This window comes from Tamandua tetradactyla, chromosome 9 (genome assembly GCF_023851605.1).
Source record: "Tamandua tetradactyla isolate mTamTet1 chromosome 9, mTamTet1.pri, whole genome shotgun sequence".
Lineage (NCBI taxonomy): Eukaryota > Metazoa > Chordata > Mammalia > Pilosa > Myrmecophagidae > Tamandua > Tamandua tetradactyla.
This window is the reverse complement of record NC_135335.1, coordinates 80,902,405-81,958,304: the sequence shown is the minus strand read 5'-3', so window position 1 is coordinate 81,958,304 and position 1,055,900 is coordinate 80,902,405. Positions and strand designations below refer to the sequence as shown.

Below are 1,055,900 nucleotides of genomic sequence, written 5' to 3'. Positions count from 1 at the left end.
CCTTTCTGTAGAGTTTTAATGCTTAAGCCAAGGTAACCAATGAGTTTTTAAGTGTCCTGAATTTTGATCTACTCCAGAGCCCCACTCCTCAGCACCCCCCACCCCACCTTCATTCTAAAGAAATTTTCTAAATTTCACTCTAGAAGGTAACTATGAAAGGTGAATAGTTAAGGATAGAAAAAAAGCAGGGAATTCCATCTCTTCTGGTCTGCATTTTAACCCTTCCCTGAGCCAGAAGTCAGAAATGATACCATAAAAACTGTATCCAGGTTATACCTGTGACTTACTTGGTCCAAACACTGTTTTAAGCAACTGAATGAATTTTGAAAAAAATATAAAGATTTCACATGAAAAAAATTTGACTTCCCTTGATAAATTGGAAGCTCTTATAACAGTTTGTTACCTACATGGTAACGATTAGCTACAGCTGAGAGTAGTGATAAATTTCAGACAGCACCTATGGTAAACAAAATTCATCACAGCCCCTGCCACTCCCTGTTTGCTTATCAACTGACTCAACAGGCATTCAATTTTACGACATCCCAGACCCTGAACATTTAACCTATGTAAATTTTACAACTTTAGTGCACAACCATGTCTGTTAAAATGATGCACAGGCAACATCTAAAGTTATCTTCAGTTCCAAAATTCTTCAACTCTGATCATGTATTTCTCTACATTTGATGTCACCACACTTGACATCCCTTCATTGTTTCAAAAGAAGGAAAGGAGCCCTAAACTTTAAGCACACTACAGCCTTAAGTGAATCCTATATTTCAGGTCAGAGGCCAAGACCACTCTTGTCCTGAAAATATTACAATAACATTAGAGCAGACTGCCTGCCTACCTGTCTGCTCTTTGGACTGAGGACTAAAGAAAAGAGGTAGAAGAAAGAGGTTTTGAGAGTTGAAAACAGAAGCTAAAGAAAAGTAAGAGGCATGCTTAATTCTATGAGGTGTAATTTTTTTTTTTAATGTGAAAGTTATAGAAAACCTCCAATAGCTCCACATGCCTGAGGATAAATTTCAGAATCTTTCATGACACTCAGAGCCAGGTAAACTGTAGCTCCAACCTGTCCTTCTAGCCTACCCAGTCACTCCCTGTTCTATAATCTCCAGTGCAACCTCCAGAGCAAAGTTCTTGTTCTTACCTCTCATGTATTTGCACATCCTGTTCCCTCTCTGAGGTCAGTCTCAGAGGCTTACACTGGGTGTTCCTTTTCTGACCAAAAATGACAGAACCTTTCCTTTGGGATGGGGGAAGATACATCAGCCTGGTGATACAAGAAGATAAAGAAAAAAGTAGAGCAGAGAGACTTCTAAAATTAATCGATTGCCTCTCTGACGTTATGTCATTCCAAAAAGAGTTTCTCAGAGCAGGAAATATGAACTGTTATTTTCTCTCCAGTTTATGTTGTCTCAAGTGAAAATGAGAAAATAAATTGATTCTCTTCCCTCCATTTCTGGGTGTGCCCCTAATTCAGCTGAGCCATAAAACTTCTTTTTGGGACTTATTAAACATGTGTAAGATATTCATAAAGTCAGATTTTCTTGTATGGTTATTTGCTGCCTCAGAATCTGTCCCAAGACCAGGTGAATGAATGGTGAATAGACTCCAGTGTTCTGGAAATACATAGGGAAATTGTTGATGATTAACAACGCTCAATCAGAAAAGTTACTCTGTAAAAAATACTGAGATGTTTCTTTGCAGCTTAACAATTTCTATTCCTTATATTCTCATTTGCTTTTGGACAAAAAAAAGATTTATATTTTATATTTCACTTATTACATTTTAACCTTGGGACAGATGACTATTTCAAATGTAAAACAGTGGGCCTTTCACAATCTCTTTTCTTTTACACTTACCTGAACAATAAGCCTTTTCAGGTTTTCAGTGATGGGAATGGCTAGCCAAGCTCAAAACAAGCCTGACTACACTTTGCGCCAAGATCAGCTATTCCAGCAGTGAGGCATGCCTGACCTGTTGTGATTTGAGAAAGCTCTCCTGGCCCTTAAGACAAGAACAGCCTCCTCCTCTCTAAGATAATTAGGCTCGAAACACCAGTGCCTCTCCACTGTGAAAAGAGGTGCCCTCCAAATAATCTTAAACAGATTTTCAAACCAGATTCAGCTCTGAACAAAACTTGGTAGAGAAAATTCTCTCAGTGCCTTTTTCCTTCAAATTAAGAAAATAAATATCCTGGATGCCAGATCCCATTTTTCCCTAAGCAACTCAACAGTACCAGAAATTCTAAATCTAACCTTAATGATTTGATTCTAGTCAAAAAAACAAGGAATAACATTTTTGTGTATTTTATGATGATATGTATAGCATTAAGTTGTGCCTCAAAAGCTTGAGACATTAATAAGCATTTTTCATTCCTCTTTCCTGAAGATCATCCCTGAATCAGATGCCAAATCTTATTTCTGTTTTCCTGGAGTGAGTCAAGAAAAATCTGAAATGGAGAGCCAACCAAAGTAACAGATTTTTCTGCTTACTGCCCTCCCACCATACACATTGTGAAAAGTATACACATAACACCAGGTACTGAAGTCTCTGAGTTGGAAGTCTAAGCTTGGGAGAGAAAGAAGAGAATGAAAAACTGATAGTGGCCATGTACTTTTCCCTTTGTCCCACAGTTTTCCTATGATTGGGAGATCTGAGACAAGAGTGGGCCAAAACTCCTTATGGGAGTTTTGGAGTGTGGTAACTGTGCTGATGTTCCCCTACATGAGGTATAGAGAGAAGAAAACCAGTAGCATTTCTGGGTGCTAGAGAGCTTGCAAAAGCCCCTTGATTCTTTTTTTGTCTCCCAAGGGGTTTGAATGTGATCCACAAGTTGTCTTTGGCCCTCAGGTGAGGACATAAAGGTAATTAGAGGAAAGAGCCAAGAGACTATTGGGAGACTAGCAGAAGAAATGGGTAGGTATATCCAAGGATACAGAATAGACTGTTCAAGGAGTGAGGGAAAATTTCTTGGCATCTTTGAAGAATTACCATGTTATTAAACAAAGGCCATGGATTCTTTTGTCCGACGTGCTAAATAACCAATTCCTGAGATATTGGGGTTTCAAAGACAGTGTTTACATCTAGGTGCATAGTAGGAGAGCCGATGGCCTAGCAGCCCAAAATCTGTCTCCTTGAGTTTAGGGGGCTCAAGGTTTTAAGGATTTTAGCAAGGGGAGATGAGATCATTTTGGATAGCAAGTTCAAAGCACAAAAGAGACAGTGTGCTAGCGAGCTTGGCCTAGATGGAGGCTTAGCAAGGTGTGGGGTTCAGTTCATCCTCCAGAGCAGTTAATAAATAGCCAGGAACAGTACAGAACAACTGCTGGGACCACGTCAGTGACTGCACACACAGCATACCCCAGTCTCAACCAGCTGCGAGCACCCCCCGAACTGTGAGTTCCCAAGCCATGGTGGCTGACACCCCTCCCCCACAGGCTGCTTCCAAGATGGGAAAGGAAAGGGACTTTACCAGCAGCAGGGGCTGAGTGCAACCAAACTCCAGTTGTGGAATTAATTAACAAATTCTGACTACTAAAAATAGGCCCCCCCTCACCTCAGCTGAACCTCGAGTAAAAGTGGAGGTCGCTGTTGCTGGTATTTCCCCCACACAGAACGTTCAGGGCTGATGGAAAAAGAAAAAAAAGGTTTTTTTGGATTTGAAAAGGTCTGGGCCCTGAAGGAAAGGAGGGGGCACATAGGACCTGGAATACACAGAGCAACGTACCAACTTAAGCTCTTGGTTGGCAAACCCAAGGAATGAGGGACCTGCTCTGAAAAGGATTTTTCTCTTTGGTTTTGGTGGCTGTTTCTACGGCTTGACTGCTCTTTGGATACAGCTGCAAGGCTTCTCAGGCTCCACTGCCCCAGGCATAGGCAGAGTTAAGCTTGTTTGTTTGTCTGGAGCCCCTACCTTCCCCAGAACAGGGGTGGGGCCCAGCTCAGGTGGAATCCCTCCCTCAAGGAGTTCAGCCCCAGGGTCTGAAAAAGTGAAGCGATTAAAACCAGACTACAACTTCTCCTCTGTCTCCATCATGTCCCCAGTGGGGAGTCTGCTGCAGGTAAAGGCACTGCATCACCTTATGCTGGTTGGACCTGCAGGAAGACAAGTGCCACATACTAGGCAGGATAGGAAAAATGGAGAGCCCAGAGTCTTCATAGGAAAACCTTTCAATCTGCTGGGTCTCACCCTCAGGGAAAAGTGACACAGGTGACTCTTTCCTTCTGACAGGAGGCCAATTTGGTCTGGGAAAATCTGGCTGGGGTCTATAATACTTAAGGAGACTGCCCTAAGGGCGGGGGGAGAGGGACTCCATACAGGCAGGACGAGAAACAAGAAAACAAGAACTGAAAAATTCTGATCTGTTAAACAAAACCTAAGCTAGAGGTCCAGAATAACCTGAACTGAATGTCAAAGAATGGATATACAACAAAGTCATCCAGCAAGAAAATCCTAGGTAAAAAAAGTGAAAACAACCTCCAGAATAAACTTTAAGATAATTAAATGTCTAGACGCCAGTAAAAAATAACGAATCATACTGGAAAATTAAAGATATGGCCAGTCAAAGGAACAAACCAACAATTCAAATGAGATACAGGAGTTGAAACAATTAATTCAGAATGTTTGAACAGACATGGAAAACTTCATCAAAAATCAAATCAGTGAATTGAGGGAGGATATAAAGAAGGCAAGGAATGAACAAAAAGAAGAAATCGAAAGTCTGAAAAAACAAATCACAAAACTTATGGGAATGAAAGGCAAAGTAGAAGAGACTAAAAAAACAATGGAAACCTACAATATCAGATTTCAAAAGGCAGAAGATAGGATTAGTGAACTGGAGTGAACTCCTCAAAATTAAGCACTTTTGTCCATCAAAGAACTTCATCAAGAAAGTAAAAAGACAGCCTACACAATGGAAGACAATATTTGGAAATGATATATCAGATAAAGGTCTAGTATCCAAAATATACAAAGAGATTATTCAACTCAACAACGAAAAGACAGCCAACTTAATTACAAAATGGGCAAAAGACTTGAACAGACACTTCTCAGAAGAGGAAATACAAATAGCCAAAAGGCACATGAAGACATGCTCAACTTCCCTGGCTATTAGAGAAATGCAAATCAAAACCACAATGAGATATCATCTCACACCCACCAGTATGGCCATTATCAATAAAACAGAAAACGACAAGTGCTGGAGAGGATGTGGAGAAAGAGGCATACTTATCCACTGTTGGTGGGAATGTCAAATGGTACAACCACTGTGGAAGGCAGTTTGGTGGTTCCTCAGGAAGCTAAGTATAGACTTGCCATATGACCCAGCAATACCACTGTTAGGTATCTACTCAGAGGACATGAGGGCAAAGACACAAACAGACATTTGCACACCAGTGTTTATAGCAGCATTATTTACAATTGCCAAGAAATGGAAACAGTCCAAATGTCCATCAACAGACGAGTGGCTAAACAAGCTATGGTATATACATACGATGGAATATTATGCAGCTGTAAGACAGAATAAAGTTATGAAGTATGTAACAACATGGATGGACCTTATGGACATTGTGCTTAGTGTGATTGGCCAGAAACAAAAGGACAGATACTGTATGGTCTCACTGATATGAACTAACATTAATGAATGAACTTGGAGAATTTCAGTTAAGAACAGAGGTCATCAGGAGATAGAAACAGGGTAGATATTGGGTAGTTGGAATTGAAGGGATACAGGTTGTCCAACGGGCATGATTGTAAAAATTCAGAAATAGATAGCATGATACTACCTAACTTTAATACAAAAATGTTAGAACACTAAATAAAGCTGAATGTGAGAATGATAGAGGGAGGAGGACTGGGGGCACAAAGGAAATCAGAAGGAAAGATATACGATAAAGACTGAGATAGTATAATCTAGGAATGCCTAGAGTGTATAATGATAAATGTACAAATTTTAAAATGTTTTGCATGAGGAAGAACAAAGGAATGTCAATAATGCAGGGTGTTGAAACATAGATGGTAATTAATATTTTAAAACTTAAACTTGTATGTGAGACAAAGCAAAAAATGTTTATTTGGTACAAAATTTATATTTTGACTACTGCATTTCCTATTATAACTTATGTGGACAGCTTAACTGAACACCATAAGTACATGGAACCTTGAATAGGGCATGAGATTTTGTAGGTTTGTCCAGAGTGATGCCTCGATAAATTCCAGAAGGATTTGAACAAGTGAATAAAAAGTATTTGCAAAGTCCCCTTGGAGGAATGGTGATAAAGGGGGAAAATTAAACTTCCCCAAGTGGAGAATTCTTGATATTCTCACAAGCAGTGGGGACAACCAAAGCAATAGGCTGAGCCCCAATCTTCTTTTTTTTTTTTTTAGTTTTTTTAAATTTATTTAAAAATAAAGAAACAAAATAAAACAACATACATAATCAGTGTTCTAGTTTGCTAGCTGCCAGAATGCAATATACCAGAAACAGAATGGCTTTCTAAAAGGGGAATTTAATGAGTTGCTAGTTTACAGTTCTAAGGCCAAGAAAACGTCCCAATTAAAACAAGTCTATAGAAATGTCCAGTCAAAAGCTTCCATCCAGGGAAAGATACCTTGGTTCTAGAAGGCCAGTAAAGTTCAGAGTTTCTCTCTCTAGTCAGAAGGCACATGGTGAACACAGTCAGCGTTCCTCTCACATCTGGAACGGCACATGGCAAACACAGCATCGTCTGCTAGCTTCACCTCCTGGCTTCCGGTTTCATGAAGTTCCCCGGGAGGCATTTTCCTTCTTCATCTCCAAAGGTCGCTGGCTGGTGGACTCTCTGCTTCATAGTGCTGCAGCATTCTCTGCTCTCTCTGAATCTCATTCTCCAAAATATTTCTCCTTTTATAGGACTCCAATAAACCAATCAAGATCCACCCAAATGGGTGGAGACATGTCATCCCTTAATCCAGTTTAACAACCACTCTTGACTAAATCACATCATCCAGGGAGATGATCTCATTACATTTCAAACATACAGTATTGAATAGAGATTATTCTACCTTTATGAAATGGGATTTATATCAAAACATAGCTTTTCATAGGGGGCACACTTCCTTTCAAACCAGCACAATCAGTAATGCACAATATCATCACTTAGTTGCATATTCATCATTTCTTAGAACATTTGCATTAATTCAGAAAGAGAAATGAAAACGCAATAGAACTCCTGCTCCGGCGGCTCTCCAACCACCACCATGCCCTCTTCCGCCTTCACCGGCTCCTCCGCCACCGGCCTCGACAGCCTTGCCACCCTCACCTTTCCTCCTCCAGAACAGCTACTGGGGGAGTGGAGACAATACAGAGCAGCTCCCGGAGCCACGACGGAGAGCAAAGGGATGGCGTACCCCATCCTGGAACGGCTTACTGTCTGGGAGAACCAGCTCCGGTGAGATCACCGAGGGGCGCGGGCTTTCCTGGGCGGGACGGCAAGAGGCCGGAGTCCTTCCCTTCCTCCTTCCCAGGCCAGCTGGCAGAATTGGGCAGGCGGTCCCCTTCGGCCGTGACGGCTGGCGCCCCCACCACGCGAGCCCCCCCGGACCAACTGAGAGAGTTGGGTCAGAAATCACCAGACTGCGGAGAACGGTGACCGGGGAGTCCCTTCCAAACACGTGACTCCCCGGTCCGGCTGGGAACAGTGCACTCTCCCGGGCTGCGACAGCTGGCACCCTCCCACCAGGCTTGGTGCCCCGGGCTGACAAGGAAATTCGGTCGGGCGCTCTTCCGTGCTGCGGCGGCCAGGGACCCTCCCCGCGTTTGGAACCCCGGGCCGGCTGGTACTCTTCCAAGACGCTTCGGCTGCCAAACCTCCCCTACGGCGAGAGTTTTCCAGAGTTAAAGGACCCACAGCAACTTTCACTGGTGGAACCCGTAGACAAATGTGTGCCACGAGCGCCACCTACTGGGCAGGATAACAAAAACAGAACCCAGAGATTTCACAGAAAAATCTTTCAACCTGTGGGGTCCAACACCCAGGGAAATCTGACTAAATGCCCAGACGCCAGCAGAAGATAATGGATCACGCTCAGAAAATTGAAAATATGGCCCAGTCAAAGGAACAAACCAATAGTTCAAATGAGATACAGGAGCTGAAACAACTAATGCTGAATATATGAACAGAAATGGAAAACCTCTTCAAAAACGAAATCGATAAATTGAGGGAGGACATGAAGAAGACATGGGCTGATCAAAAAGAAGAAATAGAAAAACTGAAAAAACAAATCACAGAGCTTATGGAAGTGAAGGATAAAGTAGAAAAGATGGAAAAAACAATGGATACCTACAATGACAGATTTAAAGAGACAGAAGATAGAATTAGTGATTTGGAGGATGGAACATCTGAACTCCAAAAAGAAACAGAAACTATCCAGAAAAGAATGGAAAAATTTGAACAGGGTATAAGGGAACTCAAGGACAATGTGAACTGCACAAATATATGTGTTGTGGGTGTCCCAGAAGGAGAAGAGAAGGGAAAAGGAGGAGAAAAACTAATGGAAGAAATTATCACTGAAAATTTCCCAACTCTTATGAAAGACCTAAAATTACAGATCCAAGAAGTGCAGCGTACCCCAAAGAGAATAGACCCAAATAGGCATTCCCCAAGACACTTACTAGTTAGAATGTCAGAGGTCAAAGAGAAAGAGAGGATCATGAAAGCAGCGAGAGAGAAGCAATCCATCACATACAAGGGAAACCCAATAAGACTATGTGTAGATTTCTCAGCAGAAACCATGGAAGCTAGAAGACAGTGGGATGATATATTTAAGTTACTAAAAGAGAAAAACTGCCAACCAAGACTCCTATATCCAGCAAAATTGTCCTTCAAAAATGAGGGAGAAATTAAAACATTCTCAGACAAAAAGTCACTGAGATAATTTGTGACCAAGAGACCACCTCTGCAAGAAATACTAAAGGGAGCACTAGAGTCAGAACCAAAAAGACAGAAGAGAGAGGTATGGAGAAGAGTGTAGAAAGAAGGAAAGTCAGATATGATATATATATAATACAAAAGGCAAAATGGCAGAGGAAAATATTATCCAAACAGTAATAACACTAAATGTTAATGGATTGAATTCCCCAATCAAAAGACATAGATTGGCAGAATGGATTAAAAAACAGGATCCTTCTATATGCTGTCTACAGGAAACACATCTTAGACCCAAAGATAAACATAGGTTGAAAGTGAAAGGTTGGGAAAAGATATTTCATGCAAATAACAACCAGAAAATAGCAGGAGTGGCTATACTAATATCCAACAAGTTAGACTTCAAATGTAAAACAGTTAAAAGAGACAAAGAAGGACACTATATACTAATAAAAGGAACAATTAAACAAGAAGACATAACAATCATAAATATTTACGCACCGAATCAGAATGCCCCAAAATACGTGAGGAATACACTGCAAACACTGAAAAGGGAAATAGACTCATATACCATAATAGTTGGAGACTTCAACTCACCACTCTCATCAATGGACAGAACATCTAGACAGAGGATCAATAAAGAAATAGAGAATCTGAATATTACTATAAATGAGCTAGACTTAACAGACATTTATAGGACATTACATCCCACAACAGCAGGATACACCTTTTTCTCAAGTGCTCATGGATCATTCTCAAAGATAGACCATATGCTGGGTCACAAAGCAAGTCTTAACAAATTTAAAAAGATTGAAATCATACACAACACTTTCTCGGATCATAAAGGAATGAAGCTGGAAATCAATAATAGACGGAGTGCCAGAAAATTCACAAATACATGGAGGCTCAACAACACACTCTTAAACAACAAGTGGGTCAAAGAAGAAATTGCAAGAGAAATTAGTAAATACCTAGAGGCGAATGAAAATGAAAACACAACATATCAAAATTTATGGGACGCAGCAAAGGCAGTGCTAAGAAGGAAATTTATTGCCCTAAATGCCTATATCAGAAAAGAAGAAAAGGCAAAAATGCAGGAATTAACTGTCCACTTGGAAGAACTGGAGAAAGAACAGCAAACTAACCCCAAAGCAAGCAAAAGGAAAGAAATAACAAAGATTAGAGCAAAAATAAATGAAATTGAAAACATGAAAACAATAGAGAAAATCAATAAGACCAGAAGTTGGTTCTATGAGAAAATCAATAAGATTGATGGGCCCTTAGCAAGACTGACAAAAAGAAGAAGAGAGAGGATGCAAATAAATAAGATCAGAAATGGAAGAGGAGACATAACTACTGACCTCACAGAAATAAAGGAGGTAATAACAGGATACTATGAACAACTTTACGCTAATAAATACAACAATTTAGATGAAATGGACGGGTTCCTGGAAAGACATGAACAACCAACTTTGACTCAAGAAGAAATAGATGACCTCAACAAACCAATCACAAGTAAAGAGATTGAATTAGTCATTCAAAAGCTCCCTAAAAAGAAAAGTCCAGGACCAGATGGCTTCACATGTGAATTCTATCAAACATTCCAGAAAGAATTAGTACCAACTCTCCTCAAACTCTTCAAAATAATTGAAGTGGAGGGAAAACTACCTAATTCATTCTATGAAGCCAACATCACCCTCATACCAAAACCAGGCAAAGATATTACAGAAAAAGAAAACTACAGACCAATCTCTCTAATGAATATAGATGCAAAAATCCTCAATAAAATTCTAGCAAATCATATCCAACAACACATTAAAAGAATTATACATCATGACCAAGTAGGATTCATCCCAGGTATGCAAGGATGGTTCAACATAAGATAATCAATTAATGTAATACACCACATCAACAAATCAAAGCAGAAAAATCACATGATCATCTCAATTGATGCAGAGAAGGCATTTGACAAGATTCAACATCCTTTCCTGTTGAAAACACTTCAAAAGATAGGAATACAAGGGAACTTCCTTAAAATGATAAAGGGAATATATGAAAAACCCACAGCTAATATCATCCTCAATGGGGAAAAATTGAAAACTTTCCCCCTAAGATCAGGAACAAGACAAGGATGTCCACTATCACCACTATTATTCAACACTGTGTTGGAAGTTCTAGCCAAAGCAATTAGACAAGAAAAAGAAAAACAAGGCATCAAAATTGGAAAGGAAGAAGTAAAACTATCACTGTTTGCAGGCGATATGATACTATACGTAGAAAACCCAGAAAAATCCACAACAAAATTACTAGAGCTAATAAATGAGTACAGCAAAGTAGCAGGTTACAAGATCAACACTCAAAAATCTGTAGCATTTCTATACACTAGTAATGAACAAGCTGAGGGGGAAATCAAGAAACGAATCCCATTTACAATCGCAACTAAAAGAATAAAATACCTAGGAATAAATTTAACCAAAGAGACAAAAAACCTATATAAAGAAAACTACAAAAAACTGCTAAAAGAATTCACAGAAGACCTAAATAGATGGAAGGGCATACCGTGTTCATGGATTGGAAGACTAAATATAATTAAGATGTCAATCCTACCTAAACTGATCTACAGATTCAATGCAATACCAATCAAAATCCCAACAACTTATTTTTCAGAATTAGAAAAACCAATAAGCAAATTTATCTGGAAGGGCAGGGTGTCCCGAATTGCTAAAAACATCTTGAGGAAAAAAAACGAAGCTGGAGGTCTTGCGCTGCCTGACTTTAAGGCATATTATGAAGCCACAGTGGTCAAAACAGCATGGTACTGGCATAAAGATAGATATATCGACCAATGGAATCGAATAGAGTGCTCAGATATAGACCCTCTCATCTATGGACATTTGATCTTTGATAAGGCAGTCAAGCCAACTCACCTGGGACAGAACAGTCTCTTCAATAAATGGTGCCTAGAGAACTGGATATCCATATGTAAAAGAATGAAAGAAGACCCGTATCTCACACCTTATACAAAAGTTAACTCAAAATGGATCAAAGATGTAAACAATAGGTCTAAGACCATAAAACAGTTAGAGGAAAATGTAGGGAGATATCTTATGAATCTTACAACTGGAGGCGATTTTATGGACCTTAAACCTAAAGCAAGAGCACTGAAGAAAGAAATAAATAAATGGGAGCTCCTCAAAATTAAACACTTTTGTGCATCAAAGAACTTCATCAAGAAAGTAGAAAGACAGCCTACACAATGGGAGACAATATTTGGAAATGACATATCAGATAAAGGTCTAGTATCCAGAATTTATAAAGAGATTGTTCAACTCAACAACAAAAAGACAGCCAACCCAATTACAAAATGGGAAAAAGACTTGAACAGATACCTATCAGAAGAGGAAATACAAATGGCCAAAAGGCACATGAAGAGATGCTCAATGTCCCTGGCCATTAGAGAAATGCAAATCAAAACCACAATGAGATATCATCTCAACCCACCAGAATGGCCATTATCAACAAAACAGAAAATGACAAGTGCTGGAGAGGATGCGGAGAAAGAGGCACACTTATCCACTGTTGGTGGGAATGTCAAAGGGTGCAACCACTGTGGAAGGCAGTTTGGCGGTTCCTCAAAAAGCTGAATATAGAATTGCCATACGACCCAGCAATACCATTGCTAGGTATCTACTCAAAGGACTTAAAGGCAAAGACACAAACGGACATTTGCACACCAATGTTTATAGCAGCGTTATTTACAATTGCAAAGAGATGGAAACAGCCAAAATGTCCATCAACAGAAGAATGGCTAAACAAACTGTGGTATATACATACGATGGAATATTATGCAGCTGTATTAGTTAGGGTTCTCTAGAGAAACAGAATCAACAGGGAACACTTGCAAATATAAAATTTATGAAAGTGTCTCATGTGACCGTAGGAACGCAGAGTCCAAAATCCACAGGGCAGGCTGTGAAGCCAATGACTCCAATGGATGGCCTGGATGAACTCCACAGGAGAGGCTCACCAGCCAAAGCAGGAATGCAACCTGTCTCCTCTGAGTCCTCCTTAAAAGGCTTCCCATGATTGGATTTAGCATCACTAATTGCAGAAGACACTCCCCTTTCGCTGATTACAAATGGAATCAGCTGTGGATGCAGCTGACACGTAATCATGACCTAATCCTATGAAATGTCCTCATTGCAACAGACAGGCCAGCGCTTGCCCAATCAGATGAACAGGTACCACAACTTGGCCAAGTTGACACCTGTCCCTAACCATGACAGTCCACCTCTTGTCAACTTGGCACATATATATATATATATCACCTTAGACCATACTTAATTTCCAAATGAAAACAAATAAGCACACATTTTTTCTTTTACCTGACAATACTCAACTGTCCTGCATATAACTGGAAACACATTAAATCTCTCCAGAATAGCGTGCAAATCCTTGGGCAACCATTCGTTCTTAAACTTGATATCTTACAACTTAAATAGTATAACACAAACAAAACAGCATTACAGTCCTCGTTTCTGTAGCTGATCACGTGGTCGAAGTTCATATTTATCACTACCTTCTTCCACTACCCATTCCATGTTCCCTTTCCCCTCAGCAAGCACTTCAGCTGGCTGTGGTTCTTTGCCTGGTGGTGTGACCCAAACCTTCATTCCTGAAGTCTCAGAGCCATTAGTGGTCCTGCCTGGATTGTGTTGTTGCAGTTTTCCATTGATTTTAATCACAGGGCATGGTAGTACTAATAGACGCCCCAGGGGATCTCCTATATTCCAAGAAAACTCTTCTTTACCTCCATTATGTAGTTGCAGTCCTACTTCCTTCTGATAGTCAGGGTCAATTACCCCAGACAATAATGTAATCCCCTTCTTGGTGTGTTGATCCAGAGGCATAAGTAGCCCAAAGTGGCCAGGTGGCAATCTTAACTTCCAGTTCAGTGGTATCACTGTTGTTTCTCCTGGAGAAAGCACACCCCGTTTTGGAACTAAAACCTGTAGACCAGCAGAACTCAGGGTAGCAGGGACAGGAAGCAAAAATTTTCCTAGTGGATCACTAGGAGTAATAGTGAGTGGCACCACACCCATTTCCACCCCTTGGTTCCTGGACCCATGGATCCTGGCTATAGGAGAAACAGCACCATACAGCGGACGCTGATTCAGAGCATACACAGCTTCCTGGAGAACATTACCCCAGCCTTTCAAGTTTTTGCCACCTAGTTGGCACCGTAATTGAGTTTTCAAAAGGCCATTCCACCGTTCTATCAATCCAGCTGCTTCTGGATGATGGGGAACATGGTAAGACCAGAGAATTCCATGAGCATGTGCCCATTCCTGCACTTCATTTGCTGTGAAGTGTGTTCCTTGATCCGAAGCAATGCTATGTGGAATACCATGGCGATGGATAAGGCATTCTGTAAGCCCACGGATAGTAGTTTTGGCAGAAGCATTGCATGCAGGGAAAGCAAACCCATATCCAGAGTATGTGTCTATTCCAGTTAGAACAAATCGCTGCCCCTTCCATGAAGGGAGTGGTCCAATGTAATCAACCTGCCACCATGTAGCTGGCTGGTCACCTCGGGGAATGGTGCCATATCGGGGGCTGAGTGTGGGTCTCTGCTGCTGGCAGATTGGGCACTCAGCAGTGGCTGTAGCCAAGTCAGCCTTGGTGAATGGAAGTGCATGTTGCTGAGCCCATGCATAACCTCCATCCCTACCACCATGACCACTTTGTTCATGAGCCCATTGGGCAATAACAGGAGTTGCTGGGGAAAGAGGCTGACTGGTATCCATAGAACGGGTCATCTTATCCACTTGATTATTAAAATCTTCCTCTGCTGAAGTCACCCTCTGGTGTGCATTCACATGGGACACAAATATCTTCATGTTTTTAGCCCACTCAGAAAGGTCTATCCACATACTTCTTCCCCAGACCTCTTTGTCACCAATTTTCCAATTATGGTCTTTCCAAGTCCCTGACCATCCAGCCAAACCATTAGCAACAGCCCATGAGTCAGTATACAAACGCACCTCTGGCCAGTTTTCCTTCCAAGCAAAATGAACCACCAGGTGCACTGCTCGAAGTTCTGCCCACTGGGAGGATTTCCCCTTACCACTGTCCTTCAAGGACACCCCAGAAAGGGGTTGTAATGCTGCAGCTGTCCACTTTCGGGTGGTACCTGCATACCGTGCTGAACCATCTGTAAACCAGGCCCGAGTTTTCTCTTCCTCAGTCAATTCACTGTAAGGAACTCCCCAAGAGGCCATAGCTCTGGTCTGGGAAAGAGAAGGTAATGTGGCAGCAGGAGCGGAAACCATGGGCATTTGTGCCACTTCTTCATGTAACTTACTTGTGCCTTCAGGACCTGCTCTGGCTCTATCTCATATATACCATTTCCACTTTACACTAGAGTGCTGCTGTGCACGCCCAACTTTATGGCTTGGTGGGTCAGACAACACCCAACTCATGATAGGCATGGTAATTTGGTGGCCCATGGTTAAGCGTTCAGTCTCTACTAAGGCCCAGTAGCAGGCCAAAAGCTGTTTCTCAAAAGGAGAGTAGTTATCTGCAGCAGATGGTAAGGCTTTGCTCCAAAATCCTAAGGAGCTGCGTTGTGATTCTCCTATAGGGGCCTGCCAAAGGCTCCAGACAGCATCTCTATTTGCCACTGACACTTCCAGCACCATTGGATCTGCTGGATCATACGGCCCAAGTGGCAGAGCAGCTTGCACAGCAGCCTGGACCTGTTGCAGAGCCTCCTCTTGTTCAGGTCCCCACTCAAAATTAGCAGCTTTTCTGGCCACTCGATAAATGGGCCGGAGTAGCACACCCAAATGAGGAATATGTTGTTGCCAAAATCCAAAAAGACCAACTAGGCGTTGTGCCTCTTTTTTGGTTGTGGGAGGGGCCAGATGCAGCAATTTATCCTTCACCTTAGAAGGGATATCTCGACATGCCCCACACCACTGGACACCTAGAAATTTTACTGAGGTGGAAGGCCCCTGTATTTTTGTTGGATTTATCTCCCATCCTCTGACACGCAAATGCCTTACCAGTAAATCTAGAGTAGTTGCTACTTCTTGCTCACTAGGTCCAATCAACATGATATCATCAATATAATGGACCAGCGTGATGTCTTGTGGGAGGGAGAAACGATCAAGGTCTCTGTGAACAAGATTATGACATAGGGCTGGAGAGTTGATATACCCCTGAGGTAGGACAGTGAAAGTATATTGCTGACCTTGCCAGCTGAAAGCAAACTGTTTCTGGTGGTCCTTACTAATAGCTGTTGAGAAAAAAGCATTTGCCAGATCAATGGCTACATACCAGGTACCAGGGGATGTATTGATTTGCTCAAGCAATGATACTACATCTGGAACAGCAGCTGCAATTGGAGTTACCACCTGGTTGAGTTTACGATAATCCACTGTCATTCTCCAAGACCCATCTGTTTTCTGCACAGGCCAAATAGGAGAGTTGAACGGGGATGTGGTGGGAATCACCACCCCTGCATCTTTCAAGTCCTTAAGAGTGGCAGTAATCTCTGCAATCCCTCCAGGAATATGGTATTGCTTTTGATTTACTATTTTGCTTGGTAGGGGCAGTTCTAGTGGCTTCCACTTGGCCTTTCCCACCATAATAGCCCTCACTGCACGAGTTAGAGAACCAATGTGGGGATTCTGCCAGTTGCTCAGTATGTCTTTGCCAATTATACATTCCGGAACTGGGGAAATAACTACAGGATGGGTCCGGGGGCCCACTGGACCCACTGTGAGACGGACCTGAGCTAAAACTCCATTGATCACCTGGCCTCCATAAGCCCCCACTCTGACTGGTGGTCCAGAGTGATGTTTTGGGTCCCTTGGAATTAATGTCACTTCTGAACCAGTGTCTAATAATCCCCAAAATATCTGATCATTTCCTTTTCCCCAATGCACAGTTACCCTGGTAAAAGGCCGTCGGTCTCCTTGGGGAAGACTTAGAGGAAGGTTAACAGTATAAATTTGTGGCAGTGTAACAGGTTTCTCCCCCATAGGGACCTGGCCTCCCCTTCATGCAAGGGGCTCAGGGTCTGTAAACTGTTTCAAGTCTGGAAATTGATTAAGGGGCTGTGACTCTGTGTTTTTGTAATTCAGGTTAGACTTCTGTTCCCTTGACCTAGAACTCTTTTGTTTATACAGCTCCAACAAGAATTTAGTAGATTGCCCTTCTATTGTATTTCTAGGCACCCCATGATTTACTAGCCAATGCCACAAATCTCTGCATGTCATATAATTTTGATGCCTCCTTTGAGTTTGTTGTCCGTTATACCCGCGTCTACCCTGTCTTTGGTGATTAAGTGCTGCCACCTGGCTTCTGCCAACTCGGGATCCTGTCATCCCCATTGTGTTTAAGGATTCCAGCTCAGTGACAGCAGTTCCTACAGTAATATCTGACCTACAGAGAAGTGCAACCACAGAGCTCTTGAGGGATGATGGTGCTAGTCTCACAAACTTATTTCTCACTGTTCTGGTAAAAGGTGCATCCTCTGGACATTCCTGGGGTGTAAGAGCAGGCTTTGCATGATAAATCTACTCTAACATCCCAATCTCTCTAAGCCTCTGGATCCCCTCATCTACATTATACCAGGGCAGTTCTGGCATTTCAACCTCAGGTAATGTTGGCCACCTTTTGATCCATGTTTCAACCAACCACCAAAACAAGCTGTTAACACCTTTTCTAACTGCTCTAGCTATAACATTGAATGCAGAATCTCTGCTTAGTGGGCCCATATCAATAAATTCAGCCTGATCCAGCCTTATATTCCTCCCACCATTATCCCACACTCTTAAAATCCATTGCCACACATATTCCCCTGATTTCTGTCTGTATAAATTGGAAAACTCACACAGTTCTTTTGGAGTATAACGTACCTCCTCATGTGTGATACTTTGTACCTCACCTTTAGGGGCCTGTTGGGACTTTAGTCTAGTTATAGGTCTAGAAGAAATGAGGGGTGGTGGGGGTGGGTCATGAAAAGAATTAGAAATATCTTCCAAGCCATTTGCTTCAGGGCTTTCATTTGCAGTTTCATCTGGTGAAACAGGATTAATAACTCTAGGGCTAATCCCTTCAGGAGGAGGTTGGGTGGCCAATTCCTCAAGGCAGGCTGGAGGTGGGGCGGCTATGTCCTCAGGGCAGACTATTACAGGGTTATCTAAAGAAGGCTCAGCATGGTCTAGGGTTTCAATCTCACCCCCAACATCATTATCAATCCATATGTCACCATCCCATTTTTCAGGGTCCCACTCCTTTCCAATCAATGCCCTCACTTTAACGGCAGACACCATGCAAGACTGAGATTTCAGTTTACTTTGTAAAGTTGCTACTCTAACAATAAGATTCTGAGTCTGATTTTCAGAGATCTCAAGTCTACGGCTACAGGAAATAAAATTTTCCTTCAGGATACTCATAGAAACCTCTACATCTTTCAGATGGCACTTAAGCTTCTTGTTTGAAGCCTTAAGCCCATCCCTTTCACCCTTTAATGTAGACAGTGTATCTAACAACAACCAACCAACATCTCTATAACTCTTATTTCTACAAAACTCTGTAAAGGTGTCAAAAACATTATCCCCCAGAGTCTGGCTTCGTACAAGTGAAGCATTAGGAGAATCGAATGATGATATTTTGACTATCTCCTTTGCCAACTCAGTCCACGGATTGGGAGTGTCATTCTGATTATGGGAATCAGAGTCCTTAGTGTCTCTGAGCCCAGTCAGAGTAGAAAACCACTCATAAAAACCCATTTTTAAGATTCTGTTCCTTAAGAACCACTCCTGGTACCAAGATGTATTAGTTAGGGTTCTCTAGAGAAACAGAATCAACAGGGAACACTTGCAAATATAAAATTTATGAAAGTGTCTCATGTGACCGTAGGAACGCAGAGTCCAAAATCCACAGGGCAGGCTGTGAAGCCGATGACTCCAATGGATGGCCTGGATGAACTCCACAGGAGAGGCTCACCAGCCAAAGCAGGAATGCAACCTGTCTCCTCTGAGTCCTCCTTAAAAGGCTTCCCATGATTGGATTTAGCATCACTAATTGCAGAAGACACTCCCCTTTCGCTGATTACAAATGGAATCAGCTGTGGATGCAGCTGACACGTAATCATGACCTAATCCTATGAAATGTCCTCATTGCAACAGACAGGCCAGCGCTTGCCCAATCAGATGAACAGGTACCACAACTTGGCCAAGTTGACACCTGTCCCTAACCATGACAGCAGCTTTAAGACAAGATAAACTTATGAAGCATGTAATAACATGGATGGACCTAGAGAATATTATGCTGAGTGAGTCCAGCCAAAAACTAAAGGACAAATACTGTATGGTCCCACTGATGTGAACGGACATTCGAGAATAAACTTGAAATATGTCATTGGTAACAAAGTCCAGCAGGAGTTAGAAACAGGGTAAGACAATGGGTAATTGAAGCTGAAGGGATACAGACTGTGCAACAGGACTAGATACAAAAACTCAAAAATGGACAGCACAATAATACCTAATTGTAAAGTAATCACGTTAAAACACTGAATGAAGCTGCATCTGAGCTATAGGGTTTTTTTTTGCTTTTTTTTTTTTTTTTTTTACTATTATTACTACTTTTATTTCTTTTCTCTATATTAACATTTTATATCTTTTTCTGTTGTGTTGCTAGTTCCTCTAAACCGATGCAAGTGTACTAAGAAACGATGATCATGCATCTATGTGATGATGTTAAGAATTACTGAGTGCATATGTAGAATGGTATGATTTCTAAATGTTGTGTTAATTTCTTTTTTTTTTCTTTCCGTTAAAAGAAAAAAATAATAATAATAATAAATAAAATAGATCCCAATGTCTTCCTCCCCCTCCCCACTTACTGGTGATGAGTAAAAAAATATGGATTAAAAAAAATAAATAATAGGGGGGAAAAAGGGTAAATTAAATTGGGTAGATGGAAATACTAATGGTCAGTGAGGGGGAAGAGTAAGGGGTATGGGATATATCAGTTTTTTTCTTTTTATTTCTTTTTCTGGAGTGATGCAAATGTTTAGAAAAAATGATCATGGAGATGAATACACTGCTATGTGATGATATTGTCGGCCATTCAATTTACACCATGTCCGTAATGTATGTGTGTGAAGATTTCTCAATAAAAATATTAAAAAAAAAAAAGGCAATAGAAAAAGAAATAAAACGAACACAGGAAAGAAAAAAAAGATTATACCTACCATACCCCTTACCCTTCGCTTTCATTGATCACTAGCATTTCAAACTAAATTTATTTTAGCATTTGTTCCCCTATTATTTATTTTTATTCCATATGTTCTACTCCTTTGTTGACAAGGTAGATAAAAGGAGCATTAGACACAAGGTATTCACAATCACACAGTAACATTGTGACAGCTGTATCATTATTCAATCATCCTCAAGAAACATGGCTACTGGAACACAGCTCTACATTTTCAGGCATTTCCCTCCAGTCTCTCCATTACATCTTAAATAACAAGGTGATATCTATTTAATTCAAGAATTACCTCCAGGATAACCTCTCGACTCCCAGGAGTGTGGACCTTCCTGGCAACATGGGACAGAGATCCTAGAATGAGCTGAGACTCAGCATCAAGGGATTGAGAAAACCTTCTCGACCAAAAGGGGGAAGAGTGAAATGAGACAAAGTGTCAATGGCTGAGAGATTCCAAAGAGTCAGAGGTTATCCTGGAGGTTATTCTTAGGCATTAAGTAGATATCACCTTGTTATCCAAGATGTAATGGAGAGGCTGGAGGGAACTGCCTGAAAACGTAGAGCTGTGTTTCAGTAGCCATGTTTCTTAAGGATGATTGAATAGTGATACAGCCGTCACAATGCGACTGTGTGATTGTGAAAACCTTGTGTCTGATGCTCCTTTTATCTACCTTGTCAACAAAGGAGTAGAACATATCGCATAAAAATAAATAATAGGGGGAACAAATGCTAAAATAAATTTAGTTTAAATGCAAGTGATCAATGAGAGCAAGGGGTAAGGGGTATGGTAGGTATAATCTTTTTTTTTTCTTTCCTGTGTTTGTTTTATTTCTTTTTCTGTTGTCTTTTTATTTCTTTTTCTGAATTGATGCAAACATTCTAAGAAATGATGAGTATGCAACTAGGTGATGATATTGTGAATTACTGATTATGTATGTTGTTTTATTTTGTTTATTTTTTTAATTAATAAATTAAAAAAAAAATTAGGCCTAAGAGTCACCCCCAAGAGAACTTCTTTTGTTACTCAGATGTGGCCTCTCTCTCTCAGCCAACACGACAAGCAAACTCACTGCCCTCCCCTTCTCTATGTGGGACATGAGTCTCACCAGTGTGGACCTTCCTGGCAACATGGGACAGAAATCCTAGAATGAGCTGGAACTCAGCACCAAGGATTTAGAAAACCTTCTCTACTGAAAAGGGAAGAGAGAAATGAGTCAAAGTGTCAATGGCCGAGAGATTCCAAACAGAGTCGAGGGGTTATCCTGGAGGTTATTCTTATGCATTAAATAGATATCACCTTTTTAGTTAAGACCTAACAGAGAGGCTGAAGGGGAAGTGCCTGAAAATGTAGAGCTGTATTCCAGTAGCCATGTTTTTTGAAGATGATTGTATAATGATATAGCTTTCGCAATGTGACTGTGTGATTGTGAAAACCTTGTGTCTGATGCTTCTTTTTTCTACCTTATGGACAGATGAGTAAAACATATGGATTAAAAGTAAATAAATAATAGGGGGAACAAATGTTAAAATAAATTTAGTAGATTGAAATGCTAGTGATCAATGAAAGGGAGGGGTAAGGGGCATGGTACGCATGAATTTTTTTCTGTTTTCTTTTTATTTCTTTTTCTGAATTGATGTAAGTGTTCTAAGAAATGATCATGATGATGAATATACAACTATGTGTTAAAAAAAGAATGTTCATATTGTATCTTTATTGGTTTTATTAATAAAAATTAAAAGAAAAAAAGACAGTGTTATCATCATTTCAGTAGGAGAACATAAGCTGAAAAGAGAGGAGGCAGATCTATCATTTCAATACTAAAGGTGTAAGCCAAAAGGATGGGAGACAACTTATCTTTCAATGAGTCTGGCCAATAGGATTAAACAAATGTCAGGGACTGAAACTAGTTAATGGCTGACTTCAAATTCTCCATTAGCATTAGGGCCTTTGCCTTACAAGAAAATGACCAGATAAAAGGAGTAGCAGCTCTTAACAGTCATAAAAGCACAAGGTAAGAGCTTTTACAATCATTTCAGAGAACAGGGTAGCTCAGCTATAGTTTAGAGAGTCCAAGTATTTCTCTCTGTCTAATATACCAGCAACACAAGCAGCCCAGGTAGGAAAAGTGGGTGCCTTCCCCTACCTCTTCTCAGACCTGGCTGGGACTTTGTGTACTCCTAGACTGTTCAATTCACCCCAGAGAGGATGGGGAAGAAAATATGAAGGGAGCTCTAAAATAGACTGTGGCCAGTTTATACATCCTGAATTGACAAACATCACTGCATAAAAAATAAAGCTCAACTATAACTAGATTAAACTGCCTGTGTAATCCACACCTCTGGCTTAGAATCATTGTTCAAAGATCAGATTGTGTTGAAGAAATAAATCCCAGGTGAGCACTGATTAGCAGTGTGATCTTGGGCAAGTTGTTTGATTTCTTTGGGCCTTGTAGCCTCCTCTTCAAAGTAAATGTTGATTCTGAGGTGTTTTCCAGCTCTAGGAGTGTAGTTTTCAGCTTCTTCTGGGGCCCCAATTTAGAGTTTTTAATCATGTTTTATGCAGTTGTGGAGCCAATAAATGTGCCCAGGAGGGACCTGGTATAGGGGGATAGGTGGGGGATGGGCCCATCCTTCTTCCTTATCCTCTTCCCTTTTATCATGTGCCCCAGCTGAATGGGAGAATGATTCTCTAGCCTCTGCTGAGAATACCTTTCTTCTGCACCACTATTTTTTTTTAATTTTTAAAAAAATATATAACAACAAACAAACAAAAACATTCTAAACATATGATCATTCCGTCCTACATATATAATCAGTAATTCACAATATCATCACATAGTTGCATATTCATCATCATGATCATTTCTTAGAACATTTGCATCAGTTCAGAAACAGAAATAAAAAGACAACAGAAAAAAAATTCATACATGCCATACCCCTTACCCCTCCCTTTCATTGATCACTAGCATTTCAATCTACTAAATTCATTTTAACATTTGTTCCCCCTTTACTTATTTTTATTCCGTATGTTTTACTCGTCTGTTGATAAGGTAGATAAAAGGAGCATCAGACACAAGGTTTTCACAATCACACAGTCACATTATGAAAGCTTTATCATTATACAATCATCTTCAAGAAACATGGCTACTGGAACACAGCTCTACATTTTCAGGCGGTTCCCTCTAGCCTCTCCATTTCATCTTTTTTATTTTTTTATATTTTGCACCTTGCATCTTGACTAACAAGGTGATATCTATTTAATGCGCAAGAATAACCTCCAAGATAACCTCTCGACTCTGTTTGAAATCTCTCACTTTATTTTGTCTCATTTCACTCTTCCCCCTTTTGGTTGTCCGCACCACTTTTTAAATCGTCCTGTAGAGGGCACAATTTCACTCTTCCTGAGGCTTCCACGGGTCATGAATATTCACTTTTTCAGTAACTACTTGTGCAACTACTGAAGGCTTTTCCATTTGATAGTTCATTCAAAGCATTGAGGTTAGTACTGTAGGGAATATCAAGAAGCACAAGAGGGGTCTCTGACCTTAAGAAGCTCCTGGTAAGGCTGTGGGGAAGAAGACAAAGACATGGGCCTAAGACTATTCAAGTTAATAGGCCAAAGCAGCACAGAGATACTAAGTGCTTAGGCATTCAGAAAAGGTCAAGATGATTTCCAACATAGCTAGATAAGGGAGATTTTAAAGAGGTGGTGACATTGAAACTTTACCTTAATGGATGGAATGCCAAGACAAGCAGAGACAGAAAATGTTAAGATCTTGTTAACATCCCTTGTTTTAAATTAAAATTTAATTTATCATTGGGTACATAATTTTCACAGTTCAAAATTAAAAGATAAAATGGGTGTACATTGCAACATTTTCTTTCAACCTGTCCCCAAATCCTCCCCTTTCTAAAAACAACTAATGCTGTAGCCTCCTTTGTAGCTATCTGAAGATATTCTATGCAAATACAGAACTAGGTACATATAGTCTTTTTTCCTACTCCTTCTTCTAATACTTCTAACACTTTACTCAGATGCAAACGTATTGAATTCCTACTATATGTTATACACTTAATAGATAAAGATAACTTCAAATGACTCAAAAGAGGAGGAAATGCAAATGAGTAGGCTTCAACTATCTGTCAGAGTAAGATGTTTCCTCCACCTTTCAGCTATCTATGGGAAGAAATGGGACTGCCTTTGGTCTGGAAGTGTTTTTATGAGAGCTAAGATGTGTTTCTCTTTATAATTCTCAAAGAAAGCTTGTGGTAAATTTAGGAGAAATGAATGATCTTAAACTATTTTATGTAAATAGAAATATTTCGAAGTCCAGGGAGGGGCTATGATCTGTGTTTATTGATAAGCAGAAAATTATACGACCGCCACTGAAATGAAATTTTTCTATCAGGAGATGGAAAAGGAGATTGACGTACACCCCAAAGATCAAGCACAAATATGCTGGTAGCTAGAGAACCGCATGAGCAAGATGGAACATATTTCAGCTTATTATCTGTTCTCATTCTCTTACTGCTCCTTAAAAAAACAAACAAACAAAAAAAACAGGTTGTCATGACTTGAGTCAAAACTGCCTTTGAAATTAGCTGTCCTTTCAGTTTTGACAAATATTTCCCCCTTGTTGCCATAGTTTTCTGGGATCGTAGGAATCCACTGGTAGAAGCAAGTTTCCAGAATCACCACATTGCAAACCAACTTGACAGCAAATGAAAATGGATGCTGAAGGACTGGATAAACTAATTATTATTCTGCAAAAGGGTTTGAAGGAAGGGAAATTTGATGTGAAGGAGTAGAAATAAAAAGCCAGTATTACAAGTCCAAGAATTGGGCCAGAAGTTAAAAACAAAGAAAAACCCTCCCAGCTAATTACTGATAGAAGTTCACTTTGCTTCTATTTCTGAAATGGGGTGAGTGATGCCCTGCTTTGCGGATTGTATTGAGGATCAAATGATAGCCATCGCCTATTTAGTTCTTTCTGCATCCTTGGCATGTTCTAAGTGTTTTTCCTGGATCAATTTATTTAATCTTCACAACAATCTCCCAACCAATAGGAAGTAGTTGTTATCCTCAATTTAAGGAGAGACACCAAGACTGAAGTAGTTTGTCCAGGTCACAAAGATAATCACGGGCATAGTCAGAGGCCGGCTGTATTGGGATTGGGGCAGGGCGTATCGGGGTCCACGGAGCAGGAGCTCGAGGACCTACCTAGGGCAGGCATGTAGGTACTGGACGGTGATACCGTGTATAAGCCAAGGTTCTAACCACCCCGTGCATATTTCGAAGTCCCATCAAACTTACAAAACACAAGTTATTTTTGTGCGAAGTTATTAAGAACTTCAAGACAAACATCGCAGAGCACTAAACCCCAAACCCTTCTGCATGCCGGGCCCTTAATCCCAAACCCTTCTGAGTGCGGGCCCTGCTCTCTAGTCGCATGCCGGAGAAGCTAGTCCTGGCGACAGATGGGCTCAGAATACCTCCCCGCCCCTGACCCACTCCTTACCCACATTAACATGCTCGTTCTCACGCATGATCTGGGAAATGAAAAGTACTTTGAAAAGTGAGAAAGGAAAAATGTAAAATCCTGACTTGTCATTACACTCTGAAAAGTAAAAACTGCTGTGAAATATGAGGCACTATTCTTAGTCCTGATAACTTAATTCTTTAACACCGCCATAAGGAGTAACTTTTTTTAAGAAACCTTACTTGGACTTCCCAGATATAATTGACCACTCCTCCTTTGTGTTGCCTCTTAGTTTGTATTATTATGCTATTAGGGACTTGGGCTTTGGATTCAGATAAACCGGGGTTAGTATCCAAGCTCTAGTTTTGAGATCTGGTCAAATTACTTAAATCTGGAAGCCTCAGTTTTCTCACTTAAAAATGGGGATATTGAAATTGGCTTCAAATGATGGCAATCTGGCTGGAAACGAGACTACCTGACTTTTCGTGAAACTATGCTTACAAAAAGAAGCATATTAGTTTCCACCTAGATTTTGTTTATCTGAGGGGGTTTGGTGGTTGGTGGGTCGACCGCTCGTAGAGATTAAGAGGGTAATGGTGAGATTAATGATTAATACAGTGCCTGAGAAAAAATTAACGGCAGGTGTTTGTTATTCGTTTTTTCCGCTAGACTGAATTTCTTGAGAGCTGGATCCTGTCTTACTTATCCGCGTCCAACATAATACTTGACGCCAAATGTGGAATTTAAACGAACTTTTATTTTGTAATCTTGACTGAAAATGAGGGTTTTGTCAGTGTTTTCATGACCAAAAGATAAAGAGAAGATAAAGATAAAAAGAAGATAAAGTCTCAGAGTAGATAAAAGAAGTCTCTTAAGAGCTTTGCTATTCTACCTGTTAGAAGCACAAACAATAAACCGTGGAAAAATGAAGTGGACAATTCCTTCTATGATCAAACACGCAAACTTGTTCCTTGGCTCGTTGGATTTGTCTAATTTTTGTCTCCATTGAAAGCAATAAAGCGTAAATATAACTAAGTGAGTTTGGAACTCATCAGGTAAAACAATGAGATTCAATACACCGTACTTTTGGATGTTCGATACCAAAGCGGCAAGCTAAGCGAAGACTGCAATGAGCCGCTTGCCCTCAACAACTTAGTGACAACACAGTGAATCATTGGACGACGGCAACTTCCTCGGCACCCAATCACCTGGAAGTACCAAAGACAACGCCCTCTGGATTGGTCAGCGAAAACGTCTCTTCAGAGTCATTCAAAAAGGGGCTTGGCTGGAAAGGCCTTCTGGCCAATTAGAGAACGCATGGGGGCGGGATTTGACGCTAGGGGTTGGAGTAGAGCGACCTTCGAAGGAGGATCTGCGCCCGCCAGACACACAGTGTCGAGGGAAGGGGCGTGGCCTCCGGCTTCGGGCTCTGTGGGCAGGCGCACGGAGTGGGTGGGGCCCAAGGGCCTGGGCGGGGTGAGTGGTGTCAGCGGCGGAGCCGGATACGGGCGGCGCCGCGGTCGCCGCGGCCCTGGGGATGGGCGGAGTCCCAGCCGCTAGTGCTGGTGGCTGCCGCCGCTACCGTGTCTCCTCCCGAGGGTCGCTGCTTCCCAGGCAAAAGCGGAATGCTGGGGAAAGGGGTAGCCGTCGGCGGCGGCGGCACCAAGGCGCCCAAGCCTTCCTTCGTGTCGTACGTGCGTCCGGAGGTGAGGGGGCGCCGCGCGGGCGGGGCGTCTGGCCCGAGGGGCCGCGGTTTAGGGGCGCGGGGAACCCCTTCCCAGGAACGCGGAGGCCCGCTGCGCTTCCTGCCGGCCGGCGGGAGGAAAGCCCTGGTGGGGTGAGACTCTCAGGACGCCTTGAGGCCTCCCCACCTGGCGGAAATGGAGACCTCCGCCGCGGGCAGGCAGGTGTCCGAACGCAGGGCTCGCCTCTCTGGCCACCGGGTGGGGGGCTCGAGCCGGGGAAGTTGTTGCGGCCTGGGACGACCCGGCTACTGTGGAAAGGACGGGCGTTCTCGTTTCCGCTGGAAGGGAAGGGAAGGGAAGGGCAGGCTGGGTGGTCCGGACTCCCCTGTGGGCCTGTCCAGAGGCTCTTGCCCAGGTGGCTCTGCCTTGCGCTTGTCATTTCTTAGTGACTTTTTCGAGCTCGCGTGTCCTGGCTGCCCGCTTTCAAGAGTGCGATTTGATGCGGCTGACGGAATACGGTGCACCTACTCCCGCCACTCATCAGTTTTGCAGGGAGAAGCTGTGGGGCTGTCCCAGCCTAGGCCAGTCTCTGCTCTCCCTATGATTCTGTGTCGCTTCTTTCCCTTTCATTTCACCCCCTCACCATCAGTCACCCTTTCCCTTTTTCTTGCTTATGCTTCAAATAGCTTCCTCCTGGAATTTTACTGTCAAGAAGTTCATTCATTCAGAAAATATATTTTAAGCTCTTACCATGTGCCAATCACTGTTAACTTGGTATGAACAAAACAAAGATCCCTGCTGTTCTCGAGTTTTATTGAGTGGGAGAGGAGGAACAGAGGAAACAGTAGATAGGCAGGTAAATTATAATGGCCTATTAGTTGGTGATAGGTACAGCTGAAAGAAAGCATCCTTTTCCTCATTGCAGAGGTGACATTTGAGTGAAGATTTGAAGGAAGTTGAGAGATATGAGGGAAAACTAGTCCAGGTAGAGGGAACAGCCAAGGCAAAGGCCAGGGGTAGGAATGTGGCTGAGAGGTTGGAGGAGACCATGAGGCAGAGTGGCAGAGGCTGGGTGGACAACGAAGTCATAAAAGAGGAGTTTGGAGAGGTCATACCTAGTAGACCATGCCAAAGGCTTCTTGAGCAATAGCTCCTTACCCAAATGCTTAATTAGATGCTCTCATTTTGGATTTATGAAGACTTTTTCAGCTTCTCTCTCAAGCACTTTAATTAGCAATGTGCAAAAGCACTACTAAATTCCTTGTTTCTGAGTGTCTTCTATTTCAGTAAAGCAGATGCCGGCAGGCTACAGAAGAGAGGCTTTGGTCAGAGGCTGCTTTTGTAAGACCTCTTGGGGCCTGAAGCCTTTGCATATTTTTCTTCAAATTCAAGACTCTCCAGTGGAGAGTATCCTTGTTTCAAGGGTTTTATTTTCGAACAAAAACCACTTACTATGTTAACACTTGATATGGAGTCAGGGTCATCTTAAATTTTCAGTAGGCCTCCCTTATGATATCACATTTAAGTAATGTGATCAGTTTCTCTGTCCCTTCTTTTGATTGAGCCATAGTTGAAAGGCAGCTGATCTTTAACCTTTCTTTTTCGTGAGATTAAACTTCAAATGGAAAGTCTTCTGAGATATGGCCAGAGTTCAGGAATGTCCAAATTCTTCATCTACCAAGTGCACATGTTGAAATTAGACATATTTTCCTTCTTTGTCCACAGTGCCTGATATATTTCCTTTGAGGGGTAATCAGGGAAGGGGGTTGTTCAACCTAAGATTAAGCCTGAAGTGGTCACATTTTTTCAGATACTTATAGTTGGCAGTTTTGTTTTCTTGCATTAAAGTGATGCTGTGTAGACACTATGCTTCTTTCTTGTAGTCTGCCTCTAAAAATGTTTTGTAATAGAGCAAAACGATCTGACCTAAATTGAGGATTCTTTAAACAGATTAGGTTGGGGGGGGTGAGAAAGCAAATTATTTTTATGTACCTAGCTTTTGCTAACAATAGGGTTGCATCTTTTTTTCTTTATCACATTGTCTGAAATGCAGCACTGAAATGTGCCTTTTGTGCCTCTCAAGAGAACTGATCTGGTAACCTCTTTTGGCCCACCCACTAAAATGAACCCCTCAGAACCTATTTTTCTGAAGACATTCATTCTACTGCCTCTACTCTCTTTTCCCCCAGATTGCCGTTATCTTTTCTGCCTTCAGAGTGTCTTGCTATCACTTATTTCTTTGTACACTCTTTACCTTTGCACACTTCTGCTTTGAAATCACAGTTTCTCAGATGCTGGTCGATCCCTGAGGTGCCAGAACAACCTTTGTGCCTTACAATGATACCTGGCCCTGATAATGAACTCAGAAAGTTCAACTGCAATTACCTTCAGTATGCCAGAGTCTGCCTAGAGTCAGCACTTTGTGTTAAAAAACAGAAGTGCTAAACTAAATAAAGGATTTGAAAATCATGCTTTTAAACACTCTGGGCTTTTTTCCCCCTTGTGATTAGAAAGAATTGGCATTGGGAAGACTAAAATGAGGGATAGTCTTTAATTCCAACTTGTAAAATTGGAACTTTGCCAGCATAATTTGGGCTCTTGAGTCATTGATTTTCCTAAATCAGTGAATGTGAAAGTTAAAACTCTGAACCATATATAATTTAGAACCTTTGGTCGTGTTTTGTAAACTCAGCTCTTCTCTAATATTGTTACAAATTGGTAAAGCAGGTAAGTGGGAAGCTGATGGCTCAGGAAACTGAGATGAACAGGGAAGGAGAGATCTGGGACCATCTTGATCATGCCTGATGACTGGTAGTAAAAACATCTTGGCCTCCCCCCCTCACCCCCATCCCAACTTAGCTGCATGCACAGGGTGCAAAAGACATTGGTGCCTCTGTGCTGCAGAACTGTTGGCTATTGAACTCAGAGTGACATTTGGTTAAAATTTGGGTGCTAGTTCCATCTTTCTTGTTAAATAAAACTGTGTGAAATATTATTTCAGAATCTGTGCCTTCATTGTAGCAAAATAATAAAATACACATACCAAAAATTTTTTAAATTATAAACTTAATTTGGGATGTATTCTATCAGATATGTGTGTCCTATCAGATATATATATATATATATATATATATCTGATAGGACACACGTATATATATATATATATTTGTTTACCAAAATGGGAATAAATTGCTGATCATATTATTTTATAATCTGCCTTTTTTACCAAAAATGTATATTGTAAACAGCGTTCCATGTCAATTGCTAACCTACAACATCATTTTAAATTAGACCCTTGTTCCTCAGCAGAAATACATGGTGTGATGGGGAGAGGTTAGGTAGCACAAAGAACCAAAGATGTTGGTGTGATTTTTAAATCGCTTTTTGTGTGCTGAATGATAGTTCTGATTCTTCAAGATTGTCAGTTCCCTGCCCAGTTGCCTTGAAATTGTAAGCACTGGTTTGACAGTTTATTGTGGTTTACAATGCTTAGTGATTGTACCTCGACACTTGTAAATAAAGGACCCTTGGGTGGTCCTAAGAAAAAGTTCTGGTTAACTACAAGTCCATTTTATTGTGATAAGGCAATTGAACTAAAACTTCAGGGTTTCTTCTGTTCTTGGAAATTTATATCAGGAAAAATTTAGCTTTTTTTGTTTGTTTGTTTGTTTGTTTTGTTTTGTTTTGTTTGGCATGGGCAGGCACCAGGAATCGAACCCGGGTCTCTGGCATAGCAGATGAGAACTCTGCCTGCTGAGCCACTGTGGCCCGCCCAAAATTTAGCTTCTCAGGTGGGTGTCATACTTGCCAGTTTTTGGGTTGTATTCCAAATATGGCTAAAATGTACTTTCTAAGAGCAGAGTCAAGTCAGTAGTTGACTGGAATTTATTAATACTTATCAATTATGTCTTTGTGGATTTTTAGATTTAGAAGATTATTGAAAGATAATCTATTATGCTACTGTCCCCTTTTTATTATACGTATGTGGAAGCTGAGGGCTTACAAGTTTAACTATGCTTCTCAGGGGCACATAGTTATTACAGGACAAGGATAAATGGCTAAGCCAGGCCCACAGGAGCTCAGGAAAGGTTTTATATTGACTTGGGAAGAAAAGGCTAGAAGAGAGAGAAAGATTGAGAAGGGTCAAAAAAAAAAGTACGTAGGGCCAATTAATGTGGTTTTTCTTTTCATTTATGCAAAGGAGTGCATTCTAGTGCCTACTCTTCGTTTAAGGCCTTTGTGTGGGTTAAGTGAATTTATGATCCTTTCCCAGAGATATGATTGGGGTATATAAATAGTAAAAAATAATAATTACTGACATTTATTAGATACTTCTTTGTGACAGAATCTGTGCTAATAATTTTGTCATCCTCTCAATAATCCTAAGAGATAGATGCTATTATTGTTCCCCTTTTTGTTGTTTTTTTTAGATGTGGAATCTGAGAGAAGTTAAGTAACTTGTCCAGGGTCACACTAGTAGGGGTTGGTGCCAGGATTTAAATCAGAACAGTTGACTCCATTACTTATTCTTTTATTCTTATATTTATGGGTACAAAGAATAGTGTTAGTAAACCATGCTTACAGTAACAATTGGTGTTTGCATACTAGAGTGTGTTCTGTATTAGCAGACTGTTTATTGACTTTTGTTAGGTTACCAATCACGTGACTGCTTTGAGCAGACACAGAGGGACCCTTTGGATGTTTTTAGTCTCTAGAGGCATTGCTTTCCAAAGATACAGTCATTCCTACAGCAGATATTTTCTCAGCACCTGCTATATACCCTCTTTTAGGTGTAGGGGATACGTCTGTCTACCAAACAAATGAATTTTTGAGCTTACATTTTAGTGAAACACTACTTTATTGGACCATTAGCTTTGATTACTTTGGTGGACAGATGAAAGAAAGAGATCCATATATCCTAAAACACCTCCTGCCCCAGTCCTATAAATAAAAATACCTTTGAATCAAAGGAGAGGGTGTAGTTATAACAGAGAAGATAGGATTTAACAAATGAGTATGACTGCTGAATCATTATACTGATATTTCTTTTAGTCTTCAGTGTCTTGGAGCAGCCAAGGAAAAACCTAAAATTATGAAACCGCATCCCATACCAAGCACTGAAATCTGTTCTATAATTAGTTGTTATAGTATGCTTTGAAATTCATTGCTTTTTTGTATATATATTATTTTTCACATAAAAAATTTAAAAAAATTTTTAAAAGTAACTTTAAAAGCAAAGTCTAGAACCCATAACTTTTTCTCCCTCCAGACTTTTTTAAGGCAAAATTTTCCCTTTGTCCTTGGAGATCATTGATAGTGATTTAACAGACCATCAAAGGACACTAAAAGTTCTTCACAAAATGATCACTTTCTTAGCTGTGGCTTTAGCCTGGTAATCTGTCCAAAGCTTCCGCTTTTTTCTTCCTACATGTGCTTCCTGTGGCATCTCCCTGGGTCATTTCCAAAACTACACAACTTCTGCAGCTGGAGATCAAAAGGTGTCATGAGGCTATGTCAAGGAACTCTTCCTACAGCCTGATCAAACAGCAGCCACATGGCCAGCAACCATCTTAGAGCCAGATGTTATTCTGTACCCGACTCTGTTGCCAGTGTTAAAATCAGAAACTCAGGCTATAGGAACCTGTACTTAGAAGTTTAAAGTTCTAGATCCTTCTCTGAACATCATCAACAGGGTGCAGGATGTTCTTGGAATATTTCCACATTAAACCATCATGTGTGACAATGTGCTTTAGAGAGAATTAGATTTTCAGGGACCAAAATTTTTAAAAAATCATTTAAAAATGTAGACCTTATTTTATGATTAAGACAATGTAATAAAATTGCAGAATTTGTGAGTTAGAAAAATATTTTCCTTAATTATGCTTCCCTAACTAAAGCAATTATGTTCATTTTTGTGAATGTTCTTCTAGGCTTTGTTAATGTGCATGTATCTTAAAGGTTTCCAATTATAATGTGTATATAAAATATATAATTTCAATGTGGTTGTCATGTTTGAAGATGATACTGCTGATCCATAGTGGAAGAGCATGTACTTTGACTTGTTTTTTTCAACAGAAAACCACTCTCAGTTTCCCATCAGGTTACCCTGGGATTTCTGGTGTGTTCTACTGAGACGACCAGGAGGGCAGTGGGTTTTCAGCCTTTTATAAGAGAATATGCAGGTTCAGAAAGCCCAGACCTTGGCTTTGTCAGAGTTAACCCATGGTAGCCAGCCGAAAGACTTAAATCAGTTGTGTGAGATTTAACAGTCAACAGAGATATGGGTAGGTGAAGTTTTGATCAAACACATGCTCAGCAACCTTTATAAAGCAGAGTTGTCCGAGTTCAACACCCTGAGTGTGTTTACTCTTACTGAAGCAATTTTTATGGTGAATGGGACCCATGTAAAAATGTCTTCTAAATCTTCAGAATGAATAGTTTTAAATAAACATCTTGAAATACGGTGAGAGGTAGGATTGAACTGGAATAATTCTTAAAACTCGTAATCTGTAGATTTGGGAGTATTAAGAGGGAGATAAAAATGGAGGGACTCTAGGAGGGACATGGAAAGACTGCATTGCCTTACCCCTCGTTTATTCCCCTCTGTGTACCTCACATATCACACCTCTAAAGAGAGCAAAAACTAAGGAGTGGTGATGAGTAACGTCAGTTCCTCTAAGCCTCGGTTGTATAGACCTGAAAAATGGAAATGGTAATAATAACACCTGTTTTATGTGATGGTATATATGAACAGTTATGAATGTTAAATGTGATTGTGCAAGTACTTAGCAGGATACTTCTCATAGACTTCAATAGATGTGGACTGTCATTCTTGTTAGATTTAGCAAGTTGTTGGTCAGAGCTACTTGGATGCTTTCAGAGAGTGCTTGATCTTTAATCTAAGAGTACAGGAGTCTCTCTCAGCTAAGATACTAATAAAAGTGGAGAAATTTTTTGGTTTTTTTTTGTTTATGTGTTTGTTTGTTTTGGTGCTTGTTGCCATGGTATAGTACCAGGAAAGTTCACTGTGTAGTAACTCTTTCTTAGAATATTTTTCACTGTCTCTTAAAGTTTCTTTTCCTTTTTTCTTCATTCCTTTATACATTTAATATAATCAAACTATATTAAAATTCCAACCTAATGAGAACACTTAGCAGTTGACTTTTTTCATTATTAACATTTGGCCTTGTTCCATATTGTGGACTTATTTTTCCTCTTCTCTCTTTCCTAATTTCTAAGGGTCTTTTTTCGTATATGTGAAAAACAACATAGATGCAAAAAAGCAATAAATTTCAAAGCACACTGCAGCAGTTAGTTATAGAACAGATTTCAAAGTTTGGTATGGGTTACAGATCCAGAATTTTAGGTTTTTCCTTCTAGCTACTTCAAGACACTGGAGACAAAGATTTATCAGTATAATGATTCAGCAGTCATAACTCATTTGTTAAATCCTATCTTTGTTATAATTCCATCTTTGCCTTTAATCTTTCTCTCATTCTTTAGGGGTATTTGAGCTATGTCCATTCTAACTTTTTCCTGTTGGAAAGGGCTGTTGATAATATGGGATAGGGGGATGGAACTGGTTGACGTTCTGGAAAGGCTGGCCCCTCTGTATTTTAGGACTTATCTGGCCTAGGAACCCGTCTGGAGGTTGTAGGTTTCTGGAAAGTAATCATAGTGCATGGAACCTTTGTAGAATCTCAGATAAAGCCCTAAATGTTCTTTAGGGTTAGCAGGAATGGTTTTGATTGAGGTTTGGCAAACTATGATAAATGAATAGCAGTATCTAGCTGAAGTTTGCATAAAAGTAGCCTCCAGAGTAGCCTCTTGACTCTATTTGAACTCTCTCAGCCACTGATACCTTATTTGTTGCAATTCTTTTTCCCCTTTTGGTCAGGAAGGTATTGTCAGTCTCACCGTGCCAGGGCTAGGCTCATCCCTGGGAGTCATATTCCGAGTTGCCAGGGAGACTTTTATTCCTGGATGTCATGTCCCACATGAGGTGGGGGGTGGGTAATGATTTTACTTACACAGTTGGCTTAGAGAGAGAGGGAGGCCACATCTGAGTGGCGAAAGAGATTTTAAGGCCAAATTTTATCCATTTGTCACATCCATTCAGTGATTCACTTAAGATATATGAGTAAAACCAAATTACCTTTGAGAGTAATAACTATTTATTTATTTCAAAGGCAGTTGCAAGACCATGTAGTTTTTTTTTTTTTATAACACAAGAGCAGTTTATTTCTGCTTTCAAGGAGGCAATGCACCTCAGCACCTCCACTAATTACAATAATTTTATATGTTCCTAATGACCTGTATTAAACATTTACCACTGACTTTTCAGGCAGAACAGTTCGGCTCAATACTGAATCTTGGGAATGTTTTCCTAGATGTCAAATGATTTTTAAAAAATACAAAATATATTATGCTTTTTGATGGATTGAAAAATAGAGGTAAAGTTCTAGTAATAAAGCAAATAGCATATTAACTTTGTTTACACTGATAAAAGTAATTTGATTTTCGTTTCACAGAATTTAACATCTGTTAATGAAGAGTGAATTTCTGTATTTGAGATGAAGACTCCTTGTACATAGTGACTGTCTTAGCAGGAAATTATTTTTAAGGCATCCTTTATGTCCTTGTTTCTAAGACTGTATATAAAGGGGTTCAGCATGGGAGTGACCACTGTGTACATCACGGAAACTTTTACACTTGCTCTAGTGGTTTTTTTTAAATTTATTTATTAATTAAAAAAATAAAGAAACAAAATAAAACAACATACGTAATCAGTAATTCACAATATCATCACTTGCATCATTTCTTAGAACATTTGCATTAATTTAGAAAAAGAAGTAAAAAGACAATAGAAAAAGAAATAAAATGAACACAGGAAAAAAAAAAAGATTATACCTACCATATCCCTTACCCCTCGCTTTCATTGATCACTAGCATTTAAACTAAATTTATTTTAACATTAGTTCCCCCTATTATTTATTTTTATTCCATATGTTCTACTCCTTTGTTGACAAGGTAGATAAAAGGAGCATCAGACACAAGGTTTTCACAGTCATACAGTCACATTGTGATAGCTGTATCATTATTCAGTCGTCCTCAAGAAACATGGCTACTGAAACACAGCTGTGCATTTTCAGGCAGTTCCCTACAGCCTCTCCATTACATCTTGAATAACAAGATGATATCTACTTGATACGTAAGAATAACCTCCAGGACTTCCGGGTCAAATGGCGACTTAACAACGTGCGTGTTTTAGTTCGTCCTCCAGAACAACTACTAAATAACCAGAAACAGTACAGAACAGCTCCTGGGACCACAGCAGTGACCAGACACACAGCGTACCCCAATCTGGACCAGCTGGACCGGCTGTGAGCACCCCCCAGAACCATGAGTTCCCAAAGCTGCGGCAGCCAGCGCCCCTCCCCTACAGGCCGCTTCCCAGAGGGGAAAGGAAAGGACTTTACCAGCAGCAGGGACTGGGCACAATCAAACGCCAATTGTGGAACTAATTAACAAATTCTGACTACTAAAAATAGGCCCCCAGCTTAGGTGAACCTGATCAAAGCGGAGGTTGCTCATTTTTGCCCCAGTACCAAGGGGGCAGGACTGACAGAAAAAGGGGGGAAAAAAAGAAGGAAACAGAGGTTTTTGTGGTTGTGTATCTACAAAGGCTTGACTGCCTCTGGATACAGAGGCAGGACTTTTCAGGCTGCAACTGCCCCAGGCATAGGCAGAAGTGAGCTCTTTTGGGGGCTTATCTGGAGCTTGTGCCTTTGCCAGGGGAGGGGTAAAGTCCCACCCAGGTGGAATCCCTCCATCAAGGAATTCAGACACCAGAGCTTGGTAATTTGAAGCCATTAAAACCAGCCTTCAACCTCTCCTCTGTCTCCACCACGCCCCCAGCAGGGAGAGTCTGCCAAAGTTAAAGGTACCGCATCATCTTATGCTGGTGGGACCTGCAGTCAGACAAGCACCACATACAGGGCAGGATAAGAAAAACAGAGTCCAGAGACTTCACAGGAAAGTCTTTCAACCTGCTGGGTCTCACCCTCAGGGAAAACCGACGCAGGTGACTCTTTCCTCCTCATGGGAGGCCAGTTTGGTCTGGGAAAATCTGGCTGGGGTCTATAAAATCTAAGTAGACCCTCCTAAGTGTGTGGGGGGGAAAGGCACCACACAAGCAGGGCAAGAAACAAGAAAACAAGAACTGAAAAATTCTCCTCTGTTAAACAAAACTTAAGCTAAAGGTCCAGATAAAGCTGAACGAATGTCAAAGAACAGATAGACAACAAATTCATCCAGCAAGAAAACCCTAGATAAAAGAAGTGAAAGCAATCTCCAGAATAAACTAATTAAGGTAATTAAATGCCTATATGCCAGCAAAAAGTAACAAATCACACTAGGAAAATTGAAGATATGGCCCAGTCAAAGGAACAAACCAACAATTCAAATGACATACAGGAGCTGAAACAATTAATTCCGAATGTACGAACAGACATGGAAAACCTCATCAAAAACCAAATCAGTGAATTGAGGGAGGATATAAAGAAGGCAAGGAAAGAACAAAAAGAAGAAACTGAAAGTCTGAAAAAACAAATCACAGAACTTATGGGAATGAAAGACACAGTAGAAGAGATGAAAGAAACAATTGAAACCTACAATGGTAGATTTCGAGAGACAGAACATAGGATTTCTGAACTGGAAGACGGAACATCTGAAATCCGACAAGAAACAGAAACTATAGGGAAAAAAATGGAAAAATATGAGCAGGGACTCAGGGAATTGAAAGACAATATGAAGCGCACGAATATACGTGTTGTGAGTGTCCCAGAAGGAGAAGAGAAGGGAAAAGGAGGAGAAAAACTAATGGAGGAAATTATCACTGAAAATTTCCCAACTCTTAGGAAAAGACTTAAAATTACAGATCCAAGAAGTGCAGCGTACCCCAAAGAGAATAGATCCAAACAGACATACTCCAAGACATTTACCAATCAGAATGTCAGAGGTCAAAGAGAAAGAGAGGATCTTGAAAGCAGCAAGGGAAAAGCAATCCATCACATAACAAGGGAAGCCCAATAAGACTGTGCTCAGATCTCTCAGCAGAAACCATGGAGGCGAGAAGACAGTGGGATAATATATTTAAATTATTAAAAGAGAAAAACTGCCAACCAAGAATTCTATATCCAGCAAAACTGTCCTTCAAAAATGAGGGAGAAATTAAAACATTTTCAGACAAAAATCACTGAGAGAATATGTGACCAAGAGACCAGCTCTGCAAGAAATACTAAAGGGAACGCTAGAGACAGATATGAAGACAGAAGAGAGAGGTGTGGAGAAGAGTGTAGAAAGGAAGACTATGAGTAAAGTTAAAAAGAAGGAAAATTAGATATGACATATAAAATCCAGAAGGCAAAATAGTAGAAGAAAGTACTACCCATGCAGTAATAACACTGAATGTTAATGGATTAAACTCTCCAATCAAAAGACAGTCTGGCAGAATGGGTTAAAAAGCAGGACCCATCTATATGCTGCCTCTACTCAAAGGACACAAGGCCAAGGACACAAATGGACATTTACACACCAATGTTTATAGCAACATTATTAACAATTACCGAGATGGAAACAGCCTAAATATCCATCAACAGACAGTTGGCTAAACAAACTGTGACATTTACATAAGATGGAATATTACGCAGCCGTAAGACGGAATAAAGTTATGAAGTATGTAACAACATGAATGGACCTTAAGGACATTATGCTGAGTGTGATTAGCCAGAAACAAAAGGACAAATACTGTATGGTCTCACTGATATGAACTGACATTAGTGAATAAACTTGGAATATTTCCTTGGTAACAGAGACCATCAGGAGATAGAAATAGGGTGAGATATTGGGTAATTGGAGCTGAAGGTATACGGATTGTGCAACAGGACTGAATATAAAAACTCAGAAATGGACAGCGCAATACTACCTAACTGTAATGTAATTATGTTAAAACACTGAATGAAGCTGCATATGAGAATGATAGAGAAGGGCTGGGGACATAAATGAAATCAGAAAGAAAGATAGATGGTAAAGATCGAAATGGTATAATCTAAGAATGCCTAGAGTGTATAATAATAGTGAAATGTACAGTGTACAAATCTTGAAAATGTTTTGCATGAGGAAGAACAAAGGAATGTCATTATTGCAGGGTGCTGAAAATAGATGATAATTAATACCTTAAAATATCACCTTATGTGTGAGACTAAAGCAAAAAATGTTTGTTACAAAATTTATATTTTGACTAGAGCATTTCCTAATATAACTCATGTAGATAGCTTGATTGAATGTCATAAGTACTTGGAATCTCAGGTAGGACATGAGATTTTGTTGGTTTGTCCAGAGTGATGCCCCGATGAATCCCAGAGTGATTTGATCAGTGACTGGAAAAGTATTTGCAAGCCCCCTTCGGGGAATGGTGAGAATGGGGAGAAATTCAACTTCCCCAAGTTGAATTCTTGATACTCTCACAAGCAGTGTGGACAACCAAAGCTATAGGCTGAGCCCCCAGGCTTGGGGTTTGTTCATATGAAACTTAACCCCACAAAAGATAGGTCAAGTCGACTTAAAATTTCGGCCTAAGAATCACCCCCAAGAGAGCCTCTTTTGTTGCTCAGATGTGGCCTCTCTCTCCAGCCAACATGACGAGCAGTCTCAGCACCCTCCCCTTCTCTGCGTGGGACATGACTCCCAGGGGTGTGGACCTTCCTGGCAATGTGGGACAGAGGTCCTGGAATGAGCTGAGACTCAGCATCAAGGGACTGAGAAAAACCCTAGAATGAGCTGAGAATTAACATCAAGGGATTGAGAGAACCTTCTCAACCAAAGGGGGAAGAGTGAAATGAGACAGTGTGTCAATGGCTGAGAGATTCCAAACAGAGTTGAGAGGTTATCTTGGAGGTTATTCTTACGCATTAAGTAGTTATCACCTTGTTGTTCAAGATGTAGTGGAGAGGCTGGAGGGAACTGCCTGAAAATGTAGAGCTGTGTTCCAGTAGCCATGTTTCTTGATGATTGAACAATGATATAGCTTTCACAATGAGACTCTGTGAATGTGGAAACTTTATGTCTGATGCTCCTTTTAGCTACTATATCAACAGAAGAGTAGAACATATGGAATAAAAATAAATAATAGGGGGAACAAATGTTAAAATAAATTTAGTTTGAAATGCTAGTGGTAAATGAAAGCGAGGGGTAAGGGGTATGGTATGTATAATCTTTTTTTTTATCTGTTACCATTTTATTTCTTTTTTCTATTGTCTTTTTATATCTTTTCTAAATCGATGCAAATGTTGTAAGAAATGATGAATAAGCAACTATGTGATGATATTAAGAATTACTGATTGTATATATAGAATGGAATGATATATTTTAATGTTTTGTATGTTAATTTTTTTAATTAATAAAAAAAGTTAAAAAAAAAAAAAAAGAATAACCTCCAGGATAACCTATCGACTCTGTTTGGAATCTCTCAGCCATTGACACTTTGTCTCATTTCCCTCTTCCCCCTTTTGGTAGAGAAAGTTTTCTCAGTCCCTTGATGCTGAGTCTCAGCTCATTCCAGGACCTCTGTCCCACGTTGCCAGGAAGGTCCACACCCCTGGGAGTCATGTCCCATGCAGAGAGGGGGAGGGTGGTGAGACTGTTCGTCGTGTTTGCTGGAGAGAGGGGCCACATCTGAGCAACAAAAGAGGCTCTCTTGGGGGTGACTCTTAGGCCTAAATTTTAAGTCGACTTGACCTATCCTTTGTGGGGTTAAGTTTCATATGAACAAATCCCAAAGGACCATGTAGTTTTGATTTCATATTTAAATTCCTTCATTTTCCTAAAATATGTTGTCTTGCCTTTTTTTTTTAAATAGAAAATAGAATTTATTTTCATTTAAGGTTGAACACAAATAAATGTTCCAGATTGTCATTGCTTCTTTATTTTGTGCTCTTGTTAATGATTTCTTGTAGACCAGGCTGGTGAGCAGCTTTTCGGAGGAGACATTCTAAGCCTTCATTTGCTTTTGGGCAAGGGAGTGGGCCAAAAGAGAGAATCTTTTGTGCAAGGCAAGGGAAGCTCTGGCCACAGTGGTGAACTATTTTGAAGTCTGCCTTTTCCCATGTAATAGATTGCCAACCGCTGTTTTAGACAATATGGTCCTCAGCTGCCGGGAGTTTTTGTTTTGCTAAGAGAATTTAAAAATACCCAAGAATGACTTGAAGGAAATGAGCCCATTATGGGAGACAAAAATCATCACTGTGTTCCTACCTTTTCTCCAGGCACAAAATTGAATTCCTGTTTTGCTTTAATCCCTTGAGAACAACTTTACAATGTCTTTTGCTGAGGAGAAGTAATGATTCCCTTTTGCTCCCTCACCTCTTGGTCTTCCCCACGAATATGTACCACCTATCCACAAAAACCACTGAGTCTAATCTGTCCATGATGTTCGAGATCTTATTACATAAAAAAGGGAATTGGGGCTCTGATCTTCGGGATGAATTGTTTGGCATCAGGAAGTATCTTCATTTTTTCCTCCCAGAGGTTTCTGGGCTGGGTTACATGTTTGTTCTTCATACCTTTTCTTTTTACCTTAAATATGGTCTGCTGCCCTTCTGTTTCTCATTCCATGCTGCCTACCTACCTATTCTCTGATTGTCCCTTTCCCCGGTTTACTCAGCTTAGTGTTGCTTTGTTTCAGTTTTACTTGCCTCATCTAGAGAAGAGAAGCAGCAACTTTTTTGTTTGTTTTAATATGGCCACTGTCTGCTCATGCTCTGTGAATGTCTGCTAGGTTGGTAAGGTGGTCCATGGACTTGGGAGGGTCACATTCTCTTGGGGAGATGGCATAGTTCTAATAGGGGTGCTGCCTCTTTATGAGAGGGATTTGTAGAGAATACTCTTGGAGCACAGAGAAAGGCCCACTGGAGAATATGGGCAGCATCTGAGCTCATTTGAAGGCTGTGTAGGAATTTTTTTTCCAAAATAATTTTATTGACAGATCTCCACACATATATTCCATACATGGTGCACAATCAATCAATAGTTCACACTATCATCACATAGTTGTGTATTCATCACCATGATCATTATTTAGAACATTTGCATCACTCCAGAAAAAAATATAAAAAGAAAAAACTCATACATCCCATGCCCCTTACCCCTCCCTCTCATTGTCCACTAGTATTTCCATCTATTGCATTTGTCTCCCTTATTATTTACTTTCATTTATCCATATTTTTTTTACTTCTCTGTCCATACTCTGGCAAAAGGAGCATCAGACACAAGATTTTCACAATCACACAGTCACATGGTAAAAGTTATATTGTTATACAATCATCTTAAAGAGTCAAGGCTACTGGAACACAGTTCAACAATTTCAGGTACTAGCCACTCCAATACACCATAAACTAAAAAAGGGATGCCCATTTAATTTTTAAGAATAATCTCCAGGACGACCTCTTGACTCTGAAATCTCTCAGCTACTAAAACTGTATTTTGTCTCATTTCTCTTCTCCCCCTTTTCATCAAAAAGGCTTTCTCAATCCCATAATACTGGGTCTCAGTTCATCCTAAGAGTCTTGTTCTGTGTTGCCAGGGAGATTTACACCCCCTGGGAGTCATGTCCCATATAGAAGGGAAGGCAGTGATTTCACCTGCTGAGTTTGCTTAGAGAGGCCACATCTGAGCAACAGAGAGGTTCTTTGCGGGTGACTCAGGCATAATCTTAAGGAGGCTTACCTTCTACTTTGCAGGAATATGTTTCTGAAGAGTGAACCCCAAAATCAAGGAATATCAGATGGGGAACTTTAATATTTCCTCTTTTCTCCCCAGTCCCCCAAGGGGACTATGCAAATACTTTTTTATTCTCTGCCCAAATTAGTCTGGGATGTATTGGGGTTTCACACTAACCTACAATTCAACAATATCTCATGCCCTATTCAAGATCCCACATAATTATGGAGTCCAAATAATTCGACCATATAAGTTAATTTTGGAAATCCACCACCTAAAATATAAATTTTGCACCAAATAAACATCTTTTCCTTTGATCCCATACAGGAGTTTAAGTTTTAAAATATGAACTATATCATCCTTTACCCTGTATTCTGATTTACCATAGACCTAACTAGATCAAGTTCATTCATATCTCTTATCAAAGTCCGATCACTTTCTCAACTTTTTAAACAGTTGCTGTAAGGGATAATGCTGACTTTCATAGCTTCAGAGCTCCAGCTCCTAGTCTCAGGTGTCACATAAATACCTGCAATTTTGAGGAATGACCCGGTTATATACAAAGAGCTCAGTTTCTCAGAATTTAGAAATAACAGTTATAACTCCAGAGCGGATATAACTGCTAAGAGCTTACAATCTAGGACCCTTTACAATAGGCCCCAACCTGATAACCCATGCTCTCAACTCAGTTCACTGAGTTTTTATATTATAGTTAGTTCATGTGAATAAAGCATGTCTTTTTTATTTCTGACATTTCATTCAACATACTGTCCTCAAGATTCATTCACCTAGTTGTGTGCCCCTCAACTTTTTTTCTTGCGATTCCTCTGTAGTTCATTGTATCTATACACCATAGTTGCCCCTTTCATTCTTGCATTGTTGTACCCTTAGGCTACCTCCATCCCTTGTGAAAACACTACTGCTATAACCACCAATGTGCAAGTGTCCATTCATGTCCCCACCCTCATTTTCTCTCTCTCTCTCTATATATATCTATCAACGGGGTTGCAGGATCTTATGGTAACCCCAACCCTAACCTCCTGTTGAACCACCACACTATCCCCCAGAGGGGCAGCGCCTCTCAGCCCTCTGTGTGTAGGGCTTTGAAGCATCAGCATTTATGTGGGATTTGGTGTGGAGAGGAGAGGGGGATAATGTAGCAGATAAGCTTTCATGGGCATGAAAGGTTCATATGCATGTTGGGACTGTGTAGTAGGAGAATCTGCCTTTGTTCCTTATATAAGGCATGTGTATGGATGGGTGGGTGAGAATGAGATAAGTCTTGGGAATTAGAATCCAAAGGACACTGCTAAGGCATACAGGATTATTTCCAAAATTCTTTAAGAAATTCCTCTCTTTTCTGACATACTGCTTTACCATTAGGTCAGGTCGGCCATTGGAGAGCTTGTAGGCACCTTGTCATTTGTCCCTGGTTCCATTTGCCTTCATCATACTTCAAGGCTTTTAACTCCGCTCCAGCTAACCTGGCGTTTCAATAGCAGTTCTGGAGAAGGTGGTTGAAGGGGAGGCTTGAAGGCAATGCCATGTGTTTGTGTGGCTACTGTTATTTACCTCAGTTAGCTCAATTTATAATATGTAAGACTATGACAGCCCCACAACTGCCACCTGACACCTTTCTTCTTGGTACTTGTACACACCCCAGTGCTGCGCTCTTTACTTTGAATATAATGTGGTGGCTAAGAGCATGACTTTGAAATCAGACAGAGCTCTCCTCTTTGCTAGATGTGTGAATTTGGACTGGATATTTAACTTTTCTGAGGCTCAATTTTGTATCTGTGAAATGGGAATAATAATAACATAGTAGTACCTAGCCCATAAGGTTGCTGTTAGTCTTAAGTAAGGCAGTCCATGGAAAGCTGTTAACATAATACCTGGCATGTAGTAAGTACTTATTAAATGTTAATGGTTGTGGTCGCTATTCTCTTCACTACCCCAGAAGCTGTATGTGTGTGTTTGTGTATGTGTGTGTGTGTGTGTATTCATCTTTAGACCACCAGTGTGGGTCTTAATGGTGACAGAGACTTGACCTGTGTTCTCTTCCAGCATTGTTCTTCCCTTTCATTTCCTGAGAGTTGTGTCTGGAGCGAGGGGTGCTGTCCCTCTTGTAGGACTACGCCATCCTTCACTGTCTACTCAGATGGTCCCCCATCCTGCAGGGTTTTTTTTGTGTGTGTGTGTGCTATATGCCCGGGGTCACATTTCATTCTGTTTCCATGTGAGTATCCTGTTATTGCAGTACCATTTGTTGAATTTTTGTTTTTTTCTTTGCATGTTTCTTTGTTTTAGGAAAGTGAGTAGGCCAAGAATCAAATCCAAGTCTCCTGCATGGCAGGCGAGAATTCTACCACTGAACTACCCTTGCAACTCCCTCCTACCCCCAACCCGCACCGCCCTGCAGTTTTCTCTTTTCAGTGAGTTACATGGATTTCCTTTGTGTCCTTCTGTAACAGTGACTTCCCTTTAGTTGAGGCTTTTAGAAGGACTTGAGGTTTGGGCAATGTGTTAGGCCCAGGCCCAGTAACCCCAGTTCAGCTTGGCTTCCCTCCTTTATGCAGTCTTCCTAGCTTCTGCCAGCAGCATCCCTCTTTCCCCAGTCACATACTCCACACTAGTCATAGTTCCCAGGGTGTCTTTAGTGCGGCCTCTTTTCGTTTCCATTGCCACCTTCCCTATCCAGCATTTTCTCTTGTGTGTGGGAACAATTACCTCTTAACTGGCCTCTCCACCTATACCACCAGACCACACCTCCCAGGATAATTCTGCACACCATGACCAGTCTCCTTTCTCTAAAGCTTCATTATGTCCTTTTCCTATTGAAAAGCCTTCCACTCTCCCTACTCCTTCCTCTAATCCAAATCGTGTCAAACTCCTAAGGCTCACCTAGATCCTACCTGTTTCTGTATTTTGTTGAAAAAGCGTTACCCTGGAATTGAGAGGCCCAGGTTCTGGCTGTTTCTTTTCTGTGTGACCTTGAGTGAGCCTCTTTACCTCCTTGGTACTCATTTTATTTAAAGAAACAGCTGAATTAGTGAGTGTTTTCAAACACATTTTATCTCAAGGAACTTTTTTTTTTTTAAAGCAGTCGCTCTTGTGCGGATCTTTTTCAAAATGTACTTTTCTAATCTTGTATTAGAGAGTCATATATGCCCTAGGAATGGGGAAGGGTGTTGGTGTGGCTTGAGGAGGGGGCATCTGCAGTAAGAATCTACTTTCTTTTTTTTCCCCAAACTTTCATGTAACTGTGATCTTTTCTCCCATCCCCTGTTGAGAACTGGTATTTTAAATGAAGTCGTAGAGAGAACCCAAAAAGAGAGAGAGGAGAAAAAAGAAGAGAAAGGGTGTGAGGACCACAGTTTAAAAGGCACCCATCGAGGCACTCTCTAAAGGCCCTTGCCGTGTCAACCTCTTGGCATTTACAAGTCTTTCCTCGTAACAGGTATTCTCCTTTTCTTTTTGTCCACAAAATAGGTTGTCTGTGGCTGTGGGTTCTTGGTGATGCAGTTGAGCATTTATTTTACACCTCTTTTTTATATAATCTCTATGTATATGTGAATCTTGTTTTCTCCAACAGAATTGTAAGCTGCTGATCTCATGAGCAACACACCTGGCACAGTGCTGGCCACTCAGCAGGGTCTTGTGGCTGTCGAGTTAGTCTCAGAGAGGGCTGCCTGGACCTGGACGATGTAAAGCCTTACTTCATAAATGAGCACACCCTCTTGGTTGGATGTAGCTCACATGTGAAAATAATGAGAACCAAGCCAGTTAAGTGTTTGGTAGGTCCTAGCTATTGGTTCTTTTTTTTTAATTGAGAAATCTTCACATATATACAGTCCATATATGGTGTATAATGAGTGGCTCACAATATCATCACAATTGTGTGTTCATCATCATGATCATTTTTAGAAATTTGCATCACTCCAGAAAAAAAGAAAAAAATTCATATATCCCATACCCATTACCCCTCCCTCTCACTGACCACCAGTATTTCAGTCTACCTAACTTTTTACCCTTTATCCTCCCCGTTATTTATTTTTTTATCCTTTTTTTTTTATTCACCTGTCCATACCCTTCATTATTATTATTTAGTCATAAAAAGGAATGAAGTTCTGGTACTTGCTGCAATGTGAAGACATGAGGTTTAGTAAAGTAAACCAGACACAAAAGGACAGATATTTTTTATCTGTGTGTATGACTTCTCTCTCTCTCTCTCTCTTTTTTTTCGCATGGGCAGGCACTGGGAATTGAACCCAGGTCTCTGGCATGGCAGGTGAGACTTCTGCCGCTGAGCCACCATCACACCACCCTGTATGACTTCTCTTACTTGAAATAACAAGACTATGCAAATTAATAGAGACAGAAAATAGATTACAGCTTACCAGGGGCAGGGGTGGTAAGGTTGGAGGAATGGAGAATTAATGCTTAATGGGTACAGAATCTCTGTTTAGAAGGTGATGGAAAAGTTTTGGTAATAGATGGTGGTAATGATAGCTCAAAACTGTAAATGTAATTGATACCACTGAGTTGTATACTGTTAAGTGCTTTAAAATGGGAAATTTTGTTATGTATATGTTACCACAATAAAAACTGTTCAAAAAGCTGAAGAAAAAAAAAAAGAGAGAGGCTATTAGCATAAACCGTTTGTACCAAGTTGGAAACAAAAAGAATAACTCCTGTGTCTCTGGCTTGGCCATCTCCTCTCTGGCTTGGTTAAGCCATCCACTGAACCAGAGTCCTGAAGAGGATGAACAGGTTTGGTGAGGGGTAGGTAGGAAGTAATGAGTCCTGTTTTTGAAATGTGAATTTGAGGGACCTGAAGGACGGTTCTAGTACTGCTGGCTAGGATGCTGTTTAAGTGTCCAGGTGTGGAGCTCTGAAGGGAAAAGCGATTGTGGGATTGTTAGCATATATTGTTGAAGCAGTGTGAGTGGGAAAGCTCACCCAGGGAGTACAGGTTTTGTAAGGAGGGAAGACCCTGCCTAGAAAGAAGACTGGAGGAATAATGGCCAAAGAGAGTATTGGTCCTTTTGCCTGGAACTGATTTCTGCTAATTTTCAGGTCTCAGCATAGATGTTATTTCTTAAGGAAGCAGTCCTTTGACCCTTCGTGAATATTGTTAGGTATTTCTGCTGTGTTTCCATCATACCCTGTATTTTCTCCGGTGTGACACTTAGTGTGCTTCTTTATTATTGTTTGTAATTTTATTTAAATTTATTAATTATTTATTTTATTATTGAGTCCCATATTATTCTGGGAAGGTAGGAGCCGTGCATTGTGTTCATTCCTGTATTTGCCAAATCTACTCGGATCTTGGAATAAACTAGGTGCAGAAGAAATGATAATTCAATAAATGAAAGTGTGTGAAAGCTGAAGAGGAAACAGCGTCAAAGTGGAGATGTGGTCAGCAGGGAGAGTCAGGTTGTATTGTAGTTAAGAGCATGACTTTAGTCAGGCAAATGGGGCTTGAATCCCATTTCACTTAACCTTGCTTGGTCTTGTTTTTCTCATCCCTAAAATGAAATAATAATGGCAGTTAACAGTTAAGAGGATTAAATGAGCTATGCATAGACATCTAGTTTTTATTTCTCTTATTATTTAGTGTTATTTTTATTTGTCTGTCTAAATTGGACGAGGGCAAAAGTTAATTCTTATTCATCTTTTATTCCCAGCAACAGAATTTAGAATCTTCTGGAGCTGTTTGTTGAAATGAATTGGTATATATTAGAGATTAATTGTCTTGCAACTTTGAGTAGCCAGATATGCAATTTGAATGTTGACTCTGAGGTTTCACTCTGCAGGCTCATTGGAGCCTGTGATTTGGGCCACTCCTCAGAAACAAAGTTCTGAGAAGAGATCAGGATTGACAATGTTTTTGGTGCTGAGCCAGCTTTATGATGTGAGTCCCAGTGGGTGTGTCTCCTTTGGGCTATTAAATTTGCTCAAGAATGGGTGGCGATTCTCACATCTGTATTTTCATAGACACTGGCTGACTGGGAGTGCTTCCTGGCTCAGCAAACATGAAAGTTCTTAGATGATGTGGGGTCAGTGGTAGCTGCGGGTCCTGGGAATCCTTAATACTCATGGTGGGACCCAGAACAAATGCAGCTGCTTTGTTCTGTGATGTAAAACTTGTAGAAATTGAAAGATTTATTGTTAGGCCCTGTATTAGCCAGGGTCTCTAGAAAAACAGAACAAACAGGAGATACATATATACATATACATGTACATTTATAATGTAAACATTATGAGATTCGTTTTAGGAATTGGCTCACATGACTGTGTTTGAGCAAGTTGAATTTTGTAGGGCAGGCTGTAAGCTGGGAGCTCTGGTGAAAGTTTTCGATGAATTCCCTAGGAGAAGCTGGCTGGGTGAGGTAGAGATGGAATTTTTCATTCTGTTTGCTAAAATTATCAGCTCTTTAAAGGTCTCCAGTTGATTAGATGAGACATCTCTCATTGTTGAGGTGGTCTCCTTAGTTGATTGTAAATGTAATCAGCCATAGATGCAGTCAATTGGTGATTTTTTTGGCTGTGTTTTGTTTTTTGGAGGTGCATGTGCCAGGAGTAGAACCCGAGTCTCCCACATGGGAGGCAGGCATTCTACCATTGAATTGCCCATGCACCCTGATGATTTTAAATCCACAAAATATCCTCAGAGTAACAATAAGGCCAGTGCTTACGCACATTGAGAATACATCATAATCAGGAGTAGGATGCACATGTGGGAATTTCATCCTGACCTGTGACCCACATAAAGATCCATATCCAGGACTTGGCACATCCAGACGTGGGTACTCCTGAGCTCCTGTTAATACCTACTTCTGCTCTCCTCTGTTCAACTATGTTCAGTCTCCTGGGATCCACATGCATTGATCTTATAACTATTTTACCTTTCTCATTTAATACTGAAATACTGTCCCCATGTTTTTTAGTTCTTTTCCTTGTAGAGTTCAAAAGAACTATTGTAGGGCGGGCCACCGTGGCTCAGCAGGTAAGAACGCTTGCCTGGAATGCCAGAGGACCCGGGTTTGATTCCCAGTGCCTGCCCATGTATTAAAAAAAAAAAAAAATTGTAAAAAAAAAAAAAAAAAGAACTATTGTAAAATATAGGGATAAAGGAACTATAAGGCATTGCCAACAAACCCTCTCCCCACAATGCAAACAAATAACTTTTGAAAAACAAATGGAAAGAAAAAATTGAATTAAGAAATTTTTTGATGATATATTTTCCTTTCGATTTCTTTACTCTGGCATATTAGAATCCTCTAGGTTATTTCTCCTTTCAGGATGGTATGTGTTTTGATTTGTGGAGGGTTATAGTTGTACTTTTTTTTCTGAGTTGAGTATTGAACACTATGTTGTTTAAGAATTTGATAATGTATATTTATGATTTTAAAGTGTTAATCAGAGAAAAGTTAGATATTAGTGATCATTCCAGTGCCCAAATGTTTATGAAGGTTTTTATTCTTAATTTGTTACTACTCTCAGCAACTTAATCCACTTTCAATAAAATCAGCAGGTGAGATAACTGTTCTTTTGTGCAGCATGCTTTACCTCAGATATTGTATTTTCTTATGAAAGCCATTAGTCTGTTCTTTTTTGTTTTGAAATGGGTTCAAAGTACTTTCTAACACAAAAATTAAGACCCAAAATGACCAGACCTAAGTCATTGTAGTATTCTAGGTAAAAAATATTATTGATAGAAAAATGCCATTTATTTTTCCATGGCTTTAGATATTCTTATAGGAGTCAAATTCTTTTTTTTATTTTTTATTTATTTTTTAATTTTATTAATAAAAAAAATTATAAGAAACAAACATTCCCAACACATACACTCAGCAATTCACAATATGATCACATAGTTGCATATTCATCATCATAATCATTTCCCAGAACATTAGCATCAATTCAGAAAAAGAAATAAAAAGACAACAGAAAAAATGTAACAAACAGAAAAAAAAAAGATTTTACAGGCCATACTCCTTACTAATCCCTTTCATTGATCACTAGCATTTCAAACTAAATCTATTTTAACATTTGTTCCCCCTATTATTTATTTTTATTCCATATGTTCCTCTCATCTGTTGACAAGGTAGATAAAAGGAGCATCAGACACAAGGTTATCACAATCACACAGTCACATTGTGAAAGCTATATCATTATACAATCATCATCAAGAAACATGGCTACTGGAACACAGCTCTACATTTTCATGCAGTTCCCTCCAGCCTCTCCATTACATCTTAGATAACAAGGTGATATCTACTTAATGCATAAGGATAACCTCTCTACTCTGTTTGGAATCTCTCAGCCATTGACACTTTGTCTCATTTCACTGTTCCCCCTTTTGGTTGAGAAGGTTTTCTCAATCCCTTGATGCTGGGTCTCAGCTCATTCTAGAGTTTTTCTCAATCCCTTGATGCTGAATCTCAGCTCATTCTGGGATTTCTGTCCCACGCTGCCAGGAAGGGGTAGGGTGGTGAGTCTGCTTGCTGTGTTGGCTGGAGAGAGAGGCCACATCTGAGCAACAAAAGAGGTTCTCTTGGGGGTGACTCTTAGGCTTAATTTTAAGTAGACTTGACCTATCCCCTGTGGGGTTAAGTTTCATATGAACAAACCCCAAGACTAGGGGCTCAGCCTATAGCCTTGGTAGTCCACACTGCTTGTGAGAATATCAAGAATTCAACTTGGGGAAGTTGAGTTTTCCCCTGTTCTCACCATTCCCCGAAGGGGACTTTGCAAATACTTTTCCACTCACTGATCAAATCACTCTGGGATTCATCAGGGCATCACCTGGACAAACCAACAAAATCTCATGTCCTATACAAAGTTCCATGTACTTAAGGTGTTCAATCAACTATCTACGTAAGTTGTATTAGGAGATGCACTAGTGAAAGTACAGATTTGTACCAATAAACATTTTTTGCTTTAGCCTCACACATTAGTTGAAATTTTAAAATATTAAGTACCATCTGTTTTCAGCACACTGCAGTAATGACATTCTTTTGTTCTTCCTCATGCAAAAACATTTTTTAAATTTGTACATTTAGTCACTATCATTATACACTCTAGGCATTCCTAGATTACACCATCTCAATCTTTTTTTTTTTTTTTTTTAACATGGCCAGGCACTGGAAATCGAACCCAGGATCTCTGGCTTGGCAGGCAAGTATTCTTGCCTGCTGAGCCACCGTGGCCCGCCATCTCAATCTTTATCATCTATCTTTCTTTGTGATTTCATTTATGCCCCAGCCCTCCTCTATCATTCTCATATGCAGCTTCATTCAGTGTTTTAACATAATTACATTACAGTTAGGTAGTATTGCGCTGTCCATTTCTGAGTTTTTATATTCAGTCCTGTTGCACAATCCGTATACCTTCAGCTCCAATTACCCAATATCTCACCCATTTCTATCTCCTGATGGTCTCTGTTACCAAGGAAATATTCCAAGTTTATTCACTAATGTCAGTTCATATCAGTGAGACCATACAGTATTTGTCCTTTTGTTTCTGGCTAATCACACTCAGCATAATGTCCTTAAGGTCCATTCATGTTGTTACATACTTCATAACTTTATTCCGTCTTACGGCTGCATAATATTCCATCTTATGTAAATGTCACAGTTTGTTTAGCCAACTGTCTGTTGATGGATATTTAGGCTGTTTCCATCTCGGTAATTGTTAATAATGTTGCTATAAACATTGGTGTGTAAATGTCCATTTGTGTCCTTGGCCTTGTGTCCTTTGAGTAGAGGCAGCATATAGATGGGTCCTGCTTTTTAATCCATTCTGCCAGACTATGTCTTTTGATTGGAGAGTTTAATCCATTAACATTCAGTGTTATTACTGCATGGGTAGTACTTTCTTCTACTATTTTGCCTTCTGGATTTTATATGCCATATCTAATTTTCCTTCTTTTTAACTTTACTCATAGTCTTCCTTTCTACGCTCTTCTCCACACCTCTCTCTTCTGTCTTCGTATCTGTGTCTAGTGTTCCCTTTAGTATTTCTTGCAGAGCTGGTCTCTTGGTCACATATTCTCTCAGTGATTTTTGTCTGAAAATGTTTTAATTTCTCCCTCATTTTTGAAGGACAGTTTTGCTGGATATAGAATTCTTGGTTGGCAGTTTTTCTCTTTTAATAATTTAAATATATTATCCCACTGTCTTCTCGCCTCCATGGTTTCTGCTGAGAGATCTGAGCACAGTCTTATTGGGCTTCCCTTGTTATGTGATGGATTGCTTTTCCCTTGCTGCTTTCAAGATCCTCTCTTTCTCTTTTTTTTTTTCCTTTTTTTTTTTATTAATTAAAAAAAGAATTAACAAAACAATTAGAAATCATTCCAATCTACATGTACAATCAGTAATTCTTAATAACATCACATAGTTGCATATTCATCATTTCTTAGTACATTTGCATCGATTTAGAAAAAGAAATAAAAAGACAACAGAATAAGAATTAAAACAATAATAGAAAGAAAAAAAAACAAAAACAAAAAACCTATACCTCACATGCAGCTTCATTCAGTGCCTGGTTTTGGTATGAGGGTGATGTTGGCTTCATAGAATGAATTAGGTAGTTTTCCCTCCACTTCGATTTTTTTGAAGAGTTTGAAGAGAATTGGTACTAATTCTTTCTGGAACGTTTGGTAGAATTCACATGTGAAGCCATCTGGTCCTGGACTTTTCTTTTTAGGAAGCTTTTGAATGACTAATTCAATTTCTTTACTTGTGATTGGTTTGTTGAGGTCATCTATGTCTTCTTGAGTCAAAGTTGGTTGTTCATGTCTTTCCAGGAACCCGTCCATTTCCTCTAAATTGTTGTATTTATTAGTGTAAAGTTGTTCATAGTATCCTGTTATTACCTCCTTTATTTCTGTGAGGTCAGTAGTTATGTCTCCTCTTCCATTTCTGATCTTATTTATTTGCATCCTCTCTCTTCTTTTTTTTGTCAATCTTGATAGGGGCCCATCAATCTTATTGATTTTCTCATAGAACCAACTTCTGGTCTTATTGATTTTCTCTACTGTTTTCATATTTTCAATTTCATTTATTTCTGCTCTGATCTTTGTTATTTCTTTCCTTTTGCTTGCTTTGGGGTTAGTTTGCTGTTCTTTCTCCAGTTCTTCCAAGTGGACAGTTAATTCCTGCATTTTTGCCTTTTCTTCTTTTCTGATATAGGCATTTAGGGCAATAAATTTCCCTCTTAGCACTGCCTTTGCTGCATCCCATAAGTTTTGATATGTTGTGTTTTCATTTTCATTTGCCTCGAGGTATTTACTAATTTCTCTTGCAATTTCTTCTTTGACCCACTCGTTGTTTAAGAGTGTGTTGTTGAGCCTCCAGGTATTTGTGAATTTTCTGGCATTCTGCCTATTATTGATTTCCAACTTCATTCCTTTATGATCCGAGAAAGTGTTGTGTATGATTTCAATCTTTTTAAATTTGTTAAGACTTGCTTTGTGACCCAGCATATGGTCTATCTTTGAGAATGATCCATGAGCACTTGAGAAAAAGGTGTATCCTGCTGTTGTGGGATGTAATGTCCTATAAATGTCTGTTAAGTCTAGCTCATTTATGGTAATATTCAGATTCTCTATTTCTTTATTGATCCTCTGTCTAGATGTTCTGTCCATTGATGAGAGTGGGGAATTGAAGTCTCCAACTATTATGGTATTTGTGTCTATTTCCCTTTTCAGTGTTTGCAGTGTATTCCTCACGTATTTTGGGGCATTCTGGTTCGGTGCATAAATATTTATGATTGTTATGTCTTCTTGTTTAATTGTTCCTTTTATTAGTATATAGTGTCCTTCTTTGTCTCTTTTAACTGTTTTACATTTGAAGTCTAACTTGTTGGATATTAGTATAGCCACTCCTGCTATTTTCTGGTTGTTATTTGCATGAAATATCTTTTCCCAACCTTTCACTTTCAACCTATGTTTATCTTTGGGTCTAAGATGTGTTTCCTGTAGACAGCATATAGAAGGATCCTGTTTTTTAATCCATTCTGCCAATCTATGTCTTTTGATTGGGGAATTCAGTCCATTAACATTTAGTGTTATTACTGTTTGGATAATATTTTCCTCTGCCATTTTGCCTTTTGTATTATATATATATCATATCTGACTTTCCTTCTTTCTACACTCTTCTCCATACCTCTCTCTTCTGTCTTTTTGGTTCTGACTCTAGTGCTCCCTTTAGTATTTCTTGCAGAGCTGGTCTCTTGGTCACAAATTCTCTCAGTGACATTTTGTCTGAGAATGTTTTAATTTCTCCCTCATTTTTGAAGGACAATTTTGCTGGATATAGGAGTCTTGGTTGGCAGTTTTTCTCTTTTAGTAATTTAAATATATCATCCCACTGTCTTCTAGCCTCCATGGTTTCTGCTGAGAAATCTACACATAGTCTTATTGGGTTTCCCTTGTATGTGATGGATTGTTTTTCTCTTGCTGCTTTCAAGATCCTCTCTTTCTCTTTGACCTCTGACATTCTAATTAGTAAGTGTCTTGGAGAATGCCTATTTGGGTCTAATCTCTTTGGGGTGCGCTGCACTTCTTGGATCTGTAATTTTAGGTCTTTCATAAGAGTTGGGAAATTTTCAGTGAAAATTTCTTCCATTAGTTTTTCTCCTCCTTTTCCCTTCTCTTCTCCTTCTGGGACACCCACAACATGTATATTTGTGCGGTTCATATTGTCCTTGAGTTCCCTGATACCCTGTTCAAATTTTTCCATTCTTTTCCCGATAGTTTCTGTTTCTTTTTGGAATTCAGATGTCCCATCCTCCAAATCACTAATTCTATCTTCTGTCTCTTTGAATCTATCGTTGTAGGTATCCATTGTTTTTTCTATCTTTTCTACTTTGTCCTTCACTTCCATAAGTTCTGTGATTTGCTTTTTCAGTTTTTCTATTTCTTCTTTATGTTCAGCCCATGTCTTCTTCATGTCCTCCCTCAATTTATCGATTTCATTTTTGAAGAGGTTTTCCATTTCTGTTCGTATATTTAGCATTAGTTGTCTCAGCTCCTGTATCTCATTTGAACTATTGGTTTGTTCCTTTGACTGGGCCATATTTTCAATTATTTGAGCGTGATCCGTTATCTTCTGTTGGCGTCTGCGCATTTAGACAGATTTCCCTGGGTATTGGATCCAAACGTTTGGAAGATTTTTCTGTGAAATCTCTGGGTTCTGTTTTTCTTATCCTGCCCAGTAGGTGGCGCTCGTGGCACACGTTTGTCTGCGGGTCCCACCAGTAAAAAGTGCTGTGGGACCTTAAACTTTGGAAAACTCTCGCCGTCCTGGGGGTTCGCTAGCCAAAGCGGCTTGAGCCGGCCCGGGGTCCGAACGCAGGGAGGGTTGCTGGTCGCCACAGCCAGGGAAAGAGCCCGTCCGAATTTCCTAGTCGGCCCTGGGCAACAAGCGTGGCGGGAGGGCGCCAGCGGCAGCGGCCCGCCCGAGAGAGTGCACGTTCCCCGGGAGTCACGGGTTTGGAAGGGGCCTCCCGCACCCGTCACCGTTCTCCGCGGCCTGGGGGTTTCCGATCCAATTTTCTCAGTTGGTCCGGGGGCTGCGCGTGGTGTGGGCGCCAGCCGCCTTGGTTTCAGGGGACCACCTCTCCAGTTCTCCCAGCCGGCCCGGGAAGGGGGAAGGGAGTAACTCCGGCCGCTTGCCACCCCGCCCGGTAAGGCCCGCGCGCCTCGGCGATCTCACCCGAGCTGCTTCTCTCAGCCAGCCAGCCGTTCCAGGATGGGGTACGCTGTCTTTTTTATCTCTGTTGTGGCTTTGGGCGCTTTCTGTATCGTTTCTACTCCCCTAGTAGGTGTCCTGGAGAAGAAACTAAGATCCGCGCGTCTTACTAAGCCGCCATCTTCCAGGAAGTCTCCTCTCTTTCTCTTTGACCTCTGACATTCTGATTGGTAAATGTCTTGGAGTATGTCTGTTTGGATCTATTCTCTTTGGGGTACGCTGCACTTCTTGGATCTGTAATTTTAAGTCTTTCCTAAGAGTTGGGAAATTTTCAGTGATAATTTCCTCCATTAGTTTTTCTCCTCCTTTTCCCTTCTCTTCTCCTTCTGGGACACTCACAACACGTATATTCGTGCGCTTCATATTGTCTTTCAATTCCCTGAGTCCCTGCTCATATTTTTCCATTTTTTTCCTACAGTTTCTGTTTCTTGTCGGATTTCAGATGTTCCGTCCTCCAGTTCAGAAATCCTATGTTCTGTCTCTCGAAATCTACCATTGTAGGTTTCCATTGTTTTTTTCATCTCTTCTACTGTGTCTTTCATTCCCATAAGTTCTGTGATTTGTTTTTTCAGACTTTCAGTTTCTTCTTTTTGTTCTTTCCTTGCCTTCTTTATATCCTCCCTCAATTCACTGATTTGGTTTTTGATGAGGTTTTCCATGTCTGTTCGTACATTCGGAATTAATTGTTTCAGCTCCTGTATGTCATTTGAATTGTTGGTTTGTTCCTTTGACTGGGCCATATCTTCAATTTTCCTAGTGTGATTTGTTACTTTTTGCTGGCATATAGGCATTTAATTACCTTAATTAGTTTATTCTGGACATTGCTTTCACTTCTTTTATCTAGGGTTTTCTTGCTGGATGAATTTGTTGTCTATCTGTTCTTTGACATTCGTTCAGCTTTATCTGGACCTTTAGCTTAAGTTTTGTTTAACAGAGGAGAATTTTTCAGTTCTTGTTTTCTTGTTTCTTGCCCTGCTTGTGTGGTGCCTTTCCCCCCCACACACTTAGGAGGGTCTACTTAGATTTTATAGACCCCAGCCAGATTTTCCCAGACCAAACTGGCCTCCCATGAGGAGGAAAGAGTCACCTGCGCCGGTTTTCCCTGAGGGTGAGACCCAGCAGGTTGAAAGACTTTCCTGTGAAGTCTCTGGACTCTGTTTTTCTTATCCTGCCCTGTATGTGGTGCTTGTCTGACTGCAGGTCCCACCAGCATAAGATGATGCGGTACCTTTAACTTTGGCAGACTCTCCCTGCTGGGGGCGTGGTGGAGACAGAGGAGAGGTTGAAGGCTGGTTTTAATGGCTTCAAATTACCAAGCTCTGGTGTCTGAATTCCTTGATGGAGGGATTCCACCTGGGTGGGACTTTACCCCTCCCCTGGCAAAGGCACAAGCTCCAGATAAGCCCCCAAAAGAGCTCACTTCTGCCTATGCCTGGGGCAGTTGCAGCCTGAAAAGTCCTGCCTCTGTATCCAGAGGCAGTCAAGCCTTTGTAGATACACAACCACAAAAACCTCTGTTTCCTTCTTTTTTTCCCCCCTTTTTCTGTCAGTCCTGCCCCCTTGGTACTGGGGCAAAAATGAGCAACCTCCGCTTTGATCAGGTTCACCTAAGCTGGGGGCCTATTTTTAGTAGTCAGAATTTGTTAATTAGTTCCACAATTGGCGTTTGATTGTGCCCAGTCCCTGCTGCTGGTAAAGTCCTTTCCTTTCCCCTCTGGGAAGCGGCCTGTAGGGGAGGGGCGCTGGCTGCCGCAGCTTTGGGAACTCATGGTTCTGGGGGGTGCTCACAGCCGGTCCAGCTGGTCCAGACTGGGGTACGCTGTGTGTCTGATCACTGTTGTGGCCCCAGGAGCTATTCTGTACTGTTTCTGGTTATTTAGTGGTTGTTCTGGAGGACGAACTAAAACATGCACGTTGTTAAGCCACCATCTTGACCCAGAAGTGTTGAAGGAGTCAAATTCTTAAGAGTTTAGAACCATTTGGAGTGTTACTAATTTCAAGAGTTTATGATCCCACAGCAGAAAGGATTGAGGCCCCCTGAGTAAAGTCAACATAGCCTAATGTGGAAAACAATATTGGGAAAGAAATGGAAATTATTGTTTTCATGTGATAGAATCTTAAGTACTTGCAACTCTTAAAAAGTATATTTGAGTTCTGTGTTTACTCATCAAAAGAACAGAGGACAAAAGAAAGAAAGGAAATCAAGAAGCAGCACAGATACTGCAACGTCCAGTAATTATAACAATTCCCATTTACTGATTACATGTTTTATCTCTTAAGCCCTCATGTGTCCGTTTTACATAGGAGGAAACAAGCTCAATTAGATGAAATGGTATGCCCACATGTGTAGTTATCAGAGCTGGGATTTGGACTGTGGCCTCAAGTCTGTATTATTTCTATTTTTAGTATATAAACACAGAGAAGTTTGAAATGACTTGGGGAGAGACAAATTTAACTCAATACTATGCTATGTTAAAAATATGTTTCTACTTAGAAAAGTAACTTTGGTTTTGAGATATAGGTGGATTTCCACCCAATATGTAGATGCAAATACATTTTTTGCCCTCAATTCCCTATTTCAGTGGAAAAATTGTCAAATATCCATTTTAGAGAAGTAGGCCAACTTTGGGTGGAATACAATGTCTGTGTGGTATCCTTTTAGCACTTTGGTGCCAAACACAATTTAAACAAGTTGTTTTGGGGCACCTTTAGTTTGTTGCCTTTTGCAGTTTGCCCCTTTGACTGCATGAGATTAAACCGAGAACAACAATTTCAGTTTTTGGCTTAATGCTATGATAAGCAGTGAAGGGTTGATGAGAACATGTATAAGCATTTTCATTATAAACGGACTCCCACCCTCTTCCATCCTTTTCAAGGTCAGTGGTCTTTCTGGCTGGTCCATTTGCTGCCTTCCCTCTGAGGTACCCTAGGACCGTCATACTTTGGAGAAGTATGAACCGGATAAGAATATGAACCGGATAAGAAACCATATAATTTACTTTTTTAGAATCAATGGGACAGAAACGACCAGACTACTTTTCAGCCTCTCAGCAGATTCTCAGGAGTGCGTTTTAACTTTTAGGGTACATTTGTCCTGTATGTGGCACATCTTTGTGCAGTGAAGTATAATTCCTTCAGGACATTTTTCTGTCTAATTTGTTGTAATTGTGATGTTTGTTAGAACTCTAGTACACACAATAATGAACATGGGCTCTGGATTTAAACGAGGCTTGAACTAGATTCTTATTAATTTACTTCCTGTAAAATTTTAGGCAAGTGACTGAACCTTTTTAATCCTCAGTTTTTTCATCTGTAAAATAGAGATGATACAAGAGTTAGAGTTGTGAGGATTAAATGAGACACTAATGCAGAATACTTATCTGGCATATAATAGAAACTTAATAAATGTTAGCTATTACTATCATTATGGTTAAAAGATGCGGTTTAGGTGAAAGATGACTCTGAAAAGCAAATTGTGGGGGAGTTTGATTACCACACTTAAACTCGGATGCATCTGTTTTTACTGCTCAGAAACCTTTTTGACTTATAATTTCGGAGTATTCCAGATGGGTGGAGTTGATGCATGATCTGTGCTTTGGATGAATAAGGTATCGTTATAATTTGTTTAGTGGCATTGAAGCAGGACCTCGCATACATTTGATGGTTAGATTCCTTTTTCTTAGACGCTAACTTTTTAGCAGTGTATGTTTTATTGTGTTATTCTGAACTCTCTTCTTCCCTGTCTGCAGTGCTGAGGGAAATGTGAATAGTGATAATTGTAGCAAGAAGTTGAACACCTTTGGGAACGTTGGTGGTTTTGCTGTTATCCCCCTTCAATGTTGCAATTACCACATGATAAAGTACTGACTTCTGGATAACTTAGTTACTTTGTAGGTTTTCCCTTTTCTCTTATCAGATCCAGTTTTGGTCATCAGCTTGGTGCCAGCATCAAAACATTTAATGTTATTGTAGTGAAGAAGAGTTAAGTTCTTTTAAAATGAAAAAATGCGTACTCCTCATTGGGGACATTTGGCAAATATGAAGATGAGTGGGGTAGGTCCCAGCCTATTTCTTTTTTTTTTTTTCCAGGAAATGCTCTAATAGATTGATGTTATCCCTCTGAGAATATGTTTACATGTTATCACTGAGTGATTCTGAATGGAGAATATGGGCCCACAAGAGCCTTTCTTTTCAGTTTTCAGTGAGAGAAAGCCCTGAAGGACCCTGCCTCCTCTCTGGACACAAGTAACCATACTCACTCCCATGTCATTATTTAGACCATGTAAAGGCTTTCTTAAGCATTATCTCATGAGGCAGGCAATATAGATTTTTTTTTTTTATTGAGAAATATCCACACACATACAGTCCGACCATATTATACAATCAGTGGCTCACAGTATCATCACATAGTTGTGTAGTCTTCACCATGATCATTTTTAGATCATTTGCATCACTCCAGAAAAAGAAATAAACAGAAAAAAAAAAGAACTCATACATCCCATATTCCTTACCTCTTACTGACCCCCAGTATTTCAATCTACCCAATATCTACCCATTTATCTCCCCCTATTATTTATTTTTACTCATCTGTCCATACCCTGGATAAAAGAAACATCAGATACAAGGTTTTCACACAGTCACATTGTAAAAGCTATATAATTATACAGTCTTCTTCAAGAATCAAGATTATTGGAACATAGTTCAGCAGTTTCAGGTACTTCCTCTATCTAGCCACTTCAGTATACCTTAACTAAAAAGATACCTTTATAATGCATAAAAATAACCTCCTGGATGACCTCCCAACTCTGTTTGAAATCTCTTGGCCACTGAGACTTGATTTTACCTCACTTCTCTCTTCCTCTTTTTAGTCAAGAAGGCTCTTTCTATCTAAGTCACCTTGGCAGGTGAATCACTGCCCTCCCCACTACATGGGACTTGACTCTCGGGGGTGTAACTCTCCCTGGCAACATGGGATTTGACTCTTGGGGATGAACCAGGACCTGGCGTCATGGGGAATGAGAAGACAATGTAGATCTTTTTTTTTTTTTTTTTTTAACTTTTTTTATTGTATAGTATAACATATATACAAAGCAAAGAAATAAAAAAAAATAGTTGTTTTTTTTTTTATAGTTTTCAAAGCACTCTTCAACAAGTGGTTACAGGGCAGATCCCAAAGCTTGTCATGGGCCACCATACGATCCTCTTATATTTTTCCTTCTAGCTACTCCAGAATATAGGAGGCTTGAGGGCTTAAATATTTTTATATCATCATAATCAACTTTTTTCCCTTCTTTTTTTGTGAAAAATAACCTATATACAAAAAAGCTATAAATTTCAAAGCACAGCACCAATTAGTTGTCGAACATATTCAGACTTTGACATGGGTTACAATTTCACAATCTTAGGCTTTTACTTCTAACTATTCTAAATACTGGAGACTAAAAGAGATTTCAATTTAATGATTCAGCATGCATGTTCATTTGTTAAATCCTATCTTCTATATATAATTCCACCATCACCTTTGATCTTTCCATACCTCTCATTGGGATTGTTGGGGCTTTGGCAATTCTAAATTTTTGATATTGGAAGGGTCTGTCACTAATGTGGGATAGGGAGATGGAACTGTCTCATGTTCTGGAGAGGCTGGGCTAGGTTTCAGAACTTATCTGGACCAGGGACCCATCTAGAGGTTGTAGGTTTCTGGAAAGTTAGTCTAGTGCATGGAGCCCTTGTGGAATCTTATATATTACCCTAGGTGTTCTTTAGGATTTGCTGGAATGGTTCTGGTTTGGGGGGGGTAATATAGATCTTAACTCCTTTTTTTAGGTGGGGACACTGGAGGTCCAGGATACTTTCTCAAGATCCTCCTGATATCCCTGTAGGCTATGACCCACCTGGTTCTTAACTTAGTCCTGTACTTTTTCCCCCAGAAAGAAGTTTATTGGAGATAGTAAGTACTATGTGTTTAATTCACTCTCCTGCTTAAAATTCTTCCGTTCCTCATTGCCCACAAAATCCTTTAGGCTGTGGCCTAGCCCATCTCTCCCCAGCCCTATTTCTTACCTGTCATGCAGAATAATTTTCTTCCATGTCTTTGTACCTTCTCTTTTCTTTCTTCTTCTCTGGTTGTCCACCTGTTGAACTCCTTCATGTTCTTTAAGAGTCACTTTCCTAGACAGACTTGCTTGAGCCGTCTTGCCACCCCTTCCCCCCATTCATCCCCTACAGAGTTAGGTGTCCTTCTTTTGTGCTCCCATAGTATCTTTCTTATAGCGAGCATTTTATTATATTATGATTGTAAAAATGTGTTGGTATTGTCTGTTCTCCCACTGGATCATGAGCTCTTTGTTTATCTTTGTGTCCCCGGTAGCTAGCATTTTAAAAATTCTTTTATCTTTGTCTCTTATAAATATCCTTCCTCCTCCTTTCTGTATATAAACTATAGAACTAATTTTAGAAACCTAGTCTCTTGCATACACCACACACACACATATACACAAACATACATATACATAGAGAGAGTTATATATATATATATATGACTTAATTTGGAATGACACAGCTAAGATGCTGTGAGGTTTTGAGAGTTTTTTGTTTGTGTGTTTTTATTTATTTTTTCTGTTTGTTTTAAGATTGGAGAAAGGACAACAGATCCATATGCTGATGGGACTGAGTGGGTGGGTAGGTGAGTGAGTTAACACAGGTACAAGATCAAATGAGGTTTGAGGGTTTTTTGAATTTTAAGTTAGAGAAGTTGTGAGTTTACTGAACAATAATGCATAAAATATGAAATTCCCATATACCACTCTATTATTGACACCTTCCATTGGTGTACATTTGTTACAGTTGATGAAAGCACATTTTATAATTGTGCTATTAACTATAGTCCGTGGTTTGACCTATGATTCATTGATTATGTAGTGTAGTTCCACGGATATATATTTTTAATTCTATTGTCATAAATACAACCTAACATTTCCCCCTTTTAACCACATTCAGATGTGTACTTCACTGCTGTTAATTATATTCAGTGTTGTGCTACCATCACCACCATCTTTACCAAAATGTTTCCGTCATTCCAGATAGGAACCCTTAATTTCCAATTCCCTATCCCTGTCCTTTCCCCTAGTAACTTAAATTCTAGATTCTGACTCTATGAGTTTACTTATTCTAATTCTTTCTTACCAGTGAGATATGTTTTAGTTTTAAGTCTGTTTCTGTTTTACCATGTATGTAAGGGACTGGGGGAGGTATGTGCTTCTACACCAGGAGAGGCCATGCAGGTGAATTTAGTGGCAACCGCCAAAGAAAGCCGTTCAGAAATGTTTTCATCAGCTGGATAATGGCAGATTCCTCTGAGGTTTTGCATTTTGAAGGCCTCATGTCCTTACCCCATCTAAAACCCATATACTTGAGGTGGTAGTGCTCCTTCTGGACTGTAATGTGACTCTTCTCTATGAATCTTAACTGGTGAGATGGTGGCTATGACAGTGGTTTCTGTTCCTGTGGCCATGATTATGTTGTTCATAGAGATGTTGGGTGACATGATTCTAGTCTTCTGTGTTTTATCTCGTGATGCAGTTGACCTAAGTCAATACCCTTGGTGACAATGAACAGAAACCTGTTCTAGCTAACTCATGCCAGCAAGAGAATGTATAATAATGATAAAGATACAGGTGTAGCTCATAGAGCTATGGGTGGTAGATGTGGTTGGCTTTCACAAAGGCCGGGAAAGCTCATGGGAGTCCAGGTCGTGATTGTGTATTTGGGGTTGGACTTTTATCTCTGAACATCTGCTTCATGTACCTTATTCTCAGCAGAGAATATGCTGCTGAGAAGTGCAGAATGCTTTTCTGTATTTGTGGCTGAATTTAAAAATCTTTAGTTTAAGCAGCTAGCTTGATTAGTGTCTCTTAGCTCTTCAGCCACATTAATTGGAGAGATGAAATGATTCGTGGGACTGCTATCTCTTCTCCCTCCTTGCAGTTGGCTGGGGAGGGGGTGATTTACTCCAGAAAGTTGGGAGAGCAAGAAGCGATTTTGCGTAGGATAGAATCCTGAAAGATATCTCTTGATTGGTTTTTTTATGGAATGTAAAGAAAGAATTTCACTAACCATTTCAAGAATTAATGGTAGGTAGTTTTGGAAAATGTAGTTTCTTCATCCTCAGGTGACATTTCTGATATGCTGATGTAACAATAGGCTAGCCTTCTTTGAACTGGCCCCAGTGTTTGAACTGAATTCCAAACATCGGTCAAGATGATTCTATAGTTGTCTAACAGTTGATTATGTTTCATGAATAGCTTTGCTCTCCCTCTGAGAGAGATGATAGAACTCCGCAAAAGTAATTGTGTTTCCACACCCACTCTTGGGGCTGTTTATGCCCACCTTCTGGGCTGCTCACACCTACCACCCACCCCTGGGCGCATTCATACCCCCAGGGTCAACTCAGGCCCACCAGGCGGAGGCTCACACTCCAGCTTCCCCAGCCACCACCCTTCCTCATTATTAGTGAAACCAGTTTCTGTGGTGGGGGAGGGAGTATTTGTGCTTCAATTTTCTTCTTTGCCAATGAAAAATAATGAAAACAAACAATGAGAATTTCTAAATTACCAAAACACTCATAGTATTTACATAATCAAGAGCATTCTCTGCCTTGCTTAAACCCGAGTGCATTGGAATAACCTGGGGAACGTTTTACAAAACACATAGGTTCAGCCCCATCCCACTGATTCCATAGATTCGCCTCTAATTCTGTAGATTTATGGTGGTTTACTTAACAAGTTCACGAGCTGATTTTTATAACCCTAGAATTTTTGAGAACCACTGCCTCACAGGGCCTTGATTTGTTGGCGTTCCTTGAGGTGGAACTTCTAGTCATCTCCTAGGTAGACCATGCTCAAAATAGGTTTTCTGAAGAAGCCTGATATTCTTTGCCTCATGATTGGCTAGTTAGTACCTCCTGCCTCAGTTGTACCCAAGTTTCTTCTAATGCCATACATATTTCGGTCTGAATTAACAGATTCAAAAAATACAGAGCCATCTATATTTGCTGGTCTTTTTTGTTTTTAACCTTTGGAATTTATTTTGTTGACAAAATTGGTTGATGTCTGGCAGAATTTTTCACAATTGGGGTTTTACTGATTGTATCTCCAAGATGTCACTTAACAGGTGTCCCTGTCTCAGTGTTTCGAATAAATTGGTAGTTTGATATAGAAATCAAGCAGATTGAGCTTATTTTGGCAAGAACACTTCATATATGTGTGGTAGACTTCATTAGGTCCACAATGCTTCTTTTGTTGTCATATTAACAGCTGTTTATGATAATTACCTTGTCCATTAATTCATTAAGGATTGGTAATTATTTTTGAATATCTGATCAACACTGAACCCAAATATGAGCACTGGAAGATGTTTTCAGAGAAAACCAGTGACTCAGAACCTGGTCTAGATCCCATTGTAGAAGTGATTGCTCTCTGTGGGACTGGCTGGTGTTAGATGCCCTTGAATGGGCAGAGAATTTTCACAGCTGTCTCCACTCAACTCTGGTGTGCTGCAGAGTTGATGGATCAGTATTATATCAGTACATTCATATTTTCCTGTTCTTGCCTTCAAGCCCATTTTCTTTCAAGAACATACAAATTTCTTTTTGCTTCTGACCCTTGTTCTCACTGGAAAAAGAGGGGAATCATTTGGTGGAATGTCTTGTATTTCTGACTCTGTTTCACTTGCCTTCCTTTACTATGCTACGCCTCAACTTGTTACCCTTGGCTTGGGGCACTAATAGTTATCAACCTAAATAGTTTAATATATTGAATATCCCCTAACTTGTGATTTTCTGTCTTCTTTTAATTGAAAACACTTAAAAAAAAAACTATCATTGGCAAATAAACAAAAAATGCTTATGTGGTGTATAATATTTTACTGTGTATTCTGAAAGTATGGCTTTATGATATTCATTGTGAGCCCTTAAACAAAGAAAAATATTACCCTTTGTTCTTCTCTTCTAGGAAATTCACATAAACGAAAAGGAAATAACAGAAAAGGAAGTTGTTCTTCACTTGTTGCCAGGTAACAGTCATGTTAGCGTCTTAGCTCATGTACAACTCAAAGCCAGTGATAAATGACCTCATCCCTAATGTTGCTATATGTAAACTCTTTTGTTTTCATCTAGAGTATGCAACAGGAATGAGTTGGACAGAAATATCAAAGTCTTTAGTTTAATAACTACACACCTGGGTGTGGATATTACAACATCTACAAAGAATTTGCTTGTCCTTTTCCCATTAAACTGATGAATTGCCTACCTTTTTCACAAGCAAATGAGATTTATTTCAGGTTTCCTTACTTGACCCTGTCCAACAGTCAGGCCCCAGATCAGGAAAATCCCAATTCCCTGCCAAATTCTACACCCCATACTTTCTTCTACTGTCCATGCCTGCATCTCCCCTTGAATAATGCAGCTGCCTGGGCATCCCAGGGCAAGCCTTGGTTGGGTGGTCTTACCCTTCAGTCCATCTGAACACAAGTCCAGGCATGTTGGTATTTACCAACCATGGGGCTACCAGGGCTTTTACTAGTGATTATTATAAAGGAATCTGGATCAGTTGGATATTTTTGGAGTGGAGGAGAATGTAGCCTGACTGTATAGGGGGATATCCTATGCAGCAAATTCAGTTCTTCTCCTAACTTCTTTTTTCCAGTCAAAAATAGTTTTTTTCGTAAGTCTTTCTGGGGGAAAAAATAGATGAGAGAGGGGTAGAGGCCTCACTCTGGTTCTTTTTTATTTTATTCAGTTTATTTGGGGAATAAGACAAGATTTATTCAGATTTTGACTGATATACCTTATTTGGTTAAAAATCTTAGAATCTTGTAATTTTTTTTTTTTTTTGTATGGGCAGGCATCGCGAATCGAACCTGGGTCTCCAGCATGGCAGGCAAGAACTCTGCCTGCTGAGCCACTGTGGCCCACCTTGGAATCTTATAAATTTTTTAAAAATGTTTTTGATTTCAAAGGTTTTTTTTCCTATAATTATGGCCTAAACTTTGATAAACCTATTGTTTTTCCTTGTCTTTGCATTATAGATTCTGAAATTAACTTTTTTTAAAGTGTTTTTTTATTGTGAAATATAACGTATATACAAAAAAAAGCAATGATTTTTAAAGTACATTTTAACAAGTAGTTACAGAACAGATTTCAAAGTTTGGTATGGGTTACCATTTTACATTTTCAGGTTTTTCCTTCCAGCTGCTCCAAAACACTGGAAGCTAAAAGAAATAGTTTAGTGATTCAGCAGTCATGCTTGTTTATTATATCCTGTCTTCTCCAGTTATGACTCCTTTTCCTTTGATCCTACTCCCAGTCTATACGTATCTTTGGGTTATGCCCATTCTAACTTTTTCACATTGAAAAGGGGTGTCAACAATATAGGATAGGGAGATGGAATTAGTTGCTATTCTTAGAGAGGCTGGTTCCTCTGGGTTTCAGGACTTATCTCATCTAGGAACCATCTAGAGGTTATAATTTTCAGGGAAGTAAACTTAGTACGTGAAACTTTTGTAGAATCTCAGTTAAAGCCCTAGATAACATTTTTTTTTAGTTCACTGTTATACACATTCTACCATCACCTGGAGTACCTAATGGTCTCTGTTAGGCGTGCAGCTAGGAACACACAGTTACCTTTTCTGAGGCTGAGTTTGCTAGACTAAGATCTTTTCCAACTCCCAAATCCCATCATTCTAGACTCTGTCTTAGATACAAGTTGATAAATATGCCACAGCATGGTATGCTTGCAGAGAGTCTCATCAGGGAATGTTGTACTACTACTGCCTGCTAATTCCTGGTTTCCAGTGTCCATGACCACAGAATAGAGCCTGCCTGGTCTTGAGAGGAGTCTCACTATTGGGAGGTTTTTGTTTGTTTGTTTGTTTGTTTTTGTATGCTGTATGGCGGGGATCACATTTCATTCTTTGTCCATGTGAGTATCCTGTTATTGTAAAACCATTTGTTGAATTTTTGTTTGTTTTGTTTGTTTGTTTGTGTTTTGGGAAGTGCAGGGGCTGGGAATCGAATGCAGGTCTCCCATATGGCAAGTGAGAATTCTACCACTGAGCTACCTTTGTACCTTACGATTGGGAGTTTAAAGCAGAGGAAGCCCTACTCACGTGTTTTACCTGGAACGTACCTGAGACGTTTTCTGGGACTATTTTTAAACACTAATGAGATTCTGACTTCATTGTTTTTTTCAAACTGTGGTCTCTGTAGAGGCTGACCTAGTGACTGAGCCATATTCTGGTATTTCCTTAGTGTTTCAACCAGAGGTAACTAACCTCTTGAAAAAGAAAAAAAAAAAATCCAGAATATGTTTTTCTTGCTAGTCTTAGTGTCTGAAACTCTTCTTTGTTTTCGTATTAAAGATGGACTAAATGAATTTTGAGCCAAAAAGTAAATTTAAAAGTCATTGATGGAGCTATCCAGAGGGAGGTTCCAAGGAACAGGGAAGATGGTTATCTTTTAAAGAAGAAATTTTCATCTCTTTTTCGTTGCAGAGTATTTACATTTAGTTTTTTCATTTCCTCCACATCTTTCTCTTTTTCCTGCCCTCATCCAGACATATAGTACTCGTGAGCTGCTTTGCTTCTAGAGAGCACAGTATTTACCTATTCCCAAATCTTAATCTTTTTTGACTGTAAAGAGAAGTACTTTCTGCCTCCAGGAAATGCAGCTTCTCACGTGGTCTGGTGCCTTTAGATAGAGCAGGAAAAGTGACAAATTGAGAGGAAATACTCTCAACTAAGAAAAGGAGGAAATCTTTTTTCCACAAACCTCTGACCTCCTTTTTCCTCTCATCCTTTTCTCTGGAGCCAAAGTGATTATCGTCATGCTGCTGAAGATTATAGCACCTCTTGTGTCTGAGGAAGCTGCTTGAAAATCCTATAGCCAGGGAGACAACCCTACTCTAATTTAGCAATTACAGAATTAGAAATGGCATCCTTACAGGAAAGGGCTCTTGGAGTCTGTGGTATAAAATCTACTGGCAAGCGTTTCTGTTTTTGTCCACTTTGGGTATTGCTTCTATGGAATGTCTCATTGGATCAAAGTAATAAAACTGTTAAGATCTGTGCTTAAATGATTGTATAATGATATAGCTTTCACCATGTGACGGTGTAATTGTGAAAACCTTGTGTCTGATGCTCCTTTTATCTAGCTTATCGACAGACGAGTAAAACATAAGGAATAAAAATAAATAATAGGGGGAACAAATGTTAAAATAAATTTAGTAGATTGAAATGCTAGTAATCAATGAAAGGGAGGGGTAAGGGGTATGGTATGCATGAATTTTTTTCTGTTTTCTTTTTATATCTTTTTGTGAATTGATGTAAATGTTCTAAGAAATCATGATGATGAATATACAACTATGGGATGGTATTGTGAATTACTGATTATATATGTAGAATGGAATGATCATATGTTAAGAATGTTTGCATTTTTTTGTTGTTATATTTTTAAAAATAAATAAATAAATAAAGGAGAGGATCATTTGGTAGCCCATGACAAACTCTGGGATCTATCCTGTAACCAGTTTTTGAAGAGTACATTGAAAACTATTGCTTTTTTATTTCTTTGCTTTGTATATATGTTATACTATACAATAAAAAAAAGTTTAAAAAAAAAAGATCTGTGCTTAAAAGTGTAGCTGACTCCTATGTTCTGAAGCAGCTAGAAGAAAAAATCTGATGATGGTATGGTAGCCCATGACAAACTCTAGAATCTGTCCTGTAACTACTTGTTGAAGAGTGCTTTGAAAACTATTGCTTTTTTCTTTCTTTGCTTTGTATATATGTTATATTATATAATAAAAAAAAGTTAAAAAAAACCTTATATTTTATTGTATTACACAATTTAAAAAAGTAAAAAAACAAACAAACTGTACCACCTATCTGGAAACTTACCGTATTCTCAGTGAGAAGTTAAAGAAAAATGCCCTATGTGAAGATATATCTAAGCTCTTGTGATTTTGCTTACAGATGGTTCTCACTCTGCTTCATCTTCTCTTCTATGTTTTGTAGACTTACCTTACTGTAAAATGTGAAGTCCTCTAGTACAGCGTTGTATTGTGTGTTTGTCCTTATGTATATAGACCTTATGTATATAGAAAGCTTTATATGTGTATTCTCTGTATACTGTGTATTCTCTGAGGATTGTAAGGAATACTTGTCTTTGTCTCGATCAGGAGAACAGCTGCTTTGTGAAGCCAGCACAGTACTGAAATATATCCAGGAAGATTCAGGGCAGCATGGGATCTACGGGAAACTTGTCTGCACAGACTTCAAGATTGCTTTCTTGAGCGATGATGAACCTGCATTGGATAATGGTGTATGTATGACCTGCATTTGACTTTTAAGGACAAACAGTACAATTGTGTCTTCCATTGTCTTTCTTCCCAGCTTCTCAATTACTCTTCACCCTCCATGCACATAAACACAAAGGGCAAAAGTCCTTCTTACCATTGGCCCTGCTCCCAGCCCCTCACAATCTCCTTGCAGTAGTAGGACCATTTTAAAATTTCCTGTCTATAGCTCATGTCCTCATGCTAGCTTGCATTGACCTCATAGGTGAGTACTGTCAACGTTTTATTTTATTCTATATTTCGGTATAATATATGTTATTCATTGGAACAATACCTCCCCAAATATACAGTTCTCCATATTTTATACCTAGCTCTTCCTCAAATTCAGGAATTGAGTTAAATAATGAAACTGGTGCTGAATGCAGCCTTAAACTTGGGTTTATTTATTTTATTCTGAACCTAGTAATATTGAACTTGTAGGACTTAATTTCTGCTTATAAAGATAAGCAGTCAAGTAAGGACTAGAAGAACACTGTACATGAATGGAAATCCAGCCATGGCATTTATTAAGTACCTACTGTCTGCAAAGTAGATGCTAAGGCTTTGGTTACACACATTGGGAACTTGTAGGGAAGCAAGAATGGGTGAAGATTGGTGAGATGGCCATTCCAGTGAATGGAAGGGAGATTTTTTTTTTAATGTTTTTTTTGTTGTGAAATATAACATATAAACAAAGAAAAAAGCATTAAATTTTCAAAGCACAGTTCAACAAGCAATTACAGAACAGATCCCAGAGTTTGTTGTGGGCTACTATTCCACCATCTCGGATTTTTCCTTCCAGCTGCTCCCAAACACTGGAAATCTAGAAGAAATATTAATATAGTGACTCGATAGTCATATTTGTCTACCAAATCCTGTTCTCTATGTTATACCTCCTCTTTCTCCTTTGAACCCTCTAACAGTCTATAGGGATCTTTGGGCAATGCCTGTTCTCACTTTTTCAAGTTGAGAAGGGTATTGACACTAAAGGATAGGGGGATTTAATTATTGATAATCTTGCAGAAGCTGGTCCCTCTGGGCCTTGGGATTCACCTGACCCAGGAACCCTCTGGGAATTATAGGCTTCAGGAAAGCAAACTTAGTGCATGAAACCCTCATAGAGTTTCAGTTCAAGCCCTAGATGTTCTCAAGAGTCAATCGGTGTGATGCCGGTTGGGGTTGTGGAAAGCATGACACTCAGCACTATCTAACTGAAGCTTACATAAGAGCAGCCTCTAGAATAGCCTCTCAACTCCATTTATTCTCTCTTGGCCACTGATACCTTATTTTATTATTTTATTATACCTCTTTACCCACCCACCCACCCCCCCTTGCTCTGGAAGGCATTGTCGATCCTGCGGTGCCAGGACCAGACTCATCCCTGGGAGCCACGTCCCACACTGCACTATGGGCACTCCTGAATGTCATGTCGCATACAGGGAGGTGGGCAATGACTTCCTTGCAGCACTGGGCCTAGAGAGAGGGAGTCCACATCTGAGCAACAAAGAGGTTTACTGGAAGGAATTCCTTGGCTTCACCGTGGGCATTCTTAGCTTCTCCCCCACAGGAACAAGCTTATAAGGGCAAGCCTCAAAATCAAGGGCCTAGCCCATTTTCTTGGGAGTCCTCAGTGGTTGAGAGTGTATCCGGGGCTTCCCAAATGGGAAAGTTCAACACTGTACATGAGTAGAAGCCCAGTCATGGCACGTCTTGGTTCTAGTGTATCAACCATCTTCAACCACCCTTGCTTTTAAAAAATAAAAATAAGAATTGATTTTTAATTGTTAAAAGATACATAACATAAAAATTGCTTTAATCATTCTAAGCAAACAATTATCTGACGTTAAGTACATTGACAGTACTGTGTGACTCACACTGTATTTTCAGACCATTTTCATCATCCCAAACTAACTCATACTCATTTAACAGTAGCTCCCCATTCCCCTCCCTGTCCACCCTGGTAACCACTGTTCTGCTTTCTGTTTATATGAATTTGCTTGTTCTAAGTGTTTCAAATAAGAGAAATCATACAATATTTGTCTTTCTGTATCAGCCTTATTCCACTCAAATGATGCCTTCATAGTTTATCTATGTTATAGCATGTACTAGAACTTCACTTCCTTTTTATGACTGAATAATATTCCATTGTGTGGATATACCACATTTTGTTTATCCATTTATCTGTTGAGGCACATTTGGCTTACTTCCACCTTTTGGCTATTGTGAATAAAACTGCTGTGAACATCGTTGTACAGATATCCATCCAAGTCCCTCCTTTCAACTTTTGGGATACTTACCTAGGAGTGGAATTGCTGGGTCATGTGGTAATTCTATGTTTAACTTTCTAAGTAAGAGCCAAACTGTTTTCCACAATAGCTGTATCATCTTACATTTCCACCAACAATGTAAGAGTATACTTGTTTCTCCATGTTCTACATATTTGCCAACACTGTTATTTTCATTTTTTTAAATAATAGTCATCCTAGTGGTTGTGAAGAAGTATCTCATTGTAGTTTTGATTTTCATTTCTTTAATGGCTAATGATGTCAAGCATCTTTTCATGTGCTTTTTGGTTATTTGTATATCTTCTTTGGGAAATGTCTAGTCATATGCTTAGCCCATTTTTTAATTGGGTTGTTTTTCTTTTTGTTTTTGAGTTACAGATATTCCTCCTGTATTCCAGATATTAAACCCTTATCAGATATGTATGTTTCCAAATATCTTCTCCCATTCTGTAGGTTCTTTTCACTTTCTTGGTTAAATTCTTTGATGTATAAAAGTTTTGATTTTGAGAAAGTTCTGTTTATCAATTTCTTTCTTTTGTTGCTCATCTTGGGGTAAAGTATAAGAAACTATTGCCCAACACAAGGTCCTGAAAATGCTTTCCTGCTTGCAATTTTGTTTCTTACTGTGTCAGATTAGGTAATATATATGTTTGTAGGAATTTGCCCATTTTATCTAGGTTTTCTGATTTACTAGAATATACCCTCTTTATAGTACCCTCTTATATTCCTCGTAATTTCTGTAAGGTCAGTAGGGACATCCCAACTTTCATTCCTGATTTTAGTTGTTTGTGTCCTCTCTCAGTATTTTCCTTTGTCAGTCTGGCTAAATGTTTGTTGATTTTATTGATCTTTTCAGTGAACCAACTTTTGGCTTTGCTGATTCTCACCATTGTTTTTCTTTCTCTATTTCATTTATCTTTGCATTTCCTAATCTTTACTATTTCCTTCTTTCTACTAACACTAGGTTCAGTTTGCTTTTCTTTTGTATCTTTGAGTAAGAAGTTAGCTTATTGGTTTGTGATCTTTCTTATTTTTTAATGTAGGCATTTAGAGCTGTAAATTTCCCTCTAAGCACTTGCCTTCCCTGTATCCCATAATTTTTGGTATATTATGTTTTTTTCTTCCATCTCAAGATATTTCCTAGTTCCTCTTACAATTTTTTCTTTAACCCATTGGTTGTTTAATAGTGTTTTGTTTAATTTCAACATATCTATAAATTTTCCAGTTTTCCTTCTGTTATTGATTTCTAGCTTTGTTCCATCGTAATCTGAGAAGATATTTTGAATAATTGCAATATTTTTAAATTTATTAGGATTTGATTTGTGGACCATAATATATGGTCCATCCTGGAAAATGTTCCATATGCACTTGAGAAGAATGTGTATCCTATTGTTCAGTATAGCATTCTATGTATTTCCATTAGGTCTAATTGGTTAATAGTGTTGCTATTGATCTTTTGTTTAGAAGTTCTGTCAGTTATTGAAAGTATTGAAGTCTCCAATTATTATTGTAGAACAACCAATTTCTCCTTTAAATTTTGTCAATTTTTGCCTCATGTATTTTACGTCAGTTTTAGGTACATATTTATTTATAACTGTTGTATCATCTTGCTAGGTTGAACCTTTTATCAGTATACATGATATTCTTCTGTCTATTATCTTTTTTACTGAAAGTCTATTTTGTTTGATAATAATATAAGCACTCTGGCTCTCTTTTGGTTACTGTTCTCATGGTATATCCTTTTCCACCCCTTTACTTTCAATGTCTTTGTATTTTTGTACCTAACATGAGAGTCTCTTGTGGATAGCATGAGATAGATTATAATTTTCATCCAGTCTATTATTCTCAGCCTTTTTTTTTAGAATTTATTTATTAATTTAAAAAAAATTAAGAACAAACAAAAACATTAACATATAATTCTGTTCTACATGTATATTCAGTAATTCTCAATATCATCACATTGTTGCATATTCATCATTTCTTAGAACATTTGCATCAATTCAGAAAAAGAAATAAAAGACAACAGAAAAAGAAATAAAACAGTAACAGAAAAGAAAAGATTATACATACCATACCCCTTACTCCTCACCCTCATTGATCACTAGCATTTCAAACTCAATTTATTTTAACATTTGTTCCCCCTATTATTTATTTTTATTCCATATGTTCTACTCGTTTGTTGACAAGGTAGATAAAAGGAGCATCAGACACAAGGTTTTCACAATCACACAGTCACATTGTGAAAGCTATATCATCATCAAGAAACATGGCTACTGGAACACAGCTCTACATTTTCAGGCTGTTCCCTCCAGCCTCTCCACTACATCTTGAATAACAAGATGATATCTACTTAATGAATAAGAATAACCTCCAGGACAACCTCTCGACTCTGTTTGGAATCTCTCAGCCATTGACAGTTTGTCTCTTTTCACTCTTCCCCCTCTTGGTCGTATTCTGGGCCTTTTAATAGGGGAGTTTAATTCATTTATATTTAAGGTAATAACTGAGAAGGAAAGATTTCCTTTGCCTATTATCTTTCTGTTTTCTGTATGTCTTATGTTTCTGTATGTCTCAGTTACTCTATTTCTGCTTTTCTTTTTGTATTTAATTCCTTTTTTATAATGTGTCATTTAGATTCCCTTCTTCTATCCTTCTCCCTGTATTTTTTAGTCATTTGCTTAGTGGTTGTCTTTGTAATTATAATGAACATCTTAAACTAATAACAAACTAGTTCAGTTAGTTTCAGTAGTATACATCTCTCTACTCCTCTCTAGCTTTGTCTATTCTCTTTTATATTCTTTTTGTCTCAGATTACGTCTTTATACATTGTATGCCCAGTAACGTAAGTTTTTTAAGTTTTTTTTCTTTTTATTCATTTGCCTATTAAGTTATATGGGAAGAAAAAGGCAGTTACAAACCAAAAATACAGTAATGCACAATTTTACATTTACATATGTAGTTACCTTTACCAATGTTCTTTCTTTCTTTCTTTTTTTCATGGGCAGACTCTGGGAATCGAACCCAGGTTTCCAGCTCGGCAGGCAAGAATTCTTGCCACTGAGCCACCATCATACCACCCTATTTATTTTTATAATTTCTGATTACTGTCTGGTGTCCATTTTTTTCAGCCTGAAGGACTCCCTTTAGTGTTTCTTATAAGGCAAGTCTTAATGGTAATGAACTCTTTAAGCTATTGTATATCTGTATATGTCTTAATTTCTCCTTCATTTTTGAAAGATAATTTTTCTATATAGAGAATTGTTGGTTGTCAGGTGTTTTCCCTTTAAGGACTTTAAATATGCCATTCCACTGTCCCCTTATCTCCATGGTTTCTGGTGAGAAATCTGCTGTTAATCTTATTGGGGATTCCTTGTATGGCACAATTTGCTTCTCCATTGCTACTTTCAAATCTGTTCTTTGTCTTTGGATTTAACAATTTCTTTATAACGTGTCTTGATATGGAGATCTACTTGAAGGTTCATTATCTTCCTGGATGCTTATGTTCATGTCTTTCATCAGATTTGGGAAATTTTTGGCTGCTATTTCTTCACCTCCTTTTTCTGCCTCTTCTGCTCTCTCTTGTTTTCTGAAATTGATGTTGATGTGTATATTGGTATACTTGATAGTGTCCCACAAGTCAGCCCTGTTCACTTTTCTTCATTCACTTTCTTTCTGCTCCTCCTCTGGATAATTTTAGTTGTCTTCAAGTTCGTTGATTATTTTTTTCCTGCCTGTTCTAATCTACAGTTGAATCTGCCTGAGTTTTTCATTTCAATTACTGTAGTTTACAGCTCCAAATTTTCTGTTTGGTTCCTTTATATAATTTCCATCTCTTGATTTTATTCAATGTTGTATTAATTTCCTTTAGTTCTTTGTATATGGATTCCTTTAGCTCATCAAACATATTTAAGACAGTTGACTTAAAGTCTTTGACTAATAATTCCAACATTATTCTTGAGAAATGGTTTCTGGCAGATTCTTATTTTTCCTGTGACTGAGCCATACTTTCCTGCTTCTTTGTATTCTTACCTTTTTTTGTTGTTGTTGTTGTTGAAAACTGAATATTTGGTATTATAACTCTGGAAATCTAATTTTCCCACTCCCTGGTATTGCTAGTTTTTGTCCTTGTTGTTGTTATTGTTGAAGACTACAGCTGTCAATTTGTGACTTCTCCAAACTATTTGTGTTCACAAACAGGGAATGGAACAGGGGAAAAGAGACAAAGAAAAAGTAAGTGCTGCCTCTTTAAGACTCTCCCACTTTTGCCTGAAGAGGACTTGGAAGAGTGGCAGCCCTCAGAGCCAGCCTCCCCAGTGATCCGAAGTAGCTGATCAAAAGAAGTGATCAGTGATCAGACCACATTCTCCAGTTATTTTGAGGACTAGGTTCTTATAGTTCACCCTGGCACCAGCAAGCTACGCCAGGCCCCAGGGGAAGGAGGTTGAGGAGTGCAGCCACTGCATGGAGGGTAAAATTCACTGATCTTGACCACAACTTGCCAACTTCTTTGTCCAGCTCTTCTCTGGATTCTGTGTTCCATAGGACTCTAGAGTTTCAAAACAGTTGATTCAGACAGTTTCTGTGAGTTCAGTATTTGTTTTAATGGCGGGATTGATTTCCTGGCAGTTCCTACTCTGCTCTCTTCCCACAGTCCTCTCTACCCTTGCTTCTTAAACAGCAGCACCACTGCCATCTAAGTTTGTGTCTTCTGTGCTGCTGTCCACTGTAGGGGCTTGGTCCATAGTCCTGTTCAAAGGCAGCATTTACCAAAAGCTTGAATCACCCAATGTTTTCTTTCTAAAGCTGGCTTCAGGTAGCTCTGTTGATCACTTATTTGCATTTATTTGAATATTAACCTGCATCTTATTTCCCAGTACATCTCTGACTGATTGTTTGTACAGAGTAGGTTTGCTAGGGAGCAGCCCAGAAATGGCATGTTTTGCGTGGATTTGAAAATTGATTGCTCACAAGTTCATCTCTCATACATCATCTACCTTCTTTGGGGGGTGTTCTAATTTGGTAGCTGCCAGAATGCAATAAACCAGAAACGGAATGGCTTTTAACAAGGGAAATTTAATGAGTTGCTAGATTACAGTTCTAAGGCCAAGAAAATGTCCCAATTAAAATAAGTCTATAGAAATGTCCAATTTAAGGCATCTGAGGAAAGATACCTTGGTTCAAGAAGGCCAATGACGTTCAGCGTTTCTCTCTCAGCCTAAGTTGCACATGGTGAACATGGCGGCATCTGTTGGCTTTCACGTGGCTCTACCGAAAAAGGAACTCTCTCTAAAATGTTTCCTCTTTTAAAGGATTCCAGCAAGCAACTCCACCTTCACTGGGTGGGGAGACACACCTCCATGGAAATCATCTAATCAAAAGTTACCACCCACAATTGAGTGGGTCACATCTTCATGGAAACAAAATGCTCCCACTCAGCAATATTGAATGAAGATCAAAGGGCATGGCTTTTCTGGGGTCCACCACAGATTCAGACCATCACTTGGGGGGGGGGGGAATTATTTTTCCCCATTTTTTTTTAATGCGCAAGTAGAGAATGATAAACAAGTAGAATGATAAACAAGTAGATTGTTCTACTTGTAAACATCTGATGACATAGAAAGAAATTACAGCTTTTTTTTTTTTTAATCTTTTAGGAAACTCAGTTTAAGAATAAGGTTATAGGAGAAAATGACATTACACTCCACTGTGTTGATCAGATATATGGAGGTAAGTATCTGTTTTCCTTTGGCTGTTGCTAGCATTTGGAAGTTTAGCTGATAGTGATGATAATTTTTTTTTTCAATTTTAGAACACTTTATTACTCCAGAAAATAAATAAAATTAAAAAGGAAAATCCAAATCCTCCCATACCCCTTATCCTCCCTTATTATTTTTTTATTAATTTTTAAATTTAAAAAAATATATAACAAGAAAGAAACACAAACATTCTTAACATATGATCATTCTGTTCTACATATATAATCAGTAATTCACAATATGATCACATAGTTGCATATTCATCATCATGATGAACATTATAAACATTAGAACATTTGCAGATGATAATATTTTTATGGCCTGTTTTAGTTTGTTAAAGCTGTTAGAATGCAGTATACCAGAAATGGATTGACTTTTGAAAAGGGAATTTTGTAAGTTTACAGTTTACAGTTACAAGTTTGCAATTCTAAGGGTAGGAAAATGTTCAGACTAAGTCATCTAGGGAAAGATACCCTGACTCAAGAAAGGGCTGTTGATGTTTGAGGTTCCTCTGTCCACTGGGAAGGCACATGGCTAGCTTTCTCGCCAGACCAGTTCTGGCTTTACTGGGGCCGTTTTTTCCTGCCTCTCCAGAGGTCTGGCTGTGTGGGCTCTGGAGCGTTTTCCAAGATGGTTCCCTTTTTTTTTTTTTTTTTTTTAATTTATTTAATTAAAAAATTAAGAAACAAAATAAAACATCAACATACATAATCAGTAATTCACAATATCATCACTTAGTTGCATGTTCATCATTTCTTAGAACATTTGCATTAATTCAGAAAAAGAAATAAAAAGAGGATGGTTCCCTTTTAAAGGACTCTAGTAAGCGATCCCACCTTGAATGGGTAGAAGCACATCTCTATGGACACCATGTAATCAAAAGGTCCCACTCCATTGGGTGGGTTATATCTCTGTGGAAACAACTTAATCAAAAAGATCTAGTGGGCAGTCATGGTGGCTCAGCAGGCAGAGCTTTCAACTGCCATGCCGGACACCCGCGTTCAATTCCTGGTGCTTGCCCATGCAAAAAAATAAAAAAGATCCCAGCCAGCATTATTGAATCAGGATTAAAGAGTAAACATGGCTCTTTTGGGGTACACAACAGTTTCACACCAGCACATGGCCTTCATAGTTTACTAAAATTATTTTCACATACATTACCTTGTTTAAATCAAATTTATGAATGAGAACATTGAGAAATGAAATGACTTGTTTGCAGTCACTTAGCTGAAGGAACTCACATTTGGAACCTGTTCTTTCTAATACTCCATAATGCCATTATGTGTTAGATGTTGATTATACTTTTATATCAGTGTTAGCTATGTGTATAGATTTCACTTTAAAAGCTGATCTGATTAAGGTCTGTTGTTTTACAACAGGATGTCTTTTCTGCTGACTAAATAAATCTCTCCTGCCATGCCTTTCTTCCACTTCTCTTTTTTTGTACTTAGGACTTTTTCGGAAAACCATTCAGTAGCCATTTATGATGTTCTCAGTACTGGTAGGGGCTGAGTAGTTCCAAACTCATAGAGACAAAGAAGCACAAGGAGGGGCCCTAGCCCTAAGCTCAGGTGTTTACTGTCCAAAGAAAGCATGTTCCTGATGCTCTCCGTTCCATCTTTTGTAATCTCTGCTTCAGGTTGATGGAGTCGGTCTTGCCAACAAAGACCAGTCAGTTTCAGTCTTGTGCTTACTCCAAAAAAATGAAGAGCTCTGACTACTTTGAGAGCGCCAGGGCCCCTGCTGGGTAGGAGAGGGCTCCTACTGACAGTTACATAGAAGTAGATGATGGTATCTTTCCTCTTACTTTTGAGAAGTACCCTTAGAAGTTAAGAGTCAACTTTGTTTCTTTACCAGTAACTTGTTTTATACCATAATTTCACTTCCTGATTTCATTGTTGAACTGTAGTGTTTGATGAGAAAAAAAAAACTCTCTTTGGACAACTGAAGAAATATCCTGAGAAACTCATTATCCACTGCAAAGACCTTCGAGTATTCCACTTTTGTCTGAGGTACACAAAGGAAGAGGAAGTCAAAAGGGTAACTAGTTGCATGTGTTTTTAGGTTTTATTTCCCATCCATTTTTTCCCACTCAGCCTAGTTTCTACTTACGTTACCCAAAAATTGAAGGGAACCTTTCATTCTGTAAATTTAAAATTTGTTAAAATCCCATATGCTTTGATTAGAATATGGATTAATTTGATAAGACATGTCTGTGTATTGTCTTAATACATGCTATTATTGCTCCTTCATTTTATAATATTTTTATTCCTGGAGCCTCTAAAGGGTCAAAGATAGAAAACCAGAGTCAGGGGGCGTTAGGGAAAAGAAAAAATGGGGTAAATAGAAGTAACCCTCTTTCCCTACCTCTGACAGCCTTCCCCAAATTCTATGAATAAATGAGTTTGCATCTGGAAATAGTGGTTATGTGTGGAAGGAGGCAATATACAAGTCAGATGAGCAAAGCTGAATCGGTGCTTTTGGAGATTAAGTGAACTTTATATCTGGTGCTAAAGCAAATTGACGTCTATAACTGGGTGAACTCAGAAAGTGGCTTTACCAATTTGATGTTCGTTATAACTTCCAAGATTTCTCTTTTCAAGATATTGAATGTCTCAAATTTGCTACTTCATGGCAAATATATCAGAAGAAACCTAGCAAGAGGCCATTTCATGTATATTGTCTTTGGCCACAGTGAGTTATGCATACTTAGAAGTAATCCCTTAATTTTCTCTCAGATAGTAAAGTAGTTCAGCTAGCATTCTAAACATAGCTCTGGTAATTCTAAGCAGAAAAAAAGGTGGTACAGATATGGAAAAATCCCTAAGAAGTCAGAAACTTCATTTTACAAAACAGTTTCAGTCATATATCCAAACATATTTCTATTGGGAACTTCAAACAAAGAGCACAAGAGATTTATTTCTATTTGTAATCTTCTGGAAAAAGATCTTAAAGGTCATAACAAGTGGATCAGAATAGCTAAGTATCTTGGTTATTGATATTGGCTGTAAATCTTTGATATGTCATATTTTTGGAATATCTGACTTAATATGGCACTTAAAATTTTTAACACCTTGTTGCTAAGAAATCATACTATGTTTAAAAAATGTTCCCCAGAAATCGAAATGTGTTTGAAAATCTGACAAAAATGATTAGGAGTCTCTTGATTTAGCAGTCTTCCAAGAGATAACTTCATAGATACAGAATCAGCAGGAGTTGACCTTTTGTCCACAAGAAACACATTGGCATGCCATAAATAACAGGCAACTTGACTCTGCTCTTGTATCTGTTGAAAGCATAACTATATCAAGTCTTCAGGGCTTAATTAATAACTTTATCTTGGTTGTTTCTTTTCTAGATTGTCAGTGGCATAATTCATCATACCCAAGCTCCTAAATTGCTTAAACGTTTGTTTCTGTTTTCCTATGCAACTGCTGTACAAAACAGTATAGGTAAGTGTCTTCTGAGTTTTAATTTGAGAGTAGGCAGGACCCCTCCAATTCCTACCTGAACCTAGTGGGAGAAAACCCATTCATGGGTTGTTTTGTTCCCCTCTCCTCTAGCAATTGATCACATCTAGCTTGGATTATTCACTCAGAAGGTTTCTGTTCTTTTTTCCTATGACCTTTGTTGTTTTACAGCTGTTCTTTAGGTTTGTTTGTTTGTTTGCTCTTATGAGGGCTTGGAGTTTTTGTTTGTTTAGTTGCTTCTTATTTAAAGATAAAATCAATATACCTGAGATGTCAGACTAGAGTAACAAAATTTAGACAAGTTCAAAATGACCCTATTTGTCCCTGGTTTATTTTTTCTACTTAAATACACTTGGTTTCATTTCATAAGACACTAGAGAATGTCTTGTATTCTAAAAAGTTTTTAAACAATCAGAGCATGCTTTATAGTAATTACTGGGATTGGGTAGGTGGGATAGAACAATTATACTTAAGAAAGCACATCGGAAAACTGGTTTGCTGAGAAGAAACGTAAGGTTCCAAATGTTTTCCATTCAGTTCCCTGAAAAATGGGAAAACTCTTAAGAAAGCTTGGTCAGCTGCATTAGCTATTAATAATACCGAGCAGTGTACAGTGTGTTCACAGGTATTTGTCTTCTTCCTTCTCTAGTCCTCTACCCTGGTTGGTTGTCCTTTTATTGTGTTTACATGCTCTGTCAATTACTCTTAACATTAATCTGGTGTTTAATGACCCTGTGTGCCAAGTGCCTTTTGTCAGGGCATTGCCATGTTAATTTAAAAGCATATATAGGGCTTTCTTGAAACATAGAATTGCTTTTCACTAATCCCTCAATTTTATGAAAATTTACTAAATTCTTGCTGTGGACCAGCACTTTGGGAATGTGGAAGTGAACAAGACTAAATCCTTACCTTCAAAGAACATAAAGTCAAATAAGAATGGCAGCTGAATGAAATGTCTTCTGATGAAAGGGGCTATGGGAGCAGAAAGGAGGAGGTGCCGAACCATGCTGGGGAGGAAAGGCTGTCAGAGAGAGAAAGCTGTGCCTAAACTGATGGTGGAAGGATGTGGGCATATCTGGTAGATAGAAAGGAATATATTAGAGGAAATGGCCTGTGCTAAGATATAGGTATCTCCAAAAACTTATTGTATTTTGGAAACTGTCTGATTTAATAGAAAAGCTGAGTTCAAATTCTTGCCCAAGTGCTTCATAGTTTTGTGACACAACTCCTTATGGGTTCCATTTTCTCATTTTTAAAGCAGCTGTGTTAATGTTTACCTTGAAAGGCTGTGAGGGTTATATCTTACACGGCATATAGGGTGTAGTTATTAAATGATGGTTGCTATTAGTAGTCTAGTATGGTCATGCAACAGGCTGCATGAAGAGATATCATAAGGGTGAGACCAGAGAGGTAAGTAGGGCTATATAAGGAAAGTCCTTTTGCCACACTAAGGTGATGGCGTTAGTGAAAGGGTAAGAGTCAAAGCACTTTATAAAATGGCTGTGAGGTCAGTAAAAAGCAGTTTCCATAAGGGGAAAGAAATGACCCAGGGCCATAGCTAACAAAGTGAGGGAAAAAGAGAAAAGATACATTCAAGATTTAGGAGGTAAAATTGATGGAACTTTATAATTGAGAAAGGGATGGTGTTGCCATGTGTTACTTTTGTGGTTTTGAAAAAATATTTTATAAAAATATTAAGGAGAGTGTAAGGATTTCTTTTTTTGTTTGTTTGTTCATTGGGTTGATGGTAGTACCATTTATTCATGGAATATTAGAAAGAGAAACTTTGGGAGCAGGGAGAAGGTACAGGATTCCGTTTTGAACATTTGAGGTATTTGAGATATTCAGATGTCTAATTAGATTGGGCCAAGAAAGAAAGATTTTGAAGTATCCAGTGTATAGATAGCATTGCAGTTATTCTATAATGTAGAAATTGCAGCTATAAAAAGTCAGTTTAAGGTTATAATTTTCGTTATTAGTCATCTCTCTTCCTTTTCCCTTCCTTATTAGGGTGAAATGGGATCTTTGAAATGTCTAAAGAGTTAATTAAACCAGAAGAAACAGCAAATAATCTATGCATTTCTTGGGTTAAGCCTGGTAACCAACCTCTACCAATAGTAATCAGAAATTTAGCATTTAATGTAATTGTCATGAAAGAGTATGTAGGCTGAGAGGGAACACACATTTCAGTGCAGGCAGAAAAAGAGAACCCTGAGAAGATGGGTTTAGAGAGGTAGGATAAAAACCAGGATAGAACAGAAAGAGGTTCAAGGAAGAGGAGATTCAACTGAGCCACAGTCTACAAAGTAAATAAAATAATAATTTAATGGAGACCCTTGGATTTGGCAATTAGGACGTAATTTATGACTTCAGTGAACTGGGAGTCTGATGGGAGGTGAATCAGATTGAAGTAAATGGAAATTAAAGAAGTAGAAGCAGCTAACATAGACTCTGTTTTTGAGAAGTTTGGTTGTGGGAGAAAAAATGGAAGGAGGAGGCAGTAGCCAGAAGCGGGTCGCTAATGCAGGCCTTGATGTCCTAATTTATAAGATAAGGGTTTGGGCTAGAGTATTCCAGAGGTTCGATCCAACCGTAAAAATTTGTGATCAACTTCAGTAAGCTTTTGTTACAGAATGGGGGTATTTCAGTTAATAGAGAATATAACTGCACATTATTCAGGATGGATTATTTTCAGAGAATTACATTAACATAAAAATAACATAGGGCGGGCCATGGTGGCTCAATGACAGAGTTCTCGCCTGCCATGCTGGAGATGCGGATTCAATTCCTGGTGCCTGCCCATGCGAAAAAATAAAAAAATAACAACAAATTAGGCTGAGTATAAGACTTGTTTCTTAATTAGTAAATTCATCTTTGTGAATGACTGAAATCTTTTTACTTTAGTAGGGTGAAATGAGATTTTTGAAATTTTTAAAGCGTTAATTAAATCAGAAGAAACAACAAATAATCTCTTATTTCTGTAAATCTCTTATTATTTGTTGTGTGTTCAGTTGCTCATTAACTGGCTGCTGGCTTACCGCTTTTTGCAATATGAGATTTACAAATATTATTTCTTTGTTGATTATTTATATAAACTTTTAGGGGGTTTCACATTTGAGAAATTATACTCTATCTTTAAGAATTCTTCCTTTTCTTTGTATCCTGCTTCTTGGTGTGTAGAACTGCTTCTTGACTTGCTAACATATGTTGATCAGCATGTCAAAACTCTTACCTTGCTTGACCCTGGCACTTTCATTACTTTGTGGTGGCTTTTTGTGCCTAAAGGCCGAGGATATATAGCATCTTTTATTCTATTTTAATTCCATCCTTCATCTCTTCTTCCAACACCCCCCCCCCCCTTTTTGTTTTCTTGAGAAGTAAAGGTAAGAACTGATAAATCTTAACTGACCAGTTAGTTTTTTCAAATAAGGGTTTTTAGAGGAGGATGCATTGCAATCCTGACATCTTCTTTAATCATTCCCTGGCTTAATAATTCACAAATGTGTTTGGCCACAAGGTCTTAAAGTGTTTATGAAATGGCATTTTAGGGAAAGACCTGCCTTTATTCCTAAGGAAATGTTTTTTACTGTGGTTGAAATTGGATGTTATTATTTATGTCCACTGGGAAACTTTCTTTGTGTGTGTGTATTTAGGACTCTATGGAAATTTCATTTATAGTTCCCTGGTTTTGAATTCCAGTTCTGACATTGACTAGCTCTGTAACCTTGGGTAAGTTACTTAATATTTCTGTGCCACACCTGTAAAATGGAGAAAGCGATATTCTGCCAACCCTAAGGGTTGTAAGAATTGGGTTGATAAAATCTAATACACTTAGAACAGTGCCTAGCCATAATAAATGCTATATAAGCATTAACTATTATTATTATAGTTATTATTCTTATTATTTGTGCTGTGACCTAGTTTTATTAAAAGGAGCAGGTGGGAATTTTATCGAACACCTTGTTTTTCCAGAGTGCTTAAGTTTTTTAGATTTCCAAAGGCTTGAACTAACTGGGTTGTAAATTAGTTTGTGTAAATATATGAGATTATTTTAGTGCATACCACTCCCAGCAGGCAGTGCTGTGGCTTGGGAGACAACCAAGGACAAGTCTGCTGAACCACAGCCTAGTGCCTATTTCCTCCTGGTAGGTAGTGGCAGGGTAGGGGCAGGAGCACCCGTCACCATAATGTGTGTTTTGGCTACCAGCCCTGACCCTCACCAGGGCTCTCCAATTTGTTTGTGGCTTTCAGAAACCAGGTGTCACACTGGAAAGTCCCTTTGTTGGCAGTGCATCTTCACATTAAAGGAGGACTTACATTCTAGAACCTGACTTGCTATTCAAATGAGTTTGCCATCTTATGCACATATTGGTAGAGCTAAAAATATTTTATTATTTTAACATTTGTGCCAAGCCTGTCTCTAAGTGATTCTCAGAATCTTTTCTGTGTTATATGAATTATCTCATGGTCAGATGACTAAAAATGGAGCTATAAATTGCTTTTGCAAGGAGAAGAACAAGAACAACTTCTTTCCTACAATATAAAAAGACAGAGCCTCGGTGTGATTTTGGATTAATTAATGAAAAAAATGGAACAAGGTTAGGAATAAGCAGTGTATTCATTTTACTTGGATAAAAATGAGTGTTCCTGAAGGAAATTAGGGCCTGAGAATCCACTTTCGCATAATTGAAATACCAGTGCTTCATGAAAATATTTTATTTTATTTTTAATTTGTTTTGTTAGCCACAGATCCCAAGAACCATGCTGTAATGTTTGACACACTTAAAGACTGGTGTTGGGAATTAGAGCGGACCAAAGGCAATGTGAAGTACAAGGCAGTGGGCATCAATGAAGACTATACAGTCTGTGAAAGGTAAGCAAGAGAAAGCTTTCAGTATGGTTGCTTTAAAAAAAAATACCAACTTTATTGAGATATATTTACTTGCCATACAACTCATCCATTTAAAGTGTATAGTGTTTCTTAGTATATTCTCAGGATTTTGCAGCCATCTCCACAGTCAATTTTAAAATATTTTTATCATCCCAAAAAGAAATCCCATACCCACTGGCAGTCACTCCCCATTTTCCTACTACCCTCAAGCTCTAAGCAGTTGCTAATTTGTTTTCTTTCTCTATAGATTTGTCTGTTCTGGGGAATCATGTAATATATAATCTTTTACCATTGGCTTCTTTTACGTAGCCTAATGTTTTCAGGATTCATTCATGTCAGAGCATGTATCAAAGCTTCATTTTTTTTTATTGCCAAATAGTATCCCATCGTATGGAGATAACTACATTTTATTTGTCCTCTCATCAGTTCATGGACATTTGGAGTGATTTTACTTTTTGCCTATTATGGATAATGCTCCTGTGAACATTTGTGGACAAATTTTTTAAGTGGATATATGTTTTCATATATATGTACAAGAGGAATCTTGTACATATAACCTAGGATTGGAGTTACTGGGTCATATGGTAATTCTATTTTTAACCATTTGAGGAACTGCAAGACTACTTTTCATAGCAGGTGCATTATTTGACATTTCCACAGTAATGTATGAGGATTCCAATTTCTCCACATAAGGACTGTTTTTTCTTCATATGGCTTTGATCTATAATCTAGTGTCCTTTCCTTTCAACGTGAAGAACTCCCATAGCATTTCTTATACAGCTGATCTCGTGTTGATGAGGTTGCTCAGCTTTTGTTTATCTGAATATGTGTTAATCTGTCCCTTGTTGTTTTTTGTTTGTTTTTTGGTTTGTTTTAAACATAACAACATACAAACACAAACATTCTTACCATAAGATCATTCCATTCTTGGTATATAAACAGTAACTCGATATCATCACATAATTGTATATTCATCACCACAATCACCTCTCATAGCATTTGTATCAATCCAGAAAAAGAAATAAAAAGAAAAAAGAAAAAAATTCCTGTCCTTTATATTTGAAAGACAGTTTTGTTGATATATAATTCTTGGTGGGCTGTTTTTCCTTTTCAGCACTTTAGATCCGTCATCCGTTGCCTTCTTGTCTCCATGGTTTCTGTTGAGAAACCCATATTTAATTGTATTAGGACTCCATTATATATGACATTTTGCTTCTCTCTCGGCTTTCAGATTCTCTTTATCTTTGGCATTTGATAGTTTGATTGTGATATGTCTTGGTGTGGGTCTTTTGAGTTTATTGTATTTGTAGTTCACTGAGCTTCTTAGATATGTACACTCATATCTTTTGTTAAATTTGGAAGTTTATTTCTTTGAGTATTCTTTCTGCCCCTTTCTCTCTTTCTTCTCCTTCTGGGATTCCCACCATGTATGCTTGATGAGTCTCAAAGGTTTCTTAGCCTCTGTTTACTTTTCTTCATTCTTTTTTCTTTCTCTTCTTTGAATTGAATGATTTCAATAGTCTTATCTTCAAGCTCACTATTATTTTTTCTGCTAGCCCCAACCTGCTGTTGACTCTCTTTAGTGAATTTTAAATTTCAATTATTGCAGTCTTCAACTCTGTTGGTTTCTATATTTTTTTTAAGATTTCTGTATTTTTATTGATATTCTTTTTGGTTCATCTGTAATTTTCCTGATATTCATTAGTTCTTTGCCCATGTTTCACTTTAGTTCTTTAGGACCACTTTTTTGAAGTCTTTGTCTGGTATGTCCCATGTCTGGTCCTCCTTGTTGATGGTTTCTAATGCTTTTTCCTGCTCCTTTGCATGGGCCATCATTTCCTGTTTCTTTATATTTTGTGACCTTTGTTGCAACCTGGAATTTTTTTTGGGGGGGGGGGTGCATTCTCTGGAAATCGAACCCAGGTCTCCACATGAAAGGTGGGCATTCTAACCACTGAACTACCCGTGTACCCCAACCTGGACATTTTTATATTCTAATGTGTTATTTCTGGAATAGAAACACTGAGGTATCTGTTTTTTAAGCTTGGATCCAGCTAGTGTTATGACAGAACATTCCTTGAATGCCAAGAGCTAACAAAAAGCAAAAAATATGGTGAGGGATTGGGGGTGGAAGGAGAAAACACCTTTCCAAGTTTTTGTCAATTGGGCTGTGCGGGTACTTTCTTTCGGACCTAGCTATCATAACATTAAGTTTAGAGAACAGCCCAAGGCAAAAGCTTGGGGTCTTCCCTAGTCTCTTTTGCACACGTGTCTTGTCCTAGGATGTGTGTGCAACTTTAAGAATTCCTCATTGATAGGGATCCAAATATTCCCTTTTCCCCAGGAAAGCACAGTTTCTCATGGTCCTGAGCACCACACCGTATGACTCGCCACCAGCAATCCCCCATCCCAGGCTGCCATGCCTTGACTATTCTCCCACAGTGCCTATAGGAGAGCTCTTTGAGCTGCCTCTAGCACAGGGCAAGCTCTGGCACTGCATGCCTACGATGAGTATTCTGTTTCAGTATTTCAAGCTGCTATCAGAAAGGTTAGTACAGACATACATGCTCCCAGTATGTGCATTGAAAGTTACCCTGCACCCTCTGGAACCAGAACCAGGTACCTGCACTGGGCCACCTTGGTGCTGAGGCAGTGTGGGGATGGGGGAGGAGCCAGCAAGGGAGCTACCACGAGATCCTATCTTTTCTTTTTAACTTTTTTTATTGTGAAAAATAATGTTTATACAAAAAAAGCAGTAAACCTCCAAGTACATTTTAACAAGTAGTTACATAACAGATTTTAAAATTTGGCATGGGTTATACTTCCATGATTTTTCAGTTTTTCTTCTCCAAGACCCTGGAGACTAAAAGGAATATCAATATATGGATTCAGCAGTCATATTCATTTGTTAAATCCTATCTTATCTATTATACTCTTCCTTCTTTTTCGTGAAAAATAATATATATACAGAAAAGCAGTAAGTTTCAAAGTACATTGTAACAATTAGTTATAGAACAGATTTCACAGTTTGGTATGGGTTGCAATTCCTTGGTGTTAGTTTTTTACATGAAGCTCTCACTGAATAGATGATCTTTGAGCAAAGACTCGACAGAACTGAAAGATCATCAGAAGATACGTGGGGGAAGAGCATTCCACGTAGAGGAAACAGTAAGGGCAAAGGCCCTGGGGTGTAATCTTGCCTGGTTTGTGTGAAGAACAGTGAGGAACCCAGGACCTAGAAAGGGGCAAGCAAAGGAAAGAGTAGTAGGAAATGAGGGAGGGGCTGGATGGTGATGAGCCTGGAAGCATTCCTAAGAATGTAGTCTCTGGCTCTGAGTACAGTGAGGAGTTTGAGGAGAGGCGTGATGTGATTTGACCTAAATTTTTAAAGTATGACTCTACATAACCCATCTTTAGAAACTCGAATCTTATCATTTTGGAACATATTACTGATGACCCTCCTAACAGTTTCATGTTCCTGAAGAGCCTCTTCAGCACATCAATTTTGATTCAGGTCAATCATGAACATTGACAGATTAGCTCTCCTCTCACAAGGGTGAGCTGGGATGACAGTGGGGAGGAGCCTCTAGGGCAAGTGTCATATCATTCACTCAGTCATCCTACCCTATCACTTCATTGTCAGCTCCACCCAGCTCCTCTCAGTCATAAAGCTCAGAGGGGAAAACAGGCTTATGCTCAGAAAGAGGTTAGAAATCCCTACTCCAAAGGAGTGATCATTTTTAAGGTGGTGTTCAGGTGAAGATAAGACATTCCCATTTCCAGAATTTGAAAGAAAGAAAGAAAAAACCCTGCCACAACTGATTAAATGAGTTGGCGTTTGCATAAGTCTTAACAACTCAAAAATACAGCCAGTAGAGACAGTAGTGGGAAAAACTGTTCATTCATGGTAAATGGGGAGAATGCCCCAGCCATACACTCCCTCTTTGCTTTTCTGTTCTGTGGGGTGATACTGGAAAAGTTGTGCTTTATTTCTCACCTGAATTAATTTAACTGCCTAAATGGTCCCCTTTGCATCCATTTCCTACATAGAAGGGAGAGTGAGTATTTTTCCAGGTGCATCTAATCACGCTGCCCCCTCCTTCAGAGGCCACCCGCTGTCCTTTATAGACAAAAACCCATAAAAGCACTACAAGGCCCTTTATGGTTTGGCTCCTGCTTAACTCTCCAACTTACGTCACACCCCTCTAGCCATACTGACCTCTCCTTACTATAGGCTTTGCTTGGGCTGTCTCCTGTCTGGGTACTACCTTTTGCCTCTAGCTGCACATGTGTAGTTAACGCCACCTCAGCTGTCAGACCTCCACTCAGGTATTTCTTTCTTAGGGAACTTTCCCAAGACTACATCAGGTTTCCTTGTGATGAGCTTTCATTGGTACTGTAGTCTTCTCTTTAGAGCACTTTCCTGCATTTGTGAGTTTTATTTTTCTTTGTATCATCATTTGGCTAATGTTTGTTTCCCCAGTATGTCACCGCTGTGATACCAAGGACACACTGTCTGATTTTCTCATTGTTATAACCTCAGTTCCATACACAGTGCCTGGCCTGTAATAGGTGTTCAGCAAATAAGAAAGAGAATGAATAAATTATTAAATAGCTAATGGGTTAGTAGTTAGAGAGAATCTAAATCAGGTTGGATGAGAATAAGAAACTTTGCATCTACTTCACTTTCCTCCAAGGTCAGAACTTGGAGGATCCATTACTTTTACTTTTTTTTTTTTTTTTTTAATAAATTCTCCTCCTGAAAAGCATTTGCTCTCATCCTACCTCCCTGTGAAGGTATAGAAAATTATGTAGCCTGTAGGATTTATTTCACAAAGAGGGGCCTGTGAATTGATGCTGGCACAGGAACACATATTGCTACTCTGACGTTAAAGCACTAGGGGTTCTATCACCCTCATTAAGGTTGTGCCTGAGTGGATCATGCAGCTTTTCATGAATAAAGTCATCCTGCATTTGGAGAGGTGGTTTACTTTGTCTTGTAAACTCATCCTAATGACTACTTTCCAAGGAGTTAGGAATGACTGCTTGTCTTATTTGGGAGTGTGCCAGTTTGAAAGGATTATGTACCCTAGAAAAGTCATGTTTTAATCCTGATCCATCTTGTAGAGGCAGCCATTTCTTTTAATTCCTATTCAGCACTGTAGGGTGGAAACTTGATTAGATTATCTCCACTTAGATGTGACACACCCAACTGTGGGTATTGACCTTTGATTAGAGGGAGATGTGACTCCACCCATTCCAGGTGGGTCTTGATTAGTTTACTGGAATCCTTTAAAAGAGCAAACATTTTGGAAAAAGCTTCAGAGCCAGTAGAACCACGAGAGCCCACTCAGCCAGATACCTTTTTAGATGAAGAAGGAAAATGTCCCTGGGGGAGCTTCATGAAACAAGAAGCCTGGAGAGAAAGCTAGCAGATGTTGCCATGTTCATCATGTGCCTTTCTAGTTGAGGGAGAAGAACGTCATCGGCCTTATTGAACCAAGGTATCTTTCCCTGGATGCCTTAGATTGGACATTTCTGTAGCCTTGCTTTAATTTGGATATTTTCACAACCTTAGAACATGTAAACTAGTAACTTAATAGATTCCCATTTTTAAAAGCCATTCTGTGTCTGGGATATTGCATTCCAGTAGGTTGCAAACTAGAACAGGGGGTCTCACAAAAGAGATTTTGCAGAATTCACTTCAAGTTCATTGGGACGAGAGAATACATCTTAAACATCCCTTATTGGCTGTACTCCTCTTCATCTCTGTACAACCCTCTCTCTTGAGTGACTGGATGGTAAATACATTTGGTTCTGAAAATTGTTTTCTGTGAGAAACTATTTATAAGAAAAAATTACCTGGCTAACATTGTAAAATATCCAACCTCACTAGTAAGCGAAGACATGCGAATTAAAAATAAATGAAGCCCTACCCCCAGTTTTATAGAATGGGTCACTTTGGGAAAGGAGCTGAGAATCTAGTTTAAACAACTCCACGGGTGATTCTTAAAGGTTGAGTAACAGTGGTCTACTTGCAAGTTATCATCTGCAGAACTCTTCTCAAAGTTTAATGTGTATGTAAATCACCTGGGTATCTTATTAAAGTGCAGATATCGATTGATATGTTGCAACTGATCAATATATTTCTCAAATGTCTTAATCTATAGATTCCCTCACCATCTTTTTTTTGCAATTTATTTGAAAAAAAAAAAGCAGGCCATTTGTCTGAGTTTCTCATGGTCTAGATTTTGATGATCACATCCCCATGATGGTGTTAACTAGTCACTCCATCTCCTGTGAATTGATTAGATCTAATAACTTGACTAAATTTGTGTTTTAATCTTTCCAGTTCTGAAAATCATCTTTCCCATGACCTGATACTTACTAGATATACTTCAATATGTAACATGCATACAAACACCATCTGATTATTTTCCATTTAGTTCTAACACCATAGGCATCTTATTTCTTGTGAGGCTATAAGCTCTTAGAAAGATGTTTACAAACCCAACTCTTAGATGGGTTTCTTACTGTTAGAAACCTGTGTGTGGGCAGGCCACTGTGACTCAGCAGGCAGAGTTCTCTCCTGCCATGCTAGAGACCCAGGTTCGATTCCTGATGCCTGCCCATGCAAAAAAAAAGCGTAATGAAAGAAACCTGTGTGTATTGATTAGAGAAAGAGATGATGCCCTCATATAGGTTTACCTTGTTTAATTGAGCTTCCCAGATATTGTGTTTTTTACAAATTGAAGGTTTGTGGCAGCCCTACATTGAGCAAGTCTGTTGTTGCTGTTTTTTCCAACAGCTTGTGCTCACTTCATATCTCTTTCACATTTTAATTAAGGTATGTGCATTGTTTTTTAGATATAAGGGTATTGCACACTTAATAGTTTATAGTATAGCATAAACATAACTTCTGTATGTTCTGGAAACCAGAAAATTCATGCAACTTGCTTTATTATAACATTTGCATTATTGTGGTGGTCTAGAACCAAACCCGCAATATCTCTGTGGTAGTTAGATTCAGTTGTCAACTTGGCCAGGTGAAGGCACCTAGTTCTGTTGCTGTGGACATGAGCCAATGGTAGGTGAATCTCATCTATTGTTGCTAATTACATCTGCAGTCGGCTAGGAGGCGTGACTGCTGCATGAGTGACATTTGACTTAATTGGCTGGTGCTTAAATGAGAGAACGCAATGTAGCACAGTCTAAGCAGCTCAGCCCAGGCCTTTGGAGATACAGAAATAATTCACCCCAGGGAAAGTTGTTGGAACCCAGGGGCCTGGAGAGAAGACCAGTAGAGACCATCTCTGCCTTCCATGTAAGAAAGAACCTCAGTGGAAAGTTAGCTGCCTTTCCTCTGAAGAACCAACAAAATAAATCCCCTTTTATTAAAAGCCAATGCATCTCTGGTGTGTTGCATGCCGGCAGCTAGCAAACTAGAACAGATTTGGTACTGGAGAGTGGGGTGCTGCTGCGGTTTGTAAATACCAGATATGTTGGAACAGTTTTTGGATGGCTAAAGGGAAGATTTTGGAGGAACCATGAAGAGAATGATGGAGAAGTCCTGGAGGGTTTGAAGAGACTGTTGGTGTAAATGGAACTACTACCAATCTTGACAAAGGAGGACACAAAAGGGAGAGATTGGAGTTTGCAGAGTGAGAACCATGGAAGCTCGGGTCTGAAGCCAAGAAACCTCGGCCAAGAGAGTGGACCCACCCATATACATGGAGAGGGTGAGTTTACCCTGAAGGGCGAGGATGAGTCTCCCCTCTCATTGCAGTGGAAGAGTTGTGCGGCCTCGGGCCTTGGAAAAGGCTTAGCACGCTCCTTGGGGGACTGGGAGAGCCTGGCTGCCACCATGTGGAGGGGTTGAGTGTGTGCCCCAGAAATGGCAGAGAGCCCAGGGGTGGCCCTGATGCCTGGAAAGAGTGGAGCCCAGAGGTGGTCTCCTTGATGTTCCCCGAGGTTGATTTGGAAAGAGGCTGGCCACTGCATAGGCCCTTGGAAGGGGTGGGACTGCCACTTTCTAAAGCTGAAGGATAAATGACTTTCAGACTTTGAAATCCCATGGCACCTGCCCTGCAGGTTTTACATCTGTGTTTCTTTCAATTTCTCCCTATGGAAATGAAAATCTGTATCCTGTGAATATCCTTCTTTGCATATTGGCACTGGACTTGTTTTGAGATTCACAGGTCCACAGCCAGAAGAGAATATTTTGCACCTGTTTAAGGTGATGTGTGTAGTTGCCAAGTTGACAAGGGGTGGACATGTGGTAGTTAGATTCAGTTGTCAACTTGGCCAGTTGAAGGCACCTAGTTCTGTTGCTGTGGACATGAGCCAATGGTAGGTGAATCTCATCTGTTGCTAATTACATCTGCAGTCGGCTAGGAGGCATGTCTGCTGCAATGAGTGATGTTTGACTTAATTGGCTGGTGCTTAAATGAGAGAACGCAATGTAGCACAGTCTAAGCAGCTCGGCATTCCTCATCTCAGCATTAGCAGCTCAGCCCAGGCCTTTGGAGATGCAGAAAGAAGTCACCCTGGGGAAAGTTGTTGGAACCCAGGGGCCTGGAGAGAAGACCAGCAGAGACCATCTTGTGCCTTCCACGTAAGAAAGAACCTCAGTGGAAAGTTAGCTACCTTTCCTCTGAAGAACCAACAAAATAAATCCCCTTTTATTAAAAGCCAATCCGTCTCTGGTGTGTTGCATGCCGGCAGCTAGCAAACTAGAACAATCTCCAATATTGATCTTTGCAGCTCTGAAAACCTAATTTCCCATGTCCGCCTACCAATAGGTTAAATGTCTGGGCAGCAGTCATCAAAATTATTTGTTTTCATATTAATTTGAGTGAAAGCAACACAAGTACTTATATTGTTGTTGTTCTAGTTTGTTAATTCCAAGAATGCAATATACCAGAAACAGAATGGCTTTTAAAAAGGAGTATTTCGTAAGTTGCTAGTTCACAGTTTTTAGCCCATGGAAATATCCCAATTAAGGCAAGTCTATTGAAATGTCTAATCTAATGCATCCAGGGTAAGATACCTTGGTTCCAGAAGGCCGATAACATTCAGAGTTTCTCTCTCAGCTGGAAGGGCACATGGCTATGTCTTCTAGTTTCTGCTCCAGGACCCTTGCTTCATGAAGCTCCCTGGGAGGCAGTTTCCTTCTTCATTTCCAAGGGTCGCAGGCTGATGGACTCTGTGGTTCTCTCATCCTTCTGTCATGGTTCTGCAGCCCTTTCCTCAAAAGGAACGCTCTCCAAAATGTCTCCTCTTTTATAGCATTCCAAATCAAGACCCACATAAAATGGGTGGACACATGTCTCCATCTAATCAAGGTCAATACCCACACTTGATTGAGTCACATTTCCGAGGAGATAACCTAATCAAGTTTCTAACCTATAGTACTGAATAGGGATTAGAAGAAACTGTTGTTCCTACAAGATTGATTAGGATTAAAATATGGCTTTTGTAGGTACATAAATCCTTTCAAACCGGCATAGTTGCTATGTGATGACAAAGCTCACGCCCCCAGTTTGAAATTCATATGCTTTTAGATTTCATGTGTTCCAACCCCCTCATTTTATGGTTAAGTAAACAGACTTTGACAGATATGTAACTTACATAATTTTACGCAGAAGTTAGGGCATAGGTAGTATTTCAACTCACATTTTCCAACTGATTTGGCTAGGGTACTTTGCACGAGCTAGGAACTATAATTCATCTGAGCTGTTTCTTCCTAATAAGGGTATATGGTCTTCATCCTAACACTTTGTTTGGCTTCCTTGCACTCATTGAAGTTGAGATTTCATATTTAATAAATTAACTCTAGTATTTAAAGTTGATATATATGTATATAATAGAATATTATTCAGTTGTTAAAAGGAAATTCTGATATATACAACAACTTGGGTGGCTCTTGAAGACATCATGTAATAAGCAGACACAAAAGGCCAATAGGCCAAATATTGTATGATCTCACTGATCTGAAATAATTGCAATAAGCAAATTCATAGAAACTAAAATCCAGGTTTCCAGCGGCTTGGGTGGGGGCATGGAATGGAGAGTTAATGCTTAAATTGTAGAAAGTTTCTGTTAGAGGTGTTGAAAAAGTTTTGGTAGTGGATGATGATGATTGTGTTAGTCAGGGTTCTGTAGACAAACAGAGGCAACAGCAGAGACCTGTAAATATGAGATTTATAAAGGTGTCTCACACAATCATGGGAATGGAAGAGTCCTAAATCTGTAGGGCGGGCTGTGAAGCTGGCGGCTCCAATGAAGGGTCTGGATGAACTCCACTGGAGAGGCTTGCTGGCTGAAGAAGCAGTGAAACTGATAGGATTACCTTATTGGTGGTAGGGGTGTCTTAGTTGTTTGCAGATATAATCAGCCACAGATGAAATCAACTGACTGATGACTTAATACACTAGCCTTCCAGTTTATCAACCAGCCATGAAATATCTTTGCAGCAACAAAGTCAGAACAGTGCTTTCCTAACCAGACAACTGGGCGTAGTCATTTGGACAAGTTGACACCAGAACCTAACCATCACAGTGATGGTAACACAACATTGTGAATGTAATGAACAGTACTGAGATATGTATCTGAATGGGATTAACGGGGGAAATGTTAGGTTGTATATATGATAATAGAGTAAAAATTAAAAACAGGAAGCCATAGGACTCTACAATGCATACAGTGAACCCTAAAGTAAACTATAGACTGTAGTTAATGGTACTGTTATAAAAATGTTCTTTTATCAATTGCATCAAATTTACCACATTAATGCAAGTTGTTAATAATAGGGTGGTGTTTCAGTTTTCTAATGCTGCCAGAATGCAATATACCAGAAATGGGTTTGCTTCTATAAAGGGTATTTTTATTAAGTTGCAAGTGTAGAGTTCTAAGGCCAAATAGTATCTCAACTGAAGCATCTAGAGAAAGATACTATTCTAGTTTGCTAGCTGCCTGATTGCAATATACCAGAAACAAATGGCTTTTGAAAATGGGGAATTTAATAAGTTGCTAATGTACAGTTCTAAGGCCAAGAAAGTGTCCCGATTAAACAGGTCCATAGAAATGTCCAGTCACAGGCATTCAGGGAAAGATATCTGGATTCAAGAAGGCTGATAAAAGTTCAGGGTTTCTCTCTCAAGTGAGAAGGCACATGGCAAACACGGTCAGGGTTTCTCTCTTGGCTGGAAGGGCACATGGTGAACATGGTGTCATCTTCCAGCTTTCTCTCCTGGCTTCCTGTTTCATGAAGCTCCCCGGGAGGCATTTTCCTTTATCTCCAAAGATCGCTGGCTGGTGGTTCTGCTTCATGGTGTTACAGCATTTTCTGTTCTCTCCGAATCGCTCATTTTCCAAAATGTTTCCTCTTTTATAGGACTTCAGAAATGAATCAAGACCCACCCAGATGGGTGGAGACGCATCTCCCCTAATTCATCTTAGCAACCACTCTTGATTAGGTTACATCTCCAGGGAGATCTAATTACATACAGTATTGAACAGCAATTATTCTGCCTTTACGAAATGGGATTTAGATTAAAACATGGCTTTTCTAGGGGACAAAAATCCTTTCAAACCACCACAGATACCTTGACTCAAAAATGTATCCTTGAGTCAAGGAAACATTTTGGAGAAAGCTCAGAGCTTTTGAAAGGCTTATTCCCAGCTGCGATTTCTCTATCACGTGGGAAGGCACATGGCTGGCATCTTCTTGTCCTCATTCCTGGTTCTGTTGCTTCCAGCTTCTGATTCCAGTGGCTTCCTCTCTAAGCGTCTGTGGCCCTTCACTTAGCAGCTCCAGGACAACACCCTGGACTTCACCTCTTAGCTTAGGATCTCCCAGGTCTGGAGAATTCTTCTCTTCTGGCTTCTGGCTTGCTTAGCATCTCATGGGAAGACACTTGGCTTCATCTGCCAGTCTCTACATCTCCAGATGTCCACATCTCTGTCGGCACTGAGCTTTCTCCAGAATGTTTCCTCTTTTAAAGGACTGTAGTAACTAAATCAGAACTTACCTTGAATGGGTGGAGTCACATCTCCATCTAATCAAAAAGTCACACCCACAATTGGGTGTGTCACATTTCCATGGAAACAATTCAGTCAAAATTTTCCACCTTATAATACTCAATTAGGACTAAAGAACATGGCTTTTCTGGAGTACACAACAGTTTCAAACAGGCACATTCTATGCTCTAGAACCTAAAAAGACATATTCTTTCCATATAAAAAATATATTTATTCCATCACAATATCACAAGACACTTAAACTATTTCAGTAACAGTACAAATATAATACCAAGTGAAAAAACAGCACAAAATCTCATCAAAGTCAATTACAGGCATAGTCTGTCCTAAGGCAGAATTCTCCTCTGACTGCTGACCAGTGAAACTGAGAACAAGTTATCTGCTTCCAGTATACAAAGGAAGGACAGTCATAGGATTCTTGTTCCCATTGCCACAGGGAGAAATTGAAAGGAAAACAGGGGTCACCAGACCCAAACAGTTCCAAGAACCTGCAGATAAAATTCCATTAGATTTCAAAGTCTGAGAGTCATTTATAGAATAACTTTTCCTCCTCTCTGAAGGTTTGCACATCAGCCCTGTTCTTTCCAAACACTGGGATAAGGGTTGCAAGTTTGGGGTGCACTGAGGGACCACCTTTATCTTGGCTCCACTCTCTCCAAGCATCAGGAAAGCACCCAGGATCTCTGTTATCTCTGGGTCACACATTCAACCCCTCCAGCACAAGTGGGCAATCTTCAGGCTCATCTCAATTCCTGGATTATGTGCTCTACCCTCTTTAAGGCCTGGGGCACCAAAACTCTTTCTGAACATTGAGGCAGAAGGCCCACCTTGTGCTTCCTAGCAGACTCACCTTGTCCACATGGACGATTGGGCCTGCTCTCCTGGCTCAAGTTTTCTTAGGTTCCATGGTTCTGTCTTTGAAGTCATTTTTTCCTTCAGTCTGTCCCTCTTCTGACCCTTTTAGTCCAGCCTGTCAGTGGTTCCATCATCCCACTTGCAAGAAACTTGTTGGTTTTCCATGCAGTATACAGGAATTATAGCCATCAAACAAGAGTACTTTCCACAGATTCTTTCTGGATAACTCCATCTCCAGTTCTTGCTTGCCCTATAATGGCTGACTGCTTCCATGTTTGCTTAAATCCTCACATGGAGCCCTATTCTCTGGAGTCTGCCTTTCAGGAATCCCAAAATTTTCCACACAATCTTCTTTTTCTGGATTTTTTTTTGTTTTGTACCTAGGAGTTCAGTTCTCAGCTCATCTCTTTCCTATTGCATCTTACTGTAAGCTGCAAGGATCATTTAGGCTACATTTTTCATATTTCATTTGGAAATTTTTTCAGCTAAGTATCCTAGCCCATCACTTTCAAATTCTACCTCCCATCCGTCACCATGATAAATTTTGCCAAATTCTCTGCCACTTTCAAACAAGGTTCTCCTCCTTTGCAGTTTGCAACAGCACATGCATTATTTCTGTCTAAAGCTGCATGATAAGTATTTTTAGAGTCCACATTTCTATAGTCTCTTCAAAGCAGTCCTCACTTTTCCTATTCACCTCTTCACAATTCTTCCATAGTCTTCCCTTTATCCATGTAGAAAGCTGTTCCAACATGCTTGATATTTTCAAAGTGCAGCACCCCAATCCTGGTGTGAAAATCTGTTTCAGTTTGCTAATGCTGCCAAAACGCAATATACCAAAAATGGGTTTGCTTTTTTAAAAGGGATTATTATTGCAAGTTTATTGTTCTAAGGCCATAAAAATGTCCAAACTAAGGCCTCCAGAGAAAGATACCTTGACTCAAGAAAGGCCAATTCCTGTCTAGGGTTTCTCTGTCACATGGGAAGGCACATGGCTGGCATCTGCTAGTCCTTGTTCCCGCTTCTGTTGCTTCCAGCTTCTGATTCCAGTGGCTTCCTCTCTAAGTGTCTGTGAGCCTATACTTAGCTGCTCCAGGACCACAACGTGGGGTTCATCTCTTAGTTTAGGATCTACTACGACCTAAACTAAGATATTTCTTCTCTTCTGGTTTCTGGATTCTGGCTTGCTTAGCATCTCATGGAAAGGCACATGGCCACGTCTGCTGGACTCTGCATCTCCAAACATCTGTGTCTAGGTGTCTGCTCTCTGTCAGCATTCTAAGTATTTCTAAATGTCTGTGTCTCTGTCAACTCTGAACTTTCTCCAAAATGTTTCCTCTTATAAAGGACTCCAGTAAACTAACCAAGACCCGCTTCAATGGGCAGTCACATCTCCATTTAATCAAAAGGTCACACTCACAATTGCGTGTGTCACATTGCCATGGAAAAAATTCAATCAAATATTTCCACTTTACAAGATTAAGTTAGGGTTAAAGAACACATGGCTTTTCTGGGGTACGCAACAGTTTCCAACCAGTGCTGGTGGTATAAAAAAACTGTATTTTCTGCATGGTTTTTCTGTAAGCCTACAACTTCTCTAATTGAAAAAAAAAAAAAGTTAATGGCCTTTCTTTCTTCTAGGTTGCCAGCGTACTTTGTTGTCCCCATCCCTCTTCCTGAAGAGGATATTCCACGCTTTCATGGTCATGGTGTACCAGTAAGTGCAGATGGATTGCCTGAATGGCAATGAATTGCTTATTGGCCCATCCTGGCAAAATTATCTTATTTAAAGCCATTTGGCTTTGGTTTGTCCGCAGTTCAAGAGTGATTCAGAAGTATCCTAGGGTGTGGGAGATCCAGTTCAATTCCCTGACCATGCACTTCCCAAACAAAAAAATAAGCAAACAAACGAAAAGCCAAAGCAAAAGTTTAACAAATGGTGCTGCAATAAGGATACTCACATGGAAAAAGAATGAAATATGACCCCCACCATACAGCATACAAAAAAAAAGTGGGGGGGGGGGGGGTGGCAGTAGGATTTAAAAGTATTCCATGTACTCCCTAGAGGTAGTGCTAGAAACTTTTAAGTGGGAGGCACCCTGGGACAGGGAGACATCTTTAAAAAGTTGTCTTGTAAGCTTTAAAATGTTATGGATCTGTCAAGCATTGAAAGCCTTATTTATTTAACACCTAAAACATGTTGAAGCTGAGCCAACTACTGTTAACATAGTAGGTTTTAAAATTCTTTTGGACCCATAGTATTAATCTTGGTAGGGGCATAATTGTATTTTCTCCCAAATACAACATGGAGTGCTTGCTTAGTTTTCACGGAATAGAATGGGAAGGGAGTCATCTTTAATGTGTCATTGATCAAAGAAAGCCTGATTCTGGTAGTTATTCCAGTTTCTAACTGGTGGTTGGGAGTTGCCAAGCCTGCATGGAATTTAGTAAGGAATGAGAACTACAAATAAATGCTGTGCTGTGCACATGGCTGGTTCACCAAAAAAGTTCACTCCCTACAGGAGGAGAAATGTTTTAGCAAGTATCTATCCCCAAAAGCCAAGTAATGATCACGTACCTTGCAGTGAACCAGAGATGCTCTGCCTGGCCTCAGAGGCAGCTTCTCTTTGGCACCAGCCTGTTTGTGCCATTTGGGAATATGGGCATAGTATTGCCAGATGGTCTGATTTTTCAGGAGAAGCCAGAAATAAAAATTTTATGTGAATTTTCCTGATTTTTAAATGTGTGCAGATGATTCAGTTGCTTTTAAAAAATGTGTCTTTTGGGTTACATTTGGCTTATGTCTTGCCAGTTTGCAAACTTTGATTTAGAGCAGTAATTCTCAAACTTTTTGGTCCCAAGATTCTTTTACACTCTTAAAAATTATTATTATTTTTTAAATAATGTTTATTTATTTAAGAATATGGAACACTTCATGAATTTACATGTCATCCTTATGCAGGGGCCATGCTCATATTCTCCGTAATGTTCCAACTTTAGTATATGTGCTGCCGAAGTGAGCACTCTTAAAAATTATTGAGGATCTCAAAGAACTTTTGTTTATGTGGGTTGTATCTTGATATTTTCCATATTAAAAAATAAAACTGGAAAAATGTTAATTATTTATTTGAGCTATAAAACTCATTACATGTTAGCATAAATAACATATTTATATGAAAGTTATATTTCTTAAAACAAAAAAATAGAATAGTAAAATAGTTTTACGTTTTTGAAAATAGAAGGCAGCTGGATTCTCCTATCTGCTCTTGCATTGAGTCCAGTGCAGTATGTTGGGGTTTGATTGAATTATATGAAGATAATCCAGCCTCATACAGGTATATAGTTAAAAAGGGGAGGAATAATTAAAAGATTTTTCAAATAATTGTGACAGTTGTTCTTTGATGATATACCAAATTATGTCTTAATATTATTATGAAAATAGTTTTGACCTCTCAAACAACCTGATAGAGTCTTGGGATCCCACAGGGGTCTTTAAACCACACTTTGAGAATCACAATTTTAGTTCTTGAGAATCTAAAATGGCCTTTCAAAGATGAATCTGGGAAAAGAGAATATGCTCTGTGGGAAGAAACAAAGGTATGTGGGAATAAGCTGCTTCTCCATCCCTTCATTGTATGAAGTTTAGCTACTCTGTGTTCTAGTTAAGCCTCGGGGCTAAGAGGTAGAAAATGTTCTGGTAAGACCTGAGAGAGGAGTCAGCAATATGACTTTGATCGAAACCATAGGAAGCTGTTCTAAACTTTATTAGATCTGCCCTAATTATATGTTCTAAAACTGATTAGTGGAGTTTGTGTGAATTGACAGCAGTAAAGCAGTACACAAATGGAATTTACACATTTATCCAGGAAACAGAGAGCAATCTCTCTCTCTCTCTGATGTGAGATTTTATTTGAATAGAGCATTAAGATCTCCAAAATGATCTTAATCAAATTAAACAGTAATTTATTTTATATGTGAGGCTGATAAAATTTTTATGTACCTTAACCTAGAAAATCCAGTCATTTCAAATGTTCTTTTGAAATGATCAGTATTGAAAACATGTAGTACTCTAACCTTTTGCTTTTTATTTTGTTTTTGTTTAAGGCAAGTTTTCTCAGCCTCGGCACTATTAATATTTTGGGCTGGATAATTCTTTGTTGTGCAGGGATGTCCTCACATTATAGGATGCTTGGTAGTATTAATGGCCTCTCTTGCTCACTGTCAGTAGTTCCCACTAACTCCCCTCTGTAACCTACCCCTGGACAACCAAACAGTTCTCCATACATTGCCATATGTCTCCTGAGGAACAAAGTCCCATAGGATGAGAACCCCTGGTGATCTAGATTAGTGGTCTCTTGTTTAGGATATGTCTCATCAGACTCTTAAGCAGACAACTAAGTTTCAGAAGAGTAAATAAGTCTGTTTTCTGGCTACATCCTTACCATGTCTGTCTCTCACTCCTATTGAACCTACTCATATTTACAGGTAAGATACACTATATTTTATTAAAACAGATATTAAAAGATATACAAAAATGTAAAACAATGTCACTTTTCTCACCAATTTGGGGGGAACTAGCTTATATATATTAACAGGCAATTGGTTTATTGTTATTTGTGAATGAATTACTATTTTTTGTTTTTCAATTTTAATTTCCAATATGGTAAATATGGATAGATATAGCCACTTAATACAAGTTCTTTGTAGTCGTAAGTTAATTTTATTTTTATTTTTTTAACTGTATGATATATATATGCAAAGCAAAGAAATAAAAAAGCAATAGTCTTCAAAGCACTCTTTGACAAGTAGTTACAGGACAGATCCCAGGGTTTGTCATGGGCTACTATACAGTCATCTCAGATTTTTCCTTCTAGCTGCTCCAAAACATAAGAGGTTGGAAGGAATAAATATTTTTTATCATCACAACAGACTTTTTTTCTTTTTTGTGAAAAATAATATATATACAAAAAAGTAATAAATTTCAAAACACAGCACAACAATTAGTTGTAGAATAGATTTCAGAGTTTGGTGTGGGTTACAGTTCCACAATTTTAGGTTTTTACTTCTAGCTGCTCTAAGATACTGGAGATTAAAGGAAACATCAATTTAATGATTCAGCAATCATATTTGTTTGTTAAACCCTACCTTCTCTGTATAACTCCACCATGACCCTTGATCATTCTGTCCCACTCTTTAGGAGTATTTGGGCTATGACCATTCTAACTTTTTCTGTTGGAAGTGGCTGTCAGTAATACAGGGTACGGAGATGGAACTAACTGATGTTCTGGAGAGGCTGGGCCCTCTAGGTTTTAGGAATTATCTGGTCCAGGGACCATCTGGAGGTTATAGGTTTCTAGAAGGTTACCCTAGCGCGTGGAACCTTTGTAGACTCATATATTGCCCTGGGTGTTCTTTAGGATTGGCTGGAATGGTTTTGGTTGGGATTTGGCAAGTTATGATAGGTAGCAATGTCTAACTGAAGCTTGTGTTAAAGTGACCTCCAGAGTAGCCTCTTGACTCTATTTGAACTCTCTCAGCCACTGATAAATTATTTGTAGCACTTCTTTTTCCCCTTTTGGTCAGGATGGAATTATTGATCCTATGGTGCCAGGGCTGGACTCATCTCTGGGAGTCATTTCCCACGCCATCAGGGGCCTAGATTGTAAATTCTTACAGCAGGCACATTTAGTCTGAAGTGGTAATTATTATTTCTGGATTTTGAGAGGCTGTTTTATATGTGTATAACCTAGTATTTAGAGATAAGAATGAAGCCAGTCAGGTCTGGATTAAGGTAATTCAGAACACAGGAGTGAGGGAGACATTGTCTGTGTTTTAGATTTGCACCTACTCTTTGAGACCAAAGGAAGAAAGGTTTATTTTATTTATTTATTTATTTATTTTTATTAATTTAAAAAAATTAACTAACAACATTTAGAAATCATTCCATTCTACATATGCAATCAGTAATTCTTAATATCATCACATAAATGTATGATCATCATTTCTTAGTACATTTGTATCGATTTAGAAAAAGAAATAGCAAGACAACAGAAAAAGAAATAAAATGATAATATAGAGAAAAAATAAAAATAAAAAATGCAAAAAATATATATAAAAACAAACAAACAAAAAACTATAGCTCAGATGCAGCTTCATTCAGTGTTTTAACATAATTACATTACAATTAGGTAGTATTGTGCTGTCCATTTTTGAGTTTCTGTATCTAGTCCTGTTGCACAGTCTGTATCCCTAGAAAGGTTTATTTTGTGTGGAACATAAATTTTCTGTAGCACATAATCTAACTCATCCTGTCTGGATAGCTCATGTGAACAACTGAAACACAGGGACCCCAGAATAAGAATGAAGGCCTTTAATCCTGTATAGCTTAATGTAATGCCTACATACATCCTCAGTGATTTTTAGGAGTGTAAAGGTCTCCTAAGACCAAAAAGTTCGAGAATCACTGATCTACAAGATTGGTATATATCATTTATCTCAGAAACTGGCATATAATAAGCACTAAAATAAATAGTAGCTAGTTAATATGTAGTAGAAGCATAGGGGAGTGATGGGAGCTAAAGTTGAGAAGCGTTTGGTGCCACATTATGAAGGGCCTTTAGTGCCATTCATAGGATTTTTTTTTAATTGTGATGAAATACACATAACAAAATTTACCATTAGTGACGTTCTGTCCATTCACACTGTTCTGGCACCATGACCACTATCTAGTTCCAGAACATGTTCATATCTTTGTGCTTTTTTATCCTGACTTCACCTACTCTGTTCTTTTCTGTCTTCACTTATTCCTCCTCAGTGAAGACCTGAGTAATGTGTAACATTGGTCACACACTGCTGCCATTTTACAGTGTTTGGCGTCGACCCTCTCTTGTTCCCCTACCCTGAGTATTTCTTATTTTGCTCTGGGGCTAATGAACATTGCTGCAGGTTATTCAGATCAGCTAACAGACTGTGCTGAATGGGATCCATGAAAACCCTGTGCTTCCTTGCTTTTGCTCAGCAGTCTTTTGTTTTGATTTCTTTTAGTTCCTTGTATCATTCTTCTGGCTGGGGGAGGTGGGGGGTAAGAGGCTGGTGTAAACACTTTTCATTCTCTTTAACTTCGTAATTCCATTCTTAACTTTTACTCTCATGAGATGACTTTTCCCCTACTTTAGTGGGACCTAGGACAAGGACATGAACTCCTTTAGCTTCCTTCTTCTCCACCTCCTATTGTTTCTTTCTATGTACCTGTTTCCTTCCTACTAAATCTGAACTTTTGCCTGGGCTCTAGATTAACTACTATCCTAATAATGCTATTGCTTTCTTGTCATCACTGTCTAGGTTACCAGCACTAAAACCAAGTCAAAAGGTATGCTGGTATGGTATGTAGGTCTGACTATACCTAGATCTATTTTTTGTTTGTTTTGTTTTTGTTTTTAAAGACTAAATCAGTCTTTTTCATTGTGGCTAAGTATTTTCTGGCTTATACAGTTGAATATATCCAGACATTTCTTTTGAAGGTTACAGAGTTCCCTGTATAAATTTAAGTGCTAAGCTTACCCATCCCTTTCTGAGTTACATATATTATGCCTAGAAAATCTTTATTCCCCTCTGCAGATATGGTGTTGGTCCTGTCACAATGGATGTGCTCTTTTGAAAATGTCAGCGCTACCTAAAGAACAGGATGATGGCAATTTACAAATCCAAAAAAGTTTCTTGGATGGGTCAGTACTAGTTCTATACATTGTTATTATTTAATTCAGTTCTTCTCTTTTTCCAGGAATCCAAGAACAGTTCTTAATGGCATGTCTATTTGTTTACCTGCTGATAGCTTAGTGCTAGAAGAGTACAATTTATGTTATCATTTATAGTGACTAATTATAGAGGTCATTTTAAATTACTTTGCAAAGAGTATAACATAATTGTTAAGGATTATACTATTCAAGTGAATATCTTTTAGAGAAGCATGTTGAACTGTTTTGGGGTGAAGTAACATGATGTCTGTAATGATAACAGCTGTCAAATCTAGGTCATGTACTTTTTTTCTAGTTTACTACATGTTTGAAAATTTTCAAAATAAAAAGTTTTTTAAAAAATGGATGAATTAAAAACAAAAAAAGGAGTAGACTCTGGAGTTGTACTGCCTTGGTTCAAATTGTGACTGTTTCAGTTTATGAGCTTCAAATCTTGGACCAGGTCATTAAGCTCTATGGACCTCCATTGCCACATCTGTCAGCTGATAATAGCAATCTTGGAATAGTACCTCCTTGGTGAGGAGTAAATGAAAGAATACCTACAGAGCTCATAACACAGGTCTTGGCACATGGTTAGCACCCAGAAAAAAGTGCTATTTTGAATTGATGTTCACTCTCTAATTTCTTGTTACTTTTTTTTGTTTGTTTGTTTTGGTTTTTTATATATATTTTTTGTATTTTTTATTTTAATTTTTTTCTCTGTTATCATTTTATTTCTTTTTCTGTTGTCTTGCTATTTCTTTTTCTAAATCGATGCAAATGTACTAAGAAATGATGATCATACATCTATGTGATGATATTAAGAATTCTTGTTACTTTTTGATACCTAGAATTTACAAGACCATTCACAGGCCACCCTATGAAATTGTGAAAACTGAAGACCTATCAAGCAACTTCCTATCCCTGCAGGAAATCCAGACTGCATACTCTAAATTTAAGCAGCTATTTCTGATAGGTGAGAAGAATGCTGAGCAAAAACTTTCTGGTCAGTGGGGAAAGACATGCCACATGGATCAGGTGAAATTTGGTGCCTTTTTCCAGGATTCCTTAGGGTGGTACACAGGTGCTTCCTTCTGTTTGGAGTAGGTGGTCCAGTTGCTCAGGGCAGCTGCCATTTCAGCTCTGTTTCCTCCACTCTCGTGCCCACTGCTCTTCTTCTGGTGGTAGTGAACATACAGAGCCACCCCTCATCTTCTTTCCTTTTCCCTGTATTCCAGTTGCCCAGTGGTGAGCATTTTGGTTTCTTCCTTTAAAAGTTGTTGAATCATACAATACCTGTATTCACTGGCTTGCATATTTATATATGATTTATAAAGTGATTTATAAAGCCTGAATGATCTCATTGTTTTCCTTAAGTAGCTGAGTAAGTGGATTTTTTCCCCAAGTGGAAATATCTTACATTTTGTCTCTGATTGCACGTGTATACTTTTTACAGTGTAAAAAATTCAATTGCTCAGAAATGTACCAAAGTAGAAAATGGAAGATGCCTATCCTAGCCATCCTCATTTCCCTGCCCAGGCTGCCCACTATCAACAATTTAGAACTTAAATCATGTGTTATCATGTTCATTCACCTGTTGGGTCTTTTCATTCTTGAATGAATCTTTACCCTCTAAGATTTGTCCCAATTATACCTTTTCCTAACTTAGACCTTTTATCTCCTAGCAAACCCTAACTAATTTAGGGTCCGTTCATTCATTCATTCAGCTTGCATCTGTTGAATTTCCATTGTATACACTATGCTAAGCAATGGTGATAAAGATGAATAAGACACCAAAAGCTCATACTCTTGCAGGGAAACAGAAGTGCATGTCTCTGACTAAAACACATTAGGATGAGTTTTATAAAGTAGATTCATAAGAAGTCAGGACCTGGAAGGAGAGAGTAGTGAGTTTCACTAGTTCTGTGAACTGTTATTCTACAGTTTGTTTTGTATTTTTATTATCCAGAATTTGCAGTGATGTCTACCTTTTATTAATGTGAGTAACTTTTAAATGTATTAGACTTCTATAAAATTCAAGGTTCTTTATTTTATAAGGTATGGAGGGGGGAATTGTATAGTGGTATTCAGGGTATGTATACATGTGTATTTAAGAGTTCTCACCCTTAGGCTTCCATGGTATCAGGTTGTATCCTGTTGCATTTTCCACTTTTAGGAAAAGCAGTCTAGATAATGATGATTTCTGTGTAAAACATGTTATTCTCTCTGTTGAATTACAAGGTGGACCATGGCTTTGTATGCGTATCGTAGGGCATTTCCCATTGTGAGCAATAAAGATCAATTTTGATAATCACACCCTTCTTAGGGGTATTCTGTTCACAACCATTCAGCTGAAGTTTTGTAATGCTCTTTACTTAAAATGGAAATTTTTGCTTAGATTCTGCAGTTTAAGTCTAGGAGCCTTAATATGAACAATACAGGTTTTTGTGGGAGGTGTATTGTAAACAGTCACCTGACTTCCTTACTCTCTTTTTTTTTTCAGATAATAGTTCCGAATTTTGGGACACAGATATAAAATGGTTTTCTCTGTTGGAAAGTAGCAGCTGGCTTGACATAATCAGGTATTTCAAGCCATCTGTTTCCCATGAATTTTGCAATTTTCTAATTTAGAGTAGTAAAGCAAATTGACAAAGAATTGAGCTATTTATTATTTCCTAGTTAAATAATTTTAGTTCATATACTCTATTTAGGGTTCAGTAGGATTTTACCTTGTTATTTATTATTTCTTTGCATATTTGATAAGAATTTACAAATGTGCTACCTGCTTGCAAACAGATCTATTCTAAAGTCTGGGAATTGAAAGACAACAAAAAAGGGGGCATGACAATCCAAAATTATAATTGAGGCAGCAGAGCTAGCCTCTAGAGAGAAAATATAGGTATGGAGTGGGAGGAATACTGAGTTTTCATTGAATACCTTTGAATTTTGAGTTTTATACATACATTATACACTTAAATTTTGTTTTAAAATCATGATTCATGTCAGTCATTTTGTTTTTGGAGTTAGATTGGATTCCCAGAGAACAGAATTAGATTCCCTTTTCTACTTCATATTTTAAAAGCTCTTCTCTGTTGCACTTAAGTAGAGGATATGGCAAAGGAAGGTACAAAACAGAAATGATAATCAGAGGTGAGAAAATAGCTCTGAATCTAGGTATGTTTGAGGAAAGACAGGATTCTTCCTCTCACCCTAGCATGAAATCCTCCAGCCACTCAACAGGCCTGCTGCATGTTCTGTGACTTGAACATGTAATCGCATTCAGTGATAAATGTCATAAAGGATAAAAACCCTTTGTACGATGGGTAGAGAAAGGTGAGCATCATTAACCTGATGAACAGTTGGGGGGGGGGGTTAGGGTGACTAGGGAGAAGGAGAGGCACAATGTAGGCAGAGAATAGCACATGCAGTGACCTCTAGATATAAGTTGGGGACAAATCAAAATTGCAACTATGGCAGCAGTTTCAAAATGAAACTGAAAGGCCTTTTAGTCTATCTAGAGAGAGACAGAAGAAAGGCCTTTTAGTCATTTGGGATCTTTTCAGCCACATTGACACATATGGCAAGTCACCTTGAATAAAGTACTATGGGCCTACTTGACTAGACATGGCACTTAGGAATCTTACCAGAGCTTATCCACAGACTCAGGTATGAGTTTTCAATGTGAATTTCTAGTTTAGAAATCACATAGGCGCAATTTGCATCAATTTTGAGATTCTCTTCTGAAAATTTCATCTGAAACAATGTAAATGGTAATTTGTTTCTTTTCTGGAGTATTTTAGTGTGAAAAATAAATGAAATATGAAACTGAAGATCAATTCAGAATATCTCTAAACTACTAATTGTTTCTGGTATCGGGTTCAAGAATTAATGCTGCTTTCTTTTCTCTTCCTATTTAGACGCTGTCTAAAAAAAGCAATAGAGGTTACAGAATACCTTGAAGCACAGAACATGAATGTTCTTCTTGTAGGTAATATATTTAAAGCACAAAGAATGTTTCCCATTTGCCTTCACTTGAAGATCAGTTTTTGTATGTACAGGTTTATGTACTTGGAATTATCTTACAAAAGGAGTGAGCTGGTATTCTTTTCTACCCTGACCTTAGAATCCTTATTTTAAAGTTTACAGTTTAAAAATAAATTCTTGCACTTGGTACTTGGCAGATCTTTTGGCAGCCCAAGAAGAAATTGTTAATCTTTACCAAAGCTCAAATTTCCTGATGGTTTGGATTTTGTCTTATATTAACTCAACTTGGTTAAAGTTAAACATTTTTTATTATCTCTTTTATATAAAGAGAACAATGAATGGTTTAATTATCTGTATATTTTTATGTTTGACAACTTTGTACATTTGCCATAGAAACTGGTGGTATTCGTGAGGACAGTGACTTAAAGATTCAGAATGTATAAAAGCCTGTGTCAATAGCAATGCAATTAAAGATTGTTGCTGTAGTTGGTTAGCTCTAAGCTAAAATTTTATCTACTCTTCAGCATATTTTTACGTTTCTTAAAACTCCACTCTATAAATTAAGTAGACTTACAGTTTTATAGCCTGAAGCTTTATAATTTCTCTGATGCTCTCTGTGACTGTTGGGATTTAGGTTCTAAGGACAAACTGGAAAATGTGTCTGCTTGGACTTCTGTATCATCTGATACTGCTTCACTGACTTAGATTTCACAAATTTATTGAGCATCTACCATGTACAGAATCTTAAATTTCTGCCTTCTGAAGTTGGCTTAAGTGTGCTATTGAAAAAGACCTTACCAAAAATAACAGAGCAGAACATTATTTGAGTTCTGAGTAACTGGTGAAAATGAGGGATAAAGAGTGGGGGACTGAGAAATGGAAGTCCCTACTAAAGCCAAACTGCATTAATCACACTTTCATGAAATGAAATCTGCATCTTTGGCTGATGTAACTGAGACGTCACTCCTAGATGGACTGCTGAGTTGTCTCTCATCGGAAATTTTATTTTCTAGCCCCTTTTTCTGTTACCTACAGGTGTACTATTCATACCCATCAGATGCAAAAAGAGAAAATTCCCTTAAAAGTGGAACTTGTTTTGAAAACTGATAGCACTAGAAAGACAAAAATAAAAATACATTTCTTTTAAATTTATGTCGTTCCCATAGTTTAAGCTTATATCTTAGAGGGGAAAAAGAAGTACAAGCCTAAGACTGAACTTGTAATGCCACTGATTACAAGGGTCAGAGTGAAGGGTTTTTACAGTAGAAGCGCCTCCTTAGCTAGAATTCTTTCTTAAGTTTCTCTGCCACCAATAATACTAGCACTGTCATCCTCACAGATGTTTTTAAGTACAACTGTGTGGCCTTATTTTTGTAAAGAGGAAAAGCAGGGGGATGTGGACCCTGCCATTTGGATCTTAAAAATCTAAGACAAATGCAGGTAGGCTGATGTACATTTTTATTTGCTGCCTGTCATGAATGTTGAACAAGTATATGAATGGAATTTTCCTTGAATAGGTTTCATAAAGTGGACTTCAGGATAGTAAGTGGAAGTGTAGACCAAGAAGGAATTTTTTGCCTAGGCTAGGCAATGAGAAACAACGTCATGCTCTGCCCCTCAAACAGAAAAAGAAAGATCCTTGGAGCTGAGAAAAGGAGATACATTGGTGCAGTCCAGAAGTACTCAATTTTCTCCAAAGCAGAGTTAGTAGAAGGGTTAGGAGCCAGGGATAAGGAGCTCCAAAGGGGAAGAGTGGCCTGAGCCTTGGAACAGTGAGGTCAGTGATGGACAACTTAACACAGCAGGACAGAAGGTGATTTAGACTGGGTCTGTGGAGCAGGGTGGTTCTCATATGTATGCTTATGCTCGTGGTGTAGCACGTCTGGACGCTCACATGCTAAAAGTAGATTTGCAGTGCTACGTTTATCCCTTTAGTAAGCAAATACCCTTTCAGTACCAGAATATGCTATAACCCGTACTAGACAGGCTAGAAGCAGTTGTTGCTTTGTCTGAAAACATGGCCACCTTTGATTGGCCCTTGCCTTTAAGGAATGAGAGCTTGACCTAAGGAATGAAAGCTTGACCGTTACAGCAGATTTGGTGTCAAGAGGCCTACTACTATTAACTAGGTGAGTGAGAGTGAGTTTGCAGCTTTTTAACACCTGTGCTCTCATTCCTCTTTGCACTGCTACTGGGGCCCCTCCCAGAGGAGAATGCTTCCGACCTCTGCTGTGTCCTTTCCTCTCTGGTGCAAGTGATGATGGACACACACTGTAGAACCAGGTTTGGTTTCCAGAGCCTCGTCCAAAAGGAGTGGATCATGGGTGGGCACTGTTTCTTGGATCGCTGCAACCATCTCCGACAGAGTGACAAAGAAGAGGTGAGTCTCTTGACTCCAGACTGTTTTAATCATGGGATGAGCTACTCAATATCTCATTTAATTCCTGCCCAGATGTAGGATTATTGCTCACCAAGTGTGTGCTTCCTTTCTTTCAGCTTCCCCATGTGGAGAATTCCTTAAAAAAAAAGAAAAACTGAAACAAAGTGCATGCTTCACAGACTTGTTAGGAAAACTGTAATTGGTTCATTGTATGATGACTTCATGACTGAACAATATTGAAACCCTTCAGAGGAAAGGAATATTAATTACCAAGTGTGTTTAAAGTCTTCTCTTCTAAAAGAATTCATAAAAATTGTATACAATAACATATAAAGCTGTCTTCTGAGGGAAATAATACTGATTTGTAAAATTTAAATAAAAATTCAGTAGTAAGAGAGATTCTTAAAATTTCTAAGTTGATCTTTGCAAAAAAATGGATATGGAAAATGCAAGTTTCCTACAAAAAAATATAATACATAATAAAGTAAATTTCCTTGTACATAAACATTTTCAAAATTAAGCACATGATTATGTTAACTCCATCCATTATCAGGGCCTTAGCTATAATGTATATGAGACTATGTACCGCAGCCTCCTTTGCCTCCTGGCTCTGTAAATTGGAGCCCTCTGAATTCAGACACAGGAGAGTTAAGTGTTTTGGTTCCGTTAGTGAAAATGAATCCCCAAAATTGCGGTTTACTTGTCTAGGTTATAGCTGTACCAACTCCCTGGGTTGCATTATTGATGATTTTGGAAATAAAAATGAAAACAGGTCAGTTTTCTTTGAATCACCTGCACTGCTAATGTGTGATAGTAATGGAACCCACCTTTTTCTTACTCCAGGTAATAAGCATGTCTGTCTGCAGTGCAGAACAGCTTGATACAGCATGCAAATGTGTTCGAGGTACTAGTTACTAGAAATGCAATATACTAGAAATGGAATGGCTTTTAAAAAGGGGAATTTATTAAGTTGCAAGTTTACAGTTCTAAGGCTGTGAAAATGTCCCAGTTAAAACAAGTCTATAGAAATGTCCAAATTAAGGCACTAACAACAGGTTACTTTCATTCAAGGAAGGCCAATAAAGTTCAGGGTTTCTCTCTCAGCTAGAAAGGTATGTGGCGACCATGGCACCATCTGCTAACTTTCTCTCCAGGCTTCTTATTTCATGAAGCTCCTCTAGGGGCGTTTTCCTTCTTCATCCCCAGAGGTCTCTGGCTGTGTGGGCTCTTGTGGTTCTTGTGGCTCTCATCACTCTCTCTCCAAAATGCTTCCTCTTTTAAAGGATTCCAGTAAACTAATCAGGGCCTACCTGGAATGGGTGGAGTCACAATTCCATCTAATCAAATGTTGATACCCACAATTGGGTGAGCCACATCTCCATGGAGATAATCTAATCAAGTTACCACCCAGCAATGATGAATGTGGATTAAAGGACATGGCTTTTCTGGGGTACACCACAGATTCAAACTGGCACAAATGGGGACAGAGAGAGCCATAGTTCTTACCCTAGGGCTTAGCATGTTCCTGGGGAGACATGGGCAACTCTCGCTAGGCTAGTCCTGGTAGTTTCTTGCCGGCCTTGCCTGCACTGGTGTGTGACCCTTCAAATTAGATGGAAATCAATGTCTTTCAGTCTTCGGTGGACTTTACTTTTCAGAGAAACTAATTTGAAAGGTCAGTGGGATTCAGATTTCATGATAAGCAGAGAGAGCTGCTGCTGTGTGGTGGTGGTGAAGAATGTGTTTTGTATTTCTTGAGGAAAGGGGACTGGTGTGCATGATGTCTAATGGGGAAAGATTCAAAGAGAAGATCTGCCCTTCACCCAGCCCTTGGGTAATTCACTCATACTTGCTGAGCCTATTTCCCTGGGGTGTAAAATCAAGTTGCTGTATAGACATTTCTTCTTAGCATCTGAACATCAACGTATTTGAGTTGTTTGGTTTATTTTTTTTTAATATGCTTAAAACATTTTTTAGTGAAATACATATACAAAAAAGCAATAAATTTCAAAGTACATTATAACAAATAGTTATAGGACAGATTTGATATGGGATATAGTTCCACAATTTCAGGTTTCTCCTTTTAGCAGCTCCAAGACACAGGAGATTAAAGGAAATATCAGTGTAATGATTTCAGCATTTATACTTATTTGTTAATTCCTGTCTTCTCTGTTGTTATAACTCTTCCTTCTCCTTTGATCTTTCTCCCAATCTTTAGGTGTATTTGACCTATGTCCTTTCTAACTTTTTCATGTTAGAAAGGGGTTTTGACAATATGGGATAGGGGGATGGAACTATTTAATGCTCTTGGAGAGTTTGGCCCCTCTGGGTTTCAGGATCTATATGGCCTAGGAACCATGTGGAGGTTATGGATTTCTAGAAAGTAGTCTTAGTGCATGAAACTTGTAGAATCTCAGTTAGAGCCTTAGGTGTTCTTTAGAGTTAACAGAAACGGTGTTGCTTGTGGTTTGGCAAACTGGCAGTTAGCAATATCTAGCTGAAGCTTCTGTAAGAGTAGTTTTCAGAATAGTCTCTCGACTCTATTTGAACTCTGTTAGCCGCTGCAACCTTTTTTTGTTGCATTTCTTTTCCCCCTTTTGGTCAGGAAGGCATTGTCAATCCCATGGTACCAGGGCCAGGCTCTTTCCTGGGAGTTATGTCCCACATTGCCAGAGAAACTTACACCCCTGGATGTTATATCTCACATAATGGGAAGGATAATGATTTTCCTTGCAGAAATAGGCTTAGAGGCTGTATCTGAGCAACAAAAGAGGTTTTCTGGAAGTAACTCTTAGGCATAAGTGTGGTAGGCTTAGCTTCTCTGCTACAGAAATAAGTTTTATAAGAGCAAGCCTTACAATCAAGGGCTTGATTTCTCTTATGGTACAAAGGAGAAAATATAAAACTCCCCCACCTGAGAGAGTATTGATATTCTTACAAGCAGTGGGGCCAACCAAGTCAATAGGCCAAGCCCTCAATCTTGGGACTTGCCCCATGAAACTTATTCCTGCAAATGGGAAACTAAGCTATAATTATGCCTAATCAATCCCAGAGACCCCCCCCCCCCTTTCTTTACTGCTTTTAATTTGATTTGCTTTATTCAATGAGTTCTAAAATTTTTTCTAATAACTTTTTAAAATATACTTTCATTTTTGCCATCTCGTAAAACTAATATGGTCTTCATAGAGAACTCATGGGAAACTAAAAAACATATTAAAAAAGAAAATCACCGATCAGCCTATCCATCAGAGACAGAAATGCAGTTGACATCTTTACCTGTTGCTCCCTAATATTTTCCTGGTTCTAATATTACATAGTTGAGATCACACTATAGATGCGTTTTCTTTTTTAACTTTTTTTTATGGTAAAATATAACATATATACAAAGCAAAAAAAGAAAAAAAACAGTAGTTTTCAAAGCACCCCAGAGACCCTCTTTTGTTGCTCAGTTAAGGCCTCTCTCTAAGCAAACTCAACAGGTACTCACTGCCCTCCCTGCTACTTGTGACATGACTCCCTGGGATGTAAATCTCCCTGGCAACGTGGGACATGACTCCTGGGGATGAACTGGGACCCCATATCATGGGATTGAGAAAGCCTTCTTGACCAAAAGGGGGAAGAGAGAAATAAGACAAAGTAAAGTTTCAGTGCCAGAGAGATTTCAAACAGAGTCAAGGGGTTATTCTTGAGGTTATTCTTACACATTATATAGAAATCCTTTTTTAGTTTATGGTGTCTTGGAGTGACTAGAGGTAAATAGCTGAAGCTGTTGAATTGTATTTCACTAGCCTTGATTTTTGAAGATGATTATATCACTGTATAGCTTTTACAGTGTTACTGTGTGATCGTGAAAACCTTTTGGCTTATGCTTCCTTTGTCAAGGGTATGGACAGATGAATTAAAAAATAAGGACAAAAATAACTAAGTAATAGGGTGACAGATAATGGGTTAAAAAGGGTGGGGTAGATTGCAATACTAGTCGTCAGTGAGAGGGAGGGGTAAGAGGTATGGGATGTTTGGGATTTATCTTTATTTCTTTCTCTACCCAATTTATTTTACCCTTTGTCCCCCCTATTATATATTTATTTATTTCTATCTATATTCTTATTCATCTGTCCATACCCTGGATATAAGGAGCATCAGACACAAGGTTCTCACAATCACACAATCACATTGTAAACGTTATATCTTTATACACTCGCCTTCATGAATCAAGGCTACTAGAACACAGTTCAATTGCTTCAGATACTTCCCTCTAGTCATTCCAATACACCATAAACTAAAGAGGGATATCTGTATAATGCATAAGAATAACCTCCAGGATAACCTCTCGACTCTGTTTGAAATCTCTCAGGCACTGAAAACTTTACTTTGTCTCATTTCTCTCTTCCTCCTTTTGGTCAAGAAGGCTTTCTCAGTCTCTTAATCCCAGGCTTTCTCTCCCACATTGCCAGGGAGATTTAAATCCCTGGTAGTCATGTCCCACATAGGAGGAAAGACAGTAAGTTCACATGCTGAGTTGGCTTAGAGAGAGAGAGAGAGGCCACATCTGAGCAACAAAAGAGGTTCTCTGGGGATGACTCTTAGGCATAATTATAAGTAGGCTTAGCATATCCTTTGCAGGATAAGTTGCATGGGACAAACCCCAACATTAAGGGCTTGGCCTATTGATTTGGTTGTCCCCACTGCTTGTGAGAGTATTAGAGATTCTCCAAATGGGGAACTTGAATATTTCCTCCTTTTGCCCCGTTCCCCCAAGGGGACTTTGCAAATACTTCTTTATTCACTGCCCAAGTCACTCTGGGATTTACTGGGGCATCACACTAACCTGGACAAACCAATAAAATCTCACCCCCTAGTCAAGATTTCATGTACTTATAATGTCCAACTTAACTGAACATACAAGTTAAATTAGGAAATGCACTACCAAAAATATAAATTTTGCACCAAATAAACATCTCTCCCTTTAGTATCACCCAGAAATTGACATTTTAAAATATGGACAATATACTTTACCCAGTCTTCTAGTACACCTTAGTCCTATCCAGATCAGCTTTATTCATATCTCTAGTTGAAGTCTGGTCTCTTTCTCAACTTTTTAAACAGTTGCTATGTGGAGTTCTGCTCACTTTCATAGCTTCAGAGCTCTAACTCCGAGTCTCAGGTACCACATTAAGTGCCCAAAATTTCTGGGAAAGACCATGTTATATACAATCAGCTCAGTATCTCAAAATTTAGAATTAACAGTTACACCTCCTGGATATATGTGACTGCTGTAAGAGCTTACAATCTAGGACCTTTACAATAAGCCCTAACCTGATAACCCCTGCTCTCGACTTTAGTTCACCGAATTTTTTTTTTTTTTTTTTTTTGGCTTTTAACAAGGGGAATTTAATAAGTTGCAAGTTTACAGTTCTAAGGGCGAGAAAATATCCCAATTAAAACAAGTCTATAGAAATGTCCAATCAAAGGCATCCAGGGAAAGATACCTTGGTTCAAGATGGCCGATGAAGTTCAGGGTTTCTCTCTCAAGTGAGATGGCACATGGCGAACACAGTCAGGGCTTCTCTCTCAGCTGGAAGGGCACATGGCGAATATGGTGTCATCTGCTAGCTTTGTCTCCTGGCTTCCTGTTTCATGAAGCTCCCCGGAAGGCATTTTCCTTCTTCATCTCCAAAGGTCGCTGGCTGGTGGACTCTCTGCTTCATGGTGCTGCAGCATTCTCTGCTCTCTCTCAATCTCTCTGAATCTAGTTCACCGAATTTTTATATTATAGTTAGTCCATATGATTGAGACATGATAATATTTATCTTTTTTCCCTGATATTTCAGTCAACATACAACTCTTAAGGTTTCTTCACCTAGTTGTATGCCTCACAACTTCATTCCTTCTTGTGGCCACCCAGTAGTCCATTGCATGTATACACCATTGTTCCCTTTTCCATTCCTTAATTGTTGTACCCGTAGGCCCCCTCCATTCATTGTGGATCAGGGACACTGCTGCCATAAACACCAGTGTTGCAAGTGTCCATTCATGTCTCCACACTCAGTTCCTCCAGGTATATAATGAGCAGTGGGGTTTCAGGATCATATGGCAACCCCACCCCTAGCCTCCTGTGGAACCACCACACTGCTCTCCAATGGGCTTCACCTCTCATTTCCCTACCAACAGTGAGTAGGAACATCTCTTTCTCTGCATTTTCTCCAGCATTTCTCTCTGTTCATTTTTAAACAGTTTTATTCACATATTATACAAGCCAGACTAAGTGTATAGACATGTGTAGGGCAGTAACTCTTTTTTATTTTATTTTATTTTTTTAGGGCAGTAACTCTTGATTAGATTATCTCCACAGAGATGCGGTGTGCCCTTTTGATGGTGCTGTGACTCCACCCATTCAGGGTGGGGCTTGATTAGTTTACTAGAGTATTTTAAAAAGGGGAAACATTTTGGAGAAATTTCAGATGCACATGCTTGGAGAACAGTTGCTTCAGAGCTGGCAGGGACATAGATGTGTGGGTATATAGACACAGGCAGAGCCCAGCAAATGTAGCCATGTACCTTCCTATGAGATGCTATGAAAGCCAGCCCTGGAAAAGCAAATTGAAAAATCCCCACAGGAACAGAGGCTGAAAGCAATGGAGCCCAGGAGCAAGGGACCAGCAGACACCAGCCACATGCCTTCCCAGCTGACAGAGGTGTTTCAGATAGCATCAGCTTTCCTTGAGTGAAGGTAACCAGTTGTTGGTGTCTTAATTTGGACATTTTCACAAGCCTTAGAACTGTAAACTTGCAACTTACTAAATTCCCTTTATAAAAGCCATTCCATTTCTGGTATATTGCATTCCAGCAGCTTTAGCAAACTAATACAGTGAATACACAACTATGTGATGATAAAAATAATTGCATGTGGTAATGAACCATGTGATGATACTGGGAGCCTTCGATTGTATGTTTTGGATGGATTGTATACTTTGTGACTATATCTCAGTAAAATTACATTAAAAGAGAGAGAGATTTAAGGGTGTAGGAGTTACTTGGGAGTCCTTCATGTTTCAGAGAGTATCAGGCGTTTTCCCAGTGGGAAAGTTTAATAATTCCATATTTCCCTCCAATCCCTTAAAGGACTTTGGCACTGCTTTTTAATTATCTATCCAGCATACTCTGCAATATATCCAAGTATTACATTCAGCTATGCAGAATTATAAGCCCTCATTCCCATTCTGGGCTCCATATGTTTAAGTTGTTTAAATGGGCTATCCAGACAGGTTGTGTTAGATTATGTGCTACAGAAAATTTGGGTTTTGTACAAAATAAAGCTCTCTTCCTTTGGTCTCATACAGTAGGTGAAGTTCATTATTATCCTTTACCCCATATTCTGATTTACCTTACTTCTTACTAGATCAGCTTCCTTCTTATTTCTAATTGAAGCCTGAGCTTTTTTTTCGGTCTCTTTAACAATTGTTGTATATAGCAGTGCTGACTTTCAGAGCTGTAGAACTCTAACTCTGAATCTAAGGTTTCATACAGGTATCCAGAATTCCAGGGAAATACCAGGTTACATGTGTATAACACTGCATCTCAAAATCTAGAAATAACATTTACAGTTCCAGACTAAATATGACTGCTATAAGAGCTTACTCTCTCTCTATGTATATATATACAAACATACATACATATATATATATATATATATTTTTTTTTTCCATCAAGCAACTTATTTTTCTGTGCTTGTGTGAAACAACAATGACTTATCTGAAAGGCTCTTCACTAGAACCAATGATCACCAAAGCCCTCAAGTATAGACATGGGCAGATGGCCATCTTCTGACTCTCAAAAAGAAAGAAAGACAATAATATTGAAGTTAGGATTTATATTCCTCAGGAAACAGTACTCAGTAAACTGAAGAAATTGTGAAAGAGGAAATACAGAGTTAAAATGCAGAAGCTAAGAAACTGATTTCCAGGAACAATTCAGCAGGGAAGTCTTTCTGGGGCCTGGTGTTTGCTGGTTGAAAGAGGTATCAGAAATACTTGCTCCAGGGTACAGGTGGTCTTTGAGATCACTTCAGAAGTCCATCTGTTGGCCGAGGTCCTTCTCATCATTGCTGCATTCTAAAATGGAGAGTGAAGCTCCAGAGGAAAAGCCCAAAGCTCTCAACTTTTTGATGACTGATTACATCTCTTTACTTGTGATTAAATATTTGAGATCTTCTATTTCTTCTTGAGTCATTGTAGCTTGTTCATGTGTTTCTAGGAATTTGTCCATTTCATCTAAGTTGTTTAGTTTGTTGGCATATAGTTGTTCATAGTATTCTCTTAATGATTTTTTTTTAATTCTTCAAGAACCTTTGTAACAACCTCCCTCTCATTTCTGATTCTGTTTATTTGCATCCTCTGTCTTTTTTTCTTTGTCAGCATAGCTAGGGATACATCAACTTTATTGATTGTCTCAAGGAATCAACTTCTGGTTTTATTGATTCTCTCTATTGTTTATTCATTGTTGTTCTCCATTTCATTTAATTCTGCTTTAATCTATGTTTTTTCTCTTCTGTTTGCTTTGGGGTTAGTTTACTGTTCTTTCTTCACTTCTCTGGGTGAGAGTTAACTCCTCAATTTTTGCTCTTTCTTCTTTTTTAATATGTACATTTCAGGCAATAAATTTCCCTCTCAGCACTGCCTTTGCCACATCGCATAAATTCTGATATGTTGTATTCTCATTTTCATTCCTCTCCAGATATCTTGCCAGTTTGTCCAGCAGTTTCTTCTTTGATCCACTCATTGTTTAAGAGTGTGTTTTTAATCTCCATATATTTGTGAAAGTTCTGGTTCTTTGGTAGTTATTGATTTCCAGCTTCATTCCATTGTGATCAGAGAGACTGCTTTAAATAATTCGAGTCTTTTTAAAATTTATTAAGAACTGTTTTGCTCCCCAGCAAATGATCTATCCTGGAGAATGTTCCATGAGCACTAGGGAAGAGTATACATCCTGGTGTTTTGGAGTGTAACGATCTATACATGTCTGTTAGGTCTAATTCATTTATCACATTTTCTCTCTTTCCTAATTGATCCTCCATCTGATTGTTCTTTCTATAAAAGAGAATGGTGTATTGAAGTCTCCCACTATTATTGTTGAAATATATTGGAGCTTTAAAGGAAAACTGGGTGATCTGATTTGTGATATAATTGAAGAGGCACTGGACTTTGATTCAGGTGTTGGATTTCCAACTCTCTCAGGCTTATGAACTGCATATGAGAGGCCAGCCTCTTAGTGTCTCTAATCTGTTTCCTCATTTGTAGAAAGCCTTAATATTGCCTGTCTTACACAGTTGACAGGATCACTGGGGAATCAAGGAGAAACTGGAGCTGGAGGGGAGGGGCGTGCAGAGGAGATAAACACTTTATAAGAAATCTATGTCTACTAATAAAGAACTTATCCCTGGGTAGCTAATAAAGAGGTCCAGAAATTAAACTTGTGCAAAAATGTTTGCAACTCATTTTGATTCTACCTTCTCTGCCATCCTTTTTCTCTTCTAAACCCTCACTTGGGGAGGTGTAGTCCGGTCCCCATGCTAACCTCTGTTCAGGACCAATTCCTGACTTTAATTAATAAATGGATAGGCAGTAGGATGGAGTTCTCCTCACCACACATAACTTTCTATAGACAAAATTCAAAATAACAGTCATGACTGAACAAAGTTTTTTGAACACAAGTCTGTTAATGAGAAGAACAGAATTTTATGTGTGTGTATGCCTGTATGTGGTAAGATTTTGTTTAATTAACATTCAAAGTTTGTGTTTCCTATAATCAAAATTGATGGTAAACACTCATCTGTTAATGCTGATCTGTTTTGAGATATTACATATGACATCAGTTGAGCATATTCATTGCTTGGAATGGGATGGAGTTTTGACTGGCCAATACAATACCTTGCTTCCCAGAGAATATGCTCAGAAGTGGTAATTCTACGGCTGTTTAGATGACTAACCCCAGAACTCGGAACAGTTTACACTGAGCTCTGCCTGCTAAGTAACGTGTATCTTATTTTCATATAGGTTCCTGTGTTCCTGCTTTTCTTAGATTGTGTGTGGCAACTGGTGCACCAGTATCCCCCCGCATTTGAATTCACAGAGACTTACCTGACTGTTTTGTCAGATAGCCTGTACATACCTATTTTTAGCACCTTCTTCTTCAATTCACCTCATCAAAAAGATACTAACATGGTAAGAATCCCTCTCTGAAACCTGCATATAAAAGAAGTTCCCTCTCAAGTAGGTTGTAATAATATTGATGATAAAAATGATACTTGATTAGCACTGACTACATGCCAGTCACTGCTGTAAGTACTTTCCAGGTATTACTATTTAATCTTCACAGCACCCTATTGAGCATGTATTATTATTATCCCTGAGGAAACTGAGGCACAGATAGGATAAGTAACTTGCCCAGGCCACATAGCTAGTCAGTATTAGAGCTGGGAGCAAGTGTTGAAGCTGGGAACTTAAGCAAAATTAAAAATTATAAGACAGCTCATACCGTTGGCCTTCTCTGTTTACTCTATCCCTTGAGTTACTATGTAAAGAGAATGGAGAAGAGGCAGAGCAAAGAAGCTAGGCTTTTGTTTCCATTTTTAACCTCATTAGTCTCTCCTGAGGCTGTACTAAATCTCACTGGTTTAGACCAGCCTTCTGCTAGCCTTGACCTTCCAGTAGGAATTTTACCAAACTCCACAGTGAAGTGGGAAATATTGAACTTGGGCTTCTGAGTCAGGCAGCCCTGTTTTAGATGCCGACCCTGCCACTTATGGGCTCTGTGACCTCAGACAGCTCATTCCACTTTAGGTCCCTCAGCTTCCTCAAATGTAAAACTGGAAAAATATTACCTACTTCACAGGCAGTTGTGAAGCACCCAGCACAGTGGCTGGCATATGATCCACCAGAAAATAAGCATACTTTTTCCCTCCCACCTGCCCCACCTAAAGCCTTTAGTGAACAGCTGCTGACAACCACAGCCTTTAAAATTGAAATGCCAGTGAATGTTGTCTCAGGGCAGGGTGCCCTTCGTTGTGCTGTCTTTCAGAACTAAGTGTTTGCTTTGCCCTGGCCCTCCCTAGAAGCCATCGTGACCTGTGCTTGTTTTGGCAGGGTAGGGAAAACCAGGATACACAAAGCAAGCCTTTGAATCGGCTCACCGTGTGGGACTGGTCTGTACAGTTTGAACCCAAAGCCCAGACGTTGCTCAAAAACCCTCTTTATGTGGAAAAGCCAAAACTGGACAAAGGCCAGCGAAAAGGAATGCGTTTCAAGGTAAGATGTCCATGTAGCTAACTCCCCCTTCATCTTTACAGAGACACCCATGTATGTAAGGATAAAGTCACATATGGAGTAAGTGTGTCAATGTATGATTTGACTTTTTGAAACCATCTGCAGAGTCGAAATTTTCAACTGAAAAATTCACAGGGTGCATAAGAATTCTTTGCTTTTGGCAAATCAGCCTCTTATCTTGTCTTGATGAGACATGGCCATTTGCTTCATGTCACTGAAGATGCCAAAATAGTCATGCTGACTGAGACTGTGCATCTTACCCTTGCTTGTGTATATGGTTAGTAGACTGAAAGGAATTGATTGTATGGATTTTATACATTATACAAACGTTCATGTTATTAAATAGCAAGATTCTTCTTAATTAGATGTACCCATCAATCAGGGGTCAACAAACTTTTCTGTAAAGACCATACAGTCTCTGTCACAGCTCCTTTACTCTATAGTTACAGCACAAAAGAGGCAGCAGGTTAGAATTAACCTACCAGCTATAGTTTACTTATTTGTGCTATAAATAACAACAAAGAATTATTTAAGTTTGCCCTCAGATGTTTGTTCCTGATTTTACCAGTTACAAAACCCCAAACTTCTTTAAATGATACATTTGAATAGCATTTCTTAGTTCTGTCTTCTGGCCCATAATTTCTTCCCCACAGACCCCACAAAGAGGAGAGAGTAGTGGAGGTAAACTCCACGTCACTGTGTTTTGCTATCTTTACCAACTTGCTTTATTTCTGATCCTGTCTGGTCTTGAAGAGTTCAGGGAGCCTGACCATTTCAGATGTGGGAATTAGTTCCATTTTAAGGAGGATTGGGGACCTCAGTGAGCCAAAGCCAAAACTGCGAGCTGCTAAATACCTTAGAATTACCACTTTGCTCTTTCAAAGAGCCTCAGGCCCACGGCAGATGTTTCCTTTTCTAGTTCAACTTCTCTTTCTGCCGGCTACACCAGAATTTCCCGGAGCTCTGAATAGCTTGTCCAGAGATGCAGCGAGTTGTGCCCCCTGGTGGCTGTAAACACGTATCTCATGATAGCTAGGTGAGGATCCCAAAACTATCTTGTGCCAGGGTGGCTAGGGACCTCAGGGCAGCTAGACCTAACACCCTTTTTATAGGCGAGGAAGCTGAAGCTCCACTTTCTAAGACTGGATTTCATTTTTCTCCCCAGACCCAGTTTTTCAAAGTGCACTTCATCCTTGTAGATAGGGGCAGATGACCTAGAGCATTGTGGGAGATGTTTGAGTCTAAGGTTTAGAGTATCTAAGATACTGTACTCGATAAAGCAGAGTTGGGCCTGGGGCAAGTAGGAATTATTTTCTGAGACTCAGAGAAGTTGATACAGAACCTGGCATCCAGTGTGCACTCAGTGATGTTTGATTTCCATCTGCATGCCCTGGTCCTCCTGCCCTGCCTGACTCAGTGTGGCCACTATGGAGAGGAGAGGCCGGCCGGCTCCAGGTCTTCTGAGAAGGAGAGTGAAAAATCATTATCTCTATAGTTGTGGTGTTAGGAATGATTTTCCTTTCTTCTTCATACTTCGTTAATCTCTTTTCCGTAGCAAAATATTTCCTTTATAATGAAACACCCCCCCCCCCTCTTTTAAAAAAAAACCACTGGCAGAAATATGTTAGAGAATTATAGGACTAGCTTGAAAATAAATTTTAATCTGTTTTTAGTTTGAATGAGCAACTTAGGAGCAAAAGAATTGCAGAAAAACAGGTTTGTCTCTTTTTACTTTCTTCTCTGGGTACTGGGGAACTCTTCTGAACTCTGATCCTTTCCCCCATCTTCACAGTCCTTTTACAGTGCAGCCTTGCTTTTGCTGCAAAAAGAATTACTGGGGTTAGGGAGTGGGAGCGGGGACTTGAATGCTCATACATTTCTACTGTATGCAGTTGGTCAAACAAGGATGTCTGACTACCCTAGTGGGTTCCTCACATTCTTTTTGCTTCCACCTACCTCTGCTTTCTTTGGCCCCTGAAATTTTTATGACTGAGGCTTATACTTGCATCAGGTGCCTGATAACCTAGCCTACACGTTGTTATTTCACTAAAGTGATAGGATCTTCAGGTAGTCATCACTACTCTGCTTAGGTGTTCAGACTGCTATTCAAGCCAATGGCCATAAAATTCTGCTAAAAAGAAACATTTTACGCCCTTCAAAAAATGAACAGGTATCACCTCCAAACTCCCCTAAACCATCCACCTATCTGAAGTTAAACTTGTCTTTCAAGAGTCCTTGTGTACGTTTCTACTTCTATGAGGGGAAGTAGTGAATTAAAAGCTTTACTTCACATCATCCCTCAGCTTTGAGCACAGCTTCCATTTGCACCTGGTTTCACCAGTCTGGTTATGAAGACAGGGTACATCTAATATTTGCATCAGATGAGTAAATAAGAAAATGTCCTCTCTGTATGTTTTAGCATCTTAATGAATTTGCATTGACTTAGCAATTCTGATATCTCTTGACACTTGTTAAAACAGGGTTATGCCCCTTTTTTTGATGTTAACAACTATAACTGCGCCTCTTAAATTAACCAGAGATTTTTTGTTTTTCTCTCAAAGCATCAACGACAACTTTCTTTGCCACTCACCCAGTCTAAATCATCTCCTAAAAGAGGGTTTTTCAGGGAAGAAACAGATCATTTAATTAAAAATCTTCTAGGCAAGAGAATAAGCAAACTTATTAATTCTTCGGATGAGCTGCAAGACAACTTTCGAGAGTTCTATGACAGCTGGCACAGCAAACCTACTGACTACCATGGTTTGTTGTTGCCTCACATAGAGGGGCCAGAAATCAAAGTCTGGGCCCAGCGGTACTTGCGTTGGATTCCAGAAGCCCAGATCCTAGGCGGTGGCAGAGTGGCCACTATGAGCAAACTCTTAGAAATGATGGAGGAAGTTCAGAGCTTACAAGAGAAAATAGATGAGGGACACCACAGGCAAGTGGTCCTCCAGGCAGAGGCCCCCGCCCTGCTAAGGAATTCTGCCCGCCTGTCCTCTTTGTTCCCTTTTGCTTTGCTCCAGCGGCATTCCTCTAAGCCTGTCTTACCTACTAGCGGTTGGAAAGCTTTGGGAGATGAAGAAGACTTGGCCAAACGAGAAGATGAGTTTGTGGATCTAGGAGATGTGTGACTTGTTTTTACAGTTATTGTGAAAAAAGAATGATGAAGATTGGGAAATGAATCAGACACATTTGATCTCTGGAGTAGCGTGCAGCGCTGAAGCTTGGTGTTGGCGGTGTCATTAACCCAGTGCTGCGTTGGAGTAAACCTGGGCCTTCAAGGAAGGAGCTGGTTCTCATTTCTTTTTTTCATGGTCATGAAAGACTATGCAATTAAAACCATATCTCTAGTATTATTAATTGAAAGGAACTACTACTTGACCAAAATAGGATTGTAACTATTTTCTAGTGATGCGTAAGTATTATACAGAACCTGCAGTGGCTGGTATACTACTAGAAAGGACTTTGGTAAAATATTCTTCGACTTGATACTTTCTTCAGATCCTTTCTGTGCCATGGTAATTTATCCAGTCCTTGGGAGTAGTAAGTTTCTCTATTACCCATCTCAATTTAGAGCAAGTTCAGCTTTATGTAATATTTGTATAGTGATTTAAGAGTCAAATAGAGGTATCAACATGTAAAGTACCATTTAAGCAAATTGTTTTTCCTTTCTATGTCTTCTTGCCTGTAGAAAAGCTGGGATAATTTCACCTGTATACCTCATCTTAACGTTTCAGACCACCCTTCCTCCTTCATAAAGTGTATCAGTTTGTGTGGGGGGGGGTGGACTAGCCAACCACACTGCTCTTCTTTATGAAAGGACAGCTCTAGGACCTTCCTCTGCCTGCTCTACCTGCCACCATCCCTCCCAGCCATCCTTGCCTTGGTGTACATAATCCCAGTTTCTTGCTGCTAAACCCATTGGTTAAACTGGGGGAAACGCTTCAGTTTCTTTTCTATAGAAGCTTCTGTTCTTCTGGAGTCTCTCAGTATTTGAAACTAATTGCTCTCCCTTTTTCTAGCAGATGCCAAGGCCCAATCATTTGCATTTGTGGTCCTTTATAGGAACCCCTCAGATGGTTTACTTACATTGTCTGTTACTTTTACAGACTAATAGGGTAGGATCATTTTTGAATGTGGCTTTCATAGGAAAGCAGTTAAAAGTATAAACATTAGAAGTGATGATTATCATATAATACCTCAGTGATTTAAAAAGCCATAGAAGAAACTTGATTATGCCTGATAAGCTTCTTGGATCTGCTGTCAAAATGATATATATATATATTTTTTTTTTTAAGCAGGAAATTCACTTTGTAACAACCAGTTTTTTCATTCTTAATGGAATCCTGTACATCCCATGAGGGGAGGGAGAAAAGATTTCATGTTAGAATGTTTCAAATGGAGTATTTGCCTTTTATATGCCTTTGGTCTCCCTTATAGATCCCAGGTTGAATATTAAATGTTTAGAAAATTTTTCAGTTGCTCAAAGGCAATAAGAAATCTTGAAATGATTGACAAAGTGGAGTTTCTGTTTGCACTGAACTGTCTTTTGTACAGTAAATTGTTCTGCTGTTCTCCTCACTCAGTGTTAACATGCAAGCCAGGTTGGTCTGTCCAGATGGCAGATGTTGAGGGGAGGGCAAGTGGCATACATTTGGGGGCCAAACACATGTCAAGTCTTGGTTGCCTTAAGAGTCTTACTAGTGAGGTTGGTGTTAGGCTTGCAATAGGGATTTTAAAAAATAACTAGTGTTCTAGCTACCTTCCACATGCATACTATGGGCCTTCTTAACTAGCACCGATCTCCACTTCCCTGCCCCATTGCCTCCCAAATATACTATGGAGCTGACTATTTTTGTCACCATATTATAGCAAGAATCAGTCTTAGGATCTTAGTAATTTTCGTTCCAGAAATGCTTGATGTTATGCTTTACACTCTACAAAGTATGGTTTAAAGGCACAAGGTCATGGCTGTTGTCACAGCAGTTGAATGTGCATTGAAATATTTTTCTATGATTTTTAAAAAATTACAGTAGAAAAGTAAGCTGTTGTAACATGTAAGGTCATGACAATTTATGTATTTATATTTGAAGTCAGATTTCTATAACTTGTATTTGTGTACAGAAGCCTTACTTGGTTTATATATTGTGAAATTTTTATTCAAGATTGAGATGTGGGTTATGTTTAACGGTCAAGGCTGAAATGAGACTTTAAATGCTGCACTGTGCAAGTTTGGAAATGTACATTAATTTACTGTATATAATATCTTGTTTGTTTATACCTCTAAGTTTTTACACTGAAGATAAACTAGCTTTAATTAAATTCAGACTTTCTTTTTTTATTATTATTAAGGAAATAAGCTCTTGAACTAAATCTGTATAAATGTGCTTTTTATTTTCTGGATGTACAATGAAAGTTTATACTCATATGTCACTGCATCATATCTGACTGCAGAAATTAAAGCACAATTTGAAAGCATTACTGTTTATTTGGCATTTGCTATAGCGCATGGAATAATTACTTACATTCATTCAGGAAGTATTTCTAAGCACGTACTAGGTGCCAAGCAGTGCTCCCGGAGCCAGAGATGCAGCGGTGAGTAGGTTAAGGCTCTACTGTCATGGAGTTGGCATTCCAGTGTGTGCATATGAAAGGATTTGGTGGAGGTGAAGGGGGACCAATAAACAAACACGTATAGTTTCAGGTAGTAGTACAGTGCTATGGAGAAAGGTAAAATAGGGCGGGAGGCCCCATAGTGTGTCTAAAGGAAAAGAGTTTTTAAAATCCCAGAAATTAAATGTTGCTGCCTGCATTTATAAGGATATATAAAACTAGAATTCTATTATTTTATTGTTTGAAGAGATTTGACTTCATTTAAACCATGAGAGATGGAAAAGCCTTCATTTTCCTCCCAGAGAGGATAAGTGAACTAGCACGATGAGGTAGTTTAAGATAATTTTTCTAACTATTTTGTTTAACACTTTTAGATTGAGAACTACTGTTGTTTGAACTTTTTTACTCTGCAGAGCTTTCTCTTTCCCTCGGGACAGAAGAAGGCTCCCACTCCTCCACTTGTGACTCCCATCCTTTCCTGCCTGGCCAGGCCCACCTTCGATTGTCTAGAAAGCCAGTTCTGAGACATCCCTGGAGCTACTGAGCCCTCATTGCCACCGTGTTATTCTCAGATACTTTAGTTTTGTGATACTATTATTAAGTTCCCAGGTAGTAGCTATGAACCTGTAGTTTAGCAGCTTCCATTCTTATTTCCCACATTTGTTCAGCTGTTGAACTTTTTTTGTGTACTCACCTATCTCTCACTCTCGATTTTGCTTGTTCCTAAGTTTTCCAGGTGAGAGTAGGGGTGAACCGTGGGATTCATGGGGAGTAAAGAGTGAGGCATTTTCCATCTATTATGAAATGGAGTGAGGAGTTCTGCTGAGAACAGACTCCTGGCTCCCCCCGTGTGCCTCATGTCACCTCCTTTGAGTCCTTGAAGGGAACTGGGGGCAGAGGAAGCCTGTTTTCTGAGCACCTCCTCTGGTTGTGGTTAAAATTGCTCAATAGGAGTATGGTCTTCTTAGCTGTGGTCATGTCCTGCTGTGGCTCTGGAGCATCTGTAAAGCTGTCCCTGGGGCAGGACACGTTGGGGCTGATCACTCAAGGATCCCTCTGTCTTGCTGCAGGTACAGGGTCTGTAGTGACTCACGGCCCTCCACAAAGGCCCTTCCAGTGACACCCTCCGCAACACAGTAGGTCTGCACATGTGCACCCACAATACCACCCTTAAAAACATGAGGACGCAATGTGCCGTGGATTCCAGTAAAACCAGGATGTGTCCAAGTGCTTACACATCAGTATGTCGATAACCAGGTCAATCAAGGGTAATACAAAATAAATGTTTTAAATATTATTTATATATTGAAGGGGGAAGTAATGTGTTCGAGTATGATGGTTTTGTTTTTAAAAAATACGAATATTTTGACCTATTTTGTGCTTAGGCCCAGGTTCTCTTTTTTTAATCCTCTTTTTTTAACTGTCTGCCTTTAGCAGTTAAAGGATGTGACGTGTATAATCATATGAAAATACACACAGTAAGCTTTTGGCCATTTTATTTTAACGTTGTAGTTTTGCTAGCCAGTCCAGTTTTGCTAAGGAGTTCCTTTTTTAAAAAGTTAGATTTGAATATTGCTTTTATGAAATACAGTGTAGCCCTGAATCTTTTTTGTGAACTCCTGAATGAGGGACTTTTAACATTCTTCGCTGTCTACACTTAAAAGGGCATAAGTGTACATCTGTCTTCGGTAGGGAAGGAATGCAGTTCACCAACATAATCCCTTCATTGACCCTGAGCAACCCTAGCTTGGAATGCTACTGTTGTAGCCTTAAGAAGAGTATTAAAAACAGCCTATCCCCCAAACTAATCAGTAGAGGTTGCCTACAGGGTAAGGAGGGCCTGGAATGGACTGGAAATAGCTATGAGGGAATGTTCTATGTCTTGATAAGAATTTGGGTTATACAAGGATTTTTCAAAGCACAGTGAATGTGTATTTAAGATTTGTGTGTTTATATTTAAATTTTTACATTGTATTGGGGTTCTCTAGGGAAACAGAACCAACAGGAGAGATCTGTAAATATTATGAGATTGTATAAATATAGCTTCAAACGACTGTGGGGATGCACAAGTCCAAATTCCATAGTGTAGGCTGTAAGCTGGGAACCCCATGAAGGTTTTTGGTGGATTCCCCAGGAGAAGCTGGTTGACTGAAGTAGAGATGGAAATTCTCTCTTCTGACAGCTGAAATTACCACTCCTTTTCAAGCCTTCAGCTGATTGGATGAAATGTCTCTCATTGTTGAAGGCAATCTCCTCAGTTGATTGTAGAGGTAACCAGCCATAGATGCAGTCAACTCACTGATGATTTAAGTCAAGGAACTGTCCTCACGGTAACAATCAGGCCAGTGCTTACTTTACTGGACAACTGGACACCGTCACCTGGCCAAGGTGACACATGAACCTAACTATCACGTACATTAAAAGGGAAAAAAACTAATTAATATTGAACTCTAGGTAATGGTACTCCCACTCACTTATTGACGGGGAAGCGTACTGATGTCTGCAATTAACTTTGAACAACACCAGAAATAAGATGGATTAAACAGTGGGTTAAGGGATGGAGATGGCTAGAGATATGATAAAAGTACAGCGAAATGTCAGCAGTGTGATCTAGAAACGGGCATATAGGAATACAGATATTTAGATAAGATCCTTTCAGCTTTGCTGTATATTTCAGACTTTTCATAATAAAATGGAAAAATGTTTAAGTAAATCCTTTAAGAATTAATTACAAACTTAGAGTTAATAAGAAAAAAAGTATATAGGAGTTTATTCCACCTTCATGGGAGAAAGCAAGCCTGTTCTTATCAAGCTTATCCTGGAGTATATTCTAGTCTTGACCACCAGAAGGATATGGTAGAACATGGAGAAGGTACTAATATGTTCATGTTGTTTCTCTTTCCCCCAACCCCTCTTTTTCCATTCTCATTTTCTCTCTGAATCACTTCCTGTTGTCTGGGCCATTAAAATAAATAATATTATAATTTTTTCTGCTTTTGGCCTCTTCTCTCTTCCTATGTAGCTCATAAGTGGCTGCAAGATGAATCTTCCTAAAGTAGTCATGTCATTTTCTGTCTCCAAAACCTTTAATGGATGTATCCATTAGAACTCTGGGTTGCAATAACTTAAGCCGAAAGAGGATTTTTTTTCCTTTTTTTTTTTTTTTGATAGGGGATCAGGGATGCTTAGTACTCAAAGGCGATGAAGTCTTTTCTCAGCTTTCCCATCTTTCCAGTTGACACAATCTGACAAAAACTGCCACAACAACTCTGTTTTCAAAAAACCAATTGAAGCTGGAATCTTGATCCTCCTTCCAAATTCCTGGTTCCTGGGGAAAGGGAGGCTGGTCCAGCCAGGAAAGGGGCAGGGTCGTTTTTGGTTTATTTTCAATGTAAGTTTGTGCTTTTTTTTTAAATTCCAATTTTATGGAGATATATATTCACATACCATATGATCATCCAAAGTATACAATCAGTGGTTCACAGTGTCATCATATGGCTGTGCATTCATCATCACAATTGATTTTTGAACTTTTTCATTACTCAAAAAAAATAAAAATAAGAATAAAAGTTAAAAAAGAACACCCAAAATGCCCCATCCCTCCCTGTTATTTACTTTTTGTCCTTTTTTTTTCTTATTCATCTGTCCATACACTGGACAAAAGGAGTGTCAGTCACAAGATTTTTAGTCATATGGTCAGTTGCGCCTTCAAAGCTCTCTAGGGCGGGCCACGATGACTCAGCAGGCAGAGTTCTCACTTGCCATGCTGGAGACCCGGGTTCGATCCCAGTGTCTGCCCATGTGAAAAAAAAAAAAAAAGTAAAAAAGCTCTCTAGTGGTGTATTGGAGTGGCTAGGGGGAAGTACCTGAAACTGTTGCACTGTATTCCAGTAGCTTTAATTCTTAGAGATGATTATATAACTGTATAGCTTTTACAAGGTGACCGACCGTATGATTGTGAAAACCTTGTGTCTGATTCTCTTTTTTATTAGGGTATGGACAGATAAGTAAAAATTAAGGATAAAAATAAACGGGGGGGGGGATAAGGGATAAAAATTGTGGTGATGAGAGGCATGGGTAAGGGCTTTAGGATGTATGGGATTTTTTTCTTTTTTCTATTTCTTTTTCTGGAGTGATACAAATATTCAAAAATAATCATGGTGATGAATACACAGCTATGTGATGATATTGTGAGCCATTGATTATATAGTATGTAGGGACTGTATGTGCATAAAGATTTCTCAAAAATATTTTTTTAAAAAAGTCTCAGTCCCACAATGCCAGGGCCAGACTCATCCAGGAGTCATGTCCCATATTGCCAGGGTGATTTACATTCCTGGAAGTCAGGTCTCACGTAGGAGGGAGGGCAGTGAGTTCACCTGTGGAGTTTGTTTAGAGAAAGAAGCCACATCTGAGTAACAAAAGAGGTTCTCTGGGGGTGACTCAGACATACACATAAGTAAGCTTAGCTTCACCTTTGCAGGAATAATTCATAAGAGCAAACCCCAAGGTCAAGGGCCTAGCCCATCAAATTGGCAGCCCTAATGACTGTGAGACTATCAGGTCTTCCCCAAATGGGGAAGTTTACTATTTCCACCTTTTTCCCTAGTCCCTAAAGGGGACTTTGCAGATACTCTTTACTCTTCTAGGGGCAGGGTCTTAATGTAGGATCAGGGCTGCCCTCTTTAACTTTGAATAGGTTCACAGTACAAAGACTTTTTGAGAGCTACTATTCACTAATTACGGCATTGCCAACTTACTCTCAGATTCTCAAATTTTTTCCAGTATGAATATCATATTCCTGTATTTTCCTAAATTAACCTGGTATTGGCTCCTGTTTTTGCTTCCCAGTTGGCTATAATAAATATCACATAATTAATTGGCTTAACAGGAATTTATCAGCTCAGGTTTCAAAAGGTACAAGGCTTGCTTCCTCTCAGGGTCAGTATCTTCTGGATGGCTGGCATTCTTTGGGATTCTTTGGCTTTTCCCTCACATGGCAATGCCATGGCAGCATCTTCTCCTTTCTCTTTTGGGTTCCATTGACTTCCAGCTTCTGACTGCCCCGTGTGGCTTCCTTTTCCATGTCCAGTTTCTTTTGCCTATAAGGACTTCAGCCATACAGGATTAAGGCCCACCCTCATTCAGTTAGATATTAACTAATAACATATTCAAAGGTCCTGTTTACAAAGGGTTCACACCCACAGGACCAGGGGTTGGGATCTGAACATGCCTTTTGTGAGAGGTATGATCAAATCCCCAATAGTCCTTGTTTTAGTCTGCCAAAGCTGCCAGAATACAACACTCCAGAGATTGGCTTTTAATAAAAGGGGATTTATTTAGTTTAAAAATTATAGTTCTTCAGAGGAAAGGCAGTTAACTTTTGTCTGAGGTTCTCTCTTACATGGGAAGGCACAGGGCAATGTCTGCTGGCCTTTTCTCCCGGTTTCTGGGTTACAACAGCTTCCCCTTGGGTGATTCCTTTCTGCATCTCCAAAATTCTGGGCTGAGCTGCTTGGGCTGTGCTGTGTTGAGCTCTATTCTTACTTTTCTCGTTTAAACCTCCAGCTAAGTAGACATCACTCATTGGGATGGCATTCCCCTTAGCAGACTGTAGATGTAATCAGCCTAGATGAATTTCACATGCTAACAATACACGTCCACAGCAAAGAACTAGTCACCATCACCTGACCAAGTTGACACCTGAACCTAACTACCACAGCCCCCATCAAAGGAGCTCTCTGGAACCAGAGCACCTGAGTCTGAACTCCTGCTTTGTAACTACAAACTGTGGGACCCTCACTCTGTTTCCTCATCTGTAAATGACAGTATTCACAGAACCCACCTCACTTGAGGATTGAAGGTAAGTTTCAAGTGCCTATCACATAGTAAATGCTCAACAAATGTTAGATATTGTTTGTGTGGTAATTTAAATATTTCACACAAACAGAGGGACTTATGTGTGTATGTGTGTAAAGTAGCTTTAATCTGCATCCCAGGAGTTGTTAGCAAGCCTTTGAAGTAACCTATACAAAAGAAGTTCTAAAGGTGGCTATAAAGCACTTTAAATGTTTTCAAAATCTACCCCAGAAGGTTGTTCAGTGGCACATGGGATGTTAAAAATCATTTTTCAGTGGTGAAATGAGAGTATATGTGAGGTAAGTGATTGGCTAAAAATAATGCAGAAGCCCCAACCTGATATCTGAAAGGCATAAGACTCTAGCAAGCCCAGCAGCATGGACACTTTGGAGCAGAGCACAAGGTCTAAAAATATTTACTGGGTCTGCAATCTCCCTGCATCTATCTTGGAAGTAAAACTTTCAAGCAAGGTATTTGTTGGAACACCAAGGACAGAAGAGGGCTTCCCCCAAACAATAAAAACAGGACATATGGTTTTTCTGTAGCACTAATAAATGTTCATACATTTGGTAAATTTGGTCCAAGTCTCGTTTTCATTGTGAATACCACCTGCTAAGGAGGTTGTGGTAAAGGTAAGAGGGAGCTAAAGCCTCCTCCTATCTCCAACTTGCAGATGCTAATGGTATTTACCAAAAGAACCTCAGAATTGCTGAATGGCCAAATTGACTTAGGTCAATTCACGATATCCCTCCAGATTTACTGGAAGTCCAAACATGGTTCTCTTCTGAGGGCCTCCTCTCATTTCTTGGAGTTGGATGGGAGCCCTAGAGTACATGAAGTCTGCCTCTGGCCTTCAGTCCACCATGGCTGCCACTCTAGGGACTCCTTGTTCAAGGCATATCTCTCTTAATTTGGATTCTTCTAGAAGCTGAGACAAAGATTTGGGTGCAAGTAGTTTGTTTATTTGGGAAGTGAGCCCAGGAAGCACAGTGAAGAAGTGGGGAACTGAGACAGGATAGAGAGAAAATAAAAGAGTGCATTAATAGACAGATTATGGCTGTGGCAGGGCTCAAACTTCCTGGGCATTCTCTGTGAGACCATGTGGAACATTCCTCAAATTATCCCAGTGGAGAGTGAGGAAGTTAGCGTTTGATACCCAACTCTATCTTCGGTGATTGAGAGTTGCTCCTGAGAACCTATTGGTGTGTGCAGAGACTGCCTGGGTATTTAAGCAGGTCACCATCTGCAATGGTCTGCAAATTCCATTGGAAGATGGGGCGTCCTTCCTTCCATGACAAGCTTGGGTCCAGGGATCTATGCCAAAGTCTCTGAGCCAGGACACCCAGCTCACTTGGTCCGGCCTAGCTGAGCACACCATGTAGCCATCCCCCAGCCAGGCTCAATCTTTGAACAGGAAGTAATGCCAAAATGTTGTAGGTGTTCTACCTAGTCTCAGGAAATGGCTTCAAAGTTTTGGGGGTTAAGCCTCTCTTCCCTTCCTCTCAATGGAGAAAAACTAGCATTTCTTTTGCTTTTTATAAATGAATTGGTTAGAGTCACAAGACTTATCACCAACAGGCTTACAGGGAAAAAGCTGTAGGTCTTGATATATTCTACCAGTGAAAATTCAGCCACTTATATATTAAGTTACAAAATAGTCAGTGAAAGATAATAAGTTAACTAACTACTACAAAGTTGGTGGGTAAAATCAACCACTTATGACAAGCATAATTTATAACTGAAAGTTTTCTACAACAAACAAATGCAGCTTTTATTTTATTATATTATTATAATATATAATCCAATGGCTTTCAATTGGGAGTGATTTTGCCCTCCAAGGGATATTTGTGTCAATGGCTGGAGACATTTATCACTGTCACAACTGGGGATGGGGTGGAGTGGTGGTGCTATTGGCATCTAGTGAATAGAGAGGCCAAGGATGTTGTTAAACATCCTACAAAGCACAGGACAGCTCCCACAACAAAGAATCATCTGGTCCCAAATGTCAACAGTGCTAAAATTGAGAAACCCTGCTATATACTTTCATTCATGATCTCTATATTACAAGTCAAATCCTTTAAAAGTTTTGAAAATTACAGAAAAGTGCTTTCCCTTTTGTAGTTAGCAGACATAAGACTGAAATATATTTATGATAATATGATATAAAATATAAGTACAAACATGGCCTAGATTTTATAATAACTGGTGTGCAAATATTAATTTTTTCTCTATTCATTTAAAAGTTGTATTAGTCTGTTTAATTGCCAGAATGCGATATACCAAAACTGGAACGGCTTTTAAAAGGGGGATGTTTTTTCCATCTAAAAATTGTCAAATTTATGGAGACTTGAACTTAGTATCCCCTTGATATACTTTTTAAAAAAAATATATAACAGACACAAACATTTTTAACATATAATCATTCCATTCAAATATATAATCAGTAATTCATAGTATCATCACATAGTTGCATATTCATCATCATGATAATTTCTTAGAACATTTGCATCAATTCAGAAAAAGAAAAAAAACAACAGAAAAAAATTCATACATACCATACCCTGAAAAGGGGATTTAATAAGTTATTTTTACCATTCTAAGGCTGAGAGACTGTCCAAATTAAGACACCAAAAAGATATTACCTTCAAACAAAGGAATGTCAGTATTGAAAATAGAAGGTCATTCAGATTTTAAAACTTCAATTTCTATGTGAGACTAAAGCAGAAAATGTTCATTTGGTACAAAATTTATATTTTGACTAGTGCATTTCCTAATATAACTTATAGGGACAGGTTAATTAAGCACCATAAATACATGGAACCTTGAATAGGGCATGAGATTTTGTAGGTTTGTCCAGTGTGATGCCCCGATAAATCCCAGAGTGATTTGAACAGTGAATAAAGAAGTATTTGCAAAGTTCCCTTGGGGGAATGGCGAGAAAGGGGAATATTTCAACTTCCCTATTTGGAGAAGGCCTGATATTCTCACAAGCAGTGAGGACAACCAAATCAATAGGCTGAGCCCACGATCTTGGGGTTTGTTCATATGAAACTTATCCCCCCAAATGATAGGCTAAGCCTACTTAAAATTAGCCCTGAGAGTCACCCCAGAGAACCTCTTTTGTTGCTCAGATGTGGCCTCTCTCTCTCAGCCAACGTGGCAAACAAATTCACTGCCCTTCCTCTCTGTATGTGGGACATGACTCCCAGAGGTGTAAACTCTCCCTGGTAATGTGGGACAGAAATCCTAGGATGAGCTGGGATTCAGCATCAAGGGATTGAGGAAAACCTTGACCAAAAGGGGGAAGAGAGAATGAGACAAAGTGTCAGTGGCTAAAGAGAGTTCAAAGAGTCAAAGAGGTTATCCTGGAGGTCATCCTTATGCATTTTATAGATATCCTCTTTTTAGTGTAAGGTGTAATGGAGAGGCTAGAGGGAAGTGCCTGAAACTGAAGAGCTGTGTTCCAGTAGCCATGTTTCTTGAAGGTGATTGTGTAAGAGCTTTTGTAATGTGACTGTGTGATTGTGAAAACCTTGTGTCTAATGCTCCTTTTATCTATGATATGGACAGATGAGTAAAATATGTGGATTAAAAATAAATAAGTAATGGGGGAACAAATGTTAAAAATAATTAATAATAATAGATGGATACCTGGGGGAAAATGTACCTATTGCAAACTATGGACTATAATTAACAGAAATATTTTAATATTCTTTCATTAACAGTTAACAAATGTAACACACCAATATTATGGGTCAATAGGTGGGGGTGATGAGGGGTATCGGAGGCTTTGGGTTTCATTTTTCATTTTTATTTCCTTTCTGTAGTAATGAAAATGTTCCAAAATTGATCATGGGGATGTATGTACAACTATGTAATGATATTGTGAGCCAGTGATTGTATGCTTCAGATGGTTTGTATAGTGTGTGAATGTATCTCAATAAAACTATTAAAACAACAACAAGATATATATGCCTGAATGTGTAGCACAAGAATGTGGAATAATTAATGGCCACCAATGGATCATAGTTAAAAAAAAAAAAGTATGCCCATACTAGGTAATACTTTGCAGCCCTTAAAAAGAATAATGCAAAATAAATAAATAATAGGGGGGGATAAAGGGTAAAGAAATCGGTAGATGGAAATACTAGTGCTCAATGAGAGAGAAGGGTGTGGGGTATGGTATGAGTTTTTTCCTTTATTTCTTTTTCTGGAGTGATGCAAATGTTCTAAACATGATCGTGGTGATGAATACACAGCTATGTGATGATATTTTGAGCCGTTGATTGTACACCATGTATGGAATGTATCTGTGTGAAAATTTCTCAATAAAAATATTTTTTTAAAAAAGTGGTTACCGGGACTTCCTGGAAGATGGCGGCTTAGTAAGACGCGCGGATCTTAGTTTCTTCTCCAGGACACCTACTAGGGGAGTAGAAATGATACAGAAAGCACCCAAAGCCACAACAGAGATAAAAAAGACAGCGTACCCCATCCTGGAACGGCTGGCTGGCTGAGAGAAGCAGCTCGGGTGAGATCGCCGAGGCGCGCGGGCCTTACCGGGTGGGGTGGCAAGCGGCCGGAGTTACTCCCTTCCCCCTTCCCGGGCCAGCTGGGAGAATTGGAGAGGTGGTCCCCTGAAACCAAGGCGGCTGGCGCCCACACCACGTGCAGCCCCCGGACCAACTGAGAGAATTGGATCGGAAACCCCCAGGCCGCGGAGAACGGTGACGGGTGCGGGAGGCCCCTTCCAAACCCGTGACTCCCGGAGAACGTACACTCTCTTGGGCGGGCCACTGCCGCTGGCGCCCTCCCGCCACGCTTGTTGCCCAGGGCCGACTAGGAAATTCGGACGGGCTCTTTCCCTGGCTGCGGCGACCAGCAACCCTCCGTGCGTTCGGACCCCGGGCCGGCTCAAGCCGCTTCGGCTAGCGAACCCCCAGGACGGCGAGAGTTTTCCAAAGTTTAAGGTCCCACAGCACCTTTTACTGGTGGGACCCACAGACAAACGTGTGCCACGAGCGCCACCTACTGGGCAGGATAAGAAAAACAGAGCCCAGAGATTTCACAGAAAAATCTTCCAAACTTTTGGATCCAATACCCAGGGAAATCTGTCTAAATGCGCAGACGCCAACAGAAGATAACGGATCACGCTCAAATAATTGAAAATATGGCCCAGTCAAAGGAACAAACCAATAGTTCAAATGAGATACAGGAGCTGAGACAACTAATGCTAAATATACGAACAGAAATGGAAAACCTCTTCAAAAACGAAATCGATAAATTGAGGGAGGACATGAAGAAGACATGGGCTGAACATAAAGAAGAAATAGAAAAACTGAAAAAGCAAATCACAGAACTTATGGAAGTGAAGGACAAAGTAGAAAAGATAGAAAAAACAATGGATACCTACAATGATAGATTCAAAGAGACAGAAGATAGAATTAGTGATTTGGAGGATGGAACATCTGAATTCCAAAAAGAAACAGAAACTATCGGGAAAAGAATGGAAAAATTTGAACAGGGTATCAGGGAACTCAAGGACAATATGAACCGCACAAATATACGTGTTGTGGGTGTCCCAGAAGGAGAAGAGAAGGGAAAAGGAGGAGAAAAACTAATGGAAGAAATTTTCACTGAAAATTTCCCAACTCTTATGAAAGACCTAAAATTACAGATCCAAGAAGTGCAGCGCACCCCAAAGAGATTAGACCCAAATAGGCGTTCTCCAAGACACTTACTAATTAGAATGTCAGAGGTCAAAGAGAAAGAGATGATCTTGAAAGCAGCAAGAGAAAAACAATCCATCACATACAAGGGAAACCCAATAAGACTATGTGTAGATTTCTCAGCAGAAACCATGGAGGCTAGAAGACAGTGGGATGATATATTTAAATTACTAAAAGAGAAAAACTGCCAACCAAGACTCCTATATCCAGCAAAATTGTCCTTCAAAAATGAGGGAGAAATTAAAACATTCTCAGACAAAAAGTCACTGAGAGAATTTGTGACCAAGAGACCAGCTCTGCAAGATATACTAAAGGGAGCACTAGAGTCAGAACCAAAAAGACAGAAGAGAGAGGTATGGAGAAGAGTGTAGAAAGAAGGAAAGTCAGATATGATATATATATAATACAAAAGGCAAAATGGCAGAGGAAAATATTATCCAAAAGTAATAACACTAAATGTTAATGGACTGAATTCCCCAATCAAAAGACATAGATTGGCAGAATGGATTAAAAAACAGGATCCTTCTATATGCTGTCTACAGGAAACACATCTTAGACCCAAAGATAAACATAGGTTGAAAGTGAAAGGTTGGGAAAAGATATTTCATGCAAATAACAACCAGAAAAGAGCAGGAGTGGCTATACTAATATCCAACAAGTTAGACTTCAAATGTAAAACAGTTAAAAGAGACAAAGAAGGACACTATATACTAATAAAAGGAACAATTAAACAAGAAGACATAACAATCATAAATATTTATGCACCGAACCAGAATGCCCCAAAATACGTGAGGAATACACTGTAAACACTGAAAAGGGAAATAGACACAAATACCATAATAGTTGGAGACTTCAATTCCCCACTCTCATCAATGGACAGAACATCTAGACAGAGGATCAATAAAGAAATAGAGAATCTGAATATTACTATAAATGAGCTAGACTTAACAGACATTTATAGGACATTACATCCCACAACAGCAGGATACACCTTTTTCTCAAGTGCTCATGGATCATTCTCAAAGATAGACCATATGCTGGGTCACAAAGCAAGTCTTAACAAGTTTAAAAAGATTGAAATCATACACAACACTTTCTCGGATCATAAAGGAATGAAGTTGGAAATCAATAATAGGCAGAATGCCAGAAAATTCACAAATACCTGGAGGCTCAACAACACACTCTTAAACAACGAGTGGGTCAAAGAAGAAATTGCAAGAGAAATTAGTAAATACCTCGAGGCAAATGAAAATGAAAACACAACATATCAAAACTTATGGGATGCAGCAAAGGCAGTGCTAAGAGGGAAATTTATTGCCCTAAATGCCTATATCAGAAAAGAAGAAAAGGCAAAAATGCAGGAATTAACTGTTCAATTGGAAGAACTGGAGAAAGAACAGCAAACTAATCCCAAAGCAAGCAAAAGGAAAGAAATAAAAAAGATCAGAGCAGAAATAAATGAAATTGAAAATATGAAAACAGGAGAGAAAATCAATAAGACCAGAAGTTGGTTCTATGAGAAAATCAATAAGATTGATGGGCCCCTATCAAGATTGACAAAAAGAAGAAGAGAGAGGATGCAAATAAATAAGATCAGAAATGGAAGAGGAGACATAACTACTGACCTCACAGAAATAAAGGAGGTAATAACAGGATACTATGAACAACTTTACGCTAATAAATACAACAATTTAGAGGAAATGGACGGGTTCCTGGAAAGACATGAACAACCAACTTTGACTCAAGAAGACATAGATGACCTCAACAAACCAATCACAAGTAAAGAAATTGAATTAGTCATTCAAAAGCTTCCTAAAAAGAAAAGTCCAGGACCAGATGGCTTCACATGTGAATTCTACCAAACGTTCCAGAAAGAATTAGTACCAATTCTCTTCAAACTCTTCAAAAAAATCGAAGTGGAGGGAAAACTACCTAATTCATTCTATGAAGCCAACATCACCCTCATACCAAAACCAGGAAAAGATATTACAAAAAAAGAAAACTACAGACCAATCTCTCTAATGAATACAGATGCAAAAATCCTCAATAAAATTCTAGCAAATCGTATCCAACAACACATTAAAAGAATTATACATCATGACCAAGTCGGATTCATCCCAGGTATGCAAGCATGGTTCAACATAAGAAAATCAATTAATGTAATACACCATATCAACAAATCAAAGCAGAAAAATCACATGATCATCTCAATTGATGCAGAGAAGGCATTCGACAAGATTCAACATCCTTTCCTGTTGAAAACACTTCAAAAGATAGGAATACAAGGGAACTTCCTTAAAATGATAGAGGGAATATATGAAAAACCCACAGCTAATATCATCCTCAATGGGGAAAAATTGAAAACTTTCCCCCTAAGATCAGGAACAAGACAAGGATGTCCACTATCACCACTATTATTCAACATTGTGTTGGAGGTTCTAGCCAGAGCAATTAGACAAGAAAAAGAAATACAAGGCATCAAAATTGGAAAGGAAGAAGTAAAACTATCACTGTTTGCAGATGATATGATACTTTATGTTGAAAACCCGGAAAAATCCACAACAAAACTACTAGAGCTAATAAATGAGTACAGCAAAGTAGCAGGTTACAAGATCAACATTCAAAAATCTGTAGCATTTCTATACACTAGTAATGAACAAGCTGAGGGGGAAATCAAGAAACGAATCCCATTTACAATTGCAACTAAAAGAATAAAATACCTAGGAATAAATTTAACTAAAGAGACAAAAAACCTATATAAAGAAAACTACAAAAAACTGCTAAAAGAAATCACAGAAGACCTAAATAGATGGAAGGGCATACCGTGTTCATGGATTGGAAGACTAAATATAGTTAAGATGTCAATCCTACCTAAATTGATTTACAGATTCAATGCAATACCAATCAAAATCCCAACAACTTATTTTTTCAGAAATAGAAAAACCAATAAGCAAATTTATCTGGAAGGGCAGGGTGCCCCGAATTGCTAAAAACATCTTGAGGAAAAAAAACGAAGCTGGAGGTCTCACGATGCCTGACTTTAAGGCATATTATGAAGCCACAGTGGTCAAAACAGCATGGTATTGGCATAAAGATAGATATATCAACCAATGGAATCGAATAGAGTGCTCAGATATAGACCCTCTCATCTATGGACATTTGATCTTTGATAAGGCAGTCAAGCCAACTCACCTGGGACAGAGCAGTCTCTTCAATAAATGGTGCCTAGAGAACTGGATATCCATATGCAAAAGAATGAAAGAAGACCCATCTCTCACACCCTATACAAAAGTTAACTCAAAATGGATCAAAGATCTAAACATTAGGTCTAAGACCATAAAACAGTTAGAGGAAAATGTAGGGAGATATCTTATGGATCTTACAACTGGAGGCGGTTTTATGGACCTTAAACCTAAAGCAAGAGCACTGAAGAAGGAAATAAATAAATGGGAACTCCTCAAAATTAAACACTTTTGTGCATGAAAGAACTTCATCAAGAAAGTAGAAAGACAGCCTTCACAATGGGAGACAATATTTGGAAATGATATATCAGATAAAGGTCTAGTATCCAGAATTTATAAAGAGATTGTTCATCTCAACAACAAAAAGACAGCCAACCCAATTACAAAATGGGAAAAAGACTTGAACAGACACCTCTCAGAAGAGGAAATACGGATGACCAAGAGGCACATGAAGAGATGCTCAATGTCCCTGGCCATTAGAGAAATGCAAATCAAAACCACAATGAGATATCATCTCACACCCACCAGAATGGCCATTATCAACAAAACAGAAAATGACAAGTGCTGGAGAGGATGCGGAGAAAGAGGCACACTTATCCACTGTTGGTGGGAATGTCAAAGGGTGCAACCACTGTGGAAGGCAGTTTGGCGGTTCCTCAAAAAGCTGAATATAGAATTGCCATACGACCCAGCAATACCATTGCTAGGTATCTACTCAAAGGACTTAAGGGCAAAGACACAAACGGACATTTGCACACCAATGTTTATAACAGCGTTATTTACAATTGCAAAGAGATGGAAACAGCCAAAATCTCCATCAACAGAAGAGTGGCTAAACAAACTGTGGTATATACATACGATGGAATATTGTGCAGCTTTAAGACAAGATAAACTTATGAACCATGTAATAACATGGATGGACCTAGAGAATATTATGCTGAGTGAATCCAGCCAAAAACTAAAGGACAAATACTGTATGGTCCCACTGATGTGAACGGACATTCGAGAATAAACTTGAAATATGTCATTGGTAACAGAGTTCAGCAGGAGTTAGAAACAGGGTAAGACAATGGGTAATTGAAGCTGAAGGGATACAGACTGTGCAACAGGACTAGATACAAAAACTCAAAAATGGACAGCACAATAATACCTAATTGTAAAGTAATCATGTTAAAACACTGAATGAAGCTGCATCTGAGCTATAGGTTTTTGTTTTGTTTTGTTTTGTTTTGTTTTGATTTTACTATTATTACTTTTATTTTTTTCTCTATATTAACATTCTATATCTTTTTCGGTTATGTTGCTAGTTCTTCTAAACCAATGCAAATGTACTAAGAAATGATGATCATGCATCTATGTGATGATGTTAAGAATTAATGATTGCATATGTAGAATGGTATGATCTCTAAATGTTGGGTTAATTTCTTTTTTTCCGTTAATTAAAAAAAAAAAAAAAAAAAAAGAGAAGGGATAATTGGAGCTGAAGGGATACAGACTGTACAACGGGACTGGATATAAAAACTCAGAAATGGACAGCACAATACTACCCAATTGTAATGCAATTATGTTAAAACACTGAATGAAGCTGCATGTGAGGTATAGGTTTTTTGTTTTTGTTTTTTTTGTTTTTTTTTCTTTCTATTATTGTTTTAATTCTTATTCTGTTGTCTTTTTATTTCTTTTTCTAAATCGATGCAAATGTACTAAGAAATGATGAATATGCAACTATGTGATGTTATTAAGAATTACTGATTGTACATGTAGATTGGAATGATTTCTAATTGTTTTGTTAATTCTTTTTTTAATTAATAAAAAAAAAAGAAAAAAAAAAGTGGTTACCTTCACTCAAGAAAGGCCAATGCCTTCCAGAACACCTCTGTCAGCTGGGAAGGCATATGGCTGAGATCTGCTGGTCCCTTGCCCCAGGGCTCCTTTGCTTTCAGTCTTTGTTCCTGTGGGGGTGCCTCACTTTGCTTCTCCAGGCCTGGCTTTCATTTCTTGGCTTCCCTCGGCTCTCTCCAGGTTCTTGCTTGCTTAACATCTCATGGGAAGGCACACAGCAACATCTGAGCTCCAAGCATCTCCAAACATCTGTGGTTCTGTTCTCTGAAGCCACTGTTCTCCACGTGTCTGCATCTGTTCTCTCTGTTGGCTCTGAGGTTTCTGTCTTTTCTGGCTCTCTCCAAAATGTTTTCTCCTATAAAGGACTCCAGTAAACTAGTTAAGACCCACCTGGAATGGGTGGAGTCACATCTCCATCTAATCAAAATGGCATACCCGCAATTGGGTGTGCCACATCCCTATGGACATAATCTAATCAAAAGTTTCCACCCCACAGTATTGAATCAGGATTAAAACCTGGCTTTTTGGGATACATAATACTTTCAAACTGGCACAAAAGATACAATGGCTAGCTCATCTTTCTAAAGCAGCTTTGTTGAAAAATAATCTCTAACCAAGGCAGCATTATAAAATATGATACTTACTTTTCTACTTCTACAATTTTCAAATTTGTCTCCTTCCTCTTCCCCTATGGGACAGTAACAGCTCCCAAACCTGGGCCTAGGGTGTGCAGCTATGAACAAGAGGAAACTATTTACCACCCCCCACCCGCACTCCCCGCTTTAGTTTAAGCTGTCAGAAGGCAATATATCCGAAATGGAATGGTTTTTAAAACGGAATTTATTAAGTTGAAAGTTTATAGTTATAGACCATGAAAATGTCCAAATTAAGGTACCAGCAAAAGGTTACTGAAAGGTTTAGGAGGCGAAAGCGTGAGAAAGATGGATGGTAGACCGGGAAATTTAAAGCGGGTGGGTTTATTTCTACGCTCCCGGGCTGAGCTCACCAAATCCAAGCTGGAGGGACATGAGTCAGCGCCTGGGTGACGGTGTGGGCAGTTTTTAAGCAAAGGGGTCAGGTGATGTCCAGACATGGTGGTTCTCCGGAAGTCAGGTGTCCAGAAGGGGCGGTTCCAGAAGCCATGTTGGGAGGGGCGACACAGCCTCCGCAGCTCCAGTTGCAGTGCCCTTCCCTGTTCCCCCGACCTAACAGTTACCTTCACTGAAGAAAGGCTGATGCTTTCTGGGATACCTCTGTCAGCTGGGAAGGCACATGGCTGGCATCTTCTGGTCCTTGTTCCCTGTTCTGTTGCTTCCAGCTTCTGATGCCAGTGGTTTCCTCTCTAAGTGTCTGAGGGCCTTCACTTAGCTCCTCCAGGACACAACTTTGGGCTCTGGGTTGCTTAGCATCTCATGGGAAGGCACATAGTGACATTTGCTGGGCTCTGATCCTGTCTAGGCATCTGCTCTCTGTTGGCACACCAAGCATCTTCAAACATCCGTGTTTCTGTCTCATCTGAGGTTTCTCCTAAATGTTTCCCCTTTTAAAGTACTCTAGTAAACTAATCAAGACCACCCTGAATGGGTGGAGTCAAATCATCTAATCAAAAGGTCACACCCACAATTGGGTATAGCACCTCTCCATGGAAACAGTCCAATCAGAGTTTAAACTCTAAACAATAGGTCTGGCTCTGCAAGATTGGATGAGGATTAGAACATGGCTTTTCTGCGGCACATAATAGTTTCAAATTATTTACACACACACACCCCCAAACGTTAAAACACAAAAGTTTAGCTGGCCATAGAGATGAGGACTGAGAAAGGGAAAATTTAGCTGATCTTTCTTTAGCGTCTCCTGCAAGAGAGAAAACAAAAGAGAAATTAAGACTCCTATGGAGGGGTTCCCAGCAGGCTACCGAGGTCTAGGGCAGCATCGGCAGATCTGTGCAGGGGCTCTGGGCTGAGTGCCGTGAGCTGGATGCTGGGGAATGAGGGCCTGGGGATGCTTGAAGTATGGTCCCTGCTAACATGAAATGTCAGAGGCTTCCTTATCCCCTGAGACATGACAATATTGAAATTAGGTCAATTTCACACTGTCCTCCAAGTGTTCAAGCAAAAAGATAGGTCTCTCACTTTAAATCAAAAGCTAGAAATGAGTTAGCTCAGTGAGGAAGGCATGTCAAAAACTGAGAGAGGCCAAAAGCTAGGCCTCTTGCACCAATTAGCCAAATTGTGAATGCAAAGGAAAAGTTTTTGAAGGAAATAATGCTGCTCCAGTCCACATGCTAATGATAAGAACGTGAAACAATCTTATTGCTGATATGGAGAAAGTTTTAGTGGTCTGGATAGAAGATCAAACCAGCTACAAAATTCTCTTAAACCGGAGGGGCCAAGATGGCGGCTTAGCAATGTGCACATTTTAGTTCGTCCAACAGAACAACTACTAAATAACCAGAAACAGTACAGAACAGCTCCCAGAGCCACAATAGTGACCGGACACACACAGCGTACCCCAGTCTGGACCAGCTGGACCGGCTGTGAGTCTCCGGAACCGTGAGTTCCTCATGCTGCGGCAGCCGGCGCCCCTCCCCCACAGACAGCTTCCTGGAGGGAAAGGAAAGAGACTCTAACAGCAGGGACTGAGTCCAACCAAACACCAATTGTGGCATCAATAAGCAAATAATGACTACTAAAAATAGGCCCCCAGCTCAGGCAAAACTGGTCAAGGCGGAGGTCACTTATTGGGCTAACTGAAAAAGAGGAAAGGGGATGAAACAGGTTTTTGTGGCTGTTTCTACGGAGGCTTGGCTGCCTCTGGATTCAGTGGTGGGACTACTCGGGCTGCAACTGCCCCAGGAATAGGCAGAAAAGGACTGCTTTCAGGGCTATCTCCCACGTGTGCCTTCCCCAGGGGAGGGGTGAAGCCCAACTTAGGTGGAATCCCTCTCTCAAGGAATTCAGACCCCAGGGCTTGGCAATTTGAAGCCATTAAAACCAGTCTACAACCTCTCCTCTGTCTCCACCATGCCCCCAGCAGGGAGAGCCTTCCAAAGTTAAAGGAGCCACAACATCTTTTGCTGGTGGGACCCGCAGACAGACAAGCGCCACATACTGGGCAGGATAAGAAAAACAGCCCAGAGACTTCACAGGAAAGTCTTTCAACCTGCTGGGTCTCACCCTCAGGGAAAACTGATGCAGGTGACTCCTTCCCCCGATAGGAGGCCAGCCGGGAAAACCCGGCTGGAGTCTGTAATACCTACGTAGACCCTCCTAAGGGTGGGGAGGGAAAAGGCACCTTACAAGCAGGACAAGAAACAAGAAAACAAGAACTGAAAAATTACCCTCTGTTAAACAAAACTTAAGCTAGAGGCCCAGAAAAAGGTGAACTGAAGGTCAAAGAACAGATAGACAACAAACTCATCTAGCAAGAAAATCCTAGGTAAGATAAGTGAAAGCAATCTCCAGAATAAACTAATTAAGGTAATTAAATGTCTAGACGCCAGAAAAAAATAACAAATCACACCAGGAAAATTGAAGATATGGCCCAGTCAAAGGAACAAACCAATAGTTCAAATGAGATACAGGAGCTGAAACAATTAATTCAGAATATACGAACAGAAATGGAAAACCTCATCAAAAACCAAATCAATGAATTGAGGGAGGACATGAAGAAGGCAAGGAATGAACAAAAAGAAGAAATGGAAAGTCCGAAAAAACAAATCACAGAACTTATGGGAATGAAAGATACAGTAGAAGAGATGAAAAAAACAATGGAAACCTACAATGGTAGATTTCAAGAGACAGAGGTTAAGATTAGTGAACTGGAGGATGGAACATCTGAAATCCAAAAGGAAACAGAAACTATAGGGAAAAGAATGGAAAAATTTGAGCAGGGACTCAGGGAATTGAATGATAATATGAAGCGCACAAATATATGTGTTGTGGGTGTCCTGGAAGGAGAAGAGAAGGGAAAAGGAGGAGAAAAACTAATGGAAGAAATTATCACTGAAATTTCCCAACTCTTACGAAAGACTTAAAATTACAGATCCAAGAAGTGCAGTGCACCCCAAAGAGAATAGATCCAAATAGACGTTCTCCAAGACACTTACTAGTCAGAATGTCAGAGGTCAAAGAGAAAGAGAGGATCTTGAAAGCAGCAAGAGAAAAGCAATCCATCACATACAAGGGAAACCCAATAAGACTATGTGTAGATTTCTCAGCAGAAACCATGGAGGCTAGAAGACAGTGGGATGATATATTTAAATTACTAAAAGAAAAAAACTGCCAACCAAGAATTCTATATTCAGCAAAATTGTCCTTCAAAAATGAGGGAGAAATTAAAACATTTTCAGAAAAAAGTCACTGAGAGAATTTGTGACCAAGAGACCAGCTCTGCAAGAAATACTAAAGGGAGCACTAGAGACAGATACGAAAAGACAGAAGAGAGAGGTGTGGAGAAGAGTGTAGAAAGAAGGGAAATTTAGATATGACATATAAAATACAAAAGGCAAAATGGTAGAGGAAAGTACTACCCAAACAGTAATAACACTAAATGTTAATGGACTGAACTCCCCAATCAAAAGACATAGACTGGGAGAATGGATTAAAAAACAGGATCCTTCTATATGCGATGTACAGGAAACACATCTTAGACCCAAAGATAAACATAGGTTGAAAGTGAAAGGTTGGGAAAAGATATTCCATGCAAATAACAACCAGAAAAGAGCAGGAGTCGCTATACTAATATCCAACAAATTAGACTTCAAATGTAAAACAGTTAAAAGAGACAAAGAAGGATACTATCTACTAATAAAAGGAACAATTCGACAAGAAGACATAGCAATCATAAATATTTATGCACCGAACCAGAATGCCCCAAAATACATGAGGCAAACACTGCAAATATTGAAAAGGGAAATAGACACATCTACCATAATAGTTGGAGACTTCAATTCCCCATCTCATCAATGGACAGAACATCTAGACAGAGGATCAATAAAGAAACAGAGAATTTGAATAATACAATAAATGAGCTAGACTTAACAGACATTTATAGGACATTACACCCCACAACAGCAGGATACACCTTTTTCTCAAGTGCTCCTGGATCATCCTCAAAGATAGACCATATGCTAGGTCACAAAGCAAGTCTCAACAAATTTAAAAAGATTGAAATCACACACAACACTTTCTCAGATCATAAAGGAATGAAGTTGGAAATCAATAATAGGCAGAGTGCCAGAAAATTCACAAATACGTGGAGGCTCAACAACACACTCTTAAACAACCAGTGGGTCAAGGAAGAAATTACAAGAGAAATCAGTAAATATCTTGAGGCAAATGAAAATGAAAACACAACATACCAAAACTTATGGGACGCAGCAAAGGCAGTGCTAAGTGGGAAATTTATTGCCCTAAATGCCTATATCAGAAAAGAAGAAAGGGCAAAAATTCGGGAATTAACTGTCCACTTTGAAGAACTGGAGAAAGAACAGCAAACTAATCCCAAAGCAAGCAAAAGGAAAGAAATAACAAAGATTAGAGCAGAAATAAATGAAATTGAGAACATGAAAACAATAGAGAAATCAATAAGACCAGAAGTTGGTTCTATGAGAAAATCAATAAGATTGATGGGCCCTTATCAAGATTGACAAAAAGAAGAAGAGAGAGGATGCAAATAAATAAGATCAGAAATGGAAGAGGGGACATAACCACTGGCCTCACAGAAATAAAGGAGGTAACAACAGGATACTATGAACAACTCTATGCTAATAAATACAATAATGTAGATGAAATGAACAAGTTCCTAGAAAGGCATGAAGAACCAACTTTGACTCAAGAAAAACAGATGACCTCAACAGACCAATCACAAGTAAAGAAATTGAATCAGTCATTCAAAAGCTTCCCAAAAATAAATGTCCAGGACCAGATGGCTTCACATGTGAATTCTACCAAACATTCCAGAAAGAATTAGTACCAACCCTGCTCAAACTCTTCAAAAAAATTGAAGTGGTGGGAAAGCTACCTAATTCATTCTATGAAGCCAACATCACCCTCATACCAAAATCAGGAAAAGATATTACAAAAAAAGAAAACTACAGACCAATCTCTCTAATGAATATAGATGCAAAAATCCTCAACAAAATTCTAGCAAATTGAATCCAGCAACACATTAAAAGAATTATACATCATGACCAAGTCGGATTCATCCCAGGTATGCAAGCATGGTTCAACATAAGAAAATCAATTAATGTAATACACCATATCAACAAATCAAAGCACAAAAATCACATGATCATCTCAATTGATGCAGAGAAGGCATTTGACAAGATTCAACATCCTTTCCTGTTGAAAATACTTCAAAGGATAGGAATACAAGGGAACTTCCTTAAAATGATAAAGGGAATACATGAAAAACCCACAGCTAATATCATCCTCAATGGGGAAAAACTGAAAACTTTCCCCCTAAGATCAGGAACAATACAAGGATGTCCACTATCACCACTGTTATTCAACATTGTGTTGGAAGTTCTAGCCAGAGCAATTAGGCAAGAAAAAGAAATACAAGGCATCAAAATTGGAAAGGAAGAAGTAAAACTATCACTGTTTGCAGACGATATGATACTATACGTCGAAAACCCTGAAAAATCCACAGCAAAACTGCTAGAGCTAATAAACGAGTACAGCAAAGTGGCAGGTTACAAGATCAACATTCAAAAATCTGTAGTGTTTCTATACACTAGTAATGAACAAGCTGAGGGGGAAATCAAGAAACGAATTCCATTTACAATCGCAACTAAAAGAATAAAATACTTAGGAATAAATTTAACTAAAGAGACAAAAGACCTATACAAAGAAAACTACAAGAAACTGTTAAAAGAAATCACAGAAGACCTAAATAGATGGAAGGGCATACCATGTTCATGGATTGGAAGACTAAATATAGTTAAGATGTCAATTCTACCTAAATTGATTTACAGATTCAATGCAATACCAATCAAAATCCCAACAACTTACTTTTCAGAAATAGAAAAACCAATAGGCAAATTTATCTGGAAGGGCAGCGTGCCCCAATTGTTAAAAGTATCTTGAGGAAAAAAAAACGAAGCTGGAGGTCTCACACTGCCTGACTTTAAGGCATATTATGAAGCCACAGTGGTCAAAACAGCATGGTACTGGCATAAAGATAGATATATTGACCAATGGAATCGAATAGAGTGCTCAGATATAGACCCTCTCATCTATGGACATTTGATCTTTGATAAGGCAGTCAAGCCAACTCATTTGGGACAGAACAGTCTCTTCAATAAATGGTGCCTAAAGAACTGGATATCCATATGCAAAAGAATGAAAGAGGACCTATATCTCACACCTTACACAAAATTTAACTCAAAATGGATCAAAGATCTAAACATTAGGTCTAAGACCATAAAACAGTTAGAGGAAAATGTAGGGAGATATCTTATGAATCTTATAATTGGAGGTGGTTTTATGGATCTTACACCTAAAGCAAGAGCACTGAAGAAAGAAAGAAAGAAATGGGAGAAAATTAAACACTTTTGTGCATCAAAGAACTTCATCAAGATAGTAGAAAGACAGCCTACACAATGGGAGGCAATATTTGGAAACGACATATCAGATAAAGGTCTAGTATCCAGAATTTATAAAGCGATTGTTCAACTCTACAACAAAAAGACAGCCAATCCAATTACAAAATGGGAAAAAGACTTGAACAGACACTTCTCAGAAGAGGAAATACAAATGGCCAAAAGGCACATAAAGAGATGCTCAACATCCCTGGCCATTAGAGAAATGCAAATCAAAACCACAATGAGATATCATCTCACACCCACCAGAATGGCCATTATCAACAAAACAGAAAATGACAAGTGCTGGAGAGGATGTGGAGAAAGAGGCACACTTATCCACTGTTGGTGGGAATGTCAAATGGTGCAACCACTGTGGAAGGCAGTTTGGCGGTTCCTCAAAAAGATGAATATAGAATTGCCATATGACCCAGCAATACCATTGCTAGGTATCTACTCAGAGAACTTAAGGGCAAAGACACAAATGGACATTTGCACACCAATGTTTATAGCAGCATTATTTACAATTGCAAGGAGATGGAAACAGCCAAAATGTCCATCAACAGATGAGTGGCTAAACAAACTGTGGTATATACATACATACGATGGAATATTATGCAGCTCTAAGACAGAATAAACTTATGAAGCATGTAACAACATGGATGGACCTTGAGAACATTATGCTGAGTGAGACTAGCCAAAAACTAAAGGACAAATACTGTATGGTCTCACTGATATAAACTGACATTAGTGAATAAACTTGGAATATGTAATTGGTAACAGAGACCATCAGGAGATAGAAATAGGGTAAGATAGTGGGTAACTGGAGCTGAAGGGATACAGACTGTGCAACAGGACTGGATACAAAAACTCAGAAATGGACAGCACAATACTACCTAACTGTAATGTAATTATGTTAAAACACTGAATGAGCTGCATGTGAGAATGATAGAGGGAGGAGGGCTGGGGACATAAATGAAATCAGAAAGAAAGACAGATGTTAAAGATCGAGATGGTACAATCTAGGAATGCCTAGAGTGTATATTAATAGTGAAATGTACAATGTACAAATTTTAACAATGTTTTTGCATGAGGAAGAGCAAAGAAATGTCATTATTGCAGGGTGCTGAAAATAGATGATAATTAATACTTTAAAATGTCACCTTATGTGTGAGACTAAAGCAAAAAATGTTTATTTGTTACAAAATTTATATTTTGACTAGAGTATTTCCTAATATAACTCATGTAGATAGTTGGATTGAATGTCACAAGTACTTGGAATCTCAGGTAGCACATGAGATTTTGTTGGTTTGTCCAGAGTGATCCCCCGATGAATCCCAGAATGATTTGATCAGTGACTGGAAACGTATTTGCAAGCCCCCTTCGGGGAATGGTGAGAGTGGGGAGAAATTCAACTTCCCCAAGTTGAATTCTTGATACTCTCACAAGCAGTGTGGACAACCAAAGCTATAGGCTGAGCCCCCAGTCTTGGGGTTTGTTCACATGAAACTTAACCCCACAAAAGATAGGTCAAGTCTACTTAAAATTTAGGTCTAAGAGTCACCCCCAAGAGATCCTCTTTTGTTGCTCAGATGTGGCCTCTCTCTCCAGCCAACACAACGAGCAGTCTCACCACCCTCCCCCTCTCTGCATGGGACATGACTCCCAGGGGTGTGGACCTTCCTGGCCACATGGGACAGAAATCCTGGAATGAGCTGAGACTCAGCATCAAGGGACTGAGAAAAACGCTAGAATGAGCTGAGACTCAGAATCAAGGGATTGAGAAAAACTTCTCAATCTAAAGGGGGAAGAGTGAAATGAGACAAAATAAAACATCAATGGCTGAGAGATTCCAAACAGAGTCTAGAGGTTATCCTGGAGGTTATTCTTACGCATTAAGTAGATAATACCTTGTTGTTCAAGATGTAGTGGAGAACCTGGAGGGAATTGCCTGAAAATGTAGTGCTGTGTTCCAGTAGCCATGTTTCTTGATGATGATTGAACAATGATATAGCTTTCACAATGAGACTCTGTGAATGTGAAAACCTTATGTCTGATGCTCCCTTTAGCTACTATATCAACAGAAGAGTAGAACATATGGAATAAAAATAAATAATAGGGGGAACAAATGTTAAAATATATTTAGTTTGAAATGCTAGTGGTAAATGAAAGCGAGAGGTAAGGGGTATGGTATGTATAGTCTTTTTTTTTTCTCTATTATCATTTTATTTCTTTTTCTGTTGTCTTTTCCTAAATCGATGCAAATGTACTAAGAAATGATGAATATGCAACTATGTGATGATATTAAGAATTACTGATTGTATGTGTAGAATGGAATGATATCTAAATGTTTTGTTTGTTAATTTGTTTAATTAATAAAAAAAAAGTTTAAAAAAAAAAAGAATTCTCTTAAACCAAAGACTAATCCAGACCAAGGCCCTAACTCTCTTCAATTCTATGAAGGCTGAGACAGGTGAGGAAGTGGCAGCAGAAAAGTTGGAAGCTAGCAAATGTTGGTTCATGAGATTTGAGGAAAGAAGCTGTCTCTGTAACATCAAATTGCAAGGTGAGGCAATAAGTGCTGATGGAGAAGCTGCAGTAAGTTATCCAGAATATCTAGCTAAGATATGGCATATTTTATTGTCTGATTTTTAAAAATTGTGACAGCCACCCCAACCTTCAGCAACCACAACCCTGATCATTAGGTAGCCATCAACATTGAGGCAAGCCCCTCCACCAGCAATAAGATTACGACTCAGTGAAAGCTCCGATGATGGTTAGTATTTTTTATCAATAAAGTATTTTTAAATTAAGGTTAAAGTAAAAAGTCTGGCTTTGAAATTTTCATGGAGGAGCACATCATTTCAATCCTGAATCTGGTTAAATGTTTTCATTGGTTTATTAATGTATTACAGAGATTGTGGTTTGGACTGCTAAAATGAGTGAAAGTATTGGAAACCACCTATTTTAGCAGAGGCGCTTAGAAAATATTTTCATCCTTCCTCTTCTAATAATGATTTTTTTCCCATAGGTTTTCACCAACCTGTGAATCCAGCAGCATGAATTTTCTTATACAGGCAGCCGTAGTGTTGTATTTCTGATGCAAGTACTTCACACAAGGCTGAATTCTTGCTTTTTGGTCTAAGTATTGGATTAACAACAATGGCAAAAAAGCAAAATGTTATTAAATACCAAAATACTTCTTCGTATAAAAATACCTCAAAAAAAAAATCCCTATGAATGTTCCATGAGAGGACTTCATAAACAAGACACGGAGAATGGAAATGGAGCCTGCGCTCATGATACCCCTATCCAAACTCTTAACACAAGATGTTATCATACTGTAATATGTAGCTGCCAACTCGGAATAACGGCTAAAGGGTCATCACAGTAGGTCTTTGCTATTAGGAAACATCTTGTTCATTTTATAAGGAGTTCTAGAATATCTATGTACACGGAGTGGACCACGGTGAACTTAACACTGAGCTGTATACTGTCAGGGGGAAAAAGAGGCAGGGGCTGGCCTTTTCCTGCTGGCTATAGGGTCTCTGTCACAAATACTCAGCCCTGCCACTATAGCGTGAAATATGCTATAGTGAAATACACAGCACGGTTGTGTTCCAATAAAACTTTATTTAGAAAAACAGGCATTAGGCTGCATCTAGTCCATGGGTATAATTTGCTGACCCCTGCTCTGGTTTAACCAATTTTATGAGTAAGGCAGGGAAGAGAAATATTTGATTTCATGTTGTCAAATGTATCTTGTGGCAGATGATTTTTTTGGGGGGGAAGGGAGGTTTCCTTTATATTTAGGTTTTGAATCCATATGGATTCCACTTTATATATGCTAAGTAGAAATCTTATTTTTTCTTTATACTGAGCCAGTTTTCTCAGAATCATCTCCTGAACCATCAGTCTGTGATACAGTGAATTATTAGTCTCAATTTCCAACTCCCCTTTTATTCTACACCCATACCCTTGTGGTAGGCAGAGTTCAGATCTCTGGCTCTTGACCTTGGACTTGGGCTTGTGATTTGGCAAATAAGGTAATAAAGGACAGCACAGGCAGAGGCTTGAATAGTGCATGGCAGTTAGCTTGCCCTCTCTTGCTTCTGAATGAGAAAAATATGCCCTGGTAGCCACTAGTCCAAGGAGGATGAGACACATATGGAGCAGACCTGGATCCAACCCATAGTTTGGGCCAAGCCCTGTCTAGCCCAAGCTATATCAGCTAAACCCCAACTACTGCACAGATGCATTAGTAAGAAATAATTTTTGTTTTCCACTGTGTCTTGGGGTGGTTTGTTACTCAGCATTATTGTGAAATAGCTGACTGACACCCCATCCTTTTCTGCATTGATTTGCTGCCTGTTCCTTAATGTCTCACCAACATTTTGCTGCTACTCTAGACATTGTTGCTGTTTCTTTTGCTATCACTGCAGTTGCCAGAAAGATGCTATTTTGCATTTTATAATCTTTTCTGTGGATAGTCTTAGAACAAGTGTCCTAAGGATTGAGCCAGTGGGCATTTTTCTTTGCATTTTCTACATTTGTTTGGTTTTTTGAATTATAAAATTAATACATGCTTGTGTAACAAATGAAACATTATAAAAATGCAGGAAGAAAAGCTAACAATTTCTCCCTGTGCACTCTACCCCCTCATCCCTCTCTCCTAGAGTGACCAACACTCACAGTCTGCAGGCATCCTTCTATACCCTTCTTGCTCATACAAAAGTGTGCAAGAATACTTACACTAGTGTAGAGGTTTAATTTGCTTTTACTGAAACAGCATCATACTATTCACTCTACTCTGCGACTTGTTTCTTTTTTTCTTAATTTCCTGTGGACATAGCTACAGGTCAGTAGATAGAGTTCAAACTCATTATTTCAAAATGTATTTGTGCATAGTGCATAAACAAATTTTCACGAATAGGATCACATTATATAGGCTGCAGGGTTTCTTTTTTTTTTTTTTGCATAGTCTTCATTTGTTCTTTGTTTCTTGCCTTCTCTTTCCCCTTTGCGGCATATTAATCTGGTATGTAGTCTTTTATATTTTTTCCACACAGATATAATTACATACACTAAACATATAAATATCAGGTTGGATGAATGTGAAACAGCAGAGACCACTTTTTACTAAAAAAAAAAAAATGACACTTTCATATGGTTCAAACTAAACATGAGAATTATGTACACCCACATCTTTTCATCTTGCTTTTCTCACTCAGTATTGCCGCACGGAGATTCTTCCGCATCATGTGGTAGAGCTCTAATCTGTTTTACGTGACTGTGCAGAGGCTATCAAACAGGCCTTGTAGCAGTCTCTTCAGGCCCATTTCTCATGAATTCTTTCAGCTCTCTCCTACCTCATGATAAGTTCCCTGTTTTCTCCTCAGTTCCAAATGTGGGCCTGCCTGTGTTTTCCCTCCTTATAAAGGGGCACTGTTTCTGTCTCTTCAAAGTCTGGGAGTCATTTTTAAATCCCCTTTCTTTTCTCCTAGGAAGTTTAATTTCATCTGCCTCAAGGCCTCAGGTTATCTGGCCTGATTTCCCAGAATTCTTGCAGATTTGGTCTATACTGTCCCTTGCTTCATAGGAAATGGCAAAATTAACTGGATGATTATATGATTCAACACTTAATGTAAAGTTGAAAATCTTAAACACATTTATCAAATAAAGATACCATGTTTGCACATCATCATGATCATCATCATGATCATTTTTCAAAAATTTGCATTGCTTCAGAAAAAGAAAGAAAAAGGCAAAAGAAAAAACCCATGCATCCCATACCATTTACCTCTCCCTCTTGTTGATCACTAGTATTTGCACAATGTTTTCAATTCACAGAGTACTTCTACATTCATCATCAGATTTCAAGAACCCCTTCAGCCTTGGAAACTCAAAATATTATCAGATGTGCAGCACTGGCGCCCAGATCCTCCAAACTACAGAACACTAGGAAAAGACTGCAAGAACTCAAGAAAGAAATGTTCTGTGATTTCTTTTAAAGAGGTGGTTAAAAGCCAAGAATTTTATTAAACAACTTTTTTATAGTAGGTGGTAAGAAAAATGTAAGACTCACCATTTCCTGCCTTCTGCATAACCAGTTGGATGTATAGTTCTAGTGTGTGAGCAGATTCAAAAATTGTTGGCTTTCTTTGCAATAATTTAGCTCATGCTAGGGAATAAGGGCTCAGTGTGTACTAGGCACAAGGGGAATTTATCCTGGACTGATTCAGGCAGAAAGGAGCCAACTTGCCAAAACAAAGAGCAGCTTAGACACGTTAATTCCAGCATGGGGACTCCTCTGGCTGCTTGGCTCAGAACTACAGTTTTGTGGCTGTTGTCGAAGATCCACGTTTTGGGGGCACCCCTCTCCTTAGAGCAAGATATTCACTGACTTGTAGAGTAAGCAAACTGGGTAGAAGGAAGATTTCCTACAGCTGTACGTCCTTTTCTTTCTTTCTTCCTGCTTTCCTTCTTTTCCGTCCTTCCTTCCTTCCTTTCTTCCTTTTTCTTTTTGTGGTTTATAGAAACAATCATACATAAAATAAAATGCAGGATTCTCATTACTACCCTAGTAGTAGCACCTTGTATTGTGTGTTCCATTTATTACAATTGATGATAGCACATTTTTATAACTATACTAATAACAATAGTTCATGGTTTAACTTAGGGTTCATGTTTGTGTAGTATACTTCCAAAGATTTTTAAAAATATTTTATTCTCTTACCATATGTGCTGGTTTGAAACTATTATGTACCGCAGAAAAGCCATGTTTTCTTTCATTCTGATTCAATATTGTAGAGTGGAAACCTCTGATTAGATTGTTTCCATGGAGATTAACCCACCCGATTGTGGGTGTGGCCTTTTGATTAGGTGGACATGTGACTCTATTCAAGGTGGGTCTTGATTAGTTTACTGGAGTCCTTTAAAAGGGGAAACATTTAGGAGAAACTTCAGAGACAGATTCTTGGAGCACAGTTGCTTCAGAACCAATATGAGACCAAGATGTTTGAATATGCAGAAAGAAAATGCCCCTGGGAAGCTGTTTGAAACTAGAAGCCAAATACCACAGCAGATGCCTGCCTTCCCAGCTGACAGATGTTCTGGATCCAAGGTATCTTTCTCTGGTTACCCCATCCCCTGGTAACCTATATTTTAGATTCTGACTCTATGACTTCTTATTGTAATTATATCAAATCAGTGAGGTCATACAATATGTGTCCTTTGTGCATGGCTTATTTTACTCCTCATGATGTCTTCAAGGTTCATGCATATCACATGTATCAGAACTTCATTCCTTTTTATGGCTGAGTAATATTACACAGTATGTATATACCACATTTTGTTTATCTATTCCTTTGTTGAGGATGCTTGGATTGCTTTCATCTTTTGGAAATTGTGAATAATGCTGCCGTGAACATCATTGGACAAATATCTGTTCGAGTTCATGCTTTCAATTCTTTAGGGTATATACCTCGTAGTTGGATTGCTGGGTCATATGGTAACTCTATACTTAGCTTTATGAGGAACTGCCAATCCCATAAAGAGGGATTTCTTTATGTATTCTGGATATTAAACCTTTATTGGATATGTGGTTTCCAAATATTTTTTCCCATTGCATAGGTTGTTGTTTTACTTTCATCATAGTCTTTTGAGGCACAAAAGTTTTCAATTTTGATCAAAACCCATTTTATTAGTCAGGGTTCTCTAAGGAAACATAACCAACAGGAGATATCTGTAAATAGTATAAAATTTTATAGAAGTGTGTCACAACTGTGAGAATACATGAGTTCAAATTCCTTAGGGTAGGCTGCAAGTTGGCACTCCAATGAAGGTCCTCGATGAATTTCCCAGGAGAGGCTGGCTGGCTGAAATAGATATGAAAGTTCTCTCTTCTGGTTGCTGAATCAATAAGTTAAATGCCTTCAACTGATTATATTAAATGTCTCTCTATGTGGAAGACATTCCCCCTTAGCCAATTGCAGATATAATCAGCCATAGGTGCAAAAAACATACTGATAGTTTAAGTCCATGAAATGTCCTCCCAGCAACATATATACTATTGGTTCCTTGACAAGTCAACTGGATATCATCACCTGGCCAAGATGATATACAAACCTAACAATCACAGTCCATATCTTTTCAACTTGGCAGCTATATAAATCACTTTAAACCATGCTTAATCTCTAAATAAAAAATAATAACACATATTTTTTACCTAACAATACTCAACTGTCCTGCATATAACCAGAAATGCACTCCAGAACAGGGTTCAATTCCTTGGGTAATATTCACTTTTAAACTTGATATCCTATAGCTTAAATACTATAACATGAATAATATGACTTATATCATATGGTAAGGGGATAAGATAGAGAAGAAAACAAAGGCATTTGCTTTATATACAAACATACTCAAAACAAGGACAAAATATTCATACCATTACAGTTTTCATTTCTGTAACTGGTCAAGTGGTCAGAGTTCATATTTATCACTAACTTCTTCCACTACCCATTCCATGCTCCCTTTACCCTCAGCAAGCATCTCAGCTAGCCAAGGTTCTTTGCCTGGTGGAGTTTCTGGGTCATTGCCTTAAGTTTCTGGGTAATTGCCTACCTGGATTAGGTTGTTGCAGTTTTCCATTGACTTTAATCACAAGGCATGGTGGTACTAAGAGATACCTAGGGGATCTCCTGCATTCCAGGAAAACTCTTCTGTGCCTCCATTGTGCACTTGCTCTCCTATTTGCCCTTGAGAGTCAGGATCAATCACCCCAGCCAGTACAGTAATCCCCTTTCTTGCCTGTTGGTTCAGTGGCATGAGATGCCCAAAGTGACCAGGTGGCAGTAAAGTTCCTTAACTTCCAGTTTAATGGAATCATTGTTGTGTCTCCTAGTTGGAGCAGTCTTCCTTTTGGAACTAAGACCTGTTGACCAGCAGAGCTTAAGGTTTTAGGGACAGGAAGCAAAAATTCTTCTGGTGGATCACTAGGGGTGATAGTGAGTAGTGCCATTCCCATTTCCACCCCTTTATTCCTGGGCCCGTGAATGCTAGTTATGATAGAAACAGCACCATAGAGTGGAGGCTGATTCAGAGCATACACAGCCTCCTGGAGAACACTGTCCCAGCCCTGCAAGGTATTGCCAACTAGTTGGTACTGTAATTGAGTCTTCAAAAGGTTATTTGACCATTCTATCAACCCAGCTGCCTCTGGATGATGAGGAACATGGTAAGACCAGAGAATTCCATGAGCATGTGCCTGTTCCTACACTTCATTTGCTGTGAAGTGGGTTCCTTGATTAGAAGCAATGCTGTCTGGAATATCATGACGGAAGATAAGGCATTCCATAACTCCATGAATGGTAGTTTTGACAGGTCTGCAAGGAAGGCAAACCCATATCCAGAATACATGTCTATGCCAGTTAAATTGATGCCCCTTCTAAGATGGAAGTGGTCCAGTGTAATCAACCTGCCCCCAAGTAGCAGGCTAATCACTTTGGGGAATGGTGCCATATTGGGGACTGAGTGTGGGTCTTTGCTGCTGGCAGATTGGGCAATCAACAGTGGCTATAGCCAAGTGGGTTTTGGTGAATGGAAGTCCATGTTGCTGAGTCCATGCAAAACCTCCATCCCTACCATGTCCATTTTGTTCATGAGCCTATTGGGCAATGACAGGAGTTGCTGGGAAAAAGGCTGATTGGTATCCACAGAATGGGTCATCTTATCCACTTGATTATTAAAATCTTTCTCTACAGAAGTCATCCTCTGATGAGCATTCACATAGGACACAAATATCATCATGTTTTTTGCCCTCCCAGAAAGGTCTATCTGCATAACTCTTCCCCAGACCTTTTTGACACCAATCTTCCACTCATGCTCCTTCCAACTCACTGAACATCCAGCCACATCAGTAGCAGCAGCACATGAATCACTATGCTAACGCACCTCCTGCTAGTTCTCCTTCCAAGCAAAATGAACAGCCATGTGCACTGCTCAAAGTTCTGCCCACTGGGAGAATTTCCCCTCATCACTCTTTTTCAGGGACATCCCAGAAAGGGGCTGCAGTGCAGCAGCTCTCTACTTTTGGGTATTACCTGCACATTGTGCAGAACCATCTGTAAATTAGGCCTGAATTTTCTCTTCCTCAGTCGGAGTTCCTTACAGTCAGTTAACTGAAACAGCTCAACAGTTTCAGGTACTTCCCTCCAGCCACTCCAATACACCACAAACTAAAAAGGGATATCTATATAATGCATAAGAATAACCTCCAGGATAAACTTTCAACTCTGTTTGAAATCTCTCAGTCACTGAAACTTTATTTTGTCTCATTTCTCTCTTTTCCTCTTTGGTCAAGAAGGCTTTCTAAATTCCATGAGGCTGGGAATCGCAGCTCAGCCCTGGAAGTCTTGTCTCATGTTGCCACACAGATTTACACCCCTGGGAGTCATGTCCCATGTAGGAGGAAAGGCAATGAGTTCACCTGCCAAGTTGGTTTAGAGAGAAAGGCCTCATCTGAGCAAAAAGAGAATTTCTGGGGGTGACTCTTAGTAATAATTATAAGAAGGCTTAGCTTTTCCTTTGCAGGAATAAGTTTCATCAGCATGAAGCCCAAGGTTGAGGGCTCAGCCTATTGAGTTGTTTTTCCCCACTTCTTGTGAGAATATCAGAAATTCCCAAGATGGGGAAGTTTAATATTTCCTCCTTTTTCTCCAGTCCCCCCCAGGGGACTTTTCAAATAATTTTTTATTGTTTGCCCAAATTACTCTAGGATGTATCAGGGCATCACATGAACCTGTACAAACCAACAAGATCTCATGCCCTATGCAAGATTCCATGTAATTATTATGTTCGAATAAATTGACCATACAAGTTAACTTGTGCTCCCCAAAATATAAATTTTGCACCAAATAAACATCCTTCCTTTGATCTCACACAGAAGTTGAAGTTTTAAAATAATCAATCTCATGCTTTATCCTGTATTCTGATTTACCTTAGTCCTATTCAGATCTGCTTCATTTGTATCTCTAGTCAAAGTCTGATTACTTTTTCAACTTTTTTAACAGTTCCTTTATTGGGTAATCCTGACTTTCGTAGCTTCAGAATTCTAAGTCTTAGGTGTCACATAATTACCCAAAGTTCCAGAAAATCACCAGGTTACACACAAATAGCTGAGCATCTCAAATTTAGAAATAACAGTTACAACTCTGGTATAGGTGTGACTGCCATAAGAGCTTACAATCCAGGAACCTTTACAATTGGTCCTGTGCTGATTTGAAAATATTATCTACCCCAGAAAAACTATGTTTAAACTTGGTTCAATTCTGTGGGGGCAGCCATTTCTTTTAATCCTCATTCAACACTGTAGGGTAGAAATTTTTTATTAGATTATCTCTATGAAGCTGTGACATGCCCAGTGTGGGTGTGACCATTTGATTAGATGGGAGTGTGACTCTACCCATTCAAGTTGGGTCTTGATTAGTTTACTGGAATCCTTTAAAAAAGGAAACATTTTGGAGAGAGCCAGAAATGACAAAAATGACAGCCAAAAGAACCTTTAGAGAAGAGTTGACACAGATGCTGACACTTGGAGAATACAGACATGTATGTTTAGAGATTCTTGGAGCCCAGCAGATATCATCATGAGATGTTAAGAAAACCAGAACCTGGAGAGAGCCAAGGGAAGCTGAGAAATGAAAACCAGCCCTGGAGTAGCAAAGTGAATGTAGAAAAGCCATGTTTTAATCCTGATTCAATCTTGTGGACACAGCTGTTTGTTCTAATCCTGATTCAATACTGTAGGTTGGACTCTTATGATTAGAATTCCTCCATGGAAATGTGACACACTCAATTGTGGGTGTGACCTTTGACTAGATGGAGGTGTGACTCCACCTATTCCAGGTGGGTCTTGATTAGTTTACTGGAATCCTTTAAGAAAGGAAACATTTTGAAGAGATCCAGAAACAACAGAAGCGACAGAGCCAACAGAGAGAGAGCCAACAGAAACTTTAGGGTCAACAGACAGACCAGGGACACAAATGTTTGAAGATGCTTGGAGCCCAGCAGACATTGTCATGTGCCTCCTCACAAGATGTTAAGCCAGCTAGAACCTGGAGAAAGCCATGGGAAGCCAAGAGATGAAAGCCAGCCCCAGAGAAGCAAAGTGAGGGACCCCCATAGGAACAAAGGCTGAAAGCAATGGAGCCCAGGAGCAAAGGACCAGCAGATTCCAGCCACATGACTTCCCGGCTGACAGAGGTGTTCCTGATCCATTGGCCTTTCTGAAGTGAAGTTAACCTTTTTTTGGTGCCTTAATTTGGACACTTTCACTTCCTTAGATCTGTAAACTTGTAACATTTAATTCCCTTTCTAAAGGCTGTTCCTGTTCGGTATATTGCATTCTGGAAGGTTACAAATGAATACAGGCCCCAATCTGATAACTCATGCTCTTGATTTCAATTCTCCAGAATTGTCATATTATAGTTAGTCTATATGGGTGAGGCATGATAATATTTGTTTTTTTGTTTCAGACATTTCATTCAAAATACTGTCCTCAAGTTTCCTACACCTAGTTGCATGCCTCACAATTTCATTCCTTCTTGCAGCCACTCAGTGGTCTGTTTTATGTATACACCACAGTTCGCCCTTCTATTCCTCAGTTGATGTACCCTTAGGCCACCTCCATCCATTGCAAGTAGAGAACACTTACCCTGTAAACACCAGTATGCAAATGTCCATTTGAGTTTCCAGAAAGTCTCTTTTTGAGGCACTCTTTCCATTCTGGTAGCTGGCCTATGAGGCTTATTTTAATTAGAGTCATCCTATGGGCTAGAGAGTAATACACCCTAGCATTGTAACTTAGTGTCTAATTTTGACTTAGTTAATACACATTGAAGGAGTTCATGCAAGAGGAGTTGAAATTTAGACCATTAGGCTTCAGATTTATTATCAGATTATGAAAGACTGCCTTTGCTGTTTGGGAAGAGAGCAATCTGTGGAGATTAAAAGTACAGTTTTATTAATGGAGATGATAAGAAGGAAAATGCCTTTTAACTCTGAGGATCTAACTTAGCACTATTCAGGGCAGTTGTGGCTCCCAGTCCTCTCTCTCCATCACTGCTGGCTTCCCCTAACCTCTGTCAAACCATCTATTCTTCCTGCCTTCTCCTGTCTTATCCATAGCCAGCTCCTGCACATGTGCTCTGGATGCCATCAACTCTTATCCCCTCAGGAACATTTTGGTCTCTAGTGTCTTCTCTACTGAGAATTTCTTGCCCATGAGTATTTAAATGTGCCCTGGTCTAGCCTATCTCAGTACAACTGGACATATTCCTTGATCCTATAGTCCCCCTCATGCTACTGTTCTCCACCCCCACTTTCAGTCCTCCACCATCCGGCCAAACTTCTTGAAACAGTCACCTTCCCTTAGGTTTTCCCCATCCCACCTCACACTCATTTTTCAGTCTGCTGCAAACATCTGAGCCATCACCCCAAGGCTTGGTGAGTTCCATGACACTAAATCTAAGGGATACTACTCAGTTCTCATTGTGTCTATCAGTTATGATTGTGCATGGCTGCATGCCAGCCAGGAAGAAGGGGAGAATGGAAACTGGGAGGAATACTGTCAATGTTTGCCATATCTGGCTTGTCCCCTCAAGGTTCAGTACTGTGGGCCATTTCTTTCTTCTTGAAAGCGTCTCTTCTCTTGCCCTCAATAATTTTATACTTTCCCAGTTTTCTTCCTACCTCTTTAGCTGCTCCACCTGTGTCTCTTTGGCAGCTCTTCTTTCCACCCCCTCCTTTATTCCCCTTTTCTTCCCATTTTAAACCCCTTCCTGGGTGATGTTACTCATTCCTGTGACTTTAATTACCATATGGACACAAATGAAGCCCAAACACTTATCTCCTGCCTTGGCCTATACATCAGGACTTGAATGTGTACAAAAATAAAAACAAACAAAAACTCAACATGTCCAAAATTGAACTCATTTCCTAGCCTCAAACTTGCTTCTCCTTCAGAATTGTCTTAATAAAATGTCTGTTACATTTGTTGTCCAAGCTAGAATCTGGGAGTTGTTTTTAATAACTTATTTCCCTTCATTCCATAACTCTAATTAACCTCCAAGGTCCATTTCTCTCCATCCCTACCATTACCACTCTGGTCCTAACATAGATGATCACCTGGACTCCTCTATCAGCTTCTGCTCTGATCTCATACCTCACTGTTCTTTGTCTCAAAATCTGCTCCCTAGTGTGCAGCCAGAATCTTCTAGAATGCCAGTCAGATCATGTTGCTTCCATACCAATAATTATTAAGACCTTATCACTGCCTTTAGGATAAAGATACAAATCCTTAACCCATTTTCCAGGGCCCTTCATGACCTGGCTCCCGCCTAACTCCACGTGATAAAAGCCTTGATTAGAAAAGGCTTGAGGAAGGTCTCAAGGATAGACACTATTTGAGTGTTTTAAAAAGTAGCCCATGCTATAAAGAGATTGTTCAACTCAACAACAAAAAGACAGACAACCCAATTACAAAATGGGCAAAAGATGTGAACAGACACTTCTCAGAAGAGGAAATACAAATGGCCAAAAGGCACATGAAAAGATGTTCAACTTCCCTGGCTATTAGGGAAATGCAAATCAAAACCACAATGAGATATTAGCTCACACCCACCAGAATGGCCATAATCAATAAAACAGAAAACAACAAGTGCTAGAGAGGATGCAGAGAAAGAGGCACAATTATCCACTGATGGTGGGAATGTCAAATGGTACAACCGCTGTGGAAGGCAGTTTGACGGTTCCTCAGGAAGCTAAGTATAGAATTGCCATATGATCCAGCAATACCATTGCAAGGTATCTACTCAGAGGACAGGAGGGCAAGAACACAAACGGACATTTGCACACCAATGTTTATAGCAGCATTATTTACAATTGCCAAGAGATGGAAAAGCCCAAATGTCCAGCAACAGAAAAGTGGCTAAGCGAGCTGTGGTATATACTACGATGGAATATTATGCAGCTGTAAGACAGAATAAAGTCATGAAGCATGTAACAACATAGATGGACCTTAAGGACATTATGCTGAGTGAGATTAGCCAGAAACAAAAGGACAAATACTGTATGGTCTCACTGATATGAACTGACATTAGCGAATGAACTTGGAGAATTTCAGTTGGTAACAGACCATCGGGAGATAGAAATGGGGTAGATATTGGGTAATTGGAGCTGAAGGGATACAGATTGTGCAACAGGACTGATTGTAAAAATTCAGAAATGGATACCACAATACTACCTAACTGTAATACAATAATGTTAGAATACTGAATGAAGCTGAATGTGAAAATGATAGAGGGAGGAGGCCTGGGGGCAAAAATGAAATCAGAGGGAAAGATAGACAATAAAGACTGAGATGGTATAATTTAGGAATGCCTAGAGTGTACAATGATAGTGACTAAATGTGCAAATTTGAAAATGTTTCTGCATGAGGAAGAACAAGGAATGTCAATAATGCAGGGTGTTGAAAATAGATGGTAATTAATATTTTAAAACTTTAATATATGTGTGAGACAAACAAAAAATGTTTATTTGGTACAAAATTTATATTTTAACTAGTGCATTTCCTAATACAACTTCTGTGGACAGTTTAATCGAACACCATAATACTTGGAACCTTGCGTAGGGCATGAAATTTTGAAGGTTTGTCCAGAGTGATGCCCAGATAAATCCTAGAGTGATTTGAACAGTGAACAGGGAAATATTTGCAGATTCCCCTTGGTGGAATGGTGAGAAAGGGGGAAAATTCAACTTCCCCAAGTGGAGAATTCTTGATATTCTCACAGGCAGTGCAGACAACCAAAGCAATAGGCCAAACCTCCAATCTTGGGGTTTGTTCATATGAAACTTAATCCTGCAAAGGAAAGGCTAGGCCCACTTAAAATTAGGCCCAAGAGTTACCCCCAAGAGAACCTCTTCTGTTGCTCAGATGTGGTCTCTCTCGGCCGACACAGCAAGCAAACTCACTGCCCTCCCCCTCTCTATGTGGGACATGACTCCCAGTGGTGTGGACCTTCCTGGCAATGTGGGACAGAAATCCTAGAATGAGCTGGAACTCAGCACCAAGGGATTGAGAAAATCTTCTCGACCAAAAGGAGGAAGAGTGAAATGAGACAAAATAAAGTGTCAGTGGCTGAGAGATTCCAAACAGAGTCAAGAGGTTGTCCTGGAGGTTATTCTTACAAGTTAAATAGACATCACCTTGTTAATCAAGTTGTAATGGAGAGGCTGGAGGGAACTGCCTGAAAATGTGGAGCTGTGCTCTGGTGGCCATGTTTCTTGAAGTTAATTGTATGATGAGATGGCTGTCACAGTGTTATTGTGTGGTTGTGAGAGCCTTGTGTCTGATGCTCCTTTTGTCTACCTTATCGCTGGACAAGTAAAACATATGGATTAAAAATAAATAATAGGGGGAACAAATGTTAAAATAAATTTAGTAGATTGAAATGCTGGTGATCGGTGAAGGGGAGGGGTAAGGGGTGTGATATGTATGAACTTTTTCTATTTTCTTTGTATTGCTTTTCCTGAATTGATGCAGATATTCTAGGAAATGGGCATGATAATGATATACAACTATGTGATGATAGTGTGAGTTATTGATTATATAGCAAGAACGGAATGATCATATGATAAGAATGTTTGTGGTTGTATATGGTTATGTATCATAAATAAAAAAATAATTAATTAAAAAAGAAAGGGAGGGGTAAGGGGTATGGTATATATGAATTTTTTCCGGTTGTCTTATTTGTTTTTCTGAATTGATGCAAATGTTCCAAGAAATGATCATGATGAAGAATATGCAACTATGTGATGATATTGTGAATCACTGACTATATATGTAGAATGGAATGATCATATGTTAAGAATGTTTGTGTTTCTTTGCTGTCATATTTAAAAAATTTTTTTAATTAATAAAAAAATTTTTTAATTAATAAAAATTTTTTTTAATTAATAAAAAAATTTTTTAAAAAGGATGCTGGATTTTGTCAAATGTTTTCTCAGCATCAATCAATATGATCATGTGACTTTTTTCCTTTCAATCTGTTAATGTGCTGTATTACATTGATTGATTTTCTTATGTTGAACCACCCTTGCATTCCTGATATGAATCCCCTACATGGTTGCGATGTATAATTCTTTTAATGTGGCCTTGGATATGATTTGCTAGTATTTTGTTAAGAATTTCACATCTATGGTCATTAGGGAGATTGGGCTGTAGTTTCCTTTTCTTGTATTGTCTTGACCCAGTTTTGGTATTAGAGTGAAGTTAGCTTCATAAAATGAGTTAGGTAGCAGTCCTTTTTTCCTCAATTTTTTGGAAGAGTTTGAGCAGGATTGACATTACTTCTTTTTGAAATGTTTGATAAAATTCTCCTGTGAAGCTGTCTGGTCCTGGGCTTTTCTTTGTGGGAAGATTTTTAATGACTGATTGAATCTCTTTACTTGTGATTGGTTTGTTGATATCTTCTACTTCTCAATTCAGTATGGGTAATTCATATATTTCTAGGAACTTTTCCATTTCATCCAAGTTGTCTTGTTTGTTGGCATATAGTTGTTCATAATATTCTCTTTTGATTTTTTTAAGAGAATATTTCCTATATGATACGTGGTAATGAACTCCCCTTCTCATTTCTGATTTTGTTTAAGTCCTCTCTCTTTTTTCTTCATTAGTCTAGCTAGGGGACATCAATTTTATTGATTTTCTCAAAGAACCAACTTTTAATTTTGTTGATTTTTATGTTGTTTTATTTTGGTCCAGTTTGTTTATTTCTGCTGTGGAAGTCAGTTTGGTGATTCCTAAGAAAACTAAATATTGCATTGTCCTATGACCCAGCAATACCAATACTAGATATATATCCAGAAGATTTGAGGGCAGTGACACAAACAGACATTCACACACTGATGTTCATAGTTGCACTATTCACAATTGCCAAGAGACTGAAAGCCCCCAAACCGTCCCAAACCATTGAAACCTCCCCAAACCTTGTACAATTCTGGCCCCCAAACAAACTCTTAGTTAATGATGGGAATCACAGGGTCATAAAGATTGTTAACCATTTGCCCAAATACGAATTTTAGGTATGTGACAGCAAACCAGGAGGTATCTATCTCCTCTTCTAGCTGCTTCCTAAAACCTTCTAAAACAAAGAAAACACCTGCCTGGCACCCAAAGACCACCATGGAAACCTACACAAAGAAAACACCTAGTATTCAAAGGTTACTGTAGAAACCTGCTGCCTACAAGACTTCCTATAAAGGGAGTTAAACCCAACCCACTCAGTGTAGGTCCCTCCCTTGGACATGTCTGTATTAACTCTTTAATGTGTACTCTCCCTCCTTCTCTTTAATAAACTTTATTACTTATCCCTATTGGCCCTCTTGTCTCTAAATTCTTTTAGTTTCAAGACTAACAAACTTGGATTGTGACTCAACTGGCACCATTGCCAGCCAGTTACAATTGTACCAGTTACAATGCCAAAGCTAAATGTCAATATGCAGGGGTTATGGCAGAGGGGTATGGGATTCATTATAGAAGAAATGGAAATGTCCTCATAAGGACTGCAGTGGTGAAGACATGGCTATGTGATTATACCAGGAGCCATTTATTTTTACTTACATTGGATTGTATGATGTATGGATAAAACTGTTTTAAAATGAATAGTGAGATACAAGTGCCAGAGAAAATGTGGAGAGAGATTTGTACCTAGTCACTGTTGGCAGGATGTAGAATGGTGTAGCTCTGCTGGAGGGCAGTGTGGTAGCTCCATAGGAGGCTACGGGTTTGGTTGCCTTATGATTCTGCAACCCTGTATTTAAATGTATACTAGGAGTAACTGAGGGCAGGGACAGGAATGGACATTTGCACAGAGGTGTTTATGGCAGTAGTGTTCCCATTTTACAATGGATGGAGGTGGCCTAAGGGCGCATCGACTGTGGAACAGAAGAGGAAAACTGTGGTGTATACCTACCATGGACTATTGAGCACCTTCAAGAAGGAATGAAGTTGTGAGGCATGCCAGGCCAATGAACCTTGAGGACAGTATATTGAATGAGGTAAGCCAGAAACAAAAGACAAATATTATAATGCCTCAGTAACATGGACTAACTGCAACGTGCAAACTCTAAAAGAATTGAATTCGAGAACATACATTATCAGGTGAAGGCTTATTGTGAAGTCTCCTAGATTGTAAGAATCATAGATTGTACAGCATCACATCTGTTCCAGAGTTGTAACTGTTATTTCTAAATTCTGAGATGTTGTGTACTTTGTGTATAATCTGGTTGTTTCCTACAACTTCAGGTATTTGTGGGACACCTGAGACTCACTGCTAGAACTCTGCAACCAGAAAAGTCAGCATTGCCCCATACAGCAACTGTTAAAAACAATGAAAAAGTGATCAGACTTCAACTAGAGATATGAATGAAGCTGATCTGGGTATGATTAAGGTAAATCAGACTACAGGGTAAAGGATGATATTGACTGTATTTTTTTTTTAAAGAAACATAATCGCATACAAATACATTCTTACCATATGACCATTCCATTCTTTATATAGAGTCAATAACTCACAATATCATCACATAGTTGTATATTCATTATCATGATCATTTCTTACGAACATTTGCATCAATTCAGAAAAAGAAAAAAAATAGAAAAAAATTCATACATACTATACCCCTTACCCCTCCCTTTCATTGATCACTAGCATTTCAATCTACTAATTTATTTTAATATTTGTTCCCCCATTATTTATTTATTTTTTAAATACCAAGAAACCCCAAACAAACACAAACATTCTTAACTTTTGATCATTCCATTCTACATATATAATCAGTAATTCACAATATCATCACATAGTTGCATATTCATCATCATGATCATTTCTTGGAACATTCACATCTATTCAGAAAAAGAAAAACAAAACAGAAAAAAATTCATACATACCATATCCCCCACCACTTCCCCTCACCAATCACCAGCATTTCACTCTAAATTTATTTTAACATTTGTTCCTCCTATTATTCATCTTTATTCCATATGTTTTACTCATCTACTGATAAGGTAAATAAAAGGAGCATCAGACACAAGGTTTTCACAATCACACAGTCACATTATGAAAGCTATATCATTATACAATCAATCATCTTCAAGAAGCATGGCTACTGAAACACAGCTCCACATTTTCAGGCATTTTCCTCCAGCCTCTCCACTACATCTTGACTAACAAGGTTATATCTATTTAATGCGTAAGAATAACCTCCAGGATAACCTCTCGACTCTGTTTGGAATCTCTCAGCCATTGACACTTTATTTTGTCTCCTTTCATCCTTCCCCCTTTTGGTCCAGAAGGTTTTCTCAATCCCCTGATGCTGAGTCTCAGCTCATTCTAGGGGTTTTCTCAATCCCCTTGATGCTGAGTCTTAGCTCATTCCAGGATTTCTGTCCCACGTTGCCAGGAAGGACCACACCTCTGGGAGTCAAGTCCCACACAGACAGTGGGAGGGTAATGAGTTTGTTTGTTGTGTTGACTGGAGAGAGAGGCCACATCTGAGCAAAAAAGAGGTTCTCCTGGGAGTGACTCTTAGGCCTAATTTTAAGTAGGCTTGATCTATCCTTTGTGGGGTTAAGTTTCACATGAACAAACCCCAAGATTGGGGGTTCAGCCTATAGCTTTGGTTGTTTGCACTGCTTGTGAGAATATCAAGAATTCAACTTGGGGAAGTTGAATTTTTCCCCTTTCTCACCATTCCCCGAAGGGGACTTTGCAAATACTTTTTTATTCACTGTTCAAATCACTCTGGGATTTATCGGGGCATCACTCTGAACAAACCAAGAAAATCTCATGTCCCACTCAAGGTTCCATGTACTTATGGTGTTCAATTAAGCTGTCTAGGTAAGTTATATTAGGAAATGCACTAGTCAAAATATAAATTTTGCACCAAATAAACATTTTTTGCTTTAGTCTCACACATAAGGTAAAATTTTAAAATATTAATTACCATCTATTTTCGGCACCCTGCAGTAATGACATTCCTTTGTTCTTCCTCATGCAAAAACATTTTTAAAATTTGTACATTTAGTAATTATCATTATACACTCTAGGCATTCCTAGATTATACCATCTCAATCTTTATCGTCTTTCTTTCTGATTTCATTTGTGCCCCCAGCCCTCCTCCCTCTATCATTCTCACATTCAGCTTCATTCAGTGTTTTAACATAATTGTATTACAGTTAGGTAGTATTATGCTGTCCATTTCTGAGTTTTTACATTCAGTCCTGTTGCACAATCTGTATCCCTTCAGCTCTAATTACCCAATCTTGCACTATTTCTACCTCCTGATGGTCTCTGTTACCAATGAAATTCTCCAAGTTTATTCACTAATGTCAGTTCATATCAGTGAGACCATACAGTATTTGGATATTGATTGAATTTTAAAACTTCAACATCTGTGTGAGACCAAAAGAAGAGTGGTTTATTTGGTGCAAAAATTCATATTTTCAATATCACGCTATCCAGTTTAACTTGTATGGTCAGCTTCTTTGAACATCATAATTACATGGAACCATGAATAGGGAGTGAGAACTTGTTGATTTGTACAGGTTGGTTTGACACTTTGATATATCCCAGAGTAATCTTGGCAGAAGATTAAAAAGTATTTACATAGTCCCCTTGAGGGACTGAGGGAAAAGGTAGAAATATTAAATTTCCTCACTTGGAGAAGACCTGATACTCTTGCAAGCATTGACGACTGCCAATTTGATGAGCCAGGGCTTAGATCTTGGGGCTTGCTCTTTTGAAATTTATTCATGCAAAGGAGAAGCTAAGCCTACTTACAATTATGCCTAAGAGTCAACTCCAGAGACCCTTTTTTTTTTTGGCTCATATGTGGCCTCTCTCTCTCTTAGCCAACTCTGTAGGAGAACTCACTGCCCTTCTCGCTACGTTGGACATGACTCCCAGAGCTGTAAATCTCCCTGGCAGCTTGTGACATGACCTTGGGGATGAGCCAGGACCTGGCATTGAGGGATTGAGAAAGACTTCTTGACCAACAGCATGAAGAGAAATGAAATAAAATAAAGTTTCAATGGCTGAGAGATTTCAAAGAGTGTTGAGAGGTCATTCTGGCATCATTCTTATGCAGAATACAGATAAACCTTTTCAGTTTTTGGTATATTGGAGTAACTAGAGGGAAATACCTGAAACTGTTGAACTGTGTCTTAATTTGTTAAGCCTGCTAGAATGCAATATACCAGAATTTATTGTTACAAGTTTACAGTTCTAGGGCCATATAATGTCCAAACTAAGGCATACAGATAAACATACCTTGACTCAAGAAAGGGCCAATCATGTTCAGGTTTCTTTGTCAGCTGGGAATGCACTTGGTGATGCTTGCTAGCTTTCTCTCCAGGCTTCTGATTTCAAATGCCTTTCCCTGGGGACGTTTTCTTTCTTCATCTCCAAATTTCTCTGTATGTGTCAGCTTTGAAGCTTTTTCCAAAATGGTTCCCTCTAAAAGACTCTAGTAAGCAACCCTACCTTAAATGAGTGGAGAAACATCTCCATGGAAACCACCTAATCAAAAGGTCCTACCCACAACTGAGTGGGCCGCATCACCATGGAAACAACTTAATAAAAAAGATCCCACCCTACAATATTAAATCAGGATTAAAAAGTATGGCTTTTCTGGGGTACACATTGGTCTCAAACCAGCACAAACTGTAATCTAATAGCCTTGATTCTGAAGATTATTAAATAACTATACAGCTTTTAAGATGTGACCATGTGACTTTGAAAACCTTGTGACTAACACTCCCTTTATCCAGTGTATGGAAAGGTAAGAAAAAAAAGTTAAATAATAGGGGAGAAGGAAGTTTATTGGAGGTTTGGGTGTTCTTTTTTACTTTTATTTTTGATCTTATTTTAATTTTTTTGGAATAATGAAAATGTTCAAAAATCAATTGTGATGATGAATGCATAACTATATGATAATCTTGTTAGCTGCTGACTGTACAGTTTGGATGATTAAATGGTAAGTAAATATATATCCAATAAAATTGCACTAAAAAAACTAACTGGATTCTTGAATCCACTGTGAACACACTGTGCTTCGTTGGGCTTTTGAAAACAAAAATCTGACAATATCACACACACACACACACACACACACATAACATACGTACACACTTCTCCCTTCCTTATACAGAGGTTTTAAAGGTATCCTTTTAAAAAGGATACTTTTAAAAGTACCTTCCCTTTTTGTTTTCGGATAAAGACTAAAATCTTATAATAGCTGTATTAGTCAGGGTTCTCTAGAAAAACAGAACCATCAGGAGATATGCAACTCTGGGAATAGAAGAGTCCAAAATCCATAGGGCAGGCTGTGAAGCTGGCAGCTCCAATGAAAGGTCTGGATGATCTACATAGAAGAGGCTCACTGGCTGAAGAAGTAGTGAAAAAGTCTTTCTTCTCCCTTAAAAGCCTTCAACGGATTGGATTATGTCATTCATGGGAGGCACGTCTTAGTTGACTGCAGATGTAATCAGCAACAGATGCAGTCAGCTGACTGATGATTTAATACACCAGCCTTCCAGTTTATCAACAAGCCATGAAATATCTTTGCAGCAATGGTCAAGTCAGTGCTTGCCTGACCAGACAACTGAGCATCATCACTTGGCCAAGGTGACACCAGAACCTAATTCTCACAGCACTGCATGATTTAACCCTTATCTGTAACTACTGTAATGCTGACTTTCATAACTTCAGTGCTCTGAGTCTCACTTGTCACATATATACCCGAAGTTCCAGAGAACAACCAAGTTATACACAAATAGCTCAGTATCTCAGAATTTAGAAATTACAACTCCTGAATAGAGCTTACAATCTAGGACTCTTTACAATAGGCCCCCACCTGATAACCTATGCTCTTGACTTCAATTCTCCAAGTTTGTGTATTACAGTTGGTCCATATGAGTGAGGTATGATACTATTTGTCTTTTTGTTTCTGACATTTCATTCAAAAGAGTGTCCTTAAGTTTCATTCACCTAGTTGCACACCTCACAACTCCATTCCATCTGTACGGCCTTTCATGACCTAGTCCAGGAGTCATGCACAGACTTTTGTGTTATATTCTGTTCATTTCTAGGAACTCAAGTCTGGTCCCCACTCAAGGGGAGGAGAATTCCACTCCATCTTTTTTTGTTTTTAACATATTTTATTATGAAATATAACATACATGTATACAAACACACATATATATATATAGCAATAAATTTTAAAGTACATTGAATCAAGTAGTTACAGAACAGATTTCAGAGTTTGGTATGGGTTACTGTTCCACAATTTCACACTTTCCCCTTTAGCTGCTCCAAACACTGGAGACTAAACTAAATATCAATATAGCAGTCATACTCAATTCGCTAAATCCTATCTTCTCTGTTATAACTCCTTCTTTGCCTTTGATCCTTCTCCCAATCTTTAGGGGTATTAGGCTCTCCTCAATGTGTTTCATGTTGGAAAAGGGTGTTGATAAGGGATGGGGGAGAGACGTAGTTGATGTTGTTGAAGAGGCTGGCACCTCTGGGTTTCAGGACTTATGTGGCTTAGGAACACATCTGGAGGCTGTAGGTTTCTGGAAAGTAATCTTAGTACCTCAAACTTTTGTAGAACCTCAGATGGAGCCCTAGGTGTTCTTTAGGATTAACAGGAATGATTTTGATTGGGTTTGCCAAACCACGGTAATTAGTAATATCTAGCTAAAGCTTGCTCCACTCCACCTTTTGAAGGGTGCAGTATCAAAGAACTAACTGAACTATTTTAACACTACCACAGAAGGAGTCACTGGGTGAAAAGGGGCAGGAAGAGGAGGGAGATTTTCATTATACATTCCTAAACTCTTTGAACTGTGTAAATATATTAATTAGTCAAATAATTAATTGATGCCATAACTATAAAAGCACCCAGTATTTTAAGCCATTTGGGAAAGAACTGGAGCAAAGATGAATGAAAAAGAGAGCTCAAGAGAATGTGAATGGGAGAAATTGGCTGAGATGATACTGACCTTTGCAAAAGGGTGTGTATACTTTGTGCACATCCTGCTCCCCAGGAGGAAGAGATTTAGCATTCTCACCTGGCAGGGTAAAGGGTGATAATGAGTTCTGGATAATGGGTTTGTGGTGGGGGAAGCACCATGCAGCCAGCAATTCCTATAGGCCTGTTTATCATTCAGGGGGGACCATTATCGTGTAAGTCCTTTTACAACAACAGTTTCATTTAAACCATTTTCTAGCCACAGCCTACGGGCATTGTTTATCTTAAATAAAACTGGATGGTATATAATGTCGTTTCTGGATACTGTTTTACTTACAAGTGTCACCTTTTTACCCCTCAAACACCCTCCCCGCCCACGCTTCCAAGTTTGACATCTATTCTTTAACATAATTGGCGCAAACTGTCAAGCATGCCAAGAGGATTTAACCAAGTAATTAAACTGAAAGATTCAATGTGTAGAAAGACGTGGCATGAAACCCAACGGGTTTATTGTCTCTATAAAAGGATCGTTAAGGTCGAGTGTATTAACGCGGTACTAAATGTACTCATTGCGCCCTGGTCACTACACAGCACACGTCGGTAAGCAAGGAAAAGTTTAACAAAGAAAACTATTCAATTTGTCCTAACCTCTCTTTTCATACAGTGATGCGCCTAAAAACACTAAAAGTCCACCTTAAAACCATTTGTGCACAGTAGCTTCTTTTGGAGGATCAGTAAATCTGGGCGGAGAGCGCGGCCTCTCCTTAACCCTTAGACCGCGCGCTTAGTCCTTCCTTGGTCTTGGGCGGGGGTGGGGGTGGGGGTGGGGGTGGGGGTGGGGGCGGGGGTGGGGGACGGGCGGTTCCGGGACTGAAGCTCTAGCCCTGCCACCCCGGCGGGGGATCCAACTCGGAAGACTGTGTTCTCCGGAGTTCTAGAAACACAACTCGAGTCTGGCTGAGCAGTGTCCACCCTCGCTTGCCCCGATTGTGGGGACGCCTTGCCCGTCTTCCGGCCCCAGCCAGGAATGGTGAGGGGCTAAGGAGGAGGCGGGCGGAGGGAGGACGCGTTACCGGTAGGGCGCGGCAGGCCCGGGGGCAAAGGAACGCCACGGAAAAGGAGAGCGCGCGCCGACAGCCCGAGGCCGAGCAGCCGGGAGAGGGCAGGTCCCAGTCTTCTCCCGTCGTGGGGTCCCGCCCGCCGCTTCCGGCGCTCTCAGGCCCGCCCCGCGCCGCCGACACTGCCACATACTCCGGTGACGTCAGCCGATGCCGCCATATTGGGCAGGCGCCGCCGCCGCCGCCGCCTCCTCCGCCTCGGAACTCAGGCTGCCTCGGGGGCTGGGGCCGCAGGAAGGAAGGAGCCCTTCTCCCCACCTACCAACGACACTCGTCCCGTCCGCTCCCGCCGCAGCGCGTCTCCCCATGACTGCTCCCGGCTCCGCTGCCGACGGACGTCGCCCCAGTGCTCGTTTATAACGCGGAAGGCCGGTCGGGGGCTGAGGGAGGAGGAGCAGGAGGAGGAGGGAACCCCGGTCGGTCCCTCGTCCTTCTCGGCTCGGCGCTGTGGCCGGAGCCATGACCTCGCTGACCCAGCGCAGCTCGGGCCTGGTGCAGCGGCGCACCGAGGCCTCCCGCAACGCCGCCGACAAGGAGCGGGCGGCGGGCGGCGGCGGCGGCAGCGGCGAAGACGACGCGCAGAGCCGCCGCGATGAGCAGGACGACGACGACAAGGGCGACTCCAAGGAAACGCGTCTGACCCTGATGGAGGAGGTGCTCCTGCTGGGCCTCAAGGACCGAGAGGTGCGGGCACGGCGGGGCGGGCAGAGGGCGGCCGGTGGCCCGCGGGGTCCGGGCACCAGGTGGGAGGCTCAGCTCGAGCTCCGTGCTTCTGCCGGGTGAGCTGCCAGCTCGGCTCCAGCCAGCATCAGACTTGCACCTGGAGTGTTGGAGTTAGTAACTGCTCCCCCCCCAATCCCCCAGCCTGGCTCGGCGCTTTCCCGGCCTCCTCGTGCAGATGCCTTGGATTTTCCCTTCCGCCTTTCACAGTCACTTCTGCGATTTCAACAGCAGTTTGTATTTCTGTCTCGCTTTTTTCCCGCGTGTTCAACCCGTGCAGACCCCAAGATGTTAGAATGAAATACCTGGTACCACCAGCGTCCGGACCTCGTGGGTTTTGCAGGTTTGACGGCCCGGGAGGGGTCCGTGGATTTGCTCTCTGGGGTATTATTATTTTTTTAATCAAGGAGTAGTGTTTGGAATTATGAAAATTTTGGTGATATCGTAATTGGGAAAGTATTTTTTTTTACGTGGGCAGGCACCGGGAATCGAACCCGGGTCCTTTGGCATGGCAGGCGAGCATTCTTGCCTGCTGAGCCACCGTGGCCCGCCCGAAAGTTATTTTTTTGAGTAAAGTTAAAATCAAGCAAAATTCTCATGGATCCTGAAAAATAACTTTCTATTTGAACTTGCATTAGTTGTGAGATTACTTTTAGTGGAGCTTTTATCAATTGACTGGTCTCAAGGAAGGCTTACCGTTTTAAGGAAGGGCCTTTTCGGGGAGTGTTTGAAATGGTAGGTTTGTAATTTGATGAAAGGCCTCAATTCCTTAGGTAGGTTAAATTGCGAAAGATAGTTCTTCTTACCTTACAATAAAATGATTATCATCACCCCAGTTATTGCACCCCTCTGCGCTGCAAGAAAAAAAAAAAGCTACAGTTTACACTTATTCACCTCTTAGATTCAACAGTTAATATTTTACTGTATTTGCTTTATCCGATCTTTGTTCTTCCAGCTACAAAATGATTTTTAAAGACAAATACACCCGTTTTCAGACGTTGAATGAATATTCCATAAATTAGTAATGGTGAGGTGGTCCCAGGAGCTTGTGGAAAGTTGAGAATGTGGAGCACGTTTTGAGAGTCAAACTCAGAAGTATCTGTTTTGTTCTCTTTTATTTTTAAGAAAGTTTTCCGAGTTCACCGTAGGTGGGCACAGAATTTCAGCATTGTAAGAAGCTTCCTATTTCATTGAAACTTCTTAGATATTGATGTTGTGGTATATATTTGGAAATCTCATGAATTGAAATAGTTTTCCTTGATGAAAATGTCCAGAACATTCGTAGTATCTTGGTATCCCATTCGCCCAGGTGTTTCATCACTTTGAAAAAAGTTGGTATATTTCAGTCCTTCTGACTGTGAAAGGGATCCAGTACCTGTTTAATTACTGAGTCTTGATGATAGAAGGGAGACAGTATATGAAATTCCTCTTTTGTTCTGTGAATGAAAGCGCAAACGAGAACTACAGTGATCTTCTGATGTGATATTAGAAAGTATTTAACTTACCTTTTTAGGTGTCACAATTTGGAATCTTGGTGATCAACATTTTTCTATGTCTTTATTTTTTTCCTTTGGGACAAAACTTCACTGTAGAAGTTTTTGAAAATACAAAACAAAAGAACACAAGTCGCCCATATTCCTGAGCAGTATTTTTGGTTTATAATTTTTGACACTTTTCTGTGTGGATCCATCTTGTGTGTGTGTAAAACTAAAACTTAAAGCAAAAACTAGCTTTTGAGATCTGAGTCACGTAAGTAGAAATTATGATAAGAAAATACCTTTTTTTTTTAAAAAAAAAGATGAGTTGTGTTTGTGTCAGGAGTCACTATATGTTGCACGTCCTGGCTAAGTTCCAGAGTCTAGATAATTCTGAACATTTCTTGCTGATTTACAACCACAGTATGGAATTATTTTTTTTCTTCTTATACAGGCAAGCCCAGGGAGTGGGGACTTTGTTGAGATTTTGTATTGCTTTAGATTTTAGTTTCAGGAATTTGCCTTTTATTTTTTCCTTTCGTCACATCTTTACATACTCATATCAAGTCCTATCAACCCATCATCTATTCATGTGTTTTTCTCCTCGGGAAGATTTCCCCCCATGTTTTTAACTTGTAACTGGGAGTTGTTCTCTTACCTAGTGTGTAGGCTTTTATGCTTGTTAGTATTAAATACTAATTTACTAAATTTTATACTAAAAAGTTCCAAACTTTAGCCATAATATATAACTTAGTAAACTCACTGCTTTAACTTTATTTTAACTTAGCATCCACCCATGTAGTATCTGGGCACTTTTAAGATACTTAAAAGTTAAACCTTAAGGATAGGCAGGTCATTAATGTTGGACAAGTTTTGTATATGTGGGAGTTGACCTTATCTGAAATGAAGACAAGTAAACGTTTTAAGAGGAGTTATGTAATGGCAAAATTAATTTTACTTTGACGTTTTAAAAAGCTGACACTTATCAATTTATTTTTTTTTTGCTTTTAAAAATATATATATTTGAAGAATAATAAACTTACTAAAAAGTGTGCATTATCCTAAGTGTGATGAATTTTCACAAGCTGTGCACACCCATTTAACCAGCACCTAGAGTAAAAGACACCATGGCCAGCTCTCCAGAGGCCTTACTTGAATTACTTTCTAGTCACTACCTGTTCTTCAAGTGGAACCCTTGGCCTGACTTAGAATCACCGTAGATTAATTTTGCCCGTTTTTGTATACTTTCTTTTGTGTTTGGCATTTGCTCAAATTGTGAGATCTTCCATATCATTTTTTTTTATGTTGTGAGGTGGTTATTTACTTATTCTCACTGTCTATCAATTTACTTTTAACACATTTATAATCTATAATATTTTAAAAATTACTTTGATTTTATCTTGAATCAAGTTAAAAACTTTTTTCTCCTCTTTTACTGAACAGAAGGCTCAGTTTGCCAATAAGTAGATCACCAGCTTTCAGATTACCTATTGGGGTAATTGTGATTGATTTTTAAAAATTTAAGTAGCATATCAGATTTTTACCAATCATTTCCTTTCTGGCTTGTATAAAACACAGAAACTTGAGCCTTTCGTTATTCTGATCTCAGTTGGAGTGAAAAATTGATGACATAGGGTATCAGTAGATGATAATGAAAAGGATAGTAGGTTTAAACTTGAATTCACCTTCTGAATAATTGGAATGATTTCTGTAATCTCTCCTGTGTTTGAAGAGAAGGGACAGCAGAAATGCCAGGTATTTTCCTTTCCCCAACTATTCGTTTTTAACAAAGATGTTTCCACTAGTCAGAGCATTTTTAGATTGCTTCATTGAGAATTACCTTAAATAACTGACATTTACTTTTGAAAATTTTCATTGGTGTCAAGTCCTGGTCCTTTAAGGTTGGGTTTGATTATTTTAAATGACCAGGTAGAATTTAGAATATGTCTGGTGGAATAGCAAAAATGCTAAGAGACTTTGTCTGAGGTGTAGCCTTTGTTTTACAGATTATTTAAGCTTTCTGAGTCTCAAGAGTTCTCATGTGAAAATGGAGAAATAGTCTTCCCACATGGTTGTTCTGTCTGTGTGTTGGAGAAATTTGTTGTTTTGCTCTCCACCATCACTCCGCTTGTTTTGTCTTGGTTTTAGGGAGTTCAGCCTCAGGGTGCCCTGTTGCAGCATCTCCTTCCCTCTTGAAGTGCAGTCAGGCTTAGACTTTTCCACTCAGGTGATTTGAAAGAGTCACAGACTGTGGTGATTTTGAAGACCTATTCAGAGTGGTGTAGTATGTGGACCAGACTGTTTTTGACATGGCTCTTTGTGCTTCTTTCTCTCTAGACTGCTGGCTTGGTCTTTCTCCATCCTCATTTTCCAGATGCCTTTCAATTTTGTAAACCTCAAGAGTCTTCCAATAAAGTTCCTTTTTTTAAAAGATGGCTAGAGTCAATTTCTATGGTTTTTTTATTAAAAATTTTTTTTTTGCATGGGCAGGCACCTAGAATGAACCTGGGTCTCTGGCATGATAGGTGAGAACTCTGCCTGCTGAGCCATCGTGGCCTGCCCTCTAATGGTTTTAATGCTTGCAGTCAAGATCCTGTATTTTGAAAAATGAGTAGATGCTCCAAGCCAGCTAATACACACTTAGGGTAAGCAGTTATTTTTAACTAAAATGATGGAGTTGATTTTGTGTGACTTTTAAACTGGTTCCAAAGATCATTCCCAAAGGTGTATTTCATTTTTGGAATAAGGATCCCAAGGTTACTACTAAGAAATGCAATACTTATCAGGATCTTTAACTTAAAAAAAATTTCTTTACTTTCTGCATTTGCATTGATATACACTCTCTCTGCATATCAAATCTATAAATGAGGAATTCATTCAACATTTATTCAGCGTTTCAAGATGTGCTAAGATTTAAAGTGTAATAAAGACTTCTGAGTTTTGAAAGAATGTCATGAGTTATTTTGTAATACAAATATTGCCTTTATATATATATATATATATTTGCTTATTTATTTATTTATATATATTTTAAACATGGGCAGACACCGGGAATCGAACCCAGGTCTCCGGCATGGCAGATGAGAACTCTGCCACTGAGCCACCATTGCCTGCGCTCCCTTCATATACTTTTTTTTTTGTGGGCAGGGCCATGCTCCTCTGAAGGCTCTAGGGAAGAATCCTCCCTTGCCTCTTTTTAATTTTTTATTAATTAAAAAAGATTACAAGAAACACAAACATTCCCAGCACATACACTCAGCAATTCACAATATCATCACATAGTTGCATATTCATCATCATAATCGTTTCTCAGAACATTAGCTTCAATTCAGAAAAAGAAATAAAAAGACAACAGAAAAATATAACAAACAGAAAAAAAAAATTTTACATGCCATACCCCTTATTGATCCCTTTCATTGATCACTAGCATTTCAAACTAAATTCATTTTAACATTTGTTCCCCCTATTATTTATTTTTATTCCATATGTTCCTCTCATCTGTTGGCAAGGTAGATAAAAGGAGCATGAGACACAGGGTTTTCACAATCACACAGTCACATTGTGAAAGCTATATCATTATACAATCATCATCAAGAAACATGGCTACTGGAACACAGCTCTACATTTTCAGTCGGTTCCCTCCAGCTTGTCCATTACATCTTGGATAACAAGGTGATATCTACTTAATGCATAAGAATAACCTCCAGGATAACCTCTCGACTCTGTTTGGAATCTCGCATTCATTGACACTTTGTCTCATTTCCCTCTTCCCCCTTTTGGTCAAGAAGGTTTTCTCAATCCCTTGATGCTGGGTCTCAGCTCATTCTAGAGTTTTTCTGAATCCCTTGATGCTGAATCTCAGCTCATTCTGGGATTTCTGTCCCACGCTGACAGGAAGATCCACACACCCTGGTAGTCATGTCCCACGTAGAGAGGGAGAGGGTGGTGAGTCTGCTTGCTGTGTTGGCTGGAGAGAGAGGCCACATCTGAGCAACAAAAGAGGTTCTCTTGGGGCTGACTCTTAGGCTTGATTTTAAGTAGGCTTGACCTGTCCCCTGTGGGGTTAAGTTTCATATGAACAAACCCCAAGACTGGGGGCTCAGCCTATAGCCATGGTTGTCCACACTGCTTGTGAGAATATCAAGAATTCAACTTGGGGAAGTTGAGTTTTCCTCCATTCTCACCATTCTCTGAAGGGGACTTTGCAAATACTTTTCCACTCACTGATCAAATCACTCTGGGATTCATCAGGGCATCACCTGGACAAACCAACAAAATCTCATGTCCTATACAAAGTTCCATGTACTTAAGGTGTTCAATCAACTATCTACGTAAGTTGTATTAGGAGATGCACTAGTGAAAGTACAGATTTGTACCAAATAAACATTTTTTGCTTTAGCCTCACACATTAGTTGAAATTTTAAAATATTAAGTACCATCTGTTTTCAGCACACTGCAGTAATGACATTCTTTTGTTCTTCCTCATGCAAAAACATTTTTTAAATTTGTACATTTAGTCACTATCATTATACACTCTAGGCATTCCTAGATTACACCATCTCAATCTTTTTTTTTTTTTTTTAACATGGCCAGGCACTGGAAATCGAACCCGGGATCTCTGGCATGGCAGGCAAGTATTCTTGCCTGCTGAGCCACCGTGGCCCGCCATCTCAATCTTTATCATCTATCTTTCTTTGTGATTTCATTTATGCCCCAGCCCTCCTCTATCATTCTCATATGCAGCTTCATTCAGTGTTTTAACATAATTACATTACAGTTAGGTAATATTGTGCTGTCCATTTCTGAGTTTTTATATTCAGTCCTGTTGCACAATCCGTATACCTTCAGCTCCAATTACCCAATATCTCACCCTATTTCTATCTCCTGATGGTCTCTGTTACCAAGGAAATATTCCAAGTTTATTCACTAATGTCAGTTCATATCAGTGAGACCATACAGTATTTGTCCTTTTGTTTCTGGCTAATCACACTCAGCATAATGTCCTTAAGGTCCATTCATGTTGTTACATACTTCATAACTTTATTCCGTCTTACGGCTGCGTAATATTCCATCTTATGTAAATGTCACAGTTTGTTTAGCCAACTGTCTGTTGATGGATATTTAGGCTGTTTATATCTCGGTAATTGTTAATAATGTTGCTATAAACATTGGTGTGTAAATGTCCATTTGTGTCCTTGGCCTTGTGTCCTTTGAGTAGAGGCAGCATATAGATGGGTCCTGCTTTTTAACCCATTCTGCCAGACTATGTCTTTTGATTGGAGAGTTTAATCCATTAACATTCAGTGTTATTACTGCATGGGTAGTACTTTCTTCTACTATTTTGCCTTCTGCATTTTATATGTCATATCTAATTTTCCTTCTTTTTACCTTTACTCACAGTCTTCCTTTCTACACTCTTCTCCACACCTCTCCTGTTTTGTATCTGTCTCTCATGTTCCCTTTAGGATTTCTTGCAGAGCTGGTCTCTTGATCACAAATTCTCTCAGTGATTTTTTGTCTGCAAATGTTTTAATTTCTCCCTCATTTTTTTTCTTTTTTTATTAATTAAAGAAAAAAAAGAAATTAACACATTTAGAAATCATTCGATTCTACATATGCAATCAGTAATTCTTTATTTTATTTTATTATTATTTTTTTATTAACGGAAAAAAAGAAATTAACCCAACATTTAGAAATCATTCCATTCTACATATGCAATCAGTAATTCTTAACATCATCACATAGATGCATGATCATCATTTCTTAGTACATTTGCATCGATTTAGGAAAAGAACTAGCAAAACAACAGAAAAAGATATAGAATGTTAATATAGAGAAAACAATAAAAATAATAATAATAGTACAAAAAAAAGACAAACAAACAAACAGACAGACAAAAAAAAAACCTGTAGCTCAGATGCAGCTTCATTCAGTGTTTTAACATGATTACTTTGCAATTAGGTATTATTGTGCTGTCCATTTTTGAGTTTTTGTATCTAGTCCTGTTGCACAGTCTGTATCCCTTCAGCTCCAATTACCCATTATCTTACCCTGTTTCTAACTCCTGCTGGACTCTGTTACCAATGACATATTCCAAGTTTATTCGCGAATGTTGGTTCACATCAGTGGGACCATATAGTATTTGTCCTTTAGTTTTTGGCTAGACTCACTCAGCATAATGTTCTCTAGGTCCATCCATGTTATTACATGCTTCATAAGTTTATCCTGTCTTACAGCTGCATAATATTCCATTTTATGTATATACCACAGTTTGTTTAGCCACTCTTCTGTTGATGGAGATTTCGGCTGTTTCCATCTCTTTGCAATTGTAAATAACGCTGCTATAAACATTGGTGTGCAAATGTCCGTTTGTGTCTTTGCCCTTAAGTCCTTTGAGTAGATTCCCAGCAATGGTATTGCTGGGTCGTATGGCAATTCTATATTCAGCTTTTTGAGGAACCGCCAAACTGCTTTCCACAGTGGTTGCACCATTTGACATTCCCACCAACAGTGGATAAGTGTGCCTCTTTCTCTGCATCCTCTCCAGCACTTGTCATTTTCTGTTTTGTTGATAATGGCCATTCTGGTGGGTGTGAGATGATATCTCATTGTGGTTTTGATTTGCATTTCTCTAATGGCCAGGGACATTGAGCATCTCTTCATGTGCCTTTTGGCCATTTGTATTTCCTCTTCTGAGAAGTGTCTGTTCAAGTCTTTTTCCCATTTTGTAATTGGGTTGGCTGTCTTTTTGTTGATGAGTTGGACAATCTCTTTATAAATTCTGGATACTAGACCTTTATCTGATATGTCATTTCCAAATATTGTCTCCCATTGTGTAGGCTGTCTTTCTACTTTCTTGATGAAGTTGTTTGATGTACAGAAGTGTTTAATTTTGAGGAGCTCCCATTTATTTATTTCCTTCTTCAGTGCTCTTGCTTTAGGTTTAAGGTCCATAAAACCGCCTCGAATTGTAAGTTTCATAAGATATCTCCCTACATTTTCCTCTAACTGTTTTATGATCTTAGACCTAATGTTTAGATCTTTGATCCATTTTGAGTTAACTTTTGTATAGGGAGTGAGATACGGGTCCTCTTTCATTCTTTTGCTTATGGATATCCAGTTCTCTAGGCACCATTTATTGAAGAGACTGTTCTGTCCCAGGTGAGTTGGCTTGATTGCCTTATCAAAGATCAAATGTCCATAGATGAGAGGGTCTATATCTGAGCACTCTATTTGATTCCATTCGTCGATATATCTATCTTTATGCCAATACCATGCTGTTTTGACCACTGTGGCTTCATAATATGCCTTAAAGTCAGGCAGTGTGAGACCTCCAGCTTCGTTTTTTTTCCTCAAGATGTTTTTAGCAATTCGGGGCACTCTGCCCTTCCAGATAAATTTGCTTATTGGTTTTTTTATTTCTGAAAAATAAGTTGTTGGGATTTTGATTGGTATTGCATTGAATCTGTAGATCAATTTAGGTAGGATTGACATCTTAACTATATTTAGTCTTCCAATCCGTGGACATGGTATGCCCTTCCATCTATTTAGGTCTTCTGTGATTTCTTTTAGCAGTTTTTTGTAGTTTTCTTTATATAGGTTTTTTGTCTCTTTAGTTAAATTTATTCCTAGGTATTTTATTCTTTTAGTTGCAATTGTAAATGGGATTTGTTTCTTGATTTCCCCTTCAGCTTGTTCATTACTAGTGTATAGAAATGCTACAGATTTTTGAATGTTGATCTTGTAACCTGCTACTTTGCTGTACTCATTTGTTAGCTGTAGTAGTTTTGTTGTGGATTTTTCCGGGTTTTCGATGTATAGTATCATATCGTCTGCAAACAGTGATAGTTTTACTTCTTCCTTTCCAATTTTGATGCCTTGTATTTCTTTTTTTTGTCTAATTGCTCTGGCTAGAACCTCCAACACAGTGTTGAATAATAGTGGTGATAGTGGACATCCTTGTCTTCTTCCTGATCTTAGGGGGAAAGTTTTCAATTTTTTCCCATTGAGGATGATATTAGCTGTGGGTTTTTCATATATTCCCTCTATCATTTTAAGGAAGTTCCCTTGTATTCCTGTCTTTTGAAGTGTTTTCAACAGGAAAGGATGTTGAATCTTGTCAAATGCCTTCTCTGCATCAATTGAGATGATCATGTGATTTTTCTGCTTTGATTTGTTGATATGGTGTATTACATTAATTGATTTTCTTATGTTGAACCATCCTTGCATACCTGGGATGAATCCTACTTGGTCATGATGTATAATTCTTTTAATGTGTTGTTGGATACGATTTGCTAGAATTTTATTGAGGATTTTTGCATCTATGTTCATTAGAGAGATTGGTCTGTGTTTTCTTTTTTTGTAATATCTTTGCCTGGTTTTGGTATGAGGGTGATGTTGGCTTCATAGAATGAATTAGGTAGTTTTCCCTCCACTTCGATTTTTTTGAAGAGTTTGAGGAGAGTTGGTACTAATTCTTTCTGGAATGTTTGATAGAATTCACATGTGAAGCCGTCTGGTCCTGGACTTTTCTTTTTAGGAAGCTTTTGAATGACTGATTCAATTTCTTTACTTGTGATTGGTTTGTTGAGGTCATCTATTTCTTCTTGAGTCAAAGTTGGTTGTTCATGTCTTTCCAGGGTCTATTCTCTTTGGAGTGCGCTGCACTTCTTGGATCTGTAATTTTAGGTCTTTCATAAGAGTTGGGAAATTTTCAGTGATAGTTTCTCCCATTAGTTTTTCTCCTCCTTTTCTCTTCTCTTCCCCTTCTGGGACACCCACAGCCCGTATATTTGTGTGCTTCATATTGTCCTTGAGTTCCCTGATCCCATGTTCAAATTTTTCCATTCTTTTCCCTATATTTCTGTTTCTCTTTGAAATTCTGATGTTCTATCCTGCAGTTCACTAATTCTAGCTTCTGTCTCTTTAAATCTACCATTGTAGGTATCCATTGTTTTTTCCATCTTTTCTACTTTGTCCTTCACTACCATAAGTTCTGTGATTTGATTTTTTCCGTTTTTTTATTTCTTCTTTTTTTTCACCCCATGTCTTCTTCATGTCCTCCCTCAATTTATCGATTTCGTTTTTCAAGGTTTTCCATTTCTGTTCGTATATTCAGCATTAGTTGTCTCAACTCCTGTGTCTCATTTGAACTATTGGTTTGTTACTTGACTGGGCCATTTCTTCAGTTTTCCAAGCGTGATCCGTTATCTTCTGCTGGTGTCTGGGCATTTAATCAGATTTCCCTGGGTGTGGGACCCAGCAGGTTGATAGATTTTTCTGTGAAATCTCTGAGTTCTGTTTTTCTTATCCTGCCCAGTAGGTGGCGCTTGTGGAGCTCGTCTGTCTGCGGGTCCCACGTAAAAGATGCTGTGGCTCTTTTAACTTTGGAAAACTCTCGCTGTAGAGGAGGGTCGCCAGCCGAAGCGGCTTGGGGGAGTGCCAATCCGAATCTGCCAGCCGGCCCGGGAATCCGCGCGTGAGGAGGGTCACCGGCCTCCGAGCCTTAGGGGAGTGCCTGTCCAAATTTCCCAGCCGGCCCGAGGCGCCAAGCGTGGTGGGGGGGCGCCGGCCGCCGCCGCTAGGGAAAGTATCCACCATTGCCATCCGGACCAGGAAGCCACGTGTTTGGAAAGGACCCTGGTCGCCAGTCTCCACGGCTTGGGGAATCTCCAATCCAATTCTCCCAGCTGGCCCGGGGGGGGGTGCCGTGCATTGGGGTGGGGGCGCCAGCTGCCACGACTTGAGGGGATCGCCTGTCCAATTCTCCCAGCTGGCCCAGAAACTCCCTCATTTTTGAAGGACAATTTTGCTGGATATAGAATTCTTGGTTGGCAGTTTTTCTCTTTTAATAATTTAAATATATTATCCCACTGTCTTCTCGCTTCCATGGTTTCTGTTGAGAGATCTGCGCATAGTCTTACTGGGCTTCCCTTGTATGTGATGGATTGCTTTTCTCTTGCTGCTTTCAAGATCCTCTCTTTCTCTTTGACCTCTGACATTCTGATTAGTAAATGTCTTGGAGTATGTCTATTTGGATCTATTCTCTTTGGGGTACGCTGTACTTCTTGGATCTGTAATTTTAAGTCTTTCCTAAGAGTTGGGAGATTTTCAGTGATAATTTCCTCTATTAGTATTTCTCCTCCTTTTCCCTTCTCTTCTCTTTCTGGGACACCCACAACACGTATATTTGTGCTGCGCTTTATATTGTCTTTCAATTCCCTGAGTGCTTGCTCATATTTTTCCATTTTTTTCCCAAGAGTTTCTCTTTCTTGTCAGATTTCAGATGTTCCGTCCTCCAGTTCAGAAATCCTATGTTCTGTCTTTCGAAATCTACCATTGTAGGTTTCAATTGTTTTTTTCATGTCTTCTACTGTGTCTTTCATTTCCATAGGTTCTGTGATTTGTTTTTTCAGACTTTCAGTTTCTTCTTTTTGTTCTTTCCTTGCCTTCTTTATATCCTCCCTCAATTCATTGATTTGGTTTTTGATGAGGTTTTCCATGTCTGTTTGTACATTCTGAATTAATTGTTACAGCTCCTGTATGTCATTTGAATTGTTGGTGTGTTCCTTTGACTGAGCCATATCTTCAATTTTCCTAGTGTGATTTTTTATTTTTTGCTGGAGTCTAATCATTTAATTACCTTAATTAGTTTATTCTGGAGATTGCTTTCACTTCCTGTATCTGGGGTGTTCCTGCTGGATGAATTTGTTGTCTACCTGTTCTTTGACATTCCGTTCAGCTTTATCTGAACCTTTAGCTTAAGTTTTGTTTAACAGAGGAGAATTTTTCAGTTCTTGTTTTCTTGTTTCTTGCCCTCCTTTTGTGGTGCCTGCCCCCCCCCACACACACACTTAGGAGGGTCTACTTAGATATTATAGACCCCAGCCAGATTTTCCCAGACCAAACTGGCCTCCTATCAGAAGGAAAGAGTCACCTGTGTCGGTTTTCCCTGAATGTGAGACCCAGCAGGTTGAAAGACTTTCCTGTGAAGTCTCTGGACTCTGTTTTTCTTATCCTGCCCTGTATGTGGTGCTTGTCTGACTGCAGGTCCCACTAGCATAAGATGATGCGGTACCTTTAACTTTGGCAGACTCTCCCTGCTGGGGGCATGGTGGAGACAGAGGAGAGGTTGAAGGCTGGTTTTAATGGCTTCAAATTACCAAGCCCTGGTGTCTGAATTCCTTAATGGAGGGATTCCACCTGGATGGGGCTTCCCCCCTCCCCTGGGGAAGGCACAGGCCCCAGATAACCCCCCAAAAGAGCTCACGTCTGCCTATGCCTGGGGCAGTTGCAGCCTGAAAAGTCCTGCCTCTGTATCCAGAGGCAGTCAAGCCTTTGTAGATACACTGCCACAAAAATCTCTGTTTCCTTCTTTTTTTTTTCCCCCCTTTTTCTGTCAGTCTTGCCCCCTTGGCGCCGGGGTAAAAATGAGCAGCCTCCGCTTTGATCAGGTTCACCTAAGCTGGGGGCCTAGTTTTAGTAGTCAGAATTTGTTAATTAGTTCCAGAATTGGCATTTGATTGTGCCCAGTCCCTGCTGCTGGTAAAGTCCTTTCCTTTCCCCTCTGGGAGCGGCCTGTGTGGGACGGGCGCTGGCCACTGCAGCCTTGGGAATTCTCGGTTCTGTGGGGTGCTCTCAGCGGGTCCACTAGTCCAGACTGGGATATGCTGTGTGTCTGGTCACTGATGTGGCCCCAGAAGCTGTTCTGTACTGTTTCTGGTTATTTAGTAGTTGTTCTGGAGAACGAACTAAAATGTGCACGTTGTTAAGCTGCCATCTTGACCCGGAAGTTCGAGCCCTTCATATTTTTTGATGTTTGAATTTTTGTCTTACTTTTTTTCGGATGCTTTTAATACATGAGTATGAGATACGTAGTATCTCAAAAATTAGTTTTTGAAATTCACTGACCTGTTTTGATTATATCAGTGAAATTAGATTTTATGCTGTTGAAATGATTTTTTAGTGCTTCCTGGTTCTTTCACAGTGTGGCCACAATATTCACTGACTAATCTTTTAAGCACTACACATATTTGATATTTGTTCATTTGAGACTGAAAGGCCCTCTGTGCATTACTTGAGCTTTTAAGAATTATCCCTTGAAATTATTTTGATCAGATTTTGGAATATTCTGGGAGTTTTTCTGATATTTGAAGAAATAAACTATTATAGTTTCAGCTTATATGTAATTTTCTAAAAACCCTAAATGCATCATGCATACCCCATTATGCCATGTCAAACTTTTGGCCTATTTCTACTTTCTGTCCATGTATACTTTCTCTCCTTTCATCAAATAATTTTTCTACTGCTATTAATCTGAATAAATAGATCTTTCAAAGTGTCCTATAGTCCTTAGTTAGTGGAATTTTTTTTTCATGTTGTAAGTTTCCTTTTGAAGCAGCAACACAGACACTGCACTTTTCCCCATTTCTTCCACTTAGTTAATGATGAGTGCCAAAGGAGGAAGATTGGCTTCATTTTTTTAAAAGTTTAATTTAATTTAATTTAATTTTTGCATGGGCAGGCACCGGAAATCGAACCCAGGTCTCCAGCATGGCAGGTGAGAACTCTGCCACTGAGCCACCATTGCTCGGCCAAGATTGGCTTCATTGTTTTTTTTTTAATTTTTTGTATTAATTTTAAATTAAAAAAAAAATGACAACAAGGAAACAAACATTCTTAACATATAATCATTCCATTCTACATATATAATCAGTCATTCACAATATCATCACATAGTTGCATATTCATCATCATCATGATCATTTCTTAGAACATTTGCATCAATTCAGAAAAGAAAGAAAAAGACAACACAACAGAAAAAGAAATAAAACGAAAACAGAGAAAAAAATTATACATACCATACCCCTTACCCCTCCCTTTCATTTACCACTAGCATTTCAAACTAAATTTATTTCAACATTGTTCCCCCTTTTATTTAATTTTATTCCATATGTTCTACTCATCTGATGACAAGGTAGGTAAAAGGAGCATCCGACATAAGGTTTTCACAGTCACACAGTCACATTGTGGAAACTATATCATTATACAGTCATCATCAAGAAACATAACTACTGGAACACAGCTGTACATTTTCAGACAGTTCCCTCCAGCCTCTCCATTACATCTTGAATAACAAGGTGATATCTACTTAATGCGTAAGAACAAGCTCCAGGATAACCTCTTGACTCTGTTTGGAACCTCTCAGCCATTGACAGTTTGTCTCATTTCACTCTTCCCCGTTTTGGTCAAGAAGGTTTTCTCAATCCCTTGATGCTGGGTCTCAGCTCATTCTAGAGTTTTTCTCAATCCCTTGATACTGAATCTCAGCTCATTCTGGGATTTCTGTCCCACGCTGACAGGAAGATCCACACCCCCTGGTAGTCATGTCCCACGTAGACGGGGGAGGTGGTGAGTCTGCTTGCTGTGTTGGCTGGAGAGAGAGGCCACAGCTGAGTAAAGAAAGAGGTTCTCTTGGGGGTGACTCTTAGGCCTAATTTAAGTAGGCTTGACCTATCCTTTTTGGAGTTAAGTTTCATATGAACAAACCCCACGACTGGGGGCTCAGGATTGGCCTCATTTTGAAATAAATGTTTATGATGTTAGATTTCTTACTAATTAAAGCTTGAAAGACTAACCTGTTTATATAGCCATGTTATCAATTAAATTTTGAGGTTTTAATTTAGGGGCTAGTAAAGGTATAATTTAGAAAATAGACTGTAGCTCTTGTTAGTTGCATGGTATTAACAATTAACATTAAGGTACATGCATTACCAATACAGATGTTTCTGGCAGTATTTTTAAGCTTAAAAACTTACATTTTAAATTGAAAAAATAAACTCATTTAAACTTAACTACGTTGTGTTTAACTAAATATTCCTTTAGTGGAGAAATTCTTAAATTGGTGTTAAGATGGGGTTTGGAAACAGAATACTAAAATTTTGCATAATTTTGCGTGCGTGAGTATTGTATATGTGAATTTTCCTGGGGAAAGAGTACATGACTTTCATCAGATACTGAAAGCATTTAGTGGAGTAGAAAAGGTTAAGAATTACTGAACTTATCTGTTTAAGTGTTTTTTTCCTAGTTTCTTGAACCTTTTCTTGCGTTTTTTCTTCTTTTTCCAGGTTTTAGGGTTGCAGTGAATTGAATTTTGAGCTTTTTGAGATTTGTGTAGTATAAAGTAGACATTTTTGTAGCCAGTTCTAGAGGTTCTGCTCTTACTAAATCGTCTTTTAAAGTGGTGTAACTACACTGTGTAGGATTCTAGCAATTACCATCCATTTGTCAACCCTTTATTCAGTACGTTCTCTGTATTATGGCCTTGACTAGTTATGAATTGCTAGGGAGGGGTCTCCATCTTCATAACTCACTGTTTCAATTTTAGTTTTATGAGTCAAAACTCATGTAGTAGATTTTAAAACTGAATTATGTTTTTGGTGTTTTTTTAAACTTTTTATTGTATAGTATAACTTACATTCAAAGCAAAGAAATAAAAAAGCAATACTTTTCAAAGCACTCTTCAGAAAGTGGTTATAGGACAGAACCCAGAGTTTTTCATGGACTACTGTACAATCCTCTCATTTTTTTTCCTTCTAGATGCTCCAGAATTTAGGAGGCTAGCGGGTTTAAATACTTTTTATCATCACCATTGACTTTTTTTCCTCCTTTTTTTGTGAGCAATAACATATATACAGAAAAGCTATGAATTTCCAAGCATAGCACCACAGTTATTTGTAGAACATATTTCAGACTTTGACACAGGTTGCAATTACACAATTTTAGGGTTTTGCTTCTAGCTGCTCTAAGAGATATCAATTTAATGATTCAGCATTCATATTCATTTGTTAAGTCCTATCTTCTATGTATAATTCCACCATCACCTTTGATTTTTCACTACTTCTCATTGGGGTTGTTTGGGCTATGGCAGTTCTAAATTTTTGATATTGGAAGGGTCTGTCTCTAATATGTGGTAGTGAGAGGAAAGTATCTGATGTTCTAGGGAGGCTGGGCTAGGTTTCAGGACTTATTTGGACCAAGAACCTATCTGAAGGTTGTAGGTTTCTGGCAAGTTACTCTAGTGCCTGGAACCTTTGTTGAATCTTATTAATTGCCCTAGGTGTTCTTTAGAATTGGATGGAATGGTCCTGGTTGGGGGTTGGCAGGTTATGATAGGTAGCAAGGTCTACTTGAAGCTTGCGTAAGAGCTACCTCTGGAGTAGCCTCTCGACTCTATATGAACTCTCTTGCCACTGATACTTTATTAATTCCACATCTTTTCCCCTGTTTGGTCAGGATAGAATTGTTGATCCCGTGGTGCCAGGTCTGGATTCATCCCTGGAAGTCCTCTCCCATGTCACCAGGGAGACTTAAATTATGTTTTGATATTGCATGTTCTTGGGGCCTGGCATGTAGCTACCACTCAGTAAATATTAAATAAATCATGCATTCCCAGCAAGGGCAGTGCCATCCCCAAGGGAGTGAAGTTGGGTCTGGGAGTGTGAAAAAACTCTTACTTTGTATATGTATAAAGCATAGACATACATATAGTACCTAAATAGATGTATAGTGTATCTGCAGAATTAAAATTTCATGGAGGGGATTTGATTAGAAAACAAAAAAGCGCCTAAAAAGCTCCCTAAGAAAGTGATGGTAAAAAAAGGGTTGAGAAACATGGAAATAAATTAATATTGAAAGTTTGCTCTTAGCTGAGGTTTAGAAATCTTTTTCTCTGGTAAGAATTTTTATTGTAATAAAATTTGGCTTGTTTAGTAATAGGGGGAACAGTCTTAGCATACTGAACTAGAGGAACTTATGAGTTAAATTTTTTTATGTGTTAAATTTTAAGGTAAAGTTATACCTTCTAGTTGCTAATGTGTAGGTAAACTTATTTTTTAAGACAATTTTCAAAGCATTTTTTTATTGTGAAAAGAAACACGTAGAAAAGTGTTAAATTTCAAAGAACAGTTTAACAGATAGTTTTAGAGCAAATTTCAAAGTATAGTATGGGTTGCAGTTCCACAATTTCAGGTATTTCCTTCTGGTTGTTTCAATACACTAGAATCTAAAAAGAAATACCTATATAATGATTCAGTAGTCATAATCATTTGTTTAATCCTAATGTCTCTGTTACAACTCCTCCCTCTCATTTGATCATTCTCTTAATTTTCAAGGATATTGGGCAGTAACCATTCAAACTTCTTCATGCTGAAAAGAGGTGTTGACATCCTGAGGTAGGGGAATGTAACTGGTTAATGTTTTGGGAAGGACCAGTACCTCTAAGTTTCAGGACTTTTCTGGTGTGGGAACGATCTGGAGGTTTTAAGTTTCTGAAAAAGAAACTTAAGTAAAGCTTTTTTATAGAATCTTAGATAGAGCCCTGGGTTTTCTTTAGGATTTCTGGAATACTGTTCGTTGGGTTTTGTAATATCTGGCTTAAGCTTACATAGAGTAACTTCCAGAATGACCTCTCAGTTCTATTTGAAATCTTTTAGCCACTGAAACGTTATTTTGTTACGTTTCTTTTTCCCCTTTTGGTCAAGAAGACATTCTCAATCCCATGTTACCAGGCAGGGTCAACCCTGGGAGTCATGTCCCACATTGCCAGGGAGACTTACATTCTTGAAAGTCATGTCATACATTGGTGGGGTGCGGGGAGGGAGGGAGGATAATGAATTTATTTTAGAGTTTGGCTTGAGAGAGAGAGAGACCACTGAGCAACAAAAGAGGTTCTTTGGGGGTGACTCTTCAGCGTATTTATAAGTAGGCTTAGCTTCACCATTACAGAGATGTTTCATAAGGGCTGCCTCAAGATTGAGAGTTTGGCTTATTAGGTTGGGAGTCCCAGTGCTTGAGAAAATAACAGGAATTTTCCAGGTGGGGAAGTTTAACACTTCCATATTTTTTCTCCAGTCCCTTAGGGGACTTTGCAAATACTTTTTATCTGTCCAAATACACTGGACTATTTCAGGGTGTTACATTAACCTGTACAGAATCATTAGCTCTCATTTCCTGTTCTAGTCTCCATGTATTTAGGTTGTTTAAATAAACTGGCCAGGCAGGTTAAGTTAGATAGTGTACTACAGAAAATTTAAATTTGGGGTAAAATTAACATCTTTTCCTTTGGTCTGTCACAGAAATTGAAGTTTTAAAATACAGACAATATTATCCATTACCCTGTATTGTGATTTACCTTAGTCCCAACCAGATCAGCTTTGTTCATAGCTCTAATTGAAGTCTGATCTCTTTTTCATTTTCTTTAACAGTTGCTATATGTAGTAAAGCTGACTTTCAGAGCCGCAGAACTCTAACTCTGGGTCTTAGGTGTCACACAGGTACCCACAGATTCATGGAACTACGAAGTTATACACAAAGAGCATAGCATCTCAGAATTTAGAACTAAGTACTCAGGAATAAATATGACTGCTGTAAGAGCTTACAGTCTAGGCCCTACTTTTCTTACAGGCATTTTCTAAATGAGACCATACAGTAATATCCTTTTGGCTTATTTTGCTCAACAGAATGTCCTCATGGTTCCTTCACCTCGTTGCATGCCTCACATTTCCTTTCTGTAGCTGCACAGTATTCCATTGTATGTATACATAACAGCTTGCTGTAGGTAAACGTTTTTCTTTTCCCACCCACTGTCCTGCAGAATAGATTAGAAATTATCAGACTATATATGTTGCTAATGGTTATTTTTGCCCTAGTTTCATTTTCTAGTTTCAGTTTTGTAAATGCAAATGCTAAACAGTTTTGTATTGCATTAAAAAATTAACTCTGAAATAACAAGCATTTAATCTAAATTTCATTTCACTCACTGAATTGAGTTTGTCATTTAATTTTGTCTTTTTTTATAAAATGTAAATATAAAATGGAATCAGAGTTCGTTTAGTATTAACATATTCAGTTTAATCCAGCTAGTCAACACCTATGTACCAGTTCCTAGGCCTCGTGCAGGGGTCCAATGAAAAAAAATTGCTACCCTCAAGGAACATTCAGTATGCAAAGGAGTCAGATTTACAAACAATTTCAATAAAATAAATTATGATTTTAATGGAAGTACATATGAAGTGCAGTAAACCTATAATGGAGGATCCTTTGGAACAGAACTTTATGTTTTTAACTCCTACCTTGCCCTTGACTAATTAGAAGAACCATCATAAAGGTTTTGAATTCTTAGACTCTCAGTTACCCCCTGAGTAAAATGGGACCTATTACTGTTGTCTGTCCTCTAACCTAGTTGTAGGGATCCAGTGAGATGGCATATATGCAAGTGCTTTGAAAACTTCAAGGTGCTGAACAAATGAAAATGGAGAAGTGAATTAAAACTTATAGTGGTCTTCATAAGTATTAATATTAGCACAATTTTAATTATTTTTTGATCCTCTTGTACTTTATTCACTCTTTAACCACTAGGATTGTTAAACATTTGTTCTAGTTTGCTAGCTGCCAGAATGCAGCACACCAGGAATGGAATGGCTTTTTAAAAAGGGAAATTTACTAAGTAACAAGTTTACAGTTCTAAGGCCATGAAAATGTCCCGATTAGAGGAAGTCTGTAGAAATGTCCAATCTAAGGCTTCCAGGGAAAGATAACTTCATTCAAGAAGGACAATGAAGTTCAGGATTTCTCGCTCAGCTGGAAAGTCATGTGGCAAACACGGCATCTGCTAACTTAATCTCCAGGCTCCCTGCTTTATGAACCTCCCTGGGAGGTGTTTTCCTTTTTCATCTCCAAAAGTTGCTGGCTGGTAGATTCTGTGCTTTGTGGTTCTGCGGCGTTCTCAGGCTTTCTCCAAAATACTTCTTTTACAGGCTCCCAGTAAACTAATCAAGACTCGCTTAGAATGGGTGGAGACATGTCTCCATCTAATCAAGTTCAATACCCACAGTTGATGGAGTTACATCTCCATGTACATAACCTCATCAAGTTTCCAGCTTATATAGGAGAAATGGTTTCTCCCACAAAATTGATTAGGATTAAAACATGGCTTTTCTAGGGTACGTAAATCTTTTCAAACCAGCACAAAGTTGTACTTCAGTGCAGTTGCTTGTCTATGCCTTTGACTTAAACTTCTGACCTTTTTTTGGAGGGAAGAAGATCGAATTCCCTGGCCAACTGGGTTTGAAAATCTGGAAAGCTAAAATACCACTTCATTTTTTAGACTAAGCCTAGAGTCTTCTTCAAACAATTTCTGTGTGATATTTTCCATGATTCCTCTTCTCTAGATTTGGCTAACTCTCCAAGATAATAGGAGCTGCCATACCTCCGGTTTTAGATTGTAGAAGCTGCCAGAATGCAGTATACAAAAATGGAATGGCTTTTAAAAGGGGGAATTTACTAAGTTTCAAGTTTAAAGTTCTAAGGCTGTGAAAATGTTCAGATTAAGGTAAGGCTATAAAAATGTCCAAACCAAGGCATCCAGGCAAAGATACCTTGGTTCAAGAAGGCAGTGACGTTTGGGATTTCTCTCTCAGCTGGCAGGGCACATAGAGACGTCTGCTAGCTTTCTCTCTTCTTCAACAGCTTCTGGGAGTGTTTTCTTTAGGCATCTCCAAAGGTCTGACTATAAAGGCTCTCTTGGTTCTAAAGCTTTTTCCAAAATGGTTCCATCTTGAAGGGCTCCACTAAGGAACCTCAACTTGAATGGGTGGAGACATCTCCATGGAAGTCATCTAATCAAAAGTTACCACCCATATCACCATGGAAACTGTAAAAAAGATCCTACCCAAAAGGATAATATGGCTTATATTTTCAAACTTCAGCCAAAGGGAGAGATGTTTATTTGGTGCAAAATTTATATTTTCAGTAACGCATTATCTAATTTAATTTAACTTGTATGGTCAGTTTACTTGAACACCATAAGTACATGTTATCTTAAATAGGGGTGAGATTGTGTTGGTTTGTCCAGGTTAGTGTGATGCCCTGATAGATCCCGGGGTAATTTGGGCAGAGAATTAAAAAGTATTTGCATCGTCCATTTGGGATACTGGGGAGAAAGTTTATTTCCATCTACCCAATTTATCTTATTCTTTGTCCCCCCTGTTATTTATTCTTTATCCATATTTTTTTACTCTTCTATCCATATCCTGGATAAAAGAAGCAACAAACACAAGGTTTTCACAATCACACAGTCAAAAAATATAGTAGAAATTCAGTCATATTCATTTGTTTCTTTTCCCTCATGATGAACTTTATTTTAAAAAATTTTTATTGTAGTAACAGATTTACAACTCAGAATTTACTATTTTATCCACTTTTAAGTGTGCAATTCATTGATGTTAATGACATCTGCAATATTGGGTCCCATCACCAACATCCATTACCTAAACTTTTCCATCACCTCAAATGGAAACGCTGTACCATTTAGGTAATAAATTCCCATTGACCCGTGGTAACCTGTAGTCTACTTTCGATCTTGATGAATTTGCTTATGTTAGGTATTTTATATGAGTTAGTTATACAATATTTGTCTTTCTGAAACTGGCTTACTTCACTCAACATGATGTCTCATGTATTTTTTTCTTTTAATTTTAATGCAATTTTATTGATATATATTATGATTCACATACCATGTAATCATTCTAAGTGTACAATCAGTGATTCACAGTATCATATAGCTTGGTATTCATCATCACAATCGATTTTTTTGTTATTTGTGAAAAACATATACAAAAAAGCAATAAATTCAGCGTATCGCAACAATTAGTTGTAGAATAGATTTCAGGTTTGGTATGGGTTACAATTCTTTAATTTTAGGTTTTTACTCCTAGCTGTTCCAAGACACTGCTGGAGACTAAAAGAAATATCAGTATAATGATTCAGAATCCTACTCATTTGTTAAACCCTATGTTGTCTGTGTAACTCAATCATCTCCTATGATCTTTTCCCCACTCTTTAAGGGTATTTGGGATATGCCCAATCTAACTTTTTCATATTGAAAGGGGCTGTTGATAATATGGGATGGGGGGATAGAAAACTAGTTGATGTTCTGGAGAGGCTGGGCCCTCTGTATTTTAGGACTTATCTAGTCTAGGAACCCATCTGGAGGTTATAGGTTTCTGGAAAGTAATCCTAGTGTATGGAACCTTTGTGGAATCTCATATAAATCCCTAGGTGTCTTTTTTTTTTTTTTGAGGGATGGTTCTTTTATTTTCTATCACTGATTTTACCAGCAAATCCCCAAAACCCAAACTTACATCAAATAATTTAAACAGAAGTGGCATTTCTTCATATGAAATGCGAAATGCACATTCACATACTTATGTCTACATATATGTTTCCTTTACAAAGCTTCAAAGCTTGTATTACCAGCATGCAAACCTCTTCTTCCATGGAAATTCTTTTTTTTAATTTTAAAATTTTTTATTAATTTTAAATTTAAAAATATGACAACAAAGAAACACAAACATTCTTAACATATAATCATTTCGCTCTACATATATAATCATTAATTCACAGTATCATCACATAGTTGCTTATTCATCATCTTGATCATTTCTTAGAACATTTGCATCAATTCAGAAAAAGAAATAAAAGATAACATAAAGAAATAAAATGAAAACAGAAAAAAAAATTATACATACCATACCCCTTGCTTTCATTGATCACTAGCATTTCAAACTAAATTTATTTTAGCATTTGTTCCCCTTATTATTTATTTTTATTCCATATGTTCTACTCCTTTGTTGACAAGGTAGATAAAAGGAGCATCAGACACAAGGTTTTCACAATCACACAGTCACATTGTGAAAGCTATATCATAATACAGTCATCATCAAGAAACATGGCTATTGTATCATAGCTCTACATTTTCAGGCAGTTCCCTCCAGCTGCTCCATTACATATTGAATAACAAGGTGATATCTATTTAATGCATAAGAATAACCTCCAGGATAGCCTCTCGACTCTGGAATTTCTCAGCCATTGACACTGTCTCATTTCACTCTTCCCTCTTTTGGTTGAGAAAGTTTTCTCAATCCCTTGATGCTGAGTCTCACCTCACTCTAGGGTTTTTCTCAGTTCCTTCATGCTGAGTCTCCGCTCATTCTAGGATTTCTGTCCCATGTCGTCAGGAAGGTCCACACTCCTGGGAGTCACGTCCCATGTAGACAGGGGGAAGGTGATGAGTTTACTTGTTGTGTTGGCTGGAGAGAGAGGCCACATCTGAGCAACAAAAGAGACTCTCTTGGGAGTGACTCTTATGCTTAATTTTAAGTAGGCTTGACCTATGCTTTGTGGGGTTAAGTTTCATATGAACAAACCCCAAGACTTGGGGCTCAGCCTATAGCTTTGGTTGTCTACACTGCTTGTGAGAATATCAAGAATTCAACTAGGGGGGGTTGAATTTTCCCCATGTTCTCACCATTCCCCGAAGGGGACTTTACAGATACTTTTCCACTCACTGATCGAATCACTCTGGGATTCATCAGGGCATCACTCTGGACAAAACAACAAAATCTCATGTCGTACTCAAATTTCCATGTACTTACGTTGTTCCGCCAACTATCTACATAAGTTATATTAGGACATGCACTAGTCAAAATATAAATTTTGTACCAAATAAACATTTTTTGCTTTAGTCTCACACATAAGTTGAAATTTTAAGATATTAATTACCATCAGTTTTCAGCACCCTGCAGTAATGATATTCCTTTGTTCTTCCTCATGCAAAAACATTTTTTTAAATTTGTACATTTAGTCACTATCATTATACACTCTAGGCATTCCTAGATTATACCATCTCAATCTTTATCATCTGTTTTTCTTTGTGATTTCATTTATGCCTCCAGCCCTCCTCTCTCTATCATTCTCATATTCAGCTTCTTTCAGTGTTTTAATATAATTGTATTACAGTTAGGTAGTATTGTGCTGTCCATTTCTGAGTTTTTATATTCAGTCCTGTTGCACAATCTGTATTCCTTCAGCTCCAATTACCCTATTTCTGTCTCCTGATCGTCTCTCTCAACAACGAAATATTCCAAGTTTGTTCACTAAGGTCAGTTCATATCAGTGAGACCATACAGTATTTGTCCTTTTGTTTCTGGCTAATCACACTCAGCATAATGTCCTTAAGGTCCATCCATGTTGTTACATACTTCATAACTTTATTCTGTCTTACAGGTGCATAATATTCTGTTGTATGCATATGCCACAGTTTGTTTAGCCACCCGTATGTTGATGAACATTTTGGCTGTTTCCATCTCTTGGAAATTGTAAATAATGCTGCTATAAACATTGGTGTGCAAATGTCCATTTGTGTCCTTGCCCTCGTGCCCTTTGAGTAGAGACAACATGTAGATGGGTCCTGTTTTTTAATTCATTCTGCCAGTCTATGTCTTTTGATTGGGGAGTTTAATCCGTTGGCATTTAGTGTTAATATTGCGCGGGTAGTACTTTCTTCTACTATTTTGCTTTCTGGATTTTATATGGCATATCTAATTTTCCTTCTTTTTACCTTTACTCATAGTCTTCCTTTGTACACTCTTCTCCACTCCTCTCTTGCCTGTCTTTTCGTATCTGTCTCTAGTGCTCCCTTTAGTATTTCTTGCAGAGCTGGTCTCTTGGTCACAAATTCTCTCAGTGATTTTTTTGTCTGAAAATGTTTTAATTTCTCCTTCATTTTTGAAGGACAGTTTTGCTGGATATAGAATTCTTGGTTGGTAGTTTTTCTGTTTTAATAATTTAAATATATCATCCCACTGTCTTGCCTCCATGGTTTCTGCTGAGAAATCTATGCATAGTCTTATTGGGCTTCCCTTGTATGTGATGGATTGCTTTTCTCTTGCTGCTTTCAAGATCCTCTCTTTTTCTTTGACCTCTGACATACTGATTAGTAAATGTCTTGGAGTATGTCTGTTTGGATCTATTCTCTTTGGAGTACGCTGCACTTCTTGGATCTGTAATTTTAAGTCTTTCCTAAGAGTTGGGAAATTTTCAGTGATAATTTCCTCCATTAGTTTTTCTCCTCCTTTTCCCTTCTCTTCTCTTTCTGGAACACCCACAACACTTATATTCATGCGCTTCATATTGTCTTTCAATTCCCTGAGTCCCTGCTTATATTTTTCCATTTTTTTCCTACAGTTTCTGTTTCTTGTCGGATTTCAGATGTTCCGTCCTCCAGTTCAGAAAACCTATGTTCTGTCTCTCGAAATCTACCATTGTAGGTTTCCATTGTTTTTTTCATCTCTTCTACTGTGTCTTTCATTCCCATAAGTTCTGTGATTTGTTTTTTCAGACTTTCAGTTTCCTCTTTTTGTTCTTTCCTTGCCTTCTTTATATCCTCCCTCAATTCATTGATTTGGTTTTTGATGAGGTTTTCCATGTCTGTTTGTACATTCGAAATTAATTGTTTCAGCTCCTGTATGTCATTTGAATTGTTGGTTTGTTCCTTTGACTGGGCCATATCTTCAGTTTTCCTAGTGTGATTTGTTATTTTTTGCTGGCATCTAGGCATTTAGTTACCTTAATTAGTTTATTCTGGAGATTGCTTTCACTTCTTTTATCTAGGGTTTTCTTGCTGGATGAATTTGTTGTCTATCTGTTCTTTGACATTCCATTCAGCTTTATCTGGACCTTTAGTTTAAGTTTTGTTTAACAGAGGAGAATTTTTCAGTTCTTGTTTTTTTGTTTCTTGCCCTGCTTGTATGGTACCTTTTTCCCTCCACACTTAGGAGGGTCTACTTAGGTACTATAGACCCCAGCCAGATTTTCTCAGACCAAACTGGCCTCCCATCAGGAGGAAAGAGTCACCTGCGTCGGTTTTCTCTGAGGGTGAGACCCAGCATGTTTAAAGACTTTCCTGTGAAGTCTCTGGACTCTGTTTTTCGTATCCTGCCCAGTATGTGGTGCTTGTCTGCCTGCGGGTCCCACCAGCATAAGATGATGTGGTACCTTTGTGGTACCTTAACTTTGGCAGACTCTCCCTGCTGGGGGTGTGGTGGAGACAGAGGAGAGGTTGTAGGCTGGCTTTAATGGCCTCACATTACCAAGCCCTGGGGTCTGAATTCCCCGAGGGAGGGACTCCTCCTGAGCTGGGCTTCCCCCGTCCACTGGGGAAGGCAAAGGCTCCAGACAAGCTCTCAACCTTGTTTCTGCCTATCTCTGAGGCATCTGCAGCCCGAGAAGTCCTGCCACTGAATCCAGAGGCAGTCAAGCCTTTGTAGAAACAAAGCTACAAAAACCTCTGTTTCCTTTTTTTTTTTTTTCTTTTTCCGTCAGCCCTGCCCCCTCGGCTCCGGGACAAAAATCAGCAACCACTGCTTTGACCAGGTTCACCTGAGCTGAGGGCCTATTTCCAGCAGCCAGAACTTGTTAATTAATTCCACAATTGGCATTTGGTTGTGCTCAGCCCCTGCTGCTGGTAAAGTCGCTTTCCTTTCCCCTCTGGGAAGCAGCCTGTGGGGGAGGGGCGCAGGCCTGCGCGGCTTGGGGAACTCATGGTTCTGGGGGGGCTCGCAGCCGATCCAGCTGGTCCAGACTGGGGTACGCTGTGTGTCTGGTCACTGACGTGGCCCAGGAGCTGTTCTGTCCTGTTTCTGGTTATTTAGTATTTTTTTCTGGAGGATGAACTAAAATGTGCACATTGTTAAGCCGCCATCTTGGCCGGAAGTACGTGGTCTCCATGGAAATTCTTAATACTGACTAAGAATGTTTGAAATACTTAGAGACATATTTCTAGAAAACTGGACACTCTTTTCTTGACTTTTTCTTCACAGAAATAAGTAGTTCCATTTTGGGAATTTCCAGAAGTGTCTTCCCTACAGGCACAATCTCAGTTCCTTGTTTTATGTAAGTCCCCAAGAGTTGTTCTTTCTGTGTCTCTGTATTATGAATGTGATCCTTTCCAGCATGGCCCAGATGTTTATCCCCAGGCCAAGATGTCACCTTTTCCTGTGTAATGTCTGTCCAACACTTCAGGACCTTGTAGGAATCTGATCCACATGCTGTGGAAAGGTAGCATTTGTTTACACTAACATGTTCTTCTGGATTCTGCCCAGAGGCTGAACAAACTTAAACCCAAATCAAGTCACTTTCAGTGTGGGTTTCAAGTCATTGGTATCCAACCTGCTTTGAGAAGTCATCAGGCTTGAGATCTTGGTGGATGCCTCCGTTTAAAATCTCTCAGCCACAGAAACTTTATCTCATTTCTCTTTTGGTTAAGAAGCCTTTCTGAATCCGTTGATGCCGGGTCCCACTCATCCTGGATTTCTGACCCATGTTGCCAGGGAGATTTATACTGTTATGTTATGTCCCATGTAGTGGGGGAGGGCAGTGAGTTGACTTGCCGCATTGGCTTACAGAGAGAGGCCACATCTGAGCAACAAAAGAAGTTCTCTGGGGGGTGGGAGAGTGACTCTTAAGCCCATTTTTTAGTAGGCTTAGCCTATCCTTTGCAGGAGTGAGTTTCATAGGGTGAACCCCAAGATTGAGGGCTTGGTCTGTTGATTTGATGGTCTCCACTGCTTGTCAGAATAGCAGAAATTCTCAAAATGGGACATTGAATATATCCTCCTTTCTCCCCAGTGCCTCAAGTGGACCTTGCAAATACTTCTTCATTCACTGCTCAGATTACCCTGGGATATATCAGGGCATCATACTAATGTGGGCAAACCAACAAAGTCTCACACCCTGGTCAAGATTCCATGTACTTATGATGTTCAGCTAAACTTACCATAGAAGTTAAGTTAGGAAATGTGTTACACAAAATACAAATTTTGCAGCAAATAAACATCTCGTCCTTTGGTTTCACATAGAAATTAAAGTTTGAAAATATGGGCCACAACAGCTTTTACCCTGTATTCTGATCTACCCCAGTCCTATCCAGATCAGGTTCGTTCATGTCTCTAGTCAAAGTCTGCTTACTTTTTCAACTTTTTATTTTTTAGACTGTTCCTGTATGAGGTAGTGCTGACTTTCAGAGCTTCAGAGCACTAATTCTGAGTCTCAAGTGTCACATAAATACGCAATGTTTCTGGCAACATTCAGCTTATAAACAAACAGCTCAGTATCTCAGAATTTAGAAATAACAGTTACAACTCGTGAATATATGTGACTGCTGTAAGAGCTTATAATCTAGGACCTTTTACCGTAGGCCCTGATCTGATAACACATGTTCTCGAATTCAGTTCACTGAGTTTATAAGTTGGTCCATATGAGTGAGGATTGATAATGTTTGTATTTTTGTTTCTGACATTTCATTCAACATACAGTCCTTATAGTTCATTCACCTAGTTGCATGCCTCACACTTCATTCCATCTTGTAATCCATTGTGTATATGCCCCATAGTTCCCCTTTCCATTCCTCAGTCGTTGTACCCTTAGGCTGCCTCCATCCGTTGTGGATTGTGAACACTGCCGCCATAGAAACGAGTGTGCAAATGTCTATTCATGTCACCAGATTTAGTTCCTCCAGGTATATACTGAGCAGTGGGCTTTCAGGATTATATGGCAACCCTACCCCTAGCCTCCTATGGAACCACCACACTGCCCTCCAAGGAGCTGCACCAGAGTAGTCTCTTGACTCTGAACTCTCTCAGTCACTGATACCTTATTTGTTACAATTCTTTTCCCCCTTTTCGTCAGGAAGACATTGCCAATTCCAGGGTGCCAGGGCCCAGGCTTGTCCCTGTAAATCATCTCTAATTGCTAGGAAGACTTTCACCCCTGGATGTCATGTCCAACATGGGGGGAGGGTAATGATTTCACTTGCAGAGTTGGGCTTAGAGAGAGACAGGCCGCATTTGTGCAACAGAAGAGGTCCTCTAGAAGTAACTGTTAGGTAAAACTATTGACAAAGCTTCTGTGCTGCATAAATAAGCTTCAGAAGAGCAGGCCTCAAGATCAAGGGCTTGGCCTTTTGACTTCAAAGTCCCTAATGTTTGAGATGGTATCTGGGATTTCCCCAGTGGTAAAGTTTCATAGTTCCATATTTTTTCTCCAGGACTTTTCTAGTACTTTTTAATTATCTGCTCAACATACCCTGGGATATATCCAGGCATTGCATTAAGCTATACAGAATTAAAAGCCTTCATTCCTCTTCTGGACTCCCTGTGTTTGGCTTGTTTAAATGATCTGTCGAGACAGGTTGAATTAGATTAAATGCTACGGAAAATTTAGCTTCTGGACAAAATGAATCTCTTTTCCTTTGTTCTCACAGAATAGGTGAAGTTCTAAAATACTTGCAATGTCATCCTTACCCTTGTGTTCTTATTTACTTTAGTCCTGACCTGATTGCCTTAGTTCTTATCTCTAACTGAAGCCTGATCTTTTTTTCAGTTTCTTTAACAGTTGTATGTGGAAATACTGACCATCAGAACTGCGGAACTCCTTTTCTGAGTCTCAGGTGTAACATAGGTACACAAAGTTCCAGGGAAGTACCAGGTTATACAATAATAGCACAGTCTCTCAGAATCTAGAAATAACAATTATTGCTCCAGACTAAATGTGACTGCTATAAGAGCCCCACTTTTTAAATAGATATTTTCTAAATGAGACCATACAATATTTGCTCTTTTGTTTCTGGCTTATTTTGCAAAACGTAATGTCCCACAGTTTCATTCACAATGTTGCCTGCCTCACAGCTTTGTTCTTTTCTGTAGTAGTGCAATGTTCAATCATATGTATAGACCACCATTAGCCATTCTCCTGCCCAGTCCTTCTAATCTTTAGCCACCTGCATCCATTGGGCATCATGTATGTGCTGGTTTAAAAGGAAGTATGCCCCCTAAGAAAAGCCATGTTTTAATATAAATCCCATTTCATAAAGGTAGAATAATCCCTATGCAATACTGTATATTTGAAACTGTAATGAGATCATCTCCCTGGTTGATGTGATTTAGTTAAGAATGGTTGTTAAACTGGATTACGGGATGACATGTCTCCAGCCATTTGAGTGGGTTTTGATTAGTTTCTGAAGTCCTATAAAAGAGGAAACATTTTGGAGAATGAGAGATTCAGAGAGATTCAGAGACAGCAACACTACAAGCAGAGAGTCCACCAGCCAGCGACCTTTAGAGATGAAGAAGGAAGATGCCTCCCGGGGAGCTTCATGATATAGGAAGCCAGGAGAGAAAGCTAGCAGATGGCGCCATGGTCGCCATTTGCCCTTCCAGCTGAGAGAGAAGCCCTGACTGTGTTCGCCATGTGCCTTCTCACTTGAGAAAGAAACCCTGAACTTCATCGGCCATCTTGAACCAAGGTATCTTTCCCTGGATGCCTCTGATTGGACATTTCTATAGACTTGTTTTAATTGGGACATTTTCTCGGCCTTAGAACTGTAAACTAGCAACTCATTAAATTACCTCTTATTAAAAGCCATTCCGTCTCTGGTATATTGCATTCCGGCAGCTAGCAAACTAGAACAGATTTTGGTACTGGAGAGTGGGGTGCTGCTGCTGCAGTTCGCAAATACCAAATATGTTGGAACAGCTTTTTAAATGGATAAAGGGAAGATTTTGGAAGAGTTGGGAGAAGCTTGATAGAGAAGGCCTACAATACTCTGAAGAGACTGTTGGTAGAAATGTGGACTCTAAAGACACTTCTGATGAGGCCTTAGACAGAAATGAGGTCTGTGTTACTGTAGACTGGAAGGAAAGTGAGCCTTATTTTAAAATGGCAGATAATCTGGCAAAATTGACTAGTGGTTTTGGCTGGAAGGTAGATTTTAAAAGCCATGAACTTGGATATTTAGCAGAAGAGATTTCCAAATTAAGTGTCGAAAGTGCAGCCTGGTTTCTCCTCACAGCTTATAGTGAAGTGCGAAAGGAAAGAAATAAGCTGAGAACTGAACTCTTGAGTAAAAAGAAACCAGAAATTGAGGTGCTGGAAAATTCTGGGCCTACAGAAAGGGAGACTCCAGAGTATAGTGCCCAGTGTGTGGATTTAACCAAATGTGGAACCAGTCAGCCATTTCAGAGAGTCAGGATCGGACATGAAATTATCCAGGAAGGATTTGTGGAAACTCCTTATGTCTGATGGGCATAATCCAAGGCTACTGCATAGAAAGCCGACGAGAGTGCTGTGGGACCTGTATAAACAGAGCTGCTGCCAGTCTGGACTGAGGGGTTCAGAGAAGGGACACATTTGAGGAAAAATAACTTCAGAGGCAAAACCATGGAAGCTGAGGTCTGAAGTCAAGAAGCCTTGGGCCAGGAGAGCAGACCCACCCAAGCCCATGGAGAGGGTGAATTTGCCCCAAAGGCAGAGAATGGGCCTTCCACCTCGTTGCAGTGGAAGAGTCATGCCACCTCAGGCCTTGGAGAAGGTGAAGCACATTCCTTGGGGTTTGGGGGGAGCCTGGCTGCCACCACATGGAGGGGTTGAGCGTGTGCCCCGGAGATGGCAGAGAGCCCGGGTGCGGCCCCAATGCTTGGAGAGGGTGGAGCCGAGAGAAAGGTGGTCTCCCCAATATCCCCCAAGGTTGCATTCAGAGAGAGGCAGGCGTAGGCATTTGGAAAGGGTGGGACTGTCACTTTCTAAAGCCCAAAGGATAAATGAGTCTCAGACTTTGAAATCTAATGGACTTTGCCATGCGGGTTTTCGAAACTGTATGGGTCCAGTGACCCCTGTGTTCCTTTCTCCCTATGGAAATGTGTCTATGTATCCTATGAATGTTCCTCCTTTGTATGCTGGCAGCAAATAACTTGTTATGAGTTTTCAAAGGTCCAGAGCAAATGGAGAGAATTTTGCCTTAGGACAGACCATGCCTGTAACTGACTTGATGAGATTTTATACTGTCTTTAATTTTGTACTTTATTTAGTATTGCTACTGAAAGGTTTAAGGTTTCTGATGTTGTTATGAAACTAATGTATTTTGTATATGGAAAAAACATGTCTTTTTTAGGGGCCAGAGGGTGGAATGTGCTGGTTTAAAAGGAAGTATGCCCCCTAAGAAAAGCCATGTTTTAATATAAATCCCATTTCATAAAGGTAGAATAATCCCTATGCAATACTGTATATTTGAAACTGTAATGAGATCATCTCCCTGGTTGATGTGATTTAGTTAAGAATGGTTGTTAAACTGGATTACAGGATGACATGTCTCCAGCCATTTGAGTGGGTTTTGATTAGTTTCTGAAGTCCTATAAAAGAGGAAACATTTTGGAGAATGAGAGATTCAGAGAGATTCAGAGACAGCAACACTACAAGCAGAGAGTCCACCAGCCAGCGACCTTTAGAGATGAAGAAGGAAGATGCCTCCCGGGGAGCTTCATGATATAGGAAGCCAGGAGAGAAAGCTAGCAGATGGCGCCATGGTCGCCATTTGCCCTTCCAGCTGAGAGAGAAGCCCTGACTGTGTTCGCCATGTGCCTTCTCACTTGAGAAAGAAACCCTGAACTTCATCGGCCATCTTGAACCAAGGTATCTTTCCCTGGATGCCTCTGATTGGACATTTCTATAGACTTGTTTTAATTGGGACATTTTCTCGGCCTTAGAACTGTAAACTAGCAACTCATTAAATTACCTCTTATTAAAAGCCATTCCGTCTCTGGTATATTGCATTCCGGCAGCTAGCAAACTAGAACAATGTATAATGTCTAAAGTCAACAGTCCATCAACAGTCTTAATTTTAGACAATTTTCATTACTTCCAAGAGAAAAATCACCAAGAAACATATCTCCACCAAGTAGAAAATCCAAATCTCCCTTTAACTCTTGTCCCCCCCCCCCCCCCCATTATTTACCCGGGTATTGCTGTGTTACTGTTGACGTCTTCCTGTAAAGCACAGCCCATAACATGTAATAGTAGTTTTCCCCCAACACCTGGAACTTACACATTTTTTGTACAAGATTCATACCTTTGAAGTAGTTCATGTAAGAATTTATATTTGTAATGCTAATCATATTGGTAGTGCTGAAATATAATTACTCTGTACAACCTCTTTCAATCATGTTTGCCTTCAATATGCCAGCATTATTATAGACCCCCCAGTGAACTACCTTCACTTTTTAATCTATTCACTTACGTTAAAGTTCAACCTCATTAGCTAACTGTTTACCCATCTCTAGCCTCTGTGTATCTCCAGGTCTCCTATATTCTGTATCATAAGCCTCTGAGTTTATCTTTGCCATGGTAATACAAGTGAAGTATGTATTCTTTTGTTTCTGGCTTATCTCATTCAGCATTTTGTCCTCAGGTTCATCCATATTGTTATATGCTTCAGGATGTCATTTTGTCTTCCTACTGCATAATGTTCCATTGTTATGTATATGCCACAATTTTTTAATCTACTTTTTATGGGCTCTTGGATTGTTTCCATCCTTTGGCGATTGTGAATAATGCTGCTATGAACATTGGTGTGCTATGAACATTGGTGTGACACATTCTGTTTGTGTCACTGCTTTCAGCTCTTCTGGGTATAAACCGAGTAGTGGTATTGTCGGGTCCAGGGCAACTGGATAATTAGTTTCCTAAGGAACTGCCACACTGTCTTCCATAGCTGCACGTACATACCAGCGGTGCATAAGTGCCCCAATTTCTCCACATCCTCTCCAATTTTTATCGTTTCCTGTTTAATAGCAGCCATTCTTATAGGTGTGTGGTATCTCATTGTAGTCTTGATCTGCATTTCCCTTGTAGCTAATGAGAATGAGCTCTCTTCATGTGCTTTTTAGCCATCTATATTTGTTCTTTGGAAAAGTTCTTTGGAAGTAAAATAAACTACAATATCTTTAGCCCATTTTATAATTGGGTTGTTTTCTTTTGTGGTTGAGGTATATTTATGTATACACCTTTATGTATACACAATTTCAAATGTTTACGCGATGTGTGATTTCCAAATATTTTCTCCCATCGAGTTGGCTGCCTTTTTACCTTTTTGACAAAGTCTTTTGAGGCACAAAAGCATTTGATTTTGAGGAGTTTCCTTTTATCTATTTTTTCTTTCATTGCTTGGGTACAGTTTAGGAAGTTGCCTCCTATTACTAGGTCTTGAAGATGTTTCCTTATATTTTATTCTATGAATTTTATGGTACTGGTTCTTATATTTAGGTCTTTGATCCACTTTGAGTCCTCTTTCATTCTTTTGGCTATTGATATCCAGTTCTTCCATGCCCATTTATTGAAAAGACTATTTTGTCCCAGTTCAGTGGATTTGGGGGCCTTGTGGAAGGTCAGTTTACCATAGATTTGGTGGTTTGTTTCCATGCTCTCGATTTGATTATGTTGGTTACTACTTGTATCTTTGTGCCAGTACCACGCTGTTTGACCACTCTGGCTTTTAAAGAAACTTTGAGATCAGAAAGTGTTAATTGTCCCACTTCATTCTTCTTTTTTAGGATTTTTTTTTAAGGATTCGAGGTGTCTTTCCCTTCCAAACGAATTTGGTAACTAGCTTTTCCTGGTCTTCAAAATAGGTTGTTGGAATTTTGATTGGTATTGTATTGAATCTGTAGATCAATTTGGGTAGAATTGACATCGTAACTACATTTCACCTTCCTTACCACGAGCAGGGAATATCTTTCCACCTATTTTGATTTCTTTTAGCAAACTTATGTAGTTTTCTGTGTACAGATTCTTTGCATCCCTAGTTTGGTTTATTCCTAGAAACTTGATTCTTTTAGTTGCTCTTTTGAATGTTATTTTTTCCTTAATTTACTCCTCAGTTAGGTCATTGCCTGTGTATAGAAGCATCACTTATTTTTGCAGGTGAATCCTGTAACCCACCACCTTGTTGAATTTATTTATTACCTCAAGAAGCTTTGTTGTAGGGCAGGCCATCGTGGCTCAGCAGGTAAGAGTGCTTGCCTGCCATGCCCGAGGACCCGGGTTCGATTCCTGGTGCATGCCCATGTTAAAAAAAAAAAAAAAGAAGAAGCTTTGTTGTAGATTCCTCAGGATTTCCCAAGTATAGTGTCATGTCATCTGCAAATAGTGAAAGTTTTACTTCTTTTCCGATTTGAATGCCTTTTATTTTTTTCCTGCCTGATTGCTCTAGCTAGAACTTCTAATACAATGTTGAATAATTGTGGTGACAGAGTATATCCTAGTCTCATTCCCAATCTTAGGGGAAGGCCATTTAGTCTCTCACCATTGAGTTCCATGCTAGCTTTGGGGTTTTCATATATGCGCTTTATTAGATTGAGGATTTGATTCCTACCTTTTGAAGTGTTGTTATCAAAAAGGATTTTGAATTTTTCAAATGCCTTTTCAGCATCAATGGAGATGATCATGTGATTTTTCTCTTTTGATTTGTTAAAGTGCTGTATTACATTGATTCATTTTCTTGTGTTGAACTACCCTTGTATTCCTGGTACAAACCCTACTTGGTTGTGGTGAATAATTATTGCGATGTGTCATTGGGTTCGATTTGCTAGTATTTTGTTGAGAATTTTCCCATCTATATTCATTAGGGAGATTGGCCTGTAGTTTTCCTTTCTTATAGCGTCCTTACCCAGATTTGCTATTAGATTGATGTTAGCTTCGTGAAATGAGTTAGGTAGTGTTCCTTTTTCCTCAATTTTTTTTTGAAAACTTTAAACGGAATTGGTATTGGTTCTTTTTGAAATATTTGCTAAAATTCCCCTGTGAAACCATTTGGCCCTGGGCTTTTCTTTATAGGAAGATTTGTGATGACTGATTGGATCTCATCTATTTTTCTCAAGTCAGTGCAGCTTGTCTGTGTGTTTCTAGGAATTTATTCATCTAAGTTTTCTTATTGGTATATAGTTGTTTGTAGTATCCTCTTACGTTTTTTAAAATTTCTTCAGGGTTTTTGGTAATGATTCCTCTCTCATTTCTGATTTTTATTATTTGCATCCTCTCTCTTTTTTTTTCTTTGTCAGCCTAGCTAGGGGTTCATCAAATTTATTGATTTTCTCAAAGAATCAACTTTTGGTTTTATTGATTCTTTCTATTCTTTTGTTCTCCAATTCACTTAATTCTGCTTTAATCTTTTTTCTCTTCCATTTTCTTTGGGGTTGGTTTGTTGTTCTTTTGCTAGTTCCTCCAGATGAGCAATAAAGTCTTGATTTTTGCTCTTTCTTCTTTTTAATATAGGCATTTTGGGCAATAAATTTTCCCTCTCAGCACTACCTTTGCTGTGTCCCATAAGTTCTAATATGTTCTGGTTTCATTTTCATTTGTCTCCAGCTAGTTACTGATTTCTCTAGCAATTTCTTCTTTGACCCACTGGTTGTTTAAGAGCGTGTTATTTAATTTCCGTATATTTGTGAAAGTCTGGTTCTTTGGTGGTTATAGAAATTACAGCTTCATTCCATTGTGATCACAGAAAGTTCTTTGAATAGTTTCATTGTTTTTAAATTTATAAAGACCTGTTTTGTGCCCCAGCATATGATCTATTCTGGATAATATTCCATGAGCCCTAGAAATGAATGTATATACTAGGGTTTGGGCTGTAACAATCTATATATGTCTGTTAGGTCTAATTCATTTATCAAATTAAGTTCTCTGTTTTCTTATTGATCCTCTGCCTGGTTGTTCTATATGGTGTATTGAATCCTCCCACTATTATTGTTGAATTACTGATAATTAGTATAGCTACTCCTCTCTTTTGGTTACAGCTTCCATGGGACATCTTTTTCCATCCTTTCACTTTCAGTCTATTTGTATCCTTGGTTTAAAAATGAGTCTCTTGTAAGCAGCCTAGAGCTGGATCATATTTCTTAATCCATTCTGCCAGTCTGTATCTTTTAATTGATGAGTTCAGTCTGTTGACATTCAAAGTTATTACTGTTAAGGGTATTTATAGACTCTACCGTCTTATCCTTTGGATTTTATTTCTCAGATCTATGTATTCTTTTCTCTCTTTTTCTTTTTATCCTTTAAGTTACCCCTACTGGTCCTCTTCAGTTCTCTGCCCTCCTCTAGACTCCCCTGTGTGACATTTTTTTTTTCAGCCTCAGAACTTTAGTATTTCCTGTAGGGAGTATTTCCTGTAGGAAAATACTAAATGGTCTCTTGTTGGCAGAGTTTCTCAGCGTTTGTTTGTCTGTGAAAATTTTAATTTCTTCCTCACTGTTGAAGGGCTGTTTGGCTGGATACAGAATTCTTGGCTCGAAGTCTTTCTCTTTCAGGATCTTAAATATATCATACTAGTGCTTTCTCACTTCCATGGTGCCTGCTGAGTAGTCTGAACTCAAGTCTCATGAGGTTTCCCTCATATATGGTAGATCTCTTTTCTGCTTTCAGGATTTGCTGCTGCTTTTCAGTATCTGACAGACTGATTAGTATGTGGCTTTATTCTCTTTGGGGTTTGTTGGGCTTCTTTGACTACTTATTTGTCTTCTGTAACGGATGGGAAGTTTCCCCCATTATCTTCTCAGCTAATCTTCTTAGCCCTTTACTCATCTCTACTTTTGGGCCATTGATGAGTCGTATATTTGTGCACTTCATTTTGACCATCATTTTCCTGAGATCCAATTGAAATTTTTTTTTTGTATGTTGTGTGGCAGGGATTACATTTCATTATTTTTTCCACATGAGTATCCCATTATTGCAGCACTATTTGAACTTTTTTTTATGTTTGTTTGTTTGCTTGTTTGTTTTGTTTTTGGAAGTGTATCGGCTGGGAATTAAACTTGGGTCCCCTGCATGGCAGGCGAGAATTCTGCCACTGAACTACCCTTGCATCCCCCAATTCTGATTTTTCAATCTTTTTTGCCAATTGTGGTTTTTTTGTGTGTTTGAAATCAATTGTCCTGTCCTCTAGTTCGCTTATCTTTCTTCTGCCTCTTCAGGTTTGCTGTTGTTGTCTCTAGTTTTTGATTTTGGTCTACAGCATCTTTAATCTTTAAACTTACATACTAGTTTCAGAGAACACAAGATGAGTCTTCTGTGACAATGCTGTTTTGCACTAAAAAAAGGCGTAGAAGTGTATGGAGCCAAACTGTCTCTCAGTTCGCAAAACTGATATCTGCTACTTTTCAATTTATTCTTTTAAATTCTTTATGCTGTTCTGTTGTCTTCTTGATCTCCTTTATGTCATTAGCCAGTCTGTTGAATTTATTTAATAGAGTTGCATAAACATCTTTGATTAGTTGTTCTAAAGTCTGTGTCTCCTCCGGTGCTTTTATCTGGTCGTTAGGTTGGGCTATATTTGTCTGCATCTTTATATGCTTTATGATTTTCTCCTGTCCTTGAGGCATGCAATTATCTTGATAGGGTTACTTTGGAAGTTGATTTCCTTCAGTATTCTAAAGTTTTGTATTTGCAGGATGGGTATGGGGCAGAACACAGGGTTGTAGTGGCAGGTTGTTGTGTGCTGGTCTGGGGGTGGGGTGGGGTGTGGGTGTGCACAGGTTGTGGGGTGTGGGTAGGTGGGTGGGGATGGGGTGATGGTGGGTGGCATTGGTTGAGGGTGGAGTACCAGGTGTGGGTGGAGGTGGGGAGGTGAGGTGTGTAGCAGAGATATGCAGGTGAGTGCCTGCAAGGATGTGGGGGCAGGTGAAGGGTGGGGTGAGGTTGTGTGTGTGGTGAGGCGAGGTTTCAGGAGTCCCCAGGGATCTGGTAGTGAGGGTGCTTGAAGTGCTGGGAGTTGGGGCTTGGGTGCGTGATGTGCCAGGGCAGGGAGGATGGGTTGTGGGGAGTCGGTGGTGAGGCTGGGCTTGGGTGGGTGTGGTGTGGGGGTAGGTTGCAGGTCATGGTGGGGCAGCACAGTGTGGCATTCATGAGTGTGGCAGGCTCAAGGAATTCGGCTTGGCTTACTTCCTAGTCCCTGTCTCCCTATGCTCTGGCCTCTATTTGTAAAGGGATGGTCTTCAATTCTCTGTGTCTCTGTTCCTCAGCTTTTTCAACCAGGTCTCCCCTGTGTGGTGTAGAAGACACTCTGAGGTCACTTGCACCGTGGAATCACTCTCCAGGCCATTTTTCTGTTACTTCTCATGCTGTTCCTTGGAGCAGGGGTGAACTCGGTCTATCCTATTCCACCATTTACTTGCAGATGAGTTTAAAGCTGATTGGAAATTGGTTTGGGGATTAAATTTCATTTGATTGTCAAAACTAACTTTTAGATGTCTTCTATGGGATTTTAAGTTAAAAGTAGACAATTGTTTTTAACATACATTGTAAAATACATACATTTTATCACAAACTGATATATTTAGAAATCATTATTCATAAGCTTTGAACCCCTCGTATTCTGTCCACCCATCCATCCATCCACACATCTCTTCTTCCCCACACTTGTGCTCAAATAATTGAAGGTCTTGTATGAGCAGGCAGTGTCTGGAGTGCTGGGCACCGAGCTACAAAATATAGTTCTATTCTGTAGTCTCTGTTCTTTTCCATGGTGAAAGAAGAAAATGAAAGAAATCCGAAAGAGTAAAAAGAAAGCTGTAAGTTTTTAAAAATGAAATTATATGTTAAAAAAATATTCTTCTGCCCAAGAGATTAGTTAGAACCCTTGGAGGAAAGCTCAGGCATCTCCTGCAATCCTATAAAGTCTATTCACTTCACTGTCTTGTTTCCATTCCTCTTACGGGTTCCTCTTTGGTTGGTCTGGGTTGTAAGTGCCCTTAGGGAATTCAGTGAAGAGGATCCAGTAACCAGTTTATTTATATCTAACCTTGTTGTAAAAAGGGTTTTTGGTTTTTCAGTAGGCAGTTGCATATTTAGGTTTGATGCTCAGGAGAGATGTCTGGACTTGGGATGCAGATTTAGGGGTCACATCTTTCATCTAAAATTGTTCCTGCACTCCATCTCTGAGTTCATTCTCCTCTAGCCATACAGTTGCTTAGGTCACACTTTATAGTCTTCTCTTTCATTCACCATCCACATCTAATAAAGAACTAATAAATCTATAGGTTCTCTAAAGTAAGTTTTTGAATTTGTTTTTTCCTCTCCATTTTATCGTCATTGCTTTAGTTCAGTCCTCACTTGCTTGCTCCTGGATTGGTTCTCCGTGGTGGCCATTTCAAATTTCACCACTTTCTAAAAGTCTCTTGTTTTACTCCTTCATTAATGTGAACCTATTGTTCTACTTTGCTAGCTGCCGGAATGCAACACACCAGAGACAGATTGGCTTTTAATAAAAGGGGATTTATTTTGTTGGTTCTTCAGAGGAAGGCAGCTAACTTTCCACTGAGGTTCTTTCTTACGTGGAAGGCACAGGATGGTCTCTGCTGGTCTTCTCTCCAGGCCCCTGGGTTCCAACAGCTTTCCCCGGGGTGACATCTTTCTGCATCTCCAAAAGCCTGGGCTGAGCTGCAAGTGCTGAGATGAGGAATGCCAAGCTGCTTAGGCTGTGCTACGTTGCAATCGCTCATTTAAGCACCAGCCAATTAAGTCAAACGTCAGTCATTGCAGCAGGAACGCCTCCTAGCCGACTGCAGATCTAATTAGCAACAGATGAGAGTCACCTACCATTGGCTCATGTCCACAGCAACAAAACTAGGTGTCTTCACCTGGCCAATGTAGCACAGCCTAAGCAGCGCGGAATTCTTCGTCTAAGCACTTGCAGCTCAGCCCAGGCCTTTGGAGATGCATAAAGAAGTCACCTGGGGGAAGGTTGTTGGAACCCAGGGGCCTGGAGAGAAGGCCAGCAGAGACCATCCTGTGCCTTCCCATGTAAGAAAGAACCTTAGTGGAAAGTTAGCTGCCTTTCCTCTGAAGAACTAATGAAATAAATCCCCTTTTATTAAAAGCCAATCCGTTTCTGGTGTGTTGCATTCCGGTAGCTAGCTAACTAGAACAGTGACTTAATTCTTATTTGGAGGAGTACAGACCAGTTATTTGGCAGAATGCCCCTAATTTGGATTTATCTGATCTATAAATGTTTTTAATGTGTATTTTAACATATGTGTTTTCTATCTTTGTAAGATTGGGGAATGTCTGGATTTCATTTACTTCTAGTTGAGTGAGATCAATCAGAATATGCCACTTGAATTTAAAGTGGTGTTTGATTAATGATAAGTCCTAATTTGTTCCCTGACAAGTGGATTAAATGGGTTAATTAGACTGCTACTGATTCCTAGTAAGCAGCAGCTTAATTGTCATAATCACAGCAATTTTCTAATAGCAAGTAAATGTTAAGTGCATGCAAATATGAATTTCTTAGCGATGCATTTTATTTCTTGGCCTATGATGAGTCCATTATATTTTCTATACTTGAACTAAAGAGAGAAGACCTTTGTCAGATATTACTGATTTAATATTTTAAATCCAACATTTCATTAAATTCCATTTGGTTTTACCTTCTTGGAGGTTATTTATTTGCAAGAACAGAAATCCCCTCAAACTACTCAAAGTGAAAGGAGATACAGGTGAATTTTAAGGAAGTAAGGTTCTGGAGTGCAGCCCAACTGCATGATGATCCTATTGGTATGAAGCTGTCTATTTCCTCTGTGTGCCTGTCTGTGTATATCTTGGTCTGCCGTCTATCACGTTGCACCGTCTTTCATTTCTACTCTGCATGTCTCATTTTCCATTCTGTTACTGTCATTCTCTGCTTGCATTTGTACAAAATGGCCAGTAACTTCTGAATCTAGTAACTAGTTACAGCTCCAGTGCCCATACCCATCTGACTCAGTTGCTCTGTGCCACGTTTGCATTCTTTGATTTGCTCATCTGGTGTCAGGTTATTCAAATCCTCCCCCAGTTATTTGGCACCAGGTGCAGCCACCTTGTCTTCTGAAAGACATGGGCAAGTTCTCTAAAAAGGGGGTGTGAGTCAAAAGTGGCATCGCTGGTACAGCTTTTGGATTGAGTTTGGTAGTAAACTCAAATGTTTTGGTAACCTGCTAATTTTGCTGAGGAAGGTCTATTTATAAAGCCATTTAAAAAATATCAGTCACACCAGAGTTTAACATTATATAAGACACTGTTTTGTGTTTCAGTCATTTCGTTTTGAAATATCTTGTACATGAAAACAAATATGGATATTTATGAAAATGATTTTGTATACCTTAAAAATATTTGACTAGTAATTGAAAAACTGATTTGATGTAGTTTTGTAAAAGATTTGAAATGTTCAGTTGTTGCAAATGGTTTGCAGATACCTTTTGTTATAGGCCTCTGTTGCACAATCCGTATCCCTTCAGCTCCAATTATCCAATATCTCACCTTATTTCTATCTCCTGATGGTCTCTGTTACCAACGACATATTCCAAGTTTATTCACTAATGTCAGTTCATATCAGTGAGACCATACAGTATTTGTCCTTTTGTTTCTGGCTAATCACACTCAGCATAATGTCCTTAAGGTCCATTCATGTTGTTACATGCTTCATAACTTTATTCTGTCTTACAGCTGCATAATATTCCATCTTATGTAAATGTCACAGTTTGTTTAATCAGCTGTCTGTTGATGGACATTTTGGCTGTTTCTATCTCTTGGTAATTGTAAATAATGCTGCTGTAAACATTGGTGTGTAAATGTCCATTTGTGTCCTTGGTGTGTAAATGTCCATTTGTGTCCTTGGCCTCGTGTCCTTTGAGTAGAGACAGCATATAGATGGGTCCTGTTTTTTAATCCATTCTGCCAGACTATGTCTTCTGATTGGAGAGTTTAATCCATTGACATTCAGTGTTATTTTGCATGGGTAGTACTTTCTTCTACTATTTTGCCTTCTGGATTTTATATGTCATATCTAATTTTCCTTCTTTTTACCTTTACTCATAGTCTTCCTTTCTACACTCTTCTCCACACCTCTCTCTTCTGTTTCGTATCTGTCTCTAGTGTTCCCTTTAGTATTTCTTGCAGAGCTGGTCTCTTGGTCACAAATTCTCTCAGTGATTTTTTGTCTGAAAATGTTTTAATTTCTCCCTCATTTTTGAAGGACAGTTTTGCTGGATATAGAATTCTTGGTTGGCAGTTTTTCTTTTTTAATAATTTAAATATATTATCCCACTGTCTTCTCGCCTCCATGGTTTCTGCTGAGAGATCTGTGCATAGTCTTATTGGGCTTCCCTTGTATATGATGGATGCTTTTCTTTTGCTGCTTTCAAGATTCTCTCTTTCTCTTTGACCTCTGACATTCTGATTATTAAATGTCTTGGAGTATGTCTATTTGGATCTATTCCCTTTGGGGTACGCTGCACTTCTTGGATCTGTAATTTTATGTTTTTCATAAGAGTTGGGGGATTTTCAGTGATAATTTCCTCCATTAGTATTTCTCCTCCTTTTCCCTTCTCTTCTCCTTCTGGGACACCCACAACACATATATTCATGCGCTTCATATTGTCTTTCAATTCCCTGAGTCCCTGCTCATATTTTTCCATTTTTTTCCTACAGTTTCTGTTTCTTGTCGGATTTCAGATGTTCCGTCCTCCAGTTCAGAAAACCTATGTTCTGTCTCTCGAAATCTACCATTGTAGGTTTCCATTGTTTTTTTCATCTCTTCTACTGTGTCTTTCATTCTCATAAGTTCTGTGATTTGTTTTTTCAGACTTTCAATTTCTTCTTTTTGTTCTTTCCTTGCCTTCTTTATATCCTCCCTCAATTCATTGATTTGGTTTTTGATGAGGTTTTCCATGTCTGTTCGTACATTCGGAATTAATTGTTTCAACTCCTGTATGTCATTTGAATTGTTGGTTTGTTCCTTTGACTGGGCCATATCTTCAATTTTCCTAGTGTGATTTGTTATTTTTTGCTGGCGTCTAGTCATTTAATTACCTTAATTAGTTTTCTGGAGATTGTTTTCACTTCTTTTATCTAGGGTTTTCTTGCTGGATGAATTTGTTGTCTATCTGTTCTTTGACATTCGTTCAGCTTTATCTGGACCTTTAGCTTAAGTTTTGTTTAACAGAGGAGAGATTTTCAGTTCTTGCTTTCTTGTTTCTTGCCCTGTTTGTGTGGTGCCTTTCCCCCACACATACTTAGGAGGATCTACTTAGATATTATAGACCCCAGTCAGATTTTCCCAGACCAAACTGGCCTCCTATCAGGAGGAAAGAGTCACCTGTGTCGGTTTTCCCTGAATGTGAGACCCAGCAGGTTGAAAGACTTTCCTGTGAAGTCTCTGGACTCTGTTTTTCTTATCCTGCCCTGTGTGTGCCGCTTGTCTGACTGCAGGTCCCACCAGCATAAGATGATGCGGTATCTTTAACTTTGGCAGACTCTCCCTGCTGGGGGCGTGGTGGAGACAGAGGAGAGGTTGTAGGCTGGTTTTAATGGCTTCAAATTACCAAGCCCTGGTGTCTGAATTCCTTGATGGAGGGATTCCACCTGGGTGGGACTTTACCCCTCCCCTGGCAAAGGCACAGGCTCCAGATAAGCCCCCAAAAGAGCTCACTTCTGCCTATGCCTGGGGCAGTTGCAGCCTGAAAAGTCCTGCCTCTGTATCCAGAGGCAGTCAAGCCTTTGTAGATACACAGCCACTAAAACCTCTGTTTCCTTCTTTTTCTCCCTCCCTTTTTCTGTCAGTCCTGCCCCCTTGGTACTGGGGCAAAAATGAGCAACCTCCGCTTTGATCAGGTTCACCTAAGCTGGGGGCCTATTTTTAGTAGCTAGAATTTGTTAATTAGTTCCAGAATTGGCGTTTGATTGTGCCCAGTCCCTGCTGCTGGTAAAGTCCTTTCGTTTCCCCTCTGGAAAGCGGCCTGTGGGGGAGGGGCGCTGGCTGCTGCAGCTTTGGGAACCCACAGTTCAGGGGGGTGCTCGCAGCAGGTCCAGCTGGTCCAGACTTGGGTACGCTGTGTGTTCGGTCACTGTCGTGATTCCGGGAGCTGTTCTGTACTGTTTCTGGTTATTTAGTAGTTGTTCTGGAGGATGAACTAAAATGCACACATTGTTAAGCCGCCATCTTGACCTGGAAGTCATTTTTTATTTTTTTAATGATTTTTTATTAAAGAAAAAAATTACAAATAGAAACGCAAACATCCTTAATATATACTCATTCCGTTCCACATATATAATAAGTAATTCAAAATGTCATCACATAGTTAGAGCCTCTGGTTTTAAAATTTGTTAGTTGTCACCACTTGTAAAATAAAAAATTTAACATAAAAATGAACTTAATAGTCTCTTTTGAGAAATCAGAGGCTTTGTGAACACTAGGCCCATATTGTTCACATAGCAGCAGTTGATTAGAGCTAGGTTAGATGAGCAGTCCAGTCTCTAGTTTGCTACAGCCCTTCTTTGGCTCCCTTTACCCAGTCATGTTCTCTGCTTGTACATTGTAAATATTTGTGTTTGCAACCCTCAACCCATTTTAATTGTATGTATTTGTCATTGAACAAGAAATTACTATTTGTTCAGAAGTTGTTTTATCTTCTCAACAGTAGGAGGATACTGTTGTAGTATTTTAGGTTCACCATTTTACATAAGAAACTGAGGCCCAGTAAATTATTACATAGTAAGTGACAGAGCTGGTGTTGATTTGAATTGCCAGGTGTTTGTAGTTTCAAAGTCTGCGCTCTTGATGGCTGTTCTGTACTGCCTCTCAGTTTTGGTTCATTCTGTGGTCCTTAGATATTTTTCACTGGAGGCTTTTAGTACTTCTGGTATTTTGCCTTCTTTTTTAAAAACCATGTTGCTTATTACCTTATGAGTCTGAATAACTTTAGTCTTTTCCCAGATGATTTCCTTGTCTTCAGTTTTCTTTCCCTAATATACCCAGAAAAGACTTAAGAAAGTAAGTTACCATAATAGCCAAATATTACTGCTGCTAATACTTAATTTCCAATCTTCTTTAGAAAATGATACTTTAGTGTATGTGTGTGTGTGTTTGGTAATATATTTATCTTTTGAAATAATCATACCAGGATTTTTTTATTGATTAAAAAAATTAAACAAAACATTAAAATATCATTCCATTCTACATATACAATCAGTAATTCTTAATATCATCACATAGTTGCATATTCATCATTTCTTAGTACATTTGCATCAATTCAGAAAAAGAAATAAAAAGACAACAGAAAAAGAAATAAAACGATAATAGAGAAAAAAAAGATTATACATACCATACCCCTTACCCCTCGCTTTCATTTACCACTAGCATTTCAAACTAAATTTATTTTAACATTTGTTCCCCCTATTATTTATTTTTATTCAATATGTTCTACTCTTCTGTTGATATAGTAGCTAAAAGGAGCATCAGACACAAGGCTTTCACATTCACAGAGTCTCATTGTGAAAGCTATATCACTGTTCAATCATCATCAAGAAACATGGCTACTGGAATACAGCACTACATTTTCAGGCAGTTCCCTCCAGCCTCTCCACTACATCTTAAACAACAAGGTGATATCTACTTAATGCGTAAGAATAACCTCCAGGATAACCTCTCGACTCTGTTTGGAATCTCTCAGCCATTGACGTTCTATTTTGTCTCATTTCACTCTTCCCCCTTTTGATTGAGAAGGTTTTCTCAATCCCTTGATTCTGAGTCTCAGCTCATTCTAGCGTTTTTCTCAGTCCCTTGATGCTGAGTCTCAGCTCATTCCAGGACCTCTGTCCCACGTTGCCAGGAAGGTCCACACCCCTGGGAGTCATGTCCCATCCAGAGAGGGGGAGGGTGGTGAGACTGTTCGTCGTGTTGGCTGGAGAGAGGGGCCACATCTGAGCAACAAAAGAGGCTCTCTTGGGGGTAACTCTTAGGCCGAAATTTTAAGTAGACTTGACCTATCCTTTGTGGGGTTAAGTTTCATGTGAACAAACCCCAAGACTGGGGGCTCAGCCTATAGCTTTGGTTGTCCACACTGCTTGTGAGAGTATCAAGAATTCAACTTGGGGAAGTTGAATTTCTCCCCATTCTCACCATTCCCCGAAGGGGGCTTACAAATACTTTTCCAGTCACTGATCAAATCATTCTGGGATTCATCGGGGGATCACTCTGGACAAACCAACAAAATCTCATGTGCTACCTGAGATTCCAAGTACTTGTGACATTCAATCCAACTATCTACATGAGTTATATTAGGAAATGCTCTAGTCAAAATATAAATTTTGTAACAAACATTTTTTTAACTTTTTTTATTAATTAAAAAAATTAACAAAACATTAAGATATCATTCCATTCTACATATACAATCAGTAATTCTTAATATCATCACATCGTTGCATATTCATCAACAAATAAACATTTTTTGCTTTAGTCTCACACATAAGGTGACATTTTAAAGTATTAATTATCATCTATTTTCAGCACCCTACAATAATGACATTCCTTTGTTCTTCTTCATGCAAAAACATTTTTAAAATTTGTACATTGTACATTTCACTATTATTATAAACTCTAGGCATTCCTGGATTGTACCATCTCGATCTATTACATCTATCTTTCTTTCTGATTCATTTATGTCCCCAGCCCTCCTCCCTCTATCATTCTCACATGCAGCTCCATTCAGTGTTTTAACATAATTACATTACAATTAGGTAGTATTGTGCTGTCCATTTCTGAGTTTTTGTATGCAGTCCTGTTGCACAATCTGTATCCCTTCAGCTCCAGTTACCCACTATCTTACCCTATTTCTATCTCCTGATGGTCTCAGTTACCAACGACATATTCCAAGTTTATTCACTAATGTCAGTTTATATCAGTGAGACCATACAGTATTTGTCCTTTAGTTTTTGGCTAGTCTCACTCAGCATAATGTTCTCAAGGTCCATCCATGTTGTTACATACTTCAAAAGTTTATTCTGTCTTAAAGTGCATAATATTCCATCATATGTATATACCACAGTTTGTTCAGCCACTCATCTGTTGATGGACATTTTGGCTGTTTCCATCTCTTTGCAGTTGTAAATAATGCTGCTATAAATATTGGTGTGCAAGTGTCCGTTTGTGTCTTTGCCCTTAAGTCCTCTGAGTAGATACCCAGCAATGGGATTCCTGGGTCATATGGCAATTCTATATTCAGCTTTTTGAGGAACCGCCAAACTGCCTTCCACATCCCACGTTGTTGGGTGACACTCCCACCAACAGTGAATAAGTGTGCCTCTTTCTCCGTATCCTCTCCAGCACTTGTCATTTTCTGTTTTGTTAATAATGGCCATCCTGGTGGGTGTGAGATGATATCTCATTGTGCTTTTGATTTGCATTTCTCTAATGGCCAGGGACATTGAGCATCTCTTCATGTGCCTTTTGGCCATTTGTATTTCCTCTTCTGAGAGTGTCTGTTCAAGTCTTTTTCCCATTTTGTAATTGCGTTGGCTGTCTTTTTGTTGTTGAGTTGAACAATCTCTTTATATATTCTGGATACTAGACCTTTATCTGATATGTCGTTTCCAAATATTGTCTCCCATTGTGTAGGCTGTTTTTTACTTTCTTCATGAACTTCTTTGATGCACAAAAGTGTTTAATTTTGAGGAGCTCCCATTTCTTTCTTTCTTTCTTCAGTGCTCTTGCTTTAGGTGTAAGGTCCATAAAACCGCCTCCAATTATAAGATTCATAAGATATCTCCCTACATTTTCCTCTAACTGTTTTATGGTCTTAGACCTAATGTTTAGATCTTTGATCCATTTTGAGTTAACTTTTGTATAGGGTGTGAGATACGGGTTCTCTTTCATTCTTTTGCATATGGATATCCAGTTCTCTAGGCACCATTTATTGAAGAGACTGTTCTGTCCCAGGTGAGTTGGCTTGACTGCCTTATCAAAGATCAAATGTCCATAGATGAGAGGGTCTATATCTGAGCAGTCTGTTCGATTCCATTGGTCAATATATCTATCTTTATGCCAGTACCATGCTGTTTTGACCACTGTGGCTTCATAATATGCCTTAAAGTCAGGCAGTGTGAGACCTCTAGCTTCGTTTTTTTTTCCCTCAAGATACTTTTAGCAATTCGGGGCACTCTGCCCTTCCAGATAAATTTGCCTATTGGTTTTTCTATTTCTGAAAAGTGAGTTGTTGGGATTTTGATTGATATTGTGTTGAATCTGTAAATCAATTTAGGTAGAATTGACATCTTAACTATATTTAGTCTTCCAATCCATGAACACAGTATGCCCTTCCACGTATTTAGGTCATCTGTGATTTCTTTTAACAGTTTCTTGTTTTCTTTGTATAGGTGTTTTGTCTCTTTAGTTAAATTTATTCCTAAGTATTTTATTCTTTTAGTTGCGATTGTAAATGGAATTCGTTTCTTGATTTCCCCCTCAGCTTGTTCATTGCTAGTGTATAGAAACACTACAGATTTTTGAATGTTGATCTTGTAACCTGCCACTTTGCTGTACTCGTTTATTAGCTCTAGTAGTTTCGCTGTGGATTTTTCAGGGTTTTCGACGTATGGTATCATATCGTCTGCAAACAGTGATAGTTTTACTTCTTCCTTTCCGATTTTGATGCCTTGTATTTGTTTTTCTTGCCTTATTGCTCTGGCTAGAACTTCCAACACGATGTTGAATAACAGTGGTGATAGTGGACATCCTTGTATTGTTGCTGATCTTAGGTGGAAAGTTTTCAGTTTTTCCCCATTGAGGATGATATTAGCTGTGGGTTTTTCATATATTCCCTTTACCATTTTAAGGAAGTTCCCTTGTATTCCTATCCTTTGAAGTGTTTTCAACAGGAAAGGATGTTGAATCTTGTCACATGCCTTCTCTGCATCAATTGAGATGATCATGTGATTTTTCTGCTTTGATTTGTTGATATGGTGTATTACATTAATTGATTTTCTTATGTTGAACCATGCTTGCATACCTGGGATGAATCCTACTTGGTCATGATGTATAATTCTTTTAATGTGTTACTGGATTCTATTTGCTAGAATTTTGTTGAGGATTTTTGCATCTATATTCATTAGAGAGATTGGTCTGTAGTTTTCTTTTTTTGTAATATCTTTTCCTGATTTTGGTATGAGGGTGATGTTGGCTTCATAGAATGAATTAGGTAGCTTTCCCATACCAGGATTTTGAACACTGATTTCCACAGAATTGTAACAGTCTGTGGATAATTAAAGTGACCTGTGAATAAAAGCATTTCAAGAACAAGTAAGTTTTTGGAAATGCTGAATTTATTTAGCTGTTCCTGTTTTGTTGACTTTTCTTTATTTCCATTATTTCATTATGATAAATATTGTGTTGATCAGTGTATTTGAATATAAATCTTTGTGCACTCTACATAAATCTTCCTACCTAAAGGTCCGTATACTAGATTTTTAGAAGTGTGTCAAAGAATCTGAACATTTTAAAAAGTTCTGCATACATACAGACTTATTTATATAATTTCAATGTAAGATACTTTTTATGTACTATTTTGTACCTGCTTTTTGAATGTCGAATATGTATCATGGGCACTTTCACATATTGTAAATGTTCGTAGAAAACATGAAGAAAAATCTTAAAATGGTTATTGTATATCTTATAATATTTACACAATATATTTGTATTATATTTTATTGTGGGTGGACAGTCTTTTGAGTTCTTTCTTAAACAACAAAAGGCTTCTATTAAGCACATCTTAAGATCATCAGTGACTCTTAATACCAACGACAAGAACTCTTCTTAATGTTTGCAGTTTTAAGGGCTCCAGGAACCAGTAACCTTTTCCCCATCCACGTTGAGCCATTGTTGAGAAAAAAGGGAACCAGGAAGATGGAGAAGGAGATAGTGGTCTTACCACACTGCACATCAGCTGGATTGAAAGTTGTGGTTTAGATGTGCAGCAACATCAGGTTTTTTTTTTTTTTTTAACATGGGAATTGAATCCGGGTCCTCTGGCATCACAGGCAAGCATTCCTGCCTGCTGAGCCACCGTGGTCCACCCAACATCAGGTTTCTTGAAGTCCTTACCTCCTAAATGTGGATCTTGGAATTGAAATTTAGAAATCGAAGGAGTCTGATGTGTCAGTTGCTGGAGAGTACTTATAGCTTAGTTCTAAATATTCTGATCCAGTCATGCCACCAGTCCATCCAATTTCCAGTTTGTGGTGGTAGGATCTTGGAACTGCCTGATAACAGAAAGAGTATATCTCCATAGCGTATCTCCTGCATCATTGCCTCATTTGTTATTGTACCGTCATCCTTTCTACACGGCTCCTTGCCAAGTAGAAAGTATGACATATTATATGAAAGAGGGTAGTTTAACCCAGTTTAGGTTACACAGCTCCCTCTTGAGTTCTAGTGTTAAAAGTTGGCGGATTGTCTGTGTCTGACCTTGGAGACTCCCCAACAACCAATGATTGATGGAAGCAGGACTCTGTGGTCAACTTAGATGGTGCTGCAGTGGGAAAGTCTGTCTCTCTGATAATTATTAATATCTCTGATTATTAATGTTGATACTTAGCAAAAGGCAAGTAGAATTGCTTTGAATTCATTTCAGGGTGCTCTGATTTTCTGTCTCTTCTGTTCTGTTTCCCAGTTTTATTGGTGACCTGTGAGCTACGTATAATAGAACATTTAAATGTGCCTTTTTAAGATTTTCTGTCATTACAGCTCACCATTGCAAAATATTAGGTCTCAGTAGTGTCTCATATTCTTGCATGTTGCCTTCTCTTTTAGACTGTCTGCTTTGAATCTATTGAAGTTATGTTTCTCAGGATCCTCTAGGGTACTATATAACTAAGAGACTCTAGATGTCTCCTCTCTCCCATCTTTGTATTTTAGAACATAGGAACTGATTTCTTGTCATAATCTTTATCTTCTAGGGTTCCAGAAATGTCCTCTTGTGGTTTCTGGCTCCATCAAGACATACTTGTTCTTTCTACAATGGGTAGGCAACATCCTTGAGGTGCTGGTATTCCCTAGGTCAACTGCTGCTTCTTCATCAGCAAGTTGATTGTCTGACCTGTGGCCCTCTCTTAGTGTCACCCTAAAATTAGAGCATTAATACCCTATCCTTGGATTAAATTACAGCATGAAGATTGGTTGGTAGGATCTCAAACCCATTTGAGGATTTGAAGTGATTATTGGCTTCCAAGTATGAGAGCTGTGTAATACCATGAATTACATAGTCAGAATTGGTTATAATTTTTATCACTGCTTCTTCTTTACTCCCTCACAATATAGTTGCAATCTTATAAGTTACTTGATACTGCCAGATACTTACTAACTAGTCTTCCCTATGTATTTTAACAAGTTTTGTTAAATGTGACCCGCTTGCTCTGCTTCATAGATATGGTATAAGATTTTTTTTTATTATTATTAATGGAAAGAAAGAAAAAAAAAAGAAATTAACACAACATTTAGAAATCATACCGTTCTACATATGCACTCAGTAATTCTTAACATCATCACATAGATGCATGATCATCGTTTCTTAGTACATTTGCATCGGTTTAGAGGAACTAGCAGCACAACAGAAAAAGATATAAAATGTTAATATAGAGAAAAATAAAAGTAGTAATAATAGTAAAAAACAAACAAACAAAAAAACCCTATAGCTCAGATGCAGCTTCATTCAGTGTTTTAACATGATTACTTTACAATTAGGTATTATTGTGCTGTCCATTTTTGAGTTTTTGTATCTAGTCCTGTTGCACAGTCTGTATCCCTTCCGCTCCAATTACCCATTGTCTTACCCTGTTTCTAACTCCTGCTGGACTCTGTTACCAATGACATATTTCAAGTTTATTCTCGAATGTCCGTTCACATCAGTGGGACCATACAGTATTTGTCCTTTAGTTTTTGGCTGGACTCACTCAGCATAATATTCTCTAGGTCCATCCATGTTATTACATGCTTCATAAGTTTATCTTGTCTTAAAGCTGCATAATATTCCATCGTATGTATATACCACAGTTTATTTAGCCATTCTTCTGTTGATGGACATTTTGGCTGTTTCCATCTCTTTGCAATTGTAAATAACGCTGCTATAAACATTGGTGTGCAAATGTCCGTTTGTGTCTTTACCCTTAAGTCCTTTGAGTAGATACCTAGCAATGGTATTGCTGGGTCGTATGGCAATTCTATATTCAGCTTTTTGAGGAACCGCCAAACTGCCTTCCACAGTGGTTGCACCATTTGACATTCCCACCAACAGTGGATAAGTGTGCCTCTTTCTCCGCATCCTCTCCAGCACTTGTCATTTTCTGTTTTGTTGATAATGGCCATTCTGGTGGGTGTGAGATGATATCTCATTGTGGTTTTGATTTGCATTTCTCTAATGGCCAGGGACATTGAGCATCTCTTCATGTGCCTCTTGGTCATCTGTATTTCCTCTTCTGGTAGGTGTCTGTTCAAGTCTTTTTCCCATTTTGTAATTGGGTTGGCTGTCTTTTTGTTGTTGAGTTGAACAATCTCTTTATAAGTTCTGGATACTGGACCTTTATCTGATATGTCATTTCCAAATATTATCTCCCATTGTGTAGGCTGTCTTTCTACTTTCTTGATGAAGTTCTTTGATGCACAAAAGTGTTTAATTTTGAGGAGCTCCCATTTCTTTCTTTATTTCTTCAGTGCTCTTGCTTTAGGTTTAAGGTCCATAAAACCACCTCCAGTTTTAAGATTCATAAGATATCTCCCTACATTTTCCTCTAACTGTTTTATGGTCTTAGACCTAATGTTTAGATCTTTGATCCATTTTGAGTTAACTTTTGTATAGGGTGTGAGATACGGGTTCTCTTTCATTCTTTTGCATATGGATATCCAGTTCTCTAGGCACCATTTATTGAAGAGACTGTTCTGTCCCAGGTGAGTTGGCTTGACTGCCTTATCGATATGGTATAAGATTTTGCTATGGCACAAGGTGCCATCTATTTTTAAATGTATCCCAGTTTCAGAGATATTAAACTTTAAAAGTGTATGATTTGGAGTTGGTAAAATATAGTATCAAGGTTAGCACTAGATAGAAATGAAAAGATTAAAGGTCTCCTCGACACTTCACAAGGCCAGAGATGGTACTGCTGCTTCCATCTCAGATAGTTCCCTTGCTAGCTGGTGACCTGTCTCTGTATTGTGGCAGGAATTTACTGCAGAACATTGTTGGCCTAGATCATGACCAGATTCACTTGGTTCTTCTCTGATCTGCTTTTCTTCTAAGAAACTTCATTCTTAAGTGTGGCATTGCTATATGTGATTTTGTTATAGTCTGTTTTCATTTTTATTCAGCCCTATCATTTTAGTGCCTCCCTTTTCTTCCCTACATATCTGGTGAATTCCTGATCATGGTCTTAAGGATCTTGACAGGAGGTCGTCAACCTACTGGACTATTCTCTTGCTTGCTATTTCTTTGATGTTTTCCTTCATTTATCGTTGGATGATTCCTGGTGAGTCCCAGAAACTCTGGTACAAAGCTACCTATGCAATATTTCTACTTTCCCCTATGAATTCAATTCTGTACCAACATAAGTCTTTTCATGATAATGACTAAAAGCTATTTACTAAATGTAGCTGTTCAAAGTTTGTTATTAAATACCTCTGATATCTTAAGGGGTTGATTGCTTTAGGGGTTAGAGATTGCTAACATCTCTGGGTATACTGGGAGCAGTTAAAGTAGTAGAGACATGTTTAGTTCTCTGATGTCAAATGTATGCTTCCAAGTACTGTTCAGCTTGAAATTCCAGGATTCAGAGACAGGGCATAGTCCTGTCCACTTCTGTTATTGCTTTGTGAGATATAGTATGTTGGTGACAGTTGGCAGAAATTATTCTGGGAGTTCTTATTTATGTGTCCAAACTAGTTGAAGCCAGACATCTGTATATTTTATTTCATTTCCTAAATGGGTTTAGTTTTCATGGATACACCAGCCATGGATTTTACCTAACCTACATAAATTATCAGTCTTATTTGTCACTGTATTAACCGCAAATCTCTGGTCATCTTATTTGTCAGATCCTTAATGCTTATTAAAGTTAAAAGGATTCCCTCAAATCCAGTCAGTGCCTGCTTCCTCTGCTTCATATTTAATCAACTTCTTTAAATTGATATTTTTGTTTTTTCCTTTATAGCTCCTGAACCTGAATCCTCATTTTCACAAAGCCTTCATTAACAGGAATGGTATGCCTTATAATTCCTTGTATCAGTAATGACGTTCCATGGACACTGATGGTCATTCATCTTCTGAAGTATAGGTTGACCATTTGACCTGGTCAAGTACCAAGGCTGACCTTGGAAAAGTACCAGAACTGAGGGTTCCCTCCCTAACCCTGAGCCCTCTGTTCTTCTTGGCCTACTCATCCTCCTATGAAGATTATGCTACCCTGTTCTGAGTCTTAACCAGTTATAAACTTTTGCTATCTCATGAGAGCTGGATACTTAAATCAGTAGCTGGTAACTCTGCTGGTGAAGTTTATGGCTTTTATTTGGGTAACTTCAGTTATTTGTATTCCAAAGAGTGTCCTGATTCCATTTATGAAACTTGGCTCACTTCGGTATCCACAGAGCTCTAAATATCTATCAGTCTAATTCTTTCTGTTTTTTCCACCTTGGGCATTGCCCCAGGCTTTCTCTTGGGCTCACCTGATAGTTTTATTCTTTGTTATTCCAAATTTTAGACTTACTTTCTGTTTGTGGGCCCAGCATCTGCTTTTCTAATACAGTCTTCCAAAATTAACCTTGTGATTGTATCCTAAACAGTGATGAGTTGATCATATACAAATTTTCCTCGAGGTGAAGTTGGTCAACATTGATTTTTTTCTGAGTTTCTTGCCCACGTATGCTAATAATTAACCACTATAACCTGAGGTTAACTGAGTGTTCTCTGATCCTTGCAACCTGAAAAAGTATAATAAACACATAGCTTTAATAAAGATTGTGTAATGATGTATTTCTGAATCTCTGGCTTTAAAGTTATTAGCTGTTTTTTCTTCATAGAAGGGTATGATAAAAATAAAATGAGTTAGTGAAAATCTAGATGAGTAGTATATACTGATTGTATTTTTTCTGTATTTTATTTAAAATTATTTGTTTTTGACTCTGAATTCAAAGTAAGTTAGCTGTCTTCTTTTCTTTTTAAATAGGGTTACACATCATTTTGGAATGACTGTATATCATCTGGATTGCGTGGCTGTATGTTAATTGAATTAGCATTGAGAGGAAGGTTACAACTAGAGGCTTGTGGAATGAGACGTAAAAGTCTTTTAACAAGAAAGGTAAGAGGAGTGCTTAATAACATCTTTTTCAAAGAGTTTGTGCTGCTAAAAATGAAGAATGTTTCTCCTAACAGATTTCATAAATTGAAGGGGGAGTTGATTTTAAAAGTCAGTCTTTACTGAATAGTTTTTGCATATCATTTTTGCATTCTTGGTTTTCTGGTTCTTTGTACATGTAATGAATAATTAATTCACTGTTAGCATCACTGGACAGTTTCATTTGCTGCTTCTGAAAGCTATCATTTTGAAAGAACTGTCATAACTTTTTAAAAAAAATTCAAGTGTTTTTGTACATTTTAACTACCCATAGCCTATTTATGTTCTCAGCAGAATATGAAATTTATCAGATATCTGCCTTCTCCACTGTAAAAATCTGTGTAGGTAATTTCTGCTATGATAAAATAGAGGTTTTTAGAATTTTTAACTTTGGCCACAATCGCAAATTTAAGACTGATTCTCTTCTGGTCTGTCATTGTGTTTCTTGGGAACATAGTGTTTCAAAATGTTTTTTTCTTTAATACAGTCCTAATGAAATTCAAAAATATTTATGTTGTTTAACTGCACATTTTTTGATGGATATGTTCCCGAGATTAAATTACTCTGTAGGAAAGAAGGTCAGTGTTGTATTCTTGAAAATAATATACAGAGTAAACATGCATATTAGAAAATATTCTACATGGTATTCTTCTAATTGCAAACTTTATTGTGAAATATTCACATACCATATAATCCTTCCAAAATACAGTGTCTGACAGTGTCACAATCATCACACTTATTTTGAGTCATTTTCAAAATGACTCCAAACAGAAAAGTAATGAGTAGACATAAAAAAGAAAACTCAAAACACCTTATACCCCTTGTCCCGCGCCCCCCACCCCTATTATTGACCCCTAGTATTGGTGTGGCACATTTTATTACTATTGTATGAAAGACTAATAAGGTATTACTATTAACTATAGTCTGTAGATTGCAGTAGGCACTTTTCCCTTCTATACCATTCTATTGTTAATTCTTTGTACAAATGTTTGTATTAGTTCATGAAATAATTTATTTTTATTTCTAGTGTTAATCATAAGCAATGTCTACTACAAGGTTCACTGTGTTATGTAATCCCGTATTTTACTCTAACTTTCCTTCTGATAACACACATGACTAAACAACCCCTTTCACCTAAACTCACCTACAATTCAGCACTAGATTTATAATCCCAATAACAAATTACCCTCACATCTATCCATTTCCAAACATTTAAGTTCAACCTCATTAAAAATTTTGTACCTAATAGGCAACTGTTCCCTTCTCTATCCTTATTCTAGAGTCTCTTGGTAACCTGTATACTAAGTTTTATGACTATGTGCATGGGATTTTAAAATTAAGTTTAGCCTAGTTATTGAAAGTCAAGTGAGCTTGGCATGAGATTAGTTAAAAAGTTATTTTTAGATAACTGTATATAAAGCAAAATATGATTTTTCATTTACATAATTATGGAGGAGAAAATCTTAGAAGCTGACATTTTAGTTATTAATGAAATTTGCTGCTAACGGTAGGAAATAATTTTGTGTTAATGTTGTGGTACCTAACCTAAAGTAAAAAGCTTTTGATACTAGTTCTTTTTTTTTTTTAAAGCTTTTTTATTGTATAATTTATTGTATAATATAACATATATACAAAGCAAAGAAATAATATGTATGGTATAACATAACATATATATAAAAGCAGATATCATACAAAGACGAAGATCAGAAAGGCACCAGACATTAACAACAACTCCTTTATACCAGAAGAAATTAGAGAAATGCCTTCAAAATTCTTTGGAAAAACAATTTTAAGTCTAATATTCTATTCCCATCCAAGCCACCACATACAAGCAAAGTACAAGAACATTTTCAGACATGATATCAAAACATTTTCCCTTCACAAGGGTGAAAGGAAAAATAAGATCCAGAAAATAGTAGGTTCAGAGAAGTAAAAATATGACCAGGTTGACAGATGTGTAGTAGGAACAAGAGCAAAACCAATCCATATTGAAGCACAAGGGAATTTTAGTGGAGCTGTCTGATATATTGTGTGTATTTATATACATCTGATATATATACAAAAAAAGACTTTTTTGTTAAGCCTTTGAGTACAATTTTGATTTTGTAACTATTACATATATATTAATTTAATAAAATCAATAATTATTTTTAAAGTAACTTGAATCGTATTGGAGTATTTTTCTGAAAGACTCATCAACTACCTAGTTAAGATCATATATATTTGCAGACCATGCAGGCAGGGAATGTCTCTCTTAATCACCACTGTATTCTCAAGGTCTAGCCAATGCACGGTACATGTAAGAACTCAGTAAATTTATGATGAATGAATAAATAAATAGAAAGAACAAACAACTGATTTTGTTGTTCACCCACACAAAACTGGTGTAATTTATAAGTTCCCACAAAAAGCAGTAGTTTTCAAAGCATTCTTCAACCAGTAGTTATAGGACAGATTGTCTATTTCCCACCAGTATTTTTATGGTTTTAGTTTTTAAATATTTTTTTTCAGTGTTTTAACATAATTGTATTACAGTTAGGTAGTATTGTGCTGTCCATTTCTGAGTTTTTATATTCAGTCCTGTTGTACAATCCATATCCCTTCAGCTCCAATTACCCAGTATCTTACCCTAGTTCTATCTCCTGATGGTCTCTGTTACCAAGGAAATATTCCAAGTTTATTCACTAATGTCAGTTCATATCAGTGAGACCATACAGTATTTGTCCTTTTGTTTCTGGCTAATCACACTCAGCATAATGTCCTTAAGGTCCATTCATGTTGTTACATACTTCATAACTTTATTCTGTCTTACAGCTGCATAATATTCCATCTTATGTAAATGTCACAGTTTGTTTAGTCAGCTGTCTGTTGATGGACATTTTGGCTGTTTCTGTCTCTTGGTAATTGTTAACAATGCTCCAGATAAGCCCCCAAAAGAGTTCACTTCTGCCTATGCCTGGGGCAGTTGCAGCCTGAAAAGTCCTGCCTCTGTATCCAAAGGCAGTCAAGCCTTTGTAGATACACAGCCACAAAAACCTCTGTTTCCTTCTTTTTTTCCCCCCTTTTTCTGTCAGTCCTGGCCCCTTGGTGCTGGGGCAAAAATGAGCAACCTTCGCTTTGATCAGGTTCACCTAAGCTGGGGGCCTATTTTTAGTAGTCAGAATTTGTTAATTAGTTCCACAGTTGGCGTTTGATTGTGCTCAGTCCCTGCTGCTGGTAAAGTCCTTTCCTTTCCCCTCTGGGAAGCAGCCTGTGGGGGAGGGGCGCTGGCTCCCACAGCTTTGGGAACCCACGGTTCTTGGGGGTGCTCGCAGCTGGTCCAGACTGGGGTACGCTGTGCGTCCGGTCACTGTCATGACTCCAGGAGCTGTTCTGTACTGTTTCTGGTTATTTAGTAGTTGTTTTGGAGGATGAACTAAAATGTGCATGTTGTTAAGCCGCCATCTTGACCCAGAAGTCGCCTTGATTCTTCAGTTTTTAAATATTTTAACACTTTATTTGGTGTATATAGTGAAACTGAGAGGAGCAGCCAATCTTACTTAAGTTTTTGCACCCTGTTGGATTAATTTAAATAAATAATGTTATTCCTCCCTGGAAGCTTTTTGTTTTGTCTGTGGTGTTCTGAAATTTTACAATATGCTTTGAGGTGGGTAATTTTTAATGCATTATGCTTGGGCCTTTCAGTCTGAAACTGTGTATTTTTTGGTTTTGGAAATTTTCTTATATTTTCTGCCCTCCAGAAAGTTGAAAGTGGATCTCTTAGCTATTCTTATCTTCTAATACTGTGCATTTTTTATTGTGGCTCCAAGTTTTCTGCTAATGGTGGCAGTTTAAAAAAAAGACCAAAAAAGTGTTACCCTAAAATTTTAAGAATAATTGTCTATTTCCCACCAGTATTCTTATGGTTTTAGTTTTTAAATATTTGGCTGTCAGGTTTTTGATTTCCAGGAGCCCTTTTTCATGTTTTTCCATGTTGTTTGTTTGTTTTTTGTTTTTGTTTAAAACCACAAAAATGTATTCTCTCACAGTTTTGGAGACCAGAAGTCCAAAATCTGGAAGTTACCAGGGTCGGTTCCTTCTGGGTTCTGGGGGAGAATCTGTTACATACCTCTCTCCTAGCTTTTGATGGTTGCCAGCAATCCTTGGTGTTCAGTTGGATTAATTTAAGTAAATAATATTGAACTTCTGGATTAAATACTCCAAATTTTAGCAGAGAAAGGAACTATAGTGAGCATAAACTGTTCTAGTATCTTGATTTATTAATCATTGCATAAAAATTTTATTTTCAATCATGATTGTAATTGATTTGTTAGGTTAAATATTGGATTTCCTTAATATTGAATTAATTAAAAATGTGAACTTTGATGCTGCACGAACACTTTTGGGCCGTAAGCCTAATGAATTTTTTACGTAATCATTTTTTATTTTCATTTAGTGAGATTAAGTTGGAAAATCAGTGAGTCATTTCATTCTTATTGCTTTCATTTCAGGTGATCTGTAAGTCAGATGCTCCAACAGGGGATGTTCTTCTTGATGAAGCTCTAAAACATGTTAAGGAGACTCAGCCTCCAGAAACAGTCCAGAACTGGATTGAATTACTTAGCGGTAAGCCTCTGTATATAAACTAAAAACTGGATTTTGTTTAAAAAGATCTTATAATAGTTTACAATCCTTTTGAAAGGCACCTATAAAAAATAATCAGAAGCTTGTTTAGTTATTTAGGCAAACTTTGAAGTTATCAGTCACTGAGTGGAAAAAATAATGGTTTTTAAAAATTTATCTCCTTGAATAACACTGAGCAGATACCATCATTCTTCATCAAAACTACCTTATGCTTTGTTTTTTTGTCAGTCATGATACACTGGATTAGGCTGTGGTTTTAAACAACCTCAAGACATTGGCTTTGAAAACAATAGGTTATTTCTCACTTATGCTATAAGTCAGTCACAGGTCATGTCATTCTTATTTTTTTTTATTTTTTATTTTTTTATTAATTAAAGAAAAAAGAGAAATTAACCCAACATTTAGAAATCATTCCATTCTACATATGCATTCAGTAATTCTTAACATCATCACATAGATGCATGATCATCATTTCTTAGTACATTTGCATTGATTTAGGAAAAGAACTAGCAAAACAACAGAAAAAAATATAGAGAAAAAATAAAAATAATAATAATAGTAAAAAAAAAGAAAAGGAAAAAGAAAAAAAAAGACAAACAGACAGACAAAAAAAAACCCTATAGCTCAGATGCAGCTTCATTCAGTATTTTAACATGATTACTTTACAATTAGGTATTATTGTGCTGTCCATTTTTGAGTTTTTGTATCTAGTCCTGTTGCACAGTCTGTATCCCTTCAGCTCCAATTACCCATTATCTTACCCTGTTTCTAACTCCTGCTGGACTCATATTCCAAGTTTATTCTTGAATGTCGGTTCACATCAGTGGGACCATACAGTATTTGTCCTTTAGTTTATGGCTAGACTCACTCAGCATAATGTTCTCTAGGTCCATCCATGTTATTACATGCTTCATAAGTTTATCCTGTCTTAAAGCTGCATAATATTCCATTGTATGTATATACCACAGTTTGTTTAGCCACTCGTCTGTTGATGGACATTTTGGCTGTTTCCATCTCTTTGCAATTGTAAATAACGCTGCTATAAACATTGGTGTGCAAATGTCTGTTTGTGTCTTTGCCCTTAAGGCCTTTGAGTAGATACCCAGCAATGGTATTGCTGGGTCGTATGGCAATTCTATATTCAGCTTTTTGAGGAACCGCCAAACTGCCTTCCACAGTGGTTGCACCATTTGACATTCCCACCAACAGTGGATAAGTGTGCCTCTTTCTCTGCATCCTCTCCAGCACTTGTCATTTTCTGTTTTGTTGATAATGGCCATTCTGGTGGGTGTGAGATGATATCTCATTGTGGTTTTGATTTGCGTTTCTCTAATGGCCAGGGACATTGAGCATCTCTTCATGTGCCTTTTGGCCATTTGTATTTCCTCTTCTGAGAGTGTCTGTTCAAGTCTTTTTCCCATTTTGTAATTGGGTTGGCTGTCTTTTTGTTGTTGAGTTGAACAATCTCTTTATAAATTCTGGATACTAGACCTTTATCTGATATGTCATTTCCAAATATTATCTCCCATTGTGTAGGCTGTCTTCCCATTTTCTTCTTAAGATCCTTATCTCTTTAGCTGTATTTTCCTTCATCTCCTTGAATTGATTCAGGAGATTTGTTTGAACATCTTTGATTTGTTGCTCCAAATTCTATCTCTCCCCTGAGGTTTTAATTTGTTCATTTGGAAGATATTTTACTGTTTCTTAGTATGGCTTATAATTTTTTGCTGATGTCTAAGTGTCTGATTATCTTGATGAGTTTACTCTGAATGTAAGTTTCTCTTTTGCCTAGGGGTATATAGTTGATTGTATTTATGTTAAGTCTCTTCTTTGATACTAGTTCAGTTGTTTTAGACTTTTAGAATAGCCTTTGTTTAATTGATCTCGTTTTTTCAGCTCTTCGTCTGATTGTTGCTGTAGATATGCAGTACAGTTTTCAAGATTATACTATTTGTATAGTTGTTTCACTCCCAGGAGAAAATTTCGTTTTCTCTGTTCCTTCTCTGGAAATCTTGATCTGTTTTATTATTTTACATCTAGTTTTTAAATTTTTTTTTTTTTAATCATTCCTTTTGTTGTCTCCAGCTGCTTTTGCCTGGTGGTCAATTCTTGGAGGGAGGTTACCCTGGACAAGTCTTTCCCAAATCAGTATTTCACAGCCAAAACAGGGCCAGGGATTCATGAAAGGGTTGCAGACCAGCTCCCAGCGGGGAGGGGTCAGGAAAGATGCCAGAAGCCTTTTTGATGGCTCTCCGAAGCTGTGCCTTCTTGGCCTGTTTAGCAGATGGTACCCTTCAGCAAATTGTTCCTCATGACCCTGTGGAGGCACTGTGCCTTTAAACCTCTACCACCTCTGCCCCTGTTGGGGCCAGGGTAGAAATAGTTGTCAGGCACAGGTCAAAACAGTAGCTCAGAGCCAGGACCCAGTGACCCGAATTTGCTTATTAAAAGCTGTGCTCACTGCTCGGCTCTGTACCTGTTCTTGTGGAAGATGATTTTTATGCCTCTTTCTAACAGTAGCAGCTAGTCAGGGACTGGATCCCTTGGTGGCCTGCCGGGAGAGTGGGGATGGGTATCTGCAGGCAGTGTGGGGAAAGAGCTACTCACAGTACTCTCCTGCAGTTTATCAGCCTCTTCCTCCTGTTCTTCTCTGGTTGCTGTACAGTGGTGTTTTGGCCTCTGGAGCTCCAGAACAGGTACTTCAGACAGTTCCTGCGTTTTTACTAGCTGCTCTAGAGGAAGAAGTGAGTCTTGGAGCTCCCTTCTTTGCCATCTGCAACAGAAGTCCCCATGTTCCACATTTATTAATGTAACTTACTGAACTTGGTTCTCAACTTGAGCTGCCATTCCACTGTTTTCACCTAAACAGTGAAAAGATGGCTGAAGCCTATTAGCTTTACTCAGAAGTATTTAAATACAGTGGGGATTTTATAAAATAGTGTCCATTTGAATTAGGGAATTGGCTAAAATGCAAGGCTATACTTAGCAAGTTTTTTTTTCTTTAAAAAAAAAAAATATCCAGGGATATTGCCAGAACATTATCTGTTGCACTTCAGTAACTTGTTCCTGAGTATATTGGGAACAAACCTCCTTTCAGCACAAAAGAAAAGGTATCCATATTGAGAGAAGAAGAGAAGGACATTTCTTTTTTCTTTTTTTTTGGTACATTTCTTTTAAATTAAGAAAACATCTGCTTCCCACCCAGCAAAAACACCAATAAGATAGGAGGTGGCCAATTGTTAAATTTTTAGTTGATTCCAGAAAATAAATTATTGCGCTAATTGTGACATGGGTACTAGGAAACTTTGAAAAGAAATGCTTCTGGACTGAACGAATATTAAGTTCTATTTGGGAAAAATTACAGTTATATATTTCTACAATTTGATAACAGATTAGAGTTTAACAAAATGTTTTTCTGAAAGTGCATTAGTGGGAATGTAAAATAGTGCAACCACTGTAGAAAACAGTTTGGTAGCTCCTCAAAAAGTTACATATAGAATTATCATATGACCCTGAAATCCCACTCCTAGGTATATATCCAAAGACGTTTAATACAGGGACTCAAACAGATACTTATCCACCAATTCAGAATAGTCATAAAATGGAAGCAGCCCATTTGTCCATCAGCAAATGAATGGATGAATAAACATACACAATGAAATATTTGGCTGTAAGAAGAGAAATGAAGTTCTGATTCATGCTGTAACATGAATAAACCTTGAAAATGTTATACTGAGTGAAATAAGCAAGGTACATAAGGACAAATACTCTATGATTACTTCCATGAGATATCCAGAATATGCAAATTCCTAGAGAAAAAAAGTAGATTAGACCCTACTAGGGGGAAAGGGAAGTTGTTGCTGTAAAGTATAAGTAAGTTTTGGGTGTTCTTGGAGCTCAGAGAAATCATTGGAAGCTTTAGTTACAGGAGAAAATAGAGCTTTGATTAGACCTCTGGAGGTTGCAAATTAGAAAGAAGGAAGTGTCCCTGCATAGAGGGATTAGAGGTAGTGTTGAAATTGGTGGATTTATCAGTACACAGCTAGTTCTATGCACATGTATTAGCTAGGGTTCTCTAGAGAAACAATCATCAGGAGATATCTGTAGATATAAAATTTATAAAAGTGTCTCATGTAACCATGGGAATGTAGAGTCCAAGTTCTGTGGGGCAGGCTGCAAGCTGGTAACCCTGATAAAATTCCTCAGAGAACTCTCAGTAGAGGTTGGCTGGACAGCTGTGGGAATGGAAGAGTCCTAAATTGATAGGGCAAGCTGTGAAGCTGATGACTCCAATGAAGGTTCTGGACAAACTCCACAGGTGAAGCTCACCAGCTGAAACAAAAAGAGAGACCATCTCTTCTGAATCCTCTTTAAAAGCCTTCCAGTGATAAGCATCACTCTTTGCAGAAGACATGCCCCTTAGCTGATTACAAATGGAATCAGCTGTGATACAGCCAGTGTAATCATGATTTAAGTCCAAGAAATGTCCTCATAGCAACAGACAGGCCAGCACTTGCCTCATCAGGCAACTGAGCACCACCATCCTGGCCAAGTTGACAAATGAATCTGACCATGACAGCATGCTACTAATTTTTCAAGCTGTGTACTGTATTATATTGTTGAGAGATATATGCAGACATGGTAAAATTGTATATAAAGAAAAGCAAGGGAATGATTGACATGAGTCAGTCTGGAACGAGTTTCACAAGTCAGTCTAGTGATTACTTCTGAGGCAGAGAAGGCCCATAGGAGGAGGCTGCCAAGGTACTGTTAAGAGTTTCTTCTTGATATAAGAGACATACCCAGGAGTTCATTTTATTATTATTTGCTTTGTGTATATATACCTGTAAGCACTTCATGCATTTTAAAATTCTTTATATATTTCATAATTAAGGGAAAAAAATATGTGCATGTATCTGTGTCAAAGACAATACATAAAATATTTAAAGACTAGTGTTGTAAACAAGTAGTTTCTGCTTGTCTGAAGTCTTCAGGCATGTAGTTGGTCAGTTTGGTCACAAGATGTCACCAGATTGTCAAATTTATGAACACTGCTGCTTTCAGTTTTGGGATATCATGAAGTTAAGGAAGCTAATTTTATTTCCAGTGTAATTATATCAGTTTCACTCTGTCTTTCTCCACTGAAATGATTGTTGGACTGTGGACATATATAACCTTTGAAGCAATTTTACTTGGTATATATTTCTCACAATTTTCTTTGCAAAAAATTTGCAGATTTACATTTTAAATTTGGTGAATAATTTTAGGGATTGATATAAAATAGTATGTATCACAATAGCGCCTCTTTGTTTAAAAAAAACAATAGTTTTATTGAGATATCTTCACACACTGCAAAGTCCATCCAACATATACAATCAGTTTCTCACAGTATCATCACATAGTTGTATAATTGTCACCATGATAATTTTTAGAACATTTGCATTGCTTCAGAAAAAGAAATAAAACATGCATTCCATACTCCTTACCCCTCCCTCTCCTTGGCCACTAATATTGCAGTCTATGCAGTTTTTTATCCTTATCCCTCCTCTCAATGAATTTATTTTTTGTCTTATTTTTTTACTCTTCTATCCATACCCTGGATAATGGGAGCATCAGCCACAGGAGTTTCACAATTGCATGGTCACATTTTAAAAACTATGTAGTTAATCTAGGATTTCAAGTGCTATTCATTCATCAAATCTTTATTACAAAGTAATTAGAAGGTATTCAATATTCTGCTAAAACTGAAGCAGCTAAATCTTTAGTAGCTAGTATAGGTTAAACCTTTGTTGGTTTTGCTCTTTACTCATCCACCTACCCTCCTCCCGTCCCAATTTATAAAGGTGTCTTAAGTATGCTAAACCCAGGGGTAACTTTATTCTCCAGACATAGCGTAACATTGGCTATTTTAAAAACTGAGAGGCAGAAATTTCAGGATAACAAGACCTTTGCACCATTTAAGAGTTATTCTATCGTACTTTTTTTCTGTACTACAAATAGCATTAAACAACATTTGGAAATAACATACACCATGTCAGCCTCCACTTATGAGATTTCTTCATTTTTTCAAATCTCTGAGGAAATCTGAATTTTTCTTTTTTTTTTTTTGTTGGCATGAGCATGGAAGAGTTTGCCGCCATCTAAGGAATTGCTATAAAAGATGATGGTTAAGATTCCTTTTTTTTTTTTTAATTTTTTTTAAACATAACAACATAAAGACACAAACATTCTTACCATATGATCATTCCATTCTTGCTATATAATCAGTAACTTAGAATATCATCACTTAGTTGTACCATCATCATGATCATTTCTTAGAACATTTGCATCAATTCAGAAAAAGAAATAAAAAGAAAAAAATTTTCATATGTACCAAACCCCTTACCCCTCCCTTTCATTGATCACTAGCATTTCAATCTACTAAATGTATTTTAACATTTGTTCTCCCTATTTTTTATTTTTTTAAATCCATATGTTTTACTCATCCATCCATAATGTAGATAAAAGGATCATCAGACAAAAGGTTTTCACAGCCACACAGTCATGTTGCAAAAGCCATATCATTATACCATTGTCTTCAAGAAACATGGCTACCGGAACACAGCTCTACATTTTCAGGCACTTCCCTCCAGTTTTTCCATTATACCTTAACTAAAAAGATGATATCTATATAATGTGTAAGAATAACCTCTCGACTCTGTTTGAAATCTCTCAGCCATTGATACTTTCTTTTGTCTCATTTCGCTCTTCCCCCTTTTGGTCGAGAAGGTTTTCTCAATTCCTTGATGCTGAGTCCCAGCTCATTCTAAGATTTGTCCCATGTTGCCAGGGCAATTTATACTCCTGGAAGTCATGTCCCACGTAGAGAGGGGGAGGGCAGTGAGTTTGCTTGTTGTGTGGCTGAGAGAGAAAGGCCACACCTGAGCAACAAAAGAGATTCTCTGGGGGTGATTCTTAGGCCTAATTTTAAGTAGGCTTGGCCTGTCCTTTGCAGGGATAAGTTTCATATGAACAAACCCCAAGATTGAGGGCTTGGCCTATTGCTTTTGTTGTCCCCACTGCTTGTGAGAATATCAGGCATTCTCCACATGGGGGAGTTGAATTTCCCTCCTTTCTCACCATCCCTCCAAGGGGATTTTGCAAATACTTTTTTATTCACTGTTCAAATCACTCGGGGATTTATTGGAGCATCACTCTGGACAAACCTATAAAAATCTCATGCTCTACTCAAGGTTCCATGTACTTATGGTGTTCAGTTAAACTGTCCACATAAATTATATTAGGAAATGCACTAGTCAAAATATAAATTTTGTACTGAATAAATATTTTTTGCTTTAGTCTATAAAGTTTTAACACACATGGAAGCTCCACCCATTCTACATTTTTCTGTAAACCTACAACTCCTCTAAATAAGAAAAAAAAAAGGGGGGGCGGTGAGACAAGGGAGAAAGGGAGAGGTAGGAAGAGCAAGAGGAAGACCAAGGAAGGCAGGCAGGCAGGGTGGAAGGCAAAAAGGGAGGAACGGAAAAGCAAGGGAGCAGGCAAGGCAAAATTAAGTCTGTTAAACATCAAACTGCAATGAGAGGGAAAAAAAAGGTTTTCCATATTACATTCTAGTAGATGGTACTGTCTTAAAGTATATTACTTTTCAGTTGACTGTAGATACAATTATTTTATCATTTGACTTTAACAATACTAAAGAATATGGGGTCATGATTAGACCCTGATTAGAAATCTCGATGAAATATAATGAAACTACTTTTTCAGATACTGGTCAACAGACAAGCCCCATACTGAGACCTCTTTAGGAAGACAAAGTGACACTAAGATTGCTAAAGCTTACTGTCTGGAGGCTTGTCTAGGGTGCATAGCAGCAGGGAAGATCCCAAGTGGGACACAGCAGTCGCACTGTATTGAAAGGGCAGAAATCAGGATTCAGAGAGGGTTAAGGCAGCTGGAACATTCAAGCCAGTACTGGAGAAGGAGGAGCTATGCAGAGAAATAGGACTGAAAATCTGCATGGTGTCCCCTTGAGTCTTGTTGAAATCTAAGCTGTACATGTTAGGGTGAGAAACTCTGCGAGGCCAGAAAAAGAACCATAAGGTCCTTTATGCATAATTCTGAGCATTCCACACAGAGCTGGGAAACATAAATGCCAACTAGCTGGAGCAGAAGGCCTTCACTGAACACCCAGGCCATTCAGAAGGGACCTCCAGAGGGATCCTTAGTAGTAGAGCTAAACTAATCCTAGAATAAAAGTTATTCTAGATCTTTCCTAACAAAGTTAATCTACGAGAAACTTACTACCAAAAGCAAAGTTCAATACTCTTGCAGAAAGACAACAAAATTCAACACTCAGTAACACAATATTCAGTGTGTGCGGTATCCCATAAAAAATAACTAGACATACTAAAGAAGGAGGAAAATGACCCAAAACCAAGGGAAAAGAAAATCAGTAAATAATAGCCAACCAAAACAGAACCAAAAATGATAGAAATGATGTAATGAGCAGATAAGGACTTTTAAAACAGCTAATATAAACGTGAATAAATCATTTAAAAGAGAAAATGAAGGCTACTTTTAAAGAAAGAATAAACGAATGAAACCACCATCTTGTATTTTATGGGAACTTGGAAACACTTTCATCAAATAACAAAGAGTTCAGAATTTATATTATCAAGCACCTTGTATTATTAGTAATTAAAATCATTTAATGCATTTAAAGAGAATATAACTTTCAAATAGAATGGCTTGGCAAGTCAACTTTCACAAAGGAAAAAAAATTTCATGGCATTTTATTTCCTTGCTTAACTTCAAAAAGGAAAAGAACTAAATTTTATTCGGGACTATGTTAATTTTAAACATAATAGTTCCAAAGATTCTGGAGTTAACAGACAAGCCCATACCTGTATGTTAATCAGTACCAATTACTTCATGAGTCAATACAGCATAACAGGTATGAGAGCAGCCTCTGGAGCCAGTGCTCAAGTTTGAATCCCAACTTGATCATTTCTTAGCTGTGCAACCTTGGGCAAAGTTACTTAATCTCTCTAATCCTCCATTTCTTCATCAGTAAAATGAGGATAGCTCATAGAGTTAAGGATTTAATAAGTTAGTGCATGTGAATTTCTTAAAACAGATCCTGGTACAGAATAAGCTATTAAATACATATTACTATTTACCCATGTGTAGACAGCAAAAAGAATTTGCAAATTTATAGTAGTCTAGGAATCATATTAGGCACCAAAAAATGTAAAGATAAATAAAGCGTATTTATAGCTGCAGGAATTAAAAATCAAGTGCAGAAAACAAGACTTATAATATCTGTACCAGATACAATGAATGTGAATAGGGCCAAATGAACAATATGAACAGAGAGCCCCGAGGACAAAAAATGACTTGGATTTAATGTTAAAGGATATTTCTAGGAAAGTAACAGGGGAAGAAATTTTCCAGGTAACTTGTGAAATCTAGTAGGATTCAACATCCTGTGAAATGAAGAGGAAGCCTGTATTCTAGGCAGAAGAGACAACAAAGTGAATGAATATGCAGTGATTGTATGCAGAATATGAGCATCAGAGTGTAGCAATATAGCTTCTTTCAGAGGTGCATGACTGCTGTTTTGTTGTTGTTTTGGTGCCAACAAATGTCTCTCTAATAAATGCCTGCCAGCTGCACCTTTGTTTTTTTTGTGTGTGTGTGTCAGTTTGGGTTTTGTTCTTTGTTTTCTAAGGTTACTGGCAAGTAGTAGACAGCCTAAGACCTAGGCTTGGATTAGACAAATTGAATTTTTGATACTCATAATTGACTTTACAACATAAAACAATAAACAATGAACAAATTTAAGCAAAAGCTTCTAAAACACTCTAGTTCAACTCTAAAATAAGTATATTAACTATTTAACTATGTATACAATAAATAATTACTTAGTTATGCATGATCTAACCTGTTATTTTGGCCTTTGGGAATAATAGTCAAGATTTTAGATAAATCTCAAAATTCTATATGTATTTTTCCTTTCCCTGTCTTCTATTAATAGTATGAGAGTCTGTCAGAGATACTAGTTGTTCTATGTCTTCCCTATCCTAGAAATACATCTGAAGTAGATTTAAGGTTTTATTTTATTTTTCTGAATGTGAAGTTTTAAAAGAGGAAAAATCAATGTAATCATCAAAACTACCCTTATCATACTCTCGAGTATTCTGTGTATTCTCATCTGACGATAGAACAGGACTGTTTGTCCCAAACACAAAATGGGATGGTAGAACAATTAATGTATTAATTGTATAATGTATTGATGTGCCAATATGTCAAATATAAAGGACAAGGCGAGTTCTGAAAGCTGTAAAAAGAAAAGCAACATGTTATATACAAGGTTTTGTGCCAGTTTGAAAGGATTATACACCCTAGAAAAGCCATGTTTTAATCCTAATCCATTTTGTGGAGGCAGCCATTTCTTTTAATCCCTAGTCAGCACTGCAGGTTGGAAACTTGATTAGACACATCCAATTGTGGGTGTTAACCTTTGATTAGAGGGAGATATGACTCCACCCTTCCAGGTAGGCCTTGATTAGTATACTGGAATCCTTTAAAAGAGGAAGCATTTTTGGAAAAAGCTTCAGAGCCATAGAACCATGAGAGCCCACACATCCATACATCTTTGGAGATGAAGAAGGAATATGCCCCTGGGGGGACCTTCATGAAAGAAGAAGCCTGGAGTTTAGAAAGCTAGCAGATATCACCATGTTCACCATGTGCCTTAAGAGAGAAGAGAGAAACCCTGAACATCATCAGCCTTCTTGAACCAAGGTAACTTTCCCTGGATGCCTTAGATTGGACATTTCTATAGCCTTACTTTAATTTGGAAGTTTTCATGGCTGTAGAACTGTAAACTTGCAACTTAATAAATTACCCTTTTTGAAAGCCATTCCATTTCTGGTATATCGCATTCCAGCAGCTTTCAAACTAGAACAGAGTCCAAGTTAGATTGAGTACCAATTACTCATCTGAAACTACAGAGGCAAGAATGCCATGGGTTAAAGTATTTAAAGTACTGAAAGAAAACAATTGCAATCCCCCAAATGAAAATAAAGGTGTGTGTGTGTGTGTGTGTGTGCGCGTGTGCTCATATGCACGTGCACACTGGTGGTTCAGTGGTAGAATGCTCACCTGCCACCCAGGAGACCCAGGTTCAATTCCCAGCCCAAGCACTCAAAGCAAAACAAAACAAAAACAATTACCAACCAAGAATTTTATATCCAGCAAGACTTTCTTTCAAAGATGAGTGAAACGGGTGGGCCGTGGTGGCTCAGTGGCAGAGTTCTCACCTGCCGTGCTGGAGTCCTGGGTTTGAGTCCCAGTGCCTACCCCCCCCCCCCCACACACAAAATGAGTGAGAGATTAAGACATTCCCAGATAAACAAAAGTTGAGGGAGTTCATCCCCACTAGACCTGCCCTACATGCATTGCTAAAGGGAGTTCTTCACTGTGAAAGGAAAGGAAACTAGATAGCAGCTCAAAGTGGCATAAAGAAATAAAGATCTCTGGTAAAAGTAACCATTTAGGTAATTATAAATGTCAGTACTATTGTATTATATTTTTTTGGTATGTCACTCCACTTCGTACTTCCTACAGGTGCTAAAATATAAATGCATAAAAGTAATGATAAATCTATACTTTGGGACATAGAAATACAATTTGTAACAAGTACCAAAAGGAGCGGAAGGGATAGAAGCACATAGGAATAGTGTAAGTGTATGTTATTTTAGTCAAGTTGGTATAAAATCAAATTTGGGTTACATATTTAGGATGTTAGATTTAACCCCCCATGGTAACTACAAGAAATATATATGAAAATATATACAGAGAGAAATGAAAAGAAATTAAACTTAGTACAATTAAAAAATCAAATATGAAAGTAGGTATTAATGGCAGACTTGAGGGATAAAAAAGGCAAAAACTAAATATAGCAAAATGGCAAAATTAAGTCCTGCATTATTAGAGTGATTTTAAATGTAAGTGTATTAAACTCTGCAGTCAAAAGGCAGAGATTGGCAGAATGGGGGCGGGGGAGGGGGAGCAAATGTCTGTTATCTACAAGAGATGCTCTTTAAATTAAAAAACATGAGTACGTTGAAAGTGAACAGATATAAAAAGTACATATATTAGGGTTCTCTAGAGAAACAGAATCAACAGGGAACACTTGCAAATATGAAATTTATAAAAGTGTCTCACGTGACCGTGGGAATGCAGAATCCAAAATCCGCAGAGCAGACTGTGAAGCTGACGATTCTGATGGAGGGTCTGGATGAACTCCACAGAAGAGGCTCACCAGCCAAAGCAGGAAGAGAGCTTGTCTCTTCTGAATCCTCCTTAAAAGGCTTCCAGTGATTAGATAGAGCATCACTCATTGCAGAAGACACTCCCCCTGGCCGATTACAAATGGAATCAGCTGTGGATGCAGCTGATGTGATCATGATCTAATTCTATGAAATGTCTTCATTGCAACAGACAGGCCAGCACTTGCCCAAGACAAACAGGTACCACCACTTGGCCAAGTTGACACATGAACCTGACCATGACAGTACACCATGCAAATAGTAACCACAAGAGAGATGGGGGTATACAAAAGAGAGTTGGGGTAGCTGTACCCCTATTAGCTATACTAGTATCGTACAAAATAGACTTTAAGTAAAAAACTGTTATGAGGGACAGATAGTCATTATATACTTGCAACAACAGTAATTCTAAAAGGTGTAAAATTATAAATGTATGTGCCTACCAGCAAGGTCCACATATATGACACAAATAGTGACAGATTTAAAGAGAGAAATTGATAGTTCTACAGAAATAGTAGAAGACTTTAGTACTCCTCTTTTCATAATGGATAGAACATCTTGAGGGAAGATCAATAAGGAAATATAAGACTTGAATGGTACTCTAAACCAACTAGGTCTAACAGATACATATAGCAACAGAATACACATTCTTTTTGATATCTTAGGTTATATAAAACAATTCCCAATAAATTTCAAAAAGTGGAAATCGTACAGTGTATTCTCTCTGACCACAGTGAAACTGATTTAGAAATAACAAAGGGAGAAAAGGAAAATTCACAAATATATGTTATACAATGTACTCTTAACCAATGGATTAAAGAAGATATAAGGGAAATTAGTAAATATCTTGAGGCAAATGAAAATTAAAATACAACACACCAAAACATAGAGCATGCAACAAAGGCAGTGCTGAGAGAAATTTACAGCTGTAAATGCTTACTTGGAGAAACAGATTTCAAATCAGAGATCTAACCTCAAAATAGGAAGAAATGGACTATGTCAGTTTGAAAATATTATGTACCCCCAAAAAGCCAAGTTTTAATCTGATTCAATCTTGTGGATAGAAGCATTTGATTAGATTATCTCTGTAGGGGTGTGTCGCCCAATTGTGGGTGTGAGCTGTGACTGAATGGAGATGTGACCCCACCCATTCCAGGTAGGTCTTGATTTGTTTATTGGAATTCTTTAAAAGAGGAAACATTTTGGGGAGAGTCAGAAATATCAGAGCCAACAGAAACTTCAGAGCAGAGCTGACACAGTTGTCAACACACAGAGAACAGAGACATGCTTGGAGCCCAGATGATGTCAGTGTTAGATGTTAAGCAAGCCAGAACCTGGAGAGAGCCAAGGGAAGCCAAGAGATGAAAGCCAGCTCTGGAGAAGCAAAATGAGGAACCCTACAGGAAGAGAGGCTAAAGAGACCAGCAGATTCCAGCCACCTGACTTCCCAGCCTTCCTTTAATTAAGGTATCCTTCCCAAGATGCCTTAGTTTGGACATTTTTATAGGCTTGGAACTGTAAATCTGTAACTTAACTAGACTCCCTTTATAAAAGCCATTCCAATTCGGAAATACTGCATTCTGACAGTTTGCAAACTAATAACTGGACCAACAAAAAAAAAAAAAGGAGGGAGAATGCAAGTGACTAAAATCAGAAATGGAAGGGACCATTACAAATGACTCCACTGGAATAAAAAGGGTCATAAAAGGATACTAAGAACAAATGTATACCAAATTAGATAAACTAAATGAAATGGACAAATTCCTAGAAACACATAAACTACCCACATTGAGTCAAGAATAAACAGATCTATTTCCAGATGGTTTCACAGGGAAATTTTACCAACTTTTCAGAAATAATTAGCGAGTTCTGCTTAAACTCTTCCAAAATATTGAATAGGAGCAAACACTCCTTAATTCATTCTGTAAGACCAACATCACCCTCACACCAAAGCCAGAAAAAGATACCACAAGAAAATTAACAGCCAGTATCTCTTATGAAGATGGGTGCAAAATCTCCAAAAAAATATTAGCAAACCAAATCCAACATACATTAAAAGACTTATACGCCTTCAATTCCCAGTGCCTGCCCATGAAAAAAAAAAAAAGAGGCTTATACACTACGATCAACTTGGACTTATATCAGATATACGAGGGTTGTTAAACATGAGAAAATCAATTAATGTAAATATGCTATGCTGATAGAATGAAGGAAAACATCCAAATGAGTATCTCTGTTGATGCAGAAAAGGCATTTGACAAAATCCATCGCCTCTGTCCCTTCTTGATTAAAAAAAAAATGTGCTTAGAAAACTAGGAATAGAAGGAAACTTCCTCAACATAATAAAGGACATATAGGAGAAATCCACAGCTGACATCATAATTAAAGGTGAAAGACTGAAAACTTTCCCTCTAAGGTGTGTACAAGACAGGATACCAACTGTTACCACCTTTAAGCAACATATTACTAGAAGTTCTAGCCTGAGCAATGAGGCAAGAAAACGAAATAAAAGGCATCCAGATTGGAAAGGAAAAAGTAAAACTTTCCCTGTTTTCAAATGACATGATCTTATATGCAGAATATCCTGAAAAATAGACCACAAAGCTCCTAGAGCTAATAAATGAATTCAGAGTACAAGAGCAACATGCAAAGATCGTAAATGTTTATACACATAAGCAATGAATAATGGAAGAAGAAATCAAGAAAAAAATTCCATTCACAATAGTGACCAAAAGAACCAAGTGTCTAGAAATAAATCTAACCAAGGATGTAAATGACTCATACACAGAAAACTACAAAACATTGCTGAAAGAAATGAAAGAACTAAATAAATGGGAGGACATTCCATATCCTTAGACTGGAAGACTAAATATTGTGAAAGTGTCAATTCTACCCAAAGTGATTTACAGATTGAACACAGTTCGTATCGAAATTCCAACAACCTTTTTAGCAGAGATGGAAAAGCCTACATTTAAATTTATATGGAAGACTACAAGGCTCTGAATACTCAAAGCTGTCTTATAAAAAAATGAAGTTGGAGGGCTCACACTTCCTAATCCTAAAACTTACTAGAAAACAACAGTAATCAAAACAGCATGGTGCTAACCCAAGGACAGACATATAGACCAATAGAATTGTAAAGTATTCAAAAATCAACCTTCACAAGGAGTTGTAACAAAGATAGAATAAAACAAGTCGCTATGACTACTGAATCATTATATTGATATTTCTTTTTTGTCTCCATGTCATGGAGCAGCTAGAAAGAATCGCCTGAAATTGTGGAACTGTAACCCATACCTTACTTTGAATTTTGTTCTGAAACTACTTGTTAAAGTGTACACTGAAATTTATAGTTCTTTGTATATATATTTCACAATTTAAAAAAAATCAACCTTCACATTTATGGTCAACTGATACTTGTCATTGGGCAGTGGACACTATATTGGAAAAAAAAAAATAGTCTTCTCGACACAAGGTCCCAGAAAAACTGAACTTCCTTAAAAAGACACCCTACCTCATACCATATATAAAAATCACCTCAGAATGGATCAAAGACCTAAATACAAGAGCCAAGACTATAAACCCCCTAGAAGAAAATGTAAGGAAGCATCTTCAAAACCTTGTGTTATGTGAGGTGTGCAATTAGGTGAATGAACATTGATGACAATATGTTGAAGGAAGTATCAGAAACAAAAACAAATATTAACTTAGGTGTCAAAAAATCTTGTGTTCCATATAACAACTGAAGGTGAACATGATTGAAAGGGGTCATATAGACCCGTGTCCCACTGATTTATAGTACAAATACAAATAAGTTCTTGAGTGAACTATTGCAAATGTATGAACATTGTACAAAGAGTGTATAAGTTCAGGGTATGGGGGAAAACTGCTATTGTATGCTGTGGGCTGTGCTTAACAGGAAAACATCAGCAGTACCACAGCAACACCAGGGATCAATTACGGGAGGAGAGGAAGGAGTTAAGTGGAGATTTGGTTTTCTATATATGATCAGGGTATGTTTACTAGTTATCTTTCTCTTGGAAACAACGAAATTAGCTAAAATTGAGAGTGTTGATGGACTGTTGACTTTAGACATTATACATGATGCCCAGTGAATGGAGGTAGCTGAAGAATGCACTGACTGAGAAGAAGATTGGCAAACAGTGGTGTACACATATGATCAAATGTTGTGCTGCTACAAAAGGAAAGAAGTTGTGAGGAATACAGTGTTGTGAATGAAAATTTGGTTCACTTGGTGAGGCAAAATAAGCCAGAAACAAAAGAGCGGATGTGTGGTCTCGTAAAGAAAACAGAGCCTAGACTGTAAGCTCTTAAAGTAGTCACATTTAGTCTGGAGCGGTAATTGTTATTTCTGGATTTTGAGAGGTTGTTTTATGTATTTGTACCCTGATACTTAGTGATAAGAATGAAACCAATCAAGTTGAGATTAAGGTAATTCAGAACACAGGGTTAAGGAAGACATTATCTATATTTTAGAATCTCATCTATTCTTTGAGACCAAAGGAAGCAAGGTTTATTTTGTCCAGAACCTAAATTTTCTGTAGCACATAATCAAACTCAACCTGTCTGAATAGATCATTTAAACAATCCAAACATGGGGACCCCAGAATAAGAATGAGGGCTGTTAATCCTGTACAGTTTAACATAATGCCTGGGTAAATTCTAGAGTATATTAAGCAGATAATTAAAAAGTATTGGCAAAGATCCTTGAGAGTTGGAAGAAAAAATATGAAACTATTAAGCTTTACCACTGGAGAAACCCCTGCTACTGTGTCAAATATTAGGGATAATCAAATCAATAGGCCAAGTACTTCATCTTGAGGCTTGCTCATGTGAAGCTTATGTATGTACTGGAGAAGCTTGCAGACCTATAGGTATGCCTAAGAGTTACTTCTGGGGGACCTATTTCGTTGCTCAGATGTGGCCTCACTCTCTAAGCCCAACTCTGCAAGTGAAATCATTGCCCTCCCCACTACCTTGGGACATGATATCAAGAGGTAAAAGTCTCCCTGGTGGCGTGGAAGATGACTCCCAGGGATGGTCTGGCTCTGGCACAGTGGGATCAATAATTCCATCCTGACCAAAAGTGGAAAAAGAAGGATAATTAATAAAGTATCAGTGGCTGAGTTGAGAGGCTACTCTGGAGGTCACTCTTACACAAACTTCAGTTAGATATTGCTACCTATCATAACTTGCCATACCCCAACCAAAACCATTCCAGCCAATCCTAGAGAACACATAGGGCAACATGTAAGATTCTACAAAGGATCCATGCACTAGTGTAACTTTCCAGAAACCTACAACCTCCAGATGGGTCACTGGCCCAGATAAGTCCTGCAACCTGGAGGGGCAGCCTGTCCAGAACACCAGCTAGTTCCATCTCCCTACCCCATATTATCAACAGCCCCTCATGAAAAGGTTAGAATGGGCATAGCCCAAATACTTCTAAAGATTGGGAGAAAGGTCAAAGGAGAAGGTAGAACTATAGCAGAGAAGGTAGGATTTAACAAATGAATATGACTGCTGAATCATTATATTGATATTTCTTTTAGTCTCCAGTATCTTAAAACAGAAGTAAAAACCTAAAATTATGGAATTATAATCCATACCAAACTCTGAAATCTGTTCTACAACTAATTGTTGTGCTGTGCTTTGAAATGTATTGCTTTTTTGTAGATATCTTATTTTGCACACTCAAAAAAGGTGATGATAAAGTATTCCTTCTAGCTTCCAATGTTCTGGAGCATCTAGAAGGAAAAATCTGAGATGATGGTACAGTAGCCTCTGAAAAACTCTGGAATCTGTCCTGTAACTGCTTGTTGAAGAGTGCTTTGAAAACTATTGCTTTTTTTTCTTTCTTTGCTTTATATAGGTTATAAAATACATGTTATATTATATATATATATATTATACAATAAAAAAGTTAAAAAAAAGTTTTCCCTGTTAATATTTTGCATTTGTGTGGCCTTTGTTACAGTTGATGAAACAATATTATTATAATTATGTTATTACCCATAGTTCATGGTTTACATTAGGCTTCACTCTGTGTTGTACAGGTCTATGGATTTTTTTTTCTTTTCATTCTTCTCGTAACATTCATACAACCTATAATCTCCCATTCAACTGTTTTCAAGCATACAATTAAGTGGTGTTAATTAATTATATTCCATTGGCTGCTTTTTGATAGCAGCTGGAGAGAGGCCAGAACTGTGGCTTAATATTTGGCCTATTTCCACATTAGATTGAAGTTGACTGTGGTTTGAAGACTGCTTTCAGTTTAGTCTTTTTATTGACTGTTATTCCTGAAAATGTGCCAGGTGCTTAGAATTGAAAGGTCCAGCCCTTGAGAATAGAGTGCCTGGTCTAGTCAGGGAGGAAAACATAATTTGGTCTTCTTCTATTTTTCTGGGAACAAAAGTCAATTTTTCCTTTCATTTTAACAATAGCATAATTTTACAAAATTAGTAGATAATACCTATCACACTTAACTAACTTTGGAAATCTTTTGTTTAGGTGAGACATGGAATCCATTAAAATTGCATTATCAATTAAGAAATGTACGGGAACGATTAGCTAAGAACCTGGTGGAAAAGGGTGTATTGACAACAGAGAAACAGAACTTCCTCCTTTTTGACATGACGACACACCCCCTCACCAACAACAACATCAAGCAGCGCCTCATCAAGAAGGTACAAGAAGCTGTTCTTGATAAATGGGTGAATGACCCTCACCGCATGGACAAGCGCTTGCTGGCCCTCATATACCTAGCCCACGCCTCGGACGTCCTGGAGAACGCTTTTGCACCTCTTCTGGACGAGCAGTATGATTTAGCCACCAAGAGAGTGCGGCAGCTTCTCGATTTAGACCCTGAGGTGGAATGTCTGAAGGCCAACACCAGTGAGGTTCTCTGGGCAGTGGTGGCAGCATTCACCAAGTAGCTGCTCAGAATGAAGGGATCTCTTTTCTCTCATGTAAACCAGTTGTTTTTTTTTTCTATTGACTTCTGGTTTTCTGCGATTTGTACTTTACCACACTATAATTGGCTTTTGTTTTATGAAAACGGTGGGTGGCTTTTTCTTTTTTGTGTATGTATGCAGGATTCTGCTGGTACAAGAGGCCTTCCTGTTTCTCTTTTTAAAATGTTTTACTGCCATATTGGCATTCCATTCCCTCGTGCACTCAAGTGGCTTACCATTCTCTCTGTTACCTGTTTTGGGTTTGTGGTATGCTTTGACTTTCAGAGTACATCCAGTCTCCTCATATGCACATCTTTTGGATTACCTTAGCTTGAGTTTTCCCACATGTGCATGTTCATCTAGCGTTCTGCATACAATTCAGACAAATCACAAAAAGGCCTTTAACTCACCAAAGGTAAATATCTATATCTATTAGGACATTTATACTAGACCTCAGTTGAAATGTATACTTAGCAAAATTATTTTTAAATTGAAACAGCACAGTAAATACTTAATATAAAATGCCCCTTGGATTTTGCTTCCCATGTAAATCTGTTGTATTATTACACTTGTTATAATTTTAACTATTAAATCATAAAGGTCCAGTTGTTTCAGAAAGCCAGTTTGGGATGGGCTGCATTCCAGTTATGCTGTATATAGTTTGGATTATATATGAATTGCCCCTTCTTCTGGCCACCCTGCCCCCATCTTAGTATTTTGCAAGATTTAAGTAGTTATACACCTGGTGCCCCTAACTTGCTTCAGTCATTGTCCTTTGATGGCAAAATAAACCTCATCATTGAAGGAGAGAGAAAAGGTGTGTCTAATTTTTCCTGGAATTTTTTTTGAGCTGTGTTGCTCATGGTACTCTTGGCCTATGCATTTTCCTTTTTGGATTTTTTTTGGGGGTGGAGGGGATTGGAGGTAGGCAGTGTGTCATAACTTCTTTTATAATTTCAATGGGGAAGAGGCTTGTGACCAGTACTAATCTTGAGTACAGATTTTTTTTCTTTTTCTGTCCACAGAAAATTGTCTGCTCTTAAATGTCATTTATCTACTTACATTTTCTTGGGGGAAAAAAATCAATTGTCAGTCCTAGCAGATGTTGCATGTAAATTGTTAGCAAGTAATGACTCCAACTCAGATGATTAAGATTTTTGTAACAGGAAGTTCTGCTGTTTTAATTTTTATATACAATTATGATAATTAGCACATTATAAGAATATAAACTTTTGCTTTTAAAATTTATTTTTATTTCTTTATCACTGTTTATCATTCAGCCATTGGTTTCATAATGTAAATACTATACATTGAACAAATTAAATGTCAAATTTTTTATTACCATAGTTCATGTTAATAGCGGGGCTTTCAGGTGTTTTAGAGATTTTTTTGGTTAACATTCAATGCAAAAGTACAAGATGGTGTATAGCTGTAGAGTTAAATTTTAAAGGATTCCCTAATATGTATACTATCTTTTTATCTGAAACAATAAATAAACTATGATCTTGAAAGTGCCTGAATCAGAGCAAGCATGTCATTTGTATTTTTGCGTTCTTAGTTTTCTTTCAAATAGAGTTTTACTTAGCCTTAGTATAACATGGTAATATTTTAATGTAGGGGTTGGCAAACTTTTTCTTAAAGGGCCAGCTAGTAAATCTTTTGGACTTTGTGGGCCACATATGGGTCTCTGTTGCAACTACTCAACTCTGTTGAATGAAAGCTGTCATGGAAGATATAAGTGAATGGGCATGGCTGGGTTCTAGTAAAACTTTATTTACAAAAACAAGCAGCTGGCCACAGGCCATAGTTTGCCAACCTCTATTTTAATGGCTGGAAAAAGTTAGATTGTCCTTTAAACTAACCTCCTAATCTTCAGAAGTAACACTGCTGGTGTTAAGTGTAGAACATAATAATTTGAAATTTTTCCTGTAAAATGAATACTGGAAACTGACATCAGTATACTGAAGTTTCTTATCAGGTGAAGACAGTTTTTCTCTTGAAAAGATTTTATAAGTGAGGTGTAATAGATGTTTTTCTAAGGTATTCTTTCTTTGATCAGCAATACCTGTATTCCCAAACAGACGGAATTAAGGGCCTGAGCTTCCTCAAGTATTTACTTCAAAGCAAAGTAGACACTCACCTGCACCTGTGTGAAGCTCTAACGTTTCTGTATCCAGAAGAAAGGAAAAGTAGTAAAACCCATGGGAGCTGGGTAAAGGGAACAGGTATTATCTAGAATACCTTCTCCTATAAAATGCAGCTATTTGCAAACAGGAATGGTGTGCTTCCGAGGAAATTTTTCTTATGCCATCTTGGTTAAAAGACTTCAGATCCAAATATCAGGTAGTGAATTTTAATATAACTTATAACTATTGTGCAGAGAATTAGTAGTTGCTTCTTTTTGGGTTTTCCAAATGTTTAATTTCTGAGTATTCCTTAAAATAACCTATGTTATTGGAGAAGGAAAGGAAATTTAGTGAATGCTTGCTCTGTACCTAGTTTGCTATTTTATATCTCATTTTGACCACCCCTCAAAATGTCGATTTCTGTCATCATTTAATGAAGAACTAGGCTCTAAGAGGACGATTTGCCCAGTCTTGCATCATCTTGTAAGTTTTTGTGTTGGAATTCAAACTCAAGTCTGAATTCCAGCATTTCACATGATTTCTCAGTTTTAAGTGGCTGTTTAAATACCACATGTTTCCCAGGGCCATTATATCTTAGGGTTCTTCTAGACCTTCCAGCAATTCTTAACTTTACATGTATTCTATTTTTGTTAAAAGATGTCAAGGCATAAGCAGCAGCTTAAGGTGTAACCATTTAAGACGTGCTTTTGTGTTCTTTCTTCCAGATTGGTTATGAAGTATTTTCTTTTCTTCCAACTCGGGCAATAAGAGCAGATTCTTTTCTCAACCAAAGCAGTTATCTTCCTTGATGTGAGTCTAGGGCATATTTTGAAGAAAATTGTCCTCATGTTACTCAAGCTCAGTTACTGAAGTATTACGTTGGAGTGAGGTTTCACTTGATACGTGTATAAAACAGACATCTTGATTTGATTAGAAAAGTAATAGAAGTTTGTAAATTGAGATAAATATATCCCAGGAAGTAAAAGTCTATGTACTATTTCCCCTTACCTGCTTGTCTAATTGTTGATTAATACATATTTTTCCATATACAGATATATTCGTGTTTATGTGTGTGTATGTCTATACACCTATCCCTTGCTTTATAAATAAACCTATTTGCTTTCTGAATTTGGGTAAGTCTGCATACCAAGGAATTCATCCTTGGTTTGGCTCCTGAGTTGGTATAATGAGAGTTCAGGTTGTAGGGAATTCCTCTAATTTTGAATCATACTGTTGCACAATTTTCTTTTTTCTCTGAATGTATCTTGGGAACATTTTAGGGAAATTTGGAGAGATTCCCTTCTTTACATACCCCAGTTGTCAGTCAGATTTCTTACTGATCTTTGAATGTTTTTTTCCCTTTTTTCTTTTTTAAAAGCATTATTTATTGTGTTAATGATATCTCTAGTTTAATCTTCTTTGCCAAAATTATTTAATTTTCTTCCCTGAGTTCTAATATTCCATGTCTGAGTTTTCCTAAGTTCAGTTTGTGTATTCATATATTTATATTCATTTATATAAACATACTATTTTCTTGATATGTTTTTGCTCATTTTATTGCATGTAGTGATTTATTCTGCCTCTATGCTCTTTTTTTTTCTCTAAATGACTTTATAAGGGGTTTGACCTGAATTTTCATTTGTTGTTCATTTTTACATGAAATTGGTTTTCCAGTTTCATGTAAAGAGAGATGTGGGTTAGGATGGTTTTTTGGACCTCCTCTTCTGTTTTAGTGGAGTGTTTAGATACATGGTTTTTTGTTTTTTTTTTTTTTTACATGGGCAGGCACTGGGAATCGAACCTGGGTTTCTAGCATGGCAGGTGAGAATTCTGCCACTGAGCTACTGTTGCACCACCCTAGAAATATAGTTTGCTTTTGAGATCTCTTGGTCTGCTTCCCTCCCTCATATTTAATTTGGACCTTTTTTGTCTCTATTTCTCTTCTTGTCCTGCTCAATTTGGATTCTATTCCCAGTAGTTTCTGCTCAGTGTAGTGCATTGGCGGATCAGTTTGGAGCATCCATAGACTGCATTGCCCCTTTAGTCTTTATCACAGATTTTACACAATTGTCTTCTATCTGAGGGTGGAAATCCTCAGAGTTGTAGCTGCTGCCATCCAGTTGGCCCTCTGAACTCTCTTGTGAATACCTGTTGGAGTCTTAGGGCCATCAAACACCCTGTCTTCCCTTGCACAGATCCTGATAACTAATTGGTCTTGTTACTGATTTGTCCCCACCCACTTGTATATTTTGTTATCTAGCTTTTTTGTAAATGTTAATCATGGTTTTTCTATATAAGTTGCCATGTGTATGTGTGTGTTTGGGCAGGATGGGGTTAAACATGGGAAGATTAGAAAACTATTCTACTGTTCTTGCCATATTGTCTGACTCCCCTGGACTAGTCCCCGGTAGTTTTTAAAATTTGTATGTAGTTTGATTAAATTATGAATCTGCTGCTTTATAAAAGCTTCTGAATTTAGTGTCATCCTTAGAATATAGTCTTACTCACTTTATGATTAAAATAATAAATTTCACTTTTTCTTCTTAACATTTTCTTCTTTTTTTCCTTGCTTTTAAATCTTTGATGCCTCAAGAATTTCTGTTGTCATGGATTTTGTTGCAAGGGATCCAGTTTCTTTTTTCCTAAAATACTAGTCAATTTTTCCAGTTTTCATGGTTTTGCTTCTTATTTTTACCTCTTTTAATAATTTTGTCTTATCATGTTGGTTTGTTATCTTCTGAACGTTATTTAACAATAATAGTGAGCAGCCTTTGTGTGTGTGTGTGTGTGTGTGTGTGTGTGTGTGTGTTCCTGACTTTAATGAAAACATTTCTGGAGTTCCTCCATTGAAACAGGATGCAGGGGTATTTCAGTGGTAGAATTCTCTTCTACCAGCTGGGAGACCCGGGTACGATTCCTGGCCCATGTACTTCTGCCTCAAAAAAAAACAAAACAAAAATCAACCATTGGTGCTGCAGTGATGGGATAGTCACATGGAAAATGAAATGTGACCCCCACCATACAGCATACAAAAAAACAAACAAACATGATGCAGGCTTGAGACAAGTGTCTGTTGACATCTTTAACAGGATAATTTTGTTGTTGTTCAATTAATATAATGCACTGTGTCTATAGATATATTAATTTCAAACCATTCATGTGTTTCTGGAATTAACTCAGTTGGTCATATGTTTTCTTTCTTGTACTACTGGATTCTACTATTTAATTAGGATTTTAATTTTATTTATAAATTTACTTTTCCATTCTTAGCATTTTCAAATTCATCTTCAATGTTACTTTTCTTAGTTCTGTAGATCCATATTAAACTCATTTAGTTTTATCTCTTCTTTGTTCTTGTGTTTCTTAGAAATCACATTCTCATTAAGTATGAAAGTTGGTATTTATTTATAATTTTCTTTTGACCAAGGTAGTCTTCCAAATTATATTTTTCTGCTTTTTGCTTATTAGGTTTCCCTTTTCCTTTCCCTTCTCCCTTTCTCATCCCTTTCCTAGTTTTGTATTAATAAGTAGGACCCTTCTGCATTTGATTGTTAAATGAGGAAGGTGGAGAGGTTCCATCAGAGAGGTTCCATCTAAGAGGCCATTTGCCCAAAATTGGTCAGTAGTGGATGGATTTCCTTTGTAGTTCTCTGCGTTTCAGCATTGTTCAGTTCACTCCTTAAGATGAGAGAGGGAAAGTTGTGTATAAGTTGATGTTAATCTCTGTTCAGATACTCATCTGCTTTGGGGGTTCAGGAGGGGACTTTGTGGGGTAGTGGTTGCTGAGGTCTTTGCTGGGTGGAGGATGAGCTGGATAGCTCTCTCTCCCCAAATTAGGTAAGCCCTTCATGGAAGGATCCAGTCTGGAGGGAGGCTCCCCTCAGATCACACTATTTCTTGCCTTTGATTCCTCTGACCTGCCTGACTTCGCCATCAGGTGCCTGGGAAATTAAAACAATTCCTTTCCTCAGTCTCACCTTTCCCACCAAACTGAGAAATGGAAATGGCTCCAAATCTGGGTGCTTCCTAATAGTTCTGGGTTCTGTCTTCTGTAATATCCTGTCTCCAGTTAAGGGATTTGGAGGGGTTCTTCAGAACTCCTGTCTCATACAACTTTTGCTTTACTTCATGTGCAGAGAATTGTATTCCATTTTATTCTTCTCCAGTAGTTATTTTTAAGTTTTATGGTTCACAGTATGTAGTTTTCAAAATTCATAGGATGGGTTTGTGATTATTTCCATATTGTATTAATAAGTTTTCCTTTTTTTATTTGTTTATTTCAGCGGGCGTCAGGGAGGGGAGTTATGCCATCAAACGTAGCCTCTCCCATAAAAGCTCTACTGAGATAGGGATGGGACAGGCCAATAAGCTTCCTGTGTTATTTGTGATATATGTGAAAAAGCAGGTAGACTATCTGGTACAGCCGGAGAAATTCTCTGATATAGAGTGGGACCAAAGTTATAAAACAGTTTTCATAGGAGGCAGACATTCCTACGTAAAGAAAACATGAAGAATAGTGGGTAGAATGCTGACTAGCAGAGGGAAGAAAGGTGGGTCTACAGAGACAGACCAACAAACAGCATAGGAGTCCTCGCAAACTGCAGTGGAGATGCCACAGTTCCTCCAGTCTCTGAGGCCTGCTCACTTTCTGGGTTCCATTCATGAGTTTCTGTGGGATTCCATCTTGCCATCTTCTTTGGGCAACCCTAGGTTAGTTTCTGCATCTTAAAACCAAAAGAACCTAAAGAAATGCTTTCTGTGCCTTTTAGTAAACAAGAACCCAGATCATTCCAAGTGAGAGGATGAAGGCAGGTGGGTAGAGATTTTGGAAAAAAAAAAAAGAAAGAAAGAAATCTAGTTATTGTGAAGAATGAGAGAAAAAAACCAACAAGGAAACAATTGCCAGGGTCATTGAGCTTGGAAACCATGAATTTAGACAGGATCATCCCCTGTGTGGTTGTGGGATTTTTCTCTAGGGATAGAGGTGCAGAAACCAAGACAACAACTAGCTGAGTGGATTGTGGATTGGCTAAGACAGGACAGTGGGGTCAAGGAACTGATCCTATGGGCTTGAATAGGGAGTGCTGTATTCTATAATGGGGTCCATTCTGAGTTGAGAAGGGGATGAAAGGTGAGGTTTTGATGGGGAGAGAATTGACCGTTGTCAAAGGATTAGAGGGTGCTTATTGAAATTGAAGACAGGTCATAGAAGACTAAGATCAGACGCTCTGGAGGTTATGGTCAAAGAGGGGCTAAATTGACTTCACTTGCCTTTATATTCTTTACCCAGTTAAGTAACAGTCAGATAATAATAAACACTTCTTATCTTGATAATTTAAAAGGTTATTCTCTATTTATAGATGTAGAAACAATTTTAAAAAGCAAGTACTAAGCAGAGTATTTATTTTTTAAAATTACTTAAAAAAAGACTGTTTACAGAGATGTGGATTTACATAACCTGGCGACATTTTAAAAATGTACAGGCTATTTCATATTATTGCACTTACTCTTTAATAATATATAAGGCATTTTACTTTACATAAATAAAGAATAATGTATAATACCATACAACAAGTGTGGTGCCAGTTAAGTCAACCATAAAGTTAAATGAGATGTGAATGGGAGGATGGAAATGAAAACCAACCTACTTCAACCTTCACGGAATATTCTTGCAACTACGATTAACATGTTATAACACATATTTACCCTCATAGCTTATTGTGAATGGCTGACCAAAAACCCCAAAAACAATGCAAGGTTTAGCAGGACAATACCACTAGTATTCACTTCAGGAAGTGTGGGAATTTATTAGACTAATTAGAGAAATACTAGCCATGCCTTGAACATTGAAGACAAATAAATAGGGTGAATTTGAAGACAGTTTTTGGGTCAGACACTTTAGCTTTTTGCTTCTTCCCTTAAATTCCGTTAGCCAGGGAACACTTCTGAGAAGATCTAGTAGAAATGGCTGATGACTTTAACATAGTTTATTAAGGAAAAGGTCTGCTCTCTACTATTCATTTATGCGGACTCCCAGAGGAGACCTTTTCTGTTGCTCCACATTGCTCTAGAAATCCCTGGCTTTTCACATATCAGTGTGCATTTTTTAATTTGAGGCACAGCTATAAGAGTGGAGGCAAGAAATAGTTTTCAGTGTTGACTTCAAATAGTCTTTTATCATTTAGGCAAGAAAGCAGAAACCAAAAAACTGACCCCAGCGACTTAAAAAACAAACAAAATCTAGCATGCGCCTTGCACTGACTTCCTATAGTATCCTACCTGTAATCTTAGTGAAAAGTAGAAACTAAATTAATCAGGTCTTTCTTGCTAGCTCCTGTACTACCCTGTTATAAAATGAGAAATCTGGGCTCAGGTAAGCCAGATACTTCATGTTCATCTGATGGGCCTCTCCAGGTCATGTTCATCTGAGGGGCCTCTCTGGGTTTAGTGAGATCGGTCACTTGCAAAGTGGTATACAAAGGGTGACAGCTAAAGCACCTCCATGTCCAGGGGTAATGACTTCTGAGTGCTTTTTTTTGAATCAAATCTCAATAAAACCTTAGCAGCATTGTGTGCAGGTATGATGAATGCAGCATATCCCTGACATTTATCAGTTAGCCTGTGTCACCCAAGGATTTGGGTTGTAACCACATAATTCTACTTTACCTTGAAGGAATGACTATTTACTTTGGTAAATGAAGCTGATGAGGATTTGAAGTTTAAGAAAAGAAGGTACAGCACAAGGCCAGTTTTGTGAACAAAATTGATGTTCAGCACATTTGATGAACAGCACTTCAAATGGAAATGGCTGCTACAAAGCCTGTGCTTTGGAGAAGGAGGAGTACCAGGACAAGTATCACAGCAGTCTTGAGCAGGGAAAAGTTTTTGGCAAAAGGAAGAACTTGCAAAAGCAGTAAAACAAAAACTTTAGTCATTGCAGAGCTGTGTCATTATACCCAGAGCAAGAAATGAGACCTAGTACTTAGAAACATTACATTTCTTAAGCATTTTGGGAAAGGAGGAAAAAACCAACCAAACAAAATAAGTTTGGATTATTATTTTATATTAAGGATTATTTTAAGCCCTGCTATTTGGGTTGCAAAGATAATGCTTATGTTTATAAATTCAAGGGTACTAAAAAGATATCTGAATTCTAAAAATTTAGTTTAAATTAGTGGTTGAAATGTATAAAATACAGAAATGGAAATCCATTGATTGTGATTTTTGCTAACTTGTGTAGGCTAGCCTTGAATTCACTCACTAAAGACAAGCTAGCAAACTAGATACAAGGTGCTGTTAGATCTGGGACTTTCTACTTGTTCTGAGCTAGGAAATTCATGACTGCTATTCTGTGAAACAGCTTTCTGATGTACATTTTTAGAGACAGAAAATGGCCCACACTTCATGGTGATCAGTAACTCCACTGATTTGAGCTCTGCATTGTACATTCAGCATTATACTCACTGGAAAAATTACTTTCTGCTTTTGCTTTTTTCATTTTTGGAAAATTCCTGAGCTCAACCCCACACTTAGGTCATAATTCATTTTCTCTTTTTTTTTTTTGTCTCATTTTCTTTACAGGGTAATGTATACGAACTTGCAACTCCTTCTTCCATTGAATGTGCCTAAAAGCATTCTGTTATGCACTTACAAAATTATATAATACTGTTGTCCTTTTAGTTGTGACATCTGTAGTGCCCCTTGGACCTTGCTAAGCTCCCTAATCACCAGGATTGGGCATGTAGGGAGAGGCAGCAAGAGGGTCGCAAAGGTCCTGCTCATTGTTTCAAATGAAAAAGGGAAAGTCACAGCTTGCCCTCCCGTGAGCAAACAGAAAGGCTGGGGACAATCACCACAACAAGATGGACCTTCCCAGCCTCAGTGATCCAGGAGGATGGCTTCCAGAGTTCAGCTTGATTGCTGCTGCGCACACAATGTGTCAGGCTTCATGTAAAAGTAAAAACTTGGAGATTTTTATAATTCTGCCTACACCAATGTTTCTCAGTTGCTTCAGGATTCAATACTGAAAGAAGTAACTCTGATTTGCTAAAGTAAGAAGGGAAGTTGAGAAAACCAGTCTTGTTTAAAAATGTAACAAGCATTAATGCTTGTTTCATGAAGAATTTCTGTGTTTTCTAATTACTAATTGTACAGGTCCCTCTGGGACCGACTTCATGATATTCCAGGCATCAAAGTGCATGAGCCCAACCAGGGGTTTTCCATTAATGGCAAGGATTTCATCCCCAGCTTCTATTGTTCCAGCTTGTTCTGCTGCACCACCTGTGAGAATATAGAGTAAGTGCTTGTCACTTGTTTCGCATTCAAAATAAATTTCAAGTAATTTGAAAATGTTAAATGAGAAATCTCTGAACTGTATGCTTACATTTTCAGGAGAGAAAAATACTCCTTAAGCAAGACACAAAAAGAACATACTCATAAACTGGACTGAATTAAAAATAATGTGGTAAGTAAGCCCTTCTTCCACCTTCTGTGCTCCTTCCCAAACAATCATAAGATAAAATAAGCAACTGACTAGGGGGGCAAGTATTTTCAATGTATTTAATCAACAAAAGGTTACTATCCAGGCTAAAGAACTAAAAACCAATAATAATAATATAAAATAACTAAAGAGAAAATTGGGTAAAGGAAACTAGCTAAACTCCAAATGGCCAAAAGATACGGGAAAGCAGGCTCAAACTTATAATTAACAAGATACTCGCTGATATATCCAAGTTCTGAGAATCGGATATTATATACTTATCAATGGCAGTGAAGGTTACTTAATTGATTACTTACATACAAAATTAATATGTTTCTACATTATGGTAAATTTGTGTAGTAGCATATTTATGATCTTTGATAAAAACAAATAAACCTTCCTCCACTTACTTGAACACCTAAAACAAATCACACTGAAGAAGAAATGCATGCTGGCTTTGAAGGGCTCTTCATGGAAAAAAATGACATTAAAAGAGAAAAATTCCAAAGTATGAAAATAAGAATTTTCTCGTTACTCTTAATTAGACCTCTGAAATACTGAATGGGCAGATTTACTTCATCTTAAGTTTCTAAAGTCACATTTAAGATAAATATTTGATATTCATATAGGTAATTATAGTTGATTATAAAAACTGATAATAAAAATACAGTTTGGAGAAATGGTAAATCAGAATCCATCTCACCCAGAGACAAAAATATTTTATGTTAGTGATAAAGGCAGTACTGTTAGAGGAGAGATGAACTTTCACCAATATCAGCTCTATAGTGGTAGTAAAGCGAATGATTTAGTCCTAGTCATTGCTAACCCATGATACATATTTTTGAAAGTACCATAGCACTGTTGTTTGACATAACCAATTGTACTTGTGTCAACATGTGCCCATTGTCTTGCCTGGGGTACATGGTCGTTTTTTAGGAATATTAACTACAGGCCCTAAGCAGGTACAGGAACCAAAGGATTTTATGAATGCTGATGTGGTCTAAGGACATGGAGAGCCTTGTTCACCAAAAGAGAAGTCAGTGTGTTAATGGGAAGGAAGCAGGCGGGCAATCAGATTTGGTCTCAAGTCAAGTTACAAATTTCTCTAGACCTCAGTTTTCTCATCTGCAAATAGTAATATTAACATCTGTCTTATCTCATTAGGTTGTTAATGAGCTCAAAGGAAATGAAGCAGATGAAAGTCCTTAATGAACATTCAGTGTTGGTCAGACCAAAGGTGGTACCAGCTTCTGGATTTAATTCACTTGAGAGAGAAATGAACTCTTGTTTAAATCACTTTCACTTTAGGTTTTCTTACTACATGTAACCAAACTGAATCCTAACTGATTTAATCAGATGTCCCTTTATTGAGATTCTCTTATATGCCCTTTAGAAAGCTTTTATGCTTTTTCCCCAAAAGGGGATGCATAGCTTTTGTTTGACATATTCTTAGGTACCTTACAATTGCTATTATGCATTATCATCACATAGGGCAGAATCTACATTTGACTTTTTTTTTTCTTCAATACAACACTACATTTTTGAGCTGTTCCCTGTTAACATAGCTAGATCTAATTTTCTTCTTTAATTGCTATTTAGCTTTCGTTTTTATGAATATATTTTATTTTTCTGCTTCAGAAAGAAATTTATATTGTTTTATAGCTTCCTAAATTTTAGCAAGCACTGCCATATTTCTCCACCAAAAAGAAGAAACAATGTATACTTCCACTACATCCTTGCCAAAATGTTATATTATTAGCTGTTCTATTTTTTTTTCAAGTCTGGTGGATAAGAAAATATGATTTCTAATAGTTATCATAATTTGCCCCTATAACTAATATATGTTTGAGTATCTTTTCCTGTGTTTCTTGGTGATTTAGGTTCCAACTCAGGTCAATTGTCTATTCATTTTCTCTTTCCCTTTTTAATTTTTCTTACTAATTGTAGTTCTTCATATATTATGGACATTATCCTTTTATTGATTAAATACATTGCAAATACCTTTTAGCCACTTATTTTTATTATGAATTTTTTTGCCATACAGAAGTTAAACATGTTAATGTTTTTTTCTTTCATGAAATGTGTTTTTGTGTCTTGTTTAAGAAATCTTCCTTCTGTATTTCTTAAAATAGTTATTGTTAAAAAACAGAAAATACTATTGATTTCTGTATCTTGATTATGAATCCAGCAACCTCTGTGAACCATTTATATTGGTTTGACATTTGTTTCTTTTAGATTCTTTTCAATCAGGAAGAACATAAAATTTGCCAATAATGACAAATTTTATCCCTATATTTCCCAACTTTTCTTCTTACTGACTTATTGTATTGCTGAACTTTATAATAAAATGGTGAAAAGACAGACTTTTTAAAAGCAGCTCATAAAAATGCCTGTATTTGTGATCGTGTTCTAACCTTGCCTGGATGGTTGCTGTTGCCCAGAGGAGGTTACAAAAACTAGTTACTACTTTTTTATAGATAAAAGTCCCTAACTTTCAAGAAAGCTTTAGGGAGATATGATATTTAATTCATTTATTATTTGAAGAAACTTTTCTCTACCTACACAAGAAATCAGCATTGCTATATCGCATTCTGCTGCTTGAGCTATAAGACATGTGAAAATAAGATGACTTGTACTCATTCAATTTGAAAGTGTGAAATCTAGTACAAAGAAACTAGATTCATTAGTTTCCAAAAAGAGTGACTGGAGGGACCTACTAGATGATATTGAGAAATACTAGAATGCCTTTTCACAAGAATAAAGCAGCACACCTGCATACAAGAGCATCTCAAGTGCCAGTCTCCAGAACAGGCGCTTCTTTCTCCTTTTCTACTTTTTCAGTAGTTCTTATGAATTTCTGGCCAGATGACATAGACAGAAGCCTAGAAGTTACCTAGGACTCTCTCTATGCTGGAGATGGGTCTGGAGGATGCTCACATCTCTTGGGGTTCCTTCTTCACTTTAGAGGTGCAGTTACTGTGGAATTCCCAAGCCCAGCTTCCCCAGCCCATCTCAGCCTGGGCTGAGTTTTAGGTGGCTTCAGATTCTGGCCTTTTGGCTTGCAGGGGCCAGATACCTTTTCAGGCTGTGCACTTGTTGGCCTGCTGAGGCTGCTGGATACCCTGTGATTGACTGGTGGCAGCAACCCCAGCTCCCCTCACTGTGTTTGTCTTACAGTATCTCCATTTTGCTGTCATTTCCTGAGCAATAGTTTAGCTCGATGTTTTAGGCTGACACATACTTCCCGTCAGTCCTTTGCTTTCTGCCCTTCACGGTGGATATGGATTGCTGCTGCCAATCTGACTGTAGTGCTTTTATGAGTAATCCGAGAATTTTCTGTTAGCTTTTCAGATTTATTCTTTATATTCTGAAATTTTACTGTGAAATATTAACATTTGAATTTTTATAAAATCCATCTTGTTTTGCCCTTGATGAATTTTTTCAATCTAAGTATTCTTGTGTTTTTTTTTTTTTTTGTTCTGGAACATTTTTAGTCAAGATTTCCTTCTGAAATGCCTCAAAATATCTTCTATATCTTATCACTTTTTTGTATTTCTCATCTCTTTATCCTTCTGTGTTGCAAATTATATGGTTTCTTCTGTTCCATCTCAAGTTTTATAAATTCTCTGTCTATACGGGTATAGCCTATTTTAAAATTGTAATTTTATTAATTTTATTTATTTAGTATGTATTTGGCTCCATTCTTTTTTTAAACTTTTTTTATTGTATAATATAACATATATACATTCATTTTTCACTGCTAACATGTGTCTATATTTTAACATACCTGCCTTTCCATTTTAAATAACCTCTTGGTCTTGTTTCAATGATAATATTCCTGCCTGTATTTTTAAAATAGGTTCTCCTGTTTATTGGTCTGCTGGCCGTCTCATAGCAATCAATTTCCTTACATACTTTGTAATCTTTGCTTGAGAGTTTATTATGAAAGCTTTCTCCTGAGAGTGTTCTTACTGTCAGTTGTTTCATGCTTGATTTAGCTAGGCTGTCCGTATTCTATGGTTTTGTCAGGTTGCGTTTGTGGTTCTCTCTTTACCCAGGAAGCAGGATTCTGGACCACACTCAGCAGAGGCCTGGCTTCTGATTTAGGCCTGGCCTCTGCTAGGCCCACGAGCCTTCTGTTCTGGCCGCCACCCCGAGCTGTTAGGCCTGTGCAGTTCACTGGCTGAGAGCATATCCCAGCCTTCCACATCACGTGTGCCTGGTTCCAGTCTCCTGCAAACACAGCGGGTGCTTTTCAGCCCCTGCTCCTGGGTGGGCACTGAAGCCCTGGCCTCCACTGCTCAGTTCTCATCCTGTTTTCCTCTGGACCACAGGGTTGCAGAACCCGGTTTACCACGAGGCACTGCATTTCCATTTTTGTTCCATGTTTTTTTTTTTTAATTTATTTTGTTTAGCACAGCTACATATTAAAAAAAATTTTTTTCCTATCAATACTGTTTTCCTGGAGTGGGGAGGTTTATGAATTATAATGTAATTGTAGAAAAATATCACAAGGTCATTGACTAGTTCTTAAAAAAAAATTAAAATCTTTACCCAAGAAGAATTGACTTAATTACTTGCTGACCTTCTTATTCTATTATACTCTCAAACTTTGAAGGAGTTCTTATCCATTCATAAGTATAATTATATATGCTGATATTGTTAGTACAGTTTTATTGCTAATGTAATTATTGACTCAGGAAATGAATCAGAGATTTTTGGGAATGGGCCAAGATTATAAAATGAATCATCAAGTTCACGAAGAGATCTTAAATCTACCAATAGTTAAATGTCTACTACTGCCATCTTACTTTATTGCAGTCTTAGTATTTGCAACCTTAAGTCAATAAGATATTGCTTGATAATAAATACCTCTGATTGGCAGTTCTGATAGGATTGCTCAGCATGGTATGTTCACATCAATAATAATTAAAAACACAGAGTTAGGGGAGTACAATATAGAGGTTAGGGGCCTGGGTTCAAGCCCAGTTCTGTCAGCTGTGTGACTTTAGTCACTTAACAACTCCCCTGTCGCTTTCGCCTTTTGGAAAATAAGGATAGTAATAGTACCTATCTACCTGGTAGACTTGTCATGTGGACAGCACAAGTTAATGCACGTGAAACACTCAGAAATGAACTGACATGGGATTAAACCCTATGTCACAAAGTATTAAACACACCTTAAGGTTTAGATTTTTCTAAACAAATTTGATTCCCAAACAAAAGATACTGGTATTTCACTGAGACCTATACAGAAAGAAAATGGATAATAAAAAGCTGAGTGAGTTTTCTGGAACATTACCTTTGTACACTCTTTTGATAAGCAGAGGCCCATCTCCAGACACAGAAGATTTTCCTCCATCCAGACTTAACCCCAATCCAGCAGAGGTCTTCAGCACTTCCACACACAGAGCATCACGTGCAGCTGTGCTTCTTCCTGCAGCAATGGCATTTGTAAAGTGACAGGCTTACACAGCGCCTCTCCTGTCCAAGCCCCTCCCTACTGCCCCCCAGTGGGCTCTCTCGTGCACCAGAGACTGCCTGGCACCATCAAGTCCCACCGAGTGTGAAGTACTTATAACAATATTTGAGGTCAGCATTCAAGTTGGTCCCAAATTTAGAGCTGCCCTCCTGGCTATGTTCCTGCTGTACTCGCACCCTCTTCTTTGCTGGACATTTTCTGTGAGAGTGGAGAATGATTTTATGAACAAACAGATGTCACCAAAGGATCAACTGCTCTTTTCAAGTCCCACACAACAGACGGTGCACATCCCAGTAAGGTCTGAAGCCACACTCAGGGCTTACAGAAATTCCATTTCCTGTAAATCCTGGCTACCGACTACAGCAGTGGCACAGAATAGTACTGAAAACCTGTAACACCCAAACGCCATGCCTTGCATGAAACTGCAATAATTGATTCTGAAGCTCCCTGGGAACATCCCCACAAAATCTACCCTCCCCTTTCCCGCTACTCATACCCCTGTGAGAGTTAACCCTGTGTCTGGTTATGTCTGTCTTTATTATACATTAGCTGCCTTCATTGCCATCTCCTTGCTTCACTGTGGGGGGAAACATTTCCATGGTGATGCTTGCTTCATAGCAATGAACTTGCACCCACTTTATGTGCTAGGCTGAGCTAGCATCAATCTCAGGGGTCTGAAAGGGATTGTAAACTTGCCTTTTATTTCATTTGCTTATGTGCTGTATCAGTGAAGGATGTTAGAGTTTAGTAGACAGGGGCATTTAGTTGGTTGGGAGGCAGGGGTGGGACCACAAACAAACTGCCCACTGTATGCATTCATTACGGCTTAGGCCAATCTAGCATCATTGCCATGGAACACAAAGGCCAGTCTGTTTTCATGGTTTAAAGAAGGCCGTTCCATATGGTCTGAATGAAAGTTAATAACACTGATAGCAGCTTGATTTTCCAGTTGATGGTTTTACTTGCTGTTAAACAGGAAAATGGGCTTATTACAGCTCTTGACTCTGCATATTGGAATCATCTGGAAGCATAAAAAAGATTGATGCCTGGGCCTCTCCTCTGCCCCCTCCAAAGAGATTATGATTTCCTTGATCTGGACATTAGAATTTTTTTTTTTACTAAGTTACATTCACACATTGTACACACCATCACACATCATACACACCATCTGAAGTATAGGATTGCTGGCTCACAGTATCGTCATAGTTGTGCATAGATCCCCATGACCGATTTTAGAACATTTTCATTATTCTAGAAAAGGCATTAGGATTTTTAAAAGCTTCCCAGGTATGTATGTGTGTGAAGATTTATCGGTAAAAGTATTAAAAAAAAAGAAGCTTCCCAGGAGCCTCTAATGTGCATCCTACTACATCAAGTTCCAAGTTGGATTCTCTCAATGTATGTTAAGGAATAACTGCATAAAATCAACTAAGATGCTGAAGTGGGAGATTTAGGGACTGTGAATATAAAGAAATAAATGTAAGCCCTCAAGGTACTTACAGCTGGATAACTTCAGGGTCTGGTTCAAACCAGATACCCTGAAGGTGCCACAGGAATATTTAATGATTATAAATGATCATATCCGAATTCAAGTTTTAAAAACTCTGTGTCTAGTGGTTCCTTCTGCCAGGTAGATTAACTTTCCAGGATCCCACTGAATATACATCGTCCAATTCAGACAATGCTGGGGCAAAGGTGAGCATGTTAAGGTCTGATAACTAATGGGTTTTCCCAAATTGGAAAGTGCTTCAGCTCTCCAGTGAAAGCAAGAGAGCAGAACAGAAGCAGGATGACAGTGCTGAGGCATCCTGGCAAGAAGCGTGTCTCATTTGTTCTGTGCAATCAGTGCCATTTTCAGCAAAGCGGTCACAATGAAGGCAAATTTAGTAGAGGGGAATTTAGCTACTCTTGACTTTAGCAGGGAGGAATCTTCAGAAGAAACAAAGGACCCTTTCCAGAAGGCAACCTGAGCTTCTGTATACTCTCGCTCCTTTGTTCTCTGGACTCAAGAGAGACTAAACTATTTAACTTTGAGGTAGAAAGGATACTATGGAAATCTGACGTACTTAACTAAGGGCAACAATCAGCTTGCTTCAGAAATAGAAACACTATTTTTTCTATTACTAAATACTCAGTTTTGGGCCTCTGAGTATGAAGGGTCCATAGAAAATCTGGTTCTGAATCTCTTTGGTGAAGTTCTGAAGCCCTTGGTGAAGTTGGTTAAGGCTATGGCTTCTGTGTTTAAACACAAAAACACTTTACCCCCTCATTTCCTTATGTTCTTCTAAAACAGGAAAGAATACGAAACTTGAGGTTGCCTGAGGATAAATCTCAGTTCTGAAATTTCTTCAGTATTGACTCCCCCATCACAAGATTTCTTGCTTTTCTCAGCAGCCACTTAACTTTTCACAGAAGCATGTAAATCATAAAAAGGGGCTTCCTTTTTAAGATATTTTGAGAAGCTGTTAAGCAGTCATTTAAAAACCTCAATAGTTTGGCTTTAACTACTGAGAGAAAATTATCACGTGTAATTGCTTTTGTAAGAAGCATTCATAAACACTGTAATTCACCATATTTAATTTTTCTGACCTAGAAGCTAGTAGTTATTTTTCAATGTTCAACCAGAATCTACTCTTAACCTGCCAGCTACTCTCCCCCACTTTTTTTTGCACTAATATCTTACCAAACCCAGGTTCCAGGGTGGTGTCCTCTCTGGACCCCATCCCATTGGCTGTGGGAGGCTCCTGCTTCGTGGAGAGCCTGGACTGGTCACTTCCTTTCTTGATGACCACGAGACCATCTTTATGCCACTGGGCCTGGTGTAGAACCTTCAGGACATCCCCATGGGCTACGCCCGCCAACGAGGCACCATTGACTGACAGGAGGAAATCACCTCGGTTCATGGTCCCTTCCTGAGAAGCTGCCCCCTGAGAAAACACCCTGTGGACCTGGGACAAGGAGTGGAAAAGGGAACGAAAGCCAAATCCATTTGTAACTTCCCATAAAAGCAAAAGAATAACTGCAAATCTTTATTAAAGGCTTTCTAATGTCAAGTTTTCCAAATCATCCAAATACTTAGTTTATCATAAACATATTAAACCACTTGTAATTCAAATGTCACTGCCTGCATATGGCCACATTTTTATTCAACAGCTTCTTATTAGCGTCTAGCAGTGCCTAGCACTCCAAGGGCCAGAGGAATATAAAGATGATTAAGACCTCATCTCTGGAGTCCAAAGAAAGTGGCCTCCTTAATGATTTTAAAAGCTTTTCAGGGATGTAAAATGTTAAGTTACTGTTCTTAAGAAAGAATTAATTTTATAAGCAAATGTAAGTTTTATCAGTTGATTCTAATGTTTTTCTAGTGCTTAAACAAATAAAATATTTAAGCAAATTATAGGATTTAGACAACTGTATTGGTTTCTAATAGGTCACCCAGGCTATCAGGTCATGCCAACTGTTTTAAAAATGCCTGTCTTTATCAATGAGAAGACTATGTACTTCTTTCCCACTTTTCCCTTTTTATTTTTGATAGCAGGGCATCATGAGTCTTTAAAAGACGTGATTCTCACGGACTTGAATTTTGTCCTGCTCACATCTGAGCCTGCTTAAAAAATGACTTTTCTGACAGTATGTTGACATTGTCACTTACCATGATTGATTTTGCCTCCACATCTGTCCCTCCTGCCACACTGAATCCCAGACCTGAGCCTTCTTTTTTATTCAAGACTATGAAGCAAACATCTTCTTTATTCTAGTGAAAAGAAATAGAAAAATATATATTCCTTGTACTGGGAGAAAGGTAATTATGATGTCAATCCTACTGTGGTACTGGGGTGCTTTTCACCACTAATCTGCAGTGATTCCTCATAAGCTTTGACAGAAACATTGGAGGAGCCCCATTTCAACCATCCTGTGTCCCTTCTGGGTGGTGCTTAAATGGTAAGTTTGTAGGGTCCATCCTATAGCTATAGCTATAGCACCTGAGGCATGGAGAAGGCACACTTGTGCCAGAACAGGGACAGGGGACAATTCAGAATTCTCAAGTCTTCAAGCTATTCTAGGCAACAGATCATGTCTTTCTAAATCTGGTCATAGCACATAATTTATACCATACAGGGAATTATCTTATTCTTGAATTCTACAATTTAACAAAGTCAGTTTTATCACCAGCAAAGAGAGAAATGTCAAGAGGCAGGATGAGAGCACAGTGAATGCTATGTATTCCATACCCTAACCTGAGGTGGTCAGTTCATAGAACTTCAGAAGCAATTAAACTGGTTGTCAACTCACCGAAACTAAAAGATCCTTAATAGTGTCCTATGGTTAAGTAACAAAGGAATGCGTATGTTTTAAGCATTAATCAAAAGATACCTCAGAATAAAAGACTTTGAAATAACAAACTGTGCAAATTCTGAATTTTTACTCCTTTTACCCACACACTAGATATGACTAAGCAACATTTTAAAGATCAGCGTTGCTAGGCTTCACATGAAGTGATTTATAATCCACCTCTTTAGTGTTTCTCAAATACAGCAACAGAAGAAGAATGTAGTAACAACTCTAAAGGCTGATTTGATGAGAGAAGTGAAAATGTTGAAAGAGGACCACCCCTGTAATGTAAGCCAAATACTCTATTAGTATGCTGGGGAGAGAACCCACCTATTTAAAATTAAAGTGTTTAGTCCTAATAGTAAGTCAGGAGGATTAATACTAAGCAGTTTTACTCTCTAAGGCCTCCATATACTGATAGACGTGGTTTTGCTCTATTACGATGTCCTGCAGATCTCTTGGGGTCGTGATTTTGACTTCATGGACAACTGCAGTCATATATATGTTTGGATACTGTTCAGTAGAGCGAAAAATGACTAGGCTTTCAAAACTAAAATAGGAACATCCAGTCTGGTAAATGATTTTTGTGCAGCTTCTTAGAGATATCACTTGATACAAAAAATATGAGTACTTCTCAGATATTTAAATGCTCTATTGGGACAAAGAAACAATATTTGAAAATGAAACTCTACTGGATTCCAGGATTACATTATCACCAAATTTTTAACTTATTCCAATGAATTTTTTTGTTGTTGTATTTGAGGATATAAGTACCCTAAAAGCTGGCCACATTTTGCTGCTCTGAGAAACTTAGCATAGCACTGGGGAAGCTGGCTCAACCATCAAGAGTTCTCCAAACAGTCACAGATCAGGTCTGGGCATGTTCAAGTCAGAAGATCAGGGTTGTTTTCTGCCTTTTCCTCATTTCACACAGCATCCCCAGAAAGCCTCAGGAAATGTTTTTTGTACAGTTCCATTTTTATGACTTATACATCATATACCTTGGAGATGGCAAGGCAGGAAAATTCTGGTCTTTAGATGGCAAACTAAGGACATTTCTGCTCACTGCTACTCTGAAATCAACTGAAGACCATACAAAAATAAGAAGGAGAAGGAAAGCTGCATTCTGGTGAAAATAAGAATGATGCTTCACACCAAACCATGATGCCTGCCTGTGGCAGTGATTATCAAACCATGGTGAGGATGAGGGAGGCTCCAAAAATTGTTCCCAGGGCAGCTCTCCAGCATGCTTTCCACAGTCTCCACTTGGCTTATGGTTCCTGATGTGTATCTTTCTGAAGATGGCTGGGATTTTTTTTGTTTTCTCTTTTTCAGTTATATCCAATACCGCTAGATGTTTGGAGCAAGGAGGGCCTAACAAAGCCTGATCCCACCCTGTTGCCTTGGCTGGAAATCCCAGAGTAACTTTTTCACGAGAAGTGCTTATGTAGAATGAAGACAGTTCGGAAGCGGAAGGGAGATGATGGAATATTCCCTTTTACCGAATGTGAAAAATGCTTGATGTTTCAGAGTCTCCTCTTTACTGCACAGACCCAAAGCACTGGGCTGAGAAAACAGAAGGGAATGAACTCTAAAGGGATAGGTCTACTCCATTCCACACTACCTCCTCTGCATCCTGGCTAACTCTTCAGTAGATGCCAAGGCTGCTCTTTTGCTGTGAAATGGAGCAAATGTATTACACTCAGGTAACAGTGGAATTTCTGGAACAGTGCTCTCGGAGTACATTAATGATCCATATAGTGGACTGAAGAAGAATAAAATAATGAAGACTTCTGATAGAGGTAGACATATGGATAAATATAATGCTACTAAAAACTAGCCAGATAATTAATTGGTCTTGACAACTAAGTGACATACAGTAAGTTATCACTAAAGAAAAACTGTTCAAATTTGCTTTTTTCTTTCAAAAGAAAATACCCATTTATTAACATTCAATTCTATATGGATAGTCTTCCGAAATTAATGCTGTTGTTCAGAGACAGTTTCTAGATGTGAACAGAGGGTTTTTGTTACTGTGCTTTGTCACATTCAGCCTATTTAGGCCTATTTGCAGTTTCTAATTGGCTTCTTTGTCTTGTACTGCAGGCTTCAGATGCCAGGGTAGGGATACACAGATCCTAACTCTTAGTTCACCAGCAGATGGAGCCCTGGACTTTGCAGTTTACATTCTCACTTGGGTGGATGCGAACAACTCCAAGGTGCTAAGTTCTGCTTTGGCAGACAAACTCCAAATGTGGGAAGAGGAAAGGGAGGGTAACTAAATGCTACTGGGAAACTAAAACAGCAGCTGAACCTATCTGGCACCTAAAAATTCAAGGCATAGCTTCTGAAGCAAGCGACAAGCTAGGGAGACAAATCAAGTTAGATGTAAAACTTTGGCAACAGCTGGGTACCAACCTGCAGCAGTTTCAGCTTCAAAATGGGAAAACCTTAGAGAGCAAAGCATGGATTACCTGGGAACCCAAGAACCCAAACCAGTCGTTATCCATCAGATTTTCTTGGTATATGCAATTCTTGCAAGGTCATTCTCCTAGAGTAGGGTGTGTCAATCTAAGATGAGGGCACAGAAAGACGAAACTGGGGTATGCTGATCTTTTTATAAGTTTGTACCACAGCAGTCTTTTCTGGGGATTGTGGAGAAGGAAAGAAAGAAAATTTATGTGTGGGTTCTCTCAATCCATTTAATTCACCAAGATTACATATGAGCCTATAGAGCATGCCAGCCCCAGTTATAGGCATCTCACCTTAGAAGAAGCTGGAAGGATAAGAGTAGGTGACTGAAGAGAATCACACTCAGCATGTTTTGAGAATAACTTAAAATCATTTTGTGTGTGCGTGCACACACACACATTCCATTATGTAATAGAACAGATGCTTTAAAAATATATACTGAGGCATGAATTAATTTTCTGCTTTTTGTATTTTGGGTTCTATTAATATACTTCTTAATGCCTATAAAATAGCAAATGCTTTCTATTTGCTCACATAAATTTGCTACCAGAAGAGTTAAGAGTTAAGAGATGGGTGACTCTTCCCCCAAGAGAGCCTCTTTTGTTGCTCAGATGTGGCCTCTCTCTCCAGCCAATATGATGAGCAGTCTCACCACCCTCCCCCTCTCTGCGTGGGACATGACTCCCAGGGGTGTGGACCTTCCTGGCAATGTGGGACAGAGGTCCTGGAATGAGCTGAGACTCAGCATCAAGGGACTGAGAAAAACCCTAGAATGAGATGAGAATTAACATCAGGAGGCTGAGAGAACCTTCTCGACCAAAAGGGGGAAAAGTAAAATGAGACAAAGTGTCAATGGCTGAGAGATTCCAAACAGAGTCGAGAGGTTATCCTGGGGGTTATTCTTACACATTAAGTAGATATCACCTTGTTGTTCAAGATGTAGTGGAGAGGCTGGAGGGAATTGCCTGAAAATGTAGTGCTGTGTTCCAGTAGCCATGTTTCTTGATGATGATTGAACAATGATATATAGCTTTCACAATGAGACTCTGTGAATGTGAAAACCTTATGTCTGATGCTCCTTTTAGCTACTATATCAACAGAAGAGTAGAACATATGGAATAAAAATAAATAATAGGGGGAACAAATGTTAAAATAAATTCAGTTTGAAATAGTGGTAAATGAAAGCGAGGGGTAAGGGGTATGGTACGTATAGTTTTTTTTTTCTCTATTATCATTTTATTTCTTTTTCTGTTGTCTTTTTATTTCTTTTTCTAAATCGATGCAAATGTACTAAGAAATGATGAATATGCAACTATGTGATGATATTAAGAAACACTGATTATATATGTAGAATGGAATGATTTCTAAAAAAAAAAAAAAGAGATGGGTGACTCTTATTTGCAAGCTATTTATCTATGCTAAACTATCCAAAACACATTTGGGTACTATGCTGAAAACCAGTGAGAGAGAGGCAAGGAAAAAAAATTTTCTTAAAAATGGACAGCATTATTAGCTGAGCCAAGATGGCATTTTAGTGAGGTGTGGAATTTAGTTCGTCCTCCAGAGCAGCTAGTAAATAGCCAGGAAAAGTACAGAACAACCGCTGGGGCCACAACAGTGACCGCACACACAGCAAACACTAGTCTGGATGAGCCTGACCAGCTGCGATGCCACCCAGAACCGTGAGTACCCCAAGCTGCGGAGGTTGGTGCCCCTCCCCCACAGGCTACTTTCCAGAGGGGAAAGAAGAGAGATTTTACTAGCAGCAGGGGCTGCACACAACCAAGCTCCAATTGTGGAATTAATTGACAAATTCTGACTACTAAAAATAGGCTCCCAGCTCAGCTGAAGCTTGAGTAAAAGTTGAGATTGCTGGGTTTTGCCCCAGTGCATAGGTGGCAGGGCTGACAGAAAAAAAAAGAAAAAAAAAAAAAAGAAAAAAAAGACAGGTTTTTTTGGATGGGACAGCACAAAATACTTGAAAGGGTCTGGGCCCTGAAGTAAAAGAGGGAGCACAGAGGAGTGGATATACACAAAGCAATGGAGCAACTTAAGCTCTTAGTTGGCAAACCCAAGGAATGGGCATCCTGCTCTGAAAAGGATTTTTTTTCCTTTTCTTTTTTGTGGCTGTGTTTCTATGGCTTGACTGCTCTTTGGATACAGTTGCAGGGCTTCTCAGGCTCCAACTGCCCCAGGCAAGGGCAGAATTAAGCTTGTCTAAGAGTTTGTCTGGAGGCTGTACCTTCCCCAGGAGAGGGTGGAGCCCAGCTCAGGTGGATTCCCTCCCTCAAGGAATTCAGACCCCAGGGTATGGAAAAGTGAAGCAATTAAATCCAGTGAGACAGAGCCATCTGTCTCAACCATGACCCCAGCAGGGAGAGTCTGCTGAAGTTAAAGGTTCCACATTACCTTATGCTGGTGGGACCCACAGGCAGACAAGCAACACTTACTGGGCAGGATAGGAAAAACAGAGTCTAGAACAACTGCTGGGGCCACAACAGTGACCGGTCACACAGCAAACACCATAGGAAAGTCTCTCAGTCTGCTCGGTCTCACCCTCAGGAAAAACTGATGCAGGTGACTCTTTCCTCCTGAGAGGAGGCCAGTTTGGTCTGGGAAAATCTGACTGGGGTCTATAATACCTAAGTAGACCCACCCAAGGGAAAAAACAGCACCATATTGCAGGGCAAGAAACAAGAAAACAAGAACTGAAAACTTCTGATCTGTTAAAGCCTAAGCTAAAAGTGTAGAATAAGCTGAACTGAATTTCAAAGAACAGATAGAAAACAAAGTCATCCAGCAAGGAAATCCTAGGTAAAAAAAGTGAAAACAATCTCCAGAATAAACTAATTAAGGAAAATAAAAGCATAGATGCCAGCAAAAAGTAACAACTCATACTAGGAAAATTGAAGATATGGTCCAGTCAAAGGAACAAACCAACAATTCAAATGGGATACAGGAGTTGAAACAGTTAATTGAGAATGTTTGAACAGACATGGAAAACCTCATCAAAAATCAAACCAATGAATTGAGGGAGGATATAAAGAAGGCAAGGAACAAATGAAAAAGAAGAAATCAAAACTCTGAAAAAACAAATCACAGAACTTATGGGAATGAAAGGAACACTAGAAGAGATAAGAAAAAACAATGGAGGGTGCACAGGTGGCCTTTCATGTGGGAGACCCGGGTTCAATTCTCAGACCATGCACCCCTCAAAAAAACCAAAAAATAATGGAAACCTACAATGTTAGATTTCAAGAGGCAGAAGACAGGATTAGTGAACTGAAGGGTGGGACATCTGAAATCTGACAAGCAAAAGAAAATATAGGGAAAAGACTGGAAAAATATGAGCAGGGACTCAGGGAATTGAATGACAACATGAAGCACACAAATAAATGTGTTGTGGGTATCCCAGAAGGAGAAGAGAAAGGAAAAGGAGGAGAAAAACTAATGAAGGAAATTACCACTGAAAATTTCCCAACTCTTATGAAAGACTTAAAATTACAGAAGTGCAGCATACCCCAAACAGAATAGATCTAAATAGACATACTCCAAGATACTTACTAATCAGAATGTCAGATGCCAAAGAGAAAGAGAGAATTTTGAAAGCAGCAAGAAAAAAGCATTCCAACACATTCAAGGGAAGTCAATAAGACTATGTAAGCTTCTTAGCAGAAACCATGGAGGCAAGAAGACAGTGGGATGATATTTAAGATACTAAATGAGAAAAACTTCCCACCAAGAATTCTATATCCAGCAAAACTGTCCTTCAAAAATGAGGGGGAAATTAAACATTTTCAAACAAAAACTCACCGAGAGAATATGTGACCAAGAGACCAGCTCTGCAAGAAATACTACAAGGAGCACTAGAGACAGATAGGAAAAGACAGGAGAGAGAAGTATAGAGAAGAGTGTAGAAATGAGGACTATCAGTAAAGGTAAAAAGAAGAAAAATTAGATATGACATATAAAATCGAAAAGACAAAATGGTAAAAGAAAGTACTGCCCTTACAGTAACAGCACTAAATGTCTATGAATTAAACTCCCCAATCAAAAGACATAGACTGGCAGAATGGATTACAAAACAGGACCCATCTATATTCTGTCTACAGGAAATGCATCTTAGACCCAAGGATAAACAAAGGTTGAAAGTGAAAGTTTGGGAAAATAACAATCAGAAAAGAGCAGGAGTAGCTATACTACTATCTAACAAATTAGACTTCAAATGTAAAACAATTAAAAGAGACAAAGAAGGACACTATGTATTAATAAAAGGAAAATTCAAAAGGAAGACATAACAATCATAAATATTTATGCACAGAACCAGAGTGCTCCAAAATATATGACGCAAACAGTGAAAACACTGAAAAGGGAAATAGACACATCTACCATAATAGTTGGAGACTTCAACTCCCCATTCTCATCAATGGACAGAACATCTAGAAGAGGATCAATAAAGAAACAGAGAATTTGAATAAAACAATAAATGAACTAGACTTAACAGACAAAAAGAAGAGAGAGGTTGCAAATAAATAAAACCAGAAATGGAAGAGGAGACTTAACCACTGGTCCCAAAGGCATAAAGGAGGCAATGATAGGATAACTACAAACAACTTTATGCTAATAAACTAGACAATGTAGATGAAATGGACAACTTACTAGAAAGGCATGAACAATGAACAATGACTTGGGAAGAAATAGATGACCTCAACAAACCAATCACAAGTGAAGAAATTGAATTAGTCATTAAGAGGCTCCCCAAAAAGAAAAACCCAGGACTAGATGGCTTCACATGTGAATTCTACAAAATATTCAAGAAAGAATTAGTACCAATCCTGCTCAAACTCTTCAAAAAAATTGAAGAGGATGGAAGGCTACCTGACTCTTTCTATGAAGTCAACATCACCCTCATACCAAAGCCATACAAAGATACTGCAAGAAAAGAAAGTTAGAGACCAATCTCTCTAATGAATATAGATGCAAAAATCCTCAACAAAATTCTTGCAAATCGAATCCAGGAGCACATTAAAAGAATTATACACCATGACCAAGTGGGATTGATTCCAGGTACACAAGGATGGTTTAATGTAAGTAAATCAATTAATGTAACACACTATATCAACAAATCAAAGTGAAAACACATGATCATCTCAATTGATGCAGAAAAGGCATTTGAGAAAATTCAACATCTTTCCTTGTTGAAAACACTTCAAAGGATAGGAATAGAAGGGAACTTCCTCAACATGATAAAGGGAATATATGAAAAACCCACAGCTAACCTCATCCTCAATGGGGAAAAACTGAAAACCTTCCCCCAAAGATCAGGAACAAGACAAGGATGTCCACTATCAACACTGTTATTCAACATTGTGTTGGAAGTTCTACCCAGAGCAATTAGAGAAGAAAAAAAAATACAAGGCATCAGAATTGGAAAGGAAGATGTAAAATTCTCACTGTTTGCAGATATGATACTATATGTCGAAAACCCCCCAAAATCCACAGCTAAACTATGAGAGCTAACAAATGAGTACAGCAAAGTGGTAGGTTACAAGATCAACACTCAAAAATTGGTACTGTCTCTATACATGAATAATGAACAAACTGAGGGGGAAATCAAGACAACATTTAGAAACAATATATCAGATAAGGGTCTAGTATCCAGAATATATAAAGAGATTGTTCAACTCAACAACAAAAAGACAAACAACCCAATTACAAAATGGGCAAAAGACATGAACAGACAATTCTCAGAAGAGGAAATACAAATAGCCAGAAGGCACATGAAAAGATTCTCAACTTCCCTGGCTATTAGGGAAATGCAAATCAAAACTACAATATTAGGGAAATGCAAATCGAAATCACACCCACCAGAATGGCCATTATCAATCAAACAAAAAATGACAAGTTCTGGAGAGGATGTGGAGAAAGAGGCACACCTATTCACTGTTGGTGGGAATGTCAAATGGTACAACTACTTAGTGGAATGGTTTGGCTGTTTCTCAGGAAGCTAAGTATAGAACTGCCATATGATCCGGGAATATCATTGCTAGGTATCTACTAAGAGGACAGGAGGGCAAGGAAACAAAGGGACATTTGCACACCAGTGTTTACAGCAGCATTATTTACAACTGCCAAGAGATGGAAACAGCCAATTGTCTACCCACAGAGGAGTGGCTAAAGAAGCTGTGGTATATAAATACAATGGAATATTATGCAGCTGTAAGACAGAATAAAGTTCTGAGGTATGTAACAACATGGATGGACTTTGAGGACATTATGCTGAGTGAGATTAGCCAGAAACAAAAGGACAAATACTGTATGGTCTCACTGATATTTGCTAACATTAGTGAATGAACTTGGAGAATTTCAGTTAAGAATGGAGACCATCAAGAAGTAGGGTAGATAATGGGTAACTGGGGTTACAGATTGTGTAAGAGGATTGATTGCAAAAATTCAGAAATGGATAGCACAGTACTACCTAACTAATACAATAATGTTAGAACACTGAATGAAGCTGAATGTGAGAATGATAGAGGGAGTAGAGCTGGGGGCACAAAGGAAATCAGTAGGAAAGACAGACGATAAAGACTGAGATGATATAATCCAGGAATGCCTAGAGTATACAATGATAGTGACTAAATATAGAAATTAAAAAATGTGCATGAGGAAGAACAAAGGAATGTCAGTATTGCAGGGTGTTGAAAATAGATGGTAATTCATATTTTAAAACTTAAACTAATGTGTGAGACTAAAGCAGAAAAAGTTTATTTGGTACAAAATTTATATTTTGACTAGTGCATTTCCTAATATAACTTATATGAACAGTTTAACTGAACACCATAAGTACATGGAACCTTGAGTAGGGCATGAGATTGTCAGTTTGTCCAGAGTGATGCCCCGATAAATCCCAGAGTGATTTGAACAGTGAATAAAAAAGTATTTGCAATGTCCCCTTGGGGGAATGGCGAGAAAGGGGGAAAATTCAACTTCCCCATGTGGAGAATTCCTGATATTCTCATAAGCAGTGGGGACAACCAAAGCAATAGGCCAAGCCCTCAATTTTGGGGTTTGTTCATATGAAACTTACCCCACAAAGGATAGACTAAGTCTACTTAAAATGAGGCCTAAGAGTCATCCCCAGAGAACCTCTTGTTTCTCAGATGTGGTCTCTCTCTCTCAGCCAACACGATAAGCAAACTCACTGCTCTCCCCCTCTCTACATGGGACATGACTCCCAGGGGTGTGGACCTTCCTGGCAACATGGGACAGAAATGCTAGAATGAGGTGGGACTCAGTGTCAAGGGATTGAGAAAACCTTCTCGACCAAAAGGGGGAAGAGAGAAATGAGACAAAATAAAGTGTCAATGGCTGAGAGATTTCAATCAGAGTCGAGAGGTTATCCTGGAGGTTATTCTTACACATTATATAGATATCACCTTTTTAGTTAAGGTATATTGGAGAGGCTGGAGAGAAGTCCCTGAAAATGTAGAGCTGTGTTCCAGTAGCCATGTTTCTTATTGGTGATTTTATAATGATATAGCTTTATCACACAGTAATGTGACTGTGTGACTGTGAACACCTTGTGTATGATGCTCCTTTAATCTACAGTATGTACAGATGTGTAAAACATAAGGATTAAAAATAAATAATGGGGGGAACAAGTGTTAAAATAAATTTAGTAGATGGAAATACTAGGAGTCAATGAGAGGGAGGGGAAAGGGGTATGGTATATATGAGTTTTTTTCTTATTTCTTTTTCTGAATTGGTACAAATGTTCTAAGAAATGATCATGGTGATGAATATACAACTATGTGATGATATTGTAAGTTACTGAATATATACCAAGAATGGAATGCTCATATGTTAAGAATGTTCATGTTTGTATATCGTTATGCTTAAAAAAAAAAGAAAAAAAAAACGGACAGCATAAGGTGGGGCGATGGTGGCTCAGTGGCAGAATTCTTGCCTGCCACTCCAGAGACCTGGGTTCGATTCCTGGTGCCTGCCCGTGAAAAAAGAAAAAAGAAGAAAAAAACTGAAAAATGGACAGCATAAAGTGTATACATTAAAACTATGTAGGAAGGAGGGGATGAAGGAAAGAGAGAGGGAGGAGGGTGAGGAGGAAGGGAGGGAGGGAGAGATGAGTGGAAGAACCAGGTGCTTTACTCAAAGACAAATCCTGCAGAACCTCAATTATACTTTCCTCTAGATGCAATCCCAATTAACTTAGCTATGGGCTTGCTTCCTTGATATAAGACACATAATGTGGAAAGTGGACAATATCTCAAGTCCACCCACCCACTCACTCACCAATAAACTAATCATCCAGCCAGCCAGCAGTTTGGGGTCTCCTGGGCCTAAGACTACTCCGTGATCGAAGCTCAAAGCAATGACTTATGTTCTTAAAGCAGTTCCTGAATCATCAAGAACAGGCCATATTCCAGTAGTGGGTGCTAGTTAAGGAAATATAGGATGTCTTTTAGGAAGCATTTCATTCAAAATGGTTGGAATAAAAAGAAAAAATGTGTTTGTATGTTCAGCAATAAGCATCATACCCCAGTCCCCTTGTTCAGCACAGCGGACCAATCTTGAGATATCCTTGGGTTTTCTGTGTTTCACTTACCTCAGATTGTGCTTTCGCTTCCTGAATGAGAGTTAGGACGGTAGATTTTGACCCCACTGATGATAAAATGGACTGTAATCTTTGCTGGTCTCCTGCTGAGACTAGAAGTTGATCCAAACTAAATAATACAAATATATTTGAAGAGCATTAAAAAAAAGCCACCAAAACAAATTCTCCATTTATAAGGATGCATTCAACATGATCTCCTTTCTACTATATTGCAGCAATTTTCTGATTTTCATGCTCTCTTTTGGTTATAACTCCCATTCCAAACTACTTGAAGAACCTGAATGCTGAACAGGAATTTTTTCATTGCCAATTGCAATGGGAATTGCTACGGATTCATGGATTCCTCCAAGATGTTAGGGGACCAATGAAGAAGTTTAACAGAAAATTTCAGACATACTGAATATATTCAACATATAGGCTCAAGTTTGAACTATGTGAAAATATGTCAGAAATTTCCTCTGTTTAACTCCAGTCACCTACAAAGGCCCTTGGGGACACCCTTTCCTTTTCCCCCATCTCTCTCATGTTGCTTTTGCTTGAATGCCACATCCTGTATAGTTCTCTACTCAGAGCAACGTTCTGGCAAACACTTTTTCCCTGCAGGTACTTTATTTTTCCACTAATGATATTTAAAACAAAGGGTTGGTTAAAGGCAATATGATATTCTGGAGTGGTTCCTGGAATAAAAAAACAGACACTAGTGGAATTTTTCAGTGAAATCTGAAGAAAATCTGAAGATTAGTGTTGTTTAAATGATAATTTCTTAGTTTTGAGAAATGGGCCATGGTTATGTAAGATGCGAATATGTGGGAAAGCTGGGAGAGGGGTATGTGGGAACTTTCCTGTAAATCTGATATTATTTTAAAATAAAATAACTTGTTTTTTAAAAAAGGGGGAGAGATATATACACCTATCAGAATGGCTAAAACCCCAAACGCTGACAGCATGAGCACTGACAAAGATGTGCAACCATGCAGCTCTCATTTTTTTTTTTTTCACATGGGCAGGCACTGGGAATTGAACCCGGGTCCTCTGGCATGGCAGGCAAGCATTCTTGCCTGCTGAGCCACTGTGGCCCGCCCCATGCAGCTCTCATTTGGTGCTGGGGGGAGTACAAAGTGGTGCAGCCACTTTGGAAAACCACTAAGCAGTTTCTTATGACGTTAAACACAGGCTTTCCACAGGATCCAACAACTGCACTCCTAAGCATTTACCTAAAGGAACTGAAAGCTTATGTCCTCACAAAAACCTGCATATAAACGTTTACAGCCGCTTTATTCATATTGCCTAAAATCGGAAGCAACCACCGCCCTTCAGTAGGTGAATGGATACACAAGCTGCGGTACATGTGTGCAATGTGTTATTAGTCCACTAGAAATCAGCTATCAAGGCACCAAAGGACATGGAGGAACCTTAAATGTGTGCTGCTAAGGGAAAAGAAGCCAGTCTGAAAATGTTACATACTGCCTGAGTCCAACAATGTGGTATTATAGAACAGGCAAATCTATAGACTATAGACATTAGAAAGATCAGTGGTGGCCAAGGGTTCAAGGGGAAAGGGAGAGGGATGCATAGGTGGAGTACAGGGCAGTTTTAGGGCAGTGGAACTATTCTGAATGCTGCTTGTAATGGTGGATACATGACATTATGCATTTGTTAAAACCCATGGGACTGTACAACCCGAACAGTGAGGCTTAATGTAAATTATAGACTTACTCATATTGTATCACTATGGGTTCATCATTTGCAACAAATGTCCCACTGATGCAAGATGTGTGGGAATATATAGGAACTTAATGTACTTTGTGTGATTTTTCTGTAAACCTAAAACTGCACTAAAAATAAATTTTATTATATAAACAAAAATTGAAACAGGGGAACAGGAACAGATACTTACTTAACTGACCAGCTTTTTCCAGAGGGCAGATCATGGGTTGTTGCTTCCGCTTCACTGACTGAGCCAGATGCCCCAGGCTCACTGGCTTTAGGGCTACTTCCTCCTGGACAGGCTGTGTTTTCACCCTTGGCAAGATACGAAAGGGCAGCAGATCCACCGACACCTGACAGGCCTCCAGCAGGGGAGCCGAGCACCCTCCTGGGGACGATTTCCAGCTCAGTTTTGAAAAGCACAGTGGTCGGCTCTGCTGAGTAGTCCTCGCTGCAGAGCTTGTCGAGGTCGGGCATGCTCAAGGCTCGTAGTTCCTGCAGCTTCGAGCGGGACAGAGGTGAGGGCTGGGCATGGCGCACCGAAGACTTGTTCCTCTTAACAGGAGACGCTGGGGTCACTGTGGAGATAGGGATTCCCGAAGGACCAGTTGATATCTTTGGGTCCGAATCAGTGTCCTTGCTGGTTTCCACCAGATTCAGTCTGGAGACCGTCAGTGTTGTGCTGGAAGGGGACTTGGTCATCTGGGGGACGAGGGTGCCAGCTTCATTTTGGCTTTCGCTGCAGGAGCTCAGGCTTCGTCGCAAGGACCTGGCCGTGTCATTGGGGTGGCTGAGGCTCCCTGAGGGGATGCTGCCCGACGAGCGTCTCCCAAAGGGAGGCTTGGTACTTACTGACAGAGAAGGAAGAGCACTGGGCTTGGCTGCAGGCCGGTCAGAGTTGGCCAGGTTCTCAAAGGACTTGATCCTCTGCTTTACTGAGAAGAATGAGGTAGATTCATGGGGCCAGTTCTGCTCATAGTAGTAATGTTTTCTGGCAACTTTGATTTTGTCTGTGACTGGGCAGCTCGTGTCCTGGACTGAAAGGGCATCTCTTTCATCTGTTGTTGGGAGGTTTCTCAACGTCTCAGGCAGGGGCTTTACACTGCATACGCCCTGCCCATTAACCAGGCCAAGCGGGCTGCCATCGGAGACCTTTGACTCAAGGAAGCCTGTCCCAAGGAGCTGCCTGTCCCGGTGAGATGGGCCGTGGCAGGAATGAGTCTCCCGTCCAAAATGGCTGGAGAACTGGGCTGGCATGGAGTAGGTCCTGGTTGCTGGCCTCGGTATGAAGTAGGGATGGTCATCCACTGAGGTGCCCATGGGGATGGCATCCTTGGGCATCCCTTGGCATTCTGACTTTGGGCTTGTTTGTCTCCCAGAGGCCTCTGATGTGTTAGCAGGCAGCAGAAGGGAAGAGCAGGAAGCCGGTTTCACCACAATGAGAGATGGCTGCATCTCCTGCTCAACCTGGGAGGCACGAGCAGTGAGTAAGGATGGAAAATTAGGGGATGATTCCACCGGCTGGTGGCAGAGTCTAGTTTCATTCTTCTCCTGACTGTTGCTATGGATCAAGAAAACTCCCTGCCCTTCCCCTTCAGCTGGCTTGTCACTGCATGCATTCTGTTGCATCCTTTCAGAAACAACTTCAACTGCGTTCAGCTGGTTTGTTCTTTCTAGGGTATTGCCAACAGTCATTTTACCTTCTCTTCCGCCGGTCACGTGGGGTTGGGCTGCTTCTGCTGCTGAATCCGTTTGGCCAGACATGCAGAGCTCATGCTGTCTGGGAGGTTGAATCTCACGCCTATTCCCTGCTATGGACAGGATGCCATCTGTTGTGGCCAGCCCACCTGACCCCGAGGCAGCAGGAGCTGCTTTGCTTTCCAGTCCACATTTAGGAGATTTGGGGGTGAGCAGGCAACTTCTATGGGGTTCTGTTGGGACAGTCGTGAGGAACCTACTACACACACCCTGCTCAGGGAGAGTCTTGGAGGAGGTCAGGGGCAAGGTGACTGTTTGGATGCTTGTGTCTGAGGCTGAGGGCTTCAACAACCCAGAGACAGCCAGCGACGTCTTGCTCTCCAGCACACATTTGGGAGACCTGGGGGTGGCTGTGGCATTTTTGTCTGATTCCTCATGGACAGCTATGTGGAACCGATGTGAGGTTACCTTAGAAAGCATTTTGTGGGAGTTCTGGGGTGAAATAAAGGGTTTCCTACTGTCTGTCCCACCAGCCTTAATAGTAATAGCAGCAGGAGCCTCAGAACTGACTTTGCTTTTACTTTTAATGCTGAGTCTCTTCAGTTTGGGACCAGATTTGGGCTTTGGACAGTTGTTTAAAAGTGTTTCTACCGAACTTTTTTTTGGTGGGTCTTTATTTTCAAGATTTATTTTCAGTGGAGGAGGGCTATCTGGCACAGCAACCCCCTTTTTGTGGCTTGAGTTCAATGTCTGAATTTTGGCATCAGGACTTCTGACTGGCATTGTGGATTGTTCTTTTTCAGTTTTGCTCTGCAAATGCGTACTACCTTGGTTATTTTTATTTATTTCTTTAAACCAGGCCATGATGGGCCTCCTGGAGATCATTTTTGGTTTCTGTAGCAAGTCATCCATGCCCTGACTTTCAGAGATGTCTAAGTTTGCCAAAACAGATTCTCCATTCTTAGGGGCATCCACACGTAAGGGGGACTTCTTTTCAGTTGTGTTAAGTTTTGTTTCCTGTTTAACATTTGAGGTTTCATCGTCTATTAGGTCATGTCCTGAACCGTTCACCATGTTAGTAGAGCAGAGAGCGAGTGGCCGGTGGTGGAAATGTCTGGTGACTTTAGAAGGCTGACTGTTGTACATGACGGAGCCGGTGCTGGCAACTTCTGTAGATTCTTCTCCATACGAGGGCCTATGGCCCTGATAAATATGATTCAAGTGCTCCTGAGAGCTTCCATCAAAGAGTGAAAACAGCTGGGAAGTGTTCGGGATGGAAGGGTCTAAGGCCCTGCCATGGGGATTTCCTGCCGATCCATTTGGGGCACTCTGCCTTGACGGCAGAACTTTGGCTGAAGCCGGGCTGGGCGCAGGCTGGGCGGGCGAGTGGGCAGACGTGGAGGGTAGGTGGGAGTGACCATTTGTGGAGCAAATCTCAATTTGCTCCTCCTCGGACTCCGTGGACTCTTCCTTGTGAGATGACCTCCGAGCACGAGGTGGTGACCAGCTGACCCTGGCGGAAGCACGCGAGGCTTCGGCGAGCGACTCAGGGTCAGAAGACGAGTCCTCGGCATCGCCGTACATGGATGAGAGAGACGGCTCGGTGCTGTCTCCCGGGCCCGACAAGGACGTGCTGTCCTCGTGGAAACTGCTAAAATTTCTAGAGTAGTTGCTCAGAAAGTTCTTGTTCATAGTAAAATGTTTATCAGGATTAATTGAATCCAAAACTGAAGGCTGGGAGGCCCACTGTGGGGGAGGGGGTGACCCGGCGGCCCCCGCCCTCCTTGGGGAGGGGCTCCGCGCCCGGGTGACCGGCGCAGCTCGGCAGGCGCTCCCACCGCCGGCTCCTGCTGGGGTCTGACCCTGCGCGCTGCCCTCCTGAGTCACGGGGCCCCCTTTCTGCCATGACTGCGCGCTTGCTTCAGAAGCACCCAGCTCCTCGATGAACCTGTCGATGTCAGTCACAGGGCTCTCTCTACCCTCCGCTGGACAGCGGGGCGCCACGGCTTCGCCACACACCTCCTTGGTCTTGTCGGTGGACGGCAAGGGAGGGCCAGCCTGCGGGGACCCCTCAGACGCGGAATCTGTTCCCCTGAGCACAGCGGACCCCCTGGACTTCTTGCCTGAGGGCAGCAGACTCCCTAGAGGTACGTGGATTTCTGTTGTTTCCAGACCCTTGCTGCAGTTACCTTGAGCTGCTTGTCCCTTCTCCTGGGAAGGGACGGGATTTTGAACTAGGATGGCACTAGCTCGAGGCACTCCCTCTGTGTCGGGGTGAGCTGCCTTCCTGGTGCTGGCGGGTGAGCTGGCTTCTGAGGCTGCCTGAGTCTTGCTGAAGTCAGGAGGAACTGCTGCCTTCTTCCCTGGGGCCACGCTGCGGTTGGGGGTGCGTCTAAGGTGACACCTGCCATCAGGTTCAGAATCAGTGGCCTTGGGTGACGCTGGTTTGCTGGAGGCCACAGGCAGACTGGCTTCCCCTGCTGCTACTGAGGTCCCACTTGGGTCAAGATGTACGGCCGCCTTCTTCCCTGTGGATGTGAGAAGGTCTGGGGAGCTGTCGAGACCTGTGTTGAGAATTTAAACAAAAGTTAGGGTGATGGGGAGATAAAGGAGAAAAAAATATAAAATTTCTAAATTAAAAAAAAAAAGGGAAAATAAGTAACCTTAAGTTTTTTCTGTTTCAGAAAGACATGCTGCAGCCTAAACGTAGGCCTTCTCTTTCTGTTTTTGCATCTCTACAATTACAGGGTACCCACTTCTAACAAATGCCACCTGCAGCAGACACTCTCAATAACTCAACCTAGCTGGCAGAGTGAATGCATGTTTTTTGCACTCTCTCTCTCTTTTGGTTATTTTTAAGGATGAAGGACACCAGAACTCCTTAGCTTGGGTTTGTTTACACCACCTGCTCCCTGATGGAAAAAGCCCCAGGAGGGCTGCTGTTCTATTTGATTCCTTGGCCTTCCCCTTTAAAAAAAAATACTTTTTTAAAAAATTGTATAATATAACAATACAATATATAACAAAGAAAGAAAAACCAATAAATTTCAAAGCATACTTCAACAAATAGTTACAGAACAGATTCCAGAATTTGTCATAGGCTTCCATTCCATTATCTCAGATGTCTCCTTCTAGCTGCCTTTGGCCCTCCTTTTGGCTCTGCAGAGACCCCACCTCTTTCTCGGGCCCAGCACCGGGCCCATCACATGTGGGTTTGCCCCTCATAGTAGGTTTAGCATCATGCTGTGGGTTGGGGGTGCAGAGCCGTGTAAGGCAATCCAAGCATGGGGCCTCAAGGGGAGGAGGCTAACTCAGGAAAACATACAAATGCTCCCCACGGAATATAAACCTATCCTGAGTTTAGTTCTGTGCTGACAGAGTTCAGGAAATGGGAGGATCCCCTAGGCCAGAGGTCAGGGTGTGGTACTTGAGAAAGGTTCAGGAGGGTGAGGTTGGCCAGAGAGTGATGAGAAGGATGGTGAGGAAGAAACTGGAATGTAAGCAGAGCAGCGAGAAAGCATGAAATCTCAGCGGTGGCAGAGAAAGATGATGCCTGGCAGGGGCCAGCGGAGATAAAGTCATCCATGAGATGGGTTCCCAGGGCCACTCTGTCCTTCAGGGGCCTCAGGACGTCCTGGGTAGTCACCAGCTAATCTGTCCACCTCTGGCAGACAGCATCTAGGAACAGGGAACAAGCACTGGCATAAAAAAGAACATAGGATTAGCTCTTTTCTTAGGAGCTCCACTGGTTGAATAGAGTGCCCTCAAAATTCACGTCCACAAGGCACCTCAGATTGTGAACTTATTTGGTAATAGGTCTTTGCTGATGTAATCAGTTAAGATAAGGCCACACTGGATTAGGCCTTAAATCCAAAATGACGGGTGTTCTTATAACAGGGAAATGTGGACAGCCAGGGAAGCAGGTCATGTGGGGATGGAGGCAGAGAGTGGAGTGGTGATGCCACAAGCCAGGGAACATCTGAGCCACCAAGAGCTGGAAGAGGCCAGGAAGATCCTCTGCTAGAGACTTCGGAGGGGGCAGAGCCATCCAAACACTTTGATTTTGGACTTCTAACCTCTAGAACTGTGAAAGAACACATTTCTGTTGTTTTAACGGTAATTGGATATGGCAGCCCACGGAAGCAAGTATAGGAGCTATGGGTCTGAGGCTGGAGAAAAAAGTATCAGCCACAATGTAGCTCTTGGTTTGAGAAGTGTGTCTAAGCCAAAGTTATATTCACACCATATTCCCCAAACAAAATCATCTTAACTGCATATACATTTTCCCCCCTGAAGTTCTTATGTTAAAAAAATTGAGACTTGACTTCTGGGTCAAGATGGCGGCTTAACAACGTGCGCATTTTAGTTCGTCCTCCAGAACAACTACTAAATAACCAGAAACAGTACAGAACAGCTCCTGGAGCCACGGTAGTGACCGGACACACAGCGTACCCCAGTCTGGACCAGCTGGGCCCGCTGCGAGCACCCCCCAGAACCGTGAGTTCCCAAACCTGCGGCGGCCAACACCCCTCCCCCACAGGCCACTTCCCAGAGGGGAAAGGAAAGGACTTTACCAGCAGCAGGGACTGGGCACAATCAAACGCCAACTGTGGAACTAATTAACAAATTCTGACTATTAAAAATAGGCCCCCAGCCTAGGTGAACCTGATCAAAGCGGAGGTTGCTCATTTTTGCCCCGGCACCAAGGGGGCAGGACTGACAGAAAAAGGGGGAAAAAAATTAGAAGGAAACAGAGGTTTTTGTGGCTGTGTATCTACAAAGGCTTGACTGCCTCTGGATACAGTGGCAGGACATTTCAGGCTGCAACTGCCCCAGGCATAGGCAGAAGTGAGCTCTTTTGGGGGCTTATCTGGAGCTTGTGCCTTCCCCAGGGGAGGGGGGAAGCCCCACCCAGGTGGAATCCCTCCATCAAGGAATTCAGACACCAGGGCTTGGTAATTTGAAGCCATTAAAACCAGCCTACAACCTCTCCTCTGTCTCCACCATGCCCCCAGCAAGGAGAGTCTGCCAAAGTTAAAGGTACCCCATCATCTTGTGCTGGTGGGACCTGCAGGCAGACAAGCACCACATACTGGGCAGGATAAGAAAAACAGAGTCCAGAGACTTCACAGGAAAGTCTTTCGACCTGCTGGGTCTCACCCTCAGGGAAAACCGATGCAGGTGACTCTTTCCTCCCGATAGGAGGCCAGTTTGGTGTGAGAAAATCTGGCTGGGGTCTATAATATCTAAGTAGACCCTCCTAGTGTGTGTGGGGGAAAGGCACCACACAAGCAGGGCAAGACACAAGAAAACAAGAACTGAAAAATTCTCCTCTGTTAAACAAAACTTAAGTTAAATGTCCAGATAAAGCTGAACGGAATGTCAAAGAACAGATAGACAATAAATTCATCCAGCAAGAAAACCCTAGATAAAAGAAGTGAAAACAATCTCCAGAATAAACTAATTAAGGTAATTAAATGACTAGACACCAGCAAAAAATAACAAATCACACTAGGAAAACTGAAGATATGGCCCAGTCAAAGGAACAAATCAACAATTCAAATGACATACAGGAGCTGAAACAATTAATTCCGAATGTACGAACAGACATGGAAAACCTCATCAAAAATAAAATCAATGAATTGAGGGAGGATATAAAGAAGGCAAAGAAAGAACAAAAAGAAGAAACTGAAAGTCTGAAAAAACAAATCACAAAACTTATGGGAATGAAAGACACAGTACAAGAGATGAAAAAAACAATGGAAACCTACAATGGTAGATTTCGAGAGACAGAACATAGGATTTCTGAACTGGAGGATGGAACATCTGAAACCCGACAAGAAACAGAAACTGTAGGGAAAAAATGGAAAAATATGAGCAGGGACTCAGGGAATTGAAAGACAATATGAAGCGCACGAATATACGTGTTGTGAGTGTCCCAGAAGGAGAAGAGAAGGGAAAAGGAGGAGAAAAACTAATGGAGGAAATTATCACTGAAAATTTCCCAACTCTTAGGAAAGACTTAAAATTACAGATCCAAGAAGTGACGCGTACCCCAAAGAGAATAGATCCAAATAGACATACTCCAAGACATTTAATAATCAGAATGTCAGAGGTCAAAGAGAAAGAGAGGATCTTGAAAGCAGCAAGGGAAAAGCAATCCATCACATACAAGGGAAGCCCAATAAGACTACGCGCAGATCTCTCAGCAGAAACCATGGAGGTGAGAAGACAGTGGGATAATATATTTAAATTATTAAAAGAGAAAAACTGCCAACCAAGAATTCTATATCCAGCAAAATTGTCCTTCAAAAATGAGGGAGAAATTAAAACATTTTCAGACAAAAAATCACTGAGAGAATTTGTGACCAAGAGACCAGCTCTGCAAGAAATACTAAAGGGAACACTAGACACAGATAGGAAGACAGAAGAGAGAGGTGTGGAGAAGAGTGTAGAAAGGAAGACTATGAGTAAAGGTAAAAAGAAGGAAAATTAGATATGACGTATAAAATTGCATCAACAGACAGTTGGCTAAACAAACTGTGACATTTACATAAGATGGAATATTATGCAGCTGTAAGACAGAATAAAGTTATGAAGTATGTAACAAATGAATGGACCTTAAGGACATTATGCTGAGTGGGATTAGCCAGAAACAAAAGGACAAATAGTGTATGGTCTCACTGATATGAACTGACATTCGTGAATAAACTTGGAATATTTCCTTGGTAACAGAGACCATCAGGAGATAGAATAGGGTAAGATATTGGGTAATTGGAGTTGAAGGGATACAGATTGTGCAACAGGACTGAATATAAAAACTCAGAAATAGACAGCACAATATTACCTAACTGTAATACAATTATGTTAAAACACTGAATGAAGCTACATATGAGAATGATAGAGGGAGGAGGGCTGGGGCATAAATGAAATCACAAAGAAAGATAGATGATAAAGATTGAGATGGTGTAATCTAGGAATGCCTAGAGTGTATAATGATGTGACTAAATGTACAAATTTTAAAATGTTTTTGCATGAGGAAGAACAAAAGAATGTCATTATTGCAGTGTGCTGAAAATAGATGGTACTTAATAGTTTAAAATTTCAACTAATGTGTGAGACTAAAGCAAAAAATGTTTATTTGGTACAAATTTATACTTTGACTAGTGCATTTCCTAATATAACCTATGTAGATAGTTTATTGAACACCTTAAGTACCTGGAACTTTGTATAGGACATGAGATTTTGTTGGTTTGTCCAGGTCATACCCTGATGAATCCCAGAGTGATTTGATCAGTGAGTGGGAAAGTATTTGCAAAGTCCCCTTCAGGGAATGGTGAAAACGGGGGAAAACTCAACTTCCCCAAGTTGAATTCTTGATATTCTCACAAGCAGTATGGACAACCAAGGCTATAGGCTGAGCCCCCAGTCTTGGGGTTTGTTCATATGAAACTTAACCCCACAGGAGATAGGTCAAGCCTACTTAAAATTAAGCCTAGGAGTCACCCCCAAGAGAACCTCTTTTGTTGCTCAGATGTGGCCTCTCTCTCCAGCCAACACAGCAAGCAGACTCACCACCCTCCCCCTCTCTACGTGGGACATGACTACCAGGGGTGTGGATCTTCCTGGCAGCGTGGGACAGAAATCCCAGAATGAGCTGAGATTCAGCATCAAGGGATTGAGAAACCCTTCTCGACCAAAAGAGGGAAGAGTGAAATGAGACAAAGTGTCAATGGCTGAGAGATTCCAAACAGAGTCGAGAGGTTATCCTGGAGGTTATTCTTATGCATTAAGTAGATATCACCTTGTTATTCAAGATGTAATTGAGAGGCTGGAGGGAACTGTCTGAAAATGTAGAGCTGTGTTCCAGTAGCCATGTTTCTTGATGATGATTGTATAATGATATAGCTTTCACAGTGTGACTGTGTGATTGTGAAAACCTTGTGTCTGATGCTTCTTTTATCTACCTTGTCAACAGATGAGAGGAACATATGGAATAAAAATAAATAATAGGGGGAACAAATGTTAAAATAGATTTAGTTTGAAATGCTAGTGATCAATGAAAGGGAGAGGTAAGGGGTATGGCCTGTAAAAATTTTTTTTTTTCTGTTTGATATATTTTTCTGTTGTCTTTTTATTTCTTTTTCTGAATTGATGCTAATGTTCTGAGAAATGATTATGATGATGAATATGCAACTATGTGATGATATTGTGAATTGCTGAGTGTATGTGTTGGGAATGTTTGTTTCTTGTAATTTTTTTAATTAATAAAAAATTTTTTTAAAAATTGAGACTTAATTATTAGGACTTAGCACTGTGCTAAGAGTCTTTCTAATCATTAAGGATTTACCCCTTTCATGCATGTAATCTTCCTAATGACAGCATGAAGTAGGTCCCCTGACCCTCTGCATTGGAACAGTGAGGAATCAAGGCACAGAGTGGTAAGCCATGAGTCCAAGGTTGCCATGTCCACAGGTGGGAGCATCAGGTTCACCCCAGGAAGCCACCCCCCCAGCCCAGCTGTTCTCTAAACCTTGACCACATCACCTGGCAATAAGTGGGTTGGAGTCATCAAGGCACACGCAGAGACCCAGCCCCCGGCAGAAGGCCAGGGACAGACCAGGGCCCAAACCCATGTGTTCCTGTCCTGGATCCCTGAGGAACATACCAACACTGCTCAACCTTTCTTCAACTCCCTCTGGTGTGGCTTTCCTGCTTCCACTCTAAATATGGGGAAAGAGTGGTATCTCAGTAGGCCAGGCTGCTATGACAAATACTACACAACCCACAATGGGTTGGATTAAACAATGGAATTTATTGGCACCCAGTTTTAGAAGTCCAAAATCAAGTTATTGGCAAGGCTTGCTTTCTCCCCAAAGATCAGTGGCCTGGTGCCAGTTACTGGCATTCCTTGGGGTTCCTTGGCTTGTATTTTTGTCTCCTGTCCTGTGGCGAGGGCCTTGCTTTCTGATTTTTGTGGCTTCCACGTTCGTTTTATATGGCATCCTGTAATCCAGGTTAAGGCTCATCTCACTTCAGTTCCCATAACTCAACTAAAAATGACATCCTCAAAAGGTTCTACCTATACTGCATTCATACTCACAGGGACAGGTTAAGATCAAGAACACGTGCTTGTTTGGGTATGTAATTCAACCTGTCACAAGTAGCAAACAGGCAAAAGGAGGTGATTTAGATCGAGGGGCCAAGATGGTGGCTTAATGAGGTTTGGGATTTAATTTGTCCTCCAGAGCACTTAGTAAACAGCAAGGAACAGTACAGAACAATTGCTGGGGCCACATCAGTGACTGCACACACAGGGTACCCCAGTCTGGACCAGCTGCAAGCCCACCCAGAACCGTGAGCTCCCCAAGCCATGGCAGCCAGCGCCCCTCTCCAACAGGCTGCTTCCCAGAGGGGAAAGGAAAGGGACTTTACCAGCAGCAGGGGCTGAGTGCAACCAAACTCCAATTGTGGAAATAATCCACAAATTCTGAGTATAAAAAATACGCCCCCAGCTCAGATAAACCTCGAGTAAAAGCAGAGGTTGCTGGGTTTTGCCCTGGCAAAGAGAGGGCAGGGCTGACGGAATAAGAAAAAAGAAAAAAACCAGGATTTTTTGAATCTGAAAAGGTCTGGGCCCTGAAGGAAAGGAGGGGGCACACAGGACCTGGAGATACACAGAGCAATGTACCAACTTAAGCTCTTGATTGGTAAACCCAAGGAATGGAGGTCCTGCTCTGAAAAGGATTTTTCTTTTTCTTATTTTTGAGCTATGTTTTTACAGTTTGACTATTCTTTAGATACATATACAAGGTTTCTCAGGCTCCAACTGCCCCAGGCGTAGGCAGAATTGAGCTTGTCTGAGTGTCTGTCTGGAGCCTGTGCCTTCCCCAGTAGAGGGGTGGGGCCCAGCTCAGGTGGAATCCCTCCATCAAGGAATTCAGACATCATGGTCTAGAAAATGAAGTGATTAAAGCCAGCCTACAATCTCTCCTCTATCTCAACCACACCCCCAGCAGAGAGAGTTTGCTGCAGTTAAAGGCACCGCTGGTGGGACCCACAGGCAGAAAAGCGCCACATACTGGACAGGATAGGAAAAACACAGGGTCCAGAGACTTCACAGGAAAGTCTTTCAACCTGCTGGGTCTCACCCTCAGGGAAAACTGAGGCAGGTAACTCTTTCCTCCTGAGAAGAGGCCAGTTTGGTCTGGGAAAATCTGGTTGGGGTCTATAACACCTAAGTAGATCCTCCAAAGGGAGGGAAAAGGCACCATACTGGCAGGGCAGGAACTGAAAAATTCCGATCTTTTAAACAAAACCTAAGCTAGAGGTCCAGAATAAGGTGAACTGAATGTCAAAGAAAAGACAGACAACAAAGTCATACAGCAAGAAAATCCTAGGTTAAAAAATAGTGAAAACAATCTCCAGAATAAACTAATTAAGGTAATTAAATGCCCTAGACACCAGCAAAAAAATAATGAATCATACTAGGAAAATTGAAGATATGGCCCAGTCAAAGGAACAAACCAACAATTCAAATGAGATACAGGAGTTGAAACAATTAATTCAGAATGTTTGAACAGACATGGAAAACCTCATCAAAAATCAAATCAGTCAATTGAGGGAGGATATAAAGAAGACAAGGAATGAACAAAAAGAAGAAACTGAAAGTCTGAAAAAACAAATCACACAACTTACTGGAATGAAAGGCACAGTACAAGAGATGAAAAAAACAATGGAAACCTACGATGTCAGATTTCAAGAGGCAGAAGATAGGATTAGTGAACTGGAGGACAGGACATCTGAAATCCGACAAGAAAAAGAAAATATAGGGAAAAGAATGGAAAAATATGAGCAGGGACTCAGGGAACTGAATGATAACATGAAGCGCACAAATATACGTGTTGTGGGTATCCCAGAAGGAGAAGAGAAGGGGAAAGGAGGAGAAAAACTAATGGAGGAAATTACCACTGAAAATTTCCCAACTCTTTTTTTTTTTTATGAAAGACATAAAATTACAGATCCAAGAAGTGCAGCATACCCCAAAGAGAATAGATCCAAATAGACATACTCCAAACACTTACTAATCAGCATGCCAGATGTCAAAGAGAAAGAGAGAATCTTGAAAGCAGCAAGAGAAAAGCAATCCATCACATACAAGGGAAGCCAATAAGACTATGCATAGATTTCTCAGCAGAAACCATGGAGGCAAGAAGACAGTGGGATGATATTTAAGATACTAAATGAGAAAAACTGCCAACCAAGAATTCTATATCCAGCAAAATTGTCCTTCAAAAATGAGGGGGAAATTAAAACATTTTCAGGCAAAAACTCACCGAGAGAATTTGTGACCAAGAGATGGGCTCTGCAAGAAATACTAAAGGGAGTACTAGAGACAGATAGGAAAAGAAAGGAGAGAGAGGTGTGGAGAAGCGTGTAGAAATGAGGACTATCAGTAAAGGTAAAAAGAAGAAAAATTAGATATGACATATAAAATCCAAAAGGCAAAATGGGAGAAGAAAGTACTGCCCATACAGTAATAACACTAAATGTTAATGGATTAAACTCAAAAGACATAGATTGGCAGAATGGATTACAAAACAGGACCCATCTATATTCTGTATACAGGAAATACATCTTAGACCGAAGGATAAACAAAGGTTGAAAATGAAAGGTTGGGAAAAGATATTTCATGCAAATAACAATCAGAAAAGAGCAGGAGTAGCTATACTACTATCCAACAAATTAGACTTCAAATGTAAAACAGTTAAAAAAGACAAAGGAGGACACTATGTATTAATAAAAGGAACAATTCAACAAGAAGACATAACAACCATAAATATTTATGCACAGAGCCAGAGTTCTCCAAAACACATGACGCAAACAGTGAAAACACTGAAAAGAGAAATAAACACATCTACCATAATTGTTGGAGACTTCAACTCCCCACTCTCATCAATGGACAGAACATCTAGACAGAGGATCAGTAAAGAAACAGAGAAGTTGAATAATACAATACAAGAGCTAGAGTTAACAGACAATTATAGAACATTACACTCTACAACAGCAGGATATACCTTTTTCTCAACTGCTCATGAATCATACTCAAGGATAGACCATATGCTGGGTCACAAAGCAAGTCTCAATAAATTTAAAAAGACTGAAATCATACAAAACACTTTCTCAGATCATAAAGGAATGAAGTTGGAAATCAATAATAGGCAGAGGGCCAGAAATTTTACAAATATATGGAGACTCAACAACATACTCTTAAATAACCAGTGGGTCAAGGAAGAAATTACAAGAGAAATCAGTAAATATCTCGAGGCAAGTGAAAATGAAAACACAACATATCAAAATTTATGGGATGCAGCAGAGGAAGTGTGAAGAGGGAAATTTATTGCCCTAAATGCCTATATCAAAAAAAGAAGAAAGAGCAAAAATTGAGGAGTTAATTGTCTACTTGGAAGAACTAGAGAAAGAATAGCAAACTAATCCCAAAGCAAGCACAAGGAAAGAAATAATGAAGATTAGAGCAGAAATAAATGAAATTGAGAACATGAAAACAATCTAGAAATTCAGCAAAACCAGAAGTTGGTTCTTTGAGAAAATCAGTAAGATTGATGGACCCTTAACAAGACTGACAAAAAGAAGAAGAGAGAGGATTCAAATAAATAAGATCAGAAATGGAAGAGAAGACATAGCCACTGATCCCTAGAAATGAAGGAAGGAATGAGAGGTTACTATGAACAACTTTATGCTAATAAACTAGACAATGTAGATGAAATGGACAACTTCCTAGAAAGGCATGAACAACCAACTTTGACTCGAAAAGAAATAGACGACCTCAACAAATCAATCACAAGTAAAGAAATTGAATCAGTCATTAAGAAGCCCCCCCAGAACGAAAAGTCCAGGACCAGATGGCTTCACCTGTGAATTCAACAAAACATTCAAGAAAGAATTAGTACCAATCCTACTCAAACTCTTCAGAGAAATTGAAGAGGAGGGAAAGCTACCTAACTCATTCTATGAAGCCAACAACACCTTCATGCCAAATTCAGACAAAGATACTACAAAAAAATAAAACTACAGACCAATATCTCTAATGAAGATAGATGCAAAAATCCTCAACAAAATTCTTGCAAATCGAATTCAGGAGCACATTAAAAGAATTATACACCAGGACCAAGTAGGATTCATCCCAGGTATGCAAGGATGGTTCAACATAAGAAAATCAATTAATGTAATACACCATATCAACAAATCAAAGCAGAAAAATCACATGATCATCTCAATTGATGCAGAGAAGGCATTTGACAAGATTCAACATCCTTTCCTGTTGAAAACATTTCAAAGGATAGCAATAGAAGGGAACTTCCTCAACATGATAAAAGGAATATATGAAAAACGCACAACTAACATCATCCTCAGTGGGGGAAAACTGAAAAATTTCCCCCTAAGATCAGGAACAAGACAAGGATGTCCTCTATCACCACTGTTATTCAATATTGTGTTGGAAGTTCTAGCCAGAGCAATTAGACAAGAAAAAGAAATGCAAGGCATTCAAATTGCAAAGGAAGAAGTAAAACTCTCACTGTTTGCAGATGCATGATACTATGTCGAAACCCCGAAAAATCCACAGCAAAACTACTAGAGCTAATGAATGAGTACAGCAGGTTACAAGATAACACTCAAAAATCTGTAGTGCATCTATACATTAGTAATGAACAATCTGAGGGGGAAATCAAGAAAAATGTTCCATTTACAATTGCACCCAAAAGAATAAAATATTTAGGAATAAATTTAACTAAAGAGACAAAAGATCTATACAATGAAAACTATAAGAAATTGTTAAAAGAAATCACAGAAGACCTAAATAAATGGAAGGGCATACTGTGTTCATGGATTGGAAGACTAAATATGGTTAAGATGTCAATTCTACCTCAACTGATTGACAGATTCAATGCAATACCAATTAAAATCCCAACAACTTACTTTTCAGAAACAGAAAAACCAATAACCAAATTGATCTGGGAGGGTAGTTTGCCCTGAATAGCTAAAAGTATCCTGAGAAAGAAAAATGAAGTTGGAGGTCTCACGCTACCTGACTTTAAGGTGTATTACGAAGCTACGGTGGTCAAAACAGCATGATACTGGCATAAAGATAGATATATACTGACCAATGGAATAGAATAGACTGTTCAGATATGGACCCTCTCATCTATGAACAACTGATTTTTGATAGGGCAGTCAAGCCAACTCACCTGGGACAGAACAGTCTCTTCAATAAATGGTGACTGGAGAACTGGATATCCACATGCTAAAGAATGAAAGAGGATCCGTATCTCATACCTTATATAAAAATTAACTCAAAATGGATCAAAGACCTAAACACTAGATCTAAGACCATAAAGCTGTAAGAAGAAAATGTAGAGAAATATAAATAGGAGGCTGATTCCTAGACCTTATACCCAAAGCACGAGCATTGAAGAAAGAAAGAAAGAAATGAGAACTCCTCAAAATTAAACACTTTTGCGCATCAAAGAACTTTGTCAAGAAAGTACAAAGGGAGCCTACATAATGGGAGACAATATTTGGAAATGATACATCAGATAAAGGTCTAGTATCCAGAATATATAAAGAGATTGTTCAACTCAACAACAAAAAGACTACCCAATTACAAAATGGGCAAAAGACTTGAACCGACACTTCCCAGAAGAGGAAATACAAATGGCCAAAAGGCACATGAAAAGATGTTTAACTTCCCTGGCTATTAGGGAAATGCAAATCAAAACCACAATGAGATGTCATCTCACACCCACCAGAATGGCCATTATCAATGAAGCAGAATGACAAGTGCTGGAGAGGACGTGGAGAAAGAGCCACACTTATCCACTGTTGGTGGGAATGTTAAATGGTACAAGTGCTGTGGAAGGCAGTTTGGCGGTTCCTCAGAAAGCTAAGTATAGAATTGCCATATGACCTGGCAATACCATTGCTAGGTATCTACTCAGAGGACAGGAGGGCAAGGACACAAATGGACATTTGCACACCAATGTTTGTAGCAGCATTATTTACAATTGCCAAGAGATGGAAACAGTCAAAATGTCCATAAACAGATGAGTGGCTAAACAAGCTGAAGTATATACAAATGATGGAATATTATGCAGCTGTAAGACAGAAGAAAGTTATGAAGTATGTAACAACATGGATGGACCTTAAGGATATTATGCTGAGTAAGATTAGCCAGAGACAAAAGGATAGATACTGTATGGTCTCACTGATATGAACTAACATTAATGAATGAAGTTGGAGAATTTCAGTTAAGAACAAAGACAAACAGGAGATAGAAATAGGGTAGATATTGGGTAATTGGAACTGAAGGGATACAGATTGTGCAACAGGACTGACTGTAAAAATTCAGAAATGGATAGCACAATACTACCTAACTTTACTACAACAGTGTTAGAACACTAAACGAAGCTGAATGTGAGAATGATAGAGGCAGGAGACCTTGGGGGACAAAGGAAATCAGAAGATTTCTGATAAAGATTGAGATGGTATAATCCAGGAATGCTTAGAGTATATGATGGTGACTAAATGTAGAAATTTAAAAATGTTTTTTGCATGAGGAAGAACAAAGGAATATCAATACTGCAGGGTGTTGAAAATAGATGTCAATTAATATTTTAAAATTTTAACTTATGTGTGAGACTAAAGCAAAAAAGGTTTATTTGGTACAAAATTTATATTTTGACTAGTGCAGTTCCTAATATAACTTATGTGAACAGCTTAATTGAACACCATAAGTACATGGAACCTAGGGTAGGGCATGAGATTTTGTAAGTTTGTCCAGAGTGATGCCCCAATAAATCCCAGAGTCATTTGAACAGTGAATAAAAAACTATTTACAATGTCCCCTTGGGGGAATGGCGAGAAAGGGGGAAAACTCAGCTTCCCGAAGTGGAGAATTCTTGATATTCTCACAAGCACTGGGGACAACCAAAGCAATAGCTGAGCCTCCAATCTTGGGGTTTGTTCATATGAAACTTAACCCCGCAAAGGATAGGCTAAGCCTACTTAAAATGAGGCCTAAGAGTCACCCCCCAAGAGAACCTCTTTTGTTCCTCAGATGTGGTTTCTCTCTCTCAGCCAACATGACAAGCAAATTCACCACCCTCCCCCTCTCTACGTGGGACATGACTCCCAGGGGTGTGAACGTTCCTGGAGATGTGGGACAGAAATCCTAGAATGAGCTGGGACTCAGCATCAAGGGACTGAGAAAACCTACTCGACCAAAAGGGGGAAGAGCAAAATGAGACTAAATAAAGTGTCAGTGGCTGAGAGAATCCAAACAGAGTCGAGAGGTTATCCTGGAGGTTATTCTTATGCATTAAATAGATATCACCTTTTTAGTTAAGGTGTAATGGAGAGGCTGGAGGGAAATGCCTGAAAATGTAGAGCTGTGTTCCAGTAGCTATGTTTCTTGAAGATGATTGTATAATGATATAGCTTTCGCAATGTGACTATGTGATTGTGAAAACCTTGTGTCTGATGCTCCTTTTATCTACCTTGTCAACAGACAAGTGAAACATATGGATTAAAAATAAATAATAAGGGGAACAAATGTTAAAAAATAAATTTAGTAGATTGAAATGCTAGTGATCAATGAAAGGGAGGGGTAAGGCGTATGGTATGTATGAATTTTTTTGTTTTCTTTTTCTGAATTGACAAATGTTCTAAGTGATGATCATGATGATGAGTATACAACTATGTGATGATATTGCGAATTACCATTTATATATGTAGAATGGAATGATCATATGGTAAGAATGTTTGTGTTTGTCATGTTTAAAAAAATTTAAAAATTAATAAAAAATGCATTTAAAAAAAAAGGAGGTGATCTAAAGGCTCTTTTCACAAAATTGTTTAAGTGGGTAGCAGCCCAAATGCCTAATAACGGAAACAACGCTGAGTCACGTTATGGCAGGTCCAGGTGGTGGAATGCCGGGCGGTCAGCACACATGATGTCACTGGTTTGGGGGATGAATGCCGGGCGGTCAGCACACATGATGTCACTGGTTTGGGGGATGTGGGAGGGAATCTGTGCAGCTCCCTAACTGGAGTGGTTATAGGTCGGCTGCCATGGACGTGCTCAGGGCTTAGGTGGCCCGCCAGGGCCCGGCCGATGGGCCCCCAAGCTTAGTGAGCAGCCTTACGAGCAAGCTGGCTTACCCCAGCGGGCTGCTCAGTTAGTATTTTCCAGGGAGGCATGAGATAAAAAAAGATTGGTAGGCACCGGTGACCACTGTAAAGTCTTTTTCTTTATTTTTATAGTAAAAAAGAAAAAGAAGCCTAGGACTGTGACTGAGATATTTATTTTATACACACTCATGTATACATACAAGATTGAAAGGAGATATATCGAGAATCTTAACAGAGGCGTCCTCTGAGGTTTAGTAATTTTTATTTAACTCTTCCCCCTCAATTGTTGTTGCTTAAGTTTCTATAATAAACATGCATTCTTTTCATAATGACGTTACTTTAAAAATTAGTGGCAAAGGATAGGTCTAAATCTTCCCCTCTGTTTCAGGGCAGTTTTCACAACAGCCTTTGAAAGTTCTTTCAACTGCCACCACCTCTTTTTCCTGATTTCTAAGAACCAACCACTGGTTGGAAGCGGGAATAAACCCAAGGCTCATAACCCGAGGAGAAGTCCAGAGAGGGACAGAGAGGCGCAGAGATGCGGCAGGAGGTGTCGAAACAGAGGCACATGCAGCAGGGAGGGCAGTTCTATGGGAGCTGCAGGTAGGGGTGCCAAATGTCCATCTACACTGAATATAAGAGAATTTTTACATACAAACACGTTTAGTTAAGGTCCAAACCCTCACCCTCACTATTCAGAAAGACTTGCCTGCCTAGAATAACAATTTCTCAAATGGTGAAAAAGCAAAGAATTTTCTGCACTAGTCACAAATCAAGAAGATGTTTGGCTTCAGTAGAAGAACACATACAAATTCCCGACTGCTTCCCCAAATTCCAAACTGATTATGGGTTCCAAGAAAACTTCCAGTGAACTATTATGCCAAAAGTGCAGTTTTCAAATGTGTTAAGAAGGTTTCTGATGCAGCATTATTTTGAAAGGTGACATCCTTGGCTGCCTCCCTGTAACTTCAGCTCCCACAAATAAAACTTGTAAGTTACTTTGCAATTAAGTTCAATTGCTGATAACATTTGCCTAAGAACTGTTCAGCAGGTGACTCTCAACCTGAAAAACTTAGAAGAGAAACTACAGTAACATCATCATCCATCAAGGACCAAAGACATCAAAGAAAAGGCTTTAGGGACTTTTTTTTTTTTAAGTGAATAACCATCAAAGAATGGGGGTTCTGGGGCTCCAAAATTTTCATTTACAGGGCAGAGCTTACAAGTGAGGCTGTGTCACTTCTTTCTATCAGGAGAAAACTGAGACAGTTCTCGGGGCAAAAAACTGCTCAGGGCAAAGAACTGCAGGCTGCAATAGAAGGAGTGCCAAAACAGCAAGGAAGGTTGACACCTGGGAATCACGATGATTATAAGTCACTGAGAAAAGCTCCCTGCCTCCAAAAAAATTGCATGTTTACAATCCAAATTTTCAATAAAATTCTTCACCATAGGAAAGCTAAGTTACTAAATTCAGCCAGTTGTTTAAAAATCACATTTTACCATATTATTCTGGAAAATTACAAGATAAATCTTGATATGGTTTCTGTTTCTGTGTTATGCAATTTCCCATCAATACTTACGTTTAATTTTTCAATACTAATTTTTTCCCCTTTCTGACAGTTCTGATTGTCATTTCTCAGTGCATTCATTTGATCTTATGTAAGCAATTAGTGTTGAGATTTTGAAGGGCAGGAAATCTTTGCCTTTCATTATTTGTCTCATTCACTGTGGTACTTGTCACAAAATGGACAAATGGTATCAGCCAACTGAAAATGGATGCCCTCAACATGGAATGAAAACTATGCGTTTGGGTATAATGATCTATAAAGCTGTTAAATGCAGGTAGCTTCTTTAAAAAAAACAAAAACAACTTTTAATTTTGAAATAATGTCAAACTTCCAGAATAGTTGCAAAGATAATATAAAACTCGTATAGAGAACTACAACATGCCCACCCCCAGATGCCTAGATCCACCAGCATATAACGTTTTGCCACTTCTTTCCTTCTGTCTGTCTGTCCATCCACCCATCCATCCATCTTCTAAACATTTCAGAGTAGGTTGTGTACATCATGATCCTTGAGCACTTGCTGCTTCCCTGAGTATTTCCTAAGAATCAGGATATTCACTTACGTAACCAGCTTTACGTACAGTTAGCAAGCTCAGGAAATTTAACACATACAAAGCTTGCAGGTAGCTCTAATACTAATTTATGTAAGAATTTCTTTTTCTCTAAAGCTCTCCACTTGTAAAATTTTTATTAAGATAACTTCTGCCCGCCTTATCTTTAGGTTTAAGCAACAAAATAATCTTACCAGTCACAGTTTGTTGCTCCCGCAGCGCTGCAGTTCCTGGCAGGCTCTCCCCAGGGAGGCTGGCTGCCCCGTGGGACACAGCACTGGCTGGCTCACCATCTGCAGGGACACGTCCACCCCCAGTGGTCACCTTTCCCGGACATTCCTGGTACAAAGACAACCACAAGTCACTTCGATTAGCTTGCAGGTCTTACGCATCATTAGACAACGTAATACACGGTGTTGAGCTGGTTTTGGAAAATTCAAAGGTCTGTGGACCAGGAGCCAGAAGATTCTGGATTCAAGGTCCACTGGAAATTACAACATTTGTCTCAACTTCAGGTTTTGCAGCTTTAAAATGGGGATGACAAGATTTGCCCTGTTATTAAAACAACATGCAGCACACAGGAGGCTATATAAATATAAGGTCTAATTATTATATTATACAGAAATATCCAAGACAGTAAAAACCAACTCCTTAGTCTGCTAGGTGAGGGAGAGAACTAAACTGGGGAAATGAAATCAACATTTAATATTTCAGAATTTCCTTCTAGCCCAGTGAAATTATTTTTTTTCCTTTCTTCTAATACCCACCATAAATTAAAAAAAAAAACAAACTTGCTAAGAAGTCAAGTCAGATCTATTTGAAATTTACCCTCTGCATTAATAAGTCATCAAGTAACCTCAAGGTGGCAGTAGAAGAAAGGTGCATGAGGGAGAGTATCTTTCAGTTTTTCTTGTAAAAAAGTCATTTAGAAAAATGTCAATTACTGACTGAGGGAAACCTATATAGGATTTAAGTTAGTTAATTTTCATTTTTACTAGTAAGGTATAAAGGTAATATAAAAACAGCAGAAGACAACCCATTTACCAAAAGAGAAAGGCTTTTTTTTTTTAGCTTCCCATATCTGAGAATACATACTTTAAGGTAATGCATTCTATTTTTTTTCTCATGCATAAATACAATCAAGTTCTGGGACTAAAGTTTTTGTGAGAAAAATTAAATATCATGTATAAAAAAATTTTAAATGTAGCTCAAAATTTCTTATTGAGGAATATTCATCCACAATTATAAAAGCTCTTATTAGATATAAATTATAATGAATAAAAATTCTGATTTGGCTTTATATCATTATCTAAAACTTGATAATAATAGCTTCTAAAGGAAAGAATTTACCCATTGGTTGAACACTAAATTTTAAAACATATATAATAGAGAAAATAATATGATTTTTGAGGAAGAAGAAAGAAGATACGTGTTTCAACTTTTTAAAAAAGGTTAAAAAAACCCCAAATCTTCTGTCTAGTAAAGCATAGTACTGTATGACTTTAAATGTGTCGGGTCTGTTTACATGTATGTTTATATAAACCATTTGAACACGCATCTTTATAAATACGGTCTTATAAATGATTTAGGATTTTAGTTCAGAGAGAAATTTTTTACTTGGGGAGATTGGAAACAATGTTAATTTCTCTTACTCAGTCCTTACTTAATTGGAGATAAAGTGAAACTTTTTAAAAAAAAGAGCAATTTGATAATTTTTGCATATTCTAACATCTTTGTAAGCAATTAGTAGCCTAAATAATAATAATTTGTGTTTAATGTGGTACATTATGAGTTTCAAAGTGAATGCATACCCATTATTCCATGTGGTAGTCACTAGTAGCAATAATTAAATATAACCATGGTAGAAAATGTGCAAAAATAAAGAACACTCACAATCTGTTGGCTAGAGAGAATCACTGTTAATGTGTATTGGATGATTACTACAAGTCAGGGAAGTCATCAGGGCAGAGAGGACCTTGCATATTTTAGAGCCCAGAGAGGTTCCATAACTTGCCCAAAGTTGCTAATCAACTAGGACAGTGGAGGAGCCAGTCCCGGCCCCAGAGTTTTAATTTACTGACATCCATCATGAGCCATAGGCCTGTAGACAGGTAAAAGATGGATTATTCATTTAGGCTGAATAATCTAATGGCTCCATACCTAGGAATTTCACCCCAACAACCTGCTGAGATATTGATAGGCTCCCAACAGTCAATGTATTTAAATGAACGAAACTGTTGAAAGATAACACTCAGATCTTTATCCCTTCCTTCAGGCAGATTACCCAGCGTTTTACACCCAGTCCATATTAATTCACACAATCTTCATTTAGATGCAAAGTAACTAAAGATAAAGTTAGTTACCCTCTGCACAGTTCCACCAGGCCGAAGACTAGGGATGGTCACTTTTAAGGAAGTTGCCAGGATTTTCCAGTCCAGACCACATGACTCGCTGGCTCTGTCGTTCAGGTTTACTGTCCCTGAGCCACTGGGCCTGACCTCGGCCTCGGGCTTCGTGCAGTGTGGGCTGCTTCTGGCCAACGGTTTGTGCCTGGACCCCAGGTTTTCATTCTTCTGCTGGGGGGAACTGGGACCCTCTGTGCTCATCAGATTCTTGGTGCCAGCATTGCCTTTGTATTCCAATTTGGGTGAAATCCTTGATGCCGATGGTTGTTTCTTCTCCGAGAAGCCAGGGCCACTCTTGGGGGCCTCCACAGCATCCAGCAGGTTGGCTGCGTGGGAAGGAGTGTCCACCAGGTCCCCTGGGGCACTCTCCTCTAAGTTCAGTGAGCTCCCAAGGAGAGCCACTGAGGTGGTCTTGCTGACCTGTGTGTTCTGGTGTGGCTCCTCTTGGTTGCTGGTTTCTGGGACCTTGGAAGAGGCCGTTAAGACGTGCTTAGAGTCATCCTCTGCCTGAGGCCTGCTGGAACCTGAGAGGATCCCAGGGAGTGAAATGCAGTCCCCTTCTCCATCGAACTCTTCCTCATCACTGGCATCGTAGCAGCCCACCCGTCCCTGACGGAGGAGAGGGTTTCGGAGGTCCTGGGGGCTTCCGGGGAGGCTGGTTTGTCTGGCGACTGCCACCTGCTTGTGGAAGAGCCCAGAGGCCCGGTGGCTTCCGAGAGACACAAGGCTCTTGGCCCTGGCTTTTCCTCGTTCCTTGTGAGCTGGTGGGAAGGGAAAAGGGAGCAAAGGTGGGGAAAGAAAAGTCAAATGAAATTGAGTGCCTCATCTGGCCTTAGTTTATGATCCATCTCGTTACTACGTAAGAATTTCCAACTTTACAAATGCCAGGTACAACTTCTGGCCAGGCTTAAAGGATTGGACTTCTTGAGATCCCACAAGGTGGATAGCCCGCCTCCCTCTCCTCCTTTCCTCCTGGCCTCCCTTGTGTGCGAATTGCACACTATTCATTTAGGCTCAAGTAACCATTAGAAAGTCAGTTAACCTCTCCACCTTACCGCCTGGCCAGAAACCAGGGATGGTCACTTTTAAGGAAGCAGCCTAGATTGCTAACCCCAAACTATAGATTGCTTATCTAACTTAAATGTGGGCTGCCTAGAGACAGAAACCTATCATTCTTCCACTGGGTGTTCCTCTAAATGCTGCATCTGGGCACTCCTCTTTCCACGGCCAGCCCCTCACACCTAGGCCTTCTCAGCCACAGGATGCTCTTCCTTCACCTGCAAAAAGGGGCACTGGGTTAACTGGCAGGTCAGCACCTAGTCCTCACTGAAGCCTGAGCTGTGCCCTTCTCAAAGATAATGGATATAAACCCCACCTAGCAAGGGAATCAAAACCTGTGCTGTTCTCTCTTTCCATGCCCAACTCTGCAAGTGAACTCATTACCCTCCCCTCCACGTGGGACGACTTCCAGAGACGAGACTGGCCCTGGAATTGTGGGATTGAGAAAGCCTTCCTGATCAGAAGTGGGAAAGGAAGGGAATAAAATAAGGTCTCGGTGGCTAAGAAATCTCAGATAGAGCCGAGAGGCTCTTCTGGAGGTTACTTTTATGCAAGCTTCAGCTAGATATTGCTAACTGTCACTATATGCCCAGCCCTAGCCAACAGTATTCCTGAAAACCCTAAAGAATACCCAGGGTGCTATCTGAGGTTCTATAAAAGTTTCACTCACAAAATCTAAAAACTTCCAGGTTTTTCCTATGCCAGAAAAGGCCAGAAACCCAGAGGTATCAGTCTCTCCAAGAATATCTACTAGCTGCATCCCCCTTTCCCATAAGGTCAACACCCCTTTCCAACATGAAGAAGTTAGAAAAGCATTGCCCAAATATCCCTGAAAATTGGGAGAAGGATCAATGAGAGGGAGGAGGTATAAGTGAGAAGATAGGATTTAAGAAATGATCATGACTACTGAATTACTATATTGCTATTTCTTGTTAGTTTCTGGTATATTAGAACAGCTAGAAGGAAAATACCTTAAACTGAGGAATTATAACCCATACCATTCTTTGAAATTTGCTTTATAACTACTAGTTAAATTATACTTGAAAATTTACCACTTTTTTGCTTATATATATATTTCCCAATAAAAAAAAGTTAAAAAAAAAATGGGCTGCTCTGTGTTCTCTATCTTGCCAACTCTAGTAAAAAATTACATGTGCTTCCACTTTGAAATGTTTCTACCGGAGAACAGTGGAAGCTCATCGACTCTGCTCCAAATGAGAGCCAGCGTGGTCATTCTCTGACTCACTGAATACATGGAGATTTTTATTGTTCAGACATTAGAAATAAAAAGAAGGAAATCACAGCAGCGGAAGCCTGAGAAATCAGCACGGTTCCCACGAGATTATTATCTCATAGTATCTTGAACAGATATTCAAAGGGATGAAAAAAATCATTTGGATAACATCTGTCTCTTAGACTTCTGCAACTTTCACTTATTGCCTTATAGAAAGAATTAAGTTAAGACCTAGTGAGGGAACGACCTGAAATTTGGCAGGGATTCCCCTAAATCATGGGTCCATCAATTAGTCTTGATGCCATACAATTTGAGACTTAGGTTTGTAAACTGTATGTCAAGGGGTTCCACCAGCTTCCTCTAACACCTGTTTATAGACGGCACACCCTGCCCGTTTACTCCATAACCCAGTGGCCAGTTATTACCGGCAGCCACATTTCCCAAGAAAGAATTCTACATTGAGTCAGGGTAGAAAGACAGCTTCTACCTAACCAGAGGCATGGCTTGCAGGTCTCTTTTTTATACTATTAAGTACTCTGATGTTTAAGCTAACACAGCTTCCGTGTGGAGTCAAAACCAGGAATTCCTCCCTGGCATGCAGAGCCCAGGGTCCTCTGGCGCTCTCCTACTTACTGGAGGTGCTGCGGGGCAGGCTACCCTCCTCGGAGGTGCTGCAGCCACTCCCTGGGTGGTCCTCATCCTCAGAGCCAGCCACCACGAAGTCTGCCAAGGGGCCCGGGACATCTTGGGAAAAGTACTGGGAGAGTTCAGATTCGGAAATGAGGGAGTCCTGTTGAAAGAAGATAATGTTGGATCGTTGAAAAAGGTGCACCCAGAGGGGATTATCTTTAACAGTAATTACTGCCTATTTTCCCCAGAGGACATGGCTCTAATCTGTGGTCATTGGAGATGGCTGTGATAGTAAAGACCCCATCCGTTTACGTTAGGACAGCTAATGAATGAATTAATGAATGAAAAAGTGACTGTTGGGCCCTCAAGGTTTTAGAGATTTTGGGAGTAGCCAAAATTTGGGGGATGTTCAGCCACAGCAACAGTCTATCAAACATCCCAGGAAAAACATTGCAGTGGTGGGGTGGAGTGTATAGGAAATCAGTGAAGTTCAAAGATGGTTCAGCCTACTGATGAAGCAAAAAAGAAAATGGGGGAGTTTGAATCATGTACCCTGATCCACTGGGGTTTAGCAAGAACCCAGCTGAGAACTGCACAGGCTGCTGTAAGCTGTGGGTCCCAAGGAAGTCATGGGGGGGGGGGAGGGGGGAGTGGGACATTATGTGGAGCAGTCTGAAAACAAAGGAGTATTTTTTTCAACCTGCAGTTCAATTATTTTATTTTGTTGCTCCATTCTTTTCCTGGATGAATGCTCAGTAAATGAAACACACATCTGTAAGCCTGTTCTCATATTAGCATTGTTGCTGTTTCCTGTATAAAGTGACAAAATGACTCATAGGCAGAAATACAGGCCGGACCCTCAGGCTCCAGGAATCAGCTGGCGGGGCAATAAGTACACCTTGACTTACCTTTTTTGCAAGAGAGGGACTCTTCAAGGGGGTACCTGTTGGGGGGGAAATTCATCATATTGTCAGAGACAATGAGTCTCTAATCACAAGAGGCTTAACTAGAAGAGGAGCCAAACATTAAACATAACTCCCTTGGCTTGGGTGGCATGGATGGATGGCGTGCGCAGTTTTAGACATGCAAACAGCCCACCCAGGGACCCAACCCCATCCCACCCCATTCCCAAAATTCTGCAAATCCTAACTCAGATGCTACCACCTCCATGATGATCCAAGTTGGAAGTAAAACGTTCAGAGTTTCACAGTTTCTTTATATTCCCCTTATATCAGTTTCCATACATGTAGCATAATTTGATTATAGGTGGATGTGTCTCATCTCCCTTTCTCAATTATTTAAATTCCTATACCGCAGAACAGTTCACTAGCCTGGGTTTTGCCCCACAGTGCCCAGGGTCACACCAAGTATCAAATAAGTTTTCGGTGTCATTTGCTGAGTGGATTGAAAGATGAATGAACAAATGAATGCCATCCAAGAAGCTCATGGAAGAACTGGGAGAGAGCTGATGATCTATTTTAGTTTTTAACTGAAGGATGCAAAAGCTCAGCATTTAGATTTTAAGTTATATGTTATGAGCAAACCGACCTTGGGCATGAAGATTATGGCTTAATAAAATCTTTTTTATAGACGATGGAGTAGAAATGTTGGGATTGTGAGAGCACAGCATTCAGGCAGGTCAGGATAATGAACTGGTCGAATAAAGAGTCTATTATGGCTGTTCCCACTCTAAATATATTAATTATGGATGCAAATAATCAGGGTATTTAATGGCTGCCAAAAAAATCCTATGCCTCCCTTTTCCTGTGACAACCAATAACTCATGTCTTAGTTCCTTTACCTCCTGAACATCAGTCTTAACAGGCAAATCTCAAGCTCAGAAATGTTTGAAGAGTCCCTCGAGGTTCCTATGCTACAGGAAACAGTTTTAAAATTTGATGCAATGGTTCACAGATTAAATTCATTAGAAATTCTTACTACCTCAATCCTTCTCTGCCCAAACTTTTCCACTTGAGAAGGAGGGAAATCATGAGATTTTTGCAGCCTCTCTTGCCATCTTCAAGTTGAAACTTTTTAACTCATGTAAAGAATCCAGGTTTTTAGGAGGACAATACTCTGACAAACAACTGATGTTTGGTATCCCTTTGTTTTCACCTCTAACATTTCAGAGGAATCATGTGAAACACATGAAATGTGCTAATTCATTTTTGGAAAGTATTTTAAAGTAGTATACGAAGCATGCATGATTAAATCCTTAATGAAGCACCATAATTAACTGCAGAAATCAAAAGTAGTAGCTTAGAGGAAGCATAGAATCTCTTTGACAGCTACTTTAGCCCAAACTGGTAATTACAAAGAATACAATAACATTACACTGAGGAACGTCCCATGGGGGAACTGAGTGAGAATCTCTTCTGAATGTTGCATGAAAATGTGCAAATACAGTACCTAAACCAGGAGAGGAACTGGCCTCTTTGCTCTCCTGATGAGTGCTGCGTGCTATCACTTCATCCATCTCCTGCTCAGAAACCTGATTTTCAGGAGAAAACACAAATTAGATGGTTTTATTTGTTTATTCCCTCCAATAAAAGCAGTCAGGATCAGAGTCAGATGTGGAGTTCAAATGAAAGAACAAAACATGGGGTCAAAGATTATGGCTATCTTTGGAAGCAATAGCTCAGGGCATGTAAGACGCATAGCTGAGTTAGTGGATTGCTTCAAACAACGTATAGATAACAGGACCTTTACCTGGTTGCTGAGTTCATTAAGCAATGCATTCAGGTGCTAAATTTACCAGCGGTAACATGGCTGACAGCTACCTCCCTCTAAAAGGCTTGCTTCTAATTTTTAAACTTTAACACACATAGACCTACAGAAAAGGTGCAAGATAGTTGACAAATAGGATACCCTTCACCTAGATTTTAACATCTTGTCACATTTATATGCATGCTAAACCATTTGGGAGTAAGTTGCAGACCTCAGGGACTCTTCACCCCGAAATATTTTAACATGTATTTCCTAAGAACAAGGACATTTTCTTAAATAACTGGGTACTATTATGAAATTCAGGGAATTTAACATTGATACAAAAGGATTGTCTAATTTACATTTCATAGCCAAATTTAGCCAACTGCCCCGATACTGCTCCTTATGTGTTACTACTCAAAGCGCGCCTGGAGACTGGAGCTGGTTCACTCGATGTTTAATGCCAGCCTGTGATAAGGAATTTCCTCCAGAATGCAAATCAACACACGGCTTCCTTCATCAACAATGCCTTGTTATAACAGTGTGCTTAGTGCTATGACTGCTTCACATTCTGGTACAAGCTCCATATCTTCTTGTGGACCATGGTAGACTGTCAGGGACCAACTTCTTTCCAGACTAATACTTCATAGCAATTGTTTTTTTCACAATCTAGAATTTAATCCAGGATCTAGTTTTCATGTGGGTTTAATCCAAAACAATTCCTTGGCCTTTCTTTGTCTTCCATGACACTGATATTCTGGAAGCATTTGGACCAATCCAAACCCTTAATTAGGATTTGTCTGCTAAGTTTCCTCATGCTTAGGTGCAGGTTATGCATTTTTTTAGGGGAGGGGGAAGTAGTGTGGTGAGAAAAGCTACATAATCGCTTTCTTCTCAGTGCACAGGGGCATTCTGGGTCTTATTATTGGTAATAACTTTGGCCTCCTGATTAGAGTAGAGTTTGCTGGATTTCTCTACTGGATTTTTTCTTTCTTTCTTTCTGTTTTTTTTTTTTTTTATCATTAGTGAATAATCTCTGGGTAGATAATTTGAGACTATATATCTGCTCCTATTATATTTTTACCCAGTGAGTCATTACTATGAAGTTTTCAAAAGAGTGATTTTGTAAATCAACTTTCTTTCTATGTTTATTGGTATTATAGTAGATTCACAGATTTTTTTTCAATGTGTTATCTATGACTGTCATTAATTTTGGAAAGATTTTAAAAGTCTGGTATATCCTGAAATATAAGGTATTTTAAAAGACAATTAGATGCAGCTGCTGTGGAAAAACAGTTTAGCATTTCCTCAGAAAATAAAACATAGAACTACCATAATGTCCAGCAACTCCCCTTCCACGTACATACCCAATCGTTTACAATGGCTGAAAGGTGGAAGGACCCACAAGTCCATTACCTGGTAAATTGATAAATGAAATGTGGTATGTACACACAATGGGATATTATTCAATCGTAAAAAGGAATGAAGTTTTTTTTTCTTCTGTTTAGGAATGAAGTCTTGAAATTTTGATACATGCTATATGCAGATGAATCTTGAAGACATTGAGGCAAATAAACCAGATACAAGGAGACGAACGTTTTATGATTTCACTTATGTGAAATACCTAGAATAAGCAAGTTCATGAAACAAAGAAGATTATAGGTTAGCAGGGGCTGGGATGGGGGGTAATTACTTAATGGATACTGAGTTTTTGTTTGGGGTGATGAAAAAGTTTTGGTAATGGATAGTGACAATAATGGCACAATATTCTGAACGTAAAAGATGTCATCAAGCTGTGCACATAAAAGTGGTTACAATGGGACATTTTCTGTTGTACATGTTACTACAATAAAGATAAAAAAAGGCAACTAACAAACTTTTTTTTTTATTTACGGAAAGAAAAAAAAGAAATTAACACAACATTTAGAAATCATACCATTCTACATATGCACTCAGTAATTCTTAACATCATCACATAGATGCATGATCATCGTTTCTTAGTACATTTGCATCGGTTTAGAGGAACTAGCAACACAACAGAAAAAGATATAAAATGTTAATATAGAGAAAAGAAATAAAAGTAGTAATAATAGTAAAACAAACAAACAAACAAACAAAAAAAACACAAAAAAAACCCTATAGCTCAGATGCAGCTTCATTCAGTGTTTTAACATGATTAATTTACAATTAGGTATTATTGTGCTGTCCATTTTTGAGTTTTTGTATCTAGTCCTGTTGCACAGTCTGTATCCCTTCAGCTCCAATTACCCATTATCTTACCCTGTTTCTAACTCCTGCTGGACTCTGTTACCAATGACATATTTCAAGTTTATTCTCGAATGTCCGTTCACATCAGTGGGACCATACAGTATTTGTCCTTTAGTTTTTGGCTAGACTCACTCAGCATAATGTTCTCTAGGTCCATCCATGTTATTACATGTTTCATAAGTTTATCTTGTCTTAAAGCTGCATAATATTCCATCGTACGTATCTACCACAGTTTGTTCAGCCATTCTTCTGTTGATGGACATTTTGGCTGTTTCCATCTCTTTGCAATTGTAAATAACGCTGCTATAAACATTGGTGTGCAAATGTCCGTTTGTGTCTTTGCCCTTAAGTCCTTTGAGTACATACCTAGCAATGGTATTGCTGGGTCGTATGGCAATTCTATATTCAGCTTTTTGAGGAACCGCCAAACTGCCTTCCACAGTGGTTGCACTATTTGACATTCCCACCAACAGTGGATAAGTGTGCCTCTTTCTCCGCATCCTCTCCAGCTAACAAACTTTTATAGAGTTTGTTTTTAAAGGCAAGAAGATTTTCAACTTAGAATGGTCATTTCATGAAGTAAAAGAACATTCAGCACAAATATCTGAATGACAAGTACAGCAATTTGTCTTAATAATTAAATAGTTTTATATGGAATTCAGCATATTTTAATTTAAAAGATAAATCATCATTGTATTATCACCTTTATATAATACCTTCTAATAGGCTCCACAGGAAAAAAAACAGGTAACACGCATATACAGACATATACACATACATACCTACAAACAGCATAGGATCATTTTGTAGGAATGAGCCAGAAAAAATAGTTTAAATAATGGCGACTTATTTTCTTGATACGGTCCTTGCAATATTTGCAGGGTTTTTTTTTTTTTTTTTTTTTTGAGTAGGGAAAAAATGATTGGGGTTTGGAATGAGTGAAAGATTTCCTGGATAACTTTAATCATGCTGAAAGGTCCAGTATCAATTCTTAAATGGACCTCTGTTACTTTTTTCTACTTAAGATAAGCTAGAAGCTGCCACCTGAGCAGGTCCACGGCATAGATCTGGAGGTCTCTGTCTGGACCTGGACAGCTCGATTATCCCAGCAGAGCAGCCACTGCTCTGGTCATTATGAAAAACGAAAGAAAAGAAAATGTTTGTGGTATTTATCTTGGAACAGGATGAAAACAAAGGAAGCACTTACACTCAGTATCAAAATGTACTAGTGGCTTGAAATGCTGGGGTAAGTGGTACCAAAATACATTGAATGCAAAACGGACTCTTGGGCAAAAGAAAAATATAGTATGATATCACAGTGAAGAAGACCATGTTTCCGTAGGCAGAAACATGAAATCCAAAAGAATACAAATAACCAACCCCCACCCCCACCCCACCACATACTAAAATTTGCTATGGCTTGACATATCTCCAATACCACCACAGACGACCATTTCCCTTGATGCTCATGAATCAACCTGTCTGTTCAATGGGCTCACGGCCTACCAGTCCATCAGGATTATTATGTTTTGCACTGAAATACCATTTTGAAATTTGGTGGGATTGGCAAATTAGACAGTCACGTTGGGGCTGAGATGACCTATGTTATGCTGGAAAGGATTCTGAAGTCAGGCGTGCCTTGGAGCGGATGGTTACAAACTACTGAGAATTCAATTTTCTATCCTGTTGCTGAGGAATGCATTAGGTCAACCACAGATTCCTAGGCTGTTTAATGAGGTGAAAGGAGGTGATGCAGGTGGTGGAATTCAAATGGGGACCTTGAGGAAGTTACTGGGAACTGCCGCTGCTGGGACTGTAGGGTAAAGTGACCTGAGGAAGTCCATGGCAACAGTAGTGGAATAAAGTAGAACAGATTCAAAGGGAAGGTGCCAGGACTATGGAATAGAAAGGAGAAAAATGGGAAGTGACGAGAAGGAAAAAAGTGGAAAAAGGTAGAAGACAGGGCTGGATTTTATATTCATATTTATTCAAGAAATTTTTAGGTAAGACTTTTTTTAGAATAAAGGTAGATAAGATAAAGCAACCTTAAAAAAGTGTAGCAGAGTTGACTCTGAGCCAGTCAAATGGTGATCTTTGTCCATGCATGGTAGTTAACATCCCATCCCCAGATAGAGGCATGGAGTTAGAGCTCCATCACACTTACTTGTACTAAAGAGAACCAGTGCAACAAACAAACATCACTGAGACACTAAAAATGATGCTGTAAAGCTAATATACTAAAGAAACCTCAGGCTTGACACATAGGTAGACCTACAAGGTCTCTTGGCAGAGACTGTTGACTCTTAAAATGGTGTCCAAGTCCATTAAGCACAGCAGCCTGTGCTTGATGGACCATTTAGGATATAATCAAATAATACAAAGGGCGAGGCCATATTATAGGCATGGGTCAGAGCTAATGTTCTTAATGAGCTCTTGCATTATTAAAAGAAAAGGGTTAAATTTTGTTGAATACAACCTTGTTACCTTTAGAAATAAATGTAAAAAACGATTATTTTATTTAAGAAACGCTTCTCCTCCCTACCCAGCCCTGCATCCCTTCCCTACCCCTCTATACAGCTGTAGACAAACGAATCTAAAAAGAATTTTTCCTCAAGTACTTAAAACAACCCAAAATACTACTTGAAGTGGGTTGAAGACACTCAGTTGCACTTACTTAAGTGTCTATGGTTAGCTTAAAAAAAAATAGAAAGCAACTGCATAAATACAGAAGAGATATGATACCCATCAAGGCCAATGATTTAGGGGTTAACATGAGTATGGATCAATAGTGTGATACTGATGCTGAAGAAAAATCAATGGGCTCTTAGGCCTTAAATACAGAACTATTCCACTCAGGTCAAAAACAGTCTTGGGCAGGACACCAGCCAGTCAGAGGCCACTGTACACATGGTCCACCGTCTACTGTCCATCTCACACCCTAATGAAACAGCTCTTAATTTTTGGGCCAAGAATGACAGAGAATTTGCGTTATAACAAGCTACTGAAACTGTCGAGAAATAAATGCAGATACATCCTCAAACTTGTACATGAAGTGCCCATAAGGATTTATGGACTTCAAGTTAAACCCCGCCCTATGTTAGATTGTAGGTTCTTTTTTTTTTTTTTTTTTTTAATTTTTTTTATTAATCAAAAAAAAGAAAAGAAATTAACACAACATTTAGAAATCATTCCATTCTACACATGCACTCAGTAATTCTTAGTATCATCACATAGATGTATGATCATCATTTCTTAGTACATTTGCATCGATTTAGGAAAAGAACTAGCAAAACAGCAGAAAAAGATATAGAATGTTAATATAGAGAAGAGAATTAAAATAATAATACTAATAAAAATATATATATATAAAAAAGGAAAAAGAAAAAAAAACAAAAACAAAAGATACAAACAAACAAACAAAAAACTATATCTCAGGTGCAGCTTCATTCAGTGTTCCAACATAGTTACATTACACTTAGGTATTATTGTGCTGTCCATTTTTGAGTTTTTGTATCTAGTCCTGTTGCACAGTCTGTATCCCTTCAGCTCCAATTACCCATTATCTTACCCTGTTTCTAACTCCTGCTGGTCTCTGTTACCAATGATATATTCCAAGCTGATTCTCGAATGTCGGTTCACATCAGTGGGACCATACAGTATTTGTCCTTTAGTTTTTGGCTAGATTCACTCAGCATAATGTTCTCTAGGTCCATCCATGTTATTACATGCTTCATAAGTTTAGTCTGTCTTAAAGCTGCATAATATTCCATCGTAGGTATACGCCACAGTTTGTTTAGCCACTCGTCTGTTGATGGACATTTTGGCTGTTTCCATCTCTTTGCAATTGTAGATAATGCTGCTATAAACACTGGTGTGCAAATGTCGGTCTGTGTCTTTGCCCTTAAGTCCTTTGAGTAGATACCTAGCAGTGGTATTGCTGGGTCGTAATCCATTCTGCCATTCTATGTCTTTAGATTGGGAAATTCAGTCCATTAACTTTTAGTGTTATTACTGTTTGGATAATATTTTCCTCTACCATTTTGGCTTTTGTATTATATATATCATATCTGATTTTCCTTCTTTCTACACTTTACTCCATATCTCTCTCTTCTGTCTTTTCGTATCTGACTCTAGTGCTCCCTTTAGTATTTCTTGCAGAGCTGGTCTCTTGGTCACAAATTCTCTCAGTGACTTTTTGTCTATAAATGTTTTAATTTCTCCTTCATTTTTGAAGGACAATTTTGCTGGATATAGAAGTCTTGGTTGGCAGTTTTTCTCTTTTAGTAATTTAAATATATCATCCCACTGTCTTCTAGCTTCCATGGTTTCTGCTGAGAAATCTACACATAGTCTTATTGGGTTTCCCTTGTATGTGACAGATTGATTTTCTCTTGCTGCTTTCAAGATCCTCTCTTTCTCTTTGACCTCTGACATTCTAACTAGTAAGTGTCTTGGAGAATGCCTATTTGGGTCTAATCTCTTTGGGGTGCGCTGCACTTCTTGGATCTGTAATTTTAGGTCTTTCATAAGAATTGGGAAATTTTCAGTGATAATTTCTTCCATTAGTTTTTCTCCTCCTTTTCCCTTCTCTTCTCCTTCTGGGACACCCACAACACGTACATTTGTGCGCTTCATATTGTCATTCAGTTCCCTGATCCCCTGCTCAAGTTTTTCTATTCTTTTCCCTATAGTTTCTGTTTCTTTTTGGAATTCAGATGTTCCATCCTCCAGTTCACTAATTGTAGCTTCTGTCTCTTTAGATCTACCATTGTAGGTATCCATTGTTTTTTCCATTTTTTCTTTTGTCCTTCACTCCCATAAGTTCTGTGATTTGTTTTTTCAGATTTTCTATTTCTTCTTTTTGTTCAGCCCATGTCTTCTTCATGTCCTCCCTCAATTTATTGATTTGGTTTTTGAAGAGTTTTTCCATTTCTGTTCGTATATTCAGTATTAGTTGTCTCAGCTCCTGTATCTCATTTGAATTATTGGTTTGTTCCTTTGACTGGGCCATATCTTCAATTTTCCGAGTGTCATCCATTATTTTCTGCTGGTGTCTGGGCATTTGATCAGATTTCCCTGGGTGTGGGACCCGGCTGGTTGAAAGGTTTTTCTGTGAAATCTCTGGGCTCTGTTTTTCTTTTCCTGCCCAGTAGGTGGCGCTCGTGGCGCTTGTCTGTCTGCGGGTCCCACCAGTAAAAGGTGCTGTGGCTCCTTTAACTTGCCAATCCAAATCTCGCAGTCGGCCCGGGAAACCGCGCGTGGAGGGGGGGGTCGCTGGCCGCCGCAGCTTGGGGGAGTGCCGGTCCAAATTGCCCAGCTGGCCCGAGACGCCAAGCGTGGTGGGAGGGCCCCGCTATCCAACGTTCCCAGTCAGACTGGGGAGCCACGTGCGTGGAGGGGACCCCAGTCGCCAGCCGCCCCGGCCGGGAAAACACGCGCCCCTCGGGTATCTCACCGCAGCGGATTCTCCCTGCCCGTTCAGCTGTTCCAGAATGGGGTACGTTGTCTTTTTGGTCTCTGTCGTGGCTCCGGGAGCTGTTTCGTATTGTTTCTGTTTCTTTAGTTGCTTTTCTGGAGGAGGAACTAAGACCCGCGCGTCTTACTAAGCCGCCATCTTCTCCGGAAAGCCTACATTACCTTTTTCTGCCTCAGTCTCTTCATTTGTAAAATGTAGATTATGATAGTACTGTATAGAGTTGTTGTGAAGCCTGTCCTTTTGTTAGTTTCATGATCCAACCTCTCCCTCAGCACTGGTTCCCTTATCTATTAAACTTGCCAGAGTTGCTATGTTAATTATCTCCCCGTATCCTTGACTTAGCATAATATGGCCTGCAGCCTTTCTGCTCTCTTTGCCATTTGTTAATTCAAAACCCCCACTGAAGAGTCTTCATGATCACAGTGATATGCCCACCACCTGGCTCAAAAACATCCCGGCTGCGTTTTCTGCGAGGAGCCTTGCGGGCCACCGTCCTCCTCCAGTTCCTCTTCAGGCTATTCCCAGGTGGCTATGGCGGTGGCAGCTTGCGATGTTGGGCTTCAAAAGAAAAGCTGTAATCGATTTAACCTCTACTGTGGGGATGTCAGGTTGGGGTTGGCAGCGGTGGCAGCGCTACTCCTTCAAGAGGGCTGCTTTCTCTCCAGGGAAGGAGGTCACCGCCGGTAGATTGTAGGTTCTTTGAGTAGGGGTACATTCTACTGCATTTGGTTGTCCTGGCACCTGGGGCATTGCCTGACGCCCAGTGGATTTTCAATAAATGTTCAGGGAATGAATTTGATTTAGGTTAAGGGTTGACTGACAGTCTGGATTACAAAGGCCAGAGGGACACAGGAAAGAACAATTCTGTTCCACTGTTTTGTTTTCACAAAATAATTTTAATAATTGCAGGTAAACTATGTGCTATAAAAAAAGTATAAAACTTAGAGTCAGAATTCCAGTTTCCAAATATATGATAAATCAAATGCAAACCCTGTTTCCTTTAGAAATAAATGTAAAAATTCTCTAACAAGGATTATTTTATTTTTGCAAACACTTACCTTCCTCACCCACCCTTGCATCCCTTCCCCACCCCTGGAACCACCAATCTGCCTTTTATCTCTGTGAATTTGTAAATGATTAATGTTTTTAAGGTACTTTCATGTCGCAGCATGTCTCATGGCTTCAATTTTTCTTATGGCCAAATAACATTCCACTGTGTGTATGTATTACATTTTGTTTATTCACTCATTTGTTGATGGACACTTGGGTTGTTTTCAGCTTTCGGCTACATATTATGCTGCTATAAGTATTGGTGTAAAAGCTCTGTTTGTGACCCTTTCACTCTCTTTGGGTACATACCTAGAATTGGGATTCTAGGTAATATAGCAATTCTATATTTAACTTTTTGAGGAGAAAAGTGCTTTCCACCTGGCTGCATCATTTCACATACCTATCTACAATGCACTAGAGTTCCAATTTCTCCACATTCTCTATAATACTTGTTTTCCACTCTTTAAAATAATAGCCTTGTGGGTATGAAGTAAAATCTTGTTTTAATTTGCGTTTCCCTAATGGCTAATAATATTGAGCATCTTTTCATGTATATATTGTCTGTTTGTATATCTTCTTTGGAGAAACATCTATTTAAGTCCTCTGTCCATTTTTAAATTGGGTTGTCTTTCTATTATTGAACTTGTAAGAGTTCTTTATATATTCTGGACATTAAACCTTATCTGACATATGGTTTCTAACTACTTCTTCCCATTCTGTGGGATGTCTTTTCACTGTCTTGATAATTTTCTTTGATGCACAAAGTTTTAATTTTTTTTTTTGCATGGGCAGGCACCGGAAATCGAACCTGGGTCTCCAGCATGGCAGGCGAGAACTCTACCTGCTGAGCCACGATGGCCTGCCCCAAAAGTTTTAATTTTGATGAAATCAAATTTATCTGTTTTTCTTTTGTTGCTTATGCTTTGGTCTCATCCAAAAGAATCCATCACTGAATCCAAAGTCTTGAAGATTTTCCCCTATGATATCTTTTAAGAGTTTTGTAATTTTAGTTCTCACATTTAGGTCCTTGGCCCATTTTGTATTGATTTTTATAAATGGTATGAGGTAGGGGGTCTAACTTCATTCTTCTTTATGTGAATATCCAGTTTTCCCAATACCATTTGTTGAAGAGACTAGTCTTTCTTCACTGCATGTACTAAACATCCTCGTCAAAACCAGCTGGACATAGATATGTGGGTCTATTTCTGAACTTTCAATTCTGTTCCACTGATCTAATTGTAAATCTTGTGCCAGTACCACACTGTTTTGATTACCATTACTCTTGAAAATCAGGAATTGATTTTTGAAACCTGTTCTTTCTCAAGATTGTTTTGGTTAGTCAAGATTATTTTGCAGTTCCTGAGGATCAGGTTTTCCATTTCTGCAAAAAAGGTTGTTGGAATTTTAATAGAGACTGCACTGAATTTGTATATTGCCAAGGGTAATATTGACACATTGTGGTAGGGGGCAGTCCTAGTGTGGTCAGCTGCTTTTCCCTGGGACCCACAAATACATCCTGTGTTCAGGACCAGGCGTGTCAGCCAGTGGGATAAAACACAATCCTCTAGTAGATAAAGGGACTGCCGGTACATTCCTCCCCCTATTGTCCTGAGCATATGTAAATATTAACTGAAGAAAGTTTGGCGAGCATGTTTTATGACATCCAGCTCAAACCATACTGGTATATCTGTCCTTGACAGAGAGGGAGTGGGGTTCCCCCACTACAGAGGAACACAAGAGAGGGGTGCTGTGCATAGAACACCTCCTTGCATCTACCACAGACTGAGACACACAGGCTACAGGAAACGGTGCCCACTAGTGAAGGTGACCTTTTTCTATCTCTTCTCTACGTGAGTAAAACATCTTTTCATCGGCGCCTGTGTGACTGGCAACCCTGTATCGAAGAGGTCTGACTTCTCTTTAAGTATCACTTTCTGACAGACATATATTAACGACTCTTCCATCCATGAACATGGATGTCTTGCCAGTTATTTAGGTCTTCTTTAATTTCTTTCAGCATGCTTTGCAGTTTTCAGTACACAAGTCTTTTGTTCCATGGGTGAGCTGCTAACATTAGACTTAAAATATATTTCCTTCTCCCTACCAACTAAAACATGTTACAAAAGAAGGTCCTTTAATGGTTCATCTCACCAGGAGACTCTCTAAGTATCTACACAACCAGAAAATGAGATAAGCTGCAGTGATTTTGTATGTCCAATTGGGTCAAGATCACATGTGCATGTATATAGTGATTCTTCTTTCCCGTGGGGGTGCCCAAATTAGACAAATCAATAAAGGAGCCCCCACTTTTAGAATGTATCTTTAGTGTAACAAACAAATCCAGTGTTTAGAGGAAGTGAACACACCTGAATGTTATGGCTTGGAAAATTTAAATGTGTATTTATGCTGTTTAGGTAGATTTAGAACATTTGTTTGAGGAGTCAATAGAAAAGATCCTAGCATGAATTAAAAAATTAGTCTTGAGAATTTGGTCCATTAGACAGAAAAAGAGGATGCTCTACAATATTGAACAGTTTTAACAAATAACTTCTCCATTATAGTTTTTTGAAATGCTGGGTTTTATTTTCCCTCAACATTGATAGATGCAAAATTCACAGGATAACATTTACAAATAAGCAATTGGTTTGCAAAGCCAAGTTTTTCCTTATTTCCATTTATCTGAATTTGCTAGAGATAGTCACTTGAGAGGATAAATAGGTTTTTTTTTTTTTTTTGGATCAACAGTTTAATGACCATTGAGGAAGAAATTTTCCTTCTCAAATCTGAAGACATTTATTTTGCCTTTAAGTGTGTCTGAGGAATTTAGCACTTCACAAATTCTATGGTGATGCAAAGGTCATTAAGTGAAATAAGCAAATTCTCCAGGTTTAATTTAAATTTTAAATTCTCATCTTCCCAACTATAAGAATTTTTCATAATGTTTCAATCTTTCTTATTTCATACTTGAAAGAAATCAATTTAAAATTCACTGAACCCGTTTTAAAAATTAACTACTTCATATCAAACATATATGAATTTCCAATATGTGGGCAAACAAAAGATCATGGTAAAAAAAAAAGATTCCTTACCTTAAAACTGTAAGAGACATACAGATCATCTAGACCATCCAACGTTTTCCTGATGCAGAATGCCAGAGGTTGGGTATCTCACCAGAGATCCAACAGTTAGATGGTGGTTAGTCAGAGCCCAGCACTCCTATCTTCCCCACACCCAATTTTAAATTCAACGATAAAGTTGACAAAATAGGCTTCTCATTTTGTAAGGCTGGGAAGTTGAAGAAGTCTAGGGTCAATGACTTGTTTCCCATGTGTATCAATTTATTTGGCCATTTTGTGGTCCCAGGTTGAGTAAGCTATCTCACCAAAGAGTATGTGTGGTCACAGGAGTGTGTAGGAGGGACCAGTGCAAATCTTTTACTGCTACTGGACAGATAACCAAGTCATCTCCCTGGAAGAACAATTTGAAACGCCTCACCTTTGGATTAGGGTGACGGCCGATGACAAGGCGAACGGGTCCTGGTGGACATTTGCTCAAGATGGCATGGACTTTGCTTAAAGCAGCATGGCGAACGTTGACTGAGTTCACTTCCAGGATTTGATCTCCACGGCTAGTTAAGGCAACAGAACCAACAGTAACAGCTTTTTAAAAGATTTCCTCCTGGGAAAGGTTTATAATATGAATTTTTTTCCTGAATAGTTTAAAGAAGTAAATGACATCCTTTCATCTTTGTGTACATGTGAAAAAGCAACACATTCACATCAGATTTCAGATAATTTCAAGTTAGATTTTGAAATTGCAAAGGCCATGATGTGTATTGTACTGGCATTTTCAGAAACAGTAAAGTTAGACAAAATTGATAATTAGGGCAGCAATGAAGGGTACCATTTCTTGAACACATATTACATGCCAGGCACTATACTAAGCAATTTACATAACAATGCTTTGAATAGTTATTATTATTCCCATTTTGTAGATAAGGCCACAGACTCAGAGAGGTCCCATTCAGATGTCACACGCTGTTGAACTCAGATCTGACTCTTGATCTTCATGGATAGTCCCTCAGCCACCACCATTTTCTTTCTTCTTACCATCTTGAAATGATTATTGGAATATAACTTAAGGAAGAAACATCTGAAGCTCAAAGGTTACCCAAGAATTCATAAAAATGTTTCAAATTTGAACAAATGAGAAGTTGGGGACAAGTTGCCCATTCTGACTTCAAATTATAGGGAGAGAACTCAGTGTTGGAGAACAAAGACTCTTTATATGGGGTTTGAAGAATGTTCATTTGGCAGGCACCAGACATATGGAATCATTCAAGAAAAAACATCATCTTGGGATGTCATTAAAGGATTTTTTTCCTTGGGTTCTAAAAGTATATTTTCTTTAATGTACTTTGGATGATTTGCTAATTTTTTTTTCCAATGGAAATTTGCTCTGATGATTAACTAAAAATGTAATATAATCTATTAACAGAGTCCCCAAATGGCAAGCTCAAGGAATGGCATTTTGACAATTCTTCAACCACCCAAGGACATAGACGCTTACAGGGGAGAAATGTGATACTGTTTGCACAGGGTACTTTGTGCAATACGTGTATATTCTTGTGAAGTTCTGGTGGGCACAGACCCATTGCAATTACTGTATAAATAGAACATCTATACATCTGTTATATAATCAGCATACCCATACATCTCTTTAATGCCACAACCCAATAATCTGGATTGAGAAATCAGACACCCAGTGATTTCAAACAGTAGGCATCTAGGTATCACTACTTTGAGAAACCCCTGCTCAAAAATTAGTGAAAACAACAGGAAAACTTCAAGAAATAAAACTTAATAAGAATAGCTTCCCATTTAAAGGCATCATATCAGAACTCTTTTGAGCCTAATGATGCTGAGTACTTCCCAATATCACATATAAATTTTACATAAATGAATATAAAAATGGAAGAAAATATTTAGGCAATCATAAGATATTCGAGTAGAGCCGTATTTTGTCAACTTTCTGAAACCTAGCTTCTCAGCCCAAATAGAAGAAGTAGATAGGCTTGGGAGTGCTACAGTAACAAGATCCACGGTTGTGTAATTCACCCAAATTTCACGTATATTAAGTTGTCATATGGATTGCTACTAATTTGTAATTCTGGCTGTTATTGTAAATAGTACAAAAATTTAGAATTCCATTAAAAAAAAACACCAAACAAAGATTTAGAATTTCACAAAGGACTGTAACAGAGCAGGTATTTTAACATGTGCACATCCCCATAATCACAAGCACACCAGAACCCTGGACCATCAGGCTTACATACCTCAGGTTGCTCTCCATCTTGGCCACTGATCCTGGGGCGAGGCTGTGAATGTAGATACCTGGAGGACTGTTTTCTAGAGCCAGGCAGCAGGCTCCAATGCCTAGTCCAACTCTTGGCTCTGTGAGAGGCATCATTTAAAGAAAACAGAACCAATAATTGCACAATAACCGGAACACAAGTATAAGTAATTTGGAACCACATTAAATTTCTTCAGACCAATAACCACTTATTTTTTGAGCAGACTCAGAATGTAAATCCTGCTCTTCTCTGTCAACCCTGCCATTGTTGGTTCATATAGTAAGTCACTGCTGACCCACGGGCACCAAGGCGTTGTGGATTACCCAACGTCCACTCCCTGCTCTGACTATAAAGCCTCCTCAAATCTGGTTTTGGAGACAGGTAGAGTATTGCATTCTAATTCTGGAAATACAACTTTAGGCTTTCTTTTACCACTCTTTTTAACAACTAATCTTTTGGTTATTTAGTTGCTCATTAACATTTCTATAGTAGGGAGGGAAGAGGAGGAAACGAAGATGGAAAAAAAATCCAGTAAAACTTGGTATTTACTCATGACTGTTAGTTACTGATGTTAACTGTATTCTCAATTTGTATTCATATCCAAAAGGTAACTATAAATGTTTTGTTCAGTCATCTTTAAAATTTTATGTTAGCCTTAGAATTAAACTATTCAGTGATGTTTTTAACCGAAGACATTTGGTGTCTGTATTGAGAAATCAGACAGCCAGTGATTTTAAACAGTAGGCATCTACATATCACTACTTTGAGAAATCACTGCTCAAAAATTAGTAAAAACAACAGGAAAAGTTCAAGAGATAAAACTTAATAAGAATGGCTTCCCATTTAAAGGCATCATATCAGAACTCTTTTGAGTCTAATGATGCTGAACCATTATGAGTACTTCCCAATATCACATATGAATTCTACATAAATGAATATAAAAGTGGAAGACATTTGGGGAGAGTTTAACTTTGTGCTACTAGTAATTTCTGTTTCCTTTTGTAAAATGACTAAAATCTCTACTTTTGATCTGACTGTCCATTTAGAGAACCCATATACCGATAGAAGAGTCTTCCAAAAGAACAATTCCTAGAGAAATTCTTTTAAAACTAACCCCCCAAACAGATTACATGCTTACACAAACTAGAACAAATGCATGTCACTATCACAAGGAGTTAACAATAGGGTGGTATATAAGAAAAAATACAACTAATGAAACTATGGACTACAGCTAACAGTAATATTGTAATATTCTTTCATCAAGTGTAACAAAGGTACTATATTAATACTAAATGTCAATAATAGGGGGGTAGGAGGGGTGTGGGATTTTTTTCTTTTTGAGCTAATACTGTCTCAAATGGATTGTAGTGATGAATGCACAACTCTGCGATTATACCAAGAGCCAATGATTATACACTTCGGATGGACTGTATGGCATGTGACTAAAATTGTTTATAAAAAGAGAAGGTCACTAAAAGAAAAAAAAAAGATTGCAAGTTGTTATTTAAGAGACTGCAACGAAAGTGAGGACTGGCTAATCTCACCTTTGTTGAGTGTCACTTCCATGACAATCCTGTCCTTGGGCCCAGGGGCTTTCCGACCCAGGGATGAAGAGCTGCCTTCGTCGGAGCCTGCCATCGAGGTTCCCCCACTGGCGTTGAAGTTCGGGGAGCTGGATCTGCTCATGTGTGTGGGTGTGGAGCATGGGGTGAGGCTTGGGCTCAGTAATTTTGTGCGCACCGTTAAGACAAATAATCCACTCCGTATTTGCTGAGAAAACAAGAGAAGAGGACTAAAATATTCAGACTGTTCTACCAAAGAGTGAAAAATATCTCATCAAACCAAAACCAGAATAAAGGGGGAAAAAAAGAATAAAGTAGATCAATAAGAATGCTATTACCTTAAAAGTGTGAATGGCTTCTTGAAAAGTCAAGCCCTTTATTGGTATTCCGTTTACATCTAGGATTTCATCTCCTGTGACCAAACACAAGAATTACATTAACATCAGTTAACGTACTAGTATTGCTTGGTCAGTAGTAGAACAGGATACCGTGTGGTCCCTAATTTACTACTCTGTATAATGACTTCTGTCATTCCAATCCACTTTCATTAGGTTAGCTCCCAGCAATGTCATCAAAATGAAAGAATTAATGACAATTCATATTCATTAGCAGCAATTCTGTATCTCAATTTTTAATTAAAACTAGTATGAGAAGCATTAAGACCTTAGGCTGTAGTCATTGCCAAGTTTGATACTAGATGCTGTACACTTGGAGAACAAACAACAAAACCGAGTGCCAAGGCTTTCTTCATAGTCATTGTTTAAAAACTCAAAACCCATTGGCAATGAAGCATGAACACACACAGTATTCGAGAAGTCACTCTTATATTTGCACAAAGACAAGCTGTCCTGGCCTGGAACATCACCATGTATATAGAAAATGGTTTCAAAGAGACAAAAGATTTGCTGAGAGTTTGTTGAGGAATGGCAGCCCCACCTCCAGTTTACAGTCGAGAAGTTTCTGCACATTGATTCTGTACCTCGTATTCCGTCATTAAGCTGGAAAATCACTACATGCTTTTATCTAAGAGATTCTTATAGGGTAATGTCAAATTTCTCTATCTAATCTAGCTTTATCCATCCATCCATTCTGGACTCATCTTCAACTCTGAGAAGGTATAGTTAGGTCATTTCTCAAACTGTTGATAGTATCTGCTGGGCCTAGAGAAGAACTTGAATATTCTGCTGATTTATCAGAGCTCATTTCTGATTTGTACTCTGATGACAGTCTGTGTTTTGGAAAGTAGTTAATCAGAAACAGTACAAAGATGTCCCAAAGAGAAGAACAGATGAAATTTACATAGTAGTGCAGTACAGAAGAGATGAACCCTGTAGATGAGTGACAAAAATGTACCATGCATTTGTTCTGTGACTTTTTTTTTCATAACTTCTTTTATTATACAGTATAACATATATACAAAGCAAAGAAAAAAAAAAGGAATAGTTTTCAAAGCGCTCTTCAACAAGTAGTTACACGACAGATCCCAGAGTTTGTCATGGGCTACCATACGAACTTCTCACATTTTCCCTTCTAGCTGTGCCAGAATATAGGAGGCTAGAGGGCTTAAATATTTTTTATCATCACAGTCGACTTTTTTTCCTTCTTTTCTTGTGAAATATAACATATATACAAAAAAGCTATAAATTTCAAAGCACAGCACCCATAATTAGTCGTAGAACATATTTCAGAGTTTGACATGGGTTTCAATTTCACAATTTTAGGTTTTTACTTCCAGCTGCTCTAAAATACTGGAGACTAAAAGAGATATCCATTTAATGATTCAGCATTCATGTTCATCTGTTAGGTCCTATATTCTCTGTATAACTCCACCATCACTTTCAATCTTTCCATCCCTTTCTTTAGGGGTATTTGGGCTATGGTGATTCTAAATTTTTCAAATTGGAAGGGTCTGTCACTAATATGGAGTTGGGAGATGGAACTATCTGATGTTCTGGAGAGGCTGGGCTAGGTTTCAGGATTTATCTGGACTAGGGACCCATCTGGAGGTTGTAGGTGTCTAGAAAGTTACTCTAGTGCATGGAACCCTTGTGGAATCTTATACATTGCCCTAGGTGTTCTTTAGGATTGGCTAGAATGGTCCTGGTTGGGGGTTGGCAGGTTATGATAGGTAGCAAGGTCTAACTGAAGCCTGCATAAGAGCAACCTCCAGAGTAGCTTCTTGACTCTATTTGAACTCTCTCTGCCACTGAAACTTTATTAATTACACTTCTTTCCCCCATTTTGGTCTGGATGGAATTGTTGATTCCGTGGTGCCAGGTCTGGATTCAACCCTGGGAGTCCTCTTCCATGTTGCCAAGAAGACTTTCACTTCTGGATGTCTATGACTTCTCTTCAACGCAATTATAGAAGTAGTGAAATAAGTGAAATAATCTATGTTTAAAAATCACCTGGCATGGACAGTTACTCAACAAGGTGAGGAAGTTTATATTTTTGGTTTTTTTATGTCCACATAGGAAAGGATAGAAATGTTCAAATGATTGCACATGCTCTTAAAAGTTTATAGAGGATTCTTTTTAGACATATAATTTAATAGGTTGAAAATCCACTCCATTGACACGCATTTCTTAGAAATGAACACATATGATAAAACAGGATTTAGGAAAATTGAGTGCTGTTAATCTTTCCTAACCTTGATTTTTTTCTGTTTTTCTCTGATCTACCAGCAGTGCAGGATGAATCTCAATCAAGTGAACACATGGCACATCCATTATAAAAAGGATCTGCTTGAATTTTACATTGTTCTGAAACTAGACACAAATAACACCTGGGAGTCAACCCTACTACTAAGAGAGAAAAATAAATACTCTACCATTGGAGCTGTAAGTCCAGTCCCATCTTATCAGTAGCATACAGATTTCTACAGTTCCCTCTGCCTAAAAAGGGGAACTCCACTTCCTTCTTTAAAAAAAAGCAAGTTTAACACACCACCACCTACAGTTTGGGCCAGCTGAACTGAACTGTGATAGCATTTTTGAAGCTAACTAGAAAAATTCTGATTTAATCTTTCATGAAGGAAGCATATTAAGGGAGGTTAAAATAAAATCAGGAGTCATGTTTTGGTGAATGGCATTTAAAATATATTCAGAAGTTGGTGATGATTTTGCTTTATAAATACAGAGTCTTCATCCAGACAAATATTTCATTGCAAATAGACACAGCAATTCCATTTTTGAAAATCCCTTAAATGATGTAGGAAGATGTATTATCATATAAAGGTCTGTCTGGTTGGGATATGCCCACTACCCATGGTTTAAAAAGATTTTCTCAATTGGGCCACAGTGCCTCAGCAGGCGGAGTTCTCACTTGCCATGCTGGAGAACCGGGTTCAATTCCCAGTGTTTGCCCATGCAAAAAATATATATATATCTATATATTTTTTCTCTTCAGTAAAAGCAACTACTGTTTCAGTACATAAAGGAAAGTTTGACCTACTGAAATTTTATTTTCTTGAGTATTATGATATGTTCCAGAATGAGGAATGAGTTCAGATTCTCCTGTATTTAAGTAGGTAGCAGTAGTAAGGTGAAAGGTAACCTGAACTTAGATCAGAAAATTTGGGTTTGAATTCTACTTTTGCCCTTATTTATTGCACCCTTATTTACTAAGGGTGGGACAGCCAGTCACTTAACATTTCTGAGTGTCAGTTTCCTTGTTTGTACAATAATCTCCTCAAAATGCCTACTTGAAAGGCATGTCATGAGATTAATGAAATAATTTAAATATGTGGAAGTGCTTTGTAAATATTAAAAAATATATAAGGCAATTTTAGCATTTAAAGATTTTAATTTATCATGTCTAATTGGGTACCTCAATCTTGCTTTAAATTATATTCAAAAGCAACTGACTACTTTATATTTATGCGTGGCAAAATAGAAGGTACTGTGGAGCATACAAAAGATGTTCATTTGGGAATAAAACTATGTGGCAGTTTCTTTCTTTCTTTTTTTTTCACATGGGCAGGCACCAGGAATCAAACATGGTAGTACTTTTAACAAGATATTAAACATCGACTAATGGTGAAATATTCTACTTCCTGAGGCAAGAATGTACCGCAAACTCTCAAAATTTGTATTCATCATTATGAATCAAAAGGACAATAGGTACTAAAAGAGCCTAATAAAAATAGGAAGCTATTTTTCATTTATTATCTCATTTAATCCTCACAGTTCTTCAAGGTAGGTATTAATATTCTAAGTTTACAACTAAAGAGACTGAAACTCAGGTTATATCAATTGTCCAAGGACCCAATGTGGTAAGGTCAGTTCCAAGCCAGGATTTCTCAAGTCCCAAACCCTTGGCATTTGTACTGTGCTATGCATGTCACATCTTGCAAAGGGACAAATTCTCATGGAATTGAAGTTCACTGTCATTTACTGAGCACCACCAAGAGGCTTTCTCCTACCTTCTTTAAGTCTTCCATCCTCTGCAGCTGATCCATTTGGGAAAATGGTCTTGACAAAAATCCCCATCTGTCCTCGAATGCAGTCTCGACCTCCAGCAATGCTAAAGCCAAGGCCCTGCACCCCAAAGCAGATGGAGATCCAGGTTGACAGTTTTGCATTTTACCTCGGGTAGCTTTCCACTCCAGCATTTAACTGAAGGTGTCCCTTCCAACCAGGCTTGCAATTATGCTAATCAAGCAGCTATAAATCCAAGCGTACCTTTCCTTCCCCATTCCCCTTCCCAGATCTATTTGCATCGCAATGGTCATGCATTATATTAAAGGGAGAAAGTCTTAAGTGGAAACATATGAAATTGCCAATATTCAATAATTACTGACCTCCCAAACTGTCGATTTCATATGGAGCAACTAAATAGCTGATGAGAGTCATTTCACACTATACAGGTACAGCTTTTGTTTTATTCTTTCACTTCCATCTTTCCATTTGTATGATGTTAAAGTGGATATTTTGATATTGTAGAGTATCAGGTTTTAGTATCATTATTTTTGTGATCATGACAATGCTATGAAATTCATTTAAAAGCATGACAGGGGTTTTCCCTGGTGCTGCAGGTTTTGCTTTTCTTACAAAAGAGTTAAAAATTGGAGGCGTTAATTCCACCCTCTTTTAGGTCACAGCAGCCAGGGGCTAGTGGTTTCTTCCCTCCCAAGAGCAAAGAGGGCAGGACATTCTCACACTCTGAGACCGACAGGACAGAATGCCAGGGAATGCACTCAACTGTATACAGAGGTAACTTAATCTATCCCTCTTTAAATTTTGATCTTATTTCATATAAAACCAACAACAATAAAAAGTAACCTTTTTTTTAAAATTTTTTTAAAAATATGCTCATGTTCTCCTGGAGGGCAAAAACAGCCTACAGAAAACACCTCACCTTTCCTTTTTCTTTGTACAGCCCAATGATGGAGATGACAGATGGCCGAATGAGTCTCCAGGGCGATTCCACCTGGGTAGTACTCAAGGAGCGGGTAGACTTCTTCACGATGTGGTATTCCTAAAAGCAGCACACAGCTAAGTCAGAGACATTCTCATTTATCCTGCCGTGGCCCCTGGCATAAAAATAAATACAGCCAGACCCGAAAATCTCAGTTATCTTTTTTTTGTTGGATGGTCATTTCCCCGCCGCTTCCCCTCTCCCAGTGGCTTAAAGAAAGCTTACTATAAATAACAGTGTAGATTAGACACCGCAACAGATTGTCATGCCTTCTTTCTCCACATAAAGGACTGCTTGGAACCTCAAACACCTTGTGTTTCTCTTTCCTCAACCACATTCCATAGATCTTGCTTCTTGCTTTTTGGAACTGAGTCAGGAATGAAAAAACCACAAGGCCTTGGAGATGCAGGACGACCATCCGTGACTGGGTTCTCCTTGGGAAGCCATTCCCACCCCCATCTTCATGTCATAGTCATGGTTAGAAAGTATCACCATTTTAAGTTTATATCACTCATTCAAAAATTCAGCAAGCCCTTGCTTTGTATAAAGCTCAAACCACAAATCCAGACAACTATTAGTCCACATTAAACATCTTGCCGAGAATCTGCAACAGCTTCAGTTCTAATCTCTCACTACTTGGAAAATAAAACATTTTTCCATAAGCCACACCCTTCCTTCCTGGCACATGGCAGCTCAAATTGCAATCTCTTCTTTCTGCCCATCCCACAATGCACACAGGTATAAGCAGGGAACCTTATTTGCAAATAAACAAGTGATACATTTAATCTTACTACTAAAGCATTTCTCCAATCTAGCACCTTGTTATTTTTCTTAGAATAATAAATTCCTTAAATGATGCAGATATTCTAGCATAAGCAAAAAAAAAAAATCACTTCATGTTTAACAGGAGATATCAAAACATTTTTTTTAATCCTTAATGTGTGCATGTTATGTTCAAAGGCAGAAAGGAGATGCCTGCCAATGATGTTTCTATGTTCCTAGCAATTTAGAACAACTATGCTTTGTAATTTTACACAGTATCTTCCAGGATTGTTGGACTCCCAGACTGATTCATTAAAAAAATGATGTGGGCTTGGCAAGGTTATTCCCTTTTTTACTGAAACCATAATGGAGGTTGCTAGAATAGCCCATGGGTGTTCAATCCTAGAGAGTAGAGGTTCATGCTTGGACTTTTTAGAGAGCTTTCTCTGATTACCAAACTCCAGCATCGCTTCATTCCATTTCCCCTTTGGCAACCAACTGGAATCAAAGGCCTGTACGCTTCCTTTGTCCCTTTGCCCACACTTTCCAGGCCCATGCTATACGATAGGGTAGCCATGTCCACCTGTGTCCATCTGAACTTAATTTGAAATGAATTGAAATTAAAATAGAAAATGCAGTCTTCATTCAGTCTAGCCACTTCTCAAGTGCTCAATAGACCTATGTCACTAGTGATGACCTTACTGGACTGCATGATTCTAGAGCACTTCCATTACTGTAGAAAGGTTCTGTTGGATAGAGTCCCTCTAAATAATAGTTTTGTATGGAGGTGGAGAGTACAAGGGGAAAAAATTAGAAAGCTTGGGAGAAAACAAAAAAGGAAATAAAAAGAGAAGACACAAGATAATGGACAATTTGAAAAGGGAAAAACTCTTCTGCATAATTTTCTTCTCTAGTCTATGCTTCCTGGTTCAAGAAGCTGGCTAGAAATTAATGTTTATATATGGTCAGGTTTCCTTGGCAGGTAGTTTAAGAAATCACCCTCGTAACATTAGACGTCTGTGGCTGCCATGGTGGCGAAACCCTCTCTTTGTTCCCACTAAACTGCCTGACCACATGCTCTCCTAGGACTCTTTAATCACCATTGGACTCTGCTGGATCCTTCTCAGCGGGTCTTAGACCTGTCTCTAGTCACAGGTTAGCCTCACTTTAACCATGTCTCAGGCAAGTTTTTTCCCCATGTTTTTCCTAATGCCCCACTCCCCTAGATTAACTTTGAGTGAAGTCAACACAAAACAGCCTGATCTGCAAACCCTGTCTCTGACACTGGCACACTGGTCAGGTCGAGAGTGTTAGAAGCAACACAGATAGGTAAATATGACCATATAACCAATCACAGGCATGATATGATTCTGGCACATCAACTTGAGCAAAATACTTAATCTCCCTGAGATAGTTTTCCTAACTGTGACATGGTTAAAATGCACTAAAAGTGAGGGCCTGACTCAGATGACCTGAGGTCCTCAAGAACTCCACAATCTCCATTACTTGTAGGGATCTTGCTGCCACACCCGCCTCCTCCAACTCTGCTTCCAAAGTATGTCTAGGCACAGCATGTCATCGGCCTCTGGGCTCAAAGAAAATGCTACAAGTTCCCCAGAGATTGACACTGTCCAATTGGTCCTGACTTGAGGATAATGTAGTTTAGGAGGAGACTCCATGCACAGCTATGATGCCCAGGGCTCTGATGAGCACATGGCCTGGAAAAGCAAAATAACCACCGGATATACTTGCCTCTGCAGTCCCTGCTGACCGTGGCTGTTTGAGTCATGACTGGGTAACTGATAAGACCCCAGGTACAGCACAGACACACACACCCCTCCCTTGCTCTCCCCCCACCCCACACATACCCATCTAGCCAGTTGTGAGGCCGACACATGATGCTCCCACTAAACCAACTACGGTGGTTCAACCACAGACGGGGAGACGCCATTGTCTCCTGGCAACCGAATGCCATTTTCAGTTCCAAAACACACAGGAGGAGGGGGATTAAGATGTTGGGATCCAATAATAGATGTTTTCCCCATTATTTTTAACTACTAGGCGGACTTCCTTCTAGCTTCACTAGATAGACGTCACTCAGTACCCTCTCTCTCTCTCAGACGTCCTAACCCCAAATAGTCCCAGCCCATGGAGATGGGCAGTTCCTCACAGCATGGAAGCTCCTGTTGGTCTTTGAAGGAAAAGAAAAAAGCCTAGAGGCCTCCACCTAGGGGTAGAAAACAAGCCCTTCTTTCCCTAATGAAAGGTTTTCATTTCCAAGGGCTACTGATACTAAGTACCACCTGGTGGCTTTAAACACCAGAAATTTATTCTCTCACTGTTCTAGAGGCTTGAAATCTGAAACCAAGGCCTCAGAAGGGCTCTGTTCCCTCTGAACTCTGTAGGGGTTAACCCCTCCTTGCCTCTTCCCAGCTTCTGGTGGTGTGGGGGTGATTTTTGGAATTCCTTGGCTTGCAGCTGCAGCATTTTAATCTCTGGCCTATTATCACATGGTTGTCTTCTCTCCATGTCTCTTCTCTTCTTACAATGACCCAAGGCATGTTAGATTAGGGACCTGCCCTACTTAGCATGACCTCTTCTTAACTGACCTAATTCTACCTGCAATAACCCTATTTCTAAATAATGTCACATCTGAGCTACCAGGGGAGAGAACTTCAACGTACCTTCGTGGGGGTGACAATAAACCATGGAACTTGACTGACCTGCGCTGCTCCAGCTGAGTCCAGCAGCTGGGGAAGAGAGTGCTTTCGGCCATCGCGTGAGACCTCCAACATCCTGGCCCTGGGGTCCCCATTTCGCACCATCAGCTCATTATATTCTTCAACAGATTCTAGACGGTGTATACCCCCTTGAAAACGAAGGGAAAGAACATGGCTTTTTATGGTTGGAAAACAGTCCACAAGCATGCATAAACTTGCTACGTTTACGTTCACATTCATGGCATCAAAGCACCAAGCTCTCCAAGGTCAAGGACCAAGGTTTCTGCAAGTTGGCTGCAAGTTGAGGCCATTAATGCCAGACTATGAAGAAAATGCCATTTTTGAAGGGTCCACATTGGATAAGGAGCAATATGTATATTTGACTTAACACATGGTTGCTAGGTTAGATTGGTTGATAATGCAATAAATAGCAGGAATGCTGTCAGTAGATGGTTTTCAGCTGATGGAAAAAAGACATTCTGGGTTGGTATAGTTTTATCATCAGGACAGATCCTTTTCTTCATGTATAGTAACTTTTTGTTAAAGTATAACAACTTTAGAAATGTTTACAAATCCTTAAATGTTCATACAGTCTCACTGAAATGTCACAAAGTGAATGTATCAGTAACCATCATCCTGAGCAAGAACCAGAGAAGTATCAGAATTTACAAGCTCCTTTGCTACCACTAACCAGCCCTAATCCAAGGGCTTCTAACATCATAGTTCAATTATCCAGACTTCTAACATCATAGTTCAATTATCTAGACTTCTAACATCATAGTTCAATTCTGCATGTTTTCAAACTTTATAAAAATGAATTAATACGATACATACTTTTGTGTGTGTGGCTTCTTTTCCTTAGCATTTAGGCTAGTGAAATTTAGCCATGTTGCTGCATGCAGCAGTAGTTTGTTCATTCCCATTTCTGTATAAAACTTCATTATATAAACACACTATAATCTCTTTCTCCATTCTATTGTTGATGGACATATGGCTTGCTTCCAATTTTTAATCTAGAACAAGGGTCAACAATTTTTTTTTGAACAGGCCAGAGAGTAAATATTTTAGACCTTGCAGGCCACAAATGGTCTGTGTCACATCTCTCTGACTCTCTTTTTTTTTTTACAGCCCATTGAAATGTAGAAACCATTTTTTTAGCTTGTGGGATAATAAAAACATCTGCATGCTACAGTTGTTGACCCTTGCTCTAGAATATGCTGGTACATTTCCCTTGCACATGCCTTTTCATTTGTGTGCGTGCCCAGGAGAAGGGTCGCTGGGTCACAGGCATGTGTTCAGCTTTACCCATGCAATCCCACCAGCAAGTATGAGTCCCAGTTTCTCCACATTCTCATCCTCGCACACTTGGTATTGTCTTCTTAATTTGAATCATTCTGGAAGATATGTAATGGTGTCTCCCTGTGGTTTTAATTTGCATTTTTTTTGATAACTCATGAGATTGGGCTTCTTTTCATATATTCATTTGTAGTTGGCTACCCTCTTGCATAAAAATTGCAGTTCAAAACTTTGGCCCATTCTTTTACTGGGTTTCTGGATACTTTTTTTGTTGATTTATAGCAGTTTTTACTTTTTATTTTTAATACATCTTGGATATAAATCCCTTTTAGGGTCTATAAATTGTAAATGCTTTTTCCCCCCTCTGTGCCTTTTCACTCTCTTAATGGCATTTTTTCATGACCTAAAGTTCCTAATTTTAATGTAGTTCATTATATCATTTTCTTTTCTTTATGGTTCTTATTTTTGTGACCTTTTAAGAAATCTTTCTAGTAGTAGTGGTTTTCAAAACACCTTTATCAAAATATATGCTAACTTAAAATATGATAATTGAAAGAATTTAATCTTAAAAGTTAGATCGATTACATGTGAATATAGCTATAATCACATTATAATGTTTAGATTATATAGAATGCATACTTTCTTTTGGAATATCAAGTTCTCCTAGACTATTTAACATTTTATTTGATGACCTGAAATTTCAATTTACCTACAAATTTCTCATAAAGTTTTCAATGGACTACTACAGGATGATTTTGTACTTAAAAAAAAATTGTATATTGGTGAGTTTTTTTTTTTTTTTTTTTTAGAGAGGGAGGAAAGGAAGGAAAGACAGAGAGAAGGAAGGAAGGGAGGAAGAAAGGGAAACATCTTTAAACATTTTCTTGTTTTATTATATTTTGTTTGTTTGTTTGTTTTTTACATGGGCTGGGGCCGGGAATCGAACCGGGGTCCTCCGGCATAGCAGGCAAGCACTCTTGCCCGCTGAGCCACCGCGGCCCGCCCTATTGGTGAGTTTTTAATAATGGTTACAAATTAGAATGCTGAAACAGTTATATTATAACGGACTTCACCTAAGACTTGTTTTTTCAAAAGCCAAATATTAACTTTGTGATATAAATTTTCAAACACCTGAAATTCACTGGCAGCCAAGGAAAAATTTCACTTACAATCACTACCCTAAGGCATTAAACATTGTAAAATCAAAAACACCAAAAGTAAAAGGGAAGCCTGCTAGCAAAAAGGGAGGAAATAAGGAAAACTCCAGGTCAGAATATCATTAACAATGTTTCATGAAAAACAGACATGGATACTTAGTCATTTTGGAGCCAGACTCGGCAAAACCTTAGTGGAAATGGCTGGAATGCCTCTTTACAGTTCCTCCCTAATAATTCATGATGTAATCACTCATGACCGCATTAATCTCTCTTGGCATGCCTACTCATCTGAAAAAGACTTGCTAGAAGACGGTTTCTTTTGAACTGTCATCAGCAGATGAGAAGCCACATACGGTAGTATCTTTAAATAATATACTGATAAGTGAATACCAGAGTGATTCATTTTAAGAAAATATTAAATAAATACCCAAATTTGCCAAATAGACAAATTAGGGGCTCCTCACATTAAAATCTCCTGATTCAAATGTCCTTAGACTAATCCTGTTCCACTGTACTAAATGAAGACATAACTCCTTAAGCCTCTTTACCTTTTCTCCGAATTACTCTTTACATTTTTTTCTCCCACTCTCCAGTTACATGAATTCCTTGCTCTATCCTGATGATTCTCAAAGGAGAGGGTTTGTCCTCCTCCTGCCTCCTTTTCAAACATGGAGAGCATCTAAGGATCATCTGAGGTTTTCCCAACTTTGCACCATCATCTCCCACCCCAAGATTGGGCTACGTCCTTTGCCCTCATTGCCCTGACAAGTTCTGCCAGACTGAATCACACTGTCAGGGTGGATCTGATGGCTGAAGAGGAAACTCCGTTGACAAATACTTTAACCAACTACTGTGTTTTTTTTTTAATCCATTGTCCCTAACACTGTTCGTTCAGTTTCTCTAAGCACAGACCACTGTTCTCTTCCTCTTCTATTTTACCAAATCCTGCCAAGTTACGAGCCCTCCTTCGATCTCGTGTCCTCTGGCAGCCTGCGCTGAGGGCCACAACCCAGAGAGATGTCCAGCTTTGCACCTCTCGTGTGCACCTTCTCATCAGCCATCATTCAACATACATGTGTGTCACTGCCCAGAGGGGTGACAAGTTCTTAAAGAAAAGGCCTTCCTGCCCAAACCCATTTAAATCCCTTCCCCTCTTAAAAGCAAGAAAGGAGAGACCAATAATAATGAAAATGATGGTGCTGAAAATAACGTGCATGGTGACAATGGGGGTAGCGGTAGCAGCTATAACCTGAGGTCCTAGGGCATGCCCTGCTCAGGAATGGTGGTGACATACACAGTCTCTCAACTCCATTCCTTCAATAGGGGCCACTGCTTAGTAGCTACTTACACTTATTTATGGAATAAATGCACATTATAATCCTCATTTTACAGATGATGAAACAGATCCAGAGTGGTTAAGTAACTCGTCTGAGGTCACACAGCCAGGATGGCACAGCTGGGAACTGGACATGCTGCTACCTGAACTCATGACCTCATCGTGGGTTTCTTCCACGATTCTACATTTCCTTCTTATGACCCTGGATGCCTGGGAAGGGGCAGGAGGAGAAGGTAGCATCCATTTCTGGCAAACAGGGACAGCCTTGGATTTACTGCTCACCACGATGCACTGCTTGTTCCAAATTAACAGGGTGAATAAATCTAGAGAAACATAGGGCTGGAAGGTCTTCCAGTTATATCTACCTCTCCACAACTGTATCTGCAAAAAGCCTCCGATGGGGGAGAAGGGTTCTGAGATTCCCAGGCAGCAGAGAGAGAGGTGGGAAGAAAGCATGCTGTCTGGGAGGCGCTGAGTGAGTGACCTTCGGGATTCCCTTAACTTCTCTGTCCTCACCCATAAAATGAGGAATGTGACCACTGGTTTCAAAGTTCTCTGTGTGTCCTCGGAGCTCTGTGATTTCTCCCAGGAGCCCATTTATAAAGTGTTGATCAACCCTCCCCAAGACAGCCAACCCGAAGATCTCCTCTGTGCCCCTGTGATGCCCCCACCCCAGATACACCCAGGATTTAAGTTTCTTTCTCTTAGGATTTGCTCAGCAGGGCTCAGGAGGAGCTGAGATCTTTCCCAGGGGTTCCCCTCAGACTGCACGTCGCCTCCGGGCCTCACCGCTTCCCAGTCACAACCCACATTCTAACATGCCTCCTGACCAACACTGCCGAATTACTGTGAGTTACAAACACAAAACGATCATTCATTTCACCCTGTGGATTTCTTCAAAGGATGGACTATATACAAAGTCCTCCATGTACCTGAGAATCAGCTCCACGGTGGGGCGGGGCAGTGGGGGAGGGAGAAGCTCTGGGTTCCAGGCACAGACCCCCCTCTCTGCACCGATCTGGGTGGCAGGAGAGGGCAGCTGATGCCTCCCGGACGTTACACACCGCATACTGCTGGGCACAATTATGTGAGCTTCAAAAAAATAAAATCGGCTCAACCTTTCCAAGTTGCAGTTACCATCCCTCTTTTCTCAGGTGAGGGGCTGGAAGTTCAAGGCGGTGAAATAAGCAGCCCAAGGTCACACAGTAACTCAAGAGCTGGGATGCAGCCGGCTCTGCCAGGCGCCTCCTGCTACCTGGACGTCTTTCAGGCATGGCGAGCCAGGCTGACATCTCTGTTAGGCACAGCAGACAGGATGCCAGCGCCCCACACAAACGTTTCCATTTTAATTTCTTCTAAACTCAGAAGAAATAATAATAACAATGACTAGACAGTAATGAATCCAGCCTGGGTTTTTATACCGATGCAGTAGTAAATATAATTGTATTTATTTCCTTGTAAAGAAATAAGTAACAGAGGACAGGCCCTACGAAGCAAAAGTGCCCAGGGCCCACAAAAGTCAAGTGCAGCCCTTAACTTCTTTGTCCTCACCCATAAAATGAGGAATGTGACCACGCTGGTTTCAAAGGTCTCTGTGTTTCCTCAGAGCTCTGTGAACTTCTCCCGGGAGCCCATTTATAAAGTGTTGATCAACCCTCTCCAGGACAGCCAACCCGAAGATCTCCCTGCTTTCAACTCTGACTTTCTGAGGGCACCTGCTAGAAGGACATGATCAGGAAATACACAATCTACTTGTTTCAAAATGTGCCACTCCAAACCATTTTATTCCTTGCTTAGCTGAGATGCAGATTTGGTATTAGATAAAATGACTCTTTTGTCACCTCTTCCTGTGGACCAAGGGTTTGCGGGAAAGGAGTATTTATTTGCTGGGGAGAGAGGACATCAGAAATATTCCACAGTAAAGGGCCGCTGAAGTAAATGAACCAAATGCACAAGAAATAAATGAACCAAACACACAAGAAGCAGAGACAGACATGTTGGCATTTGCCTGGAATAAAAGTAGGTATAGGACAGTCACGCTGAACCCCACTGTCACACCCTGGGCATGCACTGTCACTGAGAAAAACAGTTCGGAGGTCTCAAGGAAAGCAAGAGCTATGTCTGCTGAGGGCTTCACCTGCCTACTTCTGAGGCTGGAAGCTTGTATTCGGGCAGGCTCCATCGGGCAGAGGGCAACCACTCACCTGAGAGACGGCTCTTGAGCTTCACTTTACTGCTTCCCTGTTTGGGACTTTCTGAGTTGCCCTTGGACTCCTCGGGGCCACAGGGATCTTGGGAGTCGCCTGTCCCAGGCATCTGAAATGCAGAGAGCACAGAGTTGTTGGGAACGGCCGTCCTGTGATTGCTTACTGCCATTCCCTCTGAGGAGTTATCTCAAGCCTCAAGGAGCAGGTGTCATGTGAGAAAAAGGGTTCATGGCTCAAAGCACAGCCCTTCAGGTGCTCCGGTGTCATACAGCCTCACACGGGTAGATCCTTCTGCAGCACACACTTCCCTGCACGGCAGAGGACCAGGACTTTTCAAACCAGAAACGGCTCCAGAGTCATTGGGGCTCTGAGTCTACATTTGAGGAAACTTGTTGGTCAAGGTCGCAGCAGGGGCCACCAGGTGGTCAATGGAAAAGCCACAACTAGATCCCAGACCCCTTGACTTGTGCACAGGGCTTTCTTACAAAGTAAGTTGCAGCAATACTAAGCCAGGACGTGAAATCCACGTCCTCTGCCCACAGGGACTTCCAAAGTTCCTAAACATATTCGATTTTGCACAAGCCAAATGACCACATCCCCCAGCCCACTAGAAGTCTCCTGGATTACACTCCTGAGTACTTTAAAAAAAAAAAAAAACATGGGCAGGCACCAGGAATTGAACCCAAGTCTCTGGCATGGCAAGCAAGAACTCTGCCACTGAGCCACCGTGGCCCGCCCCTGAGTACTTTTTAAACACCTCCTGGAATCATCATCATCAGGCCATGGTGAGGCAGCCCAAGCATGCACAGATAGTTATCTAGGGTTGCAGAAAGTGATGCAGCAAGGTCGATCCAAGGGTGCATTAAGCTTTCCATCCAACAGACATCAAACAGGCTTAAGAAAGCTATGTTAATATGCAAGAAAAGCAGAGTCATATATTAGAGTGTTTATAAAAGAAATTTCTAGGTAAATTTAGATGCACAAAACCTATAAGATGCATGATATAATGAGTATTTCCATTCAAAATTTTAATTTCCTTTGAGATTCTGGCAAAAAAAGCTTCATGTTAAAATAGATAAAATTCACACTAAGGAAAATATACATTATTTTAAAAGACATATAGGACATCCTTTAGTACTTAGCAGTCATTGGAAAGACATGTTAGGAATAATGTAAAAAAAAAAAAACACCCTGAGTATCAGCAGGTAATACAAATTATACATTGCATATCAAAGTCAGTATACAAAAATGTATAGATTAAGCAGTAAGAATAATTTCCCAGGTAATCCCCCTTTTAAGAGGTAATTACATATCTAAGATTTGGAAGACTATCTCCTCCCTGGCCAAGTTCAAGTATGTTTCTGGATGAGGAAGGGGGAGAAATTCTGAGAAATGAGGAGATGAAGGTAAAATAAGGAAGAGGGATAGGAAAACAAATGACTCCTGACAAGGACAGCAAATTCGATGAGCTCATTTGACAACATCAGGGACTGGCAAGGTTCACGTTAAAATCATTAAGAAAAGGCAAGAATGGAATCCCAAGGATGATTTTAGAGATTTTCTGAAAGACATCTTTTTCAACTGCAAATCATGACATCAATTCATAACATACTGAAAAAGGACCGTGTTTGAGACATGCCAGAGATCGGGATAAAGGAGGAGACACACAGATAAAATATGACCCAGCTTCCAGGGCTTCTCCTTTGCTTTGCTTGAAAACTATGGCGAGAACTTGTCTGCAAACTGCAAACAGGAATTACCGGAGACAGTTATGTTCCTGCTCTTTTCTATTATACCATCTGTGCTGGTTTGAAAGGAAGTATGCCCCCTAAGAAAAGCCATGTTTTGATATAAATCCCATTTCATAAAGGTAGAATAATCCCTATTCAATACTGTATATTTGAAACAATACTGTATATTTGTATATTTGAAACTGTAATGAGATCATCTCCCTGGTTGATGTGATTTAGTCAAGAATGGTTGTTAAACTGGATTAGGGGATGACACATCTCCACCCACTTGAGTGGGTCTTGATTGGTTTACTGGAGTCCTATAAAAGAGGAAACATTTTGGAGAGAGAGACTCAGAGAGAGCAGAGAATGCTGCAGCACTACGAAGCATAGTCCACAAACCAGCGACGTTCGGAGATGAAGAAGGAAAACGCCTCCTGGGGAGTTTCATGAAACCAGAAACCAGGAGAGAAAGCTAGCAGATGATACCGTATTCGCCATGTGCCCTTCCAGATGAGAGAGGAAACCTGAGCCTGTTTGAGATTCAGAGAGAGCAGAGAATGCTGCAGCACCATGAAGCAGAGAGTCCAAGAGCCAGCAACCTTTGGAGATGAAGAAGGAAAACGCCTCCCGGGGAGCTTCATGAAATAGGAAGCCAGGAGAGAAAGCTAGAAGATGATGCTGTATTCTCCATGTGCCCTTCCAGCCGAGGGAGAAGCCCTGACTGTGTTCTCTATGTGCCTTCTGACTTGAGAGAGAAACCCTGAACTTCCTCGGCCTTCTTGAACCAAGGTATCTTTCCCTGGATGCCTCAGATTGGACATTTCTATAGACTTGTTTTAACTGGGACATTTTCTCAGCCTTAGAACTATAAACTAGCAATTTATTAAATTCCCCTTGTTAAAAGCCATTCTGTTTCTGGTATTTTGCATTCCGGCAGTTAGCAAACTAGAACACCATCTGACCAGGCTATCAGCCCCCAGAGAAAGGTATTTCCCTGGTTTGCATGTCATCACCTTCCCTGGTGCCCAGTAAGTAGGTGGCTTAGTACATCTTGGCCAGGGCGCAAACAATCAGAAATCCTGGCTGAGGTGCTCAGGTAAGGGGAGGAAAACAAAACCCCCCAACTGTTCCCAGAGTTATATACCTCCCTCCTTCCATTTCCCTCCATCTTCCCAATATAGCTCCACATTTTCACAGGATCAGATAAATTTTGGCGAAGGCGCAATTGCCCATGGAGATTGCCCATGGGCAGGAGAAAAGTGAGCTGCCCAAAGTTTCTCGGCTTATTCCATAGAGACAAGGCCAGAGTCTGTGTCGAGGTCTCCTAACTTCCAGCTTGATGCATCCCAGGATGTTTTCCTCATGCACCCTAAGAAGTTTTCAAATTAAATACTTAATCTGAATAATCAATACTGTACAAGAACATAGTCTATTCACCTCAAACATTTTTATTCATTTCACTTTCACGGTAAATGTGTGCCCCAAGGTAAACAATATGGCTATTTAACCAATGAGGAAATAAAATCTTACGTGACACTTTTTGTTTATACCATATATCTGGGATCTAGGATAAATTATGTCTGAAGAAGGTAAGAGTACAAAGTGGAGGCAGGTAGAGTTACACAAGGACTCATGCATTCTATGTCCAGTCTGAAGGCCCCTTGATGCAAGCAAAAATGCTGGGACACTTTTTCCCCCAGCATCTGAGTGAAGCAGTTTAGAAGAGAACCTCAGCCTTAGATAATAATTTTTAACTACCCAAATGCACCAAAGAACGAAATGAAACTTAGTTTTTGTGATCCATAGAATATCAGTATGATTTCTTAAGGCAAAGAAATCTTACGTTGAAGACGGTATATGCTATATGACTACTGAGAGCCTGCGGCCAGAATCAGTAAGGACAGACCTAGAGGAATCTCAAAGCACTGCCAAAGCTGCATGGTCAGCTCAAGGCAGGAGAGAAATCTCATTCAGAACCCACTAATAGAGTTAGCATCGGATTTTGAATTTAAATGGAACTGTTTCCTCTAATAAAATAAAACTGGTTTGTCATGATTTTAGGTGGCGTGTAACTCAATGAACAGGAAGTGGGTTGCTCAGACACATTAGTTCCAAATTATTTCAGGAAATAGCAACATGCTAAATACAATTTTGATTACAATGAACCTCTCCTTAGCTTTGTGACTATTGTCTGAAAGCGTCTACACGCCAAGAGAGCCCATTGCTGAGCATTTTTTTTTTTCAGATGTACAGAACAAACCAAAATGTTCTGGAAATGATGTCATTTCACTGTCTAAAATGAAATGTACAAAAAGTTTTCCCGGAAGACCTTCAGTTCAGAGAAATAGTTGATACAATCTATTATTCATGAGCAATTATCTAATTCATGTTTTATAAAACAATGCCATCATATTAATGGAATCTAAATATAATTTGCTGATTTCCAAGTTAGCGACTCTTGGTGCCGTTTTCCACACTGGTCATCTGCGGTGTTCTCTCTTAATGATGACCTGTCATCTTGAGCTTCTGGTTTATTGTGAGGACAGCTTAGTTAAGAACCCCACTGTGGAGTTCAGTTGCCCGGTGCAAATCTTGATTGTACCATTTTATTAGCAATTTAGGCACCTCACTCAACCTTTCAGAGCTTCAGTGTCTTCACCTTCAATGTCCCCATAAAAAATGGAGGGTTGATTTAAGAATTAAATGATATGTGTTCCTGATTAAATATGGCAGATCTCTCTCTTGAAACCATACTAAAACGACAGGAAAGAGAATAAAAAACAAAACAAAAGACATAATCCTACAAGGGCAACGAGACTAGGAGACAATAACAACAAAATTCTGGAAGCCAGTGAGCAGATGAATGTGTGGCGATGGGTAGGATCTGAGGAAGGTGAATTCTAAATTACAGTGGCGCTGCAAGGTCACTTGACTTGCGATCATAACTCCCCAAAAGCTCCAGAGCTGGCAATGGGGGACCTCTGGAAGTTGGCATAAAGCTAAGGCTGAATGAAGGAATGGTGTAAGAAACATCCAAGAGTTGAAGTGATTGATGTGGGTATTTAGAGTGGGTCTGATTTTGAGGAAGATTTCCATGAGTCAGGAATGAGCCAGACCAGCAATTCTCAAACTTTGGTGCGCATCAGAATGACCTGGAGAGGTAAAAAAAAAAAAAAAAAAAAAGATCTCAGAGTCTCAGAAATATGGAGAGGAAGAAGGCCTGGTCTATATTTCACCTCTGTCCATGACCAAGCAGGGCCAGCCTCCAAAGGAGCTGCATGACTGAGCTGCAATCAGCCCTGTTGTCCCCCCATCTCCCAGGTTGATTCAGGGATGGAGAACAGAAAAAACAGATGCTTCTTAGTTGCAACAAAGTAGCCTATCAGTTAAAGCATGAGGGAGAATTATTATCACCACCCTGCTGTCTGTTCAGAATATAAGTACCTTAACCAGAAAACCCATGTCCCACTCTTCATATGACCTACAAACACATGATGTATAGGCAAAGTATAATGCAATTTACATATAAGTAACACACATTAGCATTTATTGTGTCCATAGCATATCAGTAGAGTACTGATTTAAGAGGGAGTTCTTTCATTACGCAAAATAGAAACAATAGTATTACCTTTAAAGACTTGAAATTATCTTATAATTAACTGATGGGGTTATTGGGAGGGTTAAAGAAGAATACACTTGAAAGTAAAGTACCTAATGTATAACACAGGGGTACAATGAATGCTTAACTGAAATTAAAAAAAATAATAAATACATGTGAACACACGTATATATGATGCAGGAACATTTTTCATTCCCCTGCTTCCCATTTCCATGCAAATAGATCTTTACCAGGGCCCACGTCTCCTGTTTTCCTTTCATCCAGGGAGTAGGAGTGGTTACTTGGTTGGTAGGTAACAGCCAATTGGTCTCCATCCTTAACTAGTGGGGCTAATTCATTAAAAGCTCATAAACTTTACAACAGCAACTAAAAGACTAAAATATCTAGGAATAAATTTAATCAAGGATGTAAAGAATTTATACCTAGAAAATTATAAATTATCACTGAAAGAAATTAAAGACTTAAATAAAGAGAAAGACATTCTGGCCTCATGAAGAAGATGTAATTGTTAAGATGTCAATAATACACAAAGTGACCCACAAGTTTAAAGCAACCCCAAAATTTCAACGGCCTTCTTTATAGACTGGAAAAGTTAATCATCAAATTCATATGGAAGGGTATGGAAAAACCAAAGGTGATGGTGGAATTATATATAGAAGATAGGACTTAACAAATGGATACGAATGCTGAATCATGAAACTGATACCTCTTTTAGTCTCCAGTATTTCAGAGCAGCTAGAAGTAAAAACCTAAAATTGTGAAATTGTAACCCATGACAAAGTCTGAAATATGTTCTACAACTAATTGTAGTACTGTGCTTGGAAATCTATAGCTTTTCACAAAAAAAGAAGAAAAAAAAAAGTCGATTGTGATGATGAAAAGTATTTAGGCCCGCTAGGCTTCTCTATTCTGGAGCAGTTAGAAGGAAAAATATGTGAGGATCGTATGGTAGCCCATGACAAACTCTGGCATGACAAAAACTGGTTTTGAAGAGTGCTTTGAAAACTATTGCTTTTTTATTTCTTTGCTTTGTATATATGTTATACTACACAATAAAAAAGTTTTTAAAAAGTTCATATGGAAGGGACCTCAAATAGCCAAAACCATCCTGAAAAAAAGAAGAAAAAAATTAGAAAACTCACATTTTTCAACTTTAAAACTTATTACAAAGCTTAGTAACCAAAACAGTATGGTACTGGTATAAAGAGAGACATATAACCAGTGGAATTGAATTGAAAGGGTAGAAATAAACTCACATATCTTGGTCAATTGATTTTTTTGACAAGAGCGTCAAGCCCATTTAATGAGGAAAGAACAATTTCTTTAACAAATGTGCTGAGAAAACTGAATATTCACATGAAGAATGGAAGTGAATCCCTACTGTACACAATACACAAAAAATTAACTCAAAATAGATCAACAATCTAAATATAAAAGCTAAAACTATAGCATTCTTAGCAAAAAAAACCCTAAGGAAATATCTTCAGGACTTTGTATTAGGCAATAGAATCTTAGATTTTACAACAAAAGCACAAGCAACAAAAGAATATGCAGATAAATGGGATGTCATCAAAATTTTAAAATTTGTGCAAAAGACATCATCAGGAAAGTAAAAATTAACCAACAGAACAGAAGAAAATATTTGGAAACCATCTATCTTATGGTTTAATATCCATAATAATAAAGAACTCCTACAACTCAACAACAAGGAGACAAAAGTGCAACTTAAAAATGACAAATAAATTGAATAGACACTTCTGAAAAAAAGATATACAAATGGCCAATAAGTACATAACAAGATATTAAACATCATTAGCCATTCGTGGAATGCAAATCAAAACCACAATGAGATACCACATGATATCCACTTAAATGGCTGTTATCAAATACACAGAAAATAACAAGTGCTAGCCAAGGATGTAAAAACAAATAGGAACCCTTTTACGTTGTTGGAGGGAATGTAAAATAGTGACCATTGTGGGAACCAGTTTGGCAGTTTTTCAGAAAATTAAGTATAGAATTACTGGATGACCTGGCAGTCCAAAAAATTTGGACACATAACCCAAAGAACTAAAGGCAGGGACTCAGATATTTGCACACCAAGGTTTATAGCAGCATTATTCACCACAGCCACAAGGCAGAAGCAACCCAAATGTGCATCAGCAGATGGATGGATAAAACAAAATGTAGTATATACACACAATGTAATAATTTTCAGTCATTAAAAGGAATAAAGTTCTGATGCTACTATGTGGACTAATTCTGAGGACGTCATGTTGAGAGAAATCACCCCCAGGCATAAAAGAACAAATATTGTCTGATTCCACTTATATGAAATAGCAAAAATACGCAAGATCATAGAGATAGAAAGTAGATTATAGGTTACCATGGGCTGCTAGGGGGTTACCAGGAATAGGAGGAGAGGGGAATGGGGAGTTAACATATAATAGGTAAAGGGTTTCTGTTTGAGGTGATTGGAAAAGTCTGGTGATAAGGGTACCATAACATTGTGAATGCGATTAATTTCACTGGAATGGTATGCTTGGGAGAGGCTGATATGGGAAAATTTTGTTGTATATATTTCTATAATTAAAAGAAAAAGAGCAACTAAAGAGATAATGACAATAAAATGCAATACACGATCCTAGACTGGATCTAATAATGGAGAAGACTCCAACGTAATTGCTGTGAATGTAACTAATACCACTGAATTACATATTTGCATATGGTTAAAAGGGGAAACTTCATATGTTACTAGAACAAAAATTTAAAAGCAACAACAAAAACCATAGGATTATACAACACAGAGAGCCCTAATCTTAAGTATGAATTATAGTAAAATAGTTGAAGGATAACACTATTCTTTTATTAAAGGTACCACACCAATGCAAAGTGTTAATAACAAGGAGGATATATAGGAACAGTATTTTCTGCACGTTTTTTCTGCAAACCTAAAGCTTCTCTAATTAAAAAAATAGTTTAAAAAGCTCAAACAAGGACATTATTGGGACATATGAAAAAACAGAATTAGACTGCATGGTAGTTTTGAAGCTGTTACGTACCTAGAAAAGGCCATGTTCTTTTAATTCATTCCTGTGGGTGTGACCTATTGTAAGTGGGGGCTTTTGATTAGGTTAGTTCAATTGAGATGTGACCACCTCATTCAAGGTAGGTCTTAATCTGTTTATTGGAGTCTTTTATAAGAGGATAAAACACATATAGACATGAAGAGATGAAATTAAGAGAGATGCTCATTGAAAAAGCTTCAGAGAAGTTTAGAGAAAAATCTATATATGGCGAAACCAGAAGCTGAAGCAATGAAACCCGGGAGACAAGGACGAGCAGATGTCACCATATGCCTTGCTACCTGACAGAGGAGCCCAAGCTCTCTCTGGTAGCTGGTCTTCAGAGAAGGTATCGTCTTAGCTGGGACATTTTCATGGCCTTTGAACTTTAAACTTGCAAGCTAATAAACCCCTATTGTTAAAAGCCAGTCCATTTCTGGTATATTGCATCTCATCAGCTTCAGACTGTAAGCTTTATATCAAAGTTAAATTTCTCGAACTCAGTAAGTGTTACATCGAGGCTTTCTTCTTAGGAAATATACATGGAGGAACTGAATGTTCAGAAGCATGATATACAAATCTATTCTCAATTCTTCAGAAAATAGATAAATAGATAACAGATGGACAGTTGGATGGATTGCTAGATAGAATGCTATGGCAAACTTGACAAAATGTTAAAATTGGTGGATGTGGATTTTGGGGGTGACGGTGTATGTTGCAGTTCTCTATATGTGTCTGCAAATATCCTGTACATTTGAAATTATTTCAAAATAAAATGTTTAAGGGGAAAATTACTCATAAACTTGTAGAACCTCTCCTCTTTCCTTTCCTCTCTCCACACTGATCTGGGTAAGTATCTGCTCAGATAAAAACTTACTCTTGGCAGTGCCATTCTGAACTAGTTTTCCATGGCTACTGTAACAAACTACTACAAATTTAGTGGATTAAAACAATATAAATATATTATTTTACAGTTTTTAGGTCAGAAGTCCAGCATGTGTGGGTTAGGGCTAGGGCTAACTGTGCTAAAATCAAGGTCTCAGCAGGGCTGTGTCCTTTCTGGAAGCTCTCAAGGAGAATCTTCTTTCTTGCCTTTCCCAGTTTCTAGAGGCCACCCACACTCCTTAGCCTGAGGCTGTTTTCTGGATCTTCAAAGCTAGCCCTTCTGTATTGCATCACTCTGACCTCCTCTTATGCCTCCCTCTTGCATTTTTAAGGATCTTTCATTACAATGGGCCCACCCAGAGGATAATCTTCTCATTTTAAAGTAAAAAGATGAGCAACTTTAACTCCACCTGATACCTTAATTCCCGTCTGCCTGCGGTCTGCCCTGCAAAGTAGCATATTCACAGGTTGCAGGATTAGGATGTGGACCCCTTTGGGAGGCTGTTATTCTGCCCACTACACATTCCAAGGTCTAGACAGGCATAGAGCACTAGTGATGGCATATGGCTTTCACGCCAAACCATAATCTCCAACTCCTACTTTACCAGCATTAAAGAATGGGGTGGGCCATGGTGGCTCAGTGGCAGAGTTCTTGCCTGCCACGCTGGAGACCCGGGTTCGATTTCTGGTGCCTGCCCATACCAAAAAAAAAAAAAAAAAAAAGAATGTATTTGGATTTTCAACTGCCTAGCTATTTGGTCTCTCAGTTGGCACCAAATTTATATTAATAAAAAACTAAAATTTATCACCTCCTCACAAGCCAATATCCAAGGCACCATCTGGGAACTCTGAGAAACGGTAAAGGAGCAGAAATCACACACAGACCAAAAAGCTTTAGGTATGGCCTTGCTTGTAATGACCTTAGGTCTCAGACTTTGACCAATGTATTCAATGTGGGATACTGACCTTGGTGGATCACTGTAGCTTGTGAGGGGTTTGTCCATAGGCAAATAGACATTGTGATACACACAAAGCTATTTTCAGCAAAGGTGCCAGCTGCATTGGCATTTGCAAATGTGTAGAAGGCTACAATGGCCTTAGCAAGCAGAGATGGTCAAGACAAAGATCAAATGAATGAAAAGAGCATGTCCGTCGACAGGCCTTATTAGGCATTAGGGGGTAGAATCATTTTTGTTGCGGTTATTGTATTCCTCAGCTGGAGCTTACAGGCTGAGAGACTAAGATCTAAAATGGGGAAGGCAGCTGACTGTGATAGTGCTGCAGAATATGGGAGCTGTGCTTAAATCATCAGTGACAGGCCTATGTAAGCCCTGTTAGGTCAGGTGCCCGATATTCTGTACTTCCATGCTGCTATGAATTGCCCACAGCTCCGGAGGAAACTGTGAAGATGCTATCCTTGGATCCTCATTGGGTCAAGTTTCCACCTTGCCAAATGGTGTGTGGGGCCTCTGAATCTAAGGATTAAATAGACTATGATCATAGCTCTAGACTTTGGAGATAAACACTTCAACTTCATACCTACAGAAATTAACTGATTAATGAATGAAACAAAACAGATGGGATTCAAAAAGAATATGCCATTTTCTTGAATTGAAGATGAGAAAAAGCTTGATGAATTACATAAACCTAAAAGCTAAGAAGGGAATTTTAAAGGTGGGTGCCTATATCGTTTAGTCATTAGAAATCAGATCTGTACAGGACACAACAGGAAGGATTTGAAAACATGCTCTAGTCTTACTATCAGAATAGGAGGAATGGAAGAGAAAAAAAATAAAGGAATACTTGTTCAGATGGCAGAAAAGAGAAGGGTAGAATTTTAAGAGGACAGTTATTATCGTTGCCCTGAGAGAAGTGGCTTAAGAAATGTATGAAATCAGGACTCTAAAGGAAGAAAACATGAGTTTGAGACATACCAAAGGAAAGCCAGGTAGGACAACAAGCCAGAACCTAATGTTGGTCTGAGGGGAGAATATTTGCTGGGTGGAATTAGCCAACTTAGAGGTGGTTGTGTCAAGATGCATTTGGAAAAGGAGACCAGCAAACAGAGGTCTCACTGATTCCATATCCTTCGCTATGATGGGCCCCGTGTGACAGGTTTTGACTAGTATCTTAGGAGGAAAAACAAAATGCCTGAGCCATAAAGCAAAGGAAAAGTAGTGGTAAAAAAAAAAATTCAGATTCAGATGTGAGAAGAAAAGGAACCTATTTAAGCACCAGGTGAAAGAGTAAGAAACTCAAGTAAGCCTTATGAAAAAGAGAATGAAATGAAACACTAGAAAAATATACAACTACTGCCAAAAAATATACAACAGAAAAGAATGCTACTTGACCCCAGGAACATTCAACCTGAGGAGAGAAGGCTCTCAATGAGCGTAGGCATTGGCTTTTTCTTAGCCCACTAGGGGGCTCATGCTTCAGAAATCATCAACGACAGGTCTGGTTCATGAATCTGCAGAGGGTGATTCTTCAGCTGAACAAATGGGGAGGAGGCATGCAGCTTTCTTTGGTCTAAGCACTTCTACGCCAAGAGGCAGTGGAAATGGAAAACGAGGTTCAGGACCGGATATGCCAGCTCCCAAGAATCTAGAAGCTCTTTCAGAGGCAGAATCCCTAACAAAAGTGGCACAAGGGTGCTCTATACTTTTATCTCAAAGTACAGATGGAAATTAAGAAGTTTTTGAATAAGAAAAGCCCTGTACATAGGACCAGGTTGATTTTTACCCCTAATGCAGGCTGGGAGAAATATTCCTGCTAGTCAAATTCAATTTCACGGTCAAAGACTCCAGACAACTTCAAGAGAAGCCAAGATTTTCACCAGCAACTTGATATGGCTGAATCCTTCCTACAGTCTGCTAGGAGATAATTTTCCAAGGGTCTCTCACATTTCTGTACAACCTGTAAGCAGAGGGCGCTGGCTTGTCTCTGCTCTGGACTACATGCTTATATAGTGAACAACCTTGAAAGAAAGTCTCTCTCTGGAAGAGAGGCAGTTGTGTTTACTGTCCAGCATAATAAAGATAAAGGCTTGCTTTGGAGCAAAAGTCAGGCAAGTTTGTTTCCAGCCCATTATAGAAGATTTGGGTTTCCTGAACTCAGGTCTCCTCAACCATGATGCAAATCCACGGCGCACACATCTACCTTAGCCCCTCTGCAATACCCCCACGGGACTTGGGGACGATACGAGAAGGGGAATTGATGTGAACATGAACTTCAAGGTACTTGCTGTGCCATGAGTAACAAAGTCTCTGATCTAGGGGGTCTCATGTCTTCAGTCAGCATCCATGAAACTGTAGGGTAAAACCTCACACTTTTTTTTTTATTTATAGCTCTAGACATGGTCTTTGGCAAAATTAAATAAGTTTCTGGGAACATAATTTTGCCTGGAATAACAGTATAGAGGCTTGGGGTTGGCTCATTTTTAATATTTCAAGGGTGTGGGTCCAATGATTTGAAACCATTTGTGGGTTCATTTATTCTTTGTTCATTTACACTTCACTAAAATGGAAAACACAAGAGACTTGCTGTTGAACGAATTCAACTTTCCTGAAACTGAAGGAATCAAATTTGTTCCAGTGGGAAACAGCCCAGGATGCAGATGCTGAAAAACACAACTTCTCCCCAGTATCAAGAATCCCATTAGCTAAGTTGGAGCAAACTAAGACACAGAAGAGAACAAAGGAATGCTTTGGTCTTTGAAATAAAAAAGTCAAGGAAATTTAAGATCGGATGTTAATTAGCTTAGATTTTAACACCTTTGGGTTATGACTTGCAAGGGGATTTAATATTTGGACTTTAATTACTTCCTGGAAATTTGATGATGGAGAAACTTTAATTCAAATTTGAGGCATTCACACTGTTGACATTTTAATTATTGGTATTTTACCTCATTGCAGAACTTCTAAAAAGGCTATATTAGACAATGTAGCTAGAAATCATTTTGGCTGAAATAAAGCATAGGGATTGGGTTTTAGTTTCTGACAAATTTTAGCCTTCTGGGGGTGGTAAGCAAACCATCATTATCCACCTTATAGGACTTTGGGTCTATGCTAAAAGTCCAGGGCATAAAAATGCTATAACTGGTACTCAAAGCATTTATGAGACCTCCTTGAACACACTATGACTAATATAATGTTTAACATCAGAGCATCATCTCTGTTTCTTAGCTAACTCTTGAAGTCTTACAAACAAACCATCAAAGGTACGGCTTTTCTCTCCAACTATTTCTACAGTGCAAGTGTTATCTGGTCCTAAGGAAAACTTCTGGAGGCCTGTTTGCACCCTGTTCACACCATGTTTTTGTGGTTCCTAGCAGTTGGAAAAAAAAATCTGCAGATGTGACAGAAGACATCCAAGCTTCAAGCTCCAAGAAGTTTTGTTGGCTCATTCCCCGGATCAGTATCCACTTGACAGTGGAGTGTGGTGATTTCCCTTTCAGATTTTTGTCACAAAAAGATTATTTTTAGGCTGCCCATGGAAGCTCATTTTCCAAATCTCTGGGGCAGATGTTTGAGTGACTAAGGGAGAAGCAGATGGCCATCAGAGGCCAGGGCTGGGAATGAGTAAGCATTCAGAAACGAGGAATCAGAACACCCATAAATCAGCACACAGTGGCAAAAAGTCTGCGGTTTGCCTGTAGAAATTAAAACATGAATCTACTGCTACTTCGACTCATTGCTTTCCAACAAAGAGAATAACTCAGGACTGAAGAGGAAATGGTAAAACTGAAGATTAAAACTTGCCAGATCCCAGTATGCGCTGGTATACGCAGGGCATGTGTGCACAGCTCAGAGGTCATCACAGGCAGCTGGGGAAAGGCTGCAGCTGATGGCCACTGAGATGCTCAGGCTGCAGCTCTGAAAATGAAATAATGCTGTCCTTGTCTTGAGTCCATTTCCGGCTTCCTCCCACTCATTGTCCCCAAATAATATGAATGGGTTTAACACACTTTGTCAGTGATTATTTGGATGATTTTAATGCATACAAATTAAATAGATCCCTTGGTTCCTTAGAAAGTTGAGACCAAGAAAACTCTTCTAGGGGTCAGGAATGAAATCAGTTCGTAGCCTACATTTACGCTCCTGCAGTGTGATTGTGAGGTCACTTTCTCAAAGAGAGGACAGTGTCCATGAGCAACTCGGAGTTTTCCAAAAAGAACAAGAGATACAGATGGCAAGAAGGTGAATCTCCATTTGTCTTTGGTACAGCTTTCAAATTGAGGCCAGGCAAATACAGAAATTCTCTATGAAATAGCCATCTCTCACCCTTCCACATTCTCATGGTCTCTTGGGTGAGAAAACTGTGGGGTCCGGAGCTTTTTTTTGGGTTTGTGATCTGGCCACTAAAGGCAGGTCCTTGGAATCATTTCTCAGCAGGAATTTGGCTGTGAGGCTCATTCAGATTGGATACACTGGGAGCATGATATGCTTTATCCCAAAACTCCAGAAAGAAATTGACGTAGAGTATATGTATGTATTGGAAAATCTCAAGTCATACAAAAAGTAGTGGTGGGAAAGCATATAAAAGGGATATAAAGAGTAAACGGAATTAGCAGGGCAGAAGTAAGGGATGTCAGAGGTGTCCCAATATAGCAGCTGAGTTGAATCTAATTCAGCAATAACAAATGTGACAGATTTCTCCAGGGCCTTTCTCCTATAAGTACCTTTTAGAGGGAGTTTCACATTATTACATGGCTTATTGTGACAGAAAAATACTGTTGTAACTGGAAAGACTATTTAGGTACATTTTAATTGCCTTTTTTGGGGGTGCGGTGGGGTGGATGCATGGTCTGGAAATTGAACCCGGATCTCCTACATGGCAGGCAAGCATTGTATCACTGAGCCCCCCTTTTTAGGTATGTCATGTTGAAGAACCTGTGGTTAATTCTGAGCTGCTGTTAAGTTCCAAGCAGTACCCTAAAGCCTTCTGTTGCTTTTAAAAATTTCACATTGTCTTTTGCTGATACATCTAAGGACACGTGTGTCTTTAAAAAGCTGATGTGAAAGCTTAGATGTGCAATGTGGAATCCACATGCTAAGCTGCAACTGTCCCAGGCTCACAATACCCACCCACACCAGGAGCTGGTAAAGTCCCGTCTGGGGGGCTTTACACCCACTTTCATAAAATTGTGCTGGAGCAGTCATGCCAGTTAGATCAGTCACTGTCCACATTGCTTTCTCCCCACCAGAGCAGAGCTGAACAGTTGTGACAGAGATGGTCTGACCTACAAATCCTACAACGTTCATTATCTGGCTATTTACAGAAAAAGTTTGCTGGCCCTTGATCTACAGGACTTTCTATATTGTAGCTCTCCCCAAGGTCACTGGGAAGAAACTTGAGAATTTTTAGAGACCGCAACTTAATAAGTTCAAAGAAAGGGACTGACAGACAGGGCTATCTTTAAGAAGCTGTTTCTAGAGGCAAGGCTTACTGGTCTACCATGGTATTTCTTCTAAAAGCATCAGAATCATCCAGGCTGTGTGATTTTATCCTTGAATTTCATTTTGAAATGATACTGATTAGCTGTTCATTTCTTTTTAAAATGCAGATACTTTGCTAAGAATTATTGACCACTGTTTAAATCAGTTCAATCTGATTACTAAGGAAAATATCAAGGACAAGCTGCTTGGAAGAAATGGTAAGGGTTTTATTTGTTTTTGGCCTTTTGCTGTTGTTGTTGAAGGGTTGGGGACAGAATGAGGGAAGAAGAAAAGAGAAGCTGCTGGGAGCCTGAACTGCTCGGGGGATGGGGAGACTCTGGGAACCTCAGTGGGTAGATTTAGAGCAGTTTGGGGGCACTAAGCTCCAGGGAACCTGGGAATAGACAGACCAGCATGAGGCACAGATGACCAGAGGGAAGAGGGCTCCAAATGTAACCCCAATTACATTCAAAAGTTTGCTTAGGGTCAGCCCTGCCCTCAGGAAAAAAAGAGAGGACATGCGCTGTCTACCTTTCTCCTCTACTGCCAAGGAACTCTTGCTCCCAGAACACAGCTTCCCCTGGAGCGGCCCTGCTCCCTCCCCCCCACTCACCTCCAGGCCCTTGCATGCCTCCCACCTGGCTACCTCCCTGGCCCCTCTCCTCCAGTACAGTGCTGGCCACTTCCCAGCGGGGCTGTGGCCAAGGCCGCCATATACATCTCTATGCCACTTCCTGAGTAACCTTATAGCCAAAACCCTGTCCCTGTCATTCCACTCAAAACCCATCAATGATGTATACAACCTACTCTCGAATGTTTAGAAAACAGACAAATAGATGATTGCTAGAGAGAAAGAGGGAGATGACAAATACAGCAAAACAGTAAAAGCTGGCAGATCTGGGTATCTGGTTAGGTTTGTTTTGGCATTCTCTGTGTGGATTTTTGTATTATTTTTGCAAATGTCATGTAAGTTTGAAAGAATTTAAAATTAAAAAATTAAATAAAAAAAGAATATCACCTTACTTGAGAAATAGGTCAAAATTTCTCAGTCTGGAGTAAATATTGCACTTAATAGATTATTTATTGATCCTTGAACAGGTCTTAAAACATATTTCTGGGCCATTATGCTTGTTATTTTTCCACTCTAGAATGCTACCCATTTCCATCTGTTTCTGTGGAAGCTTCAAATACCACCCCTTCCAATAAGCCCTCCCCTGGGCCCTGGCAGAAGTCAGAGCTCCCTCCTCTAGGTCAATGCAACGTGTGGCTCCTAGGGATTTCTCATATGGAAGAGGGGAATATGAAATGTAGGGACAGATTTACGTTGATAAATATTATGTTCATAAGTATATGTGATTATATATAATGTATTATTATTATTATATGATTAATAACAATCATATTATGTGAATGAACATATGCGGTTCATTCGGGACTATAATAAATGCTGTGAGAAGGGAAGGAAGGCTGTATCCACCATCCCTATGTACCACGGCAAAGCACAGGCAGCGCGCTCAGCCTGAGGCCGGGATGTCACACGGGCCGCATTCCAGGGTCAACTCACATTACGAATTGGACGTGGGCACTGCAGGCTTCTGAGGTTGTATCTGCATCAGTGCTAGGAAGGACAGAGATGTCTGCTGTTCAGAGCAGCTGGGGTTGGGTGGGGAGTGACAGGCAGGCCACCTTTTACCACCACTATCTTAAAAGATGCCTCCACAAATATACATTAAGTGAACATATTTGTTGTTTGAAGGAAATAAAGTCTAACATTCAAACAACAGTTTTACCCACAAATTTTTGACACCATTTATTCATGTAGAGGCTGTCCTCTGATTTCAACCGCTAAAATGACACCGGTAAACAGAAAAAAAGGCAGTTGACTGAACACTGCAGTAATCAGAAAAGTCTCTGAGGGTGAAGGGGATTAAGAATCTTGATGGTTGGGTGGGCCAAGGTGGCTCAGCAGGTAAGAATGCTTGCCTGCCAAGCCCAAGGACCCGGGTTCGATTCCCGGTGCCTGCCCGTGTAAAAAAAAAAAAAGAATCTTGATGGTCAAAGGTCAAAGACAGGAAAGAAATATATTTCAAGTGAAGGAATAAGAGCTGGAACCAGAAGAGTGAGGTGTGGTTCTCTCTCTCTGCAAATGTCATTTACTGAGCTAAATTAGTACTTATGGAAAAAGCTAGGCAGGCAAAAATAAGCAAACAAACAACAAACAAAAAGCTGGGTAAGCAAAGAGCAACAACAGGAGGTGGGGGGGGAACATTTTATTCATTTTAAATAGCTCTATTTCTTTGTGAAATTTCTGTCCCGGATTCCACAGGGGAACTTCTGACCTCTTATAGCTTGCTTTGTTTTTATTTCCCACGCTCTGTATTACCATATTGCATAAGAGGTGGCTAAGACGAGAAAAATGCCAAAAACGTCAACATTTGCTAAAACCCAAGTCAAAACTGAAGTCTTTCAGTGCAGTGTGTCCTTTTCAGGCATTCAATGCCCATACATCAAACTCATCTATACTTTGTCAAGGGTAATTTTGTATAATTTGACCAAAAATGCCAACTGAAACTAAGTGAGGACAAACTGTACCTCTTAAAGGAATAAGAACCTGGCTTTGTGGATCAGCATAATCACCATTTACAGTTTTAAAAGACTGTAGAGGACACATACAGCTCTAGGATTTTGTTACCTTAAAGCTTTAAACAAAGCTTATAAACAAAGTTATCTTAAGATAAATACATGAACAAATAAGGCGCATTATCCTGTCTTTTTCCCTGTGTAATTGCTGTCATTTTGACTACAGCAGAAGAAATTTTTATGTTTCATTTCTGAACTGCCACCTTTCTTCAACTCTTAATATATTGTACTTTTCATTTCAATGTGTAGACCACCAATTGAAGTCCACAATGGAAACATAATGAAATTAAGAAAATAGAGGATTAGAAGAGGAAAATGCTTACTAGGGGGCAGGGTTGAAAAGCATCTTAGAATATAGTCATGGAATGTACAATGACATGAAGCAACTTAACCAAAAGGATAAATTCCTTACAGGAGCTCTTCAGTATTATTTTTCATGAAAGAAATTAACTTAAGGGCAAAGAAACTTCATTGCACGCTCTAGTAGCCCATCTTTTAGTTTCACTGAAACCTGAAGGAATTTTTCACATCAGAAAGATGAGAGTAGGGTTGATTGCACACTAAAGGGACTTCTTTAACAATACTTCTTAATGCTTAATGCTATGATGTGAGACTTTTGAGATCGTGTCGCCATCAAGCACTCCAACATATATTTTTAAATTATACATCTATAACTATATCAATGTATATGTGCACCAAAAAGCCAAAACTATCTAAAATGAGATAAGATGGAGACAAGTTCAAATAGTTTCTTCCCACATCCCAAGGGAGCACCTTCCTCCTGGGAGCATACCCCACTCTGGAGATCACTGTGCTAGGAGACTGTGGAATACAAGAGTCGCTTTTCTATGCAAATCACACGAGTCCTTTAGTTCCTTGAGAACTGCAAACTGCTTGGATGAACATGCAGCCCAGAGGCAGGCAGCGAGTCGGAACAGGCCCCTTGAAAATGTGCCACGGGAACAAGTCTAATCCAAACTTCAGCAGTTTTCCGGGCAATCCATCCAGGCCAAATAATTATTCTTATCTTCTTGCTTCCCCCACCCATTTAAAATAATCACTTCATCTCCTTAAAAAAATGGAACCAAACCAAACAAATCCACCCCCAAATTTAAATTTTATTTCCTTAGACCAGCAATAATTATAGCCTTTTTTTGGTCTTATCTTGCCCTGGCAATTCTACAGGCTGCATTGGGTTTCATGCAACCTCTTATAAACGTCCAGGGCCAGTTGAAGTGTTGCTTAAGGAACATCAAAGTAAACTGGGACTTACTTGGGGGAAGGGTACGGCTCTGACGGTGAAGAGATGGTAGCTCACCTTTGGGACAGTGGAGAAAGAAATGGACAACTCGGGGAATTGTGTATCAGCATGTGCAGCTGCTTGCTTTGGGCTGGGGCCAGGAAATAATATGGTCTCTGTATTAACAGCACCCACTTATAAACCAGAAACCAGCATCGGGTAAGGTGATGAGAACCATAATGTGCAAGCCAGTCTGTGCCCATGAAGCTGCTGCGGGCTGGTAGATCTGGCTCCCAAGGATTCCACAATCACCACAAACACCTTGGCCTCGTTCCCATGGTTCCTAAACTGCAGAGAAGGAGGAAGTTGAGGACAAAAGACTCCCCTTATCTCAAAGCCATGGAGAGACAGGCCACCAGGGCTCATCTAGCTACTGGCCAGGACACTCTTAGGAGCCCTGCCACCTGGCCTCACACCGTGGAAGTGGCCGTATAGCAAAGGGGTGTGTTCCAAACCTGCTGCTTCTTACAGTAGCCACTATTTCCCAAAGTTTGCTTTTTAAATCTAGGTGAGCATTGGAATCACCTAGGAAGCTTCTAGAAGTCTTCTGGAAGACTCCTGGGTCCCACTGTGCTCAGACCTGCTGAATAAGCTGCTCCAGGGTGGAACCCAGAGATCTGAGGATTGGTTGAAACCACACCCTCCAGGGCACTTCAGAGAGATGGGAAGGAGTGTGGTGCTGCCTGTGTGTGTGTCTGTGCACACACAGTTCTTCCCCGTGCATTTCTGTGAAGTGCCTTGAACTATCTTCTCAGTGCTTTCCCTTTTCCTTTGCCCTCATAGCTTCCCTGAGCTATAAAGAGACTTGTCCAGGGAACACATTTGCTATCAGCAGAACTCAGTGGTCTCCTGTCTTCACCACAAGTTTCTCTCTCATAGCATGAAAGGTTTGGGCCAGCCAACACCCCAGGTTCCTTATAGCTTGGCCACCTTTTAGTGCTATTCCCCAGAACCTGCATCTTTGAGACGCCTAGTTCAGTGTTTTTTTCCTGGCTGCATTTTCACCCACATTTCACTTATTACTGTGCCAATTCCCCATGGGATATTTAATCCCTCCTTGTTGCTTACTTGCTAAAAATCAAGTCCTAAATTCCCTTTCTGTGTGCTTGCAGCTTTCTAAAACCTTCTTTTAATTTTTTTTTCCTACCAACCAAACAAAACAATGAAACCTGCCGAGGTGATTTGGAGCTGTATGTACCCCAGAAAAACGTGTTTCTAAACTTGACCCATTCCTGTGCATGTACCTGTTTGTGAGCAGGACCTTTTGATGAGGCTACTTCAGTTAAGAAAGTGTGGCCCACCCCAGCCAGGATGGGCCTTAATTCTACTACTGAGGTCCTTTATAAGTGGAGTAAAATTCGGACACAGAGAGAAAGCCACAGATGGAGCAGCCAGAAGCTGAACATCCACGGAATCCAGAACAGAAGGGAGAGAGACCAGGAGATGCCACCATGTGCCCTGCCATGTGACAAACTGAGGACCAGTGTTGGCCAACAGCCAGCCTCCGGACACCACAGTCCTTGGGGAAAAAGTATCATCTTGATGATGCTTTACTTTGGACTTTTCTTTAGCCTCAAAACCATAAGCTGATAAATTAACACTGTTTAAACTGACCCATTTCATGCTATTTGCTTGAACAGCCTTAGAAAATAAAATACCTACTTCTTGTTAATGAGGTGCTGCCACAAATGGCTGGAAAGGTACACTGTGTTCTCCCTATGCTATACTTGGCAAAACCATTTCGAAATAATTGACACTGTTATCCCAGCCAGGAACTCCCAGAAGGGAGAGGCAGATAGATTCTCTAGATGGTGGACACAAACGAAAATTGCCTATTAAACAAAGGTGTGCTGGGGAAAGTGGGCAAGCCAATGGCAGATGACAACATTTTATGATGACCGATCGGCAGAAGGCATCAACCATCCGTCTGTTCATTCATCAGACCACCTATTCATTCTACACAAACCAACTGGGAATATAGAGTGAGCAAACTCGACCTGTCCCTGCCCCATGGATCCTTGGTTGGTAGGGGGAGGGCAATGTAAATAAACCGTCACGTGAACTAATATGCACTTACAATCTGGGTTAAGGGCCACAAAGGAAGATACAGGGTATATTACATGCCAGGGCCCAGGCCTGTGGGATATGTGTCTGGGAAGACTTCCTGGAGGAGGTGAGTCCTGAGGTGAGATAAGCAGGAAACTGAAGCACAGAGAGGAGGAAAGACTACACCTAGCCCAGGGACCATGTGGTCAGAGTGACTGAGGTGTCAGCAGCTCTGTACACAGCCCATCCCACCCATATAAGCAGCCTGAGCCTTCAAGGCATACCACCCTTACAAAAAGTTGGGGGAGCCCTGTGCTGGTGACGTATGAAAAATTTCACTCTGAGAATCTGATTTCTGGCCAGACCCTGCGATTTTCCTATACTAACACCTATCACAATTTTACTTGGTGCTCATTGTTCTTTGCACTCAGCTCTAAATCCAATTTACCCGACAAATCTAGCTCAGGCCCTAAACAAAAGAGCATTTCCAATCCAAGGCAGCTTGAATCAACCAGAACTGAGACTTTCAGATGCTGCCAGAAAAGTTTTCAACCAACGCTCAGATACTTGTGAAACATTTAGAGCTGATGCTTGATCAATTATTCAAACCAAAGAAAACACAAAAGGTGCCCTTTTTTCTTTCTACATTTGGATTCACCTCTGCCCCTGAGGATGCTGCTTCTCCCTCCGACTGATTCAGGGTCTCACACCTCATCACTTTTCCTCCACCCGACACACAATCACGCCGTGTCAGACTTACAGCGTCATGGGTCCTGCTTGGCTCTTCTTTCCTTTTGAGGGTTGAGGTCTTCTCAAACCCTAACCACCTCTCAAATTCCTTCTCAAACCCTAATCATCCAGAGGTTTTCCAAGATTTTCCCCAACTGGGGAGGCCAGAGATTTTAGAATGCGTTCCTTTGATGCCAAAGGAAGCCGGATACAGGGCTCCTGATTGACGAGAGGAACAGACTCTTCCTAGCTGAGCTCTGACAATCGCTGTTTTGGCAGACAATAGTTACTTCCATTTTTAGGTTTTATTGTTTTCATTAAAAATATGAGAAGGGAGACGGGCTCCCAGGCACTTCAGATGCATCACCCATTTCATGCCTGTTATCCTGAAACCCTTCCTCCTCTCTTCATTTTAAAAGAATCATCCAAGCAGAGCATGGATCTGTTTTTCTCTTGAAAAATCTCATTTTTCAGATGAGCTGTAACTGTTTCTACTTGGGGAAAGGACATACTTCCTTTGAATAGGCAATAACAACAACACATGTGCCATTTGTTTTAGTGCGGGGCTCTATAGCTGAGTTTCTCAAACTTTAGCCGAGTCAGAACCACCTGGAGAGTTTATTAAAGCACAAATTATGGGACACCACTCTCAGTGTCTGGTTCAGGACGGGTGAACTCAGGGTGGCACCTGAGAATGTGCATATTTAGTACTTCTCTGGGGATGCTGATACTATTTGCCTGGGGACCACACTTTGAGAACTGCTGCTCTACAGATAGCTTTATGATCGAGACATATGTACTAAGAAGGTACTGAATACAAGGCACTTCATTGGCTACTGGAGACCCAAAGGGCTATACCTGACTTCAAAAGCTTAACACGTTTATGTGTTTTCTTCCCTTCCACAATGGCATATACAGCCACCAATGAGCAGGAAATAGATGCTAAGTGCCAGGGGAGCAGTGCTTGGCAAGTCTGGGAGAAGGAGAGATTATTTAGATGCTTCCAGTAGGCAAAGGCTTCACAGATAACTTAATACTTCATCTGAACTTTGAGGGACAGGTAGCGTTCAGATAAGCAGAGGATGGGCAAGGCCTCAGGTACAATAGCTCAAGCAAAACCATCTCAGTTCCTTTCAACATTGACTCTCCTTTCCATGGGGGTCTTGGCTCACCACTCTCCACAGGTTTACACTCTGCTGCACTGCTCCAGCTGGGCTCCATGTGCATGAAAACTGGGACTGAATAGGGTCTCTTCCTGCTGGCCATAAGGACCAGAAAAGAATTGATCTTCCTTGCTCTCCAATCAGAAGTAAGGGCAGACCTCTCTAAGTTGTGATGCCCCAGAATGCTGACATCCTAACTGGTGAAGGAGGCAGGGAGCCAGGCCCTTTGAAGAGCAGATAGGGAGGTGCCTGGAAGGGTACATATTGGCTACAAAAGGAGTAAGACAGAGGTTTAGGGTCCCAGGCTTGTGCCTCAAGGACATAAGAGAACCAGGTCAGCTTCAAGTGAAGGTAAGAAGTGGTGAAGGAATGATGAGAGACCACTGGAGAATTCTTTCTTCCCATCGACCTTCCCTTCAACTCCTATTAAATTCCAGACATTGTATGATGTCCTAGCAATAGAGAGATGCTTAAGACATCAAGGCCCCTGAACTTTTGAGATGTTTATGTCTCATGAGGAAGACAGAATAGTAAAAAGCTAAATTATGAAATAAGACATTAAGCACTATCACATATTTAAATAATTAAAAATAAAATAATAAATTAAATTTTGTATTAATTTATACACAAAGCTATGCAAGCCCAGAGAACAGACCAAATAACTCAGAGGACTCAAGGAAAGGTTTACTTACCGGGGAGAGGGGACAATTCAAGTTAATAAGGATCCTGCTGGGGAAAAGAAGATGAGAAGGTATTCCAGGTACAAGGACAGCAGGTGCAAAAGCACAAGGTAATGCGTGGTTCTGCAGCACCTGGGGATGTGGAGCTCACCTTGCTAAGGACACGAGGAACAAACGAGTGTGTGCATATGTGTGTGCACACGTACATGCGCTGAGGGCTGTTGGGCACACATACAGGAGAGAAGGCAATTCCGGGAGCTCAGATCTGGGCAGCACTCCCTGCAGAGGAACTGGCATTTTAACTTGGAGTGGTCGAGAGCCACTGAATGATCTTAAACAGTGACGTGAGATAACAAGATTCTTATCATTTCCTCTCTCTCTTCTTTTGCCTCCACTCCTCAAACTTGATATCTACCATATGGTTTTATTTTACACATGGACAAAGCTTATTGAAAGGAAAGTCTCTGCTTATTGTAGCCATGAAAAATAAATAACTAAGGTCCTCATGGCAGAGCTTTAACACTTCCATTACATTTGCTGGACCTAAGTGCTCGGAGCACCCCATGATTTATGGTGCAGACAGAGTCATTGTTGGAGTGGAATTTGGCAGCAGGTCTAATCATTACTGTCTGAGATAAAAGGCTTCCATGGCTTCGTTGATTAAAAGACAGTGCCAGGTTTCTTTCATTTAAGTGATTCATTAATTCTTAAAGATTATCAAAGAGTCCTGGGTTATGAAGGCATAATCAGGATTTTTTTCCCCTAGTAGTTCAGCTCCTTTGTAAGACACAGGCAGGGCAGCCCCTAGGCAGATTGTAAAGCCTAGAAAAGATATTGGTCTGGCTGCCCCACTTCCTGCCTGCCTCCCACGCTCCTACCTGCTTCTCTAGTCCAGGCTTCCACCTCCTGCTCTCAGCTGCAGCAGCACCAGACCAGGCCTGGCTCTCCTGGGACCCTGGCTTTCTAAGTCATTCCATCCTCAAACCTACTGTTGATATGCATTCATTCTTGCAGAACTGCTTTCAATGGTCTGTTGAACTGGGACAGATCCAATAGCCATACAGATACTTGCATGCTAGTACATGATAAGGCTTCTGGCTTTTGAACAGGGGAAAGGGAAATTTGTAGGTATTCTTGACAAAACGTATAAGGATCACCAGGGAAATTTTAAAACTGGACACATGCCCATCCCTCTTTTTAATGCTGTATTTCAGGGGGTGGAAGGAGGTGCTCAGCATGTGGGTTTTGGAAAGTTGCCCCAAGAAATGTTGATAGGTAATGTGGACCAGCAATCTGAGTTAAAACCAGCACTCAAGAGAGTGGGTAACAAATTACGGGTGTTTGGGTGTGGCAGCCCAGCCAGGTAGGAAGCCCAGATGTCCCACTTTTGTGCCTGTTTTATGAGGGTGGAGGTGGAGTAAGAAGGTAAAGTGGGGTGGAGGTGGTGTCCGAGGCTTGGGGAAGCGAGAACTCTTGAGGCAGGGTTGGGCTTTGGTTACTCATCGATGATAACAGGTGTGGGATTTGTGTCCCTGTCAAAGCCAAGGAACAGTTATGAGGAAGCCCAAAAGGACAGCAGTGATGCGCACTTACAGAGAATTATTCCTGGAATCTGCTCCTTCTCAAGGGCAACCTGAAATTGCCAAAATAAAGTGCTATGACAGAATGCACTGAAGTCTCACTGGAAAAACTACAACAATAAACACATAAAACAATGTGTCATTCACTGCTATTTTTTTTTTTTTCTTAAAAGTGTCTTTGAACTTCTGGGCCAAGATGGCAGCTTAGCAATATGTGCGTTTTAGTTCGTCCCCCAGAACAACTACTAAATAACCAGGAACAGTACAGAATAGCTCCTGGGTCCACATCAGTGACCAGACACACAGTGTACCCCACTCAGGACCAGCTGGACTGGCTGCGAGCACCCCCCAGAACTGTGAGTTCCCCAAGCTGAGGTGGCCAGCACCCCTCCCCAACAGGCTGCTTCCCAGAGGGGAAAGGAAAGAGATTTTACCAGCAGCAGGGGCTGAGCCCAACCAAACAATAATTGTGGAATTAGTTAACAAATTCTGACTACTAAAAATAGGCCCCCAGCTCAGGTGAACCTGGTCAAAGCGGGGGTCACTCATTTTTGCCCTGGCGCCAAGGGCAGGAAACAGAGATTTTTGTGGCTGTGTTTCTACAAAGGCTTGACTGCCTTTGGATACAGCCGCAGGACTTCTCAGGCTGCAACTGCCCCAGGCATAGGCAGAAACAAGCTCCTTTGAGGGCTTGTCTGGAGCCTGTGCCTTCCCCAGGGGAGGGGTGAAGCCCAACTCAGGTGGAATCCCTCCCTCAAGGAATTCAGACACCAGGGCTTCATAATTTGAAGCCATTAAAACCAGCCTACAATCTCTTCTTTGTCTCCACCATGCCCCCAGCAGGGAGAGTCTGTCAAAGTTAAAGATACTGCATTATCTTATGGTGGTGGGACCTGAAGGCAGACAAGCGCCACATACTGGGCAGGATAAGAAAAACAGAGTCCACAGACTTCACAGGAGAGTCTGTCAACCTGCTGGGTCTCACCCTCAGGGAAAAGTGACTCAGGTGACTCTTTCCTCCTGATAGGAGGCCATTTTGTCTGGAAAGATCCGGCTGGGGTCTATAATACATAACATAGACCCTCCTAAGGGTGGGGGGTGGGGAAGGGCACCATACAAGCAGGGCAAGAAACAAGAAAACAAGAACTGAAAAATTCTCCTCTGTTAAATAAAACCTAAGCGAGAGGTCCAGAAAAAGCTGAACTGAATTTCAAAGAAAAGAGAGACAACAAATTCATCCAGCAAGAAAACCCTAGGTAAAAGAAGTGAAAGCAATCTCCAGAATAAACTAATTAAGGTAATTAAATGCCTAGATGCCAGCAAAAAATGACAAATCACACTAGGAAAATTGAAGATATGGCCCAGTCAAAGGAACAAACCAACAATTCAAATGACATACAGGAGCTGAAACAATTGATTCCGAATGTACGAACAGACATGGAAAACCTCATCAAAAACCAAATTGAAGATATGACCCAGTCAAAGGAACAAACCAACAATTCAAATGAGATACAGGAGCTGATATAATTAATTCAGAATATATGAACAGACATGGAAAACCTCATCAAAAACCAAATCAATGAATTGAGGGAGGATATAAAGAAGGCAAGTAATGAACAAAAAGAAGAAACTGAAAGTCTGAAAAAACAAATCACAGAACTTATGGGAATGAAAGACACAGTACAAGAGATGAAAAAAACAATGGAAACCTACAATGGTAGATTTAGAGAAGCAAAACATAGGATTAGTGAACTGGAGGACAGAACATCTGAAATCTGACAAGAAAAAGAAAATATAGGGAAAAAATGGAAAAATATGAGCAGGTCTTCAGGGAATTGAAGGACAATATGAAGCACACAAATATACATGTTGTGGGTATCCCAAAAGGAGAAGAGAAGGGAAAAGGAAGATAAAAACTAATGGAGGAAATTATCACTGAAAATTTCCCAACTCTTATGAAAGACTTAAAATTACAGATTCAAGAAGTGCAGCATACCCTAAAGAGAATAGATCCAAACAGACGTACTCCAAGACATTTACTAATCAGAATGCCGGAGGTCAAAGAGAAAGAGAGAATCTTGAAAGCAGCAAAAGAAAAGCAATCCATCACATACAAGGGAAGCCCAATAAGACTATCCGTAGATTTCTCAACAGAAACCATGGAGGCGAGAAGACAGTGGGATGATATATTTAAATTATTAAAAGAGAAAAACTGCCAACCAGGAATTCTAAACCCAGCAAAACTGTCCTTCAAAAATGAGGGAGAAATTAAAACATTTTCAGACAAAAAAATCACTGAGAGAATTTGTGACCAAGAGACCAGCTCTGCAAGAAATACTAAAGAGAGCACTAGAGACAGTATACGAAGACAGAAGAGAGAGGTATGAAGAGTGTAGAAAGGAAGACTATGAGTAAAGGTAAAAGAAGGAAAATTAGAAGGACGTATAAAAGCCAAAAGGCAAAGTGGTAGAGAAGGGTACTGCCCTTTGCAGTAATAACACTAAATGTTGATGGATTAAGCTTCCCAATCAGGGGACATGGACTGGCAGATTGGATTAGGGAATGGGACCTTCTATATGCTGTCTGTACTAAAGGACATGAGGGCAAGGACACAAATGGACATTTGCACACCAGTGTTTATAGCAGCATTATTTACAATTACCAAGAGATGGAAACAGCCAAAATGTCCAACAGACGGGTGGCTAAACAAACTGTGGCATATACATGCGATGAAATATTATGCAGCTGTAAGACAGAATAAAGTTATGAAGTATGTAACAACATGGATGAACCTTAAGGACATTATGCTGAGTGAGATTAGCCAGAAGCAAAAGGACAAATACTGTATGGTCTCACTGACATGAACTAACATTAGTGAATAAACTTAGAGAATTTTGTTGGTAACAGAGACCATCAGGAAATAGAAATAGGGTAAAACATTAGGTAATTGGAGCTGAAGGAATACAGATTGTTCAACAGGACTGAATGTAAAAACTCAGAAATGGACAGCACAATACTACCTAACTGTAATACAATTATGTTAAAACACTGAATGAAGCTGAATGTGAGAATGATAGAGGGAGGAGGGCTAGGGGTACAAATGAAATCGAAAGAAAGATAGATGATAAAGATTGAGATGGTATAATCTAGGATTGCCTAGAGTGTATAATGATAGTGACTAAACGTACAAATTTTAATAATGTTTTTGCATGAGGAAGAACAAAGGAATGTCATTACTGCAGGGTGCTGAAAATAGACGGTAATTAATATTTTAAAATTTCACCTTATGTGTGAGACTAAAGCAAAAAATGTTCATTTGGTACAAAAATTATATTTTGACTAGCGCATTTGCTAATATAACTTTTATAGATAGCTTGGTTGAACAACATAAGTACATGGAACCTTGGGTAGGACATGAGATTTTGTTGGTTTGTCCAAAGTGATGTCCCAATGAATTCCAGAGTGATTTGATCAGTGAGTGGAAAAGTATTTGCAAAGTCCCTTTGGGGAATGGTGAGAACAGGGAGAAATTCAACCTCCCCAAGTTGAATTCTTGATATTCTCATAAGCAGTGTGGACAACCAAAGCTATAGGCTGAGTCCCCAGCCTTGGGGTTTGTTCATATGAAACTTAACCCCACAAAGGATAGGTCAAGCTTACTTAAAATTAGGCCTAACTGTCACTCCCAAGAGAACCTCTTTTGTTGCTCAGATGTGACCTCTCTCTCCAGCCAACACAATAAGCAAACTTACCACCCTCTCCCTGTCTATGTGGGACATGACTCCCAGGGGTGTGGACCCTCTTGGCAATGTGGGACAGAAATCCTAGAATGAGCTGAGACTCAGCATCAAGCCATTTAGAAAAACCCTAGAATGAGCTGAGACCCAGCATCAAGGGATTGAGAAAACCCTCTCGACCAAAAAGGAGAAGAGTGAAATGAGACAAAGTGTCAATGGCTGAGAGATTCCAAACAGAATTGAGAGGTTATCCTGGAAGTTATTCTTACACATTAAGTATATATCACCTTGTTATTCAAGATGTAGTGGAGAGGTTGGAGGGAACTACCTGAAAATGTAGAGCTGTGTTCCAGTAGCCATGTTTCTTGATGATGATTGTATAATGATACAGCTTTCACAACGTGACTGTGTGATTGTGAAAACCTTGTGTCTGATGCTGCTTTTATCTACCTTGTCAACAGATGAGTAGAATATATGGAATAAAAATAAGTAATAGGGGGAACAAATGTTAAAATAAATTTAGTTTGAAATGCACTATAGTGATCAATAAAAGGGAGTGGTAAGGGGTATGGTATGTACAATTTTTTTTGTTTTCGTTTTATTTCTTTTTCTGAATGGATGCAAATATTCTAAGAAATGATCATGATAATGAATATGCAACTATGTGATGATATTGGGAATTACTGATTATATATGTAGAATGGAATGATCACATATTAAGAATGTTTGTGTTTCTTTCCTGTAATTTTTTTTTAATTTAAAAAATTAAAAAAAAAAGATATCTTTGGCTATTCTTGAACTGGGCATCTCATAGGCCAGGAATATAAATTAGTATAGACTCTGGAGAGGGACTTTGTGTATCAACTGCTTAACATTACCATTCTTTTTGAGAGAATGAGTTCCACTGCTGCAAGTTATTTAAGGAAAAAATAAAATAAAAGGTATGCACAAAAATATATGGACAGAAATCCTTATAATTTGGAAGCAATTGACTTACCATACATGTGATTAATGTAAATGGAATTTACTGTAGAAAACTGATGAAATGAATTACAGCACTTCAGTTATGGAATATTAGCCACTATTAATCATGTTTCAGAGAACATTTAATGACATGGAAATGTTCATGATTATCATGAGACCATAGCAGTTTCATAAATGTGTCAATATAAGGGCACTTGAAAAAACATATGTGCTTAAGGGAAAAAAAAGCAATTAGAAAGTCTTAGGAAAATGTTAAAGATGGCTCTTTGAATGGTAGGATTGTGGGCAATTTACATTGACTTTTTACAGGGTTTTTTATAATCATTAAAAAAATATTATATAGTGAGAACATTACTTTGGTTAACAGAAAAAGATCAGAAAAGTACATAAATTATTATATGTAATAATTTAAATAAAATGTACAATGCTGGACATATGTAACATATTAATATACATCTAATGGCCCATTTATTAGAGCAGTATTTAGTATAAAAAATTCTCATACAATTCCTTGGAGTTTTTCACAAGGAAATATGAGCTACAAAAAGTATTTAAAAATCTATATAACTGTAACCGCTCCACAAGATCAGCCGTGCTACATAAATGGTTTGGGGGCTTTATCAAAGGAGGTGGGGGTGTGTTACAGGTTTTACTCTCTTTAAGATCCTGAACTTATTTAGCTTTCTATTAAAAACTGGCAGAGAGATGCCAGGACGCAGCCGCCAGCCCTGGGGCCCTGCTGAGCAAGGGGGAGCTTTCCAGACTGGGGGACATATGCAGGAAGGCATCGGGGACCCACAGGGCCGGAGTTGGCCTAGAAGCCGCCAGCAGGGCATGTCTGGGAAGAAAAGGGCAGAAGAGGAAGTGGCTGCTGGAGTTGGGAAGCCTGCTGGATGGATGCCACAGTCCATTTCCCATTCATATGCCACGAATAACAAGGAGCGCAGGAGAACAGCTGTGCCGGCCAGGAGGGCGGGCAGCTCCTGGGAGCAAAGGCTCTTGGCCTTGCACTGGGCCTTGACGAATGGGTCTGCAGGAGAGGGAAGAGGCAGCTGAGCACAACACCCACAATGCTCAGGCCTCCTCAGGCCCATTCAGCAAGAATCCCTGAAGGTCAACAGACCAGGATGCGGACATCATACCTAAGGCTTTTTGAATGGTCAGCTGTGGGCTAGGGAGTTTTATGCTGGATAAAGATAGACGATGTTGTTGCTTTACATTATTTCCTGTGTCTAGTACAGAGTCTAGAAAAGAGCATGGATTCAATGAATGCTTGTCCTGTTTGTTTATTTAGCTCATTGGTTATTTGTGACACCTAATGAACTGGATAAATTCTATAAACTCAAACCAGTCTTCATGGCCCCTTATACTTTGATGAGTTTCCAGCTAGATGGTAGAAATAGACCTTAATCACATAAACACAAAACAAATGTATATGTGACAGGTAGTTCACAGGAGAGGCACATGGTTGTGGTATGAAAGCTAAGAGTTTTAGCACAGGGTAGGTATTCAGGAACAGCCTCCCTGAGGGAGTAATACTCAGGGTTCCAAAAGATAAGTAGGATGGAGTCAACTAGATGAAGATTCCAGAGAGATAAAACAGCCTTCACAAAGGCCATGTTGCAGGAAAATGTACAGCCATCCTGAGGGACTAAAGGAAGGGCAGTGTGATGGTTGTTTACGGCGCTGGTGAACTTCATGCAAGGTGGGGTCTGAGAAGTAGGCACTTCAAGGAGGGACGTGCAGGCCAGGACATTTAGTTTGGTCTCTGCCCTTACTAAAAGTAAGGAAAGCCCCTGATTGGTGTCCTAACACAAAGACATGGGAAAAGTCACAGAGTTGTTTTAAACTGTTCACCTCACCCCTAGGAATTCCTGGAAGCCCAATGGGATGAGGATGGGCAGGGAGGGAAAAACAAGGCCACTGGAGTAACTGGGCACTGGCACCTTAGCCCCATGCAACCACAGCAACTCTGGTTTCCTCACTTTCTAGGATGGTCTTCTCAAAAAGCTCTCCTTTGAGGGAAAATTCTGTAGCCAGAAAAATGTTTGAAATCAAACACAGGTCTGTATGACACCTTTGGTCAAATTACAAAATGGCACCCCTTCCTCCAAATGCTTTCCTTCCTCTCCTGGAAACTTGTCCTGATACACTGGTTGTGTTAGAGGACTCTTTACTGCCATCTTCCAGCAAACTGACAGTGTGAATGATGCTTAGATGAGGCACCTTTGTGCAGTCCACAACTTGTACAACTATACTTAATGGCTCCGGATCTCCAGTGACCAAAAGGAAGTGGGTGGGAAATCTTTTTTTCTTTTTTTAATTAAAATAGCATATTGTGGCAAATGTAATAAGAAATACATATTTTTTTCTTTTAAGGTCTAATTATATGTAGGACATTTCCAGTGTTTACCCAGGCTGCCTGCTGTCAATGTCAGCAGGAAGGAATGAGGGGCTCCCAATAGTAGAAAGAGCTTACCCTTGGTCAGCTGGTCAGATAAAAGAAAAAGGGGAAACAAGAGCTTATACTAAATGTGATATACCTATCAGATCTGGGATAAAAAGATGACAGTACTCTGCCATCTGCAACCAGAGTTAGCCAAAAGCCCTCTGGCCCTGGGTGTGCCAGGCTATTCATGAGCGCAGCCAGGGAGGACCCCAAAGTGTCGCAGGTTGCGTGAGGAAGAGCCAGAGTGCCGGTTCAATGAAAATCGGAAGACATGCTCTGTATAATTTTGCATGAGTGGTTTTGGTTATTTTAAACATTCTACTTTCAACCAGGGATTTCTCAGTCCAAGTTTATATACACACAACAATTTTGAAACACCATATCAAGAATTAACAATAAAATGCTCATATACATATATTATTAAGCATCCTAGAATCTGATATATTCACTGAACTTATTGAACAGTTGTTCTCCAGTTTCAATTTTTTTTCTTAAATGAAAAGCATCTCCCTCACAGAATTTTCCAGGATGTTCTGATGAAATCGAAAAGACAAATAGAAGGCACTAAAAAGAATGCACCCACCCTGGTTGCTGTACATATGCTATTTCAAGCATTTATCCTCTGACCCGTATCTTCAGGAAAACATAATTCCAGCTGAGCATCCCGTGAAGCCCAGAGGCACACTTACTGTTCCCTGGATGGAAGAAGAGCAGTTCCCTTCGTCCTCCTCCCCATCTGCCTCCTGGTCTTCATTGTCCGTCCAAGAGGATATGTCCTCTACTGAGCTGGTCAAATCAGGCAAACTTTTAGAAGTTAACCTTAAGAGGTCCTCTGAAGAGTTTTCCTATGGGAACAAATTAAAAGCCTATAAATTATCTCATGAAATGAAGTGGTTCTTAGTCAAAGAAAACTTGGCAGATCAAGCTGTGGATGGTTTACATGTTCCCAATCCAATGACGATATGAAAATATATATTCCATGTTTCCAGGTTTATAAGGTTACCTCAAATGTTAGGGATGTGGACCCAATTTAAATACCATTTTTTCCCTTTGAAGAATCTGTGTTAGCACAACATTTCTATGGGTAACCCAAGCTCCCTGAAGTTAAATCCTTCAATGCCCCCTGTATTGCTTTCAGGTTATGGTTCAAATCCCATCCCTGGTGGGCCAGGGCTTTGGAGATTTGTCCTCAGCTTAGCTGTCCAAACTCATTTCCCTCCCATTCTCTTCTCCAGCCACCCTTTCTGTTCAAGCCATGTTGACCTCCAGACATGTAATGCTCTCCCCTGACTACTGCCTTTTCCACCAACCGTCTCCTCCAGCTAGGCCACCCTTCCTTCCACAACTCAGGCTGATTTGGGCATAGCCCAGACATCCTGTCCTTCTGTAAGCTTCCTGGATCACCTGGGGGGGGGGCATTCACCCTCCTCCCCGTTTCTTCTAACACCCTTAGTGATTTAAGTTATCTCCTTACAGTATATGTCTAACTTTACTCATTCATCTCCCATTCATCGGGGAGTTCCTCAAACTCAACACCATTTCTATTTGTCTCTAGGTCCCCACATCTAGCATAGAATTCAAATATCCACTCTACTTCCCTCCCCCCATTACTCATCTCCCTAGCATATGTTCATTGGAAAGGGAACAGATTGTTTATTGAATGCAAAGCCAAAGTGGAGACAGCTAATGTCTTTTCAATGAAACAGCCCTTGAGAAAGTTTTCGAAACTTTACAATGAAAGCAGCCCTTGAGCAAGTTTTAAAAGTGATTCAGAGTTGACCCTGAGGAGATTTCATCAATAAAGCCCATTGTTTCTCTGCACACCTAAGGCCCGCTTGGTTTGTGGGATGCAGGCAACAGCATTAAGGACCATGTAACAATCCCAACCATAGAGGAGAAACCTAAAGGGAGCAGAGGAAATGCCACGGCACATCAGGCCTGGGCGGGCCGGGGCTGCAGGGCTGACCTGAGGCCAGCAAGAAGATAAATGTCTCCTGTCCCCACTCTCCCACATTTCTATAAGGAAGGAAACACGTGGAAAACTTTGACCATCCTATTCCTTCAGGGTTGACAGATGAGAACAAAAAAATATCCATCTTAAACAACAGGATGTAACAAAACTCTTAGTGAGTTTTGCACCTAATCATTGTGACATTTGTTTCTAGTTTGATGCTGAGTCCACCTTCAAGGATCTAAAGATAATTCACTTGAGAGCGGTAATAATGAAACCATACCTAAGGAAACTATTAAACAAAAAATGAGTTCAGTCCTCTTCTCTTCTATCAACTCTGCCAGACCATTAATAGAAAAGAGTATACCCCTCACTCCCCGAAGGAAAAGAAAAAGATAAAGGTCCCAAGTGGTGAGTAAATAGCACAAAAGCCGTAGAATAAACACTCTACGGCCATTAAGAATGGTGCCATAGAAATACATTTACTGATATGGAAAGGATTTTACAGACGCTACTCATTGTAAAAGCAGGTTAAAAACAATATGCAACCACAGTGATATTAATAATGCAGTAATAATAAACTATATGCAAACATGTGATGACCATAAATGCAAATATTTCTAAACTGCTGTTTTAGTGTCCTGACTGCTAAAACAAATACCGTACAATGGATTGGCTTAAGAACAGGAATTTATTGGCTCATGGTTTAAGAGGCTAGAAGGTTTGCTTTCTCCAGGGGTATCTTCTGATTGGCCTGACATCTTTGGGGTTCCTTGGCTTTTTCCTCACATGGCAATGCACATGGCAGCATCTTCTCCTTTCTCTTCTGGCTTCCTTTGACTTCCAGCTTCTGGCTGACTCCCCATGGCTTCTTTCTTTAAAGTGTCCAATTTCTTTTTCTCATGAGGACTTCAGCCATATTGGATTAAGGCCCATCCTCATTCAGTTTGGGCACAATCTCAACTGATCACATATTCAAAGGTCCTATTTATGAATGGGCTCACACCTATATATAGACCAGAGGTTGGATCCTGAGCATGCCTTTTGAGGGGGATGTGACTCAATTCCCAGCAGGAACTATGACCAGCTGTATACTGGTCATAACTTGCATAGCCTAAGTTCATTCATTCAACAAATCTCCCTAAGTACCTACTAGAAGCAAACGTATTTACATGAAAAAAATGAGACATCTTTCCACCAGAAAATAACTAGATGCTTCTAATACGATGTCTCAAATTTTGTGACAAGGTAATTATCTACAGTAAAAATTATTCACATTTTTATTATTTCTTATATTCAGCAAGTCAAAGGTTCCAGTTTTAATCCTTCTCTTCAAATATAAACACAAACTCAGCCTGTAGATTATTTGCTCATTTTCAGGAATAGTTGCCAAGAGGTGCCCAAAGGCTTACGCTTCTTTTTTTCTCCAACATGGATAAGGACCTGAGATGGTAGATTAGGTTTAGGAACCAACAACAGGCAGCTGCTATAATAGCAGATTGCCTAGCTGTAAGTGGAACATACTGGAAGAAGTGAAAGGGTCATTCCTCTGAGGTCTGGGTCAGCATTCGGATGTGGCTCGGTACCGATGCCCAAGAGTCAATGGATTGAGAGCCCATTCCCTGTCAATTGCTCAGTCTTACAAGGACCCCAGCAAGTGTTCCTAAAAGTTAAATGCCTTGGTAGGAGCTTTTCCTAGGACCATTGGCTCTGTCCTCCTTATAAAGTGGAACAGGGAACAGCTTGGCAGACTATGGAAGAAGCATGAACTTTGAAGTCAGATGGACTCAGGATAAACAGCTTCTGCTTTCCATCAGCAAGTTAATTAACTCAGGCAAGTTAATTAACTATTTGGATTTTTTTTTTTTTTTTTTTTTTTTAAAGGAAAGACAGAGAGAAGGAAGGAAGGATAGAAGGAAGGAAGGAAGGAAGAAAGGGAAACATCTTTAAACATTTTCTTGTTTTATTGTATTCTGTTTCTCCGTTTTTGTTACATGGGCTGGGGCCGGGAATCGAACCGAGGTCCTCCGGCATAGCAGGCAAGCACTTTGCCCGCTGAGCCACCGCGGACCGCCCTAACTATTTGGATTTTTATTTCATGCTTTGAGTAAAATTAACCAATACCTGTCTCTTGGAGTTTACTATTTTTTTTTAAGAATTAAATGATATAACTGGTAAAAAGCACCCAGTGGGCACACAATGTATTAGTATATCCAAATGAATGTGTCCTTCCTTCATTTAAGCTGGTGTTTAGATCCTAGATCAGCATCACATCACAAAGGAACTAGTTTTCAAAAATCCTAGGAATGTCCCTTAATTTATTAGCTTTACCGTGTGTAGTCCTTGTTTGCTTTTATGTTTTGTTTTTGTGTATATGTCTGTGAATGATGGCTTCAGAAATATTTCCCCTCCCCCTTTTGGCAAACTAGCAGGAGAAAGAAGTGTGATGGTTAACAATGTGATGGTTAATTTTAAGTGTCAATTTAGGCTTAGCGTTCAGTTGCTTGGTCATGCATTAGCCCAGAGATTGTTGTGAAGTTATTTCATAGATGCAATTATCAGATGACTTTAAGTAAAGGAGTGCACCCTTTATAATGCGGGTGGGCTTTATCCAATCAGTTGAAGGTCTTAAAAGTAACAACCTGAGACTTCTTCAAGAAGAAGAAATTTTGCCTCAAGACTACCTCATCAACTCTTCTCTGAGTTACCAGACAGCCAGCTTCCCCTGTGGTTTTGGACTCAAGACTACAACATCAGCTCTTACTGGAATTTCTTGCCGGCCCCCACAATCAGAGTCCATTCCTTAAAATAAATCTCTTAAAACACGGGCATACATATATCCTGTTGGTTTTGTTTCTCTGGAGAACACCAAGTGAAACAGCACATCTTGGTGGTACATGGAATTTGTGGGATTCACCAAACAGACAATAAGTCCTTTAGGTTTGTACTCCTTTCCCACCCCTGGAGTGGAGATCCCAGACAGTCCACAGGCTCCACTCTGGGTGAAGGCATCCAGTAGCATTCAGTGGACTCAAGAGAAGTCCCCAGAGTGCATCATGGTATCTCTAGGGAGGTGGAGTAGGGGGATATATGAATGAACATGGATCTCAACTCTTGCCTCTGGGGACTCCAGCACCTACTCTACCTGTGAAGTCCTCACCAGGGACTCTGTAGTCCTTAGAGTCTAGGTCAAGGATTTGAGATAAAAAGGGAAATAGGAAGGGAAGCAACTTTTTAGACAGCTCAGAATATTCAATCTAGTTATTAAATACTCCAAAAAAATAGGTGATTGATTTTGCAATCTAAGAGGGAAAATACATAAAAATCTATAGACACCAGGTTCAAAGTCTTTTCTTAAACGACATTATGGATTGAATTGTGTTCCCCCAAAGAATATGTTAAAGTCCAAACCTCTAGTATCTGTGAATATGACCTTATTTGGAAATAGAGTCTTTCCTGAGATAACCAAGTGAAGATGAATTAGGGTGGACCCTATTCCAATGACTGGCATCCTTACAAAAGGAGATAAATTTGGACACAGAGAGAAGATGGCCATGTGAAGATGGAGGCAGAGATTGGAGTGAAGTTGACACAAGCCAAGGAATGCCTGGGGCTACCAGAAGCTGTAATCAGCAAGAAAGAATACTCCACTAGAAGCTTTGGAGGGAGCATGGCCCAGCCAACACCTTGATTTTGGATTTCTAGCCTCCCGAACTGTGAGGAAATAAACTTTGGTTATCTTAAGCCACCCAGGTTGTAGTACTTTGTTATGGGGGTCCTTGGAAAGGAATAAAAATAATAACAGGGATAATGGAAAAAGAAATTATGCATGTGGCAAGAGTACAGGGCTGCAAAAGACTAGGGACAAGACTGGCCTCATACCAATTCTTCCCTGACAGGAATAGAGAGCAAAATCCTACGGCCCCACTTCACCACCTCCTCAGCCACACATGCTCTTTCCTAGGCTCATCAATAGAATAGTCAGGCAATGGATTCAAAACAAGAGGCATTCCTCCTCCCTCTCTTAATACACAGTAGTCCTTCAGCCTTACTCCAGCTCCTTAAAGCTGGTTAAACTCGGTGGAAAATGCAGATGCTGGGGGCCCAGATGTCGGCACTGTTTTAACATACTCTAGGAATGGGGGTGAAGAAACCCCACTCAGGGGAACCATGAAGAGATGGCAGCAAGATGGAGGGGATACCTGGGTCCATGTGCTGCTGATGGCATCTCAACCTCCATGGGTGGTAGCAGGCCACAGAAGCTCTGCCTCACTTTCTTCTGTGTAAAATTGGGGAGGAAGAGAAGGACAGGAGACAGAACAAGAGATCCACAAGGCTGCCGCCAGCTGCAACACTTGGTGAGGCCATGAATCAGATCCAGGGACTGTGACCTCCCATGAGTGACCCTGGCACCTCTCTTCCTTCAGAACTTCTCTCTCTTTTCCCTCTGTGTCCTACAGACTTCATCCTCTCTTCTTCAGTTTTTCTCTGAGACTGTTGCTACTCTCTATACATTGTCCTTTCCTCTACCCACCCATCCCATTCTTACCTTTAGGTATATACTTTCCATTTTCTAATATATATATTAAGACACTTAAGGGAAAGCAAACTAATTAGATGTGCTTTGGTTAAGGGTTCCTGCTCTAGAATAACAGCTATTCAAATGGTCCAAGATAAATGTGCAAGCATTAGCACCCATATATGCGTAGGGGGATGGAATGGTAAGAGCTTAAATTCAAGTTCGCCATCACTATTCACAATATTAACAATCAACCAACGTACCTTGCTGGCCACCACCAGCTGTACCATGCCGGTGGCTGAACGAAGAATGGTCACAGCTTCCTCATGGGAGAGCCCAACCAGTAAGTGACCATTGATTACCAGCAGCTCATCTCCTAAGGACAGTCTGCCATCCCTGAGAAAATGGAGGGGAAAAAAGTCTTTTATGAAGACATTCTGGGAAATTTTCTTGGAGCTGGGGAAGGTCATAAGAGGGGAACAGTTACAATAGGGCTAATGAGGAAGCACTGAAGACCAGAGAGTCTGGGATGGGATTGCTTTATGCTATGGTCTGGCTGGGTCTGTATTCCTGCTAGAGGAGTGAAAAGCTCCATGATTTCAGGCAGTTGCTTAATAACAGGCACTTTCTTAAGTTACCTGATCCAGACCTAGGATCAACATCACTGAAATATAACTCATCCAGGTGGTGATGATGAGAGAGGAACCAAGACCCCCAGGTTTTAGGAATTCCAAGCCATTCTTTTCTTAATCTTCTCACTCCCATCACAATCCTGTCCTCATGATTGAGACTTCAGCAAAGGACCAAGTCTTTTGACAGAGGTCAATAAGAACAAGGTTTCCTAACCCCACCATGGATCCTTTTCTAACCTCCCCACCCCATTCTCAGATTTCCTCTGTGGCACCTGTGGCACTAAACATGTGCGTCTCCTCTGACAGAGTCACAGAACTGTAAGGATAAAGTCTGTTGGCACCCTTTTCAACTTAATGTCCCCATACATTATGAACAAATGAACAAAGAAACTGTCTAATTTGCTGATGGTGCAGGTATGAGTCTTGGTCTGCAAACCTGACTACAAAAATTTTGTATCTATTTTCTTTCAATTAGATCACAGTTGATGTTGAACTTCCTTCCCTCTGGGCTGGCAGGGGGTTCAGACCTCCTATGTAGCACTGCCTCCCATAGCAGGGGTCAAGGGTGTGGGAAGGCACTGGGCTAAATAAAGCATTTGCCAGTCCCTTCAATCATGGAGGGGTTAGCAGTCCTATTGGTTCCAACTGAACTTCCAACTCTCTGGTCTCCCATGATCTTAAAGGAGCTAGAGGTTTTCATCCCCATTGCTAAATAAGGGATAGAAAATTGGTGAGGCTGAGGGAATTCGACCATTTTCTGTGAAGGTTCGATTCCAGCACCCAACATGTTGCTGTGGAATCTGCGTATGTCTCCATTACTTCCAGATTCACTCAACTCCAGTTCTCTTCAATCTGGAGGTTCTGTCTTTTCTTCCAAGGAATCAACCTACTTCTCTCCTTCTATCTTTCCCTCCCTCTCTTTCTACTTTCATCAGCTACTCTTTCTCGTCTTACTTCCTTTCCTGCTCTTTCTCTCTCCCTCCCTTTCCTCTTTCTAGGGCATGCATCATAATCTTTTCTGTGAATTTAAGTTTTAACAGAAGACAGGAGACATCAAGGACTTCCAACAGCCTTTGACTTCTGGCATTCAAAAGTCCCTGAAGTAGAGAAATGCTAATGACACTCTCCCTCCACCCCCATCCCCAAATTGCTTAGAATGGAAAGAACAGGGAAAAGGGAAAATCATAGAATAAACTGGGGTCTCAAGGAAGTGTGCGTGGGTGGGAAGAAGATGCTTCTCCAAGAGAAGAATGCAACTGTATGGCCAAGGGCCCTGGGTTTATTTATCTAAAACACCGTGGAGACCATCTCTATTGCTCTTCATATTTCACTCTTTTTAATCTTGAATTCCATCTCTATCATCTCCTGTTATTAACTAGAATTCTACACTTGTGAATCATATAGCCCCAAGGTAACACACAACTCCAAGGTAAGGGTGAAAAGAAAATGGTGAGACCCATTAGAAATGGCTTAGATGGAAAACAAACAAAAAGAGTTCCACATAAGCTTATCTTTGGACACAGGAAGTTCCTAATTGCCAACTTTCCAAAGACAGCTAGACCTAAAATTAATAGCAAAATGGCTGATTAGAATTCCTCAAACATACATTATTTGGGAAGTTTAATGATGCTCTTACAGGTTATAAAAAACTTAGGTCTTAATCCTTTAATAATTACTCCTACTCAGACAACTGACAGTTACAGCTAATCTTATCTCTACTTTAGTTATTAACATCCTACTCTCTCGGAAGAGTCCTGATCATCAAGAAAGGCTTTGCTAGTTTGTGTCCTGGTCCTTATCTTAGTCTTCCCTTCCTCAGACTAAATTCCTCGAGATCTTTCAACTGTTCCTCATGAAGTACACTTTTCAGTCCCCTCTGTCTTGGTCAGGCCAATACTGCTCTGGTTTGCCACATCTCCCACAGATTCAGGGTACCCAGAATTGAACACCAAATTCCAGACTAGATCGAAGACTATCACCTCCTGCATCATAGAACATCTATCTTTGGATACCTGGCACATAAGTATGGGCATGTAACCTATGTACATATCCCACAGTGCTTTGCAAATAGTAGGTACCCTATGTGCATGGAATCAATGAGCTAGTCTGGCAAGAATAAGCAAAATATGTTTGGGGGGCAGTTGCATCCCTCTAACTCATAAGTGAAATTCTTTGCACATGCTCTGGCTATACACTGTGTCTCTTCACACTTCAAATAGTTGTTTAGATTTATAAAGAAGTTTTGAGGTATGAATCATTTTCAGGTCATAAGGAGAAACATTAACATTGTTATGTTTTTCTCAGCATCTACAGGACAGACACATAAGCATGTATTGTGGATAAACCCCCAATAGAGCTGATAAGTAAAGCTCCAGTGCTTGAGCTGTGAATACATTTAAAATCCATTACTCTCTCAAGTTATTAGCCATAGTCCTATGGGAGTCAAGATATTGGGCACACAGTGTTCTGTTTAATGGCATACTCTCAATAACTAACCCTTCTTACCACATTATCAGCATCCTGAAAATTAGGATAAGAAATATTTGCCTAAAACTAACACTGGACCAAGAGGGAAAAGGAAGGGAACGGAAGGAAAAGAAAGGAAAGATGGACAGAGGAAAGGAAGAGGAGAAGGAGGGGAAGAAGGAAGGAGGGAGGGAAGGAGGGAAGGAAAAGAAGGAGGGAGAAGAAAGGAGGGTAGGAAGGACTAACGGATGGACAGACAGGTGGAAGGAAGGAACCCAATGTCTCCTTTATGGTTTAGAAGATCCTACAGTATCTTCAGCAATTAACCCCTTCCTGTGTTCAGTGTCTAATTAGAATAGATTCTGCTTGATTTCCTTCTATGTGCCAGCATTTTTTTTATGACCTGTAATTACCAATGCTTTGACTAAGTGGAAGAGCACTAGAAGAGTAGTAGGACAGAGGTACTAGGGGAAGGGCAGGGAGAGGATAAGGAGCAGAGAAATGGGGAGGGTTATCTAGTCACCTGTGAGCAGCACCTCCTTCCTTCACTTGGGTGACAACGATAGCGTGAGGTGAGCGCTTTGATCCTCGGCCTCCACTAACCTGAATTCCCAGCCCATCGGATTCTTTGAGCAGCTCCATCTTCCATATTCGGCCAACTTCCTCCTTGGAAGAAAAAGTGAGCACACTGTAAAGTATACTGACAGGGTCACGGTATTGACACAGGAGAGTGGAGCGGTTACATTGGCCAAGTATCCATCCCTTGTTGGCAGATGTTGCAAATCAAGGAGAGGAAGGTTCTGTGGGTCAGACCAAGATCTGTAGCTTGCGATGCTGTCCAAGGGAACTTTCTGCGGTGATGGAAATGTTGTACAGCTGCACCATCCAATACAGAGCAACTCATCGCATGTGGCTTTTGAGAACATGAAATGTGGTGAGCAGCAATGAGGAACTTAATTTTAATTTATTTAATTTTAATTGAATTTAAATGACCCCCTGAACCTACTAGCAATGACGTTGGAAAGCCTAGCAAGCATGATTATCAAGTTCACAGAGCAGGGCCCTGTTAACTGAAACCCAGATATCACCATTGTGTAAACATTGGCTGTGTCTGAATTCTTTTTATTTATTTACTAATTAATAAGGGCAGATGAAAGCAACACAAAGCTCAGTCCTTGGTGCCAGGAGACTTCAACGAGTTTGAAGCCAGCTCTGCCACTTATTAGTAAGGAAAGTCACTCAGTGGTGGTTAAAATGGGAACATGACGTTGCATTTATGTTACCACAACAAACAATTTAAAAGAAAAAAGATGCCTAAAATCTCAGTTTCCTTGCCTCTCAAGTGGGAGTAGTTATTAATACTTCCAGACTTGCTGTTAGGATTAAATGAGATATTTATGGAAACATGAAGCAGGGTATCCCATCCCACCCGCACCTAGAAGATGCCGGATACATGCTGACAGGCGGGGTGGCGAGGAGCTATGGACCCCAGAAAAACATGTTCTTACACTTCAGCCATTCCTGTGACTGTGACCCCTTATGAAAAGGGCTTGTTGGTTAGGTTACTTCAGTGAAGGTATAGCCCAGCTGACTCAGGACTGGTCTTACTCCTGTTCTTGAAAGCCTTACACAGAAGGCCACAGAGAGAGAGAGAGAGAGAGAGAGAGAGAAGGCCACAGGGGAAGTAGCCAGAAGCTGGAAGCCAACGGAACTGAGAAGCAGGAGAGGCTGCAGGGGCACTGCCATGTGACAGAAAAGCCAAGGACTGAGGATCATAGGCAGCCAGTCCCCAAATGCCACAGTCTTCTGGGAGAAATCATCACCTTGATAACGCTTTGATTTCAGACTTCTCCTAGCTTCAAAACCATGAGCCAAGAAATTTCTGTTGTTTAAACCAACCCTTTGCATGGGATTAGGTTAATCAGCCAGGAAACTAAAACAATAGGTCATCATATATTACTTATATTATACACACACACATACACACACACACACATAAATATATGAATAGGTATTAAAACCACCATATCAAATTGAATTTGAAACTTTCTTAAAATATATAAATGAGATCTCTGATAGGAGAAAGCAAAACAGAAAATTATTTATTTGTTCACTGTTATTGATGGCTATACATTCTTTAAACACATTAGAAATGCTTCAACCCCTGCGGAAAAAACCTATCTTTTAAAAAACTAATCAATGTGTCTCAGCCCTTTGATTACCAGTAGGCTCTCTGCTTTGGTTCACTCTCCACCTGACTCCCCATGTCACTCCAAGGACACAAACATGCTGCCTGCAAAAACTGAGTTCCCTCACATACTTCCCTGTTCAGAGCAATGAAAGCAAAACATTCAAAAGTGAGTTATTTGGGATCTTTAGGCTCATCCCCATGGTTCTTCTTAGCCCTTGATCTATGATTATGAGCAACAAAGCATTCCGCAACATATAAAACCAGAGCCATCTGCTTTCTTCATCCATCATGATGGTCCAACGGAACAGTTAGGGTCTAATACTGACAAAGCCACCATCCTCGTAGAAACCGGCAACCTGCCTATTTAAGCTGCTTACAGAGGAGAAAGAATGTGAAGCATTTAGAGTATCTGAAGTACACATTGTCGGAAACTAAAATGAAACCTTAGGCAATAGTGAAAAACCAGATGTTGGTCACCGATGTGCAGCGAGAGGAATAGCTGGAGGAATTATTACCAGACGGAGATGCATTGGATCCTACACACTTTCTAGTACAGTGCTGCTCAGTGGAGCTCCATTACTGCAGCAACATGTAGTGCTGCCAATGTCTCCTTCATTCTCTGACCACAGACAAATGAAGCCTGTCTGGCCAGATGTAACTTCAGAAGTCGCTGGCTTACCACAGTAGTTCATGAACTTGTCAGCCATCCCTTTATCATCCGGTCATCTTGCTTTGGACTCCACAGTTTTTAGTTGGCTGCCTCTGACCTCTGGAACTCTTTTCTCTTCCCCATTCAGAAACAGCCTCCCTGGACATCAAAGTCTCTGATGGCTCCACTAATTCTAAGAGGCTATCTTTGCGAATCAGTCTGACTGCTAGGATGGCACTTCCACCACTTCTAATGCAGAAGACCTGATGGACAGCACCAAAAGAAACAAATTCAGGCATGTGCTGATGAGGTGCTGTCCTGGATTGCTGGACATCCCATGGAATCTCATGGACAGCCTAGTGGATGCCTCCCGGGCCTGGCTGCACAGTTGAAGAGCTACAGAAGAATGGTGGCTTGGCTTGCTTTTTCCATGGAAATCTGTGCCACGGCCCCTGGAGTCCTGAAGATGTGGGACAGTGCTCCTCTCTCACCCGGTACAGCAAAGCTGTAGACCTCCTTACCCAGAGCACTAGGGGCCATGATTGGAGTCCTGACGCAAGAAAATCCATTCAGCTTTAATCCAATTTAGTAAAAGTCTACCATCCTCATTTCATCATTTCCCCCTTTTGATAAACTCTCCTTTTGTTAAACAAAGCATGTAAATATGGTCTACAGAGGGTGTGATAATACTAGACATATGTCTTTCTAATTCTTAAATGTTCCTAGAGATAGGACTTGTGTGACAAGAAACAAGCAGAACTATGATCATTATGAAGGAATACAGATCTAAATAGATGTTCTGCAGGAAGAGTTTAAGACAATTTTCATTTTGAGCACATGTATCTCCCCTTCACAACCCCACCTCTGGCCAAAAGCATGTGCAAATCATTGAAAAAAAAAAAAAGAAAGAAACAAACACATATTTAATACAACTTAAGATATGTCTTCAGAGGCCAGAAATGACCAATCTGTAATATAGTTCCCCAACTAGACTAGTCAAGAAACATGTCTTATTTGTCACTTTTAGCCAATAGCATATTTGCTTTTAGTTCATTAAAAGCAAGAACTATAAGGAGAGAGTCCAAAGAAGTAAATGCAATTTCCTTGACCTGAAATTTTTTAACCATCCTGAAGGATTTCAGAACACAAAGAAAGACACAAGAAGCAAGAACAAATGTCATCAGTCCTAATTGTGCAATAGTCAGTGTTAAATTTAGTTGCCTATATTTAAAAGCAAAATTCAGTTAAAAATAAAATCAGCATTAGAAGTTTATTAACCTCAGGCTGGCTCTGGCCAGAAACCAACAGGTCAACTTAAACAGAAGCATATTAACCATGTTTCCAAATGTCTACTTAACAATTTCACTTGGATATCTAGGACCCATCTCAGTATGGTCAGAACAGGACTCTACACCCTTTCCCCTCTGGACTGTTCCATCTCCATGAATGACATTATCATCTACAAGCTATAGATGATACTCAAGCCAAAGGCCCTTGAATAATCCTGGATTCTTCCTTTGATCTCATTTCCCACATCCAAACCATGAGCAAGATCTGCAGGCTCTACCTTAACATCTATCCCACATCCATCTTCTTCTCCTCATCCTCCCCACAACCGCCCTTGTCAAAACCACCAGCATCTTTAGCTTGGGTACCGCAATAGCTTCCAGTCTGGTCTCTCTTTTTATTCTTTATCTCCTTCAACACAGCATTCTCCATTAAACTTCTAGGGTGAATTTCTAAAACACAATAAACCAGGGGATTTAGAATAAGGTTTGAATTCTTAGTGGTGGCATAAACCTTTGTGACCCAGCCCTCTCCTTATCTCCTGCATCACCCTCCAGTGCTCTCCCCATCACTCACTGTGCTTCAGTCTGTCTGCTCCTGGAACACTCCACTGTTTGTGCCTTAGGGCAGCTGCTTTGTCAGGGCCATTCTATCCCCAGATTTTTCAAGGCTGCCCTTTCCTGATGCTCAGGCTTCAGCTTAAACATCACCTCTTCAATGAAGTCTTCTCTGATATACAACATCAATTAGCCTTCTGCCCACAACACTGCCCAGTTGCTTTCGCACATCAACTATGTGATTTTATTAATAGTTCTTGTCACTATCTGACCCTATGATTCTTTTATTTGCGCATTTATTGACTGCGGTCCTTTATATGCTAAAAATGCCACCATAATGGGAACATGTCTACTTTGTTCATCACAGGTTCTCCAGCAATTAGAGCAGTGCTGAGTATGTAATAATTGTATTCCATAGATTTCACTAGATTAAAAATACAGATTGTGTATCTACTAATCTTAAGGTTCTTCAGCAGTCACTGAGACTGACGTTAAGAAGCTTGCCCAGAGGGTGGGCTGCATGCTTGCCAACATTCAGTGGGTTACCCTGTCGTAGAGACGACTGAGTTCTGACACAGACCCAGTCTAGACAGATGGCTTGACTGCTCGCTGCCTTTTACACTGGCTGAAAGGGCAATGCGATCTTGTCAGACTACTGAAAAAAAGCCAAACCACGCAAAACTGGATGCTTTGGTAGTAATCTTGGTGGAGTGTTACCCTTTCCCATAAACTGCCGATTAGCGTGTTGTGAACTCACAAATGAATCTCTTTACTGACGTAAACAGATTTATTTACCAAAACAGGGGTGGCACATTAAAGTGCTGTCTCGGCAGCATTTAAATGACCTCATCTTCTGCTGGCACCAAAAATAAAATTTTACAACATCATCTTTCCCTCAAATGTGAGGAGACACATCATTTGACTAGAATTTCGCTGCAGTAAATGCTCTGGCTCTAGCTGCTAGCCTGTTCTGAGATTGTTGACATATCCCCTCTTATTTGGAAAGAGCAGACAAAATGAAGGGAAGGAAAAGAGGTGTGATTTTAGCTCAGAGCTGGAAGTACCTTAGTCAACAGAACAAGATGCTCCGTTTATAGGTGTGAAAAGCTCAGAGAGAGGACATGGCAGCCCAAAGGCCACAGAGCTGGGAATGCAATAACTCACCCCAAATCCTAGGCCTGGAGCTTTGGCTATCTTCGTTAATTAATAGAGTCAATTCTCGTGATTTGCAGTAATTATATCTATAAAGGCACTGAAGACACCGAATTAGGGAATTCTTTACCATTACCTCTAGGAAAAATACAGGTTGTGAGCCTCTGGTCATAATGTTTTTGTCAAGCAATCAACATATAATCTTATTTTATGTTTGTTTCTGCTTAAAGACAACTTATTTAATAAATATTATTGATTCATTGAAATCATAGCCAACAGCACCATAACTCATGTCTGAACGAAGCTTATCCATCTGCGTATTTTCTCTATAAAGCACATCCAAGCCTTCCTGTGCTTAGGGACACTAGGCAGAACTTCAGCTGCTAAGGGGCTTTTTTTTCTTTTTAAAATATCTTTATTGACAAATGTTCACACACATACAGTCCATACATGGTGTACAATCAATGGCTCACAATATCATCACATAGTAGTGTGTTCATCACCATGATCATTTTTAGAACATTTGCATCACTCCAGAAAAAGAAATAAAAAGAAAAATCTCACACATCCCATACCCCTTATGCCTCCCTCTCATTGACCACTAGTATTTCCATCTATCTAATTTATTTTACCCTTATCCCCCCTATTATTTATTTATTTTTTATCCATATTTTTTTACTCATCTGTTTGGGGGCCATTTTAAAGAGTGGAATTGCTCCCCCAGAGCCCAAATATCTGAAAACTTCGGCTCTAAATATAACATAAAAAGGACACTTGCTATAGGATGAGAGCCAAAATGAGAAGGCAGATGCCACCTTGTCCAACCTTAGCTGGAAACAAGTGTGTGTCAAGTGACTCATTTTTTAGCACTCTGTGCATGTCCATGAATGACAGAGAAAGTGCCACGGTTATTTGATTTGGGGATTACAAATGAATTTTAGTGAGTAGGTGAATTTGCAAATACAAAATCCATGCATATGAGGATTGACCGTATCTATAGAGCACCTACAGGTGCCAGGCATGGAGCTAGGACTGGGGAGAGAAAGACAAGTAAGACTCGTGCCTCTAACTCTACTGGGGAGACAGAAGGGCCGAATGGTGACTGGGATAAGTGGGGCCCATGTACCAGTGAGAATGAGCAGAGGGGATGGCAGGAGCACAGAGGGGAGGTGCCCGAGGATGGGAGCAGGTGGCAGGAGTGTCAGGGCAGAGGGGATCACAGCACTTAGTTCCCCAGGAAATGTAGTAAGTGAAGCTACACTGAGCAGGGGAGGAGAAACTCATCATGACAGCAGCATCTGCAAAGGCTCAGAGGTAATAGCAAACAGAGCCTTTTGAAAAGAGCTGCAGCTGATTGAGCCCAAATTCAGGAAGAGTGAGATGGAGGCAGAATGTTAAGCAGTGATTGAATGATGAAGAGGCTCACATGCCATGCCAAGGTGTTTGGATGTTACCACAAAAGCAAAGTGGACCTATCAAAAGGTTTTAAATTGCAGTATATGCATGTGGGTGGGCACGTGCGTATGCATATGTGCGCGCGCGCGCGTGTGTGTGTGTGTGCAGAGCCTTTATAAAAGGTCTGTTTGGTCGCAATGGGGACAGTGGCTAAGTGGGATGAGAATGGTGGCAGCAGGCATGTTAGACATGACTATGGTCACCTAGTACCCTGTTTTTGTGGCCTAAAGTCATGGAAGGGAGGAGAAGAGAGGTAGAGCGAGCTAAAAGATACTAAGGGAGCTAGAGTTGTCAGAACTTGATGATTGATTGGATGAGGTGTAAGGTAGGAAGTGGCATTTCAGTTGACTCTAGGGTGACCTATTATCTTAGTTTGCCTGGGACTGAGAGGGTTTCCCAGGACATGGATTTTCAGTGTGAAAACAAAGTCCTGGCGAAGGCGAAGCAGGATAGTTGGTCACCCCAGTTGAATCTAAGATTTCTGGTGCCAGCAACTTTGTGGATGGTGACATCTGGAAAGCTGGAGTGGGCTTGGTTGTGCAGGAAAGTGACACACACAACCTAAACTGGAGACACCCTGTAGGCGGTTGGTATAAACTTCTGGGCCTCCAAACCCCAACCGAAACCATTCCAGCCAACCCTAAAGAGCACGTAGGGAGATGTATAAGATTCTACAAAGGTTCTGCACTAGGGTAATTTTCCAGAAACCTACAACCTCCAGATGGGTCCCTGGTCCAAATAAGTCCTGAAACCTAGCCCAGCCTCTCCAGAACATCAGATAGTTCCATCTCCCTACCCCATGTTAGTGACAGACCCTTCCAATATGAGAGATTTAGAATTGCCAAAGCCCAAATACCCCTTAAGAGTGGGGTAGAAAGGTCAAAAGAGAAGGTAGGGTTTAACAAATGAGCATGATTGCTGAATCATTATATTGATATTTCTTTTTGTCTCCAGTATCTTAGAGCAGCTACGAGAAAAACCTAAAACTGTGGAATTGTAACCCATACCAAGCTCTGAAATCTGTTCTACAACTAATTTTTATGCTGGGCTTTGAATTTTATTTTTTGTATATATGCTATTTTTCACAAGAAAGAAATGTCAATTGTGATGATAAAAAAATATTTATTCCTTCTAGCCTCCAATGTTCTGGAGCAGCTAGAAGGAAAATTCTGAGATGATGGTATGGTGGCTGATGACAAACTCTGGGATCTGTCCTGTAACTACTTGTTGAAGAGTGCTTTGAAAACTATTGCTTTTCTTTTTCTTTGCTTTGTATTTTTGTTATATTATACAATTTAAAAAGTTTAAAAAAAGAAAGTTCAGGGCCTCGGGAGAGAGGTGAAGGTGCAAACACGAATCCAGGAGACCACCACATGGGGAGACATACATTCACCAGAGACCGTGGGGCTTCCTAGAAGAGGAATGACCTCATGTCACCTGTTTGCAGTACAGTGGAGAGCATACAGGGGCTGTGTCCTGCACGTGAATCTTCTACCGAGCTTTCCGTCTTTTCCTTCAGATACAGATGTGAGCCAGCCCGCATGAAGTCGCTGCTGGACCTCTCATAGAGAAGGCATGGGAAGAGATTCTGTACCTTATAGGGGGGTTAGGATAAGCAGGGGAATACCACGGCTACACCTACACACCCATCCATGCCCATCGTGACTAAGCTTGCCTGGCTGGCATATGGGTTTTCCTTTTTATGTCTCACGATTGGATTCTGTTCTACTTATTTCTACCATGTAGAATTATAAAAATACACATTATATCTAAAATCTTTACCAGAGAGGTAGCAAATAATTCTGAGCTCATTTCTAAAATGCTTGTCTATGTCTTAGGAGGTTTTTAAGGAGAGATTTAAATTTGTAATAAAAAAAAATTGATTGGCTTGCATATGTATCACTGTACTATCTTACAGAAATATACTATTTTTGAAAGAAAACATTTCCTAAAGGAAATGTGTTTCTTATACCTCCACTAAGGAAGAACAGAATATTAAAAAAGGCTAAATTTTATTTTAATATAATATTTTTTTACTTAGAAAAAATCCAATAGTCTGTGAAAAAGAAGTACCTGGCAAACAAAATGGTCTGGATGATCACATAAGCCTTTTCTATAATTTATTAAGTCTTAGTATTCATATTAAACCATTAATAAAGCACAAATGGAACAAGTCTGGCATATTTAATCTCCCATTATTCAAAAGGAATGTAATCTTTTCCCCCAAAGGCTTAGGAGGCAAATAGATAATTTTTGTTTTCCTGCAAATTCCATATTAGGATGATCTTCATCTCAATTTATTTTGGAGTAAAAATAGAAATCTACTTCTATGAAGGTGTATTGGTTCCAATTATTATGCCACCAGGATGTGGTAGGAAGCTGTGAAGATCTACTTGCGAACTCTCTAACAACCCTGAGCAACCCACGTAATGAAGATACTTCTGGAATTGGAGTGCCACAACATTCATGCTTGAGAAGGAGTGTGGCCTAGAACAAGCAACCCAGACCAAATTATGACCCAGGACCGATACCATTATCTATGGATAATGATCATTTACCCAAAATACAAGTCTCTTCATCCTATAGGTTTGTGACTTAGAAAAAAAAATGCTCCAAAGGCAATAGAGCCAGGTTGTTTGTTTTGTTTCCCCCTTTTTATTTATACCTTTTTGGACATTTGACCTTGAGTACAAAAACGAGGCAAAGGAATTGTGTGGAATTCAGATAGTTTAGTCTATAAATTCAATTTTATGCTATTGCTTTCAATTAAGATGACCAAAGAATGGGTACATTCTTTTTTTCTTTTTTTTTTTACATGGGCAGGCACCGGGAATCGAACCCAGCCACGGTGGCCCGCCCAAGAATGGGTACATTCTTAAAAGTCAGTTTTGTTTTGTTTTCTTGTTCTTCTAAATCACTCCGAGTCATTTCCACTGTGTCCTAGGCCAAATGAAAGCCTGTAGCAACCTTCTTTGTTAGTTTATAAGTTTCAAAATGATTCAGGGCACCAGCAGTCCCTAACTTGTTTATTTCACATTGGCTTTTTGTATCTTCACAACCTAATCATGTCAAGATAGAGTTTGCTGATAAAGAGCACTTGACAGCATTTTATTGCCCTTGATTTTGGCACATGTGTGGGTGTACATTATAATCTCCTTAATCATGTTTTGCCCTTAATCATGGTTTGGGGTCCTTAAAATTGGTAGAAAATCATTGATAGAGTGATAGAGACGTTACTAATTGTTTTCACCTAGTTCCTCGATTGAAAGAAAATAATCCCTGGAGGGAGGGGTTATTTTGATTCTTTTCAACCATCATACAGATTATTTACAACTGCAAAACTGCATTAAATAGCCTTATTAGACAATTAAATTCACTCCCAGGGCAATGTTTCCCAGTATGCAAAGCCGAACTTGATTCTTCTGTTCCTGTCTGACTGGGTACCCATTTTCCACCTTTCCAACTTTCTCTTTCATCCCTAAAGGGCATCTCCTGAGTCCGAGAAGAAACCAACCCACAACCACCTAGACAGTTATCGGTTCATTAGGAGTCCACAGGAATATCTGCCAAGAGGATTCTTGGAATGAACATTCTTAGCCCAAAGAAATGTAACTCTAATGAGAGAATGTTGGTTATGATGGGAGAGATTTACCCATTATCATTCAGGATATACCACATCTGCTTTGCCTTAGGTAAGACGAATGCTGACCATCACAGCTGGATATCATACTATCAGAGATTTCTGTGAAGCTTTCCAAACTTCACTAGAATTCAGCAATGCAATATACATGATCCCATGAAAATGTCACTGGTTTTGATCTGTTAAAAATGAAAGCAGATGCTTCCCTGCATGTTGGACCATACTTTCTGAATAATACTGAGACTTGGAGGTTTATACCATGAACTGCCACCAGGAATTCTTGGCCTAGCCGTGACAATTCCACTGGTGGCAGCAGCTGATAAAAAATGATGCAGCTCAAATACTTTATCTGGTTCTCATATGACTCAAATTATAACCACAGAAGGCTTGAATTTTCCACTTAGGATCACTTGACTAGCTCTCTATTTAGGTAGGATAAAATGACTTGAAATTTGTTGTTGTTACCCTCTGATCATTTATCACAATGAAATTTTTGGCTTCTAAATGTAAGGTCATCTTAGATAAACTTTCTAAACTTAAACATCGACTTCAAAACAGTATTTCTTTCAAAACTCAGGTTCAACCAGCCAAACAAATCTTACCCGTGCCAGACAGTCACTGGATTGGAAATCCGTCTTCCCAGCTTTGGAGAGGCGGCGTTTGTCATGGCTTGAGGGTAAAGGAGCATCTATCTTTGGAATTCTAGTCTCTGTCCCTCTGTCCACTTCTGACTTCCCCAGGTGGGATCCAGCCACTTCCTTGGGTGTGTCTGGGCCATTTCCTAGCTCAAAGACATAGCCATTGCCAAGTTCGGAGTCTGGTCCATTGTCCAGTTCAGAGCTGGGCTCATTGTCCAACTCATAGCCAGGGCTGCTGTTGGATTCTTCAGTGGTCTTGCTGATAGAAGGCCTGGAAATGACCCCAAACTTTCTTGTTCTTTTCCCCTTTTTTGTGGTTCGGTCAACCAGCTCCAGGGTAGGTGTCTCTCCAGGCTCAGAACTGTTGTTGCTGTTGCCATTGTAAGGAGAATGGACTTTGGGCTTAAAGCGGCGCAGCATGATCAGGTAGATAAAGCCGCCATTCCAGCACTGCTCAGCCAGGTAACTGCAACGAAAAGGGAGGGGCTGGTCAAAACCTTCAAACGCCCTTCTCACACAGAGCAGCAGGAAGATGCACTCAATAGATCGCACAGGCACATCTGCTGAAATATTTGGCCGATATCTCGAGGTACTAAGCTTCCTAAAGAGGAATTCATTCTTTTTATCTATATAATTGTTGACCTGAAAAATAATGTAAACCTAAAACAAAATAAACCCCAAACCAGAAAAAGCACGAACTAGTAATTATTAAAGGACCCTAGAATCTGGGGTCTATCAATAAAGCCACTCAAAAAAATTATTCCCCACGCCCTTAACAACTTCTGGCATTCCCACAGAATAATACTGCAAGTCCTCAGGGTAAAGAAGAGGTCAAACTGATTGGGAAAAATGGAAAGTTCTGCTTTTAGGATGAAAAAACCCAACTGCAGGGGGTGCAAGGGTAGTTCAGTGGCAGAATTCTCGCCTGCCATATGGGAGATCCGGGTTCGATTCCCAGTCCATGCACTTCCCCCAAAACAAACAAACAAGCAAAAACAAATGAAAAACAAACAAAATAGTGCTGCCATAATGGGCTACTTACATGGGAAAATAATGAAATATGACCCTGCCATACAGCATACAAAAACAAAAAACAAAAAATAAAAAAACAACTGCACAATAATTAGGAAATTATGCTTCACTGAAGTTGATATGAAAAAAGAATCTGAGTGGGGGGCATCGTGGAGGTGAGATTGACTAGTCTTGAGATACAATCACTAAACAAGCCCTAGTAGAAAATCAGTGATAGAGATATTATGCTGCATTAAATGAGTATCAGGTTCATTTCTTGGCTATGCCCTGCTTTGGGTGGTCACAGCACACCTAGAGTGTCCGTGTCCATCTGGGCATCATATAAAGAGGAGCAGTTACAGAGTGGGAAACACAGACATATGGTGGCCAGGACAAAGAAGACTTCTGGAGACCGCGTCAACCAGGAACCGTGGGGAGGAACAAGTGACGCTTAGCATGGAGGACACAGGACCAGGGTCAGTCACTTTTTTCATATATCAGAAAAAATATTTGAGGGCTGCCAAATATTTAGAAGCAGGAAACAATACAAACGAGGTAACGCAAGTGAAGCTCCACGGCCCCCACCCCCGCCCTGACAATAACTACTCAGGATCTTAAAGAATAACAAGAAAAGAGAACATCAAATGAGGTGAATAATAAGCGGTATTCAGGACCAGATCATTAAAGCTTTAGCAAAGAAAACACTTGCTCCAAGTCAGGAAACCAGGCTGGGTGGGCCCTCAAAAGTTTGCCACTCAAGATAAGAAAGTACAAGCCCCTGATGAGCACGGGGAAATGCTTTTGCCATTGGAATCTTGCCACATTCTGCATATCACTGGTTCCCAAGAAAATGTGTCAACAACCATCCTTAACAAATTTGACTTGCTTCCTGTCTTCAAGTGCCCACACAGAAAGGCCTGGGGGTATGCTGCCTACATCTTCAGGAAGCAAAAAACAGGACCTATCCAAGGGCTCAAAGCCAGCTGCTCTCCCTCCATGGCACAGTGTTACCTCTAAAGAAACAAGAACTGCAGGTAAATAGACATCAAGATGCCCTTCTACTGATGCAGTTATGGTCTTGTCACCAGGGAAAACGAGATGAGCTTCCACTTGGGCAGCGGGTACAGTCACCTCAGGCAACAAGGATGGGGAGAGGTGTGTTTGAAATGTCAAGTTCTGGGCCAGAGGTATCGTCCCCTTACCTTGTGGTCAGGGGTTAATGCCATGACAATAAAAACCCATCTAAGGAAAAGAATAACTCTGAAATTTTGCCGTGGAATAAACAACAGTGAATGTTCCTCAAATATCAACCAACTCTAACAAAAACTTTTTTGATCCTGAGCTATATATATCATGGTAGGGAATGTATGTACAAAAAAAGCAGGTGGATAAAAGATACTGTACAGACCTCAGATAAGCTCTGTGAAATACAATGGGATGAATAGGCATGAAGACTGGTTGACTAGAGTCTAGAAAATCAGAATTAAACCTGGGTCCCAGCACAATTTTTCTACAATGTTTAGATTTCATTTCTTCTTGTATAGGTATAAAACCTTGAGGGTAGTCAGTCAAGTTGTAAGGGTTCCTTTAAACAAACTGCTACTGCTTAATCCAATACATATGCTCAGATGTTATGCAAAACAGTGTGAATAACTGTAGTAAAAATAGGATGAGGTTGAGAGTTAGACACCCAACTCTGAATCCTGACTTTGGCTCAACTGTGTAAAACAACTGCAATTATACCAAATGTCCACCAAATGATGAATGGATAAACAAAATGTAGTATATCCATATAATGGAATATTATTTTGTAATAAAAAGGAATGAAGTACATGTGACAACACACATGAACCTTGAGCGCATTAGGCTAAGTAAAAGACGACAATCAAAACAATCACATACGAGTCCACTTACATGAAATGTCCAGAATAGGCAAATCCATAGCGACAGAATGTACACTGGTGGTTGCCAGGAAATGGAAGGAGGGGGAGTCGGGATTGATTGCTGTTAGTTACAATTTGGGGGGCTGGGGTGGGTAATGGGTGAAAGAAATGTTCTAGAATTAATGTGATGCTTGCACAACATAATGAATATAATAAACCCACTGAATTGTATACTTTAAAATTGCATATTGCGTGAATTATGGCTTAACAACAATAAAAACAATAGCAAATATAATAATGCTGGCCTAGTTTTGCGTACACACTATTTCCCTAAGAATCTCGTTACAGAAGAAATAGGGCTCTGAAATGTTAATTAACTCATCCAAGTTCACAGAACTGCTAAGGAGGGACCCAGGTCTTTCTGATTCCAAGGCCCATGCTTCATCTGCTGTACAATTCTGCTTCTTGAAACCATCATCATGCCTGCGTTTTAGTTTCTTCATCCATAAATTGAGGCTTTTAGACTCAATCATCTCTAAGCATCTTTCAAATTCTAGTAATTGTGAATGTTAGTTTTCTAGGATGTGATCTGGCGATAAGAGGATCAAGCCACCCCAATGATACTGATCCAGTGCTAAGGACAAAACACAAACCTGGAAAATAGAAACATTTTCTGCCTACATTTCCCTAGGTCTCATGGACATTTACCATCAACCTGTAAAAGACTCCGTCTGGAGAAGGCAAGTCATTAAAATTGCTCTCAGGAATCCTGCCTTTTTTTTCTCCACTAAAGTCTCAACAACTTGATGGATTGTTTGCAGAGCTCCTCTTTCCACTCCCTAAAAGCCTGACCCAATGCAGAGATTCTGAGTATAAGATCTTCAATATTTTTTCATCTCTACTTTCAAGGGTCCTCCAAAGAACCTTGGAAGGTGCCAGGGACTGAAACAGTACTTATTTCCTTCTAAAGGGTCAATACTCAGCCAAACTACAAAATAAGATGAGTTTATCTTTAACTCAGCACCACCTCCCCATCCTCTCCTGACTTCCTAGTGATAAATAAAGACACTGACACCTTAAGGGAACAGTATGACAGGTTATTTTATTCTTTCCTGGACACTAAGGTCATTCCAAAGACAAACAGTAATGAATGAATAATGGAAACCAGAGCAAGTTGCTGAGAGAGAATCTGTTAGGCAAAGGGTACTTTTCTTAGAATTTTTCAAATCACCTTCAACACAAAGCCTCCAGAGTCCCTCTCCATTTATATTTATGTGACTTACCTAACTTTGCCAGCCTCTTCCTGGTTAATTCAGACATCCAAAATTCCTTTTTCAGTACGATTCTTACCCACGTTAGAATCTTTACATACTAAACTTCAAAGTCAGCATTTGAGAAAGAGAAAACAGAACATAATCACACAGCTTAGACAAACAGAAGGTTCCATCTTCATAAACGTCTCTGATTAGGCTTTCAGAAGCTTCTCGATCATACGATTATTTTTTTAATTTCTCATACAATTTGAAGCGGCCCCTAGGCATTTAAAATTATTCATTCAATAAAATTCAAACTTATTTTATATTGACCCTTCTAGGACGACCTTAAGATAAATGAGGAAAGACCAACACATCCAAACATAAGGGTCTGAATTATAATCTAGAACTCGCCATCTGAAATCTGTTGTAGTTCCTTACTTCACATGGCCTTTTCTGAACAGATCACTTCTCCCTAGATATACTTTATCCAAAAGAAGGTTTTGAGCATTTTTTTCTGTTCTTGGAGGCTCTGTATAGTTCTGGAGTCAGCTCTCCTGGGGTGGGAGGACCACAAAGGGGTTGGCAGGTATGACTGGATGATTAGAAAAGCTGGGGGGATAAAGCCACAGGAACAGCGAAGAACAGAAAGATGGAAAAGTAGAAGATAAGATAGAGGCAGGGGCAGGGAGGCATTAGAAGGCCAAAGACACAAATGATTCATCTTTGCCCTGATTCAATCCTAAGAAGGCTTGAGGCAGCTGTAAAATTTTTATATTCTTGACTGTTCTGTCAATGCAGGTCCTTCTGAAAGATCATCTTGAGCGCTCAACCATCAATTACGAATGCCCAGAACACACGTGTGACCCCACTGCAGGGTGCTGGTCAGCTGAGCCGTGGACATTGTGTGTGTGTGGTTCTGTCACTTGATCTCTCGCACTGGGCACTGGCCATTAAAACATTGCATAACTCAAAGAAACATAAAAGAATGCTGGAAATCAGACTTTTCACCAAAGTAGATATTCCTACTTCATCTGAATATGTCAGGTCCCCAGGGCAGACAACAAGAGAATAAATATTGACTGCAAGATGGTGTTTATATGCAAGTTATTATGACAGAGTCTGAGCTTTATAGAATGGGAATAGCTGCTGATAGTTATTCTGTATAACAAAAAAGACAAAATGAAGATGAATTGTTCTTGTCCATTATTTTCTCCCACCTATCAAGTAATGGGATGCTCAAAAGCTGTTTGTGGTCCTTTGAAACTCCACCAAATCTAATACAGAGGGCTGTCTGAAGAAGTAAATCTCTAAGTTCTCAGAGAATAATAGATTGAGAGGAAGTGTTAAATATAAACAGATTAATTTCCCAGTGAACTCTTGATGGGGAAACAGAGGTAGGCAAGTTTGGACAGCACAGTAAGAGGGGATGGCAAGATGGGTGAATGCTACCCTGGAGTCATTTAATAACCAGGTTCTCCAAGGGAAATCTCTCTTAGGTCTTGCCTCCCAGCTACCATATCTCACAGATAACTCAAACCTCTTTAGAAAGGGTCAAACTTTCTTTGAGAATTCTGAAGTTTCCCCCAAATTTTTGGCTGAATATTGTACTTATGAGAGGGACTAAATTCTTGCTGTACCAGAAAGCCTTTCCTGAAGATAATTCAATCTACTTCTTTGCCCAGACAGTGAGGGAGAAACAGCCCTGAATAAATGAAGGAAGATGGGGTTCCTGAATGAATGAAGGAAGTCGGAACTCAGGTTTCAGTGAAACTTTGAAAACAGAAGAGGGTGACCAAGATGGCAATGAGAGACACTCCAAGTTTCTGTTCCCTGATAGAATCGTTGAACAACTAGCAAAGGCAAAGCCATCTTCCTCTAAATCTGAAAAACAGTTAAAGGGTTCAGTAACTGGGTAAGTGTTGAACAGGCAAATGCAGCTTTAAAACCAGCAGAGGAAATTCTTGGCACCCTTGCTGAACCCTCCCTCCTCCCTCCGTGGTGAGGTGTGGAGTGGCCTGTGCTCCCATTGTGGGTACCTGGACATATTCTGGAAGGAGTAGAGCACCTCTACGTGCAAACTGAGGTACCCGTAAGTCTAAGTCACTGCCAATTTACTGGGGAGAAGGCTGAACGACTAAATCAGGAAACTTGGGCTCACCCTCCCAGAACTTGCCCAGCAGATAGAAGCTGCGTGCAGACAGCTAACACAGTGTAAGAAACAGTGCAGTCAAAGCATCCTGGGGCAAAGCATTACCTGCTTTAAGCATTGCAATAGCGCAGCAAGGAATGGGAGAAACCCTATTTCAAAGGAAGTAGAGGTGTAGTTCAAATTCTTAAGGCCACGCAAGCACTAGTCCAGGAAAAGACACAGGCTCAGAAAAGGAGAGGCCCCTGTACTTCATTTTCACTGTGGCTGATGTTTTTGATAGGAGGGCTAAACTCTGAAAGACAGCATCAGCTAAAGCAGAGCTAATCAGTAAAGACTGTGAAAGGTGTTTTTTGTGTGTATTGGTTTGTTTCTGTTAGCTTCTGGCATTTGAGGAATTCTCATATCACTAGTTAGACACCAGCCTAAGGAATAGACAGCTTAGGTATAAAGCCCAGCATTATCACATTAAAACATTAAGATGTACAGTGTGTAACTAAGGAGTACAAGACAAACAAAGAACTGGGAAATGATGGCCTATTTAAAGGAACAAGATAAAAGTCCAGAAACAATCAACAAAAAAGACCAGAATTTTGACATATGGACAAGACTTTTAAAAAATGATCCTCAGTATCCTCAGGAAATAAAGGAAAATACAAAGAAGGGCCAAAAGGAGATCAGGAAAACAATGAATAAACAATACGAAAGAGAAATTTTTAAAAAGGAACACATCAGAAATGGAGATGAAGATTGTAAATAACTGAAATGAAAAATTCTCTAGAGAATTTCTAGAGCAGATTGGAGTTGTCAGACAAAAGAATCAATGATCTAGAAGACAAGATAATTAAAATAATTCAGGGTGAGGAGAAGAATGCAAAAAAACAGTATTTTAAAAAGCAAAAATGGCCTAAGAGACCTCTGGAACATTATCAAGCATACCAATATATACATTATGAGAGTTCCAGAAAGGAAAGAGAGAGAGAAAGGGGCAGAAGAAATAATCAATGAAATGAAAGAGAACTTCTCAAATTTAGCAAATGCACATTCAAGAATTTCAACAAACCTGAAACAGAACAAACTTGAATAGAAGCATACCCAGACACACAGTGGTCAAAGGGTCAAATGCTTAGGATAAGGAGAGAATTCTGAAAGCTGCAAGAGAAAAGCAGTGGGTTACATATGAGGGGTCCCGATTAGATTGAGTGCCAACTTCTTACCAGAAACCATGGAGGCAAGAAGAGAGGGGGACGAAATATTTAAAGTACTGAAAGAAAACTATAAACCAAGATTTTTGTTTCTGGCAAGAATGTCTTTCAAAATGAGGAAGAGATGAAGACAGTCCCAGATAAACAAAAACTCAGGGAATGTATCACCACTAGAACTACCCTAGAAGCAACGCTAAAGGAGTCTTTCAGACTGTAAGGAAAGGACACTAGACAATGGATCACAGTGGCATAAAGAAATAAAGGCCTCTGGTAAAGGTAACCACCTAGGTAATTCTAAATAATAGTACTACTGTATTTATTGGTAAGTAACTCCACTTTTTACTTTATAGGTTCTAAAATGCAAATGCATAGAAATTAATGGGAAAAAAACAACTGTGGTTTTGGATATACCAGTGTGTAAAGATATAATCTATAAGGTGGGGGGACAGAAGGGTATAGGAACAGTGTATGTGCATGATATTGTTAGTCTGATATAAAATGAGATGTAATAGATTTATGATGGTAAATTTAAATAACATGGGAACCATAAAAAATACATGTGAAAAATACATAGAGAAAGAAATGGGAAGGGACTCAAACAGGTATAATACAAACAATAAAAATATATTTAAAAGGAAAATAAAATAATAAATATGAAAGTACGCATTAAAGGAAGAACTGAGGGACAAAAAGATATAAGATCAAAATGTAAAATGGCAGAGGAAAGTTCTTCATCATCAGTAATTCCTATAAGTATTAATGGATTTAACGCTCCAGCCAAAAGGCAGGGATTGCTAGAAAGATTAAAAAGTACAACTCAGCTAGCTATATGCTGTTTATAGGAGACTCACCTTAAATTCAAAGACACAAAAATGTTGAAAGTGAAAGGATGGAAAAAATATATCATGAAAATAGCAACAAAAGAAAGCCGGGGTAGCTATACTAACAGCAGATAAAACAGATTTTAAGTAAAAAAAACTGTTAGGAGGGAAAAAGAAGGTCACTATATGCTGATAAAATGTCAATTCAAAAAGAAGATATAATAATTATAAACATATAGGCCCCTAATGGCAGACCCCATAATATATGAAGCAAACATTGACAGATTTGAAGGGAGAAATAGACATTTCTACAATAATAGTAGGAGATTTTAATACATCACTTTCAATAATGGATAGAACACCTTGACAGAAGATCAATTAGGAAACTGTGATAGTTAGGTTCATGTGTCAACTTGGCCAGTTGATGGTGTCCAGTCGTTTGGTTAAGCAAACACTGGCCTGATTGTTACATGAGGACATTTCATGGATTAAAATCATAAATTGGTATGCATAATTGACTATAACTACAACCAACTGAGGAATTTGTCTTCAACAATGAGAGAAATCTCATCCAATCAGCTGAAGGCTTTAAAAGGAGAAGTAATGATTTTAGCAGTCAGAAGAGAGAATTTCCACTTGTATGTCCACCAGCCAGCTTCTCCTGGGGAATGCATACAAAATCTCCATTGGAGTTCCCAGCTTGTGGACTACTCTATGAAATCTGGACTTGTACATCCCAACAGTCACATGAGACAATTATAAAAATTTCATAATATTTGTAGATATCTGTCAATTCTGTTTCCCAGAGAACTCTAATATAGAAATAGAAGAAGCAAACAATACTATAAATCAGAAAGAACTGACAGACATATATTGAATACTTCACTCAACAGCAGCAGAATATATATTCTTCTCTACTGCACAAAGATCATTCTCCAGGACAGAACATAAGTTAGATCACAAAACAAAATCATACAATATGTTCTCTCCAACCACAATGGAATGAAGCTAGAAATCAAAAGAAAGAAAACTAGAACATTCACAAATATGTAGAAATTAAATAACTCACAAATCAATTAATGGGTCAAAGAAGAAATCACAAGGAAAATTAGGAAATATCTAGAGGAAAATAAAAATGAAAACACAATATAGTAAAACTTATGGATGCAGCAAATGCAGTGCTAAGAGGAAATTGATAGTTTTAAATGCTTACCTTAAAAAAGAAGAAAGATTTCAAAACAGAGAACTAATCTCAGGACTGAAGGAACTAGAAAAAGAATAGCAAACTAAACCCAAAGTGAGCAGAAAGAAGGAAATAAAGATTAGAGGGGTGATTTTAAAAATAGAGAATGAAAATACAAAAGAGAATCAATGTATTCAAAAGTTGGGTTGTTGAAAAGATCAATAAAATTGACAAACCTTTAGTTAGATTGACACAGAAAAAAATTGAGGATGAAATAACAAATCAGAAATGAAAAGGGGAACATTATTACTGACTCCACAGAAATGAAAAGGATTATAAGAGGATACTATGAACCATATGCCAAAAAATTAAACAACCTACATGAAAACGACAAATTTCTAGAAACACATAGACCACTTGCATTGATTAAAGAATAAATGGATCATCTCAGCAGACCAATACAAAGTAAATAAATAACCTCCCAACAAACTCTGAGGAGCCAAAATGACGGTAAAAAAGAAGGAAGTTGGAGGGTCCACATTTCTTGATCTTACAACTTATTGCAAAGCTATAGTGGTCAAAAGCATGTTACTGGCACAGGGACAGACATACAGAACAATGAAATCAAACTGAGAGTATGGAAATAAAGCCTCACATGTATGGCCAACTGATTTTTTCCAAGGATGCCTAGTCCACTCAATTGCAAAAAAACAGGCTATTCAACAAATGGTACTGGGAAAACTGGACATCCATGTGCAAAAGAATGAAAGGGGACCTCAAAATCTCACACCATATATAAAGATCAATTCAAAATGGATCAAAGACTAAGTATAAGAATCAGGAATATAAAACTCTTAGGAGAAAACATAAGGAAGGAAGCATCTCAGAACCTTGTGTTAGACAATGGTTCTTAGACAATGGTTCTTAGACAATGGTTCTTAGACTTTATCCTCAAAACACAAGCAACAGAAGAAAAAAATAGGTAAACAAGACCTCATCAAAATTAAAAACTTCTGCTCATCAAAGGGCTTTATCCTAAAAGGAAATGACAACCTACACAATAGGAGAAAATATTTAGAAACCACATGTTTGATAAGAGTTTAATATCTAGAACATATGAAAAAAATCCTTCAACCTGTCACCAAAAAGACAAACAACCCAATTAAAAAACTGGCAAAGACTTGAATAAACATTTCTACAAAGAAGATAGAGCAATGGCCAAAAAGCACATGAAAAGATGCATAACATCATTAGCCATTTGGGAAATGCAAGTTAAAACCACAATGAGATACAATTTCACACCCACTAATTAATCCACATTTTAAAAATAGATAATTACATGGTTTGAAAAGTGTGTGGAGAAATAGGAACACTCTTTCCTTGCTAGTGGGAATGTAAAGTTGTGCAGTCACGGTGGAAGACAGCTTGGCAGCTCCTAAGAAAGTTCAGTGAAGAACTACATGACCCAGCAACCCCCTTCTATGTATATACCCCAAAGAATGGAAAACTAAAAGCAGGGACTTGAATGGATATCAGCACACCAATTTTCACAGTGGCATTGAGAATATTCTCAATTACCAAAAGATGGGAGCAAACCAAGTGACTCTCAGCCCATGAGTGGATAAATAAAATGTAGTATGTACATTCAATAGACTATTATTCAGCTGTAAAAAGGAATGAAATTTGAACATGAATCAACTTGGATAAGCCTTGAAGACATCACGTTGAGTGAAATAAGCCAGAGACAAAAGTACAAATATTGTATGATCTCAATGATATGAAATAGAATAAGCAAGCTCATATAGAGTCAGATTCTGGAAAACAGGTTACCAGGAGATGGTGTCAGGGTAGGGGATAGGGCGTTAAGGCTTAAATGTACCAAGTTTCTATTTAGGACAATGGAAAGTTTTATTAATAGATGGTGGTGATGGTACCACAACACTGTGAACATAGAAAACAGAAAAGTGTTATAATTTGTGTTCCAACCCAACTTAATCCCAAGACCAAAGAACACACCTGGCATGAGTTTGATTAGGGACTTATGAACAGGAGAAGATTCTTCCCGACGATGGCTGGTTGGCAAATGGAAGTCAGTTGGCAAGTGGAAGCACGCAAAAGAGAGGAGCACCATGGGAGTGGTTTATAAAGGTTCAGGTCCATAGGCTGTGACAAGAGTTTCAGCAGGGTCTCCTGAGATTTGATTTGGAAGGGTAGTTTTAATGATATTCTTCCATCCCCCGAGGGGGTCTGTTGACCTTCAATATATGTCCCAGTCATGTAGGTGGCTGAGTGGAGTGACTTGCTCTCATAATGGAGAAGGGGGTGGGGCCACGGTCCTGGGTCCTCACATTTGAATGTGGTTTAAAGGGGAAATTTTAGGTTGTGGAATATGGACTGTAAGCTTTCAACCAATGTTAAATTTCTTGGATTGGATAACTGCACTTACCATGATGACATAAATGAATATCCTTGTTCTTAGGAAATACACATGGCAGTATTAAGTGCCCAAGGAATATCCTGTATTCTGGGGGGTAGGGGTATGTTGGAGTTCCCTGTATAGGTTTTGTATTATTTCTATAACTCTCTTGTAAGTTGCAAAGTATTTCAAAATAAATTAAAAAAAATAAACAACATTGAACTGTATGGTAGGTTGGCAGGTGATACATGCTATGGGAAATAGAAAACACTGCACAGGATTAAGAGGATCAAATATAATGGGAATTGGAAGAGTCAGGTTGAAATTTTTTTTTTAATCTACTAAATTTATTTTAACATTTCTTCCCCCTATTATTTATTTATTTTTAATCCATATGTTTTACTCATCTGTCCATAAGATAGATAAAAGAAGCATCAGATACAAGGTTTTCACAATCACAAAGTCACATTGTGAAAGCTATATAATTATACAATCATCTTCAGGGAACATGGCTACTGGAACTCAGCTCTACATTTTCAGGCAGTTCCCTCCAGCCTCTTTAGTTATCTTTTTATAACTAAAAAGATGATAACTGATTTGATTTTTGATGAGGCTTTCCATGTCTGTTCGAACATTCTGACTTATTTCAACTCCCATATCTCATTTGAATTGTTGGCTTGTTCCTTTCACTGGGTCATATCTTCAATTTTTCATTATCTTTTGCTGGTGTCAGGCATTTAGTTTCCTTAATTAGTTTAGTCTGGAGATTGTTTTCACTTTTTTTTCATCAGGTTGAAATTTTAAATGCTATGGCCAAGGTAATGTCATTGGGAAGAACACATTGAGTAAAGACAGGAAAAAGGTGAAAAGAGCTGGCCATATAGCTGCCTGGATGAAGAGCTTTACAGACAGAGGGAACTGGCAATACCAAGTCAGTAAACTGGAGATGTGTCTGGTGTGTCTGAAGGATAACACGGAGGCCGTTTGGGCTGGATGGGAGTAAGGAGGAAGAGAATGACAAGAGATAGGGTTAGAGAGGTAACAGGAAGCCAGTTTGTACAAGGCTGTGTAGATTGTTGTAAAGACTTTTGAATGAAATGGGGTTAGGTGTTGAAGAGTTTTGAGCAGAGGAGTTCTGTGGTACATGCTATGTTTTAGAAGGATTCCTTTATCTCTGTGTTGAGGATTGACTGTGATAAGGCAAGGGTAGAAGTGCATGGAGACCAGGCAGGATGCCACCTTCAGAAATTCCGGTAAGAGAGAAGTAGCAGTGGAAATGGTAAGAAATGAACAAAACAGTGATTTGTTTTGAAGGTAGAGTCAACAGCTTTTACTTTTGAATTGCATACAGGGTGTAAAAGAAAAAAAGAAGTAAAGAATGAGGTCTAGGTTTTTGGCTTGAGCAAATGGAAGGATGGAGTGGCCATTGATTGAGGCAGGGAAAGCAAGGTTTTGGAGAAAGCAGATCCAGAGTCAAGTTAATTTGAGATGCTCATGTGGTTGTTGTACAGACAGCTGGATATATGAATCTGGATTTTGGAGGAGAGGACTGGATGGGAGATATAAACTTGGGAGGTGTCAAGATATTAATGATATTCAAACTGCCTCAAGATAAATTCCTTAGGTATACTTCCTAGGTTAAATGTTCTTGCTGGGTTAAAAGCACAACTTTTTCGTGTGTATTGCCACATCTTTCCTTTCAAAGAGTGGTAATAATTTAGAATCCCACTAGTGGTGTCTTAGAGAATCCGTTTGTTCCTGAATCTTGTCACTTGTTTTAATCTTTGCTAATCTGATAGTCAAAAGCTACCTCATTTCCATTTAAACATCACTCATGACTACTGAGGGCAAAATTCCTAGTAATTTGTCTTTTTCGAAAATTGCCTATTTATGTCCTTTGTGATAATCTTCATTTTTTGTCTCCTCACACAAGTACAATGGCTGATACATAAGTGCCACGATAAATGAAAGGTCAGTGAGAAGATCTTTTCTAAAAATACAGAGACTTTCTTAAAAAACAATTTTTTGAGGGCTATTTTACATCATATAATTCACCCATTTCAAGCTGCAATTGATTAATTTTTAATAAATTTACCAAGTTGTGCAACTACCACTAAAGTCAGTTTTAGAACATTTTCATCACCCTAATAAGATGTCTCATTTCTATCTACATTTAATCCGCATTTCTACCTTAACCCCTGGCAACTGGTAATCTATTTTCGGTCTCTAGATTTTTCTTTTCTGGATATTTCATATAATGGAATCATATAATATATGGTCTCTTAAGTCTTGCTTCTTAAAAGTGATTCCTTGGGCGGGCCGCGGTGGCTCAGCGGGCAAAGTGCTTGCCTGCCATGCCGGAGGACCTCGGTTCGATTCCCGGCCCCAGCCCATGTACAAAACAAAAACAAACAAACAAAATACAATAAAACAAGAAGATGTTTCCCTTTCTTCCTTCCTTCCTTCCTTCTCTCTGTCTTTCCTTCCCTTCCTCCCTCTTTAAAAAAAAAAAAAAAAAAAAAAAAAGTGATTCCTTTTAGTAATGAAAATGTTCTAAAATTTATTGTGGTGGTGAATGCAGAACTATATGATGATGTTGTGAGCCAATAATTGCATACTTTGGATGGATTATGTGGTGTGTGAATGTATTCCAATAAAATTGCATTAAAAAAAGGGACTCCTTGTTTTTTTAGGTTCTTACCGGACTTCTGGTCCCTCCTTTGTCATTTATCCCATACAACGTCTTGATTTATACTAATCTGCCTTTTTGATATCTTTCCCATTTTGTTTCAGATCGCTCCCAATTATCCTGAGATAGCCCACACAGCCCTGCCAGCATTTTACCCATCTTCTCTCTTCACATTAATCCAATGTATACCAACCATTCCTTCCATTTTTCACCTTGGATACTGTTGGTAACCCCACCTACCTCCAAAATCTGCTCATGTGACTGGAGTTACTCAAGTAGGTATTCTCTTTCATATGGTCACCTACATTTATCCCACTGTTTAAATCACCATAAACAAAGTCTGCTTCAAAAGGAAATCTTTCCTCAGTAACACTACCCCAGGCAATTACCAAACACCATGATAATGTTATAGTATATAACATATATTAACATCTTCACATTATGCATTCATGCCAACTGCATTTCATTTTTCATTTTCCCCATGTTATTTTTGTCCAGAATCGAATAGCAGGGTCTACTTCTTTGGCCTACATTATGTGCTAATGAAGTTTCCACGCCTACCCCATGTCTATAAAAAACCAAAGGCATTCATTTCACATGGGAGAGGTATTTGCTATAACTTGCCCTTGAGAGCTGAAGACTGGCCAGAAGTAGAAAATCCAGGGCAGCCCACTCCCCTTGACTTGAGTCTTGTCAGATGGCCAACTCTTCAGCCCTGGGAGGTGCCTCTCCAATGACCAAATCCTGCATTTCCCACACGTGGCCCTGACTTTGGCCTTTCCTTGGAAGAGCTGCTATCAATGCTCAAGAATAGCTGAAACAAGATCAGGTCCCAGAAATTATGGTCAACTTATTTAAACCTGGAGCCAGAAAGCCCTGAAAAAATGTACCAAAGATGACCCAAGGACTGAGCTCCATATTTCTCTTGCCATATCTCCATATCCCTCCATGGTGAAAGACACTAGAAGCTATGATAGTAGCACACATTCTCCCTCCTTAACCTCCATTCCCCCAAACTAGCCATATCTGAGAGTTCACAATCAGGTAGCAATCCTCAAACCCCTACAATGTTTCATTCAAAAGGCAACCAGGCCACCCCCTTCCCCTTCCCAGAGGTGATCATAGAAGAAAGAAGACTCTTGTGGGTCCATGTATCTCAGAAAGCAAATGATGCTTCTCATACACTAATTCAAACAGTGGCGAAATGTCCGTACCCTCCAGTTTCCTCTCCTTTCAAGTAGATCCAATTCCATCTTGAAACAATTTCTAGAGCTTGCCTCAATCCTTCCAGTGTCTGCTCCATTGGCTTGGCCAAGCCCCCACCTCATTCCAAGCCTGGTTTCACTTATGTCAAAACAGCTTCTGTCAATATAGTGGGGTTCTTTCCCAATTTTTTTTCACTATTTTGAAGTCAGCAGAGAAAAGATACTTGAGAAATTGCAAAATGAAGGACCCCATCAACATGTTCTGGCTAATGTCATACACCGTTTTCCTCCTGCATTCTTTTAGTTTACTGAGAGTTTTTTTTTTTTTTTTTTTAATTTTATTTCCTTTCTTCTCAAAGAATCTCTGCCAGGCATGGTTGGGCTGGATGGCTCCATAATTCATTCAGTTCATGTATACTGACTTGCTAAGTTTGGTGAATTTCTTCCCCAAGCAAAGGATGTGTCTTAGAAGCTGGATCTGTTGGAAATTTTTCCTGTTGCTCAGCCATCTTTATGATCTTCTGGGACCCTTCTTGGTTCAGAGGACTTTGATTACAATAAAACATAATCAACAGAACCCTAGCCTAGAAAAACAAATATGCCAAGTCCTTACAGATGTGGACAGAACAACTTTTAAATCTTGGCTTCCAACCAGTGCACTCTTTCTTCATGGGTGACCAGTGCCCCTTGTCTTATTTCTGTTCAGATAAGGAAAATGCAGAAGCATTTAAATTTATCTTCTGAGATTTAAAAAAATAACTGTAAGTGAACACTAAATTACTGGATACATAAGCATAAAAGGTGATAGAAAAATGCAGTGTGCTTTTAATAGTGTGTTTATATTAGAAGCCCCCAAAACTAACATGAGTTATAATAGACAAGGAGGAAGGTACCGATATTATTCTAATTATATGGCGGACATTGTGTTAACTACTTCCCACACATCACCTATTGTCAATCTAAAACAACCCCATTAAGTTGCATCATGATCCATCTTTTATTTATTTTATTTTATTTTGTTTTTTTGCATGGGCAGGCACTGGGAATTGATCTGGCTCTCCAGCAATGTTCCATCTTTTAGAGATGAGAAAATTGAGGCCTAGAGAGATTATCTGGCCCAAGGTCAAAGAACTGGTAAGGATGGAACTGAAAGTTAAATCTCCATTGTGTCTAACTTCAAACAAACATAAGCAATGACCTTTGGAGTTACTATGGCAAAGACCCATTCAGTATTGCTCATTATAACCAAAACCTAGGTTGGATAAGGGGAAAAAAAAAAAAGCTGTAAATTCTAAGAGTCAAAAGAGGCCTATGTGGTACAGAGCGGCCTCTATCTATACAAGGGATTCTACTTTAGTGGTATGTTAATGCCCCAAATATGTTCCACACCCACAGCAAGAAGGCTTAAGGGGAAATAAGAGGTATTTTCAGGTGGGCTCAGATGGCAGGTGAGGGTTTGGGAGGGGGGTGATGCAATTCTCAGTGTGGCGGTAGAAGTGCCCAACTGTCCCATTCCACCTCTCAGCTGTGAGAGTGAGTCAGTCCCTAAGAATCTGGAAAACTAGAAGCAATGCTAGGAGACATCTTGCATAGATTACCTAGACTGCCCCCCCAGCCCAGCCAAGGCCAAGTAAAATAGCGAACATATGACAAGCTTCTCCAAAATTGGCTTGTCTCTTTACGTATGCCCTCAGCATCCCACCTTCTTCTCCACATCCTTTGCTGCCCCCCACTAGAGACCAGCCTTTCTCCAGCAGGACTGTACACCGGGGACCTCCGTCCACAGTGATCAGCCCTTCCTGGTTGGACAAAGCCTATGAATACCTTTTGGCTGTAAACAAGAGGCTTCGCAATACCATATTCACTGTTCTTGCAGAAGACAATTTGCTATCAGATTTTGGAGCTATAAAAATCAGAACAAGAGAGCAGAAGACAGTCCCTGGACAATGTGGTCGATATGGACAAGAACCATTCATAATCTACTTCCCCAGCTGGTGAGGAACACGGCTCACTCACAGCCCCCAGCTGTGAGCTCCATCAAACTCCACGTCAGCTTTGAAGTCCAGGTCAGGCTCCTTTGAGGGGGATTTCTGGCCAGTGACTAAACAGGATGCAAAGCAGGATACTAGGCACAGCCATTTCTACTTGTTGTAGGCCTCCTCTACTAAGCAAGCTTCACCCCAGAGCTCCCTGTTGGACTGATAAGCTTTGTAGGTCAGCATCTTGGCAGCTCACCCTGCCCAGTCCTGTATCCTCCCTTATGCCTTTGATAGGTGTTATCCCCCAACTTTTTCCACCCTTAGCTCTGTCATCAGCATCTGCTCATTGAAGAACCCAATGTGAGAGAGGCAATACAGTGAGAATAACAAAATGTTTCCCAAAAAAGAGTAATTAGGAAATTACAGTAGCAGCAAAAACCATTCAGGAGCAGATATGACTCAGTTTATCTAGTTATAAAAGCAGCTGGTAGAGGCATTTGTAAGACAAGCTTGGATGAAAGATTAGTTTCTTTAAATCCATTGGCTGGTGGCAGGAAAAACCAAGAGAGAAGGGCTACTTCTGACTGGGAGTTTCTAACAACTCACTTTACACAATACCAAGAGCTTTAACCAAATTCACTGGAATATCAGCATAATCACCCTCGGTTGAAGACTAGGCAACTGTCACATGACCTGCAGTCAGGAAACTTAACCTTTCAGACTAATCCTTCAGATTCTTAATCTAATTCTGGGCTTGCTGGGAGAATTAAATGGGATCATGGACTAAGGTGGCTGGTTTACCACCTGGCACATAGTAAATACCAATAAATGCTTTCAAATTTCCCTTTCAGAAATTTGCTAGGTAATCATTGGTCAACCAGTTCAACCTGTTTGTGGCTACTGTTGGAGTGGAATCCCCAGAAGGTGAACTCATAGAAGGGAGTGGCCAAAGCGGATTCTGGGGGAAGAATGGGGCCAAAACACCTGGAGTCAAATCTGGGAAAAGTGGTCTCTGGAAAAATCAAGAGAGTCAGCAACAGAAGCCAAAACTAAAGACCTGAAAAGGTAGGGTGAACATGCCTTAGATTGAGTCCTTGGTGATCTCTTGAGGCCAAGATGTTTTTCAAGGGTGGTGGGGACCTAAATCATTGCCCAGAGAAGGGTGTGTGTATGTGTTGGGGGAAGCAGGGTAGTGTGTAGATAAGAAAAACAAAACACGGCCAATCGCATGCCATACTCTGTGCCAGGGAGGAATGAGACAGATGTCTACAAAATGTAGCCTGACAGTGGCCCCTTGATTGACTTTCATGTACATCTGGCCAATCTGGCTCCCCAAGTCCCAGACAATTACAAGTCTTCTGGCCTGACCTGAACTCCAAGGACAGTTCCAGAGGACTGGGAATTGTCCCAGGACTCAGGGTGGAGTCTGGAAGTCTGCGCATCCCCACCTCAAGGCTGTGAGACCAGCTGACCCTGGAATATTCTGTAAAGTATGTAGGCTGCTACACTGATACAAGCAACTGCCACAAATAAACCAGATCAAAGTGTGCGCGAGAGACACTGCCCCTGACAGCATCCTCCCTCAGACAAGCCTTTGACTCGGAAGTTGGGAAGACTGTTCTCTTCCTTTCCTCCATTTATCACTAATGTTTGGATGACAACCACTTCCTTTTGGTTCGGCTGCCTCCTTTAAAAGGACTCTTTGACTTTTCTGGGGCATGCATTGTAATATGTTTCAACATATTGCAATGCCATTAGCTAGTTAAATTAGTATGTTTTTTAAAATATCTACAGAAAATCTCTGCAGACACACAATTTCATCTTTAGGGGAAAATGCATCCAGCCTAAGAATCACCTCCCCTGTCTGTGTACAGCCTGGCTTCAGACCTGCCAGCAGGTGTGGGTATGTGGGCTACAAGTGCATTTTAGAATAGTAGGTACTCAGTTGCCATGTGTTCTCAATAGAATACAGCCGTCTGGCAAACAAAAAGCATCCTAAACCAAAATCAGAGCCATGGGCTGCCTAGAACCATCATCCCCCTCCTCACCCAAATATTTCTTGACTCACACACCAGAAGAGTGTGATATGGAAAGGAGGAGAAACAAAAGCATGTGACCAGAGGCCCTTCTCAGCTCTCTAGGGTTTGGGTAGTGGGGTGGGAATACTTTTCATGGCACCACTGTTGCACTGTAGATGCAAACATTTCTCACAGATAAAGGGGCATCTTGACTCATTCTAGCGACCTGAGGCTGCAGAGCAAACTGCACCCATTTTTTATGTAGACTGGGGCTTGATATTTATGAGAATGGCTGCAATTCTGTTTGGGCTGATGTATCACATCCTTAAAGGACCCAACCCAAGACACCATTTTGTCAAGGACAATGTAATAGTTAACAACTGGGTTTTTCCTGGCTTTAAAACTTTGCATCTTGATTTCTCATCAGATAATTCCCCCTAAAGAGAATGACTGCAGTTTTTTAAAATTGGCTCTTATGCTGAGATTGCCAACACAGATCTTCCCCTTGCGTCTCAGATGCGGAGGCTGAATACAGAAATACATACCTTCCCCCCAGCCTGCCTGTCCTCCGTGTTAACAGTCAACTCGCAGCCAACTCAAGTATGAAGAACGTCCCGACACAGGCATAGGGCAGTTCAGAAGCCTATAAAAGAGGCACTGACCTGCTTTGGGGTTGGATGTGGACAGGCCAGGTTTTCCTCAGGAGGTACCTGCGGTCTGAGGTACAGGAGGAAGAGCAAGTGAGCCTGGGAAGAGGCAGGGGCAGGGATCTGCTCGGAGTGGAGCGGGTCCAGGCAGAGGTTGAGAGCATGTTTAAAGGTCCTGGGGCCAGGAATTTGACTGTGAATTCTAACTATGATTTAAACGGACCTTGTAGTAGTGGAACGTCTCCTTCCCTCTTTAGCTTTTCCAATACTTTTTAACTCTTGAATTTCTTTCAGTGTAGTATGTAGTTTTGTAAAATCCCTAAGACCAGTTTAAAATAAGTTTAGCATGGTTATTATTTTGGGCTGAACTGCATCTTCCAAAAAAATATGTTGAAGTTCTAATATCTCAGGAGGTGACCTTACACGGAAACAGGGTCATTGCAGACGCAACCCGTTAAAGCTGAGACCACACTGGAGTAGGGTGGGCCCTTACTCTAATATGACTGGTGTCCTTAACAGAGAGGAGTGGAGACAACAGAGAGGAGAATGCCATGCTCAGACCGAGAGATAGGGAGCAGGTGAGGCAGAGACTGGAGTTATCCCGCCAGGGGCCAAGGAACACCTGAAGCTTCCAAAAGCTTGGAAGAGGCAAAGAAGGATACTTCCCTAGAGACTTCCGAAAAGAGCCTGGCCCCTGTCGACACCTTGATTTCAGAATTCTGGCCTCCAGAAGTGAGAAGATAAATTTCTGTTGTTTTAAATCGCCCAGTGTTTCGTAATTCAGTATGATGGGACTAGAAATATAATATGGTTATAAAACAAAGGGATCCAGGCTGCATGGGGGCTCAGTGGTAGAATGCTTGCTTTCTACGCAGGAGACCTGGGTTTGATTCCCAGACCATGCACCGCAACCCCCCCCCCCCAAAAAAAAGAACAAACATGATTTAATAACTAAAATTTAAATAATGCATCACCGGGTTTGTGGATAAAATATATATACATATAAATACAGAAAAAAAAATTGCCTGTATTATGGTATCAAAAACTGAAAATATCCTGCTGCTTTAATTCTTGGATGCTTGGAATTTTTGTGTTTTGAATTGTTTAAAATTTCCTGGCTTGTTTCTTAAATTATGATGTACATTATCTAGATAATAAGATGAGAGAGATTTCCAGCTGCAATTTGCAATCACTTCATCTCAAACAATACTTCACAAGAGTGAGCTCTCTTTATTTCAATAAAAAGCAGCCAAATTGGATTGAACAAGAAACTCTGTTATGTAGGAATTCTGATCAGATGAATGTGACTTGAAGATCGTCTTAAGGAGAAGTGGAGAACTGTCACTGCTATGTCCCTCTTTAATGTGAGTCATCTGTGTCCCTTATGCTTCTTATCTTTAATGACCCCTTATGGGCACAGCAAACCAAGATATTACCAAGTGGGACTATTCATCTAAGACCATATGAAGGGCAAAACTCCTGTGGTGGTTAGTGCTGATCTTCAGAGATGAGCTGGGCATCCAACTGATCAGCCAGCTGATCTGTTCATACCTACCACTTTGAAATTCTCAAATAATTCATATTAGAGGGAAAATGTTAAAGTACTTATTTTATTTATGGATTTTCAATAATACATTAGAAGTTTGATTCTATTACTATTTTTAAGTAGATGAACTTTGGGGTCTCCTTTGTCAATCCCTGGTTATTTTCCAGACACAGTTTTGTCATCTGCAACCTCTTGCCCAAGGTGGGTTCTTGTGGTAGGATGAACTTCATAGAGATTGAACCACTGAGTGATTGGTGACATTTTTCCTGGGTCAAAGAGTCAACAGGTATCATCCATACTGTAATTTCAGCCTCTCTCCTCACTACACATGTTTAAAAAGCAAACAAACATTTAAAGATCTCCAAGTCTATTATCCATGGTTCACATAGGTTTCAAAAGGACCCTAAACTCTGACATGAACCGAGTTTCCTCTGTCCTGCCTCCTATGGCACCTGACAGGTTATCAGAGCAAATGTTTTAACTTGGGATCTGTGCTGGTTTGAAGCTGTTGTGTACCCCTGAAAATGCCACATTCTTTTAATACATTCCTGTAGTTGCAGACCTATTTTGGGTGAGACCTTTTGATTAGGTTATTTCAATTGAGATGTGACCTGCTCAATTAAAGGTGGGTTGCACTCCATTTACTGGAGTCCTTTATAAAAGAATCAAGGAAAGAAACAAAACAAAGAGAGCTGGGAAAGAAAAGCCCTAAAGCAGCTAAAAGAGGACCCAGAGAGGAAGACACTGGGACCAGAACTGAAGGCAATGAAATCCATGAGCACAGGACCAGCAGATGCCAGCCATGTGCTTCCCATGTAACAGAGGCATCCTAGATGCTGACAGCCTTTCTTCAGAGTCTAGGTATCATCCTGATGATGCCTTAATTGTGACATCTTCATGGCCTTAGAACTGTAAATTTGTAAACTAATAAATCCGCACTGTAAAAGCCAACCTATTTCTAGTATATTGCATTCTAGCAGCTTTATCAAACTGCTACAGCAGCATCCCCCTCATTTTTCCAAAGCACTAGAAATGGACCACCGCTTGTTAGCCAAGGATGGACAGACAGCTGTTAACAGTTACGAAACAGAATTAAAGAGTTGGTGGTATTTGCATTGCCACAATTGCACCTAAAAACTTCTGTGAAGGGAGGAGTCCCTGTTGCATCTCCTTTAAGACATGCTCACATTATCTGATGAGTGCCTTTCACTGAACAGGGGCTATTTTCCCTGCCTTATACAATTAGGTTTGCATTTGCTATTCAGGCGGAAAGGACAAAAAGAATAGTGTTAGGCAAAGTGTATGAGTGGAGGGATAAATAATCAATCAAAACTGCTGGAGTAACACATTAGACAGGAAAGTTTAGTATATTCACTGTTATTATTAATACCATCTTACTTTGTTATAAGTCTTTATATCTTACAAAAGTAATTATTAATGGTATGTATCCTCATCATCTGACTACTAAAAATATGAGGTAGGTAAGGAAGACATGGTTGTCATCAGTCTAGAGGTGATAGAACTTAGAAATGGGGCTGAAAGAGGTTTATGAACACATCTGGACTTCTGGTCTGGGGCTCTGTCCTCCTTCCATAAAGAGAGACAAGAGATGGTAAAACAACTGTTTGAGAAACTAGCTGGGCTCTGGCCAGGTAGCTGAGAATTCTCCCCACGCCACAGGAAGGGTCTCGTGTTCACTGGGGAGCGGTCTGGACTAGACCCAGCAGCTTAGTAGACAGAATGCAGGTTTTGGGAGCCTGGCAGGTTTAAATCCTATAATTAACAGGGGTCTGCCCTAAAGCATATATATATATATATATATATATATATATATATATATATATTTTTTTTTTTTTTTTTTTACCTTTTTGCCTTAGTATACTAACCTAAGTGTTGCTGTGAGAATTAAACAGAAATACGTGACAAATATCAACAATGACTACATTTAAGCTCACCTGATCTACATCTGGAGAGAAATTAACCATATATAAAAATCCCCACTGGTTAAGAGAGGGAATGGAGACTCATGCGGAGGAAGTGAAAATACCAGACAACTAGATAGCAGCCACGAGGCCCTGGTCCACATGCTTAGGGAATGTTGATTCCACTGTAGACCCAGGAAAGTTCCTCTACTATCCCTCAAGCAAACACTGCTTCCAGCCAGGCACTGAAGAGGGTCACACATGACTTGCTTAATCTCAGGGCTCAGGCTCAGCTAGAAACAGCCCTACTGCAGAGGAGAAAGAGGACAGGTAAAGTTCCTAGAAATATCTGTCTACTAACTTTTGGGCTCCTTGGTCCACCTCTTCTAGACCCCTCGAGGGGCAGGTCCTATCCGAAAGTTACACAGGGCACAGGTGTTAGGCACTGTGCTGGTTTGAAGCTATTATGCACCCCAGAAAAGCCATGTCCTTAAATTTTCATTCAATATTGCTGGATGGAATCTTTTTGATTATTTCCATGGAGATGTGTCCCACCCAATTGTGGGTAGTAACTTTTGATTAGGTGGTTTCCATGGAGATGTGTCTCCATGCATTCCAGGTAGGGTTGCTTACTGGAGCCCTTTAAGAGGGAACCATTTTAGAAAAAGCCTGAGAACCACAAGAGACACCAGAACCTACAGAGCGAACAGAACAGACAGACCCCCAGGAAAGACGTTGAAGAGATAGCTGGCACATCTTGCCATGTGCCTTTCCGGCTGAGAGAGAAATCCTGAAAGTTAGTGGCCTTCTTGAACCAAGGTATCTTTCCCTGCATGCGATAGATTTGGACATTTTCATGGCCAGCTGTACATTTGCAACTTAATAAATTTTTCTTTTTAAAATTGTTCCATTTCTGGTATATTGCATTCTGGTAGCTTGCAAACTAGAACAGGCATCCATAGCACCCAACACCAGGCTGATTAAACTCAACTTGACACTTGTTGATAAAACTTTCTCAAAATGCTCTTGAGTGGTTTGTGTGTTGATCAGCGAGACCGTGTACACCTTAAACGGGGGTCATAACCCTTTCATATCCTCTTGTCCTTGCCTCCTCCATGTACTCCAAGCCTGCCACAATATCTTAGGCACTATAAGCCAATGGTAACAATATATTCAATAACAGAATTTAACCCAATACCCTCAGCACAGAGCATTAATGGGGAATGGTAGACGGATGTATTCAGAGCATTAATAAAAAAGCAAAAGCAAAGCTGGAGGGGACAGTGATTTTTAAGACAAGAGAATTTTATAAAAATACATTTTGACATGGGGTCACATTTTCTAAATCACTGTGAGGAAAGGGATTTAAAAACAATAATCATTGCTAACATTTATGAGTGTTTACCATGGTCCATTCAAGGGTGGTAAACACTTTGAGAAAATTACACAGTTTGTGAATATATTCTTGTAAAAATATTCAAATGGTGGAGCAGTATATTAAGGTACAATTTAAAAATTACTCTATAAAAAAAGTTTCACACTAACCCCAAACCCATTCCCATAATTTGACTCTCAACTTCATTTTAGGGTATATTATCATATATAGGTTTACTATATCTTCTCCTTTGTGGTTTACTGCATTTAGTTTTGCTTAGGGAGGCTTTCCCACCTTAGATAATGAAAACATTCTATTTTCTTCTAATACTTTCACAGGTCTCATTTTTATGTTTAACCTGTTTATTCCATCTTCTTTTTTTTTTTTTTTTTTGCATGGGCAGGCACTGGGAAATGAACCCGGGTCTCTGGCATGGCAGGTGAGAACTCTGCCACTGAGCCATCGTGGCCTGCTCTATAATCTTTTTTTGTGTGTCTAATTTATTAATTTTATTTTGGGTAGGCTCTAACTTAACACTTTTCCTAAGGTTTTAGCTAATTCTCTTGATAAAATTTACTAATCAGACTGTCACTTACTGTCTAGTTTTGAAATACCTTTCCATATAGGAAATTTCCTGACATGTATGGGCCTATTTCTGATTTCCCACTCTGTTCCACTGGTTGGTTTATGAATTCCTGTGCAGACTGCCACACTCTTTTGATCACCATAGCTTCAAAGTATAGTTTGCTATTTGGTGAGAAGATGTTCCTTCTTGTTGTCCCTGCTTTTTAAGAATACGTTATTCACTAACTTATCCCCCTCCAGATGAATTTTAGTTCATCTGTTCAAGTTAAAAAATAATCCTTTTGAGATTTTGATAGAAAATGCATTTATTTTATAAACAGGAAAAGAGAATCTGGTATTCTTCAGAGCACTTATGCAGAGTCTGTATACTAACTGCAAGAACTGTGGTTGTAGAAACAGAATCTGAACAACTGTTCTTTAGTTAAGGTTGCCCTCATTAAAAAGCAGACAACTAAATCACTTAGCTGGCCCGAATGATGAGCTTTGACTCTTAAGAGTGAATCATGCAGTAACCAGCATACCACAAATTTTCAACTGAGGTTATAAAGTCCAAGAAGGTTTTCTTTAAATGTTACTTTTATCAAGTCATAAATCAAAGGTATACAGAGGTTACAAATTCAAACATTCACATCACATAATTATTTCAAATCACTCTCTTCTATGATGTCCTTTCTCTACCCTAACTGAGTTTCAGAGTGTAGTGTTTATGATCTAACTATGTCTCTTGGCATAAATCTCTCAAAATTATTATCAAGGACACTTAGTGGAACAAGTCCAATTTTAAACTGAAAACAGTACTTAATGAGAGATTTTTAAATCTGGCATTTGTGTTTATATAATAATCACAATTCAATAAAAAGTCATAATATTGAAACAGCGACAGATTTCCTGTAGAAATGCCAAACAGATTTTTCTTAAAAAACAAAAAAAGACCAAGAAGGTTTAAACTTGTTTCAAAGTGTAATTAGAGATAGAAATAAGGTCTCTATTCAAAATAGACAAAATCAAGTGCTGATGCTTGCGGGCAAAGGAAATTAAAACATACATACTCTTCTAAATATTTGACTTTTCTTTCTCCCTGTTCTTCATGAGCTGTTATAAAGAAGACACTCTGGCACGACTGCAGTGCAGAGATCTTATTCAAGAGTAAAAATTTCTATGTCTAATAGACCATGTTTGGCTGAGAACAGAGAAGAGCACAAAATTCCACATTTGTGAGACATTACATAGACTACCAGGTGGTATAACTGCATATTCAAGGAGTGAATGGATAAGCCAGCTGTGGCACACTATACAATGAACAGCTACTTAACAGTGAAAAGGAATGAACTACTGATAGATGTGACAACATGGAAGAATTTCAAATACATTATGGAAAAGGTAAAACAATAGGGACGGAGAACAGATCAATGAATGTTAGAGCTATGGGATATAGAGAGGGGTTGACCATCCCAGAGCATTTTTTTGGGTGATGGATGGTTTGCTCTGCTGATGCAGTCATGTGATGACTCACATGACCATATGCATTTGTTAGAATTAACAGATTGATACAACTATGAAGGTCTGCTTTTAGTTTCTTTCTTATTTTAGCACAATGCCTCAATTTTGCACTGTACTGGAATCAGGAAAATACATTATGTTAAAGAGTGAATGCAAATTATATCTCAATGAACCTGACTTAATAATAAAAAGAATACATATGCAAACCAAATCCTACCCTGCCATCCCAAATCATCATACATCCATCAACAGTCAGTTATTTATGTGCCTATCTAGGAAGGGTCCACTTAATGGAAACAAAATGTATAAGAATAAGTCTTCCATCTCGGTTAGTGCTTTTCATTTTTCCAGCCATCTAGAACCCACCTTCCCAGCCTTCCACAGAGCCACAAGGAGGTTCTCTCAAGGAAATCCTATGTTTGCCACATTTAATGCAAGGATGGTGGTGTCAGGCTCCAGAACCGAATCAGGTTCCATGGGATATTTTAAACAAGACCCATCGTAATTTCAATCCAGACCTATCAGTTCTCATGGGCAATCAACCTGATTCCACAACACTTCAAACGACAAAGGCACTTCAGTCTTTGACTGCATTAAGGGAAGTATTCAGTCCACATCAAAGGAGGTGACAGTCCTGTTCTGGATCAGATCGCATTGAGAGAATCTGATTTCCTTCAAGCATCAAAATTTAAAAATATCAATTCTGTCTAATGATGGGCAGCTGAAGAAACTGAGGGTATTTATTCTTGAGAAGACAATGGTGGGGAGCAGGTGGTTGGGAGAGAATTGTGGTCTTATTCACAAATATAGGAATGGGTACATGAGGGTGGGTGTAGACTGCTTTGGGGTGGCACAGGTTACAGAATTAGAACCAATAAGAAAAAGATAAAGAGCAGAAAATAATTGGCCTAATACAAGCAGCCCTCATTTTATTGTACTTTGCTTTATTGCACTCCAAAAATATTGCATTTTTAATAAACAAATTAAAGATTCACAGCAACCTTGCTTTGAGCAAGTCTATGGCACCATTTCCCAAACAGTGTGTGCTTGCTTTGCATCTCTGTGTCACATTTGGTAACTCTCACAACATTTCAAGCTTTTTCATTATTATTATCTTTGTTGTGGTGAACTGTGATCTTTGATGAACTACTATACTTGTTTTGGACACCACAAGCTATGCCCATATAAGATGGCCAACTTAATCGATAAATGTTATGTATGTCTGACTACTCCAAACACTGGCCATTCCCCATGTCTCTCCCTCTCCTCAAGCCTCCCTGTTCTCTGAGACACAACAACATTGAAATGAGGCCAAGTAATAACCCTACATGGATACAAAGTGTTCAAGTAAATGGAAGTGTTCAAGTGAAAGGAAGTGTCGCAAAGTGTTCAAGTGAGAGGAAGTGTTGCATGACTCTCATTTAAAATCAGAAGCTAGAAATAATTAAGCTTAGTGAGGAAGGCACATGTTGAAAGTCAAGATGGGCCAAAAGCTAGGCCTCTTGCACCAGTCAGCCAAGTTGTGAATGCAAAGGTAAAGGTAAACTGCTTTGTTGCTGATATAAAGTTTCAGTGGTCTGGACAGATGATCAAACTAGTCAAAATATACCCTTAAGACATAGACTAATCCAGAGTAAGTCTTGACTCTTCAATCCTGTGAATGCTGAGAGAGCTGAGGAAGATGTAAAAGAAAAGTCTTAAGTTAGCAGAGGTCTGTTCATGAAGTTTAAGAAGCCATCTCCATAACATCAAACTGCAAGATGAAGCAGAAAATGCTGATGCAGAAGCTGCAGCAAATTATTCAGAAGATCTAGTTAAGATTATTGATGAAAGGTGGCTACACTAAACAACAATGTAGACAAAACTGCCTTCTATTGAAAGAAGATGCCATCTAGGACTTTTATAGCTAGAGAGAAGTCAATGCCTTGCTTCCAAGCTTCAAAGACAGGGATGACTCTCTCCTCAGGGGCTAATGTAGCTGGTGACTTTAAATTGAAGTCAATGCTCATTTACCATTCAAAAAATCCTAGGGCCGTTAAGGATTTTGCTAAGTCTACTCTGCCTGTGCTCTATAAAGAGAACAAAGCCTGGATGACACCCCATCTGTTAATAACATGGTTTACTGAGTATTTTAAGCATGCTTTTGAGACTTACTGCTCAGAAAAAAAGATTCTTTTCAAAACATTACTGCTCATTGACAATGCACCTGGTTACCCAAGAGCTCTGATAGAGATGTACAACAAAGATTAATGTTGTTTTCATTCCTGCTAAAACAGCATCTGTTCTGAAGCCCATCAATCAAGGAATCATTTTGACTTTCACGTCTTGTGGCTTAAGAAATAAATTTTGTAAGACTTTAATTGCCATAGATAGTAATTCCTCTGATGGATCTGGGCAAAGTCATTTGAAAACCTTCTGGAAAGGATTTACCATTTTAGATGACATTAAGAACATTTTTGATTCATGGAGATCAAAATATCAACATTAACAGGAGTTAGGAAGAAGTTAATTATAACCCTCATAGGTGACTTTGAGGGGTTCAAGACTTTAGTGGAAGAAGTAACTACCATTACGCTAGAACAACAGAACTAGAATTAGAAGCGGATCCTGAAGATGTGACTGAATTGCTGGAATCTCATGATAAAACTTGAACAGATGAGGAGTTGCTTCTTATAGTTCAGCTAAAAAGTGGTTTCTTGAGATAGATGGACTACTCCTGGCAAAGATTCTGTGAACGTTGTTAAACAATAACAAATGATTCAGGCTATAACTTGCACTATTGCAATATTCCCTTTATTGCAGTGGCCTGGAACTAAACCCACAATATCTCTGAGGTTAAGCACTTAGTGCTACATAGTTATGCAATGGCTGCTTACTGAGGTGGGGAGCCCAACAGGGATTCTACAGGCAGGATTTATGACTTGGTGGGAGGTGGACTGAAAGGACTAACAAGAAGAGAAATGACAAATGGCAACTTAAACCAATGACCTCAGCAGTCTTTGATCCACCTGAGAGGATTGGGCAGCTGGGAAAACCACTAAAGGAGTAGAGAAAGGGCAAGGAAAGAGAAAGATAGTGACATAAGAAAAGATGGTGGAGAAAAGAGGAACCAAACATTTCCAACTCATTTTGCCTTTCTGGGAGGTGAGATGAATGTTGTTTTTTGGCTATCCAGTATCCGATCCCCTCTGGATTTGGAATAAGTCTCTATTAGATGGGTCCTGGTGGGAGGTGGTGGAGAAGTGACATCTATTCTCTCCTCCAACTCCCAGGTACCAGCACACCAGTGCATGCACACATGACTGAGATTTGGCCAAGTGGAGACTCTCTCCTGGCACTCTGGATCGTGAGGAAGTGAGGCCAAGACACACAGATATGGTTAGTCACAGAGGTCTACTAATAGTGGTAGTGGCTTCCTAAGTAGATTGCTTCTGTGCCATGACGTCAGACATGTTCTTGACTACTTAACTTCCCTGATTCTTGCCCATTCTCCCAAGCCCAGAGCTCAACACTTCCACTGGCTCCTATGATCTATCCAACATTCTGCCAGAAAATTTTCTGAAGTAAAGAAATTTCTTTTCTGCTTAAATTAACCAGAATTGGTTTCAGTTGCTTGTAACCCCCAAACTCAAACTATTAGGACTGCAGGGATTCAGGAAGGAAGGTTTTAACTTCTATTTTACAACGTCCTTATGTGATGCATAAGGATGAACTTCTTAGAAATCTGCCTAGTTTTTTTTTTTTTAACATTGTTTGCACTTAGAAAGCTTTAAAAAGTATTAGCTTCTTTACTCCACCCCTACTTCCAATTGCTTCCAAGATTCTGAAATCCTAAATCTATGGAGTAGAAACTAAGAACACATCTTTTTCCTAAAATTTTCCAGGTAATTCTGATGCACTCTTAGCAATCTGGCATCTGATAAATGGGTTTCTAAACAAAACAAAATGATTCAAATTATTTAATATAATTTCTCCATATTACTAAAGTGTTCTCAATCTGCTTTTCTTCCCCCCTTCCAGACCAAATGCTACCAATATAAGCGTCTATGGGATGAATCTACTCTCCTTGTTAGTGCCTAATTCCTCACATAAAACCCACAGAGCAGAGCCTCACCTTGGTGCCTCTACTCTTTTTTACCCTCTGGGAATGCGTTTTCCTACTCTCTCTGCCTACACAGACCTTCTTTATGCATCAATGCTCAATTAGAATATGGCCTCTCCCATGAATTCTTCCCCAATCACTCTAACCCAGGAATTTTCATAAAATTGTACAATCTCAGAGCTGGAAGGATCTTCTGGTAAACACATACCATTTCTGCTACACCATGAAATCACATACTTCTTTAATTAGAATTGATTTCTTATATTTGATGTCAATTTCCATTGTATTTATATATATTGTCTGGTCAAATAATCTGTAAATTCTCTTTAAATGACTCTGGAGACCTAGTTGGTGCTTCACATCACTGAAGTTTATTATCATGGACTGAGTTCCCACATTCAGTTGGCAACATTGTTTCTTGGGGAAAAAAATGAAGCTTTCTCCATTCCAGGAATCTCTTTGTTGGAATATTTGCAGAAACTTATTACAAATATTAAAATCTGTCTGGTTCTTAATCTAGTCTGGAACACAAGGTCAAAAACACTGCCTTTCTCAAAATGACAAATCTTAAAGCGTTTTCACCACCCAGAGCAGCAGGAGAAGCACAAAAGACAGTCCTTGCCTTTGAGCAGATTTACATGTACCAGCTTGCTTTTCTAAACACTTTTGGCCCAGAGTGTAGCTGGAAAGTGACCATAAAAAGGGCAGAGAGTGTGAAATGATTCACTAATGAACCATTAAAGTGGCTTTAATTGGGGAGTTCAGAAGCAATCTATTTCCATGGGAATCCTGGTTCCCAGGCCGACAAAGTAGGCCTCTCACTGGATGAGAAGAGAATAAAATATTTCTTCCACTTGCAGTGATTGTGTTTGGAGCTACTTGGCAGAAATGTAAAGTCTTTGCAGCTAGTATAATATCAGTGATGAGGAGACCACCTTCAAAATTATTTTAAGGTTTAGTATTTTTCCCCACAAAAGCCCTTTCACATATGCTGTTTCAGTTGATTTTCACAACTTTCTAAGAGAGGTAGCTCGGACAGAAGTGTCCTCATTTCACAGATGGGAAGTTGGAACACTGAGGGATTAAGTGGCCTAATGAAGAGGTGGGGTCTCTTGTGCACTCCGGGGCTTGAGTCAGTCAATTGAGGGAAGCATCAGGGCAGCTGATGCCATGCACACTTCAGGGCTAGAACAGAAGAATGGCGCTCAGCTTAAGTGTGAAGCAACATCTGCATATGTGAGGATCTGATGACTGCCCTGTAATGCAACACCCCAGAAACAAGAACCATGGGGCTTAGAGTACTGGTTCCAGTCAAGGAGCGGAGATACATTTGGAGAGAAACCATATATTAACTTGGTTTACACACATTATTCAGTCCTGGAGCCCCCTGATGGCAGTCAGTTGGTTCATCCACAGAGCCTGAAGCCTCAGTTTTCTCCTCTATAAAATGAGGCCTCCAGATGTGAGATGATGGGTTTATGGTGGCAGTTTCCAAACTTGGCTGATTATAAGAATAACACAGGGAGCCTCTTATTTGAAGAAAAAATGAAACTGCTTTCTAAGATGATGTGTGTTCACTACGTAGAAGATTTAAACAACAAAGAAAAGTAGAAATAAGACGGAAAAGAGATTTTCCAATCGCCCATCACTTGGTGGTGGCAGGAGGGCAGGGACACAAAATATTGCTAAAATAGGTGCACTCCATTGGAGGAATTCTTATACTCCTGCGGGATGTTTTACAGATATGACTCTAGACCTCATCCAACCCTAAGGGACGGGTCCAGCCAATCCATAGTTTTTAAATGCCTTTTAAGACAAGCCAGGTTCACAGGAACCAGTGGCAGAGATGGTCAGTAAGGACTCTACCCGCAGCGATTCGTACAAAACAGCACGTTCCTGTTGGGGAGATTGAGCGAAACTCTTTCAGGGTGTCACAGATGTCCCTTGGTTCCCTCCAGGCCAGGAGCACCACCCCTGGGGTTACAGGAATTTGGTCCTGAGGGTGGAAATATTAAGAATCACCCCGTAATGAAGGAGGCTGTGCACCTCTAGAAGATCCAGCTGCCCCTAGCCACGCAAACTCCTCCTCAAAGATGATCTGCAAAATGAGGGGCAGGGGTGAGGAGCTCCAGAAAACTCCCAGGTCCAGTGCCGGGAAGCAGTTATGGTCTCAGGCAGGCAGGACCTGGAAATAAGGAAGGTGACGCAGAACCCCCTGGGTTACCACACCACAGGATGGAAAATGAGGGTGATCCTGGGGGATCCCAGAAGAAAGGAGCCCACAGACTAGAAGAATTCAAGTGTGGTATTCAGCTTTATACTTCAGAGAGAGGAACACTGAGTTCTGATCCCTGGAACATTCCTGAAGACTCATTCCATGTAAGGATCTCATACCTGACCACCTCTCCCCTCAGAAAATAGGGCTAAGGTAATAGGAACAAACAAGCAACAGCCAAAAAAAAAAAAAAAAAGGAAACATGAAAAGATAGCAGTTAAATATTTGCTCATCGTAAGGCACCTTCCTTCACTAGGAATTAATAAACCAGATTTTGGCTTAATAGACGCATCTCCTGGGAGTCTGATAAGCATGAGTTAGTCCTCAGGCAGCTGATAACCTCTAGGTGTCCAGACAAAATTGGATGTCTGAACTAACAATGCTGAGCATCAGCCCTGGACCTCTGTGGCCACCCCGTGAACTCCTGTGTCAGCCACCAGCTCGCCATGTGACCTCGGTGGTTCGGCCAAGGCCAAGGGCACCCTTTCAAGGATGGCTGGACACAACCAGGGGCTCTAGAGTTCGTCAAGAAAGCTGCTTAGGCTATGGAGGTACAATGACTATTGCTTTCTTCAAACTCTGCCAAAGGACCTTTCTCTAATTTGCAAATGTCAGTGAAAATCTTGCAAAGATATACAACTTGCATCATCTAATTGCACACGTAATAAATCATCCTTCGAGAAAGAAGAAAGCCCAAGCATCTGGTCACCACACACGCACAGAGTTCAGACTGCCATGCTGTCCTCTGCACACAGACCAAGTGGGGCACAATCACTGGCTGCAGACAGGCTGCACCTCCATCCTGCTCCTGGCTCACAGGGGTTCTCCAGTTGCGCCCCACCCCAGGAGCTGAGGAAACGCCCCTCACGGGGCTGCAGCTGCAGCATCTTCCCAGGGAACCAATTCCCAAAACACAGTCACACGGGGAGACACGTGCACACATCTGCGACGCCACCCTTTACCTTGGCAGTCTCTCCCAGGGCCTGAGCCTCAACCCAATTAACTTCCCGGTCTGGTAATTACTCTTGGCTCCCCAAAAGGGAACATGTAACATTTTGAAGCAGGTGAAGTTTGTCTTTTGGAATTTTACCTCTTTGCTCCCCTGGGACATCCCTTACCACAACTGTGCGTGAGGGGAAGAGCTCTAACCCATAACTAAGACGTGTAGGGACTTAAGTGCCCACCTACAACTCACAATTATTAAAATTATTAGAAATGACTTTGCAAAACATAGGCTTTTTATCTGGGGAGTTGTAGGCTACAGTCTTGCTACTGGGAGTTTGTCAGAAATGCAGAATTTCGGCTTCACCTCAGACCCACCACAGAAGACTGCTTTTATTCAAGACTCCTAGGTGATTTCTAAGCTAAACCACAGCACACTGTAATTGGTTGATCTTGTTCTCCTGCTAAATGAAGACTTATATAAAGATTCAACGCCTTTAAGATGGAGCATTTTTGTTTTTAACTATCGTTGTTCCTGGACCCCTCTGGCAGGTGAAGTCTAGCCCTTTCCACAATAATATTTTAACTGCACAAATACATAGGACTCAATGAAAACCAATTATGCTGAAATACAATATCCTACGTTTCTCTAAAATATATAGTATTATGCTTCTTTACTAACATTTTAAATAAGAAGATCAAGAGACACGTTTGCTACCGCCATGTTTTCAAAGTAGTGATGAGTGTGTATGATACGTGATGGCATCTGCTCCAACAACTATACGTAATTCCTTTCAGCGACAAAGACCTGGGGACTTGCTAATACTACTGTGATGTATTGCCTACATATCTGTTATTGAAGGAAATACTAAATTTCCTTCAAACTGGGCAGCAGTTTCATGACAATAATGATTTTATTTTCTTCACTTCCAAGCCTGCCTCCCTGTCTCTCCATCTCTTGGTCTGATCTACAAGCTAAGACAGTCCGTCTCGGATATCTACCAATTTGCCTTTTTGGCCCTGTTAGCTGGCCTCCACAACAGCTCCTACTGCAGAGCTGAGCGCTCAGATGTTTAACACGTTTTTCTGATCAAACCCTCTAGATGTGGAGCTAAGTATTTCAGAAACAGTGAGGCCATGTGCATTCGGAAGACCATTCCACAGGCTAACTAACCCAAACCCATTTGGTCGGAAGTCGCCTTCTCATCTGCTTAGGTACTTCCGTACCAATGTGGATTTAATATAAATTACTGACAGTGGGTTCTGAAATGTTCCCCCTGCTCTGCCAGAGAGCCTGGGGCAGGCCGCCTGCCTCTTGGATCATAAACAACTTTTCAGGGGAGTTTGCTTGCCAAGAATAAGCAACACTTCCCACAGCCATGTCAACTGTGGTTCTCAAATAAGATCCATTTTCAGGAAATGCCAAAATCGATTTGCCTCTGAATTTCAAAACAGATTACTCGAGGCCTTTACCCTGCTCTGTAGGCTGTTTTCCCCTTTCATGAACCAAAGTGCTGTGAAAGCAAAACGGAACCGAACACATCAGCCTTGGGGAGTTCGTCTGACACTTGGTTTGAACTCTTACAGAAGAGTTGCTACTACACAATTATGCATTTCTCTAACAAAAACAAATCGTGTGAATGTGTTTGGGCCACATGTTTCCAAAAGAAAAGAAAGATTCACAAATTGAAACAGTTCTATATAAAGATTTTTGTTCAAAATAGCCAAGTCTCCAACACCACATGAACACCATGAAATAATTTCAGCTCAGAGACCTACAGCCCTTCTCCTTCCCTAACACACACACACACACACACACACACACACATACACGCACGCACAGTGTAAATAGAATCACTCACATTTAGCTTTTCTTAACCTAAGTTTGCTCACCTGAAATAAACCTCATAGTTTGAGCATCCTACAATTAGTTAGTTGGACTTATCTAGTTCTCCACTCAGCCTGGCTCAGGGGCTTATCAGCTAAGCCATAGTCATAACAAAAATAATAGGTTGGAAGCAGAGGAAAATTCACATTTTGGGAGTCAGTCTATGCATAGCAAAGTCTATCATAGTAAAACTGATTTTTAAAATCAGCTCTGCATCATTAACTGCCCTTGGCCTAAAAAGGTGATTAACTTATAAGGCTGACGTCTCATCTTTGACACTGCAGAGGTTTTAGAATAACCCAGAAGTTGCTTCTAGTCTGAAATCTCAATGGCAACAAGTGCAGTTGAGTAAGCAAGCACAAGATGAGAGACGATTGATGTTTCTCCTCCTGATAGCCTGAAATAACTGGTTCCATCCACTCACTTTTCAGACAAGGCTTTACATTTTAGTTACCCTAACAAATAAACCCTCTTAACATATCTAATTAGTGTCTCAGCCTTATGAAAACAGCAGAATTTCCACCATCCCACCATTTGGTCAAGCCACTGGGACCCCAATAAAATTCTCAGGCACCATGGTGATCAGGCACATTTCTCAGCTTCAATGCGTTCATTCTCTTTAACATTCTTTGACTCACTTGAGGGATAAACTGGAGCCAAGCAAGTTCTAGCCTGTAAAATGGATTGTGTTAAGGACTCAGTTTTACAAACCCAAACCATTTCCATCTCTTTCTGCCACCTTCTTCCCAGCTGCCTTTAGAGGTAGTTTTCCATTTCCCCTCCAGGTGTTTATTGTCACCTGGCAAAACTGTCTTGCAGCTGTTACAATAAAATGCCTGTGATGTCTTCCAAAACCAGCAGCCAACCTCTAACCACAGATAGCTGTCCGAGAACTTAAGTCCAAGTGCTGCAAGGTAAAAGAGGAATTTGGCAAGTTAAGGACCAAGGCTCCTTTGAAGGCAGACCTTTCTCTTGCTGATCACTCCTCCAGGCAGCAGCAGAAAATAAGAGGCAGAAATAGTAATAAAAGTGTCACTGTCACATAGGGGCATCACAATGAATCCTGGGACAACATTTCAGTGAAGGCCAAGTATGGTATTTTTGAATCCACCCCCACCCCACCCTACCCTGGTCACAGGCTGCAGAGTTTCCATTTGTGCTCTGACTGGGCTGGAAATTCTTCAGTGTTCACTGCAGGGCCACTTTTTGGGGAGAGGGAAAGTCAGGGAGAGCTTGTAAGAATGTATAAGTTTTTGTTAAAATGGCAAAACTGGGGAAAAGATAATGCATAAGCAGAAAACTGTCTAGTCTACCCTTCAAAGGGAGTAATCTGCAACTTTGTTTTCCCCCCACAGACTGAGGGCCTCATGCAATAGAAGCTTTCCACAGAAATGATTCTTGAGGACCACTGTGGGCATCCGTCAGATTTGCCCTATGGTGCCCATTTCCAATTTGGTTTCCATCTTCTAATATGGGAAGAAAAATAGTGTCTAAATTAGAAAGACAAGGCAGATGGCTCAAGTATATCTTACAGGGAGCCTTTGTGATAACCTACAAACCCTAACCAAAAATGTAATTTTTGAACTTACCAAAAATACAAAACATAGGTTAATTCTTCTCTTTTATCAATGGAATTGCTCCAGCTCCCTCTGAGTGCCAAGTTCTGCTGCTGCATTTAAAATGGAGTTAGATTCTCTTCTTTAAGACTAGATCATCAGCCTTTCCACATTGATGGTACCAAAAGCGAAGAAGGAAGCCCTTGCCCCTCCCAAAACTGAAGCCAAAGCAAAGACTTTGAAAGGCAGTACTGAAAGCCATTCACAGCCACACAAAAAAAGATCCATACTTCACCCACATTCCACTGGCCCAAGATGCTGCATCTCAGAAGACAACCCAAATATCCTCAGAAGAATGTCCCCAGGAGAAACAAGTTCACCGCTATGCCATCAGGTTCCCCCTAACCACTGAATCAGCCATGAAGAAGAGTGAAGACAAGAACATACTTGTGTTCATTATGGATGTCACAGCCAACGAGCACCAGATCAACAGGTTATGAAGAGGCTTTATGACCTTGACCATGTCAAGGTCAACACTGTGGTCAGGCCTGATGGAAAGGAGAAGGCATATGTTTGATTGACTCCTGACTATGATGCTTTGGATGTTGCCAACAACAACAGAATCATCTAAACTGAGTCCTGCTGGCAAATTCTAAATATAAGCTTTTTGACCCCTTAAAAAAAAAAAAAAAGAATAGATCATTGAAATAAAGGCAAATCTAGAGCCCCAGGTTAACCATGATCATGGCCTGCTCATCACACAGGGACCTTTTAGCTGAGCTGAGGCTGTGAGTTCATACCATGCCCATATGCTCTTGGGTTTAATAAACCAAGGCCACTTGGTTTATTATGTCTGCAGGGGTCAGCAAAGCCATCAGAAGATACTGTTGCACACTCAGCCTTCTCTGCCCTTGCTAAGTGGAGCAGGGCTCTGTCGATAGAGGAAGAATGCAGCCACTCTGTGCCCCAGCCACTGGGGAAAATGCAGAGCTCCGGTCAGGACCTCCAAGGTGACAGGGATTTTGTGTTATACACCCTTTTATTTCAAAAAGAAATCATGTTTGGAAGTGAGAGTGTACATGATCAAGATAGCCTTCTGGGAACCCAAAGCTGACCCTTTCTTGCCCATGAATGTACACTCTCTTAAGAATGCACACTTGCCTGTGAACACAAAGCCACACAAAGGATCCCATGCCAGTCGTTGAGCCATGCAGTTATGAGCTTCTTTTTCAAGGACATGGCTGCATGTTTTCACTACCTTAGAATCAGAACTTCTATTTTGGTTGGCTATCCCTCTCCTCCAGGTTTATACACATTTGTATTCAGATGCATGCAAATAGCTCCCTCTCTCTTTCATCCCATTCAGCATAAAAAAAAAAAGTGATAGAGAGAGGTCAGATTCCAGCCCTGTTCAGATGTTCCAGCTTTAAGCCAAATGCGTAGTTCTGTCTACATTCTACAAACGAATGGCTTGTGGTCTCAGTGAAGGGCTACTCAATTTGTACTTTGCTTTAGTCAATAATCAGACTCTGACTGCTTAGACATTTCTCTTTGGGAACCAACTTAGTTGCATGGTTCAGAAGTGACCAAGGTCCCTCATTTTACCTTGAGATAGCAGGGAGCTCTAGAGCTCTGATGTAGGCACTGCCAACTCACGCAGGGGGGAGATGTGACTCATCATCCAGTCTTGGCCTTCTGGGAACCCAAAGCTGACCCTTCACCCCAGAGCCTAACCCCAACCCATTGGGTCCAGCATCCACATAGCACCACACCCTGTTGGGCAAGCTCGAGAAATTCCCTCACGTGCCAGAGTTCCTAACTGCCCCTTGGTGGGGAGAGTCCAGCCTTTGGCCTGGTTACTTCCAAATAAGTTTCAATGGTGACACAAATCAGGTTTCTGACTGTGTCTGAAACTCAAGTGCATACAGGAACAGCAGGTTGCTTAATCTCTAAACTCAGAGCCAACCCCTTTTCTAAATACAGGCAAAGGTGCCTGCTCACATGTCAGATTAAAGAACCCACCCTTCTCAGCTCTCACAACCAGACTTGTCAAGTATACTGACACCATTTTGTTTTTCAGGCTCTAACTCCCATGGGACACCATACTACTCATATCTTCATCCTTCCTTACTGGTTTTTGTCTGTCAAAATAGGCCCCACCCCCATTCTTCTATAGTGATTGCATCCAGTTTCCAAATACAGGAGGATAGATGGTTGAAATGTCCTGGAGAAAAAAATATATATATACCAGCCATTTAATTTTCCTTCTTAAAAAAGACAACCTCCTGTGAGCACCTTTCCTCTGTTTCTATAATGGACAACAAGCTACTTACAGAAGTCAGCGCCATAGCCAGGCCTTTAGCTCTGACACAAGTTAAACATGAACAAGGTCACCAAATGTTCCTCTTCCCTTATTAGAAATGACATTAACAATGAAATACTGTGCTGAATTGCAGAGAATTGCATGCTCAAGGGTAAGGGCTGGCAGGCCTACAATGAGCTTTCTTGGAGAGCAATAAAGAAACATTGTTCTAAATGTGAGAAAACTTGACATTCACTTAACTTTCTTATATATTTTTAATTACAGAAAACATCTTTTTTCAAAGCAGCCATACCAAACATTCTGAGATTGCAGAAGTCTGGTGAGCAGTCAGTCCACAAAAGAAGGGAGAAAAAAAGACGTGGATCATTATTGTATAAATTAGTCAAGTTTTGGTCTCCACCAAATACTTTAGGCAGGGGGCAAAGCAATGCATGGCTTGTCTCATAGACATCTTCACCAGAAGGTTCATATAGGGGAGCAAAAGGTGAAAAGTCAACCCGAGCCATGTATGCACTCTGGCAATTCTTTCCCATTGTTTGGACCCTGCAAAAAAATCTTCAGTGTTTCCTTCTGAATCAATCAACCCTTTGGGAGGGAACAGTGACACTCCATACAGACTGAGAAACTAAACTCAGTTTCCAAAACAACAGCCCATTCAAGGAACTGTGGACTTGGCAGGAGCAGCAGCCCACAGACCATACTGCTCATGAATGGGATTAAAAATCAAGGGATCGGCAAGCGTACTCGCTAAAGTGTCAGATAGTCTGATCTTTTAGGATTGTGGGTAACTGACATCTCTGTCCCATAGTCTCCTCTGATTGTTTGTTTCTAAAACCCTTTAACTGTGTAAACACCTTTCTATCTCCTGGGCCATACAAAAGCAGGGTGGGGCAGGGCAGATCTGGCCAGACGGTCCAAGTCTGCTGACCCCTGACTGTTCCAGAATGGATCCTGAAAATGAGCCTTCCCCCCAGCTCAGCCTAGTTCACTGCAAACAGCACCGGGGTCAGGCCAGAGTGAAGGACAGGGGACAAAGAGGACTTACCCAGCAAAAAAGGCAGGAGCAAGAACCGTGGGCGGTGGGTGGGTGGAGGTTTCTAAAAGACTGCAGGAGGCGCTGCTCCCCCTCCCCAGACAACGCGTGTGTGGAATGCAGAGAAATTGCAGAGACACACACACAGGAGCAGTCGGGTGTGGGCTTGTCCTGACCAAGCACAGGCATCCCCCAGCCCTCCCGACCACTTGAAGCCATAAAACGTAGGCACCACCAACCCGGAGAACAACAGTCAGCCCCAAACAGTAACCCAAGCAGGTCCCACATTTACCTTTGCACACACAGCCCTGTGGCTCACAAGGCATTCCCACAAGCTCACATCAAAGAGCACCAGGACTCAAGCTGATGTATCCCTACCGAAATAAAGTTCTAACACACACTCTCACGCTGACCACACATTGCATTTCCAACCTACCTCATAATAGCTCAGTTCCACAGCATTCTGACCCTTTTACTACGGGGGAAAAACCCCGTCAGATTATCCAGATGCCTATCAGAAGCAAAGCCTGGAAGCCAGGCTTGAGACGGTCTTTATTCTGTTCTGTTTCTCTTTTAAAACAAGCTTCAGCCTTTACAGTGGAAAGATGCCCTGAAAGCTACAAGCACAGAAACCACAAATCGGTCTTTAAATTACCCTTGCGTGTGGCTGTGACCCACGGCCCTTCCCATTAATTTCGACTTCTGAGCGCAAAGATGTCACTGTGACAATTTTCCAGCCCTCCCTTAACCCCCTGACAAAAACTCAGGAGCTCCACTTTATTTTTATGGTGCCTTCCAATTCCCTCACGTAGAGGCAGAGCCGGGGCACTTAATGGAGAAAACATTAGCACATGCAGGCTTTCCTCTGGATCCCAGTCAATTTTTAGATATTTCACAGCGGTTATACCTTCACCTTCTTTCTTATCAAAGCCAGCAAAAATTAGAAAGCCTCTCTCTGGCTCTGAATATGAAAATCTAGCAATGGTCAAGCCTGAAAAACAGTTTCTGGTTGACCATCTTCAAAGTATTTGCCTTAAAACTTAGGGTCTGCAGTTCATTTATCATCAGACAATTTAAAAATCAGTTTTAACTTATGTACAGAGCTGCATGCTCTAGTACAGTTTTTTTTTTTTAAAGCAACCTCAGAATAAACCTGTCATATTGTCATTCAACTAGTAATAGATAAAAACTCTTCCTTGGGCAGTTAGCTGTACAATTCAGCCTGAGTCTGCTTTTTATGCCAATATTATCTGCCAATCTTCATATAGTTTTTTTTTTTCCAGTAAAACTTTAGACAGCATATAAGTTATATTGAGGAGAAAATATGCTCCTTCATTTCTCAGGTCTCCCCTCCTACCTGTTTCATGAGCTGATCAGGTGAAGGTTCTCCACTGTTCAACAGCAGCCCCTAGGGTGGGACAGACTCCAAAGTTTGCTGTGCTCATTTCCCCTGACCATCCAATTCTTAAAAGCCCTGGGATATTAACTATCAACAAAAGCATAAGCCATGCCAGGGCCTGCTCCGACTTCCTGCCAGCTCCCCATGTTCGACTGAGCTTAGGAGCAGATTCTCTCTCTCTCTCTCTCCCCCTCCCTCTCTCTCTCCTCCAGGCTTCACCTCCTGAGCTCGGGGGCCCCACCCACAGCACTCAGATCATTTTTCATCTATGAGTGCATCCAGCTACACTGTGTTTGTAAGAGAATTAGCCAACCCTTGCTCTGCCAGCTTATTGGAGCCATGCTGCTAAAAATGGCTTTAATTTACTGGGAATACAGGGGAAAATGATATCCTGGCAGAAATCATCAAACGCTTCCTCCTGCAGGTGTCTGCAGATCAAGATTTCCAGCTGCAAAGGACACACACCTTGGCGATAAAGTCACAATAGCTTGATTATACAAACTGTATCACCACAGCTCTCGGACCTGGACTGAAGATTTTAGGCATGAGACAACACTATATACCAACAGACGTGAAGCTTAGATAATTTATCAAGAAACTTTCCATTCGGTGACCTAACGCTTCACAGTAAATCAAATATACCCTGCACCTATTAAATAACCAGCTTCGGTTTTTAATTACTATTATTCTTGCATTCAAATAGGTACCATAAAATTGGGAACTTCAAAATTTTTAAAGGATCCCACTCATAAGTAAGTAAAGGCTGCTTGTCATAGTGACTCCAAATCCATCATTTTCCTAGTTCAGCAAAACCCCATCTTCCACTGCAGATTACTGCAAGCAAAAACAGAGCGTCAGGCAGCCCCTGAGAATGCAGAACCTGTGCTAGAATGCTAGCAACTACAAAGATGATTGATTTTACTCTCGAAGATTTTTATCAGGAAATAGAACTTTAAAAAAATTGGTTTCCAAAACCACCACACACATACCGTGGCTGCCACTATATGTAACGTTTCCCTTATTTTGCAGCAGGAGTAAAAAGGGTCTTTCATGACCCAACAACCAGAGACACAGTTCCCGAAAACCTCACAGTCTCTGTAGTATGTATGAAAGTTTTACGTGAACTATTTAAATGGGAATGATGCCTTGTCATTAAAATACTGACAGAGTCCTTTAGCAACTACCCTTGCCAGGAACAAATAATGAACAAGTGTCCTCTGCTCATTCACAGTTATTCTCAGGTCATGCTTCCTTAAAATCCAGAAGGGCGGTTAAGCTTTAGGATTAATGTTCGTCTTTTGTAGTCTATGCATCTATTTTAGATTTTTATCTAATATGGATTTTTTTTCCTGTTGAACTCCATACTGTCACAATCTAGACCAAACTACCATGGAAAGTTCTACAATTTTCCAAAGTGTTTTTTAAAAAATTTCTCTATATTTAAAAAAAAATGGCTCCGTATCAGGACTTAAAGTCTTATTTTTTGTTTTTGTTTTTAAGTTAGAGGGGTAAAATATCTCCTAAAGAGAAGATGCAAAACATTTTTCACACACGCTTCAAATGGATTATAGTCATCCTAACACCCTAAACCATTCTGGTAAAAAAACAAGTAATCTGCCTTTTACAGATGAGACAAAGAAAAGCAAGACACAAAGTTCCTGATAAATACGATGTTTCTCTGGCAGAGTGGAGTGAGAACTGACGGGAAGATTAGAATCTAGCCTTCCAAACCCAAGCAGGGAACACTAAACTGGTCCAAATTTTTATGTGTAGTTCAGAGGCTTGAAAGTTGATCAGAGTGTGACCTTCTGAGAGTGACCTCCCCAATTCAAGGGAGAGGGGACCCCTGCTCTGAGTTTAAGCTAAGGAAAAAAGAAGCCTGTTCTTTAATTTTTTAAAAGAAGTGGGGGAAAAAAGGGTTAAAATTTTCTTGGTCCAAGACCAAACCACCATCCCAATGAGAGGTAAACTTTACCTATAGAATAATCCCGCTAGTATTAGTTTGTGACATCGGCCAAAAATCTATGGCGAAACCAGTTATTCCACCTCTCTTTGTTTCATTCTCTCGATAAAGGGTGTATAATATGTAATGTATAGTTGAGTTTCAAAGGGAATTGCTGCTATATTTAATCACAAAACCAGCCACGTAGCAAGTACTAGAACATAGCAAGTGCATGGGATGATAGAAAAATCTAACCATTCAAGGTTTCCAGGGAGATGAGTGACTGGTCCAACAGCCCATGCAATGGGTCTGCTGTTGTGGCTTCTCATGCACCTTAGTGGGTTTTGGAAGCTGCTGTGTCCTCACCTGCAATGTAAGGCATAGGAGCATGCCTGGGAGGGCACCTAAGGATTGCCAGGTTCTACCTTCTCATTGTGCAGAATGTGGGAACAGAGGCCTATGGATGGGAACAGCCTCCCCGAGGTCACAGGGCACATTAGTGGAAGTATTGAGATTAGAGCATAGATCTTCCCAATTCAAATTCCTCGATGGTGCTAAGCAGACAAGATGTGGATATCAGTAGTCGGCTCCGGAGGTAGGGGCTCTCCACCAGTCAGTCACAAAGCCTGGCCCAGAGCTCCTAGGACTCTCCCATGAGCAAATGGTGAAGAGTAGCAATTGAAGGAACTGACAGAAGACAGGTAGCAAGGGAGCGAGTCCAGTGATCCCCAACAGAGAAGGTGATGAACAACATACAAAAGCTGACGGAAGCTGGTTGTTCTTTACAATTTCCCTTTGCTCAGGTCTATCATGCTTCCTATTACTGAAATCACAAAGACCACCATTTGCCAAATAAAGCTGGAAAATGAACTGGAAAACCAAAGGAGGCATTTACACTTCTTTTTTACCTTTCTTCATCCTCCAGTCAAAAATAATTCAATGAAAGTTATGAAAACAAACAGGTGCTCAGTTTGTTTCCATCTTCTGTGATGGAAGATGATAATGTCGATGCTGATGTTGAAACACCTTGAGCAGGCAGAAGCAAAGAAACCTGGCCTGGAAATCTGGAGAAACAGCTCCCTTCCAAATTTGGCCATCAGTGCAGGGGATCAGACACACATCTGAGAAAACTCCATGTAGCTGCAGCTGTGCTTTTCCTCCATAAAGCTCTTTTGGAGCTCACACGCCCCTTGCCTTACTGAACTCTGGCAGCAAATACTAAAGCCATCATGCTTTTTTGGTCCTTAAATGAATACAGCCATCAAATCTGTTCAGTTAGACCACAAGCCTCTGGAAGATAGAGCTGCCCCCAGTTCTCCGAGCAGCCCTTCCCAGTCAGACCTGGAAGGACATTGGCATTTTTTCTCCTCCTCCTCCCTGGGCTATCCCCTCTGCTTCCATAACCATTACTAGAGCCATCAACTCCTCAGTCTCCATCTTGTGTTGAATCTCCAGATCCAGTTATCTGCCTACCTCTTGCTCACCTCCAGCTGGATGTCCTGCATGCACCTCAAACTTGGAATGTCCTAAACTAACACCCATTATCCTCCCCCTCAAACCGGTTCCACCTCCCATAGTTCCTCCTTCAATTAATGTCAATCCCCAGTCACCCAACCACAGGTGAGTCAGCCTTGACTCCTCTCTCTTCTTCATACTTGTCGGGTAGGGCCTGTCAATTCTACTTCTTAAATCTCTCTCACTTGTCTCTCCCTCCCTCTTGTCACATTTTAGCGTCCTAACTCCAAACTATTCTCTCTTCCACAGTTATTTATCTCTCGAATCTACCCTGCATACAGATATCCGAGGGCAGGTACGTAAGATTTGCTGAAAATACTAGTAATTTCTAGCTGACCAAAGGTTGAAGCTTAAACATCTTTGAACAGTATATGAGACCATTCCTACTTGGCCCCAAGGGCCAGATGATGAAACCTACACACAGGAACACTGGCTGGATGTGTATTTTCACATATACATGCTTTCACACATGCTGGTGATTCTCAACCAGGGAAGATTTTTGCCCCTCGACCAACAGGGACATTTAACAATGCCTGAGAACATTTTTGCTCATCACAATTGGTGGATATGTGCTACTGGCATCTAGTGGGCAGTGGTTAGGGATGCTTCTAAACATCTGATAAGCACAGGGCAAACCGGCAAAGAACTGTCTGGCCAAAATGTCAGCATTACCATAGTTGAGAATCCCAGACACACGTACTTCTATTAGTCTGCAATGTCTGTTCAACCCTGTCTGCTCAGGATACTTTCCTCCGCTCCTGCTCAGGTAGTCAGCTGGTCAACTTAAAGCAGTAGTTGAGTCCAATTTTTGGAGTGAACGATTTGTCTTTAAATCCTGGCTCTATCATTGGCTATGCCATATCTTTCTGTGCTTCAGCTTTGTCATTTGGAAATTGGAACCAATGTGAAATTAAATAACATAATACTTGCAGAAATACTTCTGACAGTGCCTGGTTTGCACCAGGGGCTATTAATGCTTGTGATGATTACTGCATTTTTTCATGACACACACTATACAGACTCTTAGAATGTTAGATTGCACTGTATTTATTACCACAACTGTTTTCTACTCTAAGGACTGCAGACATAAATGTTGACAGGGTACAGATAATCAAACGAATGAGAGAAGAAGGTTAGGCAAAACAATAGAGGGTGCTGGGGACTGAAACTGGCATGTCTTGTCTGAGAGCATTCAGATTCGAAATTCCAAAAAAAAAAACCCCAGCAGATGAGCAGGTTTGCAGTTTCTATGAGGCTCCAGAGCATGGGCTGGGGATTGATTTCTTCTCTAGCACTTGTTTCATTAGAAGTGCTTGATCAATATTTATTGAAAAATTCCCCTTAATAGCTCCCACCAGAGCCCCTTCCTAAGTTCTAGTAAATAAATGGTAAAGTAGAATTAAACTCTCTTCTTCTTAGACCCACAACACAGTTTCACCATCCTTTCAGATTTTTTTTCCCAAGCTTTCTTTCTTCATAATCTTTCACTACCTTAATCCAGTATGTTTTACAAAATACCAGTTTGGGAAGATGTACTATGGAAGAAGGACTCTATGGTCAAATAAGTTTGAGAAATGTTGCATACTACCTCTCCCTTTAACTGGCGCATGTGAATTTTATTGAACAGCTCCCACCCCTGCCTTCTTATAATGTAAACTGTTAATATTCATGGAACAAGGGCTCTTAGGATTTGGGGAAATACTCTCAGACATCCCCCAGTGGTCATGTGATTTGTCCTCACTTCAGCACAGGAAACTTTTTTGGCTTCACTTATATTTGTGTTGAGAAATGTGCCATCTCTCCCTAACTGAGGCAAGGATCTCTTCTCTGCATTGCAGACTCATCCTCATATCTTGGCTCCACATCTAATTGAATGTGGACACACTGAAACTACCCAATTTTCTTCAGGAAAGAGCCATCTTCGGAAAGGATGGGAGGAGGCAGTGAGGGTTAACCTGTGATAAGGGGATGAAACTGAATAGAAGTGTGCATTTGTGTGCCCCAAGGAGCTGGGTCCTGACCAAGCACACTCATTTCTTAGGGCCATTATGGTCACTTCAGACTGGCTTTTAAGAATTAAGGACCATTAATAAGAATTAGGTCAGTCTTTTCAAAAAGAAGTATTGGGTGGTGTGAAGGTGGCTCAGTGGCAGAGTTCTACGCCTGCCATGCCAGAGACCCGGGTTCGATTCCTGGTGTCTGCCCATGCAAAAAAAAATTAATAATAACAATATTACATTTAAAAAGAAAAAGAGAAGTATTTTTCTTCTGGATACACATGAAATAAAGAACCAATCACTTTATGCCAAAGGAAGTCTAATTTCAGGGGAAGAGAAAGTTCTTTTATGATTCACAGTACCAGATACACGCCTGGTATATTTCACCAGAGAGCCCAGACCCTCATTTCAGAGCATTTGTCCCTCCTTGGCCCTGAACTGAGAATAAACCTCTTAGACCCACTGTTCAATCTTCTCACTCATGAGGTAAGTGTTGAACCCCCTTTACTGGCCCAACTTGTCAGTCCAATCAACCCTTGGAATCGCGGGTTTGATGAAGAAAAATGGAGACATTTTTGGTTTTGGAAACTAAACCCAGCCCTACCACAACTGGAACTCACTCCCAGGAATCCTGCCATAGACCTAAAGATTTCAGTGGACAAGGCTCTGTGAGCCGGGGGCAATTCACGCTCAGCTGGGCAGCGGGAACAAATAGAGTGGATATTCACTATTGGTGGATTCTGTATTTGCAAATTCACCTACTTGCTAAAATTTCTTTGTAATCCCCCAAATCAATTCAATTCAATCAATTTAACACTTTCACAGACGTTTTTGGACAGGCGCAGAGTGGAGAAAACCGAGTTCCTCACCATGAATCTTATCAGCTGAGGTTGAACAAGGCAATGCTCTGCCTTCTTGTTTCAACTCTCATACTGTAAATGAAAGTCCTTTTTTTTTTTTTTTTTTAAGAGAGAGGGAGGAAGGGAAGGAAAGACAGAGAAGGAAGGAAGGATGGAAGGAAGAAAGGGAAACATCTTCTTGTTTTATTATATTTTGTTTGTTTGTTTGTTTGTTTTTTTTTACATGGGCTGGGGCCGGGAATCGAACCGAGGTCCTCCGGCACGGCAGGCAAGCACTCTTGCCCGCTGAGCCACCGCGGCCCGCCTGAAAGTCCTTTTCATGGAATATGTGGTGTCATGGTTTTGTTTTGTCTTTTGTTTTTTTGCATTTTTTATTGGTAGTTTTGCTGTTTAAAATGCCCCCAAGCACAGCGCTGAAGTGCTGTCTAGTGCTCCTAATTGCAAAAGGGCAGTGATGTGCCTTATGGAGAAAATGCATGCGTTAGATAAGCTTCGTTCAGGGATGAGTTATAGTACAATTGGCTACAAGTTCGAGTTCAATGCTGATGAATCAATATATATTAAATAAGGGGTCTTTAAACAGAAACACACATAAAGCACAGTTATGTATTGATCGGTCGATGAAAATGTGACCAGAGACTCACAGACACTTAACCTCATATTTCCCCGAGGAACAGTGGTTCAGTATTTGCTAATTCAGTGTTTACAGGGACTTTATAGATCATAACTACCCTGAATAAAAAACACCGACTGTGATTTCTTAGCCATTATCACCAGCCACCTTCAGCTTGAGACTTCTCTCTAATACCTCTCGAAGCTCTGGGCTCTCTAAGAACTCAATTTTTGTGAGCAGCCCTACAGCTATTTCCCCAGAGCTTCAGTATATTGTCCAGCTGGTGTCCATAACATCAGATTCAAGACTAGAATCAGACAAATAATAAGGGTCTCCTCTACGCCCTCATACTGTGTAAACTTGCTGGGGAGAGGAAACGGCTACACACATGAAGAGTTCCGCCACCATAAGCCAACAGATGCTAAATGTGAAGACATGGATGAAAGTCGTAAGTACCACAGGATTTCCACAGGGATGAATCACCGCACGCCGAGATAATCAGGAGCGACATTTCAGAGGAAGTGGGTCTTAAGTGAAGCCTTAAAAGCCGTTTCTAGGTTTTGACATTTCCCACAATTCCAAGTGCTTCCCTCTCATAGATAAAAGGAAAGTGGGTCACTTCTCACGGTCGGTGGAGACAATTGCATCCTAAGCTGACCCACCTCACTTGGCGCTGCCGTAGCGGAAAGAACATGCCAAACAACTGGCTTGTTGAACAGGCATTCTGGAAAGGAATTCTGCCAGCCAGGTTGGGGATCAGAGTGCTACCCAGGCCACTCGGAGTATGTGAACTGGATGACCATAAGAAAGGACATGGTCACAATTTCAGTAAGACCCCCCCACCCCATCCCCACATGGAGACAAAAATGGGGGGAAGGGTTTGGAAACTTCAATCCTTTCTATTTTATTTTTACTACATTGTGCCCAACAGCTCAAGCATTGTCATTCACTGCTTTGCAGAAACTTAAGGTGATGTGGTTATTTAATCACACAATAATGATCCCTCTGAGTGTGGTGCCTCTTAAAAGCATGCAGACTGCTGTGCTTTGCTTCCTGCAGGGGTACACACACCAGGAGGGTGGGAAGCAGGAGACAGAGTCCCGGGGCTCTCCTTCCAGGTGGCAGGACAAGAAGTTGACGTCTCAGCTCTTGCTGAGGTGTTTGAGTGGAAGAGTCAAGCAGAATCTCTGGTCCTGGGCTTCTTCAGGCAACTGCACAAAGTATACACTCCAGACCGTTGTGGCTCGGCTGCATTTTTAGAAGGGCTGGTGCTATGACTGTGAACTGAAAATATTTTTTTGAAGACGTTGCTGTGCCGACTGACCCCTCCCCCCTCGTCTCCTGCTCTTCTGTGAGCTTTATGATGGCAACGTTGAGTTCTCTGTGTTGTCAGTGAAAGGTCTACCACCCCCGGGCAGTCGTTTCCAGAACTCAGAATGATTCCTCTTAAAATAACAAAGCACAGTCCTCTAAACTTACCATGTCTACGTTATGATTAGCAATTATTAGGGTCTTTCTTTTCCAAGCGGGGAAGGATGGAATAAAGCCCAGCGAGGAAGAAATTGATCAAAAACCACATTGCACTCGAGGACGTGGTCAGGCTCAGAGCTGCGCTTTCAAGGTATTTCTCTTCTTTACCACGGAAAATCTTCTCTTGGAATCACGCGTGGCTCTGCGGTGGTAGGAACTGGACTTCCACAAACCGCAGCTTTCAGAAGCACTGGCGAGGAAGTTGGTTCTAAGTAGAAATTTGTTTTTATGAGGTCTGTAAACAATCACATATTTGTTTCCCCCTTTTTCCCACAAGAAGAATTTTTCCAAATAATTGAAGAAGCTTTCCCATGGGAATCAGGCAATGGTGAGTTCCAGGTCTTAAACGTTATCTAAAACAGTTTAGAAACAAATGACACAAGAATGTGCTTGGCTGGACTCAAAAAAGCACACTTTGGCAATAAGAATGGCAGGAGCCAATTCATGAAACTTCTAGAACCCCAGAGAAGGGTGGGCAATAGGGTAAAGCCTCTTTGGTTTGTACTTTCTTAACATTCTTAACTAAGAATGAGCGGTCCAGTTAAAGTTTAAATTTTCACACCCTACAGAGAAAAAAAAGTTTGCCAAGGGCCTTCCATAATCTAAATAGGAAAACAAACAAACAAACAAACAAAAAACCAGACTCCTTGAGAAAATAAACTGGGTTCAAGAACTTTGAAAATGACTTTAGTTACGAGCATTTGTGCACAGTTAACACGGATTATGGAGTGAAAGCAGAGATTAGATGCTGTACATGCTACTGCAGATTTGTAGCAGAGAATGCTGAGTCAGAAAGTTTAAGCAGCTTCCCTCAATCACATCGAGGGGAAGAGTTGGGATTCAAATCCCCAACCAAATCAGGTCTGCCTGATTCCAAAGCCTGTATATTCTTCCCTCCCTGCCACCAGGCTCTCAAAGCGTCAAATTGTCAGAGAGGGTCTGAGTGAGTTCTCACGGAGACCTCTTAAAGATACTGCATATTTTGCGGAAAGAAAGTGAGCCTTTGTTACATGACAGTGGGGTTGGTTAAATTCAGGATTCTCTGCTTACTGGCTATGTGAGTAACATCTCTAAGTAAACATCTCCCAGCCTCAGTTTCCTCACCCGAAGAAAGAGCAACGCACTTGCAGAGTTTTTGCTAAAACCCGAACATAAGAATGTCTTCAGACCACCACAGCGCTGGTCAGAGTAGATGTTCAAAACCACCACTGGCATAAAACCTAATTGTGATTTCTTTACATTTAGGTTTCCTCTCCACTATTTTGCCTTATTTAGATCACTAACCAAATTACACGTGGCTTTTTCTGGCTCCAAAAGTTCCCGGCCTAATTGAAAGTGACAAAGGGGAAACTGGGAAACAAGAGTGTCTGTGAATGGCAGCATAAGGAGACTCAGAAGTCAGCTCCGGGCATGTCCCAAAGGGGCTGCCGGCTCCAATCAGGCCACTGGTTATCTGACGAGAGGAGGAAAGAGCAAACCACATACACACCCAGAATCTTCCCTGAAAACCGCACACAACACCTACACACAGTTCCACTGAAAAACATCCTGGTCTGTGAATGGCTGCTTTTCTCACCTCTCTGGGTAAATGCCTGTGTCCTCTGCAGGGTCAGGAGCGGGCTGGTCAGGTAGCGACGTCCCCCCGTGCCCTTCATTCCCATTCTCTTCCACCTGGAAAGAAACTGTGCTTTCCTTCCCAGGAGCAGCAAGAGCTTCACCTATTTTATTTTCTAATTTATTTCAGGTTAGAGACAGATGAGGGACTAGTCAGGTCTTCTTTTCTGAAGTATAGAGAGTTGTCATGCCTAAGACTATTCTAAAGATCAGAGAAGAAACCTGAGCTAGCATTATTAGCCATGTCTAAGGTCATTTAAGAAGAAAGGTCATCTGAGAGAATCAGAGATACCAGGAGAAGTCACCAACCATGGTGCCTTTCTTTGTTCTCTCCATCTGCTGATTATAAAACATCTGGGGGGAGAAGGCTGAGCTATCCAGAATGATGCCCATGGTTGATTTCCAGATGGTTCTTTCTCCGAATTACAGTCTCAATCCCACGAGCTCTATGTGCTCACCCTGGCAGATTCCATGTGGCATGTAAGGGGTTGACGGTTCCAACTGAACGTGCCAATGACCTTTCACCCAGCTCAAGCCGTGTCCTTTCCCTAAGGCACTCCTTTCAGCCTCATGGGCATCTCCACTTAGCTCTTGGGAAATCCTTTCTATATATCCTCCAGTAGAGAGGGGCCCTTTTTCCTTCCTAGCTCTTCTTGGCCATAGATATACAAGATTCTTTATATAGTAGGTGTCAAATACCATAAACATACCAATCCTGTCGCTCTCAGGGTTTCTTGGGATCAAATGCAAAATTCTGACCTGCAGTCACCAAGCACATCAACTGGCTGTCCCCATCTTCCTCACCAGCTCCTCCCGCTCTCACAGCAGGCTGCTGTCTCCTGGCCCTCACCCGGGAAGTCTTCCTCCATCACCCTCATCTCCCAGGCCAGCCACAAACTTTCCGTGTTTTAAAACTGCACTATTGGGCTATAGACCGTTACACACACACCAGGCCTGCCAAGGGGACAACAGTTACACACACACCATGCCTGCCAAGGGACAACAGTTACACACACACCAGGCCTGCCAAGGGGACAGTTAGCACAAGGACTCTCAGCAGATAGTGATCAACATCAGCAGGTAACTTACACCTCTATCCTATTTCATACTCAACCAACTGCTTCCATCAGTCCTGGAGCCACCTCCCTTCTCCAGGGACTGGGGGCACTAAGCTTCATCTCCAGCTGACCGAATCGCTCTCTCCCAGGGACAGGTAGGCAGTGTTTTCTATGCTAGCACTTTGCAGACGACAAGGCCGCCAAAGAGATAGAATCAGTGAACGCCCAGGGATCCTTGAAGAAAACAACCGAGCACATGTAACTCACAGACTTGCAAAAGTAACACCCAAAACAGGGCAAGCCCACTCTAAAAATAGGTGCACTTGGCTGAGGAAATGAGAAGGTATCTGAAGGCTCAAGAACACCACCCTTAGCTCACGTGATTTGGCTCACCGGGCGGGGCCATCTGCACCCTGAGGATGAGGCAACACAAAGATGGCTCAAGTGCACTCAGTCACCTCTTGTGCAAGGGCCGTCAGGGACCCAGTGGGAGAGGTAGGCCTCTGCACCTGAATGAGGGCACGCCAGGTGCTCCTCCCATTCCACACGGATGCAAACTGAAGGGAGGAGCCACCTCCTGGTACAGCCCACGCCTCTGAATGACACCACGGAGAGGTGCCTGCTCTGGCCAGGGGCAACTCAGTTACAAACCCAGCCACCAGCGCCCTGCTCTAAAATGGAGCAATTATGAAGGCTTTCTGTGCTGTAAACATTGTGCTCTATATCTAGGAAATGCCTAAGAAAACTCAAAATAAAATGGAAAAATAAATTCCGGCATACATTTAACACACACAGAGCTGTTTGCCTTCCAAGGATTCAGTCTTCAGACTTCACAAGACTTTGCCACCAATAGGAGCACATATGAAGCCCTGACCCCCTCCATTCTCTCTTTCCAATGACACCCCCCTCCGCCAGCACATGTGTGCGCAGACACCTGTAACCCCTGCCAAACTGATCTTCAATAAATTTTTCTTAAAAACAAAAGGCTTCAAATAAAGGGTTTCTGAACAAAGCACTGGTCTGAAGGTGCACCGTAAAAAGGAAATTTTTCCTGCTGACAGAATGGAAACAGGACCATACTCAGAGAGAAAGAGAGAGGCCAAGAGCTCATTAACCTGCCTGAATATTACTGTTCCTTTCATCTATTTTTCAAAAACATGCCTAAGAATAATATTTCTCTCTATATAAGGTAAGTGTTGAAACAACAACAACAAAAATTTAATTAGCATACAAATAGATCAGAACTCCAGTTCTCTTACCTTAGTTCCAGGGTCTTTGAACCCTCCGGCACGTACACAGAGCAGATGGTATGCCTGCAAGCCTTTGGACTGTTTCAGTCAAACCCAGAAATGCCCTTTTCTTGGACAGGGAGCAACGCTTTCTTAGAGAGCGCGTCTGCCTTCGGGCTGCAAGGACTAAATAACAGCTCCAGACAAGGTGCCCAGAGGACAAGCAGCAAAGAACATAGGAGACCCCTGACCTCAGACTTTGCTGCTTCTGTGTTGGAAGTGACATTGCCCAGTACAGGGCCGGTGGCTAAATAACTGGGGCGCTGCAGCAAAGTCTAACGGGAGGAAGGGGCATGGTGTTCAACTGAGCCCCAGATGGGCCAACGGTAGATGGCAGAGGGTTTTCTTTGCCTGGACTTGATAGCAGTAAATAAAATCTGACAATCTCAAGGGAGAGATGTTTCCCCAACTAGAGTACAGACACCAGGAGGCCAGGACCAGCCTTGCAGTCCCCTGTAGCATGGAACAGTTCTAGGAGTACAGGAGGGCCCAACATTCCTTTTTCGAGAAAGGAAAGAGGTATTCTGTGAAGACCCCCCAAGAGTATTCCAAAAGAGATGGATAATTCAAATTCAAAACCTTGCCTCTCCTAGGGGTGGAGTTGCCAAATGATCCTACAAGCTCTTTGCTAAGTATATACTTGAAGGAACTGAGAGTGGTGACATGAATAGACATTTGCACACTGGCGTTTGTGGCAGTGTTCGAGATTCGCAATGGATGGAGGTGGCCTAAGGGTACATCACCTGCGGAATGAAAAGGGGGAATGATGATGTATACATACAACAGACTACTGCACAGCTGCAAGAAGGAATGAAATTGTGAGGCATCCAACTAGGTGTACGAACCTTGAGGACAGTATGTTGAAGGAAATGTCAAAAACAAAAAGACAAATATTATCATGCCACACTCATATGGACTAATCATAATATACAAACTTGAGAACTGAAATTGAGAGCATGGGTTATCAGGTTGGGGCCTACTGTAAAGGGTCCTAGATTGTAAGCTCTTACAGCAGTCACATCTATTCAGGAGTTGTAACTGTTATTTCTAAATTCTGCGATGCTGAGCTCTTTGTGTATAACCCGGTCGTCCCCTGGAACTTTGGGTATTTAGTAACATCTGAGACTCAGAGATAGAACTCCGAAGCTATGGAAGTTAGCATGACCTCATATAGCAACTATTTAAAAAATAGTTTAAAAAAACTTGAAAAAGTGATCAGACTTGGACTAGAAATATGAATGAAGCTGTTCTGGATAGGACTAAGGTAAATCGGAATACAGGGTAAAGGATGATATTAGATCGTATTATATTTTAACACTTCAACAGCTATGTGAGACGAAAGGAAGAGATATTTATTTGGTGCAAAATTTATACTTTTGATAGCACCTTATCTAATTTAACTTGTACAGTCAGTTTACTCAAATACCGTAACTGCATGGAATCTTGACTAGAGAATGAGATCTTGTCGGTTTTTCCAGGTTAGTATGATGTCCAGACACATTCTAGAGTAATTTGGGCAGTGAATAAAAAAGTATTTGAAAGTCCCCTTGGGGACTGGGAAGAAAGGTGGAAATACTCAACTTCCCCATTTGGAGAATTCCTAATATTCTCGTAAGCACTGGGGACAACCAAATCAATAGGCTGAGTGCTTGATTTTGGTGTTCACCCTTAAGAAAGTCATTCCTACAAAGGAGAAGCTAAGTCTACTTATAATTATGCCTAGGAGTCACCCCTAGAGAATCTATTTTGTGGCTCAGATGAGGCCTCTCTCTCTAAGGCAGTTTGACAGGTGAACTCACTGCCCACCCCACTACATGGGACATGACTCCCGGGGATGAGCTAGGATCCAGCATCAAGGGATTAAGAAAACCTTCTTGACCAAAAGTTGGAAGAGAGAAATGACACAAAATAAAGTCTCAGTGGCTGAGAGATTTCAAACAGAATTGAGAGATTATCCTGGAGGTTATTCTTATGCAGTATACAGAGATCCCTTTTTAGTTCATGATATACTGGAGTGGTGAGAGGGAAGTACCTGGTACTGTTGAACTGTATTCCAGTAGCCTTGATTCTTGGAGATGATTGTATAACTATATAGCTTTTACAATGCGACTATGTGATTGTGAAAACCTTGTGTGTGATGTTCCTTTTATCCAGGGTATGGACAGATGAGTAAAAAAATTAGGAGAAAAAAATAAATAAATAATGGAGGATGATATGGGGTTAAAAAAAAAAGGGTAGATTCCAATACTAATGGTCAACGAGAGGAAGGGGTAAGGAGTATGGGATATACGAGATTTTTCTTTTTCTTTCTTTTTCTGGAATGATGCAAATGTCTGAAAATGATCATGGTGATGACAAAACAACTATGTGACAATATTGTGAGCCACTGATTGTATACTTTGGATGGACTGTATGGTGCATGAAGATATCTCAATGTTTAAAACAAACAACAAAGCAAAAACCTTGCTTCTCCTTGAGGTTTTTCTCCATGTCCTACATTTTGTTGAAACTATGCATATGCTAATCCCTGCCAGGTTTACTGTAAATATTTCATGCTGCTCCTACCTCCTTGACAAGTACATAATCAGAATTACTGTGGCTGCTCAAGTGGATTCTCATCTGCTTCACCAACTTTCTATGTCAATTCTGTGCTAAGAACAGGCACTGTATTTGGTGTAGCCTCAATTTCGACTGAACTCCAGCTGGAACAAAAATAATTCTTGTTATTGAATTGCTGCCTCAGTTTCTTCATTTACAAAAACAGGGTTAGCAAGGGTACCAGATTTCATTGGGTTACTGGATCCAGAGCTAATCCAAATACTAATCTTTGCCCATACTACAATTTTTTCTTTTCTCTTTCTCACTTTTACATTTATCCTCTGAAAGTTTCAGAGTTGTTCCCTGAGCAACACACCATCTACTCTATAAAAGTTCCCTTTCAAAATGAGATCCTTATGTTGGAACAAAATCTTAGTATGAATCACTGGGAATAACAATGCAATAAACTTTTATTACTAGTAATTTTAATTTTAAAAACTCCTAGTTTTTAAATGTTTTAGAGCTTCATGGGCATATGCCACTTGAACCAAGTTTTTTCCTAGCTGTTTGATTCTGAGGTCATACGGCCTTGGAGAAGCTGATTTAGGCACTTTGTGGTTGGTTTGGTAGCCACCGGGGAGTTACAGCCATTGACATTTGTGTCACCAAGATGCAGGGAGTGACATCTGTTTCCAGTTCTCAGGAGCAGAGAGAAGTCTGGGCATGGGGAGAGGGGGAAGGAGCAGGAACCAGTTAAAATGCAAATGATTCCTATGCTTGCAGCTTGCTGCTAAATGAACGCTGAAGCAAAATTAGTAGATATATTCGAGCGCCTGGCAAAGTCAAGACTTGATGATGACCCCAGAAAAATGCAAACTAAAGATCTTTTGTGAGACTTTAGCTCTAATACTGTATAAGTTCTAAATTCTACTCATGATGAATGTTGAAGAAACAGATTTGTTTTTCTTTTCCCCACCCATCTTGAGTGCCTTAAACTTTGATCTGCTTCTTCAGCACATGATGTAAACTCTCCAGGTAATTACCAAACTAAAACAGACAGAAACCCACACTGGCAGCATGAGCCAGGAGACTGGACCCTCAGCCTTGCGGTTTCTCAAAAGGGCAAGAAACTAACACTAAAAAATTAGGTGCCAGACACATCCTAAGTATGCACATTTAATTCTTAAAATAACACAAAGGGCATCAGAGTTTGTGTTTTCCCAATTCTACAGATTAGGTAACTAGTCAGAGATATGAACTAAATTTGCCTGGGTTGCCCAGTTGATAAGCAGACTGCTGATTCCTGGTTTGTGTTTCTTTTGTCTTCCAATCAATGTACATGCCTCAATGCTCATTATTTTCAGACCTTGAACCTGCACATGATGTTGTTCTCAAAAGCAACTGAAAGCCTGAAGCCTAAAAGAAGTATACAATGTATTTCTTATACAGAAAAATGCTACACTTTCCTTCACATGTTACTTTTGTTATCTTATGGTGTGCTCAGAATGTAAAACTAAGCAGATGAAAGCACTAATTTAAGAGAGAAACCCAGGAATGGAAGGTTGTGCTCTTCACTAGAGGACCCTACCATGTGAACTCCAGCAAGTATACTCAACACAGAGGAAAGACTTTTTCCATTAAAAAAAAAAAAATCTAACTTTAGAAAATACATCATGCTAGACAGACGCCTCCACAGAATGAGTTTTCTTTGAATAGTTGAGTAGTCTTCCACTTAGTACACTCAGTTTAACCCTACCGCTGCAAATAGGAAGACCAGAGCTGGGTGAACCATTCCTGGCTTGTGATTTATAGGGTGCAGATACATTCAGATGAGCTCACAGTGTCATTCAGCAGTTCAGTCTGAATCCATTAAGGAACTAGAAACTGAAGAACAAATATCATCCATTTGGTCTTTCAGTGGTGGAGCAAAGATTGTGGCCACGATGGGGATGAGTTAAGTGTGGCAGACCCTGTAAATTGGTTCACTCAACTCCCACTGAAAACAACCACATTTCCCCAATTCTCTTGCAGCCAGGACACAGGCCTGTGAGCCCATTTTCACCAATCAGCTACATACCATCCCAGTGAGACCTGGAGGCAGACACCAGCAATGGGAGGCGAGGTCACCTCTTCTGAGCAGCTGTGGCATGGTTCTGGCATTCTCTCCCTAGTGTCCCAGGGGAAGCAGCCAGGCGAACAGCATCATGTTTCTGCTAGAACAGCCCTCTCTGCCCCCTCCCCCATGTGGTTTAGTTCTTTGCCTGGCTGCCTAAGATCTGAGCCTGGTTCTTGGTTCCTCCCAGAAATTCCGAGAACCACCTAACTTAGACTCTTTCTGCTTCAACTAGCTATGAAGGGATTTCTGTTGCAGTCAAAAGCCCTGATGGGTTCAGCAAAAGGAGAAAGCAGACAAATGAGATGTTGTTTGATGGATGGTGGTGGTCAGAGGGCATTTGGCAATTCAACATCTACATGCTCTAAGTCAGGGGCTTCTAAAGCCAGTGCTTCTCGCCCAGTGAGGCCTCATGGGCTCATCCAAAGGGCACAAGCTTTAAGAATTCTGAATGCATATGGTTTAAATCTCAACTCTATTGCCCAATCTCTATATCCAACTGGGCATGCTTCTTAAACTCTGAACCTGAGTTTAGTCATCTAAAAAATGAAGACAATAATATTTTCCTTATAGGATTGATAAGAGAATAAAACTAGATGGTATATGTAAGCAGTCCATTATAAGCTTTGGACCCACAGTTGCTCCAGAAAATGTACAACTTTGACTTTCAAATTTTCCCTATCGATTTGGGTTAAATAGTATACTAAATAGGGAAACATACCATATATGTCAAAATATAAAATAATATTTTTTCTTCCCCAAGATTATCCTCACAAAGAGGGAGTTATATTTGAGTCTGTACAATTTACATTATGACGCTCTCGTTCAATTACTCTAGTTTAGATAACAAAGTAATGCTAGGAGAAGACAATTATCTCAGACTTAATCAAGGCTAGTTTTAGATGTTTATAGAGGTCATTGGCAGAACTGAATTTAAATAAACATAAAAGAGGGAAATAAATTTAATGCTGAATTTAGCACATTTTCCTGGGGGAAATGACTTCACAATTTTAAGTGCTAGATATCCTTGAAGCAGAGTATATAGGTTAAAAGCAGGAACTCTGCAGCTAGGTTTGAATCCTGGCTCTACCTTTCATGAGCTGTGTGACTTTGAGCAACAACTTGATCTCTCTGGACCTTAGCTCCTTCAGTAACAGTTACTTGTGGCTTTAGTTAAATGTCAGAGACAGCATCATATTTAGATACAAAAACTGGTATCTAAATAATGAAGATGGAAGTGAAGGTGGTATACCCTGAAGAACTGACTTAGATGATTCAAACACGTGACTCTGAATTTGAATAAAATTGTTTCATAAACAATCTGGGAAAAGATGCATTCAAAATGAATATATCATGTTAATTTTAAATATGATTTTAAATATGTGTGAACTAAAGTACAAACTTCACTATTTCTGTATGTCACTAGACTATTATTAGTACACTGGATACTATACTATTAGTACACTACATATATTATTTCATGCATTTTAAAGTAAGTTGGCAAAAAACCCTATAGATCCTTTTGCTTTCTACTATTTATGGTAAAAGGAAATGCTCTTATTTCACTTTAAATCCATGTAGAAAATTCAAACATATCAAGAAGCATTTTTAAACCCTATGTACTGGTTACTTTACATTAATGCTCTAATGACCCTCTTCCTGAATCTTGCCTAGATTTCAAACAGAAATAGGCTTCAAACCAAAATAAAACACAATGGAAGGGATGGTGCAATGGTGGCTCAGTGGCAAGAATTCTCACCTGCCTGGTGACCCAGGTTTGATTCCCGGTGCCTGCCCATGCCCAAAAAATAAAAAATAAAATGGAGGGAAATGCAGAATATCTTTATGTGTCTTAAGTATATGATCTACAAAATAGATAAGGACACACCCGGTTGTACTTACCTGAAACATTCGTATGCCTTCCTTTTACTGGGTGTGGGATGGGGATTAAATAAGATCTAACTAAAGCAACAAGATTTTCTGCCTTCATAAAGCATGGAACATTAAACACAGATAATACCATATTTCACAATGCCTTCCGTCATCTTTGCTTCACTGGAAATGGAGGGATGAATTCAACCAGACATTCTATTCTATGAGGCCTTCAGTGGTTCTTGAGGGAAATGCACAGAAACCTGAGCAGGCACATGGCTTGAGCACTTATGTTTATGACAATGATACAGAACTCAAAGAAAGGGGTGAGGCCACTTAAAAGACTATGAGGTCATTAGTAACGAAACTATCAGAGGCAATCATCCGTTCTGACAAAATAAACCCCTCTATGTTGATCCATTTTTTGCTTCTCTTTGTATGCAATTATAAAACTTGTGGTGAACAGCATTCTAACTCAGATAGATGGGACAGTTCCCACATTTAGGCATAACATTAAATATAATTTTCTTTGGATATCAGATTAACCAAATGCTGAAAAGTCAATCCAAACATTCTGTCCAAGTATTGTAAGCAGCTTTTTAATAGATTTTCCAAATCATTGATAAAACCAAACTAATTAGACATCAGTAACATGAGACATATTTTACCTTTGTGGAATCTCAGTTAAAATTATCTGAATTTCACATGTAGCAACACACGCATTTAAGACACCAAGAGGAAAAATAAAAAAACAAAACAAACAAACAAACAAAAACCCCAAGAATCACCACTGAAGTTTGCCCAAGAATTGACAAAATAAAACTGGTCTAAAATAGAGGACTGGTGTATGACTATACTTAGGCAAAGATGACTAACCGTATATAAAGGAGAAACCTTCCCTAACAGTTCCAAAGTTTAGTAACAAAAGTTATCAACTTGGAGCAGGTGAGCCACAGCCTTCAGGCTCTGAATACCTTGTTTCAAGCCTTTTCCTAGTCATCTGAACTGTTATCAATCAGTGCTAAAATCAGCACCTCATCCTGGAATAAAGCCAGTCTTATCTGACAACCCCTCAGCAGGGAGGTACAAATGCAGTTTTAAGGAGAAGACATTTTTCTAACCAAGGAGAACACTGTTTAACTCGGGGTCTGCTTGGGTGAGAAGTGCAAATAACTTTCAGTGGTAGGCTGAACCCATGTCTAAAGAAGGAAAACATGGGCCAAGAGCAATGAGGAAGGTTCTATTAACTGGCTTCACTGTTGTGCTTTTCCAGTTGAGAGGGAAGCATGGTGACACCAAACAGCACATACCAGTAGGACAGAGCAGGCTGAGGACTGCCAAGCCCAGAGCGCAAAGACAACCAAGGGTAGAAGATGGGAACTCAGCTTCAAAAGAACATGCAGCCAAGTAGCTCCGGAAAGCATTTGTGTATCAAGCTCAAAAAACCATGGCCTTTGCCCAATAGCTTGTCAGCAGCGCCCCAGCAGTGGGCAGCAGTAGAGGAGCATATCTGCACAAGGACTTGGGGAGCGTCCCTTCACTGCAGAGGACTCCCAGTCCAGGAACCTCACTCACTTCACCAGCTTCTATTCCCATGAAAGCCATATTTTATCAACCGTCATATACCATATGCAATTATCTGATAAACTGATAGAAGCTGGGAATTCTATAGATAGGGAACCCCTTACTATTTTTGGTATAACTCATTAAATAAAATGCCTATGCTAAGGGTGAAGAGAATGAAACAATGATCAGGCAAAGTGAAACCTTGTATCATTTGGATGTTTCATCTTCATCTCTGTTGTATCTAACTAGATTGTGATTTGCTGGTAGTTGGGACTTCTTGCATATGCCTTCTTTACCTGTCCTACCTATCCCCAGAAAATGAAAACATTTTTTATACCAACAGAAGGCATTCAGTGATGCTGGGGGAAATCAGGAACTCTGAGAGAAAGCATAATTGGTGTCTCAAGGGCAATTTCAGCCAATGTTTCTAAATACACATCCCTCTTTTTCTTTTTTAATTTTTTTATTAAAAAAATTAACGAAACATTTAGATATCATTTCATTCTACATATACAATTAGTAATTCTTAATATCATCACATAGTTGCATATTCATCATTTCTTAGTACTTTTGCATTGATTTAGAAAAAGAAATAAAAGGACAACAGAAAAAGAAATAAAATGATAATAGAGAAAAAAAAAGACTATACATACCATACCCCTTACCCCTCGCTTTCATTTACCACTATTTTAAACTGAATTTATTTTAACATTTGTTCCCCCTATTATTTATTTTTATTCCATATGTTCTACTCTTCTGTTGATATAGTAGCTAAAAGGAGCATCAGACATAAGGTTTTCACATTCATAGAGTCTCACTGTGAAAGCTATATCATTGTTCAATCATCATCAAGAAACATGGCTACTGGAACACAGTTCTACATTTCCAGGCAGTTCCCTCCAGCCTCTCCACTACATCTTGAAAAACAAGGTAATATCTACTTAATGCATAAGAATAACCTCCAGGATAACCTCTCAACTCTGTCTGGAATCTCTCAGCCATTGACACTTTGTCTCATTTTACTCTTCCTCCTTTTGGTCAAGAAGGTTCTCTCAATCCCTTGATGTTAATTCTCAGCTCATTCTAGGGTTTTTCTCAGTCCTTTGATGCTGAGTCTCAGCTCATTCCAGGATCTTTGTCCCACGTTGCCAGGAAGGTCCACACCCCTGGGAGTCATGCCCCATGCAGAGAAGGGGAGGGTGGTGAGACTGCTCGTCATGTTGGCTGGAGAGAGAGGCCACATCTGAGCAACAAAAGAGGCTCTCTTGGGGGTGACTCTTAGGCCGAAATTTTAAGTAGACTTGACCTATCCTATGTGGAGTTAAGTTTCATGTGAACAAATCCCAAGACTGGGGGCTCAGCCTATAGCTTTGGTTGTCCACACTGCTTGTGAGAATATCAAGAATCCAACTTGCGGAAGTTGAATTTCTCCCCACTCTCACCATTCCCCGAAGGGGGCTTGCAAATACTTTTCGAGTCACTGATTAAATCATTCTGGGATTCATCGGGGGATCACTCTGGACAAACCAACAAAATCTCATGTGCTACCTGAGATTCCAAGTACTTATGACATTCAATCAAACTATCTACATGAGTTATATTAGGAAATGCTCTAGTCAAAATATAAATTTTGTAACAAATAAACATTTTTTGCTTTAGTCTCACACATAAGGTGACATTTTAAAGTATTAATTATCATCTATTTTCAGCACCCTGCAATAATGACATTCCTTTGTTCTTCCTCATGCCAAAACATTTTTAAAATTTGTACATTGTACATTTCACTATTATTATACACTCTAGGCATTCCTAGATTATACCATCTCTATCTTTAACATCTATCTTTCTTTCTGATTTCATTTATGTCCCCAGCCCTCCTCCCTCTATCATTCTCACATGCAGCTTGATTCAGTGTTTTAACATAATTACATTACAGTTAGGTAGTATTGTGCTGTCCATTTCTGAGTTTTGTATCCAGTCCTGTTGCACAGTCTGTATCCCTTCAGCTCCAATTACCCACTATCTTACCCTATTTCTATCTCCTGATGGTCTCTGTTACCAACGACATATTCCAAGTTTATTCACAAATGTTGGTTCATATCAGTGAGACCATACAGTATTTGTCCTTTAGTTTTTGGCCAGTCTCACTCAGCATAATGTTCTCTAGGTCCATCCATGTTGTTACATACTTCATAAGTTTATTCTGTCTTAGAGCTGCATAATGTTCCATCGTATGTATATACCACAGTTTGTTTAGCCACTCGTCTGTTGATGGACATTTTGGCTGTTTCCATCTCCTTGCAATTGTAAATAATGCTGCTATAAACATTGGTGTGCAAATGTCCGTTTGTGACTTTGCCCTTAAGTCCTCTGAGTAGATACCTAGCAATGGTATTGCTGGGTCATATGGCAATTCTATATTCAGCTTTTTGAGGAACTGCCAAACTGCCTTCCACAGAGGTTGCACCATTTGACATTCCCACCAACAGTGAATAAGTATGCCTCTTTCTCCACATCCTCTCCAGCACTTGTCATTTTCTGTTTTGTTGATAATGGCCATTCTGGTGGGTGTGAGATGATATCTCATTGTGGTTTTGATTTGCATTTCTCTAATGGCCAGGGACATTGAGCATCTCTTCATGTGCCTTTTGGCCATTTGTATTTCCTCTTCTGAGAAGTGTCTGTTCAAGTCTTTTTCCCATTTTGTAATTGGATTGGCTGTCTTTTTGTTGTTGAGTTGAACAATCTCTTTATAAATTCTGGATACTAGACCTTTATCTGATATGACGTTTCCAAATATTGTCTCCCATTGTGTAGGCTGTCTTTCTACTTTCTTGATGAAGTACTTTGATGCACAAATGTGTTTAATTTTGAGGAGCTCCCATTTCTTTCTTTCTTTCTTCAGTGCTCTGGCTTTAGGTGTAAGATCCATAAAAGCACCTCCAATTATAAGATTCATAAGATATCCCTCTACATTTTCCTCTGTTTTATGGTCTTAGACCTAATGTTTAGATCTTTGATCTATTTTGAGTTAACTTTTAATACACATCCCTCTTGATCTACATCCAAACATCAGAAAAGGTAGAAGAGAACAGAGGTGTGTACAGCACTCCAAGGGTTAAGAGAAAAAGTGACCACACTGGATGGTTGGGGAAATATCGTAGCACCCACACTGCCCATGGATTTTTCAAAGCCAGAAAGGTGATTTTCAAGTTTTGATAAGCTCACTTTCCCAGAAATAACTTCATCAGTCTCTGTTTTAGTTTCTTGGGTGCTAAGGCAAATATCGTGCAATGGGTAGGCGTAAACAACAGAAATTTGTTGGCTCATGGTTTTGAGGCTAGGAGAAGTCCAGATCAAGGCATCACCAAGGTGATGCTTTCTCCCAAAAGACAGTGGCGTTTCAAGCCTGCAGGTGGCCATCCTTGGTCATTGGCTTTTCTGTCACATGGCAATGTATATGGCGGTCTCCCTTGGCTTTTCCTTTCTCTTCTGGTTCTGCTGCCTGCCAACTTCTGGCTGCTCCCTCCTGGCTCTCTCTCGCTCTGGCCTTACCTATAAAGCCTTCAGAACTTAAGACCCATTCTCACTTTCCTGGGCAACACCTTAACTGAAGTAACTTCATCAAAAGGTCCCATTTACAAGGGTTCACATGCATAGGAATGGATTAAGTTTAAGAATTTAATGTTTTTTTTCTACAGCCTCAGAAAATCCTGGGGCCCTGGATTCTGTAATGCATATAAGAACACATTATTCCATTGGTTTAGGGTGTTATTACAGAAAGTATTTTAAAATATGAATATTTGAACTCTGAATTTTCCTCCATTGTATAATGGATCTATAACATATACTCCCATTGTAAAGCAAAATAAATCTCAGACATAGATCCACTGGCTCCCCACCAGGCATCCATAGAACTTTGAGTATTACTGACTTCAGAAGATATCTTATTTGCTTATAATTTCTTTCCATTGTAAACTATGGCTGCAAAAGGGAATTTCTTAACAAATGGAAAGATAGAATAATCTTTTAAAAAGATTAATAATCTTGACAAATACACACATTTAAAAAATTCTTATGCATCCCTAAAGATTCAAAGGCTCTTGTTTGAGAAACCTGGGTTTAATCTATTTAATGGCCTCTATAAAATTAATCTCCAGCACCAAGCACAGGGTTTGGCACACAATGGATGCTCAATAAATCCTTTTTGAGTGGATGAATTCAACTTGAGTGGGGAAAAGAGATGGCAAAAGTCCATGCAGCCCAGGCAGGCAATAAGCTGCAATCCAAGGTGGTTGGGTTTAAGGAAAGACCACAAGAGGGTATCACATAGGAATGTGATGAGGCAGTGAAGTGACCCAGGATGGGCTAACTCCTGCTAAGAGGACGACCAGCCACCTTCCCAACCCCACAGACACACCCTAGACCATACATACATTCTAGGCCTAGAGAAGGATAGTTGTTTTTGTACCTGTTGGTCTTCCCCAGAAGACTCATTCTCACATCCCTACCATCTACAATGATGAGCAGACTGAGGGTCAAAAGCAAATAAACAAACCCAGCTCAAGATTAAAGAGCTATTAATTAAAAAAAAATTAACTAACACAACATTTAGAAATCATTCCATTCTACATATGCAATCAGTATTTCTTAATATTATCACATAGATGTATGATCATCATTTCTTAGTACATTTGCATCGATTTAGAAAAAGAAATAGCAAGACAACAGAAAAAGAAAGAAAATGATAATATAGAGAAAAAATAAAAATAAAAAATACACACAAAAAAAAGCATATAAAATTGTTCAACATTGGTAGCCCTTAATGAAACACAAACCAAATATCACAATGAGTGTGCCAGTTTGAAAGGATTATTTTCTAAGGAAAAGCTTTGTTTCAATATTGATCCATCTTGTGGAAGCTGTCATTTCTTTGCATTCCTACTCAATACTATAGGTTGGAAACTTGATTAGATTATATGTGACACACCTATTGTGAGTATCAACCTTTGATTATAGGGAGATATGATTCAACCCATTGAAGGTGGGTCTTGATTTGTGTATTGAAATCCTTTAAATGAGGAAACATTTTGGAAAGAGTCACAAAAACAACACAGCCATGAGAACCATGAGAGCTCAAAGTCAACTTTGGAGATGAAGAAGGAAATACCCCTGGGAGAACTCATGAATAAAGAAACCTGGAGAGAAAGCTAGCAGGCATGTCCATGTTCACCATGAGCCTTTCCAGTTGAGACAGAAAGTCTGCACTTCATCGACCTTTCTTGAGTAAAAGTAACTTCTTGTTGGTGCCCTAATTTGGACATTTTTATAGATGCTTAAATTTGGACATTTTCACAGCCTTAGAACTGTAAATTTGCAACTTAATAAATTCCCCCTTTTAAAAGCCAAAAAAAAAAAAAAAGATTAAAGAGCTAAACAAAAAGGGCTTAATAATGGAGCCTGGAACTGGGAGGTGTCAAAGGCGGTCAGAGGTAGGCATGTTCCAACGGGAAAACCACTGTGTGTGAAGGCAGCCAATGGTGAATCCTGTCATTTACTGCTCTGTGTACTTGGGCAAACTTCTTAAATTCCTATTTGCAGTCTCCTCATTAATAAAATGCAACAGATACCATCTCATGGTGTTTTGCAACTATTAAATGTGAGAAGGTACGTGAAAGCTCCTGGTACATGGTTGGCGCTTAATAAAGCTAGTTCCTAACATAGGCAGGAAGACAGCGCCTCTCACCCACAGTCATGAAGAAATGAAGAATTAAGGATGTGAGAAATGCCAGTCCTTGCTGCTTAGGCATAAACATAATGCAGCCTTTTGGATGGGGAGGGAACAGTATGGAAATTAGGAAAGGAAAAGGTAAAAACGTCTTGTCTTGATTTGCTAAAGCTGCCAGAATACAACATACCAGAAATGCACTGGCTTTCTCAATGGGGATTGATCTATAAATTTACAGTTTGAGGCCATGAAAATGTCCAAATTAAGGCATCGAGAGGAAGATACCTTCTCTGAGGAAAGGTTGCTGGCACCCAGATTTCCTCTGTCACATGGGAAGGCACATGGCAATGTCTGCTGCTTTCTCTCTCCTGGATTCTGGTTTCAGTGGCTCTCTGTTTCTGTGGTCTTTACTTAGCATCTCTGGGGAATTTCTCTCTAATGCTCTCCTTGTGCTTCTGCTTTTCATCCTTTCATGAAGGGCTCCAGTAAAGGTTTAAGGCCCACCCAGAATGGACTGGGTCACATCCCAATGGAAACAGCCTAACCAAAAGGTCCCCCCCCCCCCCCCATAATAGGCCTGTACCCACACGAATGGATTAAAAGAACACAGTCTTTTCTAGGGTACATAACAGATTCAAGCACATGCCCTCTTGAGAGAGGTAGAATAGAGGAAGAAATTAATGTCATTCCATTAGTCAGCCAAATTAGACTCTCTTTTTTCCAACAAAACTCAACAGAAGATGCACTGGTGAGCTAAGAGTGAAATGGCAAAAGAAAGGTGTGGCATGGTGGGCACAAAAACTTTTCTGCTACCAGTGAACTGGACCCAAATTGGAGCAGTAAGGCAAAAATGTCTTGAAAGACTCTCCAGAGAACAGTTGGTTCTCCTGGCACATTTCCAAATCCATCATTAATGATTCATTGAAGGAGGGTAGAGCCATACTCAGGACTACAGCTTTCAATCCCTCAGGATGCACCAACTCTCTCTGAGCTCAATTTCAGGGTAGGGTAAGACCAGAATAAATGTTTATATATGTATGCATGCAAATAGGGATCTGGAAAAGCTTGGAAAATCAAAATATAGTTAATATATATTGGCTGGTAGGACTGAGGAGAAATTTCCCTTTAACATTTATTTTTAAAATTGCTATGTCCTATTTTAAAACTTCAACTTCTGCGTGAGACTAAAGCAAAAAATGTTTATTTGGTATAAAATTTATATTTTGACTACTGCGTTTCCTAACATAACTTATACGGACAGGTTAATTGAACACCATAAGTACATGGAAACTTAAATAGGGCATGAGATTTTGCAGGTTTGTCCAGTGTGATGCCCCTGATAAATCTCAGAGGATTTGAACAGTGAATAAAGAAATATTTGCAAAGTTCCCTTTGGGGAATAGCGAGGAAGGGGGAAAATTCAACTTCCCTGTTTGGAGAATTCCTGATATTCTCACAAGCAGTGGGGACAACCAAATCAATAGGCTAAGCCCTCAATCTTGGGGTTTGTTCATATGAAACTTATCTCTGCAAAGGATAAGTTAAGCCTACTTAAAATTAGGCCTAAGAGTCACCCCTAGAGAACTTCTTTTGCTGCTCAGATGTGACCTATCTCTCTCTCAACCAACATAGCAAGCAAACTCACTGCCCTCTCCCGCTCTACATGGGACATGACTCCCAGGGGTGTAAACTTCCCTGGCAATGTGGGACAGAAATCCTAGAATGAGCTGGGACTCAGCATCAAAGGATTGAGAAAAACTTCCTGACCGAAAGGGGGCAGAGAGAAATGAGACAAAATAAATTGTCAGTGGTTGAGAGATTTCAGAGTCGAGAGGTTATCCTGGAGGTTATTCTTATGTGTTATATAGATACCCTCTTTTTAGTTTAAGATATATTAAGAGACACTAGAGGGAAGTGCCTGAAACTGTAGAGCTGTGTTCCGTAGCCATGTTTCTTGAATATGATTGTATAATGACATAGCTTTTGCAATGTGACTATGTGATTGTGAAAACCTTGTGTCTGATGCTCCTTTATTCTACTGTATGTACAGATGAGTGAAAAATATGGATTAAAAATAAATAAATAATAGGGGGAACAAATGTTAAAACAAATGGAGTAGATTGACATACTAGTGATCAATGAAAGGAAGTGGTAAGGGGTATAGAAAAAAATAGGGGGAACAAAGGTTAAAATATATTGGGTAGATGGAAATACTAGTGGTCAACGAGAGGGAGGGGTAAAGGGTATGGTATATATGAGTTTTTTCTTTTTCTTTTTTTTAATTGTACACTATGTTTGGAATGGTTGTACATTAAGAATAGTCATGCTTATACGTTGTTTTGGCTATAAAAAATGATTTAAAAATTGTTATGATCCTATTAGCACAACATATAAAAGCTGGAGAGGAAAAAAAAATCAAGTCAGGAACAGCCCAATCCCATCCACGCCACTCAGCCCACTGCAGGAGAATCTGAACCACTGCTGCAATCATGTATTCCGTTGTGCCCAGCTTCCAACCCATTCAAGAGCAGCCCCACTGAATCTGGAGCTCAGAGGAATGAAAGACTTAAGACTAAAAGTTTGAGGGTCAAAACCTCAATATGAATTTCATCTGCTTGGAGGACCCAGAGAATGCATTATGCTGATCTCAAACTAGACCTGAGAATTTGGGGTCTACACAACTTCATGCTAACAAATACCTAAACCAATTTTTCCTCTCTAATTAGTTTCAAATATTTACTAACCCTGCAGCAGAAAAACAAAGACAAACACACAAACATATACACACACACAAATACACACACACCCTGCTGAGGAACTAAAACAGTCCCTAGGATAAGGAGAAGAGAGTAAGACCTATAACCTGAATTATATCTTCAAGATTTCAGAAATAACTGGTCATTTAAAATGTATTCCCTTGGACAGTCATCTGAACCCATTAAAATTCATTACGCATTTAGGTTTTTCACACAAGCCACGGTCTGTGTTGGACTCCACGGTGATTTGGTGCAGGATGTTCTCAAGGATGATGCTTGGTGTGTGCTGTCATCACTGATATGTGATTCAACCAAAACCACATAAACAATCCTCCCGGGTCAATGGACGCAGGTTTAACAGCGCTGAGGTTAACTGGCCTCCTCTTCCTTCTGGAAAACCCTCCCTTACCCTCTCCACTGACCCCTCCCAACCCAGTACTTTGCTCATGCCTCTGTTTCAGTACTCATCATGGGACTGACTGCATTTGCGTGCTTTCCTGCTACCCTATCAGATTATGAGTTCCTTGAGAGAAAGGAGGACTTTTTCATCCATGCAAAACACAGCGCAAACACAGTGCCTGGCACATAACAGATGCTCAATCTACCTTGTTTTTCCTGGGACATCCTAGTTTAAAAGTTATCCCAATAATTATTCAGTGCTCCCTTTTACTCTCAGAAGCGTTCTGGTATCCATAAGTCTTAGGGCCACCCTATTAATAAATAGTGAATGAATGTTGGCTTTTGGTTTTATGAGATTTTTTTGCTTGTTTTCATTTAGGCCATCCACCCAAGAGCTACTGTGGTTATTGAGGATGGATGGATGGATGGAAGGAAGAGTGGAAGGAAGGAAGACAAGGAGAGATAGAAGAAAAGAAGGAAAGCTCTGAGGAGTGGATACTCTAGAAATTGATTTTGCTAAGAATTTGAAAGCATGATGGGTAGTTCTGATTTGTCATAGATAGCCCTTCCAACTATCTAGCAGTAAACTGCTTTGCCTGAGCACACAGGCATGATCTGGGCATTGAGTAGGGCAGGCAGTGGCTAGAAGGTGCTGGTGGCAGCTGGGAGCACCACGCTGGCATTAAATCCACACCAGAATTATTGAGAATTGACAGTGTTGACAAGTGTTCATGGTCCCAAACCCAATGCTGCTGCTGCTCCATGGCTCGGCATCCTGCCCAGGAAGACACCCCTCTACAGGTGCCCCTTTAGAAACAGAAACATCCCTGGGCTTTCCTTTTATTTGTTGAGGATGAGAGGGAGTAGCAAGAACCAGAGGAGGCCAGGATGGAGTTGGAGTCAATTAAGGGACTCGGCATTCAGGGTTCTGGTTTATGCAATAGCATGGAGCATGTTACTATGGTTGCCAGAAGCACCGATAAAATCAGGATTAACCAAATTTATGCCATTTGTCCTGGGGTCTGGCCTTTTTACAGAGCATTAAGGATAGGAAACTAGAACCACAAATCTCCACAGATCCTTCCCTGCTCCTAATTGCCACAGACAGGGCCCCTGAGAAGGAGGCCGGAGGGGAGGGGAGCTGTTCCACCTGTCTGGCCCATTTCCTCTGTTTCCAGAGAAACCCCTCCTTAGATTTAAGGGGACAGGGGATTTCCCAACTCTCACTGCTCATTAAGCCTGTTTGATTTTAAAGGGAGAAGATTAAATACAAGGCTTGCGGCCAAAATTCCAGATGTTAAGAAAGCCTTCCCTTTGTGGTTGGGGTCCCCTGCTAAGTAGTACTTGTAATTAACATTTAAAGTCAGACTCAGAGGGGCCCTAAGTGGGGAGCAGGGGGCAGAAGGCGCCCCTGGCTCTCATCCCAGCTCTGCTGCTTTTATTAGGTGATGACCTGAGCCATTCATTAGGCTTCTCTGAGTTCTGGTTTCTTTATTTTTTTTCCTACTGGGAGTAGACTTCTCTTCCAAGGCTCTATCTTTCACAAACAGGCTATGAAAATCAAAGGGATTAACTACAAGTGCTTTAGAAAAAGCTTAAAAGCCCTCTAGAACTTCGCTCTCCAATGGGATACCCACTCGCCACATGGGGCTCTTTAAACTTAAGTTCATTAAAATTAAAAATTCATTCGTTGTTTGCATGAGACCCATTTCAAGGGGTCAACAGCCCTGTGTGGCTAGTGGTTGGCATATTAGCTGCCTCAGATACTGATTACTGCCGTCATATCTGGAAAGTTCCACTGGACAGCCCTGCTCTAGAGCCACAAAGACTTGAAAACAACACCCCCACACTGTCAACCACTCAGGAAGGCAACACTCCACGTGTACTTTAATGCCTATGAAAAGAGCTCTTTATATTGACAGGCTAGGGCCCCAACAAGGCCCTATTCCAAATTCTTGAAAGAAAGCAGCTGAGTTTTTCTTCCTGACAAAACAGTGCTGGCACATAGGGGACTTTTCTCCCACAGCCCCCACTGGCTGTCTCACTCAGCTCGCCCTTCAGACCTCATCTCTTATTTACACAGTCCTACTTTTAAGGACATGCATTTTCGAACATTCTCTCAACAGGAGTGTTAGGGCTACACAAGTACAGGCAGCAGGGAGGCCGAATCACTTCACTCCTGGCTGCTTGAAAGGTCTTTCCCTATGACACCCAAACATGGGCCAACGCGAGCTGTTAAACAAAAGGCCGTGGCCCTCCCCGGGCCAAGTGTTAAAAGCATTCCAAAAGGAAATGGCCTGAAACAGAAGCGCCTCCTCTTCAATCTGTTCCTCATCGGCCTGGAAATTTATTGGCCCTTGCTGTAAATTAATCAATTGCCAAGAGAAAGTAAAACCACGGCTCCAGTGTAAATACTTGTTGGTAACGGCCCCTGAGTGGGACACTTCAGATTTCAAGTGGCTGGGTGGCCTCAGACAGGCCTCATTAAATGGCAACTTTACAGCATGAAGAGGAAAGGCTCTGGGATTTTCTGTACAAATATATAAATCAATCTTTGCAAAGACAAACAAGAGAACAATTTGTAAAATGTGTGTGATTGGGGGAAATGGGCAGGAGGGTCCAGAAAGCTGAGGAAGAAGAAACATGGGGCTGGGTCTAGGGTTTTTCCTGGCTTAGTGAATCACAGCATCTTGACTCTGATCGCCTCCTTTCTGTCTGAAATTTGTCGACCCACTGTCACATGGCAATGCTCTCCCTAACTGTGAAAGCCTAGGCTGTGTGTGTGTGTGTGTGTGTGTGTGTGTGTGTGTGTGTGTGTATGCGTGCGCGCACGCGCGCATGTGATCCCAGACTTTAATTCTCGCCCCATCCCAAGCAGTGTTTGCTATAAAGATTTGCAAGTAGCAGGTGGTTAAAAATCAGTCAAGCTTTACTGACTTCTCATCCACACTGGCCGCTGACCCACACTCCAGGCACAAAGGACGCCCATCCTGTGGGCCCCTCCCACCAATATTCACACGTCCTGTACAATAGAACCGGCACATTAACAAACCCCACAAAGAAGCTGCTGCCTCGCAAACTGAGCCTATTTTTGGTTAGAAACGCCTTCGTGTGTATTATCTGCTCCACCTGCATTGCTCGAAATAGACCAAAACAGCCGTGCCCTTGGAAAATAGGTTTTTATTTCCCTCTCACGTGCCCCGCAGCTCCAGTGTGTATTTGACATTAACAACCCTGAACGGCTCCCTCCCAATCACGCTAAGCATCCTTTCACGAGGATGTGTAGTCCCCAATAGGCCAATTTCTTTGGGTTTTTTTTTTAAAACTGTTTAAAACTGATGGCTGAAACCAAAGGGGAGGATATGCTGGAGCAGAGTGTGCAGGCTTGGACCATCTGTATCTGCGCCAGGGCCATCTCGGCTGGGTCCCCTAACTGGCACACCACCGTCTGACAGATTCCTGGGAGAAAATCAACCCCATTGTTCAAAGAGAACAATGCGCAATTGACAGGAAGAAGAGGGAGAGGGAAGCAGGTCCTGCAGCCCTCAGGAGTGGTACTTTCCTGCTGTTAAAATGGCCCTTATTGGAAAAACTGTCTTCTTGGTAGCCCTTTCCCTCTCCATTTCTGCTTCTCAATCTCAAAACACAAAATGATGCAGAAGAGGGAGTTTGCGGATTCGATTAAAAACTGCTCGCAGGCTCTTAATGGGGTTTGGTCTCTCCACGGACCCCCTACGTGCCTCCTCCAGACACGGCGTCTCCAGGGTACCCAATTCACTCCATGCAGGTCTGAGGCAGGAGAAATCATCCTAATACGGTTCCCACCCAGCCACTGCCTGTACATTCAGCGCTGTGTGTGCCTGGGTGTAAAATCTGCTTTTGACTATGTAGAGTCCAAGCCCATACTTAAAATACCCACCCTTCAACAGACCTGCGGGATTTTCAGAACACATCAGTGCCATCAACATACAGAAACTCAAAGTAAGAATGGGCCTAGGCCACAGTACAAACAGCAAAGTCGGGGGTAGGCTAGTCCAAGTACTCACAATATGACAGCCTGGCCCAGGGTCTTGCACCCAGCAAGCATTCAAGAAACATTTTAAGACTCTCCTTGGTGCAGAACTGCCTCTGGGCTGCGCCTGTGGGAGGTCACTGTCCTAACACAAGAACTGAATTCCACGCTGGGCGCTGGGGCCACGGAGATGGCAGAGGTCCCGTGTTTCACAGCATCATTCACAGAAGCAGTTTCCTTCAGGGAGTTCACTGGTCTCCTGCCAACCCCGAGTTCTCAGAAGGGCTGGGAGGGTAAAGAGAGGAATTTTCTCCAGCTGGCAGACTCTCAACAGGGGAGGAGAGAGGAAGGGAGTAGGGGCGAGTCGGGAGGAAGAAGGAGGGGCAGGGAAGGAAGAGGCCCACTGGAGGAGGTTCATAAACAGCTGGGCAATGACAAAACAAACCAAGTCTTTGAGCTCCTACCAGTTTTAGAGCTGGTCTAAGGCAGTGACATGCTTTAAACAGATGTATTGTTACTTAAGATATGTATCGATGCATTCTTTCCATTCGCTATTCAAATTATACAGATGATGCTTAATCCATCTCCTAATTCTACTCTCCTCCCCAACAATAACCATCGTTTTCTGCTTTGCCTCCAGACCTACTGGATGCAGCATTTGCACACTATATATTCATAAAGAAAAAAATATGTATCATTTTACTTAAATGGTCACATATTATATTTATTATTCTGTATTGTGCCTTTCTCCCCACTTAATGATATGTTCAGAGATCATTTCACAGCCCCACAGAAACCCATTTCATTCTTTGAAACTGCTGAATATAGTATTCTACAATACAGACTTTTATGTATTCATTCTCTTGATAAATGTTTAATTTTCATTCCCCGCCCCCATTTCAAACAGCTCTTGACTGAATATGAGCTCAGGTGCAAGGACTTCTCTAGAACACAATTCTAGCAGTGAAATTCCTGAGTCAAAGTCTATGTGCAATTTTAATAGATACTGAAAAAATGCCTGGGGGAAATTTTTGCTGCTGCTGCTGATATACAAGTATCCTTTTCCTTAATTTACCCACACTTGGTTCTGTCATTGTTATACTGCTGGCATCTGCTTTCTGTGCCAAACTGTCAGTCAGAAAGAGAAATTTAAGTGATGTCAACCCAATCCTACACATGCGTTGGGGTTGCAGGCAAAAGGACAACCCACCCAGGCTCTGATGGAAAGATGTTTACTCACATAGAAAACAGAGCAAGGCTGGCTTCACTGGTAGGTGCTGGTCCCCATGGCCAGGGGTCTCAATCTGCTGGCCTGCACAGGGGGCTGCTCTGTTCCATGCACATCCCTCTTGCGTGTGCCCTGCAGTATGGAGAGGCCACTGCTCCCTTGCCACCAGGGACAGATACGCTACAGAGGTGTGAGTCGGATGCCACAAGATGTGCCACCTTAATCAGAATGTTCCCGATGAATATTTACACATGCTCAGGACAACAGAGGAAGGAATGTGCCAGCAGCCTCCCTACCTATTACGGGACTGGGTTTCATCTGGCCAAGTGGACACGTCTGATCCTGAGCACAAGATGAGTTTGTAGGTCCCAAGGAAAGAAAGCAGGGAACACTCAGATCATTCCCTACATCAATCACCCTTTTAAGTTTGGGGGAAACCTTAACCTTGACATTGCCCAGATTAGAAGGTGCTAGTGGGGCCCAACCCCCTCATGCAGCAAATGAAGAAATCTAGGACAAGAGGTGCTAGAGGGACGGATCCAAGGCTTCTGACCAGAAATAAGACTAGAATTAAGGGCTCCATTCTGTTTCTATGAACCCAGCACAGTAATTAAATTATAGAGAGATTAGTTCCCATTTGACCTGAAAACAAAACTCAGCTATTTGGCATCTGATTCATGGACATGTATCCCCTCAAAGGAAAATCAAGCAATAGGCTGATAAAATAATTTCATTCAAATACTCATTTTAATAAACATTTATCATCGCTGTCTAGTTATTAACGTACCTTCCTGTCTCTGCCCACTAGAATATAAGCTAAATGAGAGAAAGGAATCCTTGTGCAAACTTCTCTCTTGTGCTACTAAGACTCAGAACTGAGCCTGACAAGTTATAGGTTTCAATAAATATTTGCTGAATGAATAACTTCAATCATTACCTCCAAAACCATCCACTAGTGCTCAAAACAAGCAGAAAATGATCTGATTTGCTTTTCTAAAAATTCCAATTGTATTTTTCGTCTTAGTCTTTGCTAGGATAGCTATTCTTTGGCGGTGGTTCTAAAACCTGGGGTGCAGGAAGGAATCTCAGGATCTGAATAATCCAAATGGGATAACTGAGAGCAATATCACTGAAAGCACATGGCCACCTCCCTCCTCCTCCTTCTTCATGGAACTCTCTGGGCATCTGATTGTTTTGCCTGTGCTTGTGGTTTTTTCTGGACACCTGGCACTTGAGGATCCCTCTGCAAAAAAAACAAAAACCTCAGAAAAGATGAGGGGCAGCTTGAGTCAGTTTTATCTCAGGTCTGAGGCCCTTTATCTCAACTGCTGTAATACTAATTACCAACTGTGGGAACTTAAGGAAGCTTGTCAATTATGGGACCTACATCTCAGGTTTCTCCTGTGTAAAGTGGACATACTAATAGTACCTGTACCTGGAGGCCTGCAGCGAGCCTTAGTGTGAATGCCTGTGCATGGCTTAGCCTAATGCTACACAAACAGAACCACTGGATTGTCTTTTGTTTCATCAGCTAAATTGGCCTGCAGGCTGTCAACTTCTAGGATGAGTGTTTCATGCCCAGAATGAGTGAGCAGAGTCACACTGAACACTACTAAATGTGAGGAAATGGGCTAACATGAGCCAGCATTATTAAAAAGACATTTTCTGAGAGAATAACCCTGATCTGTAAAGCAAAGCAAATATAATCTTAATGGCACACATTAGACGTAGGTCTTAGAACCCATGGGCCGCAGGCAGAAAGACTTTACAAAGAACTTCAGGTAAATGCTAACCTGCTGATCAGAGCTCCCACACCCAAGCCATAGTGAGAAAACCAAACCACCTTTCTATTTCTGCATCTGAGGTTATAGGAGCTCACTTGACTTACTCGACTTGACTGCAGGGACATTTACAGCTCCCATTAGCTCCCCGGCATCCACAAAGAATGTGTTCTGCCCCTTGCCCATCACTCCGAGGAACAATAACCATTTCATACATCGGGATTTAGTTACTGAGCTATGACTGCCCCATAGCCAATCAAAATAGGGTCCCCGCAGATCAGATTTTGATCTCTGCAAATAAGGATACTGCTAAAGCCATTCTGGAACAGTAAAAAAAGAGAATACATCCTGTTCGTAGAATTTTGACCAGGCTTGCTTTCCAGCCACTCACAGAGACAGTTGCTGAAGCAGTGATGAAATACACTGTAGAGCAGAATGTTGAGACACAGGAAAAAACCCTCATGGATTTTAGCACAAAGCATTAAAACAAAAAAGTGCATTGTTGCTCTGTTGCTGGAGAAATGGTAAGCAGTCTCAGAACCCCGTCTTTAGCAGGGCTGAAATCCGATCTAGTGTTTGAATCACGGATCAGCTTGGTCATAGAAAGCACCTTTCTTTACATGTGAGGAAAAAAAGATTTTCTCTAATAAAAGTGCTGAGAACAAATAAAAACACTCAAAAATCCATTGGCAAAACATTTTCATAACGCAAATATTAAATCTAGAATAGGAACACCCACTTCCCTATCAACCTATAGCGCTTTCTTCATTATCTATAATCTCATTCTTCATATAGAATATTGGGCGGTGCAAGGGTAGTTCAGTGCTATAATTTTTGCCTGCCACGCGGGAGACCTGGGTTGGATTCCTGGACCATGTACTTTCCAGGGGGGAAGAAACCACATACATACATATATATATATACACATACATATATTATATAAACATGGCAGAAAAATAAATGTAATTATTGTTACCAATGTTGCAAATTTTGGGGAGGTTGTGGTTTTCCCAGCCACTGAAATGGTCCACAATTTTGTATAATATTTAAACTGGTAGAAAAGTGTGTGCATTTGGGGAAGGGATGGGCAATGATAAGCAAGTTAACACTGACACGTTGGGATTAAACCTATCCTGTGTTTATTTTCTAGTAAAATACATCTCATGAGGGTGGGCCACGGTTCTCGCCTGCCGTGCCGGAGACCCACCCCTACGTTTGGTTCCTGGTTTCTGCTCATGCAAGAAAAAAAAAAAATTAAAAGATAAAAACATCTCATGAGAAAAAGTTCTTCAGTAGGGTGGCACCTTTATGGAAATGTGGTTTTTTTCTAGTGGAAATGTCCCCGTCAGCCTGAGCCTTCTCATTGGCAAGATGCCGTAAGGGAAGGGCACCCATCCACAGTGACGCATGAAGAAGCGTCTGGGTGAGTGATGCCTGTCCTTCCTGTACCCGTGATTTTTTCCCGAGGGAAACTTTCCTTGTTTGTTTCACTAAAAACACCAGCTGACAGGCTGCCTGAGATGGATGACACTCCATGGGCTACTTCTATGGACTAGGCCTCTGTTTTACTTACACTGCTATCAGCAAGGTCAAGTGCACCAGCTACGGTAGCAGACTGCACTCCTCTGAATCGGCTCAACACGCTTTCAAAGCACCCCATGCCTGAGTACAAGGCGACTTCTAAATGAGCTGGTACCCCTTTTCCTGGTATATTTCCCTTATTGACTTTAGAGAAGATATTTCTGAATCATTTTCATATTCTGCATTTCTATTTATTTAATTTTACTTTAGTTTGGCTCTTGCAATCCAAGAAAGTTCAAGTAGGAAACAAGAATGGACTTACTGAAGCAGTGATTCAAGGTGACAACTGCATTATATAGTATAAAAATACTTGTTGACATTAGTTTACATTTCCTACATTTTTAGAGGAAATCCCAGCTGGATCAAAAGGTAAATTATCCTCTACCATCTCAATGATTAGATTAATATAAATGCTGTAAATGAAAGAATTTATATCATAAGATGAAAACATTATATTTAAGATATTCACAGTGCAACACAAGATATTTACCTCAACATGTTTAAGATATTAATAAAACGTACTTATTTACATGTGCATAAATATTAACCCTGCAGATATTACATAGACATTATTTAATTTAATGCTAACACTTTAGGAAAACATTTATTCAAAGTCTCTGGCAGCACTGACATTTCTACAGTAATATACGTCATCCTTGGGGTTACATTTTCAGAGCTCTAATAGGTTATCTAGAACATATTCTCTTCACTTCTTTGTAAGTTATTTGGGATGGTTCTGAATTTGGTCCATTTAAAAATGATTTTTGAAAATCTTGTTTACAAAGAAATCCAACACTTGTTACAGTAAGGTTAAATGCCCAGGAATATTACTAGACTTTTTGGGGGGCTTCTTTTTTTTTTTTATAAATGATTCCCTTGGTTGACCTCTATGAGCATCCAAACCGAGCCTTAACTAAGGTCATTTCAGGTTAACATGAGTTCTCTAAATAATACTTAATGTTCAAAATAAAATAATTGCAAAGTCCCCCCCAACAGTTTGAGAGAATTTGTAAATATAAGGCAACACCCTCATTTCTGAGAATAACTTTTTTTAGAGGAAAAAAAACTTGCCTTATATTTGGGCCTATTTAGGTAAATCATATAACTTCATTTCCCATATTTCCTCCCATCTCCTTTCCTCTCAGCAGTCAGCCAAGGCAATGTGGAACAGAAACAAAAGTGGACTTTAAAGGTAGAGTTGGGGGACCCCAGAGAATCCTCATTACCAGGTCCAGGGGACCCAGAAACAGGCACCTCTCCCACAGAGTAGAGGGGGAACTACAGCTCAACCCAGGCGGGGGGATTGGGGTGGGGGGCTGGCTTTCTTTCCTTTTCTTTAAAAAATAATTTGAACAGTTAAACTGTGTGACGCCTTTAAGGGTGGCAGGAGAATATTTACTGCGACGAGCAGCTGTGTGGTCCCCAAGTCACCTGTCTGCCATCACTACTTCTGAAGGGGGCCAGACTCACTCTCCACCTGCTCATGGAAGCCCCAGCTGTTCCCGCCAGGACTAAAGATCTGAGCTCACCTCCAGCCCTGCTAGAAGGCATGGCCAGCAGCCAAACAGGCTAGGATAGGCTGTATAGAAGAGATGTCAAGGGAGAATTCTCTGGAACCCTTTTAAGCAGGGCCCAATATGCTCCTTCCTATTAGCTGCTTCAGTGACTGAAGTGGAAAATATAATGGACAATGCTCCGTCTTGCTGTAAAAGAAACTTGTTGCAACCAATACATTTCTATTCATAAAGGGGGTAGATGGGAAGGAAAAAAGGGAGGAAGACGTGGAGGGGGTGATGATAAGAGCATACAACAACAGGGACAATGAATTATGAAGGAAAGAAACACCTGCGCCCTAGGAAGCAAGGAGGTGTTGCTGGAATTTCTACAGAAAAGATACCTCCAGGGCAGCTGCCCAAGTCTGTGTTCTCAGCAGTGGATTATGTCCTACAGTACCATAGAGACCAAGCACTATTTGCCTCATTTTCCTTGTGCTTTTCTCCACTGAGAAAACCGACCTTTAACAGAGGCCTCAGTTTATGAATGAGGAAACTGACTCAGGGAGATTAATTGTTGGCTCCAAAGTGACAAAGCCCATGGTGGAAGGAGTGGCTGCAGACCCAGCTCTCCAGGCCTGGGAGCGAAACTGAACTGAAGCCTCACCGTGGGCCCTGCACAGTGATGAACTCTTTATGGGCAGTGCCTCAGCCCTTACCACCATCCTATAAGGGAGACAGACGTGCCTGTCCCCATTTCAGAGTTAAGAAACCTGAGGTTGAGATGCAAATGAACTTTCCCAAGGTCATTTAATAACAATGCAGGACAGCTGGGCTTGGAAGGACACACCACTGGCACATGGGTGATGTTTCTCCCGGCATGGCACAGGCTTTCTGCTTCCAGGTGGCATCTCTGAAGCATGAGCACCAAGCCTGACCACCAGCAGGCACTCGGCAGAGTCGCAGGGCCTCCTTTCTCTTTCCCTAATCTTCCTGAGCCGGCATGGCACAGGTGAGGGCTAACAGCTTATCAGTCCCCTGGCTCGCTGGCACGTGTGAGAGGGTATCCCATGCAGCATGGAACCTAAATACTGGTGCTGCTCTCATCACACACTCATTGAGGTAACCTCTCAGGCAGTCTAATTCACTTTGTTTCTGCTCATTTAGCAAGGACATTTTCTCTTTAATCTATGAGCTGAGTGGAGTCAAAGGTTTTTTATTTTGTAGGGAATGCCTACAAAATACTCTAGTCTCTGCACTAAATGGACACACAAAGGGCCATGACTGCAGCAGCCGGATCAACTGTTGGCAGCAATTGTGCCCCAGGGAAAGGCTCTGCCATGGCCCTGGTTGGACTCCAGGAGCTCATGTCTTCCCCAGACAAGACCTGAGGAGCTGCAGAACTCTGAAACCAACCCCCACCCCCACCCAACCCAGTCCTGACTCTCACTCGCCACATAATCGTTGCTCCAGATTTTGAAGTGGGTGAAGAGAGATGTCCAAGAGTGGCTGTGGGTTGGTCAGAAAATTTCTCAGCTTGTTTACACAGGGGGCGAATATCAGCCTCCCCTCACTGGAGTCCTATCAGGCCCCTTGATTAGTATAGAGCCTGGCTATTTGGTTTGCATTCTCAGCACAGAAAGAAACAAAAAGGGGAAATAGAGAGGCTTTTTAAAGGACACCTTAAGCAGGGCAGTCCCACCAGAAAGCTCCTAGGAGATGGCTGGCAGTGGGACACGAAGAAGACAGAAAAGCAGCCTCAATGAAGAGTGAGGACGCCCTGTGCCAGCATTAGCCGTGCTGCCCACTAATGCTGCTCCAAACCATTGAACTGCTCAGGCCTGAGCTTCACCTGAAACTGAACTAGATACACTCCGAGATGACTTCTAGCTTAAAAATCCTACTCTAGTCGTCTTCAGGAGCCCTGCTCCTGAAAACCTTTGATTCTGATGCCTGGCATAGGGTGGGCATATACTTGGCATGTGCTAATTGTTTACTGCAAAAAATGAATGAGCCAACATTGGCAAGGATTCACATGAAGATTATTAAAACACAACAGCCACAAATATAGTACTCACACATATACCCACACACACACCTATCAGGCATGCTATTATTTTACTTCAAGAGGTGCCAGTTAACTTGATCTGTGTGTGTGCAACAGACATTGTAGGAAGAAGGCAGAATAATCTTCCACAGGACTAGTAATCTAATAGAAAAGACAGAAGAAATACAAGTATAAGATGACAATTCACAAACAAGATATAGGCAAACCCTTGTTTAAGGGTGCTTCGCTGTATTGCATTTGCTTTTTACTCAATTGAAGGTTTGTGGCAACCCTGCATCGGTGCTATTTTTCCAACAGCATGTACTCACTTTGTGTGTGTGTGTCACATTTTGGTAATTCTCACAATATTTCAAACTATTTCGTTATTATTTTATCTATTATGGTCATCTGTGATCTCTGATATTACTATTATAATTATTTGGGGGTGCCACAAACCACGCCCATATAAAATGGTGAATTTGATCAATAAGTGTGTGTGATGACTGCTCCACTGACCAGTCATTACCCCTCTCTCTCCCTCTCCTTGGCCTCCCTATTCCCAAAGACACAACAATAGTGTAAGTAGGCCAATTAATAACCTTACAGTGGCCTCTAATTGTTCAAGTGAAAGGAAGAGTCTCACACCTCTCACTTTAAATCAAAGCTAGAAATGATTAAACTTGGTGAAAAAGGTATGTTGAAAGTCAAGACAGACTGAAAGCTAGGTTTCTTGCACCAAAGAGCCATGCTGTGAACGCAGAGGAGAAGCTCCCGAAGGAAATTGAAAGTGCTACTCCAGTGAACACACGAATGATAAGAAAGCAGAACAGCCTTATTTTGTTAATATAGAAAATGAAACCAGCCAAAGCCTAACCCAGAGCAAGGTCCTAACTCTCTTCATTTCTATGAAGGCTGAGAGGTGAGGAAGCTGCAGAAGAAAATTTTGAAGCTAGGAGAGGTTTGGTTCATGAGGTTTAATGAAAGTAGCCACCCTTATAACATCAAAGTGCAAGGTGAAGCAACAAGTGCTGATGCAGAAGCTGCAGTGAGTTATCCAGAAGATTTAGCTAAGATAATTGATGACGGTGGCAACACTGAATGACAGATTTCAACGTAACCCAAACTTCCTTCTATTGGAAGAAGATGCCATCTAGGACTCTCAGTTAGAAAGGAGAAGTCAATGCCTGGCTTCAAAGCTTCAAAGGACAGTCTGACTCTCTTGTCCCCAGAAATGCACATTTACCATTCTAAAAATCCTAGGGCCCTTAAGAATTATGCTAAGTCTACTCTGCATGTACTCTAGAAATGGAATAACAAAGCCTGGATGACAGCACATCTGTTTACAACATGGTTTACTGACTATTTTAAGCCCACTATTGAGACCTACTGCTCAGAAAAAAAAGATCCCTTTCAAAATATTATTGCTCATTCATAATGCACCTGGTTATTCAAGAGCTTTGGGGAGAGGTACAACAAAGATTAATGTTGTTTTCATGCTAACACAACATCCATTCTGAAGACCATGTGTCAAGGAGTCATTTCAACTTTCAGGTCTTATGATTTAAGAAATAAGTTCTGTAAGGCTATAGCTGCCATAGACAGTGATTCCTCTGACGGATCTGAGCAAACTCAATTGAAAAACCTTCTGGAAAGAATTCACCATTCATGATTCACAGGAGTAGGTCAAAATATCAACATTACTAGAAAGGTTGATTCCAAACTCACGGGTGATTTTGAGGGGTTCAAGACTTCAGTGGAGGAAGTAACTGCAGATGTGGTGCAAATAGCAAGAGAATTAGGAGTGAAGCCTGAAGATGTGACTGAACTGCTGCAATCTCATGATAAAACTTGAACAGATGAGGAGTTGCTTCTTATGGATGAGCAAAGAATGTGGTTTCTTGAGATGGAACTTACTACTGGTGAAGATGCTGTGAACATTGTTCAAATGACAACAATGGATTTAGAATATTATGTAAGTTTAATTGATAAAGCAGCAGCAGGGTGTGAGAGGGTTGATTCCAATTTGGAAAGCAGTTCTACTGTGGGTAATATGCTATCAAACAACATTGCAGGCTACAGAGAAATCTTTCATAAAAGGCAGAGTCAATGGCTGTGGCAAACTTCACAGCTGTCTTATGCTAATAAATTGCTGCAACCACCATCCTGATAAGTCAGCAGCCATCCACATCGATGCAAGACCCTCCAGCAGCAAAAAAAGATAATGACTCACCGAAGGCTCAGCTAATGGCTGGCATTTTTAAGCAATAAAGTGTTTCTTAGTTCAGCTATGCACATGGTCTTTTTAGACATAATGCTATTGCACAAACAATAGACTACAGTATAGTGTAAACATAACTTTTATATGCATTGGGAAACCAAAATAATTATGTGATTCACTTTATTGTGATATTTACTTTAATACAATTGTCTGGAACTGGGAACTGGACTCACAATATCTCTGAGGTATGACTGTACAATTCAAATTCAGAAGTAGTAAGGTAAATGAAACTGGTTTTATAGAGCCAGGCCTGACAATCGAGATTTTATGTAACAAAGAGATGGACATACACTGTATCAGTCAGGGTCCCAGCAAGAAACGGAAGGCACCCTCAAAAGGGCTTACTTGAAGAGCATCTTGTGCAGAGACTATGTATAGAGGTATGGGCAGGATGCTGGCAGCGTGAAGCAACACCACCTGGGGGTGGGTGGAAACTATTACTGCCTCTAAGTCTAAAAGGTGACGGGAGGAAACAGTGTCATAAGAAGATGTGCAAACTGAAACCTGAAAGCAAGTTGCCTTTGGGGAGCTTAGAAGAAGTCAGCTGTTGTTAGAACTTCAGCCAAGTTTTGGGGACAATGAGGGGGAAAAATACTCCAACTCTCTCTCCTATTGCCTTCTGATCCCCCTGTCACTGCTTCCAATGGCATAAAGAGTCTGCATGCTCCAAGGAAAGGGGTCTGCATGCTGAAGTTCTTAGGGGTCAGCCTCCTAGTACAGAGCGGAGCAGACGATGAATTGGGGGGAAGAGGCAGGTAAAGGAGGACACACACATGTGCTCTTACATGCTATACACACAGACATATTCGGAACATATATATCTTTCACTTTCGATAAAACATTATTTTGTTCTGGGTTTGATTCCCTGTGCCTGCCCATGTAGAAAAAAACACATTATTTGTTCTACAAAGGGCTTCACCATAGACTTAACCTAAATGTATATAACAACGTCTTCTGCCATATGTCCAATATAATCTATAAAAATAGAAATGTCTTTAAATTTAAGGAACTTCTAAAAAACACTCATATCATTTAAGACATGGTGTACTTGCTATCTAACAAGCGCAACTCTAAAGAAGGCAACCCACTAACTGGACAATATTATTTCCTAACAATTTTCCTTAATCCTCTAACCCCACAGGCACCCAAATTTCCTTAAATAAAACAAACTCCAAGGTTTGTACACTAAAGCATTTTTCTAGTTATTTTCTATCAGTAGGCAATTAAAACAAAAATCTCCGAGGTCAGCCAAAAGTCTAAAGCTAAAGTCATTAGCTAATGAAAGAGTGAGCTATATTATCTCTAGATTCAAGTATAAAAAGACATGTTATGAAAAACCACCTGGAAAATGGCACTTGGCAGTGACATTTCAGGGATCTTCATTTCAAACAGTAATTTCCTGCCAACTAATGCTTAACCGCGAACAGTGACCCCTGGAAAAGAGTTCTACAAATTTTAGAGCCTCAGAGCATCATCTATTTTTATGCAGAGTACTACTGATGGAACAGGACTCTGGAGCTGGGGTGCGATTTAGCGCCTCTCCTAAAGGGAGCAGTAGGTGTGAGGCATGAGGGAGAAGAGGGAAAGGAGAACTTTAAAAATGTCTCTGGGGTCACCTCCCAATTAGTGACCACATGTCAGAGACTTCTTAGGACAGTTCCAGTTTCAGATATTCTAGCCCATACTACTTAAATGACCAACCCTGGGCAAATGTCAACACAAATCATCGTACTTTCACATTATGGGAAATACACTACCATTGAAACTAATGAGTCTCTAATAACATGAAAAGTCCCGTGTTTATTCATTCACAACAAACATTTGAATCCCTATTGTACCAAAGATGGAGTAAGGGTGTTAAACATATAGTGATGGATTATGTAGTAGAAAGCTTACATGCTGCATAGCAGAGAGGAGGCTCTGGAACCAGACTGCTGACATTGGAAGCTCTGCTCCACCACTGAAAAGCCAAACCATTTTGAGCAGATTCCCTAAATACTGTGTGCCTCAGTGATCACCACTGGAAAAGAGGGATACCAAACATGCCTTTCTTACACGGTTGTTGTGAGGAGTAGATAAACTAACACATGCAGACTTTATAACAGCAAATAGTAAGGGCTCCATAAATAAAATATGATGTTCCCATTTTGCAAGTCGTATTAGTAAAAGCTGCAGATACAAACAGGAAAATAATGTTATAATGCTAAGTGCAATTAAGGGCCTCCCTTCAGGCTAACATCACATCAGGAATGGACAGATCAAGAGAGCCTTCCATTCATAAAAATAGAGTGTGTGTCGTTGCCCCTTAAGACAAACTGGTAAAAACAGGAATGAACAGGCCACTTTCTCCTACCATCTATTCTTCCTGACACTGAATATTTCCACAGTTTATTTCATCTTTAAGGGTCTCCAAGATCTTGGGTGTGCAAGGACAAAGGATGGAAGACAGAGAAAACAATACTGAGTGTGCAGGAAATCTGCCGGCCCCAACAACCACAGGTGCAACTGAAAACCAGTTCTCAGCTTTTCACAGGCTGGGATGGTGAGATTTCTTAATTGGCTTGTGGGATTTAGGAACAGTCTTCACATCAGTGACAGTATGTTTGTGTGCTGGGATCAGCTAGCCATCTCCAAAGCAAGGTCCCCCTTCCTTCCCCTAAATGATTCGACAGTTATTTCTTCCTTTGAAGTTAGAAAAGAGAATAAAATAGCTTTCATGTGTGTAGAAAATAGGAAGCAGGGAGAAGAATCCTACTTGGAATTAGAATGAGACATTAAGCAGCTTAAATCTCCCAGTGAGATGAATCCAGGGTCTGAAGTTAAGTCTTTTTGGAAATGAGGTGACACATAAATAAATATTAACCCATATCAATTAGGCAGCAAATGATACGAAACCCTGAATCAAAATGGCTTAAACAGGGAGGAAATTAATCATCCCATATGAGGAGAAATGCAGAGGAACGTCAGGATGCAAGCCCGGCTTCTCTGGGCTCTGCTCTCTCTGGGTTGGCTTTGTGCGAAGCTGGAGGCAAGATGGTGAAAGCAGTTCTAGGCTGCAAGGTACTGAAGAAAGTAAGGGGCTATCTATTTTGCATCTTTTTTCTCAGTAATGAGCAAATGTCCCTTCACACCTTGTTGGCCAGACTTGGGTCAGATACTGTTTCCTAAACTGACCTTGTGCAGGTGGAATGGAATTGCCTTGACTGCACGGGGGCTAATTATTTCAGAAAAGGGACGCCCCAGAGTCCACATGATCACTACATCACCCATTGAGCTTCTGATGAGGGCCAAAAAAAAAAAAAAAGAAATGAATATAAATATATTTCAGAGAAATTAAAGTGCTAGACAATAATCCTTACAGAGAGGACGTTGTTAAGCTATAACGACAAACACACTCAGAAATGCCTTCTGCTTGATACTACATATTTAATGATCTGAAGGAGAAGATGAACCTATCTAGTATAAATGCCCAATAATTGTTGTTTTCAGGGCCTGTGACAGGTCTACTCCTGGAGAGATGAAAGTGCAACACAGCCTATTTGCATTTTGGACACAAGTGGTCATTTGAAGTAGAGGGATATAAACACAGAAAGAACTACAAGGATGGTTCTAGGGCAAGGTTGGGGCATCAAGCAGGGATGTCAGGAAACCTGACAGACTGAAGTGAGATAAAGGATTAAAAGGAGGCAGGTGCTAACCATAAAGAGAACAGAAGAAACCATGACTGCAACAAAATGTTGAAAGCTGGAAAGCAGATGAAACGGTGGTAACTGACAGTAGATGAGACAAAGCTGAGACCTATGAAGCAGTGTGGGAAGTCTGGAAGCCGTGGGATTCATGCCACGGAGCTCCCCAACCTCTGGGATTGGGGGCACCAGGTGCTGAGGGTACGTGCAGCAGCCAGATCCCCATATCACCTCCCATAGCCTTGGCTCCCAGGTGACCGTCTGCACCCTGTACCCTGCTGCAGCTAAGCACCTCTAGACTGTGAGACACCTCATGTAGCTGAGGGTGGGGGAGGAAGACAATGGTCAGAATTCTAGTCTCCTTCCTTCTTCTGGCTCCCAGAACGCTGTAGTCAACCAGTTCCCCTCAATGTAGGGCACTTCTCTTCACCTGGTCAGTTTCCCCAGGGACGAAAGACCTTCCAGTGTCAGGTGTGTGTGCCCCAGAGATGACGTTCAGCAGGACAATCCTAGAGCAGGACAATCCTACAGCAGGACAATCCTACAGTAGTTCTCAGTGCTGGCTGCACATTCAAAATCTGCTGGGGAGCTTTTAATAATTGCTATTTTCAGGGCCCTAGTAAGACTGTCATTTAGCACATGTACAGAAAGTCTACTGTGTGCCAGGCATTATTCTGGATTCTGAGACACTGTTTTTAGGTCTTTTTTCGTAAGAGGAATTATTTCTAGTTCTAAGCCCCATCTGTGCCTGCAGATCTTCCAATTAGCTTTTCAGTGATTACTCAAGAATCATCAGACATTTGAGGAAAGACTTTAGCATGAAAGAGAGAAATTAAAATAAGACATCAGAGGAACAGAAAGAAAACAGTGCTGGGAGTAGAATAAAACTTCAATAAAGCTCTAACTGAGATCAGCAGGTAGTTGAGGTTTTCATCCATGTAACAAGAACAGGAGGCGACAAAAGGAAAAAACTCAGATTTTTAAATAGCTCTTAGAAATGAGTACAACAGAAATAAAAATTCAAAATAAAGATTGGAAGATAAAGAAATTTCTCAGGAAGTAAATTTTTTTGAAAAGGAGATAAAAAGTACATAAAAGGAAAAGACAACTCAAAATTCAGTCCAAGAGGTTCCACCTTCTAATTAATAGGCATACCAGAAAGACAGGGAGGGAAATTATTTCTTTTAAATTTGGAAAGTGTTAAGAAGTAAAGGATATGACTTTCCAAATCAAGAAGGTCCACTGAAAGCCTACTACAATGGAGAAAAAACAGACTCATACTAAAGTAATGAAATTCCACAGCAAAGAGAAGAGAACTTACAAAACAACAAAGAGAATATCCTAAAAAATTTCAGAGAGGGGTTATATTCAGCACATCAGGAACTAGGATGGCATCAGTCATGCCAATTTTTAAACCTGTACGAGAATTCTTTCCAAAGCTGAGGGAAAAGGATTTCCCACTGAGAATTCATACCCCAAACTATCAAACTTGGAAGATCTCAAAAAAAAAAAAAAAAAAAAAACCACAAACCCTACCTTCCATGTACTCTTTCTCAAAAACTTCTAGAAGATGTATTTCACCAAAATGAGAGTACAAAGAAAGAGAATGAGATAGGGCCTAGGAAAGAGGGATGCCAGATCAGGAAAAGACAAAGTAAATCCCCAGCATGACAGTGAAAGGAGGTCCCATCATGATGGCTGTGCCGAAGCCCTGAAGGCAGCAAATCCAGAAGGGAGCAGGACAGAGGGCTCCAGGTGTGAGATAGACCAGGTGTTAACAGGAGCTCATCCTTCAGAATTGTATACAGAATTGAAAGTAGTGGTCTCTGGGGCATAAAAGGTGGCGAGGGGTAGAGTGAGTGACCGCTGTTTCTAGTTCTAAACCTTGTAAACATATCTGACTTTTTCAGTTATGTATGTGTATAGTTTTGATAAGGAAGGAAGGAAAGCTCAGGCTGCGAATTAGCTCCAGAGTGAGAGCCCAAACAAGGATCAGGAAAAGGGTCTTGAGCAGCTTCCTGGAGAACATACCCTCTAGAAAGCAGGGCAAAGATGCTCTGTCAGACCCTTGGGAAAGGAATTTTATGAAGAAGGCAGGTCCAAGTAAGTGGTAGAGCAGATGAGAACAGAACTTGCTGTTCCAGGAACAAGATGGAATTTGGTCACTATTTCCCTTCAAGGAAACAATTCCTAAGTGTGACCTGTCTATAGCTTCTAGGGGACAACAATAAGGACAGTGCTTAAAGCCTTACGATGTGCCAGGTGTGGTGTTGAGTAACTTATAAAAGTGAGAAGGCAAAAAGAAAGGCAGCTTTGGGTAACTGTGCTGCTATTTGCTGTCTTCCTTTTGCCCTAGATTAGGGAGAGGTTGAACATATCTCCTAGGACACTCATGCACACAAGTGATGGTTCGCAGGGCAATGTTTAAAGAACAGGGACCGGGTCTGAAATCCTGAGTACTTGTTGGCTTCCCCAGTCACTTTCCCATGTACATTATAGTTAATTTCTTCGTCTGTGGCCCACTCTGAGAACTCTTTCCTTCAGAACCTGAATGAGGCCGGCTTTCCCCAAAGACCGCTCTGCCCTCCCAGTGAGTTGCCATGGCTGCCCCCTAGAGGCCACGGGTTTGACTGCAGATCCTGAAGACGCCTGAATATTGGGTCCTGTAAGCTCTCAACTTTGCAACATCTCAGCAAAAGAAGAGCACTGCAATGAATCTTCAACTCAGTGAATGCTTGGTGGGCAAATTAACATTTGGGAGTGGGAAGAGCCCCTCACACATTATTTTTCAATTCGTCTGCAGTGTGAATTTAGAGTTGCAAAATAGCATTAAGAATACAAAATCTGAAAGTACTATTCTATAGTGTTTACAGACTTCATATTACCATTCATATGATATCAAACTCAGCCTGACCTATTTTTATGAAAAGTGTTTACTGTTAAGAGTCACAGAATCTTTTCTTCCAGAAATGGTTCCCAGGGTGACAGTTGTCATTACCTCCTTCTCACCCTCCATTTCATGAGACAAAAATTGACTTCCTTTCACTCCTAGTATTTATAAACAGCCCTTGGGAGAGTAGTTACATGACAGAAGATGTCACTCTCTTTCCAAACATCCTCCATCTTTTAAAATCTTTGATTTGTGGTTACTACAATCAAACCATTCTGTGAATCCGTGGTGGGGATGTTGTCCAACCACGTTGTTTAGTAGTTTTGGATGAAGATCTGTCCCCAGAGGAAATCACGACCTCATGTGGGCTCATAAACAAAGTGCCCGCTCTTAGAGAAATGACTTTGCTTTATCCCAGATTCGTTGGTTCCCAGGCAGCCAAAGCGAGGCGCGTGGGATAAGGACAGTATGGCAGATGCCTGGGTGGCTGAGCCTGCAACCCCCATCCCCACCCCCTGCCTTCTTGGGCTTCAGCAGCACCCCATATCTCAGGCCTCCGAAAGAACCTCGGCAGTTTCAAGGCTTGTCCTTGTGCCTCCCTGACAGCGAGCTCCACCTTCCCTGTCCATTGTACAAACATGGGGCACCTCCTTTGGTCTCATGCTTGACAAGCCAATCCCAAGTCACTTACTCCTCCCCAGCAACACAAGAAACAAATCCGCCAAGTCAAAAAAGCAAAACACACAAGTGATTGTTAGAGGAGTCAAGCAGAGAGGGTTAGCCGGTTGCTATTCCCTTGACGGTGGCTCAATTTCCACACTTAAGGATTTAGCCTGGATCTGCACCCCAACCCTGATGGGGAAGCTTGAGTTTTTTGTTTGTTTGTTTTTGCTTGTTTATTAAACAGATTCCTACCTCCAGCTCTGCAGTCACCTTCCGGGGCTCCCTCTTCGGTGCCTTGACTCAACTTCCTTGGCGTCTCAGCCAGGAGCTGCTGGCTTCCCTGGTAATCGGCTCCGGCTGGGTGTAGTAACGCCCGGGGTCTGATGATTAGCCTAATCACCTGCTGGCGACCCAGCTGGGCGCGGGAGCAGCTGGGGCGCGCAGGCTCCCCCGGGGGCGGCCCCTCCTGGCCGTCCCGTTGGCGGTCCCGGGCGGCTGCCAGCGGTCCTCCTGGAACCCGGGGTCGGCAGGGGCTGCTCTCGGGAGGCTACGGGTCTGCGGGAGGCCCTCTCCTCCCTCCTCCAGGCCCCGGTGGAGGAGGTTATGAAAAGACCGTAATGTAATCCTGACTCGGCTCGTCACTCCCCTGGCTCACTTGTCAAAACTCCACAGCATTCCAGAACCCCTTCCCCGGTCACTCCCCTTGCAGGGAAAAGGAAACCGCCCCGGGGAGGGTTTCAGGGAGTGTGGGGTTTCTCATTCAGGCACCTTTGTTTACATGGAGCGCTCGGGCGCTTCCAGCTGTAACCTCGGTTTGGGGGCGAAAACGTCCTACTCAGATAACCTCGGGGTCTAAAGTTCTCCCTCCGCGCCGCGGTCCGGAGCTCCCCAACACCAGTTCATTTCATGACCGCTCTGTTGCACGATCGTCAGCGGCGGGTGGGGGTGGGCTGGGGAGGGGGCGTGCTGAAAATCACAGCCGTCACTCCGGGCAGGAGGTCAGGAAACTTTCCAGAAATCTCTGCAGTCAGATTCTTTCTGCCGGAGTAACCGAATTCACCACCCCTGAATCGCCGGTGACTGCACGACTTAAGCATTTCCTTTATACCTTCTTCCACTCCCCGCGCCCTTCCCGGCGCCCCTCCCGGCTTCTGCGGGGTCGTCACCCCCCCACCCCCACCTCCACCTCTACCCGGAGGTCCGAGTGGGCTTCGGCCGTGCAGCGTCTGTCCTGCTGCAAACGGAGGAGGAAACCCGCCCCACGAGGCTGGATTGTTTACCTCACACCCACTGAGGGCTTCCTGTCTTAAATTAATGGGAATACAGAATAAGACAGGAAAAGCGTGTTTGCTTTTCTTAAAGCAGGAGAGGACCCTGGCAGACAGGGAAGGTCTCACCCCGCATTTCACTGTGTGACTGACGAGCTCTTCTTTTCAGGACTTCCATTATTTTATTCCATTTGTCCGCTTCTAACACTTGCTGAAAAGGAAGAGTACCGCTGTGCCAAACCATAAACCATTAAAGAACTTGTGCTCAAAACACGTTTTCACCTGGCTTGGAGCGTGATTCAAGGTGGAGCTCCCTCAGGAACCGGGGATATGGAGAATGGCCACGGTTGATTGGCACAAAGCTCAGCATAAACAAGCAGACAAACCAAATCCCTGGGCCTCTGCAGACGGCACACAGCGCACCCCACTCCCTGGGGTTCGTTTCAGGATCATACTGCAGGGCCCCACTCCCCACTTCTATTTCCCTAAGCTATGGTTCTCTTCCTGGGCATCAGGCATCCACTAAAAGTAAATTCGTTTTGTAATGGATAGATCTGGTGCAATTAATTAAAACAGAGGAGAGGAAAAACGGCTTCAAGTCCTGATCCCTTTACTGCCCCTGGAATGGGTAATGAGAGCCTTGGAGGGGCCACGGGATGTCCAGGCCCTGCTGGAAGTCTACCCACTCTCAGAATCATCCTAATTACCAGTCCTGGAATTACTCCCTGCTGCTTCATTCAGGATCCCCGGCCGCAAACCCTGAAGCACGCAGGAGCATCAGGCCATGGCATTCCTCCTTTGGAAATATGGGAAGGAAACAAAACTCTGAGGTATCTCAAGTATAGGGCAAGTGACACTACATGCGCCCAGCAAGGACAAGCCTTGCAAGCCAGTCCTCAAAATATGTGCAATTCCTGGGATTTTTAGAAAAATCCAAGTCTACCAGATTCCTTATTAGAAAGTGTTGGACAAATATTATAAAGGTTTCAATTAATGTAGCCTTTCCCACTCTTCTGTCATAGGGCAGTAGTCCTAGTGGGTTAATTAGCATATTTTAAGCAGCATTTCTGTATCTGATCAATTTTATGGAATATAGAGAAGTGTTCCGTACTTCCTTTCTAATTGGTTTTTCCATTGATGGTTTCCTAATACTTCAATTTCTAACTTCTTTACATCATTAGTTTGCTACACACTTGTACACTGTGTAAATCAGTGCTGTTTAAAGTAAATCTATGCTTTTAAGTATAACACAAACGAGTATTCCCCCTCCTACTTAGTGGCTAAGCGCAGTTTGGGGTGTGCATGTGCAGGGAATTAAAAATTTGACCACATCTGTGTAATATCTTCATTTCAGAAAAGCTTTTGAATGCATATGACATTCTCATCAGCACACCCGAAAGATATGATCTTGTGGGTCTTTTCCCTCACTGAGTTTCACAGCCAACTGGAAAAGTGATCAATGGCTCAGTAAACAAAGGGGTGCTTGAAATGTGGCCTATGATTTTATCCTGGGTCTGGTTTAAATAGTACTTGAAATTGTTACATGCGCACCCACAGTTTACAAATAATATTAATTTGAGTGGGAACTGCTGGTAGGCTAAGAGAATCCAGAGTGGCTTCAACACATTAAAGAAATGGTTCATTAAAAACAATTTAGAGTTCAGCATGATGGCTGATTATAGATCAGTATCCTGAGGAGTGATGATGAAAATGACAGACATATGGGACTTAATATCTAGATTGACAAGAAAAGTTGAAAAAGACACAGAGGATCACAGTGGACGATGCATTTATATGAATCTACAGGTTGTGCTGATAAGCAAAAGGCAACACAACATGGGGGTGAATTCACAATAGTACAAGTTTGATGTGAAAGGGAAGGGTCGCCTCCTCCCTCCATCATAATAAAGAATTTGGCAGCAGATAGACTCTTTTCAAAAGAGTGGTATGTGCAGTCTGAGGCCCTTATTTTAAGGGAGATGTAGGAGACACTGGAAAGGCTCCAAAGGAGAACCAAAATGATTAAAGAGACAGAAAATAGAACCTATGAGGAAGGTTAAAGGATTTGCATTTGTTTAGTCTAGAAGGAAAAAGTGCCTACAGGCAAACATAACAGTCTTTTCCTATTTGAAGGGTTATTATAAAAAGATATTGACCAGCTGTTCCTCATCTCTACAGAAGACAGAAGAGGTAAGAAATTCAAAGTACAACATTAAAATTTGGGTTAGACAGAAAGAAGACTTGCCTGATTGTAATGCTGACTTGACATTAGAACAGTCTGCTTTAAAGTCCCCTTTGGGGAATGGTGAGAAAGTGGGAAAATTCAACTTCCCCAAGTTGAATTCTTGATATTCTCACAAGCAGTGTGGACAATCAAAGCTGTAGGCTGCACCCCCAATCTTGGGGTTTGTTCATATGAAACTTAACCCCACAAAGGATAGGTCAAGTCTACTTAAAACTAGGCCCAAGAGTCACCCCCAAGAGAACCTCTTTTGTTGCTCAGTTGTGGCCTCTCTCTCCAGCCAACACAACAAGCAAACTCACTGGCCTCCCCCTGTCTAGGTGGGACATGACTCCCAGGGGTGTAGACCTTCCTGCAAAGTGGGACAGAAATCCTGGAATGAGCTGAAAGTCAGCATCAAGGGATTGAGAAAAACCCTAGAATGAGTTGAGACTCAGCATCAGGGGATTGAGAAACCTTCTCAACCAAAAGGGGGAAGAGTGAAATGAGACAAAATGTGTCAATGGCTGAGAGATTCCAAACAGAGTCAAGAGGTTATCCTGGAGTTTATTCTTACACATTAAATAGATATCACCTTGTTAGTCGAGATGTAGTGGAGAGGCTGGAGGGAATTGCCTGAAAATGTGGAGCTGTGTTCCAGTAGCCATGTTTCTTGAAGATGATTGTATACTGATATAGCTTTCACAATGTGACTGGGTGATTGTGAAAACCTTGTGTCTGATGCTCCTTTTATCTACCTTATCAACAGATGAGTAAAACATATGGAATAAAGATGAATAATAGGGGGAACAAATGTTAAAATAAAATTAGAGTGAAATGCTGGTGATTGGTGAGGGGGAGGGGTGGGGGTATGGTATATATGAATTTTTTCTGTTTTCTTTTTATTTCTTCTTCTGAATAGATGTGAATATTCCGAGAAATGATCATGATGATGAATATGCAGCTGTGTGATGATATTGTGAATTACTGATTATATATGTAGAACGGAATGATAAAAAATTACGAATGTTTGCGTTTGTTTGGTGTTTCTTGGTATTTCAAAAAAATTTAAAAATTAATAAAAAATAAAATAAATAAATTTAGTGGATCAAAATGCTAGTGATCAATGAGAGGGAGGGGTAAGGAGTATGGTATGTATGAATTTTTTTTTCAGTTTTCTTTTTATTTTTTTTTCAGTTTTCTTTTTATTTCTTTTTCTGAATTGACGCAAATGTTCTAAAAAATGATCATGATGATGAATATACAACTATGTGATGAAAAAAATAATTTAAAAAGAATGTTCATATTGTAAAAAAAAACAGTGTTCCTTGGTTTTTCTATCAAATGTGGTAGTCTCTGAGTTCCCTAACTCACAAATAAGGTGTTATGAGAATGTAACTTGCCCCCTCCCCACACACATGCACACATCTCGATGGAAATTTGTTTTCTTTATTGGGATGGTGTTTTTGTTTGCCAAAGTTGACAAAATGCCGTATACCAGAAATGGGTTGACTTTTACAATGAGGATTTACTAACTTAAAAGTTATAGTTCTTAGGCTATAAAAATGGACAACCTAAGACATCAACAGGATGATACCTGTCTCTGAAAAAAGGCTGCTGGCATCTGGGGTTCTTCTGTCATATGGCAATGCACATGGTGATGTCTGCTGGTCCTTCTTTTCCAGATTTCACTGCTTTCAGCTTCTGGCTTTAGTGGTTCCCTCTCTCAGCTTTTCTGGTGCTCATCTCTGTGAGCTTCTCTTAATTTTATCTCTCAGTTTCAGTCTATGCTTTATCTTCTTATAAAGGACCCCAGTACCTGGAATAAAACCCACCTTGAATGAGGTGGGTCACATCTCAATTGAATAACTTAATCAAAATGTCCCACTCACAATAGGTCTACATGCACAAATGGATTAAAAGAACATGACCTTTTTTGAGGTACATACAGCCTCCAAAGTACCGCAGAGGGGTATCTCTCAGAGCATGTCCAACTTTAGACATTGAAAAGATGATAAAGTATATTTGATTCACTCCTACATATTGTTCCTATGTATAGGAAGCATTGTTTTTTTGTGTAGTGGGCACACAAATATTAGTTATGATGATTATGGCAACAGAAATAGTCATGAATTATCAAGATCTTACTATATGTGCTGATTGGAAGCTGTTATGTACCCCAGAAAAGGCCATGTGTTTTGGTTTGCTAAAGCTGCCAGAATGCAATATACCAGAAACAGAACAGTTTTTAAAAAGGGAATTCATTAAGTCACAAGCTCACAATTCTAAGGCTATAAAAATGCCCAAACTAAGGCATCCAGAGAAAGATACCTTGGCTCAAATCAGCTGGGAAGGCACATGGCGATGTCTGCTAGCATTATCTCCAGGCCTTTCATTTCATAAGGCTTCCCCAGGGGCATCTTTTCTTCTGCATCTCCAAAGGTTTCTGGCTGTGTGGGCTCAAAGCTTTTTCCAGAATGGTTCCCTCTTAAAGGACTCCAGCAAGGGAGACTCCCTTGAGTGAGTAGAGATACATCTCCATGGAAACCACCTAATCAACAGGTCCCACTCACAAGTGGGTGGATTGCATCTCCATGAAAACAACTTAATAAAAAAAGATCCCACTCAGCAATACTGAAACAGGAGCAAAGAACATCCCTTTTCTGGGGTACACAACAGTTTTGAATTAGCACACTGTCCCAATTCTGGTAAATTGCTTCTGGCAGCATTTAGCAAACTAGAACACTATGCTTATGTTGGGCATTGTGCTAAGTACTTTATGTTGAGTACCTATTTCATTTATTCTCTGCAATAACCCTGTGAGGTTAGGATAATTATTAGCCCTTATTCTAACATGAGGAAACTGAGTTTCAGAGAGGTTAAGTAACGTGGCTAGTAAATGCTGGAGTTACAATTCAAACCCATTTAATCTGATTCAAAAGGATATGCCTACCCATTACACTATTACCTTGGATCATTAAGTATTTTTAGCTCCTGGGAGGGAGGAAAAGTTGCAAAGAAGCATTTATTGTCCTAGGCTGGAGAACAGATTAAAGACCAAGCTTTCCATCAGTGTACATCGACGGAGGAATACATAGAACAGGATGAGAAGGCTTGACACTGCCTTCTGATCAGGAGGTACATTGCTATCTTCCACAATGCTGAAGAATGTGAAGAAAGAGACTTTTCTCTATTTTATTAATTAGAAAACTCAATTATTGTCTGTAATTCAACTTGCCATATAGTAGGTCTTCGATGGCTGTCTAATGAATGAATACAACTGCATCATGACTGGGACTGCCCTAAGAGGAGCTGAGCTGTGAGTTTTTCTGGCATGCTGAAGGCTCAGGCCCTAGGTTGGTCATTTCAATGGCTCGCTTATCAGACATCCCCAGCAGTCCTAAAATCCCACTGTTTCTATTAATTTAGCATTCATGAAAAAGGCATATGGATGGGTCACATATTTTCCCAATGTTAACTACTTTTAGATCAAAACCAGATTTTTAATGAGGTTTATTGAGTGCTGTTGTATATCAATAGTAGGATGATTCGTGAGAGAAACAGACATCAAAATGATTTTTAGAAAGGCCAAAGAACCACATACAAACAAAAAAATAAAAGGTCTTGATCCAGATTACTCCAAAGGACAGATGTGTTCTCAATAGGATAACTTATCCTGTGTCTATAAACAGGGAAGGACATAATTATACAAATGTTTGCTAACAGATCTAAACCGTATGTAGCTATAAAAAGCTGGAGAGAGGAAGAAAGCAGAAATTCCCAGGAGAAGATCTGCAACCACGTCCGGGGCCATCAGATCTCCATAAATTAAAAAAACCCAGCAGTGGCACCAAGCGAAGCATGAGAAGAAACCTCAGGATTCTGACACAAGCCACAGAATAAATAATTTTGAATTGTTCTGGAACTTAACAATGACAATTCTATCCAATAAACTTTCCTCCGACACATGGGCGAAGGGGTGCCTTATTGTATTCCAGATGTGGTTAATGGAAACATGATGCTAGGAATACAAAAGGTATTTTAGTAAATGATCATTGAATGAATGGATGAGTGAATGAATGCTTAACAGATGCTCATGTGGCCTCTTTCTCCCTTTGAATCTCCATTGGAAAAATATCTTCAATGTTTCAAACCTGAAGTCCCCATTGAGGGGTTGGACCACTTGATATGGCATCCTAACCAGTTAATGGAACCAGAGACTGCTTTCTGACCCAAAGGCACCAATTTGCATTCTTTGCCATGAACACGGGCAGTGGTACCTGTGGAATGTCTTGCAGGCCTTGATTCAAAAGCTCTCATGGTTTACCACAAAGATTCTAAACTCTATTTGAAGTCTAACACAACAATCAAGTTCTAAAAGGCCAGCATCTGTTGAGCACTTACTGGATGTCACGTTCTGTTCTAAGCCCTTTACATGTTAATAGTAAATCCTTACTGCAACCTTAAGAATGAGTACTATTGTTACCAATCCATTTTGCAGGTAGGGACACTGAGACCAAAGATACCTAATTAGTCCATGGCCACCCAGCTTATGAATAGAAGGATCAGAATGCAAGTGCAGGCCATTACAAACCCGTGCTTGCTCTTAACTGCTACCCAACACTTCTCTATCCACATCTAATCTCCTGCTGCTCCTCGAAACAAGCTCACTATCCCAGTGAAGTGTTTACCCACAAACATGCAAAGGGTATTCTAAAATCTGAGAGATGTGTTCCCCGGACTCCCCAGCCCACTGGCAATTCTCTCTTCTGAATGCTCACACCACTTATTCTCCAATGAAGACAACTGCTGCTTGCGTGGTTCACAGTACGTCTTTCTTTAAGTTCCTTTGGGGTTGGGACTGTGTGTGGTCTGCAGATGTGGTAGAATAAAAGAAGACCTAGGTATATAGCCCAAATCCCATACTTATTACCCATGGGACTCTGGGTAAATCATTTAACTTTTCCTTCTCTCATATCCCTAGGTTTCTTGGGGAGGGGAGATTATATGAAAAATGTACATGGAGTGTTTGGGGGAAACACCTGCTAGCTTAAGCCAGTGATCCTCAACTGGAAACTATTTTGCCCCCAATAGGACATCCTGGCAATATCGAGAGCTGCTACTGTTATTCACCAGGTAGAGACCAGAGAGGTTGCAGAATATCCTACAATGCACAGGATGGTCCCCATGGCAAATAATTATCCAGCCCAAAATATCAATAGTGACAAAGTTGAGAAACCCTGCTATAAGCTATTTAAAATCTAGTAAAAATGTACGTTTCCATCTTCTAGCATTTCCTCATTTCCTACAGTACTGTGCTTATAGTAGGTGTTCAATAAATCATTATTGAGTAGACCTATGCATAAATGGAATATGTAAATGTATGAATCCTAAGATATTTCTCAAGTTAACATCTGTGTAGAAGTTATCTTGTCATGCAAGGAGTTTGGGAAGGTGTTAATTAACCATATAAATAGAATCTTTAAAAAGTCATGCCCAAGGAAAGGAATTCTGAAATAACCCTGGGCCTGAGTTCCAGAGACAGGAAAGTCAAAGTTAATCCTTGGGGAGGTTGAGAACTTAGACAAAACTCAGTTCCCTGAGTGATTTTATATAACCCTGCAAATGCTCCCCCATCTGATTCTAATCCCCATTCCAAAGAACAAGACAATAAAAGAGTTTAAAGACCATGGAAGAATTTGTTTAAACTCTGAACTCATTACCTACCACCCATCCGTGTAACCACCACACATACCCTGGAGCTCTGATCTAACGAACTCTTGTCAAGATTGCTGATTGGAAAACATAGTAGAAGCAAAAAGAACATGCAGTCATTGTTTGTAGGCCTCAACAGGGTTATTAAAATCAGTTACAAGAATGGAAAACTCAGAATAAAAGTCTACATTCTTGGGTATTGCATAAATTACATTAACACAAACCAGAAGAGCAAAATAAATAAATAAATAAATAAAAATAGAGAAAGACGACAATTCCTTCCATCTCCCATTCTCCAGACCTGGTGGCAATATCTGCTTCCATTTTTATCTTTTGACAGTCAGAATACATGAGTGATATGTGTATAGTAACATCAGAGAAAATTTAAAATTTAACTGTAGTCAGCATTGATTTTTAAACTTCTCTAGGAGTTGTCCTGATGTAAACTACTTTGTCCATCACTGTGCAGAAAAACAGGTTCTATCTTCCTTTGGGGTTCTGAGCACACCTCAACCACCTTCACCTGTCTAATTCCTACTCCTCTCTCAGGACTCAGTGTAGACTTCACCTTCTCCAGGGACTCCACCCAGACCCTCCCTAGAATAGATTCAGGGGTCTCTTCTGTGTATCAGTAGCAACCTCACTGACATTCACTTGTCTGTTTACCCTTTAGACTGTGAGTGCTTTTTCAAGTAAGAGCAGGTGGCCTTATTTATTATTTTATTCCTAGGCCCTAGCACTATGCCTGGCACATAACAGGTGCCTAGTGTTTTGTAGAATGAATACGTCAGGAGACTTCCAAATGCATTCTTCCATGTAACTATTTATTCAGCATCTCCGATGAACCAGGTACAGGGGTAGACGCTGGAAAAACAACAGTAATAACAAGAACAGCTAATGTTTATTGAACATTTACTATGTACCAAGTATTGTGTCGAGCTCTTCTGTGTATTATCTCTTTTAATTCTCCTCCAAAAACCTATATGGCAGACATTCTTATTAGTACCATTTTACAGATGAAGAAGGGTATCAAGCCACTCATGTGGCCCTTAGTGTGAAAGAATGTCTGACGTTTAAGTACCCAGAGGCCTATTTACATAGACTTAAGTCACACTCACTAAGAAGAGGTTACCTGTGAATTCACTCATTAGCTTTGCTTCTATTTCTCCCCTTCTCTTTAATGTCTTTACCTGCTCCTCCTAATGGTAGAGATTTACTTTGGTGGAGAATGTGTGATGTACACTCTAGAGGCCTTGAGTTAACATTTGAAGACAAATTTGAGGATCCACACTGCAGTGGAAGAGGCAGCTGCAGCAAGCATTTGAAGTATTGTTATCTAAATCTGCAGTTTCCAAGATGGAGATTAGAAATATTTTTGTTTTTCTTTTGTGGAATGAGAGATTGTGAAGATAAGATGGCCAGAAAGCTTTATACAGGTATCTCTGTCCTTGCCTGCTGAGCTATAAGATTCTGGGGTGGCCAGCTGCCTAGTACCTCTAGGCTTCCCCCAGTTAATGGAGGGTTCAGTCTCTGGACCTAATGATAAGTTAGCTGATCTTTCCTTCCAAGAACTGCTGCATGTGCTGCAGAGTGACATTCTCCTGGTGGGGGCTTATGGGGGTGTCTACAAGAACCAGCAGGGGAGATAATAAATCAACAAACTTATAAAAGCAAATTGTGGGACCATTTCTGTATCTGCTTGCTAACACATGCTCTATGCATGGCAATAGTCAAGGATGTGATTTCCTCACCACCTGGCAGTGAGGCTATGGGGCAGGAGGTGTAGAGTCCCCAACCTTCCTGCTCCTTTTAGTAAATGATAGTTAATAAAAGAATCAGATTACTGCACGCAGCCAATTGGCTTTGGAAGAGTCTGCAATACCTCTTTCTTTACCTTGGTATCTTGGCAATACCCATTCATCTTTTGACACAGCTCAAACATCTTCTCCACTGTGAAGGCTTTCTTGATAAATCAACTCCCCTTGGGATGTATTTCATAAGTTAGACTTTCAAGGAATAATCTCATTGCTGAAATGGCTGCCTGCATATCACTGAGATCCTTCTGATAAACTCCAATCACCTAAGATAACCTGGGCAAGTCTTTTCCTGTACCCTCAAAAAGCCTAATTTAGCCCATCATTTTGTTTTAGAATATGCCTTATTGAGCCAGGCTATCTGGCCAGGTGCTAAGGAGTCACTGACGAGCAAGCTGACAATGACCATGTGCTGGGTGAGTTAGAGACTGAGGGGGAACCAATAAAGAAGCAGGCAATTACAGTGGGGTCCTGGCTAAGCCCAGGAAGCCAGAAGAAGCCCAGTAAGGGCACCTTATTTGCCCTGGAAGTGACTGTAAGCTGAGGACAAGGGTAAGTAGGCATTAGCCAGGTGAATTCCAGGAAGCGGAAATGGCAAGGGCAAAGGTCCAGAGCCAAGAAAGGGGATGCAAGTTCAGAGGACTAAAAGTTCTGAGGACTAAAAGTTCAGTCTGCCTGAGGCTAGTGTGAGGAAAGTGGGTAACTGGACTGGAAGTGGAAAAAAGCCCTGGAAGAAGCAGGGCTTTGCGAAGCAGTGATTTGGGTTTTGTCCCTGAAGGACTCTTTAGACTTTTAAGACTTTTAGCTAAGCCTAGGGGAGTCGCTATGGTATAAAAATACTCCAGCATTGCCGTTCACATGCTCTCTCCCACTGCTAGACTTAATCCCTTTCTAGGTAGAAACTAGAATGTGCTCATCTCAGGGGCCTCAGTGACCACAGGTGAGAAAGCCCTCATAAAGCATTTGGTAAGTGCATGTTGAATGAAATAAGGTACAAAAATCATTTCCTTTTGCCAGATTCCTAACTGCCAGACTCCCCTACATGCAACCCTTTGGCTACCCACTAAAATGTCCTTTCACTAACTGCTGTGCTCACTGGACATTTAGTTGCTCCAAGGAACAGAGTGGCATCCACTTCCCTTTATGTCAAGCACAGACTTGGAGTTGACCTTTACAGCCCCAGACACCTTCTGCTGCCCTTTCTCTTGCCATATAGAGCCTACTGGTTCTCACCACTCCATCAAGTCAAGTCTTTACTCAAGCCCTGGTTTAAAGAGCCCCCTCTCTTTAAACCATTCCACAGTTTCCCAAGGGTGACCTCACTTATGTAGAACAGCTACTCCCTTCCACCTGATATCCTAAATCCATCTCATTGTTTACATGTAAAAACAGTACACTCCCACCACTTGCAAGGAAACTTCACGAACTCTGACTTACCTGGTGCAGAATCCTACCCAGGTTTAATATTCCTAGCCTCTATTCCTGGCGTTCACATATGATTTGATTTTTCCTTCATGATGTCTCTTCAAGGACATGATACCAGGATATTACAGACTCATGTTCTTGTTTCTAGACCCCTTACCTGTTCCTTGTACTCAAGTTCCTACTTCATCTTCCCCTTGCCCTGCTCTCTGGATCGAAGAAACTTGTTCTGCTCCATAGAGGTCTTCCACTTTCATCCTCCCCTGAGAACTGGCCCAGATGAACTTAAAAGCAGGAAATCCAGGGCAGCCCACTACCTGCTTCCAGGCATGGCCACCACCCAAGCCGTGCCAGATGGCAGGTGAGTACTGTGCCACCCAGAAGAGTTTCCTAGAGGCCCCTAAGGAAAGTTAAAGCTGGATAGTACCATGGAGACTGGGTTCTTTTCCCTTGGAGGCCATCATCTAGCAGGGATTGATGCTCTTCCTTACACAGGTCTGTACTAGTGATGCTGGATAAAATACAGGAGACCCAGTTATGTTTGAATTTCAGGTGTAAAACTAATACTTTTTAGGTGTAAGTGTGACCCAAATATTGCATGGGATTTTTATTTGCTTAATCTGGCAACCGTAGTTCGTATTTGTTGCTTTATAATAATCATGTCTACACTCATTAGTGGCAAATACACAGAAAACAAAATATATATACACTGCTAAAAACTGGGACCCTTGAAAACATCCTTTGTGTTCTCTGTTCCTCACTCTGGTAGATGTCTTCTTACAAGGATAGGTTTTTAATCATTTTGTTTATTGCTCGCTTTCTGCCCAGTCTTTCTCAGTTTTTAATTCTCTTTTATGATCACTCTTTGCATCATTAAGTTCAACCACTTTGACCCTTTTTCCCTTCCCAAGCAATTACCATTCAATTGAGTGCTTCACCTTGGCTTGCTCTGCTTTATGATGATATATCAAAATGACTCCTCTTTACAAGTCAGTGAACCACATTAAGGAAGCACTGAGTGTTTCCAAATTCTTCCAAATTGCTTCAAAAATTAGATTCCTTTTTCTAACTGTCCCATGCCTTCCAACTCTGGGAAATCCCTCCAGACTCTAGCACCCAGCCCCAGCTCTGACCTGGCCCACCTTCGCTCTCCATCAGTTGGAGGAGGTCCTAATTGGGAAAAGCAAAGGATCAGATAAAGCCCCAAACAATTTCCTCACTAATGAAAACACTGGATTCCTCTCAAGGTCCCAGGGGCCATCTCAACCTTTAAAAGCCATGTTGTTTACAAATGGATATACAAAGGACACATCTGACATCACCCAAGGAGTGTAGAGTTTAAATCATTTATAAATGCATTTGTGGGGGGAAAGGGCACGAAGGGGAACTGTAATGCTGTGAGTACTTTCCAATTTGCACAGGGACTAACTGGGATTGCAAGGGAGAGCACAACGTGTGAGACTCAGAGAAGCAACCAGAGCTGCCAGCAAAATCTGATCTGATGGAGATAAAATGCTGCTGGGATGGGCAGGTTAGGAAGGCAAGACCATTCGTGAGAGGAAGAAAATGTTGTCAACGTACAAAGGGATGAAAACCACTTTGAACTGGCAGAGTTGTAAAAAACATTACTACGAACAGCCAGAATGGTATATAGGTCAGTAAATGTACTGCTATTATTAATACTAATTGTGCCAATTTGAAAGGATCATGTACCAGAAAAGCCATGTTTTAATCCTGATCTATCTTGTGGAAGCAAGATCCCTATTTAGCACTGTAGGCTGGAAACTTGCCGATTATCTCCACAGAGATGTGACACACCCAGCTGTGGGTATTAACCTTTGATTAGAGGGAGATGTGACTCCACCCATTCCAGGTGGGTCTTGATTAGTTTACTGGAATCCTTTAAAAGAGGAAACATTTTGGAAAAAGCTAGAGAACTATGAGAGACCAAGCAACCAGAGAACTTTGGAGACGAAGAAGGAATATGTACAGGGAGCTTCATGAAGCAAGAAACCTGGAGAGAAAGTTAGTAGACACTGCCATGTTTGCCATGTGCCTTTGCAGTTGAGAGAGAAACCAAGAACTTCATCGGCCTTTCCTGAGTGAAGGTCAGGAAAGGTCTCCATGAGGAAGGTAAGAGAGATATTTTATAACCATTCCATAGGTAATGAAAATGCAATGAGAAGGATGAAGAAACTCCCAGGAATCCAGAGTGCCTTCCTTGCCTAGCAGATAGTTGTTACTCTATTAGGAACCAGCTGGACCCTGGCCAGGAAGCTGCTTTCAGACATATCTGGGGGCCTCAGGAAGGCTGTACGGTTGGGTGGGTACTGGGTTGCTTAAAGCCAGCATCCCAGTGGGCAAAACAGGTTGGCTCGCTATTACCACTCTGGATTTCCTTGTCTAAACCTGGGGATAATGACAATTACCCCACAAAGCAGCTGAAAGATCTAAATGAGCTGGCACATGTAAAGCGCTGACACATAACTGTAGTGCACATAATCTTTATTAACAATGACTAAAATCACAGGTCCAGGAATCTAACTCATGTAGAACAGTACAAATACATGCAAATTACCACTAAGAAATATAAAACTTGGAGAAATGGTAGCTTTTCAGAGCTAACAAAAGACTTGGCAAGTTGTATGTTTTATAAAGTGACTTAAGAAAGTTACAAACTAATGAATCACATTTGTTGAGTGCTCCATGAGTGTTAGACACTGTGATAAACCTCAACATGCAATTTCTCACTTCATCTCTCATCACCTTATGACTTAGGTAGGATTATTCTTTTCTCCATTTTACAGTTAGGGCAACTTTGGCTTAGAGGGGCCACGCATTTATTTAATAAATTATAGGATCAGGATTCATCGAGTTCATGCACTTAAATACCTTGACACATGCAGCTCTATCAAAGCATTCTTGTAGGTGTCTGTGTGTACATACATAAAGAAGAATCTACACCAAGTATTCATAGTGGTGGGATTACAGCTGATATTCACTTAATTGAGTTTGATGCACTGCTTTAATACTTTAACTTCTTTTTCATTTTGAAAACATGTATAAACGTAAAAAAAAAAATAAACCAAGATACTGTAATGAAAATGACTTTTACCTTGGAAGCGTGATTCCTTTTTATTTTCTCTTGGGCAAGAAGAAAGAGGTAATATAAACCTTAGCATTTTCAAGGTCCATCATTATGAAACTTTCAAGGTTTTTTTCTCCCTCAGTCACAGACACCTTCAGAATTAAATGAGATTCTTGAAAATAAGGATTCTATCGCTCCCTGCCACCTAAATGCTCAAGATCCATTATTGGCCCTGTCTCTTGGGCAGTAGATTCTGAGTTCTAGACTTAAAGCATGCTTATGATTTGAGAAACAACATTCATTCAAAGATTTGCTAATTATTCACTTTATAACATCACCAATGAGTTCTTGAAATCTGTTTACTTGGTTTTAGCCCATTTTCGCTTTGCACGATTATAACAAATGAGCAAATGCCCTTCTCTTCTGTGCTTATTACTAAGGATAAAATGCTGAAAGACCACCAAAGCAAACATTCATCTTACTGTTTGTTCAGACCTCTGAGTCTTCTTCAAGGAGAATCAGAATGATGAATTAAGATTCTGTACCCTCTATAAACAGAGCTAGTCTTCAAAGGGGAATCTCAGTGGGGGAGTGAAGGATTTGAAAGCAAAACCAAGGAACTCAAAAGTGATGACCTTTTCCTGTTTTTCTGCTGTCAGCAACAATGCTGGAGGAGTTTTGCTAGAGCTCTGTCTGTGGCCGGAGCATGGGTCTCAGCCTTGGGGTCCTCAGGGCTTACGGTCTGGGAGGGTGGACGAGAAGGAGGGAAGGAGGCAGGTGTGCAAAGAAGCCAAGTGGCTGGCCGGAGGGAGGCAGAGCTGAGCCCTCCTTTCTGTCCCTTCAGAGACAACTCTGAAGGTGGGGCTACGAAGGTCTCACTGCAGAAATGGTTTTGAGTTCAAGGTGTCCAGGTTGGGTTCACAGACCTGGAATTATTTGGGGGCAGGGCTGGCTCCTGTGCTGTAATTTAAAGGTGGCAGGGAGGTGTTAGTAAATAGTGATACTTTTTACTATTTACTGCTTAGCGTTCACATTATAAATAGGACTTAGTAAATGAAAAACCACTGAAAACCGTGGCTGCAGAAGAAAATAGTGAGCTTGTTTCCTTAGCCGCCTTTATTCAATTAAATTCCATTTCAGGGAACATTGCCTCCAGGTTAAGTGGTAGGAAACTCATGCACACGTTTAGATTTTGCTTCCCTGTTTGAATTTTGTTGACTTTCTTTTTCAAAGTAGAAAAAGGAGGTTAATTTTCAAAACCTTCTAGACTCAGATTCTAGAGATCGGAGACTATTGGCTGAGCTGTTTTTTCCCTTATTATGTGTGTCTGAGCCACATACTTATGCAAATCTGTCTGGGTAGCATTTCCAGCTCCACGGGTTTCCAGAATTTAGAGCACAACCGGAGTCCATAAAGTCTGTAACTCTAGAATAATATTTTTTAATGATTTTATATTTTTACAGATTGAAGATGTCCTTGACAGAGCTATGTATATTTATCCATCTCTTTATATGTTTAATATATAAATATATTATATCATTACATCTGCTTCATTATATGAACATAGAATATAAAGTCAGCAGGGCAGGCAATTGGGAAGAAAATGCAGAAGTAAAGTGGGGGAGAACTAGGACCTCCTGAAATGTGTAAGGACGAAGTGGAACCCAAGAGAAGAAGGGACAGGAACCCATATGACTCGCTCTCTGCCTCAAGCCTCCAACTTGGATAATTTTGCGGACTGCAGGAGGAGCTGGTGTCTTTCACTGTGGAACTGAGCATGCTTGTAAGCCCAGGGTTCAAAAAAGCTGAAGGCCGGAGGCTAGAGGTGCTATAGGAGGCAGAGGAGTTATGCAAGGACAGGTGGCCACTGCCCCATGCCACAAGGTGAATTATCAGAGTAGGAACTTGCACTTACTTCTGACACAAGATAAATATAGCTATTGCTTATGACTTCCAAGTCATGTGAAAACACCTCCCCTGGCCCATACTAACCCAGTACTTGTGAGGAAGGGAATTTGGGAGAACGCAGCTCCAGCTTAGAACTGAGCCAACACAATAAATGCCAATTCACTACAGCCCCCAACTTCACACTCATTGACTTCTTGTCAAAGATTCCAAGGGTATCAGCCCCTGAGAACAGCCTGAAAATTTTATCTCCACATGGTGTAGAGCAGACAAGTCTTTTCTGTACAAAGACCAGATAGTAAGCACTTTAGGATTCACAGCCCTCATACAAGCTCTGTCAGATATTCTTTGCAACCCTTTGGAAATGTAAAAACCATTTACAGCTGGCAGGTAGGAATTTTCTGAGCCTGGGCATGGGAAGGGAGCCGAGGCTTGCTTGGATTCCTGGCTCTGCCATCAATTTCCTAGGACCTAGATGGACTTCTATCTCCAGGTTTGGAGCTTCTCATTAGCAAAATGAGTGTGCTGGACTGGTCCATTATCCAGAATGCATACCAAAGACATACAGAATCTAAATTGTTTAGGGAAGAGCCCAGGCATGTGTATTCTGTTTGAAAACTTAATAGAGATTCTTATTATACAATGGGAACTAACTCAAGTATACCTTTTCTCTTCTTCCAGATGTGAATTAATATACATGATTTATTTGAACAATGTTTGACAGATTAGTTGCCCTTTCCTAAACAGAATTTCTGGAGGTGATTTTAACAGTCTTTGCCTGTGCCTCAGCTTTAATCATTATAGCACTGTCTGTGTAGGAGAGGTTTTCAGAGAAAGAAGGAGTTAGACTAAGTTGTGGAAATTTCCAAAAATCACTTTTTACCCCCAAATAATAAAAGGACTATTTGTTTATAGAGAAAAGACTGACATGAGCTTACACAAATACCACCAGCATGCTATTTTTTGTAAGGATACATTTCAATCTATTTCAATACATGTAAGTCATACTGGTAAGTTGGGAACTCCACTGTAGAACACTTTTTTTTGCAAACACAGCAAGCTAAAAAGCATACAACATATAATACTTCTATTTATTTTTAGGTGGGCAATTACGGAAATTCTGAATCTGGATCCACGAGGCTTTATGACTGCATTCTCAATGGCTGATGCTTCTGCCAGAAATAACTGGACTGTTTCAGCACCAGCAATAGAAGATAGAGAAATCCAAGAGTCTCATTTTAAGGAAGAATATTTATTTTACTTGACAAATTTTTACCGGGCTTTTATTATCTATTAGGTGGTAGGCTAAAGATGTAGACTCAACCCAAGACTATAAATCTCTGATTTTTACAATTGTGATTGATGAAATATTAAACACCAGTTCTATCTATTATTGAAAGAGAAGATGAACTGTTTCACAAAACTCTCTCTAGATGAACTCTAACCTTCTTGATCAGTAAGGCAGGGTCCTTGAGGCTAAAAGATAAGCTTTTTTTTTTTTTTACATGGGCAGGCACCGGGAATCGAACCCGGGTCCTCAGGCATCGCAGGCAAGCACGGTTACCTGCTGAGCCACCATGGCCTGCCCTAAAAGATAAGCTTTTAAAAACAGATTAGATAGATAAAAAAGAGTCAAGATGGAGTATAATATATTCCAAGGTATCATTCCCCTACAGAATCTTTAAACAACTAGCAAAAATAAGCAAAACCACCTTCCTCAAATCTCCAGAAAACAGTTAACAGGTTGCAGTAATTGGGCAAGGGCTGAATCAAGAAAAAGCAGCCTAAAAAGACCATAGGTGAAACTTGCGGTGTGCTGGCTAACCCTTTCCCCAGCTCCTACCCTGTTGGGAGCCTGTGCTCCCACTGTGGGTTCTGGGACCTGTTCCAAAGGGAGCAGAATGACCCCTTTGCACATGCTGGGTGCCTTTATGTTGGTGCCTATATATCCCCTGAAGCCCAAAGACTGACTCAGAAAACATGTCTCTGGCTCTCCTTTCCAGAATTTATCCTAATGACAGAAAAGCAGCTCAAGCAGATTAAGAAATGGCCCACGGCAAAGGAGGGCTTGCATTAAATCACACAGTAGCCAGCCAGGAGAGGGTAAAAGTCTATTTCAAAGGGAGTAGAGAGGGCATTTGAAGTCATGTGAAAAACAAGCGCAAGCCTAGGAACAAAGAAGACTCAGATAAAACAAAGAATCCTGCACTTCCCACTGGCTTCCCACTGATCTTTATAGGAGTACTAAAATTATGGAACATATAGCTCAGGAACTAAATTCCAGAATTAACACTTTAAAACATTAAAATACACAGTGTTCAACCAAAGATCACAAGACAGACAAACAACAAAAACACAACAGGAAATTATGGCCCAATTAAAGGACCAAGAAAACAAAATCCAGAAAAAATGCTCAATAAAGAGGACCAGATGTCGGACTTACCAGACAAAGATTATTTTTTTAAATGATGCTCTTTATTTTCAAGGAGATAAATGAAAAAACAGAGAAAGAATGAAAAGATATGTGGAAAACAATGAATGACCATTAAAAAGATAGAAATTTTAAAAAGGAACCAAGCAAAATATCACAATAACTGAAGTGAAAATTTCCCTGGAGGGTTTCAACAGCAGATTGGAGCTGCTAGAAGAAAGAATCACTGATCTTGAAGATAAGACTATTGACATGATTCAGGCTAGGTGGCAGAAAGGAAAGAGAATGATAAAACATGAACAGAACTTAAAAGACCTGTGGGATACCATCAAGCACTCCCATGTAGGCATTATGGGAGTCCCAGAAGGAGAAGAAAGAGAAAAGTGGGCAGAAGGAATATTCAAAGAGACAATGGCAGAAAACTTCTCAAATTTAATGAATGACATAAATATGCAATTCAAGAAGCCCAAGGAGCACCAAACAGAATAAACTGAAAGAGAACCATACCCAGACACAGTAATCAAACTGTCCAATGCCAAGGACAAGGAGAGAATTCTGAAAGCTACAAGGGAAAAGCAACAAGCTATGTACAAGGGAATCCCAATAAGATTAAGTGCTGATTTCTCATCAGAAAACATGAAGGCAAGAAGGCAGTGGGTTGAAATATTTAAAGTGCTGAAAGAAAACAATTGCCAACAAAAACTTATATCTGACAACTTTCTTGCAAAAAAGAGGGAGATGTTTAGACATTCTCAGATAATCAAAAATTGAAGGGGTTCATCACCACTAAACACGCGCTACAAGCAATGATAAAGGGAGTCTTCAGACTGCAAGGAAAGTGTACTAGACAGTGGATTGAAGCAATATAACGAAATAAGAAACTTTGGTAAAGGTAACCATTTTAGTTCCTTCATTGCTAAATCAAATACCATGCAATGAGTTTGCTTAAACATGAGGAATTTGCTGGCTCACAGTTTTGAGGCTAAGAGAAATCCAAATCAAGGCATTATCAAGGCAATGTTTTCACCTTGAAGACTGGCACTCTGGGGCTGGCTGCTGGTGATCCCAGGCCCTTGGCTCCTTTGTCATGTACATGGTATATGTAATGCAAATGATGACTTCTCCTGGGTTCCACTGACCTTCAACTTCTTGCTTCCTGAGGCTTTCTTTCTATATGTCTGAATTTCATTCTGCTTATAAGACTCCAGTAATAGGATAAAGACCCATCCTGACTGAGTTGGGCCACACCTTAACTGAAAAACCTCCTTAAAAGCTCCAAATTACAAACCATTCACACCCACACAAATGCATTAAGTGGAAGAACATGTTTATCTGGGTACACAGAGCTCCAACCACCCCAGTACCCACATGGGTAATTACAAATGCCATACTCTTGTATCATATATTTTGGTTTATAACTAGACTTTTTACTTTTTACAGGTTCCAAAATGCAGAGGCATAAAACTAATCAGAGGTAAATAATGGGGGAAGGGACAAGACTTAGGGGAGGTTGAGGTTTTCTGTTTGGTAAGGGTGTATTTATTGGCTATTTTTCTCTTGGGAATGATGAAGTTATCTAAAATTGAGAGTGCTGATGGACTGTTGACTTTGGACATTATACATGATGCCTAATGAATGGAGGTGGCTGAAGGACACACTGACAGAAAAGTAGATTGGCAAACCACGGTGTATACATATGATTGGATATTGTGCTGCTACAAAAAGGAAAGAAGTTGTGAGGCATGTGACAATGTGAATGAACTGTGGGGACATTTGGTGATGTAAAATAAAACAGAAACAAAAGAGCAATTTTTGTATGATCTTATTTAGAAAATACTTATAAGAAAACGGGCCTAGATTCTTACAGCAGTCACATTTAGTCTGAAGTGGTAATTATTATTTCTGGATTTTGAGAGGCTCCTTTATATATGTACAACCTGGCATTAGAGTTAAGAATGAAGCCAATCAAGTTGGCATTAAGGTAATTCAGAATGCAGGGGAGAGAAAGACATTGCCTATATTTTAGAAACTCATCTACTCTTTGAGACCAAAGGAAGAAAGGTTTATTTTGTCCAGAACCTGAATTTTCTGTAGCGCATAATCTAACACAACCTGTCTGGATAGATCATTTAAACAATCCAAACACAGGAAGCCAAGAATAAGAATGAGGACCTTTAATCCTGTATAGTTTAATGTAATGCCTGAATATATCCCAGAGTTTATTAAGCAGGTAATCAATAAGTATTGGCAAAGTCTCTTGAGGGATGGGAGAAAAAAATATGGAACTATTAAACTTAACCACTGGAGAAACCCCTGATACTATGTCAAACATTAGGGACACCCAAATCAATAGGACAAGCCTTTGATCTTGAGGTTTGCTCTTGTGAAGCTTCTATATGTAGCGGAGAAGCTTAGCCGACCTATAGCTGTGGCTAAGAATTACTTCTGGAGGACATCTTCTGTTGCTCAGATGTGGCCTCTCTCACTAAGCCCAACTCTGTAAGTGAAATCATTGCCCTTTCTCCTACGTGAGACACATGACATCCAGGGGTGAAAGTGTCCCTGGTGTTGGAGATGACTCCCAGGGATGAGCCTGGCCCTGGCACTGGGGGATCAACAATGCCATCCTGACCAAAATGGGGAAAAAAGGTATAACAAATAAAGTATCAGTGGCTGAGAGAGTTCAAACAGAGTTGAGAGGCTACTCTGGAGGTCACTCTTATACAACCTTCAGTTAGACATTGCTACTTGTCATAACTTGCCAAACCCCAACCAAAACCAATCCTGCTAATTCCTAAAGAATACCTAGGGCATTATATAAGATTCTACAAAGGTAACTTTCCAGAAACCTACAAACTCCAGATGTGTCCCTAGACCAGATAAGTCCTGAAATGCCAAGGGGCCAGCCTCTCCAGAACATCAACTAGTTTCATCCCCCAAATCCCATATTATTGACAGCTCCTTCCAATATGAAAAAGTTAGAATGAAAATCGTCCAAATACCCCTAAAGAGTGGGAGAAAGATCAAAGGTGGTGGTGGAGTAATACCGAGAAGGTAGGGTTTAACAAATGAGTATGATTTGCTGAATCATTATATTGATATTTCATTTTGTCTCCAGTATCTTTGAGCAGCTAGAAGTAAAAACCTAAAATGGTGGAATTATAACCCATATCAAACTCAAGTCTATTCTACAACTAATTGTTGCAATGTGCTTTGAAATTTATTGCTTTCTAGTATATATGTTACTTTTCACACAAAAGAAAAAATGTATATTTGTTCTAGCCTCCAGTGTATTGGAACAGCCAGAAGGAAAAATCTGAAATAGTGGAATGGTAACCCATAACAAACTCTGAAACCTGTTCTGTATCTACTTATTGAAGTGTGCTTTGAAAATCGTTGCTTTTTTCTTTTCTTTGTATATGTATTATATTTAACAATAAAAAAGTTTTAAAAAAGAAATTAAGTTGATATCAAATCAAACATGATTGCTATAGATTTTGGAGGCTAAATTTAATTTTTGTATTTTATTAATATTTTTCCAGAAAGGAACCTGGAAACTCTTCAGGATAAAGTTAGGTGAATTCTTCACAGGACTTGCAATATTCAAACTTTTGATTAATACAGATAGAGGGAGCAGCACCTGCGAGGTGTTTAGGAGAAGCACATTCCTTCCAAAGGTGATTTTGTTTTTTCCTGACCAAGGCTTCTTCAGCTAATTGAGAGAAACTGTGGAACAGCTCAGACACAGCCTTTACATTGAGTAGCTGCTTCTCTTGAGGAATTCTCCCTGTGGGAGAGCATGGAGGATGATGACCTTTCTTGGAGCACAATTTATGAGGTGTGGGGACCTAACTCCCTTGCAGCGTTTTTCCTTATCAGGTTCATTAGCTAGTAGAAGAGGAGATATTCTGATGGAGGATTAAACAAATGTAGTAAGTCATGGTGATATAGGCATTTAAGAGTAATTGCTTGGGGAATGAAAGGGGGTCAAAGTCGTTGAACTTTGGTACAAAGAATACCCAAAGGGTGGGAAAACTGTAGATTGAGTGAGAGGGTTGGGCAAAGATGTGGGACTTTAAAACATTAAAAATGATTAAAAGTTGCAAAGTCCTCTTGGGGGAATGGTGAAGAAGAGGGAAAATTCAGCTTCTCCATTTGGAGAAGGCCTGAGATTCTCACAAGCAGTGAGGACAACAAAATGAATAGGCCAAGCCCTCAATTTGGGGGGCTGTTAATATGAAACTTATCCCCGCAAAGGATAGACTAAGCCTACTTAAAATTAGGCCTAAGAGTCACCCCCAGAGAACCTTTTTCGTTGCTCAAATGTGGCCTGTCTCTCAGCCAACATGGCAACACAGCAAGCAAACTCACTGCCCTTCCCCTCTCTATGTGGGACATGACTCCTGGGGGTGTAAACCTCCCTGGCAACAACATGGGACAGAAATTCTAGAATGAGCTGGGACTCAGCATTGAGGGATTGAGAAAGCCTTCTTGATTGAAAGGGGAGAAGACAGAAATGAGACAAAGTGTCAGTGGCTGAGAGATTTCAAACAGAGTTGAGAGGTTATCCTGGAGGTTATTCTTATGCATTATATAGATAACCCCTTTTTAGTTTAAGGTGTATCAGAGAGGCTAGAGGGAAGTGCCTGAAACTGTAGAGCTGTGTTCCAGTAGCCATGTTTCTTTAAGATGATTATAGAATGACATAGCTTTCACAAAATGACTATGTGATTGTGAAAACCTTGTTCTGATGTTCCTTTTATCTATGGTATGGACAGATGTGTAAAAAACATGGATCAAAAATAAATAAATAATAGGGGGAACAAATGTTAAAATAAATTGGGTAGAGGGAAACACTAGTGGTCAATGAGAGGGGTACGTATGAGTTTTTCTTTTTTTCTTTTTATTTCTTTTTCCAGAGTGATGTAAATGTTCTAAAAAATGATCACAGTGATGAATATACAACTATGTGATGATAGTGTGAGCCACTGATGGCACACGAAGTATGGAATGTTCATACATTAAGAATGTTCATGTTGTATGTTGATTGGTTTTATTAATTTAAAAAAAAAAGGCAAAAAAAGAGGAAACCATTTGGAAAAAGCTCTAGTGCCAACAGAGCCAGAGGCTTTTGGAGATGCAAAAGGAAAATGTCCTCGGGGAGTCCTTTGAAAGAAAAGCAGGTAGACAAAGCAAGCAGACCTCAATCACCATGCACCTTTCCAGATGAGGGAGAAACCCCAAATGTCCCTTTCTTTGGAGTTAAGTTATCTTTCTCTGGATGCCTTAGTCTGGACATTTCCATGGCCTTAGAACTGTAAACTTGCAACTTAATAAATTCTTTTTTTAAAAGCAAAAAAAAAAAAAAAAGGCAATCCAGTCTTTATAAAGAAATTTTCACTATAGTAAAACAAAATTACTTTTAAAACAGAATGGAGACCACCATTTCCAGAGGCAAACACACACACACATTTCCTCTATAACTTTTTACCATGAGTGGTAAGTAATATAAAAAGTGCAGTGGATACAAACCTAGTTGTGTTTGGAAAGGTCAGTTGTGACTGGTGGCCCAGGCCATTGGAAAGTGTGTTGATGTCTTAAAGGAGATTGTCCCTGATGCATGGACTCCACTCTTCAAGTCCATAAACCAGCTGTACCAATCCAATGCCATGGTGTCATTGACATATTTAACCCATAACCATTGTTTGTGCCTGTTTAACTACTAAACAAGGAATTTGCTTGTTTCCAAAAGTCTTCCAGCTCATTGTAGCTACTAGAAACAAAGGTAGAAAGGAAAATGAAATCTACTCCAAATTCCTGGGGCTTCTAGAGCCTCTGCAAGGTCATACGAGCAGAAGTTCCTCATCCCCTAAAAGGGTGCATAGTGGTGCATAGACTGACACGTGATTTCTGAGTCATCTGGTGAATGCTTCAACCTGGACCTAGAAAGCACAGACCTAGGACATTGCTTTTTAACCAGCATCAATCGACAGGCTTAACAAAACTTTAACAGTATTGCAGCAAGGAGGACCTGATATGGCACTAATAGAGGGGCAAAAGTGTCTTCCACAGTGGCTGCACCATTTTACGTTACCACCAACAGTGAATAAATGCTCCTATTTCTCCACATCATCTTCAACACTTGTTATTTTGCACTTTTTAATAATACCCATACCAGAGGGTGTGAAATGGTATCTCACTAAAGTTTTAATTGGCAATATCCCAATGACTAATGAAGTTGAGCATCTTTTCATGTATTTTCTTATGATTTGTAGCTCTTCTTTGGAGAAATATCTATTCAAGTTTTTAAATTGGGTTGTGTGCCTTTTTGTTGTTGAGTTGAAGGATATATAAAGATATGTAGTTTGGATATTAAATTCTTATTGGATATGTGGCTTCCAGATATTTTCTCTTAATTTGTAGGCTATCATTTTATAATCATGACAAAGTCCCTTTGAGGCAAAAATGTTTTTAATTTTGATGAGGTTCCATTTATCTATTTTTTTCTTTTGAGGCTTGTACTTTGGATGTAAAGTCCAAGAAACCATTGCCCAACACAAAGTCTTGAAGATGTTTCTCTATATTTTATTCTGGGACTTTTATAATTCTGGGTCTTATATTTTGGCCTTTGATACATTTTGAGTTGATTTTTGTACGTGGTGCAAGGTAGGGGTCCACCTTCATTCTTTTGCAGATGGACATCCAGTTTTCCCAGCAACATTTGTTGAGAGACTATTTGTGCTGGTTTGAAACTGTTATGTACACCAGAAAAGCACGTTTTCTAATCCATTCTTGTGGGGGCAGACCTATTGGGTGGGACCTTTTCATTAGGTTGTTTCTATGGAAATGTGACCCACTCACTCAAGGTGGGTCTTAATCAGCTTGCTGGAGTCCCTTAAGAGGGCTGATACAGAACGCAGAGAGATGAAACCAAGTGAAGAACATGAAGGGAAGAGATGCCCCGGGGACACAGAGAAGAGACCCACAAGGCACAGGTGCTCAGAGAGGTGTCCCTGGAGGAGCAAGCAAGGACCCATCAAAGCTCAGGGAGAAAGCCACTGGCATCAGAAGCTGAAAGCAACACAATCCATGAGTGAAGGACTAGAAGATGCCAGCCACGTGCCTTCCTAGCTGACAGAGGTGTTCTAGATGCCAGCAGCCTTTTCTTGAGAGTCCAGGTATCCTCTTGTTGATGCCTTAAATTTGGACATTTTCATGGCTTTAGAACTGTAAATTGTACCCTAATATATACCCTTTATAAAAGCCAATCCATTTCTGATATATTGCATTTCAACAGTTTGAAATAATGGAATACACTATTTCCCAATTAAGTGGTGTGCTGGTTTGGAAATATTATGTACCCCAGAAAAGCCATGTTTTAATTCTGATTCAATCTTGTAGAGGCAGCCATTTCTTTTAATCCTAATCCAATACTGCAGAGCACAAACAGCAGAAACTTTGATTAGATTATCTTCATGAGGATGTGGCACGCCCACTCACAGGTGTGACCTTTGAATTAGAAGGAAATGTGACTGGACCCATTCCAGGTGAGTCTTGATTAGTTTACTGGAATCCTTTAAATGAGGAAACATTTTGGAGAGAGCCAGAAAATGACAGAGTTGACAGAAACTTCAGAGCAGAGCTGACACAGATGCTGACACTGAGAACACATATGTTTGGAGATGCCTAGCGGACATTGCCATGAGATGTTAATAAGCAAGTCAGAACCTGTAGAGAGCCAAGGGAAGCCAAGAGATGAAAGCCAGCCCTGGAGAAGCAAAGTGAGGAATCCCCACAGTAACAGAGGCTGAAAGCATTGGAACCTAGGAGCAAAGGACCAGCAGATGCCAGCCTCATGACTTCCCAGCTGACAGAGGTATTGCAGACCCATCAGCATTCCTTGAATTAAGGTATCTTTCCCCTGATGCCTTTCTTTGGACATTTTTATAGACCTAGGACTGTGAACTTGCAACTTATTAAAATCCCGTTTTTAAAAGCCATTCCAGTTCTAGGATATTGCAATCTGGCAGCATTTAAGAAACTAACACAAGTGGTCTTTGCCTCCTTGTCAAAAATCAGTTGGCCATAAATATGAAGGTTTATTTCTGAGCTCTCAATTAAAATCCATTGATCTATGTCTGCCCCGTACTAGAATCATGCTGTTTTGATTTCTGTGGCTTTGTAATAAGTTTTAAGATTGAGAAGTATGAGTCCTCCAACTTCATCATTATTTTTCAAGATATCTTTGGCTATTCAAGGCTCCTTAACCTTCCATTTAAATTTGACGATTGGTTTTTCCATTTCTGCAAAGTACATTGTTGGACTTTTTACTAGGATTGCATTGAATCTGTAAATTGCTTTGGTTAGACTTCACCTCTTAAAAATATTTTGTTGGACTTCCGGGAAGATGGCTGACTAGAGCAGCTTGAGATTAGCCCCGCTTCATGGAAAAGCTAGAGAAGGGACAGGAGTGTGACCAAGGCAGCAATTTGGGAGTGCAGTTGACCTGGGAGAGGCTTCTGCACCACATGTGGCAGCCCTGGTTGCAGAGGCCGAGGAACTGAGAGGCAGAGGGCTGGAGCCTGGCCTGGCGCGGAGGTGCAGAGCAACAGAGCCCATGGGAGTACACAGACAGGTACACGGGACTAGGAAGTAGGCCACGCTGTGCTCCTTGGGCGTGCTACCCTCACCGGTGCAGCCCCATGACAAGCAACTCACCCCACACACCACGCACCTACACTCCATCACCCTCTCCCATTCCCCGTGCTCCAGGCACCCCCACCCCACTAGCCCCCAGTGCACGTGACTGCCCCCCACCCCCACCCCAAGTGCAGCCCAGCCCACCTCCCCTACACCCCTCCATAGCACTACCTCCCTTTCTCTGTTTCTTGCAGGCTGCTGCCAAAGCATAAACCTCCACACCTAGGCTAACCCTGCCCCTTACCCATAGTGTCGCACAGCCTCACCCCACCCATTAGATCAATGGATTTTAATTGAGAGCTCAGAAATAAATCTTATTTATGAGCTCAGTGTATCCATTTATGGCACTCCCAAGTTCACGCATGCCCACGGGCCACCAATCACATCATTCAGCTCTGGGAGCTGCATGTTACAGCAGTCCTAGAACTGCACATGTGCACAGCCCTCAACCTCATTTTCCAGTTCTGAGAAAGTGCCGACCTGCACATCCTGGTCACATCTGCCCCCAATCCACAAACGCATAACGCCGACCTGCTGCCACAGCTCTATGCGTATGCACAAAGGGTCCCATGCCTTAGACCAGTGCATACCAGGATTACGTCCCCCAGATTGATGCACCCTCACAGCTACATCCTCCCTGGGTGCTGGGCACCTACATTCACAAGTATCATGCAACATCCCCAACCTGTGCCCATATCTGCCCTGAAACAAATCACTGCACTGCTCCACCCCATGCCCTGCTCCCTGTTGTACAACCATCCTGCAGACACAGGCCTTTGACTACTGAAAGAAATCAGCTCCCAAAGTAAATCAATCAAGATATCTACATGTGACAAAGATAGCAGAAGGTCACTAAGCATATCACAATGCAGACAGATATAGCCCTGCCTAATGACCAAATTAAAACACCTGAGGAGACACAGACATTGGAACAACTAATCAAAATGTTCATACAACTCTACCTAATAAAATAAGCAGGACAGCAAATGACATAAAGAAGATCAAGAAGACAGCAGAAGAGCACAAAATAGAATTTGAAAGAATAAATAGAAAAATAGCAGAAATCACAGAGACCAAATAAAAAACATTCTAGAGGACACAACACCAGATTTGAAGAGATAGAAGAAAGAATCAGTGACACAGAGGACAGGATAACTGACTTTGAAGACTCAAAACAGCAAGTGGCAAAAAAGACGGAAAAAATTGAATGGGAACTCAGGGAAATGATAGACAAAACAAAGCACACAAATAAAAGAATCATTGGTGTCTCAAGAGGAGAAGAGAGGAGTAAAGGGCTAGGAAGAGTAGTTGAGGATATAATGCGGGAAAACTTCCCAACCCTTATAAAGGACATAAATATATAAGTCAAAGAAACCCAAAGACTCCAAACAGAATAAACCCAAATAGGCCTTCCCCAAGGCACATACTAATCAGTCTGTCAAATGTTGAAGAGAAGCAGAAAACCTTGAAAGCAGCAAGAGAAAACAATCTACTACATACAAGGAAAATCAAGTAAGACTGAGTTCAGACTACTCAGCTAGCACCCTGGAAGAAGGCAGTGGTATGATATATTCAAGATTCTGAAAGAGAAAGACTTTCAGCCAAGAATTCTGTACCCAGGCAAACAGTCCTTGAAAACTGAGGGAGAGATTAAAGCTTTCACAGACAAAGAAGTCCTGAAAAAATTTGTCAACCAGAGACCAGCCCTACACAAAATACTAAAAGGAGTTCTGCCAGCTGAAAAAAAAAAATATAGGAGAGGGAGGTCTGGAGGAGGGTACAGAATTGAAGAGTACCACTAAGGGTAATTTAAAGAATACAAGAATAGGAGGGAAAAAATATATAGATCTGACAAATGAAATAAAAAAGATAAGATGGTGGAATCAAGAAATGCCTTTTCAGTAATAACTTTGAATGTTAACAGACTAAACTTACCAGTTAAAAGACATAGATTGGCAGAATGGAATAAGAAACATAATTCAGCTATATGCTGCTTACAAGAGACTCATTTTCAACACAAGGATACTGTATTAGTTAGGGTTCTCTAGAGAAACAGAATCAACAGGGAACACTTGCAAATATAAAATTTATGAAAGTGTCTCACGTGACCGTAGGAATGCAGAGTCCAAAATCCACAGGGCAGGCTGCGAAGCCGATGACTCCAATGGATGGCCTGGATGAACTCCACAGGAGAGGCTTACCAGCCAAAGCAGGAATGCAACTTATCTCCTCTGAGTCCTCCTTAAAAGGCTTCCCATGATTGCATTTAGCATCACTAATTGCAGAAGACACTCCCCTTTGGCTGATCACAAATGGAATCAGCTGTGGATGTAGCTAACGTGATCATAACCTAATCCTATGAAATGTCCTCATTGCAACAGACAGGCCAGTGCTTACCCAATCAGACGAACAGGTACCACAACTTGGCCAAGTTGACACCTGTCCCTAACCATGACAGATACAAATAGATTGAAAGTGAAAAGATGGAAAAAGATCTTCCATGCAAGTTGTAACCAAAAGAAAGCAGGACTAGCTGTACTAATACCAGACAAAATAGACTTTAAATGTAAAGACATCATAAGAGACAAATAAGGATACTATATACTAATTAAAGGGTCAATTCACCAAGAAGATAAAACAATCATAAATGTTTATGCTCCCAATTAAGGAGCTCCAAAGTACATGAGACAGACATTGGCAAAACTGAAGGGAGCGATAGATGTTTCAACAATAATAGTAGGAGATGTCAATACACCACTCTCCTCTATGGATAGAATAACTAGACAGACGATCAATAAGGAAATAAAGAAGTTAAATAATTTGATAAATGAATTAGACCTAACAGACATATATAGGTCATTGCACCCCAAAGCACAAGGTTATACATTCTTCTCTAGTGCTCATGGAACATTCTCCTGGATAGATCATATGGTAGGGCACAAAACAGGTCTTTATAAATTATAAAACACTGAAATTATTCAAAGCACTTTCTCTGATCACAATGGGATGAAGCTGTATCTCAATAACCACCAAAGAACAAAAACATTCACATATAAATGGAGATTAAATAACACTCTCTTAAACAACCAGTGGGTCAAGGAAGAAATTGCTAGAGAAATCAGCAGCTATCTGGAGATGAATGAAAATGAGCATACAACATATCAGAATTTATGGGATGCGACAAAGGCTGTGCTGAGAGGGAAATTTATTGACTTAAATGCCTTTATTAAAAAACAAGAAGACCACTTCCGGAGAAGATGGCGGCTTAGTAAAACACGCGGGTCTTAGTTCCTCCTCCAGAAAAGCAACTAAAGAAACAGAAACAATACGAAACAGCTCCCGGAGTCACGACAGAGACCAAAAAGACAGCGTACCCCATTCTGGAACAGCTGAATGGGCAGGGAAATCTGCTGCGGTGAGATACCCGAGGGGCGCACGTTTTCCCAGCCGGGGCAGCTGGCGACTGGGGTCCCCTCCACGCACGTGGCTCCCCGGTCTGACTGGGAACGTTGGATAGCGGGGCCCTCCCGTCACGCTTGGCGTTTCGGGCCAGCTGGGCAATTAGGACCGGCACTCTCCCAAGCCGCGGCGGCCAGCGACCCCCGCCTCCACGCGCGGTTTCCCGGGCCGACTGCCGTGCAGACAGACGAGCACCACGAGCGCCACCTACTGGGCAGGAAAAGAAAAACAGAGCCCAGAGATTTCACAGAAAAACCTTTCAACCAGCTGGGTCCCACACCCAGGGAAATCTGATCAAATGCCCAGACACCACCAGAAAATAATGGATGACGCTCGGAAAATTGAAGATATGGCCCAGTCAAAGGAACAAACCAATAGTTCAAATGAGATACAGGAGCTGAGACAACTAATGCTGAATATACGAACAGAAATGGAAAAACTCTTCAAAAACCAAATCAATAAATTGAGAGAGGACATGAAGAAGACATGGGCTGAACAAAAAGAAGGAATAGAAAATCTGAAAAAACAAATCACAGAACTTATGGGAGTGAAGGACAAAGAAGAAAAAATGGAAAAAACAATGGATACCTACAATGGTAGATCTAAAGAGACAGAAGCTACAATTAGTGAACTGGAGGATGGAACATCTGAATTCCAAAAAAGAAACAGAAACTATAGGGAAAAGAATGGAAAAACTTGAGCAGGGGATCAGGGAACTGAATGACAATATGAAGCGCACAAATATACGTGTTGTGGGTGTCCCAGAAGGAGAAGAGAAGGGAAAAGGAGGAGAAAAACTAATGGAGGAAATTATCACTGAAAATTTCCCAACTCTTATGAAAGACCTAAAATTACAGATCCAAGAAGTGCAGCGCACCCCAAAGAGATTAGACCCAAATAGGCGTTCTCCAAGACACTTACTAGTTAGAATGTCAGAGGTCAAAGAGAAAGAGAGGATCTTGAAAGCACCAAGAGAAAAACAATCTGTCACATACAAGGGAAACCCAATAAGACTATGTGTAGATTTCTCAGCAGAAACCATGGAAGCTAGAAGACAGTGGGATGATATATTTAAATTACTAAAAGAGAAAAACTGCCAACCAAGACTCCTATATCCAGCAAAATTGTCCTTCAAAAATGAAGGAGAAATTAAAACATTTATAGACAAAAAGTCACTGAGAGAATTTGTGACCAAGAGACCAGCTCTGCAAGAAATACTAAAGGGAGCACTAGAGTCAGATATGAAAAGACAGAAGAGAGAGGTGTGGAGTAAAGTGTAGAAAGAAGGAAAATCAGATATGATATATATAATACAAAAGCCAAAATGGTAGAGGAAAATATTATCCAAACAGTAATAATACTAAAAGTTAATGGACTGAATTTCCCAGTCAAAAGACATAGAATGGCAGAATGGATTACGACCCAGCAATACCACTGCTAGGTATCTACTCAAAGGACTTAAGGGCAAAGACACAGATGGACATTTGCACACCAGTGTTTATAGCAGCATTATCTACAATTGCAAAGAGATGGAAACAGCCAAAATGTTCATCAACAGATGAGTGGCTAAACAAACTGTGGCGTATACCTACGATGGAATATTATGCAGCTTTAAGACAGACTAAACTTATGAAGCATGTAGTAACATGGATGGACCTAGAGAACATTATGCTGAGTGAGTCTAGCCCAAAACTAAAGGACAAATACTGTAAGGTCCCACTGATGTGAACTGACATTCGAGAATCAGCTTGGAATATATCATTGGTAACAGAGACCAGCAGGAGTTAGAAACAGGGTAAGATAATGGGTAATTGGAGCTGAAGGGATACAGACTGTGCAACAGGACTAGATACAAAAACTCAAAAATGGACAGCACAATAATACCTAAGTGTAATGTAACTAGGTTGGAACACTGAATGAAGCTGCACCTGAAATATGGTTTTTTGTTTCTTTGTTTGTTTGTGTGTTTGTATCTTTTGTTTTTGTTTTTTTCTTTTTCCTTTTTATATATATATATATTTTATTAGTATTATTATTTTAATTCTCTTCTCTATATTAACATTCTATATCTTTTTCTGCTGTTTTGCTAGTTCTTTTCCTAAATCGATGCAAATGCACTAAGAAATGATGATCATACATCTATGTGATGATACTAAGAATTACTGAGTGCATGTGTAGAATGGAATGATTTCTAAATGTTGTGTTAATTTCTTTTCTTTTTTTTGATTAATAAAAAAATTTAAAAAAAAAAAAAAAAAACAAGAAGGAGGGCAGGCCATGGTGGCTCAGTGGCAGGGTTCTCTCCTGCTGTGTGGGACACCTGGGTTCGTTTCCCGGTGCCTGCCCATGTAAAAATAAAGAAAAAACAAAACTAAACAGAACAAAAAAAACAAGAAAGAACAAAAGTTGAGGACTTAACAGCAAACCTGGAGGAACTTGAGAAAGAACAGCAAACTAACCCCAAGGCAAATAGGAGAAGAGAAATAACAAAGATTAAAGCAGAGATAAATGAATGGGAGAACAAAAGAACAATAGAAAGAATCAATAAAACCAAAAGTTGGTTCTTTGAGAAAAATCAGTAAAATTGTTGGGCCACTAACAAGACTGACAAAGAAAAAGAGAGAGAGAGGATGCAAATAAACAAAATCAGAAATGAGAAGCGGTGCGTTACTACCAGCCCTGAAGAAATAAAAGAAATCATAAAAGGATACTATGAACAACTATATGCCAACAAACTAGACAAGTTAGATGAAATGGACAAATTCCTGGAGACACACACACAAGCTACACTGACTCAGGAAGAAATAGAAGATCTCAACAAACCAATCACAAGTAAAGAGATTCAATTAGTCATCAAAAATCTTTCTTCAGAGAAAAGCCCAGGGCCAGATGGCTTCACAGAGGAATTTTATGAAACCTTCCAGAAAGAACTAACACCAATCCTTTCAAACTTTTCCAAAAAATTGAGGAAAAAGGAACTCTACCTAACTCATTTTATGAAGCTAATATCATTTTAATACCAAAACCAGGTAAAGATGCTATAAGAAGGGGAAACTACAGGTCAATCTCCCTCATGAACATAGATGAAAAAATATTTTGTATTCTGATCCATGTCCGTCCAGTTATTTAGGTCTTCTTTGACTTCAGTTAGTAATGTTTTGTAGTTTTCTGTGTACAAGTTTGTTACATCCTTGGTTAGATTAATTCCTAGATGTTTGATTCTTTTAAGTGCTTTTTTAAATGGATTTTTTTCTTCATTTCCTCTTGAAGTTGTTCATTATGAATATACAGAAATACTACTGATTACTGATTTTCATGTGTTGATCTTTTACTCTACTACTTTACTGAATTCATTTATTAACTTTAGGGGCTTTGTTGTGTTTTTTTTTTTCAGGATTTTCTGCACATAGGATCCTGTCACATGCTAATAGTAAAAGTTTTATTTCTTCTTTTTCATTTTGGATGCCTTTTATTTTATTTTCTTGTCTCACTGCTTTTGCTAGAACTTCCAGTACAATGTTGAATAACTGTGGTGACAGTGGGCATCGTTTTTCTTATTCCAGATCTTAGAGGGAAAGCTTTCAGTCTTTCACCACTGATGATGTTAGCTTGAGTTTTTCATATGTGCCCTTTATCAGGTTGAGGAAGTTTCCTACTATTCATGAAGGTATGCTGAATTTTGTCAAATACCTTTTCCATGTCAATTGAGATGACCATTTTTTTTTTACTTCATTCTAATAATGTGATGTATTACATTAAATGATTTTTTTTTATGTCAAAGCACCCTTGCATACTTGGGATACATCTCATTTGATCAGGTGTGTAATTATTTTAATGTGCTGTTGGATTTGGTTTGCTAGTATTTTATTGAGAATGTTTACACCTACATTCCTAAGGGATAATGGCTTGTAATTTTCTTTTCTTGCAGTATTTTTTATCTGGCTTTGGTATTAGAGTGCTGTTGGCCTCATAGACTGAGTAATGAAGTGTTCCCTTCTTTAGTGTTTTGGAAGAGTTAGAGCAGGATTGGAATGTTTGGTTAAATTCACCTATGAAATAATCTGGTTCTTGATTTCCTTGATGGGAGGTTTTTGATTATTCAGTCTCCTTACTAATTACTGGTCTGTTGATGACTATAAATAATGTTGGTTCTATTTCTTCTTAAGTCAGTGTAGGTAGTTCTTATGTTTCTAGGAATTTGTCCATCTAAGTTATCTATGTGTTCATAGTGTCTTCTTATCAGGCTTTTTATTTCTGTGCAGTTAGTAGTAATGTCTCCCTGTTTTGGTTTACTAAAGCTTCAGGAATGCAATATACTAAAAATGGGACTGATTTTTTTTTTCACATGGGCAGGCACCGGGAATCGAATCTGGTCTCTGGCATGGCAGGTGAGAACTCTGCCTGCTGAGCCACTGTTGCCCACCCTGGAACAGATTTTAAATGGGAATTATTAAGTTTATTAAGTTGCAAATTTATAATTCTAAAGCTATAAAAATGTCCAAACTAAGGCATCTAGGGAAAGATATCTTGACTCAAGAAAGGTCGGTGGGTCCAGAACACCTCTATCAGCTAGGCAGGTACATGGCTGGCGTCTGCTGGGGTCTTTGGCTTATGGACACCTCTGTCAACTGTGAATGCTTCTCATTTCATAAAGCTTCCACAGGGGCATTTTCCTTCTGCATCTCCAAATGTCTCTTGTCTCCATCAGCTCTGAAGCTTTTTCCAAAATGGTTCCCTCTTACAAGGCTCCGGTAAGCAACCCCACCATGAATGGGTAGAGACACATCTCCATGGAAACTGCCTAATCAAAAGGTCCCACCCAGACAGAGCAGTCTGTTCAATAAATGGTGCCTGGAGAACTGGATATCCATATGAAAAAGAATGAAACAGGATCCATATCTCATACCTTATACAAAAATTAACTCAAAATGGAACAAAGACCTAAACATTAGAGCTAAGACCAAAGAACTTTTAGAAGAAAACATAGGGAAATATCTTATAAAACTTGTAGTAGGAGGTGGTTTACTAGATCTTATACCCAAAGCATGAGCTTGAAGAAAGAAACAGATAAATGGGAACTCCTCAAAATTAAACACTTTCGTGCATCAAAGAACTTTGTCAAGAAGGTAAAAAGGCAGCCTATGCAATGAGAGATAGTATTTGGAAACCAAGTATCAGATAAGGGTCTAGGATACAGAATATTTAAAGAAATTGTTCAACTCAACAACAAAAAGACAAACAACCCCATTAAAAAATGGGCAAAAGACATGAACAGACACTTCTCAGAAGAGGAAATACAAATGGCCAAAAGGCACATGAAAAGATGCTCAACTTCCCTGGCTATTAGGGAAATGGAAATCAAAACCACAATGAGATATTATTTGATACCCATTAGAATGGCCATTAAAAAAAAAAAGAAAAAACAGAAATGACAGTGCTGGAGAGGATGTGGAGAAAGAGACACACTTATTCACTGTTTTTGGGAATGTAAAATGGTACAACCTCTATGGAAGGCAGTTTGGTGGTTCCTCAGGAAGCTAAGTATAGAATTGCCATATGATCCAGCAATACCATTGCTAGGTATCTATTCAGGGGACATGAGGGCAAGGACACAAACAAAAATTTGCACACCAATGTTTATAGCAGTATTATTTATAATTGCCAAGAGATGGAAACAGCTCAAATGTCCATCAACACGAGTGGCTAAATAAGCTGTGGTGTATACATACAATGGAATATTACACATCTGTAAGACAGAACAAAGTCATAAAGCATGTAACAACATGGATGGACCTTGAGGATGTCATGCTGAGTGAAATTAGCCAGAAACAAAAGGACAAATACTGTATGGTCTCACTGACATGAACTAACATTAATGAGTGAACTTAGAAAAATAGAGTCAAGAGGTTACTCTGGAGGTCACTCTTATGCAAGCTTCAATTAGACATTGCTACCTATCACAACTTTCCAACCCCCAACCAGAACATTCCAGCCAGTCCTAAAGAATATTTAGGGCGATATATAAGATTCTACAAAGGTTCCATGTACTAGGGTAACTCTCCAGAAGCCTACAACTTCCAGATGGGTCCCTGGAACAGATAAGTCCTGAAACCTAGAGGGCCCAGCTTCTCCAGAACATCAGCTTGTTCCATCTCCCTAAACCATATTATTGACAACCCCTTTCAACATGAAAAAGTTAGATTGGTCATAGCCCAAATAAGTGGGATAGAAAGATCAAAGGTGATGGTGGAGTTATATAGAGAAAGTAAGGTTTTACAAATGAATATGATTGCTGAATCACTAGATTGATATTTCTTTTAGTTTCTGGTATCTTGGGGCAGCTAGAAGTAAAAACCTAAAATTGCGGAATTGTAACCCATACCGAACTCTGAAATCTGTTCTACAAGTGATAGTGCTGTACTTTGAAATTTACTGCTTTTTTGTGTATTTGTTATTTTTCACAAAAAAGAAAACAAAAGCCAATTGCGATGATAAGAAAAAAATTTATTCCTTCTAGCCACCTATATTCTGGAGCAGCTAGAAGGAAAAATCTGAGATGATAGTATGGTAGCCCATGACAAATTCTGGGATCTGTTTTGTAACTACTTGTTGAAGAGTGTGTTGAAAACTATTCTTTTTTTCTTTCTTTGCTTGGCATGTATGTTATATTATACAATAAAAAAAGAAAAAGAAATTAGGCCTAAGAATCACCCCCCAGAGAACCTCTTTTGTTGCTCAGATGTGGCCTCTCTCTCTCTAAGGTGACATGGCAGGCGAACTCACTGTCCTCCCCCTGTCTACATGGGACATGACTCCCAGGGGTGTAAACCTCCCTGGCAATGTGGGATAGAAATCCTGGGATGAGCTGGGACTTAGCATCAAGTGATTGAGAAAACCTTCTCGACCAAAAGAGGGAAGAGAGAAATGAAACAAAATAAAGTGTCAGTGGTTGAGAGATTTCAAATAGAGTTGAAAGGTTATCCTGGAGGTTATTTTTATGCATTATCTAGATATCCCCTTTTTAGTTTATGGTGTATTAGTGTGGCTAGAGGGAAATACCAGAAACTGTAGAGTTGCGTTCCAGTAGCCATGTTTCTTGAAGATGATTGTATAATGATAAAGCTTTTACAATGTTACTGTGTGAATGTGAATACCCTGTGTCTAATGCTCCTTTTGTCTAGGGTATGGACAGATGAGTAAAAAATATGGATAAAAAAATAAATAATGGGGCACTCCCGCCACCATCTAGCCCTCCTCTTCCTCTTTCTCCACCGGCACTCCTGCCGCCATCTAGCCCTCCTCTTCCTCTTTCTCCGCCGGCGCTCCCGCCGCCATCTAGCCCTCCTCCTCCTCTTTCTCCGCCGGCGCTCCCGCTGCCATCTAGCCCTCCTCTTCCTCTTTCTCCGCCGGCGCTCCCGCCGCCATCTTGCCCTCCTCTTCCCCCTTCTCCGCCGGCACCCCCACCGCCATCTAGCACTCCTCTTCCTCTTTCTCCACCGGCGCTCCTGCCGCAATCTAGTCCTCCTCTTCCTCTTTCTCTGCCGGTGCTCAGGCCGCCATCTAGCCCTCCTCTTCCTCTTTCTCCGCCGGAGGCGCTCCCACTGCCATCTAGCCCTCCTCTTCCCCCTTCACCGCCGCGCTCCCGCTGCCATCTAGCCCTCCTCTTCCTCTTTCTCTGCCGGAGGCGCTCCCGCCGCCATGTTGCCCTTCTCTTTCCCCTTCTGCTCCAGCGGCGCTCCATCCTCCATCTTATCCTTCCCTTTCTCCTCCTACTCCAGTGGCTCTCCAACCACCACCGTGCCCTCTTCGGCCTTCACCAGCTCCTCCACCACCGTCCTCGACAGCCTTGCCATCCTCACCTTTTCTCCTCCAGAGCAGCTACTAGGGGAGTAGAAACGATACAGAACAGCTCCCGGAGCCACGACAGAGATCAAAAAGACAGCGTACCCCATCCTGGAATGGCTGACTGGCTGGGAGAACACGCTCCGGTGAGATCGCCGAGGGGCGCGGGCTTCACCGGGCGGGGCGGCAAGCGGCCGGAGTCCCTCCCCTCCTTCTTCCCGGGCCGGCTGGCAGAATTGGGCAGGCGGTCCCCTCAAGCGGCGGCGACTGGTGCCCCCACCACGCGCGGCCCCCCGGACCAACTGAGAGAATTGGATCGGAAATCCCCAGGCCGTGGAGAACGGTGACCGGGGGGATCCCTTCCAAACAAGTGACTGCCTGGTCCAGCTGGGAATGGTGGACTTCCCCGGGCCGCGGCAGCTGGCGCCCTCCCGCCATGCTTGGCGCCCCAGGCCGACTAGGAAATTCAGACAGGCTCTCTCCCAGGCTGCGGTGGCCGGCGACCCTCCCCGCGTTCGGACCCCCAGGCAGGCTGGCACTCTTCCAAGCTGCTTCGGCTATCGAACCTCCCCCACAGCGAGAGTTTTCCAAAGTTAAAGGACCCACAGCACCTTTTACTGGTGGGACCTGCAGACAAATGTGTGCCACGAGCGCCACCTACTGGGCAGGATAAGAAAAACAGAACCCAGAGATTTCACAGAAAAATCTTTCAACCTGTTGGGTCCAACACCCAGGGAAATCTGACTAATTGCCCAGACGCCAGCAGAAGATAACGGATCATGCTCAGAAGATTGAAAATATGGCCCAGTCAAAGGAACAAACCAAAAGTTCAAATGAGATACAGGAGCTGAGACAACTAATGCTGAATATACGAACAGAAATGGAAAAACTCTTCAAAAACGAAATCGATAAATTGAGGGAGGACATGAAGAAGACATGGGCTGAACAAAAAGAAGAAATAGAAAAACTGAAAAAACAAATCACAGAACTTATGGAAGTGAAGGATAAAGTAGAAAATATGGAAAAAAAATGGATACCTACAATGATAGATTTAAAGAGAAAGAAGATAGAATTAGTGATTTGGAGGATGGCACATCTGAATTCCAAAAAGAAACAGAAACTATCGGGAAAAGAATGGAAAAATTTGAACAGGGTATCAGGGAACTCAAGGACAATATGACCGCACAAATATACGTGTTGAGGGTGTCCCAGAAGGAGAAGAGAAGGGAAAAGGAGGAGAAAAACTAATGGAAGAAATTATCACTGAAAATTTCCCAACTCTTATGAAAGACCTAAAATTACAGATCCAAGAAGTGCAGCGCACCCCAAAGAGATTAGACCCAAATAGGCATTCTCCAAGACACTTACTAGTTAGAATGTCAGAGGTCAAAGAGAAAGAGAGGATCTTGAAAGCAGCAAGAGAAAAACAATCCATCACATACAAGGGAAACCCAATAAGACTATGTGTAGATTTCTCAGCAGAAACCATGGAGGCTAGAAGACAGTGGGATGATATATTTAATTTACTAAAAGAGAAAAACTGCCAACCAAGACTCCTATATCCAGCAAAATTGTCCTTCAAAAATGAAGGAGAAATTAAAACATTTATAGACAAAAAGTCACTGAGAGAATTTGTGACCAAGAGACCAGCTCTGCAAGAAATACTAAAGGGAGCACTAGAGTCAGATATGAAAAGACAGAAGAGAGAGGTATGGAGAAGAGTGTAGAAAGAAGGAAAGTCAGATATGATATATATAATACAAAAGGCAAAATGGTAGAGGAAAATATTATCCAAACAGTAATAACACTAAATGTCAATGGACTGAATTCCTCAATCAAAAGACATAGACTGGCAGAATGGATTAAAAAACAGGATCCTTCTATATGCTGTCTACAGGAAACACATCTTAGACCCAAAGATAAACATAGGTTGAAAGTGAAAGGTTGGAAAAAGATATTTCATGCAAATAACAACCAGAAAAGAGCAGGAGTGGCTATACTAGTATCCAACAAATTAGACTTCAAATGTAAAACAGTTAAAAGAGACAAAGAAGGACACTATATACTAATAAAAGGAACAATTAAACAAGAAGACATAACAATCATAAATATTTACGCACCGAACCAGAATGCCCCAAAATACGTGAGGAATACACTGCAAACACTGAAAAGGGAAATAGATACATATACCATAATAGTTGGAGACTTCAATTCCCCACTCTCATCAATGGACAGAACATCTAGACAGAGGATCAATAAAGAAATAGAAAATCTGAATATTACTATAAATGAGTTAGACTTAACAGACATTTAGAGGACATTATATCTCACAACAGCAGGATACACCTTTTTCTCAAGTGCTCATGGATCATTCTCAAAGATAGACCATATGCTGGGTCACAAAGCAAGTCTTAACAAATTTAAAAAGATTGAAATCATACACAACACTTTCTCGGATCATAAAGGAATGAAGTTGGAAATCAATAATAGGCGGAGTGCCAGAAAATTCACAAATACGTGGAGGCTCAACAACACACTCTTAAACAACGAGTGGGTCAAGGAAGAAATTGCTAGAGAAATTAGCAAATACCTCGAGGCGAATGAAAATGAAAACACAACATATCAAAACTTATGGGATGCAGCAAAGGCAGTGCTAAGAGGGAAATTTATTGCCCTAAATGCCTATATCAGAAAAGAAGAAAAGGCAAAAATGCAGGAATTAACTGTCCACTTGGAAGAACTGGAGAAAGAACAGCAAACTAATCCCAAAGGAAGCAAAAGGAAAGAAATAACAAAGATTAGAGCAGAAATAAATGAAATTGAAAACATGAAAACAATAGAGAAAATCAATAAGACCAGAAGTTGGTTCTATGAGAAAATCAGTAAGATTGATGGGCCCTTAGCAAGATTGACAAAAAGAAGAAGAGAGAGGATGCAAATAAATAAGATCAGAAATGGAAGAGGAGACATAACTACTGACCTCACAGAAATAAAGGAGGTAATAACAAGATACTATGAACAACTTTACGCTAATAAATACAACAATTTAGATGAAATGGACGGGTTCCTGGAAAGACATGAACAACCAACTTTGACTCAAGAAGAAATAGATGACCTCGACAAAACAATCACAAGTAAAGAAATTGAATCAGTCATTCAAAAGCTTCCTAAAAAGAAAAGTCCAGGACCAGACGGCTTCACATGTGAATTCTACCAAACATTCCAGAAAGAATTAGTACAAATTCTGCTCAAACTCTTCAAAAAAATCGAAGTGGAGGGAAAACTACCTAATTCATTCTATGAAGCCTACATCACCCTCATACCAAAACCAGGAAAAGATATTACAAAAAAAGAAAACTACAGACCAATCTCGCTAATGAATATAGATGCAAAAATCCTCAATAAAATTCTAGCAAATAGTATCCAACAACACATTAAAAGAATTATACATCATGACCAAGTAGGATTCATCCCAGGTATGCAAGGATGGTTCAACATAAGAAAATCAATTAATGTAATACACCACATCAACAAATCAAAGCAGAAAAATCACATGATCATCTCAATTGATGCAGAGAAGGCAATTGACAAGATTCAACATCCTTTCCTGTTGAAAACACTTCAAAAGATAGGAATACAAAGGAACTTCCTTAAAATGAAAGAGGGAATATATGAAAAACCCACAGCTAATATCATCCTCAATGGGGAAAAATTGAAAACTTTCCCTCTAAGATCAGGAACAAGACAAGGATGCCCACTATCACCACTATTATTCAACATTGTGTTGGAGGTTCTAGCCAGAGCAATTAGACAAGAAAAAGAAATACAAGGCATCAAAATTGGAAAGGAAGAAGTAAAACTATCACTGTTTGCAGACGATATGATACTATACGTTGAAAACCCGGAAAAATCCACAACAAAACTACTAGAGCTAATAAATGAGTACAGCAAAGTAGCAGGTTACAAGATCAACATTCAAAACTCTCTGTAGCATTTCTATACACTAGTAATGAACAAGCTGAGGGGGAAATCAAGAAACGAATCCCATTTACAATTGCAACTAAAAGAATAAAATACCTAGGAATAAATTTAACTAAAGAGACAAAAAACCTATATAAAGAAAACTACAAAAAACTGTTAAAAGAAATCACAGAAGACCTAAATAGATGGAAAGGCATACCGTGTTCATGGATTGGAAGACTAAATATAGTTAAGATGTCAATTCTACCTAAATTGATTTGCAGATTGAACGCAATACCAATCAAAATCCCAACAACTTATTTTCAGAATTAGAAAAACCAATAAGCAAATTTATCTGGAAGGGCAGGGTGCCCCGAATGGCTAAAAACATCTTGAGGAAAAAAAACGAAGCTGGAGGTCTCACGCTGCCTGATTTTAAGGCATATTATGAAGCCACAGTGGTCAAAACAGCATGGTATTGGCATAAAGATAGATATATTGACCAATGGAATCGAATAGAGTGCTCAGATATAGACCCTCTCATCTATGGACATTTGATCTTTGATAAGGCAGTCAAGCCAACTCACCTGGGACAGAACAGTCTCTTCAATAAATGGTGCCTAGAGAACTGGATATCCATATGAAAAGAATGAAAGAAGACCCATATCTCACACCCTATACAAAAGTTAACTCAAAATGGATCAAAGATCTAAACATTAGGTCTAAGACCATAAAACAGTTAGAGGAAAATTTTGGGAGATATCTTATGAAACTTACAATTGGAGGCGGTTTTATGGACCTTAAACCTAAAGCAAGAGCACTGAAGAAGGAAATAAATAAATGGGAGCTCCTCAAAATTAAACACTTTTGTGCATCAAAGAACTTCATCAAGATAGTAGAAAGACAGCCTACACAATGGGAGACAATATTTGGAAATGACATATCAGATAAAGGTCTAGTATCCAGAATTTATAAAGAGATTGTTCAACTCAACAACAAAAAGACAGCCAACCCAATTACAAAATGGGAAAAAGACTTGAACAGACACCTACCAGAAGAGGAAATACAAATGGCCAAAAGGCACATGAAGAGATGCTCAATGTCCCTGGCCATTAGAGAAATGCAAATCAAAACCACAATGAGATATCATCTCACACCCACCAGAATGGCCATTATCAACAAAACAGAAAATGACAAGTGCTGGAGAGGATGCGGAGAAAGAGGCACACTTATCCAGTGTTGGTGGGAATGTCAAATGGTGCAACCACTGTGGAGGGCAGTTTGGCGGTTCCTCAAAAAGCTGAATATAGAATTGCCATACGACCCAGCAATACCATTGCTGGGTACCTACTCAAAGGACTTAAGGGCAAAGACACAAAGGGACATTTGCACACCAATGTTTATAGCAGCGTTATTTACAATTGCAAAGAGATGGAAACAGCCAAAATGTCCATCAACAGAAGAATGGCTAAACAAACTGTGGTATATACATACAATGGAATATTATGCAGCTTTAAGACAGGATAAACTTATGAAGCATGTAATAACATGGATGGACCTAGAGAACATTATGCTGAGTGAGTCCAGCCAAAAACTAAAGGACAAGTACTGTATGGTCCCACTGATGTGAACCAACATTCGAGAATAAACTTGGAACATGTCACTGGTAACAGAGTCCAGCAGGAGTTAGAAACAGGGTAAGATAATGGGTAATTGGAGCTGAAGGGATACAGACTGTGCAACAGGACTAGATACAAAAACTCAAAAATGGACAGCACAATAATACCTATTGTAAAGTAATCATGTTAAAACACTGAATGAAGCTGCATCTGAGCTATAGTTGTTTTTTTTTTACTATTATTATTACTTTTATTTTTTTCTCTATATTAACATTCTATATCTTTTTCTGTTGTGTTGCTAGTTCTTCTAAACCGATGCAAATGTACTAAGAAACGATGATCATGCATCTATGTGATGTTAAGAATTACTGATTGCATATGTAGAATGGTATGATTTCTAAATGTTGGGTTAATTTCTTTTTTCCGTTAATTAATAAAAAAATAAAAATAAATAATGAATAAATTTTTAAGTAAATAATACTTCTCTAATTTCTGGGACTCTGGGAGTACCAATTTATCTACATATCCATACATGCTTATTTATATTTGACCAATTTGAATAGAACTCTTCTAAGAAATCTGTTAATTTGTTATCACCATCTGGAGTCAGGAAAATAAGCATTGAACTAATAGACTGTGCTGTCTTAAAAGGATGTATGTCCCTTAGAAAACCCATGTTTTAATCTAAATCCCATTTCATAAAGAGAGAATCCCATTTCTCTCTTCCTTCTTTTGGTCAAGAAGTTTTTCTCAATCGCTTGATGTGGAGTGCCAGCTCATCCCAGGATTTCTATCCCACATTTCCAGAATAATCTCTATTCAATACTGTATGTTTGAAACCGTAATCAGATCATTTCCCCGGAGATGTGATTTAATCAAGAGTGGCTGTTAAACTGGCTTAGGTGACCACATGTCTCCACCCATTTGGGTGGGTCTTGATAAGTTTCTGGAGTCCTATAAAAGAGGAAACACTTTGGAGAATGAAGGAGATTCAGAGAGAGCAGAGAATGCTGCAGCACTATGAAGCAGAGAGCCTATCAGCCAGCGCTTTGGAGATGAAGAAGGAAAACGCCTCCCGGGGAGCTTCATGAAGTAGGAAGCCAGGAGAGAAAGCTAGCAGATGACGCCGTATTTGCCATGTGCCCTTCTACTTGAGAGAGAGACCCTGAACTTCATCAGCCTTCTTGAACCAAGTTATCTTTTGCTGGATGCCTTTGATTGGACATTTTTATAGACGTGTTTTAATTGGGGCATTTTCTAGGCCTTAGAACTGTTAACTAGCAACTCATTAAATTTCCCTTTTTCAAAGCCATTCCACTTCTGGTATATTGCATTCTGGCAGATAGCAAACTAGAACACAGACAGATACAAATAGAAAGGTACAAAAGCAGAAATGCAACAATATAAAACTCATTAATCTGATGAATAATGTTTTTCCTGGTATGATTTGTAATTAGGACATCATTCGCATACTATATTCACGGAATAAATCTTTCTTTGGATTTTCAGTTAGTAAAGGTGGAGGATGGGGTATTCACACATACAGATTTTTGTGGCTCTCCTTGTTTGTCTACTCCTGTAAGCACTTGCCAGAGGGGTAGAACTTTTGTCAGTGATGCGGCTGCTGCTGGTCTTAGAGACTAGTCCCGCCTGAATCCAGCTCCTGCTGGGTATGGGAAAGGGAGAGTATTTCCCTTAGATTCTTAACTTCTGGGAAAAGGGGATGTGGAGGAGGCGTTAATAAAGGCTCCATTGGATCCTCTGGACTTGAATCAGGCAAGACATTTTCTTTTCTCCACTAGTCTTTACCAGTAAAATTTTATATTTGACTTCTGGGAGAGACAAGTGAAGGACTGAATATGCATCATCTCAGCCCATTTCTGCTCTCCTTTGCAGAACAACTCTAGCTGTAATATAGTATTTTTTTCTATGGAACCAGTCTCAGGCCATTTCTCTCTTGATTCTAAATCAAACTGAGGCCAGACGTTTTTACAGAAACAATCCTTTTTTTTTTCTTTTTTAATACGATTGTAACTAAAATCTTTCTAATTTTTAAACACATAATCCTACATTTAGGAATGCTACTAGACTTAGAATTTCCCATTTTAAAGAATCTCAGTAATCAGTAACTAATTAGGAACACTTCCATAATACAAATGCAATCACACACCAATGAACAACCTAGACACTGAACACTTCATTTCATTAAATATTAATTGTTAGATTACTTATTTTAAAATACAAGCGCATTAGGAGTATACTCAACAGACAGGCTCAGGCCAGGGCTTTGAACCCTGTACAGACCGGTACTCATAAAACAGAAAGGTACAGAGCTCAGGGTAAGGGAGATGATTCTGGAAGTGAAATTCAGGTCCAAGGACCTGGAACCACCATACTAAATTCCCGATCCACTTTTCCCCTGGTGACCCTCTTACCCACTCAGATGTCCAGACCTGGAACTAGAAACTGTTTCTGCCTTTGAAGCTTTAAAGAACCAAGTGCAGCCCCAGCGGGACAGAAGAAAACCCAGTTGCCAGGCCTCTGGACTCAAAGGGTCCGACAGCTGCAAAAGGTTCCATTATCGGGCTTCCTCACCCTGCCAGGCTCCGTTCTCCACATTGGATTTATATACTTGGAAAGATATCCTACTCTATAAGGACCCAAAGAAAATGGAAAGCTTAGTTGCTTCAATATTTGCAAGCTATAATCCAAATTGGGCTGATATATAGGCTTTTTAAAATGCCTTGAGAACAGGAGAAGAACGGAGAATGGTAATAGAAAAGGCAAAGCAGGAAGCAGATAAGAAACAGAAAATCCTGACAAGCCAGAGTGTGTTGGAGCAAATTTAGCAGAACCAGTAAGGGCTCCTGAATGGAATCCAAATAATGCTAATGATGAGGCTAAATTAGAGCATTATAAAAAGTATATCACTGCAAGTCTGCAGAAAGGATCCTTAAACCCATAAATGTACAAAAAATTAATGAAACAAATATCAGAACCAAAGGAAAGTCCCTCAGCTTTCCCTGAAAGAATTTATACTACTTACCAGCAGTATACATAGGGAAAGTCCAGAGAACGCCAGAAATTTATATACGACCTTTATTACTCAGAGTGTTCCTGATATAAGAAGAGAACTAAAATCATCTATTTCTAGGTTAGTTAAAATCACCTTTAAATAAAACACCTAGAAGGATATGTCAAGCTGTAAATTGCTTGTGATTCTGGATGACTTTTGTGTTCTTTGCTTCTTGTGCTTTTCAGTTTTCTATATTTCACAATAACTTAAAAGTTAAAAAGATAAGGTCATGGTGCCACAGCAGGCAGAGTTCTCGCCTGCCATGCTGGAGACCCAGGTTCGATTCCCAGTGCCTGTACATGCAAAAAAAGTTAAAAAGATAAATAAATATTTTAAAAACCTTCAAAAACAAAATCACCTTTAAAGTTCACTACAACAGGGACCAGTACTACAAAAAGCAAACAACAGTTTCAGGGGCTCTACTAAAAGAAACAGCCCTGCTCTAAACTTCCTACCAGCAGCTTCAGTTAACAACACAAGTGGGAAAAGAATTAATTTTATTTAATACAGGAGATTAAATTAAAACCTAACATGATTTCCACCTAATCAGCTACTATAACAGGAGTGTCCAGTAAAATGCAAAGAAACCATTTCTATAGCTGCTAGACTGTCTGATTAAAACCAAATATTTAAAGCGTAGCTTCCTTTATGTACCGAAAATGTCCCTTGCTAGGGAAACACGTGTTAACCAATTTAGATGCCCAACTAGCTTTTTCTCCAGACTGTTTATCAACAGGAGTGCCTCCAGGACAAACCTGTTCATTGCAAGCGGCACTGCTGATGACCTATCAGCTTAAAATCTTTCTCCTTTTGCAACCCCGGTGTCATAACTGACTGTTATATGTATCACGCAGAGAACCCCCTGTTTGATCCATATTATTATGAATAATAATCCATAGACCTTTTTATTGGCATTGATAATAGCTAATGGGCTAATAACATCTAATGAACTTTCTTTCTTGTAAAGAAAGAAAAGAAATGGAGATGGGCCAGTAGTTGTTTTCACACCTCTCTAGAGAAAAAAAGATTTGAGACTTCACTCTGCCAACATGGTGGCATTAAGGATTGTAGAGAGAAGCAGTAACTTCCCACCTTATTACAGGTGACCACCTCACCCCCACACCTCCAGCAGCCATCATATGGCATGAAATCAACACAGTTACTTGGGGGGCGAGGGGGGTGGGATCCTGGGAAGATGTGCAGTAAGAGCTAAGAAACAGGAAATACCTCACTCTTGGGGGGAAAGAGAAATGCAATTATATCCCTGTCAACCAAATACTTTCGCTTTCTGTTTTATAATGGTGCTATCTTCAATTCTTTGTTTTCTTAATTAAAAAGTTGTACATGCTCATAAAAAGCAAATTATGTCCAAGTACACAAAGTAGAGGTGTGCCAACTTAACCTGAACTGGTTTTCATCTGCAGCTATAACATCAGGTCTCTGTTTATTAAAAGGAAAAGAAAGCTTTCATTTTGCTAGACACCTGTCAATAATGTGCCTGTAGAAACAAGTTGCATGATAAAAAATGACAACCTAGACAACTGCTGAGTGGAAGAATGATAGGTTAAGATATAATATATATAAAGCAACCAACTCCGTGACTAGCCCACGGTAGGTATATTATTTCCAACCCTTTTCTTTTTTAAAATGTCCTATGTGGGTCTCACTACCATAGAAAAAACTTAATTGAACAGTGCCCTCCAGAGGCCACTGGGAATTCAACTTGTGCTGGCAGCTGACGTGTAGAAAAAGATTTTCTGGGGAAGGCCAAACTGCAGTGGCTAGAAAAATGCAATTTAGTTTCATTTCCATTTTTATGAGAGCCAGCTGCTGAGCTTGGTGTACTAGAGCATATTAGAATGTCAATGAGGGGTCTAAACTTCAAACTGTTAGTCCAATAAGGCACCTTGGACCACCAACCAGCAATGGATGACAAGGGAGGAATTTTTTATTTTATTTTATTCTGAAGTTCAGTCATAGTTACAAACAAACATATTTTATTTAGACAATCTTATAAACAGAACATTCCTACAAGCAGAACATATTTAGATGAATTGAATGAATCTAATTTTGTTTCTATCTGATTTTTTAAAAATACTTTTGTTGAGAAAATCTTCACACACATACATTCCATACATGGTCTACAATCAATGGCTCACAATATATTATCACATAGTTGTGTATTCATCACCATGATCATTTTTTAGAACATTTGCATCACTCCAGAAAAAGGAATAAAAAAAAAAGAAAAAATTTGTAGATACCACACCCTTTACCCCTTCTTCTCATTGACCACTAGTATTTCCAGGTACCCAAATTTTAGCCTTTGTCCCCCTTATTACTTATTTACCTTTTCATCCATATTTTTTTACTCATCTGTCCATACTCTGGGTAAAAAGAGCATCAGACACGAGGCTCCCACAATCAGAGTCACTGTGCAAACACCCCATCTTTATACAATCATCTTCAAGAATCAAGGTCACTGCAACAGAGCTCAGCAGTTTCAGGTACTTCACAAGGTAGGATCTTACTATGCAGATATGCAAATATATTACAATCGATTAACTGCATCAAGACATGGGTGTACTGAAGTTACATATAGGAAGAAGTCAGGGAAGAAGAGACTGCCGACAATGGATATCTAACAGGTGGGTGGGCAGGGAGGGGTTAAAGAGTGGGCATTTTGTATCATTAGTAATTAGACTCAGTCATGGAAAGAAGAGCTCTGAGGAGCCAGCCTTTTCTACACATTTGTGCAAGATGAGAGCTGTATGTCTGTATAATGCCATTGCTAGAATGTTCCTTAGTGAAGGAAACAGATTCTTCTGGTGTTATCTCCTTATCACATATTCTTACAGGTCAGAATAACTTTGGACCTTTACATGTAAAATGAAAAACACTGAATGGGAAACTGGCTTTTCTAGGTTTCATGCCCAAGGACTCCACAGGTGTTTTGCTGATCAACTATCTAACCACCAGAGGCTTTCAGATAAGGCTTATCTGTTTGCAAGGAATATTTCATGAGAACACAGAAACCTCATGTTAACAAGCCCAGCTAGATATGGTGGCTGCAAACCCCCAAGTCCTTGGAAGCTTCTGTCCCCATTATTTTCTCTCTGGGAACGCAGTATCTTGGTACTGCCCCATTCACATGTCCACTCCTTGCTCCTCTGGAAGGACACACTTCCTCTTGGTGTCTGTCCTCCTGTAAGTTTGACACGTCACTCTGGCTTGCCATGGACAGGATTCCACCATGATTCCGTTTGATCTTCCAGCTCATCTCACAGAGGTAAGCAGCTTGGTTTTTCTCCTACTGGCTTGATTCCAAATTCCAGGAGATGAAATGAGTCTCGGTTTAGTGGCTGGCTTTGGTTTGTTTATCCATCCCTAGGGACAGGCAGTAATCCTTATAACCTTCCTATGAAATTTCATCTTCAGAAGGAACTGCTGATTAACAATGCATGTCTTTCAGTAATTTTCTGGGTGTTTTTTATTCTCATTTTATAGATGAGAGAGGTCTAGAGAAGTTGAGCTCATACAGTTATTAGGGGGCTGAGCAAGGATTTCAGCCAAGGTAGCCTGATTCCAAAGCCTGTGTGCTAACCACCAACCCTACCTTGACTCCCAATATCGCTTCTATGGCAGGTAGATATTGCTGCTGTGCAGAAGAAACCTCAGATTTGGTCTTCTTTTCAGGGAGTTTATAATCTGGTTGAGGGATAGATGACTAATACAAGCGAAATACTTAGTAAATCACATGAGAATGATGACATTCTAAATTGTGCGTGGCCTGTTGTATTAGTTTTCTATTGCTGCATAATGAATTACAACACGACCTGGGAAAAACATCCGTTTATTAGCTCATGGTTCTGTAGATCAGAACCACAGTACCGCATGGCTGCTCAGTTTCACGGGGCTGAAACCAAGGTGTTGGCTGGGGGCTTTGATCTCATCTGGGCTTGGGATCCTCTTCCAAGCTCACTGGTTGTAGAATTCAATTCTTTATGGTTTTGGACTGATGTCCCTGTTTTCCTGCTAGCTGTCAGCCAGTGGCTGCTCTCAGGTCCTAGAAGTCACCTTTTTCCACCATCTGTTTACACGACGAATGTTGATGCTTCCTCCAGACCAGCTGGAATATGGTATCTCCAAGTACCTCTTTTGCTGCCAGCCAGAGAAAACTCTACTGTTAACGGCTCATATGATTAGGCCGGGCCCACCCAGAAAAATCTCCTTTTCTTAAAGTCAACTGTGTTTTCTAACACGACTTAATCATGGAGTAAATTCCATCAAAGTCAGGGTCCTGGGATTTATGCAGGGGAGGTGCATGGTGAGGCTGGCTTAGAATGCTGCCTACCACACCTGTTAACATAGATAGTATGTATGGGGAGGTTAGAGATGTTTATAGCGGAAAGAGCAGGAAAGGTTTCATGGAAGAGGGGGACTTGAAATGGACCTTGAGGGATGGGCTACATTGGGAATGACAGCATTTCACTGGGATGGGCTTAGACACTTAATGATATGATTCAAGCTAATTTGGAAAAATTAATGGATAAGGCTTTCAAAGAATATTAGGAAAAAATTATAGCAATGAGATGTAGTCGATGCTAGATGTGACAACATAAGCAAAACAACATGTGATAAGCACAAAATTAGAAAATTAGAAATGGAGATCAGACGAACAAAAATAGATCACCCAGAAATAGATTTTTGTGTGTATATATATATATCTAGCTCATGATAAATCAAGCCTCCAAATTAATTGAAGAAAATTATTTAACAGATGGTGTTTGATTCATTACATAACAGTCTAGAAAAGAAAATTCGATTTAAACTTCTACCATACATCAAAATAAATGCCAATTAAATTATAAAGATAAATTTCAAAATATAATTACTAAAACTGGTGGAAGAGTTTCAGGTCTTTAAGAAGATGGCAACATTCTAAGACGTAAAATAGTGAAAAGAAAAAATTACAAAAAAACCAGAGACAACAAAACCTTCTGACTCATCCACAGAAACGATAAAAACTATATAGTACCAACAACTTTTAAAAATTCAAGTGAATTTTAAACATATAGCACAAATATTAAGATATATGACATTTACATGCCATAATTTAAATTCAATAATGAAGATTAAGACCCTAACAGATAGTAGAAAAAGGCCAAGATCAGGTGATTTAGGTAACAGGTAAGATAAAGTCATGGTCAGAAGTATTTTTAATGTAGTGTTACATTTAGTATTAAAAAATTGGAGAGAAGAGCAAGAGCATGTTTACCTAAATTATCATTGATGATTATAATTATAAAGTCTATTTAATAAGGCAGATGTTTAAATGCGTTAAATGGAAAAGGAGAATCAAGAGTTCTGCATTTGTTTGATTTAATATTTTAAAAGTATTTCTATGGCGTAGGTGAAGCTGTGAGGAAAAACGGCCACTTTTATATACTGTCAGTGGGGATGCAAATGAGCGTATCCTCTCCAAGGTGGTAATTTGCCAATATGAGTGAAACATTTAAAATGTGCCTTCGTGTGACTGAGGACTCCTTCACATATACTTGTACATATGCATAAAAATACATGACCCTGACATTTATTGCAGAACTGCAGAAATACAAAAAGCCTGGACAATAAAAACGTCCATCTAGTGGTGACTGATTAAACAACTCACGTTAGATCCATTTAGTGGATTATTATACAGCTCTCATAAAAAGAATGAGCGAGAAAGTGATGAGTTCTGATTTGGACCAGTCTGTAAAATTGGTTTTTAAGAGAAAAAAAAAAATCAAGACGCAGAATAATGTGGCCCCAATTTCTGCATAAGGGGGGAATGTTCAGAGAATACCGAGGGAGCCCCTGAAACACTGCTAACAGAACAAGCTCTGAGGGGGCTGCTGGGAGGTAATGACTACGAATGGGGGTTCAAGGTGAGATGAGCTTTTACTCAACATCCTTCTGCGCTATTTGAATATATTAACAGGAGCACACCTTGATTTCCAGTGAGAACACTAGTTAACAAGAAAGCGATGTGAAAACGGTATATTGTGAACATAGATTGGTTGGGAATGGAAATACTAGATCTGTTGAGTTAGTGTGGTTGAGTTATATGCACATGGTCATAGATTAGATCTTGACATAGAAAATAGAAAACTAATACAGTCGAATTGTAAGTTGTTCTATTTTTTTGAAATGTTACATTGTTTTATGTTTAATGTTGCCAATGAAATAAATTTTAAAATTAGCGTTTGATCCAAACAGAGTCGAGAGTTATCCTGGAGGTTATTCTTAGGCATTAAGTAGATATCACCTTGTTGTTCAAGATGTAGTGGGGAGGTTGGAGGGAATTGCCTGAAAATGTAGAGCTGTGTTCCAGTAGCCACGTTTCTTGAGGATGATTGAACAATGATATAGCTTTCACAATGTGACTCTGTGAATGTGAAAACCTTGTGTCTGATGCTCCTTTTAGCTACCATATCAACAAAAGAGTAGAACATATGGAATAAAAGTAAATAATAGGGGGAACAAATGTTAAAATAAATTTAGTTTGAAATGCTAGTGATAAATGAAAGCGAGGGGTAAGGGGTATGGTATGTACAATCTTTTTTTTTTCTGTTATCATTTTATTTCTTTTTCTGTTGTCTTTTTATTTCTTTTTCTAAATCGACACAAGTGTTCTAAGAAATGGTGAATATGCAACTATGTGATGATATTGAGAATTGCTGATTGTATATGCAGAATGGAATATGTTAATATTTTTATTTGTTGTTAATTTTTTTAAATTAATAAATAAAAAAATTTTTTAAAATTAGTGTGTGAGTTGGATGGGGGTTGCCTTAGGAAATTAAGTAATATCTTTATCAATATGTCATTCTGAAATGAATGAATGGGAGAATAACGAGGCAGAAAGAGTTCACAAAATGGTCCTGGCAGCAAGCAGTCGGAGAGGAGAGAAGCCTCTCTGACTGGGGCAGTGACCAGGACACCATAACGGGAACTCAAGGTCTGACTACAAAACATGAGAGGAGAATGTGGGAGAGCTGGGTGACGGGGTCCAGCTTGCAGAGCCAGGGAAAATCAGACCTCAGATTGCAAGTTGAGGGTTGACAGTGGGAGGCGGGATTGATGAGAGATATCTAGATCCCGTAAATCTCAAATGAGACATTTCCTTAAGAGGATAGGGCTAACCTCTAGACCTATGAGATGACTATTTTAGAAATTTTTATTATTCATGTCTCTCAGCACAAAAGGTTTTTGAATATGAACCCCAATATATGCATATTTACTTTTTTATTGTGCACCTGCACTATTGCACTAATACATTAGTTTCATTATAAAACATATATGAAAAACAAATTTTAAAAATTTAGAATAAATTTTTAAAAATCCATGGAATTGCAGAACACAGTGAACCCTAAAATAAACCACTATAATTAATAGTATATTTATGACAATGCGCTTTCATCAATTGTAACAAATGGATCACTCCAATGCAAGGTGTTATAAGGGCGGTGTATAATAGGGTGATATATGGGGATCCTGTGTTTTATGCATGAGTATTCTGTAAGCCCACACAACTTCTCTAATTAAAAAAATGACAACATAAAAATAAGAAACAAAATAAAATAAGGATTAACCTGAAGTTCTTAAGAGCTTAAAATCTTTTTCACCTTGACTTAAAAAATTAAGAAAAATATAAAATGAGTACCGATTTAAAGAAAAGCTGTGTAGTTAAATATACCTCATGGTTTTCATAAAGCTTGTAATGCTTTGGGAATGGAATGGTTCAGTAGTATGGTTTGAAGTTCAGAATGACTGCTTGTTGGTTTTAATGGCACCCATAGCTGAAGAAACCTCACACGGATATGGAGATACAAATGTAAGAAGCATGCTGGTGGCTGCATTTAATCAACTATAATATGTTATGATATTCTCCACCCCTAACCACCATTTGTGAAAAGGCTGTGGTTGAAACTTTATGAGTTAATTTTCAACTTCCTTGAGTTGGTCTTGCCAACACACTGGAAGGTACTGATTTTTAATATATGTTAGCATGTATGATCTCTCAAATTCTTTGGAAGATTTTAAATATAGAAAATTTTGTTCTCAAGAATTTAAATGTGCAGATGAGATTCTTTGTTGGCAAACAGTATTTTGTAGAAAAAAAAGTCACATGACTCTGGAAACATTTCCAAAAATCATTTTGAATGTTCTCTTTCCACAGATTTTTTTGAAACAAACCTTGCTCCAGAGGTTTGTTTCAAAAAGTAGTGGCTTCTCAGCTTCTCCAGAACATCACTTAGTTCCCTCCCCCTACCCCATATTATCGGCAGCCCCTTTCAACATGAAAAAGTTAAAATGGCCATAGCCCAAATACCCCTAAAGAGTGAGGAAAGATCAAAGATGATGGTGGAGTTTTACAGAGAAGGTAGGGTTAACAAACGAGTAGGATTGCTGAATCGTTATATTGATATTTCTTTTAGTTTCTAGTGTCTGGGAGCCGCAGTAGTATAAACCTAAAAATGTGTAATTGTAACCCATACCAAACTCTGAAATCTGTTCTAAAACTAATTGTTGCACTGTGCTTTGAAATTTATTGCTATTTTGTACATATTCTTTTTCACAAAAAAGAGAAAAAGAAAAAAAAAGTTCATTCTGATGAATAGAAAAAAAGGTAGTCACTTTTTAAATAATAGCTTCTTTACCTCAAAGGGACAGATTGTGTCTGTTTATTTTTATGAGAGCCTCCCAGAAAACACCACATATTTTCAAGATCTGATTTAGATAGATCAGGTCAGCAAATGGGAAGCACTTGTCGTTTCTATAGAAGAAAAGAAAAATTACCGTCTTTTAAGTTTGATGACTCTATTAAACACTTTGCCACAAACTACACATCAGACCTCAATATAATAAAATCATCATTATGGTCATTCTCCACCGTATTACACTAAAAAATTCTACTAACTTTAAAGGTCTTATTTTTTATAAAATTAACCACTGTTTAGTACTTTTTGCACTTTGTCTTTAGTTTCTTTGCTGCATTAACTTGCCTTAGACCAATGGGGTGAATTAATGTCATGTTCTGGGCTATTTTTATAACCTTATCCTGAATTCTTTCCTTATTTCAGTCAAAGCAGCTGCTAATTTAAGTAATTTTCCCATGACGTATTGTTTTAACTAATAAAGTCATTGACGAAAATAGATCTTTTCTGTACCTCTTTCCTTTAGTGACTGATAAATAAGTGGGTCTTCTATTCATTACTGAAATCAAATAAAGCAAATACTGTTATGTGCAACACGTGTGAAACAGCAGTACTTAACGTCCAACTACATAGCAAACCTCCCATGCCACATACTGTTTTTAAAAACCTCAACAATGTTTTCTGACCAATTCATGCATTTTATTTTGTCGCTATTTTGTCTTCCACGTATCATTTTAGCAATTTTTATCGCATCAGGAAGAATGAATGTTTTCCTAAAGGTATATAGCTTTTTGCCTTAAGCAATTAAGTAAACAAAAACAAAAACAAAACAAAACCTCCTAAATATTCAATTCAGTGAAATTCTGGATTATAGTTAGTACTTCAAGCCTTTAAACATTGAGAAAACATTTAGGACGAAGGTTAATTTGGTTAAAGTGAAATCATTTAATCTATAAACCCATGACCTTGAATGAGTCTAAACAAACTGCTGTCCTTTGAAGTGGGTCAAGAGTGAATTACCCTAGTAGTGGTGAAGGAGAGGCAGGAGTAAGGGGTATGGCATGTATGAGTTTTTTCTTATTTCTTTATTTCTTTTGCCGGAGAGATGCAAATGTTCAAAAAATGTTCACGGTAATGAATACAGAACTATGTGATGATATTGTGAGCCACTGATGGTACACCATGTATAGAATGTTTGTATGTCAACAATGTTTGTATGTTTGTTTTTGTATACAATAAAAATATTTTTAAAAAAACAGTGAATTACCAAGTGAAAAGGACTTTGCAGGTTTCCTTCACTTGCTTCGGGATACATCACCTACACAAGACATGGGGTTTTCTGATACAGATTAAAGAAGGATACCACTGTCAGTCCATATCTAAAATATTAGTCAAGTGCAATTTCTTAGTCAAGATGAAAAAACATACCCTGGTTTGCTAATAGTTTTTTCCCTTACTCCATGGATTTTCTTAGGCATCCCAGTTTGGCAATCATTTTTGTAAAATATGTACTATTTTCAGGCAACTGCCACTTATATCCTCTCAATTCATTCTGCTGGGTTGGCCAAGGATTAGTCAGGAATGGACATTTAAGCTAAATAAAACTCTTGAGTTAAGGTCAGACCTCAAGGCTTGCCATGTCAATTGCTAGAGCCATGTACTTAACAGAGCTTGAATTTTTAAAGACACTACCCCTTACCTCCACCCCATAATAGTTCAACCTCCTTCAGGGACATTTGTGAAAATATGCCTGTGATCCCAAAGGTCAAATAAACAGTTTCTTAATAAATCTCAGCCCCGTTTAACCTCACAAACCTTACAGTTCAGCCTCAGGCTTGCACCACCAGGCGTTTCGGCTATGGAAATAGCCTGAACCTCTGTCTCCCATCCCCTCCTCGAAAGGAAAGGGCAAATCCGAGTGCAAGAGATATTGTAAGTCTTTTCCTTGGTGAGGAAATAATCCTAAGCAAGGTACCTGTAGGATGAATCAGCGTTCAGATCCTGGCTAAAGTCCGTGAATCCAAGCCTCTGTGGCTTTGAGATAAACCGAACCCTGATACTTGTACCTTTGAATATTTCTCTGTATGCTTCAATATTATTATGCCCAGTGATCCAATAAGCCACTAGAAGTCACATCTTCACGAATGTTTTAATATGGCATTACGAACTCACATTCTTAAAATTTCTGGAGGAAGATCATGTGTCACAGAAGAATCCTATGAAAAAAATCCATGTTTTATTTTAATTGTTCAAAAGAGATACATATTCGGGTCCTTAAAATTTCAGTTTTTATTCTTTTCCAGGAGGAGGCAGCAATCCACTGTCAAACACCAAAAGATGGGTGCTCAAGTGTTTTCATCTCTGTGCTTGGCAAATCCAGATTGAACTACTTAAGTGTACTTCATTAGGGACAGTTCAGCCCAGCAGTGTGGTTATCTGCCTTTACTTCCGAAGTACTGAGAAGACAGAGGTATCAAAGCTTAGAACTCAATGCCCTTTTGGGAAAGAAAAGTTTTAGGGTAATTTGAGGGCATCAGTGCTCAAAATGAGAGCAGAGCTTATAACTTACACAATGCCTGGACATTAAAATGAAGAAGTCAAAATTCCTGAAAATGGCCCAGGTGTGCCTATGGATGGGAACAGGGCATGAAGCCAAGCCAGTAATATTACAATCACACTAAGATGCCTTTCTCCTTCTCTCTTTGTGGTTTATAATTACAATTATAACAATTCCCTAAAGTAATGCTGAAAGTTATCTTTAAAACTGTCTTAAGTGGGATATTTGGGTTTTCCATTTTCCATGGCTAAAGCCAGGTACCCAGCAATGGCCTCATGGCCCTCATTTGGCTCTAACAGTGGTGCCTGAGGAGAAGCAGGTCTGAGGAATAAAATTAAAGAGCATCTCTGGATCTAGCTTTGAAACCTCAACCCCTTAAAATAATGGAAAGTTTTGTAAAGCAAGTAGACTAATGGTGAGGTAGGAATGGCAAAGCTGCTTTGGACAATTACCTGTATGTCATGACTGAAAGTGTGCCAAAGCTGCCAGTTTTCTAGAAGAATCCACCACATTGGCTGTCATGGCGTTTGAAACACGCACGGCACTGGCACTTTCCTTAAGGGCTTTCTAATTCCAAAACACTTGAGTTTTGAGTTCGACAGACTTGGGAAGGATAAATTCCCTCTACCGTCAGTCACTAAGAGCATAGGCTTAACAGAGCAACTAACCATTTACTTGCGGGGGATCTGAGAGGAGGTGAGGCCACTGAGGGGAAGTCCCTCTGGGGCAACTTCTGGGGCAGCAAGTGAACACTAGTCACAGAGAGGAGGAAGATGGCACCCGTGTCATTTTCTATTCGGTGATGGTTCAGATGTTTACTATTCGAGACAGAGCTCTGAAGATAGAAAACATCATTCTAATAGCAAGGTTGTGAAACACTCCCAGCCTAACGAATCATAATAAAATTGACTAAAACTCCCAGCACTTCTCTCACCGTACTCAATTTCAACCACAAGATGGCAGGCGACGGCCCTCAGATCCAACTCAGCCTTGCCTGGATGACTCTCTGAAGAGCCTAATTAGAGAAAGCAAGCTTCTACAGTCATCAGTGACCATCAATTATACTTTTATGAAAGTGATATGCTTTGTTAAACTCTTATTGACAAGGAAGGCTCTAGATGTCGTCACCATCCATTTAGAGAAGATGCAGAGAAACTTAGCGTTCTCTGTTTTACCTTACAATTATAATTTCATTGGTTACCATTTGTAGCATTGAAGTAAAAGAACCAGAATTTTAGTCAGAAGCCCTCAGTGAATTGTAGTCTTCACTCTTCTCCAAGAAGATATTTGACCCCAGGACAACCACACATCCTGGAACCTCAGATTCTTCCTTGAAACAATGAGAAGATAGGTCATAGATGAATTCTGGGGTAACGTCCAGACATGAAGTCATGAGATGAAGTAGCATGTGAGGAAAGCAGGCTGAAGAGAATGAAGCGTGGCACAAAGGCAGAGTCCTGGAACGCTTCATTTACATCGCATCCTTGGGGAAAGGGCCATTCCACATGACAGGTTTTCCAGATAATTGAATTTTAAATGCTGAAACTTGTTTTCCTTTTAAGGTTCTGTAGTAGAAATCTTTCTAAAGTGTATTACATGCTTCTCTGGTTTCTTCAACAGCAAACTGACTATAATTTAACCTTTCCTTAATGGCCCGAGGTCATGATGATGACCACCTCTCTCTACAGACCCTGTGCTATAGAAGGAGCACCGGGTGCCTTTGGGCATGGCCAGCTGGACAGGACTCCCCCGCTAAATGGCCCTGGAGACTATATTATAAAGCTATAATTGGCAGTTCCTCCTTGCTGCAATCTCCTACATCACTACCTACAGTCATTTCTCCAAGTAACACCTACAAGCAGCTTCTTGACACGCTCTTTAAAATCTGCTATAACCCAGAGGGAACTCGAGGTTGCCATGGGTAACCAGAATCTAAGCTTGTGACAACCCTGAATTTAATTTTACAGACAATTTGAAGGCCGTGGATCCTGTGCTGAAGGTAACTTCTGGCCAGGGCTGAGCTCAGCTCCTTCGTACAGTAATGAACACTTCTGTACCAGTTGGCCAATTGCCCTGACCCCACCCCTCCTACCCCTCCAGTGACCCTGGCCCCTCTCCCACGGGCCACACTCCAGGAACTCAAAGGTGCTGCCGGGTTCTGTGGGTTCCCAGACCCTTTTCCTGCATGTACTCGGCATCATTCCCAACTACTTGGTGCCTTGTACAAGCTGAACTGTAGACCCAACAAGACATGCTCAAACCCTAACCCCTCAGTTCTGTGAATATGCCCTTATTTGGAAATAGGGTTTTTGAAGATAATACTAGTTAAGATGAGGCCAAATAGTGAGAAAGGGGAAAAATTCAAATTCCCCATTTGAGAATTCTTGATATTCTCATAAGCAGTGGGGACAACCAAATCAATAGGCCAAGCCTTCAATGTTGGGGTTTGTTCATATGAAACTTACCTCCTCAAAGGATAGACATGGCCTACTAAAATTAGGCCTAACAGTCGCCCCCAGAGAACTTCTTTTGTTGCTCAGATGTGGCCTATCTCTCAGCCAACATGGCAAGCAAACTCATTGCCATCCCCCTCTCTATGTGACTCTCAGGGGTGTAAACCTCCCTGGCAACATGGGACAGAAATTCTAGAATGAGCTAGGACTCAGCATCAAGGGATTGAGAAAAACTTCTTGACTGAAAGGGGGAAGACAGAAATGAGACCAAATAAAGTGTCAGTGGCTGAGAGATTTCAAACAGAGTCGAGAGGTTATTCTGATGCATTTTATAGATATCCTCTTTTTAATTTAAGGTGTAATAGAGAGGCTAAAGGGAAGTGCCTGAAACTGTACAGCCATGTTCCAGTAGCCATGTTTCATGAAGATGAGTATATAATGATACAGCTTTCACAATGTGACTATCTGACTGTGAAAACCTTATGTCTCATGTTCCTTTTATCTACGCTATTGACAGATGAGTAAAAAATTATGGATTAAAAATAAATAAATAATAGGGGGAACAAATGTTAAAATAAATTGAGTAGATTGAAACTAGTGAACAACGAAAGAGAGTGGTAAGGGGTATAGGAAAAAAAGGGGGAAGAAAGGTTAAAATATATTGAGTAGATGGAAATACTATAGGTCAATGAGAGGGAGGGGTAAGGGGTATGGTATGTACGAGTTTTTTCTTTTTTCTCTTAATCTTTTTTTTTGGAGTGATGCAAACGTTCTAAAAAATGATCATAGTGATGAATATACTACTATGTGATGATATTGTGAGCCATTGATTGTACACCATGCATGGAATGTTTATCTGTTAAGAATGTTCATGTTTCTGTGTTGTTTTCATTTGATAATAAGAAATAAATTTAAAAAAAAAAAAGGTGAGGCCAAATGGGTGAGGATGGACCCTAACCTAATCCACTATTATCAGTGTTCTTATCAGAAGGGGAGACTTGGACCAGACAGATACAGGGAGAAGGTCATGAGAAGATGGAGACAGTGCCTGAAGTCCAAGGACTGCTGGCGACCCACCAGACGCTAAGAAGGAGCAAGGAATATGTCTCCCCTACAGATTTTGGACTTTGAGCCTCCAGAACCATGAGACAATAAATTTCTATCGTTTGCGTCATCCCATTTGTGGTACTTTGTTTTGACAGCCCTAACAAACCAAGGCAGGGTCCGTGCCAGCCTGGTTGCTCCATACTTTGCGTATTACCCCAGCTTCTGGACCGAAGATTATTCCTTGCCCAAGTTTGAGCCTCTTCTCCTTCCCTGAAAGTCAAAGGCCTTTCCTCTGTGGCCTCCTGCGGCCGGGTGGTTCAGGATGCCCGAGGCAGAGGGTGGGGGGTTAAAAGCTACCGTTCATTCAACATCCCCCTTGTGCCAGTCAGAGTATTCAGTATATTAAATAAATCATTTCCTCTTACCCGCTAAACCACGCAATTAGGGAAAGAGTTTTACCCTTCTGCAGATGAGGTAACACCATAGTCACGGGGCCAATAAGGCAGCCTGGAAACCATGGCTCAGCTCTCTCCAAGGTGAGTATTCTTTGCATTGTGCTTTACTCACATTCATGGATTTACAAAAATTCCAGCTAAGGTTTACATCCTGAAAAATTTGTTTTGTGTGAAACCTGGACCCTTTTACTTTTCAGAAAAGGCTAATTGTTTTTGTTTTGGTGTGTGGGTGTTTTTTTTTTTTTCTTTCTTTCTTTCAAATTAACTCCACATTTTGTTACCAATTTGGAACAATCTGTCCTCAGGGAACATAACTGTTTTACTTATAGAAAGCTAATGGAGAGAGAGAGAGCTTGGGATTACAAACCACTCCTTGTAGAGGCTAATCTGAAAAGCCTTCCCATGTCTCCTTATACCAAACAGAAGTAAACAGAACACTCCAGAAAATCCTATCTTATCCAGAGTGGGTATGGTGGAACTCACAAACAGAAAACTTTCTCCCATGTGTTACCAGCTATGCCTTGCAATGTGGGTGACATGACATCAAACACAATTAATGGTCCTCCCCATTCCAGAAGGTTCTATAGAAGCCAACACCAAAATGATGTTCTTACCACTCAAAAGGATGTGAGGTTCCCAGAGATATTTGGTGAGCCTAAAAGCAAACTGCAGACCTTGGGGTATCAGTCAGTTAGACGGCAGGAGCGTTGTCTGCAATTTGGGGACAATATCACAATCCAAGCTGGGCCCAGGGAGCAGAAGGGCTGTCAAACTCATGGCTATCAATTTTGTTCTTTCCCTGAGGATAAGCCTTTGAAATTGACTTCAAATTAATTTTTGAAATAAACAAACCATGACCTCATCCTCCACATTTTGCACCTGCTCCTCCCACACTTAACACACGTGAGTTTTCAAAGTGTCTTCTCTCCAAAACATCCACAGTGCTCTAAAGTTCCCAGAGAAACTCTTGTTAGGGATGAAATCATCAGAAAAAAACTGACTCACTATAAGGTGACAGGGTAAAAATAACACCTGAGGTAGCTCTGAATTCAAAGTCAAACTCAAGAGAGGGAGCAAAATGGATTGCTCAGAAGAAAGCCTCACGATATTGTCATTGCAAGCGTGAGTGTGTCATGTTAGTGGAGTGAGTGAAAGGTTGGTGTGTCTGCCCCTCAAATCTGCTGCTGACATGTAAGGGTGGATGTGTAATCATCACCCAAGCTGGGAACTCTGTGCTGTGGGGCAGGAGGTACACTGGGGGTCTCTACAGAACCCTAATTCCTCCTCACCATTTTTAGGACAAAACCTGCGTAGGTAGATAGAAAGATTTCATGGTGAAGGAGACTCCATCAGTTACAAAAGTGAAAAGGAACATTTTGAGAACATTCAAAACACTTTAAATTCCCTAACACCTACGTCTCATGGGTTTCTAGCCCTAAAGGCTGTGGCTTACTCCTAAAGCTAGTGTGCCAAAGGGATTCTGGATTAAAAATGGGCTTCTTTTTATAGATGAGGTGGGGGGCTTATTTTCCATGTCAGTTTGGGGAGGTGGGAGCTTCACAGCTTGTCTCCAGTCGTTTTCTTCCCTAATGTCTGCGACTCTACCGAGGAGATATTTTGTCTAATTGTGAACAATCCATGAAATTAAGAACCAGGCTACACGGCCAGGACTAAAACATAGCTTTGGGGCCTATAGCACTGAGGTGGTATAGCACCGAGGTTAGGGACACAGATGGTGGAGCCAGTTAGGCCTGGCTTCAAATGTGCCTCTTAGGTAACCTTGGAAAGTTATGTGAACTCCCAGTGGCCAAGCTTTCTCAACCCACGTGGCACACTGCAGAGTTGTGGTGGGTTTTAAATGTGACAATGGAGATAAGCAGAATACCTAATATGATAGAAACTGATCTATAAATGTTACTTCTTATAATTGTTGGAAAGAACCAGGCAGTAGGAAGTGAACCTTGAAAACTTGAGCAAGTCTCTCTCTCTCTCACTTCCTCTATCCTTCATCCTCCCCTCCCCTCCCTCTCTGTTAACTTCTTGGTTGTTTATGAGCAAAGGGGAACCCAGGACTCCAGAATTCCTTGACTCATCCCTTGATTCAATTTTGTCTCTCTTGAAGATCAAGACAGTGGGCCTAGGACTCACTCTTCCTCCACCCCTCTACCCAATCCAAATATCTCTTTCCGACTGCACAGAAAAGGAGAAGCCGGGCACTGGCTGTGTGTCAGAAAAGGGAGACTGAGCCTCTGCTCTGACAGTTATCACTGTGACATCTCCGGAAAACCGTGTCACTTCTGTGGGCTTCTGGACAATAGGGATAATAATAACAGCCCATGAGGATAAAACACAATGTTTCACAGCATCACCCCTAATGTTTTAGTGCAGGCAGTTGCAGTAAACCTCCTTCCCACCCCTACTGCAGTAACTCAGAACACTTGCCCAAGGTCTCAAGGTGCCAAGGTGGAGGAAAGCCAGTGAAGGGAATCTAGAATCCCAGATGCAATCCCCTGCTGCTTCCATCACACAAAACTTCCCCTTCTCTGGAGTCTGGTTAAAGAGTCTGGTTCTGTATTCCATCTTCTCTCATGCCCCTGGGCCTATCATTTATCTAGTCTTCTCTATTTTCTTTCATTGCAAAACTGGGCTTCATTCTATCACTACCTCTAATGCACGACTTAACACCTCCAAAGAACCCTTCTGTGACAGAGGGAAAGCCATTTCATCCTGGGTCAACTATGCTTTCAGAGACTGGGACACAAAATTTAGTTTCCTAAAGACTCCACACTTAAGTAGGATAAGGAATGAAACTGGTAAAGAGAAAAATTCTTCACTATGGGTAGATCTTCTCCAAGGCCCTAGAGAGTCCAATGACCTCCAGGATAAGAAATTCCTAGTATTCCAAGATATTTTCCATGTATAATAGTAATTAAGATATAAATATTTATTGAACAGTATTTACTAGACATAGTGATAAGTCCTTTATATGCATTATTTCATCATTTAATTCTCACAGTAACCAAGCAAGAGACTATTATTATCCCCATTTCAAGGACAGGGGATCTAATTCTAAGAAGGGTAATTTTCCCAGCATCACCCAGCTGCAGAGTGGAGCATTCTGGCATGGCACCCCAGCTGTCTACCTCCAGAGCCGGAGCTCCTGACTACTTACACTCTTACTAGATGCTTCTCCCTGCACCTCCTTCTACCTCTCCATATATGGCTCCCTTCAAACGTGTACAGGCAGATGGTATGGTAGGTACTCACAGGGACAGCTTTGAGAGGGCTGCCTTAGGTCCTGTGGTGATACCCACATCTAACCCTAAGCACTTAATCCCAGGGACTATAGTCGCTTTCTCACTTCTTGTAGCATCTTGAGTTCTGTTGTGGTCAGCTTGGCTCCTTTTCCAAGAACAATGCCTATTCTCAAATGAAACAATTTATTTCAATATTCCTCCGTGAAAAGGGGCAGCTGCCTCCAGTAGCTACCAATCAGGCACCTAGCCATTAGCCAAGAGCATCTCTTTAGTTGAAGAGGTAACTAAGAAGAAATAGAGATGAGAGTGTCTGCTGAGTTTCTACTCATGGGTGCCAGCCTTTTTCCATGTACTGGCTCATTCGAACTCAGACCACACTGTCTGTTGATGGTTTCTCCTTGTCCCACCAGATCGACTGTGCACTTGTTTCCACCCCATGCTCTGCCCTAGGATCTAACATATTTGGGCATCAATGGGTCCCTTGTCCTTAGCTCTCTGGCAGGTTTCTGCTAATGGGAAACTCTGGCAAGACACAGGTGGGAAGGAGAAGATTAATGTCAAGGTATCTCTCCTCTAGCTCCTTCTCTGCAAGGTCTCCTTGGGTCAAATGTCTCCCTTATCCACAGGCCACCATGTTTCTCAAGATAGCCTTCTCTTCTTGATTTTCTCCTTCTGAGACATAAGAGGCCTTCTCATGGCAGCTCTTGAAAGCGTGCCAAAATTTATGCATATATACTCATCATTAAAATCTTAGTGTGAATAAAGAGTTAACTCAGCAGGTCTAGGGTGCTCAAATCCAGCATATTCCAAAAAAAGGACCAACCCTTGACTGGCTTCTTGGGAGGTCATGTTTAAGCCCTTGGAATATCCTGATATCTTTGTTTATCAGGGGCCTTGGCCCATGTCAGGTAGTCCATGCTAACGATATGGTTTATGGCATATTGTTAGACCACACCATATGGGTTTGACTGGAAGGTGTGGTGAGATGGGGAGTGGAGGGGAATGGAGGGGACTCTGAGGAACTAGGTTCAGCTGCATGGGTACTCTATGCCCACGTGACTGACCTATGGCACACACCCTACACAGCAAGGCTCGGGTGAGCTGCCCTGAGTGGTAATACTCTGCACATGTTTTGCACAATAGTTGCGGGGAGAATTAAGCACTGCCCATTCAAGTCCACTGGGAGAGGACAAATGGAAGCTTGCACCTGGTATCTCTGGACTCTGCCCTATGTGCCTTTTACCTTTACTGATTTTAATCTGCATCCTTTCACTGTAGCAAATCACAACCATAAGTCTAATAGCTTTTTTGAGTTCCGTGGAAACTGAAGGTGTTTTGAGGACCTCTGAATTGGCAGGGAAATGAAAAAACAATCCAATTATCACCCACTACCATGGAGTGTAGAAAACAGAGATACGTTCAAGAGCATTTAATAAACATTCAGATGAGAACCAAGTAAATATCCCTGGGGGGGAAACCTAGAGGTGTTCTATAGCTTCTTCTAATCATCTTAAGGAAATGCTGGGTGGAGGACCTGGGGAACCTGGGGTGGTTGTGACTAAGGTGACATGGGACAAGTACATGGAAACACATCCAGACCCCGACCTTTAGTGCTGCACTTGGAGGTGAGATGCTGGGTTGGATGGATGAGGAGTTCTCACTCAAGGTGCCATTTCTCATACTCTTGTATCACGCCCTATTTCTTTTCTTTCTACCCAAGTTTCAGGGAAAAGGGAAATACTCCAAGTCTGCTTCCTCTAAGGTTAAAGCAAAAATGAACAATAAAGACCAAGAAACTTCAATGTAGCATATTTTCCTTTCATAGGATAAATGCCATCAGGTTGTCACCACATAGGACAAATAACCCTCTGCAGATGCAGATCAAAGCAACAGATGCAGGAGTCTTGCAGAGACACCCCCCACCCCCACCCCCACCGTGCCAGCTTCCGCTCCCCTACTCACCTGGCCCCGCAGACATCCACTCCCACCATCAGCTGCCCATTCAGGGAGAGGATCTCATCCCGCAGCCGAACCTTCCCGCTCTTCCCTGCCGGGCTGTTCTTTCTCAGCTCCGTCACCCAAATGCAGCCCACATCCAGCACGGGGCCCTGGTGGGTTTTCCTCTTCTTGCCACCTCGCCGCTTTTCGCCATAGTCCCCGAAAACCGGGATGTTCCCGAAACTGAGGCCCACCGTCTCTGTGTCCCCCAGCTCCTTGGTGAGGTACACGGTGCAGATCTCCATCTCTGGGGGGCTGCGGCCGGGCGGGGCCGCGCTCTCATCCACAGCGAAGTTCAGCTGGATGTACTCCTGCAGCTTCCGGATGGCCGCCTGGCACAGCCGCTGCTCCGGCCCGTCCCCGCCCTCCCGCAGGCTGGTCTGCAGCCACCGGTAGAGGAGGGGCAGGTGCAGCACGGCGTTGTCCTGGGTGATGGGCATGGTGCTCACTCCCAGGTGCCAGCATCATGGAAGGACATGCTCCTGGGCGCCCCGCGTCCCTGGGGGACCCTGGCTGCCATCAGCTTTGCCTGCGTCCATGTTCAGGCTGGCGGATGAGCCTGGGGGACGCCTACTTGAGACTGGGCTGTGTGCCTTGGCAAGGGGAGGACAGGACCCAATTAGAAGAACAAGGGGAGGAAGGAAGCATCCGGCAAGTTGTTGTTTGGTTCATTGAACAGCAGGGCTCATGCAAATGACGCTGCAAGGGGGTATTCCTCCAGCAGCGACAGGCAGTGTGTCCTCCTGGGCTCACTCACACCTGGGAGGGGAAGAAGTAAAAAGAAGACATTCCTGTCACAACAGTCAGCCTTCTGACACAGGACACACGGTCACCTTTGCTGCAGAGGGCCATGCTTGCTTTTCAGACACCAAGCGCCAGCAGGGACTTAATTCCTTGCCCCAGTCCCCAGTATGACTTTCTCTGCCCTGTACACTCACACACTCACACACACACACACACACACACCACATGCACAACATACACACCATTCATACACCACACCTGCCTCACACATACATACCATATATGCACACACACACACCATACATACACCACACATACACATAGCACACTTGCCTCACATGTACCACACATACATACCATATACACACACACACACACACCATACACGCACAAACATACCATACATACACATACCACTCATATCACACACCACCCAAAGACACCACACATACACACTATCCATGCACACACACCACACACACACTATCCACACACACAGCACATACACGCACCATCCACGCATACACGCTATCCACACACATAGCACACAAACACACCATCCACACACACACACAGCACACATATATACACGCATGCACATAGACACATTCCTTCACAACTCCCCACACAGCCCCCTTGCACCTTGCCCCCAGCACCCCACCACACACCCATCCCTCATCCAGAAGCCTGTGGAACGCTGACCTCATCCAGGTAGTCAGCAGGGCAATGAGCTGACTTTGTCAGGATAAGCACTATCAATATACCATCAAACTCACATCCAAGTGACAAGATCCCTTGGAAGGCTGTTGAGGGGTTCTGGGCAAGTTAAAAATGACATCCATTTGCCTTGATCAGCTTGAGCACTCACACAGCAGGGCTCTCCATTCCAGACTTCTATCCAACAATGCTACTAAGCAGAGAAGCAGCCAACAGATGCCACAAAAGAGTCTCCAACTGCCCTAGAGCAGCAGCCGTCCTTGGCTTTGCCACCATGCCCCTCTTTATCAGGTAGATTCAGAAGGAGTCTTCTGCCTTTGCATCCTACGTGTTTTTTAGTCTCCTCTCTTCTTTTCCTTTGGTAAATGGTTGAAACCTACCTATTCCACATCAAACCAAATGCCATCTCCACCGGAGAAAAGCTTCTTCATGCTTCAGGGAAGAAGACTTTGCCCTCCTGTGCTGTTCTTCAACACCGTGACCACAGCAGTGATGTTATTCATTAGGTAGCATGGCCAGTGGCCGCCGGTGTGTCTCCCCCACTAGTGCTGGCAGAGACTGGTCTTGCCACCCCTAATTCTGCACACTGCCTTGCCCATAATAGTTCCCCACAGGACAGTTAATTGAATTCCATTTTCAATTCTCATTTTCCACCAAAGAAGAAAATCTACCCTAGACCAGGTCAATTGGTAAATATACCAATTGTAAATGTACCAATTGTAAATATAGAAAAAAATGATCCCTTTCACTCTCTCCTTTGAACTTCACTTCCACCCAGAGAAAGTCAATATAAAGTGCACCTCCAAAGATGGAAAATGTTCTCCGGACTTCTCAGAAAGTGACTTAACATGGAATAATAATAAATGCAAGAGGTGTCAGAGGCCACGTCAATAATAAATGACCTGGCCACCATGTAATCATAGAGAAATTTCCAATAGAGTGAGATTTGAGTTTCCGAAGAACTTGAATGCCAGCTATTAATTGGTCCAAATAAAACGAAAGCTTAGCAAATTTCATCTACATAATCACATGCCAAGTAAAAAGAAATGCAAGATCAAAGAAAAGATAATCCATAGATGTCCAAAAATTGAATGTCTCCTTTGGCCAAAATAAATAACGCTTCTCACTAAAAAATAACTGCACACAGACATATTAAAATCTTATGAATAAATCAAAACAGTTCTCTGTCAGGCCTTTATGAGTCCCCATTTCCTCATCCATAAAACAAGAAAGTTAAGCTAAATGATCTCAAAGGCTTCTCATACTGAACAGAGTTCCTCAGATACAGCCACAATGCCTCATTCATCAATACAGTCTGTAGCTTAGCATGGTGCGGGTCACATTATAGACTCTCAATTGTTTTTAAAATTTTTAAAACTCCTTTAAATCATAATTTTAATGATCTCTGATTCAAAGGGTTAGTCACAGTTCAGACGGTTCCACACATATGAAAACAGAATAAATATCTTAGGCAAGATGTTCTTTAAACAAGTCTGATTGAAGAAAACCAAACTTGAGAGGAGTAGAGAGTTTATTCCCCTGGTGTCAAAACTTGTATTTATTCATTCAACAAATAAGTACTTATTGAGTATCTGTTATGAATCCAGACTTGAACTTGACATTGGGAATGTAACTGTCAAGACGGCATATTCCTTGCCCTAAAGGAATTCATAATCCAGAAAGGAGATGCATAAGTAAATGGAAATTAGTGAGTAATAAGTCATTACATAGCAGCCCTCTTAACTGTAGCTGTCTTTCAGAAGTGACAGATACCATCCTGCCAGCCACGTTCATACAATCTAATCTACCCTAGACCAGGTCAATTGGTCCAGAGCTTGGCATCTCATCTAAGCTGGGACAATCAGAGCTCCTTCCCTGAGAATTGAGAGCTGGGACCCAGAGACAGCCAGTTCCATTCTTAATGTGTGGCAGGAACTATAACTTTTGGAACTCTTTCTGTCCTTTGTGCCAGCCATTGGGGGACAGGGCTGCATTGCTTCCCATCTCCTGCCAACACTCCCCTACCACCATATCAATCCTTACAATAAATTACCCTTTTTAAATGGAATTACCTATAATAAGAAATAAAGAAAAAAGTAAAAGGAAAACAAATCTAAATAAAACCTTAAATGAAAACAAGCACTTACTTTGGGTCATGATTTTTGATATTCATAACTCAAAAGTTAACGCATTGGAGGGGAGCAAAATTGATGGGCTTCACTTGGATCCGTTGTTCACCTGTAGTCTAATCAGCCTAGCCCAGGGTGTAGGGATGGGGTCCTAAGATTACAACAGGCCTCCTAGGAGCCCTGACCCTGGATGTGGTAGAGGCAGGGAAATAGTTTTCAGAAAAATAAAAATCATTGTAAGTTCACAGACACCCTCAAAAGACATTTAGACTTATTCTTAGGTGTTCATGGGCTGCCTATGCCTAGCCTTTCAATTCCAATACCTATCACTGAGAACTTTCAGTAATCCTTCCAGTGCTTTACGCCATCAACTTATTTTCCTGGGGTTTTGTATAAACTAGGGAAGTAGAGGGCATCCCATCCTCTGCAATGACTTGAAATTACTCAGGACCTAAGCTACACGATTTTGTAATACTATGAAAAACGTGATTCTTTTACAACAGCCAGTGAAACATTTCAGTGAACAAAATGTTGACGCAGAAAAGGTCATAAGGTTTGTCCAAAGTGATGCCCCAATAAATCCCAGAGTGATTTGAACAGTGAATAAAAAAGTATCTGCAAAATCCCCTTCGGGGAATGGTGAGAATGGGGAAAATTCAACTTCCCCAAGTTGAATTCTTGATATTTTCACAAGCAGTGTGGACAACCATAGCTATACACTGAACCCCAGTCTTGGGGTTTGTTTATATGAAACTTAACTCCACAAAGGATAGGTCAAGCTTACTTAAAATTAGGCCTAAGAGTCACCCCCAAGAGAACCTCTTTTGTTGCTCAGATGTGGCCTCTCTCTCCAGCCAACACAACAAGCAAACTCACCATCCTCCCCCTGTCTACATGGAAAATGACTCCCAGGGGTGTGGACCTTCCTGGCAATGTGGGACAGAAATCAAAGAATGAGCTGAGACTCAGCATCAAGGAATTGAGTGAAATGAGACAAAGTGTCAATGGCTGAGAGAACATTCAGCCATTGACACTTTGAACAAACAAAGGGAAAGAGTGAAATGAGACAAAGTGTCAATGGCTGAGAGATTCCAAACAGAGTCAAAGGTTATCCTGGAGGTTATTCTTACGCATTAAGTAGATATCACCTTGTTGTTCAAAGTGTAATGGAGAGGCTGGAGGGAACTGCCTGAGAATGTAGAGCTGTGTTCCAGTAGTCATGTTTCTTGAGGATGATTGAACAATGATATAGCTTTCACAATGTGACTCTGTGATTGTGAAAACCTTGTGTCTGATGCTCCTTTTATCTACCATATCAACAAAAGAGTAGAACATATGGAATAAAAATAAATAATAGAGGGAACAAATGTTAAAATAAATTTAGTTTGAAATGCTAGTGATCAATGAAAGGGAGGGGTAAGGGGTACGGAATGTATAATTTTTTTTCTGTTTTCATTTTATTTCTTTTTCTGAATAGATGCAAATGTTCCAAGAAATGATCATGATGATGAATATGCAACTGTGTGATGATATTGTGAATTACTGATTATATATGTAGAACGGAATGATCAAAATAGGAATGTTTGAGTTTGTTATGTGTTTTTTGGTATTTAAAAAAATAAAATTAAATTAAAAAAAAAAAAGAAAAGAGTCATAAGAGCAATCATCTGCAAATGGTTACCAGCATCATCATCCCCGAATGGCTAATCTATGGAAAGGTCTAAGAGCATCTCGTCTTATCGACCAGTCCATTTCAACAGTAAGCAGAATTCATGGACATGAAGATTAACTCAAAGATGCTGTTCACTTTTATCTATCATATATAATTCTCCAATTAGATACCCATCTCAAGCAAACAGCCATGGTAATTTACATTAATTTTTAGTAGTTTGATGCTGACAGCCTTAGCATTCAAAATAAATGCTTCTGTTACTGAGGTAATTTATTGATATGGTATCAGAATTTACGAACTTTGATTCTCTTTAGCTAAATCATGTATTCTCAGTGAGGGTGATATTACCAGCCCCCCCCCACCCCACCCCAAGGGGGTGAATTTTGGTTCTTGGGAGGGGACAAAAATGATCAGATATTGTAATTGTTAGTACCCTCCTTTCTTCCAAAGCTCAATTCTATCTAACCAACAAAATACTAATCCTTAGTATTTAATTTCTTATGTCAGGGAGAATTTAAATTAAATTAAATTTTCTCCTGGGAGGGGGTAAGGATGTGATAAAGAAAAACAGCTGAGAAACCACTCATCTGCTCACAGTTTCAGACCCAGAGTCACCCAAAGTCCAGAGGCTAAATCCTAACCTGGCAGGGGATATAAAATGGAGCTCTAGTTTATCCAGACTGCCTCAAAATCAGATCCACTCTGGGCTGTCTTGTATTAACTCTCACTTCCAAATGTCCTGGGGTCTAGACTCCCTCCTGTACTGACCTCTACTAAGTTTCAAAATCCTCAACCCTTATCTACTTTTCCTACCCTCTGGACTAGATTCCTCTTTTGGCTTTTTAGAAAGAGATCCAATTTTTTAAAAGGAAGCCAATGTTTATTAAGTACACATTCATTCATCAAATGTTCCTTGAGTGTTGACCTGTTGGCTGCCCACAAAGCTTCATGAAGCCTGTGAATTAGTAAACAAGCAAATAGAAGGTACCATAATGACAGATGGTGAGCAAAGCTAAGAAAAAAAATTATGGCCTTGTCAGAGGATAGCAAGTAATGGAGGTAAATTTAGATAAGGGGTTAGGAAAGGTCTCTCTGAGAAGGTGACATTTAGAAGAGACTTGAATAAAGGGAGAGACTGAGCTGCGAGAATATCTCATGGAAGATCATTCAGCTGAGGGAGCAGCAAATGCAATGACCCTAAAAGGTGAGAGCTTGCTTGACTGCCAGAGGATGAGCTAAGGACCAGAGTGGCTACAGAAGAGGGAGTGAAGGGAGTAAGTGTTCCCTCTGCACTGGGTGCTTCCTCCTTGTTTCAGTCTTTTCTCCAAGCATCACAACCACCTTATAAAACAAAGGCATTTGACCCATTTTACCAACCCTGGCTAAAAGCTAAGGTTTTCTGAGCATAACCATGTATCAGACACTGTAATAGATAAGTATTATCCCATGGAGTACCTTTTAAAATTGTCATAGCAATGCTGTCAGGGAGATATTGTTAGCACTCCTTTTTAAATTAGACTCAGATAAATAATAGAATCAGAGAGCTTAATTAATTTTCCCAAGGTCTCATAGTTATTATGGAAGAGCCAGGACTAGATCCCAGAGCTGTCAGACTTGGCCTTGCTCCCTTCTGCATCCGCATGCTGCCTTGTTGAAGTCTGACACTCTACCCCTCCTGAATTAGCACCCAATTTACTCTGCCTTCTGATCCCTGCATCATAGCTGCCAATGAGCCTCATATGATAAAAAGGAACATAGCTTGTATCAAAAGCTTATGCTGTCTACCTGATCCATTCTCTCTTTCTTCCTTAGTGAACAACAAAACTTTATTTTCTTGGGTACAGCAATGAACTCAAGTGAAAAACTGTTTCCAAGCCTCCCTTGCAGGTCTGGATGCAACCATAGTTCTGGTCAACAAGATGAGTCGGGAATTTGGGGGTGGGCCTTCCAGGAACACTCCTTAAGAAGAGTGGAAATGAAAGGGGGAAAAAATCCCTTCCATGTTAAGTTATTCTTCGGTTCTATTCAGCCCCATAGAGATGGAATTTGGTACTTGGCAGAGGGGGTAGTAAAAGTAACAGAACCTAAAATGTGGAATTAGGTGAGCAAGGGAGTTAGGGAGGCTGATGTTAAAGATTCGGACATTGGAGACTGGAAAGCTGGTGACTCTAGCTATTAAATATGAAGTATTTGGTCGAACCACCAACTACTGTACCTTACAACTCATCTATGTGCTGTGTGACTGTCGTGATAGAGAAAATGGTAGGAAAAAATTCAGAATATGGGTTGGTGTGGGTCCTTCTTTGTTACTTTCAGGAAAGTCTAGAGCTCTTCAACTCAGCCTAAAAGCAGAGATGGAGAGAAATATTACTTTGCTATGGAAGAAACTCTCTATTTTCAGCCTACAATCTAAGTTACTGGAGAGACCTGCATTATGGACCCTTGGAGGATTGAGAGAACTAGCTTTAACAGAATGGGGGGGAGTGGAACCCTACCAGACAGAGGTTGTAAGTCAGCTGGCAAAGATGTAATTGCCCCCAGCAGCATACAATAAGTAGCATACTCTAGCTGAGATGTAAAAGTCAGAAAATAAAGGCCGCAAATCATCAAGAATTGACCAGAAACACATAGATTAGGAGTCTCCAAATTTTATTAGAGAACTGTATTGGAAACAAACACACAAACAAACAGGCAAACCACAAAGCCCAAGCCTGGTTTGCAACAGCCTGGAATGGTTAAATACCTAAAACAATCTTGTGACCCTGCCCTTACTCCACTGCCTGCAATCCACACCATCAAGGCGGTGGTTTGGGAATGTATATGGACCCCAGAAAGGGTACCCCCCCTCCCATGCCCACCGCAGAAATGGCCACAGAGGATGAGGCATGAGGAATAATCTACCAGGTAGAGGAAAGCAATGAGCAAGGAGTTCCTTCCCCAAGAACAAGGAGTTGCCACATCAGCCAGAACATGGATTTAGCCATTGCTAAGGAGTGTGACCCCTGTATATTCGATTCCCCTCTTCTGCAAGTGTTTTTTTTTTTTTTTATCATTATCTTATGCCTCTTCCAGTAATGGATGTTGGATGTATTGGGGTGTGGTCACAAGGAGTCATATCCAGAGTTGATGGAGAAGCCCACCCTTAACCACACATCCAGGGCTCTAATCTTTATATGCTAACTGAATGGGACCTAGTGCCCTGTCCCCTGGGTATGAGGTCTATATGCATGGAACGAAGGATATGTCTAAGTAACCAAAGCAGAGAGCCATGGCAGAAAATGCTAGTTGATTATACAACTATCCATTCTTCCTTACTGACAGAAGCCCACTTGGGCTTGTGGAGCAGGTGCATGGACAAAAACTTTCCTAGTATCCTTTCTGGGAGGTCTGGGCATAAGATTTAGGCCTGGCCAATTAAGTTGTTGAGTGCGGCTTCGGGGAAACTCCTTTTTCATGAAGGTTTCCGTCATGGTCAGTTTCATGTGTCAACTTGGCCAAGTGGTGGTACCTGTTTGTCTGGTTGGGCAAGTGCTGGCCTGTCTGTTGCAATGAGGACATTTCATAGAATTAGATCGTGATCACGTCGGCTGCATCCACAGCTGATTCCATTTGTAATCAGCAAAAGGGGAGTGTCTTCTGTAATGAGTGATGCTTAATCTAATCATGGGAAGCCTTTTAAGGAGGATTCAGAAGAGACGGTCTCAATTCCTGCTTCGGCTGGTGAGCCTCTCCTGTGGAGATCATCCAGACCCTCTATTGGAGTTGTTGGCTTCACAGCCTGTCCTGCGGATTTTGGACTCTGCATTCCCACGGTCACGTGAGATATTTTTATAAATGTTATATTTGCGAGTGTTCCCTGTTGATTCTGTCTCTCCAGAGGACTCTAACTAATACAGTTTCTTTCTCCATTTTCTTGCTTAAAAAGGAATATGTGATGGCTGGAGCTTTAGAAGCCATGTTGTGGCTACTGCAAATTAAAGGCCTGACATTTTTAGCAGCTGCACCAATCCTACCCTTTTGACTTCTAGACTTCTTATTATGTGAGAAAAAAAAAGACCCCTAGTTTGTTTAAGCTTTTTTAATGAGACATTCTGGTACTGCTGGACCTAATCCCAAATGATTAAATTGCTTTAATCCACTCTTGACCCAAGGTATAGACTGTAATCCCGAGTGTTTCAACTTCAGCCTTGCTACTTTGTCAATCAGCAGTTATTATTGAGTTCCTCCTATGATTTGGGGGCACCAAAGAAAACAGGGCGGGTTTCTGCCCCTTAACAAGCCAAAAATACATGTGAATTCATCCATTGTTTTATTAGTACCATTGTCTAGTCCCAGATGTTAAAAACAAATTCATAATTAATTGAGAAACACTGTCTAGAAATGATATTCTGACTCCCTTAAATTGGCTTATGTTTGGGAAGAGAAAGGTACTTAGCTAATGTTTACCTGTCTACATGGCTGACCTTCATGTGGCTAATGGGGCTGTGCATATGGGAAAGAGGAAGGATTTGATCCAGCCTTCATTTCACGGGATAAGGGTGGATTGCACCAGGCACTGTGCTCAGGAAGGAATGATGAACAGCTCCGTGGAGGCCGTGGCTCACTGGGAGAAAGAGTTATTAAATCAACACTGATGATAAAATGTGCTAAGGGCCATGAAGAGTATTTGGGGACACTTGGTGGATTCTGGTAGGTGTGGCTTTCCAAGCTCTATGTTAGGATTTTAGGGGTTGAAAGAGGTGTTTCCATAAAAATTATAGAGGCTGAGGACCTGAAGGTCACTTTAGGGATTACCTCATCCAGTCTTCAAATTTTACAGATGTAAGCAGCATTCATCAAGAAAGGGCCAAGGGACTTTAGTTTCTGGGTCTAGTGACCCCCAAGAAAATGAATAAAATGAAGAACAACCAAGCTGCTATATTAAGAATCCCGTACCTAAAGACACTGTATGTTCTAGTTTTGTTTTTGTATGCTCTATGGTGGGGGTCACATTTCACTCTTTTCCATGTGAGTATCCCCTTATTGCAGCAACATTTGTTGAATTTTTATTTGGTTTTTTGTTTGTTTGTTTGGGAAGTGCATGGGCCAGGAATCGAACCCGGTCTCCCGCATGGCAGGTGAGAATTCTACCACTGAAATACTCTTGCACCGCCCCCTCCCCCGTATGTTCTTTTAAAACATGAACTGTTTGTCCAAAGGAAAAAAATCTGAATGAGTAGAAACTGCAGAAAGGCTCATGACGATATTTCTCAAACAAGGTAGTTATAAGAAAACAGGTGGGAACCAGAAAACCAAAATGAATCCTATAAATTATTTCAGTTTCTGCCACACTTCTAAAATTTATTTGCCCTGGCTTCAAATACTGAAACAAGTTTGTGAGGCTGCAGTTTAGAATGGTTTACCCAGAATGTCAGGATTTGGTCAACCCTGGCTTAATATTTCTGGAGTTTAGATATTTCAGTTCTAAAAGAGCATAATGACTGAGGAAAGGGGTCATTAATGAGGTCACGTACATATTTGTACAATGGCAAATCAATACTTTGAAAGAGTTGCTATCTATCAAATATTCAATGGACTCAGAAGTGCCACAGCTTCTGTGTCAGCAGCAAGAGAGCCGTGAAAGGATCACAATCGCCCATTATAATGTGACATCTCCCCCACACTGTATGTGGATTAAACAACCATGACATCACTGCAGCCCCGCAGATCACACCATCAACATGTAACATGGACTATGATAAATTCTTCCTCAATTACACTGGAGTGATTTTTTTTTTTTTTTAACATGGGCAGGCACCGGGAATCGAACCCGGGTCCTCGGGCTTGGCAGGCAAGCATTCTTACCTGCTGAGCCACCATGGCCCACCCTGGAGTGATTTTAAAAAGGAATTATTTTGAAAATCCCTTCAGGACAACTGTGTTGTTTAGATGTTTCTGGTGTTCAGACTTTCAGGTAAATCGTCTATTATATTTAAGTTCTTAGCATGTAACCACACAGGATCTGACCTCATCTTTAATTAACAATGACTCAAATGTTTGTAACAGCCCGTAAAGCACTCTGCTAGTAGTTAGCTATAGGTCCTCAGGCAAGTCATTTAATACTTTAAGCCTCAGTTTCCTTATCTACCAAATGAGATAGTTCTACCAAGTTCCTTTCCAGCTCCAGCAGTCTCCTGGACCTTGTAGCTGAGTTAGCAAGTCAGGGATGGAATCACTAGCCTCATTAAGAAGCACATACACAACACATGGAAGTTTTAAACTGCAGAAGACACGGGCCAAATTGCTTTATCAGACTTTGAGTATCTGCCAAGACTAAAGGAGGAGGGGGGCCCCTGGGGTGGTCTTACATTCATGTGCTTATAATCACAGTTCAGCTCTTCCAGAAGACAAGAAGAAATATGTCCTACTGGATAAAAGCTCTTCAGAGCAGCAGAGAGAACCAAGGTTTCAAGAAGGGGGGAGGAACCTGCCTGGGGGTAGGGGACAAAAGGAAATCTGGTATTTCCATCGAGACCCCACAGACCGTCCAGTTTGGCAAGGGCCCAAGTTGTGCGGAGACCAGCCCCCGTGCCCTCCCCACCCGGGACTGCTTGCTTGCAGGATTCAGGGCTGCATGCCAGGTGCAGAGAACATCCTCAGGGGAAACCAAGACATTGTGGTGCACAAAGGTTAGCCTGTGCACATCTCTGAGAAGCTTCCTCTTTTCCCAGCCTTGCTGTGGGAAAGGCCTTCTGACAATGGTCCTGAGAAGGCAAGTCAGAGTCCATGAGAGTGAGGGAAAAAAGAATCCTCATTTGACCTCCTCCAGTCAGGAAATCAGAATTAAAGAGAAGGAAAGAATGTGAAGGAGTAAGTTGTACCGGCCAACATATCCACAGTGACCCCACGGCTACTCATCTGCCATCTTGGCCTTTAACAGGGCTGGGAGAGGAATGAAGTAGGGGGATTAGAAGATGGGAGCGAAAATAAAGGGAAAGCAACTAGGCTGACAATCAGTAAATGTAGGTTCTACTCTGGGCACTGCCACAGTGACCTTGGGGATGTCTGGGGAATGAAAAGGTTGGACCCACTGTCCCACAATCCTACTGGTGCTTTTTCAATGTTAAAGTGCAGGGCAAGTGCTGAGCCGAAAGATATGTCCAGGGAAGGCCACTGGTAGGCAGGGAAATTGCTCCAAGGTGATCCTGATCTTCATGAGATTCCCACATTCATATCCTTAGGTACCTGGACTCAGAAACATGAATTTTGTCAGCACCCTCAAAACGTATCTGCCTCTGAGCTGTAGATGCACAGTTACCGGCAAGAATGCTCCTTCATTAATTTTCAGTGGGGAATACAATTTAAGTGGATGGGATGTTTGCATCAGCTGGATCAATGCATGATTTTCCCTGAAGGCAGGATGCAGAGGAAGGCAAACTTCAGAACAAGGAGATGTAGGGGAGCACAGGAAGGGCTGGCCCCCAGCTAAGGCAGTTTCAGAGACTCTCACACCCATACTGCAGCCTGGGCTTTGCAGAAGAAACTTGTCCACTTAACCAAGACTCTTCCCTCCACTGGACACGATGCCTGAAAAGGCATCGTGAACTTCTGGCTTCTGGTGTTTTTCTTGTTCTCTGTGTTCTCCACGCCCCTTCCATTTGTACCCACTTTCTTCAAAATGCATACCATAACAGCGATAAGCATGGATTTCTATTCTCTAAATTACGGGCACAATCATATTTTAGTCCATCTTCCCTAGGTTTATTGTGATTTGAGTTTTGGATTCTACAAATTTTTATGGACAGTTTCTGAACTTGAATGTTCCTGTGGCTGGCTATTCCACCATGTTTCAAAAAAAAAATATATATATATATAGAACCTTTTCTTCTTTATCTCTAAGTTCAGGATTGTCAGGAACCAGATTTCGCTATTGCCCCCAAGTATTAAATTAGCCAGATTTCACCAACTGCAGGAGACCACGAAGTGGAGAGGCATCAGGGACTCTCCAACACAGCTCAGATCTGCTCAGGATTGCACTTGAGGGAGGCAAGGACAAGAGGGAAAGAACTAACGTCACAAAAGAAAAGCCAAGGGGAGTGGATGGTCTCTTTATCACTCTTGACCCAGGGTCCTGCTGAGGAACCTTATGCTGCTGAAACTCCAGACAGCGCTAGCATTTCCCAGAACCCTGTGGCCACGTTCTAGTTACACAGATGGGGAAGCAAATTGAGAAGGGACCTGCGAGTCGGGTGACAGAGCACTGCGTTGTCCATGACAAGTCACTTGGCATCAACTTTCTGCACGTTGGAAGGTGAGTTCCCATTCATTAGGCAATGCCTCTCTCCAGAAAATAGGTAATTGGAACAAAAGTAAAACACCTCTGTTTTCTCTGTTGGAGAAAATATAGGCACTGAGGCATGTCTATATTGGAGGAAAGTTAGGCAATGGGGCATATTTTGGGTTTCAAGTTTTAGGACGGAAATCTAGTCTCCCCATTGCTGAACCTTATATAGATAGGGCTGCAAGCAAGATTCTCCCAGCACGCTGGTTGCTGATCTGGGGAATCACCAAGATTAGCTAAATGGCCATTACATGCCAACCCCGAGTTGTGTTCACATGTTTCCCACATGATTTAAGCCTCCTAGTCAATGACTCCAGGGTCCAAATCATTCTCCCTGTGATTTCCCCCTGCGATGCTAAATGCACAGACTCTGAAGGAATCAGGTGAAAATAACTGAAGTCCTATCCTTAACTCTGCCTGAGGAGGTGATTAAAAACTTGACCTGCCTGCAACAGTGCAAATGTGCTCCCCACCCCTTCTGCAGGCCCCAGGGACCTTCTCTCCCCAGCTCAGTCCTGGCATTATCCTTCCTACCCCACGGCTCTTCAAGTCTTTTTCCATTACACCTTTCACCAGAGCCCATTTCCTCGAGTCTCACGAGCAGAAATGGAAAGATGCCTGGGTGTCTTGATATTCCTGGGTTCCCTAAAATAAATGCTAGTTAAACAAGGTGATTCCTCGGGGAGGAATAATTTATTCATTCACTCCTTCATTCACTCAACAAATGTTGACCTCAGGAATTTAGACTCCCCAGCAGTCTTCCCAAACTGGGCACCTAAAAACCACCTGGGATTATTAAAGACAGGCCAGATCCCTGGAGATTCTGACTCACAAGAACTGGGGGCCATGGCACCGGCAGATAGCTATGTTCTTCACAAGCTTTCCAAGCAATGCTGAAGTAACAGGAAACTATTAGAAACTATTAGTAGAAGAGAGGTGCCAGCTACTCTATGATCTAGATGAGGAACCACTGAAAGAAAGTCAGCTCTAACATACTAACGTTTTAGGAGACCCTGCATTTCCCACCCATGCAGGGTTGAAAGACTTAGCAAATAAAGATATAAGGTGCCCAGTCAATAAAGTAAAAAATGTTTATTTGGTACAAAATTTATATTTTGACTAGTGTATTTCCTAATATAACTTATGTGGACAGCTTAATTGAACACCATAATATTTGGAACCTTGAGTAGGGCATGAGATTTTGTAGGTCTGTTCAGAGTGATGCCCTGATAAATCCCAGAGTGATTAAAACAGTGAATAAAAAAGTATTTGCAAAGTCCTCTTGGGGGAATGGTGAGAAAGGGGAAAATTCAACTTCCTCAAGTGGAGAATTCTTGATATTCTCATAAGCAGTGGGGACAACCAAAGCAGTAGACTGAGCCCCCAGTCTTGGGGTTTGTTCATAAGAAACTTAACCCCACAAAGGATAGGCTAAGTCCACTTAAAATTAGGCCTAAGAGTCACCCCCAAGAGAACCTCTTCTGTTGCTGAGATGTGGTCTCTCTCTCTCTAGCCAATGCAATAAGCAGACTCAATGCCCTCTCCCTGTCTACGTGGGACATGACTCCCAGGGGTGTGGACCTTCCTGGCAACGTGGGACAGAAATCCTAGAACAAGTTAGGACTCAGCATCAAGGGATTGAGAAAACTTTCTCAACAAAAAGGGGGAAGAGTGAAATGAGACAAAATAAAATGTCAATGACTGAGAGGTTCCAAACAGAGTTGAGGGTTTATCCTGGAAGTTATTTTTATGCATTAAATAGATATCACCTGTTTAGTTAAGGTGTAATGGAGAGGCTGGAGGGAACTGCCTGAAATGTAGAGCTGTGCTCCAGTAGCCATGTTTCTTGAAGATGATTGTATAATGATACAGCTTTTGCAATGTGACTGTGTGATTGTGAAAACCTTGTGTCTGATGCTCCTTTTGTCTACCTTATCAACAAATGAGTAGAACATATGGTTTTAAAATAAATAAATAATAGGGGGAACAAATGTTAAAATAAATTTAGTAGATTGAAATACTAGTGATCAATGAAAGGGAGGGGTAAGGGGTATGGTATGTATGAGTTTTTTTTCTGTTTTCTTTCTATTTCTTTTTCTGAATTAATGCAAATGTTCTGAGAAATGATCATGATGATGGATAAACAACTATGTGATGATATTGTGAGTTATTGATTATATAACAAGAATGGAATGATCATATGGCAAGAATGTTTGTGTTTGTATGTGGTTATGTTTCATAAAAAAATTATTATGGTAAAGAATACACAACCATGTCATGATATTGTCAGCCATTGATTGTATACCATGTATGGACTGTATGTTTATGAAGATTTGTTGATAAAAATATTTAAATAAATAAATTAAATAAAATGCTCGGTCAAAAATGAAGTACTCATAAATAATAAAATAACACTTCAGTATAAGTACATCCCCAATATTTTAGTATATTATAGTGTAATTATGGCACATGCAATGTTTGAGATATACTTACAATAAAAATTATTCATTGTTTATCTGAAATTCAAGTTTATCTGTGCTTATTTTATCTTGCAATCCTACACCCACTCCATCCCCAAATGAAGCTCTTAGAGCCTTTGACTCTAAAGGGCTTTATCAGCCCTTTGTGAAGTAAGTAATCCTATCCTGCATCACTGTCTCTGCCTCAACAGGCCTTGAACTTCCTCCTGGCTGCAAATACCACCCACGGGCCCAGGCACCCACACTATGCAGGCAGAGAGTAAATGAGTCAGCTTTAGGATCAGAGCTGGCCACCCCACTCTGAGGAACTTCTCTTCCTGGCTCCCTGTCATCTCAACTTCTGGCCTTGTATTAATTTTCTAGGGTTGTCAGGGCAATTGCCACAAAGTAGGTGGCTTAAAACAACAGACATTTTCTTCCCCTCACAGTTCTGGAGGCTAAACGTCAGAAATCAAAGTGTCAGCAGGGCCATGTTCCCTCTGAAGCCTCCAGAGAAGAATCCTTCCTTGCCTCTTCCAGTTTCTGGTGGTTGCCAACAATCCTTGGCATTCCTTGACTTGCAGCTACATCAGTCCAGTCTCTGCCTCCATTATCACATGGCTTCCTTGCATCTGTGTCTCTGTGTGTCCTTTCCTCTTCTAATAGGGACACCAGTCATACTGAATTTAGGGCTCACCCTAATCCAGTACGACCTCATCTTAACTAATTTTATCTGTGGAAACCCTATTTCTAAATATGGTCACATTCTGAAGTTCCAGGTGGATGTGAATTTGGGGTGGACACTGCTCAACCCAAAACAGGCCTCATCTGCTCAAATTTGCTACTCCCTGCCCACTTGTCCTCTATGAATGCCCCTGCATGACTGGACCCTGTAAGTACTCTGGACAGCTGACCTCTTAGAATAGCCCTTGACACATGGAAATATGTTATACTGACCATGTCATAACAATGAAAGGAGACAAGGAATAGAAAAATGTTTGAAGCACATGCAGAAGTCATCTTCCAGTGGTTTTCCTCTCATGATCCCGGGAGCACAGCCTTCCATAGGGCTGCAACCAGAGCTGCTCAGATTTTATTAGCTGTATTTGTTTACTGTTTTGGATAAGCTTTTATTTAAACAAAGTAATTTAAAACTATTTGGAAACCACAGGAATATATCAGCAACAATGTCTATGAAATGTTTACTTTTGAGTTGTAGTGGACACTGTTGATTGTTTAACCAGCATCCATTTCCCCTTTTGGGCCTCCTAACAGAAGCCTGATTTTTGTTGTGGTATTTGACTATGCTCCACTCATTGGATACTACAACTCTAAAGATAATGGGGATTATCCTTTCTTGCCAACAATGGTTTCATACCCAACACTGGTCAATGAGTCATGGGATGAAGCTGTAAGGGTCTTCTGGAAAGCTTTTCCTCACTCCTAAGGAAAAGTGCCAAGAAGTAATGGTCCCTCTTTTTCCTCTGGATGCCACCAGACACTTGGAGGGAGATGCCTGTAACAGCTGCTACCAGCCTGATATAAAACTGAGGCTGAGGAAGTTGGCTCCTCAGTGACATTAAGGACATTGTGGAATCACCGACTATCCTTACTGTTCAAGTCAGTTTGGGTTGGATTCCTATTACTTACATCCAGAAAACGTCATGTTTTATATGTGGTTCTGGGCTCCAAGCGTCTATTAAAAGGGAATAACAAGCGCACACATGTACAAATTCAAGCTTCTGAGATTTGCAGCCATAATGGTGGGTCTTCCTAGATACCCTATACTAGAGGGCAGAAATTTGTTCTTCCTTCTCTACAGATATTGCTTATCATAGAAACTGAATTGACTAGCTTTCCCTTTTCTACAAGTCTGAATTAAAATAACTTGAATTTAATATTTGTTGATGAAGTATCAAAAATAAATTTACTCCTCCATCTGGTAAAACATTCATATTTAAGCATCCTCAGAACCACAAGAAATAGCACATAGTGTTTGAACAGAATTGTGCATTTTTCTTTGGAACATGGGTAAAGGCAGAGGTTCAGCCCTCTTTAAGGCGTAGAATCCCACACCCATAGATACAGCCCAACACCTTCATACCCTTGAAGCTTTCCTGCCACCTTCCCCTCCACTGGTGCTGAGTTAGGCCCTTGGCCCTGAGGGTGGAACTTCTACTCTGAAAGCTTTCTAGCAATGCTACATTGTGCTGTTTCCAAATTTCCACAAATCCATAAATCAACTCTTCAGAAGAGGGCTGGAGGCCTAACTGTGGGCAATTGATTCTGGAAAAGTAAGCCTGCTTCTCAAGGATTCTAAATAGTACTCTAAAACTACTCAAAACCCAAAACAACCTCAACCCACCAGCAAAGACACAACTGAAATAGTGGGTGGCTGCAAGCCAGGGGCTCTGATTCTAGCACAGCAAGACAGAAAGGTCATAAAGGTTGATAAGAAAATATAATATGGATTAATCATGGACACTAATAAAAATAAACACATAAAACTGGCAAGGGGATGAAAACAGACATACCAAATTGATGCCAATTCATTCCATAAATATTTACTGAGAACCTACCATACTGTGCCAGGTATTACTGCAAGTTGCTAAAAATACAAACTGAATAAATTCTGTTTCTGCCCTTAAGAGATCCCCAATTTTCCTAGGAACAGAAATAAGTAACTTAAGATGAATCTTAAAGAATGAAAGAATTCATAAGGTGAGAATTAGGGATAGCCAATTTGTATGCAGTTGTCAGAGCAAATACGCAGATGGTGTGCCCAGGCAGGAAGGGGCAGCGTAGGGGATATGTTTGGTGGACAGCATGAAGGCATAGGGTAGGGATCATGCTCGGCCTTGTTTGTTGCTCTGAGGAATTTGAACTTCGTCACACAGGGAATGGGTTTGGGTTGGTGGTGTTTTTCATTTTTTTTAAACAAGGGAGTGATATAAGCAATTCTGAAATTATAATTCAGAAAATACTTATTGATGTAAGATACTGTTCACCATAATATAAGTGGAAAAGTAGGCCAGCCGGTCCAGAACATCAACTAGTTCCATCCCCCCAACCCATATTATTGACAACCCCTTCCAACATAAAAAAACTAAAATGGGCATAGCCCAAATACCTCTAAAGAGTGGGAGAAAGATCGAAGATGGGTTATATAGAGAAGGTAGAGTTTGACAAATGAGTCATACAGAGAAGGTATGTTTGACAAATACACCTAAAGAGAGGGAGAAAGATCAAAGGTGGAGTTATACAGAGCAGGTAGGGTTTGACAAATGAGCATGATTGCTGAATCACATTGATATTTCTTTTGGTCTCCAGTATCGTAGAGCAGCTAGAAGTAAAAACCTAAAATTGTGGAATTGTAACCCATTCCAAACTCTGAAATCTGTTCTATAACTAATTGTTGTGATATGCTTTGAAATTTATTGCTTTTTTGTATATATATTATTTTTCACACACACAAAAAGAAAAAAGTCAATTGTAATGATAAATGCACAGCTTTATGATAATATTGTGAACCATTAATTGGATACTTTGGATGATTACATGGCATGTGAATATATAATATATATCAACAACAACAAAAAGTTTTGATTGCCTACCACTTGGGTTTAAAAGGAAAAACAACCAGCAGATAGACGGCCCACGCCATTTAGATGACAGAGTGCAATGTTTCAGAGCTCCATACCCTCACAGAAGCTTTGAACTACTAGCAAGAACTGGCAAAACATCTTTCTCAAAACTCCAGAAAACAGTTAAAGGAAAAAGAGCAAGTGCTGAAACTAGGAAAAGGCCATTTAAAAGTGGTAGGAGGGCAGGCAATGTTGGCACAGTGGCAGAGTTCTCGCCTGCCATGCTGGGGATCCAGGTTCATTTCCCAGTGCCTATGAATGTAAAAAAAAAAGTGTTAGGAATGCATGGTGCCCAGGTTGGCCTCTCCCATCCCTTGTACTCTTCCGCATGGAGCTGGCCTATGCTTCCTGTATGGATCCCTGGACCCAGTTCCAGAGAAAGCAAGTAACCATCATGCATGTGCTAGGATATATGACTAGTCAAATCTGACTAGTGCGGCCTGAGGGGATGAACCAGGACACAGGTTCCGTATTCACTGTCCCAGAATTTACACTTTGAGTGGAAGGAGGCTCACAAAGATGTCCTACAGAACACTGTGGGAAAGCAGTCAAGTGGCTGCCAGCAGCAAGGGATCGCTGGCCATAGGACATAGAGTGCAGTACCTAGACTGTGAGGAAACTGTTTCCCAAGGAAGAGAGGACATCCAGGGGGAATTCCTAGGGCCACAGACACATGCCTAAAACAAAGTACATGCACAGAAAGGATCAGGCAGGCCCGTAAACTTTGGCCTCGAGCTAGTCTCTAAACTCATTGTATGGATAAGTTCTGAAAGAGAGCACTCACACAGGTCAATCTGCAAAGATGGGAAAAGCATTTTCTTTTTTTCCTCCCTTTCTTCCTTTTCCTTCCCCCTAGCTACTGGCATTCAAGGAAAGTTCTCTCCTAACACTAGCTGGACATAGGCTTAAGGAACAAATGCCTCAGAGTCTAAATTCCAGTGGTAACACAATAAATGTAAAAATGTCCAGGTTTCAACAAAAGAATACAAAACATACAAATAAACAGGAAGTGATGACTCAGGCAAAGGAGAAAACTGAAGATGTAAGAGATGCTCAAGAGAGACCTGCAGGTTGAAAGGGAAGGACAACAGGCCATAGACTGAAGCTGCATGAAGAAATAAGGATCTCCTGTAAGAATAATGTCACGGGTAAATACGAATGCCAGTACTATTACATTTTTGGTTTGTAGTTCTATTTTTTACTTCCTACAGGATCTAAAAGGCAAATGCATAAAATATAATGATAAATTGATGGTTTTGGACTCATTCTTTTGAAACATGCAATTTGTGACAAGAACTACCCAAAGGTGGGGGGGAGAGGACAGAGTTTGTGTTTATAGTTTGTGTATATTGTTGAAGTTGAAGTATCCAAGCAAACAATCAAAACTGTTATAGATTTAGGATGTTAATTTAAGCTCCACAGTAACTATAAAGAAAATATCTGAGAATATGCAGGCTAACAGAGATAGAAATGATAGTACAAGTTTCAGGGGCAGGGAACAGGCAGAATGGAGAGTTAATGCATAATGGGTACAGGCTGTCTGCTTAAGGAGATGGTAAGGTTTCAATAATGGGAGGTGGCAAGGGTAAATATGAAAAATCCCATGGTATGGTATTCTTGGGAGTGGTTGGGGTGAAAAAGTTTATATTGTATTTATGTTTCCACAGTTTAAAAAAAAAAAAAGAATGAGCAACTAAAGAGTCAATGGCAATCAAATGCAATACCTGATTCTGGACAGGACCTATTATGGGAAGAAAAAGGCTCAAAAGAACATTATTGGGACATATGAAAAAACTGAAATATTGACTGTAAGCTTTATATCAATATTAAATTTATTGAACTTGATAGCTGCATTTAAGGTAGCTACACAAGTAAACACCCTTGCTTTTAGGAAATGTGTATAACAGTATTAAATGTTCAAGAAACACAATGTATACACCCTACACTCAAGTGTTTAGAAAATGGATTGATAAATAGTCAAACGGATAGATATATAGATAGGTAGGTAGATGATATATAGATAGATAATAGATAGATTGATAGAGGGATAGGTAGAACAATATGGCAAATGTGGCAAAATATTAAAATTGGTAGATCTGGGTATGGGGCAAGGGAGGGCAGCAGGTAGGTGTATGTTGGAGTTCTCTGTATGGGCTCTTGTGTTATTTTTGTAATTGTCCTGTAAGTTTGAAAATATTTCTAAATAAGTTTAAAATATATAAAAAGGGTAAAAATTTATTTCAATGATAGTCACTAAAATGATGACATTTTTCAACTCAGGAAGGTGAAGCTATGGATGATTTTTTTCCTTTCTTCTTTTTTTGGATTTTCTAATGCTTATGAACATGTATTGCTTTAATAATATAAAAAATACTGTGTGGGGGCGGGGGTGATGAATAGAGAGGGGGTGAGATGCCTACAGATTGAGTGAGAGGCCATGGGTCAGGAGACCCACTAGAAGATGGTACTTGTAGCTCAAGCACAATACACGCACTGGACCAGGCCAGTGTCAGTGGGGATGAGGGAAGTGGGTGGCTCTTTGAGCCATTTTAAAGGAAGAATCGGTCAAGGTTGACCAACACTTGGATGTGGAATTGGAGAGGCCTGGGGCTATCCCAAGAACAAGACCCCTTACTCTGTCCTTTGCCTCTTCACTCAATACTGTACTCCAGGCATCTGAATTTGACCATCTTCTCAGGAGTCCTACTTTGGGCTTCTTGCCTTCCTCTATTCACACTGGTTACACAAGTAGAGGGAGAGGCCACATCCTTCCTTCTTACTGTGGCAATGCACTGCACCCCTCATTCATCCTCCCCATAGCACCCTGCTCCCCACATTCCAGAGGCCCTACTCCTAAAATCCCTGCCCTTAAACTCATTGGACCTGCAAGAGCCAGGTCTTTTATGAGCTCACAAGGCTCAGCCTCTTTTCAGGCAATTCAAACAACGTTTAGTGTCAGCTACTTTTTCCACCTAGCAGACTATTACCAACAGAGAGGCACTCACCCACCCACTTGGGAAGGCCGAAGCATTACTCCTTGCAGTAATCCCCAGAGTCAAGTGGGTGCCGACTCCACACAAACACTGCTGCTTTCCGAGTACAGCCCTCCACTCGGCTTTCCTTCCAATTCCCCAAAGCTCTCATTCAACAAGGAAAACATGGATCTGATTAGGAGATTTTACTCAGGCCAAACAGTTGCAGCCTCAGTGGGGGCCAATTTCCATCAGAAAAGCCAGGGGAAATGAGTGATAACTAAGAATGGAGCTGGCTGAGCCAAGGAGAAGGAGCTGCAAAGGAGAAAATTGCCTCTATTAAGTCATAATCTGCCCTCAGATAATGGACTGTAGAATCAGTTCCAGACCACCACCCTCTCCTTTGCTTGATCCCATTAATCTGTCATCTTTCAACTGCATTTCTATTCCTACCACATAATAAAAAAGTTCAGGTTCACTCCTAACGCACACATCTGTGAACATAAGAAACAGGCAAAACCAAATCAAACCAAACTCTCGATAGCTTGAAATCAGCTATGATGAGAGTATTTACACCATGGAATTGGCAAATGCTACAAATTGGAATGACTTCTCCCCACCAGCCATTTGTTAAATTCATTTACCAGCACACAGAGTATGAACATTTTTCATTTTTAAAGATTTATTTATATTCACATAAGTAAGTGTATGCTCACGCATGTGTGAAAAAGTTGTAACCGAGAAATTAGGATTTAAGGGATGATTTTAACCACTGAATCATGTTCCTTTTTATTTTCTGGGATATTGGAGTAGACAGAGAAATACGGAAATCCCTGAACTATAAATTCAGCTGCCCTTATATCTGAAATGAATGTAAAAGCCCTTGTCTTGTGCCTTTGTGACTATAAGAGCTGTTATACCCTTTACCTGGTCATTTTCTGGTAGGGTGGAGGCCTTAATGCTAATGAAGTCAGCCATTAACTAGCCTCAGCCCAGAACATTTGTAAATCATCAGCTAGATTCTGCTGCTGAAAGATAATGTGTCTTCCTTCCTTGTGGCTTCCACCTTTAGTACTGAAGGGATAGCTCTGTCTCCCCTTCTTTCAGCTTATGTTCTACTGAAATGATAATGATAACACTGCCTCCTTTTTCACTTTGAACTTGGTATTCAAAATGACCTCATCTCCCCTTGCTAAAATCCTTAAACATCTTGAGCCCCCTAAACTGGGGGAGACAGATTTTGTGCCTCTAGACCATCTGCTCTCCTACTATGCACCTAAAAATAAACTCTCTCTTTCTGAAACCCCAGTGTCTCAGGAATTGGTTATTGAGTGCATTGGGCAGAAGAATCCACGGCCTTTGCTGGTAACAAAGTCAGGAAGTAAAATCACTAAAACATTAACTATTTTAATTTTGGGTGGTGAGACTGACAAGTAGTTTTTTTTTTTTTTTTACAATTTTTATTGAGAATTCTTCATACACATACAGTCCATACATTGTGTACAATCAATGGCTTACAATATCATCACATAGTTGTGTATTCATCACCATGACCATTTTTAGAACATTTGCATCACTCCAGAAAAATAAAAAGAAGAAAGAAAAATCTCACATCCCATTCCCTCTCACTGACCACTAGCATTTCCATTTACCCAACTTATTTTACCGCTTATCCACCCTATTATTTATTTTGTATCATTTTTTTTTTTAACTCATCTGTCCATACCCTGGATAAAAGGAGCACCAAACACAAGGTTTTCACAATCACATGGTCACATTGTAAAAGCTATATTGTTATACAATCATTTTCAAGAATCAAGGCTACTGGAACACAGTTCAACGGTTTCAGGTACTTCCCTCCAGCCACTACAATACACCATAAACTGACAAGTAGTTTTTATCATCTTTTATTTTATCAGATTTTTTTTTATAAAGTGAAAAAGTATTCTTTGTATAATAACCAACCTTCTCTCAAAATGGAGAGGGAGCAGCTTCTTTGCCTCCTGAGCTCTCTGAGTCATTCCTCTCCTCCCTCTTCTTTTATCTCATCCCACTCTAGACCCTGGGTTTTTATTCTCTGCATAGGGCACTGCTGAAATCTTAAACTACTCACCTACTTCTGGGTGCAGCCAGAACTCCAGGTGATGAGTGCAGGTGAGCTGGCTCCATGCTCCAGGAAGGCAGAACCCATACTCAGTCCACACTCACTCCAGCAACTGGGGTGAACTGGGTTCTGGACCTCAGCCCTGGACATAAAGCTGTTATCATGACTGAACAAAAGAGAGATGAGCACATGGGGTTTCAGGAGTCTCAGCCCAGGTAACTGTGGATCCTGTGGATACAACAACTCCATATTGATCTCAGTTTTCACCTTTTCTTATAGAGTGCAGGTGACTATTGCTAACAGGGTCACCTCTATTACCTCAAAATGTCCTTATCACTTTGCACTGTCCTAATTTAATAGACATATAAACCAAGACATAGAAAGCCCAAGTCACTTATCCAAGGTCACACAGCCAGGAGCAGAGCTGGGGTGACAATTCAGGTGTTAATATTGAACTTCAGGCTTTTTTCACCAAACTGTATTAAATTCCTAGTGAAACCCCCAATTTTTCTTGTATAGATAGAATGAAACTTGAGTTCCCATTCTCTCATGATTAAAGAAGTCTAAGACAGACTTCTTAGTTTTTATTTGCTTTTAAGTAAAGGAAAAGGGAGATATGAACATCAATTCGATTTGGTCGGGTATCAGTTCACGGTCTCTGCAGTAAGGTAAATCAAACTCTGACAGACATGGCTTTTCCTACTTCCCACATCCTCCCGTACTGGAGACCTTGGAATGCGGGATGAATGTTGGCCTTATTGCAATGTGGTTTTCTTGGCTGCCTTCCCTTCCTAATCCCACAGACTGTGAATCTCAAGACCCACCTGTTGTCACCAAATCCCTTTACCCCCGCCTCACATGAAGATGAGAGGGCTGGGACAGAAAGGGCTGCCTAATGCTCCATGATATCTCCTCAAGCAGACAATGGACAGCATGTGTGTCCACAGCAGGGTCTCGCGCCATCTGATGGACCCATCTCTTGTTACTTGCAGGCCTGCAGAAACTTCTGGTTGGCCTGTGACTGACAGAGGAGCAGGACCCTGTGTAGATGTGACACATCTGAAAACAGAAGGAGCTGCCCTCAGGTAGGCTTGTCTAAGAAACCATAAGCCTCTTTGGAAAAAAGGCAACACTGATTCTAAAGTCTTGTGACCAACTTTCTGATTTAAGAAGGATACTTCATTTTATTCCATCCAGTGTCTTCTAATGTTGCCCCTGGGAGATCAAGGAACTACCTTGATAACTAAGCCAAGACAAAGGAGTTGGGGCTCAGGTGCTGAAGCCTGCTCCTCCCAGTGCTGAATGGAACACACTCTTCTTTATTTGTTAAATACATTGGGTTTACTAAGCAATAGCTTGTTTTAAGAGAGGGTTCCGGTGTCTAAAAGATAATACATTTGAAAAGTCACTCATCAAGTATAGCCATCTCATTTTATAGGCTGAAGAAATCGAGGCCCAGAAAGGAAAAAGGCACACAGGTAGCAGAAGTACCAGGTCTTTCCACCACACCTACCTCCATTCTTGCTTCAACCATCCTTCGGCTTTGCAGACAGTTGGCTTTGACTTTATGAGATACTCCTCTCTTTTTGTTCTATCACAGTCCTTGCTCTGGCTGATGTGGAAATGATCTCCTAATAGTTTTCAACTCTGCTGCCCACACATGCCTCCTTTTTGACTTCCTGCTCATGGACCCAGGCCAATCCAACAGCAACTCTGCCAGACCCTGTCTGAACTCCACATCCTCTGCCTCTCCACACCCTGCAAATCCACATCATCCTTGGTGGCCCTGGGAAGTGCCAAAATATCTCCATCTACCCGGGATATAATCGGCTGCATAAAATCAGTGCCCCATGCATTTTGTATGCACTAACTCAATGTTATCATCAACGCCAGAGACAAATTTAGGGCTGACAAGACAGCTGTGCACAAGAAAAACACCAAAATATACTGCAATGTCCACACACAGACTGAGATTCCCCAAGAGTTCTGAGCAGTTACATAAATTTTAAAATATAGTTACAGACAATCCCTCTATCACTCTCTATTTCCTCTTTTGTCAAATACAGAATGGCAGAACCTCATCCACTGACACAGAGGTTCCCAATTTAGGAACAGCCAATATATCTGAAACAGAGATCATTCCCAAGAAGTTCCATTAAACTGTGGTTACTTATACAAAGGAACTCTTCCTTTACAAATTGCATTACTGCAGTCTTTCCTTAGTCCATCAGTTTTCTTGTAATTCAATCATACACTATTATATACCTGAAGAAAACATAAAGCATGCAAATTTTCCAGAGCACAACTCCTGCAAAGAAAAGTGAGGCACACATAAATATTGAAAAATACAGGTAAAAGAAAGTGAAGACACAGAAGAAAAGAACCAGGATTTTGGCTACTACTAGCAAACGTATCATTTTTTCTAAAGTTGAGGCTCTAAGAGAGCTGTAGCAACAGAGGAGAAACTTCCCTGGTTTGGGACTTTGCACATAAAGCATTTCTCTGAACGCAAGTGGGTTGCTTCCTCCAAAGCACTGTTTTTTTTTTTATCAGACTAGTCTAGGGTGGCTACAGCTACTACATCTTTCTCAAGACACCTAGCCTGGTCTAAGAAATCCCACAACTCTAAAGACCAGGATATGGAGAACAGATTCAGAGCTTCCAGAACATTCTAGTTTTGTTTACTCTTCCCAACTCCCACTGCCAACCAATAGCAGCCAGTGAAGCTGATTTTCTGGGAACCAGGAATGACCTAGGATTACCTGGGACTGCAGTTACTCTAGACGAATTCCCCAATGCCGGACGAGACCCCGAAATATTCATTTCCAATCCAAATGCCCACCGTTCAGCTGAAGTGATGCTCTCTTTGGCTCCATCAGCTCCTTAGGTTCACAGTCTCACTGGTCCAGCTCACAGAGGCTTTATTTAAACCCGTGGGCTGTGTCGGAGCAGATCCTCTGACATGATGTGTTTGGCTTAAAAAGCTGTGATAAAACTAAATTATCTGACATTTTCTTCTTCATCCTCCTTTTTTATTTTTTTCCTTGCATGAACAGAACAGGCTCCAAATTGACCTACTTTTCCTTTCTCTGTGATTATGCAAAACTCACAAAGCTTTTTCTTGAGCCTGACTAATATTTTCAGTGGCATGCTTTTCATCTTTCAGAAAAGAAGCATCCAGTGCAGCCTGCCAGAGTGCATGCAGCTTGGTGAAATGATTGACCGGGACAGATGAGTTACCAAGACTTCGCTCAGGGACTTATAGGAGACTGACTGAGCCCAGGGAAAAGAGACAACAACAAAATCCAGATCTGACCCTTGAGAGTAATTAGCATTTAGCAACCAGAATCAAGACATTATCAAAGTCATATGTCTATAAACCTGGTGGCCTCCTCCTGCAATCCTGCCACCCTCTAAAGCCCACTCAGGCACTTCCCAACTCTGCATTTTGCATTAAAAAGTAATTGACTACTTCCAACTCTTTGGTGAATCAGAACACAACAGGGTTTAAAGTATCAAGAGGAACGACTTAAAAATAAAAGCCAAGCGACCAACTTGGACGGAGACCCGACTCTATTATTCAAAATTAAGTTGGTATGGATTTTTCCCCCTGTTTTTACCTTGAAGGCTGTGTACTTTTAAACATCCGATCCGCTGCCCTTTCCTTACATCAAAATTCCAAATTACCCCTGGTAATTGAAAAATATTTGCGTGATGACTTTAGAAATGTCACCGATTGCCTGAGAATATGAGAACCAGGATTTGGATCCAAAGCTGCCCTTTTAATCCTCTGAGCTGAAACAGGGTCTGCTAAATGTTTACCGGACCAATTGTTTAAAATAGAAACAGGTTCGTAAGCCTTAGGATCAGCTATATTTGCTCTATCCAGGTTAGTTCAGCTTCATACCACATTGATGGCTGTCTGCTCAGCACAACCTGAGAAAATCATTGCTTCGGCATCAAGCTCAACAGACACATCTGCTCTCAGTAATGTAAGGACAGAGGTCTCCAGCTTTCTAAGCATCGCCTCTGGTGCAAACTTAATTTCGTGTCCTCTATCTTTAGATTGTTCCAACTCATTCATTCATTCAAAAAAGTATTTATTGAATACTTCTGGGGTGGATACCATGCTCAGCAGGGGCAATAAACAAAACAGGCAAAGATGAAAAAAAATGACCTGTCCCCCTCAGTAGGGAATTTGTGACAGTTAAGATAAAGACAGAGATTACAAATCACATAAGTGTTACAATAGGGAAAGTAGAGGGTACTAGTCGTTTTCAACCTCTGCCTTTCCCTTTTCCCTATACTAGACAAGGTTCCTCTAGTCTACTCAGAACCACCAGAAAGTAATCTTTGGTGCAACCATGATATTAGGCAGGAAAGAGTGAAGAGTTGCTTGATATTCTACCCTGAGCTCAGCATCAGATTACCCTCACTGCTGCTTAAATCCCAATCAGGTTCACAGCTCTAACCACTAGGGCCTCATCTACTCTTTGCAAACTGCCATTTGGCATCTGGAATACTGCCCTCGCCCTTGTACTGGGGTTGAAGTGTGTTGCAAGCTGCTCTTCACTGAGGTCTGCAGCCTTTGGAGATTCTGGTGCCAACTTTTGGCCAGAACCGCAAGGTGCCGTTGCTGGACTCCTTTGATACTATGTTTTGCCTACCTCACTTTTCTCCAGGTCCTGGTTTTACGCTGTTGGCACCACGATCCCCTTGTCTTTGGCTGGCCAAGTCTCCAGATGTGGTGACCATCCTGGAAGGGAGAGCTGACCTCCTGTGTACAGAGGTAGGCTAGTAAGGAAGATGCTTTTCCAAAAGGAAGGAATCAGGGTATGCCCAACTGATCACTCTGTCTTCAAATCTGTTACTAAAAATATTTCACAAGGCATCTCTTTCTACTCAAACTTGGACAGAGTGAAATGGATAAACAACAGGTGGCATGAGGAACTCAGATAAATCCTTTCAAGAATGATGGATCAAAATCAGACTGGGTGATAAGCCATAAGCCAGGTCCCTGGGCTCAAAGGAGATCCTCATGGAGGAGGGAGGGCCAGAGGGAGGGTCCTGAGCCAGCAGCTGGACCATCGCTGGCAGATCTGCTCCACACTGATTGGGCAGAGTGTCACCATGGGCAACCATTTCATTTTGCTGGCCTCAGTCTCCTCATCGTTAATACAGCAGATGATAAGGCCACCTGGAAATCTTGATTGGTCCTCATCTTATTTTAAGTTGGTTAACTGCTCCATAAATCTAATTTCAGGTATCCTCAGTCTTATCAAACACAGTCAAAATGGGTCAGTTGCTTCAAAAGTCATCATGTAGCAGAGAAATGTATATGAAGTATTAAGATATCTCATTTGAAAGATCAATTGAGACAGTGATGATCTTGAGAAACAGGTACAGAGCAGCATAACATATTCTGTCACATAACAGTTCCAAGAGCTACCTTACTAAAGGGGTCATCATACCTATTCAAGGCTCTGAGAAGTCCTGCAATGTTGAAACCCATGTAAGGTTTAATCCAGGGCTTTAAAAACATATTTGGTCATGGAACAATTTTTTAAAATACTTATTGGTTATCAGAGTTATCAGATGAGGACATCTGACTCCCATGCTTTGGGAAACAGAAAAAGGTTTTTTTTAAGGAATTTTCTTTTTTAATATAAAGAAGCACCCAGCAAAATCAAGCAGGCAGTTTCTATAAACCTACAACTTCTCCAATAAAAAGATATTTTAAATTACGCCTAAGAGTCATCCCCTGAAAACCTCTTTTGTTGCTCAGATGAGGCCTATCTCTCAGCCAACACAACAAACAAACTCACTGCCCTCCCCCTCTCTACGTGGGACAGAAATCCTAGAATGAGGTAAGACTCAGCGTCAAGGGATTGAGAAAATCTTCTTGACTGTAAGAGGAAAGAGAGAAATGAGACAAAATAAAGTGTCAGTGGCTGAGAGATTTCAAATAGAGTTGAGAGATTATTTTGGAGGTTATTCTTACACATTATATAGATAACCTCTTTTTATTTCAAGGTATTAGAGAGGCTTGAGGGAAGTGTGTGAAACTGTAGAGCTGTGTTCCAGTAGTCATGTTTCTTGAAGATGATTGTAAAATGATATAGCTTTTGCGAAGTGACTGTGTGATTGTGAAAACCTTGTTTTGATGCTCCGTTTATCTACAGTATGGACAGATGATTAAAAAATATGCAGTAAAAATAAATAAATGATGGGGGAACAAATGTTTAAATAAATTGGGTAGAGGGAAGTACTAGTAGTCAATAAGAGGGAGGGGTAAGGGGTATGATATGTATGAGTTTTTTCTTTTTACTTCTCTTTTTGGAGTGATGTAAATGTTCTGAGAAATGATCATGGTGATGAATATACAATTATGTGATGACATTGTGAACCACTGAATGCACACCGAGTATGGAATGTTCATACGTTAAGAATGTTCGTGTTGTATGTTGATTGGTTTTATTACTAAAAATCAAAAAAAAAAAGTAAAGCATGACATGACAACTTTAAGAACATATATTTTAGGGATTTTCATTTATTTCTGAGGACTATGTTACTTTCGAATGGCAAAATCTCACCCGGAAAGGACTTTCAGAAAAATGTGAATAAATTTACTCATGTTAAAAAAAAAAAGGTGTTTTAAAAGAAAAGAAAAAGTACAGAAAAAAGCAAGCAGGCAGAATCATTTTTCAAACCTGAGCAACATCTCATGGTTCATACTGATATGTGCTCATATTTAACACATGATACAAATTCACAGTTACAGCCCACCATAATCCTCTCCTTTTTACTCACTGACTGTTGGGTCACTGCAAAGGCACAGTTCAGCTGAGCAGGCGGCAACCGCAGGCCTTGCCTGCCAGTCCCTGCGGGGCCCCAGGACACACGGCAGGCTGTCAGTAAACCAACCAACACACAACTAAATCATGGTGATAGCTTTGTGCTTCAGGGACGTGCCTCTGCTTGCATGGAGACTGCTCAGCGACAACTAATTGCCTTCAGTGCAGGCTGCACAGCTTTTTCACATCCACTATTCCCCAGGGTCATATTTTGTCGAACTGCATCTTTCAGACACTAGGGGGGGAGGAAGAGGAAAAGAGAGAGAGCAGGGGCGGGCAGGAAATTGCTTTTTATCTCTATTAGTACTTAAATTACTAAGTCTATAATCCTTCATTAAAAAAACAAAAGTCCTCTCCCAATTTTAGCTTTTGGAAATGAGGCTTAGAGGTGGAAGGTTGAGGTTGCAAAATAAAAATACTAAACTAAGAGGGCTGGAGGTAAGCGTAGGCACTGAGGTCCTGGGAGAGAGAGAAACCATCAGCCTAGGCGGAATAGGAGCAGTTTCCTCTCCAGGGCTGATAATCTGGGCACCCTTAGAAATGCTGAAGGAATGTGGGGGGTGGGGGGTGGCGGGGAAGGGGGGGTGCAGGGCGTGGCAGTGTTGGGGGGGTCAGGGGAGGTTTCCTGGCTGTGATTGATGAGAGGGCGTTAGGGCAGGATTGCTATCAGCGATGGGCCAGAGAAAAACAGTTCAGTCTTGGCCTCTTCCCCTGGGTAACTCCTCAGAGCAAACCGGTGAGGGAATTAGGATGTTCACAGGAGGAACACTCGATGAAAACGGTGGGATGGAGAAATGTAGACCATGACTCTGAGAGGACATGCGGTGGGCAGGATGAGATTTGAAGATAATTTTTCAAGAGAGAGAAAGGATTTAGGAGAGGAGGTTTGAGTCCTTTCTGACGTTAAGATCCCTGAATTCTCCTAAAAAAAAAGACAAGGAAGGTTTTGCTTCTTTGTTCTTTTGAACTTTAAAAACACATGCAGCAGCCAAGTCTACAGGTGGGCTCCTCAGAAGGCAGTGTTTCAGGGGCTCCAGGGGAAACTTTGGACATCTGATCTGCAGGCAGAAAAACATGTCCTTGGTCCTTGGGAGTTATTTCCTACCCCTGAGACCTAGACCTAAACTTTTAAGAGGAGAGATAAAGATAAGGGGTGGGGTGGGGAGCAAGGGCTGTGGTGGCCATGGAAGGGAACCAGCAAGAAATTGGTACTCTGAATTCTTAGAGAAAAACTATCATTTGGAACCCCCAAACTATTTTCAAGTCTCAAGGAAGGGAAAAGCTAAGAGTCCCTCTGTCTCCTCAAGGTTTCCATCATCCTAATTTCAAATTACATTAAAAAACACACACATCATTAAAATTCATGGGATGGATTTGCCAAAGTGGCTCCTGCCCTCACATTCTTTCCCTCCATTGCAGCTCGTAAACATCATTCTCTCCTTGTGGGAGGCGGCTGCTGTTGTGGTGCTTTGTGAGTTCCTTTCTTTCTTCTGGCCCATCCTAAACAAGAAACCGCATGGCCGTTAGCAGCAGAGCTCCAGGGTTGAAGGGGACAGCGTGCAGCGGGCTGGGGCCCGGCCAGGGACAAAGGTTTTCTTTAGGAAGCATGTCAGCCCTGATAAGCTGACAACAGAGCATCTAGGGAGCTGTGGCCATGTGCATGCGGTGGGGGTGGGGGTGACCCTGTGGGCAGATGCCGAGGCTCACAAGGCCCCCCTGACCCCTGGAGTTACTAATGGCTATCCTCAGAGCCCCTCCGCTTCCACCGTACACAAATGATGATGACTTGGTTCCTGCCTTCCCAAACCAGTAACTCTTATTCAAATGCAAAAGACATTTCTGATTTCTAAAAATGCCCTGGGCGCTTAAAAACTCACATTCTTAATTACCTGCTCTACTGAGCTCCACCTTGATTTCAAGTCAAATTATTCCCAGTTTCCTCATTGCAGAGGGGAAATGTGTGGTAGATGGGTAAGGGGTGGGGTGGGGCAGGAGAGAGGGCTGGAAACTGCCTCTGCATGTCAGGCCAAGTTTAGACAGCTGGAGGGAGCACTCACTCCATATGGCAAAGACGCTGGAGGTAGTGGGCTGGATTAGCTCTCAAAGTCAACGCTCCTTTTAAAATCTTCACCCTTTCCAATACTGAGATTCCTTCATGCTTCCATCTAATGAGCTTTGATTTATGGTCATTACTGCTCACAGCTAGCTGTTGTCAACCACCACCATGACACATGGTTTTCATTCTAAGTTGATGCACAAAGTGAAATGGTTAAAGCATTGAATAGCATGCTAAAGGGAAGGAAAGGGCTCTCCTATCATATCTCTTCCTCAGTTGTGGTTTCCAAACTTTTGGAAGATAAGCCAATTATTAGAGGCAGTGGCTTAGCAGGAAAGCAAGTACCATGTAACTGATGAGGTTTGGATTAGGTTTGTCCTCTCCATTTGTCACTTCCATTGTTGTTGTCTGACGGTCATTATAGAGATCTGGGTCTTTAAGGCTGAGGGAGGATGACCCACTGGGGCCAATCTTTGAGCACACTCCTGGTGTTCAAAGAAGAGGCACATGGTTATGATTCTTGCAACAAGAATTACTCTTGGCCAAATGTATGCCTGCCCCACCTCCAACACTCGGCCTTGTACCTGCTGTTGTTGACTCCGACTCTTACCCATGTACATGTCTTCTTGTACTTTGTACACTTTTTTGCTCTGGATAGTGTGCCAGTGACTTCCTGGGGTCACCCTCACCCGCAATTTTCCCCCATCCCCTACCAACACAGAGTGAACACATTCCCACCCCAGAGCTTTTGCTCAACTGTTGGCTTCTGGAATGTCCTTCCTCCCTCCTCCACTCTATAATTCATCCAACAAATATTTAATGCAACTATTGTGGCCAGGGACTATCTAAAGTGCTTGGGATACGTTAGTGGAAAAAACAGACAAAGATCCCTCCTCCTCTTTGGAACACATATATCCATTGTCCCACTGTCTGCATCTGTCCCATCCCATTCTTGACATCCACCTCTGGCCCCACTTCCTACCAAGTATCTTGTGATAACAAGTCTAATGTCTTCCTTATTTTAACTGTCCACAGCCCTGATTGTTAGGCATTATCTGGTGCCTTCTACTGTTCTCTGATTATTCCTTTATGCTCGTTTCATTGAACTCCTGAAGTTACTTCACACCAGAAACTGTGTTTGTTCAAGCACCCAGCACACTGTCTGCATGTTTCCTAAGAGTCACACTAAGTGCATATAGGTGCCCAGGTGTTTTAAGGGCAATATCCCTGAATTCAACATAAGAGCCAACATCCTGATGGCCACTTTATACATCAAAGGCAACCCTCCTCCCATTCTCCTCTGCTTCCTTAGAGAGGTGCTGGCACAGACTCTCCCATCTCCTCCTCCTGCCTACTTTATCTGGAGCAGGACGTCCTCACGCCTGTCCCGGGAGATGCTCTGCAATGGCTGAAGATGTTGGAAACCATAACCCCTCTTGGAAATTCATAATGCATTTACTCATTCAACAAATGACAATCATCATTTATTTTCTGGGCATCAGAATGAACAACAAAGACATGGTCCCTGATCTCACCAAACTTTGCATATTAATAGTTCTGAGAAGTCCCTCAGTCAAGAAATACCAGGTTTAACTGTGTTTTCCCCAACCACACTCCCACCCCTCCTGTTTTGAGAAGGACTTGACAGAGAATGCTCCTGGGGGCACACGTTGGGCTTCTGACTCTGACTGGAGGGTCGGCAAATCCGGCTAAACCAAAGTTTAATTCTGCAACAGCAACCCTTGAAGCCTCCTCAAAGAGCCCAATGCTTGTGCACTAACAGCTGTTCAAACGCATCCTTTTAAAAACAGACTGATTAGGAGTTGGGTGGTCACAATACACTTCAATTCTGCAGCAGCTAGTTCATGCGGTTCCCTCCCGGGAGTCCAGAAATAACAACAATGGAAACGCTGGAGTAAGAAGGTGGGGGAGTGGGTGGGAGCACAAAGGAGCTGGGGGTGGGGCTGCTGGCCTGGGGGCTCACCACTACGCTCACAGTTTTGCTAATAGGGTTTGAACTGGAGCAAAGCGAATGGCTCAGAGAGGGTGAGAACCTGTAGGAAACAGGTGGAGGAGGAGAGGGAGGAAGGAGTGGGAAAAACAGTCAAGCAGGACCAGGAACATGCTGTAATGAAGGAACGTGTAGGGAGAGGTAGGAAGGCTGTTCTGCACAGCCTAAGTCTTTTTTTTTTTTTTTTTGACAGTCAATTACTCTACCATTTTGCTTTGAAGACAGAGGCATAGACTGTCCAGACTTTGGAAGGAAATGGGCAGAGTCTGAAATGGTGACATTTCCCTATCCAGGTCCCTCCCCCACCATCCTCCCCAGGAGAGTGATGATGGAGGGGGAGGTTCAGATGAGGAGAACTGCTAGACAGTGGGCAAGCTGAGCCCCCAAGCTATTGGACACTCTTTCTAAGAGAAGAGCCAGCATCCTTGATTCCAAGCTAAATTTCAAATCAAGAGGAATAAGAGCAACTTAGAATTTTCTTTTGCTCCCCTTTCATCATGTCATGTTCTGTCTGTGGTTCCTCACATTTTGGGGGCTTTGGACTTCTTTGACAGAAAAATACAGATATGAAATTCTGCATATGCTCTAACACATTCTAGAGCTTCAGGACCCTGGATTCCAAGTTAAGGAGATGGCACAGAGCAAGTGTTCTTCACTGTTGTGAACCCAATTTCCTTTCCAAGACTGTTGTATGGGTTCCTATGATACAGAGAGAGACAGAAAGAAAGAGATTCCACGCAGAATGAGAAAACCAAGGATCACTTCAACAAGGGTCAGTGCAGCCACGGACTTGAGCTTAATGTGAAGAATGACTTCTTCCTGGGCTTTTAATGATCTCTCTAACTCAGTGTCCTCAAGGAAACAGAGAAGTAGAATTGTCCTCAGTCCCTGAGTGCCTGGGCAGCAGGGACCCTGTCTAAGTCCCCAACCCCTCTCTCCAGCACCTCATTCATCTCTAGAATGACTACATCAAAATCTTTGGGATGATTTCAGCAAATTCACATCCAAAATTTTGTTCTCACTAAAGTTAGAGAGCCACTTGATGAGAATGAACGTGTTTGTCAAAAATAAACTTCATGTCCCTGATGTCAGGCACTGGGCCTGGTTATAAATGAAATATGGGGAAGGGGTGTAGAAGGGGGTGTACAGGAAAAGAAGCAAGGGAGGGAGGGATGGAGGAAAGGAAGGAGGGAATAAGGGAAGGAAGGAGGGAGGGATAACAGAAGACTCTTTCAAGGGATGCATTTTGGAAAACTCAAATAAGGAGGATTTCTAAGGTCCCTTCCTGCCTGAAAGCTGATAATTATGGGCATGTAGGAGGCAGGCCTATCCAGGACCTAACGGTAAGGAAAGTAAGATCCTCCAGTGCCATCACCCACCAACCTGTCTCCTGCCCACTTTTGACCACCCCAACCCAGGAGCGGAGACTGCTGGGTCCTCCACACCAGAGCCTGTGCCCTACTCCTCCAAGCTCATTTCCAGGCTCCACCTGTGTCTGCCGAGCCCTGGGCATTCTTCATTCAGGGAGCTTCTCTGGGCAGTGAGGGCTGCTGGGCCCTAACTTCACCTCTTTGCATGCCTGAAGCAGTTGCTCTTCCCAGTGGTTGGGCATGATGTAAGGTAGGGAGACTTTCAAGGAGCTTGGAATTCATTGATTTAACAAACATCTGCTAAGCCCCTACTAATTGTCAGGCTCAGAGAAGATATAAAATACAGAGAAGTCAAGGTCCAGGCCCTCAAAAAGTCCAGTGAAGGTAAGAACGGGAGGAGGCATCTTCTGGGAGAGGCACCTGAGAACTCATAAAGCTCTTGGACACAGCTGCCAGCAGGTTTTCAGCTGGATGAGAGGTACAAAACATCAGCCCCTGGGCCTGACCAGTGACTGCCGTGGGCAGAAGAGACCAGACATGTGGAATGTGGAATATGGAATTATCCCATATTTTGTCATGGGCAGAAGAGACCAGACAAGTGGGATTTGGAATTAATGGCACAATAACAAGAGTCAATTCACCCCTAGAAACCAGAGCACATCCTAGGGCCCAAGGCTAGGCTGATGGACCCAGGCTGACTCCTCCTCCTGACATAGGGCAGACAGAAAAGCAACAGCTTCATATGTCTGGTGGCTTCACGGGCAGGAAAAGGGACAGAGAGCTGACCTCATAGGTGGCCAGAGTCTGGAGGGGGACACTGGCTCTAATGTGCTGTCTTGGGTCGAACTCACAGCAAAAGTACCTTGACGGTTCTCTTTCACTGAGACTTTTCTTTAAGGATGCACCAAGCTACTCATGTGTAACATCAGCCAATAAGCTGTACTAGCCCCTTGGCACCCCCCATGAAAATTCTTAGTACACTCTCCCCTACTGGCCGTTGTTGACTCTGATGGCACACATAATACAATTCTAAAATGTATACATGGTCTTTTAATTTTGTTTCTGCCTTTATAGTTGCTTAATTAACTGGCATACCCATCACACTGAAGGTTGCTCCAACCCCTGCCCCAGGGGATATTTTGGCAATTGTTTGGCCACCAGGTATGGCCATCCTGTTCCAACTGGAAAGGAGGGGCTCCCCACAGACTCCATTGGGTAAGGCAGTGCCATAGGAGAGAACAGTGAAGACACAGCCTGGTGACCAGGCAAAGGCTTGGGGGCGCTCATCTTGGACTGTGTTTCTTGAAGGAGAGATGCACAGATGAGAAGCAATCTAGAAAAAAGTTCTGCAGCTGGGGGTAGCATTGAGAGGCCAGATGCAGCAGGATGATGTCAAGAGGCAGTGAGTGCAGTATCCCACCCTGACCATCCCCACGAGTGACCCTGGCTGTCATCCTGCAGTGTAACTGAAATATCAGGATTTAAGGGATGATTTTGATTACTGAATCATTACATAAATATTCCTTTTTGCTTTCTGGTGTAATGGAGTAGAAGAGGGAAATTCCTGAAATCTTTAAATTATAATCCAGCTGCCTTGATCTCTGATAATGATTGTATAGCCCTTATCTTCTGCCCCTGTGATTGTAAAAACCTTGTGATTAACCTTCATTTGTACCCAGTTATCAAGTTTTTCAACTTTAGATTCTTGTAATCACTAAAGACAGTCCCTAATATTTATTAATGAAGGGTCTTGGGGCAGCCCAGAACTAACCCACCCCAAGTTCAAAGTTATCTTGATAACCGAGACTAGATCTAACCAAAATGGGCCCGCCTGACATGCACTGCAGCTTAGACTTTAACCTGCAAGTCACCTATACCTCATTCCACCATTTTCTTACATACATTCTGTGACTAAGCATGTACTCAATCTGCACATGCTCGATGATTACATCACCTCTAATCACGTCATCTGGGGCCACTGTGCTCATTATCCTAAACCCTGCTCATCTTTTTCTCTAATAAAACTATCAGAATTACTGTAGCTCGGAAGACAGATTTTGGGCCAATAGGCCATCTGCTCTCCTGCTACGTGCCTAGTAATAAACTCTTTCTCTCTTTGAAACACCGGTGTCTCAGGAATTGGTCATTATTAGAGTGTATCAGACAAAAGAATCCACCACCTTTGTCCAGTAACAGCAATCCACATTCTTCACCTCTTACCTCCTCATCTTCAGCCCCTCTGTTGACTTCGTGAGGTACCCAATATCCTTCCAATAAATTATTCTCTGCTTCAAGTATGCATAACAGAGGCCTGTTACTTGCCAATGAGCAATAGAGGTATCCTGAGGTTGACCCGACCACAGCAGTCTTAGGATTCAGCCAAATTTCCATGTGGGACCCAAGGGAATGGCCAGTCACCACTAGTCAAAAGTCTTTCTAATCTCCTCTACCACTTCTGTTTATCTAATTATACACCAAATATTATTGAATAATAATGTTCATTAGTAGGGTCTGGGAATATAGTGATAGAACAAACCAGAAATGGGCCACATCCTCAGATAGCCAATAACTTTTGGCTCTTTCACAGAGTGTACAATTGGCCTTTAGAAAAAATCTGAAATTTTATCAAGTTCATCTTTGCTCATGGCCCCTTATTCTGAAGTAACTCTTATTTTCATGGTAAAAACATGACTTTGTGTGCTACCGACAGGCACACATAGACACCCTCGAGATGCCTGGACGGACCTGGCCACCTGTCCTTGTATGCTTCCTTTGACTCTACCCTCTTTAAGCATTGTCCTTGCCTTTCCCCATTAGAACTAAATTATTCTGTGCTCTATTCCTCTAGAGCCCTGGGCTCTTCTGAAGATCCAAACGACAGTCATTAAGACATTAGTGGCCAGCAGCTGAATATTCAAGTCTATGAAGAAATCGGAAGACAATAGGCCTAAATAGCTAATATGTAGACTCTAAAATGTTGATGCTAATTCTCAGAATTGGAGCAAACCGGGTTGGGGGGTGAAATAGGGGGTAGTTGTATTTGGCCACTTCAAATGTTTAAGAGCAGTAAACACACAGCCTTTTATTTTTATTCCAGATGCTCTTTACATCCTCCTCCTCCTCTCTTCCTCTCCTTTGGTGCATAACCACGCCAGCTGATTTTCATCAGCTGCTAATAGCTGCTATTTAGATGTTATTCCATTTCACAGAGAGATCCACAAATTGTTTCTGAAAAGGGAGAGCATGTTTTCCCTTTGCAATGAATCTGTCAGTTATGTTAGTTTCAGTCATTTTGAAGAATGCTTGCTTTGAGAGAACAAAGCCTATTCATTTCTAGTGCTCATTTTCCACTGCAAAAAATACAATGCACAACTTAAAAATAAAAGAAAACATTTCAGCTTCTGGGGAAGACAGTGGAGTAGGGAGCTCCATGACTTGGTCCTCCCTCGAAACAACTACTAAACAGGCAGGAACATTCAGAAACAACTGTTTTGGGGCTCTGGAGGCCAGAAGAACACTGTAGAGCATCCAGATAAGGGCAGAAAGAAGAGGTTGATAAACTGCAGTAAAGAACTATGAGTTGATCTCTCCATGCAGCAGCTACTGGTGCCCATCCCCTACTCTCACAGCGGGCTGCCTTGGGGTCCACACCCTGGCTAGCTCGCTGTTGGCAGAATGGAATATAAAAATCTTTTTTTTTTAGCAAGAACAGGGATGGGGGGCTACTAGGAGAGAGACTTCCGGGTCAAGATGGCGACTTAACAACGTGCGCGTTTTAGTTCGTCCTCCAGAACAACTACTAAATAACCAGAAACAGTAGAGAACAGCTCCTGGGGCCACGTCAGTGACCAGACATACAGTGTACCCCTGTCTGGACCAGCTGAACCAGCTGTGAGCACCCCCCAGAACCGTGAGTCCCTAAAGCTGTGGCGGCCAGCGCCCCGCCCCCACAGGCCACTTGCCAGAGGGGAAAGGAAAGGACTTTACCAGCAGCAGGGACTGGACACAATCAAACGACAATTGTGGAACTAATTAACAAATTCTGACTACTAAAAACAGGCCCCCAGCTTAGGTGAACCTGAACAAAGCAGAGGTTGCTCATTTTTGCCCCGGCGCCAAGGGGGCAGGACTGAGAGAAAAAGGGGGAAGAATTGCCATACGACCCAGCAATACCATTGCTGGGTATCTACTCAAAGGACTTAAGGGCAAAGACACAAACGGACATTTACACACCAATGTTTATAGCAGTGTTATTTACAATTGCAAAGAGATGAAAACAGCCAAAATGTCCATCAACAGACGAGTGGCTAAACAAACTGTGGTATATACATACAATGGAATATTACGCAGCTTTAAGACAGGATAAACTTATGAAGCATGTAATAACATGGATGGACCTAGAGAACATTATGCTGAGTGAGTCTAGCCAAAAACTAAAGGAAAAATACTGTATGGTCCCACTGATGTGAACCGACATTCGAGAATAAACTTGGAATATGCCATTGGTAACAGAGTCCAGCAGGAGTTAGAAACAGGGTAAGATAATGGGTAATTGGAGCTGAAGGGATACAGACTGTGCAACAGGACTAGATACAAAAACTCAAAAATGGACAGCACAATAATACCTAATTGTAAAGTAATCATGTTAAAACACTGAATGAAGCTGCATCTGAGCTATAGGTTTTTTTTTTTACTATTATTATTACTTTTATTTTTTTCTCTTTATTAACATTCTATATCTTTTTCTGTTGTGTTGCTAGTTCTTCTAAACCGATGCAAATGTACTAAGAAACGATGATCATGCATCTATGTGATGATGTTAAGAATTACTGATTGCATATGTAGAATGGTATGATTTCTAAATGTTGGGTTAATTTCTTTTTTTCCGTTAATTAATTTAAAAAAAAGGGTGAATTTCATCTCAATAAAACAAATTGAACAAAAAAAGAAAAGGGGGGAAAAAAGGAAACAGAGGGTTGTTATTTATTTATTTATTTATTTTTATTAATTAACAGAAAAAAGAAAAAAAAGAAATTAACCCAACATTTAGAAATCATACCATTCTACATATGCAATCAGTAATTCTTAACATCATCACATAGATGCATGATCATCGTTTCTTAGTACATTTGCATCGGTTTAGAAGAACTAGCAACACAACAGAAAAAGATATAGAATGTTAATATAGAGAAAAAAAATAAAAGTAATAATAATAGTAAAAACAAACAAAAAAAACAAAAAAGAAACAACCAGACAGACAAAAACAAACAAAAAACAAAACAACAACAACAACAAAAAACCTATAGCTCAGATGCAGCTTCATTCAGTGTTTTAACATGATTACTTTACAATTAGGTATTATTGTGCTGTCCATTTTTGAGTTTTTGTATCTAGTCCTGTTGCACAGTCTGTATCCCTTCAGCTCCAATCACCCATTATCTTACCCTGTTTCTAACTCCTGCTGGACTCTGTTACCAATGACATATTCCAAGTTTATTCTCGAATGTCGGTTCACATCAGTGGGACCATACAGTATTTGTCTTTTAGTTTTTGGCGAGACTCACTCAGCATAATGTTCTCTAGGTCCATTCATGTTATTACATGCCTCATAAGTTTATCTTGTCTTAAAGCTGCATAATATTCCATTGTATGTATATACCACAGTTTGTTTAGCCACTCGTCTGTTGATGGACATTTTGGCTGTTTTCATCTCTTTGCAATTGTAAATAACACTGCTATAAACATTGGTGTGTAAATGTCCGTTTGTGTCTTTGCCCTTAAGTCCTTTGAGTAGATTCCCAGCAATGGTATTGCTGGGTCGTATGGCAATTCTATATTCAGCTTTTTGAGGAACCGCCAAACTGCCTTCCACAGTGGTTGCATCATTTGACATTCCCACCAACACTGGATAAGTGTGCCTCTTTCTCCGCATCCTCTCCAGCACTTGTCATTTTCTGTTTTGTTGATAATGGCCATTCTGGTGGGTGTGAGATGATATCTCATTGTGGTTTTGATTTGCATTTCTCTAATGGCCAGGGACATTGAGCATCTCTTCATGTGCCTTTTGGCCATTTGTATTTCCTCTTCTGATAGGTGTCTGTTCAAGTCTTTTTCCCATTTTGTAACTGGGTTGGCTGTCTTTTTGTTGTTGAGTTGAACAATCTCTTTATAAATTCTGGATACTAGACCTTTATCTGATATGTCATTTCCAAATATTGTCTCCCATTGTGTAGGCTGTCTTTCTACTATCTTGATGAAGTTCTTTGATGCACAAAAGTGTTTAATTGTGAGGAGCTCCCATTTATTTATTTCCTTCTTCAGTGCTCTTGCTTTAGGTTTAAGGTCCATAAAACTGCCTCCAATTGTAAGTTTCATAAGATATCTCCCAACATTTTCCTCTAACTGTTTTATGGTCTTAGACCTAATGTTTAGATCTTTGATCCATTTTGAGTTAACTTTTGTATAGGGTGTGAGATATGGGTCCTCTTTCATTCTTTTGCATATGGATATCCAGTTCTCTAGGCACCATTTATTGAAGAGACTGTTCTGTCCCAGGTGAGTTGGCTTGACTGCCTTATCAAAGATCAAATGTCCATAGATGAGAGGGTCTATATCTGAGCACTCTATTTGATTCCATTGGTCGATATATCTATCTTTATGCCAATACCATGCTGTTTTGACCACTGTGGCTTCATAATATGCCTTAAAGTCAGGCAGTGCGAGACCTCCAGCATCATTTTTTTTACTCAAGATGTTTTTAGCAATTCGGGGCACCCTGCCCTTCCAGATAAATTTGCTTATTGGTTTTTCTATTTCTAAAAAATAAGTTGTTGGGATTTTGATTGGTATTGCATTGAATCTGTAAATCAATTTAGGTAGGATTGACATCTTAACTATATTTAGTCTTCCAATCCATGAACATGGTATGCCCTTCCATCTATTTAGGTCTTCTGTGATTTCTTTTAACAGTTTTTTGTAGTTTTATTTATAGGTTTTTTGTCTCTTTAGTTAAATTTATTCCTAGGTATTTTATTCTTTTAGTTGCAATTGCAAATGGGATTCGTTTCTTGATTTCCCCCTCAGCTTGTTCATTACTAGTGTATAGAAATGCTACAGATTTTTGAATGTTGATCTTGTAACCTGCTACTTTGCTGTACTGTAACCTGCTACTTTGCTGTACTGAACAGAGGTTTTTGTGGCTGTGTATCTACAAAGGCTTGACTGCCTCTGGATACAGCAGCAGGACTTTTCAGGCAGCAACTGCCCCAGGCTTAGGCAGAAGTGAGCTCTTTTGGGGGCTTGTCTGGAGCCTGTGCCTTCCCCAGGGGAGGGGTGAAGCCCCACCCAGGTGGAATCCCTCCATCAAGGAATTCAGACACCAGGGCTTGGTAATTTGAAGCCATTAAAAACAGCCTACAACCCCTCTGTCTCCACCACACCCCCAGCAGGGAGAGTCCGCCAAAGTTAAAGGTACCCCATCATCTTATGCTGGTGGGACCTGCAGTCAGACAAGCGCCACATACTGGGCAATATACAAAAAACAGAGTCCAGAGACTTCATAGGAGAGTCTTCCAAACTGCTGGGTCTCACCCTCAGGGAAAACCGACACAGGTGACTCTTTCCTCCTGATAGGAGGCCAGTTTGGTCTGGGAAAATCTGGCTGGAGTCTATAATATCTAAGTAGACCCTCCTAAGTGTGTGTGTGGGAAAGGCACCACACAAGCAGGGCAAGAAACAAGAAAACAAGAACTGAAAAATTCTCCTCTGTTAAACAAAACTTAAGTTAAATGTCCAGATAAAGCTGAACGGAAGAACAGATAGACAATAAATTCATCCAGCAAGAAAACCCTAGATAAAAGAAGTGAAAGCAATCTCCAGAATAAACCAATTAAGGTAATTAAATGCCTAGACGCCAGCAAAAAACAACAAATCACACTAGGAAAATTGAAGATATGGCCCAGTCAAAGGAACAAACCAACAATTCAGATGACATACAGGAGCTGAAACAATTAATTCAGAATGTACGAACAGACATGGAAAACCTCATCAAAAGCCAAATCAATAAATTGAGGGAGGATATAAAGAAGGCAAGGAAAGAACAAAAAGAAGAAACTGAAAGTCTGAAAAAACAAATCACAGAACTTATGAGAATGAAAGAAACAGGAGAAGAGATGAAAAAAACAATGGAAACCTACAATGGTAGATTTCGAGAGACAGAACATAAGATTTCAAAACTGGAGGACGGAACATCTGAAATCCGACAAGAAACAGAAACTATAGGAAAAAAAATGGAAAAATATGAGCAGGGACTCAGGGAATTGAAAGACAATATGAAGTGCACGAATATACATGTTGTGGGTGTCCCAGAAGGAGAAGAGAAGGGAAAAGGAGGAGAAAAACTAATGGAGGAAATTATCACTGAAAATCTCCCAACTCTTAGGAAAGACTTAAAATTACAGATCCAAGAAGTGCAGCATACCCCAAAGAGAATAAATCCAAATAGACATACTCCAAGACATTTAATAATCAGAATGTCAGAGTTCAAAGAGAAAGAGAGGATCTTGAAAGTAGCAAGAGAAAAGCAATCCATCACATACAAGGGAAGCCCAATAAGACTATGTGCAGATCTCTCAGCAGAAACCATGGAGGCGAGAGGACAGTGGGATAATATATTTAAATTATTAAAAGAGAAAAACTGCCAATCAAGAATTCTATATCCAGCAAAATTGTCCTTCAAAAATGAGGGAGAAATTAAAACATTTTCAGACAAAAAAATCACTGAGAGAATTTGTGACCAAGAGACCAGCTCTGCAAGAAATACTAAAGGGAACACTAGAGACAGATATGAAGACAGAAGAGAGAGGTGTGGAGAAGAGTGTAGAAAGGAAGACTGTGAGTAAAGGTAAAAAGAAGGAAAAGTAGATATGACATATAAAATCCAGAAGGCAAAATAGTAGAAGAAAGTACTACCCATGCAGTAATAACACTGAATGTTAATAGATTAAACTCTCCAATCAAAAGACATAGTCTGGCAGAATGGATTAAAAAACAGGACCCATCTATATGCTGTCTCTACTCAAAGGACACGAGGCCAAGGACACAAATGGACATTTACACACCAATGTTTATAGCAGCATTATTGACAATTACCAAGAGATGGAAAGAGCCAAAATGTCCATCAACAGACAGTTGACTAAACAAACCGTGACATTTACATAAGATGGAATATTATGCAGCTGTAAGACAGAATAAAGTTATGAAGTATGTAACAACATGAATGGACCTTAAGGACATTATGCTGAGTGTGATTAGCCAGAAACAAAAGGACAAATACTGTATGGTCTCACTGATATGAATTGACATTAGTGAATAAACTTGGAATATTTCCTTGGTAATAGAGACCATCAGGAGATAGAAATAGGGTGTGATATTGGGTAATTGGAGCTGAAGGGATACAAATTGTGCAACAGGACTGAATATAAAAACTCAGAAATGGACAGCACAATACTACCTAACTGTAATGTAATTATGTTAAAACACTGAATGAAGCTGCATGTGAGAATGATAGAGGGAGGAGCGCTGGGGACATAAATGAAATCAGAAAGAAAGATAGATGGTAAAGATTGAGATGGTATAATCTAGGAATGCCTAGAGTGTATAATGATAGTGAAATGTACAATGTACAAATTTTAAAAATGTTTTTGCATGAGGAAGAACAAAGGAATGTCATTATTGCAGGGTGCTGAAAACAGATGATAATTAATACTTTAAAATGTCACCTTATGTGTGAGACTAAAGCAAAAAATATTTATTTGTTACAAAATTTATATTTTGACTAGAGCATCTCCTAATATAACTCATGTAGATAGTTTGATTGAATGTCATAAGTACTTGGAATCTCAGGTAGGACATGAGATTTTGTTGGTTTGTCCAGAGTGATGCCCCGATGAATCCCAGCATGATTTGATCAGTGACTGGAAAAGTATTTGCAAGCCCTCTTCGGGGGATGGTGAGAGCGGGGAGAAATTCAACTTCCCCAAGTTGAATTCTTGATATTCTCAAAAGCAGTGTGGACAACCAAAGCTATAGGTTGAGCCCCAGTCTTGGGGTTCATACATATGAAACTTAACCCCACAAAGGATAGGTCAAGTCTACTTAAAATTTAGGCCTAGGAGTCACCCCCAAGAGAGCCTCTTTTGTTGCTCAGATGTGGCCTCTCTCTCCAGCCAACATGATGAGCAGTCTCACCACCTTCCCTCTCTCTGAGTGGGACATGACTCCCAGGGGTGTGGACCTTCCTGGCAATGTGGGACAGAGATCTAGAATGAGCTGAGACTCAGCATTATGGGATTGAGAAAAACCCTAGAATGAGCTGAGAATCAACATCAAGGGATTGAGAGAACCTTCTCAACCAAAGGGGGAAGAGTGAAATGAGACTAAGTGTCAATGGCTGAGAGATCCCAAACAGAGTTGAGAGGTTATCCTGGAGGTTATTCTTATGAATTAAGTAGATATCATCTTGTTATTCAAGATGTAATGGAGAGGCTGGAGGGAACTGCCTGAAAATGTAGAGCTGTGTTCCAGTAGCCACGTTTCTTGATGATGATTGAACAATGATATAGCTTTCACAATGAGACTCTGTGAATGTGAAAACCTTGTGTCTGATGCTCCTTTTAGTTACCATTATCAATAGAAGAGTAGAACATATGGAATAAAAATAAATAATAGGGGGAACAAATGTTAAAATAAATTTAGTTTGAAATGCTAGTGGTAAATGAAAGCGAGGGGTAAGGGGTATGGTATGTATTATCTTTTTTTCTCTGTTATTGTTTTATTTCTTTTTCTGTTGTCTTTTTATTTCTTTTTCTAAATCGATTCAAATGTTCTAAGAAATGATGAATATGCAACTATGTGATGATAGTAAGAATTACTGATTGTATATGTAGAATGGAATGATATCTTAATGTTTTGTTTGTTAATTTTTTTAATTAATAAAAATGTTAAAAAAAAAAAAAGAACAGGGGTGGGCACAGATGATCACCGATCATGGCTTTTAATTAGTGAATTTGTACTGTTTGGGGCTGTCTCTGAGCACCTCAAGCTGCCCTGGACAAAGTCAATGGCAGTGTTGTTTTAACCTTGCCCTGGGCAGTGATTAGAGGCAGTGGTGATTTAAAGATGCAGTATTTTCATTTGTGTGGGAACATTTAGCAGAAGGTCTGCATTTGCTGGGCAGGCTAGGAAAGCACAGCCTTGAAACCACCAAAGAGGCTTTTGTGTCCTTTGTCATCTCCTGTCAGGGCACTTTGGAGTCAGTCTGTGCCCCATTCATGGGTCCCTGGCCCTAGTTTGTTTGGGAAATACTGACTTGGGAAATCCTCTCTGGGGTGATCCTCCTCCCAGAATCTGCCCACCAGGCAAAAGCAGCTAGAGACAAAAAAAAGGAGAGTAAAAAGCTATAAAGGCAAAACAAAAAGAGATGTTACAGACAAGAGTCCCAGAGAAGGAACAGAGGAATCGAGGCTTTCTCCTGGAGGTGAAACAACTTCACAAATTGTACATTCTTGAAAATTGTACCACATATACAGGACAAAAACCAGATGAAAAAGAGCTAAATAAATATGATTAGTTAAACATGGGATATTCTAAATGTCTAGAATAAGTCAAGTCAAGCATCAAAGAAGAGCTAATCAACAATAAAACCCTAACCAAAAGAGAGAAACAAGTTTGTTTTTACCTAAACATCAGCAAAAATTACAAGCCATATTAAAAAGCAGGAAGATATGGCCCAGTCAAGGAAACAAATTAAAACTTGAGAAGAGACACAGAATTTGGAACAACTAATCAAAGATGTTCAAACAAGTCTTTTAAATCAACTCAAGGAGATGAAGAAAAATATGACTAAAGAGATAAAGGAAATTAAGAAGACTGTGGGTGAGCATAAAATAACAATTTTATAGTATGAAAAGAAATATAACAGATCTTATAGGGATGAAAGACCCAACAGAAGAGATTAAAAATATAGTTGAGGCATTGAACAGAAGATCTGAATAAGCAGAAGAAAGAATCAGCAAACTAGAAGACAACTGAAGTCTTACAGAAAGAATAGATAGAGAAAAGAAAGAAAAAAATGAACAAGGTCTCAGAGAATTGAATGATAGGAGATTCGGGTTTGATTCTGGGCCCACACACTGTCCCCTGCCAAAAAAATCCTAATATACCTACTCTGAGACACATAAAATCAGAATGTCAAATGCCAAAGATAAAGAGAGAATTCCAAAAGTAGCAAGAAAACATGATCCATCACATACAAGAGTCATTCAATAAGACTAAGTTCCAATTTCTCATCAGAAACCATGGAGGCAAGAAGGCAGTGATATGACATATTCAAGGCAGTGGAAGAGGAAAGCTGTCAGTCCAAAATTCTTTATGCAGCAAAACAGTCCATGCCAGTTTGAAAGTGTTTTGTCTATCCCAGAAAAGCCATGTTTTAATTCTCATCCAATCTTGTGGGGTAGCCTTTTCTTTTAATTCTGATTCAGTATTCTAGGGCAGAAACCTTTGATTAGATTATCTCCATGAAGACGTGGCATGCCCGACTGTGGGTGTGGCCTTTGATTATGTGGAGATGTAAGATGTAGATTCTGAATGGGCAGAGTGGGTCTTGATTAGTTTATATGAGTACTTTGAAAGGGGAAACCTTTTAGACAAAAGAACAGATGCAGATGCTTGGAAAACAGCTGCTTCAGAAGTGACAGCGCCAACATGAGACCCAGATATTTGGAGATGAAAGGCCCAGCAGACATTGTCTTCCCATGAAAGCTAAGCAAGCCAGAACCCAGAGTTGCATCCTGAAGGAGCTAAGTGAGGGCCCACAGATACCAGGTGAGAACCCCCCACAAGAAACAGGCTGAAAGCAACATAGCCCAGGAGCAAGGGACCAGCAGATGCCAGCCATATGCTTTCCCTGCTGACAGAGGTGGTCCAAACAACATTAGCCTTTCTTGAGTGAAGGTCATCTCTTGTTGGTGCCTTAGTTTGAACATTTTTTGAGCACTAGAACTGTAAACCTGTAACTTACTAATCACCTTTTTAAAAGCTGTTTCATTTCTGGTATATTGCATTCTGGCAGATTACAAACTAATATACTGTCCTTCAAAAATGAATGAGGGTGTTTCTTGAAAATGATTGTATAATGATACAGCTTTCGCAATGTGACTGTGTAATGGTGAAAACCTTGTGTCTAATGCTCCTTTTATCTACCTTATTGACAGAAGAGTAAAACATATAGACTAAAAATAAATAATAGGGGGAGCAAATGTTAAAATAAATTTAGTAGATTGAAATGCTAGTGATCAATGAAGGGAGGGGTAAGGGGTATGGTATGTATGAATTTTTTTCTGTTTTCTTTTTATTTCTTTTTCTGAATTGATGCAAATGTTCTAAGAAATGATCATGATGATTGTTCTAGTTTGCTAGCTGCTGGAATGCAACACACCAGAGATGGATTGGCTTTAAATAAAAGGGGATTTACTTCATTAGTTCTTCAGAGGAAAGGCAGCTAACTTTCATCTGAGGTTCTTTCTTATGGGGGAAGCCTCAGGGTAATCTTTGCTGGCCTTCTCTCCAGGCCTCTGGGTTCCAGCAACTTTCCCTGGGGTGATTCCTTTCTGCACCTCCAAAGGCCTGGGTTGAGCTACGAGTGCTGAGATGAGGTATACCAAGCTGCTTAGGCTGAGCTACGTTGAGCTCTCTCATTTAAGCACCAGCCAATTAACTCAAACATCATTCATTGCAGCAGGCATGCCTCTTAGCCAAAATTTGGTTTTTTGAGATCAATAAAATTGACAAACCCTTAGCTGGACTGACAATGAAAAACAGAGAGAAGATGCAAATAAATAAAATCAGAAATGAGAGGAAGGGCATTACTACTGATGCCACAGAAGTAAAAAGGATCATAAGAGGATACTTTGAATAACTGCACACCAATTAGACAACTTAGACAAAATAGACAAATTCCTAGAAACAGATGAAAAACTTAAACTGATTCGAAAAGAAAGAGAAAATCTCAACAGACCAATTACAAGCAAAGAGATTGAATTAGTTGTCAAAATTCTCCCAAAAGAGAAAAGCTCAGGACCAGATGGCTTCACAGGTAAATTCTACCAATCATTCCAAGTAGAACTAATATCAACCCTGTTCAAATTCTTCCAAAAAAATTGAACAGGAGGGAACACTAACTCATTCTATGAGGCCAACACCACCTTAATATCAAAACCAGGTAAAGATACAAGAAAATAAAATTACAAACCAATTTCTCTTATGAATTTAGATGCAAAAATCCTCAACAAAAATACTTGCAAATCAAATCCAACAGCACATTAAAAGAATTATACACTGTGATCAGTGGGTTTTACCCTAGGTATGCAAGGGTGATTCAATACAAGAAAATCAATTAATGTAATACACTACGTTAACAAAATGAAGGCAGAAAACCATGTGATCATCTTGGTTGACATAGAAAAGGTATTTGACAAAATGCAGCAACCTTTCAAAGGAAACTTCCTCAACATGATAAAGGGCATATACGAAAAACCCACAGCTCATATCATCCTCAATAGTGAAAGATGGAAAATTTTCCCTCTAAGATCTGAAACAAGACAAGGATGCCCACTGTCACCACTGTTATTCATCACTGTGCTAGAAGTTCTAGCCAGAGCAGTTAGGCAAGAAAAAGAAAGCAAAAGCATCAAAATTGGAAAGGAAGATGTAAAACATTCATTATTTGCAGGTGACATGAGCCAATGTATAGAAAGTCCTGAAAAAAATCTATGACAAAGCTAACAAATGAATTCAACAAAGCGGCAAGATACATGATCAACTTGCAAAATCAGGAGTGCTTCTATACACTAGCAATGAGCAATCAGAGGAGGAAATCAAGGAAAAAAAATCCATTTACAATAGCAACTAAAAGAATCAAATATCTAAGAATAAATTTAACCAAGGACATAAAAGACATGTATACAAAAAACTATAAAACATTGCTAAAAGAAATCAGAGACTTAAATATATGGAAAGACATGCCATGTCATGGAGTGGAAGAACAAATATTATTATACCAATTGTACCCAAATTAACATACAGATTCAATGCATTCCTAATTAAAATTTCCAGAGCCTACTCTGCAGAAATGGAAAAGCCAATTGTCATGGTTAGGGACAGGTGTCAATTTGGCCAAGTTGTGGTACCTGTTCATCTGATTGGGCAAGCACTGGCCTGTCTGTTGCAATGAGGACATTTCATAGGATTAGGTCATGATCACGTCAGCTACATCCACAGCTGATTCCATTTGTAATCAGCCAAAGGGGAGTGTCTTCTGCAATTAGTGATGCTAAATCCAATCATGGGAAGCCTTTTAAGGAGGACTCAGAGGAGACAGGTTGCATTCCTGCTTTGGCTGGTGAGCCTCTCCTGTGGAGTTCATCCAGGCCATCCATTGGAGTCATCGGCTTCGCAGCCTGCCCTGTGGATTTTGGACTCTGCATTCCTATGGTCACGTGAGACACTTTCATAAATTTTATATTTGCAAGTGTTCCCTGTTGATTCTGTTTCTCTAGAGAACCGTAACTAATACACCAATTATCAAATCTATTTGGAAGGGTAAGGGACCCCGAATAACCAAAAACATCTTGAAAAAGAAAGAAGTTGGAGGACTCACACTTAATGACTTTAAAGCATATTTACAAAGCTATAGTATTCAAAACAGCATGGTACCTACTGGTCTATGGACAGATATATTGAACAACTGAATCAAACTGAGAGTTCAGAAATACACCCTCACTTCTATGGCCAATTGATTTTTTTTTCCAATTTATTGAGGTATATTTACACCTCACAGCCATCTGAAGTATACGATAACTGGTTTACAGTATCATCACATAGTGGTGCATAAATCCCCATGATTGATTTCGGAACATTTTCATTACTCCAGAATAGAAATAAGAATAAAAAAATAAAACCCAAGTCTTCCCATACCTCTTGTTCTAATTTGCTAGCTGCCCGAATGTGATATAACAGAAACAGAATGACTTTTAAAAGGGGAAATTTATTAAGTTGCAAGTTTACAGTTCTAAGGTGGTGAAAATGTCCAAATTAAAGCAAGTCTATAAAAATGTCCAAATTAAGGCACCAATAAGAGATTACCTTCACTCAAGAAAGGCTGATGAAGTTCAGGGTTTCTCTCTCAGCTGGAAAGGCACATGGCAACATAGTGACATCTGCTAGCTTTCTCTCCAGGCTTCTTGTTTCATGAAGCTCCCCTGGGGGGGGGGGGGTTTCTTCTTCATCTCCAGAGGTCTCTGGCTGCATGGGCGCTCATGGTTTTTATCACTCTCTCTTTCTCCCTCCCAAATGCTTCCTCTTTTAAAGGATTCCAGTAAATTAATCGAGGCCCACCTGGAATGGGTGGAGTCACAACTCCATGGAAGCCATCTAACCAAAAGTTACCACCCACAATTGGGTGGGTCACATCTCCATGGGAACAATCAAAAAGCTCCCAGCCAGCAATATTGAATGATGATTAAAGGACATGGCTTTTCTGGGGTCCAGCACGATTCAAACTGGCACACCCCTAATCCCCCATTTTTGAACCATAGTATCGGTATGGTACATTTGTTACTGTCAGTTAAAGGATATTAAAATATTACTGTTAACTATTATCTTAACTTGCAGTAGCTATGTTTTTCCCCATATAATCCTCTATTAGTTTTTTTTACATTTGTAGTGGTTCATGCAAGAACTTATTTACATGCATACCTTTAAACAACCACTTTCAATCAAATTCACCTACATTATTATTTCTTACAATCCCAAGAATGAGCTATCATCACCTCTATCCATTCCCAAACATTTAAGTTCAATGTCATTAACAATTCTGTACATATTAGGTAATTGCTACCATTTCTCTAGCTTCTGTCTATCCATAGGTTCCATATATTCTATATTCTTTCCCACTCATGTTTTTATTTTATTACTCATCTAACCATAAATGGGATAAAGGGGGTATCAGTCACAAGGCTTCCACAATCACAAGTTCACAAGATAAAAGCTATATAGTTATACAATCATCATCAAAGATCAAGGCTACTGGGCTGCTGTTCAACACTTTCAGGTATTTCCCTCTGGCATCCTGAATACACTAGAAACTAAACAGACACATCTCTATGATGATTCAGTACTGATAATCATTTGTTAAATCCTAAATACTCTGTTACCACTCTTCCCTCTCATTTGCTCAATTTCTCAATCTTCAGAGGAATTAGGAAATGACCATTCTAACTTCTTCATGATGAAAAGGGGTGTCAACATTTTGGGGTAGAGGAATGCAACTGGTTCATATTCTTGAAAAGACTGGTACCTCTGGGTTCCAAGACTTATCTGGGATAGGAACAATCTGGAGATTTTAGGTTTCTGAAAAAATAAACTTAATAAGTAAAACTTTTGTGGAGTTTAAAATAGAGCCCAGTATATTCTTTAAGGTTCTCAGGAATAATGTTATTTGGGGCTTGGCATACGATGGCAATTTGCAATATCTAGCTGAAGCTTGCAATCTCCACAATGACCTCTCAACTCCATTTGAAGGTTCTCTGGGAGTGACTCTTAGGCATAATTATAGGAAGGCTTAGATTTGCCATTAGAGAAATAAGTTTCATAATGACAAGTCTAAAGATTGCAGGCATGGCTTATTAAATTGGGAGTCCCTAATACTTGAGAGAATAACAGGAATTTCCCAGGTGGGGAAGTTGAATAGTTCTATATATTCTCTCCAATCCCTCCAGAGATTTTGCAGATACTTTTTTTTTCTGCCCCAAATACTCTGGAATGTATCAGGATATTTCATTAAGATATAAAGAATAACAAGATCTCATTCCCTCCTCTAGGCTCCATGTATTAAGGATGTTTACATAATCTCACTAGACAGGTTAAATTAGATAGTATGTTACAGAAAGTTTAAATTTTGGACAAAACAAACATCTCTTTCTTGCATCTCTCACAAAAGTTGAAGATTTAAAATACAGATACTATCATCCTTTACAATCCTGTATTCTGCTTTACTTTAGACCTAACTAGAACAGCTTCATTCATGTCTCCCAATTAAAGTCTAATCTCTTTTTCCTGCCATTTTAACAGTTGTTGCATGGAGTAATGCTGACTTGCAGAATTGCAGACCTCCAACTCTGAATCTCAGGTACATACATGTACCCAAAATTCCAGGGAACTACTAGGATGCACACACAGAGCACAGCATCTGAGAATTCAGAAATAGTCATTTACCCTCAGGAATAAATGTGGCTGCTGTAAGAGCTCATAATGTAGTTCCTAATTTTCTTATAAGCATTTTCTACATTAAACCATAGAATATTTGTCTTTTGTTTCTGGCTTCTTTCACTAGATATATGTTCTTTCGGTCCATTCATCTCGTTGCATGCCTCACGGCTTCGTTCCTTTCTGTTGCCGCTCCATATTCCATCATATGTATACACCACAGTTCGCCCTTCTGCTCATTAGTCAATAGACCCTTCATGTGGCCAATCGATTTTTGACAAGGCTGTTAAGTCCACTCAACTGGGATAGAACAGTCTCTCCAATAAATGGTGCTAGGAGAACTGGAGATCCATATGCTAAAGAATGAAAGTGACCCTTGTCTCAAACCATGTACAAAAATTAATTCAAAATGGATTAAAGAGTTAAATATAAGAACCAGGACTAAAAAACTCCTAGAAGAAAATGTAAAGAAGCATCTTCAAGATCTTGTGGTAGGGAAAAAAATTCTCGTGATAGGCAATGGTTTCTTAGACTTAATATCCAAAGCACAAGTAATGAAAAAAAAATACATAAGTGGCACTGCCTGAAAATTAAAAAATGTTGTGTAAAAAGGGACTTTGTCACAAAAGTGAAAAGACACCCACTCAATGGGAGGAAGTTCTTGGGAAGCACGTATTCAATAAAGGTTTAATATACAGAATATATAAAGAAATCCTACAATTCAACAATAAAAAGACAACTAATCCAATTTTTAAAATTGGCAACAACTCTGTAAATAAAATTATTATGCTCCTCTCTATGTGGGACATGACATACAGGGGTGTAAGTCTCCCTGGCAACATGGGACATGGCTCCCAGTGATGAGCCTGGTCCTGGCATGGTAGAATTGACAATGCCTACCTGACCAAAAGGGGGGAAAGAAATGTAACAAAATAAGGTATTAGTGGCTAAGAGATTTCAAATAGAGTTGAGAGGCTATTCTGGAGGTTACTCTTATGCAAGCTTCAACTAAATATTGCTAATTGCCATGGTATGCCAAGTCCCAACCAACAGTATTCCTATAAATCCTAAAGAATACACAGGGTTCTATCTGAGTCTCTACAAAAATTCCACTCACTAAGTTTATTTTTCAGAAACCTAAAACCTCCAGATAGTTCCTAGACCAGAAAAGCCTTGAAACCCAGAATTACCAGTTTTGCCAAGAGCATCAATCAGCTGCATCCCAATACCGCATAATGTCAACACCCCTTTTCAACATGAATAAGCCAGAATGGTCATTGCCCCAATATCCCTAAAGGGATCAAAGGAGAAGGAGGAGTTATAACAGAGAAGATAGGATTGAACAAATGATTATGACTATTCAATCATTATATTGATATTTATTTTCAGTCAGCAGTGTCTTAGCAGCTAGAAGGAAATAGTTAAAATTGTGGAATCGTAACCCATACTAGATTTTGAAATTTGTTCTATAACTATTTATTAAAATGTACTTTGAAATTTATCACTTTCTTGTATGGATATTTCACAATAAAGTTTTAAAAAATGAGCAAAAGCCTTGAATAGACATTTTCTCCAAAGAAGAAAAATCAAATGGCTAAAAAGTATGTGAAAAGATGCTCAACATCCTTCACTATTAGGGAAATGCAAATCAAAACCATCATTTCACACCCGCTAGAATGGCTACTATTCAAAAAAAAAAAAAAAACACATAAGATTACCAGTGTTGGAGAGGGTGTGGAGAAATGCACCATTCCTACGTGGAGGAATAGGAATACTCATCATGGATAAACGGGAATGTCAATGGTACAGCCTCTGTGGAAGATACTTCTGAGCCTCCTCAGGAAGCTAGATATAGAATTAACATACGCTGGCAATCCCACTGGTAGGTATACACCCAGAAGAAGTGAAAGCAGGGACTTGAACAGATATTTTCACATGGATGCTCATAGCAGCATTATTCACAATTGCCAAAAGATGGAAGCAACCCAAGGGTTCATCAACCCATGAATGCATAAACAAAATATGATATATATATATATATATATTATATATATATGTTCAATAGTCAATATAATATTATTCAGCTATAAAAAGCAATGAAGTCCAGGTGCATGCAACAACATAGATGATCCTTGAGGACATTATGCTGAGTAAAATAAGCCGGATATAAAAGGACAAACACTATATGATCTCTGTGCCAATTTAAATCTGTTGCGTACCCCAGAAAAGCCATGTCCTTTAATCCTCATTCAATATTGCTGGGTGGGACTTTTTGATTATCAATGGTGTTGTAACCCACCAAACTGTGGGGGGTAACTTTTGACTAGATGGTTTCCATGGAGATGAGTCTCCCCCCATTCAAGGTGGGGTTGCTTACTAGAGCCCTTTAAGAGGGAAACATTTTGTAAAAGCTTTAGAGTCCACAAAGCCAGAGACCTTTGGAAAACATCCTTGGGGGAGCTTCATGAAACAGGAACCCTGGAGAGGAAGCCAGCAGACACTACCATATTCACCATGTGCCTCTCCAGTTGAGAGAGAAACCCTGAACGTCATCGGCCTTCTTGAACCAAGGTCTCTTTCCCTGGATGCCTTAGATTGGACACTTTTATGGCCTTGCTTTAATTTGGACATGTTTTACAGTCTTAGAACTGTAAACTTGCAACTTATTAAATTTCCCTAAAAGCCATTCAGTTTCTGGTATATTGCATTCTGGCAGCTGGCAAACTAGAGCACCCTTCTCCCCCTTTAAAACAGAATGTGTTTGTCTGGTAAAAAAAAAAAAAGAAAAAAGAAAAGAAAAGAAAACAAGTGATACAGACAGCTATAACTACTGATGCATGAACTTGGAGCCCCTGCAAGCAAAGTGTGCTTGTAAGAGTGGAGGCACACAATGAGAGAGAGGGTTAAGGGGTATGGGATATATGGGTTCTCTTTTCCTCTTTTTATTTTTTATTTTTCTGAAGTATCGCAAATGTTTTAAAAATGATCATGGTGAAGAATACACAACTATGTGATGATATTGTGAGCCATTGGTTGTATAATATGGTTGGATTGTGTGTGTGTGTATATTTTTCAATAAATATATCTATAAATATATTTATATAGCTATAAAGAGTGGAAACAGAAAACAGCTGTCTGATCATTTTGTTGTAGGTGACATTTGTACAAGAGAGTATTCTCTATCTGCTACTTTCAACCTCTAGAAGCACCGTTTCCTCCAATATGCTGGCCAAAATGGCCACTGCAGATTTCCAGCCCAAAGAAACAAATTCAGGCTTAACATTTCTGTTTTTGCCCCCACCCATTCTTACCACATCATGATTTGCTGCCATCTGCCACAAAAAAAACCCAAAAAACAAAACAAAACACAAACATCCAGAAACAGTGGTCGAAGCAAAGGCAGTTCAGAAACCAACACAAATGTGGAGCTTGACATTGACGGTGAAGCAGACCACAGCTCCCGGCATCTATGATTTGTGGGGAGGGTGTATCCTGGGAAACCTACAAAGGGCAGCCATCGATTGACTATGGAGGGCTGTTACCCTGTCATTGACTGTGGCTGTCTGTAATTTTCAAGCAGGATGCCCCACATTACACAACACCAACATCTTCCTCTGCGCTTTTAATAACATAAATGCTGAGTTTTTGCTGAACAAGCCTTCACTTGTCCAAGCCTCAGTTAATCTGTTGTATAACATATGTAGATTGGTATTTGTGTTGACTTTTGTAACACACCAAAAGGAGTTCAGGAAAGAGTTTGGTGTCATTTTGCAGAAACATTTAAGTCATCCAGTATAAGCACTGGAAGGGACACCTCCGGTGCTTTTTTGACCCGTTTCTCTATCCACTGTGGAAATGAGGCCAAGGACAGGTGAGTTTCCCATTTAAGTTTATACAGATCATCCCAGAAAGAACTGTAGTTGGAATCCAGGTTTTCTGGCTTCTGAACCAGAGTTCTTTCCACTTGGAGAGACCAAAGAACAAAGTTTAATATTTTAAATGCAGGCTCTATTGACCATGTTAAGAGAAAATGAGAAAAAGTTACCTAAAATACAGAAGAAAAAGCCAGAAGCCTGATTATAGCCAGCTAAGTTAATATAGCCACCTAATGAAACTTTCTACACAAAAGACAAATTGTAGAATTTGAGTTCCTCTGCTCATCTCTCAACAGAATTCCTAATGAGCTGCAGAGTGACCCAAAGGTGAAGAAAGGACAGAAAAAGACAACAAAGAACTTTGAAAGTCCAGCCTTGGAAACCCCCCTCCCCCAATTCCTAGGCACAAAGGGGTGCCCATGGGCCCCCCTCTCCTCCAGGGGCCCATAGCTACAAGGAGGCATTCAAACTCCTTGTCCCTGTGGCCCCATATCAGAATAGGGTGGGGGGATTCATGTCCCTGACAGCTGTCCCCTCCAAAAGGGAAGTATGAGGATCAATGAGTAACTAGTTGCCAAGAGCTGCAAACAGAGTTTGAAAGGCACTACATTAAGCTCAACATCATTATTATTAAACCTACAATTTAAAACCAATTATGCTTTGCAGAAACTGCTGCCTCCATTTAAACCACTCCTGGGGAAAAATTAAAAAGCCCGTTATGCAGAGTTCAAGGCAAGTTACAGAACTGCTTATGCCACATGAAGCTGGGATTTGGGCACAAATTAATAGTAACCCTGGGGTTCTCACTAGGATGGGAGCAGGATAATGGGAAGCAAATGCTAGAGGGTAAAAACAAGATGCAAGCATCCTCTGTTCACTGAAAAGCAGTTAGATCTCCCGGAGATTCCAAAACAAATTTACTTATTTCCTTCAGGGACAGAAAAGCTAATACCTCGAAGTAAGTCAGAGGTCCAAACTGGTAGCTAGGCTTTCTCCCAAGCCAAAAGACTGGGTAAGACACTGGAGAAGATGATGTCACAAGAAAGGCATAAACCACTTCGGAATCTAGAAGGACCAAAAACCACATCTGGCCAAGGTTTCCGAAAAGCTGCATGGAAGGAATTGTGCTTAGAATGGGAGGGGTAGCATTTTGACAAGGGCAGGAGAGCAAGAGAGATCTATACAGAGAAAATAAGGTGAGCATTTGAAAAGGCAGAGAGGACCCAGAACGTGCAGTGAAACAGTAAGTAAATCTCCCTCAAAATGGATAAACTTGGAAAGGGAAGGGCTGGGCAGTGGAGCTTCTGGGTTCTGTTCCCACCTCTTTCCCCAGGCCAGTTTCTGCCAAGGCAGAGGTGGTCTCTTAACTACCTGATGACATTTGAGTGATACAGAGGGACCTCCCTTGCAGAAATCTCATGCACTGAGAGCCCCCAATCCACCTCCCTAGAAGCTAATGCCACAGAATGGGTATCAGATGAGATGTGACCAATTGTGACTGCTTGTGGAATGGAGCACTAATTGGGGTCTAAGCACTTGAATGAGGAAAAGTTGGTCTCACACTTTCAGTTTTCCTTTACTTTTGAATCAGCAGGGGCATGATGGTAACAGAGGTCTGCCCCACATACACTGTCAAGCTGAGTTTCATTTCCTCATTCAACTTACCTATCCTATTCCTGGAAAAAACAAAAACAAAACATTGTGGGCCTACTACGTGTCACTGATGGTAGGCCAAAGGAGGCAAAAAAAACCCCTCATTTCTGCCACTCAGGGCACTTTCAGTCACACCAGAAGACTGATGAGCAAGAAAACAACTTTAAAACAATAAGCCCCTTCCCATAGGGTTGTTAAAAAATGAATATAAGGGCACATGGGTGGTTCAGTGGTAAAATGCTTGCCTGCCATCAAACACGGGTTTGATTCCTATCCCATACACTGCTCCCTGCCCCCTAAAAAAAGAATATAAACTAAGGGTCCACTGTAAAAGAAGAGAGTCAACAAAGTTGCTTTCATCTTGCTTGCTTAGAGCTGCTCCTCATTTTAATAAGTGCTGATAAGGAACTGGCACATACTAAAACCAGGGGTATCCAAGAGCTGCTCCAGGTCTGGGAACCACTGCCTTTGAGGAACAGTATGAGAGAGACAGGTACAGTATAGTGCGATGGACCCATGCCAGACAATCCTGGGTCCAGGGAGCCCAGTCCCACCAGGATTGCAATGCGCAGATAACCGAAAACCTTTTAAGAGTCTTTGGTTTCTACCTCTGCCTCACAAAGCGTGTGATCAGAGCTGCTGACAAGCGGCAAACTAGAGAGATTTAAATTTCCTCTCCTTTTAATTTTCCCACCCCCACACCCCCCATCCCCTGCTGCCAGGAGTGCGTACATGCAGGAAAGGGCCTTCCCAGAAAATGGCAGGAAGGCTGGCAGCAGGAGAGAAACATCACAGACTCAGCTGGTGAGAGGGAACAGAAGACCCACCCTACCTCTTGGGAAGAGGAGCCACAGGAGGGGGGTGGGGGGACAAGGGGGTAAGCCCCAGGGGCCAGGCTAAATCTGGGTTCCATTTCAGGTTCAGTCAGAGCACCTTTGGTTTTGTTTGTTGGAATTACGTGTTATGTTTTGAAAAGGGGGAACTATTTCTAAAACAGTTTGATGATCACTGATCTGGTCCAGATAAGCTTTACAGATGTGTGTAAAGTTAGTGTGATGCTCCAATATGTCCCAGAATAATTAGGGCAGTGAATAAAGAAGTATTTACAAAGTCCCCGTGGGGACTGGGGAGAAAGGAGGAAATATTCGATTATCCATCTGGGAAATTCCTCATATTCTTGCAAGCAGTAGGGACAACCAAATCAATAGGCCGAGCCCTTGATCTTGGGGTTCACCCCAATGAAACTTATTCCTGCAAAGGATAGGCTAAGCCTACTTAAAATTAGACCTACAAGTCACCCCCAGAGAACTTCTTTTGTTGCTCAGATGAAGCCTCTCACTCTAAGCTAATTCCATAGGTGAACTCACTGCCCTACCCACTATGTGGGACATGACTCCCAGGAGTATAAGTCTCCCTGGCAACATGAGACAGGACTGCTGGGAAGAGCAGGGACCTGGTATCATGGGATTGAGAAAGCCTTCTTGACAAAAAGGGGGAAGAAAAAATGAGACAAAATAGTTTCAGTGGCTGAAAGATTTCAAACAGTCAAGAGGTTATCCTGGAGGTTATTCTTACACATTATATAGATATCCCTTTTTAGTTTATGGTATATTGGAGTGGCTGGAGGGAAGTTGAGCTGTGTTTCAGTAGGCTTGATTCTTGAAGATGATTGCATAACAATACAGCTTTTACAATGTGACTGTGCAATTGTGAAAACCTTGTGTCTGATGCTCCTTTTATTCAGGGTATGGGCAGATGAGCAAAAAACTAAGGATAAAAATAAATAATAGGGGGGATAAGGGGTAAAAGAAATCGAGTAGATTAAATACTAAGCCAGTGAGAGGATGGGGTAAGGGGTATGGGATGTATGCATTTTCTTCTTTTTGTTTCTTTTTCAGAAGTAATGCAAATGTTCTAAATATGATCATGTGATGAATATACAGCTATGTGATAATATTGTGAGCCACCGATTGGACATCGTGTATGGACTGTGTGTATGTAAAGATCTGTCATTCTCCCAGGGGTGTGGACCTTCCTGGCAACGTGGGACAGAAATCCTACAATGAGCTGGGACTCAGCACCAAGGGATTGAGAAAACCATCTTGACCAAAAGGGCCAAGAGAGAAATGAGACAAAATAAAGTGTCAATGGCTGAGAGATTCCAAACAGAGTAAAGAGGTTCTCCTGGAGGTTATTCTTACACATTAAATAGATATCACCTTTCTAGTTAAGGTGTAACAGAGGGGCTGGAGGGAACTGCCTGAAACTGTAGAGCTGTGTTCCAGTAGCTATGTTTCTTGAAGATGGTTGTATAATGACATAGCTTTTGCAATGTGACTGTGTGATTGTGAAAACCTTGTGTCTGATGCTTCTTTTATCTACCTTATGGACTGATGAGTAAATCATATGGATTAAAAATAAATAATAATAAGGGGAACAAATGTTAAAATAAATTAAGTAGATTGAAAAAAAGAGCATGATGTATAAAACTTATTCTCAAATGTTTAGAAAATGATTGATAGGTTAGATAGATAGATGGGTGGATGGATGGATGGATGGATGGATGAAAACATGATATAACAAAGGTGGTGAAATGCTGGGTAAGGGGTGTATTAGGGTTCTCTATGTTTATTACTTTTGCAACTTTTCTGTGATCTTGAAATTATTTCAAAATAAAATGTTTAAAAACAAAAACAAACAAAGATTTGTCATTAAAATAAAAAAAAAAGAATTGAATACAGAAAAGGCAGTGTTTCTCTCAATTCTGCAGCTTGAGGATGAGCTCCTCAAGCACCCAGACCTGTCCACCTCCTTTGGTTCCTGATACCCTTGTGCAAAAGCATTCATAGTGAGAGCTGGAGGGCTTGGGGCCTTTTCTGCCAATGTTGGCCAGCAAAGATAATTTTATAGATAATTTGTGAGAAAGTCAGGTCAAGAATCTAAGCCTTCTGACTATAACACCATATTATCAATTGTTAAAATGAAAAAAAAAGAAAGAAAAAAATACAGTGTAGTAGGGCAAGGATATTATCTTTCTGACAAAATATCCTGGTACCCAGTGTGGTGGTTTGCAAGGCCTATGTAACCCTAGTGTTCTAGTTTGCTAGCTGCCAGAATGCAACACACCAGAGACGGATTGGCTTTTAATAAAAGGGGATTTATTTTGTTGGTTCTTCAGAGGAAAGGCAGCTAACTTTCCGCTGAGGTTCTTTCTTACGTGGAAGGCACAGGATGGTCTCTGCTGGTCTTCTTTCCAGGCCCCTGGGTTCCAACAACTTTCCCCGGGGTGACTTCTTTCTGCATCTCCAAAGGCCTGGGCTGAGCTGCAAGTGCTGAGATGAGGAATGCCGAGCTGCTAGGCTGTGCTACATTGCGTTCTCTCATTTAAGCATCAGCCAATTAAGTCAGACGTCACTCATTGCAGCAGACATGCCTCCTAGCTGACTGCAGATGTAATTGGCAACAGATGAGGTTCACGTACCATTGGCTTATGTCTGCAGCAACAAAACTAGGTATGCTCACCTGGCCAAGTTGACAACTGAATCTAACTAATACACCTAGAAAAGCCATGTTTTAATCCTGATCTAGTTCATGGAGGCAGCTGTTTCTTTAATCTCTATTCAGCACTCTAGGTTGGGGCTTGATTAGATTATCTCCATGGAGATGTGATTCACCCAATTGTGGGTATTAACCTTTGATTAGAGGGAGATGTGACTCCACCCATTCCAGGTGGGTCTTGTTTACTTAAGTGGGATTCTTTAAAAGAGGAAACATTTTGGAGAGAGCCACAGAACCACGAGAGAGCCACAGGAACCATGAGAGCCCACATACCCCACACAGTCAGATTCCTTTGGAGACGAAGAAAGAAAATACCCTTGGAGGAGCTTCATAAAACAAGAAGTCTGGAGAGAAAACTAGCAGATGTCACCATGTTCACCATGTGCCTTTCCAGTTGAGAGAGAAACCCTGAACGTCATCAACCTTCTTGAACCAAGCTATCTTTCCCTGGATGCCTTAGATTGGACCTTACTATAGCCTTGTTTTACTTGGGAGATTTTCACAGCCTTAGAACTGTAAACTTGCAACTTATTAAAGTCCCCTTTTTAGAAATGTCCCATTTCTGGTCTATCACATCTCGGCAGCCAGCAAACTAGAACACCCAGTCTAGAAAATGGGGTTAGTGCTCTCAGTTGGCTTGTCTGAGAGGGCCAACAAGCTTACCAGGAATATAGGCAACTGGAAACTCACAGAAGAAATATCCACCATGAAGAGGCAGCCACCCATTCCTTAATTTTTGTTTTTGGTTTTGCTTTTTTGGTGTGTGTGCTTGGGCTAGAAATTGAACTCAGGTCTCCTGCATGGCAGGGGAGAATTCTACCACTGAGCTACCTGTGCACCTCCCCATTCCATCATTTTTAATTTATGACTTTGATTCTCCCACCCCTGTCTGCCTGAGCTTCTTCATGTTAACCTAAAAAGTGGGAACTAAAAAGGGATCCAGAGATTTAACAAAATAAAAAATAATAACATATCTAGGGAATGCCAGTAAACAGATCTTTAAAGTCATTTATTCATGAGCAGTGGGCCATAGTGTGAGCACTCTGCCCTTAGAGGCATCCAGGGCAGGGTTTCTGGAACACTAGCTCTCTAAGGTTAGGTTATACATGACAGAGAGTGGGAAGACAACCCTGACACATGGAAAAACAGAACTAGTAGGAAGATTTGATGATTCTGTCACCAGGGAGACCAGAAGCCAGCATTGAGCATGTCCTGGAAGATGGCCAGCGTTGGCAGAAAAGTCCCCAAGCCATCTAGCTCTCACTGTGAATCTGCTGAACAAGTGTGCTGAGAACCAAAGGAGGTGGACTGAATGGGAGTTTGAGGAACTCATCAGTAAGCTGCAGAGCTGAGACAAACCCGCTCCAAACAAAGGGCTTCCTGGAGGTAATGCAGAGCACAGTAGCAAGGGAAGTCTTGCCCGAGCAGCTCCTGAAACACTGGGGATGGCCAAATACAGGAGAAGAACACCTTCCCATTTGGGGATTATTTGCAACTAACAATTTATCATAGCTCCAGTTTTCCTGGGATAGCCCCTGTTTACTCCTCTTGTACTAATTAATAGTACTCCTTTTCACTCTCAAGAGTACCCTAATCGGAGGAAAAATTATATATTAGGATCCTAGTCACAGGGCCCTTTCCAACATATCTGCTCAGGAGTGAAAATTTAAAACACCAATTTTGAGCAGTACCTCTTGTTTATTCCAAAGGTGACAAATAGCTGGCATACAAGTCCATTTCCCACTCACATATCCATGACAGACATTGCTAATGGATCACAGCTCTCTTTCCCACAGCTCTCTTTCAAAGCTATGGAATCATCTCGAAACAAATCCCCAGACAGGCATTATGAAAATGAGTTTGACAGATGAGCTGGCATGGATTTGCCCACACTGGTCTGTACCTCATCTGTTCAAGAAGCCATTCAAGAAGGCTTTGACTTCCAGAGGCCATCAAGACAAACGCCATAAAAGCCCTGCCCGGGTTGTACCTAGGCATTTGTCTTGGCCAAAGCCAACACTATTCTCTGATTTCTTTGGGAACTGGCAGTGGCTCCTGCCCAGATGCCTGGAATCCAACCAACAGTCTCTGACTTCCAAGCAGGCCAGGCCAGCTAGAGCCCTTCGGCTGTATTGAGAGCCCTGATGTGGTTGTTCATGTGGCTGTGGGGAACAATCTGCAAGTGGCTGGCTATAATGCCAGGCCCTCCACTCAGTTTTGTGGCTCAAGTGTCACTAGATTGTTTTTTTCTCCTCCCTTTTTTTGCCCCAGATTTTGTCTATCATAGATGGCACAATTCAGGCAAATCTGTTGGAATTCAACATGCTACTTCCTAGAACAGATCCTTTATTTCTTGATAATAGAAAAAAAAAATTGTTTACATGGGTTTTAACTTACTACAAAAGAAAAAAATTTTTGAAAGACTGAAAGAAAAATGCACACTGAACATTTTCATATGCAAGAACATGGGGACATGAGTATAACTTGAAATAGGAGATATCTGACCTTACAAAGAACTCCTCACCTCTAAAGAGAGGAAGATACGAAAATAGGATGGCTAAAAAGCTAAAGGTTTTCCAGGCGTGGACAAGACTCTAATGAGCTTGTTAAGATGGAAAGGTGAGAGAAAAGTGCACATAGTAAATGGGTGAGTGGAGGAGGACTTGACCACCTTTTTAGTGGGACCAGGGAGAGGATGTCTCTCCAGGTGCTACACATGAGCTTCCTGGAGGAGGGACACTTCTGAGATCTATTTGGATCCAGTTTTTTTTTTTTTTCAACGAATATTTATCAAGTAACTACTCTATATTAGATACTATTCCAGATACCGGGATGCTGCAAAGAAAAAAAACAAGAGAAAAGGTTCTCTCCCTATCCTCTCTCTCCCTTTCTTTTTCTCCACACAGACACATAGACAGACACACAAACACATAGAGGCATTAATAGTGATTTTATCTGGGTGGTGGAATGATTGGTCTTTATCCCCGTTTTGGTCCATCCATATTTTCTAATTTTCCACAATAAACACGAACTTCTTCATTAATATGAAAAATATCATTTAAAAGAACTGAAACTATAAAAAAGATGTCTGAGCACAGACTCAAGAGACAAGGTGGTGGGCATCTAAGGGACACCCCATATCTGTTTGCCTAACTAAATTATGAAGGTGGGATAAGGGAAGCCAAGTTCTCCAGGGTCTCTCCCTTGCTCCTTTAGTGTCCTAGGAGGCATTAACCATGCAGACTTGAGAGTACTCAGGACTGAGAGGGTGCTAAGGACAAAAATAACACATGCTCCAACAGGAGCTTCTTATCCTACCAGGAAGAGACTTTTTTTGAACAATTAAACTTTTTTAGTAATTTCACTAAAATTCTCTGAAATGATTTAAATATATCTTGCATTAATGATAGACAGAGAGCCTCAATAATTATGCATACAAAAAAGGAGAAAGAGAATACAGTGCTTTTTTTCCTGTTCAAACTACAAAGGGGTAACAATCTTTTTTTCAGAATTAGCATCAAGATGATATTAGAGAAGGTAATAAATGTCAAAAGAAAAAAGATGATGACTCATTCAAATAATATCAATATCAAAAGGCACTCTTTAAGCAAGTTATTTCTTATTTTCTTTCTTTTTCTTTTTAATGAATTAAGACCATCTCTTGACCACCAGCTGTGAAAGACAAGAATTTTTGACTAATAAGGCTGTGGCAGACCCAGTCCTGACCTTATTGTTTAGTGACAATAAACATGGGCGAGGCAAGTCCTGCTCTGGTTTTGAAAGAAACCAAACTAAACTAATGACTTTGCCCAAATATCAAGAAACTGATATAATTTTCAGCATGAGTATAATTTAGAAATGGAAAATATGTTAACGCAGGCTTAAGCCAATAACCAAGCCATACCTCTCAGAAGGACTATGCCTTATAATTCAATTGTGGTAAAACAAACAAACAAACAAAAACACCAACCTACAAATTTTTTAGAAACACTACAGAAAGTTCCAGACAAATCCAGTTCCAGGGACTTCCAAGAAAAGTCCTCTATAATGCTACTACCACATCTGTCAGAAGTTGCTTGTGCTGAGGGTTGTAAAATAGGCACAATTATAGGAAAACATTTGAAGGACTAGGACAAAAAAAACCTACACATTTGATGTTGCCTAAGCCAATTAGCTGAGTCTAGAAATATTGATTTCATTCTTTTACCCGCCAGCCTCTCAGAATATAGAATCGCTGGTTGGGTTAGCAAATTACTCATCATATATGCCTAGTCTTTCATTTTCCTTCATGGGATGTTTCTTCCATTTCTCCAGTTCTGAAGCATCAATCACCAATCTTCTAGTTAAGAATTTGACTGACAGTGGGCATTCTATAAGTGATCTTTTGGTGATAAATGGAAAGAAGGAAGGTAGAAAGGGAGGGAGGGACAGAGGAAGGAAGGATATACGATGGATAAGGGGACAAGTAAATGTCTCTGCTATGAAAGATTTGTCCCCATAGAACCTGGTTGCCACTGGACCCTGCCTCTGAAAAAGCCATTTATCTTTTTCTACCAATAATTGTCATCTATTCATTCCATAAGTAATTTATTGATTTTCTGCAATGTGCTAGACATCATGTGGGCTACAGATAGAGAAAAACATGACAGAGTTTACACTCTAGTTGAGGAGAAAATACAGGCAACGACTAGCAGTAGAATATAATCAAGTATGAAGGTAGACTCAATACTAATGGGATTTAGAGGTTAGGATCATGATGTGACAAAATTCACAAAGGGGAAAAGACTTCTAATGTTATCATGTAATATCCATCAAAGAGGAGTACTGACTGGATAACCTAAAAGAATATTTGTAAGAGTTTCTGAATTTGTTTAGAAGTCTACTTTTCCATCCAGAACTACCAAATTGTATAGTAGAAGATTTACTAGATAGATAAATAAAAACAGAGACAGTGACAGATAGAGAGAGTAATAGAAACAATAACTACCATTTGATTCACATATTCCAAAAGCAGTTGATTAGTCGAATGCCTTCAGAAACCAATCAGGTAACTCTAATCAAACACTTGTACCCAAGTTTCTAAGTATTTTACATGCACTTCCTCACTTAGTCCTTGCCATGGTCCTCTGAAAAGGTGCTAACATTATCCTGTTTTACAGATGAAAAAACAGAGGCCCCAGCAACTTGAGGTGTTGCAAGTTGACCAGCTCACCCCAAGTTGCACAACCAGGAAATGGTAGAGTAGAGACTCAGGCTGGGAAGTCCTGACTTGAGTGCCCTAGTTTTTTGTCACTACCCTCTCCTGCCACAGAGGGACGGGGGGACACCATGGCTCGGGCTCCCTGCAACATGAACAGGCACAACTGGGCTCTCTTTCAGGCTAGTACTACATCAGAATACTGGGACCCAGGGAAGTTAAACATCTACTCTTTTAAATGTGAAATTTCTTCCTTTAAAAATATTGACAACAAAATCAAGCATAAAAAAATAACCACTCTACACACCCAACAAAAGCATTTGTAATGAGCTGCAACCCATGTGCCTCCAGTGGGCAGCATCTGCCTTTACACTTCACCAAGGTTCTTTTCAGTTGTGTTTCACTTTTCACAATAACCCTGTGGAGTAAGTATTATTTCTAATAGGTGGACAATGAATCATCAAAGGCTTAGGGAGGATGACTTTCCCATGAATGCACCTAGTAACAAGCAGAGAGCTTAGACCCAAAGGGGAAAGCTGGGTCCCTTGAGCTCCACTACACTAGTTAAAACCTCTCCACTTCCTACTCTGCACTTTGCAGGAGAGAGTTGCCTTTTAATTTACAGATCATTTCCTTTCCTTACCCAAATGTCACTACAGTTGGGTCATGGATTAACTACTTACTGGTCAATGCATTTTAAATTTAATAAATATGTGTTTGAGGGAATGAACCAGATCCTTTCCAGAGAGCAGTTTTCCTAAGGGGAGAGTTGCTGAAAGCAAGAGAACAGGCATTGGGGGGCAAGGGAAGGGTGTACCATGGGGAAGAGAAACACCAAAAGGGAGGCAGAGGCACAGGCACTTGGCTGTGCAGAGCTATGCCTAGAAGACCCTGATGGATTCTTTCCTCTTCTAGAGGACCAGGTAATGAGAGACTCAGAAAAAGAGGAACTTGGAGTCCTAGTAGTTTTCCCAAGGCTCTCAGCTAGGAAGAGAGGGAAGTTTGGATGAAAGCTCTGGTACCTGACTCCACAAATTCACCTTTCTCTTTTATTTCATTTGGGCCAGTTTCTCAATAGCCAAAACTGTTTAGAACTCAGACCTGCCCTGATCTTGCAGGTCCTGGATTCCGTCCACAACGGAGCTAGGGGTACAAGCCCCCTAAGAAAATTCTCAGGACCAGCCTTTCTTCTTTAAAGAATAAAAAACAAAACAAAACAAAAACAACATAACTCTTAAATGAATCTATTTTCATTGTAAACAAAAAACAACAGCCAAAAGCAAAAACAGGGGAAACAAAGAACCAGAGATAAAAACAAAACTACCTATAACTATCTATAATCTCACCAATCAGAGACAACTCAACCTTGGATTACTTCTTCAATCTTTTTCCTAATTGTGTGTGTGGGGGGGCATGTACACATGTGTAATATTTTGTACTTAATTGAGATCACACCACACATGCAATTTTCAGCTTGTATTTTTGCTTGTCATATCTTAAATATTTTACCATATCATCACAATTCTTCAAAGACCGATATTTTAATAACTGCATAAGACTACAACAAACATCACATGATTTATTTTACTAATTCTGTTGTTGGGCATTAGGTTATGACCCATTTTCTGGCTAACATAATGATGTCGATGAATACAAAGTTGTCTGTATTTCCAATTAGTTTCTCAAGATACATTTCTAGAAAAGGAATTACTGGGCAGCAGGATGTGTACTTTGAGACCTTGTACAGACTACCAACCTGCTTTCCCAAAGTTGTACCAATTTACATTAAAATCATGTTGGATTTTTTTTTCTTTTTTTCATCTTTCCCCTTTAACCTTTCTTTCTCTCTCTCTTTTTTTTTTGAAGACACCTAAATTTTTACTTCTGTACCTTCCTGTTCTCTTATAACACATTGCAAACCAAATTAATTAGGTTTTGGCCCAGAGAAGTGATAGGAACCATCATGTTACAAAGTGGTGGCAGTCCCAGACCTGCTTTCAGATTTTTCTGGACCCTCTCATCCTCTGGTTGCCACTTCTCTTGTCCCTCTAACAGTCTATTCTTATCCCTGTAAAATGGGGACTCAAAGTACCAACTTCATTATTCTGAGGTTTAAGAGAAAGCCTTGCACTAAAACAAGTTCTTAGGAGCTTCAAACTCCAGCAGCTCCCCCCTGCCCTTCAAGACTGCTTTTCTTCATCTGTCACTGGCTGAAGGACCAGTGAACTTGTAAACCAAGCTCATGAGTATAAATTCCATAAGGCTAGGTAAAGACCTAGACGGTAAAGTGCATTGGCTTTAGACCACTGCTGCTATCTTCCAGCCTAAAGACTGACTAAGTGAGTAGTTCCAAGACCCCTGAGCTCATGGTTCCTTGTGGTGTCACCCTTGCACCTCTATTGTGACCAGGCCTTAAGGGTTTCTCAATGTCCCTTGCCACATTTCAAACAGTATGAGGGATGCAGCAAAAACCAAAGTCTGAGTGATTGATTAGCCTCCCCAGTTGACTCAAAGGAGTCAATGTGGGGTACACTGACAAACCAGTTTCAAAGTTGGTGCCATTTGTTCCCGGGAGGAGAGGTAGGGCCTGGGCAGGGATGCCATCTGGAAGGCAAAGGGCACGCCTGGCTCTTGGTAGTGGTAGTGATAAGGCTTGAAGGAGCCATCATGGAACACCCCCCAGGTACTGGGGCTGATCCTCAGTCAGCTTGGTCAGCTTCACATTCGGCTTGCCCAGGTGGCTTTGGCCACTGCCCCACCCAGCTACTGGGGCAGGAAGGGGACCCTGATGGGGTACCTGTCCAGGTGGGTCTAGAGCTCAATCTGTGCCAGCACCTGGTAGATGAAGGAGTTGCTCATCACGAAGCCAGGCCCCTTAGTCTTTCTTAACCTCAAAAACAACTATTCCATCTGAAGACATGGAGCACCCTCCCTTGGGTACTGATGAAGAATCCTTAGGTAATAACTACCGCTGTGTTTTTCCCCAAAGTAAACTTCATTTCATTTTTGAGTAGCAATAAACATGCAACACTCGCTAAAAGAGGCAGATATCAGCTTTTGTTTTTAAAGCCCCTTGTGAGCAGGCAGTCCTGAGGTTCCACGAAATGGCTGACTCTCTCCCCGCATGAATCAAGCTGAACAGGCCTGAAGGAGAAGCATTCCATTTGAAATGGCAGCCGTGGTTTAGAGCTGCGTGGCCAAAATGCTCATCAGCTGTTTGTCAGGAATATTTTTAGAAAGTGCAGAACAACTCTAAAGAGAGCCGGTGCTCCAGTGTCACCCTCTCCCCAGGAATATACCTGCAGCCTTTACAAGTCACCAGGAAGCAGCTGTGCTCTCTGCATGGACAAACCGAGCGCACACATACTCCAAACCACATTTAAATCACCACTGAGCAAATACACACGTCTGTCCCAATGTCCCTCCAAGGATCAAAACTTTCACTTAAAGAATTTCTGTTTCATACTGTGCAGATGTGAGAAAGTTTGAGATACAGCTGAGAACTCCATGGTAGTGAGATGGACTATCGAGGTGGACTCTCATTTTCTCAGCTATCTGAAACCAAATTATTCAGGGAGAAAATACCTGTGATCCAAAATACATCATAGCTCTCATGTCTTGCAATCTTTCTGACATTCCAAAAATGAAATTTTCACTGGTGTTCTTCAGGTCTGATTGCACTCTTCTACAGTGATTGAAGCTTAGGCTTGGGGTCAGGCAGTCCTGGGAGAATCTGAGGCACCTTACTTAATCTCTCTGACCCTCACTTTCCCCATCGGATAAATTGGGCCCATAGTATTGTCTGCACCAAGGTGGGTGGGTGGGGTGGGGTGTTCTTATGAAAATGAAACAAAATAATCCATATAAAACACTTAGCACAATACCCAGTCTGTAAAAATTCCTCATTTGGATGTGAATTGTAAAACTAGTGGCTGGGGTATAGTTCAAATAATTTATCCGCCTATAAATTATTGGCACATTTTACTTCTGTATATCACTGCCAACTAGCCACCCCAGCAGAGGAAGGGAAAGAAGAGAATGAAACGCAAAGGGATGCATTTGCTTTATTTTAGCCACTCCTGTGAGCCACGATATGACAGGAGGGGGTTGTAACAACTGCTAAAACGGAAGTTGTGGAATGAATTGCAGCTATTCCTGTCCCTATTCAGCATCTATTAGAGAACATGAAGACACTCAAAGGATTTACACTTGCATGAACTGTGTACAGTGCCAAGACTTACCTCTGATGCTATCCTTCCCTCTTGGAACAATAAGTTGGCTGTCCTGAAGTTCCATGAAATGGCTGAGTCTGTCCTATCCTCAGGTGGGAGCGACAAGTACCAGGAGAATGGGGGGAAGCAGTGACAGTTGAAGGAGCCCCCTTTCCATGCCATTCCAAATAAACTCACTGAGAAAAACAGTGTGCGGACTATGCCAAGACAGCTTCAGAACAAGTCCACTTCGGTTTATCCCTCCACAGCCATGACCACCTCTAAAGCCCTTCCATTCCCTGGCCTTTCTCGCTGCTCCCCTAACCCCACCTCACCCCGCCCACCTCATACACACACAGCGGAGCTGCCACCGCCCCAGTCCAGGCTTTCAGGGACTGTGCATTCCATTGGGAAGAGCCAACTCTGGACAAGTATATCCTCAGGTTCCTATTGACCAATACACAAATCTGTTTCAAATAGGAGGCAAGGGACCAACCTGAAGAGCAGAAGCAGGAAAGGGACTCTATTGACACATATATGAAAAGTCCATGAAGCATGGAGACAGCCCTCAACCAACTGGAGTCACACACACTGTCCTTGGGAATCAGGTACTGGCTTCGCTCCCGGCCGGCACTCTATACATGGTAGCAAAGATGACCATAAGCAGCCTGTTGAATATGCCACCAGCTCAGAAATTCTAGCTGAAAGCACATGCCTCTGTCCTAGCGGTTCTAAGTCATGGGATGGACACTCATTGCCATGCTTGGATCCTGCACCCAACATTACAGACTAGTCCCTAAGTTATGTGTTTACTCCTGGAGCCAGAGGGTGGGTCAGACAACCCACTCATGGATTGAGAGTAAGAAAGGGCGTTCCCCCAAGCAAAGGCAAATAAGGGAGAGAGAATGCTGGGAGCCAGAAAACAAAGAAGAGCCCAAAACTGTTCTACAAACACAAGGCTTAATTGTCTGAATCATTTTTCTATTCCCGGTTTGATGCATACTAAATACTACTTAGGATTCTGTTAAATCAAAAATAATTACTCCTAATCAAGAATCAGAACATTACCAGTACCCTGGGGAAACCCCTCGTCCTCCCTTCCAGGCACTACACATCTAAACGTAATCAAGATCCTGACTTCTAACAGGATAGTTGTGCCTATATTATACTTCATGTGAACAGAATCAGGTGGAATATACTATGTTGTGATTGTGCACTTTTCTGTATGTATATTACATCTCAAAAAAAGTTTATTTGAAAAAAAGAGCTGCTCCTGATACATCCTCCACTCTATGAACATTGTAATTTTTTTTTTTCACAATGACACATGTTTAATGTTGCTAAACTATATCTTTATACAGTCATCTTCAAGAAACATGGCTACTGGAACACAGCATTTTCAGACAGTTCCCTCCAGCCTCTCCATTACATCTTAACTAACAAGGTGATATCTATTTAATGCATAAGCATAACTTCCAGGATAACCTCTCGATTCTGTTTGGAATCTCTCAGTCATGACACTTTATTTTGTCTCATTTCTCTCTTCCCCCTTTTGGTTGAGAAGGTTTTCTCAATCCCTTGATGCTGAGTCCAAGCCCATTCTAGGATTTCTGTCCCACGTTGCCAGGAAGGTCCACACCCCGGGAGTCATGTCCCACATAGAGAGGGAGAGGGCAGTGAGTTTGCTCGTCTGGCAAGGATTCTTAATTGGGTCTACACCTTTCCTTAAAGGGATAGGGATGGGTAGAGGAGAGTGTACAGTGGTTGAAAAAGCCTCTTCTCCCTTCTTTCCTGTGTCTCTTGCCTCTACTACTTCCTTGTCATATTTCTTTCTGTCTAGTCTCATCAATTAGTCCCAAAATTTTAATGCCTGTCTATCTGCCCTTCCTTTCTTCTTTCCTCCTTCCTTCCTTCTGTCCATCCATTCGTCCATCCTCCTTGTAATTCTTGAGAACCTATTGTCTTGGGGTAGTGGCAGAATACAACAATAAATATGATAAAGTCCTTGTCCTCAAAAAGAATATCATCTATAGTCTAGGAGGATGGACAGGAAACAGTCAATTGTACTGCAGTGGGTTAAGATAGTGGCGCGTGAGCGTGCTGAAGCTATGAAAGTCAGCATTACTGCATACAGCAATTGTTAAAAAAAAAGTTGAAAAAGTGATCAGACTTCGCCTAGAGATATGAATGAAACTGATCTGTATAGGACTAAGGTAAATTAGAATACTGGGTAAAGGATGATATCACCCATATTGTAAAACTTCAGCTTCTTTGTGAGACCAAAGAAAGAGATGTCTATTTGGTGCAAACATTGTAATCTGTATAACTTTCAGGGACCTTAGCTTTCTCAGAAATAGCCTTCTCTTCAAGCGCAACAATCTCCTAGCAAATACATTCAGCATCTTGAACACAGGTGGCCAAGGTCACAGGTAGAGGTGTCCAGAAGTGGCCATTCAGGAAAATTCCACCCTTGGTGGTTTCTGCATCTGGATGGCAGAGGTGGGCAGGGGCCCACTGTCACAAAGCTTTGGTAGAAGAGAGAGACAACATCACTGGATCACTCCAAACCGGTGGTTTTTAAGTTTTTTTCAGGGGGATTCAGAAATCCCTTAAAGGATAATGAGAGCTATAGACTCTTCCCCCACTGCCATATACTCAAGCTCATCTGTGGATAAACCCTAAGGTTCCATGAATTCGAGGTGAAAAACTTCTCCATAGTGCAGAACCAGGGCAAGCCAACAAGTGAGACTGGACAAAAATAAATGGGCCATCCTTGGGAGCTGTGGTACCCCTAAGCTCTAGAAAGTACATGCAGAAGATGGAAGCACTTCTCTACTGTCTGCAATGGACAGAATTCCTGGGTAGGGGAATGGTTTGAACTATCTTTAAGGTTTTTTCTAACTCTCAGATTTCATGATTCCAGCAAAGTTTCCTGACAGTCCTAACTGCAGAAAAGGAGACAAACTGTTAAAATCTATTCTGAGTCAGGAGCTCTGCCCTGCCCTGTGCACTCAGAGGTTGCTCAGCAGCTATGAGGCCTTATTACTCTGGGCCTCTTAGCCAGGTGTGTGAATCGATGGTAAACCAAGGCACTCCCAATCTGTAGCCACTGCCTAGACTTGGAAACAAAAGAAACAGCAGCAACTACAACAACAACACAAAAGGCTCTTTGGGCCTGAAGAGCCAACTTCCAAGCTGAGTACGTAACCCGAACTGAAGGCCTGCAACAAGAGAAGAACATATAAATCAGCCCCTTACAAGTCAAAGGCCAAGCATTTTAAACTGGAAAACACCTTAGGAGCACAAACAGAGGCCAGAGAAGTATTTCTCCCTAAACTAGGAATTTAACAAGGAATTCACTCACTCAGAGGATCACTCAAAGGAGCAATGATGACTTTACAACTACGAGAAAACACAACGGTATTTGAAGGCATCAAAGTCAACCACATTTTCTTTAGGCAGATCCAGCAATTGTTCACTTATGAGAACTATCATTCAAATACCCACCCCCCGCTGTTCCTTTAATCATAGCTTCTTTTTTCCTTTTAAATCAAGAATGCATTTTATGTAATTCAAATAACCCAATGTTCCTCAGATTTTAAAGTTATAAAATGGGAATAATTTCACGGTCCATCCTATGACAAAGCTGCTGACTTCCTCATTTTGTTCCTCATTCCAGGACTCTCCTAAAAATACTGATCACAAGTCTGTATTATGGGAAAACCCAGCAGTCACTCAGCAGTTGGAGGTTTCTCTTCTATTCCACGCCCACTCCCATTCACACACCCACACCTATGCAAGCACACTCACACCAAGTGGTATCACAGGGTACTTATTTCTTCACTGGCTGAATTGTCTTCCCTGTGACAGAACAGGGAGTTGACCCTGTCTGTGGCCCAGCTGAACAGAGACATACCTTGTGTCAGAATCACATGCACCTGCCCCTCATCAGTAACAGACTTAAGTGCTGCAGAAGGAGGGAGTGATGTGTGCACGATGTGTTGACAATGACTCAAGAGCAACTTGTCAAAACAATTGCTCTTCATGATGTCTAAAATTAGAGAGCAACAAAGAATATTTCACCCCTAGAGCTAATTTGTAAGAGAGAAATTTCCATTCCTTAAGAGGCATGAAGAGTTTTTACTCCTCAAATATTAAGTTTTGCTAAAGTTCATGGGAATTTTTTTCCCCATGGGAGTTTAGTAAAACCAAATGGCAAATATTTATTAAATCATCAACTCTATATATGTATATGACACTTGAGATCCAAAGAGTTACAAGCAGATGAATAGATAAAACAAAATGTAGTATACACCTACAATGGAATATTATTCCACCCTAACAAGGAATGAAATTCTGAAACATGCAACTGCATGGTTGAACCTTAAAGACATCATGTTGAGTGAAATGTCAGACATAAAGGTACAGATACTGTATGACTCCACTTATATGAAATAGCTAGAATATGCAAATTCACAGAGAATAAAAGGAGCGTACAGGTTACCAGGGTTGGGGGACAGGCTTAGTGGGAAGTTAATGCATAGTAGGTATAAGATTTCTGTTTAGAATGATGAGAAAGTTCTGGTAATGATGGTAGTGAGTTAAGCAACATTGTAAATGTGATTAATCCCTCTGAATGGTATGTGTGTTAGTCAGGGTTCTCTAGAGAAACAGAACCAACAGGAGAGATCTGTAAACATGAGGTGTATAAAGGTGTTTCCCACAACCGTGGGAATAGAAGAGTCCAAAATCCATAGGGCAGGCTGTGAAGCTGGTGGCTCCAATGAACGGTCTGGACCAACTCCACAGGAGAGGCTTGCTGGCTGAAGAAGCAGTGAAAGAATCTCTCTTTTTCCTTAAAAGCCCTCAATTGATTGGCTTATCTTGTTGTGAGAGGCACACTTTAGTTGATCGCAGATGTAATCAGCCACCAATGCAATCAACTGACTGGTGATTTAATACACTAGCTTTCTGGTTTATCAACCAGCCATGCAATATCCTTGCAGCAATGGTCAGGCCAGTGCTTGCTGGACTAGACAACTGAGCATCGTCACCTGGCCAAGCTGACACCAGAACTTAACAATCACAGTATGCTCGGGAATAGTTGAGGTGAGAAAGTTTATGTTGTGTGTATATATATATATATATATATATACCTATAATTTTGAAAAAAGAAAAGAGCAATTAAAGAGATGGTACATTCCTGGAATTATTCTAACATTCAAGAGAAAAGGCTCAAAACAATATTATTGGGATGTGAAAAATTGGAATAAAGAGTGTAAGTTTTATATCAGTGCCAAATTTCTTGAATTTGATCACTGTTCTTAAGGTGGTAAGGAAAGGTACATGGAAGTATTATGTAAGGAACATGCTGCATGCAACCTACTCTTAAAAGTTTAGAAAATAGATAGGCAGCTAGAGCTAGATGATAGATAGACAGATACATAGATTGATTGATTGATTGATGAATAGATAGAACAATACAGCAAATTTGGCAAAATGTTAAAATTGTTGGATCTGGGAATCTGGGGGTGGAGTGTGTGTTGGAGTTCTCTAATGGATTTTGTATTGTTCTTGCAACTCTCATGTAAGTTTGGAATTATTTCAAAATAAAAAGTTTAAGAAAAAAAAGAAATGAGCTGTCAAGTTATAAAAAGATATGGAGGAAACTTAAATGCATCTTGCTAGAAGAAAGAAACTGGTATGAAAAAGTATGATTGTATGATTCCAAATATATGACATTCTGGAGAAGGCAAAACTACAGAGACAATAAAAAGGGTAGGGGAAGAGGTGAATAGATAGAGCACAGGGCATTTTGGTATGACACTGTCATGGTGATATATGATATGAGGCATTTGTCAAAACCAACAGAATTGTATAACACTAAGAGAGAACATTCTAATGTAAACTATTGGTCTTTAATTAATGATAATATATCTCTACTGGTTCATCAGTTTAACAAATAAACCACACTATTTCAAGATGTTAAGAACAGGTGAAGCTATGCATGGGGAAAGGAAAACGTAGATGGGAATTCTGTTTTTTTGCCCAATTTTTCTGCGAACCTAAGCTGTTGTAATACTCTATTAAAACAAACAGATGTACCTCATTTTATAAAAATGTGAAGGTGAAAAGAGATCATTCTTTGAGTTGGTAGATGGATGAAAGAAGCTGGGACAGGCACCTAACCCCTAACTTCACATTCCCTAAAGTGTAATAGAAGAAGCACAGATTTTGCAAGCTGAACAATCTGAGTTCAAATACTATCCCCACCTTGAATAGACTGTGTGACCCTGACAAGACACTAAACCTTTCCAGACCTCATTTTTTTCATCTGTAAAGTGGGTGCCATGCCATCTATTTTGCAGAGTTGTTGTGAGGATCAAATGAGATGTATATGAAGTCACTAGAATAATTATAGTTATAATATAAATATATTATATTTATACATTTATAAAGAATATAGATTTTAAAATGTATAATTATAAATATAAATAGATACCTATAATATAAATATCACATGATATAGAAATTGGTCAGTAATAGTTCATAAAATAACTATGTACTGAAGCCTGAATATGCTGCGTCCATTATCTCAATTCTCCCAAGAACTTATTATTCTCCGTTATATAAATGAAGTTTAATTTCATGGACATTGCATTTGTTAAGGCAAACTAATCTGCACAACCAAGAGGGATGAAAATGTTTGACACTGATAATCAGGTGATCTGCTTAAATGTATTTGTATTTTGTATTCAGCTCAAAATACAGTCTTTCTTCTTCCTGAGACTTTTTATTGTCCATCCTATTTTTGGACAATTATCTTCCTTAGGGGAGTGGCGGTGTTGGTGGGGTGGTTTCTCCCTAGAGGACACTGTCAGTGTCTGGAGACATTTTGTCAAAATTGGGGGGGTAGAGGTGGTACTACTGGCATCTCGTAGATAAAAGCCAGGGAATGCTGCTAAACATCCTACCCTATCTGCACATGGTAGCCCCCCACCCCACGCACATATACACAAGAAAGAATGCCAACAGTGCCAAGGCTGCGAAATCCAGTGTTCTAGTTTGCAAGCTACCGGAATGCATTATCAGAAATGGAACGGCTTTTAAAAGAAGGAATTTATTAAGTTGAAAGTTTACAGTTCTAAGGCTGTGAACATTTCCCAATTAAAACAAGACTATAAAAATGTCCAAATTAAGGCACCAACAAGAAGTTACCTTCACTAGAGAAAGGCCAGTGACGTTCAGGGTTTCTCTCTCAAGTGGAAAGGAATATGGTGAACAGGGTGACATCTGCGAGCTTTCTCTCCAGGCTTCTTATTTCATGAAGCTCCCCCTGGGGCATTTTCTTTCTTCATCACCAAAGGTGATGGGCTCTCATGGTTCTCAGGGTTCTAAAACTTTTTCCAAAATATTTCCTCTTTTAAAGGATACCAGTAAACTAATGAAGACCCATCTGCAATGGGTAGAGTCACATCTCCTTCTAATCAAAGGTTAATACCCACAATTGGGTGTATCACTCTCCATGGGGATAATCTAATCAAGTTTCCAATCTACAGTGCTGGATAAGGATTAAAAGAAATGGCTGCCTCCACAAGATGGATCAGGATTAAAACATGCTTTTTCTAGGGTACATAATCCTTTCAAACTGGCATATCCAGCCTTAGGGGCAGAGTCCATATATTAATATGTCTTTGCAGCAACTAGAGCCCACGCTTACCCAGCACCTGAGACATGGAGAGTAGCCAGTGACTGTTTCCTGGGTGATCTTTTAACAAGAGTCCAGTTTCATTAGTGCAGCTTGCATATTTGTAGTGGGAGACAGTTTTGGAGGAAAGAATTTCAACCAATGTCACTTTCAGAGTGGGCCAAACTGACACTGGTACAAGATAAAGAAATAGAGTTGGAGCCAAGCAGAATCAAGTCAGTGCCTATTCTTTACAAGACAGTTCTCACTTGCCTTTTATATTTGGACTATGGACACTGGAGTGGGTCGAACCTGTGCTCAGACCCCTGAACAGAGTCTTCAGGGCAAAACCACCTATAAGATAGTTGATCCCAGGTCCAGGCACACATCTGCCTTCCACACCAGCGAGTTGAAGGGCCCTCCCCACAGACACTGAGGAGTTTGGAAACTGTCCTTTCAATTTTTTTTTAACCAGTTCTCTACTCTCCAATTGAATACTCTTCGTCTAAAGCAAAATGGCCAAAATAGCACTACTTCATCCTTAGAGTTGACCTTGGTCATGCCCAGGCACATCTCACTGGTCCATAGGACATTAAAGAGCAGGGACCCCCATTCACATTGTACAGATGAGAAAAACGAAGCTTGGGATATTGTGTGTTTCCCAAAGTTAAACAACCGTGGGGAGCGGTAGGACTCTAAAGCTGAGCTTCCGTCTGCAAGTTCAGCACTCTTTCCACTCCATCATGCCCCATAGGGGAGGCCAGGATTGCCTGTTTCACGGTCCACTACTCCAAGGCAGCTGAGAGGAATGGGGCTGTGAGACAAACTGGTCTTATAGGACATGGGAGGAGGAAATATGGGTTACCTGGTGGGAGATGTGCAGAGCCTGGGGACCCCCAGGTGTGTGCCACTATGATAAATCTGAGGCTGGTGGAAACCCCCTGGGAGTGGAGATAGCATGCCTCCCGGGTGGAGCAGGGACAGGCCGGCAGAGGGGCATGAAGGGCCCAGAGTTCTTCCTTCCTTTAGGAAAGGTTTACTGAGCGCTACTAGGCAAGATGCCATAGATACAGAGCAAACAAGGCAGGTAAGAACACAATTGTCTCAGAACTTAGATTCCAGAAGGAGAGAGATGTTAAACAAGTAAACAAACAAACAAACAAAAACGTATTGGGAGTGTCATGTTCAGTGCCAAAAGAGAAACACACAAGAAGTTGCAATAAGAACGTCCCACTTGTGAAGGAGGCACTAATTAGACAAAAGATCAGGGAAATGCTCCCTGAGGAAGTGACATTTAAACTGAGACTGCTGCATAAAGAGGGAGGAACCAGGTGTGAGGTGGGGTTGGTCGGGGCACCTCATGCCAAGCCTTGAATTTTATTCTGAGAGCAATGGGAAGCCAGCACTGGAAAGTTTTACGCTACAGAGAAGTTTTTCCATTTTGAAATATCATATTGACCACAGTGAGAAGAATAGACCAGAGAAGACCAACAACAGAAGCAGGACACTAGGCAGGAAGCCTTCTTCTGGGTATGAGATGAATGCACCTTGCATGGTGTGAGTGACCAGGTACCTAAGCAGGAGACACATTTGACACGGATATGGAGGTAGGGCCAACAGACCTTGCTGATGGATGCTTTGTGGGGAGCGAGAGGTAAAAGTGAAGGTGATGTTCATGCTTCTGAACTGAGGCGATCACCAGGTGGTACCAATTACTGAGATGGAGAAATCCAGAAGGAAGATTTGGGGGAAAGTAGAGCACCATATTCCAACATTCGATACCAACCCCTTCTTAGCCTGCTCACTATTGATAAATATTTATTGACATTTATTGAAATACAACTTCAAGGCACTGTCACTAAGACTCACTTTTTAAGAAATCTAAACTATGTAAAATGGGGGTGGGGGGATTGCAAAGCAGTAGGTGTAATTTGATTGCATTTGAGTTTTTTTTTTTATTAATTAAAAAAAATTAACTAACACAACATTAGAAATCAATCCATTCTACATATGCAATCAGTAATTCTTAATATCATCACATAGGTGTATGGTCATCATTTCTCAGTACATATGCATCGATTTAGAGAAAGAAATAGCACGACAACAGAAAAAGAAATAAAGTGATAACACAGAGAAAATACAAATAAAAATAAAAAGTACAAAAATATATAAGAGAAAGAAAAAAAAACAAAAAAAAACTATAGATCAGATGCAGCTTCATTCAGCGTTCCAATATAATTACATTACAGTTAGGCAGTATTGTGCTGACCATTTTTTTTTTTTTTTTTTTTAGACATCATACCATTCTACATATGCAATCAGTAATTCTTAACATCATCACATAGATGCATGATCATCGTTTCTTAGTACATTTGCATCGGTTTAGAAGAACTAGCAGTATAACAGAAAAAAATATAGAATGTTAATATAGAGAAAAAAAATAAAAGTAATAAAAATAAGAACAAAACAAACAAAACAAAACAAAACAAGAACCTATCGCTCGGATGCAGCTTCGTTCAGTATTTTAACATGATTACTTTACAATTAGGTATTATTGTGCTGTCCATTTTTGAGTTTTTGTATCTAGCCCTATTGCACAGTCTGTATTCCATCAGCTCCAATTACCCATTATTTTACCCTATTTCTAACTCCTGCTGAACTCTGTTACCAATGACATATTCCAAGTTTATTCTCGAGTGTCGATTCACATCATTGGGACCATACAGTATTTGTCTTTTAGTTTTTGGCTAGACTCACTCAGCATAATGTTCTCTAGGTCCATCCATGTTATTACATGCTTCATAAGTTTATCCTGCCTTAAAGCTGCATAATATTCCATCGTATGTATATACCACAGTTTGTTTAGCCACTCGTCTGTTGATGGACATTTTGGCTGTTTCCATCTCTTTGCAATTGTAAATAACGCTGCTATAAACATTGGTGTGCAAATGTCTGTTTGAGTTTTTGCCCTTAATTCCTTTGAGTAGATTCCCAGCAATGGTATTGCTGGGTCGTATGGCAATTCTATATTCAGCTTTTTGAGGAACCGCCAAACTGTTTTCCACAGTGGTTGCACCATTTGGCATTCCCACCAACAGTGGATAAGTGTGCCTCTTTGACTGCATCCTCTCCAGCACTTGTCATTTTCTGTTTTGTTGATAATGGCCATTCTGGTGGGTGTGAGATGATATCTCATTGTGGTTTTGATTTGCATTTCTCTAATGGCCAGGGACATTGAGCATCTCTTCATGTGCCTCTTGGCCATCCGTATTTCCTCCTCTGAGAGGTGTCTATTCAAGTCTTTTTCCCATTTTGTAATTGGGTTGGCTATCTTTTTTTTTTTTTTTTTTTTTTTTTTTTTTTTTTTTTTTTAAGGAAAGACAGAGAGAAGGAAGGAAGGATAGAAGGAAGGAAGAGAGGAAGAAAGGGAAACATCTTTTTTTTAAACATTTTCTTGTTTTATTGTATTTTGTTTCTCCGTTTTTGTTACATGGGCTGGGGCCGGGAATCGAACCGAGGTCCTCCGGCATAGCCGGCAAGCACCCCGCCCGCTGAGCCACCGCGGCCCGCCCCAGGGTTGGCTATCTTTTTGTTGTTGAGTTGAACAATCTCATTATAAATTCTGGATACTAGACCTTTATCTGATATGTCGTTTCCAAATATTGATTCCCATTGTGTAGGCTGTCTTTCTACTTTCTTGATGAAGTTCTTTGATGTACAAAAGTGATTAATTTTGAGAAGTTCCCATTTATTTATTTCCTTCTTCAGTGCTCTTGCTTTAGGTGTAAGGTCCATAAAACCGCCTCCAATTGTAAGATTCATAAGATATCTCCCGACATTTTCCTCTAACTGTTCTATGGTCTTAGACCTAATGTTTAGATCTTTGATCCATTTTGAGTTAACTTTTGTGTAGGGTGTGAGATATGGGTCCTCTTTCATTCTTTTGCATATGGATATCCAGTTCTCTAGGCACCATTTATTGAAGAGACTGTTCTGTCCCAGGTGAGTTGGCTTGACTGCCTTATCAAAGATCAAATGTCCATAGATGAGAGGGTCTATATCTGAGCACTCTATTCGATTCCATTGGTCGATATATCTATCTTTATGCCAATACCATGCTGTTTTGACCACTGTGGCTTCATAATATGTCTTAAAGTCAGGCAGTGCAAGACCTTCAGCTTCGTTTTTTTTCCTCAAGATGTTTTTAGCAATTCGGGGCACCCTGCCCTTCCAGATAAATTTGCTTATTGGTTTTTCTATTTCTGAAAAATACGTTGTTGGGATTTTGATTGGTATTGCATTGAATCTGTAAATCAATTTAGGTAGGATTGACATCTTAACTATATTTAGTCTTCCAATCCATGAACACAGTATGCCCTTCCATCTATTTAGGTGTTCTGTGATTTCTTTTAGCAGTTTTTTGTAGTTTTCTTTATATAGGTTTTTTGTCTCTTTAGTTAAATTTATTCCTAGGTATTTTATTCTTTTAGTTGCAATTGTAAATGGGATTCGTTTCTTGATTTCCCCCTCAGTTTGTTCATTGCTAGTGTATAGAAATGCTACAGATTTTTGAATGTTGATCTTGTAACCTGCTACTTTGCTGTACTCATTTATTAGCTCTAGTAGTTTTGTTGTGGATTTTTCCGGGTTTTCGACGTATAGTATCATATCGTCTGCAAACAGTGATAGTTTTACTTCTTCCTTTCCAATTTTGATGCCTTGTATTTCTTTTTCTTGTCTAATTGCTCTGGCTAGAACCTCCAACACAATGTTGAATAATAGTGGTGATAGTGGACATCCTTGTTTTGTTCCTGATCTTAGGGGGAACATTTTCAATTTTTCCCCATTGAGGATGATATTAGCTGTGGGTTTTTCATATATTCCCTCTATCATTTTAAGGAAGTTCCCTTGTATTCCTATCTTTTGAAGTGTTTTCAACAGGAAAGGATGTTGAATCTTGTCAAATGCCTTCTCTGCATCAATTGAGATGATCATGTGATTTTTCTACTTTGATTTGTTGATATGGTGTATTACATTAATTGATTTTCTTATGTTGAACCATCCTTGCATACCTGGGATGAATCCTACTTGGTCATGATGTATAATTCTTTTAATGTGTTGTTGGATACGATTTGCTAGAATTTTATTGAGGATTTTTGCATCTATATTCATTAGAGAGATCAGCCTGTAGTTTTCTTTTCTTGTAATATCTTTGCCTGGTTTTGGTATGAGGGTAATGTTGGCGTCATAGAATGAATTAGGTAGTTTTCCCTCCACTTCGATTTTTTTGAAGAGTTTGAGGAGAGTTGGTACTAATTCTTTCTGGAATGTTTGATAGAATTCACATGTGAAGCCGTCTGGTCCTGGACTTTTCTTTTTAGGAAGCTTTTGAATGACTGCTTCAATTTCTTTACTTGTGATTGGTTTGTTGAGGTCATCTATGTCTTCTTGAGTCAAAGTTGGTTGTTCATGTCTTTCCAGGAACCCGTCCATTTCCTCTAAATTGTTGTATTTATTAGCGTAAAGTTGTTCATAGTATCCTGTTATTACCTCCTTTATTTCTGTGAGGTCAGTAGTTATGTCTCCTCTTCCATTTCTGATCTTATTTATTTGCATCCTCTCTCTTCTTCTTTTTGTCAATCTTGCTAAGGGCCCATCAATCTTATTGATTTTCTCATAGAACCAACTTCTGGCCTTATTGATTTTCTCTATTGTTTTCATGTTTTCAGTTTCATTTATTTGTGCTCTAATCTTTGTTATTTCTTTCCTTTTGCTTGCTTTGGGGTTAGCTTGCTGTTCTTTCTCCAGTTCTTCCAAATGGATAGTTAATTCCTGAATTTTTGCCTTTTCTTCTTTTCTGATATAGGCATTTAGAGCAATAAATTTCCCTCTTAGCACTGCCTTTGCTGCGTCCCATAAGTTTTGATATGTTGTGTTTTCATTTTCATTCGCCTCGAGGTATTTGCTAATTTCTCTAGCAATTTCTTCTTTGACCCAGTCGTTGTTTAGGAGTGTGTTGTTGAGCCTCCACGTATTTGTGAATTTTCTGGCACTCTGCCTATTATTGATTTCCAACATCATTCCTTTATGGTCTGAGAAAGTGTTGTGTAAGATTTCAATCTTTTTAAATTTGTTAAGACTTGCTTTGTGACCCAGCATATGGTCTATCTTTGAGAATGATCCATGAGCACTTGAGAAAAAGGTGTATCCTGCTGTTGTGGGATGTAATGTCCTATAAATGTCTATTAAGTCTAGTTCATTTATAGTAATATTCAGATTCTCTATTTCTTTGTTGATCCTCTGTCTAGATGTTCTGTCCATTGATGAGAGTGGTGAGTTGAAGTCTCCAACTATTATAGTATATGAGTCTATTTCCCTTTTCAGTGTTTGCAGTATATTCCTCACGTATTTTGGGGCATTCTGATTCGGTGCGTAAATATTTATGATTGTTATGTCTTCTTGTTTAATTGTTCCTTTTATTAGTATATAGTGTCCTTCTTTGTCTCTTTTAACTGTTTTACATTTGAAGTCTAATTTGTTGGATATTAGTATAGCCACTCCTGCTCTTTTCTGGTTGTTATTTGCATGAAATATCTTTTCCCAACCTTTCACTTTCAACCTATGTTTATCTTTGGGTCTAAGATGTGTTTCCTGTAGACAGCATATAGAAGGATCCTGTTTTTTAATCCATTCTGCCAATCTATGTCTTTTAATTGGGGAATTCAGTCCATTGACATTTAGTGTTATTACTGTTTGGATAATATTTTCCTCTAACTTTTTGCCTTTTGTATTATATATATCATATCTGATTTTCCTTCTTTCTACACTCTTTTCCATATCTCTCTCTTCTGTCTTTTTGTATCTGACTCTAGTGCTCCCTTTAGTATTCCTTGCAGAGCTGGTCTCTTGGTCACAAATTCTCTCAGTGACTTTTTGTCTGAGAATGTTTTAATTTCTCCCTCATTTTTGAAGGATAATTTTGCTGGATATAGGAGTCTTGGTTGGCAGTTTTTCTCTTTTAGTATTTTAAATATATCATCCCACTGTCTTCTAGCTTCCATGGTTTCTGCTGAGAAATCTACACAAAGTCTTATTGGGTTTCCCTTGTATGTAATGGATTGTTTTTCTCTTGCTGCTTTCAAGATCTTCTCTTTCTCTTTGACCTCTGACATTCTAACTAGTAAGTGTCTTGGAGAACGCCTATTTGGGTCTAATCTCTTTGGGGTGCGCTGCACTTCTTGGATCTGTAATTTTAGGTCTTTCATAAGAGTTGGGAAATTTTCAGTGATAATTTCTTCCATTAGTTTTTCTCCTCCTTTTCCCTTCTCTTCTCCTTCTGGGACACCCACAACACGTATATTTGTGCGGTTCATATTGTCCTTGAGTTCCCTGATACCCTGTTCAAATTTTTCCATTCTTTTCCCTATAGTTTCTGTTTCTTTTTGGAATTCAGATGTTCCATCCTCCAAATCACTAATTCTATCTTCTGTCTCTTTAAATCTATCATTGTAGCTATTCATTATTTTTTCTATGTTTGCTACTTTATCCTTCACTTCCATAAGTTCTGCGATTTGTTTTTTCAGTTTTTCTATTTCTTCTTTATGTTCAGCCCATGTCCTCTTCATGTCCTCCCTCAATTTATCGATTTCATTTTTGAAGAGGTTTTCCATTTCTGTTCGTATATTCAGCATTAGTTGTCTCAGCTCTTGTGTCTCATTTGAGCTATTGGTTTGTTCCTTTGACTGAGCCATATTCTCAATCTTTTGAGCGTGGACAGTTATCTTCTGCTGCTGGCGTCTGGGCATTTATTCAGATTTCTCTTGGTGTTGGACCCAGCAAGGTTGTTATATTTTTCTGTGAAATCTCTGGGATCTGTTTTTCTTATATTGCCCAATATGTGGCGCACGTGGCACACGTTTGTCTCAAGTGTTTGGAATGGGTCTCCCCCAGTCACCGATCTCCGTGGCCTGGGATTTCGGATCCAATTCTCTCCGTTGGTTCAGGGGCCGCGCGTGGTGGGGGCATCAGCTGCCGCGGCTTGAGGGGACCCTGTGGCTGGTTGCGGGCCACAGCAGGCCTGTGGGATTCCCCACTGGACCAGGAAGCCTCCCGTGGGGGGGGGCTACCGCTGCTTGGATAGCCCTCCTATCCGAGACTCGTATCCGCGGACTCGCAGAGACTCGAAGCCGCCCGCAAAAGAGGGGTGCTGCCTGCCTCGGCTTGGGAAACTTGCTTCTCCAATACTCTCAGCTGGCCCGGAAAGGAGGGAGGGAGTAACTCGGACCACCGCAGCTGCCGCTGATCGGGAAATCACGCGCCGCTCGGGGGTCTCACCGCAGCCGAGTCTCGCAGCCAGTCTAGCCAGCCCAGACTTTGGATAGCCCTCTGATCTGAGATTCGTAGCCGCGGACTCAAAGCCGAGACTCGAAGCCGCCCGCAGAAGAAGGGCGCCGCCTGCCTCGGCTTGGGAAACTTGCTTCTCCGATACTCTCAGCTGGCCCGGGAAGGAGGGAGGGATTAGCTCGGACCGCCGCAGCTGCGGCTGCTCGGCAAATCACGCGCTGCTCGGGGGTCTCGCCGCAGCCAAGAGTCGCAGTCAGACTTGCCAGCCCAGACTTTGTATAGCCCTCTGATCCGAGACTCGTAGCTGCGGACTCGAAGCCGAGACTCGAAGCCGCCCGCAAAAGTGTGGTGCCGGCCGCCTTGGCTGGGAAGCTTGTCTCTCCGAGTCTCTCAGCCAGCCCGGGAAGGAGGGAGGGATTAGCTCGGACCGCCGCAGCTGCAGCTGCTCGGGGGTCTCGCCGCAGCCAAGTCTCGCAATCAGACTTGCCAGCCCAGACTTTGGATAGCCCTCTGATGCGAGACTCGTAGTCGCGGACTCGAAGCCGAGACTCGAAGCCACCCGCAAAAGTGTGGCGCCGGCCGCCTTGGCTGGGAAGCTTGTCTCTCCGCGTCCCTCAGCCAGCCCGGGAAGGAGGGAGGGATTAGCTCGGACCGCGCAGCTGCGGCTGCTCGGGAAATCGCCCGCCGCTCGGGGATCTCACTCACCACAGCCGAGTTTCGCAGTCAGACTAACCAGCCCAGACTGGGTTACGCTGTGTGTCCATTCCCTGCTGTAGCCCCGGGAGCTGTTCTGTACTGTTTCTGTTCACCTATTAGTTGATTTGGAGTCGGAGGAACTAAGACGCATGTACCTTACTAAGACGCCATCTTGGATCTCCATCGATTGCATTTGAGTTTTTAAGACAATATTTAAATAGTTATTAGGGAGGGATTTGGACTTTCTACTTTCTCCTTTCCTTATCACTTTTGTAACATTTTTTTTTAATGAAGAAAGAGTCACTCCTTTGGAGCCAGGCTTTTTTTCCCCCTCTGAAAACGCCCCACATATCTCTCACTGGAAGTCATAACCTATTAGGACATTGAAGGGAGTAGAGTTGGGAGGGAAAGGGACGCAAGCCAAGTCAATTAAATAGACAGCCCCATGCATGGTGCCCTGAACACTTTCCAGCCAGCTGTCATATGAGTCCTCTACTAAAGCATTCAAATTCCAGTCTCCCTTGTCTTCTTGCTTCACCAGTTCCCATTTTCCTATTTCAGCATGCTTGCTGTGGAGGTGTGTTTAAAGTCAGAAAGTGAAGGTCCTTGTTCTTCCTTAGCTCAAGCTAGCCCAATGTGCTTGGACCATCAATATGAGAGCAGTCATCAGTCACCTCCTCTGGGAGGCCCTCCATGACCACCCCAGGCTGTTAACTTTTTTTCTGGTCCCTTTCCTGCCATAAGCAAGGTCTTGATTGCAGTATTTATCTCACTATATTATAATTTTTTTTTAATATGCATGTTTCTTCCCTTTGACTGATAGCTTAGAGGGGACACCTGCTATGTTTTTTGTCTACTCAATGCCTTTTTGATACCCTTATTATGGTCCCAGAATTTCCTATCTCATGATTCCACACATCTTTAATGAGTTAGAAACTTGCTTTCCCAGCTTGGTTTAGGCATGTGACCTGCGCTCCAGAAGCGATGGGTGTTGGCTTGTGAAAGCCATTTTAGCAAAGACAACTACAGACATCCAACTTTCAGAAACATCAGTATCAGCAGAGAATCTTGGAGCAGAATTTTATGCTCAATGTCAACCATTGGTGCCTATGCCCAGAGATGGCTGCAGAAAGGTCTCCAATGTTGCAGAGCATTGGCCTGAGTTGGTTTATGGCCTCCAAGCTAGTTCTGTCTCCCCCAGAACTTCTTTCATAATTTACTTTTCTGCTGAAACCAGCAAAAGTGGATTCCGTTGTTTGCAGCCAAAAATCCTGGCTGATAAGTGAAGTTCTCACGACAAAGATAGTTTCATTCATTTCTCTATCAGCAGTGTGTATCAAAGTGTCTTGCATATGGAAGGCACTAATAAACTACGGTGAATAAATGAAAAAAAAGTATGAAGAGACCAGTATTTAAATGAATAGTCTCTCAAATCCCCTTTCTTTCAGTGATCATTAAAAGGTATTATTTTTCCTATATCTTCCCACTAATTATAGAAGAAACAAAGGGAGGTTGTTTCTCATAGTGATTCTCAAACAACGTTTCTTTGGAATATAGGAGACGTTTCCATTGTTAAAACTGAATAATAGTCTTTCCAAATTTGTAGAGAAAAATTTATCACTGTAGCATGATAAATTTTGTCAGTTTCAAAATTTCACTCAGAAATTTCTTTAAAAAGCCAACACCTGCTACTGTTATGTCAGCAAGTACAGCAGATGAAACAATAATTGAGCAAGTAAGCAAATACTGCAGCAAAAACTCAAAACCATTAGCCTGCTTAGTTCAACACCCTCCCCCCTCTCTGTGCACATTTTGTTCATGGGGATTTGAGATTGCAAGGTTAATGCAGCATCCTATTTTCTGCTAGCAAAGTTGTTCCTAGTTCATATTACGGAATCGAATGATTCAACATTTTATTGAATGGACCCCATTGGCTTATAAATTGTTGGGCAGCTGAACATTTTTTGAGAACTGCAGTTCTAAGATCTTTTCATCTCTGGCTATTCTTCCTTTTAGGCCTCTGAGGCTTAAATCTCAACCTGCAGACTGGGTACGATGGAGCCTAAACGGAAGCTCCTGGATGCCAAGCCTTCTTCCAGGCCCTTCTGCTGCCTTGGTTTGTTCTCTGTAGCAAGATGGGGCAGCAGGGCCATGGTGGCTCAGCAGGTAAGAATGCTTGCCTGCCAGGCCTGAGGACCTGGGTTCGATTCCTGGTGCCTGCCCATGTTAAAAAAAAAAGATGGGGCAGCAAATTATGATGGGCTCTCGGGCAGGGCCAGCCTCATATGGAGATGTCCTCCATGCACCAATAGACTCCTGACTCTCCCAACCCCAATAGAAGCCATTCCTTTATACTACACACTGTCCCGTCCTTCCATGCTCTTTTTTTATGGCATGGGCAGGCACCCAACCCCAGTCTCCAGCATGGCAGGCGAGACCTTTCAATTCTGTTACTGTGAATGGGTTTTACTGAGGAGCTGACAGCCACCAGGCCCCTGCAGAAGGCCCTGACGGGGATTAGGGGAGGAAGAGACACAAAAAGAGAAGGTGGGAGGGGCCCAAGACAAACGGTCTACCTCAAAATTGTCTCTGGGCCTCGTGCTGGGCTGGCTCCAGGCCTCTTCCAGAGACCGTGGTTTTGAGGGATGAGAGAGCATTTTAAAAGGGGCTCTCTGGGTGGCTGCACGGCTGGGTGGGTGGGTGGGCTCCTGCTTTACCCCGCCCGGCCCCGTCCTTACCATTCCCAGGCCAGATTCCCAACAGTGGCTGAAACACAGCTGCACTGAGTTAGAGCTCAGGGCTCTGCTTTGTAATAGGACACATAGGGATGGGGAGTCCCCACCCTACCTCCTGCTTTACCCAGGCCTCTAGGAGGGGCAGGTGGGGGAGTTGGGAAGCAATGGCTTGCTTTCATTGCAGTCACGTGGTGTCTGACTATCTTTGTAGTTAGTGCAGATGGAGAAGAAACGACAAACCAGCAATAACTTAAGGAGGCAGACTCAGCAGAACTCGACGGGAGGGGGGATTGGAGAGGAGCTAGGACCACCCAGGTACTGGTTTAAACGTCCAGGAAGACCATGGGGCCGTTCTCCAGTTGCAGAGACCCTAGGAGGAGTAGGTTTGGAAATGATGGTAGCTTCATCATGGAGATTATCGTGGTTTCTTTTGTTTGTTCTGCCTTTTGATTAGAGAAGTTGTGAGTTTACAGAACAACCATGCATAAAATACAGGATTCCCATTTACCACCCGATTATGAAAACCTTGCATTGGGGTGGTCCATTTGTTACAACTGACGAAAGCACAGTGTTATAATTGCATTATTAACTCTAGTTCACAGTTTAATTTAGGGGTCACTGCTTGTGTTATGCAGCTCCATGCCATTATCATGTTTTAATGTTTCTATTTACATGTCTGTTTCCCTGTTTAGATCTTATACTCCTTGAGGACACAGGCAGCATTTTAGACATTTCTAGTATATTCCACTACTACTAAAACACTGATGTAAGCTTTTTTGGTGGGGGGGAGGTTTGCATGGTTCAGGAATCGAACCTGAGTCTCCCGCATGGAAGGTGAGCATTCTACCACTGAACTACCTGTGCACCCTGATGTTAGCATTTTAACAATTGATAATTCAAACAACAGGTGACACCCAGGACTTGGGGAAGCCTGGACACATGGAATCCATGGACACATCATCAGGAATTGCTCTGGAGTGGTGCAGGCCACCCAACAACCACAACCAGACCCCGACAGAGGGAGGCCCCTGACCACCAGCTCTGCCTTGGCCCCAGCTGGCCACCCTTGTTCCCAGACGAGCCTGTGGACGTGAGCCCATTTCCAACACCGATGCCTGTTGGCAGGGAAATACAGAGTCAATATATTCAAATCCTCTTCTGCACAAATGATGCTCGCCTGAAGCCACGACCTGTCAGGGGAAACACCAACTTCCTTACTAAGTGCTAGAAGGAAGGATGCCTGGATGTATAAGAACTAGACCTTGACTCCAATTCTCTCCTAGCAGAACTGTGAATAATTAATGTGCAGATAATTAGTAAGGCAGTATCTAATGGTGGAAACTTACTACACTGGCTAAGTTTGAAGAAATCCAAAAGATAGGGTGGTCCAACAAAGCTTTGAAGAGGAAACAGGCCTTGAAGGCCAGGCAGGTTTGAGGTAATCACTGAGAAAGAAAATGACACTGCAAACACAGGGCTGCGGGAAAGCACATGGCAAGTTTAAGGGCCAATTAATATTTCTGTTTCCTTCTGGTAAGAGCATGGAAAGACCCAGGTCTAGAACAAATCCAAATGGTATAAGTATTGCCATTTCCAAGACAGACATGACCAATAAATCATGGCACTGAGCCTTGTGTGGCCTCAGAATCTTTCTCAACACTGTACTCCAAGTAACCACAGGCCACACTCATGATGAAGATGACTTTGCTGTCCCTGATTGAGGAGAGGATAAGCCCAGGCTGGGCTAGGAATTCTGAGGCTGGACATGTTCAGATCCCCGAGTCAGAACTCTTTTCTAGATATTAGGAACAAAGAGGGTTCGTATCCGTTACAGCTCAACTCCCAGAGTCCGAAGGAGGTTTGATCTTCTGGGGCTGAGACCACTGCAACCCACAGAGGTTCTCTAACCATAATTACCCTTGACGTGACCGCAGGCTCCAAATTCTTCCCCAGTTCTGCTAGAGGGGCCCTGGAGTAGCTTATCCCCAAAGAAGGTCCTATTCAATTCCTTCCCTTCCTGTTCGCACATGCCACTTCCCTGTTGAGAAGTAAATCCCTTTCGTGAAGGAAAGCCTCATCCCCATGAATCTAAGCAGTTCTGTGGCTGCTCAATCAATGGAAAATGGCAGAGGCAATGCTGTGCCAGTTCTGGTGTTAGCGTTGAAGAGAATTAACAGTTTCCTCTTCCTCTCTCATGGGAGCCCTGAACTGCCATGTAAAAAATCTGGCGACGCCACCAAAGAGACCACATGGGGAGGCCAGATGGGCAGGGAGAGGCCCCGTGACTACACGGAGACAGGGAGACAGACCCAGCTGTCCCAGCCGAGTCCAGCTTTCCACATGTTCCCTGCCAAGGTCCCTGACATGCAAGTGAAGACTTCCTGTACTCTCTCCACCAGCCTAGCAACAGCTGGATTCTAAACTAAGAGGTCCAAGTCCATGCCATGTGGAACAGAAAACTGACCAGCCCAACTCTACCTCGGTCCCTGGCCCAAAGAATCATGATCAATAAAATGATTGTTCTCTTAAGCCACTATGTTTAGAGTGGACTGCAATGCGAAATAGATAACCAGAATGGGCCCCACTTCACAAGCAAGTACTTCCTGGAGCTCTGGGTTCTTGGCCTGAACCCTCTAAGTCCCCTGCGCCTTACCGCATCCAAGAGAAGTCAGGAATCTGCATTCTGGACCAGGACACCAAACTTCTGATCACTCCCGGCCTTGGCTTCAGCTCAGCACCAAGTCTTTTCCTTGAAGTCAACAAGTACAATTTCTCAAGAAGCCAAGTTAATCACTCACTGTAAGACTCAAAGGTCCAAGTTCTCCTATTTGTTGTTCTTTTTAAAAGAGATACAAAGGGCAGGCCTCTTCTCCTGAGACTGGTGCCTTTCAGAGCTGCAGCCAGTGCCTCCTCTAAGGACTGGAGAGCATATTGGCTCAGAACCGCATTGAAAACCTTGCAAACCTACTGTAGACAAACTCTCCTCCAGAAACTGGGTAATCACAGTTCAGGATGCACTCCAGATGTGCTCGTCTTGCTGAAGTCATGTGTGGCCCTAGAGCTCACAGGGCCCAACAAGCTTCTTTTCTGCATGAGGACACTGAGACTTAGAGATTGGACATGGTTTGCTCAGGTCCAAAGAGGAAATCAGCGAAGACTGGAGCCAGACACCAGGCTGCCTGAGTCACTGTCCAGGAGCAATCCACAACCTCCTTCTACTGACTGGCACTGGGAGGAGGTGACGGCCTCAGGGAAATGTCTCCTCTGCCTGCATTCTGGTTTACAGAGTGCCCTCCCACCCACCCACCCTTTAAGGTCTTTGGCTTAAGCGATGTATGCAGACAAGCACAGACTTGCTTCTACTCTGGGAACTCTCTCCAAGAGCTCAGTGAAAAGCTCACAGGAGGCAAGGAACAGAAAGATCCTCTCCTCCTCTCTAACTCTCATTCTCACCCTCCAACACATTTATACAGATAGTATCTTGGGTCACAATACATTTTGGGGATTAGGAGTGTGCCTGTGTACCCTGTACCCTTTAATTAGGTTGGATGCATAAAGGATGAGCCTTGCTGGCTCCTATTTTAGCAAAGAGGATGTCCAGATCCCTGCATTGATGTCCATCTACTGATGAACGTTCTGTATGGACTCTGGCACCTGGAAATGCCTTTGTCAAGACCTTTGTCTGAGGACCAAGGCTTGCAGGCATCTCAGAGAGACTCAGCAGATAGGAGGAGCGTCTCAAACAACAGTCATCATCACCAGACATCACTGGAAATTGTTGCAACATGTGCTTTTCTATTTTTTTTTTTAACATGGGCAGGCACCGGGAATTGAACCTGGGTCCTCTGGCATGGCAGGCAAGCATTCTTGCCTGCTGAGCCACCGTTGGCCCACCTTTTTAATTAACAACAATTTCCCACGTGCCAGATTCTGTAGAGGGTGCTTTGCAAATGGGTTATCTCATTTCATCCACACAATGACACAATGAGGTAGGCTCTCATCTCTGTTCTCTACAGGTGAGGAAACTGGAGAGCAAAGAAGTTGAGAAACAAGTTCAGAGTGATCAGCGAGGAAGCTGCAGAGCTGGAATACGGAAAGAAGTTCAGCCAACTCCAAAATCCATCCTCTTAATCCTGATAGTGCACCAACTTATTCCATAGGTGGCTCATTAATGTAATTCCTTTCAAACATATTAAACCGTTATGCACGTGATCCAATCTCAGAATGATGCAGTGATCACAGAAATGCTGTCCAGCAACCAAAAGCTCTAATATAGTTCTTTACCTGCATTTTCCAAGCGTTATGGAGGAGTTTTGTGGGCCATAGCTATGCTTCTTAATATCTCCTCTGTCTCTCTAAATCACTTCCTTCACACTTCTGTCTTCAACATTTTTCCCAAATCTCCTCCCCATCACAGAAACTGAGCTCGGGGAAGGCAGCTGTTCCCCTGTGCATGCTCTCCAAAAGAGGCTCCTTTACAACCAGTTCTTAAGGCAATGTTTTGATGTGACTTCTTTTGTGGCTTTGGAGAGATACTGGAGGAAGGTTTGGACAGGAAGGCCACAGAGGCACAGAGAAGAGAGCCACATCCTTCTTGAACATGTGATCACTCAAGGGCCCAGGAGTTGCCCAGCATAGTTTCACATCCTCCAAGGAGAAAACTTATCCATGACTAACCAACCCTGGCCTTGACCTTCTCACAAAAACCCAAAAGAGTCATTTGGGCAAAGCAGGGTCTTCCTCTGATGGTGGGGTGGGGGAGAAATTGAGCCAAAATCCTCCCAGGAAGGCAGGGCAGGTGCGAGAAAGGCTGGGAACGCTTACTATTAATTAAATTTCTGTTTTGTCATATTCACATTCTGAGTTGTTTGTTTTAATTATCTTTTGTTTTATTTTCCAAATGCAGAGTCTTTAGTGAGAATCGTGTGAAAAGCTCAGGAGTGTGGTGCCCACGGTAGCTTGTCATAGGTTTTGTACACTGGCTTCCTTAAAAAGGAAGAGAAAAACATCTAGGGAGAGAAGGACTGTCACCCATTTAGCAGCATGAGAAGTTAAGAAATGGTTTTCCATGCAAAGACTATTTTTTTCCAAACAGCTAAAAACTTTCTTTAAAAACAAAAATGTTAGCTAAATTTTTATAGGTTTACTACTGCCTAAAAGGTCATGATTTCAAAAAGAAGAAATTGAATTAGTACCATTATTCCTACAGTTTACTGGAAATTCATGTAATCCCTATTATAGTACTATCATAATCCTTTAAAAATAACTGAGGAAGTAGCCTTAATTCTTGAAAATGACTGAATAACTACAGGGCTTTTAAGGTGTGACTGTGTGGCAGTGAAACCTTGTGACTGACACTTCCTTTATCCAGTGTATGGACAGATGGGTAAGAAAAAAATAAGAAAAGACAATAAATAAATAAATTATAGTGGGGAACAGGGATATGGAATGTTTTAGGTATTCTTTTTTACTTTTATTCTTATTCTTATTATTCTGGAGTAATGAAAATGCTCAAAAATCTATTGTGATGACGAATGCACAGCTATATGAGGATACTGTGAACCACTGATTCTACTATTTGGATGATTATATGGCATGTGAATATATAATATATCTCAATAAAGTTGCATTTAAAAAACAATATGAATCAAGGATGGGCAAATAAGGTGGGGGCATATTCATTTGGTGGAATACTATACAGCCAGGAGAATGGACAATTTACAATTGCATGCGGTGCTGTGGGAACAGCACATGAACACATAAAGAAGAGTATATACTACGTGATTTCATGTTTATAAAGTTTAAAACAAGGTAAAACTAACCTTTGCTCTTAGAAGCTGGAGTAGAAGGCAGGGGGAAGCATGGCAAATGCTCAGGGACCAGTGATGTTCTGTTTCTTGATCTGGATGCTGGTTTCATGGATGTGTTGATTCTGCAAAAATTCTTTGCGCTACATACTTAGAATATGTGTGCTGTAAATATGTATATATTATGTTTCAATAAAAAGTTACAAACAAACAAGCAAAATAACTGGTGGAAATTACCAAGCCCATCATGACCTAAATTCAGAAAATGCCTTTGTTACTAGTGGAAGACCAGAGCTGAAGCCTTTTCTTCATGTTTTTCTTCATGTAGGCCCGAATGCAGGTGACCTTCATTTGACCTTGGCTCATGTTGGGTTGAAAGCCCAGACCCAGGGCCTCCATGCTGCACATATACATAATCTTGGTATAGTCTTCTCCCCTGAGTTGTTCAGTGCCCAGGCTATGCATGATGGTTCAACTTTACAAATAAATAATGATTTTCAGAGACATCAGTTTCCATTGATGACAAAGAAGAAGCATCCATTTTGCTTTAAAAATAGCTTTGAGGGTTATCTAAATTCATTGAGAAAAATAAGCATAATCCAAGTGCAGAAAATAGACAAAGAGAAACAAATGCCTAGCCTCCTGCCGCATGGCCCTTCCCCAAAGACACAAGTGTCCCCAGGGCCATTTATGGTTGGGACCAGATGCTGTAAGTACCGGGTATGCAATGACTGCTGTTGCCCCCTCACCATCTATCCTTATGATGTGCAATTTTAATTTATAACTGTGGGTGAATTATATCTGTGCTCAGGACCAGGCAGGGAAGAACTAAGGGCGGAAGGGGCGGGGGCAAGGATTTAGATAAATAGGTTGCAAAAGATATAGTGAAAAATGCCAGACCAAAATTGAAGAGATGGGATGTAACTGTTTCAAACTACATGAGGATGCCGTTCCCTGCCACTCTACCCTAGTACTGTTAACCCTTCCGAGAGAGACCACAGCTCTGAGCTGCTGTTATTACCAGGGCAAGAAGGAGACGGCTCTCGGACACAGAGGGTCTCAGGATTGATGATGTTGCGAGTCTCTTTTAAAGAGGAACAATTCTGTGATGCTTTAGGCTGCCAGGATTGAATTCACTTTTGCAGTAGTTTCTAGGTGGGTGTAAAGCCTGATTCTATAGCGGGTGTAGAAACTACAAAAGAAATGATGGCATTGCTAAGCTTTTCAACAAATCTGCTTCTTGCCCAGGCTCTTTCTTATGGCTTCCTGTCATGCTCTCCACCCTGTTTCACTGGCCATGCCTCCAGACTGCTGCTTGTGGCATCCCTTCAAACTCCTGTTCTTTGGAATAGATCCCCCACATCTCTCAGATATAACCTGGTCAGATCCTGCACCCCCTGCTTACTAAATCTCTTCTTTATTTACAAACTGAAGGTCATTTCTGAACATGTTGCCCTCCATACTTTGGCTATAAGAAGCTCAGGGTCACACCTGCACATGATCACTGGCAAAGAGTTCAGGACCTCCTTTAATTCATTCAGTCAACAAATATTTCCTGAACACCTACTATGTGCCAGTCACTATAGTGCTCCCTTGTGTGGGACCAATAAGTGAACAAACCAAGCAGAGAATCCTTCCTTCATAGCCCTACATCCTTCCTCTTATTTTTCCTAACTATATTTTCCCTTTGTCCTTGATAAAGGCAAAAGTAGTGGGTTCTCTGCCCAGTGCATATAACAGCTAATCCATGATACCCAGGTTTCAAAGAGATGGAGTTTACTGCTAGGCATGAAGCATGAAAGGACAGGCTTAAAAAATCTGTCTTCTGGAGTCTAAGAAGTTCACGGTTTTTATGAATTCAAACAAGGGGAGATGAAGTTATTAACATTTCAATAACAAGTATAAGCAGAAATAATGTACAAATGTAAAGGAGTGGAGCTATGCCTCAACCAAGCTAACCATTACAAGAAAATTCAGTGGTTAGCTCTGAACTGATTCAAGCTCCTTGGTTACTGTTTAGGGGTTGCCTTTGTGATGATAATACTCTAAAGTTAACAATAACAACAAAAATAGATAAAGGAAATAATAGTGAAAAGGTTTTTATAATCACAAGGGTATAAGATAAAGGCTATACAATCATTAACAGAGATCCAGGCAGCTGGATTACTGTTCAGAGAGGTATTTCCCTCTGTCTACTCCAATATACCAGAAAGTTAGAAAAAAAAAAAGGCATAGCTATATTATCATCCCCTCAACCCTAACTTTTTGGTTATACCCTGATTTCCTCCATTTAAAAGATACTTATTGTCCGTGTTTCAGTTATATTGTATTTGCATATATTCCCAATCTTATTATACTGTACCAATCCATAATCTTGTATAATATACAAAAGTACTGTTTATTGTTTATAAGGGTTCGACTGCTTTTAACAATAAGTAGGTTAGGCCATGGTAAGGAATAAATTAGATATCTATAAATCAGAGAGCACTCGGTAGGGGCTCAATACATAGTTATTTTTTTTATCTGTCTTAATCTGTGCTAGTTTGAAAGGATGTCTGTACCCTAGAAAAGCCATGTTTTAATCCTAATCCCATTTTGTAAAGGCAGCCATTTCTTCTAATCCCTATCCAGTATTGTATATTTAAAACTGTAATCAGATCATCTCCCTGGAGATGTGATTTAATCAAGAGCAGTCGTTCAATTGGATTAGGTGGAGGCGTGTCTCCACCCATTTGGGTGGGTCTTGATAAATTTCTGGAGTCCTGTAAAAGGGGAAACACTTTGGAGAATGAAAGAGATTCAGAGAGAGCAGAACAGAATGACACAGCCAGAAGCAGAGTCCACCAGCCAGTGACCTTTGGAGATGAAGAAGGAACATGCCTCCTGGGGAGCTTCATGAAACAGGAAGCCAGGAGAAGAAGCCAGCAGATGACACCATCTTCCCCATGTGCCTTTCCAGATGAAAGAGAAACTCTGACTGTATTCGCGTGTGCCCTTCCACTTGAGAGAGAAACCATGAAATTTATCGGCCTTCTTAAACCAAGGTATTTTTTCCTGGATACCTTAGATTGGACTTTTCTATAGACTTGTTTTCATTGGGACATTTTCTCGGCCTTAGAACTGTAGACTAGCAACTTATTAAATTCCCCTCTTTAAAAGCCATTGCGTTTCTGGTATATTGCATTCCAGCAGCCAGCAAACTAGGACATAATCCCAGACAGTCTTTAAAATGAATATCAAGTCCCATTTCTCCAGAAGTCCTCAATGGTACCAGAAAACACATGAATTTTATTTTTTTCTTTTCTTAGGCACATATTCACCCACCATATAGTTCCTGAGTGTACATCAGACTTCCTTGGGGTAGAATGAAAGCCTCTGGAGGGAAGGCAGCACCTCCAGATCTACATAAAGATGAAGTCATGGGGGACGGGAGGGGGGCTTTTCCTCTCCGAAGTCTCACTGTCTTCATTTTCTTTTTTTTTTTTTTTTAAAGAGAGGGAGGAAGGGAAGGAAAGACAGAGAGAAGGAAGGAAGGATGGAAGGAAGGAAAGGAGGAAGAAAGGGAAACATCTTTAAACATTTTCTTGTTTTATTGTATTTTGTTTGTTTGTTTTTTGTTACATGGGCTGGGGCCGGGAATCGAACCGAGGTCCTCCGGCATGGCAGGCAAGCACTTTGCCCGCTGAGCCACCGCGGCCCGCCCCTTCATTTTCTTTTTTAAATCCAGACTACTTTATAAAATAATACACGGTCCCTGAATTGGGATGAGGAAGTTTTTCTGCATTTGAAAGGCAATTTGAATTTGACTTACATTTCCAGAACCTGAGCTGGGAAGGAGGAACTACTATGCGGCTTCAAAAAAAAAGAAAAATTTTGCACATTTAATAGAAGAACAAGAGTATTTCAGTATTTTCTATAATGGGGAAAATCTGCAGTTAAATGATGGGTACATCAGAATTTTGAGCAGAGGACTGGTTAAATCAATTGTGGTGCATCCATTTAAAAAGGCTCTTTAATGAAATGGGAAAAGATGCTTACAATGTGCTATTATGTGGGGCCCCAGACATTCAATATACAAAACCGCAGATAGAGTATGAACCCAATTTTGCAAATGTTCTATTTACATATATACACATAATAGAAAAAGAGAAAATAAGTATCTTAGAAATGGACAGAATCTATATCTGAGTGGTGAAATCACTGATGGATTTTATACTTTGCCTTTATATGTGTCTTCCTTATAAATCCGGGGAGAAACACATTGTGTTGAAAATTGAACTTAAAGAAGAACCTCCAGGCATCGCTCTAGCAATAGCTCTGCACAGGGGAACGTGGAGATTCCAAGCTATTTTTGCTTGTGGGGTCAGGCCCTTGCCCTGGAAGGAAGTATTCCTCCAAGCAATAAGGGCTGCATTTCTTTCAAAATACCCTGTAATTCATGTTTTCCACAAAATCCACTATGCTCTCTTCACAATGAACACAGCAGTGTCTCTGGAAATAAAACATGAAAACTTCGTCCTTCCTAATCAGAGAGGCTGGCGTCCGCTGCTCTTTCCCTGACTGGGTAGGACTCAGAAGACCAGCTGTTGGCCAGTGGTCCTTACCAAAAGAGAATGGGAGGGCTGCCCAGCTTTCACCACTGAGGGCCCAGGCTCTTCTTCCTGAGGTCCCCTGCTGGCCCCTGCAGACTGGGAAGGGGATTCAGAGCTACTCGGAAGTTCACATCCGCCTCCTCCCTCCAGCCAGCACCCATGTCCACATTTTTAACAAGGCATGAAACTTGCAATTCTATTAAAAACACATGTCCACCCTCTCAGAGCATGGTTAGCAACAGCCACTGCAGTCAGTAAACACACCGTCAACCAGAGGGGCAAACTCATTCAACTTGGATTCCGAACATTACATTTTTTTCAAAGAAACACAGGCTCTTCCGGCTGGACTAAATTCAGAGCTGATCCTTCTGTTCCTTGGTTCTTCTCTCTGGCATCGTGATACAATTGCCCAACCTACCTAGAAACACCAACCTTTCCTAACTTGGCCATTTCTCAAAGAGAAGAGACAAGATGGATGAGTACATCAGAATTTTAGAAAGTGGGAGAGGAGGGGACAAAAGAGAAGGCTCTCTGGGTGGTGCAAGGGTAGCTCAGTGGTAGAATTCTCGCCCACGATGTGGGAGATCTGGGTTTGATTCCCGGGGCCTGCACATGCCAAAAAATAAATAAATAAGGAAGAAAAAAAGAGAGAGAGAGAGAAGGCTCACAGATTCGCAGACAAGGCGAAGTGAGTTCAGAGTTGAAAGGCTGCCTCCTTCACCTGCTCTCGCCGGCCAAGGCAGAAAGGTGACATGCAGCTATGATTTTGCTTACCCTGCTTTAAAACAAGGGAAGTTTGGACCCACCAAACTCAGCGGACCACTCATTGGAGGAGGACTGGGACCCTGCAGTTAGACAAGCCTGGCTTTAAATCCACTTCCCCACTTTACAGCTACAGTAGCTTAACTTCTCTAAGACTTTGCTTGTTCATCTGTACAATCATCCTTCCCTCAAAGGAGTGTCTGCAGATTATAGGAACAAAAAGTGTCATTGGCAGAGGGCTTGACACAGTACTCCATAACTCCTATCCCTGCCTCTCTACCCACAGTACTGCACACAAGAAAGTAAATATGAAAAAACAAATGAGCCAAGGAGTGGGAGGCACAGATAAAAAAAGCCAGAAAATAACTGAGAATTGATTGCACATCTATGAGCTGCAGTTTGTAGGAATATAGACCCTGTCTCTGTTTAGAAGTCAGTTCTACGCATACAAATTACCAGGCATGCAAATACTCCCCCCCACTCCCCGCCCCCCCCACTCCCGAAATCCTAGTGCTTGGGGTGGAGGGGAAAGGGAGGGAACCTCCAGATCAGATATTTTAGACTCCAGGAAAGGAAACAGAAAGCTCTATTTATCTGGGCTTCCCAGCTTGCTAATTAACTTATGGACTGGAAACTATTCTCGTGTGTCAGCGCCTGCACATCTTCTCATTATTAGAAAAACATCTGCTCATTATCCTCGTGGCTGCTGAATGTGAGAGAGCGCGAGAGCTGGTTCCCAGATGCAAATGTGTGACATCAAAGCTGGCTCGGGCACTGTGGCTGTGCAAAGCTTGAGCTTCGTGGAGATTAGAACAGGTTCTGAGCTTTCTAAATAAAACAGGGAGAAGGCTTTCATCTCAGGCTTCAGAAGGGATTGCTAGTAGAAAGACACCTATTTGTATATCCAGAGGTCTGCCGTTTCATCAGCCAGGAAAAAAGGCATTTATCCAGGCCTCAGATTTTCCCCCTTTTCCATGGAAAAGGCAGGCATTAATCACTGGACTAATGTGTTTATGGGGCACCTGCTGTGTATCATACAACAGCCCACCATGAGGACTGGAACCTCAGGCGGAGCCTCTGTCCCCCCTCGGACACACCCAAGGGCAATCTCTGTGTTGCCTGGGCTACACAGAGACCCTTTGTGACCCTTTGTAAAGGTCTGAAGGCTGAACTCAGAGCATGCCTAGTTCCTAACACTGCAGGAGAACCCACTCCCTCGTCCCCACCAAATCTAGGCTCACCAAACAGCCCTGTTTACCCGTGTCTGGGGGGTTCCTGGGACATGGAATTTGCAGTGCCAAAACTGGGACAGTCTTGGGCAAGCTGAGCTCAGCTGGTCATTCCACAATGTCCCCTCCTCTTTCCCTTTCCCCCCTGGCCAGAATCTGCCTTCACCTTTCCCTTACTGGGTGACTAATCTCTAACAGTGCAAGCTCTTTTGCTTCTGTTTCCCTAAAAAAGGAAAAAGACTCTAAAACCCCCCTTCCCAGTGATGCTGGGGAAAGTAGCAGGGCCTTGTGGGGTCTGTGGCCTGAATAAAGTGCAGGGAGGGATGGGGCAGAGACCACCCATAATAAAGGACTGCCAGCCAGAGGCTGTGGGCAGGGGGCAAGGGGGCAGGAACACAGGAAGGGAACATGGAGGTGATCAAAGCAACATCCTCAAATTCTACATTTACAGCCATTTAACTCATTGGCATTTGGAGTTCATTTTCCTCTAGATTTCTACCAGACCAAACTCCTTTCCAAACATCCTCCTTGCCTCCATCTCTTTCTCTCCTATCTTCTGAAAGGCTTTACCTCATGGGGAGCCAGAAACCCAGAGAGCAGATATCTTTGCTTTCTCCCTCTCTTTCTCCCTGCCTGGGTCTTCCTCTGAAATCTCTCTCACCTCTTGTCTCCCAATCCATTCCTGCTCCCCCTGCCTTGCCAAGCCCTAGAGCCCTTTCCAGAGTTGCCACAACAGTCTCCTGCTTCTTGTCAGTCCCACTCCAGACCAGCCTCTCCCCAGAAGCCAAAGTGTGGTCTTTCTAAAACACCGAGCTGATCTGGGCATTTCCTGGTGCTTAAAGGTCTTCATTGGTTGACCAATTTTTCTTTTTTTAATTTTTATTGAGAAAAAATCCATAGTTTGCCCAAGCTTTTGAGAGCATCACCCAACCTCCCTTCAGATCTCTCAATTCTGACCTCTCTAAACCTGTTCTTCATTCCTTACTTTTCAGCCTCGATTTTAGGCATAATGAACCACATGTGGTTCCCTACACACCTTAAGCTGTTTCTTGCCTCAAAATTCAGCTCAAATGCTGCTCCTCTAGGAAGTCACTCCCGACTGCCTCCCCTCCCTGACTGCTCTGCCTTCTTTGGGTTCCCTGCATTTTAGATGCTTCTGTGGTCCTCCCCACCAATATACTTACCACAATAAAAGGTTAGGGTTATTCATTTGTATTTCTCCCCTACAGAATATAAGCCTGTTGAGAGCAAGGACTTCATATTATTTGACTTCCTCCCCCTAAGGGTAAGCTCAGTGTGCACAGCATATTAGGTAGTTAGAAATGTTTGTCAAATGAATAAACAAAAACCAGGAGCTTCATTCATACAAAACAATACCAAAGCCAAATTGATGTTCAGAAGTTAGATCTTTCCCACAGCTAAGAGAATAGAAAAGACCCCAAGCAAAGAGAAATCCTCCTCTACGAACCCCAGCGCTGCCACACACAGCAGCAGCTCTGAGGACAGGAGACTCAGGGCTCCAATCCAATTCTGCAGATACTTTGCTCTGTGATTCTGGGCCACCTGCTTAACCTCCCCGGGGCTCAGTTTCCTCATTGATAATTCGGGAATAATGATAACCTATATCGTTGGGAAACGTAAATGAAATTACATATATAAAACTGCTAGCACTTAGCAGTATCTGGTCCCTACTCAACTCCCTTCCTTTTATTGTTACCAGAACAGAGTCAGCCTAATGAAATCTGTGCTCATGATATACACCAGCAGCTGCTACTGAGTTGAGACTGAATCTAATGGAAAGGGGAAGGAGGCGAAGGCTCCCTCCCAGCGCTTAAACCTGGAGCCTTCCAGCCACTGCCCAGCACATCCTGACCAGATTCCAAGGTCTCTGGACAACTTAATTTGGAACACAGGAATCTCAGGGCCCTCCCCGCACTAGCAACAAAGGAGCAGCTCACAGATTCTTCATGCCAATATCCCTCTACCTTCTGATTCAATGCCAGAGGATTAGATTGGGCAAGAGAACAGGTAGTGTGCTTTTCCCCATTTTCTCTACTTTGAAGATAACCATTTTCTGCCAAGAGACAGAAGAAAATCTGAAAGAAAACCCAAGCAATTGATAACAGGTGTTAACTCTGGAGGCAAGATTACTGGTACTTTTTTTTTTTTTTTAACATGGGCAGGCACTGGGAAACGAACTGGGTCTCCCGCATGGCAGGCATGCCATGAGCTGCCACTGAGCCACCATTGCCTAACCTACAGGTAATTTTTTAAAAATCATTTTCTATACATTCTTAACTTTTTCCCAAACTTTGTATGGTGAGTGTGCATTGCTTTTGTTGTTGAGCGTGTATGGCTTTTGTTGTGTGAAAACACGTATAATATCCATGAGTTTCCTTGACCCAGTTCAGGTCCAGAGCAGGTCTGCTCCCAGATGAGTTATGCCTCTGGAAGCCAAAACAGGTTGTAACATCCAGTCCTGTTCTGGAATTCACTGACCGAGGTGGTTTGGGATTCAAGGATGCTGCAAAGACCCTGGAGCTTTTGAACCATCAAACAGCATCACTATAGCCTTTGAAAAGTACAAAGGATGAGATCCAAAGATAGGGTGAAGATTCATCCAGGTCCCTCTCCAATGTCAGTGCTCAGATGTAGGAGAAGTCCAGAGTCTGGGGTAGATACAGAGGAGGAGAACAGGGTTGAGGCTAAGAAGCCTCAGAAACACAATTTAAGGGGCCCCCAAAAGCTCAATAATCAGGAGAAATAATACCCCAATGTAGCAATCTACATAATCAAAATTAATGCAACAATATATGATGAACAAAATATCATCCTTTTAAATAGAGATAGGATCCACAGACAAGGTCAAGATTAGGGTGGGGTGAATGAGGCCGTGTGCAAGGACAGGGCTGGGAACTGCTTTATTTAAAATGTTGATATTTTGTTCAACATGTTTGGTTCTTTTCTTTCTATTTTTAAGTTTTTTACAATATTATGTTAAAATTTCATCTGTCTTGATTATTGAGGTTTTGGGCACCCCCTTAAATTTTGTACTCCAGGCAAATACCTCACTGGCTTCACCCTGAGTACTGGCCCTGAGGGACGAAACTGGGCCTAAGAGGACCCAGCATTCAAGGCGGGCCTTAAAGGATAAAGGGGATCCACCATAAGCAAAACAGCAACAAGGTAATCTAGACTGAGGGAACAGCATGTACAAAGTCCTGGAACAATATCGTGTGCTCGAGGAAAAGCCAACAAGTGGCTGGACTATTTAGTCTCCTCTTACCTCTGGGGTTGTTTCCTCACAGGTAAAACAATAGGTTGAACCAGGTGACCACTGATTTATTCAGAATATATGGAGCATCTCCTATATGCCAGGTAGTATAGATTAAAAAATGCATCTGAAAAAATCCATAAAATACAATCTCTGCCCCCAAGTTGCTCATGTCAATCCAAGACACCCTGTGGCCAGAGACAGCGTTATGGTCCTTTCTAGCTCTTAATATTCTGCGAACATTGCTTTGTTTTTGACAGGTTAAATGCTACCATCATTACAAAAGCATAATCTAGAAATTGCCTACATTATATCCTTTTCTTTCAAAGCCATTTTCAGTCCCATGCAGTTACATAGAGATGATTAAGTTCTCTGACCATAAAGGGCAGAACTGGGCTAGAATCCAGGTCTCCCCAACTCTTGGGTACAGGCTGACTATCGCTATCGATTTGCTTATGGGGAATGAGCCAGCGAACTGAAGAGCAATTTCCCTCCGGAACCATGTAAACCTCCCCTAAGAAAGCAAGTCCTGGATTCATATTGATCCCTGGCAGCCATGAATGCACATGGCTCTGAGCTGAGGATGGTGGGAGATGGCCCAGCCCTAAGGCTTCACCAGTGAAAGAGATGGAAAATCATTTCCCCTGCTCCCACCCCAGATTCTATCGCCCACACTGAGCATCCCAAGGGCCGGGAACCACAGCCCGTCTTTAAGGACACAACAATCCCTGTTATGATACATCCTCTCCAGCCAAGATTTCCCTTTGTACTCCAAGGTCCTTGGCCAGATTCAGAAGCTGTTTCTTCCTACCTTGAAGTTAAAAAACAAGCACAGCGCCAAACAGCAGCTTTAATGAGGGCAGCATTTGGGGATGATGGGACACCCCCTCCTACACAGCAGCCTGGTGGCCATGCTGGCTCCTCCAACTGAGACATGGCTAGCATGTTCCCCTGAAGGTCTGGGCAGCTGGACAGCCAGTTTGATGCAATCACTAGATCATGCACAAGGCCGCAGCAATTCTCAGGAACTGGTGATGGGCCCCGGCCCAGCCTGGGTGTATAAAGTAGGCCTGTTGGAAATGTCATCATGCTAGAGCCCTCACAGGCAGTCAAAATCCTTTACGAGGGAGGCAGGCAAACGCCTGTGGAACAGCCAGCGTAAAACCTCCATGGCCTGGCCGACACGAACTGCCTGAGACCCTAATGGACGTGGGGGTAAAAGGTCATATGGGGTCAGAGAGAAGGAAGCCAAAGGATTATCCATAGTGCAAGGGAAGGGTAGGAAGACAAGGTCCAGCTAGTACCAAAAGATATGTCCATTTCCTAATCCCTGTGCCTGTCTATGTTACCTTATTTGACAAAAGGATCTTGGCAAATGTAGTTAAGGATCTTGAGAGGGAGAGATTAACCTGGAATTTCTGGGTATATCCTAAATGCAACCATATGTATCCTTATAGGAGAGAGACAGAAGATGAGACCAAGACAGTGTTTAAAATAAAGGGCCCGCCTGCACTGGGAGTTGCCAGGAGACCCCTTTTGTGAGAAGGGCTTTTCCAGAAGATGAAAACAATTGGCTTGCAGAGGTTGGGCAAATAAGCAACAGTCTGATGATAAACCAGCCTCAAGCCAGTAGAGGGAGCTTATCAGAATGGACAAGCATCCAATTCTAATCAGTGTATACCTACTCCACACTTTGTAAGACCGTGCTATGTAAAACGAAAACAATGTTAGCCAAACAGAATATTTCCTCACTTGCTTCAGTGTTTGCCCTCCATAATCTCCCCTTTTCTACCTTCTCAATGGAGCTCCCTTCTACTTTCCAAATGGGATGCTGCCCAATTCATGAACCATCAATAAAGCTGTGAGATCCTAAATTGCATAAAAATGTTTCTTTTAACAACACGCAGAGATGAGGACACAGAGAACAGGAGAAGCCCACATGACCACAGAGGAAGAGACTGAAACCATGTGGCCACAGCCAAGAAATGCCTAAAGCCACCAGAAGCTGGAAGAGACAACGCATTCCCCCCTCCAGGCTTCGAAGGAGTGTGGCCCTGCTGCCATCTTGATTTCACACTTCTGATCTCTAGAACTGTGAGAGAATAAATTTCTGTTGTTTTGAGCCCTATGGTTCATGGTGATTTGTTACAGCAGCCCAGGAAACCCATACACTCAGTATCACCATCACGCTCATGCCCAAAGGCAGCATTTACTGAGCACATGTTGAGCACTCTACTTAGTACATACCAGGAACCAATCACTTAGCAAGCTTGTCAACAACTCCTTGAGCTATTTCCATTTAACAGATGAGGAAACTGAAGTTTAGTGAGGCTGAGGAACTTGCCAGGGTGGTTTTGGACCCAGTTGAAACATAACCTGTACATACTCCTCTACTAAAAGACCATAAACACATTGACAATCTCTTACTTCTTTGCAGTCAACCCAGGAGTTTGTGCAGAGACGTCAAAGTCATTTTCAACCCCAAATGATATTTTTACCAGACTCATCCATGAAGCTCAACTCTTTCTACGAGTGAGGGAGATGACTAACAGGGGACAGATGGGAGACACATTTCAAATAACCTGAGTGGTGTTTTGATGGGATTGCCAGCACTAAATAGCTCAAATGGGCCTGGGGGAGTTTCCCCTCTTCCTTCCTAAGGAAGGAATTTGAAGCTGAGACCCCACCAGGAGAAGTCCTAGCATTCACTACTGGAACAGAAAAACAGCACAGTCCTTTCACCCTCTTTTTGAATAGATAGGATGGTGAACTGGACACACACAGGGGAACATCATAACTGTTAATGGAGAAGTTAAGACTGAAGGGATGATTATGATTACTGAATCATTATACAGATATTCCTTTTTTTTTTTTTTTTTTTTTACTTTCTGGTGTATTAGAATAGACAGCAGGATATACATGAAATCTTTGAACTGTTATCCAGCTGCCTTGATAATGATTGTATAGCCTTTATCTTGTGCCCTTGTGGTTATGAAAACCTTGTTCCCTTTTTAACTGGTTTTTTGACCTTGATGTCTCGTAATCACTAAAGACAGCCCCTAATGTTTATTAATGAAGGGCCTTGGGACAGCCCAGAAGTAAACTCATCCCAATTCCAAAGCTATCTTGAGAAAGAAAGCTGAATCTAACCAAAGTGGGCCCAGTTGACATGTGCAAGCTTCAAATTTAACCTATTAAGTCACCTATACCTCATTATAATACTAAAAATCATGCCCATAATCATATCAAGACCACCATCTTCTTAATTCATTCAGTGACTAAGCATGTAATCAATCTGTGTATACTTAATAACTAGATCACCTCTCATTACATCATCTGAAGCCACTGAGCTCATTATCCTAAAACCTACCCATCTTTTAATACCATAAAACCATCAGAGTTACTGTACCTCTGGAAGTAAGATTTTTGGGGCCAATCAGCCATCTGATCTCCTGCTTCGTGCCTAACAATAAACTCTTTCTCTCTTTGAAACCCTGTGTCTCAGGAATTGGTCATTTGAGTATATCAGTCAGAGAATCCACCACTTTTGATCGTATCCTAATCTTCCCACAAGTCTCCCTGGCTCGAGAGCAGTGCCCCAGAGAAAAGATTGCAGAGACTCCACTGAGAAAGAAGAGGAGACTCAGAGGTCAGAGTTAGTTCTGCCCTAGAATCTCAGAACACAATTAAGGATACAATCTACTGTGATTGGGCTCAGCAGAATTCAGTCCAAAGGGGTGGGGTTGTAGGAACTAAATTAAACACTAATAACTTTGTCTCATTAAGCACACCATTATACATGTGAAGGATCGGCTGGCTGGCTGGCTTGACCCACAGTTTCACTTGTACAGCAATGTGGTAATATACCTTTCGGCAGGATATCGCTGCATCTGGAAATAGGGTCTGGATAAGTACATCCTGAAACTCACAGATGCTTGGCCATTCAGCTCCCAGGCCCTGGCTGGCTTCCATATACAGAACAATGTCCAGGATGCTTTCGGTGCTGCTGCTTGGGTAACTGGAATGCTAATTACCCAGAGGGAGGCCCATAAACCCAACAAAACTGTGTAAGAGTAGTTTTGCCTAGCTGTGACCTGGCTAACTACCCCCTGCTCAGCTCAGAGAAAATCTAATTCTCTCAAGCAGAGCAATACTGAGTAGACATGGCCTGGCCACACAGTCATTCAGTCTTCATTGAGAAGAAAAGAAAGGGATGGGACCATGGTAGGTAATCAACACCGCTGGAGCAGTTCTCAGCTTTCAGAAGTGAGAAGACAGCCTGTGGAGCACCCCTTCAGCCTCCCAGGGCTTCAATCTATAAGTGACCTATACTTCATTATAATACTAAAAATCACATCCATCAACATATTAAGGCCACCATCTTCTTACATACCTTCTGTGACTAAGCATGTAATTAATCTGTGCATACTCAATAATTAGATCACCTCTAATCACATCATCTAGCACCATTATGCTCATTATTAAAACCTGCTCATCTTTTAATACTATAAAACCATCAGAGTTACTGCAGTTCCAGAAGACTGATTTTTAGGTCAATAGGCCATCTGATCTCCTGCTTCATGCCTAACAATACTCTTTCTCTCTTTAAAATCCTGATGTCTCAGGAAGTGGTCATCTGAGTGCATCAAGTAGAGAACCCACCACTTTTGCCCAGTATCACTCCTATACTTAGATCCTTACTTGAAAGTTGGTGACTTAGTTCAGACTTGCTGATGAACTTGTTTCATTTGTGTGAATATGAATATGAATATTAGGTCCCTCTCAGCCTCATATATTCATGTTCAGGCCCTGTTAAGTAAAATAAAATGGCCACCAGCATCAGGTGTTGCCAAGAGAAGACCCCTTTCCAAAAAGGGCTTTTCCAGGAGATGAAAACAATTGACCTACAGGTGATTTCTGTTAAAATGAAACACACCCTAAAGAACTGCAGATAGGCAAAACCTGGTGATAAAATTAGTTTAGGTCCAGGAGAGATAGCTTATCAGAATGGCCAAGGATAACATATTAATCAAAGGGTGCAAATTAATCTGCACCCCCCATGTACAATGGAAACAGTGTCAGCCAATCAGAATATTTCCTCACTTGCTTCCTGGTTAACCTTATTTGAGTATCCCCTTTATACCTCATGGGTGTGATCCTAGAAATTAGGATTTAAGGGATGATTCTGATTACTGAATCATTATATAGATATTCCTTTTTGCTTTCTGGTATATTGGAGCAGACCGAGTGAAACTCCTGCAATCTCTAAACTGTAATCCAGCTGCCTTGATCTCTGATAATGGTTGTATAGCTTTATCCTTTGCCCCTGTGACTGTAAAAACCTTGTGACTAACCTTCATTTCTATCCAGTTATCCTGCTTTTCAACTTTAGAGTCTTGTATTTGCTAAAGAGAGGCCCTAATGCTTATTAATGAAGGATCTTGGGTCAGCACAAGAACTAATCCACCCCAAATCTAAAGTTATCTTGATGCCCGAGACTGGATCTAGCCAAAGTGGGCCCACTGGACAGACGCAGTAGTTTCGTCTTTAATCTACAAGTCACCTATACTTCATTCCGCCATTTTCTTTCATAGTTCTGTGATTAAGCATGAAATCAATCTGTGCATGCTCAATAATCAGATCACCTCTAATTGCATCATCTAGGACCACAGTGCTCCTTATCCTAAACCCTGCCCATCCTTTCTTTTAGAAAACTATCTGAATCACTGCCATTTGGGGAGACGGATTTTGGGCCGCTGGGCCATCTGCTCTCCTACTATGTGCCTAGTAATAAGCTCTTTCTCTCTTTGAAACCCTGGTGTGTCGGGAATTGATTATTTTAGTGCAATGGGCAGAAGAATCCACGGCCTTTGTCCCGTGATAGGTGTAGCTCCTTTCTACTTTCTGAATGAGCTGTTGCCCAATTCATGAGTCACCCGATAAAGCCATGAGATCCTAAACTGAATGAGGTTTTTCTTTTATCAGCTTTCACTGCACTTATTCCTGAAGGCTAAAAAAAAAAAAAGAAGAAAATTCAATATGGGGGTAGATTACAAAATAAATGTATGAAAATTGTTAAATATACACAAAAAAATGCTCGACATATACAGTGAAATGCTATATCCTTATTTAAATTTAAAAAGATTTTTGAAAAAGAAGAAAATTTTAACACCATTGATAACTTTTAATTTTTTAGTATGATAATGGTCTTGTGACTATATTTAAAAAAAAAGACCTTTTTAACATGAAGACTGAAATATTTACAGATAGCATAATATGACGCTTAGGATTTGTTTGAAAATAACTCAAGGGGGAGAAGTGCATGAGGGTGTGAATGAAGCAGTCACAGCCAGGGATTGATGGTGGGAGACTGACTGTCTGATGGCTACAGGAAAAGTTCATTTTACTATTCTCATTAATTTTGTCTACATTCTAAACCCCCACATTAAAAGTTTATAAGAAATCTATTGAGGAGCTGAAGGAAATTTTTAAGTTAAGAGAAAGACCTAGCTTGCTTTAGAAGGTTCAATTATTTTTTCCCTCCAGATTAATCTATAAATTCAATAGCAACCCAATTAAAATACCAAAAAGGATTATTTTTAGAAAGTTCGTCTGGGAAAATAAATACAGGGTTATAGGAAAAGTGCAAAAAAAAGGGGGGTGGGAGAGTAGGGCAAAGAAAGTCTAGACCTACAGGTGTTTTGGGGTTTTTTTTTGGCGAAGTCAATTTTACTTTTATTTTAAAACAAAAATAATATAATTTCTAGCACTGGATTTATATCCACTTATTGATAGCTATTTCAGTTATTGATCAAACAAGTTGTAAATAAGAAGTGATGTAAGAAGATTAACAAACTGACTCAATAGGCTTAATGTAACACTCCCAACAATTTAAAAGCACACATTCTTTTCAAACACAAATGGGTCATTTATAAAAATTCATCATAAAATCTCAATTAGTCCTACAGGTTTTAAAACACAGTATGAGCCTACAATAACTAAATTGTTTTCAAAATGGAGAATAGGGCAAAAGGGCAAAATAGAATTCCAGAAATGGGCCCAAGTACCTACTATGTTCCAGGCACTATTCAAGATGTTGAATAATCAGTGCCAAACAAAACACACAAAATTCTAGTCCTTAACCAAGAAAACAAATGGGAAAATCCATATAGTGACCGAGAAAACAAAGCAAGATAATGAGACAGTGATGAGGGCTAGGGATACTTTCTTAGGATGAGCAGGGAAAGGCCCTCTAAGGAGGAGATATTTGAGTTCAGACCCAAGTGATAGGAACGAACTAAACAAAGGGAAAAGGAGGAACAAACACCCTGAGGTTGAAATAAAGCTCTGTGCATTCAAGAAAGAAAAAAGAAGGTCATGGGTGATGGAAGAGGTCAAGTAGATAGGCTAGGGATCATATAACCTTGCAGGGATTGGTAAAGAATCTGGATTTTATTCTAATAGTGAGGGTGAGTCATTAATGGGTTTTATTGCATTTTTAAAAGATTTTTCTGGCTACTATGTAGAAAGAAGACCATGGAAACAGCAATTCTAGTTTCCCCTGCAATGGTCAAATAGGAGGCGATGTGGGCATAAAGTAGGTGGACGTGGAGGAAACAGTGACAAGCAGTCTAATTGGGAATGCAGTTTTGATGTAGTGCCAGTTTGCTGATGGATTAGAAGTGGAGGAGTAGAAAAAGAAAGGAATCAAGGGGATGTCTAGTGGCTTTGTTCTTAGCACTTGGATAGAAGACTGTGCCTTTAATTGAGAAAGGGAAGACAGTTGGAAGAGGTTTGGCAGGGATGTCTTAAATCAAGGACTCTTATCATATCTATTATTTGCGATACCCGTAAGACATCCAAGGAGAGTTGTCTTGGCAGGTGGATGGCTATATGAGAATGGAGCTCAGATGTAGAAATGTACATTTGGGAGTTATTGGCATAAAGACACAGTGAGAACAGCATTTCAGATGTATAGGGAAAATACAGATTGTTTGGTAACCAGTGTTGGGGCAATTGGCTGTGCATCTCGGAAAAAAAAATGCCAAATTCATTTCCAAATGGATCCTGAACTCTAAAAAATAAAAAGTGGTGAAGGTAGGAAAATGGCCCTTCTGCACTCCTGATTGGGGTGTAAAGTTCGTGCAATCTTTCTTAAGAATAATTTGGCATGGTTTATCAAATTTAAAATGCATGTTTATTTTGCTTCAGTAATCCTAATACTTGTATTAATTTATCCAACAGAAAGACATGGAAAAGCTTGCCAGGATATATGTATACTGGTGACCTCGCAGATTCATTGCAGGAAAAACTCAGAAATAAGGAAAGGGTACATCAACAGGGGACAGGTTAAATAAATTATATGCATGAGATGGGCTACCTGGCAGATGATACAAAAAGTGAAGGAGACCTTCATGTGCTGATATGGAACTATCTCCAAGACACATTAAATGAAAAACAGCAAAGAACAGAACCCCTTGTGTTTTATTATCCCTTTGTGTAAATGTGTGTATGCCTATGTATGAAGACTTCCAGTTTTCATCCTTCTACTTTGTTTGGGTTTTATAACCACAAATTTATTTTCCATTTAAAGAAACATCAATAGGGATTATATGAGCAGTGAAATTATTGGTCACTTTTTTTCTTCTTTATACTTTGTATATGTTAAAACACAAGAGCAATCTAATCAACGTTATAGGGGAAACAAAACTTTGAATGTGGTCCAAAACATCTACCTTCTGAGACTGTGGACAATTCACTTTAAATCTGAATGAAAACCTTAAAACATTTTTTCTAATCCTTCGGCTTCTCCTTCTTTTTTTAACATTCTGATCTAACTGAGATTTTGTAACTTCAGGCTCTGTTGGAAGCAGCCAGTACCCAAAGCCATGCTGTAAAATCGCAGGAAAGCAACAGAGCTGCCAAGGAGGGTGTTTAATGAAGAAAACTAAAGGGTTGAATGCAGATTGCTGGCAAATTCCAGATGGAAGGGGTCAAGCAGGAGATCACCTCAAAGAGATAAAATCAGAGCCTCAGTCAGGACCAGAGAAAGATAAACGACTCCCATCTCATTTGGGGAGAGGAGCCTATCCCTGGGACTCCTGCAGCAGGCATGCATATTTGTGCAAAATCGAAAGGAGGGGTCTTGGTCTTTCTCTTGCTCATGGATAGAAAGTCAGGGGAAAAAGCAGAAGTCCTTTTTTTTTGGTAGCCTTTTGTATCTAAGGATACAAAAATAATTAGATAGCTTATGGTGGAAATGGCGTGTCTTGGCCCGGAAGTCCAAATGTCTGGACCATATACACATATAAACACAGACACACACACACACAGATACAGACACACACGTACACAGACTCACACACACATACATACACACACACACACACACACACACTCGGCCTGAAGATTCAGAATGTGCTCGTTCCATTGAACCTTGGAGGAGAAAAAACAAACAGGATTCAATTAAGTGATATTAAGAATTTAAAATGGGGAAGGAAGGTACCCAATTAGCTCTTATCTTTATATATTTTAACCTTTTCAGTGATTTAAACACAAAGTTAATAGCATCAGTTAGTGCTAGATTTTTTTGTTGTAATAAAGCTTTCTGCTTAATTGGAAGCGAGAGCACCGTTCCTTCCATGTCTCCAAATTAAGTAGCTTTCTGGAAAGCTGAGCTCCCTGAAAACACAAACCTAAGACTATGGCACTGCTGTTCCTGGAGGGTAGTTTGCCCTAACTGTGGACATAGTACTTTGGAAGAAATAAACTAACTAGCACCGGCCTTGCATATCCAAACTTAAAAGTGACCACAGACATCAGAACATCCAGTCAAATGTGGACTCCCTCTGAGTGCCAATTCTAACCTAAATCCTTCCTGCTAAACTCGAGTAATTTTCCCCTTCCTCTTTGGTCCTACAGGAAATGCAGAGCAGCTGCTTCAGACCATCATTTCTACCTGTCACTCTCACCTCCTCCAGTTTAACCAGTCCCAGTTCCTTTAAACTCATTTCTTGGGTCTAATTTTCCAATCGTATAATTATCTCTGTGGGTCTTAGGGAGAAGGAAGAATGTGATGTTCCAAAAAAAAAAAAAAAAAAAGATTATACCCTTCCTTTAAGCCTATAGTCTTGTATTTTGTGCCCCTGGTAAAGGAATCTAAACTATGCCATCATAATAGATTGTTTTGAGGTAAACACCTCCCTAGCATTCTTTCTTTTAAATGTACTATTCCCTTCTTAGGAGAAACTGTGGCTCAAAAGAGCTAGGTTTTCTTTTTTTTCCCCCCTTTTTCTTTTTTTGGGTACATAGACTGGGAATCCAACTCAGGTCTCCTTGCATGGCAGGTAAGAATTCTACCACTGAACTATACATGCACAGGAAGCTGGGCTTTTGTTTTTGTATTTTTAGCATGGGCAGGCTCCAGGAATCGAACCCAGGTCTCTGGCATGGCAGGCGAGAATTCTGCCATTGAGCCACTGTTGCATTGCCCAGGAAACTAGGTTTTAAACTGGAGTTTCTACAGCCACAAAAAGCATCCTGCATCCTAAGAGCAACAGGGTAGAGAAGAGCTTCAGGGAGAGATGGGCTGTGATGTGACTAGTTCCCAAATGGGGAGGAGAGGAGGAGCTCCAGGCTGAGGCCACACCTCCAAGAGGGCTGTCCAAAAGCCAGAAGACACAAGACAGGGACTCAATGACAAATGAAGTCAGAATGATCAGGAAAGGAGAACTGAAGAAAACATATACTCTTTGATTCAAACAGTTGCTTAAATCGGGTTGTAAATATCTTAAAACTATGTCCAACCTAACTTTTTAAAAGTCAAACCTCTTATTATAGTAAGTAACTTTGACAAAGAGGTTTATAGTTTTGAAAACTCTTCCACATAGCATTTTGTGATCCCCTTAATAATCCAATATGGTAGGAAAGACAGGTGTAGAGAGACAGATTGACATATAAATAAATATATATATTTATATATATAATATATATATATATATATATATATATAAAATGAGGAACATGAAGTTCAGAGAGTGTGTTTCTTGAGGTCATAAAACTAATAAATAACAGTCCCTGGATTCAAACCCAAATCAGATAGTAAATCCTGTGGGAACTCATGATATCAATAATGAGTCAAGACCATCTGTTGTTCACAATCTAACATAATGGATGAGTCAAGTTTTGGTTATTATTAGAGAGGAAAAATGCATTCTCCATAAGAGAACTCCACAATCAATGCTATTTACTTTGTCTTGCTTTTATAAGGCCCTGATAAAATACTCTGATGTTGAACAGAGATGTTACTAAGTGCACTGTGGTATTCTGGATTGGATCCTGGAACAGAGAAAGAACATTAGCGAACTTGGAATAAAGTGTAGAGTTTAGTTAATAGAAATGTGCCTTGGTGGTTTCTTAGTTTTGAAAATGATCCATGGTTATGCAAGATATTAACGATAGGGGAAAATGGATGAGAGGTTATACTTAATATCTTTGCAACTTTTTGGTAAAGCTAAAATTATTCCAAAATTTTAAAAGTCCATTGAAATAAAACAGATGTTACAAATCCTGATAAACCAACAGGCCATCTTAAGCCTTTAATGTTTATCATATGTTAAAGGAAGGAAACAGAAGTAATTTTCCACCCAAGTGACAGCTCCATAAGGAAGAACATTTAGTGATAATCTGGCAATAGTCTCCATTGACGGAAAAAGCAAAAACGCTTACATATATGGTGGTAATTACTGTACAGATGTGGATCTTGAGGGCAAGAAGGCTGGGGGAGTTTAGAGGGGTTGAGAGGTGGCCAAGCCCCAAATCAGGCCGCATCAGTGACCAAGTATGGTCTGAGAAGCTGAGGCTGCTAGAACACTCACTCGGGTGCACCTCTCCAAACTGCCAGGGCTGAGCTGCCAGACTGGGCAAAGTCTCCTGCACCCACAACAAGAGGCCTTGACAAACCCAGCCAGGCCTGGCGCCTGGTCAGGGATTTCAAGGGCAAGCTGGCATTGTTTCCAGAGACCAAGTGAGTAACTGAGCTCACATGTCCAGACGAGAAGGCTGGCGGGCAGGGGCTGCAGAGCCTCAGGCTTGCTCCTGGCTGCCTGCTGGTGCTCACCGCCAGGATTCGGCTGCAGAAACAGGAACAGTGCAACATGCAGGTCGAGTCCACCCTTCCACAGCGGCACCGAGAGACTTCTCCTTCCCGACGTCAGCGTGAATGCGGAACAGTTTTTAAAATTGGCTTTCAAAGTACAAATCTCAGGGGGCTGAATCCCAACAGCCAACCCACTCTGAAATCCCATTAGCAGAGATTTTATCTGGACACAACATCATTTTGATTTCCTCTCTAATCAGATGGGTGGGTGGAAACAGGCTGCAACATCTACAAAGCAAAGGTTTGCCATAGCCCCAATCTCTGCTCCCCTGTGCTCAATCTGACAAGAAAGAGTCTCTGCAGCAAAGAGAAACCGGAGTCACCATTGGGATTGTCCCAGGGCGGGGGTTAGGGGTGGAGAGAGGAGGGACTCAGGCTCTCCTTGGTGACCAGCAGTCAGCTCAGGACCTTTTCATCCCCAGGCCCACCCTCTGCTCAGCTTTTCAGTGACAACTACCCCAGCTGTGAACGAATGAGGGCTTGCCAAGTCTTCGTGATCATTTCATGAACTCAAAGCACCTCATAAACATAAAGTCATTCTGTCTGATACCTAAGCAAGTTGCTGTGAAACCCTTGGATTTTAAGGGTTTGATAACATTCTACAAACCCTGTATTTTTATGAGTTAGGGGACTCCACAGGGCCCCTGAAGGTGAGTTTAATAGCCTTATTAAACTCATAAACAGGATCTAAGAGATGTCATCAGAAGGGAAGTCTTCAAAAATCAAATATTCAGGGCAGTGCAATGGTGGGGCTCACTGGCAGAATTCTCACGTGTTATGCTGGAGACCCAGGTTCGATCCCCACAGCCTGACTAAATGCCCAACAAAACAAAACAAACAAAAAAAAATATTCATTTCTAAAAGTAGATTAAAAGGTGATATGTAGGCATAAGTACATGACTCTCTGAAATACACAGCACAATAACTGGAGGTCAGGAATGCCTGTTTCCTCATCTATTTCATAATAGGGTTGTTACAGTAAATTAAATGAGCTAATATTTAGAAAACATGCAGAACAATACCTGGCACAGGGTAGGCAGCCTAAGTGCTTGTTACATAAAAGAACAATACAAAGACAAGTGTCCTTTCAGGCCACAACACCAGTGTCATTCTCAGAGGACCCATCTTCTCACAATGAGGGAGCAGCTGCCTCAACCTGCTTTAAAAAATCTCAGTTTTCCATAAGGGAAATTTTCAGAAACATAAGCTGCTGGAAATGTCTTTAACCATAAGCTGCTTTGCAAAAGTGAAAAAATATTTTTGCTTTCCATAAGAAAACTTGGAATCCAGGCCAGTTCACCATGGATACTTCAGAAAATTGCAAGAAAAAGAAGAAACACCTGTAAAGTCTTTTTAAATAGGAAGATAACGTCCTGATAAGTATGTCCCACACACAAAATAGAAGAGCCCCCTTCTCCTTGCTTAGTTCTATGGGGGGGTGTCCTATAGTCAGAGACTACCACTCACCCGCACTCCCAACCCTCCACCCCAAACAACCTGGCAGGGTAAATGTTCTTGAGCTCACTTAAAGAAAAGAAAAACAAGAATTACATCACGAGGCAGGACCCTAACCTGGATATCATTTAACAGCAAAAATAAGAACTATGACTTATAACACCCAGACTGTAGAGGGTGTTATGCTGTAATTCACCATCCAGAGACCCCTTCAGGAACAAAACACGGATGCCCCATACTTACCTTCTGTAGCTGCTTTCAATAGAGGAACATAAAAGCCCAGCTCCCTTATCACAACTCAGGACAACACTTAAGGGCTGTCCTAATTCAGAGCTCCAGGCGGGTTGGCTGAGACTGCATTATAGCCCACCTTCTCCCTTTGCCCAATGCTACATCCCATCCTTCCCTCCAACAGCCAAGGTCATGAGAGTAACCCTCCACCCCCACCCCAGGAGCTTCCCCCACGCTATTCTCCACTCAAAGTCTGCTTCCCAGGGAATCCAATCTGCAACATACATCACAGGTGCGGGGAGTGCCCCATTGACCATCTCTCCTTTATATTAAAAAAAAAAACTTTATTTAGGTATAATTGACATACAATAAACTACATACACTTAGAGCATACAATTTGATAAGTTTCAACACATGTATGCATGAGAAATTATCACCCCAATTAAGATAACGAGCAGATCCATTAGCCCCAAAAGTTTCTTCATGCCCTTTGTAATCCTGCTGGCTCTCCCTACCCCCTTTCTCCAAGCAACACTGATCTGCTTTCTTTCCCTAAAGATTAGTTTGCATTTTTTAGAATTTTATATAAATGCATTCATTTAGGATGTGCTAGTTTTTAATCTGGCTTCTTTCACTCAGCATAATTATTGTGAGATCCAAAAAGCTCTTTTCTTTTTCGTGTTGGCCAGTGAGTATTTCACCGTATGCATTTGCCTCCCCAATGGTTTTCTTCCTGGAGCTCAAGTCTAACCCATAACCTGGGGGAGCCCACCAAGATGATCAGCTGCTATTCCCAACCACCCAGCTTATCCTAGGCTCCACAGAAAGCCCTTCCCAACTCACTCAACCTTCAAAGCTTGCAGCTGACTATCAGCTGGGTGATGCTTCCCAGCCACTTGCCCTATGGGTTTGACTGTTTTCCCCCAAACAGAGCACTGCTCCTAGGTATACTCATTTTTTTAAAAAATATACTCATTCTTTTTAAATGCAGGGCAGATGGATAGCAATGAAAAGCGGTGGGTTCTCTGACGAATGCATTCAAATGACCAATTCCTGAGATACAGGGGGTTCAAACAAAGAGTTTATTGCTTAGCGTGAAGCAGGACATCAGATGGCCTATTGGCCTAAAAATCTGTTTCCCTGAATTGCAATAACACTTACGGTTTTATAGTACCAAAAGATGGGCAGGTTTTAGGATAACTAGCACAAAGCCTCAAAATGATGTAATTAGAAGTGATCTAATTATTGAGAATGCATTGAGGGATTCCATGCTTAGTCACAAAACGTTATATAAGAAAATGGCAGCCTTGATATGATGATGGGCGTGATTTTTAGTATGATAATGAGATATAGGTCACTTACAGGTTAAAGTCTAAGCTACTACACACATCAGGCAGTCCAGTTTTGGTTAGATCCAGTTTCCTCTACAAGTTGTCTAGGAATTGGGATGAGTTAGTTCTGGGCTGACTCTAGTTCCTTCATTAATGGACATTAGAGGCTGTCTTTAGTGATCAAAGATTAAAGTAGCTAGTAACAGTTCAGTAATTTCAGCTATTTCCCTCTAGCTATTCTAATATACCAGAAAGTAAAAAAGAAATATCTATATAACGATTTGGTAATCATAATCGTTTGTTAAATCCTAACTTCTCTATTGCAAGATCACAGGAGAGCTTGGGAGGCAACCAGTGAAGAAACTATTATGCAGATATTCCTTACTGAGGAGACAAGAAGGTCCAGAACAATTGAGGGCCCCTTTTAACTCACAGGGCACCGGGGTAGGAAATGGATCCAAGCTGCATCCCTGACCTTGCTGAAAACAATCCTTGCAGTCAGTCCTTTCTTCTAGGAGAAGTCTCATGCCTTAGAGGAGTCACTTGAAATTATCCTTGTATTTCCTTTGCTTTTGTATTCCCCCTCACCTTCATAAAAGTTGTCCCCTGTCCTCCCCACTGCCACAATCCTATCTACATCCTTTTGACCTTCAAGTCTGACCTCCACCTCCATGCTAACCTCTCCCAGCTCTTGTTGATAGGTCTTTCCTTCTGAACTACATAGGCCTTCATTGTGGATTGTCAGGACAAGAATACTCTATTATTCCTGCTTGGTCTTTTCAAGTAGGTTAAGAGATATGAGTGCTTTAAGTGCATGGATGTGGTCATGCATGTTTTGTTTTACCCACTAGACCTAATCTGTAGATTTACAGTGAGTGATTAGTAGGCTCTTGTTAACTAAATAAATGATTGAATAAACTCGAGTGAATGAATGAAGCTTAAGGTTAAAGGTCACTTATAATTCAGGCCAACATTTGTTCAAAGAGTAAGCTCAGAGTACAAAATGTTATGTCTTTTCCTGTGATGAGTTGAAGACAGCTGGAGTACTTCCTTATCTAAGTCTTCACAGATAGGGAATTCAAATTTAAGGAAGGAGAATGCTGCTAAGGACTGATAAAACTTAAGACATCAAACTGGGTCACATGTTTCCAGAGGGTAAGACCTTAGTGCAAGGGGCTAATAGTGGGGCAAATTCTCTTTAGGCTTTTTGGGAACATTTTCTATTCCAAGAAAAATGCTTGGCAGGATGCCTGGCTCAAAGTTGTCATTACAATTATTATTATTCCTCTAATGTGATTGGAGAGCCAGTGTGGGCAGAGGGCCTGCAAAGAGCCGAGCTGGACAGTGTGGGCCAGTTTCACCAAAGGCATAATGACATATCTCCATCTTGAGGGTGGACATAACCCACCAGCTTTTCCTCCCCAAAAGAAGAGTAAGGTCCAAGACTCAGGTAAGGACCTGAGAAATGGGGAAACTTCCCATTAGTCCACCAGCATTGGTTCTGAGCTCCAGTCCACTGTCATCTTAGACACAAAGAACTGCCCACTGGGATTTGGGGGCAAAGGTGCCAGAAACAAATGCTGCTCATTTGCCAGTCAGGATTCTCTTGCATATATTTCTTTCTTTCAGGAGGCTTGGATGAAGGAGACAAGATCTGGAAGTTTCTAGGTATCCTGACCAAATACTATCTTAATGTCCATGAGTGGGGGCAGTGGCGGGGGCGGGCAGGGAGAGATCTCAGTGATCCTTAGCTGCTTCTTTGTGTCCAGGATCCCAAAGTCCAAAGTTTAAATCCTCCATGCTTACCAGCTCTGTAACTCAGGACAACATTCCCTCTCTCTGCCCTCATCTGTAATATTGAGGCAACAATAATGCCACCAACCTTGAGTGGTTGTTGCATTGATTAAATGAAATCACGGAAATGAAGTTCACAGTACACTGCCCTCAACAAATAGTAGCCATTAATGTTTTATGATTATGATTCCCAAATGTCTCATCTGTCCCAGACTTCTTCCCTATCCAGCCTCCACGTTTCTATAAAAGGCCCCATCATCACTCTTGGGGTCACCCACAATCAAAGAGCATCCAGTGAGCCACAAAACTCTGTCTCATCTTCCTTCCCTTCTCTCCCCCTCCCATGGTCCCAGGCCTCGTCCAGGCTGTCATCCTCTCTCGCCTTCACTTTTATTATTGCCCAATTCAGTGGTTTTTAGACATCTGGATTTCACAGGCCAGTAAAAATTTTACAAATTATTTTTGGAACGAAAGTATTTCTAACACTTCTTTTTTTGCCAACAAAGATAGTAAATACATAAATAGCATTGAGAAACACCCTAATTTAATTCATGACAGAACAGTTTAACCTCTTCCAAAGTAGCATGGTCATAAAGGGCAGTATAAAGTGTAAGTTCTTTAATGTGAATAAGTGCAGCTTCAAGAAAAATTTGTATTGACCTCATTTCCCTCATTTCTCACCAGACTGATGGGAACTCCATCACTGTCCTTTTGCAGATAGCCACGTGGGCGCCTGTTGGTTTAACTCATATTCCTGACTAATCACTCTTCTCTCTATCCCATGCAAGTCTTCTCCAAACTCACCTTATGCTTGCCACCTTCCTCCTGGAAAAGCAAAATATCCTGTTGTTCTGGGTAGAGTTGGCTTAACATCACAAGCTTACCAGGACCTGACCCTGGCTAGCAGGTGTCTCCAATGGAGCAATTTCCATTTTAGAGTTTGGAGTACGTTCTCCCATAGAAACCTGGGTTACATGCATGAGGAGGATTTCATCTGCCAGCTGCCACTGCCACCATCACCACTGCCACCACCCCCACCCACACGCCCCACCCCATTCTCAAAGCACTGAGAACTAGTGCCTACAGGTAGGGGAGCTGCTCTGAAAAAGAGCTGGTTCTCCCTCCTGAGATGTCTTGTGGGGACCTCGGCCATCCCACATTTAGAGACCAGGCAGCAGCTCTGGCTGCCCCTTCTCCTCCTCTCCCCACACTGTCAATGCCTTCTTTGGGCATCTTTCTTTTTTTTTCACTCCACACAGTGTCAAAGTTTCTCACTGAAGCATGCAGAAAAGGTCTCCTTAGAATTTTTAGTGTTACCAACAATAGGAAACAGACAATGGCTAAAAATAACAACGGGCAAAGTGACAGCATTTCTAGAAGTCTATAAAGAGTTTCGTTACCAGAATAATTTCTGGGGTTTAATGGTATGTAAAGGAAGCTGTCCCCACCCCTTTCACCAAGCCACTTCTGTCTGAGGTCTTTCTTGTTCCACAATTGCAGTTTCATCATTGGCTCTTGAGAACCATTCCCCAAACCCTAGCCCCAAGGACCATCTCCTCTAAACCTCCCAGAATTTCAGGTTGCCACTCCAGGGCTTCTTACTTTCCATAAGCAAGGCTCCCTTCACCCATTTTCTCCTTTTACAATTCAAATGAAAATAAGTGAATAAATAAAAGACCCAAAGTGCAAAGTGAGTTCTTTGGGTGCTGAGAAGACCCTACTGAGATCCATGTACACATCAAAGGGAAACTTGGATTTGCTGTCACTCACAGAAGAAGGCTAACTCCTTAGAAAAAGCAGGACAGGAAGCTCCCCCCACCTCCCCCGGGGGCTGGAGGTGGAGTTAAGGGAGAGGGAAAAGCAAGCAGCCTAAAATCTAATCAACCTGGGGTAGTATGAGGGAACTGGAAGGCATTACTTAAGTTATCAGTATTTGCAGGGCCATCCTTGAGCCCTGGGGTCCAGCTAAGCTCTCTCTCTCACATGTGGTCCACCAACCAGAAACATCAGGATTACTGGGGGAGCTTAACAGGAATGCAGACTCTCAAGACTCCCCAGGTGATTCACAGGGATGTTTAAATCTGGAGAAGCAGTATTCTAAAACATGGGTCGGTGGTTCTCAAGAAGGGGGCCCCATGGGTCATCTGGTAATATCTGAACATTTTTGGTTGCCAGGGGTAGGGAGATTTTTGGTGGGTGGAGAACCAGGATGCACTTAACATCCTGCAATATACAAGGCAGCCCCCACAACAAGGGATTATCTGGCCCCAAGTGTCAAAAGTGCTGAGGCTGAGAAACCCTGTTTCAGGTGAAAACATCCAAAAGAGAACTGGATGAGAGGGCCTAGAACCTTATAACCCCAAGGGTGATCTGCAGACTAGCCATGCCAGCAAAGGAGGGAGCTTGTTAAATGCAGAATTGCTGATCTGACCCCAACTATAGAATCAAAATACCTGGGTGTGGGGCCCAGGAATTTGTGTTTAACAGGCTTTCCAGGTGATCTGCATGCATGCTTTTGTCTCTCAAATTTTAGACTGAGAAACACTTGTGTGAGACATGGGTCTCTGTCCATGGGATGGCTGCCAACAAACTCAGGTTCAGCCAGCTCAGCACTTGCCCAAGGTTTCATGCCAGTAGTAACTGCCATCTGGCTTTGAAGAAGGGCTGGCTCTGGTGGAAGTGAAGGGCAGTGGGGCTGGCACTGGCCACTTTGCTACACAACTTAAGGGATAATGGGTTGGAGGTACCAGCTGCTTACAGCATATCAGGCTGATGGTCCTGATATCGACCACGGGGCATCCTGGCATGATAACGCACAGGCAAAGAAGAACTCAAAGCTCTTAGACAACAATGATGAGGCAATATTTGGCCCAGCATCACATGTATGCCCTAGCTAGCAGTGAGCATAAGGCAGATGGTAGTGGTAGAAACTCTCCCGAATAAGGTCTTAGTACCACAACATCACCTCCTCTAGAATGCCTTCCTTAACTCCCCCTGGCAGTCATCTTCTCTTTCTATTGCTCACCATTTGTCATGTTCATCTTCCCACTGTCATGCTACACTATGAATTCTGTTAATCCCCCTGTCCCACAAAACTCTGAGTTCCTTGAGGACAGGAACTGCATTGTAGCAGATGTTGCAGTTGTGTTCACTGGCCCATTCTCCCTGGATGGGCTTCTTTCTCTGAGCCTGTCTCTCAGTGTGGTCTGGACTAGGCAGAAGTGCCAGTGAGTTAATACCTCCCAAAATCAATGGAGGAAAAAGGGGTGGGAGTTGGTAGACTGATAATGCAACACCTACTGGTCTTGGTGTGTTCTACACAATTCCCAGAGGTCCATAATGGAATTTGGCCTGAGATGTCAGAACAGTGACCTCCTCATTAGCATGCTCTTTATTGGATTTCCTCTCTTCCTCTCTCACCTGCTGCAGTGGGTTGAATTGTGGACCCCAGCTTGGACATGTTCTTGATCTTCGTCCACATTCTGCTCCCATGGAGACCTGGCAGCTGCTTCTAGTCAGAAGCTGAAAGCAATGGAACCCAGAGGAGAAAGGAGAAGAAGCCACCATGTTGCATTACCACACGATGGAAAAGTCAAGGGACCTTGAAGATTGCTGGCCAGTCAGAAGATACCAACGCTGACCATGGCCCAGGGTGGAAGCTAGCCTTCCAGTCTCTGAAACCCTGATCCAATAAAGTCTGTTGTTAAGCCAACACAATGTATGGTACACTATCCACTGGATGCTAGTAAGGCCTCCACCCTCACCCCTCACCCTCAATGTAACAACCAAAAATGTCTCCAGACTTTGCCGTAAGTCACCTTGGGAAAATTGCCCTTGATGAAGGATTGTGGTAGAGATTTGTTTCACTAAGTGAGCCACAGAGCCTAAGTGGCCCAGCTCCAGCCCCTCAGAGGTCAACCCTGTTCCACCCCAGGGCATATCTGCCTTTGTTGGCTTGTTTCTATTTTTATTTGAAAAAAAAAAATTCCAAAACTCCCGGGATGCTATTTTACCTATTTCCCCTCTTATCTTTTATTCTCTACTGCACCTCATTAAAAAGCAGGCCCTTTGGAAATAACCAGGCCTTCATTGCAGATTTTGAATTATTCTGTTTTCCCAAGTCTATCATTAGCCATATTTGCCTGCAGATAAGATTGATGTTTTTTAAAGCTCATCTACTGGCAACCCCAGAAAATAATCCCCTCCTGGGTCATTACTATCCTGTTTATGACATTAGGAACAGCAGGAGACCTCAACTCCAAAACCCAAATGATCTTGACATGCAAATGTGTCATAAAAATCTAACAAAGGCATAAGATTTCAAAGGATTTATTAGTAGCAGAGTTGCTGTTAACTAGACAGATCTGAGAAGTTTTGTAGGCAATGGTCAAAGTCGCTCTAAAATGGGATAATTAGAGCCGAAGTTCACTGCTGAAAGTCAGAACACTCTCTCAACTCAGTGCCCTCGCCTGTCTGTGGGCAGCAGCATGGCTCTGAGGATCAGAAAGGAGTTATTTCCTCTACTGGCAAGTTCCCAAGTGGCTTCTTCGAAACAGGGGCAACAAGGTTGTTTGCATGCATAAATTCTTTCCTTCCTTAAACACCAAAAAGCAAATTCCTATAAAGGCTGGAAACCAGACCTACACACCTGCATATATTCAACTATAGCAATGAAAAAAGTCCTTTAGTTAGAAAACTCTGCTCTCTCTATAGATTTGCCTTCTACCTCCCTAAACAGGCATCAGTACCTTTTCTAAGGTTCTGTTGCCCCTCCTTCTGGTAATCTGGAGATGGCCAGGGATGATGTACTGGCTTTCCCCACGTGGGCCGGCCATGGGGCAGGATTGCTTTAGTCTGGGAAAATGTATGCTCCATCCACTGCATGGGCATTTCCAGTTTTCCTTCCTCAGGGTCCCTGAACCTGCTGTTCCTTCTGGATGGGATGCCCTTCCCTCAGATCCGTGCCCGGTCGGCCCCTTCTTACCATACAGGCCTCTGAGCAAATGCCACTTTCTCAAAGGCTTCCCTGCCCATGCTATCTAACAAACACCCTCTCCATCATTCTGTAAACCCTTGACCTGTTTCATTTTCCTTTGAGAAGCACTTAGTTCCACTGGAAGTTATACTGCTTATCTATTTATTCATCTGTTTTGCCTCTCCCCTACTCTGCTGAATAGTGAGCACTCCGTGGGCAGAGGCTTTGGGAGTCTTGCTCACCCCTCATCCCTAGTGCCTAGAAGGTGCCAGGCTGAGAGTAGGTGCTCTATAAATATTTGGTGAATGAATGACTATCTGGGCAGGGTGAGGAATCACAAGGCACAGGGTGGGCCACCTGGAGGATGAGCGTCTGTGGGTTGCTGGCTACTGCTAGTCGGGAACTGTTGGCTGTGAGCTCAAAGATTTGCCCCCTACCTCGGATGCTTTGTATCTCTAACTGTTCTCACATCAAAACTATTCTCTCATAATAGAAAGACCAAGCCAGCACTTCAGACAGTGGGGACCAGAGTGGGGAAGGAAGAAGAGAGAAATGGTCACCACTCTGCAGTAAGCCAATGGGGCAAACACAGTCCCTGCTCTAAACCAGCCTGTCAAGTTTTTTTCAGAGCACCCAGCTCACAGCTCTATTTTTAGGAAACAACATTTCACCTAAATAGCAAAAGTAGCCGCTGCCTAATAAATGCAGGATCAGCTGGACCCTTGCATGTATGAACTTGTCAAAGGAATCTCAAAAAGCAGTTTTCCTTGAGACTCTTAAAAATAATTAGTAAGAAAATATTTTGCGAACAAGGAGATAAACTCAGCTGTAGGAGATAAACGCTCATCTCTTATAGCCAAAAATTAAAACCCTATACTCCTTTATAAGACCCTGGGCCTGTAAGAACAGGAAGATGCATTCCACAACTGCTGTAGCTCTGAAGCAGTCTGCATTTGCTCGGGCTTCAGCTACAAGATTGAGGCTACCTGGGTAAGTAACTGTCTCCTTCTCTTCCTGGTCCGAGAGGACCCTCTTCCCAGGAAGAGCTTCTGCCTTAATTTGAGCATCTAACACCCCTGCCAATTTCTTAACCAGCCTTTAGGGAAATTCTCCCACTTATTCTTGAGAAACGAACCCTCTGAACAACACCTAAAAGTCACAGCTAGAAGTGTAGGTTCCTGCACTGAAGTGGCCCCATGCTGCCTCTCTGCCTCCAAAGGGTTAGAGCGCTCACCTCCAACCAACTCTGCCATCACCTCACACCTTCCCCACCTCTCTCTTCTCCCTAAACGTTGCTGGATCCCCTGAAGTTGACACCATGTAAAACTCTCATTTGGTCAGAAGGGCCTTCCTGTGGGCTCTCAAATCCCAATAAAAAAAATGCTCCTGACTTCACCTTCATATGAGGCCAGAATACACACATGCAAACTAGATTTGTGGGCCCAGGAAAGGCTTCCTGGGGGAAAATGCCTTTCAAGTTTCTATCTGATGTCATGTTGAGTTAGACTGAGTGTTCTAGTTTGCAAGCTGCCGGAATATGTGTGCTGGTTTGAAAGGAATTATGCCCCCTAAGAAAAGCCATGTTTTGATATAAATCCCATTTTTTAAAGGTAGAATAATCCCTATCCAATACTGTATATTTGAAACTGTAATGAGATCATCTCTCTGGTTGATGTGATTTAGTCAAGAATGGTTGTTAAACTGGATTAGGGGATGACATGTCTCCACCCATTTGAGTGGGTCTTGATTGGTTTACTGGAGTCCTATAAAAGAGGAAACATTTTGGAGAAAGAGATTCAGAGAGAGCAGAGAATGCTGCAGCACCACGAAGCAGAGTCCACCAGCCAGTGACCTTTGGAGATGAAGAAGGAAGACGCCTCCTGGGGAGTTTCATGAAACAGGAAGCCAGGAGACAGAGCTAGCAGATGACGCCGTGTTTGCCATGTGCCCTACCAGCCAAGAGAGAAGCCCTGACTGCGCTCGCCATGTGCCTTCTCACTTGAGAGAGAGAAACCCTGAACTTCATCGGCCTTCTTGAATCAAGGTAACTTTCCCTGGATGGATGTCTTAGATTGGACATTTCTATAGACTTGTTGTAATTGGGACATTTTCTCAGCCTTTGAACTGTAAACTAGCAACTCATTAAATTCCCCTTGTTAAAAGCCATTCCGTTTCTGGTATATTGCATTCCAGCAGCTAACAAACTAGAATAATATGGTATACCAGAAATGGAAAGGCGTTTCAAAAGAGGGATTTATAAGTTGCAAGTTTACATGTTCTAACTCTGTGAAAATGTCCAAATTAAAGCAAGGCTACAGAAATGCCTAAAATACCTTGCTTCAAGAAGGCCTATAATGTTCAAGGTTTCTCTCTCAACCGGAAAGGCACATGGCGAACATGGTGAGGTCTGCTAGCCTTCTCTCCGGGCTTCTTGTTTCCTGAAGTTCCCCTGGTGGTGTTTTCCTTCTTCATCTCCAAAGGTCTCTGGCTGTGTGGGCTCTGTTGGGTTCTCAGTTTTTTCTAAAATGGTTCCCTCTTAAAGGATTCCAGTAAGCAACCCCACCTTGACTAGATGGAGGCACATCTCCATGGAAACGATCGAATCAAAAGTTACCACCCACAACTGGGTGGGTCACATCTCCATGGGCACAGTCAAAAAGCTCCCAGCCAGCGACACTGAATGAGGATTAAAGGACGCGGCTCTTCTGGGGTCCAGCACAGATTCACACTGGACTGAGCGAGCCAGGGGAGGGGCAAGATGAAGGCAAGAGCGTGTGCAATGCGTGAAGGACCTGAGGGAGCGGCGTGTCAGAGAACCGAAATCAAGCTCAGGAGGAAGAGGGGGAAGGAAGGAATAACAAGTGATGATCCTTCATAAACACAGGCCATCCTGGTTTTACGTGCCTGTGTGTGTAGTCGTCGGAGCGTCCCCCGGCAAGCACTTATCAGATTGTAGCAGAGGCAGCCCAGCTGAACACCAGATTCCATGGTCACTTTCCATGGTGTAGACTTATCGTGGATTACATTTCCTAGTCCCTTTTGCAGTATGTGATTCGTTCTCAGCAATGGAATGTGAAAGAGAGGTGTGCCGCCTCCAAGCCCAGGCATTTCAGAAATGGATGTGTTTTCTCTCCTCTTGTCCTTTCCCTTTCCAAAGCTGGATACAGGGGATTCTGCAGCCCTAAGAAGTGGTGGGCAAGACTGAAAAAGCCTGGGTCCCTGAATCACCACGTAGAGGAGAGCCACAGCCTGGCCGGGAACACCTGTACCCTAGGATGTCGTGTGAGAAAGAAAGAAATTTTTATTAAGCTATTAAAATTTGGAGGTTGATTGTCACAGCAGCTAAAACGGCCCTAAGATACATTAAATATTTACTTATTTAATGGGAGGTAAGCTTGTCTAAATAGTAGTAGACCCCCATACATCACAAAAGGTAGATATTTAAATATTTGGTGATAGCAGTCCGCTTGATGAGAAGGAGGGCCTATCTACAGTCCCTCGAATCCCAATAAACAGAAATTTTCTCCTATGCCATAAGGCCAGTACACACTTACACATTCACAATCACATGCACACAAAACACACACAAATGCAAAAGCACAGATACATGCACATGCACCCCTAAGTTGCCATGCCAAAACCACAGACAAGCAATTCACGGTAAGACCTGCTCTGGTGTCTTGTGATTCATACGATGGCAGAGACCATCCTAGAAGGAACCCACTCAGAATTTCGTTCCTCAGTGTGGGTATCATCCAGAGCCAAATACCGCAAAAGAAAATTAAAATAGGAAAGAAAAAGTCATCAAGAAAAATAGTCCAGATTTCTCATGATCTCACTCGTGAGTCAGATCTGCATTTGGGATAACTAACCAAATAGACCAGAACAGTCTGTCTGCAAGATGCTGGCCTGCCAATTTCAACAGCACAAAGAAGGCACACTTTTTAAATTGGCTTAAAAGGACAAATCTAGTGCACTTGTTTATTTTTCTTTAAAAAAAAAAATCCCAAGGTGAAACAGCCTTCTGTTTAAAAATAGCTCTCTTGGAAATTAAACTGTAATTTGCTTTTAAGCACTGATTGCCAAGTACCTGCATCTTGCCATTTTCGGCAGTGAGGAAAAGCCCTGCAGAAAAGCCTGTGCTGTGTGACCCTCGGATACGTCTCCCTTCTCTGGGCCTGGATTAGCTCATTTGTAAAATATGAGGTTAAAATAGATGATCTCTAAAGCTATCCGACAATCAGTAGAAGAAATAATTATGTCAGTGGAAGGGAAACCAAATATTTCATGCCTTACAAGTATTTTAATATTCATGGAACTTATTCTTAACAGAAACAGAGTGTTTTTCATGGGTAGTTAATTTAGAGGAATTTATTCATTTAGGACAGAACATGAGGTCCAAGGTACTGCCAACATCTGAGTGAGTCTTTGGTAGCAAGAGGCAGGAAATGGATGATCCAGTCTCAAATAACAGGCAGTAGGTGGATTATTGAGCTGCTGCTAAGTATCAGGTTAGAGTTCAAAGAGACTTGAAAAATCATGAAATGCAATCGCTTTACTCTAAGAGTAAGGAAACGAGGACCTGAAAAGGCTACCTATCTCGCTGAAAATCCCTAAGTTACACAGTAGCAGGTCTGGATTCGAACCCAGTTGGCTGTGGGTCCATTGCCTTTTCCACACCTACCCTTTCCCTCTCTTGCTTTGCACTTTCTGCAATGACAACATTTACATTTTTTTTTCTCCCACTGAAACTCTCTGAAAAAAAAGGACTGATGGAGGAGCTGGTTATTTTTATCCATCTTTAGGCTTGGGAATTATTGCTGGATTTCAATTACTTAAGCCTTGCCTAGTCCTCAAGCACAAACTAAGAAAGCTCTCCAAGTAGCCAAACTAAAGAGTTGGGGCAGGGTGAGAGAAGGAAAAGTAATCATATACCTTAGAATTGGTTAAGAGGATATGTTTTCTGTAGAGTTTTAGTACTGGCAGATAACCAGTGCTATAAAAATAACCACTCATTGGTTATCTGCAAGTAGAGTCTCTCCAGGTTGGATTTCAGATCTTTGGCTCAGCTCTCCCCTTGGACTCCTTTATCCCACCAGGTCATTGTCCTGGACTGCCTGCTTTCCCATTTTGATGCTTCTCTGCTCTTTTAATTACATTTTTGATTCCTTCCAGGACAGTATAGTAGAGGCAAAAAATAAAAATGAGGGAAATGATTCGTTTACATAAATCTTTCTATACCTCAAGCCAATTTCCCCCAAATATATGGCATCTCCCTTTCTTTCAATTTGTAAAAGAAACCCAGCACTCCCCCCTCAGCATCAGTCGCACAGCAGGCTACTATTTTAGAAGCAGCCCCAAACCTCTGAAGCTGGGACCTGTATTTAATTAAAAGCTGTTCAAAGTAAATGAAAGAGTTAACCCTTTCTCATTCATTTCTTTCCCAATCTCTGGGAGCTGAGGGTGGTAGCTTATGAAGAAAATTGCATTTGATTATTAGGATTACTTGTTGTCATAGAAATAGAAAGGAAGAGTAATTCACTGATAAATATGGGGACACATTTAAGAACGTAAGTTCTGAATTTATTTATTTAAGCTCTGAATCAAAGAACTGCTCCTTTCTCTAATCCTCAAAGAGGATCTGCACCAAAGAGGACATACAGTTAACTACATTCATTGAATTAATGTCTGCCTCCAATGCTGGAATGGAAGGTGGTGGCTTCACAAAACTGTGGGCCTTGGATATACCAGATCTGTAGGCCTGGCGTGCCCACTGACCACCCAGCTGAATCAACTTAGGAAAATGACTTGACCTGAGCGCCTGGTTCCTCCATCCATCAAATGGAAACTTAAATGAGATGATGTGTACCAAGTATATTAAGGAGCTTATTAATTGCTGAATTACATCTCAGAGGTGGTTGAGGCGTTAGAAATCACCCGGCCCGATCTTGCAACATCAGTCGTCCAGCCTCTGCTTGATGCTTCTAGTGAGGGGAAATTCCCAACCTCTCAAGGCTATCCCCATCCTTTTGAGAAGGTATAATGGTTAGAAAAATTTTCCAACATGGAGCTGTATCTCTTTCCCTTAATTTTTAATGCTTTGGCCTTTGTTCTGCTTTCTGGACCTGAAATGAGAAGAAGTCTTAGCTGTTCTGCACAATAAAGCCATTGATGTACTTTATTTCTTCATCCAATGGATAGTAGTTGCAACCCTTCCATGTGGACATATACAAGAATCAGAGGGAAGCAAGGAATGAGTACAGGTGTCTCATTTGGGTGCTGTTTGAGTGGGAATGCCATTGGTCAAGAACAGAAACAGAGGAGGGGAATAAGTGTCATTGCAAAAACAAATTAAAAGGCTCCATGGAAATAAGCTCAGCACGAAAACCAAAACTAAATATCATTTAAAGAGGTAGGAGGAAAACCAGGAGAGAAGTGGTATCAGAGAAGACAGTGCTTCCTTCATAAGGAGCAACTGGCCAGCAATGTTGACTGAAATAAGTGTTGAAAAGATTCCACAGGATTTAGATGTAGAAGCCCATTAGAGAATATTCAGGGGCAGTCAATGGAGTATTAAGAACGGAAATCAAACCACACAGTTCATTGAGGAATTAATGAGAGATTAAAGAAGTGAAAACAGCCAATATGGACCAATTTTTCAAGTGATTTGGTTGCTAAAGATATAAGAGCAACTAGACCTTAAAGAAAGGGGTTTGGATATGATTATAGGGGACAAAGTTAAAGACAAAGAGGAAGAGTATACCAATCAAATCTCATTGTTAAAAAGTAAAAGGAGATGGTCTCCTGAGCTTAGGGGGAAATCGCTGATAAAAGAAGGGTAATTTTCTCAGAGGCAGGAGGTAAAGAGTTCATTCAGGCTGGATGTGGAAATAGATGTTTGTAAGTGAGAAAGCAGGACTTTGAAGGAATTTCCACTGATTCTCTCTCTGTGAAGAAAACATTGAGGTTCCTTGCTGAGAGGGTGGGGTAAGAAATTGAGGGGGGAGGGGCGGAGTTAGAGTAGCCACTGGGGGGAGAGACAGGGGAAGGCAGCAGGGGTTCTGTGCAGAGGCTGTCCACCAGCCTATGGGCCTGATGAGTTTAGAGACCAATATTCAGCAATCACACCTATTCAAATTGTTAAGTGATTATTTCTTTCACAGAAATACTTAGCAGCCAAGACACAGGGGAAGAAAATGCAGGCGGCTGAACTAATATGGGGTTGGGAGTTTGGAAGGTGGGGGTCAACAAAAAGAAAAGAGAGGGTGCACGGATGGTTCAGTGGTAGAATGCTCGATTCCTTGAGGGAGACCCAGGTTCAATTCCCAGACCATGTACCCCCTGAAAAAAAAAAGAGATAAGGAGCAAGATAAAGTCATGGTCCATGGAATATGGGCTGGAAAGGAAAGGACCTGGAAGGCAGCTAGCATCTTTCTTGCAAATCTCTTCCCGTCACCTCCTCCATTTTGGATGCATGCCTCCAGATATGTTATTTACACTTTGTGTTGCCCAGAGCGGCACTAAATAGTCTAGACACGTAAAACCAGTGCAGGGAGTCAACACTCTGTTTCTGGGCCCCTGGTAGCTGGGATTTTACCTTCTTAAACAGTCACATCACAATGTTGCTTTTCACTGATCATATCATCAAATGAAATGGTTATAATTACTAACACGAATGCTGCTGTTAAAACAAGTTCCTGACCATCCTATAAAATGCAGTCGTTTCTTCTATTTTTTCAGACCTAAGCGCAGGCCCTTAATTTGAGCCCCTTTGTTGACTCTTGCAAGGCTTGGCCCACGCTGTAAAGTCTATTTAGATTCTGGTGTGAAATGAGGTCACTATGCTTCTCAGATCTGGGTCATGAGCAAATGGGATGAATATGCCATCCAGGTCTTTATTCAGGTTTGGAAAAATGCACCGAAGAGGAAGAGAATGAACCCAATGGCAGAACTGTCCCTGGTGCTCATTCCTAGAGCCTCTCCCCAGATGGACCCCCAGTCCTCAACCCCTTCTGTACAGGCATTTACCCCATCAGCTACAAACCATCCTGGTTGCCCCTGCCCAGTCCACACGTCTCTATCTTGTCTACAGAGATATCACTGGGGAGCATCAGAACACCTTGCTGAAAAGTCTAGATATGTTATGTCATCAGCTTTCCCATGAGGGCTGGTAATCTGATGCCTATTGGATAAAAACACAGTACGCTTTTCTTTGCTGGGTCTTATAACCTACAACCAGATGGAAATCGGTTTATGACATTTTACAGCTTTATAACATTTCCTGTCTCACCATGACATCACTTTCCCCCAAGCCAAAGGCTTCAAAAGGCCACAAGGGTGCTAGGAACTTAGTTTCTAAATCTTCTTTCTACTCCAGTGTATTTGGTTATCTGATCTCCCAAACTGTTGAAATGAAGACTGTTAACTCTAAGAGAAAAGCCACCACTTAGACACAGGGAAAGGGTTCTGTGTCTCAGAGCTTCCTCACAGCAGTCCTGAAAGGTAGCTTGAATTTAATTTTCCTTAGATCTGATTTTGAAAATAAAACTAAGTGTGACTGTACCTGGGTTTTTCTGAGTACCTCATTCTCAAACAGCATATTGAAATCTTGGGATTTTACTTCTTACAAGTGATGTATTCAGTTGCTTTAAAAAAAAAAAAAAGAGGCCATCATCACAAAATGAGGAGACAGATCACAATAAGCCAGGAGGTTGAAGTAGGGTATAATCCGTAACTATGCTTACCCTAGGCACAGCTCCTTAGCTGCCAATAGACTAAGCCAGAAGAGTGAAGACAATCAATCAACATACAGTTTGCTGCCTCTTGATGGGGACAGGAGCTGGAAGGCAGGGCTCCGTGCCCTCAGAGCTCATGATCGAGTCTGGGAAAGGAAAAAAAGATATTCTCTCAGCGGTTCACCCATCAAAGCCGCAACTGCCGAATGGCAAGTGAACGTGCCGGCAGTTTGCCGGCCCATTCTGGGAGAGGTTGCCATCCAGGGCGGAGGAGAAAAGACCTTTTAAAGGGAATGCGACTCCACCTGGGCTTTAAGGACCGAATTTAGACAATGGGCAGGTAGACATTCTAAGTGCAGATGGGGACTAAATGTGTATAGGCTGTTAGGCAAAAGAAGTTAATAATGAGTTTTATCTAAATCCCCTCTCACTTTTCAAATATAGAGAAAAGTCTGAAGCTCAACCGTGAAATTAACAAAGAAAACACTTTAGCCTGCAATGAGGGGACTGTGCTTTCTCCCAACAAAGTTCAGCCAAGGTACAGGAATGAATGTCTATGGCATTCTACATTCACTCTAACGAAATGCTCAGCTTAAGACCATAATACGCTATTACACATAAGCACAAATTCCATTAAAATTATCCAGTGCAATTTAAATCAGAGATTAATGGGTTTTCTAAAAATGCAACAACATAGGCCAGAGGTAAAATCCCAAGAAAGAAAAACAAAGCAGCATTCAGACCTGGAAGCAGTGGTTTCCAGCCCTGACTCCACATCAAAATAACCTGGGGAACGTGTAAAAAATGCCAATGCTTGGGCTATATCTCATACCAATTAAATCACAATCTGGGGCATCAGTATTTAAATTAAAAATGCCAGCGCTTTTAATCCATTCACTCAACAAATATTTTCTGAGTGCCTTGCAATATGCCAAGCATCGTTCTAAGTGCTGACAATACAAGAGTGAACAAAATATTAAGGGAAAAGGCCCTCCTAGATTTTACATTGTAATATGGAATGGCAGAAAGAAAAACAAATTAAATAAAATAAATGATATCTTTAAAACAAATTAAAGACAATATGCCAAGGAGAAAATCAAACTGAAAGGAGGGCTATGACGTCTTGGGGTACAGTTTGCAGTGTTGGAATAGGGTGACCTAAGTATTGAGAAGGTGCCATTTTGATCTTGACCTCAGGGAAGTGAGGGAGCAAACTATTTCAGCTACATGAAGGAAGCAGCTTTCCAGGTGCCATGGCCCTTGGGATAGGAGCCAGCCAGCGTGGCCGGAGCAAAATGAATGAGATGAAGTTGGAGAGGTCAAGGCAAGGGAAGCAGGGAGCTGCCTGGTTGGCTGTAAAATGAATTCAGTTTATTCTCTGAGTGAGATAGTGGGGAAGCTACTTTGGGGTTTGAGCAGAAAAGGAACATGATCCAACTTACATTTTCCTAGAATCATTCTGGCTGCTCTGTTGAGAATAGACTGGGGAGGTGGGGGGAAGGTGGCAAGAAGGATGACAACAGTTGGGAGACTCCTAAAATAGTCCGGTTGAGAGATGAGGATTGCTTGGATGAGGGGAGAGGTCATGTGCAATGGTCCGATTCTGGATATCTTTTGAAGATCTAACCAGAGAAGAAGCACCTGGAAAGGGCAGGGCTGGGAATGAGGAATTCGGTTTCAGACTTTAAAGTCTGAGAATGATCACTAGCCATTCAGAGGAAATGTCAAATAAGTAACTATATATGCAAGGGGTACAAAAAGAAGATATACTGGTGGGAGTTTTTGGCTTCCGGATAGCATTTAGAGCCAGGAGGCTGAAATCACAGGAATTGATTTTGAATTGAAAATGCAATAAGAAAAATGAGAAATCCAAGGATTTAGCTTCTGGGGCAGCTAGGAAGACTGGGAAGAATGCTAGCTATTGCACAAGTCTAGTGTTTCTGATGCACGGCTGACATGAACTTAAGCAGAGGCTCTGATTTCACTTTGGATTGCAGTTCACATCCTATTGGGATGGGGCACAATGTTACAAACCCCAGATTTCATCAGGCCTAGATCTATCTCTATCCACAAATACACCAAGGGAATTCTTGGCCAGTTCTAAGTTTCTAGCAAACATGAGGTTCAAGAGGCTCTTGAAACATGTATTTTCTCTATTGTTTTTCCTCCTGGCTTAGAAAAACAAGAACCATGTTCTTGAAACAGTATTTTCTCTATTGTTTTTCCTCCTGGCTTAGAAAACAGTTAAACAAAATGAGATACAATTTGATAGCTCAGGGCAATATGAATTTTCTTATTTTTATTCTTTTCATAGAATATGAAGTATATATATCCTTCTATGTGGCATGTTCTAAATAAATTTCAGTTGATCGAAAAAGAAATAAAAAGCTGATGTGTTCAACTGGTTTCATTCCTCTATCCCGTTAAGTCGAAACCCTTTCTCAGCTTGAAGTTAGAACAGTCATTGATTAGATACCCCTGAAGAGTGAGAGCATGATCAAATGAGAGGGAGGAGGTGTAACTGAGAAGTTAGGGTTAACAAATGATTATGACTACTGACTCATTATATAGATATCTCATTTTAGTTTCTAGTATATCAGAACAGCTAGAAGGAAATACCTGAAATTGTGGAACTTTAATTCAGTAGCCTCAATCTTTGATAATGATTGTATAACCATATAGCCTTCATCTGGTGATCATGTGATGGTAAAAACCTAGTGACTAAGGAATTAAAATTAAAGGGGGAACTAGATGAGAACAGCTGCTTGAGACCTACTGATAGAAATGGGAAGCTTCTTTCTCTGGTGCCAGACAATTATACTATGAAGAAAGCAGAACTGAAGAAGGGGAGTTCATTGGGACTATGTCTTGGAAAAGCACCAACTTCTACTCAGCTGTTCCTGTTTTTCACTATGGGGAGTGATGTCCAACCTGGGGCAGACATGGAGATCATAGTAGAAAACACAAAATCTATGAGAGATTGTGTAAAGATAATGCTAGACAAATCTGGCATACCAGAGATGTGGCATTTACTAAAAGTAGACTGATGCTATGAAGCTGAGGGTCCTTTATGTGAAAAAGACACAACACAGACAGAACTTATGATGTATTCTGGTTTTAATTGAAGGGAAACTTCCCACTCTGGGTTTCCTGAAGGTGCCTATCTGGCGGTACCAGCCACAGGTTCCCCCGGGACATGGGAATAGTCATCTGAACCAGATGAGCTATGCCACTTCTCCAGGCAGGGTCTAGAGAGCACCTTCAACCAAGGTGCTCCTGGCAATGTGCAGGAAGAAGTTGCCCTCCATGACTTGGGGGATGCAGAAATCTCAGAAGACATTGTCTTGGTGGATCTGAAGTTTCAGGCCATGACCTTGACCTCTTTCTCAGAGTTTGTGGTCCTATCCCATCCTTCCCCAGAGCCTGGACCATGGAGAGTGAGCACCCAGGCAGGCTCTTATGGAACCACTAGCAGGAGGTCAGGGAATATAAGCTAGGAAGAACAACTGAGGTCTGCTTAGAGCACCCTCATAAAAAGGAAAGTCTGGGTTTAACTCCAGATGCACATGGAATCCATAGTGACCTTAGGACGCAAATCCCTGCCGCTTATCAACACCTTCAGACATTCTGTCGTCAAACTCATTTCTGACAGTTTCTCTGCTCCTTCAGCCTACTGTTTCCATTGTAACATCACCTGACTCACTATATATTTATTATATGTTAGTATCTGTCTCCTGTGACTAGACTGTGAGCTCTGTGAGAGAAAGTACTTTATTTGTTTCCTACTGTATCACTTAAACCTAGAATAGCACCTAGCTTGGAGGCACTCGGTAGTGTATTTAGAATAAAGGCATACCCAAAAGTTGTCCACAATCCAACTATCCTGTCTGTTTTTTCACTAGAGGAAAATCATATAGGACCTTTTTGTAACTATCACCAAATATTAAAGTTCCTTTAATATGATGTGACTGTCATTCTCATTGTCTACCCATTCAGTATATATATAACACCACTAGAGTTCTTCAACCACGCTTCACCTTCATTTAATCCCACTGGCTTTATAAAATGCATTCTTAATACAAGTTGTATTCCTAGAAGGGGTTCCTTGGATCAATTGGTGTAGACATATTAAACCTCTTAAAATATACTGTTAAATGCCTTTCTGGATAAGTTGTACCAACTTATGTTCACAGAAGTTTAAGAGTATTCTTCACCTCAACCTCAAAGTGTGAATCTTTTTATTGTTAAATGTTTGCTATATGGATAAATGAAAAATGGATAAAAAAGGATAATAGGTAAGCAAAAAGTAATGACTGGCTCCCCCAGGGTTTAATAGATGAGTAATAAAATAAAGACATACATGAAAAGAAAAAAAAAGCTGATGTGGGTGCCGTGAGGATAAATTACAACCTTTAGGAAAGAACTGAGTGTCATGTAGAGAGAATAATGCCATCTCCTTCAAAAGTTTGCTGAGCTTCGATAGTTTCAGCAGCTTTATGGGAAACTCTCCACCTCCTATCTGCAGGCGAACCACTGGCAGCAACGCTTACATGCTGTGTCAGGATGATGATGGGTGACTAGCAGTAGAGAAAGAGTTATAAAAAGTAATAAGTCCAATCCCTGCAGTGCAGATTACAGCATAGTTTTATTTTATATTAAATATTTTTATTGAGAAATATCCACACACATACAGTTTGGCCATATTATACAATTAATGGCTCACCATATCATCATATAGTTGTGTATTCTTCACCATAGTCATTTTTAGAACATTTGTATCACTCCAGAAACAGAAATACAAAGAAAAAAAAGAACTCGGAGAGAAATGAGACAAAATAAAGTGTCGGTGTGAAACAACATTCTTAACATACTAACATTCCATACATGGTATAAAATCAATGGCTCACGATATCATCACTTAGTTGTGTATTCATTGCCATGATCATTTTTTGAACATTTGCATTACTGTAGAAAAAGAAGTAAAAAAGGAAACACTCATACATACCATGCCCCTTACCCCTCCCTCTTATTGACCCACAGTATGTCAATCTCTAAATTTTTACTCTTTATATCCTCTTATTATTTATTCATTTTTTTATCCTTATTATTTTTTTAACTCATCGTCCATACCTTGGATAAAAGGATCATCAGATATATGGTTTTCACAATTACAGTCGTACTGTAAAAACTATATAGTTGTACAGTCTTCTTCAAGAATCAAGGCTACTGGAACACAATTCAACAGTTTCAGGTACTTCTCTCTAGCTACTCCAATATACCGTGAACTAAAAAGGGATATCTATATGATGCATAAGAATAACCTCCAGGATAATCTCTCAACTCTGTTTGAAATCTCTCAGCCATGGAGACTTTATTTTCTCTCATTTCTCTCTTTCCCCTTTGGTCAAGAAGGCTTTCTCAGCTCTTCCCATAAGCGGCCTGAGGTGATCTCTGAAAACGGTTTGCTATTCACTTGACCCAGAAAACCCTACAAAATCATGCAAATCCAGAGGTTCAAATCTTTGGGTTCACTTTAAGAACACCCAAGAAACTGCTCAGGGCATCAAGGGTATGCATATTTGAAAAGCCCCCAAGTACCTGAAAGATGTCACTTTACAGAAGCAATGTGTGCCGTTCCATTGTTACAATGGTGATGGTGGTGGGTGTGTTGGTGTGTGGGGTGGTGGGTGGTGGTGGTGTTTGGCCCGGGCCAAACAGTGGGGCTGGCGCAGGCTCGGTGGCCCAAAAAGAGTGCTACTTTTTGTTGCACATGTTTAAAAATGCAGAGCGTAATACTGAACTTAGGGGTTTCGATGTAGATTCTGTGATACAGAGCACATTCAGGCAAACAAAGCCTCTAAGATACACCGCAGGACTACAGAACTCATGGTCGAATTAACCCATATGTGAACTCCCCTTGCCACATTGAGATGATCCTTACTGAAAAAAGAATAAATTGTTCCTAAACCAGAAGAGGGGATTGCACAGAAGAAAAAGATATCCCAGAAGAAAGTGAAGAAACACAAACTTATGGTTTTATGGCTCGGGAATAAATTCATCATAAATAAATGCAAACAAAAGTTAAAGCAAAAAAAAAAAGAAGGCATTCTCAATCTCATGATGCTGGGTTCCCAGCTCATCCCCAGGAGTCAGGTCCCACCTTGTCAGGGAGATTTATACCCCTGGGAGTCATGTCCCACATAGCTGGGAGGGTAGTGAGTTCACCTGCTGAGTTGATTTAGAGAGAGAGGCCACATCTAAGCAAGAAAAGAGGTTCTTTGGGGGTGACTCTTAGGTATAATTATTAGTAGGCTTAGCATCTTCTTTGCAGGAATAAGCTTCGTAGGTGCAAGCCCAAGATTGAGGGCTCAGCCTATTGAATTGGTTGCACTTGTTGCTTGTGAGAATATCGAGAATTCCCCAGATGGAGAAGTTGAATATTTCTTCCTTTCTCCCCAGCCCCCCAAAGGGACTTTGCAAATATTTTTTTATTTTCTCCCCAAATTACTCCGGGATATATCGAGGCATCACACTAACCTGTACAAACCAACAAGATTTCACATCCTATTCAAGATTCTACGTAATTATGGTGTTTAAGTAAACTGACCATACAAGCTAAATTAGACAATGTGCTACCCAAAATACAAATTTTGCACCAAATAAACATCTCTCTCTTTAGTCTTGTACAGAGGTTGAAGTTTGAAAATATGGTGCAGCACAGATTTTAACCAATGGAAATCCAGAAGCACTTCTTGATTCAGCAAATGAAAACTGTAGTTTTATTTTAGAAAAAAAAATTTTTAGGATATTTTAGAAAAGCACATGTCATTCACTGCAGGTTCCATTGTGACAGCCTCCCTGCCTCTTAGCAGGAACAATGAGCAGCGCCTCTTTGGTTTATGCTAAAGATTAAGGAGACCACCAGTGAGTGATGCTCAACTGTGCTGGTTTGAAAGGAAGTATGCCCCCTAAGAAAAGCCATGTTTTAATATAAATCTCATTTCTTAAAGGTAGAATAACCCCTATTCAATACTGTATATTTGAAACTGTAATGAGATCATCTCCCTGGTTGATGTGATTTAGTTAAGAATGGTTGTTAAACTGGATTAGGGGATGACATGTCTCCACCCATTTGAGTGGGTCTTGATTAGTTTCTGAAGTCCTATAAAAGAGGAAACATTTTGGAGATTCAGAGAGACTCAGAGAGAGCAGAGAATGCTGCAGCACCATGAAGCAGAGAGTCCACCAGCCAGCGACCTTTGGAGATGAAGAAGGAAAACGCCTCCCGGGGAGCTTCATGAAACAGGAAGCCAGGAGACCAAGCTAGCAGATGACACCATATTCGCCATGTGCCTGTCCAGCCGAGAGAGAAGCCCTGACTGTGTTCGCCATGTGCCTTCTCACTTGAGAGGGAGACCCTGAACTTCATCGGCCTTCTTGAACCAAGGTATCTTTCCCTGGATGCCTTTGATTAGACATTTCTATAGACTTGTTTTAATTGGGACATTTTCTCAGCCTTAGTACTGTAAACGAGCAACTTATTAAATTCCCCTTTTGAAAAGCCATTCCATTTCTGGTATATTGCATTCTGGCAGCTAGCAAACTAGAACATCAACATATAGGGCCCTCTGGGTCAAGTTCTGGTCATCAGAGCAAACCCCACATGACAGCAAGAGGCAGAGCACCGAGGTCTTAAATGGTCAAGGATCCTGTCTCTGAAAGAAAGCATCTATGTTTGACAGATACACTAATTAGCCATCATAGCCCTTCTATGAAATCCCAACATACATTTGTGGGTCTTGGCTATTCTCATTAATTGCCTGAAATATGAGAGTTTCTTGTTTGATGTTTATTTACCTGGATAATGATGTAATTCTCAAGACGGAAATTATTTTAAAAAGAGGTCCAACAACAGGGAATGGAACAGCTGTTTCCTCCTTCTCCCCTGTCTTCAACCTTGGCAGAGGCTTCTTCAAGTTCCCATGCCTGGCAAGAACTCCTCTTTTGGCCTCTTCCATGACTGGTCCAAAGCTGGGAGTAGGGAAATGGCCCAGTCTGAAGGGAGTCTTTGCTACCACATAATCTAAAAATGGGGTTCAGGTTGTCACCCTAAGGTTCTATCTATTGGGAAGAAATGTGGAGGCAGAAAAGACCAAACTACTGAGAACTATTGATGTGTAAGGGAAACCAAGAAGAGGAAGACTTCAGGGCCTCTTCTGAATGTAAATAAACTCTAACTTTGTATTGTAAGAACTCAGACTGGTTATCTCTGCCTTTCCTTTAAGGGTTCAAAGAAGAGGATTTGAACCATCAAATCACAGGAAGGATCAGAAAAAGTCTTGCGCCTAAAAGACCCAAAGTGGAAAAAAGACATGAACTTCTTAGCTTTTCAAGTTTAAGCTCAAAGGCCAACTTTTCAGAGAAATAGTATATTTGGAATCTGAGAAAATATATTTTTCCCTGTGTCCTAACAGTCTGCGTAATACGGTTATGAACAGGAAAATTAATTAGCAAACTCAGATTTCTTTAGGGACCCTAGGGATCCTGTGTAGTTCCTGCTTTTTTAGAGATTGTATATAGAATAGCATTTAAGAACATGGACTTAGGAGTCAGAGAGCTCTTTGCACCAACTCTCAATACATGTAAAACCCCGGGAAAGGAACTTAACCTTCCTGAGCCAAGGTTTGTTCATCAGGAAAAATAAGGATAAATAGGATCAGTGCTTGGAATTTAGTATTCAATTTAGTCAACAGATATTTACTGAGTACCTAATTGTATGCCACGTACTGGAGTACAGTGTCAAGACAAGGCCCCGACAAGTGAGGCAGAAAATAAACAATAAATCAAAGAATTTATTCTACATGACTTTTCTGTAGGCCCACAACTTTTCTAATAATAATTTTTAAAAAAGACTATGACGGGGGTGCAAGGGTAGTTCAGTGGTAGGATTCTTGCCTGTTATGTGGGAGACCTGGGTTCAAGTCCTGTTTCATGTACTTCCATAAAGAACAAACAAACAAACAAAAAACAAACAAACGAAAATTCAACAAATAGTGCTGCAAGAATGGAACACTCACATGGAAAAATAATGAAATGTGACCCTACCATACAGCATACAAAAAAAAAAAGACTCTGTTATAAACAGAACAGAGGTAATGAGATAGGAGGGTACCTAGGGACAGCCATTCTTGATTAATTGGTCTTAAGAAGGATTGTGAAGATCTGGGGAAAGAAGTTTCCAGCAGAGGGAAGATTCTGTTGCAGAACAGAACTTGGTGTGTTCCAGAACAGAAAGGGTAGTAAGTCTGGGACAGAGATCAGGACAGTGAATAGTAACAGAGGAAGCTATCGAAGCAGCAGATTAGACAAGGCCTGGACCATATTCAACTCACCAGTTTTAAAGCTGGGGAATGACATGACTTGATTTCTGTGTTTAAAATTTTCCTCTGGCTGCTACAAGAAGAAAAGGGTAGGGTTCAAAAGTTTCCTTAGAATAAAAAAAAAAAAAAAAAAAAAAAGAGCGGGCCACGGTGGCTCAGCGGCAAGAACGCTTGCCTGCCATGCCAGAGGACCTGGGCTCGATTCCCGGTGCCTGCCCATGTAAAAAATAAAATAAATTAATTAAAAAAAAAAAAGTTTCCTTAGGAGGCCCAGTTAGGAGAATTGTGTAGCAGTGGTCCATGGACAAGATGTCAGGGGCTTGAACTAGTAGGCAACTCTAGAGGTATCCAGAAGGGATCCTGAAGGGCCACCAGTACTTACCTATATATTTGGTTGTGGGGTATGTAGACATGAGAATAATGAAGGATGGTTTCTAGGTTTTTGGAATGGTCTTTTGGGTGAATGGTGGTGCCATTTCTTGAGGTGGTAGGAGGGGAAGGGAAGAGCCAGCCTGAGGGAGAAAGATCAGGGATCCCATTTTATGTTAAGTTTGAGATGTCTATTACACACCCATGTGAGATGTTGAGTAGACATTAGTCTGGCACTAAGTGGAGAGATCAGAGCCATAGATAGGGATTTGGGAGGCAAACCATATAGATAGATGGTAGATAAAGCCTTGAGCCAGATGAGATCTCCTAGGGAGAGGAAGAACAACCAGAAAAGAGCTATTTTTCATAAAATATGAAATATGATTTTTCACATTATAAAACAATGAATATTAGTTGTAATTATTTTCAGTACATTGGGAAAGAGAATGTTGGTTAAGTGTTTTTTTATTAGTATCTTTGTATCCATTTATCCACCCACTCATCCTTCCATCCATTTATTCCATAAACAATCATTGAGCACATTTATTGAGTGGCAATAGACAACAGTAGTCAAGAATGAGAACTCTGAAACCAGATTGCCTGTATTCAAATCCCAGCTTCCACCATTCCCAACTGTGTAACATTGGAGAACTTGCTTAAGCACATTGTACCTCTACATCCCCATGTACAAAAGGGGGTATACATAAGTACATGGAATATTGAATAGGGCATGAACTTTTGTGTACATAAGTACATGGGATATTGAATAGGGCAAGAAAAGTGTGATGCCCTGATATATCAAGAGTAATTTGGGTAGTGGATAAAGTATTTGCAAAGTCCCATTGGGGGACTGGGGAGAAAGAAGGAAATATTCAACCTCCCCATTTGGAGAATTCCTGATAGTCTCATAAGCAGTGGGGACAACCAAATCAATAGGCTGAGCCCTTGATCTTGGCATTCACCCCTAGGAAACTTATTTCTACAAGGGATAGGCTAAGACTACTTAAAATTAGGCTTAAGCATCAACCCAAAAGAACCTCTTTTGTTGCTCAGCTGTGGCTTCTCTCGCTAAACCAACTCAGCAGGTGAAATTACTGCCCTGCCCCCTACATGGGACATGACTCCCAGAGGTGTAAATCTCTCTGGAAATGTGGGACAGAACCCCCAGGATAAGCCAACCCAGTATCATGGGATTGAGAAAGCCTTCTTGGCCAGAAGGGGGAAGAGAAAACTGACATCAAATAAAGTTTCAGTGGCTGAGAGATTTCAAACAGAGTCGAGAGGTTATCTTGGAGGTTATTCTTATGCACTATATAGATATCCCATTTTTAGTTTATAGCGTACTGAAGTGGCTGGAAGGAAGTACCTAAAACTGTTGAGCTGTGTTCCAGTAGCCTTGATTTTTGAAGACGATTGTATAAAGATAAAACTTTCACAGTGTGACTGTGTGAAACCTTATGTCTGAGGCTCCTTTTATCCAGGGTATGGACAGATGAATGAAAAAAAAAAAGGATATAAATAAATAAATAATAGGGGGGACAAAGGGTAAAATTAATTAAGTAGATGGAAATACTAGTGATCAATGAGAAAGAGGGGTAAGGATATGGGATGTATGAGTTTTTTCTTTTCTCTTTTTATTTCTTTTTCTGGAGTGATGCAAATGTTCTAAAAATGATCATGGTGGTGAATACACAAAATGGTGATGATGTTGTGAGCCACTGATTGTACATGATGTAGGGACTGTATGTGAGCGAAGATGTGTCAATAAAAATATTTTTTAAAAAAGGGGGGTGTCAAAAAAAGCAGGGGTGTAATGGGTTGAATGGTGATTCTCAAGAAGGTATATTCATGTCCTAGAACCTGTGAATATCAACCTATTTGGAAAAAGCGACTTTTCAGATGTAATTAAGCTAAGCATCTTGAATGAGATCATCCAGGATTATCCAGGCAGGCCCTATATCCTAGGACAAGTGTCCATATAAGAAACACACAAAAGGAAGATACACAGACAGCAGAGGGGAAGACACGCACACACAGATGAGAAGGCAGTGTGAAGATAGGAGCCGAGATTGGAGAGATGCAGCCACAAGGAATGGCAATAGTCAACAGAAACTGAAGAACCAAAGAGAATTCTCTCCTAGAGCCTCCAGAACAAGTACACCTTGATTTTGCACTTTGCCCTTCAGAACCATAAGAAGATATATTTTTAGGTTTTTAAACCACCAAATTGATGGTAATTTATTATGGCAGCCCTAGGAAGCTGAGACAGGATTTTAACGGTATGCACCTCATCAGGTTCTTATAAGGATGAAATGAGTTAATAAATGTTAAGTGTCTAGAACAGTGTCTAGCAAATAGTAAACACTCAAACAATATTTGTTTTTACCAATATACTAGATGCTGCACTGGGTCTTACAAATTAGAGAACCTGAAGATAAAGATGGAGCCCAGGAAACTGAGCAAGTGAAGGAGCAAAGCATGGAAAAGGCACTCAGGTGCTTTGTGTATCTCCCAGGTGCTGAAAATGGCTGAACTCTGCTCCACAGGAGCCACCAATAAAGAAACGAATAAACCTTGCATCTGCTCAGGTTTTGAAAGATAAGAAGTAGGTCCAGAGAGAGGTTAATGCAATGCTTTCCAGTACCTTCCTCTCCTTGCCATCTCACTGCCTGCTCTCTCATGAGAGTCCCTGCTGATGAGGACGCATGAACTGCATTTTCTGGGGACAGCTGCCTGTTCATTTAGCCTAATGATATTGGGAATAACGGTGACCAGCGTGGGTAGGGATGGGAGAGTGGGCAGTGGAAAACTATGCCAATTTTATATGCTGAGTGATTTTGTAATAACATTTTCATGGCTGCTTTAGCCTTGGAAGTTAATTTTCTTCACCAGGAGACCCATATAGCACAATCTAGTTTTACCCAAATCTCTATAAAATACACTGTGCCAAAAAGAGGGGGAGGAGGGAATCCAACTTAAGCACAGCTGAAATCAGACAGTTTATAAGTGTCCATTGGCCAACACTCAAAAATGTAAAGAGTTTATTGACGTCTTGCTTTATTAAACCTGGCTCCATTCTCATGCTTTGAGATGTAGAAAGACAACTGTGTAAAGAGTTGGAGAGAATTTATGATTATATTTGATCACCTGTATTCAACTCTTAAGTTGTGTTAGGAACCATTTAACAGGCATGGTGTGGAGGTGTGGAGGGGTCAGATGGCTGAAGGCACTTCTGGTGGTCTAGCTGCTGACACTCTTGAGGGGTGTGGGGAATTACTGGGTGTTCAAAGCCAAGATATTACAGCTTAACCTGAAACATTTGCCTCTCTATTCTCCATGAACAGAGTCTTACGGAATATCAGAATTTCAGTGATATACTGGCTCATGTAAACTGGATAAGCCAGCCTCACATTGCATTAACTTCTGAAAAGTGATGCTTTTTGGTGAAGGGACAAGAGTTGGCGTTATTCTATCTTCTCCTGTTTTCGTTTCCTGGGCTGTTCTAAGCAAATACTGTGCAATGGTTCAGTGGAAACTATGGGAATTTATTTGCTTATGGTTAGAGTCCAGGAAAATGTCCAAATCAAGGCATCATCAAAGCAATGCTTTTTTCCAAAGACTGGCTACCAGTGATCCTTGGCTCCTCTGTCACACGGCAAGGCACTTGGCAATGTTTGCTGGTCTCTCCCTTATCTTCTGAGTTTCATTGATTTCAGCTTCTTGCTTTCCTGGCTTTCTCTCTGTATTCATCCCCTTTATAAACAACTCTTTTAAGAGGATTAAAACCCATCCTGATTGAGGTGGGTCACAACTTAACTGAAGTAGCCTCATCAAAAGGTCCTACTGGAGTCACACCCACAGGAACGAAGTAAATTTAAGAACATGTTTTTCTGGGGTACACACAGTTACAAACCATCACACTCCCCAAATATACCAAGATCTCATTATAAATGACTGGTCAGATAAGCATCCAGGAGAGCAAACCTTGCTGGTACCCACTCTCACCCTCTTTCCCACCACTTTCCTCTGGATGCCTAGAAGTCTTCCCTGTGAGACTGTTCAGTGCCCCCTGCCCCTGCCCCCTCCCGAGTATACCACAGTCAAAAATCATCCTCTCTGCCACCCTTACTCCCAGCACTTCTGTTCCTCAGTGGGCAGCTCTCAGCTGGGGAGTTAGCCTTGGCGGTTCACAGCATAAGCATGTCCCCTGCTGGGCTGGGCTGTCCGGCCTTACTATTAGCAAGGGAAGATGCTTATTCCAAGGACAGGACAACGAGGGGTGTGTGATTTAATCTGAATGAGGTGGCAGAATTAAGGAAATAAAGCTCAGTGCTGAACAGGCCAAGGTGTCCAGGTGGTGATAAAAATGAGACCAAGAATGGCTCAAATCCATTTCCGTTCCTGCTAAAATACCTCAAAAAAAAATTCAGCTTGAGGTATCATTTCTGTTAAGGGCCAAATATTCTTTGGAAGCCCCCCAAGCCCACCTTCACCACAGGATGCTACTGAAGCACAAACAATTCTATCTGAAATGAGCTGAATTTACTTCCACCTGAAGCCAGGAGATTGGATTCTGCTCTTTCAGAGACTTGCAAATCCTTAAATTTGTGATTTTTTTTATCCTCTTGTGGCTTTCCAGGCATTTCAGGCCACTTCAAATGACAAGGCTTTCCCTATCTCCATGCTTTATTTTCCCCATAGCTTGCAAGGACAGTGTATGCAAAACAAGCCTTCTTTGTAGTGAAATCAGTTCCCCGAACCCTGTTTCTCCGAAATCTCTTCATGTGCCCTAGTGTGGTTTATGAGACGCAAAACTACTTTATAACCTTAAAACAAATAATCCAAAAATAACCAAATTGGCCAGATGTTCAATGCTATCTGGTTTCATTAAATTGCTTCATAAAGAGAGTTAATTCTTAAGTTTCTGATATTCCTCAAGTTAATAGCCCAGACATTGTTCGCTCCAAATGAATTCATGGAGGTGCATCAAGAAGCCAGCACTGCTTGGATGGGAACTGTTTCCCAGCCCCATTCGAGAATGTGGGGCAGAGAAGATGCTATTGGCATTCAAGAGGGGCCACAGCCAGGGGCAGCCCTCTTCCTGGAGCTGGAGAGGCTTCAAAGACAAATGTGTCTTTTCCCCACACTTACTGCCATAACAAGCCATCTCTCGGCTCAGCGGCCTTATCAGACCACAAAGGGCCTCTTCAACTATTGAGTTTTCAAACGTAAATGCAGCCAGTGTTTTCTTGAACACATTTGTAAATAGAACGCTGAGCTCTTTCTATCACAGACAATTCAAGTCTGAATCAGACCTAGCTTCAAATTCTGCCTCTGCCTAGAACTGCAGAACCCATGGGATATGTATTCTTTCCCAATTCCATTATTTTTTCCTTTCTAAAATTTGGATATTAGGAGACCAAGATTTTTTTTTAATGCCATAAAAGGACCTATCATTTTATATGCAACCTATGCATAAGCCCAAAGGATAATATAATCTAGAAATAGACTGTCCCAATGGAAATAAATTTTAAAATTATTTGAGAGATGTTTTCAAAACTTCCATTTCCTTAAAAAAAATTCTGCAAATTTTCCCCAAATTTAATTTCATTTGGCACATATCTGTTGAGGATTTAGTAAATCAAATTAAGTGCTCCTCTTCCTCCCTTTCCACTAAGTGAGAATATTTATTTAATCCCTCCAAGTATAATCACAGAGCCATTTAAAAAGCTAAGAGGGTATGCCGAGTTTTCATTCTCCCGCACCTACCTGCAATTTGCACAATTACCATTATAAGACAGTTCCCCAGATCAAGCAATTACAGGTTGTGATTCTAGTTCCAGTTCTACCAGAATGGACCAAGTTCTCTGCTTTTCTGGACCTCAGCTTCCTCAAATGCAGGAATTAGCAAGTATGAATGCATCAGCTCCTTCCAAACCACAGAGGAGAGAGAGAAGGGAGGAGGGGTGAGGGAAGGATGAAGGAAACTCTTCAGGATCTCCCTGCTTTGAGCCTGGGCCACTGACCTTTGCGCAGGGGAGGGAAGGGAAATACAGGTAACAGATATGATGAAACCCTGGTTAAGTTGGGAACTGGGAGACTGCTTGCTCAGCATAGTCTCCAAAGCTGAGAGCAAGCCTCCATGGGGTCCACTGGAAAATCTCCTGCCTTTTGCATTTGCCTGGGCCCTCAATGATTTCAGTGGAAGGTTTATTCATTTCTCAACACACCGTCAAAGGATCCACTATGCACCAAGTGGTTGTGTCAGGTGTTTGTACACACACTTCAGGACCTCTTTCAATTCCTCCCAATAAAACCCTGGGACGTAGATATTGTACTTAATTTAACACATGAGGAGACTAAGGCTCCAAAATCAGATAGGAGCTGCTCAGTGGGACGTTCTCCCTGAGCACTGACTTCAGCCAAAGCCTTTCATCCCAACTCAGGAATTCTTCCATTTTCTCTCTGCCTGCTGGCACCCTGCGAGGCGCCACCTTGCCCAGCCGGCTGACAGCAGCAGCACTTCAGTCTCTCCCGGACCAGTCCCCACCCTCAGGCAAGGGCCTCTCAGCTTCTGGCAGATGCCAATGCCCCCAGTTTTAGTGAGAAGACCTGCTACTTCCCTCCCCTGCCTGCAGGTACTCTCTCATGCACACCTTACCCAACCTCTGCTTCCCTCCTACCTCCGGGGGGAAGGCCCTTCTCCTTCCTTGCTCCTGATAGCCTCTGGCCTCTTGCCTCCTAAGCCCCCTATCTTCCCACTCCTTTTGTTTACTAAGTATGCTGGAGAAGGAATTGGGAGAGTCTCCTGAATAAACTATCCCTCAACTTATACTCCCTCAAGATGGTTTGGATCATTTTTAACTGGCAAATTTTCAGGTCCATTAGTTTATACCCTCCCTCTCACAGCCTTAGCACCATTCTCTTCTCCATCCCTCACACCTGGCTTCCGTGTACTATTGTGTCCACACACTGCATTGTCAAGGGCCTTTTCCCATCACCTTCCTGGGACATTGGCCCTTCTCAGACTCTCCTGCTTCTTCACCTGCCTCCCTCAGGGGCTGGCCTGCCTGGCTCTTCCTGCCCCTTAAACACAACTCTCTGTCCTCTGCATCCTACTTAATATTACAGGGACACTTTTGAGGGCAGAAGGAAGAGGTTAAAAATTGTTGATACTTCACATCTTTCCTCTTAAAAAGAGTCAGTCTCCCTTTGGGTTTGGTCTGGACCTCTCTGTGGGTTTGTCTTCTGGATTTTTCCCCCCCTTGTGGTTGTGCAGTAACAAGGATGCCTCCTCTTTCTACTCCACCTACCCAGTCACGTAGGCCCATATGAGCTAAGCAAAGCGAGTTATCACAGACAGCTCTGTGTTATCTTGTCCAGCCCACCAGGCTGGTGCTTCCAAGTCAGAGTTCGGATGACATCCCAGAGAACAATCAGGCTGAAGCGAGCTGCCTCTCTCCCTGTCTAACCTGAGGATGTTGTAGGATGCTTGATAGAGATCTCATTTGCCATGATAAGAGAGAGTCCTAGAGAAACAGGCACAGGGCAATTTGCTGAGTGTTCTAACAGGGTTTGTAGGAGCACTGTGGTGGTCCCAAGGTAGGACTGCCCAAGGCAGCTGAGAATCCCCAGAGGAAGAGGCCCCGGTGCTGGGATCCTGAATAATAACATCGTTAGGACAATCAGGGAGAAAGGAAAGTCGAGGATGCCCTATCATCCTCTCCACAAGGAAACAGCATCCTACAGGCAGAAGAGTAAGGCAGGCCAGGGGGTCTGTGGCCTGTTTACCGGTGTGTTAGGGGAGGATGGGAAATGTAGCAGGAGAAAGTTTGGGGAAGCACATGGGTTACTGGTTGGTTGAATGTTAAAATTCCAAACTGTTCCCTATTTCTAGCAACTGTATTCGTGCTTCTAACCTCTAGGTGATCTTTGTTTCTTCTCTCACTACAAATCCAACCATCCCCATACTTTAAGCTCATGTCTGATGAGTATTTCCTTTCTTCCTTGCATATATGAACTCAGACCTTCGTTAGCTCTCTCCCCCCATTTTATTACAATAACCTTCCTACTGGACTTCTTACCTCTTATCTAGCCCCAGTTCCAATTCTTTCCACAAGAGACCATATTAATCACCTTAAAGCACATAGCTCATTATGACCAATGCTTGCTCAAAAATGCCAGACTTCTCTCTATGGTCTGTAGAACTAAGTTGCTCCAAGTCCTCAGCTTGTCTGGCATTGCTCCTGTAAGGGCTGCCTCCTAACTCAGCATCATGCCTCTTCTCTCCACAACCTCCTCCCCCAAGTCCTCTGGATCCACTCAGTCAAAAGTGATTTCCAAATGTTTTATTTGGACCACTCCTCAGCTACTTTATTCATTCAATCATCCTTTCACCCAGTAAATAATAGGGTACCTCCTACATGCCAGAGGTGCTTTGTTTGCCTTATAGCTCTCAGTCTACTTATCTCAATTCACCTACTAGACTGAAATCCTGACAGCAAATAGGGAGCCTCTTTCTCCTGTGTACATCCCCAGGAACCTCTGAGCCCCTGGCACAGCAAACCATAGGTACTCCAAAAATAAAACGGCTGAAATGAATAGGGAAATTATTCTAAGCTTCATAAATAGTAAACTAGTATTGCAAAATCAATTTGAATGATTAGACTTTAAGTATAATTCACTATTTTTCCAGGAGCAAATTAACTGCATCAAGGAAAGAGTATTTACATACTTTACATGATTCTCATTTTACCTCTCCAGCACTTGCCACCCCCTGCTCCCACAATCCCACCTCACTCCTACCCCTCAACACACATACACACACACACACACACACACACACACACACGCACATACTATGCGGTTATTGGCAGAGCAGCAGTCCTTGGCCCATCCTAAAGGAAGAAGGAATTAATGAAGGCAGAACAACCACCTACAGCGAGGAGTGTGTTCTGAGACATTCTATTCTGCCCCTGCCAGCAGCCCTCCCACATCACACCTGCCAGCCTGTACCTACTTGACCCCCATCGAGCACTCACAGACAGGAAAAGCTGGCCCCATTGAAATACCAGGTCCCTAAGCCCCAAATCCAGCAGGGAAATGCCACTGGAGAAGGCACAGAAGCGCCCTGAAAGTCCAGGGGTGGTCTCTGCAAGGCAGGCCCAGGGCATCTGCTCCCGCAGCCACACTCAAGCACCACCTTCAGTAGTTTCATTATGATTTGTCAAGGGAATCACATCCACCCAAGGGACCCTACCTCTTACTGACATGGATGAGAGAGCCTCGGGCCACCTGCGGGGGACAGATGCAGTTCATTCCCTCAAAAGTCCTCCCTCCCTCTTGTCCCCACTGCAGGTCTGGAGCTCTGGAATGCTCTCTTGCCTGCCATTCCAGTCTCCGCCAGCCTGACCCCATCCTCTTCACACTCTTTGAGTGTCCCTTCAAGGTCTCTGCACAGGTCAGGGCTGCTGGGGACAGGCTTCTGGCAAACTCCAGCCAGGGGCCCTCCCCTCTGCCCTACTCACTTCAACCTGTGCTTTAATGGCTTTTCCAAGGAGCAAGGAAGATAAGCAGCCCAAAGGCCTAACACGAAAACCCCTTGGAGAGAGAGAGAGAAGACGGATGAGCAGACTAGGTTCTAGGAAGAAACCCACTTCACAGGCCGAGCAGGATTCCCCCACAGACAAGCTCCCCATCGCCCTGGCAGATGCTAATCAGCGCCCCAAAGACGCCCTTGTGTTGGCGCGCCCCCTCCACTTCGCGCATCTCTTCTCCCGCCAGGGAGGGGACGAGAGAGGAAGAAGAGCGGGAGCACCGACCCCAAGGCAGTACCTGGAGTGGGAGGCCCAGAACGCGCGCCAGGCGGAGGAGGGAACAAGGTGACGGTCCAGAGATGGGATCCAGGGCGCGCAAACCGTCCGGGGCTCTCGGTCCTGTCCCGGATATCCCCGGCAGCACGTATCGGGTTGTTCGGTGGTCGCGGCCCCTCCCCGTCGCGCCTTCTCCCCGCCACTGCGCCCTCCCCACCCCGGGCCGGATGCCAGAGGAGTTTGCGCCGCCCAACGTGGGACCCCAGCTCCGCGCTTCGACCCACCGCCTTGCGGCGGCCGGGATGCCCACACCCGGATTTGTCACTAAACTTTCTGGGGCACACACGGTCTCCAGGGTGCCAACCTCCGCCCCCCCCTTCCCCACCTCCCCATCCCCCCAACACACACACACTCCCATCCCGAGTCGCAAGTCCCTGCAGCAGCCGGACAGTCGTTTCACCTGCGCCCTGCTCGGTAGAGGCTCCGGCTGCTCCTCCAGTTTCTGGTCTTAGGCGCCGCCCGGCTGTCCCCACGCCGCTGCCACCGTCGGAGCCGCCGCGCCTGCGGGGAGCTGCAGCGACCCGGCTCGCCTGCAGCCGCGGGAGGCGAGATCCCAGGCGCCTTCGGCTCCGCCCTCGGCTCCGCAGGACCTGCAGTCACCGCCCTACCGCGTCCCCCGGCCCGGGGCCGGCACGCACCCGCGCTGGGAGTCCTCTCGTCGCCTGCCTCTCCCAGCTGCGCAGCGCTAGGGATCCACAGCGCCTCCAGGATGGGCGGGGATTCCCTCCCTCTGATTGATTCGAGGGGCTGGAACTCCCTTCCTGGAGTGACAGGGACGGAGGGCGGGGATTCCCCTGCAGGAATGACAAGGCGGGAGGGGATTTCCCCGAGCGAGCCCCACGGAGGGGAGGGCGTCCCTCCGGGTAAACCAGGAGTCCTGGTGCGCCGGCTTCACAAACCTGGGGATCCTGGGAGGAAAGGATCCAGGGAGACGGTAGCTCAGAATTTCTACAGAGGCCAGAGGCGGGACTTGGGGCGCCATCTAGGTGGAAGAAGGTGAGCTAAGGGACTTGTCTTGAAGTTCCCTTTGCATAGCACTTTACATAACATGGAGAAAAAATGTCAAGTGCCTTATAAAGAATGGGGTGGAGGGTCCAAGGGAGAAGGAATGGCAAACTACCCACTCCAAGCCATCCTTGGTCTCTAGTTCTTGGAGTGCCAAAGTAACTTTGGCATTGGCATGAGAATTTAGAGGGGACCTCTGGAACCTCAAAGCCGCTGAATCCCTCAGTTAAGCACCTCTCCACCCCCCACCCTACCCCCACACAGCCACTAGCCTTTCAGGCAAGGAAATCCTCAGGTGCAAAGTCCCACACGGCCCCAGGGTGGTGATTTTGATCCCTGGCCAAGAGCCCCTGCTGTATGGACTGAGAGCCAATGTCATCTGCCCTTGGGCTTGTGCCCAGTCGCTAGGAGAACAGGAGTCTCCGACTCTTCCAGTGCCTCATTCTCATGGATTTTCAGAAAGGCCTGCAAATATTTTTAGTTCTTTTTTTTTTTTTTTTTTTGTCATCCTTGTCATTCTGCCTACCACAGAGAGAGGATGATAAGAACATAATAGGAGACTGTTCAGCTCTGCAAATTAAGCTCCCTTAAGAGGAGAAAGCTGGCCTTTTTCAATGCTAGCAGATAGCAGTGAAAAACATATGAAAAATTACAAAACCTGGGATAATGAATAGTCAAATAATGCTTTTGACATTTTCTTCAGAGCAGTAATTGGAAATCTTTGCTTTGAGAGGATGGGGATAGGGCGGGGCAGAGAAAGTCTGCAGCTTTGCTCAGCAAGGTAATAAGCATCCAGTTTCTTAGCAAGAACAGACAGACATAAATCACTTATACAGCTGGGACAGAGATGTCCCACAGTGTCAGAGTCCAAGGTGGTCCCAAGGTATTGGGAGATGGTATTTTTGGCAGGGGTTGGGGGTGGGCAGGTACTTAAATTCAGCTGTTCTTCAGCTTTTACAATTACCAGACCACTGAGATCTATGCCAGTCCAAGACTGCGCTTCAAGGATTACAAGCTGTGCAATCTCAAGCACCCACATCTTCTTTTTCCATATCTGTAAATAGAGAAAATATCTACCAGGCAGGATTTGGTAGAGGATCAGCAAAAACTTAGCTATTCAGTGCGGCACTTAGGAGATGCTTAACTTTCTAGGTAATTGTTAGGTAGAGAGGTATGACTAGGATACCAGAAATATCCTTCTAGAAACAAATAGATCTGTTTCACAGTCCCAGTCCCATCTTCCATCTCTCTCTCTCCCAATCACATGAGTCAGGAAAGGGCAGCCCATGCCTTCTAATCTGGCATATGCCTACCTTCTTTGGCACCCATTAAAAGTTTGCTAAGTAAATGACTATGCAAATGAATTTATCATTCAGACTGTACTGCTATTTCTTACCCATTCCATCCCTAACCCATGTACTCCTAACCTGCAAATTTTGTTTCTTATGCCAGATAACCTTTTCACACACACACACACACACACACACACATGTCTACTGAAATCCTACAGTTAAATGTCACCTCTTCTGGGAAGGCTTCTCTGATCACCAGCACCAACATCAGGTTTCTTCTCCCTCATTAATTTCTGCAGTGCTAGCACTTTCCGCATATTGCTAATATAACACTTGTCAGGTTGTATTAAGCTGTAGGAATTGTCGTGATCTTCATTCTCTCCCACGTAGTTCCAGCTTATGAGCTCCTGGAGGTAAGACAACCTGGATTTTATTATTTCTGTTCTCAAGATGAAGAGTGGCTTAGTCACTCTAAGCCACTGGTCACTCTAGCGGACACTGGATCCAGTAGTCACTCAATAAATGTTTGTTAAATTAAAATGAAATGTATATGTATAACTTTATCATCCTTCTCCTTTGGACATGTCTTTGCTGACATGCATGAAATGCTTCTAGTTTCAATCACTTGTCATTCACTATTTTCCAGATACTTTTTGGCAACTTCTAGCTTGCTAATAATAACTCAGCTCTTGAGGTGGCAGTCAAATGAGTGGAAATTTTGTTTGCCTTTGTCATCTTTTTAATTTGAAAACTCATTACTGATGGCATTTAATTTCCAGTGTTTGGAGATCAAAATGTGAATCTTTTCTACTCACATTTTGTTAAATATTTAGTCACAGGTTAGCGCTTCTATCTGAGTAGCTATTTTAATTTATTGTTTTAAATAAATTTTTAAAAATTTATTGCTCATTATATATAAGACAGGGGGAAGAGTATATAGAAAATCCAAGCCTTAGGAACAAGGGAAGATTAAAATAATGAATAAAGGAAAAGAATGTATTATCCGAGGCTACTTATATGGGTGATAGGTACAATGATGTGTATTTTAGGTGAGTCTGAGAAGATTCCATGGACTGTAGGGTCCTTCTGTTTACCCCCGAGCTTTCCCCTTGATTCTACTATGAAGACAGATTACCCATCAGGAACCTGGAGATCAAAAGTGGAAGTTTCATCACCAATTCAATGAAATCTTGAAAAGACCACTTTCCACCTTTCCTCCTCAGGAAATAAGTTTCCAGGGAGGAGGAAAAGGAAACTCAGTCAACAACTGGCTCAGTTCCCTTTCTCCTCCCATCCTCTGTGACTTCATTTTATCTTGAAAACAGATTCTAGTTCCCTGTTTGCCCAACTAATTACTCTCCTTTCTTTCTTCTACAAATCCCTGTCCACGGGATCTTCCATTCAGGATTTTGCATCAGAATGAGCCATCCCCTGGTGAAGAAAGGGCTTAAAAGAACAAATAAGGATCATAGACAATAACCCATTAACTCAGTGGATCCCAACCTCAGTATGCTTATGGATCCCCCAGAAGAATTTGAAAATTCAGATTTTGGCCTTACCTCCTGAGATCACCCTCTACTAGGTCTGGGTGGCACCCAGATTCTGCATTTCTAAAGTTCAGTGATTGTAACTTCGGGAGATTTGGGGGTGGAGGTGTAGAGCAAACTTGAGAAACAACCAAGGAGAGTGACTACAAAGACAGGAGGGAGCCCAAGCTAGATTACATATATTTTACATTATATTGCATTATATATTACAGCATTCAATCATAGTTGTAATGATAGATTTTCTTTTACACCTTGATGAACAATTTGTGATAAATATTCTGCCTCAAACCAAGTATTTTATTAGCTAATACACAAATGGACAAGCTGCTGTAAAATACATAAATAGGAATAAAGCTTAAAAACTTTTCATCCTATGTATATTGGAAGTAATGAGTTACTATATCTAAGAGCATGACACTGAAATTTTTGCAAATGTATTTTGTTGTTTTCAGCATTGTATAATATTACCCCAAATGCAGAATTTATTATTTTTTCCTATGCTCCTCCATACAGAATACACTATCTCCTTTTATTTAGGCTGCTAAGACAATCCATTATTTTATATCTTTGACCCTCAATCGTACATTCATACTATGGGTGATTTTTAAGACAATTTTTGGAAGCAGTTGTGAATTATACACTAGCAAGCTCAGACTATGTGTTACTTAAATTTCACAATTATTACGTCTACTGCTAGATTACCCTACATTCTTAGGGCACCAGCAATAAGGCGACTAATGAAGAGAGAGATTCAGCTTTGATTAATAATAACCAGTACATTTTTAATGAATTTTCCATCTGACTTTATCTTCAAATACACCTTCTTTTTTTAAAAAAAAAATACACTTTCTGTGAAATTGACAAATATCAATATTAAGAAATCCAACTTTACAAAAAATACTATAGCTATTGCAAAATAACCAGTATTTTGCAATCAGCATATAAAGAGAAGCTATTTTAGTTGCGTATATACATAGGTTTTATTTCATAGTTGGCCCTTTGTTTTTATTTTTGCATTATACAGTTGACAGGTTACCAGGTTCTTTTTGTATCACATTAGCATGATTATAAAAGATACTTTTCCCCCAGAAGTTGGTGAATCATGCATCTTGCCTCATCCTGTATTCACATGGGGCTACAATTCAGTCACATCACTGATATTCAAATTTGTAAACTACTTTAAGGTAAGGTATTTCCTAACTTTCTCATTTTATGCACAAGTTCTCATTTCCTGCTACTGTCTCCCCTGCTGATTATTCTTCTTGTTCTGCTGTGCACAACTTATTTAAGGAGAAGCATCATTTTAAGTCAATCAAATGGTATTTGTACTCCTTCATGAGATACTTCTACTCCCAGGCATCTTCATTTAACAATCTCCAAGAAAGTAATTATAAGAATAAATAATTGCTAATACATGTACTCTGCTTTCTTTTTGTTTTGTTTTTCTAATTTTACTTCTTGCTCCTCATCGTCTCTTTTGCCAATTCTAGCATCTGTTTTATTGGTACAATTAAAATGAGCATGGAAATAAAAGACTGCTAAATGATATCTAGCCTAAAAAGCAACAGAGAACAAGTGCTGCATTCTGTGTCCAACCATGATAAAACAGTGAAGTGCAGGGAGACCCTTGGGCAAGTTTCTCTAACGTGATGTGGTGGATTGAATTGTTACCTGAGTTTTGACATATTCTTGGTCTTGGTCTGCAGCTGGCAGGTGTGGAGTCATTGTAAATAAGATCTCTTTAAGATGTTTGTGACCCCACTGAATCGGGTTTGGTTTTAATCTGGGTTACTGGAGTTCTTTATAGGCAGAGTGAAAGATGATGGAGAGAGAAGCCAGGAGAGGCCACTATGTCATTTGTCATATGATGTAAAGCCACGGACCAAGGATCACCAGCAGCCAGATCCAGAAGGCAACAGTTCTGATGTGTCGATTTTGGACCTCTCCTAGCCTCAAAACCATGAGCCAATAAATTCCTAGTGCTTAAGCCAATGCATTGTATGGTATTTGTTTTAGCAGCCAGGAAATGAAAATATATGGGGAGAATGATACCTGCCTCTAAAGTCCCATTGGTATCTTAAGTCCCCAGTGAGATCATACATGTGAAAGTACTTTGAAAAAAATTTAAAGGTGTCTTCACATGAGAGGAGGTGAGAGCAATAGCTCTTTGAATGGCTATTTCAATTTGTCATAAAATGTACGTGAAGAAGATGGTTTCCCATTTCATCTCAATATACAGGAATAATCACCAAGGGAGGTTGATAAACTATCATTAATAACTTATTTGCATGATGTGTGAATTAGTGGGTCAAATATAGGAAATGCATTTTGCATCTCTGTTGCATTCAAGGCAACCTAACAATGAAGTCCAAAGAAAGTAGAACCTTTGAAGAAATGTCATGGAGGACTTGAAGAAGTCAAATTTGGTGAAAACACAGTCACTGTCAATTTGGAGATAACTTAGTTTTGCTTGGTTTTAGTGAACACTGGGTATAGCCTCTCTACTGGCCCATCTGAGTCAATTCCCAGTGAGGCTGCTTCTTGAAAAGAATCTCAGGGATATGCACAGTGTAGGGCCTGCATTTCAGTCAGGGAGTCCCTCTCATTTATAGTTAATAAAATGTCATTGGGGTGCATGGGTGGTTCAGTAGTAGAATGCTTGCCTTTCATGCAGGAGACTGAGGCTTGATTCCTGGACCCAACATGCCCCCCTGCCAACACACACACAACATCATTAAAAATATTTAAATATGAATTTTTTTGTGAATCCAGGGAGGAGTGAACCATCTTTTCTGTTTTGCTGTTTGGTTATCAACAAAGCAAATAACCTAAACTACTCCTTTTTTGGGCATGGGCAGGCACTGGGAATAAACTACTTTTAAATAAATAATTTACTATTGTAATTTAGATAACCAAACCACCAGGAAATAAAGAGGGGGGAAAAAACACAAAAGAATGACAGCCAAATATAAGACGAGAAGATCATGGAATTTTACAGTCAAACGGAGACCCTCAAGAATCAAAGTGGCCAGCTTAGTTCCCTGACTTGCCTAGAAATGCTCTGGATGAAAGACAGAATGTACTTTGGAAAGGTAATGAAGAAAGACCATGTAGGATCTGGTGACCTCTCTTTTTTCCCATCATTTTGACCATGTGAATTTTATCTAATGCATTAAATATAATGCCTGGTTTTCACAGTCAAATTGATGTATCTCAGGACCAGGGGCTCTGGAAAAAGAAAGACTGACTTCATGTACTGAAGTCATCCATGTCCTCTTGCCTTCGAAGGGTGCACACGTAGCTCTGTTTCATACCCCAGCAAAAGAGATATTCTCCAGTGAAGGCAGCAGACATATAAATGAATTCCTTATGATAAATTCCAAATGCTCCTTAAAGGATCATGTTTTCCTTATTAAAGTCGTTTGAGATATATACCATTAGTCAGGATGTCATGGAGCTTATAAATATTGTATCTCCAACGTGAATCTGCAAGACACTGCTTTTAGACTAGATCAAAGAAGTCATAGAAAATGCAATAATGCAGAGTGTTATTTAGCAGAATTGCTCAAACTTTCCTTTATTCTACATGCATAGATATCGTTTCTAACAAGGGCTCACAATCTACTCAAAAATGAACTTTTTTTATGAAATTGTTAACTGAAAAAATTTTAACCAAACCCAAATGAATGGTTCCATAGACACTACTTCATCATTACTGTTCTCTGCGAGGCCAAGACTAGGGTGAGGCAAATGAGGAACCTAGGGCACAGAATTCAAGAAGACAGTTACTCTGAGGATTGTGCAAGCACTGGGTCATCCACTTGCCTGACCGTCAGAGTGAGGTCTTCCTTAAATTTGGCACTCTAGTCACCTCTCTTGCCTGCCCTCCTCCACTCTCACTGTGCCCTGTAGTCATGCCTTTCTCTTGCTTATTCCAACCTAAGGAGGTTACAGCTCCTTGCTGTTGCTAGTCTTGACACGCTTCATTGTCCTTTTTGGTTTTCCTTAACATAACCACCTCTTTGTCAATCATTGCTGTTTGAGTGTGGTATTAGTTTGGAAGCTGCTGGAATGTGATACACCAGAAATGGAATGACTTTTTAAAACGGAATTTATTAAGTTGCAAGTTTACAGTTCAAAGGCCATGAAAATGTCCAAATTAAGGCACCAACAAGAGGTTACCTTCACTCAAGAAAGGCTGATGCTGTCCAGAACATCTCTGTCAACTGGGAAGCCATGTGGCTGGCATCTACTGGAGTCTTTGGGTTCTGGGCACCTCTCTCAGCTAGGAAGGCACGGGTGACATCTGCTAGCTTTCTCTCTTCATTACATAAGTCTTCCCTGGGTGTGCCTTCCTTCCGCAACTCCAAAGGTCTCTGGCTATATGGGCTCTCACTGCAATGTTGGTTCTGTCGTTTTAGGTGGCTCTCTCCAAAATGTTTCCTCTTTTAAAGGATTCCAATAAACTAATCAAGACCTACCTGGAATGGGTGGAGTCACATCTCTGTCTAATCAAAGGTCACAAACATAATTGGAGATAATTTAATCAAAGTCTCTGCCCTACAATATTGAATTAGAATTGAAAGAAACGGCTGCTCCTGCAAGATTGGATCAGGATTAAAACATGGCTTTCCTGGGGTACGTAATATTTTCAAACCAGCTCAGTGTGCCATCTGTTTTCTTTTTTTTTCTTTGCTGTTTTCTGAGAGCACCCTGACTCATATGATTCCATTGCATAAATAAATGTAATGAAATATTTCAAGAGGTTGTTATCTGCTTCTGTAGGTCTCTCTGCAACCACTAAGTACATCTGCAAGCTTGGCTGATGTCACGTGAGCTTAGGTGCTAGTATTCCCACTTTTCAAGTATGCTACAGCAATCTGGAAGCACTCAATGCAAGTGATATATTCCAGAGCTTGGCAGTGGCAGAGTCAAAGCTGCCACTTCAGCTCTGAACCTTACACTGACCTTAACTTTACATTAAACTACATCTCAACTACTTTCCTCCCTGACAGCTACCCACCAGTATCTTGAGAATTAGGATCGCAGATAAATCAATCTGGCTGGCAAAGCCCACTGCAGTGAGTCTAATCCAGGTGAACTCAGAAGCTGGTGGGTGTGCAGCTGGCTCATGCCCAATTTAGAGCAGGTCTGGGAAGCATTCCCAGATGGCTTCTGGATGCCATTGCTTTTTCTGGCTGCATTCCTGGGGGAGGTGGGAAAACACACATAGGTCTCCTAGCTGCAAACCCAGGCAAAGAGCACGTTGTCATATCTTTAGAAAATGATAACACACAAACTACAGGAAACCAGAAATAGAGAGAGAGAGATCCACGTAGCTCATCCACTCTTCAGAGCACAGGAGCAGCCATTGCAGAAGATCTATCCTCCTCATGAATCAGTTATCCTTAAAAAGGACTGCCCAGGGTTTTGGCAAATTTCAGACACCCCTCGTTCTATTGTATGTCTCAATTTCCTCTTCTGAAAGAGGGAGTTCTTCCTATCAAGAAAAAGGGGAGAAATACCCGTTAGGTAAACAAAAATCTCCATAGATTTTTTTGAGGTCTCAATTTAGAGCCTCAAGTACAAAACTAATGTTGATTTATCTTCTCTTTTGGGCAGCAGGAGGCAGCTTACAGAGGGAGACAGTATGAATTATAATTAAGAACATGGATTCTGTAGTCAGACCACTTGGGTTCAAATCCTAGTTCTGCCACTAATTTGCTGTGTGATCTTGGGAAAGTAACTTAACCTTTCTATGCTTGTTTCCTCATCTGTAAAATGGGTACAATAATAATACTTCCTTCATAGGGTTGACATGAAGATTAAGTGACTTATTATAAGCAAAGCACTTTGAACAATGCTGAGTATGTGGTAAAGACTATACAAGTGATTAAAAAATATTATTTTAGTAACCACGTCTCTTTAGATAGACTCTGCAGTGTTGATCAATTCCATGGTTTTTCACCATCCTTTGCCTCTAGCCCAAATAACTTCTAGGGTAAAATAATTGATCCCAGAAAACTTTTGCTAGCACTGCTGAGCACTAGAGAAAGGGAAATGGGCTTGCATCTTAGCTGGAATCAAAAGGAAATGTATCTGAGATGCTAATAATTGGAAAAGCATATTTTGATACATGGCCTCAACCTGGCAAACTCATCAGTTATGCCCAAAGAATAAGGGGGAGCACTAGGTGGGCTTACCTGCAAGACTGATGCAAGAGAAATGAGATGCTTTTCAAGAAGATGATTCATCACTGATAACTGAAGGCCTAGTGTGATTCCTCATCCATCATACACAAATGTCTTTTCACTTAGGCATCCATCCCAGAAAGCAAATGTAGCTTTGTACTTTTTTTGAGGCTGGAGCAGTGTGTGTTCTACTCTTTCTTCTCTTGTCTTTGATTTTCCCTTGGGCAGTCCCTCCATGACCATCCCAGTTTTCCATAAGTAAACTTTCGTTTTCTCTGATATGGGAACTAAACTAAAACATTAAGTCCTTCAGGTTTGAGGATGAGCTCAGTCTCCCCAGGACTCAAACCTCCTCTTGGGAAAATCCTGATTAACTGATAGTTTTAATGAAAACCTTTTAGTTCCCCTGAGAATAGTGAAGAGTTCATAAAAGTGCCTGCATTAGTCACAGTTCTCCAGAGAAACAGAACTGACAGAATATATATAAATATTAAGAGATCTATTATTGGAATCGACTCTTGTGACTGTGGGGATTGGCAAGCCTGAATTCTGTAAGACAGGCCACAAGCCGGAAACTCTGACAAAATTAAGATTGAATTCTCCAGGAAAAGTGGACTGGCTGACATAGAGGCAGAAATTCTTCTTTCTAACTTTGGAACCCCTCAGTTCTAGCTTTTACGACCTGAGATTCACTGACTGGATAAAAGAGACTCCCCACATTGCTGGTGGCAGTCTCCTTTGTTGATTGTAGATGCATTCAGCCATAAAACCAATCAACTGATTATAGATGTGAATCCATCTTCAACAAACCCTCACAATAACAATCATTTACTGGAAACCAAACAAATGGACACCATAACCTAGCCAAGTTGACACATGAACCTAACCATCAGAGTGGCTGCCCTTTCATACCCTAATGACTAATTCTGTTGAGCATTTACTAAATTCTTGGAACTATACCAAACACTTTATATAACATTCTCATTTAACTCTCACAATAATTCTCTGAGATAGGCACAAGAGTTTATTACCTGAGTCCATAGAGCAGCACTGATCTATAGAAACATAATGTGAGCCATATATGTAATTTTAAGTTTTCTAGAGTTCACATTATAAAAAGTAAAAAGAAACAGGGAAGCTAATTTTAATAATATATGTTATTTAACCCACAATGTCTTAAAATTACCGCTTTAACATATAATCAATATAAAAGTTAATAATTAGATACTTTACATTTTTTTGGTATTAAATTCTCTAAATCCAAATTCCAACTAATAAATGTAGAAGGAATGAGGGAAATAGAAAATGACATTCGTCAAATACCACTGTAAAAATTGTCAGCACGATCCACCCATGGATGCTAAAATTAGAGGGTGATAGTTTAAGGAATAAAGGCTATTTTCATATTCTCAAAATATCTGCCCCAAGATATTCATTAATTACTAAGGGAAAAATGGTAACTTTAAATTGGAGAAATCTGGCAGATACCATCTTTTTTCCCCCCTCATTTTTACAGTTTTATTCACACATAATAAAATCCAACCTAAGTAAAAAAATCAATGGTTTCCAGTATGTGGGTGGTTCAAGGGTAGAATGCTTGCTTTCCATGTGGGAGACTAGGGTTCGCTTCTCGGACCATGTGCCTCCACCCCCCCACCCCCCAAAAAAACTAATAGAAAAATCACTTCCCAACATCCAGGTGTGAAAGTCTCACTGGCGATGTGGGATGAATCTGGCCCTGGCACCATGGGCTCAACAATTCCATCCTGACCAAAAAGGGGAAAAGAAGTGTAACTACTAAAATATCAGTGGCAGAGAGAGTTAAAATGGAATTGAGAGGCTACTCTGGAGGTTGCTCTTACTCAAGCTTCAGGTAGACCTTGCTACCTATCATAACCTGTCAACCCTCAACCAGGACCACTCCAGACAATCCTAAAGAACACTTGGGGCAATATATAAGATTCCACAAGGGCTCCATGCACTACAGTAACTTTCCAAAAACCTACAACCTCCAAATGGGTCCCTGGACCAGACTAAGTCCTGAAACCTAGAGGGTCCAGCCTCTCCAGAACATCAAATAGTTCCATCTCCCTACCCCATATCATTGAAAGACCCTTCCAATATGAAAAATAGAGAATGGCCATAGCCCAAACAACCTTAAAGAGAAGGATGGAAAGATCAAAGGTGATGGTGGAGTTATACAGAGAAGATAGGACTTAACAAATGAATATGATTGCTGAATCATTAAATTGATATCTCTTTTAGTCTCCAGTATCTTAGAGCAGCTAGAAGTAAAAACCTAAAATTGTGGAATTGTAACCCATGTCAAATTCTGAAATATGTTCTACGACTAATCATGGTGCTGTGTTTTGAAATTTATTGCTTTTTTGTATATATGTTATTTTTCACAAAAAAAGAAAGAAAGAAATTTGATTGTGGTGATAAAAAAATATTTAAGACTTCTAGCCTCCTATATTCTGGAGCAGCTAGAAGGAAAAATCTGAGAGGATAGTATGGCAACCCATGACCAACTCTGGGATCTGTCCTGTAACTACTTGTTGAAGAGTGCTTTGAAAAACTATTGCTTTATTTCTTTGCTTTGTATATATGTTATATTATACAATAAAAAAAGTTTTAAAAAAGTGGTTCCTAGTGTAATCACATAGCCATGCCTTCACCACCACAATCTAGATGACATTTCCTTTTCTTTCTCAGAGAATCCCATACCCCTTCCCCATATTTCCCACTTATTGACATTTAATTTTACATATTGCCTTTGTTACATTTAATGGAAGCACATTACAATGCTACTGTTAACTATAGACCTTAGCTTGCATTGATTATATTTTCCCCTGTATACTATCGATTTTCAACACCTTGGAATGGTGACATTCATTTGTTCTCCCTCATGTAATAACATTTTTATATTCATATGTTTAATCACCACCAAAGCCATCTCAGTCTTTATTTTCTCTCTTTTCTTCTGGTGTCATAAATGCCTACAGCCCTTCTCTCTCAACTATACTCACTCAATGAATCAGCTTCATTCACTGTACTTATACATTATTGTGCTACCATCAGATAGTATTGTGCTACCTATTTCTGAATCAGGTAGCAAATATCATCCTAACAAAGCGATCAATGTTAACACCATCATTAAGAAGTGATAGCAATATCATGTAGCCCCAGATAGAATGCACAGAGGTCGTGCCATCACTTCTGTGGCCTTACTAAAAATCCACGACCTCAAAGTTTACGTGAGTAAACATGTGAAAAACCCAAAGTTAGAGTTTTAGAGTCTACAAAACAATTGGCCAGTATTATGCCAAAGTATCAATGTCATAATAGACAAGGAAAGATCCAGGAACCATTACACAAGGGTGGATCCTGAGGAAACATGACAACTAAAGGCAACATGGGATCCTGGATTAGATACTGGCACAGAAAGACATTAATGGAAAACATGGTGTGATTTGAACACGATTCCCAGGTTAGCTAGAGATTATGTGTCAGTGTAGATTTTCAGTTTTTTTTTTTACATTATTAATTAAAAAAAATTAACTAACACAACATTTAGAAATCATTCCATTCTACATATGCAATCAGTAATTCTTAATATCATCACATAGATGTATGATCATCGTTTCTTAGTACATATGCATCGATTTAGAAAAAGAAATAGCAAGACAACAGAAAAAGAAATAAAATGATAATATGGAGAAAAATAAAAATAAAAAATACAAAAATATATTAGAAAAACAAACAAACAAACAAAAAAAAAACTACAGCTCAGATGCAGCTTCATTCAGTGTTTTCATATAATTACATTACAATTAGGTAGTATTGTGCTGTCCATTTTCTTTTTTTTTTTTAGAAATCATACCATTCTACATATGCAATTAGTAATTCTTAACATCATCACATAGATGCATGATCATCGTTTCTTAGTACCTTTGCATCGGTTTAGAAGAACTAGCAATACAACCGAAAAAGATATAGAATGTTAATATAGAGAAAAAAATAAAAGTATTAATAGTAAGAACAAAACAAAACAAAACAAAAACCTATAGCTCGGATGCAGCTTCATTCAGTATTTTAACATCATTACTTTACAATTAGGTATTATTGTGCTGTCCATTTTTGAGTTTTTGTATCTAGTCCTATTGCACAGTCTGTATCCCATCAGCTCCAATTACCCATTATCTTACCCTGTTTCTAACTCCTGCTGAACTCTGTTACCAATGACATATTCCAAGTTTATTCTCGAGTGTCGATTCACATCATTGGGACCATACAGTATTTGTCTTTTAGTTTTTGGCTAGACTCACTCAGCATAATGTTCTCTAGGTCCATCCATGTTATTACATGCTTCATAAGTTTATCCTGCCTTAAAGCTGCATAATATTCCATCGTATGTATATACCACAGTTTGTTTAGCCACTCGTCTGTTGATGGACATTTTGGCTGTTTCCATCTCTTTGCAATTGTAAATAACGCTGCTATAAACATTGGTGTGTAAATGTCCGTTTGTGTCTTTGCCCTTAATTCCTTTGAGTAGATTCCCAGCAATGGTATTGCTGGGTCGTATGGCAATTCTATATTCAGCTTTTTGAGGAACCACCAAACTGCATTCCACAGTGGTTGCACCATTTGACATTCCCACCAACAGTGGATAAGTGTGCCTCTTTCTCCGCATCCTCTCCAGCACTTGTGATTTTCTGTTTTGTTGATAATGGCCATTCTGGTAGGTGTGAGATGATATCTCATTGTGGTTTTGATTTGCATTTCTCTAATGGCCAGGGACATTGAGCATCTTTTCATGTGCCTTTTGGCCATTTGTATTTCCTCCTCTGAGAGGTGTCTATTCAAGTCTTTTTCCCATTTTGTAATTGGGTTGGCTGCCTTTTTGTTGTTGAGATGAACAATCTCTTTATAAATTCTGGATACTAGACCTTTATCTGATATGTCGTTTCCAAATATTGATTCCCATTGTGTAGGCTGTCTTTCTACTTTCTTGATGAAGTTCTTTGATGCACAAAAGTGTTTAATTTTGAGGAGTTCCCATTTATTTATTTCCTTCTTCAGTGCTCTTGCTTTAGGTTTAAGGTCCATAAAACTGCCTCCAATTGTAAGATTCATAAGATATCTCCCTACATTTTCCTCTAACTGTTTTATGGTCTTAGACCTAATGTTTAGATCTTTGATCCATTTTGAGTTGACTTTTGTGTAGGGTGTGAGATATGGGTCTTCTTTCATTCTTTTGCATATGGATATCCAGTTCTCTAGGCACCATTTATTGAAGAGACTGTTCTGTCCCAGGTGAGTTGGCTTGACTGCCTTATCAAAGATCAAATGTCCATAGATGAGAGGGTCTATATCTGAGTACTCTATTCGATTCCATTGGTCGATATATCTATGTTTATGCCAATACCATGCTGTTTTGACCACTGTGGCTTCATAATATGCATTAAAGCCAGACAGTGCAAGACCTCCAGCTTCGTTTTTTTTCCTCAAGATGTTTTTAGCAATTCGGGGCACCCTGCCCTTCCAGATAAATTTGCTTATTGGTTTTTCTATTTCTGAAAAATAAGTTGTTGGGATTTTGATTGGTATTGCATTGAATCTATAAATCAATTTAGGTAGGATTGACATCTTAACTATATTTAGTCTTCCAATCCATGAACACGGTATGCCCTTCCATCTATTTAGGTCTTCTGTGATTTCTTTCAACAGTTTTTTGTAGTTTTCTTTATATAGGTTTTTTGTCTCTTTAGTTAAATTTATTCCTAGGTATTTTATTATTTTAGTTGCAATTGTAAATGGGATTCGTTTCTTGATTTCCCCCTCAGTTTGTTCATTGCTAGTGTATAGAAATGCTACAGATTTTTGAATTTTGATCTTGTAACCTGCTACTTTGCTGTACTCATTTATTAGCTCTAGTAGTTTTGTTGTGGATTTTTCCGGGTTTTCGACATATAGTATCATATCATCTGCAAACAGTGATAGTTTTACTTCTTCCTTTCCAATTTTGATGCCTTGTATTTCTTTTTCTTGCCTAATTGCTCTGGCTAGAACCTCCAACACAATGTTGAATAATAGTGGTGATAGTGGACATCCTTGTCTTGTTCCTGATGTTAGGGGGAAAGTTTTCAGCTTTTCCCCATTGAGGATGATATTAGTTGTGGGTTTTTCATATATTCCCTCTATCATTTTAAGGAAGTTCCCTTGTATTCCTATATTTTGAAGTGTTTTCAACAGGAAAGGATGTTGAATCTTGTCAAATGCCTTCTCTGGCTCAATTGAGATGATCATGTGATTTTTCTGCTTTGATTTGTTGATATGTTGTATTACATTAATTGATTTTCTTATGTTGAACCATCCTTGCATACCTGGGATGAATCTTACTTGGTCATGATGTATAATTCTTTTAATGTGTTGTTGGATACGATTTGCTAGAATTTTATTGAGGATTTTTGCATCTATATTCATTAGAGAGATTGGCCTGTAGTTTTCTTTTTTTGTAATATCTTTGCCTGGTTTTGGTATGAGGGTGATGTTGGCTTCATAGAATGAATTAGGTAGTTTTCCCTCCGCTTCGATTTTTTTGAAGAGTTTGAGGAGAGTTGGTACTAATTCTTTCTGGAATGTTTGATAGAATTCAGATGTGAAGCCGTCTGGTCCTGGACTTTTCTTTTTAGGAAGCTTTTGAATGACTGATTTAATTTCTTTACTTGTGATTGGTTTGTTGAGGTCATCTATGTCTTCTTGAGTCAAAGTTGGTTGTTCATGTCTTTCCAGGAACCCATCCATTTCCTCTAAATTGTTGTATTTATTAGCGTAAAGTTGTTCATAGTATCCTGTTATAAACTCCTTTATTTCTGTGAGGTCAGTAGTTATGTCTCCTCTTCCATTTCTGATCTTATTTATTTGCATCCTCTCTCTTCTTCTTTTTGTCAATCTTGCTAAGGGCCCATCAATCTTACTGATTTTCTCATAGAACCAACTTCTGGCCTTATTGATTTTCTCTATTGTTTTCATGTTTTCAATTTCATTTTTTTCTGCTCTAATCTTTGTTATTTCTTTCCTTTTGCTTGCTTTGGGATTAGTTTGCTGTTCTTTCTCCAGTTCTTCCAAGTGGACAGTTAATTCCTGCATTTTTGCCTTTTCTTCTTTTCTGATGTAGGCATTTAGGGCAATAAATTTCCCTCTTAGCACTGCCTTTGCTGCATCCCATAAGTTTTGATATGTTGTGTTTTCATTTTCATTCGCCTCGAGGTATTTGCTAATTTCTCTAGCAATTTCTTCTTTGACCCACTCGTTGTTTAGGAGTGTGTTGTTGAGCCTCCACATATTTGTGAATTTTCTGGTCTGCCTATTATTGATTTCCAACTTCATTCCTTTATGATCCGAGAAAGTGTTGTGTATGATTTCAATCTTTTTAAATTTGTTAAGACTTCCTTTGTGACACAGCATATGGTCTATCTTTGAGAATGATCCATGAGCACTTGAGAAGAAAGTGTATCCCGCTGTTGTGGGATGTAATGTCCTATAAATGTCTGTTAAGTCTAGCTCATTTATAGTAATATTCAGATTCTCTATTTCTTTATTGATCCTCTGTCTAGATGTTCTGTCCATTGATGAGAGTGGTGAATTGAAGTCTCCAACTATTGTAGTATATGTGTCTATTTCCCTTTTCAGTGTTTGCAGTGTATTTCTCACGTATTTTGGGGCATTCTGGTTCGGTGCATAAATATTTATGATTGTTATATCTTCTTGTTTAATTGTTCCTTTTATTAGTAGATAGTGTCCTTCTTTGTCTCTTTTAACTGTTTTACATTTGAAGTCTAATTTGTTGGATATTAGTATAGCCACTCTTGCTCTTTTCTGGTTGTTATTTGCATGAAATATCTTTTCCCAACCTTTCACTTTCAACCTATGTTTATCTTTGGGTCTAAGATGTGTTTCCTGTAGATAGCATATAGAAGGATCCTGTTTTTTAATCCATTCCGCCAATCTATGTCTTTTGATTGGGGAATTCAGTCCATTGACATTTAGTGTTATTACTGTTTGGATAATATTTTCCTCTAACATTTTGCCTTTTGTATTATATATATCATATCTGATTTTCCTTCTTTCTACACTCTTCTCCATACCTCTCTCTTCTGTCTTTTTGCATCTGACTCTAGTGCTCCCTTTAGTATTTCTTGCAGAGCTGCTCTCTTGGTCACAAATTCTCTCAGTGACTTTTTGTCTGAAAATGTTTTAATTTCTCCCTCATTTTTGAAGGATAATTTTGCTGGATATAGGAGTCTTGGTCGGCAGTTTTTCTCTTTTAGTAATTTAAATATATCATCCCACTGTCTTCTAGCTTCCATGGTTTCTGCTGAGAAATCTACACATAGTCTTATTGGGTTTCCCTTGTATGTGATCGATTGTTTTTCTCTTGCTGCTTTCAAGATCCTCTCTTTCTTTTTGACCTCTGACATTCTAACTAGTAAGTGTCTTGGAGAACACCTATTTGGGTCTAATCTCTTTGGGGTGCGCTGCACTTCTTGGATCTGTAATTTTAGGTCTTTCATAAGAGTTGGGAAATTTTCAGTGATAATTTCTTCCATTAGTTTTTCTCTTCCTTTTCCCTTCTCTTCTCCTTCTGGGACACCCACAACACGTATATTTGTGCGGTTCATATTGTCCTTGAGTTCCCTGATACCCTGTTCAAATTTTTCCATTCTTTTCCCGATAGTTTCTGTTTCTTTTTGGAATTCAGATGTTCCATCCTCCAAATCACTAATTCTATCTTCTGTCTCTTTAAATCTATCATTGTAGGTATCCATTGTTTTTTCCATCTTTTCTACTTTATCCTTCACTTCCATAAGTTCTGTGATTTGTTTTTTCAGTTTTTCTATTTCTTCTTTATGTTCAGTCCATGTCCTCTTCATGTCCTCCCTCAATTTATCGATTTCATTTTTGAAGAGGTTTTCCATTTCTGTTCGTATATTCAGCATTAGTTGTCTCAGCTCTCGTATCTCATTTGAACTATTGGTTTGTTCCTTTGACTGGGCCATATTCTCAATCTTCTGAGCGTGGACCGTTATCTTCTGCTGCTGGCGTCTGGGCATTTAGTCAGATTTCCCTGGGTGTCGGACCCAACAAGGTTGTAAGATTTTTCTGTGAAATCTCTGGGTTCTGTTTTTCTTATCCTGCCCAGGAGGTGGCGCTCGTGGCACACGTTTGTCTCACGTGTTTGGAATGGATCCCCCTGGTCACTGATCTCCGCGGCCTGGGGATTTCTGATCCAATTCTCTCCGTTGGTTCAGGGGCCGTGCGTGGTGGGGGCGTCAGCTGCCGCAGCTTAAGGGGACCCTGTGGCTGGTTGCTGGCCGCAGCGAGCCCGGAGAATTCGCCACTGGACCAGGAAGTCGCCCGCGGGGGAGGGGCGTCGGTCACCAGCCGCCGCGGCCTGGGGAATTCCCCACCGGACCAGGAAGCCGCCCGTGGGGGCGACCACCATGGCTTGGATAGCCCTCTGATCCGAGACTCGTAGCCGCGGACTCGAAGCCGAGACTCGAAGCTGCCCGCAAAAGAGGGGCGCCGGCCGCTTCGGCTTGGGAAACTTGCCTCTCCGAGACTCTCAGCCAGCCCAGGAAGGAGGGAGGGAGTAGCTCCGGCTGCCGCAGCTGCCGCTGCTTGGGAAATCGCGAGCCGCTCGGGGATCTCACTGCAGCCGAGTCTCGCAGTCAGACTAGCCAGTCCAGACTGGGGTACGCTGTGTGTCCTTTCCCTGCCATAGCCCCGGGAGCTGTTCTGCACTGTTTCAGTTCACCTAGTAGTTGCTTTGGAGGAGGAGGAACTAAGACGCATGTACCTTACTAAGCCGCCATCTTGCGGGCGGGTTTTGCTACCAGATTTTCAGTTTTTGATAAATGTTTTCCAGTTATTAGGCTGTCCGTATTAGACAAAACTGAGTGAAGGTCTATAGGAATACTACTAATTTTGTAATTTTTCTTCAAGTCTAAAACTATTTTAAAATATAAAGTAAAAAAGCACATTACAAGGTCAATGCAATACAAAGTGGTTACAAAGTCCATTTGCAATTCTTTTAAAAGACCCAGAAGTCTATGAAATTAGGAAAATGGTGAAGCATTGCTAGAACTGCATAAAAGGTCATTGGCAAGCTAGGTAAAATAGTTGATATTTGAAGAAGAGAAAAATTGCCAAGGATGATAACAGGATCGGGGTTTCAAAAGACAATGGCTTGAACTGAGAAAAGGAAAAGAATATGTAGATCTGACAAATAAAATCCAAAGGATGAAATGATAGATTCAAGAAACGCCTTACAGGAATAATTTTGAATGTTAACAGACTAAATTCACCAATAAAAGATACAGATTGGCAGAATGGATTAAGAAATATGAACCATCTATATTCTATTTGCCAGAGACTCATCCTAGACCCAAGGATATAAATAGGCTGAAAATGAAAGGATGGAAAAAGACGTTCATGCAGGCTGTAACCAAAAGAAAGCAGGATTAGCTAGACTAATACCAGACAAAATAAACTTTAAATGTAAAGACATTTTAAGAGACAAAAGAAGGACACTACCAATTAATAAAAGAAATCACCAAGAAGAAATAACAATCATAAATGGTTATGCTCCCAATCAAGAAGCTCTAAAGTGCATGAGGCAAACATTGGCAAAACTGAAGGGAGTAACAGATGTTTCAACGATAATAGTGGGAGACTTTAATACCACTCTCTTCTATAGATAGAACAACTAAACAGAAGTTCAGTTAGGAAATAGAGAACTTAAACAATCTGATAAATGAATTAGACCTAACAGACTTATATAGATCGTTATACCATGAAACACCAGGATACACATTCTTCTTTAGTGCTCATGGACATTCTCTGGGATAGATCATATGCTAGGGCACAAAATAGGTCTTCATAAATTTAAAAAGATATAAATTCTTCAAAGCATTGTTCCTCTTCACAATAGAATGAACCTGGAAATCAATAACCACCAAAGAACCAGAACTGTGACAAATACATGGACATTAAATAACACACTCTTAAACAACTAGTGGGTCAAAGAAGAATGGTAACTATCTGGAGTCTAATGAAAATAAGAATATGACATATCAAAACTTACAGGATGCAACAAAGGTAGTGCTGAGAGGGAAATTTATTGCTCTGAATGCCTATATTAAAAAAGAAGAGGGCAGTGCAATGGTAGCTCAATGGTAGAATACTCGCCTGACATGTGGGAGTCCCAGATTTGATTCCTGGACACTGCACATGTCAATAAAAAAAAAAAAGAAGAAGAAGAAAGAGCAAAAATAGAGAACTTAACTGTTCACCTGTAGGAACTAGAGAAACAACAGTAAACTAACCCCAAAGCAAATAGAAGAAGAGAAATAACAAAGATTAAAGCAGTGTTAAATGAATTGGAGAACAAAAACAATAGAAAGAATCAACAAAAGCAAAAACTTTGTTCTCTGAGAAAATCAATAAAATCAATGGATCCTTACCTAGGATGACAAAGAAAAAAAGAGAGAGAGGATGCAAACAAACAAAATCAGAAATGAGATGTGGTTCATTACCATTGACACTGAAGAAATGAAAAAAAACACACGATTTTATCATAGAGAATACTATGAACAACTTTATGTCAACAAACTAGACAACTTAGATGAAATGGACAAATTCCTAGAAACATGCAAACAAGTTACTCTGTCTCAAGAAGAAATAGAAGATCTCAACAAACCAATCACAAGTAAAGTGATTCAGTCAGTCATCAAAGATCTTCCTACAAAGAAAAACCCAGGGCAAGATGGTTTCACAGAGGAATTTTATCAAACATTCCAAAAAGAATTTTATCAACATACCAATTCTGCTCAAATTCTTCCAAAAACTTGAGGAAAAAGGAATACTACCTAACTTATTTTATGAAGTGAGCATCATTCTAATACCAAAACTAAGTAAAGATACTATAAGAAAGGAAAACTATAGGCAAATCTCCTTAATGAATATAGATGTAAAAATTCTCACCAAATGTTAGCAAATCAAATCCAACAACACATTAAAAGAATTAGACACCTCAACCAAGTGGGATTTATACCAGGAAAGCAAGGGTGGTTCAACACAAGAAAATCAATCAATGTAATACAATACATTAACAAATCAAAATGGAAAAATCACACAATCATCTTGATTGATGCTGAAAAAGCATTCGACAAAATTCAACATCCTTTTCAGATAAAAACACTTCAAAAGGTAGGGATCACAAAAACATCCTCAATATGATAAACGGCATATATGAAGAATCCATAGCCAGATTTGTACTTAACCGTGAGAGACTGAAAGCTTTCCCTCTGAAATTGGGAATGAGACAAGGATACGTTCTGTCATCACTATCATTCAATATTGTACTAGAAATTTTAGCTAGAGCAATCAGGCAGGGAAAAAAAAAAGCCAACCAAATTGGAAAGAAAAAACTTTCATTATTTGCAGATGACACGACACTATACTTGGAAATCCCTAAGAAATCTATGACAAAGCTTCTTGAGCTACTAAACAAATTCAGCAAGGTAGAGGGCTATAAGATTAATGTGCAAATATCAGTAATGTTTCTATACACAAACAATGACCTAACTGAGGAGATGATTAAAAGAAAAAATTCCATTCAAAACTGCAACTAAAAGAATCAAGTATCTAGGAATAAACTTAACCAAGGATGTAAAGGGCCTATATACAAAAAACTATTTAACATGGCTAAAAGAAATAAAAAAAAAAAAAAGAGCTAAATACGTGGAAAGACATTCCCTGGTCATGAATAGGAAAGTTGAATGTAGTTAAAATGTCAATTCTACCTAAATTAATCTATCTACAAATTCCATGCAATACCAATCAAAATCCCAACAATCTACTTTGAAGACTTGGAAAACCTAGTTATAAATTCATTTGGAAGGGAATCAGAGCTTGAATAGCTAAAAATATTCTAAAAAAGAAGCATGAGGTGGAAGGCTTAATACTTTCTGATTTAAAAGCTAATTATGGATTAAAACCAGCCTACAGGGAGAAGATGGTGGCTTAGTAAGGCACGCGGGTCTTAGTTCCTCCTCCAGAACAACTACTAAAGAACTAGAAACAGTACAGAACTGCTCCCGGAGCCACAACAGAGACCAGACACACAGCGTACCCCATTCTGGACTGGCTGGACCGGCTAAGAGACTCCACTGCGGTGAGGTCCCCGAGAGGTGCGCGCTTCCCTGGGCTGCGGCGGCTGGCGGCCGGAGTCCCTCCCTCCCTCCTTCCCTGGTTGGCTGGGAGCTTCGGATCGGCAGTTCCCCAAGCCGTGGCGGCCGGCGCCCCTCGCCCAAGCGTGGCTTCCCGGGCCAGCTGGGAGCCTCGGAGCGGTGGTTCCCCAAGCTGCAGTGGCCAGCGACCGGAGCCCCTTCCACACACGCGGTTTCCCGGGCCGACTGGGAACCTCGGATCGGTGGTTCCCCAAGCCGCAGCATCCCTCCCACATGCGGCTTCCCGGGCCGGCTGGGAGCTTTGGATCGGTGGTTACCCAAGCCGCGGCGGCCGGCGCCCCTCCCCCACGCGTGGCTTCCCGGGCTGGCTGGGAGCCTCGGAACAGTGGTTCCCCAAGCCGCGGCAGCTGGCAACCCTCCCCCACAGGCGACTTCCCAGAGGGAAAGGAAAGAGTCTCCAACAGTAGTAGAGACTGAGCCCAACCTAAGACCAATAGTGGCATTAAGGAACAACTTCTGACTACTAAAAATAGGCCCTCAGCGCAGGCGAAACTGATCAAGGTGGAAGTCGCCGATTGGGCTAACTGAAAAAGAGGAAAGGGGGCGAAACAGAGCCTTCTGCGGCTGTTTCTATGGAGGCTTCATTGCCTCTGGGCTCAGCGCTGGGATTACACAGGTTGCAACTGCCCCGAACGCAGAAACAGGCTGCTTTCAGGGCTCTCTACCACCAGAACCTTCCCCATGGGAGGGGTGAAACGCAACTCAGGTGGAATCCCTCTCTCAAGGAATTCAGATCCCAGGACTTCACAATTTGAAGCCATTAAAACCAACCTACAACCTTTCCTCTGTCTCCACCACACACCCAGCAGCGAGAGTCTTCCAAAGTTAAAGGAGCCACAACATCTTTTGCTGGTGGGACCCGCAGACAGACAAGCACCACATACTAGGCAGGATAAGAAAAACAGAGCCCAGAGACTTCACAGGAAAGTCTTTCAACCTGCTGGGTCCCACACTCATGGAAATCTGATTAAATGCCCAGACGCTAGCAAAAAATAACAAATCACACCAGGAAAATTGAAGATATGGCTCAGGCAAAGGAACAAACCAATAGTTCAAATGAGATACAGGAGCTGAGACAACTAATTCTGAATATACGAACAGAAATGGAATACCTCTTCAAAAACCAAATCAATAAATTGAGGGAGGACATGAAGAAGGCATGGGATCAACAAAAAGAAGAAATGGAAAGTCTGAAAAACAAATCACAGAACTTATGGGATTGAATGACACAGTAGAAGAGATGAAAAAAAAATGGAAACCTACAATGGTAGATTTAAAGAGACAGAGGCTAGAATTAGTGAACTGGAGGATGGAACATCTGAAATCCAAAAAGAAACAGAAACTATAGGGAAAAGAATGGGAAAATTTGAGCAGGGGCTCAGGGAATTGAATGATAATATGAAGCATACAAATATACGTGTTGTGGGTGTCCTAGAAGAAGAAGAGAAGGGAAAAGGAGGAGAAAAACTAATGGAAGAAATTATCACTGAAAATTTCCCAACTCTTATGAAAGACCTAAAATTACAGATCCAAGAAGTGCAGCGCACCCCAAAGAGATTAGACCCAAATAGGCGTTCTCCAAGACACTTACTAGTTAGAATGTCAGAGGTCAAAGAGAAAGAGAGGATCTTGAAAGCAGCAAGAGAAAAACAATCGATCACATACAAGGGAAACCCAATAAGACTATGTGTAGATTTCTCAGCAGAAACCATGGAAGCTAGAAGACAGTGGGATGATATATTTAAATTACTAAAAGAGAAAAACTGCCAACCAAGACTTCTATATCCAGCAAAATTGTCCTTCAAAAATGAGGGAGAAATTAAAACATTTTCAGACAAAAAGTCACTGAGAGAATTTGTGACCAAGAGACCAGCTCTGCAAGAAATACTAAAGGGAGCACTAGAGTCAGATGCAAAAAGACAGAAGAGAGAGGTATGGAGAAGAGTGTAGAAAGAAGGAAAATCAGATATGATATAGATAATACAAAAGGCAAAATGTTAGAGGAAAATATTATCCAAACAGTAATAACACTGAATGGTAATGGATTAAACTGTCTAATCAAAAGACATAGTCTGGCAGAATGGATTAAAAAGCAGGATCCTTCTATATGCTATCTACAGGAAACACATCTTAGACCCAAAGATAAACATAGGTTGAAAGTGAAAGGTTGGGAAAAGATATTTCATGCAAATAACAACCAGAAAAGAGCAGGAGTAGTGTATTAGTTAGGGTTCTCTAGAGAAACAGAACCAACAGGGAACACTTGCAAATATAAAATTTATGAAAGTGTCTCACGTGACCGTAGGAACGCAGAGTCCAAAATCCACAGAGCAGGCTGCGAAGCCGATGACTCCAATGGATGGCCTGGACGAACTCCACAGGAGAGGCTCACCAGCCAAAGCAGGAATGGAACCTGTCTCCTCTGAGTCCTCCTTAAAAGGCCTCCCATGATTGGATTTAGCATCACTAATTGCAGAAGACACTCCCCTTTGGCTGATTACAAATGGAATCAGCTGTGGATGTAGCTGACATGATCATGACCTAATCCTATGAAATGTCCTCATTGCAACAGACAGGCCAGTGCTTGCCCAATCAGATGAACAGGTACCACAACTTGGCCAAGTTGACACCTGTCCCTAACCATGACAAGTAGCTATACTAATATCCAACAAATTAGACTTCAAATGTAAAACAGTTAAAAGAGACAAAGAAGGATACTATCTACTAATAAACGGAACAATTAAACAAGAAGAAATAACAATCATAAATATTTATGCACCGAATCTGAATGCCCCAAAATACATGAGGAATATACTGCAATCACTGAAAAGGGAAATAGACACATCTATCATAATAGTTGGGGACTTCAATTCACCACTCTCATCAATGGACAGAACATCTAGACAGAGGATCAATAAGGAAACAGATAATTTGAATATTACAATAAATGAGCTATACTTAACAGACATTTATAGGACATTACACCCCACAACAGCAGGATACACCTTTTTCTCAAGTGCTCATGGATCATTCTCAAAGATAGACCATATGCTGGGTCACAAAGCAAGTCTCAACAAATTTAAAAAGATTGAAATCATACACAACACTTTCTCAGATCATAAAGGAATGAAGTTGGAAATCAATAATAGGCAGAGTGCCATAAAATTCACAAATACATGGAGGCTCAACAACACACTCTTAAACAACGAGTGGGTCAAGGAAGAAATTACAAGAGAAATTAGGAAATATCTTGAGGCGAATGAAAATGAAAACACAACATATCAAAACTTATGGGATGCAGCAAAGGCAGTGCTAAGAGGGAAATTTATTGCCCTAAATGCCTATATCAGAAAAGAAGAGAAGGCAAAAATTCAGGAATTAACTGTCCACTTGGAAGAACTGGAGAAAGAACAGCAAACTAACCCCAAAGCAAGCAAAAGGAAGGAAATAACAAAGATTAGAACAGAAATAAATGAAATTGAGAACATGAAAACAATTGAGAAAGTCAATAAAACCAGAAGTTGGTTCTATGAGAAAATCAATAAGATTGATGGGCCCTTAGCAAGATTGACAAAAAGAATAAGAGAGAGGATGCAAATAAATAAGATCAGAAATGGAAGAGGAGACATAACTACTGACCTCACAGAAATAAAGGAGTTTATAACAGGATACTATGAACAACTTTACGCTAATAAATACAACAATGTAGATGAAATGGACAAGTTCCTAGAAAGGCATTAACAACCAACTTTGACTCAAGAAGAAACAGATGACCTCAACAAACCAATCACAAGTAAAGAAATTGAATTAGTCATTCAAAAGCTTCCCAAAAAGAAAAGTCCAGGACCAGACGGCTTCACATGTGAATTCTACCAAACATTCCAGAAAGAATTAGTACCAATTCTGCTCAAACTATTAAAAAAAATTGAAGAGGACAGAAAGCTACCTAATTCATTCTATGAAGCCAACATCACCCTCATACCAAAACCAGACAAAGATATTACAAAAAAAGAAAACTACAGGCCAATCTCTCTGATGAATATAGATGCAAAAATCCTCAACAAAATTCTAGGAAATCGAATCCAGCAACACATTAGAAGAATTATACATCATGACCAAGTAGGATTCATCCCAGGTATGCAAGGATGGTTCAACATAAGAAAATCAATTAATGTTATACACCATATCAACAAATCAAAGCAGAAAAATCACATGATCATCTCAATTGATGCAGAGAAGGCATTTGACAAAATTCAACATCCTTTCCTGTAGAAAACACTTCAAAGGATAGGAATACAAGGGAACTTCCTTAAAATGATAGAGGGAATATATGAAAAACCCACAGCTAATATCATCCTCAACGGGGAAAAGCTGAAAACTTTCCCCCTAACATCAGGAACAAGACAAGGATGTCCACTATCACCACTGTTATTCAACATCGTGTTGGAAGTTCTAGCCAGAGCAATTAGGCAAGAAAAAGAAATACAAGGCATCAAAATTGGAAAGGAAGAAGTAAAACTATCACTGTTTGCAGACGATATGATACTATATGTCGAAAACCCGGAAAAATCCACAACAAAACTACTAGAGCTAATAAATGAGTACAGCAAAGTAGCAGGTTACAAGACCAACATTCAAAAATCTGTAGTGTTTCTATACACTAGCAATGAACAAATTGAGGGGGAAATCAAGAAACGAATTCCATTTACAATTGCAACTAAAATAATAAAATACCTAGGAATAAATTTAACTAAAGAGACAAAAGACCTATACAAAGAAAACTACAAAAAACTGTTGAAAGAAATCACAGAAGACCTAAATAGATGGAACGGCATACCGTGTTCATGGATTGGAAGACTAAATATAGTTAAGATGTCAATCCTACCTAAATTGATTTATAGATTCAATGCAATACCAATCAAAATCTCAACAACTTATTTTTCAGAAATAGAAAAACCAATAAGCAAATTTATCTGGAAGGGCAGGGTGCCCCGAATTGCTAAAAACATCTTGAGGAAAAAAAACGAAGCTGGAGGTCTTGCACTGTCTGGCTTTAATGCATATTATGAAGCCACAGTGGTCAAAACAGCATGGTATTGGCATAAAGATAGATATATCGACCAATGGAATCGAATAGAGTGCTCAGATATAGACCGTCTCATCTATGGACATTTGATCTTTGATAAGGCAGTCAAGCCAACTTATTTGGGACAAAACAGTCTCTTCAATAAATGGTGCCTAGAGAACTGGATATCCATATGCAAAAGAATGAAAGAGGACCTGTATCTCACACCCTATACAAAAGTTAACTCAAAATGGATCAAAGATCTAAACACTAGGTCTAGGACCATAAAACAGTTAGAGGAAATTGTAGGGAGATATCTTATGAATCTTACAATTGGAGGCGGTTTTATGGACCTTAAACCTAAAGCAAGAGCACTGAAGAAAGAAATAAATAAATGGGATCTCCTCAAAATTAAACACTTTTGTGCATCAAATAACTTCATCAAGAAAGTAGAAAGACAGCCTACACAATGGGAGACAATATTTGGAAACGACATATCAGATAAGGGTCTAGTATCCAGAATTTATAAAGAGATTGTTCAACTCAACAACAAAAAGACAGCCAACCCAATTACAAAATGGGAAAAAGACTTGAACAGACACCTCTCAGAAGAGGAAATACAAATGGCCAAAAGGCACATGAAGAGATGCTCACTGTCCCTGGCCATTAGAGAAATGCAAATCAAAACCACAATGAGATATCATCTCACACCCACCAGAATGGCCATTATCAACAAAACAAAAAATGACAAGTGCTGGAGAGGATGTGGAGAAAGAGGCACACTTATCCACTGTTGGTGGGAATGTCAAATGGTGCAACCACTGTGGAATGCAGTTTGGTGGTTCCTCAAAAAACTGAATATAGAATTGCCATACAACCCAGCAATACCATTGCTAGGTATCTACTCAAAGTACTTAAGGGCAAAGACACAAACGGACATTTGCAGACCAATGTTTATAGCAGCATTATTTACAATTGCAAAGAGATGGAAACAGCCAAATTGTCCATCAACAGACGAGTGGCTAAACAAACTGTGGTATATACATATGATGGAATATTATGCAGCTTTAAGACAGAATTAACTTATGAAGCATATAATAACATGGATGGACCTAGAGAACATTATGCTGAGTGAGACTAGTCAAAAACTAAAGGACAAATACTGTATGGTCCCACTGATGTGAACCGACATTTTAGAATAAACTTGGAATATGTCATTGGTAACAGAGTCCAGCAGGAGTTAGAAACAGGGTAAGATAATGGGTAATTGGAGCTGAAGGGATACAGACTGCGCAACAGGACTAGATACAAAAACTCAAAAATGGACAGCACAATACTACCTAATTTCAATATAATTATGTTAAAACACTTATGAAGCTGCATCTGAGCTATAGTTTTTTTGTTTGTTTTTTTGTTTGTTTTTTATATATATCTTTTGTATTTTGTATATTTATTTTTTTCTCTATATTATCATTTTATTTCTTTTTCTGTTGTCTTGCTATTTCTTTTTCTAAATCGATGCAAATGTACTAAGAAATGATGATCATACATCTATGTGATGATATTAATAATTACTGATTGCATATGTAGAATGGAATGATTTCTAAATGTTTTGTTAGTTAATTTTTTAATTAATAAAAATAAAAAGTTAAAAAAATTAAAAAAAAAGTTTAAAAAAAAGCTAATTATGAATCCACAGAGGTCAAAACAGCATGTTGCTGGCAGAAAGATAGAAATATTGATCCATGGGATTGAGTCAAGAGCATAGAAATAGACCACCAAATTTATGGCCAATGTGTGGTGCAATGGCGGCTCAGTGGCTGAATTCTCACATGTCGTGCCGGAGACCTGGGTTTAATTCCCAGAGCCTGTCCATGCCAAAACAAAACAAAACAAAACAAAGCAAAACAAAAACAAAAACACAAGTATATGAAATCTATGGCCAACTGATCTTCAACAAGGCCCCCAAATCTACTGAAATGGGACAAAATAGTCTTTTCAATAAATGGGTACGGGAGAACTAGATATCAATAGCCAAAAGAATGAAAGAAGGCCCTTATCTAATACCCTATACAAAAATTAACTCAAAGTGGATCAAAAACTTAAATATAAGAGTCAGTGCCATAAAACTCCTAGAAGAAGATATAGGGAAACATCTCTAAGACCTACTAATAGGAGGTAATTTCCTAAACTTTAACCCCAAAGCACAAACAACAAAAACAAAAATAGATAAATAGGAACTCAAAATCAAATGCTTTTGTGCCTCAAAAGACTTTGTCAAAAAGGTGAAGAGGCAATCACCTCAATGGGAGAAAATATTTGGAAATCACATTCTGGATAAAGATTTGATATCGTGTATACATAATTTTGTTTCTATGACATTGGTAAAAGCAAATGCTCATACTATAGAAAATAGGAGACATACATACACAGAAGTTAGAGATGGGTGAACAGTTAGCTAATGAGGTTGAACTTAAATGTAAGGGAATGGATAAAAGTGAAAGTAGTTCGTTATTGGATTTATAAGTAATATTGCCATATTGAAAGTGAACATGATTGAAAGGGGTTGCATAGAGCATGTATCCCACCAATTAACACTACAAATATAAGATCTTGCATGAACTACTTTGAATGTATGAATCTTAAACAAAGAGTAAATAATATTGGGGTATGAGGGAAAAACTACTATTGCATGCTACGGGCTATGTTTAACCGGAAGACATCAACAGTACTACAGCAATACCAGGGGTAAATAATTGGGCGGGAAGGACAAGAGTTAAGGGAAGGTTTGGATTTCTATTTGGTGAGCGTGTGTTCATCGGTGATTTTTCTCTTTGAAGCAATAAAAACTGTCTAAAATTGAGAGTGTTGATGATTATACAACTAAGTGAGGATATTGTGAGACATGGACTTAAGACTTGCGGCATTATACATGATGTCCCATGGATGGAGGTGGCTGAAGCATACACTGACTGAGAAGTAGAATGGTGACTGTAGTGTATATATAAGATAGAATATTGTGCTGCTACAGAAAGGTACAAATCCATGAGGCACGCAATGATGTGGTTGAACCTGGGGGACATTATATGATGCAAAATCAGCCAGAAACATAAAAGCAAATATTGTATGGTTGCATTTAGAAAACACTTATAAGAAAAATTGGGGCCTAGATTGTAAGCTCTTTTAGCCATCATATTTAGTCCGAAGATGTAATTGCTATTTCTAGATTTTGAGAGGCTGTGCTATATATGTATAACATAGTTTTACCCTGGAACTTTGGGTACCTGTGTGACACCTAAGCCTCAGAATAGGAGTTCTACAGGTCTGACAGTCAGCATTGCCATGTACAAAAACTGTTAAAAAAAATTGAAAAAGAAATCAGGCTTCAATTAGAGATGGAAAATGAAGCTGATCAGGTTGTGAGTATAGGTCAGAGAATAGGGGTAAGGAGGACATCGTTTATATTTTAGAACTTCACCTACTCTATGAAACCAAAGGAAGAGAGGTTTATTGTGTCCAAAACCTAAATTTTCTGTAGCACATAGTCTAACTCAACCTATCTGGATAGATCATTTAAACAATCCAAACACATGAAGACCAGAATGGGAATGAAGCTTTATAACTCTGTATAGCTTAATGCATTGCCCAGATACATCCCAGAGTGCATTGAGCAGAAAATTAATAAGTATTGGCAAAGTCCTTTGAGGGGTACTTTACCACCAGGTAAACCTCTGGTAATTTTCCTGTGTCAAACATTAGGGGCTCCCAAGTCAATAGGCCAAGCCCTTGATCTTGAGGCTTGCTCTTGTGAAGTTTATGTATGTAGTGGAGTAGCTTAGCCTACCCATGGCTATGCCTAAGAGTTACTTTCAGAGGCCCTCCTCTGTTGTTTAGATGTGGCCTCTCTCTCTCTTTAAGCCCAGCTCTACAAGTAAAATCATTACTGTCTCCACTATGTGAGACATGGCATCCAGGGGTGAAAGTCTCTCTGGCCATGTGGGATATGACACCATGGGATTGACAATGCCTTCCTGACCAAAAGGGAGAAAATATTAGTAACAAAATAAGGTATCAGTGGTTAAGAGAGTTCAAATAGAGTCAAGAGGCTATTCTGGAGGCTACTCTTATACCAGCTTCAGCTGGACATTTCTATTTACCATGGTTTGCCAAACCTCACCAAAATCATTCCTGCAACCTTTAAAGAACACCTAGGGTTTTATCTGAGATTGCACAAAAGTTTCACATACTAAGATTACTTTCCAGAAACCTGAAACCTAGGCCAGATAAGTCCTGAAACCCGCAGGGACCAGTCTCTCCAGAATATCAACTTGATCCATTTCATGATCCCATATTATTGGCAACCCATAACTACCTGAAAAAGTTAGAATGGGCATAGCCCAAATATCCCTAAAGATGGGGAGAAATGTCAAAGGAGAACATAGAGTTATGACAGAGAAGGTAGGATTTAATAAATGAGTGTAACTGTTGAATCGTTGTATTAATATTTCTTTTAGTCTCCGGTGTCTTGGAGCAGCCAGAAGGAAAAACCTGAAATTGTGGAACTGTAACCCATACCAAACTATGAAATCTGTTCTATAACTAATTGTTGCTGTGTGCTTTGAAATTTATAGCTTTCTGGTATATATATTATTTTTCACAATAAAAGAATCAGTTGAAAAGAAAAGACAATAGTCTGAAAGTCAAATTATGAGAGCTCCTTGGAAAAAATTCATGATGCTCTCTAATATATTTACAAAAAAATCTGTTATAAAAATCATCATTTGTTATAAACTGTGGATCAGTGGCGGAATTCTTGCCTGCCATGCTGGAGACCCAGGTTCGATTCCCATTGCCTGCCCATGTTAAAAAAAAAAAAAGATTATACATAGATGAAGACTAGTATCACACCACCATATAATTTTAGTTTAAAAGTTACACCAAAAAATCCACATTAGATTTATTTTTCTTCATTATCAGAATGAGCACATAGTTGCAATTATAACCAAGGCTCCACTGAATAAAATACAATTTTATTTTCACAATTTATGACTTCATTTTTTATAATAATAGCCTCTCTTGAAATTTTAATCCATCTTCAATGCTTAAATAATTTGACTTTAACTGGTCTATTTCCTTCCTCAGTTATCCTTGGATTATGAGTACTTCCTATTAGTTGGCAGCAGAACCAGGACTCAAGCCCAGTTGTTCTGCACATGAACGCTCATAACCACCATGCTATACTCGCCTATTCCAATACGGTGGTTCTCTGTTCCCTTCACCTAATCAAATGTCTTCACTGTCATCCAAGACAAATTTCTTGCCCTTGGTGAGGCTGAGCCACTCTGTGATGCTTTCTATTACACTCAATGAATTTGTTGAGGATAAGCAACTCTGTAAATAACTGGAAAACAAGGAGGAGAATGGAAATAAGCATGTGCCTAAACTTAGTCTTGTTCGTCTGGCATCTGTGAAACATCCACCCTTCGTCTGGCTCATCCAAATGGCAACTAAAATTCATTTTTAAATAAACTCACTAAATCCTCACTCAGAAACCAGACCTATAGCCAAAGAAATCATTCAGACTCTTAAAGTGTTCAAGATGACAATCAATGATATTTAAAAGTGACTTGAAGTGGCTATAAAGACTAATGAAAGGAGATAAAAACCATCGTGCATGCTGTCATATGGGAGCTGGATGGCAAAAGAGTTCATTCAGTTTCATCTTTATCCTAGAAATGATCCTCCAAACAATTGAAAATTGGCCAGTTCTTCTAGTCTCCTGTTTTACTGACAGTTTGAGAACAGAAAACGGAAGACAGCCCAATGTCAGGGACCTGGAGAGGGGGAAGTGGCTTCCTGGATCAGCATCTTACAAAGCCAACATCTTTGGTCCATCTTTTGGTCCAATTTATTCTTTTTCTTGAAAGTTATAAGAATTGGGTCCCTTCTTATTGGGCCTGGATGGGTTAAAATCATGGTATCGCTACTCTCATCTGAACGACAGCTCTACTCCCATAATTAGTAAGAAAAACATGGAAATCGGCAGGGGCTGGGGGGGCTTTTCCCAGTGGGCTCCCCACAGTTCTTGTAGCCCTTTGTTTATTCTTCACAGCCCTTCTGGAGACTACCCTTTTCTGAGTGTCCCTTTTGTGTTTCCCTGGAAAACACCCTGTAGTGGATACTAGGATGCTTGGCTCACTACAGCCCCCCACTCAGGACTAAAGGACACGTTCTCCAGATATTGGAAATGCTGCAGCCACTAGCGTTCCACTGTCAGCCCTCTTTGGGAATTGCTGTAGCTAAAAATAGCTACCTCACCCATGAACACACTCCTTCCCAAAGCAGGATAAAGATCCCATTCCTTTGTCCCAACTTGGGACAATTCTGAAGAGCTATCCTAGCTTTAGTGTGACCCACAAGGTTGGTTGAAGCTTCTGTTGAGACAGTATCACAGACCAACTTGCCCATTTGCACTCCTTTCCCCTTCCTAATAAACTCACTGCATGCAAACCCCATCTCAGAATTGGTTTCCTAGAGAATCCAACTCACAACACCCTCTATTCTCCATTTTACTATCATCCACTGCCTGCCACCAAAGACCCTCTTGTTAACTGATCCCCACTGCCTCACTGATGCTGGGTCTTTAATCATTTTGATTTCCAATTCCCAGAGGAAAGTCCTCCACCACTCTATGCATGATTAGCCACCTCATTCTGCCAAAAGAAAGAAAGGTCCAGCCTGTTGTAAGGATGCACATCCATCTCCACCTCCACCTGCAACTTCCCAGTAGAAGTGGAGTAAGGGCTGCGAAGGAATAATGCCGATTAAGCATCTCTCTCTCTCTCTCTCTATTAGCACAATATATCCTGGACCTCCTAGCAAGCAGGAGCCAGAAGAGAGCAAGCAGGAGCCAGAGAGAGGTGTGTATATAGAGTCGTCTCAGGATATGAGAGTAAGCTGAGCTCAAAAATGAGGGGTTAAATACTAACAGGGTGCGGTAGGGGGTGTGGATGTTTTGGGTTTTCTTTTTGTTTCTATTTTTGGAGTAATGCAAATGTTCTAAAAATGATCATGGTGATGAAGGCACAGCTATATGATGATGCTGTGGGTCATTGATTGCATACTTTGGATGGATTGCATGTTGTGTGAATATATCTCAATAAAACTACATTTAAAAAAACAAAACTTAAAAAAAAATCCAGGTCTTCTGGGAAGATGGCTGAATAAAGTAGCTCAAGATTAGCCCTACTCTACGGAAAAGTTAGAGAAGGGACAGGAGGGTGACTGAGGTGGTGATTTGGAGCGTAGATGACCTGGGAGAGCTTTCTGCACCTCATAGGGCACCCTGATAGTAGAGGCTGAGGAACTGAGAGGTAGAAAGCTGGAGCCTGATGCAGAGGTGCGGAGACTGCAGGAGTGCATAGACAGGAGCCTGGGACTAGGAAGTAAGCCAGGCTGCGTTCCTTGGGTGTGCTACCCTCACCAGCGCAGCCCCATGACTGGCAACTCACCCCATACTCCATGTACCTGTAGCTGGTCACCCGCTCTCATTCCCTGAACCCCAGGTGCCCCCACCCCACCAGCCCTCAGTGCACGTACCTGCCCCACACACGCACCTCAAGTACAGCCCAACCCACCTCTCCAGCATCCCTCCTGAGCACTACCTCCTGCTCCCTGTTCCTTGCAGGCTGTTGCCAGCACATAAATGTTGTGGGCACTAACCTTCATACCGAGGCTACCCCTGCCCTCCTGCCCATAGTGTCACACAGCCTCACCCTACCCACCCTGAGCTCTGTGCATCAGTTTACAGCACTCTTGGCCCACGCATGTTCACAGGCCTCCAATCACGTTATTCAGCTCTGGGAATAGCACTTTACAGCAGTCCTAGAACTGCGCATGCGTATGGCTTTCAGCCACACTTCGCTGCTCTGAGAAAGTGCTGACCTGCACAGCTGGGTCACATCTGCCCCCAATCTACAAAGGCATAATGTCAACCTGCTGCCATAGCTCTATGCATTCACACAAAGGGCCCATGTCTTATATCAGCACACACCAGGCTTAAGCCCCTCAAACTGGTGCACCCACACAGCTACATCCTCTTTGGTCGCTGGGCGCCTATGTTCACAAGCATCAGCATAACATCCCCAACTTGCACCTATACCTGCCCTGAAACAAATCACCACACTGAGTGCTCCACCTTGTACCTTGCTGCCTGCTGTAAAACCATCCAGCTAGCACAAGGCCTTAGACTGCTGAAAGAAATCTACTCCCAAAGTAAATCAATCAAGATATTTACATGCCACAAAGACAGCAGAAGATCACTAAGCATCTCATAATGCAGACAGATATAGCCCTGCCTAATGAGCAAATTAAAACACCAGAGGAGACACAGATGCTGGAAGAACTAATCAAAGATGTTCATACAACTCTACTTAATAAAATAAGTGGGATAGCAAATGGCATAAAGGAGATCAACAAGACAGTAGAAGAGCATAAAGAGAAATTTGAAAGAATAAGTAGAAAAATAGTGGATGTCACAGAGATTAAAGACTCTGTTGACCAAATAAAGAACATGCTAGAGGCACACAACACCAGGTTTGAAAAGACAGAAAAAGAATAAGTGATATAGAAGACAGGAAAACTGACTTCGAAGACTCAAAACAGCAAATGGTAAAAAAGATGGAAAAAATTGAATCGGATCTCAGGCAAATGATAGACAAAACAAAGCACACAAATAAAAGAATCATTGGTGTCCCAGAAAAAGAAGAGAGAAGTAAAGGGCTGGGAAGAGTAGTTGAGGATATAATGGGGGAAAACTTCCCAATCCTCATATAGGACATAAATATACAAGTCAAATAATCCCAATGAACTCCAAACAGAATAAATCCAAACAGGCCTTTTCCAAGACACATGCTAATCAGTCTGTCAAATGTTGAAGAAAAGCAGAAAATCCTGAAAGCAGCAAGAGAGAAACATTCTACTACATACGACAGAAACCAAATAAGACTGAGTTCAGACTACTCAACTAGCACCCTGGAGGCAAGAAGGCAGTGGCATGATATATTCAAGATCCTGAAAGAGAAAGACTTCCAGCCAAGAATTCTTTACCTAGCCAAATTGTCCTTCAAAACTGAGGGAGAGATTAAAGTTTTCACAGATAAAGAAGTACTGAAAGAATTTGTCAACAAGAGACTGGCCCTACAAGAAATACTAAAAGGAGTTCTGCTGGCTGAAAAAAAAAAAAAAAGACAGAAGAGGGAGATCTGGAGGAGGGCACAGAATTGAAGAGTACCACTAAGGGTAATTTAAAGAATATAAAGAGAAAGAGGGAAAAGAATATATAGATATGACAAATAAAATAAAAAAGATAAGATGAGGGGTTCAAAAATGACTTTCCAGTAATAACTTTGAACATTAAAGACTAAACTTACCAATTAAAAGATATAGATTGGCAGAATGGATTAAGAAACATAATCCAGTTATATGCTGCTTACAAGAGACTCATCTTAGACACAAAGATACAAATAGATTGAAAATGAAAGGACGGAAAATGATTTTCCACACAAGTTGTAACCAAAAGAAAACAGGAGTAGCTATACCAATATCAGACAAAATAGACTTTAAATGTAAAGACATCATAAGAGACAAAGAAGGACACTATATACTAATTAAAGGGTTAATTCACCAAGAAAATATAACAATCACACATATTTATTATTCCAATCAAGGAGCTCCAAAGTACATAAATGTTTCAACAATAATAGTAGGAGACTTCAATACACCACTCTTCTCTATAGATAGAACAACCAGACAGAAGATCAACTGGGAAATGAAAAGTTAAATGACTTGATAAATGAATTAGACCTAAGAGACATATATAGGTCATTGTACCCCAAAGTACAAGGATATACATTCTTCTCTACTGCCCATGGAACATTCTCCATGATACATCATATGCTGGGGTGCAAAACAGGTCTTTATAAGTTTAAAAACATTGAAATTATTCAAAGCACTTTCTCTGATCACAATGGGATGAAGCTGGATCTCAATAACCATGAAAGAATGAAAACATTTATAAATCTATGGGAATTAAATAACACACTCTTAAACAACCAGTGGGTCAAAGAAGAAATTGTTAGAGAAATCAGTAGCTATCTGGAGATGAAAGAAAATGAGAATACAATTTATCAGAACCAATGGGATGTGGCAAATGCTGTGCTGAGAGGGAAAATTATTGCCCTAAATGCCTATATTAAAAAACAAGAAAGAGCAAAAATCGAGGACTCAGTAGCAAACCTGGAGGAACTCTAGAAAGAACAGCAAACTAACCCCAAAGCCAATAGGAGAAGAGAAATAACAAAGATTAAGGCAGAGATAAATGACTGGAAGAACAAAAGAACAATAGAAAGAATCAACAAAACCAAAAGCTGTTTCTTTGAGAAAATCAATAAAATTGACAGGGCACTAGCAAGACTGACAAAGAAAAAGAGAGAGAGGATGCAAATAAACAAAATCAGAAATGAGAAGGGGTGTGTGGTAGTTAGATTCAGTTATCAACTTGGCCAGGTGAAGGCACCGAGTTTTGTTGCTGTGGACATGAGCCAATGGTTCGTGAACCTCATCTGTTGCTAATTACATCTGCAGTCGGCTAGGAGGCATGCCAGATGCAATGAATGACATTTGACTTAACTGGCTGGTGCTTAAATGAGAGAGCACAATGTAGCACAGCCCAAGCAGCTTGGCATACCTCATCTCAGCACTCGCAGCTTAGCCCAGGCCTTTGGAGATGCAGAAAGGAATCACCCAGGGGGAAAGTTGTTGAAACCCAGAGGCCTGGAGAGAAGGCCAGCAGAGATTACCCTGAGCCTTCCCACGTAAGAAAGAACCTCAGATGAAAGTTAGCTGACCTCCATGAGCCTCCACTCTGACTGGTGGACTAGAGTGACATTTTCTTCTAGAAGCTTTATGGTGCTAGTTCTTATAGTTAGGTGTTTGATCCACTTTGACTTAATTTTTGTGTAGGACGTAAGATAGGGGTCCTTTTTCATTCTTTTGGCTATTGATATCCAGTTCTTCATGCCCAATAATTGGAAAGATATTTTGTCCCAGTTCAGAGGATTTGGGGTCTTGTCAAAAATCAGTAAACCATAGATATGGTGGTCTATTTCTTGTGAGAATATCAAGAATTCAACTCATGTCTTCCCCAAGGTGGGCAGAGCTGTACATGAATGGCCCACAGGTCAGCAGGTAGAAGGTGGTTGTAAGGTAAGGCATTCAGCCCAAGCAGTTCAGCAAAGCAATGCCACAAGCATAAAGCAGAGTTTCTTTTATTCAGAGCCTCTGAGGAATTCTGCTCGGTATGGGCAACTCCTCAGAGGCATCATAGAAACAAAGAGCTCACAACTTCTGAATTCAAAACAAGGTGCTCGTACCATAAGTACATGGAACCTTGGGGAGGACATGAGATTTTGTTGGTTTGTCCAGAGTGATGCCCCGATGAATCCCAGAATGATTTGATCAGTGACTGGAAAAGTATTTGCAAAGTCCCCTTCGGGGAATGGTGAGAATGGGGAGAAATTCAACTTCCCCAAGTTGAATTCTTGATATTCTCACAAGCAGTGTGGACAACCAAAGCTATAGGCTGAACTCCCAGTCTTGGGGTTTGTTCATATGAAACTTAACCCCACAAAGGGTAGGTCAAGCCTACTTAAAATTAGGCCTAAGAGTCACCCCCAAGAGAGCCTCTTTTGTTGCTCAGATGTGGCCTCTCTCTCCAGCCAACATGACGAGCAGTCTCACCACCCTCACCCTCTCTGCGTGGGACATGACTCCCAGGGGTGTGGACCTTCCTGGCAATGTGGGACAGAAATCTTAGAATGAGCTGAGACTCAGCATCAAGGGGTTGAGGAAACCTTCTGGACCAAAAGGGGGAAGAGTGAAATGAGACAAAGTGTCAATGGCTGAGAGATTCCAAACAGAGTCGAGAGGTTATCCTGGAGGTTATTCTTACGCATTAAGTAGATATCATCTTGTTATTCAAGATGTAATGGAGAGGCTGGAGGGAACTTCCTGAAAGAGTAGAGCTGTGTTCCAGTAGCCATGTTTCTTGATGATGATTGAACAAGACATAGCTTTCACAATGTGACTGTGTGATTGTGTAAACCTTGTGTCTGATGCTTCTTTTATCTAACTTGTCAACAGATGAGTAGAACATATGGAATAAAAATGAATAATAAATAATAGGGGTAAAATGTTAAAATAAATTTAGTTTGAAATGCTAGTGATCAATGAAAGGGAGGGGTCAGAGGTACGGTATGTATAAATTTTGTTTTCTGTTTTCATTTTATTTCTTTTTCTGAATAGATGCAAATGTTCCAAGAAATGATCATGATGATGAATACGCAACTATGTGATGATATTGTGAATTACTCATTATATATGTAGAATGGAATGATCAAAATAGGAATCTTTGAGTTTGTTATGTGTTTTTTGGTATTTAAAAAAATAAAAAAAACAAGGTGCTTGTTATAAACAGCCTCAACCAATGTGCCAACTTCTATTTGCACCCGCTAAAAGGAGGTAACAAAGTTTCAAACACAAGGTGCTCTGCCTTGACACTCTGATTTCCCACTGCTGGGAACAGGCACAGCTCACAGTCCTCACTTGGATTAGGGCACCCCTGTATCTTTTCTGGGAGACACACAAACAAGTCCAGCTCCTCTGCCGGCCCCAAGCCCACAAAGACTGTGATATCCTGAGAAAATCTTCCCCACAGAGACTCCCCATGAAGACAAAGGGATAAAGTACTTCTCAGTTTTATCTTCGTTCTCTCAAATAGTAATCTTTTGGCTTCCTTGCTCCTAACTCTGGGAAATCTTCAGAAAGAAAGAGAGAAATGTTGGAAATGCCCAGGCCGACAGCCTTCATGTGCGATTATAGATGTAGAAAAAGAACAGCTGCTGGAGGTAAAATCGTAGTGGCCACTTGCCCTGTCCTACTCTACACACATCAGAAGGCATCTGTGTCTTTCACAAGGCATTGCTTTAGTTAGTGGGTGGTTGTTTGCTTGTTTTTGCAACTAAGTATTCCACAAAATTCAAATGCCTTTGATATTCCCATAGTGGATCATACATATACCAAGGGCCTTGGCCGAGGCGTATCTTTTTCTGTTAATTAAAATTGCAAGTTCCCTCAGGGAACTCTACTGACCCAGAAATCAAGACAAAAAACAGTAGGAAATTAAAAAAAAAAAAAAAAAGGAAAGTACAATACTTTGCTTACTGCCCCACTTGTCCATTTCTCCTAACAGTCCTTCAAAATGCTTTCCATGCCCATGATACCCATAGAGGAGTTCCATTGGGGATATTTTAAAAGGAGACAAAGAAATATCAACCTGTGCTAGAATGGTGGGGTAGTTTGAAGCTGTTGTGTACCCAAGAAAAGGCCATGTTCTTTTAATACACATGGGTGCAGACCTATTGTAGGTGGGACTTTTTAATTAGGTTATTTCAACCGAGATGTGACTCACCCCATCCAAGGAGAGTGCTCTAGTTTGCTAGCTGCTGGAATGTGATATACCAGAAACAGAAAACCTTTTAAAAGGGGGAATTTATTAAATTGTAAGTTTGCAGTTGTATGGCCATGAAAATGTCCCAATTAAAGCAAGTCTATAAAAATGTCCAAATTAAACCACCAAAAAGAGGTTACCTTCACTCAAGAAAGGCCGATGTAGTTCAGGGTTTGTTTCTCAACTGGAAAGGCACATGGTGATGTCTGCTAGCTTTCTCTCCAGGCTTCATGTTTCATGAAGCTCCCCCAGGGGCGTTTTCCTTCTTCATCTCCAAAGAGCTCTGGCCACTTGGGCTCTTATGGTTCTTGTGGCTTTCTCCAAAATGTTTCTTATCTTAAAAGATTCCAGTAAATTAATCAAGACCCACCTTGAAAGCGTGGAGTCACATCTCCCTCCACTCAAAGGTTTATAACCACAATTGCATGCGTCACATCCCCATGGAGATAATCTAATCAAGTATCCACCCAACAATATTGAATGAGGATTAAAGGACATGGCTTTTCTGGGGTACACCACAGATTCAAACCGGCACAGAGGGTCTTAATCCCCTTCCTGTAGTCCTTTACAAAAGGATAAAGGACACACAGAAATAACCCCAGAGAAACTGATAGAGAAAAGCCCCAGAGAAGCTAAGAGAGGACCCACAGAGGTTCAGTGAGGAAACCACTGGGACTAGTAGCTAAAAGCTATGAAACCTGGGAGGGAGGCTTTAGCAGGTGCCGGCCATGTGCTTTCCCAAGTGACAGAGGTGTCCTGGATACCAGGAACCTGTTTTCAGAGTCCATGTATTGTCCTGTTGATGCCTTGAGTTGGACATTTTCATGGCCTAAGAACTGTAAATTGTAAGTTAATAAATCCCCATTAAAAAAGCCAACTCACTTTTGGTATACTGCACTTCAGCAGCCTTAACAAATCAAAACAAATGCTATATGGAAGAATTGTGGTTTGAAGATATAAGTAATTGAAGTAGTAATGCTTCAATAGAAAAAATAATTGTGAAAAAGTGTTATCAATGCTACAGGAATGGGGAGGGTAACATCCTGAAGCTAGGAAAGACTGTCAAAGCAGCTTTCTGTGACTTAGAATCTGGCCTGTTTTTCAGCTTTTCTTCTAGAGGAATTTTTTGCTTACCTGAGGTGAAGATGGGTTAAATACAGGCATATTTGATTAAGTCTGCTTTGTACTCAAAGATCTAGGATTAGGAAACAATGTAGAGCAGCAAGTTAAAAAAGGGAAGTTTGATGGGAGGTTAGAGGGAGCATTCTGGATTTTCTCTGCTGCTGTGAGCTTTTTCCCTAGATGAGACATTCCTTACTGAATTGAGTTGGCAGATCTGTGGGCTACCGACACTCCTGCAGCCCCCACTGTGGGTTCAGAGCCCAATAGACAGAGGTGAAGTTCTAATTCATGAACCCAGTCACAAATACACACACACAGGCACTCATCTGTAAATCAAGAAACTTCCGGGCTGAGACCTTTCTCTCCCTTCTCACATTTACAATAAGACCCTTGGGATAGACAAAAAGAAAGCCAAATTTCTGAATGAATGAAAACTTACTCAACTGATAGCTTTCTTTTCCATGTGGCTGACAGTACTTGGGCAGTGAGTAGACAAGTCATAATTACTTTCATCTGGTTAAATAGAAAAACAACTCTCTTTCCTGCCTGTGTACAGGGAACAAGACCTATCTATGTGTGGGCGCATTTGAGTTGGTGAAAGGCAGGTCTGCTAATAGGGTGTTTGCAGCTGAAGACTGTTTGCAGTTGTCTGCACTGGTAGGTGAGCTGGGTTGCTGGACCAGCTCTTTTTTTATGCACTGGCAATATTTCAGGGCCTTTATTTAAACATCTGTGGGGTACCTGGTTTGTGCTAGGCATTGTGCTAAGAATAAGGCTGCAAACCAATGGGCCTAAGCCCTGATTCTGCAAGAACACCAGAGGAGATCACCAAACACACAAATGTGACTGCCATACTAAGGGTGACCCACTTGGATGCCATGGGAGCTTGATGATCATGTTCTAGTGTCAACTTGTCCAAGTCATAATGCCCAGATAATGCTACTCAGGCAAGCACTGGCTTGACCTTTGCTGTAAGGATGTTTTACGGTTGGTTGATAAACCAAAAGCTGGTGTATTAAGTCATCAGTCAGTGGATTGCATCTGTGGCTGACTATATCTGTGATCAACCAAGGTATGTTTCCTATCAATGAGATAATCCAATCAGTTGAGGACTTTTAAGGAAAAGGAGAAACTCCTTCAAACAGTGAGCCTCTCCTGTGGAGTTTTTCCAGGCCTTTCATCAGAGCTACCCATTCCACAGCCTGCCCTGTGGATTTTGGACTGTTTCATTTCCATGGTGGTGTGAGACACTTTTATAAATCTCATACTTATGGATATCTCCTATTGGTTCTGTTTCTCCAGAGAACGCTGACTAATACAGCTGCGATGAACATTTTTCAAGATAAACCTTATTACTAGGATTTTAAATATACCTTTCCTTGTCCCTCTCTTAACCCAAGGAGCTTGCTGTCTCAGATTTCAAGAGTGCAGGTCCATGCGGTACATTTTTGCCTAATGTAGCAGAGATCAGACCTCATAGAGTAAGCACAGCTTCTTAACATTTTTCATATCATCCATAACTGTGTCTACGCCAGCACAAAGAAATAAAATTACTTGTTTTCAGTTCTTCTGCTGTGTCACTTTGTTTTGATTTGATGCTTGTCTTTAGGTGCAACTTCACATTGTCATAGGGTGTGACCTATTTTTTATGTATAAGGGAGGAGGAGCACAGCTCAAAGAGAAAGATATTGGCATTGTCTGATAATGTGACCGATCTATGGTCAACTAATGCTCAAGGCACAACTTTAAATACCATAAGTGACTTAACAATTATACTATAATTTATACATTCAAATGAATATTTTCTTTCCAGAAAGACATGAAAGAAAACATTTAAAGTTGTTGTTTGCTTCTGAAGAGTATGCACCCAAGAAAACTATTTTGGAGATTATCAATTTGAAAGAGTAAATTTGAGAATCTGTTAAAACCAGTCACCTTATTTTATTCTTGCACATCATGGACATTCCTACCTTCTTTTAATTCAGCAGAGTCAATAATTCAAAATATTCAACAATTGGTACAGTGAGTGCACCAACAAATCAGAACAGTTCCAGTCTGGACATACTCCCAGGGCATACTAGCTATAGATCAAGCATTGATATAACAAAATTATTAGTATGCTTTGAGTAGTTTTAAAACCTTAGTCCTACAGATGGAGTTCAAGTTCTACTTTCAAGAAATCTTGATCTAGCCTACTTAAAATTAGGCCTAAGACTCCCCTCCAAGAGAACCTCTTTTGTTGCTCAGATGTGGACTCTCTCTACAGCCAACACAACAAGCAAACTCACCACCCACCCCCTGTCTATGTGGGACATGACTCCCAGGGATGTGGACCTTCCTGGCAAAATGGGATAGAAATCCTAGAGTGAGCTGAGACTCAGCATCAAGGGATTGAGAAAACCTTCTCGATCAAAAGGGGGAAGAGTGAAATGAGACAAAGTGTCAATGGCTGAGAGATTCCAAACAGAGTCGAGAGGTTATCCTGGAGGTTATTCTCATGCATTAAGTAGATATCACCTTGTTGTTCAAGACGTAGCGGAGAGACTGGAGGGAACTGCCTGAAAATGTAGAGCTGTGTTCCAGTAGCCATGTTTCTTGAAGATGATTATAATGATACAGCTTTCACAATGTGATGTGTGACTGTGTCTGATGCTCCTTTTATCTACCTTGTCAACAGATAAGTAGAATATATGGAATAAAAATAAATAATAGGGGGAACAAATGTTAAAATAAATTTAGTTTGAAATGCTAGTGATCAATGAAAGGGAGGGGTAAGGAGTATGGTATGTATAAATTTTTTCCTGTTTTTATTTTATTTCTTTTTCTGAATAGATGCAAATGTTCTAAGAAATGATTATGATGATGACTATGCAACTATGTGATGATATTGTGAATTACTGATTATATATGTAGAACGGAATGATCAAAATAGGAATGTTTGTGTTTGTTAGGTGTTTTTTGGTATTTAAAAAAATAAAATAATTTTAAAAAATGAAAAAAAAAAAAAGAAATCTTGATCTTAGAATACAGAGTAGAGAGATAAGAATGAAGCCGATCAGGTCAGGATTAAGGTAATTTAGAATACAAGGATAAGGAAGACATTGTCTTTATTTTAGAAGCTCGTCAACTCTTTGAGAACAAAGGAGGAAAAGTTTATTTTGTCCAGAACCTAAATTTTCTGTAGCACTTAATCTAACTCAACCTGTCTGGAAGATCATGTAATAATCCAATCACAGGGAGGCCAGAATAAGAATGAGGGCTTTTAATACCAAATAGCATAATGTAATGCCTGAATATGTCCCAGAGTATATTAAGCTGATAATCAAGAAGTATTGGCAGGACTTCCGGGTCAAGATGGCGGCTTAACAATGTGTGCATTTTAGTTTGTCCTCCAGAACAACTACTAAATAACCAGAAACAGTAGAGAAGAGCTCCTGGGGCCACGTCAGTGACCAGACACACAGCGTACCCCAGTCTGGACCAGCTGGACCAGCTGCAAGCACCCCCCAGAACCATGAGTTCCCAAAGCTGCAGCGGCCAGCGCCCCTCCCGCACAGGCCGTTTCCCAGAGGGGAAAGGAAGGGACTTTATCAGCAGGAGGGACTGGGCACAATCAAATGCCAATTGTGGAACTAATTAACAAATTCTGACTACTAAAAATAGGCCCCCAGCTTAGGTGAACCTGATCAAAGCGGAGGTTGCTCGTTTTTGCCCCAGCGCCAAGGGAGCAGGACTGACAGAAAAAGAGGAAAAAAAAAAAAAAAGAAGGAAACAGAGGTTTTTGTGGCTGTGTATCTACAAGGGCTTGACTGCCTCTGGATACAGAGGCAGGACTTTTCAGGCTGCAACTGCCCCAGGCATAGGCAGAAGTGAGCTCTTTTGGGGGCTTGTCTGGGATGAGTGAAGCCCAACTCAGGTGGAATCCCTCCATCAAGGAATTCAGACACCAGGGCTTGGTAATTTGAAGCCATTAAAAACAGCCTACAACCTCTCCTCTGTCTCCACCACACCCCCAGCAGGGAGAATCTGCCAAAGTTAAAGGTACCGCATCATCTTATGCTGGTGGGACCTGCAGTCAGACAAGCGCCACATACTGGGCAGGATAAGAAAAACAGAGTCCAGAGACTTCACAGGAAAGTCTTCCAACCTGCTGTGTCTCACCCTCAGGGAAAACCGATGCAGGTGACTCTTTCCTCCTGATAGGAGGCCAGTTTGGTCTGGGAAAATCTGGCTGGGGTCTATAATATCTAAGTAGACCATCCTAAGTGTGTGTGGGGGGAAGGCACCACACAAGCAGAGCAAGAAACAAGAAAACAAGAACTGAAAAATTCTCCTCTGTTAAACAAAACTTAAGCTAAAGGTCCAGATAAAGCTGAATGGAATGTCAAAGAACAGATAGACAACAAATTCATCCAGCAAGAAAACCCTAGATAAAAGAAGTGAAAGCAATCTCCAGAATAAACCAATTAAGGTAATTAAATGATTAGACGCCAGCAAAAAATAACAAATCACACTAGGAAAATTGAAGATATGGCCCAGTCAAAGGAACAAACCAACAATTCAAATGACATACAGGAGCTGAAACAATTAATTCCGAATGTACGAACAGACATGGAAAACCTCATCAAAAACCAAATCAATGAATTGAGGGAGGATATAAAGAAGGCAAGGAAAGAACAAAAAGAAGAAACTGAAAGTCTGAAAAAACAAATCACAGAACTTATGAGAATGAAAGACACAGTAGAAGAGATGAAAAAACAATGGAAACCTACAATGGTAGTTTTCGAGAGAAAGAACATAGGATTTCAAAACTGGAGGGCAGAACATCTGAAATCCGACAAGAAACAGAAACTATGGGGGAAAAATGGAAAAATATGGGCAGGGACTCAGGGAATTGAAAGACAATATGAAGCGCATGAATATACGTGTTGTGGGTGTCCCAGAAGGAGAAGAGAAGGGAAAAGGAGGAGAAAAACTAATGGAGGAAATTATCACTGAAAATTTCCCAACTCTTATGAAAGACTTAAAATTACAGATCCAAGAAGTGCAGCATACCCCAAAGAGAATAGATCCACATAGACATACTCCAAGACATTGAATAATCAGAATGTCAGAGGTCAAAAAGAAAGAGAGGATCTTGAAAGCAGCAAGAGAAAAGCAATTCATCACATACAAGGGAAGCCCAACAAGACTGTGTGCAGATCTCTCAGGAGAAACCATGGAAGCAAGAGGACAGTGGGATAATATATTTAAATTATTAAAAGAGAAAAACCACCAACCAAAAATTCTATATCCAGCAAAATTGTCCTTCAAAAATGAGGGAGAAATTAAAACATTTTCAGACAAAAAATCACTGAGAGAATTTATGACCAAGAGACCAGCTCTGCAAGAAATACTAAAGGGAACACTAGAGACAGATACGAAGACAGAAGAGAGAGGTGTGGAGAAGAGTGTAGAAAGGAAAACTATGAATAAAGGTAAAAAGAAGGAATATTAGATATGACATATAAAATCCAGAAGGCAAAATAGTAGAAGAAAGTACTACCCATGCAGTAATAACACTGAATGGTAATGGATTAAACTCTCTAATCAAAAGACATAGTCTGGCAGAATGGATTAAAAAACAGGACCCATTTATATGCTGTCTCTACTCAAAGGACACGAGGCCAAGGACACAAATGGACATTTACACACCAGTGTTTATAGCAGCATTATTAACAATTGCCAAGAGATGGAAACAGCCAAAATGTCCATCAATAGGCAGTTGACTAAACAAACTGTGACATTTATATAAGATGGAATGTTATGCAGCTGTAAAACAGAATAAAGTTATGGAGTATGCAACAACATGAATGGACCTTGAGGACATTATGCTGGGTGTGATTAGCCAGAAACAAAAGGACAAGTACTGTATGGTCTCACTGATATGAACTGACATTAGTGAATAAACTTGGAATATTTCCTTGGTAACAGAGTCCATCAGGAGATAGAAACAGGGTAAGATATTGGGTAATCGGAGCTGAAGGGATTCAGATTGTGCAACAGGACTGAATATAAAAACTCAGAAATGGACAACACAATACTACCTAACTGTAATGTAATTATGTTAAAACACTGAATGAAGCTGCATGTGAGAATGATAGAGGGAGTAGGGCTGGGGCATAGATGAAATCAGAAAGAAAGATAGATGGTAAAGATCGAGATGGTATAATCTAGGAATGCCTAGAGTGTATAATAATAGTGAAATGTACAATGTACAAATTTTAAAAATGTTTTTGCATGAGGAAGAACAAAGGAATGTCATTATTGCAGGGTGCTGAAAATAGATGATAATTAATACTTTAAAATGCCACCTTATGTGTGAGACTAAAGCAAAAAATGTTTATTTGTTACAAAATTTAGATTTTGACTAGAGCATTTCCTAATATAACTCATGTAGATAGTTTGATTGAATGTTATAAGTGCTTGGAATCTCAGGTAGGACATGAGATTTTGTTGGTTTGTCCAGAGTGATGCCCCGATGAATCCCAGAGTGATTTGATCAGTGACTGGAAAAGTATTTGCAAGCCCCCTTCGGGGAATGGTGAGAGTAGGGAGAAATTCAACTTCCCCAAGTTGAATTCTTGATATTCTCACAAGCAATGTGGATAACCAAAGCTATAGGCTGAGCCCCCAGTCTTGGGGTTTGTTCACATGAAACTTAACCCCACAAAGGATAAGTCAAGTCTACTTAAAATTTAGGCCTAAGAGTCACCCCCAAGAGAGCCTCTTTTGTTGCTCAGATGTGGCCTCTCTCTCCAGCCAACATGATGAGCAGTCTCACCACCCTCCCTCTCTCTGAGTGGGACATGACTCCCAGGGGTGTGGAACTTCCTGGCAATGTGGGACAGAGATCCTGGAATGAGCTGAGACTCAGCATCAAGGGATTGAGAAAAACCCTAGAATGAGCTGAGAATTAACATCAAGGGAATGAGAGAATCTTCTTGACCAAAGGGGGAAGAGTGAAATGAGACTTAGTGTCAATGGCTGAGAGATTCCAAACAGAATTGAGAGGTTATCCTGGAGGTTATTCTTATGCATTAAGTACATATCACCTTGTTGTTCAAGATGTGGTGGAGAGGCTGGAGGGAACTGCCTGAAGGTGTGGAGCTGTGTTCCAGTAGCCATGTTTCTTGATGATGATTGAACAATGATATAGCTTTCACAAAGAGACTCTGTAAATGTGAAAACCTTGTGTCTGATGCTCCTTTTAGCTACTATATCAACAGAAGAGTAGAACATATTGAATAAAAATAAATAATAGGGGGAACAAATGTTAAAATAAATTTAGTTTGAAATGCTAGTGGTAAATGAAAGCGAGGGGTAAGGGGTATGGTATGTATAATCTTTTTTTTCTCTGTTATCATTTTATTTCTTTTTCTGTTGTCTTTTTATTTCTTTTTCTAAATTGATGCAAATGTTCTAAGAAATGATGAATATGAAACTATGTGATGATATTAAGAATTACTGATTGTATATGTAGAATGGAATGATAGCTTAATGTTTTGTATGTTAATTTTTTTGATTAATAAAAAAAGTTAAAAAAAAAAAGAAGTATTGGCAAAGTCCTTGAGGGATGGGAGAAAAAAATATGGAACTTTTAAGCTTTACCACTGGGGAAACACCTGATACTGTCTCTAAAATTACAGACACACAAATCAATAGGCCAAGTCCTTGATCATGAGGCTTGCTCTTGTGAAGCTTATGTATGTAGCAGAGAACCTTAGTCTACATATAGGCATGCCTAAGAGTTACTTCTGGAGGACCTCTTTTGTTGCTCAGTTGTGGCTTATCTCTCACTAAGCCTAACTCTGCAAGTGAGACCATTGCCCTCCCCACTACATGACTTCCACGGGTGAAAGTCTCCCTGGCAGCATGGGAGATGACTCCCAAGATGAGTCTGGCTCTGAAACCCTAGGATCAACAATTCCACCCTGACCAAAAGGGGGAAAAGAAGCATAACAAATAAAATATTAGTGGCCGAGAGAGTTCAAATAGAGAGGCTACTCTGGAGGTCACTCTTACATAAGCTTCAGTGAGATATTGCTATCTTCCCTAACTTTCCAAACACCATCCAAAGCCACTCCTGCCAATCCTAAAGAAGACCTAGGGCATTGTAGAAGATACTACAAAGCTTCCATGCACTAAGGTAACTTTCCAGAAACCTACAATCTTCAGATGTGTCTCTGGAGCAGATAAGTCCTGAAATGCAGAGGCACCAGTCTCTCCGGAACATCAACTAGTGTCATTCCCCTATCCCATATTATCAACACGTCCCTCCAACATGAAAAAGTGAGAATGGGCATAGCCCAAATACCCCTAAAGAGTGGAAGAAAGATCAAAGGTGATGGTGGAGTTGTACAAATGAGTATGAGTGCTGAATCATTATATTGATATTTCTTTTAGTCTCCCATATCTTAGAGCAGCTGAAAGTATAAACCTAAAATTGTGGAATTGTAATCCATACCAAATTCTGAAATCTGTTCTGTAAGTAACTGTTGAAAAGTGCTTCGAAATGTATTGCTTTTTTGTATATATGTTATTTTCATAAAAAAGAAAAAACTGATATATTAAGACATTTAGATATTGATAAGAAAAAAGCAACAAAAAAGAAAAAAAAATAGAAAAACAAATAAAGAATATGAACAGGTGAAAAAAAGAATACATGATAGAGCCCGATAAAATGAAGCAGGGGCAAGACCACTCAGGGAACAAATGGTGCCCAGACAGAATTCTTGCCATCCAAACAAAGAAAAAGCAATCAGAGGGTTTAGGATTTTTTTTTTTTTTTTTTTTTTTTTTGGCATTTGCAGGCTCTGGGAATTGAACCTGTGTCTCTGGCATTTCAGGCGAGTATTCTGGTCGACCTTGCACTACTTAGGATCTTTTAAGATATTAAAATTATTTAAGCTTATTATTCTGACCATAATGATATTTTGCAATTACTGCTGATAGCACTGCTTTTTGTACTGTCAATATAAAGTAACTGTTCACCTGTGACCAGGCCCACCTAATGTAAATAAACTCACTAAGCAAATTAGTTAAAACCCAGGGCTTTACTTCTATTTTGCTAATTGTGTTTGTGTAAACTTTGTTTAATGAAATTCCAGCTGTATTTTGTGCTGTTCCAGGTCACTGCTTTCACAATTAATCAGTCAGCTCCATGTTTGCTATTTTGAAGGATAGATCTATCATACTATTGATGATACTGAGCTGAGGTTCTCCTTTGCCTCATGCCACTCCACATTGCCAAATAATATCTCCCTCTCTCACCCAGCCAACATAACAGACTCACCTATTTGTGTTTCATATCCCAGACATTTCTGGGATTTAAGAATCTCTTTTCCATTTATTATGCAGTTCTTTCTTGGCCTCATTTCAGTTTCTTCCTCCAGCTGGTTTCAGTCAGAGGTGGGAGGTTTAGGGGTCATTTCAGCACATGATGATGACCAAGATTAAAACCATAATATTTCAGCCCTGTATTTAACAATACACTCAAGTACTTTCTATACTTTTTCTCTTAATCTTTACTATAAAGCTAAAGCAGACAAAAAGAGGACTTTTTCTCCATAGCCTCCAATCTTTCCTATGTATATTCATGTCATTCTCTCATTTTTATCTCTCTATTATTGCATTTATTACACCATATTGTAATTATTTGTTCACACGTAGGATTCTTCTTCTGGAATATGAGTTCCTCAAGGGCAAGGTCTGTGTTTTATTGATTTTTTTTGCCCCTATCACCCAAAACAGGGCCTGGCAAGTCACGTGTATTATACATATAGATAGATGAATATGTACATGTGGGTGCATGTGTGCATGTGTGTAAGAGAGACTTAAGTGATTATGGGACTTATTCATGCAAGTTATTGATGGTGGACCAAGGGACCATAAAGAAGGTAGCTCATGCTATGAGATAAGGTTGATAAATAGGGTTTCTAATATAAATGGAGAATAACAGCACAACTTTCAGAGTTAAAATCTCTTAGTAACACCTTCTTAACACTACCAGAGGCATAAAACCATTACAAAGATAAAGACTTAAGTATTTACTGCACTCCAGAAGCAAACCCTATCTTTATTAGTATCCTAAGAGTCACTTGGAGACACTAAAATACCCAATCAGATTTATATCATAGACAAAAAATTAGTTAGCTTGGTTGGCCATGCAAAAATCTAATCCATGTGTCCCTGAGGAGTTCATTAACTGCTCATGACTATAGAAGAGACTCCTTGGCACCAAGCCATTTCATCTTCTGCAGTTTACCACCTGCAGTCTCATCTTGTGCACGATTATTTATTACTGAACTTGTTCTTATAATTGGTATCCCTGTAAAGATGCATTATATTAAACTGTTCTTAACATTATCCAACAATGTCTTCTCCTAAATTATTTTACGATTTTTTTTTTTTTTACCTAAAAGTCTACTTTTTCATTTAGGAGTCTCTGCCTCCCAAGAGTCCAGAATATCGTACAAATTAAAAAAGTTCACACCTAACCCCAAAGCCTAGAGTCCATCATTTTAGGGTTGTTTTTCTGGATTTTTTTTTCCCTCTATGGGTAGGCACCTTCACACCTAACCCCAAAGCCTCGAGTCCATCATTTTAGGGTTGTTTTTCTGGATTTTTTTTTTTCTCTATGGGTAGGCACCGGGAATCGAAACTGGGTATCCGGCATGGCAGGCAAGAATTCTGCCTGCTGAGCCACCGTCACACCACGCTGTCTTTCTAGATTTTTATTCTAGTGAATGTAGCTTATGTTGAATAGGAATAAGAACAACAGATTGACTGGATCAAATGGCTCTGCAGAATGCTATTCTTGTTAACTGAGTGTCATGTCTACATCTAATCATGGTCAGTGTAGAACTCATCGCCAGACAAGCTATGAGTCTGGCTTTTTGACAAAGAAAAAAAAATGTTTTTTGACAAAGAAAAAACCCTGCTATTATTTATTTCTTCTCTCTCTTTTAGTCATTAAGCTACATTGCCTATGCAAAAAAATATGTTTCAATCTAATCATAACGATTTTATGAAGGGAAACTATATAAAGAAGTGTCAACTGAAAACCAGAGGTAATATGTATACCTGGGAATATAGATGCTGGGTACTGCCCAAGCCAACTTTAAAAAAAATATTTTTATTGGGAAATTTTCACACACGTGCATTCCACAAATGGTGTACAATCAATGACTCACAATATCATCACATAGTTGTGTATTCATCACCATGATCATTTTCTAGAACATTTGCAACACTCCAGAAAAATAAGAAGAAAAAAGAAAAAACTCATATATACCTTACACTTCACCCCTCCCTCTACCCAATTTATTTTACCCTTTGCCCCCCCTATTATTTATTTATTTTTATCCATACTTTTTTTACTTATATGTCCCTACCCTGGAAAAAAGGAGCATCAGACGCAAGGTTTTCACAATCACACAGTCACATTATAAACATTAAATCTTTATACAATTGTCTTCAAGAATCAAGGTTACTGGAACACAGCTCAACAGTTTCAGGTACTTCCCTCTAGCCTCTCCAATACACCATAAACTAAAAAGGGATATCTATATAATGCATAAGAATAGCCTCCAGGATAACCTCTCAACTCTGAAATCTCTCAACCACTGAAACTTTATTTTGTCTCATCTCTCTCTTCCCCCAAGGCTCAATCCCTTGATGCTGGGTCCTGGCTCATCCCGGGGTTTCTGTCCCACGTTGTCAGGGAGATATATACCACTGGGAGTCATTTCCCATGTAGGGGGTGGGGGTGGGGGGGAGGCTAGTGAGTTCATCTGCCAAACTCCAAGCCAATTTTTAAATCTTACTTCATTCCATGAATAATTTTAAAACCCAAGGAGCAGAGTGCTTGGCACTTCGAAGGCAATGGAGAAATATTTATTCAATGATTGCATGAGTATTTTTCCACTTAAAAAATTTCCATATCTACTAATTAATTTTCATTAATTTAAGCATTATTCTGTTTAAGGTAAAGACCAACATGGATGAGTTTGGAAATGTTCTACTCTGGACTGATTTCCATTCCCTTGAAATATCAGAGCCTTGAAATATCAGTATCTATGTCTGAAAAAATTCTACAAAGTTTTCTTGATTTTCCCTTATAACCTCTATACCTGGGTTGTCTAATGGAATTTTCTACAATGTTGGAAATATTCTAGATCTGCTCTGCCCAATAGAGGAACACCAGCCACAAGTGGCTACTGAGTAACTTCAAATGCGGCTAGTACAACTAAGAAACTGAAACTTTAATTGGATTTTAATTTATTTAGATGTAAATTTCAGTAGCCAGGAGTGGCTAACAGCTACCATATTGGACAATGCAGCTCCATAACAATGATCCAAAACCAAATTTGAAACACTGGAGAATGTGTTTAAAGGCATTCTTATAAGCATTCACCAATTTATGCTCTCTTATGGACATTGTTTATTTATCTTCTGATTTCCTTTACTGTGATCATTTTTGAATTTTGTAGATTTAGGGATGGTGAATGCTGTTTCATTTTGCTCTTCTGGTTCTCAAATTTGGCTAAGCAGCAGCATCAACCCCAGAGATTCGATTGAGCATGTCTTTGGAGGGGGCTGCGCATCTGTGCTTTTTAAGCTCCACAGATGATTCTGATCAGCAGCCAGGGTTGAGAGCAACTACTTTACACCGGAGAGCCCAAACCAGCAGCCTTTGGGCCAAATACACCCTCAAAACATATGTTCATACCACACAATGTTTTAAAATATTTTGAATTCATTGCCAATGTCTACAAATTTAATTTTTTAAATCCAAAAAATATGGAGTTGAGCAAAGGCTGCCCTCTTTGGATAAAGCATAACTTTTTTAGTTCAACACGACTTGCCAGCTTCATACCTGTCTGGCTCCCAATAGACATTCAAGTTTGAGACACCTTCCTTAGGCAATATCTACACAACACTTATCAAAACAAGATGTAATTACTGTATATTAATGCACCACTCCTAGGATGGAATATCAGCTATTTTGTCAATGGGGCTGTCTGTAGTCATTTTGGCAGACTGAAGAATATTGTCCTCCCATCATGTAAAACGCCTGAATGAATATAATGGAAATCTGAAATAACAGAATGGAGCCAATCTTGAACAAAGGACCAATCAATTTCAGGGGATAATCGTTAAATTCAAGGAGAATATTGTCTGGCTTTTTATTTTTTTATGACCCAAATGCTCTCACCTAACTCACTAATAGGTCAAGGCACAAAGCTGTCAGGGAAGGCATCTTTGTTTTGAAAAAACTACTTATAGCTTAAAAAAATTTTTTTTGGTACATGGGTCAGGAATCAAACCTTGGTCTCCCACATGGCAGGCAAGCTTTGTACCACTCAACCACCTATGCACACTATTTATAGCCTTCGTATCCTTCATCCATACTTTCCTTTCAATATATTTGTATTTAACCATGGTTCTTAAGTTTTGATGGTCATTAATATTTTGAGTACTTGTAGATACAATAGCTCTTCCCAGAAAAATATGCACATCCCCCTTATTTTTAATTAAATAATCAATTGCCTTATCAGTTAATCACCTCAAACTTATCAGAATGTTATCAGCAGATTGGGCTACGGTATTGTGTTCCTACTATATACCAAGCTCTGTACTAGGCAATATCACATTCCCTTTTCATACAATCCTCTGAGCTCTAAGAATGATCTTCCACTGATTGAATGAGCTAATCCTTATTACTTATGTGGAAAACTGTTGTCACCTATTAGGGAACTTCCAGTGGGGTGGGGGCTCACCAGGAACAGTATTTAATGAGAGCTCCAAAGTGGGCCAGAGTTGAATTTTCTGTTTAGAAGAACATGCCCCAAATTTTTGCAGTTAATTTTAGGGAACTCACAGACCCCTGAATCACTTCTACCAACTCTTGGTAGAAGAAGGCATCAACCTGAATGAGGCACAATACTTGATAGATCCTTATGTTGGATACAAAGCTACAAAATGTCAGCAAGAATTTTGGCAATGGGACATATTATTAGGAGCAAATTCTATGATAACAAACATACAACGTATCTTCAAAGGGGAAAGCAACCTGGCATATTATTAAGCTTTGTTATGGATTGAATTGTGTCCTCCTAAGAAGTTATGTTCATTGCGTCCCATTTAGGAACTTATTTGATTAGCTTATTTGGAAATAGGGGCTTTGAAGATATGATTAATTAGGATGAAGTCAAATTAGATTGAGATGGACCCTAACCCAATATGACTAGTATACTTGTAAGAAACCGAGAAACACAGATGGATGCAGGGGAAAAAGCCAAGTGAAGACTGTGGCAGAAATCAGAGTAATAGATATATGAGGCAAGTATTGCCAAGGATTGCCAGAAATCACCAGTAACTAGAAGAAGCAAGAAAGGAATTTCTCCCACTTGCTTCAGAGGAAAGATGGCCCCTTCCAACATGGCTGGAAGTTGATTTCAGACTTCCAGCCTATAAAACTGTGAGGTAATATATCTCTATTGCTTTAACATACCCAATTTGTGTAATGTTGTTACAACAGCCCTAAAAATTTAATAAAGTCTCAAAGTAAAATGCAAGGGATAAGCAGTTTCATTTTTAGAGTCATTTTAAGTGTCATCTAGAACTTATTGTTGAAGCCATAGCAGATTTCTCCTCATACCATAAGTAAATCTGTGGCATATGAACTTTTAAACAAATCCCAAGAGACCTTAATGATGAGGCTGTCTCCTGGAATTGCACTCATGCACAATTTGGAAACAGAACCACGTTGCTCAACATCTTGGCCTGGTCAGGTCCACTCATTCAGAGCTGACTATTTGCTCCTGGTTTTTTCTCTGAGGAGCACTTAGTTCCATCACTGAGGTAATAAACTAGGAGTCACATTAAGTCATGAAATATTAAACAATCTTATTTTCTAACTGGAAATACCATCCTTTTCTACATATGACTGACAAGAAGGGTAGAGTAAAAAATTTGGCTTGAGGTTTTTTTGTTTCAATCACCTTTTATCATTGAGAATGTTTAGACGTTTTTATTATTTCAAAATAATTAAAAAAAATTTTAAACTTACAGGACAGGTGAAAAAAATAATACAAAACCCATATAGAGAACTCCAACATACCCACCATCCAGCTACCCAGATCCACCAACTTTTTTTTTTTTTTTTTGGCATGGGCAGGTTCCAGGAATTGAACCCGGGTCTCTGACATGGCAGGCAAGAATTCCACCACTGAGCCACATTTGCACCACCGCAACATTTTATTTATCTATTTATTTATTTATTATTTTTTGGCATGGGCAAGCACCAGGAATCAAACTCGGGTATCTGGCATGGCAGGCAAGAATTCTGCCACTGTGCCACCATTGCAGCTATACTAACTTTTAAGAGAATATTTAAACTTTCTACATGTGATGATTTCCCCCCAAGAAAAGCCACAAATACTTTTGAATATCTTCATGTGCTGATCATTCTGCTTTAGCACCCTGAAGATGACCTCTCTTCCCAGCTCTGGGTCCCTGGGAGGCTGATTGCTGTGGGCTGCATCTCCCAGGCTCCCTTGTCAACTGGTTTCTGGTAGCCAATAAGAAGAACTGGCAGGGTACCAGAAGGTGAGAGAAGAGAAGTGTATTGTGGTATTTCTCCCCTTCTTGCTCCCTGTTTTAATGTTATTGCTCGTAGCAGCTGCATCCCTCCGCAGCTATATATTCAGCTGGATGACCCTCCTCCACAGCTCCAGTTCTTACTTTGCTCCAGTAACTCCATTCCCTCCCCCTTTTCCCTTTTACCCATGGTGTGGTAATGGCTGCCTGTTCTTACTACTTCTGGGTGCCTTAATATCCTTGTTTGTTCCCTCATCTGTATCTCTGAAGTAGTCCCCTTATTAAAGTGCCTTCACTTTAATTGGTTTCCTGTTGGTACCATGATTGACATACTTCATAAGTCTTCTTTTCAAACACTTTTCAAAGACTTATGAAGCAGAAGAATACTCTTGAGGAAGTGAAAGAAATAGTATGATTTTCAAAGGGAAGCCTTAACTGGACAAGAACTAGATAAAAACTCAACAAAAAGTAGATATTTTTTTTCTTTGCAAAAGAGCCCCTAGTCAGTAACTTTCCAGAAAACTGCAACCTCCAAATGGATCCCTATACCAGATATGTCCTGAAATGCTGAGGGCCCAGCCTCTCCAGAATATCAACTAGTTCCATCCTCCTGTCCCATATTACTGACAGTCCCTTCCAACATGAAAAAGTTAGAATGGGCATAGCCCAAATGCACTTAAAGAGTGGGAGAAAGATCAAATGTGATGGTGGAGTTATACAGAGAAAGTAGGTTTTAACAATTAAGTATGACTGCTGAATAATTATATATAGACTTTCTTTTAGTCTCTGGTATCTTAGAGCAGCTAGAAGTAAAAACCTAAAATTGTAGAAGGGTAACCCATACCAAATTCTGAAATCTGTTCCACAACTAATTGTTGTGATGAGCTTTGAAATTTATTGTTTTTTTCCATGTATATGGTATTTTTCACAAAAAAGAAAAAGATATATTTCTTCTAGCCGCCAGTGTTTTGGAGCACCTAGAAGGAAAAACTTGAAATAATGGAATGGTAACCCATAACAAACTCTGAAATCTGTTCTGTAACTACTTGTTGAAGTGTACTTTGAAAATCATTACTTTTTCTTTCTTTTTTTTGTACATACGTTATATTTAACAATAAAAAACGTTTTAAAAAATGAATATGAGAGTGTACAACAAAGTGAACCTAATGTAAACTATGGCTTATAGTTAGTAGCATCATCATCATAATAATATTGTTTCATCAATTGTAACAAATGTACAACACTAATGCCAAATGTTAATAATAGGGTAAATTGGGGTGGGGGGCATATGGAAACTCTCTATTTTCCACATGATTTTTCTATAAATCCACAACTTCCCCATTTAAAAAAATAAAGATACTCAAAAAGACCAAAAAAAAAAAAAAAAAAGATACCCTAGTCAGTAAAATCTCACTAAGCAAAATGGTCATCAACATAGACTTCAATTTAATTTTACCAAAGAGGATCAGTCTGGGTAAACATTAGTGCTAATTTCCAACTTTTGTTGATGCATTTCAATACAAAAATGGAACTTATATTTATTGAGCACGTCGTATGTGCTCACAACTCCTAGCAGTACTTTAGGTATTATTAGTCCCATTTTAGGGGAGAGGATACTTGATAATGTGTGATGGGTTGAAGATGTGCCCCAGAAAAATATCATGTTCTTTTAATCCATTCCTGTTGGTATAGACCTATTGTGGGTGGGACCTCTTGATTAGGTTATTTCAGTTGATACATGCCCCAGGTGGTTCTTATCCTTTTACTGGAGTCCTTTAGAGGAGAATAAAAGACAGACAGAAGGGCAGGCCACGGTGGCTCAGCAGGCAGAGTTCTCACCTGCCATGCCATAGACCTGGGTTCAATTCCCAGTGCCTGCCCATGCAAAAAAAAAAAAAAAAAAAGAGAGAGAGAGAGAGAGAAAATACAGAAAAAAAGTCCTCAGAGAAGCTAAGAGAGACATAAGCTAAAAGAGAGGACACATAGAAGACCAAGAGAAAGCCATTAAAGCCAGAATTTAAAAGCAACAAAACCAAGGGAAGAAGAGAGAGAGACTAGCAAATGTCATGTGCCTGGCCAAGTGACAGAGGAGCTGAGGCTTACCAGTAGCCAGTTTTGGTGGAGGAGATATCATCCTATTGATGCCTTAATTTGGACATTTTCTTGGTCTTAGAACTATTCACTTGTAAACCCATAAATCCCCATTGTTAAAAGCCAGGCCATTTTCAGTATGTTGCATTTCATCAGCTTTAGTAAACTAAAACACTCAAGCTCAGAGAGATCAAATAATTTTCTTCAAATCATATAGCTCGCAGATGGTAAAGTCAGAATTAATAACTTAGCCACTGTGATTAGTAGAGAACATTACTTTCTTATATTGATCCAAAGTATGTCACTTTGATTTGGTTCCAATCTTAAGATTCTTTTGATCCTCTGCAAAACAGTTGATCACACTTGTTTATTTGATCTGTCTCTTGTGACTCCTTTATAATGACAGTTAATGAATGAAAAATACATAAGCCCAAATGATGAAATACACGGTAGATGAACCATCAGTGATGGAAACTGGATAGGGAAGTACAAATTGATTTTGAAAGGCAGAAGAAGGCATAGCCTAGAGGGTTCCCAGAGGAGAGTTTGAGCAAAAAGGAAGATTATTTAACTGATAGTACCACAGAGATTGGGTTCAAGGATTGGAGATTAGTGAGAAAGAATGAAAAGTGAGAAAGCAAACAGAACTGATGGAAATATACATATCCAATGATCCCTGATTTTCTGTTCATATTTTTTAATGGGGCACTGAAAAGAGGATTGGGAAGTTTGGTTTGTTGAAAACTAAAAAAACTTTATTTTTTTGCTATAGTATGATCAAGAAGGAAGATACTATTATTCCCCCCCCCCCAACTCTTTTACTCTCAGAATGCCTGCAGAGAGATTTCTACCATGCAGGGAAGAAATTAGACATTCCTTCTCTGAATGAATTGGATGGTCCTATAGAAAAGACTTCCACATTTTGGTTCTAGTGGGTTCCCTGAGATAATTGCCATCTACCCTATTTTATTACTATTGGCAAACTTGTTCACAAACACAGACTTTCCAGCCAGCCTTTCTGTGCCTCATCCTTAAACATAAGTGCACAGGCAAGGATCATTAGGCATTTGACCACCTTAAACATGCAAAACAAAGATCAGCTTAAACAGAAAGATGCAATTACCCAGGAAGAAATAAAGACAAAAATTATGCAGGGAACAGAAGAAAATGTCAGCTAATTCTTGTAATTCTACAGTCAGCAAAAATATTCTTCAAGAATGGATGAAAATAAAAATATTTTTTCCTGGTTAAAAGCTGAGAGAATTTGTTATAAATAGAACTGCACTAAAGGAAGTGTTAAAGAAAGTTCTTCAGGCTAAAGGAAAATGATATCAGATAGAAACTTAGATCCACATAAATGAATAGTGGCAATAATGGTAAAAATGTGGGTAAAATAAAATGCTTTTTCTCTTATTTTTAAATTTATTTAAAAGACTTTTGACTGTTTAAAGCAAAAATAATAGCATAATATTTGGGGGTTTGTAATGTAGGTAGGAGTAAAGTATATGACAACAATAACACAAAGGACGAAAAAAGGAGAAAATGAAAGTGTCCTTGTAGTTTATGTGGAGTGATGTAATATTATTTGATGGCAGACTATGATAGGGTAAAAATGCATATTGTAAATCTTTGAGCAACCACTAAAAACAAAAAAACAAAGAGGTATAGCTATTAAACAATAATGAAATTTAAATAGAATACAAAAAAAAACACTATTTAATCCAAAAGAAGGCACGAAAGAGGCAAAAAAGAACAAAGATATGGGACAAAAAGCAAAAAATAGCAAATACTTTAAAGCCAATTGTATTAATAATTACATTAAATGTAAATGCACTAAACAGAGTAATCAAAAAACAGTTATTGCCAAAATGCATTAAAAAAAAAAAAAGCAAGCCCTAATTTTCTAATATACTGTCTCCAAGATAATGCACTTTCCCTATGAAGACACAGACAGATTAAAGTAAAACAAAACAGGCGGTGGAGGGAAAACATAAAAGAAAAGACAATGTGTTCATTTTCATATTCTTTATTCATATAACTCAAAGTGGAAACAACCCAAATGCATCCACAACAAGAGAATGGATAAACTGCAATATATTCATATGATAAAAACAAACTACTGATACCTAAAACAACAAAAGAGTACATACTGTATGATTCAACTTATATTGTTATATTCTAGGATTGACAAATTTAATCTAAAGTGAAAAATTTCAAGTTTGGTTGTCCCAGGTTTGCATGTGGTGGGAATGACTGGGAAAGGGCATAAGAAATTTTCCAGAGTGATGAAACTGTTCTATAATTTGAGTGGGGTGTGGTTTACATGGGTATATGCATATCAAAAATCATTAAACTATATATTTACGATATGTGCATTTCACTGGATATAAACTACACCTTAAAGGGCGATGCAATGGTGGCTCAGTGGCAGAATTCTCAGGTTCGATTCCCAGTGCCTATTCATGCAAAAAAAAAAGAAAAAAAAGATAACTTATATCTTAAAAAATAAAAGGCAAGGTAATGTGATGGTGGTTCAGTAGGCAGAGTTCTCACTTGCTATGCCGACAACCCAGGTTAGATTTCTGGTTCCTGCCTATGCAAAAAAAAAAGATAAAAAAATAAAAGACAAAAAATTAGATACAATTCATCTCAATCATGGTAAATAAAGTGTTAGCAATCTAAAGATAGAACATAACTTCCTTAGCCTGATGAAGTTAGTATCAGTTAAAAACCTATTGAAAATATTAAAAATTTAATGACAAAATTTAGAAGCATTTTTATGAAAGACAAATAAAAGATATCGATAGCTGCTAACATCCATTATAGTCAATATTTTATTGATCATTGCAATAAAGCAGGATTCTTCATATATATCTTTTATTATTTTTGAGGCATATGAGTATACCTATAACAAAATTAATTGAAAACAATGCAATAATGATATGTTGCTGACTTAGCTCTGGAAAAAAAAAATGAGCTATAATAATTTGAAATGAATACTGTCCTTTTTAGATGATCTTATCTGTATAAAAATCCAAGAATATCTAAGACATGTTACTAGAACTTATAAGTGACTTCACCAAGTTTGCTGGATATAAGATCAACATATAAAAATCAATAGCAATGGCTCAGCAGGCAGAGTTCTCGCCTGCCATGCCAGAGACCTGGGTTCAATTCCCAGTGCCTGTCCATGCAAAAAAAAAAAAAAAAAAAATAGCAAGCTCATATAATGTTATAACTGATTAGAAAATCTAATAGGAAAGAAAAGCAATCAAAACTATGAGGTACCTAGAATATGCCTAAGAGAAGATGCAGAAAATATAAAAAGATAATTATAGGACAGTACAGAATATCTGAATAAAGGAGAGTGAATCAGCTATTTATACTATGTAATAAAACAACCCCCAAAACTTAGTGACTTAAAACAATGATTTATTTTTTCCTCATAATTCTGTAGATTGACCTGTTGGTTCTTCTGCTGGACTCACTCATGCAGGTTATTCAGCTGGCAGGTTGGTTGGGGACTGGGCTCAGTAAGAACAACTGGGATGATTGGGTTTTTCTCTCTTCCTGCTTCTCTATCCCAGGTTTCTTTTCAGCATGGTGGTCTCAAGGGAGTTTTTGAAGAGGGTGAAGGTAGAAACTACAAGGTCTCTTGAGGCCTAGTGTTCTAGTTTGCTAGCTGCCAGAATGCAACACACTAGAGATGGATTAGCTTTTAATAAAAGGGGATTTATTTAGTTAAAAATGCATAGTTCTTCAGAGGGAAGGCAGCTAACTTTCAACTGAGGTTCTTTCTTACACAGAAAGGCACAGGGCAATCTCTGCTGGCCTTCTTTCCAGGTCTCTGGGTTCCAACAACTTTCCCCAGGGTGATTCCTTTCTGCATCTCCAAAGGCCTGGGCTGAGCTGCGAGTGCTGAGATGAGGTATGCTGAGCTGCTTGGGCTGTGCTACATTGAGCTCTCTCATTTAAGCTTCCAACCAATTAAGTCAAACTTCATTCATTGCAGCAGGCACGCCTCCTAGCCAACTGCAGATGTAATCAGGAACAGATAAGGTTCGCATGCCATTGTCTCCTGTCCACAGCAATAGAATTAGGCACCTTTACTTGGCCAAGTTGACACCTGAAACTAACTACTACACCTAGGCTGTCAAACTTGCATAAGGTCACTTCTACCATATTCTTTTGGTCAAAGTAAGTCACAAGGTCAGTTCAGATTCTTGACAGGAGAAGGTGCAAAGAATTTGTGACCATATTTACTTTACCATAGTTTGCCCTTTGGTTACAATTATTTACAGTCCTTTCACATGCTCAAGATCCCCAAAGTTTTCATACAAGTATAGCATCAGGCTCAAAGTTCAGCATCTGGTAATTTTCATCTGGTCCAAACAGAATAGGACTTCTTGGATACCTGTCACCCTAAGCATATGATGGTGAGAAAGGGATAGGATAACACAACAGAGACTATTGTTCAAGAAGATGAAGGGTGAACATATGCTGGTCAGTATTCTTTAGCAATTCTGAAATCTGGCCAGGTGCTTGTTGTACCCCCAACTCTGGGGGTCTTGATTGGGGTCAGTTTTTGGCCCATACAATGGGACAAAATCCATTGTTCTCCTTGTTGTCTGGCAAGAATCTTGCCTCCACCTTCTAAAACATCTATTCCTTTCAATAAGCAGTGGTCCATGGTTTGTAGTTAAGTAAGCCTTTCATATTTCTTTCTGGCTGCAGGAAGTTGGAGTCCCCATTTTACCCAAGTTGGCAGTATTTTCATGAGCAAAACTTCCTCAAATTTTTTTTATCAGTTTCCTATGACTTTGGGATTCACTCCATTCTCCAAAAGACAACTCCATATTCTTCTTTTGTTTGTTTCCTGCTTTTTTAAAAAAATTAAATTTAAATTTTCATTTTGGGATCATTGAGATTCACATGCGGTGGTAAGTACTTCATTTTTTTCTTTGCAGATTTCATTGAAATATATTCATGTATCACATATTCCATCCAAAGTATACATCCAACATCTCACAGTAAAATCAGTTAGATGTGCAATCATCAAACTCAATTTTAAACCGTTCTCATTGGTTCAAAAAGGAAATTATCAGAAAGATACAAAAAAAGAAAACACAAAATACCCCAAATCCCTTATCTCTACCTATTATTGACCTCTAGTATTGGTATGGTTCACCAGTTACTGTTGATGAAAGAATTTTAAGGTATTACTGTTAACTATAGTCCATAGCTTGCAAAGGTATTTTTTCCCTATATACCATTCTACTATTAACTCTTTGTACCAGTGTTGTATATTTGTACTAGTTCATGCAAGAACTTACTTAAATTTGTAGTGTTTATCGGTGACACATGACTCTAAACAACCCCTTTGAACCAAATTCATCCACAATAGAGGACTATTCCTTATATTCCCAATAAAGAGCTACCCTCGTCTCTTATCTATTTCCAAACATTTTAAGTTCAACCTCATTATACATTCTGAACACAATAGGTACTGCTCCCCCTTCTCTAGCTTCTGTCTATTTCTAGATACCTATAGTCTACATTTTAAGAGTCTGAATTTATATATTCTAGTACATATTAAGGAAATCATACAATATCTGTCCTTTGTGTCTGACTTATTTCACTCAGCATTATGTCCTCAAAATTCATCTCTGTTGTTGGATTGTTCAGGGTTAATTTGTTTTTAGTGCTGCAAAATATACATACAAAATATGCATATACCACATTATGTCTATCCATTCATCTGTTGATGGGCATTTGAATGTTCCCATCTTTTGGCAACTATGAATAATGCCACTATAACATCTGTCTGCAAATGTCTGTTTGTGTCTCTCCTTTCAGACCTTCTGGGTATATACTGAGTAGTGGAATTGCTATGCCATAGGGCAACTCAATATTTAGTTTTCTGAGGAACTGCCACAGTGGCTGTACCATTTTATACTCCCACCAGCAGTGAATAAGTGTTTCTATTTTTCCACATCCTCTCCAACACTTGTAGTTTCCTGTTTAATAGCAGGCATTTTTATAGGTGTGAGATGATATCTCATTGTGTTTTTTTTTTTGCATGACTCATTTGATATAAAATGTCCATGACAGGCAAATCTACAGGGAGGGAAATTGGATTTAGTGGTTACATAGGACCAGAGTGGTTGGAAGGAAATGGGGAGTGACTGCTAATTCTTTCAATATTTGTTTGTCTGTGAAAATTTTAATATCTCTCAGTTTTGAAGGACAATTTGACTGGGTACAGAATTCTTGGCTGGAAGTCTTTCTCTTTCAGCATCTTAACTATATCACACCACTGCCTTCTCACCTCCATGGTGCCAGTGGAGTAGTCTGAACTCAGTCTTATGTGGTTTCCCTTGTACGAAGTACATTTGTTTTCTCTTGTCACTTTCACAATTTTCTGATTCTCTTCAACATTTGAAAGACTAATTAGTATGTGTCTTGGGGAAGACCTATTCAGATTTATTCTATTTGGTATTTGTTGAGCTTCTTTGACTTGTTTATTTATGTCCTGTATAAGGGTTGGGAAGTTTCCCCCCTCATTTTGGTTTTGATTTGCATTTCACTAATAGCTAAAGAAGATGAACATCTTTTCATGTGCTTTTTTAGCCATTTGTATTTCATTTTTGAAGAAATGTCCATTCACATCTTTTGTCCATTTTATAATTTGGTTGTTTGCTTTTTCATTGATGAGTTGTAGGATTTCTTTATATATATTGGATATCAAACCCTTATCAGCTATATGATTACTGAATATTTTCTCCCATTGAGTTGGTTGTCTTTTCACCCCTTGATAAAGTTCTTTGAAGCATAGACATGTTCAATCTTGAGGATTTTCCATTTTTCTTTCAGTGCTTCTGTTTTGGGTGTAAGTTCTAAGAAGCTACCTCCTATCACTATGTCTTGGAGATGTCTCCCTACATTTTCTTCTAGGAGTTTTATGGTACTGGCTCTTAAACTTAGGTCTTTGATCAACTTTGAGTTATTTTTTATATGGAGCAAGATATGGATATTTGTGCCCCATTCCTTTGGATATGGATATCCAGTTCTTCCAGCACCATTTATTGAAAAGACTATTCTGTTCCAATTCAGTGGATTTGGGGCACTTGTTACAAATCAATTGACCATAGATCTGAGGGTCTATTTCTAAACTCTCAATTTGATACCATTGATCAATATGTCTATCTTTGTGCCAATACCATGCTGTTTTGACCACTGTATCCTTATAATAAGCTTTAAAGTCCAGAAGTGTAAGACCTCCTACTTTGTTTTTCTTTTTCATCATGTTTTTGGCTATTAGAGACTGATTTTCCTTCCAAATAAATTTGATGATTAACTTTTTCAATTCTGAAAAGTACGTTGTTGGAATTTTTATTGGTATCGCATTGAATCTGTAGGGTAGAACTGACATCTTAATGACATTTAGCCTTCCCATCCATGAACATGGAATGCTTTTCTACCTGTTTAGGTCTTTGATTTCTTTAAGCAATGTTTTATAGTTTTCTTTTATTATCCTTTATATCCTTGGTTAGTTTATTCCTTGGTACTTTTTTTTTTTGTAACTTTTTTACTGTATAATATATATACAAAGCAAAGAAAGAAAAAAGCAATAGCCCTCAAAGCACTCCTCAACAAGCAGTCACAGGATAGATCCCAGAGTTTGTCATGGGCCACCACACCACCATCTCAGTCCCTTCCCTCCAGCCACTCCAGAGCGCTAGAGGCCAGAAGGAACACACACACTTCATCATCACTTTTTTTTCTTTTCTCTGAAAAACAAAATACATACAAAAAAAGCAACAATCTTCAAAGCTGAGCTGTAGAACAGACTCCAGAGTCTGACATGAGCCACAACTCCACAATCCCAGGCCTCCAATACGAGCTGCTCCAAGACACTGAAGACCAAAAGAAACATGAATACAATGATTCAGCATTTACACTTGTCTACCAAACCCCACCCTCTCTGTACAACTCCACCATCACCCCTGATCCTCCTCCCACTCTCTAGGGGCACCCAGGCCATGCTCACTCCACTTCCCCCAAGCTGGAAGGGCTGTCAACAATAAAGGGTTGGGATATGGAACCAGTGGATGCTCAGGAAAGGCTGGCTACCCTAGGCTCCAGGATCCATTCAGTCCAGGGATTCATCTGGAGACTGCAGGCCTCCAGAAACTTACCCTAGTGCATGGAATCTCTGCAGAGTCCCATATAACTCCCTAGGTGCCCTTTAGGATTGGCTGGAATGGCCCTGGCTGGGGCCTGGCAAGCCACATTAGGTAGCAGTGTTCAACTGAACCCCACACAAAAGCAACCTCCAGAGTAGCCTCTCAACTCCAGTTGAACTCCGTTAGCCACTGACACTCCACTTGCTATACTTCCTTTCCCCCTTTTTGTCAGGACGGCATTGTTGATCTCATGGTGTCAGGTCAGACTCATCCTTGGGAGTCATCTCCCAGGCCACCAGGGAGACCTTCACCCCTGGATATACTGTCCCATGCAAGGGGGAGGGCAGTGATCTCACCTTCAGAGTTGGGCCTAGAGAGAGTGAGGCCACATCTGAGCAAGAAAAGAGGTCCTCCAGAGGTGTCTCCCAGGCACACCTATAGGTAGGCCAAGTTTTTCTGCCACATACACAAGCTTCACAAGAGCAAGCCTCAAGATCAAGGGCTTGGCCCATTGACCTGGATGTCCCCAATGTTTGACACAGCATTAGGGGTTTCCCCAGTGGCAAAGTTCGACAGTTCAACTTCCATCCCCTAAGGAACTCTGCCAATACTCTTTGACTATCCACTCAATATACTCTGGGATATATCCAGGCACTATATCAAGCCACATAGGATCAAAGGCCCCCATCCCCACTCTGGGCTCCCTGTGTTCCAACCATCCAGAGAGGCCAAGCCAGACCATGCACCACAGAAAATCCAAGCTCTGGACAAAACAAACCCCCCTCCCCTGGTCTCAAAGAGTAGGCAAGGTTCTAAAACACAGACAATGTCTTTCCTACCCCCATGTTCTGAACTACCCCAATCCCAATGTGATTGCCCTGTTCTGATCTTCTAATACCAGGCCAAACATATACAAAACAGCCCCCCAAAATCCAGAATTCCTTGGTACTTGATTATTTTAGTTGTTATTGTGAATGGAATTTTTTTCTTAATTTGCCTCCACATTAGCTCATTTCTAATGTATAGATTGATACACTATAGTGTATGATTTTTGTGCATTGGTCTTGTATCCTGCCACTTTGCTGAATTTGTTTATTAGATCAAGTAGCTTTGCTGTAGATTTCTTGGAATTTTCCAAACATAGGATTAATGAAGGATCCCTCCTTCTCATTGACCAATACCATTTCAATCTACCCAATTTATTTTATCCCTTATCCTCCCTATTATGTGTTTATTTTTTTATCCACATTTTTTTTACTCATCTGTCCATACCCTGGATAAAAGGCGCATCAGACACAAGGTTTTCACAATCACACAGTCACATTTTATAGCTATATCATTATATAATCATCTTCAAGAATCAAGGCTACTGGAACACAGCTCAACAGTTTCAGGTACTTCCCTACAGCCACTTCAATATAACATGAATGAAAAAGGGATTATCTATATAATGCATAAGAACATTCTCCAGGAGAACTTCTCAACTCTATTTGAAATCTCTCAGTCAAAGAAACTTTATTTTGTCTCATTTTTATCTCCCCAATTAGGGTGAAAAGGCTTTCTCAATCCCATGATGCCAGGTCCTGACTCAGCCTGGGAGTTCTGTCCCACATTGCTAGGGAGGTTTATACCCCTGGAAGTCATGTCCCACGTAAGAGGGAAGGCAGTGAGTGCATCTACCGAATTGGCTCAGAGAGAGTTGCCACACCTGAGCAAGAAAAGAAGTTCTCTGTGGGCCGTTGTTAGGCATAATTATAAGTAAACTTAGCCTATCCTTTGCAGGAATAAATTTCACAGGAGTGAACCCCAAGATTGAGAGCTCAGCCTATTGATTTGGTTGTCTCCACTGCTTGCAAGTATATTAGAAATTCTCCAAATGGGGAAGTTGAATATTACCTCCTTTCAACCCAGTCCCCAAGGGGACTTTGCAAATACTTCTTTATTCACTGCCTGAATTACTCTGAGACATATTGGGATATTACAGTAACCTGGACAAACCAACAAGATCTCACACCCTATTCAAGATTCCATGTACTTATGGTGTTCAGCTCAACTGACCACACAAGTTAAATTAGGAAATGCACTACCCAAAATATAAATTTTGCACCAAATAAACATCTCTCCCTTTGGTCTCACACAGAAGTTGAAGTTTTAAAATATGGAAGATATCATCCTATACCCTGTTGTTGGATATAGCTTAGTCCTCTCCAGATCAGCTTCATTCATATCTCTACTCAAAGTCCAAGTAGACTTTTGAAACCGTTCCTGTATGGAGGTACTGCTGACTTTCATAGCTTCAGAGTTCTAACTCTGAGTCTCAGGTTTAACATAAATCCTGAAGTTTCTGGGAATGACCTGGTTATTTACAAACAGCTCAGTATCTCAGAATATAGAATTAACAGTTACACCTCCTAAATATATGCAACTACTATAGGAGCTTACAATCTAAGACTCTTACAATAGGACCCAACCTGCTAGCCCATGCTCTTGACTTCAGTTCACTGCGTTTGTATACTATAGTTAATCCATATGACTGAGGCGTGATATTTGTCTTTTCGTTTCTGACATTTCATTCAACATATGGTCCTTAAGGTTCATTTACCTAGTTGAATGCCTCACAACTTCATTCTTTCTTGCAACTGCTCAGTAGTCCATTGTATGGATATACCATAGTTCCCCCTTCCACTCCTCAGTCATTGTACCCTTAGACCACCTCCATCCTTTGTGGATTGAGAACACTGCTGCCATAGACACCAGTGTGCAAATATTCTTCCTTGCTTTCGAAGGACAGCTTTGCTGGACAAAGAATTCTGGGCTGTCAATTTTTCTCTTTCAGAATCTTAAATATATCATACCACAGCCTTCTCTCCTCCATCATGCCCAATGAGTAGTCAATGCTTAGTCTTATGTGGCTTCCCTTCTTTGTGGTGAATTGCTTTTCTCTGGCTGCTCTCAGGACTTTCCTTTTTTTCAGCATTTGACAGTCTGATTCATATGTGTCTTGGAGTGGGGCTATTTGGATTTATTCTATTTGGAGTGCACTGGGATTCTTTGATTTGCATATTTATGTCTTTATAAGGGTTGGGAAGTTTTCCCTAATTATCTTCTCAAATAATCTTCCTAGCCCTTTATTCTTCTCTTGTCCTTCTGGGAGACCAATCATTCTTATATTTGTGCACTTCACATTTTCCTGAGAGCCAATTTTAAATTTTCCATCCTTTTTGACCATTTGTTCTTTTGTGTGTTTGAATTCAGTTGCTCTGTCCTCTGGTTGATTTAATGTTTCTTCTGCCTTCTCAAATCTGCTGTTGTGTGCCTCTAGTATATTTTCAATTTGATCTACAGTAGTTTTATTTCTGTAAGATTTGATATGAATCTATTTATCCCTTCAAATTCTTTCTTATGCTCTTTTAGTGTATTCTTGATATCTTTTATCTCTTTTTTTAACTTTTTTATTGTATAGTATCACACACACATATATATATATACAAAGCAAAGAAAGAAAAAAGCAATGGTTTTCAAAGCACTCTTCAACAAGTAGTTACAGGACAGATCCCAGAGTTTGTCATGGGCTACCATACGATCCTCTCGTATTTTTTTTCCTTCTAGCTGCTCTGGAATACAGGAAGGTAGAAGGTGTAAATATTTTTTATCATCACAATCAACTGTTTCCCCTTTTTTGTGAACAATAACACATACACAAAAAAAGCAATAAATTTCATAGCACAGCAGCACAATTAGTTGTAGAACATATTTCAGAGTTTGACATGGGTTACAATTTCACAATTTTAGGTTTTTACTTCTAGTTGCTCTAAAATACTGTAGACTAAAAGAGATGTCAATTTAATGATTCAGTATTCATATTCATTTGTTAAATCCTATCTTTGCTGTATAACTCCACCATCAGCTTTGATCTTTCCATCTCTCTCTTTGGGGTTGTTTGGGCTATGGCCATTCTATATTTTTCATATTGGAAGAGTCTTCACTAATATAGGATAGGGAGATGAAATTATCTGATATTCTGGAGAGACTGGGCTCTCTAAGTTACAGGACTTATCTGGACCAGGGACCCATCTGGGGGTTGTAGGTTTCTGGAAAGCTACTCTAGTTCATGGAACCCCTGTGGAATCTTATATATTGCTCTAGGTGTTCTTTAGGATTGGCTGGAATAGTCTTGGTTGGGGGTTTGGCAGGTTATGATAGGTAGCAAGGTCTACCTGAAGCTTGTGTAAGAGCAACCTCCAGAGTAGCCTCTCAATTCTATTTAAACTCTCTCTGCCACTGATACTTCATTACTTACATGAGATCCTTTATTTCTTTAGCCAACTCACTGAAGTTATTTAGGAGATTTGTTTCAACATCTTTGATCAGTTGTTTTGAATCCTGTGTCTCCTCAGGTTTTTTAATTTGATCCTTTGGCTTGGTCATATCTTCTTGCTTCTTGGTATGGTTTGTGATTTTTTGCTGATTTCTTGGCATTTAGGTATCTTGATAAGATTATTTTGAAATAATTGTCTAGTATTTTGTTTTTGTTTGGGTTTGCATTGAAGGTCTCCTTTGGCATTTGGTTTCTTAGTAATTCCCAGCCAAACCAAGGCTAGGGTCTTGGTGTAGAAGTTTTTGGAGGCTGGGCAGAGAAGCAACTTGCCAGTTAGCACTTTCCCAGTCTTCCCACCAGATGGCACTCTTGAACCACCTCCTCACCTCAGGCCCAGTTCTTCTGGATTACAGCAGTCTGTGAGGCAGGATCCAGACCAGGTGAAAATCCAGTCAAGGCCACAGGCCCCCAGGTGTGTGGAAGCAGCCAGTTCTGGAGTGGTGGGTGGGCACATGGACTGTTGCAAAGACTCTGGCTTGTTGGAGCATTGGGTCTGGTGATTCCGAGTTCTGTGTGGGAAAAATCCACGGTACAGGAATGAGAGGTTCAACTTCACCAGCCTGCAGCCAGCCTAGGAATGCTCTGCTTTTTGCTGACCAGCAAGACTGCTTTGGGGGTAGTGGAAAGGCACCTGGCATTGCAATGCAGCTCCCTCACTTCTGCCTCTTGTCTCCTATACATACTGAGCACCCTGAGCCCCTGTATAGAGAGGATCAAAGCAGTGGGACCCAGAATGTTTCTCTCAGAGGCCAATTGTCAGATTGACACCGCTCTGCATCCCCCTCTCCTCCCAAGGGAAGGGCTTCCCTGACTCCCCCAAGTCCAGGTGTCCACAGTGGCCTGCCTCAGGAATGGGGGGTAGGTATCGAGCACTGCAGCAGGGTCTCCATATGTGAATAAAATGTCTACTGGCTCCCAGGGTCCTGCACAGAAATGCTAGGCTGTAGGACTGATAGGATTGCCTCCCCCACTTCTCTGAAGCAGGGGTGTGCTGCTTTTGGCTGCCTTCTCTGGCTGTGACATGGTGGACCTTGGTGTGGTCACGACTGAGTACATTCACCCCAATTTCTCAGTTGCCATTTCTTTGCTTTTCCATCCAGGTCTTCCTTATATAATGCAGAGGTCCTTCTCTGGTCACCCGGACTCTGGAACTGCTGCTTTGGTCATTTTCTGCCTATTCTCAGAACCAAGGCTGAGCTCAACCGGCTTTATCTCATTTTCCTTACAGGGCCAGTGCCAGCACCAGCTCTCTGGGAACAGGACTCACATGAGCCAAGAGGTCTGGCGTAAAAAGCCAGGAGAAGAGGCAGTGCTGCTGCAGTTGGGAGTGGAAGAAAGGAAGGAAGAGAGGAAGGTAGCCGCAGTGAAATGAAGAGCCTGAACACAAGGGAGGAAGTTGTCCCCACCCTGGTGGCCGCCCCTATAGTTCTTTGCTGCCCTCATCATTTGTGCACCCAGCCCTGATTCCATATTCTTTAATGACAGTTCTTTCTCTACTTTGGTCCATATGAGAGGATGTGATGGGACAATGCCTTTACAATTCTTAGAAGCACTTTTTATCTAGTTTTTAGAGGGTCTTCTCAATACCTCCTTGAGTTTTTCTGGGCCTTAAAAATGGGAACTATAGACACATCCTTGATTTGCTTTATACCCTGAGGCCATTTCTTACTTTGGGAATTTTCCAGTTGGGAAGACTGGAAATTGGAAACAGCTTTAATTTCCAACTCAGGAGGACCTAGTACCTTTGTATTTCCTCTAGATTCTGTTTGGAAATTGAAATGTTCCTTCTTTAGTCTATCACTTCCTATATCTTATTACATGCAGCTAAAATAAAGCCAATTGACACTTTTTACACTCTGCCTGGAAATCTCCTCAGTCAAATTCACAAATCATTAGTGTTTCAGGAATTATTGCTGTATAAAACCACCCTGCAAGAGATGTTTATTTGGTACAAAATTTATATTTTGGATAGCACATTACCTAATTTAACTTGTATGGTCAGTTTAGTTGAACACCATAAGTATTGACTAGGGCGTGAGATTTTGTTGGTTTGTCCAGGTTAGTGTGATACACTGAAATATCCCAGAGTAATTTGGGCAATGAATAAAGAAGTATTTGCAAAGTCTTCTTGGGGGACTGGTGAGAAAGTAGGAAATATTCAATGTCCCCATTTGGAGAATTTCTGATATTCTTGCAAACAGTGGGGACAACCAAATCAGTAGGCTGAGCCCTCAATCTTGCCCCTATGCAACTTATTTCTGCAAAGGATAGGCTAAGCCTACTTATAATTTGCCTATGTGGCACCCCCAGAGAATCTCTTGTTGCTCAGATGTGGCCCCTCTCTCTAAGCCAACTTGGCAGGTGAACTCACTGCCCTCCTGCTTACATGGGGCCTGACTCCCCGGGGTGTAAATCTCCCTGGCAATGTGGGACAGAAATCCTGGGATGAGCTGGGACCTGAGAAAAAAGACTTCTCAACCTAAATGGGAAGAGAAACATGAGACAAAGTAAAGTTTCAGTGGCCAAGAGACTTCAAATAGAGTCGAGAGGTTCTCCTGAAAAAAATTATTCTTATGCATTATATAGATATCCCTTTTTGGTTTATGGTGTATTGAAAAGTGCCTGGAGGGAAGTATTTGAAACTGCTGAGCTGTTTTCCAGTAGCCTTGATTCTTGAAGATGATTGTATAAAGATATAGCTTTAAAATGTGACTGTGTGATTGTGAAAACCTTGTGTCGGATGCTCCTTTTGTTCAGGATATGGACAGATAAGTAAAAACTATGGACAAAGAATAAATAAATGAATAATGGGGGACAAGGGTAAAATAAATTGGGTAGATGGAAACTGTAGTGGTTAATGAAATGGAGGGGTAAGATATATGGGATGTATGAGTTTTTTCTTTTTTCTTCTTATTTCCTTTTCTCAAGTGATACAAATGTTCAAGAAAAATGATCATGGTGATGGATACACAACTATGTGATGATAAATTGAGCCACTGATTATACACCATGTATGGAATGTATGTATGTGATGATTCCTCAATAAAAATATTTAAAACAACAACACACAACAATTCTGCTTTAGGTTCAATTGTATCCCTTAAAAATTATGTTGACCCCACAACAGCAAGATATACCTTTTTCTCAAGTGCTCATGGATCATTCTCAAACATAGACCATATGCTGGGTCACAAAGCAAGTCTCAACAAGTTTAAAAAGATTGAAATAATACAAAACACTTTCTCAGATCATAAAGGAATGAAGTTGGAAATCAATAATAGCCAGAGCACCAGAAAATTCACAAATATGTGGAGGCTCAACAACACACTCTTAAACAGCCAGTGGGTCAAGGAAGAAATTACAAGAGAAATCAGTAAATATCTCGAGGCAAATGAAAATGAAAACACAACATATCAAAACCTATGGGATGCAGCAAAGGCAGTGCTAAGAGGGAAATTTATTGCCCTAAATGCCTATATCAAAAAAGAAGAAAGGGCAAAAATTCAGGAATTAACTGTCCACTTGGAAGAACTGGAGAAAGAACAGCAAACTAACCCCAAAGCAAGCAAAAGGAATGAAATAACAAAGATTAGAGCAGAAATAAATGAAACTGAGAACATGAAAACAATAGAGAAAATCAATAAAACCAGAAGTTGGTTCTATGAGAAAATCAATAAGATTGATGGGCCCTTAGCAAGATTGACAAAAAGAAGAAGAGAGAGGATGCAAATAAATAAGATCAGAAATGGAAGAGGAGACATAACCACTGATCTCACAGAAATAAAGGAGTTTATAACAGGATACTATGAACTACTTTACACTAATAAATACAACAATATAGATGAAATGGACAAGTTCCTAGAAAGGCATGAACAACCAACTTTGACTCAAGAAGAAATAGATGACCTCAACAAACCAATCACAAGTAAAGAAATTGAATCAGTCATTCAAAAACTTCCCAAAAAGAAAAGTCCAGGACCAGACGGCTTCACATGTGAATTCTACCAAACATTCCAGAAAGAATTAGTACAAATTCTGCTCAAACTATTCAAAAAAATCGAAGTGGAGGGAAAGCTACCTAATTCATTCTATGAAGCCAACATCACCCTCATACTAAAACCAGGAAAAGATATTACAAAAAAAGAAAATTACAGACCAATCTCTCTAATGAATATAGATGCAAAAATCCTCAATAAAATTCTAGGAAATCGAATCCAGCAACACATTAAAAGAATTATACATGATGACCAAGTAGGATCCATCCCAGGTATGCAAGGATGGTTCAACATAAGAAAATCAATACATATAATACACCATATCAACAAATCAAAGCAGAAAAATCACATGATCATCTCAATTGACGCAGAGAAGGCATTTGACAAGATTCAACATCCTTTCCTGTTGAAAACACTTCAAAGGATAGGAATACAAGGGAATTTCCTTAAAATGATAGAGGGATTATGAAAAACCCACAGCTAATATCATCCTCAATGGGGAAAAACTGAAAACTTTCCCCTTAACATCAGGAACAAGACAAGGATGTCCACTATCACCACTGTTATTCAATATCGTGTTGGAAGTTCTAGTCAGAGCAATTAGGCAAGAGAAAGAAATACAAGGTGCCGCTGATAGCTTCAGCCGGACTGCGCAACCGGTACACTGGGTGGGTTTGGGGCGAGCTCGCGGGAATTAACCTGGGTAAGCTGAAGCCGGCGCTTTCCCTAGCCGGCAGTTGCGAGAAGTCGTCACTCAGGCCAGATGTGGGTTTTAAGCTTTTATTGTTACACTCCGGGATGGGCTACCCGGGAACCCGAGGAGTGAGACGTCTGGGGTCCGAAGACCCCAGGGCTCGGACGACCCAGAGCGGGGTAAGCGTGGGGCTTAAGTACTCTCGGGGAGGGGTGGAGTCTTGGGCGCACACGTCAGGAAGGGACAGCCAATCACACAAGGCAGGAGGCAGTTGCTAGGCTGAGGGCTTAGGTTAGGTATAGAGGAGTGAAGAGAATAACAGGAAGGCTTGCGGTTTAGTGGTGAGCTACGGAAATGGGCAGTCTACAACAAGAGGGGGAAGGGGGGAACAGAGAGGGGGGTTACAGGTACGGAGGGCAGAGAGTGAATGTAGAGAGGGAGAGAAGGATTAAAAAATTTTAAGCATGGTTAGGCTCCAGTCCCTGAGAAATATGCCACAACAAGGCATTAAAATTGGAAAGGAAGAAGTAAAACTATCACTGTTTGCAGACGATATGATACTATACGTCAAGAACCCTGAAAAATCCACAGCAAAACTACTAGAGCTAATAAACAAGTACAGCGAAATGGCAGGTTATAAGATCAACATTAAAAAATCCGTAGTGTTTCTATATACTAGCAATGAACAAGCTGAGGGGGAAATCAAGAAATGAATTCCATTTACAATTGTAACTAAAAGAATAAAATACTTAGGAATAAATTTAACTAAAGAGACAAAAGACCTATACAAAGAAAACTACAAGAAACTGTTAAAAGAAATCACAGAAGACCTAAATAGATGGAAGGGCATACCATGTTCATGGATTGGAAGACTAAATACAGTTAAGATATCAATTCTACCTAAATTGATTTACAGATTCAATGCAATACCAATCAAAATCCCAACAACTTACTTTTCAGAAATAGAAAAACCAATAAGCAAATTTATCTGGAAGGGCAGGGTGCCCCGAATTTCTAAAAGTATCTTGAGGAAAAAAAACGAAGCTGGAGGTCTCACGCGGCCGGACTTTAAGGCATATTATGAAGCCACAGTGGTCAAAACAGCATGGTACTGAAATAAAGATAGATATATTGACCAATGGAATCGAATAGAGTGCTCAGATATAGACCCTCTCATCTATGGACATTTGATCTTTGATAAGGCAGTCAAGCCAACTCATTTGGGACAAAACAGTCTCTTCAATAAATGGTGTCTAGAGAACTGGATATCCATATGCAAAAGGATGAAAGAGGACCCGTATCTCACACCCTATACAAAAGTTCACACAAAATGGATCAAAGATCTAAACATTAGGTCTAAGACCATAAAACAGTTAGAGGAAAACGTAGGGAAATATCTTATAAATCTTATAATTGGAGGTGGTTTTATGGACCTTACACCTAAAGCAAGAGCACTGAAGAAATAAATAAATAAATGGGAGCTCCTCAAAATTAAATACTTTTGTGCATCAAAGAACTTCATCAAGAAAGTAAAAAGACAGCCTACACAATGGGAGACAATATTTGGAAATGACATATCAGATAAAGGTCTAGTATCCAGAATTTATAAAGAGATTGTTCAACTCAACAACAAAAAGACAGCCAATCCAATCACAAAATAGGAAAAAGACTTGAACAGACACTTCTCAGAAGAGGAAATACAAATGGCCAAAAGGCACATGAAGAGATGCTCAACGTCCCTGGCCATTTTGAGAAATGCAAATCAAAACCACAATGAGATATCATCTCATACCCACCAGAATGGCCATTATCAACAAAACAGAAAATGACAAGTGCTGGAGAGGACATGGAGAAGGAGGCACACTTATCCACTGTTGGTGGGAATGCCAAATGGTGCAACCACTGTGGAAGGCAGTTTGGCGGTTCCTCAAAAAGCTGAATATAGAATTGCCATATGACCCAGCAATACCATTGCTAGGTATCTACTCAGAGGACTTAAGGGCAAAGACACAAATGGACATTTGCACACCAATGTTTATAGCAGCATTATTTACAATTGCAAAGAGATGGAAACAGCTAAAATGTCCACCAACAGACGAGTGGCTAAACAAACTGTGGTATATACGTACGATGGAATATTATGCAGCTCTAAGACAGAATAAACTTATGAAGTATGTAACAACATGGATGGACCTAGAGAACATTATGCTGAGTGAGACTAGCCAAAACAAAAGGACAAATACTGTATGGTCTCACTGATATGAACTGACATTAGTGAATAAACTTGGAATATGTCGCTGGTAACAGAGACCATCAGGAGATAGAAATAGGGTAAGATATTGGGTAACTGGAACTGAAGGGATACAGACTATGCAACAGGACTGAATACAAAAACTCAGAAATTGACAGCACAATACTACCTAACTGTAATACAATTATGTTAAAACACTGAATGAAGCTGCATGTGAGAATGATAGAGGGAGGAGGGCTGGGGACGTATATGAAATCAGAAAGAAAGATAGAGGTTAAAGATTGAGATGGCATAATCTAGGAATGCCTAGAGTGTATAATAATAGTGACTAAATGTACAAATTTAAAAAATGTTTTTGCATGAGGAAGAACAAAGGAATGTCATTATTGCAGGGTGCTGAAAATAGATGATAATTAATACTTTAAAATGTCACCTTATGTGTGAGACTAAAGCAAAAAATGTTTATTTGATACAAAATTTGTATTTTGACTAGTGCATTTCCTAATATAACTTATGTAGATAGCTTGATTGAACATCATAAGTATTTGGAATCTCAGGTAGGACATGAGATTTTGTTGGTTTGTCCATAGTGATGCCCCGATGAATCCCAGAGTGATTCGATCAGTGAGTGGAAAAGTATTTGCAAAGCCCCCTTCGGGGAATGGTGAGAACAGGGAGAAATTCAACTTCCCCAAGTTGAATTCTTGATATTCTCACAAGCAGTGTGGACAACCAAAGCTATAGGCTGAGCCCCCAGTCTTGGGGTTTGTTTGTATGAAACTTAACCCCACAAAGGATAGGTCAAGCCTACTTAAAATTAGGCCTAAGAGTCACCCCCAAGAGAGCCTCTTTTGTTGCTCAGATGTGGCCTCTCTCTCCAGCCAATATGATGAGCAGTCTCACCACCCTCCCCCTGTCTATGTGGGACATGACTCCCAGGGGTGTGGACCTTCCTGGAAATGTGGGACAGAAATCCTAGAATGAGCTGAGACTCAGCATCAAGGGATTGAGAAAAACCGTAGAATGAGCTGAGACTTAGCATCAAGGGATTGAGAAAACCTTCTTGACCAAAAGGGGGAAGAGGGAAATGAGACAAGGTGTCAATGGCTGAAGATTCCAGAATTGAAAGGTTGTCCTGAAAGTTATTCTTATGCATTAAGTAGATATCATCTTGTTATTCAAGATGTAATGGAGAGGCTGGAGGGAACTGCCTGAAATTGTAGAGCTGTGTTCCAGTAGCCATGTTTCTTGAGGATGATTGAATAATGATATAACTGTCACAATGTGACTGTGTGATTTTGAAAACCTTGTGTCTGATGCTCCTTTTCTGTACCTTGTCAAGAAACGAGTAGAACATGTGCAATAAAAATAAATAATATGGGGAACAAATGTTAAAATAAATTTAGTTTGAAATGCTAGTGATAAATGAAAGTGAGGGGTAAGGGGTATGGTGTGTATAATCTTTTTTTTTCTATTATTGTTTAATTTCTTTTTCTGTTGTCTTTTTATTTCTTTTTCTGAATTGATGCAAATGTTCTAAGAAATGATGAATATGCAACTATGTGATGATATTGAGTATTACTGAATATATATGTAGAATGGAATTATATGTTAATGTTTTTGTTTGTTCTTAATTTTTAAATTAATAAATAAATTTAAAAATAAATAAAAGCAAACAAACAAAAAACAAAATTATGTTGAAATCCCAACCTCTAGTACTTCAGAGTGTGACCTTACTGGAAATAGCTACATTACAGGTAGAATTAGTTAAGAGGAGGTTATACCAGAGTAAGGTGGGTCTGTAACCCAATATTACTGAAGTCCTTAGAAGAAAAAAAAAAGAACGAGACAGACACAACAGAAAAAAACCATGTGTGAACAGAGGGAGAGACTGAAGTAATGTAGCTGTATGCCAAGGAAAGCCATGGATTGCTGGAAATCCACAGGAAACAGGGAAGAGGCAAAGAAGGATTATTCCCTACTGGTTTTGGAGGAAGCATGGCCTTGCTAACAGCTTGATTTTGGACTTCTAGCTCCAAGAACTGTGAGACAAATTTGTTTTAAGCCACAAAGTTTGTGGTACTTTGTTATGGCAGCCCTAGAAAACTAACATATACCCCAAAACTCACTATCTCAACACAACAATAATTCATTATTGCTATGGAAATAATAATTCATTATTTCTTAATGTTAATGAAAAAATAATTCATCATTTCTCAAGATTATATGGGTTGACCAGGTGGTTCTTCTGCTTCATATGTTGTTGGCTGTGGTGTTGGGATGGTTGGAACATCTAAGATAGCTTCACTCATATAGCTGGGAAAAGGAGTTGCCTCTTTTTTACATAGACCTCTTCACATGGCTGCTTAGATTTCCTCAAAACATGATGACTGGATTCCAAGAAGAAGCATTCCAAAAAAGAAAAAAATGAAAACTTAATGTGTTTATCAAACCTTTGCTTGGGTCATAATTGGTCAGATCAATGTAGGAAGGAACAATAGAAGAGTGTAGGAGTCAGGAGATGGGGCCAATTGGAGACCACTAAAGCAACTACTACAATTAGCTCCATTACATATCTTCCAAGTCACTCCAGGAAACAGTTTTGCCAATATTTTTACTAGCACAAAACATGGGTTGTTTTCTTTCCACACTTCAATAGTAATTTCCTCATTGCTTTTCCAGGTTCCACTAGCAGTCTCTTTGCTGCCATTCCAGGCTCTATTCACTATTCAGTCACAAAGCCAGTGAAGTATGGCTGTATAGTAGCACCCCACCTTTAGGTACCAGTTTTTCTTTCAGCTAGCCTTTGTAGTATAATAAAGCACTAGGAAACTTAGAGGCTTAAATCAGCAACACTTTGTCATTTCAAATAATTCTGTGGGCTGGCTGAGTAGTTCTGCTGCTTTTGCTTAGTTTCTTTCACACACCTGCATTCAGCTGGCTAGTCTTGAACTTAGTGTTCAAGTGTTGAACTTAGTTGGGACAGCTGGGAAGTCTGTGTTCTCTCTTCATATATTCTTTCACCTTGGACAGCTTCATGGTATGGTGGTCTCAAGGCAGCATTCCAAGAATATGAAGGCAGATACTGTAAGACTTCATGTGGCCTGAGCTATGAAATTTGCAAAATTTCACTTCTGCCACATTCTATTGGACAAGGAAAGTTACAAAACAGCTGAATTCAAAAGATGAAGAAATAATATTGATCTCTTAGAAGAAGTAAAAGAATCTGTGGCCATATTTAGCCTACCACAGAGTTATACCATGTTCTTAGATGGAAAGACTACATATCATAAAGATGTTAGCTCTTCCAAATAAATCTATGCAATCAATGCCACACCAATCAAAATCCAAGCAAGCTATTTTAGGAGATTTGAAAAGGTATTTCTAAAATTCACATGGAAGAGCAAAGAGCTCAGAATCACTAATACAATTTGAGGAAGGACAATATGTAGGCATTTGTTCTCACAGATACCATAATTTACTATAAAGATATGGTAACAATGTTGGTACAAAGGTAAACTGACTAATAAAAATGGCTAATACGCATGTGAAAAATGCTCAGTTTTAGTAACGGTGGAACACAGCCACTGTTGGTTGGATACCCATAAACATTTTCCTTCTTTCTTGCTCACAGTATGTTTCCCCTACCCCTAATAACCATGTGCTTCTGGAGACAGAACCCTCACCAGCCACAAGTGTGGGTAACTAGTTTAGAAATGGGCATAGGAAGCAAATTCAGCTAATGAGAAGTGAGGGTAACTCTGCTGGGGGGTTCTTAATGATATTTTAATATTTAAAAAAAATGCATGAAGAAAAATCTAATAAACAAGTTGAGCAAGGTGGTGGGATATAAAACTAACATGCAAAAATCAGTAGTGTTTCTATACAAAAGTGTTAGTTAAGGAAAATTTCCATTCAAAATAAGATCAAGTACCTAGGAATGAACTTAACTAGGGACACAAAGGACTTGTACATAGAAAACTACTTAACACTGCTAAAAGAGATGAATAGAAGGAAAGACACTCCCTGCTCATGGACAGGAAGGTTAAATATTGTTAAGATGTCATTCTACCTAGATTGATCTAAAGATTCAATGCAGTACCAATCAAAATGCCAACAACTTACTTTGAAGACTTGAAAAGCTAATTAACAATTTCATATGAAAGGGAAAGAGAGCTCAAATAGCTAAAAGTATCCTAAACAAGAAGTATGAAGTGGGAGGATTAACACTTCCTGACTTTAAAGCTTATTATAAAGCCACAGTGGTCAAAACAGCAAGGTACTGGCACAAAGATAGAAGTAATCCAATGGAATTGATTTGAGAGTGCAGAAATAGACCACCAAATCTATGGTCAATTGATTTTTGACAAGGTCTCCAAATCCCCTAAACTGGGACAAAATAATCTTATCGATAAATGGGCATGGGAGAACTGGATATCAATAGTCAAAAGAATGAAAGAGGACCCTTACTCACACCGAAAGAATGAAAGAGGATCCTTACCTCACACCCTGTACAAAAATTAACTCAAGGTGGATCAAACACCTAAATATAAGAACTAGTACCACAAAGCTCTAGAAGAAAATGTAGGGAAACATTCAGGACCTAACTATAGGAGGTAGTTTCCTACACTTTACACCCAAAGTACAAGCAACAAAAGAAAAAATAGATAAATGGGAACCCCTCAAAATCACATGCTGCTGCACCTAAGAAGATTTTGTGAGAAAGGTGAAGAGGCAGGCTTTTCTCCCACTTAATGGGAGAAAATATTTGGAAATCACACATCATACAAAGGTTTGATCTCCTATATATACAAAGAAATCATATAACTCAACAACAAAAGAACAAGAACAACAACAACAAAAAACAATTATAAAATGGGCTAAAGATATACAAAAAGGCATTTTTTTCTGAAGAGCAAATACAGATGGCTCAAAAGTCATCTTCATGGCTCACATGAAGAGATGCTCATTTTCATTAGCTATAAGGGAAATACAGATCAAGACTATAATGAGATACCACCTTATACCTCTAGGAATGGCTGCTATTAAACAAAAAGGAAACTACAAATGTTGGAGAGGATGTGGAGAAATTGGGACACTTATGCACTGCTGGTGGGAATGTATAATGGTGCAGTTGCTATGAAAGATAGTTTGGCAGTGTTTTAGGAAACCGAATATCGAGTTGCCCTATGACCTAGCAATAGCACTATTCAGTATATATCCCGGAAGAGCTTAAAGCAGTGACACAAACGACATTTGTACCCTGATGTTCATAGCAACATTATTCACAATCACCAAAAGATGGAAACAATTCAAATGTCCATCAACAGACGAGTGGCTTAACAAAATGTGGTATATACATGCGATGGAATATTATGCAGCAGTCAGATGAAATGATGTCCTGAAGCACAAGATAAGATGAATAAGCCTTGAGAACATAATGCTGAGTGAAATAAGCCAGACACAAAAGGATAGATATGGTGTGACTCCACTTTTATGCCACGGTAAAGGTGGCTGAAGGATGCACTGAGTGAGAAGTAGATTGGTGAACGATGGTGTATACATATGATCAAATACTGTGCTGCTACCAAAAGGAACAAAGTTTGGAGGCAAGCAACATTATAAATGAACCTGTGGGACATTTGGTGGGGCAAAATAAGCCAGAAACAAAAGAATAATTATTGTATGATCTTTTAGAGAATGCTTACAAGAAAACAGGTGTTGTAAGCTCTTATAGCAGTCACATTTAGTCCAGAGTAGTAATTATTATTTCTGGATTTTGAGAGGCTCTTTTATATATGTATAACTTGGTATTTAGAGATAAGAATGAAGCTGATCAGGCCAGGATTAAGGTAATTCAGGACACAGGGATAAGGAAGATATTGTCTATATTTTAGAACCTCACCTACTCTTTGAGACCAAAGGAAGAAAGGTTTATTTTGTCCAGAACCTAAATTTTCCATAGAACATAATCTAACTCAACATGTCTGGATAGATCATTTAAACTATTAAAACACAGGGAGCTCAGAATAAGAATGAAGTCCTTTAATTCTGTATAGCTTAATGTAATGCCTGGATACATGCTAGAATATATCAAGCAGATAATCAAAAAGTATTGGCAAAGTCCCTTGAGGGATGGGAGAAAAATACGGAACCATTAACCTTTACCATTGGGGAAACATGTGATTTGGTGTCAAAATTAGGGACACCCAAATCAATAGGCCAAGCCCTTGATCTTGGCTTGCTCTTGTAAAGCTTATGTAGGTAGCGGAAAAGCTTAGCCTACCTATAAGTATGCCTAAGAGTTACTTCTGGAGGACCTCTGCTGTTGCTCAGATGTGGCCTCACTTTCTCTATACCCAACTCTGCAAGTGAAACCACTGCCCTCCTCCCAACATAGGACATAATATTCATGGGTGAATGTCTTTCTGGTGGCATGGGAGATGACCTCAGGGATGAGTCTGGCCCTGGTGCTGTGGGATCAACAATGCCATCCTGACCAAAAGGGGAAAAAGGGTGTAATAAATAAGGCATCAGTGTCTGAGAGAGTTCAAATAGAGTCGAGAGGCTACTCTGGAGGTCACTCTTCAGAGCTTCAGTTAGACATTGCTACCTATCACAAATTGCCAAACTCCAACCAAAACCATTCCTCCTAAACCTAAAGAATATCTAGGGCAATATATTAGATTCTACAAAGGTTCTATGTACTAGGTAACTTTCCAGAAACCAACAACCTCCAGATGGGTCCCTGGACAAGATAAACCTAAGGGGGCCAGCCTCTCCAAAACATCAGCTAGATCTATCTCCTACCATATATTATTGACAGCCCCTTCCAACATGAAATAGTCAGAATGAGCATAGCCCAAATCCCCCTAAAGAGTGGAAGAAAGATCAAAGGTAATGGTGGAGTTTTACAAAGAAGGTTGGGTTTAACAAATGAGTATGATTGCTGAATCATTATATTGATGTTTCTTTTAGTCTCCAATATCTTAGAGCAGCTGGAAGTAAAGCCCTAAAATTCTGGAATTGTAACCCATTCCAAATTCTGAAATCTGTTCTACAACTAATTGTTGTGATGTGCTTTGAAACCTATTGCTTTTTTGTATTTATGTTATTTTTTACAAAAAAGGGGAAAAAAAGTCAATTGTGATGATAAAAAAAAATTTATTTTCCTTCTAGTCTCCATTCTTCTGAAGCAGCTAGAAGGAAATATCTGAGATGATGTTATAGTAGCCCATGACAAACTCTGGGATCTTTCCTGTAACTCCTTGTTGAAGAGTGCTTTGAAAACCACTGCTTTTTTCTTTCTTTGCTTTGTATATATGTTATATTATACAATAAAAATTTAAATGTGTATACATATTGTATTAGAGTTCTCTAGAGAAACAGAATCAACAGGGAGCACTCGCAAATATAAAATTTATAAAGGTGTCTCACGTGACCACAGGAACGCAGAGTCCAAAATCCACAGGGCAGGCTGCAAAGCCGATGACTCAGATGGATGGCCTGGATGAACTCCACAGGAGAGGCTCACCAGCCAAAGAAGGAATGGGACTTGTCTCCTCTGAGTCCTCCTTAAAAGGCTTCCCATGATTAGATTTAGCATCACTAATTGCAGAAGACACTTCCCTTTGGCTGATTACAAATGGAATCAGCTGTGGATGCAGCTGACACGTAATCATGACCTAATCCTATGAAATGTCCTCATTGCAACAGACAGGCCAGCGCTTGTCCAATCAGATAAACAGGTACCACAACTTGGTCAAGTTGACATGTGTCCCTAACCATGATAGTCCACCCCTTGTCAACTTGGCACCTATATATATATCACCTTAAACCATACTTAATTTCCAAATGAAAACAAATAAGTACACATTTTTTCTTTTACCTGACAATACTCAACTGTCCTGCATATGACTGGAAACACATTAAATCTCTCCAGAATAGGGTGTAAATCCTTGGGCAACATTCATTCTAAACTTGATATCTTACAACTTAAATAGTATAACATGAACAAAACAGCATTACAGTCCTCGTTTCTGTAACTGATCACATGGTCGAAGTTCATATTTATCACTTCCCTCCTCCACTACCCATTCCATGTTCCCTTTCCCCTCAGCAAGCCCTTCAGCTGGCCGTGGTTCTTTGCCTGGTGGGGTGACCCAAACCTTCATCCCTGAAGTTTCAGAGCCATTGATAGTCCTGCCTGGATTGTGTTGTTGCAGTTTTCCATTGATTTTAATCACAGGGCATGGTAGTACTAATAGACGCCCTAGGGGATCTCCTATATTCCAAGAAAACTCTTCTTTACCTCCATTATGTAGTTGTAGTCCTACTTCCTTCTGATAGTCAGGGTCAATTACCCCAGACAATAATGTAATCCCCTTCTTGGCTTGTTGATCTAGAGGCATAAGTAGCCCAAAGTGACCTGTGGCAATCTTAACTTCCAGTTCAGTGGTATCACTATTGTTTCTCCTGGAGGAAGCACACCCCGTTTTGGAACTAAAACCTGTAGACCAGCAGAACTCAGGGTATCAGGGACAGGAAGCAAAATTTTTCCTAGTGGATCACTAGGGGTAATAGTGAGTGGTACCACTTCAACTCCCCCCCCCCCCCTTGGTTCCTAGACCCATGGATCCTGGCTATGGGAGAAACAGCACCATACAGTGGACGCTGATTCAGAGCATACGCAGCTTCCTGGAGAACATTACTCCAGTCTTTCAAGTTTTTGACACCTAGTTGGCACTGTAATTGAGTTTTCAAAAGGCCATTCCACTGTTCTATCAATCCAGCTGCTTCTGGATGATGGGGAACATGGTAAGACTAGAGAATTCCATGAGCATGCGCCCATTCCTGCACTTCATTTGCTGTGAAGTGTGTTCCTTGATCTGAAGCAATGCTATGTGGAATACCATGACGATGGATAAGGCATTCTTTTAAGCCCACAGATGGTAGTTTTTGCAGAAGCATTGCGTGCAGGGAAAGCAAACCCATATCCAGAGTATGTATCTATTCCAGTTAGAACAAATCACTGCCCCTTCCATGAAGGGAGTGGTCCAATGTAATCAACCTGCCACTATGTAGCTGGCTGGTCACTTCGGGGAATGGTGCTATATCGGGGGCTGAGTGTGGGTCTCTGCTGCTGGCAGATTGGGCACTCAGCAGTGGCTGTAGCCAGGTCAGCCTTGGTGAGTGGAAGTCCACGTTGCTGAGCCCATGCATAACCTCCATCCTTACCACCATGACCACTTTGTTCATGAGTCCATTGGGCAATGGCAGGAGGTGCTGGGTAAAGAGACTGACTGGTATCCACAGAACGGGTCATCTTATCCACTTGATTATTAAAATCTTCCTCTGCTGAAGTCACCCTCTGGTGTGCATTCACATGGGACACAAATATCTTCATGTTTTTAGCCCACTCAGAAAGGTCTATCTACATACTTCTTCCCCAGACCTCTTTGTCACCAATTTTCCAATTATGGTCTTTCCAAGTCCCTGACCATCCAGCCAAGCCATTAGCAACAGCCCATGAGTCAGTATACAAACGCACCTCTGGCCAGTTTTCCTTCCAAGCAAAATGAACAACCAGGTGCATCGCTTGAAGTTATGCCCACTGGGAGGATTTCCCCTCACCACTGTTCTTCAAGGACACCCCAAACAAAGGGGTTGTAGTGCTGCAGCTGTCCACTTTCGGGTGGTACCTGCATATCGTGCTGAACCATCTGTAAACCAGGCCTGAGTTTTCTCTTCCTCAATCAATTCACTGTAAGGAACTCCCCAAGAGGCCATAGCTCTGGTCTGGGAAAGAGAAGGTAATGTGGCAGCAGGAGTGGAAACCATGGGCATTTGGGCCACTTCTTCATGTAACTTACTTGTGCCTTCAGGGCCTGCTCTGGCTCTATTTCGTATATACCATTTCCATTTTATAATAGAGTGCTGCTGTGCACGCCCAACTTTATGGCTTGCTGGGTCAGACAACACCCAACTCATGATAGGCAACTGAGGTCTCATGGTAACTTGGTGGCCCATGGTTAAGCGTTCAGTCTCTACTAAGGCCCAGTAGTAGGCCAAAATCTTAGTTTCTCAAAAGGAGAGTAGTTATCTGCAGCAGATGGTAAGGCTTTGCTCCAAAATCCTAAGGGTCTGCGTTGTGATTCTCCTATAGGGGCCTGCCAAAGGCTCCGGACAGCATCTCTATTTGCCACTGACACTTTCAGCACCAGTGGATCTGCTGGATCATATGGCCCAAGTGGCAAAGCAGCTTGTACAGCAGCCTGGACCTGTCGCAGAGCCTCCTCTTGTTCAGGTCCCCACTCAAAATTAGCAGCTTTTCTGGTCACTTGATAAATGGGCTGGAGTGGCACACCCAAATGAGGGATATGTTGTCACCAAAATCCAAAAAGACCAACTAGGCATTGTGCCTCTTTTTTGGTTGTGGGAGGGGCCAGATGCAGCAACTTATCCTTCACCTTAGAAGGGATATCTTGACATGCCCCACACCACTGGACACCTAGAAATTTTACTGAGGTGGAAGTCCCCTGTATTTTTGTTGGATTTATCTCCCATCCTCTGACATGCAAATGCATTACCAGTAAATCTAGAGTAGTTGCTACTTCTTGCTCACTAGGTCCAATCAACATGATATCATCAATATAATGGGCCAGTGTGATGTCTTGTGGGAGGCAGAAATGATCAAGGTCTCTGCGAACAAGATTATGACATAAGGCTGGAGAGTTGATATACCCCTGAGGTAGGACAGTGAAAGTATATTGCTGACCTTGCCAGCTGAAAGCAAACTGTTTCTGGTGGTCCTTACTAATAGCTATTGAGAAAAAAGCATTTGTCAGATCAATAGCTGCATACCAGGTACCAGGGGACGTATTGATTTGCTCAAGCAATGATACTACATCTGGAACAGCAGCTGCAATTGGAGTTACCACCTGGTTGAGTTTACGATAATCCACTGTCATTCTCCAAGATCCATCTGTTTTCTGGACAGGCCAAATAGGAGAGTTGAACAGGGATGTGGTGGGAATCACCACTACTGCATCTTTCAAGTCCTTAAGAGTGGCAGTAATCTCTGCAATCACTCCAGGAACACGGTATTGCTTCTGATTTACTATTTTGCTTGGTAGGGGCAGTTCTAGTGGCTTCCACTTGGCCTTTCCCACCATAATAGCCCTTACCGCATGAGTTAGAGAACCAACGTGGGGATTCTGCCAGTTGCTCAGTATGTCTATGCCAATTATACATTCTGGAACTGGGGAAATAACTACAGGATGGGTCCGGGGGCCCACTGGACCCACTGTGAAACTGACCTGAGCTAAAACTCCATTGATCACCTGGCTTCCATAAGCCCCCACTCTGACTGGTGGTCCAGAGTGATATTTTGGGTCCCCTGGAATTAATGTCACTTTTGAACCAGTGTCTAATAATCCATGAAATATCTGGTCATTTCCTTTTCCCCAATGCACAGTTACCCTGGTAAAAGGCCATCGGTCTCCTTGGGGAAGACTTAGAGAAGATTAACAGTATACATTTTTGGCAGTGTTACAGGTTTCTTCCCCATAGGGACCTGGCCTCCCCTTCATTCAAGGGGCTCAGGGTCTGTAAACTGTTTCAAGTCTGGAAATTGATTAAGGGGCCGTGACTCTCCAACAATAATTTAGTAGACTGCCCTTCTATTGTATTTGTAGGTACCCCATGATTTACTAGCCAATGCCACAAATCTCTGCGTGTCATATAATTCTGATGCCTCCTTTGAGTTTGCTGTCTATTATAATAGCTGCGTCTACCCTGTCTTTGGTGATTAAGTGCTGCCACCTGGCTTCTGCCAACTCGGGATCCTGTCATCCCCACTGTGTTTAAGGATTCCAGCTCAAGGACAGCAGTTCCTACAGTTATATCTGACCTACAGAGAAGTGCAACCAAAGAGCTCTTTAGGGATGATGGTGCTAATCTCACAAATTTATTTCTCACTGTTCTGGTAAAAGGTGCATCCTCTGGACATTCCTGGGGTGTAAGAGTAGGCTTTGCATGATAAATCCACTCTAACATTCCAATCTCTCTAAGCCTCTGGATCCCCTCATCTACATTATACCAGGGCAGTCTGGCATTTCAACCTCAGGTAATGTTGGCCACCTTTTGATCCATGTTTCAACCAACCACCCAAACAAGCTGTTAACACCTTTTTTAACTGCTCGAGCTATAACATTGAATGCAGAATCTCTTCTTAGTGGGCCCATATCAATAAATTCAGCCTGATCCAGCCTTATATTCCTCCCACGATTATCCCACACTCTTAAAATCCATTGCCACACATATTCCCCTGATTTCTGTTTATATAAATCGGAAAACTCACACAGTTCTTTTGGAGTATAATGTACCTCCTCATGCGTGATACTTTGTATCTCACCTTTAGGGGCCTGTTGGGACTTGAGTCTAGTTATAGGTCTAGAAGAAATGAGGGGTGGTGGGGGTTGGTCATGAAACGAATTAGAAATATCTTCCAAGCAATTTGCTTCCGGGCCTTCATTTGCAGTTTCATCTGGTGAAACAGGATTAATCACTCTAGGGCTAATCCCTTCAGGAGGAGGTTGGGTGGCCAATTCCTCAAGGCAGGCTGGAGGTGGGGTGGCTATGTCCTCAGGGCAGACTATTAGAGGGTTATCTAGAGAAGGCTCAGCATGGCCTAGGGTTTCAACCTCACCCCCAACATCATTATCAATCCATATGCCACCATCCCATTTTTCAGGGTCCCACTCCTTTCCAATCAATGCCCTCACTTTAACAGCAGACACCATGCAAGACTGAGATTTCAGTTTACGTTGTAAAGTTGCTACCCTAACAATAAGATTCTGAGTCTGATTTTCAGAGATCTCAAGTCTACGGCTACAGGAAATAAGATTTTCCTTCAGGATACTCATAGAAACATCTACATCTTTCAGACGGCACTTAAGCTTCTCATTTGAAGCCTTAAGCCCATACCTTTCACCCCTTAATGTAGACAGTGTATCTAACAACAACCAACCAACATCTCTATAACTCTTATTTCTATAAAACTCTGTAAAGGTGTCAAAAACATTATCCCCCAGAGTCTGGCTTCGTACAAGCAAAGCATTAGAAGAATCGAATGATGATATTTCGACTATCTCCTTTGCCAACTCACTCACTTGGATGGCCTGGATGAACTCCACAGGAGAGGCTCACCAGCCAAAGCAGGAATGGGACTTGTCTCCTCTGAGTCCTCCTTAAAAGGCTTCCCATGATTAGATTTAGCATCACTAATTGCAGAAGACACTCCCCTTTGGCTGATTACAAATGGAATCAGCTGTGGATGCAGCTGACATGTAATCATGACCTAATCCTATGAAATGTCCTCATTGCAAAAGACAGGCCAGCACTTGCCCAATCAGATAAACAGGTACCACAACTTGGCCAAGTTGAGACGTGTCCCTAACCATGACATATATATATATATACAGAAACAAAAATGACATATATATATACAAACTCAAAAATGAGTAAGATATATAACAAATTGGAAGAACATACTGTGGTGTATACATATGATGGAATATTGTGTGGCTGCAGAAAGTAATGAAGTTGTGAGGCCTACAATGAGGTGAATGAACATTGAAGACATTATTTTGAGCAAAATAAGCCAGAAACCAAAAGACAAATATTGTATGGTCTCACTAATAAGAACGAATTATGATGAGCAAACTCTGAGAATTAAATTCGAGAGCATAGGCTAACAGGAGACAGAAAGTGGGAACAGATTAAGCTACCGACGCTTAAGGAATACAGAATATTCAATAAAGTTCATTGTAAAGGTTAGAAAATGAATAGCACAATACTGCATGAAAATGCTTATAAGAAAATAAGAGCCTAAATTGTAAGGTCTTACTGCAGTCACATTTACTACCAAGTTTTAAGTATTACTTCTAAATTCTGAGATGCTGTGCTCTTTGTGTATAACCTGGTAGTTCCCTGGAACTTTGGGTCATTGTGTGACAGCTGAGATTCAGAGTTAGAATTCAAAGCTCTTAAAATCAGCATTACTCCATATAGCAACTGTTAAAGAAGTTGAAAGAGAGATAAGACTTCAATTAGAGATAAGAATGAAGCTGATCTGTTTTTAGGACTATGGTAAATCAGAATCCACAGTAAAGGATGATATTGTCAGTATTTTAAAACTTCAACTTTAGTGTAAGACCAAAGGAAGTGATGTTTATTTTGTCCAAATTTAAATTTTCTATAGCACACTATCTAATTTAACTTGTCTGGTCAATGTATTTTAACAACCTAATTACATGGAACCTAGAATAGGTAATGAGATATTATTCTGCACAGGTTAATGTAATATCCTGATAAAAAAGTATTTGCAAAGTACATTGAAGGACTGGAGAAAAAATGTGGAACAATTAAACCTCCCCACCTGGGGAATTCCTGATATTCTCTCAAGCATTAGGAATTCCCAATTTAACAATCCAAGCCCTCAATATATGTATATATTTTTTGTATGGGCAGGCACCGGGAAACGAACCCCAAGCCCTCAATCTTGAGGCTTGCCCTTATGAAATTTATTTCCGTAATGGAAAAGTTAAGCCTACTTATAATTATGCCCAACAGTCACCCCCAGAAAACCTCTTTTTTTCCTCAGATTTGGCCTCTCTCTCTAAGCCAAACTCCATAAACAAACTCACTACCCTTCTCCTTATGTGGGACATGGTTCCCAGGGGTGTAAGTCTCCCTGGCAATGTGAGACATGACTCCCAGGGATGAGCTTGGTCCTGGAATTGTGGGATTGAGAAAGCCTTCTTGGCCAAAAGGGGGAAAGAAATGAAACAAAATAAAGTTTCAGTGGTTAAGAGACTTCAAATAGAAACAAGAGATCATTCTGGAGGTTACTCTTATGCAAGGTTCAGCCAATTACTGTAAATTGTCACAGTATGCCACGCCCCAAACAACAGTGTTCCTGAAAACCCTAAAGAATAACCTGGGCTCTATCTAAGACTAAAAAAGTTTTACTTATTGAATTTATTTTTTCAGAAACTTAAAGCCTCCAGATTGTTCCTATGCCTGATAAGCCCCAAAACCCAGAGGTAACAGTCTCTCCAAGAATATCAACCAGTTTCTTTGCTCTACTCCATAATGGTAACACCCCTTTTCAGCATGAAATTAGAATGGTCATTGTCCAGATATCTCTAGAGATTAAAAGAATGATCAAATGAGAGGGAGGCGCTATAACCAAGAAGTTAGGATTTAACTAATTATTATAACTACTCACTCATAAATAGATATTTCTTTTTAGTTTCTAGTGTATTAGAATACCCAGAAGGAAATACATGAAATTGTTGAACTGCAATTCAGTAGTTTTGATCTTTGATAATGATTGTATAACTATATAGCTTTCATTTTGTGACTGTGTGATTGTAAGAACCTTGTGACTGGCATGCTCTTTATCCAGTGTATGGATAGATGAGAAATAAATAAAGACATACACATACACACACAAAAGACACATGAGGAAAAGATATGCCCTTTTCATCTTTGCAATATTTGGAAGTTGTTGTGTAGAATTGGATCTCTGTTGCTGCTGCCCTTTCTAACCATGAGAAAACACATGAATCAAAAACCAACACCCTGAGGCTGCAGAGGGAAAAAATGCAAAGGACCATAATTGTTTTTTTATTAATTAAAAAAAAATTAACAACAAACAAAACATTAAGATATCATTCCATTCTACATATATAATCAGTAATTCTTAATATCATCACATAATAGCATATTCATCATTTCTTAGAACATTTGCATCGATTTAGAAAAAGAAACAAAAGGACAACAGAAAAAGAAATAAAACAATAACAGAGAAAAAAAGATTATACATACCATACCCCTTACCCCTCACTTTCATTTATCACTAGCATTTCAAACTAAATTTATTTTAACATTTGTTCCCCCTATTTTTTTTTTATTCCATATGTTCTACTCTTCTGATGATATGGTAGATAAAAGGAGCATCAGACACAAGGTTTACACAATCACAGAGTCACATTGTGAAAGCTATATCATTGTTCAATCATCATCAAGAAACATGGCTATTGGAACACAGCACTACATTTTCAGGCAGTTCCCTCCAGCCTTGCCACTACATCTTGAACAACAAGGTGATATCTACTTAATGCATAAGAATAACCTCCAGGATAACCTCTTGACTCTGTTTGGAATCTCTCAGCCAAGGGGCCATAATTCTTGATGTCATTATGCTGTTCAATTAACCTGCTCTGGTGCCATCCTACCTCTTGGGTGGTGTGCAGGGAAAGGAGAAATTCATATCAAGTCCACATTATATTCAGCATCAAGTGGAATATATTACAACCCAAATGGCTCTTTGCAACTATTTATCTTATGATTTAATAGTTAAAATATGCAAATATAAGAATGCAAAGGATTTTTGCAGAAAACAAAATACTTTTTAAAGATGTGCATCTCAACTGAGCTCTATTATAATATGTCCTAATAGATACAACTATTTACCTTTGGCGAGTTAAAGACTTTTTGTGTGTATGTGATTTTTTCAGAATGCAGAAGAATTTGTACTTGTGGAAAAACTGAAACTGATATAACCTGAAAGGTGCGCATATGGACCTGGAGGTGATTTGAAAGTAAACATAACAGAGATTCAAAACCTGTTACAGTGAGAATGGCAGTCCTCTCGAACTCAAGATAGAAAGTAATGCCAATAGGCAGTAAAACTTTTTTTTCTAAACCTAAACAGGAAGGTCTTCCAACCCAGGAGTTTCCTGCAAACACACACACACACACACACACACACACACACACACACACACACACACACAGCCACCTATTAGCTTTACAAAACAAAAGTCAATTATATTGTGGGAAAGTACAATTTGCAGAAGACTGGAAGCCAATAGAATAGGAGCAACCGATTGACATGAAAGAAGGGGATTGATCTCTTCATTCTGAGCAGTTACTTGGTGAATGCTGCCACCACTGCCCAGAGAACCTCGCTGGTGCTGGCCTTCAGACATTCCACCTCAGGGTCTAAATCGAGAAGCTGCCGCACTCTCTTGGTGGCTAAATCATACTGCTCATCCAGAAGAGGAGCAAAAGCGTTCTCCAGGACGTCCGAGGCCTGGGCTAGGTATATGAGGGCCAGCAAGCGCTTGTCTATGCGGTGACATTCACCCATTTGTCAAGAACAGCTTCTTGTACCTTCTTGATGAGGCGCTGCTTGATGTTGTTGGTGGTGAGGGGGTGTGTTCTCACACAGGAGGAGGTTCTGTTTCTTGCCGCTGAACCAGGCCGCGCGACCGGTACACTGGGTGGGTTTGGGGCGAGCTCGCAGGGAATTAACCTGGGTAAGCTGGAGCCGGTGCTTTCCCCAGCCGGCGGTCGCGAGAAAAGTCTTCACTGAGGCCAGATTCGGGTTAACGCTTTTATTGATACACACCGCTTTTATTGATACACACCCGGATGGGCCACCCGGGAACCCGAGGAGTGAGACGTCTGGGGTCCGAAGACCCCGGGGCTCGGACGACCCAGAGCTCGGAAAGCGCAGGGCTTAAGTACATTCGGGGAAGGGGTGGAGTTTTGGGCTCACACGTCAGGAGGTGACAGCCAATCACACAAGCTAGGAGGCAGTTGCTAAGCTTCAGGCAGGTGTAGAGCTAGAATTAGGGGTAGAGAAGGGAGGAGAAAAACAGGAAGGGTTGTGGGTTTGTGGTGAGCTACGGAAATGGGCGGTCTACAACAAGAGGGGGAAGGGGGGAACAGAGAGGGGGGTTACAGGTACGGAGGGCAGAGAGTGAATGTAGAGAGGGAGAGAAGGATTAAAAATTTTAAGCATGGCTAGGCTCCAGTCCCTGAGAAATATGCCACAATTCCTCTCCTTTTTCTTTTAAAAGAGCACACTTGTGTGACAAGTGGCGGGCGTGAACCTTTGCTGGGAGGGGTAGGGATGAGATTCCCCTTGCACTTGAGGCTCAGAATTTCAGGGGAAGGGTGTGTGCTGAGCCGACCCTTATGCAAATCTCATGTGCCCCAGGAGAGCCAGAGGAGGCCTGATAGATTGGCCCTCTTCTGCGACTACTTTGTGTCGCACCCAGCGGTGCCATCTGGTAGCCGTACGGCGGCCCCAGATGCACGTACTCTGGTAACGTGCAGCCCCCGTGGGGGAATGGAGAGGACAAAGAAGTGGAGGAAACACACGGTAAGCATGGCCAGAGCTACAACAGCATGATGCAGGCTCCACAAGAGGACCAGTCCCGGGAGCAGCACCAAGACCCCAGGGTGGTCAGTCCTGGGGGTGAGCCACACTGGCCAGCCAAACCTGCGCCTGCCGACGGTTGTCCGCATTGGCGAAGGGATTTTGGAGTTTTAGAGCAGCCAAGGCGAGAAGTTGAGTTTGTTGATGTTGTTTAGAGAGACGCTGACATAGACATTTGAGTATGATGAAAAGGAGGATGATAGCTAGAAGCACTATACCGTAGGAAATGAGAGTGGAAGGTTTGAAGAAAGAAGTAAACTTGGATAGAAGGTCGTTTAAAAGAGAGGCAGAGAGTTTAGGGACCACTGTGCTTTGGAGATTTAGAATGTGAGCTTGAAGCTGGTGTGTATGATTTCAATAGGAGTCGTTAAAGGCAGTGAAAATCCACTCACGCAGGTTAAGGCGGGGTTGGGAGTGATTGACAGGAACAGAAGTTACGTCTATTTGCTGCTGCAGATTGAAGACAGCTGCATGCAGAAGATGAATGATGTTTTCTTGGGCGACAGCTACTTTGGCTGTCGTTTGGGATACGTTGAGAAGGACTTTAGCTGTGGTGGAGGTTTGAGTGAGAGCGATGGCTGCTACTGTACTGGCGGCGACTGCAGCGACAATAGCAGCAGAAATGCCGAAGTCACGTCTGGATCGGTGGTGGGTTTCTGTCCCTAGCGTATAAGGGGTGTAAGGAAGTTGGGGGGCCACCCAGGTGGTGGCGTTGACTGGAATCCACAGTAACCTAGGCTGAAGCACAATAAATGCATAGGGAAGAAATATGGGGGTTTGAGAAAAAGGTAGGTAGTTATATTGATGCATTGCTCAATTTTGGGCTCTGGTCCATGGCTGAAAGAGTACTTGGAAGTTTCATTACAGAGACTGCAGTCTTGAAGACAGACTAGAGGGCGGAGATTTAGACATGCATGTTTGCTGCAAGCGAGGTAGGAGGAGAATAGAGGGGTTCCGAAATAAACGTCAGCTGTGGGGCGAGGAGAAGAATGAGAGGCGTCAGACGGGAAATAAGCGCATAATAAGGTGTAACTCGGAGCGGCTTAGGACGATGGCATTTATGCCAGTGAAGTTTTAGAGGAAGCGACTTGGGTTTTCTGACTTTAGCTGGGTGAAGGGAACTACAAGGGGATCCGGGGGGAGAGGAAGGTGTGACATTAGGGGAGGTAGCGTTAGGAGGGACGGGCCACCAGGCGGATCTTAGAAAGATGCCCGGGAGGTTAGTATTGCTTGAGGTACCGTAATTGGAGGAATCTTTCATGTAAAGGTCAGAGCCATTATTAAAGGGAGGAGGACAGGCGGTGGGAGGAGGGGCGGAAGGAATGGGGGAGGGTTCAGGGCGCCCCACATCCACCCTCTTAGGGAGGGCGGGGTATAGGTTTTCATCCCCTTCCGGTTTTGGGTCCAAAGAAGAAGGCGGAAGAACATCGCCCACCCCTACGCCATTAGGTATACCGCCATGATGGTTTGAAGGCGGGTGCCTCTCGAGTCGCTTTTTTATTTGCTCGAGCAAGGACTCGGTATCATGGTCAGAAGCAGTGTCGGAGCGAGGAGCGTGGGCAGCAGCCGCGGCCACGGGCTTAGAGGGCCGGCCGTCTGTGGGGGGCAATGAGCCTTGAAGGTATGAACGGATGGTGACGAGGGTGGGGAGAAGCCCCGGGGGGGGGGGGGGGGGGGGAAATGTTTGCCCTCGTGCTCCATCTTGTCTGTGACTCGAGCGATTAGTTGGTCATAGGCGCTCGGTGTCCAGAGTGGGCTGGTTAGAAGCCAGGGATAAAAGGGTAGCAGAAGGTCCCAATAGACTTGTTGCGCACTTGTGGGACCTGGTGTTTGGAGAGAGATTGACCCATAACAGAATTTAGAGGGGACTACTCACTGCTTGTAGAACCTAGGACTGCGTTTATTTAGCAGGAGAGTCTAGTAGGCTTACCTTGGTTCAGAAGAGAGGTCCTAGGATCTCCAGTGTCCAGTCAGCGACGGAAGTGTAGAGGGTCCCTGTTCGGGCGCCACTTGCCGCTGATAGCTTCAGCCGGGCCGCGCGACCGGTACACTGGGTGGGTTTGGGGCGAGCTCGCAGGGAATTAACCTGGGTAAGCTGGAGCCGGCGCTTTCCCCAGCCGGCGGTCGCGAGAAAAGTCTTCACTGAGGCCAGATTCGGGTTAACGCTTTTATTGATACACACCCGGATGGGCCACCCGGGAACCCGAGGAGTGAGACGTCTGGGGTCCGAAGACCCCGGGGCTCGGACGACCCAGAGCTCGGAAAGCGCAGGGCTTAAGTACATTCGGGGAAGGGGTGGAGTTTTGGGCTCACACGTCAGGAGGTGACAGCCAATCACACAAGCTAGGAGGCAGTTGCTAAGCTTCAGGCAGGTGTAGAGCTAGAATTAGGGGTAGAGAAGGGAGGAGAAAAACAGGAAGGGTTGTGGGTTTGTGGTGAGCTACGGAAATGGGCGGTCTACAACAAGAGGGGGAAGGGGGGAACAGAGAGGGGGGTTACAGGTACGGAGGGCAGAGAGTGAATGTAGAGAGGGAGAGAAGGATTAAAAATTTTAAGCATGGCTAGGCTCCAGTCCCTGAGAAATATGCCACAGTTTCTCTGTTGTTCTCTGTTCTCCTCATCCATTCAAGTTTTAACATGAGATGTAGCAATTCAGTCACATCTTCAGGACCCATTTCTAATTCTAGTTCTCTTGCTATTTCCACAACAATGCTTTTCACAAATTCAAAAAGAATTTCAGCTATTATTTTTTTTGTACTCTTAATAGGAATAGCACACTGTGTTCATGGTGGCTGATATGTTTCTAAAGAAGTGGACTACAAAAAGTACTCTATGTTAGTCTGTGTTCCTAGAATGTGAACTCCTTTTATTAGTGAACTCCTTGTATTAGGGAATATATTTTATTAGTCCCTGTAGTCCCAACACCAATTATATTTCCTGGAACACAGAATATTTGAAATTGCTCAAATATTTGTAAAAAAAGAAAGAATGTATACAGGCATACCTCACAGATATCATGGATTTAGTTCCAGACTACTGCAATAAAATTAAATATCACAATAAAGCTAGTCACATGAATTCTTTGGTATTCCTGTGCATATAGTAGTTATGTTTATACTATACTATAGTCTGTTAAGTGTGCAATAGAATTATGTCTTTAAAAAAATATGTGCATGCCTTAATTTAAAATACTTTATTGCTAAAAAACACTAAACAACATTTGAGCTTTCAGTGAGTCATCATCTTTGTGCTGGTAGAGGGTCTTTTCTCAATATTGATGGCTACAAACTGATTAGGGTGTTGGTAGTTGAATGATGGGGTGACTGGCAATTTCCTAAAATAAGACAATTAAGTCTGCTATATCCATTTACCCTTTCATGAAAGAGATCTCTATAGCATGCAATGCTGTTTGATAGCATTTTATCGACAGTAGAATTTCTTTCCATTTAGGAGTCAGTGCTCTCAAACCCTGCCGCTACTTTCAAAACTAAGTTTATATAACATTCTAAATCCTTTATTGTCATTTCTACAACTTTCACAATATCTTCACCAGGAATAGATTCCATCTCAAGATACCACTTTCTTTGCTCATCCATAAGAAGTAACTCCTCATCCATTCAAGTTTTAACATGAGATGTAGCAATTCAGTCACATCTTCAGGACCCACCTCTAATTCTAGTTTTCTTGCTACTTCCACAACACCTACAGTTACTTCCTCCACCAAAGTCTTGAACCCTACAAAGTCAACAATGAGGACTAGAATCAAGTTCTTCCAAACTCCTTTAATGTTGTTATTTTGAGCTTCTCCCATGAATCATGAATGTTCTTAGTGACATTTAGAATAGTGAATACTTTCTAGATTTTCAATTTACTTTGCCCAGATCCATCAGAGGAATCACTATCTATGGGAGGTATAGCCTTACAAAATTTGTTTCTTGATCAATGTCCTAAGTCTAAATGACTCCTTGATCCTTGGGCTGCAGAATGAATGTTGCATTAGCAACACAACACCTGAGACTAGCTGCATTGTCAAAGAGCAGTAATATTTCAAAAGGAATCTTTATTTCTGAGAATCAGGTAAACTGTGGGCTTAAAGGTTAGGTTTTAAATAGATGTACTATCATCCAAGCTTTGTTGTTCCATTTTTATAGCACAGGCAGAGGAGATTTAGCATCATTCCTTAGGGCCCTAGGGTTTTTGGAATGGTAAATGAGTATTGGTTTCAATTTAATGTCACCAGCTTCATTAGCCTCTACCAAGAGTCAACCTGTCTTTTGAAGCTTTAAAGCCAGGCACTGACATCTCTTCTCTAGCTATGAAAGTATTAAATGACATCTTTAAAGCTGCTCGGTCTACACTGAACTCTGTTGTTTGGGGTAGCTACCTTCATCAGTTATCTTAGCTAGATTTTCTAGATGACTTGCTGCGACTTCTACATCAGCACTTGCTATACTTCACTTTGCATTTTTATGTTACAGAGGTGTCTTATTTCATTAAATCTCATGAACCAACCTTTGATAGCTTCAAACTTTTCTTCTGCAGCTTCCTAACCTCTCTGAACCTTCACTGAATTGAAGAGAGTTTCTCTGGATTAGGATTTAGTTTAAAGGAATGTTATGAGTGGTTTGATCTTCTATCCAGACCACTAAAACTTTCCCACCTCAGCAACAGGGCTGTTGTGTTTTCTTATCATTCACGTGTTCACTGGAGCAGCACTTTTGATTTCCTTCAAGAACTTTTCCTTTGCATTCACAACTTGGCTAACTGACTCAGGAGATCTATTATTTGGCCTATGTCAGCTTTGGACACACCTTCCTCACTAAACTTAATCATTTCTAGTTTTTGGTTTAAATTAAGACACAAGTGACTTTTCCTTTTACTTGAACACTTACAATGAGTAATACTGAAGGGTTATTAATTGGCCTTATTTCACTAATGTTGTGTCTTAGGGAATAGGGTGGTCCAAACAGAGAGAGAGAGAGAGAGAGATGGGGAATGGCTGCTTGGTGGAGGAGTCAGAACACATGTGATTAAGTTTGCTGTATTATGTGGGACTGATCCATGGTGTACCCAAATAATTACAATAGAAACATCAAAGTCACTGATTACAGATCATCATAACAAATATAATAATAAAGAAAAAGTTTGAAACATTGTGAGAATTACCAAAATGTGGTGTCACATTCAGAAAGACATGAAGTAAGCACATGCTATTGGAAAAATGACATTGATAGACTTGCTCGACAAAGGGTTACCACAAACCTTGAATTTGTAAAAAAATGCAGTATCCACAAAGGGCAATAAACTGTCTTCAGACAGGAATTAGAACAGTTTGCTGATAGCTTTAGTGTAAGATGGAAATTGAGCCAAGTTATAAAATTATAATTTCTGGCATGCTTCTATTAGCACAGAGGTGTTAATAAATAGCAAAAGGCTAAATGAGAAAGTTTAATTCTAATTCTATCTTTCTAAGAACTTTTTTTAAAGAATAACTTCAGATTTACAGAAGACTTGAAAAGACAGCATAGAGAACTGTTCCAGAGTACATACTTGTCACAGTTAAGAACTAATTTTGATACATTATTATTAACTAAAGTCCATTAACTTTATTCAGATTTTTTTAGTTTGTACCTGGTCAGATAATTTGTAGAACGTGTCTCTACTGACATGTCTCTGATGTTTCTTCTCATGGTTAGCCTGGGGTTGCGGTTTTTTAGGAGGAAGCCCTCCTTTACATTCTGTAACTTAGGAAGTAACTCACTATGTAAAGCCCACAGTTTAAAGTATGGGATTTTTTGCTCCACCTCCTTGAGGGTAGAATACATAAATTATTTGGAATTGAAAGGCTTATTTTTCACTTAAGAAATAAACTGAGCTTCTCATTAAAGATGGCTGATGGAATAAGCACATTAGCCTTTACTTCCTCCAAAAATGATATAAAAATGAGAGCAAAAAGATAAAGGCCCAAATCTATAATGAGAACAGGAGAGAAAACAACAGGAATAAAATTCCTGACTCTGCAAGGTAGGTGGAAAAGTAGTAATATATTAGTGGACCCAAGAAAGCTAATCCTAAACTGGGAGTGGGTGTAGCAGATAGGTAACCCACTTTACCCTGTACAAGTCCAAGGGTTCAGGAATTGGCTCCAGATATCTTCTGGAGGAGGCAGGGAGCAGGTAAGGATAGTGCTAAAAATAGGACTGCTTTAGAGTCAACTGAAAAAGTATTTCCAGATGTTCTTCTCTAGTTTCTGTAGCTACCCCTTATAGAAGAGAATAAAACAGAGGGTCTCTGGACTTGGGGATGCCAGGTTCAATGGAAGGAGGCAGAGATCTCCTATGGAAAACAGGGGATTAGGTAAAAGTTTATGTACAAAACTTTACATCTCAGTCTTGTACTTGGCTCCTAGAACACTGGCAACTAGGATTATAGCTTCCAGCCAAGAGACTGGAAGAATCTTCCTGGAAAATTAGACTAGTTTAAGAGAAAACGTTAAAAAGTACTGGTTTCCCCAAAGAACAACAATGAAACCTACCTAACCTGTTCCCTTGTGCCACCCCCATACACATAGCTTCTAAATAACTCTTTTGGTTTCCTTTTCCAAAAATGAAAAGACTGCCAGAAAGTGTTAAACATTTGGGGAAAAAACCTCTAATGTGAAAGACAGAGGTCAAAATCAAATATTGAAATAACATTAGTAGCATTATTCACAACTACCATAAGGTGGGAGCAACTCCAGTGTCCATGGGCAGGATAAATGGATAAACAAAATGTGATTATATATACAATGGAATTTTATTCATCTGTAAAAAGGAATGAAGTTTTGATGAGTCCTATACCATGGCTGACCCATGAAGACATCATGTTGAATGAAATAAGCCATACACAAAAGGACAAAATACTGTGTGGCCTCACTTACATGAAATAAGCTGAATATTCATCTTCATAAAGTCAGAAACTAGAATTATGGCTACTAGGGATTGAATTGTGGAGGGGAATGGAGAGTTGATGTTTAATCGGTATGGAATTTCTGTTGGGGGTGAAGTAAAAGTTTTGGCGATGGATGATGGGGATAGAGACACAACTTTGTCTATGTACTTAACACCACTGAACTGTATATTAAAAAGTGATAGGAAGAGAAATTTTAGGTTGGATTTAGGTTACCACAGACACACACACTCATAAAACTGTATAACACAAAGAGTGAACCTAATGAAAACAGTGGGCTAAAGTTAATAGCGTAATTATAATAATACTGTTTCATGAATTGTTAGCAAAGATACCACACTAATGCAAAATGTTAATAATAGGGAAAACTGTGTGAAAGTGGGTAGATGGGAACATTGTACTTTCTGTATGATGTTTCTATAAACTTATAATGTTTTAATTAAAAAAATATTGAAATAACAAAAAGGTGTTTATAATTGCTCCAAATTAGAAACAATCCAACTGTCTTGTCAACTGGTAAAAGGAAAAACAAAATGTGATACATCCATACAATGGAGTACTCTTCAGCAATAAAAGAAACAAAATGCATCTGCATGTCGCAACAGGGAAGAACCTCAAAAGCTTTACGTGAAGTGAAAGAAGCCAGATATAAAGGATCACATACTATCTGATTCCATTTATATGAAATTCTAGAAAAGGCAAATCTACAGAGGCAAAAAGCAGATTATTGACTGGCACTGGGATTGGGAATGGAGTTAGTCTGTGAATAGGTACAAAGGATATTTTGGAGGTGATGGATGGTATAACATGCAACTACGGTGATAATAGTACAACTTAGTAAGTTTGCTAAAAATCAGTGAGTTAGACACTTAAAGTGAGTGGATTTTATGGTATATATATTATAACTCAATAGAGTTGTTTAAAACAAAAAAGGAACTCATAGGAAACTGAAACTATGAAGGGAAAATAACAGCTAAAAAATGGAAATTGGTTAGTGGATGGTTGGGATGGGGCTAAAGAGACAGGACTGCTGTTTTTTTTTTAAAATTACTTTTAGCCATACTTGATTTTTATATTATTTGAAATATAGTACTTTGATTAAAATAAGTTTATTAATAATAATTTTATTAAAGTCATTTTATAGGATGCAAAAAATTGTACAATTGAAATTGTATAATACTGAGAAATAGGAAACCTCAAATTATAGCATTAACACTCAATTTAACATACATAAATTTTATTTAATCATATGAATACCAAAAAGAAGACATGATATGGAAAAGCCATATTCCATTTTGTGATTTGCTTTTTAAAACTGGAATTTTAAAATCCCGATAATTAATTTATAAAGGGTTGAAGTTTTGATTCCTTCCTTCTGAGATTTATTAATATTCAAAGGTCAATTCTGTATTTGAAGCATAAAAAACTCTATCAAATTAAACAGTGGCAAATCAGTCTCCTTTGAAGAAAAACTTTACAGTTTGCATTCAAATTCCCTCATCTTTTTTTTGCATGGGCAGGCACCGGGAATTGAACCCAGGTCTCTGGCATGGCAGGTAAGAACTCTGCCTGCTGAGCCACCGTGACCTGCCCCCTCCTTATCTTTTAAAAAGTGGAAAGGCCTCAGTATATTTACTATCTTAAGAGTTTGCAAATAGAAATTATACCCAAATGATGAATTAAATTGTGATTACTTCATTTTTTTTCTGGTTAAACATATGTATATATTCACATTTAAATATTAAAAAATCAGCAACAGTTATTTTATCCATCCGCAATCTCAACCCAATGATGGCCCTGCCTGCCTCCCTCCCTCTTTCCCTTCCTTTCTCTTACAATCTTTTTGGAAGCATTTACTTTGTTCACAGTATTGGCTGGGTGTTGGGAATACAAAGATGAATTTTCCCACAAACATTTTCTACAAGAAAATAACCTTGTGCTATTTTACAAACCTAGCTATAAAACAATGTGAAAAGGAAAAGGACAAAGTACTACAGGAATAGAGAGGAATCCCAATTTTCAGGGTGTCTGAGGACTGGGTATATTAGGAATAGAGTCATAGAAGAGGACATGTTTTGCTTTGACTTGGGGATTTGATAAACCATGGGAAAGGACCTGGTCCTTCCTGACACAGAGAGGCCATGAAGCACAAAGCCCAGGGCAGCTAAAGTGACATGTCCAGAGTACCCACGGACCCTGCACCCCAACCTGTTTGGCTTCTGATCTTCTGTTGCTCTGACCATGCACTGCTCCAAAGTCGTCCACACGTGCTGGAAGAATAGGAACCCTGGGGGTGCTGGGCTACAGCTGGATACAGCTGCGTGGAGAGCGTGGAGGCTCTACAGAGCTAGGAATGCTTTTTAAAATTGGACATTTCCAGCACAAAGAAGAATGCATTGTAAGCATATTTGAATAAATGAATGCTCTATGAATAGTACTAAATTAAAAATTATTGGACAGAAGAATTTTCTTCAAGTTCTACATTATTCAGGTTAATATGAGAAAAGACTACAAACAAATCATACATGCAAATTGGATACATAGTGTCCTTTCATTCACCAAAAATTTATTGGGTACCTGCTATGGGCTGCTGTCCACATTCAAGGCAATGAGGATACAACACCAAACAAAAAAGTTCTTATCCTGTGACATTTTCTAGCTGCTTCCATTTGTTTATAGTTTCATCTTTCTGGATGAGAAAAAAATTCATTATTCTGAAATCAATCTGAAAATTTGTTGACTCATTTACGTGATTGACCAACAATACTGAAAAAACTTATATGCAAATGTGACTAAGTTCCTTAAAATTTTTATTAGAAGAAAATTGTATCACTGCCCTCCATAACATGTTAATGTCGCAACCTGAAAAAAAAATGGGTCCATTGATAAATCTGGAAGTCTATTGCCACCGTGTGGTCAAAATCTTAATTATGTGACTTTATATTGAAATAGAATGATTCTGTATTTGTTTCTATTCACTACTGTAACAAATTACAACATCGATGTCTTAAAATAGTACAAATTTATTACCTTGCTGTTCTGGAGGTTGTAAGTTCAAAATAGGCCTCGTTGAGCTAACTAAAACCAAGGTGTCTGCAGGACTGGAGAATCTGTTTCTTTTCCTTTTCCAACTAGTAGAGACAGCCTACATTCTTTACGTGGTCACCCCTGGCCATCTTCAAAGCCAGCAACGTCTTTCATGTGGCATCACTATGACACGGCCTCCACTCTTTCACTTATAAGGAACCCTGCGGTAACATTGGGCTCACCAACATCATCCAGGGTCATCTCCCCATCTCAAGGCCAGCTGGTTAGCGGCCTTAATTCCATCTGCAATCTTAATTCCCCCTTACTATGTAAGATTACAGATGCATGGGCTTTGGCGATTAGGACTTTGACACCTTTGGGAGAGTCATTATTCTGCCTACCACAGTATCAGTGGCAACTGTGCCATTTTTCATATTTCAATCAAATGATAAAGGCATTAAAGTGTTTCTCTTGCTGTTATTTATAACTTGGAATTGGTGAACAGAAGAACATTTCCTAGATCAACAGTTGTAAAATAAATTGAGAGATTAGAAATCCCCACAGTTAATTTTCATTTAGTTGGAAAAACCCAAACTGAATACAAAAATAATGTTAAATTAATTTTAAATTTGTTTCAAGTTCAGACAGTCTGGTCTAAGCCCAAATATTCCTAAAAATGTACAAAATATACAAGTAGAGGGTATTTTTGTTTGTTTACTGAGCAAATGGTTTCATTCAGACTCATCTGATTACAGTCACAAAAATTCAACATAGAGAACTCTGAAGGAATAAATAGGAGAGAGAAGAGGAAGAGAAGTGGAGGTGGGTTTTTTACCTCTACCTTTCTATCACATTAGCAGAAGAGCCCCACTTTTTACTGGCCATTTCCAGGAAGAACAAGTGTCTGCTCTGAACCCACTAGATTTTAATGGGCTGCTTCTGAAGTGGTGCTCAGAGTGAGGATAAAGCAAACATGGTCCTCTTCTCTTGTGTAGGCAGTGAATGCTGATCTAGCACCGAAGAAAAGTCAACAAGATAAAATGCTTGGGTTTTCAACAGTGCTTCCTTTGCCTTTTCTGGAATGTGATTATATATAGAGAGAGTGCTATGGTAAGGATACTTCAATTTTAGCTATGTAGGATGAGGAAAAAAGCACGATTGAAGACTTATTTTTCTACTACAAAAATGTTACCAACTGATAGTAGTACTGATTAATAGTAACACAAATCTTTTCAGGGTCATTTAAGATTTTTGTCTAATTTGAGGAAAGCTTCATTAAAACATTATAGTACTTCTTACATACAGAAGAACCTACTTATGAAGTGCTTTCACAAACAAGTCATTAAACTGCAGTTTAAGTTTTGACAATGTTTTATAGTTTCACTGTAGAGGTTTCATATAATCTTTTTTTTTGCTTACTTTTCCTCCCATGACATATCAGACCTTCTCATACTATGTTTGAGTCATAGCACTTTCTGGTCATTTTACTCACATAATCTTTTGTTAAATTTGTTCCTAAATGTTTTGTGAATTTTTAGGCCATTTTAAATGGTAGTGGTTTTATTTCTTTTCCAATCTGTATGCCTTTTCTTTCTTTTTCTTATGTTTTTACACTGGTTAGGACCTCCAGTATAATACTGAATAGAAGTGGTGAAAGTGAACATCATGCATTGCTCTCAATCTTAGGAGAAAGTGTTTGTGATGGTCAGGTTCATGTGCCAACTTGGCCAGGCAGTGGTGCCCGGTTGTCCCGTTGGGCAAGTGCTGGCCTGTCTATTGCTGTGAAGATATTTCATCGACTTAAATTATATAGATATATAGATATATAAATAGAGACAAAGAGAGAGAGAAAGAGAGAGAGAGAGAGAGAGAGAGAGAGAGAGAGATAATTATTGAAATGGGTCCTGCAACTCTGGGGATGGGCAAATTCAAAGTCCACAAGGTAAACCACAAGCTGGGAACTCCAATGAGCTATCTGAGATTTTTATGAATCCCCAGGAAAAAGTGGTTGGCTGAAGTACAGACGGATATTCTTCCTTCTGACTGCTGAAATAATCAGTTCTCCTTTAAAGGCCTTTCACTGATTGGATGAGAGTTCTCTCATTGTTGAAGGCAAATTCCTCACTTCATTGTAGATGTAATCAGCCATAGATGCAATCAATTTACTGATGATATAAATCCATCCTCACAGTAACAATCAGGTCAGCCCTTGCTTGCCCAAAGTACTGGACATCAAGTTGATACATGAACTTAACTATCACAGTCATATATATTTTCTTCTTTAATGTTGCAAATAACATTGACTGACTTTCAAATGCTAAAACCACTTTGTATTCTTAGAGTAAACTCCATTTGGTCATGATGTATTATGCTTTTTATGGCTTTTTTTTTTTTTTGCATGGGCAGGCAACTGGAATTGAACCCAGGTCTCTGGCATGGCGGGCTAGAATTCTGCCACTGAGCCACCATCGCACCCCTTGCTTTTTGTTTTAATGCTTTCAACTTGCTAATATTTTGCTAAGGATTTTTGCATGATGAGTGATGTTGGACTTATTTTCTTTTCTTGAAATGTCTTCGTTGAGTTTTTGTCAGGGTTGTTTCTGGCTTCATAAAAGAGCTGGGAAATTTTTCTATTTGTTAAAGAAGTTTGCCTAAGATTAGTTATTATTTTTTTCCTCAATGTGTGATGGAATATTCAAGGGAAACTATCTTGGCCTGCAGTTTTCTTAGTGGGAAGGCTTTTGCAATCAATTCAATAAAAAAAAAAAATAGGGTAATTCAGCTTTTCTATTTCTTTTTGTGTCTTGTGTTTTTGAAAAAACATTTTTGTTTTCATCTCACTTGTCAAATTTATTGGAATTAAGTAGTTCATATTTCTTTTTCATCCTTCAATTGCCTGTATGATCTATAGTGACAACCCTTGTGGTGATTTGAAGCTATATATACCCTAAAAAACATGTTGCAACATGCCCTACAGATCTTGGACTCTTACATCCCCATGGTTGTGTGAGACATTTTTATAAATTTTGTATTTACAGATATCTCCTGATGATTCTGTTACTCCAGAGAATCCTAGCTAATACAGGGGTGGAACTAGTTGATGCTCTTGGAGGGTTTTAGAACTTATCTGGTCTAGGAACCATCTGGAAGTTGTAGGTTTCTGAAAGTAACTGCAATGTGTGAAACTTCTATGGAATCTCAGATACAGCCGTGGATGTTCTTTAGGGTTAACAGGAATGGTTTTGATTAGGGTTTGGCAAACTGTGGTAACTTGAAATATCTAGCTGAAGCTTGTGTAACAGTAGCCTCTGCTATTTGAACTCTCTTTGCCATGGATACCTTATTTTTTTTACATTTCTTTTCTTTCTTTTGGTCAGGAAGGTGTTATAGCATTAACTTTTATTTTATGTATTTTTTTCTGGCTCTCCTTGCATGTTCATATTTCCACATGACTTTTTGAATCACTTTGACCAGTTAAAATCTCTTTGATATGTTTATTGAAGTTGTATTACATGTAGTTTGATATAGGAATCAATGACATCTTTATACTGAATCTCCTTATATAAACACATCATCTATTTCTATAGATGTTCATGTCTTTGTTATATTCTTCAGTAGCACTGTAAGGTTTTCTTTATATGGGTGGTAGTAATATTTTTATTTAGTTTATTCATAGGTATCTTTTTTTTTTTTTGGTGAGTTATGCTATCATAGGCAAGATCTTTCCTTCTATTAAATTATCTAACTAGTTGTTGCTTACTGGCATTCTGTGTTGCCTGTCTTAGCATGACGTCAAATTAAAATAAAACCATCAGTTTGACATCCAACAAAAGCACTAAAAAAAAGCAAAATAAATGTAAAAAAATATTAAATGTCTCTACCACATAGCAGGAAAACACTGTACTCACAGCAGAAGGCATGTTGTTCTGGGTTTATTTAGAATGGTAAAAAAATGCCCTCCTTTTGATTAGAATTCGAGAGAGCAATTGAATTTATAACTCTTCATACTATTTAACAAGCAATGTTGTATTCTGGTTTGATGAGGCCCAGTAGGTATCATATCTCTCCACTGCCTATCTTTAGACACAGGAAATCAAACAGATGAAGATAAAATATTACTAGTAAAACTGATATTACAGAACATGGCTTAATATGTGGCAGCTGATTTCCTAATTCCGCACCTGAGATTTTGCCACTCATTGGCAACACTAGACAACTGTATGCCCCTCCCATGGGGCTCTGCCTTTATGAATTTACCTACAGCATGGAAGGGCTCAGCAGAACATGTATTTCCTAGAAGAAGGCATCATAAAATTCCCTTCTTTCACTCTTCCTCCCCAGAAGGAGTAAGTAAAAGGGCTGAGTAAGGCCAGGACTTCCAAAGAGAAGGAGATAGTCAGAAATGAGGAATAGCTGTTACTCTTTAGTCAGTCAGGAAATCTACAATCTCAGAGCAGTGTACTTTTAGGGATCAAATTTTCATGCACACAGGTTTGGATAATAGAGTCAAATTTTAGATTTTGAATTTCAGGCAACAATTGAAGGTATTTTTAGGTCAGGCTGACACAAGCATTGTGGAATATGGTTTTTCATATGAGAACAGATTATAAAACAGCTATAAAACTGACAAAATTGTCCTTCTTTTGTTCATTTATAACACATATCAAAAAATGGTAAAGATAACCCAAGACTCTGAGAAGGTAATTTATAAGTCCAGGGGATAGCAACTTCCAAATCATTGTCTATTTGAGAGGGTTAGTATCACCAATCCTAGTTTTATCAATAAGACATGGAGAAGAAAAAGTATAAAGAAGAAAAAAGCTGGGAAGGATTTAACTTCCTTGACCCTCAATGACTGAATGAGCAGAAGTTTTAACATTGTGAATAAATGGATGTTTGTGCCACTGAAAGATAAGTTTTAAATTACAAGCAACTTTGCTTAAAGATCTGTTACTTTTTTCCCTTATGTACAAGGACCTGTCATATTTGAATGAAAAACTCCAAGCTTAAAAATCCATTATTCATAGAGATATATTATAGTGGGCACTAACAGTGTTTGATTAAGACATCAGTATTCAGAGGAGAGGCATGAGAAGAACAATTGAGATCTCCAATAGTTACCATAGGATATTCTGAGCAGGGCTGATTTTGGAAACAGCTAATGTTTACTCAATGATTCCTGTGCCTAGAGCATTACAGGATTATTCACCACCACATCCTGATGAGTTAAGTTTCCTAATATCTCCAAGGGGAAAGCTGAGACTCAGGGATGTCTCACAGCTGGAACATGGAAAAGGGAAAGCAGGAGACAGGGAGTTGGCCTCTGGAGCCTATGCTCTTACCCACTATGCTTTACCGCATTTCAGTCATGAAACTTCTTACTTTTCTCAGTGTTGGCATGATTCACATAACTGATGGCTGCACACTAGGCTTCAAAGATTTGCTGAGTTGTTGTTGAAGAACATTTTGAAATTTGAGACATAGCAAAGAAGTTATAGGTGGAGGCCAGCTGACTGTTCAAGGAAGCTGCTGGAATGCAATATACCAGAAACGGAATGGCTTTTAGAAAGGGGAATTTAATGAGTTGATAGTTTATAGTTCTAAGGCCGAGAAAATGTCCCAATTAAAACAAGTCTAAAGAAATGTCCAATCAAAAGCATCTAGGGAAAGATACCTTGGTTCAAGAAGGCCGATGAAGTTCAGGGTTTCTCCCTCAAGTGAGAAGGCACATGGCGAATACAGTCAGGGCTTCTCTCTGAGCTGGAGGGCACATGGCGAACATGGCATCATCTGCTAGCTTTCTCTCCTGGCTTCCTATTTCATGAAGCTCCCTGGGAGGCGTCTTCCTTCTTCATCTCCAAAGGTCGCTGGCTGGTGGACTCTCTGTTTTGTAGTGTTGCTCTCTCTGAATCTCTCTGAATCCCTCATTCTACAAAGTATTTCCTCTTTTATAGGACTTCAGAAACTAATCAAGACCCATCCAAATGGGTGGAACATGTCGTCCCTTAATCCAGTTTAACAACCATTCTTAACTAAATCACATCACCTAGGGAGATGATCTCATTACAGTTTCAAACATACAGTATTGAATAGAGATTATTCTACCTTTATGAAATGGGATTTATATTAAAACACGGCTTTTCTTAGGGGGCATACTTCCTTTCAAACCAGCACAGTTGGCATGATTCACATGAACTGATGGCTGCACACTAGGCTTCAAAGATTTGCTGAGTTGTTGTTGAAGAACATTTTGAAATTTGAGACACGGCAAAGAAGTTATAGGTGGAGGCCAGCTGACTGTTCAAGGAATGTCCTCAAAGGGTGTGAAATTATATAGCTTCAGCCTCGCCTCAGCCTCTATAATGAAGTCCCTGCTAATGAATCAAGATACCAGTAAATAGAATACCTAGTAATTTGCAATGATAAATTATACCCTTCTAATTGGTGACTGAGAATATTCACTGTTCAGAATACTCTCTCATAGGAATCAAGGTTCATGGGATGAACTACTGAGTTATCATAAGTTCCTTCGGTCAACTCAAAACACAAAGACAGGGAAAGGATGAAGCTGATTGATGTCTGGAATCCTAGAAGTGCAGCTACAACTACAAAAGGAGAGGCAGTCCAAGACCAACTAGCTTAGAAACAAACACTACAACAGAAGAGTTACAACTGAAGATGACAAGATAGTAGAGTATGAAAATGAATATAAAACTGATCACTCAGCTCTCAGTATACATTGAGAAGGCAGGAACATATCAAAAGTATTTTTCATATGTTAAAGTTTCATGAAAGTGCTGTCTTTTTAAGATGTGGGATGAATGAGATAATCTTATGTTAAGAAACATATCACTTACTATAAACTATTGGCAGCACAATGGATCTATTTTCAGCAATCTGAGGAGCTGCTGCTAAAACAAAATGAAGGTTAGGAGAGAATATCATACAAAGAATGATGGGTATTGGTTAAGAGCTCCTTGAAAACCTAGATTCCAAAAGACAGATGTCTATAGAGAATATCTGTAGAGAAGTACAAAAAATAAAGTTGGGGGGGCAGGGGCGGCGGAAGGGTAGTTCAGTAGTAGAATTCTCGCCTGCCATGCAGGGGATCAGGGTTTGATTCCCAGCCTATGCACTTCCCAAACAAACAAGTAAACAAACAAGCAAGCAAACAAGCAAAAAACTAAAGAAACAAAATTTCAGCAAATGGTGCTGCAATAAGGGGATACTCACATGGTAAAAGAATGAAATTTGACACCTGCCATACAGTATTCCAAAAAAAAGAAGGAAAGAAAAAAAGAAAAAAAGAAAGATCGGGGTACAAGGACAGTTCAGTGGTAGAATTTTTGCCTGCCATGCGGGAGACATGGGTTTGAGTTCTGTCCCATGCACTGCCCAAAAACAAACAAATAAACAAAAAAAAGAAAAAACAAACACAAATTCAACAAATGGTGCTGCAATAACAAGATACACACATGGAAAAAGAATGTGACCCCTGCCATACAGCATATAAAAATACAATACAATAAAATAAAACACAATAAAATAAAGATGATCAAAGATATCAAAGGTTGAACTTAAGAATGCCCCCCTACCATGATAATGGCAAAGTATATACTTGTTATGTACCAAAGCTAAGGCCTATGTCACATTTACGTCACAATTTTCAAAAGGCTGCTCAAAATCCCACTCATAGTGGGTGCAAGGGTAGTTCAGTGGTAGAATTCTTGCCTGCCATGCAGGAGACCCAGGTTCGATTAGATTAGATTTCTGGCTCATGCATTTCCTCCCCAACTACATCCCCCACCCCACCCCCCAAAATTCAATGAATGGTGCGGCAATAAGGGATAGTCACATGGGAAAAGAATGACACGTGACCCCCACCACACAGCATAGAAAAAAAATCCTACTCACAACAATGTTTGTACATTATCTTAAACACTCAACCATGGCATTGCCTTATTGGTACTTACTGGTATACAAATGAAGGATGTTGATAATCTTAACATCTTTCCATTTGAAATTTTCAGTGACAACTTACTAATAGAAATGCAACAAGGAACCACATTTTATTCATCAAGGAGACAATCACAGTACATGAGAACTAAACAATCTGAGTGTTCCTATAAAGCAAACTGCTGCCTTTACATTTGAGTGAAATAATGAAGAAGCACATCAGAGTTCATGGAAATCATAATAAGTGAACAGTAAACCAGACTGAGAATACACAAAATTAATTTGATTTAAACTAATTTAAAATGTCAAAACACACCTCTTAACTTCTTTTAGCGCAAAAAATAATTTACATTTAAAGGTAACTTCTATTTACAGAATATTTTAAAAATTTAAAAATAAATAGCACTTAGTCTGCAATTCTGGATTTTACAGAGAAAAGAAAACATTTTGGCACATAATGGTCTATGAAGATGGAAAGCTGAATCAGTTTGCTATGCTTTTCATAACAAAAGCAAGCATTCATGCTATAAGCCTTAGGAAATCAACTTGTTGACAGGAAAAAATTGGTGGAAATAGAATCCCTAGGAAAATAGTGACTGGTGCCATCTACTGAATAGCTTAAGTAATGGGTCCTTGGGTATTAAGCCACAAAGTCAGGTAACACAGAATAATTAGCTATGTGAATGTACATGTGTTCATATGTAGACAAAGCCTGAAGATTACATGCAAAAATGAAAATGTGTGTTAAGATGGAAGGAATGGGTGTTTCCGTTTTTTTTTTTTAAATGCCATCCACCTTTCAAAGAAAAGAACAGAAATAAAGTAGTTAAAAATGACTAGAGTTCAAATAGAGTCGAGAGGCTACTCTGGAAGTTGCTCTTACGCAAGCTTCAGTTAGACCTTGCTGCTTATCATAATCTGCCAATCCCCAACCAGGATCATTCCAACCAATCCTAAAGAACACCAAGGGCAATAGAGATTCCACAAGAGCTTCATGCACTAGAGTTAAAAAAAAACTGCTGAACATAAGGGGAACATAAGGAATACTATAAAGGGGAACTCTGGCAAATTGTGAAAATGAAAAATCCCATGATTAACAGCAAATCAATAAGGTTCTCTTATCCACAGGGAGGCTGGTGGAAGACAATTATATTCTTGGATATTTATGGCAGATCAGATTTAGTTTTTTTCTTACTATTTTCATCAAAAGCTGGTTTATTTGAAAAACTATCAACCCAGACTGCCAACAAAGTGGCAATTAGGGACTACAATGATAATCGATGCCTACCATGCCCAATTGGAGACACAAAAACCTTGAAGAGCTTTTTTTGATTAGCAAAGAAAACTTAACTTTTTTTGGTTGGGTTTAGTCAACCAGACCTCCTCAATAGCAACAATGCTGGAGAGCATTCAGCAAGACTTGTGCCACAATCTTAATCACCTTGGAAAGGTAGATTTACTGCAACATTTTCACTGACTGGTAAGCTTTTTTTCTTGGGCAGTGGTCTTTGAGAATGTTACTTTCCCATAAGTCCAGGGTGCCCTGAGTACTAAGAGCATGCCTAAGACATGTCTGGGGTTGTCCTTTCCTTCCTAACACCTCTGACAATCCATAATTTGTTTCTTATGTATCTCCCTCAAGAGAACAGAGGCCTTGTGTATTCTGTTCATTACCATACATCCGATTTATTAACATGTGATAAACTGTAAGTGCCCAATAAATATCAGCTGGTTGAATGAATGAATGAATGAATGAATGAATCTCATACAGTCCAACCAACCTCAGGGGAAAAGAGAGGAAAACAACCCTCACAAAAAAAGAACAGGATAACAATGGAAAAGAAGAAAAAAAAAAGCAAGAGTTTTATCAGTTGGAGGAAGCTTTCATGCCAAAAAAACTTGCTATCATTCAACATTTGATGATATTCATTTGGAGATTCAAAATACCTGAAATATTTTAACTGAAAGTTAAAAACAAAGTGTTCTCTGGAAGACTCATTTTACAAATAATTTAAGGAAAACCCTGTTACTATATACGAAGATGTAATCGGTGCCTAGTGTTTGTGTTGCTTTTGTTTCAGGATGGAGAAGAATCTGATGAATATGCCAAGTGAATGTCCAAACTCCCATAGAGAGAGCGCAGTAAGCTGAGGACTTTTTTTTGAATGGTATCAACTTGCTCAGAAGGACAGTAATCATCCAGACTTGACCTGGAACCAAAAGAGAAAGAAAAAGAAGAGAAATACATATAAACAGGATGAAATCATACTCTGTGTGTGTTGATTTCAATGTAAAATAGAAAGAATGACAGTGTTGAATTTTGAGATAATAACAGCTGAAAGTTGAAATAAGAACAGTTGTCAGGAGCTTTACATGAATTATGTTCTTCAATCTTTCCTGCAACTTTATGTAAAGGTACAATTACCTGCCTTTTAAGGAACATGAAACAGAAGTGTTAAGCAACTTACACAAGGTCACACAGCCAGTAGGTCAGTGCTGGTGTAGGGATTAGTTTTCTAGGCAGCATGAAGGAGAAAAAGTGTGGTGGGGTAGGAATATGTATTTGGGGAGTCTTTCTGGAAATCACCAAGTACAACCTGAGAGACCCTAAGCAGTTACAATGTCACTCTCAATTCCAGCTGGATTTAGATGTGAACTGATTTGATCACATTCTTAACAGTTAGATGAGGAAAGCTATTTAGAGGATGGACTGGGAAGAGTGATATAGAAATCTTTATAGAAGGAAATGGATGGAGACCCGGGTTCAATTGCCGGTGCCTGCCCATCAAAAAAAAAAAATAAATAAAAAAATCTGTTCTGAGAAGGAAATGGAATTACACAATTATCTGTCTTACTCCTTATTGTATTTCAGAGCCAAAGAAATAACCGGTAAGACTTGATAAACTCACTCCATTCCATGGTGACCAGGTTATTTCTGAGGCTTGATGTTAATATTTAACATATAATAAATATTATACAGCAACTTTAAGTGACTTAAAACTGTCTAACATATACATATAAAGAGCTACTTTAAGAAACTGCCATATGTAAAAGCATAATTTATAAGCCTTAACAATTAGGTGGTAATTCAAAAGCTTTCCAAAAGATTTCTGGCTTCTTTAAACTACGATTAGAGTGATTTTTGATGAGAGTTACCCCTAAGAGGATGATTTGGAAATCTGTAGGTACATTTTTGTTTGTCACTATGATTAGGGGAATATTATTTGGCATTTAAGGGACTGGGGCAGAAGGACAAGGCTGTTAGATTGCTTGTAACATGCAAGATAGTTCTATAATCTGAAAAATTGTCCTATATCCAGAATACTTTCCAAGGTCCACTGTGCCCTCAAGTAGGTGAAAATCAGTTCATAATCTTTTGAGCCTAGAATTTATCACTCTTTTACATATAAACAAAGTATTTTAAAACTGTTTTGCTATGAACTAAATTTTCCAGGGATGCAACTACTCTGGGAATTGGGCAAAGACTGGACTTTAAGCTCAGAACTTTTCCAAGAGATTGTTTAATGACTGGAAAACCATGTAACTATGACAGTGCTGTTTGTGATATTTGGCCAATTTAATATTCCATAGCCTGTGCATTTAACAATTATTACATTTAGTGATTCTCTGTACAGATGCAAGTCTAGTGGCATCTTAACATATGTTATTTTATCAATTATTTCCATTTCTCTTTTATGTTCTGGTTAGTGACATTTTATGTGTATGTATATAAACTATATGCATAATAGGTAGGTTATATTAATTTATATATATTATCTATATTATCAATATATATTTACATTAAATGTGTATAGGTAGGTTATATTATCTATGAATGTAACTTCAAAAAGGTTACAAAATACTTGTCATAAATAGAGCCATGGAAGTCCTAAAACATAGAGGGGCCAGCTCCTCCAGAACATCAGCTAGTTCCAACCCCCATAACATGTTATCAACTGCCTCTTCCAATATGAAAAAGTTAGAATGGGCATAGCCCAAATATCCCTAAAGAGTGGGAGAAAGATCAAAGGTGATGGTGGAGTTAACAGAGAAGGTAGGGTTTAACAAATGAGTATGACTGCTGAATAATTACATTGGTATTTCTTTTAGTCTCCAATATCTTAGAGCAACAAGAAGCAGAAACCTAAAACTGTGGAAATGTAACCCATTCCAAACTCTGAAATCTGTTTCTTTTTTGTATATATGTTATTTTACACAAAAAGAAAAAAAAAATTGATTGTGATGATAAAAATAAATATTCCTTCTAGTCTTCAGTGTTCTGGAACAGCTAGAAGGAAGAACCTGAGATGATAGAATGGTAGCCCACGACAAACTCTGGAACAGAAACCTAATGCTTTTTTTCTTTATTTGCTTTGTATATGTTATATTATATAATAAAAAAGTTAAAGAAAAAAAAGAATAGCCATGGGTCTGTTGGAGTTAAGAATCATGACATTACTGATTGTGTAAAGAGAATAATTTTTCTTTCCATATTTAAAATAAAGCTTGATTTACAAAAATTCAATCTTTCTGTTTTATAGAAACAATTCTTAAATTGGATGTACTTAGATAAATATTCTTATTATTGTGCTAAGTATTTAAAGCAGTTATTTAGAACCTCACAGTTTCACACAAAACCAGACCAAAGATTAACACAGGAAAGAAGGTTTTATTAAATTGTTGAAGCTATTCAGCACATCAGCATGTTCAAATGTAAAATATGGCAGCAGTTAAAAATTCATTTGTTAGGACACAGAAATAAGAATCCTTGTGTTCACAAACTACAAGAAAACAATAACTATATTATTTGCTTACCATTGCTAATAAAAAAGAGAAAAATTTACCTGAATTTCCAGCTGAACATGTAAAAAATTAGTAGGTTTACTATATTAGTTTCCTACTATTACTGTAACAATTTACCACAAATGTAGTGGCTTAAAGCCACACAAATTTATTATCTTAGTTTTGGAGGTCAGAAGTCTTAAAATCAAGGTGCTGGTAGGGCTGTGTTCCTTCTGGAACCTCTAGAAGGGAATCTATTTCCTTGTCTTTTCTAGCTTTTAGAAGTCACCCACATTCCTTGGCAAATGGCTCCACACTTCATCTTCAAAGCAACAGCTGGAATTTTCCAGTCTCTCTGACTCTGACCCTCAGGCTTCCATCTTATAAGGACCCTGTGATTACACTGTGGCCGCATGGATAATCCAGGATGATCTCCCTATCTCAGAATCCTTTATTATATCTGAAAAGTCTCTTATGCCATATAAGGTAACATGTCCACTGGTTCTAAAGATTAGGCTATGGATATTTGGGGGAAAGGAAGTATTATACAGTCTATTATACTTACCTTGCTATTGTTACAAGAGTAGGTTTTGGTACATTTTTCAGTAAATGATATGCAGACTGAATAAGATACTCAATTTCTTGTTCTGTACTGATATGGTGAGGAAGTTCTGAATAATCGCAGGTTAAGCCAGCCTGGTGAACCTGAAAAAGATAATTAAAAATGATATTGTAAGATTTTGTTGTCCTTAAAAGATTCTTTAATCATTAATGGCCTTACTCACAAAATTTTTTTTCCTTAAGAGTTTCTGTATCACAGAGGTTATCTATTCTCTAAAGTTTTGGTAGACCTGACCTGTACACCTGTCTGGATCTGATATCTCTTTTTAGGAGTAATGTATTTATGATTAAGGTTCACCCAGTGTCTGTCTTAGGTCAACTGATAATTCATATTTTTCACAGAAATTATCCACTTCACATAGATTCTAAAAAGTTATTGATATAAAACTGCACAAAACATTCCCATCCCATATATATACTTTTTGACATTTTATAAGCTTTTTTATTTGAAACATAAAAAAAGGAAGAACTATGAAACTGGTTAACAGGAGTTCAGTCCCAGCTTAGGCACTAAATTGGGCAAATCTCTTCTCCTTTCTGGGCCTGTCATCTCTTCTGTAAAATGGAGTTGTTGTAGTTTTAGGGCCTCTGTTGGAAGAGCTGCACCTGTGGCCCTGTACTCAGTAAATGCACCCACTTCAAATTTTAAAAGCAAATTATTTTAATTACTTTAAAAATATATGCATATAATATTATCATGGTGGTTTTAAGCTCTCTCTTAAACTTAATCCATTCCTGTGGGTTGAATCTATTGTAAGTAGGACTTTCTGATGCAGCTGTTTCAGTTAAGGTGTGGCCCACCTCTATCAGGATGGTCTTAAACCTATTATTGGAGTCCTTTATAAGTGGAAAGAAATTCAGACAGAGAGGAGAGAAAGTGACAGAGGAAACAGCCAGAAGCTGAACATGAATGGAATCCAGAAGCAAAGGGATTGGCCAGGAGAGGCTGCCTCCCACAGGAGCCCAGGGCTGAGGACTGTCAGCAGCCAATCCAGAGTCACGCTCTGCAGGAAGAAAGCAGTGCCTTGATGATGCCTTGATTCAGACTTTTTTCTAAGTTCAAATCAGTGAGCCATTGAATTCTCATTGCTTAAGTGACTGTGTGACTGTGAAAACCTTGTTCTGATGCTCCTTTTATCTACAGTATGGACATATGAGTAAAAAATATGGAGTAAAAATAAATAAATAATAGGGGGAACAAACATTAAAATAACTTGGGTAGAGGGAAATACTAGTGGTCAATGAGAGGGAGGGGTAAGGGATATGGTATGTATGAGTTTTTTCTTTATGTATTTTTTTCTAGAGTGATGTAAATGCTCTGAGAAATGATCATAGCGATGAATATACAACTATGTGATGAAATTGTGAACCACTGAATGCAAGACAAGTATGGAATGTTCATATATTAAGAATGTTTGAGTTGTATGTTGATTGGTTTTATCAATAAAAATTAAAAAAAAAATTCTCATTGCTTAAGCCAGCCCATTGTATGATATTCGCTTGCGCAAAGGAAATTAAATAGCTACGTTCAAAACTTCCAGAGGATACACAGGGAAAGACTTCCTCCTACCGTATTTAACCTGTGGTAACTGGTTTCTTATGTATTCTTTATACATAACCACACACTACTGATATCTATGTATGTGCTTTAAATTCAATGAATGTCATTTGAGTCTTGGTACTAAACTAAATATGCCTGAAAGCTGGAATTGACTCACAGAGTACCATTTTGGCTTAAAGTTTTAAAAACTGCAACTCAAATATATCATGGTTTTGCTAGAGTTCATAACTACAACTCTATACTTTTCAAGCATAGAAAAGAACAAATTAATAATTTACTATTTTATTGGAGGCTTTGGATACACATCGAAGATTTAACCGACAATGATCAGTCATTATAGCAAAACGATTTTCCATGTTCTTTTCTACTAAAATGGTCAAACCATACAGTGTTCGAACAGTGCAACTGTAGGCATATCACTTTTAATTACATAATTTGCTACTAATCTCTCCTCCCACAAAACACCATACAAAAAACCCCCAATAACCCCAAATCCAGATGCAATGTAATGATTAAAGGACATCTGCCTGAAGACATACTCAATAATATCACGAGCTCATAGCATCTTCAAAGCGTTAAGTCTCTTCAAACGCTATCATTTTATAATTATTTGTAAATAAGGGAACATCTTCGATTACCTCAGTTATAACCAAAATATTATTTTGCTGGTATTTCTGCCTCATAAATTTGGCAATAAATCAATACTTAATTTCAGTACAAATAAGATGTTTTTCCACAACCAAATTGAAAAAAAAAAAGATAAAAAGAGCTTATTAAAGTAAAAGAAGCACCAGATTAAGACGCAGAAAACTTGAAGGTCTCAACTCCTTTATAAAATCTGAGGGAAGTCAATGGGACTCTTTTTAAGTCCCAGCTTTTTCATCTGAAGTACTGGGTCAAATGTGAAAACATATGCTTCAAAGACTCTAAAATGAAATAAATATAAAAGGAATTATAATGACAATGATTAATTTGCAACAGCATTCAGATCACCTTGACAAAGGCAGGGACATAGTCAACATTTTAAAAATGCATTTAGCCACAGCTCCCTCTTTTGTCTTTTTTTTTTTTTTTTTTTTTTGCTTTTTACAATCAGAAAAGTTCACAGAAAGAAAGGAAAAGAGGAAGAAAGAGTATAAACATGTTTCAATAAAGATGCATTAGCTACAGCTCTCTCTTTTGTCTTTATTTTTGTCTTTTTACAATCAGAAAAGTTTTCAGAGAAAGAGGAAAGGAAAAGAAGAATATAAACATGTGTCAATAAAGAATGGATAAGTTTAGAAACTGCATACTTCTTTTCTGTGGTGAGGAGCTCCGACCACAATCAAAAAAAAAAAATACTGTACCTTTGCTTTATACATAAACATAGAAAAAGAATGTTTTTCATGGCAAACTTTTCCATTGTGCTGACTTCAAAAAAGTATGTAATTTTCACTTATCTCTTTTCTCAATAATTTGTTCAGATGCCCAGGAACAAAGATGAAAACAAGACTTTTCATCAAAAAGAAAACTCTTCCACTTAGAAAAATGCCTCTATAAAGAGTCTATTTTACACTTCAATATAAAATATTTACCATTTCATAGTCTGGCACTTCCATTCGTTTTTTCAAACTCTGTACAAGTGGAACTAGTGACTCCATTCTGGAAAACAAAGCCACCTCCCCATTCAATTAAACATCACAACCATCTCAAAATTACAGTAGCAAACAATACATTACACTTCAAATTGATCAGTATGCTTGTTTCTTGTTTCATATGATGCTTAGGAAATGAAAGATAAAACTGTTCAAATATTTTAAAATATTAAGAAATAGGTGCTTCTATTTTGTTTCTTACCTAAAAGATTATAGATTGTGTTTAAAGGTTGAAAATTAGCCTTCAAGAAAACGAGACTTTCTTCTTTAAAAACGGAAGTTCAATTGTGACTTTAAAAATTATTTTGATCAGGAGGAAAACTAAATGGCTTTAGCACATTGTGATGAAGAAATATGCAATCTATTCTTATTATCCACAGTAGTAATGTTCTATAAAAGTTGCCACTGCTCTATGGAAAACACAGGGTTAGGCTCCTGTGAGCCCATGGTCACACATATTTGTAACTGATCAATATAAAACCTTGTTTTATGTGTGTTTCTGTTTAAAGATATCTTATTTAATATATATTGTTGATTTACTAACATTGATCTCATGGCCAATGACACTATAACTCATGCCTGAATGAAGCTTATCAAAATCCCTGTTTTTAGCAATAAACTTGGGGGCCATTTTAAACAGGGAAATCACCAACAAAGAGTACAAAAATGTGAAAAACGGGTACTAAATATACTACGAAAAGGACACTTGTTTACATATTGAGAGCTGAAACAGAAGGCACAGTGTCACCTTGCTTGACCTTGGCTGGGAACATGTACATCAGGTGACTCAATTTTTCAATGCTCTTTACATGTCTGTGAATGACTACAATAGTGCTGTGAGTATTGATTTTGGGGTAATAAATACATTTAAGTGAACAGACAAGTTCACAAATATAGATTCTGTAAATAATGAAAATCAAAAGCAAAAAAAAATTAAGGACATAGTTACTGGTGTATACAATTATAAACAGAAATGTTCTACATAGCAATGGCACGTTTAACTTATCTGATTTAGGTAAAACACTTTGGAAGCTCTGATTAATGTTCAGAATCTTAATGCTTCCTCCCAATAATTACTATCTGCTGGGAGGGAAAAAAAAAAAGAAAAATGTGGTATAAGGGCTTGTTTATGCACTCATCCTGTCGCTTTTTTCTTTTTTCTTAATGATAGTTTCTAGACTTCTTGAATCTTAACCACCCTCTCTTCAATTTCCTTAAGGATAGCTAAGATTCCTTCATGCTGATGGTCTGGCCTGTTAGGGAAATGGTTAATATGAGATCTTCCCTAACGTGCCTCTTCCACTTTTCCTTTGTACTAACTAATCTTCCTCTTTCCTGCCTCCTCCACCCCCCACAATTCCAACCATAGTGTAAACTCACTGTTTTTGCAGTGCCATGGTTTCTGCAAGTCTGCAATGGAACATCCTACGGGTGATGAAGAGCTAATTGGCATGCTCAGCCATCACAGGGGTTTTAGTGGAAAGTGACCCTATCTCTGGACTATAGTCTTAGAATCCAGGATTCTAAGGTTTCCAGGCATATCTATTTTCTATTAAGTTTTAAACTTGGTATGAGACTTTATGAAATCACAAAATAAGAGTTACTTTTCAGTACTTCTGGAAGATTCATGTTGTAAATTTCTAAATCTTTTCTTTCCCATCGTAATTTCAAAAAAGAGGGACTCCATACAGGAACTATTTTAAAAGTTGAAAAAATGATCAGACATTGAGTAGAGATACAAATGAAGCTGATCTGGACAGGACTAAGATATCAGAATTCAGAGTAAAGGATGTCCTTTTTTACTCTGTCCATATTTTAAAATGGGCATATTTTAAAGGTTCAACTTTTATATGAGACTAAAGGGAGAGATATTTGGTACAAAATTCATATTTTAGGTAGTTCATTTCCTAATTTTAACTTGTATGGCTGGTTTAGTTGAACACCATTAGTACATGGAATCTTGAATAGGGTGTGAGATCTTGTTGGTTTGTCCAGGTTAGCATGATGCCCTGATAAATCCCAGAGTGATTTGGGCAGTGAATAAAGAAGTATTTGCAAGGTCTCCTTGGGTGAATGGGGAGAAAGGAGGAGATATTCAACTTCCCCATTTGGAGAGTTTCTGATATTCATGCAAGCAGTGCAGACAGCCAAATCAATATGCTGAGCCCTCAATCTTGGGGTTCACCCCTATGAAACTTATTCCTGCAAAGGATAGGCTAAGCCTACTTAAAATTAGGCCTCAGAGTCACCCCCAGAGAACCTCTTTTGTTGCTCAGTTTGTGGCCTCTCTCTCTTTAAGCCAACTCAGCAGGTGAACTCACTGTCTTCCCTCCTTTGTGAGAATGATTCCCAGGGATGTAAATCTCCCTGGCAACGTGGGACAGAAATCCTGGAATGAGCTGGGACCTGGCATCAAGGGATTGACCAAAAGGGGGGAGGGAGAATTGGGACAAAATAAAGTTTCAGTGGCAGAGAGATTTCAAACAGAGTTGAGAGGTTATCCTTACCCATTATTTAGATATCCCTTTTTAGTTTATGGTGTTTTGAGTGGCTGGAGGGTAGTTCCTGAAACTGCTGAGCTGTGTTGCAGTAGCCTATATTCTTGAAGATGATTGTATAAAGATATAATGTTTACAAGGTGACTGTGTAATTGCGAAAACCTTGTGTTTGATGCTCCTTACATTCAGGGTATGGACAGATGAGTAAAAAATATGAATAAATAAGGGGGGGGGCAAAGGGTAAAATAAATTGGGTAGATGGAAATACTAGTGGTCAACGAAAGGAAGGAGTAAGGGGTATGGTATGCATGAGTTTTTTCTTTTTACTTCTTTTTCTAGAGTGATGCAAATGTTCTAAACAATGATCACGGTGGTGAATATACAACTGTGTGATGATATTAGGAGCCACTGATTGTACCCCATGTATAAAATGTATGTGTATGAAGATTTCTCAATAAAAAACTATTCAAATGCAAAAAAAAAAAAAAGAAGTTATCACTTTTAGAACTAGCTTCCTCTACTGAAGAAAATAAAACATTAATTGATGTTAATCAATCCATCTGTATTTATACCATTATGGATTATTCTTCCATATCATTACTTTCCTAAGTGACAATAAGTACATTTTATGATATTTACATTTCAGGGAACTTTCTGAATATTGTATTTTTAAGTCAAAATTATAATGGATAGTTAGAACACGTAATATATGCACATAGCAGAAAAAAGGTATTTCTCTCATAATCACTTCATCTTTTAGCTATATATTCCTCTCCTCAGAGCCAACTACTATTCAAGTTTCTTCTGAATTCTAGAGATCCAAGGAATTATTTTCAATAATCATAAAATGACATATCTTGGTAACTTTCTATGTTCTGGCCCAAAATACTATTATGATTCTAATTATCCATTCTGATGTTGCCGTCTTAAAACTGACTTCTTATATTTACATCATAGAAAATAATCTCACAGTTTACGGGTGGTCCATTTGAAATCAAACTAGTTTGACTCTTCCTGTGCTCACAGGACAGAAAGTTTATCTGGTGGTTTTATTTTAGTTTTCTGGTCTTTTGAGTTTACGTGATTTAAAGAATTATTTAAAAGAAAGGTAACTACAATATTCATGTCAACATTCTTTCAAGCTTCAAAATCAAATGCATTAACACCTCCTTCTTCAAATCAAAGGATCATTACTTCCAAAGGAAGTAATATGGATGTAATTCCGTACTTCCAAGGAATGTTAATAAAGGGAGAATTGGCCAATTAAATTCTTGAGGAACAATTCAGCTTTCACGTTCTGCTACCTGCCATGGCATACTGAAAATCTTCTACTTATAGACCAACTTATCTACCCGTAATTGGGCTATTCTTAAGAAAGGGGCAGTTTTCACACTGTAATTTGCTTGTCAAGTAATTTTTCTATTTGATAGGTGTTTTAGTTTGCTAATGTCGCTGGAATTCAAGATACCAGAAATGGGTTGGCTTTTATAAAGGGGATTTATTAAGTTACATGTTTACAGTTCTAAGGCCATAAAAATGTCCAAATTAAGGCATCCTGAGAAAGATACCTTGACTCAAAAAAGGCCAATGGCATCTAGAATACCTCCGTCAGCTGAGAAGGCATGTAGCTGGCATCTGCTGGTCCTTTGGCTTCTCATTTCAAACAACTTAAACTGGGGGCATCTTCTTTCTGCATCTCCAAATGTCTCTGTTGGCTCTGAGCTTTTTCCAAAATGGTTACCTCTTAAAGGATTCCAATAAGCAAATTAAGATACACCTATTCAAGGTGGAGATGTGTCTCCATGGAAACCACCTAATTAAAAGGTCCCACCCAAAACTGGGTGAGTTACATTTCCATGGAAACAACTTAATCAAAAGTTCCATGCTACAATATTGAATCAGGATTGAAAGAACACAGCTTTGGGGTATGTAAAAGTTTCAAACCAGCACAACAGGTTAATATATTTTTCCTTACTCTACTTAGAGCGGGGACTCATTGTGGTATACTGAATTGTGTATCCCAGTTTGGACATGTTTGTGGTCTTAGCCAATGTAAATAAGACCTCTTTAAGATGTTGTTTCAGTTAAGGTGTGGCCCTCCTCAATCAGGTTGGGTTCTAATCTGGATTACTGGAGATGTTATAGACAGATTGAAAGCCAGATGAAGAGAGAAGCCAGGAACGGCTCTCTGTGCATTGCCAAGTGACAGAAAAGCCAAGGACCAAGGATTGCTAGTGGCTAGCCCTAGAATGCCACAGTCTTTGAGAAGAAAGCAACACTATGCTGACACACTGATTTTGGACTTTACTTAGTCTCAAGATCGTGAGCGAATAAATTCCTGCTGTTTAACTCAACCTATCATTTGGCATTTGTTTTAGCCAGCCAGGAAACTAAAATACTCATTTTTAAATTCTTTGTAAGACATGGCACAATACCTTATACATACCGGGAACTTTAGCACAATGATTAAAAGCACTCTCCCTAACTATGTGAGTTGGGGCAACTTATTTAACCTCTGTGCCGTGGTTTCCCCATCTATTAAATGGGCATAATAATACCGAAATCATTGGATTGCTGTGAGGAATAATCTTATATTGGGCACACAGTTGCTCCTCAGGTGCTAGCTACTTTTAAAAATATGTGTCAAATTTTACTGAATTTTTAAAGCAATGTATCTAGCAAATTTACAATAAAAAAGTCTCAAACTAAAAGATAGTACAGTAAGGGAAAAAATATTTGGGGATCCTTACCCAGGGTTTGAAGCCCATCTCCATACAGTGTCTTCATCATCACCATCACACAAATCAGCAAAGGCAGCTTCTAAATCTTCCAGTTGATGAATTCGAGTATCAACACAGTCTACCAAATCTTCCTTTAAAAATATATTTAAAAGCCAATTTATGTATATCAACAAATCAAAGCATAAAAACCACATGATCATCTCGATTGATGCAGAAAAGGCCTTTGACAAAATTCAACATCCTTTCCTGTTGAAAACACTTCAAAGGATAGGGGTAGAAAGGAACTTCCTCAACATGATAAAGAGAATATATGAAAAACCACAGCTAACATCATCCTCAATGGGGATGTCCACTATCACCACTGCTATTCAACATTGTGTTGGAAGTTCAAGCAAAAGAAACACAAGGCATACAAGGCATCAAAATTGGAAAGGAAGAAGTAAAACTCTCACTGTTTGCAGATAATGTGATACTATATGTTGAAAATCCCAAAAAATCCACAGCAAAATTACTACAGCTAATAAATGAGTACAGCAAAGTGGCAGGTTACAAGATTAACACTCAAAAATCTCTAGTGTTTCTATACACTAGTAATGAACAATCTGAGGGGGAAATCAAGAAAAAAATTCCATTTACACCTGCAACCAAAAGAAAAAAATATTTAGGAATAAATTTAACTAAAGATACAAAAGACCTATAAAAAGAAAACTACAAGAAATTGTTAAAAGAAAGCACAGAAGTCCTAAATAAATGGAAGGGCATATTGTGTTCACTGATTGGAAGACTAAATATAGTTGATGTCAATTCTACCTAAATTGATTTACCGATTCAATGCGATAACAATTAAAATCCCAAACACTTATTTTTCAGAAACAGAAAAACCAATAACCAAATTTATCTGGAAGGGCAGGGTGCTCCGAATAGGTAAAAATATCCTGAGGATGAAAAATGAAGTCAGAGGTCTCATGCTACCTGACTTTAAGGCATGTTACGAAGCTCCAGTGGTCAAAACAGCATAAAGACAGATATACTCACCAACAGAACTGAATAGAGTGTTCAGATATAGATCCTCTCATCAATGGACATTTTTTTTAAATTTTTTTTTATTAATCAAAAAAAGAAAAGAAATTAACACAACATTTAGAAATCATTCCATTCTACACATGCACTCAGTAATTCTTAGTATCATCACATAGATGTATGATCATCATTTCTTAGTGCATTTGCACTGATTTAGGAAAAGAACTAGCAAAACAGCAGAAAAAGATATAGAATGTTAATACAGAGAAGAGAATTAAAATAATAATACTAATAAAAAAATATATATATATATAAAAGGAAAAAGAAAAAAAACAAAAGCAAAAGATACAAACAAACAAACAAACAAAAAACTATATTTCAGGTGCAGCTTCATTCAGTGTTCCAACATAGTTACATTACACTTAGGTATTATTGTGCTGTCCATTTTTGAGTTTTTGTATCTAGTCCTGTTGCACAGTCTGTATCCCTTCAGCTCCAATTACCCATTATCTTACCCTGTTTCTAACTCCTGCTGGTCTCTGTTACCAATGATACATTCCAAGCTGATTCTTGAATGTCGGTTCACATCATTGGGACCATACAGTATTTGTCCTTTAGTTTTTGGCTAGACTCACTCAGCATAATGTTCTCTAGGTCCATCCATGTTATTACATGCTTCATAAGTTTAGTCTGTCTTAAAGCTGCATAATATTCCATCGTAGGTATACGCCACAGTTTGTTTAGCCACTCGTCTGTTGATGGACATTTTGGCTGTTTCCATCTCTTTGCAATTGTAGATAATGCTGCTATAAACACTGGTGTGCAAATGTCCGTCTGTGTCTTTGCCCTTAAGTCCTTTGAGTAGATACCTAGCAGTGGTATTGCTGGGTCGTAATCCATTCTGCCAGTCTATGTCTTTTGATTGGGAAATTCAGTCCATTAACTTTTAGTGTTATTACTGTTTGGATAATATTTTCCTCTACCATTTTGGCTTTTGTATTATATATATCATATCTGATTTTCCTTCTTTCTACACTTTACTCCATACCTCTCTCTTCTGTCTTTTCGTATCTGACTCTAGTGCTCCCTTTAGTATTTCTTGCAGAGCTGGTCTCTTGGTCACAAATTCTCTCAGTGATTTTTTGTCTATAAATGTTTTAATTTCTCCTTCATTTTTGAAGGGCAATTTTGCTGGATATAGAAGTCTTGGTTGGCAGTTTTTCTCTTTTAGTAATTTAAATATATCATCCCACTGTCTTCTAGCTTCCATGGTTTCTGCTGAGAAATCTACACATAGTCTTATTGGGTTTCCCCTGTATGTGACAGATTGTTTTTCTCTTGCTGCTTTCAAGATCCTCTCTTTCTCTTTGACCTCTGACATTCTAACTAGTAAGTGTCTTGGAGAATGCCTATTTGGGTCTATTCTCTTTGGGGTGCGCTGCACTTCTTGGATCTGTAAATTTAGGTCTTTCATAAGAGCTGGGAAATTTTCAGTGATAATTTCTTCCATTAGTTTTTCTCCTCCTTTTCCCTTCTCTTCTCCTTCTGGGACACCCACAACACGTATATTTGTGCGCTTCATATTGTCATTCAGTTCCCTGATCCCCTGCTCAAGTTTTTCCATTCTTTTCCCTATAGTTTCTGTTTCTTTTTGGAATTCAGATGTTCCATCCTCCAGTTCACTAATTGTAGCTTCTGTCTCTTTAGATCTACCATTGTAGGTATCCATTGTTTTTTCCATTTTTTCTTCTTTGTCCTTCACTCCCATAAGTTCTGTGATTTGTTTTTTCAGATTTTCTATTTCTTCTTTTTGTTCAGCCCATGTCTTCTTCATGTCCTCCCTCAATTCACTGATTTGGTTTTTGAAGAGTTTTTCCATTTCTGTTCGTATATTCAGCATTAGTTGTCTCAGCTCCTGTATCTCATTTGAACTATTGGTTTGTTCCTTTGACTGGGCCATATCTTCAATTTTCCGAGCGTCATCCATTATTTTCTGCTGGTGTCTGGGCATTTGATCAGATTTCCCTGGGTGTGGGACCTGGCTGGTTGAAAGGTTTTTCTGTGAAATCTCTGGGCTCTGTTTTTCTTTTCCTGCCCAGTAGGTGGCGCTCGTGGTGCTCGTCTGTCTGCGGGCCCCACCAGTAAAAGATGCTGTGGCTCCTTTAACTTGCCAATCCGAATCTCGCAGTCGGCCCGGGAAACCGCGCGTGGCGGGGGGGGGTTGCCGGCCGCCCTGATTTGGGGGAGTGCCAGTCCAAATTGCCCAGCTGGCCCGAGACGCCAAGCGTGGCGGGAGGGCCCCGCTATCCAACGTTCCCAGTCAGACCGGGGAGTCACGTGCATGGAGGGGACCCCAGTCGCCAGCCGCCCGGGCCGGGAAAACGCGCGCTCCTCGGGTATCTCACCGCAGCGGATTCTCCCTGCCCGTTCAGCTGTTCCAGAATGGGGTACGCTGTCTTTTTGGTCTCTGTTGTGGCTCCGGGAGCTGTTTCATATTGTTTCTGTTTCTTTAATTGCTGTTCTGGAGGAGGAACTAAGACCCGCGCGTCTTACTAAGCCGCCATCTTCTCCGGAAGTCACCATCAATGGACATTTGATCTTTTTTTTTTAACATGGGCAGGCACCGGGCATTGAACCCGGGTCCTCGGGCATGGCAGGCAAGCACTCTTACCTGCTGAGCCACTGTGGCCTGCCCGACATTTGATCTTTGATAAGGCAGTCAAGCCAACCCACTTGGGACAGAACAGTCTTTTCAATAAATGGTGCCTAGAGAACTGGATATCCATATGCAAAAGAATAAAAGAGGATCCATATCTCATACCTTATACAAAAGTTAACTCAAAATGGATCAAAGACCTAAACATTAGATCTAAGACCATAAAACTGTTAGAAGAAAACGTAGGGAAATATCTTATAACAGGAGGCAGTTTCCTAGACCTTACACTCAAAGCACAAGTATTGAAGAAATAAATAAATAAATGGGAACTCCTCAAAATTAAACCCTTTTGTGCATCAAAGAACTTTGTCAAGAAAGTAAAAAGACAGCCTACACAATGGGAGACAATATTTGGAAAGAATATATCAGATAAAGGTCTAGTATCCAGAATATATAAAGAGACTGTTCAACTCAACAACAAAAAGACAGATAACCCAATCACAAAATGGGCAAAAGACATGAACAAACACATCTCAGAAGAGGAAATACAAATGGCTAAACGGAACATCAAAAGATGCTCAACTTCCCTGGCTATTAGGGAAATGCAAATCAAAACCACGAGATAACATCTCACATCCACCAGAATGGCCATTATCAATAAAACAGAAAACGACAAGTGCTGGAGAAGATGTGGGGAAAGAGGCACACTTATCCACTGTTGGTGAGAGTGTCAAATGGTACAACCGCTGTGGAAGTCAGTTTGGCGGTTCCTCAGGAAGCTAAGTATAGAATTGCCATATGACCCGGCAATACCATTGCTCAGAGGACATTGGCACACCAATGTTTACAGCAGCATTATCTACAAATGCCGATGGCAACAGCCAAAATGCCCATCAACAGACAAGCAGCTAAAGAAGCTGTGGTATACACATACGATGGAATATTATGCAGTTGTAAGAATAAAGTCAAAAGTGTGTAACCACATGGATGAACCTTAAGGACATTACGCTGAGTGAGATTAGCCAGAAACAAAAGGACAAATACTGTACGGTCTCACTGACATGAACTGACATTAGAGAATGAACTTGGAGAATTTCAATTGTTAACAGAGACCGCCAGGAGATAGAAATAGGGTAGACATTGGGTAATTGGAGCTGAAGGGATAGATTGTGCAACAGGACTGATTGTAAAAATTCAGAAATAGCACAACACTACCTAACTGTAATACAATAATGTTAGAACACTGAATGAAGCTGAATGTGAGAATGATAAAGGGAGGTGGCCTGGGGGTACAAATGAAATCAGAAGGAAAAGACAGACGACAAAGACTGAGATGGTATAATCTAGGAATGCCTAAAGTGTATAATGAAAGAGACTAAATGTACAAATTTAAAGATGTTTCTGCATGAAGAAGAATGAAGCAATGTCAATATTGCAGGGTGTTGAAAATAGATAGTAATTAATATTTTAAAACTCTAACTTATGTGTGAGACTAAAGCAAAAAAGGTTTATTTGGTACAAAATTTATATTTTGACTAGTGTATTTCCTAATATAACTTATGTGAACAGCTTAATTGATCACCATAGTACATGGAACCTTGAGTAGGGCATGAGATTTTGTACGTTTGTCCAGAGTGATGCCCTGATAAATCCCAGAGTGATCTGAACAGTGAATAAAAAAGTATTTGCGGAGTCCCCTCCCCATTGCGGAGGAATGATGAGAAAGGGGGAAAATCCAACTTCCCCAAGTGGAGAATTCTTGATATTCTCAGAAGCAGTGGGGACAACCAAAGCAATAGGCTGAGTCCCCAATCTTGGGGCCTGGTCATATGAAAGTTAACCCCACAAAGGATAGGCTAAGCCTACTTAAAATTGGGCCTAAGACTCGCCCCCAAGAGAACTTCTTCTGTTGCTCAGATGCGGCCTCTCTCTCTTAGCCAACACGACAAGCAAACTCACCACCCTCCCCTCTCTACATGGGACATGACTTCCAGGGGTGTAAATCTTCCTGGCAATGTGGGACAGAAATCCTAGAATAAGCTGGGACTCAGCATCAAGGGATTGAGGAAAACTTCTCAACCAAAAGGGGTAAGAGAGAAATGAGACAAACTAAAGTGTCAATGGCTGAGAGATTTCAAACAGAGTCAAGATCTTATTCCGGAGGTTATTCTTACATATAGATATCACCTTTTTAGTTAAGTTGTAATGGAGAGGCTGGAGGGAACTGCCTGAAAATGTAGAGCTGTGTTCCAGCAGCCATGTTTCTTGAATATGATTGTATAATGATATAGCTTTTGCAATATGGCTGTGTGATTGTGAAAACCTTGTGTCTGATCCTCCTTTTATCTACCTTATAGACAGACGAGTAAAACATATGGATTAAAAATAAATAAACAATAGGGGGAACAAATATTAAAATAAATTTAGTAGACTGAAATACTAGTGACCAATGAAAGGGAGGGGTAAGAGGTATGGCACATACACATATTCTTCTGTTTTCTCTTTATTTCTTTTTCTGAATTGATGCAAATGTTCTAAGAAATTATCATAACAATGAATATACAACTATGCGATGATATTTTGAGTTACTGATTATATAACAAGAATGGAATGATCATATGGTAAGAATGTTGCGTTTGTATGTGGATGCATTTCATAAAAAAGTCAAGTTTATATAGTTATTCTTTCAAAATATTTGGAGAGTTTTGTGAGATAACTTTAATAAGCTACAAGATATTAATGATATACGATAAATAAATAAAATCCAAAACAAACATTGGAAGATACCTCTGTTAGGTTGGCACCAGGCTTTTTAAATTGATAAAGCTCTTGCAAGATTTTGTACTCCTCCTGGAAAATAAAATGAAAACTTCATAAACAAATAAAAGAATAGTAATTTTTTTCAATGATATGCTTTAATAAATGAAATACAATTTAACCTTGGCTGTGATATAATAACTACTTAAATGTTTTTCTGGGAGAATCAGGCAAAATATATATTTTAGATTTCCACTATAAATAGTATCATCTCTTCAGGGCAATTCTATCCAGCAAGGTATGATCACAAAAATGCATAAAAATTAGCTATGGAAGACTGGAATTATTTCTACTAAGATTCTATAGGTAGACAAATCCTAGGATCTAAAACACATCTTAGCTATTTATAGGAAAAACACTTATTTTAATTAGTAACAAATTCTCTATGTTCATTTTGTAGCCATTTCCCTAGTAACAGAAGAGAATTCTGGAGTACAAAGGCAGTAATAGAGGCAGATGGCAAAGTCAGGGACCCCTTAGTCAGTGGGCTTCATACAGTGGAGGAAAGATGTATGCTTTAAACAGACATTGCAAGAGAATGTCTTCACTCTAACTGATGATGCTTGGTACAGCTAGACAGCTTCATTATATAGGCTGGTACACCTGGTCCCAATAATTCTTTTTAGGAGAATTGTAACAAAGAGTTAAAATTCATTCATTAAACACAGTGTTGTGGTTTACTCATCATAACAATCCTAAATTGGGTATGATTAGTACTCTCACTTTATACTTGAAGAAACTGTGGGTCAGAAAGGTTAGATCACTTTTCCAAACAGCTAGTAAAAGTAATAAATAGAATTTTATATTTTTACTTCTGAAACAGCTTTTTAAAAGAAGTAAACAATTTTTTTTTTACTACACAAAAAATAGCTAAGGAATTGTAAAAGGTAATACATATTTTTTTTCAAAAAGTTCCAAATTACCTAAGGGCTGATGGATACAAACATCTTTACTTTCCTGGGTCTCCTGATAACATTCAAAAAGAAGTAAGTGGGGTGCAAAGGTAGTTCAGTGGTAGAATTCTTTCCTGCTATGTGGGAGACTGTGTTTGATTCTGCCCAGGCACTTTCCCAAAACAAACACACAAACAAAAGAAAGAAAAAATAAATAAAAATTCAATGAATGTGCTGCAATAATGGGATACTCACATGGGAATAGACTGAAATGTGACTCCTGCCATATAGCATACAAATAATAATAATAATAATAAAAGCAGCAACTGTTATAAAGTTTCTTATGTTAACTTTTCAGAAAATTTTTTTAAAGAAATATGAAGTAAGTGTATTTGTAGGATAAATTCCTAATATCAGGTCCTTCAGCTTCCATGAATGCCCGTTCTTCACGCTTCCTAGACATTTCTAAGGCTGCTTAATAATCCTACGGCCTGGTGGTTATATAAGTGACTGGCTCCACATAAAACAGCAGGACAAAGAGAGAGGAAAAATTTTCTCTCTTATTTCCAAGTTGGGAGAGCATGCTAGGTCCCCCATGTTTGCTCCACATTTTACTCCCTGAATTTTACCTATTTTTAATCAGCACTACTAGAGGTCTTTCATAATTTAGATAAATTATAATGACTTCCGATACACATACAAAATTAGAATTAAGAAGTGCAATATTATCACCACCATCATTACAAATCAAATACTGAACTTAAGTAGAAAACAGTTTATTTAAATTCCCAAAAGAACATTATATCTAAACATTGAAAAACGTCGCAAATGTTATACGTGCCCATAAAATGCCTAGGTAAATTCACTTGGATGGCTAATTTACCAAATAAAAGTTTCTTAAATACATAATTCTATCTCAGATCTGTGCATATTAATATTATCTAGTGACTTATATTTAAGATCTGCTAAGGTACCTTAAAGAATCATATGCCTGATTCATTAGCTATAAATAGTGATATATACATATCACTGGCTAATAAATATATAGCCAGGTATCTCATGGTTTAATGAAAAATTTTTCACACAGGGTTTTTTTCACATGGGCAGGCTGTGGGAATTGAACCTGGGTCTCTGGTTCTGGCATGGCAGGCAAGAATTCTGCCACCGAGCCACTACCCTCACAAAGGGTTTTGCATGCATAAAATATCTCTGGAAAAATACAAAAGAAACTAGCTTGGTATTTGTTTCTGAGGTGTGGAACGGGGGGAACGGTGATGAGATACATATACATCTGTGTACTATATGATTTTATGTTTTACAATGACTCTAAACATTACCCTAATTAACAAAAATGAATACTATCTAAGCAGGGATCACCAAATCATAGCTTATGGCCTGCTTCGGTATGACCCTTAAGTTAAGAATGGTATTTACAACTTTTTTTTTGCATGGGTAGGCACCGGGAATCGAACCTGGGTCTCTGGTATGGTAGGCGAGAATTCTGCCTGCTGATCCACTGTGGCCTACCTAGCATTTACAATTTTAAAGCACTTTAAAAGAAAAAGAAGATGTGATAGACACCATATAATAACCCCCAAATCTGAAGTAATTACAATTTTGGTGTTTTTTCAGAATATTCTGCTGATCTCTGAGCTAGATAAATTTAATACAAGATCTATATTTTTAAAATACCGTATTTACCTGAGTGAACATTTCTTTGAAGGGATTCTTGACTGAGAAAAAATCTAAGTCAATATCTAAAATAAATGCATCCCCTTTTGTCAAAATTTCCAGAATTTTCCAATTGTTGGCTGTAGTATGACATTCCTGACCTTCAGAAGAACATGAAAATGATGGTTCTAGGCAAGTTCGGCCACTTTTCTGTGCCACTGTGTCCTTTTCTAGTCCTTCTGAACAAGAATCACAGTTAGTAGAGACAGTGTTTTCCACATCTTCCAGTGTTAGCTTTCGCTTCTTAGCAGAAGACCCTGCATCATTTTCTTCTTGATTGTTACAGAGTTTATAAGGCTTTACCATAATTACATCCAGTTGTAAAGGTTTTTGGTTCTCTAGCTGATCTTCAGGTACATAAAGACCATCACTTAGGAAGTAATGATCTGTACTTGTAACCCTGAATCAGAAGAAAAAACCGTTTTTAAAGAATGGAAAAAGTAACTGATACTTCACTATGGATGACAGAATACAAGAAAGGACATATTTGACAAAAACTGAGAGCTGTCACCAGTATTTGTCCTTCTTATTCTTCTACAGATGTAGCATTTCCTCAAGTTTTAGCTGGGTGTACAAATGACCAAAACTTACTCTGCAGCAAGCTATAGCTATGTGACTAAGTTCTGGCAAAGGGCTGTGAATGGAAGAGCCTTGCTCTCCTCCTCCCTGCTGAGTAAAGTGTAAACAAGGTAGTCGCAAGCCACTCTGGACTATGAGGACAGGGCAATATTCTAGAGATGGCAGAGCTAAAAGACAATAGGAACTGGTGTCCCCAAACTGTAGAGCCACCACATACAGGACTGTGAGCATGCAAATTCTAATATGAGAAAGAAAGAAACTATTTTATTCGGCTAGTGCTACGTGGATCTCTCTTGCAGCTGAATCATTATCCAAAAAACAAACAAAAAAACCACAAGAAAAAAATTAATTTGGAAATAATTTCTCTTAAGAAAGTACCCTCTGATGTATTTCAATACTTCATTAAACTTTACATAACATTTTAAACATCTTTAAAAAAATCTTGCAACTTGTAGAATGTATTTTACAAGCTGCAGATTTCTGATTTTAGACACATCAGTATGTTCTTAGCACCTGAATTAAGCCTTGGGAAGTACTTTAAACAGTAGAATTATGCTTCTTCCAAAGGCATACTTTATTCAATTCAAATAATGGTACAATTCAGTATCCCTCCACTTTCCCACATATAGCTATGAATTTAGAAAGATATTTTCTAAATTTTACACAAGATTAATGACAGATAATAATACTAATGCCCAAAGCTAATTAAAAAATGTACCAGTCTATTAAAGACAAAGGCTGTATTCCTCATCTGTGCATTTTCCTTAATAATGGAAGTCAGTTTTACTTTGTTCATACTCATACAAACACAACATATATTTCAGACTGCTTATATATATGTGTGTGCATAAATCTTACATAAATTTTTACTTTTAGGATTAACTAAAATTACAAAATTATCAAAATCTTCTAATCTATCAAAATAGTGCTAGTACACACTGAGTTTCAAAGTCAATTTCAGATTGCTCAAAATTAATTGATTTTCTTAAACCTGTTGCAGATTAAATTAGGCCTACCCATTGAAGTAGTCAATGAAAACTCTACCACTCTTTCACATATACCAGTATCATGTACAATATTATACTCTGAGCCCCAATTATTTCTTTATTTTGGTATCATATCCTAAATAAAAACAATTTTCACATATACACAACAAAGTTATATCATTTAGGATAAATTAGAAATAAAAAGTATCATTTTCAGTGGGAGAGATTATATTTTATTGTCAGTGTATTATTATTTCAACCCACTATCCTTCAGGTACCAGGAAAGTTTTAGTTGAACTACTTAAAGTATCTCATCACAACAGAATTTAGAGAGTTAAGAACATTCTGATTATATCTAAAGGTAATACAGTGCCACAAGATATATAAACACTGGCCAAACAGTTAATACTACAAAAACAGTTGCATATGAAATACGTGAGAGAATGATGAACTTTCATTTTAGTTAATTATCTAAGGCTAATCCTTTAATAAATTAAAATCCTGAATTTATTTATTCACCATTAGATTTATTAAAAAAAAAAACTAAGGGAGATAATTTTGCTTTTTCATTGCTAATAGTTAAATTCGGCAGACAGCAGTTATACCTGAGGAAACAGTAAAATGTACCACTGAATATATAATATCTATAAGGCATCTTTATATTTTAATGGAGTTAATGCATCAGTGGAGCCAGAATTTCAGAGGATTAAGATCATAGTCAAAAACTTAACTTGACCAGCAACAAAATATAAATGGTGTATAAAGGAGGTTAAGACTTGAAAACTTGTTTCTGGTGCTTTGAAAACTCTTTTTGGAGGAACTGAACTTTAATATGATCCATTTGCATATAAAGGTACTTAGAAAATTATTACAGGAATCCAAAGTAAGACAGAAATTCAATCTCTTTCTTACTCATAAAAATGAGGAAGGTACCTGATTGTTGTGGTAGAAATGTCTTTGCCTACTAAGAAGTGATGTTTGCCCTCTCTGATCTGCTGAGCCCACATGGGATGCAGCCAAACAACATGAGAAAAATGGCCAGCATAAACTGCAGGCATAATCCAGTTCTCGATACTTAATTCTCTAAAAAGGAAATAGAGGAGAAATATTAAAATAAGCAATGAGCATTTTTTCCCCCAAATATAATTTCATCCACAACAATATTTTAAGACAAGTCTCAAAGTTTGGTAAAGGACCCCTAGTGGGGGTGGAGGGAGAGGGAGAAGTATCTCTGAAACTCTTCAGGGTGTTCACTAGGTCAAAATTATTTGCAAAATAATACTAAGATATTATTTGCCTTTTCCACTGTATTATATTTGCAGGGATGGTACAAAAGCAGTGTGGATTGAGGACTTAAGATTAATCAAGGGAGTGACATCAAACTCTACTGGTGGTCACTGTATTCTTCACTACCCAGCAAAACAAACCAGTCTCAAGAAAAGGCACTTTGTGTGACTGAATTGTGAGCTGAGCACCATTTTTTCTTGAAAGGACTCACTAACAAACTACAGTTATTCAGACTTCAGTCTGAATTGTTGGATTCTACATTCCATCTAACCTTTAAGAAACCACTTGTCAAAGTTTAGTGCAGTTCAAAGAATAACATCCACAATGATCTGAAATGCCATGAAAATATCCTTTTCTTTACCAATTACATATGTGTGAGAGGCTGAATTTTCTTCATATACTTCAACTAAAACACATATGGCAACAGACTGAACGCAGAGGCAGATGTAAGAATCCAGGTATCTTCTGAAAAAGCAGCTACTAAAGAGATCTGCAAAATGCAAACAATGCTACTCTTCTCACTAAAATTTCTTTGCTTTGAAATATTAATTTCTTTTTCATAAAATAACAATTATAATACACAGTTGGCTTATTGTTATTTTGAAATGAATCAATAAATATTTTTAAAGTTTCTGATTTAATTGCAAATACAGTAAATGTTGGCAGATATAAGCCACTTTAAAAAAGCTCAATAATTTTTAATAGTGTAAAGGAGTCTTGAGACTGAAAAGTTTAAGAACCATTATTTTAAGACTATACAGTTCTGCAATGTCTGTCTCATATTTCCTCAATTTATAAAATAAAAAACCTAGAAATATAAAAGAAAGTAATGACAATGGTAGAGCCACACAATGCTTTAGAAATTAAGTGTCCAAACTGGGGTTCTGGAAAAACTTAACTGAAAGAAATAGGATAAAATTACTTCACATAAGTATCTATATTTAATTTTATAACACAGCAAAATTACTGCTTTGTAACATTTTATACTATATGAACAGGCTATACTCTAATAATTATATGTCTGAAGAGACAGTGAGAATATTTTGGAGAACTTTATTATAGAGGAGAGGCTAGTAATTATTCAAACATATATTTATTCTACCTGAAGAATGGAGCACAAAGTATCAAGTTTACTTTCAGTTGAATGATTCTATATAACCCTAAAAGTCAACAGGATTTTGACCAAAAATTAAACTAATTGGGATGTAGAAAGGACTGAATACTGGCTAGAAAGATAGGCAAATTAGAGTTGTGTTGCCTACACAATTATTGAACTGTGTGGTTTAGATAAGACATTCTTTCTGTGCCTCAGAATCCAGACTTTTAAAGGGGTAAGAAAGGGAGAACTGGTTCAGATAATTTCTAAAAAACCTCTTCTACTTCTAAAATTCTATATTCTAAATCTGGGGTTGGCAAATTTTGGTTGGGTCCCCTGTAGTTATTCATTTATATAATGTTTCTGTCTGCTTTCATACAAGGGCAGAAATAAGTAGCTGCAAGAGACTGTACGGACAGCAAGGATAAAATATTTACTCTTTGGCTTTTACCTCAAGGTTTGTTGACTCCTGTTCTAAATAAAATTAGAAAGGCAAAAAGGCAAATGAAACAAAAACAAAGCCTATGAGCTTAGTAAAGCCCATCTTCCTTAATTGCTTATCATCTACTGCAAATTGTGTTTCAAGTGCATAAAATATTATTAACAAACATATTACCCAAAGAGTGTTTCCTTGTCAAACACAGTGTCTGCTGGCATATTCACAGGAATAAGGAGGTCTGGATGTGAATCAAAATGCACAAAACTTATATTACTGGCAGGAAGATGCTTTGAACCAATGGCCCGGTATATAAAAGGCAGAACCTGTAAAAGATGCACTCAGAATTGGCACTGAAATCATAAGCACACAATCAAAGGAAGACAGAAAAACAAAACAAACTGCATATACTTTGAAGCACACCAAGTTGCTAATAAAAAAAAGTAAAAAATCTGTTTACCATAGATGATCCAGATACTATCTCAAACCTTATTTTTACCCTCAGAACTTCTAGCTTACACTTTCAAATGGGCAGCTCCAGCTACCATCCTGCCACCACTGCAAACTCAACAGGTAATGTAGGGAAACAAAGCTGAGCTCAGGTACAAACTGCGGGTTTACGTGGGCTCTGGCTTTCACTGTGTGCCCCTGGTAGCCAGGGTCTCCGTGCATTTTTCCCACACCTATGGGATGGTGGGGTTGGACTCGGGCGTAAGGCTCTTTCTCCTTTTACATTTGCTCTAGTTCTAGGTTTAATATTGAATTTGAAAGTACTGCCTAACAACCCGTGCTTCCCCCTTTTCTCAGTCCCGAAAAACCTAATTTCCTTCCTTCAGTATATCCGGAATCGTCCTTTTCCTATTTCATGTCCAGAGAACCTCCGAGGCCTATTAATGCTACGTTTTGAAAACTTCCGAGAGCTATGGGCCACCCTGATAGGTTTCCAGATGCCTACTTTTAGGTACCATTTAAATTCTAATGCAGCACTGCCTTAAAATAGATAACAGTAACAATTTAAAAAGGTTAACAACATCTTTACTATATATGTATTCTGGGCACGTGTTAAAGGATTTATGTGCACGGTATGCACACAATTTCTAAAGGCCCTATGACCGCACGATAATCGTTCCCATTTCACAGATGAGGACCATTATGTGAACAGGGCTTAGAGCAGCACACCCCCAAAATAAATGTTAGATGAGGACTCACGTTCTCAGCATTGCGCCTCCCCTTAAACAGCAGGGCTGTGTGAGTGTGCAGGTTGGGGACACCCGGTTCGGCACACAAACTATGCCCGGGTTCGAATCCGGGAGCCACCAGTTGCTGGTTAAGGGGTTTTGTGCAAACTGTAAGGATTAAACAAGCTGCCCGACGCACAGGAAGCCCATAAACGCCAGTTCCTATTTCCTCAAGTTGCAGCTTTAGTATTTTCCCCACAACAACAGAACTCTGGGAGGTAAACGCCGGTCCTCTGGCCTCCGAGGCCAAGGCTCCGCGGTCTGCCTGGCCTTCGCGCGCCAGTGCCCGGCAGTTGCCCGCTCACCTCTTGATGATCCTCCACCACCCACACCGGGAGCTCGGGGTAGCGCCGCAGACAGGCGCGCTCCCCCGCAGGGCCACTCATGCTTTCGCGGCCGTCAGCCTTCCACAGGCACCGAGACGCCGGCGAGGACACAGAAACCCGAGCTGCGGCCACCGCCACCCTCCCCGGAGGTAGCGCGCGCTCACCCGGTTGCGGTTCCGGATTGGAGGACGGAGAGGTAGGGCGCAGGCGCCGGAGGGCTCCACGGGAGTGATTGGCTGAGATGTCCGTCGCTCCTGAGGACACGCCAATCACCGCGCGCAGGCCGCTGCGGCGAGCCCAAGCGTTTTTCCCTCTCTTGTCTCAGCTTTCGCAGGGTTGCTTTTTAATTCCCTCGGTTTCCTGTTCCGGAGGCGCGGGCGGCGCCACCGCCTTGGCGGCTGCAATATAAGCTTTACTTTTCTCAGTCGGAGCCTTTGCTGCCGGAGAGCCTTTTGTAGGTAAAACGGGTTCGTTGCGGGTGTTGGGAGAGGGTATCTGTTTGAGTGTTCAGATTCAAACGGGGCTGGGGAAGAAGGGGGTTGGGGTCGGGCAGCCTCTCTTCAGACTTGCAGCTAAGGACAAAAAAGCAACCCTAGGCCCAGCTTCCACAAATAAATAGAAGCGAAAAATGAACCTTTCATTCATTTGTGGAGTGCTTGCTGTGGGCCAGGCCCGGTCTCGGAGGGGAGCGAGGCAGTGAGCCCAGCTTTCCTCGTGGGGCTCGCAGTCTGGCGGGAGATGCGAACAGGTTTTTTTTTTTTTTTACGCAGTTACGGAGCCGCGGGATGAAGGTGCCCGGCCTGCGGGCTCAGCTGGGGGAAAGAGGGGATTCTTAAAAACGCAGCAACACCTTGCAGCTCTTTTTTACATAGAGTGACGTTCTTGGGCGTATTAACTATTCACAACATCTCCCTTAATTTCCCTGCATCCAAATAGTAATCTAGGAGTAGGCTGATGCAGAGAGGAATAACTTTTCCAGTTGCATCGAATTCCTTGACTTTTGGGCTCAAGTTTCCATCTGCAGCTCAGTCTGAGTATGCCTTTAAGGTCGGTTTCATGATTAGTGTTTTCAGGTTTTGTACCTAGAAACATAATGTTGAGTGACTTCGATTGCTACCCGCGGTATAAAGTGAGGTGATGATTTTGACTTTGGCCCACCACTAGATTAAGCACACTCCTTTGTGCTCCCTTAGGCTCTGTGTGCACCTCTTTTCTTGTAAATATCTCATTATATTGTATTCTTAAAAAACTTACTTGTTTGGGTTCTGTGCTCCTTCAGCTCTGCAGGATGTGTGTCTTCCTCATCTTTGAATCCCCAAGGTTCGGGTTAGTGCTTTTGATGTACAGGCTCATCTTGTGTTGCATGAATCAGTGAAGAGGCCTGCTTTCTGTTGGGTTTGATAATGCGAATCTGTTGAGGGTATATGTGGAAGCAAAATGTGGAGCAACATAGAGACGTATATCGTTGGTGAGACAGTAAACATTTATTGACCGCCTACTGTATACAGGATGCTCTGCCTGGGGGCTGTGAAGGATACAGAGATGACTGAATCAACCCATGTCATCAAGGAGCTAAAAATCTAGTGGAGGAGTTAGACATGTGCAAACATGACTATAATATGAGGCAGTCTCTGGTAAGTGCTGTAAATGAAGTAAGTACAGGTTAAGAGCAATGCAAGTTTAGAGGGAAAGGGATTGCTTCCTAAGGGGAATCAGGAAAGGCTTCATGGAGGAGGTGGCATTGAGATAGGTGAATGGGTAGGAATTCATTGGGTGGAGATATAGGATGGGGGATTTTAGAGAAGAGGGGAATTAAAAAACCAGCTGAGTGATTGTACTTGGTATGTTAGGCACCTAGGGAAATGTAGAGAATGTTATAGAGGATAAGCCTAGAAGGAGACTTGGGTCCAGTTTGTAGAGGGCTTTAAATAAAAGCATGGAGGTTGAACTTGATTCTGTAGGTGATGAGTAAACTGTGGTGGCATGGTCAGCTGTCTAGACCCCAGGTTTATCATAAGAGTATCAGACTGAATCATACCACTAATCAGATATTATTTGGTACGTACTACTTATTAAGCATGGTGATAGACACACCTAAATAATCTGAAATTATTTTCATGAGTCATGTGAAAGTCTACATTAACCCTATCAGTTAAAAACTTTTCACTAGCCAGACTTTAGGAAGCTGTCTCTACATTAAAGCTTTTTGTACTTAATGTTTACTTGAGTTTTTTAAAAAAGCACTTCACTGAATTTCATGTATTTGGAAGGCTATTCATGTTCACAGTAGTGTTCTGTAGGAAGAGTTGAGAATGAAAATCTAAGAATAATAGTTTTGTTTGTCATGAGTTTTAATTCAGTTTCATCTGCACTTATTTTGTCGGTGTGCTAAGTGCATTGGGGAATACAAAATCAGTGTTAAGATAATTGCAGGGCATATTTTAAAATGTGTACAGTTTGGAAAACATTTTAATGTATATTTTTTATGTCCTTTAAAGCTGATATTCTCTGTGGAAGAAGATGTGATATATCCAGATAGTACATCATGATGCAAGGCAATACATGGTGAGTGGTGGGATCGTAATGGCAGAAGCTTAGGAGAATGCAGAGAGGAGCAAACACTGTGTTGGGCCATAGAAGATAGGAAGGATTCAAATGTGTGGGTAGGAGGGAGATGTGTTCATTTTTTCAGCAGTGGGCCATGATGGACTTGCAGTTCTGAGGAGCAGACAGACATTAAAGGTGGAATTATGTAATTAGCCAGTAGATTATATTATTGTGGGAACTATGAAGAAATAACATAGTGTTGTGAGATCAGGGAACCTAGAGAAGTCCTGGGGGGGCGGTGATAGTGGTTGCGGAAGGCCAGTAAGGATGTTATTATAAGCCAGACAAGAGATGACATTATGAAGTGGATGAATTCAAGAAGTGTTTAGGAAGGGGAAATGACAGGAAATTATTAACAATTAGCCAAGGGGGGAGAGGGAGGAAAAGTTGTCAAATGATTGCCTGGTGTTAAAACTTGAGGACCTGGGTGAAATACCAAAAAAGGAGCAAAGATCGTTGTCTTGAACAGGCAATTCATTACTTCCTTTTAGGATGTATTAGGTTGAATTTGAAGAATCAGACATTCAGGGAGAGAGGTTGGATTGAAAACTGGCAATGTGGGTCTGGAGCTCAGAAGTTGGTGACTAGTGATATAACTTTGGGAGTTACTCCTAAATGATGCTAATCGGAAAAACACAGGTGGGTAGGGAAGAGTGAGCAGAATGCCCAGGCTGGAGCCCTGAGGAATTCAAATGTTTGAGGGCCCGATTGCAGAGAAGCTGGCACAAGAGAAACTGGGATGAACAGACAGAGAGGTAGAAAGGACAAGTGAGATTGTTAGGGAAGAGAGTTTGAGAGGGAGGGGTCTTAATGCTACAGAGATATCAAGTCAGATGACTGAAAAGTAACCCTTGGTTTTCAAACATTGTGGGCCTTGGTCTTTTCACTGTAGCGGTGGCAGAAGCTGAAGCCAGAATAGAGTAAGGAGAGGAGTGAGTGGGAAGTGAAGTGAAGACCACAAGTATAGACACCTTTTTAGGTTGTTTGGTGTGAAGGAGAGGAGTTCTAAAGGCCAAGGAGAGTGTTTTATGGTGGAATATACCTGAGCACTTTTAAATGCTGATGTGAAGGATTTGGTGTGGGGAGAGGTGGAAAATTGCAGAGGGAGGGTGGTATTCTCAAATAGATATTTGGGGTTGGAGTTTAGGACACACGGGTGGGAAAGGCCTTTGTTAGGAGGAGGAAATAGGGAGAGTGTAGAGTGGACAGGTTTATTGAATTGTTAGAGTAAGCTGAGCGAGTTCTCTTTTTGATAGTTTGTATGTTCTCTGCTTGGTAGGAGACAAAGTTTTCTATTGGAAGTGAAGAGTGGATGGAATATTGAGAAGGCCACTGAAGGTTTGCAGTAGTTACAGTGGATAGTTAGGAGAGTAGACTAGCCAGAGGTGCCTGCCAGGTGTAGGGCCTGGCAGAACCCTGTGACCATGAATTTATGATGACACTAGTCTCCCCAGTCAGTTATTTTTCACTAGGACCACTTCTGGTTGGCATACAGAAAATCAGTGGTTGGATTCTTCTGCGGTTGGGACATTGCCAGGTTCTTGTGACTGAAACTTGAATGGGGGCAGAGAATTTTAGGGTATTAAGAAACCATTCATTGAGATGCTGAGCTGTGGAGTCTGTACTGAATGGGAAGGAAGGTGAAGACAAGAAGATGGCTGATGCAAATGTAGGAAAATGTGGACTGAGTGGACAGGATGACAGTGAGGTCAAGAACAGAAGGAAACTTGAGCAAGGACATGCTAACAGGTTAAATAAGGGGATGTTGGATTCGTGGCTTTGAAGGTAGAGCAGCTTCAGTTTGTTGACTGTGCGGAATTTCATGTATTATGGAGAACCCAGTATTAGATAGGTGACCTGACTAAGGTGTCTGTCATCCGGTCATCAGCATGGTCCAGCATTTGTGAAAACCTGTATATAGTGAGTTTTTCTTTTAACTTTTCCCTTTTTCCCTTTCCTCCAACAAAGTCATAGAATGCCGTTCCATCCAGGACGAGGGTGCCCTCGAGGGAGAGGAGGACATGGAGCCAGACCCTCAGCACCAGCCTTCAGGCCCCAAAATCTGAGGCTGCTTCACCCTCAGCAGCCTCCTGTGCAATATCAATATGAACCTCCAAGTGCCCCTTCCACCACTTTCTCAAACACCCCAGCCCCCAATTTTCTGCCCCCACGACCAGACTTTGTACCCTTCCCTCCACCTATTCCTCCATCAGCACAAGGCCCTCTTCCTCCCTGCCCTGTCAGGCCCCCTTACCCCAACCACCAGATGAGGCACCCTTTTCCAGTGCCTCCCTGTTTCCCTCCCATGCCCCCTCCAATGCCCTGTCCTAATAATCCCCCAGTTCCTGGAACACCTCCTGGACAAGGCACTTTTCCCTTTATGATGCCCCCACCTTCCATGCCTCACCCCCCACCACCTCCAGTTATGCCACAGCAGGTTAATTATCAGTACCCTCCGGGATACTCACACCAGAATTTCCCTCCTCCCAATTTTAATAGTTTCCAGAACAACCCCAGTTCTTTCCCACCCAGTGTTAATAACAGCAGCAGTCCTCATTTTAGACATCTCCCTCCCTACCCACTACCAAAGGCTCCTAGTGAAAGGAGGTCCCCGGAAAGGCTCAAGCACTATGATGACCACAGGCACAGGGATCACAGTCATGGGCGAGGTGAGAGGCCACGGTCCCTGGATCGGCGGGAGAGAGGCCGAAGTCCTGAGAGGAGAAGACCAGAGAGCCGCTACAGATCCGAGTATGAGCGCGGGAGAACACTATCTCGCCACCGGAGCTATGAGCGGAGCAGGTAAACCAGATTGTGGAATTCTTGAATGGACTTCAGAGGCAACGCAGTCAATTTCCATTTAGGTACAAACCAGAAAGGTCCAGCGGTGCATTTTGTTTTATAAAAGCACCTTTCATACTCTATTTTAAAGAGGAAGAGACAACTGGCAAGTAAATCAATTAAAGCTGCTTTTGATAAGTGTTCACAAATTTCTATGTAGAATCATACCAATGAATGTAAAATTATACTCTGTAAATTACAGTTGACATTCTTATTGATCATATGAAATGAAAAGCGCATAGTATCTTTTGAGTTATCAGAGATTTAATGATTTCATTATAGTATCATGCCAGGTTACAGCATTTGATTTCTTTTGGAATTAGTGATCTGCATTTGTTCGCAGTCAGGAATCAAACTACTAATTAACAAGCAGAGCTTGCTTTCTCACTTTTAGGATAAATGAAAGTTGATTGTACATGTTGGCTTCTTGTTCTGTTTCTTTGTAAAAATGAAATTAAGATTAGTTATACATTATCAAAGTTACCATTTTCAGGATAACTTTTGATCTGCTCTTGATGCATCTGAAACTATTGAAGAAAGTTGTGTTTTTTAGACTGTTCCATTCCAGATTACATTTATTTTTTCAGAAGACCATGTATCTATAAGAGAAATGTGGTTTCAAGCAGGTGTTCTTAAACTGAATTCATAGAAGGGCTTCTAGGAATGCTTGGAAATTATATGCAGAATTTTATGTGCATGTGTATGTTTTTCTCTAAGAAAATCAGTAGTTTATAGCAAATTTTCAGAGAGGGAGTGAGTCATTATCCCAAGGGCTAAGAACCATTGATTGGTTGAAGGGGGAAGGACACAGCTAACAATTGTACCAATATTTATTTGTGCCTTCCCAAACTCTTCATGTCAGTGAATATTTGAAGTCTCATGGTCATCAATCTAGTAGTGGTGCTTCTCTTTCTTTCCCCTGTGGTATGTTTACCTGCATTGTCCTGTGAATCTTTTATGTTGAAAGTGTTTTAAGATCCCCAAGCAAAAGCATTACGTGGGTCTGTAGAGAGCTGGTCTTGGCCTCTGGTTTTGCACCACAGTTTATGACAGGAAATAGTTCACATCTTGCTTTTCACATTTTCTTCTTGGCTCTGTTGGTTTGATTGAACCAACATCAAACCAACATTTTGATGACTGAACATTTTACCAGTAAATGGTAGTGGTCATTTTCCAACCTGAAGGAAGTACATAGTGATCTGAAAATTCAAAAGAAGGATGCGTGTTGCCTTTCCCTGGTGCTCCAGTGAAGGTACAGAGAATGTGTTTCCCATATAGTTGTCTGATTTCTGGTGGCCAAAGCTGACTGAGAGTAGGAAAGCTTTCTTAACTCTTTCAGAATGAACTACTGTTTCAGGTCATTTTCCTCTTAATTATTCTCTGATGAACTAGTTGGCAGAAGGCTGTGATAATTTATTTTACAATTTTATGGTGATATTCTAAACTGGAATTTGTTGATACCTTTCTTCAGACTTTAAAATGACTACTAATAAGATTGTCTTTCAGAATACATTTTGTAGCAAACTCAACATTGTAGATGGTGTTTCCATTTTGGGGTGCTAATGTTAAAGGAATTGTTAGGGCTCATCTGTCCAGGCTTAAACTTGGAGTTGTATGTTTGAAGGAATTCAGAAGTCCTTTAAACTGAGAATCTCAATCAGTGAGTGAAATGAAGTGCCAAAAAAAGGATCTCCATTGTCCTTAACCGTACTTCTTTATTATGAAAAGTACTACTTTAATAATTAGCTTGTCTTTTTAAAGTGGTCTTTATATTTATATATTGGAATTGTTTTATAATGTTATAATTGGAGCCTTTCCCTGGAGCTGCCTTAGTGCAAGAGCCACATTATAATTGGCTTCCTTTGGGCTCTTAGGTGGAATGTCAGAGTCATCTATCTTACATGGAATGAATGCTACTATGAAACAAACATGGGACATGTGAAGTTCTAATAAAACTTATAAAAGTATATTGGAAAAAACTCCACAAATTATTAAGTTTATGCAAATTATATACCCTGTCTTCTCTGACTACTTCTCTCCTTGCTTCTTCAGTGAAGTGTATCTGTCATTTTACAGATTCCATCTTCTTTTTTCTCCTGACCCAAAATGTGGTTGAATAATAATTACAAGATTGTTAAAGGGTGAATTATTTTTGAAAAAGGTTTGTGAGTGAGTGGACATATGTGCCACTCAAAAAGGTTTGGTATCGTGAAGGATCAAAGTCACTCTAGGGAGTGGGAAAAGAAACCGTTGCAAATGCATCCCACCCCACAAGCTCATTTGTAGTGTTGTAAGGGAGAGTACATTGGGCTTTACGTAGCCCAGTAATGGTATCACTCAGTATAACCCTATCATCACCTGTAAAAACCAACCCTACCCGCCCCCCCCAACTCTTCCCCTTAAACCTTAAGTGGGTTTTACCCAACCTTTTTCTAAGCAGCAGCACATCAAGGAATATATTCCATAGTTATACTTGCGCATATCTGAAGCACATATTTATGTAAAATAGTTGAATATATATATATATATATATATATATATGTATTTGCATGTTTATGAAAGAATATTTCAAAAGGATACATTTGAAATGGAAGAGGGGCTGAGTGACTGGGTAATGGTGAAACGAGACTTTTTTTTTTGACATGGTCTACTTTTTGTGCATGTGTACCACACTAAAATTATTGTGATCCTTATGAAGATGATTATTGTGGTTAAATATGAAAATAGATATAAGGTGCCTAGCACAGTTAGAACAACAGAAAGCTTGGGCCATTGAAGTGAGCACACAGGGTAAGACATCTGGCTCTACACTCTGGGCCATGTGACCTTGGTCAAGATGAAGTTAACCTTCATAAACCTCAGTTTCCTTACCTATAGTAATAATATCTACCAATTTCAGTTTTCCAGACCGGTATAACAAGTAGCAATAATTGCTGCACACAATTCTCTTTTGACTGTAGAACATGCAGTCTTTGGCAGACTAGCATTATGTTACCTAAGGAATATCTTAATGCTTGCAAAGAGCTCTAAAGAGTCTTTGGAATAGTAACCCGTACATTGTTTTTCATGTTTTCAATGTTCACCTTAGAGTGATTTATATCCAAATTTGTCTTTTCAATTCATACCTACTCAGAGGTAGCAATCACCATCAGAAGTGCATTCTTTAATGGAAATTTCTGTTGGTTACATGTAAAAACATACAAATTAGAAAATTCTCTAATCAGAGCTTTTACTTGGAAATGTAGGCAATTATTCTTTTAAGCAGCTATGCCATTACAAATTATAACTCTGACATGTGATATCATTCACTAGTTTCTGTAATTGGGGTTTTCTGTCTAAAAGTAAACTGTAATTTTTTAGATGTATCAGATGAAGAATGTAAAATTGTGAGCTGTCATTAGCTTATTTTGGACTGCTGGGGTAGACCTGGAGCATATTATTCAAAAGAGTCTTTACTGGGGTTGTGGGGGTACAGAGGGGGCAGGAGAAATATCTTTTTTTTTTTGAGGGAAAAAGCAAGTTTTGTTTTAATATACTCATTTACTCATATCTGTTAGTTTTGTAAATTTTGATTTCAGTGTATTTTTTTTTTTCTATTTGGCTGTATGTTGGTGCATATTTGCACATTTAGACATTGTTGTGGTGTTCTTGCTGGACTCAGGCAAATGTAACATCTTTTTTTTCATTCTAAGAGTGAATGTTTACTTTCCTTAGGTTTTCAAATACACTGGGACTTTTATTTTTGTCCCAGATTTCCGTTGTACCTAGTAAATAGGCTTGGAAGTTACCATCATATCATTGTTATCATCATCAAATTCCATTTTTACATTTGGAAGATTTAAAAAATCCCTTATTTTCTTTTTACAGTGAGTAAACACAGTGTCTCCATTTAAAGGTTTAAAAAACAATTTTTTTTTGATGAAAATAGCATTTAAAGGTAAAGTGACTTACAGTCTCATGGTAGGTTAGTAGTAGCTAGAACTACAATTCAGGCCTATAACCTATAATAGTTCAGTGCTTTTTTCATTATTGAATCTTGTCCTAATCCTTACTGTAAAAGCTTTAGAATTTGCATTTATTTGGTGGGTGAAATTGAGAATTTTCTAGAAATCAATAGGCAGTAGAATTTTTTAAGTTTCCCCTGTATGTTAAATAACCATGGATTATCTGGTTGAAAGGTCTTGTGAGAAGTTTATGATAAATTCCCTTTATTCTTAACGTGAACTGTGACTTCTTTCTTTAAGAAACCAGTTAACAGAAATGGTCCAAGTACGTTAATTTGTGTAAAGCAAAAGGCTTTTTTATCCTCCAATAAGTTAAGGTTGAATAAAGTGTCCCGTAGTGGATAGTGGCTGAAAATATTCTTAGGTGAGGCCCGTTTATTTAGAAGATTAATTCTTTGAAAAGAGATGGTATTTTTGAGTCTTTCTGTTGAAAACAACTCTGTGTATTAATTCCTTTAAGAGAGCGGGAACGGGAGAGACACAGGCACCGGGACAACCGAAGATCACCATCTCTGGAAAGGTCCTACAAAAAAGAGTATAAGAGATCTGGAAGGTAAGCAAGTGATAGGCTATCCAGGTTCTGTTGGATTGTCTCTTTGAGTTCAGATTTTGTGCTTGTTCAGAATCTCAGCCAAGTCTTGATAAAAGCCTAAAAGTCTGTCCAAATGACCTGTGAAAAGCTAAAGCAGCCAGAACTTAAAGACTTCTACCTGTGAGATATATTGATCACACTATGAGGGAAATTCCAAAAATTAGAAATTATCTGGGCTACTTTTCCTGACTACAATGCCATATCTATAATAATAATTCAAATTATTAAAAATAAAAAACCTTGGAAATTCCTAATCATTCTCTTAAACTTACTTGCTTCAGAAAAAAGAACCAAACCACAGTTGTATTTTCTTTAGAAAAATGATAATGAATTTGCTATAAACCAAAACTTACAGGGTATAACCAATTCTATATAGAAATAAAATTTATGATCCTCTGTAATGGCAATTGACAGCAGCAATCTGAAGTCTAACTAACTTTGAATCAATTGTTAGCTCTCCCAGCTTTGTTATTGGGCAAAGTTACCTAATGTTTCTAACCTTCAGTGGCTTTATTTGTAAAATAAGGTCACCTATGCTTACTTTATACAGTGGTAAGGTTCATTACAATAATACATGTAAAAGACATCAGGAAGTGGCAAACAAGTGTTAACTATATATATAATTATTACCTGAATATTTGGATCTAGACGTTGTTAGAGTAGAACAGAAAAAAGCAGAAAAATGGATTTGAAGATAAAAGAAATGAAATAGAAAAAAACTACAGTAATATAACAATATCTGGAAATAAATGCAAGATTTGGTTTTTTGGAATGTCAATGCAATTTAAAAACTGGCAAATCTAACCAAGAAAAGCAAAGCATACATTCTATTAGGTGTGAGAAAGAGTATGTCATTACAGGAATGAAAGAGATTTAAAAATTATTAAATATTTGTATGTGTAAAGATATTTAATTTTTAAAACTTGTATGAGATGGGTCAGTTTTCATAGGGGAAAAATACAAACTTCACCTAAGAAGCGTGAAAGTTTAATAGGCCAGTAATCATGGAAAAATTTGAGAAAGTTGAGTTTGAACCTTTCCAAAAAAGTTTTAAACTTTTCTAGAACACTGAAGAAGATGGAAGGAAGGCTATTCCTGACAGCAGGAAAACTCAGATGACAAAACCTAACGAAGGGAAAAAAACAGCTACAAAACAGTTTCCCTTGTTGCTTCAGATATGGATTTAAAAATACTGATTAGAATGCTAGCAAGTTTTTTTCAGTAGTGTTTCAAAATAACTGATATTCTAAGATTGCATGGATAGAAAGGTTAGTTTTAGAAAACTGTAATTGTATAATTCTTAGTGTCAAGATCTATACAATTATCTCAGTATCTACCTGACTAGTATTTAATAAAATCCAGCATCCGTTTATGAGTAAAATTTTGGTAAACTAGACATACAAGCAGACTTCTTTTTCATGATGGAGAGCACTATTTTATGATGAAATTATCTCAAATAGCCAAATTTAGTGTTGAGACTTTAGGGTTTTTCACATATAAGTTAACCTTATGACATTAGTGAGTGAATTTAAAACATGGCACATTCTTGTGCGTCCCAGGTATTGTACTGGTGTGGGTGATACAGTGGCTATGAGAATGATCACTTTGAGGGAAAAAGACAGTTAAGTACTATGATAATTGTTTTGATAGGGGAGTTGCATGTTGCTCTGGAAATATGTACAGTTTAGGGTTGCTACCTGAAATAGAGTAGGAATGCATTAGAGAAAGGAGATGTGGAGGGATAGAGAAAAGCTTGTATGAAGGTTGCTGTGTGGAGAAATGCTTTGAGGGTCAAGCCTGGTGGTTGGGAAATGAGGTAGGAGCTTTTCTAGTCAGCCATGTGAGATGATTTATTTATAGTCTTGACCAGAGCAGTGACAGTGGTAGTGGGGAAGGGTAGGCATTTGAGAGAGATTTTTGAGATAGAGTCAGTGCCACTTGGTAACTGATATTGATAACTGAGATCTGGTGTTCCTGTTGAGGCTAGAGAACACCAAGAAAGAGGAAAGAGTATGAGTTAAATTTGGGGCTTGTTGTGTCTGAGAATCTATGAAACATTCACATGGACTTGCATGGTAGTTAATTGGTTATACAGGTGCAAAGTTCAGAAAAGAGATTTGAACTGGAAATACTAAACCCCATGGATTAGATGAGATTTAACTAGGAATAGTGTTCACAGAGAAGTCCTGAGGAGGAGAGAAGATCGGAAAGGCCAAGAGATTGTGTTGTTAATGAACATCATTTAGGACCCATTTGAGGTGGATCAATCTTTAAGTTAGAATATTGAAAATCTTCTCTGGTGCCTGGTAACTTGTGGAGAAGGCTAAGGCTTCAATGTGAGTTTTATTCAATGTAGTAGATGAGAAAGAAACCCCCCAAAACTAGAGATGTAAATATTGTAAGGGAGGAAAAGTTAGAATAGTATGTGATCTAGCATATTGTTAAGAAGAAATAATTTGGAATTTTGTTTTTGAATTTTGGAGTGCCTGAGATACCTGTCTTAAAAAATCTTTTTTTTTGATCCTGTGTTGAAATGCCCTTGTCAAAATGTTAAAAAAAAAATTTAAAATTTAATGCTAATTGATATTCACAAAAATATCAATTATTGTGAATAATAATTTCACAATAAATATATTTGTGAATAATAATTTCACAAATTATTATAATTTGTGAATAATAATTTCACAAATTATTATAATTTGTGAATAATAATTTCACAAAATTATTGTAATTTGTTATTTCCTAACAAACTGTTACAACTCTGACTATCCATTATCCAAGACACCTGTCCAGAGGGGATGGGGTGAGGATGAGGATGTTTTTACCTAGTGTTTTTTGACAATAATAAACAAACATTTGGTGGAATTTTTAGAACGTGTCAAAGTTAAACATATTGGTGTTTAACTACCATTTACTAGCTTTGTGATACTGGGCAAATAGCAATCTCTAAGACTATTTCCTCTTCTTTTGGGGATGTTAATAGTTGCCTTATAGGGTTCTTAGAAGGATTAAATGTGAGAATGTCGATAATGTGCTTATCAGACTGTCAGGCTATGAGTTTCTGTTATTAGCTGATGGTATTGCCAGGAAAATTCCAGAAATCAGCTAAGAAAGATGAGATTTAACTCACTAAAATGGACAATTACAAAGAAATACCAAATTAACAGGCTTTCTGAAAACTGATTAGAAGATGAATGGGAAAAAATAGATTCATTACAGAAAAATTAAAATGTCTTTAATGTACATAGCTAAAATGTATAAGACTAATGGAACAAAAACTATAAAACCTAGCTGAAAGATAAAATGATGTAAATGAATGGAGATCATGCCATATTTCCAAAGTGGAAAAAACGGTGTTGTAAAAATATTAATTTTCTTCAAAATGATCTCTAAATTTAATTTAGCCTCAGTCGAAGTGCTAGTTTTAGAACTTAAAAATGACTCTTAAATTCTTCTTTGGAATACAAATAATCCAGAGAAACAATAATGCAGGATACTTATGTTAGTAGTATGGAAATATTCCATGTGGACATAAATAGATCATTGAAACAAAAATCAAGAAGCATTTAGGTATATATACAAATTTACAATCTGTCAAAGAAAAAAAATTTTTTTAATTGATGAAGAAACTGGTGTTGGGACTACTGGTGAACCATATGGGGACAAACCTGACATTAGATTTCTGTTTTACACCTTGAAGATGGAATAAAATAATTTTAATGTTAAAAGTAGCTGAAAACATATAAAATAATTACAAAACCTAGGCATAGGAAAGGATTTCCAAGCATGATGCTAGGGCAGGAAGCATAAAAAAAAAGTCTAGATTTGACTTTATAAATGTATGTAATAATAAACAAATAGAATTAAAAGGAAAACAAAAAACTGAAAAAGTTGCAATGTATATGACAGAAGAAAGTCTTGTAAAAGATCTTAAAACCTCTTTGAATAAATAAGAGAAGAATATCATCTAATTAAAAAAATGTATTGGCATAGCATATGATCGGGATGTTCTTGAAAGAAGTGAACATGAACTGTCTTTATTTCAGTAGTGATAAAAATTCCAAATTTTAAATGAAATGCATTTATGAATTAGAGTGGCAAAGATTAAAAACAGCCATATTGACATGATGTGTGGAAATGGTTTTAATGGTAGTCTGAATTGGTACTGTTTGGAGAGAAACCTTAAAGAAAGGTAAACACCATTTGCAAAATAATCTGTCAAGTGTGCGAAGATTCACATACATATATACCTAAGTGTGTTCATGGTAATATTGCATATGACAGCCTCCCCCCCCCAAAAATACAGCCATTTTTGGCCATTTTGATAGTGACTCATTAGATTTGTTAAAGAACAAATATATATATATATCCATATGAAAAAATAATATACACCTATTAAAAATATTTTAGATAGAGATGTATTTGAAATAGAAAGACATTTCTGACTTATTACTAAATAAAAAGGACAGGCTGGAAAAGAACCCTGTAGTGTTCCTTTTTTGTTTAAAATGTGTAAGTTTATATATGCTCATCTTTGTGTGTTTTACTACATTTGTGAAATACAGTGGTTATTTCCGACTGGTTTTATGAATGACTTTGTTTTATTTTTGTTTATCCTTTATCATTTTTCCATGGTAGATATGTATATATTTTACTTAGAAGTAACTTGTTTTTTCTGGTAGCAATACTTATGACCTACATTGTAATATTTAGAGTTTAGATAAATAAGAACTCAGAATATATAATCTTTCTAATCACCTCCCCCAACCCCAATGCATACATATACTTACACTTTCTCTGTTCCTAAAATTAGAAGCCCAAGATAGCTAATAAATGGTTGAAGGTGATATAACTGGCTCACCCTTGGATTAAAGTCCTAAGACTAAATTTATGACCTAGTGAGACCGTTTTTGAAGCCCTTTTATTTCCTGGCAAAGTATGATGTAGGATTAAAAAACTAGTGTTCTCATTGCTGAAGTTGTCTATGTGTGGAGATTTCCAAATATTTCCCAAATATCTTTGTCTTCTAGGAGTTACGGTTCCCCGGTTGTTCCCGAATCTGGATGCACACCAGAATTACCTGGGGAGATTACTAAAAATACAGATTCTTGGGCCCCACCCCTGGAGATTATGAATCAGTAAGTAGATCTGGGGTAGGGCCTGGGAATTTGTATTTTCAAACAGGTAAACTTCAGGTGATTCTGATGCCAACAGACTGGTATTTGGGAATCACTGGTTTAACAAAAGTAAATATGATGATATGGCATATATTCATATTTTAGGTGAAAAATGAACTAAACAGAGGTGAAATAAAACAGTTTTTACTTTGGATGAACATTTGTAATAAGTCTCCTTTGCCTCCTTTTGAAGTCGCTCCCCAAGTAGGGAGAAAAAGAGAACTCGTTGGGAGGATGAAAAAGACCGATGGAGTGATAATCAGAGCTCTGGCAAAGAGAAGAACTTTACCTCAATCAAAGAAAAAGAGCCAGAGGAGACACTGACTGACAAAAATGAAGAAGAAGAGGAAGAACTGCTTAAGCCAGTGTGGATTCGATGTACCCATTCAGAAAACTACTACTCCAGCGACCCCATGGATCAGGTGGTAGGTCTGAAGTAGGAATGAAGCTATAGACCAGGGTTTCTCAACTTGGCGCTGTTGACATATTAGACTGGATCTTTCTTTGTGGTGAAGAGGGTGTCCTGTACAAATTTCTGGAGGTTTAGCAGCATCTCTGATCACTCTGTCTATGAACAATCGTAGTGCCACCCCCACATTCAGTTGGCCCCTGGGGGACAAAATCAGCTTGATTGAGAATCACTACTATAGACAAAAGCCATTTTTAAAAACCAAAGGAAAGAGATTAAAGTTTCTCTTTATTCTGTTTGTGGCATGTGTGTGTGTGTTCTCCAAAATGGAAAATGAGGAAGGATTTGAGTTTGTCACTTAGAAGTATATTCTTGACTGAAAGCTGTCCACTTGAAGCTTCCTATGAATATTGGCTAGTTTCATGGAAAGGGAGGTACTTTCACCCATTAGGACAGAGGACTCCAGGCACCTGCTGCTTTGAGCTGTGGCTTGTCAGGGAGGATTCTCCTGGCTACAATCAGCTCTGCAACCTCCTCCATATGCTTGCTTGTCTTATCCTTTTCTTTTCATCTCCAATTTATGTTGCTCACTTTCTTTTCTCTCTTTTCTTTTCCCCTCTCAGGGCTTATGCCTTCCGTTCCATTCAGAGGTATATTTGCCACAGGGTAGACACACAATAATGTTCAGTGAATAAGTGAGTGAATGAATGAATATCTGAAATTTAGGCTAAAAAAAGTTGGAAATGTTAGATTTATTTAGTGCATGGGATTTGAAAGGATAGAGTTCCATTGTTTGGAATTTTGTGAAAATAGACTCCATTGTACCCTTATGTGCAGGGAACTTGAAAGGAGACTTCTTTGTCTTTGGAAAAGAGTTTAAGAAATGTCTCATAGTGCTGTGATAATTAAGAATCTAATAGTACTTGATAAATTAGAGCAGGGTTTAAGTTATATGATTAATGAGATACAGGGAAGGGAAAGCTCACATACTGAGCATGTTTGGGATAGGCCAAAACTGTACTCCACATTTCTCATTTTATCTTATTCAATCCCAAAACAACTCTGGGAAGAAGATATTATATCAGTTAGTAATAACACCTGACTAATTGTGACTTAAATAAGCTGAGTTTTATTGTTCTTATAAAACAAAAAGTTTGCCAGTAGATGGTGTGGTGGTGCTGGTGTTTGTTCGGTGGCTCAGTGTTGGCATTGCTCTAGGTTGGTGTCTGATGTGTTCTTGAGTGTCTGTTCATGGTTGCAGAATTACTGCAGTTCCCACATGCATCATGTCTTCACACTCCTGTGGCCAGATGCAGGACACAGAGAACAGTGTTCCTTTCGCAACTCTCTTAGACCTCCTACAGAGCTCCCCTTCCATCCTTTCACCAGAATAGGCCCATGGATTTGTTTTCCATAACTGCTGTAACAAATTGCCACAGAGTTCACAGCTTAAACCAAACCAAATTTATTATCTCAAAGTTCTGTAGGTCAGAAGTCAAACTTGGATCTCCCTTGGGCTAAAGTCCAACTTGGGCTAAATCATGGAGTGGTAGGACTGTGTTCCTTCCTAGAGACTCTGGGGAGAATCCGTTTTCTTGCTCACTTCTGTTGTTGGCAGAATTTAGTTCCTTGGAGCTATAGGATGGAGGTTCTCTTTTCTTTGCTGGTTATCAGCTAAGAGCTATTCCCAGCTTCTAGAGGCCATCCACATTCCTTGACTCATGACCCCCTACCTCCATCTGAAAGCCAGCGGTGCCAGGTTAAGTCGTTTTCATGCTTTAAATCTCTCCTACCCATTCTTCCTTTACATCTCTGATTCTCATTGGGAAAGAATCTCTGCTTTTAAGGGCTCGTATAATTAGACTGAGTCTGCTCAGATTATGCTAGATAATCTTTGCATCTAAGGCCATATAAACTTAATCATATCTGCAAAGTGCCTTCTGTCAGTTAAGGTAACATAGTCACAGGTTCTGGGAATTAGGGCATGGACATCTTTGTGAGGCCATTATTCTGTCTACCACATTACAACTGGGGGCTTGACACATCTTCCCTGAGATCAGGAGCTCTTTGCCCAAAATTTGAACAGAATCTTGGTTTTATTAACAAAGAAGAAGAGGAGAATGGCTGCCTTAGATATTATTATTCTTCATCACAACAAACAAAGTTGAAGATACTATAGTTCAAAGAGTTTACACAGGCAGAGCTGATTTTTTTTTTTTCCTTTTCTCTCCTTACATCATTATAGGTGTCTTAAAATTTTTACATGGAAGGAAAGCTGATAAACTCAAAGGTCTATCCTTTGCCTGTTAGTTTTGGTACAGCGAGAGTGGTGAGAATGTCAGAGCTATTCCAGCCATCGCTAGCATAAGTAGTGAAATGGGACTGAAGAAGAGCAATTATCTCCTCTTCTTTTAGGTGGCAGATTTTATGATTTGTTTTAATTTTATTTTAACATCTTTTGAAAGGTCTGGCTCTTATACTTTGAATGTTACTAAGAGTTACAAAGAGTGTGGACATTCAAAGTAATTTTCAACCTGGAAAGAAGTTGAACAGAAAACTTCCTCTAGGAATGCATTATAGGATCCCTATGTTTGTGTTTGTGTGTGTGTGTGTAAGTGTAAAAGAGAAAGTCATATCGAAAGGGCATAGATGAAAGTTCTAGTGGTTCTCAGTGTTTCCAAAGTGAATTTACTTGAGGATTGTGTCAGCCATTATGACTGTGTTAAATCATTACCAGCATTATTGAGTATTTGTTTTTAAATTTTTATTAATTTGAGGGTTAGAAAAATGGCATCTTGCTATATTACCTTCTTTGATCACTTGTGAAGTCTTATGTGATTTTGAAATGATTGATTATTTATATAGTTCTTAATATTGAACCTTTATTTTTAAAAGGGAGATTCTACTGTAGTTGGAACAAGTAGGCTCCGGGACTTATATGACAAATTTGAGGAAGAGTTGGGGAGCAGGCAAGAAAAAGCCAAAGCAGCCAGACCTCCATGGGAACCTCCCAAGACGAAGCTTGATGAAGATTTAGGTGAGTCAAAGAGGCACTACTGTTTCAGACTGAGACCCTGTGCTGAAGGTGAGACTCTCAAATCTCAAGTCCCACTTGCTTCACTCTTATTTTATTTTCCTTAATTACTGTCAGCAAAGTACATTGTGATGAAACTTTATTCTTTTTGATCTTATTTTCCTTAATGGCAGCAGAATGCAAATGAGATTTTGTTTGCAATGCATTTAACAATTGTGTCCTTGTAGCGTTGTCCAGTTTTAGAAGGGACCTACCTCAGTCTGCCTCTCTCTGAAAGCAGGGGCCTGTTCCATGTGTCTCTGATGATGCAGGGTCTGCTCCTTGGCCCTGCCCATTGCCATTGCCAGATGTTTCTGGTTTGATGAGATGCCAACTACAGCACAGCTCTGAAGGTTTCTTTCCTCACGTAGACAAGTCCCATAGCTTTGTGTACGGTGGTCTGAATTTCCATGTTTGTGTTCTAAGGGTCCAAGTAGATGGTATTCTTTGAGGATAGAAACTGCCTATTACTATTTTGTGTCCTTAGCCTTAATAGAGTGCCATGCACAGACTAAACATTCATGCCTTTTCCTACATGTTCTCTCTGGCTCTCGTTTATCCACCATCAGTACACCCTTTCATGCTGGAGGCAGTATTAGAAGTGGGTAAGGGCACACTGACTAGGGACCCAGATGACTTAGGTTAAAATTCCTGTTCCACCATTTGACATGTGACCTTGAGCCTCAGTGTTCTCATCTGCAAAATAGGTGTGACAGTAGCATCTATCTCATGCATACACTTAATAATAATGGATTTTGTTATTCTGCTACTGCTACATTAATCTCTTGTTGGATATATGTAAGCTCTAGGTCTGTTCTAATGCATTCACTTTCCTGGACTAAAATTTTCTATGGCTGCTACCGAGAGAAAAATGTGAACTCTTCGGTCTGCCATTCAAAACCTTTCTTAGTGTAAGACTTTGAACCCCTTACCTCCCAGTATAGATATGTGAGATTCTTTGCTATAGAAGTAGCCATAACTATTCTGTGAGGCTCTTGTTCCTATGGTTTTGCTTACAGTGCTCCTACTACTTTCTACTCCTCTTACATCTTCCTCATCAGCCCTACTAGGTCATACCTGCCCTGTCCATGAGATTGTTGCTGTCCTTTCCAGATCATTGTGGACTAGCCCTTTCCTGAATTGCTCCTGGTTTTTTCATATGAAACCACAAACCACTACTGTATTTTCTGTTTTGTCTGGCATTGTTTAAGTCTTTTCTCTGTAAAAATCCTTTCCTTTGCTTCCCCAACTAGATTGTGACTTATTATTGTGGACTGTGAATTCTATTTCATGGTATTGCTTAGCAGAGTATACAGTAGGCACTCAAATGTTTCCTGGAAAAACAAGCAAGTGCTTTTACATTTAGAGGTTTAGGTCAACTGGAAGTTGACACATAGAACCCCTTGTGAATCAGCTTATATCTGTGTTTTTCTGCTAACCTCCATTAGAGAGTTCCAGTGAATCGGAATGTGAATCTGACGAGGACAGCACCTGCTCCAGCAGCTCAGACTCTGAAGTTTTTGATGTCATTGCAGAAATCAAACGCAAAAAGGCCCACCCTGACCGGCTCCATGAAGAACTTTGGTACAATGACCCGGGCCAGGTGCGCAGATTTTATGATGTTGCTTTGAAGGTTGTGAACTCACATATGACATTTATAGTTCCACGCTCACAAGATGCATGTTGGCTGGCATTGCAATGAAATTTAACTCTCAGGGTGGTTTGTTACTCTTCAGAGCTTATATCTTTTCAACTTCAAAGGTCGGCACCAAAGCATAAGCACCAGAGCAGCTGTTCCTTGAATCATATTTGATAATGTTTGTAAATTCTGTTTTGGGGAGCAAAACAGTCATTAAAGTTGCAGTAAGCAGAGGGAGACAAATGCTAGGATGAAGGAGAGAGAACTTGTAGGGTTTTTAAAAAGCAATTCTCCTAGAAGGTATCTTGGTGCAAAATCATAAACAGTGTCTTATGTCCTGTAAGACTTGAAATTTCTTAGTTGAGAGCAGTCACAATATCTTGTTAAGTTCTCTTCCTAGTTAAAAGTATTTGAGCTATGGAAATAATAACGGAACATAATCACTTTTTTTTTTAAGTATTTTTTATTATGAAATGGTATCTGTAAAATATATCTTACAAATACAAAATATGAACAAGATAGTATCTTTAATCCATGTGAAGCTATTAAGCATCATAAAACACATACTCATAAAAAGATATTTTAAAATTTGTATTTTTTAATAAATCATTATCATTTTATATTAAATCGAATACTCTCTGGTTCTTGCTAAATGATGGCTATCTAAATTTTTTTTCCCAAAAGATTTAATATAGTTAGACTGTCTGGCAGAAATGTACTTTCTGGTTCATTACATTCTCTTGGAATTGAACAGAAATGTTTGCAAAATTGTCAATGCATTTAAACTTATTTTTATATATTAATTATGTATATGAGCTTTTTAAACAGTTGTATTGAGATCTAATTAACGTCCATACAATTTACACATTTAAAGTACAGTTCATTGCTTTTTCTTAGTACATTCACAGGGTTGTACAATTGTCACTACAATCTAATCTTAGAATATTTTTGTTTTTTGGAGGAGAAATCCCTATACCCATTAACAATCATTCGCTACTCCCCACAGATGATCTTAATTGACTGTTGTTCTCTTCTCTATCAAGAAGCCCCTATCTTGGCTTCTGTGGTTTCTTATTCCTCTTTGTAATTTGTCAGCTCCTCCTATATAGTGTTGCTATTCTGTTAGTTGTGTTTGATTTTATGTCCTTTCTACAGTTGAGCACAGACCTTGAAAAAAGTCAGGAATGTAGGATGTGTATCTGCTCCCTTGGAAACCAATGAACATTAAGTGAGTTACCCATATTTTTCATTGCATTTGTGGCTAGCATTAGGAGTGTGTTGTGAGTTTTGAAGAAATCCTATTACAACTCTCATTTGCCAGCTGTTACTTGGGGCATCGTAACATGATATTTTTTAAGTAGTAATATTATTTATTTGCTATGTCACCTGAAGCTTTAGATTTCCTAAATGGATACAGAAAGTTGTAGTTTTTCACTTTAATATTTATTTAAAAAGTCTCATTAGATATTATCTTTAAATTTTAATTGAACACAATGAGTTATAAATCCCAAGAACTTTAAAGAAATCACATATTTTCTTTATTTTAAAAAACTAGTACAAAGCACTCTCAATTCTTTAAATCTAAGCTTTGGTCTCCTTTTTTGATTCAGTATTACCATTTATATTTGATTAACTTGTGAAACTGCCTTTTCAGGTCCAAACTTGAGATTTTAACCTCAGTTCTGCTTGTTTGGTGTTCTCTCTCACTCTCTTCCACATAAATGACCCATTCCATTTAGGTGGTCTCATGTTCCTGGAGCATAACACAGGTACTTTCTTTTCTCATGCTGGTGCCTTGTATGGAATAACCATCTTCTTTTCTTGTCCTGCACAGAACATTCTTTTCTTGTCCATTTCGTCTGTGAAGCTTACCCTGTCCCACCACTGCAGTACCAGCAATATCTCCATTTGTACAGATTTCTTTTTCTTTTAAATTTCTAAGTATATCATATGCGTGCTGTTTCTCTCTCTCTCTTTTTTTAGAATTATTTTTATGGAGAAATTTTCACACACATACAGTCCATTCACAGTATACTGTTTCTCTTACCTAAAATAAATATTCCTTAGGTACATGGACCCTGTGTTACTTGCTAGCTTCATCCTTTGCCCCCCACCTCTACCGCCCCACCTCCATGCTTAGCACTCATCTTTCTTATCCAGGAGGCATTCATAATTACTCAGTGAATTGTGTGGAGTAAAATAAATTCAAGTGAGAAAACAAACATGGTCCAATGTTATCAATGTTGAAAGTTTTTCCGGTTCTGTTAGGCATTTTCCTCACTCTGTTTAGGAGATACCTTTAGTTTCTTTTTTAAAAACATTTAATCTGCAGGTCACCTTGAAAGCATTCTGTGTGTTCCTCTAGGATAAAACATATGGTTTTCTTTTGTGAAAATGTCATTTTTCCTGAAATGAGAAATAGGAAAAAATGTACTGAAAAGTGGTGGGAGAAGATGGGGCAAACAGTGTGCTGACGTTGATATTTTCTGCTTGGCTACACAAATAACTCAGGAATGCAGTGTTGTCATATAGCTTCCCTCTCTCAGACAATATAGACAGTTTGCAGCTTTATTGGTTTTGGAACATCCGCTTAATCTTCTATCTGTGACAGTCTCTTCAGAACTTCAGTACTCATGACATTAAAATTTACAGTTTCCAAGGCATCATCGTGCATGGTGTGGATTTTCCCCCCGATAAAACGACTTACATTCTTTCTCTGACAGATGAATGATGGACCACTCTGCAAATGCAGTGCAAAAGCCAGACGTACAGGAATTAGGCACAGCATTTATCCTGGAGAAGAGGTAACTGGTTTGAATTATTATATTTGCAAGTGCTGAGAAGCCAGAAGTAGGCAGATGCTGTTGCCGTTCTTTTCCCCCAAAATAAAATAATGCCATCGAAATAGTCTTCATATTCTCTAATAGTCTCTGTAACTGATAATTGCAGAAGAAAAGTACATGGGTTTCGGGATAAAGTGAGGAGTATTACAAATGGAACATTAAAAAGTTTTGAAAGGTACTTTATTTAAAATAGGCAAGGTGTGTTTGAATGTATTTTTTTATATGAATATTCAAAACTCCATACATTGCAATAATTTTTTCATGTTTTTATCATAAGTGTTAGGAGTTATCCTGGACAAAAAGATCTTACCAAAGTGTTTTGAGGCATGTGCCGTTTTTCCTTAGGGTATGTAAGGTAGTCATTTACTTTCTGTTTATGCGGGAGGTCCCCTCCACTGTTGCTGTTGTTAGATTCACTGTCTTTTTGTTAGTCTGTCATGCCCATTATACTGTGAGTAATGTATCTTCTGTTTTAATCTGCATATAACCTGCCCTTAGTTTGTCTGGGCTTTCTACCTGTTTGACTGAATGGGTGAAATACTTTTACATTATAGAGCTAAATATATCAGCTCCCTGTAAATGATTTTCCTTCATTTTTCCCTGTTATCTTTTAGTTTTATAAACTTTTAAAATTAATCTTAGCATCATCACTTTAGCACATTATTTTTAAAAACACTATGTATAAATCCTTAGTTTCGATTTAAATCATGTTTAGGGCTATTAGAATAGTTGAGACAGTGACTGATAATTTGTAATACTTACCTCAGTTTTATCCCACTAGTCACCGAAAGTCAGCAATTAAAGAAAGGTCTTGTGGGACAAGATCTGCACCATGCCTGAGTTTCAGGTTGGGGTCTTGCTGGATGAGGTTTGTAGTGCAAAATGTTTATTAGGAATCAGCACCTGGGCAAGAAGAGAGTAGAGGCAAGATAGAGGAGAGGAAGAAGTCAAACTGATGTAGGCCTACTAGAGCCTGGCTTGACGGAATTGTCTTGCATTGGGCTGAAATGGCCTTCATACTGTCAGCTCCCTCATTCCCAGAGGTAGGCTGTCCTAGCAAGGACAAAGCCTTGGGGAGGAGGCTCTTTAGCTGAGGCAGTCCCTGAAGGAGCCTAAACTGGAGACTACTGCTGACTATGCTCTCCACAGCTGGGGTTTAGGCCCTTCCTTGAAGGGGTATTTGGGTGGATATTGGTGCTGGCTGAGGACCTGAGGGTCAGGAAGGCAAACCCCTACTCGGGGTATATGTGTATTATCATGAGAACAAACTGTTGGCCGTTTTGGAAGGGACCTGTGTTGTCAACTTGCTCCCAAGGGTCAGATTGGTCTCCTTAAAGTGTGGTGCCGTTTTGGGGGCTTAGTTGGTCATTGTAGCTGACGGCTTGACATTCAGCATGTTAACTCTGGGTAGCTGATGATAGGCTGTTGAACAGCACATGGCCAAGTCATTTTGTCTGCTTGGTGGTTTAGTACCTGTCTTAGAGTTCTTTAGAGAAACAGAACCAGCAGGAGAAAACTATGAGATTTATAAATGTGTCCAGTGCAACCATGGGAATGGAAGAGTCCAAAATCTGTAGGGCAGGCTGTGAAACTGGCAGCTCCAATAAAGGGTTTGGATGAACTCCACAGGAGAGGCTAGCTGGCTGAAAAAGCAGTGAAAAAGTTTCTCCTCTCCCTTAAAAGTCTTCAGCTGATTGGATTATCTCATTTGTGGGAGATGCGCCTTAGTTGATTGCAGCTGTAATCAGCCACAGATGCAATCAAACCATCTGATTTAACGCACCAGCCTCCCGGTTTGTCAACCAGCCATGAAATATCCTTGTAGCAACGGTCAGGCCAGTGCTTGACTGACCAGACAACTGGGATCATCATTGGGCAAGTTGGCACCAGAATCTAACCATCGCAGTATCTATTCCATGGAGGATACTTTGATAGACATTCACATGTTAAACAGCGCTCTTCATGCCCACTCCTTTATGTCCATCCACAAGTTTTTACCCCAAAACCTTCCTATACCTGATCTTCCCATCTTTTTCCTTCTAGGCCCTGACCAGCTGGCACTGCCATTTGTGTCTGCCTATGGGTCCATGTATTTTCTAACCTCTGGCCACTTCTCTTTCCACACAAAGTGGATGACCAGGTATACTGCCAAAAACTCTGCCTAAAATTCTGCACATTGGGAGGATTTTCCCTCATCTTTTAAGGCCATCCCACATTGAGGCTGTAGTGTAGCCTCTTTTTGGCTTTTACTCACATACTGACTATCCCATTTGTAAACAAAGCTAGGGCTTTTTCCTTTGCTTCCTGCTGGTCATATGGGATTCACTACATAACCTTAGTCACCAGCTGAGGGAGGGTTGCTGGTACAAAATGGTGGATGCTGTGGGGGCCTGGACTATCTGCTCATGCAGCTTATTTGTATCGTGTGCTTGTACTTGTGTTCAGTTCTGGATGCACCACCTCCGTCTTAGGACAAATTATTGCTGGTCCCACCCAACCTTATGCCTTAGTGGGTCTGACAGAACCCAGCTTATAATCGATGGTTCCAGCCACACACTTATTTGGTGTCCTTTTGTCAGGTACTCCTTATTCACCAGGGTCCAATAGCACATCAGGATTTCTTTTTCAAGGCACATAATTCTTCATTATAGATTATATGGCCCTATCCCAGAACCCAGGTATTAGTGGAGGCTACCACAAACTCCTTCCTCATCTTTTCCCACCAGTCAGTACAGTAGGATCTGCAGAGTCGTATGGCTCCAGCAGCAGGTCTGCTTGTACTGCAGCCTGACATGCTGAGGCCTTTCTTACATGGGCCCCACTCAAAGCCGGCAGTCTTTCGCCCCATGTAGTAAATGGATTGGGGCAATATTCTTCCTTTATAGGATTTGTCTTTCACCCTCTGGAGCCTGTGTCTTATCAAGAATTGTCACCTTATAATCAATGTCAAAGATGTAATGGATCAACATGATGTTCTGTGGTATGAGCTTTGGACTATGTTATGATAGAGGGTGGTAGGAGAGTTAACACAGCATCGGGCAAAACTGTAAATATATATTGTCATTTCTTCTATGTGTACATGAACTATTTCTGATCCTTCTTTTTGACTGGGATAGAAGAGAACACATTCACCAAATCAATAGCTACATAACATGTACCTGAGGTTGTATTAATCTGCTTTGACTAAATTACAACTTCTGGCAAGGCAGCTGCAATCAGAAGTACCACCAGGTTGAGCTTGGAGCAGTCTACAGTCATCCTCCAGAATCCATCTGGGACCATATTATTGGTGAATTAAACAGAGATGTAATAGCGCCCTCACCCTTACATCCTTTAGATCCTTAAGGGTGTCACTAATCTCCACATCTTCCTAGTGAAATATTGTTTTTGATTTACAGTGCTGTCCTGGAGTGCATGTGTATGTCTTTAGTGTAATTTTGGTGGCTTTTGCTTCACCTTCTCCAGTATGATAGCTCTTACAAGTCAAGTACCTAATCTGTTGGTTTTACCATCTGCCAAGTATGTCAGTTCCAATGATGCAACTGGAAACCATGGAAAAGACTATGGCATGGTCTGTGGTCTCAGTGGGCCCACGGGAAGCCAGAGCTTGGCCAGGACTTCATTTATTACCTGGCTTTTACATTCCCGTACTTTAATGAGGGTGCCAGGATGATGTGGCTGATATCCTAATATCAGTGTTGATTCACATACTGCATCCATCATTTCCTTGAACATTTCCCCAGTGTACAGTTACCCAGGTTGAATGGCCAGAGGTCTCTTTGGGGCATCATAACCATGTTTACTTGCCCTAGTGTTGCAGGGTTTTCCTCCTTGGATCTGAGCACCTCTTCAGTCAGTGGATTTCAGTGAAAAAACTTGCTGAGGTCTGGAACTAGGTGAGGGATCTTGACTCTTCATTGTGGTGACCTGCCTTCAGCCTCTTGGCTATCCATTCTAGATTCCTTCTGCTGGTACAAACTAATAGTACCTTTGTCACCTGCCCATTTTTTTGCACCAAGGGGTGCCATGCTTTATTAACTATTTCCATAACTCTCAGTGGGTCATATCCCTTTGGGTATCACTTTCACTGTACTGGTTGCTGTGGTAATTGGGCCACCTTCTGATTTCTGGAAGTTAAGTCTCATCAGCTGGCCTCTTGTTTCATGGTCCTGTCATCCTCATTGCTATTGGGGAGCTTAGCTCTGTGACACCCTCTTCTGTCAGCCCCAGGCTGCAGAGGAGAGCCACCACTGATATTTTTAGTGATGTTGATGCCCCTCTCATAAGCACATGTCCTTAGGCTTTCCCATGGAACATGATTAAATGGTATATTTTCCAACCATAATACTATATTCCAATGTGCCCACTTCCTTGAGTCTTAGCCTCTATCATCTGCCATGATAGTTCTGAAATATCAGCTTTGCTAAGCCTGGGTTGCTGTGTTTCATGCTTCTGGAATCTGTGTTAGGGAGTTCCCAGCATCTTTTGGAGTCCTTGAATCCTTAGTGTTCCCAAGTTAATAAACTCTTTAATCAGTTTTATATTCTGGCCTCCTTGAGCAGGTATTCTCAGAATCTGATTATACTCAGATTTCTGCTGCTGCTGGCATGTGCTGGCTAATTCTTCAGCTTCTTTGGGATGTAATCATTTTTCCCAGCACCTCACCATCTGGTTTATGCTGTGAAATAACACTAATACTAGGTGTAGTGGTGGGGAGACTTGATGGGTACTGGTTGTGTGAGGGGGGGTGGGGATGGGGGGGAGGGGTCGTTGAGGCAATGTGGCTTTGCTTCCATTGTCAGTCAGAAGAGGTGAGTGTTCGTTCTTACTAGGAAAGAATGGACCACCTTGGCAGACTCAGCAGGTTCAGAGGCGTCTGAAGAGTCAAAACCTAAATGTCTTTGTTAACTTTTCCAGGGCTCTGAACTGAAAATTATAGACTAGTTGAGTCCGTCTAACTAATTAGTCCTGGGCTTGGCTCTGGTGTTCTCTAACCACTCAGTGTAGGAGATGAGAAGTCCTTTGTATCTCTCCAAGAGGATCTCTGACTTTTACATCTGACTTCCAATTGCTGTTACATTTCTGTAGAGCAGAAGTATTAACATCACCAGGAACTTGCTAGAAAGGCAGGTGTTCAGTCTGCCCCAGCCACTGAATCAGAAACTCTGGAAAAGGTAAGGGCAGGAATCTGACTTTTACAAAGCACGCCCTCCAGATGATTCTGAGGCACACTAAAGTTTGAGAACAACTTCAGAGAATCAGTGGACTTATCAACATCTCATTGTCCATATAGCTACTGCTTCCTCTGTAGTCTTAAACACCTGCTATATTGTACCTGCTGGTACAGACTGGTACAGATCCCAGTTTTACCACCTCTGAAAGTTTGAATTGGCCTGCCATCTTGTGCCAGGGGCTGTTGTGATCCACATACTACAGGTGATGGGGTTCTTATTGCAGCTGGGTGGTAAGTGATGCAGCTCCCAAACCCCATCTTACCTCTTGCTTTCTTGTACATTGGTACTCTTCATATCAATTTCTACATATCGGGTATAATCCAGAAGCAGATGCTAAGATGGCATTTGGAGCCTATGATAATTTATTAAAGATCTTCACTTGTGAAAGGAAAAGGGTGTGTGCAGGATTGGACAGACAGATGAAAAATGAATCAGGTCTGGAAAAACTTTGGCCAACCTGGCAGGGATTGATGGGGCAAATGTTGCCTATTAGAATTGAGTTGAAATGACTGGGCCTTTCTATCTCTGCTTAACTCAGTTATCTGATATGGCCATGCCAGGTGAGAGGTGTCTGCAGCTGAATTAGTCTCTGAAGGAGCCAACAGCTGGAGGCTGTCTGCCGACCACCCTTTCCCTACCTGGGCAGCACATCCTTCCTTGAAAGGGAATCTTGATGGTGTCTCCTGTTTTTAGCACTGTGTACCGAGTGACTTGACTGATACTGTTTTGTTTTCTTTCAGTTTTCCTTTTCCCATCTTTGGCTCCATGAAAATTCACTCAACCTTTCATCCTTCCTTCGTTTGTGACCCCTTCCATAACTTTAAAAGTCTTTTATTTTTTATTGGCCTATTTAATCTTTCCGTTAATTTTTTTTTCTTACTAAATCCCACTGTTATTACTTCTGAGATTAATTTCCCCTACGTTTTTTTCAATTTATTTGGAAGTTTATCCAAAAGTCAATTATTGTGTTATTTTACAAATTAAAAAAAGACAGTCATGGAATTTTAGAGCCAGAGTGATCTTGAATCATATTGTCTGAACCCTGTGTATCACACATGAGGTAGTGGGCCCGTCACAGGTTAACTGGTCAACTTTATTTCAATCATCTAGTTAATGGTTAAGTGAGTATGTTTTTTCATATTCACTCCAGTCTGTAAAGGAGCACATATAAACACCTTTTTTGTCAGATGTTATTCTAGAAAATATGATCTATTTTTAAATAAAAATATTTTGCTACTTTACTTTTAAACTCTCTTTTGTTTTCCACCCCCCATCCAGGTCATCAAGCCCTGTCGTCCCATGACCAACAATGCTGGCCGACTTTTCCACTATCGAATTACTGTTTCCCCTCCTACAAACTTTTTGGTAAGTTCTTAACAAAATCAGATTTCATTTATTTTAAAACACAAATACGTTGTTGAAACTATTGATTCAGTTCTTAACTATTTTTTAAAAAAATATTTTGCTTTTTCTTTTTTGGTATGATGGACCTATATTGACTTTGATTTTGGTTTTCTCTCACTATATTATTGTATCTTCTTTCATCTATATTGTTGCTATTACAGATGGATCTTATGAAAAGTGGGAAGACCACAGAGCACTTCTATACCTCTTGAAAATCCGGGAATAGCTTATACATCATGTCTACTGATCTGAACCAAAAAACTATTTTATATTTATGATGATAATAATAATATCTAAACTCCATGGAGCATATGCTGTGCCCCAGATACCATTCTTGTGTTTGACATGCATTAAGTTATTTGATTTTACAACAAACTACGAAGCAGATATTATCCACATCATACTGATGGAGCAGTAGTCCATCAGGAGATTTTGATTTCAAAATTAGATTATTAATTATTATATTCAAAAATAACTTTATTTAGAGTTATAATTCATATGCCATAAATTTTACCCATTTTTAGTGTATAATTCATGTTTTTTTGCATATTTACAGAGTTGTGCAGCCATCACCACAACTTAATTTTAGAACATCCTTATTATCCTAAAAAAGAAACTACCTATTAGCAGACACTTCCCATTCCCCCTACTGCCCAATATTATAGGCAACTCCTAATGTATTTTCTGTCTCTATAGATTTACCTAGTCTGGTGAAATTGTCATCCTCCAATATATGGTCTTTTGTGACTGGCTTCTTTCACATAGTATAATGTTTTTATTATTCATCTGTGTGGAGTGTATACAGTAGTTCATCCTTTTTATAGCCAAATAATATGTACCATTGAATGGATATGACACATTTTGTTTATCCATTCCTCAGTTAAAGGACATTTGTTTCCACATTTTTTTGCTGTTATTCATAGCATGCTGCTGTGAGCATTCATGTACAAGTTTTTGTGTGTATGTTTTCATTTCTCTTGGGTATATACTTGGGATTGGACTTGCTGGGTTATATGGCAGCTCTGTGTTTAATATTTCGAGGAACTGCCAAAGTGTTTTTAAAGTGGTCACGCTATTATTAATCATTGATTGCTCAGAAGTTCCCTTCATCACGTTTAATTTAGACCAGACTTGTTTATGTTACTCAAATAGAAAGCAAGAATAATATTGATAAAACAGATAATGTACTTATTTCTTTATGTAATGTTTAAAAGAGGGTTGAATAACTATGTAAGAAATGTCAGAATTTGCTCCATACGTAGAACTTAAGAGAAAAGTGGTGGACTTTGAGAACATTATAAGAAAGAGTATCCTTTGTGTTTAGATTCACATATGCAATAAGTACCGATTCTGTTTTCAGGTAGAAGGTAACATTGTTAATTGAGGTCTTTGAGGTAATGAAGGAACTGATTTGTGGTAGCATTTTTTTGTGGCTTGACAACTTCTTGGAGAGGCTAGAAATGGAGCTTTTAGGGATTGAGCTTCTGGCACCCTGAAACCTCTCAGAGCCTTCCAGGCTGATGCTGTACTCAACTCTGCTGATACTGAGGCTTTTTTCACTTTGAGCATTGGGTCAACTATGTTATTGTTATTTCTATTAGGACTACTGTTAGTTCAGAGCTATAGCTCAGTAAGAACAAAACTGACAACGCTGTGGGATTAAGTAGAACAAGTTCCTAGAGAATGAAGCCGTATAGCTTTTCTTTTCTTTATGGCACCTATAATAAACATTCTTGATGATCTCAGGACATCATTCTCCACCAAGCCAGAGAATTTCACCTAAAAATAAAGTTTTGTATAATGTATTCCCTGTTGTCAGGAAAAACATTAACGGAGTCCATGAAGGCCATTTATTTTTCCTGCTGATTGCTTTGTGTGGCAAGGGAATTCTGCACATGCAAAGCATGTCGTTTATTAAATTCATGTTTTGTACTTCTGTTTTCTTTTAGACTGACAGGCCCACTGTTATAGAATATGATGATCATGAATATATCTTTGAAGGATTTTCTATGTTTGCACATGCTCCCCTGACCAATGTAAGTATGTGCTAATTGGCTTTCTTTCTTCCTCTCTCTCTGCCTGCATCCCCTTCCTTCCCTGCTTTTTCTTCATTTTTATTTCTTTCCAAAAGTCAAAATAGATTTCCTTTTGTCTGACTTCTAAGTAATATTTACTTTGCATCCCGCAGCTTGAGCTGCAGGAAGTCTGCAACAGTGTATGTCAGGTGGGAGTGTGACATCTGTGCTAATGAGTCACAGGTTTGGTCCACATTAAATGGTGTAAGTAAACATGTGTCAGAATAACATTTTGAGAGTGTGAAAGATTGAAAAAGAAGGTTAAACTGTGGAATAACTTGTTAAAGCTATTTCAGGTTGGGTGTCCTTCAAAAGAAAGTTGGAAAGTTTTAGGGAAAAAACTGCTACGAAGTCTCTGAGCTTGTTCAGAACATTAGGAGCCTGAATTAATGTCATACGTTGTTTGCTTTTGAATCCCAGGCATATGTCTTCTTTAAGAGACTTTGTCTGACATACAGATTCATATTTTTATACAGGTATGAAGGCTGCTTTGTTGGTAATCGATTGAAATGGAAGTTCTTTATCTGTGAGTCAAACTCTTCTGTCTCAAATCTGGCAATTTTAGAAATCGTCTCACTTATTTATATGGCAGCAGCATTGGAAAGGGATTATAGCAGTAGAGTTACCAAGTTCAGATGCTGTAACAGACATTGTTGGATTATAGCTGTGGTGTATCTGTCTACATCAAAACAGAATGTTCTTCAGTCCTTTCTGGTTTGGTTACATGAAATTACATCTGCAATTTAAAAAGCTATTTTAGTACTATTTACTTAAAACATGAAGTTCTGTTCTTTTGGAGAGTAAAGTAAGAATCAGCAATCTCTGCTTTTCCTTGTTGCTTCCTGTCATTCCTTTTTCCCTTTGTAAGACATGATTTCATTGTACTTATACTAACTTAAAACAAATTGTTTTCTTAATTAGATTTTCTTTATTCTATAGTATATTTTACCCTAGAGAATTTTCTTTGAGAAGATGAATGCATTGTAAATGTAAAAATAAAATCATTTGATGATACATGTTACATTTACCTCCAGGGTGGAACATCTGCTCACCAGTATAGAAAAAGGAATATATATTGGACCATTCTTGAACAGTCTTTAAGGAAAGGCATTAGAAGGTTTTTTGAATTCTGGTGGATAATTTGTCGTTTGTTTTAATGTTTCTGTTAGGCTCTCAGACCCTTTGTTAAAATAAATCTGATAGTCTGAGAGTTAGAAAGTTTTTTAGAGATCATTTAGTCCAACTCCTCCCCGCCCCAGTGCATTACTTTTTTCTTCAGAGGGCTGTGAATTTTAGAAAAAAATACAAATAATTTAGTTAGCTTGGATATATTTAAAATTGTCTGTTATCTGAAATCCCTAGAAGTAATATTGGTCTTATTTTAACTGTTAGGATCACCTTAATCAAAAAAGGAAACCAGTGTGGACTCAGAGAGACCAGGATTTAAATATTAGTGAATTGTACCTATTAGCTGTATGACTTGACAGTTCAATCTTTATTTGGCTTTCTTATCTGTAAGATAGGGTATTAATTGTAGCAATCTCATAGGCTTTTGTGGAAATAGATGATGGATGAAGTGTTTAGCTTGGTGCTTGGCAATAGAAGATCATCACTGAATATTTGTGCCTCTTATTTTGAAAATGGTTAAAACAGACCTAGGTTTGACTCTTTATTCTAATTTTTAACTCGAATTAAATATTTTTGTAACTTGGGAGAAATGATTTTTCGAGTTTTATTAATGATAGTTATGCTTTAGACTTTACTGAGAATTAGAAATAGTTTTTAGTGTCCCTCAGCCCAAGGTTTGGAATTGAAGAGTGTTAAATTAATTGCAGTTGTTCCTACAGTTGTTAAAAAATAAAGGACTGAAAAAATTCCTGACTTCAGCATATATCGTATGTTAAATATTAAAAACTTGAGAACTTTATCCTGAAATGAGGAAATAGGCCCCCTCACTTATATTAGAAATGTTGATTAAACAAATTGAGTTTTAAGCTGAGTGTTGTACAGTTCCTAGGAATTAAATCCATCAAAGGCCTCTTGAATGTTAAATAGCCTCCCCAGAAAAAGAATTATTAAATTGCTTTACTGTTCTAATTTGTTTTCTTGCTAGAGACAAAACATCACCAAGAAGAACATGCAAATGATAGTAATAATAGAAATGAGACCAAATCTAGTTCCAGCGAGCTCTCTTAAGGTCTTTTTAAATTGAAATGGATTGAAAGCCTTGATGGCTAACTATGGGAACTTTAGAATTTTTATCCTTTTATGAAGTATATCTGCTATTATTTATTATTTATTTTTTAAAAACTTCTCCATTTTTATTTAAAGCCCATCTTTTAAAAAAAATTTTAATGTATTTTTATTGCAATGTCGTTATACTCCACACCGCCCATCCAAAGTATATAATTAGTTGTTCACAATATCATCACATAGTTGTGCATTCATCAGCGTGATCGTTTTTAGGACATTTGCATTACTCCAGAAAAGAAAAAAGAAAAACCTCATACATCCCATATCCCTTACCCCTCCTTCTTATTAATCATTAGTATTGCAATCTACCCAATTTTAAGTCTTACATACTATTATTTATAATACCTGATGTTAGTAAGGGCTTTAACAATGTAACGTTATGAAAATAAATGTATGGGATATACATACATATCTTATCTCAGTCTCAATCCCAGTCTCAAAAGTATAAGAAAATGCCTTGATCATTTCCTTTCCTCCTTATTTGGCTTTCCATTCCCAGTGGCCTTCCTAACCCCTGGATTGGTCATTCAGTACCGGAGGTAGTATGGTTAAGATGTAGAAGTATAGAAAGGATTTTTTGTGTGTGGGTTTGTTTTTTGTGTTTGTTTTTTGTAGAGTGATATAGGAGTTAGTATCAGCCAGTACTTGTTATTTTTTACTTTTAATGTATTCAAATACATTCTAAGAAATGATAGTAGACATTATATTATTGGATGGTATTGACTGGGAGCCTTTTTGGTGATCTTTGAAGTATTACAGTTCCTTGGTTAACCACTATATAGTAAAATGACAAGTTCTTTTTGAGTTTCAGAAAGAGATCAAAGTTTGTGTGTCCAGGAAGGGCTATGGTGGCATGTAGAGAGAATAGGTCCAAGAAGGAATTCCAAAAAGTAATTTCAATTAATATGAGATGGGGAAAGTACTGTGTTCATGCAAATCATCTAATATAATTCTTTTGAACATGGTAGCAATGAATAAAATTTGCAATATTGCCTTTTTTCTGCCTGCCTCTTGAGTATTACCAAGGGTTCTGGTCCTTTTCTCTTTTATTTTCTCTTTCCTAAATTAATTCAGTCTCACTCACAGATTTTCCTCCCATACATATTCTGATACCCACCAAGTCCATATTGATAACTATTATGTGTAGCTCTGTACTCCACACTCATGTCAGGTTATCTATTGTCTGTTGCCCACTTGGATGTCCGCTTAGGTAGCTCAACCTCAGCCTTCACAAAACCTATCCATCTTCCCCACATGATGAGTTTGAGGTACACAAGGGACATGCTCATATATTTCTCCTTTTCTATTAATGCCATCATGACCTACCTGGTCGAGTGAGTCAAAAACACACGAATTATCCTGTATTCTTTCTTCTTTCTCAGTTCCACTTCAGAGAGGTCATCACTGTGCATGTCAGTGCTGTCCAACTATGTTTACCATTTTTTCCCTTTTGTGTTAGTTTGCAAGCTGCCAGAAGGTGATATACCAGAACTGGAATGGCTTTTAAAAAGGGAGTTTAATGAGTTATAAGTTTACAGGTCTAAGGAAGTCAAAGTGTCCAGATTAAGGCACCAATAATAGATTGCCTTCACTTAATAAAGGCCAATGGGTCTAGAACACCCCTGTCAGCTGGGAAGTTAGGTGGCTGGCATTTGCTGGTCCCTTGCTCTTGGAATCTGTTGCTTTTAGCCTCTGTTTCTATGGGGGTTCCATACTTTGCTTCTCTGGGGCTGGCTTTCAACTCTTGGCTTCCTTTGGCTCTTTCCAGGTTCTGGCTTGCTTAACGTCTCATGGTGATGTCTGCTGGCCTCCAAGCATCTCCACACATCTGTGTCTGTGTCTCTGTTCTCCAAAAGTTGGTATCTGTGTCAGCTCTAGTCTAAAGTTTCTGTCAGCTCTTGTTCTGTAGGCTCTGACTCTCTCCAGAATGTCTCCAGAATGTTTTAAAGAATTCCAGTAAACTAATCAAGACCTACCAGGAATGGGTGGAGTCCATCTCCATCTAATCAAAAATTCACACTCACGATTGGACACGCGCCATCTCCATGGAGATAATATAATCAAAAGTTTCCACTTCCACTATGGAATCAAGATTAAAAGAAATGACTGATCCCAGAAGATTGGATCGGGATTAAAACATGGCTTTTCTGGGGCACATAATACTTTCAAACCAGCCATACCTTCCTTTACAATTTGCTCTCCATTTGGCTCCTAAGCTATTTCATTAGACCTCAGTCTCCTACCTCACTTCTCTAATGGCATTTCCACACTGTCTCCCTAGTGACCCATTTAAAATAAACTCAGATAGCCTCGACTTAAAATATTTGAATTACCTTACCATAAGAATAACCCCTATTTTTTAATATGGATTATGAGTAATGCATAATGTATTTCTTACTTTCCTCTCTAGAATCACCTTCTCTTCCTAAGCATTTCATTCTCTGTACTGCTAAATGACTTATTTTCCCCTAGGTCCCTTTCTTCATCTGGCTTGAAGCCTAAATACTTGTTCTTCTCCATACTTTATTTTCCTGATGGCCTGAAAAATTTCTCCCCATTTTTCAGGGCTTAATTCAAATATTTCCTCTTTGGGTCATTTACATTTTATATATATATATATGTATATAATTTTTTTCTTTTGCATAGGCAGGCATCAGGAATCAAACCCAGGTCTCTGCAGCATGACAGGCAAGAACTCTGCCTGCTGAGCCACCATGGCCTGCTCCGCTTTATACATTTTTAACATTTTTAAAAGAATTATCAAGTTACATTGTATTGTATTCTATTTTGTATTTGTTTACATGCCTTTCTTCCTCTTATCTTTTAAGGAAAAGGGCTATGGGTTATTTTAGAGAAACTCTGAGCCTAACATAGTTGTTAGTAACAGATGTTTAAAAATGTATGTTGAATCGTTGCACAAATTTGTAACCCTCACTTGTGTTTAAATGACTGCAGAAATAAAGCAGAACTTAAAAATGATAGTGACCTTAGAATCTGGCTTCAGTTTATTTAGAATACATTATCACAAGAAGGTTGAAAATTGATATCTTATTAAAGTTGTTATGAATCTCGCTTAAATTAACTATCCTTAAGAAAAATAAAAAGCACCTAAGAACTAAATTTCATTTCTCAGAAGAAAAATTTCCAGTAGATGGCATTATGAGACTATTTGTCAATTTTTCTTACCATTCCTTTTGATGGTAGAATTAAAATTTGGTTGTTTCTGACTGCCGTGGTTTATAAAAAAAGACTATATCTGTATAAAATCATCTTATGGACAGATTTAGCTGCAAGAAAAGCCCACTTAATACTCTTTTCCCTCACTAGTCAGTCAAGCCACTGCAGTGACCGCCTTCCTTCCCTTTCTCATTCCTTGATCCATTCAAAAATATACCAACAGAAAGCCTATTATGTCCAGGCACTAGAAACTATATTGGTAAAACAAGACAGAAGTTTCCCGCTGTGGCTTCCTTCAATTTCACGGATACCCTGAGTATTAGAATACGAGGCGAGAGGCGTAGACTCTAGTGGCTAAGGGTGCTAAGAGCAAGACCTAATTCATCAGCTACCTGTTATCTTGGCCAAGGTACCTGGTAACCCTCTGCCTTAGTTTCCTCCACTGTAAAATGGGGATAGTAGTTGAGGATATCTCATAACAATGTTGTGATAAATGTGTGAGTGAAAATATGTGAAGTAGTGGAACATTTCTTGGCTCTATGTTATTTTTATTGCTGTTACTGCTATTGCTGCAGCTCAAGAACCAAATAGGCTGTATGAATTGTACACAATTCAATGACTTAGGAATCTGTAACTGATAAATTGTCTATTTGCCATGCCTGATCTGCCTAAAGAGATGAAGATTCTGAAAGATTTAAAAACCTGAGAAAAAACGAGTTCATGATTATAGTTCCATTAATTCTTTAGAGATGATGTATTTGGTTTTAATGGGTTCTTGTCATGTTTGTGTTGCTGCTATTATTAAGGGCCAACATTATGCAAATTTCCTGTGGAGGCTGGGCCAGCAGGGCTTTTACCATTAAAAGCCAACAATTTTGGTCAAGTTTCATGTGCTGTGTTGTTAGCTGCTTAGATTTAGGTGAAACTCTCTCATTTGGTTCATGACCTTCTGGATCAGGTAGAAAAATGTGTAGTGTGATCCTGCAGGAAGGCATTGCAGACTGTACCTCTCTTTTTATTGCAGATTCCACTCTGTAAAGTAATTAGATTCAACATAGACTACACGATTCATTTCATTGAAGAGATGATGCCAGAGGTAAGGAAAAGATTATTTAACAGCTTGTTGTAGTTTGCTCTTTTGTTTATTCCACACTTACAATTTTAAACCATTGAACTTGGCCAGCTCTGGCTTTTTGCGATCAGAATACCCCTAAAGTATCATGTTCACTGTTGAAAGGGTCATTGAGGTGTAACATTAATGTCAGGGTCAAAATTTTGGTAGCTTTAGAATGAATTACTCGTTTTGAACCCATCTCTCCTTGGGTTGCATCTGCCGATAGTAACTTTACATCTGTTTCTAGTTCCTTTTGTGTAGGGGACAGATTTTGATTGCTGGTCATTATCAGAGGAAATTAGAATGGGGAAAATGAATCTGATACCTACTGGAACAATCTAATGAATCATTTCCAATGACAAAATCAATGCTTGGTTCATTTTTCTTCCCATGTATTTACATATTTTTCTTAATTGTTTTTCATTGCGGATGTTCAGCAGCAGATTTATCTAAATATATGCAAGAGATATAAAATTCTAAAGCAAGATTAATGTGAATCTCAGAATGATTCATTGCCCAATCTTGAATTTAGTGGTGTCAACAAATCACACTAAGAAATAACTAGGCAGCAAACAAGCTTGCGTACTTAACATTGTGTGGAGTTGGGGTCGATTTCTTGAGCCCCTGGCTCTTCTTAAAAACCTTGTTTAACAGTGCAGCTCTGTCATGGGCAGTGGAGCACTGAAGGGGAATTGATGGGCATGACATGCATGTTTAGTTTGCATCTATTTCATCTGAGCAAGTCCTGTTAATTCTACCTGCCTTTCAAAAAGAATTAAAGAGAAGGGACTGCCCGTTCATTCTCCAGCTTAGAAGGATTTTTCTGCTTCCTTTTGATTTTTAAGGTCAGAAGCCTTCATTTGCTATTGTAAAAGTTTATTACTTCTGGCGTGATCTCACGCAGGGTGATTTATGAACCTTGAGCAAAACAAGTAGGAGGAAGAATTATGAGACAAGTCTCACTTGCAAGTATATCATCTGTTAAGCTTGTTTACAGGAAAAATTTGGTACAAAGTTTTGTGGTTTTTCTTAGAACTTTGCCTTCATTAAGAATTTGAACTTTTTTTGTCCAAAGAACCTCTGTCTTATGATAATTCTTTCTGACGTTGATTCCAGGTGTGTTTGGTTGGGGTGAGGGGGTGGGGTCTTAGGTGGGTTTGGGACAGGCCTGTCAAAGCCTGGAGGTGTGTGTGGAATGTGAATTAACAAAAAGTCCTTAGGGAATTCTGATATGTTTTATAATTGTGTTAGAAAACATATGACATAAATGAGATTTTTCTTTATAAATTTCACAACGTTTTATTTGTACCTTGGGCATGGCTGAGTTGACACTTTTATAGGAATCCTGGTGGCATTACTGCCTAGATTAAGTCAGTTTGTTTCTCCAAGAGATTAGAGTTTTGGAGAGCTGTTCATTTCTACCTGAAATCTGCGAGCTATTGTAGGACAATGACTAAACATTTTAGGTAATTTTATGGTTTTAAGACATTAGACTGGAACAAGTTGAACCTTCAGTTAGTGTACATATACTGTACTACAGTAATTGGATTTTGGTTTATTTTTCAGAATTTTTGTGTGAAAGGGCTTGAACTCTTTTCGTTGTTCCTATTCAGAGATATTTTGGAATTGTATGACTGGAATCTTAAAGGTAAATAACAGGATTTAAAGAAAAGAGTAATGCTTTTAGAAGAAAGTTATGTTATATGTGAAAAGTTTAAAAAGGGGGAATGAGCATAGGTGAAATTCCTTTTATTTTTGGAAATCCTCAGGAAAAAGTGTTATTCATAGCAGCACTTGCTATCATTAGGCATGGGCAGGTTTCTTATGGGTGTTAATGTTGATCATCGTCATATAGAAAGATGGTACCAGTGTTATGAGTAACAACCTTGGTTTATGTGCCTTAGGAAAAATCCCATTAGTTAATAGTTTAAATCTGGTGGACTTGACTATAATAAAATTCCAAAATTACAATTTATTAAAATAAAGAGTTAGGTTACAAACAGATACACATACATGCTTTGAACTAGATAGATTTAAAAACTTGATACCTGCTTCTTGGATAATAGTTTACTCTTTGGAAGTGTCTGTATTGCAGTATATATTTAATTTTTTAAACCAGTGTATTGGCGAATGACTTTTCAAACCAGGTTTCTGTTAATATTTCTGAATTTTTTCAATGCACCTATTAAAATACAGAAATTAAACACTTCAGTTATCAGAAATCCCTTATATAAATATATTTTAAATAATTCTATATATTTGCTCCTTGGGGCTTTCATTCTCCTGCTGACTTGTACTAGTCTCTTTATTGTAATCTTCATTGGGTGCTTGTGGCAGTTGCCACATGATTGACATATATTGAGGAAAAGAGAGAGTGGGAATTTTTTATGTCTTACTTCTGGTGGTGTTGTTTGTACTTATGTCATCTTAGGCATTAAGTTACTTGTTTTCTAAGGCTGTTTTGTTATTTTTTAAATTTCCTTTTATTTTCATTTGCTTGTTTTAGGTCCTTTGTTTGAAGACAGCCCTCCTTGCTGCCCAAGATTTCATTTCATGCCACGTTTTGTAAGATTTCTTCCAGGTAATCTTTTGGGCTGTCAGTGACCTGGTGAGATAATATATTTGAAAACAAGCCTAACATTCTCTTTTCAGCCTTTAAGGATAATTTCCCTACCTTAGACACTATTGATCTGTTTTTTAGGTGGCATGGAAATGTAAAATTATACATGCTGATATATAAATCTGAATATTTTTTGGTAACCCCAAATTAGATGAGTAATGGGAGAATTGATTTACAAATTTTGAAAATCTACTTGATAAAATATGTGTTAAACTTAACATGGAATAAGGCACATGGCTTAAAAATGCATATGCTTAGTTGAAAAACAACTAGTATAAATTTTACATGCAATGTGACTTTAATTATGTTTAAAATTAATACAATAATGGTGGTATTCGGGTGGTGGGATTATTGGTGATTTTTTTCCCCTTGTTTTTAGACATGTGCTTTTATTCATTTTATAATAAAAAAAAGATATATAATGATTTTTTTCTCTTATGTCATAAGTAAATATATGACTTCAAAAGTTTAGCTGTAAGATATGGTATTATATTTAGTATTTAAAAAAATGGTTAGATTTTTAATGAAATCCCTTGGATTCCTTTCTAAGTTTGTAAAAACTTCTTCAAGGCTTATACCGTATTCCCACTCCTTCTTGCTTTAAGATTTCCTGGCCAATTTTAACAAGTGTAGTCAAACCTGGCTTATAATTTCCTCTCAGTAAGGTTCTATTACCAACCTAATGAACTTCATTCACCGTTTTACTTTGAGCCTCAACAATTCCTTGGGTTTTTCTACTGTAATGATTGTCACATCTCGGCTACCTAATCCCAAAGTAAAACCTTGGAGCACATTACCACCTCAAATTAATTCACTCCTAAAATCTCACTCTAGTATCTCACTTTTCAGTGACATCTTTCTACACTTCCAGCTCCTTCCTGCCCTATTCCCTTTGCCTTTACTTCAGATTTCCCCTTTCTTCCTCTGTACAGACACCTTTCTTTGCTTTCTCACTTGAATCCTCTTTTCAGACTTCTCTCTCCTCTAGCTGCCTTAGCCCTTTATGTATCTACCACCTTCCATATAAATATCAGTCCAGCCATTTGCTTTTTTCTCTTGTCAGTGGACCGTTCAGTGATACTGGAGAAAAATTATAACTGCTGCCATAAATCTGTGGTCTACAATGTCAACTTGATAGTTTTTCTGCATTTAATTATGCCTTTCCCCCATTTCACATAGTAGTAGTTTCAGAAATTCAGCCCTGTGTTCATGTTCTCCTCCTCATCCCTCTTATCCTCTTGGGGTAGGAGGCCTTGCCTCCCCCATGCCTGAGAACCCTCCTTTGAGCCTGAGTGGCTTCTTCCAAGAGTTCTCCTTCCATTGATAGCCAAGCTTTGCATACTGTGCCACCCCTCCCCCTGCCCCTGCCTAGGCCGTTCCTCTACCATTCTCCCACTTCGTTGCAGCATGTGTCACCAAACCCAGTGGGTATGCTTCAATTTTAGTATCTAAACTGGACTACTGACCTTGTCTTTCTCCTAGGCTCTTCTTATTTTTCTTCTAGCTCTCTGATTCATCCTTTGTAGCTTTTGTTTCTGAAGTAGATTTTCCTCAAGATTTTGTCCTTGACACCCTTCCCTCAATCCAAAACACTTAGTCACAGTGCTTGTTTTTATTTTAGGATAATGTTACTGATAGTTTAAGTTCTATTCTTAATGTTTATTTTGTTTGAAAAATGTATTTGAAAGCTTTTCTCCTTTCTACATGTAGTTGTATTTTATTGAGAAGCAACACCCCTTTTTCCCCAAGTGAATGCGTCTTTGATTTTGAGTTTTAGCAGTCAACTTATGAGAAAATGTTGCTAGAGTGGGTTTGTTGAAAAGCCTTTCCTTTCTTTATCTGCCTCTAGGCGTTTCATGACCAAAGAGCTAAGAGAAACTGGACAGTTTTTAAATCATCTGAAAGAAAAATCTTGTGTTGAGTATTTACTTTGTGAAATTTCAGCTCTTACAAAATGTTTCATATATATAGAGGTAACATTTAGGTTGTCAAAGAAAAAGGTCTACTGATTTATTTTTAAACAGAATTTACTTTTTTCATTGACTTACCTTGAAAAAATTATGTATTAAAAAACCCTGAAGAATAAAAAAAAATGCATAATGTATGGAATACATTCTGATATTGGATGGCCAATTATGGTTTGTTTTTCACAACATGACTTCATTAAAGCTTTTTTAGAAAACAGAATTAAAAGGAAAAATGTATTTGATATATATTTTCATTTTTATTTTCTGTATGGGTTTTTTAAAATATAGTTGTCATCATATTAACTTATTTGCATCCTACTTTTAATAATTCATTGAGAAAATAGATATTTTTAAAGGTCACAATTTATGCTAAACTTGTCAAAGAGTTACGTCAGTTTATGTCACCATGAGAAATGCATGATTGCTTTTCTCAACATTTTGGATTCTTCTTTCCTTTTTTTAAGTTTTCAACTGTGAGCTCCAAGAGGCTAAAGAGTAAATAGTGTCTGTCTTGTATCACCAGTTGCTCTCATACTACTTGGCACATAAGCAGGGACTCAGTAAATACTTTGCTGACTTTAATAAATTGGTCAAAATAGTGCCTCAGTTAAATACTCATTTATGTGGTTACTAATGAGATTGAACATGGTTTTCAGACACTTCTTGGTATAATCTCTCATTTTTTGAAATAAACCTTTGATTGAAGTATAACATAAATACTTAAATGTAAACAGATTGTAAATGTACATCTCAGTGAATTTTTAAAAAGTGAATATGTCCATGTAATCAACACCCGGATCAAGACTACCAGCATCTCAGAACCTCCCCCCTCCCTTGATTACTCTGCCAGTTACTCTCCAACCCCTCATGGGTAACATGTATTCTGACTTGAAAAACCATGTAGTTTTTGTTGTTGGTCTTTTGTTGTTGGTGTTGGTGGTGGTGGTGGTCTTTTTAAAAAAATATTTTTATTGACAAAACTTTACAAACAAAAATCCATACATGGTATACAATCAATGGCTCACAATATCATCACATAGTTGTTTATTCATCACCGTGATCATTTTTTAGAACATTTATATCACTCCAGAAAAAGAAGTAAAAAGAAAAAACTCATATATCCCATACCCCTTAACCTTCCTTCTCAGTGACCACTAGTATTTTCATCTATCCAATTTATTTTACCTCTTATCCCCTATTATTTATTCATGTATTAGTTTTTCCTATTTTTAAGCTTTATAACTAGAATTAGGCAATATACTCTTTTTTTAATACTGTTTTGAGACACCTGTAGTTCTCATTGCTGTATAGTATTATACTGTATGAATAAATCAAAACAGTTGTAACTTTTCTACTGTTAATGGGTATTTGAATATTTTCAGTTTTTGACTTTTTCAAATAGAGTTCATATGCTCACCGAAGACTTGTACATATGAACATATTTATGCTTTTATATATATACCTGGGAGTCGAACTCTCCTTTCAGTGTTGTATGGGAGTTCAAGTTATTCCACATTCTTATCAGCACTTGGCATTTTTCTTTCTTTTTTTTGTTTTTTTCCAATTTAGCCATCCTGATGGTTGAGATTTTTATTTCTTAAAATTGAATAATCATTTTACAGTTGCAGAATACTCCTGTAATCAACCATATACTTTACAGTAATTCCTGACAAATGCCCTCTACTATATAAATTATCAAGCTATATAAACTGAGAGACTTGGATTTCTAAGAAACAGTTTATAAAGTCTGTCAGTTCATTAATGACTGTCCAGATTCATTCCATGAAACACAAACTCCAGTTCTTCCCAAATAATGAGCTGTTGTCACAGTTCCCGTCTCAGTGCTGGCAGGATTCCTGCTAACCTTAGCTTACCCACTCTAATTTCTCATTTATATCATGTCCTACTTATCCTAGCTAGATAAAAAGTTATTTCCTAGCCCTCAGTGGCATAGTGCCATAAATCCCCAACATAGACATGTAGCAAGACAGACAAACCTTAAGAGGCAATTCATTAACATTAGCAAATTCATGGTAGTCTGAGAGCGAGTGTTGTTCATCTGCTTTAGAAAGTCATTCTACAAATATTTATGCAGTATAAGGGATGTACCCCTTGCTACCATGGTCCCTGGCAGGACTTGCTCATCTTACTTGCTTCAGTGATTGTTGTACCTCAATACCAAACATGGAGCAGAATCTCAATCTTCCTTCTTTATAAACCTTTCACTTGAGGTTATCTCTCCTGAGATTCTACTTTTTCAGTTACCAGTAGCTATCTTTTAAAGTTTTAGTTGCCATTTAAAATTCTTAGCAGATTTCAGTTATAAATTTAGTTTCCCCTCCAGCCTTACCTACTCTGTACCCGATGTGTGTATGTATATACATATTTTTTCTGGTTTCTATGCTGCTGTAGCACTTACCTCTCCCTCATCAGCAGCTTTGCACTCAATCTAGGTAGTCAGTATTCTTCTCATCAGCATTTGGTAACCTGCCTTCTTGATTTTGTAGGTGTTCCTTTCCTAAATGCGGCAGTGCCCATGACATTCATTTACTAGATTTGGAGCCTTTATGAGACCTTTGTTTCTGTTGTTCTTCTCTATATATGCATGCAATGCACAGTCAACATATTCTGGCTTTAGAATTTTTCTTGTCTGCCTGCTTAGTCAGGCTCCAGAAGCAGGAATTACCATGGACTCAGACTGATGGATGGATATTACGGGTTTGCCAAGCTCCTTAGCAAAGAGGGAACCTTGTTGATTGAGGCACATGTTAGGTGGATTAAAATTATTTTGAGACAGACTCTGAGAAGTATGCCCTTAACCATGGAAGTTTGTGAAGGTGACTGTCTTGGGTTTAAGCAGATAGGTTGTAATGACTTGAAAAAATTTTACTTCTGTGAACATTTATGTCTACTGGTAGATAGAATATGTCCTCAAGTGGGTTGGTTGTAATTTTTAGTTTACTCACTTCTCCTTGGACAATTACGTTTTTAGAGGTTCAGAGTCTTTGACTAAGAGAACTCTATTTTGAGGATGTTACTATGATTATTCCTTAAGGAACTGCTAAGATTAATCAGTATTAACCTGTGTTTCTTGAGGCCTGAGAGCTTGTCTCCCCCTCCCTCCCATGATTTTAATATAGGACATACCCAGTACCTGGCACATAATGGTGAAAAACATGCTCCCATTAGCAGGATAAAATCCAGAGCTCTTACTGTGCTCTTTAAAAGTTCCTTGCTACTTCTCTCACTGTCCTTATTTCACTCTATCCACCCTTGACATTTTTGCAGTTTCTGGAGCACCTCAATCCCACTTCCTCTTTAGGGCTTTTGCTGTTTCTACTTGAGGCACTTTTCACCCAGATATCTCCATAGCAGACCCCCTTGTTCCTTTTAAATCTTTGCTTATATGACATTTCTTTAAAGATGACTTCATGATCAGTCTTTTAAATATATCTCCAGTCCCTCGCCTGATTTGATTCTTCTTCATAACGCTCATATAGTCTGAGGTGTTATGTGTTTGCTTTTTCTTTTTGGTGCATCAGCCCAGATCTCCTGCATGAAAGATGAGGTTCTACCAGTGAACCACTATGTAATTGCTTTTTAGTGTCTTTCCCTCTATTGGAATATAAGTTTCAGGAGGCAGGGACTTTGACTATTTCAATCATTGCCATGTGTCTGGTGCTTAGAATAGAGCCTGATACTAAATAGATTCTCAGTAATTATTTGTGGAATGAATGGATGTTAGGATTAGGGAATGAATGCATGTCTACTTATAGTGTCCATGTAGCAGTGAGGCAGTCCTGTCCAGAACAGAATCTTAGATAAAGTAACACAGCTCAAAAAGAAATATTGATCTTTATTCTTTTCTCTCAGTTGTCTAGGCTTGTCCGTGTTCTTAACCTATAGTACCTCATTATAGTCTTTTATCTGCTTCTGTTTTCTAGGACCCTGAACTCCTAGATGCTATTAACTTCTCTTTCCCAGAGAGGGCACTCATCCCTACCTTTCTGTCCCTGCCATCTGGTTCTCTTGGTTCCCTGTCTCTCCATGAAGTATTTGGCAGTTATAGCACTGTTCCTTGCATAACTCATGACCTTGGAGAGGGTAGTGATTGACCTCTAAACTTCAGAGTCTTGACCATTGTTTTGGTGGGAGGAGGGAAAGAAAAAGAATGCAGGATGGTTGCAAGTTTTGAACAAGAAGCTAAGCCCAGAAGCCTGTTAACCGATATTAGTGTGCACATTAAATAAATACCTTTGCTTCATTGAGTATAGATCAGTTGGCTTTTTCCAAGGTACTATAGCTGTGCCCTTTGCTGTTTTTAACCCTGGTATTTTGTGATATATGCTTCTAAGATTTCAGAATACTTGGTATTTTTTCCATATGCTCAACTCCATAATGATCTTTCATGATATTAACACAGATTCTTCAGCTCGCTTCATCACGGCAGGTGCAGCATATTAGCACCAAAAGAATTAGACCATAATACAATGATAGCTTATTGAAAAATCCATAAATATCATAAAAGCTTAGAATTTCCTTAAGACCTTAACATCATTTCTAAAGAGCTTTCATTTGTTACACTGAAAGGAATGATAACATATTTAAGACATAGCATGGTTCAGTATATAATTAACTATGGTTCTTTATGCTAGGTGGTTTTAAATTTGTTTAGGTAAACATTTTTTTTTAAATATTCACAACTCCCAAGTGGAGCCCTCTATCATTTATAATGTTGTTGCCATTTTAGTAAATGAAATGGTTTATGAGCACTATTTATCAATGAAATAAAGAACTTTCATACTATTTGCCACCTGGTTAAACAATGTAAAATTTAAATTAATTTTTTATAAATGTTTTTTATTTTTCTATTTTGGTTGTCCTTATTTGGCTAATGATTTCCTGTCAATTAAGTAGCCTTGTTTTTTCCTTTTTGTCTTTACTCCCATGCAAGATGGAGGGAAGGAAGTGCTATCCATGCACCAGATTCTCCTCTACTTATTACGGTGTAGCAAAGCCCTGGTGCCTGAGGAGGAGATTGCCAATATGCTTCAGTGGGAAGAACTTGAGTGGCAGAAATATGCAGAAGAATGCAAAGGCATGATTGTTACTAACCCCGGAACGGTATGTTCTGGTGTTTCCGTACCCAGAGACTGAACAACCTTCCTTTCCAGGTTTCATTGTTTCACAGAAACACGAACAGCACATTTTCAAAGCCTTAAGTACTCATTGCTTCTTGTCCTTTCATCAGTGTTTCCATTAAATATTTAATAAATAAGAAAAATACTACAATTTAGGCATATTTAGTAGTAAATTCATCTAATTAGTAAATTTATTCTGCTCGTTATGGAGAATTTTGAAGTGTTTATGTATGTTCAAATTTTATTTTTTTCCTGAATATAAAAGTAATCTATCATCATTGTAGAAAATTGGGAAAATAGAAAAGTAACTCAAAGAAGGCATTAAAAAGTATCCATAATTCCATTCTCTAGAAATTGCTCTTTTTGCTTTTCTGGTCTTTTTAGCATAGGCATATTTTATGTGATTTTTAAATAAATGGCCTCATATTAAATATTAATATTCAGACATTTTCTGTTTCTCTTGTCCTTCTCTAATAACAACAGCAACAAAATGATAGTTTTTCCCTAATCCTAAATTACTTTAAGAGTGTAATAAAAAAGGTATGCAAGTTATTTCTTAGAGATTGGGTATTGAATCATGTCCCCCACAAAAAGCATGTTCAGGTTCCAACCTCCTATCCTATGGGTGTGAACTCATTTGTAAATAAGACTTTTGAAGATGTTATAAGTTAAGATGTGCCCAAACAGAATGAGGGCAGACCTTAATCTAGTATGGCTGAAGTCCTTATGCATGAAGGAAATTGCATACAGAGAAAGAGAAACCACAGGAGAAGCAAGAAGCTGGAAGATGATGGAACCCAGAAGAGAAGGGAGAAGATGCCACCATATGCTTTGCCGTGTGGCAGAAATGCCGAGGAACCCCAAGACTGCTAGCCAGCCAGAAGATACTGACTCCAGGAAGAAGCCAGCCTTCTAATCTCTGAAACTGTGAGCCAATAAATTTCTGTTGTTAAGCCAACCCATTGTATAGTATTTATTTTAGCAGCAAGAAAGTAATACAGTTACTCGTACCAGGAGGTAGAGTGTTGCTATGATGTGTATCTTGTAATGTGGAAACCACTTTGGAATTTGGTAAGGTAGAGGCTGGAAGAACTGTGAGGCAGTTCACAGAAAAAGTTTAAATTGCTTTGAAGAGACTGTCAGTAGAAATGTGGATGTTAAAGGTAACTTCAATGAGGCTTTAGAAGGAAATGATGAATATGTGTTAGTGGAAATTGGAAGAAAGATGATCCTTGTTACATAAAGTGGAAGAGAGTTTGGTGAAATTGAGTTCTGATGTTGGATAGAAGGCAGAATTTGAAAGTGATGAATTTGGATAGTTAGCTGAGGAGATTACCAAATGAAGTATGTAAAGTACAGCCTGATTTTAGCCTTGCAGATTATAGTAAAATACAAGAGGAAAGGAATATGCTGAGAATTAAACTCTTAAGCATAAAAGAACCGGCAGTTGATGATATTGAAAATTCCCTTCATGGCATGCTCTGAGATTAGGGCAGAAGCATTTCCATCAGGAATCTCCCTGAGCTTTTGGAAACTGAGTCCCCAGAGGACAGCATTCTATGTGAGGGTTTAATTGAGCAACCTTTTGCTGAAAAGGGTGTAGTTAAACATTGATCCATTCAGCCGTTGTAGTGGAAGTCACGATTGGAAATACAGTTATCCAGAAAGGATTTGTGGAAAGTTCTACTGTCTGATGGTTTGGATACCCTGGAACCGCACACAAAGCCAACAAGAGTTTTGCAAAATTTATATGACCAGAAGCAATGCCTGAAAGGAACAGAGAAGGGACAAATTGAAGGAAGAATGACTTCAAGGGCAGAATCAGAAGCTGAGGTTTGAACTGATGAGATCTCCCTGAACATGAGAATGGTCACACATGTGAGTGAAAAGAGTAGGTCTGAGCTTGCACTTGGAAGGGGCAGGCCACCTGCACTTGTGGTGTGCTGGGGGAAGGGTGGGCCCTGCGCCTGTTGTTCAGGGAGAATGCCACAACCCCAGTGTTCAGAGATGGTAGAGCCTGTGTCCAAGTGTTTGCACGGAGTGTGGCTGCCATCCCAGTGCATGGGGAGAGGGTGGGGCCGACAACCCAGTGTTTGGAGAGAGTGTGACTACTGCGCAAACACTAGGAAGGTATGGAGCTGATGGCCCAGAGAATAAAACATTGATCTGTAGATGGCTCTCAGACCATGGTATCTAATGGAGTTTGCCGTGCTGGATTTTGGGCTTGTTTGGCACCTGTGACCCCTGTTTTTCTTTCAATGTCTTCCTTCTAGAATGGGATAATATCTGTCTTATACCTGCCCTGCCATTGTATTTTAAAAGCCGTAACTTGTTTTCTAGGTTTGACAGGTCCTTTGGGGAGGAATTTTGCCCTAGGATGAACCACATTCATAACTGATTTTGATGAGACTGTGACCCGGGAGTATATGAAAGTACCCGTTTCTTCGTACTGGTTATACTAGTTTAAAAACTTTGCCAATTTTATAGGAAAAAAAATTATTTTATTTAGTTTAGTTTTCTATTTATTTTGGTTCTAGTGAAAATCTGTATTTTAAATCTTTATTAGCCATTTATATTTTGTTTTGATCATTGCCTATTAATGTCTTTTGTCTAATTTTCTTTTATTTATCCTTTTTATTGATCCTTTTATTAATCCTATTATAATTATTACAGATATTTCCTATTGTTTTTGTTTGCTTCATATATTTTTTTGTTTTAAAAATTAGCTGCATGTGCTAATTTTTTTGAAGTTAAAAAAATTAAAAGCAAGGATTTGAAAAATAACTACATTTGCTGTTAAAGAAAATAACTTATTTAAATATTATATCAGATGAATGGCTTTTCCTCTAAAATATATTATTGTTTCATAATGTAGTTAAATGCTGGCATCTTAATAGGATAAAATTTTTCAGAAAGGAGAATTAAAACACTTCCATGAAAAGAAACAGTAATCTATTTAAACAAAATTATTGATTTAAAAATGCTGCCAAATTGTTTAACAGCCTGGATTCATAAAAATAAAAATCTAGGTCAACTTTTTGTACCATGACTGTAACATCTGCATAAAGAAAATCTTGCCATTTGCAAATAAAACATTCTAGCTAATACTGATTATTTTAAACAAATCCAGATAATGATAGTGATTAATAGAAATGTCTTTTAAATGTTTAATTTTTTAAAATTAGAAAATCACACTTTTTTTTCTTTTTTGCATGGGCAGGCACTGGGAATCAAACCCTGGTCTCTGGCATAACAGGCAAGAATTCTAGCACTGAGCCACCGTGGCCCACCTAGAAAATCACACAGTTTTAGTTGTTATACTCTTAAGCCACATAATCATTAAAGCAATTTAAAAAGAAGTATATAAGTAATAGCACTATGAAAGTAAGACTGTGGTTTTAATTTTTCTTCTTTAAACAGTTATATATAATAACATATCTTCTCTCACTTTTAGAGCTGGGTGAGGATGGGTGGGTGCTAATGTGGTGGGAGATACAACCTTTTCATCTTGGTTGGTTCACAGGAAGATTCCCATGCTCTACAGAGGACCACTTGGGAGTATTTCTACCCCAAGTCTTCTATTCATGGCGTAGTTGCGTTTTCCTGAAATTCTAGAATCAGTTTTTTTAAAAGTAGAGTTTTTTTAAAAAAATATGGGTGCTCCAACCCATATTTTCCAGGGAATGGGGGCCCAGGAATCTGTAGTTTAGAAAATCCCCAAGTGCTTGTGATTTACCCATTGCTTGCTTGTTTTCTAGCCAATGATGTAGATAGTGTTTACCCATCACGATTGTTATCAGTCAACCAATGTTGTTTAGGGATTACTCTATGAGCCGGTTGCTGATGATACTTATATAGTGTATATGGTGCTTGTCCAGGTGTAAACCCAAGGTGTATGAATATGAAAGGAATTTATGATGAAGTGTTGAATCAATGGACCAATCAGTAAAGCCATAGTTTTAAAAATGGGGGAGATCCCTGGGCCATACTTGGCAGAGATGCTTTAAGGAGGAGATAAAACTACAGGGAGGTTTCCAAGGACTTGAGAAAACGTTTAAATTATTGACATGATTAAAAGTATGTACTTGAGATATAAGGTCAGTTTTGAAGATAATGAGGAAACCAGACTAGACAGCAGTTATATTGGAAAGTAATTGGAAATAAATCAGGAAAGGTAGGTTTAGTTTCCAGGCTTAGGAACATGTTAAAGTTGAGAGGGGAAACCCTGAAAACTTAGTATCATAAAAACATCCTTTCATTATATCTTCTTTAGAAGTGTACAGGGTATGTGAAATACAAAATAGATATGATAGTACATTTAATCCTCTGCTTACTGCTTTGAAAGATTGCCCAATGGTAAGAATATTGGGAAATTTAATTAAGTTTTTCAGGTCACTATAGGTGCATCAAATACTTTATTGCTGCAGAACTTAAAAAAGTTAATCTTCCTTCCTAAGCTCCTGTCTGTGCTAGGAAATATCTTTGTCATTAGTGAGAAACATTTTTTATTCTTACACAAAAGATGTAGTGTATGGCCAAAATCTAGAACTTATTTCATCCCCCCACCTTCCCATAAATTTAAAGATACTGTACATATTTTATTTTTTTAAATTTTCATTAATAAAACCAACCAACATACAATGCAAACATTCTTAACGTATGAACATTCCATACTTGGTATGTGATCAGTGGCTCACAATATCATCACATAGTTGTATATTCATCACTATGATCATTTCTCAGAACATTTTCATCACTCCAGAAAAAGAAAAAAGAAAAAACTCATACATACCATACCTCTTTCCCCTCCCTCTAATTAACCACTAGTACTTCCCTCTACCCAATTTATTTTAACATTTGTTCCCCCTGTTATTGATTTCTTTTTAATCCATATTTTTTATTCATCTGTCCACGCCATAGATAAAAGGAGCATCAGAACAAGGTTGTTCAAATCACACAATCACTTTGTGAAAGCTATATCATTATACAATCATCTTAAAGAACATGGCTACTGGAACACAACTCTGCAGTTCAGGCACTTCCCTCTAGCCTCTCTAATATACCTTAAACTAAAAAGGGCTTATCTATATAATGTGTAAGAAGAGCCTCCAGGATAACCTCTTGGCTCTATTTGAAAATCTCAGCCACTGACACTTTTTGTCTCATTTCTCCCTTTCCCCTTTTGGTTAAGGTTTTCTCAGTCCCTTGATGCTGAGTCCCAGCTCATTCTAGGATTTCTGTCCCACGTTGCCAGGGAGGTTTACACCCCTGGTAGTCAGGTCCCACCTAGAGAGGGGGAGGGTGACGGTTTTGTGTGCTGTGTTGGTTGAGAGATAGGACACGTGTGAGCAATGAAAGAGGTTCTCTGGGGATGACTCTTAGGCCTAATTTTAAGTTGGCTTAGCCTATCCGTTGCAGGGATAAGTTTCATATGAACAAACCCCATGATTGAGGGTTCAGCCTTTTGATTTTGTTGTCCTCACTGCTTGTGACAATATCAGGCCTTCTCCAAATGGGGAAGTTGAGTTTTCCCTCTTTCTCACCATTCCCCCAAGGGGACTGTGCAAATACTTTTTTATTCACTATTCAAATCACTCTGGGATTTATCAGGGCATCACTCTGGACGAACCTACAAAATCTCATGCCCTACTCAAGGTTCTATATTCTTATGGTGTTCAATTAAACTGCCCATATAAGTTATAATAGGAGATGCACTAGTCAAAATATAAATTTTGTACCAAATACACATTTTTTGCTTTAGTCTCACACATAAGTTAAAGTTTTAAAATATGAATTACCACCTATTTTCAACACCCTGCAATATTGACATTCCTTTGTTATTCCTCATTCAAAAACATTTTTAAATTTGAAGATACTGTACATATTTTAAATCACTATTTCCTCTGGTGATACCATAGTGTGATGTTTAAAATAGCAGAAACACGAACAATTCAGTAGCCTCCATCTCTTGTGTAATTCCCCTATTAGAAATATATCCTGCTTTGATGCACAAAATTATGGAAACAGTTCTTAGATAACATGTTGCTTCTGTTGATGGGCATTTACAAATTTTTATATTAGGTTACCTATGACCAAAATCTTTTTCAGTTATTTATTTTGAGGGCAGAGGTCAACTTTTCAAAATACTAGTGAAATTTTGCTTGTTAAGTAACATTTAAATATGTTTTTTAAAACTTCAGCTTGAGTTGTTTTTTAAGTAATGTGGATGAATTTACACTAATCTATCCTTTTTGTTACCTGATTGGATTTGTGAGCGGCTGATAGGGTGATCATCTTATGCAGATTATTGGAAACTTTTCTGGTTTTAGCACTGAAGGTCTTATATACTGGGAAGCCCTTTTGTCCTGTCCATCAAGCCAGTTCCTCAAACTGGCTTTAGTTGTTGAGCATTGCTGTGGGGCAGAGTGAAGCTTATTGGCCCCTGTGTAGATAGGCGGGAAAGCTGCTGAACCAGTGACCCCATAGTCTGCTGGTGAGAACTGAGTTTCTCATCAGGGTCAGCTGCCCTCAGAGTTGATTAATCAAGGAGGTTGCTAAAATGCTCTCTCCATAATTTTATCATCTTTTCATGAATTTAAGCTCTCACAATGAAAGGTATTTCACAAATGGTCTCTTGTATTTTTGTAGCTTGAGAACGAGCCATTCACTTCTTTCTTTATTAGACTTATAGAAGAAAACATATGAGACTCTATTAAAATACAGAAATGTTACACATTGGCATGAGAAGATAAGCTTAACAATCTGTCCTTTGTGCCACCATAGTTTCTAATTCTAATGTGCAGGATTAAAGGAATATACAAAGCACACTGAGAACTAAAGGAAGATATGTGTATATAAAGGCATCTCTCTGTGCATCCTGACTAGGAGTAAGTTATTAATTTGAAATTAAAATTAAAGCTATTGAATAAGCCAGCACAAATTCCTTGTGATGTGGAATAGTTCCCCTGTGCTTTTGGAGTGGTTAGGGAAAAGTTTGATCTGAGTAGGTGTCCTTTTAAAAGTTTAATTTTTAAAGGTTTCTTTGTGGACTGCAAAAAAGGACAAAATCATTGTTCATTATGCCAGGTGGCACAGACTCATTTAGAGAGATGACATTATAGTTTTTATATAGTATAGCTTCTATGATTAAAGGGTTTTAAATGACATTTTCCCTTTGAGAACCAGGCTTTCCTAGAAAAAAATCTGATTAATTTTTTTCTTACTTAGGTTAAAGTCAGTACTTCTTATGGGAATAAAATGGCTTTGATTTCTCTCTCTAGAAACCAAGTTCTGTCCGCATTGATCAGCTGGATCGTGAACAGTTCAACCCTGATGTGATTACTTTTCCGATTATCGTCCACTTTGGGATACGCCCTGCACAGTTGAGTTATGCAGGAGACCCACAGTAAGATATTTCTCGGTGTTTGTATAAGCCAATTTCACCTTCTACTAACAGCTGAATTAGCAGAGGAGTACCCTTAAGTGAATGTTTTCTTTTTTAAAAATTAAGACCTGCAATGAGCCATGTTTCTAAATTGAGGTTACCAAATGAAACAAGTCTCAGTAGCTCCTGAAGAATTATTTTTTCTATATATTTGGCTACAGGAAATTACTATTCAGTAATTTATTCTTGCCATCTTGATCAACATGAGTCTTGTATGTTATCACCTATAAGAAAACTTTTCCTTTAGTCATCATTATAATAATTATTGTTATTTATTTTTTCAGTACTTTCAAAGGAAAGTAGCACCATATTGATTCCTAGTACTGCCGAATTTATGCAGAACTCTGTTTTTTGGTCATCTTAATAATAGTTCAAGATCACATGCAAAGTCAGGTTTTGTGTTGGAAGGAGAACCATGACTTCTGACTATTATAATTAACATATTACTTTTTGGTATGTTGGTGTTTTTCTGGGAGAAGATGAGGATGTGTGGGAATGGAAATAGTACCATATTCTCTTCAGGAGTGTTTGGATTTCCTACCTTGTTAAACAAGCAAGCAAAAAGTTTCCTGACTTAATTTTTTTTTAAAAGGAGTCATATAATGGGCATGGGAGAGTTTCAGTTCATAAATACAATTCTGGCTGAACTATATTAGAAGAGGCTAAAGGGTTTTGTTCTTTTTTTCCCCCCTTTGAATAAAAGTATGAAGCAATGAACCAGGCACTGTGTAAGTACTTCTTTTTTTCCTCCATTCTCTAAAAAAATTGTTATCAAAAAGAAGAGGCCCAGCAAAGGCCAAGAAAGGAGCAGTTTCAAATGACAGAATCTTTTGAGAATTGCATTTTGTCAGGAAAATGTTAGTAGAATGTGATTAGGCTCTCGTGGACTCTCAGATGGTAGAATTGTGAGTTTGATAAAGATTGTATATTTTCTTCATTCCCAGGACTGTTTCCTGGTATCCTTTGGACTGATCCAGGGTTATCACATATTTGGCTACAACAAATATGCTTATTTTTGTCATGGTAAATGCAAATTGGTATATGCCATTTGTCTTTACCCCCTCCTGTAAAAAAAATGGATACAAGCTATCGTAGCTTGGGTATTTACACAAATGGGGTCTCTAGCTTAATATTCTCCAACTTCTACTTTTGATATAGGCAATTCAGGAACCATAAGTATCCCTAAGTGAGATGTCTTTCTTACAGCAAACATGAGAAAGTATATATTTAAATAAAGGTAGTCACTTTTAAGGAGGTAACAGTGGGAAATGGTGCATGTTTCTATTGGTTAAAATATTTTTGTGTAAAGAGGACTAGATTCATTTTATTATCAGATCTCATTTTCAACCAAAATAAGTAATAATCAACTTAATCCCAGGTTCCAGATGACTCTTGGCCATCCTGGCCTCCTACCCCCAAAATCATATCCTTCTTTGCAATGAAGATTTGATGCCATTAAGGATATTCAAAATACTGTAGTTTATGATTGAGCAGGGCTATTAAAACTACTGATTTTATTGCACTTCAATAAAATCTCTGTCTAAGATTTCTGTCTGCCTTTTTCTTAGATACCAGAAGCTGTGGAAGAGTTATGTGAAACTTCGTCATCTCCTAGCAAATAGTCCCAAAGTCAAACAAACAGATAAACAGAAGCTGGCACAGAGGGAGGTAGGCATTGAACTCTTCCTCAATGATTAATGGAGATCTGTTTCAAGTTTATTTCAAGATTATTGTGTTAGCACTATACTTCTAGAACAGGATGGGAAAATACTTTTAAAAAAATCATACCTTCCTCCTGTTATTATACTGATTTTTTTTCATTTTTTAATACCCAAGAAAACCCCTTTACCCCTTTAAAAAGGCCAGTTTCTTTGTCTTAATAAGGTTTAATTTTGCTGTGGCAATGTAACGAGCAAAGCTTTGGAGCTGGGAAAACGTGCTTGAATTCCAAAACTGTCACTTACTGTGACTTGAGCCAGTCAGCCTCTTTCCAAACGAATTGAGGCCAAGAGAGGCTGCCTGAAAGTTTCCTCTGTTGGTGCAACCGAGGAAAAAGGTGGTTGCTTGGGCTTCTGAGATGTCCACTTAGTGCTCCATGCACACTTTTTGGCCTTAGTAAATGGTGGAGGGTATTGTGTCTAGGTAGTTCCTGTTATTGTGAATTCCTGTTAATAAAAGTTGTAAGATTTTTATTGAATTGTGTGTATATGAATATGAAGTTATTTTTTAATATGTAATAAAGATAATAAAGGGAAGAGTTAATTCCTGATTGTGTCTCACAGAAATAGGTTTTCATCATTGCTTTTTAAAATAAAATGTACCTTTATTGCAGGTGTCTTTGTAAAGGATTTGTAAATTAGAAGACAATTTTTAGAATTATGTGGGTAGTAGGTTAATTTACTGATTGTCTTTCATAGATGTAAATGTCTAACATAAGCCTTGATATAAATATATTTTTTACATGCTGATTTCCAATCCCAAACATTTTGCTTCAGTGAATGTTATTTTTTGTTTTAGCATGTAAGAATGATAGATTTATTTTAGATTTTTCCTTTCTTGTTAACCAGGGAAGGCTGCCTTATACCAAAGGTTTTGAACATCCTGGCCTTCATTTCCAATAAAATGTTGTGATTATGTGTGAAGAGATTTGAGTACCTGCGTGCAATGTTGATACTGAATGTATCCACTTTATTTTCTAATGCTTGATGTTTGTCTTATATTGCTTATAACTACCAAGTTACTTAAATAGAGTTCTTTTCTAGGAGGCACTCCAAAAAATACGACAGAAGAATACAATGAGGCGAGAAGTAACTGTGGAGCTAAGTAGCCAAGGGTTTTGGAAAACTGGCATTCGCTCTGATGTCTGTCAGGTGATGACACTTCTGAGAACACAACTGTGCTTTTAAAACCGCTTCCTTTTAAAGGCGGCTGGCTCTGACATTTTCCTAATTCTGAGATGTTTCTATTTAACATGTTTCTTTGAGGCTAAATGGAATTCCAACCACAAATTATTTTGTGTTTTGGAGTTTATCATCAGTTTTGGTGCTGTTCTTTTTGGCTTTTTTGGGGGTGGGGTGATTGTGGCGGGAAAGGGTTTAGTAATGCTAAATTCAGTTTTCCAATTTGGCTGAAAACAAGTCTATCCTTCAAATGCACCTGCATGTTTGGAGCATGGGTGTAAGTGTTTATACATAAGGGATAATCCACCAGCTGTACAGGCAGACTCCTGAAGGCGGTGTGTGCAAACTTTTCATGTTGAAGACTGAAATTTATGTTTTAGGAAACTGAAGGCCTTATTGAACTGAATTAGTGTAAATTTCGCGTTTGAGTCAAATGAGAATTATTTTTTCCTGGGGTGAGCTCAATAAAGAGACATTTTAGCTAAATATAGCTGACTCAGTAAGTATTTTTGTTTTCACTACTGGGTGTGATTTATACAAGATTCTAGATCCCCCAAAACTAACATATTCTTTGGCTCTTCACTTCATTCTTTTTTCACTGTTTGTATTTGTTGCCCTCCATGGGAATTACAATAAAAGAAATGAATAGACAGGCTGGAGTTGGTTAATGCAGCTTGCTATGTTTATTTTAGTCTTTTGGAAGATTACTTCCACTTATCTTTTGTTTTGATGGTAGCATGTGCTATAATAAGTTCGGGCAACTCTTAGATATTTATTTCATCATCTTTTTTTTTTTTTAAATCTATGTTGACATTTAATTGAACAGTGGAATTTAATGCTATAATTAAAGCATTGCAACACAGTTTTTTTTAAAAATTTTTATTAATTAAAAAAAATTACAAGAAGCACAAACATTCCCAACGCATACACTCAGCAGTTCACAATATCATCACATAGTTGCATATTCGTCATCATGATCATTTCCCAGAACATTTGCATCAATTCAGAAAAAGAAATAAAAAGACAACAGAAAAATAAAACAAAAACAGAAAAAAAGTTTTACATACCATACCCCTTAACCCTCCCTTTCATTGATCACTAGCATTTCACATTAAATTTATTTTAACATTTGTTCCCCCTATTATTTATTTTTATTCCATGTGTTCTACTCATCTGTTAACAAGGTAGATAAAAGGAGCATCAGGCACAAGGTTTTCACAGTCACACAGTCTCATTGTGAAAGCTATATCATTATACAATCATCATCAAGAAACATGGCTACTGGAACACAGCTCTACATTTTCAGGCACTTCCCTCCAGCCTCTCCATTACATCTTGGTTAACAAGATGATATCTACTTAATGCATAAGAATAACCTCCAGGATAACCTCTCAACTCTGTTTGGAATCTCTCAGCCATTGACACTTTGTCTCATTTCCCTCTTCCCCCTTTTGGTCAAGAAGGTTTTCTCAATCCCTTGATGCTGGGTCTCAGCTCATTCTAGAGTTTTTCTCAATCCCTTGATGTTGAATCTCAGCTCATTCTGGGATTTCTGTCCCACGTTGCCAGAAAGATCCACACCCCTGGAAGTCATGTCGCATGTAGACTGGGGGTGGGTGATGAGTTTGCCTGCTGTGCAACACAGTTCTTTTACTGTGCTAAATATTTTTGCATTGAGATGAACTGCTATTGGTTCCGTATTGCTGAACAGTTAGAGAATAATCATCTACAATGGTAGCCAGCTACATCCACTAAATCTTCAGTTAATTTACCAATTGACCAATATTTTTTTCTCATAAGTACTTTCAGATGTGGATATTTTACTTCAGTTGTTTCTTTGGCAAGAACCGTGTTGCCTAGTGTTTCTATCTAGTGATAATTTCCCAAAAGCAGCATTACGTCATCTTAAAGTAGACATTGTGAAAATAGTGAGCAGCATGTTAGAAAATCTGCTTTAAATTTATGATCTCAGATATAAGGCATTTGAGAAGCTTGTAGAATCTGAAGAGAAAGAGATCTGAGTGCAGTGTAATGCAAGGATGAAAGCAGGGACCTATTAAAAAGAGTTGATTTTTTTTTTAATACAGTTTTATTGAGATACACTTACATACCATACAGACCGTCAGAAGTATACAATCACTGGCTCACAGTATAATCAGGTAGTTGTCCATACATTACCGTGATCAATTCTGGAACATTTTCGTTACTCCAGAAAGGAAATAAAAATAAAAAATAAAACTAAATCCTCCCATACCCTTTATCCCTCCCCACACACCCACCTATTGACTGATAGTATTGCTGTGGTACATTTGTTAACTGTTAAGGAAAGACTATTAAAATATTACTGTTAACATAGTCCATAGTTTGCAATAGGTACATTTTTTCCCATGTATTCATCTATTATTTTTTAAGAACAGTTGATTTTTAAGAGATCATAAAATCAAGAGGTATTAATAACTTGAAAGAACTGTAGTGATCTTCTAGTTCAGTGGTTTTCAAATTTGTGCTTTTGGTTAACTTTGAAGCACTTTTTTTAAACAAAGCCCTTATGGAACCCTAATATGTAAAACAGATAAAAAAATAATTGTCCAGTTGACTGGTGGGTGATGGCATGAGGGAGTATTCCCTTTTGCTCAATTTCTTTTTCTCTCTCTTTTAAATATTTTTATTGACAAATCTTTGCACACATATGGTCCATACATAGGGTATAATGTCACAATTTCATCACATAGTTATGTACTCATCACCATGATCATTTTCCAAAACATTTATATCACACCAGAAAAATAAACAAAAAAGATAAAAACTCATACATCCCATACCCTTATTCCTCCCTCTGATTGACCCCTAGTACTTCCATTTACCCAATTTATTTTACCTCTTATCCCCCCTATTATTTTTATTCTTTTTCCATATTTTTTTTACTCTTCTGTCCCTACCCTGGAAAAAGAGTATCAGATACAAGGTTTTCACAATCACACGGTCACATTGTAAAAGTTGTATCTTTATACAATTGTCTTCAAGAATCAAGGCCACCAGAACACAGCTTCACAGTTTCAGGTACTTCCTTCCAGCCACTCCAATACACCATAAGCTAAAAAGGGATATCCATATAATGTATAAGAATAACCTCCAGAGTTACCCCTGGACTCTGTTTGAAATCTCTCAGCCACTGAAACTTTATTTTATCTCATTTCTCTCTTCTTCCTTTTGATCAAGAAGGCTTTCTCAATCCCATGATGCCAAGTACTGGCTTTTCCTGAGAGTTCTTCCCTTATTGCCAGGGAGATTTACACCCTGGGAGTCATGTACCACATAGCGGGTAGAGTGGTGAGTTTACCTGCAGAGTTGGCAAAGAGAGAGGCCACATTTGAGTAACAAAAGAGGTGACCCTTAGAATTATAAGTAGTCTTAGCCTATCCTTTGCAGAATCAAGGACTCAGCCTATTGATTTGGTTGTCCCTTTTACTTTGTTTCTGTCACCTCCCATATGACAGTCTCTAAGGCATCCATTGAGCCTAAGTTTTGTTTTTAAGCACTGAGTCCTTTTCCCCTTTCTTTTTATTTAAAAAACAAAAACAAAAATGTAGATACCTCAATATTTCAAAAAAGAAGTAGAGCTTCCAAATATTTGCTCGCTCTTCTGCCTGGAAGATTTTTTTCTTATTTGTCCTTCAAGACTCAAATTGGATGTCACTGCTTTGAAAGTGTTTTATTTAAGGGGTTTAGACTATAATGCAGTAGTTATGACTTCAAGAGCACATGCACAGAGTATTTTCCTTCTCTGCTTTTTTTCTTTTTCAGTTCTGTAAACAATATCTTACCTGGCTCTTCAGTTAGATTAGAAGCAGTTTGAGGACTAGATTATGTTATATATCTCTCTGTACTATATTGTGCATTCTGTTTCAAAGTTGATGGGCAAAATACTCAATCAGTTCTCTTGACTAACTAATGAGAACAAATGGATCCAGGATTTTACTGCAAGTGAACACTTCATGATCTAATAATAGTTCTTCATTCTTCCAAAGAGAACTGCTATCTGTTTTTAAGACTGCTTCCATGCTCTGATACTTCTAATAGAGGTCTTTTTAAGATTTCAGGAAAATTATCTTCACGTATAAATGACTTGATAAAGGATGTAAATTGCTGCCCTTGAGTTCGTGTACTGAATACGAAAGGAATTGCTTTCTGGTTTGAAAAAAAAAGTATGTCTGCATACAAATGACTGAAAATGTGAATCAGCCAGTCACCTGAGTAGCAGATGGAAGAAATCTGAGTACAAAGAATGCATGAATGGGGGTGGGGACCTATTAAAAACAAAACAAAAAATCCCTTTGCTATGGTGAAATAGTTCCTTACATATCAAAACCAAATCATCCTGAAAGGCATTTTGTACCTCTCAGCTTTAGATGAACTAATGAAGTATCTGTTTACCTTGACATATAAATTATTTCACCATCAGTAAATATTCTTGGACTTATGAAAGTAAAATTTTTTCTTAAGAATTTTTTCATATTGATATGCATATATATATATATACATATATACACATAAATACATGGCACAAACATGCACACACACATACACATATTTCTCTACTGGTTTCTCTGCACTGAGCTTAAAACATTGGCATAGAGAAATTCCACCTTGCAAGAATTTGGAGGCATTACTCTTCAGCTCATCGTATGGGAGCAACCTAGTTCAAATTTTAAATTTAAAAAACCTAAAATAAGATAAAAATGATTTAGAGGAGAATGCCAAGAGTAAATTAGCTTAGTAATGTTAATTGATTTTGGACTCAAAATGAGAATTTTTTGCAGTTACTGCTTTTATTATGTTTATTTATGCCCTTCCTTGTTCCAGAATGGTTTTAAGATGGTAATTGTTTTTATAGATTTAGGGATAATTAAAGAACACGACTAGGTAAGCTATAGGCTCCATGGTGAAAATTGTTGAATCCATTACTCCTGTTGGTGCCAGTTGTCTGAACCTCCAATGCTGCTTCTCATTTAACTTTCACTTGGGTTGTCTTATTGCATATCAAAGATCAGAAATTTTCCTTTCTGTTGGTACATTCTACAGAAAATCTTTGGTAAATATATAACTTCTAGGTACATTTTGATAAATATATAACTTCTAGGTACATTTTAGCTAAGAATTAGGCCACAGATGATATTTTACCCTTTTACTTCGCAGAGTTTTTTATGTTTTAAAATTTTTAGGTATTTTATATACCTTGCACAGAGGTCCTTGACAGCATTTGTCCTTAAATCACTGAGGTCAGCCATGTATTTTGGTTGGACTTTTTAACCTTGAAATTTCTTAGGTAAATAGTGGGGATCAAAAAGTACATTTGTAATAAAATCAAATAAAATTTCCTAGCATGGGGATTCGTGGCTGAACCTCTATAAATGTATCTTGGAGGCTTTTTTTTTTTTTTTAACATGGGCAGGCACCAGGAATTGAACCTGGGTCCTCTGGCAGGGCAGGCATGCATTCTTGCCTGCTGAGCCACTGTGGCCCACCCTTGGAGGCTATTTTTAATCTTATTCTTAGCGTATGGTAGTTTTTGTTTTTTTTTTAATCCCTAGATGTAGTGTAGTTAAGTGCACAGATGACTACCCATAAGTTATAAATATAGAAAAATTTTATTGTTTACTTGGCCTTTACTTTGTCCTCAGTGATTTTGGTTATAAAGATTTTAATGAAATTTTTGGCTTTTTTAGAGATGCACAGTGTTTTTTGTTTATTTATTTTTTACAAGTTCTATTGACTTGCAGCTCTATTTAAGTTTTTATCCTAGAAATTGGCATGTATTCCTCAAATAAGATCCTCAAACAGGATGGCAGGTGGCATATAAAACATCTAGTTTGTAAATAAAAACATTGAAAGTAAGTGAGTTTGTATTTTTGGTAATGAAGAATAAGAATCTGACCCAATGAGAAATGGCAGTTAAAAGAAATTATGCACTGAATACTTTGAATATCCTGAAGCCTCTGAACAGATAGTTTCTAACTTAGTTTTAAGGGAAAAAGGGCTAAGTGCTTCTCTAAAATCCTTAGAAGTTTTTCTATCTGGTAGTTCATCAATATAAAACCTATTGTATATTAGTGATCATTGTTAGTATGTTACCTGCAAAGGTCTTATGATACTATATTGCTGCAGTAGGAGATAAAATTATTGTATTAAATCTAAGATGGTATGATCTAAGTACTAGTGACTTTAGCCCAAAAGTATGCTTTTCCCAGCCAGAGAAGTTATCGAGGGTTGTCATGAGATTAGAAAATGGTACTAGATGCCCCCTACCAATGTTAAGAAGAGTAAAATCAAGGGTACCCTTAGCCATATATGAACTAAATGCTGACTTATCTGTATTGTTGCTTATTGGAATGAATTCTGGTAATAAATAGGGAAAAGCAGGAATCAGAACCTGAACTTGAGGCTAAAAAGTGATTCAGAAGAAGAAAAGCAACATGTTGCCCCAGGATCTATCCTTAGGAATGGGATTTTGCACACTAACGTTGAAATGGTATCTTCTGTAGAAGTAGGAGGCATCCAGTGGTATGCGAAGGAGGTGCTCCATGCATATCAGTAAACAAAAATCATGAGAAGTAGAGAATGGATAAATGTGGCACATAGAAACATCAGCAAAGGGCGAAGAATGTGCACTGTTACAGTCATATAACGAGTATGACGCACATACCAAATTGGGGACTTTTGTAAGCTCTGAAGAAAGAAAAAGGAGGCAGGGGTCCCTAGAGACCTACTGTTGGTGTTAAGAGGAAGAACTGAGTTGTGGTTGGTATTGGGTAGACAGAGAGTTGTCTTTTGACTGGTTATTGAAATGTGCTGTCATTTAGAATGGTTATTTGGAATGTGATAGAAGGCTGCCATGCATTATCATACATGCTGATACTCTCTCTCAGTGACATCTTCAGGAATGAAGAGGTTTTGGACAACAAATTGAAAGAAGTATTTTCCAAGTCAGAGCTTGGAAAAAAGAGGAATCCAGAGAAACAAGTGGCCAGCATAGTTATTATTAATAACGGAATTTACATTTTGAACCATGTGAGTTATTTGATTTTTAACTGGCGGGTGTAGTGCTGCGTGTGAAGGAAAGAAAGATTTTTATGAGATGACTGGTCTGATCAGAGTACTATTAGTTTTATATTTTTATTATAAAAAATTTTAAATAACCAAGAATAGAAAAATGTAATGAACTCAATGTACCTATCACTCAGCTTCAACAGTTATCAACAGCATTTCTGCAGCATCAAAAAAATCTAGTCAATGTTCACGTTTTCCTGATATCTAATTTATTTCAGTTTGTTTAAATTGGGGTCCAAATAAGATCCAGGCAATGTGATTGGTGAGCTCTTTCAAGTCTCTTTATAGTTCCTCATTCCTTTTCTCTTTTTTTTCCATACACATTTTTGTGGTTGTTGAAGAAACTGGGCCATTTGTTTTGTCAAGTTGTTACAGTCTGTATTTTGCGAACAGGAACTTTATGGTGACACCTAATATGTGCTTCTGTCCCTTGTGTTTCCTATAAATTAGTAGTTAGATCTAATCCAAAACAGTACCCACTGTCCACATGTGACTATTTAAATTCAAATTAACTAAAGTTAAATGAAATAAAAATCCAGTTCCTGGGTTAACCTAGATGATTTCTAGTTTCAATAGCTATGGATACTCAGTAGTGACGTGTACAATGCAGTAGTATTGTACAGCACAGATATAGACTGTGTTAATCATTGTAGAAAGTTCTATTGAATAATACTGATATAAGGCTTGATCAGATTTAAGTTCAGTTTTTACATGACTTATTCATGGGCAGTGGTATGGTCTCTCTCTTGAGGGCATTATCAGTCGTTGATACATCATTACCTAGACCTAGTAATTCATTAGGGACTGCCAAAGTGATATTCTTCTTCTATCTTTACTTCTTCATTTATTAAATAAAATACCTTTAAAATAGAAATTTCTCATCAACTATTTGGTCACTTGAAATATACACTCCATAGAGCACAACACCAAAAAAATTATTCATTTGATTTAACCCATAATTACACAAACAGTTTCAGAATAGCAATATTAATTGCACCAAAAACACCATGATCATAGAAAATAGGTTTTTTTGTTGTTGTTGGTAGTCTTTTTTGCCCTTAATTGTCTTCAGGTATATCCCAGTAGGGATATACACTCAGATTCCTATGTTTTAAAGTCACTTGCAGTTATGCCAAAATTGAATACTTAGTAAGATTCATTTGTTTTATTTTACTTTTGATTAAGGTTCTTTTGAAAATTAAGGTTTACAGAGGTAGGTATATATTTTTTTAAAATTAAGTTTTCTTACTGTTCCTTCTGTCCTGTTCTGACCGTTCCCTTGATAGGTAACCATTTTTTAAAAATGATTTATCCTTCCATTTTACTCATTTTAATGTAAATGAATGTGTATGTGTGCATACATTTGTATTTTGCCCTTTCTTAGATCAATAATGGCATTCTATACATACTTTGATTTTTTTCACTTAACAATACGTCCAGGAAATCCCACCCGGGTAGTATATAAAGATTATTGATGTATTTAGCCTTAGTTCTCTGAAATTGTTTTATGTTTTATGGTACTCAGGTTTATTTTATTTGCTTTTTTCTCTGTATCTTTTTTGTATTTAAGAAGATTTGGGTTTTTATTCTCCTGTTTACCTTTCTACTAATACCTTTATGGTATAGTGAAACTTCTTCCTTCTTCTTCCCTCCCATCCTCTCACTCCATCCCTCTTAGACAGAGAGAAATTCAGATACATGCGCGCACACACACACACTCATACACACACCTTATTTTCTGTTATTGAAAATACCTAGCACCTGCATCTGCTTCTGCTTTTCCCTCTCATTGAGCATCTGATAATAGCTTTTTGTGGTAAATTAATACCTGTAAAGTAAACATTCATTTACTTTTCATATACATCTCATTCTCCCTTTATTTTTTTATCATTGGAATATACCTATGTTAGTGTATTTAGAGATTTTATATAATGCTTATATAATACTGACTCATTTCTAGTTTTCTCTAGGCAAACATATATTTGAAGGTAATCACCAGTCCTTATTCCTATGTCTGTCCCACCTACCTTTTTATTTTTTTAATTGCCTTAAGTTCATTTTTAGCATATTCTTGAGGAAGAATTTAGGAGAATAATAGTCCTTGTGTTTCTGCATGTTCCTAGCAGTTTGTCTTTGGCCTTTACAAAGGTCAGCTTGACTGGATATAAAATCTACAGCTCACATTTTCTCTCCTTGAGTATCTGAAGTATGTTCTGATTGTCTTTAGGCATAAATTATTATATTCAAAAGCGTGATTAATAGTCTGAGTTTTATAAGTGACTTGATGTTTTTGCTTGGATGCTCAAAGGATTTTTTTCTTTAAAAACCAGTAGTCTTACAAGAATATGACTTAGCTTTTTTATGTTAATTTTTTTTTCAAATATCCTCTATACCCTTTAGTAATATACTGTTAAGTTATCTTTTATTTTAGGAATGTTTTCTTGAACTACGTATTTTATTTTTATGTCCCATTGTTTTTGTTCTCTTTAGGGTTTCCTATTATATGTATCTTGTCCCTTCTCTACTTAACATCTGTATATCATTTTCTCTTGAATCCTTTTTCCTTTTTTTACTGTTCTAAATTTTTTTTCTCTTTTCTATCTTCTGTTTCCCAGAGGCACTATTTGTAGGGTTAACTTGCTCTGGTGTTCTTTCTAGGTTTGTCTTCATTTCTGAATTATTTCCTTTTATTTTTCCTGCATTTTGTTACCTCTTTTCATACTGTTCTTTCATCCAGTAATCTCATTTCTAAATTTACTTAATTTTTATTTGTAGTTTTTTTTTTCGTAATTGCTCTTGTTTTCTCAATTTCTTCCAGTTTGTTCTGAAATATTAAGTTACAGATACTTATTTTGCTGGCATGTCTTTAAGACATGCTCCTTTTATCCACAGAGATAATTATTCTAATCTTCGTTTTCTCTTTTTTCTTTTAAAAGCCTGAGATAGAATTTGATGATGATCCTTTTCTATTGATTATGTTAAATTATATGATTAATTAAATAAGTTAAAATAAGTGAAATATTTTCCTGTATTTATAGGAAGGAGGTATGAGTTGGATAACCTTTGTAGAACTCCTCCTGTTGTTTTTTTGAAGTGGTAAAAAAAAAAAGTCATATTATCTGAGATCTGCCCCTTCTGCTTTTCTCCCCTGTTTGTATCAGAATCTTCTTTTTCCTTTGTTTTTATGTCCCTGTCCTGTTAAATGTGGATTTTACTCCCAGCACTTTCTTCTCATTGTTGGGGTTTACCTTGGAAGAGAACTTCAGCTTTTGGTTTTGAGTGTGTATAGGGCCAGGCTTCTCTAGCACTATACTTTTGTATCCACCCATGAATTAGATTCTGCAGAACTCTTTCCAGTTTTGATCACATTTTAAACGTGTTAATTTTGGAACTCTTCTGTTTTTAGGGCCAGAAGCTCTGCTGTCTTTCCTCTTGTACAGATGCTGAGACCACATAGGTCTTTGTCCTTTTCAATTTCTACTTAGGGATTCATGGGGATACCTTGTCATCTAGTTTTTATTAGATACTGTTTATAGGTCTTCTAGTTGCTTTATTTTATTTTTTAAATATTTTTATTGATAAATCTTCACACACATACATTCCATACATAGTGTATGATCAGTGGCTCACAATATCAGCACATAATTGTGTATATTCATCACCATGGTCATTTTTTAGAACATTTACATCACTCCAGAAAAAGAAATAAATAGATAAAAAAAAAACCTCATACGTACCATGCCCCTTATCCCTCCCCTTCATTGACCATTTACCCAGTCTATACCCTTTGTCCCCCCTATTAGTTATTTATTTATTCTTTATCCATATTTTTTTTACTCATCTATCCATACCCTGGATAAGAGGAGCAACAGACAGTTTTTCACAGTCCCACAATCACACTGTAAAAGTTATATCTTTATACAGTTGTCTTCAAGAATTAAGGCCACTGGAGCACAGCTCAACAATTTCAGGTACTTCCCTCCAACCACTGAAAAATACCATAAACTGAAAAAGGATATCTATATAATGCATTAAAATAACCTCCAGGATAGTCTCTCAACTCTGTTTGAAATGTCTCAGCCACTGAAACTTTATTTTGTCTCATTTCTCTCTTCCCCCTTTTGGTCAAGAAGGCTTACTCAATCCCTTGATGCTGGGTCTGCCTCATCCCAGGAATTTTGCCAGGAAAATTTACACCCCTGAGAGTCAAGTCCCATGTAGGGAGGAGGACTGTGAATTCATATACTGTGCTGGCTTAGAGAGGCCACATCTGAGCAGCAAAAGAGATTCTCTTGGGGTGACTCATAGGCCTAATTATTTATTTTTTTAACTTTTTTTATTGTGTAATATAACATATATACAAAGCAAAGAAAGAAAAAAGCAATAGTTTTCAAAGTAACAAGTGTTACAGGACAGACCCTTCTAGGCCTAATTTTAAGTATGCTTAGCCTATCCTTTGCAGGAATAAGTTTCATAGGGGCGAATCCCAAGATCTAGGGCACAGCCTATTGATGTGGTTATCCCAACTGCTTGTGAGAATATCAGAAATCCTCCAAATGAAGAGGTTTGAATATTTCTTCCTTTCTCCCCAGAACCCCGAGGGGACCTTGCAAATACCTCTTTATTCACTACCCAAATTACTCTGGGATATACCGGGCATCACACTAAACTGGATAAACCAACAAGATCTCACACCCTGTTCAAGATTCCATGTACTTTGGTATTCAGATAAATTGACCATGCAAGTTAAATTAGGAAATGCACTATCCAAAATATAAATTTTGCACCAAATGAACATCTCTCCCTTTGGTGTCACATAGAAGGTGAAGTTTCAAATTAGGGACCATATCATTCTTTACTCTGTATTCTGATTTACCTTAATCCTATCCAGATCAGCTTCATTTATGTATCGACTCAAAGTCTGATCAGTTTTCAACTTTTTAAGCAGTCCCTATATGGGGTACTGCTGACTTTCATATAGTTGCTTTATATTTGGGGGCAGGTATTTGAGGAACTTTAATTTGAGGAAACTTCCAGGAGTGTTTTTTCTTTTTATTAATTAAAAAAAAATTAACAAACAAAACATTAAGATATCATTCCATTCTACATATACAATCAGTAATTCTTAATATCATCACATAGTTGCATGTTCATCATTTCTTAGTACAGTTGCATCGATTTAGAAAAAGAAATAAAAAGACAACAGAAAAAGAAATAAAATGGTAATAGAGAAAAAAAAGATTATACATACCATACCCCTTACCCCTCGCTTTCATTTACCACTAGCATTTCAAACTGAATTTATTTTAACATTTGTTCCCCCTATTATTTATTTTTATTCCATGTGTTCTACTCTTCTGTTGATTTAGTGCTAAAAGGAGCATCAGACATAAGGTTTTCACATTCACAGAATCTCATTGTGAAAGCTATATCATTGTTCAGTTATCATCAAGAAACATGGCTACTGGAACACAGCTCTACATTTTCAGGCAGTTCCCTCCAGTCTCTCCGCTAGGTCTTGAACAACAAGGTGATATCTACTTAATGCATGAGAATAACCTCCAGGATAACCTCTCGACTCTGTTTGGAATCTCTCAGCCATTGAAACTTAGTCTCATCTCACTCTTCCCCCTTTTGGTCGAGAAGGTTCTCTCAATCCCTTGATGTTAATTCTCAGCTCATTCTAGGGTTTTTCTCAGTGCGTTGATGCTGAGTCCCAGCTCATTCCAGGATCTTTGTCCCACCTTGCCAGGAAGCTCCACACCCCTGGGAGTCATGTCCCACGCAGAGAGAGGGAGGGTGGTGAGACTGCTCATCATATTGGCTGGAGAGAGGCCACATCTGAGCAACAAAAGAGGCTCTCTTGGGGGTGACTCTTAGGCATCTTAATCTTAAGTAGACTTGACCTATCTTTTGTGGGGTTAAGTTTCATGTGAACAAACCCCAAGACTGGGGGCTCAGCCTATAGCTTTGGTTGTCCACACTGCTTGTAAGAATATCAAGAATTCAACTTGGGGAAGTTGAATTTTTCCCCACTCTCACAATTCCCCGAAGTGGGCATGCAAATACTTTTCCAGTCACTGATCAAATCATTCTGGGATTCATCGGGGCATCACTCTGGACAAACCAACAAAATCTTACGTGCCACCTGAGATTCCAAGTACTTATGACATTCAATCAAACTATCTACAGAGTTATATTAGGCAATGCTCTAGTCAAAATCTAAATTTTGTAACAAATGAACATTTTTTGCTTTAGTCTCACACATAAGGTGACATTTTAAAGTATTAATTATCATCTATTTTCAGCACCCTGCAATAATGACATTCCTTTGTTCTTCCTCATGCCAAAACATTTTTAAAATTTGTACATTGTACATTTCACTATTATTATACACTCTAGGCATTCCTAGATTACACCATCTCAATCTTTATCGTCTATCTTTCTTTCTGATTTCATTTATGTCCCCAGCCCTCCTCCCTCTATCATTCTCAAATGCAGCTTCATTCAGTGTTTTAACATAATTGTATTACAGTTAGGTAGTATTGTGCAGGCCATTTCTGAGTTTTTGTATCCAGTCCTGTTGCACAGTCAGTATCCCTTCAGCTCCAGTTACCCACTATCTTACCCTATTTCTATCTCCTGATGGTCTCTGTTACCAACGACATATTCCAAGTTTATTTACTAATGTCAGTTCATATCAGTGTGACCATACAGAATCTGTCCTTTAGTTTTTGGCTAGTCTCACTCAGCATAATGTTCTCAAGGTCCATCCATGTTGTTACATACTTCATAAGTTTATTCTGTCTTAGAGCTGCATAATATTCCATCATATGTATATACCATCGTATTGTTTAGCCACTCGTCTGTTGATGGACATTTTGGCTGTTTCCATCTCCTTGCATTTGTAAATAATGCTGTTATAAACATTGGTGTGCAAATGTCCGTTTATGTCTTTGCCCTTAAGTCCTCTGAGTAGATACCTAGCAATGGTATTGCTGGGTCATATGGCAATTCTATGTTCAGCTTTTTGAGGAACTGCCAAACTGCCTTCCACAGTGGTTGCACCATTTGACATTCCCACCAACAGTGAATAAGTGTGCCTCTTTCTCCACGTCCTCTCCAGCACTTGTCATTTTCTGTTTTGTTGATAATGGCCATTCTGGTGGGTGTGAGATGATATCTCATTGTGGTTTTGATTTGCATTTCTCTAATGGCCAGGGACGTTGAGCATCTCTTCATGTGCCTTTTGGCCATTTGTATTTCCTCTTCTGATAGGTGTCTGTTCAAGTCTTTTTCCCATTTTGTAATTGGGTTGGCTGTCTTTTTGTTGTTGAGTTGAACAATCTCTTTATAAATTCTGGATACTAGACCTTTATCTGATATGTCATTTCCAAATATTGTCTCCCATTGTGTTGGCTGTCTTTTTACTTTCTTGATGAAGTTCTTTGATGCACAAAGTGTCTAATTTTGAGGAGCTCCCATTTATTTCTTTCTTTCTTCAGTGCTCTTGCTTTAGGTGTAAGGTCCATAAAACTGCCTCCAATTATAAGATTCATAAGATATCTCCCTACATTTTCCTCTAACTGTTTTATGGTCTTAGACCTAATGTTTAGATCTTTGATCCATTTTGAGTTAATTTTTGTATAGGGTATGAGATACAGGTCCTCTTTCATTCTTTTGCATATGGATATCCAGTTCTCTAGGCACCATTTATTGAAGAGACTGTTCTGTCCCAAATGAGTTGGCTTGACTGCCTTATCAAAGATCAAATGTCCATAGATGAGAGGGTCTATATCTGAGTACTCTTTTCGATTCCGTTGGTCGATATCTATCTTTATGCCAGTACCGTGCTATTTTGACCACTGTGGTTTCATTATATGCCTTAAAGTCAGGCAGTGTGAGACCTCCAGCTTCGTTTTTTTTCCTCAAGATACTTTTAGCAATTCGGGGCACCCTACCCTTCCAGATAAATTTGTTTATTGGTTTTTCTATTTCTGAAAAATAAGTTGTTTGGATTTTGATTGGTATTGTGTTGAATCTGTAAATCAATTTAGGTAGGATTGACATCTTAACTATATTTAGTCTTCCAATCCATGAACACGGTATGCCCTTCCATCTATTTAGGTCTTCTGTGATTTCTTTTAACAGTTTCTTGTAGTTTTCTTTGTACAGGTTTTTTGTCTCTCTAGTTAAATTTATTCCTAAGTATTTTATGCTTATGGTTGCAATTGTAAATGGAATTCATTTCTTGATTTCCCCCTCAGCTTGTTCATTGCTACTGTATAGAAACACTACACATTTTTGAATGTTGATCTTGTAACCTGCCACTTTGCTGAACCCGTTTATTAGCTCAATTTTGATGCCTTGTATTTATTTTGTGGTCTAATTGCTCTGGCTAGAACCTCCAACACGATGTTGAATAATAGTGGTGATAGTGGACATCCTTGTCTTGTTCCTGATCTTAGGGGGAAAGTTTTCAATTTTTCCCCATTGAGGATGATATTAGCTGTGGGTTTTTCATATATTCCCTTTATCATTTTAAGGAAGTTCCTTTGTATTCCTATCCTTTGAAGTGTTTTCAACAGGAAAGGATGTTGAATCTTGTCAAATGCCTTCTCTGCATCAATTGAGATGATCATGTGATTTTTCTGCTTTGATTTGTTGATATGGTGTATTACATTAATTGATTTTCTTATGTTGAACCATCCTTGCATACCTGGGATGAATCCTGCTTGGTCATGATGTATAATTCTTTTAATGTGTTGTTGGATACGATTTGCTAGAATTTTATTGAGGATTTTTGCATCTATATTCATTAGAGAGATTGGTCTGTAGTTTTCTTTTTTTGTAATATCTTTTCCTGGTTTTAGTATGAGGGTGATGTTGGCTTCATAGAATGAATTAGGTAGCTTTCCCTCCACTTCAATTTTTTTGAAGAGTGAGCAGGGTTGGTGCAAATTCTTTCTGTAATGTTTGGTAGAATTCACATGTGAAGCCATCTGGTCCTGGACTTTTATTTTTGGGAAGCTTTTGAATGACTAATTCAATTTCTTTACTTGTGATTGGTTTGTTGAGGTCATCTATTCTTGAGTCAAAGTTGGTTGTCCATGCCTTTCTAGGAAGTTGTCCATTTCATCTACATTGTTGTATTTATTAGCATAAAGTTGTCCATATTATCCTGTTATTACCTCCTTTATTTCTGTGAGGTCAGCAGTTATGTCTCCTCTTCCATTTCTGATCTTATTTATTTGCGTCCTCTCTCTTCTTCTTTTTGTCAATCTTGCTAAGGGCCCATCAATCTTATTGATTTTCTCATAGAACCAACCTCTGGTTTTATTGATTTTTTTCTATTGTTTTCATGTTCTCAATTTCATTTATTTCTGCTCTAATCATTGTTATTTCTTTCCTTTTGCTTGCTTTGGGGTTAGTTTGCTGTTCTTTCTCCAGTTCTTCCAAGTGGACAGTTAATTCCCGAATTTTTGCGCTTTCTTCTTTTTTTTTTTTTTTTTTAGAGAGGGAGGAAGGGAAGGAAAGACAGAGAAGGAAGGAAGGATAGAAGGAAGGAAGGGAGGAAGAAAGGGAAACATCTTTAAACATTTTCTTGTTTTATTATATTTTGTTTGTTTGTTTGTTTTTTACATGGGCTGGGGCCGGGAATCGAACCGGGGTCCTCCGGCATGGCAGGCAAGCACTCTTGCCCGCTGAGCCACCGCGGCCCGCCCTCTTCTTTTTTGATATAGGCATTTAGGGCAATAAATTTCCCTCTTAGCATTGGCTTTGCTGCGTCCCATAAGTTTTGATATGTTGTGTTTTCATTTTCATTTGCCTCGAGATATTTACTGATTTCTCTTGTAATTTCTTCCTTGACCCACTGATTGTTTAAGAGTGTGTTGTTTAGCCTCCACGTACTTGTGAAGTTTCTGGCGCTCTGGCTATTATTGATTTCCGACTTCATTCCTTTATGATCTGAGAAAGTGTTGTGTATGATTTCAATCTTTTTAAATTTGTTGAGTATTGCTTTGTGACCCAGCATATGTTCTATTTTTGAGAATGATCCATGAGCACTTGAGAAAAAGATGTATCCTGCTGTTGTGCGGTGTAATGTCCTATAAATATCTGTTAAGTCTAGCTCATTTATTGTAATATTCAAATTCTCTGTTTCTTTATTGATCCTCTATCTAGATGTTCTGTCCATTGATGAGAGTGGGGAATTGAAGTCTCCAACTATTATGGTAGATGTGTCTATTTCCCTTTTCAGTATTTGCAGTGTTTGCCTCACGTATTTTGGGGCATTCTGGTTCAGTGCATAAATATTTATGATTGTTATGTCTTCTTGTTGAATTGTTCCTTTTATTAGTACATAATATCCTTCTTTGTCTCTTTTAACTGTTTTACATTTGAAGTCTAATTTGTTGGATATTAGTATAGGTACTTCTGCTCTTTTCTGGTTATTATTTGCATGAAATATCTTTTCCCAACCTTTCACTTTCAACCTATGTTTATCTTTGGGTCTAAGATGTGTGTCCTGTAGTCAGCATGTAGAAGGATCCTGTTTTTTAATCCATTCTGCCAATCTATGTCTTTTGATTGGGGAGTTCAATCCATTTAACATTTAGTGTTATTACTGTTTGGGTAGTACTTTCCTCTACCATTTTGCCTTTTATATTTTATATGTCATATCTAATTTTCCTTCTTTCTACACTCTTTTCCACACCTCTCTCTTCTGTCTTTTTGTATCTGTCTCTAGTGCTCCCTTTAGTATTTCTTGCAGAGCTGGTGTCTTGGTCACAAATTCTCTTTGTGACTTTTTGTCTGAAAATGTTTTAATTTCTCCCTCATTTTTGAAGGAAAATTTTGCTGGATATAGAATTCTTGGTTGGCTGTTTTTCTCTTTTAGTAATTTAAATATATCACCCCACTGTCTTCTAGCTTCCATGGTTTCTGCTGAGAAATCTACACAGAGTCTTATTGGGTTTCCCTTGTATGTGATGGATTGTTTTTCTCTTGCTGCTTTCAAGATCCTCTCTTTCTCTTTGACCTCTGACATTCTGACTAGTAAGTGTCTTGGAGAACGTCTATTTGGATCTGTTCTCTTTGGGGTGCGCTGCACTCCTTGGATCTGTAATTTTAGGTATTTCAAAGGAGTTGGGAAATTTTCAGTGATAATTTCTTCCATTAGTTTTTCTCCTCCTTTTCCCTTCTCTTCTCCTTCTGGGACACCCACAACACATATATTTGTGCACTTCATATTATCATTCAATTCCCTGAGTCCCTGCTCATATTTTTCCATTCTTTTCCCTATAGTTTCTGTTTCTTTTTGGATTTCAGATGTTCCATCCTCCAGTTCACTAATCCTAACCTCTGTCTCTTGAAATCTACCATTGTAGGTTTCCTTTGTTTTTTTCATCTCTTCTACTGTATCTTTCATTCCCATAAGTTCTGTGATTTGTTTTTTCAGACTTTCCATTTCTTGTTTTTGTTCATTCCTTGCCTTCTTCATATCCTCCCTCAATTCACTAAGTTGGTTTTTGATGAGGGTTTCCATTTCTGTTCGTATATTCTGAATTAATTGTTTCATCTCCTGTATCTCATTTGAACTATTGGTTTGTTCCTTTGACTGGGCCATATCTTCAATTTTCCTGGTGTGATTTGTTATTTTTTGCTGGCATCTAGACATTTAATTATCTTAATTAGTTTATTCTGGAGATTGCTTTCACTTGTCTTACCTAGGGTTTTCTTGCTAGATGAGTTTGTTGTCTATCTATTCTTTGACCTTCAGTTCAGCTTTTTCTGGGCCTCTAGCTTATGTTTTGTTTAATAGAGGGTAATTTTTCAATTCTTGTTTTCTTGTTTCTTGTCCTGCTTGTAGGTGCCTTTTCCCTCCCCACCCTTAGGAGGGTCTACATAGATATTACAGACTCCATCCGGGTTTTCCCGGACTAAACTGGCCTCCTGTCAGGGGGAAGGAGTCACCTGTGTTAGTTTTCCCTGAGGGTGAGACCCAGCAGGTTGAAAGACTTTCCTGTGAAGTCTCTGGGCTGTTTTTCTTATCCTGTCCAGTATGTGGTGCTTGTCTGTCTGCGGGTCCCACCAGCAAAATATGTTGTGGCTCCTTTAACTTTGGCAGACTCTTCCTGCTGGGGGTGTGGTGGAGACAGAGGAGAGGTTGTAGACTGGTTTTAATGGCTTCAAATTGCCACGCCCTGGGGTCTGAATTCCTTGAGAAAGGGATTCCACCTGAGTTGGGCTTCTCCCCTCCCCTGGGGAAGGCACAGGTGGAAGATAGCCTTGAAAGCAGTCTGTTTCTGCCTATTCCTGGTGCAGTTGCAGCTCAAGTAGTCCCACTGCTGAATCCAGGCAGCCAAGCCTCCGTAGAAATAGCCACAAAAACCTGTTTTGTCCCCTTTCCTCTTTTTCAGTTAGCCCAATAAGCGACCTCCGCCTTGACCAGTTTCGCCTGAGCTGGGGGCCTATTTTTAGTAGTCAGAATTTGTTTATTAATTGCACGATTGGTGTTTGGTTGGACTCAGTCCCTGCTACTGTTAGAGTCTCTTTCCTTTCCCTCTGGGAAGCCGCCTGTGGGGGAGGGGCACCAGGCACCGCGGCTTGGGGAACTCACGGTTCCGGAGACTTGCAGCCGGTCCAACTGGTCCAGACTGGGGTACACTGTGTGTCTGGTCACTATCGTGGCTCCGGGAGCTGTTCTGTACTGTTTCTGGTTATTTAGTAGGTGTTCTGGAGGACGAACTAAAACGCGCACATTGCTAAGCCTCCATCTTGTCCCTTCCCCCAGGAGTGTTTTTTATGAAAGCAATAGCTAAACATGAACTAGGTGGAAGAAAAGAGTATAAAAATGAGAAAGATGCTCAATGATTACCTTATTTCAGTATTGAAAAGATAGATAATTGAAAAAAAACTGAGGCAGAAATTATAATGAGTTATGTCTTGTAGATATTACTGAGACTTGATTTACTGGGATTTAAGATGAACATGGGTTATACCTATCTTCCCATGCTATTCACAAGAAATATATATATTTTCGTGGGCAGGCTCTGGGAATTGAACCCGGGACTCTGGCATGGCAGGCAAGAATTCTGCCACTGAGTCACCATTGTACTGCCCCAAATGCTTATTTTGGAAAGAGAAACTACCCCTGTTTGGAACAAGTTTAGAGGAAGAGGAAAAGGGACTGAGGCATTTCATACAAATAAAGATTAAAGTAAATGAGGCTTGGAATAGCCAAGCAAGGATGTAGACATCATGCCATTAAACATTATCTTGTTTTTCTCCAGGAATAGAACTAGGATCACAGGAGTAAATTTCCAAGTGACTGATTTGGGCTTGAAGTTAGTAGTTTTCTAATAATAAGAGACCTCTGAAGAGGGTGTTATTTTCCTAGCACATAATGATTCACTTCTCACAGGAGTTAGTTAAAAGAGAGGGCAACAGCACATGTGGTTCAGTGGTAGAATAACTCATCTGCCATGCAGGAGACCTGGATTTGATTCCTGGCCCACGCACCAAAAAAAAAAAGAACAACAGATTGAGTTCATACTTTAGAACAGTCTTCATGACCCATCCACCTTGAGCTCCCTGCAGTTTGAATGGCTGGAAAACTATATTACATTTTAGCTGTAATCTCTGTTTCGGAATTGTTGGTGTTTTTGAATACTGCACTTAAAAAAAAGCAAAGTGGACAAAGTAGTTCAAATCAGAATGCCAAATCTCTGAGAAGCATTGACTGCAAAAAGATTGTTTTCATCTTTTTTATCAGTCCCACAACAATTATTGTATGGCCTTGTAATATGTATTTTTTGAATTGAGTTGGAAAGAAAATGCTTTCTGTTAGTTAGAGAGCTGATTTGATAGAACTGATCTTTCTTCATAAGGTAATCATACAGATTTCTGTAGCTTCAAGTAAATCCGTTTTCATGTATTTTTAAACAATGCCAGCTTAAAATACTTCACAGTACTGAAATTCCGTAAATCATTTGTCAGTCATTCTGTGGGCTGTGCCCGTCCTACAGGTTTGATGAATAAGAATGACTCCTTCATTCTCTCGAGTTCTAGGGAAACATTGTTAAAGAAAAGAAAAGATGTCTTTTATGAAATCATCTCCCAATAAGGAATCTATAGCTAAATGAAAAGTGATTGAAACAAAAATGTATGTCCTGTATCCTTAGGTGCCTTAATTCTATTGGTGGTTTTGTAAAAGTTCATCAGAATGGCCTTTGAAGATCATCTGGTCAAGAAGTTCTCATCTGAAGGATAGTGATGGGTTTTAGGGGTCTGGAACCTAGTAAAATTTTCATGCAACTTTTCCATGTTTGTGCACATGGGCATTTTTTTCTAGGGAAAGAGTAATTTTCTTTAGATTCCCAATAGTGTTTTTTTTTTTTTGAGAGAGGGAGGAAGGGAAGGAAAGACAGAGAAGGAAGGAAGGATGGAAGGAAGGAAGGGAGGAAGAAAGGGAAACATCTTTAAACATTTTCTTGTTTTATTATATTTTGTTTGTTTGTTTGTTTTTTACATGGGCTGGGGCCGGGAATCGAACCGGGGTCCTCCGGCATGGCAGGCAAGCATTCTTGCCCGCTGAGCCACCGCGGCCCGCCCCCCAATAGTGTTTTAATGTAAAAAATGTTCAGAATTAACAAATCCTAATCTATTTCCTTATAATTGAAGATAGAGAAAGAGGCACAAAAATTCATGTGACTTACTTGATGCTACCCTTCTGAATACTGATGTAATGAGGGATATACTTACTTCAACACAGCTAACAGGACTGTCCTAAGCTATTTTTTTTTGTATTTGCTCAATTAATCCTTTAAACTGTCCTTGAAAGTAGCTATTCTCATTGTCCTCATTTTAAGGTTTTGAAACTGAGCCGAGAGGTTAAAGAACTTTCCCCAAGTCACACAGGTATTTATAAGTTGTAGAGCAGGATTTGGACCCAGGCACTTGGCTCCAGAGACTATCCTCTTAACAACGAGGTACACTGACCCTCATAGAGGGTTCCCCAGGGTGCTGTGCAGCCATTAAACTGTTTCAGAACTTTGTGTGATGGAATTTGGGATGTGAAAATAGTTCCTGTAGATTATAAAATGAAGTGTTTTTGTGTATTTGAACATACTGAAGTATTTTCTTTCCTAGCATGCAATGATGCTCCCTGTTTTGACCCATCATATACGCTACCACCAATGCCTAATGCATCTGGACAAGTTAATAGGATACACTTTCCAAGATCGTTGTCTGTTACAGGTAAGAATTACTCTCTTGTAAACTCACATAGTAGTAAGCTAGGACTCATTCATCTTGCAAGTTACAAATGATTCATTAAGTTTTCTACTCTGGGGGGTGACAAGGACTTTTACAAACGACTCTTTCCATTACTCTACCCCTGTTGGCTCTACCACTTGCAAGCCCTTTCTCTTGTTTTTTTTGAGGCTGTCCCTAAAGAAATAGGTACAAGCCAAAACTTGCCTTCCAAACCTCTGTGCCCTCTTTAAAATTCCCTTCTTTATGGCTATTTTTTTGCAGTATTTTAATTTTCCTATAAGAAAACATGGATTTTTAGGTTTGCTTTCAGAAGAGGGCTTGAGCCAGGCTCTGGAAATGAACACTGGTGGAGATAAGATGGAAAGAGTAGGGCTTAAAATTTGACTAGATAGACAGATCTCTTTCCTGTTTCATTTAACATAGTGAAAGAATGGTGCTTCACTGCTGAGTTTTAAGACTGAGCGTATTTTGTTGAAATTTTAGCTGGCCATGACTCACCCAAGTCATCACTTAAATTTTGGAATGAATCCTGATCATGCGAGAAATTCTTTGTCTAACTGTGGGATTCGGCAGCCCAAATATGGAGACAGAAAAGTTCATCATATGCATATGAGGAAAAAGGGTATGTTTGGATGACTTTAAGATTTTAATCTCGTGTTTTAGCCTATGTTCGCTAGCATTGTAAATTTTATTCCCACTGAGATGATTCCCTGGGTGCATATTTCATCCTCTCATTTTCCCAGTGCCTCTTCACTCATAAGAATAATATTCACTTTGAGCAGAGCATTATTGTAAGGGTGAATTAGTGTTTTAGGACATTTTCTTTCTCCTATTAAAGAGAAACTTCTATTAAATTTATTGAATTTTTAGCCATGCAGATATTGAACCTTTTAAAGTCAAATTGGAATGGTAAAGTTTTCTTTTTCCATGTGATATGATGGCCCTAGATTGTTTTTAACAGTATTTACTTGTATATTTACATTTTCTTTTTGTTTTTAATAGGAATTAATACCTTAATAAATATTATGTCACGTCTTGGCCAAGACGATCCGACTCCTTCAAGGTAGATTTTTATTTATTTATTTTTTAACTTTTTAATTGTGTAATATATATACAAAGCAAACTAAAAAAAAAAAAAGCAATAGTTTTCAAAGCACTCTTCAACAATAAGTTACAGTACAGATCCCAGAGTTTGTCATAGGCAAGGTGGATTTATTTTTATAACAGCTTTATTGAGAAAGAATTCATATTCCGTACAATTCAGTCATTTAAACTTTGCAATTCGTTGTTTTTAGTATACTCTTAAAGTTGTACAGCCATCACCACAATCAGTTTCAGAACATTTTCTTCACCCCAAAAGAAACCCCATACTCATTAGCAATCATTTCTCCTTCTCTCCAACCTGCCTGTTTGGGACATTTCATTTAAACGGTGTCATACACTGTGTGGCTCTTTGTGAGTGCGTTCTTTCATTGAATATGTTGATGTAGCATGTCTCAGTATTTCATTTCTTTTTATTGCTGAATAATATTCCATCATCTGGGTATGCAACATTTTATTTATGCATTTATCAGCTGATGGGCATTTTTGTTGTTTCCACTTTAGGGCTATTATGAATAATGCTGCTATGAATATCTGTGTACAAGTTTTTGTATGAACATGTTTTGATTTCTGTTGTGCATATAGCTAGGATTAGAATTGCAGGGTCATATGGTAACTTTATGCTTAACTTTTTAAGGAACTGTGTGACTATTTTCCAAGACAGATGTACCATTTTACATTCTCACCAGCAGTGTGTCAGTATTTCTGTTTCTCCACATTCTTGCTAACACTTGTTATTGTCTTTATTATAGCTATTGTAGTGTTATCTTATTGTGGTTTTGATTTGCATATCACTGATGGCTGTTGACTTCAAACATTTTTCTTGTGCTTATGGGCCATTTGCATATCTTCTTTGAAGAAATGTCTGTTCAGATCCTGTACCCATTTTTAATTGGTGTTCTAGTTTGCTAGCTGCCAATATACCAGAAACAGAATGGCTTTTAAAAAAGGCGAATTTAATCAGATGCTAGTTTACAGTTCCAAGGCTGAGAAAATGTCCCAGTTAAAGCAAGTCTATAGAAATGTCCAATCTAACTCATCCAGGGAAAGATACCTTGGTTCAAGAAGGCCAATGAAGTTCAGGGTTTCTTTCTTAAGTGTAAGGCACATGGTGAACACAGAGTTTCTCTCTCATCTGGAAAGGCACATGGTGAACACAGTCAGGGTTCCTCTCTCATCTGGAAGGGTACATGGTGAACACGGCATCATCTGCTAACTTCTCCTGACTTTCTGTTTCATGAAGCTCCCTAGGAGGCGTTTTCCTTCTCCATCTCCAAAGTTTGCTGGCTGGTGAACTCTGCTTCTCGTGGCTATGTCGTTCTACTCTGCGCTTTCTGAATCTCTTTCATTTTCTAAAATATTTCCTCTTTTATAGGGCTCCAGAAACTTATTAAGACCCACCAAAATGGGTGGAGACATGTCATCACCTAATCTAGTTTAGCAACCACTCTTGATTAAATCACACCTCCAGGGAGATGATCTGATTACAGTTTCAAACATATAGTATTGAATTTTATTCTACCTTTATGAAATGGGATTTTGATTAAACATGGCTTTTCTAGGGTTCATACATCCTTTCAAACCAGCACAATTGGGTTATTTGGTTTTTATTGAATTGTAATAATTCTTTGTATAGTTTCCGTACAAATAATTCTCTTATCAGATATGTGATTTGCAAAAAAATTTCCCCATTCTGTGGGTTGTTTTTTTTAGTTTGCTCAAGCTGCTGGAATGCAATATACCAGAAACAGAATGGCTTTTAAAAAGGGGGATTTATTAAGTTGTAAGTTAACAGTTTTAAGGCCATGGAAATGCCCAAACTAAGTCATCCAGGGAAGTTGTCTTGATTCAAGAAAGGCTAATGGGTCCAGAATACTAGGGCTCATGGCAATGTTTGCTAGCTTTCTTCTCATTTCCTAAGGCTTTAACAAGGGCATTTTCCTTCTTCATCTCTGAAGGTCTTTGGCTTTGGAAAGCTTTTTTTCCAAAAATGGTTCCCCCTTAAAGAGCTCCAGTAAGCAACCCCACCTTGAATGATTGGGGATACATCTCCATGGTAACCATCTAATCAGAAGTTACCACCCACAATTGGGTGGGTCACAGCTCCATGGAAACAATAAAAAAGATTCCACCTAGCAATATTGAATGAGGATTAAAGGGCAAGGCTTTTCTGGGGTACATGACAGTGTCAAACCAGGACAGTTTTCTTTTTACTTTTTTAATGTCCTTTGGAGCATGAAAGTTTTTGATTTTGCAGAAGTCCCATTTATCTATTTTTTCTTTTGTTGCTTGTGCTTTTGGGGTCATAGCTAAGGAACTATTACCTATGAAGTCATGGAAATTTGCACCTGTGTTTCTTCTGAGAATTTTTTAGTTTTAGCATTTACATTTAGGTTTTAAATCCATTTTGAGTTCATTTTTGTCTATGGGGTGATGTAGGTGTCCAACTCCATTCTTTACATGTGCCATCCAGTTGTTCCAGCACCATTTGTTGAAAAGGCCGTTCTTTCCCCATTGAATTGTCTTAACATCCTTGTCGGAAACCAATTGGCCATAGATATATGGGTTTATTTCTGAACTCTAAATTCTATTGCATTGATCTGTGTGTCTGTCCTTATACTAGCTCTGCTGTCTTAATTACTATAGCTTTGTAGTAAGTTTTGAATTGAAAAGTATAAATTCTCCAATTTTGTTCTTTTTCAAGATTGTTTTATCTATTCTAGGTCCTTGCATTTCCGTATGACTTTTCTTAAGATTTTCTATATACATGATCATGTCATCTGCAAAGAGAGGTAGTTTTACTTCTTCCTTTCCAATCTGGATACTTTTATTTCATTTTCTTGCCTAATTGCCCTGGCAGTCCAAAAAAGTGTTGAATAGAAGGGACAACTTTGGACATCCTTGTCTTGTTCCTTATCTTTGGGGAAAAGCATCCAGCCTTTCACCATTAAATATGATGGTAGATAAGAGACTTTCATAGATGCCCTTTATCATCAAGCTTAAGAGCTTGGCTTTTAAGATTTATCAAATCAGTTTTCTGCATCTTTTGAAGATTCATGTGGTTTTTGTCCTTTATTCTGTTAGTATTGTACATTACATTTATATTCATATGTTAAACTAACGTTGTGTTCCTGGCATAAACCCCACTTGGTTGTGGTGTATGTGATCCTTCTATATATATGTTGCTGGCCTCAGCTGTGGTTGAGAATTTTTTGTATATATTCACAAGTGAGATTTGGCCTGTAGTTTTCTTTCATTATGATGTCTTTGTCTGGTTTCATTATTAGGGTAACCCTGCGTTATGTGATGTATTGGGAAGTTTTATACATTTGCTTTCTTTATTTCTTAATTTTAAAAGATATTTTCAAATTGTAATAGTCTCACTTGTGTGTGCCTTTGAGCCCCTGAGGAATCTGAGAAGGAATTGATTGGGTCTATGTAAACCCATTTACATTTTGGAAAATTGAGTGGAAGCAAATGCCTAATGGCTAATGAGCTTCCCTTGTTGCTCTCAGGATGGCTATCTTTGTGTGTGAAGTATAGGAGATTGCTTTTGGCAGCCCTCTTTTTCAAATGGGGAAGTGAAAAGTTGAATAGGGTGCTCATCACTCTGGGGATCCAATGTTGGATGGATTAAAAGATGAAAGATGGATAGAGTAAAAAGTTTAAAGGACAAAGAGTTGAGACAGTGGTTTCATTTGTTAACTGGCTACTGCATGTAAGAGGATTGCAATGGCTGGCACAGCATCCTTTTCCCACCATTTTCTTCATGTATTGCTTTCCTTTTTAAATTGGCTTGCTTTAAGTTGCCCTCTTCTGAGGTCACTATACACCAAACTGTCTTTCCCCTTTAATCAAGATGTAAAAAGGAAGGCAGGATGAAACTTTAAAATTCAGTTTTGAGGATGATCATAAGGCTCACTATAGTGATCTGTGAGCATTAGAGATCAGAAAAGAACTAATTAAAAGAGCCCTTAATCACACCATCATGAATTTTACCCTGCTTATTTTGTAGAGTCTCCAGATGACTGTTCTGTATTTTAATAAGTGGAACCCTGAGTATACCTCAGCACCTTTAACAAGGCTAAGTATGTCAGTTTTCAATGGTAACAACATGAGGTTAATTTATCCTTGTCTTATTTACCCTAACCACAATTGTTTGTATACAGATTTTGTCTTTTGATAGCATTGTTGAAACCTCATGATTTATGTTTTCTTTTCTTGTATTACTAAGGGGTGGCTTTCTTACCTTGGCAGAAGGAATGATATCTCAGAAACTACTTCTGAATTGACTGTTTTGAAAATGGTATTTTTGACAGAGAATAAACTAATCATTTTTCCTGGTTTCTTGTTACCTGGCCTTTGCTGCTTGTGTTGAGAGCCTCTTGCCTTGTATATGATCTTTTGCTGATGTAGAGTTTGACTCGAGGCTCTGTTCAGAAAGAGCCTCTTAGCCTTGTCCTCCAGGGTTTGCTGCTATTTGCTGTTATCTAGCAGTCCATAACTGTGCACAGTGCTGAAGGCTGTACTTAAGAAGCTTCATGCAAGTTAAATTCAGCAGGCATTTATCCAGTGCCTTTCTAGTTTGAGGCATTTTGTAGGTATTTAAGTGATCCAAAGGCAAGTAAGACAAAGTTGCTACTCACCAGGAGGTGTCACTACTGGGAGGGGGTGAAAGTGTTATAAACATAAATAACTTCATATAAGGGAGTCTGGTAATTTCATATAAGGGAGATTCTGATAAGTGTTTCAGTGAAGGACAAGGAACTGCTATAAAACTAAGGATAGATTTGGTGGTTGTTTAAGGATTATAGGTCAGTTTATATCATGCACTTCAGTAATTGACTTCACTAGAAACAATTTGTGCCTGCTTCCTTTTATTTCTTAGTTTGCTTTCATGAAATGGGATGCAGTAGTCCCTATTCCTTGGAAATGTTTCTGTAACTTTGAAACAAACACTGTAAAATTATGAGTGTCAGTATAGTTATAGCTCCTTCCCAAACAAGTTTGCTCAGAACTTTGAAACTTGAGAAAAGAGAGAGTTGGAGAGGGTGTGGGGGCTCCTAGTTGGTTGTTTGAGGAGTCTGTTTCTGGCATGGATAAAAATAGGAAGGTGGATGAGCAAGGGAGATAGGAGAGAGGGCAAAGAAAAGTAGCTCTTCATTGAATTTTTCCTCCTCTAGTCCCCTTAAATACTACTCCCTCCCCACCTCACCCCCCAGTCCTATAGTACAGTTAGTTACCAGTTCCAGGTTTTCAGATTTTCACTTCGGAGTGCTACTGCAGTCAATCATCTCACCATTTCTGGTGCCTTGACTCTAGTTCTTAGCTAACCTGCTTGAAAACTTTCTGTGATGTCTCATTACTTGCTGAATAAAGAATGATCCTCCTGAGCTGGCAATCCTAGCTCATGACCTGACTGAGGGCTACTTTATATAGTCTCATCTTTCTTTTTCCTGTGGCTGTCTACACACTGTTAAGACTGAAGTATTTACCATTGTTCAAGCTCACCTTCTCCCTTCTCCTGTATGTTACTAGTCATTATACACTACCTCTGGAATGCTCCTGTAACCCTGTAACACAATGCCCAATTCCTATCTTTATTTGTTTTATGGTACACATTCCAGTTGTCCTGTGGGTTATAATTAATTGTGTTATAGGGCTAATATTTTTTGCTACCCTGTAAGCATTTTGAAGATTTGTGGTCCTTCTCCCTCTCTCTCTCTCTTTTAATATCTTTTCCTTTTGTAACTAGAGCCTTCCAGAGAGCAAGCACCCAGCAAATGAGTATTAAATGAAAGAATACCACTCTTGATACTTGTTTACTTGTTGAGTAGACTTAAAGAAACTATGGTGTTAAGAAAGGTCATGTTCAGAGCCAGCAGCAGAGGTTTAATTGGCTGGTTAGTATATTTTACCTAATCTGATTTAGGGTCAGCTAGGATTTACAAAAAGTCACCAAGCACATTAATAAATGATAGCCTGACCACCTATCAAAATTATAAAATAATTAACTTTTATGATGGCATCATGAATATTAACTCTCAGGAGGATTCCACCCATAGTCTTGAAAAGTGTCACTGGTTAACCACCTGAATCTCAGTGGTATGATTATACTTAACTCATACAAATTGCAATAAAATGTTATCATAAAAGGAGTCCCAGAATGAGTAGGCGTTTGGTAACATGCAAGTAATCCATGTATTATGAGTAAGACCTTTGGAAAAGAGTTGCCAGAAGAGTGGTAATGGGGAAATGAGAATATCACACACAGCCTTGGGTTGTTTTTTGTTTTGTCTTGCCTTGAATGGGTAGTCATTGTAAGACATAATGTATAAGAATCTATTGGAACCATAGAGAGTCATGTATGGACTATTAATTAGTGGCTGTATTTAAAAGGAAGTGGTAGTTGCATAGTATACTTTCAGTCCATCATACATAATTATTTTACATTTTAAAAAGATATAAAAACACAAATAATAATATGCATTGAATATAAGAGAATTCCACTGGGTGGATTTACTGACTTAAATACTTCAAGTTAAATCCCAGAGATACTTAACTTAAGATCCAAAGTCCAAAGGGTCTGAGATATGTAGACTGTGACTCTTCTTATCCCCAAGTGTCTAGGTAGATGTAACAAGTAAAAGGAATTCCCAAATTGAGTGGAAGATTTGGCTGACCTCCAAGCCCTTGCTAACTCTACCATATCAATCACTACATGGGGCTTGCTATACAAAGGTGAGAAAATATTGCCCTTACCCTCACTCTAGCAGTTACCCTTGAACATAACCCATTCCAAGGTGACTTTTTGTACAGTAAATTACAGCAATTACTCTTACAGGGAGTGCTGTGTTTTTTAAAGTGCTTTGAATTCCTCAGACAAAATGTACGGTATAAATGTTACACTTAATCAAGATTTCAAAATGCCTCTGTTGATTCAGCTCTCAAAAACAAATGGAGTGTTTACTACTCAGTGAACATCTCATCTTGCAGCTTGCTAGTATTTATAAGGGGGTGACTAAAGAAAGCATGAACAATGTAAGAAGGAACATGTGATTTTCTACTGTTGTCAGTGAGGACTACGAGCTCACGCTTTCCAGTTTTGCATTTAAGCCGTTGAACTATGCATTGTTCAATATAGTAATAAACTATAAAGTGGTAATTTTATCCCCATTTTTGCTTGTGGCTTATTGCCAGAATTTAGTCATAATAAAGTTATAGGAAAACATTTGCTGGATATAGGCAAATTATTTCATGAAAAACTGACTGCCTATTGAATAGACATGTTTAGAACCATGACCTTGCATTCTAAACTGAGTAACAGTTTAACTTCATGGTTATTAAAACCCTAGACATAGTTGTTGTCTCCTCAAAGCTTATAGAAGAAATTATAGTAAAACTTATGTTAGTATGCCTTCTTTTGAAAATAGTATATGGTTCAAAGCAGGCTGTTATTCTTTTACTAGATGTCTTTTTATTCTTTAATAGGACATAAGACAATCTATATATAGTTTGTTCTCAACCCTGCCAGCATTTGTTGTTTTCCATGTTGATAAGCTTTTTACTCTGTAAAACTTGAAATTATTAGAAAGAAAATGAAGTCTTTGTCACAGAAAATGCATTCTCATTACATTCTTTTTGGCTTGTGAAAAAGAACAGGGTACTAATTAATTTCTTTATTTATAAAAACACCATTTCTTTCTTAGTTCCTGTCCTTTCTCAGGACAATAATTTATTAGGTTTCTTGAAGCTAGTAAGAGGACTTATGGGTTAACATCATCTTACCATTAAATAGAGTCTGTACTCCTTAATGCTTTCTAAAAGATTGATGGCTGATGCTTTTGGAATTCTGGGGTATATTTAACAGAAAGCACAATAGCAGTATTGAGTAGCTTGTAGAAGATTTTTTTTTTTTAATTACACAGTTTTATTGAGATATATTCACACATCAAAGCATCCACCCAAAGTATGCAATCTATGGCTCTCAGTATAATCACAGAATTGGGTATTCATCACCACAGTCAAATTTAGAATATTTTCAGTACTCCAAAAAGAAAAACGCCTAACCCTTATACCCCCCTGTTGTTAACACTATTGACATTAGTTGCAATACCTTTGTTATAGTTGATGAAAGAATATTAAAATATTACTGTTAACTATAGGCTATAGTTTGCCTTAGGGGTATTTTTTCCCGTATATTACCGTTATTAACACCTTGTAATAGTGGTGTACATTTGTCTAGTTCGTTAGAGGACATTCTCATATTTGTACTATTAACCACAGTCATTGTACACCACAGGGTTCATGGGTTACACAGTCCCATGTTTTATCCTCTAACTTTCCTTCTAGGTACATATACGACTTTCAACTTCTCCTTTCAGCCACATTCACATACATAATTCAGTTCCGTTAATTACACTTGAAATAATGTGCTACCATCACCCTAATCCTTTTTAGGCTAAGTAATATTCCATTGTCTGTGTATACCACATTTTATTTGTCCATTCATGATAGTTGAGTTAATTCCATCTTTTGGCAATTGTGAATAATGCCACTATGCACATCAGTGTGCAAATATCTGTTTACATCCTTGCTTTCAGACCTTCTGGGTAGAAAGCTTGTAGTGGGATTGTTGGATCCTATGGCAATTCCATACTTAGTTTCCTGAGGAACCACCAAATTGAAAACCTTAAATAAATTGAAGGACATTTCTTGTACATGTATTGGAAGATTAAATATCGTTAATATGTCAGTTCTGTACAAATTTATCACATTATTCAAGTTCTTTGTTATTGTTATCTTTCTTATTGATCCTCTGTCTAGATGTTCTATCTTTTGATGAGAGTGGTGGATTGCAGACTCCAACTGTTATTGTAGAGACATTTATTTCTCCCTTCAGTTTTGCCCATGTTTGTCTCATGTATTTTGGGGGCACTTAGATTAGGTGCATAAATGTTTATTGATCGTTACTTCTTGGTAGATTGCCCCCTTTATTAATATCTAGTGACCTTTGTCTCTTAAAACAGTTTTGCATTTAAAGTCTATTTTGTCTGGTATTAAAGGCTAGCACAGCTCACTTTTGGTTGCTGTTTGTGTGAAGTATCTTTCTTCAACCTTTCACTTTCAACCTATTTTTGCTCTTGGGTGTTTTTTGTAGATAGCATATAGGTGGATAATACTTTTTTATTCTGTTCTGTTAATTTGTATCTTTTCATTTGGGAGTTTAATAGATTAACATTCGATGATATTACTATAAAGGCAGTACTAATGTCAACCATTTTATCTTTTGGTTTTTATACGTCGTATCTATTTTTGTTTCTCTTTTTACTTTTTTTAGTTACCCTTACTGATAATCTTCATACGCTCACCTCCAAAATAGTCTTTCCTGTCTTTTCCTTTCAGCCTACAGAACTCCCTTTAGTATTTCTTAAAGTGCAGATTTCTTATTGACAAACTTTCTCAGTTCTGTTTATCTGTGAGTATTTTAAACTCTCTTATTTATTTATTTATGACTCAAATGTCTTTAATAGGAGAATGGTTCAGTAATCCAGTATATGTTTTTTTTTATCCTCACAATTGACTTTTTTTCCTTTTTTGTGAAAAATAGCATATATATATAAAAGTAATGAATTTCAGAGCACATCGCAACAATTAATTGTGGAACAGATTTCAGAGTTTGATATGGGTTACATTCCCACAATTTTAGGTTATTACTTCTAGCTGCTCTAAGAAATATCAATATAATGATTCAGCAGTCATACTCATTTGTTAAACTCTACCTTCTCTGTATAAGGTCACCATCACCTTTAATCTTTCTGCTACTCTTTAGGGGTATTTGGGCTATGCGCATTTTAACTTTTTCATGTTGAAAGGGGCTGTTGATAATATGGGATGGGGGATGGAACTAGTTGATGTTCTGGAGAGGCTGGCCCCTTTACATTTCAGGACTTATCTGGTCCAGGGACCTACCTGGAAATTGTAAGTTTCTGGAAAGTTACCCTAGTGCATGGCACCTTTGTAGAATCTTATATAACAACCTCGGTGTTCTTTAGTATTGGCAGGAATGGTTTTGGTTAGGGTTTGGCAAACTATGATAGTCAGCATGTCTAACTGATTTGTAGAAAAGTGACCTCCAGAGTAGCCTCTTGACTCTGTTTGAACTTTCTCAGCCACTGATACTTTATTTATTTGTTTCACTTCTTTTCCCCCTATTGGTCAGGATGGTGTGGTTGATCCCATGGTGGCAGAGCCAGGCTCATCCCTCATGTCTCTTGTGTTGCCAGGGAGACTTTCACCCCTGGATGTCATATCCCATGTAGTAGAGAGGGCAGTAATATGCGCCTTCATTTTTGAAAGATAGTTTTACCAAATCAAGAACATCTAGTCTCGCAGTTTTTCTCTTTCAATTCCTTAAATATATCATACCACTTCTTCCTATTCTCCATGGTTTCTGATAAAAAATTTGCTCTTAATTTATTGTCATTGCCCAGTATGTGACAGTTTGCTTTTCTCTTGCTGCTTTTAGGAGTCTCTCTTTGACATATGACATTCTGATTAGTGTATGTGTCAGAGTAAGTCTGTTAGGGTTTATTCTGTTTGGAATACATTGCACTTCTTGGACATGTATAATTAAGTCTTTCATGAGAGTTGGGAAATTTTCGACCATTATCTTCTCAGATATTCATTCTGCCCCATTTCCCTTCAGTTCTCCTTCTGGAACCCCCATGATGTATACATTTGTGTGTTTCATGCTGTCAAGTAATTCCCTATAGCCCTTCTTAATTTTTTCCTTTCTTTTCTCTATCTGTAAAATATTGAATGTTCTGTCTTTTGGTTTGCTATTCTTTCTTCTGCATGTTCTGATTTGCTCTTGTATGTCTCTAGTGTATTTTGAAACTCTTCTGTTATGCCTTTCATCCTTATAAATTCTGTTATGGTTCTTTTCATGCTTTCAAATATTTCTTTATTCTCACCCAGTGTCATCTTAATATCCTTTATCTCTTTGGCCATATTTTCCTTCATCTCCTTGTTGATTTAAGAGATTTGTTTGAACATCTTTGATTAGCTCTCTCAAATCCTGTGTCTCCTTTAAAGTATAAATTTGTTGCCTTGATTGGACCATGTCTTCTTCCTTCTTAATATGGTTTGTAGTTTTTTGCTGATGTCTAGGCATTGGTTTATCTTGATGAGTTTACTGGAAAGGTCAGTTTCTCTTTCTTGTTGAGGGTTTGCTATTGATTGGTTTGTGTTGAGCCTCGTCTTTGATGCTTGATTCAACTTCTAGACCTTTTGAATTGTCTGTGTTTAATTGATGGGATTTTTTCAACTCTTCTACATCTGATTCTTTGGGTGTGCAGTATGATTCTTTGGGTGTGCAGTACAGTTTTTAAGATTGCTCTGTTTGTGTAGTTTCCACCAGGAAAAAGCTTCCTTTCCTCTGTTCCTTCTCCAGGGATCCTGATTTGTTCTGTTTGTTTTGTTTTGCCTCTGTAGTTTTTTTAATGCAATTTTGTTGAACTATATTCACATACATTTCATCCACAGTGTATAATCAGTGGTTCACAGTATCATCATATAGTTGTTCATTCATCACCACAATTTTTGAACATTTTGATTACTCCAAAAAATAAAAATAAAAAAGAACATCCAAAACATCCCATACCATTTTTCCCCCAATTTTTAATTTTTTGTCTTTATTTTATTACTCAAATGTCCATATGCTGGATAAAGGGCGTATCAGTCACAAGATTTTCAAAATCACACAGTCACACCGTGAAAGATTTATGCTGACCAGTTACTTTGTCTCCCAGACCTATCTTAACTCTGCTCTTCCCTGGTTGAGTGCTGAAAATTAAAAATGCCTGAGCCTTTCTCTGATGAACTATTTAGAATAATTATTTTTAAAAATCCCATTTTAAAACCAGTCCTCAGCCCCCAAGGATTACCAGTCAAGAGCCAGAGTTGGTTCTGCCTCTGTATGCCCCTTTTCTTGAGCCACAGCCCTTTTCCAGTACTTCTGAACTCAGCCGACTCCAAAAGCTGCCATTTTTCCCCCACCCCTGATACACCCACCTCTTCTGTACTGGGAGAGACCTCAGGATTCCTTTCCAGGTTGTTCTGGGTTTATTTATGCTTAGATCTTTTGTTCCGCAGTCCAAATTTGATAATTAAAACCGCAACTGGAAAAAGGAAAGGTCTTCATATAGATTATGGTGGTGAAGCCATGTCTTTATACTTAGGTTGGATTGTATGATGTGTGAATAAAACTGTTTAAAATTGAACAGAGAGAAACCAGTGCTGGAGAAAAGGCAGAAAAAAGATTTACCTGTTCACTGTTTGTAGAGAAACTGAGAGGTGTAGCCCCTTGGAGGCAATATGGTGGTTTCACAGGAGGCTAGGGGTGGTTGCCATATGATCTTGAAACCCAGTTGCTCAGTATATATCTGGAAGAACTGGGAGCAGGGAAATGAATGGACGTTTGCACAGTGGTGTTTATGGTGATAGACAATGGATGGATGTGGCCTAAAGGTACAACAGCTGAGGAATAAAAATGAAAGGGAGAGCTTTGATGTAAAAGAAAATGGACTACTGAGTGACCACAAGAAAGAATGAAGTTGTGAGGCATGCAGCTAAGTGAATGAAACTTAAGGACTATATGTTGTATGAATTGTCAGAAACAAAAATACAAATATTATCATGCCTCACTCACATGGACTAACTATAATATAAAAACTTGGTGAACTGAAGTCAAGAGCACGGCTTATCAGGTTGGGTCCTATTGTAAAGGGTCCTAGATTGTAAGCTCTTACAGCAGCATTCACATATACTCAGGAGTTGTAACTACTGTTTCTAAATTAGAGATAATAAGCTATTTCTCTCTAACCTGGTCATTCCCAGAAACTCGTTATTTATGTGACAACTAGACTCAGAGTTAGAGCTCTGAAGCTATGAAAGTCAGCATAACCCTGTACTGGAACTGTTTAAAAAGTTCAAGAAGGGATCAGACCTCAACTATAGAGATATGAAGTAAGCTGATCTGGATAGGGCTAAGGTAAATCAGGATATAGTATAAAGGATGATATCGTCCATATTTAAAAACTTTAATTCCTGTGGGAGACCAAGGGGAGAGATGTTTATTTGGTGGAAAATTTATATTTTGGGTACCGCATTACCTAATTTAACTTGTATGGTCAGTTTTAGCTGAACACTATAAGTACATGGAATCTTGTATAGAGTGTGAGATCTTGTTGGTTTGTCCAGGTTAGTGTAATGCTCTCATATATCCCAGAGTAATTTGGGCAGTGAATAAAGTATTTGTAATGTCCCTTTATGGGGCTGGGAAGAAAGGAGGAAATATTGAACCTCCCTTTTTGGAGAATTTCTGATATTCTCAAGCAGTGGCAATAACAAATAAGTAGACTGAGCCTTCAATCTTGGGTTTTGCTCTTATGAAACTTATTCCTGCAAAGAATAGGCTAAGGCTACTTAAAACTATGCCTAAGAATCAGCCCCAGAGAACCTCTTTTGTTGTTCAGATGTGACCTCTCTCTCTAAGCCAGCTCAGCAGATGAGCTCACTGCCCTTCCCACTGTGTGGGACATGACTCCCAGGGTTGTAAATTTCCCTGGCAACGTGGGACTGAACTCCCAGAATGAGCCAGGACCTGGCATCATGGAATTGAGAAAGCCTTGTTGACCAGAAGGGGGAAGAGAAAAATGAGACAAAATAAGGTTTCAGTGGTGGAGAGATTTCACACGCAGAATTGAGAGGTAACCCTGGAGGTTATTCTTATGCATTATATAGATATCCCTTTTTAGTTTATGATGTATTGGAGTAGCTGGAGAGAAGTACTTAAAACTGTTGAGTTGTGTTCTGGTAGCCTTAATTCTTGAAGATAATTGTATGAAGCTATAACTTTTACAATGTGACAGTGTGATTGTTAAAGCCTTATGTCTGACACTCCTTTTATCCAGATCGGCAGATAAGTAAAAAAGAAATAAGGAAAATTAAATAGATGAATAATAGGGGGCGGTAAGGGGTTAAAAAAATTCGGGTAGAAATACTAGTGGTCAATGAGAGGAAGGGGTAAGGAATATGGGATGTATAAGTTTTTTCTTTTTTCTTTTTATTTCTTTTTCTGGATTAATGCAGATGTTCTAAAAAATGATCATGTGACAAATACACAACTATGTGATGATACTGTGAGCAATTGATTGTACACCTTATATGTACTGTGTATGTGAAGATGTGCCAACAAAGATATTTTTTAAGAACAAAAAAAACTGCAGTTGGAGCTTGGTTGAGCTACCTTCCCTTATTCATAGTAGAGACTGCCTCCTTTTCCCATGGGGAAGTGTATCCAACACAGCCTGCTGTGCTACTGGGGGAGGAGTGCCAGCCTTTGCAGTTTGGAGACTTTACAGTTCTGCACTGGGATCTCAGCCCTTCCCCTGTTCCAGACCAGCGTACATCAGTGTACATCAGACTCATCATCAGTACATGAGTCACGGATGTCCCTCAAACAGTTGTTCCAGATGCTTCCTGACTATTTACTAGCTGTTTTAGAGGACTAACTAAATTCCACACCTCCCTGTGCTGCCATCTTCACCTTTACAGTTTTTTATTTGTTTTTTTCCTTTCCTTGTCTTCAGTTGCCTTTGCCTGGAGGGCAAATTCAGGAGGAGATTCACCCTGGAGGGGGCTTTTTCAAGTCAGTATTTCCTAACCAAAGCAGTACCAGAGACTTATAATGTGTGCACAGATCTATTCCAGAGGGCCCTAAGAAGAGGGTCTGGAAAGATGACCAGAAAGTCTTTTTGTTGGCCTCCAAAGACTGCACTTTCCTGGTCTTCCCAGTAGATAATGCTCTTCAGAAAACTGTTCCCCAAGCCCTTGGTGGCAAGTGTGTCTTTAAACCTCCACTGCCTTTGCCCCTGTTGGGGGCAGGGTTGAAACAATGGTTATGGCATTTCCTGTCCAGGTCAGGCTAAAACCATAGTTCAGAGCAGGGATCCAGAGAGCTAAATTCACTGATCAAAAGCCATTGTCAGGACTTGGCCATTCCCTACCCTCACCACTCCATTCTTGAGAAGGAAAGCTTCCATATCCCTCTCTGTTCACAGCAGTCAGCCAGGGACTGGACCCGAGGTAGCTTGCTTTGAGGGTGTGGTAAAGGCATTAGCTGTGAGTTACTCATATTTTTTTATTACAGTTTTTCAGTCTCTTCATCCCACTCTTCCCTGTATGCTGTACAGTGCTCCCATGACCTCCAGAACACCAGAACAGTCGTTTCTTACAAATTCTGCCTGTCTACTAGCTGTTTTTAGAGTAAGAGTTAGTTCTGTAACTCCCTGCTCTTCCATTTTCCGGGGAAGTAAAAGGCTTCTTTATCTAAGGTAATGCTTTATGTTCTACTGTAGGATTCTTTAGTAGTATTGGCTAGTGGAATAGCGATCAAAAATAAAATGTCTTTTAAAATCTAGTATACATTTTAGAAGAATAAGAAAAATGTATTTTAGGGTCTTAATACTCATTTTAGTAAACTATTAGCTTAGAAATTCTTCAGCATAGCCATAAATTGAATGTTTTTCTTTTTTTCTACTTTCTATTATTGGCTATGAACTACTTACCAGAGTGCCTTTTTCACATAAAAGCTATAAATGAAATAAAAGTTCAGAATCATGTCTTTATTGTTCTCATCTTTTCAGTCTTCACCTATAGCATTTATTTTTCTTTCAGAATTCCAATATGTGGAGGAATAATAGTAAAAGAATAAAGTGATGAGATATGTGAAATGATATAAAATTGAATCCTCATTTCCCAGTTCATTTAATTTGTTGCCAAGATTTTCTAATGTGCAAAAATTTTAAAAATTTTCTTCTATATACTGCAACTTTAGAGAGAGTTTAGATATGGAAACAAAACCAGTACACCTAGAACAGAGAATGTATAAGATAACATATAATTTTGTCATAAATTAGGTGCTAGACATTTAAGTCTTGTGGATATGTGAGCTGGGAGTTTACCATCATCTCTGAGATCTTAGTAGTTAGGACAGGCTTTGCAGCTGCCCCTAAGCTAGTGTTGAAGAGTGAGCAGAATTAGGGAGAGGTAACATAGAAGGAAGAAGGGGTTGAATTTTGCTGTTGAAAGTAGATAATATGAGGTATACAGTGGGATTAGATAAAGAGCATCCTTGAAAGCCAGACAGGTATAGACTTGCTAGTCAACTATTAAATTTTTTGAGAAGATGAGTGTTACAGTTTGCAAAAGCTGCTGGAATGTGATGTGCCAGAGCTGGAATGGCTTTTTAAAGGGGGAATTTCTTAATAAGTTATAAGTTTCCAGTTCTAAGTCTGTGGAAATGTCCAAACTAAGGCATCCAGGGAAAGATGCGTTAATTCAAGGAAGGCTTATATGTCTGCAACACATCTTTCAGCTGGGAATGCACACTGGTCCCTTACTTCTGGGCTCCATTGCTTTCAGCTTCTGTTCCTGTGGTGTTCCTCACTTTGCTTCTCTGGGACTGGCTTTCGTCTCTTGGCTCCGCTTGGCTCTCTGGCTCTCTCCAGGTTCTGGCTTGCTCTCTCATTTCTCTCTCTCTCTCCAAAGTGTTTCCTCTTTTAAAGTATTCCAGTAAACTAATCAAGACCCACCTGGGATGGGTAGAGTTACATCTCAATCTAATCAAAGGTCACAAGTGGGTGTATCACAACGACATGAAGATAATCTAACTGGGTGTCCAACCTGTGGTGCTGAACAGGGATTAAAAGAAATGCCCGCTCCCACAAGATTGAATCAGGATACAGACATGGCTTTTCTGGAGGACATAATACTTTCAAAACAGCCCAATGTGAGTCATTGTCAGAGATATTTAAGGAGGTCCCTGGAGTCAGAGAGGCCAGTTTATGCTCTAGGCCTGTTTCTGGTCTTTCTTGCTCTAGTCCCAGGAGCTCATTGTGTCCTCCTTTCCTCTTTAATGCTTTCTGTTTATTCCTCCCCTAGTACATCCCCCAGCCCCATATCTTCTGTTTCAGCAGTTAGCCCTGAAGCAAGCACAAAGGTTATTTTCATATACAACTTGATAGAGCTCATTATTTCCTTTGCCTACTCTGTTCAGTTTTGTCTCCACCACTAGAGACCTAGTGGTGTAACCTGTATTCTTAACTTCAATGCTCAAAGTTCGCACACTGATATTAGTCCATATTAGTGAGACCATGCAGTATTTATCCTTTTGCTTCTGGCTAATTTCACTCAACACAATGTCCTCAAGGATCATCCACATTGTTACATGCTTCATAACTTTATTCTGTGTTACAGCTCTGTAGTATTCCATTGGTTTAGCTACTCATCCATTGATGGACATTTGGGCTGTTTCCATCCCTTGGCAATCGTGAATAATGCTACTGTAAACATTGGTGTGCAAATGTCCGTTTGTGTCCTTACCTTCAGTTTCTCTGACTATATACCTAGTGATGGGATTGCTGGATCATATGGCAGTTCTATACTTAGCTTTCTGAGGAACTGCTGAACTGCTTTCCAAAGAGGTTGCATCATTCTGCATTCCCACAAACAGTGAATAAGTGTGCATTTGTGCATTTTTCTCCACATCCTCTCCAGCAATTGTAGTTTTCTATTTTTTTTCAATAATGTCCATTCTAGTGGATATGAGATATCTCCTTGTGGTTTTGATTTGCATTTCTCTAATAGCCCAGTGAAGCTGCACATCTTTTTGTATGCCTTTTAGCCATTTGTATTTCCTCTTCTGAAAAGTCTATTCATGTCTTTTTCCCATTTTTTATTGAGCTGTTGGTGTTTTTGTTGTTGAGATATAGAATCTCTTTATATATTTGGGATATTAAACCCTTATTTGGTATGTGGTTTCTGCATGTTGTCTCCCTTTGCACAGGCTGTCATTTTACTTTCCTAACAGATTTCTTTGATGCACAAAATGTTTAATTTTGAGTGATGATCAAAGATGGCTGCGCCCATGTAGTGGTAGCAGCATTGTCCTTTTTTTTTCTCCTAGTCACCTGGTCCCTGTAGTGGCTGGCTGAGCCTAAAGACCGTGCTGGGCCGGACCCTCCAAGAAGTTTCTGCAGCACTGAAACAAGGCCAAATTACCCCAACAGAGCTCTGTCAAAAATGTCTCTCCCTTATCAAGAAGACCAAATTTCTAAATGCTTACATTACTGTATCAGAAGAGGGGGCCTTAAAGCAAGCTGAAGAATCAGAAAAAAGATATGAGAAAGGTCAGTCACTTGGAGATTTAGATGGAATTCCTGTTGCGGCAAAAGACAACTTTAGCACATTTGGCATTGAGACAACATGTGCATCAAACATGCTGAAAGGTTATGTGCCACCTTATAATGCTACAGTAGTTCAGAAGTTGTTGGATCAGGGAGCTCTACTTATGGGAAAAACAAATTTAGATGAGTTTGCTATGGGATCTGGAAGCACAGATGGTGTATTTGGACCAGTTAAAAACCCTTGGAGTTACTCCAGGCAATATAGAGAAAAGATAAAGCAGAAGCATCATGAGGAGCATGAAGATTCACATTGGTTAATAACTGGAGGAAGTTCGGGCGGTAGTGCAGCTGCCATATCAGCATTCACATGCTTTGCGGCATTAGGATCAGATACAGGAGGATCAACCAGAAATCCAGCTGCCCATTGTGGGCTTGTTGGCTTAAAACCAAGTTATGGACTAATATCCCGTCATGGTCTCATTCCCTTGGTTAATTCAATGGATGTGCCAGGAATCTTAACGAGATGTGTGAATGATGCAGCAATTGTGTTGGGTGTACTGGCTGGACATGACCCCAAAGATTCTACTACAATATAAGACCCAGTTACACCATTTATGCTTTCCAATTTGACAGATGTGAGCAAGCTATGTATTGGAATTCCAAAGGAATATCTTGTCCCAGAATTATCAAATGAAGTACGATCTCTTTGGTGTAAGGCTGCTGACCTCTTTGAGTCTGAGGGTGCTAAAGTAATTGAAGTGTCCTTGCCCCACACCAGTTATTCAATTGTCTGCTACCATGTATTATGTACATCGGAAGTGGCATCAAATATGGCAAGATTTGATGGACTAGAATATGGTCACAGGTGTGATGTTAATGTGTCTACTGAAGCCATGTATGCAGCAACCAGACGAGAGGGGTTCAATGATGTGGTGAGGGGAAGAATTCTCTCAGGAAACTTTTTCTTATTAAAAGAGAACTATGAGAATTATTTCATCAAAGCACAGAAAGTGAGGCGGCTCATTGCCAACGATATTGTGAATGTTTTTAACTCAGGAGTGGATGTCTTGCTAACTCCTACTACCTTAAGTGAGGTGGTATCATACTTAGAGTTCATCAAAGAAGACAACAGAACCCGAAGTGCCCAGGATGATATTTTTACACAGTCTGCAAATATGGCAGGATTGCCAGCAGTGAGCATCCCTGTGGCTCTTTCAAGCCAAGGATTGCCAATAGGGCTACAGTTTATTGGACGTGCATTTTGTGACCAACAGCTTCTGACAATAGCCAAATGGTTTGAAAGACAAGTACAGTTTCCTGTTATTCAACTTCAAGAACTAATGGATGATTGTTCAGCAGTCTTTAAAAATGAAAGCATAGCTTCCATTTCTCTACTAAAACAGTAGTGATAAAAATATCATGCAAATTTAAATGATTTATTAAAGCATTTATCCTCTAGAAAAAAAAATGTTTAATTTTGAGGATCCCACTTATCCATTTCTTTTTTCATTACCCATGCTTTGGGTGTAAGGTCTAGGAAACCACCACCTAACACAAAATTTGTAAGATATTTCCCTATATTTTCTTCTAAAAGTTTTATGGTATTAGCTCTAATGTTTAGGTCTTTGATCCATTTTAAGTTGATTTTTTTATAGGGTGTGAGATATGCATCCTCTTTCATTGTTTTCTATATGGATATCCAGTTCTCCAAACACCGTTTATTGAAGAGGCTTCTCTGCCCAGTTGGGTTGGCTTGACCGCCTTAAGTTGTCTGTTGATGAGAGGGTGTATTTCTGAACACTTAATTCAATTAATGGCCAGTATAGCTCTCTTTATGCCAGTTCCATGCTGTATTCACCATTGTAGCTTTGTAATATGCTTTAAAGTCAGATGGTGCAAAACCTCTTCATTTTTCGTTCTCAAGATATTTTTAGCTATTCTGGGCACCCTGTCCTTCCAAGTAAATTTGGTTATTGTTTTTTCTATTTCTGCAAAGTAAGATGTTGTGATTTTAATAGGTATTGCATTGAATTTTTAAATCAATTTGGGTAGAATTGACATTATCCAGTCCATGAACATGATATGCCTTTGCATTTATTTAGGCCTTTGATGATTCCTTTTAACATTTTCTTGTAGTTTTCTATGTATAGATCTTTTATGTCCGTAGTCAAATACATTCTTAAATATTTGATTCTTTTGGTTCTTTTAAATGGAATTTTGTTCTTGATTTCCTCCTCAGATTGCTCATTACTAGTGTACAGAAACATTACTGATTGTTGGGTGTTTATCCTATACACTGCCACTTTGCTGTACTCAATTTTTTAGCTCTGGTAGCTTTGCTATGGATTTCTTAAGATTTTCAGTGTATAGTATCATGTCATCTGCAAATAGAGTTTTACTACTTTCTTTCCAATTTGGATGTCTTTTATTTCTTTATGTTGTCTAATTGCTCTGGCTCGAACATCTAGCACAATGTTGAATAATATGATAGTGGACATCCTTGTCTTATTCTGATCTTAGAGGGAAGGCGTTCAGTCTTTCCTCATTGAGGATGATGTCAGTTGTAGGTTTTTCATACATGCCTTCTTCATGTTGAAGAGATTACCTTTTGTTCCTGTCCTTTGAAATGTTTTCATCAAGAAAGATAGTTGAATTTTGTGAGATACTATTTCAGTAGTGATCAAGATAATCATGTGAATTTTCTGCTTTAATTTATTGATGCGGTGTATTACATTAATTGATTTTCTTTTGTTGATCCAGCCTTGCTTAAGTAGAATAAATCCCACTTTGTCATGTGTATGATTCTTTTAATATGCTGCTGGATTTGATTTGCAAGTTTTTTTTTTTTTTTTTTTTTTTTTTTTGAGGATTTTTACATCTACATTTATTAATGAGGTTGATCTTTAGTTTTCTTTCTGGTACTACCTTCACCTGGCTTAGGTTTTAGGGTGATGTTGGCTTCGTAGAATGAGTTAGATAGCTTTCCCTCCTCTTCAGTTTTTTTGAAGACTTTGAGCAGGATTGGTATTAATTCTGTCTTGAATACTTGGTAAAATTCACAGGTGAAGCCATCTGGTCCTGGACTTTCCTTTTCTAGAAGCTTCTTGATGATGTGATTCCATCTCTGTATTTGTTGAGTTCATCTAATTTTTTCTCAAAGAAATAGATTGGTGTGTTGAGGTCATCTATTTCTTCTTGTGTTAATGTTGGTTGTTCATGCTTTTCTAAGAAGTTGTTCACTTGATCTATGTTGTCTAGTTTATTACCCATAGTTGCTCGTAGTATCTTCTCACTATCTCCTTTATTTCTGTGGGGTCATTGGTTATGTCCCCTATTTGCATCCACTCTTTTAAAATTTTTGTCAGCCTAGCTAAGCTTCCACTGATTTTATTGATTTTCTCAAAGAGCCAGCTTTTGGATTTTGTTGATTTTCTTGTTTGCTTTCATATTTTCAATTTCATTTATTTCTGCTCTAATCTTTGTTATTTCTTTCTTCTGTTTGCTTTGGGGTTAGTTTTCTGTTCTTTATTTCTTACAGGTGACCAGTTAATTCCTTGATTTTTGCTCTTCTTTCTTAATATAAGCATTTAGGGTAATAGATTTCCCTTGCAGCACTGCCTTTGTTGCATCTCATAAGTTTTGTTGTGTTTTCTTTTTCATTCACCTGGAGAAATTTATTGATTTTTCTTATGATTTCTTCCTTGACCCACTGGTTGTTTAAGAGTGTGTTTTTTAGCCCCATATATTTGTGAATTTTCTGGCCCTTTGCCTATTATTGATTTCCAACTTTGTTCCATTATGATCCAAGAAAAATGTTCTGTATAATTTCAGTCTTTTAAAATTTATTGAGACTTGCTTTGTCACCTAGCATATGGTCTATCCTTGAGAATGATCCGTGAGTATTTGAGAAAAATGCATATCCTGCTGTTGTGGGATGTAAGTTTTTGTAAATATCTGTTAAGTCTAGTTAATTTGTTTTATTATTCAGAATCTCTGTTTCCTAAGTGATCCCCTGTCTAGATGTTCTATCCATTGATAAAAGCGGTGCATTGAGGTCTCCAACTATTATTGTAGAGGTGTCTCCTTCTCCAGTGTTGTCAGTGTTTGCCTCATGTATTTTGGGGCACTCTGTCATGGTGCATAAATATTTACAATTGTTAATTGTCTTTAATTGTCTTCTTGATGAATTATTCCTTTTATTAATATATAGTGTCCTTCTTTGTCTCTTTTAATTGTTTTACATTTAAGGTTTAATTTATCAGATGTTAGGATAGCTTCTCTGCGGTGTCCGGGTTTGCCTAGCCCAACCGCACTGGGGTCTCGTCCTCGGGTGTGGTTCGGCCGGAGAGCGGCGTCAGTCGAAACCACGGGGCTCGAAGGTCTGGAGGGCGCGCGAGCACAATAAACCGAGACTAGAGAATAATAGCAGTAGTTTATTGCATAGGTGGCTCACGGGACCTAGCTGGCTGGCAAGGCTTACAGGTTAGGCTCCCGACAGGAGGAAACACATGGAATATATAGGGTGGGTGAGGGGGAGTTAACGGAGGTGGAGAAACTTTGATGGGCAGCTGGTATGGTGTCATGTAGGATGTGGATTGGTTAGGGGGTGTGTTAAACAAAAGTGAAGTACTGTAAGTATATAATGGGCGGAGAGATGGGGAGTGTGCCTGGTCCAATGAAGAAGGGGTGAAAGGTTAGTGTGATATATGCTCAGGAGTTGCTAGGCAGAGGACTAGATTGGCAGGGCCTGCAAGATTAAGAGATGTTGGGACATGTCAGGGCATGTTAAGGCAGATAAGAGGAAACAGTTACAAATATACGCAGCAATTCCTCCTTTTTGTTTAATTTAAGAGAGGAGAGAAGGGGACGTAATTTGGTCAATGGCAAGGCTGGTCTGCAAGGCTCCCGAGGGGCTCACGCGGATTAACTAGTATTGTGCCAGCCACGCTCCCAAAGGGTGATCAGTCCTCAGGGTGGGCCACACTTGCTAACCATACCTGTGCCTGTTGGCGATGACCTGCGTCCGCGAAGGGGTTTTGAAGTTCAAGGGCTGCCAGAGCAAGAAGTTTAGTTTGTTGCTTGTGTTGAGAAATTTTTGTACATAAGCATTTAAATAGGAAGAGGGTAATTATTAGAATGAGTAGTAGTATTCCATAGAAGAGAAGGTTAGAGGGCCGGAAGAAGGAGGTGAATTTGTGTAGGAGGTCAGTAAGGATAGAGGCAGATATTTTTGGGACTACTATGTTTTCCATGGCTAAGATTTGTGCTTGGAGATTGTGAGTATAGTTCCAGAAGGAGTCGTTATAGGCAGTGAATATCCAATCACGTAAGGTTAGGCGGGGTCGGGAGGTATTAACAAGAACAGGGGTAACACAGAGACGGGAAAATGGGTATCGTCCATCACAAGTAGAGGAAGCTACTTCATATAAGGCTTCAATATCTAGGGCTAGTAAGTCAATTTGTTGCTGTAGATTAAAGACGGCGCAATGCATAAGAAGGTTTATGTTGTCTTGAGTTCTTAGGGTTCCCGCAGCGGTCTGGGTGAGGTTGTTGATGACGTCAGTGGTGGTAGATGTCTGGGTGAGGGCGACGGCAGCTGTGGCAGCGGCGGCCACGGAAGCAACAATGGCTGCGGCGATCGCGGCGGAGATGCCTAAGTCCCTCTTGCGTCGGGAGATTGAGGGTAGATTCTCGGCCTTGATGGAGTAAGGAAGTTGCGGGGCAACCCAGGTGGAGGTATTCAGCGGGATCCACATTAGCCCAGGCTGTAAGACTATAAAGGCATATTGATAAGATGTATTAAGAAAATTGGAAAGCATGCAATTTCCAAAGTCGGACGTGCTGTTACAGAGCAAAAGGAAGAAGGGAGGGTTAACAAAGACAAAGGCTTGGACAGTAATACTCTCGGAGACAGTGAAGTTTTCTGTCGTGTAGCTTCTGTCGAAGGGCAAGGATCTTTGTTTGATGGGCTTGGGGCAGGAGGCTAAACCGATGGAGATTGGAAGGAGGCTAAGAAGGGGGTTAAGATAAAGGCAGGAGTATTTTCCGCACAGGTAATGGCGAATTAACGCAGAGAGATGGTTACCAAAATTACCGTACCCATTAGCATAAATCGAATAAGATATGTTCTGGAGGGGATAGATAGGTGGGCGGCAGGGCGACCACGCAAAGCGATTAAAGCTTGCGGACCCCTTCTTCCATGGGGTTCGGGTGCAGGGGGGGTCCGGCGGAATGACGTTTGGGACGTGATGAGGGGTGTCAGGGGTGATGCCGGGGAACCACCAAGCACCTGTTAGCCAATAGGCGGAGATTTTTTTATTATTGAATCCTACAACATCAACGATAGTTTGGTTATGAATGAATAGACAATTTGGGTATTCAGAGTTGCAGGTATGCGTAGTCTGATTAAACAGCTGTGAGAGGTCGAAAACAAGAGCTTCTTTAGGTGGGTGGCGCAGAGAGAGGTTTAGGGGTGCTTGAGATGGTTGAAAGAAAGCATTGCAAGGGAGCTGAAGGGAGCAATTGCTGACTTGAAGCGAAGGGAAAAGGGGGCTGTCCGGGGTGATGAAAAGGATCCCGGGGGGGTGCTGAACAGCAGCCCACACCTCTCTGGCCGATGCTGTAGGGGCTGTGGAGAGAAGCGTGAGCATTATTAGGAAAATTTGCTTTAAGCTAGGGGAAGGGTTACCACAACGTTCTCGAGCCTCGTTATAGAGGCTGAAGAGCTGTCTTTTTTGAGCTCGAGGGCTGTTTTCTGTACTGTCTTTCTCAAGGGCTGCTTATGTCAGTTGCTATACCAGGCACCTCGCCCGCCGGCGTAGGCGTCTGGTGGTCGGTGGTGGCAGTGACGGTTGTGAATTTTTCTTTTCTGAGGTCTGTTCAAGGTGCATTTTCTCCAACTTCTTCTTCAGGGCTCGCATTCTGCGTCGGTGGCGTCTGCTTGGTCGCCGTGGCCGGACGGATGTTTCTTCCGGGGATCCAGATTGGCTGGGATTCATTTTCTGGAAAGACACAAGCAAAGCCTTGCCCCTGGGCAAGGAGAGGGGCGGGCCCTTGCCATGTATTGGTGGCCGGGTCACGCCAGTGAACTGAAGGGACCAGGGAAGGCCTGTATGAAGGTCCCCAGTGTTTATGCAGGGGAGATAGTCCTTCTTTATCAAATGTGAGTAAGTTGAGGTGTATTAGGGCAGCTGTGACAAGGTCGCCTGGTGAGGCCTGGGGGAGATTATCCCTTTCCTTTTCAATTTGTATTTTTAGCCTGCGATTTAAAGATTCTACCATAGCCTGTCCTTGTGGGTTATAAGGGATTCCAAAGTGGTGGGTGATGTTATAGAGGCGCAGGAAGGCTGCGAAGGAGGCACTGCAGTAGGCGGGGCCATTGTCTGTTTTTAAGTCCCGTGGAATTCCCATAAAGAGAATTCCCTGGCGAAGTGCCTTGATGCAATGTTTGGCAGTTTCTCCCGGCAGGGGGACAGCATGGCACATGCCTGAATAGGTGTCTATAATGACATGCAGATATTTAAGTCGCCCGAATGAAGAGATATGGGTAACATCCATTTGCCATCTAGCATTGGGTTTGAGGCCACGAGGATTGACTCCTTGTGGCTATAGGGGTCCAAGTGGCGCAAAGGGCGCGCAAGTGGCGCAGCTGCGAACTATGTGTTTACAGGTTTCTTTGGGCAGACCGCAAAGGTGATGTAGGGAGTTGGCTGAAAAGTGAAACCTGGAGTGGAGTTGTTTGGCTGCATTAATGGAATCACTGAGTGTGCTGGCAGCTGAGACAGAGACTGCTCTATCAGCTGTTTCATTGCCAGCCGCAAGTGGTCCGGGGAGGCCGGAATGGTTGCGGATGTGCGCAATGAACCAGGGTGCCTGACGGCGCTCTAGTAGGCATTGTAGTCTGAAGATGGCATTGTCAATAGCTAGATTAGTATCTGGAAAGAAGGTGGCCAGCGCAAGGATTTTGCAAAGTTGGAAGGAGTATAAACTATCGGTGAAAAGATTAATTGGCTGGCGCGGGTACTGCCGGAATGCTAGTTCTATTGCGAGGATTTCTCCCACTTGTACTGAGAATTGGTGAGTATGAGTGAAGCATTCGGGCTCCTTTTGTCGGGGATGATAGACTACAAGTGCAAATTTTGTTTTGGAGGCATCTGTGAAGATGGTAGTGGAGTTTGGGAATGGGGAGGATGAAGGGAACGGGTGGTATGGACACTGCAGGGGTGAATGGGTGATGCCTTGCAACAGTTTGTGATGGGGGAGGTGGTTATCAAATTCCCCCGAGAACATTTCTAGCAGCACCTGCATTTCCGCGTTGTTTTGTATGAGGAGCCGGGTGCTTTTGGCGTTGAGTGGCCAGACTATTGTGTCAGGTTGGCGGCCAACGAGGTGAATAGCCAAATAGACTAGGTCCATAGCGAGGCTGATCCACAAGTGGACAGCAGGGCAGATTTTTCTGAGTTTACCTTTGGCGGGGTGGGCCCATATTAAGGGGCCTTCTTGCCAGAGCACCCCTGTAGGGGTGAGGTAAGTGTCAAGGACAAATGCCTTTAGAGGGAGGTCAGGTTGGTATCTGTGAAGCTGACATTCTCCCAAAAGCTCGTTGACGGTTTGAATGGCTTGCTTTGCCCCAGAATCTAGCCGGATGGAACGAGTAACGGCCTCTGGGGGCTTGGCTTTGGTTTGCAAGAGTTTAAACAAAGGTTGCAGCTCGGCTGTGGTGATTGGTATGGCCGAGCGGAGCCAATTGATTTGCCCGCAGAGTTGTTGCAACTCAGTGAGGGAAACTCGTTCTGGTATGGCTAATTTTGGTGTTGCAGGAGTTACATGCTGACCAACTGTAAACCCCAAGAAAGAAAATGGGGGTTGGAGTTGGATTTTGTCTGTTTGCACATTTAGACCTATTGCAGTGAGGTTAGATTTTAGTGCGTTTAATACCTGAGTAAGTTGTTCAGGCTCCTCTGAGGCTATAAGAATGTCATCCATATAATGGATAAAATAGGCCATGTCGCGCAAGGAAGCTATGGCTGTGTCAACATAAGCCTGGCAAATAGCAGGGCTATTGCGCATGCCTTGGGGAAGCACTTTCCACTGGTAGCGTTTGGCTGCCCCCGCGTGGTTGGGGGCAGGAACGGTAAAGGCAAACTTTGGTCGGTCATCCTCATGCAGAGGGATGGAAAAGAAGCAGTCTTTGATGTCTATGGTGGCTACATGTAGATGTGAGGGGATAGCCACTGGGTGTGGTAGCCCAGGCTGCGGAGAGCCCATGGGCAATATGTGCTTGTTAATTTCCCTAAGGTCATGAAGGAGTCTAAATTTGTTTGTGGCTTTTTTGTGAATGACAAAAACGAGTGAATTGTAGGGGCTGGTGGAAGGTTCGATACGACCAGTTTCCAGTTGCTTTATGACGAGGGTTTTGAGTATTTCTAATTTATGGGAAGGTAAAGGCCACTGCTCCACCCAGATGGGCTTCTCTGTGTCCCATTGGAGAGGAGTGGGTGCTGGAGGTGTTATGCGAGCAGTGGCGCAAATTATTGGGGGGGCTGTTTAGTAATATTGGCCCCCGCGTCTGTGGCAATGGCTCGTCCCCAGAGGGCTTGGCCAATGGTGGTTAGGAAGCATTCTTGAGGGGGCTGTGTGGTAATATATGCCCCCGAGGCTGCTAGGATATCTCGCCCCCACAAGATTTGGTCAATGGTGCTTAGAAAAAGGGGCCGGAAGGTACCGGAGTGACCTTCATTATCTTCCCATTTAATGGGAGAGGCGGCACGCAGGGAGGGAGTGGAGCCCGTGGCTCCGATGACGGAGGGTCCCTCCTCTGTTTTCCATTGGGCTATAAAGCGAGTAGGCAGACATGAGATTTCTGCCCCAGAATCAACGGTGCCTGTGTACCAGCGATTGTTTATTTTAATGTCGCGGGTAGGCTTGTTGGGTGTTATAGGGATTGTCCACATTATGGCTTGGGGCCGGTTTTGACCCGGGTTTGTGTCTCTTGGGGGCGGGGCTGAGACATGCCCCCCTTCAAGTTTAAAGGCTGCGCTTTGTTAGTAGAGCGGCAGTCTCGAGCCCAGTGGTAGCCTTTGTTGCAGCGGGGGCAGGGCGTAGGGGGCTTGCGCTGCTGCCACTGTGGCTTGGTAGGCGGCGGGCTAGGGGTAGTACAGTTTTTTGCAAAATGCCCCGTTTTTCCGCACCTGAAGCAGCCTGATGTCAAGGTCATGGCCGTGGCAATGGCTTGGGCTAGTGAGGCGGCACTAGAGTCTATGTTGCTGCATGCGAGGACCCAGTCATGAATGGTTTTTTCTTTGATGGGTAAAATTGCCTGCTTACAGGCAAGGCCAGCTCCTTCAAAAATAAGCTCCTTTGCGAGGGCGGTTTGTGCTTGTTCACCTAGCACTTTTCGTTCGCAGGTTTCTGCAACTCGCGAAACGAAGGAGGCAAAGTCCTCATCTTTCCCTTGTGTGAGTTTGGTAAATTTTTCTGGCTTGGCCGCTGAGCAGGATCGAAAGGCTCGCATGGCCACTTCCCTTAACTGAAGCCAAAACCCGGTGGGGGCCTGTACATACACCACAGGAAGCGAGTATTGGCCTGTCCCAGTATAAGCCTCGACTGGGAGGTGGAAGCCCGGGGGCCCATGCATTTGAGAGAGGACAGCCTGCTTTTCGGCTTCTGAATTGAAATGCGCTTTCCAGTCAACATATTGACCTGGGGTAAGGATGGCCCGGGCTAATGAGGTCCAGTCATGAGGAGTGCACAGCTGTTGTGATATTTCATCTAAGAGGTGGGTAGCATAAGGACTGGCAAATCCATCCTCCTTTACCGCTTTGCGGAGCTGTTTGACTTCATTGGCATTAATGGGGTACCACGGGAGCGGACGTTGGGGAGTAGGTTGGACATTCATGGGAAAGCAAGCGACCGGTGGCGGCAGAATAGGTTGAGGGACAGCCGGGCCACAGGATGCGCCAGCACTGGGCGGCCACAATGGCGCTGCCGATTGAGGGGCGGAGGCACAAAATAATGGGCCCGGGGAGTGGTCCGCTGCATAAGATGGCGGCAGGGAGGCCGGAGCACAAGATGGCGGGCAGGGTGGGGCTAGAGCACAAGATGGGGGACAAGGCTCCTCCCTCTGTGGAGGGGGGGCAGTCGGGAGGCACTTCCCCTTTTTGGTTGAAGGAGAAGGAGGAAGTGGTTCGCAAGATGGCGCGAAACCGCCATCTTTAGGAAGGGCGGGATAAAGGCACTTCCTGTTTTCTTTGTCTTTGCTCGAACAAGAAGGAGGAAGTTCGCCATCTTGCTCTGTCGCCAGATTGTTAAGTTTAGGAGGACAGAGCTCGAGCTCATTATTCAGCTGCTCAAATAAGGATTCAGAGTCCGGGTCAGAGTTACTATGAGATTCCTCTGAATTAGCAGAGTTTGTTGCCGATAAGGCTTCTTGGGGGGCGCTATCGGACGGTGGCCGCGAGCCGTGTAGGCAGGAGCGGATGGTAATAAGCATGGGCAGGAGCCCGGGGGGGAAACGCTTGTTTTCGTGCTCCATTTTTTGGGTGACCCGATTTATAAGCTGGTCATAGGTGGCAGGGTCCCACAGGTGGCAGGTGGTAAGCCACGGGTTGAACGGGAGCAGGAGGTCCCAATAAATTTGGAGTTGGCGAACTGAAACCTTGCATTTATGGGTGTCTAACAGGGCCGCCAGTGCACGGACTTGGGGCGCCTGGCACACCGAAATGCGATTGCCCATGGTAAGAGGTAAGTTGTTGCAATGAGCCGAAGGAGGATGGGGGCTGAGTTATTCCGATTAAGGGAGAAAAACTAGCAGGGTAATACACCCTACAGCGCAGAGAAACGTTATGGCAAGCAAAACTCTTTCTATTAGACTCCAATCTTTAGGGACGATTTGTGCTAATATTGCCGCCCACACTAACGCTAGGAGAGATATTAACAAGAGCCAATAATTCATTGATAATAGTGAAAGGTTAGAGGGGCTCTCAGCCGGAGAGAGCGGGGGCCCTTACCTTGTCGAGCGGCGGCTGGAGAGGAGGAGACGAAGAGATCCAACTGAGGGTTTGGGGCTCGTCGGGGTCCCTGTTCAGGGGTCCCTGTTCGGGCGCCAATTGCGGTGTCCGGGTTTGCCTAGCCCGACCGCACTGGGGTCTCGTCCTCGGATGTGGTTCGGCCGGAGAGCGGCGTCAGTCGAAACCACGGGGCCCGAAGGTCTGGAGGGCGCGCAAGCACAATAAACCGAGACTAGAGAATAATAGCAGTAGTTTATTGCATAGGTGGCTCGCGGGACCTAGCTAGCTGGCAAGGCTTACAGGTTAGACTCCCGACAGGAGGAAACACATGGAATATATAGGGTGGGTGAGGGGGAGTTAACGGAGGTGGAGAAACTTTGATGGGCAGCTGGTATGGTGTCGTGTAGGATGTGGATTGGTTAGGGGGTGTGTTAAACAAAAGTGAAGTACTGTAAGTATATAATGGGCAGAGAGATGGGGAGTGTGCCTGGTCCAATGAAGAAGGGGTGAAAGGTTAGTGTGATATATGCTCAGGAGTTGCTAGGCAGAGGACTAGATTGGCAGGGCCTGCAAGATTAAGAGATGTTGGTACATGTCAGGGCATGTTAAGGCAGATAAGAGGAGACAGTTACAAATATACGCAGCACTTCTCCTGCTCTTTTCTGATTGTTGTTTGTGGGAAATATCTTTTTCCAACCTTTCACTTTCAGTATGTTTTTGTCCTTGGGTCTAAAATAAGTCTGTTGTAGACAACATATAGGTGGGTCCTGTTTTTAATCCACTATGCCAGTCTATGTCTTTTGATTGGGGAGCTTAATCCAGTCAGTGTTATTACTGTAAAGGCAATGCTTTCTCTTACCATTTTGTATTTTGTGTGTCGTATCTTTTTTTTTCCCTCTTTTCACCTTTACTGATTATCTTCATTTTAATGCTATTGTCCAGGCCTCTCTCTCCTGTCTTTTCCTATCTTCCTGTAGTGCTGCCTTTGGTATTTCTTGTAGAGCTGGTCTGTTAGTCACAAACTCTCCCAATGACTGTTTGAAACTATTTTAAACTCCCTCTTGTTTTTTTTTTTTTTTAATAATAGCAATAGATTTCATTTTATTTTTTATTATAAAAAATAATGTATATACAAAAAAGCAATACATTTCAGAGCACACCGCAACAATTAGTTAAGTAACAGATTTCAGAGGTTGGTATTGGTTACAGTTCTACAATTTTAGTTTTGTCCTTCTAGCTTGTCGAAGACACTGAAGGGTAATAGAAATATCAATATTCAGCAGTCATACTCATTTGGTAAATCTTATCTTCTCTGTTATAACTCCACCTTCCCTTTGATCTTTCACGCAGTCTTTAGGGGTATTTGGGCTATGCCCATTCTAACTTTTCATGTTGGAAAGGGTTGTCAATAAGATGGGATAGAGGGATGAAACTAGTTGATATTCTGGAGAGACTGGCCCCTCTAGATTTTAGGACTTATTTGACATAAGAACACATAAAGAATTTGTAGCTTTCTGGGAAGTAATCCTAACTGCATGGAAACTTTATAGAATCTTAATTTGAGCCCTAGGTATTCTTTAGCATTGGCTGCAATGATTTTGTTTGGGGGTTTCTCAGACCATGGTAAATAGCAATATCTAGCTGAAGCTTGCATAAGAGTATCCTCCAGAATAGCCTCTCACCTCTATTTGAACTCTCTCAGTCACTGGTATCTTATTTTGTTAAAATTCTTTCCCCTCTTTTAGTCTGGAAGTCATTATCGATCCCACAGTGCCAGGGCCAGTCTTATGGCTGGGAGTCTTATCCATGATGTCAGGGAGATTTTCTCCCCTGGATGATGTCGTGTCCCATATAGCAGGGTGGGTAATGAGTTTACTTGCATAAAAGAGGTCCTCTTTGGCCAGCCATGCTGGAAACCTGGGTTCGATTCCCAGTGCCTGCCCATGCAAAAAAAAAAAAAAAAAGAGGTCATCTGAAAGTAACTCTTAGGCATAACCATAGTTAGGCTTAGCTTCTCTGCTATAAATAAGCAGGAGTACATCTTAAGATCAAGGACCTGGCCTGTTGACTTGGGAGCAGTACCTGGAATTTCCCTGGTGGTAAAGCTTAATAGTTCCATATGTTTTCTCCCACCCCTCAAGGGACTTTGTCAATACTTTTTGATTATCTGTTCAATAGACTCTTGGTTGTATCTGGGCATTACATTAAGCTCTAAAATTACAAGCTCTCATTCCCATTCTGGGCTTCATGTGTTTGGGTTGTTTAATTGATCTAGCTAGACTCATTGAGTTAGATTATGTGCTACAGAAAATTTTAGTTTTGGACAAAATAAACTCTTTTCCTTTGGTTTCATAGAGTAGGTGAAGTTCTAAAATGAAGACAATGTCCTCCTCACTCCTCAAGCTGGATCATAGGATTTACCTTAGTCATGACTGGATCAGTTTTGTTTTTATCTCTAGTCGAAGGCTGATCTCTTTTCCAGTTTTTTTAACAGTTTTATGTGGCAGCACTGTCTTTCAGACCTGCAGAACTCTTCATCTGAGTCTTAGATGTCACACAGGAACCCATGTTCAGGTTATACATATATAGCACAGCCTCTCCAAATCTAGAAATAATTACAGTTCCACACTAAATGTGACTATTAGAAGGGCTAGCAGTGTAGGCCCCTATTTTCTTTATAAGCATTTTCTAAATGTCAACATACAATATTTGTTCTTTTGTTTTTGACTTATTTTCCACCACATAATGTCCCCCAAGTCTCACAACTTCATTCCTTTCTGTAGCAGCACAATATTTGATCATATGTATATATACAGTTCACAGTTCTGCTTCTATTCAGTGTATTCTTCAGTCACCTCCATCCATTGGGCATCATGTATAGTGTCCAAAGTCAACAGTCCATGTCTCACATTATCCTGACTTAGGTGTGTAATCAACATTCTCAATCCCCCTCATTTTTTTTATTAATTAAAGAAAAAAAAAGAAATTAACCCAACATTTAGAAATCATTCCATTCTACATATGCAATCAGTAATTCTTAACATCATCACATAGATGCATGATCATCATTTCTTAGTACATTTGCATCGATTTAGAAGAAGAACTAGCAAAACAACAGAAAAAGATATAGAATGTTAATATAGAGAAAAAAATAAAAATAATAATAGTTCAAAAAAAAAACAAACAGACAGACAAAAAAAAAAAAACCTATAGCTCAGATGCAGCTTCATTCAGTGTTTTAACATGATTACTTTACAATTAGGTATTATTATGCTGTCCATTTTTGAGTTTTTGTATCTAGTCCTGTTGCACAGTCTGTATCCCTTCAACTCCAATTACCCATTATCTTACCCTGTTTCTAACTCCTGCTGGACTCTGTTACCAATGACATATTCCAAGTTTATTCTCGAATGTCGGTTCACATCAGTGGGACCATACAGTATTTGTCCTTTAGTTTTTGGCTAGACTCACTCAGGATAATGTTCTCTAGGTCCATCCATGTTATTACATGCTTCATAAGTTTATTCTGTCTGAAAGCTGCATAATATTCCATCGTATGTATATACCACAGTTTGTTTAGCCACTCGTCTGTTGATGGACATTTTGGCTGTTTCCATCTCTTTGCAATTGTAAATAACGCTGCTATAAACATTGGTGTGCAAATGTCTGTTTGTATCTTTGCCCTTAAGTCCTTTGAGTAGATATCCAGCAATGGTATTGCTGGGTCATATGGCAATTCTATATTCAGCTTTTTGAGGAACTGCCAAACTGCCTTCCACAGTGGTTGCACCATTTGACATTCCCACCAACAGTGGATAAGTGTGCCTCTTTCTCCGCATCCTCTCCAGCACTTGTCATTTTCTGTTTTGTTGATAATGGCCATTCTGGTGGGTGTGAGATGATATCTCATTGTGGTTTTGATTTGCATTTCTCTAATGGCCAGGGACATTGAGCATCTCTTCATGTGCCTTTTGGCCATTTGTATTTCCTCTTCTGAGAGGAGTCTGTTCAAGTCTTTTTCCCATTTTGTAATTGGGTTGGCTGTCTTTCTGTTGTTGAGTTGAACAATCTCTTTATAAATTCTGGATACTAGACCTTTATCTGGTATGTCATTTCCAAATATTGTCTCCCGTTGTGTAGGCTGTCTTTCTGCTTTCTTGATGAAGTTCTTTGATGCACAAAAGTGTTTAATTTTGAGGAGCTCCCATTTATTTATTTCCTTCTTCAGTGCTTTGCTTTAGGTTTAAGGTCCATAAAACCGCCTCCAATTTTAAGTTTCATAAGATATCTCCCTACATTTTCCTCTAACTGTTTTATGGTCTTAGACCTAATGTTTAGATCTTTGATCCATTTTGAGTTAATTTTTGTATAGGGCGTGAGATATGGGTCTTCTTTCATTCTTTTGCATATGGATATCCAGTTCTCTAGGCACCATTTATTGAAGAGACTGTTCTGTCCCAGGTGAGTTGGCTTGACTGCCTTATCAAAGATCAAATGTCCATAGATGAGAGGGTCTATATCTGAGCACTCTATTCGATTCCATTGGTCGATATATCTATCTTTATGCCAATAGCTGTTTTGACCACTGTGGCTTCATAATATGCCTTAAAGTCAGGCAGTGCGAGACCTCCAGTTTCGTTTTTTTTCCTCAAGATGTTTTTAGCAATTCGGGGCACCCTGCCCTTCCAGATAAATTTGCTTATTGGTTTTTCTATTTCTGAAAAATAAGTTGTTGGGATTTTGATTGGTATTGCATTGAATCTGTAAATCAATTTAGGTAGGATTGACATGTTAACTATATTTAGTCTTCCAATCCATGAACACGGTATGCCCTTCCATTTATTTAGGTCTTCTGTGATTTCTTTTAGCAGTTTTTTGTAGTTTTCTTTGTATAGGTTTTTTTGTCTCTTTAGTTAAATTTATTCCTAGGTATTTTATTCTTATGGTTGCAATTATAAATGGGATTCGTTTCTTGATTTCCCCCTCAGCTTGTTCATTACTAGTGTATAGAAATGCTACAGATTTTTGAATATTGATCTTGTAACCTGCTACTTTGCTGTACTCATTTATTAGCTCTAGTAGTATTGTTGTGGATTTTTCCAGGTTTTCGACGTATAGTATCATATCGTCTGCAAACAGTGATAGTTTTACTTCTTCCTTTCCAATTTTGATGCCTTGTATTTCTTTTTGTTGTCTAATTGCTCTGGCTAGAACCTCCAACACGATGTTGAATAATAGTGGTGATAGTGGACATCCTTGTCTTGTTCCTGATCTTAGGGGGAAAGTTTTCAATTTTTCCCCATTGAGGATGATATTAGCTGTGGGTTTTTCATATATTCCCTCTATCATTTTAAGGAAGTTCCCTTGTATTCCTATCTTTTGAAGTGTTTTCAACAGGAAAGGATGTTGAATCTTGTCAAATGCCTTCTCTGCATCAATTGAGATGATCATGTGATTTTTCTGCTTTGATTTGTTGATATGGTGCATTACATTAATTGATTTTCTTATGTTGAACCATCCTTGCATACCTGGGATGAATCCTGCTTGGTCATGATGTATAATTCTTTTAATGTGTTGTTGGATACGATTTGCTAGAATTTTATTGAGGATTTTTGCATCTATATTCATTAGAGAGATTGGTCTGTAGTTTTCTTTTTTTGTAATATCTTTTCCTGGTTTTAGTATGAGGGTGATGTTGGCTTCATAGAATGAATTAGATAGTTTTCCTTTCACTTCGATTTTTTTGAAGAGTTTGAGGAGAGTTGGTACTAATTCTTTCTGGAATGTTTGAAAGAATTCACATGTGAAGCCGTCTGGTCCTGGACTTTTCTTTTTGGGAAGTTTTTGAATGACTAATTCAATTTCTTTACCTGTGATTGGTTTGTTGAGGTCATCTATGTCTTCTTGAGTCAAAGTTGGTTGTTCATGTCTTTCCAGGAACCCGTCCATTTCATCTAAATTGTTGTATTTATTAGCATAAAGTTGTTCGTAGTATCCTGTTATTACCTCCTTTATGTCTGTGAGGTCAGTAGTTATGTCTCCCCTTCCATTTCTGATCTTATTTATTTGCATCCTCTCTCTTCTTTTTGTCAATCTTGCTAAGGGCCCATCAATCTTATTGATTTTCTCATAGAACCAACTTCTGGTCTTATTGATTTTCTCTATTGTTTTCAATTTCATTTATTTCTGCTCTAATCTTTGTTATTTCTTTCCTTTTGCTTGCTTTGGGATTAGTTTGCTGTTCTTTCTCCAGTTCTTCCAAGTGGACAGTTAATTCTTGAATTTTTTCCTTTTCTTCTTTTCTGATATAGGCATTTAGGGCAATAAATTTCCCTCTTAGCACTGCCTTTGCTGCGTCCCATAAGTTTTGATATGTTGTGTTTTCGTTTTCATTCGCCTCGAGGTATTTACTAATTTCTCTTGCAATTTCTTCTTTGACCCACTTGTTGTTTAAGAGTGTGTTGTTGAGCCTCCACGTATTTGTGAATTTTCTGGCACTCCACCCATTATTGATTTCCAACTTCATTCCTTTATGATCCGAGAAAGTGTTGTGTATGATTTCAATCTTTTTAAATTTGTTAAGACTTGCTTTGTGACCCAGCATATGGTCTGTCTTTGAGAATGATCCATGAGCACTTGAGAAAAAGGTGTATCCTGCTGTTGTGGGATGTAATGTCCTATAAATGTCTGTTAAGTCTAGCTCATTTATAGTGATATTCAGGTTCTCTGTTTCTTTATTGATCCTCTGTCTAGATGTTCTGTCCATTGATGAGAGTGGTGAATTGAAGTCTCCAACTATTATGGTATATGTGTCTATTTCCCTTTTCAGTGTTTGCAGTGTATTCCTCACGTATTTTGGGGCATTCTGGTTCGGTGCGTAAATATTTATGATTGTTATGTCTTCTTGTTTAATTGTTCCTTTTATTAGTAGACAGTGTCCTTCTTTGTCTCTTTTAACTGTTTTACTTTTGAAGTCTAATTTGTTGGATATTATTATAGCCACTCCTGCTCTTTTCTGGTTGTTATGTGCATGAAATATCTTTTCCCAACCTTTCACTTTCAACCTATGTTTATCTTTGGGTCTAAGATGTGTTTCCTGTAGACAGCATATAGAAGGATCCTGTTTTTTAATCCGTTCTGCCAGATATGTCTTTTGATTGGGGAATTCAGTCCATTGACATTTAGAGTTATTACTGTTTGGATAATATTTTCCTCTACCATTTTGCCTTTTGTATTATATATATCATATCTGACTTTCCTTCTTTCTACACTCTTCTCCATACCTCTCTCTTTTGTCTTTTCGTATCTGACTCTAGTGCTCCCTTTAGTATTTCTTACAGAGCTTGTCTCTTGGTCACAAATTCTCTCAGTGATTTTTTGTCTGAGAATGTTTTAATTTCTCCCTCATTTTTGAAGGACAATTTTGCTGGATATAGGAGTCTTGGTTGGCAGTTTTTCTCTTTTAGTAATTTAAATATATCATCCCACTGTCTTCTAGCTTCCATGGTTTCTGCTGAGAAATCTACACATAGTCTTATTGGGTTTCCCTTGTATGTGATGGATTGTTTTTCTCTTGCTGCTTTCAAGATCCTCTCTTTCTCTTTGACCTCTGACATTCTAACTAGTAAGTGTCTTGGAGAACGCCTATTTGGGTCTGTTCTCTTTGGGGTGCACTGCACTTATTGGATCTGTAATTTTAGGTCTTTCATAAGAGTTGGGAAATTTTCAGTGATAATTTCTTCCATTAGTTTTTCTCCTCCTTTTCCCTTCTCTTCTCCTTCTGGGACACCCACAACACGTATATTTGTGCGGTTCATATTGTCCTTCAGTTCCCTGATCCCCTGTTCAAATTTTTCCATTGTTTTCCGTATAGTTTCTGTTTCTTTTTGGACTTCAGATGTTCCATCCTCCAAATCACTAATTCTATCTTCTGTCTCTTTAAATCTATCATTGTAGGTATCCATTGTTTTTTCCATCTTTTCTACTTTATCCTTCACTTCCATAAGTTCTGTGATTTGTTTTTTCAGTTCTTCTGTTTCTTCTTTTTGTTCAGCCCATGTCTTCTTCATGTCCTCCCTCAATTTATCGATTTCGTTTTTGAAGAGATTTTCCATTTCTGTTCGTATATTCAGCATTTGTTGTCTGAGCTCTTGTATCTCATTTGAACTATTGGTTTGCTTCTTTGACTGGGCCATATTTTCATTTTTCTGAGCATGATCCGTTATCTTCTGCTGGCGTCTGGGCATTTAATCAGATTTCCCTGGGTGTTGGACCCAACAGGTTGAAAGATTTTTCTGTGAAATCTCTGGGTTCTGTTTTTCTTATCCTGCCCAGTAGGTGGTGCTCGTGGCACACGTTTGTCTGCGGGTCCCACCAGTAAAAGGTGCTGTGGGTCCTTTAACTTTGGAAAACTCTCACTGAGGGGGAGGTTCGCCAGCTGAAGTGGCTTGGAAGAGTGCCAGCCGGCCCGGGGATCCCAACGCGGGGAGGGTCGCCGGCCACCGCAGCCTGGGAGAGCGCCCGTCCGAATCTCCTAGTCGGCCCGGGGCGCCAAGTGTGGCGGGAGGGCGCCAGCCGCCGCGGCCCGGGAGAGTGCACCGTTCCCAACAGGACCGGGAAGTCACATTTCTGGAAGGGACCCCGGTCACCGTTCTCCGCGGCCTGGGTATCTCCAATCCAATTCTCCCAGTTGTCCGGGGGGCCGCGCGTGGGGGGGTCGCCAGCTGCCGCGGCTTGAGGGGACCACCTGTCCACTTCTCCCAGCTGGCCCTGAAGAAGGAAGGGAGCGATTCTGGCCGCTTTCCGCCCCGGCCTGGGGAAGCCCGCGCCCCTCGGCTATCTCACCGGAGCGGGTTCTCCCAGCCAGTCAGCCGTTCCAGGATGGGGTACGCTGTCTTTTTGATCTCTGTCGTGGCTCCGGGAGCTGTTCTATATCGTTTCTACTCCCCTAGTAGCTGTTCCGGAGGAGGAACTAAGATCCGCGCGTCTTACTAAGCCGCCATCTTCTCCGGAAGTCGTCAATCCCCCTCATTTTTGAAGGAAAGTTTTGCTGGGTATAGAATTCTTCATTTTCAGTTTTTGTCTTCATAATGTTAAATATATCCTACCACTACCCTCTCACCTCCATGGGTTCAGCTGAGAAATCCACACATAGTCTTATTGACCTTCACTAGTATGTGATAGATTGCTTTTCTCTTGCTTCTTTCAGAATTCTGTTTGTTTTTGGCATTTGACAATCTGATTATGAAGTGTCTTGGAACAGATCTATTTGGATCTATTCTGTTTGGGGTACATTGTGCTTCTTAGGTCTATAATTTTATGTCTTTCATAAGAGACAAAAATTTTCAGTGATTATTTACTCCATTTGTCTTAATGCCCATTTTCCCTTCCTTTCTCCTTCTGGGCCATGCATAACATGCTTACAATCTAGGCCCCTGTTTTCTTATAAGCATTTTCTGAAGGTAACCATACCGTTGTTGTTCTTTTGTTACTGGCTTATTTTGTCTCACCACATGTCCCATGTGTTCATTCACGTGGTTGCATACCTTACGACTTTGTTCCTTTTGTAGCAGCATAACCGTTGTTTGTAAGTATGCACCATTTTTCGCCAATCTGCTTCTCCATCAGTGGATCCTTCAGCCACCTGCATTCATTGGGAATCATGTAGAAGTCCCAAAATCCACAGTCCTTCAACATTCTCAATTTCAGATAATTTCATTTCCTAAGAGATAGAAAATCAATAAACACACCCTCGCCAAATAGGAAATCTAAACCTCCCCTTAACTCTTGTCCCTCACCCCATTATTTACCTCTGCTGTTACTGTGATAGTGCTGATGGTTTCCTTTTGAACATAACTCCTAGCTTGCAATAGCCATTTTCCCTCTGTAACCTGGACTTAAACACTCTTTATACAAGGATAATATCTTTGAAATAATTCTTGTGAGAATTCATTCATATTTCTAGTGTGAATCAGTGGGACACATAGATCTATATAACCTCTTTCAATCTTGTCCATCTTCAATATGGTACTATTACTTCTAGACTCACTGGAGAATCACCTTCACACGTATCTATTCCCTTACATTGGAGTTCAATCTCATTAGCTAACAGTTCACCCATCTCTAGTTTCTACATATCTCTAAGTCCCCTATATTCTGGATTATAAGCCTCTGATTATACCTTTATGCTAGTTGTAAAAGTGAAATCATACGGTGTCTATCATTTTGTGTCTAGCTAATTTCACTCAGCATTATGTCCTCAAGGCTTATCCATCTTGTCATGTGCTTCAGGATGTCATTTTGTCTTACTGCTGCATAATATTCCATCGTATGTATATATCACATTTTGTTGATCCATTCATCTGTTGATGGGCATTTGGTTTGTTCCATCTTTTGGCGATTGTGAATAATGCTGCTATGAACATCAGTGTGCAAATGTCCGTTTGTGTCGTTGCTTTCAGCTCTTCTGGATATATACCAAGTAGTGCTATTGCTGGATCATAGGGCAATTCGATATTTAGTTTCCTAAGGAACCACCAAACAGTCTTCCATAGTGGCTGTACCATTATACATTCCCGCCAGCAGTGCATAAGTGTCCCAGTTTCTCCATATCCTCTCCAACATTTATAGTTTTCTGTTTGTTTAATAGCAGCCATTCTTATAGGTGTGAGGTGGTATCTCATTCTAGTCTTGATCTGCATTTCCCTTACAGCCAGTGAAAATGAGCATCTCTTCATATGCTTTTGAGCCATCTATATTTGCTCTTCAGAGAAATGCCTATTCATATCTTTAGCCCATTTTATAATTGGGTTGTTTGTTGTTGAATTGTATGTTTTTTTTGTATATACGGGAAATCAAACCTTTGTCCAATATGTGATTTCTAAATAATTTCTCCCATTGGGTTGGCTGTCTTGTCCCCTTTTTGACAAAGTCTTTTGAGGTGCAGAAGCATTTGATTTTAAGGAGTCCCCATTTATCTATTTTTTCTTTTGTTGCTTGTGCTATGGGTGTAAAGTTTAGGAAGCTATCTCCTATCACTAGCTCTTGGAGATGTTTATCTACATTTTCTTCTAGAAGTTTTATGGTGCTATTTCTTATATTTAAGTGTTTGATCCACTTTGAGGTAATTTTTGTGTTCATGTAAAATAGGGTTCCTCTTTCATTCTCTTGGCTGTTGATGTCCAGTTCTTCCATGCCCAATTATTGAAAAGACTATTTTGTCCTAGTTCAGAGGATTTGGGGGCCTTGTGAAAAATCAGTTGACCATAGGTTTGGTGGTCTATTTCTGTACTCTCAATTCAATTCCATTGTTTAGTGCTTCTGTCAGTACCATACTGTTTTGACCATTGTGCTTTATAATAGATTTTAAAATCAGAGAGTGTTAATCCTCCCACTTTGTTTTTCTTTTAGGATGATTTTATCTATTCGGGGTCTCTTTCCCTTCCAGATGAATTAGGTAGTTAGCTTTTCCAAATCTTCAAGTAGGTTGTTGGAATTTTGATTGGTACTGTATTGAATCTGTAGATCAATTTGGGAAGATTTGATATCTCAGCTAAATTTAGCCTTCCTGTCCATGGGCACGGAATGTCTTTCCACTTATTTAGATCTCCTTTGATTTCTTTTAACAATGTTATGTAATGTTCTGTGTATAAGTCCTTTATGTCCCTAGTTAAGTTCCTTCCTAAGTATTTGATTCTTTTAGTTGTTAACCTTTTTTTTTTTTTTTTTTTAACATGGGCAGGCCCTGGGAATCGAACCCTGGTCCTCTGGCATGGCAGGCAAGCATTCTTGCCTGCTGAGCCACTGTGGTCCGCCCTTTAGTTGCTATTTTGAATGGGATTTTTTTCCTTAACAGACTCCTCAGCTAGGTCATTGTTTGTGTGTAGAAATGTTACTGATTTTTGCACATTAATTTTATATCCTGACAACTTGCTGAATTTGTTTATTTGCTGTAGATTTCTCAGGATCTTCCAAGTATAGAATCATATCATCTGCAAATAACGAGAGTTTTACCTCTTCCTTTCCAGTTTAAATACTTTTTTATTTCTTTGCCCTGCCTGATTGCTCTAGCTAGAACTTCTAGCACAATGTTGAGTAATAGTTGTGACAGTGGGCATCCTTGTCTTGTCCCTGACCTTAGGGGGAAGGCTTTCAGTTGCTCTCAATCGAGTTTGATGCTCCTTTTATCATATTGAGGGTAGTTACCTTTGATTCCTATCTTTTGGAGTGTTTTTATCAGAACAGGATGCTGAATTTTGTTGAATACTTTTCAGCATCAATCAAGATGATCATGTGATTTTCCCCTTTTGATTTGTTAAAGTGCTGTATTACATTAATTGATTTTCTTGTCTTGAACCATCCTTGCATTTGTATTATAAACCCTACTTGGTCATGGTGTATAATTCTTTTAATGTACTGTTGGATTCGATTTGCTAATATTTTATTGAGAATTATTGCATCTGTTCATTAGGGAGATTGGCCTGTAGTTTTTCTTTCTTATAGCATCTTTACCCGGTTTTGGTATTAAAATGTTATTAACTTCATAAAGTGACTTAGGTAGAGTTCCTTTTTCCTCAAGTTTTTGGAAAAAATTGAGCAGGATTGGTGTTGGTTCTTTTTGGAATGTTTAATAAAATTTCCCTGTGATGCCCTCTGGCCCTGGGCTTTTTTTTGTTGGAAGATTTTTGATGGCTGATTGAATGCCTTCATTTGTGATTGGTTTGTTGAGATCTTCTATTTCTTCCTGAGTCAGTGCAGTTTGTTGGTGTGTCTCCAGGAATTTGTCCATTTCATCTAAGTTGTCTAGTTTATTGATGTATAGTTGTTCATAGTATCCTCTTATAATTTCTTTTATTTCTTCAGGGTCTGTACAATGTACCCCTTCTCATTTCTGATTTTGTTTATTTGCATTCTCTCTCTCTTTTTCTTTGTCAGTCTTGCTAGTTGCCCATCAATTTTACTGATTTTCTCAAATAACCAACTTTTGGTTTTATTGATTCTTTCTATTGTTCTTTTGTTCTCCCATTTGTTTATCTCTGCTTTAATCTTTGTTATTTCTCTACTCCTATTTGCTTTGGGGTTAGTTTGCTGTTCTTTCTCAATTTTCTCCAGGTTTGGCGTTAAATCCTCGATTTTTGCTCTTTCTTGTTTCTTAATATTGGCATTTAGGGCAATCAGTATCCCTCTCAGCCCAGCTTTTGCTGCATCCCATAAGTTTTGATAAGTTGTATTCTCATTTTCAGTCATCTCCAGATAGCTACTGATTTCTCTGTAGCAATTTCTTCTTTGACCCACTGGTTGTTCAAGAGTTTGTTATTTAATCTCCATGTATTTGTGAATGTTCTCATTCTTTGTTGGTTATTAAAATCCAACTTCATCCCTTTGTGATCAGGATAAGTGCTTTGAATAATTTCAGTACTTTTATTTCTATAGCATATGATCTATCCTGGAGAATGTTCCATGAGCAGTAGGTAAGAATGTATAACCTTGCGCTTTGGGGTGCAGTGACCTACGTATGTCTGTCAGGTCTAATTCATTTATCAAGTTATTTAACTTCTCTGTTTCCTTGTTGATCTTCTGTCTTCTTGTGCTACCTATAGAGGAGAGTGGTGTATTGGAAGTCCCCTACTATTATTATTGTTGAAAAATCTGTCGCTCCCTTCAGTTTGCCAATGTCTTTCTCATGTACTTGGAGTTCCTTGATGGGGAGCATGAACATTTATGATTGTTATATCTTCTTGGTGAATTGACCATTTAATCAGTATGTAGTGTCCTTCGTTGTCTCTTATGATGTCTTTACATTTAAAGTGTATTTTGTTCAATATTAGTATGACTACTCCTGCTTTCTTTTGGTTACAACTTGCGTGGAAAATCTTTTTCCATCCTTTTGCTTGCAGTCTATTTGTATCCTTGTGTCTAAGGTCAGTCTCTTGTAAGCAACATATAACTGGATTATATTTCTTAATCCATTCCGCCAATCTGTATCTTTTAATTGGTAAATTTAGTCTGTAAATATTCAGAATTATTACTGAAAGGCGTTTTTTGAACCCACTATCTTATTTTTTAATTTTATTTGTCAGATCTATATATTCTTTTCCCTCTTTCTCTTTGTATTCCTTAAATTACCTTTAATTGTATTCTTTAATTCAATGCCCTCCTCCAGACCTCCCTCTCCTGTCTTTTTTTTTTTTTTTTTCTTTTCAGCCAGCAGAGCTCCTTTTAGTATTTCTTGTAGGGCTGATCTCTTGTTGACAAATTCTTTTAGGACTTCTTTGTCTGTGAACTTAATCTCTCCCTCAGTTTGAAGGACCATTTGGCTGGGTACAGAATTCTTGGCTTGAGGTCTTTCTTTTTCATTGTCTCGAATATATCATACCACTGCCTTCTCACCTGCTATTTTTGTCTGCATTTTGTATGCTTAGTGATCTTCTGCTATCTTCATGGCATGTAAATATCTTGATTGATTTACTTTGGGAGTTGGTTTCTTTCAGTAGTTTAAGGCCTTCTGTTTGCGGGATGGTTATACAGCAGGGAGCAGGGCATGGTATGGACATTCAGTGTGGTGATTTGTTTCAGGGCAGATACAGGTGTAGGTTGGAGATGTTACACTGATGCTTGTGAGCATGTGCACCCAGCGGCCAAGGAGGATGTAGCTGTGCAGATGCATCTGTCTCCAGGGTGCTAGTTGAGTAGTCTGAACTCAGTCTTATTTGATTTCCCTTTTATTTAGTAGATTGTTTTTCTCCTGCCACTTTGAGGATTTTCTGCTTCTCTTCCAGCATTTGACAGATTGATTATTATGTGCCTTGGGGAAGGCCTATTTGAATTTATTCTGTTTGGAGTTCTTTGGACTTCTTTGACTTGTATATTTATGTCCTTTATGAGGATTGGGAAGTTTCCCCCCATTATATCTTCAACTACTCTTCCTAGCCCTTCACTGCTCTCTTCTCCTCTGGGACAGCAGTGCTTCTTACATTTGTGCGCATTGTTTTGTCTTTCATTTCCCTGATTCCCCATTCACTTTTTTCCATCTTTTTTGCCATTTGCTGTTTTGAATCTTTGAAGTCAATTATCCCATCCTCTATATCGCTTATTCTTTCTTCTGTCTCTTCAAGTTTGGTGCTGTGTGCCTCTAATATGTTTTTTATTTGGTCAACAGAGTCTTTCATCTCTGTGATATCTGCTATTTTTCTATTTATTCTTTCCAATTCCTCTTTATGCTCTTCTATTGCCTTCTTGATCTCCTTTATGTTATTTGCTATTCCACTTATTTTATTAAGTAGAGTTGTATGAACGTCTTTGATTAGTTGTTCCAGTGTCTGTGTCTCCTCTGGTGTTTTAATTTAGTCATTAGGCAGGGCTATTTTTGTCTGCATTTTGTATGCTTAGTGATCTTCTGCTATCTTCATGGCATGTAAATATCTTGATTGATTTACTTTGGGAGTTGGTTTCTTTCAGTAGTTTAAGGCCTTCTGTTTGCGGGATGGTTATACAGCAGGGAGCAGGGCATGGTATGGACATTCAGTGTGGTGATTTGTTTCAGGGCAGATACAGGTGTAGGTTGGAGATGTTACACTGATGCTTGTGAGCATGTGCACCCAGCGGCCAAGGAGGATGTAGCTGTGCAGATGCATCTGTCTGGGTTGCACATCCCTGGTGTGCACTGGTCTAAGGCATGGGGCCCTTTGTGCGCATGCATAGAGCTATGGCCGCAGGTTGGTGTTGTGCCTTTGTGATTTGGGGGCAGATGTGACCTGGCTGCACAGGTCAGCACTTTCTCAGAGCTGGGAAGTGTGGCTAAGATTCATGTGCATGTGCAGTTTTAGGACTTTTGTATAGTGCGGTTCCCAGAGCTGAATGACATGATTGAGGGTCCCTGCACGTGCGTGGACCTGGGAGTGCTGTAAACGGATGCATAGGGCTCAGGTGGGGTGGAATAAGGCTGTGCGACACTATAGGCATGGGAGAGAGGGGGTAGGGGTAGCCTAGGTATGGAGATTGGTTCCCACAGCCTTTATGCTCTGGCAGCAGCCTGCAAAGACCAGGAAGTTGGAGGTAGTGCTCGGGAGTATGCAGGAGAGGTGGATTGGGCTGCACTTGGGGTGGAGTTATGGGGCAGGTTCATGCACTGTGGGCTGGTGGGGTGGGGGTACCTAGAGTACGGGCAGTGGGAGCCGGTGACGGGGTTTGGTGCATGAGGTATGGGGTGAGTCGCCAGGCATAGAACTGCACTGATAAGAGTAGTGCGCCCAAGGAACGTGACCTGGCTTACTTCCCAGTCCCAGGCTCCCATCTGTATACTCCTGTGGGCTCCGTGCCTCTGCGCCAGATTCTAGCTTTATGCCTTTCACTCCTCTGCAATCAGGGCTGCCGCATGTGATGCAGAAGGCTTCCCCAGTTCAGCCGCGCTCCCGAATCACCACCTCAGTTGCCCTTCTGTCCCTTCCCTAACTTTTCTGTGGAGCAAGGCTAAGCTTGAGCTAGTCTATTTGGCCTTCTTCTCTGCCTCCATGTCCTCTTGTACTATTAATATGAAACTAAACCCTGTGATATATGACTTCATCATATATTTAAGATATAAATAAAGTGTGATATATGTCCTGAAGAACGAAGTACTCATTTTTATGAGGGGAAGCAGGAAGGCCTTCACAGAGAAGGTAACATTTCTATTAATCTTTGAGAGAGAGTACTTTTTCATGGGAGAGAGTGGAATGCTCTAAGGTAGAGAGAGCTTTGCCTGAATTGGGGCACTGAGTATTTTAGATGGTGCCTTTTTCAGAGAATGCCAGGCAGTTTGGAGGAAGAGGCAGGTATGTAGGTGTGAGAGGACAGCAGTCAAAAATAAGATTAAAGAGGTAAGTTAGCCCAGGATTTTGAAGGACTGCAGATTCTCGGTTGAGTTTAGCCTTTATGTGACAGGAAGCTATCATTAGGACATTGAACAAAAACTGTGTTTTCAGTGTTCAGTTTTAAGTCTTACTAGAATGTTCCTTCTTCTTCTTAGCTTCCAGATAGGAATGTGGAAAGGTTCACAATTATTAGGGTAATATCTCCTTTATAAATGTGGATGCTGTAAGTCTTTCATGGAAAGGAATCCCTTAGGTACCACATAGTATGATGAATGTCCCCTTTCTTTCCTATTAGGCAGGGCCCAGATACCTCTGGGCTGAGATGGTGGTTAGTGCTCTTGATTATGAGAAATAAGGTAATGTCTTTTGAATGCTAAAAGAGCTAACCCTCTTGTATCTTTTTCTTTTAAGAGATCAAGGGGATGTAAATCTGTGCTATATTAAATGGTCTTTCATATTCTCCCTATAGGATTAACCACAATGAACGGTTGGAGTTCCTGGGAGATGCTGTTGTTGAGTTTTTGACCAGGTAAGTAGTCTTTTCTGCTGTTCCTCAGTAATTACTGTTTTTAGTTAGCATACTTAATTCATTATCTTCTTTGTAAATAGCCAGGTAAGGCATTTTGTCTCTTCTGTAGAGCTTAAAAGCCACATGCCAGTGAATGCCCTGATAACTGGCATTCACTGATGCTGTAATGAGGAAGATTGCAAAATGAAAGGCTAGTGTCTCTGTCCTGCCAAGTATATGTTAATGTTGCTTAAAGCCAAAAGAGATCAGCTTGTCTTGGTCTAGATGCTTCAGAGCTTATATTCAATTTGTAAAGAAAGGGATGATATTTTAAAATGTCATTTCATTTTCTAGGATTTGTCTTTGATCCTTTCTCCTTCTTTTTGATGTCCAGGGAAGAAGGCTTACAAATAAACCTGAAGACTAGATTTTTTTGGGGGGGAGGTGGGGATGATGAGGGTGGTGAGTATATGTAATATGTGTTTTTGCCCCAGAAGGGTTTCACGGTCCTTAATTTGTAGGTAAGGATAGGGAGGTATGTTTTGTTTTTCTATACTCACGTAATTTTTCTTTTAAAAAGAGAAAACGTGGTTCTTTGAAACTGTCTTTAGCTATTTTTATTCTCTTTAGTATCCTTCCAAAAGAAAGACATAATGAGGAGAAGGGCTGCCTCTCTAAGCTTCTTCTCATTGGTCACAATGGCACTAACAAGTTAGCTGCCCTGATCAACATTGCATCTGTTCTGGTTTGCTAGCTGCCGGAATGCAACACACCAGAGGCAGATTGGCTTTTAATAAAAGGGGATTTATTTTGTTGGTTCTTCAGAGGAAAGGCAGCTAACTTTCCACTGAGGTTCTGTCTTACGTGGAAGACACAAGATGGTCTCTGCTGGTCTTCTCTCCAGGCCCCTGGGTTCGAACAACTTTCCCCAGGGTGACTTCTTTCTGCATCTCCAAAGGCCTGGGCTGAGCTGCTAGTGCTGAGATGAGGAATGCCGAGCTGCTTAAGCTGTGCTACATTGCGTTCTCTCATTTAAGCACCAGCCAATTAAGTCAGACATCACTCATTGCAGCAGACACGCCTCCTAGCTGACTGCAGATGTAATTGGCAACAGATGAGGTTCCCGTACCATTGGCTTGTGTCCGCAGCAACAGAACTAGGTATGCTCACCTGGCCAGGTTGACAACCGAATCTAACTAACACAGCATCTTACACATGGTAGGAGATTTAGGAAAGAACAAATGCTGCTGTGGTTCAAAACTAGTTTCTGAGTGGCCCATTCCCCAGTCCCCACCCTTTTCTAATCAACCCCTTTGGACCGTCCCTAAAACAAAACCAGCCATGTGTGTCACTTAATTCTGTCCCAAGGTCCCTGTCTGTGTTTGTGAAGAATAGACTACCAGTACTATCTTTAGGGATCATTCATAACCAGTTCCAAAGGACAATATTTGTGTCCAGTCCCAGTTTCAGAGTTATGAACTGGTTTGCTACTAGCAGTGTGCAACTTGATTTTTCAGGTCTTTGCTGTCATCAGATTTCAGTAAAATCTTTTATAGAAATATTGTGAAAATATAGGTGAAGGATACTGTTTTGGTTGTAGCTCATTCAGGTATGCTGTTGCTTGTTGTTTAGCTTTCAAAGGCTTTTCATCAAACCCTTTGGATATTGTGCGCCAGTCCCGTGTTAGTGACTCATATCCACAGACAGAATGTCATGATGCATATTTACTTATGTTTTTCTTTTCCATTTTTAGTGTCCATTTGTATTATTTGTTTCCTAGTCTGGAAGAAGGAGGATTAGCAACTTATCGAACTGCTATTGTTCAAAATCAACACCTTGCCATGCTAGCAAAGGTATACAGCAAACACTTTTGAAGTATTTATAGTGAAATCTCATGTTTTTCTTCTGTAGTCCATGCATAATTTTGCATTTGAATAAAAAAGCGCATGTATTAAAGGTGTCATATTTTATAAGCAGAATTTTTTTGGTTTGGGTTTTAACGATTCAGTCTTCCTAGTTCTGGTACCTTTGTGAGTTTAAGCAACAGTTAATGATCTCCACAATGGGGTGGCTTGATAACAGTGGAGGAAAAATTTGACAGCTGTCCATGAACAGAGTTAAAACATTTGGAGAAAAGGAACATGGAAGCAGAGTAAAAGAAATGAAATATTTTGTAGTTTCCCCTTGTATAATATTTCTGTAATATTTCTTGTTTTAAATTTACTTTAACAAGCAGAATTAAAGCTTTGAATACTTCAGACTATTTATATCCACAAAAAATACTTCACAGATCTTTAAGAGTCTTCCAAATCACAAATCCCGTTAACTAAGATTTAGTGTTTAAAGTGTCCAGCTAGCCACATTGACTGAGTGGATTGTCAGCTCTCTTTTACTTCCTATTCATGCTAGGCACTTTGCTAACATCTGATCTGATGTTCCCATCTCCATGTGTCAACTTCATATAGTAGATCATAATAAATAAGAGCGTGTTAGTTCCATTGGCTGTCAGGAATCCATTCCACAGCTCTCCTCTTACAGTCAGCATGGCCACAAACAAATGGTTGTCTTCTCTAAGACTCTTTGTTTCCTAATCTATAAAATGGAGATTGCATTTGCACCTACCACAGAGGATGTTTATGAGGGTTAAATGAGATTGTAATTTGGGTTTTAATGATTCATCTTATAAAGTGCTTGGCACAGTACCTGTTCATAGTAATAATACAAAGATGTTAATAAATTAATAAGAACTAATTATTTTTATTGCTGCTACCACTGTTCTCACGATGTCATTACATTTTATAGACTGTTGGTTTGTTCAATAGTAGATATAATTGTGACTTTTAAATACCCAAACACCGAAGATCACTGGAAAATTGCTTTTGTGAGTTTTCCTTGATTTTTGCCTAATGCAGTTTCTATTTTTTCTTATCATTTTGATAGGGAAGAGTAGATAAACTCATCCTAGTTTTTTGACTGGATTCTTAATTTGATCTTGTCAACACATTAATTATATACAAAATGCAGTTAATTTTAGCTTGTAAATTTTAAGTTAGAATGTTTTAATTTATGTCATATCATCAACGTCATAGTTACGGTGGTAGACTTCGATGGCATTTGACAAAATAGTGATGTCTTAATGAAAAACTGTAGGCAACAGGTATACTAACTCGATGTTGGCAGCCTTATGTGAATAAAATTCCATAACTCTGTGTAAAGCTGCTTCATTGTTTGCCAATTTAATTATTAAGATGCTCCCTGATATTTCATATAATGTCCTCTAGAAATTTATGTTAGTATGTAGATCATGCTTCTTCACACACCACACAAAACATTGTCTCCTTTTCAGTTTAGGATATAATGGAATTGCATAATTATTCTTCAAATAATTATAGAGGAGATAGTGACAAAGCGTGAGAAATTGCCATAGCATGAAAACAGAAGCTCTTACATAGCCTACTGGGTGCTGTACAGAGCTATGAGTAATGACAGTGGCAGGCAGCTTCTACATGCAGGGTTTCTATGTGATCTTCCTCCATCCTAAGCCTTGACATCGATTCTCACAGCACTTAATCACCTATCTGCTCCAGCCAGAAAGGTCTTGCCTTTCTTCTATCCTAAGATACTTAAGATAGTTCTTAACTATCCAGGCCTGGGGGAAATTTATGGGGCATTGTTGACCTTTGAGAATTCTAATGAAAGAAAACTTTCTCCTTTTTAAAGTTCCACTAATGCCTATGTAAGAATATAGACTAGGTAGTAGGAGAAGTTGGAAAATTCGCACCATTCTAAAATAGTTTTTTATAGTATATAATATGGCTTGCAATCCACTCTCAAGTAGGGCTCCAGAGGTAGCAAACCATTGGATTTTTCAATGAAGTTGTACAAAACAAATGTCATTTACATATTCTGGTATAAATTCTTGTACTTTGGAATCAATTTTTTAAAAAGAGGTGTTTCTTCTGTGCATTTGTGATAGTGAAAACTTTCATTTCAGTGTATTGGGCTCATAAATTCCTAGCAGAACAAAATACTGATAAGCAGATATGTTTTATTTTTAGTGTCCCTTTTTCCAATATAAATGAATGAGAGCATTTAACATACAGAACAAGATACCCAAAATCTGAGTGTCTTTTATCTGAGGACTTATGAGACCTATATTGTCCTAGGTTGTTCATTGACTTGTAACTTGTTCCATTATTACATGGTGTGTTATTGCTTAGTAAGTGTTTATTGAATTGGATTACATGGCAATGAAAACAGATTTAAACATATTAGAAACTATAGAGTGATAATATTTCACCTTTTATGGAAAGGATTATGATTTATCATTTCTTCAATCTTAGGAATATTATAATAATTATTCATACTGTGTCTGGTTTTAAAAAGCCCTGAATTGATTTGAATATTATATTATAATAGGATAAGATAAAAGCAGCTAAAGAAATCAGGACAAAGAGAGAATATGGGTAAGACAGTAAAATGAAGTGAGAGATAAAGTTAGCATTCTCAGATATATTCATGGCTCCTATACAGTTTCTAGAGCTGGACAACAAATTAGGCTTTAAGCTTTTATGAGGCCAAATTCGTTTTACACAGTATTCGTTTTACACTGTGTAAAACGAATTTTAAACACAGTTCGTTTTACACAGTATTCCCAGAACCCTTACGATAAGCTTTACACATTGCTGAAAAGAAGGTCTCATTGAGCCTTCAGAGAGATGAATATGGAAGTCTCCAAACAGGGATACAAGTACAAAGATTCAGGGGCCCAGAAACTCTTACCAAATTAAAAAAAAAAAAAAAAGACTGAAAGGTAGTCAGGCATTTTGAAGGCTTCTGAGAGACCCGGTTTATTATACTGCATAAAAATCTGTGCTGTGTGGTACAGTCATCACCAGTACCACATAAATCCGGAATCAAAGGGGTAAAAATGACTTCCTGAGCTTTGAATTTGGTTTGTGGCACCCTAGCTGTATTAAGTGAATGCAGAGAGCCCATGGTCTTGTAGCAGAGTCTTATTCTTGCCTGGCCTAGCACATACTCTGAACTGGGAATTGGACAGCTCTGTTCTGATCAGTTCTGAACCCTCCTTGAACTGTAAGAGTTTAAAATCACTTGCTTGGGAAAGAATCAGAGGTAGTCAGAGCTGAAGTATATATTCAGGGCTCTTAATGAATGGTAGGATTGAACTCTCCTAATATACTAATTATATTTACAACAACCTTTACCCTCAGCAAATGTTGAATTATTATAGTTATGACTTTGTCAAATGCTTTCTTTTTCTTATTTTGAATTTTATAGAAACTTGAACTGGATCGATTTATGCTTTATGCTCATGGGCCTGACCTTTGTAGAGAATCAGACCTGCGACATGCAATGGCTAATTGTTTTGAAGCATTAATAGGTAACTTTTCTTTTTATCATTTAGTTTCTTGGATGTCTTAAAATGTTTGGAGAGCACATAAAATTCAGTGTTGAGAATTGGGGCAGAATTATTTATTTCCAAAGTATATGAAGCACCAAGTGTAATATCTATCACATTCTATTATAGTTATTTTAGTTCCTCTAGAGCAGTGATCCTACTTGCTCTTCTTTGCTTTCCTGGCACTTGAAATGGTGTCTGATGTCATGTGGATGCTTAGTAAATAATTACTGAGTTGAATTGCATTGATGTGGAGATGGATTACTTTCCGGATTCAATTCAGTATCATGTACATGAACAGAGATTAGGAGGCTGGTCAGGCCCTGATATTGTTTTTTTATTACATTTTAAACTATTTGCAGGATTATCTGATTTAAACATGTTGAAAACCATATTTTTAAAATCCTAGGGCCTGAGTCTCTGTGACTGTTATTTATTCACTTGAAGCAAGAAAGATGCAGACGCTTTACTTCTCATTTGGGCAGAGTACTTAACTTTTCGATTTCTTCTTTCACTGTAATCAGAATACCATTAGCTATTGATAGAGGAAAGTTATGAGGAGTTAATTAGCTCGTGATCGTAAATATGTTTTAAAATGAAATATTAGACTGGAGTGACAATTTCTTGATTTATTTAGGTAAATGACTAAATACATTTTATTTTACAAAGGGCTTAGTACTTATCATTTTTGCTTTCTTCCTTTGAAAATGGAAATAAAACTGCCCCATTGAGTTTTTTTTTTTTTTTTTTCCACATGGGCAGGCACCAGGAATCGAACCTGGGTCCTCTGCAATGGCAGGCAAGCATCCTTGCCTGCTGAGCCACCGTGGCCCGCCCCCCATTGAGTTTTATATTAATGATACAGTAAGAGAATGTTCAATAATTATCTACAGTCTTTTCACAGCTTTATCTATTCTCCAATTTCAGAGAATTTGTCATATGGAATTACTGTGCTTTGTACACATAATGTTTTTGACGGGTATTGTTATGGTTGGCCAGAGCCAGGCAGACATGATTCAGTTCCCAGTTTTATTAATTTATCAGCTCTGTCTTTGGCAAGAGATTTAATCTCTTGAAGCCTCAATTTCTCCTTCTGTGAGATGGAGATAGGATCACCTACCTCACAGAGTTGTTATAAAGATTTTAATATTCAGTCATGGCAGTATCCAATTCAGAACTAAGTTCTACTTCCTTAAGCCTTTCCCCAAATCACCTAACACAGCCCAAATCCTTTAAGTCTTTTCTAATACCCTTTTACTGTAATGTCCATAAAGGGCACATAACAATGTGAAAATGCTTTGCATGGTTCCTGGGGCATAAATGGCCCTCATCACAGTTGCTACTACTTCAATTATTACTATTTTATTATTTCTACTATAACCAGTGGTGAATAATACCTGTATTTAGTCATCAAAAGCTCTAATAACTCCAGTTTCTTAGTTTTACATGAAAAATTATCTTCTAAAGAGAGGTATAAAAATATGCCTTCAAGAAAATATGACTACCCTACTATAGAGGTGAGTTTTGATTTCCAGTTAAAATGTTACTAGAGTACTAGTTTTGATTAAAGCTAAATGTGTCCACATGTATCATTATTTCAAATTCAAGGTAAAGTTTACCCTGATTTTCATTTGCAGAAGCTTTGTCTTTCAGGGTTTTTTTCTTTAGATGCCTGTATGTATTTGGTCTGAAAACATAAAGAGAAAATAAAGCATAGTATTTTTCATAAAGTCAAATCTTATTTGTTCCTTAACAAGGTTCATACCCATAGTCTTCATGATAGTTCATATTTGGCTGCTTTTATTTATATTAGATTTATATTTTGGTAGATTGAATTTTGTATTTCAGTCTAATTTATAGCACAAAATACAGCTCAGAGGGAAAGCATTGCCTTTAAAAACTTGCTTCTCATTTGTTAGTTTTTTTCTGTAAGTAGGTTTTGGTTTGCCTTTTTGCTTTTTATAGAACTATGTAATTTTCTCTGAATATTAATGCATCCTTCCTTTTGGCATACTTTTCCTTTTATCTAGGGGCTGTTTACTTGGAGGGAAGCCTGGAGGAAGCCAAACAGTTATTTGGACGCTTGCTTTTTAATGATCCGGTATTTATCTTGAATCATTTGATTTCTCTCAGTTATATATCATTACAGAAGATTTTGTTTCAACTGGTCTTTGTTTTTTGGAGAGAGTGGGGGAGAAACTAAATATCCATTTAGATGGTAGGTTTCGAGTACATTAAAAATAACTTAACTGTTGGAGATTCGAAAGCTCTGTGGATATTTACAGTAGGAGTGTTTTTTCCTTCTATTTGGAACACTATCCTTATGGCCACTTGTGAATTAAATACAAATATGACTATAAAAAGATTTTGCTTCATTTTGAAGTATCTTCAAGTTAATTATGATTTTATATTTTATAATCATCAGGTACTTACCCCATGCAGGCTTTATTGAAGTTATAGCCCTTTGGCTTTTCTGTTTATTGATTTATTTTTATGCAAATTATATATGCTGGATAAATGTATATTTATTTTAGAAAGTTAGTTCATAGGGAGTGCCTGAGGGCTATGAATAAAAAGTATGGAAGTACTTTTTTTTTTAAGCAAATTATGGTTGAAGAAAAGAAATGTTACATTCTAAAATAGTTTCTATTGTTACTAAAACTATTAATGTTTCTGGAGATACCTTTTTAATCCTATGTGTAATAAAGCACACTCGATGCTTTCTTTTTGCACCAAAACAAGTCAATTTAACATTTAAAGAGAGAGGCAACTTCTGTATTCCAAATTGAAATGTCATTATAATTGAATGAAATAGCCCTCGTGGAGCAATAAAGAACATGAGAAGCCAGTGTTTTAAGCCTTTGTGAAACCTTCAGCTTAAGTGGCTGTCAGATGTTATTACTGGATTACTTAGGCTATTTTTAAAAAGGTAAAAGAATCAGTAATTTTGAAAATGTGACACAGATGATGTTCATATCTGGGGATTTGGGAATTTTATTTATTTTTATAGATATCTGATTTGTGTGTGTGAGCTTCCTTCTGATGGGAAAATTATCTATAGATATGCCATGTCCCTCATTTTGTCCTATACATATAAACTGTTTGAATTTATAGCAGATGGTATGTGTTTTAGACTTAGTCTCAAGTCTTGAAATATCTTTGTCTTGGCCTTGATCTCTTATTGGGAGTTCTAGCAACCTCTTTACAGGGCTTCATCCCTCCGGTCTCACTTGTGTCCATCTCTCACCCTCCAAGCTTTTTTTTTTCCCACTCTCACCTAATTTGCTGCCCCCTTCTTCTGTCTTATGCACAGCACCCTCATCCACTCTGTGTTGTCATTTCCTAAGTTACATACAGTTTTACATATTGTGTTCTAAATTGCATGAGAACTTTTTTAGATTGTTTTCTCTCTTTAATCTGCTCTCCACCCCCACCCCCATTTACTTAGCAAGATTATTTTATATTTCTGGTATTTGGTGCATTAATATTTATTGAAACAATGAAATGAATAAATGAATAAATAAAAAGAAGACTCTGAACATTATCTCATAAATGGGGTAGTTGAGATTCAGATTTCGTTTTAGAATCTTTTAAGAAACTGTTGGGCTCAGTAATATATAGTCTTTCCACATCAGTATTTTCAAGTACAAAAACTTAGACATTGTAACTCATTTGATATCTATCTCCATATTAGTTTACATCTGTTAGTTGTGGTATGCGAGAGATAGTGGTGAACCATTGTACTTTTTTGAGTGTTGTATAAGCCTGATCAGCCAAAGACAGTCAGGAACAAGCCTGTAGTTAGATTTATTGACTCCATGCAATGAGGGAGGGCACTAAGAAGAGGGAGATGGGAGGGGTCTTTGTATAAGACCTGGGTTCCTGCTGAATGATTCTGAGGAGGGGCTAGGGGGAGCAGGGATTAATTTTTGGTTGGTTGCCTTTTCTGAAGCCAGATTAGAAGAAGCAAGGGATTAATTTGGAATTGGGTGCTGTCATGAAGGGAGGGCATTTTGGCAATAGAGTATCCCCAGTAAATCTTTATTTAGCAGGTGAGAAATTACAAAGCAGGTCAAGGGGGAACACTGGAAGAAAGCAGTAATGGCTCAGAGAAGGGGTCATTATAGCATTTTACAGCTGTACAGGATCTTGAGAGAAACATTGTTTCCTGTTAACTTTGCAGCTGGCTTTTTTTGTATCTGTCTTCTCAGCCAGATTAACAGCAGGGCTGCATTTTTCTTTTTCAGTCTGAACTGATTCTTACCCTTTCAGTCTCAGACAGTTTTTGCTCTTTCAGTATTTTTAAGTCTATGTATAACCCTTCGTGGTTTACTTAGTATCAGTACATTTATGTATCCATTGTTTCATTTTGATCATTCCAGTAGCCTTCTTAGAAAGATAGAGGAGTATTGTTATGTGATACTTTCCTCTTTTTATTCTTTATACATCTCTCTATGCAACTACACTCCAGGTATACCTGATCTAGACCTTTCTCTAGAATTCTCCAGACCCATACACAACTCAGCAACTCAGCATCCAGAAGTACATTGAGACTAAATGTAGCTGCTACAAGGGTTTACAATCTAGGCTCCAACCTTCCTTCAAGTATTTTCTGAAAGAGACCTTAGCATATTTGTTCTTTTGTTTCTGGCTATTTTGCACAACACAGTGTCCCCAAGGTTCATTCAGTTCATTCTATGCTTCTCAGCACCCTTCCTTTTTGTAGCCATATTCCATCATATAAATGTATCACAGTTTGCCATTCTGCTTCATAGTCACTGTACCCTTCGGCTCCTTCCATCTATGGAGCATCATGGGTAATGTCCAAAATAGACAAACCATGTCCTACAGTATCCACACTTGGTTGTACAGTCAACAGCACTCTCAGTTTTAGAGTTTTCATTGGTCTTTACCAGAGCCATAATAGTGGAATCATGCAGTATCTGTCCTTTTGTGTCTTGATTTATTTCACTCACATTATGTCTTCAGGGTTCTTCCACATTGTCATATGCTTTGGAATCTCATTTTGTCTTGCTGCATAAAATTCCATGGTATGTGTATACCACATTTTGTTTATCCACCTGTCTGTTGATGGGCAATTGAGTTGTTTCCATCTTTTGGCAATTGTGAATAGTTCCGCTATGAATATTGGGATACAAAAGTCTGTATCACTGCTTTCAACTCTTCTGGGTATATATCGAGTATTGGTATTGCAGATCATAGGGCAACTCAATATTTAGTTTTCCAAGGAATTGCCAAACTGTCTTCCACAGCAGCTGCATCATTTTATATTCCCACCAGTAATGAATAAGAGTTCCAATTTCTCCACATCCTCTCCAGCATTTGTAGTTTTCTGTTTGTTTAATAGCAGCCGTTCTTATAGGTGTGAGGTGATACCTCTTTGTTGTCTTGATTTGCATTTCCCTTGTGGCTAATGAAAATGAGCATCTCTTTTTTTAAAAAATATTTTTATTGACAAAAACATGCAAACACAAATTTTTTTTTAGGTTTTTTTTCTTCTTTTTTTTTTTTTCAAGCACATACATTCTTAACATACAAACATTCCATGCATGGTGTACAGTCAGTGGCTCACTATATCATCACATAGCTGTATATTCATCACCATGATCATTATCATTCCAGAAAAAGAAAAAACTCATATATACCATTCCCCGTACTCCTCCCTCTCATTGACCATCAGTATTTCCACCTACTCAATATATTTTAACCTTTGTTCTTCCTATTTTTTCTATGCCCCTTACCACTCCCTTTCACTTGATGAATAGTATTTCAATCTACTCAATTTATTTTAACATTTGATCACCCATTATTTATTTTTTTACTCATCTGTCCATACCATAGATAAAAGGAGCATCAGACACAAGGTTTTCACAAGCACACAGTCACACTGCAAAAGTTATATCATTATACAGTCATCTTCAAGAAACATGGCTATTGGAACACAGCTTCAAGAGTTTCAGGCACTTCCCTCTAAGCCACTCTAATACACCTTAAACTAAAAAGGGGATATCTATGTAATGCATAAGAATAATCTCCAGGATAACCTCTCGACTCTGTTTGAAATCTCTCAGACACTGACACTTTATTTTGTCTCATTTCTCTCTTCCTGTTTTTGGTCAAGAAGGTTTTCTCAATCCCTTGATGCTGAGTCCCTGCTCATTCTAGGATTTCTGACCCATGTTGCCAGGGAGGTTTACACCCCTGGGAGACATGTCCCATGTAGAGGGGGAGGGCAGTGAGTTTGCTTGCTGTGTTGGCTAAAAGAGAAAGAGGCCACATCTGAGCAACAAAAGAGCTTCTCTGAGGGTGACTCTCTTAAGCCTAATTTTAAGTAGGCTTAGCCTATCCTTTGTGGAGATAAGTTTCATATGAACAAACCCCAGGATTGAGGTCTTGGCCTGTTGATTTGGTTGTCCCCAGAAAATGAGCATCTCTTCATGTGCTTTTTAGCTATAAATATTTGCTCTTTAGAAAAGTGTGTTCATATCTTCTGTCCATTTTATAATTGGATTGTTTGTCCTTTTGTTGTTGAGCTGTAAAATTTCTTTATATACACAGGATAATTAAGCCTTTATTTGATACATGGTTTCCAAATATTTTCTACCATTGAACCAGCTGCCACTTCACCTATTTGACAAAGTCCTTTGAGGCACAGAAGCTCTTGATCTTAAGGAGTTCCCATTAGTCTATTTTTTCTTTTGCTGCTTGTGCTTTAGTTGTAAAGTTTAAGCTACCTCCTATTATTAGATCTTGAAGATATTTCCTTGCATTTTCTTCTCAAAGTTTTATGGTACAGGCTCTTTACTCCATTTTGTATTAGTTTTTGTTTAGGGTGTAAGTTTGGGGTCCTCTTTCATTCTTTTAGCTACTGATATCCAATTCTTCCATGCCCATTTATTGAAAAGACTATTCTGTCCCGGTTCAGTGGATTTGGGCATTATTGAAGGGGCCTTATTGAAGATCAATTGTCCATAGATTTGGTGGTCTATCTCTGTACTCTCAATTCAATTCCACTGTTCGATAACTTCTACCTTTGTGCCAGTTACATGCTGTTTTCACCACTGTGACTTTATAGTAAGCTTCAAAGTCTAGAAGTGATGGTCCTCCCACTTTGCTCTTCCTTTTTAGAATATTTTTAGCTATTTGGGGTTTCTTTTCCTTTCAGATATATTTGATAACTAGTTTTACCAAGTTTTCAAAGTAGGTTGTTGGGATTTTGATTTATATTGCATTGAATCTGTAGATCAATTAGGGTGGCATTGACATCTTAATGACATTGAACCTTCCTACTCATGAGCATGGAATGCCTTTCGGTCTATTTAGGTCATTTTTTATTTTTTTTTTAACAATGTTTTGTACTTTTCCGTGTACAAGTCCTTGACATCTTGGTTAGGCTTATTCCTAGATATCTGATTCTTTTGATCACTGTTTTGCATGGAATTTTTTCCTTAATTGTCTCCTCATTGCTTGTGTATAGAAGCATTACTGACCTTTGTAGATTAATCTTGTATCCCACCACTTTGCTGAATTTGTTTATTAGCTCAGGTAGCTTTGCTATAGATTTCTCAGGGTTTTTTAGGTAAAGTATCATGCCATCTGCAAATAGTGAAAGTTTTACTTCTTTTCTGATTTGTATGCTTTTTATTTCTTTCTCCTGTCTAATGGCTCCAGCTAGGAATTCTAATACAATGTTGAATAATAGTGATAACAGTGGGCATCCTTGTCTCTTTCCTCATCTTAGGGAGAATGCTTTCAGTCTCTTACTGTTGAATGTGATGCTGCCTTTGTATTTTTCATATATGCCCTTTATGATATTGATAAAGCTTCCTTAGATTCTTACCACTTTTTACCAGGAAAAGATGCAGAATTTTGTTCTTTTCAGCATCAGTTGATATAATCATGTGATCTTTTTCCCTTTTGATCTGTTAATGTACTGTATTACATGATTGATTTTCTTGTGTTGAACTACCCTTGCATTCACGGCATAAACCGCCTTGATTGTGGTGTATAGTTCTTTTAATGTGGTGTTGGATTTGATTTGTTAGTATTTTGTTAAAAATTTTTGCATCTGGGCGGGCCGCGGTGGCTCAGCGGGCAAAGTGCTTGCCTGCTATGCCGGAGGACCTCGGTTCGATTCCCGGCCCCAGCCCATGTAACGAAAACGGAGAAACAAAATACAATAAAACAAGAAAATGTTTAAAAGATGTTTCCCTTTCTTCCTCTCTTCCTTCCTTCTATCCTTCCTTCCTTCTCTCTGTCTTTCCTTTAAAAAAAAAAAAAAAAAAAAAAAAAAAAAAAAAATTTTTGCATCTATATTCATTAGAGAGATCGGTCTGTATTTTCCTTTCTTGTAGCGTCTTTGTCTGGTTTTGGTATTAGAGTAATTTTAGCTTCATGAAATGAGTTAGATAGGGTTCCTTTTTTCTCAATTTTTTTGGATAAGTTTGAGCAAGATTGGTATTCTTTTTGGAATGTGTGATAAAATTTCCCTGTGAAGCCTTCTGGTCCTGGGCTTTTCTTTGTGGGATGATATTTGTTGACTGAATCTCTTTGTTTGTAATTAGTTTGTTGAGATCTATTTCTTCTAGAGTCAGTGTAGGTAGTTCATGTGTTTCCAGGAATTTGTCCATTTCATCTGCGTTGTCTAGTTTGTTGGCATGTAACTGTTCATAGGATTCTCTAATGATTTTTTAAATTTCTTCAGGATCCGTGGTAATGACCTCCCTTGTTCTACTTTGCTAGCTGCCACAATATGATATACCAGAAACAGAATGGCTTTTTTTTTTTTTTTTTTTTTGCATGGGCATGCACCAACAATTGAACCTGGATCTCTGGCATGGCAGGCGATAATTCTGCCTGCTGAGCCACTGTAGCGTGCCCCAGAATGGCTTTTAAAAGGGGGAATTTATTAAGTTGCAAGTTTACAGTTCTAAGGCCATGAAAAATGTAGAAATTAAAGCAAGTCTATGAAAGTATCCAAATTAAGGCACCAACAAGAGGTTACCTTCACTCAAGAAAGGCCAGTGAAGTTCTCAACTGGAAAGGTACATGGCAAACGTGGCGACGTCTGCTAGCTTTCTCTCCAGGCTTCTTGTTTCATGACTACTCCTTGATGCAGTCAGCCAGTCCTTCCTCCGAGTCTGTGGGCACTGCCAATTATGGCTCTGCGCAGGGAGGCCTCCCCAGCCAGCAGTGGGGCCGGCTGGAGCAGAGGGAGGTCAGTTCCTTTTGATACATACCTCCCCATGTGCCGCTGCCCACCCCCACGGGGATCCCCACTGATCCGACCCACCCTGCTCTCTCCTTTCCAATCCTCCTGGCCTTTCTCCTCCTCAAAACATCCTGAAAACCCTCTTCAGTTACTCATCCTCCTGGACCACAGTTCTGGTCATTCTCTCTCCTCCCCTGCCTATCTTATCATATGGAGCAAGGGTGAATTCAATCCACCCCACTCCACCATCTTCCTGGAAGTGTCTCTCCTCCTTTATTTTTATTTTCTAAACTGGAAACTTTAGGGGCCTTTTTTAGGCCCTAATCTTTCTTCTCCCCACTTCTGTTCAGTTGCAAAATCCTATCACTTTCATCCCAAATATCCCTTGAATTGGTTCAGTCTTGGCTATCCTATTGCTTTGAAACCTCTTCTCTCACCCATTGTTCATACTGTATTTAGTGTTGTCTTCTTTCTAATGCTCAAATTTAATTACAACCTTCTAGCTTAAAATTATTCTTTGATTTCTTTGCCACCTACCAAAATTTAAACTACCTATATACCATAGCATTTAATAGTTTTCACTGTACTTTGAGACATATTATTTGTATGATATGGTCCCTGTTTTTTATTCTCTCTATCTGTTATTTTGCAAGTTTCTTCTTATTCTTAAGGATATGTCTAGAGTCACTTCTTCTTTGAAGCTTTATCTCACACCCCCAGGCAGAATTTTCTTAGCCCTTAAATAGTATTGCTGTTTTAGAACTGACCTTCATTCTGGTCCACAAAACTGATGCCTTTGAGGTTAGGGATACTGTTTAATTCATCTTAATAACCTGATACATAGTAGGATTCAGTAAAAGTATCTTGCATGAATGAATCACCTAATCAGTGCCCAGTGTCCAGAGCTAATGAATGGTGCAATGGGGAGCCTAATATGGATTTTTTTCCAGTATATTTTATTTGACACTAAGGTACAAAAGAACTCTGTCACAGAATACAAGTTTAAAGTTCTACAGCCATAAAAATATCTAAACTAAGGCATCCAGAGAAAGATACCCTGACTCAAGAAAGTTGATATCTGTCACATGGGAAGGCATGTGGCTGGTGTCTGCTGGTCCTTGTTGCCAGTTCTGTTTCTTGTAGTTGCTGGTGCCTAGTTTCCTCTCTAAGTATCTGTGGGCCTTCGCTTAGCTCCTGTGGGGCACAGCTCTGGGTTATGGCTTGCTTAGCATCTCATGGGAATGTTCATGGAAACATCTGCTGGGCTCTGCATCTGCAAACATCCATGTGTAGGCATCTGCTCTCTCTGTTGGCACTCCAAGCATCTTCAGATCTCTGCGTATCTTTTGGCTCTGAACTTTCTACAAAATGTTTCCTCTTTTAAAGACTCCAGTAAACTAATCAAGACCCACCTTGAATGGACAAAGTCACATCTCCATTTAATCAAATGTCCTATCCATAAGTGGTGTGTCACATCTCCATGGAAAGAATCCAGTCAAAGTTTCCACCCCAGAGTATTGAATCGATTTAAAAAACATGACTGCCCCACTACATTGGATCAGGAAAAAGGACATGGCTTTTCTGGGGTACATAACAGCTTTAAACCAGCACAGAGGTGTTTCGACTCCATCTTTAAACAGGACTTTATTCGGTAATGAATTAATACCTAAAATAAAGGATATTAAAAATGAATTTTAGTTAGAAAAATCATAGCTGATGAACATTTCTGGGGAATGGTGAGCTAAAAAATGCAATTAAATCAGCAGCTTGTTAGATTAAATAAATATGTTACTTTTAGTTTTAGAAGGATCTTTGACTTCTTGGGTATAGAGGTGGCTCTTCTCCCCAGTTTAAAAGATTAATTAGAGTCACTTAAAGGCAGTATGAGTGGTGAATATACTTAAAAAAAAATTAGTTTGCTAACATTATTGAATTTGCAATAAGTGGAGTCAGCATCTGAAATAGTTGAGTATTTCACATGATGACATTGTATTTAGTACTCTAGAGTGTGTTAAATAGCTCCCTCAAGCATTTAAGGTATCACTTCATTTTCCAGGACCTGCGTGAAGTCTGGCTCAATTATCCTCTCCACCCACTCCAAGTAAGTAAGACCTTCCTGTCTGCAGTGAGCTTTACAATGCTAGATATTCATTTTACTTTGGTGTCTTTTTTTCCCTCCCCCTGTTGTCTTTTGATTTCCTTTAGTGGCATTATAAGTTTTAGCTGTGGTGTCAGTACCGGGAATCCTTGGAACCAACAGTAAAATTCACCTGTACATTTTGTTTGCCTGTTTGGGGATGGGGTGAGCACTGGAGGTTGTCATCTCTCACAAGGGGGAAAGACCTACTTGTGTGATTGTTTGCCAAAAAGAAATTATGCCGTGATTTTTAGAGCATTATATTTTGACTCTTGTATATCTATATTCCTGCTGTTGTAGTGAAAATAATACCCAGGCAAATCTGGATTTAACTGAAAAAGTAGTACAAATACTAAATTAATATGCTAAATTGTAACCTAATTTGGATTTTAGAAACTGAGGGCTTTTACTCTGATTGCTTGAAACATATATCTGTGTATTATGAACTTAAACTTAGTATAGTGTGATGGCTTTTTACTCAAGATTTGAGAGTTTAAAAGTTCTGCACATGGTGATACCCTTTTCCCCAGTCAGTTTTAGAAATTCTTAATAATCTTTGCTTTTTTTTCTGTTTTACTTTGGAGACAGAACTATCTGTGTATGTATATATGTGCACATACATACATGAATATGTTAATATACATGTGCATATATGTATATACATATGTAAACACATAAATATAAATGAGTAATCACTGTGGCCGAACTCTCTCATGAAAGGCCGTACAGTAATAAATGGTATCAGTTAAGAATACTTTAATTTTTTTTTTTGGCAAGGAAATCGAACCCAGGTCTCCAGCATGGCAGGTGAGAACTCTGCCTGCTGAGCCAATGTGGCCTACTCTAAAATATTTTATTAATAAAAAGTAATGTAGAATTTCCCAAAGTTGTTGAAAATGTAAATTTTAATACTTTTCATGATTGTTCTCTGCTGATTTTTTTCATGCAGTTTTATGGAGATATATATTCACATACCATGTAATCATCCAAGTTGTACAATCAGTGGTTTACAGTAACATCAAATGGCTGTGCATTTGTTATCACAACTGATTTTTTAACATTTTCGTTACTCCAAAATAGAAAAAAAATAACGTGAAAAAGAGCACCCAAAACATTCCATATCACCCTTCCCAGTGTTAATTATTTCTTTTCTTTTTTTTTTTTTTTTTTCCCTTTCCATAGTCATCTGTCCATACACTGGATGAAGGGAGTGCCAGCCATAGGGTTTTCACAGTCACGTGATCACACCTTAAAACTTCTGTAGTTATTCAATCATTTTCAGGAATCAAGGCTATTGGATTGAACAGTTTCAAGTATTTCCCTCTAGCTACTCAATACCCCCAAAACTGAAAAGGGATATGTGTATCAATATACAATAAGAATAACCTCCAGAATGACTTCTCGACTCTTATTAGAAATTTCTCAGCCACTGAAACTTTATTTTGTTTTATTTCTCTTTCCCCTTTTGGTCAAGAAGCCTTTCTCCAACCTGTGATGCCAGGGTTGGGCTCATCCCCAGGGATCATGTCACACAAAGTGGGGGAGGGCAGTGAGTTTACCTGCAGAGTTGGCTTAGTGGGAGAGGCCACATTTGAGCAACAAAAGAGATTCTCTGGTGGTGACTCTTAGCCATAATCATAAGCAGTTTTATAAGGGCAAGCACCAGGATTAAGGGCCTGGCTCATCAAATTGCCAGATCCCAATGCTTGTGAGAATATCAGGTCTTCCCCAGGTGGGAAAGTTTAATAGTTCCAACTTTTTCCCTAGTCCCTCAAGGGGGCTTTGCAAATACTTTTTAATCTTCTGCCTAGATTACTCTGGGATATACTGGGGCATCATACCTCCTGTACAAACCAACAAAATTTCACTCCCTATTCAAAGTTCCATGAAGTTATGGTATTCAGATAAGCCGACCACTCTGCCGGTTTTCACAGACATTATTATTTGGAGCACCTGTCTACTTGTATAATAATCTGCAGTTGTAAGCTGAGTCCAATATTAATGATGCTCATTCGCCAAAATAGTTTAGTCCTTAGAAGACACACAATGATCAGGTTACTCTAATGCAGTGTTTCTCAGAAGATGATCCCCAGACTAGCAGCATCCACATCACTTGGGAACTTATTAGAAAGGTAAATTCTTGAGCCCCACTCCAGATATAATGAATTCAAAACTTTGGAGATAGGGCTGAGCTATCTGTGTTGAACAAGCCCTCTTAAGTGTCTTGATGAACATTAAGATTTGAGAAACACTGCTTTATTATATATATATATATATATATATATATATTCTCTACCAACTGTTCTTCAGTTTGCATCTTCCTTGGAGATTTAGTATAATGATTGGGATTTTTCACAGTACTTGTATGTAGTACCTGGACTTGAAATTTGATAGAGGGTTGGAAAATATTATTTGAGCCTTCTTTAAAGATTAGGTTTGTTTGTCATTTTAAGAGATGAGAAGAAAGTGTCTGTTTTGTTGGCATTTCAAAAATTTCTGCTTATGAGAGAAGGAATTTTACTAAATACTGTTTATCCTAGAATTGATAATTACTCTTGATAATCAGAAACTGCAAATGATTTTTATTTATTTCTCTTTTCCTGTAGCTGCAGGAACCAAATACTGATCGACAACTTATTGAAACTTCTCCAGTTCTACAGAAACTTACTGAATTTGAAGAAGCAATTGGAGTAATTTTTACTCATGTTCGTCTTCTGGCACGCGCATTCACATTGAGAACTGTGGGATTTAACCATCTGACCCTGTGAGTTATAAGTACTCTTGTAGTCCCAGTGTGACTATTTAGATGAGGTAGTCCCAAATCTTTGCTATATGTATTCCCTTCAAAGGAATTGGGATTTCAAATGTAGTTCTAGGAAAGTCGCATTGTGAGATGGATGAGCAGCCAGACACTGGTGTGAAGCATGGGATCTGCTTCAATCCAATAGTTTTAGTCTTGTTTTCATGTGACTTGTTTCTTTGTGATGTATAGGAAAAGTGTGAGGGAAGTATAACTTTTTTTCTGTAAAGGGACAGGTATTAAATATTTTAGGCCTTATGGGCTATGTGCTCTCTGTCACAATTCAACCCTGCCACAGTAGTGCAAAAATAGCCATAAATATAGCTTTAAATGAGTATGCCTCTCTGTGTTCCATTAAAATTTTATTTATGAAAACAAGGCCAGGACCTGTATTTGGCCCTGCAAAACCTGCTGTAGATCAATGATTTGAAGATTGAGTTAATGAAATAACTATAGGAAAATAACTAAAGTTTTATTTCTTTGTGAGTTATTTGTTATTCCATTTTTTTTTGCTTGTTCTCTCCCCCACCCCTTCAACCAAATATTGCTGTAAAGATTTAAAATTCTTATCATGAATATATTTTTTTTAGCATCCTTAAACTGCATTCCAGATTCAAATAATGGAGTATTTGTTTCAATAGAGAAGTAAAGATTTAGTAAAGAAAATTCTTGGGCCTTTTTGCTTTGTTTCTTCCGAGACTGCTATTCTTGTCTATATTATACCTTATTTTTCAATTTGACCAGCTTCTGACCAGACACTATTAACCAGTCTTTATTTTGGCAGCTGTTTAACTCCTAAATAATATTCTTTGAGACCTATAGTGACTCAGATCTTGTCTCAGTTGAGAGAACATAAGGAATCTTATTCAATTTTGTGCTTTAAAGCAAAATGGACTTATGACATTTTTAAATGCTGTCTGTAAAAACTTTGGATTTTTTTAAAAATCCACAAATGTTTATTGATCTCTTCACTTTGACATTTCTTTTTTCAGAGGTCACAATCAGAGAATGGAATTCCTAGGTGATTCCATAATGCAACTGGTAGCCACAGAGTACTTATTCATTCATTTCCCAGACCATCATGAAGGGCACTTAACTGTAAGTTTGTATAAATTCACTCCCTCCAGTAAAGTTTGGTGTATAATAGAGAGCAAAATATTAGAAGAGCCAAATGTATATTTATATAATTGATGATTCAGTCCTCAGTGACTTTAGCATATCATATGTTCATTTCACTGAGGAAATTGTACACAAAGCAACATGTGATAAAAATCTCATCACTGAATGATCACATAACTTTGCAGAAGACATTGAACTAGTCAGCATGGGTGGAACAAAGATTAGTTGACACTAAATCTATCCTAAAAGTCTATTCTAAAAGAAGTTTAAAAACTATTAGAAGAGATTAAAATTATAAGCAACTACAAATATTATACTATATATATAATATATACATCATAAAAAAGTGTAAGGAAATAACTCTGAATACAAAATAGAACACATCAAATCTTATAAAGAAACAGGTGAATTGCTGCATTTGTGCTGTTTAAGAAAAGATAAGATTTCTTCTAACTGTGAAGTTCAAAGAAGGCTTCATGGATTTGGTGGTGTTTGTGCTAGGCTATTTTAAAGATGGATAGGATTTAGCCATTGAGAGTTAGTGGGAGAAATTCTGTGCAAGGGCATTCCACATAGTGAAACTGCAGAAACAAGTGCACAATATGAACATTCAGAAGGCAGAAAGGCAGTAGGGACTCCATTTTGCTAGAACATAGTGGAGTTGAAAGGAGTTACAGAGACAAAGTTTGATTTCTGAAGAAAGCGAAATGGTCCCTAGTCTTCCCACTTTTGTTTTGTTTTCTTGTTTTTTGTTATTGTTGCATACAGTTTTTACTCTGTGAAACCAATCAGAATTACAACTGGAATGGTAGAGAAAACATATTTAGAAGCTACTCATATTCTCTCCTAAGGCACAAGGAATAACCTTTGAGAAGTTCCTCTAAAATTGAGCATTGAGAAGACAAATACTTTATTGGGCCAAGAAAAATAGTAGTGTACTTTAAGATATTTTGTTAATATATACTAATTCTTCTTTTTTATGCTTATAGCAAGTGATGAAAGTCATACTTTGCATCTCTACAATTTTTATTTGTGTTTTGCTTTGAATAAAATTGGATCCTGTCTCACTGATAATAGTTTATGTAAGACAGAAATATTGAAATTAGGGGGAATATGATGATTTGACTATGTTTAGAAATAACTTTTTGTCAGAATTTCTTAGCCCAACAAAGGATGGTACTTTCATTTATTTACTCAACAAATATTTACTCAATTCTACATACCATATACCGGTGTAAATACTGATCAACAGTTAGCTATTAACTGTTGATTATCAGTACTCTTATTTTAAATTTGATTTTAGATTAACAGTTTGATTACTATTTAAAATTAAATTACCTTTGGATAGACAGAAAAGTGTTTCTTCTTGAATGACTGTTAAAGTCTTAAGAAAATATGAGTATTTACTGTAAATAAACTCATATCTGGTAAATGACACTGCATTAGGGAAGCAACAAATGCTTGTTTAGTCTCCCTTCCCTTAACAAATAGATTTCATAGGTGTCAGAATGGTTGGTCTCGGAAATGGAGAACCAAACCAAGTAGCTTGAAATTCATTCATTTAAAAGTCATATAGGAGCCATCTTTGAAAATGCGTGGCCAAAATGTGCACATTTACCCCTATATTCCCACAAAGTCAATTAAGAACTATAGGATCTTGTGGAGATGGAATGTTATAGATCAATAAGTTTACTGTTTCCCTCCTGCTAACTACCTGATTCTGCAGCCTCCACCCTACACCCTCCCCTTTCTTCTCTGCAGTTGAACAAATAATGAAACCAAAACTCAGAAAGACAAGAGTCCTGCCCAAGGTCTAGTTAAAGGTATAACCAGGACTGTTTCTATGCTACAGACTCCTGTTCTGTGTTCTTCCCAAAATCACTTTAATGCCATAAGTATAGTTTTACTCCAAATGTTAATGTTTATCAGTCTTTCGCTCTTAAAATTAGAGAGGTTTTGACTAGTTTATTAGAAAGGTGTTAGCATATGACAAAATTATGAAAAGGTGGTTTTTTTTTAACTATATTCACAGAAAGCTTTGGTAGTAATCAGCAGCACCAACAGATCTGCTGAAATCATCAGTTTCGCTCTATAGGCAGTTAACCTACAAACTCATCTCTCCAGTCTCATCCCTTTTCTGGGTTCCAGTCCCAGCTCAAGTATCTCTTGAATTTATCCTCTTCTGCCCACCTCTCTCTAAACTACCAACTTCTGTCACCTGGAACACTGCCTGGCCATCAGAATATTACAGGAATGGGTTTGAAATAGAAGAGGTGATGTTTATTAAATTACAAAGGATAAGAATCTGTGGTTGTGTGGTTGTGTCTCTGCAAAGCACAAGGTAGTGCAACATAAAAGGAATGGGATCCCTATTTCATCAGGCTGCAGTATTCTTCCCCTAGGTTTTGGTCTCAGGCATGTTTAAAGTTATTTTTGCAGTTTCTGCCTTAGTCTTCCTGTATCATCCCTTATACCCAGTCTTTTCAAAACAGATCTCCTCTGACTACACTAGCAGTTCATCTTCAGTCCCCTTTGTTGTTCCTTTTTATGTCCCAGCCTGTTAACACTGGAGTGCCCCAGTTCTTTGTCATTAGACCGCTGCTCTTCTCTACCAATTTCTGCTCCATACGTGACCTCATTCTGTCTCTTGTCTTTGAATTCCATCTGTATACCACTTCCTAATTGATGTCTTTAACCTGTACCTCTCTTCTGAACTCAAGTCCTGTTTTTCTGTCTGCCTCCTCAAAGCCTTACTTGCACTTCTAATTACATCTCAAGCCTAACACGGCCAAAACAAAATTAATTTTCACACACATACCGCCCCCCACTCCCAAACCTGCTTCTCTCTCAGAGTTTTTTATATCAGTAAGGGTCATTCCAGTCTTTTGGTTTCTCAGGTTAAAAAACTTGGAGTCTTCCTTTTCTCCTCTCTTTCATATTATATACACCCTCCAGTCCCCCAAACACTAGCATATTCTGTTGATTTTACCTCCAAGATATATCCTAAATCTGTCTGTTTTCTTACCAGGTCCACTGTTATCACCCTGGTCCAAGCCACTGTAATCTCTCCTCTAAATTACAACTGTAGTTTTCCAACTGGTTCCACACACCCCTCCACCCATCACCACCTCCCACCCCCACCACCACAACAGCTAGAGGAATCATTTTGAAAGGAAAGTCAGATCACAACCTTCTTCTACACAAAACTTTCCAAAGGCTCACTTAGAGTGAAAGACTACGTTGATAGTCATCTACAAGACCCTTTCTAATTTAGCTCGCCACTGTTGTCTCTGACTTTAACACCTGGGCTCTTCTCATTGGTATAGTTGTGAGTCTTGTAGGACACTGAGCAAACCCTTGCCTTGGGGCCTTTTTGCTTGTTTCATCAGGCTGCAGTACTCCTCTTGGTCCAAATTCCTCATCTCCTTCAGGTCTGTGTTCAGATGTTACCTTATCAATGAGGCCTTCTTTAACCCATCCTTCTTAAATAGGCAACCTCTTCCCCTTCTCTCCAACCTTCCTCTCCCTGCCTGCAACCGCATCTCCCTTTTCTTCTTTCTTTGTCTCTTTAGCACATGCTGTATATTTTACTTGTTTACATATTTTACAAAATCAAGGCAAGTATTTTGTGTGTGCTGTCTTCATTCCTGATTCCCTGGTCCTTGGAGAGTTTCTGGTCTATCAGTGTTCAGCAGATAGGTTTTGCATGAATGATTATCATTTCCCAGCTTAACACTCTTGTTCTTTAGATAGTGACTGGAGTTCTTTTGAAGGCCCTGAGTGGTGGTTTCGTCCTGCCTACCAGCCCAGTCTTATATCATACCTTCATCTCCACCCTCTGCACCTCCGCATTGGCCTGATGTACTCTCCCTGGTCCCCTCCTCCCCCCCGCAACGGGGCCTTTGGACATGCTGTTCTTCCGTTTCTAGCCCTCACTCTTGTCTGTCTGGTTATCTCCTACTCATCCTTTAAGTGTCAGTTCTAGCATGATTCTGAATGCAGGGGATACTTTCCCTGACAACCCTCCTGCCCCAGTCAAAATTCTCTGTTCTTTTCTTTAATGGCCCTTATTTTAGCTCACCCACTCTATTGGACTAGAAGGTCCATGAGAGCATGTTTTTGTTCATTACTGTATTCCAGCAGTGGCTGGCAAATGAAAGGCTCTCATACGGTTTTGGTAAATAAATAAAAGAAGGAGAGTTTCTCCCTCACTGACATAATTTGGCTCTTTGTACTTGATGTGAATTCCTCCTATGAGCGTTTGTGTATCTTTTCTTTCATTATCATGGAAAGTAGGGCCATCTGGCTACATTCTTGGTATAATCTAATAGATCTGTGTGGCACATCACTGTCACTTTTAATAACGTATTCTGCTTTCACCCCATGTTATTATATTAAACTCTTCAAAATAATAAATTAGAGTCTACTTACTATACACTAGATGACCCTCTTTGGTAGCTCATTTCTCACATTTGTGGTTTCCTCTGTGGAATCTCGGGGTGAAAAGATAAATTGAAGGAAGGATGCCAATGTGTTTGTCTGTTTTAAGCCTATCCATCTTTTCTCATCGAAATTTAACTTTAAACTGATTGTGAAACACTGCTATGCCGAGATAATAGAAAACATCCTGGATACTCAAAATTAGGATGTTTATATTGGTCCCTGATATTGCATCATTAATTCTGCAATATTTTTTTTCAGGTTTACAGAGAGTCCTAACTACAGCTTCATTTACTTTTTCTGGTGACAACAAATTGAACATTTTCTTTTTGCAGGGGGGCGTGTTTTAGTTTGCTAATGCTGCTGGAATACAGTATACCAGAAATGGGTTGGCTTTTATAAAGAGGATTTATTCAGTTACAACTTTAAAGTTCTGAGCCCAAAATTGTCCAAACTAAGGCATCCAGAGAAAGATACCTTAACTCAAGAAAGGCCAATGTTGTCTGGAACACCTCTGTCAGCTGGGAAGCATGTGGCTGGTAGCTACTGGTCCTTTGACTTCTGGTTTCAGACAGCTTCCCCAAGGGCATTTTCTTTCTGCATCTTCAAACATCTCTGTCTGTGTCTGCTCAGCTTTTTCCATCTCTGTCTGTATTGGCTCTCAGCTTTTTCCAAAATGGTTCTCTTAAAGGACTCCAGTAAGGAACCCACCTTGAATAGGTGAAGACACATCTCCATCTAATCAAAAGGTTCCACCCACAATTGGGTGGGTCACATCTCAGTGGAAACAGCTTAATCAAAAAGATCCCACCCATGGTTGGGTGGGTCACATCTCCATGGAGACAGCCTGATCAAAAGGTCCCACCCTAAACAATTGGTCTGTCCCGACAAGATTGGATTAGAATAGGGCATGGCTTTTCTAGGGTACGTAACAATTTCAAACCAGCACAGTGGGTGTCGTGGGGAGGTGTTAAAATAAGGTGATATTATGGACAGGTTAATACTTGGTAAAATGGAGAGCTTTGAAGACAATGAGTGGGCAGATATCCAAAAAATTTTGCATTGGAAATAAATCCAGAGGAGTTCCTAGCACTTTCTAGTACCCTTTCCCTATGAATGAAGACCAAACATATTTTGCTTAATAAAAGCTGCTTCTGCTGTTGATGCAATAGCAGCTAATATTTCTGGCATGTTTATTTTGTGCCATTCACTATGTTTATAGATTGTATATGCATTCACTCTAATTGTTGTAGCAACCACATGAAGTAGGTTCTACTTTCTCTGTTTTACAGATGAAGAAACTGAGGCTCAGAAAGATGTAGTAACTTAAACAGAATCACACAGCCAAGACTTGTAGAAACATACTATAAATCCAAGCAGCTTGGCACCAAATATTTTAGTTTTTACTGCTATAGCAAACATAATGTTGTGTTTGTGAAGTATTCTCACAACTATCTCATTTAAAAATTAAAAAATAGCAGCCATATCCTGAGTCCTGGCCTCTCACCTTCCTTCCAGACGACATGAGCTTCACCACCCACTCCACCACTTCTCCATCAACTACCAATCCCTGGGCTCCGTTCAGCTGCCAGCAGCATGGCCAATGTCTATGCAGATGCCGGTGGTACTCAGGTGCCCAGATGTCCATGTCTGCTCCTCTAGCTCCTGAAGTGGCTAGGGGGCCAGGGGTCTGGATGGCAGGATGGCCAGAGGTCTGGTGGGAATGGCAGGCATTCAGAATGAGAAGGAGACCCTGCAGGCCCTGAGTGACCACCTGGTCTCCTATCTGGGCAGTGAGGAATGTGGAGACTGAGAGTCAGGGACTGGTGTCACTACCTGAAGAACATCAAGGAACTGAGGGCTCAGATCTTTGAAAATTCCATGGACAACACCTGCATCCATCTGCGGATTAACAATGCCTGACTGGCTGCTGATGACTTTGTAGTCAAGTACGAGTCTGACCTGGCTATGCACCAGTCTGTGGAGAACAACATCCATGGGTTCTTGCAAGGTCATTGATGACCTCAACATCACTTGGCTGCAGCTGGAGACGGAGATTGAGCCTCTGCAGAAGGAGCTGCTCTTCATGAAGAAGAACCATGAGGAGGAATTAAAGGGCCTACAAGCCCAGATTATCAGCTCTGGGCTGAATTTGGAGGTCCCCAAGTCTCAGGACCTCAGCAAGACCATGACAGACATCTGGGCCCAGAATGATGTGTTGGCTCAGGAGAACTGAGAGGAGCTGGACAAGTACTGGTCTCAACAGATTGAAGAGAGCACCACAGTGGTCACCTCTCAGTCCGCTGAAATAGGAGCTGCTGAGATGACACACAGAAAGATGAGACGTATTGTCTAGTCCTTGGAAATTGACCTGGACTCTATGAGAAATCTGAAGGCCAGCTTGGAGAACAGCTTGCAGGAGGGGAAGTCGCTATGCCCTTCAGATGGAGCAGCTCAGTGGGGTCCTGCTGCACCTGGAGTCAGAGCTGTCACAGACCTGGGCAGAGGGGCAGCTGCCAGGCCTAAGAGAATGAGGCCCTGCTGAACATCAAGGTCAAGCTGGCGGCTGTGATCACCACCTGCTTCCGCTTGCTAGAGAACAGGGAGGACCTCAGTCTCTGTGACTCCCTGGACAGTAGCAACTCCATGCAAACCACCCACAAGACCACCACTTGCAGCATTGTGGATGGCAAAGTGGTATCTGAGACCAGCGACACCAAAGTTCTGAGGCATTAAAGCAGCAGACATAGGGGGTGCCCTTTGGGGAAAGGATAGCCAGTAAAAACTTCTACATCATAACAACAAAAAAAAGATGAGTAGATATTTCTTCTTTCTAATATAGTAATTTACAGCATCAACAACTGCAGGCTCATGTCTTCCTCCATTCAGATCCATCCACCAAAATGATGTTCCTAAAACAAAAAAATTGTCTTGCCACTGCTCCCATTTGAAACATTTTGGGGTTCCTCATCCCTTAGAGGATAAAATACAGACTTCTTTGCACAGCCTGTAAGAGTTTCTATGCCCAGAGAACCTGCTCTCCTCACTGGTGTCAGCTGTCTCTCACTCTGCTCGAATTTTCCCTCAGTGCCATCCAGTGGTCACCTTGCTGTCTCACAACCCTTGTTTTGCCATAGATGCTCCCTATTCCTGAAAAACTCTTCCCCACTCTTCTCTCTCTAGCTGTCTCACTCTTTCTCAGTTCCAATTCTACATTCATCAGAATCTACCTGCATGAATTTTTAAAAAATGTATATATCTGAGTTATATCTTGCAAGAAGGCTGGACACTTGTATCAGAAGCATCTTAGGATTCTGATATTTCAGTCAGGCGTTATGACCCACTGAAAAGTCTTTGCAGTTTGCTCAGGGGACAGTTCCTCCAGGAGGCCTTTCTGGAAGACTGGAATCAAGAGGCTCACCTACTTCTCTATACCTGTGGTCTCTGTGCTGTCATTGTAGCTGCAAACATGCATTGCAGCCAGTCTGTGTAAGGCTTTTAAGAGATTATCAGCTCTCAGAAGGCTACCACAACATGTTGGTCATCTTGGGATCATCAGCTTTCAGTCCAGGACCTGGCATATAATCAGGTTCAAAAACCGTCTGTTACTCTGAATTGCCATGACTTCAGATGTTTCTTTTTTTTCCTTGCTGGTCTCTTCCAATCCTGTTCTTTGGCAGACAGCATGATTCGTTCTGAAATAGAGTTCAATAAAAGTCAAGGAGAAAATTGTCATTTAAAGAAATGCCATTTGGTCTGTCTTGCTTAGGTAAAGAGCAAGGTCTTATCTCTTTTCAACTCATCTTCTAAATTTAAACTGAGTCTAAAAACATGGATGATTTATGGTTTCCTTCTCCCCCACTGACTTTTGGTTCAGCCTGAGTTTTTGGCAAGAACCTACAGATCTCACTTTCCAGCCACCCTGCTGCTTTAAGACCTGTCTGGGTTTGTCTTAAATAGAACTGGAAGCATTTCTGTTTCCTGTCCTCATGGCTTTCCTCTTTTGCTGTCAGACAGCATCACTGACACTGGCGGGTGGTCACTAGGGCACAGTAACTAGTGATTTATCATGGTTTGTTCATGCCCAAGTGTTCATGGGCTTGTTGGTTCTCAGGAACAAACACTGCAAATATGCAGCCTAAATAGTTTTATTCCCCATTAAAATTCTATATTCAAAGAGGACCCCACTAGCTCAGCGTAGTCATATTCACAAAACAGCCCTCCTATTCCCCCATGGCCTCTACTTTAAGAACTATGCCCTCTCCCCATGTTGAAATCTAAACTAGAAAAGATATAGCCCTTCCAACTTAATTATTCCATAATTACAAGGTATTAGGCAAGTGGCTTTCTATTGGTTGGGTCTTCTATTAAAGTTATATACAAGGGTTTTAAGTTTTTCCCCTTTTTAGATATTAATTTTAATGTAACAATATTATTGAAGGAAAGATGGCATTAAGGGAAATAGGAAGGGAGCAGAGACAAGCAAAGAGTGATAGACTGAAATTCAACAGCAAGCATGGCTTATGAAGATCAAGTTGTGTTTGTGCTACATGAATCATTGTCAGACAAATTAAGAACATATTGTTTCTTATTTATCTATTGTCAAGGATGCAATATCAGGTATTGAGAATAAATCTTGATATTCATAAGCTCACTTGACACTCTAGAGCCACAGAGCATAAAACTTGCATCTCATAAACAGAGTATCTTGGAACAGCAGGGATATAATACCAGCAAGACTTACGACTCCTTTCTGCTCCTTATCCTTATTTTCAGGGATGTTTCCTAGAAAGAAGAAATTTTTTAATAGACCAAGAATATGTTGTAAGAAAAGTTCTAGTTTAAGATGCATTATTCTCCCAAATCTTAAGAGATTGGGGATAATTATGTTCTGTTTTTGTTTGGGGAGTTGCTTCAAGGTGGGAACCTTTTCCTATGCATCTTTATATCTGTCTTCTTCCGTCCAGTTTTCCCCTAACTTTTCCCATAGTGAGTGGTTAATGAGTGTTAAATGGCTAAATCATCTTGTTTTATGGGCACCTCTCCAATGGGTTGATTGTGTAATTTTCATGCTGTGTTTAATGTTAGCTACTTGTATAATTCTTGAAGGATGCTTGCTCTCTGAAATTCCTAGTAGAAATTTTTGTTTTGAATTCCTGAAGTTGGAATATGAAAGTTATGTTCTAATTTGATTAAAGATAAAAGAATCTTAGTATGACAGACTGAGATAGAGAGATGTATATAGTGCAAATCTTTAATGATAAAAACAAAAATGCAGATAAATAATTCAAATATCTTCAATGATATTTAATAAAACACTACTTCTTCAAACCCTGTAATATCTAAATTAGCATCAGGGCCATGAAACTTGAAACTTATTTTAAACTTTTAAGAATGTTCCTTTAAAACAAATCTGTAGTGACAGAAAGTAGATCTTTACCTGGTGGGAGGCAATGAAGATTGATTGCGAAGGAGCACGGAGAAGTTGTTTGGGATAATTGAAATACATTTGGTTGTCAAAACTGATCTAACTATACACCTAAAATGGGTACATTTTATTGTATGTAAATTATATTTTGGTAAAGTTGATTTTTTAAAATGCTCTGTTGAGTAGCATTAAACTTAATAAAAGTTTTGACCTTTAATCATAGTACAACATTCCCCTAGCCCAAACACACACACACAGATATTAAATAAGTAAATCAACTGTTTAAATGTTTGTTAGGCAAAATCCAGGATAACAGAGCCAATTAAGTTATTAGAGAGAAGCTAGAAGTGTGTGGAATATGTCACTGCTGTCTGAGGGCAGTGGTTGAGGAATTAAACCATCACTTACCTTGTATCCCTGTCAGTGAGATGGTCTCTGGCTGGTTGGGCCCCAACACAGGAATAAGAGAGACAAAAGTGAAATTTTCTCTAAATGTTCTTCAATTCCTTTTGGCCAGTTGTTGCGAAGCTCTCTGGTGAATAACAGAACTCAAGCCAAGGTAGCAGAGGAGCTGGGCATGCAGGAGTATGCCATAACCAATGATAAAACCAAGAGGCCTGTGGCCCTTAGGACCAAGACCTTGGCAGACCTTTTGGAATGTGAGTCCTACAAAATAAAGCTTTTGTCTTAACCTATAGATTCAATGTTTAAATCAAATGGGCCACACTTTCTTCTTTTCATTATTATTTTGACTTGACTGAAAAAAGCCACTTCTATTGTAATTTTTATTAATGCTTTTCCCCAAAGCTTGTTTGAAGGAGAGTAGTTTGGAATTAAGACAAGTGAATAATGAATTTTATACTCAATCTGTGTTCAGTCATAACCCCCTCTCCACATTCCCACCCCTCCATCCCTTTGTGTGAAACAGTAACAGCATATGGAGCATGGTAATTATGAAGTATAGCTTCTTTGCCACCCAGTGACCTTCATGTAGGGGCATAGAAGAAAGAAGGGTAATCTATTCACTCAGTACTAAAATTATCATCTGCTGTTTTGAATGAGCTCCATGCTCTACGGGCCAATGTTGTTTTCTTTGCAGTTTTTGATTTGGTCTGGTAGCATTATAAATCATTTTGCTGTAACTAATAAAGAATTGTACACATAATTTTGTTGTTTCTGATAGTACATATAAATAATGGCCATTTACTGGGTCTTAGAACTTGCTTTTCTTAATGTTAGTAGTGTTTTTGGTAATTGGAATTCTATACAAATATTAAGGTCTACTATACAAAAACCAACTCATTTACAAAGTGCAAAGGCAATCTGATTAAGGAACTTAAGATAACTTATTTTTCAGTTAGAGAAAATATAAAAATTAAGATTACCAAAAAACTTAAGTTGGGAGATCAATCTTACTGTTGGGTTTTTTTTAACTCAATGAAAGTTATTTATATTTCTTCTTTTAAAAATCTGACCATTTGTTTGCTTGGTTAAGATTTACTTGGTTTTAATGAATTATCTTTGGGAATTGACATTTATCAATATAAACTAGGATATATTTTATATTGTCATTAAACCCAGAATGAAGTTTTTCTCTGTTTGGGCAGATTTTGTTCACACATTGTCCCATTTCTGTTCATGAAATTTAACACAGAACCCTTATAAATGCAATTTCCTCCAAACGTGTTCAGAAGGCAGATCCCAAGGACATGATCATTCTGATGTCATATCTCATTTTCAAGTTATATTTGAGGTTAACATGGTTGGTTGTGTTCCTTGTTGCTTTCTTTCCCTGCTGTACAGTAGCATTTTGTACTGTTTTAGCTGACTTTCATTTAGACTTCATTGTTTGCTAAGTGCAATTTTTTCTTTGCACTCTATGATTTTACATCTTAATCGTACATCTATGTTGCTGCTTCTAATACTGGTAGATGAAAAGTAGTCATGTTTGAAGAAAGATAAAGTGGTAATGCTGAAAAATAAAGAGGGCCTGAAGAACCTTTTAAAAAACCTTTTTAAGCTGCTGCTTAAAGGTCTAGGAATCTTACTCTTTCTGGTAATTAGCAATGAATGGTGGTTTATTTTTAAATGTTCTTTTTTTCAGCATTTATTGCAGCACTATACATTGATAAGGATTTGGAATATGTTCATACTTTCATGAATGTTTGTTTCTTTCCACGATTAAAAGTAAGCTCATATAACATTTAAATTAGTGGTATGTTTTCTGTTTGGTGAGTCCAGAACCCATTACTAAATACTTTTTGGGGACTTACCACAGGAGTTCATTTTGAATCAGGATTGGAATGACCCCAAATCCCAGCTTCAACAGTGTTGCTTGACACTTAGGACAGAAGGGAAAGAGCCAGACATTCCTCTGTACAAGTAAGTACCCTCTGCCCACAGTGATTGAATTCAGCCTTCCTTGGAGTTGATTATCCCTTTGACTTGAGGGAAAACTGGTCATCCTGGGGAAATTGTGGCAAGAGCCCTTGACTGAGACTTGCCTAATGGTCTGTGTGACTGAATAGTTTTTACATGCATTTTTTTATTTGTATTCTTACTCCTTGTAACTTATAGATCTAGATTAGAAGGTTCTGTGTGTTTCGATATAATAATGGTTGATTGTCTCTCTTTCTTCTCCTTTGAACACCTCCTGGCCTCTTCTCTATTGCCTGACAGATATACTGTCTCCCACAGACGGTCACTGTTAGAAGCAAGACCATTGTTCACTGGTGCTGTGTTATTTAAATATTTGAAACTTTTCTTCTCATAATTTGTGTCTGCCATTACTTTTTTTTTAACTGTAAGCACATTTATTGTTAACTTAATCAGAAGTCATTCAGCAGCTCAGTGATATTATTAGGTATCTAGCCTATTTTTATTATTTTTCTTTTCTTCTTTTTTTTTCTGCTATTTTTCAGTCTTTTTTCTCTTTTTTATCTCTGTATATTAGTTTGAATAATTTCTGTTTTTATGTCTTTGAATTCACTTGTCTTTTCTTCTGCAGTGCTCAAGCTGCCAATAATCTCATCCAGTAAATTTTTCATTTTGTATGTTGCATTTTTTTCTGTAGAATAAAACATTATAGTTCTACAGATAAAATTTTTTTTAATTCTTAATATCTTCCACTTTTCTCATAATATCTATTCATATTAGCACATTTTTAATTGTTTAACATCTTGTTTACTAATTCTATACTAATTTTCTTTTCTTCTTATACCTCATGATCACAAGATGGCTGTTGCAACTTCAGACATTACTTTCTCAAAGGATGAAAGAGCTGAGGACAAAGAATTTTTCACCTCTTGAGATTCTTCTTTAATTCCCAATAGGAGAAGGTCCTAGACTCCCTACTTTGCAACTTACCTTTACGTTTAAATGGCCCTAGCTAGGTTGCTTTCCCACCCTTAAACCAAGCTCTAGTGAATGGTAATGAGATTACCATGATTATGCCATTACTTTTGAATATCTTTAGTGACAATTGTTTATCCTTTAAATGGTAGCCAAAAGTTACTCAAAAGAAACACAGGTGAGTAAGTGGGTCACAACACCCCTAAACACAGTTTTGATGAAAACAGGAGGTTTGACTCTGAGGTAGAGTAATTATCTTGAGACACTCATGCATTGGTTCAAAAATTGGTTTCAAAGGGGAATTCCCAAATGGAAGAATTATTGAGATGGCTGGGTTACCTCCTAAGGTATTATCTAAATGTAATGTTTAAAAGTCTAGTTTCAATACCGTCTCATCCCTTGTCTGTACACACATGGTTACAACCACACATTTGTGTATGTGTTCCATATGGAATAAAAGCCTCCCCTTTGATATTGTTGGACTTCAAATACTCAAGTAAGAATACCAGAGTGGTATTTAAAATACCAGGAATTTTAAATCCTTTTTCATGTTTTTGTTAATAGTCACAATTCTTTATAGGCTTTTTCCCTAAAAGAAAACCTGAGGCCAACAGACAGTTAAGTTGCCCCACAGCAAGCTACTATAAATTGTCCCAAGAAGCTGTCACTGCTAAACAATGTTCCCTTTATTTATTGGGAAAGAACAAAATGTTTGGAGATGACACTTTCATATGTGCCTAATAAGCATAATGAATACCCAAACTATGTTATAAGAGAGGCTCAAAGTATTTCCTTATCAAAGTGATAATTAAAGCTCAATAAATAAAATGAGGATGACAAACTTTCATAGCCCAGGCATGATTACTATAATAAGTACTACCTTAAAGAAGCCAACTGTGTACTTTTATCCCATGAGATATATAAGCACAAAGGAAATTATTATGCTCCCTTCTCATAAATCCCCCAGAGTACACGATGAGTTTGTTCATTTTTATCAAGATGGTGGGTTGTTTCACATAGTTTTTTTCGAGATTACTGTGTTCATTCCATTATCTTTGTTGGCTCCTTTTAATTTCCCTTTTCCATGAAGTTATCAGTTTTACTGCATTTGAAATCTGCATTATGTCATTAAAATCCAAAGGACCTGGAGCGTTGTTTTTCGTGATTGTGTTGTGTATGTGGCATTATACCATACCTTTGAAATGATCTCAGATGTTTCAGAAACTTGATCTTCTGATGTTTTAGATAAGATAGCAAACATTAGAAAGAATCCATGATGAAGATGAAGCCATTCAGGATGATTTGAGGTGTAACACCAAAAGATGTGTTTCCTAGCTGTGATTAGCACTGAAAAAAAATACTGAAACTGTTAACTTTTCATAAAAGTTAAATTTTGTGATAAATGGAATGTGCGCAATAAGAAATTGTTTAAAAATAATTTATGCATCATTGGTAGCCTTCAAATATTATTCATGTTGCTTTAGAAAAAAATATAAAATTCAGTGCAGAATTCTAAAAATTTCCTATTTTAAAAGCTCTTTGTATTTGTCAAGTTAATGAATTAAAACCTTACTCCTTTCTTTTGCCGTTGTCACTTTTCTTGTCATGTTTACCTTCCTTTATCTAGGCAACAAGTATATGCTCTTTCTTAGAGCAACATATTAGCAATAACAAGTGTGCCTTTGCCATAATTAACGCCCTTTCCTTTCCCTTGCAGGACTCTGCAGACAGTCGGGCCATCCCATGCTAGAACCTACACTGTGGCTGTATATTTCAAGGGAGAAAGAATAGGCTGTGGGAAAGGGCCAAGGTATGAGAAGAAAATATTTATAATTTTTTTGAATGAAAATTCCCTGTGTCTGACAGATCCCTATGAAGTATTTCCAAACTCTGTAGTCTGTCTTTTTAAAGTATAAACTGTTCAAGGGTAACAGCAAAGTGAACCCCAAGGATTAATGTCCCCACCAGCCCCAGCCCCACACTTGATGGCCTTGCACAGTGGGAATGCCATTGCAAATTGGGCTTTAGCTATATGGAGAAAACTGCATTACCTAGTGCACAGGTAAGATCTGTCCATTTTTAGTACCCAGCAGAGTACACATTAATATAAGCAGGTTTTGTAAGATGTGTCATGTGGTGAATGACACAGCCATCAGACATTTGTTTTTTCATTGCTGCTCACTTGAGCATTGTGGAAATGATGTTGACATCTTCAGGTAAAAAGAATTATGTGTATTATCACCTTGTTTTGCACCCTCCAATCTGTGTCTTAAATTGAGAAGTGATTTAGATCATATAGAACATATGTATACATTCAAACTTATGTAAGAAATGCTTTAGACCTAATGTAAATGGAAGACATTTTATTGCAAGATTAAAAGTGTGAAACAAATAACCTAAACAGGCTCTGTGCAAAATAAATGACATTTTTGCATGCTCTTGTGTATATTCCTATTTGTCCAATTAAATATGTGACAATGGATAAAAACTGTATGCACCAAACCTGAAAATCAGCATGAATCATTTGTAACAGTATTTTGTGTTTTTGAAAAAAAAAATCCTTCAAGTCTACTTTACCTTTATTTTTTAATAGTATTCAGCAAGCCGAAATGGGAGCAGCAATGGATGCACTTGAAAAATGTAAGCCTATCTCTTTTTCTGTAATTGTATATTCATGATGTTAATTAGTGTTTTATGGAAAAGAAATGGGGAAATGGAAAAATGGTAAGTACTGATAAAGTGTGATCTTGTTTTCTTCATAATTATTCTCTGCACTGAGTGTAGTGTAATGTGAGGTATGTATAAAATGGGCCTATAATTTTTTTTAAGTGTTCCTGGATGCTTTCTGATTTACATTTTCCTTCTTTGCATGGAATCCTACTCTCAGTTCAGAGAACCCACATTAACAACCTAATATGCTTCCTTTTATATTTTTCTCGTATACTTCTAAAATCTCATAGACATATGAGTAAAGGTTTTTCTTTTTCTTTTTTTGGCTATTGTTTTATTAAAATGGTGTTATATTTACGTATGTCTTTGCATCTTTCTTTTCTCATCCAATAATATATCCAGGTTAGTCTTTGTAAGTCATCCAGAGCTGCTCTAATTTGTATTCTTTTTTTTGCTCTCATTTTGTTTTATTAGAGGGTTTAGGTTTACAGAAAAATCATGCAGGCAGTACACTGTTCCCACTTACCTCCCCCACATGCCACACACAGTTTTCTGTATTATAAAACATTTTGCGTTAATACAGTATTTTTGTTACAATTGATGAAACAATAGAGTATAATTGTACTATTAACTGTAGTCTGTAGTTTTTACATTAGGATTCACTATTTGTATTATACAGCAATTCATTCTTAATGTCTGTCATATTTCATGCTGAGGAGATGCTGTATATTATTCCACATTTTATTGTTGGTGGACACTGTTTCTGGTCTTCTATCACTGTAGACAGTAAGTGTCTTTATATTGGTGCTTTTAGTTCTGTGGGATAGATTCCCAAGAGTCGGATAGTTGGGTTGAAGAAAAAAATACATAATTGACCACGTAGAGAACTGCGTAGTCTTTTGTAAATGTGCAAGGAATTTAAGTGCAAGGAATTTTTCTTCTGAGGCATATTAAACTGTGCAGCAGAACCTGTGGCCAAACATGACAGTGCAATTTTATTATGCTTCAAAGTACTCAGACTAACTGAGATGGGAGAGCAAAGTGTGGAAAGCTACAAATGAAGAGGTGCAGAATTCTCAGCCATGGGGAGAGATTCTAGGAAAGGCAAGAGGGCCAAGAGCCATGTGGAAATGAGCAGCCAGTATTTCCTATTGAGAGAGTGGAGGGAGTTAGGATAGGCAGAAGCTAGTGCTGCCAGGGTCCAGTGTGTGTAGAATCTTTACTAACAGTTTTAAGTAAATGTAAAATAAAAGTGAGATTCTGCTTTTCACTTGTAAAATTGTTAAAGGTTGTCTTTGGGTGGTTTTGTTTGTTTGTTTTCTTTTTCTTTTTTTTTTTTTTTTTACATGGTCAGGCACTGGGAAGCGAACCTGGGTCCTCTGGCATGGCAGGCAAGCATTCTTGCCTGCTGAGCCACCGTGGCCCTTGTTTGTTTGTTTTCAACTGTTAAATAAACAGTACTGGAGATTGTTATGAGTGTGACCGTTCTGGCTGTCCATAAGGGTAGAGCTCTGGGGAAAAGTGCCAAAGCCACTGGGATGAGGCATTTGAGGAACAGAGAGGTTAATGATTTAACCCACAGTCATACAGCAATGAAGTGAGAATTATACTACAGTAGAAATGGCTGCCTCTTCATCATCATCCTCAGTTGGTGGGGTCAGTGGAATTTCTGACTGGATCTGTCTTCAGTATCTCAGACCTTGCCCCACCAAAGAAAGTCCTTTTCAGGTGACCATAGTAGCTGGAGAATGTTAGAAGATGGCTCTGAGAGAGTCCTCTGTGAATCTGTTTTCAGCTATCACGTGGCATCTACACTTAAACAGGTGAAACATGATCAGCCAATTGCTGGGATGGAAAAACTAGCTGGGTTGGTAGCAGAGCTAGAGGTGAATGAATGGTGATTTAAACCCATCGAGCAGCTGCTGGGGTTCACACTCTGTTCAGGTTGATGTTGCCTTGAATGGCCACCTCTGGGGCACAGTAAGTGCAGTACCAGTGAGGAACTTTTCTTACAGCTCCCATAGCCATCCAGAGATTTACATCTACATCACTGGATTGATTTATTCACCTCCATACTTGGCTTCTCTTTATCTGTCCACAAGCAGCAAATACTTACATGTATGATCTTGCAGTGAAAACTTGTTTGTTTTTGAAAGTATTGGAAATCAGATCAAGACAGTTACAGAGAACCAGAAGTTGTGGATTTAAGTGATATTTATAAAGCTACACAAGCCAGGTAGGACACATACCAGAATTGACCAACTGAATGGCTCCTCTCCTGTCGTTCATTCAGTGCCTGGAAATCCTCACCAGTCAAGTCCAACATCAAGATTTATGGTAATGAAATACAGTATTTCTGACCTAAAACAGTTTGTTTGCAGATGAATGTGATTTCAAATTGGGACATGTCCTAATGAGGAATTTTTTTTTTTTAAGAAATTTTTTAACATTCATTTTTTTCTATTTTCAAACATCTAATTCTACAGATTCTGACTTTTTCTAACCTCTTCTGGACATGCTAAGTGCTATCAAAATTAATTCCTTTTTGAAAGTTGAAGTACTGTAAAAATAAAGCTGCAAGCAAAACTCTTTTAAGCAGAAATCCTGAGTTCATGTCTTCAGTGGACTCAGGTAGTTCTGTAGTAAATGAATCCTTTGAAAGAACCCCCCCAACCCTGAAGAAAAAAAAACCCAGTATTGGAGAGTTGGTCTGTTGTGAGACAGACTTCCATATACATATTAGTAGGAGTGAATTAGTTTAAACTGCTGGAAAGCAATTTGGTGGTATCAGGTCCTTAGAGAAATTTATGCCATTTGATCCAGAGATGGAAATAATTGGAGATATGAGCCAAAGCTGACTTACCATAATAATTATAACAATATGATATATAATAGGAAAAAAATGTTTAAATTGTTTGCATGTTTAACAGTCGGGAAGTTTTCAAATAAGTTATGGTTTATCCAGGAGTTGGTGAACTTCTGGAAAGTACCAGATCGGAAATATCTTAGGCTTTGTGAGCCATAAGATCTGTCACAATTATTCATCTCTGCCATTGTAGCTGCACGCATAGATAAAATGTAAGCAAATGGATGTGTTTGTGTTCCATTAAAACTTTATTTACAAAAATAGGTGGAGAGTGGGATTTGTTCTGTAGGGAGTAGTTCACCAATCCTTGCCATTTCCAAATGTTGTAATATTTTGCATCTGTTAAAATAATGTTTTTGAAGACACACAATATGGGAAAATGCTTAAGCTAGAATAAACGAAGAAATGAAAGTATATATAAACTAACTCTCAATGTAAGGGTAGGTAAGGGGATGGTTTTAAGTATTTGTAAGTCTTTGTAATACTATACATTTATACTGTGTATGTTTGTGTGTTGTGTAATTTTACTTAATAGGAAAAGGCTCTAAGGATATATTCAAAAAGTTTATCAATGTTTAGATCTGAGTGGTGGGATTTTTTTTTTTTAACACAGATTCAATTTTATGAAAAAATTTACTAAGGGAGTAGAGTTCATTATGCAGAAACCTGCTTTCTAACTCACTTTCTTTTATTTGTCTGAATTTTTTTTGTTTGGAAAGCACTTATAACACCTAAACCTGTGTTGTATGCAAAATGCCAGAAATCACTTTAACATCATTTAGGGATAGGATTTTATTACTGCTTCATTGCTAAAAGACAAATGTCATTATGTTCTTCTTTTGTATAAAATTCGTCACTCAGATAAAAAGGTCTTTATCAATTTGCTGCCTGCCTTCCTGATGTTTTTTTTCCTGCTACGCTGTCCCTTTACCGATCTGGGATGAGAATGAAACACTATATAAAAAAGGAAGAACAAAAAGAGTTTAGGAATATGCTATAAATGGAGGTCCTTTATTATACTTCAGCCTTAAAAATCAACGCTTGCGTTTCCTCAAGCATGTGATGCTGTCCCACATTTCTGATTCTTCATGTTTCTGTCTAGTACTACCTCTTCTATAACAGTCCCTTACTTGGTTAGGCAGAATAGTGTCATTCTTTTTTTGCATTACCAGATACCTTGAGTGGCCTCATTCATCCATACGTCTCTTTGTGATTCCTGGGACATAGTTGTTTGTTGAGTAAATATGTAAAATGACTGTTGCTAGTTCTGTACTTGAATTTTTACTCCATTGCCACACTAAAGTTATATCTGCAAATGACAGCCAAATTATAAAATTTATAAATCTTAATCAAGATTTCCGTCATGTCAGTACTATTGCACAGGGTCTAATATCAAACTAAATACAGCTTAAATTATACCTTGAGTGACATGTTTCCTTTAACCAAATAAAAGTACTCTGCTATGTCATGGATATAGCTTTGGTCCTTTCTTGGTAATCTTTAAATATAGAATTAACTGTGAGAAGTAATGAGTTCTTAGTAAATAATGTTATGTTAATATGATTGGAGTTTTTGGTTTGAACTGTTCAAAAATATGCAGCTACATTTTACTATATCCTTTCATCTCTCCCTAAAAATCACTGGTTGCTAGGAGAAGGATGTTAATGCACCTGGGTACAAACATTTTGAAACTACATGTCTGTGTTTTAATGTTTCTCTGTGTTCTGGTGCCTTTTATTCTCCAGTTCACCTCAAATACTAAAAATCTAGAATCAGGGGTTCCAGTCCAGAACATCCAGTATTTTTCTGAATGCTAAAAGAATAAGGGAAGAAAATGAGCATTTTTCCCCTCTTACTCTCCAGAATACAACTTTATACATTTCATGTGAATATATGTTTGTAGGTATATATGTGCTTAATTTGCATCATTCTCTGCATTGGTGGCTATCTTTTATTAAATATAAAATATATCTCCTTGTGTCAGATAACTTTCCCCAGATGGCCCATCAGAAGCGATTCATTGAACGGAAATACAGACAAGAGTTAAAAGAAATGAGGTGGGAAAGAGAGCATCAAGAGAGAGAGCCAGATGAGACTGAAGACATAAAGAAATAAGGGCACGAAAGTGGTGGCGTGTTTACTTGCTAAATAACTGTGACTGTTACTGAGACTTAGCCTAGTTTTCCTACAGACAATGAATGAAGTGTGTCCATTGAAATAAAACTCAAAATCAAAATCGCTGTTGTTTTACTGATCTAATTTACTGTTTTAACTGTATGGTCTTTATTACAAAGCATTTGATTTGTCATCCTTATAATGGAAAACTTCACTTTCATGGATGTGCATATTCCCTTATTTTGCCCTTTAAATAATGAAGTTCAAGAAGGATATTCTTTTTGAACAAGTCCTGTTTTTCAACATCTCAGAATGTGACTCAAGCCTTTCAACTGACAAGTGTAAATTCTCTTTACCAGATATTTTGACTACACTGAATTAAACAACTGTACTTTTTGAAATCTCTGGATTATTAACTAGATTTTTCAGCTTTCATACAGATGTTTATCATATCTCAGCTGCAAATAATGGAGTTGCCTCTTGTAAGCACTGAGTCCTTTGTAGAAGGAATCTTTTAAAGTTTAACTGGCTTACAGGGAAAAAACTAATATTTGAGTCACATGTATTCTTTGAATCCTTAGAATGGAGGAGAGAACATGATTTTAAACCAGATCATGCTTTGAATTAGGTGCTCTTACTCTGTGGTCACTGGACCCTTGAATGATTTTATAGATGGGCTTCAGGGAAGTCTTGCAACCTCCTGAAATTGTATTCAATTTTGTTTGTGATTTTGGATTTTGGGAGGGAGTAGGGAACAGGAAGAGGAAAACTCATAGCTTTCATCAGCTTCTCAAAGTGGTCCCTGCAGTAAAGGGCTAACATTACATTAAAAGACATGACATTTTTAAGGAAAATGATATTTTAAACCAAACATCACTGATTTCTTATTAATAAAGGCAAAACTTTAAAAAAAAATGTGTTTTCATTCATTATTTCACCAAATATATTGTATCGCCTGGGTTTTGGGCACTGTTGTAGGCTCTGGGGGTGCAGCAGTGAACACGATATACGTCCCTGCCTTGGGGAGTTTCTGGGTAGTGCAGGAATACACATGGTAGACAAGGAAGTAAAATATGTGACATATCACGTGACAATGTAGAGTATGGCAAAAAATAGAGCAGAGAGGTGGGATGGGTGCAGATTTCAACAGGGGGGTCGGGGAGATCTCACTAAGGGTATCATTTGAGTTAAGACTGGAAGGAGGAAAGGGAGGGGGCCATTCTGGTATCTAGAGAGCGTTTCTTATATATATAACTACTGAATGCTGCACATGCATTGCTGGAGATTTGGAAAATATATTACATTTATTGGGAGGCAGAAACAAATGTTACTTTAAAAGTATTGTGGGGAAAAAAGCATAAATGGAATAATTCATAATTTCATCACCCAGAAATGTATGTCCTGTCAGGTATTCTGTGTCTATACCTACATGCATATATGCAGTCTGGTGTGTTTTAGAATATTATACATACGGTTTTTGTATACTTTTTTATTAACTAATCATGCATACCTTTGTGTTGAATTCACATTTACATGTATTTGTTGATGGCTACATATTAATGCATATTTGCCAATTAGGAATATACCATAATTAATGAAAGTATGTAGGCTGTAAAAAATTTGTTCCTATCATACACACACACAGACCTAGGGCTTCTTAATTTGTTAATATAAACAAAATAAACCAGATTGTCCTGGTGTCTTACTACCCACCAAAGATGCCAAGAGAAAAGTGCACCTTCAGCCCTGGGAAAGGAGAAGAAAGCTCCTTTCTAAGCTGGGTTGTTTTGGTACATCTATTACCCTATTAGGTGCTAAGTGTGTGTGTTATATTTAAGATATGAGCAGTAGATAGCGATAGGACTGGGAGGAAAAAATTATAAATTCATATGGGAGGAAAAAATTATAAATTCATAGGGGCAAGCAAAAGAAAGAAAGTGGTGCAAGCAAAAGAAAGAAAAAAGGCAAGGGAAAATACTTGAATTTTTTCAACCAGCACTTTCACTAGTCTTGCATGTGCATCAAAATAGTGCCAAAGCCAATGGACCATTAGGGAATTTTTATTGGACCTGGGCTTTTTCTCTCTATAGTACTCTGGCCCTTTTTAAAGGTTCTCTCTCCTTGTTAATGATGCTTGAAACCTGGAGAAGTCCTTAAAACACTCGAGTATCTCTTAACAGTGAAGCCTGCCAAACACACCATCAGGTTAGATTATCTCCAGGGGCTCCAAAACCCATTCCTCTCAGGTTTGAGTACTGAAGACAAGTAGAGCTGGCGGGAATGAGTTCATACATCCATTCAGCTGTGTTAGGTTGCTGGTAGATAGTGAGGCTTAATATGAAGATCCCTTCTCACAAGTCATTTTGTGGTCTGGTTAGGGAAACAAGTGAAGGTGTGTGTATTGCATCTAACTTAGGCTGTGAGAGGGGAAGGAGAGAGTGTGGGCCTGCAGGAAAGTTTCTACAGAGTTACTTGAACTGAACCTTGAAGGATGAGCAGGAGCTTGCAAGGTGAGGGAGAGTATTGCCTATCAAGGGAGCAAACTAGTGGGGGAACAAGAAAATGGATTAGGAGTATGTTGGAATATTCCATAGGATGTGTGCTGAAGACTTGAAATAAGGCATTGGATATGGGGTGCTGCGATAGAGCAGATTTAAAAGATAGGTAGGAAGTAGTACCCACAGGAACATGGAATTGGACAGGGTTTCTCAAACCTGGCATTATTGACAAAAAGCCCAGATAATTCTTCATCGTGTGAAGCTGTTCTTTGCATTTTAGGATGTTTGGCTGGATTCCTGTCCTGACCCACCATGCCGGTAGCACACTTCTCCCTCCCCAAATTGTGACAACCAAAAATGTCCCCAGGCATTGCCTGGGAGCAAAATCACCTCTATTTGAAAACCACTGGAGTGAGAGAAAGGAAGTGGGAGAATATCAGGCCAATTCCTATACAATCAAGATATAACTACTTACAGAATAGTAGAATTTGAAAAGAAAGCTATCGAATTCACTTGGCTATATTGAGTTTGAAGGGCCCATGGGATGTCTGTGGAGATGTAGAATAACCCGTTGCATATCCAGTAGAGATACTCTGGCTGGAGTACAGATTAGAAATTATTCAAAAACATGTATAATCTACAAAGGAAAGCATTGTTTTTCCTAGATTGAAGACAGAAAACCATTTCGGTGATTTATTGCTTTGAAACCATAGATTTAATACATTAGATAAATTTACATCAAAGAAGGATCTCAACTCTCATCTGAACTATTTCATCTCTAGATGAGATTTTCTTAAACCAGATGGCTACTTTGGAATTATTTCTATTTTCTTCCTTAAGTTTGTGAAATTTCCCTATAATCGCTTTCTGCAAATTGAAGGCCCTTTGTTAATTATGTGAGTTTCAAGGAGTTGTTCTGAACTGGGAGTAAGGACAAATTTACCAAAGTCTTACAGATGATTTCCTTCAAGTCACCAAAAAATCTCCTCTAGGTCCTTATTGCTTATCTATCTCATGAAGGATGAAATACAGGTAAGTATAATTAGGAATCAATGTTTCTTTTACATAAATATCAGAACACTTAAGAACTTTTGGAAGAGGTGGTTCCCTGGCCACAAAAGACACTTCTTTGGCCTCTAGAATTACCATCAGAAAGTAGCTGGCTGCCTAAATGGGGACCACAGACCAGCCTCTGCAGTGTCATGGGGCTGAGGCGCTATCTAGATCCTAGCTGTGGAACGTGAAGACGAAAAGACTGAGGTGTTAGAAGGTATGTTTGCCAATTCCCCTTTCTCTTACCCCAATTTGCAGGCTAGATGTCAAATTCCAAGTACAGTAACCTTGAATGCCACCCTCAGCATGAGAAAATGAGTGGTTGCATGGAGCAGCGCCTCCTGCCCTCACCCTCGCTCCCACCCCACCGCTTCCACTCCACGTTCAGGGGAATCCTGCTCAGACTTTAGGTGAGTTGAGAATTAAATACCTATGTGTTAAGCCGCTGAGATTTGTCGATTTATCTATTACAGTGGTTAGTGTTAACTAATTCAAGTGTTGTCAAGGTAGGTACTTAACAGCCCTAACTAAATGTTTACCAGTCCAACCGGATGAAAAAGAACAGGTTCACCCACCTGTTACTGAATGCTATACTGAATCAATGCTGATGTATTCCTTATTTAATTTTGCCTCATGTTTACTTGGGGTTTAGAAATATCTCTACTCTTATATTAAAAGAAAATTTAAAATAGGACAAACATGAAATAAATGTTCTCCAGGGGAAGTATGTTTTTATGTGTGTTTGTTTTTGGTCAAACATCAAGATTCGTTGTGTCTTTTTTGTACCATCAAGGTACTCAGAACTCAATTTAACAATCCTAGGATGGCATAGATTCTTTCGACATTGATTTTCAAATAAGAATGACCTGAATTCAAATACTGACTCAGTTGCTTCATCAAGAACCTCACCATGTTGTTGTAAGAGTGAAATTAGATAACATAATGGTATTTTCTAAGATGCATATGGCTCTTAAATGAATTCAGTCTATGAGGTAGTACTGTTATTTTTCCCTTTTTTACAGGTGGAAAGAAAAAAATAACTTGCTTAAAGGGCCGTAGCGAATATGTGGTGGGGTTGGGTCCCAGCCTGATTGCAATTTGCACTTTCTATCATATGTTTAATGTCTCTGGGGCTCAGAGTCTGGGCCGTAGTAAGGGCTTAGTAAATATAGCCACACTGCCATCCTCGGGCCAGAGACCTAATAAATCTCCCTATTCTTTCCCTTATTTAAAATATAATAAATTACTTAACACTTTAATTGGCCTATTTTGAATATGTAAGATGATTAAATTTTTTAAACTTTATTGTGAAAAGTTTCAGACATAAAAATGCAGAGAAGTATAATTAACTCCCATGTATCCATCAGCTAGATTTAATAAGAATTATCATTTTGCCATGTTTGCTTCATGTATTTTTTCCAAAAGGATTTTTCCTAAAGTGTTATAAAACAATCCCAGCATCATGACATTTTCACCCATGAAGACTTCAGTATGCATTTCTAAAAAAACAAAAAAATAAGGATTTTTTAAACCATAATCCCATAAGGAATGCTTACATATTTATTAGCAATTACTTGATAACTCCTGAGAACCAGTCCATAGTCAGATGTTCAGTGGGTTTGTTCACATAATGATTCATACAGGATTCACACATAGCATTTGGATTTTATGCCTTTTAAGACACTTTTAATCTAGAACGGTCCTTACTCTCCTTATTTCATGGCTAAAGAAACCAGTTAGTTGTTCCATGGAATTTCCCAAATCTTGGATTTGATGCATTGCTTCCTCATGCCATTCCATTCTTTTCCTTTATTCCCCAAACTGGATCTAAAGGCTTGATCAGATTTAGGTTAACATTTGTATAGTTGAAGATTTTTTTCTTGAAATAATAATTATTTTAACAATATCAATTATCAGATTCTTTGGGGGAATAGAAGGTGCTTAAATCATAAGTTAAATGACAAAAAGAATGTAACAGGAAAGCTTCTGTGATGCCTCCAGAATACATTGGTTGAATTCTCCATGCTTTTTTATGACTTCATAATTCTACAAAGTACATTTACATATTTCATATCATGTTTTGTAAAATATAGTACGACATAAAAGGAGAGATTTTATTCCTAATAAAACTACCCCAAATTCCAGGGATGGCCAGACGACACCTTTAGCATTTCAATATAAAGTGTGCTACAATTTTTAAAGCTCTGGCTTTGATATAAAGAACTATAGAGGACATGGGGAAGGTATAATAAAGTGAATTCTTGCTTAATTATGTAATTTAGAGTTTGGAGAGGATGTACACAGTAAAGAAATACAGTAACATAGCAAGGCATTCTAAAATGAGAAATTCAGAGGGCTTTGAAAATATTACATACCTTAAAGAATAAATACCTACCCAGTCCTTGTACTGTGGTTTGGAAAACAGCCCAATTATGTCTTCAGTGCTTTCAGTATCGGGAAAGTAACAGAACTTTATGAAGAGAGATGTCTTCCTCTGACTCTTTTTCCTTACTTCCCATCTAATTTACCCACAGCTCCCAAACTCTTCTGCAAGACCTTTGACTTTTGTTCTTGCTCTCTCTTTTTGGGTTCTCTCCCTACCTCTCTGACAGGTCCTTCTTAGCGTCTGCAGTAGCTACCTCCTCTGTAAATTTCTGGCATTTTTTCCTCTAGGGTTTTGTCTTTAATCCACTCCCTCTGAATTTCTTTGATCAGTTCTTCTTCTGCTCCATAAATGCTATGGTTTCCCCAATTACACACTCTCATTCCCCACACTGTAGGAGACCCCAAGGGTTCAGCCACTGTCCGAATACCAATGATGCCACCCAGATGTCTCTCCTAAATGCCACATGCTTATACCTCTCTATTTCTACACTCAGATATCCTGCAGACCCCTTGTTCCTGGGTAACAAACCAGCACGAAACCTGGTGGCTTTTTTGTTTGATTTTGTTTATTAAAATAAACTTTATTTTTTAGAACATTTTAAATTTACAAACAAATTGTGATAGTAATACAGGAAGTTCACAAATACTCTGCAGCCAGTTTCCCCTATAATATTAACATTTTACATTTAAAATGTATATCTGTTAAAGTTAATGAACCAATATTAATACATTATTATTAATGAAAACCCATACTTTATTCCGATTCCATTAGTTTTTATGTATTGTCTTTCTTCAGTTCTACTAGGGTTCCATTACTATATTTGCTTTTTTTTTTCATTTTTAAACAATCTTAT

General features: G+C 39.7%; 5 protein-coding genes, 3 long non-coding RNA genes, 1 other non-coding gene and 2 pseudogenes across 32 annotated transcripts; 8 read left to right on the top strand and 3 right to left on the bottom strand.

The window, feature by feature from the left end:
* Nucleotides 1-27,144: 27,144 nt before the first annotated feature.
* MTMR12 (myotubularin related protein 12) lies at nt 27,145-132,645 on the top strand. 2 transcript variants are annotated; one of them, XM_077116915.1, is made up of 16 exons: nt 27,145-27,379; nt 66,906-66,966; nt 71,130-71,272; nt 79,225-79,297; nt 81,236-81,366; nt 82,685-82,778; nt 87,540-87,669; nt 102,226-102,301; nt 108,202-108,308; nt 109,169-109,293; nt 110,821-110,899; nt 112,235-112,305; nt 114,509-114,681; nt 124,734-124,901; nt 125,823-125,984; nt 128,564-132,644. In XM_077116915.1, exons 1-16 carry the CDS (start codon nt 27,299-27,301, stop codon nt 129,131-129,133), a joined length of 2,244 nt encoding a protein of 747 aa, XP_076973030.1. In that variant the 5' UTR covers nt 27,145-27,298; the 3' UTR covers nt 129,134-132,644. The 2 variants fall into 2 exon arrangements, with proteins under 2 accessions (XP_076973030.1, XP_076973029.1); XM_077116914.1 differs by lacking the exon at nt 27,145-27,379 and adding an exon at nt 58,695-60,948 and having other exon boundaries at nt 128,564-132,645.
* Nucleotides 103,502-103,608, bottom strand: LOC143647434 (U6 spliceosomal RNA). Its single transcript, XR_013158061.1, has one exon. It is a non-coding gene; the product is annotated as a U6 spliceosomal RNA (small nuclear RNA).
* Nucleotides 132,646-182,212: 49,567 nt separating the features above from the next.
* GOLPH3 (golgi phosphoprotein 3) lies at nt 182,213-264,638 on the top strand. The gene is made up of 4 exons (XM_077116913.1): nt 182,213-182,769; nt 239,019-239,150; nt 243,677-243,791; nt 262,682-264,638. The coding sequence occupies exons 1-4, from the start codon at nt 182,545-182,547 to the stop codon at nt 263,104-263,106; spliced, it is 897 nt and encodes a 298-aa protein (XP_076973028.1). The 5' UTR covers nt 182,213-182,544; the 3' UTR covers nt 263,107-264,638.
* A 5,998-nt stretch (nt 264,639-270,636) lies between these two features.
* PDZD2 (PDZ domain containing 2) lies at nt 270,637-732,925 on the bottom strand. Of its 10 annotated transcripts, XM_077116902.1 has the most exons (25): nt 732,837-732,925; nt 573,107-573,901; nt 410,167-410,668; nt 399,157-399,299; nt 395,799-395,931; nt 389,755-389,910; nt 356,016-356,127; nt 350,026-350,171; nt 346,481-346,600; nt 345,546-345,660; nt 341,461-341,534; nt 341,105-341,330; nt 339,543-339,660; nt 337,703-337,835; nt 325,117-325,198; nt 323,616-323,650; nt 322,711-322,867; nt 319,743-320,545; nt 317,574-317,718; nt 296,545-300,616; nt 294,639-294,756; nt 282,864-282,965; nt 281,895-282,159; nt 279,032-279,166; nt 270,637-273,530 (listed from the first exon to the last, which is right to left on the bottom strand). In XM_077116902.1, the coding sequence occupies exons 2-25, from the start codon at nt 573,580-573,582 to the stop codon at nt 273,364-273,366; spliced, it is 8,535 nt and encodes a 2,844-aa protein (XP_076973017.1). In that variant the 5' UTR covers nt 573,583-573,901; nt 732,837-732,925; the 3' UTR covers nt 270,637-273,363. The 10 variants fall into 10 exon arrangements, with proteins under 10 accessions (XP_076973017.1, XP_076973023.1, XP_076973020.1 ...); XM_077116908.1 differs by lacking the exons at nt 573,107-573,901; nt 732,837-732,925 and adding an exon at nt 504,409-505,413; XM_077116905.1 differs by lacking the exons at nt 573,107-573,901; nt 732,837-732,925 and adding an exon at nt 486,544-493,981.
* LOC143647195 (uncharacterized) lies at nt 339,859-346,770 on the top strand. 2 transcript variants are annotated; one of them, XR_013157907.1, is made up of 5 exons: nt 339,859-339,941; nt 343,400-343,555; nt 343,810-343,962; nt 346,217-346,335; nt 346,502-346,770. It is a non-coding gene; the product is annotated as an uncharacterized LOC143647195 (long non-coding RNA). The 2 variants fall into 2 exon arrangements; XR_013157906.1 differs by having other exon boundaries at nt 343,807-343,962.
* Nucleotides 428,928-453,748, top strand: LOC143647194 (uncharacterized). 3 transcript variants are annotated; one of them, XR_013157903.1, is made up of 3 exons: nt 428,928-429,061; nt 448,152-449,362; nt 453,532-453,748. It is a non-coding gene; the product is annotated as an uncharacterized LOC143647194 (long non-coding RNA). The 3 variants fall into 3 exon arrangements; XR_013157905.1 differs by lacking the exon at nt 453,532-453,748 and adding an exon at nt 450,940-451,033; XR_013157904.1 differs by lacking the exon at nt 453,532-453,748 and adding an exon at nt 450,433-450,883.
* Nucleotides 665,497-671,288, top strand: LOC143647190 (uncharacterized). Of its 2 annotated transcripts, none has more exons than XR_013157902.1 (3): nt 665,497-665,577; nt 665,755-665,904; nt 670,490-671,288. It is a non-coding gene; the product is annotated as an uncharacterized LOC143647190 (long non-coding RNA). The 2 variants fall into 2 exon arrangements; XR_013157901.1 differs by lacking the exon at nt 670,490-671,288 and adding an exon at nt 667,381-669,732.
* A 107,624-nt stretch (nt 732,926-840,549) lies between the features above and the next one.
* On the bottom strand, nt 840,550-878,070 carry C9H5orf22 (chromosome 9 C5orf22 homolog). Of its 3 annotated transcripts, none has more exons than XM_077116900.1 (9): nt 877,895-878,070; nt 876,532-876,677; nt 874,466-874,615; nt 871,938-872,367; nt 869,314-869,376; nt 862,860-862,981; nt 857,552-857,618; nt 854,361-854,500; nt 840,550-840,719 (listed from the first exon to the last, which is right to left on the bottom strand). In XM_077116900.1, exons 1-9 carry the CDS (start codon nt 877,973-877,975, stop codon nt 840,704-840,706), a joined length of 1,215 nt encoding a protein of 404 aa, XP_076973015.1. In that variant the 5' UTR covers nt 877,976-878,070; the 3' UTR covers nt 840,550-840,703. The 3 variants fall into 3 exon arrangements, with proteins under 3 accessions (XP_076973015.1, XP_076973014.1, XP_076973016.1); XM_077116899.1 differs by lacking the exon at nt 840,550-840,719 and adding an exon at nt 848,943-851,223; XM_077116901.1 differs by lacking the exons at nt 840,550-840,719; nt 854,361-854,500; nt 857,552-857,618 and adding an exon at nt 860,597-861,852.
* Nucleotides 878,071-878,206: 136 nt separating this feature from the next.
* On the top strand, nt 878,207-1,049,231 carry DROSHA (drosha ribonuclease III). Of its 8 annotated transcripts, none has more exons than XM_077116891.1 (35): nt 878,209-878,369; nt 879,424-879,549; nt 880,414-880,480; nt 882,491-883,324; nt 887,828-887,920; nt 892,990-893,097; nt 893,330-893,561; nt 896,441-896,582; nt 898,067-898,221; nt 900,981-901,061; nt 907,613-907,699; nt 909,688-909,774; nt 916,268-916,339; nt 917,924-918,005; nt 918,864-918,938; nt 925,899-926,068; nt 933,366-933,490; nt 935,098-935,197; nt 936,292-936,399; nt 958,690-958,797; nt 959,299-959,437; nt 959,818-959,878; nt 1,007,492-1,007,551; nt 1,009,284-1,009,383; nt 1,012,832-1,012,934; nt 1,014,983-1,015,053; nt 1,024,241-1,024,285; nt 1,026,928-1,027,085; nt 1,028,114-1,028,219; nt 1,038,626-1,038,767; nt 1,040,213-1,040,295; nt 1,040,387-1,040,490; nt 1,043,177-1,043,269; nt 1,044,053-1,044,099; nt 1,048,980-1,049,231. In XM_077116891.1, exons 3-35 carry the CDS (start codon nt 880,461-880,463, stop codon nt 1,049,108-1,049,110), a joined length of 4,122 nt encoding a protein of 1,373 aa, XP_076973006.1. In that variant the 5' UTR covers nt 878,209-878,369; nt 879,424-879,549; nt 880,414-880,460; the 3' UTR covers nt 1,049,111-1,049,231. The 8 variants fall into 8 exon arrangements, with proteins under 8 accessions (XP_076973012.1, XP_076973011.1, XP_076973006.1 ...); XM_077116894.1 differs by having other exon boundaries at nt 878,209-878,373; nt 933,366-933,466; XM_077116890.1 differs by having other exon boundaries at nt 878,209-878,373.
* LOC143646356 (glutamyl-tRNA(Gln) amidotransferase subunit A, mitochondrial pseudogene) lies at nt 974,876-980,989 on the top strand (annotated as a pseudogene).
* Nucleotides 1,044,108-1,048,964, top strand: LOC143647188 (anaphase-promoting complex subunit 16 pseudogene; annotated as a pseudogene).
* Nucleotides 1,049,232-1,055,900: the final 6,669 nt, after the last annotated feature.

Bases quoted from the DNA above. Each gene is read 5' to 3' on its own strand.
- MTMR12 (XM_077116915.1), top strand. From the start codon at position 27,299: ATGCTGGGGAAAGGGGTAGCCGTCGGCGGCGGCGGCACCAAGGCGCCC. The intron at 82,779-87,539 runs GTAAGTGTCTTC...TTGTTTTGTTAG, and splicing joins TGCTGTACAAAACAGTATAG to CCACAGATCCCAAGAACCAT. The intron at 114,682-124,733 runs GTGAGTCTCTTG...ATTTTCATATAG, and splicing joins GACAGAGTGACAAAGAAGAG to GTTCCTGTGTTCCTGCTTTT.
- GOLPH3 (XM_077116913.1), top strand. From the start codon at position 182,545: ATGACCTCGCTGACCCAGCGCAGCTCGGGCCTGGTGCAGCGGCGCACC. The intron at 239,151-243,676 runs GTAAGAGGAGTG...CTTTCATTTCAG, and splicing joins AAAGTCTTTTAACAAGAAAG to GTGATCTGTAAGTCAGATGC. The intron at 243,792-262,681 runs GTAAGCCTCTGT...TCTTTTGTTTAG, and splicing joins CTGGATTGAATTACTTAGCG to GTGAGACATGGAATCCATTA.
- PDZD2 (XM_077116902.1), bottom strand. From the start codon at position 573,582: ATGCCCATCACCCAGGACAACGCCGTGCTGCACCTGCCCCTCCTCTAC. The intron at 346,601-350,025 runs GTCAGTCAAGTT...TGCTGCTTTTAG, and splicing joins ACTCAGCTGGAGCAGCGCAG to GAATACCACATCGTGAAGAA. The intron at 279,167-281,894 runs GTAAGATATTAG...CCATTGCTGCAG, and splicing joins CACCCTGGAACCTGGGTTTG to GAAGAAGCACAGCTGCACGT.
- C9H5orf22 (XM_077116899.1), bottom strand. From the start codon at position 877,975: ATGAGTGGCCCTGCGGGGGAGCGCGCCTGTCTGCGGCGCTACCCCGAG. The intron at 857,619-862,859 runs GTAAGGATCCCC...TTTGTTTTCCAG, and splicing joins AGATGGGCTTCAAACCCTGG to AATGGAGTCACTAGTTCCAC. The intron at 851,224-854,360 runs GTAAGTATAATA...TTTTGGTTCCAG, and splicing joins ACTCTTGTAACAATAGCAAG to GTCAAGTCTGGATGATTACT.
- DROSHA (XM_077116892.1), top strand. From the start codon at position 880,461: ATGATGCAAGGCAATACATG. The intron at 935,198-936,291 runs GTAGGCATTGAA...GTTCTTTTCTAG, and splicing joins AGAAGCTGGCACAGAGGGAG to GAGGCACTCCAAAAAATACG. The intron at 1,027,086-1,028,113 runs GTGAGTTATAAG...TTCTTTTTTCAG, and splicing joins GGATTTAACCATCTGACCCT to AGGTCACAATCAGAGAATGG.